This window comes from Anabrus simplex, chromosome 1 (genome assembly GCF_040414725.1).
Source record: "Anabrus simplex isolate iqAnaSimp1 chromosome 1, ASM4041472v1, whole genome shotgun sequence".
Classification (NCBI taxonomy): domain Eukaryota; kingdom Metazoa; phylum Arthropoda; class Insecta; order Orthoptera; family Tettigoniidae; genus Anabrus; species Anabrus simplex.
In genome coordinates, this window is record NC_090265.1 from 1,637,938,265 (window position 1) to 1,638,849,705 (window position 911,441).

Consider the following 911,441-nt stretch of genomic DNA (forward strand, 5'->3'; position numbering starts at 1 on the left):
CAGATTTTCAAATAAGCTGAAATGTGTTAAGGAAGACCTGTAAGAGGAGTTGCAGAAGTCTCTCATGAATTCCAACCACATCATTCAATGATGTTTCCTTGATTACTAGCAGGTGCAGAGAAATTACTGCCATTCAGTCCTTCAAAACTTAATTTCATGAAGAAAAATGACTAATACCAAATAACGATATAATAATATCCAAACGTCATGGTACTATAAAGTCTGCTTGGTGGCTAAGATCGTTAAGGCGTCAAGTCTATATAGTCTGACACTGGTTAGCCAGTTCAAGTTCCGTTGGTCAAAAATTTGTCACCGTCAGAACATTGGTCAGCTAGATAGGAGAGGTGGTGGTATATAATTTCTGATTATTAGATTGTATGCCAAAAGCCTGAAAAATGAAATGACGTATGGCTTTTAGTGCCGGGAGTGTCCGAGGACATGTTCAGCTCGCCAGGTGCAGGTCTTTCGATTTGACTCCCGTAGGCGACCTGTGCGTCGCGATGAGGGTGAAATGATGATGAAGACAACACATACACCCACACCCCCGTGCCAGCGAAATTAACCAATGATGGTTAAAATTCTCGACCCTGCCGGGAATCAAACCCGGGACCCCTGTGACCAAAGGCCAGCATGCTAACCATTTAGCCATGGAGCCGGACGCCATAAGCCTGAGTTCTATTCTTCTAAACCTTTCCGCAATATTCATATGGAGCGAGGGCATATGACACTGTTGATGGTGATTTGTCCATCGGATGGGGGCGCAAAGCTTTAAGCAGACCCTTTGGTGTTATTCGACAGGAGTAGGCTTCGTGCCAGCACCGGGTTTCACCCTCTCTTTCCCATATCCAGATGCACAGGTTGCCAAAATACAAAGGTGAGCCAAACATGTCCTTGGACACTCCTGGGACTAAAAGCCGTACAATAAAAATAAAAATGGTATTGCAGCCCAGATGGGCCTTGGTCTACCAAACGACCATTGCTTAGCCCAAAGGCCAACAGATTATGATGTGATGCGTGGTCAGCTTGATGAATCCTCTTGGCCATTATTCTTGACGTTCAAGACCAGATCCACTACACCTCAGAGATCCTCAACTGTTCTCACGTAGGCCGAGTGGACCTTGAACCAGCCATCAGGTCCAGGTGAAAATCCCTGATGTGGCTGGAAAATGAACACGGGGCCTCTAAGAGACAGGCTTGCTAGTCCTAGATCCAAGGGCGACAATATAAAAATAAATTTAAAAATGATAAGTATGATTTGATAGAACCTGATGATCTCATAAGTTATTAAGTTCATTATTGTCCGTATTGACAATTGATCACTAACATAGGGTAGAGAAAGGTCCACCTATTCAATACCAATAAATCTAACAGTAAAACTCTTAAGTACATCGGCCCAGTACTGCGCTACTTGCAGAGTCACATCTGTACCATCTTCCTGGGTGCAGATTAGAGGAGCCAAAGAGCACTGAATAAGATGGCTCACAGTATTGGTCTCACTACATGCACCTTGTGCAGTATTGTTATCACACAGATATCCCCACTTCTGCAAATTTCTTCTATATCTTCCCACTCCTGTTTGAATAGGTGGACCTTTCCCTACCCTTTGATAGAGAACCTGATGATGTTCTTTCAGAACAAAATATGTCATTCTGGTTTTAATTGATGACATCTTTTTCAGGCATTATTTACTGTATTAATAAATTGTTTCTTTTTTATGTTTTTTATGAATTTATGTTAGAATGAAGAACCTCACAGTGGAAGTGGAAGGAATCACCTGTGACCTAGGAATTGGAACTGTCCTGGCATTTGCCTGGAAGTGAAAATTGGAAACCACAGAAAACCAGTAGATATGATATTGGCTTTTGGGCTTATGCCTGTCAAGAAAACAAGGTGAAGAAGATGTCTTCCTCGTGAACAATCGGAGAGTTTCTTCTGAAGACATGTAACAAAGTCCTCTGTGAAATGTGAAGAATTTCACCTTGTTTTCTTGACAAAAGCCCAAAAGTCTATATCATGTCTACAAGTATGGGCCATGAAAGCATCAACATCAACACAGGAAACTGTTCTCAGGAACCACCAGTGGGGTTCATACCCACACATCTCCCAAATCCAAAGCTTGGCTCTAAAGACGTAGCATGTTAACACGTGTGACCAGTCTGCTCAGTAATAACATGGAAGCAAAAAACAAAGCATAATCTATACAACAGTAAACAATATGAAGTATAATATACATCTATTAGTAAAACTCTGAACTACATCAGCCCAGAGCCATATCTGATACTTGTAGAACCACATCTGTACCATCTTACTGGGTGCAGGTTAGAGGAGCCTAAGAGCACTGAATAAGATGGCTCATGGTATTGGTCTCACTACATGTACCTTGTGCGGTATTGTTATCACACAGATATCCCCATTTCTGCAAATTTCTTCTGCATCTTCCCACTCCTCTTTGAAGTCTGTTTAGGGTTTTCCAGATTTTCCAATCATACTCATGACCTGAAGCAAGTTGTTCTTCTGGTAGTAACCACGCAGAATAATAATAATAATAATAATAATAATAATAATAATAATAATAATAATAATAATAATAATAATAATAATAATAATAATAATAATAATAATAATAATACATAGTACACTGATTTCCAACTGGGTTAGAACAGTGTATTAGGACACAATAGGTATGAATCCAAGTTATAATAGTAATAATATTGGTTTTATGTTGCACTAACTACTTTGGTTTTTGAAGATGCCAAAGTGCCAGAATTTTGTCCCACAGGAGTTATTTTATGTGCTGGTATATCTACTGACCTGGGGCTGATACATTTGAACACCTTGAAATACCACCAGGCTGAGTCAGGATCGAACCTACCAACTTGGGCTCAGAAAGTCAGTGCCTTAACAATCCGAGATCCTCAGCCAGGCAAATCCAAGCTATCACTGATTTGACAGATACTTTGGTCTGAATAGTATCACCGGCGATCTTCAAAATGATTTTACATGGTGATTGCATTTCACCTCTAGGCAAATGCCAGGATGGCAAGTACTTTTCTAAGGTCACCTTCCTCTTGTACCTATCTCAAAAATCATTGATCTCATCCACTTCATTTTCATTGATCCCTCTAATGAGAATGGGATAAAGAAGGGCATTCGACTATAAACAGTGACCTGTATAACAAGTATACAGAAAGTGATCATAAAACTCTTCCACATCGCTGCTTCATCTCATCAACCCCTGAGGAAACTAAATGAGGATAAAGAGAAAACACAATGTATACAACTTGTACAGCTTAATAATAACAACATCTGGTATGGAAGATGCTTTGCTTGTTATTAATATACTAGAAGAAATAATGGAATTTCATTCCTTCATCTTCTGTTGTTACACATAATTCTACGAAAGGTTCAGAGATTATTAATTTGAAATAATTAAGTTTATTGAAGTGGTCAACCTATTCAGTACAATACATTCGTGAGAATGTTTATAACTTAAGCATTACACTTAAAGTGGGATATGTTTCACCTTTGTTGTGGGCACCGTCAGCCTATCTCTCAGCCTCAAAATCAATTGTCATCGGGATCCCGATACATTCGTATTAAACCATCGTATAACTAAAATAGTAGTATGAGTTAAAAATGTTATTACATGCAAGGTTCAGAGATGGCGGCACACAACTCACGGACTCAATTGCTGACTCAAGTAACACCAGTTTCCAGGTACAGGACTTGGCTCTAATAGACTCCATCACAGTCCATTACTATTACTCCGTTCGTCAAAATATGATACCATACACTGTTTGCGGATTTGAGGCAATCTTGCATAGAATAAGCATAATTTTATTGTTATTAAGGAAACTTTTAGCCTCTGAGATACATGATTCAATTTTTCCATTATTTTTAAATATGTTTAACTCCCTTCAACTATTATCAGTCTTAACAGGCACCAGAAGGCAACAATTTGTCCTGAAAGAGGTGTTCTTTAACGTGCCAGAGAACATAATGAGCTTGTGAGTGGCTGTACGGTTTGGGTCACATATATGTCAACTTGTATTCGGGAGATAGTGGGTTCGAACCACACTGTCAGCAACCCTGAAGATGGCTTTCTGTGGTTTCCCATTTTTACACCAGGAAAATGCTTAATTAAAGACACAGTCACATCCTCCCCACTCCCAGCCCTTTCCTATCCCATTGTCACCATAAGACTTATCTGTGTCGGTGAAATATAAAGCAAATTGTAACAAAAAATTAGTGAAACAGTGTTTCCCAACCCTTTTGTCTGAAGTAGGCTTACCACCTCTCTTGTACCAATATTTTTAAGTAGCATCAATACCTAAATTTTAAGGAAAATTAAAGGAAAACAAATTTTTAAATACTGAATCCTACAAGTAGTTGGTTGTGTGGTTTGGCCATGTAGCTGTCAGCTTGCATTTGGGCTCTGTCGGCAGCCCTGAAGATGTTTTTTCATGGTTTCCCATTTTCGTACCAGGCAAATTCTGGGGCTGTCCCTTAATTAAGGCCTAGTTCACCTTCCAAGTCTAGCCCTTTCGTCTCCTATCCCATCATCACTGTAAAACCTCTTTGTGTTGGTGAGACGTAAAACAAATAGCTAAAAAAAAAAAATTGTATCTGAAGAGATGTAATGACTAGGTAAGTACTTAAACGTAAGGAACTGGTAACGTAAGTACTGGTAATTAGTAACACATATAGCCCTAACTTTAGGTTGCATCACCAAACCAGTTTATTTATATCAGTCTGAATTTTGTGCTCAGTATTAGCCTTTGATCAGCCTCCACACACAGTCTGTTATGCTTTGGCTTTGATGAACACAAGTTGTAAAAATCCTTACTCACATAAATTCTCGTATGTTGTCAGAAAGGACACCAATAACTTGACTGCTCTCTCAGCAAGCCCAGAATAGTTGCATTGTACTTTAATTCAGAAGTTCAATGTTGAATAACGTTGCGCAAGGGTGAGCACAACCTTTCCTTTCCAAAGAAACAGTGCTGAATTCTTCTTCTGAATCAAATGACATTCTAAATTTAGAGCTACGGTGAGACAAAATGAAGCCACCGAATATTCAGCCAGCTGAACTGTTCACCTTTTACAGTTCCTTTTCTGTTTATCACAGCATGTTCCAATGGTTCAGCTGATAATAAGTAATTTATTTAGCACTCAATTACTTCAAACGTAGGAGATTTGCTCTTAGATTGTTGCACAATTTCTGTCTAGTCTTGCGGCGTAAAAAATAAATTGGCGTTTTTTTGCTAGCAATCCCTATAATACCAATCTGCATCGTTTGGAAGGTATGAGTGACCACTAATCATGAACTTGTGATTGATGATTTTCTCGGTCGGTTGGTCGGTCTGCATTTAGAGCGGTGACCCAGGTGGCAGATTCCCTATCAATTGTTTACCTCATATTTACATTTATTTATAATTGTTTACCTAACTTTCTCTCAAATATTTTCAAAGAACTTGGAAATGTATTGAACATTTCCCTTGATAATTTATTACAATCCCTTACTTCTCATCCTATAATAAATGAATATTTGCCCCAATCTGTCCACTTGAATTCCAATCTTCATATTATGATCTTTCCTACCTTTAAAAGTTCCACTCAAGCTCATTTTTCTAGTTATGTCATTCCACACCAAACTACCACTGAAAGCTCTCCTTGATAACCTATACAAAAAACACTATATCAACCAAAGCATCATTGAAATACTTCCTAGTACAAGCTCTTACCTCAGCTATACTATTCTCCATCATCCTTTTATTCACATTTTCAAGTAATCCTTTCATTATAATATAATTAATTGCTAAGAGTGATTCAAAATTTATTGTACTGATTGGGTGGAAATCCTCAGATCTCTATATATTCTGAACATACCACGTAGTTGAGCATCTCATTTCCTTACTCCCAAGTCTTCCCAGCCCAAAGTTTGAAACATTTTAGTAACACTATTCCTTTGTTGGAAATCACTCATAACAAATCGTGCTGCTTTCCTTTGAATTTTTTTCCAATTCTCATATCAAGTAGTCCTGGTGAGGATCCCATACACTGGAGCCATACTCTAACTACAGTCTTATCAGAGACATATGCCCTCTCCTTTGCATCTTTACTACAAGCCCTTAATACAATCGTCACCACTCAACACTAGTTTTATTAGATTTAAGGCTATATTCCAAATTCAGTTTTGACCAGTACGGGTGTGTCTATACCTAACGACATGTTTTGTTCTTGGAACACTTGTTTAAACATGTTTGATTATATATGTAGTGATTTCTCATGATCCTCCAGACCCAATTGCTTTCATGAACATTTGTTGAACATTACTGATAGTATTACTGTTGTTACACATTAATATATTTTCATTACACTAAATTTTAGAGAATACCAAAGAATAAAATTTTGGGTTTCAAATTACAAAAATATCATAAAAATGATATCTACCAGACAGTCCAGACACTAAAGGGACACAGTCATCACCAGATCCGCCGTCTGCCAAATCATCCCCATCGGATGTACACTTCATTTCACTCAGATTAACAAACAATAGTGTAAACCCCATTACTATATCCATGTAAATTACGATGTAAAGGATCATGACACAGCGACTTCTGGAGAACAGCAATGGTTAAATAAACAGTGCTGTGAGTCCAGTTGCACCTCTTTCAGCAAATTCATGATTCCATAGTGCTCAACTAGTGTTGCTATTTATGGTCCCAATAGGGTGGTACTGTACCTTTAATAATAAAAAATTAATCAACCATTTTTTAAATTACTGCCTCTCATGAACTAAGAAAAATAAGAAATAACGAGATTAAAGAAGAGGTGCAGGTTAAAAATGGTTTTGAAAGCAAGGAGAGATTGAAGGAACTTACTAGGAAAGTACTGAACTTTACTTATGATAATAAAGACATTTATAAAAAGATACAAAAGATGAAAGTTAGAAAAGCTGCTGGTATTGAGAATGTAACGTGAATAAGTGACTCTCTATTTATTGGAACATATTTGACTTGTGTACTAGGACATTATTTCCATTTTATCATCCATTGTTTGGTGCACCTGTTTAATTGGTGCATCCTACCATTCAAAGTATTTAAATATGTAATCTGCAATTATTTGATAAGATAATCAGCTATGTGGGAAACGGTAAGGAAAGGAACTTGATTGTAGTGGGTGATGTCAATTTACCTATGTCAATTGGGAAGGTAATGCGAACAACAGGAAGCATGACCACCAAATGGAAAATAAGTTAATATGGGAAAGGCATCTGATTCAGAAAGTGATGGAACCAATTAGAGGGAAGAATATTCTGGATGTGGTGCTGATAAAACCAGATGAGCTCTATAGAGAAACCAAAGTAATAGATGGTATTAGTGATCACGAAGCTGTTTTTGTCGTAGTTAAAAATAAATGTGAAAGAAAGGAGATATTAAAATTACGACTATTAGGCAGTACCATATGGCTGATAAAAGAGGCATGAGGGAGTTTTTAATAAGCAACTATGATCAGTGGAAAACCATAAATAAAAATGTAAACAGACTCTGGGAAGGATTTAAAGCAATTGTTGAGGAATGCGAAAATAGGTTTGTACCTTTAAAGGTGGAAAGGAATGGCCCCACTATATTATAACAGAGTAGTAAAGAGACTAAGGAGGAGGTCCAAGTTGGAAAGAAAGAAAGAAATAGAAATGACTGTGGAAGTAGGGAGAAATTGAAGGAACTTACTAGGAAATTGAATCTAGCAAAAAAGTCAGCTAAGGATATCATGATAGCAAGCATAATTGGCAGTCATACAAATTTGAGTGAAAAAAAATGGAAGAGTATGTATAGGTACTTTAAGGCAAAAACAGGTTCCAAGAAGGATATTCCAGGAATCATTAATGAACAAGGGGAGTGTGTATGCGAGGATACAGGTTACAGGTTACAGTTCAAAGATTCCAAAGGAAAACTAGGCCATATTGACAAGGAAAACTGCCAGATCCTTGCAAAATACTTTGAATCCCTGCATACTATTCAGTCAGCAGTATGTAAAGATTGTTGGTTACAAGGATAATGTCCAGATAGAGGAGGTGACTAATACTAAAGAAGTATTAAAATTTACCTATGAGAACCATGACATTTAGAGTAAGATACAAAAGTTGAGAACTAGAAAAGCAGCTGGAATTGATAAGGTTTCATGGGATATACTGAAGACAATGGGTTGGGATATAGTACCATATCTGAAGTACTTATTTGATTATTGATTATTGTTTGCAGGAAGGAGCTATACCAAATGAATGGAGAGTTGCTATAGTAGCACCTGTATATAAAGGAAAGGGTGATAGACATAAAGCTGAAAATTAGAGGCCAGTCAGTTTAACATGCATTACATGTAAGCTTTGGGAAAGCATTCTTTATGATTATAATTATTAGAAAAGTTTGCAAAATTAATGACTGGTTTGATAGAAGGCAGTTTGAGTTTAGGAAAGGTTATTCCACTGAAGCTCAACTTGTAGGATTCCAGCAAGATACAGCAGATATCTTGGATTCAGGAGGTCAATTGGACTGTTATCGCAATTGACTTATCTAAGGCATTTGATAGGGTAGATCTTGGAAGACTACTGGCAAAAATGAGTGCAACTGGACTTGACAAAAGAGTGACTGAATGGGTGGCTATGTTTCTAGACAATAGAACTCGGAGAATTAGAGTAGGTGAAGCTTTACCTGTCCCTGTAATAATTAAGAGGGGAATTTTCAAGGCAGTATTATTGGACCTTTATGTTTTCTTATATATCAATGATATGTGTAAAGAAGTGGAATCAGAAATAAGGCTTTTTGCAAATAATGTTATTCTGTACAGAGTAATAAATGTTACAAGATTGTGAGCAACTGCAAAATGACCTCAGTGATGTTGTGAGATGAACAGTAGGCAATGATAAGATGATAAATGCGGTTAAAAGTCAGGTTGCGAGTTTCACAAATAGGAAACGTCCTCTCAGTTTTAATTACTGCATTGATGGGGTGAATGTTCCCTTTAGAGATCATTGTAAATACCTAGGTCTTAATATAAGGAAAGATCTTCATTGGGGTAATCACATAAATATGATTGTAAATAAAGGGTACATATCTCTGCACATGGTTATGAGGGTATTTAGGGCTTGTGTAAGGATGTAACGGAGAGGGCATATAAGTCTCTGGTAAGACACCAACTAGAGTATAGTTCCAGTGTATGGGACCCTCACCAGGATTACTTGATTCAGGAACTGGAAAAAATCCAAAGAAAAGCAGCTCGAATTGTTCTGGGTGATTTCTGACAAAAGAGCAGCGTTACAAAAATGTTACAAAGTTTGGGCTGGGAAGACTTGGGAGAAAGGAGACAAGCTGTTCGACTAAGTGGTATGTAATACCAATGTAGGGTTTGTTATTGGACATTATAAGTTTTTCAGCTAACTTATTCCTGGTTGCCAGTGTTTGGCCCCAGTGTGCTAAGTTGGGCTCATCAGTTAGTAAATAGCACACCCACCAAGACGCATGGCTAGTGCATACCGTGGAGGCCACTGCGAAGGCTATGTGGAGTCACCAGCAGTGCCCATGCACTATGAGAGACTTTGTCTCATTTCAAAAAATTGATGCCTGCCTGGCCATCAGATGATATAGATGTTGATTCCCATAGGGAACCTGAAATATAATAATTTATAATAATACCAATGGTATATTAAATGTATTCATTTGGGACAAATATTTCTAATTTGAAGAGGTATGTTGAAACAAACAAACAAACAAACAAACAAACAAACAAACAAACAAACAATGTCCTAGGAGTCAACCTAGGAGGGATCTTCACAGCCCTGGCAAACGGGAATGAAATGCGTCGTTGCGACCATCTGCAACAATAAACTATTGGATTCAGCGAGAAAATCCAACTAGCCTCTTTCACTCCAACTCCAGCACATAACCTACAAGAGGTGCCCCTGTTAAACCGAGCAACCCAGTGGAAGGTTGGGTAACCAATCCCAGCAGGAAACTGGGTTGGTAAATATCACCGACCCCAGTCTACAGTTTTTCAACTGTGAAAAGCATGGAGGAAATTTCAGCTAAAGCAACCCCAGGTGGTAACCAATCCACCGTCGTCTTGTACAACGTTAGTGGGCCTTCGGATTCTGGGGAGCCTGCACCGACATGCTCGGAGGTATCAGAGACTCCATGAAAGATCAAACATAGGGCCAAGAATTTCTTTGCTACCTTTAATGCCAATTCTCTCCAGAAGGTTGGAAAACTGAAACAGCTCACAGATATCCTATCGGAACAGCAAATTTTGATTGCAGCAATTCAGGAAATGAGATTTACAGATGAGCAGGCCTTTGAATCTGAAGGTTACAGGATCTTCAAGGGTAAACCTGGTAAACGTGTCATACAAACTGTCCCCCACCTCGGCACAGGATTTGTAGTCAACAAAATGATTCTGGACTCAATAACAAATTTCACCTCTGTGAATAGCAGAGTCTCAACTCTGTCCTTTCGGAGCACAAACAAGATGTATACTATTGTAAACGTACATGCGCTGATTAACCAAGCGAACAAGAGAGACCTGGAGGGAACCGATAGATTCTGGGAAGAACTTGAGAAGATTTTATCCAAGATTCCAGACAAACATACCCTAATCGTGCTTGGAGATTTCAATACCCAGGTAGGCAAAGAGAGAAAGTTCCGAAACATCATTGGAAACTATCCTGTTCACCAGAGAACAAATCGTAATGGAGAAAGGCTAATAGAGCTGTGTAAGGCATTTAACCTCGTAATGAAGTCTACTGCTTTTAAAGACCTGCCCAAGAAACAGAAGACCTGGAAAACCCCAAATCACCACCTTGGTGAATTCCAGATTGATCATGTCATGATCGCACAGAAGCCTCAAAGAGAAATTCAGAATGTGAAAGTTCTAAGACAAGCAAAACTGGACTCGGATCACTATCTATCCAAGATAAAAATCAAACTGCTCCTAAGAAACACAGGGAGAGTTCGATCCAAAAAGGTTGAAAGATTGATAGGGAAAAACTAGGAACTAACCATGAGTTCATGCAGAAACTACAATCTGTGGATGCAGAGAACTGGGAACAAATGCGCGAGGCCCTGGTCAAAACAGGTGAAGAGACGGTTCAGCTTACTAAGCCCAGGAAGCATGCTTGGTGGAACAGTGAATGCGATGCAGCAATAAGTCAAAGACAGTTCGGCTGGCAGAAATGGGACTCGCTAAAGAACCAAGTCAACTGGACTAACTTCTTGAATGAGAGAAAGTGTGCAGCAAAAATCATCTGCAACATTAAACATGCTTTTGATCAACACCAGCTGGCTCAAATTGAGCAGGATTTCAAGAACAACAAAACACGCAACTTTTATAAAACATTTTAAAGCAACTTGAGGAAATACGACCCACTGAGCCTACAGTTCAAAGATTCCAAAGGAAAACTAGGCCATATTGACAAGGAAAACTGCCAGATCCTTGCAAAATACTTTGAATCCCTTCTTAACTGCGAGGCCCCAATATCCAGATTCTCATTTGAAGATAAAACACAAGTCCACCCAGATTCAGCTCCACCTACAAAAGAGGAAGTCAGACAGATTATCCAATCCTTGAAGAACAATAAAGTGCCGGGTAAAGATTTGATAATAGCTGAATTGTGGAAGTTTGCTAGTGACAATGCAGTGGAGAAATTAACGGACATCATACATGAAATTTGGAATACTGAAAGACTTTCAAGTGACTGGACATCTGCCCTAATCCACTTCATAAGAAAGGCGACAAGTCAGATGTTAACAACTATCGCGGCATTTCCCTCCTACTTATAACCTACAAAATTCTCTCGAAAGCTCTTCAAATCAGGGCAGAAGAATAGCTAGATCCAGAGCTGGGTGATTGCCAAGGAGGTTTCAGGAAAGGACGGTCATGTGTGGAGCAGATTATGAATCTGAAAGCTGTCCTTTCATATCTTAAACTAAGGAGCAAGCCTTTCGTAGTAACGTTCATCAACTTTAAAGAAGGCCTACGATTCAATTGACAGAACTACCCTAATTCAGATCCTAAAGGAATTTGGCTTGGACGGTAAAACAAGAGTGATCATCCAACAGACTCTCACCAACACCATCTCAAAAGTGAAGTTCAGAGGAGAGACTTCAGATGCCTTTGAAATACAGACAGGAGTTAGGCGGGGAGATGGTCTCTCACCTCTGTTGTTCAACTGCGTTCTTGAGAAAGTGATCCATGAATGGCGCAGAGAAATGAGTTATGAAGGAGTCGAAAGCGGAGTCAGACTAGGCCACAAGAACAAGAACCTTTCAATTGACTGTCTAGCATTTGCAGACGATCTCGCAGATTTCACTGATTCCTTGGATGTGGCCATGAAATAGATCAACCAGCTTCAAACACAAGCTGCAAAGGCGGGCCTCCAAATCTCCTTTGAGAAAATTAAATTCATTACAAACATCAAACTGGCGCCAAGTGAGCTAGAAAAGATTCACGGAAAAGTCAAGCGATTTGAAAAATTTAAGTATCTTGGTGAATGGATAGAACCTAACATGTCCGAAAAAAAAAGCCTTTGCTTCACGCATGAATAAAATGGAAATGGCTTACCATCTGACTAAAAATGTCTATAACAAAAGATCTAGATCTCTGAATGCAAAAATCAAACGCTATTGCACTGTCATCTGGCCAGAGGCTCTATATGCAGCGGAATGTCTCGCCATGAACAAAAGAGGCATGATGGAGAAATTGGAGGCCAAGAAAAGAAAGATTTTGAGGAAAATCTTAGGTCCAGTCAAAGACAATGGCGAGTTTAGGAGACAGCACAATCAGGAGTTCTACTCGCATGTGGAGAAAATAACCGACGTGATGAGAAAAAAGGAGGATTATTTTTTATGGACACATGGCCCGAATGAAGTCAACACGGTTAACCAACCACATTTTCACTTTCTTCCAATAGAAAAAGGCAAAGGGAGCATGATTCAGTGAGGTACAGAAATATCTGCAGGAGATTGGGATCTCATTTGAAGATATCCAGGAGTGTGTTCCACTTAAGAAAATACTCCAAGAACATCAGAGTTTCCAACCAAAGCCGAAGATGAAAACTGGAAAGGCATGGACGAAAGAGCGAAAGGAGCAACACCGTATACAAATGAAGGAATACTGGACCAACATTAAAGCTGAAGGGAAACAGTTGAAATGACGTGGTCCTTAGTTGGCCGAAACAAAACAAGAATAATAATAATAATAAATTTGAAACGTCATCTAAAAATTCCACCGGTGCATGTCATTCTGATTAACAAGCTGGAATATAATACAGTACATAGAGTAGCTGTCACAATGCCATCTTTGAAGAAAGTTGAACTGGTGGCTGCTACGTCTTAAATGTACCTCAATAGGTGAAGCGCTGTGCATGTGAGTGCAGAACAGAGCGGGAAAATGAGACATTTTCACACAGATTTTATTCATTAGGTATAACAGCTGGAGATTATTTGAGTTGATGAAGAAAATATTGGATGGAAAGCATAACTATTTGATGCGTATAAGTTTTCGGTAAGCAGAGGTTCCCTACAGAATCACAACGTACAGTAACATAAAATAGAAGAAAAAAAAATACATAACAATTTGTTTTTTCTTGAAGTGAAATATTGTTGAAAATGATTAAATCAATAATTGTTTCATCACACATCTCCACTTTATCAACATGCAGAAGAGTATAGGCTTACGGTACAAGATTATATGGATTAGGATGTGTATCTAAACAGCCAAGAAAATTAAACACACTGTAATGAATCATACATTTCAAAGGCAACCTTTCTACATAACATTTTTATAACATAGAAAAGGAAAATCCACAGCCTGTTTCCAGTCATCCGACTGGGTCAGGAATGGAATAAATGAAGCCCCCATCTAGTGGCGAGGATAGGAATTGTGCCAGCTGCCAAAGCCTGTCGCACTCCTCTGGGGGGCAATAATTAATGACTGACAGATGAAATGAAATGATGTTGGAGAGTGTTGTTGGAATAAAATGAATGAAAACCTACAACCTGTTTTCCAGTCATTGACCGGGTCAGGGATGTGATGAATGAAACATATATAGGCTGTTATTACAATGGGGTCGGCACTCCCAAGGTGATTTATTAATGAGTGATAAATGCTATGAAATGATAATGGAGTGTGTTGCTGGAATGAAATATGACAGGAAAAACTGGGTACCCGGAGAAAAACCTGTCCCGCCTCCACTTTGTCTAGCACAAATCTCACAGGGAGTGACCGGAATTTGAACCACGGAATCCAGCGGTGAGAGGCTGGTGCGCTGCTGCCTGAGCCACGGAGGCTTTTTTTTATAACATAGACTGGAAATAAAATTTACACTAAATTAATTGAATTTTATATTGATCTATTAATAGTCACATTTCTCGATTCGAAACAGCTCTTTCATTTACATGAACAGATATGTATTTCCTAGCTCTGATTCATTGTCCCATGAAAAGTATTAATTTTGTGCACACCTGCCGTATGGTTACTCCTTTCACTTCTTGCGTAATAGCTCTCTACCTGTGGTGCAGTTTAATTTAAAATGCTGCTTTAAGAGAAGTTTTGTCATGCTAGCATAATGGATTTCCTCACTGAACTCAGCAGCAGTAAATAAATTATCGTTACTGTAAAACCACTGCCCTGCAACTGATGAGAGAACTTGCGTCTGTAACTGTAACATAAGGGATATGTTACATCTTCGCGATGTGACTTATTTTTCTGAGCACATATTCAGCCATGTGACAATTTCACATCATGGGCTGGATAAAGAGACTATTTTATACCTTTCCAGGCAATAATTTTTTTCTTCTCTTCGGAATGCTGAGCAAACATAACCTTCAGACAGTAGTGGCATTTCATTTTCTTTCTCACCTCACGGATGACATTACCTGCTATGTACTCAACAAAATTTTCACAGTACTTGGCGAATGACTCGTAATTTGCAGCACAGCAATTATGATCTGTAAAGGTACTGTCATCATAAGGAACCATAATATATAGATAAGAGAAGCATCACTTCCTGTCGATGGGTCAATCTATTCCAGTAAACCTTTCCAGTATGCTGATCTGCATTGAGATTATTTCTGTTTCCTCCCCTATTACGTATGGATGAGAAGAGAAATTCTAAATTGTCTGTAATGCCTTGGGATGTTTCTCCGATCATTAACTAAACACCCGACCCCGTAGAGAAACAGGACAGGGGCTGGACACACACATAGTGCTCTTCAATGTTCTGAACAGAGATTACTTTGCTGCTTGGGATACCATTTGTCTCTCTCTTCATGTTATTCGCCCACTGCCTAGTCAGCTATTTGTCTTCTAGTGAGAACCTGTGATGAGAATTTGTATTTAACAGTGGCGAAAATTAAGATGATCTTTCAATTCACGCAGCCTTCTTTAGAAAGGAAATGAACTTACCTGAAATAAAATATACCATTTGTTTTGCTCAAACAAAGCATGAGAAATGGAATGTAGGCATATTCACACTACAATAAATAAAGCCAAACTACAAAATAATTTCTATTAACAGTGAACTTGACACACATGCAAGGTAACTCAAATACCTCTAGACATCTGTTGTGATTAGCTGGACCAGGCGAGTTGGCCGAGCGCGTAGAGGCACGCGGCTGTGAGCTTGCATCCGGGAGATAGTAGGTTCGAATCCCACTATCGGCAGCCCTGAAAATGGTTTTCCGTGGTTTCCCATTTTCACACCAGGCAAATGCTGGGGCTGTACCTTAATTAAGGCCACGGCCGCTTCCTTCCAACTCCTAGGCCTTTCTTATCCCATCGTCGCCATAAGACCTATCTGTGTCGGTGCGACGTAAAGCCCCTAGCAAAAAAAAAAAAAGTGATTAGCTGGTACATTTATATCATGGTGGCTGCAGTGTTGCTTCCCTCCACCCGGAGAACTAATCGAGCTGCTATAGCCACTCTATGTATTATATTCTAGCTCATTGGTTCTGAAGGTGTTCATGGTATTCAAATATCAGGTCCTGAAAAGCCATCGCAAATACCATGATTTGTACTTGTCCCTCCTGAATCTTCGTCATTGACCACAACATGTGGGGCAGTGCAACAACAGTTGCTATCATCATTTTTACCAGTATAAAAGAAAATAATGATCCTGGCGCAGTCCGGTGGTATTTGAAGGTGCTCAAATACGACAGCCCCGTGTCGGTAGATTTACTGGCACGTAAAAGAACTCCTGCGGGACTAAATTCCGGCACCTCGGCGTCTCCGAAGACCTTAAAAAGTAGTTAGTGGGACGTAAAACAAATACCATTATTATTATAAAAAGAAAATAAATGATCTACAGAAAAAGGAGCTGGTCAAGCAACTTCCACAGTTGTTTACCGCATACTTCCAACATTTTTTTCTGTGGTAGAAGACAAAGATTTCGTAGCCTGTTTTACTGGATTTACTGAACGAGTTGACTACGTGGTTTGAGTTACGTAGCTGTTAACTTGCATTCAGGAGATGGTGAGTTCGAATCCCACTGTCGACATTCATGAAAACAGTTTTCAGTGGTTTCTCATGTACACACCTGGCAAAATTTCCTTAGTTACCACCACAGTCACTTTCATCCCAGTCCTGCCCTATACCGCATCATTGCCATCAGACCAGTGTGTCGGTGCTACATTAAAAAAAATTGTAAGCAGAAAAAAGTACTGGCTTAAACTCTGTTTACATTTTGCCTGAAAAAGGATTGTTTCCTCATCCCTCATTCCAAAAGCATCTGAAGAGTGTATGATACTCGTTTATCAACATATTTTATAATGTCGACTCCCAGTGCCTACTGTAGATCTTTGCTTGCATCGAGGAATACACAGAGCTACCTAGCTGCAACGGCGCTTATTATAAATGGAAGTTTCGACTTACTAGTTCTGGGAGTGTAAATGAGTCATTGCAAAATATTCTTAGACTACCACTACTTAAGAATTTGAGGACGCACTGGTGAAAGGGATCGTGGGAAAGAAGAAAGCAAGAGGCAGCAAGTATAGTGACTGTTCCTCTCAAAAGTTGACCTCCAACTTGTATTATGTTACTGTACTTTTATAACCTAATACTCCAACCTAATAATGCAGTATAATGGATACAGAGGAACATAATACTGGAAAGTAGTCCCATCGTGTGTGTTTGTTTGTTTTGACATAAATGGCAACCAAACCCTTAAATCTGTAAATGAGAAATAACCTGTTTGATAAACCAATTAACATGCATTTGATTGCATAATAGATTTTTTAACAATTCAGTGCTCCCCACTTCATTTCAGAAACTTTCCACAAGCTGGTTTCTGTTTTGTATAGGTATGTCCAAAAAATAGCAATTTATGTATGACTTGATTTAGGGAAGTGGTGCTCTTAAGACATGCAGAAGAATAACAGACAGAATTCTATCTGACAAATATTTTTTTATTTATAATTACATCTTTACAAAATGAAACTCATTTCTCCTCTATTAATAACAGCATAAAACTTGCCAACACCAACATATGGTATGTAATGCAAAGAAGGCAAAAACATTTACTAGAAAATTAAAAATTAACAAGGGTTTTATACATGTGAAGTAAAAAAGATGCCCAGGGGTTTTGCAGTATTATCTTACATGTGCAAAATGCTACCAAATGTATTTCATTTGTATTTATGGGGTATTCCAGATTGCTTCTGATACACACACTGTAAAGTATAAGCACACACTGCTTCTTAGTTCTATTTTATTACACTCTATCTATAAAAATATTTACAAAATACTATTGCACAAACAACACAAGTTCATGAATGAAAATTAAATAATAAATACATTTGTCAAATAAAACCTTAGTTTTGAAGGTAAAGAGAGAAAGTCCATGAGAGAAAAAAGCCATAAGGAACAAAAATTCTCAGTTCAATCTGATTATAATTACCTTTCACACAGAGAAATCACATTCATATCATAGTTATAGTAAGTACTTCTAAAAACAGATGATAAAGTATCCTAATATTTAGATACAGGGGCATAAGAATGGTTTGGCACATACAAAATTGATTACAGTAGAACCTCGATTATATGAACCCAGAAACTACGTTTTCCTGTATTATTCGTTCAAATTATGTGGTTCCGCGAGCATCCTGATTAAATCACGTTGTAAAAATCCTGCATTATCCATTCCTCAAAGAAACGATTTCCTGGATCAACCATCCAGAAATTTCAGTCCCATCAACGCTAAATCCTCGATCACGCGTTTTTCAAGAAACCGTACCTATCTCACGAAAGGACAGCTACGGCATACATACGGATCTTGGTGTTAACGTCCCATCATTGCGGTAATTTGAGGAAGTAGCCTGCTGTACTGTACTGGAAAAGCGATCGGCGGTGAACTAGCAAAAGGGACCATCTTAGCATTGCATTCAGGTGGTAATGTTTAGAGAATCCTCGGAAATCATACAACAGAGTGTGACCACAACAACTGGAAGGAGACAGAGTGCATTTCAGCAGTTCTACTTGAAGACGGAACGAGTTTCGTCAAATGTTCGTACTTGCAAAACGTCTACATTATGTCCAGGGTTACATGTTTATTTTGTTTACTTTTTTCGAGCGTATCAGGTTTTCGGAACTTCCCTCAGGGCACTGTATAGTCACTAGGCTTTCAGGCAGGAATCAAAACTGCTCCTTCTTAAGTATTTAAAACAAATTTAGTATTTTAATATTATCGTATACGATTATGTTCAACAAGAATAATTAAACAACCACCTAATCGATACTTTATTTTTTGCGTTGGGCAAAATTAAATAAACATTATCACTCACAGAACATGTTTCGACCACTTAGTGGTCATCATCAGCTGTATAACAAAACTTAGATGAAAAATATTGGACAATAAGCACAATCGTTAATCTTTAGGTTATGGAAAAAATATTTGCTGTGTTGATTGTTTGACTGGTAAAAGTTCTTTGGTATCTTCTTAGTTAAAAAAAACTTTTACCAGTCAAACAATCAACACAGCAAATATTTTTTCCATAACCTAAAGATTAACGATAGTGCTTATTGCCCAATATTTTTCATCTAAGTTTCCTTATACAGCTGATGATGACCACTAAGTGGTCGAAACGTGTTCTGTGAGTGATAATGTTTATTTAATTTTGCCCAACTCAAAAAATAAAGTATCGATTAGGTGGTTCTTTAATTATTCTTGTTGATTATACTCATCAATACGGTCATGAAGTGGACTACTTGCAATACGATTATGTTATCGAGACCAGAACCTTACATACTGTACATAAAGTCATGGGACCTTTAGGGATTGCCTATTACCATTTTGGTCCTAATATAAGACTGGGAATTTCACGTTTTTGTGCTAAAATGTTATAAAAATTGCAGTCGTTTCTTTTTTTTTTTTTTTTTTTTTTTTTGCGCACGTTACATTTAAAAACTTTGTATCATTTCGCAGTCGTAACGACTTGTACAGTGGAGCGCGCTTTCCAGCTGAGTGAAGGTTGTGAATAACCATTCTTTCGGTAGTGTTAATGATATTTTTTCTCGTTACAATTTGATTGTGATTAGTGACAAACAGAATTGAATATAATGCATTTGAGAACTTCAGGATTGATACTTGCATCCAAAACCATAGTCTTGAGTTCAACATAACCTTTAAAAGTCGATGTAGGCCTAATTTACGTGGTACAAGATTTCCATAAATTGACTACAAACAGTATAACAGTGACTAAATTACAATGGAAGATTTTTTTTTTAAAAAAAAAAAGGGGATTTCACCATCATGTTGGGCACTTTTATATCTAATGTGCTTTATTTTATTAGATTAGAGAATTAAAAACTGCTTGTGGTCAATTGTTGTTTGGCTCGGCATTACAGGTGTAAGAGATTTTTCAAAGAGTTTAGCTGATCAAAGTTGCTGAACTGAAAGAAGTTTTCAGAAGAAACTGACAAAGTTTTCCCAGTAACAGTGAATGTAAAGTTTCAAGATTTTAAAGTCACGTACCGGTAATGAATGTTTGAAGCCAGCCCCCCGGTCTAACTCGCCTGCCTCTCACCCAGAGGGCCCGGGTTCAATTCCTGGCTAGTTCAGACATTTTTACCTAGATATGAGGGCTGGTTCCATGTTCACTCATTCCACAATTAATTCCACAATTACCTTTAATTGAGGAGCTACTTAATGGTGAGATGGCGACCCAGGTCAAGAGAGCCAGGAATAACGGCCGTGAGGATTCGTTACACTGACCATGCGTCACCTCGTAATCTGCAGGCCTTTGGACCGAGCAGCGGTCGCTTGGTAGGTGGAAGGCCATTGGGGCTGTAGTCTGGTTTGGTTTAGGGGTGTTTGTAAGATTATAAGTATACATTTCATTTTTGTGATGTTTGGCCAAACAGTTGATGGTTCATTCATTCCCGGATTTTCCGTTTTCCCGTGTTGTACGTTTTTTTTCCGGGGTCCCTCCAAAAACAGAGAATCGAGGTTTCACTGTACTTAGGTATCAATAGGAACTCAAACATTAAATTATATACATAAACTAGCTTCAGTAATATAATACTATAGTCTTGGTATACAATATTCACCAGCATTAATGAGATTACTCTCCATGAAAAATTAAGCATTTACTCATAACCCAGAAAACAGAATAGTTTCTTCTTTGGTAATAAATATAATGCATTGTTTCTTTTAACAGCGAAGTATAGCACAGAAAAGAACAGTTTTGAAGTTCTGCCAGTGTCTAACAAACCTGAAATTAACACAGTATATAATGAAATATACTGTGCAACTAAAACATTCAAGACATCTTATGGCCTAATTAGATTGCATTTTGTATGTTGATCAGGAGTGGCAAAGCAGACTGATGGAAAGGAAGTATGTAGAAGTGAAGGTACACATTGTCCAATCATCATTGGTACACTCCTACTTGGTGTACGAATGGGTCTAATGAGAATGCAGTGACCACCACGTAGGCAAAAATCCACAACAGTTTAGATGTTTCTCTCCAACCAGATCTAAGAAAACCTCTATAGCTGTGAGGCAAGACAATGTGATTAACAGCTCCAGGAAACCTTTTTCAAACACTATATCAATGACAGAGCAAGCACAAAATTCAAAGCATACTGCATGTACATTTGTGCAAAATTGATTTAACAGTATATCCAGGGTGACCATCGTCCCATTTTTGCCAGAACAATCCTGTTATCTTAAGTTGTCTCATCAGTTTTCTATTCACTCTCATTTTCCAAATGTTTCTACAAATTAAAAATATATACCATTTTACCACATTTTGAAAGAGGAAGGCAATGTGAAGTTTAATTACCTTTAATATAAGTAAAGTTGTTGGGAAGAGTACAGAAATGAGTTGTTTTTATGTTCCGCTTTTTCTCTTTATACCAGCGACTTTCTTTCTAGCTATCTTGATTACTTGAGTTATCACTTACAAAGGTAGAGATTATTTCTACTTTATCACACAAACTTTTAATTTATTAATTTAAAGAGAAAAATTTTTTAACTTAATTTATAGTGCTGGAAGTGTATGTATCCTCTTAATGTTATTTGGTTCTACGCACTGTGGAAGTTCCACCTCTTAATGTTGTTGAGTAAAACAAAGTTGTATGAAGACTGGAATAAGGTGATTAAATTGTCGATATATCTTGTAACTAACTTTTTTCGGCTTATCCCAAATATCTGGGCTCGCTGAACCCACCCAAGCTCATTTTGGTTTAAGGCCGGATGCCCTTCCTGATGACACGTGATTTTTCAGATGAAAATTCCAACCCAGGATCGACCAGGATTCAAACCTCAGTCATCCAGTTGGAAAGTCTTCAGCTAAGCTACTATGCTCCCTGTTGAAATATCTTGTAATTCATAACTAAATATACCCTTTAGTACTTTGTAGTTGTAACTGCAATATTAAAATTCAAAATAAATTATATGTTATTTTCACGATACTATGTCCAAAAAAATGTGTCTTGAAAATAGACGTCCCCCATTTTGTACCTTCAGAAATATGGTCACCCTGAGTATTACATTTAAGGATAGGAATGAAAGTCTCTGTTTGAAATAGAGAGAGATCTGGTTGAAACACTGCAGGAGCAAAAGGATAAATAATTGTTTTTGAAAGAATTGGTGATGGCATGAAAGATGAGAATTAAGACCAAATAGGTACCCCATTAGAGCAAGGAACATAAATCTCAAATTCTTTTTAACTAAACAAACAGAACATTCTATGATTAATTAAATCTAGAAAAGTAAATTTAGTGAGTTTTAGTTGCAACCTATGATTCAAAAGACAGATAGGTACACAAAAGTGAACTAGTAGAAATGAAGGCAGGGAAGTATACAGTATATACTGTAAAGAAGGGATAAAAGCTGAATTAAGAATGAACATATTTGTTGAACTTTTTCTCATGAACTGGTTGAATTGCAGTCACGGAGAGGAGTGAAGGAGGGTAAGTCACCTGGAAGACTTGGTAAAAGAAGAGGATCCTGCCAATTAGTATTTTATTTAGAGAAAAAGAATTACATGTTCAATAATTTAAGGTAACAAGATTTCTCATACAATTTATGGAAATGAAAAAACAAATGTAAATCAGATCATGTAAAGAAAGATAGGAACACTAAACACACAGGATAAACAAAATGACAGGATGGTGTGAGAAGAGAGAGAAATAGAAAAAACAAAAACACTTGGAAAATCTCCATATCTTCATACATTGCCATCTTCAAGTAAATACATTCTCTTCTCATCAATCCCAGTTCTTCCAAATTCATTTCTTCTCAGTCCCTGACAAGCTTGTTTCTGCTTCCCAGCTTCATCAAGAGGGCAGGCTGATGTGTTAAGTGTAGGATAAGAAGAAAGCCATATAAACACAGAAATTAACAAGATAAAAGATGAATACAAATGGTTAAAGACTAAAAACACAAAAGGAGAAAAGAAACTCAATGAGCTAATATAAGTGGTAGAAAGGAACAAAGAAGTCATATACAGAAAGACAGGAACATCAACAGAAGGGATAACAACAGACTCCAGGCTGTAGAAATGAAATTCCTGGGGTCAGTGCTTCAGAAAACAAGACAAGATAAGATAGATATGACGATATGAAAGACGTCCAAGCAACTCTCTTGCAATACAGTATCAAGATTAAAATGGTTTGGTCACTTGAAGAGTGACCTAGAGGCTGGCCAAGGACAAGATGGATATCCCAAATAAAAGAAGATCTGCAAAAAATGGAGAATGGAGTAAAACTGAAGAGGAAGGAACGTACCTGTGCAGACGGAAATGGAGAGCGCTCTTACATCACACGCAGGAAAATGGAGATGGTTAAATGATGATGAATTGAAAAAATACCTAATTGGGTATTTGAAGGTGTGTGTGTGTGTGTGTGCGTGCGCGTGTGTGAAGATGTGGAGATATCCCCCCTCTCTCTCTCTCTCTCTCTCTCTTCTTTTTTTTTTTTTTTTTTTTTTTTTTTTTCCTGACCTGCCATTGTGTTTATCCCCTTGTGTGTGCCTTAAGATATCTCACATGATTATTGAACCCAATTTGATTCCAATTTCCCACCAAACCTGTTCAGGTATACCATCACTTGCCTTCATGTCAGGTGTAGTGTATCATATCAGTTGCAAGGTGTCAGGGGGATGTCAAGAAATGGTCAAACATTGCGATGCGTAGTATGCTTGATATTTATAGTTTAAGGGCACATCTGAAACTGAAAAATCCATAACTTAAATGGCTGTGAATAGACATCATATTGTTGCATAACATCCCTACACACGAGTAGCAACCACTGGGATAAGCCAACCAACCAACTGTTATCTATGTTTTTGGACCACTAAAGAAGCGTCGAAGTACAAGAAGATTGGGAACCTACGGTGTGAAGTTCAGCGAGCTGACTTGTGTACAATAGAGTAGCATAGTCAGAAATATTGTTACCTTTTTTTCTGGAAAGCTGTTCTCATATTTTCAGAGAAACCTTTGAGCCAGATCCAATTTCCAGCTTATTTCAAATATACTACGTACCTCATTTGTGGAATGAATAGTCCTTATAGTTACTTTTTAAAAAAAAAAAATGTATCAATGCACATAGAAAGAATAGGTCTTCCTTTACACACTTTCTTCCCTGAATCATAGCATAATGTAAGACAATATTAATTACATTATCACAAACTCTCTTTGGACTACTCTAATCAATACAACAAAGACAATGGGAGATAAACAGGCTTCAGTTGAGTAAGAGGAAGATGTTGCTCAACATATCCTCCCCTTTAAATGCTGTGTGTCTTATATCTAATATGATAAATCCAGAACAGATATTGCCGAAGTAGATGTGATGTTATAAATTGGTCTAGCATATAAGATCTGTTGAGGAAAGCAAAGGCAAATGGCAAACTACGTCACCACTCAACCTGCCTAGTATGCCTTATTTGGGTGCTACCATCAGTTGCTTCCTTATAACCACATAACCTTTGGTGGTGCTATTTGAGGATACAACCAGCCTTCAGGCTTGATGACCTAGCAGACAGATATGACCTGTACAAGACATCAAACATTCTTGTATGCTTTAATGACATTTCTTTGTAATATATTAAACTTAATTTTGAAAAAGAAATTAAGTTATATAAATTTCAGGAGCAAGCAATAACTATAGTGCAACTGAATCAGTTACTGTTAAAAGGCAACACATAATTTTTTTCTGTACCGAGTGTTTTTCTTGCTTAATTGTAAAGATCTGTTACCAGTACTGTCCTGTGTAAGCATTACTCCCCATGATAATACTATTCTAGAAAGGTGCACGCTATTTGGTTGATTTTATCCTTCTCGAAATTTAAAATAAAAAGGCAAATTGCTGACCACACTCTTTTTAACAATGAATCATAAGTTTAATTAGGTTTATTTTTTATATATTAAGATATTTATAGTTGCCACTAATGCATACTATTGTACTGTATTTTGAATGTAAAGCTATGTAATAATGTAATAATGAAAGTCTGTGATCAAGTTCTCTTTAACACAGACTTAAATTCAGCAACCAGTTTTACCATTAGAGAAAGGCCAGGTAACATGTCCAGATGAATCTTTCTTTACAAAATGAGTCTCAACCAATATGTAATTTTCATCAAAATCTGACATTGTGCCTTCTAACAATGACTGATTCAAGTATTTAAACAGTTTATTCTGAAAAATATTAGTTCAATAAAGCATTAAAGAGTAGTATTGCACATTTGATCACAAATTACAACAAATTTGTGTATTATAGGACCTCTGGATGCCTCATCTTTTTTCTAAAGAATAACTTCTCTGTAAACGAACAGAATACTGAAGAAATGTGGTATCACATGCAAAAAAAAGAAGGGTACAAATGGGTATTTTAGGGGACAGAAGAATATTGTAAGACATCATTTCTTTTGTAATTATTTGCACCTAGAGTACCTCTTTAACTATTTTCCAAATACAGTACTTGTTTAAGAATTTTGTTATGTTAGTAATATACTGTAGTTAAATTTTGAAGGCTGGATTTCTTTATTAAGAGGCCATTACATACAGAGCGATATCAAGTTTACCACCTTTTTTGACATAGAATATTAAAATAATTTTGATCCAGTATTGGATCCCTCAATAATAATAATAATAATAATAATAATAATAATAATAATAATAATAATAATAATAATAATAATAATAATGACTATGATCATCATCATATAGTCTCTGCTCCTGTGTGCAGGCATTTTAATTTGATGCCATCTAGGTTGGCTGCACACCAATTATTCTGTGTTGTGTTGTATGTTGGGTATTCAGCCCGAAGGCTGGTTTGATCCTCTGCAGCTCTGCCAACAGCTGTCATAAATAGCCTAGGCATCACTGAAGAGGAGTACTAGGGAAATGAGGAGTGAGGTAGTTTCCCGTTGCTTTCCTCACCGAGCCAGTCGCTGCTATTACATGTGCATGCAACAACCGACCCTATGAGCGATACTTTCACAACATTCATAACAGGGATTGGATGCATAAGGAATGGTATTACTAGCATCACTCATACCTCAGTCACTTTCATGTTGTCAAAGCCAAGGATGAGACTGAGACAGGTCAATGAAAGTAACAAATTTGATATAGCCCATACCAGAAGACATAGTGCACTGTAAACACTACATCATGCCAGCAAAGGCATCAGATCAAAACAAAACAAAACAAAACCATACCCCATGGCACAACAGTCCCAAAGGGACTTGGCTTACCAAGCGACCGCTGCTCAGCCCAAAGGCCTGCAGATTATGAGGTGCCGTGTGGTCGGCGCAACAAACCCTCTCTGCCCCTATTCTTGACTTTCTAGACAGGGGCCACTATCTCACCATCAGATAGCTTCTCAACTGTAATCATGTAAGCTGAGTGGACTTCGAACCAGCCCTCATATCAAAGTAAAAATCCCTGACCTGGCCAGGAATCAAACCCTGGACCTCTGGGTAAGAAGCAGGCACGCTACCACTACACCACTCTACCAGACGGCCGAGTAAACTGGATCTCTCTAGGGCGACTAGGATGTCCTATGGCTTTTCCCCCCCTTTAAAAGTACAACTACCTCTGTGAGGTTTCAACCTGTGAACTTGGGATCAGAAGGCTGACACTCTGCCACTGATCCACAGATGGTCCCTCAGTAAAAATCCATGTCTCCCAAGAAGTGTAGACCAGACTTCCTTCCATAATTTAAAAACTATAAAAATTAAAAAAGCATAATGATGGAATTGAAGAGAGAAAGGTTCAAAAAGTCTACCAAAATAGTGTTTAAGGTTGGATGCAACAGTGAGCAGCAAGCACATCTGCCATTTTGTAGTGAAATCAGAGCTAATGTGAACTGGACATATCAGTATTGTAAAATTATTATAACTCTAAACTGCAAAATTAGGGTACTTTCCACGAGGTGTCATTCCTTTCGTCTATGAACAATCTATAGATATCTGTAATATTTGTGACAAAACTTGACTCCTAGATGTGTGAAAAGTTATAAATAGTTCAGAATTTAGTGAAAATTTCCAAAATATCTCAATATCTTTAATATAAAGATGGTTCAAGCCTACTGCACATGAAAACTAGTCAAAATTATGAGTTTAAAAGAGTCGAAAAAGCCCAAAACGTCCAAGGCCGAGTGTAAGAAAGCCAAGATGGCGAAGTGTCACGAGTCACATCGAAGGTCATCCCATAAAGCCTCTGGAGAGAGTTATACCCGAGAAGAACAAACAACACAAATGTCATGGAGTCGGTAGAGAGTGTAAATAGTGTGATTTCACAACACTCCCAAGAAGAGAAGCTAGGCGCAAAAAAGTCTCTGAACCTAAACTTCATGCTGACTTACAGTATTTCTAACACCCTTACTATGTATTCTACACTCTTAAGACTTGTGGCCATTGGTTGGACAGAGCTCCTGTACTATTTTTAATATATGTCACAGATAAACTTTCTCCTAAATATTAATTTCTATTCTATGAATACTATAGGGTTAGTTACATATTAAGCTTTCACGACCAAATTGTACTGTACTTGAAATAAACTTTCATCTTATCAGGTCATGTTGATTACATACTCAAGAGCAAAACCCTGGTCACGATATGAGGAAACAGGAACGGAATGGGGGGCGATCACAATGAAAGGAGAGGGTCTGGAAGTGGTGGACACTTCAAGTACCGGTACTTGGGAAGCATGACAATGAATTATGAAACTGCTGCCTTTACAGGCATAAATTTCAAGATTCGCATAAGATAATGGAGAAAATTGCCAACCAGACACCACTGGGAAAGAACCCACAAACCGATTTCTCACTGGATGCTTTACCGATTGAGCTAGGTGGCGTACGTCATATTTGTTATTTTGGTTTTTTACATGGCCATTTGGCTGTATTAAAACTATTATTATATTTGTTTTGTTAGAAAAGATCTCTAGGATTGTGGGATCAAATTTGGGCATATTAAACAATCACTTTCAGGAAAAAATTCCAATATACTGTCCTTTTAACATTATTATTATTATTATTATTATTATTATTATTATTATTATTATTATTATTATTATTATTATTATTATTATTAATCCTAAGGTTAAAGAGGAAATTACAATGTGTCTTACCATATATTACTATCCCCTAATGAACAAACTTGCAAAGCCATGCACACAGAGACATTGCATGTATTTAAAACAGTGGTGCTTCCAGGAATTAAAAAAAAAAACTAAAGAAGTCCAACCTATTAACAAAATTTCAAGACTGGACTCAAACTGACATTTTTCACAATGTTTTTCTTTAAACAGCACAAGGTTTTTGTTCAAATACGTGAGTACAATCTAGATATTACAGAGGAAAATAAATATTAATCCATGTGTATGGAGAATGTTCATTAAATATCAAATGTCTATGTATAGGCCTACTATGGACACCATAAACTCATTACTTTACAGGAGAACACTACACTCTTGAGCATATGTTATGCTGGGTCATACTGTTAGTATGTTGCTTAATCATACTCATATTTTTTTCATTCTTTTTTTTGCACACTACTAAAGTATATACAAATAGAAGCTGTTTGCACAATAAAACAACATTTTTCACATTTTAAAGTTTTGGTAGTTTACATATGGACAGTCGATATAATGGAACCAGTTGAAATAGAGGACTAGTAGATGACAGTTTCATGATCAAATTAATAAAACCGAAGGATGAAACCAATTTTTTTAAAATTTTGATGAAAGTTCTCATTTTTCCCAAAAGCAAACAGCAATATGACACCAGTAATCTTTCATGTAATCAATGACCCTACTAATGAATAACATTTTAGGTGTGCATTTTTCATATCTTAGCCTATTCTTTTAAAAGTTTTCCCACATCCAGTTTAATTTATCACCTATATATCACAATTTTGTATTTTATAGGCAGATATGCTATAAACATACCTGGAATGTAATAATTAATACTTTTAACTAAAATAAGCATATACTGGTTCTAATTCTCATTAACAATTGATAACAACCGAGTGACTTGGCCATGCAGTTAGGGTCGCATAGCTGTGAGCTTGCACTCGGGAGGTGGTGGGTTCGAATCCTACTGTCTGCAGTCCTGAAGATAAGTTTCCTGTGGTGTCCCACTTTCAATGCTGGGACTGTAACTTAATTAAGGTCATGGCCGCTACCTTCCCAATTCTAGCAAGTTCCTCCATCCCTGCATCGCCAAAAATCTTTGATGTGTTAGTGCTACGTTAAACCACTGGCACTAAAAACAAAAAACAAAGATAATTTCATTACAGTAATGTAGTATAGTAAGGGTTAAAAAAACTGGGAAGGGACTATATTTGCATAGTTATCTAGGCAGCAGACAGGCGGAGGTGGAAACCACATACCAAGAAGAGTGGTGAAAGGAGAGCATGAAATGCAAGTCGATGATGCACTGTCCGACCCAGGAGTCCCCTGGACAAGGGTAACAGAATAAGAAGAAAAGATATGAGAATTTAAAAAGTTCTGAAATTTTGAAAGATTAGAAAAAAATCACATCCCTTGCCTACTTTCCTTGAGTTTGAAGCCGACTTCAAAATTACCGATCAAGTTGGCTGTACAGTTCAAGTCATGCAGCTGCAAGCTTCCATTCAGGAGATAGTGGATTTTATCCCACCAGCATCAGCCCTGAGAATGATTTTCCGTTCTACTACTCCAAGCAAATGCGGAGGCTGTAAATTAATTAAGGCCATGGCCATAACCTTCCCTATCCTAACCCTTCTCATTCCTTGCAACACCAAAAACCTTCTCTATGTTAACATGACTAGCAAAATAAGATACCTCAAAAAGATTAAAATTATGATAAAGCGAAAACAAAATAAATAAATCCCTAAATGGTGCGTCATTGTCAACAACAAGAGTTGTTGACATGAAAATATTTTTACCTTTCATATGGTAAAATTAACCTATTTATTTATTTATTTATTTATTTGCTTGCCAATTCTTTGACAAAAACAGTTATGTGCATGGAAACTAGTTATGTTCATTTATCTTTGTTACAGCTTGACCCAGTTTCCTGATACCATACAACAATAACATTCTGAAGTAAGAGAGTCTAATATTCTCTAGACAACAAATTATATTTAATCAGAAAATAACAATTTTATTAATTAATACTTTATTACAATTAATAACTACTATTCCAAGACTAGTATAACGAACCACAATATCTATTCTACCTCTAAACTGTCATCCACTGGTCCCATTACGTTTTTTATAAAGTTCCCTGTTCAGTCAACACAGCCATGACATCTCTCTTTTCCAATCAGTATCATGAAGTTACCTTCCATAATACTGCAATAAACAGTTAGCTCAAAATACATCAAAGATGCACTTCAATATCACATAAAAGAATATATCTCTTAATGTATCTCATATAGAGTTTATATAAAAATTACAAGAAGGAAGTGCAATGAGTATAATCAGTCAACATATTCTCTAAAAAGCATCACACACAACGTAAACAGCAATAGATACACTCAGAAAGAGTAACTTCTGACATTTCACTAACAAAATTCACACAAAAATAATTTATTTTACAATATTTGCCAACATGTGCATAAAGAGAGGGGTAGAGGAACAGGGATGAGCATAACTTTATGCTACCAAGAAATGTGATTTCTTCATTGCACTTCCTATAACAATCACACATTATAAAGAATACAAGAACAAACTAACAAAATAGTCCACAAACATTCTGGAGATGATGAGAGGCTTAGGTCCTCAGGAGCTCATCATCACTATCAGACTCGACTCCATCAGAATGACTTGCCAAGAGGATACTTGCCTCGTCTGTCGCCTCCAACTGCATGAACCAAAATAAACACAGTCAATTAATGATAAAGCATTCAACAATACATGGAAATTCAAAAAGAAAAGACAATGAGAAATGTAATTTAGCAATTCCTGACAAATCTATTTCAAAAGATATGGAGTGAATACAATATTGCAATTATGCCAGAATGTTTCAAATATTTTCTTTTTAAATAGTATCCCATGAAATTCAAACACATTTGTTTTAGTAGAGTACTGGTACAATGTAGTGAGATAAGTGTCATATCCTCTTACAAGAATATCCTAAATTTGTGAATATTAAGATGATAAGCACTAATATTTTATATATTTTCTATAATAGAAAAGACAGTAGGAAGAGATTTATTTTTTCAAATTTTGCACATTTTCATCAAAATAAGACTTTCAACCTATTAGGTCGTGTTAGGGTTCGAATTCCTCTGGTGTCCAGTTGGCTATTTTTTTTTTCTGTACTTAACATCTCTTCAACATGTACTAAATGTAAGTAACATGACCTAATAGGCTGAAAGTCGATTTTGATTATAACGTTTGTTTTCCAACCCTTGTGCCATTTCTCTACAGGGCCTGGTATGAGGCGAGATGAATCTGTCGTGGCAAGTTTTTATGACCAGATGCCCTTCCTGATGTCAACCTCATCAGAGGAGTTAATGAGATGAAATGAAAGACATGATATATGATAGTAGGAAGGGAGAGGGTGAAACCTGGTGCCGGCACATAGCCTACTCCTGTCGAATAGCCCCAAGGTGTCTGCTCAAGGCTTAACATCCCCATCCAACGGACAAATCACCATCAACAGCATCATATACCCTCACTCCATACGAGCACTGCGGAGAGGTTTGGAATTTAATCCAGGCTTTTGGCATGCAATCTAGTGATTAGAAATTGTATACTATCACCTCCCCTACCCTGTCAGCCAACATTCTGATGGTGAAAACTTTTTCGACCAATGGGACTCGAGCTAGCTAACCACAGTGTTAGACCATTTGGACTTCAACACCTTAACGACCATGACCACCAGGCGGGCTTGATTTTGATTACAATGCGGTCATGAATATTCAATATTCATTTGCACATTTTCATTGAAAATCTAACATAAAATAACCATAAGACAGAAGAACAATCAAAAATATATACAACTCGAGTATTCTGACAATATTTTCAAAAAACTTGTCTTGTCACCATGAACCCCATAAACAGAGCTCTAGGTATAGTGTGACACTGCTTAATCACGACCAGAAAAGGAAACGCAACAGGCAAAAGTATTAACATATTTAGAATATTATGTCATTGCTATAAGAGTCAAACACACATGGATAAGTAGTGTCGTTAAAATATGTTTATATCATCATCATCATACCCAGTCAATGCGTTTGATTTCTGAAAAGTAGACAAAACTCTTGGTACTGTTAGCATGTCAAAGAGGAACCGAACAATCGTGGATTGACAGAACAAACTGAAAGAGACCTATGTATAACAGCACCCAGCTAGCTAGCTGGAGTGATGAACAGATGAAGATAATGTCAACAACTCGCATTGCACTAGATATACAATATTATAATAGAATTGCTGTAAGGCAGAGGAAGGGACTAAGCTCCATAAGAATGTAATTGATTTCAGGCCATAATAATCCTAATTTTTAGGACCATAAATTTGCAATTAATTTGCTTAGCAACAATGCTAGAATAGGTGCTGCCTTCATCAAATCTGTTTTTTTTCTAACAGAGCCGATGTTTTGATTAGATTTACAGCAGGCTTTCACCTCTAAAATATTTTGTGTGTGATAGTCCAGTGGATAGGCAAATATCAGTGTATGGAATATTATTAATTGTTTGACACAGCAAGAAATACTAATTTGTGTTTGTTCAAGAAATTTGCTATCGTCTTCTTAACTGAATGAAAACATGAAAGAATTGTGGAAAAATGAGTTTCTCTACAATTAAATGTTTACAATGCTATCAGTTTCCTAACCTAACACAACCAAAATGGTGAAATTTATATTTGCAGACTGCAAGGATTCTATTCTAAACTTCCGTCAGAGGTTGTCCAGCACTTAAAACATTTCATACAAATCTTTTTCATGTACTCTGGATGCTCATTTCTCGGACTTACTACAGCACTGGCAAGTGTCCTTGTTCCTCTGCTGGATGCATACACCACAGCAGGAAGTCTCCACTGGTGTCACAGTCTCATCTTGAACACCCAGTAGCAGCTTTCTGCGTACTCTTATTGGTACTGTTTTGCAAGTTGTCCTCTTTCAGTTGTAATACAAGCGGCTACTTTGGTATACCACGAACATGCTAGGGGTCAGTGGTGCTGTATTTCACAGTAATCATAGTGGAGAGTTCTTCTAGGAAAGGTACTGAGCAGCGTGCATCAGAAGTTTGGGTATTTCATTTGCAGAAATAAAACAAAGAAGCCTGGATTACAATAGTCATATGATTACTGAAGGCTAAATAAATTTATTGAAAAACAAGTACCCTCTACTAGAGCAGTAGGAAAGGGCCCTATAAAACAACTTGCACAGTGCAACTTGAAACTACATTATATGTGACAGTTACATTCATAATATTTAATGTTCCAAGCATTCTCACATTAACATATTACGGTTGCAGAGGTTCAGTCCTAAGATTTTTTTAAATCCAATCGAATCCGAATTTAGTGACATGATCACACTTAATAATCTGATATTTTACATTTTGTAAGGAATACAACATACACTGAGCAAGCAATGATGGCCCTACTGGATAATAGCCAATATTATATGTCCAGGGAAAGAAGTCTCTATTGTTTGAATGATTTAAGAATGCAGGTATGTCACGAATGCATGTCGCGACGCGTCCCCTTTCGTGTCTTGGTGCCGGGTGGGCTGACTCGGGCGAGTCTCGAATCCGCGACCTCCGAGACCCGGGATGTTGAGTGTCGATTGGAGTTTGTATGGTCATGTAACAGTGGCAAGAGGTTGGTGTTTCAAATGTTTGAGTGATGATTTTATTAAGTGGAAGAAAATTCTAAGTGTTAATAGCATAAGATTTCATGTGGGTTTTGGTGTGATGTTGTGAGGTGGACGACGGCACGATGTCGGTGTGAGGCGAAGGGCGAGGTGGAGGGTTCTGGGGGCCTGTGGGGGGGGGGAGAGTTCCTGACGCGGTGGGAGGCCGGTCATTCGGGTGGATTCCGAGGCACTCCCCCGTCAATTGGTGGGAGGAGTGTGTGAGCTGGTTAGACATGGGAACGACGAGCTTCTGGAGAAGTTGAGGGGGGGCTTCGAGGGGCTTAGAACGTGAAGTGTGGGGGGTGGTGCTTCGACGGATCGGGAGAGAATCTGTCTAACTACTATGTAGGCAACGTGTGTGTCACAAAGAGGGAGAATCTAGCCAGCTTCCGTGCAAGCAGCGTGTGTGTGGCTGTGAGCCAAAACAGTACACAATTTGTAGGTTACGCGTGTGGCAGTAAGCCGCGTAACAAGTAGTATGTGGCCGCATGCCAATGAGAGAAAGAGTCCAGAAATTGTAAAGTGTTACGCGAGGCAGTGAAGGTATCACTGTGTACAGCATAGATAGCAGGTTGCTATAGAAAGACTTAGAGCCACACAACTAAGTAACTTGTCGTAGCTGTGAGCCTAAAGACTGGAAACGATCATCAAACTGTTTGCTAGGAAGGCCGAGTAATATAGTGTGCCTTTCCCATCAGTAAACTTAACTTTACAGTCAGTACTGTTGGGAGGATAGGCTATTCTGTTTGACAACGGAGTTCGAGGGCGACAAGTTGGAGTCCTGGAGATGCACGTCCGCTTTTAACTAAACATCGCACTGCACCAGGTGACAATGGTGTCTCGGGTGCAGAGAAGAAGTCAAGAAAGAAGACGGATGCAGATGGAAGAAGAAGTCTTCATTCACAAGATAAGTAATTACCAAGTTTTGCAGGGTTTGATCTTATTGTATTGCAGAGTGTAAATTAACTAAATAGTCAAGGACTTAGAAAGAGACTATCTAAGAGCTATCATTGTACTTGTACAAAGATTTCAAGATTTTTAATTGTATATTTTGTAAATGTACAGTGTGCCTAATTAAGATAATACAGGTGAAGGGAATTGTGTGTGTTTGTAAAGCTGGTCTTGTTATTGTTTAATAATACCTCCCAAAAAAAATCCAAACCCAGTCCCTAGCCTGCCGAATCCTTAAAATCATGACAGGTATTAATGAATGCTTAGCTCAACAGACCTACGATGACTAAGATGACCGTTATTGACAAATGTCAAGGTCATCAGCCCCAACAACCAGATGTATAAATTGTGAATTAATGAATCAGTGTACGAGAATGGAGATACCCAAAGCCTTAAGGACGAGGAAATCTGTTAGAAAATTGAAAGGTGAAGACACAAGAGAAAATTATGACACTGTAAACCTAGTAACCTACTGCACAGATTCAAATATCTAATATTATACCTGGCTTGAGAGTAATCATACAGTACTTTTCATCTCCTGTACATGTTAGGAAATATACTATGAGAAGGATTAATATCAAAGGGTAGAGAAGAGCCCACCTATTCAATACCATAAGCTTGTATATTGTCTTATAAAACTGGGACTATTTTCGACCCCCTATATAACAGGTCAACTTCAGCCACGCTACAATTGGAAGATATATGCACACATATAACCAATAATAAATTAAACACTTTGGTATGCCACAATTTACAATCTTAATTTAAAACATTGATGAAGTCCGAACAACACATCTAAACTTGAAACTAAATGACACATCAAAACTGCTGTGGTTGAACATTTAGTTGCTGTAGGAGCGACGACATAGTTCAGCATCAACCACAACAGTTTTGATGTGTCAATTAGTTTCAAGTTTGGATGTGTTGTTCAGACTTCCATCAATGTTTTAAATTAAGATTGTAAATTGTGGCATACCAAAGTGTTTAATTTATTATTGGTTATATGAGTGCATATGTCTTCTAACTGTAGCGTGGCTGAAGATGACCCAATATATATGGGGTCGAAACTAGACCTAGTTTTATAAGACAATATACAAGCTTATGGTATTGAATAGATGGACCCTTCTCTACCCTTTGATCAGTTGTCAATATGGATCACAATGAAACTCATGACTTATGATATGAGAAGGATGAGAAAGGCAAAGACGAGTCGCTTGAATCTAGATCATAGTAATACAAGCCCTTCCTGACTGACAGTCTGGAACAGCCCTGTCCAAACGGCAAGGATGAGAAAGGCAAAGTCGAGTCGCTTGAATCTAGATCATAGTAATACAAGCCCTTCCTGACTGACAGTCTAGAACAGCCCTGTCCAAACGTCAATGTCATCAGCCCCAACAACCATATGTTTTAAATTAAGATTTTAAATTGTGGCATACCAAAGTGTTTAATTTATTATTGGTTATATGAGTACATATGTCTTCCAACTGTAGCATGGCTGAAGATGACCCAATATATGACATCTAAACTTTAAACTAAATGACACATCAAAACTGCTGTGGTTGAACATTTAGCTGCTGTAGGAGCGACGACATAGTTCAGCATCAACCACAACAGTTTTGATGTGTCATTTAGTTTCAAGTTTGGATGTAACTTGAAACATTCATGGCCATAGTGTCCGAGATACCCTTTTATAGCGCCCTTTGCAATTAACTTCCAAATTAAATTTTACTTAATATTTGAAAACAATACTTTTGAATTTCAATAAATATTCTTACTTTTCTCTTAAAAATACGGTCCTCAAAGTCAGGAAATTTGTTATATCCATACTTCCAAATACACAAAGAGCTTTGAGTAAGCCATAAATGTGATATAGGCCTAACTGACTTGTGTCCGCAATTAGTGAAGAAGATAGAAGAAAGGTTCAGAAAGAGAGCTATTCAACATGTAAGTAGTTGTGACAAAGGGAAATCCTCCACAAACCTCTCACTGTGGGGAGGGGACGGGGGTGGGGTGGGGTGGGGGCGCTAGCGCCAGGTATAAGGCCCTCTCTACTCACGGAGCCAAATATAGCTGCATATTTATTCTGTCAAACAGAACTGCTTCCTTATGTTCACTTGATTGCAATGCCATAAACTACCTACCATGACATAGTTTCACCAGGACGACAATGGGACACCCAATTTACCCATAAAGTAACTTTAATCCCAACAAAACTGTGCCGTAAACAATGAACATACGATTTATGAAAGTCTTGCAATTGGAATGTTCCCAGTTCCTAGCTTTCAGGCGAATATTCAGTATTCCTTGTGAGCTTATGCAGGGCTTATGGAATACGTTTTGAGTGCCTTGTGTTGTGATAAGTTGTACATTCAACATGTTTTGTGTGCTTTTCTTCATTATTATTTAAACTTTAAATTATTCAACTTATAATCAGTTACATTTCATTAAACATAACTCTTCTTAACATGGCTAAAAGGCAAAGAAATTATAAGTGAAATTATTTCTTGAATAATATTACTGTGGACAAGATATAATTTCACTTATTGTATATTCAATACGAAACAAAATGAGATTAGTTACTTGTTACTTGTAAAGAAATTATAACTTGAACAGTGAATGGGAGGACCAGTATTACTTTATTGAAAACAAAGGAAAGTCTGTGTGTTTATTGCATAATACTAATGTGTCTGTTCCTAAAAGAAATAATATACAGCGACATTTTTTGACTAATCACAAAAAATTTGACAGTGAATTTTCTGTTAATTCTGAACTAAGAAAACACGAAGTGAAAGACCTAAAATCTAAATTAGCATTGCAACAATGTGCGTTTAAGAAGCCAGTTCAGCAAACGCGTAATGTGACAATAGCTTCTTACAAAGTTTGTTACGTCCTAGCTAAAAGGAAAAAAAGCTTTCAGTGATGGGGAAGTAGTGAAAGAAGCTATGCTAAATGCTGCTGAATCTCTGTTCGAATCTCACAAAGATATCTTCAATCAAAGGACTTCAGTTGTCTCACCAAACTGTTGCTAGGTGGGTTGAACAGATTTCTAATAATATGGAATCTCAATTACATCAGGATTTGAAATCGTGTAAACATTTTTCACTCCAGTTTGATAAAAGTGCTGATATGTCTGACACTGCTGAGTTGTGTGTATTTGCTAGAATGGTTTTTAATGATATTACAGTAAAGGAAGAAGTTGTCAAGCTATTGCCACTTCATGGACGTACTAGGGGAGAAGATATATTTTAATGTTTTTGTTAAATTCACCAAAGAAAGTAACCACTGTCAAAGCTTGTCACTATAACAACAGATGGGGCACCGCCTATAACTGGTAGAAATAATGGATTTCTTTCTCTTTGCGCTGAGGATGAATCATTTCCAAAATTTCTTCCTTATCATTGTATTATTCACCTAGAAGCTTTATGCGCAAAGGTTTTAAAGTTCGATCATGTCATGAAAATTGTAACTCATGTCGTGAATTATATAAGACAGTCATCCACTCGTCATCGATTGTTCAGAAATATTTTAAGTATGTCAGATTCGGAGTATGGTGACGTCATCCTTCATGCAGACATAAGGCGGCTTAGTAGGGGGGAAAACACTTGAACGATTTTGCTGCCTGTTGGATGAGATATGAGACTTTATGAAATCATCTCCTGGGAAATATTATCACGAACTTGATGATATATCTTGGCTAATCGAATTAGCATTCTTGACAGACATCACCTCAAAATTAAATGAGTTAAATCTCGAATTGCAAGGAAGAGATCATAATATTTCAGGTATGATAAGTATTGTCAATGCATTTGAAAAGAAACTTAAGGTATGGATTGTCCATTTAAATAGAAATTCCCTTTCACATTTTCCAAATTTGAAATCTATGGCAGATACAGTAAATGGTGGCAAGCACGATTTTTCATCTCTTGCTAAACATCTTGAAACTCTCGGGTCCGAATTTGGTAGCAGATTTAGCCAGTTTTCAATGCTTGAACCAGTGAACATGTTTGTCAATAATCCCTTCGCTTCTGTTGACGTTTGTGAGCTTGGAGGGAGGGTGTGTGAAATATTTGATAATTATAATCCTGAAGAATTAGAAATAGAAATTTTAAGCCTTCAGTCAGACCTTTCTTTGAAATCCTCCTACGCAACATGTGGCAATTTCTGGACTCTGGTGGACGGTAAAAAATATCCCATTACCCGCAGTGTTGCTCTGAAGATGCAATCATGTTTTGGTTCAACCTATCTTTGTGAAGTTGTGTTTTCGACTATGAACATAATAAAAAACAAATACCGATTGTGCCTGACAGACTCACACCTGGATGACGCGTTAAGAGCAGCCTGTTCCAGTTACACACCAGACTTTCCTCAACTTGCAGCGAGCATGCAGTGCCAGATTTCACATTAATTATGTGAGTAAATATATTTTCATATAATTTTTAATTCTAGATTCATTATTATTATTATTTAGTCGTTGTAGTACCGATAACAGTAGTCGAATTAGTGGAATCGTACCTGGCGCTTGCATACCCTTAGTTATCATGTGAATGTGCTCGCGTAGAAACGAATGTTGGACAGCCCTGGTCTAGAACGACCAACTTTACCCAGGTGGTGAAGGTGGTGGAAATAAGATAATCTTTTTAACTGTTATACATATTTCAGTGCCAGATGACATGATTCAAAACACAGTAGAGTATCCAAAGGCCAAAGAAAGCAGCAACAATAGAACCCTGACAACATTCACAGGCTGAAAACTAAAGAGCAATATGGGTCTATCAGTTTCTGTCTATTGCCACACATCCTTGGATAGAGATTATTATCGGCACACTTTTTAGCGATAGATTTACACGCTAGTGCTGAATCAGTAGGCCTCGGCAATCTTCAAAATTCATATTGGCAACCTTTGAACACAAACTATGAATCGCTTAAGCATCGCTGTGCGACATCTGGCATACATTTTACGTACTAGTACTGTTGTTGTTTACACAGCAAAGCCAAACTATAGAATTCATGCTAGGAACAAGATTCGCATCGAGAAATGTTAGATAATGTTATATAACTTGTGTGTGACACAGTTGCTGGCTTAACATAGTAAAGGTTTAGAAAATCATATTGATGATCATATTATCGATTCAATTCAGATTTTATTTCCATTCAGTTGGCAGTACTACCGGAACCGGGAGAGCTCCCTCCTTACTCCTCACCCCCGTACACAAATCTATAGCTAAAAAGTGTGCCGATAATATATACTTTGATAGACTCTTTGAAATCAACAGCTAATAAACAAAATGTTACACAGTTGCTGCTCTCTGTTAACTCCATCTTCAAGTAAATTGTACGTAAGGTATATATGAAAATCCACAGCCTGTTTTTAGTCATTTGACTGGGTCGGGAATGGAATGGGTTTTTTTTTTTTTTTTTTTTTTGCTAGGGGCTTTATGTCGCACCGACACAGATAGGTCTTATGGCGACGATGGGATAGGAAAGGCCTAGGAGTTGGAAGGAAGTGGCCGTGGCCTTAATTAAGGTACAGCCCCAGCATTTGCCTGGTGTGAAAATGGGAAACCACGGAAAACCATTTTCAGGGCTGCCGATAGTGGGATTCGAACCTACTATCTCCCGGATGCAAGCTCACAGCCGCGCGCCTCTACGCGCACGGCCAACTCGCCCGGTAGGGGAATGGAATGAAGCCCCCATCTAGCAGCGACGATAGGAATTGTATCGACTGCCAAAGCCTGTCACACTCCTCTAGGGCAATGATTAATGAATGACGCATGAAATGAAATGATATCGGAGTGTGTTACTGGAATGAAAGATGACGGGGAAAACCAGAGTACCCGGAGAAAAACCTGTCCCGCCTCTGCTTTGTCTAGAACAAATCTCACATGGAGTGACCGTGATTTGAACCACGGAACCCGGCGATGAGAGGCCGGTGCACTGCCACCTGAGCTACGGAGGCTCACGTAAAATATATATAGATAGTACAGAAACGTATCGGAAACAGAGATAAGAAAGCATAGATAAGAGTACACATAAACGAAAGACAAGAGTCCAAAATTTCCAGCTCTCTTTTATGTGCACTCCATCTATGGGTGCTTACACTATAAGTCACTGCTCTCCATCTGTTTCCTATATATATAATATTTTTGCTCTTCATTAGCTTTGTTATCTGGGCAGTATGAACAACATAAGAGCTGAACATACGCTAATTTAATTCTTACCATTGTTTGCCTCCAAACCAAATTAAATCAATGAATTTGTGATTACAAAATCTTCATTGGCAAGGATAGTAATATTTAGTTGAGAATAAGATTATTTCAAATTAACATTCATGTTAACACAAAATTATCAAAGTACCAACATGCTGTAAAATCATGCAAAACTGAACAACATACAATCATGACATGCACCACGAAGTGTCTTCAAACCCAAATAAAGGTGGAAATGGTATTCAAAGTATTAAGAATTAAAGTGATCATGTATGTCTCATTGTAGAGAAGTGTCTTGGGGAAGACAGAAAAAAAATCCCAACTTTATAATTTGCTTGTTAAGTAATCATGCTTATTGGTTACTTTTTAGACAGATGTGCAGTATAGCAGAACAGTGTTCTTCTGTAGGTGCCTGTACACTGTAGAGAAATGTCAAGCTAGAGTGTTCTCTCTCTAGATAGGCTACTTTCTTGGCATATTCTCATTGTGGAGGAATTTACTCTTGGTAAAGTGGTGGTAGAATACATCTTTTTTTTTCCTAGTTGCTTTACATCGCACCGACACAGATAGGTCTAATAATAATGTTATTTGCTTTACGTCCCACTAACTACTTTTACGGTCTTCAGAGACGCCGAGGTGCCGGAATTTAGTCCTGCAGGAGTTCTTTTACGTGCCAGTAAATCTACTGACACGAGGCTGTCGTATTTAAGCACCTTCAAATACCACCGGACTAGGCCAGGATCGAACCTGCCAAGTTGGGGTTAGAAGTCCAGCGCCTTAACCGTCTGAGCCACTCAGCCCGGCGCACAGATAGGTCTTATGGCGACGATGGGACAGGGAATGGCTAGGAGTGGGAAGGAAGCGGCCGTGGCCTTAATTAAGGTACAGCCCCAGCATTTGCCTGGTGTGAAAATGGGAAACCACGGAAAACCATTTTCAGGGCTGCCGACAGTGGGGTTCGAACCTACTATCTCCCGAATACTGGATACTGGCCGCACTTAAGGGACTGCAGCTATCGAGCTCGGTTAGAATACATCTAGGGTAGCACTAAGTAGACCATTCAGCTATCGGAATATACCTAGTTGCTGAACCTCTCTCACGACCAACTGACCCCGAGCTGCCTTCCACCCCGGCTTTTATAGGCTGAGAGCGAATCGTGTGTATGGACAATCAGACAGAGCTCTAGCTAGTGTTTACTTGTGAAGTCAAAGTAGATATGTCGGATCAAAGAAAATGCATTACTGTAGCTATTGTTGTACACAACTTGTTTATAAAGAAATGCCCATTATAAATTTGTATACGTTAATGCAGGGTGTAAAGGTCACATATATGATAGGTAACTGTTCGCTGTTGACAGCTCAAGAAAATAATCATCTGAATATACTGAGCAATCTGATTTGACACCATTCGCTTTTATTGCAGATTATACTTTGGCATTATAAACACACCTGATAAAACTATACCGTATCAAGAAAATCTTCCATGTGCTCTACCTCGTTGCCTAATCCAACTCCAGTCTTGTGTTGTACCATTGTTTTCCTCACTAAGCCATTGATTTCACTTTTACAATGAAGATTATACAGTTTTGTACCAACTTCATCTGGATTACATCCAAAGATTCTGCAACAGCCATGATTATTTTTCATTTAGTTGCCAATCCCTGTACTCTTTGGTGAACAGTTCCATAATTCAGGACGTAACCCTACAAATTCAATCAATTGACAGGTCATTCATTTTCATGTACATTTCTTCCTTTCTTTCTTTCTTTCTTTCTTTTCTACTTATTTCTTTTCACTTCTTACCTATATCAATTTTAATTACAGAGTCACTCCTTGAGTGTGAGCCCTATTTCAACTCACAGACGTAGAGCAATCTAGCTGCACTCTCTCTCTAGTGACACTATAACTTCAACTGCAAGTCACTAAGAAGCTGTACGTACTGTGTACACACCTTGACTTCTGCTAGAGAACTCTGCCTACGGCAGATCTAGCACAAAAAGTCTACAGTTATTAAATGTTAAACATTAATTTATTGAAACCACCTATTCAATACTGGTTGAGTCTTTATGACTATAACAATGTCATTACATTAAGTTTGAGTATGGTACATGTTTCGCCTGGCATGGCAGGCATCATCAGCCATTAATTCTATCTCCCTGGCATGGCAGGCATCATCAGCCATTAATTCTATCTCCAAGTCAGAGCTCTGAATGGATGCTATTTTAGAATTAATCATAGTCAATATTATTTATATAATATATAATATAAATAAATACATAATAAAAATAAATATATAATATATTATATAATAGGTAACCTACAATACAAGAAGCAGAGATAAAGCAACTGTTCAGACCACCTCACACAAGCAACACAACAGGTCCTCCTCCTAACATCTAAAGGACTTCAACACACCGACCAGCCACACACTACATCCAGAATCCAGTGAACTGCTCTTCAACCTTACACTGAATAACCTCAAAAAAGTTCCACAACAAAACAACATACAACAAGTTTATACGGTCATGTATTAATCCGTTATCTAACAAATCTTGATCAAACTCTCTAACAGCATTCTTGCCATTCCACTATAAGGCACCTAAATATTGGTGCTCATTCTTCTGAGAAGTGATGCTGATCTATAGAATATTTAGACCTCCCCCCCCCCCCCCCCCCCCCGGCAAAAAAAACTCATATAAGCTGAACATGTTTCAAGTCTTACAAATATAAAAAGAATATTTAGTCTACTGAAGTCAGAGCATTTACAATGCCATCCCAGTATCAGCATTTTCTCCATTTGACAAGATAAAAGTAAGACATCCCATTGAAACTTCAAGACAAATTCGACCAGTTCAGTTCCAAAATGTACCATAAGTTTGTATATATTATGTAAATTGTGTAAAAATAGTTTCTAAGAATAGTTCTAGCACATGTTAATCTCCAAAAAGTTGTAAAAATGTACAGATGTTTTAATCCCAATTGCATCAAACCGTTCCCATTACCGACATTATGAAAGTTAACAGTCAACATATTTCCATTAAATGTGAACAAGAATAGAATGTCACATTAGAACTTTAAAACATGGACGGCTTGATCACTCCTTTGCACTATTATATAATTAATATTGACTATGATTAATCCTAAAATAGCATCCACTCAGAGCTCTGACTTGGAGATAGAATTAATAGCTGATGATGCCTGCAATGCCAGGCGAAACATGTACCATACTCAAACTTAATGTAATGATATTGTTATAGTCATAAAGACTCAACCAGTATTGAATAGGTGGTTTCAATAAATTAATGTTACAAGAATGCTAGAAATGAAGAGGGCAGAAAAGAATACAGGTGATTAAAGAATCAAGTGGATAGAAAGTGCAAGATAGCTAAGGAAGAATGGCTGAAGGAGAAGTGCAAGGATGTCGAAGGCTGTATGGTCCTGGGAAAGGTAGATGCTGCATACAGGAAAATCAAGGAAACCTTTGGAGAAAGGAAATCTAGGTGTATGAATATTGAGCTCAGATGGAAAACCACTTCTTGGGAAAGAAGACAAAGCAGAAAGATGGCAGGAGCATATCCAACAGTTGTATCAAGGTAAAGATGTAGATAATTTGGTTCTGGAACATGAAGAGGCTGTTGATGCTGATGAAATGGGAGACCCAATTTTGAGGTCAGAGTTTGACAGAGCTGTGAGTGACCTACCTGTAAATAGGAACAAGGCACCTGGAATTGATGACATTCCCTCTGAATTACTGACTGCCTTAGGAGAAACCAGCATGGCAAGGTTATTTCATTTAGTGTGCAAGATGTATGAGACAGGAGAAGTCCCATCCGATTTTCAGAAGAATGTTGTTATACCTATTCCCAAGAAAGCCGGTGCTGACAGGTGTGAAAACTACCGCACCATTAGTTTAGTATCTCATGCCTGCAAAATTTTAACACGTATTATTTACAGAAGAATGGAAAAACAAGTTGAAGCTGAGTTGGAAGAAGATCAATTTGGCTTCAGAAGAAATGTAGGAACACGTGAAGCAATCCTGACTTTACGTCTGATCTTAGAGTATCGAATCAAGAAGGACAAGCCCACGTACATGGCATTCGTAGATCTAGAAAAGGCATTCGATAATGTTGATTGGACCAAGCTATTTATGATTCTGAAGATGATGGGGATCAGATACCGAGAACGAAGAATTATCTACAATCTGTATAAAAATAAGTCTGCAGTGATAAGAATCGAGGGCTTTGAAAAAGAAGCAGCAATCCAGAAAGGAGTGAGGCAAGGCTGCAGTTTGTCCCCTCTCCTTTTCAATGTTTACATAGAACAGGCAGTAAGGGAAATCAAAAAGAAATTTGGAAAGGGAATCACAGTCCAAGGAGAAGAAATCAAAACCTTGAGATTTGCCGATGATATTGTTATTTTATCTGAGACTGCAGAAGATCTCGAGAAGTTGCTGAATGGTATGGATGAAGTCTTGGGTAAGGAGTACAAGATGAAAATAAATAAGTCCAAAACAAAAGTAATGGAGTGCAGTCGAACAAAGGCAGGTGATGCGGGAAATATTAGATTAGGAAATGAAGTCTTAAAGGAAGTAGATGAATATTGTTACTTGAGTAGTAAAATAACTAACGATGGCAGAAGTAAGGAGGACATAAAATGCAGACTAGCACAAGCAAGGAAGAGCTTTCTTAAGAAAAGAAATTTGCTCACTTCAAACATTGATATCGGAATTAGAAAGATGTTTTTGAAGACGTTCGTGTGGAGCGTGGCATTGTATGGAAGTGAAACATGGCGATAACTGGCTCAGAAAGAAAGAGAATAGAAGCTTTTGAAATGTGGTGTTACAGAAGAATGCTGAAGGTGAGATGGATAGATCGAATCACGAATGAAGAGATACTGAATCGAATTGGTGAGAGGAGATCTATTTGGCTAAATTTGACGAGAAGAGTTAGAATGATAGGACATATCTTAAGACACCCAGGACTTGTTCAGTTGGTTTTTGAAGGAAGTGTAGGGGGTAAGAACGGTAGGGGTAGGCCAAGGTATGAATATGACAAGGAGATTAGAGCAGACGTAGGATGCAATAGTTACGTAGAAATGAAAAGGTTAGCACAGGATAGGGTGGCATGGAGAGCTGCATCAAACCAGTCTATGGATTGATGACTCAAACAACAACAACAATGTTTAACATTTAATAATTGAATATCAATATGGTCAAAATGAAAATAATCACTTGTAAAAAAGTCTACAGCGTATAAGCACCATACACTTTCATCACAATCCCTAGCTCCTTCTGTGGATCAGTGGTACTGCGTCAGTCTATAGAACCACAGATTTCTAGTTGAAATCGGTGTGTAGAGTGCAAACCAAGTTAAGCATCTTAGCATAGGTTGCCCAAGTAAGTTCCTGTTTCTCTGCCATCTGATCGAATAAAAGATAATGCCAAAACCAAAATGCAGGTAGCCTACATGTCTCAAATCCAAATGCCTGCACACCATAGCCCAGACTAAGCCATATTATTATTTCAAAATGTTTTGTAAACTGTTTCAGTGTGATACAATGCATGCAGAACACAATTTTCTCGTTCCAATCATGTAGTGAACTATTTGACATAAATTCACAATACTGTCCTATATAAAACACTGTTCATTTATTGGACTAATTTAATCTAGGATGACCCAATTAGTACACAAAAAATTATACTTGACAATGAATGACAACACTAGAAAATAGATCTCAGAGAATTAGAGTAGGTGAAGCTTTATCTGACCTTGTAATAATTAAGAGGGGAATTCCTCAAGGCAGTATTATCGGACCTTTATGTTTTCTTATATATATAAATGATATATGTAAAGGAGTGGAATCGGAGACAAGGCTTTTTGCGGTAGATGTTATTCTCTATAGAGTGATAAATAAGTTACAAGATTGTGAGCAACTGCAACGTGACCTCGAAAATGTTGTGAGATGGACAGCAGGCAATGGTATGTTGATAAACGGGGTTAAAAGTCAGGTTGTGAGTTTCACAAATAGGAAAAGTCCTCTCGGTTTTAATTACTGCGTTGATGGGGTGAAAGTTCCTTTTGGGGATCATTGTAGGTATCTGGGTGTTAATATATGGAAACATCTTCATTGGGGTAATCACATAAATGGGATTGCTAATAAAGGGTACAGATCTCTGCACATGGTTATGAGGGTGTTTAGGGGTTGTAGTAAGGATGTACAGGAGAGGGCATATAAGTCTCTGGTAAGACCCCAACTAGAGTATGGTTCTAGTGTATGGGACCCTCACCAGGATTACCTGATTCAAGAACTGGAAAAAATCCAAAGAAAAGCAGCTCAATTTGTTCTGGGTGATTTCTAACAAAAGTGTAGTGTTACAAAAATGTTGCAAAGTTTGGGTTGGGAAGAATTGAGAGAAAGAAGAAGAGCTGCTCGACTAAGTGGGATGTTCCGAGCTGTCAGCGGAGAGATGGCGTGGAATGACATTAGTAGACGAATAAGTTTGTGTGGCGTTTATAAAAGTATGAAAGATCACAATATGAAGATAAAGTTGGAATTCAAGAGGACAAACTGGGGAAAATATTCATTTATAGGAAGGGGGGTTAGGGATTGGAATAACTTACCAAGGGAGACGTTCAATAAATTTCAAATTTCTTTGAAATCGTTTAGGAAAAGGCTAGGAAAGCAACTGATAGGGAATCTGCCACCTGGGCGACTGCCCTAAATGCAGATCAGTATTCATTCATTGAATCATTGACTTCACTAATTAGTGACCATTTACAAAATTCTCTTGTCCTCACACCAGCTCTCCTCCTGGCTGGTTAGTGTTTACCATTGAACAGGCAATCCTTCCGTAACCTTGATTGACAGGTCTCACCTTTCACTTCACTTTGCACGGACCAGTCTCTTCACATGGCGGTTCCCTGTAGTTAAGGTTTGAATACATTTCTGTTGGTTAACACAACACACGACTACTGTATGTTTGGCTCACCCCAGACAAAGCTGATAACCCACATGATCAACTCATGTGACTGCTCCACACACTGAAATACTTAACACGTATCACTCAACAACACAACTCGACCACAACCAACACTCTTCAACAACAACAACAACCTGTTCGTTGCGAGCCTTCTTTTATATATGTGGTGAGGAAGTTCCAATATCTTCAAGGTGCGTCCAGTATAGGAAAATTCTAGTTTTGCCTTCCAGAAAAGCCATGGAGACACCAGACAATAACTACATACAATAGAAAGTGAGACCATCACATGCCCTCAGGCTGGCCACGTGGACCCAGCCTGACTCAATCGTCCCTTCCAGGAAATACCAGACGGGAGTTTCCAGAGGGCTGGCAGTCGCATGAGCACGTAACAATAGTAAACATATTTCTTTCCACAAGCAACCAAGGAAGAATCTAGTTTTACACAAATGCTAATATCATGATATACTGTACATAGCCGTTGATTCCCATAGAGAACCTGAAACATTTGTCCTGAATGAGTAAATTTATAGTCCGGCTGCATGGCCAAATGGTTAACATGCTAGCCTTTGGTAACAGCGGTCCCAGGTTCGATTCCCGGCAGGGTCCTGAATTTTATCCATAATTGGTTAATTTCGCTGACATGGGGGCTGGGTGTATGTGTCGTCTTCATCTTTTCAACCTCATCACAACGCACAGGTCGTCTATGGGCGTCAAATCAAAAGACCTGCATCTGGCGAGCCAAACTTGTTCTCGGACACTCCCGGCACTAAAAGCCATACGCCATTTCATTATTTATTTTATAATAAATGTAATTTATAATACCAATATAGTTGGTCCGTTATTGAACATCATAAATTTTCCAGCTAACTTATTCCTGGTTGCCAGCGTTTCGCCCCAGTGTGCTAATTTAGACTAATCAGTTGGTAAATAACACACCTACCACTGTGCACTGGCATTGCCAGTGGCTCCAAGTAGCCTATGCAGTGGACTCCACAGTATGCACTAGTCATGCTACAATCTCACACATGTATCAAAATATAGCAGATTTCATTTTCAAAAATTATTTTATCTGTGCATGAAGGGAATTTGTATAATATAAAACACTGATTTATATTTTTGTTAAGTTCTCTTCAATATTAAAATTTAAATGTAAACTTTATCCGTTACTGTGCTTGCATCGAGGATTTTCAAGACTACATATGCAGCAGTCAACTGGTTACATAAAAATAGACTTCATCCCTCCCCACGTTAAAAATCAGTTTTGTTTTTCAAGGTGTAGGTGGTTGTTTCAAGGATGAAATATTTCTAGTTTCTCACAGTTTAAGAAATTTTTAAGCAATAGCAAGTATATACTGTATCTTTCAAGTAATAAAAACCATAACTGAAAGTTATAACAGAATATGAGAGATGCTATTAAAAAGTTTATGACACAAATCAAGGTCTTACACAAATAGCAATGTACCCAACTCATTATGCAAAATAAAACACCAGGCAATAAAACAAGCTTTGTTAGTAAGCAACGAGCACAAATAAAACAAGGAACAAAAACAAAATAAGCACTAACTTTCCTGGGACACACTAAACTGCACGAAAATAGAGATGCCCAAGATCCATCTGCAACCATGAGCCTTTTTATGTGTCGTCCCACTCCTCCTGTAATGAGAACTTAATCTTACCATTCCTGTTATACCCAACAAGAGGAAAGATAAATTATTCTAAAACATTCTTAATGAAATTTTGCATAAGACCTAATTTAAACTACAGCAAGTGATATTCTAGCTATTGTATTATAATAATATCAGCTGCAAGACAATCTAAAGTAACTGCCTATAATTTATTACATAATTGATTGAGTACTAAGGAGGAGTTTTATAATTACCTTGACATCCTTTACAGGCAATTAAAAAAAAAAAAAATACAAAGGATAATGAAAGACATATTAACTTTATGAATTTATCTATTCAATTTATTCAATCTAATTCTTGATCTAGCCTTTTAAACAATTTAAGACTTTTCATTCATTATCAGGAAATTTTGCAGAAAAGGACTATACAGTTGTCACCAGATGCAACTCAATATGAAGTGCACCAGTTTATAAGAAAGGATACAGCCCCAAAGAATGAAGAAAAAAAAAACAGCCACTACCAAATAACAAAAACAGAAGCATCAAACAATATCTTCAATCAACAAAATGCATAACTAAAAAAGCCACAGTTGCATAGCAATATCAACAAATTTAACTAAAAAGTAGCATATAAAAATACCATCACCATTCACCAAAAACAAAACATTCATTAAGTTCAAGCTCCATCATCCTTAAAGTCCAATACTAAAGACTCTTATAAAAAATCAATTATAACAATTAATTTTGACAAGAAGGACCTACCTAATATACTCATTTGAGATTTTAAAAGACAGCAAAAGCAGCACGTAGTCAAATGGCATATTTCTCTTCCTATAATTTCTACTTTAATGATCAGTGAAAGCACAACTTGATGTAAAAATTAGTAGGTTAAACATGATAAAGATTTTTTTTTTTTTTTTTTTTTTTACACAATCTGCTTTCTCTGCTTTACGTTGCACCAATACAGATAGGTCTACGATGGGAGAGAAAAGGTCTAGGAATGGGAAGGAAGTGGGTGTGGCCTTAATGAAGGTACAGCCTCAGCATTTGCCTGGTGTAAAAACTGGAAACCGCAGTAAACCATCTTCAGAGCAGCTGACGGTGGGATTCGAACCAACTATCTCCCAAATACAAGCTGATAGATACGTGACCCAAATCGTACGCCCACTTGCTTGGTGCTGATAAAGTCAAAAGACTATCATATCTAATATTCTGATCTAAGACAGAAGACTGGTCAGCAGCCAAAAGATAATCAGCAAAATGGTTAGAGAGGAAAATTAACTAAAAATAGATTGATAAGTATTTTTTTTTTTTTTTTTTTTTTTTGCTAGGGGCTTTACGTCGCACCGACACAGATAGGTCTTATGGTGACGATGGGATAGGAAAGGCCTGGAGTTGGAAGGAAGCGACCGTGGCCTTAATTAAGGTACAGCCCCAGCATTTGCCTGGTGTGAAAATGGGAAACCACGGAAAACCATCTTCAGGGCTGCCGATAGTGGGATTCGAACCTACTATCTCCCGGATGCAAGCTCACAGCCGCGCACCTCTACGCGCACGGCCAACTCGCCCGGTTGATAAGTATTTATAAGGATTGGGACAATAAATATGTACTATAACACTGACACAATATGAAGAACTGGCAGATGCTATGAAAACAAGATGGTTGCAAATCTTAGGACTGAGTAATATGAAGTGGAAGGGAGAACGGATGGCACTACAGAGGAAAGGAGGCATAAGCTCCATTCACATAGTAAACAGAATGAAGAATGAAATAAGGCATTGAGTGTCTGTTAAAATAATGATGCACAACCGATAATAATAATAATAATAATAATAATAATAATAATAATAATAATAATAATAATAATAATAATAATAATAATAATAATAATAATAATAATAATAATAATAATAATAATAATAATAATAATAATAATAATAATAATAATAATAATAATAATAATAATAATAATAATAATAATAATAATAATAATAATAATAATAATAATAATAATAATAATCCAAGCCAACATGGTTCAATGAAATGAAAGGATATGAATAACGCTGGAATTAAAATAGATACGATTAAAAACAGAACATGTTTCAGAGAAGTAACACGAAAGGCAGGATTTCAGGAGAGAAAGAAATTAACAATTGGAAGAAAATGGACTCAAGAGGAAAAGAAACAACATTCTCAGAAAATGAAGGAAGTTTGGAAACAAAGAAAGTTAAATGCAAAGAAAAGTAACCAAAGTTGATTCATCATACTTACAATTACGCTATCACTAAAGTGAAAATATAAAGGAGATCGGAACAGATACAATGGCTGGCGGCAACTTCAAACAGAGTAAATGAACAATGTCACTGAAACCCAGACTGACATCATAGCAGAAGGCATGGAATCACAAGGGCCATGAAAAAGGCCTTGAAATGGGATCTGGATTGTTTAAAAGAAAAAAAGACTTCTGAATCATTTTTTACCAAGAGAAACATGCAAGTAAGCTGAGAGGAAAACATATATCATCAAATCATCGTGATAAATCAAGAAAACTCATTTAAAAGAAGACTGACGAGGAATTGTAACAAAATAGCATATAAACAGCTAGAAGTACAGGAAGAAAATCTATTTTAAGAAAAAAAAAACACTGAACTGTAACATCGGGAGAAAACAAGAGCACTATACACAACTTTAGGCAATCCACTATATGAAGAGAAAGTGCTGAACCAACTACTTTATATTCACATTAGCCAAGAGAATTTATGAGTCAATAATCAGAAACTATAAGACCGGCAAAGAGCTGGACTGACAACATCAGGGCAGACATGCACAGTGTTGGCTTAACACCAGAAGATGTCAACGACAGACAGAAATGGAGGAGATGTAGCAAAGCAGCAGACCCTGCAAGTCGGAATTAATGCTAAGAAAGAGAGAGAATCAGAAACTATATATATATACTAGCAAGATACCCGTGCTTCGCTACGGTATTATACTGAAATTTATAACTGAATGCTTATTGTTTTAGATATATAATCCACCGAAATTCGTGATCTGACTCGTTTTCGGCGAGAATCCACCAAAATTCCCGATCTGACTCGTTTTCTATTAGATTACGGCATGTTTCCTCCCATTTTCAATCTTCCTTTCCAGCAATCGATTTCGTACTACCCGGGCTAGGCTCAGGTATTCCTCCCGGTCAGTTGGGTCCCTAAATCTTTGCCATATTTTCCTATAATCATTTTTAATATGGATCAAATCCTTCAGGAGAACCGGCGTGGTGTCATATTGGGTGCCTTGGTGGCACTAAACCCACGGCCGGACTGCATTCTTAGTCATTACCAGTCCAGGAGCCGTTTCCAGCGCAGTCCGCACAACTGACGACAGTCCGGAACATTATTATTATTATTATTATTATTATTATTATTATTATTATTATTATTATGCGTTGCTGTAATGGCTGATGACAGGGAAAACCGGAGTATCCGGAGAAAAACCTGTCCCGCCTCCGTTTTGTCCAGCACGAATGACACAAGTAGTGACCGGGATTTGAACCACGGAACCCAGCTGTGAGAGGCCGGCGCGCTGCCGCCTGAGCAACGGAGGATCCTTATAAGAACATTAAGAACAGTAAAATCAATTGGTCTCACCTCCTTCTACACCCCACCACCGTTAAGTTTATTTACTGCCACCCACTCCACCCCCCAAAAAAAATTAAAAGAAGGCTTGTTTCTTTATGTTTAAAGGAGATTCCAAACACCAATGTTCACGTCTATTACCTTCAGTTTTGAGATATAAGTATCCCCATAAGAATAATTGATTTTTTCACTTCATTTCACACTACTCCCCCCCACCACCACCACTAAGTGAATATTCCCGCAAAAATTACTTGTTTCTTTAATAGTAAAGGATCTTCTAAATACCAATTATCACGACTCTAACTTCTTCAGTTTTTGATTTGTGTGTCCTCATAAAAGGAATTCAACTCCTTTACACTCCCACCCTCCAAGATGGTTTCCTCCCAAAAACGCGTTTTTCTTTGTTTTTAAAGGAGATCCAAATACGAATTTTCACCTCTGTAACAGCTTTAGTTTTTATTAGATGTATGTATTCTCATACAATTAAGTCAACTAAATTTTCAATTATTTCACCCCCTCCCCCCCTTCATTGGATTTTCCGAGAATACGTGTTCCTTTACTTTTAAAGCAGATTGCAAATATCAAATTTCACGTCTGTAACATCTTCATTTTTGAGATATCAGTAGCCTAATTAAAAGAATTCAACACCATTTTCAGTCACATTTAACCCCCTCCACCCAAGTGGCATTTCCGAAAACTAAAAATACACGTTTCTTTATGTTTAATAGAGATAAAAAATACCATTTTTAACTTCTGTAACATGCTAAGTGTTTTAGATATACTGTAAAATTCTCATTTTAAAATTTCTCCCCTTTTGAGTTCCCCTTAAGTGGAGTTTCCAAAAACAAATCACCTATGTTTCTTTACATTTACAGGAGATTCCAAACACCCACTTTTTACGTCTGTAACATTTTACGTTTTCCAAGATATTCTGTAGATATAGTCTTTAAAAAAATTAATTTGTCACTCCTGTTTAACCGCCATTAATTGGATTTTCCAAAAACTAAAAAATGCGTGTTTCTTTATTTATAAAGGAGATCCCATATACAAATTTTCAGTTCTGTAATATCTTTCGTTTCTGAGATATATGTATCCTCATTAAAGGCATTGGACAACTTTTTCAAACTTTTCCACCCTTCCCATTAGGATTTTCCAAAAACAAAATATACATGTTTCTTTATTTTTAAAGAAGATTCTAAATACCAATTTTCACATCTATAACCTTTAAAAGTTTTGAGATATAGATACACTCATTTTAAAATATTACCCCCTTTTTACCCCCCTCTTAATTGGATTTTCCAGAAACAAAATAATACGTGTTTCTTTATTTTTAAAGGAGATCCCAAACACCAATTTTCAGGTCTGTAATATCTTCAGTTTCTGAGATATAAGTAGCCTCATTTAAGGCATTTAACCCTTTTTTCACCCCTTTTCACTCCTCCTATTGCGATTTTCCGAAAACGAAAAAATACGTGTTTCTTTATTTTTAATGAAGATTCTAAATGCCAATGTTTACATCTGCAAACTTCAAAAGTTTGGAGATATAGATTCACTCATTTTAAAAATTCATCCCCTTTTCACCCTCCCATTAATTGGATTTTCCAAAAACAAAAAAATACGTGCTTCTTTATTTTTAAAAGAGATCAAAAGTACCAATTTTCAGGTCTGTAATATCTTCAGTTTCTGAGATGTACGTACCGGTATCCTGATTAAAGGCATTCAACCCATTTTTCCCCATTTTCACCCTTTTTCACCCCTCCTATTGGGATTTTCTGAAAACAAAAAAATACGTGTTTCCTTATTTTTAAAGAAGATTCTAAATACCAATTTTTACGTCTGTAAACTTTTAATGTTTTGAGATATAGAGACACTCATTTTAAAATTTAACCCCCCTTTTCACCCCCTTAGCGAAGGAATATCCAAAAATCCTCTCTTAGCGAGCACCTACATCTTAATATGAACGTATCCCCAAAATTTCATTTCTTTATGTCCAGTAGTTTTGGCTCGGCGATGATGAGTCAGTCAGTCAGTCAGTCAGTCAGTCAGTCAGTCAGTCAGGACAAGTTCTTTTATATATATAGATGTTCTATGTATCATGTATATATGTATATCCGTTATAAATAGTTGGAGAAATAAGTTTATTAGAAGCTAAATGAACAGCATCAACATGTATTGTGTCATTTGAATTGTATCTTATGATTTCATGAACGAGCTTGACACCATGGAGTCTTTCTAAGATGTGGGAGTGGATTGCCCAAGATTACATAATTTGGCTCAAGATGACCAGAGATGATGTTCGGAGGACCAGCTACCAGCCACGAGGATCACATATAGCAGCTGACCTACAGAACTAACCTATTTTATGTGAACTTACGAATGATGTTAGTGCTAGTCAATGTGTATTTTGGTGGAGGAAGCGACATCATTATAAACGAATTCCAATCTTAACCACAGTTTTGTTAATGTGTTACGTATAGATATAAGATCCCAAATTATATGGAAGGGCTATGTTGTTGTAATTCAAAGAGTTTTGGGAAGAATACATGCTTATGAAATTTAAATGGATTCTAGGAGATAATAATATTGATAGACAGGATGATGGCTATATAATACAAAGAAGAGGTAGATCCTATGTAAATTATGGACAAGTGTAGAAGCAATAATGTCGAAGGAAGTTTAATGTTATGAAGAATGAGAGGTTATCAAGAAGATTTCAGGTAAGAGAAGCAATAACAACAAAGTGATAGAGTTGAAATGAATATATATGGAAATATAAAGGGTACGAAGGTGCAATCCATCGGTAATTGCGAGGAAAGAAGAGGTAATTGTGATATTAAATGGCACACGAGAGTAGGATCATACTGGATAGTTACTGTATGGCAAGGTTTATGTCGAGAAAAGAATATACAAATATGATCACAGCATATTCCCATCTTAAATAAAAACTCATAGTAATGTACCCTAATCAGCTGATAACCTCCATACTTGAAATAGATATTGATATAATTGATTGTAATAGCATTAATAGACACAATCAGAACTATTATACGTTTCATTTTCTGTATTGATTGGATTCAATGTATAGACAAGAAATGTGTTCCACCAATCAATACTTATTTATTGTAAATGGATTTACATTAGTACTGGTTTCGGCCTTTCATGGCCATCATCAGCTAGTACATAATTATATTACAGCCATTAGACAAAATCACAAAGATGTTATGTTAGATCATCCGGATGTCTAATGGGAATGGAAATAAAATATATTGCAGTAGTGTGAGGTTAAAATATCTGTGATCAAAGGTGGTGGTGAAGGTTACAAGAAACTAAAACCTATCGAGTGTACATTGGACATGAGTACATTAAACACATTAAAACATATAGGCCACAGTATAAAACACTTAAAAACTTAAACACATTAAAATATGGTATATATATGTTAAAACGCTTATTAAAATTTGAGTTCGTGTTGCGTGGATTTCATTCTTTAATCTTCTTTGTGGTTCTCGTGCTTCTGTATCATGTTGATTTTGATTTAGTTGTATGAGGTGATCTTCGAGATTGTTCTATGGCTGATATATGTCATATTGATACGTGGTAAGAACCCTTGTCATGAAAAACAAATTTTTGAGTAGTATGTAATCCAACTGTTGATGTACTTCAGTAAGTTTTTTTAATTATAAACTGTAAGACTTGAGTTTAAATTTTGATTAGAACTACTCCTTCCCAAACCAAGTTAAGATTGAGGTTATGAAGTAATTCAGTACAATGGCACAACAGAATATGTACTATATAGGTCAGCTTATAGTATCACCAAGGAAGGAAGCACAATACATATTGGCACATATTTGAGTTCTAATGCTAATTTATGTTTAGTGTAAGATAGGTGTGGCATAATGAACTTTGCTAATGTGATATATGAATTTAACACATGAATGATACGTGTGGAAATATTTCATTGACAATGATAACTTGATAACAGCAAATATTGGCTGTATACAAGAAACTTATTGAAAATTCCAAAACCCAAGAAATCAATGGAGGTCATAATAAGATTTCAGATAATAAAGATGTCAAATAATAGAAATTCAGATAGAAATTTCAGATAAAAACAATTTAGATCAAAACAGGTTCAGATTGTTCAATCTAAGTAGGCGATAACTTAGGTAGGACGTTGTACTGATACTAAAGGACATTATATTGGTTAAATGTGATGCTAAACTCCACTTTTCAGTTAGAAGAGTAGACCAAAAATGAATAAGGAAAATAGGTTTAGAATGATGAGAATTGCTAGATGCAGATGATAACCGACCAGTTTAACTTATAAGAAAGCATATTAAAGAAGAAATGAACTTATTTCAATTATGGATATGAAGCAAGTAGAATGTAAGATACGTGAGCTAATTGTACAAATGAAGAATCAGCAGTTCAGCGATTGCTTATTTAATCAAAGAAAACGATTTGTGCTGAACAATATTTTTCTCTTCCTATTTTTTTCGAATCATTATGTTTAATAAATAGTTAGAAGTAATGATTAACTTGGTATATTATTTATAAGGATTATGATAGGATAGGGTAGCTTGTAAGTTTTCACATCCATGAGTTGGATGTCATTGCCAAGGTGTGTCGGATTGAGACGTCCATCTGCAAGATTGAGATTGATGATATAGTGATTGACTTGTCAGATAGTCTTTTTCTTGGATCCCACGTTAAATCGAACCAAACTATGGCATTCCCTGAGAAGCTGGCTGGGAATCCTTTAAGTCGACCTGGACGCACGTAAAGTAAAGTACCTTCAAAGGGGTCATTCGAATAATGATAATAATAATAATAATAATAATAATAATAATAATAATAATAATAATAATAAATATTTTTGGTTTTACTTCCCACTAACTACTTTTATAGGTTTCTTAGATGCCAAAGTGCCAGAAGTTTGTCCCACAGAAGTTCTTTTGGCAAGAGGCTGCATATTTCAGCACCTTCAAATACCACTGGCCTAAGCTAGGATGGAACCCACCAACTTGGGCTTAAAAGGCAAGCATTCTACAGTCTTAGCTACTCAGCTCGGCAATCAAACAAATGGACAGTATATGAGTAAATTATAATTTTATGATATAGGGCCACTCCTACAAGGGTTGCATATCACTAAACGAGAACATAGTTGCCGTCATACTATTCCATAATGCCCATAAAAAAAAACCACAAATTTCAATGAATGGATGATCAGATTGAATTTTCTTTTTTTACAACTGGCTTTACAAAGAATAAAACAACATAACACAATCTTTTGTTTTTACAAATCAAAGAAGTATTGTGTCCTAATACACCATATCAATGAGTAAAGAAAACTTATGAAATATTATGAAAATGATCAATACAAAAATTTTGTTGAACTGAATGAAAATACTATACAAATCTAAGAACTTCAAGTTTTTCTTCTTTTTTCTTCTTTTTGTTCCTTAAATGATCATATGCTAGTCTATACAGTGGGTTATCTTCCGCACTTCTCACATTTAAATTTGATTCAAAATTAATTTTTTGTGTAAGATAAATTTCCAAACTTTCCAAAACAGTAATTAATTTTCCCTTTTTGGTGAATGTAATAATTTCATGTCATTAGAAATGTCTGTGAATTTACAATTCTTTTCAACCATATGTTCTCCCATTGCCGAATATCTTTTATGTTTGACTGCATTAACATGTTCTTTGTACCTTACAGCCAAACTTCTTTGAATTGTAAAAACAAAAGATTGTGTTATGTTGTTTTATTCTTTGATCTGACCACTGATGAAGAGAATGGCTGAATTCCTGAAACTGGCTTTACGCCGCACTGACACATATATGTCTTATGGCAATGATGGGATACGAAAGGGCTGGGAGATGGAAGGAAGAGGCCATGGACTTCATTAAGGTATAGCCCCAGCATTTGCCTGGTATGAAAATGGGAAACTACGGAAAACTATCTTCAGGGCTGCGGACAGTGGGGTTCGAATCCACTATCACCCGAATGCAAGCTCACAGCCATGTGCCCCTAACCACACAGCAATCAGATAGAAGAGGAGATAGAAAAACAATAAATTTATCCCATTACATTAAGTATTGAAAATGCTCTCCCTCAGCCTGTAAAAGAGCATTGTAGTGTGTGATGATATTCCATTTCACTCTCTTCAATTTAGCATTGTGAATCTTTAAAATTTAGTGCAAATTGCATTTTTCCATTCTTCTATGGTGCAGGGGTTATTTCTACACACTCTAGCTTCCAAACTACTGTACCCCATAAATAGAAGCTGAAAGGTGTTGAATCAGGAGATCGAGCTGACCATAAATTATTCTGTCTCGGAAAACTTCATGCAATGCATTCACTGAATTACAAGTGGTAGGTGCTGTAGCCAGTCTAGCTGGAAATATCTGAGCAATGTCTCCTGTTCAGTCAGTTGAGGGAAAGAGTATACAAATCTACTGGTCAGAATTAGTGTTGTTGTTAAAATGTTGTTTTAAAAAAATGTAGCCCTACATTTCTTTTAGGGTAATAAAGTGGAGATTCAATAATTATTCTTGGAATCTCACATGCCCAATACTTTACAAATTTATAAGAGGACTAAAGAAACCAACTGCAATGGTGTTTTCATGTGGCTATTCTCTTGGGCCTTAATCTTTGCACTTCTATAACTTTGTAAGGCTTTAATTTCAGTCTACTCGCCACCTGCCCTACAGAAGAATATGAAACCTCAATCTGCTGAGTCAGTTTCATTAAAAGATTTTCTGTGGGGGATCGATCAAGTAAAAAGAATCTGTCTTGTGTGTCTGTGGCAGAGTTCTAATTAATTTTATCAGCTAAATACCAAATTTGTCACCAGAGATATTTTACATGCCAACATCATACAATGTAGAGTGTTGCATGGACTTTTCTGCCCTTCAAAAATCCAACTAACTCTGCCAGGTTTTAACCTGCTTTCTTGGGAGCCGACAGTACCACTGATCTGCAGATGGAGCTATCAAAAGGTGAATTACCCTATGAATAACTACAGAAAAGCTGGCCCGATTACAACCAAACTTAGTTCATTTTTCATTGTCCCTTGTCCAGCTCCTGCCAGGTCAGGGTGTTAAGAGCACTTCTCCACCATTGCTTCTCCTTCCACCACTCCTCTTCGGTAAATGTATTCCAGTCCAGTCTTCTTTTTCTTATACTGTCCTTGACAGAGTCCATCCATCTTCCTCTTGCCCTCTTTCCTTCTATGTTAGCCTCCATCACTTGTTTCCATATCCTTCCCTCCTCCATCCTCATAACAAGTACTACTACTACTACTACTACTACTACTACTACTACTACTACTACTACTACTACTACTACTACTACTAATAATAATAATAATAATAATAATAATAAAAACACATTTAAGCTTTTCCAATTGTGAAATTACCAGCACTTCACCCCAGTGTAGCAGTGGGCTTATCAGTTGGATTGCTACACCTTTCCAAGACGCTGGCAGCTAGTGCGCTGTTGAGACACCACTGCAAGCCTCTTATGTAGGACAATACAGAGACGATGCACTAGAGGAAACACGTGCCTCCACTTGTATACCGGTAAATGCCTGCCTTTGGCCTTGTATTTTGCATTATGATTTCCTTGTAGGAAACTCATTTTTGAAATAATAATAATAATAATAATAATAATAATAATAATAATAATAATAATAATAATAATAATAATAATAATAATAATAATGGCTTTACATCCCACTAATTACTTTTACGGTTTTTCGGAGATGCTGAGGTGCTGGAATTTAGTCCTGTAGGAGTTCTTTTACGTGTCAGTTAATTTACCAATACGAGGCTGACTTATTTGAGCACCTTCAAATACCACCAGACTGAACCAGGATCGAACCTGCCAAGTTGGGGTCAGAAGGCCAGCGCCTCAACCATCTGAGCCACTCAGCCTGGCGGGGTATAGTACATCTTTACATTTCATAGGAACTTCTCTGTTCCTCACCAGGTTCCTTACATTCTGGTATAATGTACTTCCCACTTGTACCCTTCTGCTGATCTCCTTATCCAACCTTGCATCTTGCATTATTTCACTTCCCAAATATTTGAAGAATTCAACAACCTCAAGGTTTTGTCCCCTGATACTAACGATTCCTTTTCTTTCTCTTTCTCCTCTTGTCATCACCACTGTTTTGCTTAGTATTATGAAGAATTAGAAACTTGAAATCTAACATTTATACATACCAGTATATATATTTTTTTTAAACCTCTTAACCAGAAAATGAAATTATCCAGGGATGTAAACTAGATTCGAAAGAACAAAGATGATTTGTGGGAGGGAGGGGGAGTCACAGGGAAATTCTATGCATCATAAGGATTTTTGATTCTTGTAGTTCAACATGAATATTGATACTGTGATCATAGCCATAGACCTCCAGTTTTGTGTAGACCAAACCACATGGATGTGATTTATTTCAAAAAATCCTATATGCATCGGCTGGGATTTCAATCAAAACCATCTTAGTGAGAAGCTGGTGACGATACCACAATAACTTTACACCCATCCAAAAAATATGGTGTTTTCAAAGTTAAATTAGCAGCACTATTTTCTGCCATCTTAGAGACCTGGGTTCAATTCCCAGTGACATCAAAGATTTAAGAATGGCTGGCTTGTGGTTAAAAGGTTTATTCACTTTACTTCGACTCAGCTAGTTGACTGAAAAGTGCTGTACCACTTTGTGGGATACGAGGACAGGAGTTTGTTTTTCTTTAAATGCTAAAGCATGTTGTTGATAAAATTTGTATTTTGATATCCAATCGCTAAACATTAAATTTTGCATTATGTATGCTTGCTTGTTAACTTAACAGCATAATCATGCTGAAACACAGGTTTCCGTGAAATCTCCTAAGTTTAAGCAACACTGGGCGTGGTCAGCACTTGGCTGGTGGAGTGAAAAGGAAATGGTCACCCTACTGCAAGAAAACTCTGGCTCAGTTTGCCTGATCATTGGCCCTTGGCCGAGTTAGGGATGTGGTTTTTATATATATTTTTTTCTTTTTTACAAGTTGCTTTATGTTGCACCGACACAGATAGGTCTTATCGCGATGATGGGATAGGTAAGGGCTAGGAGTTGGAAGAAAGCGCCCGTGGCCTTAATTAAGGTACATCCCCAGCATTTACCTGGTGCTAAAATGGGAAATCTCGGAAAACCATCGTCAGGTCTGCAGACAGCGGGGTTCAAACCCACTATCTCCCAAATACTGGATACAGGCTCCACTTAAGCGACTGCAGCTATTGAGCTTGGTAGCTAGGGATATTGACGAGGTTGCCCACGTCAGGTTTGGATAAGATAGGGCTACTTTGTTATCTGTCTTTATTGGCAAAATCCAGTGTTTACAGTGCACTATATCTTCTGGTATGGGCTAGAATAATTTTTTTTTTTTCCTGACATATCTCAGTCTCATCCTTGGCTGTGAAAATTAGGAAGTGGCTGACGTGTGGTAAGCGACACTAGCAATGCCATTCCTTATGCAGTCAGCACCTTATGAATGGTGTGAAAATTATCACTCATAAGATTGGAGCGTGCATTTCAGTGGGATTGGCAGACTTACATACTATAGTAGCTTTTGGCTCAGTGAAGAAAGCAATGGGAAAGCAATGGTAGTTACCTAGCTTATTTCCCTCGTACGCCTCTTTATAGAGATGCCTAGGCCATCTGTGATGGCTAGTGACAGAGCTACTAAGAATCTAACCAGTCTTTGGACTGAGTACTCAACTTACATGTTTACTCAAATACTTTGAACTATGAAATAATCCCAACTCCCCATAAAATGCTTAAATTCAAGTGTGCTAGGTTTTTGGAGAAATTTTGTAGTTAATGTATATTCAGGAAAAATATTGGAAATACATCAGTTTCATTAACTGCATTAACCCACTTACACATTACTAAATAGTTGTGCTTTAACCTAGAACAGGCCAAGGTTTGAATATTAGGCGCCTCATTTTGAACACTTCTTTCCAGCATCCACAGAATCCCTCATCAAATTTGCTAACTTCCACCAGACAGACATCCTACTCATCTACTCCATATAGTACTCCATATGCTAATCCACATGCTACTGACACTAGACTCTTTTCTCTCTACTCGACAATTATATTGTTTCCATCTACTATTATGTGTGTGTCCAACATACCCTGGCCCAGGAAAGTCCCTCTTTCTCTCTCTTTACCAGTTTGACAATGCTATCTTGGGTTGATGATGGTCTCTGTATAAAAAAAGTATTTACAGATTTTAGTAATATAGAAATATAATGATGAGAACAGAAACAAATACTAGGACAAGTGTGATGGCAGGTAAGTGTGATAAATGAGAGCAATAGAATTTAGGGACACACAAAGCCAAGGACAAATTTCACACTGGCATGTACTGCCACTGTTTCTTCATCAATCATAGATCTTCTTAGTCGTTGAAACTAAAGGATAAGAAGAACAGAGGAAATGGGAAGAGAGAAATTCCAAATTAACTTAGATTATTTTATGTGGATAGTTCTAGAGGCTGTTAGTCATTCATTAAGTGATGTTTGAATACTTCTTCTGATTAATACGTTTGAGTTTTGGTGAGTGGACATATCTGCTCATTAGGCCTAAGCCCACAAGTACCACATGGAGTTGACTGACAGCTGTCAGCAGATAAAATAAGATTTCCATTGGCTACTGAAGACTTGGAAAATGGAGCATGGGAACACTTGGTCAAATTTCAGTCATCAGTTGTAGATGGATTAAGCGACAATTGCTAGGCTTTACTACCAACCCAAGACTAATAAGGGATTGTACAAATCTTTTGTTTTGGTAAAGCTCTTGCAGAACAGTATACCTGCTTTTGTTTTACAGTACATCACTGAAGTCTGCTTGGTTCATTTAAATTGTGAAGTTTATTATGTTCAGAACTGTTTAAAAATGTCAACAAGTCTTTCCTTACAAGAAAATGTAGAGAGCACAAAGCACCAACTTGAAATAGCTCAGAAGGTTAAAGTTATAAATGAAGTGGGAAAGGGCTTGCAAGGCATTCGTTGCATGTGTTATAGCACAAAAAATTGTCTGAAGTACGATTTTAGGATTTTTAAGTCTATTATTTATTTCATCTCTTGCAAGTTCAAAAGTTCCATGCAATTGCACTAGTTCCGTTGCTTGACTACGTGTGGCACTGGGATAGTTTTCCCATCTAATCCACTGTAGAAAGAAAGAAAGCAAGCAAATGGAGAAGTTAAGGACGTAACGCACTCAATCTTAAAATTGCATTCGGTGGCAAACATAGTTCTGAAACCCTCCGCATGATGTCACTGCACTTGAATCTTTGTCACCATTCACGTGCTACCTTCTGCCAACTGTTAGCAGCTGGAGGAAGTCAGAATGTCTAAGGTAACAAAGCGGAAAGCACGGATTATTCCCTGGTGAGAACCTAATGTCATAAAAGTGACTAATGCCATTTGGGGTGATTTACCTCCAGTGCTTGAGTAGTGGCTGACTAGTGTGTTCATTCATTGTGTGTTTTGTTTCTGTGCTACTCCTCGTGTTCGACGTTTTATTCTGTTTTGTTTTGTGCGTATGTGATCTTAACGATGGATGAGTCTAAAATGGATATAATTGCCAATCTGTTTGAAAAGCCATTTACAACCCATTCATTCAAATAGTAAGTAAATAGGCCTAAATAAATAAATTCTTGCCTTTATCCCAAGGTGTTGCAGCTCTTTTCAGGCACGCTCCCAATGGAGGTGAGCTGCATGTACCTATTCAACCACATACCAGCCCTCCTGCCTATCTTAAATTTCTGGCAGTTCCGGGAATCGAACCTGGGCCACCGTGACTGGCAGCCAATAGTGCTAACCGTTCTGCTACAGAGGCGGGCATTCAAATAGTTAAAGCCACAAATTTAAAAACAGAAACCAGGAGTTGTGTTTGCACATTCAATCCAGAAATTTACAATAAAACTATTTGGCTCTGTGGTTTGGAGTCACTAAACAAATGTTATTCTGTTGGCCTTGCTTATTGTTTGTTAGTGAAAATTCCTTTTGGAACAGCAAGAAAAGTGGATCCACTCTTGCAGGTCAGCTGAATGATGTGCAAGGTAAATTAAAAGAAGTAGTTCCTAACGCTGTATTCGCCCACTGCTATACGCACAAGCGTAATTTAGTTCTCTCTGCAGCCGTGTCATGCATGAACGAATGTCATATATTCTTTGCAACGACGAGTGGATTTGCAGCATTTTCTACCAGTTCTTTTAAGAGAACTAACCCTCTCCACACTCCAAAGTCTCACTAAATACATGCTTCAAACTTTTCGGCCAGATGGCCCTCAACTTTAATTGCCACCCAGTTGAGCCCAATAAAACATATATAGGCAGACGCCTAGTTGGCAGTCGCCTCCCCAACGACATGTATTCCTGCCTCATTACAGGTGTGGACACCGCCCTCTCTGAAAACAAAATTCTCACCAAACTTTGCAACGCCGGCATCCAAGTCTACGATGTTTTCAGGCTCCTGAATCGCTCCACTTCCCTACCATAGACGCAGATTCTAGCATACCTACACAGCGAAGACGAAACGGCAATCCTCAAAGCATCCACCAACAGCAGACTCTACGAAGTGGTGCCTACTCCTGCGTACATACTAGAGCAGCTCTTTGATAACCCTTCCACTATTCCCACCGTCAACGAACATCAACCCCGAATAACCCAGCAGCCCCCACCGCTCCCACCTCCATTTTCTCCACAACAACTACTACCACCATCACCACTTCGGCCTACACTCCTTCCCACATTCCCGCCATTACTACCACGACCAGCCACCTTTCGCCTATAATGTCATCATCCATCAGTTCTTCGAATTCCACACAACCTAGCCCCCAGCAACTCCCTGCCAACCCCATAGATTCAACCACCGCAGCACAGCCATCGTCACTACCAGCCTCACAAGAAGAGGCAGCCGCCGCTTCACCATCATCGCCTCAGCAGTCTTCACCATCGTATCGCGCACTGTCGAGCTGTGTTCTTCGCGGCATCGAACCTTCCATATCAGAAACGGAACTCAAAGCAGCAGGCGTCCCCGCCCGCCGCGCAACTCGAATCCACAATGCCAACGGCCCCAGGTACATGGTGCGGCTACAACTTCTCACCACAGAAGATGTTCAACATCTGATTAACACCGGCGCCCGCATCCACAGACAACACCAGAGAGTTGAGCATTCTCGCTCTCCACCCTCTACCGTACGCCCCCCCCCCCCCCCTCCCAACAATTTCCACCATTGCCCCCGGCCAGCCCCTCCACCCATCCCACCCCCGCAAGCCGTTTGTCCACCCACTCCCCAAACTAGCTTCTTCCTACCGCCCCTTCCGATACTAGACCTACTTTGCATCCTAGCCACCTCCATCTCCAATATTACAGCAACCCTCCACTATCTTACATTGCAATCCTATCCTGGAACTCTCTGCTGACCTACCCACCGAACCCACAATGTGTACTTGCACTGTACAGTGTATATAATCACATCTGTATATGTATCTGTAACAACTGTACATATGTCTGTAACAATATCTCAATAAAAGCACAAAACAAACTACACCCCTTAGCCAAGAGGCCACATCTACACATCTCCTTAATAATTTCTCCTTTACCCATCTCTTAACTCCATGAAATCTTTTCAACTCCGTCACCTCTCCTGGCCAGAGAGAGGGCGTCACCCTCTAAGTGACCCGCCCCTTCCTTCGGGAAGAGAAATGAAAACATCCCCCTAGGTCCGAACTAACCTGTTGGACAGTGTCCTCAAGAAAAGGTTTCTTAAGCTAGCTCCAAAAAGGCGAAACTATTTAGTACAGACTGTCGCGAAATATTGTGCTCCTCTACAAGAGCTTTACGAAAGTATTTTGGAGGAACCTGGAAACTGGGATAACATTACAATCAATGAAGCAACTGGGTTTCTTGCAAATACTGTATAACAAAATTTCAGTTCAATTTTCTTCCGATTGTTTTTGATGAAATATTTTCATTGACTGATGTTACATGTAACATCTTTCAATCTAAGCCCTAGACATTGCATTTTGCACCACAAAAGTGAATTGTTTAGAAACTAAAGTATCAATAACACATCTGGGGAAAAAACAGAAGAAAAACTGGATCCACCAAAGAAAAGAAGAAAGGAAGAAATTTAATTTTCGGTTAGTTAAAGATAAGAATAGGAGGTTTCACCTGGAAATACATGCTATTATTATAATACAGTTAAAATATCGCTTCTGTTCATTGCGAGATTTGTCCATCATTGAAATGCTTGATTGTAAGAAATTCTAATTTTTTTGGTGCAAAATGTAAAAGTTTTATTCCTTTCCGCCGAATATGACGTCAGTAGTTCAACTGCTGGACAATGGCATAATTAAAAACTTGAAGCATTTTTACCAAAGTCAACTCATTTAGAAAATCCTATCTAGTCTCGACATGCACACAATAATGTCAAAATAAATCTCCAAGAAGCAAACTGCAGGATTCAATGTGAATGGAATCAAATAATCGAAGACAACAGTCAACTGTTTCCAGAAAGCAGGCTTTCAGCACTCTTATGGTGAATGTGACACTACTTGAGGAATACAGTGGTACCAGGAGGATGTGGGTCATGATCTATTGTACGAGGCTTTTACAATGTTTGATGATAATCTGGCCATTTGCGGAGAGGATAGCAATGATCAAATTTTGGTTGATGTCGCTAACAGGAAGGCCTGTAATGCATCCTCTGATGACAACAGACAGTCGGAATATCCAGAAGAGCCCATTCTAATTGTTGCAGAAGCCTTGATTCATTTCTGACAGAGAGGAGGTTAATTGCACAACAGCAAAATGGAATGATTTGTTTCAATAAATAAATATTGAAAACTTGAAGTGCTTGCACTTATCACTAATAAAATTCAAAGAAACACAGCAAAACTGCCAGCTTTATAAACATGTTGGGAAGGATGTGTAATGTTTCTACCATCATAACTGATGGTATTTTATCATAATAAATACACACGTACAATTCCCAGTTCAAGATCCACTGCATCAGTACACTCATGACATTATGTTCCACAACTTGAAAATAAAGGCCCCACAGGTGCTAGACCCTTGTGAAAGAATGTACACGAGATATTGATGCTAATATAACCTTAGTAATACACCTCATTTTGATCTAGCAATTTTATGTTTACTGTGTTTTCAGGCCTTCCTCTCAACACTTTACCACAAACTTCAAAATGAGTAGCCAAGATCCTAACTGCCCTTACACCAAATTAAACATACATACATACATACATACATACATACATACATACATACATACATACATCATAATTATAGACCGTTATGCCTTTCACCGTTCAGTCTGCAAGCCTCTGTGTGAATTTACTAAACATCGCCACAATCCTGTATTTCCAACTAGTGCTGCGGCCTCATTTAGTTCTATACCTCTTATCTTTAAATCGTTAGAAACTGAGTCTAACCATCATTGTCTTGGTCTCCCTCTACTTCTCTTATCCTCCATAACAGAGTCCATTATTCTCCTAGGTAACCTATCCCCCCCCATTCGCCTCACAATTGCCCTAAATTAATTACCAAGTTTTATTAAATCCCATCCAGCTGTTTTCCTGCAAAACTCTTAACATACAAAGAGATCAAATACTGAGCAGGCTTTCATAGCCGATGTCAAGCTTCAAAAACTACACATTAGCAGAGTTTGGCGATCATTACTTGACAGAAGAATGAACTCATGCGGGCACACCATGTAGTCCTTATAAACCCATTATGAGAGAGAGGCAAGGTAATGCTAGCGAAACAAATTAGCCTTCTCACTGCTATAAAAGTATGGGCACCCGCCAGTTCATGTCATTTCCTCTTGAAGTGGGCTACCAAAGATTATTCGAAATGTCAACAAGCTTAATATTCAAGTACAGCCTAATATCCCAAGAACACTTCATAGCTAAACAAATAATAATTAAACTGAACCCAACACTGGCCATAATTTGCCCTGCTCAAACTAAAAACCAAATTCCAGTTAATATTTAAAGAAAGGCAATTTTATGTACAAACATACACACCGAGATGTGCTACACTGTACCATAACCTCAATTCTTCTGCAATAAGATTTCATCAAAATGCTTACATTATACAAAGTACAGACAATAAAATGCAACAATGAAAGGTTTCTCCAACTTACCCGTGAATAATGAAAATTCCCATGATGACGTCTGTTGAGTAGATTGCAAAGGTGATTTCTACACCAGTTACGATTAGTAGGCTTACGAAAGTATAGCAACAATAAGCAGATGACAACAGTTAACAATACACCAATCACCACACCAGCTGTAAAAATAAAATATACTTCTCATTATAGCCTCTAGAATACTGAGACACGTACAGATAAGTTACAAGAGAAATTAGACATTAGGATCAGATCAGCTAAATAATTATAATGTGGAAAGTTTGACTGACTGAGAGGCAGTAGTAAATATTAGGCTTTTGCAGGTCACAAAGAGAAATAAATTTTCTATGACAATACCTTACTTATTACCATGAATAAATATCCCCTGGTAAAACATCTGAAATTAAGTCCAATTTTACAATATTTCACAGCAGATTCTTGTATTATTACTGTTCTAGGTTCCATAATTTCACAAACACACTTTTCTGCCAGTCATCATTCAATCAGCTTCAGAGGTTATTTTAATTTGCTTTGTAAAACAAATCTGTGTTAGCTGTTTAAATATAACTTTTTTTTTTTTTTTTTTTTTTTTTTTTTTTTTTTTTTTTTTTTGCAATTGGCTTTACGTTGCACCAACACAGATAGGTCTTATGGCGACAATGGGATAGAAAAGGCCTAGAAGTGGGAAGAAAGCAGCTGTGACCTTAAGATACATCCCCAGCATTTTCTTGGTGTGAAAATGGGAAACCACGGAAAACCATCTACAGGGCTGCTGACAGTGGGATTTGAACCCACTATATCCCGAATGAAAATTGATATCTACATGGCCCAAACCACACAGGCACTATCTCCCGGATGCAAGCTCACAGCTATGCGCTCATAACCTCATGGCCAACTCGCCCGGTTTAAAAATAACTATAATTACAGAAGTTTGAAGGCATGTCCAGATCTAAGTAATTCCATTCCTTATGCAACCATTTCCTGTTGTTTTTGTTTGAGTCATCAGTCCATAGACTGGTTTGATGCAGCGCTCCATGCCACCCTCTCCTGTGCTAACCTTTTCATTTCTACGTAACTATTGCATCCTACATCCGCTTGTCATATTCATACCTTGGTCTACCCCTACCGTTCTTACCACCTACACTTCCTTCAAAAAACCAACGGAACAAGTCCTGGGTGTCTTAAGATGTGTCCTGTCATTCTATCTCTTCTTCTCGTCAAATTTAGCCAAATCGATCTCCTCTCACCAATTCGATTTAGTATCTCTTCATTCGTGATTCGATCTATCTACCTCACCTTCAGCATTCTTCTGTAACACCACATTTCAAAAGCTTCTATTCTCTTTCTTTCTGAGCTAGTTATCGTCCATGTTTCACTTCCATACAATGCCACGCACCACACGAAAGTCTTCAAAAACATCTCTCTAATTCCGATGTCAATGTTTGAAGTGAGCAAATTTATTTTCTTAAGAAAGCTCTTCCTTGCTTGTGCTAGTCTGCATTTTATGTCCTCCTTATTTCTGCCATCGTTAGTTATTTTACTACCCAAGTAACAATATTCATCTACTTCCTTTAAGACTTCATTTCCTAATCTAATATTTCCTACATCACCTGCCTTCATTCGACTGCACTCCATTACTTTTGTTTTGGACTTATTTATTTTCATCTTGTACTCCTTACCCAAGACTTCATCCATACCATTCAGCAACTTCGAGATCTTCTGCAGTCTCAGATAAAATAACAACATCATCAGCAAATCTCAAGGTTTTGATTTCCTCTCCTTGGACTGTGATTCCCTTTCCAAATTTCTCTTTGATTTCCTTTACTGCCTGTTCTATGTAAACACTGAAAAGGAGAGGAGACAAACTGCAGCCTTGCCTCACTCCTTTCTGGATTGCTGCTTCTTTTTCAAAGCCCTCGATTCTTATCACTGCAGACTGATTTTTATACAGATTGTAGATAATTCTTCATTCTCGGTATCTGATCCCTATCATTTTCAGAATCGTAAATAGCTTGGTCCAATCAACTTTATCGAATGCCTTTTCTAGATCTATGAATGCCATGTACGTGGGCTTGTCTTTCTTGATTCGATCCTCTAAGATCAGACGTAAAGTCAGGATTGCTTCACGTGTTCCTACATTTCTTCTGAAGCCGAATTGATCTTCTCTCAACTCAGCTTCAACTTGTTTTTCCATTCTTCTGTAAATAATACGTGTTAAAATTTTGCAGGCATGAGATACTAAACTAATGGTGTGGTAGTTTTCACATCTGTCAGCACCGGCTTTCTTGGGAATAGGTATAATAATATTCTGCCGAAAATCAGATGGGACTTCTCCTGTCTCATACATCTTGCACACTAAATGAAATAACCTTGCCATGCTAGTTTCTCCTAAGGCAGTCAGTAATTCAGAGGGTATGTCATCAATTCCAGGTGCCTTGTTCCTATTTACAGGTAGGTCACTCACAGCTCTGTCAAATTCTGACCTCAAAATTGGGTCTCCCATTTCATCAGCATCAACAGCCTCTTCATGTTCCAGAACCAAATTATCTACATCTTTACCTTGATACAACTGTTGGATATGCTCCTGCCATCTTTCTGCTTTGTCTTCTTTCCCTAGAAGTGGCTTTCCATCTGAGCTCTTAATATTCATACACCTAGATTTCCTTTCTTCAAAGGTTTCCTTGATTTTCCTGTATGCAGCATCTACCTTTCCCAGGACTATACAGCCTTCGACATCCTTGCACTTCTCCTTCACCATTCTTCCTTAGCTACCTTGCACTTTCTATCCACTTGATTCTTTAATCACCTGTATTCTTTTCTGCCCTCTTCATTTCTAGCATTCTTGTATTTTCGTCGTTCATCAAACAGGTCTAGTATCTCCTGAGTTATCCAGTGATTCTTAGTTGATCTTTTCTTCCTTCCTAACATTTTTTCAGCAGCCCTACTGACTTCATTTTTCATGACTCTCCACTCTTCCTCTATGGTGTTTCCTTCAGCCTTTTCATTTAGTCCTTTTGCAATATTATCCTTGAAACAATTCCTCACACTCTTTTCTTTCAACTTGTCTAGATCCCATCTTTTTGCATTCTTTCCTTTCTTCAATTTCTTCAACTTCAGATGGCATTTCATGACCAACAAGTTATGGTCAGAGTCCTGTTATGAATGTTATATTTTATCACCCATATTTACCTTCACAGTTCTGTCCCTCCCCTTTTCCAGTATTAACCAGCTTTCTTTTGGTGGTGCAAAAATAAGAAACCACTGGAAACCACTTTAAAGACTGGTGACAGTGGTATTCGAACCCATTATCTCCTGTACAATTAGACATGTTTCTACATTTTATCCGACAGCTTTATACCATTCAATGAACTAACTTTTATTCATCATGCACATCATCTTTTCTTTTATATCTATTTTATATCTTTTATTGTTAATACTTTCCACCTTTCCAGACTCAGTTTGGTGACAATACTAATGTATTTATTTTTATTTTCTTATAATTTGATTTACATTGCACCAACATAGATAGGTCTTATGTTGACTATGGGATAGGAAAGGGCCAGGAGTGGGAAGGAACCAACCATGGCCTTAATTATGGTACAGCCCCAGCCTGGTGTAAAAATAGGAAACCACGGAAAACCATCTTCAGAGCTGCCAATAGTGGGACTCAAACCCACTATATTCTGAATGAAAATTGATATCTACATGGTCCAAACCGCACAGGCACTTGCTCTGTCACAACACTATAGTTGTTCTATCAGGTTTTCCTAGATCTCCTGTATACTGTAATTCCTGTTACTGTTATTCTTTTTACTCATACCTAATTCTACTTTCTCTTTAGCATATTTATCTTCTATACCTAGAAAAGCACAAACAAACTTATGCATGCCGCTGTATAATTTACAACAATACAATCAGACGTGCTTCTGCATACAGCTTCACACAGCTCATTGAAGTAGTTTTTATTCGTCATACACATCTTTCTGTTTACCTACAGCTCCTGTAAAATGTAGTTCCGTTTCTCATAGCTGACTTACTTGCCTTTACTTTTCCATAATAGGATTCGTTAGGCATGGGGCTCGTGCTACTGGAGGCGTAATGGTACCTCACCGCGTGGTATTCACGAAGAGAGACAGGTCCTGTTTCTTCTCTTTCCTATCTCGCTTAATGTATGGCACTGACTTGCTGGCTGAATTGGTTTAGAGAAAAAACTATTCTCATGCTTAAGAACACTGCAGCAAGCATCAATGATTCCTTATTTGACAAACTTCCTACCACGATGGTGAGATAAAAGTCTGTGACTCCATGGTAGAGGTAGAAGACATGGTTTACTACCCTGTGGAGTTCCTTCACACTTTAAATCCACCAGGTTTTGCACCTCACAATCTAAGGCTGAAAGCTGGAACACCTATAATGTTGCAACGGAATCTGATATCTCCTAAGCTTTGCAATGGCACCAGGCAGCAAGTGAAGTCTTTACATAGTAATGTAATTGAAGCAACCATATTCACGGGATGTAGTGCAGGAGAAACAATTTTCATCCCCCGCATTCCTCTGATTCCCTCAGACTACCATTTCATATTCAAACGACTGCAATTACCTGTTAAAGTATGCTTTGTAATGACAATAAACAAAGATTATGTGCAGTCTTTGAAAATGCTGGTGTGGATTTAAGGAATAATTGTTTTTCCCATATGTAGACTGTTCACATGTAAGCTCTCATAACAATTGTCATTCTGCAGCCACAGGATTGAATGAAAAATGTATGGCAACCTCCCCATGGTGTTACGTCTCACCGAAGGAATTTGAATGGCAGTAGAATTCAAGTGAGACTGACAGTAGGCAAGGGGGCCTGCCATTATCATGATAACTCCCCAACTCGATTGTGATGGCAGGAGGAAACAGGGGCCTGCCATTATTATGAAAACTTCTCAACTCAAATATGACTGGAAGTAGGAAAGAGGCCTTGCCTTTGTAGATCGGCCCAGCTAGGAAGACAGCCGGTGAGGGGAAGTGTGCGAGCGAGAACGCAGAGCCGTGGGAGTGAAAACGCCAACTTCTCCTTCTCGCTCAGTGTTGTGGCGACATAGAGTTGACCCAAAATATTTGTTGTAACTGACATGTACCACTTCACAGATTTTCAGCTGGTGGAATTCTCTTCCAGCTAAATTACAGACATACCTAGCCGAAATGAATTTACACTGACTGACAGAGCAAATGCAACACCAAGAAGGAGTGGTCAGAACTTTATGCCAATTGCATGGTAGACTGACGTCACTGAGGTATGCTCATGATGTGAAATGCGTCGCTGTGCTACGCACGTAGCGAACGATAAATGGGACACGGCGTTGGCGAATGGCCCACTTCGTACCGTGATTTCTCAGCCGATAGTCATTGTAGAACGTGTTGTCGTGTGCCACAGGACACGTGTATAGCTAAGAATGCCAGGCCGCCGTCAACGGAGGCATTTCCAGCAGACAGACGATTTTACGAGGGGTATGGTGATCGGGCTGAGAAGGGCAGGTTAGTCGCTTCGTCAAATCGCAGCCGATACCCATAGGGATGTGTCCACGGTGCAGCGCCTGTGGCGAAGATGGTTGGCGCAGGGACATGTGGCACGTGCGAGGGGTCCAGGCGCAGCCCGAGTGACGTCAGCACGCGAGGATCGGCGCATCCGCCACCAAGCGGTGGCAGCCCCGCACGCCACGTCAACCGCCATTCTTCAGCATGTGCAAGACACCCTGGCTGTTCCAATATCGACCAGAACAATTTCCCGTCGATTGGTTGAAGGAGGCCTGCACTCCCGGCGTCCGCTCAGAAGACTACCATTGACTCCACAGCATAGACGTGCACGCCTGGCATGGTGCCGGGCTAGAGCGACTTGGATGAGGGAATGGCGGAACGTCGTGTTCTCCGATGAGTCACGCTTCTGTTCTGTCAGTGATAGTCACCGCAGACGAGTGTGGCGTCGGCGTGGAGAAAGGTCAAATCCGGCAGTAACTGTGGAGCGCCCTACCGCTAGACAACGCGGCATCATGGTTTGGGGCGCTATTGCGTATGATTCCACGTCACCTCTAGTGCGTATTCAAGGCACGTTAAATGCCCAAATGCCCACCGCTACGTGCAGCATGTGCTGCGGCCGGTGGCACTCCCGTACCTTCAGGGGCTGCCCAATGCTCTGTTTCAGCAGGATAATGCCCGCCCACACACTGCTCGCATCTCCCAACAGACTCTACGAGGTGTACAGATGCTTCCGTGGCCAGCGTACTCTCCGGATCTCTCACCAATCGAACACGTGTGGGATCTCATTGGACGCCGTTTGCAAACTCTGCCCCAGCCTCGTACGGACGACCAACTGTGGCAAATGGTTGACAGAGAATGAAGGATCATCCCTCAGGACACCATCCGCACTCTTATTGACTCTGTACCTCGACGTGTTTCTGCGTGCATCGCCGCTCGCGGTGGTCCTACATCCTACTGAGTCGATGCCGTGCGCATTGTGTAACCTGCATATCGGTTTGAAATAAACATCAATTATTCGTCCGTGCCGTCTCTGTTTTTTCCCCAACTTTCATCCCTTTCGAACCACTCCTCCTTGGTGTTGCATTTGCTCTGTCAGTCAGTGTATTTAGAAGTGTTACAGATGATAAGATAGATTTAAGGAATTAGAACATAATTTAACCTCGTATTATAGTAGCTGTCAAAATCTTTTTTGTGAATCAATTTGCGTAGCCTTGTTTTAAATTACATACCTGCCAACTTTTAGAAGCCAAAAATAGGAAGATTTTAATTCTTGGATTTCATCACATATATTCCACCATGGTTTAGGTGAAAAAAGGTCAAGATAAAAGGCATACATATGTACAGTTACAGTGCGAATTGACCATTAAATTTAAAATCTTAAACTAACTAAACATAAAAATGGTTACAAGAAAATGTACCTAATCATTCTCATTTATGACACTTAAGCGAATAACAATATTTATGTCACACCGACACACGCAACAAAATGCATACCGTAATACCGTATTTTCTCGCGTAATTAACGCACTTTTTTGACGAAAAATACAGGCGAAAACTTCGGATTCTTAAATTATTCAAGGAGTTCAGATATTTACAATCCATTTACGGTACATTTAAAAGATACATCAAATATAATATAAACACAATGGGTTCAACTCGTTTGCGGTTATCGTCATTTGGCGTAAAATTCCGGCGTGAGATTTTTCTGAAAAGTCAAATAGGTAAGTTAGACAAGTGGGATCGAAGTACCGACACTGGAAAATCGTCTTCCCATTACGAGCTGACAATACGACCTGAAATAAACATGAACTAATAAAAGTAAAATTAATGTAATGTCATAAAAATGACATACCGACGACAACAACAACAACAAAAACTGTCCAACACGAGAAGGGCCGGGCATCGAAGGAGGGACCTTACTACATTACCCCAAACCGTTCGTATCCAATCTTGTACGAGTGACGTGTCCATCCACCCTTCTTCTTGAATACGAACGTGGATCATTCGCGGAAATTTTGCTTTAGGCACTGTTTGTTTTAGAACAGTGTAAGGTGCAAGCTTTCTGCCATCAACTGTTACAGCAAGCATTGCAGTACATCGTTGTTTTTTTGTGTCCGGTAGCGCGTACGATAACACTGTATGTTCCTTTCTTATAGACTGTTCGACTTTGTGGCATATGGAAACTGATTGGCGTCTGAGCTGCGGTTCCCATACGGGAGATCAAATATTCCTTCACTTTACGCTTCTCAATCATAAAGCGATGAAAATGGTTTAAATCATTCGTCATTTTCTTTTGGCATGATGATGTTTTTCGTCAAACCTCGGCTAACCATCAAATCTAAGACACTGATTCCATGTGCAGCGGCTATTTCTCATTATTTAAAATGCTGCATTTCGTGAGAAATGGCTTATCCAACGATGCGTAAGAAAATCATATATTTAAGCAGATCCTCCTCTACTTGCGGAAACTTGCCGCTTTTTGGTCCGCGAAATGCTTTGCTAGACTTGTTGGCCGCTTGAAGACCACTTCTGTCGCCGCGGTAGCGCAAGTTTCATTTGGGTATCGAATACTTGCTGCCTGCTGCCCTATTCCCGTATGTTTCGGCGTAACTGATCACCGCGAGTTTGTATGATGAAGTATTACTCGAATACTGTGGACTGACAAACAATTTTGAGATCACGGAATGTCCCGTACCGGTACCCGAAACACTCGTAAAACTAGTGCAGTGGGATTTCCTGCCGGCTAATAACAGCCCTGTATTAGGAATGCCCGCTTTCGCAATATAAAGCCTGCTACTTGAGTAGTTGACATCTTTATTTCGAAACGCATCCGGAGCTCCGTGATGGATGTTCGAAGTTGTGGGTGCGTCAAATACATGAACATTTCTTTTTCTCCACTATGGACCTACAAATATTGGGATGCGTAAAATACGCGACAAAATACGGTAGTTTCTTTATCAGACGGTAAAATGAACGAACATTTATAGGTCCCTATCTCTAAACACTTGGAGATAACGTTTGTTATATTTGTTGACCATAACGAGAAAATAAAGTACCCTAAACTGTCACCGACACAACGCCTTAAAAACATTCAACTCATTAAAATTATACGCGAAACTACCACATAAAAAACAATTCAATATGTCCCATACATTATTAACATACGACTATGGCAGTGGGGGAAAGCATAGAAATGCAAGGAAAAAAAGTGGCCCACAACTCCGACGAAACTACGCACAGAAACGATGTTAACAGCGCGCGAACAACAATACCGTACCAACAAAATCATTCTTTCATCCCGATTAAATGAGTCGCTAGCGCGCGCGCCAGCCTGTCTTGCTTGCTTGCAGGACGATTGCCGCCCCGAATCCCCAGCTGTAGCCTATAAAGCGCACAAGCTGCTGTGGTGAGCGGGAAACACGATACACGAAGGCGCCGGACGAAACACTCACGAAATAAAGCATCAAATAAATACGCTTGAAAACGAGGTTTCGTAAATTACATAAGTATGTATCCTAGGGGTAGAGTATTGGCCGTACTAGAAGTTATATTGGTCAAAAAATAGGAAGAAATAAAAATAAATCGGAAGACGAGTTAAAAACCGGAAAGTTTACGGGTAAATCGGAAGGGTTGGCAGGTATGAAATTATAATTAGATGTAAAATTAACTTTATGACGCTGTAGATGTACAGCGCATAATATGTTTTGGTACTTTATGACGCTGTAGATGTACAGCGCATAATATGTTTTGGTATAACAGCAGGCTTCATAACCTGAGCCACATCATGTTAATATACATCAAGAATGGAACACACTACAAGAAAATTGAAAAAACTATGCGAAAAAGGAGGATAATTTTTTAGGTCATCATCTCAGAATGAACTCTACTAGATTAACCAAACAAATCTTCGACTTCTTCCGTAACTGCGAAACAAACCCATCTGGTTTAAATGAACTGAAAAAGACCTAGTAGAATTAAAACTTACAGAAAATTCACTATTCGATCGAACAGTTAGAGTAATAACTAAAGACGAAAATATAAGGTTTCAAGACAAATCTACATTAAAAGCCAAATCTATTATCTCTGAAGACGAGAAACGAAGATCAGAAACAATGAAGAAATACTGGGCGCTAAGAAAGAACAAAACACAGAGAAATTATTAATTCAACGTACCCCAAAGAAGGTGAAACCAAATAAATAATAATAATAATAATATTACTTTTGCCACAAGGCGAGAAAGCAGGGTTAGACTATATGATCATTTGTCCCTAGCTCTCTTGCAAAATAAGAAATGTGAGTTAACTATGTGATATAAGATATAATGGCTTTCAGGTACGGAAACAAAATTCATAAAAGGAAACACCATAAAGGGTCTACATATGCTGGATACATAGGACGTATGTATGTAGGTTTTATCCGTGTACACTATAGGCCAATCCTCTGCCCGATACTAAGCAATTTTTTTTTTCAAGTAAACGAACCTTTTGAATTTTATGTCATGTTTTTTCATTTGGATGAGCTTGAGACTAGTATTGGATCCTTTGAACTTTAACTTTGCACAAATTTTAGAAACAGTAGGTAAACGTTTTTCAAATAAATAAAATGTGTTAACAATACGACGTGCAGCACCTTCGCCAAAGTCTTCCAGTCCAGTAACATTCTTTGTGCGCATTCTTTTTTTGTTTGGTGTTTCAAACAGACTATCCACACGGTTTCCTAATTCCATCGCTTTTTGTTTTTCGCTCTTAATCCGTGCCAGAGAACTTTCTGACACTCCGACAGCTGGTGCTATTCTTTCCTGCACTTCCTTACAATCTATCACGAACTTTTCTTCCATTGCCTCACTTCCCAAAGAGTCTATAACGTTCGAGATTGCTGCAAGAGTCTCTTTAGCATCTTACGATGCAGGTTACTTTTAACGCCTTCCATACTGTCACAGACAGGCCTAACTAACACCACCACTAACCACAGTTACTACAGAACGAGAAATTTGAAAGCAGCGCGTGACAGCCGAGTGTAAACTTATGCACTGAACTGTCCTTGTAGCAGGAGCTCTCTTAGGAGGGGATACGCTACGCTGGACCATCCAAAATGCGCGTGCGCAACCAGACGTCTTCCTAGCTGGCCCGATCTATAATGAATACTCCCCAAATCGATTGTGACTGGCGGTAGACAAGGGGGCATTCCATTTTAATGAAAAATCCCCAATTAAACTGTGACTTCAACAACAACTTTGAACAGCATAATTTGAATGGCAGTGGGCAAGGGGGTCTGCCTTTATAATGACAACTACTCAATTCCATTGTTACTGGCTGTATGCAAGGGACCCTGCCATTAAAAGGAGGAGTTCCAGTCGAGTGTGACCGGCTGTAGACAAGGGACCCTGCCATTATAATGAGAATTTCCAAAAGTGGAGTGTAACCGGGAGTAGGCCGAATGTGCCTGGAAGTAGGAAAGGGCCTTTATAACGAAAACTCCCAAAACTGATAATGACTGAGACTTCCATTTCAATCTAAACTCCTGAACTTGATTGTGACTGGTAGTAGGAAATTGGGCCTGCCAATGTAATGAAAACTCCCTAAACCAAACGTTACAGGAGAAACAATGTATGGCGACCTCCCCAACGTGTTACGTCTCACCGACACAGATAGGTCTTACGGCGACTCTCGGACAGGAAAGTGCTAGGAGTGGGAAGAAAGCAGCCATGGCCTTAAGGTACAGCCCCAACATTTGCCTGGTGTGAAAATAGGAAACCACAGAAAACCATCTTCAAGGCTGCCGACTATCTCCTGAATGCAAGCTGATAGCTATGCGAACAAAAAAATTATACATGACATCTGGTTCAATGGCTATTGGTCCATTTCTTACCTTTCTGTCTATTTCCATATTTATAACTGCCCAGGCAACCTTACCCTTATTTTTTAGAGTTTCTAATGAAATTTTCATTGGCCCTAACTTTCTTATTTAATTTCCCTCCTGTGCATTAGCTTTACGTTGTTGTACCTATCCTTATCTTCTGAACTATCATTCTTAAGATTTCTTATAAAGAGGTATCATTAGTTTCCTAATGGCTGAAAAATAGGGAGTATACCACATAAACCCTCGTTTACTTGTACTGTTTGACTTATTTAGTATCTTATTTCTTTTAGGACAACTTACATTCAGGTAAGAGTTTATTTTAATTACAAATCTTTCAAATGCTTCTGTAACACTGCTGTACTTTAAAATTTAATTTTGCAGTGTGCCCCCATTAATTTGTACCTTAACCTTGTGATATTTACCTCATTTAATGACCTAAAATGCTTAATCTGCTTGGTATTATATGCTCTCTTACTTGCAAATGGAAATTTAAGACACAGACATTTATGGTCAGACAACAGAGGCTCTAGGATGCTATATGTTAGATTATTTTTATGTACATTTGTGATTATGTTGTCTAGGAAGGCATTATTCCTAGTAGGCTGATCATTTATAAGATAAAAGTTGACCTTAAAGAGTAAAAGAAAAATGTGTTATTTTTGGATTCCTCAAGAATGTGTATATTAATAACCCCCATGACAATAATGTTAAATTCTTGTATTTTTCTATATTTCATCTTGTACTCCTTCTCGAACACTGTGTTCATATATATCTACATACATATGACTTTGAAAATGTTTACTTCTGATTATATTAGACATGTCTGCAAAATTACTAACTGGTTTGATAGAAGGGAGTTCGGGTTTAGGGAAAGTTACTCCACTGAAGCTCAACTTGCAGGATTCCAGCAAGATACAGCAGTTATCGTAGATTCAGGAGGTCAAATGGAGTGTATTGCATTGGACAAAACAAAATTTCTAGAAAAACAAACTCAGCAAATTCGAGTAGGTGAAGCTTTATCTAATCCTGTAATCATTCAAGAGGGGAATTCCTCAAGGGAGTATTACAGAACCTTTGTATTTTCTTTTATATATATAAATAAATGATATTAGTAAAGAACTGGAATCAGAAATAAAGCTTTCTGTGGATGATGTTATTCTGTATAGAGTAATAAACAAGTTACAAAATTGTGAGAGACTGCGAACAGACCTCGACATCATTATGAACAGGGCGAAAAGTCAGGTTGTGAGTTTCACAAGAAGGAAAAGAAGTCTGTTTTAATTACCGTGTTGATGGTGTGGAAGTTTTTTATGGGGATCACTGTATCTACTGAAGGAAAGATCTTCATTGGGGATAAATAGGATTGTAAATAAAGGTTAAAGATCTCTTCACATGGTTGTGAGGGTATTTAGGGGTTGTAATAAGATGTAAAAGAGAGGGCATATAAGTCTCCGGTAAAACCCCAAATAGAGCATGCTTCCAGTATATGGGACCCTCACCAGGACTACATTATTCTAGAACTAGAAAAATCCACAGAAATGCAGCTTGAATTGTTGTGGGTGATTTCTGACGAAAGAGTAGTGTTATGAAAATGTTGCAAAGTTTGGACTGGGAAGATTTGGCAGAAAGCAGACAAGTTGCTTGACCGTTCCAAGCTGTCTGTGGAGAGATGGCGTGGAATAACATTAGTTTGAGTGGTGATTTTTAAAAACAGGAAAGATCACAATAAGTTTGAATTCAAGAGGACAAACTGGAGGAAATATTTGTTTATATGAAGAGATGTTGGGGACTGGAATAATTTACCAAGGGAGATGTTCAATAAATTTCCAAATTCTCCCAAATTATTTAATAAAAGACCACGTAAATAACAGATAGGGAATCTGCCACCTTGGTGAACATACTAAATTCAGATCAGTGATGATTGAGTGACTGATTGATAGATTGATCAAGAAGGCACATCTTGAGTCACCCACAAATTGTTGAGTTAGTTTTTGAGGGAACTGTGGTGGATACCATAATTATGTAATTATTATGACAAACAGACTGGAAGTAGGATATAATAGTTATGCAGAAATGAAATGGATAGCACAGGACAGGATAGAATGGAGTGCTGCATCAAACCAGTCTATGGACTGATGACCCAAACATTAACAGCATCGTCTTGTGGTAATTTCTCTTGTTCAATTTAGTCTGAATGTCGAACCCTTGAGTTCACTCCTATGGAGCATTCTTCCCAATCCAACATAACACATGCTTTTCAAAATATTATGTAAATGTAAACACTGAACTCAGTTCCTCTGATTTTACAAATGTCATTCAGCATACTAAGAGTGTCTGTCCTCTTTAATATACATACCTGCTAAACTAAGATACCTGTACAACATTTTCTATCATACAATACCAATTCAATAACAAATTTTAAGATATGTACAGCAAATTTCACAGTTCATACCATTCCTGAGAGATATATTTGTTTGAACACTCTTCTCTAGATAAGAAGTGCTGCAGCAAGCATTATCTCACTCACCTGTGCTAACGTGACTGCGTGGAACAGAAATGACACCTGGCTTCTTGTCTCCGTCCACAACAGCTGAAGCATTCTGGCCACAGCCCACTTTACTGCCCCAAACAAATACAACACTGCAGTTTGTTGTCTGAAAGAAAACATACACAACTATTAAATCATCAATTTAGAAACTAAACAGATTTACATTGATGTGTACAAAAAAATACCTTCCAATTCATACCTAATTCTAAACCTCATGATAAACAAGACTAATCTCTTATAATATTTATGGTATGAAAATGACAAATCCAGAACACATTAAAAGCAGAAAATGGAAGTGAAAAATTATTCATACCTACATTATTATTTTGTTTACTTATGTTCATCATAACAGCCATCGAATTAATGTATCTCACATGTAATTACAAAATTAAGTTACATTTGTAAGATAATTACTTAAGTATGTAGTATTACCATCAAGTAAGGGGGCAGGCTGTGAAAACACAGTTTAAAAAATACATACATACACATACATACATACATACCTCATTTAGACTTATGTCTTCCAGCATTCAGTCTGTAAGCCCCAGTGAACCAACTAAGCAACTCTACAATCCTGTACGTGCAACAAGCTCTATGATCTTATTAGTTCCACACCTTTTTTATCATTATAAACCAAGTCAAACCCAAACCATTACTGCCTTGGTCTCCCAAGTTCATTATTCTCTAGGTAAGCTATCACCCATGACTTGCCTCACATGACTTCTACCACCATAAGCTGGTTTTTGTGTACAGCACAGCTTCATCCATCAAGTTTATGCTGAACAGCTATTATCTCCTCATTCTGGATACTCTCCTGCCATTGTTCCTACATGTTTGTAGCAGCAATCATTCTTGTTACCTTCATGACAGTTACTTTAACTTACTAAAAAAATTTCCTGAGTCCACGCTTCTACTCCCGTACAGGAAACAGACCGATAATAATAATAATGTTTATTTGTTGAGTTGTCAGCTCAATGGCTACACAATCAGCTGTCAGACAGCCTAATGTACTTGTCACTGTAAAGGGAAATGAGGAGTGAGATACTTCCCTGTAATTACACGTGTGTGTGTGTGTGTGTGTCTCTCTCTCACACACACACACACACACACACACACACACACACACACACACACACACACACACACACACACACACACACACACACACACACACACACACACACACACACACACACACACACACACACACACACACACACACACACACACAAAAAGACTTATACCTTCCACCATTCGGTCTGTAATTAAGTGCCTCCACAATTCACTATTAGCAACTATGCGCAGTAAGAAAATTCTACATCTACGAAGAAACAAATCTCTCAGTATGTCTCTAGTTCCTTTAACTGGATGATAATAATATTAATCATTTAATGCCGCTCTATTGTATATGCTCCTCTGAAAATAGTCTTAGAAATTGATGCTTTGATGAGTGTCCACAGCCAAGCCGAAAGATTGATAGCCAAACATACTGTACCTCTGAGTGATACAATTTTGCTTTACATTATCAGAACTTAACAAGAGTACTAAAAGGATTTCCGTAATGAAAGCGTGTAGTTTTACGTGACTGATATCATTGCCATAGCCACGGGGCTTCCAATTTTACGTGGAATCTGAACTAGAAGGACGTGACATTTAATTTCGAAAATCCCACCTGCATTGTCCAGGATCTGAACGGCGGCCGCCTAGATAAGAAGCCAGAGGCGATGCCACTCGGCCATCATGCTGCTGAGTGGCTCAGGCAGCAGAGGACTGTCCTCTAAACCCAAGCTGGCGGATTCGATCCCGGCTCAGTCCGGTGGTATTTAAAGCTGCCGCGTATCAGTAGATTTACAACCACATAAAAGAGCTGCAACGTCTCCGAAACATACATAATCATTATAGACTGTTATGCCTTTCAGTGTTCAGTCTGCAAGCCTCTGTGAATTTACTAAACGTCGCCACAATCCTCGATTTGCAACTAATGTTGTGGCCTCATTTAGTTCTATACCTCTTATCTTTAAATCATTAGAAACCGAGTCTAACCATCGTCGTCTTGGTCTACCTCTACTTCTTTTACCCTCCATAGCAGAGTCCATTATTCTGCTAGGTAACCTATCCTCCTCCATTCGCCTCACATGACCCCACCACCAAAGCCGGTTTATGCGTACAGCTTCACCCATCGAGTTCATTCCTAAAACAGCCTTTATCTCCTCATTCCGAGTACCCTCCTGCCATTGTTCCCACCTGTTTGTACCAGCAATCATTCTTGCTACTTTCATGTCTGTTACTTCGAACTTATGAATGAGATATCCTGAGTCCACCCAGCTTTCGCTCCCGTAAAGCAAAGTTGGTCTGAAAAAAGACCGACGTAAAGATACTTTCGTCTGGGAGCTGACTTCCTTCTTACAGAATACTGTTGATCGCAACTGCGAGCTCACTGCATTAGCTTTACGACATCTTGATTCAATCTCACTTACTATATTACCATCCTGGGAGAACACACAACCTAAATACTTGAAATTATCGATCTGTTCTAGCTTTGTATCACCAATCTGACATTCAATTCTGCTGAATTTCTTACCTACTGACATCAATTTAGTCTTCGAGAGGCTAATGTTCATACCATACTCATTGCACCTATTTTCAAGTTCCAAGATATTACTACACTGCAGGTTTTCGGCACAATCTGCCATTAAGACCAAGTCACCAGCATAGGCCAGACTGCTTACAACATTTCCGCCTAACTGAATCCCTCCCTGCCATTTTATACCTTTCAGCAGATGATCCATGTAAAATACGAACAGCAAAAGTGAAAGATTACAGCCTTGTCTAATCCCTGTAAGTACCCTGAACCAAGAACTCATTCTACCATCAATTCTCACTGAAGTCCAATTGTCAACATAAATGCCTTTGATTGCTTTTAATAATCTACTTGTAATTCCATAGTCTCCCAGTATGGCGAACATCTTTTCCCTCGGTACCCTATCATATGCTTTCTCTAGATCTACGAAACATAAACACAACTGCCTATTCCTCTCGTAGCATTTTTCAATTACCTGGTGCATACTGAAAATCTGATCCTGACAGCCTCTCTGTGGTCTGAAACCACACTGGTTTTCATCCAACTTCTTCTCAACCACTGATCGCACCCTCCCTTCCAAGATGCCAGTGAAAACTTTGCCTGGTATACTAATCAGCGAGATACCTCGATAGTTGTTGCAATCCTTCCTGTTCCCTTGCAGATAGGAGCAATTACTGCTTTTGTCCAATCTGAAGGTACCTTACCAGCACTCCATGCTAATCTTACTACTCTATGTAGCCATTTCATCCCTGCCTTCCCACTATACTTCATCATTTCAGGTCTAATTTAATCTATTCCTGCTGCCTTATGACAATGGAGTTTATTGACCATCCTTTCCACTTCCTCAAGCATAATTTCACCAACATCATTTTCCTCCTCCCCATGAGCGTGGCTGAAAGCGTACAAAAATTAATTAGTAGGATGTATATCCAAATCATTCTTATACCGCTTTTCCCATACCCCTGATGGAGTCGAGGGTGCAAACTGTGTACTGTTTAAAGTCCGGATGACCTTTTGAACGGCAACCCATTGTGAAGGAATGTATTCACGATTGCACGTTTCTGTGGTGCCTGGCAGTGTGCAGCGTTATGTGTATATGAAAACAAGTGTATTTGGACGAACACAAAAACCAAGTCCTCAAGTCAGAGAAATGATTTATTTTCCAATTTTATTTACGTCGCACCGACACATATGTCTTATGGCAACGATGGGATAGGAAAGAGCTAGGAGTGGGAAAGAAGTGGCCGTAGCCTTAATTAATGTACCTGGCGTGAAAATCGGAAACCACGGAAAACCATCTTGAGGGGACCGACAGTGGGGTTCGAACCCACTATCTCCCGGATGCAAGCTCACAGGTGCGCGCCCCTAATCGCACGGCCAAATCGCCCGGTAGGAATAAATTACACGCGGCTAAAATCCCCAATACGACCAGGAATCGAACCCGGACCTTCTAAACCGAAGGCCTTGATGCTGACCATCCAACCAAGGAGCCGGACGTACGAGTAAATTCAAAAACATTACTATTCGAAAAAAATGAATTAAAAAATAAGTACGTTATCTATAAGAAAAATAAGATCCAGTAGCGGCGATTTGGGGGGGGGGGCGGTTCGCCTCCCCTCCCCCACACACACACTTTATGGAGAAAACATATTTGTATTTCATTTTAGATGTATGAAACAAGCAACTTGTACAAGCCCTGTTCTCTTATCAGGTAATTATTTCTCTTATTTTCTTTACTTATTAAAAAATCATTGTCGGAAATATGGATAAAATGTCGTTCGTGGCGGGCAACCGATTTGTTTAGCGCCTCAGCAAGTAGTGGACACTTTGCACGTGCTGTGAGGAAGGGGTAGGCTTTTTTTTTTTTTTTTTTTTTTGCCAAGGTCATGGACAGTGGGGTGCGATTTACCCGCTTACGCACGCATTCGTTAGTCCGGCAGTATCTTTAATGTCTGTTAGTTTCTTAGTGTGTAGTTAAATACTAAATGATTTTAATTGTATGATCACGCCATACTTCTATTTAATTGCAATTCAAGTGTAATTACTGTTCTTTTGGTGCAGCGTTGCCAACCTCTGAGATGGTCAGGATCGTACAGTAGCCCCAAAACCGACCTCGATAGCTGCAGTCGCTTAAGTGCGGCCAGTATCCAGTAATCGGGGGATAGTAGGTTCGAGCCCCACTGTCGGCAGCCCTGGAGATGGTTTTCCGTGGTTTCCCATTTTCATACCAGGCAAATGCCGGGGCTGTACCTTACTTAAGGCCACGGCCGCTTCCTTCCATTTCCTAGGTTTTTCCTATCCCATCGTCGCCGTAAGACATATGTGTCGGTGTGACGTAAAGAAAATAGCAAAAAAGTAGCCCCAAAAAGATCGATTTTTTCAAGAGAGGATCGTGCGACTTAAACTAACCATTAAAATATTCGCTATGTAAGTCTCTTTACAGACGCAATAGCTCACTTACGCAGCAGCTTGCTTCTCAGAAAGCTGATTGATTCGATTCTTGGTAAATAGGCCAATATGAAAATTCCTCTGGTAAAACTGTACGTTTCGCGGATTACCTATAACACGACAGCTAGGTGACCCACTGCAGTAACTCCACATTTCAATAGGCTAGGATGGAAAATAAATAGGTCATTGTGCTAATGTGAGAGGTACAGTATCAAGGATACGAAAATAATTTTTATTTTACTCAAGAATTGGGTAATTTGTAAAGAAGTCGTCAACATGAAAAGTCATGAAGTGCCTTAGTTCATAGCTGGAATCCTCGTCATCGTCATCATGATCACCTTCTTCTATGGAACCTCGAGGTACATTCACAGCAGAAGGTTCTGAGTTACTTGAGCTTGCTGGTTGATTATACCATTGTGCTTTAGTCATCCTTCTGAGCATGTTCTCCGAAGGTTTGAAATCTTTACACGTACCACTGACTCGAACACACTGACTGCCCAGCAAGCATCAATTCAGCGCAGAAGTAATTAGCCTATTCCTATTAATTTTTTTTTTTACTTTAATGAGTTTAATTTTGCTGAACATTCTTCCACAATCGGCTTTCGAGTGAGGAAGTGACAAAACAGAGTGCAAATTCTAGAAGTGCGGGAAACTCACATTCACCAAACGTGTTTTTCACCTCCTGCAACTTAGCCCAAAATGAATCTACTTCAGAGAAGGCTTTAATATCATCACTGACGTTGGCAAAGGGTAATTTCCTCCAGTCAACGTCAATCTGCTGAAGGCGAATGCTATGTGCACTTAAGTTGGTAGGTACCTTTATCTCTGCGTCGAAATTCGCTCAGAGAGCATAAACATTTACAATTCTTGTAGGGTTTTTTCAGTTTTTATGTATAAGCACCCCCCCCCCCAGCTGTATCCCACAAACCCGGGTACTTCGTTGTCTGTACATTTCTTGCCGCCTACTTCTAATTCCCAATCGCCGCGACTGATAAGATCTAAACTTCAGCCTCACTAAAGTGGGGGTAATTGGTGATTGGTTGCTTGTTTCAATTGGCAAGCAATCATCTTCAGATCCGGGAAAATGTTACGAAGTATTATAGGCCTACCGTATTACAATAGTAGTAATATTTGTTTGCAACATCATCAGTTTACTAATAAACAGACAGCACTGTCTTTGAAAATAACTTCAAATTTGTTCGTGACCAAAGAGCTCACAAATTATTATATAAACAGTATACTGTGTGTCGGAAGCTGTTCTCCGTGTTCTCAGAACAACCGGTTGCGTCATAGTCTGCGGTAACTATGACGCCAGAACGTGTATACTGTCTTGTTCTTCGTGTTGCTTTGCTCGGCATCACCGCCGTTTGAACAAAAGTCGCAATTAATAGAGGGGTTGGTTTGTTGCTTTTTTTTTCAGGGATCATATCTGGTTGGGTAAGTGCATTAGCAGAAGCTGTTTGTTCTCTATCTAACAAATAGAAACACAATATTTAATTTGATCTGCCGTCCAAAGTAGTTTAGAATTGTTTAATGATTTAATCAGCCCTTTCAAACTAATTTCGAATTGTTTAACTTAATCGGCCGACTGAAAAAAACACTATTCGGTTTTAATTTCGAACAAAATGGGAGTAGACACGCCAATACAAGGCTGCTCGACGATTAAAACGACTCCGAGTATAAAAACTGTAACTGATAGGTATATCGTTCCATGGACTGCAGGAAGAACATTAATAATTATACACAAACGATACTTTAAGTCACCGTTGTAGCTATGGATTCGCAGTCTCAACATGAAAAGAAGAGTGCGCCAATGGCAACAACAGAAAGAAGAATAATCGATACGGAATCGCCGTGACACGTAACTGATGAAGTTAATGTCGCGTAGTGGAGTAGTGGTGGTGGTGTTTTAAGAGAAAGTACAACTAGGCAACAATCCTCTATTACCACTAATCAGAGGGGAAAAATGGAAGCGGTCCGACATTTTGAAAAATGGTGGTATCAGCCAAAGACAAACAAGGGCTACGAAGAGCGTGAAAATCAAAGGTTCCGTAGGCCTCGGAACCTCATGGCGTCGGAAAAGAACAAGAGTTGACCAAGGGAGGTCGGATAGTATAGATGAAAGTGAAAAGCCTGGCACAAATATAAGCAATGCCAGGACTCTGCTAAGAGCCCCGTGCTCGCCAACCCACGCTCCCAAGTTAAGAGCCCCTGTAGCCGCTTTTAGTCACATCTTACGACAGGCAGAGGATAGTGTGAATGTTATTCTGCCGCCCCCACCTATAGAGGACGTGGAAAAGAAATTCTGATTGACGTTAAAGACGAAAACCGTAATTCGTAGGTGCCTTGGTGGGTCAGTGGTTGCGTGTTCAATCCCGGCGGAGGCGGGCGATTTGTTAAGGACCGTTAAACACATCTTGACAATCTGATGGTGCACTCAGGGCCACCTGGCAAATTTAATTCAGGCATAGCATTCGTTTGAGTAGAATTCCGCTTTCGTTGCTGGATAGCACAACACTCGGAATATAGTCTAGATTGACACCACTTCAGAATGCAAGTATACGGTAACTGAGGCCGTATATTCTGATTCTTACTACTACTACTACTACTACTACTATTATTACCGCTACTCTTCTAAATCCCGCGCGTATTCTTCACTGACTCTTCTTCTTCTTCTTCTTATTATTATTATTATTCTTGGTCATTTTCACAATTTATTGGGATCGGCACTTATGTATATTTCACCCACTATTTCGGCCAAGCTTGTATTTTTCTGTGGGTGGCTGGTAGCATATTAAGACTAACACAAACATTCGACCCCCGAGCCAGAAGAATTAAGCCTGGTTCCTCTGAACCGGAGGAGGCGGCCATGATAAAAGTGATAATAGTAGTAAATTGGGATATCAGAACGAATATCTTCGTTTCTCAGGTGCGCGGAGAGGCGAGTACGGGTGTCCGCCACTGCTTTCGCTTGCTTGTACCAGGTTCCTCGCTTTTTATCTTTCTTGTTAGCCCGCCTGGTGGCCGTGATCGTTAAGTCTTTTCAAGTCTTTACGGTCTGACACCGTGGTTAGCTGCTTCAAGCCCTGCTGGTGAAAAAAGGAATGTTGCCCGGCAGGGTAGGAGAGGTGGTGGTAAATAATGTCTAATGACTAGTGCGTGCTAAACGTCTGGGTTTAATTCCAAACCTCTCCGCAGTGTTTATATGACGCTGTTGATTGTAATTCGTCAATCAGATGGGGTCGTTAGGCCTTCCAGGCCATGAATAGACTCTTTGGTGTTATTCGACAGGTATAGGCTATAGAACGACATTCACCAGGCCCTTCATCATGTTTCCTATTCGACCTTACTGCCTGAATGCGAGCTATTGAATACGTTTATTTATTTATTTATTTATTTATTTATTTATTTATTTATTTATTTTGTAGAAAAGGATGGTAGCTCAACAGACTTAATACGGCGGCAAATTACAATATCAGGAGATTACCAAAGCTGACTGTCATCTGAAAGGATCGTGTGATAAGCAGACGCGCCAAGCTAAGGTTGCTGAAGACAGTGGCGGCGATTAGAGGGTGGACGGTGAGGGGAAGAGGGGGCGGCAGTCACCGTTCCACTTAGGGGGGAGGGGAAATAAATTTTGTTCCATTTTATGTTAGTCACCTAAAATTAGGAAATATAAAAAAAGTATACAAACCCTGTTGTTTATCGTTTAATTCATTCCATTAATTTATTTATTAATTATTCAAAATTTACTTAGCGGAAATACAAAATGGCATGCGTCGCGGTTAACCGATTCGTACAGCGCCCCAGCTATTAGTGGAGCCTCGCGCAGCAATATCTAGCATGACTGTAAGGAAGGGTTTAAGGGATATACTTTTGCCATATTTTTGCCCCTTGCCGCGCGCATTCGTCAGTCTGGCAGTCTCACTCAGTCAGTTCCATTTAGGGTGTGATCAAATGTTGTTTAGTCCTCAGCCCGAAGGCTGGTTGGATCCTCAACAGCTCCGCCATCAGCTGTCATAGATGGCCTAGGCATCACTGAAGAGGTGTACTAGGGAAATTAGGAGTGAGGTAGTTTCCCGTTGCTTTCCTCACCAAGCCAGAAGTTGCTATTACATATCAGTCTGCCAAGCCCACTGAAATGCATGCACCAACCGACCCTATGAGCAATACCTTCACACCATTCATAGCAGGGACTGGCTGCAGAAGGAATGGCATTACTAGCATCACTCATACCTCAGTCACTTTCATTTTGTCAAAGCCAAGGATAAAGCTGAGACAGATCAATGAAAGTAACAAAATTGCTCTAGCCCATACCAGAAGACATACTGCACTGTAAACACTAGGTCCCGCCAGCAAAGGCACGTGTGATCAAATACTAAACGATATTTTTTACTGTACAATCACGCCGTATTTCTCTTTAATTGTAATACATGTGTAATTGTTAATTTGGTGAAAGTTTTATTGTATAGTATAAAATCAAAATTTCAAACAAACAAAAAACTATCATCTCCGCAGTTAAGTTGGTAAATTGTCAACCTCTACTTCTTTGTCGAAGTTCGCTCCGAGATCCCCGGTTCTTTTTGTTGTCTATAAATTTTTGTGTCCCGCACTTCTAGTTGCCAATCGCAGATACTGGCTGATGACCAGTTTTTTTAAATTATCATTTACAGCGCGGGAACTTGGACAATTAAACCAGAATATCAGTAAAGAATTGATGCTTTCGGTATGTGGTTGTACAGGAGAATGAGGATATCGTGGAGAGAGGAAAGAACTAACGAATCAACTCTCAGTGAACTCACTGTGAAGAAACTAATATTCTCCATTTGAATTTTGCAATTCTTTGGTCATACAATACGTCGGTAAGAAGACAACCTGGAGAAAGCCAACGTTCACGGAAAAGTTGAAGAACAAAGATCATGAGAGCAGATGAAAAAGAGAACTAATAAAACGATGAGGCAGAAGATCAGGTACAATGGAAGCAACTAGCCAAACATTCCCTTGGCCAACTTTCGTTCGCTTCCGATTCTGATGGTATTAGGCTAGTGAGGTATAGATAGTTCCTGTCTTTAATGCCATTTTTCCCTATTTTGAGGATACCGTAATTCTTCGAAAAATTAGGCATCTTCCACTTCTCTTACAGTGTTATATGTAGTGTTATGAATGTCTCATAATCCCAGGAGAGCTCTCAAACGAAGTAATAAATACAAGTCTAGTGCTTAACATATCGACTCATTAAGACACTGAGCTAAGTACAACTAGGCAACCATCGTTTATAAAACACTAATGAGAGAAAAATGAAGGTACCGGTCAAAGACAGACAACGGCCACGAAGGACGGAAAAACTCCCTAGGAATCCATACGTAAGTGGCGGCGGTGATTATTGTTTTAAGAGGAAGTACAACTAGGCAGCCATCCTCTATATTGCACTAATCAGAGAGAGAAGATGGAAGGAGTCCGACACTTCGAAAAATGAAGGTATCCGCAAAAGAAAGACGCGGGCCACTAAGGGCGTACAAATGGAAGCCCTCGAAACCTAATAGCGTCGGAGTCGGAAAAGAACTAGAGTTGACCAAGGAAGGGCGGATAGGATTGATGACAGTGAGGAGCCTGGCATAAGTAAGTGGAAACAATAACACGACTCAGCTAAGGGCCCTATGGTCGCCAACCCAAGCTTCCAAGTTGAGAGACCCTTGGACCCCTTATAGTCGCCTTTTACGACAGGCAGGGAATACTGTGGGTGTTATTCTACCCCCCCCCCCCCTCACCCACAGGAGGCTTTAAATGATATACTGAAATGTGTTCAATTATTATTTTGTGGTACTGTCGAAAGTTTTCTTTGTGTTATTAGTTTTTATATCTCATAACTACTTTTACAGTTTTCGAGACGCCGAGGTCCCGCAATTTTGTTCAGCAAGAGTTAGCTTACGTACCGGTAAATCCTAACGATAAGAGGCTGGGTATTTGAGCATCTTCAAGAAACCACTAAACTGAGCAGGGATCGAATCCACTAACTTGGATAGAGTTCCTAATCTTGAGTCACTCAGAACAGCTCTATTGTAAGTTGAAGGGTGGCAGAAGATCGACGTTACAACCAATGGTAAAAAAATAAATAAATAAATAAATAAAAAATATTTTTAAAAACCCATACCCCGATAAATAAGGATCAATACGATTTTGTTTTACTTCAATCCAACGATCTACCACCTTCAAATAATTTAGAAATTCATGACGCGTTTAGCGACTGAAAACTCACGTTTTTATAATAATTCTCACTAGGTTAAAACTGAAAGCTGTGGGCTCTACACGAACTTTGTAGATTCTGTACTATATCCTAGCTTTACAGCTGATATACTGAATAATCTTGGCATGGCCTCCATGTATGCTATATTACTAGCTTGGGTCATCTTTCAGTTCAAAGAAAACATAATGCGATATACTGTATGTTTAACATCTGCTCTGCCTGTGTTAATGGTCTTGATAGACGCCAGGCTGTCGGGATCTTGTCCCGCGAGACATCTTCGATGTGCTGGAAGCCAACGCCACGGAGTTATTACCTTTAAACACCCTCAAATTCAGCTGGCATCGAACCCGCTATCTTGAGATGAAGATTGTGATTTTTGTTTTTAAAAGGAAGTACAACTAGGTAATCATACTCCAAGAATAAGTTAAATGGAAACAACAATTAATATAAAAAACTATTTATTAAACGGAGGAATTTGAAAATTAATTTTAAAAATAGAAACAAAAAATGTATTATCGTAACCGACTTTCAACCTATTGGGTCGTGGTACAACAACCGACGCGAAATCGGGAGGCTGTGGGTTCGGATCCCACTGGTGTCTGGTTGGCCATTTTTGTTCTGTACTTAACATCTCTTCAACGCGTACTAAATGTACGTAACACGACCTAATAGGTTGAAAGTCGGTTTCGATTACAATGCGGTCGTGAAAATTCAATATTAAAAAAATATCTTATTACTCCGAAAAGGACTCAAACTCAACAAAAGTGGTGGCGATTGTTTTTAAAAGGAAGTAAAACTGGGCAACCATCATCTTCCACCATCGTCTATTAACACTAATCAGAGGTATCGGCCAAAGGCAGACAAGGAGCATGACGGGTGTGAAAATGAAAGATTCCCAAGGCCTCGACACCTAATATCGTCCAGGTCAGAAAAGAACAAGAGTTGACCAAAGAATGTCGGATAGCATAGATGAAAGTGAAGAGACTGGCTCAAGTAAGTGGAAACGACAATACTCAGCTAAGTACCCCATGGTCGCCTACCCACGCTCCCAAGTTAACAGCCCTGGTATCTCTTTTAGTTACCTCTTACGACAGGCAGAGGATACCGTGGGTGAAACTCTTGAAGTGTATATGCCCTTGATTAATTCTCTCTCACACACAAAGCGAATGGCGAGGTCAGCAGTAGTCATCGTCGACTATAGTATGAGTTCGAGTGTCTCCTGCAGTCCGAGGTAGGCCAGAGAGATTGGCGCACTTGGGACGATGTGGGCCACGGTGAATTCGGCACTACAAGACTACAATGAGGAGTCTTTTCTCTTTAGGAGGTACGAGTGCGTAAGTCTTCCATAACCAATCATCAGCCTACACCAAAGTATAGCCTCTCTCCGACAAGGCCGGAAAGAGGACCGTCACACGGGAGTTGTCTTCTTCATTTTCTTTGACCGGGCAAGTTGGTCGTGCGGTTAAAGGCGCGCGACTGTGAGCTTGCATCCGGGAGATAGTGGGTTCGAATCCCACTGTCGGCAGCCCTGAAGATGGTTTTCCGCGGTTTCCCATTTGCACACCAGGCATATGCGGCCGCTTCCTTCCAACTCCTAGGCCTTTCCTATCCCGTCGTCGCCATAAGGCCTATCTGTGTCGGTGCGACGTAAAGCCACTAGCAAAAAAAATTCTTTGAAAAAGTTGTTCCCAGTTTGAATCCCTGCATACTCCTAGAATTGCATTCTACGGGACGCGCATAGAGTGCAGGATCTCTTGGAATGAAGTTACCGCAAAAGTATTTGAATGAATTGAATAAAGGATAGAAAAGGCATTTCTTCCCTCGCCTTTATAGCAGCGCAACATCACTGGTCCATGGTATAAGTAGGGACACAGCGGCTTTCTTCGGCAATCTTCTCCGTCTTTCTTGTGAATGTTTCGAACCGTGACCGAAAATTATGAAATGCAATCTTAGACCCAGCGATGACATCCGCCAGGTTTCGTTAACGCGTGAGCGAACTGGCAAAATATTTCTACGTCATCAAAAAGACTTTTCCCACTGTACCTGACTGGACTTGAGAGTAAGGAGAAGAGCTGCTCGACTATAAGCGGTAAGTTCTGTGCTTTCAGTGGAAAGTGGCGTGGAATGACATTAGCAGACGAATAAGCCTGAGGGGAGATTTTAAAGGTAGAAAAGATCATAATATGAAGATAAAGCTGGGACAATTATTCATTATATGAAGAGTTAGGTATTGGAACAATTTATTAAGGATATATGTGAAAAATTTCTAGTTTTGTGAAATTATTTAAGAAAATACTTGGTAAACAATGGACTTTGAATCGGTCACCTGGACGACAGCCCTAAATGCGGATCAATGCTGACTGATTGATTGGCAAGTTCATTCCACAGTCCACATTGTATCATCCCGGTATGTAAAAGATATCTTCACGATACATTGGGCACGTATGTCATAAAATTGATCAAAAACGCGGTTTTATTGCCCAACAGAGTCACGGTTCCTCTGCCATCCGGTAGAGCAAAATGGAACGTCGAAATCGACACGCAAGCAGCCTCAATGGCTTCAAATAAAAATACCACCGGGCGAGTTGGCCGTGCGGTTAGGAGCGCGCAGCTGTGAGCTCGCATCCGGAAGATAGTGGGTTGGAATCCCACTGTCGGCAGCCCTGAAGATGGTTTTCCGTGGTTTCCCATTTTCACACCAGGCAAATGCTGGGGCTGTACAATTAAGGCCACGGCCGCTTCCTTCCCATTTCTAGGCCTTTCCCGTCCCATCGTCGCCATAAGACCTATCTGTGTCGGTGCGACGTAAAGAAAAATAGCAAAAAAACCTTCTTCTTTCTTCTTGCTATTTGCTTTACGTCGCACCGACACAGACATGTCTTATGGCGACGATGGGATAGGAAAGGCCCAGGAATGGGAAGGAAGCGGCCGTGGCCTTAATTGTACAGCCCCAGCATTTGCCTGGTGTGAAAATGGGAAACCACGGAAAACCATCTTCAGGGCTGCCGACAGTGGGGTTCGAACCCACTATCTCCCGATTACTGGATACTGGCCGCACTTAAGCGACTGCAGCTATCGAGCTCGGTCAAAAAAAAAAAACAACCACTGTCGGCAGCCCTGAAGATGGTTTTCCGTGGTGTCCCATTTTCACACCAGGCAAATGCTGGGGGTGTACCTTAATTAAGGCCACGGCCGCTTCCTTCCTATTCCTAGGCCTTTCCCGTCCCATCGTCGCCATAAGACCTATCTGTGTCGGTGCGACGTAAAGCAACTAGCAAAAAAAAAAAAAAAAAAAAAAATCTATACAGTAACCGAGGCCAAACGATTATTATTATTATTATTATTATTATTATTATTATTATTATTATTATTATTATTATTATTATTATTATTATTACAACGTTGTACCCAAGTAAGGAACGCTATTGAACTTATTTTGCAGATGAATGTGCTTTCTTCTCTTTTCAGAATCTCTTAATAATAATAATAATAATAATAATAATAATAATAATAATAATAATAATAATAAAATATCCAGGCTTGTCGAAAACTGTAATTTTCCCCACAAACGAAATATCTGCTATCCTGGCAGCATTTTGGAATACCAGCCACCAGCTATAAACAGTGTGTTCGAAAAATGACCACATCTAACCACAGCGGCGAACATGTATTGTACATAAAAGAAAGCATTATCTTGTACTGACTAACTGACGGTGAAATCTTGTAGCTTAGCATGGCCAGTATACAAGTTGGATGGCCTTGGCATGGCGGCGTATGTGTGGTGTAATTACTTGGTTCAGTCAGCATTGAGTTCGTGGGCCGCTGCCTTTGTTCTATCTGTCGTTTCGAGGAAGGTTCTAGCATGGGTCTGGATTAAACACACACCCAGTGCCAAGTGACTGAACGTAAGATCATCTGCACGCCATTTTATAAAAGCCAAATTAAAGAAACACCGACAGACGTGATCAGTTTTAATTATTATTTACGCGACTGATTGATGAACATTATGATTATAGTAAAAAGGGATTTCAAAGATGAATACGGTCTAAATCAAAAGCAAGGTGTAATATAGTAATAATAATGTTACTGGTTTTACGTCCGACTCCTCTGGCTGAATGGTCAGCGTTGAGGCCTTCGACTCTCAGAGGGTACCGGCTTCGACTCCCGGTCGGGTCGGGGATATATCTCGCGCCTGATTAATAGATAGATTTCTTTCCGTTCTCTTATGACTGTCTTATGGGGAATGTGACGGCTAAGTGACACGTCACTAGTTTTTCACCTAGGCAGCTGTAGTTCACATCCCGGCCAATGCATGAGCAATTTTTAAAATGAAAAGTCACGTACGTCCCTTTTCGGATACTGCGTAAAAGTGTAAATCTTGCGGTTGCTGATCAAAACATTAACAGCCATGTGAAACTGTAAGCTAGTTTTTCGTATCGCAAATAGGGCAACAGACTGGAATGATGGTGATTATCCTTTTAAGAACAACCGGATAACCATTCTTGCTTAACACTAATCAGAGGGAAAAATTGAAGAGGTCCGATACTTCGAGAATGAAGGTATCAGCAAAAGAAAGGCAATGACCCCTATTCCTAAGCTTCGCAAACCTAATACGGTAAGAGGTCACCAAAGAAGATCGGGTTACAAAATATGTGAACAGCCGCCACAAGTAAGAGAAAACAATATCAGACTCAACTAGGTGGTGGTGGTAGTGGTGATTATTGTTTTTACGTACAACTATGCAATAATCCTCAATTAATACTAATCAGAGGCAAAAAAAAAGAAAGGGATCCGACACTTCGAAAAATGAAGGTATCGGCCAAAGCAAGTCTACGGCCACAAAGGACGTGAAAATGATAGACTTCCTAGGCCTCCAGTGCTCTAACACCGTCGGGGTCGGAAAAGAACAAGAGTTGACCAAGCGAGGTCGGCTAGAATAGATGAAAGTGAGGAGCGGGGCACAAGTGGAAGCAATGCTAGGACTCGGTTAAGGGTCCCTTGGTAGCCAATCCACGCTCCAAAGTAAGAGCCCCTGGGGTCCCTTTTAGTCACCTCTTACGACAGACTGGGGATATCGCGAATGTATTCTACCGCCCTCACCCACAGGGGGAACTCAAGAGTTCCTGTAGTTGCCAACCCACACTCCCAAACTAACAAACCCTGACGATCTCCCTTTCATTTGCCTCCTACGATAGTAAGAGGATAGGGAGGATGCATTCTACCGCTACAGCTCCGTCCACAGAGGTATTGGACTAATCTGAGCGTTTTTATTGAGAAGGCTCAATATAAATGTAACGGATCTCTTTCTTTTCTTTTTTCCCCTGGGAAGAAGATTGTTCTTAACTTTCCTGACTACTGCGTGAACATAATGTGCATATATTCTTCTTCTTCTTCCTCCTCGCGTTTATCCCGCGTAATTGCAGGGTCCGATTTTCTGCGCTTCGCTCTCCATCGCTCCCGATCCTTGGCGTCAACTGGAGTAATGCCCACTAAACACATGTCCCGCAGTGCGTCAAACCATCTTCTCCTTGGCCGACCCCGTGGTGTGGTGGACGGTCCTCGGGGTTCAATTCTAGTTCCACCTTCGCAACTGAGGTACTACTAATGTGCAGTACGTGACCATACCATTTTAGACGATTCCCCCGCATTTCATCAGTAATTGAAGAAACTCCAAATGCCGCTCTGACATCCTGGTTCCTTACGTGGTCCAATTTACTAAGTCCCAGAGGCCATCGAAGCATCCTCATTTCCAGGACATGGAGTTGATGTTCTGTCTTTATATGACTGGTCAGCATTCCGGCTCGTATAGTGTTACAGGACAAACGACCGTTCAATAAATCTTTGATTTTAAGTAAAACGGAATCTTCCGGTCGAAAAGGACTCCCGTAACTTGGCGCCACTTCATCCAGGCTGCGTTTGCTGTATTCCTTGTATCTGACAGCGTATCGCAATCTGAAACAATAATGAATGATCACAAGTATTTAAATCGAACTGTTTTAGGAATATCAAACCGTCGATGTTAACGGACCCATTTCGTTGCTCGTCTCACTCCACTCACTCCAAATATCCCGTTTTCCTGGCGTTAAGTCGCAGTCCGTATTTATCCAAGTGACTTCTCCAATGTTGGACTAGCTGTTGTTCTTGTCGAGATTCACAGGAGACCATAATATCGTCAGCATGAGCCAGAGTCAAAGGATGTGTTGTCTACAACTCAGCAGTCCAGACATAGGATGAATAAGACCGGAGATAAAGCCGATCCCTGGTGCACGCTGACATGGATATCAAATGGTGCAGATATTCCTGCAGCACATTGGACTAGCTGGTAACATTCCGATATAGGAGCTGGGTCCATCCAACGTAAACTTCTGGTACATTGAGCAATCTCAGTACCTACCAAATAAGATCATGTGGTACTTTATGAAATGCCTTTTTAATAATAATGTTATTGGTTTTACGTCTCACTAACTACTTTTACGGTTTTCGGAGACGCCGAGGTGCCAGAATATAGTCCCGCAAGAGTTCTTTTGTGTGCCAGTAAACCTACTGACACGAGGCTGACGTACCGGTATTTGACCGCCTACAAATACCACCGGACTGAGCCAGGATCGAACCTGCCAAGTTGGGGTCAGAAGGCCAGCGCCTCAACGAAATGCCTTTTCAAGATCCAGGAATGCCATGTAGCGTGGTTTCCGTTTCTCTCGGTGGCGTTCCATTAGGAGGCATGCAGCATGTTTGGCGTCGATCATCCTTCTAATGTGTCAAACATGATTTATAAAGTTCAAAGAAATTACTTGAACCTGGTTGTTGAAGCATATGTTAATTTGAGTGAATGAAAATATGGCATTCTGAAGATACCAAAAAGAACTAAACTGCTGGAGAATATATTACTTTGAAATAGAAACAGCAAAATACTAAAAGCAACAGTTGTCGAGTTTTAAAATATTTACATGTTAATGAAAACAATTTTCAATGTAACTTACAAATGGACCCTTTGTGAATCCATTACATCATTTCACATACCTCAACCACCATTAAATAGTCGTAAAGCGGGAGTGATAGTTGCATCAACGCTAATGTCTTACCACGCTAACAGCATTCAAATACCAGTCAATGCACGTGAGATTTTCCAAATGGAAAACCGCGTACGTGGTTTCGATTCCTCCTTTGATCGCGTAACTTATGATCACAGGATTAACAGTCTCAAAAAACTTAAAACTTACTCGGTTGCTTTGCATTTAATAAAGTCAGCCTGTAGTTTTACGAGACTGCAGATGATATCGTGACCATATCCATAGCACCTCGTGTTTTCGGTGGAATTTGAACCCCAAGGACGTGACTTTTCATTTTTGTTTAAATTCCGCATGCAATCTGCTTGGTGAAAAGCCCGTGACTAAGCCACTCGGCTATCACACCCTTTGCAATTAATCTTGAAAAATGACCATAGCAAGCGGTTTTCAAATTGTAAATCTGCAGTCATAGCAATAACACCTACCAGGAAAATGTTAAGTTTGATAGGCATATAACAGATGAAATAATGGCGATTTCTTTTACTTATTTATTTGAATGAAAACCTACAACTTGTTTTCCAGTCTTCGACCGGGTCAGGGATATAATGAATGAACCATATATAGGCTATTAGTATGATGGGCTCGCCACTCCCAAAGTGATTTATTAATGACTGATAGATGCTATGAAATGAGAATGGAGAGTGTTGCTGGAATGAAAGATGACAGGGAAAACCGGACTACCCGCAGAAAAACCTGTCCCTTTGTCCAGCACAAAACTCACATGGAGTGACCGGGATTTGAACCTAGGTATCCAGCGGTGAGAGGCCGACGCGCTGCCGTCTGAGCCACGGAGGCCCTTTACTTCGTAATTTGAATATGTATATATTTGTTTGGAAATTCTACTCGTGAAGTTTTTGTAGTTGATCAGATTGATCGGTGCGGTAACCACTACCGCTGGTACTTAATTGTCATTTGGCCAGTATGCCCAAACTTCGGATTAATTTAAGTTCCAACACGAGAGTCCAAGAAAGTTGACGGTACGTCGTCGTTATCATCATCATCATCATCATCATCATCATCATCATCATCACAATAAATGCAGTATTGTACAACTTGAAGCACCATACCTCATATTATCAATAAAGTGCCGTATAATAGGGGGGGGGGGGGGGAGCAGGTGTGAATTTAGAATTATAAATCAGCTCGTAGAGAATAAGTCGAAAACCTGATAATACTGTAAATACACATGTAAACTACCTACCGATCCTTCCGCCGCGTATACCTGTCAGAAGCAAACAAACGATGCATGTACTACAAATGGGATAAATGAGAAAATGGAAGAAAAGGAAATGAGACCGGTGTTGGTGATGATTATTATTGTTTTAAGAGGAAGTACAACTAAGCAACCATCCTCTATTAGCACTAATTAGAGAGACAAAATGGAAGGGGTCCGACACTTCGAAAAACGAAGGTATTGGCAAAAGAAAGACAAGAGCCATGAAGCGCATGAAAATGAAAGACTCTCAGGGCCCCGTAAACCTAATACCGTCGGGATCGGAAAAGAACATGAGTTGACCAAGGGAGGTCGGATAGGATAGACGAAAGTGAGGAGTCTGACACAAGTGAAAGCAATGCCAGAACTCAGCTAAGAGCCCCGTGGTCGCCAACACCCCCCCCCCAACCCACGCTCCAAAGCGAAAGAGCCTCTGAGGCCCCTTTTAGTTTCATCTTACGACAGGCAGGGGATATCGTAGGTGTTATTCTACCGCCCCCACCCAAGGGGGGAAAAGGAAATGGGAGAAAAATTATTTAGATACAAGTAGCACATGATACTTTCAAGAACGTGCCAGTAAAATCAGAAGGATGTCATTCCGAGAACCAGTTCATTCCATTTAATCTAATTCATTCTAGGCATAACAGATTTACCTTCCAGGAACCGAAGATAACGAAACATCCGGACAAAATTGCTTGGCACATTAGTGTTATTCATGGTGTTATCTAGGTACTGTTTGGATATCACAGTTGCCTAGTGTACTTTAAGGCGTTCACATTCTCAGCGCTAGTCAAACAAGACACTGCGTCAAAGTCCCTATTCAGATGAAAATTCCGGAAGTTAGACGCATGTTAAAATCCACAGATACTGTTCAATAACCTCCGAACCTAACAGTGTCGGGGAGTCGGAAAACAGAGTCGATCAAGGGAGGTCAGATAGGATAGATGAAAGTGAGGAGCCTGGCACAAGTGGAAGCAATACCAGGGCTCAGCTAAGGGCCCTGTGGTCGCCAACCCACGCTCTAAATTGGAGCCCGGGGGTGTTATTCTACCATCCCCACTCACAGGGGGATAGTCGTTGGGGAAGAAACCTAAGAGGATCGAATGTCAGGTTGGGAATATACAACTGGAAACGGTTAGAACATCTCAAGTGTTCAGGATACGTATTCTCCCAGGGTGGTAGATTAGACTTCTTGGCTGAGCGGTTGGTGACGAGACCTTCGCTTCAGAGAGTCGCGGGTTCTATTTCCGGCCACGTCGGGCAGTTTAATCGCGTCTGGTTAATTCCTCTGACACGGAGCCTGGATGTTTATTCGTGTCTCAATACACTGTTCTTCATAAATATAGGCTACACGCAACACAGCAGAGAAACACGAACTAGCTAGTACATACCTTCACATCAAGTTGGCGTCACCAAAGGTATCCGGCCGTGAAACAGCGCCGAACACACCTGTGCGACCCAGTTCGCACTCGCGAACCTAGCAAGGTGTAGGAAAAGGGTAGTAGAAGAATACATTTTCCCAGGATAGAAGCACAATAGGTGAAAATGAATCAAGTTATAATAGGGCTAATGCAGTGAGGTCGCAGTAGCGCTCAAAGGTATTCTTTAAAACTGTCAGTTCTCGGACGAAATTTCAGTGTTTGTGAGGTCATTGAGGCGAATGGAGGACGGAGAATAATGGACTTGGCCACGGAGGGTAAGAGAAATAGAGGGACGATGGCTAGACTGTGTTCTGTTAAAGTATAATAATAATAATAATAATAATAATAATAATAATAATAATAATAATAATAATAATAATAATAAATCACTATATATTAAATCATCAATATATTAAAAGAGTTTGCTAAAAAGAGTTTTGGCAAATCCGTCCGTTCTATTGGACCGATTTGCTTCATTTTTTGTTTTATTCTCTCCAAAATTACCTGCCGGTGAATTATGAGACACTGATAGGTCTCTAAGTTCAACCAATTAGGAATAATCATAAAATAAAATCATTAAATGATCACACCAATAACAGCAGGCGAAGGCTTACCCTAACCCGCAATACATTCTATGCTTAGCAGGTTGCTAAGCGACTAATACTTTCATTAATATTATTCTGATATATGCGATTGTCATCCTTAGTAATGCCACTGCGTGCAGCCATGTTTGATTACTACCTGTCAAGCCAGAGAGGATACACTTCCTCTGATGGAAGAATACTATTCTCTGCTGGATACTCTGATTCTCTGACCTTTTTCCAGCTTCTGAATACACTCAACAGAACGTACATGCTGCTAAGAGAAAACAGTCTACGTACGTACAGGCGGTGAAAATGAAAGTTGACTAGACTTCTGCATGACTATTAATAAAGCGCAGGGACAAAATCTTGAAAACGTGGGTAGTCTACTTACCCGAAGCAGTATTCAGCCACGGCCAATATGTATAATATGTTGTACTATCTCGGGCAAGATCGTGTGAGAATGTTAAGATCCAGATACGGCCGAATGGTCGAAGCACAGAGAATATTGTATGGAAAGAAGTGCTATAAACTACAATAACGGTATTAAATGTTCATAAAAACGACTGAAAAGGGAGGACAAAACAATATGACTGCGACAGGCAAATCAAGGCAAGTTATCCGACCTATTTGTAAGGAATGCTGCGGAGCACCGCGGGCACACTAGTTACCCTCCGTTTACAATGTGTTTTGTTGTTGCTCCTGTTGGCTTTACGTCGCACCGACACAGATAGCTATTATGGCGACGATGGGTCAGGAAAGGACTAGGACTGGGAAAGAAGCGGCCGTGGCCTTAAGGTACAGCCCCAGCATTTGCCTGGTGTGAAAATGGGAAACCACGGAAAACCATCTTCAGGGCTGCCGACAGTGGGGTTCGAACCTACTATCTCCCTAATACTGAATACTGGCCGCACTTACACGACTGCAGCTATCGAGCTCGGTAAACAACGTGTTTTATTGTTTGTATTATTACTATTCATGCCCCCCCCCCCCCCGTGGGTTGGCGACCACAGGGCCCTTACTTGAGTTCCCGAAAGAGCCTCCGAGATTCAGGCGGCAGCGCGCCGGTCTCTCAACGGTGGGTTCCGTGATTCAAATCCCGGTCACTCCAGGCTAGATTTGTGCTAGACAAAGCGGACACGGGACAGGTTTCTTTACCAAATCTCTGGTTTTCCTGACATCTTTTAATCCAGCAACACACTCCAATATTATTTCATTTCATCTGTCAGTTATTAATCATTGCTACCATTATTATTGTTACTATTATTATTATTATTATTATTATTATTACTTTGATTACGCAAATATGAAACGATTCTACAACTGGAGCGAGTATATATGCTATGTTCTATATTTTATTAAATTTACTCATTGCTGGAGGAACCTCTGCTCCGCTGCCTATTCAAAGTTCAACGTTAATGAACCTACCAAAGGCTTAAAATAAGTCGGTCTATATTGCCAAGTGTACCTAAAATACGAACGTTGAATTATTAACGTTATCCCGAATTAGCATGCCAACAACCGTACTTAAGGAGAATCCTGACGCTTTAATATAAGAATACTGGTCTAGCTGAAATGGAAAAAGGTGTCTACACAATAAAAATTATTTATTCTGGACAAAAGAAACGATCGAGTTTAACGTAAAAAGGCATTATAGTCAAACCTAACAATAAGGAAGATCGATATAAGGACAAACTTGCATTAAGCAATTATTCAACACAGCGATGAAGCAATATCAGAAACATCCAGTTGTAACGATGAAAAGGCTAGAAAGTAGCAGATATGGCAAATGAATGGGAATTTTTATGAATCGACTGAAGCGTGAAATATGCAACTTTTAAAAACAGGAAGTCTTCCTAGTTATTTTCTAATGCTAGAATGTGACTTAGGTAAGGCCTCTGTACAAGATAAGTCAGCAGGTGTGGAAACAAAAATACCAGCGTTTGAAGAAAAAAATCTGTCTGCTGACAGTTCCCTTTAATGTGTTATACGAAGGAACTGTCAGTTACTTTTGTAATCTTTACAATCAGAATCCATCAAAGAAGCTACCGAGAGCAAAATATTTCTTTACAAAATAGAGGAGTGCAGCAACAATTTAGTTCAGTGATTCTGTGTAATGCATTATATTTACTATTATGTAGTTAAACTAGATAAACGCTTCAGTAAGTACATATTTATGTTTATTTTTAGCCTCTTTGCATGTTATCTTGTATTCATCTGTAGATAATAATAATAATAATAATAATAATAATAATAATAATAATAATAATAATAATAATAATAATAATTTGTTACGGGCTTACCCGTGGAACGCAGAGGTGAAAGAAGGTGCCGGGGTGAATGGGTCTAACTACAATGTCAAGAAAGAATTGAAAACTGAAATGGAAGGTTATATTTTTGAAAAGCAACAAGATAACAAATTCTCACTTAGTGAGATAACAATGACAAAAATAGAAAAATCCAAGATTACAGTACTTTAACTCTCTTGGGCTACAAGCCTCTAGTTTTACAATTTTTGAGTTCCCAGCTCAAATTTACACAAGGGCAGAAATCCCTCAATAGAAAAGAGCGAACGTGCTCTCAGTTCTCCCAAGCCTACTCAAGGCAACATTACATGAAAATCTACTAATCACGGGCCTTACAAGGCACTATTTACAAATTTGAAACAGGGGTATCTTGTGCCCAACTTATTGGGCCGTTGCGGAAAGAAACAGGTTAAGCAATTGGCCCGAAACACAAACTGAATGGAGGTGAGTACTTGCACTCCTAAATATGCATTCTTAAAACCTAAGGGGCACTAGGCCGATGAAACAGGGGCTATTCCCCAACTATGGAGGTGACTCGTATAAGAAAGTAATTTACCACATTACAGAATGAAAGATAGCAATAAACGTAGTCACCTCAAACCAAGATGAAGGGGGGCTCGAGAGGGTACATCACTCTCTATCCCCGATTTACAGTTAAAGATTTATGAAATTTTTACATGAGCCGAAAAGAGATTTACATTTTGAAGAAGTTAAGTTTCGAACCTTTCGCTCGGGTTAAACTGCGGAGCTAGCAAAAAGTAAGATATTAGATGGCCATTACCTTGCTGAAGAACTGCTGCCTGATGAAAGAGGCGCCTCCCGCCTGCTGCTTGACACACACACTTAGTTAGATGACGATCAAATGGCCAAGAGACGTGAAAATCCGCAGTTTATAAACTCTCGGGGAAAGTTCGAGACCTTTCATGAATAAACCAGCCACACCCTCTCACTTTATTGGTTAAATTCAAAAGTAACACTCAGAATCGAGGAAGAAGCCTGTGATAGGCGGAAAATTAATTACAGAAATTAGGGATTGGCTAGATTCAAAACTGGCGGAAAGAAAAGATAAACATTGCCAACCCAAAAATAAATGAACAACATTTAGTAAAAAAACTTATGATTTCAAAACTTCTTTAAATCAAAAGATCTTTCACTTCGCACCAGGGTGCATGATCATAGTTTTTAACAGTGACATCTATTGAAGAAAGTCCAAACTTCTTGATGAAGGGCAAACAAAACAAACAGAAATTCACACAGTACAGGAAACTTCAGAATAACAAAATTTCATCAGATTTCTGTAGTGACATCTTCTGAGTAAAGGTTTAAGTAGGTCTAGTTTCAAGTTCACCGGGCGAGTTGGCCGTGCGCGTAAATGCGCGCGGCTGTGAGCTTGCATCCGGAAGATAGTAGGTTCGAATCCCACTATCGGCAGCCCTGAAGATGGTCTTCCGTGGTTTTCCATTTTCACACCAGGCAAATGCTGGGGCTGTACCTTAATTAAGGCCACGGCCGCTTCCTTCCAACTCCTATGCCTTTCCTATCCCATCGTCGCCATAAGACCTATCTGTGTCGGTGCGATGTAAAGCCCCTAGCAAAAAAAAAAAAAAAAAAAAAAAAAGAAAGTTTCAAGTTCACGGTTCCTCCAGTAGAGGAGTTCTTTTAGGCGCAAGATTTAAATGCGCGGCGTTGGGGTATACCTCCCGGTACAACAATAATAATAATAATAATAATAATAATAATAATAATAATAATAATAATAATACGTTAAATGCGCAGGGGTTCATTTACATGCAATTTAGGGGGTGGGGGAGAGGGGATGAAAAATGAAAATCCACAGCCAATTTCAGATTTCAACCGAGTCAGGAATGAAATGAATGAAGCCCCAATCTAGGGCGAGGGAATTGTGTCGGCTGCCGAAGCCAGTCGCACTATTCTGGGGCAATGATTAATGACTGACAGATGAAATGATATTGGAGAGTGCTGCTGGAATGAAATATGACGGAGAAAACCGGAGAACCCTGAGGAAAACCTTTCTCGGCTGCGCTTTGTCCAGCACAAATCTCACTTAGAGTGACCGTGATTTGAACTAGGGTAACCAGCGGTGAGAGGCCGGCGCACTGCCGCCTGAGCCAGCGAGGTGCTTACGGGGAAGAGGGCACGTAAATAGTAATAATACAAATAATAAAACACATTGTAACCTGATTTTTTTGCAAATGGATGTTTTTATTATTTGAATTATGTTTAGTAAATATTAATAATGAGTGCAGGCGCCTAATAGGGGGATATATCCCTCTTACCCCCCTCTTACCTACGCCACTGTTAGAAACCTAATACCGTCGGGATTGGAAAAGAACAAGAGTTGACCACAGGAGGTTGGACATGAAAGACGAACGTGAGCAGCCTGACAAGTAAGTGGAAGCAATGCCAGACTAGGCTACCAACCTACGCCCCCAAGTTGAGAGCCCCTGGGGTCCCTTTTTGTCGCATTTTACGACAGACAGGGAATGCCGTGGATGTTATTCTACCGCTCCCACTCACAAGGGATGTCAGCCAAATGTCCAGTCCAGTTTAGCCTCAATGAGAGACCACCATAAGTGGGATGAAATTTCCATTGAGAATGTTGGCATAATAGTCCATCCCCGTAAGTTGTCACTAATGCTACAGTTTTCTCCAGTCTCAGTTCAATCGTCAAAGTAGAGCATCTTGAGTTGCGAGAATGAGTTCACAAATTCTTGACTGATCTCTTTACATCGACTTCACGGCTGAAACATCGTCTCGGTTTCTGCAACTTAATTCTGAACCTCTTGCGACTCACTTTTAATGTCTGACTTCGACCAAACAAAACATGGTTCACCGGCTCTTCAACTGTTTTCTTCAGGAGGTACGACCGTTGAGATGAACAATCCGAAAAAGCCTTTTTTTTTTTTTTTTGCACAGGTCCTATGCTGGGTAACCATAAGAGTTTGGCAATATTACCTGACTGATTCATGTATGGTTCCTTATCTTTTCTTGCACTTTTCTCAACATTCGATTTTTCTGCGTAGTACGACAAGCTACGCAATGAACATTTGATTTACAGTTCATTTGTCCTTTCATCGACGGTCATGCTCTTAGTTTTAAAACATTTTTCGCTAATGGTGACTTTCTCCCACAAATAAAATAAGAGTCAGCTGAGCTGCTATAAGGGCTGCAACTGTTGGAGTGCTCATTCTGCCTTTAATTTGTTTTTTTGGTGTAGAACAACAGCCTTTCTTGCTTGTCTTTCATCTCCAAACTTCCAAAAAGCTGTCTTGAAGCAACAGAATCTGCTGTCTATTTTGGACATTTCAGATTTGACAAATTTCGTAAGACATTCCAACCGAGTCAAATTTCCCCTTTCTACACTCTCCGCTTGTTTGGAAACCTGACTTTTCTACCATGTTCTAAGCATTTCTTCGGGCAGGCCGGATCCTACCAGAGGGAACAACCACGTGCTTGGATCTGCACAGGCCAGGTTGAAAGTACTCAGAAACATGAGATTATAATTTAATCGATAAAACATAACAATGATATTTGGTTTACGTTCCACAAATACGGTTTTCAGAGGTGCCGGAATTTTGTCCCATAGTTCTTTTACGTGCCCGTTAATCTACCGACACGAGACTGACGTATTTAAACACCTTCAAATACCACCGGACTGAGCCAGGATTGAACCTGATAAGTTGGGGTCAGAAGGCCAGCGCCTCAACCGTCTGAACCACTCAGACCAGCAATCGATAAAACAAAGAAGAAGTTTATCATGCTACGTAACATTTGAAATGTTGTTATTCTTGTTTTTGAGTCGTCAGTCCATATACTGATTTGATGCAGCTCTCTATGCCACCGTATCCTGTGCTAACCTTTTCATTTCTACGAAACTGCTGCATCCTACATCTGCTTGTCATATTTATACCTTGGTCTACCCCTACCGTTCTTACCACCTACACTTCCCTAAAAAACCAATTGCACAAGTCATGGGTGTCTTAGATGTGTCCTATCATTCTATCTCTTCTGTCCCGCTCCATGTCTAAATGGTTAGCGTGTTGGCCGTTGGTCACAGGAGTCCCAGGTTTCGATTCCCGGCAGGATCGGGAATTTTAGTCATAATTTGTGAATTCCCTTGGCACGGGGATAGGGTGTATGTGCCGTCTTCATCCTCATCACGACGCGCAGGTCACCTACGGGCTTCAAATCAAAAGACCTGCACCAGGCCTCTCCGAAGACCACACGCCATAATTAATTATCTCTTCATCTGGTCAAAAACGGTCATATCTCCTCTCACCAATTCGATTCAGTATCTCTTCATTCCATCTCACCTTCAGCATTCTTCGACAACACCACATTTCAAAAGCTTCTATCCTCTTTCTGCCTTCTGAGCTAGTTATCGTCCCTGTTTCACTTCCATACAATGCCACGCTCCAGACGAAAGTCTACAAAAAACATCTTTCTAATTCCTATATCACTGCTGAAAGTGAGCGAATTTCTTCAGAAAGGTCTTCTTTTCTTGTGCTAGTCTGCATTTTAAGTCTTCCTTACTTCTGCCGCTGTTAGTTATTTTACTACCCAAGTAAAAATATACATCTACTTCCTTTAAGACTTCATTTCCTCATCTAATAACCAATTTTAAAAGTTCTTTAACGTACACATGCCACAGAAAACCATCTCTGACGAACCGCTCTTTCAAGGCTTCAATGGCTTGGGAAAAACTGTCTGCCGTCTGAGGGTAACTAAGAACAATTCCGTGTAGTTCAGTATCCTCTTCCATGGATTGTATTAAGTAATGAAACTTATCACTGTCATGTAAGGGGTTATCTCGATGGATCTTATGAAACTGAGACCAAAATCTTAAAACTCTTTGAGATCTCCATTATTTTTTCTTTAATTCTACTTTAAGCTACGTGTAAGTAGTTACGTCTCAAAACTCACAACTACAATCTACGCGGTAGCTAAATTAACATTCTAACGAACCTCAGCATTCACGATCCCGGATAGCAGGTGCCTGCGATGACTGCAGGAAGGATAAGGTGCACGGTGACTCACGCTCACGCTGCTCTTCAACCCATGTTTGTCCACCCATTTTTAGAATGGGATATCCCATGTACTGTTAACAGGAATTATCACCCTACCGTCCGGCTCTACGACTAAGTTGTTAGCGTGTTGGCCTTTGATCACAGGGGTCCCGGGTTCGATTCCCGGCAGGGTCGGGAATTTTAACCGTCATTGGTCAATTCCGCTGGCACGGGGGCTGGTTGTATGTGTCGTCTTCATCATCATTTCATCCTCATCACGACGCGCAGGTCGCCTACGGGAGTCAAATCAAAAGACCTGCACCTGCCGAGCCGAACATGTCCTCGGACACTCCCGGCACTAAAAGCCTTTTTTTCATCACCCTATCATAGACCAAATTCTCCAAGTATAACAACGAGCTGTGCACACCATGGAATTCATTACTTCGCAAAAGGGCATCCGCGTGTACCGGCAAAATTATAATTTTAAGTGACAATACCGTTTTAAGTGAAACAGCCTACCATTGTGTACCTGATGTCCGTGGGTTTCTCAACATCCTGTCGCGTATACTTTTTGCGAGGCTACACGACAGTCTCACTTCTTGATGAGAAAGTTGCCAATTACAGGGCACGCAGTTCTGGCTGGCGCTAACAATGGACCCTTTTGCACAATTCAGATTACATTTTCAAATATCTACAGTCGTTATGTGTGTAGGGTGGGCATTTATCCTCAAAGAAGAACTGGCGCGGTTCGTGAATTTTGAGACTAACCCAGGTAAAGAAACCTACTCTTATTACTCTTCTTGGAATTCGTGAATTTTGATACTCGTGAGTTCTGAGACGACATGGCGTAAGTTCTCTTATTTTTAAACTGGCACAGCATCTTCCTTTCTAATAAATACACTAGTGTCCAAACGTTAAACAATCACTAAACGAGGCCATTCCTCCTGATAGGAATGTCAGACGGATTGCTGAACAAACGGAAGCTGAATCACGCACCATATGTAAAAAAAAAAAAAAAAAAAAAAAAAAACAGCGTCATAAAGGTTGTGATAGCTAAAGTACACCTTTGACAACATCTAACAAAACTTGGCAATGTCTTCAACAACAAAATATGCTGTTAACGGCCACATATGTTTCGCAGCGACGTGGCATGCTCTCATCAGATGGTCCAAGAGCTCTTGTGGCAGTCGACCCCATTCCTCCGAAAGGGCAATGCGAAGGTTTTGGAGGGTCCTTGGTGGAGACTGACGGGGTGCAATTCGCCTCCCCAATGCATCCCAGGCATGTTCTATAGGATTCAGATCCGCAGACCTCGCTGGCCAGTCCATGCGATGAATGTCTTCCCCAGCCAGAAATTCATCCACCAGAGCAACGCGGTGCGGACGGGCATTATCGTCCATTAAGAGGAAGTCTGGACCAACCGCGCCTCTGAAGAGTGGAACATGTGGTATCATTACCTAATCCCTATATCTCCGAGCGTTAACAGTGTTCCTCGGACCACCTATGTAGATGTGCAGGTCTGTAAGGCTATTTAACATGATGCCGCCACCACCATACTGGTCCCGCTCCATGACGTTCCTGTGGTTGTATCGGCTACCCGGTTCTCTCCAGATTAATGTGCGGCGGGAATCGTTCTGCAAACTGAAGCGAGATTCATCTGTGAAGAGCACACGCCATTTATTCATGGTCTAGTTTCGATGTTGACGGCTCCACAGTAAACAGGCCCGTCTCTGTGCTGGAATGAGCGCGGGACGCACACCGCTGGACGTCGGGCAAAGAGTTCTGCTGTTCTGAGCCTCCGGTTCACAGTTTGCCGGGAAACGGCAACCCCTGAGACGAATGCAAGCTCCACCGACAATTGCCTTGCGGATACACTCCGATTTCGTCGGGCGGTTAAGGCCAGATATTGGTCCTGCTGTGGGGTGGTTACCCTTGGTCGACCACGTACTGGCCTACGACTAACATCTCCTGTGTCTCGAAATCGTCTCCAAAGCCTGGAAATGACACTGAGTGGCACATTCAAGGATACGGCGATTTTCATCTGTGCCTGGCCTGCTTCCAGGCGGCCGAGTATTCTACCCTGCAAACGGCGTCGTTGTGCCATTATGTTGTCACGTTTACCACGAGGCTACACTCCGCACACTATAACAGAGCAAACACGACTGAGGGAATAGGGGGCGCAGGCACTGGCTGTGTTTACCTTGCGGTTACGCCGCTAGTCAAAGCAGGGAACACTCCTTTCGTATACAGAGCGAACATGTAAGGTTGGTAGGTGCATATGTCGTGCGATTTGAGGTCTATTTCCTGTTGCCCTGCTTTCTCGTAACTTATTCTTAACTTTTGGACACTAGTGTACACCTTCACTGAGAGGTGAGCTAATTGTACCATTAAGTGAATAATTTATTCTGACAACCTTAAAATCGTCATAATACTTCACGGTACTTTGTCTCTCTGTTATTACAATATGGTCATCTTGGCCACTACCTAATAACTGATCCATTATTTTTGCACCCAACACGTTTAGCTCTTCCATTGAAGCCTAGCAACATTTGACTTAAGTTACGGTTCTCTCACAGGTTATTTTTACTGGAAAAAGCAAATAAATGTAACGTATTTCTTTATAACACATTGCCGAACAGGCGTTCCACCTTTATTAACTTGTTCCACCTTCTGTCGTTTCAATACTGCACTCACCTTACCTTTCCTTCCCTTCTTGGACAGGTAAGATTGAGTAAAATACACACGTAGTCTATCATGTCGGTGGTCACCACCATTTAAAAATTAGGTGAAAGAGTAGGGTTAATTATCTTACTCTAATTCATTTGATTTCTTGTCAAATTTCTAGGAACCCTAACCATTAGCGTACGTCTTATTTCACATACTGATAATAATACAAAAGTAAACAACAAAATGTCAAAGAATACCTCAATCAAAGAAACGTCACTCAAATTCAACTGGTTCAAATATTAATCTAAAGAATTTTCCTGAGAGAATATAATTCAAAAGGATAAACACAAAACTAATAGTAGTATTTTCGAACCGTTATCACCATAGTTCCCTCTGTGGATCAGTGGTAGAGTGTCTGCCTCGGGATCCCAAGATTGCGGGTTCGACGCCTGGCAGAGGAGTCCGAATTTTTGAAGGGCGAAAAAAAAAAAATCGACACTCCATTCGTTTGATGTCGGCATGTAAAAGATCTCCTATGACACAATCGGTGTTCACCCGACATAATTAATTAATACTCAGCCGTAGACGTCCAAGAAAGATTATGTTTACTCTACCATCTAGTATGTCTAGAGTAAAACGGAGCGTCGAAACCGACGAACAGGCAGACAGATGGCGCCAACGCAAAACGTCCGCACACGGCAGTCGTGGACACACATTATTATTATTATTATTATTATTATTATTATTATTATTATTATTATTATGCAGCTGTTTCTGAAAAATGGTATCTTGGATTAGAGTTACTACATATTTAATATTTCATGAAAAGTTCATGCTCCCTAAACCTTTTGAGTTTGGTTACCTGCTAATTTATGGTGTTATTGAAGGCATAATTAGGTTGTTCCTTGAGGACCGAAGCATTTACCGACACGTTTAAATCTATTGGTAATGTTTATTTATTCATACAATAAGTACGCAAGATAATAAATAACCGATGTCATCGAATGAAAGATATGGCCCATCCACATCAGTCTACAGTAAGCTTCCTAATTTTATATATTGTGAAATATGCGGGAACCAGTTTACTAAGATAGGAGTTTTTATTTCATCGATTCCAGAATCTGTTGTAGATTCCTGGGAACAGTTATGACTTCCTCTCTTTCGTTTTCACATGTTAACTGAATGTTTATACACTGTGCAGGTAGGAGGTTAGATCTGTATAATTTAAGGCAAATCCTACTCCGTACATGCCATGAAGGCCCCTGGAAGAGTGAAAGGTAAAGGCTTCCACTACCCGTAACCTCTGCACTAGGGAATGAAAGATATGGCCCATCCACATCAGTCTACAGTAAGCTTCCTAACTTTATATATTGTGAAATATGCTGGAACCAGCTATGGTAAGCTCTATGTCCGGCTGCCTTTACCCACAGGAATTAAGCTGGTACTCCGGGGACGGAAAAGAACAAGAGTTAACCAAGGTGATTTTTGTTTTAAGAGGAAGTACAATTAGGCAACCATCCACTTCTTTTTTTTCAAGTTGCTTTACGTCGCACCGACACAGTTACAGTAGGTCTTATGGTGACGGTGGGTCAGGAAAAGGGGCTAGGAGTCGGAAGGAAACGGCCGTGGCCTTAGTTAAGGTACAGCCTCAGCATCTGCCGGGTGGGAAAATGGGAAACCACGGAAAACCATCTTCAGGGCTGCCGACAGTGGGGTTCGAACCCACTATCTCCCGAATACTGGATACTGGCCGCACTTAAGCGACTGCAGCTATCGAGCTTGGTACATCCGCAATTTACACTAATCAGAAGGAAAAATGGTAAGGGTCCAGACACTTCAAACAATTAAGGTATCGGCCAAAGAAAGACGAGGGACACAAAGGCAAGTAAGTGGAAACAATGCCAGGACTCAGCTAAGGGCCCCGTGATCGCTAAACAACGCTCCCCCAGTTGAACCCCTGGGGCCACGTTTAGTCGCTTCTTACGACAGGCAGGGGATACCATGGACGTTGTTCTACTGCCCTCATTCACAGGAGGAAGGAGAGGTCCATTCAGCCTACGTGGGAGTTATATGATTATGAGATAGGAACCCCAGTCTAGAAAGCCAAGAATACCGGCCTAGAGGATTCGTCACGCTGACAACGCGTCACCTTGTAATTTGCGGATCTTCGGGCTGAGCAGCGGTCGCTGGTAGGCCAAAGCCCATTAAGGTTGTAGCGCCATGGGGTCTGTTTGTTTAAATTATCATTTAATATCCGCATCTCTCTCGCAATAAACGCCTTACGATTATAACAGCAAGAGGGCAGGAATTCCTTACCATGACAAAAACGAAACAAGCATAACTCTCCAGGAACGGCGCCCATGCCCGGGGGCAAGGAGGGGCCGCGGCCCCCCTCTAGCTCTCAGAGAGAGGAGAAAATCTAATGTAGTCAGGTGGTTTTCTTCCAAGAAAATGATTTTAAAGTCGGTATTACGTATAAGTGGAAGTGCCGTCCCCCAACCAACAGGCAGGTGATACCGCGGGTAGTGTTCTACCGCGGAATACAAGTCTCCATTCATCTTCCAAAATATTACTTTTTTTTTTTTTTGCTAGTTGCTTTACGTCGCACCGACACAGATAGGTCTTATGGCGACGATGGGACAAGGAAGGGCTAGGACTGGGGAGGAAGCGGCCGTGGCCTTAATTAAGGTACAGCCCCAGCATTTGCCTGGTGTGAAAATGGGAAACCACGGAAAACCATTTTCAGGGCTGCCGACAGTGGGGTTCGAACCTACTATCTCCCGAATACTGGATACTGGCCGCACTTAAGCGACTGCAGCTATCGAGCTCGGTTCCAAAATATTAAAAATTCTACATACCCCCAGGTCTAGCCCCCCCCCCAACTACGAACTGTCATATGGGCGCCCATGCGAGGTACATCTGCATCAGTTCGGGACGTCCAAGATGGTACTGATGGTACTGGACCTTTGATAAATAGATTACTGAGGCTGCGCGCTAATGACCCCAAACAATTTCGTTACCCTCAATCCCAAGCGAGGCCTTCCTGGGTTTTCTCCGGACTAGTTACCAAGTATATTTTTCTCTAAAATAGGAACAACAACAACAACTAATGAACGTCAGTAAATAACACAAGCTCATCAATATAAAATCCCTGACACATAGAGCAACTTTCTCGTCCAATTCTGTTTTAATACCAACAATATTGTCGGAAACGCAGAGAGATGTAAACCTGCATTATTTTTACACGAAGGTTTTTTTTTGCTAGACCGACACAGATAGGTCTTATGGCGACGATTTTACACGAAGTACCCAACCCAGTAAGAATAGGGCAGTTTATAAAAATGAAACATTTTAACGCTTCAGTTTGACCAGTAATCAATTATCAGCTGTACCAGGAATTTGAAAGTTCTCTGCAAACAGAACATCCAAGGACCCGGAGTCAAAGTATCAAGGCTGTCGGGCATTGAGCGTGCGAATTATTTTATGAAAGAGAACCACCTCCAGTCACAGTTAACGGGTGAGGTGAATCACCTAAAATGTGCACCCCAAATATTTCTGAAATGGAAAGTACTATTGATGAGTTGGTTTCGCAGAAATAAAGTGTGACCAAGGGCTCATAATTGCAGCCCATACACAGATCTTAATAAATTATTGGAATGTGTATTATTTAGAAAGTTACATTTTCCAAATGGATCAATGCCTAATTTACATTCCAAAATAAGACCAGAGTAAATTAGCATGACAATGGTTGTTTTCTTCAGGATTCTAGTACAATTAGTTAACAAGCTATAGTAATTTGAAAATTGTAAATACCGACAGTTGTCTGTTCCATTCAACTGCTTAGTTACGAGGCTATGAAGTTTTCATGTTTCCTTTACAATACACCGACTGTATTGAGACTTCCTTATCAGTTACTTTGTGATAGTTCAAGAAACAGGACGTGGTGGAGGATGGCATATACCAATGCCGAAAAAGCCTACATGTTAATGGTGTATGGAGAATGTTGTTCGTTTTTGTGCTCTGTACGCGGAACGATTTCCCAACAGACGCCACTCACCTCGACAATAATTATTTGTGAAACGTGAAGTGTAACGTCTAGAAAACGTAACAGAAACAAACGAGTGACTGGAGGAGAGGGTGAAATTAATGTTCCAGCTGCTGTTGTGGATCCGTACGTTTAGTTCCCGCACAATCGCATAAGGAAGAAGCATGATTCAGGCAAGTGTACTACGCGTTCTCCACCGTCTTAAGTTCCATTTGTATCATATCTCCATTAAGAGCTGCATGGAAACGATTTTGAGAATTGAGTTAACTTTTGTACAAGACATGATAATGATGATGCTCATTGTTTAAAGAGGCCTAATATCCAGGTAAACAGCCTCTAATGGTACGAGATGAGACGAAACGTAATGACAATTAAAATTCCAAAATTCATCCACTGACTAGAATTCAAAAAGACGACGATAAACAAAATGATTATGTTTTTTTTCAAAAAAGGCTTTCACAGCCGCAGATCTTAAAATCACAGGAATAGAACCAGCTTTTGGGTGGTTAGGCCGTGTGCACGGCGGGGCCACACAGTTTGGTCTGCCACTGCTAAGCAGAGTCCTGGAGGGGCGTGCCATTCCAGCTGATGAGTCCAAATGGCACGTCTGGACGAAACTCTGCATAATGCACACGGCCTAACCACCCAAAAGCTGGTTCTATTCCTGTGATTTTAAAATGATTATGTATTTCAAACAATTGATGGATCCGACCAGCTATGCCCCTCCTTCCCATAAAATAACTTAAAACAATGATATAAACTGAACAAAATACTGTTTACAAAGCAAAATCCTAAATCGATTATTATTTTATTTAGCGTATGATGCTACAGTTGACAGTCGACTCTATGTACAAGTTCTTGACACGCACAAGAAAAAAAAATACTATTGACTATAAACACTCTAAACACATTATATATATTAAAAAGGTTAATGTGGAGGGCTTTCAGTCTCTTGTGGACGAATGCCCAGCTTTTCTAACCAAGATAGTGCTTCAGGGGTCACACGATGTATGTCCTCGATGGAACCAGCAAAAGCTCGCAGAGGGCAGTCCTTCAGAATGATACTCCTACTCCTACTACTACTATTACTACTACTACTACTACTACTACTAATAATAATAATAATAATAATAATAATAATAATAATAATAATAATAATAATGGCATTGGCTTTACGTCCAACTAACTACGTTTACGGTTTTCGGAAACGCCGAGGAACCGGAATTTAGTACCGCAGGAGTTCTTTTACGTGCCAGTAAATCTACCATCACGAGGCTGACGTATTTGAGTACCTTCAAATACCACAGGACTGAGCCAGGATCGAACCTGGCATATAGGGGTCAGAAGGCAAGCTCCTCAACCGTCTGAGCCACTCAGCCCGGCCCTTCAGAATGTGCACGATGGATTGCTCTTCAGCACTAGAGTCACAAGCTGGAGAGTCTCTCCAGCCCCACTGATGCAGAGACCCAGCAAGTCGTTGTTACAGCTTTTAAGCTTAGCAGCAAGTTTCTCAAGATTGCGTCGATAGGTTAAGGACCTGTGTAAAGTTACACCCAGATATTTTGGGTGGGTATTACACTGTAGTGTGTGGTTTCCGAAAGTGATCGTTGGCTGATAGTTTGCCATCCTTTTATTTATGTGGAACTTAGCTACCTCTGCCTTTAGTGGACTAGGTTTCAGGCGCCATTTTTTGAAATAATCATCCATCTTGTCACGGTCTTGCTGTCTAAAGGGGTCCAAAATCCAAGTCACCGGCCCCTCATAATCGTACTAATCGCTGGTAAAGGAGAATCATGGTGTTCCTCATGCAGCGGTACTAATCACAGGGAATGTACTATACTACTCACAGCTAACGCAGACCTATGGTGCTCCTCGCATAGTGGCACTGCTCATAGGTCACGCTGACTCGTGGTGTTCCTCACATAGTGGTACTAATCACAGGAGCCGCCCAGAACCATGATGTTCCTCACATAGTGGTACTAATCATAGGCAACGTAGACCCACGGTGTCGCTTATACCGTGGTACTAATCACCAGTGGCGGCTCGTGACAAAATTTTTAGGGGGTTCACAACAACATTTTTGTTCATGTCTCAAATCTGCAAAAAAGTAACATAGGTACATAAATCACTTCACCAAAAGTTCCTTGTACGGTTCCTTTTTCACAAATAATATGGTAGAACCCCTGTAACCGAGGATAAATTTTATACTAGACTAATCTGTTAGTGTAGAACAAAAGTAAAATTCATAATAACTTTAGTAATCTGCGGATATTGAAGGATGCGAGCACTATTCTTGGTTTTTAAATAGCACGAAGTTCACCTAGGCACGACGAGAAGCATGGAAATATTGTGTGCCGCATTTACCGGTCGAATTTTTTAAAATAATTGTTTCCGAATTGACCCCAATAGTCTCCACATTATCTCGGTTAATCAGGGTTCTGCTCTATCACATGTTAATTTTTTCTCGTCTTGGAAATTACAGACAACACTACCATAGGGAATTCAATACTCGCGTTTTTGTGTGCATGAAACTTTTCATGTTAATTTATTTTTGCACTCAAATGAGCAAGGTCTGTGCACCCAGCTAAATTCCACACACTTCTTTCTTTGTTGAACAATAAACAGGGCAAACAAAAAGGCGCACTCCTAGACCACCATCCACAGAGCCATTTGCGTGTTTCGTACATGTCTCTCTTAAACTTACGCCTATAGTCGCGTTTGTCAGTTTTTGTAAGGTTCTCAATAATCAAATCTGGTCTGTCCGGTCCAACCTTATAATTTCTAACTTACCCTGATAGGTTAATATTTCTTTCTTAATCTGTTTACCCTCCAGGGTTGGTTTTTCCCTCGGATTCAGCGAGCGATCTCACCTCTACCGCCTTCAAGGGCAGTGTTCTGGAGCGTGAGACATTAGGTCGGGGGATACAACTGGGGAGGATGACCAGTACCTCGCCCAGGCGGCCTCACCTACTATGCTGAACAGGGGCCTTCGTCGGCGATGGGAAAATTGGAAGGGATAGACAAGGAAGACGGAAGGAAGCGGCCATGGCCTTAAGTTAGGTACCATCCCGGCATTTGCCTGGAGAAGAAGTGGAAAACCACTTTGAGGATGGCTGAGGTGGGAATCGAACCCACCTCTACTCAGTTGACCTCCAGAAGCTGAGTGGACCCAGTTCCATCCCTCGTACCACTCTTCAAATTTCGTGGCAGAGCCGGGAAGCGAACCGGGCCTCCGGCGGTAACAGCTAATCACACTAACCACTAGGGCCTGCACCACAGAGGCGGACGGTTAATATTTCGCTGGTTAAAATTAACTGAATTGAATTCATTTCCTCTTACACAAAGAATACCATGGTTACAAACCATACAAACAGAGAAGCAAAACACAACACTCAAATAAATTTCAATTGAAAAGATTTTCCAGTCAGAAGGTAAAGCAAACTTCTTCCCGCAATTGCGAACACCTGTTCACGAGCTAGAAAATGCCTATTCAGAATTACTAGCGAAATCTGCCGGTAATGTAATGCAATAGTATCTCCTGCGGGGCTGTGGCTAACAGTAATAGGGGAGGAGGCGGACCCTTGTGGTCAACTGTTAATACTGCCACTGGTTTGAGGATTGCTCAAGACGGCAAAGCACGTACCTTACCGTGCTCCTCGCTAATGGGAATATCAGTGCATAAACCATGACGTCATCTACTTTGCGCATGCGTATAGTCTTCAGCACAATAGCGCATTACCAGTGTGCTCGCTGCACTGTCAGTCAAAACGAACAACTGTCGGTGTAACGGAGCTTCGATATAAGTCGAATGCTTTCGATCGATTGTTGAAATCAGGTCGAAAGAAAGGAAAGTTTTAAATTATCCATGAATGCGTAAAGTTGTATTAAAACTGGGTGTTCACGTGCTCCTGTGCTCCTAAGAGCCCACCGCCACTGCTAATCACAGGCAACGCCTAGACCCGCGGTGTTTCTCACATAATGGTACTGATCCCAAGCAACGTAAACCTATGGTGTTTCGCATATAGTGGTACTAATCACGGGTACTGTAAACCCATAGCGATGATACTAGTAACAGACCCACGGTGTCCCTTACATAGTGGTACTAATCGCAAGTAAAATCGACCCATGGTACTAATCACAGGTAATGTCATAGGTCAAGATCCATCATACCTTGGTCGCCCCTTTTAGTCGCCTCTTACCACAGGCGGGGGATACCGTGGGTGTATTCTTCATTTGCGTCCCCCCACCCATAAAGGGTTTATGAGGGTGTTTAGGGGTTGTAGTAAGGATGTAAAGGAGAGGGCATATAAGTCTCTGGTAAGACCCCAACTAGAGTATGGTTCCAGTGTATGGGACCCTCACCACGATTACCTGATTCAAGAACTGGAAAAAATCCAAAGAAAAGCAGCTCGATTAGTTCTGGGTGATTTCCGACAAAAGAGTAGCGTTACAAAAATGTTGCAAAGTTTGGGTTGGGAAGAACTGAGAGAAAGAAGAAGAGCTGCTCGACTAAGTGGGATGTTCCGAGCTGTCAGCGGAGAGATGGCGTGGAATGACATTAGTAGACGAATAAGTTTGAGTGGCGTTTATAAAAGTAGGAAAGATCACAATATGAAGATAAAGTTGGAATTCAAGAGGACAAACTGGGGCAAATATTCATTTATAGGAAGGGGAGTTAGGGATTGAAATAACTTACCAAGGGAGACGTTCAATAAATTTCCAATTTCTTTGAAATCATTTTTGAAAAGGCTAGGAAAACAACAGATAGGGAATCTGCCACCTGGACGACTGCCCTAAATGCAGATCAGTATTGATTGATTGATTGATTGATTGATTGATTGATCTTGCATTTTGCTTAGTGATGAAGCAACATTTACAAATCATGGCCAAGTAAACCTCCGAAACATGTACTATTGGTCTATAAATAATCCTCACTGGCGTTCTCAGGTGGAACTTCAGTGTCCATGGAATTTAAATGTGTGGTGTGAAATAGTGAACCATCAGTTAATAAGCCCTTTTTTCATAGAAGGAACACTATATTCTCAAACGCATGTCGACCTCCTAACACTTCCACAGATGTTAATAGACTTTTCACTGCAGATTTACGAGAAAAATGTGTTATCAGCATGATGGCTGACCAGCACATAGTGCACGTACTACAGCTTTTCTTCACCGACTGTTTCCAAATTGTTGGACTGGACGAAGGGGACCTGTGCCTTGCCCGGCCCTTTCGTCAGATTCGACCCCTTTAGATTTTCTTTTATCTGGAGAAAGTTAAGAAATGTTTACAAGGATATACCGACTACATCAGATGATGTATAACGACGTATTACTGCTGCCCGCGCTGAAATGTCCTATGAAATGCTAGAACGTGCACATCGATCTTTACATGGCAGACTGGAAGCTTGAATCGAAACTGGTGATGTCATTTTGAACACAATCTTTGAAGGCCAATTCTCTCTCTTCTTCAGAATTCAATTCATTTCAGTTCAATTCAATTCAGAATTCAAAGGACGTGTTTATTCACTTTTTTCTCTTAGGTTAGTGCTGACACATGGAGCAGACAATAGCCGACATTTACAATTTTCAAAATGCAATAGCTCGTAAACTACTTATACTAGAATCGAAAAAAAAAAAATTACTATAGTTTTATTTTGTTAATGCCAATAGGCATTGTTTCATTTGAAAAATGTAACTTCCTAAAATAATTACACACTCAAATAATTATTAAAATCGGTGTATGGGCTACAAGTATGAGCCCTTGGTTACACTTCATTTCTGTGAAAACAGCACGTCAACAGAATTTTCCATTTCAAAAATATCTGGTGTGTAAGTTTCAGGTACTGTAACTTCTTGAGCAATGTAGAGAAATATCATACCACTGCCACACAATCTCGACCAAGCCCAAAACGCTTCTGAAATCGATTGTGAAGTATTTCTGAACAGCAATTTAAACATGTCCCCCCCCCCCCCCCCACATTTCGATAATTGAGCCTGCTGAGAACCCACTACACACAATTTCGCTGGATTGTTGCTAGTGTAGTTACCTCCATTGTAAGGGTCCGATGGGGGCGGGCTTTTATCTGCCATGTGTAGGAAAAGGGTAGTGGCCCCGTGGCTAACTGGTTGGCACGCTGGCTCTTGGTCCAAGGGGCCCGAAGTTCGATTTCCGACAGGATGGAGGATTTTAACCTTCACTGATTATTTCCTTTGCCTCGGGGACTGGGTGTTGTGGCTTTAATATATTTTATCCTAGATAGGGCCCCATGATCAGAGAGGCGCGGTGGCCCCTGGGCGTTAACTCGAAAAGACCTGTACCAGAGCCTCTACAGAGGCCACACGCCATTATTATTATTATTATTATTATTATTATTATTATTATTATTATTATTATTATTATTAAATGTTAATTTTGGAAAGGATAGAGTTGTATACGTTGTGCGACTTGCAGAAATATTGGAAACACTAACACCAACTCCCCGATCCAAATGAATTAACCGTTTAATATAAGCCCGTCTGGTGGCCACGATCGTTAAGGCGTGAAGTCTTTATTGGTCTGACACACTGGTTACCCGACTCGAGACCCTTTGATGATGAAATGAAAACAAAAATCATCTCTCTCTGAATGTTGGCCGGCAGAGTCGGAGAGGTGGTGGTATAAAATTCCTAGTAGCTAGATCGTGTGCCGAAAGCCTCTCCGCAGAGGTCATATGGAGGAAGAGCATATGACGCTGCTGACGGTGATTCGTCCGTCGGTCCGATGCCTTGGCCACACCTGTTCGTATTATTCGGCAGGAGTACGCTATGCGCCGACAGCGGGTTTCACCCCTCTCCCCATGTCACAATGAGGTGGAGGGGGAGGGGGAGGGGGTGGCGTGGCGTGGCGTGACTGCAGTGCAAGGTACTTCAGTTACCACCCCTTGTAACCTAACCTATTTTAAACACTTTACATTATAATTCCTCGACCCAAAGGGGGATCGAACCCGGCGCTCCGAGGACTGAAAGCCAGCCGACGACCACTGACTGAATGTGGACATATCGATCATTCACGCACAAAAAATTCAAAACCCAGTGAATTTCTTTCAAGCCACATCGGCGTAGATTTCCCACGTGTTGGAATAATGAGTTAGAAGAAATTCCACTGCTGTATATTGAAATGAGATGCTACCAAGATCATCAATTTCTAAACCACAATAATGTTAATATCCTCTCCCGGGATCTATGGTTTCCGAGATTATGGGGGATGGGTATTATAATTATGCTCAAGACCACTACGATCGACCAAGCTGGCGAAGTGGTACAGGTCGTTCAGCTGTAAGCTTGTTTTGAAGGAATGGTGGGTTCGAACACCGTCGACTGCCCTGAAGATAGTTTTCCGTGGATTCCTGTTTTCACACCAGGTAAATGTCGGATTTGTAATAATTAATGTTACTGCCCACTCTTCACAGCCCTAGTTCTTCCCCATCTCACACTCTCCGGACACCTCAACAGTACGTATTATCCTGATGTTAAAACTGCTACCAAAATAAATAAATAAATAAATAAATAAATAAATAAATAAATAAATAAATAAATAAATAAATAACATTACGACGTTTCTAACATTCTAAAGCTATTGTTTGTATTTAATGAGAAACATTATGTCAGTTCGAAAATCAACAACAAAAACACTAGCCTTTTTACTAGAAAAACTCAGCTTAAATTCCAGGATCTTTGGGCAGAGTTGGAACGGAGTTAGCTTCGTGATTTCAACCGATTAACTGTTTAAACTTCGAGGAAAGATGTGAGTTGTAGAGAAAAAATGACCATTCACCTATGCCCCATTGTTGTCTGACCTCACTCACATACATGTTCGACTACAAAGAGTAATGAGGATGTAATCTCTTGGATTCTTGTTCAGAACGAAGTAAACATGAAATAGATCATCAACTGTCATAGCAATATTCTGAATTAACGGTATAGGAAGGCTGGCGTACTACTTTCACAGTGACTATGTTTGGCTCTCAGGTCTGAATGGTCAGGTAATGGCCTCCGGCTTTTGGGCCCCCGGAGTTCGATCCCCGACCGGTCCGAGGGATTAAAAAATCCTTAGCCGTTAATTTCCTTGGCTCGGGGACTAGATGATAGTAATCTCCCCGACATAACACTAACCTCCACTAAAATATCACGCAGCTTCCATACACAGACACTTTCGTCGGAGGGTCTGCCTTAAAGACTAGCAATAAAGACATGAAATTATTACTGCAACTATATCGAGGTTGGTGCGCTAATTCCAACTGTGAACGGAAATGCAGGTAATACTGATGCTGATCTGCACTGTTTCTACTGAACTGTCACGTGATGCATGAAATAAACTTTGGTTCCAATAAAGTTTCCTTGAGAAAAGGGTGGATTTTTTCTTCGTAAATCTATACCGATACGAACTATACCATATTCATTGTCCTTACATGTAGATCTGTCTTGAAAAAACGCATAGCCCAGAAGAGGGAGCCAGGAGGTCACTGACTATATCAGTCAACTGACAGGAATTAATGCAACTCTTGATGAATGGATACTTTTGCTCCTGTCTCTTGGCACAGGGCAAAACAAAATGTAGCTTCCACCGAAGTCCCAGTCCCATTCATGGCTGTGACAATATGGAAGTTGATGAGGTACGGGTGGTGCTGAGTAATGACATTGAGAGCACGATTTGTGCCTCAGATTGTTATGAAAGGTGTTATGCATAGGGCTGGTCGTGCTGAAATAACACTTTCTGGTCCAGTAAGGAAAGCAACGGAAAACTACATAACTCATGCCTAGCAAGTCTCATTTTGGCCCCGCTATCGATTTTTGCGGTTTTCTTATAATCGCATAATGCTATTTTGATTTTTCAATCAGCCTCATGGTTGATGATCTTTAACAGAAACTACAAAAGAGACCTCGAAACAGGGGGTGCCAGGGTCAAAAAGTTCGAAGCCCCAGTTATAATGACGCAAGCAATTGCACACTTATTTATTTATTACTTTTGCTACTTGTTTAACGTCGCACTAACGCATAGGTTTTCGGCGACGGAAGGATGGGAAAGGGCTAGGACTGGGAAGGCAGTGACCGTAAAACCCCAGAATTTGCCCGGTGTGGAAATGGAAAACCACCTTCAGGGTTGCCGACGGTGGGGTTCGAACGCACTATCTCCCAAATGCAAGCTGAGCCACGCGACCCTAACCGCACGGCCAACACGTTGGCACACATTCGCGAGTAAACTCCGAGATGTTGACGTAACGTAACTCCACTTTGAGGGTATACCCGGAGTATTTACAGTTAGAGAAGCGGTTTCTGCACAGGGTGCACAAAAACACAGCTTGTTATTTCACACTTCACTGCTTCACAAATAAAACACTGTCAACACAAACCAATAAAAAGTACCTGAATTCTGTACCCTACGACAATCGTAGGCGAAATGTCGGTGGTCTAATGCATATCTCTATCTCGATGTACTCAGTAGTAGTAGTAGTAGTAGTAGTAGTAGTAGTAGTAGTAGTAGTAGTAGTAGTAGCAGCAGCACGGCCACAGCTACCGGATGCAGGCATTTTGACTTTTTGTTCACTCTTTCGGACTCTTGACTTGGCGTTTTACATGTTTTGCTAACGGTTTAAAATAAATTAAAAACAATATGATAGGACTCCGAAGTGGCAGCGGCCTTAATCAATGTATAGCCCCCAGCATTTGCCTGGTGCAAAGATGGGAAACCAAAGAAAACCATCTTCAGAGCTGCCAATGGGCTACCAATGGAGGAGGTCGAACTCACCATAGTTATAGGACGACTTTCTGACAGTTTAAATGAATTGTCCTGTGAATACCGGATGTTTAACCACAGATATAACATGTCAACTTTTACGATGTAGGGTGCCCAACCGATTCTGCTTCAAAAATACGGCAACCTCTGTCAGTTCTGAATCTGTCATATTGCGATCTGAACGTCGACACTCTTGCCATTCATCCTCAAAGGACACTAATGATTTCATGCAGAATGAAGACGGTCTGATATAATCTATTGACAGTACTCTCACGTATCGTTCCCTCAATTCTGAGTATCGTGATCTACGAGGAGGCTATTGTTCAGTACTGACAGTACTACAAAAAGGTAATTTATTCATCATAAAAACTGTACGGAAGTCGTTACTTTTCAAAAATTGTTAATACTATTATCATTACGTAGCAGTATCTGCTGATATGGTGAATTTATGTAACAAGGGGCGTGATTGCCGGGTGGAACTGTCACTATTTTTCCACGACGGCGATCTTGGATCGATTCCAGGTCAAAGAATGTGGGATTTTTGCAATGAAAAGTCACGTTCCTATGATTCAGAAACTGCTTGTTTAATTACGTAACAGTGTTTTGAAGAAGGCAGCACACAATTCCCTTACTCCATGAATAAACTCGTTGTGAATGGCGGGTACAGCTGTTACTAGCTGTTTGATTGCAGTCAGAAAATCAGAAAGCAAATGCTAGGGCTGTACCTTAAGTAAGGCCATGGTCGCTTCCTTCCCACTCCTATCCCTTCCCTATCCCATCATCGCTATAAGACCTATTTGCAACGAGAAGACAAGCTGAAGAAGTACATTTTTTTAATTTTTTTTTTTGCTAGTTGCTTTACGTCGCACCGACACAGATAGGTCTTATGGCGACGATGGGACAGGGAAGGGCTAGGAGTGGGAAGGAAGCGGCCGTGGCCTTACTTAAGGTACAGCCCCAGCATTTGCCTGGTGTGAAAATGGGAAACTACGGAAAACCATCTTCAGGGCTGCCGACAGTGGGGTTCGAACCTACTATTTCCCGAATACTGGATACTGGCCGCACTTAAGCGACTGCAGCTATCGAGCTCGGTTGAACAAGTACAGTAGACTGCAAAATTCATAACATATTAGTACATATCATCACGCAAATGCGTAAAGAGACATTCCAAACTGCTATTATACAAAAGTATTTGTCTTCATTAACAATGTTAATATACATTTCTAGGAAACCTTTCAAATTATTCAGGTGTAAACAAACCCACAGGCTACGCCCAAGAACATCATGCACGTTAGGTCAACGCCCGAGGCGGATATTGGCGAAGTAGGCGTGGACTAGTGGAATGTTAGTTCTGTCAACAGTCCAGGACAGTCCATTCAGGTACAGTGGGAAAAGTCGTGGCTGATATTTATTGGACGACCTAGAAGTATTTTAGCAGTTCACTCACGCGTCAACGAAACTTGGCGGATGCTATCGCTGGATCTAAGATTGCATTTTATAATTTTCGGACACGACTCAAGGCAAGAACCCCATTAATTAGATAATCTGGAGTATACGTGGAAACATTCACAAAAAAGACGGAAAAGATTGCCGCGAAGAAAGCCGCCGTGTCCCTATTTATACCATGGACCAGCAATGTTGCGCTCTGCTATAAAGGCGAGGGAGGAAATGCCTTTTCTGTCCATTATTCAATTCATTCAAATACTTTTGCGGTAACTTCACTCCAAGAGATCCTGCACTAAATGCGCGCGCCGTAGAATGTAATTCTTGAGGCAAAAGATGACAGGATGTAGGGATTCAAATTGGGGAAAAAGTTTCAAAGAAAAATTTCGTCCAAGAAACTAACTGCGATTGGGTATAGCTTGTTCTTCTTGCCGTTAGTGTTTTTCTATATACACTTCACTTCCATCCACGAGAAAATTCCTAGACTTATTGCAAGTCATCATCGAAAACACAGAGCAATATAGCACCGAAAGCAACTTCGCTATTTTATCTTTTATCAGAAGTGTGCTGGTCTTGTCAGTGGTGATTATCGTTTTTAAGAGGAAGGCAAATTAGCAAGAGGTCCGACCCTTCGGAAAGTGAGGATATCGGCAAAAGGAATACTAAGACCACCAAGGGCTTGAAAATGAAAGCCACCCTAGGCCTCGTAAACCAGTAAACTGAGCTTACATTGTGAGAGGAATGGTAAGTTTATGACAAAGCAGTATCTCCCAGACTGTGTTTTATCGGGTTATAATTTCACCAACGGTTAGGGTGGTAACATGAATTATCGCTCTGCAGGCTACTAGAAGTAAAATATTTTTATTCATGGCTTATTATAATTGTCACAAATTTACCCGGTGCAGATTGAATTTAAGTGAAAAATCACCCACCAAGCGGAGAGTTAGAAAACGTTCAATTTCTCAAAGATGAATACAGCAAACCACGATGCTTAAAAAGAGTTTCGCCGGGCTGAGTAGCTCAGACGGTTGAAGCGCTGGCCTTCTGACTCCAACTTGGCAGGTTCGATCCTGGCTCAGTCCGGTGGTATTTGAAGGTGCTCAAATACGACAGCCTCGTGTCGGTAGATTTATTGGCACGTAAAAGAACTCCTGCGGGACAAAATCCCGGCACCTCGGCGTCTCCGAAAACCGTATAAGTAGTTAGCGGGACGTAAAGCAAATAACATCATTATTAAAAAGAGTTTTCCGGGAATCTATGTGGTATCTACGAGCTACGAGGATGCATAATGTTAGTACCACTAGATTAAACATGTGTATACAAACCACTGAACACTAACACGTTGCTTGGTACTTTCATCAAGAAGAAAAAATGAAAAAAGAAGTGGCCCTCGAAAACGCCTGGTGCAAGTCTTTCTGGCTGACGGTTATGGGCCACAGGAGGGTGAAACCCAGTGTCGGCACACAGCTTACTCGTGTCTAATAATACCAAGGGGTCTGCTCAAGGTCTCCATTCGACGGACGAATCACTATCAACAGAGTCACATGCCTTCACTCCATATGAACACTGCAGAGAAGTTAGGTATTGAACCCAGTCTTTTGGTACACACTCTAGTGATAATAAATTTTATACCACCACCTCTCCTACCCTGACTGCAAAAATTCTGACGGTAAAAAAGTTTTCCACCAACTTGAACAAGCTAACCACCGTGCCAGGCCATGCAGCGACGATGGTAGGCAATAATAATAATAATAATAATAATAATAATAATAATAATAATAATAATAATAATAATAATAATAATAATAATAAAGCTCCAATAAATAAAACAGATTTTAGATAAGCCGAAGTGTCGGAATTTTGCCACGCACGAGTTCTTTTACGTGCCGGTAAATCTACAGAGAAGAGGCTGATGTATTTCAAATACCACCGAATTGAGCCAGGTGCAAACGCGCCAGCTTGAGCTTAAAAGGTAAACTCTTTACTGTCAGAGCTTCTCAAACCGGCAGATAAAATAGTTTGGTCTTCGGCTTGCTTGCAATACAAGGTTCTGTCAAATGAGAATCTCGAATCTCGTTATCATAATATTGTTACGTGGCAGCCCTCTGTCTGTAGTCCCCTTCGGTATTTCCTCGGAAGGGTGAGTAACCCAGACCTGCGATGTCTCAGCCGGCCGGAGAACATGCCGCGGTCTATGCTACTTTTGTTCTGTTAGTCTGGTCTCCCAGTGGGCCCTCTGGAACATGAAACGAGAATGTTCCCATTCCGGCCGTACGCCGAAGATTCTAGTTCTCCATCACCAGGATATAAATAGGAGGCTAGTCGCGAACAGTGAGGCAGGGTAATAGAGATGGGAAATCTGATTCACTTAGAAGAACCGAATCATTTGAAACTATTCACCAAAATGAATCGTTCATTCGAATACCACGTGACGGAGAGCCGAATGAGAAACCATGGCCTCAGATGAACCATTCCGTTATGTTCTCTATAACTGCTACTGCTTTACAAGTTTGCAAGTTACAAGAAGTGAAATGTTCAAGGTAATTGCTAGCATTTTAACAAGAGTAATATCCTTTTTAGAGGTTACAGTCGAAAAATGCTACACAACTGTCTGACTAATCTTTTCCAAACTTAAGTAGCTACCATTCGAAACTGTACGACAATCGAATTTGAAATTTGTAGTAGATATGAACATTTTTTTCGGCCATGATCCACACGTTAGTTCACAGTAATTCAAGAGAACGAGAACGGGAACCTTGCAGTAAACTTTAATCTAACATTTCGCAACGAGCTGGAAGTTGAGTGTAGGCCTATATTACAGTTCCGTGAAGTATGTGACTTGAAACGACGTGATCATTTCTTATTTTTTAAAAATATATTTTCGTGTAAGGTTAGGTTAGGAGTATTTGACTTGTGAACCTGACTTTTAGTTCAGGTTAAATAAAAAATAACCGAGTCGGTCTTCACAAGTTGTCATTGATTCAAAAATGGTGGATACCCGATTTGGCGATATGAATCAGAACGAACGAGGAACCAAGGAACGAGTTGCGGCTGCCATCTCTCGATTCAGCTTTCGATTCACAAACGAGTCGATTCATTTCGTTCACTGAATCATGATTCAATCGTTCAGTGCAATTATTCGTTCATTATGAATCACTCGTTCAGAATCTCGCCATCTCTACAGGGTAGTTGAAGTTGGACAGCAGTAGTACTGGCTGTTGTTGGTCGCTGCTTAGTGGTCACCGTTGGCGGTGCTGTATATTAGTGAGAGTCGACGTAATGTTGGAGTAGTGTTGGAGAGCGAGTGCTGGTTAGCACTGTTGTCGTTATTTAGTGATACGTGTTGAGTAGTTCTGTGTGTAGAGCAGTTACGTAGACTGAGCTAACCGATTTGACTGTGTTGTGTGAGATTTCCTAGACTCCTCTGGAGTCGAGCAAAGAAACAGTCGTCGTGTCTGCTGGCGGACTTCGTGTTCATATCCGTGTGCATGAAGCTGCTGTGTGAAGTGACTGCGCGTGCGGAGCCAAGTGAAAGACGAGCTGTCAATCAAGTTTATACGGAAGGGATCGCCGCTCCAGGTAAATACCACCTAGCTGGTCACCCGCTGCACTGTGAGGAGGACACAAACCTCGTAAATAGACGCTAATTAGGGGACTGTTGTCATTTGCTCTCCAATATAATTGCGTGTGTGTGTGTATGTGTGTGTGTGTGTGTATGTGTGTGTACAAACTGGGTCATCCTAAACTATCTGTCTTCACTCTATCAAGCATCTGTCGTATGAAACAGTAAGACTTGGTAAAAAAAGAAAAATGAAGATGTTTCAGTTTCGTTAACCCGAAGTTGAAGGTTTCCTAGTAAAAGGTGAGATGAGTGGCAAAACAAAGCCAATAATTCAGAAAAACAGTCGAAGGCTATAATTTATATTCATATTAAAAGAAATAGGAGCAGAGGACACGAGACTGATGCCTGTTCCAGGTATCAACGCTTCGTTACAGCTCGGAAAGGGAACAGATTAAGAGTTCGAAAATCAGAGTAACCTATCTAGTCACTACTATTCCTCTTTTCAAAAACAAAAATTAAAACTGCAGTGGCGGACCAACCAACTCGATAAACCGGAGAACTGTGCCAGTAGAAAGGCGCACTGAAGCTCTTGTACGAGTGCTAACTCAAATTAACTTTAGAAAATCCACACACACACTCAATAGTGAACATGGGGACACTTCACTGTATTCAGCAGAGAAAGAAGAAACGTTGGAGTGTTCTTGTCCTTCAGACAATCCCTGAAACTTATCACAAAGCCCAATTATTCTTCATAAGATTTTATTTGTCTCGCCATAATACGACGATATGCCCAACTCGAACAGTCCAACACTTAAGCATATTCTGGAACAGAAATGTCCTCTATCTGCAGAAGGCGGTTCTCCATCCGATCTTTCAATTAACAATAGCATTTCGATAACACTAGTGTTCGTTAAGGTTCAATAACCTGACTGAAGAGATGTGGCACGATATACAAAAATAAAAACGAGAAATAAGTTTTTAAATTTATCTTTAAAATAAGGGAATAATTATTAAATTGTCGTCCTTTAGGGCCCTCCAGGGCCTCGAGCATTGCCCCCTCCCCCCCCCTCCCCACCAAAAAGGGCCTACATATCAAGTAGTACTGATTCTTGCGCTCGAAATTACGAAATAAGATAGCCCAGGAATTTTGAAAGACTCCCCACCACCAGCAGCGCTGTGAAGGGAGGGTATCAGCTCACAAAGGCGAGATAGACTGTGATTCATGCCAGCCCACACCCACAGCAAACAAAGATGATGAGCCAGTCTGTTTCTATGATGAATATAACTTAACAACAGCAGACAGCCGTTCTATATAGAAGTAATAGGCCTACCACGAGTCCAATAATTCAAAAACAGCTCCTTGTAAGCTTTCTGAACTATGCAGGGATGAATGGCTCCTGCCCCCAAGTTGGCGAGTTTGACCCCGACTCAGTCTAATAGTATTTGAAGACACCTACTCAAATACGCCAGCCTCGTATCGGCAGATTTATCAGCACGTAAAAGAACTCTTGTGGGACAACAGTCAGGCACCTCACCGTCTTCGAATACCGTAAAAGTAGTTAGTGAGTAGTAGGGGTGCCGAAACATTGACCCGCAGGCGTTCTCATATCTACCTACACGAGGCTGGAGTATTTGAGTACCTTCAAATAACGGTCTGAGCCGAAAATGACCTCGCCAAATTGAGCTCAGAATGCCAGTGCTGAGTCACTCAGCTTGGGGTTCAATGGTCAGTAGCAGCATCGCAAAGTTGCTTTGAATATCATCCCCCTCCCTCGCCAAAAAGATTTCCAAGTTTAACATCTTTTCAATAATATTGCGGGCTGAAGAGTGTGAAATGTGGTCCCTTTACTGTGCCAACATGCATATGAAGAATAGGTCAACTGACTTCAGCAGCTGGCAGGATGTACCGTCTGATCGGCCGACGTGGCGACGTACTGTCCAAGAAAACATGGACATTAGTATTCGTACAACTAATAGGAAAGTATTTAGTTGTGGAACTCGCAGTACATACAAATATAAATACTTTTGATATGCATAAATATAATTAATCACTTGAACGTATGGACACAGTTATATGCTTACTTACGCACTTGCTTTCCGAACAGTTGTTCAACATAAGCAGATATCGCACTAGATGTAGATTTTAGGTCCTTCTTGATTGATCACTTGCATCACGTGCCTCGTGTGGGCCAATTATTTCTTTGTTTATTAGCACGTTTCTTTGAATCGCTTAATTAAACTCTGGACATTCGAAAGACTTCTCCTAATGATGTTTGTAATTTCGGAATTCGACTTCTCTTCGCGACTTAATACAATCGGCCGCCTCATTTCCACTATAGTTTCCTATCCTTTAAAACCCATTTCAACCACTTTTATCCCACCAGTCACTCACTAAAGCTCGATTAACATGCAGTCAACACACGACAGTGTGGTAGTTTGACCACTGCTTCCTTGTTCACAGCGAAGTGTACGAATACTCCTGTCCGAGAAGAAATGGACGTTATAACAAACATTTATGTTATGGCTGATCTGTGATATTACGGGACATCTCATATATGTTACTCAAGAGCAATAGAGCATACACACGAAATATTAATAGTTATAAATCGCTTACTATAACATATTTTATAGTATTTGTACTTGCATCCATATTTGTAACGTCTGATCGGCCGACGTGGCGATATACTGTCCACCGGGACCCACAACATTTTAAACAACGGCGACGGAGACACGAGTGGGATATAAAAGAGTTCTTAGAATCAACGAGAAAATCAGAGAACTGACCACCGGATTCTACAACAACACTGAGTTTTGTTAATCTGATGTGCCAGCAATGTGGCAGAGCTTGTGGTTCTACGATTTGTCTCTTTAGCCACCTAAGAACCAATAATCAGTAACACTGGTACATTCCGAAGACAAATGTCAAACCCATCAGTGAGTGAACTCGTGTGATGATTAAGACTGGCGTGTCACCCACATTCAATAATAATAATAATAATAATAATAATAATAATAATAATAATAATAATAATAATCGTAGTCTAGAGCCTCAGCTACAGTGTGTAGATATAATTACGTTTTCTATGCTGCTGCTCTTCAATTTCCACGTTCCGCTCTATTCAACCAAAGGTCAGACTAACACAGATTTCTCCTGGGCGACCTAGGCCGAGTTTAATTACGTTTGTCGGGTAAACACCAAACGTGTGACTACAGATATCTCATATGTCGACATCGTGCGACATGGAGTGTAGTATGGACCTTTCCCTCTTTAAATATCTGCCTACCTTTGCCAGGTTTGACCCCGCGATGTTCTGTCATCAATTATCTGCATTTAAGGCAGTCGCCCAGGTGGCAGATTCCCTATCAGCTGTTTATCTAGCCTTTTCTCAAGTGTTTTCAAAGAACTTGGAAATTTATCGAACATTTCCCTTGATAAGTTATTTCAATCCCTTACTCCTCGTCTTATAAATACATATTTGCCCCAATTTGACCTCTTGAAATCCAACTTCATATTTGAAAACCTACAACCTGTTTTCCAGTCAATGATCGGGTCAGGGATGGGATGAATGAAGCCCCCAACTTGCGGCGAGGGTAGGAATTGTGCCGGCTGCCGAGGCCTGTCGCACTCTGGGCCAATGATTAATGGCTGACAGATCTTTATATTATGGAATAAAGACGCAGACACTGGACCCATGATCTACAGAGGGAGCAATTTAATCACTCTCAATGAATGGAACAGAAAACGGTATAACGGTGTATTAGTTGCGGAAGTATTTTGACCCCTGGCTGAAGCATCACACTCTTAGGAGAGAGTAATGGAAGTTCCAGCACATACTTCTCAAGTCACATCAACGTTCAACTCCTAACAGATTTGGTTACGTTATCCCCGGGAACATAATTTGAAAAAGAAAATCACGAATGACGAGGAGGAACCCTGACGTCGGGATGCCGGAAGTCAGTCCCGCAGGAGTTCCCCTACTTACTGTAAGTTAACAACATGAAGTTGTACACCGAGAAGCGACATGGAGAAATCTACGAATACATTACATTACGTAGAAAATTGATTAAATTATTTGTTCAATGTAATAATAACAGAATTATCTTTAATATGCCAAATGTATAAAAGATACAAGAAATGGAAAAGATGAAGGGAAATAATATCAGCTCAAAAAGGTTCGTGTAGACCAGTATCAATCAAAAGCGTCTATGAGTTCGGACTACTTGGAGGACAAGGGAGTCCCTTGAGCCTCGCACTGTTGGCTATGCGCCAATACTGCGGAACAATAGCCAGGGGAATGTGTGTGAAGAACATCAACACCTTTATTATGCACGCTAGGCTCGTTCTTCACGAATGATGAGCACACTCGTTAGTATTCAAGTGCGCATAACTACGAATTTTGTGGTCAAAGCATAACCTTAACATCTTGCCCATAAAAAAAAAAAAAAGCACAGGACGTAAAAACCCAGTCAGATACCTCCTGATCATCAAATACAGCGTTGACAAAATGGTTTCGTAGGACGGGGATCCTAGATCATTAGTAAATGAATTCAAGAGTTAAAATTTCGTAAGTTCAACACCGGGATCTACATGTTCTACAACTCAATTTGCAGCAACAAATAGCATAGTTTTCAATACGGGAGAAAATTAAAATTGTTAAACTAAGTTACAACATTCATATCATTTTCTGGAAGTGTCTCCTCTCGGGGGAGTTGGAATATCGTGGTCAGCAGCCTCCTGTTTGTTATTCTTCTTCCTCTTTTCCTTCCAGATATTTAGGGGCATCACAATAAATGAAGATTAAGCCCTGTTCGCAGCTGTATGCCTTTCCTGAAGCCAACCCTGTGTGGAGGGATGGGTTCCTAACCGCGTGTTTCTGTACTGGTTGGTAACATAGTGCGTTTCGTGTAAATGAAGATGTGTACTAAGATGAACACATACACCCAACCCCCTCCCCCCGAACTAGAGCAATTAACTAGACACGACCAAGATCCCCGGCCCGGCTGTGAATCGAACCCGAGGCCTTCTGAGCCGAAGGCCACTATGCTGACCAATCAACCAAGAAGCCAGACCCTCATGCACTTTCTGTGAATGTGAATATTTGTTGTGGCCCTTATTACTGTTCTAGTGTGATCATATTTAATTTATTACGGGCAGGACTGGAAAAGAAGTGGTCGTCGGCTACAGAAAAACATCATCCCAGCTTTATGCTGTATTTGAAATTCAGTAACCAGTGACCATACGTCGAAGGTGGGATTTCAAACCATCTGTATTCCAGTTGTGATGTTAGTAGTGATAATTTTACATTTGGCTTTACGTCGCACCGACAAAGATAGGTCTTATGGTGACGATGGGACAGGAAAGGGCTAAAAGTGGGAAGGAAGTGACCGTGCCCTTAATTACGGTACAGCCTCAGCATCTGCCTGTTGTGAAAATGGGAAACCACGGAATGCAAGTTCACAGCTGTGCGCCCCTAACCGCACGGATAATTTTAAAAGTACAACTGGCCAATTATCATATCCTAACACTAATCCGAGGAAGAATGAAAAAGATCAGACCCTTCGAAGAATGAAGATATCGACAAAAAGATTTATTTGATAGTTGCTTTACGTCGCACCCACACAGATAGGTCTTATGGCGACGATGGGATAGGAAAGGGCTAGGAGTGGGAAGGAAGCGGCCGTGGCCTTAATTAAGGTACATCTCCAGCATTTGCCTGGTGTGAAAATGGGAAAATGTGAAAATGGCATAGGGCTCCCAGGAGCACATTAGCACGTGAGTACCCGGTTCTAATGCATTTTCACTCATTCACGGATAATTTAAAATTGTTTCCTTTGTTTCGACTTTCGACCTAATTTTGTCGATCGAAAAAAAGCATTCGACTTTTGTCGAAGCTTCATTACACTGACAGCCGTTCGTTCTGACTAACAATGCCGGGAGCACACTGGATTTTGTGCTACGAACTTGAAGACTGTACGCATGCGCACGCAGATAACGTCATGGTTTATGCACAAATATACCCATAAGCGAGGAACACGGTAAGGTATGTGTTTTTCCGTCTACAACTACCTTCTAACCAGAGATGAAGACAAGGATAGTATTAGAGTTGACTACAAGGGTCTGCAACCTACCCTGTTTCCGTTGGCCGCAGCCTCCCTGAAGTTACTATTGCCTTACATTGTCGGAAGATTTCGCTAGTAATTCTGAACAGGTATTTGTAATCGCGGGAAGAAGTTTGCTTTACGTGGTGGGTGGAGAACCGTTTCAAGAGAAATTAATCTGAGTACTGATGAATGAGCTACACATTATTTTTGTGCTTCTTGTCATACCTAGGTGAACTTCGAGCTATGTAAAAGCAAGAATAGTATTCGCATATTTTATTAATTAATGTTCGCTACAATACAGTACAGCATTGTAGCAAAGTTGCTGAGAATTTCTGTGAATTTTAGTTTCACCGAGCCGAGCAGTTTCAGCTAACAGTGGTCACGGTTTTACCGTGGCTTTTCAACTCTGCATTTGGAAGGCGGTGGGCTAGTCCTGAGTCCTCAATAAGACGAATGCCAGGACAGTTTCCTTCGTACGCCACGGCCGCTCCTCTCCCACCTCCACCGCACCTCAAATCACCGCAACACATCTGCCCTGAGAGAAGGCGTCACCCTCTGGGAGGCCCGCCGTACCTCATCAGGGTATTTAATGAAAAAGTAGTAGTAGTAGTAGTAGTAGTAGTAGTAGTAGTAGTGTTAGTTTTGTTACATCCACACAGATAAGTTATAGGGGTTCGACCATCGAGTAGAGAAGGAACCATACAAAAAACTGTTAGTGAGATGATTAAAGTACGTGCATTTTTTTTTTACTCATTTGCGTCATACTTCGGTATATTTGAGACATGAACAAAAATGGTGTTGTAATCCCCCTGAGAATTTTATCAAGCGTCATATAATAGAACTAAATCTTGATAATATCAATATATTATAAGCGGGTGACACTGGCAGAATGACTACCTCTTGTTCTTCATCAATGCAGTACTCGTCGGCAGCTTGCAAATAAGAGAATAAACAAGATGTATCTCACGTGAACTAGCAGACATCTTCCACGGTACTTTGAAGCTGTTCACAGCATATTAAGTTCCACACGTATTGTACATGCTGTACGATCTAAGGCTCACTGCCAGGCGAGGGATGTCCCCCTGCCCTCTCCTTCCTGGTGCAGCAAAAGTAACATTTTTGAACACGAAAAATGACCACGCAACACTGCCGTATGATATACTCCACAATAACATTTTTAATTATATACTAAATACTAATGAGAAGACTACCTATCATACCAGTCAATGACAGGTTTCAATCGTAAAGTGAGAATCATTAGTACCTATCAACAGACTAACATACGTCCACAGTTACTTCCCTTTAAAAACTGTTCCAGTTCTCTGAGGAGAAAAATATTCCAGATCAATAAAATTATTATAGCAAATTCAATAACCCGACCGTAAGTCCAAAAGTAGTTTTGAGCAACTAAATATAACGGTTAAAATCAAAACACAGCTCAGCTACCGGAACTCCATATACAGTATGTAGATATGTTACTTATCTACGGAGAAGCTAGACAGAATGCATACCAAGAACGCTATCCGGTTAGACGACAACCGACGGGCATGACATTTCGGAGTGTGGAAGACGCCTGCGGGATACTGTATCCCTGGGAAGGACACGGCCTATTCGAGATCATCCCGTGACGTCTGCTGATAATGAAGAGGTCGTGTTTGACGCTATCCGGTGTAACCCTCATACTAGCACACGGGCCATTGCACAGCAGAACAGCCGAGCGTCTGTTATGCGAATATTGCATACCCACCGGTTTCACCCGTACATACCTGCCAACTTTACAAAACCAAAAATCAGGAGATTTTGATATAAAAATCAGGATAAATCAGGAGATACATTACTGGTCAAAACTGCGTATTCTACGTCTAGCACAGTACAGCACTATGATATATTTATAACAATTACTGTCCCAAAGCCATATGTTGCTATACGAAGCTACAATGCTAAAAATTACACATCTCTATTCCCTCACAGGAAGTATGTGAGCGAGATGATCGGTCTCTGATAATATTTCCAAAAAATAGCATGAATTCATGCTCCACACGTGTGAATCAGTCATGCACTTAGATGCCATTACTTAGCAAATGCATAGATTAATATATTGCATCAAGCTTCCGTGCGATTATGCGAAGCTCAATACTATCTGTATCAAATAACTAGCTGATGTACTCGTGCTTTGCGACGGAATTCTCAGAAAGACTGTCCTTACAGTTTTCCCAACTGAAGTATCGACATAGGTCATTACAATCACGTCAGTACGAATGTTGTGATTAAAAGCAACGCTGTGATATGAAATATTCAAAAAAATTAAAAACACAAGATTTTCTTACTTTTAACGAAAATAACACGGTGTCGATCTAACAGTTCAAAGTTCCAGAGCTAGAATGACCAGGATGCAGACAGCCATGAACACTCCTGTGTAGTTATTCCGTTTAAGTGTGCACACTGCTCATTCCAATCACTGCCCCAGAGTAGGGATTGAATAGCTGAAATACTATGATGATCCAGTGTGTTACGTACCAGTAGTATCAGAAAATTTATGAACCAGAGGAATAGCATGCTAAAGAAGAGCGAGATCTAACTTCCCTGTTACTTTCCGCCAATATTCAGGCAGGCTGTTATACGCAATAACAGTACGCAGCAGTAATCCCATCTATCAGAGATAAATGGCAGAAGAATACACAAAGCACATCACATCAAACAATGGCCAATGTAATGTTATTGTTGATCAATGTTATGAGCTTTCTATACTGCAGGCCTTCACATTTAGTTTTCTTCTGACTCTGTGATATTAGAGCATCTAATGTAAAGTGAGTCGTCCTTTCTTTCATGACTCCCTCTTGTGTTATTATTCCAGCAATCGTTCCTTCATGACTTTTTTCTTATTCTTATAATCATCTTCACAATTTAATTTAATTTTAGTCGGTACACTAAAACTGAATAAGAAATAAATAATCGGAAATTGTATTCTCTATTACTTAGTTATGTAGTAATTTTCGATATGACTAAGATAGGTAATCAAAAATTAAATTTCTGGCACCTTCCCCTAAACTACCATTTCGAACAAGGTGAATAAAATTATGTATAGCATAGCCTGTAGTTCCTTATTCCCCGACATAACATACCGATTTTTACTAAATTCTGTTCTCCCATTTTCTCGTACCTCGGCACTTATATGGACTTTGCAACAAAAATTCAAATTCATATCTCATATCTCTTATCATAGCCGGTACGGTAAAAATGTATAAGACATAAACGATGCGAAATTTAATAATATATAACTTTAGTTATATAGTATTTATCAACAGGGCCAATAAAAATATAAATATTAGAGAATTACATCTTAGGCCTTCCCCTAAACTACCATTTCACTCAGCGTGAATAAAATTATTTATGGCCTAGATTGTAGCGACCTATTCCCCGACTTTATATACCGATTTTCATTAAATTCTCTTCGGCCGTTTTCTCGTGATAGGCGTATATATATATATATATATACATACATGCATACATACATACATACATACATACATACATACATACATACAGAAATTACGGAAAATTAAAACTTGCATTTCCCCTTGATATTGTGGTCACGGCCGGTACGGAGATATTCTTTTTTAATTCTAAGCAATGTGCAGACAAAACTCTTATATTGTATTTATATTGAGATAAAATTAGTCAGAATTTTCTCCAAATGGCTCCTAAAATCTCTAGAAAAGTCACTAGTCGTTATCATTGAAATTATGTCACTAAATTACTAAAAAAGACTCCGTATATAACGACTAGTCTCTAGAAACGTCTAGACTGATGTGAACGAACACGAAAATAGCACGCGAGAACGAGAGATTGACAATCGATATACGCGTCGCGATATACAGGTTTCAATAAACATCGCACATTCGCGCATTAATAAACGTCGATATTTCGTTTGAAAGCGGCCAATGAGCGAAGAACTTCCGGCCACTGGCGTAAAAAAAAGCTGAAACAGCGGGATTTGAAAACAAATGTCTGAAGTTCACCAAAGAAAAAGCCAAAATCGGGAGAAATAGAATAATCGGGAAGCGGGAAAAACTGTCGAAAATCGGGAGTCTCCCGCCTAAATCGGGAAAGTTGGCAGGTATGCCCGTACCATCTGCACTTACACCAGGAGCTCCATGGTCATGATTTCGGTGCTCGGGTGGCGTTCTGTCAATGGATCCTACAGCATGTGGACACTGATCCTGCTTTTCTAGCGACTTATTTACGGACGAAGCACGATTCCACAACAATGGAACGGTTAATCGCCATAATATGCACTACTGGAGTGTGGACAATCCCCATTGGTCGCGACAGGCAGCTTTTCAGGTACAGTGGGGCGTGAATGTATGGTCATGGGTGATCACCTCATCGGTTCCCATTTCTTTGAGGACCATCTGACCGGCCAACGCTATATGCCTTTTCTCCAAGATGAACTACTAGCGTCTTTGGAACATGTGCCACTCCTTGACCGTTGCAGGATGTGGTTTCAACATGACGGAGCTCCACTGCACGCGGCGGTGGTCGTCCGGAACCATCCCCATGCGACGTATCCTGATAAATGGATAAGAAGGGGAGGACCTGTCCCCTGGCCCGCCAGATCGCCCGATCTTACGCCCCTGGAGATTTTTTTTTCTGTGGGGCCGTGTAAAACAACTGGTGTATGCACAGGAGTCGGCCAGTCCTTGTCACCTTAGGCAACTCATCACCGAGTCATGCCGATCCGTTTCGCCAGAGATACTGCAACGGACCAGACGGTCTTACAACATCGCGCGCAGCTCTGTATCGACCACGGAGGTCGTCAGTTCGAGCAGGTGCTGCGTTAAACGACGTGGATAAGTGAAATCTTGTCACATATTTCCTAGCCATATCAACCCAGCTCCATACCAACGGCCCTTTGCAGGGCCAAATAAATCAGTCTGTGAAAAATATCTCTATTAAGTATACAACTTCGCCACATCCCAGGCAACCGGAGTAAAAAAAAAAAAACTTGCATGGGACTTGAATCTTCCAACCCTCGAGCACTGTCAACTATCACACATCCTACCGCACGTTAACCATGTAAGCTACTGCAACACTTGAACTACGGCGCTCTCTTCCCAGCCTATACACTACCGTGCTCCCGGTCTGTGCGTCCACCTCCTGTTTTAAAGTACGTGTATCTGTACTCGTTTGACTGGTGCATTCGAGGTACCCTTAATGAATTAATAGTGGCGCTCACGATTTCTGCTGTCTTCCAAACCCGTAAACACATATATCGTTATATTCCCCCGGTTTAAGGAGTGAGACCGATGTCTTTCAGAATTGTAGTAAATGTGAAGGGATACATAAAAGTGGATCGCAAAGGGCTGGCGGACTAGCCGGTATATAGCCTCTGTTGTTAGGCAAGATCTAAATTGTTTCTCAGTGTGTGTTCCAACTCCTCCCAGACAGAGTATAAATCTACATCAGGGAAACGCACCAAATTCAACAATGCAAGAAATGGTCGGTGGTACCAGATCCATAATACAACATATCATAACTAACTTTGGGGGAATGGTCACCTAGTTGTACTTAAGCCAATAATAACAGAAAGAGTTGGCCACACGGGTCACGTAGCTGTGAAATGGTGGGGTTCCAACCCCGAACCCCACCGTCGGCAGTCAAGAAAATGGTTGTCCGTGGTTTCTCATTTTCACACCAGGCAAATGCCAGGGCTATACCATTAGGAAAACTACAGCTGCTGTCTTTCCAGTCCTAGCTCTTTCCCATTTCACTTACCCTTGAAAACTCGCATGTGCCGCTGCGATGTTAGCTGTTCTAACAGAGTTTAGAGATAATTCTAATCTTTACGCAAAAGAAAAAAGACATAACAGATTACAATGAAGATGTATGATGTTCTTTATTTACATAAGTAAATAATGGCGTATGGCCTCCGGAGAGGCCTGGTGCAGGTCTTTTTCTAGTAGACGGCCTGTTAGGCGACCTGTATGTCTATGAAGTTGAGGGCCCTACCTAGGATGATTTCTAATGTTGAATACGCCACACATACATACACACACACACCCGGCCCCCCGAGCCATTGGAATTAACCAATTAAGGTTAAAATCCCCGACCCGGCCGGGAATCGAACCCGGGACCCTCTGAACCGAAGGCCAGTACGCTGACCATTCAGCCAACGAGTCGGACTTTATTTAGACCTACATGATGTATTGCTACAAGAAGTTCAACCGGGCGAGTTGACCATGCGGTTAGGGGCGTGCAGCTGTGAGCTTGCATCCGGGAGATAGTGGGTTCCATCTCCACTGTCACCAGCCCTGAATATGGTTTTCCGTGGTTACCCATTTTCACACCAGGCAAATCCTGGGGCTGTACCTTAGTGAAGGCCACGGCTACGGCCCATTCCTAGGCCTTTCCTATCCCATCGTCGCCATAAGACCTATCTGTGTCGGTATGACGTAAAGAAAAAAAAAGGAACTTCGAGGTACATCGATTGTGAAACACTGGTCTTTAAGTTCAACTGCAACAGGAATGATATCTGAACACATCGTAGATCAAAACAACAGTCCTATTAATGTTAAGTAATTAAGCAGTAGCGCCAAAACAGAGCTGATAAAACATGTATTTATTTATTTATTTATTTATTTATTTATTTATTTATTTATTTATTTATAAGACTCCCTCAAGTACCGAGACTGCCCTGATGGAGAGAATACACTTTTATAAAAAATACAGTTTAAAAATTAATTACACGAACCCCTTCTTATTAATTAAATTATATATAAAAATGGTTAGGTATGTGATAGCTGAATTATTCGTGACCACTACTCCCGGTCCACATAAGTGGTTCCCGGGGATAGTTATGGAACCATTCAGGATGCTGATTGCAAATACAATGATTATGTTATTCCTTGAGTATTACTCCTTGACATGAAGCATAAACAAAGGATAGATGAAAATGTTCCTAACAGCACCAAGAAACGTCCTGAATTATGATAGGTATTTCTCTGCTTTTAGACGTACTCTCCTATCAGAAACCACAAACATCCGGTGAGAGTGACACTTCGGACGCCAGAAACAAAGAACAAATTCAGTGATGACGAACAACTCACCACTGGCCGCTAATACCGGAAATGCATGTGTCATGACTCTACAAATAGTTTACAGCAAACAATCGCAACACAATATTCTTCAAAACTGAAATGCAGTTCAGTTTTAATTTAGATATTTACATAATGTTCGAAACAAAACTGTCGGTAAATAGACTACTTAAAATCGGTTAAAAGTATCTTATTATTAACATGGTGTCATTTTCTAAACAGTTCACAAAATAAATCGGAACTTTTTCCGAGCTACGGTTAAATCAAAATTGAACAATTGAAAATAATATTTGATATTAAACTCACACCATGAGAAGAGTAAAACAAGTGTTAAAATTTATTGCAAGTTGAAAGGTAGGATAGCAAATGAAATTATGGGAGATAGCTAAGTTTTTTCCCTGACGTATCTTTTCCCAGAACTCCAACGAAATCTCTCTCTCAGAAGCGATTAACTCAAGTAGGGAGTGTGGACTGGCGACCACGAGGCCCCTATCTCAGTGTAGCATTGTTTCCACTTCTGTCAGGCTCTTCTGCCTTATCTTTCCCATTTAGTCTCCCTTGGTGAACTCTAGTTCTCCTCCGAATGCAACGGTATTACGTGTCCGAGGCCATGGGAAACTCGCTTTTCATATTTTTTCCCCCATTCTTTCGCCGGAAACCTCATTCTTCGAAGAGCTAGGCAGAGTGGCTTAGACGGTTGAGGCGCTGGCCTTCTTACTCCAACTTGGTCCAGTCCAGTGGCATTTGAAGGTGTTCAAATACGTCAGCGTCATGTCGCTATACTTACTGGCACGTAAAAGAACTCCTGCGTGACAAAATTTCGGCACCACGGAGTCTCCGAAAACCGTCCCAAGTAGTTAGTAGGACGCAAAAGCATTATTATTATTATTATTATTATTATTATTATTATTATTATTATTATTATTATTATTATTATTTACATTCTTCGAAGGCCCAGGGCTCCATTTCTTTTCTCTATAATTAGTGGAGATAGTTGTACTCCCCTTAAGAGCAATAATCATCACAGAGCTCTCCCTCTCTATTCAGGAAAATTATGGAATAGCATAACATTTTATCACATCTTACGGTACCTAACTTCTCTGGCGAAAATAATAACGCCACACATTACTACTTGGTAGTGATAACCACAGACCATCCCTCATTATAGGGTTGCGTCGGAAAGGACACCTAGTCGTAAAATGGAGCTAGTGCCCACCTCAGATAATTTGTAAAAAAGACCATGAAAGGAAAAGACTGATGACAATGATGTTCCAGCTCCTTAACGTGAATCAATTCTTATCACAGGAATAAAAGCCGAGTTGATACTCTGCTCAAACAAGAAATCTGGTCAGTCTTGACATGTTCCTCACTACATTGTACGATTGTATTGAACCCATAATTCTAAGAGGAAAAAATTATTTTTTATTTTTTTCTCACTATTAATTTCAAATAAAAGTAACTTGTTTGAGAGCGGCCATGTTGCATTTCATGAGTCTGGCTGTCTCGTGGGAACGAGCTCACCGTGTCGAGCCGAGCCGCAAGCTCGTGAAATACCGTGACACTTCGGTGGACTTCGAATATTCAACAATTTTTCAAATTCAAGGAATTCTTCGTAACGAGAGATTTTGGCAACATAGTAAATCCTGAAACAAAGAATCTAAATTATTCTTAAACCCTACGTGAAGACAAAGCCCCCAGGGTAAATATAAATGCAGTTAAGCCTAGAAACAAATCCGCGTCCGACCCGCGGACTACTGACACGTGCCAAGGCCGATGAATGAAGAAAACCCGCGAAACGCCCGAGCAGAAATAATTTATTTCGCCTGTTGCGAATATGGGAAAATTATGAGATTAACACCTAAATAAATTGTAAGTCTGTCCGAAGGTATGGAATAAATTTCAGGAATTGGATGCGGAATTAGCATATTGCACAACCAAGCTTCATGGTATGTGTAGCGTCATCCTATAGAGTATAAAAGAAACCTCCCTCCGTATATTTCTCAGTGTCTGTCTGGTTTCTGGAGCGGCGGAGCCCACGTCCCTCGTCAGCAGAAAAGTGTGAAAATTTGGTCTCCAAATAACTTACTATATGTTCGTGGCTATGGTTCAAAAATGCTGTTAGAATGGAAGATGATAGAAATTTTCTGAGCTGCCGCTAATAGGAACTTTGAAGGTTTAGATATTTGGTGAATAAGTAATAGAGTTCCTCTTTGCATTCAGTGAGTGCGTATAATATTTGTTAGAGTCTGGATGAGAGCTACAGTGTCTGGTTTATTATCTGTTGGAACACCTGGTCTTCTAGTAGGGTGAACAAGTCAGTCGCCATTTGAGGAGCGAGCTCGTCACACGGACGACCGTGTCAAAAAGTGCGCTATAAAGTTATATATATTTATAAGGAGATGTATACGTTAGTCATGGAAGGCTAGACGAGAGATTTGCTGGTTAAATGCAGCCAGAACTCCAGGATGACGGCGAAGATCACAGGTCTGTAACCTTTTAATCAATGTTGTAGTTAGAATGTTGTTTGTCCCAACCAAATTTCAAGGCGTGTGTCGGGTTGATATTTTGTAATGATCAGGAAAAGATATTATATTTTTGGTCAGCGTGTGAAAATCTTTAATTTTGTAAAATTCACATCAAGAAACTATAAAATGCGACGTTTAAATCTTGTGTTAATGTTCTTTGAGATATTGTCCGAAGTGAGAAATATTAGGAAGGTGGTAGGTAACGTAGTCGTGGCGAATGTCTTAATTTCGAATATCGTTTGAATTCAGAATTTTTATCGAAATAATAATAATAATAATAATAATAATAATAATAATAATAATAATGTCTACCCCTGGATAAAATTTTCCTATGTTAAAAAGTAGATTTAACAAGTGTTCTACAAGGATTGCGGGCGTTTAGAAAATTTCCAGTGAAATCCGAGAAAGTTATGTTTTATTCATGGGAAGTAAAAATTTTGTAACACCGTGTATGTCGATGATATGGAAAATCACGGTGTGTTGTTGTATTCTCTAGGTCCAAAAGTTGCAGTAACAGTAAAAATAAAAAGGTATATTTTTATATAAAAGTTGTTTTTTTTCGCGAGAGGATTGAGGTTTGAAAAGGTCTTGAAATATAAGAAAAATGGAGTGAGAGCGAAGAATTTATATATGTGGAGATAAGAGTGGTAGAAATGTTGAAGGCAAAAGGGAGCCTGGATTTTACGTAATACCGCCATGAGAAGGCGATGACAATGAATTTTTGAGACAGGCTATATTTGCCGAGGAAGAGTTTTTGAGAGAGGCTGTATATCAAATGTGAGATTTATGTGGCAGGCTAAAGTATATTCCGCCAACAATGGAAAGCTGGGACCTGGAGAAGGTCGGTTCGAGATAATTATTGTGTGAAGCACAGTAAATTGCAAATAAGATCCCAAGTGAAAAACGATTTTGGTGAAGATGGTAACTCTTGGTAGTAAAATTTCAAGTGACTAGTTACGTAAAGTCAGTAATGAATATTAGAATAATATGACCTCAAGGATAGAAGAGCATTTTGAATACACGATTGGTGTTGTTTGACGGTAATGACAAGTTTCCAATCAATGAAGTTCATAAGTTAAAAGGCGGTAATTTATCATTAAATCGGAAAATTTGCGGGATGAGATATTGGACGTTTTTAAAGCGATATGTTTGGCTGTGTAGATTCATTGGGTTTCGTTTCACTGGATAGTCATGGATATGAATATTTGGAAAAATGACTGTAGGAATGTGAGGGCCTCACCCTAAAACTACAGCGTGGATTTGGCGGTGGTGATGCTTATTTTTTTGACGACATCCACTTAATGTTAAACGGGAGTTGGAGGTCAATATTATTCTTTCCTAAACTTCATTGCGCATGTTGAGATCGTGTTTGAGTTGAGGGATTGTTCGCCACGCGATATTTTCAAGTTCACGTTTTTTTTGTAACAAGATAGAGACTTACTGCAATTTCCGACTTGCGTTCGTTCTGTGGCCAGAGTTGTTGCGTTGTGTGTTATTAGTTTCGATCAGATTTACAGCCGAGATATTTAAGAGTTTGTTTGAAATTACGATTCCGCCTGATATGCTAGGGGAAGCGTATACGACCCAGTTTCCGCCCGACAATAGATTTAGGACGTCACATGTTATCCTTGGAGTATACTGATGATGAGACGTCCTAGTTCACGCTCAACGATACGTGTACATAGTGGTTAGTGTTAGTATGTGCAGATGTTAAGTAGGTCCGACGATAGGTCTGGGATGTCAGCTGTACATACTCAAGTCTTAGGTTAGATGTTTTTGCGAAGTAACCTGATTAAAGGTAGTGTCTGCAGTAAAATACGAAATGTGAAGAGTGTTAGCTCGGTAATAACGAGGCCAAACTTGCGCGCAGCCCTCAACAGCTGGAAGGTGTTTACTCAAGATTATAGGATCACTGACGGCGTGCATAATGAGGGTTGTCCAACATTGGGTACTGAGCTAACGGTGACTGAATATTTTACTGCAGTGCGCCATGCGTGTTGAGCTCAAATAACTTCGGTATTTTATTTTATTTTACGGACATAATTGTTTTGTCGTTCTGATGTCCATTTTTGTTTTGGCAGTGTGCATGTTGACACTCAACGTATTAGTGTGAGACTTGAGTTACGAATGTGGATTCGATTCGTCAGCCAGTAGTATATTTTATTTTCAATCTTTGTCGTTCTTTCATTTTTATACGTAGTTGAGTTCGATCAATTGATAGCTTTGTAGGTAGTGTGTTGGGACAAACAATAAGTAGATGGATCTGTGATGGTAGTCATTGTTAAGTAGGAAAGAATTCTTTAATTCTGTTTTATGTTACCCTGTGGACTTGTAATTTTATTAAGCGTAACGTAACCATTCATAACCTGAAAGTCGGTTTAATAATAATATTTTTCAAGTGATTTACCACTTTTTAATTAACTCCAGTGTTCGGCATTTCTTCTAAATGCGTGATGAGTAAGTGTTTCCTGCATTTCGCAGTTTTGTTCCTTCAGAACGACGTAACGTAAGATCCTCGCGGATCGTGTTGTTGTTGGTTCCTTCTGAACAGCTGTTTGGGTTATGCACGTTTAGCATCGGGATTAGTTTATAACTTAAGGGTGTCATGAAATGATAAATACATGGTGGAATTTTGTTTCAATTATGAATGCTGCTGGTAACTTGTAGCGAACGCCATGATTTCTAATAATATTTCGCAACCTATTCAAAGCAACTGATAGTCAATTTCGTTCGATTAAGGGTCCATTCGGCGGGTGTTCCGTATCCGAAAGGGTATTCCACTGGTGGATAACCTTAATTGAGAGGAAATCAGGCGTTCTACTTGTTGAAGGTCAGATTTTCCACGGATCGTGTGGATTAATTCTTAGTTATCGTTTGGATTAATAGGTGCCCGATTTTTCAGGTTTTCTTTTCACTTTTTCAGTTTCGCTGTCCACTAATTTATTACTTTCCCCGAAAACTCTTCGATATTGTAAGAAATAAATTAACGCTATGCAATGTGACTGCGTTTGAAACATTTAATAAGTGATAATTTTTCTGTCAAGAATGTATATCAATAAAATATTTTTTTGTGCCATTAAGAATTTAATAAAAGTTAGTAAGCACATATTTGCTCCTCATTTCAAGTAGTTAGGCTCTCTTCTGAACCCCATCGTTTGGTTAAGATCGTGACCGAATTTCTTCCCGCAACGACCCCAAGATTTAAGAGTTCAATATTGCTCTACTGTAGCAACCGTGGCCGACCAACGATGGAATGGTAAGTCAAGGGTTCAGTATAGTGGGATAGAGTTGCTCAGAATGCCATTTGGTATCTATGGAAAGGTTTCCAGGAGAACTGGTTCTTTTTTTTTCGCACCGACACAGACAGGTCTTATGGCGACGATGATATAGATCAGACGTCATCACGTAGTTACTCTAGGGAGCCGGTGTTACTTTCTCCGCTCGGGATGGCTGTTTGTCACGTGACAAGAGAGCAGCCGACAGGTGAGTTGCATACCATGACCGCACTGTACTTGCCGCTCGGAAATGTGACCATATGGACAACAGCTTTATTATTATTATTATTATTATTATTATTATTATTATTATTATTATTATTAATGGAGCATGGATCATATGAGACGAACAGGACAGAGATTACAGAGTATAACAGGACAAGAAAAATTATGCATTGACAAAGGAAATATACAGCAGTGTGCAATATTTCCTGAATATACATTTTCACGATTAATTGAAGCTTTGGGTCACGTACATTTACCGAAAGAATGTACAGTTTATGTGATTTGTACACATTATTTGCACTCTCAATATACATTTCAATATTTGTATGGGATTTATGACTATGACAACAAATTATACACGAGAACTGAAATATATCACTGGTGTACTCCTCGTTCACGGCATTTTTTGCTTGTTTAGATAGTATTGTATCAATGATTGGTGCTATCGTTTGCGTATTGGCAAATCGCAAAAACACATTTCAAGTTTTCATCGGTGAGCCGACTTATGTGTCTAGATTTACAAAACTTCAATAATGAAAACATCTGTTCACATAAATAAGTTGATCCGAATATACTTACAATATGAGCATTAAATGTGTACAATCTCGGAAATCTCTCCCGTGGAAAACGAACATAAAATTAAGTTAAACTGTTTGTGTTTGCAAACCTTTCATTTCAGTATAGCACTGTAAGTCAATCAGTTCTCGCTGTAGCTCTGGTCTAACAGTTTGCACATACACTGAGAAGGGCGTAGCGAACACCTGAATACCATTTTCTAATGCCTCGTGAAACCTACTCTCAAAATCGTCATAAGTGACCTTAAAACCTCTTTATATTCTTCTAATGTTTTTTAATGTAATTCAATATTTTATTACATATTAAACATTTTGCTGTGTTATTTTCTTGAATTAAAAATACATATTTTTCCCAGGAAGGTTTGAAACTTGGTGTCGATGGCCTAGATTGTGCTGAACTCTCTTCCATAGTAAATGCAACATTTACAGACTAGATTTGAACGCCGTGTGGTGTGAGGATAAAGGCGGAAACGCATTACTGTCACCTCACATGAGTTCACGCGTATCGTGTCGCAATCTAACCTGTCCAGAAAGATGTGCTATACCTTTGCGCCACTGGCCTTCAGTACATACGTCACGCACTTCCCCTACTTGCTCGCTAAGCTGCTCTCGTTTCTCAAGAGCGGGGAGCAAACTGGTTCAAAAGGCATTTCGATGATGATGCTTGTTGTTTAAAAGGGGCAAACATCTAAGGTCATAGGCCCCTAATGGTATGAAATGGACAACATGAGGTAATAATTAAAATATTAAAATGTATCCACTGGCTAGAGTTTAAAATAAATGGTGATGAAAAATGATTATCAAATTAAAACAATCAGTGGATCTAACTCGCAATGCCTTATGTTCTAATAAAAGTATAGAGGTGATAATGGAATAAGGCACTGCCTGGAAATATATATATATATATATAATTCATGTCATAAATTAAAATAACACATTAAAATACGCAAACACGAACTAAAATAGAGTCAAAGGGATAATATCGCAGTTAACGCAAATACACTAAGACAAAGTACATTACTAAACGCAATAAAAAGACGACTATCTCTCATAAAACGGATAACGAGGTCTGCTGACTGCTCGCCATCGCGCAGGATGAGGGAGATGGTACTCGGGAGTTTTAGGCCACGGCGCAGACCGAGCAGGTCCACGCACTCCGTAAGGATGTGTACCATGGTAAGATGATCGCCGCAAGTACACACCGGAGGAGGTTCTCCTTTCAATAGATGGGAGTGCGTCAGGATACCGTGGCCGATCCGAAGACGACATAATACAACTGCTTCCCTCTGAGAAGCCCGAAGGGAAGTCCTACATACCTTCGTTGTACCTTTTACCGCTCTCAGCTTATTTGGAAGAGGAGTGGCCTGCCATTCCCCTCTCCATGGGATATAGCCAGATGTCTCAGCTGAGAGCGAATATCATTTGCTGAAATCTTGTAAGGCAACGGGGGCAGTGTTACTGCTTCCTTGGCAGCCTTGTCTGCTAACTCGTTTTCCTCTATACCCATGTGGCTTGAGAGCCACAGAAACGTGATTCTGGTGCCGGCATCCGAACACCCGGCCAGCAGGTCCTGGATCCGCTGCACTAGAGGGTGTCGAGGGAAACAGGTATCAACAGACTGTCGCGAGCTCAAGGAGTAGTACACACAACAAAGTGTCGGCGCTCATCGGACAGTGCGTACCGCAGAGCTTCAGAGATGGCATAAAGCTCAGCTGTGTACACACTACAAGTTTCCGGGAGAGCAAAAAGAAACCTATCACTGACAACAACGAACGCACAGCCCACTTTCGTGTCTGTTCTCGAGCTATCCGTGTAAAAGACGACAATCTGGATACCGGCCACACAACGGACAGGAAGAGCCTCCGATAAATCGAAGGGTCCGTGTTTACCTTCGAGTCAGTATGCAGATCCAGAATTATTTCAGGTCGTCGTACTACCCACGGAGGTACCCCACTTGGTTGTCTGACAAGGTACGTGAAACAATCTGTGACTGCTATCCAAGCGTATTCCATCCGGCCGCGTTGCTCGAGGATAAGCAGCGTACAGCCAACGGTTTCCATTGTTGAATAAGCAAGGATACCTTGGGTGAAGTGGTATCTGTCGCAAATTTGTAGCATACGATAGAAACATTTGCTGGCGCCTCAGGTGTAAAGGCGGCACACCAGACTCAGCGGGCAGTCTAGCAATGGGGCTTGTACGAAAAGCTCTCGTCGCCAACCTAAACCCACTGTGGTGTATGGTGTTCAGCTGTGCAAGGATGCTTGGTCTTGCTGATCCATATGCTGCACTGCCGTAATCTAGCCGGGATAAAATATGTACCCTATAGAATCGTAGGAGCACCGTGCGGTCAGCACCCCAATTAGTGCTGCTAAGAAACTTGAAGATATTCAGCTTCTTAGTGCATTGCACTTTTAACTGCCGCACGTGTGGATCCCAAGATAATCGGCAAGTGTCAACAACGGGAAGAACGACATTTCCTAAATAAAGCTCAGTTTGTGGGTGAAGAGTACGGACCCGACAATAGTGGACAACAGAGGACTTTGCGGTAGAAAACCGAAAGCCATATTCTAAGGCCCACTGTCCCACTATAGTGGAGAACAAAATCATCCGCATATAGCGACGGTGTTACTGCTGAACCAGCAGCAGTGACAATACCGTTTATGGCAATCGCAAAGAGTGACACTAAGGACCGATCCCTGTGAGACTCCATTTTCCTTGAATGTGGTATTGCGAATATGCCCTCCCAACTCGGACACGGAATAGACGGAGGGACAAAAGATTTGCAGTAAATACCGGCAAGTTACCTCGGAATCTCCAATGATGCAGGACTGAAAGGATACCATATCGCCATGTGGTGTCATAGGCCTTTTCTAAGTCAAAGAAAACAGTCACCAAATGCTGTTTGCGGAGAAATGCATCCTGGATAGAACTCTCCAGGCGTACCAGGTGGTCAGTGGTCGAGCGAGTGGCTCGAAAACCACATTGGTACTCGGACAAAAGTCCGCGTTTCTCCAGACACCACACAAATCGGCGATTTACAATCCTCTCAAATAGCTTACACAAGCATTTTTTGAGACAAATAGGTTTATAGCTTCCTGCATACTTGGGATTTTTGTCAGGCTTGAGGACAGGAATGACTACGCCCTATCGCCACTGAGACGGAAACTCGCCCTCTATCCAGATTCGGTTGAACACTCGAAGGAGATATAATAGACTATCCTCACTAAGGTGTTTCAACATCTGGTTATGGACATTGTCTGGCCCGGGGGACGTGTCCTTGCAAAGCGCCAAGGCGCTGCGGAGTTCCTACTCCGTAAAGGGCACATTATAGTCCTCTGAAGCTTGAGTGGCAAAACTGAGGTGATGATGTTCTGCCTCCCGCTTCAGAACGAGGAAATCACGATGGTAATTCCCGGAGCCAGACACATCCGCGAAATGGCTAGCTAGATGGTTAGCAATCGAGAGTGGTTCAGTGACGATACTGCCTGCAATGGAACTTCCCGGTACAGAAGATGAACCGTGGATACCCGAAATACGTCCGACTCGTTGGCTGAATGCTCAGCGTACTGGCCTTCGGTTCAGAGGGTCGCGGGTCCGATTCCCGGCCGGGTCGGGGATTTTAACCTTCATTGGTTAATTCCAATGCCCCATGTGTTTGTGCTGTCCCCAACATCCCTGCAACTCACACACCACACATAACACTATCCTCCACCACAATAACACGCAGTTACCAACACATGGCAAATGCCGCCCACCCTCATCGGAGGGTCTGCCTTACAAGGGCTGCACTCGGCTAAGAAATAGCTACACGAAATTATTATTACCCGAAATACGTCGAAGTTTAGTCCACACTTGAGATGATTGAGTATGTGATGTTATAAACGACACATATCTCTCCCACGAAGCTTTCTTTCTTTCTTTCTTTGCCGAATAAGAACTCGCGCCTTAGCGCGGAGTTGTTTAAATGTTACCAAGTTGGCCACAGTAGGCTGCCTACGATAACGTTTATGAGCGTGACGGTGTTCTTTGATACCTGCTGCAATTTCTTCGTTCCACTAAGGAACGAGTTTTTGGCGAGGAGTCTCTGAGAAGGAGGGAATGGACTCTTCAGCAGCAGCAAGAATAACTTGTGTTATATAAGTTACTAGCTGATGTACCCGTGCTCCGCTACTGGATTCTCAGAAAGACTGACTTTTCGGTTTTCCTAACTGAAGTCAGCATAGGCTATTACAAAAACGTCAGTAGGAATGTAGCGATTAAAAGCAATGTTATCATATAAAATACTCCATCAAATGAAAAACTACACATTTTCTCACTTTTAACGAACAGTACTACGGTGCCGATCTAAAGGTGCAAAGTTCCAGAGCTGGAATGACCAGGCTACAGACAGCCGTGAACACTTCTCTGCCATTATTTCGTTAAATATGCACAATTCTCATTCCAATCAGTGTCTTCGAATGCTATGATGACCCAGTGTGTTACGTACCAGTAGTATCGGAAAATTTATGAAACAGAGGAATGGCATGCTAAAGAAGAAAGTTACCTAACTCCCCAGCTACTTCCAGCCAATATTTACGCAGACTGTTGCACTTGTACGACTGGGCGAGTAGGCCGTGTGGTTAGGGGCGCGCAGCTGTGAGCTTGCATCCGGGATATAGTGAATTCAAACCCCACTATCGGCAGCTCTGAAGATGTTATTCCGTGGATTCCCATTTTCACACCAGGCAAATGCTGGAGCTGTACGTTAATTAAGGCCAACGCCGCTTCCTTCACACTCATAGCATTTTTCCATCCCATCGTCGCCATAAGACCTAACTGTGTCGGTGCGACGTACGGCAAGTTTTAAAAACTACTCGGTACGCAGCAGTAATCCTATCTATCGGATATGAGTGGCAACAGAAGACAAAGCACATCACAACAATGGTCAATGTAATGTTGAATTTTCTATATTGTAGTTCTTCACATTTAGTTTCATTTCGACTCTGTGATATTAGGGCGTCTTATAAAGTTATTTATAGCGTAGAATGTAGTTCCTTATTCTCCGACTTTATGTGCCGATTTTCATTAAATCCTGTTTACCCATTTTCTCGTGACTCGGCGCTGATAAGGACTTAGTAACTAAAATCCAAATTCATGAATATCTCTGATCATAGCTGGTATGGCAACAATGTATAAGACATAAATAATCGGAATTAATAGTATCTAGTATTTATCAATTCGACCACTAAAAAAAATTATTTGGGAATTAAATTTTTGGCCTACCCCTAAACCTCCATTTCATTCAGCGTGAATACAATTATTTATGGCGTAGATTATAGCTACTTATTCCCCAACTTTGCATACCGATTTTGATTAAGACAGGACCACTAATAACAAATATTTGAGAATTTCGTTGTAGGCCTTCCCCATAACTATCATTTTTCTCAGCGTGATTATTATTTATGGCCTAGATTGTAATGACTTATTCCTCGACTTCCCTTACCGATTTTCATTTAAATACGACCATTAATACCAAATATTTGAGAATGAAATTTTAGGCCTTCCCCTAAACTATCATTTCACTCAGCGTGAGTAAAATTATTTATGACCTAGGTCCTAGATTGTAGCGACTTAGTCCCTGACTTTGTATACCGATTTTCATTAAGATATGACCAATAATAACGTAAATATTTGAGAATTAAATTTTAGGCCTTCCCCTAAACTACCATTTCAGTCAGCGTGAATAAAATTATTTATGGCCTAGATTGTAGCGACTTATTACCCGACTTTGTATACCGATTTTCATTAAATTCTCCTCAGCCGTTTTCACGTGATGCGTGTACATACATACATACATACATACATACATACATACATACATACATACATACATACATACATACATACGTACATACAGACAGACAGAAAAACAGACAGAAATTAAGGAAAAGTAAAAAAAGTGAATTTCCTTGTTTGTGGGGACGACTGATACAGAAATACCATTCTTTTTAAATTCTGAGCAATGTACAGACAAAACTTTTATTTTATATATATAGATATCGCCCTCTACACTCCGCCTGGTCTCGTCGTTAAAGATAGCGAGTAATGTGAACTTTGGCCAATCAGCATGTTTAAGAAACCATCGAGGAGGAGCCTCGACGGATTTCTGTTTCAACAAAGTAAGAATAATGGGAACGTGGTCACTGTCACAGAGATCAACGTGTGTATTCCACCGAAACAGCGGAACCAACGCTCGGCTGCATAGACATAAGTCCATGCGAGAGTATGTGCCGTAACGTACACTGTATTGAGTTGGTTCCCCTGAGTTCAAAATACATAAATCCACCTTCGTTACCAATGTTTCCAACTCTCTTCCCCTGGGGCAAGGCGTTTCAGAGTCCCATGCGGGGTGATGAGCGTTAAAATCGCCCAATAAAAAGGGAGGAGGAAGCTTATCTATAAGATCAGTGACATTTATGTTAAAAGGCTGGCCTGGTGGAAAATAAACGTTACACACTGTTGTTATGACAGGCAGCGGTATCCGCACCGCAACTGCTTCCAGTGGGGTTCTTAAAGGAACCTCTTCGCTATAGATATCAGAACGAAAAATACCCACGCCACCGGACGTCCGGTGAGCATAATATCGTTCTGTCGAGTTTAGTCTGAAATTTCTCAAGACGGTATGATAACCTGGTCTGAAGTTTGTCTCCTGAATACAGACTACACTCGCCGCGAACCGACTTATGAGCTGACGCAGCTCAGCAAGATGCCTGTTATAACTGTTACAATTCCACTGTAACAGTGCCATAGTGTGGACTATAAAAAGAGTGTTAGGTTGTGAGCGACATGATGCTCATAAACCTAAACAATATCAACATCTACTCGACGTCCATCCCGTCATCGACACACGGCGGGGTTGACGCCCAGAACTTCGAGGCTTTCCGGGGGCGGGAAGTTCCCCTACGAGGAGAGCGCGCAGGTTTTGGAGGAGTACCTGCTAGCGCAGATTCAAACCCTCTTTTCGTGTTTAGATGGGTTGGGAGATGATTTCCCAGGCCTGGTCGACGATGCCGCCTCCGCCGGCTGGGGCACGGCTTTCGCCGACCTCTTAGGGGGGGGCTTAGCTTTCCCCCCTTGCTGTGCCGGCTTAGATCTGCCAGCCGGCACAGACTTCTGGTTGGTCGAAGGTGGGTTGGCCCCCCCTTCGAGCTTTTACTCTTTGCGACTTTGCTCTAAGGAGCAACAGTCGCCTTGGGCGCAGCGATCATCACGGGTAACGATGTCGTGAAAGACGAACCTGGGAGACTCTGAGCTATCATGCTGTAGTCGAGTCTACGGGCAGGTGTATTCGTGGAATTAAACTTACGGCGCGCTTCCTGGTAGCAAAGACCATCCAGGGTCTTGATCTGGATCTTCATCTCACTCAGGTATGTCGGACAGTTCCGATCCCGAGGAGAATGAAGATCAGAGCAGTTAGTGCACTTGTACGGAGTTGTGCACTCCTCCGCGCCGTGAGCTACTCTTCCACATGTACCACACACAGACTGATTCGAACAACGAGATACCATATGTCCGAATCTCTGGCATTGATAGCATCGCATAGGAGGCGGGATGTACGGCCTCACATCGCAACGATAAGTTGTTACCTTGACTTTCTATGGTAACAATGACAACTTGAAAGAAACAATGAAAGCACGAGTGGAAACGTCTTCACCGATGACCTAGCGCGTAATGCACCGAACGTGTGTCAAGCGACGGTTCCTCATGTCTTCCATCAACTCTTCGTCAGTGTTCAAAATAAGGTCGCGGTGAAAGATGAATCCGCGAACCAGATTCAAGGATTTGTGCTCCTCCACTTTGACGGGAATTTCGCCAAAGTGGTCGCACTTAAGCAACTGATCGGCTTGCAGTGCTGTACGAGTCTTCAAATGCAAACTACCGTTGCGCATTTTCTTGAGATCCTCAAGTTTGCCGTAGACGCCTTCAATGTGTCTATAAAGAGGATCGATTTTACCAGCTTAAAATCGTGCCCATCGGTTCTGGTAGCAACCAGAAACCTAGGGAAGCTGGATCCCATTCCTTCACGCTGCGCATGTTCCCAGGGAGTTGAACCTCTCAGGGAAGCAAAAGTTAAAGGCTTCGGTGGGGGACTACCCCCGGATGGGCGACTTCGTTTCGAAGCAATGCCCGAAATCATCCTCCCCGAATGTCACCCACTCCGATTAGGGATCTCTGTAGCCGAACCAAGCTGCCAAGGCAATACCCACCTGTTCATAGCAGGCACTGCCCGGGTTTCGATGTTGGACGATACGGGATGACTGAGGCAATGAGCACTAGGACTGCCTTCCTCCAGTCACCCGCAATAGCACGTACCCCATAGCGTATACAGAGCACTAAGTAGAGCGAAAAAAATAATATGTCCTTCTGGCATTCGGCTGTGCGGGGACCTGTGTTGTCAGGCGGATACTACTGCAAGAGTACATGACGCTCCCACCCGCAAGATCACCGGGTGTTCACAAGCGGGTTTTTGGGCGCAATCGCACACGTAAGAGGCCCATCTCCGAGCAGCACGCACATCAAAAATTTAGAATCGGTCTGCAACGAACCCTCAAAAAAAAAAAAAAATTAAAAAAATAAATAAATAAATAAAAAAAATAAAAAAAATAAAGAGGGGACCATGGCCACATAGTCGCCTTCTACGACAGGCAGGGATTACCTGTGAATGTATTCAAATCCTCCCATCCACAGGAGGGCGAATACATGATATCCAACCGCAATCCATGCCCGCGCCTAGGTCGCCACTTTTAGTCGCTTCTTACGATAGGCAGGGGATACCGCGGGTGTATTCTACATGTACGTCCCCCACCCGCAAGGGGTGAAGGCATTTCGCTCTCGATTGACGATGACTGGTGTAGATAAAGGCTAAGAGTGGGAGAGAGCAGCCATTGCCTTCATTAAGGTACAGCCCCAGCATTTGCCTGGTGTGAAAATGGGAAAGCACGGAAAACCATCTTCAGGGCTGCAGACCAGTAGGGTTCGAACCCACTATCTCCCTCATACTGGATACTGGCCGCACTTAAGCGAACTCAGCTATCGAGCTCGGTAACTGAAGTGTTGCCAGGTGCCCTGAAACGGGCCGTCAAAGGAAAACAACTCTAGGACAGGATCATTTTGTGCATCCACAAGCTCTCCAAAACCGCCTAGTTACAGCACGAGCACTACAGGTAGACTCTTGGCCGGAGAGAGAGCGTAACCATAGGCCAATTTAAGATCCTGACCACCCGCACAAACACCTGCACTGGACAGACGACAACGTGGCAGGAGACTGCAGTTTGCTTGAGATCATCTGCACTGCTAGTTAAGCCACCGGCGTCCTGTGTTGTTCTCGGATGAATCCCGTTTCGCGTTAGTTCTGTATCGTTTAGATCAGAGGTGCTCAGCTGGGCGCCCGTTGAGGCCAGTGCGGCCGGTCTGATGTGACGTAAATGTGGGCAGTTTACAAAGCAAGCATGCGTCACAGTGAAGCGGGAGAGCGAAAGCACTTTGCAGGAAGGGAACAGCGACGTTCGATTGTCGTCACGAAGTTCTCTTCCACTAATCAGCGAAATGAAAAGAAACACTATAATCGTAAAAAAAAAAACACCGACCTTTCCAAGATATTCCGTTTTGGTTTATACTGCGCTCGACATTACTGTCAGTTTTATTTTCTTCTATTTATAGGCCTACATTCAAAGAAAACTTAACACGTTATAATTTTGGTGTTACGATTTACAAAGCTACAGGGTTTAAGCGTGCGAACTACGATTTACAATTCCTTGGATGAGACTGACAGTATTTCAATTTATTAAAAAATTGCAAAACAACTATCGAGGTATTTCAATGATTAGTACACCAGGTAAAGTATTCACTGGCATCTTGGAAGGGAGGGTGCGATCAGTGGTTCAGAGGAAGTTGGATGAAAACCAGTGTGGTTTCAGACCACAGAGAGGCTGTCAGGATCAGATTTTCAGTATGCGCCAGGTAAATGAAAAATGCTACGAGAGGAATAGGCAGTTGTGTTTATGTTTTGTAGATCTAGAGAAAGCTTATGACAGGGTACCGAGGGAAAAGATGTTCGCTATACTGGGGGACTATGGAATTAAAGGCAGATTATTAAAATCAATCACAGGCATTTATGTTGACAATTGGGCTTCAATGAGAATTGATGGTAAAATGAGATCTTGGTTCAGGGTACTTACAGGGGTTAGACAAGGCTATAATCTTTCACCTTTGCTGTTCGTAGTTTACATGGATCATCTGCTGAAAGGTATAAAATGGCAGGGAGGGATTCAGTTGGGTGGAAATATAGTAAGCAGTCTGGCCTATGCTGACGACTTGGTCTTAATGGCAGATTGTGCCGAAAGCCTGCCGTCTAATATCTTGGAACTTAAAAAATTGTGCAATGAGTATGGTATGAAAATTAGCCTTTCGAAGCCTAAATTGATGTCAGTAGCTAAGAAATTCAACAGAATTGAATGTCAGATAAGTGATACAAAGCTAGAACAGGTAGATAATTTCAAGTATTTAGGTTGTGTGTTCTCCCTGGATGGTAATATATTAAGTGAGATTGAATCAAGGTGTCGTAAAGCTAATGTAGTGAGCTCGCAGTTGCGATCAACAGTATTCTGTAAGAAGGAAGTCAGCTCCCGTACGAAACTATCTTTACATCGGTCTTTCAGAGCAACTTCGCTTTACGGGAGGGAAAGGTGGGTGGGCTCAGGATATCTTATGAATAAGTTAAAAGTAACAGACATGAAAGTAGCGAGAATGATTGCTGATGGAAACAGGTGGGAACAATGGCAGGAGGGTACTCGGAATGTGGAGATAAAGGCTAATTTAGGAATAAACTCGATGGATGAAGCTGTACGCATAAATCTGCATCGGTGGTCGGGTCATGTGAAGCGAATGGAGGAGGATAGGTTACCTAGGAGAATATGGACTCTTATATAGGGTAAGAGAAATAGAGGGAGACCAAGACGACGATGGTTAGACTCAGTTTCTTATCTTTAAGAGGTATATAACTAAATGAGGCCACAGCACTAGTTGCAAATAGAGGATTGTGGCGACATTTAGGAAATTCACAGATGCTTGCAGAATGAACGCTGAAAGGCATAACGGACTATAATGATAATGTATGTATGCATGTTTAAAATTCCTGTTATTCATTCAGCAAAAAGTAATATATTGACATAATTCAACAAGTTTACTGCTTGATTTTGCACACTGTTGTAATGTAATTTGAATTTCCCTGTTCACTGAATTTCTGATTTTTTTTTTTGTTTTACTGCTTGATTTTGCACAGTGTTGTAATGTAATTTGAATTTCCCTGTTCACTGAATTTCTGATTTTATTTTTTTTTTAAAATACAGGCATCCGGTGATAATAGGTAGCCTCTAAATGGCGAGGACTAGTTTCATCCCGAGTGAGGATATAGATATTTACTATCCAAGATTGAAGTACAACAACAATGTAAATGCATCTGCCAGATAGATGTACAGTATGGCTTCAAATAAATAAGCTCATTGATTTTATTCCCGGTAAGCATGATTGGATTATTGGTGAGTTTATCAGATATTTTAAACCCCAAAAACCGCAAGCTGCAGCTTTTCCGCCTTTAACTTCGTATTATATTAGAACTGTTTCTAAATCACATCTTAAAATGCAATAAACCGGGCGAGTTGGCCGTGCGCGTAGAGGCGCGCGGCTGTGAGCTTGCATCCGGGAGATAGTAGGTTCGAATCCCACTATCGGCAGCCCTGAAAATGGTTTTCCGTGGTTTCCCATTTTCACACCAGGCAAATGCTGGGGCTGTACCTTAATTAAGGCCACGGCCGCTTCCTTCCAACTCCTAGGCCTTTCCTATCCCATCGTCGCCATAAGACCTATCTGTGTCGGTGCGACGTAAAGCCCCTAGCAAAAAAAAAAATGCAATAATGAAAACTGTAATTCAATACATACATTATAAACATATTTGAGGTTGTAGGCCTAACTCTTTATTGTATCCCGTCAAAATACATAAACTGCAATGAACATAACTTATTTCTTACAACGTAAATTGAAAATGACGTGGATTTCTGCCCTATCTTTCTTTCATTATTTTCTGACTATATTTGAAACTCGGGTATCGCCGCAGTGATCGAGAATGATTGGGAGAACTTCCCCCAACCTTCACGGCCTGTGACGTAGCCACAACGTCAGTGTGGTTGAATAGCATACGCTCATCGTCCGTCAGCAAGCCCACTTACAGTGCTGGGCGCCCGCGGGACGGAATGCCCAGCATGAGCACCTCTGGTTTAGACGTTCGTCTGCGATTCCGGAGAAGATATGGGGAGAGAATTCTTCCGAAGCTATACAATCTACCATTGCTTATGGAGGTGGATCTATTATGGTATGGGCTGACGTAAGTCTCGACGCGAAAATCGATCTCGGGATCATTCGCATTGGATCCATAACTGCTCGATAGTGCACTGATGAAATCTTAGCGCTACATTTGATTTCTCACGTAAGACGACCTGGAGGAAACGTAGTGTTCATGCATGATAATGACAGAGCACATGATGCAAACATTCGTTCGGAGATTCCTGCAAGAGCACCACATTCATCCAAAGTCCCGGCTTGAATCCGATCGAACAATAAATGGGACCAACTGGAGCAAGGTATCCACACACAAGAAATCCATCACCCCAAACACTACAAGCCCTAGAATACGCCGTTTTGAACGTGCGGCACCTTGTCAGAAGCATGTGAAGGCGTTGTGAAGCTGTTAAAAATGCGAGGGGTATTTTGGCTCTTACTTACCACGTAACCATTCTGATGTATGACCAAGGATCACTTTGTGACGCGTTGTGCAATGACGATGTCTACTGAGTGTCTAGAGACGCTTTTGATTTCAATTAACTAGTGCAAAGGAGGTTTGTTTTCATTGCAATACAGTATGTTTGCGTATCATGGAGGTATGAACATATAAGAAAGTGACCAAATTTCTTTTTTTTTAGTAGCATTTAATTATATGTTGTTTAACCGAGAGATAGCAGGCAGGGTAGTACGAAGTGCCAGTAGCACTAATCGGTGGGAACTATGATCGGAAGGTACTTGAAGATAATATATATTTTTAATGTGTTCGATAGTAGCCTAAAAAGTTCGAATATATATATATGTCTGTTAGGTCATCAGCCCAGAGGCTGGTTGGATCCTCAAATAGCACCACCAAAGGTTATGCGGTTATAAGGAAACCCCAAAAACCAATGGCAGCACCAAAAGGAGGCGTACTAGGCAAGATGAGGAGTGAGGTAGTTTCCCACTGCTTTCCTCACTGGGTCAGAAAGTACTATTGCAGCACGACTGACCCTATGAGCAGCACCTTTTATAACACTCAGATGCACTAGTCATGCTCTGAATGAAATTACTCAGCACTACCCATACCCCAGCAACTTCCATATTATCACAGCCATGGATGTTGACTGGGACTTCGGTGGAAGCTACACTTTACTCTGGCCTGTGCCAAGAGATGGATGCAAAAGTACTGTATCCATCAAGAAATGACAGCAGGCAGAATATATATAGCTAGTGATGTAGCACCGCGCGAGCTGGTCGTGCGGTTAGGGACGCGCGGCTGTGAGCTTGCATCCGGAAGATATTGGGTTCGAACCCCACTGTCAGCAGCCCTCAAGTTGGTTTTCATTGTTATACCAGGCACATGCTAGGGCTGTACCTTAATTAAAGACCACGGCCGCTTCCATTCCACTCCTAGCCGTTTCCTATCCCATCGTCGCCATAAGACCTACCTGTGTCAGTGCGACGTAAAGCAAATTGAAAAATAATACTGTAGCAAGCTTACATTCAAACAAACTCCGTGCAAAAAAAAGTGTCAGTTCATAAACTGTACGATTACATACAATATTGGTAATAGATGTTTGTCTTAAAACAACGGTAACAATGGCAAAATATGCTTACTGAATGCTGCAATCTTCAAGCGAACCTCTAAAAATATATTTTGAAAAGTAATAGTAGAATTGCAGCATTTGATCTTGGCCCAGGCCAGAATAAAATGTAGCACGTCTGGTTGTTATTAAAGGTGCTACCCGTAGGGTCCGTCGTGCTGAAATAGAACTTTCTGGTCCAATGAAGAAAACCACGGCAAAACACCTCTCGTTACTTCATTATAGTATCGCCAAAAGTATTCTCGGTTTCACTATAACCGCATTACCTTTGGTAGAACTATATGAGGACCCAAATGTCCGAACTAAGACTTGACAGATGGGCAACTGTGCAATAAAATGAACACACACCGTTCTATTTTAAAAATGTAATGCTAACTTCATATTTCAATGTATATGCTTATCGTTTCATGGGAAGGTTATACACTTTTAATTCCATTTGCAATTCATTCGAACACGTTTTACATTATTCGAATTGCATTAACTTACGGCTGAAAAGTAAAGATTTTACCAGTGCAGTTTCTTGATTAAAGATATCGACTTTATCAGTACTTCGGACTTCGAATGTTAGTAACACTAGAGTGGGGTGAGACTAAATATGCTCAACACAAAAATCGAATTTGATAATCAACTTATTTCATTACCAGTTCCCTAAAAAATCCATAATAGCACCGCACATTACAACTTCGCTAACATGCATGTCACATACAGAAACCTTTTCTCCATTCTGAAATACCCTGTATTAGTTATTCATGTCGTTTCTCGGTTTTAAAAAAATCTTACCATTATATGAATATTATAATGTTCAAAATCTCATTGAGTCAGGTATGCACAAATCACGTTAAACATCTATATTCTCCGACAGAAAGTATTGTCTTATATTTCTAACACTCTATCCCAAATTTTCTTGTTTTCTTTGTGAGTATCCTAGAAATATTTAACTAAATTTTGGGGAAACCTGGCTGCTTGGCACATATTCTAATCTAAGCCGAAATATTAAATAGTATTCTACAGTAGGCAAGCCCAATTGCAATTCGCATATTTATAATACAATTTTACTACAGAATTTATTAAATAGTCGTCGTAAAAGGCATTCGGTTTAATTTTACAGCTTACAAAAACAGCACAAGCAGTATCTTTTAATTTGTAATGAAATTTTTCATATAAAGAGACACATTAATAATGTCTCCGCAAAGCATGTTTAAGGATTCACTTACAGTTAAAACGGTGTTACACTGTTCTTTCTTTCTTTCTTTCTTTCTTTCTTTCTTTCTTTCTTTCTTTCTTTCTTTCTTTCTTTCTTTCCTTCCTTCCTTCCTTCCAAGTAGCTTAACGACGTACTACTCAGATAGGTTTTCGGCAACGACGGGATAGAAAAGAGGTACGACTGAAAATGGGACGGCCATAGCCTTAATTGAAGTGCAGTCCCAGAATTTTCCTGGTGTGAAATTTTTAAAAAATCCAGGACTGCAAGCTTACAACTATACGATCCTCACTGTGCAGCCAACTACTCACAGATTAAAATGTTTAATTTACTCTGTTGACACGGACAGTTCAATGTAAGACAGCATGCAGCAAAACAAATTACTGAAATTACAACATCAAACATTAGATGCCGCCATAAACCTGCCACAGCAACGACAACGGATACAGCAATACGGAGCTACACCACACACCTTCTGTAAAAATACTTTGAAGATCGCTTAATTTCTCATACATTTCTCCACTCTCCCGAATCCCATAGCCTCCGATGCCTGCATATGAGGTACCTATGTTGAAATAATCAGTTTTCTAGTCAATAACCCTTAGGAATGTCCACTAAGTAAGAAAGTGTACAACATTTTTGTCCCCTTGCGGCAACCTGTGTTCGTCAACCTGTTCGACAATCTACAACACACACGTTGCCGACGCAGTTAGATACGTTGTTGGGGATATCACTAATAAATAAAACACTGAATCACTTTACTTCGTCGTGGCTGCCATCTTTATTCTTACTTACTACAAACCAGTACGAAACAAAAGCATAAATACAAGCGATATGGCAGTTCCCAGTAGCTCCGCTAGATAGCAGGAGCTCATACTTGAAATACTAAACTATGTACAGGGAGATTGCATATCCAAATCACATAACCCCGTTAGAGTGTGTACGAGTCCTTTTCTATGAATCTCCAACATCCTCCCCACCCTGGTCTATCTCGAGTGGGATGACCAGCTGGACAGGTCGTGTCACATTGTTTCCGTCCGAGGTGCGAAGAATAACCGTTCTAGTTCTCCCGTCACGTCCTTCGCGTAATTCTTCGACCCGTGCTTTATTCCACATGTGTCTTGGGCGTGTATCCTCTTGTAGTAAAACTACGTCACCGACCCTGATTCTTGACCCGTGGTCTCTGGGCTGGCGAACTTCGTGAAAATTCCGTAATAGTAGCAAATACTCTTTACTCCAACGCTTCCAGAAGTCGTCAGTCATTCGCTGGAGTAGTCTGAAGGTTCTAACAAGGTCTCGCCTGGGTGGTTCTGGTCCAGTAGGTATCGTGGTGAGTCGATCGCCAACGAGGAAGTGGGCTGGAGTCAATACACCACCATTGTCATCATGTTGCGTCAAGGGTCTTGTGTTTAATACGGCTTCTATGCTAATCAAAACAGTCCGTAGCCCTTCATCATCAATAGTGGAACGTCCAAGTATTTTCCGTAGACATCGCTTGGTGAGGCCAATTAGTCTTTCCCACCATCCTCCCCACCAAGCGGCACGTGGGGCAATGAACTTCCATGTGATACCTTGCTGGGCCATATAGTGGTGTGTCCGTGCCGCTGTCAGTTCTCTCCACAAGTCTGTTAACTCTGCGTTCGCTGAATGGAATGTCTGAGCGTTGTCGCTGTAGATCGTGTGTGGTATACCACGTCGGCCTATAAACCTCTGCAAGGCCTGTAGGAATTTGTCTGTCGACATGTCACCGCACAGTTCCAAGTGTAAGGCACGCGTTGTTGCACAGGTGAATAATGCAATGTAGGCTTTCTTCATGAGGTTGCCAGAAGTAACGTACAGTGGTCCTGCGAAGTCTAGTCCCGTTACTTCGAATGGTCTGGAAGGACATAGACGATCCAGAGGAAGTGGTGCTTCTAATTCCGTCGGTCTCCTCCGGTGAACAACTTTACACGGAAGGCAAGTGTGTAAGACCTTCTTGATTGTTTGGCGTGCTCGCAAGATCCAGAATTCTGTGCGTAGTTCAGTTAGGATAGCTGAAACACCTAGATGGTGAAGTCTTATGTGAGTTTGTTTTATCAGAAGTTTACAGAAAGCGTGTGAGCCATCCAGAAGTATTGGGTGCTTTTCGTTGTTCGAGATGTCTGCGTGTTGTAGGCGTCCGCCTAGTCGAAGGACACCATGTTGTAGAAATGGATTGTAGCGAAAGATCTTCGAAGCTCGTGCTAGTGGAAGATTATTCTTCAGGGCTTGCAGTTCAGAAGCAAAGCATTCCTGTTGAACTTGCTTTATCCAGTACGTTCTTGCTTCTTCCATTTCTGAGGCTGTGAAGTTCTGACAATACTTGGTTTTCTCCTTCAAACATTTCACGAATCGTAGAATCCACGCGGTAACTCGTAAAAGTTTCCAGTATGTACTAAATCGTGAGGCAGCAAACAATGGTTCTGGGGTGGTGGTTGCAAGAACTTGAGTGGTCTTCCTTTCCTCAGGTAGACTCATATTAGTGGGGGTGACATCTCTGGGCCATGAGTAGGAAGGTCCATTCAACCACGAAGGTCCGTGCCACCATGAGTCCAAGGACTCCAGTTGGTGTGCTTGAAGTCCTCTAGAAAGGTGGTCAGCTGGGTTGTTGATTCCAGGACAGTGTCTCCACTGACTGGACGTGGTATGAGTCAAAATTTCAGTCACTCGGTTACAGACAAATGTCTTCCAACGGTTGGGATTACTTCTTATCCACCCCAGTGTGACTGTAGAATCGCTCCATAACGTGGCAGGGATGGACGTTACTCCAGTGGCTTCGTAAAAATAATGTAGAAGTCGGGATCCGACCAAGGCTGCTAACAATTCGAGCCTAGGAAGAGTCACTTTCTTCACAGGGGACAGTCTAGCCTTGCTGCAAACTAAGCGAACAGTGTAAGCGTCGTTGACAAGTGACCGGACGTACAATGCGGCGCCGTATGCTCTTTCGGAGGCGTCGCAAAACACGTGCAGTGATATGTCTGTACCGGAATTTGAAATGGCAATCCATCGTGGTATCCGGATTGGAGAGAGGTACTGTAGGTGTGAGAGCCAATCGTTCCATCGATGGGCGAGATTAGGTGGTAAAATTTCTTCCCATGCCAGTCCTAGGCACCAAGTATCTTGGAAAAGGATTTTGGCAGTGATTGACACGGGTGAAAATAGTCCAAGTGGGTCGTAGAAGCGTGCGGTGGCTTTCAGTAACTGTCGTTTAGTTGCTGGCTGTGTGGATAGTTTTGCAGTGACGTCACCTGGGGTTGTAAAGAGCTGGTCTGATTCCGCATTCCAGTCGATACCTAATACTCGTGTCTGCAGTACAACTTCTCGAGTTTCTGCTTTCCAAATGTTCATTAATGGCAAGGAATTCGTGACCCATTTGGAGAGTGGGAGTCGAATGTGGCGCAGGAGGGCTGTCAGTTCATAATAAAGAGTAACGGCCGTATTGTCGTCTTCTACGCTGGCAGTGAAGTCATCCATAAATGTGCAAGCATCTAGGAGAGGCGCTGCCGTGGGATAAGTGTTGTAGTGTAGGGTAGCTAGTTCACGGAGAGTGGCTGAGAGGAGGAACGGGCTACAGGTGAGGCCAAAGGGTAGGCGGGTGAATCGGTACGTTACGACGTCCTCTGTTGTCGTGTAGGTTCCGTCTGTAGTAGTGTCGATGCGGTACCAAAGAAATCTGGTGAGATCTCTATCTTTTTCGTCGAGGGCTAGCTGGAGGAACGCCTGGGTACCGTCACATGCGATGGCCTTTCGATGCAATCGAAACCTTAAGAGGGTGGCAAAAATTTCGGGTAGGAGATTTGGACCCATGTGGAGGGTATCGTTGAGGGATGGGAATCCTGGTTCGTGAGAGGAAGCGTCGTACACTATCCTCCATTTAGTGGCATCTCGTTTCTCCTTCTTGACGGCATGGTGTGGCAGATAAAACATATTTCCAGGGATTGCGGTATCGGGGGCTAGTTCCACTTGCTCTCGAAGCACGTAGTCCAACATTAGCGTCTGATACATGTTCTTGAAAGTTGCGTCTTGATGTAGCCGTCTCTGTAGTGTTCGAAACCTTGCCTCAGTTGCTGCCAAATTATCGGATAAGACTATATCCCGTTTGCGAGGAAGGGATACGACTCTTCGTCCGTCGTGGATGCGGTAATTGTCGTGGAACTCTTGAAGAATAGCAGCATCCGTGTCGTCTAGTTGTCTGTGTTTCGTCTCTCGAATGCCGATTGTCTCGAGGTCCCAAAAACGTCGCATGGAGTCGTCAGATATCTCGTCATTGTTGACTGAGACGTGGTTCGTCATGACATGATTGACAGTGGTACCAGAACGGTTGCCTGTGAGGACCCAACCGAAAATTGTTGGAAGTAGGACTAAGGAGGGTGTGATGGGCTGTGGTGGATCTAGTTTCACGACTTTCCAATAATTGTCTGCACCAATAAGGATTTCAATCGGCAAGTCATCTGCGTCGTTGGTTTTTGGATCAGCGAGTGGCAGATTGCTGTGGTTAAGAGTGACTGCTGGGTGAGATGAATAAGTGTTGGCACTTTCGAAAGCTGTGATAGTGACGGCAGTTTTTGTCGAAAATCCGATAATTTCAAATTGGGTGAGTCGACGTGGCTGAAAGCTATTGCTAGTTGTTTCGAAGGCTGTGACTGCTAGGTCTCGAGTACAGATTACTGGTAGCTGTAGAGTGTCCAATAATGACGTGGCAATAAAACTTGATTGACTTCCAGCGTCTAGAAGGCATCGTGTGATTTTGTGTGTCCCTGTTGGTCCTTGTATCTGAACACGGGCTGTCTGCAGAAATGAAAAACTGGGTGGCCCTGTTTCAATCTTTCCGACAGAAGTTGACTGGGATTGGCTCTGGTTGCAGATGGATACGTGGTGAAGTTGTTTGCATTTAGAGCATGACACTCTGCCCTTCTTGTTGCAGTTCTGGACATTGTGACCTCGGTTGAGGCAGAGAAAGCATCTTTTGGAGAGTTTCAGCTTCTCCACCCTAGCTTGGGGTAGGACTACTTGTGTGCATCCCTGTGCCCAGTGACCTCTGCTTTCGCAGAAGGCACAGAATGGTGTTATTGCGGGCTTGTTCTGCTCCCTTCTTAACTTTTGTGGCTTAGTACTGACTTGGAGAGCAGCTGCTGTAGGTTGGTAAAGTGATGGAAGTGCGATGCTGGTCTCTCCCCTGAGTTTCTGAGTGCTAAGGGCCGCTTCTACCTCCTCACGAAGAAATTCTATCAGAGACATCATATGACCTTCGGAGATTTTGTTGCGCTTTGCGTGAATTAGCCAACGTGTGCAGATTGGCGCTGGAAAAGCTCGTAAAATCTTCGGGGCAATCACGCGTCCGTAAACATTAATGTCTTCGCCGAGCGCCTTGAGGGCTTGAACTCTACGGTGGCACTCCAGGTATGTCACGTTGAGATCATCGGGATTCTCTGATAATGTGGGTGGTAAATTCTCCAGGTAGTTCAAATGAGCCTGAATTATTTTATCCTTGTCGCCATAACGTTCAGTAAGTAAAGTCTTGACCTGGGCGTAGGTTTCTGAACTAAGTGCTATACCATCGACGAGTTGCTTGGGTTCCCCTCGTAGATATCCTCGTAATAACACGTGCTTGCTAATGTCTGGAATCGTGGTGTTGTTGTCAACTGCTGTCTCGAATTGTTCCCAGAAACGAGACCAGGACTCTATGTCACCTGAGAATGGCTCAATGTGTATTGTCGGGAGTTTAAATTCTGGAACAACTGGGGGTGGAACATAATAGCTAGAACTGGGAATGCATGCTGACGCATTTGTCTCTGCTGGTTTCCGTGTAAGAACTTTGTTGGCATGCTGTATAGCTCTTGTTGCACTGTCGACATAGTTTTCACATGCCTGTACATCTGTTTCATAATCTGTGTCGGGTAACTGGTCGTGTATAACATCATCTGAGGAAACTAATAATTGCAAAGTGTTCTGAAGTCTATCACGAAGATATTCTATTTCGTCATAGTCTGGTGTACTTGTTTTGTCTTTTAAAAGATTGACAAAGCGCGTTAAATTAGCTCGCAGAGTAGTTCGCTTTCTTTTCAGAAGGGACAGGTCTTGTATAGACATCGCTGACGGTGTGACAGACGGGCAATTTATGACGGCTGAGGAGGGGGTGCAGATGAACGTGCTGCAGGCAGGGCTTTGTTCCCGTGACAGTAGGTAGTTGGTCGGTAATAGTCCGCCTTGTTTCCAGTAGATGGCAGCACTTGTCACACAGACCGGCGTGAAGTTGTTTTAGAAAGAACGATATTCTTGAAGCATGCAGAAATAATATCTACACCAATGCAATAATGCCGTATAATCCCCATATAGCATGCTACGTTAGTGATTCAGTACATTGTATCTCAGAAGAAAGAACTGTTCTACTCATCGTGATCCTGGGTCGAGTGGCGTGATGAAACATTCCCTTTACAGGAGATCCGTGGTTACTTGGCGTGAAAGTTCTCCAAATCTTGAAAGTTCGTGATGAAACGTATCTTAACTTGAACAGATGGGTTATTTCGGCACCATAAATGTTGGGGATATCACTAATAAATAAAACACTGAATCACTTTACTTCGTCGTGGCTGCCATCTTTATTCTTACTTACTACAAACCAGTACAAAACAAAAGCATAAATACAAGCGATATGGCAGTTCCCAGTAGCTCCGCTAGATAGCAGGAGCTCATACTTGAAATACTAAACTATGTACAGGGAGATTGCATATCCAAATCACATAACCCCGTTAGAGTGTGTACGAGTCCTTTTCTATGAATCTCCAACATACGTGTTGATGTTGTCACTACCGAGCTCGATAGCTGCAGTCGCTTAAGTGCGGCCAGTAGCCAGTGTTCGGGAGATAGTAGGTTCGAACCCCACTGTCGGCAGCTCTGAAGATGGTTTTCCGTGGTTTCCCATTTTCACACCAGGTAGGTATGGCTGTACCTTAATTAAGGCCACGGCCGCTTCCTTCCCACTCCTAGCCCTTTCCTGTCCCATCGTCGCTATAAGACCTATCTGTGTCAGTGCGACGTAAAGCAACTAGCAAAAAAAAAAGATGTCACTTTGCATGTTATAATGACGTATCTTGATGTTCAGAACATATTTGTAATTTCAGTAGGTAGTTTGTTTTGCCGCACACTGTATTTAAAGCACTGTGCGAGATTGCAGGAACCTCTTACCAAACTAAATCAGAGCTGATCACTGAACATGACATTTAATGTCAGACCACATTTCACTTCGGCCAATCGCTGTGCTTCTTGCAGGCTGAATAGATTACCTAAACTACTTGAATATTACATGATGCAGTCATAAATGTCAGATTGTTACGAAGGGAAGTACATGTCAAGCTTTTCTGACACGGATTCCAGATGGTCGAAAATTCATGGTACAGTATGATAATCTTCACGCTTATTTGAGTCCAGAACCAAGATACGAAGGGAAGCATTACGACATAATATTGCAAAAGCTGTGTTATGCCTTTCCACTGAAACCTTAAAAGGGAAGAACCCCGGTTGGTATTAATAGTTGCTTTAAAACTGAACAGCGACAGACCGCTGTGAATGCGAAGGGCAGGGCTGTTGGAGAGGCACATGGCCACAATACCATGTCTGCGAAAATCTCTGTTTCCAAGAAACCGTACCTCGTGTTATTGTTCTCTAGGTAGTATGGGCAGAGGAAGACAATAAACATGTTGAAGAGATAACCCCTAACAAAGGAAGGTAGGTATGGAGCAGACTGCTTTTCTTGAAAGTTTCAAGGCCAAGCCTAACAGCTAGTCAAATCATACGACGCGCACAGTAGGGGGGTACCTATAGGATGTGGCGATGGCAGTCTGTCATCAATACGCTTAAACCAATTACAAGACTATAAACAAAACAGAGATACAGATATTCGGACGCGCTCTATTCACGGCCATAAACATTCGAACAAGTTTTCTTATCTTGAAAAACATCCAAATAAGCCACCACCACCACCATCACCATCATAATATAATGAACGCTTCACAAACAGAGCTTCATAACATACTGAGTGCTACGTAGATTGCAAGGATCTCAAAAGCAGAGAGAATGTTGAACTGAATTTGAATTTACTGATAATTTACATGCCACTGAGGCTAAAAAGCCCCTTTCTGTAGCGTCTTCATATAATACAATACAGGTTTATGAGCATACTTACCACATTTTTATAATATTAAAATATTAAATCAAACATTAAGCGTAAACAATTTAAATACAGATACCAAATCCAGTAAAATTAAACCCTACATTATGTAATAAGAAAGTAAATCATTAAGCCTACAAGAATCTAAAGCTAAAGTAGAGAAACAATCTTTTAAGGAATGTACATATTTCTGATTGTTAGACACAAGAATGCCTGATCTCAGCCCCATGCGTACTTCTCCAGGAGGATAGATAGATGTTAAGGACTGCTTTAGATAAGTACAGTTAGTGTTATTTGCGAAACGGTGAAGATTAAAGACGTTAAAGATACGCAATGCGAGAGAGAGCGAGAAAGAAAACAAAGGAAAATTTATTCAATTGAAACAACTACAGTATATTCGACTGATCCTACAACAGATCTCTTAAATGGCGACCGCTGTGTACCGCAAGTGGTTAGGTGTTAGTATTCTACGGTAAAATTAGCAGGATACAATGACGGTACAGTTTGCCTACAACGAATTTAAGGGTGTTTAAATGTGAGAGACGAGTGACATAGAACCTCTTAGGAGAAATCTCTTACACCAGATAGCATTTCAAACTAGCCTTCGTTAACGATGTATTATTATTATTATTATTATTATTATTATTATTATTATTATTATTATTATTATAATTAGGGGCGGCATAATACACCCACGGTGTTCCCTGCTTGTCGTTTGTTTGTTCATGGTAGAAAACCTATGTTAGACAGGCTACGGGAAAAAATTCGAGAACCACTGGGGAGATGTTTATCCGGCTTTCGCAGTTGCCTAGAGGATTTTGCGGGAAAGGCTTCCATGTATTAAATATTGAACTGTAATGAAAGGAAACCGAGCAGGAACGGTTTCTGCGAAACAAGTGGAAGAAAATAACGCACGCGTTACAATTTATCCGCTTACGCTACCCATACATGGTGAATCACATAAAACTTGCACACCAAATATTTCTAATAATAATAATAATAATAATAATAATAATAATAATAATAATAATAATATTTGCTTTATGTCCCACTAACTACTTTTACGGTTTTCGGAGACGCCGAGGTGCCGGAATTTAGTCCCACAGGAGTTCTTTTACGTACCAGTAAATCTACTGACACGAGGCTGACGTATTTGAGCACCTTCAAATACCACCGGCCTGAGCCAGGATCGAACCTGCCAAGTTGGGGTCAGAGGGCCAGTACCTCAACCGTCTGAGCCAATCAGCTCGGCCAAATATTTCTGAACTGGAAGATGTTATTTATGTGCTGTTTTCACAGAAATGACGTGTAACTAAGGGCTAATAATTGTAGTTCATACACAGATTTCATTAATTACTGGTATTAATGTGTGTATTATTTTAGAAAGTTAGATTTTTCAACGGGATTCTAGTACAAATAGTTTACAAGCTATCGTATCGTGCTCGGTAAATTGTGTGAAGCAGGATGCAACCCTATTTTGCAAATAGCCCCAGTGAGAATCTATCCTCTAACCTGATATCCTGACTCCCAGGGCCACTTACAGTACCACTGTAATCACAATCACTCAGCCGTTGCCTTCACGAACTAGGACGTGACTACAGTAAACCACACCGTAAATATAGGTCAACTCTTGTAATTTTTTCTGACCTTAATGTTTACGAAATATTTAATTTCTCATATTTCAGAACCCTTCTCTTACTTTAGCCGATAGCCTCAATGTCGACATTCTATAAATCAGGAAGATGATGACATCTACACTAAGTACCGTCCCTTAAACAGAATATTAAATCTGTTCCAAGTAAGATTTATGGTTTCTGCAATATAGTACAAATATCCAAGAAACGCTAATACTTGACGAGTGAGAAACTCCTGTATGCTTGTATTTACTAACACGGCACAAAAATATTTTACTAACTCAAGCTAAATGTAGACTATTTTCATCATTAGGGTAAGTACTGTATGTGAAACGACATACGATCCTACTAATACATACAAATAAAAGACCGAAAAATACACTTTATCGGTAATAAACAGGATGGAATTACTAAATCTTACGAGATCTTTTTTCTGGAAGATCTTTTTCACAACCCAGAAACTTGACCTACTTCTACCACTTTTCCTTTCAAGAAACCTCAACAACGGAAGTGGTAACAAACTAGGCGCTGGGTGATTAAGAATGTTCACATCTATAGCTGCCTCTTCAAACTAGCTAGAGACCACAGATAAGCCTTGTCGACGACCCGTTTCTTTCTCTATTAATTCGCTGTAGTGTTGCACGAGCAGTCGTTGGTTTAATGAAATTATATTTATTACATAGTAACACTTCCTCAATTTAGAGGTTACCTGAAGGACTAAGTATAATTTGTATAAACTAATTGTGCGTAATGAACAGATAAAGAGAAAACGATCTATTGGATTTTAAAGAAATTCGCCGAAGATGGTTTCTTAAAACATTGAATCCAGGCGAATTCGGTTGGTATACATAGTAACAGTGCGAAGCAAAAGACTCGCGTCAGCAGGCTTACTGGCATGTTAAAAAATACATTTTTCAGACCAAAATTCCGGCCCTCCAGGATTCCTGAACATGTAGTCGTTAAAAGGCGTTAAACATTATTATTATTATTATTATTATTATTATTATTATTATTATTATTATTATTATTATTATTATTGATAAATATAATTGATGAGCGTGTTTCAGGAGCATCAATTCGAGGTCAACACGTCTACCATACGAGATATTTTTGCTGGATTTGTTTGGGGACCCACATAAAATCTTCCCGATTGTCAGCCAAATGAAAGAGCCAAGTAAAGCTACTAGATATCTCCCTTACAACCAGTTTTCAGGTAGAGTATTAGTAAATGTTCAATTTTCAAGATGAGTTTTGTCACTTTCTTCAAAGTGTAACACTAAAAGATATGTTTTTCAAACAGGCAAGGTAACGGGGATCTACGAACTACTATTCAAGATTAATGTGAAATAATAAAAATAATTCGATATTATTTCAATACTACAAAATACAACCAGTGACAGAGAGAGAGAGAGAGAGAGAGAGAGAGAGAGAGAGAGAGAGAGAGACCTTTACTTGTCCCGTAATTTTAGCACACCTAATTTCTCTACTGCACATTTACACCTCAGTATCTTGGGGTCTGAGCACATCTAGAATCACTGTAGTTCTATAGACATAAATATCTCGTATGGCTGGGGGTCATTACTAGCCCCAGGGGCTCTGAACTTTGGAGCGTGGGTTGGCGACCACGGGGCCCTCAGCTGAGTCCTGACATTTCTTCCACTTACTTGTGCCAGGCTCCTCACTTTCATCTATCCTGTCTGACCTCTCTTGGTCAACTCTTGTTCTTTTCCGACCCCGACACTATTAGTTTTGCGAGGGCTAGGGAGTCTTTCATTTTCACGCCCTTCGTGGCCCTTGTGTTCCTTTGGCCGGTATCTTCATTTTTCGAAGTGTCGGACCCCTTCCATTTTCCCCTCTGATTAGTGTTATATAGAGGATGGTTGCCTAGTTGTACTTCCTCTTAAAACAATAATCACCACCACCGGGGTCATTACACAGAACACCAATGGTCATCCGAAAATTTGTGTAACGTAACGTGACAAAATGTGGTGACGAAAGTGCAACCATAGCAACCGCGCAGGCTATGTCTTATGGCTGGCTGCCATCTGAAATTAGTAGCCGTTGATGGATGGCCATGACCGGGAGACGTATTTATGATCATTTGACTTTCGCAAAGGGAAAAGTGGTTTCTTTTTTTATCAAATACAGTAAGCCAAGCACACAGTGAAGACATCCCAGGTAATTTTATTCAGAAACGTGCTAATTCGTATAGCCTATGTGTGGCTGGGTGTGTAGTATGAGAAATGTTGTAATGTACTGCTTAATGAACATGAGGTTAAGAACACGCACACTATTAAACATATGATGTTAATTTTCAGTACGCCAATGAACTACACGATTGCATTTTTGTGAAATAGGCAATAGAATTAATGTTTATTTTCTCTGCTGCCTATCCAAAGGTATAATGAAACGGAAAACAAATTGTAAGTGTATGCATTAAGCCTGTGGTAGTTTTCTCACTAAATGTTTCACTTTACTTTCTGCCTACTTTCATTCCTGACCTTTTCTCACTTTTCTTGTGTCAGCTCTAACGTAGATTAAGCCCAGTTTAACGACATGACGTCGTCCCTGACACCAACCAGATGTGGAAGAATGTATTCACTATTGCGTGGGGGTGGTTAGTACAGTGATATACTGTGTGTAAGAGAAGATTTGGTATTATGAGAAATTAACCAAACGTGGTTAAAATAAATCCAGACGGGAATCTCTATGAACCGAAGACCACTGCATTGGCCATTCAGCCAACGAGGCGGACTTACTATTTTCTGCATAAGATATAATTTGTTATTTGTATTTACCGCCAGTTTTCAGGACACACCAACAGGTGCACGAGCAGGCAGTTGCCTCCGATCTCCATTATGGAGAAAATTGAAAGTGTCATGTAAACCCCGTACTGTGTTTGCTTTTATCTAATACTATCTTACGATCAAGGGTGCTCAAACAAGAATCTCAAATAAAAGAGAAAACGGATTTATAAAACGTGAGGGGAGGAGGGAGGGGAAGATCAACACTTATCTAATTTAAAGGCTCGGGACATCGTGTTGAACGGCTTCAGTGTATTCACTGCAAGTGAAAGTTGTCTCCGAAGTATGCGTTTGTAGCAACTGCAATGGAAAGTGCATTTGCGATTTACGCCAGGTCTGGTCATGTTTTACGAGCATAGGCACGGTTTCTGCCTAGTTACTGCTACAAGTCTGCACTTTTAATCGCATGAATTGTTCAGCTATTGATCCATTCTAATTTTTCATCATATTTCTTCTCTCCTCTACTGGCTAATCGCTGTGCGAACAGAGAATCTACCTACTCTCTCCTGTTCCAAGTTGTTCTGTTGTCATGGAGAGAATCACTATACTCGTTATTTCTACAAATCACAGTAACACAACGATGTTAAATACCGGCCATACTTGGCATTTCTGAACAATTACAAAATAATCAGGAAGGCATTTATAATCCTCAAGTATCTTCTGAACGAATTTAATTATTTTGCGCTGTATGATAATAGGTCTTAATGAGTGCATCTTTATTGCATTGAATTCTAAAATCAAATACCACCATTCACTTACAAGCTTACGCTAAGTCGCCGGAAACCTTCGATGTGTTAGTGTGATGTTAATCCACAAACAAAAAGGTCGAAGTATTGAAATATAACAAGTTCATCAATAAAACCGCCAATGAGCAATGAGTACGTCGGGCCTACTATCCTCGAAAATCTGCACGAATGTACAGTACGTACAGTTCTGCTGCAGGCCATAAGTGAAGGTTATTGCTTTTCTTCTTTTTTCAGCGTTTGTCCCGCGGTGTGGTCGGGTCCGCTTTCTTGGCTTTGTTTCATATGCCTGGTCGGGGTGTACACCTACGATCTTCCGGTCGTTATGAAGTGTGTCGAGCCATCACGTCTTTGATCTGACTACTGATCGTCTTCCCGCAACTTCCATGGGCATGACCTGTTCCTGCGACGAGTGTGCTATCTGCTCCAAGCACGTCTCCGTACCATCGTAGCCGGGTTCCCCTCATCTTGTTTGTGATTGGTGCAATTGCAGTTCCATATCTACTACGGATGTCGACATTGGTGACATGATCGTGGAGTGCCAAGCCCGATGTCCAGCGACGCATTTTGGTTTCCATAACGGCAAGTGAAGGTTACTTGGCGTATTGTTATTCTGAGGTGACAGTTCTGTCACAGTGTCACATAGCAAAAGTGCATGAGAATTAAAACTAACATTCATACAAGGAATAGAATATTATGCGTTATTTTCATTTCAAATTTGCTTCCAAAAATAAATTGGAAATTTAGTAACTTTGATAATAAATCCAGTAATTCGTAAATATTTTAATTCAGATACAATTACTTCTGACTTTACAAATTTTTGTACGGATGAGGTATTTTAGCAAAGTTGAACATGCAGCAATGCTCCACACATCACAATTACAGCACTGTAACATTCTGGCAGGGAAGTGGTTTAAGATTCACTGAAAAGTCTCCAGGGCAATAATCTTAATGATCACCTAATGAGAACGGATTCCGCAAGTAAGCAAAAACCTCGCTCCTCTATTATACACACAGCTGTGCTATGACGTCGAGGACTTCTTCTGAATGTGCATTTCTCACTAACAGTCTTCATATACGAGTATGATGAAAAAACAACGGCCAAAGTAGCTCAAGAACACACAGCTTTATACAGAGGCTAATAACCTCCCAAGTTACGTAACATCCTTTTGAAAGGAGTTTACAATTTCGTTATAATTGCTGCATTCAGCTGAAGGATGAAGAGGAAGGCATCCGGCATAGAAAAAACCACGAAAGGGTAGAAAATGAAAGACTAAAGATCTGACAGTTTCATTGCTAATCCAGCTGAAAGAAGACAAGTGCTAACCAAGGAAAATCGGTCAGGGAAACCTACGAGAGGAGCCAAGCACAAGTGGAAGCAATGTTAGACTCTGAGAAGCCTATATACGTCAAGTTTTTTTTTTTTTTTTTTCAAATTCACAATTCAAATTCGGCAACTAGTGAGACTGAGGCGACCGTAGCTTAAGGTACACGCAGCCCCTGCGTTTGACTGATGTGAAAATGGGAAACCACGGAATACCATCTTCATCTTCAGGGCTGCCAACAGTGGAGTTCAAAAGCATTAACTCTCGAATGCAAACTGGCAACTACGTGACCCAAACCGCGCAAGCACTCGTTCCGTACCGCATGTCTCAAGTTGAGTCAGACGGATGAGGGGCGCTTGGATTGTGGAGGAAAGAATAAGTGCAAGTTATTGAAATGAGACGATTTTAGCAATTTCCGGTAAAGAATGATATGAAACCCTAGTAAAATATTCATTCAAAACAACCGTCGTAAGAAGACTGATCTGCATAGCCAATGACTTCCACCTTTCTACCTCCCACATATTTCGTACGTTTTAGACTGTCCTGACTTATGATGTATACCAAACCAAATGCAACAGCCCTGACGAGCCTTGACCTACCAAACGACCGCTGCTCAGCCCGAAGGCCTACATATTACGAGGTGGCGCACGGTCAGCGCGACGAATCCTCTCGGCCATTATTCTTGTTTTTCCAAACCGCGGCCGCCATCCCACTGTCAGATAGCTACCCAATTGTTCTCACGTAGGCTCAGTGGACCTCGAACTAGCCTCAGATCGAGGCAAAACCTGACCTGGCCGGAAATCGAGGCAGAGGCCTTCCGTCAAATGGGCTCGCCATCCCTAGAATGCGGGGGCCGGCTGTCCTATGATGAACAGTTTAAAATAAATACCATACAACATGTATAATCTGTACGTGTGACATCGTATCTGTAAGATTTAATTATCGATTCAATTTACATTTCTGTTTAAAGATATTCGATTGTTAGTTGCTTCACGTCGCACCGACACATATAGGTCTTACAGCGTCGACGGGATAGGAAAGGCCTAGGAGTTGGAAGGAAGCGGCCGTGGCCTTAAATAACGTACAGTCCCAACATTTGCCTGGTGTGAAAATGGGAAACCACGGAAAACCATCTTCAGGGCTGCCGACAGTGGAGTTCGAACACACTATATCCCGGATGCGAGCTCACAGCTGTGCGCTCCTAACCTCACGGCCATCTCGACCGGTAAGATATTCGATTAAATGAGGTAAAGCCTACTCTAGTCTGGACAGACATAATGAAATATAATGTCTAATATGATTATATTTCCGTACAAAAAGAAAATAAAAACTAACTTCACTGCTTGAAAGTCCTGCTCCATGGCTAAATGGTTAGCGTGCTGGCCTTTGGTCAAAGGGGTCCCGGGTTCGACTTCCGGCAGGGTCGGGAATCTTTACAATCATTGGTTAATTCCGCTGGCACGGGGGCTGGGTGTATGTGTGTGGATCATCATTTCATCCTCATCACGACGCACACGTTCTGCGACGAATTGTGAACATGCAAACTTCTTCATAATAAGGAACAATATAGTTGGGGACAAAACATGACGGCCTCAGTTCCTAGAAGCGAGCTGGAAGCCAGTAGTCAATCACACCCCACCCTGCTGAGTTAACGAGTTCTAAGTGATCCACGTTTGTTTTGGAGTGGTTGCCAAACCACTTTCTTCCTCACTATCTGTAGTATTTATCCTTTCCTCGTGTAGAGTGCAGTAGCCGATTTGGCAACTCTGGCTGCAGTAGAGGTAGTAAATCCTATAAGTCGCTAATAGACACCGAGCTGCCGCTGAAAAGTAGTGGTGTGAGGCGAGGTCGTCATGATTTGTCCCCAACTATAACACCGAGACTCGTACTTTATCTTAAGACACAGTTTTAATGTGTGATATTTAAAGGTTACACGTTTAATGATGATGGGGCTAGTTATCTTTTAAGGGCAAAACTTCGAAATAATAGCCTAAACCCTATAATGTCCCACGTGGCGTATTTGTCACAAAACACACCGTATTAAAAATTCGTGACAAGGACGGAACATGGACAATCAGCACATGAGCTTAGGCTACGGCTAGAGCCCTGCACGCCAAGACACTAACTTCGCGGATACCAACTGTATAGCAGTGCGGATAATTTTGCTGATAATTTATAAATAATGACGTTTATTGATTTCCACTCAGGTATACTCTTATTTTTGCTAGTGGTTAGGCGACCCTTGGCATTGATATGGGAGAATGGTGATATATAAAGAGACTTGAGACCATAAAGCCGTAAATTTAACGTAAGCCTAACTGGCTCTTGCCCGCAATTAATGGAAGGAAGGAATGAAGGTCAATACATCGTTAGTTGTCGCAAGAGAAAATCCCTCATAAACCTGTGACTGTAGGGATTCTGGTGCCAGGTATCAAGCCTGCTGTATTATGTTAACAGGTCTATCCATTTCAATACCTTGGGTGTAATATACTGTAGGTAAATATTTACAATATTTGCGGATAACCATTCGCGGATGCGGATAATATTTTGTATATATCCGCGCAGGGCTCTAGCTATGGATTAGTCTCCGAAGGACTGGTAAAAGTGACGGTTAAGCCATAACGCTTTCCATCTGCACAGTGCCCAGGCAAATAGGAAGCTCAATCTCACTTCCTCGCAGAAAAAACAAAATCAAACTTAACTTCTGTCCAAAGTACCTTGGAATTATTCTACATCGCTCTCTGGCCTACAGGAAATATCTTGAAGGAACAGCGCAAAGCTCAAGACAAGGAACAATCGGATCAGAAAACTGGCTACAGCAATGTGGAGAGCACAGACTACCCCACAAACTACAGGACTGGGTCTGGTGTACTCGGTAGCAGAATACTGAGCACTAGTTTGGCAGAAAAGCCGCCATACCAACAATATAAGACACTCAGCTCAACGAAACTATGGTGATAACTGGTACACTGAAGTCAATGCCAAACCCTGGCTGTATGTTCTCTCTAACATCGACCTACCACAGCTATGAATGTCGCAAAGAACAGTAGAAAACAGGGTAAAGTAGGCCTACAGTAGCCATCCAATACAACACAACCTCCCAATTCATACATATCACAATAGAATCACAACAGACAACCTACAACGATGAAAGTAGTGATGGGACATTCGATTCATTTTACTGAATCGATTCATTTGATTCCGTTCACGTTACTGAATCGATACAGTGATCCGATTCACGGCTCATTGGTCACCGCTCCTACTGCATCTGTGTAGTATGTGCTGAGACAGCACCAACAGCATTCAGTGCTCGCAGCTGCCATCTGGTCTTCATACTATGAACTCCTTTCTTAGAAAAAATGCTAGTTACTTTAATACATCGAAGGTTTCCGGCGACGCAGGGTGGGAAAGGTTAGGATTAGGAAGGTAGCAGCCATGGCCTGAATTAAGGTACAGTCCCAGCATTTCCTGGTGTAAAAATGGGGAAACTACGGAAAACCATCTTAACGGCTGCCGACGGTGGGATTCGAACCCACCATCCCCCGAATGCAAGCGCATAGCCACGCGATATTAACAGCACGACAACTCGCTCAGTCATTTTTGAAAATATGTATTTTTCTATCAGCTGAGGATTTTTTTAAATCGTCATATTTTGTATAGGCTACCCGAGATGTACAGTAGCCCGCTGGTTTTCTGATTCAACATACTGTTATTGCGTCTGTCCACATATGATTGAAGTCTTGTGCAACGATGTGACATATGAACTGAGAAAATACTGAGCCGTTCTTCCCAGTATAAAACAGGTACTTTTGAGTGGTCATGAGCATGACTCATAGTCATAGGGCAGGCTAGAGTCGAGTTTAATTGTCAAATGTCAATTAAGTTATAATACTAAGATTCATTAAACTAATAAATAGTACAACCTAATAGCCTACCTACTTACTAGCTACTTCAGAATTATGTTGTGACTACCTTTTTAACACTGCAAATAAATCCATCTATTATTTAAACCTCCCTGTAAGAAGAGGACAGTGAATGCAAATGGGTATTATTTTTAAATGAGCTGAGCTCGAGAGTCCATTATAGCATACGATTGTTTCAGTGTAGCGTGGCTCACTGCATGTCTGGCTGTAGTGAGCGGATAAGGAGCCGTGCGTATCTTGTGTCTCACTGAGCCGGCTCGTTCACGATTCTTTCCGTGTGCCATGGCTCACTGTATGTCTCGATGCAGCGGAAGCTCGGCTCTCCGCGTGTCCAGTGAGCCGATAAGGAGCCGTGTGTATCATGTGTCTCACTGAGCCGCGTTCGTTCACGATTCTTTCGATGTGCCATGATTCAATGTCTCGCTGCAGCGGAAGCTCGGCTCCCCGTCAACGTCCAGTGAGTGCGCCACTCAGCACTGTCCGCTGGGAGTGAGCTGAATCGTGTGCCGTGAGCTCGCCGTTCCTGTGAATCGATTCACTCGGACACTTGAATGAATCGATACACTGCTTCGAATCATGCATTCAGTAGCCAACACTAGATGAAAGCACCTGATCTGGAACCAAGAGACAGTGTAATGGTTCCAAACCTGTTACGAACATTCCTCTGTACTTATTATTATTATTATTATTATTATTATTATTATTATTATTATTGTTTAATTCAATTCTATCATCTGATTTCGCTATTTATTGATTAATTATCGCTTGTTTCGTTTTATTGCATTTACTATATATTATATGTGTATGTGTGTGCTAGCATTAAGATTATGTACATGGCGAGGGTTGCTGCTTTATATAAGATATGTATTTATTTCGTGAAACAACTTTTAAGACATTGCACTACGTGGTGCAATAATGTCGCATTTTCTGTCGAGTCATGCTTTATACTCCGCGCGTCATTGCCTGCATTGGGAAACGGGAAGTTTTGGGCTGGCTGAGGCTATCGCAACACAATCTGTAACACTTTGGAGCTGGGTTTGAGTGATGTCATGGACTGTTTTAACCATGACGTGGGTGCAATACCATGTGACAACGAGTATCTATAAAAGGATGTCTCTCCCTTAAAGGTCAGTCATTTGGATGGTGAGGCCTCAGTCGGTCAGGCAGAGCCTTACCAGAGTGAGCTGGATGGAGCCTTGGTCGATGGATAGTCATATGGATAGTTAGCCTTTAGTCGGCCAGTCAGTCAGATGGAGAAGCAGTGACATGGATACGTAGTCGTCAGTGACCAGATGGATTATATGTTCGGAGTGTGTTTCCGTGTATCTGTTCGGTCGAGTTCTTGTGTCAGTTCGGTGACAGCCGAATACTGAGTCTTCATAATGTAGACCAACAGTTCAGTGAAGTAAGTGTAAAGCTGACTGTGCAGTGTGAATTATATTTTCAAGCCATGCTATATCTCGTTTGTGAAACTGAAAGGACAGTCACCAAATTAGGTTTAAGATACATACATCTGATACCAATTCCAATGAATACGTCATAATAGCACTCAAAGTGTTCAAGGTATTAAGCGAAACGGTGAGGGTAAATTTCTTGTACATATTTTAAATGTCCGGTCAAGAGGATTTCAAATGTAATGCCTAGAGTTTCTTTCCGTTGTAATTTCAGAGTTCTATATCGTCATTCAAATTATCGCAGCAAGTCTCACCATTTCAATTCAAAATTTAAAGAACATATTTCGTTTAGTATCAAATACAATTAATTGTTTTATTTCAATGGTAGACCAGATAACCTCAAATTTTAGTTGGGAAAGCAAATGTCAATGTCCTTTTCCCAGAACCTATTTGTTATGCTGTCAAAGTAAAATTATTGCCCCACACCCTAAGAGATATTCAAGATTCTCATCCTACTACTGTTACATTTATTTGTAGCTGGCGCCCATCATAAATCGAAGTGTTAGTACAGTATTTATGGTTACTGTATGTGGAAACCTGAAGGCAAGCACAAAGTGTGACCAAATAGTGCGGCGATTGAGTATTTTATTTTATGCATATTAAATGTGATTAGAGTAGTTACAGCCACAACAGCGACACAACATGAACAGATCTTACACGGCAACCATCAACGACCTCATATCGAAACCAACCTTTAACTTTTGTTAAAACCATCTACGTCCTATAAGCTCACTTGCCAATAATTGGCTGCAAATTTTTAACCGGGAGGTTTTGAAATCAAATCTAGAGAAACATAGTAATACAACTGCATGGGAAGTTACGTTCGAGTAAGCCGGATAACTAACGGAACATAATTGGTGTCATGAAATGGCGTATGGCTTTTAGTGCCGGGAGTGTCCGAGGACATGTTCGGCTCGCCAGGTGCAGGTCTTTCGATTTGACACCCGTAGGTGACCTGCGCGTCGTGATGAGGATGAAATGATGATGAAGACGACACATACAACCAGCCCCAGTGCCAGTGAAATTAACCAATGATGGTTAAAATTTCCGACCCTGCCGGGAATCGAACCCGGGACCCCTGTGACCAGAGGCCAGCACGCTAACCATTTAGCTATGGAGCCGGACATTGGTGTCATGCGCGCACCCTAAAACTCGCTCGAGTATCGGGAACTCTTCAGGGATGTCCAACTGGTGCTATCTCACTGTCTTATATTATACTAGCAAGATACCCGTGCTTCGCTACAGTATTATACTGAAATTTATAATTGAATGTTTATTGTTTTAGATATATAATCCGCCGAAATTCGCGGTCTGACTCGTTTTCTGCGAGAACCCACCAAAATTCCCGATCTGACTCGTTTTCTATTAGATTACGGCATGTTTCCTCCCATTTTTCAATCTTCTTTTCCAGCAATCGATTTCGTACTTCCCGGGCTAGGCTCAGGTATTCCTCCCGGTCAGTTGGGTCCGTAAATCTTTGCCATCTTTTCCTATAATCATTTTTAATATGGATAAAATCCTTCAGGAGATCCGGCGTGGTGTCATATTGGGTGCCTAGAAGGCACTGAACCCGCGGCCGGACTGCATTCTTAGTCATTACCCGTCCAGGAGCCGTTTCCAGCGCGGTCCGCACATTTGACGACGGTCCGGAACATTATTATTATTATTATTATTATTATTATTATTATTATTATTATTATTATTATTATTATTATTATGTGTTGCTGGAATGGATGATGACAGGAAAACCGGAGTATCCGGAGAAAAACCTGTCCCGCCTCCGTTTTGTCCAGCACGAATGTCACATGGAGTGAACGGGATTTGAACCACGGAACCCAGCTGTGAGAGGCCGGCGCGCTGCCGAGGATCCTTATAAGTACATTAAGAACAGTAAAATCAATTGGTCTCACCTCCTTCTACACCCCACCGCCGTTAAGTTTATTTACCGGCACCCCCCCCCCCCCCAAAAAAAATTAAAAGAAGGCTTGTTTCTTATGTTTAAAGAAGATTTCAAACACCAATGTTCACGTCTATTACCTTCAGTTTTGAGATATAAGTATCCCCATAACAATAATTTACTTTTTTCACTTCATTTCACACTACTCCCCCCCCCCCCCCTAAGTGAATTTTCCCGCAAAAAATACTTGTTTCTTTAATAGTAAAGGATCTTCTAAATACCAATTATCACGACTCTAACTTCATCAGTTTTTGATTTATGTGTCCTCATGAAAGGAATTCAACTCCTTTACACTCCCGCCCTCCAAGATGGTTTCCCCCCAAAACGCGTTTTTCTTTGTTTTTAAAGGAGATCCAAATACGAATTCTCACGTCTGTAACAACTTTAGTTTTTATTAGATGTATGTATTCTCATTCAATTAATTCAATTAATTTTTCAATTCTTTCACCCCCCCCCCCCTTCATTGGATTTTCCGAGAATACGTGTTTCTTTATTTTTAAAGCAGATTGCAAATATCAAATTTCACGTCTGTAACATCTTCATTTTTGAGATATCAGTACCCTAATTAAAATAATTCAACACCATTTTCAGTCACTTTTACCCCCCCCCCCTCCCTCCACCCAAGTGGTATTTCCGAAAGCTAAAAATACATGTTTCTTTATGTTTAATAGAGATAAAAAATACCATTTTTCACTTCTGTAACATGTTAAGTTTTTTGAGATAAACTGTAAAAATTCTCATTTTAAAATTTCACCCCTTTTGAGTTCCCCTTAAGTGGAGTTTCCAAACACAAATCACCTATATTTCTTTAGATTTACAGGAGATTACAAACACCCACTTTTTACGTCTGTAACATTTTACGTTTCCAAGATATTCTGTAGATATAGTCTTTCAAAAATTCACCCAATTTGTCACTCCTGTTTAACCGCCATTAATTGGATTTTCCAAAACTTAAAAATACGTGTTTCTTTATTTTTAAAGGAGATCCCATATACAAATTTTCAGTTCTGTAATATCTTTCGTTTCTGAGATATATGTATCCTCATTAAAGGCATTCAACCCATTTTTCACCCTTTTACACCCCTCCTATTGGGATTTACAGGAAACAAAAAATACGTTTTCCTTTATTTTTAGAGGAGATTCTAACTACCAATTTTTACATCTGTAAATTTTAAAGTTTTAAGATGTATACACACTCATTTTAAAAAATTTACCCTCCCCCTTTTTACCCCCCAATATTTGGATTTTCCAAAAAAGAAAAAAAATGCGTGTGTTTATTTATTTTTAAAGGAGATTCTAAATACCAATTTTCACATATATAACCTTTAAAAATTTTGAGATAGATACATTCATTTTAAAATATTACTCCCTTTTCACCCCCCCCCCTAAATTGGATTTTCCAGAAACAAAAAAATATGTGTTTCTTTATTTTTAACGGAGATCCCAAACACCAATTTTCAGGTCTGTAATATCTTCAGTTTCTGATATATAAGTAGCCTCATTAAAGGCATTCAACCACCTTTTAGCCCCTTTTCACTCCTATTGCGATTTTCCGAAAACAAAAAATACGTGTTCCTTTATTTTTAATGAAGGTTCTAAATACCAATTTTTACATCTGCAAACTTTAAAAGTTTGGAGATATAGATTCACTCATTTTAAAAATTCACCCCCTTTTCACCCTCCCATTAATTGGATTTTCCAAAAACAAAAAATTACGTGTTTCTTTATTTTTAAAAGAGATCAAAAGTATCAATTTTCAGGTCTGTAATATCTTCAGTTTCTGAGATATAGGCACCGGTATCCTGATTAAAGGCATTCAACCCATTTTTCCCCATTTTCACCCTTTTTCACCCCTCCTATTGGGATTTTTTGAAAACAAAAAAATACGTGTTTCCTTATTTTTAAAGAAGATTCTAAATACCAATTTTTACATCTGTAAACTTTTAAAGTTTTGAGATATAGAGCAACTCATTTTAAAATTTCACCCCCGTTTTCACCCCCTTAGCGAAGGAATATCCAAAAATCCTCTCTTAACGAGCACCAACGTCTTAATATGAATATATCCCCAAAATTTCATCTCTTTATGTCCAGTAGTTTTGGCTCGGCGATGATGAATCAGTCAGTCAGTCAGGACAAGTTATTTTATATATATAGATATTCAAGGTTTTAGTGTGTCTAAAGTTTACATTATAATTGTTGTATATTTCACAGTTATTTCCAAATTCTTGCATACTTCTTTGTTAACAATGTTTACTCAGTTGTGAAAATATTGTTCCATACACGCCAGGGATGTGGTTTGGCCCTGCGATAAATAATAAAACTAAATGAGTTTGAAGGTAATTTTATGAAGAACTGAAATAAAAATATCACGCATACATACACCTTTCAGCGTTCAATCTTCAAGCCCCTGAATTTACTAAACGCCTCTATCTGTAACAAGCTTTGTGACTTTGTTTAGGTCCATACCTCCCTCCTTTAAATAATTAGAATGTACGGTATGTTGCGTGCAATAGTATTCCTGATGAACAGTCCCAGAGATGTCAACCTTCAAAGGTGGTTGTCCGTAGTGGCATGGTCTGCAGATAAGGGAAGGTTATGTTAAACCAGAAAAAGTGGGAATAACACACTATTACTGTCCATTTTTGTCGTAAAAAGGACGAGAATATCTGCCCATCGATGCAATACTCTTAAAGGTGTTTTTTTTTCATTGCATGAACAGTCATCGCATTCTCAGTGTTTAATTCAATCAACCAATCAATCAATCAATCAATCAATCAATCAATCAATCAATCAATCAATCAATCAATCAATCAATCAATCAATCAATCAATACTGATCTGCATTTAGGGCAGTCGCCCAGGTGGCAGATTTCCTATCTGTTGCTTTCCTAGCCTTTTCCTTAATGATTTCAAAGAAATTTGAAATTTATTGAACATCTCCGTTGGTAAGTTATTCCAATCCCTAACTCCCCTTACTATAAATGAATATTTGCCCCAGTTTGTCCTCTTGAATTCTAACTTTATCTTCATATTGTGATCTTTCCTACTTTTATAAACGCCATTCAAACTTATTCGTCTACTAATGTCATTCCACGCCATCTCTCCGCTGACAGCTCGGAACATACCACTTAGTCGAGCAGCTCTTCTTTCTCTCAATTCTTCCCAACCCAAACATTGCAACATTTTTGTAACGCTACTCTTTTGTCGGAAATCATCCAGAACAAATCGAGCTGCTTTCCTTTGAATTTTTTCCAGTTCTTGAATCAGGTAATCCTGGTGAGGGTCCCATACACTGGAACCATACTCTAGTTGGGGTCTTACCAGAGACTTATATGCACTCTTCTTTACATCCTTACTACAACCCCTAAACACCCTCATAACCATGTGCAGAGATCTGTACCCTTTATTTACAATCCCATTTATGTGATTACCCCAATGAAGATCTTTCCTTATATTAACACCTAGATACTTACAATGATCCCCAAAAGGAACTTTCACCCCATCAACGCAGTAATTAAAACTGAGAGGACTTTTCCTATTTGTGAAACTCACAACCTGACTTTTAACCCCGTTTATCAACGTACCATTGCGTGCTGTCCATCTCACAACATTATCGAGGTCACGTTGCAGTTGCTCACAATCTCTATAGAGAATAACTTCATCCTCAAAAAGCCTTACCTTCGATTCCACTCCTTTACTCATATCATTTATATATATATAAGAAAACATAAAGGTCCGATAATACTGCCTTGAGGAATTCCCCTCTTAATTATTACAGGGTCAGATAAAGCTTCACCTACTCTAATTCTCTGAGATCTATTTTCTAGAAATATAGCAACCCATTCAGTCACTCTTTTGTCTAGTCCAATTGCACTCATTTTTGCCAGTAGTCTCCCATGATCCACCCTATCAAATGCTTTAGACAGGTCAATCGCGATACAGTCCATTTGACCTCCAGAATACAAGATATCTGCTATATCTTGCTGGAATCCTACAAGTTGAGCTTCAGTGGAATAACCTTTCCTAAAACCGAATTGCCTTCTATCGAACCAGTTATTAATTTCACAAACATGTCTAATATAAACAGAAAGAATGCCTTCCCAAAGCTTACATACAATGCATGTCAAACTTACTGGCCTGTAATTTTCAGCTTTATGTCTATCGCCCTTTCCTTTATACACAGGGGCTACGATAGCAACTCTCCATTCATCTGGTATAGCTCCTCCGACCAAACAATAATCAAATAAGTACTGAAACATCACATTTGCATGTTCCACAGAACACGTGTTTCGGTTAAATTTTCTAATATCCTAAGCACGAAAACTCTTTTGTACTGCTTTAGGTAATACTGATTCGCTCCAGATCGTCTTTCTCCACGATCACACAACTTCCTATTGCTTTAGTTCATGTTGTTCTTAATTTTTTGAAATAAATGCTTGTACTAAACGACATAAATATGCAGCAAAAGCATGCAACGAAAGTAATACTCAGCGCAGGAAACTCAATACTAAATCACAGAACGGAAACCGAGCACACATGCTGGGAATCTACAAGATGTTACGCCCATTGTTAAGGGTGCAAATGGCGCTATTTCGTCACTTTTTATGAATTGATTTCTAACACCGAGTCTCCAACGTATGAAACTTGTTTTCATGTTAAATGGAGAATTTATGAAAATCATTTCGATTTCGTGAAATCCGTAATAATCAGTACCGCTTCCGCGTTGCCGTAGTATATGAGAGAAAATCGTAGAAACTACGGATAATCCGTAGTACTTGGCAATTCTGCAGTCATACTCCACACTCTGCCATTTCCTTTTTAACACCTGCTAAGAACAATTTATAATGTCCTATATTCTCCTTGTTACTCAACAGCATAGCTCCTTACTCGTCCGACTCGTTGGCTGAATGGTCAGCGTACTGCCCTTCGGTTCAGAGGGGTCCCGGGTTCGATTCCCGGCCGCGTCGGGGATTTTAACCTTCATTGGTTAATTCCAACGGCTCGGGGGCTGGGTGTTTGTGCTGTCCCCAACATCCCTGCAAGTCACACACCACACATAACACTATCCTCCACCACAATAACTCGCAGTTACCTACACATGGCAGATGCCGCCCACCCTCATCGAAGGGTCTGCCTTACAAGGGCTGCACCCGGCTAGAAATAGCCGCACGAAATTAGTATTATTAACTCCTTACTGCAATCATGTTAACCAATTGCATTGTCATACTTAAGGTTAACCACATTATTTTAATGTAGTTTCTTTATAATATTTAACTGTCTACTCTTCAATTTTCAAACTTCAGGTTTTAGATTATTTTACTCCTCTATTTTTCTGTAATAATTGCTCTGTGTATTGTTTTCAATGTAGATGCTACATAAAGGGTCTCATTAGGTTCGGTGGGAAATTATAGTCAATAAATTCAAAATTCAAGCTCAATCATTTCCTCGTTATTTACACTTACACATCCAGACGCATACTCTTTACTGACTCAGCCAGTTCTTTCTTTCTTTCTTTCTTTCTTTCTCCTATAAGCCCCATTAATACTGATCGCTCCCCACCAAATTGAATTTCCTTCGCCATATTGTTTCAAAGGAGTCCCTCACCTGTCAAATGGAAGTGGGACTTGCTTAAAATATTCTGGTCTTGGTAAATTCTATGAAGTACGATGATGCTATCCTACTTGCACTATACAGTAGTCCCAGTGAGAATCCGTCCTCTAACGGGTAATGGACCACCGGTGGACAGTATAGTTCAGTCGCTTGAGGACAAGGAGGGCCAGCAACTGGTGTCACGACTCTTACGACCACTTACTAGGCCACTCAGGCATTACTCATTGTTCACGAACCATAGTAAACTAATAATAATAATAATAATGTAATTTGTTTTACATCCCACTAACTACTCTTTTACGGTTTTCGGAGACGCCGAGGTGCCGGAATTTAGTCCCGCAGGAGTTCTTTTACGTGCCAGTAAATCTACCGACACGAGGCTGACGTATTTGAGCACCTTCAAATACCACCGGACTGAGCCAGGATCGAACCTGCCAAGTTGGGGCATGAAGGCCAGCGCCTTAACCGTCTGAGCCACTCAGCCCGGCCATAGTAAACTCACATCACCAATTAATACATATACATTTAAGTGTAATTCTATTTCTTTTTCATTATCGAACGCATGATGGATTTGAAATCTACTTCGGAGTAGTTCTCCGACAAAGAAACGTTGAGAGTATAAAAAAGAATGAACTTATAATATTGTTTGTATTCCCGTTGTTTGCTTCTCTGCTGGCTTGTGAGAGTAAAAATTGCCTATTCACAAAAACCTTGACCTGAACAAATAGAAAAATCACCACAGCACACTATAAATAGCTTCGATATGATTACTCAGTATACCGGTCTGACAGTGGGTGGATTACACAACAAGAAAGGCATAGTTAAATGGGTAAATTTGCATTTGCATTTGGCAGCCAGTGATGAGAAAGTCCGGAGGGAAAACCCCAGTCAACCACTGGTCAAGAGCAGTGTCATTTATCATTCTCCATCACATGTTCCTAGACCCATTGCCAACAAGGAAACAATCTTCTGCGCTTGACAAACCAGCATGCAATGCTCAACATAATTTGTCTATCCCTTAGTCCTGATTCTTGATACGGGTTCGGGGATGAATTTGTATGGCATGTGTTTACGGCTGGATGCCCTTCTTGGCGCCAACCTTATTTGAAGTGTTAACGAAGATTATATGAATGATGGTGAATTAAATTGGGTAAGAAGGTGGAAGAAAGCGGCTGTAGCCTATGAACTGAAAGTTCCGGCATTTGCCTGAAAGTGGATATAGGAAACCATTCTCAGGACAACCGACTGTGGGGTTTGAACCCACGCGTTTTTCCGAATCCACAGCTTGGCTCCATACCCGTAGAGCGTTAACATTTTGGCAACTAATCTCGGTCGCAATTTTTAACATAACAGTTTTCATAATCCTGCCTCTGATATAAGAATCCAGCTCATGAAGTTTTAATATTAAAGAATATACGTGGGAAAATGGGGAAGTGACCATTGTAAATCCAAATATACTAGATAAACTACTACTACTGTCGTCCAGAAGGTTGGTTGGTGAGAATCATGGAGTAATTTTTCTGTTTTGTTTTTCCTATATCAGAGTTGCCGTACTGGCCTTCCGTTAAGAGAGCCATGGGTTCGATTCCCGACCGGGCTGAGGATGTAAAATGCGTACAGTTAATTTGTCCGTGTCGGCGAATGGGTTCGTGTTAATACACTTCTCTTCATTCACATCAGATATGCTCAAGCTGGCCATTTCGCCCTGCGGGCACACAGCCTTGTAAGAGGACGGGAAGGCGATGGGCATTCAGCCACAGTGATGTGGTTACGTTACTGGTTGTGATGGTCAACGCCAGGTGAAGGCCTGCCAATCGGACTTGATCATTGCGACGATAACCGACTTAAAAATGGATGTAGAAAATAACGAAAAACAAACGGCCTTGTCGAATCTCTCTGCAGAGAGTCAGTGGAAAGAACAGGTTATTTTTTTTTTCCTAGCAGTGGACCGTGCAAAATGCCTGCCATGAGAGCAGTCTGTTACACTGTAAAGGTATAATGTACAATTACATTACAAAGTGAAACATGCTCATTTTCATGATGCTGTTGTAGCGGATGTTCGAATAAAAATGACTGAAGATATATTTTAAATACCACTTTTTGAAACTTAACGAACAGGGAAAGTCAAAAGAATACTTTGCAAAACCAAGCATAAATTTTTGAATTATGTATTACGTTTTACTAAACGCATAAGAGGGATTTTGCTTTTCTTAGTGGAAATTCTGTCATTCCCATTCACGAAACTGTAATTATAAATTGCACGCTTCAGCCCTGTATATTTGTAGTCACTAAAAAAAGAGCGCATGGTGTCGTAGAAGTTCCTCGCACATTCATTTTTTCAGAAACAACTGCAACTATAGATATGTTTGTTGTGAGTATCCACAGGGCTTTCTATCTACATACATCATCATTATAGACCGTTATGCCTTTCAGCGTTCAGTCTGCAAGCCTCTGTGAATTTACTAAATGTCGCCACAATACTCTGCTTGTAACTAGTGCTGTGGCCTCATTTAGTTCTATACATCTTATCTTTAAATCGTTTGAAACCGAGTCTAACCATCGTTGTCTTGGTCTCCCTTTACTTCTCTTACCCTCCATAACAGAGTCATTATTCTCCTAGGTAGCCTATCCTCCTCCATTCGCCTCACATGACCCCACCACCGAAGCCGGTTTATGCGTCCAGCTCCATCCATCGAGTTCATTTCTAACTTAGCCTTTATATCCTTACTCCGAGTACCCTCCTGCCATTGTTCCCACCTGTTTGAACCAGCAATCATTCTCGCTACTTTCATGTCTGCTACTTCTAACTTATGTATAAGATATCCTATGTCCACCCAGCTTTCGTTCCCGTAAAGCAAAGTTGGTCTGAAAACAGACCGATGTAAAGATAGTTTCGTACGGTAGCCGACTTCCTTCTTACAGAATACTGTTGATCGCAACTGCGAGCTCACTGCGTTAACTTTACTGCACCTTGATTCAATCTCATTTGCTATATTACCATCATGGGAAAACACACATCCTAAATACTTGAAATTATCTACCTGTTCCAGCTCTGTGTCACCAACCTCTGACATTCAATTCTGTTGAATTTCTTACCTACTGACATCAATTTAGTCTTCGAAAGGCTAATTTTCATACCATTCTCATTCCACCTATTTTCAAGTCGCATGACCGACAATTATGCTTGCCATCATGTTATCCTTGGCTAAATCCATTGCTACATTCAATTTCCTACGAAGTTCCTTCAATTTCTCCTTACTTCCACACCCATTTCTAGGTCTATTTCTTTCCAAGCTACACCTCCTTCTTAGTCTCTTTACTTCTCTGTTATAATACAGTGGATCTTAACCATTCCTTACCACCTTTAAAGGTACAAACCTGTTTTCACATTCCTCACCCCAGAGTGTGTTTACATTTTTAGTTACCGTTTTCCACCGGTCTTAGTTACTTTTTAACCATCATGCCTGTTTTATCAGCCATATGGTACTGCCTGATAGTCCTAATTTTAATACCTTCGTTTCTTTCACATTTATTTTTAACTACCACAAAAACACCTTCGTGATCACTAATACCATCTATTACTTCGGTTTCTCTATAGAGCTCATCTGGTTTTATCAGCCCCATATACAGAATATTCTTCCCTCTAGTTGGTTCCATCACTTTCTGAATCAGCTGTCCTTCCCATATTAACTTATTTGCCATTTGTTCGTCATGATTCCTGTCGTTCGCATTGCTTTCCCAATTGAAATTTGGTAAACTGAGATCACCCGGTATTATCACGCTCCTTTCCATATAGTTTTCGACATAGCTGATTCTTACCAAATAATTCTGAATCAGCGTCACTGTACACTCCCAAGACATCAAGTGAGATGAGCCTTACACCTAGAATTTCATGTTTGTCATCTTTAACGTCTTCGTAGGTTACAAATTATTCTTTCACCAGAATGAATATACCCCTCCTACCATTCCTATCCTATCTCTACAATACACACTCCAGTTCCTTGAGAATATTTCTGCATCTATTATATAATTTCTCAGCCATGATTCAACTCCTATTACTATATACGGTAAGTATATATCTATTAAATTAATTCGATTCCTTTGTTTACAATGCTTCTACAGTTAAGCACTAAACATTTTTATGTCATCCCTACCTGACTTCCAGTTCTCTGTACCCTTATCACCGCTCCCTAGGCCAACCCGTTTCCCTGAAGGTACCCCCCTACAAACCTTCTAAACAAATTTCTAAACTTATACTTATCACTGCGGTTTAAATGAAGGCCATATGAGCGCAGATCCCTATCTACTACCCACCCTTTGGAATCTAGAAATCTCACTCCCAGTTTCCCACATACCCACTCCATAGTCTCATTTAAATCCCCAATTACCTTCCATTCAATATCCTTCCTACACAGTATTCTACTGATAATCTCCGCTTGCCTAAACTTCACCCGTGCTGCATTTACCAGACTACACACATCCCCAACTATGTTGGTACTTATACCTCGTTATCTTACGTTGTTAGTACCAACGTGAAACACTACCACCTTTTCCTTTCCCTCCTCTTTCTCTTCTACTTTCCTCAACATCTGCCTCAACCTAATTCCTGGATAACACTCTACCTTGGTTCCCTTTCTTCCACAGACTTTCCCCACATGTCTAACAATGGAATCCCTCATGACCAGAGCCTCAACCCTACCCACCTCATTTGATCCCCTCCCGTCCTGGTCAGCCCTATCTTTTCTGACAGCTGCAGAAGCTACTTCCTCCTCCCTTTTCTCCATCCCATGACCCTGTTCCACCTGTCTTTTCCTATCCACTACTCCACATTTCCACATTACCTTTTACCTTCCTCCTACTCCCACACTTCTCAGCAACAGTTCCCTGTTCCTCATCATCCCACGGTTGTTCTACCTGCAGTGACTCGAACCGATTTCTCACAGACACCTGTCCTGAATTCTGATTCTGGATAGAGCCCTTAGCCTGCAATCTCCTTCCCCTTAAAAACTTAGACCGCCTGTCTTCTACAATTCCCCCCTTTCCTTCCCATCTCTCTTTTACACCTACTGTATCCTGTACACATTTTGAGAGAGGCCTACTTTTCTTCCTGTCCTCTGAGAGAATCCTAATTATCTCCCTCAAACTCTCCAACTTCTCCCTCATACTCCTTAATGCCTGGCCACACCCACAGTTCCTACTCTTGCACTCCTTAGCCATTCTTTACAGAATAATGAAAAGAAAAGGGAAATAAAATAACTTATTCTGTGCAAAATAAAAAATTGAAGGAAAGAAATATTGTCGGGAATAGTTCACAAAGATCAAACGACAATAAGGTAATTATTAATTAATATAGACTACTACTACACGTACGAATATTTTTTTTCCTACAGCACCCTAACAGAATGAAAATTGCTGTTAATTACTGAAAACCGAATGTAATACACAAGAATTGCACAATTCTAAACTACAGTGACGTCTACCCTAAGTACTACAACAGAATTCTAGTACGAGAGTTACTCAAGACACCACCGATACTACACAAATATTTCACAGCATTAGAATAAACACACTCATTTCTAATAAGATACTATAATACACTACAATAATTTTTAACTATGTTTAGACTACGTTCAGAGACTACAATACACTGCAATACTTTTAATACTACGTTCAGACGTATCCTAATTACAACAGGTTTTACTACGCACAAACAGAAATGGAAATTACAATTAAAGTTTGAAATTCGCAAGACTACTCAAAATAATAGAATAACTACTCTAATTTCTAATAAGGTACTACAATGCACTACAATAATTGTTAAACTAGGTTTAGACATATCCTGATTACAATAGGTTATTACTAAGGACAAATAGAAATGAAAATTGCAGTTAGGCCTAAAGGTTGAAAATCGCAAGAACTACTCAAGGATTATCAACAAAACGCGTAGACAGATTATTATTAGTACTACTTTATCCTACTAAGCTCTAATAAAGAAATGAAACCTGCCGTTTGGTTAAATGCTAAAGTATCGAAGGGTTACCGTACACAAAGGTACATATGAATATTACACGCAAGATACCATCTAATAGTCCTATACCGCATCTACAGTACAATGTTCAACTAAAATGTGGTTATGTGATTATTACAGCTGGTGGATTACTATTATTTTCCCTACTCCACTGGACGGAAAATAAAAGTGTCCTAAAATGCTGAAAAATACGAGGTTGCCTACAATAATGTCTCAAAAATACTTCTGTCGAAACAAATACATATGCACACCAACAAATGAATGTGTCAACCCCTATGCTAAAGCCTGTGTAGATGCATGCTTCAACCATTACTTGAAGATTAAAACAGGTAACTGCAGCCGGTAATCAACAGACGTGGACAGCCCTGTGTCAGAAACGTGGGGTAGTACAAGTCGACTGAGGGGAAGAGACCTGCGCCCGTGTGCACTAGCATTTCTAGCACGGGCACTGAACTTAAAGCGGGCAAGGTTTGACAACTGTGGTTTAAATGAAAGTTATTACACGAGTCAACTGCAGTTACTTTGCCGGCAATTATAGTCCCTGCCATGTAAGTTTATACAATAATGGTACAACCTTACTATTTCTCCCCTGTTAATACTGAAGGTGGTGATTTATAATTATTTTCTAACTGTTGAGTTCGATTCAGCGTCACTAACCATCCAGTTTAGGGACGCTATTTGCCGATACGTCGTCTTACTGTAAATCATGCACGTTGGCACTATACAGCCATGCTGTGTTTTTTTTTGTTGTTTTTTTGTATTTTTTTTTTTTTTTGCCACTGCCGTATTGCGAATATCATTAGTGTTACATTTGCGGGTGACGAACGCAGCATTTTATTAATTACGTTCGTATTTCGTCCAATTCGATTAGGAACGTCTAAGAAGCAAGAAAAATGTGCAAGAATTCCTTTGCAAATGAAAGCAACGTTACCCCTTCTATAAAGATCAATTCAATTGAAATGGAAGGAAATTTCTTTATCAACATAACCTAACCTAACCTTGCCTTGTCACGACTTTGGTACGGTTTGCAGACTTAGCCTTTGTGCATTCTTATTGACTTGCGGTATATGCACGTATATTTGATTGTATTATTACACGGCCAACTGGATCCCTCGCTGCGCTCAAGTTGGCCGTGATTATTACAGCGTGTTTTCTTATTATTACACGGCCAACTGGATCCCTCGCTGCGCTCAAGTTGGACGTGATTATTACAGAGTGTTTTCTCTTCAGTCCGACAATAGCAAATTTCAAGAAGGAAGATGCAGGCAAACACCGAAGGATACAGTTATAGTAATGTGTATATCAAAATAAAGGCAGAAACATTAAATTTAATGAGGGTGAGAGAGTGTATGTAATTCCGAATTCTTCACTGACCTTGAAAACCGACTCAATTATGAATATCTTGATTTAGCATTTACCTCAGTAAGAAAACCTTGATTATTGATACCTATAAGAGGTTAGTTTGTTGAATTTTATGCCTCGTGAATTCAATATGTAACTAGTCAAGTTGGCAGCAGTGATCAGTCATTAAAAATAGGAGGGCGATATTTGTTTTTTTTTGTTTTTTTTTGTTTTTTTGCAAGTTGCTTTACGTCGCACCGACACAGATAGGTCTTACGGCGACGATGGGACAGGAAAGGGCTAGGAGTGGGAAGGAAGCGGCCGTGGCCTTAATTAAGGTACAGCCCCAGCATTTGCCTGGTGTGAAAATGGGAAACCACGGAAAACCATTTTCAGGGCTGCCGACAGTGGGGTTCGAACCTACTAACTCCCGAATACTGGATACTGGCCGCACTTAAGCGACTGCAGCTATCGAGCTCGGTATTTATAGTATGGTGTATAAGCTTACGTGACGAGTACTATTGTAGCGGACAGTTTCCAATCCGGGAAACTGCACTCTCAACGTGTTGTTGTCCGCACTTGAGTTGGAGCACTGTTTTAAGTGTAACCCTGTCACACTACGTTGTTGATGTTTGAGTCAACAGTCCATAGACTGGTTTGATATAGCCCTCCATGCCACCCTATCCTGTGCTAACCTTTTCATTTCTACACAACTACTACATCTGCTCTAATCTGTTTGTCATATTCGTATTTTGGTCTACCCCTACCGTTCTTACTACCTACACTTCCCTCAAAAACCAACTGTACAAGTCCTGGGTGACTTAAGATGTGTCCTCCATCTCACCTTCAGCATTTTTCTGTCACACCACATTTCAAAAGCGTCTATTCTCTTTCTTTCTGAGCTAGTTATCGTCCATGTTTTATTTCCATGCAATGCCACGCCCCATACGAAAGTCTTCAAAAACATCTTTCTAATTCCTAAATCAATGTTCGAGGTGAACAATTTTTTTTCTTAAGAAAGGCCTTCCTTGTTTGTGCTACTTTGCATTTTATGTCCTTACATCTACCATCATTAGTTATTTTACTACCCAAGTAACAATATTCATTTACTTCCTTTAAGACTGCATTTCCTAATCTAGTATTTACTGCATCACCTGACTTTGTTCGACTGCACTCCATTACTTGTGTTTTGGACTTATTTTCATCTTGTATTCCTAACCCAAGACTTCGGCTTCTCGCGCTAAACTGGTGCCGGTGTGTCCAAAGATGTGTCAGTTCGGCTGACGAAGAACACCGCTATTTCGCTCTGCTCAGAAGTGACCCTACTGCCAATTGTCGGAAACTACTGGAGGTTGAAATATGCCGGTTTTTACCAAAATAAAGAGATCGTGCCTATTACGGCTGAAATCATTAACAAGTAGCAAATTTTGAGTTCTTGTCCCTCTTCTCTACGGAGTCACGTATGAAGTGAAATGAATCTTGGTAGAGATTTTCTTTTACGATCGGATGCACTTCCTGACGTCAACCTCATCCCAGGGGTTACAGAGATTAAATTAATGACTTGATATACGACAGCACGGAGGGAGAGGGTAGAACTCGGTACCGGCCACATAGTCTATTCCTGTCGAATAGCACCAAGGGGTCCGGCTCCATGGCAAAATGGTTAGCGTGCTGGCCTTTGGTCACAGGGGTCCCGGATTCCATTCCCGATAGGGTCGGGAAATTTAACCATCACTGATTAATTTCGCTGGCACGGGGGCTGGGTGTATGTGTTGCCTTCATCATCATTTCATCCTCATCACTCTACGCAGATTGCCTACAGACGTCAAATCAAAAGACCTGCACCTGGCGAGCCGAACATGTCCTCGGACACTCCCGGCACTAAAAGCCATACGCCATTTCCATTTCAGCACCAAGGGAACTGCTCAAGTTTAAAAGTCCCCATCCGATGGACGAATTTCCATCAACAGCGTCGTATGCCCTCACTCCACTGCGAAGAGGTTCGGGACGCAATCTAATGATTAAGAAATTGTATACTGGTGGTCATAATAATTAAGGTGTCAAGTCTCCATGGTCTGACACCGTGGTTAGCCGGTTCGAGTCACGCTGGCGGAAAAAAATCACCATCAGAATGTTGGTCGCCAAGGTAGGAGAGGTGGTGGTATACAATTTGTAACCGCCAGATTGCAAGCCAAAACTCTGAATTCAATTCCAAACTCTCCGCAGTATTCGTCCGTCGGATGGGGACGTACAACTTTGAGCAGACCCTCGGTGTTATTCGACAGGAGTAGGCCACGTGCCGGCACCGGGTTTCTCCCTCCTCTGACATCATCCCACATATAGACTCACAGGTCACCCATGGGTGTCAAATAGAGAGACCTGCACCAGGCGAGTCGAACATGTCATCGGACACGCCATACGGTAAGTAAGTAAGTAAGTAAGTAAGTAAGTAAGTAAGTAAGTAAGCAAGCAAGTACCTTGCTAGCCAACATCTTCAAGGTGAGATTATTTTCCACCAACAGGACTCGACCCGGCTAACCACGGTGTTAGACCATATAAACTTGAAGTGTGGTGACAATTAATAAAACAGTTTGAAGTTTTATGCGACACATAATATTGTGATCATAGCCACGGTATTTTCAGTTTTACGTGGAATCCGAAGCACAGGGATGCGACTTATCATTTCAAAATTCCCACATGTATTGGTTGGGATTCGAATCGTGGTCGCCTTAGTGAGAAGCCAGCAACAATGCTAATCAGCCATCAAGCTCCAGATTGTAAGAAGAGGGAGTAAAAGCAGAAACAACAAATTCATTTAGTCAAAGCTTAGTTTTAGCCGAACAGAGGAAATAACATCTTAAGAGTAACAAAGGTTCTCATTAATGGCACTGTGTATATATTTCTCATATATAAGATTCCGAAACATGGAAAATAACAGAGTGATCAAGTAGCTACTAGTTGTAATCAAGAAACACTTACAACGGATTCTAAATATGAGATAGCCAGAGGTGAAACATTTTGAAGGTCAACAGAAGACAACCAAGTATAAGTCTATGAAGAAACAAAAACAAAACTGATGATGAAAAAGACATCCGCATGAATATACCGAGACAGCAGCAGTCGAATGGAACTCCATGGAAGAGATTCAAAAATATAAGAACGTGGATATACTCTGCATAGTCCCTAAAAGTCACTATACCTAAGGATCAATTCGGTCATCTTCAAATCCTCAGTCTTAAAAAACAACGTGGATATACTCTGAAAGACATCTGACAGTCATTATACCCAAGGATCACACCGCTTATTCTCAATTTCTCCGTCTACTCTCTATAGCCCCTGAAAGTCAATGTGCCCAAGGAACAAAATTCCCTTCGCTCGGTCTTATCACGGAGTATGCTTCATGGCCAATATACTAATATACTATATCCCAGTCCTACTCTCATCATAGTTTCCCAGCATTTATATAAACTTACTGATCGAAGATTTTAAAAATTGGCACGCTGTAAAAAATAGGCCAATAACCGCGAAAGTTGGTAAATAACTACTGTATACTGATGGAAGATACAAAACTGATTGACGTTTCGTACGATGGCACTTGTATACACTTCATACGAAGACGCTTGAGATGCCCTTTGTATGGTTTGTATGAAAATCCTTAGAAAAGTGCTTGCGGTGTGATATGTAGGCTATGATCATTGCAAGGCGTGATTCATAAGCTAGAGGCATATACAGAAAACGCACGAAAGATCAGTAGAAACATCTGATCGAATTTGAGACGAGCTGCATACCCGGGCTTCGGAAGACAGAGCGGATGATGGGGCGCGTCGGATTCCCCATCATGTAGGACGTTCATACTTCACAATCATATGGTGTTGGGGAGCGGTGAGCACATAAAGGTACGCATACACAGAGGACTAAATCTAGATAACCATACATCATCAAATTCAACATCGTCGCCCCTGTTTGCAGCACAGGGCAATCGATGTAAAATGCTACAGGCTGGGAACGCATTAACTTCTCTCCGTTACTGCCTGGCCTTCCCGAGTTGCTATTATTGTTCAGTCGGTACTTGGCGCTGAATGCATTCTGTTGATTTCGGTAGTTCTCTGTGTAAGGCTTACTTGGTTTGCTCATTATGAACAATATTGTTCTGTCTTGCGTGCAGTACGTTAACAGGTGGAAATAATTCTGGCGTACGTCCAGGTCGAAAGGATTGAAGTAAGCAAAGTCACTGCAGCAAACGTTTAGAAGTTTTGAAAAAATCTTGCCTTCAATGAAGAAGCAAGGAGGGCAAACTTTGTTCAAGGACAAAAATAGACCACAGAAGCTTCCGGCATTACTGAGAACTCGGTACAACGAATTGGCAGTATCTTAGCTTCGGCTAAAGTCGAGAGGTAGGTGGTTGGGTGAGTGTGTGCTGTTCCCGATTCATCAAGGAAGTAATAGAAACGGGAACATAAATGCACTATACTGGAAGATTAAAATGTAGTAGTTCCCCGGACTGTTCTATAATACCACGACCGAAGAGAATACCCTGCAGCTAACAAAATCTAGTACGAGCTCTGTCGTAAAATTAACTATTCGGGTTCAGAAACATCCGTTCTTTGCCTTGTGTTGTTGTTGTTGTTGTTTGAGTCACCAGTCCATAGACTGGTTTGATGCAGCTCTCCATGCCACCCTATCATGTGCTAACCTTTTCACCTCTACGTAACTACTGCATCCTACATCTGCTCTAATCTGCTCGTCATATTCAAACCTTGGTCTACCCCTACTGTTCTTACCACCTACACTTCCTTCAAAAAACAACTGAACAAGTCCTGGGTGTCTTAAGATGTGTCCTATCATTCTATCTCTTCTTCACGTCAAATTTAGCCAAATCGATCACCTCTCACCAATTCGATTCAGTATCTCTTCATTCGTGATTCGATCTATCCATTTCACCTTCAACATTCTTCTGTAACACCATATTTCAAAAGCTTCTATTCTCTTTCTTTCTGAGCTAGTTATCGTTCATGTTTCACTTCCATACAATGCCACGCTCCACACGAAAGTCTTCAAAAACAATTTTTTAATTCCTATATCAATGTTTGAAGTGAGCAAATTTCTTTTCTTAAGGAAGCTCTTCCTTGCTCGTGGTACTCTGCATCTTATGTCCTCCTTACTTCTGCCATCGTTAATTATTTTACTACCCAAGTAACAATATTCATCTACTTCCTTTAAGACTTCAGTTCCTAATCTAATATTTCCTGCATCACCTGCCTTCGTTCGACTGCACTCCATTACTTTTGTTTTGGACTTATTTATTTTCACCTTGTACTCCTTACCCAAGACTTCGCCCATACCATTCAGCAGCTTCTCGAGGTCCTCTGCAGTCTCAGATAAAATAACAATATCATCGGCAAATCTCAAGATTTTGATTTCCTAGAGAGAGCTGCATGTCCTCGGGAGTTAGTTACGGCTGTAGTTTCCCGTTGCTTTCAGCCGTGTAGCAGTATCAACACAGCTAAGCCATGGAGTTTTTTTTAATAAGATGGACGAATTTTTTAATGGAACGTACTGACATTGCCGGCTCAAGGACACACCGCAGCTTTTGCAAAATTATGCATTTATTGCGTAATGAGAACAGCAGGCTTAGTTTACTTGGACGAAACATAATCAATCAGTCTACCAATCTATATATCTGGGAAGACTCATGAGGAAACGACGGACAAGCCTCACTGGTCGAGGTGACTGATTCTGCAAGCATCAGTTTTCTACAAGGAGCCAAAGTTGCTTTTCGTGGCAGAAACGGTTCCTCTGAATCCGATTATCATTCGGAAATGAACGGTGATGTTTTTAAGGACTGGCTTGTTCATATGCTGAGTTAATTGGAAGAAGTAGTAGTTATTACCAAGTTGGCTAAAGCCACCTATCATACCTCAAAATAAAGGATGAAATGTAATAATGTGTTTTTTTTCATCCCACTAACTACTTTTCCAGTTTTACGGAAATGCCGAAGTGCCGGAATTTTGTCCCGCAGGAGTTCTTTTACGAGCCAGTAAATCTACCGACACTAGGCTGACGTATTTCAGCACCTTCAAATACTACCGGACTGAGTCCGGATCGAACCTACTAAGTTGAGCTCGGAAGGCCAGCGTTCTACCGTCCGAGCAACTCAGCCCGGCGGAGGAAATGTATAAGACATTCCGAAGCATTACCAAAAAGTGATCACGCAAAACAGTGCGAATGAAGCCTATCATCACACACTTGGGTGAGAGCAGAGACGGTGAATGTTGTGTGTGTCCTCCGCGCTCAAGCTCCGCGCCTACAAGCTCCGCAACCCGCCGCATCACCGATGTTTCCAGAGCCTACGAGATGACTGCACTGCGCCTGGCATGCTCGCCTGTGACGTCAGCCAGCGCTATATAAGGAGCGACGTTCCTCGCCTTACCGAGGACTACCCCAGTGTCCAACGACCAGACCACACCGCAAGTCAAACACGGAGGCATTCCTCTTAAAAATGTGTCTTGAACAGGTGGACTGATTGCTGGTTGTGAGGTCTCACCTCCGGACATTGCCTCATCTTCCCTGATGCCCATAGCCACGTCGAGCCCTGAGTCAAGCATTCTGCTACACTCTCAAGTCCTCACCAGTGCTCCGACGACTATCTTAGCATTCTGCGAATTAAGATATTGATGCAAGTTCCTTGCAAGTGTAAGTCCAATACTAGCATTCTACTAACGCGACTCTCCCTACAAGTTACACTTGTTATCCCACAGCAGACAGTTTTCGACTATCCAAGGGCATTTCCCAGTGGAATAGAATATCTCTTCAAGATAGGTGTGAATGTGTATATAGGACTCTCTTTGTAAATATATATTTGTGCCACAGACTTTCAATCTAGCATTTAATACCAGCATTAACTGCGTGCAATCAATCAAACTTCAAGACAAGTTTCATTATATTTCTTGTAAATACTGTATACAACTATTGAAGCAATAAGCTTTATGTTGTGTTACTGTATACCAAGTTCCTTGTATACAACAGTGAGCTTGAGCGCAACGAATCCGGGGATGAATTAGAATACACTAAGTGGTCGATTACTGTGACGGATTCCATTCTGGTATTTTATCTGGTAGTTTATGAATTCAGTTAGTTTTTTCTTTTATATAGCATTTGTAGTGTGTCCTATCCTTTAATTTTGTGTTCGTTGATCTTAAATTTTACTGTGAATTTGGTCACATTTGTATACAGTGATAATGGTGGCATTTAGTGTAAAGTGCTGTAAATAAAACATTTTATCGAGTACGAGAAAATACTTTGCTCCATAATACTTTGCTTCAATATCTTAATTCGCAGAATGCTAAGATAGTCGTCGGAGCACTGGTGAGGACTTGAGAGTGTAGCAGAATGCTTGACTCAGGGCTCGACGCGGCTATGGGCATCAGGGAAGATGAGGCAATGTCCGAAGGTGAGACCTCACAACCAGCAATCAGCTGTCGGCCCGCGAGCATCGTGCGATTCTTCAACGAGAAGAGACTCGGAATGAAAGGTCTCACGAATTTTCTCGCTGGAAGTTTTTACGTGATCGAATAGTACTCCAGTTAACTAGTAAGAACATTTTTCATTACACAGCCGGAAGAACTGTGCATTTCTTTCATTCAAATTTTGTGGATACAATTATTTCGATAGGCAACTGCTAACTTAAAGTTATCAAAATAATTTCAGTTCATTTTATCGTTGATTTTAACATTTTCTATACACTAGAGTAAAATAGGAATTTTACCAGTGAATTTCACAACATTGTTTTATATACACTGACTGACAGAGCAAATGCAACACCAAGAAGGAGTGGTCAGAACTTTATGCCAATTGCAGGGTAGACTGACGTCACTGAGGTATGCTCATGATGTGAAATGCGCCGCTGTGCTGCGCACGTAGCGAACGATAAATGGGACACGGCGTTGGCGAATGGCCCAATTCGTACCGTGATTTCTCAGCCGACAGTCATTGTAGAACGTGTTGTCGTGTGCCACAGGACACGTGTATAGCTAAGAATGCCAGGCCGCCGTCAACGGAGGCATTTCCAGCAGACAGACGACTTTACGAGGGGTATGGTGATCGGGCTGAGAAGGGCAGCCGATACCCATAGGGATGTGTCCACGGTGCAGCGCATGTGGCGAAGATGGTTGGCGCAGGGACATGTGGCACGTGCGAGGGGTCCAGGCGCAGCCCGAGTGACGTCAGCACGCGAGGATCACCGCATCCGCCGCCAAGCGGTGGCAGCCCCGCACGCCACGTCAACCGCCATTCTTCAGCATGTGCAAGACACCCTGGCTGTTCCAATATCGACCAGAACAATTTCCCGTCGATTGGTTGAAGGAGGCCTGCACTCCCGGCGTCCGCTCAGAAGACTACCATTGACTCCACAGCATAGACGTGCACGCCTGGCATGGTGCCGGGCTAGAGCGACTTGGATGAGGGAATGGCGGAACGTCGTGTTCTCCGATGAGTCACGCTTCTGTTTTCTCAGTGATAGTCACCGCAGACGAGTGTGGCGTCGGCGTGGAGAAAGGTCAAATCCGGCAGTAACTGTGGAGCGCCCTACCGCTAGACAACGCGGCATCATGGTTTGGGGCGCTATTGCGTATGATTCCACGTCACCTCTAGTGCGTATTCAAGGCACGTTAAATGCCCACCGCTACGTGCAGCATGTGCTGCGGCCGGTGGCACTCCCGTACCTTCAGGGGCTGCCCAATGCTCTGTTTCAGCAGGATAATGCCCGCCCACACACTGCTCGCATCTCCCAACAGGATCTACGAGGTGTACAGATGCTTCCGTGGCCAGCGTACTCTCCGGATCTCTCACCAATCGAACACGTGTGGGATCTCATTGGACGCCGTTTGCAAACTCTGCCCCAGCCTCGTACGGACGACCAACTGTGGCAAATGGTTGACAGAGAATGGAGAACCATCCCTCAGGACACCATCCGCACTCTTATTGACTCTGTACCTCGACGTGTTTCTGCGTGCATCGCCGCTCGCGGTGGTCCTACATCCTACTGAGTCGATGCCGTGCGCATTGTGTAACCTGCATATCGGTTTGAAATAAACATCAATTATTCATCCGTGCCGTCTCTGTTTTTTCCCCAACTTTCATCCCTTTCGAACCACTCCTCCTTGGTGTTGCATTTGTTCCGTCAGTCAGTGTATTTCACGATGCCACATTCATGTTTCAGTTTAAAAACCACATCATCATAGGCCTATTTAACTACAACTGATAGAATGATTTTTTTTGTTTTATAACTCTACTTGCCGTAAAAACAATTTGTTTCAATAAATGGCGGTTTCTCTGTAATCTGACTAGAAGGAAACAACTTCTATGAGGAAATTAATACCGAGAGTATCGAGCAAAACTTTTCAGTTCATGCTATTTGCACAATAAACGATGTGTCAGATTATTATTATTATTATTATTATTATTATTATTATTATTATTATTATTAGGCCTAAGCATTGTCCGGTCGCGCTGTGCAAATTTTATCGTTTATGTAAAGTCGTGTTAGGTATGTGTATCAGGGCCGAAATTTCTCTCTAATCGCACGATTACTTCGAGTTGAAATTAGTTTAGTTATTTTTCCTCTTTTTAACTAATTTTTGAAATTATATCCTACAAGGGATCTATTAATAAATTCTAATCGAAAACCACCTTGAAATTATTCTAATATCTACATCATATAGGAAGCGAGTTTTAACTAGAAGGTTCTGAAATCGAATCTGTATAAGAGCGGTGCGAATCAGCATTTATTGGGCATTCCTATACAGTTCCAGATAATCGAGCGAATGGTGAAACGCGCGCTTTACCGTAACTTTGAAAAAAAAAAATGAAAATCAAGGCTTCGGTACACTTTCTCTGTCGTACTGAAACTGTGCGAGGACATGTTCGGCTCGCCAGGTGCAGGTCTTTTGACTTGACACCCGTAGGCGACCTACGCGTTGTGATGAGGATGAAATGATGATGATGATGATACATACACTCAGCCCCCCACCCCCCGCGTGACAGCGAAATTAATGAATGATGGTTAAAATTCCCGACCCTGCCGATAATGGAACCCGGGACTCCTGTGACCAAAGGCAAGTACGCTAAACATTTAACCACAGAGCCGGACAATAAAAAGAAGAACATTTTCAACAATATTACTAAACAGGGTAGAATCAACTCTTGACAGCCATTTGAGTGAATATCAGAATGGATTTAGACAGAGCTAATCTTGCTCAGAACAGATATTCAACTTGAAGACCATGATCCGTCACAGATTAATGAACTCCAAAGACATAGTAGTAATATTTATAGATGTTAAAAAGGCGTTTGACTCGCTTGATAGGGAAACTGTAGATAAAATAATCCAAGAGTTCGGAGTTAAAACCAAATTGGCAAACTTAATCCGTGAAACCCTCACAGAAACCATATCAAAAGTAAAATTTATGGGTGAACTATCTAAACCATTCAGAACAAATACAGGTGTAAGGCAAGGCGATGGTGTATCTCCACTCCTATTCAACTGCGTACTGGAGAAAATAGAAAGAATTTGGAATGAAAAACAGAAAGAACACAAACTATCACCAATAACACTGGAAAGAACAGAGAAACTGTCTAGCATATGCAGATAATTTTGCCATACTTTCAGAAAACCTGAAACATGCAGCAATACAAGTCAACCTCTTAGAAGAAATAGCCAATAGAACAGGTTTAAAACTTTTGTATTAAGACAAAACATGTTTATGACAAATATTACAAAAATGCTCCAGAATTTCTAATAATAGAAATTGGTCGAATAAGGAAGGTAAAGAAATTCAGATATTTGGAGGAAACAATTCAAGAGAACGCTTTGGAAAAGTCCGCTGTAGACGAAAGGATACACAAGACGGAAAAAACACACCGTATAACTAGGAATATCTACAGCAAAAAGTGTTTGTCTAAAAACCCCAAAATACAACACTACAACACAGTAGTCAAACCGGAATGCATATACGCAAGTGGGTGTCTAGTACTGAAATACAAGCAGAATAAATTTGAAGTACTGGAAAGAAAAAAACATACGGAAAATACTCTGTCCGCTAAGTATTAGAGAATTCTGAAAATTAAAAAAATGATGAAATATACCGGAACATAGAAAACATACGGTAAGAGAAACAATGCGGAAGAGGCGATTGATTTTTTTTGGACATTTATAGAAAATGGATGACAACAGGTTAACCAAACAGATCTTCAAATATCTTTGGAACAAGAAGCGAACAACAACCTGGATTCATGAAGTCAAGAAAGATTGGGAAAGATACAATATAGAGAAGAAGCAGCAACAGAGGGAGAGAGATTTTTAGAAAGTATTAAAAACAGAAAGATTCCAAGGTCGGGAGGGAAAGAAAACAGGTTCAAAATGGACCGAGAAGAAGAAAAAGAAAAATAGTGAGCAGATGAAAGAGTACTGGAGGAAGATTTATTTATTTTGATGAGAATGCTTGTTGTTTAAAGGGACCTAACATCTAAGGTCATCGGCCCTTTATTTTTTTTTACAATGGGCTTTACGTAGCACCGACACAGATAGGTCTAATGGCGACGATGCGATAGGAAAGGGCTAGGAGTGGCAAGGAAGGAAGGAAGGAAGGAAGGAAGGAAGGAAGCGGTCATGGCCTTAGCGTACAGCCCCAGCATTTGCCTGGTGTGAAAATAGGAAACCACGGAAAACCATCTTCAGGACTGCAGACAGTGGGGGTCGAACCCACCATCTCCCGAATAATAGATACTGACCGCACTTAAGCGACTGCAGCTATCGAGCTCTGTATTGGAGGAAGAAGAAAGAACAAAAGAAGAAGTCCCTAGAAGACCCTAACGGAGAAAGAAAGTTATTTTACGATACGAAAGTGGCACATATAGCTCCTTCAAACACCATCAGACTGAGCCGAGATCAAACCCGTCAACCAAGGCCAGCGCTCTACCGTCCGGTCCAGCGTAGTAACCGTGGTCTGGTCCGTCTGAGCAGGAATAAAATTCCTGTTCATTCAAAGTCAATCGCAATTGTAACACACCTGCATTCTTCTAATGCACCCACTATGGACTTGAAACAGAACTGTACACGATGTCTGCGTGCAAAGTGCCCGAACCGGATACGCAGCTCATCTGCATTGTGTGTGCATTGTGCTGTGTGTTGTACGGCACCCAAAACAACAGACATGTTTCTTACTCAGCATACCATGACCTCACGGCAGAATATTACGAAAAGCTTTCACTCTCCAAGGACAGGCTACACTTAACTCGGCGCTAATGAAAGCTAACATAGCATAATCACAGCAGAACAAGATACTGTGGTTACGATCCTTCAAAACAAATCAACAAATGCTCCTGGAAATACCTGAAATATTAACTCAATTACGGAACAGTAATTCTCTTTGCCATTATAGAAATAAATACTTAATGTTCACTTTCTTTCTCTTTGGCTTTCCTTTTCCGAAAGCACCGCCGATCAATTGTTATCGGACGGCTACAGAAATAGTTCAGAATTGGTTAGAAGAGTATCCAAGACATGTATACAAATAAAATTGTAGTCATTTTATGTCTGAATGTGACGTTCCGTTACAGAATGTTGGCTGAAAAACTGTTGAAAGAAGTGAACTGTAATTTGGTATGAGTATAGCTTAGATAATGGATTAACAAGCCATTTTGAATTTTCTATGGAACGGCGAGAATGCTCAGACAAAATTGCCATCCACTAAGGTTCGAATCTAAAACAAACAAAAAGAAATCTATATCTCCAGCTATCACTCCTATTACCTTAACTACATGCATACTCTTGATAGACCGTTATGCCTTTCAGCGTTCAATCTGCAAGCCTCTGTGAATTTACTAAAAGTCGCCACAATCCTCAATTTGCAATTAGTGCTGTGGCCCCATTTAATTCTATACCTCTTATCTTCACATAATTAGAAACTGAATCTAACCTTCATCGACTCGGTCTCCCTCTATTTCTCTTACCCTCCATAACAGAGTCCATTATATTTCTAGGTAACCTATCCTCTTCTATTCGCCTCACATGACTCCACCATCGAAGCCGATTTAAGCGTACAGCTTCATCCATCGAGTTAATTCTTATCGAAGCCTTTATCTCCTCACTCCGAGTACCCTCCTGCCACTGTTCCCACCTGCTTGTACCAGCAATCATTCACGTTACTTTCATATCTATTACTTCTAACGTATGAATAATACATCCTGAATCCACCCAGCCTCCACTCCCGTAAAGCAAAGTTGGTCTCTTTTTTTTTTTTTTTTTTACTTGCTTTACGTCGAACCGACACAGATAGGTCTTATGGCGACGATGGATAGGAAAGGGCCAGGAGTGAGAAGGAAACGGCCGTGGCCTTAATTGAGGTACAGCCGCAGCATTTACCTGGTGTGAAAATGCGAAACCACGAAAAGGCATCTTCAGGACTGCCGACAATGGGGTTCGAACCCACTATCTCCCGGATGCAAGCCACAGCCGCGCACCCCTAACTGTAAGGACAAGGTCTGAAAACAGACCGCTGTAAAGAGTTGTCGTCCGTGACCTGACTTCCTTCTTACAGAATACTGTTGATCACAACTCGCACGTAAAAAAAACAAAAAAAAACGTTTAAATGTAAGCACCTTGGCTGAATGATCAGTGTCGCGGCCTTCGGTTCAGAGGGTCCTGAGCTCGATTCCGTCAGTGTCGGTGATTAATCGGTTAATTCCTCTGCCTCAGGGACTCTGTGTTTGTCTCAATACCACTATACTCAACACATCACACTACCAACCATTTCATAAACACGCAACAATGAATACATCCTTCCACATAAGGTTGTCGTCAGAAAGGGCATCCAGTCGTAAAGCAGGCCAAATGCACGTGAACGATACAGTTCACATCCACGACCCCACAGTGGTCTGGGAAAAACAGCGAAGGAAGAATGAGATAACCGAATTAATAATTAAAAGTCGCCTGCAGCAAACCTACTTTAAGACGTCGGAACTCCCTTCTATCCAATCCTCTTCTCACCGGAGTAACGTGATCCACTCCACCTCTCCCCTTCAACCTTGATATCTCTAATCACCTCGGGAGCTAAATTTTATTTCTAGTTACGGAAATTTCGAGATGTAGAGAATACTGTTTTTGAGCACGTATAACACATAATTTAATCATATGTATCCTCCACAGAGTAACGGTTAGTGCTGTTAGCTGCCGTCCTCGGGGGCCCGGGTTCTATTCCCGGTACTGCCAGAAATTTAAGAATGGCAAGAGGGCTGGTATGTGGTTGAAGTGGTACATGCAGCTCACCTCCATTGGGGGTGTGCCTGAAAAGAGCTACACTACCTCGGGATGAGGACACGAGTTTACTTCTTTACTTACTTACTTACGGGCTTATTGTCCGGCTCCATGGCTAAATGGTTAGCGTGATGGCCTTAGGTCACAAGGGTCCCGGGTTCGATTCGCGGCAGGGTCAGGAATTTTAACCACCATTGGTTAATTTCTCTGCAACGAGGGCTGAATGTATGTGTCATCATCATTCCATCCTCATCATGACGCGTAGGTCGCCTACGTGTGTCAAATCGAAAGACCTGCACCTGGCGAGCCGAACATGTCCTCGGACACTCCCGGCACTAAAAGCCATACCCCATTTCATTTCACGGGCTTATTCTATTATTATTGCTAATTGGTTTACGTCGCACCGACACAGATAGGTCTTATGGCGACGATGGGATAGGAAAGGCCTAGGAGTTGGAAGAAAGCGGCCGTGGCCTTAATTAAGGTACAGCCCCAGCATTTTCCTGGTGTGAAAATGGGAAACCACGCAAAACCATCTTCAGGGCTGCCGACAGTGGGGCTCGAACCCACAATCTCCCGGATGCAAGCTCACAGCCGCGCACATCTACGCGCACGGCCAACTCGCCCGGTCGGGCTTATTCTGAATACATCTTCAACAGTATTTAAAAATACACTAACACACTATTTTACGGCATCGCTTTAATTATAACCCTTTGCCTTATTATAGAAACTTGTTAGAAGACAAGATACAGTACATACAGTAGTGAAACAAACATATCTCCGTTAACACTTTTGGAAAAAACTCCGTTCGCCTCTTCTGTTTGTTACTGTTAACCTTTCCTCCCTTCACGTTGAAACTTCTCGTCAATACCAAGCAACCGAGATTCGTAAATGGAGCTTGTCATCCGCGACTTCGGGGGTTGCTTTCGTACGTGACCGGTAATTAATTCAAACCCGAGAAACAGAGAGGCTTTGCCGATTTTCCGATCACTAGAAGTTTTAGTTGTTCTGTTCCCGTCATATTAGCTCCCAGCATCACTGTGATCGTTTCTTTACTTGTTAACTGTTCCTCACAAACCAAAATGCAGTATTGCACAGTTTAATGTTGCACAAAATTCGAGTTACAGAGTATGTTTTGCTTCAAGGGAGGAAATATTTGCTTCGAGAAATCGAGAAATTCGTGTAACCGAATTTCGAGTAATATGAGAAATAAATACATGTGAAGAACAGGACAAACGGCCGGGAAATTGAAAGTTCCTTCGAGATACTGAAAATTTGAGTAATGGAGGTTCGAGATATCAAGGTTCGACTGTATTTCTAAACGAGGTTTGCTGGCAGACTGACGTTTCTAAATGGATAATTTTAACTTTCATGAAGGGTCGTCGTCTTAACTGATCAGCAACATGTGATCAACTGTTCAACATAAATGTTATTTGTTAATAGTCTATACTGTCAACATCCAGCCATTCGATCTGCATTTTTACACACCTAATTTATTTATATGCCGGTCCCGCGGTGTAGGGTTAGCGTGCCTGCCTCTTACCCGGAGGCCCCGGACTCGATTCCCGGCCAGGTCAGGGATTTTTACCTGTACCTGAGGGCTGTTCCGAGGTCCACTCAGCCTACGTGATTAGAATTGAGGAGCGATCCTCCTCTGCAAACCATGTGACCTTGCCGCGGTGGGGAGGCTTGCGTGTCCCAATGATGCAGATAGCCGAGCCGCAGGTGCAACCATATCAGATGGGTATCTGTTGAGAGACCAGACTAACGAATGGTTCATCGAAAGGGGGGGTAGCAGCCTTTCGGTAGTTGCAAGGGCGGCAGTCTAGATGATTGACTGATACGGCCTTGTAATAATACTCAACATGGCTTAGCTGTGTTGATACTGCTACACGGCTGAAAGCAACGGGAAACTACAGCCGTAACTACCTCCCGAGGACATGCAGCTCTCTTTGTATGAAGGATGTACTGATGATGGCTTCCTCCCGGGTAAAATATTCCGGAGGTAAACTAGTCCTCCATTCGGATCTCCGGGTGGGGACTACACGAGAGGGGGCGATCATCAGGAAGATGGATACTGACATTCTGCGAGTCGGAGCGTGGAATGTTAGAAGTTTGAATCGTTGTGGTAGGTTAGAGAATCTGAAAAGGGAGATGGATAGGCTAAAGTTAGATGTAGTTGGTATAAGTGAAGTACGTTGGCAGGAAGAACAGGATTTTTGGTCAGGCGACTACCGAATTATCAACACGAAATCAAACAGGGGAAATGCAGGAGTTGGTTTAATAATGAATAAGAAAATAGGGCAGCGGATAAGCTACTACGACCAGCATAGTGAAAGAATTATTGTCGCCAAGATAGACACCAAACCAATGCCCACCACAATAGTGCAGGTCTATATGCCTACTAGTTCAGCGGATGATGAAGAAATTGAAAGAATATATGAGGAGATAGAAGATTTAATACAATATGTAAACGGTGACGAGAATCTAATTGTGATGGGAGACTGCAATGCAGTGGTAGGCCAAGGAAGAGAAGGTAGCACAGTAGGAGAATTTGGATTGGGACAAAGGAACGAAAGAGGAAGTCGGCTGGTTGAATTCTGCACTGATCATAATTTAGTCCTCGCCAATACTTGGTTCAAACACCACAAACGACGGCTGTATACGTGGACGAGACCTGGAGACACTGGAAGGTATCAAATAGACTTCATTATGATTAGGCAGAGATTCAGAAACCAGGTGTTGGATTGCAAAACTTTCCCAGGAGCAGACGTGGACTCTGACCACAACTTGTTGGTCATGAAATGCCACCTGAAGTTGAAGAAACTGAAGAAAGGAAAGAATGCAACAAGATGGGATCTAGACAAGTTGAAAGAAAAGAGTGTGAGGGATTGTTTCAAGGAACATGTTGCACAAGGACTAAATGAAAAGGCCGAAGGAAACACAGTAGAGGAAGAGTGGAGAGTCATGAAAAATGAAGTCAGTAGGGCTGCTGAAGAAATGTTAGGAAGGAAGAAAAGATCAACTAAGAATCAGTGGATAACTCAGGAGATACTAGACCTGATTGATGAACGACGAAAATACAAGAATGCTAGAAATGAAGAGGGCAGAAAAGAATACAGGCGATTAAAGAATGAAGTGGATAGAAAGTGCAAGGTAACTAAGGAAGAATGGCTGAAGGAGAAGTGCAAGGATGTCGAAGGCTGTATGGTCCTAGGAAAGGTAGATGCTGCATACAGGAAAATCAAGGAAACCTTTGGAGAAAGGAAATCTAGGTGCATGAATATTAAGAGCTCAGGTGGAAAGCCACTTCTAGGGAAAGAAGACAAAGCAGAAAGATGGCAGGAGCATATCCAACAGTTGTCTCAAGGTAACGATGTAGATAATTTGGTTCTGGAACATGAAGAGGCTGTTGATGCTGATGAAATGGGAGACCCAATTTTGAGGTCAGAGTTTGACAGAGCTGTGAGTGACCTAAATAGGAACAAGGCACCTGGAATTGATGATATTCCCTCTGAATTACTGACTGCCTTAGGAGAAACCAGCATGGTAAGGTTATTTCATTTAGTGTGCAAGATGTATGAGACAGGAGAAGTCCCATCCGATTTTCGGCAGAATGTTGTTATACCTATTCCCAAGAAAGCCGGTGCTGACAGATGTGAAAACTACCGCACCATTAGTTTAGTATCTCATGCCTGCAAAATTTTAACACGTATTATTTACAGAAGAATGGAAAAACAAGTTGAAGCTGAGTTGGGAGAAGATCAATTTGGCTTCAGAAGAAATGTAGGAACACGTGAAGCAATCCTGACTTTACGTCTGATCTTAGAGGATCGAATGAAGAAGGACAAGCCCACGTACATGGCATTCGTAGATCTAGAAAAGGCATTCGATAATGTTGATTGGACCAGGCTATTTATGATTCTGAAGATGATTGGGATCAGATACCGAGAACGAAGAATTATCTACAACCTATATAAAAATCAGTCTGCAGTGATAAGAATCGAGGGCTTTGAAAGAGAAGCAGCAATCCAGAAAGGAGTGAGGCAAGGCTGCAGTTTGTCCCCTCTCCTTTTCAATGTTTACATAGAACAGGCAGTAAAGGAAATTGAAGAGAAATTTGGAAAGGGAATCACAGTCCAAGGAGAGGAAATCAAAACAATGCGATTTGCCGATGATATTGTTATTTTATCTGAGAGTGCAGAAGATCTCGAGAAGTTGCTGAATGGTATGGATGAAGTCTTAGGTAAGGAGTACAAGATGAAAATAAATAAGTCCAAAACAAAAGTAATGGAGTGCAGTCGAACGAAGGCAGGTGATGTAGGATATATTAGATTAGGAAACGAAGTATTAAAGGAAGTAGATGAATATTGTTACTTGGGTAGTAAAATAACTAACGATGGCAGAAGTAAGGAGGACATAAAATGCAGACTGGCACAAGCAAGGAAGAGCTTTCTTAAGAAAATAAATTTGCTCACTTCAGACATTGATATGGGAATTAGAAAGATGTTTTTGAAGACTTTTGTGTGGAGCGTGGCATTGTATGGAAGTGAAACATGGACGATAACTAGCTCAGAAAGAAAGAGAATAGAAGCTTTTGAAATGTGGTGTTACAGAAGAATGCTGAAGGTTAGATGGATAGATCGAATCACGAATAAAGAGATACTGAATCGAATTGGTGAGAGGAGATCGATTTGGCTAAATTTGACGAGAAGAAGAGATAGAATGATAGGACACATCTTAAGACACCCAGGACTTGTTCAGTTGGTTTTTGAAGGAAGTGTAGGTGGCAAGAACGGTAGGGGTAGACCAAGGTATGAATATGACAAACAGATTAGAGCAGATGTAGGATGCAATAGTTACGTAGAAATGAAAAGGTTAGCACAGGATAGGGTGGCATGGAGAGCTGCATCAAACCAGTCTATGGACTGATGACTCAAACACAAACATCTGACGATGAGATAGCGGCCCCGGTCTAGAATGCCATGAATAACGGCCGAGAGAATTTGTCGTGTTGAGCTCACGACACCTCGCAATCTGCAGACCTTCGGGATGAGCAGCGGTCGCTTGGTGGCCTGATGAGCCATGGGGCTTGGTTTTTATAAATTTACTTGTATTCCTTCCTTCTCGTTTATCCTCCAAGCAAGTAATAATATCAGGGATAGATAGTCTTATGGGTTGAGTCTGGAAGCTAGGGACGACACTTGATCTGGGTTTGTCGTTTATCATATTCAGACATGCCCCTTCGCAAAAGGAGCAACTCGGGTTCAACACCGAACAGCGTAGCTATCTGGCGAGGGGTCGCGTTGCCCCTACATCTCTGAGTTTAACGACTGAGCGCTCCTCGAAATGATTTTGTCGCTACAGCTTGCCTGCCTAACTCTACTAACCCTCAACAAACCAATCCTCCGAAATTCCGATTTCCAGTGATGCATTTATAAATCTGTATGGTTAAACACATGTCTCTGAAAGAAAAAAATAACTCATAATTTTAACCCTAAGTGAACTGTACCGGGAGGTTTACCTCTACGCCGCACATTTAAATCTTGCGCCAATTAGAACTCCTCTACAGGAGAAACACTGAACTTGGAACTAGACCTACTTAAAACTTTTCCTCAGATGTCACTACCGTAATTTTGTGATTATGAAGTTGCCAGTACTGTGTGAATTTCACCTTGTTTCGTTTTCCATTGATCAAGAAGTGTGGACTTTCTCTCATAGATGTCACTACACAAACTATGATCATGCACCCTGGTGCGAAGTGAAAGAACTTTTTTTGAAGAAATTTCGTATTCATAAGTCTTTTCTTTACTAAATTTTGTTCATTCATCTTTGGGTTGGCAATATTTATCCTTTCTTTCCGCCAATTTTGAATTCAGCCAATGCCTAATTTCTGTAATTAATTTCCAACCAATCACGTCTTTCTTCTTCGATTTTGAGTGTAAACTATGTATCCTCCAATAAAATTCTGTGGGTGTGTCTTGATTATTCAGGAAAGGTCTCGAACTTTCCCCGAGAGTTTATAAACTGCGGATTTTCACGGCTCTTGGCCACTTGATCAACATCTAAGTGTGTGTATGTGAAGCAGGAGGCGGGAGGTGCCTCTTTCATCAGGCAGCAGTACTTCGACAAGGTATGGCCACTTAACATCTTCACCTTTTGCTAGCTCTGCAGTTTAACCCGAGGGATAGGTCCGAAACTTTTCCATGTAACCTACCTTTCTAAATATGTAATTTTTGCCAGCTTATGTGAAACTTCATAAAATCTATAACTGTAAATCGGGGATAGAGAGTGCTGTACCCTCTGGAGCTCCCCTTCATATTGGTTTGAGGTGACTACGTTTCGTAACTGGTTTTCTTCCTTTCTGTAATGTCTTAAATTATTCTTATACGAGTCACCTCCATAGTTTGGGAATAGCCCCTGTTTCATCGGCCTAGTGCCTTGTAGGTTTTAGAATGAGTATTTAGGAGTGCAAGTATACGCCTCCATTCATTTTGGTATTTCGGGCCATTTACTTCACCTGTTCTTTTTCCGCTAAGGCCCAGTAGGTTGGGTACAAGATACCCCCGTGTCATTTTTGTAAGTTGTGCCTGGATGACAATTAATTGTAAAGTCTTGTATTGTGTTTAAGAGGCTTGAAAAACTGAGAGCGTGTCAGCTCTTTTCAAGTGTTGTAAAGGTGCCTCTGGGAGGCTTGACATTGACATTTTGGGGAGCATGTGCTCCAGGAATTAGGGGATTTCTGCCCTCGCTTTAAAATTTGGTGCTTTGGTAAAATTGAGCTAAGAACTCAAAATTGTAAAACTAGGGGCGCGTAGCCCAAGAGTGTAAAAATCACTAAAATTGGGATCCTTCTTGTCTTGTTTCTAGTTTGTCATTGCACCTGATATATTATTGTGTTCACTTAGTGAAAGATTGTTAAGTTTGAAATTCTAAAAAAGGAAAGAAAATATAACCTTGTTACAGTTTTAAAATTAATTTTGATTTGGTAGATAGACCCATTCACCCCGGCACCTTCTTTCACCTCTGCTGATCCACCAACCACGGTAACTACTAACCCCCAATAAACCAATCCTGCGAAATTCCGATTTCCAGTGATGGATTTATAAATCTGTATGGTTAAACACATGTCTTTGAAAGAAAAAAACTCATAATTTTAACCCTAAGTGATTAATTAAAAATACATATTTATTTAACAGATACACAAAACATACATGGTAATCGTCACATACTCCTACACGTCTGTACTTTTTCATGTATCTAGTTATTAACAACTATTCCTTCTTTTTTTCTTTCTTCTTTACTTAATCTGTTTACCCACCAGGGTTCATTTTCCCTCGGACTCAGCGAGGGACCCCACCTCTACCATCTCAAGGGCAATGTCCTGGAGCGTGATACTTTGGGTCGGGGGATACAACTCGAAAGGAGGACCAGTTCCTCGTCCAGGGGCTGAACAAGGGCCTTATGGGTGAATGGGAAAGATTGGAAGGGATAGACAAGGAAGAGGGAAGGAAGCGGCCGTGGCCTTAAGTTAGGTACCAACCTGGCAATTGCCTGAAGAAGTAGGAAACCACGGAAAACCACTTCCAGGATGGCTGAGTTGGAAATCGAACCCACCCCTACTCAGCTGACCTTCCGAGGCTGAGTGGATCCCACTCCAGTCCTCGTACCACTTTTCAAATCTCGTGGCAGGTAATCATGCTAACCACTACACCACAGAGGCGGACCAACAATAATTTTATAGTTTAATTTTGTTTCTTGGATTCTAAGGAGTAGATTACCCTTGTTTCCCAGTAATATGATATAGAGAATTACCAACGTTGTGTTATAGTAAGACAAACGAACACGTAATATGTTAGCAGATCACTGCGGTAAATAGCCCGCTAGCACTGTTATTTCGTAAGCTACATAAAATCTCTTCACCCCTACATCCATCGAAAAGGCAATCAGTTATAATACTGCAGAGAGAAACACGAAACATCTAAGAGTAGGCCTACTCAACAATGCACACTGACCAACACAAAAAGTGCCCCTCTGGAACGTACGGTTGCCCGCAACGCGTACAGGTGCAAGGACTGGACATGCAACATGGCCTTGCCGAGTTACGCTCCATTTCGCTGGTTTTTTAATACGTCGCACCGATACGAATAGGTCGTATGGCGACGATCGGATAGGAAAGTACCTGGTGTGAAAATGGGAAACCCAGGAAAAACATCTTCAGGGCTGCCGGGAATATAGTTCGAACCCACTATCTCCCGAATGCAAGCTGATAGCTACATAACTTCCTTTGTTTCAACATTCCATTATTGACAGTGAGTGGGCTTATTCGCAGCCCTGAGAAAGGCCGTTCGCACCGGTGTTTTGCAGCTCTTCCAAGCGTGTGGCCATGGAATCGATCAGGGCAGAAGCATACTTTGTCGCCTCATCCCAGGCCACACTGACAACAAACCTGAGAGGGTCGTTCGTATTTGGCGAGGGATCGGGAAAGGTCTCCATCGTCACTCTTTCCATCTCAGCCCACACGATCTCGATGGGATTCATGTCGGTCCCACAAGGAGGCTGTGCTACTCTTGAAGCCGAGTATCTGATTATCAACACTTGAGCAGCAATCGGATAATGGAGAAGTTAAACCTTCGCCAGGATTCTAAGAAAACGGCCGACCTTTTATTATTATTATTATTATTATTATTATTATTATTATTATTATTATTAGTATATTGTATAACGCAGTATGTCGCTCTCCTGAACCTGTATCATTCTCTTTGCTACATATCCCAACTCGCAAAACCAGGAAAAATTCACCTATCGTTCTAGGTTGAGATTTTATTTGACGTAAATAAATATCACGCGTGAACACGTTTACTTCCTTGCATAAATTACTTTACTTATTTACACTACGTCACAACACACAATTATACACACTAGCAAATTATACTGTATACAACACTGCATAAATTACTTTATTTACACTACGTCACAACACTATATACAACACTCAATAGCGGAGTACCCTGAAGTCGATTCTGACAAGTACAGATATCAACAACGCTGGCGCGCGCACTGTAACATACTCTCTTTCGAATTCACCGCCCGACTCACTTGAGTCCAGTACTCAGACTCCACCTCGGAGCCCAACAGTCACTCCCAGTCCATCACTTGCCTGAGTCCCAAGAACCAAGATCTGCGAACTGAGAACTGCCTTCACTGACTGACAGCTCGATATTTATACCATTCGATCAACCATCTAGAATGATCGACTTCTGGAAGAGTTCTTACAACACTCTAATGAAACACACTCGAAACATCGATCGACCAGCTAGTCGAATGGGTACTCGAATGTTCTTTCGATATAGAAAAATGTACATGGAAATATCGACGACATTCGTGATGTCTCTACATGTATCTGGATAATAAAAGCTTACAGTAAGTTTCCAGAACCTTTCACCTATACCAAATTATAGTACAATAAGCATAACATATGAACATTATGGAATTTTCTACTACCTTCGACCATATAGATTTTAAGGTTAAACAATACGATTTTGAGGTTATACAATTTGATACTACATATTTACGAGGAACCATATCCTAGTCATGTTTAACACTAATAAAAGATAATTTAGCATTAAATAAACTATATTTAAAATATATTAAACATAATAATTGAAGGTTTTACACCAATTACAGCGTCGTACGTACGACACACCCCTTCATATTCCGTATTCCCGCCTGTCTCTTGTTCAAAGAACGTATTTATTCGTATCCCAACCCTCCTTAACTCATCTTCTGACAGGAACTTGAACGTTTTTCTTCGTATGGCTCCTAAAATTGAATCTTCAATTTAACCTAGCTCCTTTCATTCATCTTTCCTCTTTTCATTGCTGCCTCCTCTATTATACATAATGTGTACGGTCTATAATTATATATTCTGGTGCTGATGGTGGTAATTGTCGTAAGAGGAAGTACAACTGGGAACCATCCTCTATTTATGCTCCTGGAGAACGGCCTACAAGCCAGGAAAATATTGACTTCATTTGTAACGCCGGCAGTGAAAGCCTCAATTGCTATATGACATCCATTATTAACACTAAGCAGAGAGGAAAAAATGGAAGGGGTCCGACACTTGGAAAAATGAAGGTATCGACCAAAGAAAAACAAGGGCCAAGGAGGGCGTGAAAATAAAAGACTCCCTAGGCCTCGAAAACCTAATACGGGATCGGAAAATAACAAGAGTTGGTAAAGTTCGGATAGGATAGATGAAAGTGAGGCACCTGGCACAAGTGGGAGCAATGCCAGGACGTAGCTAAGGACCTCGTGGTCGCTACCCTGTTCTCCTAAGAGTCCCTACCCGTCTTTCATGAAAGGGGCCGAATGGGCCTCAGCGATCATGCGATTTTGGCTCGAGACCCGCCACGAATCCGAGCCAGCACGTCTGCTTACGTTTCCCGAGTCTCGAAAACGTCTCATCCAACGCGTTGCTGTAATGTGTTGGATAACGTAGGGTCATCCGGCCTCTGTTGCAGTTAGATTTCCTTGTTCATCGAGAGCAACTACCCGCTGACGAATGTGAGGTCCATGGTGTGTCAAGCTCCTGGTAGAATGACCTACCTGTGTTAAATATAATCGTGGTGGGGGGTATTCTGATTGGATTGCCCGCTGCTGCTGCCGGCGGAGTAAAAAAACTTCGCAAGCGGATTCGAGCCAGTTTGCCTTCTCACTGTGAATCTGAATCCGTAACAGTGACGAGCATCGTCACATCCAACCATGATGATGTGATTCCTAGTTTGATACTAGGGTGCAATAAAACATAAGCTGACATCATAACTAGAGTAACTACGAGTGTGGGAAGCAATTAGATAGCACAGTTTCCTATAAACGGCCTTAAATTAATGCGAGCGATGTGCAGGTTTGCATTCAGATTGCGTGTGCCTGTTCGTGAAGCGCCGTTTATAGGAAACTGTGCTATCTAATTGCTTCCCACACTCGTAGTTACTCTAGTTGTGATGTCAGCTTATGTTTTATTGCACCCTAGTATCAAACTAGGAATCACATCATCATGGTTGGATGTGACGATGCTCGTCACTGTTAAGGATTTTTCAGCGCGCTCACTTTCTGTGTCTGTAAGAGCACCTTTAACAGTACGGGTAGCGATGATAATTCGGGTGAAATATTCCCTATATGAGTTACTGTGAATAACAGGAAGTCAGGTGACAAACATGTTACCAGTAATGAATTGATGGCGAAATCCATTTCGACACATACTTAATATATAAGCGAAGGCTCCTCTTCATATACAATAATTAAGACCGCTAGTCCATCAAATTAAATGGTGGCACACACCTGACGACTTTCCCACCCATGTTCCGGGTCTATACTTCAGCACAGGGGTTTCAATATCGGACTACTGTCCGGCTCCGGACCCCGATGCATTTCTTCCGGACCTGTACGATTTATATGTCAAGAGGGGAACAAATTACAATTAAAAACAGTAAAAGTATGGTGGAGAGTAGTCCGGCCCCACGGCGTAGGGGGCAACGCGTCTGCCTGTCACCCGGCGGACCCGAGTTCGATTCCCGGCCGGATCAGGGGTTTTTAATTGTAAATGATTAATATCCCTGGCCTGGGGAGTGGGTGTTTGTATCGTACTTAACGTTCCTTTCCTCACATTCAACACTTTACACTTCCGCCATTTACATAATACACGCAGGGTCCTCACATACGGTGCAAGCAGGGGCAAAAGATCTTCATAGGTCGACGCTCCGAACATTTTTTTTTTTTTTTACAAAATGGTGGAGAGTAACGTATAACTTATACGTTCCCTAGCCTAAAACCCTACTTACTCCACAAATAGCAGTAACGAATTTTGAAAGTATTTGCTCCACAGACGACAGTGAATATTTGTTTTGGTTTTTCTCTAGTCTGAGGCCTCTCCCTCGCTCGAGTTAGTGGTTAACTGCTGCTTGATCCGAATACGAATTTAAACAAATAACGCGTTTTTTAATACATCCGTGTAAGTTTCCAATTATTTTAGTGAACTTTTGCATCAGGAATGATTACAACAAACGTAAAGTAAACTCTGAAAATCGCATCTTCAATCCTGAATGGGAACTACAATTCTTCTTCGTTAGTTTCTAAGCTGGTACTCATTTTTGGAAGAGGATGAGTGGAATTCAGGGCCATGTGCACCTCCGGGAGTGGATATTTCGTTTCTTAATTTTTTCGACTTCCTGGTGGTAAATCGAACCCACATCCTTCCGGGTGAGTCGAGTTCGCTTTTACCGCCTCGGCCAGGCAGCCCCTAAATTTAAAATCTCTCACTGATCTAAAAACATGTTTATGTGAATGTAGGTTTATCGCATGGTGAAATTTTGAAAATGCATGTAGTACAGTGTTAATTGATACTAATACATACACTACATTTACTTTCTTTCTTTCTTTCTTTCTTTCTTTCTTTCTTTCTTTCTTTCTTTCTGTAATTATTATACATAGTAACCAATCACCGGAAGGAAGGCCAGGGCCTGTGAGATAGAGAAGAGTCACAGAAAAGGGAATGCTAGGTTTTTTTTTTTAATTTGCTATTTGCTTTACGTCGCACCGACACAGATAGGTCTTATGGCGACTGTGGGATGGGAAAGGCCTAGGGATGGGAAAGGCCTAGGGATGGGAAGAAAGCGGCCGTGGCCTTAATTAAGGTACATCCCCAGCATTTGCCTGGTGTGAAAATGGGAAACCACGGAAAATCATCTTCAGGGCTGCCGACAGTAGGGTTCGAACCCACTATCTCCCGAATACTGGATACTGGCCGCACTTAAGAAAAGGGAATGAATTCCTATGAAAGATCGTCTGTCCTCGTCAAAATTCTGAGGGTGATTATTGGTTGTGGTTAAATACAGATCAGTATTCTACATTTGAAAAGCTATCACCTTCTATTAGGAAGCGTCGTCTCTTGCTTAACGTTCATTTCACTCGAATATCACCAGAATATCAAGCAATATTCTTTTTCATCGCATAAGCTGGAAATGTACCACTCCGTGGGCAGCTGTGGTGAAGGAGGATCTGATTTGAGGTGCCTCAGCGGCACTGGCCCAAGAACAGAGTTATGTCAGGACCGGAGTGCACGGAATAACGGATCTTCCGGAAAGAGTGAGAAGTGACCCAACGTGGTCTGAAGAGCGAAGAACCGCATTCTCAACCATGATGGAGTACTGGAATCTAGAACGCCTAACAAGTGTTAACCGCAGTCCTAAAAGACCGAAACATGTAAATAATAAAATGTTATACGTACCGGTATGTAGTTAGCGAATAATCGAGTGGAACGCTGCTAACATTGCGACACCTTCACTTTCACCGACCGTAGAAGATGCAGGAAGTAGAGAAAACATTAGCATAGAGTTTCACCCACGTTATGCCGATAATGTATGCATATAGATTTTTTTGAATGAATGCACTTTGCGTCGCCCATGGCAAGAAATTATTATACTTCCTACGTATTTATGAACAGGGCGTGGCAAACAAGTACTAACCAGGGTCATAAAACCACAGCCTTCGACGCAGTGCTTTCAAAATATGCCTCCAAACATTTCGTCTCCTATTATTCTAACTGGATGACGTATTTAAACAAGCAAAACAAACACATACCCATTACCATAAAATGAGGTAGTAAAAATACAAACTGCGACTAACAGTTTTAAGGATCTAAATCTGCATTGATATAGCTTTTAGTATGAAATAGCTTTAATAAATACAAAGACAGTGAAAATTATACTGATTAATGCGATAGTAAAGGTTAAAACGGACTGAGAAGTCAGCATATGATCGTATCTCAAAAGAGCAAGTCAAATTCCAAATCTCCGAAATCAATAAAGTGTCTATTATAGGAATTTTGCCTCCGTAGCGCAATGGTTAGCGTTATTGGCTGTCGTCCTCGATGGTCCGGGTTCGATTCCCGCTACTGCCAGAAATGTAAGATTGGTAGGAGGACTGGCATGCATGGTAGTTCATCTGGCACACCTCTATTGGGGGTGTTCCCAAAAAGAGCTGCACCAGCTCGGAACTTTACTGTGGGAATTTTTGCTGTGTCTATTTTATTGCAATAATCCAACTGGTTCATGAGCATGCTCACAGTAGTTCAAACATCGCACATCTCCGTCGTCTTGAAATTTAGCAGCTGATGAAACTATCAGGTTCGTTTTAGAAACTGAAATGTTACGCACTTACTACTTAGGGCGAGGGAAGAAAGAGATACCAGGCATAAATAATCTGTTATAGAACTGTCTACACAAGAAAATAGTACAGCCTGTTTAGCCCCGTCCCCCTACATGTGCGTGTGTAAAACATTTTTGTCTGATAACCTATGCCAAAGTTACATCTAAAATGGTGGACGTGTTCTGGGAATGAAAATTCGTCCGCTACTATTTCTTCTTCTTCTCATTATTATGTTTATTATTAATAATAATGTTCCTGATTTTACGTCTCACAAACTACTTTTGACGGTGTTCAGAGACGCCGAGTTGCCTAAATTTTGTCACGCAGGAGATCTTTTACGTGTCAGTAAATCTACCGACAGGAGGCTGACGTACTTGAGCACCTTCAAATACTACCGGACTGAGCCAGGATCGGACCTGTCAAGTTGGGGTCACAAGGCCAGCGCCCTCAACCGCCTGAGCCACGCAGCCCGGCTGCTATGTCTTGATGGAATCAGCATCTTTGCATCTGTCTTTGGCACAGGCCAACGCAAAATGTAGCTTCTACCAAGATTTGTCTGTGACAGTATGGGTGGTGCTGAGTAATGATATTCGGAGCACGTCTATTGCATCTGGACATTACAACGTGTTATCCCCCTGTGGGTGGGGGGCGGTAGAATAACACCCACGGTATCCCCAGCCTGTCGTAAGAGGCGATTAAAACGGGCCCTAGGGGCTCTGAACTTCGGAGCGTGGGTTGGCGACCATGGGGACCTTAGCTGAGTCCTGGCATTGCTTCCACTTACTTGTACCAGGCTCCTCACTTTCATCTATTCTATCCGACCTCCCTTGGTCAACTCTTGTTCATTTTCGAGCCCGACGGTATTAGAGCACTCCGAGGCCTAGGGAGTCTCATTTTCGCACCCTTCGTGGGCCCTTTTCTTCCTCTGGCCGAAACCTTCATTTTTCGAAGTGTCGAATCCCATTTTTTAAATCTCTTGATTAGTGTTATGTAGAGGGTGATTGCCTAGTTGTACTTCATCTTAAACAATAATCACCACCACTTTACGAGATGTTACTCGGAGGGTCAGTCGTGCTGCAACAGCACTTTCTAGCCCAGTGAAAGCAATGGAAAACCTCGATGTTAAGTTACATCTTAGCATTGCTAGGGGGTGAATTGGGTGAACTACGCAAAAGCACTTCTGAGATAGCCGAAAGTCAGAGTGTAATCAATTTTCTTCTCTTCTCATTTGTTCTGTAATAACTGACTGGTTTTACGTCCAACTTAATACTATTATGTTTTTTTCAGAGATGCCAAGGTGTCGGACTTGTGTCTCGCAAATGTTTTTATATGCTAGTAAATCTACAAACAAAAGACGGACGTATATCAGCACCTTCAAATACTCCTGGACTGAACCGGGATCGAACCCCCCAATTTGAGCTCAGAAGGTCAGCGCTCTATCGTCAGATATCAGTCTGACTCTCAGTTGTTCTCATGGGTTGATTGTTTCTTATTTCAAACCCAACCAAAGCCAAGAATACAAATAACTTCACTTCTTCCCATTACTGTTATCTGTGTGTTTTTTCTCGCGTTCGCTGCGAGGTTCCGAATTGCAACTCACTTGCGAATCTGATAACAGTTTATCTTTGAGAAGGGTCTAAATAGGGTGAGAGGTCAAGGGACTGCAAAGAAATGGGCGTAGCCTAGTATCATCTTTAGCCTAGAGATGAAGGGAAAATCTACGAAAAAGCTATTCAGGGATGAATGGCTGTAGAATATGAACTGTGGATCTTCCGAAGGCTTGCAACAGCAAATGCCGCAATTGACTAACAAGCAAGCTAAAGCTGAACTAGGCGATGAAAACCAGACTTTGTAGGCTTGCCAGGAATAATAAGTTTATTTTCATTTCTTGGAAAGTAAACTGTGAACATACGGAAAACGAACAAACACAACCGTGCGATGAGTAGTCATTACAGCTGAAAACTTCACTCTAGATAAACAATATACTACCAAGCCAGGTGAGAAATGTATAATTATTTCAAAATTGTAAGAGTAGCCTGCTAACAATTTTTTCAGGTGCTAAGATCTGTAGGAATTATATTAAAGGATAGGAGGTTAATTCGACGCCTCTACAAAGACGAAGTGGCTATCAACAGGTGCGGTGAACAGGAAGAACCAAGAATAAAGCAGGGGTTGAGACAGGAATGCTGCCTGTCTTCCCCGCTGTTCTACGTGTAAATCCAACGATCTTGGGGGGGATGTAAGAGAAAAATGGGGAAAAGAGGGCACAGTGTGGGTTCACAGTGAACAGGTGCCAGGTTCAGTACTAGATACATGACCATAAACAATTATAAGAGCAAGACCTCCGTGGTAAGCAGACACGGAACGAAGGCCACCGTAGGTCCTGGGTGAACACAGATTAAAAGAACATGGATGACTTTACCTATCTAGGAAGCAGGAACATCATCAACCTGGGCTTAACGAAGCAGTTCCTTAGGACATTTGTTTGGAGCGCGCTGTTCAACGGCAGTGAAACGTGGACTCTCGGTTCAGCGGGAAGGAAGAGTATAGACGTTTTCGAGAGGTGGTGCTACTGGAAAATCCTCAAAGTATCGTGGGTGGCCAAAGATACCAATGGGGAGGTCCTACGCAGGATAAAGAGGTGCCCTTACTGTGGAACACTATCCGCTCACAGAGGGATATCTCTGGTGCGGCCATACTTAAATGCACCTTACTGGAGGGGACCATCGACGGCTCCAATGCGAAGGACAGGCCCATATTGGAACACATCGACCAAATCATCAAGGATTTGGGTTGCACCTCATACCTGGAGCTGAAGACGATAACCGAAGACAGGCAAAAATGAATACGAAGAGCAACAATGGCTGCAAACCAATCTTAGGATTCAGTACTTCAAAATACGATCCTGCTAACTTACAGGTTCATAAGAAAATACTATCAAGTCACATGAAGAACGAAAATAAAAATATTCTGTCAGTATTTTAATTACTAATGTATTAATTTTTATAGCGAATTGGGAAAATGTTGAGAAAGGGGTAAAAACTATAACAATGGCAGCCACTGAAAATTGCCATGATCCGATACAAAACCACCATTCCACGCTTTCCTTCCTTCTCACGTTTTTTCTTAATACTCAAAGCAGATGTGAAATCAAGAGAGGAAGTTAAACTAGTAGCAGATACTGAAGTCTCGAATGCTGAAAGTATCTGAATCTGTAAGGATAAACACACGACTGTCATACTGATGACCTCAGCGGGAAGCCTCTAGCAATAAAACGTATATATATATATATATATATATATATACATCTATGATGGCAGTTTTATTACTTTGTTTACACTCCGGTTCCTAGAAATGTGAAAAATCTCTCAACTAATGCCACCACGAGGAAATGATTATCTGGTTTACGACGATTTTCACTTTCAATTCCCTTAAAACAATGTCGAAATTCAGATCCACTTACACGTCACAGATTGCCTGGAATGAATGTATTGAACTTTGTAGAAAAATACCAGAAAAGTTCCGAAGCGAAATAATAATAGTTAATCGTATTGCATCTAATCAGAAAGAGGCGTAGAGTGGGACTCCGTTAACTCGGATATTCGGACTACGTAAATAGTATTTCCATTCTTAAAATTAAATCGAAGATCATTAATTTTAAAAAATTGAAGAGAATTTAATTCACAAAACGAAAATTATTAAATATTCTGAAAAAAAATACGTTATAATTAAAATTAATTTTTAAATGAAATATGTTGACGTGACAAACCTCTCACTCTGCAGGAAAGTTGGGGCTACGAAAATCAACCTGTTTATCACAAGTTGCTTCTGACACTAAGTGATAAATTCGGTATTCTGATATCGCCCCCACAATAAACTAAGCGCGGTGACGCAAGCTCTCCCCACGGGGGCCTCGATTACGCGCACTCGGTACGGTTCGGACAGCCGCAGCGAATGAACGCGTCGATCGTTTCAGACCATTGGTCTCGTTTTGTTAGCGAATAGTTACGCCAACAAATACAAGTACAGTTTGTGAATAAGTGACTGAACCTTGAACCAATACTCGCCGATCAAATTATACACCAAGCAGAGAGCTTGGCAAGGCGAATACAATGATGAAGGAACCGCAAAGAAATGTCCATGCGATCAGAAGATATTCGATTATGAAGTTAATAGTGGCGCGCTGGTAAGTCGATCTCACGACGCGACACCGTTACGTTATCATCGCACTCAGCACCGCGGGAGAGGGCCACTGAGGTACGACAGTATCTAATGTGCAAGGAGGATGTACAAGACATAAGTTGATTTCATGTGCAATATTTGCCTTCACACCGTAACTTTCTCACATCACCATCCAATCATCCAATACCCAATCGTGTCCTTCGGTTACAGAACTAAACACTGGTAAAATTGTAAATAATATTGTAAAATATTGTTACGTAAGATTAACTTAATTATAAACACATTTTATTGAAATAAAGTTTCATTTCTTTCGTGGCGAGTAAACGCAGTCACGTCCTAAACACCCAAGGCTGTGTAGACGCTTATCTATCCATATTTTCTTTTGTTTCCTCACAATTCGTCTAGATGTAAAACAACGGTTTCCAGAGTGCTACTTTGTTATAACTGTCTATGAAAAATAGGCGTGAGTTCGTGAATATGAATTAACTTAAAAAAAAACTACAGTAGTATTTCCTTCTGGGAAAAATCATTTTGACGCAACAGGTTTTTGTCAGTGCTGATGTTCTATTAGTGAAATAATGTCATTGGTTTTACATCCCAGTAACTACTTTTACGCTTTTGGGGTATATTGAGGTGCCAGAATTTTGTCCAGCAAGAGTTATTTAACGTCCAGTAAATCTACCTACACGAGCCTGGCGTTTTTGAGCACCCTCAAATACCACCGGACTGAGCTGAGATGGAACCTGCCAACTAGTATAGTAGGCAAGAGGAGTTCTTCCCCGCAGCTCATGTTAAATTTAGATATTCTTTTTTTTTTTTTAATTTGCTTTACGTCGCACCGACACAGATATGTCTTATGGCGACGATGTGATGGGAAAGGCCTAGGAAGTGGAAGGAAGCGGCCGTGGCCTTAATTAAGGTACAACCCCGGCATTAGCCTGGTGTGAAAATGGGAAACCACGGAAAACCATCTTCAGGGCTGCCGACAGTGGGGCTCGAACCAACGATCTCCCGATTACTGGATACTGGCCGCACTTAAGCGACTGCAACTATCGAGCTCGGTTATTCTTTGTTTAGTACCATTAATAGGTATAATGAAAGTATATTAAGTGTGTAGTAAAATGCACAGTATATAAATTGTGTTATGTCGTTGCCGAATTTTACGGAGTATCTGGATCTGCTGATATGACCTGGTCCGGTTTGAGCCGGATGGGGTTAAAAGTCAGGTTGTGAGTTTCACAAATAGGAAATGTCCTCTCAGTTTTAATTACTGCGTTGATGGGGTGAAAGTTCCTTTTGGGGATCATTGTAAGTATCTAGGTGTTAATATAAGGAAAGATCTTCACTGGGGTAATCACACAAATGGGATTGTAAATAAAGGGTACCGATCTCTGTACATGGTTATGAGGGTGTTTAGGGGTTGTAGTAAGGATGTAAAGGAGAGTGCATATAAGTCCCTGGTAGGACCCCAACTAGAGTATGGTTCCAGTGTATGGGACTCTCACCAGGATTACCTGATTCAAGAACTGGAAAAAATCCAAAGAAAAGCAGCTCGATTTGTTCTGGGTGATTTCCGACAAAAGAGTAGCGTTACAAAAATGTTGCAAAGTTTGGGCTGGGAAGAATTGGGAGAAAGAAGACGAGCTGCTCGACTAAGTGGTATGTTCCGAGCTGTCAGCGGAGAGATGGCGTGGAATGACATTAGTAGACGAATAAGTTTGAATGGCGTTTTTAAAAGTAGGAAAGATCACAATATGAAGATAAAGTTGGAATTCAAGAGGACAAACTGGGGCAAATATTCATTTATAGGAAGGGGAGTTAGGGATTGGAATAACTTACCAAGGGAGATGTTCAATAAATTTCCAATTTCTTTGAAATCATTTCTGAAAAGGCTAGGAAAGCAACAGATACGGAATCTGTCACCTGGGCGACTGCCCTAAATGCAGATCAGTATTGATTGATTGTTCTACTACACGCGAACCTTTTCTTGACCCCTGAGCTCCCTAGTGCTGAATCGGTAGACCTCGGTTATCTTCGACATCCATACTGACAACCTTTGAAACGCAAACTATGAATCGCTTATTCAACGCTGTGCGACATCTGGCGTACACTTTACGAACTAGTACTGTTGTTGTTTACACAGCAAAGCCAAACTATATAATTCATGCTGGTAACAAGATCCGCATTCGAGAAATATTATATAATGTTCAATAATGTATGTGTGACACAATTGTTGACGTAAGATAATAAATGTTTAGAAAATTCATATCGATCGATCATATTATCGATTCAATTTAGATTTCATTTCCATCCAGTTGGCAGTATAACCGGAACCGGCAAGGCTCCCTCCTTACTCCTCAACCCGTAAAAAATCAGGCTCAAAAAAGGTTCGCGTATAGTACAGTGCGCTAGAAATGAGTCTCCCCAGTGACTTCGGATGGCTGTGACACTGCGTATGTTGTCAACGCTCCAGCCAATCCGAGCGAAATGCAATGTTGTTAAAGTGCTCTAGGTAAACTGTCAGAGTGTAGTAAATAAACAATTAAAATTCGGTACATTGATGGAATCTTATGAGACTGATGTGGTGATAGGAGTGGAATCGTGGTTGAGAGAAGGGGTGGGTAATAGAGAAGTATTTCCAGAAGGGTACACAATCTATCGTAGAGACTGAGGAGATAAAAAGGGAGGGGGGGGGGGTGTTTATTCTGGTGAAGGAAACATATTGTTCACATGAATAGTTTACCGATGAAAGGGATGAAATATTAGGGATAAAATTAATTTGTGATAATATGAAGGAGGTGGGAATTATAGGAACATACAGGACAGGAAGAGAGGAAAGAGATATGGAAATATTTGAGAAAATAATAGATTATACTCATAAAAACAATAATAATGATGTGGTAATAATTGGGGGAGATCTAAACTTGCCTGAGGTTGAATGGAATGGAGCTGCAAGTGAAGCCCATGAACAGAAACTGGCAAGTAAGTTAATTTGGGAGGGAGGATTTACACAAGTAGTACAAGAACCGATTCGTCTCAATAACTTACTAGATGTATTCTTGGTTAAACCATGGGAAATTGTTGAAAAAACTGAGGTAATTGAAGGAATAGGTGACCATAAGGCTGTAATAATGAATGTAGGACTGGTACCAAAAAGGCTTAATAAGAGGGTCACACAAGACAAGAAATTGTACAGAAGTTGATGAATTTGGGACTTACCTTAAATCACAGTTCAGTTGTTGGATAAGTGAAGGGAGTAATGTGGATACACTTTGGGCTAAATTCAAAGGAATCGTTTGGGAAGGAGAGAAGAGATTTGTACCTGTTAAAAAGGGTAAAATGACATCAGACCCTGTTTATTATACAAGGGAAATAAGAAAATTAAAAAGAAAATGTAGAATAGTAAACAGGAAAATCAAAGAAGGTAGGGAGAGTAGAGAAATTTGAAAACAGCTAATGAGGGAACTGAATAGAGTAAAAAAGGAAGCAAAAGAGAATTATATGAATGACATTCTTCAAGAGCGTAATGACCACAAAGGGAAATGGAAAAAGCTGTATTCATATATCAGGAATCAAAAAGGAAATGGAATCCAAATTCCTACAATGGTGGGAGAAGGGGGTGAACACTATTTAACAGATACTGAGAAAGAAAACCTATTTAGTAGGGAATTTAGAGATTCAGTAGATGATTGTCAAGAGTTGGAAACCGAAACACAAGATAGAGAGGGAGAGAGACAGAGGGAAACAAGAAGCTTCTCATTCACAAACGAAGATATTTTCAGAGAAATCCAACTGCTTCAGCAAGGAAAAGCAGCAGGAAGTGATCAAATTACTGGGGAGGTGATAAAGACAATGGGGTGGTACATAGTGCCTTATTTAAGATTTCTCTTTGACTATGTCATAAATAATAGTGTAATACCAAAGGAATGGAAGGTATCTATAATAATACCAATTTATAAAGGAAAGGGTGATAAAAGGAAACCAGAGAACTACAGACCAATCAGCCTGACCAGTATAGTTTGTAAAATACTGGAGAGTTTAATATCAAAGTACATCAGAGGGATATGTGATGATAAAAATTGGTTCATGAGGAGCCAGTATGGATTTAGAAAGAAATTTTCTTGTGAGGCACAACTGGTGGGATTTCAGCAGGACATATCAGATCAATTGGATTAAGGAGGCCAGTTAGATTGCATAGCCAGAGATCTTTCCAAAGCCTTTGACAGAGTGGAACATGGAATATTATTAAAGAAATTGGAGGGAATAGGATTGGACGTAAGGGTTACACGTTGGGTAAAAACATTTCTAAATTCAAGGGTTCAGAAAGTCAAAGTAGGAATTAACGTATCGCAGGAAGAGAAAGTTTGGAAGGGAATTGCACGGGGTAGTATAATCGGTCCGTTAATTTTCTTAATATACGTAAATGATTTAGGGAACAATATAACATCACACATAAGATTGTATGCAGATGACATAATTGATTACAGGGAAATAAATACCATTGAGGATTGTTCAGAATTACAAAGGGACCTTGAGAGTATCGAACAATGGGTTGAAGAGAATAACATGAAAGTTAATGGAGGCAAATCAACTGTTACAACTTTTACAAACAGGAGTTTTAAAACTGAATTTGAATATACTTTGGATGGGGTAGTTATCCCAAAAGATGGCAAGTGCAAATACTTAGGTGTAAGATTTGAAAGTAATTTGCATTGGAAGGGTCATGTGGATGACATTGTTGGGAAAGCATACAGATCGTTAAATGTCATAATGAGGCTACTTAAAGGATGCAACAAAGAATTAAAAGAGAAAAGTTACTTAAGTATGGTTCGTCCATTATTGGAATATGCAAACAGTGTTTGGGATCCTCACCAAGAATACCTAATAAAAGAAATAGATAGTGTGCAGAGGAAAGCAGCAAGATTTGTAACAGGGGATTTCAGGAGAAACAGTAGTGTATCAGAAATGTTAAAGAAACTAGGGTGGGAAACTTTAAGTAAGAGAAGGGAGAAAACTAGACTTATAGGTTTATGTGTTGTGTTTGAGTCATCAGTCCATAGACTGGTTTGATGCAGCTCTCCATGCCACTCTATCCTGTGCTAACCTTTTCATTTCTACGTAACTATTGCATCCTACATCTGCTCTAATCTGTTTGTCATATTCATACCTTGGTCTACCCCTACCGTTCTTGCCACCTACACTTCCTTCAAAAACCAACTGAACAAGTCCTGGGTGTCTTAAGATGTGTCCTATCATTCTATCTCTTCTTCTCGTCAAATTTAGCCAAATCGATCTCCTCTCACCAATTCGATTCAGTATCTCTTCATTCGTGATTCGATCTATCCATCTCACCTTCAGCATTCTTCTATAACACCACATTTCAAAAGCTTCTATTCTCTTTCTTTCTGAGCTAGTTATCGTCCATGTTTCACTTCCATACAATGCCACGCTCCACACAAAAGTCTTCAAAAACATCTTTCTAATTCCGATATCAATGTTTGAAGTGAGCAAATTTCTTTTCTTAAGAAAGCTCTTCCTTGCTTGTGCTAGTCTGCGTTTTATGTCCTCCTTACTTCTGCCATCGTTGGTTATTTTACTACCCAAGTAACAATATTCATCTACTTCCTTTAAGACTTCGTTTCCTAATCTAATATTTCCTATATCACCTACCTTCGTTCGACTGCACTCCATTACTTTTGTTTTGGACTTATTTATTTTCATCTTGTACTCCTTACCTAAGACTTCATCCATACCATTCAGCAACTTCTCGAGATCTTCTGCAGTCTCAGATAAAATAACAATATCATCGGCAAATCTCAAGGTTTTGATTTCCTCTCCTTGGACTGTGATTCCCTTTCCAAATTTCTCTTTGATTTCCTTTACTGCCTGTTCTATGTAAACATTGAAAAGGAGAGGGGACAAACTGCAGCCTTGCCTCACTCCTTTCTGGATTGCTGCTTCTTTTTCAAAGCCCTCGATTCTTATCACTGCAGACTGATTTTTATACAGGTTGTAGATAATTCTTCGTTCTCGGTATCTGATCCCTATCATCTTCAGAATCATAAATAGCCTGGTCCAATCAACATTATCGAATGCCTTTTCTAGATCTACGAATGCCATGTACGTGGGCTTGTCCTTCTTGATTCGATCCTCTAAGATCAGACGTAAAGTCAGGATTGCTTCACGTGTTCCTATATTTCTTCTGAAGCCAAATTGATCTTCCCCCAACTCAGCTTCAACTTGTTTTTCCATTCTTCTGTAAATAATACGTGTTAAAATTTTGCAGGCATGAGATACTAAACTAATAGTGCGGTAGTTTTCACACCTGTCAGCACCGGCTTTCTTGGGAATAGGTATAACAACATTCTGCCGAAAATCGGATGGGACTTCTCCTGTCTCATACATCTTGCACACTAAATGAAATAACCTTACCATGCTGGTTTCTCCTAAGGCAGTCAGTAATTCAGAGGGAATATCATCAATTCCAGGTGCCTTGTTCCTATTTAGGTCACTCACAGCTCTGTCAAACTCTGACCTCAAAATTGGGTCTCCCATTTCATCAGCATCAACAGCCTCTTCATGTTCCAGAACGAAATTATCTACATCGTTACCTTGATACAACTGTTGGATATGCTCCTGCCATCTTTCTGCCTTGTCTTCTTTCCCTAGAAGTGGCTTTCCATCTGAGCTCTTAATATTCATGCACCTAGATTTCCTTTCTCCAAAGGTTTCCTTGATTTTCCTGTATGCAGCATCTACCTTTCCCAGGACCATACAGCCTTCGACATCCTTGCACTTCTCCTTCAGCCATTCTTCCTTAGCTACCTTGCACTTTCTATCCACTTGATTCTTTAATCGCCTGTATTCTTTTCTGCCCTCTTCATTTCTAGCATTTTTGTATTTTCGTCGTTCATCAATCAGGTCTAGTATCTCCTGAGTTATCCACTGATTCTTAGTTGATCTTTTCTTCTTTCCTAACATTTCTTCAGCAGCCCTACTGACTTCATTTTTCATGACTCTCCACTCTTCCTCTACTGTGTTTCTTTCGGCCTTTTCATTTAGTCCTTGTGCAACATGTTCCTTGAAACGATCCATCACACTCTTTTCTTTCAACTTGTCTAGATCCCATCTTTTTGCATTCTTTCCTTTCTTCAATTTCTTCAACTTCAGATGGCATTTCATGACCAACAAGTTGTGGTCAGAGTCCACGTCTGCTCCTGGGAAAGTTTTGCAATCCAACACCTGGTTTCTGAATCTCTGCCTAATCATAATGAAGTCTATTTGATACCTTCCAGTGTCTCCAGGTCTCGTCCACGTATACAGCCGTCGTTTGTGGTGTTTGAACCAAGTATTGGCGAGGACTAAATTATGGTCAGTGCAGAATTCAACCAGCCGACTTCCTCTTTCGTTCCTTTGTCCCAATCCAAATTCTCCTACTGTGCTACCTTCTCTTCCTTGGCCTACCACTGCGTTCCAGTCTCCCATCACAATTAGATTCTCGTCACCTTTGACATATTGTATTAAATCTTCTATCTCCTCATATATTCTTTCAATTTCTTCATCATCCGCTGAACTAGTAGGCATATAGACCTGCACTATTGTGGTGGGCATTGGTTTGGTGTCTATCTTGGCGACAATAATTCTTTCACTATGCTGGTCGTAGTAGCTTATCCGCTGCCCTATTTTCTTATTCATTATTAAACCAACTCCTGCATTACCCCTGTTTGATTTCGTGTTGATAATTCGGTAGTCGCCTGACCAAAAATCCTGTTCTTCCTGCCAACGTACTTCACTTATACCAACTACATCTAACTTTAGCCTATCCATCTCCCTTTTCAGATTCTCTAACCTACCACAACGATTCAAACTCCTAACATTCCACGCTCCGACTCGCAGAATGTCAGTATCCATCTTCCTGATGATCGCCCCCTCTCGTGTAGTCCCCACCCGGAGATCCGAATGGGGGACTAGTTTACCTCCGGAATATTTTACCCGGGAGGAAGCCATCATCAGTACATCTTTCATACAGAGAGAGCTGCATGTCCTCGGGAGGTGGTTACGGCTGTAGTTTCCCGTTGCTTTCAGCCGTGTAGCAGTATCAACACAGCTAAGCCATGCTGAGTATTATTACAAGGCCGTATCAGTCAATCATCTAGACTGCCGCCCTTGCAACAACCGAAAGGCTGCTACCCCCCTTTCGATGAACCATTCGTTAGTCTGGTCTCTCAACAGATACCCATCCGATATGGTTGCACCTGCGGCTCGGCTATCTGCATCATTGGGACACGCAAGCCTCCCCACCGCGGCAAGGTCACATGGTTCCCAGAGGAGGTTATAGGTTTATATAGAGCCTATACAGGAGAAGCAGCATGGGGAGATATCCGTGAGTGGCTTCATTTGGAAAATAATTATATCGGCAGGACTGACCACAAATATAAAATTAGAAGGAATTTTAGCAGAAGCGATTGGGGTAAATTATCATTCATTGGGAAGGGTGTGAAGGAGTGGAACAGTTTACCAGGGGGTAGTGTTTGATCCTTTTCCAAAATCTGTACAGATATTCAAAAAGAGAATAAACAGCAACAGAGAAAATAAATGAAATGTTAGAGGGCATTCGACCAGTGCAGGTTAATGTAAATAAAGAATGTGTGTGAATAAATTAATTCCATCCCCTGGTCTAAGGGGTTTGGACAGCCAAAGTAGGGGACTGCCTGTAGGGGTGAAGTACAGTGAGGACTTCGAGGGCCCTGGGACCGCTACGGTAGCTGTGAAGGCCCTTCAGGAACTCTGAAAAGTGGTGGCAAAAGGGGCTCTGGTTAAGACGCAGCAGGTCGTTATGCTACTTAGGATCCAGAATGGATAAAGAAAAGAAAAAGTAAATAAATGCAATGCGAATTTTAATCTTATACCAGTTGTACAGTATCATTTGAAGTAATTCCACATACTGTATATCAGATGACTATATTTGTAAGCAGTACAGGAGATATTATAAGTAGAATTTTGTAAACAATGTAAATTTATTAAGGATGAGCTGTGTGTTTAATAGAAAAAATTGTTAGCATAAATTATATAGTATTGTATTATAGGAAAATTTTATTCTCTTGTTAATTTAATATTTAGTGCTTGACAATAATATATTTTAGTGTACCATGTGCCACCGAGGTAAACACCTCATTTACAAATGAAGAGATTTTGATTTGATCTCAATTTAACCATTATTGTTTTCAAAGTGACGGTCGGGTGAGATGGTCAGTAGCATGCGAGATTTAAGATGCTTATATCACAGAGGACCCAACCGTTTTTAATGAAGTGGGTCTTCCGGGAAGGTGACAAATACACGGACGCAGTGAATATACATATATTTATTATTTGCTTTACGTCGCACCGACACAGATAGGTCTAACAGCGACGACGGGATAGGAAAGGCCTACGAATGGGAAGAAAGCAGCCGTGGCCTTAATTAAGGTACAGCCCCAGCATTTGCCTGGTGTGAAAATGGGAAACCATGGAAAACCATCTTTAGGGCTGCCGACAGTGGGGTTCGAATCCACTATCTCCCGGATGCAACCTCACAGCTAGGCTCCCCTAACCGCGCGGCCAACTCGCCAGGTGCACTGAAAAGATTCTGCGAACGATTTCCCGACTCGGTTCTATCGCATCGTGATAGTATCAGAGATTTAATGAGTAAATCTCGAAGCTGCGGAGCCGTATTGGATGCTTCGATGAGCGGCAGACACCAATTTTAACGGAAGAGAAACTTTAGAATATTTCCGACAGGCTCCTTAAAAGTCCGCCTGAATCTATGCGGAAATTGGCACAGCAGACTGGCTTATCTATCTTCGCAGCGCATAAAGCAAAGCAACGAGAATAAAGCAAAATCTTTATCATCTTTATAAATTTTCTGTCGTTCAGGAGTTACTTCAACAGACGCAGACGCAGAGAGGGGGATTTTTCTATTAGGAGTGGTTTAATAATAATAATAATAATAATAATAATAATAATAATAATAATAATAATAATAATAATAATAATAATAATAATAATAATAATAATAATATTTAAGTCCCACTAATTTTTTATGGTTTTCGGAGATGCCGAGGTGCCGGAATTTTGTCCTGCAGAATTTCTTTTACGTGCCAGTAAATGTACCGACATGAGGCTGTCATATTTGAACATCTTCAAATACCACTGGACTGAGCCAGGAACGAACATGCCAAGATGGGTTCAGAAGGCCAGCGTTCTACCATCCGACTACTCAGCCCGGCCCGCAAGTGGTTTCGGTGGTTTGTTAATCATCATGGAAAGGAAGTGACAGCACGTTTTGTTTTACCGCTGAAGCTACATTTAAAGATTCGTAGGGTGGCGACTTTTCAATAGTAATTCGTCCCAGTCAGTCAATGAGATGGAAAATTTCCTCCGTAAACTCAGGAGCCCAGTTCATTATCTAAGTCACAGGATCTGGATTTTAAGCACATCATGGTATTCTACTGTTTACTGTAGAATAGCCAAAAAAAGTTCCCCTGTTAAACGACTAAAAAGCACAATATACATGAACTGATCTCATCACAAACTGGTTTGTTTTATCTCGTGCAGACAAGCAGTCTCACCTGGCCAGCCTTGTTCAGGCTGCAAGCGAGAAAGGGAATGCATCAGCTTTGGAGTACAAACATCGGAAATCCCGCTATGCGGCTTTACTACACTTTACTACGATGGGAAAAACCCACGTCCTTCCATTGATGGTACGTCGGTCTACATGACGTCACCTCTATGCTCTACAAACTTCATTCATAGCTCATCTCATTTAATTTCACTGTGGATTTCTGGCTTCCTCATTTTTGGCCATTTACAGAGTAGGCGATTATTATTATACCTGCAACTTTGGTGTTGTACTTAGGCTACGTACACACAGTTCAAGTGAAGATACCGTACAAAATATTAAACATGGACTCCAGCCGAATAATAATAATAATAATAATAATAATAACAACAATAATAATAACAATACATACTCAGGAAAATTCTAGGACCTAAATGCGCCAATGGTCAATCAATCAATCAATCAATCAATCAATCAATCAATCAATCAATCAATCAATCAATCAATCAATCAATATTGACCTGCGTTTAGGGCAGTCGCCCAGGTGGCAGATTCCCTATCTGTTGTTTTCCTCGCCTTTTCTTAAATGATCACAAAGCAACTGGAAAATTATTGAACATTTCCCTTGGAAAGTTATTCCAATCCCTAACTCCCCTTCCTATACAAGAATATTCGCCCCAATTTGTCCTCTTGAATTACAACTTTATCTTCATATTGTGATCTTTTCTACTTTTAAAGATACCACTCAAACTTATTCATCTACTGATGTCCTCCCACGCCATCTCTCCACTGACAGCTCGGAACATACCACTTAGTCGAGCAGCTCGTCTCCTTTCGTCCAAGTCTTCCCAGTCCAAACTTTGCAACATTTTTGTAACGCTACTCTTTTGTCGGAAATCACCCAGAACAAATCGAGCTGTTTTTATTTGGATTTTCTTCCAGTTCTTGAATCAAGTAATCCTGCTGAGGGTCCCATACTGTGGAACCATACTCTGGTTGGGGTCTTACCAGATACTTATGCCCTCTCCTTTACATCCTTACTACAACCCCTAAATACCCTCATGCCCATGTGCAGATATCTGTACTCTTTATTTACAATCATATTTATGTGATTACCCCAATGAAGATCTTTCCTTATATTAACACCTAGGTACTTCCAATGATCCCCAAAAGGAACTTTCACCCCATCAACACAGTAATTAAAACTGAGAGGACTTTTCCTATTTGTGAAACTCACAACCTGACTTTTAACCCCGTTTATCATCATACCATTGCCCACCGTCCATCTCACAACACTCTCGAGGTCACCCTGCAGCCGCTCACAATCTTGTAACTTATTTATTATTCTGTACAAAATAACATCATCTGCAAAAAGTCTTACCTCTGATTCCATTTCTTTACTCATATCATTTATATACAGTATATAAGAAAACATAAAGGTCCAATAATACTGCCCTGAGGAATTCCCCTTTTAATTATTACAGGGTCAGATAAAGCTTCGCCTACTCTAATTCTTTGAGATCTATTTTCTAGAAATATAGCAACCCATTCAGTCATTCTTTTGTATAGTCCAAGTGCACTCGTTTTTGCCAGTAGTCTCCCATGATCCACCCTATCACATGCTTTAGACAGGTCAATCGCAATACAGTCCATTTGACCTCCTGAATCCAAGATATCTGCTATATCTTGCTGCAATCCTACAAGTTGACCTTCAGTGGAATAACCTTTCCTAAACCTGAACTGCCTTCTATCGAACCAGTTATTAATTTCACAAACATGTCTAATATAATCAGAAAGAATGCCTTCCCAAAGCTTACATGCAATGCATACCGGTATGGTATTTGTATGAAAAGGAAATCACAGGAAATTATCAAGTAACAGAATATGAACAAAACAATACAACTTTAATCTCCCTTCCCCATTGTGTGTTCGCCAGTCTTTTTTTTTTTGCTAGTTGTTTTACGTCGCACCGACACCGATACGTCTTATGGCGACGATGGGACAGGAAAGGGCTAGGAGTGGGAAGGAAGCGGCCGTGGCCTTAATTAAGGGACAGCCCCAGCATTTGCCTGGTGTGAAAATGGGAAACCACGGAAAACCATTTTCAGGGCTGCCGACAGTGGGATTCGAACCTACTATCTCCTGAGATAAGGTAAGCTAAATCAAAACCAGAAAATGTTAGAAAAATGAGAACACTGCTTACGGGGAAGGGAATGAAATTGTCTTTGTTCTGTTCAACTACTAAACTGCAAACTGTGCACAACATTAATGTACATCGGGAAATACGACCTATACAGCTCTTTACGGAGAACAATTTGAACGACTGCATGAAAGGCTCACAAATATTAATGAATGAGTAAGCCACATTTTTTTTTTTACGAAAATTATTCTACTGCCCCCACCCACAGAGGGATGTACAGTTAGATAATTTTCTTCTTTAGCATGACATTCCTCTGGTTCGTCGATTTTCTGATACTAGTGGTACGTAACGCACTGGTTTATCATATTATTCCACGCACATGATCCCTACTCTGAGACACTGATTGGAATAAGCAGGGTGCACACTTAAAGGAATAATTGCAGATGACTGTTCACGGCTATCTGCAGCCTGGTCATTTCAGGTCGGGAACTTTGGACTGTTGCTTTATTGTAATGACCTATGATGATTCCAGTTGAGAAAACCACAAATACAGTATTTCTGAGGATGTAAAAAGGCAGATGGAGAGTGCCTGCCCAACTCGACTGACTGGCAGTAGGCAAGTGGGCCTGCCATCATAATGAAAACTCCCCAAGTTCACTGTAACTGATAGTAGGCAAGAGGACCTGCAATTATAATTCCCTAACCCAGTTTTCACATGAGAAAAGACGTATGGTTACTTTCCCGTCACTTTTCTGGGTAACTTTAAGAGCTATGCAATTTAATATAATCTTACTCACAACCTGTACAGTACTTAACATAGAATTCTGAATACAATGTAGAATTCCGTAGTGAAGCATGGGTATATCAGCTAGTCATATCTAGATTTGTTTCAGAATCCAGTTACGCTGTACCGGGGATTCAGAAGTTAAGGTAGAAGCCCTTTAAGAAAACAATCGATAATGTTTGGTAACAAAACACACGAGTAGCGTTACGAAAATGTTGCAAATCTTGGGCTGGGAAGAATTGGGAGAAAGAAGACGAGCTGCTCGACTAAGCGGGATGTTCCGAGCTGTCAGTGGAGTGATGGCGTAGAATGACATTAGTAAACGAATATGTTTCAGTGGCGTTTTTAAAAGTAGGAAACATCACAATATGAAGATAAAGTTAGAATTAAAGACGACATATTGGGACAAATATTCGTTTTTAGGATGAGGAGTTAGGGATTGGAATACTTTACCAAGGGAGATGTTCAATAAATTTCCTAATTCTCTGAAATTATTTACGACTTAGGGTCTACTTACTTATCGTGTCCTATTAGTGCCGGGAGTGTCCGAAAACGTGTTCGGCTCGCCTGGTGCAGGCCTTTCTACCTGACATCCATGGGTGGCCTGCGCGTCTGGATCTAGGATTATGATAATGAGGTAGGGAGAGATGAAACCCGGTGTCTGCACGTAGCCTACTCCTCCCAAATAATACCAAGGAGTCTCTTCATAGCTTTACGTCGCCACCCGACGGACGAATCACCATCAACAGCATCATAATCCCTCACTCCATTTGAACACTGTGAAGAGGTTTGAATTTGAATCCAGGCTTTTGGCACGCAATCTAGTGATTAGAAATCGTATACCAGCAACTTTCCTACCCTGCCGGCCTACATTCTGATGGTGAAATTTTTTTTCATCCAGCTAAGTGGCTCAGACGGTTGAGGTGCTGGTCTTTCGACTCCAACTTGGCAGGTTCGATCCTGGCTCAGTCCGGTGGTATTTGAAAGGGCTCAATACGTCAGCTTCTTGCCGGTGGATTTACTGGCACGTAAGTAACTCCTGCGGGACTAATTCTGGCAACTCGGCGTCTCCTTAAACCAGAAAATTAGTTACTAAGACGTAAAGCCAGCAACATTTTTTTTTTCCCGACGGACAGCAATCAAACCGGCTAACCACGGCGTCAGACCTTTATTTTAGAAAAGACGAAGTTAGCAACTGATAAGCAATCCGCCACTTGGTGACAACCCTAAATGCAGATCAAATGTAAGTGACTGATGGGTCGCATGCGGTACGTAACCAGTGAGGGACTGTCTCTGTCTACACTATAAATAAATAAATAAATAAATAAATAAATAAATAAATAAATAAATAGATAGATAAATAAATAGATAAATAAATAAATAAATAAATAAATAAATAAATAAATAAATAAATAAATAAATAAATAAATAAATAAATAAATAAAACCTATTATTAACTTACTGAATTTTTTACGGCTGTTATGCTGTTGATACTTAATATTTAATGCAAACTAACCTGCTCGGTCGATTATACAGCCCGAACATAGGCCATGTTTCAAAATATGTTTGGTAATTTTCAAAATTTCGTACATCGTGTAACTTCTGCCCTAATTTTGATGAGTTTACCCCAATGGTATCATTCTATAGGGTCATCGAAAAAAATACGCATATTTTTAAAAATTGCCGTTTTAAGTGGGATAATAATATTGAGGCGATTACAGAACAGCAAAGATGGGAGTTTTTTTTATATAACTTAATAAATTTCTGTATGTGTATCATTATGCATGACAGACATCGAATCGATAATCAGTTTCTGTCCTCGTACGCTTGAGCATAACTGGTGTGAAAGTTGCGATGGCAGCAGTAATCCTTTCTCTGAGATGCACTAAGTCACGTGTATTCTCACTATAAACACTGTTCTTAAATATATCTCCAGAAGTCCACTGGAGTGAGATCGGAGCCTCTAGGTGGCCCAAGGAACAGGGCCAATCCAACCATTCGGCTGAAAATTCAGTGCGTTGCATACGTTTGCTTCGAAATGTAGCGGCGCTCCACCCTGCATGGAAATAACATTAACGCCAGTTTCTTGTTCAATTTGTTGTATCTGAGGGAAACAAACTGAGCTTTCTATTGGCCAGTCCACATCGCACTGCCCTGGCACACGTGAAGACGCGCTATTCCTAGCGAGGGTTACATCACCCGGTCAAGGTCAAGCAACGTCTTCTAAACGCTTTAAAAAATGAACTCCCTTCTTTCCTCTTCAGTTGGAGACCACAACCACCTCAACATGACCATCCAGCTTGAAGCAGCATTTGTTTTTAAATTTTGGTATTATTTCTCGATAACTGTATTGGGCGCGACATTCTCTATTCAATATCTAGTCCGGATGTTGGCGACCATTATGGCTATCCGACTCTGTTGAGTGCCCATATAAAGAGCACCACGGATTCAAAGATATGAGTTTCATTGTTGTTTCCGTATTGAACTGAGATCACAGAGATGAGTTATTTATAAGGTTCAACCTAGTCAATACTAATTACGTGTTGTATAGATGTTATTCACAACATTTAACATGGGACCGGTTTCGACATTTACATGCCATCATCAGCCATAAAACAAAGCAAGGACATATTAATTAAAACGGGTGTAGTTACACATTGAAATATGTTCATTAAAAGTCTTTATACGTCCATTCACACTTTTAATGTACATATTTCAATGTGTAACTACACCAGTTTTAATTAATATGTCCTTGCTGATTTGTTTGTGATTCGTTTTATGGCTGATGATGACATTTAAATGTCGAAACCGGTCCCATGTTAGGTAAATGTTGTGAATAACATCTATACAACACGTAATTAGTATTGAACAGGTTGAACCTTAGAAATAACTCATCTCTGTGAGCTCCACGGATGTCAGCCCGAACACCCGAACCACTGACGGAGGTTTCTGAATAACGAGATGTCATGACATCCTGGACCTCTTCTATCAAATATCTTCCCTTGCACCACTAGTTAGGAGTATGTGATACTTCTCTTCATTGTCCATTATATGTGCAACATATTCTAATTTCCGCTGTTTGACTATGTTTAAAAAAATCCTCGGTGAGACAACAGATTACACACATCATCATGGATAGGAATTTACATCCGAATTCGATATAAAGCAAATGAAGAAATTCGCACATTTTCGACTCCCGCATAACTTTGTCCTTAGAGACTGTAGGTCAACTATTGTGATATCGGTGGTGGTGGTGGTGGTGGTGGTGGTGGCGGCGGTGGTAAATATTGTTTTAAGAAGAAGTACAACTGGGCAACCATCCTCTATTAAAACTAATCAGTGAGAAAAACACTAAAGGAGTCCGATACTTTGGAAAATGAAAATATCGGCCGAAGAAAGACAACGGCCACGAAGGGCGTGAAAATTAAAGTCTCCTTAGACCTCGAATGCTCTAATATTATCGGGGTCGGAAGAATAACAATTGACAATGGGAGATGGCACAGGATAGATTAAAGAGAGGAGCCTGTCACAAGTAAGTAGAAGCAATGTCAAGATTCAGTTCAGGACTCCGTTCACGCCAACCCACGTTCCCAAGTTAAGAGCCCCTGGGGTCCATTTTAGTCGCCTATTACACAGGCAGGGGATACCGTGGATGTATTCTACCACCTCCACCCACAGGAGGATGGTATCATCGCGGACTCAAAGAGAGCCTTCTAATGGAACACATGAGGGATCGGAAATGATATTTACACGGTCAAGGCATCAACTTTAAAAGATCTAAGTTCAAAGTTTCGCCTGTACCTTGTGTTTTTCTTTTTTGTTTCGGGCAATTTTGTTACGCGGATATGTAAGGCGTAAACTGCTCTATCATTAGACACCTTAACCATCTTCACATGCTGTTCACTTCATAGTTATTAATCGCAAACCAAATCATGACATTTTTATGGCCACCCCCAAGCCCCACGAATTTAACTGAGGCCCAGCGGGACCTCAACCATTCAGATCGGATATTTAGTTCCTGAGCTATAAGTCCGAATTTGAGCACATAATTTCGTTACACCAAGGTTCGAATGCATATAACATGATTTTACACACATTGTCACGTCAATAAAGAGTTCAATCTACGAACGGTGTTACGGGAATTCTCTAACGTGCCAGAAAATATTATGAAAATCTCATATTTCAGGATCAATAAATGTCAACACACTCTGTCAGAATGAAGCTGTGAAGTCATAGAAAACACGTGACTAACAATAAACGATCTGCGGAATACAACTTGGTTTAGGTCGCACCGACACAGGTAGGTCTTATGGCCACTGTATGATAGGAAAGGGCTATAAGTGGGAAGCGGCCGTGGCCTTAAGGGACAGCCCCGGCATTTGCCTGGTGTGAAATGAGAAACCACGGAAAACCATCTTCAGGGCTGCCGACAGTGGGGTTCGAGCCCACTATCCCCCGAATGCAAGCTCACTGCTGCGTGCAATCATCTGCGGTATAAAGTCAGCTATGATCTCAGGAAGAAATAAGCAATTAGTGTAGTCGAAGACATTTCTCCGCATTAAAATCAAAGCAATGAAATATTAGCTCGTTATGCTGGATGCGAGAATGATGAATTCGCGTGAAAAGCCACTAACGGCACATCATTGATAGGCCACTCCACAATTAAGCCGGGATACTACTAGTGCGCTAACGTTAACTTCTTTCCCAAGAAACTCGTTAGCTAACTGCATCACTCTTGAATATAACCTTCGAGGATATTTAAGAAATCACAATGCGACCTCCAAACTACCAGGAACATGTAATTAATACAAAGCACCATGAAATTGTAGGAAACCGTGCAAATAAATTAGGAGAAAACGGAGGGGCGGTAAATACGATGAAACTACGACCGGCACACAGAAAAAAGTAATCGTTGTATTAAAGAAAGAAAAAACGAACATACGGTGTTTCCGGTACCGTTTTAAAAAATCCGAATACGAGTATCATTGACTTCAAGTTTAACATAGTTACTTCGTTTAGCATAATTTAGTCCAATAAAACTGAGTATCCTACCCATAGTTCCGCTCCACTCCAATCACCTATAGGACAAAATATTTGGTCACTTCTATTACAATTAAATAGGATGTTCAACAGCTACAGAAATATAGTATCACAGTAAAAACAAAACCCTAAATACCTGAAACTACGAATTTCTGCCCATCGTGGCATCAAACCGATTCAACTAAACACACACTTTCGTAAGAAAATATATATTTTAGTGAATGTGCCATAATTTGCTATCAGAAGAGTTTGGCATTGCATCACAGAATGTTCCAATTGCACCAATTTAAGTTATTGTAGAGGGGAAACTAAAGAGTTCGAGTGTTATATAATTTCAAATTTTGACTAGCAAGTATCACAAGGAATGAAAAAGGATTTAAACATTAAAAATGAACAAAATACCTAAAATAAACTTATAACGTAAACAATTACCCTATCCGCGCATGCAATATGGAACGGGAAACAGTGAGGCACGTAGCACCTGGATGTTCAATACTAGTACCCACGGACTACAATGAGAGACAAGACATTGGTAAGATTATACAGGGGGCAGTTGTCATCGAGTATAGATTGGTCACGAAATCTGTGCAGCCGTACTACTCGTAATAGCCGGCAAACGCTTTCGAAAACAACAGATAACTATATAGGGACGGGAGTATCCTGACTGAAATGTGGAATCGCCCTGCCAAACATGCTTTTTGTTTGTACTCCCCCTCTCCTCCCGGACAATCTTATTGTTTTATTTAAACATGACTGTGCTTGATAATTATGTCACAATCAGATGCATATGGTTAACCGGTAAATACTGACTGTTATATCAAAGATGAAGTTCCGAGGCAGAACCAAAATGCAATTTCACCTTCTGCAAATATGGAAGTATTCAAGCTCTTTGGGCCTTTTCAATCGTGAAATTGCCAGTAAAAGGATAGATTTGGCAAACCAACGAGCCCACTCATCAATCACTACTGATCTGCATTTAGGGCAGTCGCCCAGGTGGCAGATTCCTTATCTGTTGTTTTCCGAGCCCTTTCTTAAATGATTGCAACGAAATTGGAAATTTATTGAACATCTCCCTGGAATACTACAAGTTGGGCTTCAGTGGAATAACCTTTCCTAAACCCAAACTGCCTTCTATCAAACCAGTTATTAATTTTGCAAACATGTCTAATATAATCAGAAAGAATGCTTTCCCAAAGCTTACATACAATGCATGTCAAACTGACTGGCCTGTAATTTTCAGCTTTATGCCTATCACTGCCACATCAACCGGGGCGAAACGCTGGTAATTACACTGTTGAATACTTTAGTAGTGATTGTCTTTTAGCAGTATAACTTACATGCTTTTCAATCTGTCGAACACGATTTTTGATTTTATTTTGCTATTTGCTTTACGTTGCACTTTCACAGATATGTCTTATGGCGACGATGTGATAGGAAAGGCCTAGGAATGGGAAGGAAGCGGCCGTGGCCTTAATTAAGGTACAGCCCCAGCATTTGCCTGGTGTGAAAATGGGAAACCACGGAAAACCATTTTCAGGCCTGCCGACAGCGAACACGAATTAGCAGTACACTCCCACTCAAGAAAGTGAATAACATGATTCATACTATTCTCGCCCTGCATCGCACTACGGACCACCACAAAAACACGCAATAGTGATTACATCTCTCCACATAGGGTTAGCTCAGGAAAGGCATCCGGCCGCAAAGCAGGGCCAAACCCACATGTGCCACACAATTCGCACCCACGACCGCACAGGTGTGGGAAAATTGGAAGAGGAAAAAGAAGAAAATACTATTCTCGTCCTCGACTATTACGAGGATAAGTATTTGTTCAGCCTTAGGTCTCTCTTTCTCTTAACCGGTTTCCTCTAACATAATAATCACCGGGCAAGTTGGCCATGTGGTTAGGAGCGTGCAGCTGTGAGATCGCATTCGGGAGATAGTGGGTTTGAATCCCACTGTCGGCAGCCCTGAAGATGGCTTTCCGTGGTTTCCCCATTTTCACACCAGGCAAATGCTGGGGCTGTATCTTAATCAAGGCCACGGCCGCTTTCTTCCTATTCCTAGACCTTTCCTGTCCCATCGTCACCACAAGACCTATCTCTGTCAGTGCAGCGTAAAGCAACTAGACAAAAATATCAAATTATTATTATTATTATTATTATTATTATTATTATTATTATTATTATTATTATTATTATTGTGCGTAAGACTTTCTAATACATTACAAGCATAGTAAAATAAAATGACTACTATTTAAAACGAACTTTGGACATATTCAGTTGCCCGAAATGTTAAATGAAGGACGCTTTTCGGATTCTCTGCGTGATGTGCTGAACAGTCGATCAGCTCTACATTCACACTGTGGAGAAGAAACTTTCTTCCATCTGAACACAATGTCCCCACATACTAGATGTTTAGTCCGTATGACGTTAAGTGTTGACCAGACAAGGAGCCATCCAGGCGGGCGTTCTATATACTTCCTGTGATCGAACACATGGAGTTATTATAAGCTGGCTATCAATCTTCTTCATATAAGGGCTGTTTAACCAAACAGCTGCACAGTACTAAGCAGCAGAATACATGAGCGGCGAAGAATTCCAGCACTTGAACTCCATGTTCTTCCACACAGATTCCGGACGATGATTTTTCGACTCGAGCTTGGCAACAGTATTGTCAATATGCTGTTTAAAAGACAGTGTTTACCACCCAGTTATAAAACTATTTTTATGGAAGATTTAGAAAACAGGAACAATGCACAAATAATTCCAAGCCAATCGTTTAAAAGTGTTTTTATATACTACAAATAATTATGCTGCACAAAAGGCTGAGCGTGTTATTCCTAGGAGGGTGGCTCATTTTCTCACCCAGGGAGTGGGGGGGGGGGGGTAACACGACTGGGCAGTAGTTGCAGGGGTGACCCTTACATGTGGGCTGGTTTTCCGCCCGGGTAAGGAGTCACAAGTTAAGTTAGATGTAGAAGCAGGCTTACATGAGCCCGCTCAGTAGTGTTAGCTTGTTAGTGTTCGTATTCTGATTTATATCGTTCAGTTTATTGGTTTTGGGAACATGTAATTTGGACGAAAAGCCTGTAATGTTCAATGTTAAATAATTATGCTGCACAACGTTTATTTTTCCTGCTGAACGTCGCACGAACACATCCTTTGGTAGTTGAGAGTTGAGAATTTCTCGTCTAAAACAAATGAGAAAAAATTACGCTACGCAACGTTTTAATTTTCTGCCCATCCCATTCATCTCAGTAACTACTTCAGGTCAGTGTCGGGATAAAAAACCCCACATTAATAACAAGTATTCTGTCAGAAAACAGAGACACAAAGCACACGTGTACGGCTCCCCTGAGCCGATATCATCAGTCCTTACACGAAGAATCAACAAAAATCAAGATTTAAATGTTAAGTTTCAGCAAATGATAAATATGGCTGTCAGGAACAGGTCTAACAGCACAGGTCAAAAGAGGAAATTATCAACCAATGATATCGGGAGTTCAGATATTCTAAGGTTTACTGAACACTGGGCAATCACCTTGCAGATTGAGATACGGCGACCACTGAGCTGTACGTTGTAACGGTAGTCACAAACAAGGGACATGCCTAACACCCCAGCATGCAATTCGAATTATTACACTACCAATACTGTCATACCATAGTCGATTCACTTCAAGACTGTTTCTTAATCTATATATCCCGAAAGATACCTTCCTAGGCAGGTTCCTAACAACAACAACAACATTCGCATCGAGAAAATACACCAGTCAGCCATCTGCACCTACTTGTGATGTACAATCATAGCTCTCAAAAACAGTAACTTATTTATGCCAGTAAAATTAATGTTGCACGGCCTAAAATCAGTTCAAGATTGTTTAAAAATTTCTAGCTTGATAGTAAGCTTTTCTACGCTATCTGTTGGACAGATCAAGGCACTGCGTAAATGACTGATCACACAAATTCGTATAAAGAAATATGTTATACCGTCCTTAAACGTGACTGAATGACTAAAGCTTCCATGAGATCTTCTAGACTGGACTGGAATCTACAAGATTATTTGTTCCCATGTTGGCAAAACATGTAACCACGTACCGACGAAGACATCGCAGCTGCTTACAGCTTTGCCAGCCAGAGAAGTCTGCTGTGGCATAGCATGCTATACATAATGACAATCAAATAATTCTTGATGAAATATCTGTCATTTGTAAGGAGAAATATGATACGCCAAGAATCATTCGTGAGGCGATAGAAACTGCTAAACACCAGAACAATTTTAACAAAAGGGGACGGCTATATACTAAGTAAATCATAGCTGACCTTTACTCCGGAGGCCCTGGAATGAACTACACTTCTGAAATGGCCTTCCTCTTGAGTCTGTTTACTGCGGGGTAACACTTGCCAGTTCAACGTCATTGCTCCGAAGACAATTAGGTTGCAAGACTGAAACGTGCCAGCTTGTAATAATTACAACACGACCTAATATCCCCAACGCACGATTATGCTATATAACATGATTCAGTCGTCCTCACTGTCTGAATACAGTCATTCTTTCTCTGCTTCGTTTTTACTATGAACATACAATAACCAACATCACACAACTGGCACTGTTAAATGCAGCTACATTCTAAACCACCTGTCTAATATTCCTGTTGAAATACCAACAGCACAAATAAATGAAAACGACTCCTTGGTCTCCCGGATTCGATGAGTCTATGTGATACATTGCAATAATTTGTGAATACTAATAAATAATAAATATATGACTGAATAAATCAAATATAAATGAATAAAATACTTGAAATAAATTATATTAATAAACATAATTATTCTAAATGTCCGTAGTATGGGCGCCAGAGTTCACCAGAATGGATCCCTCGAATTTAGATAGAGCATGATAATTCTTTATCTCCCAGGGCGTGTACATAATGCTGCTTACTGGTACATCTGCTACAGGCCTTACCTAACCTTCTGAAAACGACTAAATAGGTAGGAACTGCTCCTAGGTTCATCAATAACTCCACTGATTCTAAAATATCTAACTATATTCTCAATAAGATCCGTGCATGAGCACCTCATCAACACACCAAAATACACTTATAATACACAAACAAAAGATTGCTGGTAGACTCCATATTTACAACAACAACAACAACTAAGAAAACAGTGGGGAAACGGAAGCGAGAACTAAGCCACCTTTTGTAGCTAGTCCGTTGAACAATGTACATATATGTAGATAAGACCCCTTCACTGTCTCTGTATCAACATGACTTGCCGATTCTCATAATCGGCACTTATAATATCACACAGATGCTGTACCTCGTAATACTGTGTTCACTGACTTTAACATTTGTTGTAAAGATACGTACATTTGAGCAACACACGCTTGTCGATCCTGAACATAAATTATGTTAAGTCTGAGATATCTTTCACCAACATATAATGCCAGACCGCCACAAGTGCTACAATTACTTAATGCGTAAGCACTCCACAATTTGTCGATCAGCCACTTTCCACGAACATAACAAGACTACGTTCCACGAACGTTTGAAATCCAGTCCAGTATATTGCAACCGTGTCACTACCGTACCGTATATGCAGTTTCACTCCCGTGTGTTAGCACTACTTCCTTCCCGTACAGTGTGTCAGCACTACTTCCTTCCCGTACCGTATGTCTCGTTCCCGCCGTTTGATCAACCTTTATAGAAATCAGCATTCCCCTTCCTCTAACATGATACATCTGGATTGGTCCTTGTCAGCCAATCATGAGTGTATCCTCTAGTCAAGACCATGCCGTGAATCTCTTCCAGTGTCCCAAGGCAATAACACACTCTGGGGTGTTTCACATGAGTCATAGAACTTTCCCAGTACAACAACAAGCTCATCTCATCAAACACTAGGGTAGACACATCTCTCATCCAAATTACCAGAGCTATTAAAGCAATGTTTCCCACTCGTACAAAACAAATTACTCATGTTACATATATTGAGATCTCCCAGCTTACAAATATAAATGACAAAATATACAAATAAAATAATAATAATAATAATAATAATAATAATCGAATACTGACAATATCTCTCACTTGTAGATATAGTGCGAGGGTGTGATATACCGGGTGGTACAGCTGTCCCTATTTTTTCCCGAATATATGCAACCAGCTAGGACGTAAATGCCTCTTAGTCCCATCTTGCGCAACACCTTACAGCAATGTTATGTGCAGTTAACCCGATGTAGACTTCTCCGCACAATGGAAAAACGGTACAAGAGGCAGTAAGTGAGGTCCATCTCAAAAACACTGTACCATTTTATGTAGAGCGGTGTCCAATACTCTACTAATTTTTACGAAATGTTACTATACTGTACAAACCATAAACACGCCTATAGCTGTCGGTAGAGAATTGCGCACCTGATTGGTCCAAGAGGCCATTTTCTTTTGATAGAATGGTCGGTCGTGGTATCATAGAAAACGTGATAGGGTAAGACCAATTACAGACATGTCAATGCACCACCATTTTGTACAGTCTCATCACATCGAAATTGATAGAAACGTGTTTTGCACTGTAGTTTATAATCTGTGGCACGCAAATACTGTACAGCAGATGTGATAGCTTACGCCATGATATTACTACCGTTAGAGCGATCAACAAAGTCATAAAACGGGACCATAAGGCTGTAACTCATCAGTAACTTGTCGAAGCGGGAACTTCCGCTCTCCTCGTGAATACAGAGTTACAAGGATGGCGCTTGTACGTTGCAAATAGCTGCGCGAAATTACGTATGGAAGACGTACCTCGATAGGTTACTTGAAGCAGGAAGGGTTCCAACCATTCTTGAGTCATGCAATTTTTAATGTCATTTCGTATTCGCCTAGGCATCGATTACGAAGACCTTTCTGAAGTCTCCGATATTCTTCTACGGAAGTTATAATAAACAGGTATCATAAATATCGCCACATACGCACCGATTGTGAATACCACCTGAAACATAACGCTGGACTCTTTCAACCAAGTAACGCGTAGAAAATGGTTGCAACTATCTGGGCGTAAGAGAGACGCGATTCTTTAGTTCACTGTGGTGTTTGCACATTCGAGTTCAGAACTTTTAACATCAACGATCAGTATCGAAGCGATAGCCTAGGTAATTCCATTAGTACAGAGCTACGAGACCAATTCTTTGTCGCCTGCAGTGGCTACATGGCACCAATCGCAGCGAGCATACGATATGTTAGCAGGCATTTAGAGTTCGAATCTAGTTACGAGCTTTTCAATTTTATTTTTATATTATACTTGTAAGGCCATTCGTAATAAATATTTAACGTTCTTAAGTCTCAAAAGTAATTTGCCACCTTTACAAAGAAAGCATACATACGAAAGGAATAATAACATGCGACTTCCATATGGCAAACGACTACAGGGAATGAAGCGCAGTGCACGTGTTGTCAACATTCTGACCCACCCATTCAACCAAGCAACTGCGCACGTTCGACTCGAAGACCAACTAACAGCGGTCTACACTTCATACGTAGGGCACATGAAACAGCATATCGTAATCCTAGCAGCAACGTGTGAGCACGTACTGTACGGTTAGCACGAAAGCAAACATTATGTATTCACGGGATGATTATGTGAATATGGTACTACTTTATGGAGAAGCAAGGCAAAATGCACGGGAAACCAAATGCTTGTATCAAGAACGATTTCCTGGACGAAGGCTGCCAACTGCAGATACATTTCGACGTGTTGAAAGACGGTTGCGTGCAACGGGGTCATTTCATACATTACCCCCCGTTCGGGATGCTCCAGTGACGTCTGGAAATAACGACGAAGCTGTTCAAAATGCAATTGCATACAACCCGCACACAAGCTCACGGGCCATAGGAAATGAACTGAACATCAGTCATGTATCTGTACTGCGAATATTGCACCGCCATAAATTCCACCATTTCCATCAACAGCTGCACCAGGAACTTCACGGAGATGACTTTCCAAAACGGATAGAATTTTCGCAATGGATATTACAAAGAGTTGAAGCTGATGCGAATTTCTTGATGGACATTCTCTTTAGTGATGAATCCAGATTTCACAACAACGGAACTGTTAATCGTCACAACTTCCATTACTGGAGCGTTGAAAATCCTCACTGGATCAGGGGAGCTCGATTTCAGGTACAATGGGGCGTCAACGTGTGGTGCGGGATACTAGGTGACAAGATAATTGGACCATATTTCTTCGAAGGAAACCTCACGGGACGACGCTATCTAGAGTTTCTTCGTGAGTACCTCCCACTCTTATTGGAGGATGTGCCCCTTATGACACGGTTACGGATATGGTTCCAGCAGGATGGAGCTCCCCCACACTGGTCGTTGGCAGTACGGAACCACTTGCATAGGACATATCCTGGACGATGGATATGACGAGGGGGTCCGGTCACATGGCCGGCTAGATCACCTGACCTTACTCCACTCGACTTTTTCCTCTGGGGTTATTTAAAGGAAAGAGTCTATGAGCAGGAGCCTGAGAGCCCAAATCATTTACGGCGGCTCATAACGGAAGCCTGCAGGCAGATTCCACCACACATGTTGCAGCAAGCAAGAATGTCTCTCCTCCACCGTGCTCAGATGTGCATTAACGAAGCAGGTGGTCATTTTGAACATTTGCTTCATTAATAGAATGGCCATGCATAAGCCCATCGCACCGCTGTCGGTACAATCTCACTTTATTGCAAATAGCTCTTTTAAGAGCTCCTTAAAAAACAAACATAGCTGAGTACCTGCAATATGAGAACTGATCATGATTTAGATTTGTCGTCAACAACACGACTCTCACGAACATCAACAACGCAATAAAAATATTCGTCGTACACAGGACTCGAACCGCCTACTAACGAACACCGGTACTCTCCTCTAACTTTTAGCAAGCTCGGCTATCACGGGTTGCTGTTTAGTGCTGTTGTGTTGCTGCTACTTCTAGTCATTCACCAATAATATTCTCTGTACAGGACGTTTCTGCGACACATAATTTTCACGATTCTTTACCATCAATCGGTATTTTATCATTAATGCTGATTTGCTTGACACGAATAAACTAACTATGGAAAGCGTTGTAAGAGCAGACATTGTAGTGAGTAGTCAAGGTCAATATTTTTAGGTTCGACTATAATCTGCGGGTTGCATAAAACTGCGTGAATAGGGGCAGCTGTACCACTCGGTATATACTATCACAACTTTGAGTGGATACAGAAAAAACAATGCAGAATGCATTACAATAATATCCGGAAAAATGGCCTATAGGCCCAGGCATGCACTCCTCTTCCAACTAATGCTTCCTTTACGTTAGAAAGAAAGATTGCTTGCACGAAGAGGTGAGAACATTGGCAAAAGCAGTGGCGTGCACTGAACCCCATCTACCCCAGCGCTGCTGGGGTAAAGAACTTTGTATTAACATTTTCTAATTATTCCTTAGAACGCTTTTTATAATGTTTAAAAATTTGCGAACATCTAATCCAAGCCAAGTACAGTTGTCTCGACAATCCGCTCGCACTACCGCAGTTCAGCTTCTCCAGCGAGCTGGGTTTCCTTGCCGGCGCGATAGAGAGCTACACCCAGCGAAATTTAAGGTCGCTTGGATGACGCATGCGTTGAAGCTTCCTCGAGGCGGAACTGTGCCCCCTCCCCCGAAAACAATTTACGGCGACAGACCAGCTAGCTTAGGTAAGGGGTGTTAGTTTTAATAGTTGACACTCGAAGTCTTCCGCGCCACACACTAGAGACTGCAAGAAAAAATATCAACATCTTAACAGTATGGCCACTTGCGCATCGTCTTGCTAACAAAAAAAGAGCCAGTATATGAAATTAATTGTAATATAGAAGAATATATTTTAGTCTTGGATTTCGGCATGTATACAGTTTTTCGAACAATTCATTGATGGCACGTGTAGTGTGTTCTGATAGCCGCAGAAAAATATTTAGATTGCCCAGCATGGACATAGAGTTAAGCGCGAATGGTTGTCTGTGATGGTGGTAAATAGTGAACTTTTGTAGTGTTCCTCTTGGATTCTAGGTGAAGGTTTCGCGAGTTCTGTGGCATTCTTCATGAATACAGTATAACGTGTGTTATATGTCGTGACAAATATTTTACCTCGTTTGTAGTTGATGCACGTTCACTCAGTATGCGAATGCAACTATAAAACTTCAACGACGGTAAAATACCAGTTAAATTTTGATGGTTAGTTTAGATTAGGCTTTTTAAGTAAATAACAAATAGTCCCAGTGCTTTTTTGTGAAAACCATGACTGTACTATCACGAAGAGTCACCGGATGAAACTGTAAGTACATTGTTTAAAATCTGCTATAGATTAAGTTATGATGGTGTCGTCACTGCCGTGAATATCAATTTGGAAGTATGTGCGACCGTGTGGTTGAAAATATTCTTGAAAGATTTTTCTCAGGTAGACCTTTCCACTAAAAATGCAGGCTCATAAAATGGTAATGTTGACTTCAGAGAGTGTAGTGGGGCTACGATTGTTTATATTTAAAAAAGTGTTTGCAGCGGGGGTGATGAATATGTTCATCGCACGCCACTGGGCAAAAGGGTAATCGGAACGAGGATATAAAGGTTAAGTTAGGAAAGAACTTGATGCTTCGATGGTGAGGCGATGTTATGTGGATGGAGGAGGACAGGTTACCTGTGAGAATAATATAATTGGGTATGGAGAGCAAATGAAATAGGAGTACCTTCTGCTCGAAATCTGAGTGTGTAAAATTTGCAAAAATCCTGAATGGATTCCAATTCATTTCCTTACCGAATCTTTCGGACTTCCGGTAATTCTATTACGTACTTTCTTTTACCCATTTTATTTATATTTTGGCGTAGTACACGGCGATATTAGTCGTTATTAAGTAACTTTCAATGATTAACATATAAGAGGTTTGGAACTAAACGAGGCCATGGAGCCATCTGCAAATAGAGGATAGTGTACTTCACAGAAGCTTGCAGACTGAACGCTGAACGCCATGGCAGTCTATTGTACGCGCACTTGTTAGTGATAGGTTTCTGTACTGGGTTGAGGGAGCACTGCCGGTTCCGGTTATACTGCCAACTGAATAGAAATTAAATCTGAACTGAAACGATAATATGATCGATCGATATGAATTTTCTAAACCTTTATTATCTTACGCCAACAACTGTGTCACACACACAATACATAACATAACATTTCTCGATGCGAAACTTGTTCCTAGCATTAATTCTATAGTTTGTCTTTGCTGTGTAAACAACAATAGTACGAGTAAGTAAAGTGTATGCCAGATGTCGCACAGCGATCATAAGCGATTCTTAGCTTGTGTTTCAAAGGTTGCCAATGCGAATCTCGAAGATAACCGAGGTCGACCGATTCAGCACTAGGGTGTCCATCTATCACTAAAAGGTGCGCGTACAATACACTTTTGTTAGTATACAATTCATGTTGCACCCCGAAAAATCATGAAAATTAGAATTAACATGTTAGCTTTTACTCTTGTATAACGGAACTTCAACGCGAGTTTTTAATTCAGTTATATAATCTAGTTGTAGATATACTTCTTTTTATAAATAGACTAGTGACGCGAGTATTTGAGATCAAAATGTGAAATAATTTTATTCTCTAAAGTTTTCGACATAGTTCCAGTCCCGATGAAGAGTATTCGATAACTTTCGCTGCAGATATTCACTATTCAGTTTGCAGTCATACTTCTCGAAGAGTTCTCGACATGAAAATCGAGAGCACGGAGTTCTCAGCAGATAACACACAACATTTTGTGCTAAGCATAAGGTCGTCATTTTATACAACTAAAAGTGTGTAGCGCAGCGTCGCATTCAACACTTGGTACTGCGAGAAAGCATTATCTGCTGTTAACATGGAAACAAATTATGCAACTGCAGCTGCAGCTGCAAAACCGCGCGTATTTTTACGAGCAGCTGATGAGTTGTTCTTTGGTTTTTCCAGATGAACACATGCCACAAAAGTAATAACCACATGTCCGTTATCAAGGCCGAATCACTAGATATTAACAAAAAACGGTGAACAGGGAAGTGTTTATTTCTGGGAGAGTTAATTTACACGAGTTTGGAAATGTCCGAAAGATGCTGTTTCCTTACACAAATAGTTAGACTAGTGATGCGAGTATTTGAGATCAAAATGTGAAATAATTCTATTCTTTAAAGTTTTCGACATAGGCCTAGTTCGAGTCCCGATAAAGAGTATTCGATAACTTTCGTTGCAGACATTCACTATTCAGTGTCCAGTCATACTTCTAGAAGAGTTCTCGACATGAAAATCGAGAGCACGGAGTTCTCAGTAGATAACATAGAACATTTTGTGCTACGCTACTCAGGGAGAAGAAAAGTGAGGGTGTACACGACCTGGTTAAAAAGTAGAATAGTGTTTTTACAGTCAATCCTGGATTTAAAAAGGAAAAAAACCTTATTACTGAAGTAGTTTCCCAATTTTGGAGTATAAAAAAAAGCACCTTATTTGATCAGTATTTAAGTCTTGTCCCGAACAAATTACTTTATAGTACTCAACAATATTTATCTGAAAATGTGTCACATCCATTCGTAAGTTCAGTACGTTTACAGTATATTAAATTTTACGCCACGAGATAAGCGTCCCTGGCTGAATGGTCAGCTTTGAGACCTTCGATTCAAAGGGTCCCGGGTTCAATTCCCGTCCGGGTCGGGGATTTTAATCGCATCTGATTAATTCTTCTGGCTCGGGGACTGGCTGTATGCGGGAGATCGAGGTGGCAGTGAATGTGTACAAACGTGTTATTGATGTGTGCCAGTTTTTACGTAAATAAACATACTTCAAGTTCTTTCTCAATGCAAATACTGGACTAAATGTGAGTATTACGACTCAGTGTAAACTTCGAGGACTGGACTCGACATAATCTTATTTAATTAGAGTGAAATTGATTCTTTTCTGTTCTACGTGTAGAAAACCGTTAGGATATCAATAACCAACAGTTGAACATCGTAACTCAGGGAGGCTTCAAAGCCTTCCACCCTCAAAGAAATGGCTTCTTACCAAGGAAATCAGACCGTACATAACCTTACCGACAGCTCTACCCATAATGTTCCAAAACAATCTCAAAAAAGTTATGCTTCTGTAATGCAGTTAACACCAAAAAAAGAACAGGCTATTATTATTGATGCTCACGACGGAATCCCAATAAGAGACTACGTCCTTGCTGTAGGAAAAATAACAGATCCAGCTAACATACGTTATATATCTCGTATTTCAAACTCAAGAATTTGCATATTCCTATCGAACACAAAAATTGTTCAGGAATTGTCACTCAGTCACCCCGTAATTAAAATCAATAATATTGATCTCACTCTCAGACCGTTAATTGTAGCAAACAAGAGAGTGATATTATCCAATGTATGTCCTATTTTACCAAACACAGTCATTGAAGAACATTTACAACAACTGGGTATTAAACCAATGTCATCTATATCCAACTTAAAGGCTGGAATTAATATTCCGGGATTCACACACATTCTTAGCTTCCGCCGACAACTATATGTTAAACCCGACGATTTCAATAAACTACCGAATGCACTACAAATATGTTTCGAAGGAACCAGTTATTGGATCTACACTTCGTCAGACGTTCCCACCTGCTTTATTTGCAAAGAAGAAGGCCACCTGGCCCGAGTATGTCCCTCACTACCTGAGACTCTAGAAGAAAACAACCAGCCACCTGATCAACATTCAATTTCTTCCAAGGAGGACACCTCCAACCCAGCAAATGCCACTATGAATCCTGAGCCAACTACTGACCCTCAGCAAATCATTGAATATTCTAATGACACATCATCTTCCTCTAAAAACCTCTCTGAACAGGACATCTCCTTGAAATTGAACACTTCAGTCCCAATATATGAAGTAAATAAAGAATCACTCATAACTAAGCCTCAAGGAATAAAACGACCCTTCCTTTCAAGTGACTCTTCTAATAACACTTCCAAGGCTGATAATAATTCCCTCTTAGATAATTCTTCTATCTCGGGAGATGATAAAACAGATGATGAATTTCCTGTTCTAGGGTCTCATAAAACCCAAGACATTAAACAGCCTAAGAAGAAACTAATGGTATTAAATCCCCTCAGTCTTGAAGAACAACTACTTCCTGTTAAGGAAGTAATAGAAGCTAATCCCTCAAATTTTATTCTTAATTTCATACAACTCAAAAGTTTATTTGAAAATACTAAAGGAACATCAGCAACTAATATCTTACCTATTGCATTATCTTACACTTCCCATGTTGAAGATCTCATAGAGACCCTGAATAAACTATACCCCTACTATCAGGACAAAAAAATTAAAAACCAGAGTACCAGACTTGTTAAGAAACTACTTACAGCCATAAACGGAGAAAGCAATAGGCCTGCCCCAGATCAGACAATCCCAATAACTGATAAGGATCAAATCTAGTAAATACATCTTTAAAAAGCCATCATGAATTCTTGGATACTGCAGTGGAATATGAACGGATTTTACTCTCAATACGAATATCTACAACAACTTATTAATGAACACCAACCCGAAATCATTTGTTTACAAGAAACCAATTTTCGAGATAACTACGTAGCTAATATGAGACAATTCACAGCATATCACAAAAACCGCAACAATCCCATTCATGCAAGTGGAGGGGTTGCCACTTACATCCGTGACAATGTTCCTCAAAAAGAAATACCACTAAAAACCCATTTGGAAGCAGTAGCAGTTACAGTCTTTCTAACATTTTCCCTATGCATCTGTAATATTTATTTGCCCAGCAGCCAGAAAATGGATTTAAATGAATTAGTAGATCTGATAAATCAACTTCCTAAACCATTCCTCCTCTTAGGAGACTTCAACTCCCATAACACCCTATGGAACTGTCTCTACACTAACACACGAGGAAGAACAATTGAATCGTTGCTAGATTCTGAAAATTTGATTCTAATAGACTCGAATGGTCCTACACATTATGATATCCAGCACGGTACTTTTAGTACTATAGATCTGTGTCTGAGCACTCCAGATGCAGCAACGATATATACATCATCAGCGAGCAAAACCCTTTTTGGAAGTGATCACTTTCCTATCATAATAAATGGAAACAACAAGCCCCACCCAAGTGTATACCCAAATAAATGGAATAATTAACATGCTAATTGGCAAGAATATAAAGAAAATATTAAGGCAGAGTTATATAGATTACCACCACCTACCCATTTCAAAAATTACAAGATTGACTATATAGTAAGAGAATTCACCAATATCATATTTAAGCCGCAGAAAATTCTGTTCCAAGGACCAACAATACAACTTACAGAAAATCAGTTCCTTGGTGGAATGATTCCTGTAAAGTTGCAATTAAAAAGAAAAACCAAGCATTCTACAAGTATAAACGCCATCCCACTTTACAAAACAAATTACGGTTCCAAGAAAGTCGCGCTGCAGCCCGAAAAGTCATAAAAGAGAGTAAACGAGCATCTTGGCTGAAGTATGTGTCATCTCTTTCTCATCAGACCCCACAAAACACAATTTGGGAACACCTACGAAAAATAAGAGGGCTTAAAAAACCCTCACGTATCATAGCCCTCAATAAAACGACTGGACCAGTTACAACTACACATCACGATATTGCAAATGCATTAGCAGAGAACTTTGCAAAAATTTCAAGTGATTCCAACTATGAACAAGAATTTTTATCCTCTCGTGAAGATTGTCCTGATTTACAGTCACACATCCACTTAAGTGCTGACCAATGCTACAACGATAATATCAGTATTAATGAAGTACTATTTGAACTTAGTAGCTGCCGAACTACAAGCCCAGGTCCTGACGATATTATATATGACTTCTTGAAAGAACTTCCTCCTGAAGGCCTAGCATTCCTCACTGAAATATTTAATTTCATTTGGGCACAGAAAGTCTTTCCTGTAGCTTGGAGGAAAGCTATAGTAATTCCAATACCTAAACCTGGCTGCGACCACATGTTACCCGATAACTATCGACCAATAGCTCTAACCTGCACTATGTGCAAATTAATGGAAAAAATAATAAATAAAAGGCTAAAATGGGTTCTAGAACAACAGAATTTCTTCACTGCAGAACAGTGTGGCTTCCGACAGTTTCACTCAACAGCTGACACCTTAGTAGTATTAGAGTCAGAAATCCTGGATGCCTTTCATTATGGACAACATCTCCTTGCTGTCTGCCTGGATATTCATAAAGCATATGATATGGTGTGCAAAACTCACGTTATTAAAACTCTACTGCAACATAATATTAAGGGAAATATGATCAGTTTTATCTATAACTTCCTGCAAGACCGACGCATTCAGGTTCGAGCTAATGGTGTCCTGTCCCAAGAAGTCAGTTTAGAAAATGGTGTCCCACAAGGCTCAGTTCTGAGTGTAACACTATTCTTAGTAGCTATAAATGGCATCACGTCATGCGTTAACCCTCCTGTAAAAACTTGCCTCTTTGCTGATGACATGACTATTTTTTGCAGAGGTCGCAACTTGTCAACCACCCAAACAATAATACAGAATTCCCTTGAAGATATTGGGAAATGGGGAAAACACACAGGCTTTACCTTTTCTTCAACCAAAACCAAATGCATCTTATTTTCCAAACAAAAGAGTGATAGTAACTGCCCAGAATTGTACCTCAAGGGAAATAAAATTGAGATAGTAAATGAAATTAAAATACTAGGAATGACCTTTGACAGAAAATTAACATGGAACTCCCATCTAAAAACTGTAAAAAAAGATTGCCTACATCGAATCAATGTACTAAAATCATTGGCAGCTAACAACTGGGGAGCAGATCTTCATGTATTAATGTGCACTTACAAATCTATAATTCGCACCAAACTGGATTATGGTTCTATTATATATAATTCAGCTACAGCATCCTCATTGAAAATGCTTGACCCGATTCGAAACACGTCTCTCAGGATTGTCCTGGGAGCATTCAAAACTAGCCCGATCTCAAGTTTATTAATAGAAGCTAATGAACCCCCGCTTCGGACTCGTAGAAAACAACTGACTATCAACTACGCAGTGAAGATAGCGGCCTCTCCTCACTCCAGAGCACACGAGTATGTTTTCCCACGCTATCAGCCTCAACGCTATTCCTTGCAACAAAAGAGACATTTACCCTTCCACGTTAGGTTTACGCAATACTTACAGGAAATTAATTCTTCAGTTCCCCCGATTGCTTCAAGAACTAAAAAAGACATCACATTCCCCCCATGGAAAGCTGAACCACCACCAACAATTTTAGATTTAAGTGAATTCAATAAAGAAACAACAGATAGTACCGTATTTAAACATATGTTATCTGAAAAGTGTGAAAGTCTGCCCAGACACACTCCTATATACATTGATGGCTCAAAAACCGAATATGGTAGCGGCTGTGCTGTTGTCCACCCCGATCATACAATGAAGTATGCACTACCAGCTACATGCTCCATATTCACATGTGAACTGTATGCTATCCTAAAAGCTATGGAATCCATAAAGAGTTCCCCCAAAAAAGAACCTTTTCTAATCCTTAGTGATTCTTTATCAACAGTAAAACTCATTCAAAATGCATCATCCTCAAATACATTAGCACAAGACATACTGCAAACTTACAATACCGTGAAAAATAAAGGACAGCAAGTTACCATAATATGGATTCCCTCACATAAGGGAATAAAAGGCAATGAACAAGCTGATATATCATCTAAAGAAGCTGTTTGCGTTTCTTCCAACACTCCCCTCCTCATACGCAGACAACACACCAAACTACCAATGTCCACAGAAACACGCAATAGTGATTACATCCCTCCATATAGGGTTGGCGTCATGAAGGGTCATAAAACAGGGAAATTATTTTGTTTTAGGTCTACTTAATACCATTCATATATCAATGAACATCAACAACATTGCTATCTTATAAGCTGTGTCTCCGATTTCTTGTAGGAATCCTTTCTTTCATACCAACAGAAATTAAACATTCTAAGTTAAAAAGAAAACACTTCTCCTAACACCCTAACTAGCGTTCATGCTGTTAGAAGATCCTATGAAATATTAATACTTCTCTCAGTCTGAGTACAGCTATTGAAAATATCCGCAGATATGCATGTCAGAGAACATTTCCTGATTGTCCGGTACTATCGGCCATTTTTTCAAGATCCAGGGAAAATCGAATATTTTGTAAACATATTTTTCCACCATTTAGATCTAATGTTATACTGTTCCACATGGTTTAGTGAGTACAGAAAATATTTTATTTAACCCACATATATCATAAAATAAAAACACTGCGCGAAATCGGAAGTGTCCCGATCTACCGGACACGGCTATGTGTAACACGGCCGATTACATTGCTAATGCGCATTTTTCTTAGAATTTTTTTCCTTAAAACTCACTCTGGCCAAGAGCATCGGTAATAATAGTACAATATAATCTTGGAAATTAATATATATTATACATAATTCTGGTAAGTATAACTACTTGTACATAAGAAATCAGGAAGTTTTACGTTCCTTATCTGTGGCAGCGTGGAAGCTGCTGAGGTATCGGTGGTGCTTAACAATAACGTAATAACATGCAGAGCACGACTATAATAGTACCTCTGAATGTCACGAAATATGTCACTCAAAGAGTCAGTCGTGCTGGAACAGCACTTTCTGACCCAGTCAGGAAAGGTCATTTTACCTCTTACGCCTTCTTTTGGTGACCCCGTTGGTTTTTGTGGTAATAACTTTTAGTGGTACTATATTTGAGGAGCCAGCCGGCCTCGGGCTGATGCTTTGACAGACATCTGTTAATATTACCTATCCTACGAGACGGCAGTAAGCTGGGAAATTGATCTGAGAAACTCTCAAGTAAATCTGCTGATATGAATGTCCTCCCAGGTACGACCGAATGTGTCGACATCGGAAAATTTCTTCTTCCAAATCTAAGATAAAACTCATTGTTACTGATCAACGAGCTTTCTTATTATGTACAGTTAACATTTTGTCGTATGTTTACGAACTAGGATACTTTAAGTGATCGAAAACATACTCCATTTTCCATATTTCCGAGTATAGTGCAAATTTTTACATATCTGAGGTAAACTCACATTCAGCTTGTATCAATAACATACGAACAAACTTTCAGGATAAAATCCTCACACGTAGAAGAAAATACGATATATGGACACGGGTCCGGAAACGCTTTATTTCCGTGTTAGAACTCTTTTTCTACAACTCTACATAGCACATTAATAATGGGAAACACATAAGAACAGGTCATACCAGCATATCACGTGAAACTCTTTCTTACACAAAATGCATGCATCAATTTCATGCAAGCCTTGCCACTCAACACACGGGAGCAACAGGATGAATGGCTTTCTCACAACAGTGAAAAACAAAAAAGGTCCCAATTACAGTACTTTAATACCCATATCAAAAAGGTAAATTTCTTTTTGAGCGCATTTCATGTTTAAACAATAAATTTTTATTTTACAAGTACTAAAATTTGATAGAATTCTTTACATTATTTTGGATCATTTTAATGGAAAATTTAGTGCATTAATACAAATGAGATGTTTGTTTGTTTGTTTGATCCGAATAGACTCGAAAACTACTGGACTGGACCGACTGATCTGAAATTTGGTAAGGATGTAGCCTACCTTGAAACTCCGAGTCACGCAAGGGATACTTCTGATTTTGATATATTTCACCCTTTGGAACTAGTGGGGGATTTTACAGAGGTATGTCCCAAATTTCAGCAATGTTTTCACTGCGTCAACTAAAATAACGGGTAAACGGTTGGCCCTATCGTAAAACAAAGTGAACCATGTGGCATTAAAATTTAGAAAATAGACTGTATATGCATTTTCTTCGTACGTCTAACGGTTTTCGAGAAAATTCATCTTTCTTGTGTTTTTGGCTGTGGCCATCTTCACTACTGGTTAAACCATCATTTCGCGCGTAAACAGGTCAGCTGAAGAATGAGCACGTCATTCTACGGAAAGCGTTTGGATTCTACAATAAGTTGTATTGTTGATAGTGCTAAGCGTGCTTCTTCATATTTTGAGAAATTGTGAGCTGTAGTTTTATTTATTTAGCTATTAATCATTATCGTAATATGTACATTCCGTGTTTCTTTTTAATATATTTATATGCTCATATTCATATTTTAGTATTCGTGTTAGTGGATTTATAATTCACATGGCTTTTAGTGCCGGGAGTGTCCGGGGACATGTTCGGATCGCCTGATGCAGGTCTTTCAGTTTGACGCTCATGGGCGACCTGCGGGTCTGGTAGTGGGATGACAATGAGGTAGGGAGAGGGCGAAACACGAAGTCGGCACGTAGCCTACTCCTGTCGAATAACACTAAGGAGTCTGCTCAAAGCTTTACGTCTCATCCGACGGACGAATCACCATCAACAGAGTCATATTCCCTCACTCCATATGATTACTGTGGAGAAGTATGAAACTGACTATAGGCTTCTGGCGCACAATTTAGTCATTAGAAAGTGAATACCACCACCTCTCCTACCCTTCCGGCCAGCATTCTCATGGTGAAAATTTTTTCGACGTAGGTAGTAGCCCTGCCCCCCCCCCCACTTTTTTCATTCTGCTTTACGCCGCACCAACACAGATAGGTCTTACGGCGACGATGGTATAGGGAAGGCCTAACAGAGGAAAGGAAGCGACCGTGACCTAGCATTTGCCTGGTGTGAAAACGGGAAACCATGAAAACCATCTTCAGGGCTGCCGACAGTAGAGTTCGAACCCACTATCTCCCGAGTGCAAGCTGATAGCTACGTAACTCAAGCCGTGCGGCCACTTGCTCGGTACTGTTGACCAATATGGAACATTAAAAATCCAGAGCCTTGCGAAAAAAGAGAGCAAATTCCTAGCGATTTTTTTAGTTCTCCCATGGGGAAACCCAGGAGCGCGCGAATCGGAGTGGGATGCTTTATAAAGAATTGACAGACTTCTGAAGCGGGACTTATGTAACAGCCGTGCATAGACAGTCAGTGAATACTGGAGTGCCACACAGCCCGCAACCCAACAACAGCCATCTTTCCAGGCTTCAAGATACAGGTATAGTACAGACACATTACACTACTGCATACAACAATACAGTCAAATAGCAAACTTACTGCCTCGGGCAGTACAGCGCTGGGTTTTTCTACCCAATTTGGCGGGTTCGATCTCGTGCTGGTTCTGGAATTGGTCAAATAAGAAAGCATCGTACCGGTATGTAAAATAATCCCGTGGGGACAAAATTTCGATACCTCAGAGTCTCTGATAACAGTGAAAGTGCTTCAAGGAAAACAACGGAAAACTATATTACTTACTTCCCCAATACACTCTTCAGAGACACCTAGGCAATGTGTGTAGCGGTCTGGTATCAAACCCGCCCTCGGGGTAAAGACTTAACATTACACTACATAATAAATTCATGGTATTGTTTTGGAATTCTTTGTGGCCAACTGTTCCAGAACGACTAGCCTAGTCACTTGCATTAAGCAAAACAATGCTGTCCTCAATATTTCTTTGTTATTGTAAATAATAATAATAATAATAATAATAATAATAATAATAATAATAATAATAATAATCATCATCATCATCATCTCGGGCTGAGTAATTCGGAGGTAGAGCGCTGGCCTTCTGAGCCCGACTTGGCAGGTTCGATCCTGGCTCAGTGCGATGGTACTTGAGGGTGCTTAAGCCTCATCTCAGTAGATATACTGGCACGTAAAAGAACTCCTGCGGGACAAAATCCCGACACCTCGGTATCTCCGTAAACCGTAAAAATGTAGTTAGCGGAAAATAAAACTATTATTATTTTATAATTTGTTTTACGTCGCACCAACACTACGATGGGATGGGAATGGCCTAGGAACGGGAAGGAATCGACCGTGGCCTTGATTAAGGTACAGCCCCAGCATCTGCCGGGTGTGAAAATGGGAAACCACGGACAACCATCTTCAGGACTGTCGACAGTGGGATTCGAACCCACTATCTCCCGGATGCAATTATTTATTGTTTTTCCAATCCGTGTTCCGTTTCTCTACAGGGTCCGGTATGAGGCGAGATGAATCTGTCGTGGCGTTTTTTTTCTGACCAGATGCCCTTCCTGATTTCAACCTCATCATAGGAGTTGAGTTGAAATGAATGACGATGTATGATAGTAGGAAGGGAGAGGGTGAAACCCGGTGCCGGCACATAGCGTACTGTCGAACAGCAGAGGTCTGCTCAACGCTTAACGTCTCCATCCGACGGACGAATCACCAACAGAGTCATATGCCCTCACACCATATGAACACTGCGGAGAGGTTTGGAGTTCAATCCAGGCTTTTGGCACGCAATCTAGTGATTAGAAACTGTATACTACCACTTCTACCTTACCGGCCAACATTCTGATGGTGAAATTTTTTTCCACCAACGGGACTCGAACCGGCTAACCACGGTTTCAGACCGTTTAGACTTCAACGCTTTAACCAAGCGGGCTAGATGCAATTATTTATAATAATAATTATTATTATTGATAACTGAAAGTGCGACATTTTTGTCAAAATTTCTGATTTCTGAGAATGATTGTAAGTTACACGGCGATTCGAGTAGACTAAGGAGCAATAACACAACAGAATGAAATGTTACCGCCCCATGTGAAGCGAAGGTTACGGACATGAAGCTTTCTGCTTCCGACCGTAGGATTGCTGCGTTAGAAGTGGTGACTGAAGGCGCTTTAAAGTATACAGTATACCTGTATGGAAGTAAAATTAAGAGTAAATGCAAACTGTGCAACAATTTCAAGAAAATTGTAGTCAATATTTTACATTTCAGAATGCAATAGAACGCAACATATTTTAACATAACTACAACTAACCATTTAGCATTCAGTTAGGCCTACTATACGGATTGTACTAATAGAGAGTAATTCATAACATACTGTATATGCACAGATAATAAAAATTAAATAAACCAACTGCAGACAGAGACATGTACCACTCACAGCCACCACTTACTGCGTTTGTTGTATAGAAGTGCAGAGGTTTCAGGTATTCATTTTGATGAGGATGAAGATGCTTGTTGTTTAAAGGGGCCTAACATAGGTCATCGGCCCCTAACAGTACGAGGTGAACGACATAATACTGTAATTAAAATGTTAAAATGTATCCACAAACTAGAAGTTAAAACAAATTATGATGAAAAATGATTGAGAGTTTAAAATAATCAGTGGATCCAATTCGCAATGCCTTATTTTCGATATATTAATGATAGATGATAGATTATGGCAGAATAAGACATTGTCTTAAAATGCAATAATATATCACGCAAATTAATATTTTAAAAATCACATTAACACCCACACGCACCAAAACAGAGTCAATTTAATAAAACGTAGTAAACAATAATATAAAGACGAATACGAAACAATACGTTTATATACGACTAGCAAGATACCCGTGCTTCGCTACGGTATTATACTGTAATTTAGAATTGAATGCTTATTGTTTTAGATATATAATCCGCCGAAATTCGCGGTCTGACTCGTTTTCTGCGAGAACCTACCAAAATTCCCGATCTGACTCGTTTTCTATTAGATTACGGCACGTTTCCTCCCATTTTTCAATCTTCTCTTCCAGCAATCGATTTCGTACTTCCCGGGCTAGGCTCAGGTATTCCTCCCGGTCAGTTGGGTCCGTAAATCTTTGCCATCTTTTCCTATAATCATTTTTAATATGGATAAAATCCTTCAGGAGATCCGGCGTGGTGTCATATTGGGTGCCTAGAAGGCACTGAACCCGCGGCCGGACTGCATTCTTAGTCATTACCCGTCCAGGAGCCGTTTCCAGCGCGGTCCGCACATTTGACGACGGTCCGGAACATTATTATTATTATTATTATTATTATTATTATTATTATTATGTGTTGCTGGAATGGATGATGACAGGAAAACCGGAGTATCCGGAGAAAAACCTGTCCCGCCTCCGTTTTGTCCAGCACGAATGTCACATGGAGTGAACGGGATTTGAACCACGGAACCCAGTTGTGAGAGGCCGGCGCGCTGCCGAGGATCCTTATAAGTACATTAAGAACAGTAAAATCAATTGGTCTCACCTCCTTCTACACCCCACCGCCGTTAAGTTTATTTGCCGCCCCCCCCCCCCACAAAAAAAATTAAAAGAAGGCTTGTTTCTTATGTTTAAAGAAGATTTCAAACACCAATGTTACGGTCTACTACCTTACCTTCAGTTTTGAGATATAAGTATCCCCATAAAAATAATTTACTTTGTTCACTTCATTTCACACTACTCCCCCCCCCCCTCTAAGTGAATTTTCCCGCAAAAAAATACTTGTTTCTTTAATAGTAAAGGATCTTCTAAATACCAATTATCACGAGTCTAACTTCTTCAGTTTTTGATTTATGTGTCCTCATGAAAGGAATTCAACTCCTTTACACTCCCGCCCTCAAAGATGGTTTCCCCCCAAAACGCGTTTTTCCTTGTTTTTAAAGGAGATCCAAATACGAATTTTCACGTCTGTAACAACTTTAGTTTTTATTAGATGTATGTATTCTCATTCAATTAATTCAATTAATTTTTCAATTCTTTCATCCCCCTCTCCCCATTCATTGGATTTTCCGAGAATACGTATTTCTTTATTTTTAAAGCAGATTGCAAATATCAAATTTCACGTCTGTAACATCTTCATTTTTAAGATATCAGTAGCCTAATTAAAAGAATTCAACACCATTTTCAGTCACTTTTACCCCCCCCCCCCTTCACCCAAGTGGTATTTCCGAAAGCTAAAAATACACGTTTCTTTATGTTTAATAGAGATAAAAAAATATCATTTTTCACTTCTGTAACATGTTAAGTTTTTTGAGATAAACTGTAAAAATTCCTATTTTAAAATTTCACCACTTTTGAGTTCCCCTTAAGTGGAGTTTCCAAACACAAATCACCTATGTTTCTTTAGATTTACAGGAGATTACCAACACCCACTTTTTACGTCTGTAACATTTTACGTTTCCAAGATATTCTGTAGATATAGTCTTTCAAAATTTGTCACTCCTGTTTAACCGCCATTAATTGGATTTTCCAAAACTAAAAAATACGTGTTTCTTTATTTTTAAATGAGATCCCATATACAAATTTTCAGTTCTGTAATATCTTTCGTTTCTGAGATATATGTATCCTCATTAAAGGCATTCAACCCATTTTTCACCCTTTTACACCCCTCCTATTGGGATTTACAGGAAACAAAAAAATACGTTTTCCTTTATTTTTAGAGGAGATTCTAACTACCAATTTTTACATCTGTAAATTTTAAAGTTTTAAGATGTATACACACTCATTTTAAACAATTTACCCTCCCCCCTTTTTACCCCCCAATATTTGGATTTTCCAAAAACGAAAAAATGCGTGTGTTTATTTATTTTTAAAGGAGATTCTAAATACCAATTTTCACATATATAACCTTTAAAAATTTTGAGATAGATACACTCATTTTAGAATATTACTCCCTTTTCACCCCCCCCCAAATTGGATTTTCCAGAAACAAAAAATACGTGTTTCTTTATTTTTAACGGAGATCCCAAACACCAATTTTCAGGTCTGTAATATCTTCAGTTTCTGATATATAAGTACCCTCATTAAAGGCATTCAACCACTTTTTAGCCCCTTTTCACTCCTCCTATTGCGATTTTCCGAAAACAAAAAAATACGTGTTCCTTTATTTTTAATGAAGATTCTAAATACCAATTTTTACAGCTGCAAACTTTAAAAGTTTGGAGATATAGATTCACTCATTTTAAAAATTCACCCCCTTTTCACCCTGCCATTAATTGGATTTTACAAAAACAAAAAAATACGTGTTTCTTTATTTTTAAAAGAGATCAAACGTACCAATTTTCAGGTCTGTAATATCTTCAGTTTCTGAGATATAGGTACCGGTATCCTGATTAAAGGCATTCAACCCATTTTCCCCATTTTCACCCTTTTTCACCCCTCCTATTGGGATTTTCTGAAAACAAAAAAATACGTGTTTCCTTATTTTTAAAGACGATTCTAAATACCAATTTTTACATCTGTAAACTTTTAAAGTTTTGAGATATAGAGCAACTCATTTTAAAATTTCACCCCCGTTTTCACCCCCTTAGCGAAGGAATATCCCAAAATCCTCTCTTAGCGAGCACCTACGTCTTAATATGAATATATCCCCAAAATTTCATCTCTTTATGTCCAGTAGTTTTGGCTCGGCGATGATGAATCAGTCAGTCAGGACAAGTTATTTTATATATATATAGATAAAGCAAACCACTATCCCTCATAAAACGGATGACGAGGTCTGCTGACTGCTCGTCATCTCGCAGGATGAGGGAGATGGTACTCGGTAGTTTTAAAAGACTACGGCGCAGATCGGCCAGGTCCACGCACTCCGTAAAGATGTGTACCATGGTAAGATGATTGCCGCAAGTACACACCGGAGGGGGTTCGCCTTTCAGTAAAAGGAGTGCGTTACTATACGTAGCCGTTACGAAGAGTATTCATTTTTTTCATTTCACAAGAACTTATAGAGCCTCCGTGATTCATGCGGCAGCGCGCCGGCCTCTCACCGCTGCGTTTCCTGGTTCATACCCCGGTCATTTCACGTGAGATTTGTGCTGGACAAAGCGGAGGCGGGACAGGTTTTTCTCCGGGTACTCCGGTTTTCCCTGTCATCTTTCATTCCAGCAACATTCTCCAATATTCATTATGTAATTTTTTGGTATTATGTCGTGTAATGAAGTACATCAACACACTCAACGCACGTTTCGAAATGTACCTTGCCTTTCTTCATCGGGAGAAAACAGAAAAGGAAACACGACGCATCAATGGTTGCTAAGATAAAGCAACAAAGAGCTTAAAATGGTGCCCTAAGCTGTAATAGGGACGCCATTTTAGCCCCATGCTAGGGACAACGAATGGCAGCAGTAAAGCAGGCCACTCACGAGCGAACTTGTTGGCCAACATGGTCGTCAACACGTAAACACAAGTTGCTACACCAAGTTCACTCGTGTGTGGGCTGGTTGATCAACATGCTGCCAAGTTGCTAGCAAGTTGCAGGCTCACGAAGCCTCAACACGAGCCAAGCATGTTGCTCCGTGTGTGGCGCTGCCTCAACATGTTGCAACCGGGCGAGATGGCCGTGCGGTCAGGGGCGCGCAGCTGTGAGCTTGCATCCGGGAAATAGTGGGTTCGAGATGGTTTTCCGTGATTTCCCATTTTCACACCAGGCAAATGCTGGGATGTACCTTAATTAAGGCTACGGCCGCTTCCTTTCCACTCCTAGGCCTTTCCTATACCATCGCCACCGTAAGACCTGTCGGTGCGACGTAAAAAAACAAATTGTAAATTGTAACGTGTTGCAACGTGTTGACAACCAGTTAGATAGTGGTCTGCTTGCAATATACAGCGTGCACGATCCCTTTCAGTGATAACTAAGAGTTTTGGAAAGAATTTATTGAACTATATGAATCTTTACCATGCTTGTGGGATGTTAAGGAAAATAATATTCAAATAAACACCTATAGTATGAAGCAATGCAGACATTAATGGAAAAATATCAAAGTGTTTATGCTAATGCGGACAAGGAGTTCGTAAAAAAGAGTCTAAGAGCATCGTTCAGAAGAGAACTCAGGAAAGTGTTAACGTTGAAGGGTACTGGTGCATCTCCCGATGACATTTATGAGCCGTCGCTATGGTACTACGCCCTGCTTTTATTCACTGCCGATTGTGAAATTGTTCGAGATAGCACGTCATCTATGTTCCATGTTTCTAGCAATAGTGAAGATTGGGGGAGGTCATACGCCGGTACGTAATTGTCATTATTAATCCTAATCATTTGTATCACATTCTAGTTTTCTTAGCACAAGGTACACAATATCGAACTGTTAACGTCCACTATATTGAAATTCAAGTCAAGAGCTTAGGAAAAGTATCCTTCCGCATGTGAGCACGTCCCATGTTCCCCCCTCCCGTCTCGTCATCGTTCTCCATCTCCGCCACAACCAGCTCATCATTAACGCCGTGCGTCCATCTGACGAGTACAGTACTTCATTCTGAAATAGTGAAACATCAAACGAAATCACTTCCTTTCACATAGCTGTACTTTGATTACATACCATACCTATTTATTCCTTTATTGACCATGTAAAACCTACAGATTACTGACGAATTCCGAGGCAAGAGGAGCAAGATTTACTTTTATTTTATAATGCGATTTGTGTGAGGCACATGGAGACTTACAACATACGTATAAGATTCCGCTCTCGTGCAACGACTGTCAGTGGCAGTTTCTCACAGTTAAAAAAGCTGAAAAACCCACCCGTGAGTGGGATTGTAAAATACAATGCTTCCAGGAATGTTGTAAATATTGTAGTCTCGTCATTCGGAAGGTAAAAACGAACTCATGATCCTCTCATGACAACATTTCTGCAAGTAGAGGGCGGTTACGGTCTTTTTCACGTTTTCCACAGTCTACAGTGGATTCTAATCTCGTGGGCTACTGCAAACGTTTAAAACAATTTGGTTTAGATTTTCTACTTTAATTGTCTTCACTTTTGTTAGCTTTAAAGTATTATACAGGGGACTCAAGCGTCACAGCATCACACACGTCTTGCTGACAGCTGGCAACCATTATGAAGACTGAACACGCTGTTGCAGCCAGTATTGCCAACAGTTTTCTTGAATCCATCTTCAACATATCAACAGTGGAATGAACTTGAACAAACTTACTAAGTACACAGTGCAATAAGATATCAATATCATATCGTTGCTGGAAAGGTAAAAGGTTGTATTCCACAAAGCTCTTCCTATCAATTATTCTCCTTAAGACTGGTCACGCCTCCCAGCCACGTAGTAGGAATGTACGTTTGCATTACGTATTTACGCACTCCTAGTGTACAATGCATGTAAGGTTCATTTTCGTTTAGTCGTTGACATAGGAAAACGAACACAACGGACATTGTTCTGATGGACTGCGTATCCATATGTGGCTGGGAGGCGTGACCTGTCTTAAGGAGAATAATTGATAGGAAGAGCTTTGTGGAATACAACCTTTTACCTTTCCAGCGACGATATTAAATCATTATTATTTTCCTACATACACCACTGAGAACAATAACTATTCATAGCCATCTACGTATGAAATATAAGAGTTGGTAACGAACCCGAATAACATACAACCTGTGACATTTTCCATATTTATACAGGGCAAAAATTTTAATTCATCAAGTCAGTTCACCAGAATATCTAACCAAACTGAAGGAAGCTCCTGACTTCAGGAACAAGCAACAAACCTAGGGAACTATTTGGCGCTGCGGAAGCCTTTTCACCGACCAGAAGTCTAACATCAAAGGGACCGCTAAGGTCTTGAGTTGACTCTCAGTATAGTCAGTTCAATAACTGAACATTGTTTCTTGAAGAGGTACACATCAAGCATTGCTACTGTAATAAGTTTTGCTTTAAGTCTTCAGTTCCTGCCTGTCGTAATAATGTTTGTTTTCTTCCTCGTAAGCGTTGAAGACCCAAAAGTGTATTTACTTCTCAGCGCCAGTTAACCTCTCTAATTTCACCGCTGTTGATATCTTCAAAATCTGTAGAAGACGACTGCAAGTAATTCGTGCTGTCTCACTAGCTCTAAGACAGTGGCAAACGTATTATCGTCCATTCTTAAATAGTTCTGGAAGTCTGCTGGTGCCGTAGATTTCAGTTCTGGCAACAAATTCATGTGGGTGGATTTTCTGCGATTTAATAGCCACTGCTTTTCCATATACTTCTTTTTTCTACCTTTTTCCATCACTACCTGCAGGCCTATTGCAACTGCCAGTTTCTGTTGCTTAGACAACACTGTCATTTTTACAGATATTATCCACTTCCCAGCTCGCGTGTAACTGAAATTCGTCTCCCTGAGTGGGCAATAAAGAACATGTTGACGAGCACGTCGGAGAGCATGTTGGCCAACAAGTTCACTCGTGAGTGACCTGCGGCAATGTCACATGTGTTGGGTCATGGTCTGACGTGGCCTGATATCAATAGTTTCTCACTGCAAAGACTAAATATGTGCCCATATACTCGTCAATCAATCAATCAATCAATCAATCAATCAATCAATCAATCAATCAATCAATCAATCAATCACCACTGATCTGCATTTAGGGCAATCACCCAGGTGGCAGATTCCCTATCTGTTGTTTACCTGGTCTTTTCTTTTAAAAAAATGCAAAAAAATTGGAAATGTATTGAACATCTCCCTTGATAAATTAATCCAATCCCTTAACTCCTCTTCCTATAAACAAATATTCGCCCCAATTTGTCCCCCTGAATTCCAACTTTATCTTCATATTGTGATTTTTCCTACTTTTAAAAACACCACTCAAACTTACTTGTCTCTTCTGATAATAGGTAGCCATGATTCACTGAGGTTGTAGCCTGTATCGCGGCTGAAGTTATCTGGGTGTTTACGTATTTCAACCGCCTCCCTGATGATTCTGGGGCGATATTGTTTTATACGAGCAAGAACATCCACTCCACGCGCGTTGAGTGTGTTTATATACTTTATTACACGGCATGATTCCAAAAAAATACATAATAAATAGTTACACGAGCCGTGAAAGTTTACATGGTAATAGTCTCCAATATCATATAATTTTCATTTCATCTAACAGTCATCCATCATTGCCCCAGAGGAGAGCGACAGGCTTCCACAGCCGGCACTATTCATATCCTAGCCGCTAGATTGGTGCTTCATTCATTCTATTCCTCACCCGGTGGAATGACTGGAAACAGGCTGTGGATTTTCATTTTCACATGAACTTACACCCTTGTTCAACGTACATGCTGCATGTTGCATCAGGAAATGTCAAACTTCAGTAGATTGTTAATTTTTTGGAAAACAGATTTATTTAAGTGCAGAACACTTACACAGTCAACGTTGCTCGACAATCACGTGAGGTGTATACTAGTATCCATTTTCGAGAAAGAATTTTTACTAAAACTAGCTCCTAAAAAATTAAGGACGGATGGTATCTTACACAGCACAGGATTAATATTAAGCATTAAAATCTGAACCTATATTATCAACCGTACAGGTATGGCATACCGTCTTGTTTCCTAACTTTCGTATATGTGCCTAACTCATACTACCCCACTTTAAACACTGATCAGAAGAGACACACTCGCTTATTTACTACTTTTTGAATGTCAGGAGTTATATCTGAATTCCATCAGCCCTTCCCAAGAGGAAACTACATTCAGTTTCCTCACTCCTGAAGTCCTGTTCCATGGCGGAGCAGTCAGCATCTTGGCCATCGGTCCGAGGAACCCCGACCGGATCGAAGCATTTCAATCGTAAACTGTTAATTCCGTCGGCTAGAAGACTAGGTGTGCTTGCACTGTTCCCAACATTTCTGCAATCACAGCCACGACACTAACACATGTACGGCAGACGTCGCCCTTCCTCGTCGCAGAGCCTACCTTATAAGGGCTGCACCAGACTAGCAATAGCCGCACGAAATTACTGTACAGTATACTGTATTATATTGTCCTTCAGAAGTATTCAGTGCATTTTGAAGGAGATTATGATTAGACTATCCGTAACCTCCTCCATGAAATATGCTCTCTCTCTTTCTCTCTCTCTTTATGACAAAGGATACAGAGACTTCTAACCAGTAGCGTACGCAGAATTTCGTCAAGAGGTTGGGGCAAGGTGTCATTTTTAAAACTGATTAGTTATTCAAATACCAGCAGTACCGTTTGAGCCACTCAACCAGGCTATAGGCAAATATATAGACTTGTCTTAGGTCGGCCAAGTAGATGATTCGGTTAAATGGAGAACAATCTGATTCGCGACTGGAGTATGGCCAAATGTTGCAATGCTCGATGAAATGATTCCCACGTCCGATCTACCAAGGCTAAGTTCCAGTGCTGGAATGACCTAGCCACAGACAGTGGTGGAAGACTGCTTGCCCTGCCATGTTCCGTCCAGTGTGTAAACTCTCCATTCATGTGCACGCCTCCATAGCCCGGATCGAATAGCTCGAATGCTGTGTGTCAAGTACCAGTATATATCAGAATGTGTATGATTCAGAGGAATACAGTAATAACATTTTTAAAAGTTACCTAATTACCCAGCTTCTTGCCACCAATATTCAACCCCCTGTGGGTGGGGGCAGTAGAATAACACCCACGGTATCCCCTGTCTGTCGTAAGAGGCGACTAAAAGGGGCCCCACGGGCTCTGAACTTTGGAGCGTGGATTGGCGATCACGGGTCCCGCAGCTGAGTCGTGGCATGCTTCCACTTGTGCCAGCCTCCTCACTTTCATCTATCCTATCCGACTTTCCTTGGTCAACTCTTGTTCTTTTCCGACCCCGACGCTATTAGGTTTCCGAGGGCTAGGGAGTCATTTTCACGCCCTTCTTGACCCATGTCTTTCTTTGGCCGATACCTTCATTTTCGAAGTGTCGGATCCCTTCCATTTTCCTCTCTCTGATCAGTGTTATACGGAGGATGGTTGCCTAGTTGTACTTCCTCTTAAAACAATAATCACCACCGCCACCACCACCAATATTCAGACAGTGTGTTCCACTCGACGTGGCAACTCTCCTAGATCGTGCGTCATGCAAACGTCAGTTCACGATCAACTTTGGGACAGACAATACATTCAAGTGTAAGCCTAAGAGTGTATCCAACCTTGTCCCGCTTCTCTACGGGATCGGACATGAGTAGAGATGAATCTTCGTAGCGTTTTTACGATCGGATGCCCTTCCTAGCGTCAACCTGGGTAAGCTTTTCCAGGGCTGTATATGAAGGAGGGAAGACCTCTATAATTTCTGCATGCAGTGTATTACAGAACTTTGTGGGACGTGGCGGGAGTGGGTGAAAAGACTGAGCACGTGTTTCAGATACCTGTGAAAAAAAGGCTAGTTTATACGGCATTAAAATGAAGTGTTCTTATTTTGCAACAGTAGTTGGCATGTAAATGCAGTAGTACTGTATATTTTGTTAGTGAAGTCAAATAATATGGCAATGCTGTATGTCTTCTAAATGTCGTGTGTTCCTGTTCACATTGCATAAGGATTGTTTACAACGCCAGTACACCCCAAAAACAAAGTGGTCTTTTCAACATGCAACGCACCTTAATCTATTATATTCTCATGCCGGTGTTTTGTTTCGGTAAATATGGAGTAAGCAACTGCAATAATTCGTCAAATGTGTCAAATGTACCATCCCAGGGTCCATTTGTAGGAAATTTTTATAACCACCTGGTTCATTTATGCCCAACTCTCGTAGAGGTCTCATACAGTATCACTATACCTGACCTTTCAAGCCCAATGTTTTGACCACTAATTTAAAAAAAACAACACCACACAGTTAACAATTCGCTGGCTAAACCTAGGCAAGCAACGAATAAGAGGATTGGACGATTGAAACCCTGCTCTATTAAGACGCATTCTCACAAACTTCAACAGTAAATACTGCATGGATAGTATTGTAAGTTAGTGGTCTTTGAAGTCACAAGCCCAAACATCACACTGAACTTCCAAAGTCAACGAAATTATATGTAGGAAGAACTGCTTACTTTTTTTAAAATTTACCTTTTCTTAATGTTTTCCAGACTGCATTAATATACATGTCTTTAATTGAAATATTTAATAATAATGTTATTGGCTTTACGTCAATTGAAATATTTCGTTTCAATATAAAATACTGCTTCTGTTTACAGAAGTGTTTTTGTTATAATATTAAACTGAATGTCTTTTTTTTTTTTTTTTTTTTTTGTTATTGGCTTTACGTCGCACCGACACAGATAGGTCTTATGGCGAGAATGTCTTTTAATGAAGAATATTAAATAAATACTGTTCTAACGTCTTATTGAAAGAATACGAATTGATATTTGGCTAGTCTACTCCAGAACACTATATTTTAGCCCTAGGTTAAAAATGTGGCGGACAATCACCGTTCCCCAAGGTTTAGTTAAATATTTCTAGCGTTCTCCAAAAAAACAGGACCTGCCTTAACAACTCTGGAAATCATCAGCACTTCAGGGAATGTCTTCCACGTGTGAGGTGACGTTCGTATATTAGTATACACAATAGGATGAAACACTGGCACATACTTTCAGGGACAAGTTTGCGACTGGAATAATTTCCTAATTTCTTTTCATTCATTTTCTTTATTTTTAAGTTATCCGCCTCATGACTGCATAATTCAACGAACAGCATCCATGGCATTTACTTCACGAACAGCGTCCATGGCATTTACTTCTGATTTCCTTAAAGGAAAGAGATTACCCACAAGCTGCAACATTCTGCTAAGTGGAATATTTAGTGAAGAAGGAGGCTAAATCCAGTTTGCCGTAACATGTAACATTTCACTGCAGTGGCCGTGATTCGAACCAAAGCCGCCTTGTCGAGAAACCAGCGACTATGCCACTCTGCTACCAGGTTCTAATTGGGAATCCCCTGTGGGTGGGGGCGATAGAATAACACCCACTGTATCCCCTGCCTCTCGTAAGAGGTGATTAAAAGGGATCCCAGGGGTTCTAAACTTGGAAGCGTGGGTTGGCGACCACGGGTCCCTTAGCTGGTTCTGGCATTATTTCCACGTACTTGTGCCAGGCTCCTCACTTTGATATTTTCTAACTGACCTTCCTTGGTTAACTCTTGTTCTTTTCCGACACCGCATCCTAGGGAACACCATTTTCATGCCCTTCGTGACCCTTGTCTTTCTTTGTCCGATATCTTCATTTTTCGAAGTATTGGGCCTCTTCCATTTTTTTCCTCTCTAATCAGTGTTAATAGGGGATGGCTGCCTACTTGTATTTCCCCTTAAAACAACAATCACCACCACCTATTTGGGGACAGCCGTAAATCATCAACCCATGACAAGATAATAATGAATACGTTGGCCGAAACCCTATCAACCGAAATACCGTTTAATCGAAATGACCAGTTGCTTCTTCCGTGCTGTACATTTGTCCAGTTTTCGGAGGATAACTTTCTTTTGAAAAGAAAAAAAAAATAGTAGAGGACTTGATAATTATATTTGTGCACATTGACCCCTTTGTGAAATTCTGATAGTTACCTACTTTTAAATCACTCCAGTGTACATATCGATTTGGCTTCCTCATATTCTATGTATGTATGTATGTATGTATGTATGTATGTATGTATGTATGTATGTATGTATGTATGTATGTATGTATAATAATATAATTCTATGGACGTGTGTAGTGTTGGGGCAGCTAATCTCCATCTGTAAGAAGGAACTGTGGTTCGTCTATGATTTTCTGGCAGTGTTTGTGACACTATGACGTGTACTGAGTGTATGTTAGTGTTGTTTAATGGACCTGAGATCGTTTAATGAGGATTTTTGGCACAAATATTATGTACCTTTCGGACACTAAGTGTCAGCCATTTTGTTTTTCCTACAATTCAGTCCATAGATAACACTACGTAGATAGACACTCTCTTATATGTTTACCATCTTTTCCCGTAGTGTCAGCCATTTTGTTATATTTACTATCAATGCCATGCAGATCATGAAGAAGACGGGCACTCTATACTTTCTCACCGACGTTGCCTAGGACATGGAGTTTATACTTATGGGTGCCATTGCAATGGACGTAATAGTTGTGTATTGCTTCCATCTGCATTCATCTGTGTCCTGTTATCCAGAACCTTCTTTCTGCAAACTACCACAATATTACCTGTGCAAACCTCTATGACAGTGAAGGCAGAGATGGTGAACATAAGTACAGTGGAACTGTCGAAAGAGTCAGCCCTTTCGAACTAAGGCATGACGTTAAACTGCCTCCCCCGAATGGCCACCGGAATAAGTGGTCCCCCTCTACCAAGTGCCAACGGCCTCCTCGGAGGACGGATGAGCAGGTAGAGGTCCAGGGCACCCTCTTGTCCTTGGGGTGGGAAGCTGCCCCTCAAGGCGGAAGAGCCACTGGATGGCCAACGGCATAGGATCAGGAAGGCAAGGGGAAACCACCTGATTATCATCCCATGAGCGCATCATGCAGAGTCAAAAAAATAATATTGGTATGCTGCGCGATCCGAGTAGCGATCGCGTCAGTTTGGATACGGGCCGAACGATGTGAAATGTGCGACCGGGCGTGCACATGTTCCAGGAATAATTAATGAACAAGGGGAGTGTGTATGTGAGGATCTTCAAAAGGCAGAAGTATTCAGTCAGCAGTATGTAAAGATTGTTGGTTACAAGGATCATGTCGAGATAGAGGAGGAGACTAAGGCCAAAGAAGTAATAAAATTTACATACGCTAACAATGACATTTACAATAAGATACAAAAGTTGAAAACAAGAAAAGCGGCTGGAATTGATAAGATTTCTGGGGATATACTAAAGACAATGGGTTGGGATAAAGTACCATAACTGAAGTACCGGTACTTATTTGATTATTGTTTGGTCGCAGGAGCTATACCAGATTAATGGTGAGTTGCTATCGTAGCCCCTGTATATAAAGGAAAGGGTGATAGACATAAAGATGAAAATTACAGGCCAGTAAGTTTGACATGCATTGTTTGTAAGCTTTGGGAAGGCATTCTTTCTGATTATATTAGACATGTTTGTGAAATTAATAACTGGTTCGATAGAAGGCAATTCGGTTTTAGGAAAGGTTATTCCACTGAAGCTCAACTTGTAGGATTCCAGCAAGATATAGCAGATATCTTGGATTCTGAAGGTCAAATGGACTGTATCGCGATTGACCTGTCTAAAGCATTTGATAGGGTGGATCATGGGAGAATACTGGCGAAAATGAGTGCAATTGGACTAGAAAAAAGAGTGACTGAATGGGTTGCTATATTTCTAGAAAATAGATCTCAGAGAATTAGGGTAGGTGAAGCTTTATCTGACCCTGTAATAATTAAGAGGGGAATTCCTCAAGGCAGTATTATCGGACCTTTATGTTTTCTTATATATATAAATAAATAAGTACAGTGGAACTGTCGAAAGAGTCAGCCCTTTCGAACGAAGGCATGACGTTAAACTGCCTCCCCCGAATGGCCACCGGAATAAGTGGTCCCCCTCTTCCAAGTGCCAACGGCCTCCTCGGAGGACGGATGAGCAGGTAGAGGTCCAGGGCACCCTCTTGTCCTTGGGGTGGGAAGTAAGTTTGAATGGCGTTTATAAAAGTAGGAAAGATCACAATATGAAGATAAAGTTGGAATTCAAGAGGACAAACTGGGGCAAATATTCATTTATAGGAAGGGGAGTTAGGGATTGAAATAACTTACCAAGGGAGATGTTCAATAAATTTCCAATTTCTTTGAAATCATTTAGGAAAAGGCTAGGAAAACAACAGATAGGGAATCTGCCATCTGGGCGACTGCCCTAAATGCAGATCAGTATTGATTGATTGATTGATTGATTTATTGATTGATTGATTGAACGATCAGGCCCCGCACGGTAAATCTGTTACTGAAATGAAAATCCACAGCCTGTTTCCAGTCATTTGACCGGGTCAGGAATGGAATGAATGAAACCCCCATCTATCGGCGAGGATAGGAATTGTGCCTGCTGCCGAAGCCTGTCGCACTATTCTGGGGCAATGATTAATGAATGACAGATGAAATGAAATGATATTGGAGAGTGCTGCTGGAATGAATTATGACAGGGAAAACCCGGAGTACCCGGAGAAAACCTGCCCCGCCTCCGCTTTGTCCAGCACAAATCTCACATGGAGTGACCAGGATTTGAACCACGAAACCCAGCGGTGAGAGGCCGGCGCGCTGCCGCCTGAGCCACGGAGGCTACTGATGGACTAAATGCAGACCAACTTCGCAAAGGTAAAACAATAGCTATATGATCGTGAGAGGGTTACTTCAGATGGGAAAACTTCGCAGCGTAGGAAGAGAAATAAAGAAACATAAAATCGACATTGTTAGACTGTCAGAAACTCACTGGAAAGGATGTGGGCATTTTGAAACAGATGACCATGTAATATACATCGCCGGGGCAAATGATACAGGTCAGAATGACGTCGCGTTTCATGTTGATAAGGGGATACCCCAATACGTTGAGGTATACAGACCTATCAGAAAAAGAATACTGACCCTCACTATCAACACCAAACCATATAAACAACATCTGATCCAGGTATATCTACCCACCATCGCTGCAGGCGACCAAAAGATCGAAGACTTCTATGCAGACATGGAAGGTACAATAGCATCACTTAAACCAAGAGGTAGGCTTTTACCATCATATTGGGAGACTTCAATGCAAAAGTAGGAACCACCTCCATGGACAACCTCTTGCGGGAAAATTTAGGACAGTATGGCCTGGGTGCAAGCAAAGAGCGAGGCAATCGGTTGATACAGTTTGCAACCGACAACAGTCTTTCCATTATGAATACCACGTTTAAACACCACAAACGTTGTCTCTTTACGTAGACCTCCTCGAATGAGAATTTTAAGAACCAAATTGATTACATCATTGTCGACAAAAGATGGAGAACCTCCTTCCATAATGTCAAAACAAAACCTAGTGCCGAATGCGGATCGGATCATCGTCTACTCTGGGTCTACTTTAGAATCAAACTGAGCAAACCAGTGGTCAAAATAAAGTCGAAAAAGTGAACGGCTCCTGGGCCAATTACTTTTTAAGAAACACTCCGGTTTCTTTTTTTTTTTTTGCTATTTTGATTCACGTCGCACCGACACAGATAGGTCTTATGGCGACGATGGGACAGGAAAGGCCTAGGAATGGGAAGGAAGCGACCGTGGCTTTAATTTAAGGTACAACCCCAGGATTTGCCTGGTGTGAAAATGGGAAACCACGGAAAAGCATCTTCAGGGCTGCCGACAGTGGGAATCGAACCCACTATCTCCCGGATGCAAGCTCAAAGCTGCGTGCCCCTAACCGCACGCCCAACTCTCCCGGTCACACTCCGAAGCACTGGGCCACCTGACCTAGAGGGAAATTATGACATGGCTTGGAAGAGAATTGAAGAATGGATCACAGATACAGCGAGCAACATTGGATGACTGACGAAACTTTGGCACTGGTTGAAATGAGACTTAACATACGGCTCACAGTTACAGATCCAGAATAACAAGGACGACTAATGGAAACAATTAACAACGACATCACACACGCTTGTAGAAGAAACAAGAATGAACATATTACGAAACTGTGTGCAGAACTAGAGGCACATGCGACCAAAAATCACAGCGCAGAAGTGTACGACAAGATAGAATGTAATTCTAAGACTCAGATTATTAAAGACGACCAAGGGGATATCGTCACAAATGCAGCGGGCATCGCCAGTATGGAGAGAATACTGCATCAAGTTGTTCACCGATGACCCATAACCAATGCCAGGTCACCAGAACCAAACAGACACTGAACCAACGACTTTTAAAGAAGTGGAACGTGCAATAAAAAAAAACTCCGGAACTGGAAAGCACCAGGCCAAGATGGAATCACTGCTGAAATCCTAAAGAACATGGATAACCTAGGTGTCGACATCCTCCACAAGTTATGTCAGAAAATATGGACATCTGGTAATTAGCCGGACCAGTGGTGCCACTCCATATTTGTACCACTGTTCAAAAAATGTTCTCCACTTGAATGTGCGAACTATCGAACGATAGTCCGCATCTCTCATGTCAGTAAAATCATGCTCACCGTGCTGAAAGAGTCTGAAGACCTCCTTACTTCCACAAATATCAGAGGAACAAACCGGGTTTGTTCCAGGCAAAGGAACTTGTGAGCAGATTCTAAACATCCGGCAGCTCATAGAGAAGACAAGAAGTTTTTCAAAATGGCACCCGGTAATGACGACGTACTGTTTTATTCTCCGAGTAAATTAACTGTAAAATGTGACGAAAAGTGCGGAAAATGTCGAAGATTAGTGAAAAATGGAATGTTGTGTGATTCATGTGATCGATGGTGGAATTATAAGTGCGGAAATTGCCCTAGAGACGTAAAAACTAATGAAAATGTTGACTGGATTTGTGAGCAGTGTGTTCGGAATGTTGTTGTTGCGGACGGCGTTGACGAAGCACCGAAAACAGTCGATGAGGAATATAAAAGTGCATTAGAAATTATAAACATTCTAAAAAAGGACAATGAGACTCTTAAAGTTGAAAATCAAGAATTAAAAGAAAGACTGCGATCGCTAGAATTCGGGACTGACCATTCTTCGAGTGATATACCGGTACAAGTAACAAACTCGAGCACGTGGTGTCAAGTAGTTCGTGGATGGCCGGCTAAGAAGAAATCTACAACTGAATTTCCGGAAATAAACACCAGAAATAGGTTTTCTGCCCTAAATAATTTAATTCTGGAAGAAAGTGATCGCGCGCGTGAAACCAAATCATCGCGATCCGCTGCCGTTGCCGTGCCGAGTTTAAAATGTAGGCCTAGAATTCAGATTCAAGACCCAGTTAGGCCTAAATCAGCGAAGGTAGCTGTGTTTGGTGATAGCCAAGGAAGGGGAATTGCGGGAGTGATTAACGACGAGAATATAGCAGCAACCGGAGAAATATATCCAGGAGCTTCTACCAGCAGTGTTCTGGAAAACGTAGAAGCAGCAACTAGGAACTTCGGGAGCGGCGATGCAGTGCTTATCATCGGTGGGACGAACGACGTAGCTCACGACGACGCCAAGAATGTAAGATCTCAACTTAAACATACACTAGGGAAGCTGACCCACACTAACGTCTTTGTAGTGAACGTGCCCCACAGGCATGATTTGAGTAGAGACTCTTGTGTGAACATTGAAGTGGACAAGGTCAATACAGATATTGTTAAAATTTGTAAACATTTTCGGAATACTCAGGTTATTGAATGCAGCAGTTTTGAGAGATACTGTTATACAAAACATGGCCTCCATCTAAACAATTCAGGTAAACGAAAGATAGCAAATATTGTTCTAGATTTTATTAATCTTAAGATATGTACTGTAAAACAGGCAACTCCCTTGAGTTATAATACTGACAAGGAAAACTAGTAGAAAGAGCCAGCTGTACTTCAAGCTGGCTCAGTCAACTAGAAAAAGAAACTCAGGATAGTAAGGAATTTCAAGTTACCCAATTGCAACAGTCAGGTTTTAGGGAGGAAGGGGGTTTGAGATTGCTCTTGGTAAACTGTCGAAGTGTAGTAAATAAACAATTAAAATTCGGTACATTGATGGAATCTTATGAGACTGATGTGGTGATAGGAGTGAAATCGTGGTTGAAAGAAGGGGTGGGTAATAGAGAAGTATTTCCAGAAGGGTACACAGTCTATCGTAGAGACCGAGGAGATAAAAAGGGAGGGGGGGGGGTGTTTATTCTGGTGAAGGAAACTTACTGTTCACATGAATGGTTTACCGATGAAAGGGATGAAATATTAGGGATAAAATTAGTTTGTGATAATATGAAGGAGGTGGGAATTATAGGAACATACAGGCCTGGAAGAGAGGAAAGAGACATGGAAATCTTTGAGAAAATAATAGATTATACTCATAAAAACAATAATAATGATATGGTAATAATTGGGGGAGATCTAAATTTGCCTGAAGTTGAATGGAATGGAGCTGCAAGTGAAGCCCATGAACAGAAACTGCCAAATAAGTTAATTTGGGAGGGAGGATTTACACAAGTAGTACAAGAACCGACTCGTCTCAATTTTTGGTTAAACCATGGGAAATTGTTGATAAAACTGAGGTAATTGAAGGAATAGGAGACCATAAGGCTGTAATAATGGATGTAGGACTCGTACCAAAAAGGCTTAATAAGAGGGTTACACAAGACAAGAAATTGTACAGAAAAACTAAAGTTGATGAATTTGGGACTTACCTTACATCACAATTCAGTTGTTGGATAAGTGAAGGGAGTAACGTGGATACACTTTGGGATAAATTTAAAGGAATCATTTGGGAATGAGAGAAGAGATTTGTACCTGTTAAGAAGGGTAAAATGACCTCAGACCCTGTTTATTATACAAGGGAAATAAGAAAATTAAAAAGAAAATGTAGAATAGTAAACAGGAAAATCAAAGAGGGTAGGGAGAATAGAGAAACTAGAAAACAGCTAATGAGGGAACTGAATAGAGTGAAAAAAGGAAGCAAAAGAGAATTATATGAATGGCATACTTCAAGAGGGTAATGACCACAAAGGGAAATGGAAAAAACGGTATTCATATATCAGGAATCAAAAAGGAAAAGGAATCCAAATTCCTACAATGGTGGGAGAAGAGGGTGAACACTATTTAACAGATACTGAGAAAGCAAACCTATTTAGTAGGGAATTTAGAGATTCAGTAGATGATTGTCAAGAGTTGGAAACCGAAACAGAAGATAGAGAGGGAGTGAGACAGAGGGAAACAAGAAGCTTCTCATTCACAAATGAAGATATTTTCAGAGAAATCCAACTGCTTCAGCAAGGAAAAGCAGCAGGAAGTGATCAAATTACTGGGGAGGTATTAAAGACAATGGGGTGGTACATAGTGCCTTATTTAAAATTTCTCTTTGACTATGTCATAAATAATAGTGTAATACTAAAGGAATGGAAGGAATCTATAATAATACCAATTTATAAAGGAAAGTGTGATAAAAGGAAACCAGAGAACTACAGACCAATCAGCCTGACCAGTATAGTTTGTAAAATACTGGAGAGTTTAATATCGAAGTACATCAGAGGGATATGTGATGATAAAAATTGGTTCATGAGGAGCCAGTATGGATTTAGAAAGAAATGTTCTTGTGAGGCACAAATGGTGGGATTTCAGCAGGACATATCAGATCAATTGGATTCAGGAGGTCAGTTAGATTGCATAGCCAGAGATCTTTCCAAAGCCTTTGATAGAGTGGAACATGGAATATTATTAAAGAAATTGGAGGGAATAGGATTGGACGTAAGGGTTACACATTGGATAAAAACATTTCTAAATTCAAGGGTTCAGAAAGTCAAAGTAGGAAATAATGTATCTCAGGAAGACAAAGTTTGGAAGGGAATTGCACAGGGTAGTATAATCGGTCCGTTAATTTTCTTAATATACGTAAATGATTTAGGGAACAATATAACATCAAAAATAAGATTGTATGCAGATGACATAATTGTTTATAGGGAAATAAACAACATTGAGGATTGTTCAGAATTACAAAGGGACCTTGAAAGTATCCAACAATGGGTTGAAGAAAATAATATGAAGGTTAATGGAGGCAAATCAACTGTTACAACTTTTACAAACAGGAGCTTTAAAACTGAATTTGAATATACTTTGGATGAGGTAGTTATCCCAAAAGATGGCAAGTGCAAATACTTAGGTGTGAGATTTGAAAGTAATTTGCACTGGAAGGGTCATATTGATGACACTGTTGGGAAAGCATACAGATCGTTACATGTCATAATGGGGCTACTTAAAGGATGCAACAAAGAATTAAAAGAAAAAAGTTACTTGAGTATGGTTTGTCCATTTTTGGAATATGCAAACAGTGTTTGGGATCCTCACCAAGAATACCTAATAAAAGAAATAGATAGTGTGCAGAGGAAAGCAGCAAGATTTGTAACAGGGGATTTCAGGAGAAAGAGTAGTGTATCAGAAATGTTAAAAGGAACTTGGGTGGGAAACTTTAAGAGAAGGGAGAAAACTAGACTTATAGGATTATATAGAGCCTATACAGGAGAAGAAGCATGGGGAGATATCCGTAAGAGGCTTCAGTTGGAAAATAATTATATTGGCAGGACTGACCACAAATATAAAATTAGAAGGAATTTTAGCAGAGGCGATTGGGGTAAATTTTCATTCATTGGGAAGGGTGTGAAGGAGCAGAACAGTTTACCAGGGGTAGTGTTTGATCCTTTTCCAAAATCTGTACAGATATTCAAGAAGAGAATAAACAGCAACAGAGAAAATAAATGAAGTGTTAGAGGGCATTCGACCAGTGCAGGTTATTGTAAATAAAAAAATGTGTGTGAATAAATTAATTCCATCCCCTGGTCTAAGGAGTTTGGACAGCCAAAGTAGGGGACTGCCTGTAGGGGTGAAGTACAGTGGGGACTTCGAGGGCCCTGGGACTGCTACGGTAGCTGTGAAGGCCCTTCAGGAACTCTGAAAAGTGGTGGCAAAAGGGGCTCTGCTTAAGGCGCAGCAGGTCGTTATGCTACTTAGGATCCAGAACGGGCAAAAAAAAAGTAAATAAATAAATGCAATGTAAATATTAATCTTATGCCAGTTGTATAGTATCATTTGAAGTAATTCCACATACTGTATATCAGTTGACTATATTTGAAAGTAGTACAGGAGGTAATATAAGTAGAATTTTGTAAACAATATAAATTTATTAAGGATGAGCTGTGTGTTTAATAGAAAACATTGTTAGCGTCAATGGTATAATATTGTATTATATGAAAATTTTCTTCTCTTGTTAATTTAATATTTAGTGCTTGACAATAATGTATTTTAGTGTACCATTTGCCACCGAGGTAGACACCTCATTTGCAAATAAAGAGATTTTGATTTGATTTGATTTGAAGTACAATATCAAGATGTTGCTGTGCTTCGTGGACTAAAAGAAAGCCTTCGACAAGGTGAAATGGTCAGACCTCCGGGGTATACTCATTGAGATGGGGACGCCGAGACATTTAGTGTACCTGATTCAACAATTGTACTCTTCGAGCACTGCGACAGTCGGAGTTAATAGCAAATTCTGAAATATATTTTCTACTACTGCTGGAGAGCGACACGGTTGCATTCTCCCCCCCCCCCCCATTCAATGTATACAATGAGTACATTATGAGGGAGATTCTCGAAGAATGGAGTGACGGCATCACAGTCGGTGGCAGGAAAATTAAACAATCTCAGATATGCGGATGACACTGTGATAATTGGAACAGATGATCAAGAACTACAAACCATCGTGCGGAGGTTCAGACGAGCGAAGCAGAGAATATGGTCTTGAAATAAACAATAAAAATAAAAAGACCAAAGTGATGATTGTAGATTGCTTTAATGGTTGTCAGTCGCTTCGAGTATCTGGGGTCTACTGTCAAATACCGGAGACTGTGAACCTGAGACTCGTAAGCGCATTGCGATTGCGAGAAATTCAACAGCACAACTTACTCGCATCTGGAAGGACACCTCCATCACTTCCGAGATAAAGCTCACCCTCATTCGAACTCTGATCTTCCCTATCGCAACCTATGCAGCCGAAACTTGGACGATGAAGACGGCGGATCGCCACAGGATTGATGCTCTAGAAATGTGGTGCTATAGGAGATTACGGTACTGTGAATACCATGGATAGCACACCGTTCTAATGAATCGATTCTGCTACAGCTCGGCATCAGAACAAGACTGTCGACCCTTATCAACCAAAAAACTCCGATATTTTGGTCATATTGCCAGAAGATAGCATGCAATTGAAATACTTATCATTGAAGGAAAAGTCGACGGCCGAAGACCTAGAGGACGTGCACCGTTTGGACCAGATCAAGAGCTTGACCAGGATGAGTTTACAGCAAGCAAGTCACTATGCCCAAAAACAAGAGACTCCTGGAGGCAGATTACCAAGAGGCTTGTCGCGTGACGTCACTACACCCTTAGGAAGGGTTGGACTCAAAGAGAGAGATGTATGTACGTCAGTCCCGTTTCTTGATATGGAATTGGGACTGAGGCGAGATGAAAATTGTATGGCATGTTTTACGGCCGGATGCCCTTCCTGACGCCAACCTTAGCCAACCTTAGTTGAGGAGCTAATGACGATGAAATGAATGTTGGTGAGTTAAATTGGGTAAGGAGGTGGAAGGAATCTGTTGTTGGATATGAATAGGATCACTCCCGGCATTTGCCTGGAAGTGAAAATAGGACACCGTAGAAAACCAGGACAGCCGACGGTGGGGTTCGAACCCAATCGTCTCCCTAATAGAGAGCTTGGCTCCACAGCCGTAGCGCGTTAACACGAGCGGCCGCTCCGCTCGATTTTGCTTCATACTGATTTTACAAACTAACTCTATAGTATTATAATTTAAATACAATCAACCGAAACAAATAGTTTAATGTAAAATGCTGTACGAATCATTTTCTACCTCTTGACACCAAAACATACTCATTTAAAAAAAAAATTCGAAACCTTAACCCCACTTATTTCGGTTAGTGGAGGTTTTCCTGTGATAGTTTAACGGCCTACCAACTTTTACGATTTTCGGAGAGACCGAGGAGCCGGAATTTTGCCCCACGGAAGTTATTTTATACGCCGGTAAATCTACCGACACGAAATTGGCATATCTGAACATCTTCCAATCCACCGAACTGAGCCGGAATGGATCCCGTCAACTTGGGCTCAGAAGGCCAGCGCTTCTGCTGTTTGAGCAATCTATCAGATAAGTCAACAACAGCTGGACCATCTCGTGTGCTAATATTGACAAACTTCTAAGTACACTCCATCATTGAAGGAAAAGTCGTCAATGTCATCCAAACAAGACATGCCTGGAACTCGTCTTCGATCAATAAACAGTAATATGAAAAGGCCTTTGATTTTAACAGGCAACGACCTTAAAGACTTCTGCATTCCATCGTTCCTTGAAAGAGAGGACAGATATGGCAAGTACGATAAGTATTCTGCAAGAATTTACGGGATCATTTTGTGAAAAATGTACGCAACCGTGATATCAATATATCGTATTATATATGACAGAACTACAAGCAGTTTACAATCTTAAATCGTTGGATTCTGTGGCATGTGAAGTGACACTAGGACTGACATGGCCATATTTTATTAATCCAATTTCTTGTTTTCATAAAACAGTATGCTTTGGCCGCAATTGCATGACTTAAGATGTAGTAGTACATGTATTTCTTATGCTAGTGTTTTTACGTCGCACTAACTACTTAAATAGGTTTTCGGAAGTGCCGGAATTTTGTCCCGCGGAGTTCTATTATGCGCCAGTAAATCTACCGACATGAGCTGACGTATCTGAGCACCTTCAAATACCACCGGACTGAGCCAGGATCGAACTTGGCAAGTTGGGGTCAGAAGGCCAGCGACTCAACCGTCTGAGCCACTCAGCCCAGAGACAATCATTTTGAATGCTATGTCAGCAATATGCAGTAGACACATTATTCATAACATAATACTATATTCAGTTTGTAGAAGCACAATCACCAGATGACTGTGATTCGACAGGTTCATTTTAAGAATCTTGCTGGTCATGAACATGACAACCGTGCTGAAAGAGTTGTCATCACGACCTCGAAAGATTAAGATGCCAGATACCATACCACCTGGACTACATTTACGAAATAAAAAACATACGCCTCAACTCAGGATCGACTCCTCGACCTAATGCATGATAACCCAAAACTCTATCCACTGCACCAACTGTACAGCACGTCTAGTATGTGCCGACAGAGGTAGTTACCCTACATGTGGTTACAGTGTTGCCAGATTGTCACTCTTCAACGTCCTTCTTCTGCCGGATATACTTGCAGGACGAACTTTTGTGAGAGACATTCTTTTATTGTTGACATGTGAGGAGTCGCGCTGCGACGCCCGAGCGCGCGAATTTCGGTTCACTCTGTATATGCTGTACTGGTCGTTTGTTCATATTAGGCTTATAGAGATATACATATAGTGTATTCAGTGGATGTCGGAAATTCTTCTCGAATATTCTCCTGTCTGTCGGCAATGCGAGACTGGTGTGATGATAACTAATTGTCCAACGTGCCCGTTGTCTGCCCACACTGCGATAAACATTAGCGCCGTCTCGCAATCGTATTTTGAATAAGTAAGTTTACTGAAGGAATTCTGAAAGAATAATTATAATGTGTTAGTGTCATCTGTCCATAGACTGAAATGGTGTAGTTTTCGCTGCCGTCACCTGTCTTAGCGTTTTCCACATCTACATAATTACTCTGTAGTGTTGCTTGCGAACCTATCTACGAATCGCAACTTCAAAAATTCTACTGCCATTCAAAAGCTTCTTCACGATATTCTAATCAGTTGTTTTTCGGTCATCAGTCCACAAACTGGTTTGATGCTGCTCTCCATGCCAACCTGTTCTGTGCAAACATACAACTACTCTAATCTGTTTGTCATATTCATAACTTGGTCTACCCCAAACGTTCCTATCGCCTACACTTTCAAAAAAAGCAACTGAACAAATCCTGGGTGTCTTAAGATGTGTCCTATCATTCTATCTCTTCTCGTCAAATTTAGCTAATTCGATTCAGAATATCTTCATTCGTGATTCGATCTACCCATCTTACCTTCAGCATTATTCTGTTACACCACATTTCAAAAGTCTCTATTCTCTCTTTTTGAGCTAGTTATCGTCCATGTTTCACTTCCATACAATGCCAGTTCCAGATGAAAATCGTCAAAAACATTTTTCTAATATCTATATCTATTTTTGATGTTCAAAATGCCAAATTTATTTTCTTAAGAAAGACCTTCCTTGCTTCTGCAAGTCTGCACTTTACATCGTTCTTATTTCAGCCACCGTTGATTATTTTACTACAGAAGTAACGATATTCATCTCTTCTTTTAAGCCTACTTCCTAATCTAATCTTTCCTGCATCACCTGACTTCGTATGACTGCACTCCATCACTTTTGTTTTGGACTTATTTATTTTCATCTCGTACTCCTCCCCTAAGACTCCGTCCATACCATTCAGAAATTTTTCCAGATCTTCTGCACACTCAGATAAAATAGCAATATCATCGGTAAATCTCTCTGGATTGTGATTATTTTTCCAAATTCCTCTTTCATTTCCTTTACCACCTGTTCTACATAAACACTGAAAAGGAGAGGGTACAAACGGCAATCTTGATTCACTTCTTTCTGGACAGTTGCTTCTTTTTCAAAGCCCTCATTTCTTAAATTACTACAGACTGACTTTTGTACAGATTGTAGCTAATTAGTCTTTCTTGGTGTCTGATCCCGATCACATCACCTTCAGAATCTCAAATAGCGTTCAATCAACTTTAACAGAATGCCTTTCCTAGAACTACGAACACCATGTACAGTACATGGGCTTGTCTTTCTTAATTCGATCATTTAAGATCAGACGTAACGTCATGACTGCTTCACGTGTTCCATCAGTATAATTAAGTTAAAAATAATCGCATAGCTGTAACACATTGAAAACGTATTACAGCCCACACTTGTAAAATTAAGTGCCATCGAGGAATCAAAAAACTGTGAATTTTGAGTTCTACTCCATATTGAACGAGAAAACTCAACATTTCTTATTGATTTTAAAAATACTATGTTAGTCTGCTGAATATTTCCCATGTATTCCCGTACATACATACATTCATTCAACGTCCCCCTCCTCCCAACTTGCGAGACGTTCATACCGACCGCAACGGCAAATTAGTCTGGTTCTGCTTTCATTTACGTATGGCTCCTATCTGGCAACTTTGTCTGTCTCATATATCAACTTTTGTTCTCTTCTGACCCCAACGGTATTAGATTTGTCAGGCCCAAGAAGTTTGGCCCCCCACCCCAGTGGAGGCAATTACGGTTTTCAGTCAATCAAAAGAGAAATTAGAGTGCCGACAGGTCGAAGAACGAACTTCTCGGCATAAGATCTCGCAAACTCAACACCGTCGGGGTCAGAAGAGAACAAGATTTGACTGGGAAAGATCTGGTAGCAAAGATGAAAGCGAGGAGACTGACATACGTTAGCAATGTTACTCAACTAAGGCTACAGTGGTTGCCAACCCACGCATGAAAGTTAAGAGCCTCCGAGGAGTTGTCCTTTTTAGACGCAGAGGATACCGTGGATGTATTCATATCCTCACCCATATTGCATGGCCCTTCAGCAGTGACTCTCAATTTTTATAAGAGCCAGAACACCTACTCCTACAATTTACATTAAGAAGGGGTTAATAATCTCGTTCTGCTCCTCACAATAATCACCACCACAACCTTCCTACTTGAATAAGTATAGCCTAATTTTGTAACATTAATTTTCCAGCCTAATTTTGAAACATTAATTTTCCAGGTTGGCCCATATCTATATCTGGCGAGAAATAGAGTTTACATTGCGCTACGTCTTCTGGTATGGGCCGAATATATTTGTTACTTTCATTTTTCCATCTCAGTCTTATCCTTGGCTAACAATGTGAAAATGACAGAGGTATGAACGATGCTAGTAATGTAATTCCTTACAATGCCCTTCCGTGTTGTTAAATAGTGATGTCACGAAAATGTTGCAAACGTTGGGCTGGGAAGACCTGGGAGTAAGAAGACAAGCTGCTCAACTAAGCGGTATGTTCTGAGCTGTCAGTGGAGAGATGACGTGGAATGACATTAGTAGACGAATAAGCTTTAGCGGATCTTTTATAAGTAGGAAAGATCATAATACGAACATAAAGTTAGAATTCAACAGAAAAAATAGGAGCAAATATTCATTTATAGGAAGAGGAATACTTTAAGGGAAATGATTGATAAAATATAAAATCATTTAAGGAAAGACTAGGTAAACCAGTGATAGTTAATGCCACCTCAGCGACTGTCCTAACTGCAGATCAATGATTGATTTATTGATTGATTGCTTGCTTGCTTTGATGTGAATGGTGTGGAAGTGTCGCTACAAGGTTTTCTGCGGCCTTGGCAGCCTGATGTACTAAATATTTCGCATGGCTGTTACAGACTGGTGCAGCCTTTGTTAGGCAAACCCTCCGATGAAGGAAGAAGGTGCATAGGAGACTACGGGTTTGTGTGATTGAGGGTAGTGTTGTGTGTGGTATTAATGAGTCGCAGGAATGCTGGAGAAAGGACGACCATCCAGGTCTTCGAACCAAGCAACTGCGAAGGATTAAAATTCACCGGGAATCGAACTCGGGACCGCAAGGCCCAAAGGCAAGGGCACGAATCAGTAAGCCACCGAGACGGGTAGCAGACTGATATGCAATAGCACCTTCTTGCACAGTAAAAAAAGCAACAGGAAACGACCACACTCATTTCCCTAGTATGCCTCCTCAGTGACACTTGAGGCTGACCATGACAGCTGATGGTGGATCTGTTGAAGATCCAACCCGCCTTCGGGCTGAGGACTTAACTCAGGATAAATTATTATTATTATTATTATTATTATTATTATTATTATTATTATTATTATTATTATTATTATTATTATTATTATTATTATTATTATTATTCACTGGGTACAACAGACTATCTCGCCCAACATACATAAGTTGAAATAACCCACGGATCCGAGCAGCAGAATGATGATGAAACGTGACGTTGAACAAAAATGTGGTGGTGCTCTAAGTGTAATCTAATGAGTAAAATAACGTGATAATCAATTCCTGACCTTCAAACTAACGAACAATGTGTTGCTCTCGATGACAAATTACAGAAGTAAAGATTATTTTAAATACTACTAATGGCGTTCGGCGCCGGAAGACCATGAAGCCAGCATTTACAGAGTGATAGAGATTCTTCGGGGTCGAGAAAGAGTCATAACTTACACATTAATACTACAGTCTGATAAATATCGACAAATTACAACGCGTCATTTTGAGTTAGGTTTGATAACAGGATGGCAATAATTGAAGTTGGCAATGGGGTATTTAACTTCACTGAGAAGAGTACAGACGGTTCTGCCGTTGGGAGTATTTGTTACATGGCAGTAAGATGTGGTTCAAGTCGGCTATATCTCCAGGCTCCTCTGGGCAGTGAGGGGTGTCCAGTACCTTGATCCCGTGTAGATGACTAGGATAGCATCCATGACCCAGACGCATTCTTATTAAAGATGAAAGGTGTCTGAGTGTTAGTTTCAATTTTTTGAACCAGTTTTGCGCTGGGATGGTGGGCTAAATTTTAGCATAGTGCTTTCCTCTTGCTAGCTGCGACGTTTTCCAGTACTCAGACCATTCCCTGCAGACCTGTTTGAGTGTCGGTAGGAGTTTTGACATGTTGTGGCTTCTTTCGCTAACTGGTCTACTATTTCGTTCATCGTTATACCAGCGTAGTACTTCCTGAGCTGCTTTCTGGGCAGTATAGATTAACTTCAAAATATCTAACAGGCTACATACTGAAGAGTAGACAGGTTTGAAAGATAATTTTGTAGCTTTTGAAGGGCACATTGTGAGTCAAAGTATTATAATTTTATGGAAGTGAAGAATTCCATAGCTAATGGCTGAGTGGATGGCTAAAATGTCTGCAGTAACGACATACATCTCTTGAGGTAACGCCTGTTGTGGTCTTGGACCCGTCGGTATAAATATAAACAAAATCGGGCCATGTGGTATTGAGAAGAGCTGATAAACTTTCATTTATGTAAACAGTTGTCCTCAGCATTCAGCCAATTCATCAGAAAATCGTGTGATGCAGAAAATTAATATCGCACTAAAATCTGCGACTATTTTTGTAACAAATGTGTCGTCATCTCGAGAGGGAAGATGGAATGATCTCTCCGGACAGCAGGTTGTCATCTCTACATCTCCCGCAACACCATCAATTAAAGCGAGGAAAACATCACCGGTAAAATGTGCGGTAAAAATTCCCGTTGTGGTTTATTTGGCGCCTTGTCCTCACTGATTACCGGTTATATCCCCTTATCACAACGGCGACCACGTGAAATCACGATAGACGAAGATAGTTATCCCCGTATTACCTTTGTTATTTCACTACACTAATTATCTTAAAACGGTAAGTAAATCTTCCCATTAGAATCCTAATTAAGTCAGAGTACCACAACGAAGGCGACGAGACCTGTCCAGAGAAAATGACGTAATATTTTATCGGTTCTTTATATGCTGATTTCTAATAAAGAATTTTTAATTTCATTAACTACTTCTACGGTTTGAGGTGACGCCGAGGTTCCTAAATGTTGTCTCTAAAGAGGTCTTTTACGTGTCAGTGTATTTGATGCAACTGAGCACCTTCAGGTACTGTCGACTGAGCCGAGATCGAACTTGCCAACTTGGGTTCAAAAGACCAGCGCTTCTGCCGTCTGAGGCACGCTGAATTATAGTTCAATGACAATTTAGTTCTAGTTTCCAATGACCAATTCGGTATAATAATACCGGATACTTCAACTCTCGATCACCACAATTTTATAGTTTTCGTGTCATCACCGTCGTATCATCCTGCCTACGTGCATTTTAAAAAACATATAAATTCATTAGAACAGCGCAACGAAATATGTTCAATAATACATCTAACCACAGACCACACAGCCAATAGGACTGTTATTTCTGATGAAGCCGACAGCCGACACACTGTATAAGTGAAGCTCTAAGAGTTCAAATGGAAGAAGAAGAAAACAGAAACACCACTAAGGCCTATCTATACATTTCTGAATCCAAAAGAGTTTAAATATATTTGATTTTTCTTTTCATTTTATATTAATTAACTTCTATTATCAGGAATTAGTTTTGCACTTATACATTAAATGGTCAAAATGACCTGAACTCGAGCTCTAGATTATCTCTAGAGAATAAATTCCAGAGCTCGCTTTAAATTACTACAGACAATAATTGTCAATAATTTGAGAAAAAGTCCCGGTAGCTTCCCCAATAAACGATCAAAGAACGTTGAGATTCACGTACATTTGGGGATTCTTGGAAGAGATAACCGGGATAAAATAATTTTGCGAAGAAACTTAGCCCTGCTATTCAAAATGTGTAGGCTATGTCCAACCCTTGCCCAATTACTCTACTAGGTCGGGTATGAAGAGAGATGAATCGAAGCGAGCTTTTACGACCGGATTCCCTTCCTTTTGTCATCCTCATCAGAAGAGTTAATGAGATGACATGGATGACGTGATATATGATAGAAGGAAGGGAGACGGTGAACCCCGGTGCCGGCACACAGCTTACTGCTGTCGAATAGCAGCAAGGGGTCTGCTCAAGGTTTAACGCGTTCATCTGACGGACGAATCGCAATCAAGAGCACCATATGCCCTCACTCCACATGAACACTGCGGTGAAGCCTGGAATTCAATCCCGGCTTTGGCAAGCAATCTAGTGATTATAAACTGTATACCACCATTTCTTCTACCATGCCGGCCAATATTCTGATGGTGACCAACGTACTGGCTAACCACAGTGCCAGACTACATGCACTTGACGCCATAACGATCCCTACTATTAAAAATATCTCCCTAAAAATCGTAGAAAGATGAAGAGCAAGTAAGCTTTTTTTACTTGCATTAACTCTATGGTTTTTAACGACATAAGGAGGGGAAAGGTATTAGTCCGGCATTAGCATAGTGGTACAATTACAATGGGAAAAGACGGAAAAACCACATTCAAGGCAGTTAACCGTAGTGTTCGAACCCACCATCCCCCGCATACAAGCTAAAAGCAAACGACCCGTACCGAACAGCAGACTCGTTCGGTGCAAATAGGCTCGCTTTCTTAAGTGACTAACATTATCAGCTCAAAATTAATTTCGTATAAAAACTCCGAATAAAACGGGCATTGACCAACTCTAATCAAAAAAGTACTGGAGTTAATTAGAATCTGGTTTTATCGAGGCGTTAGTCAGTTTGACTCGTGTTGACTAAACAGTACTGTTGTACATTTTCAATCCAAAAAACAATACTGTAGCAAAGAACTACAGTAGAAAAGTTATTATTATTATTATTATTATTATTATTATTATTATTATTATTATTATTATTATTATTATTATTATTTACATTTTGGGATAGTAAAGGTACTGCCCCAGCATTTGCCTGTTGTGAAAATAGGAAACCACAGAAAAACAATCTTCAGGGCTGTCGACAGTGGGGTTCGAACCCACTATCTCCCGAATGCAAGTTTTTTTTTTACAAAATGCTTTACATCGCACCGACACAGATAGGTCTTCTGGCGACGATGGGATAGGAAAGGCCTAGGAGAGGGAAGGAAGCGATCGTGACTTTAATTAAGGTACAATCCCACCATTTGCCTGATGTGAAAACGGAGAAACCAAAGAAAACCATCTTCAGGGCTGCCGACAGTGGGGTTCGAACCCACTATCTCCCGAATGCAAACTGATAACTACGTGACCTAACCGCGCAGCCACTTGCTCGGTCGTGGAAATTTTATAAAATAATTCTACATGGTATCTTCAATTACTGTTAATTGAAGGTGCTTGCCTTGAAAGAAAATTTCACAACTCATTTCAACACCTGTAGTGTTGAACAATCACATCAACCGCTAGGTCGTAATAGGCACTAGCACGAAGGCAAAGCTTTCTCTAATACCAAATAACGCTCGCTGCAATAACTTCCAAGTCATCCGCCAATCTTTCTTCTAGGCCATTTACTTGCCAGAGCTCAATACAGATTGTTCTGTATTTAGCACTGAATCTGTGAGCGTGTGGAATAAACTGAGCGACTTCATAATACTCTACTTATACCTTGCACTGTGAAATTTACATCCCTGTAGGTGCGGATTCCACGTAAAACTTGAGGTCCGTGGCATTGCTCACGATATTAACAGTCACATAAAACTACAAGGGTAACGTTCGAGTTGGTCCGGTCAGGCTGTAATGGATCTATCTAGGTGATAGTCATTTTGCCGTAAAACAACAGTAGCGCGATTTATTAATTGTTGAAAAAATAGCAAGGGGGCTCGGTACAATTAGCTCGACCTTGCGAATCTAGACATATTCCGATAGCAATCAATCAATCAATCAATCAATCAATCAATCAATCAATCAATCAATCAATCAATCAATCTTGTAGTTTTAGGAATCCAAACCACAGGGACGAGACTTTCCACAAGCACTGGCCGGTACTCGAACCACGGCTGCCTTGGTGACAAGCCAGTGACTATACCACTCGACTAACACGACCCCTACTCATCAGTTCGGATGTATGTTACATAATAATAATAATAATAATAATAATAATAATAATAATAATAATAATAATAATACGTTCCACTAATTACCCTAAACGATAATCGGAGAATAGGTGCCGGAATGTTGTCTCGCGGGAGATCTTTCACATGCCAGAAAATCTACCGACAAGAAACTGGCGTATCCGAGGACCTTATCGGACTGAGTCGAGACCGAATCTCCCCAAATGTGTTCTACCGTTTGAACCAATCAGCCCGGCCAATTACTGTTAGTATAGGCCCTCATACACACTACATACATATTCATTATAGACGGCTATGCCTTTCAGCGTTCAGTCTGCAATCCTCAGTGAGGAAGAGGGAAGGAAGCCATGGAAAAGATGGTGGTAGAAGGAAAGTTTCCAAGAGGGAGACTCCAAGGACGAGCACTTACCAGATGGGTTGATCGAATGACACTTGTTGGAAATTCCTTATTCGAGGCAATAGATACTTTGTCATTCCCTTAGGTCGGAAGCTTGCATATTCTGAGCGTGCTCGATAAACATCTGGAAAATACGGTGCCTACCCTACTTACAATTGAAGTCAGAGTGAGAATGTTTTATTCTACCGGTTTCGGGACCACGATTCATAAGATGTCCAAGATGCCCAATTCTATTCAATAGCAACCGACATCCCGATATACTAGGCCACTCAGTCGTTGCCCTTAGAACGCGACTGCGAAACTGTCCGCTATCCCTGGATTCAAGTAAAATATATTGTAAATTTTACACTTGGAGGTCATCTGTCGTCGCCAAGTCGTCATGATCGTAAGGACCGACTAGTCGAACAAGGTTCCCATATGTTGGCCACTATAACCGCATGGGTCATGACAATTTTCATTGTTACTATCTGTCACAACATCCAGGATCTGAGAAACGTACGGCAAAAGAACGACAAATAACCGCGTCGTCGGCTGTCTGTTTTGTATCTAAAGCATTAATTAATGTCAATAACTCGATGCACCGCAGAACATACAACCTGCCTATGGTGAATCGATAGCAATCATTCTCATAGACTCGATATCTCAACAAACTAGGATCAAAACCGAACGGCACAGGGAAACTTAAACTGGTATGTAGAATATTCCAAAGCTGGTAAGTGTGTGATTTTTCCGATCGCCAGGTACGCCGCTGAGACATGGTCGGTGGAAATAGCTGACAGGAACAAGATACAAGAACTGGCAATGGGGTTTACCGTCGCGTCTTGCGTGTTTCTTCGAACACCGGACCAATACGTCAGTTCTTGAGCAGATCACTGGTAAGACAGCTCACGGAGATCAATCGAGCATTCTTATGATAGGTACTTCGGCCATATTTCAAGAAGGAAGGAGACCTCAGAACGAGCAGTTACCTACCAGATGTGTTGTTTGGAGGACAATAGTTGGAAAGTTCTTATACAAGGCTTCACAGCTCGCTAAAGTTCGATCAGTACGGCGACAACTCGACAATAGGCTGACCGAATACTTCAGTCGAGCGACAAGCAGAACATGGCTCAAAGTAAATAATAAAACCAAAAAAATAAATACAGCTCACTACTTCCGGTTTCTATTCTAAATACAGACCACTGTTTTGGTTACATTGTTTGAAATAAAGGTCACAAATGGGCAAAGGAAGAGGAAAATGTTATGTGAGGAAATTTCAATAATAATAATAATAATAATAATAATAATAATAATAATAATAATAATAATAATCAAAATGAATGAATGACCAATTATCAAGCTTTTTCAAATCACTACGTGTATGGAACAGTTTTACAGGATTTACTGACAAGAACATGCAATGTGGAGGAAAGAGTTTTTATAACGTGTATTTCTTTCTTCACTCTAATGGATGTTCCCGAGGGAAAAATTCCAATTCAACACTTGCATTCGAAGAAACCAAGGAAAAAATGACCTGTACCTTGTTTTATAACAAAATAAATGTATACTGTATATAAAAGCACACATGCAACAGACAATACGACTGACTGAGAAATCATGGGAGCTATGCAGGTAACAATTATGACTGTCAATCAATCAATCAATCAATCAATCAATCAATACTGATCTGCATTTAGGGCAGTCACCCAGGTGGCAGATTCCCTATCTGTTGTTTTCCTAGCCCTTTCCTAAATGATTTCAAAGAAATTGGAAATTTATTGAACATCTCCCTTGGTAAGTTATTCCAATCCCTAACTCCCCTTCCTATAAATGAATATTTGCCCCAGTTTGTCCTCTTCAATTCCAACTTTATCTTCGTATTGTGATCTTTCCTACTTTTATAAACGCCATTCAAACTTATTCGTTTACTAATGTCATTCCACGCCATCTCTCCGCTGACAGCTCGGAGCATACCACTTAGTCGAGCAGCTCTTCTTCTTTCTCCCAATTCTTCCCTGCCCAAACTTTGCTACATTTTTGTAACGCTACTCTTTTGTCGAAAATCACCCAGAACAAATCGAGCTGCTTTTCTTTGGATTTTTTCCAGTTCTTGAATCAGGTAATCCTGGTGAGGGTCCCATACACTGGAGCCTTACTCTAGTTGGGGTCTTACCAGAGACTTACATGCCCTCTCCTTTATATCCTTACTACAACCCTTAAATACCCTCATAACCATGTGCAGAGATCTGTACCCTTTATTTACAATCATATTTATGTGATTACCCCAATGAAGATCTTTCCTTATATTAACACCTAGATACTTACAATGATCCCCAAAAGGAACTTTCACCCCATCAACGCAGTAATTCAAACTGAGAGAACTTTTACTATTTGTGAAACTCAACCTGACTTTTAACCCCGTTTATCAACATACCATTGCCTGCTGTTCATCTCACAACATTAACGAGGTCACATTGCAGTTGCCCACAATCTTGTAACTTATTTATTACTCTATAGAGAATAACATCATCCGCAAAAAGCTTTACCTCTGATTCCACTTCTTTACTCACATCATTTATATATATATAAGAAAACATAAAGGTCCGATAATACTGCCTTGAGGAATTCCCCTCTTAATTATTACAGGGTCAGATAAAGCTTCACCTACTCTAATTCTCTGAGATCTATTTTCTAGAAATATAGCAATCCATTCAGTCACTCTTTTGTCTAGACCAATTGCACTCATTTTTGCCAGTAGTCTCCCATGATCCACCCTATCAAATGCTTTAGACAGGTCAATCGCGATACAGTCCATTTGACCTCCAGAATACAAGATATCTGCTATATCTTGCTGGAATCCTACAAGTTGAGCTTCAGTGGAATAATCTTTCCTAAAACCGAACTGCCTTCTATGGAACCAGTTATTAATTTCGCCAAAATGTTTAATATAATCAGAAAGTATGCCTTTCCAAAGCTTACCTACAATGCATGATAAACTTACTGGCCTGTAATTTTCAGCTTTATGTCTATCACCCTTTCCTTTATATACAGGGGCTACGATAGCAACTCACCATTAATCTGGTATAGCTCCTGCGACCAAACAATAATCAAATAAGTACCGGTACTTCAGTTATGGTACTTTATCCCAACCCATTGTCTTTTGTATATCCCCAGAAATCGAATCAATTCCAGCCGCTTTTCTAGTTTTCAACTTTTGTATCTTATTGTAAATGTCACTGTTATCATATGTAAATTTTAATACTTCTTTAGCCTTAGTCTCCTCCTCTATCTGGACATTATCCTTGTAACCAACAATCTTTGCATACTGCTGACTGAATACTTCTGTCTTTTGAAGATCCTCACATACACACTCCCCTTGTTCATTAATTATTCCTGGAATGTCCTTCTTGGAACCTGTTTCTGTTTTAAAATACCTATACATACCCTATGACTGCTAATTATGCTTGCCATCATGTTATCCTTAGCTGCCTTATTTGCTAGATTCAATATTCTAGTAAGTTCCTTCAATTTCTCCTTACTTCCACAGCCATTTCTAACTATTTCTTTCCATTCAGTCAGAAAGCAAATTACAAAGTATGAATGTCCTGGCTAAAGTAGAAAGCTTGGTCACCGTATCCTAACACGTCACTACACCCTGTCGCGGGCAAAAAAAAAGAGAGAGAAGCTAAAATCCAATCTAAAGTAATAGTCTTTACAGTAGTACAAAATTTTACTCCTTCAAAGGAGGGAAGGAACGTGTCGTTTGTTTTACCAAATACTGATTTATTATGCTTGACCATCCGCGCCTCACTCAAGGGAAAAGATAAAAATAGCTCACAATAGCAATAGGATTACTGCTGTCAAGAGCCTGACCCACCCTCTAGGAAGACAACCGCTGTGACTGGTCGAACAGGTAGCTAAAAGCTTCTGGAGGACTGATGCTTCAAGCATACTAGTTTTGCTGCTATATTCTGTCCTGAAAACACAAGTCAAAAGAAATGCCACTCAAGTAAACTTCTAAGAAGCCACAGAGGTTTTGACCACAGCTTCGTTAACTTATTAGAGTACGAAGGATTTTCAATTTGAGGAACACAGCAACGAAAATCTCGATGAGCTAGCTGTTCTTTGGGAAGCCTTCGCTCCATTTTCTTCTTTCTCCGTCAACATCTCGAGGTGAACTGATGAAGAAATTACAACGTTCGATACTGCTTTTCTGAAGATTGCAGGTATACCAAAGTTCAATAAGGCAATGTTGTTAGTTGCTGGCCCCGCGGTCTAGAGGTAGCTTGCCTGTCTCTTACTCGGAGGCCCCGAGTTCTATTCCCGACCAGGTCAAAGATTTCTACCTGAATCTGAGGGTTGGTTCAAGGTCCAATTTGCCTACGTCAGAACAACTGAGGAGATGGCGACCCAGGTCTAGAAAGCCAAGAATAACGGCTGACCACGTGTCAGCTCGTAATCTGCAGGCCATTGGGCTGAGCAGCCATCGCTTGTTAGGCCAAAGCCCATCAGGGCTGTAGCGCTATGGTGTTGGTTTGTATTATTGCTACAGACCGAAGGTCACTTAAACTGCTAATAATAAGAGCTGTCGGAGTTTTTTTTATTAAAATGAATTATCTCTCATTCCATCTAATGAAATGTCGTATGGCTTTTAGTGCCGGTACAGGACGGGTCTTTCTATTTGACTCCCGTAGGCGACCTGCGCGTCGTGATGAGCATGAAATGATGATTAAGACAACACACACACCCAGCCCCCGTGCCGTAGGAATTAACCAATTAAGATTAAAATCCCCGACCCGGCCGGGAATCGAACCCGGAACCCTCTGAACCGAGGGCCAGTACGCTGACCGTTTAGCCAACGAGTCGGACATTCCATCTAATGACTCATCTACAGGCAATACATTTACCGGCACATTAAAGAACTCCTGCGAAATAAAATGACAACACCTCTGCGTATCTTAAAATCAGAAATAGCATTAGGGAGACGAGGAACAAACATTATAATTATTATTATTATTATTATTATTATTATTATTATTATTATTATTATTATTCCGCTAACTGCTTTATAATCTTATTTCTCTCAAATTTCTAAACGAAATTAAAGTTCTAAAAAATTGTTGTTACAACACTAAATTATTGCCGAAGCACTTGCAACAAAAATCAAAACAAAAATTATACCGAAAATAGGGATCAGTGACTGCACGAAAAAAGCCACTACCTCCAGACTGTCTCTAGATACGAGTCCTAAATACCGCATTTACATTAGTAGAATATTTGATTGATGTACAGGGTGTTTAAAAAGTACAGCTGCTTATCTCGAAAGAAACAAGTTTTCAAGAAAATGTTTGGCAAAGGTTTCTTTCTTTAATGGGAAAAACAACCGTATTAGTTACATTTCAAACAGTGAATGTTATCAAAAATAATTTTAAAATCAACTCATGTTTAAAAATTAGAACCCCAATTTTTAAATTAGATTGTGGGATTACGTAAAAAAGCAAACAACTTTTGTTTTGTCGAACATTTTTTTTTATTAAAGCAAACGTTATTTCGTAGAAGATTTCAGAAGAACGAAAACATTATTACACGCTAACACTTTGAAAGACCAGCTTATATATAATGCGTTTGCATTTAATAAAACACAAACGTAATATTATGAACACAGAAGTTAAGTTTATTTTGTTTACCTTTATCATAAACATAACCACACAGTTAACAACTGTACAGCCGGGATGAGTGGCTCAGACGGTTGAGGCGCTGGCCTTCTGACCCCAACTTGGCAGGTTCGATCCTGGCTCAGTCCGGTGGTATTTGAAGGTGCTCAAATACGTCAGCCTCGTGTCGGTAGATTTACTGCGACGTAAAAGAACTCCTGCGGGACAAAATTTCGGCACCTCGGCGTCTCCGAACACCGTAAAAGAGTAGTTAGTGGGACGTAAAGCAAATAGCATTATTATTAACAACTGTACAGGATTAAGTCAGAAATTGGTACCTATTGAAACACTATAGCACGTGTTCAACATTCATTACGGTGCACACTTCACAAGACACAGCTGAAATTATTTTCATTTATAGAATAAATATACAAGACAGACAGCTCGCACATTCAATGAAAGAGCTCCTGGTAGAAGTTTAAGTCAGGTACTTGACTTAGTTGAGAATTTTTTTTAAAAAAAAAAGAAAGTACCATGTATTCTCGAAGTCACTACACTAGAAGTCCCAGGATATGCTTCTGCTAATCCAACAATTTCACTTTATAAAACATCATCTTACACATGAATTTCGATTAGTACAATTATCACAGCACATAACCTTCGTCGTCCTTATAAACTTGAAATACATCAAAAACTGACTGAAGATAATTTTGATGTAGGAGTTAAATTTTGCGAGATAATACAGGAGGGTCTAAGAGAATCACCTACATTACTAAGAAATATTTGCTGTTCTGATGAGTGCACGTTTCTTTTTTTTCAATTTACTTTACGTCGCACCGACACAGATAGGTCTTATGGCGACGATGGGAGAGGAAAGGCCTAGGAGTGGGAAGGAAGCTGCCGTGGACTTCATTAAGGTAGAGCCCCAGCATTTGCCTGGTGTGAAAATGGGAAACCACGGAAAACCATCTTCAGGGCTGCCGACAGTGGGGTTCGAACCCACTATCTCCCAGACGCAAGCTCATAGCTGAGTGACCCTAACCGCACGGCCAACTCGCCCGGTAGCGCACAGTTTACCTTAACGGTTCTGTAAATCGATATAATTGTACTGGAGCAATAATAAACAAAGTATTTTAAAAGAAGACCTTTCACTGTGGCAAAGGAAAATGAATGTCTGGGTCTGTATTCTAGGCAATACAATCAACAGTCCATTTTTTGTAGGAAAATTTCACTGGTTCTAAGAACCTAGAAATGTTTGATGATGTTATTAATCCTATCATTAATAAAGGAATTGAAAATTATAAGATTTTGAGAAAGGTAGATTGTCACGTCCGTTTCCTTTCCAATCATAGGCTTTTCCCATCCTTGTGTCGGCGAAAACCTTCGGTGATAGTAAGATGTTAAACCACTATTAGAGTTGTTTTAAATTAAAACTTGCTTTACATTTCACGATGAGGAGCACCACCACGTTATGCACAAAATGTTCCACAGTCGCTTAATAATGGACTACATTCCTCAATAGATGGATCGGTAGAAGGGGGAGTGGAATACCTAAAAGCCCAGAAGATACCCTGATTTAAGCCCCCTTAGATTTCTTTCTATGAGGATACCTAAAATCAGTACCGTAGTTTTGAAAACATAGCCTGTTATAAATGAAGAACTCGGACGAAGGAAAACTACAGCTATTCTTGCAAGCGGGTTACAGAATGTTAGACGGACGTTCAGAAATAAGACTATTTTTGTATGGAATGAAATGGAGAACATTTCGAGGACATGCAATTCTTATAACATTAATTAACAATGCACAGCGTTAATTTTAGAAGCAATTTCCATTCTCTGTATAATAATTATGATGAAGTAAACAAAAGAGAATCACCTCCCGTGCTGAAACTGCGTTTGTGTTTTGTTACATTTAAACAAATGAAATCTGAGTCTAAGTATTAGCGTTTAATAATGTTTTTCAACCTTCTGAAATATTTTATAAAATTACGGTTGAATTGAATTCACCTTTAAAACCTTCACTAACTAAAATGTTACTGATATAGTTTTCCCCTCAAATGAAAAAAAACAACCAACTATAAATTGTTTTCGAGATAAACAGCTGGAAAGTTAAAAAAAACTTACATGTCCCTCACTGTCCACCTGCTTGGGTGAATGGTCATCGTAATGGCCTTCGGGTCAGAGGGTCCCGGGTTCGATTCCCGGACGGGCCTAGTATTTTAACTGCATAATGGTAATTCCTCTAGTTCGGATACTGGGTGTTTGTGTTCGTCTTAAAAAATCACTCTCCATCTACAAACACCGCCACTAACCGCCACAGTAAGACGCAATACGGAATACTTCCCTCCAAATAGGGTTGGAGTCAGGAAGGGCAACCGGCCACACAACTGGCCCAAATTAACAGATATTCCGACCTCAAGAAAATTTGGAAAAGTGCCATGAAGGAAATACATATCTCTCACTTGGGAGATTACAGTGTCATAAATGGAGATTTACCAATCATGATGTTTAGTATTAGGTTCTCAGCTTACCATGTCCGTGAAGTCTACTTGCTTTTTCAGTCTCAATCTGCAGTAAGCCATCGTTTTCTTCTGTAACACACATGGAATGTAGGGCAGCCACATGACGTCATCGACGCACTCATTGACTGCAAGGACATCGACCTTTTAAGAACTTGCCAGTACCACAATCCAGTTCTGGTTTCCAACATCCATTATTACAATATCTGTTTGTAGGTGATCTAAACGATAAGCTGAGCTGTAGAGAATTTGTCAAACAATTCAAAGGCAATGGAAATCAATCAATCCTTTTTCCTCGCAAGGAACGGAGCAGAAAGATGAATCCTAGATTCGTCAAGAGAATTTACCTCATATTGTTTACAAGCAGTGCTCGAATAAATATTCCAATTAAAGATTAGCTGTTAAATGTTAGGCATACAAACTTCTGCAAGAGCTCAGATAAAAATTTAAGACAAGATTATATTGAATGCTCCAGTGGTAACCATATTCAGGAGTGTTTAAAAGTGTATTATTATTATTATTATTATTATTATTATTATTATTATTATTATTATTAACAGGTACTGCGGGATTATGAGTTCAAAGATAGGTTATTACAGGTATGCAGAGACATTTACGTTTACAATCAGGCTGCCGACAGAAGTGATGGTAGAATGAGTACTTGGTTGGAAGATGTTACAGAGGATTAGACAAGGTAGTAAACTTTCATCATTATTATTGTTTACATGGATTAGTTACTGAAAGGTATAACATCGCAGAAGGGAATTCGATTGGCTGAAATGCAGTAAGCAGTTTGGCCTATGACTAAGTCTTAATGGCAGTCTACAATACAATTTTTTGCTTTTCGTCGCACCGACACAGCTATGGCGACGATGGGATAGGAAAGGCCTAGGAGTGGGAAGGAAGCGGCCGTGGTCTTAAGGTAGAACCTGGTGTGAAAATGGGAAGCCACGGAAAACCATTTTCAGGGCTGCCGAGCGTGGTTTGAACCCACGATCTCCCGGATGCAAGCTCACAGCTGCGCGCCCCTAACCGCACGGTCAACTCGCTCAGTTAATGGCAGTCTGTGCAGAAAGGTTGTATTCTAATATTTCAGGGCTTGAGATGAAATCCATCGAGTGATATAAAAACAGTCAGCACATTTACAGCACTTACGTGATGTCAGATGAGGGGGGAGGAAAACATTGAATGTGAAGTTGGAAATACAAAACTAGAACAAATGGATTATTTCAAGTACCTAATCCCCAGGATGCTAGTATACTAAGTGAAACTGAACCAGGTGCGCAAAGCCAATGCAATGTGATCGGACAGTACGTGTGCTACTACAGTAGTTTGGTAATGTTCACACCAGTCAAATTAACAAACCAATAGCAGGCATGGTAACAATCTTCGGTCAGTTTTCCACACCTAATGAAGAACTAGCTAAAGTACCCGTTCTTCGTACGGGTTTTTGAGCAAAGAATTAAACTGATTAATGACGCAATATGAAATGTGAATTACAAACTCACTAAATATAAATCCTAAACCGATGTACACAACATTTAAAAAAGCTAGAAACACGGGATATAATACGATAACGGTGATAAAGAAAATGGCTTACTACATAAAATACAGACCACACAAGTTCTCAAATATGTATAAGCACGCTTAGCATTCTCAACAATACAACTAAGGCCTCCTATAACTTTCCGCACAGTGGCGCGTTCATCTTTCAGCTGGCCTGTTAACAAACGAACAACGATTTTACACAAATTATTACGAACATAGCTTCACGTGAAATGAGCAACCGAAGACACAAGAAAGACGGATTTTCACGAAAACCGTTAGAGTTACGAAGAAACTGCATATGACATATCTTCCCAGAAAATGTAATTTCAAGACCACACTGTGCACTTCATGTTTTGATAAGAGCCCAGCGTTTACCCGTCATTTTAGTTATTTCGCCGTGGACCACAGCCAAAAACACAAGAAAGCCGAATTTTCTTGAAAATAAGAGTTACAAAAATAATACATGACATTTCTTGTATAAAATTTAATTTCAGGACAACATGGTGCACTTCATTTTTCAATAGGGCGAACCGTTTACCCGTTATCTTAATGTAGAGCAAAAATTGCCCGAATTTGGGACATACCCCTGTAAAATCCCCCCACTAATTCGAAATGGTTAAATGCATCAAAATAAAAAATATCTCCTGAGTTTTTAATTTCGTGTGGCTATTTCTAGCCGGGTGCAGCCCTTGTAAGGCAGAGCCTCCGAAGAGGGTGGGCGGCATCTGCCATGTGTAGGTAACTGCGTGTTATTGTGGTGGAGGATAGTGTTGTGTGTGGTGTGCGAGTTGCAGGGATGTTGCGGACAGCACGAACACCCAGTCCCCGCGCCAAGGGAATTAACCATTTAAGGTTAAAATCTCCGACCTGGCCGGGAATCGAGCCCGGGACCCCTGTGACCAAAGGCCAGCATGCTAAACATTTAGCAATGGAGCCGGACATCTCCTGAGTGACTAACGATTTCAAATTTCACATCAATCTGTGCAATAGTTTTCAAGCCTAACCGGAACAAACAAAACCAGACACCATCTCATTTGTATTAATAGTATAAATATAGATTAACACTGAGGTACGGCATTATGAATAGTTAATACAAATTATATGTGCAATTTTGAAATGACAGCAGGATGGATCTCCTTATCAGTTATCGTCTCTACAACCGGAGAGGCAGCGTCAAATCCTCAAAAGTAAACATACACATCCTGTGATAAGCGCTGTAGTGTTGATTTGTGGATTGTTTCATATACCTTGTACTTTGCGAAGTGGGAACTTCATAAGCGATTACGAGGGTACAAAGAATGTTAACCTGGCTTTAGGTCAATATTATCAACAGAGCACAGCTCAACACCGTTTAGCACGGTTTAGGCAGTAATATTACATCATCAATATAAAAATCAATTTTACAATTGGCTTTATGTCGCATCGACACAAATAGGTAGTATGGCAACGACGGGGCAGGAAAGGGCTAGGTGTGGGAAGAAAGCGGTCGTGGCCTTAATTAAGGTAGAGCCACAGCATTTGCCCGGTGTGAAAATAGGAATTAATTAATTAATTCATTCATTCATTCATTCATGGAAAAATTGTGCACTCATCAGAACAGCAAATGTTTCTTAGTAATGTACGTGATTCTCTTAGACCCTCCTGTATTATCTCGCAAAATTTGACTTCTACAACAAAATTATCTTCAGTCAATTTTTGATGTATTTCAAGTTTATAAGGACGATGTAAGTTCTGTGCTGTGAGAATTGTACTCATCGAAATTCATGAGCAAGATGATGTTTTATAAAGTGAAATTGTTGGATTAGCAGAAGCATATCCTGGGACTTCTACTGTAGTGACTTCCAGTTTTGTCTGGGAAACCATAAGACAAACATCTCCATAGAAGTGGTTGGTTCACTTACTGAGAACAATAGTAAACTGGAAAATAATACGTCTTAAAATCCGCTTTCTGGACTGGTATTCCAACCTTTTCTTGATAGCTTTTGCGAAATTCTGACATCTGCTACGTTCTTCTTTCAAACAAAGTTTCCGTCTGCGATCAATGTTTCTTAATATAGTGGTTCTTTCTATAGCTGCGAAGAAAGTAGCAAAATTAAGTGGACAAAGCTAAGAGATCGCTATAAATACACCAGCCACAGGCCTCGGTATCTGATATACCGGGTGCCTCACTTAAGAGAGTCGTTCGGTGCCTTTTCTCTGGTGTTTCGGAAGATATTTTCAATTTCCTTTCTGAAACGTGTAGGTAGAGCAAACTAGGAATGCTCGTCAAGTACGTCATGCGACGTCCAGTGTCAGCACAAAACGTCGTTTCGGCTCTAACTGAAAACGAAATGTTGAAAGTTAAACTGTATGCGCCCTGTCGATAGAGTTGCCTCAGACTAGTACAATATTATGTTCAAGGATATTTACTGACGGTGACAGTACGAGAAGAATAGTTCCACATGTCCGTATATTTCCTCGTTATGTATCCTCGTCTGACCGCACTGCCTCCACACTACTGCCATATAGCAGCCTCACTCATCCGCTACTAAAAGTACTGTACCAACTATCCCTGAGGTTCAACATTGTTACCTCCTTACATCCTTTACGAACTACCCTACAATCAGCTGATAATGATGTTTGCCTCGCGCCGGTACATGGACGAAGTGGTGCTATTCGCAATTCTATGATAATTAATGCTCTAAGCTTTCGGCTAACGGTCTTTAATTTTGCACCAGTGATGCTATAATGCCTATTTTCAACATTTTTCGTCATTCGAGAGCCCCCCTTGCTTATATGACTACTGAAAACATGGCGGACGTCCGACCAGTTAGCTTCAGCGAGGCAGCGCTTCCGCATCTCTACGCTGTATTAAATCTAGCTCGTTGAGCCTGACGACTCTTACGTGAGACACCTGGTAGATGTTGCTTAGCAAAAGCATGACGATTCCACCAAACATGCAGAATAAAACAGGGGGATCGATATACGCTGGTTTCTATTTTGAAGGGCTGTTTACAAATTTATCTTGCCAGAATCTATAAAATCCGCCATTCTTCGAAGTGAATTGCCTTCTCAGGGCCTGTAGAAAGACGTCTACATCAATGAAGTAAACTGAGTGATCATCCAGCGAGAAGAGATGTTCAAACTCAAGTTGCCTTTCAGTGTATCTTGTTCCAAAAGATCCCGCCGTTTCAACCAGAAAGCGATAGCTCAACTTGCTTTTCTGATAAGATGAGATCGTGAATTAAACTAGTAAATTCAGACTGATTAATAAGGTTCAGCAGAAACAGTTTTCTCGGAGAAACTTGGATTATCCCTTTTACCATCAGAAGCTAACTCAGCCTGCAGTTCAACATTGTTTATCTTTCTCTTCTCTTCGACGCTCCACAATTCCGGTCTTGGAGGAATGGGAACTGTAAGGAACAGACCTTTCAGTTGGACAAATACCAGAAAAAATACGGTCGCGTGCTTAATTTTCGCTGTTGTTCAGGAGAATTCTGTAATACAAAAATAGCAGTTCGTTCACTGGTCCATCAGTTCTCTCCAAACTGTGAGAATTTCTAATAATATACGACGAGACACTTTCAGCTAACCACTTAAAAGCGTCACACATGAAGCACAAAACACACGAGTCAAAAATGTATTCTGCTCTGCAGTCAAAATAAAGTTCATACGATATTTTTGGAAGTTAACTCAGCGCAGATATTATAAAAATAGTTTGGACAGTCTAAAAAAACACGCACACAGGATGGATTTTTAAAACGGCCGCAGGTTTCTTCCCGGTCCCTCAGCCTGAAGGCTGGTTGGATCCTCAACAGCTTCACCATCAGCTGTCAGAGTACTGTAGATAACATAGATGTCACTCAAGGATGTATCTGTATGGTTATATACAATTATCTAAAACAAACAAAAGCATGTGGCACAAAGTACCTTGGCCTGTCAAGACAGATGGCCTGTAGATTTTGGAGTACCACGTGGTCAGGGTGACGATAGCCTCAGCCGTACTGCGTGGCCTTCATGGCCGGGCCACCGCCTCTCATATCACCAACCTCTAAGCGGTGGTGATTGTGGTGGTGGTGGTGGTGATTACTTTTTTTATGAGGAAGTACAACTAGGCAACCATCCTCAATTAAGACTAATCGGAGAAAAAACTTATTGAAGGGATCCGGCAATTCGAAAACTGAAGACACCGGGCAAAGAAAGACAAGGGCCACGAAGGGCGGGAAAATGAAAAGACTCCCTAGGCCTCGCATGTTCTAATACCTTCGGGGTAGGAAAAGAACAAGAGTTGACCAAGGGAGGTCGGATAGGATAGATGGAAGTGAGAAGGCTGTTCCAACTAAGTGTAAGCAAATGCCATGAGTCAGCTAAGGGCCCCGTGGTCACCAAACAACGCCCCGAAGTTGAAAGCCCGTGGAACCCCTTTTAGTCACCGCTTGCGACAGGTAGGGGATACCGTGAATGTTCCTCTACCGCCTCCACTCATAGGGGGACCTCTCAGTTTCATGAGTCTGAGTGAATCCTGTTTCAGCTCTTAGTTCAGAATTAAAAATGCCCAAGCTGATCGGTATCGAACCTGGGGCCTCTCAGTACGAGGCAAGTATGCTACCCCAATACCACGAGGCTGGTGAGCTGATTATCTACATGTCGTTACGATAAAGGGAACGTCTATATTTAGTTCGACATGTATTATTTTGATTACACTGTATAATTCTATGGTTATTCATAAGTTTATCTTGTTTTTTGTAATTACCTCTACCTCATCTGTATCTTTGTTCAGAACAGTATGTAAGCTGTGCCTGTTCCTATATTATGATACTAATGCATACTTCGGACATGAATAAAGAAGTAATGTTTCTGATAAAATAATTGTTACGATGCAATCCACTGTCCAATCATACAAGCACACTGATTTTTTTCAAATTATTTCGATTCTGTACATGCAACGGATTTCTGTCATCTCACGAGGAAATATGTTCAACTATATTTGAGGAGAAAGTCAGAAATGTACTACCGTCTGTGAGAAATACAACACCCCATAGGAAAACAGAACATTATTATGTCTGGATCAGGGAGAGAGACTGGACAAGAAGCCAAATTGCTTCGGTGAACAGAAGAAAAGTAATCTGAAAGCAATGAATATGAAGTATGAAAAGCAAATGACAAATACAACGAGCGAAGTATTTATCAATATATTTTCTTGTCGATTACTTTGAGAAATAGTACATTTAGATGAAATTCTATTTTTAGGCATCGTCGTGCGTTTTGGAAGCATTTTTCCGTCGTTTTTCTATTATCTCAAACCGTATTTTTATCTTAAATCGTGTCCTTCCAGAATGCATAAATGGTAAATAGAAATGGACTGCAAAGGGTTAAGTTTCGGGATCTATTTATATTCTTACATAAAAAAATAGAGATGAGTATTCCAGTGACAATGACGTGGAGGAACTCATTCCAAACATGCTCTACGTTTAGACGTAACATTTAATAGTAAATAACGGAATGAACTTACTAACAAATTCATTAACGTTGTAGAGGTTTCTTTCACAGAGGATTAATCAAAGTTAACCTTTTGACTACAATTGCTGATTGCAAGAGAAATATATTTTTTGTCTCTACATTTTCGGAGATAAACTAAAAAACTAACAGATGCTGGCTGTGTGACTACTAGAATAATAGAACAGGAAGAGTGCAACGATCATTGTTGTAGCTGCAAAATTAAATTTCAACCCAGCCATTCAGAACTCCTTTCTAAGAATCTGTGCTAGTGCCTCTGATATTCTGTTCATCGCAGAAAAACTTCCTTCGAAAACACCCTGACTGTTTCTTTAAGTTTCTGCTCCAGATCACCTGAAATATATTGTATTCTTAATGATGTACAGTACTATGTATCTGAACATTTCATTTTTCCTTAACTCCTCGCTGCTCCAGTATCATACCTGAAAAATATGCCGCCTGGATAGCCTGTGCAGCGCCACTGAATGATAGATGCTACGAAATGAGAATGGAGAGTGTTGCTGGAATGAAAATGACAGGGAAAACCGGAGTACCCGGAGAAAAATCTGTCCCGCCTCCGCTTTGTCCAGCACAAATATCACATGGAATGACCGGGATTTGAACCACGGTATCCAGCGGTGAGAGGCCGACGCGCTACCGTCTGAGCCACGGAGGCTCAAATTTAATACTATATCTTTAATGTAGTATTTGTCGATAGGAACACTAATAACACAAATACTTGAGAACTGATGGACCACTGAACGAACGAACTGCTATTTTTGTATTACCGAATTCTCCTGAACAACAGCGAAAATTAAGCACGCGACCGTATTTTTTCTGGTATTAGTCCAACTGAAAGGTCTGTTCCTTACAGTTCCCATTCCTCCAAGACCGGAATTGTGGAGCGTCGAAGAGAAGAGAAAGATAAACAATGTTTCTCCTCCATTTCAACTTCGTTAATGCCTATGTCAGTTCTGAAATACGTGATTCTACTATAAAGTACTTAATATTTCTAATTTTAAAATGTTTCACTGCTGTATCTATACTGGGGTATAATGCAAGAAATATTTAAAATGTCCAGCTTTTGAGGGTTGTAACATAATAGTTCCCTTAAAGTTTGCCCAGTTTTTGTAGATGTCGTCTTTCAATGTTCTATGACCAATGTTCTCTCATTAAATGACAAGTAATGGAAAGTGACAAATCGACCTATTTCTCTCATTAAATAACAAAAGATTTTTAGGCTACATTGAAGTTTTGAATGAAAGACGAAACTGATCTCAAGCTGCAGATATTACACACACTGGCAGTTTTATGATAAAATTATTTTTATCATATTATAGCTAGAGACATGATTATTAAATGTAGGTTCTAATTGAACAAATATTTTCCAAAATAATCAGTAAATGAAATGCCGTATGGCTTTTAGTACATACAAACAAACATACATACATACAGACATAAATTACGGAAAATTAAAAAGTGCATTTCCTTGCTACTATGGACATGGCCGATACAGAAATACCATCCTTTTTGAATTCTGAACAATGTACAGACAAAACTCTTATGTGCAGATATAGATTTGAAGTTGGCGTTACGAAAAGGTAATGTTACGTTCACATCTTAAAATCTAATCTTCTTTATGGCGGTCAACAACACTAATTTTCACCTCATGCAAAACTACATACCTGTATTATTTGTTTCCATGCCTTCCACATACAAAGACGACTCATTTAGTATCACTTGCAGATTTATTAATAAGGCCAACTCACTGCAACGTAAAAAAGTCAGCGAACGAGCGAAGCAGTTGGGGTTTGTTTACACTATCCAGTCACAAAAAATAACTAGCAAAGACTTTAAAGTCATGCATCCCAACATTCCTTGTTCAGTTAAGAACGTAAGTCAGTATACATTTCGGTCCTAGTCAAGAAGTCGAACAATGATTTTGTCCAGTTACATCGGGAAAATGGCACACTGTGCGACGGTGGGTTTCGAACCCACTCATCCTCCGAATGCAGAGTTTGGCTTCATAGCCGTAGCTCGTTAACAAGCGCGGCCACTCCGCTCAGCAAATAATATTTCTTTACGGCCTATGCTGGCGATTTTGTCTTAATAGCGGATAGTGCTGAAAACTTGCACCGAAGTAATACATTGAGCATGAAAGAAGGTGCAGTGAGTACAACATGAAAATAAGCATTTCCAAATTAAATGTCAGGTGGTAAAGAAGCCAACAGTTCTGAACGTCAGGTTGGGAATAGAAAACTGGAACAGGTGTAAATTTCCAGTACTTATGTGTTTTCTCCCAGGATGGTAGTATAGTAAGGTGAAACAGAATCACGATCAAGGGCATTTTGTAAAAACAGGAACGATTTCTCCGGCGAAATATAGACTATTTACACCAGTCTGTTTTCAGACCTGCTTTGCTGTACGGGAGAAAAAGTGGGATGGAGTCAGAAAATTTTATTCGTAAGCTGGATGTAACAGATGAAAGTAGGTACAAATAAGTGGGAACAATGGAAGGTAGGTAGTCTAAACGAGGAGATAAAGGCTAATTTAGGGATGAATTCTACGGGTGAAATCTGTGCATATAAAGCGACTTTGGTGGTGGGGTCATGTGAGGCGAACGGAGGAGGATATAGCCTACTATCTATAGAAGAAGAATGAGCTGATCCACGGAGGGAGATCAAGGCAACGCTGGTTAGATTTAGTTTTTACTAATTTAATGCTACGAGGTATGGAATTTAACGAGGTCACATGGCTACTGTAGTTGCAAACAAAGGATTGTCTAGGCGTATAGTTAATTCAGAGGCTTGCAGATTGAATGCTCGAGGACGTAAGAGTCGGTAAGGGAGATGTACGATAATGACAATGATGTAGTAAGTCATCCGCAAATCATGTTCAGTGTTCAAATAATACTTCTGAGGGAGAGAAAGGTAGGTGCTGAAGGAAAGTAAAATTCGGGCAATGAATTATAGTAATAACAACAGGTATTACTTAGGAACATGTTGGTAATCAGCTCTCCGTACCCCGTACTATTCAGTGAGAAACGTCTCATGATTGTCCTAATGCAATGTTGGCAATATTGTACGCAGTCGCAACTACTTAGAACAACAGTTACGAAAGGCATCCTATAATTTTCGTGGAGTGAATGCAACCGCTTAAAGTCTTAGTATGGCTAAAAGATCGCACCATTCAACTCCACCTTTCAGAGATCTAATAAAAATGAACGAAAATCAATGAGTAAATTTGTGACTGTTGACATCGTGATCATAGCCACGAGATCTCCAGTTTTACGCTGAAGCCGAACAAGTGGCAAGTGACTTTTCTTTTCAAAAATCCCGCATAAGTTGGCTGGGACTCGTGCCGCGACCCCTGGAAGTCAGTAGCGATGCAACTCTGCTATCATTCCCAACCAGCAAGACATTTTAGAGATCATGAACAATGCTTGAGAATTTAAAAAAAAAAAAACGAATGAATCCTCCTGTAAGTGGAGGTGGTAAAATACAGTCACGACCGGGGGCGAGTTGGCCGTGCGGTTAGGGGCGCGCAGCTGTGAGGTTGTAACCGGGAGACAGAGGGTTCGAACGCCATTGTCGGCAGCCCTGAATAGGGTTTTTCGTGGTTTCCCATTTCATACCAGGCAAATGCTGGGGCTGTACCTTAATTAAGGCCACGGCAGCTTTCTTCCCACTCCTAGGCCTTTGCAATCCCATTGTCGCCGTAAGACCTATCTGTGTCGTTGCAATGTAAGGCAAATAATTATAATACATTCACGGTATCCCCTGTCTGTCGTAAGAGGTGATAACGAGTGGGTTGGCGACCACGAGACCCCTAAATGAGTTGGACGTAGTTTCCACTTGCTTATGCCAGGTCCCTCATTTTCTATCTTTGCTTTCCAACTTCCCCTGATCAACTTTTGTTCTCCTCCGACCCGCCGGTATTAGATTTGCGAGGCTTAGAGAATCTCATTATCAAGACCTCCGTTACAGCCTGGTGGCTATGTTCTTTAAGGTGTCAAGTCAGTACGGTTTCGACAACCGCGGTCAGCCGGTTCGAATTCCGTTGGTTAAAAAAAAAAAACGCACCAAATCGTTGGCCGACAGGGTAGAAGAGGTGGTGTTATACAATTTTCAATCACTAGATTGCGTGCCAAAAGCCTGGGTTCAATTCCAAACCTCTTCGGAAGTGTCGATCTGGAATGTGGGCATACGATGCACTTGATGGTGATTCGTCCGTCGGAAGAAGACGTTAAGCCAAGAGCAGACCCTCTGATGTTATTCAACAGGAGTAGACTATGTGTCCGACACCGAGTTTCCCCCTCCCCTTGCCTTATTACCGCCACTACCACCACCACCACTGCTGAATATTAATGTAGTATTTGTAAAATAACAATAATAATAATAATAATAATAATAATAATAATAATAATAATAATAATAATAAAGCAGCTATGAAACTTAGCTGCAGTCCGCTCAAAAAGGAAAAGAACATGGAACTCTGATTACACAAAGAATCCACCCACTGTCGTTGATGAATCGCATACATTCAACTTCTGCACATGTAGCTAAATGGAATAAATAGTTACTTATGGACCCTTGGAATTGTGTTATAATCACGATGATCGAAGGAGAAGCTACGATTTGCAAGCCCAATCTGAACTAATATCACCGCTTCCTTTCAAGGGCAAAAAGCGTAGCATTCATTCGGTGTAAGAAGGGAGAGCCGAAATCGCCATCAGTTCACGATGACTACGATTAACTAAAAATGAGTTAAATGAACACAAAATGCATCATTCACCAATCGGTTTGTCCGTAGGACTATTGATCTACTATTATGTACATGCATACATCATTATAGACTGCAAGCCTCTGTGAATTTAATAAACGTCACCACAATCCTCTATTTGCAGCTAGTGCTGTGGCCTCATTTGGCTCTGCACCTAAATTTAAATCGTTAGGAACTAAGTCTAACCATCGTCGTCTTGGTCTCCTTATACTTCTCTTACCCTCCATTATTCGCCTCACATGGCCCCACCACCACAGCCGGTTAATGAGTACCGCTTCATCCGTCGAGTTCATTCCTAACCTAGCCTTTATCTCCTCATTCCGAGTACCCTCCTACCATAGTCCCCATCTGTTTGTACCAGCAATCATTCTCGCTACTTTCATGTCTGTTACTTCTAACTTATGAATAAGATATCCGGAGTCCACGCAGCTTTCGCTCTCGTAAAGTAAAGTTGGTCTGAAAACAGACCGATGTGAAGATAGTTTCGTCCGGGAGCTGACTTCCTTCTTGCAGAACACTGTTGATTGCAACTGCGAGCTCACTGGATTAGCTTTACTGCACTTCGATTCAATCTCACTTACTATATTACCATCCTGGGAGAACACACAACCTAAATACCTGAAATTGTCTACTTGTTACAGCTTTATATCACCGATCTGACATTCAATTCTGTTGAATTTCTTACCTACTGACATCAATTTAGGCTTCGAAAGGCTAATTTTCATACCATACTCATTGCACCTACTTTCAAGATCCAAGATAATAGATTACAAGATTTCGGCACAATCTGCCATTAAGATCAAGTCGTCAGCATAGGCCAGACTGCTTACTACATTTCTACCTAACTGAATCCCTCCCTGCCACTTTATACCTTTCAGCAGATGATCCATGTAAACTACGAACAGCAAAGGTGAAAGATTACAGCCTTCGTCTAACCCCTGTAAGTACCCTGAACCAAGAACTCATTCTACCATCAATTCTCACTGAAGCCCAATTGTCAACATAAATGCCTTTGATTGATTTTAATAATCTACCTTTAATTCCATAGTCCCCCAGTATGGCAAACATCTTTTCCCTCGGTACCCTGCCGTATGCTTTATCTAGTACTACGAAACAAACATAACTGTCTATTCCACTCGTAGCATTTTTTAATTACCTGGCGCATACTGAAAATCTGATCCTGACAGCCCCTCTGTGGTCTGAAACCACACTGGTTTTCATCCAACTTCCTCTCAACGACTGATCGTACCCTACCTTTCAAGATGCCAGTGAATACTTTGCCTGGTAGGCTATACTAATCAATGAGATACCTCGATAGCTGTTGCAATCCTTCCTGTTCCCTTGCTTGTAGATAGGTGCAGTTACAGCTTTTGTCCAATCTGAAGGTACCTTACCAACACTCCATGCTAATTTTATTACTCTATGAAGCCATTTAATCCCTGCCTTCCCACTATACTTCACCATTTTCATCTATTCCTGCTGTTTTATGACAATGGAGTTTATTTACCATCTTTTCCACTCCCTCAAGCGTGATTTCATCATCATTTTCCTCCTCTCCATGAACTCGGCTGTTCACGATAACACCAGGAAGATTTCCTTTTACGTTGTGAATATATTCAAAATATTCCCTCCACCTGTCCATCGATTCCCTGGGATCTATTATGAGTTCACCTGAATCACCCAAAACACTGTTCAGTTATTTTTTCCCCTCCCTTCCTAAGATTCATTATTACTGTCCAGGAAGGTTTCTCTGTTGCTTGACCAAGCCTTTCCAGGTTATTACCAAAATCTTCCCACGACTTCTTTTCGGATTCAACAACTCTTTGTTTCGCTCTATTTCTTTCATCTACATACAATTCCCTGTCTGCATCAGCCCTTGTTTGGAGCCATTTCTGATAAGCCTCCTTTTTTACATTTACAAGCTGCTCTCACTTCAACATTCCACCAAGATGTTCGCGTTTTCCCATCTTTACACAGAGTTGTTCCTAGGCATTTCCTTGCTGTTTCTACTACAGCATCCATGTATGCCGCCCATTCTCTTTCTATATCCTGAATGGGCTTACTGTCCACTGTTCGAAACTTCTCACTAATCATATCCAAGTACTTCTGTCTAATTTCCTCATCCTGGAGATTTTCTACCCTTATTCGTTGACAGACAGATTTCACTGTCTCTGTCTTAGGCCTAGAAATACTTAGTTCACTACAGATCAGACAGTGGTCTGTATGATCGAAAAATCCCCGGAAAACCCGTACATTCCTAACAGATTTTCTGAATTCGAAGTCGGTTAAGATATAGTCTATTATGGATCTGTACCCCTACCCTCTCATGTGTAGCGGTGAATAGTCTAATGTTTGAAGAAGGTATTCGTAACTGTTACTATATGTAAATAATAAAAAGTATTAACAACAGGCTACTTCATGAAATGCCTGCTATGCATACGGTACATAAACTTCTTTAACGCTCATTTACCTACTGCTGGGCGAACAGCGCGATAAAAACAAAGCAAGCAACAACTATCAGTAATTTAATTTAATATTCATTCACAGAACTCTAAATGATTTTTTTTTTTTTTTTTGGCTAGTTGCTTTACGTCGCACCGACACAGATGGGTCTTATCACGATGATGGAATAGGCAAGGGCTAGGAGTTGGAAGAAAGCGGCCGCGGCCTTAATTAAGGTACAACTCCAGCATTTCCCTGGTGTGGAAATGGGAAACCACGGAAAACCATATTCAGGGCTGCCGACAGTGGGATTCGAACCCACTATCTTCCGGATGCAAGCTCACAGCTGCGCGCCCTAACCGCACGGCCAACTCGCCCAGTGCTATAAATGTTCTTTATAATAATTAATATTAATTTAATTTAGAATAGCATTGAATTTGCGCGCACGCGCGCGAGAGAGAGACAGAGAGAGAGGCGGGTGTAGAATACTGTACCTATATTCACTAAATCCCGTGTTGTTTATAAAAGCGCGACTGACGGGGGTAACTTCAGGAGTTCTGACATTGGGAGCCTGAGATGAAGACCACGGGGCCCAAGCGGAGTCTTAGATTGCTTCCATTTACTTGTACCAGTCTCCTGTCATCCTTCCTATCTGACCTCCCTTGATCAACATTTCTTCTCTTCCGACCCTGACGGTGTTACTTTAAGAGCCCTTCGTGGCTTTTCCCTTATTTGGTCGATACATTCCTTGTTCGAAGGGTTGGACCTTTTCCTTTTCCTCTTCTACTTAGCGTTAAGAGAGGGTGGTTACCCAGTAGTACTTCCTCGTAAAACAATCACCACCATTATTAAGAATCAACTTCTCCAAGGATTTAAAAATTAGTCAGGAGAAATTGCTTCACAGAGAAACGGCTCGTAACATATTACTGTTATAAATAATGTTCACCATTACAATTGTACACCATTAAAAAAAACACTCTTGACCATATATTGACAATGACGGAGGAAGCGTACTATAAAACAGTCGCCACTTTTGGCATATCAGTGTCAGGAAGGAGAGATAACAATGTTTACGCTGAACCCAGAAGTAGCCTACTCTCAGAACCAGAACAAAAGCCTGTGGTCGTATAATATCCAGGTTACGTTTCATTCAGCAGCACTACGGTGATCCATGTGTTGTTACTGTAGTTTTTTCTAATTTTTTTATTCGGATTACATATCCGGTAGCAACTACTGGATGTCACTTTATTTGGCAGGCAGCAATAAGCGTCCTATTGTAGGATATATGCAACTGACGGTATCAAGGAACTCTACGTGCCCTTTACTTCATGGCACCGCAATGCTCTGCCTTTATTCTGTGATTATAAATTTGTCCGTAATCTTTCCTAAATTCCGAACAGTACAAGACGTTCAGAATGTCTTTGAAGTTCCTCACCATGACAGACTTAGAGTTGTCCGTTCCAAGAACCCGTGAAAGTGTGGCCAATTGACTACGCTACATCAGGAGTGACGGACTTGGAAATATATATTTGAAAAATGAATGTTACCAAGTATAGAAACACGTTAAGTAATGCCCGCTTTCCACACAGTGAGTGAATTCTTCACATTATGAGGAATTATAACGCACAAAAGTAATTTCGATTTTCAATCACCTTGTACAAATGGAATGAAATGGCGTATGGCTTTTAGTGCCGGGAGTGTCCGAGGACATATTCGGCTCGCCAGGTGCAGGTCTTTTGATTTGACTCCCGTAGGCGACCTGCGCGTCATGATGAGGATGAAATGATGAAGACGACACATACAAACAGTCCCCGTGCCAGCGAAATTAACCAATGATGGTTAAAATTCCCGACCCTGCCGGGAATCGAACCTGGGGCCCCTGTAACCGAAGGCCAGCACGCTAACCATTTAGCCATGGAGCCGGACAGAATATCCAATACAATATAGACATGTTAATTTGCTGAATGCTGAAACCTGAATAAATTGGGGTTTGACAATGCATGAATTGGTATGTCTTTCAGCATTCGGTCTACAAGCCTGTGTGAGTAAACTAATCGTCTACACTCAATGCATGAATTCGTACGTCTTCCAGCATTCGGCCTGCAATTCTGTGTGAGTAAGCTAAGCGTCTACATACAACGCTCGAATCGGTATGTCTTTCAGCATTCGGTCTGCAAGCCCGTGTGAGTGAACTAAGTGTCTACACAAATCTGTTAGCAACTAGCAATGCGGCCTCTTCCATGCCTCTCATCTTGAAATAGATAAAAATCTAAGCCTAACCATCATTTTAGGTTTACCTCTGCTTCTCTCTTGCTATATGGCCGTATTCATTAATCTTCCAAGTAACCTATCCCTGTCCATTCGCCTCATGTGATCACTAAAGGCAGTTAATACGCGCAACTTTGACCTTTATATCTCCAATGTGAATGCCTTCCTGTCATTATTCCCACCTGTTTATATACACAATCATTCTCGCCACTTTTATATCTGTTATCTCCACCCATGATAAAAATACACTGAGACCACACAGCGTTCACTCCCGTATAGCAGAATCGGTCTGAAAGCAGGGCGCTACGAAGATAATTCTTGGAGAACTCTCTTCCTTTTTACAAAAAATGCCGCAGATCGCAACTGTGAGCTCAATGAATTAATTTTCTAGATTTTAATTCAGTTTCACTTATACTATATTTCTTAGAATGAAAGATCGTATGGCATCATCCTCCGTGTGCAGGCATTTTGACAGGTCACTGTTAGGACTGCCCATCAATTTCGACGTTCCCTCTTACTCTTCCATATGACAAAGAAACATGAAATCTATTGGGCGGCCAACGACTGAGTTTTAATTAATTTTATCGGAAAAACTCAGTATATATCACCAGAGTTATTGAACATGCCGACTGATATGGAGTGCCAAGTAAACCACCTCTCGCGCTTAAAAAAATCGGACAACCTCTTGAGATCTACAATAAATTGATCCACTGGGAGAGAACACACATTCCAATTATTTGAAATGATCTATATGTTCGAATGTTGTATATCCTATGTGCCATTCCATCTATTAATCACAACACTACTACTACTACTACTACTACTACTAATAATAATAATAATAATAATAATGCATAGTCTATTTATAATGAGAAGTAATACAAACAATTTAAAAAATGCACTGAGTACAGGAAGATGGGGCGGCGAACATTGTCTTAATTTGTAACATAATGTAAAAATGCCGCTAATATATATAAACTATCACCATAATTCACGATGCAGGCCGGAAAATATTCCCCCCGAGTTTCATTCCAGTAAGAATCCATAATCATCATCATCTGTCATCTCGCCAGCCGACACATGTCTATACCTCTGAGTTAGTGTTGGGGCTTCATTGCCTGACCTGTCACTTTACTTCAGAACATGCCGTTTGTATCCACAACGCCCTCTATAAATTCCTTATGACATTTGGTCAACTATTACATAAAACAGGCAAATGAAATGCCCCAATTATGTTATAAGAGAATAATTCGGAATTAATTTCGAGTGAATAAAGTGGAAAGGAAAGAAATTAGAAAGAGAACAATGTTCTTTTTTGCTATTGTTTAACGTCGCAGTAACGCTTCAAACGTTTCTGGCGACGGAAGGATGGGAAAGGGCTAGGATTGGAAAGGTAGCGGTCGTGGCCTTAAGGCATAGTCCCAGCATTTGCCTGGTGTGAAAATGAGAAACCATAAAAAACATCTTCAGGGCTGCCGACGGTGGGATTCGAACCCACTCGCTCCCGAATGCAAGCTCACAGCTACGAGGCACTAACTGCACGGCCAACTCGCCCGATAGAAAAATTCAGGGCCCGAAGCTGAAAAATGGCGAAAAGGGACTCAGATCTAACAAAGAATCATACCAGAAGACAGATGGAATTGTTGAACTGATTTAAGAGAAGAGCATAGTTCTATAGATACTTGAAATGAAATGTCGTATGGCTTTTAGTGCCGGGATATCCCAGGAAGGGTTCGGCTCGCCAGGTGCAGTATAGATACTTAATGAGAATGGACAAGGAATCGGCAGAATAAACGAACCTTTGAGTTCATCAGACGAGTAACACAGACAGAATAGTTTCAGGAAATGAGAATTGGCTAGGCCAAGATGGGAGTGAAAGAAGAAAACAGCGGATTTCCCTATAAGTTCATATTTTAAATCGCATTGATATAGATAATCATTCAAAAGTGTACTGGTCCAACTCGAGCGTTTTGAAATGAACCCGTGTAAACAACTCAATCCGAACGGAACCTCTTCTCGGAATTCGTGTGTTTTGATAAGTCACGGTTAGGAATGAACTCGATGAAGAAGCTGTGCGTTAAAACCGGCCTCGGTGGTGGAGTCTCACGAGGATAAAGGGCTCGGACATGGAGGATAAGAAGTATAGGGAGACCAAGCCGGTGATGGTCAGATTCAGTTTTAAATTACTATACAACTACTACAAACTACACAAAGTAACAGAGCAACATTATTGCAAACAGGTTTGCGGAGGCGTGTAAATAATTTACAGAAGCTTGGAGACTGAACGCTGAAAGGTATACCTGTTTGTAACGAATATGTAGCAATATGTGTGTGTCAACAATTTCCATATTTTTCAACCTGACAACTGACTAAAAAGAAATGTACATGACGGAAACACATGAACACCAATATATTAGTTTAGGCATTATTTTCCCAGTCACTAATAACGTAATTTACTATACAACAAATAAACCCAAGGCACATACAGTTTATTAAGTGTCTCGGTCTGCCAAGACGATTGCTGTTCAGCCGGATGGCTTGCAGACGTTGGTACCGTGTGGTCAGCGCAACATTCTTAGTCTATTAGCTAGCGCACATAACTATTATAGGCCCGCTGCCACGCATACAGGACAGGTCCTGCGTGAACCACGTTCACTGATAAGGATTTACATCCTTCCAAAACGAGATGGAAATAGACCCGAGGTTTATTCCTAAACTCAGTATCACACCACCTTGTCTACTTAATAGGGACCAGGAAATGAGCACGGCCTACATATTACTCAGACGATACAACTCTCCCACAATTCAACAACCAACACATGCATTTAAGAGGCATTTTAATATCTTGGAGTGCGGCTCCTTGGCCGAATGGCCAGCGTAGTCGCCTTCGGTTCAGAGGGCTCCGGGTTCGATTCCCGACCGGGTCAGAGATTTCAACCTTAAATGGTTATTTCACCTGGCTCGGGGACTGGGTATTTGTACCGTCCCAAACATTACTGCAACTCACACGCTACTCACAACACTATCCTCCACTACAGAAATACGCAGTTCCTTTACACGGCAGATTCCGTCCACCCTCGTTTGAGGGTCTGCCTTAGAAGGGCTCTACTAGGCGAGTCGAACATGTCCTCGGACACTCTCGGTAAAATAAAACAAAATAAAATAAATAAATAAATAACCAATCAATCTTGGAGTTTTCATTTAAAGGACTTGCGACATCGTGGACAACATTTCTGAGTAGACAAATGTGTCGCCACTAACCAGAGATCTTTTACAGGCAGACATCGTACGGCATGGAGTGTCGAATGGACTCTCTTCGCCATTCAAAAATCCGACTATCTCTGTCAGGTTTGAACCCGCGATTATTGGACCCGGAGGCCGACACACTACCTCTGTTTCACAGAGGAAGCTAAGCAAACCAATAACACTTGGAAAATAAATGCTGGTTACGGGCCTGGTAACAGGACGGCGTCTAACTCGCAAAACACACCTCTGATCAAACAGCGGGATTACTTCAAAATATCTTTGCCAAAGAAGAAACTACCTAAATGTTTGTGATACTGGTAGTAGGAAGACCAGGTCCTCCTCCTCCCCACCACTCATAACAGTGAGCGCGCCTGACCTACGAATCGTCAATCTCCTCTGTCCTCTCCAGCCAGTCGTTCTGGAAGAGCGGAGCCTTGCAGTGTAAACCACGCAGGCAGCTGTCCGACCTGTCCACAGAGTGCGCGCTAGTGCAGTAACGTGTGGTGAAAATAATTAAGTGTTCCTAGTGGATAACATCTTTTCTATGGAATTTTACGTAGTTTTAATAAAGGTAAGTGCGAATGAATGGATACAGTGGTCAAAACAGCGACCAAGGTGAAGGCTGTAGAATCTCGGTTGGTATTTAAGCTTGAACCAGGAAACCAGTGAAGGGCACAGCGAAATTCACCCACTGCTTCATGACTCACCAGTGCTGCGACAGTCAAAATGTTTCACTTTCAGATATTTTTGTTGTAACAGTGCATATACTGCAAATATTTTGTAGCAGAACTATTCAGTCATAAGAACAGAAGAGTTCATTGTTGACACAAGAAAATCTCCCCTACCCTCCACAAAAATACAGATACCAACATTTTAAAGCTGTTAAACCTAAATGTATCAACAAATACGCAGAATGCCCAACACACTTTTTATTACATGTATTCGACATTTCACGCAGCAAAGAACCGATAAGTGCCTCTAGGAATAGTGTTAGTAATACCACTGCCTTAGTGATGTAATGCGCTTCCAACAAGAAGTAGACAGCATATGACGTTTCGAGCGACTGCAACCGTTTCATTTATAAGCTACATGCAATTCGGTCGTCAGTCTATTGCAATTAATAGTATGTGTAAATCCTGTCCGATAACATTAGTTTAATATGTTCCACTAAATAAAATGTTACATTCACGATTAATATTGACAGTCTGCGTTTAAAAAAATGTAATCACAAATGATTTTCTTGAAGTGTAAAAGCAACCAGAGGAAAATATATTGCTTTACTACGGGGTATTGAACAATTTATAAACCATAGGGTTAGCTGAAGAGACTAATTAGATTCCACACGTGTGGACGCTAAACTCGTTTTTACAATCACATCATAGCCAGTTAATTAGTTACCACGACGACTAAATATTTCTGTCGGTGATATTCGCAACGAGCTTAGAAACAATAACCTAAAGTCGTGACTAATTCCCTCATCTTAGCTCTTGCGGTAAAATGAATGACCTAACATATCGCACACTAGATTCTACACGCTTTTAGACAAAAACTAATATTTACGGAGATAGTTTGTGAAATATGCAATAATCGTGGATACTTTCGATATAATTCCCCCTAGAGCAAAATCGTGTGAAATGTAAAAGATCGGAGTTTTGTACAACTTTAATTATTTACCGATTTCAAACAAGCTAATAAGGGAGAAATTTAACATTTCCTGTTTCGTCCCCCGTAACATTGCTACGCCGCTATAAACAAATCAATATAGCATAATGCACACGTGTTTCGAGAAATAGAAACGAAGTAGGCCTACTGTGAAGCAACAATTTGAAGTATAAGGACAAAATTATTGCAAAATTATTACCAAAATTATATGCAATTAATTACTTAAAAATTGTGAAATCATAATTTTCGCATCTAAGTTCCTTTTCTTTTTTGGACATGGTAGAATTCGCCCTTTAGGTTAAAAAATAGCTGAGACCCGAATTGGAGATAGTCTGCTTGTGTACCGGACCCCTAGGCTCAGACTGAAGCAGTCACGTAAACCATGTGTTAACTACAGTTCTGATGAGCATGACCTAAGCAGAACTACACGCCCACGCGAAGGAAAAGTACAGTAGGCCTACATAATTTACAGGAAGATGAGCTTAGGGGATAAAAGCGAAGGTATAATTTCGTCACAAACCTGCTTCTCCACAACGAAATACCGGAGGGTCCATAATATAATGTTTTCCCAGTTCCTAGAACGGACCACGACAGGTTTGCTTAGGCGGCGGTGGAGGGGAGTTATCTACAGGAATGCGGGGATTAACCAAGAGCAGAAACAAATCAGGAAACTGAAAATGCAACACACGTCTAGCTTCTAGCGGAAACACAGCACATCTCCGTAACTCCATCGGTATGACAGTTTATTTCGGTACCAGTCCGGCTCCGTGGCTCAATAGTCAACGTACTTGGCTTTCCGTACAGAAGGCCCCGCGTTCGATTTTCAGCCTAGCGCGGATTTTCCTTGCATATGGTTAATTCTTCTGGCTCGGGGATAGAGTGTTTACCTTTCTACATTATTCTTCATCTATACTCACAGACACAAGCAATATATCGAATACATCCCTCCAAATAGGGCTGGCATTAGGAAAGGCATCCAGCGTAAAACTGGACCAGATCCATCGCTAATGCAGACTCCAAAAATTGGAGGGAAGACTAGCATGACGAGGTTTATTTTGTTAGGTACTTATCTCTTACATTGCTTGGGGGACGTAATTAGCTCAGTGGCTTAGCTTGCACTGACTATATTATAAACTATGCTCCTAATAATGATCAACCCCTTTTGCTTGTCAATACAAGGCGGGGCTGACTAATAGCTACTGTCGCCATGAAAATGTGATGATCGAGGTGATTATTGTTTTAAAGGGGGGTGATATATGATTATTAAGACATTGGTGTCATGCTTTTATCCTTTTCTCTTTTAAATCTGAAGTGAAATGAAACATTTCTATCTTTTGTGAACACGTTGAGACGGTTGTCATTGGTCATTATTTTATCATTGTCATATTTGACCAAAAAAATGCTATGAAAACATTTTTGTGTGTCTGGGAGCCTAATGATTATTGTTGAAAGAGGTCGAACACCCATGTCATCAACCTCTTTAAGGGGCGAAACGACGGGATTATCAGGCCCCTTATGGCTGTCCTGGGATATAAAATAAGGTACTATACCAGCAGCTATCTTTGGTAGTGGTGCTGGGGTTTAAAAATAAATCTAAATCTGGCCCTTCACCAGTAGTAATAGTAAGTGATAATGCTAAGAGTGTCCAAGGATTGTCAACAGCACCTCTGCAGTTAAAAGTAAATTAATGATTTGCCGGTTTTTGAAAGCCCGACTCCTTCGCTGAATGATCAGCATATTGGCCTTCGATTTGAAGGGCCCCGAGTTCGATTACCGGCCGGGCTGGAGATTTCAACTGTGTATGGTTAATTTCTACGGCACGGGGACTGGGTCTTTGTCCCAACACATTTCTCTTCATATTCATACCACACTACCGAAAACCACAGAAACACGCATACCTCCGCATAGGGTTGGAGCCAGAAATGCGATATGTGCGAGGAAGTTCGCTCCCGCGACCTCAGCAGTGTGAGAAAAGCTGAATAATAATCACCATTTATCGAATCTCAGTCCAGTATCCCACTCTGTATTCTTGTTTAAGGAAGTCACAGAAACGAAAATTATTAGAGTACTGTCCTGGTTATAGCCTACTGCAAATGGTGCATTATTATTTAACAACCCATATAATTGTCACTAAAATGAAATACAGCAGCGTTGTATTTTAAGAGAACGCTTGCATAATTATATCAAGTAAAACTTCCAATTTTTTTTACTGAAAACTACAGGATTTGAGCCACAGTGACAATGGTTCTGCACTTAAAGTCTACTTCTGAGTGAAACTTGTGTTACGATCCTTGGACCCTACATTAGGAGTATTAAGAAAACGTGTAGTTTTACGTGGAATCCGAACCACAGAGATATGTCTCTTCATATGCAATGATCGGGACCGCGGCGAGGAATGTAGTACACTAGACAGTTTCTTCAATATTGCATTATTCGGAATTCCAAGTGCGTGTCCCCCCCCCCCCCCAAACACACACTGCTCCCAAATGCACCGACATGCATCCTTGTAAGGTAGGGGTAATTTATGTTCTTATCTTGCAGTATTCTTTAATTATTTTCTCGTAGTAAATATGCTTAAGAATTTTATAACAGACTCGAAGCACCAGGTACTATGCTAGAACAGTGGATTGTGGCAACTAACTGGACAGGCTGATTTATTTATCCCTCTTATATATATTACAAAATAACATTTTACAGCGAGGTTTAACATTTATCCTGACGTAGAAATCCAGATGTATTAATGCACGTTTCGAGCCACCTCAGAAGAAGAAACTGCACGCACGTTTTACGATTACGACTCAGTTTTCAAAGACCTACAATCTCTGGAAATATGAATGTATTTATAACATAAAAACTCGGAAATATGACGCAAAAGAAATGAAATACTGTCCATAATTTGCTTAGCAGATCAGTAGATATCTCATGTTGTTCTCTCCTTTCTGTTTGGTAACTTAGGCCTACTGCAAAAAAATCCAAATATTTCTACGGAAATTCCAAGTACAAACAATCACCTGGCACTTATAATAATAATAATAATAATAATAATACTCTGAGAATATGACCAGAAATATGCTGTTATACCATTCTTTTTGTTAAATATAATTTAATGATAAAATGTAGTAAAATGTGCATTTACTGTATATGACCTATAAAATAGTGTCATCGTCCAGGTGTTTGTGTTCGACTTCATATATACACAACACTACTAACCACCCTAGGCCATCCTGGACCAAATACATATCAAGTGTACCAAGCGAGTTGGCCGTGCGGTTAGGGTTGTGCAGCTCTGAGCTTGCTTTCGGGAGGTGGAGTGTTCGAATCCCACCGTCGGCAGCCTGGATATGGTTTTCCTTTTTCACACCAGGCAAATGCTGGGTTTGTACCTTAATTAAGGCCACGGCCGCTTCCTTCCCATCCTTGCGACGCCGAAAACCTTCGATGTGTTAGTGCGACGTTAAACCACTAGCATATCAAGTGCTAACCCCAAGAAATTGGGATTAAGGCTAGTAAGGACAGAAAAACAGTGTCATCGTGTTCACAATGTTGTTTAATTTCAGTCTGTAAAGGGAGACCAGGATAAAAATCCCAGAGCAGTTTTTTTGAGATGAAAGGTACTGAGAAAGTGCCGTGTGCACTTCCTGAAATAAAAACTGAGGGGTGCGGAAGAATCACAGTCATACTTTTATACTTCGTTCCGTGTTCCGTAAGAAAACATTTCTTTCTTACTCATTATCGGTACTTTACTTTCCTGCCAATAAACTTGCATATTTTTACTATGCTAGGACAAGGATCATGGAATCAATAGCGAAAGTAATAATTTGAAACAGAAGTGCATCCTGCTATTGGCTAAGTGTAAATAAACCATACTACACTAACTAGCCAAAAAATATCGATAACTGACTTTACTTTATCTTAAATTACTTACTGTAGAGCACTAGCTACTGGGGCCCCCTGTCCAGTCCAGTGGCGTTCGGAAGTAGGAGGGTGGTAGTACCGGGGCCCCTTAAACATTTGAGCTTCTCTTCAATAGAAACATGAAACAATATATAACAGATTATGGACTATATCAGTTTCTCACATTCAAAGAAACACCCTCGACCAGAAATAAAGCGTAATAATATATACATTTGAAATTCAGCATTCCAAACACGTGTTTCTGAATGTTGAAAATATACACATGGATTCCGGTAAATGGTCAATTGACATTCATCTCGTTTACATATGTAGTTTGGAGTCATCAGTCCACAGACTGGTTTGACGCAGCTCTCCATGCCACCCTATCACGTGCTAACAGTTTCAATTCTACGTAACTAGTAAATTACTTTACTCTAATATGTTTGTCAAAATCATGCCCTGGCCTACCCCTACCGTTCTTACTACCTACACTTCCCTCAACTGAACAAGTCTTGGGTGTTTTAGGATGTGTACTATCATTCTTCTTCCATTCAAATCTCGCCAAATTGTTCTCTCACCAATTCGATCCATCTCTTCATTCGTGATTCGCTCTATTCAGCTCACCTGCAGCGTACTTCTGTAACACCACATTCCAAGAGCCCTTTCTTTCTGAGCTAGTTGCCCATGTTTCACTTTCATTCAATGCCACGCTCCAGGTGAAAGTCTTCAAAAATATCTTTCTAATTACTACATGTATTCAACAACGAACACCTAATTCTTGCTTGTACTCGCTAAAATTTACTTTTATATTAACTGGAGAGCCTCCGTGGCAGCGCGTCGGCCTCCCACCGCTGGATACCGTGGTTCAAATCCCGGTCACTCCATGTGAGATTTGTGCTGGACAAAGCGGAGGTGGGACAGGTTTTTCTCCGGGTACTCCGGTTTTCCCTGTCATCTTTCATTCCAGCAACACTCTCCATTTTCATTTTCTAGCATTTATCACTCATTAATAAATCACCTTGGGAGTGGCGACCCCATTGTAATAACAGCCTATATATGTTTCATTCATTACATCTCTGACCCAGCCAATGACTGGAAAACAGGTTGTAGGTTTTCATTTTCATTCATTTATATTAACTGGCGTGTCTTAGACCTAGCAGTAAACAACGATGTTGTTGTTGTTTTTACTTGCTGTTTAACGTCGCACTAACCCATCGAAGGTTTTCGGCGACGCAAGGATGTAAAAGGGCTAGGAATGGGAAAGTAGCGACCGTGAGCTTAAAGTACAGCCCTAGCATTCATCACGTATGAAAATGAGAAACCACGGAAAAACCATCTTCAGCGCTGCCGACGGTGGGATTCGATCTCCCATCTCCCGAATGCAAGCTTACAGCTAAGCGACCCTAACCGCACAAGCAATTCAATCCATACGGTAGTAATCGAAAATCAAATATCGGTAAATTGCATTTGAATAACCAGTCCCCTCGACGAAATTCTATATTCGCTAGTGCTGCCCACTAAATGCCTTGGTACCCTATAAGCTTCCTCGCTGATCTCCTTTGGTCAGTTCCTGTTCTCTTATGATCAGACGTGACTGTATCGGGTTTGACACTGAGGGAAATCCCTCCCTCTTCACGTTCAGTGAGTTATGACCCTTGCCTCTCTTTTGTCATTAGTAAATTACCTTTATTCTTCGAAGAGTCGATTCTCTTCTTTTTCCCCCACGAACACTCCAGTGAGGAGACCACAACACAATTTGTAGCTCAAATAAGAATGCTGGTGACCACAACTAAAATGGAACGGGGAAATTAACACGCAGGCAGGCTTCAAATAGAAATGCCTGTACACGGTACCTGAGACCGTACGATTATTATTCTGCAATTATGAAAAATGATAGTGCTGCTTATTTAACGTGCCTTTAACTATTTATAGGTATGTATGTACAGTCCTCACCCCGAATGTTGGTTGCATCCTTAACAGCTCCACCATTAGCTGTCATCACTGAAGAGGCGTACTAGGGAAATAAGTGAGCTGCCATGCAGAAAGAAAATAAATGGTATCTTAAAGTTATCTAATACCCAACTTAAAGGGACAGATCTGGTTTATACAAGTAGAATACGAATTTTGCATTTCCGGAGATAAACTATATGGTTTCTTCAAACTGAAATTGAAAAACCAATTTTTTTTTTCATTCTAGGAAATTATTTTTAAATAATCAGAGATGACTTTCAGTTAGCCAAAATTATCTTCTTCTTAATCTGTTTAATCTCCAGGGTTGGCTTTTCCCTCGGACTCAGCGAATGATCCCACCTCTACCGCCTCAAGGGCAGTGTCCTGGAGCGTGAGACATTGGGTCGGGGATACAACTGGGGAGAATGACCAGTACCTCGCCCAGGCGGCCTCACCTGCTATGCTGAACAGGGGCCCTTGCGGGGTGATGGGAAGATTGAAAGGGACAGACAAGGAAGAGGGAAGGAAGCGGCCGTGGCCTTAAGTTAGGTACCATCCCGGCATTTGCCTGGAGGGGAAGTGAGAAACCACGGAAAACCACTTCCAGGATGGCTGAGGTAGGAATCGAACCCACCTCTATTCATTTGACCTCCCGAGGCTGAGTGGACCCCGTTCCAGCCCTCGTATCACTTTTCAAATTTCGTGACAGAGCCGGGAATCGAACCCGGGCCTCCGGGGGTGCCAGCTAATCATACTAACCACTACACCACAGAGGCGGACAGCCTATAATTATAATGAATTGAAGTCGAATTCCTCTAGATGTAAAACAATCGTTTTAAAGGAACTATTTTGTTACGTACGTCAGTTAAAAATAGACTTGGGTACGTAAGTTAAATCTGAATTCACTTTGAAAAAAAACCATTTCTTTTTAGGAAATCCAGTTTGATAGGTTTTTATCAGTGCTGATCTTCCAACAACAATACAACAGTCACTACTGATCTGCATTTAGGGCAGTCGCCCAGGTGGCATATTCCCTATCTGTTGTTTTCCTAGCCTTTTCTTAAATGATCGCTAAGAAATTGGAAAATTATTGAACATTTCCCTTGGTAAGTTATTCCAATCCCCAACTCCCCTTCCTATAAACAAATATTTGCCCCAATTTGTCCTCTTGAATTCCAACTTTATCTTCATATTGTGATCTTTCCTACTTTTAAAGACACCACTCAAACTTATTCGTCTACTGATGTCCTCCACTGACAGCTCGGAACATACCACTTAGTCGAGCAGCTCGTCTCCCTACTCCCAAATCTTCCTAAACCAAACTTGGGAACATTTTTGTAACGCTACTCTTTTGTCGGAAATCACCCAGAACAAATTGAGCAGCTTTTCTTTGGATTTTTTCCAGTTCTTGAATCAAGTAATCCTGGTGAGGGTCCCATACACTGGAACCATACTCTAGTTGGGGTCTTACCAGAGACTTATATGCCCTCTCCTTTACATCCTTACTACAACCCCTAAACACCCTCATAACCATGTGCAGAGATCTGTACCCTTTATTAACAATCATATTTAAGTGATTACCCCACTGAAGGTCTTTTCTTATATTAACACCTAGGTACTTACAATGATCCCCAAAAGGAACTTTCACCCCATCAACACAGTAATTAAAACTGAGAGGACTTTTCCTATTTGTGAAACTCACAACCTGACTTTTAACCCCGTTTATCATCATACCATTGCCCACCGTCCATCTCACAACACTATAGAGGTCACCCTGCAGCCGGTCACAATCTTGTAACATCATCCACAAACAGCCTTACCTATGATTCCATTTCTTTACACATATCATTGATATATATAAGAAAACATAAAGGTCCAATAATACTGCCTTGAGGAATTCCCCTCTTAATTATTACAAGGTCAGATAAAGCTTCACTTACTCTAATTCTCTGAGTTCTATTTTCTAGAAATATAGCCACCCATTCAGTCACTCTTTTTTCTAGTCCAATTGCACTCATTTTTGCCAGTAGACTTCCATGATCTAACCTATCAAATGCCTTAGATAGGTAAATCACAATACAGTCCATTTGGCCTCCTGAATACAGGATATCTGCTAGGCCTATATCTTGATGAAATCCTACAAGCTGAGCTTCAGTGGAATAACATTTTCTAAACCCAAACTGCCTTCTGTCACACCAGTTATTAATTTTGCAAACATGTCCAATATATTCAGAAAGAATGCTTTCCCAAAGCTTACATACAATGCATGTCAAACTGACTGGCCTGTAATTTTCAGCTTTATGTCCATCACCCTTTCCTTTATACACAGGGGCTACTATAGCAACCGCCCATTCATTTGGTATAGCTCCTTCAGCCAAACAATAATAAAATATTTCAGATATGGTACTATATCCCAACCCATTGTCTTTAGTATATCCCCAGAAATCGTATCAATTCCAGCTGCTTTTCTAGTTTTCAACTTTTGTATCTTACTGTAAATATCGTTGTATCATAGGTAAATTTTAATACTTCTTTAGTATTACTCACATCCCCTATCTGGACATTATCCTTGTAACCAACAATCTTTACATACTGCTGATGAATACTTCTGCCTTTTGAAGATCCTCTCATACACACTCCCCTTGTTCATTAATTGATTTCTGGAATAACCTCCTTTGAAGCTGTTTCTGCCTTAAAGTACCTATACATATCCTTCCACTTTTAGCTAAAACTTGTATGACCACCAATTATGCTTGCCATCCTGTTATCCTCAGGTGACTTCTTTGCTAGATTCAATTTCCTAGTAATTTCCTTCAATTTCTTCTTACTTCCATAACCATTTCTAACTATTTCTTTCCAGTCTGCACCACCTTCCTAGTCTCTTTACTTCTCTGTTATAATATAGTGGATCCTTACCACCTTTAAAGGAACAAACTTATTTCCACATTCCTCAACAATTACTTTAAACCCATCCCAGAGTCTGTTTACATTTTTATTTACCATTTTCCAGCGATCATAGTTACTTTTTAAAAACTCCCTCAGGCCTGTTTTATCAGCCATATGGTACTGCCTAATAGTCCTAATTTTAATACCTTCCTTTCTTTCACATTTATTTTTAACTATGACAAAAACAGCTTCATGATCACTAATACCATCTATTACTTCAGTTTCTCTATAGAGCTCGTCTGGTTTTATCAGCACCACATCCAAAATATTCTTCCCTCTAGTTGGTTCCATCACTTTCTGAATCAGCTGCCCTTCCAATATTAACTTATTTGCCATTTGTTGGTCATGCTTCCTATCGTTTGCATTACCTTCCCAATTGACATTTGGTAAATTAAGATCACCTGCTACGATCACATTCCTTTCCATATCATTTCCAACATAGCTGATTATCTTATCAAATAATTCTGAATCAGCATCAGCGCTACCCTTACCGGTCTGTACAGTCCAAAGACATCAAGTTGCCTATTATCCTTAGAGAAGAGCCTTACACCCAGAATTTCATATTTTTCTTCCTTTACTTTTTGTAGCTTACAAATTCTTCTTTCACCAGAATGAATACTCCCCCTCCTACCATTCCTAGCCTATCTCTACGATACACACTTCAGTTCCGTGAGAATATTTCTGCATCCATTATATCATTTCTCAGCCATGATTCAACTCCTATTACAATATCTGGTAAATATATAGGCTATCTATTAAATTACTTAATTCGATTCCTTTGTTTACAATGCTCCTACAGTTAAGCACTAACATTCTTATGTCATCCCTACTTGATTTCCAGTTTCCTGTTCGCTTAACACTGCTCCCTAGGCCACCCCATTTCCCTGAATGTACCTGCCTATATTCAGGGAAACGGGGTGGCCTAGGGAGCTGTGAAGGAAAGAGCTCCTCTTCTCCACTGCTGTTAAGTGCAGTTCATGTGTGACCTTTGCTTTGTAGGCTTACTGTTATTATGTAGTATTGCAAAAGTATATAAAATGCGCAATAAAATATAAATGAACTGTTTTATGTCGTTACCAAATCTTTCAGATTATCTGGATCGGACCCGGTCCTGTTTGAGCATACTGCAGGATGTATCGTCAAGGTAGCTGTTACAAATGCCACGAAAAATCTGTTTCCGTTTTTAATGCATAATTGTAATCAAAATACTCTTGCTACAGGCAGCAAATAGACATAGATAACAAACAAACAAAACTAGTAGATTGTTTACCTATAATGCAATTTGCCAAACAGAATCCCAGACCTTATGTAATTGTTTATTGGCAACATATTAACTTTTGAAATCTTGAACCAGTATTCTACAAAAGCATTCGATCTGGAAACAAAGTTTGTAACCCTTGTAGCCTTCCAGTATAGCTTATTTCAGGTGTAATTGATTACTATTACTTTCTTTTTTCATATTTGTTTTACATCGCACCGACACAGATAGGTCATATGACGACAATAGGAAAGGAACCAATCGGGGCCTTATGGTACGGTACACCCTCAGCATTTGGCTAGTGTGAAAATGGGAAACCACAGAAAAGCACCTTCAGGTCTACCAAGAGGGGTTTCGAACCCACGCTCTCTTGAATGCAAGCGAACAGCTATGTCACCCAAATTGGACTGTGTACCCACCCAAATTGGACTGTGTACCCAACTAGCTCGGTCAAAATTCATTGTCAAGACAATTGGATGTCTTCACATATGCAGCCAAAACGAGTGGAGCTCTGTCAGCATATCCTTTATCTTTATACAGGTATAGGGCCTTGCCCAATCGAAGCTTTAAAATTCAGACACAGGAATTTAAAAATCTAATTCTGGGAAATTAAATGTCTTCCTTAATTCTTTGACTTAAAAATAAATGTATATCTTACAAATCAAGTGAAATTAATTAGCTGACTGGCGACTGGGTAAGTGTGTTTGTTCTAGCAAACACCTCTTAATATTTATGCAACACACCACACTACTAACGACCACAGAAGCACACAATGGTCAATATACCTTTCCATACAAGGTTGGCATCAGGAAGGGCACCCGGCCGTAAAATAGCTAAATTAACACATACGCCACTGTTCGCCCCGTGATTCCACTAGAGGATGAGAAAAGCGGATGAAGAATTAACTTTTATTAGGCTAATTGTTATTCGTATACTGACTTTTGAATGCCAGTATAACGTAATGATCAATAGTTAGTATATGCCAAATGTATCATGGATAGCATTTTTTTTCATTATAATATATAGATGAAGTCAAAGAACACTATAACAACATTTCAACTGGCCAACTAGAAATACTAACAATGTTTTCAGAAATAATTAAATTTTTGTCCATGCTGAGAAGATACAGATAGGCCTACATGTTTACCGTATTTATACCTTTTTGACCAGATGTGTCCCACACATCTAATCAAAACAAATCTGAAAATCAGCTATTTCTATTTTTGTTACAGATGAATGCCTACTTGTAGTAGGACCATGAAGCTAATACTACCTGGAGTTCTGCTGGCAGTACTGTTATCACAAACTACAGCTCTTTACAAGTGTCAATCTAATGCACATTGTGTATGCGGTTGGGCATCTGGTAATCGGAGAGATCTGATGTGTCCAAAATTTTCCATCCAAGAAGAGCCCACTCTCAAACTTCAAGTCTGGCCAGAAAGAGCATTTCTATGGTGTAGTGATTCACAAGAAGTACACTATGAATGGCTCACGGGAAATTTGATAGGGCACATCGGCAGGTTTACAATAAACAGCTGTTCACCTCCCAATGGATCTGTTACAGATCTCTTGACAACTTTAGGTATTGAAGATGTTTCTACACTCACTTTACAAGCTATAAAAGGGGAAAATGTTCTTACTAGACAATCCCTTCAGGATTTAAGCAGCATCAGAGTCCTCGAAATAGATGGTTTTGAAAATTTAACTTTATCAGACAACACTTTTAGTGACTTGGCCAATTTAACAGAATTATATATAAAAGATAATAATGTTACTTTGCCAGTAAATGTGTTCCATAACCTGAAGAACCTCAAAAGACTTGAACTAACAAATCTTAACCTAATGTATCTCGAGCCAGGAATATTCCAGGATTTAACAAATTTGAAACTACTCAATGTGTGGGGGAACACACTGCACAATCTCACAAGAGAAACTTTCACTGGGCTGTCCAACCTTCAATCATTAGGCCTACACAACAATGATATCTCATTTCTTCCTGAAGATGTGTTTGGAGAATTAAATAAACTCAAGAATCTCTCAGTCTATGGAAACAATTTCATCTTTCTTCCACAAAGACTGTTCGCGGCAACTCAGGGTCTGGAACAACTAAAATTACACAGCAATCGTAATCACAATGCTTCAGTATCACTTCCTGGAGGACTTCTAGCAAATCTTTCTGCACTGAAGGAGGTTTATCTACATGAATGTAACATCACAGATTTGCCTCAAGATTTGATCTGGGGCTCTGCCAATATTTCAGTACTAAAACTTTCTTCAAATTCCATCAGAAATATTCCTGCAACATTTTTCAAGGATGCAAAGAACCTCAAAGAACTGTACTTAAATCACAATAAGCTGAAAAATCTTCCAGAGAATGTGTTCATTGCTTTAGAACAACTTGAAATTCTACACTTGGACCATAATCAACTCACCTCATTAACAGAGTAAGTATCAACACTTTTGCGTTAAAGTAATGCAATGTAATTAAATGTGCAAAGTTTAAAGAAATGCTCCAGTGTTACCAATTCTGGTGTGCATTTTTATCAAATGCAACAGATCATTATCTGTTTCTGTAAAGCCCTTGATTAACTAGGAATATATTTCATATTTAATCATTCTCCCCCTCCTCCAATTTGTTTCCTGGGTGTGGTATAAAAGCACTTGTCACTTCTTCCCATCTTCATACATTCCTTATTCATGGACACCTTCCTTTGTCAATCCTTTTTCCTCCACCTCCAATTTCAATGTCTTAAGAGTACCAATGGCATGTATTGAATTCTTCTTGGCTTTGAACCAAGACATGATGAAACTTTTCTATTTTATTTTCCAGTCCAATTCTACAAGGTCTATTAAACCTCAAGGTTCTATCAGTAAACAATAACGCCTTAGAACACATTGATGCAGAGACATTTAGGAGCACTCGTAACCTCTTAGAGGCTTACATGGCTAACAATCGCATCTCATTCAGCATGTCCTTTGAAGATTTCTTTGGGAGATGGTCACCACTACAGCACTGTGTAGATCTCCAGGTTTTGCACTTGGCAAATAACTCTATCACCGAGATCCATGCAGACTGGAGAACTACTCTGACCAACCTTTACAGCTTGGATCTAAGAAACAACTACATAGAAAAACTTGAGGTAGGTTTGCACAGCTGGAATGGGTTTTAATTTATGAGTTATGCATTGCTAAACGATCTAGGCCTATTATTTTAATTAAATGTGGTCATATTCAAATTAGTTGATAAGCTGCAATAGCCTATATTTATGCCTGTTTCCAGTCATTCGACCGGGTCAGGAATGAAATGAATGAAGCCCCCATCTATTGGCGAGGATACGAATTGTGCCGGCTGCCGAAGCCTGTGGCACTCCTCTGGGGCAATGATTAATGACAGATAAAATGAAATGATATTGGAGAGTGTTGCTGGAATGAATTATGACGGGGAAAATTGGAATACCCGGAGAAAAACCTGTCCCGCCTCCGCTTTGTCCAGCACAAATCTCACATGGAGTGGCCGGGATTGGAACCATGGAATCAGTGGTGAGAGGCCGGCGCGCTTCCACCTGAGCCACGGAGGCTTCACAGCCTATATTTATTATACAAAATAATATTCTGCATCATCAACTACTTGGCAAAAGTAGGAAAAACACTACGGCCATTACTTCCGTCTTCAGATTTATTATAGTGTTCAGAAATATTTATAGTCTTAAGCATAATGGCAAGCATATCATTATAATTCTCCTAGTTCTCAAAGTGTTATAAAGTCTTCCCATAGTCTTCTCACTCAGTCACTCTTATCCAGGGTCGCCTGGGTCAGGATGTGAATCATTGGCCCCTAACCTCTTCTTGCACAAGGTATATGCGTCGCTTCTGGGGTACTCCTTAGATCTCTGTTCTAATTCACTTTTACGCTTCATAGTATAATTAACTTCTTAACATTTTATGTACTGTATTTGTATAAAGTAAAAACCAGAGTATACTTGGGAATGTCTCTTACTGATTGGTACCTAATTTAAAAGCAGAAATGGAAAGGCACAGAGGGCAGAAAGAAAGTTGTGAAACCTAAATCTGTGTTTGCATATCACAAAACAATGGGGGTGTTGATGAAGTAGAATATATTTACTTCTATATAGGTCTAAATTCATAAGAGGAAATTTATAGACTGTTGGAATGCTTTTGTGCTCTTCAAAAAGCATGGAGGAAAGAAGAATGCTCTTGACTTCCGTGTGACTGTCATTGAGAAAACGATTGCACAACATTACAGAGAGGAATTTTTTCCAAAAGTAGCAGGTCTTCAATCAGCAAAAGCAACCCCAATTCGATTTATTGACCGCCATTTTTCTTCTGTGATTCCTCAAAATGATAAGAAGCAAAACCCAACGAGGGATGTGTAGCAGTGTGTGTGATGCTAGAGGGGAAAAAGACTCGAAGGTTTTCATCCAGAATATCCAGATACACGTGTTTCTATTTGATGCACGTAGGCGACCTGTGCGTCGTGATGAGGATGAAATGATGATTAAGACAACACATACACCCAGCCCCGTGCCATTGGAATTAACCAATTAAGGTTAAAATCCCCGACCCGGCCGGGAATAGAACCTGGGACCCTCTGAACCGAAGGCCAGTACGCTGACCGTTCAGCCGACGAGTCAGACAAAATAACCAATTAAAGTTGTACTCACATTTTTCACAAAAAGAAGGAAAGTAATGTTATTACATGTGTGAATTGCAAGTGTACGACATTTTGTGCAGGCCTTCAAAGCATTTTACATGTTATGCAATAGGCAAACATGAGTGCCAGTGTTAAACAAAGCAGCAATTTCCAGTGAGGAATGGTAAACTTAAACTTAAATAAGAAGGTAGGAAGTGAAAGGAAATTAAGGATCTTAACTTAAGTTGCTTTAGTGTGTTTCAGTAAGTATTTAAGTCTGTATGGTGAGGAGTATGATATTTTAAAATTATTATTTCAAATATTATTTGTTAACAGTGAGCCTTGTACATCAAACAGTATCGCACACCACACCTTACAGCAGATAATTTTTTCTGACACCATTCTTGATGAACATCTCTCTGTGACAAGTGTTCGACATAATTTAAAACTGGAAGATAAGCATGTTCAATCATTGCTATTACAGAAATAGTTCCTTGAAAAAAGTGATCACATTTATCTTAATTAGGCCTACATAACCTGATCATCTAAAGCTAAACATATCACACTCAAGTTAAAAATACTACAAAAACTGATTAATAGTTTTACATTATAGTTTTAGATACAGTACTGATTACTAAATGTATGTTCTAATTGAACAAACGCTTATTTTTGTTTCCTAACAGGCCAGAGAACTCCACTTCGTGTCACCCAATTTAACAGTGGATCTGAGGCATAATCACATAAAAACCATTCAGATGATGTATATTGAAAGTATAGCTAGAGGACAAGGGAGTCTATTAGATCCAAAAAATCACAATGTGACAATCAAGCTGGACAGCAATCCCTTGCAATGTGACTGCAATATCTACCATTTTCTGAAGTATCTGGAGAACCGTCTCAGCCCTACAGTCTATCAGCTGATGAACTTGGTAGCAGACAACTTGCAATGTGCAGGTCCCCCACAAAAAGCAGGAATGTCAGTGAAGGAACTTCGTTCAAGAACTATCACATGTGATAGGAAAGTAGATTGCCCAGAACCATGTTCCTGCTCATTTCGGCTAGAGGACCGTGCTATCATTGTAGACTGCAGAGGAAGACGATTGCGAAATATTCCACCCGCTGTGCCAAAAGCTGCAAAGGTTGAACTAATGTTGAACAATAATTTCATCCATCATTTGCCTCTCACTCTCCATGAAAGCTATGTGAATATTTCAAGACTGATTCTATCAAATAATAATATTACTTGGCTAAGCAAGGAGTCCTTGCCTCCTAACCTCAAGGTAAGAACAAGATTTTCTTTCTTTATGTATTTTCCAAGAGTAACATTATAATGCGTTTTATTGATGTATATTCTAGCCTGTTTAGATTACAGCTCAAATAATGAGACTTCTTGTTCAAGAAAGGGGCAGTATCAATTCCTGTTATGGCAAGAACACATTAGGGCAGGTTATTCAATTAGTTTTTCCATTTGGCCACTTCGAAAAAGTTATAAGAGGCAGGCCACACTTATTGATTATACTGTACAAACATTGTTTACAAATTTGTGTATGGAGTCATTTTTACTTTATGCAGTAACAGAAATAATATAGAAACAGTCCTCTGCAGTTTTATTGGGGGACGTGATTAGCTCAGTGGCTTGGCTGCTGGCTTTCCACCCTGAAGGTTGAGATTCCAATCATGGTCGTTTCTGGGTTGAGATTTTCATCACAAAAATAGCATCACAATATAATTATTAAATTAATGTCGCAATGGTCCACCTTTCAATACTATAATATGCAATATTCTAAATTACATTAAGTAGGGACTAGTTTCGGCTGGGGCTGGCCATCTTCAACCTTAATGTAAAACATCTAATAACAAATGTACATGCACACAATTGACATAAAACAAATGAAACAATAATATATATAAATTGACATTGAAAACTGGAATGAATTTTTTGTTTTAACAATTTGTAATAATAATAATAATAATAATAATAATGGTTTTGGTTTTATGTCCCAAATTTAGTGATACCTAACTGTTTTAAATAATTAGAAGAGGACCCGTGCTGCTCTGCTGCATCAGTTATAAATAAGTCAGATAATGTGTCTTGCTCCATGCGCTGCCCGGGTACTTTTTTAATGTTTACTGTTAGGATTTTGTTATTACCTGTTAATTATGTGTGAACTGATTTTTTGAAGATTTATTTATGGTGACTGAATGATATTTATAAACTTTTTTAAAACTTGTAAAATAGTAATGATTTTGTTTTATGTCCCACAAACTAATTTTTTATAGTTTTTGGAGATGCCAAGGTGCTGGAATTTAGTCCCAGAGTTTTTTTATGTGCCAATAAATCTACTGGCACGAGGCTGACGTATTTGAGCACCTTCAAATACAACCGGACTGAGCCAAGATCGAACTTGCCAAGTTGGGATCAGAAGGCCACCTCAACCGTTTGAACTACTCAACTCGGCTTTACAATTTGTTTTACATTGCACTGACATAGATAGGTCTTATGGTGACGATGGGATAGGAAAGGGCTAGGAGTGGGAAAGAAGCGACCGTTGCCTTAATTAAGGTACAGCCCCAGTATTTGCCTGGTGTGAAAATAGGACGCCAAGGAAAACAACCTTCAGAGCTGCTGACAGTGGGATTTGAACCCACTAATTCCCAAATGCAAGCTGACCGCTACGCAACCCGAACCACGCAGCCACGTGCTCGTTTTTTACGAACTATTTTGTAGCTTTAGAGTTATTGTTGTGTGTTTAAAGTTTTAGATTTTTGTGAGTCACGTGGAACTTTGTCCTTGAGGCAGGCAGCCCAGATTGTCTGGGAAGAAACTGATCCTTTCAAATAATAAAAATAAGTAGGCCCTATTTGCAAGTCGCGGTATAGATGTGATGTACAAGATTCCAAATGTAAGTGGGATTGTCTCCAATCATGCTAGCGAATCCCAAAATTGAATTCGGTACTGATCTCTGTCATTTTGGACATTTCATTTCTTACCCCATATGACTCGCATGCCAATGGAGGCCAAAATTGGACAGTGTCAATATTCATCTCCATGAACCTGAAAAGCCGATGTGGCTGAACATGGACTTAAGTAATTATCCGCAGTGTCGCTGTTTTTCTCAGTGACCCAGTAAACTGTGGATTCAACACTAATATGGGTCGTTTTCCATTAGTTTTACATGTCGCTCACTCTCCACAGTATTTCTCTCCAGATAGTATTAACCCTTAGCACTCACGCGGCGCGCCATGCCCGACAACGAGAATATCCCGCATAGATCCTATGTCGGGCAAGGCTTGACACGATTTTCTTCTATATAACTCCTTTGTCGGGTTATGTGTGCATGAATTACAGGTACAGTAAGCTACTGCCATCCTTCAATGAGAATTTGAAGCCATGTATAGCTATAATCTCTTTGAAATCAGGCTCTGTGCACATTCTTTATAGACCATGTGAGTTTGCAAACAGACGTTGCTTAGCAGCATGCCAATGCAGACTCTTGAACATGCTGTCATGCGAGCAGTATAAGAAATAGCCGGACTTTTAGGTTAAAGTGACGTTGATTTCACCGATAGCGAGAGTGATTTTCAATTAAATGGTGAGGAAGATATTGCGGAACGATATTGTGTTGGAGAGTTGAGTGATGAAAATCCTGATATTGAGAAAATTATGCTAAATGGCAGTGCTGGTGCCTCTACTGATGGCTGGAGGAAATACCGTGACACTGACTTCAAAAGCCCATTCACAGGTACGACAGGTTATAAACCACCGCAAGGTTGAGTGAACATGAATTTTTCCAATTATTCATAACTGATGAGTTATTGCCGGAAATTTTGTGCGAGGCTAACCAGTATGCTAGTGTAAACATCCAAAAGGTTACGCCCCTCACACGTGAGTCTATTAGGAGGTCGTGGATAGATGTTAATCTTCCTGACTTCAAAGCACTTTTAGGCATATTCCTAAATATGGCAGTGAACAGTAAACTTGAATTACGACGTGAAACTGTGTTTTTCAGCAATACTTGTAGAAAAGTACCTGGATGACATCCCGGCGAGTGTTTTGCTAAGTTCCACACAATGCACTATTACAGACAAAAAGTGACTGACTGAGATAATTTCAGGTTTGAAAATGCTGAACATTACACCTGAATACTGTATTGTACTTGCATTATATTTATTTTGTGTTTGATTTAGTTGATTTTTATAAATAAGCTGTCAATATGTTTGTGCTGTCACTTATCCCTCTGCAAGCAGACTTTTAAATGGAGCTGGAGAGGCAGGAGTTTTCAGAAAAAAGGGAGGGCTAAGGGTTAAGTCATGTGTGTACGAAGTTTGGTTGAAACTGCAGGTTTGCCGAGTTGGCGTAATTTCTAATTGTTTAGCTTTGCCGATATCTTTATGTAAAGACATTGCATGCAGCTCACTTTGTACAGAATGTATTGCAGGCTAGGGTAAGCGTTCGCCTGCAATTATTGAAGTGATCATATAATGACTCGATTTTAGGATTACTCAATGTTGACTGAACTTAGGACAAGCTGTAGGACACTATACAAGCTAATGGTATTGAATACATGGACCCTTCTCTACTCTTTGATAGTGATACATCTGATAGCAGATAATTATGGAGAAAAAAAAAACAAAGAAGCAAATCGGTCCAGTAGAACGGAAGTATGGGCGGACTAGACAAAACTGTTTTTAGTACATTCTTTTAATATATAGGGCATTAAAAGTATACATTTAAAAATAAACATTGGGGGATAAGTATCATATGATAAAAATAATTAACTTATATATATATATATATATATACTGTACATAATAAAGTACTTTGTCCAGGAGCAAGTCTTGCAGTTTGCCAATTGAATAGGTCTGCACTAGAGGTATTCCTTTTTCTCGAATGTGGAATAATATCATAGCAGGTACAAAGATTGTACTAGACTTTTAAACAGTCTCATTGGATGTAGGAGCTACATAAACAGATGGCCTTGACAGAGATACGATAATGACTTCCTGAAGTATAAAGGGTGGATGTTGTTAACACACCCCACTTTGTTAACACACCCCACTGGGTTGGAAAGTCGGTGAAATTAGCGTGTAGTTGAGTTTTTTGCTAGTGGTTTAACGTCGCACTAACACATTGAAGTTTTCAGCAACACAAGGATGGGAAAGGGCTTGGATTGGCAAGGAAGCAGTCGTGGCCCCAACATTCAGCAACACAAGGATGGGAAAGGGCTTGGATTGGCAAGGTAGCAGTCGTGGCCCCAACATTTGCGTGGTGTGAAAATAGGAAACCACGGAAAACCATCTTCAGGGCTGCCGACTGTGGGATTCAAACCCACCATCTCTCAAATGCAAGCTCACAGCTGTGTGACTAACTGCATGGCTATTGCTGCTACAATCACTAGACTATTCATTAAAATGTCAGTGATTTGTGAATGTATCTCAATCAGTCTGTTTCTCGGCCTAACTCTGCTGTATGGGAGTGAAAGTGAGTGGACTCAGGATATCATCCTCATAAATTGGAAGAAACATACATCAAGTGGTGAGAATTATTGCTGACAGAAATGGGTAGGAACAATGGCAGGAAGTTAATTGCAATAATGACATTAAGGTTATGTTAGGAATGAAATCTATAGGTGAAGTAGAACATATAAACTGGCTTTGGTGATGTGGTCATGCAAGGCGAATCGAGGAGGGTATGTTAAAGAGAATGATGGGCTCTGCCATGGAAGGCAAGAGAAGCAAAAGAAGACCTAAGCTCTGATGTTTAGACATAGCCTATGATGCTTTAAAGATATAAGGTGTGGAACTTAAAGGGACCACAAAGTTAGTTGCTAATGAGTGATTGTAGAGGCACTTAGTTAATTTGCAGTGATTACCAGACTGAATGCCGATTTGTTTATTCTTCAGAAATTAAATGTCCTTAATTATTACAACTATCTATACGTATCTCAGCTGACTTCAATGTGTGGTTTTTTTTTCTTTCTTTTTCTAGGAGTTGTACCTGGATAACAACAATCTGACTCATTTGAATTCATCACTCTTTGACATGTGGACCAATAAAACTAACCTCACTCTTCATGGGAACCCGTGGATGTGCGATTGTGATTCTCTTGACTTATATAACTTCTTACAAACCAGCTTTAAACAGGTAAGAGTTTCAGCAGTATATATAAAGGAAAGAAGTAATTAGCACTACATTAACAAAAGGGTATTCATTTTTTCTTTCTATTTTATAGGTGGAGTATCTAAACAACATTACCTGTCAGGATGGGCGGCCACTTGCTCGAATGACTGCCAAGGACATTTGCCCTCTGCTAAACAGCATGGTTGTGGCTCTTAGTATTGTTATCGCAATAGTTGGTATAACTATGGGGATTCTGGCTGCAGTGTACTTCCGATATCAGAGTGAAGTGAAAATCTGGCTCTATGCCCACAATATGTGTCTGTGGTTCGTCACAGAGGAAGAGTTGGACAAAGATAAAATTTATGATGCTTTTGTGAGTTATTCACATAAAGACGAAGACTTTGTAACAAACAAACTTCTACCAGGTTTGGAAAATGGACCCACAAGGTTCAAACTGTGTGTTCACTACCGTGACTGGATTGCTGGCGAGTTTATAACCACTCAAATAACGCGCTCTGTGCAAGAATCAAGACGGACTCTGGTGGTGCTATCACCTAATTTCATCAAGAGTGAGTGGGGGAGGTTGGAGTTTCGTGCTGCGCATAAACAAGCTCTAAGTGAGGGTCGTGCACGAGTTATTGTTGTCATTTATGGTGAACTTGGATCTATCAACGACATGGACAGTGAACTGCAGGCATATTTGACAACAAATACCTATGTTAAATGGGGTGATCCGTGGTTTTGGGACAAGCTACGCTATGCATTACCACATCCACCCAAAGCATTCAAATCAAACCAAATAAACAATCAAATTCAGACTTCCAAGGATGATAAAATTGAACTTGTCAATCCTTCAACACCGCCACCAGCAGTAACTACCCCTCCGGCTGATATTGTTGTTAATCCTCTTGAAGTAAAGAAGAATGGATACATAAATCATGACTGTGATAAAATACTAGCTGAAGAAAGTCTTTTTATGAATGGTGCAGTTAAGTGTGTATAATATTAACTGAACAATACTTATAAAATGTTAGTGCAACAAATGTATGGTAAATAGGAGGCAGCTCATTTATACACTCAGGAGTTCAAGAAGGCCGACATCATGTTGCACTGTTTTGTACCTGAATAATTTTAAATTTGATATGTGCGAGGTTACAGTAGACTTACGTAGAACTGTACCACATACCCTTATTTCACTTTATGCTCCAAATGCTATGATTAACCCATTGGCTTACTAATTTTTCAACAAAGAAACATGCAAAAAGAAAACTTTCATGAAAAGTTCAGTTAAAACCAATATTGCAATTACCACATCCAACCAAATAAACAATACTGATCAAAATTTATTGCAATAACCTTTTAAGTCAACAGAATAGCAGAAAAAGTCACCGCTTAGCATCTTATTAAATATACTTAGTTTGTTCAGTTTAATAAATCATCAATAAATGGAATGTTCTGAACTACACTGGTTATCCCATCAACAACAGGCCTGCTTGCAGCTTCCATTCCACTCGCAGTTATCTTCAATATTACACCTGCTACTTTCACCCTGATGTGAACAATCACTACAACTACCCCAAAAAAAAACAGTCTTATTTTTGCTTTTGATCCCTCAGGAAATTAGCAAGAATACCTGAAATGCTCACACAAAGGCTTAGAAGCCCGTCAGTATTCAGATTGCAGACTACTGAATCTGCACAATGATATGCCGACTAATGGACATGCACAGAAGCAGTATGAAACAAAATAATTATTTATGACGAAAGCTGTGTCCCTAGGAGTATATATATCTCGCTTTGAAGTTTCTATAAACTACTTTCAAACTAGGCCAAAAACTAATGACAGAACCCTGGCAGAGGCTCATCATAGTCTTTTTTAGGGTTTGAATAATTATGCATGAGTGGCATTCATCAATGTAAGCCAATAGGTTAAACATTACAACCCTTAAGAGTACAAGAAAACCCAGGGTATTACCTGGCATTTTATGCAAGCTATGGTCAATATCACTTTAAACTGTATATGCTATATGATTGTATATAGAATGTGGGGTACAGCTGAAGTATTAGCAATACAATCAGTATCTTAAAAGACGTGTGCCATATCAACATTTTGTTACTCATATTAATTGCTCATAATACACACTGTTTTATATTATAAAAAGACAATTTTTACCTTACAGCAAGGCAACATAGTTGCAGATTTACTGAGGGTAAAAACATAGAATGAAACCTGTTAAGAATTATACGTTACAGTAAATCCTCCATTAATCAACTTTTGTTCAACTACAAGCCAGTCAAATCAAAGAAATACTACTAGATGTTTCTACAATATATTTATAAATACAAAATATATTTATGACATAGCCTATGTTCCTGTTGCATATACTGTATATTAAATTTCATCACTTCGTGGATGAAATTTTTTCAACTACTTTTCTATGCTCTCACATGAATTATAAATCTATTTCTTATGTCCTAGCAAGAAAATGGGCATCCATTTTTTAAACAACCGGACCAGTGAGAGACTTCTTCCCACAGGTTAATAGAGGTTCTGCTGTATTTTAGGAGACTGTACCTTTAGCTTAGACTTTGCTCAGATGAGCTTCAAGGTAGCTATCATGGCCAGTGTTCAGCAGTGTCCATGACATGAACATTTTCTTGTTTCTTTATTTTAACCTTTCAGATATACATTTAAATTGTAAATAATTGTAAATAAAAGTTATTTTACTTTTTGAAGGTTTGACTATATCAAAATAATATACACCCAATAGTCTTAAATATTCTACACTTCTTGTTCTAATCCTGTCTAGCCTTAAAATGAAGCATCACAGATAGGGGTGAGAAATGACAAAAGACTAAGCACACTTCTTATGTTATACAGAACAATAAAATGCTGTGATCTCTCTGTCAGGTGGTGGTTTGGTCTTCCCTTCGCAGCAAATAGCACAAAAATACCACATATGTAAGTGGGAAGACAGATGGGAAAAGGTCAGATTTACTCCCGTCAGCCCATTAGGCTGATAGAGGAAACTGTAGTTTCTCTTGAGCCTGGGCTTTCAATTTATGGTGGACGGGATACATCTGTGCCCCTCTGCTGCTCAATATTTTTAGCATTTAACTGTAGTTTCTCTTGAGCCTGGGCCTTCAATTTATGGTGGACGGGATACATCTGTGCCCCTCTGTTGCTCAATATTTTTAGCATTTATTTATAACTACCAAGACAAAGTCGACGGCCTGTGTATATCCTACGCAAGTTCCAGAAAATAAAAGCACAATGTAATATTTCATCGTTGCGTTTAGGAAAACTGCTACGTGATATATTTCAGGTTAGAACTCTGACCAGAAAGATTCTGTCATCTAAGGTTCAGTACTGCATGAACTAACATATACCATAACATTTTCGTTCTAAGTGATACATGTGCTGCGAGTCAGTATTTCTTGGACAACATTGTCACATAACGGTATTTTGAGGCACAGCAGTGATCTGCTTCCAGATATACCTCAATATATCCAAAAATGCTTTAAAAGCAAAAAATAATAATGCATCAAAAATATACAGCATGGGCTGAGTGTAATATTCAAGTTCATGAAGTCTTGAGGGAACATCTGTAATCTTTATGGGATTTCAAAGAGAATTAACTGATACTACTTTTTTTAAAAACAATTTGCTTTATATCACACACACAGATAAGTCTTATGGTGATGGACTTTGCAGCTAGGGAAGGACACTGGAGGAAGTTTTAAACAACAGAACATAGTTCAATTCTTCTTCTTCTTCTTCTTTTCCTGCCGCTTTTTCCCACACCTGTGGGGTCGCGGGTGCGAACTACGTCGCACATGTGGATTTGGCCCTGTTTTACGGCCGGATGCCCTTCCTGACGCCAACCCTCTATGGAGGGATGTAAGCACTATTGCGTGTTTCTGTGGTGGTTGGTAGTGTAGTGTGTTGTCTGAATATGATGAGGAGAGTGCTGGGACGGACATATACACCCAGTCCCCGAACCAGAAGAATTAATCAGAAGCGATCAAAATCCCCGACCCGGCCGGGAATCGAACCCGGGACCCTCTGAACCGAAGGCCAGTACGCTGACCATTCAGCCAACGAGTCGGACAACAGAACATAGTTCAATAAGGCAGATTTATTTATTTATTCACTTATTTCTTTATTTATTCATCTATATTTATTTAACACATGGAAAGCCTCCGTGGCTCAGGCGACAGCACGTTGGCCTTTCACTGCTGGTTTCCGTGGTTCAAATCCCGGTCACTCCATGTGAGATTTGTGCTGGACAAAGCGGAGGCAGGACAGGTTTTTTTTCCGGGTACTCCGGTTTCCCCTGTCATAATTCATTCTAGCAACACTCTCCAATATGATTTTGTTTCATCTGTCATTCATTAATCATTGCCTCAGAGGAGTGCGACAGGCTTCGGCAGCCGGCACAATTCCCATCCTTGCTGCTAGACGAGGGCTTAATTCATTCCATTCCTGACCCAGTCGAATGACCGGAAACAGGCTGTGGATTTTCATTTAGCATATGGATTTTACTGTCAGGAGTGTCTGAGGGCATGGGATGTTCGGCTCAGCTGGTGCAGGTCTTTTTATTTGATGTCCATGGGCAACCTGCGAATCTGCATGCGAGGAGTGAAGATAAGAATGAAGTAGGGAGAAGGTGAAATCCAGTGTTGTCACATAGTCTACTCCCGTCGAATAACACCAAGGGGTCTTCTCAAGATCTTACGTCCCAATGTGATAGACAAAGCATGTGAAAAAGAAAATGTGCCAAAATGCCCAAGATTATGGATATACATGTGTAGGTTCGAGCATAGCTCTCAACGAAACTTGGTACAAATATGACTTACTATCTGGAAATAAATACTGTGGGGGCAAGAAAGCCCTAGGGGAGGGGGTGAAATTTAAAGACAATCTAAAACTACCTGTATCAGTGTCGAATCAATAGTTTTCGGAGTCACAGAGATGAACTGCGACACTCTGGATGCTGTTTAAGTCCTAGTTCAGCCCTAGTCAGAATGGAGATTGAGAAGGGGTGAAAAAAGAAAGTCCAAAATGACCAAGATTATGGATGTATGAGTTTATGTTCCAGTATAGCTCTCAACCAAACTTAATACAAATATGACTTACTATCTGAAGAAGAAGAAGAAAATCTGTGGGGGTAAGACACCCCTAGGAGAGAGTGTGACATGTAAAAGTTACCTGAAACAGCTGATATTTGGGTCGAATCCACAACTTTCGGGGTCGCTGAGATGAATTGTGACACTGGATGCCATTTAAACCTAAGTTCAGCCTCCATCGGCACAGGAGTTAGGAAGAAGTGAAAAATAAAATTTCCTAAATGACCAAAATTAGTGCTGAATCCATAGTTTATGGGGATGCTAGGTTGATTGGTGACAGTTAGGATCGTGTACATCATACTGTCTATAGCGTGACGTGTTAATACATACAGTTTTACTTTTATTATTTATTTGAAAGAATCAACTACTTCCCAGACAATCTGGGCTACCACAAGGACTAAGTTTAATGTGAAACTAATTTCAAACTAAAACTGAAAATTAAACACATACCACTAACTCCAAAGACCTCGTCGAGAGTTTGTCAAGTATCAATCAATGTCACAATAAAGAAATCTACAAAAATTCACTTCAAACAGGTAATACAAATCCTGAAATTAAACATTCAAACTAGTACCCAAGCAAAGCAAGGTACTACAGCTAGCAGAATTTAAAATCGAGAGGAATGAAGACACACAGAAATGATTCAAGATAAGGATTAACAGACAAAAAATCTTTACAAAATAAAGAGTATCCCTGCAGTTTCTCTCCTTCCACATGGCATAAACCCAAAATATATTGTCTGATATTAAGCTGGCTTTGTGAGCCTAAATTGGCACGTTTGAGTCTGCCTCAGTCCAATAGTATTTAAAGGGGCTTAAATATGCCAGCCTCACATCAGTAGATTTACTGACACATGAAATGAACGAATGGAAAATTCTAAATTCCCATGCAGGGAATTAGATATTTTTCACCAATAGAGCATGTCAAAAATGTCTCAAACATATCAGATGTAAGGCTTTTCAGGCGTCTGCTCTATTAACCAGCGTTTTGCCTTAGGTCTGACACTAGACTCATCAGAGTGGGATGTGTCAGACCCTACCCACTGACTCTGGGGTGTATGCAGGTGAACTTATCAGAAGCCCTTATAAGAGGCACTCTGATGAGTCTAGTGTCAGACCTAAGACGAAACGCTGGTTAATAGAGCAAACGACTGAAAAGCCTTACATCTGATATGTTTTATACATTTTTGACATGCTCTATTGGTTAAAAACATTAATTCCCTCCATGGGAATTTAGAATTTTCCATTCGGAATTGCTAGGTGGGCAATAATTCCATTGTGGAGATTTATCTCCTGTATGCAATTATCAGACTGTGCCTCTTATAAGGGCTTTTGATAAGTTCACCTGCATACACCCCAGTGTCAGTGGGTAGGGTCTGACACATCCCACTCTGATGAGTCTAGTGTCAGACCTAAGACGAAACGCTGGTTAATAGAGCAAACGCCTGAAAAGCCTTACATCTGATATGTTGTAGACACATAAATGAACTCCTACAGAACAAAATTTTGGCACCTCAATGTCTCCAAAAACTACGTAAGCAATTAGTGGGTATAAAATTTAATGTTAAATGTTTTTAACAAAAGTTGACTAAAAGAAGGACATACAATGAGGATGGCCAAATCTTTTCATAAGCAAATGTAGATTGAAGTATGCTATAAGAAGATCTCATCAAGTAGGTATTTAAGCACACTTTATTTGATAAGAAGTGTTATCTCATTTTGTTTCAATCCTACATTTCATATAAACTACCATGATCACCACTTGGGGGTTCCTTTTTCTGCATCAATTCTGAAAGAATCCTGAGGTTTATGGTACTGATATGTTACAGAACTTGTTTAAGTTTGTGTACGAGGTGATTATTGAATTGTTGCTAATTATTACTTACAAAAAGAAAACAGGTTCCTGAAGTTTCTCCATTAACATGTTTTTGGAAAGCTGCAAGTTCTTTTGTTGTACAGATAATATGTAAATCCAGGGTGCTGTTTTGTTTATTACAGTCTAAGTTATACATAATAGCATTTTGTTTTCACAACTCATTTCCTGTTGCTGTGTTGAGTATTTTAACACGTTCAGTACCTGCTTCTGAGCGGGACACTTGAATGCCTGGACCAGTCATTTTCATGTCCGGCCCTCTTGACGTGCGTCACTTAATACAATTTACATTTACTCCTAAACTATAAATGTTAGAAAAAGGAAACTTTGTGCTTACCTCTAGTAAATATTTAGGGTGTGATATCTGGTGTCACAGGTTTCAAAATACGTCTAATTTTATACAGCCTATCTGTATTTTCGGCATAATTATTACTGTCGCCGAAGTGAAGAAATGAAAGAAGCGTGTTTGGAACATTGTTTTAGAAAATATCGGAGTGAAAAACAGGGTCTTCGGTCCAGTACATTTTTATATCAGGATTTTGGACTAATCGGTTTCCACGATTGCATGATCGAATTCTCTGTGAAAGGCCGGGGCACCGCACTTATCACTTGACTCGCGTATAGATTGGTCTGCTCACACTCATACTGATAAAATTAGTCATTCATGAAAATACTCACGTGATTCAAACTATCCTACTTATTTTCTATTTGAACGTTTATACCTGAATTCTCTGTAAATGGTGGAACGGGTGGACAATAACTAGGATGATATGTATCAGGCACTTCACTTTTCTCTATAGGCCTATCGGATTTGGGAATCGGAATTTCCTCGTCACACTCTCTTTCACTATCTGAGTCTATTTCAGGGATAAGTTCATCACCAGAATAATCATTATGAACAATATCTAATCATTGATCTTCCGTAAGAAACTTTGTTTTATAAGCCATTATACTACACTTGGTAAGAACGACACGCACTGCACTGGAATCTCAAGTACCGTCTTGACGCACGAGGAAGTGCTGAGATATTCCCGCTAAAACAGCTAAGATAAACATGAGCCCACTCAATGCGAGGGTTATCTCAAAAAGGTCAACCAACTTCCTGCTACAACCAGTAACGCTGACTAAGGTGTAAGAATACATAGATGATGAATATAAACAGCATTGCTTCGCGCGGAACATTAAACGTCTTACACCGTCCACGGCCCGCAGCATAGGAGCAACCTTAAACGTCTTACGCCGTCCATGGTCCGCAATGAGTTAAAGATGATCCCTAAAATTGTATTGAAGAAGAAACCAAAGATCAGGATTTGGGAATTGGAGGAGGAGGATGGGATCATACACAACCATTAACCCGGCTCAAGGGATATAGGGTCATCTTCCCTATCCTTCACTTGAGTAATTCTTGTCTGGCGCATCCACATTGCGGGGGTGGGTATCCTCCACATCAGTAGGCTGGTGTGAAGGAGAGCTAAGTTCAGGCAGGGACCAAGTCTCATGGGGTATAAACATGGAACCCTACCCAGGGTTACGGGTGAAGACCTTAACAGCATCTTAGGCAGAGAAGGGGATGTTCGGAATGGCAAAGAGGAAACCATTGCCTTTTGGAGAAGAGGGATCTCCAAAGGCTAAGGGAGTAAACCCCGAAAGAAAATCCTCAGATGTGTTAGGCTTAGCAGGTCAGCAGATGAGTAAATTTGTACTTGCCTTCAACTACAATACAAGACTTGGATGGAAGTTTAAAACTGGAAATCGAACTGACAAGTCTCTGACTACAGTTGCACAGTATGATGGTAATGCTGATGTTCGTGCAAGTGTTAGATCAGAGAACAAAACCTGATTTGAACAATAAATATTTTAACAATGAATGGGAAGGAAAATGAATTGATTGACCAAATGGAGAGACAAAAACTCGACATCCTGGTATTAAGTGAAGTAAAATGGAAAGGGAAAGGAATGAAGAAACTAAGAAAGGGGCACACCTAGTACTGGATGGGTAACAGTAAAGAGAAAAGAAATGGAGTGGGATTTGTAGTGAATCAGAATGTCGAACCAATAGCTGAAGTTGAGTATGTAAATGAAAGAATTATAATAATGCATATACACGTAAACAAGGAACTACTGAAGATAATACAGGTGTATGCTCCACAGACAGGATGTAGCGTGGAAGAAAAAGAAGAGTTCCTCAATGAACTGGAAACACACAATGTTGGAGATGGGATCATGATAATGGGAGATATGGATACTCATGTGGGAACTGATAGAATGGGATATGAGAATGTTCTGGGCTCACATGTGTATGGCGATAGAAAGGAAGATGGAGAGAAACTGTTGGACTTTTGTATCAGAAATAACCTGATAATAAAGAACATATGGTTTATGAAGAGGAATAGCCATAAGATCAGCCGATATAGTTGGGATGGATAGTATGGAAAACTCATCAATTTATAGTAACAGACCGAGAATAGGTAAGATACATCATGAATACGAAGATAATCCCCAGTGAAAGTATGGAAGGTGATCATAGACAGTGGCGGCTCGTGACAAATTTTTTACGGGTTCACAACAACATTTTTGTTCATGTCTCAAATCAGAAAAAAAGTAACATAGGTGCACAAATCATTTCACTGAAAGTTCGTTGTACGGTTCCCTTTTCACAAATAATATGGTAGAACCCCTGTAACCGAGGATAAATTTTATACTAGACTAATCTGTTAGTGTAGAACAGACATCATCACGTAGTTGCTCTAGTGAGCTGTTGTTACTTGCTCCGCTCTGGACAGCTGTCTTGTCACGTGACAAGAGAGCAGCGGACAGGCGGGTTGCATACCACGGCCGTAGTGTACTTTCCGCTCGGAAATAGTACCATATAAACAACAGCTATAATAATAATAATTTGGAGCATGGATCATGTGAGACGAACGGGACACAGATTATACAATAGCACAAGAAAATTAATCATTGACGAAGGAATATACAGCAGTGTGCAATATGTCCTGAATAAATATATTTTCACAGTTAACTGCAGCTTGTGAGACACGTACATTTACCGAAAGAAAATACAATTTGTGTGATTTGTACACATCCTTTGCACTCTGATTAACATACATTTCAATATTTTTATGGCATATATGACTATGTCAACAAATTAAACACAAGAATTGAAACATATCACTGGTGTACTGCTCCTTCACAGGATCTTTGGGCTCGTTTAGATAGTACTGTATCAATGTTTGGTACTATTGTTTGCGTGCTGGGAAGTCGCAAAGCACATTTGAAGTTTTTATCAGAGAGCCTACTTCTGTGTCTAGATTTACCAAACTTCATTAACGAAAACATCTGTTCACATAAATAAGTTGATCTGAATATACTTAAAACAAGTGCATAAAATTTGTGCAATCTAGGAATGCTCTCCCGTGACTTTTGCTTCATCTAACAGATGACTTGAATTGTATTGATAGGAGGATTTTATAAATATTTTCTTTTGTAAAGTGATAACTGTCAATACGGAATGAGATTCATAACTTGCAATCAGTCAAACTTTTTGTGTTTGAAAGCTTATATTTCATTTGGGTATAGCACTGTAAGTCAATCAGATCTAGCTGTAGTTCTGGTCTAACAGTTTGCACATCCACTGAGAAGGGCGTAGCGAATACCTGCAGATCCTTTTCTAATGCCTGAATATCGTGAAAACCTACTGTGAAATTCCTCATATAGTGACATTAAAACCGACTAGCATGTTTTTTTTTTTGGTTTTTTTGTTTTTTTTTGCTAGTTGTTTTACGTCGCACCGACACAGATAGGTCTTACGGCGACGATGGGACAGGAAAGGGCTAGGAGTGGGAAGGAAGCAGCTGTGGCCTTATTTAAGGTACAGCCCCAGCATTCGCCTGGTGTGAAAAATGGGAAACCACGGAAAACCATTTTCAGGGCTGCCGACAGTGGGGTTCGAACCTACTATCTCCCGAATACTTGATACTGGCCGCACTTAAGCGACTGCAGGTTTTATTTTTCTATTTGCTTTACGTCGCACTAACACAGATAGGTCTTATGGCGACGATGGGATAGGAAAGGCCTAGGAGTTGGAAGGAAGCGGCCGTGGCCTTAATTATGGTACAGCCCCGGCATTTGCCTGGTGTGAAAATGGGAAACCATGGAAAACCATCTTCAAGGCTGCCGACAGTGGGACTCGAACCCTCTATCTCCCGATTACTGGATACTGGCCGCACTTAAGTGACTGCAACTATCGAGCTCAGTCGACTAGGATTGAACACCGTGTGATGCGAGGAAACACACTATTGTCACCTCATATGAGTTCGTGTTTATCATGTTGCAATCTAACTTGTCCAGAAAGATGTGCTATACCTTAGTGCCACTGGCCTTCAGTACGTATTACGTCATGCACTTCCCCTACTTGCTCACTAAGCTGCTCTCTTTCCTTGAATGCGGGGAGCAAAGTGGCTCCAAAGGCATTTTGCTCTCGATTGACAATGTCTGATGTAGAACAAAAGTAAAATTCATAATAACTTCACTACACTGTGAATATTTAAGGATGTGAACACTATTTTTTGTTTTTAAATAGCACAGAGTTCACCTGGGTCTTAGTGTAGAAACAAACCAAACCCCATGGCCTACCAAGCGACCGCTGGTCAGCCCGGTGGCCTGCAGATTATGAGGTGTCATGTGGTCAGCACGACTAATCCTCTCGGCCGTTATTCTTGCCTTTCTAGACCAGGGCCGCCATCTCACCATCAGAGACCCCCTCAATTGTAATCACGTAGGCTGAGTGGACCTCGAACCAGCCCTCAAATCCAGGTAAAAATCCCTGACCTGGCCGAGAATCGAACCCGGGGCATCCAGGTAAGAGGCAGGCATGTTACTCCTACACAGTGGGGCCGGCTGTATTACTGTAGAACAAAAATAAAATTCAAAATAACTTTAGTGCACTGCAAACATTGAAGGATGCGAGCACTATTCTTGGTTTTTAAATAGCACGAAGTTCACTTGGGTATGACGAGAAGCGTAGAAGTAATGTGTACCGTATTTACCAGTTGATTTTTAAAAATAATTATTTCCGAATTGGCCCCAACAGTCTCCACATTATCTTGGTTAATCAGGGTTCTACTGTATTGCATGTTAATTATTCTCATCTTGGAAATTATAGACAACACTAGCATAGAGAATTCAATACTCGCGTTTTTGTGTGCATGTGGATTTTCATGTTTATTTATTTTTGCACTCAAATGAATGAGGTCTGGGCACCCAGATGAATTCCACACACTTCTTTCTTTGCTGAAAAATAAACAGGGCAAACAAAAAAGCACATTCCTAGATGTACATTCACAGAGCCACTTGCTTGTTTCGTACACTTCTCTCTTAAACTTACGCCTATACTCGCGTTTGTCACTTTCTGTAACATTTACGACAATCAAATCTGGTGTGTCCGGTCCAAGCCTTTTAATTTCTAACTTATCCCGATAGGTTAATATTTCGCTAGTTAAAATGACCTGAACTGAATTCATTTCCTCTTACACACAGAATACCATGGTTACAAACCATTAAACAGAGAAGCAAAACAACACTAAAAATTAATTTCACTTGAAAAGATTTTCCAATCACAAGGTACACCAAACTTCTTCCCGCGATTACAAACACCTGTTTGCAACGAGCTAGAAAATGCCTATTCAGAATTACTAGCGAAATCTGCTGGTAATGTAATGCAATAGTAGCTCCTGGGAAGCTGTGGCTAACCGTAATAGGGGAGATGGCGGACCCTTGTGGTCAACTGTAATACTGCCACTGGTTTGAGGGTGGCTCTAGACGGCAAGGCATGTATCTTACCATGCTCCTCGCTAATGGGAATATCGGTGTATAAACCATGACGTCATCTACTTTGCGCATGCGTATAGTCTTCAGCACAATAGCCCATTATCCAGTGTGCTCGTTGCACTGTCAGTCAAAACGAACAACTGTCGGTGTAACGGAGCTTTGATATAAGTCAAATGCTTTTGATTGATTGTCGAAAGAAAGGAACGTTTTAAATTATCCATGAATGCGTCAAGATGTATTAAAACTAAGTGTTCATGTGCTCCTGAGAGCCCACCGCCACTGATCATAGATTATTGATTGTGGAATTAAAACAAGTAAAAATCCCTAAAATTGTACTGAAGAAGAAACCAAAGATCAGGATTTGGGAATTGGAGGAGGAGGATAAAAGAATGGCATTCCAAGATTGTATAAAAAGGAAGTTGCCTAACACGGAAATACAAAGTGAAGAGGAAGAGTGGGACAATTTAAGACAGACATTTGTGGAAGCAGTAGTTGGGGTATGCAGGAAAACAAAAGCAAAGGTTAAGGGAAAGTAGACACGGTGGTAGAGAGACAAAATAAAAAAAGAAAAGGAACAAGGTGAAGAAAGAAATGGAAAGGAAAAGCAAAAAACGTATCAGAGGAATGAGAATAAGATAGAAAGGTTACATGTGGAATACAAAAGATTGAAACTACAAGTAAAGAGGAGTATCAAGGAAGAAAAGGAGAAATGTTGGGGAGAGTTTACCAACAAAATTGAGCACGATAGTCTAGGAAATCAGAAACTACCATGCAGAGTAATAAAATCGAAAAGAATAAATCAAGAAAAATTCAAGGCTTTACAGAGGGAAGATGGATCCATAGTACATGACAAAAAGAGTCTTCAGAAAGTGATGGCAAGGTATTTTGAAAAACTTTATAATGAGGATGACTGCTCGGAGGAAGAAGGAGATAAGAAAATGTAAATAATAGATGGAGAAAAAGAAAAGAACCCAATAACATGGTTGGAACTTGAAAGGGCAGTGAAGGCAATAACCAAAGGTAAAGCAAGTGGAAAAGACCAATTCATTGCTGATATGATTAAGGCAGCAGCAAGCATTGGACTATAGTGGTGAACCATGCTTATCGCTTGTTCCACGATTTGACATTTAATTATGTAAATGGCTTCCTTCAGTTTTGTGTGTCAGTCTAATGACGTCCAGTAGGGAGCAGCACATGCTATGTTTTTATCTGTGAGGACGTTCGTTTTGCTGAGCGATAATTTTTACTCTGTGGAGTTTTTCTTCTGTTCTATGTGGGACGGTTACTAACAATGGCTGCCGCTATGTTTGGTGTGGCATTTTTATGCTTTAAATATTCATTTAATGTGTTCAAGCCTGGACCCTTCACGCCAACTGCTATCCGATTTTACCATTGATAATCACAGGTATGTGATAGTTGGTTTATATTTAAATTTGGTGACGAGTTATTCCCGTGTGTTACGGTCGATGTCATACATCTTTCCGCTCCGTCGTACGATGTGCTTTGAATGAATGTGTTTGTGGTCTTTTTTTATTTATTTATTTATTTATTCAGGATCAGCAACAGCATAACGCCGAATTACAACGATCTGAGCTATGTACAACAGATATGGATCTAAAATGAAAGATATATAAATACTTACAAAGGACACGAATATACACAATAAAAACTGTACAATCATATATAATACATATTTACATAAACAACGTTATTAACAACGTTGTTGTGATAATTGAAAAAGGGTCTCTGTGGTTATGATTTGGTGCACTGCGGGCTTTAATACTGCGTGATCCTCGTGATGTGCCCCTTGTCTCGACCGCAGGAGATACCAATCCAGGTTGTACAAGGCGCAACATGCCAGTGATGTGAATAAAGTAATGTCCAATTCTGACCTTATGTGTAATTGCACGCCGCACGCATACATTTGAGTACGTGAGACCCGCTGATAATGACCGTGGAGTCATAATTTATGGTTTGTATTTGACTACGAAATCTGAACGGCCGTTCGTGTTTTATTTTCCCGATACCCTCATTGTGTGTGCGTGAATGTGGTATGCATGTGAGTTCGGATGTGTGGGAGAGAAAAGGGTGATATGCCGATCGACCTGTTGTATTTGTCTTTCAAATACTGCGCCTTGTTTGGTTTTCAGCGCAGAGCTATATTTATTTATTATTCATGGCTGATGCTTGGCTTGAGTACCCGCCATGTTGGTTTCATATTTGCGCATGGGCGTACCTATTGTATTCTTTGGATCTGTCTTGGCTTTGATTGGTCCATGGAGGCTGTGCTCAGTCTCATCTGTCGTTATTCTTATCTGCCTTTTGCTCTCCGGCACGGCTTATTGTTATGCTAACGTTTCTCATTGTTAGTTGCCTAATGTAATATGTGGTGCAGTGCCTTGGATATGTGTATCCTGGTAAAACAGACGACCTGGTTGAATTGTTAACGATGGAAAGGAAGCTGCTGGTAATGTAAGAGTGATGTGTTGAGAGGCAGTGAGCATTTTAAATTACGTATCAATATTTATTTTTGACGAGTATTAGCTTGAGTTCACACCGTGTTTCAACTATGTGAAAAAGAACAAGGTATGTCCATGAGTATTACGACTAATTTCCCTATTTATTTTGTGTGATTTTCTTCTCTTGGTTTAAATTTTTTTCTTTCGTATTTATTTAATAAATCCCCTGGTTTAAACCATTTCTTCTTTTATTTCAAATAGATGTAGTCTTGCCCTTGTTACCTGATTACAAGGGGGGGTTTTCAGCTCAGGGTTATGTATGTGCCTTGCCCAGTCGACACGATCCGGGCCTCAAATATTGTTCCCCATGAATATTTCACTAAGGTACTGCTTGGATCACTGATTTATGTAGTGATAGATGGGATGGGTGTGGCTCAGTGGCTATACCGAGCCCTCAATGCCATATGGAAAGATGAAAGGATACCTGAAGATTGGCAACAAGGAAGCATTGTACCACTGTTCAAAAAAGGAAATAGGAAGAAATGTAGAAATTATAGAGGTATAACCCTATTATAACATGGGCTAAAAATAATGGAGAAAGTCATAGAAAAAAGACAGGGATATAATAGAAACACAGAGGAAGAACAATATGGATTTAGACCGAACAGATCAACAATAGACTTTATATTTACAGTGCAAACGATAATGGAAAAACATCTGGAAAGGAATGAGGAAATCATATGTATGTTTGGATTTGGAAAAAGCTTATGATACAGTTAAGAGAAAACATGTATGGAAATGCCTACTGAAAAGGAATGTACCAAAATCATTAATTAACAAGATAAAAATGTATCATGAGAGTAAAAGCAGTGTACAAGTGGGGAGTGGTGACAAACATTTTATTATATATATAAAAAAGGTCTCAAGCAAGGAAGTGCACTGTCGCTATTATTGTTTATTATATTGATGGATGAAATCATAAAACGTGTAAAACAGAGTATCAGTAGTGATGAAGTGAATGCTTTGGTATTTGCAGATGATTTGGTGATTTGGGGGAAAGGGAGAAAAGGAAGTACAGAGGAGAATGGACATTTAGAATGAAAATCTGAAGGAGTGTGGAATAGTAATTAGTAAAAAAAAAAAAAATTATAATGTAGTCATGCACTGTGGAAAAGAGAAAAAGAGAAGCCAAGTGAACATAGACAGAGAACGGTTAGAGAATGTAGGACAGTTTACATATCTGGGTAGCATTATTAATGGAAGTAATGAAATCAACCCTGAAATTAATAAGAGACTTAAGTAAAGGTACAACATTTTATCAAGTCTGAGAGCTTTTATGGGATGACAAAGTATCCAAGAGAATGAAATCTATACATATAAAATAAGAGTTTTGTCTGTACATTGCTCAGAATTTGAAAAGAATGGTATTTCTGTATCGGTCATGGCCACAGTAACAAGGAAATGCACTTTTTACTTTTCCATAATATCTGTATGTACTGTATGTATGTATGTACGTACGTACACGCATCACTAGAACACGGCTAAAGAGAACTTAATGAAAATTGGTATTCAAAGCCGAGGAATAAGTCGCTACAATCTAGGCTATAAATAATTTTATTTACGCTGAGTGAAATGGTAGTTTAGCGGAAGGTCAAAAATGTAATTCTTAAATATTTACGATATGAGTGGTCCTATCGCAATGAAAATTGGCATGCATAGTCAGAGAATGAGCCATTATAATCTAGGATATGAATCATTCTATTCACACTGAGTGAAATGGTAGTTTAGGGGAAGGCCTAAAATTTAATTCTCAAATATTTAAATTATTAATGGTCATATCGATAAATACTACATAACCGAAGTTATATATAATTAAATTTCCGACCATTTATGTCTTAAACATTTTAACGTACCGGTACCGACTGTGATAACACAGATATTCATGAAATTGTAATTTTGTTGTTAAGTCCATATCACCGCCAAGCCACGAGAAAAGGGTTAACAGAATTTAATGAAAATCGTTATATATAGTCGGGGAATGAGAAACAACAGTCTAAGCTATAAACAAATTTATTCTCCCTGGATGGAATTGTAGTTTAGGGGAAGGCGCCTAAAATGTAATTTTTAAATATCTATGTTATTGGAGCTATCGAAAAGTATTACATAACAAAAGTTATAGGGAATACAATTTCCGATCATTTATGTTTTAATCAGTTTTACCGTACCGACTATGGTAAGAGTGGTATGTCAGAGTCGGAAGATAACTAAATGTGAAGACCTACAATATCAAAAGCCCATAGCATTGATCAACAGTAACATTACATTAACCATTGTTTGAAGTGATGTTCTTTGTCTCTTATGCTGCCTCTCAACTCTGATAGATGGGATTACTGCTGCGTACCGAGTATAACAGCCTGACTGAATATTAGCGGGAAATAGCTGGGGAGTTAGAAAACTTTCTTCTTTAGCATGTCATTCCTCTGGTTCATACATTTTCTGATACAGCGGGTACGTACGGTAACACACAGGTTCATCATAGTATTCTAGCTATGCGATCCCTAATCTGACGCGCTGTTTTAAATGAGCAGCGTGCACACTTAAGGCAGAGGCTCGCTTAGTAGTAGTAGCAGTAGTAGTAGTAGTAGTAGTAGTATAGAATAACAATTTAGGCCTATTCGAAATTATAGCACCACAATTCACTAAATAACTCAAAATTTGACCCTGAAAAGAGCCGTTTCTTAATTAAAGCTTCTTCCTCTTTACTTTTATTAAATTCTACATTCATTTTATTCCAGATTAGCAGTGAAGAGTGGGTTTCTCCTCTTGCTTGCAGGAAAAATTTGTCTCCAAGTCATATAGATTTTTCCGCCGCCAGTGTAGTGAATTAAGATTTTCCGACTCATCGGGTACTCCTAGGAAACAGATTAGTAGAAGGGCATAGTTTATGCCATGGGAGTCTCCACTATTCGACCCCCTCCCTGCCGAAGAAAGACGAAGGGTGTTCATGGATCACGGCTATCTGCGGCTTTGATCATTCTAGCTCTTGAACTTTGGACCGTTAGATCGGCAGCGTAGTCCTGTTCGTTAAAAGTGAGAAAATGTGCGGTTTTTTCATCTGATCGAGTATTTTATATGATATCATTGCTTTTAATCGCTACTTTCCTACCGATGTTTTTGTAATGACCTGTGTTGACTTCAGTTAGGAAAACCACAAGGTCAGTCTCTCTGAGAAGCCAAACTCGTAGCGAAGCACGGGTACATCAGCTAGTTACCATTATATAAACAGTATATCATACCAATTGTAACAGACTAGAAACGCTGGTAATTATAAGAGACAAGAAAGTAAGATCCAAGCAGTAGAAATGAAATTTTGAAGAACATCGGTTAAAAAGACAAGAAGAGATAGAATTCAAAATATTAAAATCAGAGAAGAGCTAAATATAGAATCTTTAGTACAGAACATACAGAAAGCAAAACCGGGATGGTTCGGACATGTAAAGAGAATGGAAAAGGAATGGGTAGCAAGAAGGGAATTGGAAAGAGAAGTAAGGGAAAGAGACCAGTTGGAAGACCGAGAAGAAGGCGGATGGATCAGATATGGAAGGATATTAGAGAAGCTGGATTGGATGTGGGAGAAGTAGTGGGGCAGGAAAAGTGGAAGGACAGAAAGGAGTGAAGGAGGCTTGTTAAGAACACCAGGGTGACTGGAGTGGGACATTGATGATGATTATGTTAGATGATAGTTATTTAAAATGTATAATTGGTGTTATTTTTCCCTGTCACTAGGTGTTTTACAAAATAGGAAACGAAGTTACAGTAAAGAATTTGTCAATTAATGGATTAATACTGAGGACTCCTTCCATGAGTCCATTTGAGTGACTGTACACCCGAAAACCTATCTGCTGACTTTCTATTATATAATATTTTCTTATTTTCTTGTCTTGGCCTTTGTCCCATTACATTTGGGGTCGGCTCTCCCAGTTCAAATTTGCTCATTCCTTCTGCCGTATGTAAGTTGGATTTAGTTGGGCTTCTTAAACTAGACATCCAAGTTAGACGAGATCTTTCTTGGTCTATCGGTTGAATTCTGATTTCCATTACAGACCAAACTGTATGAACATGTGGGCTTCTCATGACGTGGCTGAACTGTCTTAAACTCCTCTCGGAAAGTTCGTCAACAACAGACCGGATTTTCAAATTGACTCGAATGTGATTGTTTCCCACTCTCATAATCAAGACAATAGCCATTGAATATGACATTGAAATATCTGCAGAATAAAATAAGATTATTTCCTTCCACGGGTAAAGAACCAATTCCGAATAAGGTCTGCCTCAACAACAAAATGTTTGGTAGAGTCAAAACCTTCAATTAACACGGCTACTCCTCGTCATTCGGCAATGATATAACTTAGATCTACTGTATATGTAAAATAAAGAGTTTTGACCGTACATTGCAAAGAATTTTAAAATTATGGTATTTCTTTATTGGTCGTGTCCACAGTAACAAGGAAATGCACTTCTTAATTTTCCTTTATCTCTGTCTGTCTGTATGCCTATGTATGCAAGCATGTAGGCCTACGCGCATCACGAGGAAATGGCTGAAGAGAATTTAATGAAAATTGGTACGTTAAGTTAGCGAATGAGGCACTATAATCTAGGCTACAAATAATGTTATTCACGCTGAGTGAAATGGTAGTTTAGGGGAAGGCCTAAAATTTTATTCTCAAATAATCTATGTTATTAGTGGTCCTATTGATAACTGCTACATAACTGAAGTTATATAGAATTAAAAATCCGATAATTTATGTCATATATATATTGACCTTCAATTACCTCGGCTACTCCTCGTCATTCGTCATATTGATTACAAGTGGTTCTACGTCGCACCGACACACACAAATCTTAATGGCGACGATGGGATAGGAAAGGGTTAGGAGTGGGAAGGAAGCGACCATGGTCTCAATTAAAGTACATTTGCCTAGTGTGAAAATGAGAAACCATTCCGGCACCTCGGCGTCTCCGAAAACCGTAAAAGTAGTTCACGGCTGCCAACATGGGATTCGAACTCAGTATCTCCCGAATGTAAGCATACCGCACAGCCAATTGCTCGGTCATATATTTTTACCGTACCGGTTATGATAACAGAGATATTCACGAATCTCAATTTTTGTTACTTGGCCCATATCAACGCCGAGCATTGTTAACATGGAGATATTGTTCAATCGTATTGGCTGGCGATGGTTTTTGTTATGATTGTCTTAAGATATAAGGCCGCGTGGTCATCGGTCCATATCGACAAGGAAAATTGTGAAGATGATTATTAAAAAGTGAGAAGAAAAGCATAAAGGAACGATCGCTTGAAGAATAAGACAAGAGTGAGTCATGAAAAAAAGGAAGGACTCCCTTTACATCAGATGCCCTAATATCACAGAGTGGGGAGAAAACTAAATGCGAATGCCTACAAAATCGATTAATTAATGTTACCGTAATGGCTTTACGTCCCACGAGCTACTTTTACGATTTTCGGAGAAGCCGAGGTGCCGGAATTTAGTTCCGCAGGAGTTCTTTTACGTGCCAGTAAATCTACCGACACGAGGCTGGCGTATTTGAGCACCTTCAAATACCACCGGACTGAACCAGGATCGAACCTGCGAAATTGGGGTCAGAAGCACAATAACATTACAATGACCATTGTGATGTTGTATGTCTCTTCTGCCATTCATCTCCGGTACATGAGATTACTGACGCCTAACGTGCTATAGCTCATTCCATGTTAAGAAAACAGCATTGTTCTTATGAAAAGAGCGTTGACATATTGAGCACGTCTCCTCGTCCCGAGGTGCTGTAGCTCCTTTTAGGCACGCCTCCAATGGAGGCGAGCTGAATGTACCTTCTCAATCACCAGCCCTGCTGCCAATCTTAAATTTCTGTCAGTACCGGGAATCAAACTCTGCCCTTAGAGGACTGCAGCTAATAGCGTTAACCTTTACACTATGGAGGTTAACAAAACGTGCTGGTGTCGATGGTAAGGGCTGTATTTAGGATTTTGCTTTGTTGTCAGCGAAGCCTAAGACAGCAGAGTTTATTATTCCTACAACAGCTCAATGGAATAGATGAAGACAGAATTATTTTCTGTCCTCTAAATGTTGGAATAACCTGCACTGCCTTACACCTACGCACGACTTTAAAACAAGAGCATGCTACCATCTTCAGCGGCACAGTCGGTTAGTCGTAGGCCTTTTCTTTTTAATCCTGACCGAAGATAAAAAGGACTTTAAGAGTCTTCACATACAACTTCATCTCCTTGACTACCCAGTTACTTGAGGTCGGAGAGAGATGTGGATTAAGCTCAGTTTTACGGCCTAATGCCTTTCCTGATGCTAACCCTATGTAGATGTATGTATTTATTATTATTATTATTATTATTATTATTATTATTATTATTATTATTTACGACGCACTGACAGAGACAGGTCTTAAGGCGACGATGGGACAGAAAGGTCTAGAACTGGGAAGGAAGCGACCGAGGCCTTAATTAAGTCAAAGCCCTAGTATTCAAAGCTGCCGACAGTGGGTTTCGAACCCACCATAACTGAATACAAGATCACAGCTACGTGACCAAAGCCGGGTAGCCACCTCGCGCGGCAGTGCATGTTTCTGTGATAATTGGTAGTGTAATGCGTTGTATGTAAATGAGTAAAATCAGTATAACATATGTATTAAGACGAACACGAACACCCAGTTCCCGAACCAGCCGCGGTTTAAATCCCAGACTCGGCCGGGAATCGAACCCGGGACTCTCTGAACTTAAGACCGCTACGCTAACCATTTAGCCAAGGAGCCGAGCGGACTTTCATGAAGAAGAAAGCACCCGACCGAAACACATTGACTGACGTACACCCGAAGGAACAAGGTTTTCAACGATATGAAAACCATAACAATAGTAGTTAGTTGTATTATACACATCACAGACTGAGAATTATAAATGCCCACGACCTGTACGAGATCAACGCTGTCACCTCTTTCCCCCCTTCCAACTCGATTGGCCCTCTTACAACGGCGGAACATGGGGCTGTAGGTCTTCAGTCCGTAACAACATGCCATTACGTGCTTGGTACTGTCCTCTTTGGTATTGTCGCAAGGAGCGGTGAGCGCGGACATGTTTTCCAGGTGAAGTGTATTTATTCTTCCCCTCAAACTGAATAGACTGCTCCTGCTCAGCTGCCTGTAGCCTGCACGTTCCAGCACAGCCAGTCGTGAGGAAGTAGTTAAGTGTGCGTAATGTTATTTCACTGCCGCTATCCTGCGACATGCTCCAGGTATGTACCATCACCAAAGTTATCGACAGGCTTTTAACAAATATTAAAATCTTAGTGTGCGTATTTATCGACTTCCAACGTCACTGGCAGTCGTTCGGAATGCAAACAAGACAGGTAACGCAACATGCGAGAGCAGCTGCGAGGTAAATTTGTTAGGTAATACAGTGTCACGCCAAGTTCGCAACTGGGCGTGTTCTTCCGACAGCAGGAACACTAGCAAAAACAACATGAACTGCATAGGAACGCCGCTCCAATTAACAATTACGAGCACATCAGTTGCGCATTTACTCGAGCAAGTTATAACATGCGTTTGTCAGTGATTTATTACTGGAATTGCACTACTGCCACGGCGTCTTAGGAACGTAAAAATTGGGACACATGGACTTCGGACGGTAGGATGAGTAAGGTGAGTCATCCTTCTCATCGCCTCAAATATTACACGCCCCTAAAAAGTGATTAATTTTATATTTCGAATGTCCCGAATTTATTTGCAGTGCACAATAATAACACAGCACTTGTAAGAAGGAACACTTGGCATATGATGTAGGTACTGGAAAGTTACACTTCGATTGTCAACTATTGTTCGTACCTTTTAGCCTTGAAATCTGAGAAGGGCATTAATATCCAGATACGGCAGGAGTCTATTATTCAAGACCAGGTTTTTAAACTTACCTTCTTAGAAGATTAACATAAAAAGACCTACGGTAATTATTTTCAAGGAAAACAAAAAAAAACGTAGTTTCATGAAGTATTTTGAACTGTAGCCAGTCAGATTATTACCACCGATTTCTGTAGAGATGTGGGGTGTTGGTGGTGGTGGTTACTGTTTTAAGAGGGAGTACAACTTGGCCACCATCCTCTAATAACACTATCATGCCCCTGCTGGCGGGACCTACAGTTTACAGTGCACTATGTCTTCAGGTACGGGCTAGAACAATTTTGTTACTTTCATTGACCTGTCTCACCCGTAGCTTTGACAATATGAAAGTGACAGGTATGAGCAATACTAGTCATGCCATTCCTTATGCAGCCAGTCCCCGCTATGAATGGTGTGAAAACGATGCTCACCGGGTCGGTTGGTGCATGCATTTCAGTAGCTTGGCAGACTGATATGTAATAGCAACTTCTGACTTGATGAGGAAAGCAACGGGAGACTACCACACTCAATTCCCTAGTACGCCTCTTCGGTTATGCCCAGGCCATCTATGGCAGAGCTGTTGAGGATACAACAATCCGTAGAGCTGAGGACTGAAGATACAACATACAAAGGGTAAAATGGAAGGGATCCGACACTTCGAAAAATGAAGTTATCGGCCAAATAAAGTCAAGGGCAACGAAGGGCGTGAAAATTAAGGACCCTCTAGGCCTCGAATGCTCTAATACCGTGAAAAGAACAAGAGTCGACCAAGGGAGGTCGGACAGGACAGATGAATGTAAGGAACCTGGCGCAAGTAAGTGGAAGCAATGCATGGATTCGGCTACGGGCTTCGTGGTCGCCAACCCACGCTCCCAAGTTAAGAGCCCCTGGGGCCCGTTGTAGAGATTTTTCGTTGAAAGAACACAAAGAAAATTCAGTAACACGACAACCGCACCCCCTAGAAAATAGCAAAAAAAAAAAAACAACGTATGTTTTAGCATTCAGTGCTCAATTTCTTCAATGTTAGTGGTATACTCTTAACGAATACAAAGAAAAGTGCATTCACAGGCAAAGTCTAATGGATAATTGTGTAAGGGAAATACTAAATCAAAATCTCTTTATTTGCAAATGAGGTGTCTACCTTGGTGGCAAATGGTACACTAAAATACATTATTGTCAAGAACTAAATTTTAAATTAACAGGAGACGAAGAAAATTTTCCTAGAATACAATATTATACAATTTACGCTAATAATTATTTCTATTAAACACACACATCATCCTTAATAAATTTATATTGTTTACAAAATTCTACTTATAATATCTTACAAACATAGTCAACTCATATACAGTACGGTATGTGAAATTACTTCTAATAATACTATACAACTGGTATAAGATTAAAATTAACACTGAATTTATTTACATATTTATATTTTACCCATTTTGGAACCTAAGTAGCATAACGACCTGCTGCGTCTTAACCAGAGCCCCTTTTGCCACCACTTTTCAGAGTTCCTGAAGGGCCTTCACAGCTACCGTAGCGGTCCCAGGGCCCTCGAAGTCCCCACTGTACTTCACCCCTACAGGCAGTCCCCTACTTGGGCTGTCCAAACTCCTTAGACCAGGGGATGGAATTAATTTAATCACACACATTTATTATTTACAATATCCTGCACTGGTCGAATGCCCTCTAACATTTAATTTATTATCTCTGTTGTTGTTTATTCTCTTCTTGAATATCTGTACAGATTTTGGAAAAGGATCAAACACTACCCCTGGTAAACTGTTCCACTCCTTCACGCCCTTCCCAATGAAAGAAAATTTACCCCAATCGCTTCTGCTAAAATTCCTTCTAATTTTGTACTTGTGGTCAGTTCTACCAATATAATTATTTTCCAACCGAAGCCTCTCACGGATATCTCCCCATGCTTCTTCTCCTGTATAGGCTCTATATAATCCTATAAGTCTAGTTTTCTCCCTTCTCTTACTTAAAGTTTCCCACCCAAGTTCCTTTAACATTTCTGATACACTACTCTTTCTCCTGAAATCCCCTGTTACAAACCTTGCTGCTTTCCTCTGCACACCATCTAGTTCTCTTATTAGGTATTCTTGGTGAGGATCCCAAACACTGTTTGCATATTCCAATAATGGACGAACCATACTCAAGTAACTTTTTTCTTTTAATTCTTTGTTGCATCCTTTAAGTAGTCTCATTATGACATGTAACGATCTGTATGCTTTCCCAACAATGTCATCAACATGACCCTTCCAGTGCAAATTACTTTCAAATCTCACACCTAAGTATTTGCACTTGCCATCTTTTGGGATAACTACCTCATCCAAAGTATATTCAAATTCAGTTTTAAAGCTCCTGTTTGTAAATGTTGTAACAGTTGATTTGCCTCCATTGATCTTCATATTATTTTCTTCAACCCATTCTTGGATACTGTCAAGGTCCCTTTGTAATTCTGAACAATCCTCAATGTTATATATTTCCCTATAAACAATTATGTCATCTGCATACAATCTTATTTTTGAAGTTATATTGTTCCCTAAATCATTTGCGTATATTAAGAAAAGTAACGGACCGATTATACTACCCTGTGCAATTCCCTTCCAGACTTTCTCTTCCTGTGATATATTATTTCCTACTTTGACTTTCTGAACCCTTGAATTTAGAAATGTTCTTATCCAACGTATAACCCTTACATCCAATCCTATTCCCTCCAATCTCTTTAATAATATTCCATGTTCCACTCTATCAAAGGCTTTGGAAAGATCTATGGCTATGCAATCTAACTGACCTCCTGAATCCAACTGATCTGATATGTCCTGCTGAAATCCCACCAGGTGTGCCTCGCAAGAAAATTTCTTTCTAAATCCATACTGGCTATGTCGAGTTATTAGAGATTTTCCATTCGGGGGTTTGTTGGACAGAATCAGCTTGGAAGGAACGAATCTATTGTAGTATGTGTTTCCTTTCCGGACTCTGATCATCGAGATATTCAGCCCAACAAACCTAACCTGTGTCGTTGTGCTGTCCAAATACTTCAGACAGCACAGTAATTGTTACTAGATTATTTAGCAAATGGCTCCAATGACCAATATGGTATAAGAATACCCATGGGCATCATTTGAGCATTTTGATTGGGGGAGGGGTCCATGGCTCCTCCCTTTTGAGAGCAATTTGCGACCACAAAATTATTCTCTATTTTTCCTTGAATATTGTATGTTAATTTGATAACCAAACCTCTAAAGAACATTCACAGATAATTTAAAAAGTAAACCTAATTCAAACGTATTTGTTACTTGGCCTGTTTTTATCCGTAAAAGTAAAAATCAAGCAGATACCAAGGACAAATACCAAACCTTTCCTTTATTTTACATAATCTGATCACATCGTATTTTTACACAAAATGAAGTCTTCTCTTTCGAGTTGAATTAATGTCATTAGTTATTTTTGAAATGGCACCATCAGTACTACTATTGATATCCAAAAAGCCTAAGAGGATAACCTCTCCTGGGCGATCGTGTTCCTGCAGTACACTTTTAAACACCGGCAAGCATGAAAAAATACCTCTCACAGGTTGCTGAATTAGCGACATTTTAATTAGAATGATAGAGGAAGATAAAATTTAACAATATTAGACATTCTCGTAACAGTGTATAGGAAGCCTATACAATGGTGCGAAGATCATTTTGTTTCACTGAGCTAAATTAAACAGAGTAATGAAGAATGTATTGTTGGGAGATCAAAAGAATGCACATGCCAGGTGAGGCACGGGGCGAAGGGATTTTCACCAGCATAGCCAGTGACGCAATGGTTACTATGGCAACTCCGCTACTACCCAGGCGAGTTTAGAGTATCTTCTACTGGCAGCTCTTCGCTCTTGTCAGTTGTAATCCAGCAAACTGCAAAGTGTGAGTCAATGTTTTCGTGCAGCAGATAAGAACAGATAAGAGCCGATCTGTCTGGGCAGAACAGGAAGTTCGTGCTTGCAGGCCACATTCCTCATTCTTGCATTCTTCTCATCTCTACACAGTACTTGTAAAATATGCATTTCTAAGTCTGCAATATTACGAAAAAATTGGTTTCCTTCAAAATATTGGCCACCCCTTGCCACTCCCGAATTACGCCTATGAGAATATCGGGAACTTCACCCAATCAACAGCTGTCTACCACCACAGTATTACCGTTTTCATATTACAGCACTTAGGTGTACTAGTTTAAAAAATATAAATACATCAGAATAGCGCAATGAAACATATAATAGTTTCTTTGTTTTGATACCAAGCTTCAAGCGTCTTCAATAATAACTGTGCTATTATGATGAAGCCGATACCAGACACATTTAGTTCAAAGAATGCAAAAATTAAACAGTATATTTCCGTGCTCAAATTTCTGTTATCTGTATGGGTACCTATGTACTCAGTTCAAAAAAATTAGGGGAACATGATTTGTAACGTCTGGTATGTGAACATTAATTTGATAGATGTGGTTCCAATGGTCGTACAGCATACCTTGAGACCAGTGGCGAATATAGAATACATTTTGGGGGGGGGGGGCCAAGATTGATGTAAGGTTAGGTTAAGTAATTTTAAGAGGTCAGACGATTTCAAACACTTTAGAAAGGAAAAAGGAAACATTGATTTGGGCTGATACATACATACATACATACATATACATACATACATACATACATACATACATACAGTACACCAATGGTTACAAAACGAAGTACTATCGTCGCCATAAGACCTATCTGTGTCGGTGCGACGTAAAGCCCCTAGCAAAACAAAAAACAAAAAAACGAAGTCCAGGTTTCTTGGTACACTTGCAAACTTTTCAAGAACGTCTTCGTCACTAACTATAATGTCTCTGTGGATAGAGAGTAAAGCAAGCCCGTTAAGCCTACTTTCAGATGTGCTGTTCCTTAAGTAAGTCTTCAGTCTCCTTAGGCTAGAGAAAGTTCTTTCTACGGTTGCGATAGAAACAGGAAGAACGCAGAGTAATTTGAGAAGGGTATAAATGTTGGGGAAGAAAGTCTTATCACATTTTTCTAGAGAACTTACAGCCATTTTGGGAAGATTTGAAGGATTTTCCTGACTCCACATTTCTTTCCACAACATAAACTCACTTTGCACAATCTCTTTATGTGACAGATCTTCTTCGTAGAAACTAAAAGCAGCCTCCAGTGAACCGAAATCTGTTACGATACACAATTGTGGAAGGATGTTTTGTAAGGATGCAACTATTTCCTTTGTGAGATTCAAAGCGTTCTTTTAGTGAGTTACAAAAATCGTCCAGGTACGGCACATAAAAAGCTACTCAATAGTATTCTTCTTCTGTGGTGTAAGGGACGTTGCTACTTGCTGTTTGAAGGCAGCAAATTCTTGGAATCTCTTCTTTAATGTCAAGTTTGGCAGCGAATGTGGAAGACACTCATGACGTTAGTCAAGGCCTGTGGAAGATCTATATTGTTGTTTTGAAACTGCTCAGGTAAGTTATGCATGGTTGATAGCATCCAGCTCAAAACAGAGTCGTGCCTTTCTACCCATCGGGTTTCGCATAATGAAATAAGTTTCTGTTTCTTTTTTTCTGGACAACATTCAGAAATCATTGATTTCAATATTTCGTTTCTTTTGGCTGATATATGAAAGAATCCACAGACTTCTTTTATGACACCCATACAGTTTCTTACAGACGGTACTTTTTTCGCATCTGACAAACATACATTTAGAGTGTGTGAAGAACAATGTGTATACAGGGCCAACGGTAGCCCGAATTGCCCGCTCATCGTGGCAGCACCATCGTACCCTTGGTCTCTCATTTTGTTTAGGTCAAGCCCTAATGTTGACAAGGTCTACAATATTGTGTTGGCCAAACCAGCTCCAGTGATGTCATAAACGGGGACGAATGACAGAAAATCTTCTCTGATTTTGAAAGTTTGTTCCTCTACATAACGTACACAGAGAGAAATCTGTTTGATTTGGCTGATGTCAGTGGTTTCATCTCCTAAAATCGAATAAAAACAGACTTTCTAACATTTTGATTGCATTAAGTGACCGAATGTGTTAATAAGTTCGTTTTGAATGAAAGAACTTGTGTACATCGTCTTCCCACCACTAGTCGTTAATTGGTCTTTAAGAATATTATCTCCACTGTTGGCTCGGTATCTCAACAACGATCGAAAATTCCCATCATTTTGGTCCGGTTCTTCAAGACTTATACATTTTTTCGGGGTGGGCCCAGGCCCCCTGCCCCCCCCCTCCCTTATATACGCCCCTGCTTGAGACCTTAGCTACTCAGGGTATGTCAAATCGAAGTTATACTCCATCTGACCCCTCAAAACAAAGTGAACAGCGGTGCGTCCGTGTGTCGTTGTGAGTTACACAGACTCCTGCGGTCATTTGAGCCCGTTGAACGAAAACCAGCACATCCCATGAGACATCTTAACAAGGTTCAAGTCGCAAGGGCCGTCACTCTTATCCAGGAAGGAATGATTTTTCGTCGTATTGCTGTGGATCTCAATGTCTCTCCGTCAGTTATTCACCGCTTGTGGAATTGCTACAATGAGACAGGCCAGTTCACAAGGAGGGGTGGACAAGGTCGATGATGATAACGACAATGCTTGTTGTTTCAAGGGGCCTAACATCTAGGTCATCGGCCCCTAATGGTACGAAATGAAATCACAAATTAAAAGCCCAAAAACATCCACCGACCATAATTCAAAATGTGAAGACGATGGATGAGATGGGATGGATGGATGGATATGAATTTAAAACGATCAGTGGAACCGACCCACAGTGCCTTACATGCACATAAGCTGGCGTAGAACAATAGTATTACTGACCAAGGGACTGCTTCTATAGTACAATACTGAATCGATGATACTTAGTCGAAAGGGGTCCATAATCCAAGTCAGCCACCCCTCACAATGGTACTTATCGCTAGGAAAGTAGAACCATGGTATTTGTCATGTTGCGGTACTAATCAAGAGTAGCGTACACTCGCGGTATTCCACACATTATGGTACTATTGACAGGTAATGAAATTCGTACATGTATTGCAAACGTACGTTGTTTCGCATATTGCGGCGCCATTTACAGGCAACGCAAACCTATGGTGTTCATCACATAAGGGTACTAACCACAGGAACTCGTGCTATCCTATGGTGTTCCTCATATAGTGGGTACTAATCATAGGCAAGCCAGAACCATGGATTCCTTCATCCCATAGTGTCGCTCATATAGTGCTATTAATCACAGGTACTGTAAAAGCCGTCACGCTCTGGTTTGCTACTAATCACAAACCTATTTGGTACCCAACATTGTGGTACTAATCACAAGTAGGTTCATGGTTCTAATTTGGTCACCCCTTTTAGTCGCCTCTTACGACAGGCAGGGGATACCGTGGGTGAATTCTCCGTCTGCGTCCCACACCCACAGGGGTGGACAAGGTCGTGGACGCATAACAACCCCACAGGATGACCGATATCTGACCATCAGTGCGTTGCGGCGTCGTTTAGCAACTGCCAGAGAACTGCAACAAGACCACAGGAGGGTTGATTTGTTTTATATATGTACACTTTTACTTTTTCTATCATTATTTAATTCTGTAGTTAATCACTGAACAGTCAAAATAGTTCTAAATCAACTGCGGATTTCAGGTCAGCATGATGATCACGATGCCAAGCTGCCTTACGCAGATAATTTTAATAATTATAATAAATGTACTTAAAATAAAACAAAGAGTAAACACAAATTAAACAAAATAAAGCGTTTTTACTGGTGACTACCTATAAAGAACCTCAAAGAATATAGAGAAAATTGCCAAATAACGTGGCAAAAGAGGACACACGGGTGAATTGTAACTTATGGTATGGACAAAGTCTTAGAGAACGAGTACAAGATGAAAATAAATACAACAAATTTAGTCGAATGAAGTCAGGTGATACAAACAAACAAAAAGAGATTAGAAAATGAAGCCTAAGTAAACTATGAAGTACATAGTTCCTCTGACCCAGCAGTAACGCCAAATACAGTAGAGACGGTGTGGGATACTGTCTAAAGTCTTGTTCACTCCCAGGTAGCCAGCAGAGGTGCCATCCGGATAGTAGAAGAACCAATGATGACAGAATTAAGGGCATAATATGAGAACTAGGTTTAGCCTGTGCTTTTTGGTAACTTTTGTGTGGAGCGTGGCATTCTGTGAAAGTGAAACAGACAATAACTGGTGCCGGCCCCGTGGTGTAGGGGTAGCGTGCCTGCCTCTTACCCGGAGGCCCCGGGTTCGATTCCCGGCGAGGCCAGGGATTTTTACCTGGACCTGAGGGCTGGTTCGAGGTCCATTCAGCCTACGTGATTAGAATTGAGGAGCTATCTGACGGTGAGATGGCGGCCCCGGTCTAGAAAGCCAAGAATAACGGCCGAGAGGAATCGTCGTGCTGACCACATGACACCTCGTAATCTGCAGGCCTTCGGGCTGAGCAGCTGTCGCTTGGTAGGCCAAGGCCCTTCAAGGGCTGTAGTGCCATGGGGTTTGGTTTTGGTTTGGTTACTACTAGCCTGATGCAGCCCTTGTAAGGCAAACCCTCCGTCGAGAGTGGGCGGCATCTGCCGCGTAAAGGAAACTACGTGTTACTGTGGTTGAGGGTTGTGGTGAAGGCTACAGCGCTGGCTATTCAGCCAAGGAGCCAGGCAAAAATGAGGTGTTACCGAAGAATGTTGAAGGTGAGATGGGTAGAACACATCACAAATGACGAGAGACTGATTTAAGTTGGCGACAGAACAATTATTTGGATAAATTGGCCAAAATAACAGATTGTCAGGGCATATCTTGAGGTACTCAGAACTTGTTCGGTTGGTTTCTTAGGGAAGCGTAGGAGATAAGATTGGTAGAAGGCGGCCAAGCAAAGCATTAGGACAAACCGATTAAAGTCAGATGTAGGATGCAACAGTTACGTAGAAATGAAGAGTTAACACAGTATAGAGTGACAAAGAGAACTGCATCAAACCAGTCTGTGGACAACAACAACAACAACAACGAAGTGTATCTTCAGTCCCAGGCTATGTACAGTACATGCAATATTCGTTAGAAATCACCTCGTCAACTAACTGTTTTTCAATAGCACACTTTTTTCTGCCCGTTCCCAATTACGTGGAACAGGCACTTTGTACGCATTTGGCCCAGTTTTACGGCTGTATGCCTCTCTGACTCCAACCATATGCATAGTGAGTTTGTAGTGTGATGTGGTGGTGTTCGCAAACGAACACGAACACCCAGCCCCCGAGCTATAAAAATTAACCAGACACGGTTACATTTAATTCCCGACCTGGCCGAAAATCGTAGGAACCGAACACCACTACGCTGACCATTAAGACCTGAAGAGATTGAACATGTACTCGTTGTGGAATCCGAAAAGAGAAAGTACTAATTTGCTAGTAGACATCCTTAAGATTGTAGTGGTCTATTTTAAATCCGAATATGTTGTATGAGGTCATATGTAAATTTCCTGCAGACAATATTGAAAAATAAATCAACAATATTGTTAAGTGTAACGTTGATTCCGTCAATTAATGATAATTAATAGTCAATTTAAGGTGCCCTTATAAAAACAAAATTCCGGCACTCTGGAATGTCGAAAAACCGATAGCAGCTGAAATAAAAAAAAACAGTTAAGGTTTTTACGGCGGAAGACTGGATAATAAGGCCGATTGTGTGTGTGTGTGTGTGTTCCGCAATACCGGTACTTATTTGCTAACTAGGCCACTTCTAAGTAGAGTCATGAGATAAAATCCGTATTATTATTATTATTATTATTATTATTATTATTATTAAGTTTGGTTTGAACTAGATATCAAGAAAGGAAGTTCGTGGTAATCAGCAAGCAGAAAATCATCAACGCTGTTATCACCCTGGACGGAAACATTATTTTAAAGGGTGTCACATTTCAAGTACCAGGTATGTTGGCTAACCAAGAAAGAGATCTGAAAGGCAAACAACAACTTGTTCATTTTCTCCACTAGGGCTATACGATAACTGAAATCGAATTGGTGAGAGGAGAATGATTTGGCAAAAATTGACCAGAAAAAGAGATAGAATGAAGGGTATCTCTTACCCAGGACTTGTTCAGCGGATTTTTGAGGGAAGTGTAGGCAATATGAACGGCAGGGGTAGACCAAGGTATGAATAAGAAACAGATTGAGTAGACGTAGGATGTAGTAGTTATGTACAAATGAAAAGGTTAGCACAGGATACGGTGGCATGGGAAGCTGCAACAAACCAGTCTATGGACTGATGACCCAAACAACAAAGAAAAGATAAAAATCATGGATATGTTTCTGAGCTTAGAAGACGAGAGAGCAAGTTCATATCCACAATGCTATGTTTTTCTGTGTGGCGGAGAAAATTTTACCGTGGAGAAAATGTACGAGTTCCAAGTGCGAGTGTGTGTGTACTAGAGTAGGCCTACAGGAGTGTAGAGATTCAATTATTTTTCGCGATAAAAACAAATATGTAGCATCACGAATAGGGCTCTGATGTTTAAGACCTAAAAATAGCCCAAATAAGCAAGCAAATATGACCTCAAAAGTGACGAAATATGACGCAAAAATTACAAAATATGGCCCGAAAATGATTATTCAAAATATGGGCATTTGAAAATAAATTATAAATCGAAACGGCAATTCCTATGATACACATTTTTAATTATTCTTACTTTAATATTGATTTTCTGAATATACATCTTTAGGAGTTATTCACAGTCAATTGTCCTTTATTTACTTATCAAACTTTTCCGAATACATACCCATAAAGTAGGTACTAAGTTCGCTAAGATTATCAGATCACACAACATTTTGAAAATAACATGTTTGCACCCTGCATTGATGGTTTGAAATACGAGAAAACTAGAAATTGATCTACTTTCTAAAATATTTTGGAACGTTTAAGCCCAGAGTTCATTAATATTATTCAAATGTGTTGCAGTTTAAATTGAGTACCACGAAACGAATTAAGTAGATGTCTTTCAGTACATTACGGCAGTGCCTATGGTGCAAACTCACATACCTTTTTAATTCTTCTCCGCGGCTGGAATTGAAGTGTATGACAAGATTCATGTTTTGTGAACACTTGTTCGCATTAGGTAAGTTGAAGCAAATACAGTAGAGAGAATACACTTACGGATTTCGCCTTGCTAAAATGGGAGACAATTCGACGGTGGCGCTCCTAGTGACTTGACCTGAACAAATCGCGCTAAATTCAAATATCAATGGAAATGTATATACGGAAATGAACAAATAAATTACGTCTAGAAAGACAGTGGTATTGAGATATTAACTTCGAAGTTGCTAAAGCAATTCTGGATAAATGAATGAAGAATTATTTAAAAGGTATTTAAAAGACATATAAACAAGGTGTGAAATGGACTGCTGTGAAATGGCTTGATCTTTCATTTATGCATTACTTTTTTAGCTTTAGCATACCTGCCTGAAATCTTACGGTTGGATTTGTCTTTTTTCCTCATTTAAAAACAATGTATCACCACATTAAGACATTTGTCAATAAAAATATCGGCACATTCCTTACACATATGATGCAATGAATTAACATTTAATAGCTGGACAATTTTCCTCTTAACATGAAGCCTACTAACAGAAAGAAAATCTGTAAAATCCCGGCTTTAATCTGAGAAGAGGGATAAAAGAAAGAAAAGTTCGAAAATGTTGTCGATAGTGATACTTTGAGGAATATTTACGTACAATTAAGAGTAAAAATGTAACATACCCTTGGCTGTATAGTCGAGGATTTTTAAAGTCGCTGGCCTGGAAATGATCTGAACAGATCTTATAATTCTTATACAAGCGTTACGTCCCTTCTTTCTTGTACACTTTATCCAAATCGCTTCTGTGACATTTCAAAACCCACAGATCACACCTAAAACAACACATCGGTATTGAAGGTTAACTGCTGCACTATACAATAAAATATGCGTATTATATTTTAAGCCCGTTAAAACATGGGTCGAGCAGGTCAGAAGATTATGAAGTACTATAAAAATCTCTGTCACTGGAAGAATAGATATGCAAACACAATATTACTTACATGTTCTTGTCACGAGGGAACCTGAAGAACGAGCGCGCATTTTTCTCTACTTCGTAATTACTGCAGCCAAACACAGCACATACCTTTCCCCTCATGTTGAGAGGAGATATCAAGGAATGACACACGCTACTATTTAATTATGTCAACTCACTGAAAACGCATAAATAACACCAAAAACTTCACACAAAAATACACGTGCTCTTATGACAGAATCAGTACCGTTCAGGTCTATCCGCTAGAGTGAGCTCCAATAGCTGTCCCTCGATATCTCGCTCAGTGTCGTGTATTGTCTCTACTGTATTTGGTTGAAGTTGATTTTGCACAGCTACGGCTGTCATCAAACCGCCGAAATATGACATGTGTACGAAAATAGCTCAAAATATGAGCTTATGACAAAAATAGCCAAAATATGCATTTATATGACAAATAAAGATCACTTAGTTGTGACCATACGCACCTGATTTGCACCAAAATCCAATCAGGCAAGAAAATAGAGACAAGAAAAAATATGACTTTTCCTAAACATCCGAGCCCTAATCATGATTTACCTCCAACAGTATGGCAGCTGATCCAGCACACAACATTCCTATCACGTTCCCTGCAGCAGAGAATTTTGAATAAATTTTACGTCGTATCGGCCCACCGATTACCCGACGCTGTCTTTAGTTTTTATCGGTTCGGGTCACCAGTGACCCGACGAATTTGACTTTAGTTACTCCCTACTACGAAATCCAAAACAATGCTGGTGCACTTGTGTGCGTTACTGTTGAGGAGACATTTCGATGTATTTACCTCTGCGACAATTTTCAGATTCAACAAGTGCGTGACCCAGAAATGACCCCCGAAGTAAATGTTAGTTTCTCGTTCAGTGATCTGTTTTTGTGGGAATTTCATAGGCCTACGTTAATTATTTTCATATTATGGTCAGTAACAAAATATCACAAAAGACGAGGCTGTACGTAGTGCCATCACATACTGACGAGAAATCGCCGTCAATGTCATCACTTTGTTCCAAATAATAAGCAATTCGTCCGGGATCCAGTGCCGTCCTAAACCGCTTTCTTTTCTGTGCCACCGGTGTGTCAGAATGTGAAGGCTCCATGCCTAAAAAAGGACCTGTACTTGCTTGCTAATATTATCTACGAAAGATGTATGTTTGTTCAGTCTTCATCCCTAAGGATGAATGGATCCTCAACAGCTCCACCATCAGCTGTCATAGATGGCCTAGGCATCACTGAAGAGGCGTACTAGGGAAATGAGGAGTGATGTAGTTTCCCCGTTGCTTTCCTCACCGAGCCAGAAGTTGCTATTACATATCAGTCTGCAAGCCCACTGAAATGCATGCACCAAACGACCCTATATGCAACATTTTCGCGCCATTCATAGCAGGGACGGGCTGCAGAAGGAATGGCATTTCTAACATCGTTCATACCTCAGTCACTTTCATATTGTCAAAGCCAAAGATAAGACAGAGACAGGTCAATGAAAGTAACAAAGAAAGGTAATAAACATATCAATAACTATTCCAATAAATAAACATCTGAAAACTTATGGTCTCTTACCTGAGAGCAATGTAGAAAGGAGTAAGTTACACGAGACGTCAGAAGGGTGGCACTCCTCGTATTAAACAACCACCTGCCATCTAAAGGCATTGTACGCTTTATTCACCGTTACCGCGCAAGCGATTGCCGCGTAAAAATATAGGTTGGACAGCAATCCGAAGGGATATGAAGGGGGAAAAAATATATCCTTCGGGTCATCGGTGGGCCGATCGAAACTAGCAGAATGCCTCGCTCCTTTACTTCAACAGGAACATTATGTTCCCACTAGCAATCGGAAATTTGTAACTAGGACGTAGTTACTTACTCCGCAATTTTGGGAAGTTCGCACCGACAGATAAGAGTAACATGTTTCGGGGCACATGGTCACCCGAACCGCAATAAACTTGCTATGCCAGGTTACAAGATAGCCCTACCTATCAAGATCTACGACCAACAAAATTGTCGCTGGATTAGCGCACAATTATATGGACATATTCGCAAGATACGTATTATGAGAAATACACAGTTCAAAAAAATTAGGGGAACATGTTTTTGAACGTATGCCATGCTCCACAAAACAATACCTCACACCCAGGTATACAGTATTACCAACTGAACCTTTGTTCTGTACCGTTGAAGCATCCAAAAGAACATCTATGGATTCGCGTTCATTTTCAGAACACGAGCGGAAATGTGCAAATAGGGGCGAAAACAAAGTGATAACAGTCCTCCAGGGTGGATTTTTATAACAGTTGGAGAGCTTCAGTATGGTGTTATGTCCTCCACAAGCATTTATTACAGCTTGGCACCTACGTGGCATGCTCCCTGTAAGTCGACGGAGTTCACGTTGCGGTATCAGGTCCCATTCTTCATTGAGAAACCATTCGAGGTCTTGGAGAGTCTTTGGTGGAACAGGACGCCCACGAACACTTCTGTCAAGCCTATCCCACATATGCTCGATGGGATTAAGGTCGGGACTCACTACTGGCCATTCCATCTCTTGAATGTCCAGTTCTCTCAAGACAGCTCTGGTGATGCGCGCTACATGAGACCTGACATTGTCGTGCATGAGTACGAATTAAGGGTCAATACCGTATGCAGCAACCAATACATGCTGTAGCAGTATCTGCGTGATGTACCCCGCAACGGTAAGATTACCGCGGACGACGACAAGATCCGTACGGCCATCAATACTGATGCCACCGCACATCAACACAGAACCTTGTCCGAATCGGTCGCCTTCCTGGACAACATCTGGCATATACTGCTCACCACGGCGTCTCAACACACGTTGACGTCCATCACGCGTGTCAGGGGAAATCTGGACTCGTCTGTGAACAACACAGGTCTCCATTGGCGAATATGCCAGTTGATGGGTACGGGCAAACAGAAGGCGAGCTGCGCGATGTTGTTGCGTTAAACGGCGCACTCGAACAGCACGTCTGGGTCGTAAAGACACTTCTCTTAACCTGTTCCTTACTGTCTGGTCGGACACCGTGACTCCAGTGGCCTCCTGTGGTCTTGTTGCAGTTCCCCGACAGTTGCTGAACACGCCGCAACGAACAATGGTCAGATATCGGTCATCCTGTGGGGTTGTCATGCGTCCACGACCTTGTCCGACCCTCCTTGTGAACTGGCCTGTCTCATTCTAGCGATTCCACAAGCGCTGAATAACTGACGGAGACACATTGAGATCCACAGCAACACGACGAAAAGTCCATCCTTCTTGGATCAAAGTGACGGCCCTTGCGACTTGAACCTCGTTAAGATGTCTCATGGGATGTGCTGGTTTACGTACAACGTGCTCAAATGACCGCAGTACTCCATGTACCTCACAACGGAACACGGACGCACCGCTGTTCACTTTGTTTTGAGGGGTAACCTGGCAGCTTAATGCATGGCTACGTCTACAGATGGAGTATAACTTCGATTTGACGTACTCTGAGTAGCTAAGGTCTCAAGGTACGCTGTACGACCATTGGAACCCTATCTACCAAATTTGATGTGTCCCTTGTAAAACTGACAACATACTCGTAAAACTGACAACATACTCACTAATCAGAATGAAAATGTCTCATTACAGTTCCAGTACTCTAACTGCACTGCATTTTATAACATAACTAGAAACATCTGCATTAATCAGTCCACTGGCTGTAACTGGCATTGGGAAGCAACACCCGCCCCACGTGTTGTGGTCTTATCGAGTGCGAATATAACGATTAGGCCTACAGTATATAATTACTATTAACTTAACCAATGTTTTTTTTTTTTTTAACCACGCAGATGCGATAGATGGTCTAGGGAGCGGTGATAAGGGTACAGGGATCTGGAAGTCAAGTAGGGATGACATAAAAATGTTAAGTGTTGAACTACGGAAGTATTGTAAAGAAAGGAATAGACTGAAGTAATTTGATATATACTTACCAGATATTGTAATAGGAGTTGAATCAAGGCTGAAAAACGATATAATTAATGGATGCAGAAATTTTCTCACGGAACTAGTGTGTGCATCGTAGAGGTAGCATAGGAATGGTAGGAGGGGAGTATTCATTCTGGTGGGGGAAAAAAAAAAAAAAAAATTGTAAGCTACGAAAAAGTTAAAGATGACAAACATGAAATTAGGTGTAAGACTCATCTCTACAGATGATAGGCAACTTGATGTCTATGGAGTGTATAGACCGAGAAAGGGTAGCACTGACGCTGATTCGGAATTATTTGATACGATAATCAGCTATGTGAGAAACGATATGGAAAGGAACGTGATTGTAACGGGTGATCTCAATTTATCAAATGTCAATTGGGAAAGCATGCGAACGAAAGGAAGCATGACCAACACATTACAAATAAGTTAATATGGGAAGGATAGCTGATTCAGAAGTGATGGAACCAACTAGAGCAAAGGTGCTCACGCTCGGTACTCCGTCCCACGGGCGCCCAGCACTGCAAGTAGGCGGGCTGGCACGCAATGAGCGCAGCGTACGCTAATCAGCCACAGTGACGTTGTGGCGGCTACGTCACAGGCTGTGAGGTTTGAGCGAAGTTCTCCCAGTCACTCTCGATCACTGCGGCGATAACCGAGTTTGAAATGGGCGCAAAAAGTAATGAAAGAAAGAGGGCAGAAATCCACGTCATTTTCAATTTACGTTGTAAGAAATACAGTAAGTTATTTACGTTCATTGCACTTTATGTATTTTGACCGGATACAATAAAGAGTTAGACCAATGAATTACAATTTTCACCATTAAATATTAAGAGGTGCCTTAGAAAAAATTATAATACAATATGGAGTTGAGGTGGATAAGCTGTGGCTTGTGGTTGTTTGGGTTTAAATTTTCCGAAAAACTCACCAACAATCCAAACATGCTTACTGCGAGTATTTATTTGAAGGTATACTGTACATCTGGTAGATACATTTACATTGTTGTTGCACTTAAATCTTTGATAGTAAATATCTACTTTCTCACTCGTGATTAAACTCCCTCTCGCCATTTAGAGGCTAGCTATTATCATTGGACGCCTGTCAAATTTTAAATACTATTTTCAGAAATTCAGTGAACAGAGAAAGTCACACAACACTGTGCTAAATCAAGCAGCAAATTTGTTGAATTATGTAATTATATTACTTTTTGCTTAATGAATAACAGGTGGGCCGATGACCTTCGATGTTAGGCCCCTTAAAACAAGCATCATCATCATCATCATCATCATCATCATCATCAATGAATAACAGGAATTCTACTAATTTTAAAAAATGGAAATACTGCCATCTCCATCCAAGGAAGTGTTAATCGTAGCTTGTCCGCTTAAACCCTGTACCTTTGTAGATTGTAACAAACATTATAAAGTGTCAGTTTTCGCTGAATGAAAAAAATACAAGAAAATAAAACTATTTATAGCGAGCGCAGTATAAATCAATCCGGAATATCTTGAAAAGGTCAGGGTATTTTTGGTGATTAGAGCCTTTTATTTTAAAGAATGCACCACAATCAGCATTTCGCCTATTGCCGCGGCCACCAAATTAGGCAGGTGAGGAAAACTGCGCTGTCGTCAGATATGGGAACGGCAAAACGACAGAAGGTCGAGAGTCGCTTACCTCCAAGCACGTATTGGCAACGTTGATCGTGCAGTGCTGTCTAGTTGAAGCCCATCCGCTCCAGGCCACCTTACCCGAGTCATTCCCTGTCATGGAGCTGTTGAGCACTCATCGTAAGTGCAGTTAAAATGGATAGTGAATGTGAACTAATTTGGGCTCAAGTCAAGAGAGAAGTGGCAGAGAGGACCAAGACATTCAAAATAAAGGACGTAGAAAAACTCACGTCAGAAGCCATCGACCGTGTGACTGCTGCATATTGGGGAAAGTGTTTCAATCGCGCGGAAAATCTTCAAACGGACGATTGGGCCAAGGAAATAGTAAGGGACGAAAGAATAGAGCCATTCATCATCAGTGTAAATGACGACTCGACAGATAGGAACTCTGAAAAGTGGTGGCAAAAGGGGCTCTGGTTAAGACGCAGCAGGTCGTTATGCTACTTAGGTTCCAAAATGGGTAAAATATAAATATGTAAATAAATTCAATGTTAATTTTAATCTCATACCAGTTGTATAGTATTATTAGAAGTAATTTCACATACCGTACTGTATATGAGTTGACTATGTTTGTAAGATATTATAAGTAGAGTTTTGTAAACAATATTAATTTATTAAGGATGATGTGTGTGTTTAATAGAAAAAAATATTAGCGTAAATTGTATAATATTGTATTCTAGGAAAATTTTCTTCGTCTCCTGTTAATTTAAAATTTAGTGCTTGACAATAATGTATTTTAGTGTACCATTTGCCACCGAGGTAGACACCTCATTTGCAAATAAAGAGATTTTGATTTGATCTGATGTGTGATGACAGTGACTAAGAAATCTTAGCCTGCCTTGAAGCTCGAAACTGATTCTTAATTCATTATAAATTAATGTTAACCCGTTCTTTAAAATAGTTCTTTTTCCATATTACTCAATACAATAAACAGTATTCAAATATTTAAAGTTATAATGTAATAAAACCGATACGGATTAATATGTAATCCGAAAATATTTACGGCGTCCTGCAGCCTTTGCTGGCGCGCGTGCCCCGATCTGCCTCAGCCAGCGACATTTACATGATCGCTTTCCGGGCCATTTTCCAGGAAAATTACAACACTCACGGAAATATGTTTCAGATAAAAAATATAAGTCAGGCAATTTTTTACATTTTTCCTGCAGACAAAATGTTATTGGGTGAAGAAATAAAAACTTGGCCGGTTACTGAAGTTTTCAATACATGATTGTACGGATTTAAATTTACTCGTTCAAGATTTTATTTTAATAATTATTTGAAGTGGTTTATATGGAAAATAGTTATACCATTGAAATCAGCAGTCTTTTCTGAAGCTTGTAGTATAATTTGTTTTGAAACATTGTATGAAGTAACATCAGGAGCTTGAGAGAGAACAACTTGCCACGCGCTCCGAAATGATGTGTTCAGTTAGACATTTCTTCGCGAGTTGCTATATAACATTGGCAACAGCGTAATTCTCTGACCCGCCTAATTTGGTGGCCGCGACAATAGTAGTGGAGGAGAGCTTCGTAATCGCAAGTGAACGTCAATGCTCCTTCCCTTCCCTGCAAAGTGTGTTCGCTTTCTCGCTTCACTGTGACGTAGACTTGTTACGTACGCTGCCCGCATTTACGTCACGCCAGCCCGGCCGCACTGGGCTAGCCTCAACGGGCGCCCAGCTGAGCACTTCTGAACTAGAGGGAAGAATATTCTTGACATGGTGGTAGTGGTGAAACCAGATGAACTCTATAGATAAACCGAAGAAAGAAATGGTATTAGCGTTCACGAAGCTGTTATTGTCGTAGTTAAAAATAAATATTATAGAAAGGATGGTCTTAAAAGTAGGACTATTAGGCAGTACCATATGGCTGATAAAACAGGCATGAGGGAGTTTTAAAAAAGTAACTATGATCGGTGAAAAACAGTACCGGTAAATAAAAATGTACACATACTCTGGGATGGGTTTAAAACAATTGTTGAGGAATGTGAAAACACGTTTGTACCTTTAAAGGTGGTAAGGAATGGTAAAGACGGATTACACTATAACAGACAAGTAAAGAGACTAAGGAGGAAGTGCAGGTCACAGTCTAACATGCACAGTCGCGAAGCTCCTTAGTGAAGAAATGGCATCCTGTTGACAGGCGGAACGACACCAGCGATCGTAGCGGCCAGCAAGCTCTAACTGTCCGGAACAATTCTCTACCCAACAGCTGATTGCACTTTCTCACGTAAATTATAAACTGTAACCACCTCGACAACTATATTAATCGTACATTTTAATAAAATACGTTGATACACCAGACTACTTATTGTTACAGCATGGTAATAATACCAAAGGAAAGTAACAATAGTTTATTTTCGAAGGAAAAACTGATCATACCACTGTAGTTAAGGTCTTAGCCAATTTCGAAGTCCTATTATTGAACTGAATTTGATACTTTCACATAAATCATAAAAATAGAAATGAACTACAAAACAATTCAAATAATATTCAAAGATCTCAGGAACTTAAATGGCTGAATTTTGAGCTTTTTTGTTTTATGACACTGAAAACTTTCATTGCAAAATATCACAATGTAATCTAATCTTAGTTTCACAAATAATTTCCACACTAATGACTTCGTACCTTCAGAGCATTAAAGTGGAAAATCAGGTATTTACATTAGGGAATTAATAGTATAGCACATCCAAGTTAGTGAGCATACAGGAAATTCCTGAAAACAGCCCATGTTCTCTCGGCTCCTCCGAGGAAGTGGCCGCGCGGTTTAGGTCGCGTAGCTATCAGCTTACATTTCAGAGATAGTGGGTTCGAACTCCACTGTCGCCAGGCCTGAAGATGGTTTTTCGTGGTTTCCCATTGTCAAAACAGCCTGTACCATAATTAAGGCCATGGTCGCTTCCTTCTCGCTCCAAGCCCTTTCCTATCCCCCCGTTGCCAAAAGACCTATCTATGTCAGTGCAACGTATGACTGTGTGGTGTGCTCCTTTGAGACGAGCTAATCATCTCTTATCAATAACTTTCGGTTCGAAGAAATCTGGAGATTCCATACAATTTCTTCTTCTCTGCTGACATGAACTGGCTGTCTCCAAAATGATTCGAACATAACGTAATGTTATTGTACAAATAGTTCACATGTTTCTCCAATAAATCAGCCCTCCAACTATTTACAAGCAATTTTCTTGCCTTTCTTAATCCGTTTACCCTCCAGGGTTGGTTTTTCCTTCGGACTGAGTGAGGGATCCCACCTCTACCGCCTCAAGGGCAGTGTCCTGGGGCGTGAGACTTTGGGTTGGGGGATACAACTGGGGAGGAGGGCCAGTAGCTCGCCCAGGCGGCCTCACCTGCTATGCTGAAGAGGGGCCTTGTGGGGAATGGAAAGATTGGAAGGGATAGACAAGGGAGAGGGAAGGAAGCGACGGTGGCTTTAAGTTAGGTACCATCCCGGCATTTTCCTGGAGAAGTGGGAAACCACGGAAAACGACTTCGAAGACGACTGAGGTGGGAATCGAACTCCCTTCTATTCAGTTAACCTCCCGAGGCTGAGTGGACCCGGTTCCAGCCCTCGTACCACTTTCTTCAAATTTCGTGGTAGAGCTGGGAATCAAACCCGGGCCTCCGGGGGGTGGCAGCTAATCACACTAACCACTACACAGAGGCGACAAACAATTTTATACACAATGAAAATTACAACACCGCTACGTGTTAGAGGTTATGGTTGCGTTAAAACGTTATTTAAGTTCATATAATTATAATTGGATAGATTTCACTATGAGTTACATTCCTGAATCACTGATGAACGAAATGCCTACTTATCTGAAGTTAAATTTATAAATCTTCACAATATTGTTCTATTATCCGAAAATGTACAGTAATTCAGGCTTTACTGTAGAGGATCTTTAGAAAACCTAAAGCTCTGGTGTCTTCTTGTAATTGAGCAATTTATTGCGCCACACACACATCTTTTCGTAAATACCATGTCAGTTTAATAGAAAACCGATCATCTATAATGTAATTACCTCACGCTTACCTCACAAAACGTATACAACTTACACATCCCAGAAGACCGATGGCTTGCTGGCCACGTGGAGCGCTGCAGTCGCATGGATGAAAAAAATGTGCCGAGCTTCGCGACTGTGTATATTAGACTGTGGTGCAGGTTGGAAAGAAATAGAGGTTAGAAATGGCTGTGGAAGTAAGGAGAAACTGAAGGAACTCACAACGAAACTGAATCTAGCAGACGTCAGCTAAGGATAACATGACTGCAAGCATAATTGGCAGCCATACATATTTTAGTGAAAACAACTCCCGTAAAGGTTGACCAGCGCAGAATCGCTGTTTAATGTTCATTTGTCATTGGGGATGTAGGTCAGTTCAATTAGTTCGTGGTACCAACTTGAATTAGTTTCTAGTATGACGTACCAACAACTAAACTTAGTTCCCAATACTACGTAGCATGAAGTACCAACTTGGCCGGGCGATAAAGGGGAAGGCACTGATTCGATGTTTAATTATTCTTTTCCTTTCTTCTTCTTGGACATTCATTGCGCGCGAGGTTTAATTATACTTGATTATACTTTTTCGTTGCTATGGTAATCAACAACTTACTATTTAAATGGATGTCGCTGGTTGTGGACACTGCTGTGTGAGAATTTCTTCCTGGCAGCTTCTGATCTCTACCCTCCTCTCCATTAAGGTACGTTCAATGTCACCATAAATGTTTCTTTTTTCTATATCCTTCTTTATGTGTGTGTATTTTTTCCCTGGACCACAGTGTACCGCTATCTCTGAAGCATTTCAACATGCCATTATTTGTGTTTCTTATTGATAATGAATCATGAGTTCCACTATTGCAATCAGTAAGAACAGCCCAATCTATGCTTTAAAGTGTGCAATTCCGTAATAACTGTCTCCCTACATTGCTCTTGATACGTTAGGTCCGGCTAGTGACTAACGCGGCTTTAGGCCTCTATTACTTATTAATATTAAATCGTAAGTGGCGCTGTCTATGATTTCTAGTGTTCGGAATCGTAATTACTGCTTACCTACAAAAATCATTGGTCTGTCAACAACCAAACATTAGAAGCCGCTTTCCATTTCTTCTTCTTCTTATTATTACTAAATCGTCTAGCTATGTTAGCTCCCGGTAGTGACAAAATCACTGGTCTGTGAAGAAGCTGAAGAAGCAAACGTTAGAAGCCGCGTTCTTATTAATATTAAATCGTAAGTGGCGCTGTCTATGATTTCTAGTGTTCGGAATCGTAATTACTGCTTATCTACAAAAATCATTCGTCTATCAACAACCAAACATTAGAAGCCGCTTTTCTTCTTCTTCTTCCTATTATTATTATTATTATTATTATTATTATTATTATTATTATTATTATTATTATTATTATTATGCGGCTTTAGGCCTCCATTTCTTATTAATGTTAAATCGTAAGTGGCGCTGTCTATGATTTCTAGTGTTCCGAATCGTAATTACTGCTTACCTACGTCTGAAGTATTTCAACATTATGTTATAAATCTTTCTGTATAATCATGGCTGGCGGTGGCACGAATAGACTCTGCCATTCCCTAAAGATTTGCCCCGTGAAACGTCACTCCCATAATTCGAGACAGTGACATATTGTTACGTTTATTTATTTCATTTCGTTACTCTTTGCCATTGCCTCAATATCTTAGGTCTTTTCATCGCGTGTAAGTTGGCTATAACGTCTCGCTGTCTTGAATTATGGGAACGACATTTCATTGCTCTAATCTTCAGCCAATGGCAGAATCCATTCGCCCACCGTCAGCCATGATTACTATGTTACTTATCCTGGGGTGCCTTATCGGGAGTTATACCTATATTATGTATGCGTACTTTACCACTTTACAAGTACATTTGGTGTTACGCTCACAGTGACACACGTATGTCTTTTGTCTTACACTTTCAACAATTTCGTGTGCGATATCTGTGGTCACTGAAGTTCTTTGCTTTCGTTCCATTGCTTCACTTGTCAATGACATCATATCATGAATTGTATCGCGATATGCAATATTTAATAGGCGACAAAATGGTATGGCCAATGTACATAAGAAAAATTCAGTGGACTAGTGATTTATTGGTCCAGGGATCGAGCTACTTTCGTTCGAACAGAAATAAAAATATTTATTGGTCCAGGGATCATGCTATTTTTCTGTTGACCTCCATTTTGCTGTTTGAACTGGCCGCTCTAGTCATCTGGACAAAGATAATGAGAATCTACAGACATAGCACTCCCATTCCACGGTCGACCTGAAGAAAGTAACAAAAGACGGCGCCAGCAGCGAATGGACAAAGATAATGAGAATCCACAGACATAGCCCTCCCACTCCACGGTGGACCTGAAGAAAGTAACAAAAGACGGCGCCAGCAGCGAATGGATAAAGATAATGAGAATCCACCGACATAGCCCTCCCATTCCATGGTGCTAGCCCTGGACCTGAAGAAAGTAACAAAAGACGGCACCAGCAGCGGAATACGACATAAACCAGTCCTGTCTACAAGCCTTAAGTATGTTTTCATATTTCTCAAATAACGACGGTATTTCTTAATTTGCCAGAGATTTTTCACTTGATATGTGTAAAAGCAATTGTTATGTTCCATTTGTGACAAATTGTATAGTGATATTTGGGTGATACCTATGCGCATCATACCCGGATGATATATAGTACCATATCAGAAGTAATTTGCTTATTGTTTGCACGAAGGAGCTATACCAAATGAATGGAGAGTTGCTATAGTAGCCCCTGTGTATAAAGGAAAGGGTGATAGACATAATTACAGACCAGTCAATTTGACGCGCATTGCATATAAGCTTTGGAAAAGCATTCTTTCTGATTATATTGATGTATTCACATAGACGCATACAAAATACTGTCACTTGCGTGCAGTAATTTATTAATTACAACTTAACCTCTCACTAAACACACACATCAAAAACCACCATTTATAACAAATGCCTATCACGAAGCACAAGGAGACTAAGACTACCGTCTTGAAACAGTTGACTGCTGACTGCCACTTAGCATATTGGTGAAACACAATTTCACAAGCAGAACTCCTGTTAGGCAATAACTCCACTCCACCATCGAAACTGTCTCTTTATATAGGTTGCCTGGACACGCTTCTAGAAGGATATGTCACAATATACCTTCTCGTAAATCCTAGAGTGCCTAAAGCCTAGTTATAATGTAAAACTATCTAGTGTCAAAGATACGTTATTCTGGATGTTACAGTGTGTTGCACAATGTTACTGTGGATTATATATCATATCATATCATATCATATCATATCATATCATATCATATCATATCATATCATATCATATCATATCATATCATATCATATCATATCATATCATATTACATTACATACAGCACATGTTTCATGACATAACCGTATCGTCCGTACTTACGTAAATAGTATTAATACTAAATGGATGTAAACACTTCAGAGGCGTACCTCACAAGTAAAAATGAACAATAATTCGAGCTCGATACATGCATTTACCAAAGGGTTAAAGAATGTTGCTTTCAAGTTATATCAGTCTATTACACTTGCGTCAATATTAGACATGTTTGCGAAATTAATAACTGGTTCGGGAGAAGGCAGTTCCACTGAAGCTCAAGTTGTAGGATACCAGCAAGATAAAGCAGATAGATATCTTGGATTCAGGTGGTCAAATGGACCGTATCGCGATTGACCCATCTAAAGAATTTCATAGGATGGGACATGGGAGACTCCTGGCAAAAATGAGTGCAAATGGACTTGACAACAGAGTGACTGAATGGGTTGCTATATTTCTAGAAAATAGATCTCAGAGAATTAGAGTAGGGGAAGCTTTATCTGACCCTGTAATAATTAAGAGGGGAATTCCTCAAGGCAGTATTATCGGACCTATATATTTTCTTATATATGATATATGATATGAGTAAAGGAGTGGAATCGAAGGTAAGGCTTTTTGCGGATGAAGTTATTCTCTACAGAGATTGTGAGCAACTGCAACGTGACCTCGATAATGTTGTGAGATGGACAGCACGCAATGGTACGTTGATAAACGGGGTTAAAAGTCAGGTTGTGAGTTTCACAAATAGGAAAAGTCCTCTCAGTTTTAATTACTGCGTTGATGGGGTGAAAGTTCCTTTTGGGGATCATTGTAAGTACCTAGGTGTTAATATAAGGAAAGATCTTCATTTGGGTAATCATAAATATGATTGTAAATAAAGGGTACATATCTGTGCACATAGTTATGAGGGTATTTAGGAGTTCTAGTAAGGATTTAAAGGAGAGGGCATATTAGCCTCTGGTAATAACCCAAACTAGAGTATGGTTCCAGGGTATCCAGGATTACTCGATTCAAGAACTGGAAAAAAATCCAAACAAAAGAAGCTCGATTTGTTTTCCGACAAAAGAGTAGCGTTACAAAAATGTTGCAAAGTTTGGGCTGGGAAGACTTGGGAGAAAGGAGACGAGCTGCACGACCAAGTGGTATGTTACGAGCAGTTAGTGGAAAGATGGCGTGGAATGACATTAGTAGACGAATAAGTCTGAGTGGTGCCTTTAGAAGTACGAAAGATCACAATATGAAGATAAAGTTGGAATTCAAGAGGACAAATTGGTGCAAATATTCGTTTATAGGAAGGGGAGTTAGGGATTGGAATAACTTATGAAGGCAGATGTTCAATACATTTCCAATTTCTTTGCAATCATTTAAGAAAAGGCTAGGAAAACAACAGATAGGGAACCTGCCACTTGGGCGACTGCCCTAAATGCAGATTAGTAGTGATTGGTTGATTGAATTATACTGCATTAGCTGTGTGTATTTAGTATTCTCGGTGTTTAGTCTTGTGCGTCTTTTAAATCGCTCTCGGTGGCGAGTTTCTGCATTTGGAGAACAGATGTTTGGCCAGATGGCGCTGACGGTTTCCAGGGCGGTCTCGTTGGCCATGCAAAACGACCAATAGTTACAGCAGCGCAGTAGTAACTGAACAGTTTCAGGAAATCACCGTTTTTGGAAACTTTTGCCTAAATGGTTACCCAGTTGCAACACAACGGTCTTAACAGGGCGTTTAGTGCAAGAGTCTAATTTCGAAACGATTTCAATCTTGAAACATTTTCAGAATAGCTGCTGTGTCTTTTCTGTCCCATCACTCCCATTTCTAGTTAATATTAATAGCAATATTAATGGGACCACAACAGGAAATGCCAAATTGTCCGTAATTACTGTAGTTGTATGAGAAAACTCTACATAATAAAAGACGCTAAAATATAATTTTCGAACTTTTATGTCTCATGGTCTTTGAAGGTACGAGGAGTAATAACGGAGATAATCGTGACTTACATTTTTCACTAACTTTCAAATAACTTCGTTCGGAAAAATTAGTTCTCACAGTACAGAACAATAATTACAGAAAATCTATTTTTCAAACTTTTATGTTTGGTACAGTTTAACCGTACGGGCTACAACAATGAAGATAATCACGAATTTAGGGTTTCGTTATCAAGTTCATCAAATGAGAGTATCCTTGAGGTGAAAATATTGCCCATTCGTCATAGTAACGAACCTGCTGCCGATGGTTGTAATTCTTTTTATAAGAAGAACCGCGGGGTCATCCGCCCCTACTGAAGAGGAAGATAATGAAGATGACTCTCTGAATGAGTAGAAGAACGTGAAGTAACAATCAGTCGAATGCTTCACTATGTGATGACTGATGACCTACGATTTCCTGAGTTCCTAAAACTTAACATTAACATTTCGCTGACTACTGTTATTAGTTGAGGTCTGCTTTAGCCATGGCCGACGGCTCAGTTTCTTCTGCTGCCAGTCATCTTCGGTAGATGACGTTAGTGGCGCTTCATGTACTCCGATGAGCCATCGAATTATGACCACCAGTCTAATAGTAATAATAATGTTAATTGCTTTGGGTCTCAGTAACTATTTTACGGTACGAGGTGCCGGAATTTTGTCCCTCAGTTCTTTTCCGTGCCAGTAAATCTACCGACACGAGGCTGACGTATCTGAGCACCTTCAAATACCAACGGACTGAGCCAGGATCGAACCTGCCAAGTTGGGGTCAGAAGGCCAGCGCCTCAACAGTCTGAGCCACTCAGCCCACCCTAGTCTAATAGGATGTAGGACCACCTTTTGCCCACAGAACCACGGCTATTCGGCGAGGAATAGATTCAACGAGGTAACGAAAATTATCCTGGGATATCAGGTAACACGAGTACAATAGCAGGTCCTCCCGTTGAACATTGCTTGGCGGTGGTGATGTAGCACGAACCTGCTTCTCCAAGTCGAACCACAAATGTTCTATGGGGTTCATATCAGGGCTATTTGGGGGAGGGGGCACGGCTTTAAAGAAAATTCATTATCATTCATTATCATGGTCCTGTTGGAAATCGCCGTCAGCTTTAGGAAACACGGATAGACTTGGTTCCCAATGACGTCCAGATACCGGACAGTTGTTATATCACTTGCCATAGCCTCCGATGGAAATCGGCGTACAGGCGCTCGGCCGTCCAAGTGATCAACCAGGAATCTGAATTCATCGGACCAGTGACAATTTTGTGCCCACCTCATGTGCTGCTTTCGGTGGAGTGCAGTCAGCACTGGGTACGACTCGGTCCTCGACTCCGGAGTCCCTTGCATAATAGTGTTTGATGAACCATGTGCTGGGAAATATTCGCCTAATCATCACCGCTGTACCTGTTAGCGATTTCTCGAATTATGGCCCTACGGTCGCTCCGAACAATGCACGACCGCCTCCGCTGGCCTCTGGCTTCAATGAGCAGCTATCGACACACGGCTGGACGTTGCACAGCTTTCGATATGTGCTCACAACAGCGGTACGAAAGCAGCAGGCACAGAGATGCTGGTACCAAGGCACCGACCAATCACAATTTGCTTTCTATCAAACGCGGAGAGATCGGCCGCTTTTCCCATTCAGACACCGGAGACACTTAACAGCAAGCCTTTTTATCGGGGGGGGGGGGGGCGAAGCCCGCTTCCCCCCGCGTGGCAATCGTCCTATTCTACATTGCCTCCGACATGCTATTAGTTTTAAGAAGAGAAAGATAGCAGGGAGGAGTGGGAGTGTGACACTACAGGAGTATCTGTCTGTCCCCATGCTCAGCATGTTATCAGGCCAAATGTGGTGATGGGTATCAAATAGCGGTGTAATCGGGTAATAAGGGTCATGACAAAACCACATAGGCGGAAATAGAAAGATGCCTAAATGTAAAACCTGACGAAACAGCAAGCCTGTAGACCCGTCCTATATATACCATGCTATTGGCCACGGCACGGCCAACTCGAAAAGCTGGCCGTGTACTGGCATGTCACGTGTTACTTCCCCCCTCCAAACGCGCTATATGTTCCCGGGTCGGGGTGGTCATAATGCAATGGCTAATCGGTGTAAAATCTAACCAATCAACGACGGACACGACACAGTCATAAATGTGTTGAAGAGGCTGTTGTAGAAACTTCAGCTATATCCTTTCAACAAGTTGCAATTTGTGGACAAGAACAATAGTTTGTGCTGTTTGGGAAAGACAGTGTCCAATCAAATCCCAAACATAATTATAACTGTCCACATGATGACCCTCAGGAACAGTATTTTTCATTGACCCACGTCCCATCTATACGTGAAATGGCACTGCTGAATGGAACTATAATACGTATGTCATAGCAGGTCCAATATGGTGGAGAACTACAGAAAATACGAATTCGTATACACCTGCCGTCCGCCTAGCATGTGAATTTTTCGCTGAAAAGAATCTGCTTTCATTGCGTAGGGCTGCCAACTACTACACACATGCACTTTTCCAATGAACGTGTTCCTAACACCATAGCAGACCCTTTTAGCAGTGAATTGGAATGAATCAAACACGCTTCACAATAGTTAGGCGGACAGAAACCAGCTCTTGGATTGCAAGAACTTCCCAACTACCTGAGTGATGCAATGACTAACCAGGAGTGGACCTAGGGAGGTTTCTTTCTTTGCAAGTTGCTTTACGTCGCACCGACAGAGATAGGTCTTATGGCGAGGATGGGAGAAGAAAGGGCTAGGAGTGGGAAGGAAGCGTCCGTGGTCTTAAGGTACAGCCCCAGTATCTGCTTGGTGTGAAAATGGGAAACCACGGAAAACCATCTTCAGGGCTGCCGACAGTGGGGTTCGAACCCACTATCTCCCGAATACTGGATACTGGCCGCACTTAAGCGACTGCAGCTATCGAGCTCGGTATTGTGCTTTTCGCCCTGAAGCAAAGTGTTCAAAGTATTCAGATGGGCAGTAAAGTCACTTAAAAATGCCAAGTCCACCACCCACTTTGGATCACGCAAAAGAACTTTGGCCTGTCCTTTCATGTCATAAAAGGTATCTATTGCATTCCGCAAGCAAAAAAACTCGATGAAGCACCTTCGCCTTGCTCAGCCATCTTACTTCTGCATGGTACGGGATATCCGGATACTCCGCTTCGATGTCATCCAAGAATTGTTTGATTTTTTCTTTTTGCTATTTGCTTTACGTCGCACCGACACAGATAGGTCTTATGGCGACGATGGGACAAGAAAGGCCCAGGAATGGGAAGGAAGCCGCCGTGGCCTTAATGAAGGTACAGCTCCAGCATGTGCCTGGTGTGAAAATGGGAAACCACGAAAACCCATCTTCAGAGCTGCCGACAGTGGGGTTCGAACCTACTATCTCCCGATTGCGAGCTCCCAAATGCGCGCCCCTAACCGCACGGCCAACTCGCCTGGTACTCTTTGAATTGACGGTGCGTGAGTCCATGGGAGCGAAGAAAATTTACCATTCGCATAATTGTTCCCATTACGTCTTTAAGCTTGGCAACTTTTGCACAGATTGCCTTCTGGTGTATCAAGCAATGGATCGCCGCCATTAAGGTACTACCGCTCTCAGCCATTTTTAATTTTACATAGCTGAGGAACCCGTGTGTAGACCACGTATAGAGTCACTGTAGACTAGACTAGTGACTGATGGATCGGCTGGTCTCTTCGGCGCGGCGGGCAGACCGCTCGCTCAGCCATCCAAGCTCCTCCCTCCACTACCGAAACTACCTTCCCCAGTGCTCGGGGAGCGCTGTTTGGATGGCCCTGACCTAGGGAGTCTTTCATTTTCATGGCGTTTGTGGCCCTTGTCTTTCTTTTCCAGATACCTTCATACTTCTACGTGTCGAACCTCTTCCATTTTCCTTCAGATTAGTGTTATACAGGATGGTTGCTTAGTTGTACTTCCTCTTAAAACAGTTATCACCACCGCCACCTTCTCTAATTAATTTCAAAGGGAAATTGATCAAATAGCTCCCTTGGTAAATTATACCAATTCCCAGCTCCTGTTCCTCAGACCACTCACCTTATTTGTGTACTAATGTCATTCCATGCCATCTCTCTGGCAGTTTGGAACACACTGCTTAGTTAAGCAGCTCGTCTCCTTACTCCCCAAGTCTTCCCAGCCCAAAGTTTGCAACATTTTCGTAACATTATTATTTATGTACCTGATTTATGCCTTGAGGTGGTACTATGACTGATGATGCCCTCATGTCTCATATGGAAATAATAATAAATTCCTAAATATTTAAAATTTCTAATTTATTGAATAGGTGACATAATAAACATTTTAGCATCCTACATATAGCATCTTCTATACGGATCGATAATGATATTTATCACTTGCAACACTATCATTTGTCTGAAATCAACCAGAAACAAATGGTGCTCTTTCCTTTAGATCTTTTCCAGTTCTCATATCAAGGAAGCCTGGTGTAGGTTCCATTCACAGGAACCATACTCTAATATTGGGATCTTAACAGACTTCTTATATGTTCTCTACCCTACATCTTTACTACAACCCATAAATACCCTCATAATCATATGAAGAGATCTGTAATAAGATGGTAAATATAGCTGTGCAATTTCATTAATGTATGTCGTAAGGTTTTGTCATACAAGTGAATACCTGATTGGATTTCTCATTTTTCAAAATTTAAAGTTCCTTTGTTTTGCTAAGTATCCATCGACATGACACAAGGTGCAAACCTTAACTGGCGGACTGCACAACGAATATGCCAGAAAAGTTGCCCAGGAATTGCAGGATTACACAGGGATGTATTGGGAAATATTCCTTGTTAGTTCAAATGCTCTCACTTTACAATACTTTCATAATTCATTTATAGAAATACATGTCATGGAATTAGCATCAAGTGTAGAATGCATTTTACTTGGAGTAACTGGTTAGTCTTAATATGTGTACAAAATCATTAAAGGTTAAGCGTTAAGATTTCCCACTACATAAGACCTTCTCTTTTCCAGTATTCTTGAGACTGCTGTTTTATGATGTATATAGTGGTGGCATGTGCCCTACTGGCTATGAAAGGAGCAGCATATGGACACTTGCACTGTGGACCAGCAGACTGTACATGTGGACCTGATTCTTATGATCAATATGAAGTGGACTGCCCTAAATCAAACCATCGCTCGAACGTGGCGCTGCTCAAGATACAATACCTTCCTCGTGTGTCTGTGACATTTGTGTGTACAACAAGAAATATAGACTACAGATGGCTACAGGGACTCAAATTTGGACAAGTGTCTTCAGTTTCTTTTACCACCTGTCCTCTTCCAGACCAATCCATCAGTAAACTTCTTTCATCTATGAACATTACTAACGTTTCTACCATTACATTTCAATCTAACATGGATTTGAACGATATTCTTACGAAAGAACATTTATTAGGATTAAATTCCACTAGCACTTTGGTTCTTTCATTAAATGGACTTTCTTCACTTCCAAAAGGTATTTTCAACACCATGAAAAACCTCACTGCTCTTGATCTCCACAGCAATAACATTCATCTACAGCCATATATCTTTTATAACACATCGAAACTTACATCGCTTAATCTTGCAATGAATAACCTAAATCATCTGAATCAAGATATTTTTGAACACCTTACTGGACTAGAAACACTCAACCTCATGGGAAATAATTTACAAAACATATCTAAAATAATGTTCACTGGACTACATAACTTGATTTCTTTAGATCTCAGCTCGAATCACATTTCTTCAGTATCTTTTGATGCATTTTACAGCCTACAAAAGGTAACAACCCTCCTCCTCTCATGGAATAATATTGCCACATTGCCTGAAGGGTTATTTAGCACGAATACCTTCTTGGAAGTCATTAAACTGAATAACAACAAAAGACTATCTTCCCTACCTGAGAGTTTACTTGCAAATCTCACAGCACTGAAGGATGCTGATTTTCAGAATTGCAACATCTCAGAATTGCCAGAGAATTTGTTCTGGGGATCACCTAACATTTCTAAACTACAGCTTTCTAACAATATTCTCACCATTTTACCACAATCTCTCTTTAAAGATGCCAGAAACCTGGTAGAACTTCATCTTAGTAACAATAAACTAAAAACTTTGTCTGATTTTGTATTTGCACCCCTTGGTCAACTTCAGGTTTTAAATCTGGATCACAACCGCATCATTAATATTACAAGGTAAGCCAAGACATATTTAACACAAATATTTTACTGAATATTTCGAGGGTGCAACAATCAAAGATCTTATCTACTGTTCACAAAAAGGAACATATAACAGGATAAACATAGCGACTGGTCAGTGTGGGAAGGGGAGACGCGGAAAAGCATGAAAATACAAACAGCCACAACAATCCTCCATCTTATACGGCTTCATTAAGACTGAAGATGTCAATACAGCTCTTCAAAGTGATGGTCGCCCTCCTGATGGAGCTGGGAAGTGAAGTAAATATGAGCTTGTTAGGGGCTGAGAACAGCTGGATCTAGAAGAATTGGGACTGGTGAGGAGAAAGCCCATCAATTTGAAGATGGCAGTGTATAACGATGCGGGAACTGTCCTTATCCTTTGGTGTTTTTATGTTTGTTGTTCCATCTTCCTAAGCTGACCAGTCATTATGTTCATCATGTTGAGTGTTCCTTTTCATCCTTCGATATATGATAGGATTTAGTCACTCATTTATTCTTTCCTTAACTAATCTTTTGCTTAATGATATTCATTCCAGATAGACTTTTATTTTATTAATCAGACCAAATTATAACAGTACAATTGATAATGCCAATGGACTAGCTTTAAATTAGGGTGACCAGACTACAAGCATGAAAATACAGGACGCTTCAACTGCTGTTAATTATTAAGCCTGATCCTGAATATGCCTTTCAATAAATGAAACTCAAATATTGATAACGAACTATATTTTTTCATCATTTCACAGAGCATATTTGGTGACGAAGTCTTACGGTAATGGCTAATGTGACGTCACTGATGATACACTTTCCATTTCAACACTATACAAATCTACAGCCGCAGCATCTTTGGTGACAAAGGCCTACGGTAATGACTAATGTGATGCCACTTTCGTTACACATTTTGTCCCATTAAACAAATTTTCGGATGACTCCCAGCCATAAGACATATTCATGTCAAAACAATGTTCGCTATGCAGGATTATTAGTTGCTATTTTTACACTTTATATAAGTATGCCCTTACTGGTTTGCTACATTTAGTGCCAACCATACAAACAGTAATTATTTTACGCAATGGGAAATATACATCACAACTTTGTGATAAATAAAGTTTAAACACTGTATTTTAGAATATACGGGACAGTTAATGAAAAACAGGACAATGTGCGTCCTGTTTATTTTTTGCTGGTATAAAGGATACTCCCGTAAAATAAGGGGCATCTGGTCACTCTACTTTAAATTCATAGAAGTATCCAAGTCAGTACAAGCTGCACTACAACTTCTGTCAGTTTAGATTGTAGGAATAGTAACTCCCTGCTTTTTCAAGCTGCAGTTGGCAGTGTACTTTCAATGAGAAAATTAGAACAAATTATGCATAATTCTTAATAAGGATCATGAAATGTGAATCCAGTATGATTATAGTATCAAACGGATAACAAAATCTTAAATCAATGTGTTTTCTTGATGGAGATAGTACTTTTGTTGATGGAAACATTGCTGTCGTGTCGCCAAAACCATATAAGGGCCAAGGCTCGGAAGGAGGAGGATGTAGTATTTTTTAATCCAGCTCTCAGCACATGCCAGAGTAAAATGAAACTTCCACCAAGTCTCACTTTTGGCTGTGACTGGAAGCTTAGAGGTGCGAGTTGTGCCAAATAAAGATATTAGGAGCATGACTAGTGCATCTGAATGTTATGAAAGTTGCTACTCATAGGGCCAGATGTGCTACAATACAACTTTCTGGCCTAGTGAGGAAAGCAACTGCAAACTACGTCACTTTTTACGGTGTCCTTTAAGCATCATTATGGTGCTGCCATGTTTCAGCAGTTTTCCCTATTACTGCATCACCTTTGGCAGTGATATTTGGGGATTAAGTGTTCAGAAAGAAAGAGTAACAATCAAACGCAATGGTAGACAATCCTCTTACATTATACAGAATAAATTTCAACAGAAATAAAAACATGCAAGTTAATTTCGGAGGTGATTTTAGTGACTGAATAATTCACTGTCAATTACAAACAACCCAGGCCTACATCTCTATTATGAAATTACCATCTTTAATGTCATTACAGCTCTTGTCACTGATGGCAGTTTTAACAGGCCCAACAGCCCGCCTGGTGGCCACGATTGTTAAGGCGTCAAGTCTATACGGTCTGACACCAAGGTTAGCCGGTTTGAGTCCCTCTGGTCGAAAAAGCTGTCACCATCAGAATGTTGGCCGGTAGGGTAGGAGTAGTGGTGGTGGTGGTATACAATTTGTAATCACTAGATTGCATGCCAAAAGCCTGGATTCAATTCCAAACCTCTCTTAACCCGGGAACGCCGGAGTTTTCAATTTTCGTTTTTTTAAATTTTTGTTTAATATACCCAGCATTCACATATCAGAGAACATTTAAAAGTCATTTTTCTAAAAATTGAATCGTTGGTTTTTAAATGAGGGCCTGGTACCATACGGTACCGCACGGCGCTTGACATAGCTTTTGGTTGGAACATAAAAATTGTTACCTCTTTAGAATACCATGGAACTGAATGCTTAATATTGTTACAGAATATCACTTACAAATTACTGAGCAATAAACAAAAGAAGAAACGGTGTTTATAGGTTTATTTGTGATATCCCTTTGGAATTCCGAAATATAACATTAGCTCAGACGTGACATATCTTTAGGAAATACGAGTAATATTATTTCAGCTTTTCTTATTTAGTCACCCATTTCCACTCTTCACTAGTTTAGAATGGCAAAATGCTGTTTACACAAACGCCCACACTACACGTGACGCATTCTGTGCGGCCGCGGAATTCGCATTCGTTCGCCGCACAACTCCTGCTTTGGTTTGTCGGAGCGATATAGTGATGTACGCCATTGAATCTCAAGGTGTCAGATACACTAAGAAGTGTAAACAACTGCATTTATTTACCTTAAAATACCACCCAAATATATATGTCGTAATAAATATTTTGCACCTACCCTTTTCTGATTGTGGTACTTACACATAGCTACTTAGAAGGAAAATGCTGATGAAATTTTCATTTCTTCGGGGTTATTTTTCGTTTGTAAAAAGCATATACCGGTAGTTGTTGACTTCAGAGCACAAGAAATTCATAATTTCATCGTAAAGAAAACCCTCATATTTCGGTCGGCATCATATATCGAAAAGTGGAAAATTTCGCACTAGGGAATTGGAGTGAAATTGGGCCATACGCCATCCAGGTATCTGGTGGATGAGGTGATGATTTCGCTCTCTTCCCGGGCCATGAATCATTATCGGACATGGATTATCTACTCCTGTGCGGAATTTGTTGCTTTAGCACTATTTCTGCTGGTACCCGTGATTGACCTCCCGTAAGGTTATCTGCGAGACCCCCTTCATCTTCCTCGGATAATACCTTAGATTCCAGTGGTTCAGTATGTCATGCCGTTTAATTTTTAAAAGTAAAATATACAATTATAGATTTTTATGACACACATAAATCATTATTTGCAACTACAGTATGAATTGTTACCCTTAGAAGTAAGGAGGAGAAAGTAAACAGAGAGGCATGGTAAGCGCCGTGCGGTACCATACGGTACCAACGGAATAATTTGTATCATAACAGCTGACACAGGAATGCTGACCAATTGCTTGTTATTTCAATTCATGGACTTATATTTCAAGACAATAAATCACATGATACAAAATCGTATTCTCAATATTTATAAACAAAGTAAAGCAACTTACTTTAGACAGGTAGTCATTTTTATTCCTCTCGACACGATCTCAAATTACAAGCAGTTGTTGCCGCAAACAAATACTCAAATAAAACCTTTTGTTGATTTTAGGCATTGTAGAGAGTATCTCCTTGACAATGTAAAGCGAAGTTGCCAGATTTATGGCGCGAGTAAGGATCAGTATGAGAAAATCAGAAGTAAGGCGCACTGGTACTATACGGTACCGCACGGCGTTGCCGGGTTAATGTTCATATGGAGTGAGGGCATACGACACTAATGGTGATTCACCCGTCAGATGGGGACATAAAGCTTTGAGCAGACTCCTGGATTTTATTAGACAGGAGTAGGCTGCCGATGCCTGGTTTCATCATTTCTCTACCTCAGCATCAAAATCATCCCACATCCAGACACGCAGGTCGGTCATGGGCGTCAATTGGAAAGACCTGTATCAGGTGAGCCGAACGTGTCTTCGGACATTCCTGGCACTAAAAGCCAAGTGAGTGAGTGAGTGAGTGAGTGAGTGAGTGAGTGAGTGAGTAAGTAAGTAAGTAAGTAAGTAAGTAAGTAAGTAAAGGTCTATCTGTATAAGAGAAGCTACTTCATATTAATTTCTTTGATTGCAGCAGTGGTTTGTTATTTAATGCTCCAAAATTTGTCAACAGGTCAATGCTACAAGGGCTGAAGAACTTAGTATACCTAAATCTGAACAACAATGCTATACATTACATTCACCCAGATGCACTGAAGAGTACTCATAATCTACAAGTTCTTCATTTATCACACAATCATATATCTTTTAATAAATCTGAAGAGTCACCAATGCGTAACTGCACGCACCTGACAGAGCTCGACATGGACTATAATGAAATTACACAGATTTCTCCCGACTGGCAGAACCTCACGAATCTTCAGAAACTGAATCTCAGTCACAATGCCATCATACAACTTGAGGTTTGTGATTAATAATCAGATTTTACGTGTTAATTAGTGCAAGTAATATATGTGATTCTGTAGTTACTTCCAATGTGGACAGTGGCAGAGTACTGGCCTACTAACCCCAACATCAACAGTTCAAACCCGGCAGAGGAGTACTGTGTCAGCATAGAAAATATTTCTGGGAACACACTTGGGGTTCACTTTACAAAATTAAAACTCAGCCATAGACTGTTCAACAGAGATCTGCTCCCCAATATGACAGGATAAAACAGAACAGCAAAACTGACCAGCAGGCAGCCTAGATTGTTGGTTGTTTGTTTTTTTTCACGTCACACTAACACAGAGAGGTTGTATAGTAATCATGGGGATAGGAACGGGCCACGGGTGGGAAGGAAGAAGCCATAGCCCTAAATTAAGGCACATTTGCCTGGTGTGAGAAAAGGAAACCATGGAAAACCATCCTCAGGGCTGCCAACAGTGAGGTTTGAACCCACTATCTGCCGAATGCAAGCTCACAGATGTGAGACCCTAACCACATGGCCAACTCACTTGGTCCTAGACGGTCTCACATCAAATACCTGCAAATGGTTTATGGCCATACAATGATAATGATGATGCCCTTTAATATAATTCAAGCATTCTGGATTTATTCTGATTAGTAAACAGGGAACTTCTGTTAATGGATTTCTTCCCAAATTATGAATATAATTTTGATCATTTAAAGAACTGTGATAACATTGCAGATCTGGTTTACATTACTGTAGCAAAATCTAATCCCCTTTTATGATCTAACTTGTCCTATATCCATTCAAGTTCTCCCATGGGAGGAAAAAATGGATAAAGATTAATTTCTGCTTTGTCAAATTATTACAGACCAAGGCCAATGGCATGAGCTAGTAAATATTATCGTGACACTATTCTAACAGTAAAACCTTTTCCTGGTGCAGCCATAAGATCAGACCATAATCCATTGGTTGTTAAATTTCGGATCAAGTTCAAGAAATTCAAAGATGTCAAACTAATAAAATGCAAGTTTCTAAATGAAGAGATCCTACAGTGAAACACCAACTAGTAGAATGAGCAACTGAAGACAAAGAATGAAATGAATTATAATGTTAATGACAAATGGTAAGAAGAGTTTGATGAATGATTACATTACAACTAATGGATATTAGAAGGACTTATAAAAATAAGAATATATATAAGAACTTGCATGCAGAGATAAGAAGGAAAATAAGAAAAGCAAAAGAGGAATGGTACAGGAAGAAATGTGTAGATATACTGTAGAAAGATTAGCCCTGAAACATCACAACAGCTTCAATGTACATAAGAAAGTGGAAGAACGAACTGGAGCATATAGAACTAGGAAGATGAATGAACTGCTGGACAAAAATGGCAAAATTATTCCTGATGCAGAAGAAAAAATAAATAGATGGGTAACATTCAAGATCTATTTGCAGATGAAAGGGAGGAGGATCCTACATAAGAAGAACAGAATGACTGTGACCCAGACGTTAGTAAAGAAGAAGTACTTCATGCAGTCGAAAACTACAAGAAACAAGAGCATCAGGTTCAGATTCACTGCCATCTGAGATACTAAAACTCATTGGACAGGAAAATGCAGTATTATTGGTAGATTTAATATAATACAGGTATAATTCCTATGGAATGGCTTCAATTTACGGTCTTAGCTTTACCAAATAAAGGCCAATGCGAGATTGTACCGACCATCGGACAATTAGTCCAATGAGTTGTGCACTCAAAATATTCCTGAAGATAATCAATAAAAGAATACACAGGAAATTAGAGCAAGATACGGATGAGACCGAGTTTGGTTTCAAAAATTTCTTGGGAACTAGGGAAGCTTTGTTTGCCTTCACAAAGATGCCTGAAGATGAATCAACCCCTGTTTCCAGGACCACAATTAAGCCTTGGATAAAGTTCACTATGACTGTATGATTTAATTGCTCCAGGAAGAGAATCTAGACAAATCTGAAAATTATAGTCAAACTGTATTACAACCAAACTGTTACATGTAATTAATCTTATAATAGAACCGTATTGAGGATGATATATTAAAATTATAACCAAACTGTTGTCGTATAAGGAATGCAATATGATTTCAGGAGAAATAAAAGAGGTGTGAGGGCAGCAGAAGAGAGGTAGCACACCTAACTACCAACAATAGTTGGTGAAATGTTCAAGTTTTATGGATTTGGGACATTGTAGTATGACAATGTAATCATCAGGAACTCCTATGACAAAACCTTTTATTCCTAAGTTTCTCCTTGAATAGTATGAAGTAACTTAAAAGAAGTATCTTTTTGTGAATTAAAATGCACAAGATATCCACAAGTTCTTCAAAGTTAATGCTATCAGCATTTAAGAATACACATTTCCATCTTATCTGGTGACCAAGATCATTAAGGCATTGAAGTCAAAACAGTCTGACACCGTGGTTAGCCAGTTTGAGTCCCACTGGTTGAAAAAAATTTTACCTTCAGAATGTTGGTCGGCCAGGTAGGGGAGGGGGTGATATACAATTTCTAATCACTAGATTGCGTGCCAAAAGCCTTGATTAAATTCTAAACCTCTCTGCAGTGCTCATATGGAGTGAGGGAATGATGCTGTTGACGGCGATTCGTTCGTCAGATGGTGACATTAAGCCTTGAGCAGACCCCCTGGTGCTATTTGAAAAGAGTAGGCTATTTGCTGGCAACAGGTTTCACCTCAACCTTCCTACTACGACAGATTCAAGTAACCTCATACCCGCCCACATAGAGAAACGGGACAAGGGTTGGACAAACAAACAATACAAACAGATACAGGGTACGACAAAACTAGCTGATGAATTTCAAATGTAAATAACTCAGCAACCCAACAGGCCATTCACAAATTTATTGTGCAGTTTAAAAGAGTAGTGTTTGCTTTTTTATTACGTATAATAAATTGGAGCAAACTAACACCCGTATTGGCCACAACACTTAAGCCGGTATTATTGTCGTGGCATGTGCGCACATGGTCTTGGCCTTAGAGAACAGGTGCACGTGTATCGCCTCGCACGGGCTAGTCAGTCAGTCACTAGCATGGTGTGGAGTGGTGTGCATCAAGGTTTTGTAACTGAGACTAATTTTAAAAAATGCTGACTGTTACCACAACACAGCATTTATTTCGTAGACACTTTGGGTTAGGTTGACATGGGAAAGTTCCGAGCAGGAATACCATTCTGTTTTGGGTGAATAGTTTGAGAAAAAGTGATTCGAGTATTAAAACGTAGCTGTTGGAAGGCCTCGTAGTGTCCAAACACCGGAGACCATCTGTGCAGTGACACACACCATTACTATCAATCTCCTCGACGTTCGGTCCATAGGCATGCACGTGCTATTAGACATGAGATCATAAACAGTGCTGTCAAGGATTTCAGCAGGTAACTTTCTCTACATAAGCGAGGTCACTCAATAAGAACATCTATTCCAAGAACTACAAATGTGCTTTGCTGCCATTTAATCATAAAGAAGTCTGCACAAGGATTTATCAACACTGTCCTCAACCTCTGATTTTTATTTTGCAGCTGATATGTATTTTGCATTTTTTTTTTAAACGACTAATTTTTACACACCCTAACTGTGTGAAGTACAGTATTATAAGATAGGTTTCAACACAACAGTTCCTTTGTGAGCCAGGAAAGAACCACAAATATTGGGTTTTGAAGTCCAGCACTTAAATTACTGATCTATTCAACCAGATACATAATTTTTATTTAAATGAACTGGTCAATTAATGGACTGAAGGAAAAGAAACTGGTTATGGTTTCCTAATGTCTTGTCACTTATCCTTTCAGGTTAAGTAAAGAACTGTAAGCTTTTGAAGCATGTAACTAATGTATTATTAAATTTCAGTTTCAGGATCTTTACTTCAAGTCCAGAGATATTACTGTTGATCTGGCCAGCAACCAAATTAAAACTATAGACTTAGCAAAGGCAGAAGAAACTGTTCTCAAAGTAGGTTTCCCAGAAGTAAACAATGTTGACATCATACTTCACAGTAATCCACTGCATTGCAACTGTCAAATATATGATTTACTACGCTATTTGGAGTTTCAAATTGCCCCAGAAGTACGTGCTGCAGCCAACATAGAAATTGGAAATTTGGTTTGTGCATCACCACCAGAAACGGTGGGTTTGCCAGTGAATATGCTTAAATCCAGCACACTGATGTGCTCCCTGAGTGAACAGTGCCCTAGACAGTGTCTATGTCTCCTTCATGCAGAGGATCGTGTACTAACTGTGAATTGTTCTGGACAAGGATTAAAAGATATACCTGCATATCTACCTGATCAGCAAAAGATTTCCAACATTGAACTTCATTTAGATCACAACTTACTGCAAAGTCTACCAGAAACTCTATCAAGAACTTATTCCAAAGTGATAAAGCTCTCTCTATCTCATAACAACATCAGCCAAATGAGAAACTTAACATTGCCTCTTAATCTGCAGGTAAGCATTTCCCTAGAATTACAAGTCTTGGGCTAGTGATAGAACACTTAATTGGTACACCTTCTTAAAGATAATTTATGTCTAATATTTAATTTTCTATACATGAACAGGGAATGTAGAACGATAAGTTAATAAATATATACGCTGCAAACACTACATTTGCTTGGAACTGGGTTCCAGTGGATGCTTTGATGCTGCTTTCTTGGTTTCAAAATAAATCAAATGTAATTTGGCAAAAATGAGAAAGCTACAACTAATAGTGTTGCAAACCTACAGCTCTTCCTTTAAAAAACAACAACCCACCTTGTTCAAATACTGATACAATACTGAGAGATTATGGAGGTTTTTCAGCGATTAGTCTTGTTGGTGGAAGAAGTTGTGTATCTCTCCAGCAACAACCCCTAGATTCAGGATCTTGTCTTTATGTTAAAACAACTATTTATCTGTAAAGTACCGTAATTCTCAATACATATTAATTAATTGATGACAATTCAGAAGATTTCAAAATGTTTGAGAAGTAACTTTGTCAATTCCTTATCATCATCATCATCATCATCATCATTTACTAGTGCTAACAGTTGTAGTATTACTTAATTTTTTCTCCATTACAATACAAAAATGTAAAAATGATTAAATGTAAGAAAGGGGCCTGGAGCCCTGACTTTACCACTAATAAAGATGATTTTTACACAATATTTTAAGGAGAAAAGTAGGCTAAGAGAGGATTTTCTTAGATAGGAAATTTGAATGCTGAAGGACAGACAACCAAAACTATCAGTGTGTGCTCCACAGGTACTGCGAGTGGACAACAACAAACTAAGTAACATTGATGATGAGACAGTGGACTTCTTTTCAAAACTTCATACCATAGCTCTGAATAATAATCCCTGGAGCTGCAACTGTGAACAACTATATCTGGTGCAATTCTTACATCGATATCCTCAAAAGGTGAGATTTGTATAGATGTACTTGGTACAGATTCACTACGAATATTCATTACTAGATTGTATTCTTATGGAGTAAGGAAACAACTGGTACCAGTGTATATTACTGTATAGTGCATAAAAACTAGGTAGAATCCACTAGTTCCTATTTCCTGATAAACAAGCAAACAAATTTGGAATCTGTCTCTTGGCACCGGCTAGAGCAAAATGTAGCATCCACAGATGTCTGCCTCCTGTATGGCTGTGGTTGAACAAAATCTAGTGATGTATGAGTGGTGCTAAGTAATGATGTTCAGACAGAGTACGAATGAATGAATGAATACTGATCTGCATTTAGGGCAGTCGCCCAGGTGGCAGATTCCCTATCTGTTGCTTTCCTAGCCTTTTCAAAAATGATTTCAAAGAAATTGGAAATTTATTGAACGTCTCCCTAGGTAAGTTATTCCTATCCCTAACTCCCCTTCCCATAAATGAGTATTTGCTCCAGTTTGTCCTCTTGAATTCCAACTTTATCTTCATATTGTGATCTTTCCTACTTTTATAAACGCCACTCAAACATTCGTCTACTAATGTCATTCCACGCCATCTCTCCGCTGACAGCTCGGAACATACCATTTAGTCGAGCAGCTCTTCTTCTTTCTCTCAATTCTTCCCAACCCAAACTTTGCAACATTTTTGTAACGCTACTCTTTTGTCGGAAATCACCCAGAACAAATCGAGCTGCTTTTCTTTGGATTTTCTCCAGTTCTTGAATCAGGTAATCCTGGTGAGGGTCCCATACACTGGAACCATACTCTAGTTGGGGTCTTACCAGAGACTTATATGCCCTCTCCTTTACATCCTTACTACAACCCCTAAACACCCTCATAACCATGTGCAGAGATCTGTACCCTTTATTTACAATAAATGCTGGAACATCCCTCGATTGATTCCTATTATATATAAGTCAAACATCAACACGGAAATGAAAGTTATAAATTATGAAACTGAGGGTTTTCAGTGATGGAAAAGTGGCAACAGCATTCACCTGGTATAAAATTGGGAAACCAAAAATGTATCTTCAGGGCCATTGATGATGTGGTTCGAGTTCCTAAATGAAAGCTCATGGCTACATGACCCCAACCGTGCAGCCAGCTTGCTTTGTTGCTCCCTCATCCCATATTATACTGTCATTGTGTTGAACTTATTAAGTTACCCCCTTCATGTTTCTATCTTTCTTGATTTGTTTACCGTCTCTTTTACATTAGCTGTGATATCTGTACAATTTAGCATTTCATTGCCTATTGCAGAGAACAGCGGGATCCAGAATTCTGCGTGGTGTGCAGAGATCCAAACGCCCTGTGATTCAGAATTACTGGCCACCGCAGTTCCCCCTCTATTCCTGTGCACCTTTGCTTCCCCATCTCTTCACATGGCAGGGAAGTCTCCTCGCCAGTCACAACTTTAGAGGACAGGTGTCATTACGAGAAGACCAAAATTATTGTTCATAAGTAGGGCCCGGATTTAAAAAAAATGCATATGCGCATATGCAATTGCATATTTTGACATATTTTGAGGGTTAGTGCATATTCTAGACGTAACAGCATATTCCGGTATATAATGTCCGAATTTAAGGATATTTACAAGAACTACTAAAATAAATCTGTTTTGTACATCCCTAGCTAGTTGCCTATTTTATGTGCATCCCTCGCTAGTTGGTATTTTCGACTGTCTGTGTAACGGCACTTTACTTTCACAACTGACAATGGCAACAGATAGCTTAGGTGTGGGTAGGCAGGCTGGACTTCCCTGAATTCCGTTCTCTACCACAGCAGATAATAATCTCAGGGGGCTGGGCACTTGGTCAGGACAGAAGTATCTTCAGTTCACTAGTTACGTTCCACTTTAATGCCCTGCATCTTATTTCTAAAAGTTTTAGTTTTTAAAAAATGCCTAAGGAAAAGAGCAGCAGAAGAGATTTACTAAATCAGTGGGTGTCGGGTAATAGGGACTATTCAACAGATGGTGCCATCGTGTACTGTCAAGTTTGCTCAAAGGAAGTGAAATGTGAAAAAAAATTTCAGCTTGAACAGCATTCAAAAATAACTGCACATATTAAAGCAAAGGAGGAGAAGAACAGCACACTACAACAACTACTTCTTACACAGGTAAAGCCCAAGTCCTGTAGTCTTAATACATTTTCAAATGATCTTTGTAGGGCTTTCGTATGCAGCAACATTCCATGGAAAAAAATTAAACAATCCAGTTCTGCGATCATTTCTCGAGAAATATTGCGTAAATAAAAAAATACCAGATGAATCAACTCTTAGGAAAAATTACCTACCTCCGCTATATGAATCTACCCTGGAATTGATCCGTTCTGATATCGGAAGGAACTGTGTCTGGATATCGGTGGATGAGACAACGGATTCGTGTGGCCGTTACATAGCAAATTTCGTGGTTGGTAAATTACATCCAGACGAACCCGGTAAGCCACATCTTCTTCCTTGTAAAGTACTAGAGAAAACCAACCATAGCACAATAGCAAGATTTGTAAATGATTCTCTGCGACTATTGTGGCCATCTGAAATTGAGACTAATTGTTGTAAAGTGCTTGTACTGCTCACAGATGCAGCTTCGTATATGTTGAAAGCAGCAAAGGCCCTCCAAGTATTTTATCCAAAACTCATTTTTTGCTAGGGGCTTTACGTCGCACCGACACAGATAGGTCTTATGGCGACGATGGGATAGGAAAGGCCTAGGAGTTGGAAGGAAGCGGCCGTGGCCTTAATTAAGGTACAGCCCCAGCATTTGCCTGGTGTGAAAATGGGAAACCACGGAAAACCATTTTCAGGGCTGCCGATAGTGGGATTCGAACCTACTATCTCCCGGATGCAAGCTCACAGCCGCGCGCCTCTACGCGCACGGCCAACTCGCCCGGTATATCCAAAACTCATACACGTAACCTGTTTAGCGCACGGATTACACCGCATTGCAGAAGAAATACGCGCACAGTTTCCAGCTGTTAACAATTTAATTGGATGTGGGAAGAAACTGTTTCTGAAAGCACCAGCTCGTGTCCAGCTCTACAAAGATTGTCTACCTGACGTTCCTTTGCCACCTGAACCTGTCCTGACTAGGTGGGGGACATGGTTATCTGCAGTATAATTTTATCAGGAACATTTTAATGAAGTGCAAGAAGTGGTTACAAAACTTGAAGATGAACATATTGCGTGTGTCCGTGATGCAAAAGGTGTGTTTGAAACCGCTACTGTTTATCAAGATGTGAATTTCATTCATGCACATTTTTCTAAACTTCCAAAAGCCATTGAAAACTTAGAATCTTCTGGTACTCCCCTCCATGAATTACTTGATCTCGTTGAAAAAGCTGCATCTTCGTTGAATTACGCTCCAGGCGAAATTGGAGAGAAGATTAAATGCAAGTTAGAAAAGGTGTTGAATTCGAACCCAGGACTGAAGAAGATTAAGTTATTAGTCAATTCTTGAGTGGAATTAGGGTGTCCTTGCCAGATGTATGCTCCGAAACGTCGGTGCCCATGTATAAGTACTGTCCAATTACGTCAGTTGATGTAGAACGATCATTTTCAGCCTATGAACTCATTTTGACGGACAACAGATATAGTCTGTCTCCAGAAAACATTGAAAGACTACTAGTTACCTATTGATGCTTCTTTTTGCAATAAATGATACCTGTAAATAGGTAAGTGAATAAAATTGCATGTTTTTAAGAGCATATTTCCTTATTTTCCGTGCATATATTGTAACTTTTTAGTGCATATTTGCATGCATATTTTCAGGTTTTTTAGTGCATATAAATCCGGGCCCTATTCATAAGATATTGTCAGTTATCAGTCAAACTGCGCGTCACATGAAGGGAAGTACTATGAAAGAACAACAAATAATTTGACGTCAAAATTAAGGTGGTTTGTAATTTTAAACTGTTTTGACACAGTTAACTCCTCAGTTTCTTTCTTTTGTACAAAGGGACAAAAATACTATCATTGTGCCATGTAGCATACAAAACAAATTGAATAATAGACTAAATACAATGTTTCTACATTGGCAAATGACATTATTTTCACACAACAAAAGTAGCGCACGTTTCCTAATATAAGCAATATAAATTGCAGTTTTCCTTCCTTTTGTGAGCAAAAAATTGTCACAAAATCGGGTGCAAATGAATGTATTGCAGACATGCATTAATAAATTCTCAAATTTTGATGCGAAATGCCTGCTCGCAACTTCAGTTTACTTAGTTTAAATGCTGAAAAGAATCGTTCACACACAAAGGTAGCCATAATTTATTAAATAATACCTTGACCCTTCCCGTATCTAGAACGAGTGGACTTACGATGGATTGACAAGATCAAGCGCTGCAGCTTACCTCCATCAGCAGTACATGCATACCTTCCCATCTATTGCCAGAGTAAGTCTGTCTTGCTTGCTCCAACTCCTTCCCCAGCGCTGTTCCACCCTCTCCATTGAGACTACTTTACATTGTGTCCACACCTGTGCTGATTTACACATTGTGGTTTGTTTTGGATGCCACCGAAATAGAACATCATGAAAATGTATTGCTTATACATGTCACCACAAAAGTAAAATTATAAAGAACTATTTTATTGTTTAAAAAAATAACAGTCTTAATTTTTTCAGGTCGAGTTTCTTGAAGAACTGAAGTGCGCTGAGAAACATGACACATTATTAATAAATCTATCCGAGGAGAAATTATGTTCTCCACTACACTGGGAAGTGGTAGTGGCATCAGGTATTGCCATTGCACTAGCTGCAACAATACTTGGGCTCCTTGCTGCGCTGTACCTTAACTACCAGCAGAGGATTCGGACCAAATTATATGCATGCAAGAGATGAACACAGTTTCCAACAGTCGTTCGACTTCTAATAATTCTGAACTTGAAGTATCAGTACATGATATAAACAGATATGACAAATGCATCAATGACTGTGCAGTTAGTGTCTCATTTTGTCCATGATGGAACTCCTGTGTGAATAAGTCATTGTTTCAGCTGATATGCAGTGATCTTCAGAAGAGTGCAGTGTTCTGAATGATTCAGAATCTAATGAAGGTTGCAGCAACAACAGGTGAAATAACATACTCTGTATGATATACAACTCTATTGTGGAAATTTAGGAAATGAATATAAGGGTAGCTCTCGGCAGTCAAGGAAATTGGGCAAAAGAAGACTGACCGCAGTATTATTAGAGTTTAAGTGAAAGATAATTTTAAATAGATAATATGTATATGTAAGTCTCTTACGAGCTTTGATGCAGTTAAAATGCACAATGACTAGTGTACATTTACATTACCACTGATTTTGACATCAGAGCCGATTTTCACCATTCAGAATCTACTTAGAACTATTTTTTAAATTTCTTGTTCATCTTATTTTACAATCACCATCTTATTTCAGGTAAAATTATCCTAATATTTATTCTTTGAATGCAGTTTAACTTACCGTACATAAAATTAGTGGTTTGTCCCATTGCAAATTTTTCATCCATGTACAGTAATTTCTAATGATATTAAATGACATTACACTTAAATGAAATTCAGTTCTGTTATTTCAAAATATGTGTGTCCTTTCTACATTATTTCTCCACTAATGTCTCAATAAATGGAGGAAAATATAAGAAAGCCATGGAAGGAATATTTTAAAACCTACCCCGACTGTTCGCCTATTCAAAAGGGTTGAACTGTCACTATCTCCATAGTCACACTACGTAAATGGTGGATTGGGAACATACCAAGCATGTTTTAAGCTTGAATACAATTTACAAACACAACAATTTATTTAATGAAGAAAAAAAAAAAGTATGCAAGGATATGGAAGCAAGTTCCTGCAAAATCAGCAGTAATTTATGATCATCTCCTGAACCTGAAATAATGCTGCTCATCATGTTTCATCAAAATCAAACAGAGCTAGCAAATATTCCTTGAAGAAGAAAATACGAAAGAATGCATTGTGCGAGAAAGTTTACAGTATGCATACTTTTTCCTAGCTCCCTTAGAGGTATGAGATAATCAAATACGGTGTACACTAAGGAAAGAAGTTAATCTTTTTGAACTCAGACTATGATTGCTCAGCTACTCATCTCCAGCATATAAAAATTTTTAAGTTACAGCAGCATGTGCAAAATTTGCTGGGGAACATTATTTTGATAGTTCCACGGCCCTAGTATTTGTCTGGTAAAAAAAAAATGGACAAGCATCTTCAGGGCTGCCAACAATGGCACTTGAATCCTCAATGCATGTTTACAGCTACGCATGGCCATGCCACTCAGTAAAATTCAGAAAAGACAAAGATAACATTTCACTATGATTCCAGAAGATTAATAGGATAAATCCAAAGATAAGTCATAAGAAAATTCATTACAGACATAAAATGAAACACTAGTTAACAACACACTGCATGCTCAGATTTGTTTTCAAGGAGAAACCTGACAGATGAGATAAAATGGACGTACATTCATGCATTCGTTTTTAAAAATATGAAGCTAGTGAAGTTGCAGTCCAATATCAAAAGCCTCCTTCCACTCCAAATACATACAGTAATAATGAATTTGGTAATCTGCATGTACGAATGTAAATATGTCAGGTCTTCCCCCTCCTGATATATTTTCTCATCTGTCTTTCTCCTTGCAAATTCCTCATGCAATCAAGTAAATTAGTCTTCACTCACGAAAAGGATAGCTGGCTGCCCAATCTCCTCCTCAGGTATGCATTTTAATCTTATTTCAGCATCAAACAGCACTATGGAGATAAAGGAAAATAGCTTTAGTCTTAAGACTAATTAAACCAAAATATCTATACTAAACTAATATTAAGAAGAGAAAATTCACAAGTTTTTATATGTACGGATGGTAATGTCAGGAACCACACAGCCAATTTCAGTTATTCTTTCAACAATATAAAGCTAATTTCTTCTTCATTATTACACACTACTTATATTTGTATTACCTTGGGGGGGGTGGGGGGGGGTGAGCAGTTTTTTAAAAAAGTACAAAAAGTCGAACTGTGCATCTAGGACCCTTAAAAGAGAATTCGCTGCCTAAACTGTTCATCCTATTAAAAATTAAATGTGTTTAGTATCAGGGTTGGGTGGTTTAAATCCCAAGTGATTTTTAAAATAAGCCATCTTGATTGTTTTATTGACATTTAATTCTAATTACTGCTGGAACTTTACTTATGTTTCTGTAAAATTAGCCTAATTAAATTATTCAATTAACCTAATGAGTAATGAATTATACCCTAGGAAATTCTATAGCAAATGAGTATTCCTATTCCAAGAGATGCCCCTTCGAAATCAGTAATGGGTAATTCTCATTCCAAGGATAATCCTCTTCCAAATGCTGGTGCAGGCTGTGAAGCAATGAGCTTGAGCAGTTTATGAAGTTTAGTGGCAGAGTGCAGATGTGTTACTTACTGGGTTTTGGATCCCAAGTATTTTAAGCTCAACAATTCAATATGATTGGTAGGAAATGTGAAGTAGTTTGGCTTTCATTTGATGGAGTTAAAAAAAAAGGAATCAAGAAAGAGTGCAAGGACCAAATCCAAATTGTTACAAAGTAGAAGCCTAAGTCATAAGAATGAAAATTCATTTAGTAAAATGTGCACACATGAAAGTTGAACACAATGAAGGTGTTGGAGATAAGATATTTAATTAGTTTTCAGTTTTTGTTTTAAGAATACACAGAAAGTAGCTGTAGCACCCAGTTCTGCTCTGGTACTGATTTTGAGGTTTACTTTTAGGATTTGCACTACCTGTTTGAAGTGAATTTTTGTAATTTCTTGATGATGATTGTTGTTTAAAGGGGCCTAACAGTTAGGTCATCTGCCCCTAATGGTACAAGGTAAACAAAATGAAAATTAGAACTGCAAAATGTAAACAATGACTAGATTCTAAAACGAATGACAATGAAAAAAAAAATGATTGTGAAAAAAACCCCCAATGGATCTTATTCACAATGCCTTAGTACTGGGATGATACTTATCAAAAGGGGTCCAAAATCAAGGTCACCAGCCCCTCATAACAGTACTAATCACTGGTAAAGTAGAACCATGGTGTTCCTTCTATAGTGGTACTAATCACAGGTAACGTAGGCTTATGGTGCTTCTCGCATGGTGGTACTAATCATAGGCAATGTAGACTCATGGCGTATCACACATTATGGTAACGCCAACAGGCAACAGAAACCTGTGGTGTTCCTCATTTAATGGTATTACTCTCACAAACAATGGCACCACTCACAGGTAACAAAAACCTATGGTGTTTCGCACATATGGGTACTACTCACAAGCAATGCACAGAACTATGGTGTTCCCCACGTAGTGGGACTAATCATGGGCACTGGTATTCCCGTGGAATCCCTCACTTAGTGGAACTAATCACAGGCCACATATACTCATGGTGCCGCTCACATAGTACTACTAATTATAGGCAATGTAGACCCACGGCGTATCACACATTATGGTAACGCCCACAGGCAACACAAACCTGTGATGTTCCTCACTGAATGGTATTACTCTCAGGCAATGCAGACCCACAGTTTTCAACAAAGTGGTACTTATCACGGGCACCAGTCAAACCTGTCGCTTTTCTCGCACTGGTGCCAACCACAGGCAACGTAGACCCATGGTGTTCCTTATAAGTGGTACCACACATAGGTAACAAAGACCCATTCTGAACACATTGGAACCAACCGGTAGAATGCACACGATGACACTTATCACAAACAATGCCCAGACCCATAGTGTTTCTCGCATAATGGTACTGCTTCTATGTAATGTAGACCCATGGTTTTACTCACAAGATGGTACTAGTCGCAAGTAATGTCTATCATGGTGTTCCACACGTAATGGTACCAATCACAAGTAATCACATGGTTCTAATATCATCCACTGGTCACCCCTTTTAGTCGCCTCTTATGACAGATAGGGGATACTGTGGGTGTATTCTTCACTTGCGTCCCCCACACACAGGTGTGTGTGTGTGTGTGTGTAATTTCTTTATCGTGACGTCGAATGATAGTTTACAAACTCTTTTGTAGATTTAGAAATATTGATAAGTGTATAATGTTAAGTTTTAATTTGAGATTTTTAGTTTCACGTCAAAGTATTTCCTTGTGGCACACCAGATAGTCTGGGAAATAATTGATCCTTTCAAGCAACTAATAAAAGTTATAACTGTATGCATTTACGCGTCACGCTATAGATATGATATGCATAATTCCAACTGTCACTGGGACTGTCACCAATCAGCCTAGGGACACCGAAAACTACGGAATCAGCATTCTTCTCTCATTTTGGATATTTTCTTTATCATCCCTTCTAAAACACTCATGCTGACGGAGGCTGAACTTTGACTTAAAACAACATCCAGAGTGTCACAGTTTATCTTAGCGACCCTGAAAACTATGAATTCAACACTAATATGAGTCTTTTTTATTACTTTTACATGTCTTCCCCTCCCCTAGGAGTGCTATGGACATCTTACCCCTACAGTAATTTTTCAAGATAATAAGTCGTATGTGTACCAAGTTTAGTTGAGAGTTATGCTGGAATATACAAACATTCATCGGACATTTTCTTTTGCACCCCTTATCACTCCCGTGCTGATGGGACTGAACATGGACTTAAATGACATCTGGAGTATCACAATTCACCTCAGCGACCTACTATTGGTTGTTTTCTAATATCTATATATATAAAATAACTTGTCCTGACTGACTGACTGACTGACTGACTGACTGACTGACTCATCATCGCCGAGCCAAAACTACTGGACATAAAGAAATGAAATTTTGGGCATAGATTCATATTAAGATGTAGGTGCTCGCTAAGAGAGGAGTTTTGGATATTCCTTCGCTAAGGGGGTGAAAAGGGGGTTGAAATTTTAAAATGAGTGTATATATCTCAAAACTTTTAAAGTTTACAGATGTAAAAATTGGTATTTAGAATCTTCATTAAAAATAAAAAAACACATACTTTTTTGTTTTCGGAAAATCCCAATAGGAGGGGTGAAAAACGGTGAAAAAGGGGCTGAATGCCTTTAATCAGGATACCGGTACTTATATATCAGAAACTGAAGATATTACAGACCTGAAAATTGGTACTTTTGATCTCTTTTAAAAATAAAGAAACATATTTTTTTGTTTTTGGAAAATCCAATTAATGGGAGGGTGAAAAGGGGGGTGAATTTTTAAAATGAGTGCATCTATATCTCAAAACTTTTAAAGTTTACAGATGTAAAAATTGGTATTTAGAATCTTCATTAAAAATAAGGAAACAAGTATATTTTAGTTTTCGGAAAATCCCAATAGGAGGGGTGAAAAGGGGTGAAAAATGGGTTGAATGCCTTTCATCTTATATCTCAGAAACTGAGAAACTGAAGATATTACAGACCTGACAATTAGTGTCTGGGAACTCCTTTAAAAATAAAGAAACACATATTTTTTTTGTTTTTGGAAAATCCAATTAATGGGGGGGGGGGGTGAAAAGGTGGTGAATTTTTAAAATGAGTGTATATATCTCAATACTTTTAAAGTTTATAAATGTAAAAATTGGTATTTAGAATCTCCTTTAAAAATAAAGAAACATGTATTTTTTGTTTTCGGAAAATCCCAATGGGAAGGGTGGAAAAGGGTGAAAAAGGGGTTGAATGCCTTTAATGAGGCTACTTATATTTCAGAACCTGAAGATATTACAGACCTGAAAATTGGTATTTGGGATCTACTTTAAAAATAAAGAAGCAGGCATTTTTTCGTTTATGGAAAATCCAAATAATGGGGGAGGGGGGGTGAAAAGGGGGATGCATTTTTAAAACGAGTGAGTCTACATCTTAAAACTTTAATAGTTTACAGATGTAAAAATTGGTATTTAGAAAATCCTTTAAAAATACAGGAACACGTATTTTTTGTTTTCTGTAAATCCCAATAGGAGGGGTGTAAAAGGGTTGAATGCCTTTAATGAGGATACATATATCGCAAACTGCTGAAGATATTAAGGAACTGAAAATTTGTATATGGGATCTCCTTTAAAAATAAAGAAACACGTATTTTTTGTTTTTGGAAAATCCAATTAATGGCGGTTAAACAGGAGTGACAAATTGGGGTGAATTTTTCGAAAGACTATATCTACAGAATATCTGAGAAACGTAAAATGTTACAGACGTGGTATTTGGAATTTACTGTAAATGTAAAGAAACATAGGTGATTTGTTTTTGGAAACTCCCCTTAAGGGGAAAGGGGTGAAATTTTAAAATGAGAATTTCTACAGTATATATCAAAAAACTTAACATGTTACAGAAGTAAAAAATGGTATTTTTTAAATCTCTATTAAAAATAAAGAAATGTGTATTTTTAGTTTTCGGAAATACCACTTGGGTGGGGTGGGGGTAAAAGTGACTGAAAATGGTGTTGATTTCTTTTAATTAGGCTACTGATATCTAAAAAATTAAGATGTTACAGACGTGAATTTGATATTTGGATCTGCTTTAAAAGTAAAGAAATACGTATTTTCGGAAAATCCAATGAAGGGGGGGGGGGGGGGGGCTGAAAGAATTGAAAAATTAATTGACTTAATTGTATGAGAATACATACATCTAATAAAAATAAAGTGGTAATAGACATGAACATTTGTGTTTGGAATCTCCTTTAAACATAAAGAAACATACATTCTTTTAATTTTTTTTTGGGGGGGGGGCGTATATAAACTTAACGGCGGTGGGGTGTAAAAGGAGGCGAGACCAATTGATTTTACTGTTCTTAATGTACTTATCAGGAGCCTCCATTGCTCAGGCAGCCTCTCGCAGTTGGGTTCCGTGGTTTAAATCCCGGTCACTCCATGTGACATTCATGCTGGACAAAGCGGAGGCGGGAGAGGTTTTTCTCCGGATACTCCGGTTTTCCCTGTCATCATTCATTCCAGCAACACTGTCAATATTTCATTTCTTTGTCATTCATCGATCATTGCCCCAGAGGAGTGCTTCGGCAGCTGGCACAATTCCTATTGTCACCGCTAGATGGGGCTTTATTCATTCCATTCCTGACCCTGTCAAAGTCGAATGACTGGAAACAGGCTGGAGATTTTCGATGTACTTATTCTGATCATAAACCAATCAATTTTAATTTTTCCTGGGTTCGATTTCAACAGCCATCTTTTCCTTCAGAGAACGTTCTTACATTACAGTAGACTCTCCTGGCATATAAATAAAAATGTAAACACATTTGAAATAAACTATAGGAATGAGATTGACCGTCCAATTGTTCACCTCTATAATAAGGTCAATAATGCACGGAAGTATGTAATTTGTATCGCTAGAAATCCCGCACACTTGCCTAAGCGCGACAATGGTGCTGGTAACATTGTCAACAATGACAATGGCAGCAGATGTAATTTACCGCCAAATAGCGGTCTTGCATCTTGCTGTGGGGTCCGGAACATATAATAATAATAATAATAATAATAATAATAATAATAATAATAATAATAATAATAATAATAATATTAATAATAATAATAATAATAATAATAATAATAATAATAATAATAATAATAATAATAATAATAATAATAATGTTCTGGACCGTCGTCAAATTTTGTGGACCGCGCTGGAAATGGGTCCTGGCCAGGTAATGACTAGAATACAGTCCGGCCGCGGGTTTAGTACCACCAAAGCACCCAAGATGACACCACGCCGGATCTCCCTCAGGATTTGATCCAAACTAAAAGTGCTTATAGGAAAAGATGGCAAAGATTTAGGGACCCAACTGACCGCGTGGAATACCTGGACCTAGCCCGGGAAGTATGAAATCGATTGCTGGAAAGAAAGATTGAAAAATGTGAGGAACTTTGCTGTAATCTCTCAGAAAACGAGTCAGATCGCGAATTTTGGCGGATTCTCTCAGAAAACGAGTCAGATCAAGAATTTCAGAGGATTATATATAAAACGTTAAGCATTCAATTATAAATTTAAGTATAATACCATAGCGAAGCACGGGTATCTTGCTAGTTATTGTATAGATATAGTTCAAAGAATTAAATCTCCAATAAAATGCCTATGTAATTTCCAATCAAATCAATATTGATCTGCATTTAGGGCAGTCGCCCAGGTGGCAGATTCCCTATCTGTTGTTTTCCTAGCCTTTTCTTAAATGATTTCAATGACGTTGGAAATTTATTGAACATCTCCCTTGTAAGTTATTCCAGTCCCTAACTCCCCTTCCCATAAATTAATATTTGCCCCAATTTGTCCTCTTGTATTCCAACTTTATCTTCATATTGTGATCTTTCCTACTTTTAAAGACGCCACTCAAACTTATTTGTCTACTAATGTCATTCCACGCCATTTCTCTGCTGACAGCTCAGAACATGCTATTCATACTAGGCAAAACATGTACCAGTTTTAGTTAATAGATCAATGTAAACCATCCAAGACAATGACTTATTGTATTGATTAGGTGGTCAATTTAATAAATAACTTACTGTTATTATTCTAATCAAATATCATCAACATGGATCAAAAATGATATTTATTACATGCAATACATGCCACTCAGTCGAGCAGCTCGTCTTTCTCCCAGTTCTTCCCAGCCCAAACTTTGCAACATTTTTGTAACGCTACTCTTTTGTCGGAAATCACCCAGAACAAATCGAGCTGCTTTTCTTTGGATTTTCTCCAGTTCTTGAATCAGGTAATCCTGGTGAGGGTTCCACACACTGGAACCATACTCTAGTTGGGGTCTTACCAGAGACTTACAAGCCCTCTCCTTTACATCCTTACTACAACCCCTAAACACCCTCATAATCATGTGCAGAGATCTTCATCTTTTATTTACAATCCCATTTATGTGACTACCCCAATGAAGATCTTTCCTTATATTAACACCCAGATACTTACAATGATTCCCAAAAGAAACTTTTACCCCCATCAATGCAGTAATTAAATTTCAGAGGAATTTTCCTATTTGTGAAACTCACAACCTGACTTTTAACCCCGTTTATCATCAATCCATTGCCTACTGTCCATCTTACAACATTATAGGTCATTTTGCAGTTGCTCACAATCTTGTAACTTATTTATTACTCTACAGAGAATAACACCATCCGCAAAAAGCCTTACCTCTGATTCCACTCCTTTACCCATATCATAATTATATATATATAAGAAAACAAAGGTCCAATAATACTGCCTTGTGGAATTCCCCTCTTATAGTGGTATTAAAACAATGTGCGTGTTCTGACAGTTCGCAGCACGTGGCGCCAAGCAAAGAAGAGGGAGCGCTGTGTTGCCACATAATCCGGCAGGAGTTACTATATCACAATTAACACCTCTTGTTCTGCGCTACGCCCTGCAGGAAATAATATCCATGTATGGAGATCATGGAAGCGTTAGAAAAACGTTAAATATCGTTGCTATTATTCCAAGGTGGCTCAGCAGTAATTTTATCAGCTCAAATAACGTAAGACAAACTCCTCATTCCCCTTCGTCATAGGCTTTGATCAATCTATCTCCAGAAGATTGATTTGAATTTTAGGTAGATTTCAGTATCAGAATGGCACTTTGACAGGCCTACTCAACATTCAACATTCTGGGTTCAAATCCAGGTGAGGGTGAGAAAAATATCTAAGAGATTTTTGTACAAAGGAGAAATCATTCGGACCCCGTCATAGGCAACGGCACAATTTAAGATGCCAGCTATAATTGGAATTAAGAGTTGTGAGAGGTAAAAGTCGTCTTGTCGTTCTGAGTGCCTTTAAACTTGCAATCGTTAGTCATGGTACCTCTTTTTATTGAAATCCGAAGCAAAACAAAAAAAAACCAAACCATATTCTAACCATAGGTCGTGATTCCTAATTTCTAAAATCTCACATGCCTTGTATAAAATTCTAAAAATTGAAGTCTATCCAGCTTAATGAGAACTAAGCACAGAAGAAGAGGAAGAATAATTTATAATTATTATTTTCAGAAAAAGAATAATAAACATTATCAAAATTTCGAAGGGTGCTGGAAACACCTTGTATACTTCAATTCAAACATTAGCTTTTCAAGGCATTTTTGTTGACTTCATGCTAAAACTGGAAAATTTGCATTACCAATTTTCAAGAAAAACCCAAAATTACATTTTATGAATATGATACTAATTACCAGAAAGCAGACTCCCGTACTGGTTACTCAGCTTTAAAATGCACTTTGGAGAAGTTCATCACAGTAGAAAATTATTCACCTTCACGGTGTAAGTGGAGCAACTCCCAGGGAGGAATCGCTTTCTTCACCTGCGGAGCTGGAGCTGGAACCGAGGGCGATGATCATTTTTTCCACACAGTATTCCAAAACTCTTTCCTTTTTCCACTGCTTCTGCATCAGTTTCCATGTGCGGTTCACCACAGAGGCCCATTTTTCTGCAGTGGCATTCTCAATACCCTCTCTGGTCAGTATCCCTATTTCAGTGATGGTGAACCTCTAGTTCTCAGCTACGTAACCCTTCACTTGTACCCAAATATTTTCTTATGGGGTTCAAATGGACATGGTAAGGAGGCAGCCTTATCATCTGATGGCCATTCACTTTTACTATCTCATTGATGACATAAACTGGCTTCGGTTTGTCACAAGCTCCATTAGCTCTGACTTCGTAGTACAAGGTTCAATGGTAATATCTGTGTTCCGAGGCAAGACATTTCTTTCTACCCAAGTCAGCATGTCAGCTTTTCTTGTCTGCCTTGTTGGGGCTCTGTCTGCTATTACAGAATGGTATGGAGCATTATCCATAACAATGGTGGACTTGGGAGGAATGTTTTTAAGGAGGGAATTTTCAAACCATGCCGTGAAGGAAGCAGCATTTATTTCTTTGTGGTAGTCCCCTGTTTTTCACGACTGGAACGTGAGGAACAATTTGGAAGGAAGCCTCATGCAGTGCCAGCACGCAGGTCAATGACCCTACCTCCCTTTCCTAACGGGGCTTTCATTGTGCCTTGTGGAGTTCTGTCTGACCACCCCTTGGTTAAGGTGTGGCAAGCATTTACAAATGTTTCATCAAGCCGCACAATGCTTTTGTAATCTGCATTCCTAACAGCCCTCGAATAGTGACAGCGCCAAGCCACAATATCATGTCTCTCCATCAACACAGTTCGGTTCGAGTATTTTTCATAGTGAAATCCTAACTTATGAAGGGAGATTCGAAGGGAAGACGCACTACCAAAAAATCATTTATCTTCTCTAAGACTCTTATGTAGTTTCCGTAGTGTTGGGTGTTCCCTTCTCTTGTAATAGGCATATATATGTCGTCGAATTGCTCCTTCCTGGAAACCATCCATACTGGTCACACGTTTGTCATAGTGCCGGGTATTGCCCGATGTTGATAACCCGTCATGTGATGGTCCAGATACATCCGCTTCCTCTCTTTCCCCTTCACCTTCTTCCCAAGGCTCCTTTTCTTTCTTTTCTTTTTCTTTTTGTATTCTAATTACTGTGGCTTGAGAAATTTTCAAAGCTGCTGCTGTTCTTTCTACAACTTTGTTAATGTCTATTAGTTGGCCTCCATTTTCCCTTTTAGCCTCAAAATATTATCGTAAAGCCCATACCATATCGCAAGCTTGACCACGAATAGCAAAGCCATGCCTCTCCTTTACCCTTGCCTCTTTTCTAGGTGAATGAATTCTAGGTCGCACTCGTCATTTAGCGGCGCTCTGAACGGGTTGCAACATTTTGAGTTCAGTAAATGAGAAGGTGTTAAAAATGACACTCTACTGCACAATACTAAAATTTTCACTACACTAGAATGCCACCCTTGATAACGATACACTTATTAACACGAACGCAATAGCACTATAATATTTAGCTGATTTCAAAAAACACACTATACAGATAATATCACTCAAAGCAGACACTGTTAAATAGCCCAGCCACATGTGCTATAGTATACTATATTGGCAACGTGGAATTCGGACAGAGTAACTCACGAAGCTTTAAGGCAGTGGGGGTAGGAAAAGGGAGAGCGCATGTCGAGCTGGAAATGGCTTAAATGGGAGGTGTGTAATGGTTGTCATAGTAACTGCCACCTCCTACTACTACGCTGAGAGCTGTAAGAACATGCACATTGTTTTAATAGCACTATAATTATTACAGGGTCAGATAAAGCTTCGCCTACTCTAATTCTCCGAGATCTATTTTTCTAGAAATATAGCAACCCATTCTGTCACTCGTTTGTCTAGTCCAACTGCACTCATTTTTGCCAGTAGTCTCCCATGATCCACCCTATCAAATGCTTTAGACAGGTCAATCGCGACACAGTCCATTTGACCTCCAGAATCCAAAATATCTGCTATATCTTGCTGGAATCCTACAAGTTGAGCTTCAGTGGAATAACCTTTCCTAAAACCGAATTGCCTTCTATCGAACCAGTTATTAATTTCGCAAACATGTCTAATGTAATCAGAAAGAATGCCTTCCCAAAGCTTACATGCAACGCATGTCAAACTTACTGGCCTGTAATTTTCAGCTTTATGTCTATATACAGGGGCTACTATAGGAACTCTCCATTCATTTGGTATAGCTCATTCAACCAAACACTAATCAAATAAGTACTTCAGATATGGTACTATATCCCAACCCATTGTCTTTAGTATATCCCCAGAAATCAAATCAATTCCAGTCGCTTTTCTAGTTTTCAACTTTTGTATCATATTGTAAATATCATTATCATATGTAAATTTTAATACTTCTTTAGCATTAGTGACCTCCTCTATCTGGACATTTTCCTGGTAAACAACAATCTTTACATACTGCTGACTGAATACTTCTGCCTTTTGAAGATCCTCACATATACACTCTCCTTGTTCATTAATTATTCCTGGAATGTCCTTCTTGTAACCTGTTGCTGCCTTAAAATACCTATACATACCCTTCCATTTTTCACTACAATTTGCATGACTGTCAATTATGCTTGCCATCATGTTATCCTCAGCTGCCTTCTTTGCTAGATTCAATTTTCTAGTAAGTTCCTTCAATTTCTCCTTACTTCCACAGCCATTTCTAACTCTATTTCTTTCCAATCTGCACCTCCTTCTTAGTCTCTTTATTTCTCTATTATAATAAGGTGGGTCTTTATCATTCCTTACCACCTTTAAGGGTACAAACCTGTTTTCGCATTCCTCAACAATTTCTTTAAACCCATCCCAGAGTCTGTTTACATTCTTATTTACTGTTTTCCACCGATCACAATTACTTTTTTAAAACTGCCTCATGCCTGTTTTATCAGCCATATGGTACTGCCTGATAGTCCTAATTTTAATACCTTCGTTTCTTTCACATTTATTTTTAACTACGACAAAAACAGCTTCGTGATTACTAATACCATCTATTACTTCGGTTTCTTTATACGGCTCATCTGGTTTTATCAGCACCACGTCCAGGATATATTTCCCTCTAGTTGGTTCCATCACTTTCTGAATCAGCTGTCCTTCCCTAATTAGTTTATTTGCCATTTGCTGGTCATGCTTCCTGTCGTTCGCATTTCCTTCCCAATTGACATTTGGTAAATTAAGATCTCCCGCTACAATCACATTCCTTTCCATGTCGTTTCCCACATAGCTGATTATCTTATCAAATAATTCTGAATACGTGTCAGCACTACCCTTTCCCGGTCTGTACACGCCAAAGACATCAAGTTGCCTATTATCTTTAGAAATGAGCCTTACCACTAGAATTTCATGTTTCTCATCTTTAACTTTGTCGTAGCTTACAAATTCTTCTTTCACCAGAATGAATACTCCCTCTCCCACCATTCCTATCTATCTCTACGATACACACTCCAGTTCCGTGAGAAATTTCTGCATCCATTATATCATTTCTCAGTCATGATTCAACTCCTATTATGATTATCTGGTAAATATATATCTATTAAGTTACTTAATTCTATTCCTTTCTTTACAATACTTCTACAGTTCAACACTAACATTTTTATGTCATCCCTACTTGTGATGTAATAATTAATTTTGTACAAATATATGAAATAATAATGCAGAGTGGCCACACGTGTTAACAAACTACAGCGTCGAACCAAACTCTGCATTAGGAAGACACATGGGTTCGAATCCCACCATCGGCTGTCCTGAGACTGGTTTTCTGTTATGAGAGGGAGAAAAGGGAGGAAGTACCGTATTTCTCTGAATCCAAGACAACGCTTTTTTTTCCTTCAGAATCTCATGTGAAAACGCAAGGGTCGTCTTGCATTCACGACCTAACAATAACGAACACCACTGGCAGCTACCACGGTAACCATGCAGCTTCCCTTCATCCCTGCGCGCGTGCGCTTCTCGAATTCACAGAATGGCATCAAAATATGAGAGGCTCTGAATTCTTAGAAAGGCCATGGCTACTCAGTGGTAGAGTTATAACGCATCTACTGTACCCGAAGCTTAGTAAAATTAACAGTTTTATAGACAACAGGAATATTTTCCTGTTGGATCGTCATATTGTAGACAATGTATAACATAACTATTTAAAATAGTTTATTTGAATCCGCCTTGATCAATACACTCATTAAATGAAAGAAAAACTATTTATTAAACCAAACATGTTTCGAAATCTCAACCATTCCCTTCCTCAGTGGTCAGATAAAAGAACAAAACAATATCACACAATCTTTTGTTTTACAATTTAAAGAAGTAATGTCCTAGTACACCATATCAAAGAGTAAAAAGAAATATTATAAAAATGATCAATACATAAAATTTTGGTTGAACTGAATGAGAATACTACATAAATTTAGGATCTTAAAGTTTTTCTTCTTTTTGCTCCTTATATGATCATATGGTAGTCTATACAGTGGGTTATCTTCTGCACTTCTCTCATTTAAACTTGATTCAAAATTATTTTTTTGTGTAAGGTAAATTTCTAAATTTTCCAAAACATTCATTAATTTTCCCTTTTTGGCCGAATGTAATAATTTCATGTCATTGGAAATGTCTGTAAATTTATGATTCATTTCAATCATGTTTTCTCCCATTGCCGAATATCTTTTATGTTTAACCGCATTAACATTAAATTGTAAAACAAAAGATTGTGTGATACTGTTTTGTTCTTTGATCTGACCACTGAGGAAGGGAATGGTTGAGATTTCCCAAAACAAGTTTGGTTTAATAAATAGTTTTTCTTTCATTTAATGAGTGTATTGATCAAGGCGGATTCAAATAAACTATTTTAAATAGTTATATTATACATTCAGAATAGTCAATACGGACCAAACACAATATTAACCTATCATGGTTAAGTTTATTAACAGTATTGTAGACATGCGTGGTACAGGTATTGTTGGCAAATTTTCATTGAGTTTTCTTTGATATTATGATGCCAATTTTAAGTTAATGGTTAACTTGCAGAAATAACGAATAACTGTGCAGCCGCAAGAAAATACAGCATAATTAAAGCCAATGTTCGGCGTTGGCATGAAGACAAAGATAGTCCAAAAATGCATACTCTACAAGAAAGGCGTTCATATGATTTCACAAAGCACTTTTTAAGATTGATTCAATTTTTGAAGGAAAAAGTGGGTGGGGGTCGCCTTGCATTCAAGGTCTTGGATTCGGAGAAATACGGTAAGTACTGTAACAATCAGGGTAGATAAGAGAGACCAGGAGGTGAGGGGATCTGATGAGGTGAGTAGGGTTGTGGCTCTGGTTATCCATTGTGGAGACTCCATTGTTAAGCACGTGGGAAAAGTGTGCAGAGGAAAAGAAACTAGAGTAGTGTTGTGCAAGAATTAGGTTAAGGCAGATGTTGAGAAAAGTAGAAGGCAAGGTTTTTGTTGTTGTTGTTGTTGTTGTTGTTGTTGTTTGCTATTTGCTTTATGTCACATCGACACGGATATGTCTTATGGCGACGATGGGATAGGAAAGGCCCGGGAATGGGAAGGAAGCGGCCGTGGCCTTAATTAAGGTACAGCCCCGGCATTTGCCTGGTGTGAAAATGGGAAACCAAGGAAAACCATCTTCAGGGCTGCCGACAGTGGGGTTCGAACCCACTATCTCCCGATTACTGGATACTGACAGCACTTAAGCGACTGCAGCTATCGAGCTCGGTCAGGAGGGAAGGAGGCAGTAAGGAGAATGTAGTAGTTTTCATGTTGGTGCCACCAAAGTAAGGCAAGCAAGAATAGGTTTAAGGAAGCAGAGATCAGCGAGATACTGTGTGAGAATAATAATAATAATAATAATAATAATAATAATAATAATAATAATAATAATAATAATAATAATAATAATAGTAATAGTTGCAGAGTTATTGAAATATGCCGGAGAACACTTAGTGACTCAGCTAGAAGCACTGTTTGAGGAGATTTGGCAGACAGAGAGCATCCCAAAGGAATGGAAGACATCATTAATACACCCGCTGCACAAAAAAGGAGACAGAACAAACGTTAACAATTACAGAGGAATGTCATTGCCACCAGTTGCCTCTAAAATTCTATCCAAGGCACTACAAAACAGGACTGAAGGGATAATAGAAAAAGAACTTGGTGAATACCAGGCAGGATTCCGGAAAGGGAGATCATGCAGCGAGCAAATTTTCAACCTAATCTCCATAATACAACTACGTGCACTCACAGCCAAAAATCTACTGATTGTATTTGTGGATTTTAAGAAAGCCTATGATTCAGTCGACAGAGCAACCTTGATAAGCGCGTTAGAAGAGTTTGGGATAGATAAAAAAACTAGAAACTTAATCAAAGAAACCATCACTGACACTACATCACAGGTTAAGTTTATGGGTATGTTGTCAAAACCATTCAAGATCGAAACAGGTGTCCGACAAGGGGACAGGATGTCACCACTCCTGTTTAATGTTATACTTGAAAAAGTGGTCAGAGAGTGGAGAAAGAGACTGACGGAATTAGGGGTGGAAAATGGAATATCACTGGGAAGATCTGGAGTCCAAATTGACTGTCTAGCATTCGCAGATGATATGGCAATACTGGCAGAGACACTGAAACAGCCAAGGTACAAATTGAAACACTTCAAGAGACTGCTGTAAAGACGGGACTTCAGATATCCTTCGAAAAGACGGAACTAACGATTCAGGACAAAAAGGATCCGACACAAAATATTGTCACCAAGTATGGAACAATTAAAAGAGTACAGAAGTTTAAATATCTGGGGGAATGGATAACCCCAACAGGACTACCAGGAATAGCATTACAGGAAAGGGCAAGAAAGATGGAAGCAGCATACCAGTTATGTCGAAATGTCTACAATAAAAAAAATCATATCTTAGAAGTGAAGCTTCCACGGTGTGAAGAATTATTTAATTTATTTTCCGGGTTGAAGCGTGTTGTACTTGTACGCATATCACGTACAGTTTGCCGACGTTTCGAATACATTGCAGTATTCATTGTCAAGGCGACTGAAATACCCCTACTCGATCCGAGGTAATCAGTCTCCCAGGCAGAATTACACTACTAGAGTGGCCTTGATCTTGGCCTTTTATATCCTAGCCTATCTGGCTGACGTAAGCCCTGGCTGTCTCGCGAGGCTTCTGGAAAGTTTATGTCACAGCCAGGTAGTGGGGGCTTGCCCGCGCTGTTATGTAATGGGGTTGCGGCCCGTGTGTTTATGTTGTGGTCTGTATGTCTTAAACTATGAATGATGGGCATCCAAGAATTACTGATTTTGTATCCTTCTTCTAAATTTATGTTATTCGGATGTTTCTTGATTTCGATAGCCTCGCGGATTTTTCTTTCCAGATTCCAAGGGATAGCTGCTAGGATCTTGGTCTTGTCAAATGATATTCCGTGCCTAGTTTCGTAGGAATGCTTGGCTACTGCTGAAATATCTGTGTTTTGGTTCTTGGTGTGACGGATATGTTCTTTTAGGCGGGTGGAGATCAGACGTTTTGTCTCGCCTACATAACAAGCTCCGCAGCTACATTCAATGTGATACACTCCAGGGGCCTGTAATTCTATTGTGTCTTTTACTGGTGGTAGATAACGGGCTAGCTTACGGTGAGGTTTATAGATAGTTTTTATGTTGTATTTGTCCAGTATCTTGCCGATCCTGTCTGTAGTGTTTGTATCCTTCTTCTAAATTTATGTTATTTAAATAACATGGGTCTACTATGGACCGCCGCAGGAGAAAACAACGGGAAAGAAGAACTGACCCGCCAGAAAACAGCGATACTGCCATACATTAAAAACACTACAGACAGGATCGGCAAGATACTGGACAAATACAACATAAAAACTATCTATAAACCTCACCGTAAGCTAGCCCGTTATCTACCACCAGTAAAAGACACAATAGAATTACAGGCCCCTGGAGTGTATCACATTGAATGTAGCTGCGGAGCTTGTTATGTAGGCGAGACAAAACGTCTGATCTCCACCCGCCTAAAAGAACATATCCGTCACACCAAGAACCAAAACACAGATATTTCAGCAGTAGCCAAGCATTCCTACGAAACTAGGCACGGAATATCATTTGACAAGACCAAGATCCTAGCAGCTATCCCTTGGAATCTGGAAAGAAAAATCCGCGAGGCTATCGAAATCAAGAAACATCCGAATAACATAAATTTAGAAGAAGGATACAAAATCAGTAATTCTTGGATGCCCATCATTCATAGTTTAAGACATACAGACCACAACATAAACACACGGGCCGCAACCCCATTACATAACAGCGCGGGCAAGCCCCCACTACCTGGCTGTGACATAAACTTTCCAGAAGCCTCGCGAGACAGCCAGGGCTTACGTCAGCCAGATAGGCTAGGATATAAAAGGCCAAGATCAAGGCCACTCTAGTAGTGTAATTCTGCCTGGGAGACTGATTACCTCGGATCGAGTAGGGGTATTTCAGTCGCCTTGACAATGAATACTGCAATGTATTCGAAACGTCGGCAAACTGTACATGATATGCGTACAAGTACAACACGGTTCAACCCGGAAAATAAATTAAATAATAAAAAAAATCAGTTTCATTCACTGCAAAAATCAGACATTACAACACTGTCATCAAACCAGAAAGTCTATATGCAATCGAATGTATTCCACTGAACAGGAAGGGCTTACTAGAAAACATTGAAAAGACAGAAAGGAAGATCTTGAGGAAGATACTAGGGCCCAGGAAAGTGGGTCAAGAATTTAGACTGTGACCAAATGAGGAACTATACAATAGGACCGAATAAATTACAACATCCTTCAAGAAGAGAAGACTCTGCTTCTACGGACACATTAAAAGAATGCCACCAGAGAGAACAGCCAAGCGAATTCTGGAATACATGGAGAACAGGGAGACACAAACTAGCTGGCTTAAAGGGGTCAAGGAGGATATCGAGGAAAATAATATATCACAGCAGGTAGTATACAACAGACAGGAATACAGAAAAATCATCAACAAAATTAAGGGATTCCAAGATCAAAGTAGCAAAAAACGGACCGGCAACAACTGGTCACGAGAACGTAAAGAAGTCCACTCCGAAAGGATGAAGAAGTACTGGGCCGATCGAAAGAGGAAGAACCGTAAATGAATGATGCTCAACGTGGTCCATAGTAGACCCATTCGAAAACAATAATAATAATAATAATAATAATAATAATAATAATAATAATAATAATAATAATAATAATAATAATAATAATAATAATAATAAGGATGAAGTACGGTGACATCAAAAGAGCTACAAAACTCAAGAACCTAGGAGAGATTTTGACTCCAAACATGAATGAGAAAGCAGCAATTCAAGAACGTGCAAGAAGGATGGAAACTGCGTTTAGATTATGTCAGAACACCTACAAATCTAAGTCACTCTCCTACCAGGCAAATTCAAGCACTACAGCACGATAGTCAAATCTGAATGTTTATACGCAGCTGAGACACTAGCCACGAAGGGACTCTCAGATTTAGAAAAGAAAGAAAGGAGGTTCCTTAGAAAGATTCTTGGACCCATAAAATCATCAGACAAGTTTACGTTTCGCATGAGACCAACCCGAGAACTATACCAACAATTTGAAAACATCACCACCACAATGAAAAAGAGGAGATTGACGTTGTACGGACATATTAAAAGGATGGGATCGGAGAGACTCGCCAACAGGATCCTCACCTTCCAGGGAACAGGAAGACACAAGTCCCATGGGTAAAAGAAGTCCACCGAGATTTAGAAAAATGTGGGATCACGGCAGAAGATATAACAAACAGAAAAATCTTCAGGCAGAGAGTTGCGGAGGTGAAGGACGTAGCTGATAAGAAAACGAGGAAGAATAGAGTATTCTCAGCAGAAGAACGAACACGAGCAAGCCAATGGATGAAGGAATACTGGCGAAAGAGGAAGGAGAAAGAACTTGAGAAAGCAATGGAAGTTGCGTAATCGCAGCCTATAGATGGCTGAAACGAAAACAACAACAATAATAACAATAATAATAATAATAATAATAATAATAATAATAATAATAATATGCCCTCAGCTACCATGTGCAGATATTTCGATTTGATGCCATCTGGCTGTCTGCTTGTCAATTTCGATGTTCTGTTTTACTCTAGGCCTACTAGATGGCCGACTGAGTATGAGGACAGTTTGAAAAGTTCTCGGAATCACCGCTAGATGTCAGTGCTAGAGCAACGAGGTTCCCGCGCAATAATCACACATCCTTTGTGAGTGAACACGTACCGCATCAGTGCTGTAGCTGCAGGAGTGTGGTAGTGACGACTCTTTGTTGTTGTTCCCGCGTAGTGATTTGTGACAAGGGAAAAAAACTGAGATTCGAGCAGTAATTAAATAGGTACTTTGTAAAGAAAGGTATGAAAGCAAAGGAAATTCATGCCGACTTTCAGAACACACTGGGGGACTCTGCTCCTTCATTTTCAACTGTTGTCAAGTGGACCAGCGAGTTTAAATTTGGTCGGGAGATCTTGGATGATGATCCGTGTAGTGGACAGCCAAAAAGTGTTACGACCCCAGAATTTATCGCAAAAGTGTATAAAATGGTCATGGAGGATCATCGACTGAAAGTGCGGCAGATTGCTGAAGCTGTAGGGATGTCTTCTGAATGGGTATATTATATTTTAACCGAAGAATTGGGTATGAAAAAATTATTCGCAAGATGGGTGCCGCGGCTCTTGACATTGGACAATAAACACACCAGATTGGAAATGTCCAAACAAAGTCTGGCCCGTTTTCAGTGCAACCAACAAGATTTTTTGTGCCGGTTTGTTACTACAGATAAAACATGGGTCCATTACTATACCCCAGAGACAAAACAGCAGTCAAAGCAGTGGAAACATGCTGATTCACCACCACCAAAGAAAGCAAAGGCAGTGCCTTTGGCCGGAAAGGTCATGGCCTCAGTTTTCTGGGATGCAAAAGGAATTCTGCTGATAGATTATCTTCCTACTGAACAAACAATTATGGGGCAATATTATGCAAACCTCCTAGACCAATTACAGGAAAAGATATGCGAAACAAGGCCTGATTTGGCAAGGAAAAAGGTCATCTTTCATCAGGACAACGCTCTGCCGCAGACAAGTGTTATTGCCATGGCAAAACTTCATGAACTGGGGTACGAATTGTTGCCACATCCACCTTATTCACCTGATTTGGCACCATCAGACTTTCATCTATTCCCCAAGCTGAAAATTTTCCTCAGTGGGCGGAGATTTTCTACAAGGGAAGAACTGACAGCGGAATTGGAGAGGTATTTTGCAGGCCTGGAGCAATCTCATTTTTGAGATGGGATCAAGGTATTGTAACAATGCTGGACCAAACGCATTAGTCTACAGGGAGACTATGTTGAAAAATAAAAGCATTTTGGGAACTTTTCAAACCACCTACGTAAACCGAAACTCTCTTGGACCTCTATGGCTGAGATTTAATTAATTTTGTCGGATAAACACCAAATGTGTCACCAGAAATCTTTTAAATGCCAACATCATACGACATGGAGTGTGGAATGGACTTTTTTCCACCCTTCAAAAATCTGACTATCTCTACCAGGTTTGAACCCGTTATCCTGGGACTGGAGGCCGACACTATCACTGATCAACAGAGGCAGCTGTGTAGGAGGTACACTGACTGGAGGGTGATCAGGGATATAAGTGAGACTATGAAATGGTTATGTGAGAAACCGTGTGAGATTGGTAGATCCTAATGGATGAGTAAGAGACAGGGATCTGTGCTCAGATGGTCTTCACTAGAACCACAGTAGTACATGAGTTAGGAGATTTATTTATAAGGGTTACAGAGAGGTATGTTCAGGAAAAATGTGGTGAACTAGGGAACAGTGATAGAGAGAGCAGAGATAGTTGGAAGTCAAATAAGGATGACATAGTTGTTGGTGTTAAATGGTAGAAGTAATGTAGGAAAGGAAATTTTTTTTTTTTTTTTTTTTTTGCTAGGGGCTTTACGTCGCACCGACACAGATAGGTCTTATGGCGACGATGGGATAGGAAAGGCCTAGGAGTTGGAAGGAAGCGGCCGTGGCCTTAATTAAGGTACAGCTCCAGCATTTGCCTGGTGTGAAAATGGGAAACCACGGAAAACCATTTTCAGGGCTGCCGATAGTGGGATTCGAACCTACTATCTCCCGGATGCAAGCTCACAGCCGAGCACCTCTACGCGCACGGCCAACTCGCCCGGTTAGGAAAGGAAAAGGAGCTAAGTGATATATGTAACACACACACACACACACACACACACACACGCACACTTTGTAACAGGAACTGAATCATGGTTAAGAAGCGGTATTATGGATAAGGACAGGATAGGAGGGAGAGTATTCATACTGGCGAAGGGAGAATTTCTAAGCTATAAAAAAAGTTAAGAATGAATGAGAAACATGTAATTCTAGGTGTAAGGCTCATCTCTAAAGATAATAGGCAACTTAATATTTTTGGGGTATACAGACACAGAAGGGGGGTGATAATGATAGTGAATTCGGCGGCAGCAACCCTTACTCATTTACGAGCATACAATTGTTCTGGCTGATAGCTCACTTCAAATTCACAGGAGTTTGTGTTTAAACTTCTGATGGCTGTAAAGGACGATTCTTGAGCAGAACGTATGTCCATACATCATGCAGCTTAGAGATGGGAGAGATCTGGGCTGGGTTTTGGTGACTTGTAGCTTCATTTCTGCATGTCTGTGGTGTTCTTATTCAAAATTTTGAATTGGGGCACAGATAGCTTGCCGCCAAAATATATGGTCCTCAGTCAGTGCTTCAAGTTTGTGGTTTTATTTTTGTCCTCTTTAAGGTTTGCTTCAGTTGGTCTTTGAAGCATCTCAAGGGATGGTCTCGAATCAGAGCCAAGTTCACAATATGTGAACTGACATGGTATCCTTGTGTCATTCATACAGTGCATATGGCCTGGTCATCTAGGCAAAAGCCAACAACCAATGCTTCTACACTCTTTCTCGAGAACTTCGACATTGGAGATACAGTTCTCACACTTGATGTTCATGATAGAGCATAGTTTTGCTGGTGAAAAAACACTCCAGCTACAGTATATGATTGTTTCGGCCTCATCATCAATGCCACAAAAATCAAACAAGGTACTTGCTCAGCCTGCACCAGAGACTAACACCCCTGAATTTAACATTACCATCTCCAGTACCACAGTGGAACCAGCAGACCACTTCACATATGTTGGGAGTATCTTGCTGAAGTCCTGTACTTCGGAACAACATGTGGAAAACAGGGTTCGTGCTGCCCATGTGGCCTATGGCCAATTATTCCACAGAATCTTCAGGACTAAAGACCTTACAATTTGCATAAAACTAACAGAATACCCGGCTGTAGTCATCTCAACACTTCTCTATGGTTGTGAAACATGGACCTTACATTGCTGTGATACAGATTTATGTTATAAGTTAAACAGCTATGTGAGAAACAATAACAAAAGGAATGCAATCGTAGTGAGCGGTCTCAATTGACCAAATGTTAACTGGGAAGAATTGCAGAATCAGAAAGAGATGGAACCAACTAGAAGGAAGAATATTCTGGATGTCGTGCTAATAAAACCAGAGAAGCTCTATACAGAAATTGAATAGATGGTAAAAGTGATCATAAAGATATTTCTGTCATAGTTTAAAAAATGCGATAGAAAGGCTGTAAAAGTAGTACTATTAGGCAGTACCACATGCTTGATAAGACAGGGATGAAGGAGTCTAAAAAATTTAGTACGATTGGTGGAAAATGTAAAATAAAAATGTAAACAGCCCATGGAATGCCTTTAAACCAATTATTGTTGAGCAATGTGAAAACAGGTGTGTACATTTAAGGATGATGGACAGTTAGCCAGGGATATGCAAGACATCAGGAATGTCAGAAATATATTTCAATAATATTTTAAATGGATCTGCAAACTCAGAATCTGGTGAATGGTCAGGAAGAAGAGATAATTTACTGATTACCTGGAATGAGGTAGAAAGAGTAATACACCAGTTGAAGCTGGGATGGATGAAGTAACAGCTGATGTGATCAAAGCACCAGGACGGTCTGGCATCCAAAGGATGTACCGAATTCTAAGTGTAGTGGGGCGTGAGAATCAGGTTTCTGAAGATTAGTCCCACAGAGTATTTATACCAATATTTGAGAAAGGAAGCTGTCAAAAATGTGAGAAGTACAGAGGTATTACACTTCTGTCTCATTGTTGAAAGATTATGGAAAAAAATATTGAAGCTAGACTCCTAACCTTACTAGAACCTACCTTGAAGAACAACGTGGGTTTAGACTACAGGAGCACTGCAGATCTGATCTTTGCCTTGCGGATAATCGTGGAGAAGTACTGGGAAAAGGTAAAACAGCTACTGTATTTGTGGTCTTCTTGGATTAGGAGAAAGCTTATGACAGTGTTTCACAAGAGATGTCATCTGGAGAAGCTTAGAAAAACTAGCCACACCAGAATACCTTATTGGCAAGATCAGAAAATTTTACAATAAGTGCTACAGTCACATCAGAATTGATGATGGTCATTCAGAATGATTGAGACAACTCGAGGAGTACAACAGGGGAGTACTCTTTCAACTCTGCTGTTTGTGGCAGACATTAATGTCCTAATGAAGAACTTGAAGATGGAACTAAATGGAGAGTTCAATGCCTTTGTGTTTGCTGGTGATGTTGCCATTTGGGGGAGACAGAAAATGAGGCATAAGACTAGCTCAACAAATGGGTAGCCAATTTTAAGATGAAAGTGAGCAAAACAAAAACTGTTGCCGTGAAAATGAATAGAGATAATATGGTTACCAAATACAACAGACATTGAAACTAGGACAGAACATCCGTATTTGTCAGATCAACATAGAAGGCATCAGTACATCTAAATGTCAATATATCTCAAGGCTCTTACAAATATATAAAGTAGACGTCCTTCTTGTTCAAGAATCTCGTATAGAGAATGAAGATCAAGCCAGAAGGAGAACAAGAATTCCTGGATATGACGTGATAGGGATAACCTATCATTGTCATTATGGTAATATAACATATGTTCGTAGTAATATTGCAAATACCTGTCTATTAACAACATCAACAGATGATGACGTCCATACAATTACAATCAAAGTTGGTGAATTAATAATTGTAAATGTATACAAACCTCCTCCAATCCTTTGGCCATCACATGTCCTGGAAGTTTATCAACATCCATCAGTTTACTGTGGTGATTTCAATAGCCATCATACTGACTGGAAGTACAACTCAAATGATATAAATGGAGAACACCTGTCAAACTGGGCAGATGAAAACAACCTTCACCCAATTTTTTATGCCAAAGATCCATCCACCTTCCGATCAGCTGCTTGGAACAAGGATTACAATCCTGATCTTATTTTTGTCTCTAAGGATACTACAAATCAACCTCTTCACGCCAACAGAAAGGTTCTTCAAGGTTTCCCCAAAAGCCAGCACAGACCTGTTCTCCTTGAACTTGGTATCCAGGTCCCTGTCATCTCATCTTTTCCTAGACCAAGATGGAACTTCCAGAAAGCTGATTGGCAGAATTTTTCCGAAGATCTTGACAAGTGCTTGAGATGGATACCAGCCATATCATCTAATTACAAGTGGTTTGTAGGCGCTGTAATATCAACAGCTGAAAAACATATCCCAAGAGGCTATCGAAATAAGTATATACCTGGTTGGAATAAAGAAAGTCAAGACCTTTATAAAGAATTTCTCAGAAGTGGTGACAATGAAATTGGAGAGGAACTGCTCAGAACACTTGATGTAGCTCGTCGGGAGAATGGATGAAAACTACAAAAAATCTCGACTTCAAACATTCCAGTAGAAAAGCTTGGAGCTTACTGAAGAAGCTTGGAGCTAGCCCACCTGTTCAGAGGAGGGAAACCCTGGTATCATCTAACCAAGTTGCTGATCGAATCGTCTCTTTATCAAGATCTCCTAGAGATAAAATACATACAAGAATGGTAAAACAGGAACTTAGAAAAGTCAAAGCTAAGTGCCAAACTCATACAGAATATTCACAACCATTTACACAAGAAGAGGTTAGTACAGCACTTAAAAGCATAAAAGCTGGGAAAGCCTGTGGGTTTGATGGTATACATAATGAATTCCTACTGAATACTGGTCCATATGCCAAACTATGGTTAGCAAGGTTCTGTAGTGATATACTGAAGACTGGTCGCATTCCTAAAGAGCTAAAGGAAACAAAAATAATAGCAATTCCTAAACCAGGAAAGGAAACAAATAAGGCAGAAAACTATCATCCTATAGCTCTCCTCAGTGCTTGCTATAAACTATTGGAAAGATTGATTCTAAACCGAATTAACAGCAAAATTATGGATCATATCCCACATGAACAAGCTTGACAGCAGCCTATGACACAGTATGGAGAGAGGGCCTCCTTTTAAAATTCTTAAGAGTGATCCCCTGCAGAACTCTAGCCCAATTAATAAATAACATGCTATGTGAAAGATATTTCCAAGTTATCCTGGGCAAGGAAATCAGTAAGCAAAGAACTTTGAAAAATGGTCTTCCACAGGGCTCTGTACTTGCACCAATCCTTTTCAATCTATATACTGCAGACATCCCTCACACTGTAAGCAGGAAATTTGCTTATGCAGATGATCTAGCCATTGCCATCAGTAGAAAATGCATAGAGGAAACTGAAAGGATATTAACAGACGATCTTTCAGTCCTATGGCAGTATTACCACAAGTGGCGAATCACACCAAGCCCAAATAAAACAGAATCTTCATGTTTTCATCTTCATAACAAACAGGCACATCGACAACTGAAAATCTATTTTAATGAAAATCTAGTTAAATATAATCCTACTCCAAAGTATTTGGGTGTCACACTTGACAGATCCTTAACTTATCGACAACACCTGAATAATACAACAGCCAAAATCCGTTCCAGGAACAACATCCTTCAAAGGCTGTGTGGTACTACATGGGGATCAACAGCTGCAACACTTCATTGCTCTGCACTGGGACTAGTCTATAGTACAGCAGAATATTGTGCTCCAGTCTGGCTGAACAGCAACCATACCAGTAAACTCGACATCCAGCTCAATACTACAATGCGTACAATTAGAGGTTGTCTAAAAACTACACCAACATTTTGGCTCCCAACTTTCAGTCACATTCATCTACCTTCACTGAGAAGACAGGATGCTTTGTTACGTGAATATAAGAAAATATTGGATCACCCAGACCTTCCAATTAATGACTACATTCCAAGTGCAATATCTGGCAGGTTAAAATCCAGACATCCAGCAATTAAATTTGCTGTTGAACTTTTCAATACAGGCTTCAATATAAATGATCATTGGGAAAAAATTTGGATTCAAAATGCACCACCAGACATTATAACTGTTTTAAATACCCAAACTAAACTAGCTGGTTTTGATCTGCCTCGACGTACGTGGAAAACTGCCAATCGGATTCGTACAAACCATGGAGTATGTAACTACTTCCTCTACAAATGGAACAAAATTCCTGATCCATCTTGTGTTTGTGGAGAGACTCCCCAGACCATCCAACACATTGTGCAGCAGCGTAGTATTATGTCATACTCAGGAGATCTGAAGGACTTTCTATCGTTGATTCCAGATGCTATCAACTGGATAGACAAATTGACTCTCACAATATAAGTGCATACACTGTTCATTGTATACTCTGTTTCATGTCTAATAGTAATAGGGCCATAGTTTTTTAGTATATGATTTGTATATTGTTGTATATTCCAATGTGTTGCCATAAAATAAATAAATAAATAAATAAATAAATAAATAAATAAATAAATAAATAAATAAATAAATAAATAAATAAATAAATAAATAAATAAACTTGATGGGCAACACATCACAACAGTACAAGAATTCAAGTAATTTGAGAGTGTGGTCTCAAACATGGGTGGAGCAAAGCAAGAAGTACTTAACAGACTGGCCAATGGGTCTAAATTCTATAACCTCATACGTCCCCTGAGCTGGGACAAGAAGATAACCCTGCAAACCAAGATCAAATTAAATCAAAATCTCTTTATTTGCAAATGAGGTGTCTACCTTGGTGGCAAATGGTACACTAAAATATTGTCAAGCACTAAATTTTAAATTAACAAGAGAAGAAGAAAATTCTCTTAGAATACAATATTATACAATTTACGCTAACAATTTTTTCTATTAACCACACAGCTCATCCTTAATAAATTTATATTGTTTACAAAATTCTACTTATAATATCTCTTGTACTTACATAGTCAACTCATACACAGTATGTGGAATTACTTCAAATAATACTATACAACTGGTATAAGATTAACATTTACATTGCATTTATTTACTTATTTATTTTTTACGCATTTTGGAACCTAAGTAGCATAACGACCTTCTGTGTTTAACCAGAGCCCCTTTTGCCACCACTTTTCAGAGTTCCTGAAGGGCCTTCACAGCTACCGTAGCGGTTCCAGGGCCCTCAAAGTCCCCACTGTACTTCACTCCTACAGGCAGTCCCCTGCTTTGGCTGTCCAAACTCCTTAGGCCAGGGAATGGAATTATTCACAAATACTTTTTATTTACAATAACCTGCACTGGTCGAATGTCCTCTGACATTTCATTTATTTTCTCTGTTGCTGTTTATTCTCTTCTTGAATATCTGTACAGATTTTGGAAAAGGATCAAACACTACCCCGGGTAAACTGTTCCACTCCTTCACGCCCTTCCCAATGAATGAAAATTTACTCCAATTGCTTCTGATAAAATTCCTTCTAATTTTATACTTGTGGTCAGTCGTGCCGATATAATTATTTTCCTACTGAAGCCTCTCACGGATATCTCCCCATGCTTCTTATCCTGTATAGGCTCTATGTAATCCTGCAAGTCTAGTTTTCTCCCTTCTCTTACTTAATGTTTCCCACCCAAGTTCCTTTAACATTTCTGATGCACTACTCTTTCTCCTGAAATCCCCTGTTACAAATCTTGCTGCTTTCCTTTGCATACTATCTATTTCTTTTATTAGGTATTCTAGGTGAGAATCCCAAACACTGTTTGCATATTCCAATAATGGACGAACCATACTTAAGTAACTTCTCTCTTAATTCTTTGTTGCATCCTTTAAGTAGCCTCATTATGACATGTGACGATCTGTATGCTTTCCCAACCAACAATGTCATCCACATGACCCTTCCAGTGCAAATTACATTCAAATCTCACACCTAAGTATTTGCACTTGCCATCTTTAGCGATAACTACCTCACCCAAAGTATATTCAAATTCAGTTTTAAAACTCCTGTTTGTAAATGTTGTAACAGTTGATTTGCCTCCATTAACCTCATATTATTCTCTTCAACCCATTGTTGGATACTCTCAAGGTCCCTTTGTAATTCTGAACAGTCCTCAATGTTATTTATTTCCCTATAAACAATTATGTAATCTGCATACAATCTTATTTTTGATGTTATATTATTCCCTGAATCATTTGCGTATATTAAGAAAAGTAATGGACCGATTATACTACCCTGTGCAATTCCCTTCCAAACTTTCTCTTCCTGTGATACATTATTTCCTACTTTGACTTTCTGAACCCTTGAATTTAGAAATGTTTTTATCCAACATGTAACCCTTACGTCCAATCCTATTCCCTCCAATTTCTTTCATAATATTCCATGTTCCACTCTATCAAAGGCTTTAGAAAGATCTATGGCTATGCAATCTAACTGGCCTCCTGAATCCAACTGATCTGATATGTCTTGCTGAAATCCCACCAGTTGTGCCTCACAAGAAAATTTCTTTCTAAATCCTTACTGGCTCCTCATGAACCAATTTTTATCATCACATATCCCCCCCGATGTACTTTTGCTATTAAACTCTCCAGTATTTTACAAACTATACTGATCAGGCTGATTAGTCTGTAGTTCTCCGGTTTCCTTTTATCACCCTTGCCTTTATAAATGTCCTTGTAATCGTATCTTATTCCCATACTCGCATATGGCCTAGAAACCTGCATGTTGCAGACTAGAGACCTTAGTAAACTGCAGGCCTGCAAAATGAAATTTCTTAGGAATGCCATGCAAAAAACACACCATGATCATGTGAGAAATGACTATGTCAGATCATCTTTGGGAGTGGAGCACCCTTTGGAAGAAGGACTAAGGTCAGCAAGATTTAAATGGTTCGGGCATGTACAGATAATGCCATGCACTCCAACACCACATGCATACATGGACCAACTGAAGACAGACGTAGAGAGTAGAGGAGGGACAATAATAATAATAACGATAATAATAATAATAATAATAATAATAATAATAATAATAATAATAATAATAATAATAATAATAATAATAATAAATTCATATATTTTACATTTTATGGCCGACATTGAACCACTCTAGTCAATTTTACAAAGGATTTTTTGATCTCCTGTCAGCCCAATATTTTTTCATTCTGAGAGATACTGCTTTCCTTTGTTCTGTTGAAAAATACCCTCCTATTAGACCTTTTATTGATCTTCGTCTGCAGCCTGGTGTGTGTGTCTTGAAGTATCTTAATTTTTTCTTTATTTTTGAGATCGTTTATTGTTGTTTGTAGTTCTTTATTATCCTCCTTAATGTCCGTGATCCATATAATCTTGGTCTTGCTATTCCATAACTTTTCAATTACTCTTCTGCTAATTCTGGTATCAGGTGTTCTGATAAGATGTCCAAAGAATGATATAAGTTTTTTCCTAATCGTGCTCCATACTGGTTCAATTTCCTAATAAACTGTTTTATTTGATGCTATTCTCCATTGTCCATTAACTTGATACAGTACTGTTTATTTATGCATGTTAAAATTTTTCTTCTTTCTGTCTAAAGTATTTGTCTGTTTCAGCTGTACTAGTAGTTTTAAAAAAAAATTTCCGTAACAAAAGTTATTTCTGGCTGTGTGACTGTTTTATAAATGCCTTAATTTTGCTACTATCGATAAGCTTTTTTATTGTATGTAGTCTTGGTAATATAATTTGCTTTGTTTAATTTATTTATTCTGTTATGCCAAGGTGATTTCTCATTAAGATAAGTTATGATTTCTCCTGAATACTTAAATTTATCAACAATTTTGATTTCTTGCCCATCAACTGAAGCGATGCGCCGAACAGGGGTCTAACCACCAAAATCTCTATTATGAGATAATTGCAAAAAAATGCCATCTTGGACTGGAGTTAGCTTTTCCACAAGGGACAGAAGTTCTCCACCCTCTAGCACAGCAACAAGTTCCAAATTCTTCCACATGGCTATGCCACTATGCAGGAACATCTATATAAATCCTTATCTCGATGAAACATCACTTTCAGAAAAAATGTCTGTTAGATCCCTTTTCGGCGCATCAGTTCAATTGTTATTTTATTTACAAGAGGGGGATGTGTAAACATGATCTCAGTTTTTTCAAAGGATACTGTTAAGACCTATTTTTTTGCTATTCCCTGTAGAGATTTAATTTGGCGTTGAGTTTTCTGAATATTGTTGGACAATAGAGCAAGGTCATCAGCAAATCCTAAACAGTTTAAACTTAAATTTTGTTTGGACCTTCCACCTTTTATGTTCTTTGGGTTGACCTTGTACCATTCCCTCATTATAAATTCTAATGCACAATTAAATAGAAATGGCGATAAACAGTCTCCTTGTCTTAAACCTGTTTTAATACAAAATGGTTCAGAAACCTCTCCTCTAAACTTTACTTTTGATATGGTATTAGTTAAAGTAAGTTCTATCACTTTAATTAATTTAGGATGGAGTCCAAAATTCCATAAAATTTTAAACATTGAAGGTCTATGTATACATTCATATGCCTTCTTAAAGTCAACAAATGTTATCACTACAGGCCTGTTTTGTTTTCTGTAGTATGCCATTATTCATTTTTGGGCGATTTGCTCAGCACAACTTCTCCAGGGTATAAATCCTCCTTGGTATTCTCGTACCTCTTTTTCTTGCTAGTGGCTTTACATTGCATCGACACAGATAGGTCTTATGGTGAAGATAGGATAGGAAAGGCCTAGGAGTTGGAAGGAAACGGCTGTGGCCTTAAGTAAGGTACAGCCTCAGCATTTGCTTGGTGTGAAAATGGAAACCACGGAAAACCATCTTCAGGGCTGCCGACAGTGGGATTCGAACCCACTATCTCCCGGATGCAAGCGTCAATATAATCTAAGTAATCCATAAACACGTTTGAAACGTCTTTCCTCTCATATACGGCACGATATTATCATTAGTCAAGAAGTCTAAACTTAGCTTACTCCATGCACGACGTGAGAGTAAATTCTAACCTATATTCGTGCGTTATTTACTCCTTTAGTAATATACTACAAGATGGTGCTTTTCAACATTTTACTCTTGTAGTAATTTAGTCCAGGAGTATCTGAAAGGACTAAAATACTTCGGAAGTAATTTACTCTCGTATGGAAGTCGCTGAATGCTGACTTCAAGAGTACTTTACTACGGAAGTACAACTTACTCTTGGTTGGTGCACGCCACCCTATGTGTTCCACTTATTGCTACAAGTGGACCTCCCACACACACTTAAGCAACTCGCTTATGTTGCAGCAAGATGGAGGATAATGATTTTGCTGAATATGTTGCATTTCATTCAAAAAATACTTTCCGTGCACACAGTAGAGATGGAAAATTCCGTCAAAATGTAATGTGACCAACAATTTAGAGCAGGTTTCGTTTTAGTAAAGTGAGAGTTATGAATATTCTTGTTCCTTTGATTGAGAGTGAACATAACCTCTAGAGGACTCACTATCTCACCATTAATGAAGATATTGTTAATTGAAGATTAATTTCAGATTATCATCATCATCATCATCATCATCATCATCATCATTTCTTCGCTTAATTAGAAACGTGTTACAAGGTGATAAGTTATATAGACTGTAAGCCTATAAAATAGTGGAGAACAACACTATAAGAAAAATGAACGTGTTGCACTACCACTATTTATTTTAACCAAGGACAAATTGTCCCCACTTTTACATCCTGGGGTATACAAAATTCCTTGTACGTGCGGTAAAGTATACATCGGCCAAACATGCCGGTCCATTGTTACCCGTATCAAAGAACATGAACGTAATATTCGTCTCAACCAACATCACAAATTGGCAATAGCTGAGCATGCTCTATTGTCGGGTCATGATGTCATGTTCCAAGATGTTTGAGCTCTTACCCACACTAGACACTACAGGTCCAGGATTATACGGGAAGCTGTGGAAATACGTAGTAATCCTAACAATTTCAACAGGGACACCGGCTATCAATTAAGTAATACCTGGTTGCCAGCCATTAAGAATTTACGTGGGTAGTTCCCTTCCCTGTCCCTTCACTATTGTTATTTCGTCTCGGTGCTTTCCAAATTCGTACATTCCTTGTCGCCAGATGTTTCATTCCAGGCTTATGTCTATGTCTTACACCTGTCATATGTTACGCAAACACGTTATGCGAACCGGTCAGTCTGATTGTGATGGTTTGGGCAGCTTCCGCTTCGAACGCTAGCATTGTGCTACGTCCTAGGGGCCACCTGGTGGTGATTGAACATACCACTTCTACTTCTATTATAACGTTCGAAATTCAAAAGTGTCATTGTTTAAGAAGCCTTTCTCGTGGACAGTCGAGAATTCTTCTGAGGACGCAGAGCATAGTTTTCTGCGAAACGTTAAGAATTTCACCTTATTTTCTTAACACGGCACAAGCCCAAAAGCATTAATGGCAATATTTTAAGATTGGTTTGTGCTAATTATATCAGGTTAGTCAACCAATTGTTTGCCAGATTAAGTTATATCAGAAGTTTCTGAAATCATGGCATCACGCATCAAAACATACTATTTTTATTTTATTGGGGAAGTAAAGCCTACTACAATGTAAGGGCTACAGATATATTTGTCAAATCATTAAAAGCATTGTTAAAACTCTGGGCATTTTCATAGTTTGCATTGCCACATCTCCAGTGAATACTTATTGCATCAATGAGTGTGCTCTTTAAATGCTGTCTATGAAATGTACACTCATGAGTGAATACTTACAATAAGTGAAGTGCTGACTATGAATTCAGCCCCAAGTGTTTCTGCTTCACATAAAAATTTCTGGCCGGGCCACTGTTTGATAATGCCTTAATTTCAAGTTCCAGGACAGAGATTTCTTATATATTTTTTGTCATATGAAGCATTCTTTCCATTTTGTTTACTCTTATATCTATAGCTACCTAAGGGTATTGTTATTATTATTATTATTATTATTATTATTATTATTATTATTATAAACTACCCTTTTGTCGGAAATCACCGAAAACAAATCGTGCTGCTTTCTTTTGGATCTTCTCCAAATCTCAAATCAAGTAATCCTAGTGAGGGTCACACAATGGAACCATACTCTAATTGGGGTCTTACCAATGACCTGCATGCCCTCTTCTTCACATCCTTACAACCCTTAAATACCCTCATAACCATATGAAGAGATGTAACCCTTATTTACAATCTTGTTATTACCCCAATGAAGATTTTTTCTTATATTAACACCTAGATAATTACAGTAATCCCCCGAGGCTATCCCGTTCCTTTAACACTGTAATTAAAACTTTCAGGACTTTTCCTCTTATCTCCGATTCCAGTTCTTTACTCATATCATTTGTATATAAGAAAACATAAAGGTCCAATAATGCTGCCGTCCGCAACCCCATCTTTATCAGTACAGCATCAGATAAAACTTTGAGACCTTTTTTTGTATAAATTTAGTCACCCATTCAATCACTATTTTGTCTAGTCCAATATCCCTCATTTTCATCATAGTTTCCCATGATCAATCCTATCAAAAGCTTTAGTTAGTTTCAATAGTGGTGCAGCAGCCCTCTTGACCTTCTGAATCTAAAATATGTGCTATATTTTGCTGGAATTCTACAAGCTGAGCCCTCACTGGAATAAGTTTTCCTAAACTCGAACTGTCTTCTATCAAACCAGTAATTAATTTTGCAAATGCTTGATATAATTAGAAAGAATGCTTTCCCAGAGCTTACATGCAACACACGTCAAGCTGACTGGAATGTAATTATCCGCTTTAAGCAACACCACCTCACAAAGTCCATTTGAATTCACCTGCAAAGCAAACTGATCGGCTATTTTCAGCAGCTGATAAAATAACAGCGAAGGATATCAAATTATTTTTTTCAAATTATTCATCAGTATGACCAACCCACCAACCCAGTTCACATTGTTTCCAACCACCCTGTATACATTCCTCTGGTGATTTAGTGATTCCTGAATTGTCTTTCCTGAAACTGTTTCTACTTTAGAGTACGTTTATGCAGCAACTTCGCTGCTGGCTCATGGATGCTTGCCCTAGCACCTTACTGCTGGCTATAGCCAGGCTCCTCGCCATGGAGGTTTTACCCTGCAACAGTCCCGCACTCACGCTGCTGGCAGCTCTCAGTCGTACTCGAAAATTCAAAATAGCAGAACTGATAGTTAAGGCTATTAGTATTTTGTAGTAATGTGATTATAGATATAGAGGTGCTGAACATTTGGACTATGAAGACGTACTTTCAAAAGCTACCCCATCAAGGAGGAACAACGCAGCTCAATCTGAAGCTTTTGAAGTGCAGAATAAATTCAGATTTTGATTTAATTCAAATTTAAAATACACAAAGGTAGATAAAAAACATAGATCATCGGCCCCTGATGGTACGAGATGAGGTGAAATAAGAAATTAAAATTGAAAATTAACCCACCGACTAGAATGAGAAAAATGACAATGATGAAGAAAATTATTATGAATAATGGTGAGATTTTGCATGAGGTTGTGTTTTTATTGTTCATGTAATAGAGAAAGAAGGGACTACAGAAGTTTGGGTTTATTAAATTACTTTGTTAACACTGTATATGCATTATCCTCATTTACTTTGATACAACATTCAAAAATGTTTCTTCACCTCTAAAAATGATGTTTTAATAATAATTTGAAACCACCTTCCCCCCCCCCCCCCCTATTCTGGTTAACAGAGGTTGTACTGTATTATAAACTAAGATAGTACTAATTTAATTAAAATTTCAATAATCCTAATAGCTTGTGGGCCCATGATATGAGGAACCCCACGTTGGTAATTCTAAGAACTGACTAGAATGTCACATTTTTATTGAGTTTTTGTTTTCCCTTCTGTTTGAACACAATATTTCAACAATAGTGATTCTATAGTAGATAATTGCTCCCTTGATATTTTATATATGTAGATCAGGGGCCCTTAATTTATACAGTCTTCAGAAGTAAGCTGTTTTGGCCATGGAATGTATAGTTGGAAGGAAACTAAGAGTTCTGAAGAAGTACCTGGACCTGCAACACAGCCAGGAACTTGTGGTAAATGTCATGTGTTGATTTGGTTGAGTCAAGTGAAATATAACTTGAGAAATCTACAGTCATATATGCAAGGCATTTCAAACATGTGTGTGGAAAATGCAGAAGAAAATCTGCAATTTGTGCTTTGTGTAAGAACTCTTAAATTTCAGGATAAGACTGTGCAGAGACAAATCCTGGCTTATTTTTAAAATCTGTTTCAGTTTGCATTATGAATGTAATGAATAATAATGCCTATGTTTTCTTAAGTTTGGAGTTAAAATTACAAAATGTAGAAGTAGTTTAATTTTGCACGTTAATTAATAAAATACAATATTCATATACCTCACATGTGATTCAAAATAAAGAAAACAAACTAAAAAGCAAATTCTTTAAGTGGGCTTCCCATTGGTAATACATAGCACAACTATCTTGGTATTGCTAGGTTAACGGCTTCACGCAAGCTTCATCACATGAATCACAGCAACAGATTTCATGAAACTCAACTAAAAATGAAAAACAAGCCTTCTTTCCTGCCTACTTACATGAATCTTCACCATCAGCAAAACAACTGTCTCCTCCAGAAAACATCAGTCTTGTGACATTCTCGGCATAGCTGAAGATGACTTTCTGTAATCTTCCATACGAGATCTGCTCGTTTCCATAATGCCGGGTCACAGACAATATTGTGTCAGCACTGCACATCAGTGCATAGTCCTCAACCTACAGCAAAATGAATCTGCAAATTACTAGGAACATTAAACTAAAATTATTTTATTTCTTGTATTATATTTCAGTATTTTACTAACCATATGCCCTTCGTCTTTGCACAAAGGTTGTAAACTGAACGATTCATGACTCTCATCATTATACAAGGTGTATGAAGTAGAATGAACAGTCTTCACATAATCTGAGCAAATAACACTGGTTTTCCATACGAACTGATACTGGCAATCTTCAGTGAAATCCAGCAGTTCTGGGGTGCCCTGTAATATTAGAAAAGCAGATCATTTACTAATTCCATAGTTTAATATTCACTGATAAATAAGTTCACAAGAGAAAAGACAGTTAAATACAGTATTATAAGGCGTGATCAAAAAGGTTCCGTTTGAGGGTGCTACTGTAGCGGAGATGGTTATGTAGGCAAAGAGATTAGTGTGGTAGTCGGTGTGCGTTAAATGCGGTCACGTTATTACCAAATGTGTCCAAACAGGACCGACGTCCTGTTATTCTGTTCTTGGCTGCTGAAGGACAAACACCGATGGACATCCAACAGAGAATGAAGACTGTGTATGGGGCAGCAAGTCTGTCGAAAACCACTGTTGTGGAATGGTGCACCAAGTTCCGTGCGGATTGCGTTTCAACACAAGATGCCGGTCAATCTGGGAGGCCAGCCTCATCCATTATGGACAACAACAAGCAGGCGGTGGGAGACACTCTAGCACCTGCCCTATAGTCCCGATTTCTCCCCATGCGATTATCATGCCTTCCGTCACCTCAAAAAGGCCTTGATGGGTTGATGCTTCCTGTCGGATGAGAATCTACGCATTTCTTCATGCAGCAGGACACAGTGTTTTATGACACGGGGATCTTAAACCTGGTGTGTCTGTGGGATGGGTGTCTCAATGCTCACAGCAATTTTGCCCGATTGGCATCCCGATTCAGGACTGTACGGCCATTGAACTGAAACTTTTTGATCGCCCCTTATATTTGGTCCCCCTGTGGGTGGGGGCGGTAGAATAACACCCACCTGTCGTAAGAGGCGACTGAAAGGAGCCCCAGGGGCTCTGAACTATGGAGCGTGGGTTGGCGACCACGGGGCCCTCAGCTGAGACCTGGCATTTCTTCCACTTACTTGTGCCAGGCTCCTCACTTTCATCTATCCTATCCGACCTCCCTTGGTCAACTCTTGTTCTTTTCCGACCCCGACACTATTAGGTTTGCGAGGGCTAGGGAGTCTTTCATTTTCATGCCCTTCGTGACCCTTTTCTTCCTTTGGCCGATATCTTCATTTTTCGAAGTGTCGGACCCCTTCCATTTTTTCTCTCTGATTAGTGTTATATAGAGGATGGTTGCCTAGTTGTACTTCCTCTTAAAACAATAATCACCACCACCACCACCTTACATTTGGGTTTTGTAGCATTTAGTACAAGCAATGTACAACATCTGTTACAGCAGTGTCCAGATCCCAGTGGGTACGACAGAATGATTTCAAAATTTAACTAGACTAAAAGAGGCAAGTGTGCTGTCGCCACTGTAGTTCATAATGATAATGGATGCAATTGTGAAGGAGACAAAAGAAAAATACAGGGACAGGGAATGAGGGTGGTCTCGATTGTTGACTAAAGATGTTATATAACTTGCCACTATCCTCACGGAAGGCGATGTCTGCAGAAGTCGTCGTAGTGCAGGGAGCAGATGGAAAGGAAGTAAAAGGTCGACGGCTTTGAACACCGAGTGATTATATTGGTAACTATGGAATGAAAATAAGTGTGGAGAAAGGCAAGAGAAAAAGGTTGACTAGAGGAGATAGAGTAGGCTACCAGTAGTATTGATTGTTAGTAAATTCTACTCCTTTCTGAGTAGTTCATTTTCGGCAGTTCTCGAGATGTTTTTACAAAATTGGTCTGTGTATTTTACTTAACTTTTGTTCAGAGTTCATGCTGAATGTGTGAGCGCCCTATGCCAAATGCTCAAAACATCAACATGTGGGAAAAAGAAGCGCTGTTTTCTGGCAAATCATTAAGTTTTATGAAAAAATGCACATTAGCAACTTTTTATAATAGGATGAACCATTTAAGCAGCATCTTTACTTCAAAGGGTGACAGGCATGCACATTCATCTGACCAGCTTCATATTTTCTTTCACTGCATGGCCCCCAGTATTCTCTCTAGGACCTTTTTAATGGGTGCACCGCTCTGCCATTTTTACAAACCATCCGGTTAACATAACCTAGATATGTGCAAGTTAAATGATATTAATACATGTGTCTCATTGGGTGCTCAAAATTAAAATGTAAATACTGTAAAGCAGTTCATTTAAATGATAAATCTTCATTATTGTCAGCATAATTGTGTGTATTACATTGGAGGTTAAATGTTTAGCTTTACTATCATATAGTGTTGTGCGCGAGCAGTGTCTGTATTACAGTGGAATCATATGCGAGCATTCGATTCTGCATGATGTCACAAATCCGTACAGCACTCCTCAGCAACCGAATAGTTCCTGGTGTTACATGATTATGAATGAGTAGTAGAACACTAGAAGTTCAAATTACTCTGTTATGTCTTGTTCGTGATAACACTAAAATAGTTCAATTTTGCAGTTAATGTTTACCTGTCTGATATTGATAATGCCGTGATGGGAATAAATTGACATTTATCCCATTCATTTTTATTTATTTTTTTACGTAGTATTCCCCGCCTGGCTACTCATTCCAGCCACCTGGCTGACGAAAATTTCTGGGGAAAACACTGCCCACTTAAGAGAATACAATAAGTATCCTATACGTTAAACAAAGGTACCATCTAGAAGACTACTAAATTTAAACTAGATCAGAGCAAGTAGTTTTTACATGAGAAAAAAAAAAAGAGAAAAACACCAACAGAACAACATTCAGATTTATTATTAATAAAGATTATCAAGATATAACAAACAAATTAGCAAATAAGTAGGGCCTACCAATTCTTTTAAAGCAATGGTTATTTAAAACAGGAAAAAAGAAAGAAAAAACAATGATCTTCTCTTCCTTCGAGCAGGAGCATTCAAGGTATTCAATGCCTGTCGCAAGAGGTGAGTGTAAAGAGTAACCCTGAGGGCTCTCAACTAGAGAGCGAGGGTTGACGACCACAGGGCCCCCAAGCTCAGTCTGGCAGAGCCTCCACTTGCACTAGCCTCCTTGTTTCACCTATTCGACCTCCCTTAGTTGACCTTCTCATTTCAACAGTACTAGGTTTGCAAGGCCTTAGGGAGCCTTTCATTTTTGTGCCCTTTGTGGTTCTTCCATTCTTATGTTTATCCTCTTATTTTTCAAAAGGTCTACACACTATCATTTTTTATTTAGTGCTACCACCCTCACCAGAATGATTTTATTAAACATTAAAATATACCATAGTTCTTGGAAACATATACTGTATACTTTAATTGTACTTCCCTAATACAAGAGAGTCCTCTATTACTGCTAAAAAAAAGAGCTCTTGAACTTACAATATCTGATATGGGATCACAGGTGAAGAAAAATGCTGAGCTCAGTTGGAAGCCTTTTCCTGGACAGATAGAACCTGACAAATATTTCAGTGCCACACCTCCATCCACAATTACTGGTTTAATACTGCCATAACCTAAACTCTGGAACAAACAAAGAACATTTATTAATCATTACTTACAAGTCATACACTATATTTTAAGTAATTTGATTTCAAGAACTGGCACAAGGCACATGTTAATTACTGAGGAACCCCCCCCCCCCTCGTTCCCCATATAATGGAAAGAGTACAAGAAGAGAAATTATGTGAAAAAATTATAAATTCCATTTTACTAGTTGTTTGATGTCACACTAACTCAGGTTTCTGGGAATGAAAGAATGGGGGAGGGGGCGGGCAGAGAGAAGCATCTGTAACCTTAATTAACGCATTCAATCCCGTAGACTCTTTAAGGCGTTTAAGAGCAGCCTATGTGCGAGACCGTATCAGAGTTAAGGCGTTTAAGGTCACGCCATATAAATGTTGTTTCGAATTTAGCTCTAAATTCATACGAAGTCTTAGTTCATGTTGAAAACCATAGATGGCATATAAATGAACAGTCCCTCACCCTGATTACCTGAACAGAGGGTACATTCCAATCCTTTCTTTTTTCTTAGAGTAAACACGGACCTGAGCCAGTCGTGGTATTCTTGTGAGGGTGTGTAGTGAAGCAAGTTATTGTGTCGCAATAACATGACAAGTTACAAAGTATACGAAGTGAGGAAATTGAAGACATACTACTGAATGATGATTCTGGTGATGAACTCATCCCTGATTTCAGTGATAGCAAAAGCAATTCCAATGATGATATGCCAGACTCTGGCCAAAGTGAAATTCAGCACATTCAAATAACCGATACGCATCCGTCTTATTGCCCACCTGAAATCAAGTTCACTGGCCAGGAAGGATAAAAAGTTGACATCAAAAATAGAAACGAAATTGTGTCTTTCGTCAATTTATTTGTAAATGACGATTTCCTTGAATATGTATGCCATTAGACAAACCTTTACGCAGAACAAGTTATTAGTGCAGCACCGCATCCATTCACTAAATAGGCCTATTCTATTCTTCATACGCGGAAATCGTTTGATGTAAATGAGATGAAAAAGTTTTTAGGATTAATGTTTGTAACCGGAATAATTCAAAAACCAGATCTGAAAATGTACAGGACAGAGAGGACACTATTCAGCTCACCGATTTTTTTGAAAACCATGGCACGTACCCGGTTCGTAAACATTGCCATCCTTGCACTTTAACGACAGCACTCATTATGAGGGGAATACTGAAATACTGATAGGCTATAAAAAATTAGGCCGATTCTCAAAATCCTCAGCGACCAGTTTTTGTACAGTAACATTTTGTAAAATAGTGCGCTATAGAGATGAGGGGATTTAAAAAGGCTGGACTGAAGGTTTAAATCACCCACTGAGGAGCTGGTAATTAACGTGTTAAGGTACAGCCCTGAATTTACTTAGTAAAGATGAAAATTTTTGATTCAATAACACAGATTTTTTATACCAGGACACTCAATTTTACTCGTGTGAAAGTGAGAACCCATGGAAAATCATCTTCAGGGCTGTCAATGATGGGGCTCGAACTCTCTAACTCCCAAATACAAGCACACAGCTATATGGCCCGTAAAATAAGACCAACTCGCTCGGTGCAAATTAAAGATGACAGTTTGATTTCACAAGTAGAACAATAGCAGAATCTACTTTCACTACGAGACAAGGAAAAGAAAAAGCCTTTGATAGGTTCACCAATGCAAAGTTTCAGAAAGTCTAAAATAGGATGAAAATAAATAATAAGAATAACAGACATGATATAGGCATTTTGGACTTACGCCGTGTCAAGAAAATAAGATGAAATTCTTTAAGTTTCACAGAGAATAAGGTGAAATTCTTTGTTCTCAGCTAAACGTAAAGAATTTTACCTTATTTTCTTGACACAGCATAAGCCCAAAAAGCCTGTAAAATGTCTAGAATTAGAGGCCATGAAAGCATCAATGGTAACAAGAATAACAGAAGTGATTTATTTTAAATGTATCAAATGTAACAATACACAATTGGAGAAAAACCAAATAATTTAGTTACAATACTAACATCATCAAAAATTAAGTTCCCAGAAGGAAGAAACAATAATTTAATTTTACCAATTGCAAACAGGGAGGTATTTAACCTCTTTAGATCTTTTCAATCATGAAATTACCAGCAATTTGACCCTCTGCGACACACACTTTGGCTATTTCATTTCAAAAATCACCATGGGCTAATGAGGCAGGGTAAGCACAGCGAGACGGCAGGAGTTGACGTGACAGTTGTAGTTGCAGTCATTAAGAATTACTGTATGATGCAAGGGATGAGCACAAAATGGATGAAACTGCTTTATTTTATCATATGTAACTTCATAAAACAATCTCAAATGCTCCTGTAAGGTGTTGATAATAAAGAAGGGGAGACTAACTGTTCTACTTTGTATTAATGCCAATTGAATTGTTAAAAGAACGGTGACAGCTCAGACTTGGAATACCGGGTGAGTTGGCCGTGCGCGTAGAGGCGCGTGGCTGTGAGCTTTCATCCGGGAGATAGTAGGTTCGAATCCCACTATCGGCAGCCTTGAAAATGGTTTTCCGTGGTTTCCCATTTTCACACCAGGCAAATGCTAGGGCTGTACCTTAATTAAGGCCACGGCCGCTTCCTTCCAACTCCTAGGCCTTTCCTATCCCATCGTCGCCATAAGATCTATCTGTGTCGGCGCGACGTAAAGCCCCTAGCAAAAGAAAAAAACCTTGGAATTTCAAAATTTTTGACTCACTAGCTGACTGTTAGTAGAGCAACAATAAAAAATAAACAATAAACAATAACCCACTTCCATGACATAAGATCAAGTGTAGTTTCTGTGCGTCTTATCTCCATCTATATGTTAGAATTATGCTCCATTTGTGGTTTCTAGGCATTATTTTTGACACTACATTAAGTGTTAGTGTGTGTTAGTGTTATCTGGAGAGTTTCTGATCCGTTTATCACCTTTTTTAGGCATTAATATTTCTTACTGTTTGTGCCCTAAGTATCAGCCATATTGTTTAGCATGCATTCAATCCATAGAGAACACCTCAAAGAGAGACACTTGATATATAGGTTTACATTCTTGCCTTAAGCGTCAGCCATTTTGTTGACTTGCCACCAATATCACGGTTGTCATGGAGAAGATAGACACTATGTACGGCTTCGTAATGCTCTAAATGTTCCTAAGACATAGAGTCTACACTTCTGATTGCGGGGACAACGTTGCTCAACGTCCGTAGGTTCTTCACCTAATATTATTCTACACTTGCCCTCCATGTATATAGATAAATACATTAGCGATTGATTAATGCAGGGACCGAATATCTCCCGGGATAAGGAGATAAATTTCATCACATACCAACAGCCTCTTTGGAGGGTGGAAGAGCTGGTGGAAGATTGGGGCACTCTCTTGTCCAAGGGGTGAGAAATTGCCTCTAAAGGCGGATGAGCTACCGGTTGGTGAACGGCATGGGAATGCAGAAAGCAACGAGAAACTACTGCATTCAAGATCCAAATGGATTTCTCTAGTAACACATCATGGTCGCGTTCATAAACAAATATTCCAGAGTTTCAAGTTGGGGGTGGAAAGGGGGGGAGACAGTTTTGATCAACGCTGTAACAAAGACGAGGTTATCATTGAAGAATAGTAAAAAGATAAACACATGGAATGTGAAGACGATGGCTCAGGCTGGTAAAATAAACAATGCAATCCAAGAAATGGAAAGAATGGACATTAAGATTATGGAAGTAAGTGAAATGCGATGGCCAGGTTCAGGTTCTTGTAACATTAATGAACACAGAGTTTACTACTCGGGAACATCTAATGGACAGTATCAGTCTGGAGTAAGATTTATAGTATCGAAAACAATCGCAGAATGTGTCACCAATTTTGTACCTGTTTCGGAGAGAGCAATGTTGCTTCACATAAGTGCTCTACCTTCACAACTGAACATTATTCAGGTCTATGCTCCAACAACAGACCATAGTGATGAAGTTGCAGAATTTTACTCCCAAATCACAGGTGTTTTGCAACAACTATCAAAGAAAAATCTTACTATTATCATAGGTGATTTTTGTTTAAATATTAATTAATAGAGAAATGTACACTCAAGTTTGAGCATTAAATAAATTTCACATTTCAGTCTTCTCATCATAGGTGATTTTAATGCCAAGATTGGAAGAGAATCTGACAGTGACATAGGCCCCTATGGAATTGGTGAAAGAAATGAGAGAGAGGCAAAGTACTTAGTGCATTTGCAGGAGTATGGAAATTTGTAATAACTAACACATTCTTCACACTACCACACAGACGTTTCTCTACCTGGAAATTCCCAGGAGATTCACATGAAAATATTACCCAGAATCAGATTGATTATGTCTCGATAAATCAAAGGTATAGAAATAGCTGTGTTTCAATGAAAACATATCCAGGTGCTGACATTAACTCAGACCACGTTCCCCTAGTTGGCGTCTTTAAAATCAGAATGAAAAGAATTCAAAAGAAAAGAGCCAAAATGTATGATATCCAAAAACTGAAAGAACCTTCTATAAGAGAAAATGCAGGAGTCCATCTCAATAATGAACTTATGTTTGCCAGTTAACTTCCACACTGAAGAGAAAATTGATAGAATGAACTCTATAGTGGAATCCGTTAAAGATGAACATTTGAAACCTAATGTGACCAAAAAGAAGTCATGGATGACTGAAGAAATACTTGCAATGATGAACAGAAGGAGGAAAGTGAAAAGTAACCCTGATGAACACAGGAATATCAACAAGGAGATCAGGAAACGGACATGAGAAGCTAAGGAAGGAGAAATACAGGAACAGTGCAATGAAACAGAGAAATTACAACTGAAGCATGACATTTCAATGTTCACTGAAACGTCAGAGAGGTGGCTGGAAAATACTAATCAAGACCAGGGAACAGGTTGGTGAATAGTGAAGGGAAAATAATCTGACAAGAGGAGCTTAATCACACATGGAAAACATACGTAGAACAAGTCTGACAATCGTCCTGAACCTCCTGAAGTAAACTGCGAAACAGGACCTAGAATTCTGATGGAAGAAGTACAAACTGCGATAAATGGAATAAAAGATGGTAAATCTCCTGGCCCCGACAATGTAAATTCCGAAATTCTGAAGCTTCTCTGTGAAGATAATTTAAAATGGTTGACTGCATTATTCAACGACATCTACGACTCTGGTTGCATTTCACACGATTGGCTTAAATCTGAATTTATTACATTGCCCAAAAAGCCCGGAGCTAAAACATGTGGCGAGTACAGGACCATCAGCCTCATGAGTCACTTACTAAAGAGATTTCCGAGTATCATTCACCGAAGAATATACAAGATCTGTGAACAAATTTCTCCTACACAATTTGGTTTCAGAAATGCATTTGGTACGTGTTAAGCATTGTTTTGTATCCAGGTGCTGTTTCAAAGGTGCAGAGATGTGAACTGCGACAATTATACCTGTTTTATTGATTACCAGAAGGCTTTCAACAGAGTAAAACACCAGAAGATCATTGAAATCTTAAAAAGCATTGGTTTGGCTGACAAGGACCTGTGTATAATAGTAAACTTATTTTGGAACCAGTCGGCTTCTGTGAGGCTGGACAGAGAAAATACGGAGGTAATAGACATTCTTCGAGGTGTAAGGCAGGGTTGTATATTATTCCCACTGATTTTCAACATGTATTCAGAACGCATCTTTAAGGAAGCTCTTGATGAAGTGGAGATGGGAGTGCTCTTAAACGGCAAATATATCAACAATATCCGATATGCCGACGACACGGTCATCCTTTCTCATAGTGAGGATAGTTTACAGTACCTTGTAGATAGACTTACACAAAAGAGCTCTGAATATAGTCTAGATAACACTCAAAGAATGAAAACTATGATAATCAGTAAAAACAGGGTTCTTGCATGTCATCTTAAAATTGGCCAGAACAACATTGAACAAGTTCATAAATACACGTATCTTGGTACCACAATAAATGTCCAATGGGATCTTTCTGATGAGGTGAAGACCCTAACTGGAAAAGCCCGTGCTGTTTTCAATAAGATGAACAATTTGTTTAAGAATCACAGGTTAGAAATATCGATGAAGATCAGACTTCTACGCTGCTATGTGTTCTCCACTCTCTTCTATGGTGTTGAAACAGGGACTGACAGAATCATTGGGTAAATGCTTGGAGGCTTTTGAGATGTGGCTATATAGAAGAATGTTAAGAATACCGCGGACATTGCATATCACAAATGTCGAGATTCTATGAAGAATGAAGAAAGAGAAAGAAGTACTGACCACCGTGAAAGCAAGAAAGATCCAGTACCTGGGACACATCATGTGGAACAACAGCAGTTACAATCTCCTTCAGACCATCCTGCAAGGAAAAATTCCAGGTAAAAGAAACGTTGGCCGAAGAAAAATATCCTGGCTTAAGAACATCAGAACGTGGACCTCTAAAACATCTACAGAGCCTTTTCGAGCCGCAAGTGACAGGACGAGCACAGCCAAGATGGTTGCCAACATCCGGAACAGATAGGAACCAGAAGAAGACTACTGTTGAATTCAGCAAAATGAATACAAGATTTCAACAATGACATGAGAATAATCACAAAGTGTTTCTCATCACCAACAATGTATCATGTCACAAAATTCCCACTGATTTAAGCACCATCAGGGGGGAATTGCTTCCTCATCAATACACTGGATAATTTCAGCCTTTGAACAAAAGTTTTAAAGCATATTATAGGTGGCATCAAGTGAGAAAAATCATTCAATAGATCGATGATGGCAATCCTGTTATCAGTTTGTCATTAAAGAATGCCCTGTTCTACATCCAAGTTGCATGGGGAGAAGTTTCAGCTACAACATTAACGAATTGCTGGTCCCACACTGGAATCATTGCAGGGGCAAATGAGTCTGAAGACCAATCAATCCAAGCTTCAGAGCAACATATCAGATGGAGCATTTATCAAGCAGAACAATTCATAGCAACAGAGCAAAAAATTTCCACTAACAACATTACAGACTTAGTGAAATATATGTTCAAATATCACTGAAAATGAAGGTGAAATACCTCAGCTAGTGCATTAAATACCGTTATTAAAGAAGCTGAGGCATATGTAAACCTCTCAGTGCAAAATGGATTTTAAGTGCAGATACAATGCTGTACTGTGTATCAAATACTATGTTTGTCCAACCCTTGGCCCGTTTCTCTACGTGGTCGGGTATGAGGCGAGATGAATCTGTTGTGGGAGGTTTTTATGACCGGATGCCCTTCCTGACGTCAACCTCTTCAGAGGAGTTAATGAGATGAAATGTACGACGTGATATATGAGAGCAGGAAGGGAGAGGGTTTATAGGAACTACATGAAACTTGCATGCAACATCCATCATGGTATTGTACTAACGCAAAATATAGTTTCAAATTATATATTGATTTTAATGTAGGGAGGCTATCAAGGCCATCAAAATGATTGTGAATGTGTGCGTTGTTCGTTCCATGCCGGGAAGCTCCCAGGACAGCACCCTCCGTTGGCACTGCCACAGAGAGCACGAAACCCTTGCCGATGTCCTGTGGGTGCCTGTCCTCACAGGGAGGTATTGAGAAATTCCCACCATCATTCAATAGGCACATCTTTTATATATTACTCCCCTGAGACCATATGACCTTGCCGCGGCGCAGAGGCTTGCGTGTCCCAATGAAGCCAATAGCCGAGCCGCATGTGCAACCTTATCGGATGGGTATCTGTTGAGAGACCAGACTAACGAATGGTTCATTGCAAGGAGGGCAGCAGCTGTTCAATAGTTGCAAGGAGGGCAGCAGTCTAGATGATCGACAGATATGGCCTTGTAATAATACTCAACATAGCTTAGCTGTGTTGATACTGCTACATGGCTGAAAGCAATGGGAAACTACAGCTGTAACTAACTCCTGAGGACAAGCAGCTCTCTCTGTATGAATGATGTACTGATGATGGCTTCCTCCTGGGTAAAATATTCCATAGGTAAAATAGTCCCCCATTCGGATCCTTGCGCGAGGACCACACAAGAGGGGGCAATTATCGTTGTGGTAGGTTAGAAAATCAGAAAAAGGAAAGGGGTACACTAAAGATAGATGTAGCTGGTATAAGTGAAATATGTTGGCAGGAAGAGTTGATTTTTGGTCAGGTGACTACAGAATTATGAACATAAAATCAAACAGGAGAAATGCAGGAGTTGGTTTAATACTGAATAAGAAAATAGGGCAGCGGGTAAGCTACTATGACCAGCATAGTGACGGGATTATTGTTCTCAAGATAGACACCAAACCAATGCTCACCACAATAGTGCAGGTCTATATGCCTACTAGTTTGGCGGATGATGATGAAATTTTAAAAATATGAAAAGAATAGCTGATGTACCAGTGCTTCGCTATGGAGTTCTACACTGTATACAGAATGCTAGGTTAGGCAGTGTAGACATTGTGGGTAAGATTATATTAAATTGCATAGCTCTTACCGTCACCCCAAAAACACGATGGGGATATCATCAAACGTCTTTTCTCGTGTAAAGACTGGGTTGGGGAATTTTCATTGTAATGGTAGGCCCCCGTGCCTATTATAAGTCACAATCAAGTGGGGGAATTTTCATTATAATGGCAGACACTCACTCTCCACCAGCCTTTTTACATCCTCAGCAAGACCGTCATAGTGGTTTCCTCAAATGAAATCAACATAGGTCATTACAATGTCATCAGTAGGAATGTTGTGCTTAAAAGCAATGCTATCATATGAAATACTCTATCAAATGAAAAACCACACATTTCCTCACTTTTAGCGAACAGTACTATGCTGTCCATCTAACAGTCCAAAGTTCCAGAGGTGGAATGAACAGGCCACAGACAGCTGTGAACACTCCTCTGCCGTATTCTGTTAAGTTTGCATACTGTTCATTCAAATCAGCGCGTCAGAGTAGGGATCGAATTGCTGGAATACTATAATGAACCAGTGTGTTACATACCAGTACTATCAGAAAATTTATGAACAAGAGTAAAGGCATGCTAAAGAAGAAAGTTATCTAACTCCCTGTCTATTTCCTGCCAATATTCAGGCAGGCAGTTATATTCAATACGCAGCAGTAATCCTAACTATCAGAGATGAGTGGCAGCATAAGAGACAAAGAATATCACAACAAACAATGGTCAATGTCATGTTATGTTATTGTTGATCAATTTTATGAGCTTTCGACATTGTAGGCCTTCACATTTAGTTTTCTTCCAACATAGTCAGTACGGTAAAACTTAATAAAACATACATGGTCGGAAATTGTATATTATTCTCTATAACGTTTGTTATGTAGTACTTTTTGATTGGACCAATAACATAAGTAATTAAACATTAAATTTTAGGCGCCTTCCCCTAAACTGCTATTTCATCCAGGGTGAATAAAAATATTTATAGCCTAGACTGTAGTTTCTTATTCCCGACTCTAAGTACCGATTTACATTAAATTCTGTTAACCTATTTGATCGTGGCTCAGCGTTGAGATGGACTTAGCATCATCATCATCATCATCATCTTCATCAATGTCCCACTCCAGTCGCCCGGGTGTGGTTAACAAGCTCCTCCACTCCTTTCTATACTTCCACTTTTCCTGCTCCATTACTTCTGCCACATCCAATCCAGCTTCTCTACTGTCCTTCCAAATCTGATCCATCCACCTTCTTCTTGGTCTTCCAACTGGTCTGTTTCCCTTAACATCTCTTTCCAATTCCCTTTCTGCTACCCATTCCTTCCCGTTCTTTTTACATGTCCGAACCATCTCAGTCTTGCTTTCTGTATGTTCGGTACTAACGGTTCCATATTTAGCTCTTTTCTGATTTTAATATTTTGAATTCTCTCTCTTCTTGTCTTTTTAACCAATGTTCTTCAAAATTTCATTTCTACTGCTTGGATCTTACTATCTTGCAGTGGCATGTACTGAGGGCTACCAAGGCTATCATTGAAGCCCAAACCTCAACTGATGATGGAAGTCTAAAGCACATTATAATGTAAACATCTGAAACATTGTTCCATTTAAAAAACTTGAAATCAGTGAGAAAAAACATTGCACATATTTCTGAGAGCAAGGCATCGGAGACTGATATTGCAGCCCAGACTCTCGCCCCTCACCCCTAGACTGCCACACGCGGCTTGCTGCTGTATATCGGATAGGAGCGGGGACCGGTGGAGGATAGATGTGCTAAGCTTCAGTCCGTCAGATCGCCACTGCTACCAGCCATGCGTTACTCATCGTATATACTTTCTCACCTCATACTTCAGACTTAATGACATAGATAAGGGAATGTGGGGTATTTCACTCCCATCTACTTCTAATCCTTGTAGGAAGAGAGTGCGGGGCTGCTGTTATAGGAGCAATATAGTTTTATTTTTATTGGTAGATCTGCTAAAATGAAATGCCATCTTTCAGGTTTAGTGTTTTCTTTTGTTGGTTGGAATCGAACCCGTGATCATGGGTGGGACACCAGCACGGATCTCCTGAGGAAGTTAATTAACCAGTGAACGATGGGTACGACCGCTATAAAATTCATTTTTATTTATTATTATTATTATTATTATTATTATTATTATTATTGTCCGCCTCTGTAATGTAGTGGTTAGTGTGATTAGCTGCCACCCCCCGAGGTCCAGGTTCGATTCCCGGTTCTTCCAAAAAATTTGAAAAGTGGTACGAGGACTGGAACGGGGTCCACTCAGCCTCGGGAAGTCAACTGAGTAGAGGTGGGTTCGATTCCCACCTCAGCCATCCTAGAAGTGGTTTTCAGTGGTTTCCCACTTCTCCTCCAGGCAAATGCCGGGATAGTACCCAACTTAAGGCCATGGCCACTTCCTTCCCTTTTCCTTGCCTGCCCCATCCAATCCTCCCATCCCTCCACAAGGCCCCTGTTCAGCATAGCAGGCGAGGCCACCTGGGCGAGGTATTGGTCATTCTCCCCAGTTGTATCCCTGACCCAAAGTCTGAAGCTCCAGGACACTGCCCTTGAGGCGGTAGACGTGGGATCCCTCGCTGAGTCCGAGGGACAAACCGACCCTGGAGGGTAAACATAATAATAATAATAATAATAATAATAATAATAATAATAATAATAATAATAATAATAATAATAATAATAATAATAATTGTTACGGAGTTCTCCGTGGTAGTTAGAGGTGAAAGAAGGTGCTGGGATGAACAGGTCTCAACTTACGAAATTAAAGTTAATTTAAAATTCAACATGGTTATATTTTTTTTTTCAAGATCAAGAACTAACAAGAACAACAGGAACTTGGTTATATAGCAACAAAATCAGAATGTACAATTACAGTTTATTAATGTATATTGGGCTTCGAGTTCCAAAACACAATCCCTGAGCAATGAGCCCAACTTTATTTATACACAAGGTTTAACAAAGGGGCAGAAAACCCCAATCATGCCCAGGAGCACTCGCTCCCTATTACTCAGTAAAGCCTGTTTGAGGCACACAGAAACCGATTTAAGAAAGAGCAACCCGCTCTCAAAGTTCAAGCCTATCAAAGGCCACACCAAACTCCACCTTCAAGCTGACCTCCAAGCACATGAAAACAGGGGTAAAAATACCCAACCTACTGAGGCCTACTCAATAAAGAAACAGGACAATAACATGGCCTCCAAAATACCAAGTTGAGAGGAGGCGAAACTGCACTCCTAATACATTTCTTTAAAACCTATTTGGCACTAGGCCGCTTAAGCAAGGGCTAATCCCATACTACGGAGGTGACACGATAGAAAAATGTTATGACATTACGAGTAGAAGAGAAACTGTTATAAAAACGTAGTCACCTCAAAACAAAATGAATGGGAGCTCGAGAGGGTTAGGCACTCTCTATCCCAATTTGAAGTTAAAGAGGAAGAATTTATACCAAGTGTCTTTTACATTTAAATATAGGTTACATGATAAAAAGTATCGAACCTGCCCCGAGAGTTAAACTGCTGAGCTAGCAAGAAAAGAAGTTATTAAACGGCCATTACCTTATTGATGAACCGCTGCCCGAAGAAAGAGGCGCTTCCCGCCCCCTGCTACATAATTTACACAATGATAGTTGTTACTGAAGTGGCGATGAGACCAGAAAATCAGCAGTTTATATACCCTCGTGGAAGATTAGAGACGTTTCATGAATGATTACAACCCGCCCACAAAATTTTATTGGTTACCGAACACAGTTACAGAGTACTGGCTAATTTCGAAACAGGCGGAAAGAAAGGATTATATTGCCAACTCTCAAACCACAGAACAAAATTTAGCAAAAACAAAACTTATGAATGTTAAATTTCTTCCGGACAGTTCATTCCTTTACACCAGAGAGCGTTATCAGTTTTGGTAGAGACATCTGTTAGAGAATGTTCAAAGTTCTTGCTATGGAGCAGACAAACACGAATCGAAATTGACATAGTTCAGAACACTTCAAAATTTACAGTAGAGACATCTTCTGAGAAATCTTAGCATTAATGTGGAAGTTAAAGTTCAAGCTTCCTCCAATAGAGGAGTTTCAACTGGCGCAATGTTTGAATTAGCGGCGCGGAGGTGTACCGCCCGGTACAGACCTCCCCCCCCAAAAGTCTCTCCAAGGGATAACACAGAAGAACACCAAATTTTGTTTTAAAACAAGGTCCAAACTAAGATGTTGATTTAGAAATTAATTGCAGAGGGATTCAAAAAAATGTTCTTAAATTGGTTTGATCCAGTTTCAAAATTCTTTGTAGTAATTTTTGATGTAATGTCTTTATGCTTGTAGTAGTGGAATTCAGAAGGAAAACTTTTAATTCTTGAAAGGAACAAAAAAATTTCTAAGTCCACCAAATATTGTAGTTGAATCCAAAAATGTAGTAATTGTTGATATGAAATGTCCATGTAGCTGATTCAATGTTGATTAAGTTTGACGGCCAGACCAGCCGCCGCTGGATGTGTCCAGAGGAGACCGCTCGGACCCCTCAAGTACCCTGAGATATCGCTCGCCCGCACCATGAGAGGGATAGTGGTGATGAAGCACGCCGCACACGCGGCGAATGTTTACCGACCGCGGGCAAGTAGCAGGTGGTGCGCCGCACATCAGCCTTGGCCGGGAGGAGGGCTTCGGCTCGCCGTACACTGGTTGATCTCACTGGAGTGGAGCGGGCCCGTACCCCACCTCATTGGCGGTACGGCGCCGCACGGCTGCGGGAGCACTGAAACATGAATATCTCGGCGGGAGAATTTGTTGGACCATAATGATTTTCGGGTACAGTCTTTGGGGTGAGGCTGAGGGGCCAGCGGCATGGAGGTTTTTCTTTTATTTTAATTAGCCACTGGTGTGGTTTAGCAGGAGACGGGAGCGTGGTAATGGCCGAATGGAGAGGACAGCAGAGTAACCTCAAGGAGGGTTTCACAATATTTATACAAATCAAATGTAAAACTATAAGAGGCAGAAGGCCTTAAAGTGAAACTAAAATATAACCAGATTTCTTCCAAAATGTAACAAGAAATAAAACAAGCTAAGTTAGTGCGGAAATTACACAGGTTTCACCTGGGACAGGTGAACCCTAAATATCCTCTCAGTGGCTGGATTGCTTAGCAACAACGTGACCGGCGTAAGAAAATCGAGAATTATGCACGGCCCATGAAATCTGGGAGCAAGCTTGCCCGCGGGAACAAAGTTCTTGACCATCACCTGGTCACCTACCTTCAAATGGGTGGGTCTCCGTCCACGATCATATCTCATATCTTTCCCTAATCTTTTCATGAGAAACTTTAAGATTGGCTTTAGCCTTCTTCCAAAGATCTTTAATATTATCAGGATCTATTGTCTCAGGTAGAATATCACTAAGAGACCAAAGGTTAGAGAGCGGCGAGTTGGGAACAAATTTGAACATCAAGGAAGCTAGAGTAAACTTATGAGATTCATGAACCGCCGAATTCAAAGCAAAAGCTAACCGATGCAAGGACGTGTCCCACCTAGAATGATCATCGTGATGATAGGCAATAAAGGCCGACCTCAGATTGCGATTGACCCGTTCAGCTAGAGATGGTTGAGGATAATAAGCCGAAGTAGTCACATGAGATATGGACAGATCAAAGCAGAATTTACGAAAGAGATTGGATGTGAAAGCTTTAGCATTATCAGACACAATGTATTGACATGGACCAAAAAAAGCAAAAATGGAATTTAAACAAGAAATGGTGGACTGAGCGGTAGCCAGCTTAGTCGGGAATAACCAAGAAAATCTAGTAAAACCATCTACACATACAAAGATGAACTTGTTAGCGTTCCCCTTTGACTGGGGAAAGGGTCCTACGTAATCGATGTAGAGACGTTCCATAGGGCGCGATGCCTGCTGAGAAGACAATAGACCTACCTTGGTGGACATAGTGGGTTTACTAAGCCAACATGATTTACAAGATTTTACCAATTCACGGATTTCTCCATCCATACCCATCCAGATGAACATTTCCCGAATCTTTTCACGGGTTTTGAAGATGCCTAAATGCCCCCCTAATGGGGTCTGATGATAATACTTGAAAATCATTGGTACCAGAACAGCTGGAACAACCACTTTCATTTTTTGATCATGCCTCGACGGGCAACATAAAACACCATTCCTCAGAACATAAGGGACATGTTCCCCAGAAGAAAGGGTTTCCATGATAGGAGCCAGCGTCGGATCTTCACGTTGATATTTCTCAATATCCCTAAAGAGCATGGGAGCATCTGTTAAGATGGCATTAACCTGAGATAGTATGGACACGGGAGGTGAAGAACTATCATCCAGATCAGAAGTCTCTACATCATTAGAAAACAAACGGCTTAGTCCGTCAGCAACCATGTTTTCAGAACCTCTGATATGCCTTACATCAAATTGGAAGGCCGAAATTCGGATGGCCCACCGGGCTATACGACCAGTACGACGCGGCCTACCTAAGACCCAACTTAAGGCTTGGTTATCGGTCTCCAAGTCAAATTTGACATGTTCCAGATAGAGACGGAACTTTTCTAAGGCTAATAAGACTGCCAAACCTTCGAGCTCATAGATGGAATACTTGGCTTCTTGAGCCGATAGAGTCCTAGATGCATAGGCGATGGGTCGCCTCCCTAGTTCAGTCTCTTGAAGGACTGCAGCTACCGCCGCCGCCGCCGCGTCGGTTTGGATGATGAATTTCTTGGAGAAATCGGGCATGGCCAAAACAGGGGCGTTACACAGAGCTAATTTGAGATCTTCAAAAGCGGCGTGTTGAGAAGGTCCCCACTCAAATTTGACGCCTTTCCTGCGGAGTAAGTTCAAGGGCGCCGCTCTATTGGCGAAATTTGGAATAAATTTCCTGAAGAAATTCACCATACCAATGAACCTAGCAATACCTTTGATGTCCTTGGGAGGCTTGAAATCACGGATGGCCTGTGTTCTAGAGTGATCGACGGCGACACCATCGGGCGACACAATATGCCCTAGGAATGACATGGAGGGCTTAGCGAAGGCAACCTTGGATAACTTCACAGTTAACCCAGCCTTACGGAGGCGATTGAGAACTTCTTTCAGATGATCTAGATGTTCTTCGAAGGTCTCCGAAAATACGACGACATCGTCAAGATAGTGGTACAAGTACTCTAATTTGATGTCTGAGTAGACCCTATCTAGCAGTCTAGTGAGTACAGCTGCTCCCGTGGGGAGCCCAAAAGGCACACGGTTGTATTCATACAAATTCCAATCCGTGGCAAACGCTGTAAGATGTTTAGATTCTTCAGCCAGAGGAATTTGATTATACGCCTGATTCAGATCCAAGATGGTGAAGAACTTAGCTTTACGAAACCATGAAAAAACAAGAATGAAGGTCGGGAAGGGGCACAGATTGTAACACCACCTTCCGATTGAGAGCCCTATAATCAATCACAGGCCTGAAGCCACCTTGGGGTTTCGGGACTAGAAAAATAGGTGAAGAATACGCCGACTTAGAGGGCCGAATAATACCGTCCTTCAGCATCTGATCAATGATTTCTTTCAGCGCCTTCATTTTGGGCGGAGATAGCCTATATGGTGGAAATCGGACAGGAATCGAATCCGTAACCTCAATCTTGTATTCGATAAGGTCGGTAACACCAAGAGTATCAGAGAACACCTCTGGAAACGACTGACACAGCTTACGAATACTATCAGCCTGCTCTTCAGGTAGATGTCCAAGATCTAACAACATCTCATCCTGGGTAGGCGAAACCGATGAACATGACACGGAACTACATTTAAGTAAAGGGATTTTACAATTAGAAGCAAATTTGAATGTGCACGACTTGTTCTGAAGATCGAGCACTAGACCAGTATGGGACATGAAGTTGGCTCCCAATATAATGGGGCAAGACAAGTACTTTGCCACGAACAATTTAACTTTCCAAGTAAATTTAGAAATACGAATTTTGGCATTTAAGGAACCTAAAATTTCTAAAGGAGAAGAATTAGCCGAAACATATTGAACCAAAGTCGAACAAAAATCAGGAAATTTGCAAACTGTTTTCAATTTAGAGTACCATTCAGCCGAAATAATAGAACAAACACTGCCAGAATCTAATAGAGCCGTTACAGGCTCATTATACAATTCAATCTTAAGAAATGGAACAGGTGCGGGGGTATCCGCCGCAATTCTAAGACATTCTTTAGGGCCTTCAAAAGATACATTTGAAGACTGAGTTTCTCCTGAAATTTCGACATGTTTACTTGGGGCTGAGCCTCGGGAAGATAGGTTCGCTGACTCAGCCGAAGCCACTAGTCACTTCTGATTGTTGTTGGAAGTTGCACCAGAAGTTGAGCAGGAGGGGCTGCTGTTAGCATTAGGGCAATTCTTGGCGATATGGGAAAACGCACCGCATTTAAAACAACCTTGAGACGACCCTGCTCCATTCCTTGTCCTACTAGCTTTAATTAAAGGACACTTATCCCGGAGATGGTCGGGCGACCCACAAGCATAACATTTACGGGCAGTGACGGTTCGGCGAGGTGGAGGCCGAAAATTACTAGAGTATGGAGGGGGTTCTTTCGCGACACACAAGGTATCGGCGTATCTAACTCCTTCGGCTGAGACAGCCATGGCCTCTAACTCAACGAAAGTTTGCGGACGCGACGCAAAACACAAGTATGATCTGTACGATGGGGAAATGCCTTCCACAATGGCTTGTACAATTTGATCTTCGGGAAAATGAAGGGCAAATACCCTAGTATAAAACTTAATGTCTTGGATGAAGTCTGCCAAATTTTCATCCAGTCGCTGCACTCTATAATAATACTTCTGAATCAGAAATGACCTAGCTCGAGCTGGAATAAAATTTGCAAGAAGGTGTGCATGAAAGTCTTCAGTCGATGACTGTTCAACTATTGCCCTAACAATTTTGTCCTAGAGGACACCTATGGCATACGGATATATAATTTGAAGAATTTGCGAAGCAGAGAGGGAGAACACTAGAGCATGACCTTGAAACTCAACTAAAAACCTTAAGAAAGAAATTACATCACTGGTAGAGTTAACAGAAAACTTCGAAATACCTCTGAGCAACATTGCTAAAGGATGGGGCAAACTGCTGAAACCCGGAGACGTAGTAGGGAGGGGCCTAAGTGGCGGAGAAGCAGATTCGGAAGGAGCATTATTAAACACAAAGGGTGGAATGGACTTGCGACGATCGTTTCTGATGGGGCAGATGTTTGTTGGGTAGTTGCCTCAGTACTACGTCCTTCCTCTTTAGAGGAATCCTCCCCACTAACAATATTTACTACCATAGGTTGGTCAACTTTAGGGAAGGCAGGTCCAGATAACAACTGACTAACTTTACTAGACATTTGGGACAAGTTTTCGGCAAGGGCACTAGCTTCCTTACCCTGAAGGTCATTTAACTTCAGAGACACCCTATTCTTCACACACCCTATTATAAAAGTGGTACAGCCTAGCCTGTACTCTTTTGAGTTAATTAGGTGATGGATCACTTACTTCAAAAAAAACTAACTACAGATGCTAGCTCAGTAGTATTGTCATTGATCATGGAGAGAGCATCGTCAATCTCTTTCTCCCAAGGTCGGGATGGTAATAGGCAAATCAAGGGAATCTTTTAGCTTATTGGAGTCGACTGCAACCGTGCCTCCAGATTGAACGTTTCTGATAGATAGTTCATAAATTAATTCCTCTTTACGTAAATAGAAAGGATGGAGAACCTCGCGAGGGCCGGACATAATGACAGAAAATTTTTGAGAAAGAAAAATAAACAAAAATTCCAGCAACTGAGAAAATTGTTAGAGTTCGAAAGCAAAGCAATGTTTAGCCGTCAAAAGGGGCTAAATTGAGACCCATTCAACCACGCTCAGCTACCACTTGTTACAGAGTTCTCCGTGGTAGTTAGAGGTGAAAGAAGGTGCTGGGATGAACAGGTCTCAACTTACGAAATTAAAGTTAATTTAAAATTCAACACGGTTATATTTTTTTTTCCAAGATCAAGAACTAACAAGTACAACAGGAACTTGGTTATATAGCAACAAAATCAGAATGTACAATTACAGTTTATTAATGTATATTGGGCTTCGAGTTCCAAAACACAATCCCTGAGCTATGAGCCCAACTTTATTTATACACAAGGTTTAACAAAGGGGCAGAAAACCCCAATCATGCCCAGGAGCACTCGCTCCCTATTACTCAGTAAAGCCTGCTCGAGGCACACAGAAACCGATTTAAGAAAGAGCAACCCGCTCTCAAAGTTCAAGCCTATCAAAGGCCACACCAAACTCCACCTTCAAGCTGACCTCCAAGCACATGAAAACAGGGGTAAAAATACCCAACCTACTAGGCCTACTCAATAAAGAAACAGGACAATAACATGGCCTCCAAAATACCAAGTTGAGAGGAGGCGAAACTGCACTCCTAATACATTTCTTTAAAACCTATTTGGCACTAGGCCGCTTAAGCAAGGGCTAATCCCATACTACGGAGGTGACACGATAGAAAAATGTCATGACATTACGAGTAGAAGAGAAACTGTTATAAAAACGTAGTCAACTCAAAACAAAATGAATGGGAGCTCGAGAGGGTTAGGCACTCTCTATCCCAATTTGAAGTTAAAGAGGCAGAATTTATACCAAGTGTCTTTTACATTTAAATATAGGTTACATGATAAAAAGTATCGAACCTGCCCCGAGAGTTAAACTGCTGAGCTAGCAAGAAAAGAAGTTATTAAAAGGCCATTACCTTATTGATGAACCGCTGCCCGAAGAAAGAGGCGCTTCCCGCCTCCTGCTACATAATTTACACAATGATAGATGTTACTGAAGTGGCGATGAGACCAGAAAATCAGCAGTTTATATACCCTCGTGGAAGATTCGAGACGTTTCATGAATGATTACAACCCGCCCACAAAATTTTATTGGTTACCGAACACAGTTACAGAGTACGTTGGGGAAGAAAGCCCCGATTGGTCGAAAATTAATTTAAGAAATTCGGGATTGGCTAATTTTGAAACAGGCAGAAAGAAAGGATTATATTGCCAACTCTCAAACCACAGAACAAAATTTAGCAAAAACAAAACTTATGAATGTTAAATTTCTTCCGGACAGTTCATTCCTTTACACCAGAGAGCGTTATCAGTTTTGGTAGAGACATCTGTTAGAGAATGTTCAAAGTTCTTGCTATGGAGCAGACAAACACGAATCGAAATTGACATAGTTCAGAACACTTCAAAATTTACAGTAGAGACATCTTCTGAGAAATCTTAGCATTAATGTGGAAGTTAAAGTTCAAGCTTCCTCCAATAGAGGAGTTTCAACTGGCGCAATGTTTGAATTAGCGGCGCGGAGGTGTACTGCCCGGTACAATAATAATAATAATAATAATAATAATAATAATAATAATAATAATAATAATAATAATAATGCATGGCATCTGTATAGGCTTGGTGTTGAACTAATGGGGATAAAATGAATGGCGAATATGTCAAACACCCAGTCCCCTAGCCAGGGGAATTAACAGTATGAGGGGGGTTGATTCTTAAACTCAACCGGGGACATCGGACCAAAAACAAGCATTCTATCTATTTAGCCACAAAGCCGGACTTTCATTTGCTAAACCTTAGGCTACCATCTCCACTGGTCAGGGGTTGAGCATTAGCAGTAGCTTGTGAAGCAGCTTAGGAGGCTTGACAATACAGCAGGCTTCCCCGTTGACTGCTAACTGCAGCTCAAAACGCTGAAGGCTTGACGTTCACTAAAAAGACGTAACCTAAGTCTAGTGGTAGCCCATGTCTTAATCCCAGCATACACCATTGCTATCTTGTCTCTTATTAGTTACCAGCGTTTCTAGTCTGCATGTTACAACTGGTATGAAATACTGTTTATATAATGATAATTTCATTTTCTTGAGTACTTAGTCATCCCATAAAAGCTCTCTGACTTGATAAAATGTTGTACCTCTACTTAGTCTGTTATTAATTTCAGGATTGATTTCCATTAATAATGCTACCCAGATACGTCAACTGTTCTACATTTTCTAACCGTTCTCCATCTATATTCACTTTGCTTCTCTTTTTCCCTTTTCCACAGTGCATGACTACAGTTTTCTTTTTACTAATTACCATTTCAAACTCCTTCAGATTTTCATTCCAAATGTCTTGTCTCATTTGTACTTCCTTTTCTCTCTTTCCCAAATCACTGCATCATCTGCAAATACGAAAGCAATTCACTTCATCACTACTGATACTCTTGTTTAACATGTTTTATGATTTCATCCATCAATATAATAATAATGGCAACAGTGCACTTCCTTGCTCGAGACCTTTTTTTGTATAAAATGTTTCAGAGTCATCACTCCCCACTTGTACACTGCTTTTACTCCCATGATACAACATTTTTATCTTGCTAATTCATGATTTTGGTACATTCCTTTTCAGTAGGCATTCCCATACATGTTTTCTCTTAACTGTATCTGTACCAGGAGGTACACTTCAACCCTGTGCATTTAAATGAAGCGCCTTGAAGAACGCTATCTAACACATAAAACTTGAAACAACTAGTGCAAGAAGTTGGGACGTTGGTCAACAGATGTCACTACTGAAGTGATAGAGTAGTGTGTTTCCTAAACTGACTGGATATCTTTTATTTTTTGGTGTATCACAGTTGGCAATACTTTTTACTCTTGGGATTATTTATTTTTCAACCACATGCTTCTTGTAACTTTTCAATAAAATGAGAGGGTGTGTCCGGTTTTAGTCCAGAGCCTTCTCGAATCTTCCTCTCGGGTATAAAAGATGTCGCCTTTTCGAGTTAATTTGTTTTATTGATTGTCGTGTTAATGAGTGTGTGTTAAGAGAGGAGGTGGAGGCCTCATCCATCGGCAGGCAGAACATCAGCTAAGGTAATGGCCACCATTTTCCTATCTCGGTAGTTATCTCCGCAAGTTGACTCGAGGGGAAGGTTCCAATCTTTAACTATGTAACAGTCAATTTCCTAAAATGTAAACTTTCTTCTTTCTCGGGTAAAAGTTCTAGTAAGTCAAAAGTATTTAAACTGAAAACTGGGGCTAGAGAGTGCGTTACCCTCTCAAATTCCCCCTCAATCTTGAGGTGACTATGATTTTGTAACTATGATCACTAATGTAAATTGTAACTTAACTTGTCCATCTAGTCACCTCAGTAGTGTGGGATAGCGTTTGCATCATCAGGCTAAAGGCCAAGTAGGGATTTAATCTTTGATTTCAAGGAACGCAAGTGTACACCTCCCTATATTTTTGAGTTTGGGGCCAGTAACTGAACCTGTTGCTTTCCATAAAAGGCCCGGTAGAATGAATATTTCTATACTCCTGTAAAAACTTTTCTGTTAAGTGATTGAACTGTTGAGTGTTAAAAGACTGATATCTGTTTGAACTATTAAATGTAGGTTGTGCCTAGAGAGGCCTGAAAGTGTCATTATTGAGCAACGACACTAATCTCTTAACTGAAAGGTTGCCTTGAGTAGGCTGTAAGCGCAGTCTCCTTGATTGAATTATAGAGCAGAGAGGCTCTTTTCTTGTAATGTAATAGATATTTGTGTAAATACTGAGTGGTGCCTTTGGAAGGCCATAACTTGTAACCGTTGGAGCAAAGTGCTCTTAAAAATTGTGTTTTGAATATCCTGTAAAAGACATTGGGAGATTCGTCTCCTTGACTATCTGTCTGAACACTGCATTAGTGACGTACAGACTTCTGTAAATAGGGAGTTCAAATTGTAACGAACCCTTTTCTGGGGTTTTCTATTTTGTACCAAACCATCTCCGTACCTGAAATCTTGTTGTTTTGTTGAAATTTAATGTCTGAAAAGAAATATAACCTTCATTTTTGAAGTTTTAAATTAATCTTTCACCTCTCAGTTCCACGGAAACTCCGTAACAGTATGATAAGCTTTTCCAAATCCAAAAATACGAAGATGATTTCCTTGTTCCTTTCCAGATGTTTTTCCATTATCATTTGCACTGTAAATATCAAGTCTATTGTTGATCTATTCAGTCTAAAGCCATATTGTTCTTCCTCTAACTGTGTTTCTATTATATCCCTCAGTCTTTTGTCTAGGACATTCCCCATTATTTTTAGCCCATGAGATAAAGATAATAGAGTTATACCTCTATAATTTTCACATTTCTTTAAATTTCCTTTTTTGAACTGTGGTACAATGCTTCCTTGCTGCCAATCTTCAGGTATCCTTTCATCCTTAGCAACAAAAATACAAATTCATGAATATCTCTTACCACAGACAGTATGGTAAAAATGTATAAGACATAAACAATCAGAAATTTAATTATATATAACTCTGGTTGTGTAGTATTTATTGATAGGACCACTAATAACAAGTATTTAAGAATTAAATTTTAGGCCTTCCCCTAAACTACCATTTTACTCAACATGAATAAAATTACTTATAGCCTAGATTGTAGTGGCTCATTCCCTGACTTTACAGACCGATTTTCATAAAATTCTCTTCAGCCGATTTCTCGTGATGCAGACAGACAGACAGACAGACAGACAGACAGACAGACAGACAGACAGACAGACAGACAGACAGACAGACAGACAGACAGACAGACAGACAGACAGACAGACAGACAGACATGACTGAAATGACTGAAAATGAAAAAGTGCATTTCTTTGTTACTGTGGACTTGCCCGATACAGAAATACCATTCTTCTTAAATTCTGAGCAATGTAGAGACAAAACTCTTATTTTATATATAGATAGAAGATTTAATACAATATGTAAAAGGAGAAGAGAATCTAATTGTGATGGGAGACTGGATTGCAGTGGTAGGCCAAGGAAGAGACGGTAATAAAGTAGGAGAATTCAGATTGGGACAAAGGAATGAAAGAGGAAGTCGGCTGATTGAATTTTGCACCGATCATAATTTAGTCCTTGCTAATACTTTGTTCAAATGCCACAAACAATGGCTGTATAAGTGGATGAGACCTGGAGACACTGGAATGTATCAAATAGACTTCATTATGATTAGGCAGAATCAAAAACCAGGTGATGGATTGCAAAACTTTCCCATGAGCAGACGTGGGTTCTGACTACAACTTACTGGTCATGAAATGCTATCTGAGGAATGCAAGAAATGAAGAGGGCAGAAAAGAATACAGGCGATTAAAGAATGAAGGGATAGAAAGTGCAGGAAAGCTAAGGAAGAATGGCTGAAGGAGAACTGCAAGGATGTTGAAGGTTGTATTGTCCTAAGAAAGGTAGATGCTGCATACAGGAAAATCAAGGAAATCTTTGAAGAAAGGAAATGTATGTGTATGAATATTAAGAGCTCAGATGGAAAACCACTTCTATGGAAAGAAGACAAAGCAGAAAAGATGGCAGGAACATATCCAATATTTGTATCACGGTAAAGACATAGATGATCTGGTTCTGGAACAAGAAGAGACTGCTGATGCTGATGAAATGGGAGACTCAATTTTGAGGTCAGAATTTGACAGAGTTGAGAGACCTAAATAGGAACAAGGCTCCTGGAATTTGTGACACTCCCTCTGAATTACTGACTGCCTCAGGAGAAACCAGCATGGCGAGGTTATTCCATTCAGTGTGTAAGATGTATGAGATAGGAAAAGTGCCATCTGATTTTCGGCAGAATGTTTTTGTACCTATTCCCAAGAAAGCCGGTGCTGACATGTGTGAAAACTATCATACCATAAGTTTTGTATATCATGCCTGCAAAATTTTAACATGTATTATTTAAAGAAGAATGGAAGGATAAGCTGAAACTGAGTTGGAGAAGATCCATTTGTCTTCAGAAGAAATGTAGGAACACGTGGAGCAATCCCGAGTTCACGTCTTATCTTACAGGAAAGAATTAAGGAGAGGCTCACATACGTGGCATTCGTAAATCTTACAGGTTATAAACTTCATGGTTCTGATGCGTATTGAATTGTAAGTACAATATAATTATTAAATTAATATAGTAATGGTCCACCTTTCAATACTATAATATGTAATATTCTAAATTACATTAATTAGGTATTGTAATCCATTGGACACCGCTGTAAATAACCACTAGCTGACGGGGAACTGTTAGATGTTGTTTCATCCTCAATCAAAGTAATAAATGAGATGCTCTCATGGTGCTTGTTAATCTTGCTGAAATGTTGTTGGACATTGTCAGGACAGCACATGAAGATGTGGTTAACACAGATACATTGTGTCTGGTATAAAATTAATTAATGTAATTTAGAATATTACATACTATAGTATTTAAAGGTGGACCATTACTACATTAATTTAATAATTATATTGTATTCATAAATCTAGAAAAGGCATTCGATAATGTTGATTGGATGAAGCTATTTCAGATTCTGAAGGTGATTGTGATCAGATACCGAGAAAGGAGAATTATCTCTAATCTGTATAAAAATCAGTCTGCAGTTATAAGAATCGAGGGCTTTGAAAAAGAAGTAGCAATCCAGAAAGAAGGCAGGCAAGGCTGCAGTTTGTCCCCCCCTACTTCTCAATATTTATACAGAACAGGCAATAAAGGGAATCAGAGAGAAATTTGGAAAGAGAATCACAATGCAAGGAGAGGAAATCAAAACCTTGCGATTTGCCAGATTATATTGTTATTTTATATAAGGCTGCAGAAGTCTTGGGTAAGGAGTACAAGAGGAAAAATAAATAAGTCCAAAACAAACGTAATGGACTGCAGTCAAACAAAGACAGGAGATGCAAGTAAGATTAGATTAGGAAATGAAGTCTTATGGGAAGCAGATTAATTTTGTTACCTGGGTAGTAAAATAAGTAATGATGGCAAAAGGACATAAAAATGCAGACTAGCACAAGGAAGGAAGAGCTTTCTTAAGACTTTAATCTGGAGCGTGGCATTGAACGGTAGTGAAACATGCGACAATAACTAGTTAAAAGAAAAAGAGAATAGAAGTTTTTGAAATGTGGTGTTGCAGAAGAATACTGAAGATGAGATGGATAGATCGAATCACAAATGAAGAGATACTGAATCAAATTGGTGAGAGAAGATTGATTTGTCTAAATTTGATGAAAAGAAGAGGTAGAATGATAGGACACTCTTAAGACACCTAGGACTTGTTCAGTTGATTTTTGAGGGAAGTGTAGGTGGTAAGAATAGTAGGGGTAGACCAAGGTGTGAATATGACAAGCAGATTAGTGTGGATATAGGATGCAGTACTGTAATTATGTAGAAATGAAAAGGTTAACATAGGATAGGCTGGCATGAAGGGCTGCATCAAGCCAGTCTATGGACTGATGACTCAAACAATGACACTTATTTATTGCACACTGCAGGACTTAGCGTCCCAATTACAGTGGACATTCATCATCCTCCTCCTCCTCCTCATCATCATCATTTTCCATCTCCAGTTTCTCGAGTGTGGTGTACAAGCGCTCTCCACTTCTTCCTGTCAAAGTATAGTTTCTGTTTCTCAATGTCCTCCCACTTGGCATTCCTCTTGTTTACCTCTGATTTCACTGTGTCTATCCATCTATTCCTTGGTCTCCCAAGCCAAGTGGCCTCTCACCTTTTACTTCCGTCAAAATAATTCCTTGCTGTTCTTGTTCCGTCCATCCTCATAACATGTCCAAACCATTGTAGCCTACGTCTTCCTAAAAACCTGGCAACAGGTATTTTGATGCCAGCCTCCCCCTGTTTGCTTCATTTCTAATCTTGTCCTTCCTGGTCTTATGGTTCATTGTTCTGATTAATTTCAATTCTGTTGACTGGATTTTACTATTTGCCTTGTTATGTAGGGTACATGTTTCAAGTCCATATGTGAATTGGAATGAAGTAAGCAAAAGTGACCATGTTTTTGTACTTTCTGGGGTATTTTAACATCCCAAAGTAGATTTCTCACTTGAAAATAAAGTTGAGAAACTTTCTGAGTCCTATTAAGTATTTCTTGATTTACTGTGTTATCTTTTGAATTGATACTTCCGAGGTATTTAAAGTTAGAAACAGACTGCAATAGAGTTCCCTTCAGGAAAATGTCAATCTGTGCCTTTCCTGTTGATAGTCATTTCAACAGATTTTGTTTCACTGATATTTAGCCCATATTCTTTAAACTTACCATTCTAAAGATTTAGTTTCTCCTGTACTTCTGCTTCATTTTCTCCCCAGATCAGAACATTATATGCAAATATTAGAATGTTAGGCTCTTTGCAATGTTGATGGACTTTATGATCCGATCCATAACAATGATGAATAGGAGCGGTGACAAGGCACTTCCCTGTTGACTCCTCTTTTGGCTGCAAACCTATCTGATCTTCCATCCCCTACTTGGACACAGCTTAAGCACTTTGGATAGAGCATTTTTACTTTACTGATCAGGAAGTCAAGCACACCTATACCTTCTAGGCATTCCCAAATTATCTTTCAAGGCATACTGTCGTGGGCCTTCTTGATGTCCATAAAAACTATCACTAAGTTCTTACCATATTCCCAGCGCTTCTCTGTTAGCATTCTGATGGAAAATAGCAGGTCTGTAGTGCTTCTGTTTTTCCCGAACCCATGTTGCTCCTCCTCCAATAATGGTTCAACTATATTCCTGATTCTTCTTTCACTTATCTTCTCTAGAAGTTTAAGAGAATGAGAAAGTAGAGTGATACCCCTATAATTTCTGCATTTCTTCCTGCCTCCCTTTTTATACAGAGGGAGAAGGATAGCTTTCATCCAGTCCTCTGGTATCCTGTTCTCTTTCCACATGGCAGAGTATACTCTATACAACCATTGTATGCCTTGTGCTCCAGCTGCCTTTATCATGTCAGCAGTGGACATTACGTTATATAAACTACGATTAACATGGCGATACTTATATCTGAACTATATACTAATTTTATCTAATCTGATCACCTATAATATTAATATAAAACATCAAAGTATTTTTCCAAAAATCTAAAGAACCTTATAATAATATGGTGAAAAAACACAAGGACAAAAGAAATGAAGCAATTTATACACAAGCATAATATTATAGAACTTCACCTTACAATACATAGTTCTTAAATATCCTCTTTTTTAAAAAAAAATTTGCTTTTATGTCACACTGACACAGGTAGGTCTTAGAGCGACGATGGGATAGGAAAGGCTTAAGAGTGGGAAGGAAGAATCTGTGGCCTTAATTAAGGTACAGCCCTGACATAAAAATGGGAAGCCATGGAAAACAATCTTCAGGGGTGCCAACAGTGGGGTTCAAACCCACTACCTTCCGGTGCGCCCCTAACCTACTTGCTCGGTCCCCTATTTTTATGATTTCATACAATTGCACAATGAAGTTGATCACGAACTCTGAGATATCATGGTTTCACAGTGCAAGGAGAGGTTTCTAGCCTGGCTACTGATGGGAGTAACAGGCTTATTGACATAGTTTTCAACCAGCTAGCAAGCAAAGACTGATTTTAGATCCCACAATATGCTTCGAGTAACACGTTAGACAGTCTGAAGAGGTGGACACCGAAAAGAAGTCCATTTACCAGACAACTGTAAACTATTATAAAAACAAATATCACCTGGGCAAAATCTCCGTCCATGTACTCGTGATTGGTACTCAAGGCACAATCCCTAAATTTCTTGTACATCATACGCAAATATGCTCTTTGCAATGTACTCTGCAAACATTCATATAGCATTTAATGAGCTGTACATAATGCAATATTTCAATTTATTTCTGAGCCTTGTGATCTTTGCTATTTCTATATGGCACATTCTAAAAAATTCATCAATGACTTGGAAGACATAATATTTTGTAAATGATATACTTTGTCCTTGTGGTACCCTCCCCATGGGGAAAAATTGTATTAATAAAATAATAAAATCCAGAAAATCCTGTTCAGGATATCACAATGTAGATGCTCAAGTTATTCAAATTCCCATTTTAAAATAGTGACCTGGATTTCACTGCAACACCAAGAGCTGTGAAGAAAACAAAAAGATGGACTTATAATGAAGTATAACTGTACATATCTTCCCTAGTGTACTGCCACTACATTGCCCGACCTCAAACTGGTCATTTGTGTATAATAGATATCTGAGTGTTGGGCAGTGGTAAATAAACAGATTCCTTAAAGGTGCCAATGGCTTCAGGCTGAGAAGTTCCTTTAGATTGGTGCTGGTCTCCCATGAGGAAATACCTCTGCAGTGTCTCGTTTTCCAGTTTACGGGTGACTGCAAAGAAAGAAAGAAAGAAAAAAAAAAAAAAAAAAAAAAAGAGTGTCTGTTCTCCAGGTTTGGGACAACTTCATTGAAACCAGACATCATCATCATCATTTCCCTTTATTCATCTGTAGCCGGGTAGGGGCAAATATGGTTCCTCTCCACTCTCTTCGGTCTTTCCACCACTCCTCCAACACTGTGTCCCAGTCTAGGTTTCTTTCTTTAGTACTGCATTAGATAGTGTCCTTCCATCTCAATCGTGGTTGCCCGCGGCCTCTCCTTCTTTGCATTTGCATTTCCATCATCTTTTTTGGCAATCACTCATTTGCTTTATGTGCCCAAACCATCTTAGTCGGCTCTTCTCTATTCTATCATTAATTTTTTCCACTCCAATTTCTTCCCAGATTTTCTCATTCCTTATTTTGTCTCTTCTACTCCTCAAGAACTTCATTTCGGCTGCCTGTATTCGACTCTCATCCTTCTTTGTCGTTGTCCAAGTTTCTGCTCCGTAAGTTCTTATGGGTACATAATACATCTTGTACATAGTTTCCTTTGCTTCCATTGGCACATCTTTGTCCCATAACATGTTTCTTACACTATGACAGAAACAGTTTCCAGGTTGAATCCTCTTACAGGTCCCACAAGAAGAGCTTGCCAAAACTCAAATGTGCACAGAGATCAATATCTGTTGGCGAAGTTTAAGCTCGTTGCAGGGCTCCTGTGCGTCACCCGAATGCTGATTACCGGGCTCACTGTTACTTCAACCGCTCACTGGGAGGCACAGTGTACAGCTTTTTATCAAGCGTGTATTGAAGAGAAGCAAGAAGCGAGTGCATGTATTATTAATATTTTATTTATATTTCGTAGCTAAAAGTGAATTTGTTGTAGTATCATATTCAGTGTACGTAGCGATGCCCCCATTTTGTTCTAAATTAGGGAGTGCTAAAACTTTACACAGTCAAACTAGGGAAGTTATTTATAATGTGTATATTCATGAAAAACGAAACACACCCCATTGGAAACTTATGTGCTATTCAAAAGAAAGTGGCCGAAGCAACGGGTGTGTTGGAAATGTTTGTGCGGAATGTAATGAGACACAAAGAAGATCGAAAGGGGTGAAGTGAATTAATTTTCAACGCCTGGAAAGAGAAGACCGAAGTCTGTCAAGAAGTGTGAATTAGACAATTTTGAGAAATGCGCGGTCAGGTGTGCGATTCACAATTTTCACAATATTGAAGGCAAGAGACCAACGCTTCAAAAGATCCGTAAGAAACTGGTTGAGGATATACAGTTTAAAGGTTGCATAAGAACACTAAGCAAGATAGTTCAAGGCCTAGGTTTTCGATGGAGGAAGACAGAAGACATGCGTAGAATACTTATGGAGAAGCCTGATATAAGGCTCCTACGTGTGCAGTACATACAAAGCATAAAGCGGTACCAATAAGAGGATAGGCCTTTTGTTTACACTGATGAGACATATTTTCATAGTTCGCACACCAAGTCAAGTGCTTGGAGTGACAGTACTCTTCATGGACTGAAGCCACCTATCTCGAAAGGGCTGGTTCAGATGCAGGTTTCGTTCCAAATGCTCTGTTGGTTTTTAAATCCAACCAAACAACAGGGGATTATCATGATGAGATGAACTATAGAAACTATGAGAAATATCTGACAGAAATTAATTCCTAATTTGCCACCCAACTCTGTAGTCGTCATTGATAATGCCTCGTACCATAATGTCCAATGTGAGCGTGCACCCACATCAACCTGAAAAACAGTTATGCAGGATTGGTTGACTGATAAGGGTATTCCGTTTTCTACAGAGATGATAAAATCCCAACTGTATGCTTTGATTAAATCCCATAAATCACGCTATAAGACATATCAAATCGAAAGACTACTTGCTACATAAGGGCATACGATTTTGCGTCTACCGCCATACCATCCAGACTTTAACCCAATCAAAATGATTTGGGCTCAAGTTAAAGATTATGTAGCACAAAAGAATGTTACTTTCAGATTTGATAATGCAAGAATATTGCTGAGGGAAGGAATTGCATCAATTGGGGCAGAAGAATGGTCAAGTCAATGTAGGTACGTAATCGACACTGAGAATAAGTACATTGTGAGCGATCACATAATGGATGAAGTATCAGACAGCATAATCATTAATCTGGGGGACGACAGTGACAGTGACGGACAGAGTGTTAGTGATAGCGCGGATGACAGTGAAGGCAATATGAGCAGCTTTCAACCGCTTTCAGAAGATGCGGACTAGAACAAGCCATTGGGTAAGTTAACTCCTATTTTACGATTACATGATTCTTAATCTCTTTGTTGTTATTATTATTATTATTATTATTATTATTATTATTATTATTATTATTATTATTTCATTCAATGTTTCTGATTCTGCATGTCCAACAATATCATTATGCTACAGGTTAATGTGTACTGGCTCTGATTATAACTACAATAAGGCATTACAAACACGCGCTGAGATTTCACTTGAACGCTGGTCACAGTTCAGCTGGCCAGACCGCCAGCGCAGACGGTTCGTTAAGAACTGCTGGCAGTAAGGCGATTTAACGAAGTGAGGGGGGGCGTGCAGTGCTACTACCGAGCCCAGTCGAACACTGCTGAAGTTCTAGGCAGCTTTCTTTGGCAAGCTCTTCTTGCGAGACCTATACTAATCTCAGCATCCAGTCTAACATTCTCCATTAATTCACTCCCCAGGTATTTGAACGTCTCCACTACTTCCAGGGGCTTGTCTGCAAGTCTAATCTGACCTTTCCCTTCTTTCTCCCCTCTAGTCATAACAAGAGTTTTACTCTTTTCTGCACTTATTTTCAATCCACATTCTTTGATCTTCCCATTCACCACATCCAACTGTTCTTGAACCTTCATGGCATCTTCTCCCCAAATTACATTATCATTTGCAAATAAGATGATGCTCATTTCTCTCATGATGTCATCCATTACTATTGTAAAGAGGATTGGTGATAGAACACTTCCCTGTCTCAGCCCACTAGTGATTTTGAACCAACTTGTCCTGCCAACTTGTGTTTGCACATAACTACAACATTCCTTGTACATTGCCATGATCATTTTTATTAATCTCTGTCCAATTCCTTTTTGCACCAGATTGTCCCAAACTTTAGTCCTGGAGACACTGTCATATGTCTTTTCAATGTCAATGAATGTCATCACCGTATCAATCCCATACTCCCATTGCTTTGGGTTGAACATTTCTTTTGAGAAAACAGAAATGATGCCATCTTTTCAAGTTGGCACTTCACATATGTTAAATAATACTCAGAAAATAAAGGTTGTAGACGAATTTAAATATCTTGGTGAGATTATAACTTGGAATGCTAATGAAAAACATCCATAGATAGTAGAACTCAAAAAATGAGACGAGCATAACAAATTTCTTGGCCGAGTTACAAGAAACAGTCTTTCGATTAATGCTAAATTTCGACATTATTACTCCGTTAAGTCAGAAGCAACATATGCAAGTGAAACATTATTTAAACTGAATACCCAATCTACAACAGGCAAACTGCAGAAAGTTGATAGAAGAATTCTTCAATTATTAATTTAAAAACACCATATTGATAGCCAGTGGGAACTTTTGCCAAATTCAGTACTTTACTAGGAAAGTGAATCAATCATTGACACGATGTGAAAATGGAGGATTGCATTCTTTGGACACATATACCGCTTACCAAATACTCGACTCCTGAAACAACTTTTTGATTTCTTTTGGAATAGTAAACCAAAAACACATGGTTTAAAGAAATACAAATGGATTTAGATTAATTGAAAATTACTAAAGATCAGATTGAAAATAGAGAAGAGAAACAGATTCTAAATAAGTACACAAGACTATCACTAAAAATATCGCAGCGTAAGCACTATGTTATATCTGCAGAAGAACGGGCCACAAGATCATCCAGAATGAAGAAGTTTTGGGAAAGGAAAAACTTGTCAAGTGTCAAAAACTGAACTTATTCTTTGAAGACTTTGTTGTATAAGGTTTGATTTAGTGCGCTAATGTGGGTGTAAACATTGTAAATAAAAGAAAACTTTTTGGAAAAATAATTACCTCTTCATGAGTCCAAAGGCCATTTGGTTCAGCTACAGCTCTACAAGCACTAGATCCTCTAGAACAGTTCAGTCCTTCTTGAGGGACTAATGGTCGGCACACATTGATGAAGAAATCCGACCCATTTGCTGTTACTTTGTAGTTGTTAGTTGTGCTTATCAATGGTGATAAACTGATCTCCATTGTATCATTGCTAGCCACACAGGAACCCTGATCAAAAAGCAAAGAACATTTCCAATGAGGGGTACCACTATAACACAAATCAATTTCTTTAATTGCCAAAACATGAAAAAAAAAAAATTATATTTATTCTTAAACTGCTTTCATCCTTCCAGTCAACATAATCCTTAGGATTCAACATTTCTCTCAGCTTTGTTGTTCAAAGCATTATAAAATTGATTCAGTTTTCAGTTACACTGAAATTCAAGTAATAAAAAATATATACATCTTCATTATCAATTGTTATACCTTCCAGTGTTCAGTCTACAAGCCTCTCTCAAATAAGTACCTCCACAATTCTCTATTTTCAACTAGCCATCACCTCATTTAGTTCTACACTTCTTATTATTAAAAACTTCATCATCTTGGTCTCCCTATACTTCTCTTATCTTCCACAATCAAGTTCATTATTCTGTTAGACAACCACTCCTTCACATGACCCGATCACCAAAGCCAGTTTACACATACAGGGAAAACACACATCCTAAATACCTCAAAAGATCCATCTGTTCTAGTTCTATATTCCTGACCTGACATTCAATCATGTTCGGTTTCTTCCCTACTGACCATCTCTAGCCTGGGCATGTTAATTCATAATACTCTAACCACTTTTCACTTTTCTTATCTCTTACCTACCTGTTTGTACCAGCAATCATTCTTGCTAAGTACTCTTATGTCCATTAATTTCAACTTACAAAAAAATAACCAGAATTCACCCAGTTTTTACTCCCATTCAACAAAGTCAGTCTGAAAATAGATGTAAAGATACAGTATGTGCCTAAAATATACAGTAACAAACTTGATTTCAAACACACGTGTGTTCCCAGACAGAACGCAGCTCTAGCCACAAGTGTTCCCAGTAGTGAAAAGGGAGTTGTAATGTGCAGTTGTTGGAAACATGTCTTTTGGTGGAAGAAAAAGCATTTATAGTCGAGTATTATTTCCACTTCTATGGAAGTAGTTATGAAGGGGGACCAAGTTTGAAAAAGGTAGCAGAAGAATCCTGAGAGAGTTTTAATATGATGGCACCAAGTAACACAGTTATGCTTTCTATTGTTACAAAATTTCATGATACTGGTAGTGTACTCTGTCAATGGAACGGTAACATTGGTTAACCCCTATCTGTTTCCACAAATGAAAATCAAGCAAATGTCTTCAGCAGGTGTCCAATGAAGTCTATGAAAAAAGGCCTTGAAAGTAAGTGTCAGTAACAAATTAGTTCACTTGCTATTTAAGGACATGGTAGATTTCTGTATTGGAAACAGGTTGGACAATGCTTGACAGAGCCAGATATGTAAGCCAGATTGGTGTATTGTGGAATATACAAGGAATCAGATTTAATGATGAATACAGTATATGGTTTTCTAACAAAAGTCACATTCATCTGAATGGCTACATCAAACACGAAGCAACTCTTCCGTTTTAAGACTACTCAGGTTAACCCACCAATAGTAAAAAGAAAGACAAATCCCAACACCTAAAGTAGGGATCGGCTGAAGGTTAACTGGGTTCTATGAAGAGCCAGATGTTATCCAGAAACCGCTCCATAGTACAAATGTGACAATAAAGGGTGCTGTCTCAGCGGATTGTATAATAGGCTCCTATTTAAATGATGAGGAAGGAAATACTTTTACAGCGATTCAAGAATGCTACAGGAACATGATGTCTAAACTATTTCTTCAGGATTTGAGAAGGTTATGTCATGCAAAAGGCCTTTACACATGAATAGAGAGTATTAACAGGATGGGCCAACCAGTCCTACAGCTCAAGAATCTCCAGCCATTCTGTGCGAAAAATTTCCAGGACGAGTCAATTCTCGTACTTCCGACTCCCCCAAACTGGTCCCACTCCCCCAATCTTTACACCACCTGATGCCTACAAGTGAGGACTGTTAAAGGAAAGAGTCTTCAACTGTGAAGATCTGCCAAGACCTTTGGCTGTATTACGCGAACAAACCATCCCGGAGTCTGCAGCAACTTCTGTTCCGGGATATGTAACAAATTTGCGTGAACAATATGAACAATGAACCATGCACATTTTGAACTCTCATTTTACACATACCATGGTAAATGAACATGCTAACAGTCTGCGCATTACTTTCAGGAAAAATAAACTAACAGATTATAAAAAGTATTATTGTTTATAGTTTCATTTCAGTACTGTATATTTTGGCACCTGCTGTGGTTTCATCTAGGAGAAGATTCTTCCTGATCATAACTGATCATAACTGTAAAAATCAATGCATTAGCTTTGCTGCACTGATTCAATTTACACTAGCTATATTACCATCCCAGGGAAAACACACATTCTAAATACCTGAAATGATCCACCTGTTCTAGTTTTATATTCCTGACCTGACATTCAATCCTCTTCAGTTTCTTCCCTACTTACCATCTCTAGTCTGGGCATGCTCAATCATAATACTCTCACCACTTTTCAAGCTCCAAGTCATTAGATTGCAGGTTTTTAGCACAGTCTTCCATTAAGGCCAAGCAGTCAGCAAAGGCCAAGCTGCTTACTACATTTTCCATCCAAATGTATCTCTCCTTGTCATTTTATTCCTTCCAAAAATGGCAGTGAGGCATTCAGATTTTGTTTTCATTTCATTTGTCACTGTTTCCTTGCCATTACTTGAAACATAAAATAAGCATGTACTATTCTTGTACATGATATCCAATATGTGATGCCTCCACTGGAAACACTAATGAATTAAATTTTAAGTTGTTATTATTATTATTATTATTATTATTATTATTATTATTATTATTATTATTATTATTATTATTATTATTTAATAGCAGCAGTAGCAGCAGCAGCAATGACTTAGGATAGAACGTTATCCTTCAAACAACATTTGCTGAAGACTGCTGCAAAGCAGACGTCACGTAACATCGTCCAGAAACTATGTGATGCAACACGAGGTTGTAACGTAACGCTTCAACTTTTGCATTCTTCAGCTATTGGTCTTTTTTTATCTGCAGCTGAATATTGCACCCTGTGAGGTTAAATGGCCCACACATCAGGAAGACTGATGCTAAAATCAATAAAACAATGTGTCTGCTCTCTTGTACCATTAAGTGCATCCCTACACAATGGCTTCCAATTCTGAGCTACATCTGATCTCCGTAAGTGTAATGTTCTCATCAAAGATTACCACAAGATACCCCAAAATCAGCATCTTCCTATTCATGCCGACATAACTGATGCTTGTCTAATCAGACTTCGTTCAACACAGCCCCCTGTGAAGACAGCTGCAAGACTAATCAGACAGAACTTCGACATGGTGCGACAGTGGTCACAAGATTGGAAGACTTTCACTCCTCAGGAGTTTCACAACATGCCATCAGTCACCTACAAAGTTCCTGGATTTGGCCTACCTCCCAGGATATGGTCAAAACTAAACTGGATCAGGACCAACTCTGGAGTTTGTGTGGACCCTCTGTTTACGTGGAGCAAGTTACCTTCTCCGAAATGTGACTGTGGAGCCAATAGACAAATAGCGAAGCACATCTTATTTATTTATTTATTTATTCACAAAGCACAAGATACAGCTACACTGAGCAAATTTCACTTGCACTGCCAACAGACTATTTCCGTTCAGAACTGTCCCATAAGAGCATATGGAGGAGACATCAAGGATTTTACCTCTGACATTTGCATCAGTAAACTAAATTTTGAACTTAGATTTTAGATTGTGATCAACTTTGTTCAAATTTTATTGTTTTGTTCTCTATAAAATGCAAATATGTACCATAATAATAATAATAATAATAATAATAATAATAATAATAATAATAATAATAATAATAATAATAATAATAATAATAAACTAATGTTGATTTTATGTCCCACCAACTAATCATTTTTTTAATGATCTTCAGAGAAGCCAAGGTGACAATTTTGACCTGCAGGTGTCCTTTAACATGCCAGTAAATCCACCAACTTAAGACCAGCACATTTGAGCAGCTAATACAATCGGATGACTGGAATTGAACGTGCCACAGGTCAGAGTTTCCACAGTCTGAACCATTCAGCCTGGCTCAGACATTAAAACTCTACTTCACCATTCGGTATCAAACAAGAAAAAAAAAAAAAAAAAGTAGTAATTAACCAAATGAATTAATATACGGCATCAGAAGTGTTATTAGTAGGAGCCAGATTCATGATAAAAGAATAATGCAGGCACATATGCCCTTAAAAACTTGTATCATTATCCATTTCCTTCATTCAGCTCCCGCCAGGTTGGGATGTTAATGGCATATTTTCATCTTCCTCTATTTAATCAACATTGTTCCTCCTCAACTGTGTTCCAATTCAGGTTTTTTCTATTTATACTATTCTTGATTGTTTTGAACAACCTTAGTCTGGGTCTCCCTCTTGCCCTCCCTCCTCCTATCTGGGTCTCAATCATCTGCTTTAGCATCTTTACCTCTTCCATCTTCTTAACATGTCCAAACCATCTAAGTTTATCCCTCTCCAGTCTGTCAAAAAGCATTTGCACTCCTATTTCCTTCCTGACGTCCTTGTATCTTGGTCAGTCCTTCCATACTTCTTAAAAATTTCATCTGGCCTGGATTTTAGTTCTCCTGTCCTTTTGTCAGTGTCCAGGTCTCTGCTGCATATATCAGTGTAGACCAGTAGAACATCTTGTACATCACCTCTTTGCACTTCATTGGTACTTCCTTCCTTGACACCAGATTTCTTACACTCTGACAAAATACATTTCCCTGTTGAATCTTTTTATGACCTCCATGTCCAGCCCTGCATCCTGCATCAGTTTACTTCCCAAGTACTTGAAACTCCTCAAAATTTCAAGGTTTCTGTCCCTTTAAAAAAAAAAATTCCTTCTTTCTCCTTTATTCCTTACAATTGTCTTACTCTTTTCCACAATGATTTTCATTCCATAATTTTCAATAATCTCACTCAGTATGTACAGTTGCACTTGAACATCCTCTGTTTGCTCCCCACACGACACTATCATCTGCAAACAGCATTACCTTCAGCTCTCTCACCCCATATTTTACCTTTGTCTCCTTCATAATTTCATCCATAACAGCGTACTTCCTTGTTGTAGTCCAGTTTCATTTCAAAACCACTCTGTTACCCCCACATGTGTCTGGGCAGAGATGGAACAATCAGTGTATTGTACATTGCTTGTAGGTATCATTTGTTTTCCAAATCTTTTCCATCACAAGCCTTTTCTAAAACGAGGAATGTCTACACCATATCTCTTCCGTATTCCCTATGCTTTTCCATTAACTGCCTCATACTGAAGTAGGTATCCTTTCATATATTTTTGCTACCTGATATAAGAGTGTGATTCCTTGACAATCATCACACACCTTCTCGTTCCCCTTCTTAAATAAGAGTATTATTAGTCCTTTACTCCAGTCATTCGGTACAGATTTTTCTATTTACATGAAATTAATTGGTCCGTATTGAATGTTTATATATTAAGTTAAAACAAATCAAGTTATTATATGGTCAAACTTTTCAATACATTACAGTCATAAGAATGCTGAAGATTTATACTTTACAAACAATTGGGACATGTTTTGCCCTTATTGTGGACAACCACTGCCAAATCCTTTTTCCCAAAATCACAGATCGTTGTGATCCCGATATTCTCATAATAATTTATCTTAACACTTGATTGTAAGAATACTATGTGTTAACAAATACATTTTAGTGAAAACTATACTAACAGTCAAAGCAAATTATTAAACTTCAGTGATGCTCCTGAAACAGTCTTAAAATTATTCACTGAATGTTTTTTGACACTTATTAGTTTTTTCTTACTTTTTTCTTATAGTTAGGTACTGTTCTGTCTTTTTAAGACAATGTTCTTAAATAAGAAAAACTAAACACTTGGATACACAGAAAAACACATAAGGGCATTTACGTATAATCATAGGAAAATGCAGAATTTAGATGGAAATTAATCAGGTGTTATCTAAAATATTAGTTGTCTGACAACAACTAATCAATAATATGAGAAGGGTGGGTTTGGATAAACCCCTTTAAAATATCTTAACTCGTGGTACAATTTGTTTTCTAGGAATAACTATTTGTAGCAAAAAAAATTAATACCTTGCATATTTGAAAACAAATTGAGCTGTATACATTCATACACTGGATTCATATTCAAATAGGCCTCAATATTAATAGTATATTTAGTTGTCCTGTGACATAATTTATGCATGTAAACAATAACAGTCTGGAAATCTTGATCCTTAAGCTCGTAATGAGAAGTATTAGTATGCTAGTGTAATGTTAGTTTGAAGTATGATGTTCTAAATTATGTTGATTTTTGTTGTTTAAGGAGTTTTGTTACTCTTGTTAAGTAGGTAGAATGAGATCAAATTCCAAGATGCAGATGAAATTAGTCTTGTCACAATGCTAATGGTGGTCAAATAGGAGACTCACAGAAAACTTTCTTAAAGGTGGAAGAATGAAAATTTCTTCGTAGGAAATAAGCACTGAGTATGTCTGTAACAAACTAAAATGTGACTAATAATAATAATAATAATAATAATAATAATAATAATAATCGTATGGCCTCAGCTACCGTGTGCAGGCATTTCAATTTGACGCCATCTGGCTGTCTGCTCATCAATTTCGACGTTCTGTTTTACTCTAGGCCCCCACTAGATGGCAGATCGAGTAAACCGAAACTCTCTTGGGCGTCTATGGCTGAGATTTAATGAATTTTGTCGGGTAAACACCAAATGTGTCACCAGAGATCTTTTACATGCTGACATCGTACGACATGGAGTGTCGAATGGACTTTTTTCCGCCCTTCAAAAATCCGACTACCTCTGCCGGGTTTGAACCCGCTATCTTGGGATCCGGAGGCCGACACTCTACCGGTGATCCACAGAGGCAGCTGAAAATGTGACTTAGAAAGGACCTATGATAATAGACGCGGGAAGAACACCGTTATGGAACTTTTTGCTTACCTCCTCTTGTCTCGCTTAGCAAGATAGTATCACCCGTGTCACCCGCCCTATTGACTGCTACTGCTCTTGTACTCCGAGTGGTGTTGTGTGACGTTGACATGAGGGGAGAGTAAGGGTAGAAGGAACAGGCGGAGCATTACGTAATTGGTTAGTCTGTAGGGGTGCGTTGGTAGGGGATAACTGAGAGGAATTTGTGCTGCTAGTAACTGTGGGGGAATTAGAGGGGGGGAAGTTTAAGAATGTTGTGAAAAGTGCAACCCTTTGAATTTATTAAATGTAATAACTTGGGTAAGTTTCATATGTGGGATTCTTAGTATCTGAAATGTTGTTTAAATTACGGTCTTTATTAAAATATTGATCCAAATGTATATATTCTTGTATGCATTCTTTAGCCTTCCTTCTTAATCTTGTTTTAAGCACCAGAGTGCTAAAAATTCAATAAAATATGCTTTCATTTGTTTTAACAGCAGAAAAATGCATCAACCACTTAAATATGCACTACCAAATCTTGTCTTTTGGTTACAAATAACCTAAAACACATTTTTATGATGGTAGCATATGAACTGCAACTAAGGAATTAAACATGCAAATATACAGAAATTTGGCCCCTAATTATCAGCAAAAGAATAGTTGCCAAATTTTACAGCTACTTACTGAAAGTGCAACATAACACAGGAACAGCAACACACACGAATACATCAAAAGAGCTCAAGTATTTCACCACTGTCTTCTTATAGCAAGACCAGAGGGGTCATTAAGGTAGTTAAGTGGTATGCAAGGTCTTGATGGAAACATCGCTGGTAGTAAGGAAGCTGCAGACGGGAAAAAAAGGATTATATTAGGACTGAAATTGTAGGGAACTCGAACAGGTTTGATCATCAGTGGAGTAAAGCATATCACCCTATAGTGCTATTAAAACAACATGCGTGTTCTGACAGCTCCCAGCGTGGTAGTAAGTGGTGGCACTTACTATGGCAACCAGTACACACCTCCCGTTTAAGCCAATCGCAGCTCGACACGTGTTCTCCCTTTTCCTACCCCTCTGTGTTAAACCTCCGTGAAACGGTCAGTCTGAGTTCCACGTTACCAATTTACTATACTGTAGCACATGTGGCTGGGCTATATAACAGTGTCTGCTTTGAGTGATATGATCATCTGTATAGTGTGTTTTTGAAACCAGCTAAATATTTATAGTACTATTGTGTTTGTGTAAATAAGTGTATCATTATCAAGGCTGGCATGTTAGTGTAGTGTAAATTTTAGTATTGTGTAGTATAGTGTCATTTTAACACCTTGTCATTTACTAAACTATAAAATGTTGCAACCCGTTCAGAGCATCGCTAAACGACGAGGGCGACCAAGAATTCATTCACTTCACTAAACGACGAGGGGGACCAAGAATTCATTCACTTCGAAATAAGGCAAGCGTAATGAAGAAGTGTGGCTTAGTTATTCTTGGTCAAGCCCACAGTATGGTATGTGCCTTACGAGAATATTTTGAGGCTGAATGAGAAAATGGAGGCCAACTGATAGATGTTAACAAAGTTAGAGGAAGAACAGCAGCAGCGTTAAAGATCTCAAGCTACAGTAATTTTAATAGCGGGACAGGGGCGGGAGGAGGGACCATCACATAACAGTGTTTCTAGCACCATTCGAAATTTTGATAATGTTTATTATTTTTTGTTGTGTGAAATAATAATTATACATATTTTTCTTCTGTGCTTCCTTCTCAAAGGATGCAAGTTTAAAGGCACTCGAAGCAACATTGAAAGTTGGACTTTTACCTCTCACAACAGTAATTTCAATTATAGCTGGCATTTTAAACTGTGCCGACGCCTATGACAGGGTCCGACCGATTTCTCCTCTTTATATACACAAAAATCTCTTAGATATTTTTCCCATCCTCACCAGGATTTGAAACCAGAATGTTGAGGGCAGGCCAGTCAAAGTGCCCTTCTGCTACTGAAATCTACCAAAAATGAAATAAATCTTCCAGGGATAGACTGATAAAGGTCTAACAGGAAGGGGAATGAGGAGTATGTCTTACGATATTTGAGCTGATAATATTACTACTGAGCCACCTTGGTATAATAGCAACAATATTTAATGTTATTGTAACACTCTCATGATGCATATTATTTTCTGCAGCGCCTAGCATAGAGCGAGAGGCTTTCCAGCCGGATCATGTGGCAACGCAACGCTCCCACTCTTTTGCTCGGCGCCACGTGCTGCGAGCTGCCAGAACACGCACGTTGTTTCAATAGGACTATAATAAGCTCAAAATAACTGAACAGAAGATTGTTATTAATCATATGCAGACAACGTGATGTTAGTCTTTTAATATGAAGTTCTTATCAAGGTACACTACACAACTGACATTTGCCGACTGGACTGATAAAACATGCCGTGATCCATTATGTCACATCACTGTGCAGCTGGCTACACTTATGCCATGTATTACATCAAATTTAGAGGCTAGCCATAAAATTTCCCACTTCTATTTCTTTTCAGTAAGCATTAACATGTAAGGACACGTGTATGGGTAAAAATTACCCAGGCAAAATTGGAATGCGTATTTCAGTTGTTCCTAATGTGCTCTTAAGGTCTCCTTTCTCAGTACATTTCAAATGAACCCTCCCAAATGTCGTGACCTTGAAGGAGCTACGCGGCTTAGTTATTTCCGCTTATAGTGCGAGAGAAAAATCGACTGGGTAATTTCACCAGTGCGCATGCTCATATGTTTCAGAATGCCGTTCTTGTTTATTGTTAATGACTTTGTTTTTACGGATGAACAGTGCAATAATTATTATTAGAGAAGTGTACTTTATAGGATGTGTGTGTATTTTTGGCAAGTTCATGCAAAATTTTAGTGAATTTCAGGAACTGAAGATGTATCACTTCTATGATACAGAACAAAATTGTAAACCTGTTGCTCCCAAGGAAGACAGCAACTTCGCAGCTAGTGATGACTGAGAAATTTATAGTGTCGAAGAAAGTAATCAGGCATGTTCCTAATATATTCATCTTCTCTATAGGAATTAGTAATTGACAATTCTATCCTATTTAAATGTTCAAGTCATCTATAAAGCAAACAATCTCAACTCAACTCTGAACCTACATTCCGCTGAAATTGCTTGAAAATGCTATCCTTGAATCTCACAAAGGAACATTTGGCATCGAGAAGTAAAATTCTGACTTCACAACAAATCTCCAAAGTGGTGTTCAGCGGCTTTCTGGAAAATCTGAGGAAAGGAAAAGTACAATCCTCAGAAAGTGTCAAGTACGAACATGCGAAGACCATGGAAGTAAAAAGGACAGAAAAACCTGAACATGTTGTGTAATATGCAAAAAACTAGTTTGCCAGGAACATATGAAACCAGTGTATGGAGAATGTGTGGAATAAGTGAATGAGCAACAGGAAGTAATGGACCAGGAGTGAAGTATAATCTAGTCTGATTTTTGAACATCCTCTACAGTTCTTACCCTTTGCTCTTCCTTCCATACCCAACAAGTGTTTATCATTGTACGCAAAACTCGGCGCCAAGGTATGGAAGAAAAACAGAAGAAACAGCAATCTTGCCATATATGTCCAGCATCCTTGAAGAGAAAAACAGCATATGCATGTTTTAAGTAGGAGTTTTCGGTTTGTTTGCAGTCTACTAAAAGAATCTGCAACAGTTGCAGCGAGAACGAATGGGTATCGCACCATCAGTGCAGAACTTCAGTGTGCTGCGCATTTTCATTTATATGATTATTTTGTTTATGCTTGTGTTCTGAATCAGTGAAAAGTGATCTGTTTGGTAATTGCGGTGTATTTGTATAGTAACTAGTAACTAATCTCATTTTGTTCCATATTGAAGATACAATAAGTAAACTCTTTCAAGATTAAAATTATTGTGTCCACCTTTTCAATACAAATATATATATTTTTAGTGGTTAAATTCTACATTCTTCATTCCACATTCTTCATTCATGTATAATTTAACCACTAAAAAATATATATTTGTATTGAAAAGGTGGACACAATAATTTTAATCTTGAAAGAGTTTACGTATTTGTATAGGCCTAATTTTAGTGACAACAACGATCAAGGTGAAATTTAAGATGATGTTCGCGTACTGTGAATAAGAAAGAAGGGAAAATATATTTAATTTATGCATTATTAGATGGTACATCTATTCATATGAGTTATTACATGTTGAATCAGATTGATTGAGATGACTTGTGTACATGTTTGCCAACCAATTTTCATTACAGAAAACTTCTGCTAATAAAAGTAACTAGATATTACCAAAATAACCCTAAAAAACATTTGCGTAGAGACATCTATTGGAGGATGAGAGATACTAAACATGATGATATTATTATTACTGTTCATTACCAGGGCTTATAGATCTGGATTTAAGTTTCCGGAAACTCAATAAAGTTAACAGCGCAGTTAAAGTTACAAGTGCATTTAATTAACTCATAGGTAACAGATCTACTAGAAACCGACCATCAATGTTGTACATGTAGCTCGAATTCCTCACTGAAAACTCTTGTTGTCATGGTTGTTACTCCATTTGATAAAGTTGTTGACCTTTTCTTACTCGCTGTTAATCTTTTCTCAAATGGCTGTTAATTCGGGTCCTCTCCCTTCTTTTGTATAATGTTGTTACTTCAAATTTTAAAATACACATTCTAACACAAAAGTTGTACTTGAGAATATTCTTTACTTCTTTATTATCCCGTACCTACTACGAAGACCTCTGAAATTCCCGGTCGCTTCCCTAATTCATGGTGTATATTATTGTCAATATTTTATTACTTAACCTAACTGCAAAAGTCACACATTTCAGGAGAGAAGTAGCCGTTATGCATTCTCATCTGATATCAGCTACACAGTTTGGAAGTACATTGCAGCAATATTTCAATGTAAATTATTAATTTAACAACTTTGCTTAAGTACACATTTCCCTTTAAATTCTTTAAATTTAAATTGACTCGTTTTTAAAATAACATTCCTACACAAATAAGATGATGATGATGATGAATGTTCTATTATATTTCGTAATAGAGTTTGCTGCAGGAGCCCTGCAACCCTGATTGGAACTTTTTCCATTTCCTTCTTCACTGATATCCTCTCATCCCAAACTATATGCATACAAAATTAGAAAATTCTCTATTATAAACTGTGGAATGGAACATTATAGCTGACGATCTTTTAGTGTGTTATTGTAAGTAGCATTATGTTCAGTGGGTAGGAAAACAAGAGTATTGGAACCATTTAATTTAATTCTTTTCACATTCATTTTCTTTATAGACTGTCAAGCTTTTCGACATTCAGTCCGCATACCTCTGAATCAACTAAAAACCTCTACAATCCTCTATATGTAACTAGCTCTGTGCCCTTGTTTAGTTTCATTCCTCTTATATTCAAATCGTTAAAAACCAAGTCCAACCACTATAGCCTCGGTCTCCCTCTATTTCTCTTACCCTCATTGTCCGAGTCCATTGTTCTCCTAGGTAACCAATCCTCTTCCCCTTGTGTCATGCGTCCCTACCACCAAAGCTGTTTTATGCATACAGCTTCGTCAATCAAGTTCATCTCCTCACTCTGATGACCCTCTTACCATTGTTCCCACCTGGTTGTACCAGCAATCAGTCTTGCTAGTTTTCATGCCTGTTACTTCAAACTTACGAATAAGACATCCTAATTCCATCCAGCTTTCACTCCCATTCAGCTAAGTGAGCTAAGACCGATGTAAAGATAGTTTTGTCCAAGAGCTTGCTTCTTCCATAGAGAACACTGTTAATCGCAATTGTGAACTCTCTGTATTAGCTTTGCTGCACCTTGACTCAGTCACTTGTATGACTACAAGCCTGAGAGAATACATATCTTAAACATTTCAAATGATCTACCTGAACCAGTTTTGTATTCCTAACATGATATTCAATCCTCTTAGGTTTCTTCTCTACTGACATCACATTAAGTCTTGGAAATTCTAATTTTCATATCAATGGTAGAAGCTGGACAAGGAAAAATGAAAATGATGACTCACTGTATCGATTTTCAAGTTCCAAGATATACAGTATACGGTATCTCCTGAAATCTTATCAATTCCAGCTGCTTTTCTAGTTTTCAACTTTTGTATCTTACTGTAAATGTCATTGCTATCATAGGTAAATTTTAATACTTCTTTAGTATTACTCACCTCCCTTATCAGGACATTATCCTAGTAACCAACAATCTTTACATACTGTTGACTGAATACTTCTGCCTTTTGAAGATCCTCGCATACACACTCCCCTTGTTCATCAATGATTTCTGGAACGTTCTTCTTGGAACCTGTTTCTGCCTTTAAGTACCTATCCATACCCTACCATTTTTCACTAAAATTTGTATGACTGCCAATTATGCTTGCCATCATGTTATCCTTAGCTGACTTCTTTGCTATATTCAGGATTTCCTAGTAAGTTCCTTCAATTTCTCCTTACTTCCACAGCCATTTCTACCTATTTCTTTCCAACCTGCACCTCCTTCTTAATCTCTTTATTTCTCTGTTATAATATAGTGAGTCTTTACCATTCATTACCACCTTTAAAAGGTACAAACCTGTTTTCACATTCCTCAACAACTGCTTTAAACTCATCCCAGAGTCTGTTTACATTTTTGTTTACCGATTTCCACCGATCATAGTTACTTTTTTTTAAACTCCCTCATGCCTGTTTTATCAGCCATAGTCCTACTTCTAAGACCTTCCTTTCTATCACATTTATTTTTAACTGCAACAAAAACAGCTTCATGATCATAATACCATCTATTACTTCAGTTTCTCTATAGAGCTCATCTGGTTTTACCAGCACCACATCCAGAATATTCTTCCCTCTAGTTCCATCATTTTCTGAATCAGCTGTCCTTCCCATATTAACTTATTTGCCATTCATTGGTCATGATTCCTGTCATTTGCATTACTTTCCCAGTTGACATTTGGTAAATTGAGTTCACCCCGCTACAATCACGTTCCTTTCCATATCGTTTCCCTCATAGCTGATTATCTTACAAAATTCGGAATCAGCATCAGCGCTACCCTTTCCCAGTCTCTACACTCCAAAGATATCTAGTTGCCTATTATCTTTACAGATGAGCCTTACACTTAGAAGCTTTCAGCACAGTGGGCCATTAAGACCAAATCATCAGCACAGCCAAGCTGTTTACTATATTTCCACCTAACTGAATCCCTCCCTGCCACTTCCTATTTTTCAGTAGCTGATTCATGTCAACTATGAACAACAAAGGAGGAAGATTACAGCCTTGTTTAACCACTGTAAGTACCTGGAACCATCAAATTCCGCTGTAGCCCTAATGTCAACATAAATGCCATTGACTGCCTTAAAAATTTCTTTTAAATTTGTACTTGTAGCTTGGAATCATTTTATTTAATTTCTTTTATATACTAAATTCAATTTATGTTTACAAAATATTAATTGAATTGGTGTGGAACCATCTTTATAATTTCTTTTGATCATTAAATTAAATAGTTTCAATTAAGTTAAACTTAGTTTTACTTAATTTCTATGTCAAAAAATAATTGATTGGAATGATTAACTGAATTCTATAGATGTGTATGCAAGAAAATCCCTTAACTTCCCTGACTTCATTCATTAACATCTTATAGAAATGGAAAGAGGAAACAATAACCAAGAGGTTTTTTTTTTTTTTTTCCTAGAGCTGATAACTGTAACTTTAGTGAAAATTGAGATTTTTATCCTTCTATAAAGTTGTGCTTGCTGACTTTCTCACCATTAGAATGGTTTTTAATAGTGATATTAGGATTTTACGCAAATTACAATATCCACAAAAGAACTTTTACAGCAAAATTTGATATCTGATGAATCGCCAGTAATTTGAAGCCAATTTCTTTTATGACAAGATTGAATGCATTCATTTTGTTTCTGAACCATAACAAAACATTAGTGACAGAGTGGAAGCACAATAAACAAAAGGGGTGAATTTCATACAGTAGAGGTGGTTTCTCTCCCTCCCTTTTTTAAAATTTTGTTTTATGTTGCATGAACACAGATATGCCTTATGGCGACAATGAGATAGGAAAGGGCTAGGAATTAATGGCGTGCATTGTTCGAACTTGAGACGGGTAACCAAGATGGAGCAACACGTCCCGTGCTGCATATGCAACCACTATCATGCATGGTGGAGCGTGTACGCTAAAATGCCCAATTTGCTACAATTCGTTCAACAGGGCATGTTCGATGCAAAGCTTGCTGACAAGGGAGGATGACCTTGCTCGCTTTACTGACGTTGCAAGCAATGTGGTTTATCCAGCTATGAGGAAGCCCTCGTTTACAAAGAGCAAAGCCCGGGAACTCCAGAGGTACAGAAAGGGTGATGGAATGGTTGAGTTAACCGTTAGTTTTGAGATGAAGTTCGCCATGCTACATGAATCAACGGACAGTGTTACGGCTAAAATTCAAAGCAACGAATAAACTAATCAAGAGAGATGGGCTCAGTTCTGATGTTTAGAAGAAGTTCCTGCTTGTGGTCACTGCAGATAGTCAGCAAACAGGTTATGTTTCCTGTGAAACATGCAATGTACTGTTAACATATAAATCCACTAAATCTCATTTAAAAAACATGCTTGCAAATTTAATGATGGCTCTTCTTGCCAAGCTAGCCCCTGCAGTGTAGGGGTAGTGTGCCTGCCTCTTACCCGGAGGCCCCGGGTTCGATTCCTGGCCAGGTCAGGAATTTTTACCTCCATCTGAGGGCTGGTTCGAGGTCCACTCAGCCTACGTGATTACAATCGAGGAGCTATTTGACGGTGATATGGCAGCCCCGGTCAAGAAAGCCAAGAATAATGGGCGAGATGACTCATCGTACTGACCACATGACACCTTATAATCTGCAGGCCTTTGGGCTGAGCATCGGTTGCTTGGTAGGCCAAGGTCCTTCGGGGCTGTTGCGCCATAGGGTTTGGTTCTCCTCGTCCAGCATTGCCCGGCATTACAAAGCAAACCATAACTAGTGCGTATTTTCATGTGTGGCAAAGTTTTCCGACCATTTAACACAGTTGCCAGAGAATGCTTTAAAGAATTAGGGCAAGAACTGATTAACCCATTCTGCTACAATGAGGGGTACAGCCGTCAAAGAGTTCCACATTCATCAACATGCAATGATGGGTACAAACGTCCCCGTGTACTCAAGTCGGAAATACGCCTAACTACCGATTTCTTTCAATTGTGATGTTGTACTTTAGAATTATGTTCCTAGATAGTTCTAGCGGGTTTATATGCCATTTGTCAATGTTTATTTTGCTTTTGGTCACCTTGTTCATGAAATGAATGCTACCACAGAGCAAGATGTAAACATCGTGAGGAGGAAGAGGAAAGAATTCTGCAATTTCCGTTTGATAGTGGTGATGAAGATATCTCAGAATTATTTGATAGTAGTTTTAGCAGTGATAGTGCGTCTAAGAACCGTGACTCCCCTCGTGAAAGTGATAGTGAGGATGAAGATAACTTCATACATAACCTCACCGCATCGAACAATTGAAAATGGAGTTTGGCCAGTAATTTTCTGAAAGGCAATGCGAGTGTAGTTGTTCGGTAGCTAAGTACTGTAGTCAGGAGGCATCTGGGTGATATAGCTACAGAGTATGACGTTGTGAGTCAGTTACTGACACTTTTTGGGAGGGAATTTGCAAGGAAACCAATGCATATGCAAATAAAATTCTGGAAGATGTCACTCTTCCTGATTACACCACTATAGGAGGTCCATCTCAAGGTAGCACACCAATGAGACTATAGGGAAGGCACTGGGGTCATTTTCCTGAAATGATTGCTCCTACAGCAAGTAAATCAGCCACATCAGTCACATCAAGGAGATGTAAAGCCTGTTTTGAGCCTGGAATCCAGAAGGAATTTTGCTTCGAGTGCAACAAATGCAAAGTTGCCTTCCACGTGGATGAATGTTTCAAGGTGTACCATACCTTAAAAGACTTCAGTTAATTGTAGTAAGTTAAACTCTAACCCAAAATGTTGTTAGTTTGATGTAGTATGCTTTTGTAACCATTTTAGCATCCATAACATGAAATGTAGAAAAAATAATAGCATTCCAAGGTACGTTTCTCAAGGAAAATATCTGCATGGCAGTGGGTTAATATCGGTGCTAATTTTGGCAATAGATATTGTTGATGTATTACCACATCCTTCCACCATCAGTAGAAATGTCCAAGTGAACAAAGATTAAACACAAAGCAAAATAATGCCACTGATTATTTCTGCCGTGCACAAAGATGCTGCTCGGCTACTGTTGATATGGGGACTGACTAGTACAACCAGACCCATTATCTGACGCTGACTACGCAGCGTATAGACAGAGTGAAAGCTGATCAGAATGTGCTTTTTACTACAAAATTTCCAAATACAAAGAGAACAAGTACAAGCATTTGAGGACGTTTATGAAAGAATGTCCAAGTTAAACATTCCTCAGTGTGATTATAAAGACATGGTTTTCGTAACAGATCAGGGTACAAACATAGACAGCTTTCTAAGATCATAGATGTCTGCATTGGGCTGCTCACTGCATAAATACAGCATTTGCGCATGTATTTGATGAGGTGAGATTTCGTGCGGAAGATGCTCCAGTATCTGAAAACACAATAAATCTCACAAAGGCAGTGGAGAGGTATCTGAAGAGAAAAAAAAAACGGTCCTGCTGCCCAGCTTCAAACAACGGCACAGCAAGAAGTAATTACGAGGTGGAATAGTCTCTTTACGATGTTACACTCAATTTTTAAGCAGTATGATCAAATTGTTGCATTGTTGAAAAATCATAATGCCCTGCAAAAGTTAGATGGCTTCAGTTATGAGGTTGCGGAAGAGATGGTAGCTTTTCTTAAACCATTCAATGAGGCATAAGGTGATGTGGAACATGACACAGCACCAACAATTCACTTAGTACTTTGTAGTTCCATAAACTGTGGCAGCACTGCTCTGTCAGTGAATCGGACTGTAAGGTATTTGTTAATGATTGACTTCTCCAGTCTATGTCACTTAAATAATATGCATATAGTCATTACATTAATATTATATTGAACCGTGATTTTACTTTCAGGAAATCCGCAAATTAAAGATCAGGGCTCACAAGCTTTTAATTGAAAAGGTACAGGTCTCAACTGTACACAAAATGGCCACATTTCTATGGCCTGAGTTTCGCCAACTGCAGATGTTAGAAGAAGATGAAAGGTAGGGCGTAATGGACGAAATCAAACATATTTATATAACATCTATTATATCAGGTTCATAATATAATTTGATGTGTGTAGTTACATAAGTGATTGTATTACAATGACCATCAAGCACCTTGTTAAGTTACTTTACTTCTAATTTTATCTTTTTCTCTCAGTAGATTCTTCACGTCGCACTGTGTATGCATCGACCAGCCTACAAGAGCCTCTGAACAAAAAGAACAAATTCAATGAATGGATAAGCGACAGCTCAGCTGCTGGTGATGAAGTAGGGATATACTGCAATATGAATGCTGGTGAAGATGATGACGAGCTACTGTGCTGGTGGAAAGAGTATGAAATCAATCTGCCTACTCTGTCAGTATTTGCAGACGTACGTTGTCCATCCCAGCAACCAGTGCAAGTCATCATCATCATCCTAAACCATCTCCAGTTTCCCGGGTGTGGTATATGAGCCTCCTCCATCTCATCCTGTCCTTGTACCATTCTTCCTCCACCAACTTGTCCCAATCATGACCTCTCAGCATTACATCGCTCTTAACTAAATCTATCCATTTCCTTCGTGGCCTTCCCATGGGTCGTCTTCCTTCTATCTTTCTGTCAAATTCCTTCCTTGCAGTTCTGTTTACTGGCATCCTCTTCATGTGACCAAACCACTTCAGTCTTGATATCTGAATCTTATTTAGGAGAGAATTGTCTATTCCTACTTCTTCTCTAATTTTCTCATTCCTAATCTTGTCTTTCCTGGTTTTCTGGATCATAGTGCGTAGGAATTTCATTTCAGCTGCCTGAAGTTTGGAATTATCTCTATTGGTCAGTGTTGTGGTTTCGAGACTGTATGTAAGAATTGGTGTATAATAGGACTTGTACAATATCATTTTTGTTTTCATGGGTATTTGCTCATCCCACAGCAGGTGTCTTACCTGGTGGTAAAATTGTGCTGCCTTATTGATTCGATTGTTCACCTCATGTTTTGCTAGGTTGTCATTTGATATAACGCTACCCAAGTATTTGAAAACTGGAACGCTGTCCAGTTGAGCTTCATTTAACATGACTATTGGTTCTGCTCCTTCCCCATACACTTTCATCACCACCGTCTTGGTCTTGCTGATGTTTAAACCATATTTCTTAAACTCCTCATTCCAGCTTTGTATTCTCTCTCCCAATTCATCTTCTGAGTCACTCCAGATCGCAACATCATCTGCAAATGTGAAGGCTTTGATATCTCCGTGTTCTTTCCTTTTAATAGATTTCATTATTACATCCATTACAATAATAAATAGAAGTGGTGACAATGAGCTGCCCTGCTGCACTCCTCTTTGTTTCAAACCAGTCCGACAAACCACATCCTACTTGAATACAGCTTCTGTTCCCACTATACAACATTTTCACTTTGTCTATGAGGCTGTCTCGCACTTGAAGTTCTTTCATGCATTGCCAAATTCTTTCCCTTGGTACACTATCGTAAGCTTTCTCAATGTCCAAAAATATTAGGAATAAAGGCTTGTTCTTCTCCCAGTATTTTTCCATTAGCATCCTAATTGCAAATATAAGGTCTGTAGTTGACCTTCCTGGTCTGAAACCATACTGCTCTTCTTCCAAAATTGGTTCAACAATATCTCTGATTCTGGTCTCTATTATTTTTTCCAATATTTTCAGGACATGAGACAGTAGTGTGATACCACGGTAATTAGTACATTTTCGTCGGCTTCCTTTCTTGAACAGAGGTACAATGATGCCCATTAACCAGTGCAAGTAGCGAAGGAAACATTTGCAAATCTGGAATGATTTTAACGAGTCGTAGGAGTCAGCTAGACCCAGACCAAGTCAATGACTTGATATTAATTCATAACAATCAGAACAGTTAATTCTCATTTCAGAGCTAGAGTTTGTGTACTAGCCATAGAAAACTTTGAACAAAGAGGACATTTAAAATTAATTTTGAGGTTTATATTTCGCTTAATATTATTATTATTTACATATTTTATGCCCACATTGGAGCACTTAAATCAATACATTCGAGTTAATTTCTTCTTTTTCTTCTCCCAGAACTTTCTCATCCTCTCCGACCTGGAAGCCCTTTGTGTGTCTGATATAGTATATTGTTTCCGTTCAACTGTTTTTAGTTTGAGACTTATGCTTTTGTTCTTCAAAATCCTCTCCTCTTTTCTGTCTTTGATTTGTTGCCAAGTTATATCCAATTCTTCCAAATCATCCTGAACTTCTTTGGACCAATTATTAATTTTATTTTTCAAAAAGTAATCAAATAGTTGATTCAATATCCTGGTATCTGGTAATCTTGATATGTGACAAAAAAAGGAAATTCTTCTTTTACACATTGTAGATATTATTGATTCACATTCACGATAGACAATGTTGTTAGGCAACAATCTCCACTGTCCATCAACTTGGTGTTTTTTATTAATAATTGTTCTAAGAATTCTTCTATCAGTTTTCTGTAATTTGTCTGCTGTAGATTTTACATTTAATTTGAATAAAGTTTTACTAGCATACGTTGCCTCTGGTTTAACTATGGAATTATAGTGTTTTAGCTTAGCGTTTATCGAAAGAGATTTTTTTTTTAATAGGTTGGCCAGGTAAGTCTTTGTGCTTGTTTAAATTTTGTTGTTCTGTGTTCTATTGCTTCTTTTTCATCTGTGTCCATGTTATTATTTCCCCAAGATATTTGAATTTCTGAACAATTTTAATCTCTTTATTACTGTTCAGTTGAATAACTGGTAAATCAACTTTAAAAGTTGGCATCATTTCTGTTTTTTCAAATGAAATTTGTAATCACATCTTTTTTTGCTATAATTTCTAGTTGTTCAATTTGAAATTTAGCCTCTTCTATTGTATTTGCAAGTAATGCTAAATCGTCCGCAAAAGCAAGGCAGTTGAGTTTAATACTTCTACCGATCTTGATAGTTGGTTGGCATTTCTTGTTCCATTCACGCATAACCTTCTCCAATGCACAATTAAATAACAATGGTAAAAGTCTGTCTCCTTGTCGAAGTCCAGTTCTTATAGTGAATGATTCTGATAATTCACCTCTAAATTTAACTTTTGCCTTCATATTTTTAAAAGTCATACTAATGAGGTTAACAAGTTTTTGGTGTAATCCAAATTCCTTAAGGCTTTTTAATAATGAGTCATGATGAATACTGTCATATGCTTTTTTTAAAATCTACAAACGTGATAACTAGACCCTTACTTCGAACTCTTTGGTGCTTCATTATCCATTTTAAACTAATGATTTGATCTGGACAGCTTCTACCTGGTTGAAATCCTCCCTGATATTCTTCCAAGTTCTTGGTCGAGTTGTTCTTGAATTCTTGTGTATATAATCTTTGATAAAATCTTGTATGTAATATCAAGCAAGGATATCCCCCGATAATTATTTGGATAGGAGCGATCACCTTTCTTATGCAGCGGGTGGATTATCGCTTATTCCATTCCTCGGAAAGCTTCTTCGTGTTCCAAATATCAATGATGTACTTATGTAGGTTTTGAATAGACTGATCATTAGCATTCTTCCATATTTCTGCTACTATTTGATTCTCTCCTGCTGCTTTGTAGTTTTTAAGTGCATTAATTGCTGTTTTCACTTCATTGTAAACTTGTGGTATAATCTTTTGTAATGACGTTTTATTTTTTGGGTTGGGGTCAAATTCTAAATGTTCCACAGGATCCTCACAATTAAGTAACTCTTTAAAGTATTCTGCAAGGATGTTAGCATTATCTTGATTATTGTGTGCCATTTTTCCATTTTTATTTCTTAACATAAGTGTGCGAGGGGTAAACTTAGATTGATATTGCTTGAATGTTTTGTAATAGTCTCTTGTTTTATGCTGATTGAATGTTTCCTCTATAGTGCTAAGCATTTCCTTTTGATAATTTCTTTTAATTGTCCTAATTTCTTTAGCTGTTTGTCTTCTGGCATTAATTAGTTCTTTTCAAGATTTTTCTGTTTTCCTCTGTTGATCGTTTAATATGTTATAATTATCTTGAACAGTTGATATAAAATGTCTTTAGTATGGTTATTAGTGAAATATATAGCTTATGCATGAATAATGCGTATTAGTTTCCATATAAAAGTGGTAAAGTACGCTACCCAGGAGGAATACACGTGGCAGCATGTGAAATCCATTAACCTTTTCTCCAACACGAGTGATATTTGCTACATTATTTCCAGTTTTGCTTGCACACGAGGCAGCCTCAGCTCAGCTCAGTTATCATCATCATCATCATCCTCCTCAGCTCAGTATACTGTAGAAACTCAGTCTACAAATATGGATTTAACTATTGACAATTTCATGACCAGTCATAAGTTCAACATTGAGGCAAAAGCGAATGTTTCGATAGATAAAAGTATGCGAGACAAGCTTAGCAGAGTACGGCTAAACAAGGATGGGGAGAGGCGAGCACTTCTACCTGTAACTAGATAGTGCGTGAAGGAGCGAGTATGAAGGGGCAAGCTCTAGTGAACATAGCTTGCCTCTTCTCTGAGAAGCAAGTTCGGTCATGGCCATACTCGACAAATATGAACGGAGCATAGAGCGTGTTTTGCATGGCACTACTAGGAATGAGAAGGAAGCGACCATGGCCTTATTCTCTGGTGTGAAGATGGGAAACCATGGAACACCAGGGCTGCCAACAGTGGGCTTCGAATCCACCTAAATCACACAGCCACTCCGTAGAAGTGGTTTCAAGAGGTTGAATATGTAAGAGTGATGACTCAAATAACAAAATGTGAGAGAGAAGGTCCCACAATGTTTGAGAGGAAAGTATATGGTCCCACCACTGATTGTTTACATTGTATTGGTTTCCATCAGGGTGAAAACTGACAAGCAGAAACTATACCCTAATAAGCAAAGTGAAAAAGTTGAAAAAAAAATAATGTACCAAACTAATGAGCCACGTAGGCTATTCTTAAAAAGTAATCAAACATGAATGTGAAATCAAGTAAAGTTTTAAGCCAATTTATGGAAAGGGAAACAAGGCAAGCGTATACAGGAGGGAAGGGACAGAACAATGTCCTACCTCCCCCTCATGTTGATGAGGACAAGCTGGTGACAAATGCTACAAACATTACTCATCATCCATAGTACTTGACACCTGAGCTGAATACAGGAGAAGTGTGGAAATCAATCAATCAATCAATCAATCAATCAATCAATCAATCAATCAATCAATCAATCAATCATCACTGACTTGCATTTAGGACTGACACCTATGTGGCAGATTCCCTATCAGTTGTTTACCTAGTCTCCTCTTAAAGCATTTCGAAGAATTTGAAAATTTACTGAACATTTCCCTTGAAACGTTATTCCATTCTCCAATTCCTTTTTCTCTAAATGAATACTTGCCCCAGTTTGTCCTCCTGAATTTCCACTTTGTCTCCATATTATGATTTTTCCTTCCTACAAATACGACCTTTCTTACTCCAACCCCTAAAGACCTGTAAACTTTATTCACAACCTCATTATTGTGATTACTTCAATGAAGATCTATTTTTATATTAACACATAAGTGTTCGCAGCGATCCCCACGAGGTATTATCACCCCATTCATGCAGTGCTTAAAACAGAGGACCTTTCAATATCATATTGTCTGCTGTCCATCTCACAAATCTGTCAAGTCTTTTTGCAGTTGCTCATAATCCAGCAACTTATTACTCTATACAGTGTAATAAGTATAAAAGGCTTATCTGCGATTCCAATTTTTTGGTCATATCATTTATATACATCAGAAAAAAGTCCAATGATACCGCCCTGCAGGACCCCCCCCCCCCCCCGCAAAATTGTTACACGATCAGATAATGATTTACCTATTCTAATTTCCGAGTTATATTTTCTAGAAATGTAGCCACCCATTCAGCCACTGTTTTGCTTAGTCCAATAGCCCTCCATTTTTGTTAGCAACCTCCCATGACCTACCCTATCGAAAGACTTGGACAGATCAATAGCGATGCAATCCATTTGACTTCCGGATTCTAAAATATCTGCAATATCTTGTTGGAATCCTACTAGCTGAAGCTCACTGGAATAACTATTCTGAAAACTGAACTGCCTTCAATCAATCCAGTTACTAATTTTACAAATGTGTCTAATACTGTATAATCAAAAAGAATACTTTCCTACATTTAGCGTATGGCTTTTCGGATACATGCTGAGAAACAAAACACATTCATCACTATAAACATCTAGTTGTTAGATGTATCTGAAGGAATTCGGGGTTGCCATTAGGAATACCTCATACTCTCCTCCATAAGCTCTATTTCAACAGTATCCTCTAACATGTTGAATGGTCTGCCGTGGTGCGTCGCAGTCACATGATGGTGAGGATTGCACTCCCCACTTGAAGAGCGAGTCTCAACATCTTCCATGCCCTGTTCTCAGCCGAATGAGTGTTGTCCATACCATGCAAGGTAGATCAAACCCAAGGACCATCTCAGAGATGCAAGGTAACAGCTGACATGTTTCTAGAGCATTTTGAAGCCATTCTCTTCTCCAGGAATCAATGTTGTTAAATCTAGTGGGACTATTTCCCAGTGTGAGAGGAGGATGTCAGGAATATCAGAATGCAGTAGTAGTCCAGGGTTTGCTAAGATCTTACTGAATTCCCTAATCAGCGATTTTTTTTTTTTTTTCTTCTTCAAAGATTTGGGGGTGGTATGTGACTTAGGACATAATTGTTCCTGAAATAATGTGCATAGTATTACGTTGGACGTCAATTTTGTTTACATGGGCACTGTTCAACCATACTGGTGCACAATATTCTTTGCAAGTGATAAATATCATTATGGTTCCATATTGAAGATTGCTATACTTGTAGAATGCTAATTAATTTATTATTTAACTACCTATTCAATACATTATAATCTTATACAATTAGGATTTGATCCTTATTACCTTCTGAAATGTGAGACATGTTTCGCCTTTCACACAAGGTATCTTAAGTCATTGTACCTCCTCAAGGTTAAATCAGGCAACTGATTTATAATTATTAAGATTTAATATTAACATACTTAAAATACGAGATTACTGCTACTAAGCACTGTACTATGTACCTTTGTCACTACTATTAATCAACAGCCAAAAGCTGATAGTTTTGCTGTGTGTGTCTGAGTCATCAGTCCATAGACTAGTTTGATGCAGCTCTCCATGCCACCCTATCCTGTGCTAACCTTTTCGTTTCTACGTTAATTACTGCATCCTACATCTGCTCTAATCTGCTTGTCATATTCGTCCCTTATTCGTACCTTGGTCTACCCCTACCGCTCTTACCACCTACACTTCCTTCAAAAACCAACTGAACAAATCCTGGGTGTCTTAAGATGTGTCCTATCATTCTATCTCTTCTTCTCGTCAAATTTAGCCACATCGATCTCCTCTCGCCAATTTGATTCAGTATCTCTTCATTTGTGATTCGATCTATCCACCTCACCTTCAGCATTCTTCTGTAACACCACATTTTAAAAGCTTCCATTCTCTTTCTTTCTGAGCTAGTTATCGTCCATGTTTCACTTCTACACAACGCCACGCTACACACAAAAGTCCTCAAAAACATATTTCTAATTCCTATATCAATGTTTGAAGTGAGCAAATTTCTTTTCTTAAGAAAGCTCTTCCTTGCTTGTGCCAATCTGCATTTTATGTCCTCCTTAATTCTGCCATCGTTAGTTATTTTACTACCCAAGTAACAATTTTCATCTACTTCCTTTAAGACTTCATTTCCTAATTTAATATTACCTGCATCACCTGCCTTCGTCCGACTGCACTCCATTCCTTTTGTTTTGGACTTATTTATTTTCATCTTGTACTCCTTACCCAAGACTTCATCCATACCATTCAGCAGCTTCGAGATCTTCTGCAGTCTCAGATAAAATAACAATATCATCGGCAAATCTAAAGGTTTTTATTTCCTCTCCTTGGATTGTGATTCCCTTTCCAAATTCCTCTCTGATTTCCTTTAGTCCCTGTTCTATGTAAACATTGAAAAGGAGGGGGAACAAACTGCAGCCTTGCCTCACTCCTTTCTGGATTGCTGCTTCTTTTTCAAAGCCCTCGATTCTTATCACTGCATATTTTTATACAGCTTGTAGATAATTCTTCATTCTCAGTATCTGATCCCAATCACCTTAATCATAAATAGCTTGGTCCAATCAACATTATCGAATGCCTTTTCTAGATCTACGAATGCCATGTACGTGGGCTTGTCCTTTTTTGCTATCCACAATAATACCAAAAAATTGTTATTCAATTTTCCTTTAGACTGCTCCTATTTTAAGTATATTAATATTAAATCTTAATAATTATATTTTAATTATAAATCAGGTACCTGATTTAACCTTAAGGAAGTACAATGACTGAAGATGCCCTCTATGAAAGGCGAAACATGTCTCACATTTCATAAGGTAATAAGGATCTAATCCTAATTGTACAAGACTATAATGTATTGAACAGGTGGTTAAATAATAAATTAATTAGCATCCTATAAGCACAATATTCTGCTAAAAGCCATACGACATTTCATTTCAACGCAGAGGTCCACAGAGTTGTCGCAGATGATTCCCACGTGGTTCCACGAAGTCTTTGAAAGTCTGTTCTCAGTTTAGCGGCAGTTTTAGTGAGGTGTGATTTATAAGACAGAGTTCTATCTAGTGCGACACCCAAAAATGGCAGTTCTTTATTGTGGGTAAAGCGTGTACCATCCATATATACTTCCAGTGTTCTATTGGATTCTCTATTATTAAGATTTTCAGAAGTATTCTGCTAGTACAGACAGATCAGTTGTCAGTACTTTCATGGTTTCAGAGTGTGCCTTGTTGCTATGGCCCAGTCGTCAGCAAAGCCAAATTTCTTACATGTCACGCTGACTGGCCTATTATTATCTGCTTCATGTTTATCACTATTTCCCTTTCAAACTGGTGCTACTATAGCAACTCTCCATTCATTCTGTATAGCTCTTTCATGCAATGAATACTCAAATATATCTGTCTATCACATATTCCACTATACCCCAACCAATGTCTTTAGTATATTCTCAGAAATCTTAACAATCCAATCTGCATATCTAGCTTTCAACTTTTGTATCCTTTTTTAATTAACCATTACCATGGTGAAGTTGTGCTGAGCAGATCATTACTCTCGAATTAGTTATCGCATATAACAAGAAACAAAATAAGCCTCTTTCAATGACATTTCTAAATTTTTTTTCAAGTTGTTTTACGTAGCACCGACACAGTTAAGTCTTATGGCGACGGCAGGGCAGGAATGAGCTAGGAGTGGGAAGGAAGCGGCCGTGGCCTTAATTAAGGTACAGCCCCGGCATTTGCCTGGTGTGAAAATGGGAAACCACGGAAAACCATCTTCAGGGCTGCCGACAGTGGGGTTCGAACCCACTATCTCCCGAATACTGGATACTGATTGGAATAATAACAATAAGTTAATTTATTAATTTGACCACCTAATCAATACAATAAGTCTTGTCTTTGTCGATTTACATTGATATGTTAACTAAAATGGTACATGTTTTGCCATGTATATAGGCATCATCAGCCATTGCCTTAACCTTGAAATAAAATCAGGCACCTGATTTACATATAAATAAAATAAAACTAATTTTTAAAAAGCCTTGGAGAGACTTGAACTAAAATTAACATATAGTAAAAGACTTGTACAATAATGGTTTTAAAGATATTGCAGTGAGTGAGAAGTTTACAATTGGTGAAAGTATTTGCAATATTGACATTAGAAGGCTACTATTATAATTAAAATGAATAAAGCAACAGTCTGTTAAAAACAAGTGGTAAGATTGCTATAAAATTATGTTGACCGACCAGCGGTTACAATTAGACAAAGACGAAAATGACGATTAAATCGTATTATTCAAAAAATAATGTTGAATAAAATAATGTCGAAGGATAGTCAAGTGACCAGTAATTATTTGTTTACACGAGATAAAAGTCGAAAGTCAATGGCATATGGTGAAGTTGTGGTTCACTTTGATGAAAAAATACCAAGTTATAACTGAAGGTTGATGAACGATGTTTAAATTGGACCTCTATGGATCATCTCAATTTGATGCGATGCTAAAACGTTGATAAGAATATGAGTTTATTGACATTTTAGTCAAAAGGGTATGTGACGGTTGAATCATTTGACTTACGTTTAAACTAAAAGTTATTGACGACTGTCGACTTCTTACTATGAATAAATTAACTTATTGTTATTAATCCAATCAAATATCATCAATACGGATCAAAAATGATATTTATCACGTGTAATACTGGATACTGGCCGCACTTAAGCGACTGCAGCTATCAAGGTCGGTATTTGTAGATTTTAAGAAGGCATATGACCATACATATATCACAAAATTTCAGGAATTTTAGACTCCATCTAAAACTACCGGTAATTAAACTTCTGATCCATTCATGATTAAATCTTGACTGTCTGTCACTTTTGCTATTTAACTGTGCATTAGAATATGTAATGAGAGAATGGTTCAAAGAGAATCCAGAGAACATAAAGACTGGAAGCTCTAAACAAAAAATGAGTAAACTGTTTGACCTTTGTGTCAACCAACAATATTCAGGAAACTGAGCATCGAATCAGATCTCTGCAGAAAATAGGTCTTAGAATTTCTTTTGCAAAAACTGAAATCATGTTAACTGATCCATCACTTGAAAATAAAATTAATACTGAAAACATGAAATCAAAATTGTTGATGAATATAAGTATTTATGTGAAATTATAACTTATAATCTAAATTAAAAAATAACATGGCAAAATAGAATAAATAAATTACATAAACAATGCAAATTATGCCACCAAAAACACATACAACAGAAAAAGATTATCAATTGCAGCAAAATTAAGACATTTTAAAACAGTCACACAGCCAGAGGTGACTTATGGAAGTAGAACTACTAATACAGCTAAAATAGATAAAATACTTAAGATAAAAAGAAGAAGAATTATAACGTGTATAAATAAAGAATATCAAATTAATGGCCAGGTAGAGTGTTCTCAACTGAAGAAAGAATGTTGGCATTTGGGAGGGATGAATAAATATTAGAAGCATAGAAAAGCTAAATTTTCTTCATATAATTGACTGGAGTGGTCCTATGTTCACAAACAAACAAACAAACAAACAAACAAACAAACAAACAAACAAACAAACAAACAAACATTACTATGCGCAAATAGAAATGAAAACTGCTAAGCTGAAATACCAATACAGCAAGCAAGATACTACTGAATAAAATAACCACACTATAATTCTAAACTGCACTTAGGCCATGTTCTAAAACTGAAAAGACATAACTGAAATTAAAATATGTAATACTAGATAGATTTTATCCTTTTTCTACCTATGTGCTCACAAATTAAAACTGTCCTTAACTGCTGAAATATCAAAAGTCCAAGAGAAGATGTCTAAAACAGCAACTCGATAACTCTTCTTGAAGCTATGCCGAAGGTTTGAACTATAAATACTGAATTATACTGATCAGCTGATTTACTCAACAGTATGCCAACAGTTGAATATTTGAATTGGAAGAGCAGCAACCTTATATTCCCTAGTAGTCTTCTTTTTTTCTTTAACTAAATTTACAATACTACCAATATTGTATGGGTTATTTAAGGAAATGTTTTCCTTCGTGATAGGTGCAACTGAAGTACTATATCAAATATGTCTAGGACAGTACCTATAAAAACTGTAAAAGTAGAAAGTGCAGAAGGTACAACTCCAGACAAAGAAAGAAATTCTTTCCCTTCAACAATACTGTGGCATCCTGAACAAGCATATGAATGTCTGGACGCTTTATCAGAACTGAAAAATAAAGGACACAAAGAATGCTTGTGAAATTCTAACACCAAAGAAAGAAATGGCAAGAGGAAATTTATCTCATTACTTTTGCCCCCTTTACTCTGAATCAACAATAAAACATCGAAGACTTAGAGTTATGTGCTTGCCAGACGTATGCAGCATTTCTAAGCATATGAAGATTCAGATGAATTTTATACAATATTCTCATCTGCAACAAAGAAATAAGGTTAACATGTTGTTGTTGATGCTTGTATTAGAAAGTGTTCCTAATATTATGGAATATTATTCCGATCCTGCGAGTATTAACTGTAATTGTTAATATTCCCTACATTACAACATAAGTAAGGGCCACATAAGGGCCACATAATAACTATGTATTGAAAAGTAAACAATCAAAGAAGTTATTCATTTGTATGTATATATATATCAACACAGATTAAAAAATAGAAATTTGCTTATCGGTAGCTTTTATTAAAAAAAAAAAAAATCCACAACCTGTTTTCCAATCAATGACCGGGTCAGGGATGGGATGAATGAAGCCCCCAACTTGTGGCGAGGATAGGAATTGTACCGGCTGCCGTAGCCTGTCGCACACCTCTGGGGCAATGATTAATGACTGAGAGATGAAATGAAATGATAGTGAAGAGTGTTGCTGGAATGAAAGATGACAGGGAAAACCGGAGTACCCGGAGAAAAACCTGTCCCGTCTCCGCTTTGTCCAGCACAAATCTCACATGGAGTGACCGAGATTTGAACCACGGTATCGAGCGGTGAGAGGCCAGCACGCTGCCGCCTGAGCCACGGAGGCTACAGTAGCTTTTATTAATATCTGGAAATTTTTATGCAGTAGTAATTGTATATCAAAAAAGTCTCAATTTACCCAGGTCAAAAAATGACAAAACTAGTGTTTAAAAACTCAAGGATGCTTCAAAAATGATAGAATGAACCTTTGAAATGCAGGAACACAAATGAAAAGAGCTCTTACCATTCTGGTGTAGACAAAAGAAACCTTAATATCTTGTGCAGTTATTGCCTTTTGAGAAAATACTCTACAACTAATTGGTGTTATTATCTACTCTGTTACTTTGTGTATATTTTTTACTAATTTCCGAGTTACACCTCTGTGTAACATTCTTGTATCTGAAAAATTTAACCATCAATATGTCTTTCATATTTTCAAGGTTAGAGGGTTATTGCAGGAAGTCTTCAATTTGACAAGTTTTCAAAACCAAAAAAGTGTTAATGGATACACTGAAGAATCTCACCTTTTCCTCACAAACCATGTTCGTGAGCCATAAAAAAATGTATGTGCAATTAGTTGTGATCTCCACATAAATGGGGCCATACTTTTTGGGATCTTCTTCACATACAAATTCTATCAGAGTATTAATCTTGACACCAGGAGCACATTCCGAACCATTTACGTAATTAAGGGACAGCAAGCTAGGCGAAATGTACTGAAGATTTGAATTTGCAAGTCCAACACTCTTAATGCCTCCATCAGTCTCCAAGCAAGCACCTGCCAAAAGCATTCAAAAGAAATCAGCATAAAGAGAATTTTTGACAACAAAAGAAGAAATTTGCAACTGAAAAGAATACAGTACATTAAAGTTCAACAGTGAACATACAAAGTACCCTCCAGCAGCATTTTCCCTTCATCAGACATACAATGACAACAACCAGATAAGTTGTTAATTATAAGAGAGCAGAAAAAAAAAAAAAAAACCAACCACAAAAAAGATGTATTCCAGAATCAGAGGATTTCATTCTTAATACTAGTTGCTATATAATTTGGCAGGTGTAATTCTTTACTTGGATGAAATGGTAGTTTAGAGGAAGGCACTTAAAATTTAATTTTTAAATACCTGTTTTCATGCAACTTAATAAAATCTTGTTCACAACGTGTACATGACTTCATCTAGAACTCTGTATATAATGTAGAATTATGTAGCGAAGCACAGGTACACCAGCTAGTGTTAAGTATAACAGAGTCGGGCTTAAAATTGGTAATAAACCCCGGCCTATTATCGTGAAGATGACAAGTTATCGCACCAGGAAGGAGATATTCGCAAAGAAAAGGCATTTGAAAGGATCTCGTGTCACGATCCGGGAGGACCTTACTTCTGCCAGACTGACGGTTCTGAAGGCAGCTATCTCCAAGTTCGGCGTCAGAAATGTCTAGACCAGTGATGGAGTTATCCTATTTAAGACCCCTGATGGCAGCATGCACCGCGCTACGCAGATGAGCGACATTCCATAAGCTTACTCATATCTAACCTGTGTTTATTTACTAACCCATAAGTTGGTAACCCTTTGTATTGAGTTTTGTGTCCTCTTCTAGGACACATCTCTCTCTCTCTCTCTCTCTCTCTCTCTCTCTCTCTCTCTCTCTCACACACACACACACACACACACACACACACACACACACACACTCTTCCCTTCACTGCTATTTCATTCCACCCTGCTTGGCTGAAAGGCTGTCGTCTGTCTACCTGCTTGACCTTCATTAGCTCGTTAATTACGGTACCCTACTGGACACTGACCTTGCCCCAACCCTCTGTACAAACTCCGTACTTACAGTAACTTCCTTCTTAGTAATAACTGACAGCTGACTATCACCTTTTCCTGTAAATAGTCAGAATAGGTTTAGAAGATGATTATGTAACATACCAACCTCTTTCAGAGACGAGAAGAGGCACCAAAGATTGCACGAGTAGATTGCAGAAGCATGCGGAAGGGAAAAGTATATTAGAAATTTTTCATACTAATATTAGAAGCATAAGGAAAAATAAGGACATTTTAAACGTTGTTTTGAAAGCATATGATCATAGGTTTGATGTCATAATTTTAACAGAAAGTTGGTCACTGAGTAATGTAAATATAAGTAACCATGCCTTGTATAAATCTTATTACAATGGGGGTTCAGTTAACAAATGTGATGGTGTTGTATTAATGGTAAAAAATGGTTTGGAGCACGAAATGGAAATTATTGAGTATGATGACTTTAAATTTCTCAGAGTAGTAATTAACTATGACAACAAGAAAGTAGCAGGTAGGTATGGTAGCAGGTAGGGACCCTCTTCGGAGGCAGCCCTACCCAGGGAGTGGCGCCCCTGCCTATGTGAGTCCCAGAGCACAATGACCCGGTGTGTAACATCTGGTATGGGTCCCAGCTCAGGGTTAAGAGTGAAGACCTCAACGGCATCTACAGCGGAGAAGGTGGACTTCGGTACGGCGGAGATGGCGAAAGGGGCAAACCCGTAGCGTCTGTACTCCAGAGGAGCGGCTACAAAAGGTGTCTGTCTCCATGTTAGGGGCGGCCTAATTTTGAACCTGGCAGTAGGTATAAAATGCCTTTGGGTGTGGCGAGCCCATCGTAACAATAGCCTATATGGACAAAGCAGATATGGTGCCTCGGAAAAGGTTAGGGCGTCCCCTGCTAAAAGCGAAGCGCAGCTCTTCAGGTGCTGGGGGAACTGTGAAAAATGGGCAACCAGCACCAAACTACATCAAAATTGCAACAATTAATGTACTGACACTGACGGGAAAGACAGAAGAACTGGTTGACTTCACGATAGAAAAAGATATAGCCATACTTGGACTGTGCGAGACCAAGAAGAGGGGTACAGGGGAGATCCCTCTGAGAGAAGGATACAGGCTGTATTACAGCGGAGGACCTGAAGCAAAAAATGGCGTGGCCATCATACTTAGAAGAGAAATCCAAGAATATCCGGAATATACAAAGTACGTCAGCGACAGGATGATGATGATGATGATGATGATGATGAGACTCCAGTTTGAAAATGGCGTGAAAGATCTATTTCAGTTGTATGCCCCACAAACTGGTTGCATAGATGAACATCTAGAGGACTTCTTAGAGGAAGTGGAGAGACAGATAGAAGATAAGGAAGTACTATTGATGGGAGATCTAAATACACAAGTTGGAATGGAAAGACAATGAAAGGAAGATGTTGTAGGGCCCTTTGGATATGGAAATGTAAATCGAGAAGGCGAGTTGTTGGTGGATTTTTGCATGAGGAATGAAATGATTGTTGGAAACACCTGGTTTAGGAAGAAGAACAGTCAGAAGATTACAAGGTATGGCTGGGGAGACAGACGGACAAAGACCATGATTGATTATATAATCATAGAGAAAGAACACCGGAAGAACCTTGTAGATGTAACAGCCATGCCTGAAGAAGCCTTTGGTGGAGATCAGAGAGTTGTGATAGGAAAATTGAAAGTTGGAAAGATTGAAAAACCCCAATTAAGAAGAGAGAAAAGAATTAAAGTATGGAAGTTGAAGGAGAAAAGCATACAAGAAGAATTTCAAAGGGAAATAATACCCTTGGTACCCAGGACAGAGGTGGGGAATGTTGAAGAGGAATGGAAAAGATTTAAGGAAGCACTGGTTGGATGTGCAGAAAAGGTGTGTGGTAGAACATCAGGAAATGTGAAAGACAAGAAACACACTGGTGGAATGATAGGGTAAAGATTAAAGTGAAGGAAAAGAAAATGGCATGTAAAGCATGGAAAAACATCTAAGACTGAAGAAAGTAGAAGAAAATATGTGGAGGCAAAGAATTTGACCAAGAAAGTAGTGGAGGAAGAAAAGAGGAAAAGCTGGGCCTTATTCACACAGACATTGAGAGATGATACGCAGGGCAGCAAGAAATTACTGTATGGTATCTTAAGAAACAAAAAGAGAGATCAAGTAAACACCAGATTTGTGAAGGATGAAGGTGGCATAATTTTAACAAAGCCAGAAGAAATAAGAAATAGATGGAGAGAATATTTTCAGAAGCTGCTGAAAATAAGAACGGATGACAGTCATTCAATGGACGACCAGGAAAGGCAATTAGTTGACGCAGAAATGGATAAAGAAATTACAATGAATGAAATTGAAATGGCGGTAAGAAAGATGAAGAATGGAAAAATTGCTGGAATAGATGAAATTTCAGTGGAGATGATAAAGGCAGCTGGAGCTGTAGGCCTGCAGTGGACATATCGGGTTCTCAGGAATGTCTGGGAGAATAAGGAGGTCCCTGAGGATTGGCAAAAAGGAATAATCATCCCAATTTTCAAGAAAGGTGATAAAGTTTTGAAGAACTACAGGGGAATTACTCTAATATCCCATGTTGCTAAGATAATGGAAAGGATACTGGAAAGTAGAATAAGGTTGAGGGTTGAGAAGCAGATACAGGAAAATCAGAGCCCATTTTCATTATGAGACAACTAATGGAAAAGCATTGGGAGTACGGGAATGATATGGTGATGACATTCATTGATATTGAAAAGGCATATGACAGTGTCCCTAGGACGAAAGTTTGGGACAGTCTGGTGCAAAAAGGAATTGGACAGAGATTAATAAAAATGATCATGGCATTGTATAAGGAATGTTGTAGTTGCGTGCAAACACAAGTTGGCAGGACAAGTTGGTTCAAAATCACTAGCGGGCTGAGACAGGGAAGTGTTCTATCACCAATCCTGTTTACAATAGTAATGGATGACATCATGAGAACGGCAAAAGCAGCGTATGGAGGAAGAGAAATGAACATGATGTTATTTGCAGATGATATTGTGATTTGGGGAGAAGACGACAGGAAGGTTCAAGAACAGTTGAATGTGGTGAATGGGAAGATTGAAGAATGTGGATTGAAAATAAGTGTAGAAAAGAGTAAAACTCTTGTTATGACTAGAGGGGAGAAAGAAGGGAAAGGTCAGATTAGACTTGCAGACAAGCCCTTGGAAGTAGTGGAAACGTTTAAATACCTCGGGAGTGAATTAATGGAGAATGCTCGACTGGATGCTGAGATTAGTAAAAGGATTCAAGCTGGAAGTTGTTTCTATCATAGTGTAAGAAATATGTTATGGGACAAAGACGTGCCAATGGAAGCAAAGGATACTATGTACAAGATGTATTACGTACCCATAACAACTTACGGAGCAGAAACTTGGACAATGACAAAGAAGGATGAGAGTCGAATACAGGCAGCCGAAATGAAATTCTTGAGGAGTATGATACAGAAGAGTAAAAGAGACAAAATAAGGAATGAGAAAATCCGGGAAGAAATTGGAGTGGAAAAAATGAATGACAGAACAGAGAAGAGCCGACTAAGATGGTTTGGGCACATAGAGCGAATGAGCGACGAAAGAATGCCAAAAAAGGTGATGGAAATGCAAATCCAAGGAAGGAGAGGCCGTGGACGACCACGACTGAGATGGAAGGATACCATCCAACGCAGCATTATAGAAAGAAACCTGGACTGGGACACAGTGTTGGAGGAGGAGTGGTGGAAAGACCGAAGAAAGTGGAGAGGAACCATATTTGCCCCTACCCGGCTACAGCTGGACAAAGGGAAATGATGATGATGATGATGATGAACAAGAAAGTAGCTATTACAGGAGTATATCGGTCACATGAATATCACAAACAGCGGTTTCTCAGTGCGTTAGATCATTATATGCAAGATAGATGCCATGTTGAAACCGAACTGATAATAGGGGACACAAATATAGACCTTTTAAATGAACACGACTGTGACGAATATCTCAACATGTTACAAGAAAGTAATTTTCAGGCCTTAATAAACAATCCTGCTAGAGTATCTGGTACAAGTAAATCCTGTATTCATCGTGCTTTGATTAAAAGTAGGTTGAGAAATGACGACATTCCATCATCTCTCAGAGTAAAATTTCAGATCATTATCGTATAATAGTAAGTCTCAACATTCAAAATGCCTCGGTCCCTAATAATATTACAAATTTTCTACGTAACTGTTTTAAAATAGATCATTTTGAGCTTAAAAATCATTTAAGTAAAATAAATTGGGGAGACATCTTAAACAGCAGTGATTTAGATATCAAACTTGATCAATTCGTGAATACGATTAAAAGCTGCATGAGCCTGTCCACTGTTAAATTAAAATCAAAGGAAGTTAAAAGAACAGAATGGATTTCTTACGGTTTGGTGAAATCTATTCACACAAGAGACCGACTTTAGCAAAAATATTTAAAAAATAAGGATAATTTGGAAATTAAAGAACAGTACAGGAAATATAGGAACAAACTAAATGATCTAATTATGAAAACGAAAACTGAGTACTACAGAAATCTGATCAATCGCAATTCAAATAACTGCGGTAAGGTCTGGGGCATAGTCAATGAAATAGCACAAAGGTCGGTTAGAAAAGAAGAGATCAAGGAAATCAGATATAAAGGTGAAATTTGTAAAGATGCCATAAATATTTCTAATAAATTCAACAATTATTTCATTAACGAAACCAGAAGAAAGCAAAGCATCACAGACAGATTTCCGACTCCACACTAAATATCGCTCGTAACCATCATACTTGCTTCCTTGCACTGATAACAGAATACGATCTGAAGAGATGTTTGAGTGAAGTACAGGAAAACAAAGTTGTAGGAATAGACAATATTTTGGCTCAAATTATTAAAGAAAATATAGTCATTAAAGGAACCGTTGCTGAATATTATCAATGATTCCTTCACCTTAGGTTACTTTCCAAAGCAGCTTAAAACAACAATAGTAAAACCTCTTCACAAGTCTGGAAATATTTATGACATTAGAAATTACAGACCCATTTCGATTACTACAACAATATCAAAAATATTCAAGAAATGCTTAAAGAACAATATTTACCAATTTTTAGAAAAACACCGAATACTTTCGCCCAGACAGTTTGGATTCATTAAAAATCTCGGAACGGCGGATGCTATATCCACCTTAACAAAGAGAATATATGAAAATCTTAATTCTTCTCTGCTCTCCACAGAGATATTTCTCGACCTTGAAAAGGCATTCCATAGTGTGTCACACCGCTTGCTCCTCCAGAAATTGGAAAAATACGGCTTTAGGGGTAATGTGCTGCATTTGCTTGAGAGTTACTTGACAGATCGAGTACAGTATGTAAAAATTAATCAACATCTAAGCACACCGATGAAGATAATAAAGGGTGTCCCACAAGGCACAGTATTAGGTCCACTATTGTTTTTTCTATTTATTAATGATCTAGAGAAAACAATAGCAAATGCCGAACATACACACATCGTAACATATGCAGATGATACAGTCATTTATGTAGAGGGTGATAGCTGGAATCTCGTCAGACAGAGAGCAACTCGAGCACTGCTTAAAGTTAAAGAATGGTTAGATAATAATGAATTATTTTTAAACATTAAAAAGACAAAATTTATGAATTTTTCAGTAACAGATACACGGAACGATTTTAATGAATTAACTTTATACAACATCAACTGTAAATGTAATTGTAACTGCTACAAAATTTATAAAGTAAGTAATGTTAAGTATTTGGGATTATTAATTGATTCGAACATGAAATGGAAAAGTCACATCACCGATTTAAGAAAGAAAATCAGAAGAACAGTTTATATATTTCAAAATTTAAAATACATATCCAGTATGAAATTGTTTAGAGAGGTTTATTACGCTTTAGTTCAGTCTGTTCTTAGGTACGGAATATTAGCATGGGGAGGAGCCTACTAAAATGTAATCAATAAAATACAGGTTGTTCAAAACCTTACATTACGAATAATGTACCAGAAAGGAAGATTATAACCAAGTAGTCAATTATATGCTGAAGCAAATATATTTAATGTAAAACAGCTCTATGCCCTTGAAATATACAAATATATTAACAAAAACAAAAATATAATTGAGATCATTAAACATGAATATTCAACACGCAGTAAGATGTACCACCGTTGTATGTTATACAAACCCAAACTTAGCATAACAAAGCGCAATTTCTTGTACTTCATTCCAAAATTCTTTAATGTCCTTTCCAGTTCTTTACAAACTACTTCATTAAGTCAGAAAATGAGTCTGAAGTGTCTAAAATCCTTTGTCAGGGATAATAAAACTGTTATTGAAGACATAACTAAATGAGAATATCACGTCACCATATTCAATTTCTATTCGATGCTCCACCATGTGCTGTTGATCATATCCATCATTCACTCATACTCATACTCTTACTTCAGGCATCATTTAAAAATATATTTCTCTCTATGTAATTAATATTCTAAATTACCACACACAAGGTTTCACCTTACGTGGTATTTTACTGATATATACTCGACTCTGTTGAGGTTGGTGTGATTTTGTTATGTATGATGATAATAATAATAATAATAATAATAATAATAATAATAATAATAATAATAATAATAATAATAATAATTTATTTAATGTGTGCTAGAGATAGTTACAAGTTCAATTTCTTTTAAGTATTAATATGTTAATAATATACTACTACTTCTGTAATATATGTGGTTTATTTACAAGATTAATTTTTCTCAAGTACCGGTAATAATGTTATTAGAAGAGTTATGTATATAAGAAACAGAGTCCTGTAAATATGTAAACAACATAATGAGTGAATAAATACTACTACTACTATTTGGGAAAAAGAAAAAAACATAGGTATTGAAAAATTAACTTATAGGTGCCTTCCCTTAAAATACCATTTCATCCGTTGTGAATAAGCCTATACTGTAGTGCTTTATTCCCTGACTTTACATATCAATTTTCATTTAATTCCGTTCCCTCATTTTCTCATGCCTCGGCATTGATATGGACCTAGCAACAAAAATCGAAAGCCTTGAATATCTCTGTAATCATAGCCAGTATGGTAAAAATGTACAAGAAATAAATTATCGGAAATTTAATATGTAGTATTGATCTATAGCACCACTAATAACAGATTATTGTGAACGGAATTTTAGGCTTTCCCCTAAACTACCATTTCACTCAGTGTGAATAAAATTATGTATAGCCCAGATTGTAGTGCCTCATTCGCCCGACTTTACATACTGATTTTCATTAAATTCTCTTCAGCCATTTTCTCGTCATCGCATACATACAGATGACGGAAAATGAAAAAATGCATTTCCTTGTTGCTGAGGACATGACCAATACAGAAATACCATTTTTTTTAAATTCTGAGCAATGTACAGACAAAACTCTTATTTTACATACATAATCTCAGTCTACTGTCCAGTACAATTTATATTCTCTCAAATTTTTCAACCATTAAAATAAGGTAGGTCTCTCTCCAACAAGTACAGGACATGGTTAGGTATACAAGAGGTAAGAGAAGGAAGGGGAGTGGGATACTCCATAGGAGGGATACTGCTTGGAAGGTGATCGGGGATTTAAGTGAGACTATGCAGTGGGTATGTGGGAAACTGGGAGCGAGAGATAGGGATCTGTGCTCAGATGGCCTTCGCTTGAACTGCAGTGGTATAAATATGGAGGTTTGTTTAGAAGGATTATATAGAGAGGTACATACAAGGAAACAGGAGTGAGCTGGAGAGCGGTGATGAGAGTACAGGGAGCTGGAAGTCACATAAGGATGACGAAGTTGTTAGTGGTAAACTGTAAAAGTACTGTACGGAAAGTAATAGAAATGAGTAATTTACATACCTACATCTTCATTATAGACTTTTATTCCTTTCAGCATTCAGTCTGCAAGCCTCTGTGAATTTACTAATCACCACCACAATCCTCTGTAATTAGTTCTGTGGCCTCGTTTAGTTCTATATCTTATCTTTAAATCATTCAGTGGGGTATAACCTAGATGTTGGGCCCCTTTAAACAACAAGCATCGTCATCATTCGTTAGAAACAGAGTCTAACCATCGTCGTCTTGATCCTCCATAACAGAGTCCAATATTCTCCTAGGTAACCTATCCTCCTCCATTCGCCTCACATGACCCCAAACCAAAGCCAGTTTATGCACACAGGTAGATATATATTAACCAGATATTGTAATAGGAGTTGAATCATGGCTAAGAAGTGATATTATGGATGCAGAAATTCTCTCCTAGAACTGGAGTGGTTATCGCAGAGACAGAGTAGATTCAAAATGAGGGAGAGTATTCATTCTGGTAAAAAAAAATGTGTAAGCTATAAATAAGTTGAGGATGAGAAACATGATGTTCTAGGTGTAAGGCTTCTCTCTAAAGATGGGGTGTACAGACCTGGAATGTGTGAAGCTGATGCAGAATTATTTGATCAGATAATCAGCTATGTAGGAATTGACACTGAAAGGAATGCTGTCGTAGCGGGTGATCCCTATTTACCAAATGTTAACTGGAACAGTAATGCGAACGGCAGAAAGCATGAACAACAAATGGTAAATAAGTTACTCTGAGGTGGTCAGCTGAATCGGGAAGTGATAGAACCAACTAGAGGAAAGGATATTCTAGACGTGGCGCTGATAAAACCGGATGATCTCTATAGGAAAATTGAAGTGATAGAAGATATAAGTGGCCACAAAGCTGTTTTCATCAAAGGTAAAAATGAATGCGATAGGAAGAAAGTTTGTAAAAATAGGAGTATTAACCCCTTACGCGGGGAGCTCGGAACATACCAGCTCACTCCCAGGTGGGGAGCGATTTTCCTGATTGAAGAAAATATTTCATTATGATTAAAAACAATCTTAGACTATAATGAACTATTGAAGGTCCCTAAGGAAAATATTTACTTGAATGTAATGTAATGGTTGGAAAATTCTATTATTTTAATTTTTCAAATCTTTGTGCAAGAACGTACCAAGTGCCTTCACACTGTGATATCGAGGTTACTACTTCCTAATAGCAGAGCTCTGGTTTTCATGTAACCAACTTTTACCTGAATATTTTAGGCAGTTTACTAACAATCTCTGCCTGGAAATAAATGTTTCTGTATATGTAAATTGCAGATTTACAAAGTTTGCATGTATTTAAAAGATTTGCAATGGAATAAATTATAATACTCATGAAATTTTTGGTTATGTTGGTTAGCGCTTTCGAGGGATCAAGTTTATATAGCCTACCTGCAATTCATAAGTGACACACACGGACTATATTACACTAAAATACAGGTAATATTTTACAGTACATTACGGTCTTCACAATGTTCTGTCTTTTACAGCTATTCATTATGATACACATGGAAGCAGATCATGTTATATAACCTGTCTCGGCGTCGCACAATTTATATGATTCCATTTTGAAATACGATCGTTTTCTTGGTATGTAAACTTCCACCCTAGCCACCCTTTCCATAGCAACAGGTTCTCATCAATTGACTCTTTGCCATCAGGGGTATAAGCTTCCAAAAATTTGCTAACAGGTCATCAAATATTGGATTTATCTTGTATACTTTGCGAGTAATTTGTCCATTATTCACCTCATTGTCAGAGATATGTAAAAAGCTGTGGAGGAAAATCTAATAATAACAATAACAACAACAATAATAATGATGATATTGGCTTTACGAGCCACTACTTTTAGGGTTTTCGGAGACGCTGAGGTGCCGGAATTTAGTCCCGCAGGAGTTCTTTTGCATGCCAGTAAATGTACTGACAAGAGTCCGACGTTTTTGAGCACCTTCAAATACCACCGGTCTGAGCCAGAATCAAACCTGCCAAGTTGGCATCAGAAGGCCAGCCAGCGCCTCAACTGTCTGAGCCATTCAGTCCAGCAAGAAAAAACCTCTTCTGTGTCATCAGCTCATAGAAAATAAGCGTAGTGAACAAGCGAATGCGAGAAATATAGTGTCCTAATTTAGGTTTCTGTACTAACCCCTGTGGCAACAGTATGGCGATAAGAAGCTTTATTTAGTCCTTATTTGTTCGGACCCAGTCTTGATCTCAACTCCTTCGTTTCATCTTACTAAACTGGGTTTTATGTGTGATTTTCTGATGGGCATCTTTTGTCTGTTCAGCTATGTTCTGGCATATACCGTCATAAAAAAGTAATTAAAATATTTCGCTCAGTTTTGTACTCGTAAAAACTCTCCCTTTACATCACGATGGAATTTTGGATCAAAGAGGAACCTTCTTTCTACATTTTCAGTATAAGTTGACGAAGAACTTGCACTGGTTGAATTGTAATCAGTATTATTGTCACCACTGTCACCGTCATAATCGCTACTTGAACCGGAATCGAACACTTGCTGTCGCTTTTGCAACTGCTGAACATTCACATCAGCTGGGCCCGAACCCTGTACATTCGAGCCTGCAGTACTTATTCCAGGTATGTTCCTGTCACTTATGAATTCCCCTTCGGCAGAACTTACTTCACTAATATCACTACTCTCCTCACTTAATTCCAACATTTAGTTTATCATGACCCGTAAATTGTCTTCCTCTAACGGTGGGGGCCGTTAATTCCTTTTAGACATTTTAGCGGAAAAAATGTCAGAAAAAGGATTGAATAGAACCCTGGTCTTTGCAGTTTGGCGGAAATCATGAAATGAGCCTGTATTCCAAATGCGTACGATAATTAATGTTGTGTAACTCGCGGTAAACACGCACTCCAGTCGTGAAGGAAGAACTCAGGACTGGGGATAATAAATCAGGTCACATTTCTTAAATGAAATCAGAGGTCTGTTCAGTATCATAATCTCTAGAAATCCTTTCTACAGCAATATTATTACATGAGCTAAAGCTTCAGCACGAAGCTATTAGGCCTTAGGTCATTCTTGCCCGGATGTAAGCTGCGCTCTTTATGTTGCAACTCCTGGATGACACATTAGTATTGGGAGAACATAGTTGAAAAAATTCACATCAGAGGGCAGACTCATCCAAAATACGCTGATGAAAAGGAAATAAACCTCTGCAGGCAGGCAACTGAGATTAAAAAAAAGTAATTTGGATCGGCGGATATATCTGCGTTCCCCGCCGAGCAAGCGACTTGCAGCCGCGGATCTTGCCACATCACCCACCGAACGGGTTAAGCACATGAGGGAGTTTAAAAACAGTAATTATCATCAGTGGAGACTGGTAAATAATAATATAAACAATTTATGGGATGGGATTAAAGCACCTGCTGTGGACTGTGAATGCAGGTGTGTACTGTTAAGGGTGGTAAGGAATAGCAAAGATCCATTATATCAGAGAAGTAAAGAGATTAAGGGGGAAGTGCAGGTTGGAAAGAAACTGAGTTAGGAAAGGTTGTGGGAGTAAGGAGAAATTGAAGGAACTTACCCAGGAAACTGAATTTAGTGAAAAAGTCAGCTAAGGATAACATGATGGCAAGTGTTATTGACGGACAGTCATAAGAGTTTTAGCAAAATAATGGGGAGGGTATGTAGTGGTACTTCCAAGGCAGAAACTGGATGCAAAAAGGATATTCCAGGTATTATAAATGACCAGACAGGGTGTCAATGTAAGGATGAACAGAAGGCAGAAGTATTTAGTCAGCAGTATATAAAGATAGCTGGATTTAAGGATGAAGTGCAGGTAGAGGAGACTAATACTGGTGAAGTACAGAAATTTTCCTTTGATAATAAAGATATTTACAAGAAGATAGAAAAGTTGAAAGCTAGAAAAGCAGCTGGGATTGATAAGATTTCTGGGGATATACTAAGTGCAATGGGTTAGGATATAATGTAGTGCCAAATCTGAAATATTTATTTGATTACTGTTTGTTTTAAACAGCTATACCAAATGGAGAGTTGGAATTGTAGCCCAAGTATAGAAAGGAAAGGGTAATAAAGAGGATAATTATAGGCCAGTCAGCTGGATCCATTACATGTAAGTTTTGGGAAAGCATACTTTCTCATTAAGTATGTAAAATTACAAATTGGTTTGATAGAAGACAGTTTGGGTATAGGGAAGGGTACTCCTGTGAGGCTCAACTTATACGATTTCAGCAAGATATAGCAGATATTTTAGATTCAGGAGGTCAAATTGACTGTAATGCTATTGACCTACTCCAAGACCTTTGACACCGAGCTCGATAGCTGCAGTCGCTTAAGTTCGGCCAGTATCCAGTATTCGGGAGATAGTAGGTTCGAACCCCACTGTCGGCAGCCCTGAAAATGGTTTTCCATGGTTTCCCATTTTCACACCAGGCAAATGCTGGGGCTGTACCTTAATTAAGGCCACGGCCGCTTCCTTCCCACTCCTAGCCCTTTCCTGTCCCATCGTCACCGTAAGACCTATCTGTGTCGGTGCGACGTAAAACAACTAGCAAAAAAAACAACAACAAAAAAAAAACCTTTGACAGGGCAGCATCATGGAAGATGGACAAAAGTGAGGGTTATTGTAATAGGGAAAGAAAATTAAAAAGTGACAATGGGTGGCTAAATTTCTCAAAAATAGAACTCTGAGAATTATAGTAGTGTACCATTTCATTGCCCTGATAATTTCGAATCAGGGTGTTAAAATCGTCGTTTTGCCGTGAATAGCGATAAAGTATCGGAAATCATGCGGCAGAAAATACGAATTATAATATACAAACATATAGAATCAATTAAGCCATGATCGCGATGTAAGAAAGTGCAGACATGTGGAATCCAAATGGCCGAGAAAAAAAAAAACAGGGCGTTTCAGATTGTTAAAAGAAATTATTACTACTATTCACGGAAAGAAGAAGGCATTCCAAAAAAAAAACTTCTACGGAGCAAGAATTGAAGAAGAACTAATACGTCAAGTAGTATTAAAAATTGCGCCAACCACATACATATATATCAAGTTTAACGAGGAGGAAATCTTAAAGAAACGAGGAGGAAATATTAATTAAAGAAGGAGGATATATATTACCGAAGAATAAGTTGAACACCGAAAGTTGACGAGAGTCACCAGTTAAAAATAAATTATCGCCAATTAAGAATATATTAACGAAAGGCTGAAAGTGGACTAGAATACTATTGCAAAGTTTCTGACGTAGAATTAACATTGAATTTTGGTAGAATAACTTGTTAAAATTGTAGTTAGATACAAGAGAAGTTCCTCAAGAACAACTAGATTATGTCACTAACTATGATGTTGGATATCTTTCCATTACATGCAATCAACGGCATCGTCATGAGTGGCTAAATCCGAGATGGGATTGATAACTGACCAACTCCACGCCAGCTGATTCTACAAGCCCGTAACCAGTTGCTACTTCCAATATGTGACGCAGCCATGACCTGAAGGCGGCCAGCTGCCTACTATAAAGATGACGAAGAAGAAGTCTAGCCCAGTCCAGTAATGCCTGCGGATAAAGTTAAGTTCCATGTAATTTTATTTATTCAAAGTAAATAGTACGTAAATTATAGATGTAGTAATTAGAGGTTAGAGGCATGATTTTCATGAAGGTTGCAATTAGATCTTCAAGATATATTTTCAGTGAGCAGTGTCGTCGCAAAGAAGTTACCATAAGCGCTTTTAAAATATGGAAATAGGTAATCTTCATTTACGGAAACCAATATCCTTATGTAGGAATGTTTTTAGACAGATATGGAGAGATTTGAAATAATGCTTCGATGATTACCAAGGAAATGTGAAACACATAATGTGTTATGATCTAACCGTAATACGGAGAGGAGTTAGATGTTGTTTTTATTGGTTATTAAGATCTGGTTATCGGCAGTACGCAGTCACATGTGAGTAAATATGAACTTGATTTGTTCATACTTGTATTTCTCTTACTGGGATGAGTAATTATATGTTTTTGAGTAGAAATATAACCCATTAATACAATGTTGTCACTCGGTGATAGAATATTGAGACTTTACGCCGCTTAGAAGTAATGTTAGATATTTATATGAGTAATTAAAGAGTTTATTCGTCGTAAATATGAGATTATAAATATAAATATTCTGAGGGATGTGTTTGTAGGGATGAATTAGGTGAAGTTGTAATGTTTACGGTTGAGATATGGAGAGAGATGCATACTTGAGATTTATTGGTAGTAATTACACACTGTAATACTAACCACTGATTATATCTGACGTGTCGGCGGCATGAATTTAATAACATGATAAGATATTTTTGGATTAATGGGATATTCTTGCGGTAAATACGTGACGCAATTCGTAGGTTGATAACCATATATATATCCATATTTACTCATCGAAATAACATCTCCAAATAATAAATATTGAGGTAAACCTGAATTCTTCTAACAAGATTTCGCATGTTGTAACGCGTCTTGCTTGACTGGTATTGGTTGTCAAAGTCATCATTTATGAAAGGAAGCATTTTCTTGAATTAAGTCTCTGCCGTTGGTAAATAAATCTTGTTACTAACTATATCCTATAAAATTCCATGAAATGGTAGTTGAACTTAGACGCAATCTTGAATCTCGATATATGTAAGACCTCATAGGATTATGACAATTTATTGTTAAGCAATATCTACATCTATTTCTTAGGAAATAATACAGACATGTTTATCCAGTAACTTGGAGAAACTGATTGATATATATATCGGAATATATTTAAATAGCCATTGGGAGCTATAATAATGTGGAACTTCGCTTTCTCCGCTAGCATTACATTTGGAGATCATAGATATATGGAATGATGAATAATTTAAAAAAAAAATTCAAAATAAGCAATTTCAAGTTAAATGAATGCGATTCAATTTTAATGTTAACCATTTTAAATTTATTTGCTTACGACTTTATTCATGCTTTAACGTAAATAATACTTTGATTACATGGATATTCAACAAGAATACTATCTAATGAGATTGTTAGTTACGACTTATGCCACTCCTTAACGTTTTCTTTGTTTTTACGTTGTAAGAATTATAATTTTTTAACGAGAAGAATGATTAAGCTTAATCATAAATTTTATCGATTTATCCTTTCAATGAAGAAAAACTGGATGTAATTGGATATTATTTTACGATTTTATTTCATCCCATATTAATTCTTTGAATAAATCAAGTATTTACATATTTAATTTAATACTATTGTAGTTTATTTTCATAAATATAGCAGATAAGCTTACGCCAAACAATTACATGATTATTCTTAGTTGAATGAGTTTGGATGATGACTCTATTGGTATTTAAGGATCAATGGATGTGCTGGTAAATCATATCAAGGGAAATGCGGGTTCCCAATCGGCCTCACGTTAAAATAATATACCTCATTGATGCACATTAATTACCCCTGAGACGTATCGGATAGCAAGTCGGAGATGATTTTAACGCTTTCAGCAGAACGTAGAATGGTGAAATCTGCTTAAATTGGAACTTGTGCAAGCGTGGTGAACTTATTATACGCCGATTAATGGAGACAAACATAGCCGCCGATACTTGACATCACTATTAATGCATGATCCATTCAGTTGACTCCAATTTCTGATGCAATTGGAAAGGGGGGAAAAAGCCGGTGCAATACATGGGTCGCCCGATAGGGTTCTAGAAAGAGTTTCCCCCGAAGGATGGTGCAGTAGTAAAGCATTTTTTGAGAATGTAATATTTAACCTTTTCACTGCCATGTTTTGAAGACCAGGCAAACCCTCTGGGTCAGATTATTTTAAGGGAAGAAGCACTTTTAATAGATAAAATTTTACTGATACTATTACTGGAAGGTACTGTATATCTACCCCTTAGCCCCGTTTCCTGATATGGGGACGAGGAGTAAGTTAGTTGATATTTACGACACATTTTTATGGCCAGGTGCTTTTCCTGATGGCCGGCCCCGCAGTGTAGGGGTAGCGTGCCTGCCTCTTACCCGGAGGCCCCGGGTTCGACTCCCGGCCAGGGACTTTTACCTGCATCTGAGGGCTGGTTCGAAGTCCACTCAGCCTACGTGATTACGACTGAGGAGCTATCTGACGGTGAGATTGCGGCCCCGGTCTAGAAAGCCAAGAATAACGGCAGAGATGATCCGTCGTGCTAACCACAGGCACCTCGTAATCTGCAGGCCTTCGGGCCGACAGCGGTCGCTTGGTAGGCCATGGCCCTATAGAGCTGTTGCGCCATGGGGTTTGGTTTAGTTTGGCTCTTCCTGATGCCAATTTCAGTTGACAAAATAATGATAATGAAATGAATCATGGTGAATGAAGCTGGGTAAGGAAGTGGAAGGAATAAGCAGTGGCCTATGAATAGGAACTGTCCTGGCATTTGGTTGGAAATGAAAAAGGGAAACCACTGAAAAACCACTCCCAGGACAGTCGATGGTGGGGTTCGAACCCACCACTTGCCTCTGAAATACACAGCTTGACTGCATAGCTGTAGCATGTTAACACTTATAGCTACTCCGCTTGGTGATACTATAACTGCAATATAATATAACACTGCTGATTCTAGAACTGGTATCATAAAAATCGTGAGCATTTGGGAAAAACCATACCTGAGGAGGTGGTGACACTTCCTAATCAGATTCAACACTATCACTTTGACACATATTTGTAGTTACATATTCTTCATTTTCTTCATCAAAAACAAAAACAGAAAGAGGAATCAAAGACAAACATGAAAACTCAAAAGGACAAGGATAATGTCCATATCTTTGTACACTGCTGTCTGGGATAGGCTCACTCCTCATCAATTCCAATTCTTCTACATCCATCTCTCCTCAGCTTCTGATGAGCTTGTTTCTACTTTGTAGCTTTATCAGGAGGGCAAGCATCAACATTCATTGAGGGGTCATCTTGACAGATTTTCAGCCTTGACGCAGAGTTAGGATATGAAGAATGCTGATTAAAAACAGGAAAAGTGAAGAAACACAAGATAAAAATTAATATAGGTGGTAAAAGATTAGGAACACAGGAGAAACACAAGAGAAGAAAACCTCATATAATAGCTACTTTATGAGGATCTATCCTTGAAAGCAGTTTCTAGATTTTTAAAATTTGTCTGGTTATGACACAGCTGGCAGTAACACATGCACTGCAAAGCATATCTACAGTATATCCCACCGTACAGCAAGTTATTTGATACCAAAGAGGTGAGAAAGCAATTTTCTTTTATCTCGACCATCACAGCAGAAATTACGGTCATATCCATTTGGAAAACAGGGAGTTCAGGTTGAAGTTCAATTTCAGTTTTTCAAAAAATGACTTCTTTTAAAATAAGTGATCAAAGCAGAATTCAAGGAGGTGAGATGTAGCTTCTTAGAGAAATAACTCAGAAGACATGAAGAGGTAAGATCAGAAATGTAGAAATCAGAGCGAGAACCAGATTTCCAAAACTGCAAGACAAGATAAGTGAAATCAGTTAAGTGAAATGGTCTGGACGCATTATGAGAATGTAATATGAGACGAGTTCCAAAACGAGTATTTACAGAGAAAATAATAGAAAGAAGACAACAGGGAAGGTCCAGAAAGAGGTGGATAGATGCAGTGAAAGAGAGTATAGGGAATGGAGGAGTAAAAGAAGAAATACTGGGGGGATAAAAAAGGAGGGGGGGGGGGAGGCTTGTACACAAGAACAAGGAAGCCTGAAGAAAAGAACTTTGTAAAGCATGAACTTTTAAATTTAACAAGTGTTTTTTACATACATGTTTTTAATATTTTAATGTGTTTAAACTCACCAAGCATTTTATATATATATATATATATATATATATGTTTCTTGTGTTTTTGATGTGTTCAATGTATACGTACAATTTGTTTTCAGTTTAGTTAAGCTTTTCACTGCCATATTGGTATTAGACACAGTTTTAACCCATATAGTCACAAAAAATATGACAAATATATCTATCTACAACCCCATTAGACATCCAGATGCTCTAATGAACAACAACATCTTTGTGACATATACCAATGCCTAATGGTTGTAATATTGTGATGTATCGGCTGATGATGACTGTAAACAGTCAAAACCGGTACCGATGTGAATCTGCTCATAATATATAGTATTGATAGGTGGAACATCCATCTTGTCCATATATATGGTATTTGGAAGAAGTACATTTTTCCATCCAATGTCTTTGACCAACTTGGAGGAAATAAATACGGCCATCAAGAAGAATTTTGTTCTCTTTATTGCGTGAAACATCGTCTTTACAACACATAGAGCTTGTGCGTTGTCAGAACGTCAAGATCAACTTCGTTCTTTTTTCTTTCTGTGTGGAATATTGTTTTCAAAACACAAAGAGAGTGTACGGCGAAGTATTTGTGAATTGTTAATCATTCAAAGTTCCGAGAAGATTACGTTATGGAATAACATCTTTACAACATGAAGTGTCTATTCAATGTTAGATGTTTGAAACCTTAAGAAGGTCGTCATAAAGGAGTGGAATAAATTTAAACATGTACTCAAGAGTTCTATTTTTATTCGAGATAGCGGTGTCTATCACATCAATTTGGACACTTGGATGTATGGACTGCCAAATGCAGAGAAGTACGTAATAATTAGTGTAAATATTCAGACATTTTGTTAATAGTTTATAGTTTAAAGGTATTTAAATCAAACTATAGTGAACCAAACTAGTAAACTATTAACCTACACACTTAAGTGACAGTGTGTGATAAAGTGAGGAATTTTTTGTGTTTCATGAACCATAATATGAGTGTTGATTCTTGACATGTTATAGTCGAGATACATTTTTTTTTCTTGTGCGAAGTGAAACATGTACATGTCAACTGCTGACAGATCGTCAAGTTAAGTTTTTTCGTTATGAGGTTCATCATTTGGAACGTGAGTGCGCTTAAGTATGCACAGTGGAAATTCAATACAACTAATCATTTCGATGAAGAAGTTATCTTGTGATAAGTCGATTGTAACTTTACACCTTATGTTACTCATGGGAGTAGACATCGCTCTTGTTCAAAGTGAACGCTGTGTATATAAAGTGAAGCACAATTCTTTACACTCATTTCATCACGGCAAGAGTTCATCTGGGATGAGGCATCATCTTATGATACACAAGATTTACGTCGTCCTCATTTTTCCGTCACCTGGATTCGACATGAGTAGGAGTCCAAGGATGATCAAACACCCAGCAGCCTTTCCAACACCATTATGGAAGCTTAAATTATGAAGGGGAGCTGAAGGATAACTCAGGTGATGAAGGACTTCCAAAACGCCTAACCATGAGGTATGAATCATGGAGACCGCCATGACCACATGGCGGGAGCAGAAGACCAAATGTGAGTTTGTATCATTCTACTTATTACTCATTCCTGAAGTGAAATCATATTGGATTAAGTTGCCAAATTCCAGCATAACAGTTGATTAGCCTACATGATGATAGTGTTTATTTTTTTTTTGGTGGTATGAATTAAAATTGAGATGATGATTTAACTTGTATTTTCCAACAAAGTTCTTAATGGGTGTACTTCGGTGACAGTACAATGTAAATTTATTTTTACTAGGTTAAGTAACATAAGTATATATTTCTGAAGTACGTGTAGGAGTGATATCAGTGATTTAACCATATTTGATCTGTTTTAAGGTAAATATGAGGTAATAAATCATATAGTTTAAAGGTATTTAAATCAAACTATAGTGAACCAAACTAGTAAACTATTAAACTACACACTTAAGTGACAGTGTGTGATAAAGTGAGGAACTTACTGGACATATGATAAAAAGGAAGTGAAGCCACATTTAAATGTGAAAGCTATGTTTTATTTGATGGTGAGGTAAATTTATTAATTTCATTATACTTAATTTACAACGCTTATGCCATAGCGCAGATGTCTGTTATGTGCAATGCGATGCTGAATTTGTGAGGCAATGTCATTTTCTTTTGTTCTTATTTGCTTTTCACAATATATTTGTATTCTTGGATGTTTTGTTCTTTCTAATTTAAACTACATATAACCCTCTCTTTGTGTATCTAGCCATCCTACGCACTCGTTATCCTATTTTAACCCTATCGACCCTAGATTTCATGCTTACCCATATTCCCAAATCATTTTAGGGTACAATATGAAGGTAAGCGAGGCATTGCGTCATTGCGAGCTGAGCTCATCATTTGATTCATGCGCCAAAACACTGCACAAGACCACAGCTCGTCATATGATGCAAATGGGTTAATAAGTTGCTGCTCTCCATCTGTGTCATAATAGCTGCATCACCAAGCAGAGATAAAAAGATGTACAACTCACCAATGCCTTCTCCACATTTTTTGGAAGAACCGCAAACAGTTAAGGTAAACTTCTTTCCATTTGCAGTAGTCACAGAATATTCCTTCCTGCTCAAAGGAGTCAAGTCGAATCTGAAAGGAAGAAGAAATAAAATATTAATAAACGATTCTAATCTAATAACAAATTCTAGTAGTACATACAACCTTGTACCTGCTGGCATCATATTGGGGAGACAACATAGAGTCCTTGCATATGCAGATGATAGTGTTCTTACTGGCCACAATGAATTAGAAATTAGGCAGTTATTTGTGGAACTAGAGGAAATGGTAGCAAAAATTGGCTTACGAATAAATTATAAAAAGACATTACATGGTTGTACAGAGACCGAATCATGAGGAGGTTGACCAGATTGCCTCTGAAGATTGGAAAATATATATTTAAAGAGTAGGAGTTTAAATTCCTTGGTGTATTAATCGATGAGCAAAACCGAAGGCAACAGAAACACCAAGCTAGAATTAAGAATACCGAGCTTGATAGCTGCAGTCGCTTAAGTGCGGCCAGTTTCCAGTCGGCAGCCCTGAAAATGGTTTTCTGTGGTTTCCCATTTTCACACCAGGCAAATGCTGGGGCTGTACCTTAATTAAGGCCATGGCCGCTTCCTTCCCACTCCTAGCCCTTCCCTGTCCCATCGTCACCATAAGACTTATCTGTGTCGGTGCGACGATGTAAAGCCACTAGCAAAAAAAGAATTAAGAATGCAAAAAAGGCATTTTACTCTATGTGCCCTATATTAGCCTCCATTTTTTAACAAGGAATGCAAAATATCAACAATACAATCATTCGACCAGTACTTCTGTATGGTTTCGAGACATGGAGTAGTATAACCAAGAAAGAGCAGCAGCAGTTGCAAGTCTTTGAGAATAAAGTTTATAGAAAAATATTTGGCCCATGGTTCGATCCTAACTCTCGAAGCTGGCAGAAAAGATCTAATCATGAGATTTACACCCTCTCTCAACAACACATTATAATGGGTATGATAGAATCCAACAGACTGCGCTGGGCTGGACATGTACTGAGAATGCAGATAACAGAGTACCAGTAGATCTATACAAGTGATGTCTTAATGGGAAAAGACCTTCAGGAAGACCCCGAAGCACCTGGAAGAAGAAAATCAACAAGGTATGCCAGACCCTCCAAACTGATAACTAGGAAGAGCAGGCTCAAAATTGAAAAGGATGGAAGAGGATTGTTAGATCGGCACGGGAACTTCACGTCTCTCAGAAGCCTACGGAATGAGTACATATAACATACATGCTCTGGTAAGAAAACTAACAGGAGCAATATATAGATACAGGAAATAGATAGACAGCAGCGACTTACTGTGTAAGTACGCATGGATGCAGTCCAAAATTTTTGGCTGCAGCCTTTGTCAGTGGAGGAAATGAATGGTGGTGATCATTGTTGACAAGTAGACACTTATGAAGTAAAGAATGGAGGGAAATGAGTGTCAAAATCATGAAGAAATAAAAGAAATTTAAAAAGGGAATAAAGAAATGTTAAGGCCAGGTATGTACTTCCCTAGACCTGAGCACCAATTGATGCCCAACTGTGGAATGTCTGAGGAAAAATGGAAGTAAATAATTAACCCATTCAATGCCAAACCCATATATATATATATGTTACTGAAAGCCGTGCCTCATCCGCCAAACCTGTATATATGTTTTGGTGCAGTGTGTACTTCACCGATCTCATATGTGAACGAGATATAGTTCATGCTTTGAAATTCCGTGGAAATGCTCAAATAAGTTATGTACAGCAGATATACCACTCCATTTTGTTTGTTTTGAAAGCAATCTGATGTTAATACAGCTTTGTTGTTGTGAAACATCTTTCTCGCTAACGTGTAGTAATCATGGCGTCTTGAAGTATACATTCAACTCTTGTTGACGAAGAAATTGAATGTTTCCTTGTAATAGTGATTCTGGAGAGCAATATTTTGATAATAAAGATTGAGTATATATAGGGGGCATTACTGAACTACAAGAAAGTGTGATACAAATTAGTAATAATGAATCTCATGTGGAACCATCAACCCCTTCTCAGATCAATTCCAAATTCTTTTTTTCCCAAATGTCAATGATTTTTATACCAGTTCTTGAATCAACAATTTTATATTATACTAGCTGATGTACCCGTGCTTCGCTACGGAATTCTACACTGTATACAGAATTCTTGTAAGTAGTGTACATGTTGTGGGTAAGATTGCATTAAAATACATAGCTCTTAACATTGCCCCAGAAACTATAATCTTTTTTTTTTTTGCTAGGGGCTTTACGTCGCACCGACACAGATAGGTCTTATGGCGACGATGGGATAGGAAAGGCCTAGGAGTTGGAAGGAAGCGGCCGTGGCCTTAATTAAGGTACAACCCCAGCATTTGCCTGGTGTGAAAATGGGAAACCACGGAAAACCATCTTCAGGGCTGCCGATAGTGGGATTCGAACCTACTATCTCCCGGATGCAAGCTCACAGCCGCGCGCCTCTACGCGCACGGCCAACTCGCCCGGAAACTATAATCTAACAGCTTCATTGTCCGTATTGATAATTTAAGCACACAAGTATGAAGGGTGAGTTTTCCACCTAATCAATACTTTATTTTACAAAATGTAAAGTATTATTTACATTAAAACAGTAACAGTTTCGACCTGTAAATAGGTCATCACCAGCTGTTGGTGAACCTGCTTAATAGCGATTGTACATAATAAAAACAGTTGTATTGCCCGAAGCTTTATATGCCTCAGAAACCATATGCTTAGGTGGTCACTCTAAAATTACAGAAATTGAAAAGCAGGAGCGGAAAATTCTCAGGAAAATTTATGGTCCTACGAGAGAAAATGGAATGTGGATCAAGAGGAAAACAGCGGACCTCTACTCCTTCACCGACAGGTTTACTGATGCTGTACGGAAAAGGCGCCTTAATTTCTATGGCCATATCTACAGAATGAACAGCGACAGACTAACTAAAAGATTATTCAAAGTAATCAACTCAAAGAAGGTCAAAATAAAATGGCTAGAAGAAACTAAGGCGGACCTCCAAGAAATAAATATTACAGACGACATCATGGAAAATCGTGGAGCTTTTAGAACCAAAGTAGCTAATCATAAATTTAGGGAGAAACCAAAAAAGACAACTGGTAGGAAGTGGTCGACAGAACGCAAGATGCAACACAGTGCATTCATGAAGAGATTTTGGGAGGATAAGAAGGCACAAACCATCAAACCAACTATCAAGTTCAAACGCGCTCTATGAATGGGCATAACGAAGGAAGAAGAAGAAGAAGAATTAAACAAGAATGGCTTATTCTAATATAATACTAATGTTAAGATATATACATATGGTACAATTATAGGGTTTTGACTTGTTGGAGTCCCATTCAAATGTCTATGCTGTTGCCAACAATACGTCAAACAAGATGTATACATATAGTACAATGAAGGGCTTTGGCATGCTGGAGTCCCATGAACTCCACATATTCCAAAAATTGTATAGCTGAGGTTAAAAATAGGGTATAGTTCTTAGAGAATAAAGGGTCACTGAGGTTTTGGTGTCAAGTTCAAATATCTATGCAGTATGCCAGCATTATGTCCAACTGTTGTATAGATAGAATTAAGATGCATTGTTGGGCCGTAATTTTGCGGGGAACATTGCGTTCAGTAGATTGAGGTGAATGCAGGTGAACTTATCAGAAGCCCATTATAAGAGGCACAGTCAGATAACTGGGCTTCTGATAAGTTCACCTGCATACACCCCAGCGTCAGTGGGTAGAGTCTGACACAACCCACTCTGATGAGTCTAGTGTCAGACCTAAGACGAAACGCTGGTTGATAGAGCAAACGCCTGAAAAGCCTTACATCTGATCTGTAATATTCCTGAAGCTGGTGAGCCCATGGGAAGGCCTTATTGTTTGTAGATAGTGTCGTGGAATCTAAAGTAATTATTGTTGAGGGCAAATTCAAGTAAATTAATGAATTCATCTATCATTCATTACTGTGATTTCTTAAATTTGATCCTATTAGTCTTATTGTTTTCTGTGCGGGTATGTTGGGGTACACGTTAATGATATCGTATGTTTAATTAGTTTTTAGTAATGTATTTATTGTGTACAATCGGTATTAAGCAGGTTCACCAACAGCTGATGACCTATTTACAGGTCGAAACCAGTACTGTTTTATTATTTATTATTTACATATTTTACGCCCACATTGGAGCACTGAAATCAATACATTTGAGTTAATTTCTTCTTCTTCTTCTCCCAGAACTTTTTCATCCTCTCCGACCTGGAAGCCCTTTGTGTGTCCGATATAGTATATTGTTTCCGTTCAACTGCTTTTAGTTTGAGACTTATGCTTTTGTTCTTCAAAATCCTCTTCTCTTTTCTGTCTTTGATTTGTTGCCGAGTTATACCCAATTCTTCCAAATCGTCCTGAACTTCTTTGAACCAATTATTATTGATTTTATTCTTCAAAAAGTAATCGAATAGTTGTTTCAATATCCTGGTGTCTGCTAATCTTGATATGGGACAGAAAAAGGAAATTCTTCTTTTACGCATTGTAGATATTATTGATTCACATTCACGATAGACAATGTTGTTAGGCAACAATCTCCACTGTCCATCAACTTGGTGTTTTTTATTAATAATTGTTCTAAGAATTCTTCTCTCAGTTTTCTGTAATTTGTCTGTTGTAGATTTTACATTTAATTTGAATAAAGTTTCACTAGCATAGGTTGCCTCTGGTTTAACTATGGAATTATAGTGTTTCAGCTTAGCGTTTATCGAAAGAGATTTTTTTTTATAGGTTGGCCAGGTAAGTCTTTGTGCTTGTTTAAATTTAGTTGTTCTGTGTTCTATTGCTTCTTTTTCATTTGTGTTCCATGTTATTATTTCCCCAAGATATTTGAATTTCTGAACAATTTTAATCTCTTTATTACTGTTCAGCTGAATAACTGGTAAATCAACTTTAAAAGTTGGAATCATTTCTGTTTTTTCAAATGAAATTTGTAATCCCATTTTTTTAGCTATAATTTCTAGTTGTTCAATTTGAAATTTAGCCTCTTCTATTGTATTTGCAAGTAATGCTAAATCGTCCGCAAAAGCAAGGCAGTTGAGTTTAATATTTCTACCGATCTTGATAGTTGGTTGGCATTTCTTGTTCCATTCACGCATAACCTTCTCCAATGCACAATTAAATAACAATGGTGAAAGTCCGTCTCCTTGTCGAAGTCCAGTTCTTATAGTGAATGATTCTGATAATTCACCTCTAAATTTAACTTTTGCCTTCGTATTTTTAAAAGTCATATTAATGAGGTTAACAAGTTTTTGATGTAAGCCAAATTCTTTAAGGCTTTTTAATAATGAGTCACGATGAATACTGTCGTATGCTTTTTTAAAATCTACAAACGTGATGACCAGACCCTTACTTCGAACTCTTTGGTGCTTCATTATCCATTTTAAACTAATGATTTGATCTGGACAGCTTCTACCTGGTCGAAATCCTCCCTGATATTCTCCAAGTTCTTGGTCGAGTTGTTCTTGGATTCTTGTGTATATAATCTTGGATAAAATCTTGTATGTAATATCAAGTAAGGATATCCCCCGATAATTATTTGGATCGGAGCGATCACCTTTCTTGTGCAGCGGGTGGATTATCGCTGTATTCCATTCCTCAGGAAGCTTCTCCGTGTTCCAAATATCAATGATGTATTTATGTAGGTTTTGAATAGTCTGATCATTAGCATTCTTCCATATTTCTGCTACTATTTGATTCTCTCCTGCTGCTTTGTAGTTTTTAAGTGCATTAATTGCCGTTTTCACTTCATTGTAAACTGGTGGTATAATCTTTTGTAATGGAGTTTTATTTTTTGGGTTAGGATCAAATTCTAAATGTTCCACAGGATCCTCACAATTAAGTAACTCTTTAAAGTATTCTGCAAGAATGTTAGCATTATCCTGATTATTGTGTGCCATTTTACCATTTTTATTTCTTAACATAAGTGTGGGAGGGGTAAATTTAGATTGATATTGCTTGAATGTTTTGTAATAGTCTCTTGTTTTATGCTGATTGAATGTTTCTTCTATAGTGCTAAGCATTTCCTTTTGATAATTCCTTTTAATTGTCCTAATTTCTTTAGCTGTTTGAGTACTGTTTTAATGTAAATAATACTAAACATTTTGTAAAATAAAGTATTGATTAGGTGGAAAAATCACCCTTCATACTTGTGTTGCCCCAGAAATGCAACAGGGAGTCACCATATGTCTTTTCTCATGTGAAGACTGTTTACTACTATCAGTCACAATCAAGTTGGGGAGTTTTCATTATGATGGTAGGCCCACTTGTCTACTGCCAGTCAGAATCGTGTTGGGCATTTTTTATTATAATGGCAGATGCTCTCTCTCCACCTGCCTTTTTACATCCTCAGAAAGACTGTCCTTGTGGTTTTCCCAACTGAAGTCAACAAAGGTCATTACAATGGCATCAGTAGGAAGAGACTAACCTCATTTTTCCATATTGAAAGTCTATTAAAAAAGAAACAATGAAACTTTTGTATCCACCTATTCAATACATTAAAAACAATTATAAAATTAGGATCTCATCCTTATTTTATTGCTTGAATATTAAAACATAGGACATGTTTCGTTCATATTTTGAACATCTTCAGCTATAAATATTCTTACAAGGTTAAATGATAACATTGTTTTAGAACTTACACTTATGGTTTGCCATTGACATACTTATCCATAATAAGCTTTGAAAAATCTCTTGAATATTAAAACATTTGTATATTATGTCGTCTTATTGAAAATAATAATTAAGTTTCATTTAAAACCTTATTCTAATACACTGACTGACAGAGCAAATGCAACACCAAGAAGGAGTGGTCAGAACTTTATGCCAATTGCAGGGTAGACTGACGTCACTGAGGTATGCTCATGATGTGAAATGCGCCGCTGTGCTGCGCACGTAGCGAACGATAAATGGGACACGGCGTTGGCGAATGGCCCAATTCGTACCGTTATTTCTCAGCCGACAGTCATTGTAGAACATGTTGTCGTGTGCCACAGGACACGTGTATAGCTAAGAATGCCAGGCCGCCGTCAACGGAGGCATTTCCAGCAGACAGACGACTTTACGAGGGGTATGGTGATCGGGCTGAGAAGGGCAGGTTGGTCGCTTCGTCAAATCGCAGCCGATACCCATAGGGATGTGTCCACGGTGCAGTGCCTGTGGCGAAGATGGTTGGCGCAGGGACATGTGGCACGTGCGAGGGGTCCAGGCGCAGCCCGAGTGACGTCAGCACGCGAGGATCGGCGCATCCGCCGCCAAGCGGTGGCAGCCCCGCACGCCACGTCAACCGCCATTCTTCAGCATGTGCAAGACACCCTGGCTGTTCCAATATCGACCAGAACAATTTCCCGTCGATTGGTTGAAGGAGGCCTGCACTCCCGGTGTCCGCTCAGCAGACTACCATTGACTCCACAGCATAGACGTGCACGCCTGGCATGGTGCCGGGCTAGAGCGACTTGGATGAGGGAATGGCGGAACGTCGTGTTCTCCGATGAGTCACGCTTCTGTTCTGTCAGTGATAGTCACCGCAGACGAGTGTGGCGTCGGCGTGGAGAAAGGTCAAATCCGGCAGTAACTGTGGAGCGCCCTACCGCTAGACAACGCGGCATCATGGTTTGGGGCGCTATTGCGTATGATTCCACGTCGCCTCTAGTGCGTATTCAAGGCACGTTAAATACCCACCGCTACGTGCAGCATGTGCTGCGGCCGGTGGCACTCCCGTACCTTCAGGGACTGCCCAATGCTCTGTTTCAGCAGGATAATGCCCGCCCACACACTGCTCGCATCTCCCAACAGGCTCTACGAGGTGTACAGATGCTTCCGTGGCCAGCGTACTCTCCGGATCTCTCACCAATCGAACACGTGTGGGATCTCATTGGACGCCGTTTGCAAACTCTGCCCCAGCCTCGTACGGACGACCAACTGTGGCAAATGGTTGACAGAGAATGGAGAACCATCCCTCAGGACACCATCCGCACTCTTATTGACTCTGTACCTCGACGTGTTTCTGCGTGCATTGCCGCTCGTGGTGGTCCTACATCCTACTGAGTCGATGCCGTGCGCAATGTGTAACCTGCATATCGGTTTGAAATAAACATCAATTATTCGTCCCGTCTCTGTTTTTTCCCCAACTTTCATCCCTTTCGAACCACTCCTCCTTGGTGTTGCATTGTCACTGTCAGTCAGTGTATTTAAAATACAATGTCAATACATTTACAATCTGTTGAATTGCTTAATGTTTTCAAATTATTCATTGTATACACATTCAAACATTTTGTTACTACTGGTGTAACTTTTCACATATTATACTGTATGGAATTGGAATCTTAACACACTCTCAAAACAGCTGAGGTTAGGTTTAAATATTATACTATTTGTCAATAAAAGTGGCAAAACTGATGTGCACTGTTGATTGAAGGTTATGAATTTTGTCCTACATTAAATATTTAACCTCAAAATTTGTCGAATTCATAAATTGCTTGTCTTCGGAGAAGTTTTATAACTAGATATTTGGAACATGTAAACGCTGCTAAACATAATATATTCTCCGCTATAATTAACCATATGCAAGAAAAGGGACACCACTTTACTACAATATAAAAAGATTTAAAAATAATCAGAAAGGTCAACAAAAGAAAATTAATGAATGAGCTGGAGAATATACATATCTACTTAGACAAACACTTCAATAGAGATAAAAACCTGAACGACAAAATAGAAATAAAAAATCCATTAATAGAACAAATACCAAAATTAATACAAACATTCAAACTTGTTAATACAAAATTTACACGTAATTTTATCCCGGATAATAAAAAGAGTCAATCCACGAATACACAAACCCCTCCCTACACAACTTCTAAAATAAGAAATATAACTCAGCTGTCAACTGATACGGCGATGAAACCCTTTCACAGTGCAATAGAGCCAATAGTCACCTATGGTATTGAAATAATATGGGGAAAGCTGTCATTTAGTGACTTAACGGAAATTGAGAAGGTGAAGGCGTATTTCATTAAGAGAGTTATGGGTGTGAGCAAGGCATCTCCTTCTAGGCTAGTTTATGTTCTTATGAGGGAAACCACCTTCATAGAAGACATACGATTGAAACACTCCTTGCCAGCTACTAGATCAAGCCAGAAGCTTCAACAACAGAGAGAGGCGAAGAGAGAAGAGATAGAAGAGGAGTTCTACAGTGCAAGCGCTATATGTGACAAAAACTGGACTAAAGAAGGTCAAGAGCAAAGGCATGTTGTTACCAGGCTAGCCATACATGGCTTTCATCACTGTATTTGCAGTAATACCACCTTTCATAAACCAAACAATGAGTGTGTTTGCTCCCTCTGTTATCAAAAGTGCAGTTTATATCATATAACAGAATGTCCGAAAAGGGTGAAATCAATTAGCGAATATAGTAGGGAATACTCTAAAGTTATGAACTGAGAATATTAAAAATTGCTAATTTGTAAATGTTTTTGCTAGGTTAAGTAATGCTCTTTCGAGCGCACCTTAATGAATTATTATAAACATTCTCCTCCACGAATCACGCCATTTGCTAAAACGCCGCCCTCTGTTACCTCCCCTCCCAATGCCCCGCAGATACGGAGACACATATACAACATGAGGAGTGCAAGTAGAATGACAATCAGCAGTCAAACAGCTGAGTGCACTAGAGTAAATGCAGGCACGAGGAGAAAGGGTAAGTGCTGATCCTTCAATATTAGTTTCTTCAACTTCTAAATCATTCAGCATATTCTTACGAAAATAACTTTCCTGTTACAGGTATGTCAACAGACTTTCTGACGTAAACTTTGATGAAATTATCATTTGAATGTCACCAAAGCTTGTTTATCACCAATTGACAGAGTCCCTGCTTACGTCTGTACGATTGCCCTACACTGGTCAAGACTACAAGCAATTTATGAATTTGACAAATTTAGAAAATAAATATTTAATGTAGGGCAAAATTCATAACCTACAATCAACAGTGCACATCAGTTTTGTCACTTTTATTGACAAATAGTATAATATTTAAACCTAACCTCAGCTGTTTTGAGAGTGTGTTAAGATTCCAATTCCATACAGTATAATATGTGAAAAGTTACACCAGTAGTAACAAAATGTTTGAATGTGTATACAACGAATAATTTGAAAACATTAAGCAATTCAACAGACTGTAAATGTATTGACATTGTATTTAAATATTAGAATAAGGTTTTAAAGGTTGAAACTTAATTATTATTTTCAATAAGACGACGTAATATACGAACGTTTTAATATTTAAGAGGTTTTTCAAAGCTTATTATGGATAAGTTTGTCAATGGCAAACCATAAGTGTAAGTTCTAAACAATGTTATCATTTAACCTTGTAAGAATATTTATAGCTGAAGATGTTCAAAATATGAACGAAACGTGTCCTATGTTTTAATTACTAAGCAATAAAATAAGGATGAGATCCTAATTTTATAATTGCTTTTAACATATTGAATAGGTGGGTACAAAAGTTTCATTGTTTCTTTTTTTTATCAGCAGGAAGGTCGCGATTAAAAGCAATGCTACTGTATAAATACTTGATCAAATGAAAAACAGCACATTTTCTCACTTAACGAACAGTACCGTACTATACTGCCAATCTAACAGTCCAAAGTTCCAGAGCTTAAATTACCAGCCTGCAGACAGCCATGAACACTCCTCTTCCATTATAATCAGTGCCTCAGTGTAGGGATCGAATACCTGGAATACTATGATGAAACAGTGTGTTACGTACCATAAGTTATCAGCAACTTTATGAATGAGAGGAATGTCATGCTAAAGAAGAGAATTATCTAACTACCCGTATACTTCCCGCCAATACTCAAGTAGGATGTTGTACTTTGTATGCAGCAGTAACCTCATCTATCAGAGATGAGGCGCAGCAGAAGACACAAAGCACATCATAACAAACAACGGTCAATTTAATGTTATTGTTCACCAATTTTATGAGATTTCAATATTGTAGGCCTTCACATTTAGTTTTCTTCCGACTCTGTGATATCAGGGCATCAAATGTAAAGTGAGTCCTCCTTTCTTTCAAAGTCTCAGACCCCTTCCATTTTTCCTCTCTGATTAGTGTTACATAGAGGATGGATACCTCAGCTGTAGTTCCTCTTTAAACAATAATCACCACCATCAACACCAATCTTATCATAGTCAGTACGGTAAATCAGAATAAAACAAATGATCTAAAACTGTATTCTCTACGACTTTTTGATTAGACCAATAACATAGGTAATTAAATAAAATTTTAGACACCTCCCCATAAACTACCATTTCAACCGGGGGTATAACATTATTTATAGCGTAGACTGTAGTTCCTTATTTTACATTTTCATTAAATTCCCTTCACCCATTTTTTTCATGGCTCTGCGTTGATTTGAACTTTCATGAATATCTCTCTTATCATAGCCGGTACGTTAAAAATGTATAAGACATAAATGATTGAAAATGTAATTCTATATAACTTTAGTTATGTAGTATTTATCGATAGCACCACTAATAACATACATATTTGAGAATTACATTCTGGGCCTTCCCCTAAGCTACCATTTCACTCAGTGTGAATAAAATTATTTATGGCCTAGATTATAGCGACTTATTACTTAACTTTACATACAGTACCGATTTTCAATAAATTCCCTCCAGCATTTTCTCCTGATGCGTGTACGTACATACATACATACATACATACATACATACATACATACAGAAATTATGGAAAATTAAAAAGTGCATTTCGTAGTTACTGTGGACACGACCGATACAGAAATATCATTCCTTTTTAATTCTGAGCAGTGTACAGACAAAACTCTTATTTTATATATATATATATTCCAGTAATAATATCACTGAGCGGAGTAACCGTGTGTGTTAACCATGCTACAGCTATGGAGCCAAGCTCTGCATTCGGCAGGCGAGTGGGTTCGAACCCCACCGTCAGCTGTTCTAAGAGTAGTTTTTTTGTGGTTTCCCTTTTGCAATCCCAAGAAAATGCCGGAACAGTTCCTATTCATAGGCCACAGCCGATTCCTTCCATTTCTTTACACAGTTTCATTCACCATCATTCATTTCATATTCATTACCTTCTCAACTGAGGTCGACATCAGGAAGGGCATCCAGCCATAAAAACCCGCTGTAAAATATAATCTCACTTCATCCCTGATCCTGTATTGGGCTGCGCGGCTAAGGGGATAATATGCATTCTATTAAAAGTATCAGTACAAAATTATCTGCAAAAGAGCTTCCTCCTTTAACACCAGAACAGCTGAGAATATCACGTTCGTAGAACAGCGGTAAGGGGCATTTTGAAACTTCGTAAGAAATGCTTGGATATGATCAAAATAGAACACAATAAGAGATGTATTTTCTTCTACTGTGTTTCCACAAATGTATTTTACTTACAAAGACTTGACATTAGTGTATGGACCTTTTATATTACTCATGAATACATAAATAAACACAAACAACTGCACGACGTTTCTGTTCCTCTAAGGAATTCTTCACAATATTTAACAACTGAACACCTTTCGTTAGTCAGTCCCCCACGTTGCAACAATTATGCATTTTCAGAAATACTTTAAGAAAATTAAAAAATTAATAAAATTAAAAACACCCTAAACACATTTTGCTCACATAACTTCTACTTTTCATGCACATTTTCGGGAAACACTGCTTTGAGACACTTGCTGCAGGCATCACCAGATTTTTTGCCTTTACACCAACTCGGCAATTTTTCCGCTTTTTAGATAGACACAGTCCCACTGCTTCCTGTTGTTGTTGCTCTGTTTTCTTTTCTTTTTCTTTTTTCTGCTAGTGGCTTTACTTGCCAGCTGGAGGATGAACATATTCTGCTTTATCTTCCTATCCATTACTTGCTTGTAAATGAACCAAGCAGTGACAGCTGGTAGGTCTAGGGTATTGTAAAAGACATGCATTGGCCACCTCCTGCATGCTGCCTTGGTAGTATATTTACGAGACATTTGGTAAACCACATCTCTTCGGTCCAGCCCGTGTTCTTGAGTTCGTTCTGAGCGTTTGATTCTGTGTATTGTTTCATTAGATGAAGCATCGATACATCAAAGAGGAGACAAAGGGCACTAATGACAGAGTCGTCAACTCTGTGGTAATTAAGAGATAAGAATTTCATAGTGTTCTGTATTGGAGTTCACTATTAAGTTGAAAGAAGATATGTATTGGTTCAACCTTTAAATACTATCAAAGTAAGAAATGTAAGTTTTAGATTCCTACTTAATTATAATTGGTACTGGTTTCGACCAGTATTCTTGGTCATCATCAGCTGATCACAAATAATTATAAAAGACAATGCACAGGTAAGTAAAATGTGAAGTTTAAATAATTCTGTCAGTTGCTCTTTGTGAAGCACTAAAACACTTTAGGGAGCACTGTGTGTTGAAATTTCAATGTTATGAAGTAGTCTAGAATCAAATACGCTATTTGCTTTACGTCACACCGACACAGATATGTCGGTTGGCGATGATGAGATAGGAAAGGCCTAAGAATGGGAAGGAAGCGGCCGCAGCCATAGTTAAGGTACGGCCCCAGCATTTGCCTGGTGTGAAAATGGGAAACCACGGAAAACCATCTTCAGGGCTGCCAACAGTGGGGTTCGAACCCACTATCTACCGATTACCGGATACTGGCCGCACTTAAGCGACTGCAGCTATTGAGCTCGGTGAATCAAATACGTATTTTTCAGTTGCAGTTCATGAGGCACTGTATGATTTTAGGGGTCAGCACTACGTGTCGATAGTTCCGAAAATATTGAAGAAGCCGTAGATCAAATACGTAAATGTAGTACAGAGCAAGTTCTTGAAGAGTAGCAAGACATATGTGCCGATTGGTATTATGCTTCCAAAGGTTTGTGGAAATCCGAAAAAAAAATAATTAAAAAGTTCAAGTATCAAGCCTTTAAATGCTGATATGAGTGAAATAGTACAATATAGTTATACATTATTTGTCGAAAGAAATATATCCAAATTAAAGAAATTTGTACGTCAATCAACCACTACTGATCTGCATTTAGGGCAGTCGCCCAGGTGGCAAATTCCCTATCTGTTGTTTTCCTAGCCTTTTCTTAAATGATTTAAATGATTTACTGTATGTTAGATTCTTGAAGTTATTGAAACATATAACATAGAGAAAACAATTGTGAAGAGAAAAGAACTACTAAAAAAGTGCAAAATTGGAACAGTTGAGGAGCATAATGACAAAGCGGGTTATATCTTGAAGGTAAGAGTTGAGGTCGATCTTAGAAAAGCGTAATGTATAAATTTGAAAGTTAGAGTGGTCTAAATCATTAGACATGTTAGAAAATATAATTCAATTACCACTGATCTGCATTTAGGGCAGTCACCCAGGTGGCAGATTCCCTATCTGTTGTTTTCCTAGCCTTTTCTTAAATGATCGCAAAGAAATCTGAAATTTATTGAACATCTTCCTTGGTAAGTTATTCCAATCCCTAACTACCCGATGTATAAACCAATATTTGCCCCAATTTGTCTTCTTGAATTCCAACTTTATCTTCATATTGTGGTCTTTCCTACTTTTAAAGACACCACTCAAACATATTCATCTACTGATGTCATTCCACGCCATCTCTCCACTGACAGCTCGGAACATACCAATTACAAGTGAAAACTCTCATTGTTCCGTATTGAAGGTGACACTAGGCACAGAATCTCAAGGATAATTTAATAAAACCACCTATTCAATACTTTCCACGTTTAATGTGGTTTGAATCTACATGAATTGATGTAGACTTATCAGGTCAGGTACATGTTTCACCCATTATTTGGGCATCTTCAGCCTGTAGATCAAGGTTTGGGACCTTTTCAACCATATATAGTATAATACACGAATGTTAATAATCTCTTAAGATTAACATGCCAGGATAATAACTTTAAAAATGTGAACAAAACATAACTGTGGCTAACATAAATGAATGGTGTTTTAACACAATTAAAGCTTGTCGGTCCTATTCTATCTAACTTAAAAATATGTCCAAAACTAAAATGGATCTTCTTCTTCTATCACAAGTCTTGGGTGAAGAGGATATTACATACCAGGGTTCATTTGACCCACCTATATCATTTCATGTTCTTGACATACCATAACTAATGTCAGAATGTATTGTCAACCACAAGTGGAGATTTAGAACTGATTGTTAATTGTAGGCTGGTCAAGATTGTTGTGAATGACCAGTCTATATACAACAATCAGTTTTAAATGTCCACTAGTGTTTGACAACACATTTCAACATTGGTTACGTCAAGAACATGAAAATGAAATATGTGGGTCAAATAAGCCCCAGTAAAACACGTTAATTTTCAATTTATATTTTCATTCACAACAATCTTGATCAGCCTACAATTAAAAATCAGTTCTAAATCTCCACTTGTGGCTGACAACACATTCTGACATTAGTTACGGTATGTCAAGAACACGAAATGATATAGGTGGGTCAAATGAACCCCGGTATGTAATATCCTCTTTACACAAGACTTGTGATAGAGGAAGAAGATCAATTTTAGTTTTGGACATATTTTTAAGTTAGATAGAATAGGACAGACAAACTTTAATTGTGTTAAAACACCATTAATTTATGTTACCTATAGTTATGTTTTGTTCACATTTTTAAAATTATTATCCTGGCATGTTAGTCTTATGAGATTATTAACGTTCGTATATTATACTATATATGGTTAAAAAGTTCCCAAACCTCGACCCAAAGGTTGTCTACAGGCTGAAGATGCCCAAATAATGGGTGAAACATGTATCTGACCTGATAAGTTTACATAAATTCATGTAGATTCAAACCACTTTAAACGTGGAAAGTATTGAACAGGTGGTTTTATTGATTTATCCTTGAGATTCTATGCCTATACATACCACTTAGTTAAACAGCTCGTCTTTCTCCGAAGTCTTCCCAGCCCAACCTTTGCAACATTTTTGTAACGCTACTCTTTTGTCGGAAATCACCCAGAACAAATCGAGCAAATCCAATCAGGATGGGGGGGGGGGGGGGAAGGTAAAAGGAAAGAGAAAGTTGAATTAGAAAAATGATTATTAAAATAAAGGAAGAAATAGGGTAATAAATGAGGAGGTGTAGTACTATAGTTTAAGGTGGATCAGGTGGATGTATTATAGGAAGTGGAAAACGTCGGTAGGAACTTTGTAAGGGCTGGAATATTGAATTTGGGTTTCTAAATTTAGCATTTTTGAAGAAGCAGATAAGGAAGTCAAATAAAATAGTTTTCAGAAATATCATTTAAATTGAAACTGGGGTTGAAGTATTGGTCAAGATGAATAAAACAATTTTCAGTAGTGTTTAGAAGGGAGCCCTTGTTAATAACTTTAAGTATTTTTATGTCTTTATCAATACTGGTGAAATTATGATTAGAATCTTGTATGTGTTGTCCTATTACAGAGAATCTGTTGTATTTTATGGCGTTGATGTGTTCAGAGTATCTGATATTTGGTTAAAAAATTAAATCCGTCTCTTCTATACGAAAAAGTCATGTTTAAACAACAGATTACACCTAGAAATAGCTAATCTTCTCCCTGGTGTACAATGGAAACCTCTTCCAAACTCAAATAGAATATAAATTATTTTATGAATTATCAATAAAACAACAAACCCTTGATAAGAAGCTGCTCCAATTCTGTGCTTTTTAGTAATTTTTTTTCTCTTCACAATTGTTTTTTCTATGTCATATGTTTCAATAACTTCATGAATATAACGAATTTCTTTAACTTGGATATATTTCTTTCGACAAATAATATACAACTATATTGTACTATTTCACTTATATCAGCATTTAAAGGCTTGATACTTGAACTTTTAAAATTTTTTCATCGGATTTCCACAAACTTTTGGAAGCACAGTGCCGATTGGCACATATGTCTTGCTACTCTTCAAGAACTTGCTTCGTTATACATTTACGTATTTGATCTAAGACTTCTTCAATATTTTCTGAACTATCGACATGCAGTGCTGACCCTTAAAATTATACAGTGCCTCATGAACTGCAACTGAAAAATACGTATTTGATTCTAGACTTCTTCATAACATTGAAATTTCAACCCACAGTGCTCCCTAAAGAGTTTTAGTGCTTCACAAACAGCAACTGACGGAATTATTTACACTTCACATTTTATTTACCTGTGCATTGTCTTTTATACTTATTTTTGATCGGCTGATGATGACCAAGAATACTGGTCAAAACCGGTACCAATTATAATTAAGTAGGAATGTAAAACTTACATTTTTTATTTTAATAGTATTGAAAGGTTGAACCATCATATATCTTCTTTCAACTTAATAGTGAACTCTGTGGTAAGCATATGTGGTAGGACCTACCCGCTCTTTCAGAAAGTTTATTGCAGCCTACCTTCCAGATGAAGAGCTCAAATCTAAGACCTACCACTCGGTTCTGTCTGGGCGACCATTTCTGCTGAAGAAACACCTAACCAACACAATGATGATGATGATGATGATGATGATGATGATTGTTGTTTAAAGGGTCCTAACATCTAGGTCATCAGCCCCTAATGGTACGAAATGAGACAAAATGTAATGACAATTTAAAAGTCCAAAATTCATCCACTGACCAGAATTCAAACCATGACGACGAAGAATGATGGATGGATTTAAAACAATCAGTGGATCTGACCCGTAATGCACCACATTCCCAGAAACTAGTGTTAAACAATAATATTACTGACCAAGGGACTGCTTCTAAAGCACAATCCGGAATTGATGATGCCTGTAGTCTAAAGGAGTCCAAAATCCAGGTCATCGGCCCCTCATAATGGTACTTATCACCAGGAAAGTAGAACAATGGTATTTGTCATGTTGCGGTACTAATCAAAAGTAGCATAGACTCATGGTATTCCACACATTTACAGGCAACGCAAACCTATGGTGTTCCTCACATAGGTGTACTAATCACAGGGACTCGTACTATCCCCTGGTGCTCCTCACACAGTGGGTACTAACCATAGGCAAGGCAGACCCATAGTGTCGCTCATAGAATGATACTAATCACAGGTACTGCAAAATTACCCTGATTCACACATTGTCGCTACTAATCACAAACCTACTGTGTACCTACTACGAGCAAGTAAAAGCGACCCATGGTGTTCCCCGCGTGGTGGTACTAATTACAAGTAGTCTCATGGTTCAAATTCTATCATCCCTTGGTTGCTCCTTTTAGTTGCCTCTTACAATAGGCAGGGGATACCATGGGTGTATTCTTCACCTGCCTCCTGCACCCACAGGGGGATGTTTGTTTGGTCCGCGAGAGCTATTTTATTTCACTCAAGTCTGCTGGCAAGCTGGTTAGGACCTCCCTATCCGCCACCTGGGACGCGCCACAGGGGAGTATCACCTCTCCCCCCTGCTACGCCAGCATAGTAGCTTCGTGGACCAAGACATTCATTTGGGGCGAGTTCGTAGGCAGATTAGCACTTTCGATTTCTCCTGCAGATAACTCATCCTCTGTCCCATTATGATTTTCGCTTGTCTCGAGCAAGAAATCACCATCTGAATCGGATAGTTCACTTTCAGACTCAACATCTGAATTTTCTAGAATACGAGACACCTTGTCAGTAGAAAGAAAATCGTAACATGACATGTCTGTGAGAAGAACACTTTCTAAATGATGAGATGAAAACAATAATCCCGCTAACTGAAACACTCATCTAACAGTAAGAGTTCAACAATACTAATAATCAAGGCCAGGTACATTTATCTGACAATGCAAACTGCTGGGTTGTAATAAGGAATTTAGGGTGTCAAAATGACCCCGTACCATTGTCCAGGGTATCTCATATTAAAAAATCTGTGAAAATGTAAATATTTTGCTGGGTGCGATACATCACCATATACGGGACGAAAAACGATGAAAAGTCACTATATTTTAAGAGAATGATACAAGAATGTGCACATTATTAAAGGAAAATTGAAGGAGAGTGTTATTTTGACCCCTTCTGCTGTTCTAGTGTTTAAAAAAACCTGGCCAAGAGGGCTCGCCTCTTCAGCAAAACTCTGCAGTGAAAAGGTTACGGACTTGTACTGTGAAACAATCATTTCTATAATTTTCTTTTGCTACTGATTTAAAGTCACATCAATGCATCAAAGGTTTGGCGATGCAAGGATGGGCAAGTGATAGGATTGGGATGGTAGCAGCTGTGGCCTTAATTAAGGTACAACCCCAGCATCTGCCAGGTGTGAAAATGGGAAAACCACAGAAAACCATCTTCATGGCTGCCAATGGTGGGATTCGAACCCATCATCTCCTGAATGAAAGCTCACAGCTATACGTTCCAAACCGCACAGCCAACTCACCCGAAGAAACAATCACTAAATGTGGTTTGATGGTGCTGGCTGTGAATGAGGGCAGGAAGATCCATGTTATGGGTTTTGCAGGTACTGTAGTAGTTGCATATTTGTTTGGCCAGAGTGTTGGTAGTTGGACCCATATTTTTCTTTCAGGTGTGCTATATATTTACTGACATGTGCTTTCATAGCAAGTAGCTGCACTTCATCTGTATCCTGTATTATCTCACATACAGAGCAGAACCACTGCACTAGAAGTTATTCTCATGCACTTATTTAATTCACAAATTTAAAACATGCCAATTCACACCTGAATTTTGTTGCAGGGTTTATTGCTGTGCAATTGTTCCACTGTTGTTCTTTAAGAGGACTGAGATCTGAAGATCCTTTAGGGCATGCATACTTTGTGCCCCACTCAAATTCATAGTTGCAGTTACTCTCCTTCCAGAATCTTGGGCCAGGATCCTAGAAAGATACAAATATCCAAATAAACAATACAAAAAGATGCGAGTAAAAGAAGGTACATCCTGTATAGACGACGGCAAATCAAGAAGCTAAAAATCTAAAGCACTACAATTCTTTATGTGATTTGTAGAATATGAAGATACTGTATTCACATAATTGGATGACACACAATATAAATTGAATTTGATCAACTGGAAAACTATTTTACATTCTCAAGGTTTCATAACAGTAGAGCAAGGCATTGTACAGTGATTATAATTTAAGACTTCACAGCGGAGCGCAGTGCCCGCAATAGCGAGTGGACGTAGTCACCTCGAAGAAGTGGCATAATTATGCCTACAGAAATCAAACTAAACCACACTCGCCAGCTATCTCCTCGAGCTGTGAAGCAAGCTTCACATCTTACAAGATTTCATAACACACTTCACAGTTCATGAATACTGATTCTTTATTTGAATCAGAAGTACAATAGAATAATACTACATTTAAAAGAAACTATATACACAAATATATACAAGTAAAAGGTCTACAAAAATATATGTCATACAGATGTCACACCGATTTGGCCCAAAATTTGGCCACTTCAAGGGCATTTGGATTGGCCAGCACCAAGTCTTCCATTGTGCAGTTTGATGGACACAGGGGGTAGCATAGAAGGTGTTTGGTTGTCTGAAGTTCACCACTGTCACAAAAGGCCATATTGAAGGGGAAGTTCCATTTTTGTAGATTTGCTCTGATTCTACCCACTCCAGATCTAAGTCTGTTTAAGGACCTCCATATCAACCAGTCTTCGGTGTGACCAGGAGGCAACACTTCCTGTGGTTCCATCCATTTCAAAAGGCCAGGGGTCTTTTGTTTCCATTTGGTAATCCTGACTTTGTCCGATGATCCTTTCAGGTGTTCTGAAGATGTTAAAAAGGCTTTCCTGGACTTCAGTCTTCGTTGGGCAGGTTGGTATGCAAAGAGTGGATGTGAAGGTATTAAATTTGTTTTAAGCCTTTTGTTTTTAGCAGCAACCTCTCTCCTGACATCACAAGGAACAATACCGGCAAGGTAATTGATTTTCTCGAGAGGAGTTGGCTTCAGGACACCAGTAATTATTCTACAGCTTTTATTGAGTGCCACATCAATCTTTTTTGCATGGGCAGATTTGTACCACGCTGGACAGGCTTATTCAGCGGCGGAGTAACATAAGGCTAGTGCAGTAGTTCTAACAGTTTGTGGGTGTGTACCCCAAGTAGATCCAACAAGTTTTCTAAGTAGTGTGTTCCTGGAAGAGACCTTTTGTTTTACATTCATACAGTGCACCTTGAAGGTGAGACTGCGATCGAGAGTGACGCCCAAGTATTTGGGATGGAAGCACTGGTCTAGCATAGCTCCATTCCATGTCACGAGTTTTCTGTTGGCTTGTCGATGTCGTAAATGGAATTAACAAACTTGGGTTTTGCTCGGGTTTGGCACAAGTTGGTTTTGATCATAGTATTAACTATACTAACTATATTATCAATACTGATGAAACGCACAGTGCTCTTAATTTTAGTTTTTAGTGTCCTTGTGGCCTTTTCTGTTTCTCCCTCTTCTGACAATGACCTGCCAATGTGTCCGGCCTATTATTTGTTCCTTTCTTGATGATGACGACTACTGTTGTTTAAAGGGGCCTGACACCTGGGTCATCAGCTCCTACAACTCCCTTGTTCCTATCTCTATATACAGGGTTATTACAAATGATTGAAGTGATTTCATAACTTCTCTGTAGCTCCATGAATTGACATATGGTCACGAAACTCAACAGTAATGTAGAAAAACTCAAAAAGTTTTGGTCTGCTGAAGTCGCACTTCAGATTTCTCCCAACAAACGTGCCAGAACTGCGAGCTCGCATCAACCATGCTTTTGAATCCATTGATAGGGACATACTGCACCGAGTGTGGGACAAACTTGATTATAGGCTTGATGTCTGCAGAATCACTAAAAGGGCACATATCGAACATTTATTAATGTCAGAAAAAATTTTCTATGTATGTGCAAAGCCTTGTGACAATATGTCAAATAATAAAGTTATTTTACAGCTTCAGAATTGCCCAAATCATTTGTAATTATCCTGTATTATACAATTTAAAATGACATTTAACCAATATCACTGAATGCCTGAAATTAAAGCAAATTTGTATTTGCCTAGTATTTATTTACTCCAGTAAGAAGCTATACAAATTTTAGTATTATATAATTGATTTTCTTGGACATCTGTACAGAATGAAGGCAAACAGACTTACCAAACAGATATTTGATTACCTCTGGAGAAAAAAGACCACTACAGCATGGATTAAGGAAACAAAGAAGGATATGGAAAGATTAAGCATTTTGGAAGACCAGTTGTTAGAAAGGACTACGTTTAGGAACACACTGAAGAATTTGGAAGGTGTTCAAGCCACAGGAAGAACTAGGAAGACCAGAAGAGCCTGGACAGCGAATGCATGAAGGAGTATTGGACACAGAGAAAACTCTGCACGAAGAGAAAGAAATGAAGTTGTAGTGTGATCCTTAGTGGTCCATTCACTTGTAAAAAAGTATAAAATAACAGAATATTACAAAAGAACTATTAATTTCATCTCTAAGGGAAGAAGATTAAATATCTGCCCAGAATCGGGCAATAGCAACTGCATTTTTTTCAGCCTTCATTGAATCGTCATCATTGCACAATTCAGGACAAAGTGGGCATAGGCATAGATGACTCTGTTCTTCTCCACAGTCACATTGTATTGGTTCTCTGGAATAGCCCCATTTGACAAGGTTGCCCCTGGATTTACCTGAATACCTGATCATACTCTGTTCAATGAACTCCGGTTAACCAGTTTAAAGTACATCAAGGAGGTAAACTATCAGCAAGTTTCATCCATGTTTGAAGATGGTCACATCTAGTAGCCCACAGTTGTTCTTTGGCTCTTTGCAGAGACATAGTTAGTGCTGAAGTTGAACTGAGGAAACTTTCTTGATTTCATCTAAACCTTTGTGGTTGAGGGCCATGGAACAGGTGTAACTGATTTATTTCAGCCTTCTTTCTCTCAGGATCTGCAGCTACTTTCTGCCATTTATCAGATCATGCAGTACCTGCCAAACAAAAAACTTTGTTGGTTTCAGGCACCCAGTGATCAATCTGGCAGTTTTATTTAGTGTGACATCTACTTGCTTTGCATATGCGGAGCTATGCCAGACAGGACCTGCATACTCCCCTGCAGCAAAAGTGTGGCATGGCAGAAGTTCTGATTACTTGAGGTTGGGCTCCCCAATTACTGCTAGTGAGTTTCTGAATTACATTTCAGCAGGGTGACACTTTTTGCTTTATACTGAGACAGCATTTGCGATGTGTTAGAGACCTGTCTAAAGTGATGCCAAGGTATTTTGGCATAAACCAGTGTTCCAACTCTGCGCTCCACACAGCTTTCAGTTTTCTATTTGCCAGTTTGTTTCAGAGGTGGAAAGCACTGTCCTGAGTTTTCTAGGGATTTGGTTTCAGGTGGTTCTCACTATAATATTTAGTGAAAGTTCTCATGCCGTTGTAAGAACTTGTTCAACTTCCTCAAACTCCTTTGCTTGAGTTATTGAAGCAAGATCATTGGCATATATAGAGCTTTTGCACGCATTAGGTCTTGGTTGGTCATTAGCATGAATATTAAACAGCACATGGGACAAGACAGTTCCTTGGAGCAAGCCAATATTTCATTTTCTTCTAAGACTTAGTCTTCCTTGAAATTCAACAAAGAAACTACAGTATTTATCTGATAATAACATAATGTGAATAATTTAAAAAATATTAAAGTACATAATAAAGGGTATAATATCAAACATTACACATCAGGGCAGTACATAAAAACATTTAAAAGAACACATATTATGAATAAAATTGATAGGCCAGTGAGGGAAGAGGGAGAAATAGAAAAGAAACACAAAATACAAGGACAATCTCCACACCTTAATACACTGCCGTCATCAAATAAATAGGCTCTCTCTTAAATCCGAGCTCTTCTATATGTACATTTCTTTGCAGCCCCCAACAAGCTCATTTCAGCCTCCCAGTTTCACCATGAGGGCAGGCTTCAACACTCACTAAGGGGCCAACTTGACTGAGGACGAGAAGAAATACATGGAGAATAATAATGTTATTGGTTTTATGTCCCACTAACTACAAGTTTTATGTTTTCAGAGGTGCCAAGGTGCTGGAATTTTGTCCTGCAGGTGTTCCTTTACGTGGCAGTAAACCTACTAACATAAGGCTGACATATTTGAGCAGATTCAAATACCACCAAACTGAGCCAGAATCGATCCTGCCAAGTTGGGCTCAGAAGGCCAGCGCTCTACTGCCTGAGCTACTCAACCCGGCTAATACAGGGAGTGCCATACGGCTTGTGTCAAGCCTGGCGTGATAAGAAGGGTTGACAGCTGAGGCAGCAGATTCTTAGCTCTATCACTCAGTTCGCTAGTAACAATTGGACTTTTAAGGTGTGTTCCTCAAAAGAAGATACGGAAATGTCTGGAAGACCTAAAGGTGCCAAAGTACTTAATTGACAAAGTCAAGATGCTATACCAGAAGTGCTACAGCTGTGTCCAGATAGGCAACGAAGATCAAAATGGTTTGAAACAAAGATGTGACCAACAAGGAAGTGCCCTACCACCATTCCTGTTCGTAATAGTAATGGACAAGGTCATAAAATCTATCAAGAAAATGAACAGTGAACCAAACGCCCTGGTATTTGCTGATTATGTGCTTTTATAGGGAGAGACAGAAGCTGAAGTTCAGAAGAAACTTAAATACATTAAAAATTTTTGGACTGAAGATGAGCAAAACAAAGACAGCAGAAATGACCATCAATAGAGAAGGAACAAGCTCAAATATATTTCTGGAAGGAGTAAAAATCGAATCAGGTTACCACTTCAAGTACCTCAGACGCACAATCTCGAAAGACAACAACATCTACAGTCAAGTCAGAAATCTTCTCTGGGACTGCAAAATACTACAAAAAGCAAAAACAATCATGTACCATACTTACTGTGTACCAATCCTCACATACGGTTTAGAGACATGTACCCTGCTAAACAAAGACTTCAGTAGAATCCAAGCAACTGAAATTAGATTCATTAGAACCATGAACCAAACTATCAGATAAGGACAAGATCAGAAATTCAGTGAATAGGAAAGTAGCTAGTATCAAGGTTTCTATTACCAGTGTCATAAAGAAACAAAGGCTTCAGTGGTATGGGCACATAATGAGAATGAACAGGGAAAGACATGCCAGAAAATATTTTGACCTTAATCTCATACGAAGAAGACCACAGGGAAGACCAAGAAAACACTGGATAGAGTCTGTAAGATCACATGTGGAGGAGAGAGGACACAAATGGAAGGATGTACTGAAACAGAAGATGTATGAAGACAGGAGGAGATGGCGAGTGCTTGTACACCACACCCAGGAAACAATACCACAAAGAGAATATTTTTGATAGAGTGTTATTTGCACAAAACATATAGCCTACAGATTTCATTGCATGAATAAGATTCTGGAACTGCCTAATGAATGGAGTCCAGCCCTGCGGTCCATACGTAGCGCAGCATGCCTGCCTCTCACCCGGTGGCCCCAGTTCGATTCCCAGCCAGGTCAGGGATTTTTGCTTGGTCCTGAGGGTTGATTCGAATCCACTCAGCCTATGTGATTATAACTGAGGAGATATCTGACTGCGAGATGGAGACCTCAATCTAGAACACCAAGAATAACAACCGAGAGGATTCATCACACTGACCATGCATCACCTCGTACTCGACAGGCCTTCGGGATGAGCCGCAATCGCTTGGTAGGTCAAGGCCATGAGGTTTTTGTTTAATGAATAGTGTCCACGATTATATTGTGAATCCAAACTTTCTTTTTATGAGTGATGAAGAGTGGTTTCATTTGAGTCAATATGTCAATTCACAGAATAATAGGATCTGGGAAACAGAGAACTCGCACATTTAACAGCAGAGACCTCTGCATGTCAAGGTATGGTATGTTATTAGTGCCCAATGAATTACTGGTCAGATGTTATTTTTAGGACACGATGACTTCTGACCGTTATATTCACAGCATTCTCAAACAATTTTTTGCTAAACTTGACTGAAGAAGAAAAAGGTATGGCTACTTCCAGCAGAATGGTGCGATGGCCCATATGGTGCGTAGCTCTAAGCGGCCTTTCCAGGAAGGGTTTGATGATGATCAGATCATCAGTGAAGTCCTATGGTCCCCTTGTTTGCGTGATTGAAGCACATGCAAATTTTATCTAAGGGGAAATCTCAAAGGAAAAGTTTACAGGAATAATTCTGGAACTGCAGAAGAATTAAAAATCAAAATTAGGAACACTGTTTGTTCCATCAGTGTTCATAAAATGTGAAGCTTGCATCACAGCTCAAGGAGATAACTTTCGACATCTTTTATAAATACTGGCGAGTTCAGTTTCATTCATTTATTTTATTGTCCTGAACATATACGCAGCTGGTGAGTTCAATTTTTTGTTTGGTTTCTATAGGTGTAATCTTGCCACTTCTTTGAGAAGGGAATGGATGATTTTCCCAAAACATGTTAAATTAATAATTTTCTATCATTATAACGTATAAGGTATATTGACAAGGTGGACTCAAAATAAAACTATAATAGTTTCTTTAATAGATTCAAACAAGTCCATACAGGATCAAAGCAAATACCTATTATGGTTAAGTGTATTTCCAACTGTCTGGAAAATGGCCCTGGTGCATTCTTTATCAAAGACAAAATCTCCTAGACTAAACAGTGACTACAGACCTATAAATATACTGCCAATAGTAGTCAAGGGACTCTTAACACATTGCGCAAAATCAAATCACCAACTACCTCAACGACCACGACATATTAGACCCACACCAGTCAGGTTTCCGATGCAATCACAGTACATGTACTGCCTTACTAAGGAGTGACTGACGATATAAGACAGGCTATTGATGAGCAAAAACTGACTATCCTAGTATTATTGGACTTCAGCAAAGCATTTGACTCTGTAGACCACGAGTTGCTCCTATCCAAACTTTATCACCTAGGGTTCTCCTACAGTACTCAGATGGTTGGGAGCTTATTTACACTAACGTCAACAACGTGTCATCAATCAAGGTACATTTTCTTCGTGGCAATATGTGAAAAGAGGTGTCCCACAAGGGTCAACCCTTGCTCCTTTGCTATTTTCTGTCTATATCAACGACCTAGCTAAACAGCTGACACATTGTAAACGTCACATCTACGCTGACGACGTACAATTCTACATCCATGCAAAACCAACAGACGTTTCGACAGCAATCGAGCAAATTAACATGGATCTAGAGGCCATAAGTAAATGGTCTTCCCAGCATGGACTTATTTTGAACACAAAAAAGTCCCAAACTATAGTAATTGCCCACCCAAGACTTATTTCCAGTAATTACCACATGTCCATCCCTGACGTACAACTTCAAAATCAAGCTTTGCCCTTTTGCAAGAGCATAAAATATCTCGGAGTAACCATTGACCAGCACCTCTCGTGGACGGATCAGATAATATCTGTCAAGTTTTTGCTACATTGCACACATTAAGCAATTTCAAATGTACTTTTCCGTTCAGTTTAAAGAAGAAACTAGTTGAAACCCTCGTTCTTCCAATATTCGATTATTATGACGTAGTTTACAAAGATGTGAAAACCGAGCTTCGAGATAAACTACAACATGCACAGAATGCCTGTGTAAGATTTATATGTAATCTGAAATTTTCAGATCATGTTACCCAGTCTTACGTCGACCTCGGATGGCTACGCCTTGAAGACAGACGCAAGCTGCATACCCCGACTTCATTGCACCGAATCCTTACCTTACAATCCCCATCTTACCTGTATGAACGATTTCATAGCCTTTCTGAACACCATGATAAAAACACCAGAGTGCTGAGTTCGACATTGCTCGCTATTCCTAAGCATAAATCCTCAACCTACAACAATTCCTTCACTGTTGTGGCCAGCCGTGAATGGAACTTCCTTCCGCAGGAGGTCAGAGGGATATCAAACCATGGAAGCTTTAAAAGTATGTGTTCAAAATATCTCTATGAAACAAGCTCGTAGTGTGATAGTCTTCTTCTTCTTCTTCTTCTTCTTCTTCTTCTTCGTTTTCTTCTCCTCATGGTTTTTTCTTCTTGTTATTATTATTATTATTATTATTATTATTATTATTATTATTATTATTATTGAAACTGTAATTTGTTGTATGTTAATTTCTTCATAGGAAGCAAAATGTTAACTTATATTATGTATTATAATAGTTATTTTTACGTACAGCAGGATAGCATAGTACCATAGCAATTTGTTTCAGTCCCTTTTTTCATTTATTCAGTATTTTATATATTTTTATGTTATTTATGTATTTCACTGGTTAAGTGTAAGACAGGTACAGGTGTCCCTAACTTTGCCAATTAAAATAAACCATATCTATCTATCTATCTATCTATCTATCTATCTATCTATCTATCTATCTATCTATCTATCTATCTACGTCTGCTCGCCATTGGGGGCACTGCGCTTGCTGTCACCGCTTCCCTGCGTTCTTATGCCTCGGTACTCTGCTATAGTCGGAAATTATAATCCCCGTACATGTATAAAGATCAATATTGATTAAGAGAGAGTGTATCTATTTGTCCTTCTCCTTGTCTGACAGATTATAGTGTTTATCCTACTTAATTTTCCTTTCAATACATGTATTTAACGTTAAGAATTTCATACTTAGGTTCCGTATTGAAACAAGATTTACATCAAGGAAAGGACAATAAGTTCCACCTTTTCAATACTATATAGTATATAGTACTATAGTAGTACTATATATATATATATACACACACACTATATATAGTATTGAAAAGGTGGAACTTATTGTCCTTTCCTTGATATATATATTTCAATACATGACTTGATTTACACTAGTTTGTTCCTTTCCATTATTAACACCAGGATAATGGTGGTGTTCCTCAGAATTTATCACATACCTGTGTTTCTCTTACTTGTTGCCAATGACAATATTGAAGTTTTCTTAGCCATATCTATGCCAATATGGTTTAAATCTGAATGTTAAGTCACTAAACTAATTCAAGTTGTGTCACCTTATCAGCATCACAGAAGAAGTGTATAGTAGAGGAGATATACGTCTGATGAGCATTTGGATCTCCGCACAGATATCCCTCACTGTAAGTGATCTGTAGATGACCATTCTTAAATTTCAACTCATTAGGAACAGCCTTGCCATTTCTCCAAGTCACTACAGCTCCAAGACTGATATAGCTGTAACAAAGACAACACACACATACTGGTGCAGGTTTTCACAGCCTATGTCAACTCACAAGCTTTGATGTTCTTCGAGTATATTAGAACTTGATGACATATTAACAATGTTGATATTCCAACTATTCTACAGTAGCCTTTGCCATGATTAAATGAGCATGCCAAGAGGTCGTGTCAGCCATATCTGTACCAGAGAGAAGTGGAGCATCTCTTCTCAGCTTTACAAGCTACTGGATAGTCAGAATAAGATCAAGAGGGTTGTCGAGTCTCCTCCACAATCTGAGGTGATAGGAAGACACATGAAAGAAAGGATTTCTTTCATATCTCAGCGATGACAGAATTGGCAAGGTTTTGAAGCATCATAACATCCAGACTGCCTCTAGCACAACAAAGGAAATATCACTGCATTTACGCTCAGCTAAGAAACTCTCAGAACCCTCTCTCCAGTGCAGGTGTGTAACCATTATCCCTGTTCATGTGGGAAGGTTTATATCAGGACAAACGCAGCAATAACACCACGCTCGAAGAGCACAAGTCACATTGTAGTCTCATAAAAAACACCCTACAGTAGTGGAGCACACTCTCTTTCCTCGACCATGAAATTAAATTTGAGGAAACCCAGCTGCCACTGACCATTGCAAACAATCAACTTCATGACCGACCAGTATCATATACACATCTACTGGGAAGCAGTAGAAATAATGAAACATGAAAATGATTTCAATGAGAAAGATTTGGTGGCTGCATCTCGCTGCCAGACAGTAGAAGAATGAATGCACTGGATCACACAGTGCAGGTCCAAGGAACACCAATCTGGAAGAGAGGCCAAGCAATGTTGACACAAACCAAATAGCCTTCTTGCTGCTATAAAAGCATGAGCAACCATCAAGTCATGTCATTTCATCTTGACAAAGGCTAACATCAAGTAACTGAAATCTCAACAGGTTTTTTTTTTTTTGCCTCACGTCGCACCGACACAGATAGGTCTTATAGCGACGATGGGACAGGAAAGGGCTCGGAGTGGGAAGGAAGCGGCCATGGCCTTAATTAAGGTACAGCCCCAGCATTTGGCTGGTGTGAAAATGGGAAACCACGGAAAACCATTTTCAGGCCTGCCGACAGTGGGGTTCGAACCTACTATCTCCCGAATACTGGATACTGCCGCACTTAAGCGACTGCAGCTATCGAGCTCGGTAACTCAACATATTTAATATGATAACATGGCCCAATATCTCTTAAGAAAATCAAAGCTTGCCAAAAGACCCAACAATTCTACTGAGATAAATGAACAAATAAATGAATCAATTACTTAAATAGAAAGAGAACATCAGACAACACAAACTGTTCTGTGGCTGCAAGGCTTCTGTAGTCTGGAATACGGGTGTCTATATTGTAATTCCATATCGCAAAGACAAAAGACGAGAAGTGGGAGAATGTTGTAGTTAAGGTTACCCCCTCCTTTTTACAAAATCAACACAGACAAGTAACAGAAAATATGGTCTTCGCAAAGCATAAAAGTCTGCTTTGAAAAATAAATGTACAACAAAAACAGTGAATAATCTAGGCATTTCCTTTTCTATTATTTGATATTCACTGAAAAACAAAAATATTTTCAGACAATAGACAAGTTTTGTCATCTACATAGCCTGCTGTATTGCTCCTGGAAACCAAAAAGATATGTCAGTCAGAGCCACCCTAAAGGAGGGACAGGGCAAAGAGACACATGCCTGCTGTCCCGACAATATCGTTCTCAGTGTAATTTTATTTTGGTGTAAACAAATATCACAATCAATTAATACTGTACCTCAATTACACATTTGCACTTTTTGTTTAACACAACATTCATTCTTCTCTGTCTGCACTGAAATAAATCACTGACACAGCATTTTCAACGTGTTTCTGAAGATTAGAATCAACATCTGAGAAGATTACTCCGCTATGATATTAACTAGAATTCTGATGAAACATAGTCCCACAACTAATGGACAACTATTTAAAGGATTTTAAGAACTTTATTTCATTAGCAGCGAAGTTGACAGCATGGCTGCTGCCGCTTGTATCAAAACAAAACAAACAAAGAACAAACAGTAAACAATAAAGATTTTACTCACCACAGCAATTCATAACACGCTGAAGTGTTGTCCTTGAGTTCGAAGACAGACTTCAACACGTCTACACATATTGAAGACTTTCACTAAAATTTCTTGCGTAATGGACTGCACATAATTAATGATATTCACTTTATGTTCATCAATCTTTATTCGTCTCTTAAAAGCGTAGGCCTGCCTGTTCCCGGTACATCATGAATTGAGCGGGTCACACAAAATTTACTTATCAAATCCCAAACGGTATCCCGGTTTGGACACTTTGAATTAGGAAACAAGGCCAGAAATTTTAGTTTTACATTTTCTGTAAACCGATCACCTACGCGAAAAACGTATTCCACCAAAAGAGCTCTCTTCAGTTGTTAACATTACTGCTTGTATCCTGTTGCACTATTCCAATAATCTGTCTGAAAGCTCTCTTAATGCAATACACACTGATGATTCCGATAGCCTACAGCTCACACGTGTGGCCTTCCATTCACTGCTATCCTGTTGACCTTGGCCTGTCGGCGAGTGAGCATGACAGATATGACACTATGCTGCCAACTAAACTGCTGATGCTCCCTTATGCAGCTGCATGTAGGCACTGCGGAGAACATTTCCTGGCGCCCGTTACTTACCTTATTTAACAAATGCTGGATGGTAACAACAGACATTTTAAAATTATTTTTGTAGGACTTACATGTGCAACACAAAAAGCTATCATTTTAAGTATTACTGGGCGAGGTGGCCATGCGATTAGGGGCGCGCGACTGAGCTTGCACCTGGAAGATAGTGGGTTCGAATCCCACTGTCGGCAGCCCTGAAGATGGTTTTCCATGGTTTCCCACCTTCACATCAAGGAAGTGCTGGAGCTGTACTTTAATTAAGGCCACGGCCGTTTCCTTCCAATTCCCAGACTTTTCCTATCCCATAGTCGCCATAAGACCTATCTGTGTCAGTGCGACAGAACCACTAGTAAAAAAATAAAATAAAAAATAAGTATTTAAATGTGTTTGTTGTAATTTTTGTAATATCGAGTCTCACATTAAGGAATTGAAGATGTCTGCATGACAGGACTAAACCTACACTCACCGGCAATAAAAGCAAAACACTACTATTTCAGACACAATTTAATCTTAGTCCATTTGAAACATGGTAAAACTCAAATATGACATTACAATATGGCAATGTATCATAATTAACCGATTTGAGAAGTTTCAGCGCAATAATCGATGGAGAGTGTGGATCATGACAATCATAACAGTCCACCAACACGAATTTGCAAATATCAAAACCTGGAGCTCTGCACAGTTTCACATGCAGTCCATTTGTCCATATGTTTTCAACACATTTTCATTGCCTCAGTAACGGGTATTACCACCTTACCACAGTTACAGCTGTGATTCGATTAGGCATGTTCAGGATGCAATCTCGAAGGTTCTCTTGTGGTATGATCTCCCATTCTGCCTGGAGCGCAGCCCAAAGTTGAGTCAGCGTGTCGGGAACAACTCCTAGCACGTCTCCTAAGCACATCCCAGACATGCTGTATCGGGTTTAGGTCGGGATTATGAGCATGCCACACCATGCGCTCAATTCCAACTTCATCCAGGTACTCTCGTACACAAACGGCATATGGGCGAGCATTGTCATGCATCAGGATAAAGTTATCGCCACTGACAAGTGCAAAAGGGACTATGTGATCCACAAAAATCTCCTCGATGTATCAGTGGGCCGTCAGACTTCTATTCTCGATAAACACAAGCTCTGTGTGTGCATAAGTGGTAATACTAGCCCAGACAAGCATAAAGCCTCCACTGAACGGTGTCCTTGCAATGAAAGTACAGGGTGAATAACGTTTCTCGGACCTTCTCAATACTCTTTCCCTTCCATCTGGTGCCCTCAAACAGAATCTGGATTCATCTACGAACAGCACTGAGCTCCTCTGCTCCACAGTCCAGTTACGATGGGCGTTGGCGAACTGAATCTGAGAGGCGCGGTGCTAACATGTAAGCAGAGGTCCCGTGGTGGGCCTCTTGAACTTTACATCCACTTCATACAACCTCCTCCTTACTGTCCTTCCGTTGATGTTCATGCCCCGTACTTGCTGCAAACAATTTCTGGCCTTCACAGCTCTTGTGTATCGATTGCGAAGAACTTTCATTACGAGACAGCGATCATCACGCTCAGTAGTACTTCTCCTACGACTAGAACCAGGGCTCCTGGTGTATATATTGTCATCTTTGTACTTTTCAACAGTTCTGTACACGTTGGAACAAGAGGTGCCTATAACGTCCGCTACATAGCGTATGCTGCACCCATCCTCCACTAATGCTACGACCCTTGCTGCGTTTTCAGGTGGAAGAGCTATAACGACCTGACTAAGAGGAGAGAGTAACTGTTATAGACAAGCTGTAATGTTCACAAAAATAAGCGCCATGAGAATTCACAGCAATACACCCTAACACAGATGTCTGTGGTTATTTTTGTCAAAAGGCAGGAAACAGCAGTACTGGTGTTGTGATTGTCACGACCAACAATGTTTATTAATTATTGCACTGCAACTTCTGATTGTTGCAATGTCATAACATTTAATTTGTACAAGTTTACAAATTAACTAACATTAAATTTTGCCCGAAATATGTAGTGTTTTGCTTTTTTTGCCAGTGATTGTATATTCCTATTGTAAAATAATGTATAATAGAAAAGTGTAATGCAAACTGTGTTAAACTGGCAAGCACAGGCAAAGTAGCAAGGTAACAAATGCATTAAAGATGCCGCAGGGTCTTCTAATGATGTTGAGCTCCTCTATAATAAATCAGCATGTTACAAGATCATCAAATGAAAGTGTAGGGACATAGCACTTTCCACTGAATCATAGAAATTTAGAACATTTGACAAATATACCACTTAGATTTTGAGTAGATGAGAATGGATGTCGATATGATAGTCTGTCGATATCATAAGTATAAGAACGGAGAAAGTCTGCTTTATGTGAAATCGTAATTTTTCTGTACTCTTGTAATATTGCCAAATAGCATCAAGATGATAAACTGCTCACATTACTCTCTCCTAAAGTTTTCTGGACTGCCAGGTTGAGTGGTGGCCTTCTGAGCTCAAGTTGGCAGGTTCGATTCAGACTCTGTCCAGTGGTATTTCAAGGTGCTCCAATACATCAGCCTTGTGTCGATGGATTTACCGGCACATTAAAGAACTCCTGTGGTAAAAAATTCTGGCACATTGGCTTTTCCAAAAACCATAGAAGTAGTTAGTGGGACACAAAATAAAGAACAATATTAACTTTTTGGACTTCATTTTAAGAAAATTCTGGGCAAACATGTGGGGACAAATTTCTCAACAGGACACATAGTTTGGGAAGGATTACCTTGATATAAATTACTTTTCGGAACAAGGAGTCTGGGACGGATTCACTTGGTACAAATGTTTTGGGACAAATTGTCGTCCACGTGTCCGAGAGGAGAATTTCATGGAACTCTGAAATTTAATGGAATGTTTATTTATATATTATGTTTATATTATTGGAAGCCCAATAAAAAGATTTTTTTTTTGCTTTACGTCGCACCGACACAGATAGGTCTTATGGCGACGATGGGACAGGGAAGGGCTAGGAGTGGGAGGGAAGCGGCCGTGGCCTTAATTAAGGTGCCTGGTGTGAAAATGGGAAACCATGGAAAACCATCTTCAGGGCTGCCGACAGTGGGGTTTGAACCTACTATCTCCCGAACACTGGATACCGGCCGCACTTAAGCGACTGCAGCTATAGAGCTCGGTGATCAGCTCCTTTCATTCAGTCAATATCACCTAGAGATTTTAACATTCTGTTTCTGAGGAAAGATAGTGTGTGTCGTACCTTGTAGCATACATGTGATAGCTATATATTTCAGCACCATACTTTACTCATTTTGAAGAATGCAGACCTCGTGTTCGTACAATTTTGATTCACCCTTCGTGGACTGTTTTTATGACTGACTAGTTCTGAACTTGAAATTCACTATTTTATGTCCTTTTTACTCTTATTTAATCATAATGCTGTAACATTTCGTGTACTGTATATGTTTGCATGTATGCACCTATGTTTATTTCTCACATTTTGGCTGAAGATGACGCTAAATAGCATTGCATACCTGCCAAGTATTCTGGTTTTCTGTTGTATGGATGAATGTCGTGGAACTCGCTGCATGAAATTCAATAAGAGATGTCATAATGAAGTTCCTAGGAAATGTAAAGGATGAACAACACAAAACAATAGTGAAAACGATGTTGGATGATATGAAAGAGTTGGGGTGTAAAATGAGTCTGAAGCTGCACTTTCTTCATTCTCATCTCGATCACTTTCTGGAAAATCTTGTGGCTGTTAGCAAAGAGATGGGAGAGAGGTTCCAAGGAGGCAGAAAGAAGATACCAGGGGAGGTGGGATGAACCAATGATGGCCGACTATGGTTGGTGTTTGAAAAAAGAAGACAAACTTGATGCAGTCAGACGCTGGGCAGCCAAGTGTTCATTCCAAGGGAACATTTATGAATTCATAAAGATACTGAATAAAAGTTACATTGTTTGCTTGTAAATCATGTTTAATTGTCAAAATAAATTGCTTTCATTGCATCAGAGTTGTTTGTTTGTGTGGTTTGTGTAAATCAGTATTATATTACAATAAATGCTAAATAGTTCATTGTAATTTTATACTCAATAATTATTCATTGTATATAATAATTCAAGACAATATTCAACTATTTCAAAATATATGTAATAATATAAAAAAATTAGAAAAATTTCCAAAATTATCAACATTTTCCAGTACTTTTCATATGCAATATTCAGGTCTATCTCTTATTTTGATACCTATTGCGAGAAAATGTGACGTGATATGTAGAAACGGACAACGGATTCGTGTTCAGTGACCCAAAATTAGTGAAGATCACCTATCACACCTCTTGCCGCAAAAAGAAAGTTTGAAAATGCTGGGTTGTGTAATTCTATCAATTTCCTAGACCTAACAAAGCAATAGGCTTCCTTCTTCATTTACATAAAATATTTATAGAAAGCCCACTCAAACGGCCACTACTATAAGAAATGACTCATTACATCCTCAAACACAAAAAGCGGCTACGTATAATAGCTTGGTAGATCAAGCATTCAGAATTCCAATGTCCAGAAAAAACTTAAATAAGGAACTGAACACCATTCGTTCTATAGGAAAATTTAAAGGATTTAATGAAGCCTTTATTGAAAAAATAATCAATAAATTCAAATATTGCCCCAAAACCACCTTCATAAAAGACAAAACTAATACTGCCACGTTTTCAACATTTACCTTTAATAAGGAAATATACGTCACTAATGTTTTTTAAAAACGAGATGTTAAAATAGCCTTTCGTACTAACAACAGAAGTACAGAGATCCTGCATAACTGTACATCAATAAATAAAAGTAGTCCTTTTTCAAAATCAGGTGTATATAGGTTTTCTTGCCAAGACTGCAATAGCTCTTACCTAGGTCAAACAGGACGCAGTTTTAAAATCGGATATGCGGAACATGTCAATGCCATAAAGCACAACCGTTTTTCTGCGGTCAGCCACATATGAAAGAATTTAAACACAACTTTACTGAAATAGATCAAGATCTTGAGGTATTAGAAGTTCTAAATAAAGGTTCTTTACTAGATGTCACTGAAAACTGCTATAATCATTTGGATCAATATTTTAATCCAAACTTAAACTTAAATGATATCTCCGAGAAACCAAAGATCCTGTTTGACTTTCTCATTACATTTTTCAAAAATATTAATATTCCACATAATAGATCTGTCCTTTACTTTATGCATAACATTTTCTCACGCCATGCGCTTTCACCGTATCACCCTCCCTAATTCCCCCTCCTTCCACTCCTGACCTACCCCCCCACCTTCTGATCCTCCTCCTTCCCTCTCCCATCCTACCCCAACAATAGCTATTCCCCTGACCTAAGCAGTCCATCGCGCTCAGTCCCTCTTCATCACGCGCCATAGCTTTACCACCTCAGGTGAGTCTCATTCAGTCGAAGCCCAAGCTCTCTTTTTCTTCACTATTCCAGCTTTTATAAACATCTCCTTTTTACACCCCAGGTCCCGCATTGAACTGCGAACATCATAGGAATCTTGGCTCAGAAACTTGGTCTCCACCTCACACGTTACGTTGCAACATAAAAACAATAGCACAGTCAACTTCAAAGATCTCAGAGAAAATGTCACTAATGTTTTTTAAAAACGAGATGTTAAAATAGCCTTTCGTACTAACAACAGAAGTACAGAGATCCTGCATAACTGTACATCAATAAATAAAAGCAAATTAAAGATTGCATTTTTGTCAAAAGCTCACAGAAAATGTTCACTACACCCTTAACATGTTACAATCAATGAAAAATGACTACAAATTTTAATCTTTAACTGCCAAGTTCATCTCGTACTTGGGTTTTGAAATCTTATATGCATTTCTAAAAGATTGTGTTTGTTGAGTCCTAACTCATGTTTGTACCACACTCATCCCAAGTGACATTTAATGAAAAAGTGACTATAAATTTGAATCTTTAACCGCCAAGTTAATCTCGAACTTATTTTTAAAAATGTTATGTGCATTTTTGAAAGGATTGTGTTCGTTGAGTCCTAACTCATGTCTGTACTACACTTGTGGCAGGAGACATTTAATGAAAGTGTGTCTGCAAAAATTTGAATCTTTAACTGCCAGGTTAATCTCGAACTAACTCGTGTTCGTACAATTTTGATTCACCCTTCATGGACTGTTTTGATGACTGACAAGTTCTGAACTTTTAATTCACTATTTTATGTCCCTTTTTACTCTTATTTAATCATAATGCTGTAACATTTTGTGTAAGGTATATGTTTGCATGTATGCACCCATGCTTACTTCTCACATTTTGGCTGAAGATGAAGCTAAATAGCGTTGAAACTAGTTTCAAGTAAATATGTTGTTCCTTAACCATTATAACATTATTATTTGTATTGAAAAGGTGGACCCTTTAAGTTACCTCTCCTACGTTCTCAGTTCAATACGGACAAAAACTGAAATTCTTAAATTTAAATGAATGGTGATATACTGTGTTTCTCTGGTGTATGTAGACCTAGTAGATAGCTGTGTAATATGTGCATTTATTTTGTGTGTGTATTCGAGCAATATTATTTCATATTGGTTACTATTTTAATTTCTTTATAAATGTCAGAGTGTGAGTGTGTATGTTAGCATAATGTAACTCTGCTAATGGACTATATCTGCAGAAAAGTACTGTAAATGTGGTCAAGTGTAAGAAAGGGCCAGGCGCCCGAAGTTTGCCACTTGAAAGTAGACAAACAGACAATAAATGTACCAGAATCCCGGAGATAATAATTATAACAGTAATAATCTATTTTTATGGTATGTGACCTCCGGAGAGGCCTGGTGCAGGTTTTTCAAGTTGACCCCCCATAGGCGGCTTGCACATCTGTGAGAATGGGGCTCAACTCCGATGAATACAAATGTTGAAGACGGCACATATGTATTTCACTGCATAACAAGTGTTATGGTTCTTTGAGGAATTTCAACCTTTACAATACTAATTAATTTATTCCTTTCAGAATAACATCAATGAATCATGGTACTTGTTTCGTTAGGAAAGGTTATTCCAGTGAAGCCCAACTTGTAGGATTCCAGCAAGATATAGCCGATATCCTGGATTCAGGAGGTCAATTGGACTGTATCACGATTGACCTTCTAAGGCATTTGATAGGGTAGATCATGGGAGACTACTGGCAAAAATGAGTGCAATTGGACTTGACAAAAGAGTGACTGAATGGGTGGCTCTATTTCTAGAAAATAGAACTCTGAGAATTAGAGTAGGTGAAGCTTTATCTGTCCCTGTAAAAATTAAGAGGGGAATTCCTCAAGGCAGTATTATTGGACCTTTATGTTTTCTTATATATATATATATATCAATGATATGTGTAAAAAAGTGGAATCAGAGATAAGGCTTTTCGCAGATGATGTTATTCTGTACAGAGTAATAAATTACAAGATTGTGAGCAACTGCAAAATGACCTCAATAATGTTGTGAGATGGACAGTAGGCAATGATATGATGATAAATAGGGTTAAAAGTCAGGTTGAGAGTTTCACAAATAGGAAAAGTCCTCTCAGTTTTAATTACTGTGTTGATGGGGTGAAAGTTCTCTTTGGGGATCATTGCAAATACCTAGGTATTAATATAAGGAAAGATCTTCATTGGGGTAATCACATAAATATGATTGCAAATAAAGGGTACAGATCTCGCACATGGTTATGAGAGTATTTAGGGGTTGTAGTAAGGATGTAAAGGAGAGAGCTTATTTTTCTCTGGTGAGACCCCAACTAGAGTATGGTTCCAGTGTATGGAACCCTTACCAGGATTACTTGATTCAGGAACTGGAAAAAATCCACAGAAAAGCAGCCCGATTTGTTCTGGGCGATTTCCGACAAAAGAGTAGCGTTAAAAAAATATTGCAAAGTTTGGGCTGGGAAGACTTGGGAGTAATGAGACGAGCTGCTCGTCTAAGTGGTTTATGTTCCGAGCTGTCAGTGGAGAGATGGCATGGGAGGACATCAGTAGACGAATAAATTTGGATGGTGTCTTTAAAAGTAGGAAAGATCACAATATGAAGATAAAGTTGGAATTCAAGGACAAATTGGGGCAAATATTCGTTTATAGGGAGGGGAATTAGGGATTGGAATAACTTACCAAGAGAGATGTTCAATAAAATTTCCAATTTCTTTGCAATCATTTAAGAAAAGGCTAGGAAAACAACAGTAGGGAATCTGCCAGCTGAGCGACTGCCCTAAAAGCAGATCAGTAGCGATTGTTGTTGTTGTGTTGTCTTTATTTATTAAAAGACATCTTCAGCCATCAAAATACAAAAACTGAAAATAATAGTTTATATATTAATTTTTAATTTGGGGTAAAAGTTACGGCAACTATTTTTTTTCTTGTAGATATGTGAACGGATCATAAATGTATTGGTGTCATGTGGAAGTTCTGCAGGCATAGTGTGTATGCAGAACAACAGATGGCTCTGTGATAGCTGGTAGTAGCGCAGCGAGACTGAAATCAGTCAGTTGGTGTGTGCCATGCGAGATGGAAGTAACCCGTGTTGAGCAGCACGCTTACATCAAAATAGCCGTTCTCCGAGAGCGAAATGCGATGAAATGTCACAGTGAATTAGTGGAAGCTCTTGGGAATAATGCCCTACCATATCATACAGTAGCACGGTGGGTAGGAAAGTTTCAGGAAGGACGTGTCAACCAGTGATGAGCAATGTTCGGGACGACCTGTCAGTGTGCGGACTGACGTGGCACGTGCCGTCGAGCAGCTCCTGGATGAAGACAGACGATGAACGCTACTGAGTTAGAGAGGGCAAGTAGTATCGAGAAACACACCATCCACAGGACATTGTGTAATGAGCTGCAACTGCGCAAAATCGCATCGCGGTGGGCACCAGAAGCACTGACGGAAGTTCAAAGGTGGGTGCGCTATGCAATATGCTCCGACCACCTTGCACGCTGGCAACAGGATGGCGATCCATTCTTGTCACGATAATCGCCATCGATGAATTTTGGGCCAGGGCATACGAACCACAACTGAAACATCAGTCCGCAGAGTGGCGACATGCTGGATCACCAAGGAGGCAGAAGATCCGTCAGAATCCTTCCCCAGTTAAATTGATGGTAATCGTGGCGTATGACGTCAAGGGTGTCATTGTTTGCCACTTTGTTCCACATGGCAGAACAGTGACTGCAAAGTACTACAGGGACTTCCTGGTGCGACAGGTACAACCTGGCATTAGGGAGAAACATCCGGATCTTATGGACAGTGCAATAATCCTGCATGACAATGCAAAACCACATAAAGCAGCGTGAGTAGAGCAGCTACTGCGACGTTGGGGATGGGAAGAATTGCAGAACCCACCATACTCTCCTAACATTTCGCCCTATGACTTTGATCTCATTCAAAAGATTAAGGAACCACTAGTGGTAGGCGGTTTGCAACACGAGAGGACATTGCTAATGCTGTGCGTAAACAGGTGACCCGATTCAAACATGGCGCTGCAAATGCTGAGGCAGATGGTATTCAGCGCCTTCCACATCGTTGGCAGCGTGTGATGTCAGTAGCAAGGGTCTACTTTGAGGGTCTTTAGGCCCAGGTTTGTCATCTCAACTTTATGTGTACTGTGTTGTCATTCTTTTGCACCAGGAAACCCAGATTGCCCTGTATACCATTGTAATAAATTAGTGTGTTACGATATAGTGTGTTACGATATTTCAGTGCTATTCATTGTCCACACATGTAGTTAACACCTTGTCCTTTTGTCTGTATATGTCACATTTTCTAACTGGATTGGTATCTTCAAGGGAAAAAAAAATGTTGCCATGACTTTTGCCCCAAACCTCATATATTACTGGAAATGTATATGTTTTTCAATGATTATGATTTCTGACTAGAGTCCATAGATTTTATCTCAATAAGCATGTGTGTTACTGTGATCATATGCTTTGCAACAGTGACAGTTTCTGACTAGAATTCACAGACAAGATTGGACACATATTTAGGTCCAATTTCTTCAACGCATGTTAAGTGTTAACACCGCTGTTAATGAGACTTAACACATCATTTAACAAAATGGCCGCCTCATCAAGAATTGTTAATTCTAACAAATTGTTAGTGATTGTGTTAAATTAACATGGCAGCAGCCCTGTGTTAAATCTCTTAACAGCTGTTAAAATTTAAAAATGGTAGCATGTAAAAGACTTAAGTTGAAGCTTTACTGCTGTTTGAAGACTACAGTAAAACCTCATTCGTGTGTTCCTGGTTAATACTTTTTCCTGCTTAGCACGACGTAAATTCGAAGTCCCGATTCTCATCGTATTAAATTTATATAAAAATACCTCACTTATCGCGTCACAAATTTTCACTAATACAGCTTAGTACTGTAACAGTTCATATCCCGTTACAAGCATTCATCTGTCTTATTATTATTTGTATCATTTTAGGAAGGCTCAGCTTGTGCCGGTAACATAATGGGCTGACTCGGCCTAAGCAAGGAGTCACCCTCTTGATTATGAAACTACAGGTACATATATCTACAAATATTTACAACAGAAATAATTACAACATATACATTTATACAATAAATACAAACAACTTCAGACAACTTATGTCCACGTTTTGGGAATCTGTTCTTCAGTATTACTGGAACTGCAGCCTGGAACTTCATGCTGTTTGGCGTGAGTCAGAGGAAAAGTCGTTCCTAGGAATTTATTATTATTATTATTATTATTAGTATTATTATTTCTATTACTATTATTGTTATTTTATTACTGTCATTGTATCTGTATTATTATTATTACTACTATTATTGTAACTACTATTACTGCTTGATTCAATTCTATAATCTGATTTCACTAGGTATGAATTAATTATCGCTTGCTTCGTTGTAGTTAATTTATTGAGTATATGTGTGCGTGTATATTAGCATTAAAACCATGCAGAGTGAGAGTTGCTGCCTAATATCAGATATGGATATGTTTTGTGAAACCTTTTGACATTGCAACATAGGGTGTTAAACTGTTACAGTAACTGTCGAGTCATTGCTCTTTCATTGTATGCATTTAGCGATGAGACCATATTTAGGAACTCCTAGTTTGCCTGAGGCTATTTCATCACAGTCTGTAACATTAGTGGCTGGGTGGGAGTTTGTATTCTTCTAGAAATGACGTGTGTGTGACAACTTATGTCTATATAAAGGGCTGTATCCTTTAGCAGTAGTTCAGTTGGAAGGATAATGAGGCCACAGTTGGTTGGAAGGAGAGTGGCCAGTCAGCGAGTTAGTGAGATGAAGAAGAAGCAGTCGCATGGATACGTAATCGTCAGTGACCGAATGGATTATATGTTTGGAGTGTGTTTCGTGTATCTGTTTGGACGAGGTCTTGTGTCAGTTCAGTGACAGCCCAATACTGAGTCGTCGTAATTGAGACTTGAATTACTTGTAAAGTTGATTGTGAAGTGTGAATATATTGCAAGGCATGCTATATCTCATTTGTGAAACTAAAAGGATATATCACCAAATTAGGTTTGAGATACCTACAGCTGATACCAACTCAAACGAATACGTCGTAATAACACTCACAGTGTTGAAGGTACTGTCACGTGAACCAGTGAGGAATACATTTTTTGTACAACTTTTAAATGTCCGGTCAAGAGGATTTCAAATTTAATGCCTACAGTTTCTATCAGTTGTAATTTTTGAATTTTATATCATATCTATATTAACGCAACAAGTCTTGCCATTTCAATTATTATCAATTTAAAGTATATTTTGTTTCGTATCAAATACAATTTATGGTTTTATTTCAATGGTAGAATTAGAAAACCTCAAACTTTAATGGGGAAACCATAATTCAATGTCCTTTTCCCAGAACCTATATGTTGGGCTGTCAAAGTAAGTTTATTACCTCACACCCTAGAGATATTCAAGACTCTCTCATTCTATTATTGTTACAATGATTTGTAGCTGGCACCCATCAACAATTATATGTGTAAGTAATCAGGTAAGTACTAAGTGTGAGTACATAGTCCAATGAATAAATTATTTCATGAATAAATTCAGTTTCATATATTTTAAATAAGTGAGTAATCACAGTACGATGACATTTTTCCTAGCCCTGGAAATGTTTCTCATCCCTTGTGAATGGAACGTGATTTCCAACTCGGGTAAGAAAGAGCCCTCGCCACAGTTGCGTGATAACGGGAAAATACCTTGAATTCCTTCAGGAATAAGTTGCAACTTCGGGAACCAGGCCATTAGCCTCAGGAATGTTCAGTTTTGCTTGCCAGTTAGCAGCAAAATTGCTGAATAACACAGTAAACCTGTTTGTGTTTCTAATTTGCATTCCATTCAGAATTTAGAAATTTATATTGTGTTGAGTGGTACAGTGAAGGGTAGCAAATATTTGTTGCCTGATAACTTACACCTGGATTAGGAACATAACCGTGTGAAGTTGACTAGTGTGGTGCATATTTGTCTTGTGACAGCCTAGTTATGGATTTGGAAAAAGTTGTGAAATTCCTTACTAGCTAAGACAAGATTAAAATTTATCAGAAAGCAGACTGGCACCTGCATCTTTAAGTGTGCAGAGGTAGCGTGAAGGTTGAAACTTGCACTGTTCGAGTTTCAACTCGATCATTTGAGTCGGTTAATCAAAGTTTTGTTCATTCAAAATGGCAGCCAGTCACAGTCGCACATGGGCAAGTGTAAGGTGCGACTGTAACCTCCAATTCATTGTCTATGAGTGTGACCAGAAAATAATGTTTAATAACCCACTGGTGTGAAATAAAAGTCTATCATTTGTTTTAGAAAGAGTGTGATCTTCAATAATACTATGATATTTTTATGGGCCGCCATGCAAATGTTTTCATATCTGTTGTCTGCCTTTTAACACCTTTCAGAGCACTGTTATTTTATAACCCCCAGCGGAAAAGGTTTTCATATATTCGTTCTCTCGTGTTTTTCACACCTTTTAATATTCTCCGCTCATCCTCACTCCTTGAGACACAGCTCGTTAGCGGATTCTCTCGGAGACACATCTCCAAATGTACATGAATAAACTGGAGTTTAGTCTCTCTGAATGGAGACTGATCTCAGAATTTCTTGAGACTGCCCAGAAGGTGACTCAAGCCGATAGAATCAGGCTGAAAACGTGATGGCGGAGTTTATGATGGTTTTACAACGGAGAAGAAAAATTTATAAAGCACGAAGAGATTCTCTCGAACATGATTATAAAGATCTCTACCATTTCCGGAAAGAAAATGTGGAATGGTTAGCACAACATTTTCTGGAGACAGTACACGAGACATTCATATAACAATAATGATAAAGATGATTACGATGATAGCCATTAGCGATAGGATTTACATGCATCATGAAGTCTAAAATGTTCAAAATCAAACCAGAAATATGCAAAACCGTGCAACATACAATTCTGAAAATTTTCTTAGTAATTATTAAATTAATTATTCTTAATCTATTCCACATTTGTGATTTTTTCTGTACGTTGACATTTTTTCTATTCACAAAATACGACTAACATTTTATAAATAAAATTAATTCACAATCATGGAAAAGGCCGAAACAAAACATAGCTATATTTAAGATATGACAATTATTCAAGGCTTTCATTATTCACTTTGTCCTGCACCTTAGCTGAATGGTCAGCATAGTACTCTTCAGTTCAGGGCACCCCCGGTTTCGATTCGCCGTCGGGTCAGAGGTTTTAACATTAAATCCTCAACATTTCTGCAACTCCCACACAACACTATCCTGCCCTACAATAACACTGCAGATGGCACCCATCCTCGTCGGAGGGTCTGTCTTACAAGAGCTGTACCAGGCTAGAAATAGCCACACGAAATGATTACCTATTATTATTATTATTATTATTATTATTATTATTATTATTATTATTATTATTATTATCATCATCATCATTCACATTTTGATATCTGGAAGGATATTTTTTCAAGTCTGAAAATTATCGCTCTCTTATCACATGTTAGCCAAATGGTATTGAACGAATGTGTGAGTATCTTTAGTCCTGGTGTAAGCTATCCCATTTATGTTTTCTTTAAGTGCCGTAAAATTTCCTGCCCATGCCTTTTTTGATTGCACTGTTTCTAAGTTTATTTAAAAGTTTCAACCAGCGGCTCGTGCCCTTGAGAAAAATATGCTGTAACTGGTTTCACAACATTTAACAGATTCGCATAATAACATTCGGCCAATGATTTGCTGCTTCTATGAGTGCTGCTCTTTCTCAACCATCGCACCAAAACACTTGCGCCGAATACTACAAAGGAAGCATTTGGTTTGGATCAGACAGATTTCGATGAAACTTTGACGAATTGTCAATCCACCTGTCTTATATTTATTGTTGATATTCACTTTGTCATAAAATCAACGACATTTTTATAATTAATTGCTAAAGAACAGCTGGGTGGTTTGCAGCTGCATTGATCTCGCGTATGCACTGTAGAAATGCACTAATAGTTCTATTTTAAAGTTATATTAAACAGTGCGCTTTAGAGTGAAAATTAGATTTTGACAACATGAACAGAATGTCTTGCTTGTCAACAATTAAAATTCGGTACATTGATGGAATCTTATGAGACTGATGTGGTGATAGGAGTGGAATCGTGGTTGAAAGAAGGGGTGGGTAATAGAGAAGTATTTCCAGAAGGGTACACAGTCTATCGTAGAGACCGAGGAGATAAAAAGGGAGGGGGTGTGTTTATTCTGGTGAAGGAAACTTACTGTTCACATGAATGGTTTACCGATGAAAGGGATGAAATATTAGGGATAAAATTAGTTTGTGATAATATGAAGGAGGTGGGAATTATAGGAACATACAGGCCTGGAAGAGAGGAAAGAGACATGGAAATCTTTGAAAAAATAATAGATTATACTCATAAAAACAATAATAATGATATGGTAATAATTGGGGGAGATCTAAATTTGCCTGAAGTTGAATGGAAAGGAGCTGCAAGTGAAGCCCATGAACAGAAACTGGCAAATAAGTTAATTTGGGAGGGAGGATTTACACAAGTAGTACAAGAACCGACTCGTCTCAATAACTTACTAGATGTATTCTTGGTTAAACCATGGGAAATTGTTGATAAAACTGAGGTAATTGAAGGAATAGGAGACCATAAGGCTGTAATAATGGATGTAGGACTCGTACCAAAAAGGCTTAATAAGAGGGTTACACAAGACAAGAAATTGTACAGAAAAACTAAAGTTGATGAATTTGGGACTTACCTTAAATCACAATTCAGTTGTTGGATAAGTGAAGGGAGTAACGTGGATACACTTTGGGCTAAATTTAAAGGAATTATTTGGGAAAGAGAGAAGAGATTTGTACCTGTTAAGAAGGGTAAAATGACCTCAGACCCTGTTTATTATACAAGGGAAATAAGAAAATTAAAAAGAAAATGTAGAATAGTAAACAGGAAAATCAAAGAGGGTAGGGAGAGTAGAGAAACTAGAAAACAGCTAATGAGGGAACTGAATAGAGTGAAAAAGGAAGCAAAAGAGAATTATATGAATGGCATACTTCAAGAGGGTAATGACCACAAAGGGAAATGGAAAAAGCTGTATTCATATATCAGGAATCAAAAAGGAAAAGGAGTCCAAATTCCTACAATGGTGGGAGAAGGGGGTGAACACTATTTAACAGATACTGAGAAAGCAAACCTATTTAGTAGGGAATTTAGAGATTCAGTCGATGATTGTCAAGAGTTGGAAACCGAAACAGAAGATAGAGAGGGAGAGAGACAGAGGGAAACAAGAAGCTTCTCATTCACAAACGAAGATATTTTCAGAGAAATCCAACTGCTTCAGCAAGGAAAAACTGCAGGAAGTGATCAAATTACTGGGGAGGTATTAAAGACAATGGGGTGGTACATAGTGCCTTATTTAAAATTTCTCTTGGACTATGTCATAAATAATAGTGTAATACCAAAGGAATGGAAGGAATCTATAATAATACCAATTTATAAAGGAAAGGGTGATAAAAGGAAACCAGAGAACTACAGACCAATCAGCCTGACCAGTATAGTTTGTAAAATTCTGGAGAGTTTAATATCAAAGTACATCAGAGGGATATGTGATGATAAAAATTGGTTCATGAGGAGCCAGTATGGATTTAGAAAGAAATTTTCTTGTGAGGCACAACTGGTGGGATTTCAGCAGGACATATCAGATCAGTTGGATTCAGGAGGTCAGTTAGATTGCATAGCCATAGATCTTTCCAAAGCCTTTGATAGAGTGGAACATGGAATATTATTAAAGAAATTGGAGGGAATAGGATTGGACGTAAGGGTTACACGTTGGATAAAAGCATTTCTAAATTCAAGGGTTCAGAAAGTCAAAGTAGGAAATAATGTATCGCAGGAAGAGAAAGTTTGGAAGGGAATTGCACAGGGTAGTATAATCGGTCCGTTACTTTTCTTAATATACGCAAATGATTTAGGGAACAATATAACATCAAAAATAAGATTGTATGCAGATGATATAATTGTTTATAGAGAAATAAACAACATTGAGGATTGTTCAGAATTACAAAGGGACCTTGAAAGTATCCAACAATGGGTTGAAGAAAATAATATGAAGGTTAATGGAGGCAAATCAACTGTTACAACTTTTACAAACAGGAGCTCTAAAACTGAATTTGAATATACTTTGGATGAGGTAGTTATCCCAAAAGATGGCAAGTGCAAATACTTAGGTGTGAGATTTGAAAGTAATTTGCACTGGAAGGGTCATATTGATGACATTGTTGGGAAAGCATACAGATCATTACATGTCATAATGAGGCTACTTAAAGGATGCAACAAAGAATTAAAAGAAAAAAGTTACTTGAGTATGGTTCGTCCATTATTGGAATATGCAAACAGTGTTTGGGATCCTCACCAAGAATACCTAATAAAAGAAATAGATAGTGTGCAGAGGAAAGCAGCAAGATTTGTAACAGGGGATTTCAGGAGAAAGAGTAGTGTATCAGAAATGTTAAAGGAACTTGGGTGGGAAACTTTAAGTAAGAGAAGGGAGAAAACTAGACTTACAGGATTATATAGAGCCTATACAGGAGAAGCAGCATGGGGAGATATCCGTGAGAGGCTTCAGTTGGAAAATAATTATATCGGCAGGACTGACCACAAATATAAAATTAGAAGGAATTTTAGCAGAAGCGATTGGGGTAAATTTTCATTCATTGGGAAGGGTGTGAAGGAGTGGAACAGTTTACCAGGGGCAGTGTTTGATCCTTTTCCAAAATCTGTACAGATATTCAAGAAGAGAATAAACAGCAACAGAGAAAATAAATGAAGTGTTAGAGGGCATTCGACCGGTGCAGGTTATTGTAAATAAAAAAAAATGTGTGTGAATAAATTAATTCCATCCCCTGGTCTAAGGAGTTTGGACAGCCAAAGTAGGGGACTGCCTGTAGGGGTGAAGTACAGTGGGGACTTCGAGGGCCCTGGGACCGCTACGGTAGCTGTGAAGGCCCTTCAGGAACTCTGAAAAGTGGTGGCAAAAGGGGCTCTGGTTAAGACGCAGCAGGTCGTTATGCTACTTAGGATCCAGAACGGGTAAAAAAAAAAATAGTAAATAAATAAATGCAATGTAAATATTAATGTTATACCAGTTTTATAGTATCATTTGAAGCAATTCCACATACTGTATATCAGTTGACTATATTTGTAAGTAGTACAGGAGATATTATAATTAGAATTTTGTAAACAATATAAATTTATTAAGGATGAGCTGTGTGTTTAATAGAAAACATTGTTTGCGTAAATTGTATAATATTGTATTATAGGAAAAATTTTCTTCTCTTGTTAATTTAATATTTAGTGCTTGACAATAATGTATTTTAGTGTACCATTTGCCACCGAGGTAGACACCTCATTTGCAAATAAAGAGATTTTGATTTGATTTGATTTTGAAATCCATTTTACTAACATGCACAGTATATGAATATTTCAAAATATTAGGCTTTTAATACTTCTTTGTTGTTTACAATTGAAGCTAAAATACGTAATATGAAATCCTCGTCATTTGTATATAAACTTGCATGCTGTAAATAGCCTTAAACTTTCGGATTCTTGTTGAGAGTTATTCAATTTGACACACTGCGGGTAACCTATATAACAACGTCAATCATGCAGCGATGTTCTGATGTCTTAATTGATCATCCCACCATGTTTCATTGAAATCGCTGCCATCTACACACCACGTTCCATTTAAAAACGGAGCAAGAATTTACTGTCAATAAATACCGATTCGAAAATATTATTTCGCGGCAGAACGGTTAATCACCACCGAGTTCCGGATGTCTTAGCTCATAATGGTACTAAGTTTCATTGCAATTTGTCCGGTCCAAATCAAACAACTCCCTTGTTAGTAATATTCTTTTATGAATATGGACAGCATTTTGTATTATTTATATGTTTTAAAAGTTTGAAATTTAGACGGTTTATGCAACAGTATATAGGTACTGGTTGTATATTATATACTGGGTGAGTTGGCCGTGCGGTTAGGGGTGTGCGGCTGTGAGCTTACATCCCACTGTCGGCAATCCTGAATATCGTTTTCTGTGGTTTCCCATTTTCACACCAGGCAAATGCCTGGGACTGTACCTTAATTAAGGCCACGGTCGCTTCCATCCCACTCCTAAACCTATCCCATCGTCGCCATAAGACCTATCTGTGTCGGTGCGACGTAAAACAAACTGTAGAAAAAGTACATTATATGCAGAAACACCCCTAGCTATGCACAGGTATGATCAATAAACTCTTCATATTTGTGAAGAATGAAGTACAAAGCGTTATTAAAAAGTGTTTGAGTGACTTTCAATGACTGCAGAAAATTATGCATTTGAATGTGGATCCTAAATGTGATGATAAATACAATGTAACTTCTTACACAATATCTTGAAGGAGACTTACAAGAAAAGAAACCTTAAATCAGTCGTTCCCAAGCTCAAGTTTACGAGTCACTACATTTATGTGAGCCCAGAAAGAATTGAAATATAACTGTAGTGATTATTGAATATTGATTAATATGAAAGGTAGAGTTTGAAGAATAGGCTCCCAAGTAAAACACCACTGAAGAAGAAAAGGCTGTCAAGAACTATTCTAAATGGAAAATATATATATATATATCGGTGGGTGTTCCATTTCGGTTGTACTTGTTTGTTCTGCTCTTTTCTCCCTTTCATGTAAAAGATTTTCCATTTGAAGTTTGCAAAACCTGTTTTTGCACTGAAAAGAGGTCTTCTGTTTTTTCGAGAACACATTGTCACTTTTCGATCTTTTTCGCTTGTAAATCCAACACGTTCATCTGTTGCAACAAAACCACTCTTTGTAGCTCTCCGATTGTTAATTCACTCGTCAGCTGACAGATACCAGAGCCAGTGTGCGAGACTCATCTCAAGCGGAAGGAGACAAGTCTCGTTAGCGAGAAACAAACTTTATTCATATACATAACGAGTTCTGTCTCGCAAGTGACTTCCGTCTCAATCCTCCTTCGAGACTTGTCTCTGAGTTACATCTCATTGTTTTTCATATCACCCATGGTGTAACAAGGTTATATCTGTAACCACGTGTCTGACATGCTGAAGTAGGCAGTCGGTAGTCCTCTGTTTTGTGTTCCAAGGTGGTAACCTCTATGTGCTGTGTTATTCAGTTGTTTTTCATAATGGCGGCTTTGTTGATAGTCAGATCAAAAATTAGATGGATGGCTTTTCCGGCGTTTGCTCTATTAACCAGCGTTTCGTCTTAGGTCTGACACTAGACTCTTCAGAGTGGGATGTGTTGATAGTCTCGAAGTGAAGTGTTATGTTGTGATACAGTGATTAAGGTAAAGTGTGTGTTAATTTGTGTATATATGTGAATAAAATTCATTACACCAACTGACAGCATCTTGTGTGCGTCTGTGTGGCTACATTAACTGGCGACTGTGACAGGACTATTGAATTTATTGGATTAGAAAATGAAGAACGACCAAAGGACCATGATGATGCTTAAACAGTTCACTTCCTTTATTCAAGACCAGTTTGGAAAACACGAGAAATACATCGAGGTCCAGTTGGGAAAACTTGAGAAGAATATTGGGGCCCAGTTGGAAAAACTCGAGGAGAAAATCGGGGCCCAGTTCAAGACCGGAGCAACGTCAGAAGAGGGAACCGAATACCCGATCACTGGACAGGAGATGGAAGTACGACGCAGCTTGCAGCCATGTTTGGCCTGCGAAGAAGCTGTGAGAGCGCCGATGGAGCGCCGCGGGTGTTCGATGCTTAGACCGAACAACCAGACGATGCCACGGTGAATGGGCCGTACCAGCATGAAATGAAGAGTAAGGTGCTCGACAGCTGCAGTAAGCTCCACGGCACAGTGAACTGTCTAGGGAGGATGTTCAGCGTGGAGCAGAACCACGGGGAGGCCCAGAGTATGTCCCAGGAAATGGAGGCAGTGATGGCAAGGACGTAGCCAGTGGGACCCCCTCTATGAGACGAAGAACCAATGGGGTCCGAACCGACAACCACCAAACGAGGGTGCCACCTGACAGAACACCAAGGTACAAACAAGGGGAAAACCAGCAGAGCTTTGAATGCCATGCAAGGACGTGTGGATCACCATCACCAGGAACGAAGACACCGCTGGCCGGACCTAGCGGACACACCATGGGAAGGTGGTGGTCCCCAATGGAACCGCCGGGCTGCGAACTGTGGACTTCGACAGTACCAACAGCAGGGCAGTGTGACCGAGGTAGTCTGCGTTCAGTGAAATGGTGAGGACCAAGAGAGTAACAAAGTGTGGAAATTGTTTCTCAAGTTATAGGGGGGATATTGATGCAAGTGCGATAATAGGTATAACTTGAAAACAATGTACTCTCACCCATGGGTAACTGATACAAGTATTGAGTTTGAATTATTATAATTATTATTATTATTATTATTATTATTATTATTATTATTATTATTATTATTATTATTATTATTATTATTATTACTACTTGTTTGCATAGCTATGAAGTGTACATCCATTTAGTATTGGTGTTCTTACTATGTATCAGGGGCGTATTCTCCTTGAATGCAAGGCATTCATTGCATGCGTTTGATAACACAAAGAACTGTCTGATTTACGATTTTAGGTTGTTTCAGGTCAAATATTAACGATTTCATCTCTCAGAAATTCAAAAGGTCCGCGCAACTGTACTAGTTCTGTTGCTTGATTACGTGTGGTGCTGGTGTAGTCTCGCCGTCTACTCCACTCTAGGAAGAAAGAGACAGCAAATGTAGGAGTTACAGATGTAAGGCATTCAATCTTAAAATTGCATTCAGTGGCAGACGTAGTTCTGAAACCCTCCGAACGATTTCGCTGCAATTGAAACTTGGTCAGAATTTGTCACCCCATACCCGTGCTACCCTCTGCATCTGTTAGCAACTTGGAGAAGTCGACAGGTTTACAGCGAACGGGACACACAGATTACCCCCCAGCGAGAACCCAACGTGACGAAACTGACCAATGCCACTGGGGTGACTTACCTCCAGTGCTTGAGTTGTGGCTAACTAGCGAGTTAATTCATTGTGTGTTTTGCTGATTAGTGAGTTCATTCTGTGTGTGCTGTTCCTGTGCTATTCGTCGTTTTCGGAGTTTTATTATATTTTGCGCACATGTGGTATTAACGATGGATGAGTCTAAAACGGATATAATTGTAAATCAGTTTGAAAAGCCATTTACTGGCCGTTCGTTTGATGAAAAGATACAAATAGTTAAAGCCGCGAGACCTCTACCTTCCCTCGTAAATTTCTTCTTCTTCTTCTTCTTCTTCTTCTTCTGCTTACCTTCCAGGGTTGGCTTTTCCCTCGGACTCAGCGAGGGATCCCTCCTCTGCCGCCTCAAGGGCAGTGTCCTGGAGCTTCAGACTCTGGGTCGGGGATACAACTGGGGAGGATGACCAGTACCTCGCCCAGGCTGCCTCACCTGCTATGCTGAACAGGGACCTTGCGGGGGATGGGAAGATTGGAAGGGATAGACAAGGAAGAGGGAAGGAAGCGGCCGTGGCCTGAAGTTAGGTACCATCGCAGCATTTGCCTAGAGGAGAAGTGGGAAACCACGGAAAACCACTTCGAGGATGGCTGAGGTGGGAATCGAACCCACCTCTACTCAGTTGACCTCCCGAGGCTGAGTGGACCCCGTTCCAGCCCTCGTACCACTTTTCAAATTTCGTGGCAGAGCCGGGAAGCGAACCCGGGCCTCCGGGGGTGGCAGCTAATTACACTAACTACTACACCACAGAGGCGGACCCTCGTAAATTTAAAAACAGAAAACAAGAATTGTGTACGCACGTTCAATCCAGAAATTTACAGTAAAACTGTTTGGCTCGAGTTCACCTACATGTAATTAGGGTGAGTAGAATTGAAATTTACTTAATACATTGTGTTAACTGCATGGTTACTAGTTGCATGCCTCAGTGGAGATTCCAGGATATGCCACTGCTATGTATGTAGTTGAATGATCATATTGTGTGTGAGGTTATGTCATAAAAGTATCAGTGGTGTTATTATTTACGCAGTCGAATGATCGTATTGTTTGTGAGGTTATGAAACGTGTTGTACATAGATATTGATATCAGTTCCGTTAATGTAAATGCATGTAAATTAATTTATTCTTACCTGTATAATTTGTAATCCATAATTGTGAAACACACTGAACTTCCAGATTGGTAATAAGGCACTAGAACATTTGAGAATATTCTATAAATTGTAATCTGTGCTACGCACTCTAGAATGTTTAAGAAGGTAGTTCTTTTGTAATGTATCTTTCTGGAAGACTGGTCAGCACACACACACATATATAAAGAGACGATCTTGAGAGTGAAGGCAGTGGCAGTTGTTGGAAGAGAGTTATTGTTTATTAGCACGTGGCTGACATGCTGAGCCAGGCAGTCTCCATGTTGAATTGATCCGTAGTCATCTGTTTTGCAAAGTGTAACAGTGTAACCTCTGTGGTATTCGGTGTCAGTTTTCAACTGTTAAAAGATGGTGGCTTTGTTGATATCCTACAAGTGAAGTGTTTTTGTTTTGTGATACAGTGATTGAAAGGTTATGTGTGTATTAATTTGTGAATATGTAAATACAAGTATTGTACCAACTGACAGCATCTCATGTGAGTCTTTGTGGATACGGTACCATATCCCTGTTGGATAGTTTTTATTTGTGTATTCAGTAGCACGTTTTCTCGCTAAACACGTTCTTTTTCCTTGTCCCCTGCAGAAACGTCTTAACGAGGTTTTACTGTACTTATAAAATGAAGTCAAAGGACGACCCATACTAAGAAAAAACAACTTTTTACAGTTGTCAGAAGAAAGGTTTTTACAAAGATACCTAATTACAAGCCCATAATGAACAAGGTACTAGAAGAAACTGAAATAGGTTAGAGTTTCCCCACATATTAAAACTTATCAGTGTCTTTAGTTAAGCAGTTGTTCATAGTTCTTAGATATTATGCTTCAGACTCTTTTCATGTAACTGTAGGCAACTATGTTCACGAGTGAAAGACAAGAGTGTGTAGAATTCTGCAAAGAATTCCTGCTGCAACTGTAGCATTAACAAGGCATAACATTATTTTTCCCACAGTAAAAGAATGCCCAAAAATCATTCAAGACATATCGATTATCACACTTTCCCGGCAATGCAAGAGCCTTAGACTGCACGCATATAAGAACATATTGAATGCTGTGCTATAACAGTCCGTTCTTTGATTTATCAAGCACATTCGCATACTTTCAAATAAAATCTATAACATTTGTCCCTCATGTTGCCTCATACTTGACATGTTTACATCTTAGTGGTCCCCGCTAACAATCCTATGTCGGCCATGTATGGCAAAATACTATTTCAACATACTGCTAGGAGCGCTTTATGTAAAGAAACAAAAGACGCTCACTGCCACACGCGTTCAGAAATCTTATGGAAGTGTTAATTTGTCTCTAACAATTGTTTCCTAACAAATGTTGGAAATTTGTTCGTGAAACAGGGTACTATACTTGAATTATTAGTTAACATTTGTTAAGTAAAAATTAATACAGAGCTGAAGAAACTGGACCTTATTAGTGTTTTTTAAAATAAATATATCCATGTTCTCAATTTATTTTGATGGTTTAAGGCGTCTTTTAATAAATATGAAACGTACCATGATTCATTGATGTTATTCTGAAAGGAGTAAATTAATTAGTATTGTAAAGGTGAAAATTACTCAAAAAAGAACCATAACACTTGCTAAAGTTGATAAAACAGGCTAAACAGTTTATTTTATTTCTTGTAATTTCACCACACAATTGTCGCCACAACAAAATCGTCACATCCTTTATTTAACCCTGACAGTAACACGTCTATAAATATCGCTTTAGTTACACCACGTTTCGAAGACGTGTCACTCAAAGCCTATTATTTAAAAGTTACATTAAAGTTACCAGATGGAATGAACAAGGAATAGAGGTGGTGGAGGGGATAACTCTCCCCTCCTTAAGAGGAACAGATGGCATTCATTCGCACAACACATCAGAAAAACGTATGGTGTTACTGTCAGGGTTAAATTTAAAACTCTGAATTTACAATTTCATCGCATAATCATCGCATACCCAGTCAGGCCAGGAGTGATCCTGCTACCATATGCGACAGTAGGCTGTACCATCTGCGACTGTCTGGCCGAGGGTTGGGCAGCCGACACTAAACCCGACAAACTAGGGGAAGACCAACAGCTATGGGTGGAGGAGTTTTCCCCTAGAAGGTTTGATGAGACCCTTGTGTAGGAAATGACACACAAATTCATCAGCTGCTGCCTTGCAGTGAGGTAGGTGACTGCTAAAGGCTAAGGGAGAATACCCCTGACAGAAAATCTCCAGCAGTGTTAGGCTTAGCAAGTCAACTGAAGGGTTATATCGATTGCTTTCAACTACAGAACGAGCCTCGGAACGCAAAAATACTGGATAGACACATCTTCTCAAACATCTGCAACGTATGATGACCATAAGGCTGAAGTTCAAGAAGAAGTCCAAAAGAAAGAGTCCTAAACACAGAATTGGAACATTAAATATCCTGACCCTGATTGGCAGAAGCGAGGAGCTGATAGATATGATGGAAAGAAGGAACTTCTGTATTCTTGGCCTGAGTGAGGCAAAGTGGAAGGGAAGAGGAACAAGAAAGCTAAGAAAAGGATACAAACTACATTGGAATGGAAATACAACACAAGCCAAAAATGGTGTAGGTTTTATATTAAGAGAGGACATTGATGTCATCAGTGAGGTAATATATGTTAATGAAAGAATTATTAAGTTGAACATCTCTCTTAACAAGAGTGTGCTGACAGTAGTCCGGGTGTATGCCCCACAGACTGGCTGTAACAAAGAGGAAAAAGAACAATTCCAAACTGATTTAGAAGAAGCTATAGAAAGAGAGGAAAATATCATAGTAATGGGAAATCTAAATGCTCAAGTTGGACCAGACAGGCTTGGATATGAAAATGTACTAGGTCCACATGGTTATGGAGACAGTAACCCAGAAGGAGAAAGTCTTCTAGATCTATGTGTAAGGAATGGCTTGAGAATAAACAACAGTTGGTTTCAGAAGCAACTAAGTCATAAACTAACAGGATACACTTGGAATGGAAATACTAAAACTCTGATAGATTATTTTATATCAGACAATGAAGCAGGAAAGACCATATGTGCTGTCAGAGTTATACCAAGTGAAAGCCTGGACAGTGACCACAGACTTCTCCTTGCAACAATAAAGCACATTGAAATTTATAGACCTCAGAAATACAGGAAACCAAAAATCAAGACATGGGAGCTAAAGAAGGCAGAGAAAAAAGTTGAATACACAAAAACAGTGACCAATAAATTACCATCAGATGCATTACAAGAAGGCAACATCGAGTGGACTAGATTCAAAGAAAGCATTGTCGGAGCTGCAGTAGAAGTTTGTGGTAAAACTAATAGCAAAATGAAGGCAAAAGAAACTTCTTGGTGGAACGATCGGGTGAAGATTGCTGTGAAAGCGAAAAATGAAACCAGGAAAGCCAGAGACGAAGAAATGCAAAAAGGAAGTCAAAGGAATTAATCTAGAGTAAACGAACTGCAGCAGAAATACAGAGATCAGAAGCTACGAGTAAAGAAAATTGTAGCCAAAGAAAAACAGAAAGTTTGGACTGATTTCACAGATAAACTAGAGCAAGACAGCAAAGCTAATTCTAAACTACTTTACTGAACAATCTATATATATAAAATAAGAGTTTTGTCTGTACATTGCTCAGAATTTGAAAAGAATGGTATTTTTGTATTGGTCATGTGCATAGTAACAAGGAAATGCAATTTTTACTTTTCCGTAATTTCTGTCTATCTGTCTGTCTGTACACGCATCACGAGAAAACGGCTGAAGAGAATTTCATGAAAATTGGTATGTAAAGTCAAGGGATGAACCACAACAATCTAGGCTATAAATCATTTTACTCACGATGAGTGAAATGGTAGATTAGGGGAAGGCCTAAAATTGAATTCTCGTATATTTATGTTATTAGTGGTCCTCTCGATAAATACTACATAACGAAACTTATACAGAAATAAATTTCCGATCATTTTTGCCACACTTTGTTACCATACCGGCTTTGATAACACAGATATTCATGAATTTGTATTTTTGTTGCCAAGTCCATATCAACGCCTACCCACGAGAAAATGGGGGTTAATGGAATTTAATGAAAGTCGACATATAGAGTCAGGGAATAAGAAACTACAGTCTAAGTTATAAACAATTTTATTCACCCTGGATGAAATTGTAGTTTAGGGGAAGGCACCTAAAATTTAATTTTTAAATACCTATGTTATTTGTCCTATCGAAAAGTACTACATAACAAAAGTTATAGAGAATACATTTTCCAACCATTTATGTTTTATTCAGTTTTACCATACCGACTATGATAAGAGTGGTATTTCAGAGTCGGAAGAAAATTAAATGTGAAGGCCTACAATATTGAAAGAGCACAACATTAATCAACAATAACATTACATTGACCATGGTTTGTTGTGATATTCTTTGTCTCTTATGCTGCCGCTCAACTCCGATAGATGGGTTTACTGCTGCGTACCGAGTATAACAGCCTGACTGAATATTGGTGGGAAATAGCTGGGGAGTTGTAAAACTTTCTTCTTTAGCATGCCATTCCTCTGGTTCATATATTTTCTGATACTGCCTGTACGTAACAGACTGGTTCATCATAGTATTCCAACTATTCGATCCCTACTCTGACGCGCTGGTTTGAATGAGCAATGTGCATACTTAGGGCAGAGGCCCACTTAGTAGTAGTAGTAGTAGTATGACCTGGTCTAGAATGACAATCTAGGCCTATTCCAAATTACAGCACTACAATTCACTAAATAACTCAAAATTCAACCCTGAGAAGAGCCGTTTCTTAAGAAAAGCTTCTGCCTCTTCACTTTTATTAAATTCTACATCCATTTTATTCCAAATTAACAGTGAAGAGGGGGGTTTCTCCTCTGGCTTGGAGGAAATTTTTTTCCATCACCTGCGTAGTGAACTGAGATTTTCTGACTCATCGGGTACTCCTAGGAAACATATTAGTAAATGGACATAGTTTTTGCCCTGGGAGTCTCCACTATTCGACCCTCACCCGCTGCCGAAATAAGATGAAGTGTGTTCATGGATCACGGCTGTCTGCGGTTTGGTCATTCCAGCTCTGGAACTTTGGACTGTTAGATCGGCAGCGTAGTACTGTTCGTTAAAAGTCAGAAAATATGTGGTTTTTCATTTGATAGAGTATTTCATATGAAACCATTGCTTTTAATTGTGCCATTCCTACTGACGTCATCGTAATGACCTATGTTCATTTCAGTTGGGGAAACTACTTTCTGAGGATGTAAAGAGGCAGGTGGAGAGTGATTTTCTGCCATTATAATGAAAACTCACCAATCTGATTGTGACTGATTGTAGGCAAGGGGCCCACCATTACAATGAAAATTCCCTAACCCAGTCTTCATATGAGAAAAGACGTTTGGCGACTTCCCTGTCGCGTTTCTAGGGTAACGTTAACAGCTATGCAATTTAATACAATCTTGCTTGCAACGTGTACACTACCTGACCTAGAATTCTGTATACACTGTAGAATTCCGTAGCGAAGCACGGGTACATCAGCTGATGATGATGATGCTTGTTGTTTAAAGGGGCCTAACATCGAAGGTACATCAGCTAGTACAAAATATAAGAAGAGACAATGAATACATAACAGCAATAGAGGAACCAGATGGTAACATAGTTAGGTAAGAGACAGAAATAAGGAAGATCATGAAATCCTATTTTGATAATTTATACAACAGTACTAGGAAAGACTCCAATGATGTAACCACGCAGGTCAGTTTAAGCTGCAATTATGAGCCTAACCAAGAGAGCCCGCCAACATGGAAGGAAGTAGAGATGGCCCTTAATAGTATGCCCAAAGAAAGATCAACAGGATTTGATTAAGCCAGTGCAGATATGATCAAAGCAACTGGTGCAATAGGAATACAGTCGCTTCATAGAGTAATTAATGCAATATGGAAGGATAGGAAAGTCCCAGATGATTGGAAGAAGGGAATAATAATACCTCTCTTCAAAAAAAGGAAGCTGGAAGAAATGTAGCAATTATAGAGGGATCACTTTATTGTCTCATGGTTTGAAAATATTTGAGAAAATGCTTGAAAAAAGGCTAAGGAAAATAATAGAACCACAACTACAGGAAGAACAATATGGATTCAGAAAACACCAATCAACTACTGATCTCATATTTGCACTTAAATACTGTTAGAAAAGCATTGGGAGAAGGGCAAAGGCATAACACTAGTGTTTTTGGATCTCGCAAAAGCATTTGATAGTGTTCCAAGGAAGACTATATGGGAATGCTTAAGAAAGAAAAATGTACCCAAGGGGCTTATCCATAAAGTTAAAATGCTTTACGAAGACTGCTGCAGCTGCGTACAGATAGGAAACTGTAATTCTGATTGGTTCCAAACCACTAAAGGTGTGCAACAAGGCAGTACCCTTTCACCCTTACTTTTTATCACCGTCATGGATGAAGTCATGAAAGAAATTAAATAGAAGAACAATATGGACATCAATGCTTTTGCATTTGCAGATGATGTAGTAATTTGGGGAAAAATACAGAGAAGGAAGTCCAAGAGAGGCTGAACACCTGGAATGAACATTTGAAAGCACATGGATTAACAATAAATAAATCGAAAACTGTTACTATGTCTGTCAACAGGCAGAAGAAGAAAGGAAAAATAATGCTAGAAGGTACACAGCTGGAAACAATAGACCAATATAAATATCTTGGGTGCATCATTTCAAGTGATAACAGAATACAGCACGAGATTAACAACCGCATTCAAAAATCAGCTCAGTTTTACCATCAAGTTCGGAACCTCCTCTGGAACGAACAAGTTCCCTTAAGATCAAAGCAGATTCTATTCCAATCATACTTCACTCCCATAATAACATATGGCCTAGAAACCTGCACAACAACCCAACAAGTGGATAGCAAACTACAAGCCGCAGAAATGAAGTTCCTACGAACTATGGTACAGAAGATAAAAACGGACAGGGTAAGGAATGAAAGAATAAGGGAGGAAGCTGGTGTGTACCCATCCCTGAATGAAAAAGTGACAAGAGCCTGTTTGAAATGGTTTGGCCATGTCATACAAATGGACGATAGGACAGCAAAACAATGGCTACACAGTCATGGCTGGAAAACGACCGGTAGGAAGACCTAGGAAGAGATGGCTGGACGAAGTGAAAGAGGACATAGGAACAAGAGGAGTCAGCTGGGATGTCTTCTTGAGAGAACAGTGGTACATGGACAGACAGAAGTGGAGAGAGCTTGTAAACCACACCCGGGCAACTGGAGTGGAAAATTGCTGATGATGATGATGATAATGAATCATCGCATGTTCAAATTTTGTTTTTTGTTTGTTTTTTTTTTTTTTTTTTTTTTTTTTGCTAAGGGCTTTACGTCGCACCGACACAGATAGGTCTTATGGCGACGATGGGATAGGAAAGGACAAGGAGTTGGAAGGAAGCGGACGTGGCCTTAATTAAGGTACAGCCCCAGCATTTGCCTGGTATGAAAATGGGAAACCACGGAAAACCATTTTCAGGGCTGCCGATAGTGGAATTCGAACCTACTATCTCCCGGATGCAAGCTCACAGCCGCGCACCTCTACGCGCACGGCCAACTCGCCCGGTAAATTTTGTTTAATAAGGTGCTTAAAAGGTAAATGGAAATGCAATGTAAATTGCATATGAATGCACTATTTAAATACACTGACTGACAGAGCAAATGCAACACCAAGAAGGAGTGGTCAGAACTTTATGCCAATTGCAGGGTAGACTGACGTCACTGAGGTATGCTCATGATGTGAAATGCGCCGCTGTGCTGCGCACGTAGCGAACGATAAATGGGACACGGCGTTGGCGAATGGCCCACTTCGTACCGTGATTTCTCAGCCGACAGTCATTGTAGAACGTGTGGTCGTGTGCCACAGGACACGTGTATAGCTAAGAATGCCAGGCCGCCGTCAACGGAGGCATTTCCAACAGACAGACGACTTTACGAGGGGTATGGTGATCGGGCTGAGAAGGGCAGGTTGGTCGCTTCGTCAAATCGCAGCCGATACCCATAGGGATGTGTCCACGGTGCAGTGCCTGTGGCGAAGATGGTTGGCGCAGGGACATGTGGCACGTGCGAGGGGTCCAGGCGCAGCCCGAGTGACGTCAGCACGCGAGGATCGGCGCATCCGCCGCCAAGCGGTGGCAGCCCCGCACGCCACGTCAACCGCCATTCTTCAGCATGTGCAAGACACCCTGGCTGTTCCAATATCGACCAGAACAATTTCCCGTCGATTGGTTGAAGGAGGCCTGCACTCCCGGTGTCCGCTCAGCAGACTACCATTGACTCCACAGCATAGACGTGCACGCCTGGCATGGTGCCGGGCTAGAGCGACTTGGATGAGGGAATGGCGGAACGTCGTGTTCTCCGATGAGTCACGCTTCTGTTCTGTCAGTGATAGTCACCGCAGACGAGTGTGGCGTCGGCGTGGAGAAAGGTCAAATCCGGCAGTAACTGTGGAGCGCCCTACCGCTAGACAACGCGGCATCATGGTTTGGGGCGCTATTGCGTATGATTCCACGTCGCCTCTAGTGCGTATTCAAGGCACGTTAAATGCCCACCGCTACGTGCAGCATGTGCTGCAGCCGGTGGCACTCCCGTACCTTCAGGGGCTGCCCAATGCTCTGTTTCAGCAGGATAATGCCCGCCCACACACTGCTCGCATCTCCCAACAGGCTCTACGAGGTGTACAGATGCTTCCGTGGCCAGCGTACTCTCTGGATCTCTCACCAATCGAACACGTGTGGGATCTCATTGGACGCCGTTTGCAAACTCTGCCCCAGCCTCGTACGGACGACCAACTGTGGCAAATGGTTGACAGAGAATGGAGAACCATCCCTCAGGACACCATCCGCACTGTTATTGACTCTGTACCTCGACGTGTTTCTGCGTGCATCGCCGCTCGCGGTGGTCCTACATCCTACTGAGTCGATGCCGTGCGCATTGTGTAACCTGCATATCGGTTTGAAATAAACATCAATTATTCGTCCGTGCCGTCTCTGTTTTTTCCCCAACTTTCATCCCTTTCGAACCACTCCTTCTTGGTGTTGCATTTGCTCTGTCAGTCAGTGTATATACATGGCGTATGGGCAGTTTAGCAACACAGTCACATTTGCGGGATGTCGCACGTGATAAGGAGTCAATCACTATACATAGTGATACTTGTGCCATATCCTTGCCAGCTCTATCTTTATCCGGTTCACTTTTCAGATGAACTGCTTGCCCTGTTACTTACGTGTACTCGTTGATATGGTTATTATGGCCGATTTTGACTTCAACTATACACACAAATTTAGCCCAAGGAGATCACAGATGTCTCCTTTGCCATCCTGTGATTTTACGATGTTTGTTCCCGATCTTGTCTATCTAGTTTTTTTTTTTCCATGGCTCTTCATCTAAGCTTTTAACTTGAAGAAAGGTTATGGCGAGCGAGACAATGTTTCTCGACACAAGCATTATTTTAAACGTTATAAGATGTGAATGCTATTGGTCTCTGAGGTTTCTAACGTGTTTTACTGCACATATACGAATGGCCTGAGTAAGGTAATGTAACTTCTATTTTTTGGGTTTGTTTTTATCACCATGTGGCACTGTGGTTGGCCACTATTTCTTTGTCCTCCGTATTTATTTATTTATTTATTTATTTATTTTGCGGCCCGTATTTGTTATTTCTGTTGTTGCCCATGTAACGTTATTTAAATCAGCTATGTTTTTCTTTGTGTCACAACTCGGTACATAGATTTGTGTCTTACTATCATAGAGTGCCTCTATAGCATGAATGAGATCTATTGCACCTTGGATGTGTGTTATGTCGACTTTATTCTATGGTTCATGTTGTGGAGGTCTCTACCTTATTACTCGTGTACCAATTTGCTCTCCGATGTCCCCGTTACGTGGTTTTGTATCAGGAAATGAGCATGGGAGGTTTGTGCTGTTTTGGCATTTGAGTTGTATAGGAGAGAGTTTTGATGATGTGATTTGGGTCTCCGATCTTGTGTGGGTTTGGCTTTGCATATCCGAGCGAGACTTTATTTATGAACCGTGCTTCTACATTTTGCTGTCCTTTTGACCATTGTTATCTATTATACGTTTCCTATTCATTGGACCATTTTAACCTACTGTGCGAGTGTTTGAATGTGAGATACGCAGGACGCATATCATATTGCCTAGTTGTGTCGTTTGTTCTTATCGTGCATTTTCTTGGGCACTTTTTTTTTTTCTTTCGCGTGTGTATGTTTCCTTGTTTATCCCTGATCCCGGGCATCAAATTTGCTGTGCTTTCCTTTCTTTTGATCTTTGGCTCGGCCATCTTCTGTTTGAGTTCGTTGCAATTCATTATGGATATCAAATGATATATTGGTTTGGGCTGAGGCCAGCATTATGGAATTAGCCTATTTTGCACCTAAGGTAACAATTTCTTATGTTCTGGATATCTGTATTTATGAATGGTTGAACCTGTTGGCTGGATTGTATTATGGGTAGGCATGATGCTATGATGATAGTGGATAGGTTATTAAGCCAATGTATTGATTCCATAAGGGCCAGTCTTCTTTCATTATTATTATTATTATTATTATTATTATTTTTTTTTTTTTTTGTTCCTGATTTTCGTGTGGCCATTTGTTATTTTGATCTAATGTTTATTTAATAAACTTGTTTCCTACTCGGTGTTATTATTGTAGGAGTAGGAGGGGTAGCCTTATATTACCCTTTTGATTTACCATATTTTCTTGCATAATTAACGACCTTGCATAATTGTGAGAGATCAGCGCAGAAATGACTAGTGACGCTCTATTTCAGTCTGGTCCAGACATATTTTTTGAGTGTTTCAGGTACGGGACATGCGTTTTCTATGACCTCAAAATTGTTTGTTAGTCCACAGTGAGCAAGTATTTGAGTAATACTGCATCATATAAACTTGCAGTGATCAGTTATGCCGAAACGTACAGGAATAGGGCAGTGGGTAGCAAATATTCAGTGTCTGAATGCAATATGCACTACCGAGGTAACAGAAGTGCACTTCAAGCAACCAACAAGTCACAACAAGTCATGCAAAGCATTTTCTCACGGCAAGTTTCCGAAACTAGGGAAGGTTCTGCTTAAATATGATTTTGTTATGCAACACTGGATATGCCGTTTCTCACGAAATGCTGTACAGTAAAACCTAGATTATTCATTCTAATGCCCGGGAAGGGATGAACAGTTAATTTAAAAACCGGGATAATCCATACTACTAATTTTAATGGACTTTAAAGTACATAAAATACATAGTGTATAACCTTAAAATGCAGTGCATTAAACCCTTTTTAAAACCAAAATGTAGTCAAAGCTACAACAATACATACTAAATATTCACCTAAATTACCAGTCATTTAAACTGCTTTAAAAAAAAATCAGTTACTCTTTTTTGAACTCTCCTACACCTTATTTTCTTCTTTATGTTCATTCTGAGCTTTCTAATTATAAGAATGTCTGAAAAATCCATATCATCCTCTTGTTCCAAGAATTCCATTAACGTTTCAGCTGACTCCAGTGTGGTCTGAAGCAGTACGTGACTGTTTGTGATGCACTTCTTCCCCATCCCCTTCACTTTCACTCATCACATCGCAACTGACTGGCGAGTTTCTCTTCGCGCTTTAATTTACTATTTCATCATCAGTTAAAATGTGATGCCAAGGCAATACACTGTCAGTATGAAACCACTCCTCAATGTTACTTTCATCCACTTTTCCAAAATGAGTGTTATTTTCAATAGTCTTCAGGATATCTTTGATCATCAATCCCTCATTTTCATCTTTATCAGTGAACCCATGAGAATCGTCGGCAAGCTCTTCGATATCAACATACAATTTTCTCCACGATCAAGTGATGTTCTGAGCAGTTACTAGATCCTATGATTTCTGGGCAAGATAAAGAGCTTCTTTAAGATTGAGGTTTTTTTTTCAGAACTCGACCATCAACGTTTCTTCGGAAAGCAAGAGGCCTAGCAATTCCCACTTATTAATGCACCTTAAAAGTTACGATGACGCCTTGGTCCATCGGCTGAATTAATGAAGTTACATTATTTATTTATTTATTTATCATGCCTTTGTAGGTGGCGAAGTTAGGGCTCTTGGCCCTCTCTTACACTTAACCACTGTACACATCATTGAGAGCAGAGTTTGAGTACATATTATATAATAAATGATAACCTACACAAAAATACCTTACACTTTTCTAACTCACATTCATACAATCATTCATTCTTTCCAGTCATACAAGTTAGTCAGCTGCATTCAGCAGGTAGTCTCGGCAAGCAGTCTTAAATTTAAGTAATGAAGTGGAATTTCTGACACTGACAGGCAGGGAATTCCAAAGTCTAGAACCCGCCACAACAAAGGAGTTGTTGTACATGGAGGAGCGGTGAACAGGAATAGAAAGGGAGGAACCAGAGCGGGTATTACTGCTGTGAAAGGAGGACAAATACTTAAGCTGGGATGAAATGTATAGTGGTCTGTCTTCAGAGAGCAGTCTGTATATCTGTATCAGTATGTGATACATCCGTCCTTTGTCAGGTTTCAGCCATGAAATAGTGTGATAGTATGGGGCGACATGTGTATCATAACTCAGACTGTATATAAATCTAAGGCAACAATTAAGCACTCGCTGAAGTTTCGAAGTCTGCTCTTTTGTTGCGTCTACCAGAATGACGTCACAGTAGTCGAGGACGGGAAGCACTAGCGTTTGTATGAGTTTGACTCTCACAATACAAGGTAAAATATCGCTGTTTCTTTTAACCGAATGAAGTATCGAAAATATTTTTTTTTACATACATTCTTAATATATTCAGACCAATTTAAAGTTTCATTCATTGTCACTCCTAGATTTCTCAGAGTTTGGCTGAATGGGATAACTCTACCATTTAGTATAACTGAAAGAATAGTTTCGTATCTTAGTGTGGCCAACAATTTTTGAGAGCCAATAATGATTGCTTGCATCTTGGAGGGATTAAGGAGGAGGGAATTTTTCAAGGAGTAAGCGTTAAGTCGCTGAAGGTCAGCATTGATGCCTGCTATGGCATGCAGCAAATCAGAGGTCTTACAGTGACAGTAAATTTGTAAGTCGTCCGCATAAAGATGGTAGCTACAATTATTTAAATATGAGGAAATGTCGTTTATTTATAAAATAAAGAGCAATGGGCCTAAAACACTACCCTGCGGCGTGCCTTCTTTCCTGGTTCGCCAGTGAGAGGTTTGATCAAGGGTTATAATTCGTTGCGCGTGATTTCTGAGGTACGATGAAAAGAAATTAATAGTTCGTTGATCGAAGTAGTAAGATTGCATCTTGTTTAATAGAGTCTGGATGTTTATAGTGTCAAATGCGCTACTGAAATCGAGGAGAGTAAGTATTGTCGCTAGTCTTTGGTCTTTTAACGTGCCGTATGTCATCAGTCACTTTGAGCAGGGCAGTTGCTGTGCTGTGTCCCTTCTTAAAGCCAGATTGCAATGGGTCTAGGAGAGAATGGTTATTTAAGTATTCCAACACCTGCTCGTGAACCAGACGCTCGAGTGCTTTGGAAATCGCTGGTAATATAGAAATTAGTCTGTAGTCGGATGGTAGGGAGGGGTCAGGTTTCTTAGGCACAGGGATCACATTAGCTAGTGTCCATAGTGAAGGAAAGGTTCCGTTTTTAAGGCAGTAGTTGAAAATGTGGGTAATAATTGGTAAAACAGCACCAATAATGTTGTGTAAGAAAGTTATATGGATATCATCCACTCCTCTGGCTTTTGATTTGATAGAATAAAATACTTTTTCAACTTTATTAGCAGTAACAGGGTGGAATGTGAAATGTTGTTTGTCAGGTAAAGGGTTCATAACGGAGTTGGGTACTGAGTTTGGGGAATTTAGTACATTTGGTGGTGTTCTTTCTTCAGTAAAAAACTCATTTAACTTATCGAGTGGTATGTCTGGCACATGGGGTTGTCGAGGTTTCCCTATGCCTAAGGAACGAAGCGCGTTCCAAGCACTGCCAGAATTCATGTTTGCAGTCATGTTTTGCAAATATGTAAATTTACGGTTTCTAACGAACTGTTTAACTCTATTTCTAAGGACCCGATAATTTTCGAAGTCACTTTGGTCACGAGTTCGTTTAAAGCGTCGGTAAAGTGCATCGCGGTGGGCCATCATGTTTTTTATTTCACTATTTAGCCAGGGACAAGATAGGCGTGCAACTTTTATCTGTCGCTTAGGGGCGTGTTTATCGTACAGAGTGATTACAAGGGAGTTAAACTTGTCTACTTTCGCGTCTATATCGTCCAATAGGAGTATGTCATTCCAGGGTAGATTGTAAGCGTCATGTCTTAACTCGTCCATATCCATGTCTTTTGTGTTTCTGGAAATAACATACTTAGGTTTATATTTTGGCATTCGGAGGGAGTAGGATAGGTAGATAAGGTCATGAGTGGAGATGGCTGGGACTGGAATCTGGCCGTGAGTTATAACTTTGTTTGGGTTATTTGTCACAATGTGATCAATGAGCGTGTGTTTCGTAGTTTTCTGTGTAAGTATGATTAGTAGGCTCTAAACGGAGGATGGTCATATCACAGGAAGAAAACATGTCAAATTGTTTAGTTTCGTGCGTTTTAGTAAGCAGGTTAATTTTTTGAAGTCACCTACAGCAATAATATGCTCGTAGCTAGGCAGTAGGTCAAGTAAGCGAAATTCGAATTCAGTCATATTTGTTATTTTGGGCAGCTTGTATACAACAACTATAAGGAGTTTCTGTTGGTTAATAATGACTTCAACAAACATGAATTCTGGCCCTAGCTGTGCATTGTTAAATGATACACACATCACCCGGCTTTTTAAATCGTTTCTGCAGTACAAGGCCACCCCACGTCCTCTTCTGCCATCGGATCTATCATGACGTAAGAGGGAATACCGGTCAAGTTGTACCATACCAGAGGGTATGTTCGGTGTAAGCCAGCTTTCGCTAATAGCAAAAATATGGATATTATTTTCCCTCATTATGGCTTGAATTTCGTCGAAGTGCGCTACCAATGAGAGTGCGTTGACATGGCAACACTGTAAACAGTTGGTGGAGGGAGATAATGCCTGTTTGAGGAGCAAGCCGGTGGTGAGAGGTAACGGGATGAGAGGGGGAATGTTGCCAAGGTCAGTGTCAGGTACAGAGCTCTGGATCAGCTGAATAACGGAATGTTAACGAAATAGTAGAACAGAAATAGCATGCAACTTACCTCGACATCCTGATAAATGCTTACACTGACTACCACTAACACACACACAGACACACACATAATACACTTACAAAAACACTTATGAATAACAAGCAGATGCACTATCGAGCTGTGCTGTTCCATTTTAATTGTCACAGTTATCTCGCAGATTTTTTATGTTATCCAGTTCCGCGACAGTGGTGATGGATCTTTACGCCCCATTAGGCAGGTGAATTACGATGCGTCCGTCTTGGGTCCATACATGGGATGGCCCGAAGTGATCCCTAGCCAGGTTTAATGGTGGCAAATAGAAAATAAAAAATGTTTCCATCCTCTGATTTCAACTCTGTATCAACAGGGTGAGAGGGTGCATTGTAAAGAAAAATGACAGCCTTTAATGGCAAGCCTTTGGACGCCAAGAAATCTCGAACCCGTGAAATGAACTTATTATGGAACCAAGTCATGAAAATATTGCATGTCATCCATGCAGATTTATTATAACTATAATCTACTGGGAAATATTTCATCACTGTTCCTTTGAAAGACACAGGTTTTGTGCTTTATCAACAACAGGTAATTTTAATTTATGGTCGCCACAAGCGTTCGCACAGCACACGATGGTAACGCGCTCATTACTAGATCTGTGACCAGAAGCTGATTTCTCTTCAGCAGCTGCTAGTGTTTTGCTGGGTAAGCATTTTCCAATAAAGTCCAGTTTCACTGGCATTGTACACTTGACTTGGACGAAATTGTATCTCCCAATTATGCGCTTAAACTCGTACCTAAAGTTTTCTGCTGCACTGCTGTCACCACTTAGTTTTTCTCCTTCGATGTTTAATTCTTGAATGCCATGTCTGTCCTTAAATCTCTGTAGCCAAGCATTGGACGCTGGTGAGGACCCCGAGAGCCCCATCTTTTCGTGAAAAATTTGTGCCTGCCTCGTTATCTTAGGTCCAATAATAGGTACACCTTCGCCTTTCTTTTGCTGACACCATGAGCATCCAGTTCTTTTAAGGATGATGCTTTCATTGTTTTTCTTTTAGCGAGTCCATGCGAACTGTCAGAACTCGCTGCAAACTGCAACACTTTTTCTTTATTCTTCATTAGGTCCCGCACTGTTGTCACACCCTCATCAAACTCTGATGCTAAATTTGAGACTAGTCCACCTTTCTTTAACCGTTCGATTATATTAACTTTATTTTGTATGGTTAACAATACACGTTTCCTTGAATATTTGCTCTCACAAATAGGAACCACAGATCAGACGCCAATCAGTTTCCATACGCCACAAAGTTGAACAATCAATAAGAAAGGGACATCGAGTGTTATCATTAGGTCTCGGATCGATATGCTCGATAAAATCTCCAGATATGCTCGAAAACCATGTGTTATATGCTTGATAGATATGCCCGTAAAACCCATTATATGCTCCATAGATATGCTCGGAAAAAAAACCATTATATGCGGTTAAATATGCAGAATACCGGGTGAGTTGGCCGTGCGCGTAGAGGCGCGCGGCTGTGAGCTTCCATCCGGGAGATAGTAGGTTCGAATCCCCCTATCGGCAGCCCTGAAGATGGTTTTCCGTGGTTTCCCATTTTCACACCAGGCAAATGCTGGGGCTGTACCTTAATTAAGGCCATGGCCGCTTCCTTCCAACTCCTAGGCCTTTCCTATCCCATCGTCGCCATAAGACCTATCTGTGTCGGTGCGACGTAAAACCCCTAGCAAAAAAAAAGTATGCAGAATATGCTCGAAAAACACCGTTAAAAACTATAGAAAGGAAAGTGAAACGAAAAAACCAATAACATATCTTTACATACGAGCTTTAATTTCTAATTGTATGCATGATACACTGCGATATACTCGCATTCAAGTTTCAAGTATATATATGATAAGTTTTCTTATGAAAGTTTTTCATTTACAAGATGTTCAGAATTAGGCAAGTCAATGAAGTAGATCTGCATTGCTCTGTACAACAAGAATTTTTTCTATGTTTTTAGTTTTGAATGATTTTCTTAAATCAGTCAATAAAAGTTTCAATGATGAGAACGATCTTTCGACGTCAACTGACACGAGAGGTAAATACTTGAATGATTCTGCTTGTTGTGCAGAGTAGTTTGGAAAATCCTCTGATGGTTCAGACTCGCCCCGCAGCATCCTCTCCAAGTCCAATGCTGCACTCCAACCAGGATTTGGAGCCAGCATGAACTCCAATTTTTGTTTCACGGTTTTCCCAGTCTCTCCAGGCCACGAGTCGGCTTCTTGGACAACCCCTTGTATTGTAGTGACCACTTCAACCAACTCCATCCCTCGCGATTCCAACTTTAAGATGGCCTCAGGAATGACACTCATGTAGGCTTTTATGAAAGTCAAGGATGGCATCAAGCCCTTCATTTTAAAAGTAGCTTTAGCTTTCGCGATGTACCTGCTGTCCGCCTCATCAAACGTATTGATCACCTGGAAAAAATATAAATGAAAAACATTAGCCGAGGAGAATAACTGAGAAAATTACATAATTAGGCACTGTATGATGGAGTAAAGATAAAAGATATGAAAATAATGATAGAGAAAACCTCGAAAATGAGGAGATTTTAAACATTTCAACTAGTCTTACCTCTTCAATTGCCCTATGATTTTTAGCGTAATAAAAGGCAACCAAGATCCAAGTTCCCCATCGTGTCAATATGGGCTCAAGAGGTAAAGGGAGCTCTGGATGCATCGTATTGAAGGCACGGACGCGAGAAGGAGCCTTGACGAAAATTTTCTTCACCGAGGAAATGACGCTGTTGACGCTGGACAATTTTTCGCGCAGCTCCTTAGCAACTTTGTGCATTGCATGGGCAAGAAAATTAACATGTAACATCTTCGGGTAGAGAAGCTTGAGGCTCTTCCCAGCCTTAATCATATAGGGAGCAGCGTCAGTCACCAATGTGAGTACTTTGTTTACCTCCTCATCTGGAAAGGTTGGCCACAGCAAGCCTGAAACTGGAATGCATGAAATGAAGGGTGAACCGTTCAGTTAATGGGATTCTGACATGTCGTACGACTGTAAGAGATATTTAACTATCAGAACTATCGGAGTCTTCACCAAGCATACGTAGAACGCATTGAAATTATATCCAGACTGTACTTATTCTTCTTTGGCAAAACGCTCGAAAAATAAATTAACAAAAATATACTTACGCAGAGCTGCTTGCACTGTTCGCACAATGGTTCGATGGTTTGTCACATCTAGCTCCCTGCACAGAATTAGGTGGCCCTTCCCCGGTTCACTGGGACTGAGTTTTCCAACAATAACGTTGGCCATGTATCTTCCACAACTGTCTGTGGTCTCCTCGATACATAGCCAAATTAGGTGGCTCCCGATGTCGTCCCTGATTGTGTGTAGAACCTGGTGAAGAAAGTACCTGAATGAATATTCTTTGTGGAATGAAGGCATTATCGAGAGATAACCTTCATTACGACAGAGCTAGATCCAAGTTAAAATTACTTCTAAATTGTTTAAACGGGAATGCAGAATACGGCAATTGTGCATGAATTCATACCTTTTCATACTCTGAAGAAACAATTTTTACGCAAGGTCGACTCACGAGGCAACTCTCTTCCTGCAAAGTCCTTGAAGAGAGCTCTAATCTTAGCATGTTCGACCTTGTAGAGGGGTATGTTGGCGCTTAAAAACGCCCTACAAACTCTGGAAGAGAACTCGTCCGAGTGCTGATGCTGATTGAACAAAGGTTGTATCAGCGCTTGTTTCTTCGATTTCCTTTTTTAAAATTCTTCAACTTTTGCTGAGTGCCCACTTGTAGCTTTATGTTGGGAAAATTGAAAACAGTTCGAAATCTTAACCTGAAAATAAATAGGTAGGTACACATAAGTGAGAAAAAAATACATTGAATGAATAAAAATAAAGCATTGTGGACTATGAAATTATTTTCAAATATTGTAGTAGAAATACGAGCACCCTCTCAACGATCCCATGAAAAAAGAGCAAGTCCAAACGTAAATTTCTGTATCAGAAATGTAAAATCTGAGGATCTAATGGGTCTACACTCCAAATTCTTAGACTTATCTCTACTTACCTAGCAGGTAGGCACCGTATGCTGCACATAAAGCTTACTTGAAATTTCAACTGTTTGACCAGTAATATCTTTAAGAACGTAGATGTGAAAATATCAATAAGAACTTACCTCTTTTTCGCACATTTTGCAGAAAAGAATTTTCCCCTCAGTAGAAAACGAGTCAGGGTCTTCCTTAGCACATCGTCGGAGCAAAACACTCAGAGATTCCTTAACTTTAGGCATTGCGTAGTTAGAAATCACAAGAACTCGATAGGTACGTACGGATACGATTACGAACTGAGAATAGAATGCAGAAACTTGACTTGACCGGGTTGGATCTTCCACCACTTCATGGGAAAAGCCACCTAAACAATACTGATTCCCAAAATAGGCACACCACTAAAATACCTCACTTTTCAAAGTGAAAGGATGCTTGAACTTCCATCGCTTATCTGACGAGTCGCACTCTAATCCGGCAGAGGCCAATTAGGGTGTGTGAATGACCTCACTAAAGGTTAAAAACCTGCAGTTCTATTATTTGCACCAGATAGGCTTTTCAATAATTATTTCTATTTTAGAACCTTAAGGATGGTCAGGGCCCGAATTCGGGGGTGAATTTGAAGAAAAACAAACTATTTAGACGAAAACCACAAGAATATGCATTTACATGCTTCTATTCTGAAAACTGCGCTTTTATGCATTTATATGCTCAATAAATTGAAGTTCTGTTGGTCCCAGAGAGATGAAAATACCACTGAAAGGCTTCTTTCAATGTGTACTATTCAGGAAAAAATATGCTAATATGCTCGAATCCGAGCCTTAGTTATCATACACGCTATCCAAAGCGAAAAAGAACAATGTACTGCAATGCTCGCTGTAAAGGGTGATGGCAGAAAGCTTGCACCTTATGTTGTTCTAAAACGATAAACAATGCCTAAAGTAAAATTTCCGCAAGGGATCCACGTTTGTATCAAAGTAAAAGGGTGGATGGACGTGTCACTCATACAAGATTGGATACGAACGATTTGGGGAAATATATGAGGGGTCCCCTCCTTCGATGCCCGGCTCTTCTCGTGTTTGACAGTTTTCTCTTTTTTGCCGGTATGCCATTATTATGTACTTATATGAACTGTACTTTTTTAGTACATGTTTATTTCACATCAGGTCATACTGTCAGCTCGTAACGGGAAGAATATTATTCAGTGTCGGTACCTCAAACCCACTTGTCCAACTTACCTGGAGTACCCTATTTGACTTCTCAGAAAAAATCTCACGCCGGAATTTTACGCCAAATGATGATTAATCGCAAGTGAGTTGAACCAGTAGCGTGTATATTATATTCGGTACATCTTTTAAATGTAAATGAACTGTAAATAATTTTTTTAAATATCTGAATTCCTCGAATAATTTAGCCATCCGAAGTTTTCGCCTGTATTTTTAGTAAAAAAAAGTGCGTTAATTACTCGAGAAAATATGGTAATAAGCTCTGGTTCAGTTCATGACTTTGTCTTGGTCATTTTCAACCCGGTCTGCGCAAATTATGATAGTTAAGTATTTATTTATCGCCCCGTTACCTCTGGTTGATTTGAGCTTCCAATGATTTTTTGTTTTTGTTTTTATTTTTTATTATCTTTCTGCCTGTGTTTGTGTTGTGTTTTCCAGTTATTTATTCCTTGGTGCTCATCATGCCCAACCCTGCCGTGGGCATGCGAGAAGAATAACATGGGGCTAGTCTAACAATCACAGACCGTATTCATTGTAGGAAATTGCAGGGGTGCACATACTCAACAATGCAAATAATTTTCTTTCACGACCCCCGTCGTCGCATACCATTTGTAAACTGATATATCTCTTGTAGAAAAAATAAGTAATACCGGTATATGTACGGCACATGGCTTATCGTAGTTTGACAACGTGGTCGCAAGACAATGTACAATTTATTCACAAGTGACATGAGTTCTCATTTAAAATATGTAAGACTAAGTTACTGCTTGTCGGCAACATCGCCAGGAAATACCAGTACCAGAAACACTTGTTTTCTAGTATTGCTTTCAAAGCCTTGCAACCAGGCGTACACTGGTATAAAAATGTGCAGACAAACAGCGATATAACGACAATAATAACAAAACTTATGTCAGAAACAGTCCACCTTTTCAATACTTTTTTTTTTTTTTTTTTTTTTTTTTTTGCTAGGGGCTTTACGTCGCACCGACACAGATAGGTCTTATGGCGACGATGGGATAGGAAAGGCCTAGGAGTTGGAAGGAAGCGGCCGTGGCCTTAATTAAGGTACAGCCCCAGCATTTGCCTGGTGTGAAAATGGGAAACCACGGAAAACCATCTTCAGGGCTGCCGATAGTGGGATTCGAACATACTATCTCCCGGATGCAAGCTCACAGCCGCGCGCCTCTACGCGCACGGCCAACTCGCCCGGTCCTTTTCAATACTATATTATGTAATGTTTACATTACATTATTTAGTCAAGGAACTAATTTTGACTTTCGCTGGCCATCAGCAGCCATAGTACAAATCTGTACAAACACATCTAGTAACTAAAACAAATGTACACAAATGACATTAAAAAGTATTAAAGGCATCTAGAGATCCTGAAATGAACAATGTGCACAACACATAAAATATAAAATGAAATTAAAATAGGGCTCTTAGTGAGATGTAAAACCTTTGGATGTGTTGTATCGTGTGAAAGACCTGTTTCATTAAAGCTTCCCATTAAAACTTTGAGTAACTGTCTTGAAAATGCTGAAAGGTTCCTCTTTGGAAGTTGTCAAATGGTTAAGTCAAGGTTGGCACACAAAGATATGTCTAAATAGCTGGCAAGTTCTTAGGTTACAGCTGGTAGAGAAGTAACATTCTCTCAAATCCTCTCCATCAGTATGAGACACACAACAGTAGGCCACACATCACATGCTACAACTACATGGACACTTGAATTTTAAATAATTTTAATAGCTTTAAAAAATGTAATGTGAACATTATGTAATACAGTATTGAAAGGGCAGACCATTTCTTACATAAGTTTTGTTTTTACGTGATCACATTTCAAAACGGATCAAAACATGAAGTTTATAACATATGCGATAAAATGAGTTGCTGAGGATCCAATTCACGATAAAAAAGTTAATATTTGTTCTTATCAATGGTTCCGGTATTGGAAAATTTAACAGTAAGTACACCCTTGCTTGCTTGCTGATGATGCTTGTTGTTTAAAGGGGCCTAACATCTAAGGTCATCAGCCCACAACCCTTGTACACCTCAAGTGGGCCTCTTCATGTCCTGGGGATATGTAGGTTTTCCCGTTTCATGTTTATTAGGTACTCCTGTGAAATTACAGACTGCTCTGGAATGTATAGATGCACAAGTTTTTTTTGTGAGGGACATTATTACTGTAGACGTGCGAGTGAGAATTTAATTTTTGTTTTGTTTTTTGCATGTTTGTAGAAACATTCTGTTTTTAATACAATAATACTGAAGAGTTACAAACAGTAATTAACATAGCAACACATTAACGTGTGAACCAACATCAATGAAATATGTAACAATGGCTGTGGTGTATCAGATGAAATGTTACAAATGAAGGCATGGGAGGCAGTGCACAAACACAACATTCTCATAACTCAGTTTAAAGCAAGTCATGGGTGGGTTACAAGGTTCATACGACGGCACAATCTCTTGGTGCAAAGGAGAACAACACTATGTCAAACATTGCCTGCTGATTACATGGACAAGATTGTAAATTTTCACAGATTTGTCTCATGTTTGCACCAAGAAAACTTCATACTTTCTCAAATCGGTAATGCTGATGAGGTACCACTCTTCATCAATATGCCTCGCAACAGCACTATTGTACTAAAAGGATCACAGTGTATTTATAAAAACCAGCAGTAGTGAGAAGTTCTGATGCAAATCACTGCTTGCCATTACAGCTGATGGAAGAAAGTTGGTGCTTTACATAATATTCAAGAGGAGAATGATGTCTAAGTAAATACGGTTTTCTGACACTGAGACTGACTTCTTGCATCACCATATTCCTGGGATTCATGCTGGAGTCTCTAACTCAGTCCATCACAACTTGCGGTCAGAGAATGACTTTTGCAATCAAAGTCACTGCAGCAGTCTCCATCATTGCTGTTCTCATTTATATAATGAGACGTCCCTATAAAACTATGAATGCATATTTGATTACTGTCAAGTCAATTCCAAACTGCTTCATTTCTTCTGTTGAATTTACTTCTCCCATAGAAGAAAAAAACAATATTGCAGAAATAATTCAATGCGAACTGCAACACGTAAATAGCATTTAAGACTTCTCCCTAAAAGGAACACACCGTGACTATGTTGTTCTATTTTAAACCACCCTCAAAATAGCTATATCTGTTAAATTGATTTAACAAAACCGGCTCCCCAACTTATATGCCTCCGCTCCTCCGCACACGCTTAACCATTTATAGGTAGGCTGGCAACTCGCCAGCAGCTAATGCTGTCCAATCCAACCAGCTGTAGTCATATACAGAGTGTATAATGATCAGACAAACCATGACCTACAATGGAGGTGTTTTTGAACCTCTTCTGTAAAGTGCACTGAAGTATGTAACTTTTGTGACACTGTACTGCAGAGGAGAGTTAAATGTATGATATGTACTGTGGCAAAGTTGTTACTCTTATCCATGCTAAGCCAAGTTTCGCAGGGTAAAATAGCAAAATTTCTCTTATGGTCACCTCATATTCTAATCCTTCGAAAATTTTAATCTATTTTATACTTATGCAAAATATACTTACTTCTTCCTCCGGTCAGGCTCAGTCAAGTTACGAAGGCAGACACCGGAGTCAGCAGGGCAGGGTGCATCATGGCCATGTACAATGGACCGACATAAGTTCAAGAGGAATGTCACATAGCCATATTGGGTCTTGTGGTGCACAATGTGGTTGCTTGATGGGTTTGAGAGAGGACTAAGATCATATTCATATCCATAATCATCCACAGTTTTGCAGGGATACTCCTGGTATGGGAGACAGGACACATTTGTCTGCCAAAGGAAGTAAAAGGTGCAGTCCTCTCCCTGGAAACAATAAAAATTGGAGCTATGAAGCTTACTGTTACAAGAATATCAATTTATAAGCATAAGGGATGCGTCTTACACTACACAAGTGAACATTGTAATGCTATCAATTAACACAATACCAACTGTAAAAAAAATTACATAATATATATGACAGTTATCAGCAGCTTTCTTGAGGAGTTTCCCCAACTGTGCAGTGGCAAGGAAATCAGAACCAGTGTGTATTAGATACAGTTTATGTATACGTTCTAGGGGTGGCAACAAAGAGTAATGACAGTAAAATATTTGAATAGGTGGAATTTAATTATTCTGTATTACTTCACTTCTTCTTTAAATATCTTCAGGGGAGCTGTTACGGGCTGAAATGTAGACCAATTGCAACTACTAGAAATACAAAGTGAAGAGACAGGAAGTCACAGAACTACTGTTTGGTGTTCATGGAACAGTTCCAAAACCAATAAATCTTTTGAATGCTTTCAGACAAAAACGTTCACAATACAAGAAATGGCTCTATATTAAGGGACACTGTATATGGTACACCTTCAGTTGTAAGGTTTCCATTAAAAATAAAAGAAAGCACTTGATATGCAGGTTAGCTGCCTTTTAGATGTTTCTCTTACAATTAACCAAATTTTTAATGTATGACTGAATTAAACCAATTACTGGGCTGTATCTCATGGTATCCCTTGGTTAAAGGCACTTATCCCTTGAGAACTTTCTCCAAGCACACAAATTCATCAACATGGATAGATCCACAACAATGGCAGTCTTCAGATCAGTAATAAAACATATTAAAAGTGATCAATATCATAGAAAACTCCTGTCTGGAGTCATCCTCTATCCCCAACGTACCCTTTGGACAAACATTTATGAATTTAAGTTAACTAGAGTTGTCTAGACAAGAAAAGGAAGATGATGTAGGGCCCTTTGGATATGGAAATGTAAATCCAGAAGGAGAGTTGTCGGTGGATTTTTGCATGAGGAACCAAATTATTGTTGGAAATGCCTGGTTTAGGAAGAAGAACAGTCAGAAGATTACAAGGTATGGTTGGGAAGACAGACGAACAAAGACCATGATTGATTATATAATCATCGAGAAAGAACACCAAAAGAACCTTTTAGATATTACAGCCAAGCCTGAAGAGGTCTTTGGTGGAGATCATAGACGTGTGATAGGAAAACTGAAAGTGGGAAAGATCGAAAAACCCCAATTAAGAGAGAAAATTAAAGTATGGAACTTGAAGGAGAAAAGCATACAAGAAGAATTTCAAAGGGAAATACTACCCTTGGTACCCAGGACAGAGATGGGGTATGTTGAAGATGAATGGAAAAGATTTAAGTAAGCACTGGTTGGATGTTCTGAAAAGGTATGTGGTAGAACATCAGGAAATATGAAAGACAGAGACACTGGTGGAATGATAGGGTAAATAGTAAAGTGAAGGAAAAGAAAATGGCATGGAAAACATGGAAAACATCCAAGACTGAAGAAAGTAGAAAATATGTAGAGGCAAAGAATTTGGCCAAGAGAGTAGTGGAGGAAGAAAAGAGGAAAAGCTGGGCCTTATTCACACATAAATTGAGAGATGATATGCACGGCAGCAAGAAATTATGGTATGGTATTATGGTATGGTTCATAGTGTGAGTTACTGTAGTCACATCCTAGTTCGTGAACCATGGGCAACGGCTGAGTGGCCTAGTAAGTGGTCCTGAGAGTCGGGATACCAGTTGCTATGGAATGGAGTGGGCATCGTGGACACATTCTGAGTCATGGCCCTCCTTGTGCTCAGGCGGCTAGGACTATACAATCCACCAGTGGTCCATAACCCGTTAGAGGAGAGATCCTCACTTGGACTATGTGTAAGTAGGGTAGCATCCTGCTTCATGAATTTACTGAGCTCAGAACATTTTAAGCAAGCCTCGGACCTATGTGAGTAACGGAGTCCCAGTCCCATTTGACAGGTGAGGGACTCCCTGGAAACAATGTGGTGAACGAAATGGAATTCGATTGGGAGCTATCAATATTAATGGGGTTTATGGAAGAAAGAAAGAACTGGCTGAGTAAGCAAAGAGGATGCATCTGGATGTGCTAGGAGTAAGTGATATCCGGGTAAGGGGATATAACGAGGAAAAGAGAGGAGATTATAAAGTGTACTTGACGGGTGTTAGAAAGGGAAGGGCAGAGTATGGGGTAGGGCTGTTTATCAGGAATACAACATAGTTTCTGTTAGGCACGTAAATGAGCGAATGATGTGGGTAGAATTGGCAGTTGGAGGAATTAGGACGAGAATTGTTGACAAGTTTTATGAAGCATTAAGTGACATCGTGGTCAGGGTCAACAGCAAGGACAGAATAGTGCTAATGGGTGATTTCAATGCCATAGTTGGAAACAGAACTGAAGGATACGAAAGGGAAAGGCTAGGTCAAGCAGCAGGGAAACCTTTCCGGACAGTAATAAAGAATCTTAGGAAGGGAGAGAAAAAGGAAATGAACAGTGTTTTGAGCAATTCAGGTGAACTCATAATAGATCCCAGGGAATCACTGGAGAGGTGGAGGGAATATTTCGAACATCTTCTCCACGTAAAAGGAAATCTTCCTGGTGGTGTTGTGAACAGCCAAGCGCATGGGGAGGAGGCGATTGAGGAAGTGGAAACGATGGTAAATGAAGTCCAGTCATAAAGCAGCAGGAATAGATGAAATTAGACCTGAAATGGTGAAGTATAGTGGGAAGGGAGGGATGAAATGGCTTCATAAAATAGTAAGATTAGCATGGAGTGTTGGTAAGGTACCTTCAGATTGGTCAAAAGCAGTAATTGCACCTATCTATACGCAAGGGAACAGGAAGGATTGCAACAATAATCAAGGTATCTCATTGATTAGTATACCAGGCAAAGTATTCACTGTATCTTGGAAGGGAGGGTGCAATCAGTCGCCGAGAGGAAGTTGGATGAAAACCAGTGTGGTTTCAGACCACAGAGAGGCTGTCAGGATCAGATTTTCAGTATGCGCCAGGTAATTGAAAAATGCTATGAAAGGAATAGGCAGTTGTGTTTATGTTTTGTAGATCTAGAGAAAGCATATGGCAGGGTACCGAGGGAAAAGATGTTCACCATACTGGGGAACTACGGAATTAAAGGTAGATTATTAAAAGCAATCAAAGGCATTTATGTTGACAATTGGGCTTCAGTGAGAATTGATGGTAGAATGAGTTCTTGGTTCAGGGTACTTACAGGGGTTAGACAAGACTGTAATCTTTCTCCTTTGCTGTTCGTAGTTTACATGGATCATCTGCTGAAAGGTATAAAATGGCAGGGAGGGATTCAGTTAGGTGGAAATGTAGTAGGCAGTTTGGCCTATGCTGACGACTTGGTCTTAATGGCAGACTGTGCCAAAAGCCTGCAGTCTAATATCTTGGAACTTGAAACTAGGTGCAGTGAGTATGGTATGAAAATTAGCCTCTCGAAGACTAAATTGATGTCAGTAGGTAAGAAATTCAACAGAATTGAATGTGAGATTGGTGATACAGAGCTGGAACAGTTGATAATTTCAAGTATTTAGGTTGTGTGTTCTCCCAGGATGGTAATACAGTATGTGAGATTGAATCAAGGTGTAGTAAAGCTAATGCAGTGAGCTCGCAGTTGCGATCAACAGTATTCTGTAAGAAGGAAGTCAGCTCCCGAACGAAACTATCTTTACATCGGTCTGTTTTCAGACCAACTTTGCTTTACGAGAGCGAAAGCTGGGTGGACTACGGATATCTTATTGATAAGTTAGAAGTAACAGACATAAAAGCAGCGAGAATGATTGCTGGTACAAACAGGTGGGAACAATGGCAGAAGGGTACTCTGAATGAGGAGATAAAGGCTAATTTAGGAATGAACTCTATGGATGAAGCTGTACACATAAACCGACTTCAAAGGTGGGGTCATGAGAGGCGAATGGAAGAGGATAGGTTACCTAGGAGAACTCTGTTATGGAGGGTAAGAGAAGTAGAGGTAGACCAATACAATGATGGTTAGACTCAGTTTCTAATGATTTAAAGATAAGAGGTATAGAACTAAATGAGGCCACAGCACTAGTTGCAAATGGAGGATTGTGGCGACGTTTAGTAAATTCACAGAGGCTTGCAGACTGAGCGCTGAAAGGCATAACAGTCTGTAATGATTATGTATGTATCTTAAGAAAGAAAAGGAGAGATCATGTAAACACTAGATTTGTGAAGGATGAAGATGGCCTAATATTAACAAAGCCAGAAGAAATAAGAAATGGATGGAGAGAGTATTTTCAGAAATTGCTGAACATGTGAAATAATGACAGTCATTCAATGGACCACCAGGAAGAGCAATTAGTTGATGAACAAATTTATAAAGAAATTACAATGACTGAAAATGAAATGGCAGTAAGAAAGATGAAGAATGGAAAAACTGTTGGAATAGACGAAATTTCAGTGGAGATGATAAAAGCAGCTGGAGCTGTAGGCCTGCAGTGGACATATCGAGTTCTCAGGATTGTCTGGGAGAATAACGAGGTTCCTGAGGATTGGCAAAAAGGAATAATCATCCCAACTTTCAAGAAAGGCAATAAAAAAGTATTGAAGAACTACAGGGAAATTACTCTGATATCCCATGTTGGTAAGATAATGGAGAGGATACTGGAAAGTAGGATAAGGTTGAGGGTTGAAAATCAGATACAGGAAAATCAGTTTGGTTTCAGAAGTGGAAGGTCAACAATAGAGCTCATTTTCATTGAGACAACCAATGGAAAAGCAATGGGAGAATGGGAATGATATGGTGATGATATTCATTGACATTTAAAAGGCATATGACAGTGTCCCCAGGACTAGAGTTTGGGACAGTCTGGTGCAAAAAGGAATTGGAGAGGGATTAATAAAAATGATCATGGCAATGTACAAGGAATGTTGTAGTTGTGTGCAAACAAAAGTTGGCAGGACAAGTTGGTTCAAGATCACTAGTGGGTTGAGACAGGGAAGTGTTCCTATCCTGTTTACAACAGTAATGGATGGCATCACCGGGCGAGTTGGCCGTGCGCGTAGAGGCGCGCGGCTGTGAGCTTGCATCCGGGAGATAGTAGGTTCGAATCCCACTATCGGCAGCCCTGAAGATGGTTTTCCGTGGTTTCCCATTTTCACACCAGGCAAATGCTGGGGCTGTACCTTAATTAAGGCCACGGCCGCTTCCTTCCAACTCCTAGGCCTTTCCTATCCCATCGTCGCCATAAGACCTATCTGTGTCGGTGCGACGTAAAGCCCCTAGCAAAAAAAAAAGAAAAAATGGATGGCATCATGAAAACAGCACAAGCAGCATATGGAGAAGAGAAATGAACAAGTTGTTATTTGCAGATGATATTGTGATTTGGGGAGGAGACAACATGAAGGTTCAAGAACAGTTGGATGTGGTGAAGGGGAAGATCGAAAAATGTGGATTGAAAATAAGTGTAGAAAAAAGTAAAACTCTTGTTATGACTAGAGGGGAGAAGGAAGGTAAAGGTCAGATTAGGCTTGCAGACAAGCCCCTGGAATCAGTGGAGACGTTCAAATAGCTGGAGAGTGAATTAATGGAGAATGCTTGACTGGATGCTGAAATTAGTAAGAGGATTCAAGCTGGAAGCTGTTTCTATCAAGTGTAAGAAACATGTTATGGGACAAAGATGTGCCAATAGAAGCTCAGGAAACTATGTACAAGATGTATTACGTACCCATAACTTACGGAGCAGAAACTTGGACAAAATAACAAAGAAGGATGAGAGTCGAATACAGGCGGCAGAAATGAAGTTCTTGAGGAGTACGATACAGAATAGTAGAAGAGACAAAATAAGGAATGAGATTATCCAGGAAGAAATTGGAGTGGAAAAAATGAATGATAGATTAGAGAAGAGACAATTAAGATGGTTTGGGCAAATAAAGCAAATGAGTGATGAAAGAATGCCAAAAAAGATGATGGAATTGCAAATGCAAGGAAACAGAGACCGCGCAAAACCACGATTGAGATGGAAGGACACAATCCAATGCAGTATTAGAGAAATAAACCTGGACTGGGACACAGTGTTGGAGGAGGAGTGGTGGAAAGATCAAAGAAAGTGGAGAGGAACCATATTTGCCCCATGGATAATGAGAAATGATGATGATGATGATGATGATGATGATTATGAGGATGATGAGTTGTCTTTGAAAAACAAGTAAACTTGGAGTTTTATGTCTTGTCAATATTATGATCATAGCCACGGAGACAAATGATGTCAAAGGGAATATGTACAATAGAGATGTGACTTTTCAATTTTGAAATTTCGATAACCCTGAGTGGGTTTTTGAACCATGCCCATCGTGGTGAAAGGCTGAGCTCCAAACTATCTTTACTTCTCCTTGTACTGTAAACCATAATTCACACATACTTTTGCAATGACAAGCAAAATTTACGTTTCATTTTCCTGCTGACCTGCTGCATCAGGTCTTTAGCGCCTGACACCGTGGTTAGCCAGTTGGATTCCCATTGGTGAAATTTTTCTTCCATATCTGATGTTGGCCAATAGGATAGGCGAGGGGATTGTATGCTGTTGAGGTTAATTTGTCTATCAGAAGAGTATGCTGAGACTTATGCAGAACCCCTGGTTTAATATGGCATGAGCAAGCCAAACTCTGCCACTTTGTTTCACCCTCTCCCTGTTGGGGAAGGAAGCACAACAGATCTAATTGGTTGCAGTGCAAGGTCATGCAGTGACCATCTTGTAACCTAATATAACCAACATATGAATTATTTTTAACAGACACAAATACTCAAAAAAACTGAACTCTTTAAAAGATATAAATTTCATTATGATAGATCCGTATTGAACTGTGATTACAATAGTATTTAAATATTTTATTATTAAGGTCCACCTTTTCAATACAAAGTGTAAAATGTTTTACATTACATTTACATTCAGGACTACTTTCAACCTAACTGTAGGTCATAATCAGCCTTCAAGCAAATCAACACAAATACATTGAAGAAAATTACAGTACTTTACTTACGCAATTGTCTGTATTCTCGAATCCCTCAGGCCCACCTGAACCCATCCCCCCCATTCTTTCCACTTCACTTCCTTCCTCTCTCCTCCCTGCATCTCCTTCTCAAGGCTTCGTTAAAACCTCACCCACTCCACTCCTCATTCACACTTTATTTCCAGCTTCGCTCAACTTGTTGCAACACAAGGTGATTCCCATACAACATATGTCATTTAAGTATGTTCTTCCCCCTAACATAACTCTTTCTATCTTAGCTGTCATTTATCCAGATCAACTGTACAGTCCACATTGAATTGCGAATTCCAACCACCTTTAATTACTATTATGTATTTAGACCTCCATGCGCAACAATAATCTTCTTTCAAGATTCTTAAAACAGAAGAACCTTTCTAACATGCATCGCATTCATGTATATTGAATATACGAATATCTTGAGAGGATAGTGTGACCTCGGCTCAGTTGAACTTTGAATAGAAAGCAGCATATTTAAGGAGCCAGACTTCATTGAACTACTGCGCATCATCCTTGACCAGCAATTTAAGGATCTCTATCGTAAACAACCTTTTAATGTTGTGCGACGCACTGGAATTTTATGAATCTCTACCAAAGAGCAACTTTTTAACGTAGTGGAGCGCATCTCTTGAACCTTACCTTAATTTCTTATATGGTATGTATATATTTCATTTTTTATGTCATTGACACTACACTGTGTCTTAAATTACTTGAACTTTCAATGAAATTTTATTTTATGTAACCAGTCTTAACTTCAATTCTACGAGTTGCGCATACAGTTTTTAAGACCTTTGTGTCTATACATTGTTTATTTTCTTCGATGTATTTGTGTTGATTTGCTTTAAGGCTGATGATGACCTACAGTTATGTCGAAACTAGTACCTGAACATAACTGTAATGTAAAACACTGTACAGTTTGTATTGAAAAGGTGGACCTTAATAATAAAAAAATATTTAAATACTATTGTAATCACAGTTCAATACGGATCTATCATAATGAAATTTATATCTTTTAATTATATGGTGAACCAGGCAAAACATAAAGCCTATTTATACTTAGGTTTAAAAGTGAAAATAGCCAAATTGGGCAAAGATATCAAGTTTCTTAAACAATGTATTACGTATAATTTGATACCTAATTTTCTCAAAGGTAACTTGAAAAGATATAGACTTTCTCCTCACATCGCTAAGACCCAAATTAGAATGAATAAAATTTAGCTAAGAGAATAAATTAAATTTCTATACAAGAAAAAATCTTTCTTAAATCATAGATTGTATGAGACTCACCTCGTAGCTGCAAATTTACTTTCAAGTGCTCAACAGAATTTATTTCAAACTCAAGTTGATAATAGACTATTCACCTTATTAGCTAAGAAGCAAAAAACCCTAGATAAGAACCTAGCAACAGCCATGTTAATGAAAATAGAAATTTCACTAGCACAACGAATCATTTTCATCCACCGATTATTAATTTATCCAATGTACCTTTGAATGACGAAGAAAATTCAATTCTAGCCAAAGGTTCGAATCACAACTGGCCTAATCTTAATATACTTAATACCACTACCACTATGGTATTAGAATCTGAACTAGCCATCAGTAAATTACAAACAGAAAAACAGGATGAAGTGAGGTTTGATTAGAACAAAAAATTAATAACATTCTTAACTCAATAATAGTAACCCCACTAACTATAACAGAAATAAAGAATCAGTCACTGAACAGAAACAAATACACGCTCTTAAAAAGAAGATTGCTGACAATCTTATTGTCACAAAAGCAGACAAGGGCAACACAATCGTTACAATGAAAAGAAATGAATATATAGGTAAAACTAAAGAATTATTTTTCAGACAGTTCGTTTTCTACAGTTAAAAAGGAGCCTACTCAAAGAATCCAATGCCTAATTAAGCAAATTTTGAAGAATACTTCATTCCTTTTAATGGATCAAGAAAAACAAAATTAACTAGTATGAACCCAAGCCTTCCCACTGCTAAAGCCCTTCCTAAGATACACAAACCCGGCATCCCCATTCGCCCGATTGTCAATTATAGACAAAGCCCTTTATATAAGACATCTCAATTCATTCAAAAGGTATTAAGAAGGTATTATCATTTTTTATCCAAAAATTCAGTTAAAAATACTACAGAATTGATAGAGAAACTAAATAAATTTTGTATCCAACCTAATCATTCCCTTCATTTATTCGACATTGTAAATATGTATCCTAGTATTCAAATGTCTAAATTATACCCTATCATAGATAACAATTTAAGTAAATACAGCCACCTAAGTACTTTAGAAATGAAAGATTTTATGTCTATCCTGAAATTAGTTTTAAATAATAACTATTTCACTTTCAACAATGTTATCTATCAGCAGGAAGGTTTGGCCATGTGATCGCTGGCCTCGGGTATCTTGGTAGAAATTTAGATGTTTTAGAACATACTAAGACTGATAACAATAACTTTGACAATATTCTTTTTTGGGCTAGATATGTGGATGATACTTTAGTAATCTTAGAGAGCACAACAGACGCTGCTACCACTCTTTTTAACCTCAACAATATTGACCCACAGATAAAATTTACCCTCAAATCTGAAAATGAACAAAGAATCCTTTTTTTAGACTTGACTATCATTAGACAACCAGGCTCCTTAAAATACAATATTTTCAGAAAACCTACCCAAACAGCTTCTACAATTCGTCAAGATTCTTCACATCCCCAAACCCATAAACGAGTGACAAACAATAGCATGGTTTATCAAGCCTTTACTGTACCAATGCTCAAAAGTGATCTTAAAAAAGAAGTGAACAATATTCGTATGATTGCAAAACTTAATGAATACAATAGTTACTTCATTGAAAGAATTATCAATAAATACAAACATCACCCTTTAACCACTTTGAAAAAAGAAAACCCAATGTTACTTTATTTTCTACCTTCACGTTCAATGAAGAAATTGATAAAGTCACTAAGGTTTGTAAAAACATCATGTTAAAATAGCCTTTAAAACTATCAATAATAATGCAACAATCTTACACAACTCTACTTCTATATATAAGACTCATAGTTTTTCAAAATCAGGAGTATAGAGTATAACATGCAACAGCTGTAATTTTTCTTATGTTGGACAGACTGGAAGGAGCTTTAATGTAAGATACTTGGAACATGTCAATGCCCTAAAATACAATAAATTTTCAACAGTAGGACAACACATGCACGATTACAATCACATGTTTACTGACATTAAGCAGGATATGGAAATCCACAAGTTATGAATAAAGGATCCCTCCTTAACATAGCAGAAAACTGCTTTATACATTTGGACCAATGTTTTAATCCAAATTACAATCTTAATGACATTTCCGAAAAACCGAATATTCTATTTGACCTGCTCATTCATATTTTCAGAAACACAAAATCAAATAGTCACAGGCCGATTTTTCGTTCTATTTACAGTACTTAGAATTTCTCAGCCCTGCCTTGAACCCACCCACCCCCCCCCCCGCTCTCTTTCTTTCTGCTTCACTTCCTTCCTCTCCCTTTCTTCCTCCCCGCACCTCCTTCTCAAGGCTTCGTAAAACCTCACCCACTCCACATTCACGCTTCATTTCCGGCTTTGCTCAACTTGTTGCAACACGAGGCGATTCCCATACGACATATGTCATTTAAGTATGTTCTTCCCCCTAACATAACTCTTCCTATCTTAGCTGTCATTTATCCAGGTCAACTGTACAGTCCACATTGAACTGCGAATTCCAACCACCTTTAATTACTATTATGTACTTAGACCTCCATGCGCAACAATCATCACTTTTCAAGATTCTTAAAACAGAAGAGCCTTTCTAACATCATACATCGTATTCATGTATACTGAATATATGAATATCTTGAGAGGATAGCGTGACTTCGGCTCAGTTGAACTTTGAATAGAAAGCAGCATATTTAAGGAGCCAGCCTTTATTGAACTTCTACGCATCATCCTTGATCAGCAATTTAAGGATCTCTATCGTTAACAACTTTTTAATGTAGTGCGGCGCACCAGATTTTTATGAAACTATCAAAGAGCAACTTTTTAACGTCGTGCAGCGCATCTCTTGAACCTTACCTTAATTTCTTATGTGGTATGTATATTTCATATTTTATATCATTGACACTGCACTGTGTCTTAAATTACTTGAACTTTTAACAGAATTTTATTTTATGTAACAAGTCTTAGCTTCAATTCTATAAGTTGCGCATAAGTTTTTAAGACCTTTGTGTCTATACATTGTTTATTTTCTTTGATGTATTTCTGTTGATTTGCTTTAAGGCTGATGATGACCTACAGTTAGGTCGAAACTAGTCCCTGAACGTAAATGTAATGTAAAACATTATACAGTTTGTATTGAAAAGGTGGACCTTAATAATAAAATATTTAAATACTATCATTACTGAACTCTATTAGGGTGTCTGTGACATACAATATACCCCAAATTATTTATAAAGATCAGTACAACTGTGTTGAAAGGAAAACATACTTACCCCTGGGAAGAGATCAGGACCAACACCACTGCTAACAAACTCATGATTACACATGAAAATAATATATACTGTGCTAGAGTTCTCGCCTTCTTTACAACCTTCTCCCTGAAGCTTGAAGTTGACACGACCATCTTCATACATCGGTTCTGTAGCCAACTCACCTACACACAATGATAAATAATTCAACTGAACATCAACCTGCACTCTTTGAACAAAAGTTTGCACTCTTTGAACAAAAGTTAATTTTTCAATCTCAGTAAATTCTCATTCAGTAAATGCTATAGATCGTTCCTCAATTGCAAGGTATCTCTGCCTATGGGAAAGGACTTTTGAAGAAGTAATGGAATTATAATGTTGAATTCACAAATAAATCAGGTTAAAAAAAACCCCTAAGTTAATAATTAGGACAAAACTACATCTTAATTTTTGGTATGAAATCACAGTATAAATTGTACAAACCGACAACTCAGTGTTGACCAATAATAGCGCAAAAAATTCAACAGCTAAAGATGACTACCAAACTACTAGCCGATGGGAAGAAACATTACTAATTAAATAATTCAGAAATAGTACAAAAATAAACAATTCTTATAGAGGGTAATTCAAAATGATGGACCCGATTTCATAAATTTATTCTATGATATCCAATGAACATATCATACTGTGAGATATGCACAAAGAAAGGCAAACTCTCAAAGTTTTGAGTTTAGATTTCATCCCAAGTGGTTTCATTTTCAGCCGTTATAAACACGCAGGAAGCAAGTAAAGAAAATGGCTGCAGCTGGAGAGCAGAAGTGCTTGATTACCATGTAAACAAGTCTGTGATTAGTGTTCAATGGCATTTCTGTACCAGGTATGTAAAAGATCCACCTACTGAAAAAGCCATTTGTGTGGTATGCAAAATTCAGAGACACGGGCTGCATCTGTAAGCGAAAGTCGACTGGCAGTCCTTCGACCGGGAAAGAGACAGTGGAACGTGTTTGTGCCAGTTTCGTGCGCTACCGGGCAGCAAGGCAACTTCCACAGGCAACTGTTAGGCGCATTCTGCGGAAATGTTTACGAATGAAACCCTACTGCTTGCAATTGGTACAGGCCTTAAAAGACACTGATTATGCTGCTTGAGCGTCCTTATGTGCTGATTTTCTTGCATTAATGGAAGAGGATGGGTTCTCTGAAAGGGTAATTTTCAGTGATGAAGTGATTTTTCCCCTCTCCGGGACTGTGAATAGACACAACGTAAGGATCTGGGGAACTTCTAATCCCCATCAAGTTGTGAAACACCAACGTGATTCTCCCAAGGTGAATGTGTTTTGTGCCATTTCCCATGAGAAGGTTCATGGACCCTTTTTCTTCATTGAACCTAATGTGAAAGGAAACGTTTTTCTTGATATGCTGCAACAATGGCTCCTGCCACAGCTCAATGAGGATAGTGCAGATTTCATCCTTCAACTGGATGGTGCCCCTCTGCATTACCATGGCAACGTTCGGAGCCATCCCAACGAGACATTAGCACAACGCTGGATAGGTCGTGGATTTCAGGAGGATCGAACTCTCATTTGTTGGCCACTGCGTTCCCCCGACTTAACCCCATGTGATTTTTTCTTGTTTGGTTTCGTAAAGGATCATGTTTACGTACCACCTCTTCCACTAACATTGGACGACCTTTGTGCCTGCATCACAGCAGCCATCGCAGAGATTGACCGCGACACACTACACAAGGTTTGGCAAGAGATAGACTATCAGCTTGATGTATGTCGTGTTACGCGAGGTGCTCACATAGAACACCAGTGATATGACTGAAAAAAAACTGAGAGTTTACCGTTCTTAGCACGTCTCGCATTACGATACGTTTATTACATATCATAGAATAAATTTATGAAATCAGATCCATCATTTTGAATTGCCCTGTATTTTATCATCAGAAATTTATACTTCTGCCAATGAAATAATTTTTAAAATTGGGTAAGTCTGAATTAAAAGAAAATGTATAAATCTTGCTACCAAAAATATTAAAAATAACCAAGTTCTAGTTATGAAACCAGTAAGTTTGTAATACCATGAAGTGGGGTTTCCATAAAAGCCTGATGCAGAGTAAACCAGAAAATGATGCCAATCTTATATGTATGAGGTGGCATTCCTCCACTTTGCCAATGGAAGCATCCAACATTTTAATGTGAAAATGGTTCTTAAACAAGTAATACAGAAAATACCACCATCAAAATGCTAAATTCACATGAATGTGGTGTGGTGGTATAAATTCCAAAATTATACATGGCTAGATCACTCAATGACATGTCTGGGCATTCACAATTATTTTCTCTTTGAAAATAAAAAAAATTAAAGTTTGGCGAATACTCTAGAGCAGCATTTCCCAAACTGTGCTCCACAGAGCCCTTAGAGCTCTGACCATGGCAGTTATGAAGATTACAAAGATGAAATTCTTCTTGCGCCATAAGTTATCAACATGATTCAGGTAAGACCTTTGCAGTGTAGGTTGCTCAAAATACTGTGTGAAGATGTGGAAAATATACACAGGTCTCTTATTACACACAGGTTGCTCAAAATACTGTGTGAAGATGTGGAAAATATACACAGGTCACTGTTATTACACACAGAAGTACAATGGTTGTCACAAGGTACAGCTTTGCACCATTTTCTTCAACTTTGGAAGGGAGTTTCTTCACTTTTGAATGACAAAATCAGTTTGCTAGCAGATTACGTCAATGATCAGGAATGTTTGTACAAATTATGTGTTACTTGCCAAACAATATTTGATGCTAATGACAAAATCGCCGTGCTAGAAAAAAGATAGTGTTCTACGCGGAGAGTCGAGAATGAGGATCTGACTTGTTGCTCACAGACTTCAAACTTTTTAGAAGAAAATAACATAACAATGAATGAGTCACTGCCAGCAATGATAAAAAGACCACCTTAACAATTTGCTTCAAAATGGAAATTCATACTTTCCTAGGAACATTCAAGAATCAAATCGAAGGAATTCTGAGTTTCTTGCAACATTGTACAATATTATTTTAATATCCTCCAAGTCAATACTATAATATTTTTTATGTCGAATTAAGACATATCTGTATACCGATAGCTTAACTGTTGTGTTCCGACATGGGTTGATATACATAAGCATTATTGAAGTTGAACAGTCTGATTTTTAGTGTTACGTGGCCCACTTGTATCATCCATGTTCTCTGACTACGGAGTCCAGCTCTCGACTGACTTGCTAACTGACTTCTTGAACCACGCCAAGGGACAACAAAAACATTGAAACAGAAAGACCTCCAGCTCAAGACCGTTTTAACGATCACCATTTCACAGTTTTTAAGTTTCATCATGCTTTTTAAGAAAAAACTTTTTAACTAACATTTCATTTTGTGTCTCCGATGTTTTTAATTCATTATACATGTCTTACTGAGGATGACCCAATGCCGGGTTATGTGTAAAGTTTAGTCTTAACTGGACATACAAAATATTATAGTATCGACTAGGAGGATATTAAAATAATTTTGTACTACAATTTTGTAAGAAGATCAACCGTCAATACGGATCTAACATGAGATTCATAGTCTGTAATGGGAATTCTGAGTATAGTGTAAATACATTTTCAGTGACGTCAAAACCACTGCAGTAGATTATAAGGTCCTTATAGATACAGTTTCGGACACCCACTGCCAGGCATAATTTAAAAGAAAAACCACATCCTAAAATTTTTGCTCAGTTCGAGTAGGATCTTTCGATATTAAGTTCAAAAGAAAAATTGTTCTTGCTGCCTTTTGGTTCTATTTGCCTCCCTTGAATGGCCTTTTTGAGGTACACAGCTACATAATCTGAACATCGAGCTCATTTAGATGCAGAAGACGATAAGTGTCTTCAACTGACTTCTGTGCACCGGACACTGACAAACTCTGCCACAAAAAGCAGGCACAATGTTCACATAAACTTTGTGTATACACGTAACATAGTAATAGTATTCAAATATCTTAACTAGTTGTTTTAACAGTTTGTAGATTTAAATATGGTTGTCTCCATTAATTTTTTACTATTGATTCCTTTATATATATCTTATTATTCATACTTCTGTTTGCGTATTGCATGCACTATGCCTCACAGAACTAAACGCTAAACATTACTTGGGGCTCCACGAGAAACTTATGTTTCAAACAGGGCTCCATGACTGAAAGAGTTCGGGAATCGCTGCTCTAGAGAGCTCTAGGGAGAATAGGTAAGAGCCTAAGGTAGAGGGAGAGATTTTAATAACAGATGGAAAGGAAGACTCAAGGTGAGGTTATCTAACTTTTTCTCTAGATCTCAGTATGAATTGGTATGTAATGTACCTCACAAGAAATATATGCCACTTTGAGGTCAGCAAAGCATAATACTGTTGATACTGTTAAAAGTGCCACACATCATCTAGTTCACAGGTGAAATATTAGCAGGTAATGGGAAATCATCTCCACAGGAGAACAATGGAAAGTTTTACTTTTGGTGGTGCAAAATGCATCCGATCTGAGTAGAAAGACAATGCATAGGAGTTATATTTCACAAAGTGATAAACATCACAGTTCACAAAATGATCAAAGCAGACTTAACTTCCAGCATGAACAGCAAATGAAGAACGAGGCACTGTACTGATCATGAAAGTTCACTCCAACTAAATAAATAATGATATATTTATAGCGTGGCGAATCAATATGCATACCCCATGATTAGTTGCATGTACTGTGATTGTGCTGACTGGTTTACCACACCTGAGGAATTCGTGTTTGATTTAGATGGAGTGAAAATTTTAATCAATGCACATGGTGCAAATTTAATGTCTGCTTTGATCATTTTGTGAACTCTTTGTAAACTGTATACCTCGTAATCTGCAGGCCTTCGGGCTGAGCAGCGGTCGCTTGGTAGGCCAAGGCCCTTCAAGGGCTGTAGTGCCATGGGGTTTGGTTTGTAAACTGTAACTCCAGCTCCTACACATATCTTCCTATTCCTTTTACCCAAAGGTAAACTTTACATCGTCGTCCTGTGCACAAAGTTGTCCATTTGGTACACAAACTGGACACTGATTGTTATTTGCAAAGATATCAACCATTGTGCTTTCCTAGCCTTTAAGTGGGATAGGTTCCTACTCAGTGGAAAAACATGGAACTTACGGTAGTACATCATGTAACGTCTTGCGGATCATGGTCAACAGTCCATGTACTATGTAACGGATAAGAACAAAATCAATCAATCAATCAATCAATCAATCAATCAATCAATCAATCAATCAATCAATCAATCAATCAATCAATCAAATGTTTTATTATATACTTTATTATATGTATGGTCCATGATTCCTATAAAATAAAACACACACACACACAGCATACACATTCATTATTGACTGTTGCGCCTTTCAGCCTTCAGTCTGCAAGCCTCTGAATTAACTATGGATTTTTATCGTCCTCTCTTTCCAACTAGCTCCGTGGCCTCAGTTAATAGCACAATTCTTCTCAGCAAATCATTACAAACTGGGTCTAACCATCGTCGCCTTGATCTACCTCTATTCTCCTCCTCCATGGAGGACAGCAAAATTGATGCAACAATTATGTATAGAACTGCAACCATCTTTAGAGAAAATATTGTGGGACTTACCAATGGCAAATTGTGTTCCATTCTTTTCAAGGCACACGCTCACATTTTTCTTCCCATTACAAGGTTCCAAAAGAGGTTTACATAGATTTAAACGGAATGAAGTGCCTGTTTCAGTGCTCATGAAGTAATCTTTGCTTGGGTTATAAAGAAGATTTAAATCAAAGAGATGATCTGAACCAGGCTCTCGAACAACACATTCTTCTCCGACTGAATACTGAAACAGAAATCATCATCATCATCATCATCATCATCATCATCATCATCATCATCACCACCACCACCACCAATAAGCCTGTAAACATATGAAATCTCTGCAGAGGAATACCTGGGAAGGGCATGCAGCTTTTGTAGACCATTCGAACATGAAAACACATTCACGTGTCTCAGTAATAAATGTGGGTTCTTTCTCATCTGTGGAACAAATAAATGTTATTTCTGTACTCATCCTGTGTCCACTTTGACATGGGTCACCACCTGAAAATAAAAAAGAAATAAAAAACTGAAAGTCATCTAAAAAAACACACACTCCTTTTCAGACCTTAAGACACGTTATGATTGTTAACAGAGACTACTGGGTATTATAAATTCATCATTTTACTTATTCAGAAATTATACTTCAAACATACAAATAATAATGATCAAATTATTATATGGTTCACAACAGCAATATCGTCATCTGATACGGATAGGTCTTATGGCGACAATGGGATAGGAAAGGGCTAGGCGTGGGAAGGAAGCGGCCGAGGCCTTCATTAAGGTACAGCCCAAATGCAAGCTCACAGCAGTACGAGCCTAACCGCATGGCCAACAGGTAGGTATCTGAGTATTTAATAACAATAACAACAGAATGCAGCAACAACAATTACTTTACCAAGTATAGAATATGATGCTTACCATTATAATAAAGTTTAAGTTGGTTCTCCTTGTTAAGCTTAGGTCCAGAGCTCAACACTCCTAAGTTATGAACATGGGTACCATTAAGGTTAACTTGACAAGCAGCTGAAGAAGGTTCTGCAAAAGTTCAGAAACATTTCACCATTTAAGTGCAAAAGAGAACCACAAAAAATAATTGAACAAATTAATGTAAGAATATTCACAACTGGTATGATTTTTTAAGAAGGAAGCCATATTTTCCAATGCCGACTCAGTTAAATGTAATTTAAAAGCTCTTCAGTCTGTCGAACACGCAGTTAATAAATATTATACAACATACCTGTAAAAAAAACCCACATTAAACAAGGGATAAAAACATGTACGCTCTGGGTGCGCCTCAACTCGTAATGAGAACGAGACGCCCCAGGAATGCGGAGCTGTAAAAATACACACTATTCAAGAATGGCACGTTTCGTTCTTAAAAGAACATCATCAGATTTTATTGTAGAGCTTCTAAGTTACATTCGATTGATATGAGATAAATGGTGATATATATTGTTTAAAGAGTAAAAAATTTGTTCTCAATTTTGCTCCTGTCAGTCTTCTTAACCCAAGCATTTCATTTACGTAATTTACTTACTACACATCCATCCACATAAGGTCTCTTAGATGGTTAATTTCAGAATACTACATCCAACTGAGAAATGCTACAAGATGAATACAAGTTATATACACAAGGGAAACAACATCAAACATTCAAGAATATACTTCAGCATACGAAATACAAGAACACAAAATATTAACGAGTCTGTGTTATAGATTTTGATTCCTATAGTGAACTTGAAATACATATTTGTCATGAATGAATAAATTCATAATTCCGATACAGTTGGTCTGTTATTGGAAATTACAAATTTTACCAAGTCTCTCGTAGTGCATTGGCACTGCTTGAAGATCTACGTATCCTGTGCAGTGGCCTCCACTACATGCACTAGCCATGTGTCTTGGTAGGTGTGCTAGTTACCAACTTATGAACACAAACTGGCACGCTGGGGCAAAACGCTGGTGCCCCCACAGCCAACTCGCCCAGTGATTTTTCTTTGGGCATTGCCATAGACACACTTCTTCACAATAAATCACAACACGTTCTGAAGATAAAGCGTCCGCGTACAACAGTTCACATTGAGAAGGAGGTATAAGGCATATGGGTTGTGCAACGTAGTTCGACGAAGATTGGTTCTCGCATACGTCTTAGAAGGTTGGAGGGGTTGAAGGCTTCGAAGTCAAATTGTTCCTTGTTCCTCCTGACAGAAATTTCCCAACAACTATCACTGGTGACTTCCGAGAATTCCCATTTTTGTTCATGGGATAAACAGATCTTGAGAAATGACAAGATGATATTGTTGAGCACATGAGTTACAATATTATGCATTGGAAGAAAGTTGCCTTCTTTAAAACAGATTCAAAAGGCATCAAATAGGCAATTATACTCCAAATAGGCACTACTACCTGAAATAGGCATTTATAGGCACAATGAAACCAACGAAATCTACCTTAAAGGACCCTTAAATGGATTTATACCTCAAAAGCCTACATTTCTCAACACAGGAATAAAATAGGCAAATTCCCATCTTTACTCATCACATACTCTGCATATAAGTTGAATAAATAAGGTGACAATATGCAGCCTTGACGTACACCTTTCTCAATCCTGACCCATTCAGTTGTTCCATATAGGGTTCTCACCGCAACTTCTTAACAGAGTAGAGATTCCTCATAAGGCAAATAAGATGATCTGGTATTCCCACAGCGAGTACTGGCCACAGTTTATTGTGGTCAACACAGTCAAAGGCTTTAGCACAGTCAATAAAGCATAGATACAGGTCTTTCTGGAATTCCCATGTTTCTCCATAATCCAGCAAATATTAGCAATTTGATCTCTGGTTCCTCTGCCATTAAGGAAACTGGCTTGTTCTTCAGGTAGTTTTCGATCTACACACTGCAGAAGCCTATTTCGCAGGATCTTGAGCATAACTTTGCTAGCATGCGATATAAATGCGATTGTTCGGTAGTTTGAACATTCTTTAGCACTGCCCTTCTTTGGAATTGGGATGAACACTGAGTTTTTCCCATCTTTTGTCCACTGCTGGGTTTTCCATATTTGCTGCCATATTGAATGTAGCACTTTCACAGCATCCTCTCCTAAGATTTTGAACAGTTCTCCTGGGATTCAATAATAACCACTTGCCTTATTGTTTGCAATACTTTCTAGGGCCCACTTGACCTTACTTTCTAGGATATCTGGTTCTGGCTCTGACAACACAGTAACTTCATCATCAGGAATATTCAGTTCTTTCCTATACAAATCATCTACATATTCCCTCCACCTTTCTTTAATCTACTCTGCTTCCGTAATATCTTTTCCATTTTTATCATCATTCCAATTTTTGCCTGGAATCTTCCTCTAATGTCTCCAATTCTCATGTAAAGATCCCTCGTCTTACCCAGTTTGTTATTTTCCTCAACTTCCTTGCACTGTTCATTTAAAAAGACATTTTTATCTCTTCTAGCTAGTTTCTGAAACTCTCCATTTAATTTAGACACCTTCGATCTTTCCCCTTTGATTTTTGCATTCCTTCTTTCTTGTTATTTGTATTGCTTTACCCGATAACCACTTGGCTTTCTTCTTGTTATTTTTCTTGGTAATATGCTTTTCCACTGTCTCCTTAACAACATAGCACACTTCTGACCATAGCTCTTCTGGATATATCTCTGAAATCTAATCCATTAAATCTGTTTCTAACCTCTACCATATATTCAAGAGGTATGCTATTTAGGTCATATCTGCTTGATGGTTTGGCTTTGTCTATCCTTTTTAATTTGAGCCAGAATTTGGAAATTAAGAGCCTGTGATCTGATCCACAATCAGCTCCAGGCCTTGTTTTGGCTGACTGTACAGCGCTCCTCCACCTCTGACTACAAAGTATGTATTCAAAGTAATAAACTTCATGGTTAGGTTCCGTATTGAGTTAAGACTATGCTTAAAGTAAATACAAAATTTTAATATTCCACCTTCTCAATACTAAAAAATCATTTGATGTTTTACAAAAACATTACAATGATATTAATAGGTACTAGTTTCGGTCCACTGTGGACCATCATCGGCCTAGCCAAATTACAACAGTAAAAGACATAGTGATAAAATAAAGTAAAATAATGTGGAGAAATGAGAGAGGATCTAGAAGGATGGGATGGTGGTGGAATGACAGACAAAAGTGAAAAACCGTATATGCGAATTATGATAAAAGTAACAGAAGTGTTCACATTGACAAGTAAAATCTTTGTGAAGTCACGTAAAAACTCTTGATGAGATAGTCTTAGGTTGACAGTTACTCCTGTGTTGCACAATTAAAATATATAACTAAGTATATGCTTCTAGAAAGTTCTAGATGTGAGTTCCACTTTAGCGTAGAGGGAAGAGTTGTCCGATGAGGCCAGCATAAGATTAAAAGTTGACAAAGTTGGACATGTTCTATGGTGGAATGAAAAGCTTCCTGTGTTGAACAGAAGTAGTCTCAGTTCAATTGGAACCCCAATGAACCTTGCGCTGCGTGGAACAAACTTGCTGTATTGAATGCAACTTGCAGAGTGCATTCAATACAGCAAGGTTCATTGGGGTTCTGATTGAACTGAGACTACTTCTGTTCAACACAGGAAGCTTATCATTCCACCATAGAACATGTCCAACTTTGTCAACTTTTAATCTTATGCTGGTCTCAACGGACAACTCTCCTTCTACGCTAAAGTGGAACTCACATCTAGAACTTTCTAGAAGCATATACTTAGTTATATATTTTAATTGTGCAACACAGGAGTAACTGTCAACCTAAGACTATCTCATCAAGAGTTTCTACGTGACTTCACAAAGATTTTACTTGTCAATGTGTACACTTCTGTTACTTTTATCATAATTCGCATATACGGTTTTTCACTTTTGTCTGTCATTCCACCACCATCCCATCCTTCTAGATCCTCTCTCATTTCTCCACATTATTTTACTTTATTTTATCACTATGTCTTTTACTGTTGTAATTTGGCTAGGCTGATGATGGTCCACAGTGGACCTAAACTAGTACCTATTAATATCATTGTAATGTTTTTGTAAAACATCAAATGATTTTTTAGTATTGAGAAGGTGGAATATTAAAATTTTGTATTTACTTTAAGCATACAAAGTATGTAGTCAAATGGATTCCAACATTGACCATCAGGCGAGGTCCAGGTGTATAGACGTCGTTGGGCAATTGACACAGTATGTTGGTAATGACCAGTGAGTTGTCTTGACAGAATTCTAGGAGTCTCTGTCCAGCTTCATTTGTTATGCCAAGGCCAAATTTTCCTATTACTCCATCTGCAGTTTGATTTCCTACTTTGGCATTCCAGTCACCAATAATGAGGATGATATCCTTCTTTGGTGTTAACTGTAACAATTCTCGTAAGTCTTCATAGAACTGGTCAATATCTTCCTCTTCAGCTTCGGTGGTTGGAGCGTAAATTTGTATGACTGTGATAATAAAAGGTTGGCCTTGAAAACGTATCAACATCATTCTATCAGTTTTAAAATTGCATCCCATTATAGTGTTATGCACCATGTTGCTAACTATGAGAGCAACTCCATTTTCCCTTTGGTTTTCATGTCCACAATAGTAGACTATGTAGTCATCTGTAGCAAATTCACCCATACCAGTCCATCTCACTTCACTTATTCCCAATATATCGATGCCCAGTCGATTCATTTCTCGTTTGACTACGCCCAGCGTTCCTTGATACAAGGATCTTACAATCCAAGTTCCTAAACAATACTGTTCTTTGCAGCATCACACATTTCTTGAGGCTTCTCTCAACCTAGTTCTCCCTGGAGATCCGACTGGGGAATTCGAAACTCTGGAATATTTTGAACCGAGCAAAGCCATGGGGTTTTCTTGAGAAAATTACAGTGGTGGTTTCCTGTTGACTTCCACTGTCCTCCAATCCTGATGGCTCACTGACCCAATTTCCCACTGGGGTTTTTCAACCCAACCTTCTGCTGGATTGCTCAGCTGAACAGAGGGGCACCAAGGGTAGGTAGGATTTGGAGAAAACTAGTAAGAACAAATTGTTTATGTGCATTGTTTGAAGTTTTAAAAACTTTTAAATCATGTATCTGTTGGTTTTATAAATTGTATTATCTGAAGAAGTTCCACAATAGGGACAAAACATGTACCACAATAATAATAATAATAATAATAATAATAATAATAATAATAATAATAACAACAACAATAATAATAATACCGGATGTACACCTACTCCGTACATTCAAGTACATTCAAACTGGGTGCCTTTCAGAAGGCCATCTGTTATATGAAGCTTGAACTGTATATCAGAAGAAGTTTCGAACTTTATCTTCAGATGTGTCTACTGTCGAATTATGTGCCCCCTCTGGTGAGAGGAGGGACAATTAATTTTCAAAGAAATTTGTAGTTTCTAGGTTTACAAAACTGAAATGTTTGTAGTTTGTTTTTGTGTTCTAAGGTTACTAGCACTGCTATCTCTTCCTTCTTCATGAAAATCATCAAACAACCAGAAATTTTGGATATTTATTAAATTAGCCCATCAGAATTGAGGGTGTGTACAGGGCTTCGGCCCAGAGAGTTCTGGAACCTTCCCCTCCGCTATAAAACTGGGACCTTTTGGGCCATGTTGCCTTTTTCATCGCTCCAATCAAGAGGTTTACTGTGTTCGTAATGGAGGCAGGGGGAAAGCCTTGCCCTGCGTCAGAAGGCCCACCAGATCAAGGTAATGGCAGACATCTTTTAAGCATGTGATAGTTTCAGAAAGATGACTTGAGGGGAAGGATTCAAAATTCTTTCTTAACGTAAATCTCAATCTTTTCAATATAAATTTGCAAGTATTATTCTAACTTAGAGAATAAAGAGTGTTCACCCAAAGAGTGTTCACCCTCTTTTAATTCCCATTAAACTTGGTATTGGGGTGATTATAATTTTGTAAAACTTCAAATCACTTTCTTTTGGAACTTAATTTTTTTCTCTCCATCTAATCACTTCTGTAGTATAGGCTTAGCCTCTGTAACTTCGGTCCATAAGCCCACATAGGGTTTTAAAGGAGTGCCAGTGTTCGCCTCCTAGCATTTTGGTTTATGGCAGATATATTGAACATTTTCTTCTGATCACCAAGGCCATGTAGAATGTGCACTTATTGCCTCTGTTAAAGTTTTTACTATTCCTATTTAAGTGTAACTTAGACTGTCAAGCGGGTAAGACAGTGGAAACTGTTTGTATTGATCTAATGTACAATTTAGATTGTGCCTGGCAGAGGCTTGAATATGCTTTGGAGAACAGTCTCCTAGAGTGTTAATTGAATAGAGCAGTGGTGCTATCTTGAACTATGTAACTTTGGAGCAACAGGCCCTTTCTCCCAAATTCGTGTGAACCCGTTTGTTTTAGGGTTGCAAATCCTTATTGTTACATTGTTACAAGAGCTGACAAGCTAACCTTTGTCTATCCAACTGTTATTTTGTTGTGGTTTACCAAAGTCGAAAGTCAGAAAGTAAAAACAGGAAAGAAACAAAATTTCAAATTTTAGAGTTTTAAGTTACATTTTGATCTTTTCTCTGTCCACCCATTCACGCCCGCACCTTTTTACACCTCTGTGCTCCACAGTATCTCCGTAACAATAATAATAATTTAAGAATCTAAGTAAGTACTGAATAACGTGGAACCAAAATTTCCTTTAGACGTTATTGTATGTCATCGGTGTCAATACGGAACAATGAATATGAGATTTATAAACTGCAGTAAGCTTCTAGATAGCAAGTTGTTGCCAAGTTTGCCCTTGACTGCTCATTTCAACAGAAAGGTATCCATTTACAAATGTGATTAGAAAGAAAAAAATCAAGTTTCCACAATAATCCTAAGACACAGTTCCACAAAGTCCACTTATTTTTTGCTTTGGATATTAGGATATACTTAAGTGGTCGTGGAAGAGGAAAGACAACTGGCAGCAATACTTGTTTCAAACCAGGAAAGGTAGAAGACAGAGTGAGGAAATCTGCCAACACCTTGATATGAGAAAGAGTTTGTTGGACACATTAGAACTGGATAGACTGAAGTGGTATGGTTATATGAAGTGAATGGCCCATTATAGGACTCCAAGTATATACTTTGATCAGAATGTCCCTGGAAAACAGCTGCAAGGAAGACCTGGAGACATTTGAGAAAAACAAATCTGGAGACAATTAGCCAAGAGATATACAGGATGGCAACAAAAAGTGGAACAACAAATGTGGTCCAAATTGAACAAACTGAAAGAAGCTTATTTATACCCGTACTCAGCTTGCTGGAGCGGAGAAATAATGATGGTTATCATCATCATCAACACTTGTTTTGAGGAAGCCCATCCACGGGACAGAAAGGGTGGAGCTGCAAGGATGGTGAGTAGGTAACACCGTGCTTCAAAGACCTTCCATTCACTCTGATGCTGGCAAGGATCCAATGCCCGTGACAACGATACAGGGCCATATTATTTCTTAGAAGATGAACCATATTTTTTTTAATACCCTATTAACAAAGCAGGTATATATGCAACTCTCATTCAGTCTACTGTCAATGTAAATAGGTAAATACTGCCCATTTAACTTCTCACTTTAATATGAAAAGTTAAATCAAAATTAGGTAGTAAAGTTCATAATATTGTACACACCTGAATGGTTATCCTTAATTATGTAAATAAAATAAAAACACAGTAATTCTGCATTTTTAAACATAAAATACCTGAGCAATTGTAGTCAGTAGTTGGATTTAGAGGTCTGCAGACATTGATATAATACTTGACATTTTCATATCCTTTTCGATTATCAGAGACTTCCCAGTTTCTTCTGTTATTGCTTAGTGCTTGCAAATCATACCTAGAGCCTTGACTGTCATATGCCTAGCAAAGAAAGAAAATAATGCCACAATAAATATCATACAAAATAAAACAATCTTATTAATATGAAATATGATTTGTTAGAAAAGTTTCAAAGAAAGAAAGAAAGAAAGAAAGAAAGAACGAAAGAAAAATTATGGGGGAAAAAGCATAATCCTCATAGTATTCAGGCATTTCCCAAATGATTGCTCAAAAATAAAATAGGCTATTTTCAAATTTTTATAGTCAACAAAGGACATTTCCTATCTATATATATAAAATAAGAGCTTTGTATGCACACTGCTCAGTATTTGAAGAGAATTGTATTTCTGTATCAGTCGTATTCACAGCAACAAGTAAATGAACTTTTTAAATTTTCCGTCATTTCTATCTGTATGTACGAGCGTCGCAAGAAAATGGCCGAACATTTTTAATGAAAATAGGTATAAAAAGTCTGGGAATGAGGCACTACAATCTAGGCTAAAAATAATTTTATTCACGCTGAATGAAATGGTAGTTTAGGGGAAGGAATAAAATTTTATTCTCAAATATCTGTTATTAGTGGACCTCTGATAAATACCACATAACCAAAGTTATACAGAATTACATTTCCGATCATTTATGTCTTATACATTTTTACCATATCGGCTATGATAACAGAAATATTCATGAATTTCAATTTTTGTTGCTAAGTCCATATCAACGCCAAACCACGAGAAAATAGGTGAACAGAATTTAATGAAAATGGGTATGTAAAGTCAGGGAATAAGGTACTACAGTCTTTTCTTCTTCCTAGCGTTTTCCCGCTGGTGCAGGGTCCACTGAATAAGGTACTAGAGTCTAGGCTATAAATAATTTTATTCAAACTGGATGAAATGGTAGTTTAGAAGGCACCTAAAGTTTAATTTTTAAATACCTAATGTTATTGGTCCTATCGAAAAGTACTGGAGCTAATTAGCCATACTCCAAAATTCATTAACCCCTCAGCGCCGACCTTTATACGTGGTATAGACCCTCTTTTCTTCCGTAGCCGCCGACCTCTATACGTGGTATAGACCCATACATGGTTTCACATTTACGGCTATAGCGCGAAGAGTTTTGGAGTTACTGATATGAAATTTGTTTTGTTTCCAAGAAGACATTTTTGGGTTTATCAGTGTTGTAAATAAGATTTGAAAAATCGTAATAGGGTAGTTGTTTTTGCAAGGATAATTATTTGTCAAATAAGTCTGAGCACTAATCTCTTGCTTTTTTTTAAAAAGTTGTTTGCTTCATTCTTTCCCACAGAATAAAATAAAGAAATGATGATCTGAGAAGTTTGTCTTTTCATGTGATGTTCTTTGCTCTATTTGTACATTGGGAGTGCGATTTATTTATTATATTTGTCTTTATTTCTCAGCTTGTAATATTTTCATAACTCTCCACGATCGCTCTGTGTAGGCATCAGTTAGTGCTGCTTTCCGTCATACGATACGAGAACCAGTTGTTCATGGTATATATCTCGTTTGAAAGACGTCTCGACCTTTTATCTGAAATATGTATCAAGTTGGTTTGTTTCGTCATAAATGTTATTCCCCTCATTCAGTTTCGTCCTGTTGCTTTCGGTCTAGTTGCAGCTTCATCAGTCTGTGTGACACACGGCGCTCAGCCGTGGTATGACTGACAGTAACGTGCTTTAAATATTGTATAATTCAGATGATAGTCGGAAGTAGTTGTGAAAGTATAAGCAGCAGTGATAATGAAATAGATGATGTAGCAGTGGTAAATGATGAGAGTGACGATGAGGAGGAAATAGTACTTGGAAATTTCGTGTAAGAGACTATAGATAATTATACAGGTCAAAGAGAAGTTTTCAACGGTGAATTCTGATTGCTAAATTCTCTAATAATACTCACACAGGTCACAGAGACATATATTGAGCAATTACCTTATCGGATTCAGCTGGTGAAAGGTTTGTTTACAGAATACGCTCGCTCGGGAGGGGAACGAAATATTCAAGGCCGGCGCGCATCAGATAATACAGTTCCAAGGTTGCAGGAAAGATATTTTATCAGGAAATTGCACCTAAGAGTTGGAAATCCAAACCTCAGAGACATCCTGTGTTCAAAACACGGCGAAAAGAAGCCGTCAGTGTACTGCTGCCAGGAGTATGACTTGAGTCCCTGTCTCAAAGAGTGCTTTGAACTCTATCACACGGAACTAAATTACTAAGGAAATGTGAAACAATTATGTAATTATCTGCATGTACATAGTTCTGTCATAAGGAATTCCAAATTTCGTGAAAATCGGGCTACTCGTATACTTGCAGTAACCCTTTAAGTAAATCAATGTATTTCAGTCGCGCGTAGTTGAAATCTCATCCGGCCGCGGGGTAGGAAGCTATTTAAATGGCTGCGACGCTGAGGGGTTAAGATCCTTTGACTCCTGCACGACAACATGTATGGTACCATCCTTACGAATAATAGACCTGGAGAACGTTTTGAGATCACTCCTGATGTAAAGCAAGGATGTGTAATTGCCTCTACACTATTCTCAATTTTTCTTGGAACCATACTTCACCTTGTTAAAGGTGAGCTACCACAGGGCATAGAAATAGAGCACAGGTTTGAAGGTGGTTTATTCAACCTTAGCAGACTGCGTGCCTGGATTATAGAACTCCAGTATGCAGATGACTTGTTCTGGCCAGCTCAGAAGAAGATATACAGACGATCTTAAATGCTTTCACAAAAGCATACAAGAGCATCGGTCTAAGTCTCACATCAAAAAGATACAGATATTGCATCAGTCTGCACCTAAAGCCAATGCTACTGCTCCTGCCATCAAAGTCCACAATGAAATCTTGCAGAACATCCAAAACTTTGCTTACCTTGGTAGTCACCTCTCAGCAAATGCTAATATAGATGCTGAAATTCAATATCATCTGGATTGTGCTAGTGCAGCATTTGGTCATCTATGACAAAGAATCTTTGATAACCGTAACATTGGCACTCAGACAAAACTTCACGTGTACCAGGGCTATTGTAATACAGGGTAATACCAACACTCCTTTGTGGTTGTGAAATTTGGACCACTTACAGGAGGCACACTAAGTGCCTGGAGAAATATCATCAGCACTGTCTGAGGAGGATCCTTAGGGTTAAATGTCAAGATCACCAAACTAACATCAGTATCTTGGAAGAAGCCCGTACCATCAGCATTGAGCCTATGATCATGAAACCGACTTTGTATCCTCAAATACCAAAACCCATTCATCAAGAATTCGTGACAAACACCTACTAACAAATTTAAAAACTTTAAAGAGAAACATCGCTTTACAATGGATCTCCACACATGTAGGAGTAGAAGACAACGAACTGGCAGATATTTAAAAAAACAAAAGGCACCTACATGACAACCCAGCCTCTGGCACCTACTCAATCAAGAAGATAATCACAAATTGAAAAATGGAAGAAAGAAACTACCCAACTTACTAATGGAAAAAAATAAATGACCTTTGGCAGTGGCAATCTTCAGACTGGAAACACGACAACTGCATAGCTGCACATCTAGGTAGGATCAAAATATACCCGACGAAAAAGTGTACCATCTGCAAAATTATTGGATCAGTGATGGACTCCAAACATATTTCAGTGCACAGGACTCAAGCCAACCCAACAAAAACAAGGAAATTTACCAGACAAGTACTGGACAGCCAGGAACAAGATGAAACAAGACTAATCCCTAATACATCTAAACATTATTAATGTTATTTGTATATTACTGCTGTTTAGAAAATATCAATTTTGTATTGGAGTTACTTCCCAAAAAAGCCATAGGTTACAACAACAACTACCTTGCTGGACAGGTCATGTTGTTCGTATGCCTGATTTTCACCTCCCAAAGCAAATTACGTATGTTCAACTGAAGATGCTATCTAGGCATTGAACTGTAAACTACGGTTTTCCTCCTTTCCCCATAGATGGCTCTGGAGTAAAGAGACGATTTTTCCCTCTATTGAGTAATAGTTTGTCACAGGTTGGCCATTGTGTAATAAATATAGTTTTCCTGCATTCCTTAACAGCAGCTAGCCACGTCTTCCCTTAGTTAGCAGTAAGAGCCCTTCCCTGGGTAAATTATAAACTGATACAGTTGCTTCTGGAACTTGGTCCTGGAATTGTCGTTAGGGACTAGACGGACTTCTTGTGATTGTAATGCGGGCTTGCCCGCCCGAGGCTTGCATAGAGGACCACTGAGTCATGAAGATAAAACTCTAAAGTTAACTTGAGTATTTTAAAAGGGAATGATGGGAAGACTTAACTTCTCTTAGCATGTGAACTCATAGGCAGAGCTTCATTTTATGGACTGTAAGGTGGTGCGTGCATATATCCTTGATCCCCTCCTTGCAATTTGATTTTTCAGTGACTAGTTTTCTGCCGCTTAGGTTTTAACCGACCTTATTTCTAACAGGACAGCCTAGTTGTACCGGCATCCTAGTCTTTTGTGATTTACGGCCTATTAAACCTAGTTTCTATTTTCTATTCTTATGGTCGTTTAGCATGGGTTTGCGCCCCTGTAGTATAGGATCTGTAAGTCGTGAAAGTTAGAAAGGACCAGTGTGGTTTATTGTAAAGTGCCAGTGCATTCTGGAACCCTTCCGGTTCTTTTCTTATTCTCGAAGTTTGCCCTGTGGAAACAGAAGCCCTGTGGATTCCTTTTCTTTTGCTAGTTACCTCCCTTGTGAGTTTAAGAACCTTCTAAGGTTTTTTCTATTATAAACTTCAATGGCCTTCGCGTTTGATTTGTACATTTTATATTGTCCAGAACCATCTGATACTATATCTATTAGTTAAATGTTAGAGACGTGTCTCCTTAATTAGAAGCCTAAAATGCTTCATCCTGTTATTAAACAGAAGCCTAAAAGCTTTATCTTGTTAACTGGGCTTGGTCCCTGCTGAGCACAAAATATGGCAGGTGCATTAGGTGGAGAACTTCTGTATCTTGAATACTGTATTTGGAATATCCAGAAAGAGTTACAAACAGAAGAGATGATTTTCATACAGTTGTTTCAGTTGTTTGATCAGTATATAGACTGAATTCACTACAAATTTTCTGTCTGCCAAGTATCACTTTTAGCTTTGAGTAGGGCTCCATTAGTTTGCTTACTTTCTGTAACATATAATTCAGTGTTTTCCCCAGAAATTTTCGCCAGCCGGGTAGCAGGAATGAGCCGCCGGGCGAGAAATACTACGTAAAAAATTAATACGAAGAAATGTCAGTTTATTCCTCTCAGAGCATTAACAATAATATCAGACAGGTAAACATTAACTGCAAAATTGAACTATTTTAATGTTACCACGAACAAGACCTAAGAGTACGGTATTCTGAACTTCTCGGGTTCAGCTGCTCGTTAATCATCACGTAACACCGGGTCTTACCGCTCAGTTGCTGTTGAGTGCCATGCGGAATCTACAGTTTGCATGCTAATCCGGACACTGCTCGCGCACAATACTACGTAATACTCAAGTTGAACATTTGAACTCGGGATGCTTTTGATGCAATTGTGCTGATAATAATGCATATTTATCATTTAAATAAACAGTTTTGCAGTATTTACATTTTAATTTGACTCAAATATGTATTAGTGTTTTGAAAGTAACACATATCTAGGTTATGTCAGCTGGGCGGTCTGTAAAAAACGGCCTCGGGAGAAAACTTGGTATAAAATAATCCTTGGAAATAATTTCCAAAACATAAGAAATTTTTCTTCTCGGCTTTTTTTTTTTTTTTTCCATATTGGGCTACAGAACAAAAGAAAATTCATGGTGAAGACAAAAATTTCAAATAAATGTTGACTTCACGCGCCTTGGTTTACAGCTGTATTCAAACAAAAGCACATCGAAGCGCGCTCACAAACTGTATAGTTCTGCCAGTGCCTTCTAGATTTTCACTAATCGTGACTCTTGTGAGAGTTAACACCGTGTTAGCTAACAATTCCCAGGAAATGTTTGGATGAACGCAAGAATCTTAACAGGCTGCTAAATTTTTAACGCTATGTTAAAAAACAGCATGTTAGTGTTCTTTATGAGATTGTATAAACCGCGACTAAGTGAAGTAAGTAGTGATTTTGCAATACAGTATTTGTGGAAAGAGGAGGAACGTGAGCAAGCACCTATATGCTGGACAGATAGCATAAAACATGCAACAAAAACATCATTCATACAATCTACCCGTATAGCAGAAGACCGTGGAGGGTGGAAATGGGTACAAAGAAATATCTTCAGAGATCACAAACCCCAAGATTGAGGGACCGATATAGACAGACATAGATATTTGTGGAGTGGGACTGAGAGGAATTTTTCTTCTAATGTTTACACAGCAATGTCAGCAAAATATATAAGTGAGGAAAGAAGTAGCAATAATGTAAACTGATCAATAATGTTGCACACTGTCTTGACGAACAAATGAGATTTTCTCTCTGTCCTTCCAAATTGTAGAAAATATTTAGTGTTACACTCAGTTTTTCCCAATGCTAACTTTTGTTTCCCAATTTTATAACTGCCATATTATGTGTGATTTTTCTTCAGTATTTGACTATTTAACATACAGACTGATTTCAAATCTACACTCTACTGAAAACAAGAGTTTGAAAATAAGATTTACACTATTGTCAGTAATTCCCAAAATCATAACAAACAAGAACCAACGTTAGACATTATAGCCCATACATTTCTTAGAAAATTTGATAAAATTAAGTCATTTTATACAATATGTTGTCATAAGCAATTTCTTTAAAATACAGTGTTTATACAGGATTTAGACAGGACCATTAGATTTTGCTGTTTTGTCCAATACGTGATTAAAAGCGATGTTGCAATAAACTGTTTTGGTTGTACACATAAAAAACAAATTGAAAATTGCCAGTTCCAAAAAAATGTGAGCAATAAAGACAGATAGTCATGTTACAGAGTCTGGCCCCGCGGTATAGGGGGCAACATGTCCGCCTGTCACCCGGCGGCCCCGGGTTCGATTCCCGGCCAGGTCAGAGTTTTTTAAATTGTAAATAATATCCCTCGCCTGGGGACTGGGTGTTTGTGTCATCCTTAACGTTCCTTTCCTCACATTCAACACTTTACACTTCTACCATTTACAAAATACACGCAGGTTCCTAGCATATGGTGCAAGTAGGGGCAAAAGCTCCTTCTAGGCTGCTGCCCCAAACAAATAGCATTTAAAAAAAAAATTGCTACAGAGGTGCCCAACTTCACAGATTTTACTGCACATTATAAAAATTAAAGGTCAGAACATTATCAGTAAGTACGACAAACGTTACGTTGTGATAGACTAAATATCACTGACTGTTAAAGAGTAAAATGCAAATCTGAAGCACGTGAACTATTTCAATAAATATACTTCGTTTTCTCTCAATATGGCAGTGCAGTAATGGAGACAGGGGGGAAAATGTACAAAAGTTTGCACAGCTAAATCACACTGCTGATAAAAAAAAAAGTAATTTTCAAGAAAGGAATATATCCATAAGTCCAAATGGAAAACTTCATAGACAATAGAAACTTAATACAGAGTTGGAAGAAATAAACCCTTGACAAAACGAACAAGACAGAAAACAGAATGTACTTACAATACAGTCTACAGGTCTCGTCACACAGGCCAGGGCAGTCTCCACTTCAAAAACAATGACTGTACTACTGTTTGTCAATTTAAGAGTAGGCTGACCATGAGGAATACTTGTATTACAAATGAAATGGATTTCAGTCCTCATCTCTGAAAAGGAAAAGAATTTCAAGTCAGATTTAGTGACACCACAACTACTATCATATGGGCCAAACAATTATATAAATAAAATTACAGTTTTGTCAGTACACTTCAAAATCTTCCCTCGTACTTCTTTTCTATCTCAGATAAGGTCATAAAATTCAAAAGTGCATTCAGTTTAATTTTTGTCTGTCTGTACGTTAGTATGTTTGACAAGGGAAGTAACAGGCAAGACAGATCGAAACCTATCTTGAATTTTTTTGACACGGTCACTGTACTGTAAGACAAGGGCACTCAACTTAATTTGTGTGCAGGCCGAATGGCAGTTTCCTAAACGAACTGCGAACCACATTATTCCCCATCATTCTCTAAATACATCCACACACCCAGGTGCAGTGTTGCCAACTTAGCGGATTTTCCGCTAAATTTGGCGGAATTAGAAGACTGTCAGCGGAGAAACATATCATTTAGCGGACATCGGAATTTTTGGCGGAATTCTAGATTTATTATAGCAAAATTTAGTGTTTTATACATTTTACGGTTTTTTTTTTTTTTCAAATTTGTACTCCAGTCTGTCTCCGAGCTATTCCGTATTTCTTGTCAGGAGGTAACAGTCACATGAGGAAAACATGTTATTTGGATCTGATGTTATGAGATCATGGTATCATAAATTTGAAATGCGTGGGGAATGGGTACTTATCTCTTACTTGACGAATGACGACAGATAATGAAACTGTGAGAGAATAGCATTTATATTTATACTATGAAGGAAGACCATTTTATGAAGTGGCCTTTTCTGTGTGTGGCCCTTGAGCTAGAGGATTCCTAGTTTTCACCCGGCAGTAAAACGTCTACAAGTTTTAGCTCAGCAGCTCGCAGGCAGGGGTTAATCCCAGTGAAACTCACAGATCAGGCGAGTGCAGACATTTACTTTTTTTAAAATTATTATTATTATTATTATTATTATTATTATTACTTCATTAATGTTCATTTTTATTGCTCATTATTTGAGATCGGATTTCTTGGCGGAATTTTAGTAGTATTTAGCGGATTTTGAAAATATAAGTTGGCACCACTGCCCAGGTGCCCCCTTCTACAATCACCAACCAATTAACCAATCAACCTCTCAATACAAACGATAACCTGACACACAACACAAAACAAATTAAGAAAAGTAAACAGTACTCTGTAACTTTGGATAAGCTTGCTTTTTTTTTTTTTTTTTTTTGTGTGTGTGCTAGTGGCTTTACTACGTTGCACCGACACAGATACGTCTTATGGCGACGATGGGATAGGAAAGGCCTAGGAGTTGGAAGGAAGCAGCTGTGGCCTTAGCATTTGCCTGGTGTGAAAATGGGAAACCATGGAAAACCATCTTCGGGGCTGCCGACAGTGGGATTCAAACCTAGTATCTCCTGGGTACAAGCCAAGTCGTCCGGTTTGGATAAGCTTACAACTACTGAAGTGCTTGAAGTGCCAGTGCTTATCCCTGATCCAGAAGCAAAATTCTGATTTCATAAACTTCATTTTTGAAAATGTTTGTTCACAAATATAAGTACTGTATTTGCAAGTGTGCAAAATTACTTTCTCACAAATTTTAAGAAAGCCGGAAAATTTTCATTATTAAAGCGCCCCGTAAAAGTTAAGACTTCCCTCCACAAGTTTGTCTCTTAATTGGGAACAACAATGAAGGTCAATTATTTCGACCTCTAGTAGCACAGGTTCATCACCAACATCAACTGCAAATGAATTATCGAACGAATTAATTTACTCTGCACTCACAGAAAGGTTTTAAAATCTGTTTTCACATTCATTCTTCAGTAAGTTAATCAACTTAACAAACCAGTCATATAGCTCTGAACTGTTTGAGGTCACTTCTTGAAACTCAGTTCCAACATGAAATGTCTAGGAACATGCCCTTCTCTAATTGCTGCTAAAATAATTTATATTTATTTTTGAACTATACACTTCATTTAAAAGCACGCCTTTCCCTTGTAATCCTTTATTCAAAATATTTAAATGTTGCGTTAAATCTGCGAGTATTGCTAAATCCCACATCCAGTTTTCGTCCCCAAATTCTGCCACTCTTTTCTGCCTCATGTTCATAAATGTGCTTATTTTTTCACAAAAAGGAAAAAAGCATTTGAAAACATTACCATAACTAAGCCAGCGTACATCGCTATAATAAATTACATCATCGTAATCATAATCAATCTCAGCCAGAAATGCCTGGAACTGCCAATGATTGAGTCCATGTGATCTAATATAATTAATTGTAGATGTCACTGTGTTCATTACACGTTGTAAATGCTAATGATTGAGTCCATGTGATCTAATATAATTAATAGTAGATGTCAGTGTGTTCATTACACGTAAATTTAATACTTTTCCACATGGCAGCTGCTGACGAATAATGCAGTGTAAGTCAAGGGGTATAGCAGTATTTACGTTAGTGAATTTGTTTCCGATTCTTCCAATTAATCCAGTTTTCATAACACTCATATTCCATGCTCCATCTATTGTGGTAGCTGCCAATCCATCCCATCCTAAATCAAGATCCTTCAATGTTTCACTCAGTTGGGGAAACAAATCCTCGCCTGTTTTGGTTCCACAGGTGCTTCTTAAAGATGCCAGCTCCTCAGTTATTTCACAAGCTTTGTCAGTGGCATCACTGCATGATTGTCAGCCGCCATCCACTCAGTATACAGCTGTTTCAAAGCTGCTTTGAACAGACTGTTTACACAGACATCCAACATCTCTATCATAGACGTCAATCAGAACAGAATGATTGCTAGATCGGTTTTTGTGTCCTTAGTTTGCTTCTTCACAATTTCTCTCGTGTGACCATAGTAGCTGTCTATAACAAGCAAGCTTTTCCGTCCAAGCAATGCACCACGGTGACGTTGCTAAACATATTTCAGCCAGTTTTGCATTAGTAGACTGTCCATCCAACCGGAGTCCTGAGTTCTGATGATAACACCAGCATGTAGATTTTCTTTCAGAAGAAAGACAATGGACAGTGGAAGATAAGTTCCATCAGCAAGTATACATAACATTACTGTACACCTGTTTTCATTTCCATCCGTTCTGATGGCAACACTTTTCAACCCCTTAACGCTCACAGAACTGTCCAATGGCATTTCAAAATAGACAGGCATCTGATTTGCATTTCCAATTTGGGAAAGCAGATAAGAATTTTTCTTTTGCAACCAAATTATATGGCACAGGAAGGAAAACAGTATCCTCATAGGCAGTAGGAACACGCTTTGGAATTGTGGTACGCCTTCTAATACTCAGTATATTCCTCTTATAGAAATTTCTGATCCATCCTCTGCTTGCTTTAAACTCTGGCGTAGAAAGTACTTTTGCTATTTCTAATGCTTTTAATTGACAAATTTCGGTAGACACGCCATATCCCCATTCCCGCCTTTCTGTTACTATTTGCGCAGTATCCTTTCAATTTCAGGAATCTGTGCACTCTGCTCGCGTAGAGCTCCACGATCACCGCTACTGTTTAAAAGAAAATGTTTCTTCTTTCTTCAATCTCGAATACAAGATTCATCTATATCGTATTTCCTACCAGCGGCGCGATTTCCAATATTTTCAGCTTGATTTATAATGCTCAGTTTTTTACTTAGAGTAAAAGATTGCAAACGTGTTGTTGAACTCATGCTTACATGTGGCACTCTTAAGAATGTGAGACTGTAGACTGATTCCCACCGAGCGCTTATGGTACAAGAAAAGTGAAAGTATATTTGGGGTTGGGGGCACGTGCTGAGAAGCTGGTTGCCAAGTCATGGCAACCACGAGTCAGCCTGAAGTTTGATTTCAAAGTTGTTCCGTACTTAGAAATAATTTTGCGAAGCTTATAAACTACAGCTGACTTTTAGGAAAGTCTGCCACACATTTATATTATAGAACAAATCTTCACTATCATATGAAATACACAGGAGGGAACAATACAGTACACACACGTCGTCTTGTTACTTCTGAACAGACGCTGTAAAAAGACATGGTTGAATCCAGTGCCAACCCTTAAAACTAAAATACACTAAAAACCGTAACATTCCCTACGAAGAGTGAAGTATCGCGCCGCAAAATGAAAATCTTGAATAAGACCCATGCCCAATTTTTAGAAGCTATATTTTTGAGAAGAAGGTGCAGGTGGTATTCGGGATTACAGTATTTCTTCTAAGCTACTTTTGGATATTTTAGAGTGATTTATAAGCAAGGTCATCCTACTGATGATGCTAAACAAATACAAATAGTAGGTTGAATTAGTTGAGCTTATACAGTAGAACCTCGATTATACGTTCCCGGAAGCTATGTTTCCCGTATTATCCGTTCAAATTACGTGCTCCCGCGAGCATTCTAATTAAATCACGTTGTAAAAATCCTGCATTATCCATTCCTCGAAGAAACGATTTCCCGTATCAACCGTTCAGAAATTTCAGTCCCATCAACGCTAAATACTCGATCACACGTTTTTCAAGAAACTGTATCTCACGAAAGGACGGCAACGCATACTTGCGGATCTTGGTGTTAACGTCCAGTCATTGCGGTAATTTGAGGAAGCGGAAAAGTGATCAGCAATGAACTAGCATCGCATTCGGGTGGTATTGTTTAGAGAATCAAAATCACAAAGCAGAGTGTCCACAACAATTGGAAGGAGACAGAGCGCATTTCGACAGCTCTACTTGAAAACGGAACGAGTTTCGTCAAATGTTCGTACTTGCAAAGAGTCTACATTATTTACTTTTTTTTTTCTTTCCGAGTGTATCGCCAAACAGGTTTTCGGCACTTCCCTCTGGGCACTGTATAGTCTCAGCCTTCAGGCAGGAATCTAAACTGCTCCTTCTTAAGTAACACAAATCTAGTATTTTAATATTATCGCATACGATTACGTTATTGAGACCAGAACAGATGTTGCACCTTCTTACATACATAAAGCCATGGGAGGTTTTGGGATTGCCTATTACTGTTTTGTTCCTAATGTAAGACTAGGAATTTCACGTTATTGTGTTAAAATGTTAAAACCGCAGTCGTTTTACTGGTGCACATTACATGTAAAAACCTTTGCATCATTTCACACTCGTACCGACTTGGACAGTGAGCGCGCTTTCCAGCTGCAGTCAAGGTCGCGAATAACCATAAATTCGGAAGTTTTTGATGATATTTTTTCTCTTTCCAATTTAATCGTGATTAGTGACGGACATAATTGAATATAATGAATTCGAAAACTTGAGAATCGACACTTTCATTCGAAACAATATTCTCGAGTTCAACATAACCTTTAACATGTTCACTGCGTATTAGCAGAGCTTGCCATACCCGCCAACCTGAGCAAAATATTTGTGTGGGACTCTTTAAAAGTTGTAATTATCGAAGTTTTGTACGTTGGTAGGACGAGTTCTATTGAACTCGTTCACTTATATCACTCGCGCGCCTGCTGCGTGACCCGCACAGTGGTTGAAACCGAGAAGTAATACTGGTCACCAGACGGATCACGCGCCACGTGCGTTGGTAGATTACTGTGCATTATTTACCGCGGATAGCAAACAAATGCATAAAGTATGTTACAGACTTCTCTATTTACAGAATTTGACAAACCAAAATGAAATATTTTGGCTAATTGGGTAGGTCTCGTGATGTTGAGGGAACCACATTGTCGGCCATCAGAAAAAAATATAAACAGAATGATAACATAAGCATCACGACGCAGTCAAAAACGATTACTGCACGTTCTTTGAAGTTACTTATAAATGTGATGAGGAATAAATAACAATTAAAAGTTCTTTCGTGTTATACACATATATGATGCAAGAATAAATAACAATTACAAGTTCAGTTCTTTTACTGAACATATTGCAGTAGTGGAATTCATTTATTTCAAAAGTGGAACCACTCTTAATTCTCCTGAAAAATTAATAAACAGAAAATGCAGTGTCTTAACTTGCATTGAAGTGGTCTTGCTGCTCAAAGATCCCATAAATGAATGACGACGTATAATGACAACTCTGGAGAGGAAATACGCGGAAAACCCATGCGCAAATATGGCTACGGATGAATCTGTTAGTAGACTGGACTTACACGATGTGTGGGATGACAATTAGAGCCTTTCTTACCATGGGGGAAACCTGTGATTTACGTTTCCTAGCAACCATCCCATGACGCGATAGGCGCGTGCTCCACACCTGCTTATAAAGTAGCGGCACGCGCCCAGCATGTGATCCGCATCGAACGTGTTAAAAGTCGATGTAGGCCGTAGGCCTAATTTGCGCAGTACAAGATTTCCACAAACTGACTACGAACAGTATACCGGTGACCAAATTATAATGGAAGATTTAAAGAGAAAGGGATTTTGCCATCATGTTCGGCGCTTTTGTATCCAATGTGCTTTATTTTATTAGATTAGAGAATTAAAAACAACTACTTGTCGATTGTTTGGCTTGATGTTATTAGGTTTTTCGAACAGTTTGACCGATCAAAGTTGCTGAACTGGAAAAAGTTTTCAGAGGAAACCGACGAAGTTTCCCCGGTAAAACTGAATGTAAAGTTTCATGACTTTTAAGTCGCGTACTGGTAATTAATGTTTGAAGCTGGCCCGCGGTCGAACTTGCCTGCCTCTCACCCGGAGGACCCAGGTTTGATTCCCGGCCAGGTCAGACACTTTTACCTGAATATGAGGGCTGGTTTCAGGTTCACTCATTCTACGATTACCTTTAATTGAGGCGCTATTTAATGGTGAGATGGCGACCCCGGTCTAGAGAGCCAGGAATAACGGCCGAGGGGATTCGTCGCACTGACCATGCGTCACCTCGTAATCTGCAGGCGTTCGGACCAAGCAGCGGTCGCTAGGTAGCGGAAGGCCCACTGGGGCTGTAATTTAGTTTGGTTTAGGTGTGTTTGTAAGATTTTAAGTATACACATTTCTTTTTTGTGATGTTTAGCCAAATTGTTCATGGTTCATTCATTCCCGGATTTTCAGTTTTCCCGTGTTGTACGTTTTTTTCGGTGGTCCCTTCAAAAACGGAGAATCGAGGTTCCACTGTATTTACTTTGAGCTTACATATCCACCAATAAAATGTTGGTTATATTTGTAATTCAATATAATCTCTACTGCACACATTACTGATGTTACATGTTTATGATCCAGTGTCAGTGGCCAGTATAGATAAGTCTGACCCTGGATTAGGTTACGTACTCCCAAAAGAAGTGAAGATCACTTGCAACCAGTATATAATCTTTGGGGGCAGGGCAACATTTTATTTTTTTTATTTTTTATAGTGGCTTTACATCGCACCAACACAGATAGGTCTTATGGCAACGATGGGATAGGAAAGGTCTGGGAGTTGGAGGGAAGCGGCCATGGCCTTAAGGTACAGTCCCAGCATTTGCCTGGTGTGAAAATGGGAAACCACAGAAAACCATCTTCAGAGCTACCGAATGTGGGATTCGAACCCCGGATGCAACCTCGCAGCAGCGCGCCCTTAACCGCTCGGCCAACTCACCCGGTAAAAATAAATTCAAGGAAATTCTAAATATGAGTTATGTCAACGTAGATGTTAAATAAACAATCTTGTCGCCCTAAGACCTATCTGTGTAAGTGCGACATAAAACAAACTAAAAATAAATAAACGATCAAAACGTAACCAGAGTCAGGGAAGGCTATTTGTAATATAAACACTATCAAGTTTTAATTCAATGATGTTAAGTTTCAGAATGATAAATCTAGTGATCAACCTTGTCACTACCTTTACTTGAAAATAGGGCCAAGGATTGTTTTGAATAAATTAAATGAAAGTTTTTATTTTAATACTTATTTCTCTTTAATTTATTTAACATTTCTTTACTGAGACAATGTCTTCAGCAACTGAGCATGATCCAGATATAGTCTCATACGGGTACGATACATTACATGCTATTAAGGACTTACTTTTATCTTTTGACTTATATGTCAGTATTAATCCTCTCTCTGAATACTCAAAACGTTGCTTAGTTGAAAGGCCCAACACAGCTTTTATCTTGTTGGTCTCTGGTATCATTTCACAAACAGAACCATCATCAGTCTTGTTGCATACGCCATCAAGAACTTTACCACATATGTTGATGCGATATTCTCTCTTGTCAGCCTTGACTGTATAATACTGTTTGTGATGCAATGGCCATAAATTAAAGCTACTGAAACCAGTGGGCTTGCATGACTCTTGAAGTTCAGCAGATTCCAATGTACAAGCTGCTTTAGTACCCCAATCCACTACCAGCTGACAAGTATGGTTCCGGAACATTTGGAAGAGTGGTTCTCCAAACTGCAAAAGTGAAAATACACTAAACAATAAGAAAATACTTAAAATCAACTATGCAGAAAACTTATCAGAACATGAAAAACAGCATCAAATAGTCACATTATACACAGGAATTTATGCTTCATTTCCACACTTCCACCTGTCAAGTTTGCAGTGTCAAAATGACTTAACTGACTTAATCAACCACTGCATTTCTCAAATTAGCAACAGCCCCTTTCCTAGATTTAATTCACTCTGTACCAAATCTTAGAATCATACTTTATCTTATTAACCCCAAGAATATTTCAGTAACCAAACGGCATGCAGTAAACAAACTTAAAACCCTAAATATATAATGAACCCAACTGGTTCGTGTCATTGGCATTTGAATAAGATTTAATAAGAAAAAAATATATTTGGGAAAGAAGTTCGTATTGAAGCAGGATATATGTGGAAATCCGGCCAGCTGAATCATGTCTTAACGGTACACATGTAGAGGATTGGCAGATGTTGCATCATAGAGAAGGTAATGGAATTTCCCATTTGGTAGAGAGCGAAACTTGAGATCGAGGTGAGACAGAGGTAATGAGATTTACTGGCAGAAATTTTGAACCGACAAATCACATGGCAGCGCACAAAAGAATAACTGGTATGTTAGCAGTAGTACCACTGTGATAACACTGAAGAAAGGTTAAATCCAGAAGAGATAAAACATAAATAAGACTCTTATAAGTCCGTAAAAAATCAATTAAAATATACTGGCAAGCTTGTAAAGTTAAATATTATGTGATCAACAGAGACAGGAAGTATGGTGCAATCAAGACTGGGAATCCTTGACCTGTGTACTGTATGCACATGGGCTGGATGACGCTGTGATGTTTGGGACATCACTGCATGTATTCAATTATTGAACTAGATAATTAATTGATAAGATGTACATATTTAATCACTGATAGGTCATTTTTAAATTAATATGTATATATATTGGGTTTTAATCATCCATTTCACATCATCATTTCATTTCTTTGTATCACGGCTATAACGTATTCTGAACGAACCCCATATTGGGTAAAGTATTTCATCATCATTCATATTAATAGCTTGTAGTAAATTTTCCAATAGCCGTTGTGAGGTGACCAGAGTCAGCAGGCTAATTTCAGCCCATTTCCAGGAAATGTACGTCATCAAGGTTACGAGAGACCTTACCCTAACCTTCTGAAGAGACAGTTGAAACATTATGAACGCCGACTTTTCGAAGTTCGCTACCTGACGCTTTGATTTCGCGGGAAAGTTCAACCTATGTGAATGGACGTAATGAAGCAACGTGATGGATTCACAGCAATACATAGGAGAAGGGATGAGACCTCGAATCTTACTGGACCATGTGGTATGGCTGATGGAGGGAGACTTTTGAACCTATATACTTCGAAGACAAGAGCTGGAGAACACTCTTAGACACAGAGACACTCTTGGAAGACACTCTTACTACGATTCTACGTCTGCACATCGGAGAAGATCTTAACTTAGCTCACTTCGCATCTGAGTAGTACCGTAGGATACTACTCAAAAGTTACTCTCATTGGGGCTTGTTATCTCAATGACGAGAGGTATAGTCAACGGGAGACCGGTTTTGACTAGTACTGGGAAGGAGAGCTTTTATTATGAATTTAGTTATGCTACTGTTTCGCAATACAGAAGAATACAAGTGTATTCTCTCCATGAACATAACCCATGGTGGTTTTGCATTTAAAATTAGGACTCATTACAACTTTAGGTAAGGAGTACAGTAGGAAGTGTTAAAGGCAGGAAAAGCAGAAGTAGGACTGGAATCCAACAACAGATGACGCAGCCGGTACGAGAGATCCATCATCAATCATCAGCTTCCAGATAACAGAGTCTACAAATGGTGAGCTAATGGCTTAAATTACTGCAAGTCTACGTGTTACAATTCATGTTCTTAGAGTTCATTTCATTTAATTTTTCTTTTGCTTCCATAAGTTCAGATTTCGTTAATACGCCGCTACATCACATTTTTCATCTTAATAAATAGCTGTTTTAATTTGTATTTTCTGAAATTATTATTAATGATCCTTAAATTCCAAGTTAGTGTACTTAATGATTTGTGTTCCATCACCTCACCCCTGGGAGTTTCTTGAGTCTCATTACGTATTATTATTATTATTATTATTATTATTATTATTATTATTATTATTATTATTATTATTATTAATTATGAACTTTCGTTTTCAAGCCATAAGCTTGAAGGCTGGCGCCCATGGGATATTGTTTATGGAGAAACAATGAGATATCATTTATTTATATTAAAGTGACCGCCACGTTATAATTTTGTCACATATCTGTGGGCCGAGAGGGTACGTCACAATGTCACACGCTGACTAGAAGCTCACTCTGAATTTTGAAAGTAAATGGGTCAGGCGTGTTTTAAGATCATCGCCAGAAAAACATGGAGTTAACATTGAGCATTTCTGTAGGCAGGAATGTAACTTTAAACACTGAATACGAACTTGATCCGCAGGGATTCTCCAGTAAGGGAATTATTAAAGGTTGTCATAAATTAATACGTATAGCTGTATGAAGTGCTGAGCTATTTGTTATGCAAGCAATGTTAAATTTTATAAATAATGAAGTCGCGAGTCAAGCTAGAACTTGTAAATAATATTAAATAATAGATTCCGGTGGAGAATAGGCTACACACTGAACTGTTACGTGGATGGAATCTTGAGAGGTATTATTTTATTTTGTTTCTTTAATTTGTGTGTGTATTTTTTTATGCTCAGTGTATTTCGGACTGTACAGGACACGAGTTTACCAATTGTGTGGGGAATCAGCTTGTTACAAGTAATGAAAATAATTTTTTCCGTATTGAAAGAATCTTAATAAATGTAAGAAATTTATTTTAACTTCAACCTATTCAATACAGTACAAGATGTTAACGTGTTAGTTAAACATCATTAAAATAGTTGAGACATGTTTTGCCCCTTTTGTGGGGCATCATCAGTCATATCAATACCTCAAAGTTCTACCAGACGTCTGGTTGGAAAATTATAAAACATGTTGCATGAGTGAATACATTAAAAAACATTACAATATCTTATCATTAACAAAATATCAAATTGATTAAAAACATGTTGCACTAGTGAACATGCTTGTGAATTTTCACTTGAACAATGGCTGTCATATGTGTAGTAAATGACAATAGTGATAGTCTAAAATCTGATGCGATGCTAAAGTTCAAAGACAGTTTAAAATTTATATACAAATATTGAGATGAATGCAGAATACATACAATTCCATTAGAACACATCATGAACGCAATATTAAGATCAATAAGTGAAATGAGTACATCTGATTTTATTTAATCTCACAGGACATGCACGCCTAGCTGTCTGAATAAATTTGTACATAGTAATTTCTTGCATGTAATATTTAAATTTTTTGGGTTGAGATAGATTGAAAATGAAAACCTACAACCTGTTTTCCAGTCTTTGACCGGGTCAGGGATGTAACGAATGAAACATATATAGGCTGTTAATTACAATGGGGTCGCCACTCCCAAGGTGATTTATTAATTAGTGATAAATGCTATGAAAAGATAATGGAGAGTGTTGCTGGAATGAAAGATGACAGGGAAAACCGGAGTACCCGGAGAAAAACCTGTCCCACCTCCGCTTTGTCCAGCACAAATCTCACATGAAGTGACCGGGATTTGAACCACGGTATCCAGCGGTGAGAGGCCGACGCACTGCCGTCTGAGCCACGGAGGCTCTTTGAGATAGATTAATATAGTTAATTTGTAGTACTAATGCCTTGGGAGTGTTTATTTTTGTATGGTGGTGTTAATCTGATCTTCAGAATATATTCTTGAGCGAGTGTCGAAATAATCTTACAATGATATCAGTGTGTGTTAGTGTAATGTTTATAAAGACCAGATGGCATTAAGTACATTTAAAATAGTTTGTAGGAGCATGTTAGTTGTATGGCATATTGCATGATTATTTTAGTTCTTCGAGAAAGATTCATCAGTGTTGTGCTACGGACTCGAACCAGTGACCATCAGTGAATATTACAGTTTATATTTAAAGCCATCGTACAAGGATAAGCGATTTGATTTTGGTCAAGATAGTGATCTGTGCTGTGAGGTAGTTCATGTTTTCATGTGTTTATTTTATGATTTGTTGAAATATGATAAATTTAAACATTCAGAATGTTAGTGAGAGGAAGGATTTAAGCGATAAATATGAAATGAGATATTATGAAATCGATAATTGAAGGCTAGAGATTGTGCAGTCCACATCATAGATTCTGAGGAATATTTTGTTAATCCTGGTAAGATTTGAACCAGTGGATGATATTAGCCCGAGAGAAGCCAGATTATAAAGTACTGTATTTGGAAGAAGACTGAATGAGCTTGCCTTCTTATAGAGATAGCGTGGAACGCTGACATATAACGCCAGAGAGCGGTGAAAGAGATAAGTTTATTTTCAAGTTATGAGCCTCCTCGTTGTTGTGTTCGAATGTGAAAGATAACATCCTGTTGAGATAGGGTCATTGATTTTGGAGATTAATTAAGATTTTTTATTACAATTCCAATTGATTAAGTAAAACCATAGCACAAGGTTATTTGAATATTTAACATCATCTAAATATCACTTTGGTTAAAAGTAGGGAATTCCAGGTACCGTATACTGTAACTGGATGTCTTAAAGGAAATCTCTTCAATTCTCGACCAGGTCAATGGACTTGGCTTTTTCACTGATGGTTGTTATCCTGGATTTATTTGTTGATATGTGTGATTTATATTTCTTATATGTGTATTTTGACAACGCAAATTCTGTTTTGTGGTTGTTGTTGTAATATATTGATTGTGGACTCAGTTCCATATGGTTGCCTTGTTCTGAGGCAGAGTTTTTTGGGGGATTTGTGCTTATTTATATTCCGTAGGGCCCTTTGCTACAGATTTATCATTAGGGCGATTTATTAACATATAATTTCTATGTTGGTGGAATATAGTAATGAGACAGCTGGTTGTGTTTGTTTGTGAGACAATTTTTAAAATTGGATTTACTCATATCTGTATTAGATCAGGTATACTTGTAATGGATTTAAAATTATTCTTCGCGATGGTACGATGCATTTGGTTATGTGTCTATTTTCTTGTCTGGCCCACCGTGTATTCAACTTCAGAATTCCATGGACTTCTATAATTGATGATGGTGTGCTATCTAGCGGTGGACTTGGAATTTAAGCAGCGAGGTAGCTAGTTGTGGTGCTATCTGGGCGGTAGAGGTGAAGCTTTCTCTGTCGTAGTCTGTCGACAATGCAGATAGCAGTTGTTCCGATTATTGATTTGTAGTCTGAAGACGGAGGAACCTATTCTCTACTGATTGTGCTTTAAGAAGACTAGTAAATCAAGATGCAAGAAGAGGAGATGGTCGAGAAATTAGACCATGGGTGATGGATTGCCCATCTGGGCGATAGGCCTGAATATTTGGTTATCCTTCTGAATTTTTTAATTGTATATTTGTTTTCTTCGACCTCCTAAGTAAGGTGCATCCATCTTTGTAGTGAACTAAGCGACCAAGGAATGGATTAGATAATTGTGTTAATACGCGGAGATATTTAAATTCGTATGTGAAATTGGGCATGTGTTTTTAAAAGAAATTAACTTCCTAAAACAGGTCTTCATAAAAATCTTGTAACATGATAATATTTGTTTTAGGCTTCAGTGTTGTAATGATCATGTTGGCATTTGTTTACCTTCTTGACTTCAATTAATTTTAGTTTGGTGCACCAAAGCAAGTTATTTTTTTAATTATAATATTTTCAAGCGAATGTCGGGCTACTAAAATAGAATCTGTGCGACTTTAATGTAGGACTTCTAATGACTTCCTCGGTACTTCAAGTGCTTGTTTTGATTTCGGTGCTCGTCATCTGTTACATCTGTGTAACAGAATGCAAACTTACCGTGGCCATGCCGTGTTGACATTGACATTTGAGGATCGTCGTATTATTGGTAACTTATTTTTTTTCAGCTGATTTTTGGTGTAGATCCTTGTGCGTGTGGAATGTTTTTCGTTGAGTTTGATTAATTCATTTGGTTTAAGCTACCGTTCATTGGAGAGTATTTGGGTTATTAATCCTAATTTTGGATTTATGCCCATGTTTCGAATAATTTCGTGGTATTAAATGAAGTTATGCCTTTTCTTCGATTTGATTAATTTTAAATGCAGGCCTGGAGTGACCGAGAATTTCATTAGGAAAGTTTTCAAGCTTCTTTCAAAATAGTTGTCTTAAGATTTTAAATCTTCAATTGCCCTACGTTTGTTTATTTTCAAAACATTTACTGCATCCTGGCAATTTGAGTCAGTGTTAAAATAATTTATTTTCAATTAATATCCTTAATTAATTCTTCTGAATGGTGTGCACGTTCATTGTGCGGTGGTAATTCATTTGTTATTTTGTTTGAGGTCGAAAATTTTTAATTTATTTTCCTAATTAAATTTAGTTTGATCAATTTATTTTGAGTTATTATTTCAGCCAATTAATTAAGTAACTTATTTTAAGATGATTCGCTAGACCTCTTGTGTCCAGAGCTTCCACAGTGTGCGACGGCCTATTGATTGGGATAATCGTAAATAGTCCTTTACTTATTTTATCCCTGGTCGTGCTAACACTCTTGACCTTTTCCTTAAGTTGTGAGAGTGTGTTTGGTAGCAGAGCGTGGTTGCCTTTGCAACTACGTTCTGTTATTCTCATTATTTGTGTTGGTATCAGATTGTGTAGTTTTCTGTACAGCTACGTTCTGATATCTTGTGGAAGCATATTTTTCTTTCTTGTTTATTGTAACCGTTGGCTATGTTGTCAGGCCGTTGATATCACCTTGGCTGAAATAATAAATCAATTGAGACTAGTTAACTAAACTTGTGAAGGGAAAGACAGGCTTGTGTGGAGTGCTAACCTTGGCGTTTTCTGTTTCATATCAAAATGAGTGCACGTGCCGTGTTGTTGCCAAGAATGCTGAGGAAGGGTGAGCTGTTGTACGAGCTCGATATTCGGGGTTTGGTGTCCACTGGTTCTATGGAAGGCGATGTTAACTTGCTTCTGGCCTGCCTTGATTCCCCTGTAGATCCAGGTAACATGAGCATCGACTTGGGTAAGTCAGTGCAGGCAATGTCCAGTTCTATTAACGAATTATTAGTGTTTGTAAAACAGTTAAAAGAGTGTAATCCATCAGATTACCAATTGAGAAGATTAAAAGCTCGTACCAATCACTTTATTAACAGGGTGCAAGATTTGATTTCTCTTGGACCTGAAGGTGAATTGATGTCTCTATGTACTTCGTTATTAACTTCAGTAATTAATGTTTCGGTTGAACTCGATTTTATGATTAATATGAAGAAGGTTGGTCAGTTATCATTAAGTGATGAGATTGAAACTAATGAAGGTAACAACCTTGGTGCCACTAATGAGTTAATTACTTCTCAGACCGTCAATAATCCATCCTTATCTCATTGCTGTGGACTTAGTCCTGCGGTTGAGAATTTGTTGATTAGGTCATGTTCGGCTCCTAATTCTATTAAGGATCTTTTCAAAGATGTAATGACCTTTTCTGTAGATTCCATTGACGAAACCATCAGATTCCTGCGGTTTCTAGTAGAGTTATCTGAGTCGGCTAATGTGTATTGCATGGATGCCCTGGGAATTTTTAGAGTGTTATTTCCCAACTGTCAAGGTGTTCTTAAAAGAGAAATTTCTAAGGCTATTAGTAGTAATTTAAGTGTAAATGAATTTCACGAGTTGATCTTGGCAAGATTTATTCCGTCCCTTGCGTTGCAAAGTCTGGTTCCAAAACATTGTTATAGGACGCAGTTCTTGCATGAAAATCTATTGGCCTATGTCTTGGATTTGAAATTTTATTGCGAGGTTTTTAAAATCATGGTACCGGAAGAAGAGATGGTAGGTCGTATAATCAAAGGCATTACTCCTCAATATCGGTCCTTTTTATCCTTGACTAAGTGCCCGAGTAGTTTTGCAGAGCTCGAGGAAGCTTGTACATTTGCCGAGGATGTAAAACATGGAGATGAGTCCCGGCACACTAGGTATCCCCCTCCCTGTGTTTCATTTCGCTCTAACAATGTCTCCGCTCATGCTGTGCCTTCTTCTTCCTTCAAAAAATGTTACGCTTGTGGATCTAGAGATCACCTGAGGAATAATTGCCCTTCTGAGAGAAGAAAAGATACATTGAGTCGTAAACAAAATGGTAGTTGTTATGTTTGCGGATCTAAGTCACATATGAAAAGGCAGTGCCCTAAGGTAAACAATAGTAATTTTCAATGACCGTGTGGTATGCCCAATGCAGATAATGAGAGCTGGTCGGTTGAAGGTCATGTGAATGAGTGTTCTTTTCCGGAAATGTTAGGTATTTCTAGTAATGTTGTTTCTAAAACCTCGACCATTTGTATTGAAGTGAATAACGAACCTGCATTGGGATTGATAGATTCCGGTAGTACTGTGTCACTTATGAGTAAGACTTGGTATTCGAGGATGAAGGTTTGTTGCAAATTACCTGAAATTAGGACTTCGAAACTTAATTGTGTGACTGCTAATGGAGGCAGATTAAGAATTCTAGGTTGTATATCTGTCAAAATTAGAATTGCCGAGTTTACTTGGAAAACAGATTGTTTGGTGGCTTCTGATTTATCTTATCAAGTAATTTTAGGGACGGATTTTATGGGCAAGGTTGGAATGATTTTGAATTTACAAGATAGGAACCTTAGTTTCAAATTTTGTCCTAATAGAGTTATCAAATTTCATGAAGATGTAGTGTTTCAAAGGTATTCTACCTGTGCATTGGATGAGGATGTTGAGGAAAGCGAAGGTAATAAATTAGATCTTGATCACCTGCCTCTCGATCAAGCTCGTAAAATTCGTGATCTTTGTGCTAGGTATCCTGAAGTTTTCACTGATAAATTGGGATTGACTAATGTGCTTAAATACCACATCGATATTACGGACAAGATTCCTGTTAGATCTCCGCCCTATAGGTTATCACCACCTAAGATGGTTGAATTAAAGAAAATCATCGATAAGATGCTTCAGGATGGTGTTATTCGACCTTCTATTTCTCCGTACTCGTCTCCGATGTTTCTGGTGCCCAAGTCATCTGGAGGTTTCAGGCCAGTGACGGATTATAGAGAGTTAAATCGTAAGATTGTCATGCAGTCTGTGCCTCTACCGGATTTGCATACGTGCTTCTCCTGGTTCCACGGTGCTAATTATTTTTCGACCTTTGATTTGAATCAGGCATACAACCAAATACCTCTTGATGAGGAATCTATTCCTCTCACTGCTTTTGCCACTGACTGGAATCTGTATGAATACACGGTTATACCTTTTGGGCTATCGACGGGAGCGGCTGTGTTAACTCGATTACTGGATTCTGTGTTTGGGGATGTGAAATTTAAGTACGTTATTCATTATTTGGATGATCTTGTTGTGTATTCTGCAAATTTTGAAGATCATCTCAAGCATGTACAGGAGGTAGTTGAAAGATTGAAGAAAGCAGGTTTAACTGTCAAACTTTCCAAGACCAATTTTGCCAAATCTCAGATCTCCTTCTTGGGACATATAGTATCGTCACAGGGTATTTCAATTGATCATGCCCGTACTCAAGCTATTCACGATTTTAAACCACCTAAAGATGTGAAAGGGATTGCCAGATTCATTGGTATGACTAATTTCTTTAGAAAATTCGTTCCGAATTATGCTGAAATTGCTGCCCCTTTGAATTCCTTACGTAGAAAGAATGTCAAATTTGTCTGGGAAGACCCTCAACAAAAAGCCTTTGAGACCTTGAAGAGAGCTCTCAGTAATGCCCCTATACTTGCTATTCCTGATTTTAATAAAAGATTCATTATCCAGACTGATGCCTCAGGCAAGGCTATTGCTGGAGTCTTATTGCAAGAGTCAGAAATGGGTAGACGTCCTATCGCTTACGCATCTAGAGCTCTCTCCCCTCTGGAAAGTAAATATTCTGTTTATGAATTAGAGTGTTTAGCGGTACTATTTTCGTTGGAGAAATTCCGTGTTTATGTGGAGCACGTTAATTTTGATTTAGAGACAGACAATGAAGCTCTTTCCTGGGTTCTGAAAAGACCCAAAAGAACTGGAAGACTAACTAGGTGGGCGCTGAGAATTTCTGCTTTTAAATTTAATGTTCGGCACATTCGTGGAACGGAAAATGTAATCGCTGATGGGCTTAGTCGTATGTTTGATGAGGAGGATGGTTTTGAAAACTTGGAAGCGAAGAGTGTACCTCAAATTGGTTCGGTAAATGTGAATTCTATCTTGACTAATCTTCCAATGTTGTATCAAGATATTGCTCTGCATCAAAACGATGATCCTCAGTTAAAGGAAATTCTGGGGAAGATTAATTCTGGTAAAATTATGAAACCCTATTCCTTGGTGAAAGGGGTACTCTGTTGTCAATCTCGTTATGATAAAAGGATAAAGATTGTTGTCCCCAAGGTTTTAATTCCAGTCATATTTCAGTATTACCATGATAGTCCTGTTGGCGGACACTTGGGAAACTTCAAAACTAGGTCAAAAATAAGGGAGTTCTTTATTTGGAAAAGCATGGATCGGGATATCACATCCATGGTTAAGTCTTGTAAAAGTTGCGCCATTAGTAAACCTAATCTAAACAAACGTACGGGGTTGTTGTCGTCGACTCAAGCTTCCAGAGCTATGGAGCGATTGTTTATCGATCATGTTGGACCCTTTCCACGTTCCAGTCGAGGAAATACTCATGCATTGGTGTGCATTGATGGGTTTACCAGGTTTTGCTGGATCTTTCCGACTAGATCGACCAATTCACAGTCCACTATTTCTTGTTTAAATTCTATTTTTGCCTCCTTTGGAACCCCTAAGTTTCTTGTATCTGACAATGCTGCTGGGTTTACTAGTCATTTATTCAGGAAGTACTTGTTTGACTTGTGCATCTCCCATGTGACCACTACTCCATATTATCCCAATCCCTCATATTCCGAGAGAATGAATAGAAATTTAAAATCTGCTCTCATAGCTTACCACCACTCGAATCATACCAAGTGGGACACCTGTCTTCATTGGTTGTCATATGCATTTAATACTGCCGTTCATGAGTCTCATGGCAAAACTCCTATGGAATTAATGTTGAGTTTTGTTCCATTTTCTCCGCTATCTAATCTCCTTCGAATTGAGGAACTGCTTCCTGAAGTCTCTACTCCTCGCGATGTGCGAAAGGTGTGGGATGAGGCCAAAACTAGGTTGGCTGTGTCGTATGAAAAGGTACGTAAGAACTATGACAAAGGCCGAAAACCCACCAAGCTAAGTGTTGGAGACCAAGTCTTCGTAAAATGTTATCCTGTCAGCAAGGCTATAAATAAATTTACTTCAAAATTAGCTCCTAGATTTCAGGGACCTTGTACGATATTGCAGTTTTTGAGTCCTGTATCTATGCTTGTCAGTGATCCTGTGGCAAAAAGGATTCGGAGAGTTCATTTATCCCAAGTGAAAGCGACTTGATATATGATGGGGGGTTGGTTGAGTTCAAAATCTTATTTGTGGTTGGTAATTATCGATCGGGTTATTGTTTGATTAAAATGGGTAATGGAAGTGCGGAAATTGTGCTGTCCATATGGACAAATGTAAGAAAGATTGTATTTGATGTTTCATCATGTTTAAGTAGGGAGTATCTGTGAAATTTATACTCAGTGATCAATGGATGGAAGTTTAAAATAATGTTATTATTATCATTGTTAAGTATTATCGAGTGAATTTAATTGGAACCTGTTGTGGTGGGAGATTGAAATTTGAGAATTGAGGTGGTTCCCTGTTTTGGTAATGTGGCCTTGGTAGTATGATTCAGCGGTGTGCAGGATGGATGTCTATAAGAGAACCTTTGTGTTTAAAAAAAATTTTTTTTGGGGTGATATTGGTATTGATATAGTGTCTATTAAAAAAATTCTATGATTTTAATTACCTATGTTGAGTGTTTGCGTTCCATAATGTAGTACAGTAAAAATTGTGATGTATCTTGTAATCTCGAGTTTTTTTTCTTGTCTGGGGTGATAATAAGAAAAAGGTGTTTCTCTGGAGCTATGAGTCTTAAAGGTTTCGTTATGAGAACTTGAGGAAAGGTGTTGAGGATATTGGGTACTCTGCCTTTATCCGAGTGAAGTTAATTGGGTGAAATCCTGTCGTCCGGAGCTGGAGAAGAGTTACTGGTTGCTGTGTGCATGAGCCTTGTGCTCTTACGGTATCTTAATTCTTGGTTTCTGGAAAAAAAAAAAAATATGGATTTTTTTTTGGGGGTATTGAACTTCATGTTTATCTTTGAAGTAATTTGGTTCTCTGTATACATCGCGTTTATTTCATGAAACTCTTGTTGCTGTTCTTTAATTTGGTTTGGCATGTGAATTACTAAGGTAGGTGGTCCGTTAAATCTTGTAGCGTTATTTCTGAGCCTATGCAAGTTGTAATCGGGAGGTCTTATTTTGAATTGCAGTCGAGTATCCTGTCTGTACATCTCTGTTTTCTTTCTGCTGAGGGTTTTAGGGAAATTTAAACCTATTTTGCTGTACTGATTCGGTGTAGAGTTGTAGAGTCATGTTAGTGGTTGGGCATTCGTCGGCTTATGGATTATTGTGAGATTTTGGTTTGGGTAATATAGGAGTTATGACCTTATGGTATGGTTTCTGATCCTTGTGTATCGGAGAAGTTTGGATTTATGGGTTTGATTTTGGGAATTATGTTGGGGTGGCATTATGGTTTCATTGAGAGGTGACTGTGTTCCTCTGAAGTCATGATGGTGTCATTGCGGTTGTTGTGATGATATTGGGTGGGCACTCTGTGATTGGTGGGATGCTGTCGAGGATTTGTATGTCCTTTACCCTTGTGGCTGATACATCGGCACTGGTAATCATTAGAGTGGTGTTGAATTGTTGTTGTGGTAATCTAGTTTGGAGGAGTTTTCGATGGACATCAAGTGAAGGTTGGACATGACCTTTGAGGTGATTTCTTGGTGTCGAGTGGGATTTAAATAGAACTAATCTATGCATCTACAACTCTTTTGGGAATGATTATTAGCTAATTGGTACCTTGGTGATTGTCGTCTGGTTCTTGGTTCATCTTCTTATATTCTCTGCCATAACCCGTTCTTCTGAAGTCATCTTGTTAATCCTATGATCTTAACTTTCATTTCGATTAACCTGCCTGTCTAGCGCATTTTTTTAAAATGGAGCCTTCCTGAATTAGTGTCGTTGGTATCGTAACTTATCGTTCTGTGATGTAGAAGAATAAGTATGGGATTATTCTCCTTGTACAGTCGGTATTGCAGTCATCGATCCTCTACCTGCATATGGGAGCTTGTAGTAGGACTATGTGATTTCAGGCTAGTTGGTCTCCGGTGTTTCTCCTGGTCATTTTCTATCCCGGTGTAAGTGTTGATAATGTGTGTGATTGCCTGGTAATTGCTGATAGTTCGGTTGTTGATGACCCACCTTACGCGTACCCTACATCTGAATTGTACATATGTCTCCAACTGTAATTAACCTTTTACCCTTGGCCCTAAACATTCATATCTTCTACGCTAGCTTTGCTTATTGTTCCAAAAGTGTTATTCAGATTCTTCTATTTATTGTTTCTTGTTTCACCTTCTGCTTGGAACGAGTATATGTGTAGTAAGCCTATGGAAGTTGAAGCTGTGAGAATGGAATATTAATTTAAGCCAAGAAATGATTTGAAAATTTAAAAAGAAAGGCTTTATCATCTATTGATTTGGGGGTTATAATTTCACAGATATGACTGTTAAAATTTTATCTTTATTCATGTATTGATTTATTCGCTACTATTAGCTTGATGTGGTAATTTAGCGTGAGTGATTTGATACTCTGTTTATGGCTCTTGCAGTTGTATTCTGTACTGATTAGAGGAAACTGATGATAAAGTGATTAGTGCGATAAGTTACTTAAAGAATTATCTAATGTTTGTTGCACTGACTTGCTTCTCGTGGAGGCTTATGTTTTCCTAATTATTTTTCTATTTTCTTTCTTCTTCTTGTGTTTTCTTTTGGGAGGTATTTATGTGGTAATTTGGTTATCACTCATGAAGTCTTGTCTTCCCCTATTATTGTAGCCCGGAATCAATTTCAAAAGTGAATTTTGTTATGTTTAAAACATTGTAAGACCTGTCTTATTGTGTAGGTTGTACCTCTGAAAATTTATTGTGATTATGCGAAGTTCGATTACCTTTGAAACCTCGGTATTATATGCACATTTCAAGGAAAACTGGCGTGCTGATGATATTGCGCGTGAAAACTGGACTTAATTGAACACTAAACAACTGCGTGTGGTATGTATCCCTGTTATACCTCACCCAAGTATACCTCTGCTCTCCTGGAGAAGTGTTTATGTTAAATTATTCTAGATGGAACTTTTCTTACATATATTCTTGAGACAACAGATGGTTTTTATCTATGACTGCTTGTTATACCCCACCCCAAGTTGATGGTTTCGGGGGGGAGGCTGTAATGGATTTAAAATTATTCTTCGCGATGGTACGATGCATTTGGTTATGTGTCTATTTTCTTGTCTGGCCCACCGTGTATTCAACTTCAGAATTCCATGGACTTCTATAATTGATGATGGTGTGCTATCTAGCGGTGGACTTGGAATTTAAGCAGCGAGGTAGCTAGTTGTGGTGCTATCTGGGCGGTAGAGGTGAAGCTTTCTCTGTCGTAGTCTGTCGACAATGCAGATAGCAGTTGTTCCGATTATTGATTTGTAGTCTGAAGACGGAGGAACCTATTCTCTACTGATTGTGCTTTAAGAAGACTAGTAAATCAAGATGCAAGAAGAGGAGATGGTCGAGAAATTAGACCATGGGTGATGGATTGCCCATCTGGGCGATAGGCCTGAATATTTGGTTATCCTTCTGAATTTTTTAATTGTATATTTGTTTTCTTCGACCTCCTAAGTAAGGTGCATCCATCTTTGTAGTGAACTAAGCGACCAAGGAATGGATTAGATAATTGTGTTAATACGCGGAGATATTTAAATTCGTATGTGAAATTGGGCATGTGTTTTTAAAAGAAATTAACTTCCTAAAACAGGTCTTCATAAAAATCTTGTAACATGATAATATTTGTTTTAGGCTTCAGTGTTGTAATGATCATGTTGGCATTTGTTTACCTTCTTGACTTCAATTAATTTTAGTTTGGTGCACCAAAGCAAGTTATTTTTTTAATTATAATATTTTCAAGCGAATGTCGGGCTACTAAAATAGAATCTGTGCGACTTTAATGTAGGACTTCTAATGACTTCCTCGGTACTTCAAGTGCTTGTTTTGATTTCGGTGCTCGTCATCTGTTACATCTGTGTAACAGAATGCAAACTTACCGTGGCCATGCCGTGTTGACATTGACATTTGAGGATCGTCGTATTATTGGTAACTTATTTTTTTTCAGCTGATTTTTGGTGTAGATCCTTGTGCGTGTGGAATGTTTTTCGTTGAGTTTGATTAATTCATTTGGTTTAAGCTACCGTTCATTGGAGAGTATTTGGGTTATTAATCCTAATTTTGGATTTATGCCCATGTTTCGAATAATTTCGTGGTATTAAATGAAGTTATGCCTTTTCTTCGATTTGATTAATTTTAAATGCAGGCCTGGAGTGACCGAGAATTTCATTAGGAAAGTTTTCAAGCTTCTTTCAAAATAGTTGTCTTAAGATTTTAAATCTTCAATTGCCCTACGTTTGTTTATTTTCAAAACATTTACTGCATCCTGGCAATTTGAGTCAGTGTTAAAATAATTTATTTTCAATTAATATCCTTAATTAATTCTTCTGAATGGTGTGCACGTTCATTGTGCGGTGGTAATTCATTTGTTATTTTGTTTGAGGTCGAAAATTTTTAATTTATTTTCCTAATTAAATTTAGTTTGATCAATTTATTTTGAGTTATTATTTCAGCCAATTAATTAAGTAACTTATTTTAAGATGATTCGCTAGACCTCTTGTGTCCAGAGCTTCCACAGTGTGCGACGGCCTATTGATTGGGATAATCGTAAGTAGTCCTTTACTTATTTTATCCCTGGTCGTGCTAACACTCTTGACCTTTTCCTTAAGTTGTGAGATACTTGCTTGGTCCGTGTACGGTTCATGGTAGTAATTGTAGGAATGATTCAGCCAAAAGAAGATGATTTAATAAAGGTGATGATTTAATAAAGTTAATGAACTCAATTATTTGATTGCTTTGATTTAATAAAATTTAATTTGATTATTTAATTGATGTAATTTAACTTGATTTGTACAGGGTAACACAAGTCAACTATTTTTGGAATATAATGTTAGTAATTTAATAATGAAACCCAATGTGAGGTAAATAAAATGAAATGATATGTAATGATTAATGTCTGTAAAGTTTCTGTTATAACCAAGCCGTAAAGATTGATCCTAAAATTATGTAAATTAAGTTTCAACCCCTCAATATGTACTTTTTGTAGGAGTTTGAGATTAAGAGAGTGTTGTTTTATGTCAGTTATTTAATGAGTGAAATTAAATTTTAAATAAACCGACTTGATAAATTTAATAAATGAAGCACTTGTGCTAGTTCCAAGTAAATGTTATAACTTATTTAGTTTAATATTAGTATTGAAAAGGTGGATTTTCAATTTTACTTATCTATTATTCTTGGTTCAATATGGACTTAAAAATGAAATTCTTAAATTTAAATCTAACTTCTTGTGCAAGATTTTTAAAGAACAGGTCGCATCAAAGGTGAGTGTTTCATTAAAAGTGACGCCAAGATATTGAATTTCATCTCTTTCTTTAAGAGAACTAATCTTAAAATTTTCGTGAATATCGAGAACTCCATCTACGAGGTTCCCCTTCTCAATACACATTTGTTGGCATTTATCTGTAAACCGATTTCCTGGAACAACGTGATAGCAGCTCGAGTTGACACGTATTGCTTCCTTATTTTTGCCAACAATAACCGTGTTATCGATGAAACCCATAATACTAAGAGGGGGCAATTCTGCAGAAACTGATTTGTCGTAATCTTGTAGTAGGTTTTCTTCTGTAATCTCATCAAAAATGAAATCTGTGGAAATGCTGGCGATAATGGTGATCCCTGCATAAGCCCTCTTAACAAGTGAATTTGCTTCGTTTTACCCTTAGTAGTTCCAATCTGTGTTGTATTGACAGTCAGTAGATCAATAATTATCAGTTTAGATGGAAATAGTTCAGCAGCTAGTGTTAGACTTAGTTGCTTATGTCTGATGTTGTCGAAGGCTTTTGAAATGTCTAAAATCACAATAACATCTTACTTATCTGTCTTGAGGAGTCCTCCGAGAATGGAAGTATTCGTAAGGCATCCTGGCTGGTCATTAAAGCCTCTGTGGTGTTCGCTGAAAGTTACAAAGGAATGCAAATGCTGATCTAACACCCCCTTTCAATAACACATCTAATTACCGAACAGACTGTTACTGGTCTCCAGTTTGACAGACATTTAACATCACCTTTTTTATGTATCAACACGGGTCTAGCTCGCTTTAGACAATGGGGTATTTTTCCTGTTGAGAGCATTCAAGTCGCAATGATTGCTGTGATATCACACTCACACCGTGTCATCCCTGATGACTCTTACTATGACACGGTTGGCACAAGGAGCGGTATCTATTGCAATTCGATGTGTTTCTATGGAAATGTCTTCATTTGACTGTGTGTTTCATCTAGCTCTACATGGTCTACGTCACTGATTTTGGAGCAGTAATCATGACTTATACTGGAATTTTCAATGGAATATAAATCAGAGTAAGTAGCAAATATTTTGGAAATATCGAAGTTGCTAGATTCAGATTTTGGATTCAGTATCCTATGCACGGCTTTCCTTCACTGATTGCAGAACTGAAACTGAGTGAGCTGATAGTCACATTTACATTTTGTTTCTTGTGTTCTCTCTTGGTTGCACGGCTCGCACGTTGTGGATTTGACGACTTGCTATGTGTTTTACCTTAATGTCAGAGACGTTTTCTCCTGGCTTCATAATATTTTGTAGCAGGGCGTTTCGGACAAAGTAAGAGATGGATAGAGTTACTCAGAAATTCCAACAACTCCCACACGAGTGTGTTGAAATCAGAATAGTTTTCACCGGAGAACTGCGTGAATTTCTTCCATTCCTTTAATTCTGACTGGAAAGTAATCTCCTCTTGAACAGGATATTGATGCTCAGTGGGAATAATATCTTCTGACTGAGATAAATGCTGATTGATGTTGGTTAACAAGGTAGTTCAATGTATTTGTGGATGAGAGCAACTAATGTGACAGTGTAATATCAATGATAAAGCCACAAAATTTAACAGTTTACTTTTTGAATTGTACGATAAGCATTCCCCATTACAAGTACTTAGAGCCAAGCATACACAAAACCTGTGGATAACATTGGCAATTAAGAAATTAATCTCTGCACGGGAGAAGGCAAAGAGGAGGCATAAAAAAATAAGTATCCTCAACACTTTGAAACCTATCGCAAAACCAAATTTGTGATAAAAGATGCCAAACCCTTTAAGTGGGGAGCTTTATACACTTCTTACAATATAATACAAAATTATTTTGATATCCTCCTGGTCAATACTATAATATATTTTATGTCCAATTAATATGAAAGTTTACACAGACAGACATATTTCGACCCAGCGTTGGGCATCCTCAGTAAGACATAAATAATGACTTAACACCAGACACACAAAATTAAACATTGCTTAAAAAGTTTTTTCTTAAAAAGCATGATGAAAATAACTGTGAGATGGTGGTCGTTAAAACAGTCTTGAGCTGGAGATCTTTTTGTTTCAATGATTTTGTTGTCCCTTGGTGTGGTTCAACTAATATCTGTAAACTGTTGGCTTAGTTGTTATGATCCGACATGGGCTGATATACATAAGCATTATTGAAGTTGAACCGTATGATTTTTAGTCTGTAAAATGGATAATACAAATCGAATTACCGCGAAACAAATTTTCGCTATTACTGCTTAGTACGATCACATTTTTCCTAGCCCTGAAAATGTTATTTTCATTCTTTGTGAAAGAAACATGATTTCCAACTCGGGTAAGAGCCGTCACCACAGTTGAGTGATTACAGAAAAAGGCCTTAAATTCCTGAACTTCACAGGATAAGTTGCACCTTCAGGGAGCAAACCGTTGGCCACAGGAATGTTCAGTTTTGCTTGCCGGTTAGCAACGAGATTGCTGAATAACACAGTGAGCCAGTTTGTGCTTGTATTTTGCATTCCATTCAGAAGTTAGAAATGTATTTTGTGTTGAGTGGTACAGTGAAGTTTTGTTGCGTGACACGGTAGCCTATATATGGATCAGGAATATAATCGTATGAAACTGACTAGTGTGGTGCATATTTGTCTTGTTATAGCCTAATTATGGATACAAAGAAAGTCATGAAATTCCTTCTTAATGAAGAAAAATTTAAAATCTGTCAGAAACTGGACTGGCGTCAGCATCATAAAGCATGCAGACGTCACGAATGCTGAAACCACACCTTCGAGTTTTGATGGATCGGATGAATGTAAAACACATTCTGAGTTGATTAATACTGAATGAACAAGAGGGAAAGCCAGAAAATCTGGTGCAGCTAATGCCTGATAATATTTTTCAACATTTTAGTTTTTGTGATATTAATTACGGATTTCATAACACTCTTAATTCCTCCAGGTCATACTTTAGTATTTTACTATACTTTCACTGCTTGTCCAATGGTACAGTCACTTCCCTGGGTTACATCGAAAGCCAGTGCTGTTAGTTTTAACACACTGAAAACTTCTTAAGCTTTTCTCTTTATTTGAAGGTCACTAACCTTCTTAATGGAATCTCGAATCTTATCTCTATTTTCTTCACAAGTATTAGCCCATTTTTAATGTAAGATTGAAGGCAGTCAGACAATGCATTCCATCGAACTTCCTGAAGCAGGATTAATGATTGTCCTCATTCACTCCTAAATTTTGCATGATTATTGCAGAAGTATCATTATAAAATGAAAGAAAAATTCCACCTAATCAATACATTTATTTTCTTGTAAAATATTACAATCTACGACCAGTTTTGACCCTTCATAGGTCATCCTCAGCTATATCAGAATCACATTTGCATTTCTATCTAGATAGATAGAACTATGAAGGGTTGAAACCGGTCCTTCTTTCCTTTTATGACGATTGGAAAATATCAATACGGAAAATGAAATTCTAAATCAAGATATTGCAGAAGTATTCCACAATTTCTACTACATGTTTTTTTTATGTTTGAGGTGTCCATGATAAGATCCTGGAAGAGAAGATTCAAAATATGTGCAGAGTACCCATATGTAATTACATCAATAACTTCCCTTTCTTTCAAACCATTCCTCATTTTTGCCATATTGCTTACATTGTCTGTAATGAAGCTCCTCACATTATACTTTAATTCGCTCTCACAATTTTTCGCTGAATTTATTGCAAGTTCAATTAAAGAGAGAGAGAGAGAGAGAGAGAGAGAGAGAGAGAGAGAGAGAGAGAGAGTGTGTGTGTTGCCCAGATGTATCAACTGTGTCGAACAAACGTACGTCCCAGTTTTCGATGGTCACTATAACACACACAAAGGGCTTATAATACACACGACCATACATCAAACACAAATCCGAGAAACACACATCTTTCTCACTTTGACAAATTTCTTCAAGAAATGGTCCTGCTACTGCAGCAAATAATAGAGGAGTATAGCCAGGTCGCAACATGCTTACGACTCTTCTGAATTCACAATTAAGTATTTATTTATTTTCCACCTAGTCGATACAATGATTGCTCAATGCAATTTTATGGTTAAAAGTGGTACATGTTTCGTATATTATCAACATCTTCAGCCACATAACACTGTTTAGATGAAAAATATATAAATTGACAAAGTAATGCTTTAGAGGAAGGACACTTGATAATATACTAAACATGTACCACTTTTAACCATTAAATTGCCTTAAGTAATCATTGTATCGACTAGGTGGAAAATAATTCTGAATAATTAATGCAGTGGAAGGAACTATTTGTAGCATAACAGAATTTTGCAACCTGTTTATATAAGTCCTTTATTTATTTTTCTCTAGTTCAGACAACAAAGTGACTAATTTGACTTTGCTTAATTTTTAGAGATGGTCCCTCAGTGGATAACTCTGATTTGTAACTAATGATCTCTTATGTTTTGACGCTGAAGGTGAAACTACTGGATCTGTCTCTGAATTTTGATCTTCATTGTCAGATGTTGCAGTATCAACAATTTTTCTTGATTATCTTTTGTGCTGTTACATTTCTTTAACTTCATATGTAACTTCATTCTAGCAACTAATCCCTGCATTTCTGAACTGCATAATTTGCATTTAGCTTTAATGCCCTTTCCACTTGAAGTGGATAGTTTTTTAAATCCTCCCCATACTAGAGCCAGCTTACAGCCTGGATTACTCATTTTAAGTTAAAATTTCTTGCAACACTTTTACAAGTACAGTACAGTACAGTACAGTACAACACACTCAATACAGAGACTCTTTTATTAGAAAATTACTACTTAATTCTATCTCAAATGAACTAGGAGACAAAGTAAATAAAAACATTTGGGAAATGAGTTGGAACAGCCTACCACTTCCTAAATTATTACAAATACTTCACAGGTGTAAATTAATGTTATTTCCACATAAATGTTACATGTACATCATCTAATGCAGCTTAGCTTCACTTTTCACTTCAAAAAGCAGTTAAGTTTCAATTCTCAATCAATACTCGTGCATTAAAGTCAACCGCAGTATCGTTCTCAAATGCGATTTTATTTGACGGAAATAAATATCACAAGCGAACACGTTCGCTTCCTTGTGTAAATTACTTTATTGTCACTGTAAGTGACAACACACAACACTACAACACTTAATAGCGGAGTACCCTGAAGTCGATTCTGACAAGTACAGATATCAACAACATTGACTCGCACACTGTAATATACACTCTCTTGAACTCGCCGCCTCACTCACTGATGGCTCGATATATATACTGTTCAATCAACCGTCTAGAATTATTGATTTCTGGAAGGGTTCTTACAACACTAATGGAACAATTGAACATCGATCAACCAGCTAGTTGAATGGAGTACTCCAGTAAAGGATCCATCTAGAAGTTTCCTTACCATTTACAAATACACATGGAAATCTCTCTAACATTCCTAATGTCTCTACATGTATCTGGATAATAAACCTTACAGTAAGTTTCCAGAACCCTTCATATATACCAAATTATAGTAGAATAAATCTAATATACGAATATTATAGAGTTTTCTACCACTTTCGACTATATAGATTTTGAGGTTAAACTTATACACAATACGTATTTGAGGTTATACAAATTTTATAATACATATTTACAGGGAAACCATGTATCAGACATATATAACATTTAATAAAATATAATTTAGCATTTAATAAAATATAACCAAAATACCAAACACGTTTGTCTCTCTTAGTCCTCACTATTCAATTAATTTAATTACACTTAAGACTACCTCAATCACACTGTCCTCTCGTTCGCGCTGTTGCAGTACACATTTCACAGCCAGATAGTTCGATCGGCGGCCACCACCTTTCCACGGGCGATCCGCTGGGTCTGGCTGACGGTGTCCTTGTTCCCGGTGGCAATAATCCGCAGGTCCTCGCGTGGCAGTCAAAGCTCCACCGACTTTCCCCTCATTCGCACCTTTGTGTTCTGTCAGGGCCCACGCGTCTTCATAGTCCAGTGGTGTGACGCACGGGAGAGGCTCACACGTCGCGGACTTGGCCCTGTTGAGTCTCCTCTTTTTCCAGGGTGCTGAATTCAATGTTCCTACTGGCATATGGTTTCATGCGAGGATTAGTGTCCTGGTCAGGTGGCACCCTCGTTTGTTGGTTCGCACCCCATTGGTTCTCCATCTCCTTGAGGGGGTCCCCCTGGCCGTGTTGCCATCGCTATAATGATCCCGTTGTCCCGTGGAGTTGCCATCTTCACGACGCCGGAGCCGCCATCAGTGCTTGCAAGCTTCACCCGTCTCTCCAGAGCTGTCGTACTTTCACATAGAGCACTCGCTTTTTCCGCTGGGCCTTGAACTACGGACTCCACAACCACAAACATCACTGTGGACTGTTTCCCGTCTGGTTCGTTGTTGTCCTGCACGACGTCAGTGATCAGCTCGGTGTTTTGAGAGAACGCACTTCGTTGTCCAAAGAATTTATTTGATCCTTTATTTCTTGAGACTGGGCCTCGATTTTCCACTCGCGTTTTTTCAGATTGGGCCTCGATGGTTTTAGACTGGGCCTCGAATTTTTTCAGACTGGGCCTGAATCAAAGCAGTTAGTTGTGTGAACATAATGCTTACCCGGTCGTTGGTTTCTCTTTCAGAGGTGACTTCAAAGTCGAAGCTGCCTGGATCCTCCTCGTCTACCAAATCCTGACGCAGCCTCTCTTGTAGGTCCGCTTAGATTCCAGCCATCGGTAAACCTCGGGATGCCAGCGCTTTCCATAAAATCGCCATGGTCATTTGGTCGATCTTCACTGCTGAGTCTCAAAGTGTCCTGTCGCGATCGCCAATTTAGCGTCCTCACAAACGATTTTATTTGATGGAAATAAAGATCACACGAGAACACGTTCACCTCCTTGTGTAAATTACTTTATTGTCACCATAAGCCACAACACACAATTATACACATGAGCAAGTGACACTACAACACTTAATAGCGGAGTACCCTGAAGTCGATTCTTACAAGTATAGATATCAACAACACTGACTCGCGCACTGTAAAATACGCTCTCTTGAACTCAACGCCTCACTGACTGACTGCTCGATATATATACTGTTCGATCAACCATCTAGAATTATCGATTTCTGGAAGGGTTCTTACAACACACTAATGGAACACACTCGAAACATCGATCAGCGAGCTAGTCGAATGGAGTACTCCAGTAATGGATCCAGCTAGAACTTTCATTGCTGTTTACCAATACACATGGAAATCTCTCCAACATTCCTAATGTCTCTACATGTATTTGGATGATAAACTTTACAGCAAGTTCGTATATACCAAATTATAGTAGAGTTTTCTACCGCTTTCAACTATATAGATTTTGAGGTTAAACTTATACACAATACATATTTGAGGTTATACAAATTTTATAATACACATTTACAGCAAAACCCTGTATTAGTCATATTTAACATTTAATGAAAGATAATTTAACGTTTAATAAAATATAACCAAAATACCAAACACAATAATTGAAGGTTTTGCACCAGTTACAACGTCGTACCTACAACAGCAGGAACAACTATCCGACCTTTATTTTTCACTAGTTAGTTCTGACGTCCGATTCACGTGCAGGAAGAGCTCTCTGTTTCTTTGTATGTGACGGTGTTCTTGCCATGCCAGTAAATTTGCTTATTATTATAAGTTTATTTCTTGCTAATATTTAGTAATGTAGCATTATTAATTTGATAGCCTGTCTTTGGTTTGGTGTTGAGGTTGTAATTGTTGCAAGTGAAATGTTTCATATGCTTTTACTTTAAATTTTCAAGTTTATATCTCGTAGTCAACCAGTGCAAAACTGATACAGTATAACCCCGATTTCGTGTGACCTCGATTTAGCGTAAACCCCCATTTAACGGAAAAAATTGAGAGTCTGGAAAATTATTCCATAGGAGCAATGCAGTTTTATATTCGATTTAATGTAATTCACAATAGGGCAAAACCTGCATTTGGCATTAAGCAAATGAAAATTCTCAAATATTTATTTCTATTCGTAAAGTGAGATGTCAGACTCTGATTCACATCCGATCGCGGCTGTTGTAGTACAGTAGAAGAGAACCCCCGCTTGAATGGCAATGTTATCATGCCCTTAGGAAAATTCCTATATTAATCTGTGCAATATTCCTTGGTTACAATGAGAACTCTTACTGATTCATCCATTATTACAGGCTGCTAAAATAAGTGCAATGGTAAGCCTTTTAATGTTAATTTTGTTAATACTTCCACTATTATATCTCATCACATTGTACTTTTAAACCATCATTGTTATTTTTAATGTTATTTTACTTCAAATCTCTTCAAGATTTTAAAATTCATTTCATTATTACATGTTATTTAGACGCTTAATTTTAATTTAAGGTTAAGACTATGGCTGATGATGCCTTCAGGGAAGGCGAAACATGTACCACTATTAGTTAACAAATTTATGTAAATCATCCAAGACGATTTTGTATTGATTAGGTGGTCTAATAAATAACTTAATGTTGTTATTTCAATCAAATATCATCAATACGGACCAAAAATGATATTTATTACATGCAAGGACAGCAATCCCCTATCTTCTTTTCTTTTGATCCAATCCCGAATCCAGCATTTCCTGGAATTTTTTTCTTCCTTTTTACCACTGTACAACATATAATTGCAGCTAAAGCAGCAAGTTGTGCTTTGTTTTTGGAGCCATACTCTCAAACACACTGTAAGTTGAACAGCTGATTCTTAGTTTAAAATTTATTGCTAGATGGTAGCACATACACATATTAGTTCAGAAGAGAGTTCATAGATGGCCATTCTGATGCTTCCATGGATTTTTTAAAATAATTTTACCGTGAGCAACACAACTTGTTTTCACCAAATTTTTATAAAATTAATTGTACAAGAAATTTTACGAAACATTTGACCGTGAGCAATAGGCATTAGACAGGACCGTACCACAATATTCTATCATAAGATAGTGGATTAGTGTCATGATAGTGTCAAATTTAGAATAAATTTCAGTTTCTGAAAGAAACTGAAGTGTTGCGTTTTTTCTGCCGCTCAGTGTATATGCACCAAAGTCAGAAGAAAAGTCATATTATGCAATATTAAAGTCCAAACATTCGCTATTAAATCCAAAATCTTCAAAATATGCATTATGCATGAATTTTCTCCTAAAATGGCCAAAACATGCAAACATGTAGGGAAAAAGAACAATTATTTGGAATCGTTAAGCCATAAAACGAATTAGGTTATTTGCAAAGTTTGAGAAGTGTAACCAGCTTATTTAGAAACATGCATCTGCATGGAAATCTGGGCTCTAATTATTACTTATTCGTAATATCACCAACTCTCAATCACTGACAAGTTCACACAACGTAAACGATACTGTACATATATACATATGATTTAAAGTGATTTGATAGAATGTGAGCATGTTTTTGTAAAACGAAACATGTCATTCATTGTTTAATATTGTGTTTTCGACAGACTGAAAAACCTTATTGTTATGTTAATCAAATCAACATTATAAAATATGGCTTCCTTCTTAAATTTCCAACTGTTCACAACATTTCATAGAATTTACATTTAATTTTAGCATTAATGAATATATCAGGCTATTTATTTATTATTTTATGAAATTAATCCCAGTAACGCATACAAATTCTATGCTAGGCATTTCCATACTTACCTTTTCTGTACAATAAAAGTTAATTTCAGTGCTGTAATTCATACTGGACGTACACTGATCACCATCAGTCAGCCTTATTGTCAGTCTTTTGCTCTTTAAGTCATTGTTTGGCCCTAAAGAGAGAAAAATAAACCTTATTTAACATGTTAACAGAAATATATACCTTACAGAGCAAGGAAAAGCCACTGAAGTGCCTACCAAACTTCTTCACACCAACCATTACCTGTGGATGGAGACAAGGGAGGAAAAAATATGTAAGCAAGATCCAGACAGCTAAAATTGTCAGAACCAGAAGATTTAAAAAAAAAAAGCAGACACAATCAAAAATCACAAACAAACCACAGTACAAACCAAGGTCAAAAGACTGACAATGGGACGGGACGCGTGATCGGAGAGAATGAAGAAGTACTGGGCTGACAGAAAACTAAAAAACCCTTTTTATAAAAATGACCAATGAAGGAAATAAATAAATAAATGTTATTGATGGTACAAGGAACTCTGAAACTTGGGCAGTAGCAATGACTGGGAATTAAAAGAAATGTATTACAGAACTATTTAAAATAGTTATATTTGAATCCGCCTTGTCAATACACTTATTGATGAAAGAAAACTATTTATTTAACCATACATGTTTCGGGAAGTGCAGGGGCAAAAAAATATACAGTAAACAAACAGTATCCGGGTTTGTGGGATATAGTGGAGGATGGGGGGAGGGGGGTATGTACATCAAAACTTTAAAAAAGGCCACAAGATGGTAAGTTTTTTATGCTCTCTCATCGAATTTTGCAACAGAAGTAAAGATTGACAATTTACTAACTTAAATGCAGTAAAATGGTTTTTTTTCAATTTATTCAATACTGTACAATAAAACTTCTGCCAAAGGAACAATATTATACATGTAAGCTGCCTGCTGTCATTTCTTGATGGATACAGTACTTTTGCATCCATCTCTTGGCACAGGCCAGAGTAAAGTGTAGCTTCTACTGAAATCCCAGTATCATCCATGGCTGTGACAATATGGAAGCTGCTGGGGTATGGGTGGTGCTGATTAATGACATTCAGAGCACAACCAGTGTGTCCGAGTGTCATGAAAGGTGTTGCTCATAGGGTTAGTTGTGCTACAATCGCACTGTCTGGCCCAGTGAGGAAAGCAATGGCAAACTACCTCACTCCTCATCTTGCCTTGTACACCTCATTTTGGTACTGCCATTGGTTTTTGTGGTTTCCCTATAACGGCATAGCCTTTGGTGATGCTATTTGAGGATCCAACCAGCCTCTGGGCTGATGACCTAACAGACATTACAAATAAAAAGAAATATGGCGCGATTATTCAATTAAAACTATTTAGTATTTGACTATACACTAAAAAACTAATAGACACTAAAGAGACTGCCAGACTGATGAATGCACGTGGCAAGCGGATGAATCATACCTCACTGTCTATGACCTTACCAAAAAAAATATAGCCCTGATACCCTTCGTCATAGCACAGGCAAAGTCACCACTATTTGCTGTGACGCCATACAAATCAACAGCCGGAACGAAGGACATTTTGTGCATATTTTTGCTAATAATTTTGGTAATGGTTAAAGAAAATAAAGAAAAGAATTATCTGATAAGACAACAGGGCTTGTACAAATGGCTTTTTCTAAATAATTACTGTAATTCCTAGTTTCAGCCAGCTAAAATGGAATAAAAATGTAATATTTTCTCCAAAAAGTTGTTGATGATGATGATGCTTGTTTAAAGTGCCCTAACATCTATGGTCATTGGCCCTCTCTAAAAAGTGCCCCCCCCCCGGCTCACCCCCCTTAATCGTCGCTACTGAACTTGGGTGTTCAGAGGTGGGTTCACCTTTATCACAAGAGGGAAGGGCTGACAGTAGATTGCCTGGCCTTTGTAGACCACATGCACCGACTGTAAATTTTGGTACAAGGAAGATAGGGTCAATGTCCACAGTTTGAAAATGTGATTTTTTAAAAGATTTAGCAAATTATCTGTCCAAGGGAAGAGCCTGTAGCAAAGGGCAATGTTTGTGAGGTAAGTAGTAGCTTCATTTACACCTCAGTTTATACCACCTGCCGTACCATGCTTCAGGCAGAATTCATGTGTAATGTATAAGAAGCAGTTCTAAGTACATCACTGCACTGGAGCTGAACACAACATTTCACTGCAGCTTTCTTGTGGTGCCCACTCAAACTTTGTGCGCACTTCTCAAATATCTCAGACTGAGCCAGTATGGGAACAAGTGGCCAGCCTACGTCACTGTTGCACCAGGATATAAAAGGAGGGAAGCAAGCCAAGCAGGCAGATTGCCACTACATGGAGAACCCTGAGGTCAAACTATGGAACAACCAAATGGGTACTGTGGAATTATAGGGACATACTGAGGAGTTCATCTCTGTTCTCTCAAACTTCACTTACCTTTGCAAAATTAGCAAGACCAATCTTAGACTCTACTCACACAGCAGGGATAGTTAAAGTACGGATGTATGCTGATAGACTCAACATTGCACTTCAGTTACCATACATACATCATTATAGACCGTTACAGCTGCCTCTGTGGATCAGTGGTAGAGTGTCGGCCTCTGGATCCCAAGATAGCGGGTTCAAACCCGGCAGAGGCAGTCCGATTTTTGAAGGGCGGAAAAAAGTCCATTTGACACTCCATGTCGTACGATGTCGGCATGTAAAAGATCCTCTGGTGACACATTTGGTGTTTACCCGACAAAATTCATTAAATCTCAGCCATAGACGCCCAAGAGAGTTTCGGTTTACTCGGTCTGCCATCTAGTGGGCCTAGAGTAAAACGGAACGTCGAAATTGACGAGCAGACAGCCAGATGGTGTCAAATTGAAATGTCTGCACACGGTAGCTGAGGCAATACGATTATTATTTTATTATAGACTGTTACGCCTTTCAGCGTTCAGTCTGCAAGCCTCTGTGAGTTTACTAAACACTGCCACAATCCTCTGTTTGCAACTAGTGCTGTGGCCTCATTTATGACTATACCTCTTATCTTTAAATTGTTAGAAAACGAGTCTAACCATCGTCATCTTGGTCTCTCTCTACTTTTCTTACCCACCATAACAGAGTCCATTATTCTCCTAGGTAACCTATCTTCCTCCATTCACCTCACATGACCCCCAACTCCGAAGCCTGTTTATACATACAGATTCACCCATCGAGTTCATTCATAACATAGCCTTTATCTCCTCATGTCGAGTACCCTCCTGCAATTGTTCCCACTTGTTTGTACCAGCAATCATCCTCGCTACTTTCATGTCTGATGATACAGATGTTGATTCCCATAGGGAACCTGAAATATTTGTCCCGAATGAGTAAATTTATAATGTCCAATAATGGACCACTTATATTGGTATTATACTTGCATGTCTGTTACTTCTAACTTATGAATAAGATATCCTGAGTCCACCCAGTTTTCATTCCTGTAAAGCAAAGTTGGTCTGAAACTATGTAAAGATAGTTTTGTCTGGGAGTTAACTTCCTTCTTACAGAAGATGCCTACTGTTGACCGCAACTGCGAGCTCAATGCGTTAGCTTTATTGCACATTTATTCAATCTCGCATACTATATTACCATCCTCGGAGAACACATATCCTAAATACTTGAAACTATCTACCTGTTCTAGTTTTGTATCACCAATCCGACATTCAATTCTGTTGAATTTCTTACCTACTGACAACAATTTAATCTTCTAAAGCCTAATTTTCATACCATATTCATTGCACCTATTTTCAACTTCCAAAATATTAGACTGCAGGCTTTCGGCACGATCTGCCATTAAGACCAACTAGACTGCTTACTACATTTCCACCTAACTGAATCCACCCCAGCCACTTTATAGCTTTCAGCAGATGATCCAAGTAAACTACGAACAACATAGGTGAAAGATTATAGCCCCATCTAACCCCTGTAAGTAGCCTAACAAGAACTCATTCTACCATCAATTCTCACTACAGCCCAATTGTCAACATTATTGCCTTTCATTCATTTTAATAATCTACCCTTAATCCCATAGACCCCCAGTATAGTGAACATCTTTTCCCTCAGTACCCTGTCATATGCTTTCTCTAGATCCACGAAACAAATTACCGTCTATTCCTCTCGTAGCATTTTTCAATTACCTGGCGCATACTGAAAATATGATCCTGACAGTCCCTCTGTGGTCTGAAACCACACTTGTTTTCATTCAACTTCCTCTCAACCACTGATCGCACCCTCCCTTCCATGATGCCAGTGAATGCTCTGCCTGGTATACTAATCAATGAGATACCTCAATAGTTGTTGCAATCCTTCCTCTTCCCTTGCTCATAAATGGGTGCAATTACTGCTTTTGTCCAATCTGAAGGTACCTTACCAACACTCCATGCTATTCTTACTACTCTATGAAGCCATTTCCTCCCTGCCTTCACAATATACTTCACCATTTCAGGTCTAATTTCATCTATTCTGCTGCTTTATGATAATGGAGTTAATTTACCATCCTTTCCACCTCCCCATGAGCTTGGTTGTTCACAACAGCATCATGAAGATTTCCTTTGACGATGAGAAGATTTTCAAAATATTCCCTCCACCTCTCCAGTGATTCCCTGGAATCTGTTATGAGTTAATCTGAATTACCAAAAACACTGTTCATTTCCTTTTTCCCTCCCTACCTGAGATCCTTTATTACTGTACAGGAAACCTGGTGCTTGACCTAGCCTATCCAGGTTATTACCAAAATCTTTCCATGACTTTTTCTTTGATTCAACAACTATTTGTTTCACTCTGTTTCTTTTATCTACATCTACGTACAATTCCCTGTCTGCATCAGCCCTTGTTTGGAGCCATTTTTTCTGATAAACTTTTTTTTTTTTTTTTTTTTTTTTTTTTTTACAAGTTGCTCACACTTAATCGTTCCACCAAGATGTTCTCTTTTTCACATATTTACACACAGTTGTTCCTAGGCATTCCCTTGTTGTTTCCACTACAGCATCCAAGCACCCATGTATGCCACCCATTCTCAATCAATCAATACTGATCTGCATTTAGGGCAGTCGCCCAGGTGGCAGATTCCCTATCTGTTGCTTTCCTAGCCTTTTCCGAAATGATTTCAAAGAAATTGGAAATTTATTGAACATCTCCCTCGGTAAGTTATTCCAATCCCTAACTCCCCTTCCTATAAATGAATATTTGCCCCAGTTTGTCCTCTTGAATAACAACTTTATCTTCATATTGTGATCTTTCCTACTTTTATAAACGCCATTCAAACTTATTCGTCTACTAATGTCATTCCACGCCATCTCTCCGCTGACAGCTCGGAACATACCACTTATTCAAGGTCTGGCATATATAAACTAACATGTACACAATGTGGTTTTTCTTATATCGGACAGACTGGCCGCAGCTTTAACACGAGATATCTGGAACATTATAACGCTCAAAAACACAATAAGTACTCAGCGATGAGCCAACATATGAGAGAAACGGGCCATCACTTTACATCCATAGAGAAAGATCTTACCATCATTAGAAGCATAGGTAAAGGGAAATTAATGAATGAACTGGAAAACCTACACATCTTTTTAGACCAATCCTACAATAAAAATAAAAATCTCAACGACGTCAATGAAATTAAAAATCCTTTGTACGAATTAACACCTAGATTAATTAATATCGTGAATTCAGATCAAAACAAAATCCCTCAATTATTTAAATCTCCACACTCAAATGCTTCATCCATCATGCCAAAAGTTAAACCCGCCCATATTGCTTCTAGAAACTCCCCTCCAGCAACAGCACACACGCCCATAGACCAGCCTACCCCCACTCTCCCTCCATGCCCCGCCCCTCCATTACCGCACCAGTACAACACCAGGAGTAGAAATGGTGACAAGACAGGCGCTGCCGGAACAGACAGATCCATCTAGTATTAACTGAACAAGTAAGTCATTTTACAGTTAAGAGGTGTTAATTTAATACATTTTATCACAACGCGTGCTCAAAAAATTTTTAATTCAAAATTATTTTTCTACTTCATTACAGATATTCTTAAGATCCCTCCCAAAGACCAAGCAACACATCAACGGGAACAATTTTCACACAAGACTGTATCAAGTGTCTAGGATGTCTCTTCCCAATTAAGCAGCAGCCTAAAACTATGAAACAGCTAAATATTGTACTCTTGTCAATTCCTTGACGTTACATGAGACCCAAAGTCAAGACGCTAACAGTTTCATTCACAACGTTTTTGACCAGTCTACCTACAACAATCGGCTTTTGAATCTCCACTTGTGCACGACAACACATTTAAATATTAGTTACGTCAAGAACATGAAAATGAAAATCGTGGGTCAAACAAGCTCCAGTTTTAATATCACCCCTTCTCAAGAAAAAAGAAGATCCGTTTCATTTTATTTTTAGTTTTGAACATTTTAAGTTAACCAGAACTGCCAAGTTAAAACACATTCAATTTAAATTTATATTTTCAATCTTGACCAACCTACAATCAGTTCAAATCTCCACTTATTGTTGACGACACATCCTGTCACCAGACACGATACGTCAAGTACTTAATATGATATAGGGGTCACATAAACCCCGATATGCAATCCTCTTCACCGAAAAGAAGATCCATTTTAGTTTTGGACATTTTCCATATTAGATAGATTAGGACCAAAAAACTTTACTGTATTGACTTATGTTTGTATATATTGTATATAATGTATATGTTGTATATAGTGTATATATTAGTATGTTTATATTGGTTAAAAAGGTCCCAAACCTTGACCTAAAGGTTGTTTACAGGATGAAGATGCCCAAAATAATGGGTGAAACATGTACCTGACCAAATAAGTCTACATAAAATCATGTAGATAATAACCACATTAAACGTGGAAAGTATTGAATAGGTGGTTTTTTATTTAATCATCCTTGATATCTATGCCTAACATACCACTTAGTCGAGCAGCTCTTCTTCTTTCTCTCAATTCTTCCCAACCCAAACATTGCAACATTTTTGTAACGCTACTCTTTTGTCGGAAATCACTCAGAACAAATCGAGCTGCTTTTCTTTGGATTTTTTTGAGTTATTGAATCAGGTAATCCTGGTGAGGGTCCCATACACTGGAACCATACTCTAGATGGGGTCTTACCAGAGACTTATAAGCCCTCTCCTTTACATCCTTACTACAACCCCTAAACACCCTCATAACCATGTGCAGAGATTGGTACCCTTTATTTACAATCCCATTTATGTGATTACCCCAATGAAGATCTTTCCTTATATTAACACCTTGATACTTACAATGATCCCCAAAAGGAACTTTCACCCCATCAACGCAGTAATTAAAACTGAGAGGACTTTTCCTATTTGTGAAACTCACAACCTGACTTTTAACCCCGTTTATCAACATACCATTGTCTGCTGTCCATCTCGCAACATTTTCGAGGTCACGTTGCAGTTGCTCACAATCTTGTAACTTATTTATCACTCTATAGAGAATAACATCATCCGCAAAAAGCCTTACCTCCGATTCCACTCCTTTACTCATATCATTTATATATATACGAAAACATAAAGGTCCGATAACACTGCCCTGAGGAACTCCCCTCTCAACTATTACAGGGTCAGACAAAACTTCACCTACTTTAACTCTCTGAGATCTATTTTCTAGAAATATAGCAACCCATTCAGTCACCCTTTTGTCTAGTCCAATTGCACTCATTTTTGCCAGTAGTCTCCCATGATCCACCCTATCAAATGCTTTAGACAGGTCAATCGCGATACAGTCCATTTGACCTCCAGAATCCAAGATATCTGCTATATCTTGCTGGAATCCTACAAGTTGAGCTTCAGTGGAATAACCTTTCCTAAAACCGAATTGCCTTCTATCGAACCAGTTATTAATTTCACAAACATGTCTAATATAATCAGAAAGAATGCATTCCCAAAGCTTACATACAATACATGTCAAACTTACTGGCCTGTAATTTTCAGCTTTATGTCTATCACCCTTTCCTTTATACACAGGGGCTACTATAGCAACTCTCCATTCATCTGGTATAGCTCCTCCGACCAAACAATAATCAAATAAGTACTTCAGATATTGTACTATATCCCAACCCATTGTCTTTAGTATATCCCCAGAAATCTGATCAATTCCAGCCGCTTTTCTAGTTTTGAACTTTTGTATCTTATTGTAAATGTCATTGTTATCATATGTAAATTTTATTACTTCTTTGGCCTTAGTCTCCTCCTCTATCTCGACATTATCCTTGAAACCAACAATCGTTACATACTGCTGACTGAATACTTCTGCCTTTTGAAGATCTTTACATACACACTCCCTGTTTCTGCCTTAAAATACCTATACATACCCTTCCATTTTTCACTAAAATTTGTATGACAGCCAATTACGCTTGCCATCATGTTATCCTTAGCTGCCTTCTTTGCTAGATTCAATTTTCTAGGAAGTTCCTTCAATTTCTCCTTACTTCCACAGCCATTTCTAACTCTAATTTCTTTCCAGTCTGCACCTCCTTCTTAGTCTCTTTATTTCTCTATTATAATAAGGTGGGTCTTTACCATTCCTTACCACCCTTAAAGGTACAAACCTGTTTTCACATTCCTCAACAATTTCTTTAAACCCATCCCAGAGTCTGTTTACATTTTTATTTACCGTTTTCCACCGATCATAGTTACTTTTTAGAAACTGCCTCATGCCTGCTTTATCAGCCATATGGTACTGCCTAACAGTCCTACTTTTAAGACTTTCCTTTCTATCACATTTATTTTTAACTACCACAAAAACAGCTTCATGATCACTAATACCATCTATTACTTCAGTTTCCCTATAGAGCTCATCTGGTTTTATCAGCACCACATCCAGGATATTTTTCCCTCTGGTTGGTTCCATCACTTTCTGAATCAGCTGTCCTTCCCATATTAACTTATTTGCCATTTGTTGGTCATGCTTCCCGTCGTTCGCATTTCCTTCCCAATTTACATCTGGCAAATTCAGATCTCCCGCTACAATCACATTTCTTTCCATGTCGTTTCCCACATAGCTGACTATCCTATCAAATAATTCCGAATCCACGTCAGTGCTACCCTTTCCCGATCTGTACACTCCAAATATATCAAGTTGCCTATTATCTTTAGAAATGGGCCTTACACCTAGAATTTCATGTGTCTCAACTTTACCTTTTTCGTAGCTTACAAATTCTTCTTTCACCAGAATGAACACTCCCCCTCCCACTATTCCTATCCTATCTCTACGATACACACTCCAGTGCCGTGAGAAAATTTCTGCATCCATTATATCATTTCTCAGCCATGATTCAACTCCTATTACAATATCTGGTAAATATATATCTATTAAATTACTTAATTCTATTCCTTTCTTTACAATACTTCTACAGTTCAACACTAACAATTTCATGTCATCCCTACTTGATTTCCAGTTCCCTGTTCCCTTATCACCGCTCCCTAGGCCATCCCGTTTCCCTGAATGTACCTCCCTATTACCCTTCCAAACAAATTTCCTAACTTATATGTACCACTGCGGTTTAAATGAAGGCCATCTGAGCGCAGATTCCTATCTCCTACCCACCCATTAGGATCTAGAAATTTCACTCCCAGTTTCCCACATACCCACTCCATAGTCTCATTTAAATCCCCAATCACCCTCCAGTCAGTATCCCTCCTACACAGTATTCCACTAATAACAATCTCCGCTTTCTTAAACTGCACCCGTGCTGCATTTACCAGATCCCACACATCTCCAACTATGTTGGTACCTATATCAGCTTGCCTTATGTTGTTGGTACCAATGTGAAACACTACCACCTTCTCCTTCCCCTCCTCCCTCTCTTCTACTTTCCTCAACATCTGCCTCAATCTAATTCCTGGATAACATTCTACCCTGGTTCCTTTTCCTCCACACACTTTCCCCACGTGTCTAACGATGGAATCCCCCATGACCAGAGCCTCAACCCTCCCCACCTCATCTGATCCCCTCCCCTCCTGGTCAGCCCTATCTTCTCTCACTGCTGCAGAAGCTACTCCCTTTTCTCCTTCCCATGACCCTGTTCCACCTGTCTTTTCCTATCCTCTACTCTACATTTCCCTTTCCTACCTTTTCCCTTCCTCCTACTTCCACGCATCTCAGCAACAGTTCCCTGTCCCTCATCTTCCCTCTGTTGTTCTACCTGGAGTGACTCGTACCGATTTCGCACAGACACCTGTCCTGAATTCTGATCCTGAATAGAGCCCTTAGCCTGCAATCTCCTTCCCCTTAGAACATTAGACCACCTGTCCTCTACAACTCCTCCCTTTCCTTCCCCTCCCTCTTGTACACCTACTGTAACCTGTACATTGTTTGAGGGAGTCCTATCTTCCTTCCTGTCTTCTGTGAGAATCCTAATTATCTCCCTCAAACTTTCCAACTCCTCCCTCATACCCCTCAATGCCTCACCACACCCACAATAAGTACACTCGCTCTCCTTAGCCATTCTTTACGGGGGGGGGGGGGGGGAAATGAATTAAAAATAAAATAACTTATTTGCAAAAAATAAATGAACGAAGGGATATATTGTCTGGGATAGTACACAACAATAAGGTAATTAATATACGACTACACTACAATACTACTTAGTCGTGCTCTATTTTTTTAAATTCTACAACCCCTAACAGGATAAAAACTGCTGTTGATTACTGAATATCGAAAGTAATACACAAGAACTACACAATTCCAAACTGCAATTAAGCCTTTCCTAATTACAACAACAGTATTTTAGTAAGAGTTTCTACGGATACCTCTACTACACCAGTACTACACAAATATTTTACAATAATAAAATAAGCACACTCAATTCTAATAGGATATTACTCGTATACTACTGTACAGTACACTACAGTAATTTTTAAACTACTTTCAGACGTATCCTAATCACGATACCGGTACCGTACCGTATGTCGCTACTAAGCACAACAGAAATGAAATTTGCAAGAACTACTGTACTCAAAGATTACCAACGAAGCTAAATGCTTAGACAAATTATTATTAGTATTACGGTCTAATAGATACACACGAAAGATAACACACGAATATAGCAGGCAAGATACGGCACTATCTAAATGTACTGTATTATATCTATACTACAATGTATCTACACTACACTGCGTTTGGTTAAATGCTTAAGTATCAAAAGGTTTGCCGTATATATATCCTATATTCTGAGTCTGCTTACTGTCCACTGTTCGGAACTTCTCACTAATCATATGCATGTACTTCTGTCTAATTTCCTAGTCCTGGAAAGTTTCTATCCTTATTCGTTTGCAGACAGATTTAACTTTCTCTATCCTAGGCCAAGAATTACTTAGTTCACTACAGATCAGATCGTGGTCTGTATCATCGAAAAATCCCCGGAAAACTTGTACATTCCTAACAGATTTCCTGAATTTGAAGTCGGTTAAGATATAGTTTACTATGGATCTGGTACCTCTACCCTCCTATGTGTAGCGGTGAATAGCCTTATGTCTGAGGAATGTATTCGTAACTGCTAAACCCATACTACCACAAGTCCAGCAAATGCTTCCTATTGCTATTAGCTGCCATATCTTCCCCACATTATTTTACCAATCACACTTTTGTATCCTTCAGCTCTGCTTCACCCTGACTACAATGTCACTCAATGCTTCATAAAATAACCCATTAGCACTCTCTTATCCTTGCTGTTGACCCTGACTACGATGTCACTCAATGCTTCATAGAAATTGTCAGCTTCATCGTCTTCTGCACCCTCACTTGGTGAATACGATGAAACAATTTTTTTTTTTTTTTTTGCTAGGGGCTTTACATCGCAGCGACACAGATAGGTCTTATGGCGATGAACAATTAAACAATTCTCATCCTAATTCCTCCAACTGGCAAATCTACCCACATCATTCGCTCACTTATGTGCCTAACAGAAACTATGTTGCGTGCACTAGTATTCCTGATGAACAGCCCTACCCCACACTCTGCCCTTCCTTTTTTAACACTCATCAAGTACACTTTATAATCTCCTATCTCTTTATCTCCCCTTACTCAAATAGCATTTACTCCTAGCACATCAAGATGCATCCTCTTTGCAGACTCCGCCAGTTCTACTTTATTTCTTCCATAAGCCCCATTAATATTGATAGCTCCCCATCAAATTCTATTTCGTTTGCAAAGTTGTTTCCAAGGAGTTCCTCGCCTGTCAAATGCGAGTGGGACTCCATTGCTCCCATAGGTCCGAGGCTTGCTGAAAATGTTCTGACTCGGTAAATTCGTGAAGGAGGATGCTACCCTACTTACACATAGTCCAAGTGAGGATCTCTCCTCTAACGGGTTAGGGACCACGGTGGATTGTATAGTCATAGCCACCGTGGATTGTATAGTCCTAGCCACCTGAGCACAAGGAGGGCCATGACTCAGGATACGTCTGAGATGCCCACTTCTATTCCGTAGCAAGTGGTATCCCGACTCTCAGGACCGCTTACTAGGTCACTCAGCGGTTACCCATGGTTCACAAACTAGGACGTGACTACAGTAACCCACACCATGAACCATCTTCATTTACCAGTGTAAATATTTTAATTATCAAACAGTACTTAGTGTTCTTTTCCTTTTGAAGTGCACATGTGAAATTAGCAAGACCAAAATTAGACTTCACTCACACAGCAGCGACAGTTAAAGTACAGAGCTTATGCTTATGCGATAAGACTGTCAACACCGTACTACAGTTCTCTGTGTGCATATTGTAATTATTACACAGTTACTTAGTGTTTTTTTGTTTTTGCATCAAGTGTTGTGTACCTATATTATTTTTGTTCTAAAAAACAGAGACTTTTGTTTATATCATCAAGTGCAGGCCGACTTGTCATTTTTATCCCAGCAATTATTAATAAATTAAGATGTAATGTACTTTGTATAGTCTGAAAATGCATTTCATTTGGACACAACAGGCTTCAGGATGTATGCATGCTGAAGTTGTATGAAAACGTTCTGCCTACAAGAAGCGAACATTTTCGTACTGGAAAATATTGTAATGTATGTCAGCATAGCCCTAAGTTGTTCATCATTAAATCATTTTTTTTAACATTTTTGGAACAGGACATTAATTTGATATGTTTATTTAGGGCACTATTAATACCCAGCAGAAAAAAATTTATTGGCACTTATCTCCCAAACATGCTGCATACACAAGAACAATAAGGAACACAAAGGACAAACACAATGGCAAGTCAGTATAGGAAGAGGGAACAACAAAAGTAGGAGAGACAGTCTTCTAACAGACAGGCTCCGTTCTTATCAACGTATTGATGAAGAGAGAGCCTACCTATTTGAAGATGGGATGTGGAGATTGTCCTTGTCCTTTTGTGTTTCAATATTTGCCCTTGTCTTTTTTGTTGCTTCCTGTTCCCATACCACCATATTTTTTTTCCAATTTGGTTTAAGTCACACATACACAGATAGGTCTTATGGCGATGATGGGATATGAAAGGCCTAGGAGTGGGAAGGAAGAAGTCGTGGCCTTAATTAAGGTACAGCCTGATGTGAATGAAAATAGGAGACCAGGGAAAACTATCTTCAGGGCTGCCAACAGTAGAGACCATTGTATTAATCCTATTATGTGTTCCTTTCATTTTTCTATGACTTGGTTTGACACCTGTTAGTTCCTTTCCAGTACTTGTCTCAGAAGGCAGGTGGCCAAAGCAAGTGTCACTGGATAAAACCAAATAGATTACAGACATCAAACAGGCTAACAGAGAGATTTCACTAGAATAGGATAAAATCAAGCCAGTAGAGAAATTTAGGTACCTCAGTGACTGGATTGAACCGAAGTTGTTGGAGAAAGCAGCCCTCTCCTCAAGAGTTAATAGCTGGAACTGGCCTATCAACAGACTCAAAACACCTAGAGCACGTCACCTGTCACGCAATCTGAAGTTGAAACACTAAACTACAGTAGTCTGCCCTGTATGCCATGGAGTGTCTGTTACTAAACAGAAAAGTATTGAAGTCAGATAGAGAGATCCTAGGCCCCATCCTGGTAAATGGAGAATAACACCTTGTAGCTCAGCTGACAGTTTCTTTATTAGGGAAGGAGGACCCGTCAATGGAGCTTCATGCAGGCAGTTAGGAGGGGACAAAGAGGTGAAGTGGAGGATAAACGTCACAAGTTACATATAGTGCCAGCCTCAAACCTGGAGCGACAAGTCATCTCTGCTTAAATGTCGTGTTCTGGGTCAAGTATTATGTCAAGCACCGCGGAAGACTGGGTCATCAAGAAAGTGGGATGCCAAGAACTTGGAATCTGATGAGATTTGCTGCTACAAATGGCTACACTGTACAGCCGGTTCTAAGCAGTAAGTAGGGTCAACCCAGTATTTTCTTGGATTTCCTCTGCCTCTGCCATAGTGCAGTGTAATAATAGTAGAACACCATATATTCATCACTCAACGTACTGGACACGATCAAGAATCGTGAACAACACTGAAGTAGTGTACCCGTCCAAATGGTGTTTTATAGGATTTATAGAGATTTGATTCAGTTCCCGTAATTTAAGACAAATATACGTACGAACAAGCATCAGCTAGTTACCAGGCCGTTCCACTGTGAGCGAGCTAAACTGGGTCAAGCGGCCAAGGACATAGATTACGTCATACAGCAAGCGCCGGAGATGAAGGGAGAATGAGTTCCAGAAACATCTATACCAAATATGGAACGGTGAATCACGTCGCAGAATAGCTGTCAACCAATCAGAAGGAATGAAACTGCTCTACAGACAGAAATCATTCTGGAAGGAAGAGAAACAGAATTCTTTTAGCGTGGGACTGAGCAACAGACGGATTGAATACGAGTTACTGCTATGTCGTATTGAAGGACTTCATCAACTACGGAACAATACTGCACTGCATTATTGCATTCGAGTATGTTTGTATTAATTTACCGTACAGACGGATCAGCAAAGTACGATATCTCGTCACATTAGATTCGACTGGGTGTAATATTACAAACCACGGACTGTCGCAGCAAGACATTATGCCGAATTTTGATCGCAGCAACCTCCAGAATGTTCTAGTAGGCACCACGAGGTAACGTACTCATCGAACTGGAAGCTTCAAGAGTAAACCTTACTGATGAACATCGTTTCATAAAGTGTTAACAGCTTGTGCGTAATATTCAAGATTATGAGGATTCAATGAAGTGCTGTAAACTTATAATAGGGTCAAGATTTAAGTCTTTAAAAACAGTGGCAAACTGCATTGTACATCAATCAGCCAGTTAAGTATTGTAAGGAAAACTAGTGTAATACAACGAGTGAGGATCCAATTCCAACATAAAATTTTATTTTTCAGCAAATCGACGAGAGCCAATTATCATGGACTGACCAAGAAGGAAATCCTGGGGAACTCTAAGACAGCACTGGAATGATTCCATACTATCTGGCTGCATTGGAATCATGAGGTGTTAAGCCGACGTGTGTGAGCCAGCACAATGAGCTTGTTCATCTATAATCTGCCATAATCCAGAGGAAGAACCTTCAGGTACATCTGTATCCTAATACCGCTGGAGATACATTGAAATAATAAGTACACTTTTATCCTTTCTATCTGTAGATTACTAGCTGGATTGTATTCTTATGCAAAGAAAATGTTGAGTTTAGAGGAGTAGAATTTCACAATTTTGGTGATGGTAGAGTAGATATTGATTTCTTGTTTTATTGATACATACATACATACATACATACATACATTATCATTATAGACTGTTATGCCTTTCAGCGTTCAGTCTGCAAGCCTCTGTGAATTTACTAAACGTTGCCACAATCCTCGATTTGCAACTAGTGTTGTGGCCTCATTTAGTTCTATACCTCTTATCTTTAAATCGTTAGAAACCGAGTCTAACCATCGTCGTCTTGGTCTACCTCTACTTCTCTTACCCTCCATAGCCGAGTCCATTATTCTCCTAGGTAACCTATCCTCCTCCATTCGCCTCACATGACCCCACCACCGAAGCCGGTTTATGCGTACAGCTTCATCCATCGAGATCATTCCTAAATTAGCCTTTATCTCCTCATTCCGAGTACCCTCCTGCCATTGTTCCCACCTGTTTGTACCAGCAATCATTCTTGCCACTTTCATGTCTGTTACTTCTAACTTATGAATAAGATATTCTGAGTCCACCCAGCTTTCGCTCCCGTAAAGCAAAGTTGGTCTGAAAACAGACCGATGTAAAGATAGTTTCGTCTGGGAGCTCACTTCCTTCTTACAGAATACTGTTGATCGCAGCTGCAAGCTCACTGCATTAGCTTTACGACACCTTGATTCAATCTCACTTACTATATTACCATCCAGGGAGAACACACAACCTAAATACTTGAAATTATCGACCTGTTCTAGCTTTGTATCACCCATCTGACATTCAATTCTATTGAATTTCTTACCTACTGACATCAATTTAGTCTTCGAGAGGCTAATTTTCATACCATACTCATTGCACCTATTTTCTAGTTCCCAGATATTAGACTGTAGGCTTTCGGCACAATCTGCCATTAGGACCAAATCGCCAGCATAGGCCAGACTGTTTACTACATTTCCACCTAATTGAATCCCTCCCTGCCATTTTATACCTTTCAGCAGATGATCCATGTAAACTACGAACAGCAAAGGTGAAAGATTACAGCCTTGTCTAACCCCTGTAAGTACCCTGAACCAAGAACTCATTCTACCTTCAATTCTCACTGAAGCCCAATTGTCAACATAAATGCCTTCGACTGCTTTTAATAATCTGCCTTTAATTCCATAGTCCCCCAGTATGGCGAACATCTTTTCCCTCGGTACCCTGTCATAAGCTTCCTCTAGATCTACAAAACAAACACAACTGCCTATTCCTCTCGTAGCATTTTTCAATTACCTGGCGCATACTGAAAATCTGATCCTGACAGCCTCTCTGTGGTCTGAAACCACACTGGTTTTCATCCAGCTTCCTCTCAATGACTGATCGCACCCTCCCTTCCAAGATGCCAGTGAATACTTTGCCTGGTATACCAATCAATGAGGTACCTCGATAGTTGTTGCAATCTTTCCTGTTCCCTTGCTTATAGATAGGTGCAATTACTGCTTTTGTCCAATCTGAAGGTACCTTACCAACACTCCATGCTAATTTTACTACTCTATGAAGCCATTTCATCCCTGCCTTCCCACTATACTTCACCATTTCAGGTCTAATTTCATCTATTCCTGCTGCCTTATGACAATAGAGTTTATTTACCATCCTTTCCACTTCCTCAAGCATAATTTCACCAACATCATTTTCCTCCTCCCCATTTGCTTGGCTGTTCGCAACACCACCAGGATGATTTCCTTTTACATTGAGAAGATGTTCAAAATATTCCCTCCACCTCTCCAATGATTCCCTGGGATCTATTATGAGTTCACCTGAATTACTCAAAACACTGTTCATTTCCTTTTTCCCTCCATTCCTAAGATTCTTTATTAATGTCCAGAAAGGTTTCCCTGCTGCTTGACCTAGCCTTTCCAAGTTGTTACCAAAATCTTCCCAGGACTTCTTTTTGGATTCAACAACTATTTGTTTCGCTCTGTTTCTTTCATCTACGTACAACTCCCTGTCTGCCTCAGCCCTTGTTTGGAGCCATTTTTGATAAGCCTACTTTTTACGTTTACAAGCTGCTCTCACTTCATCATTCCACCAAGATGTTCGCCTTTTCCCATCTTTACACACAGTTGTTCCTAGGTATTCCCTTGCTGTTTCTACTACAGCATCCCTGTATGCCACCCATTCACTTTCTATATCCTGAACCTGCTTACTGTCTACTGTTCGAAACTTCTCACTAATCATATCCATGTACTTCTGTCTAATTTGCTCGTCCTGGAGATTTTCTACCCTTATTCGTTTGCAGACAGATTTCACTTTCTCTACCCTAAGCCTAGAGATACTTAGTTCACTACAGATCAGATAGTGGTCTGTATCATCGAAAAATCCGTGGGAAACTCGTACATTCCTAACAGATTTCCTGAATTCGAAGTCTGTTAAGATATAGTCTATTATGGATCTAGTACCCCTAGCCTCCCATGTGTAGCGGTGAATAGCCTTATGCTTGAAGAATGTATTCATAACAGCTAAACCCATACTAGCACAGAAGTCCAGCAAACGCTTCCCATTCCCATTAGCTTCCATATCTTCCCCACATTTACCAATCACCCTTTCGTATCCTTCAGTTCTATTCCCAACTCTCGCATTGAAATCGCCCATTAGCACTATTCTATCCTTGCTGTTCACCCTGACCACGATGTCACTCAATGCTTCATAAAACTTGTCAACTTCATCCTCATTCGCACCCTCACATGGTGAATACATGGACAATTCTAGTCCTAATTCCTCCAACTGACAAATCTACCCACATCATTCGCTCATTTACATGCCTAACAGAAACTATGTTCCGTGCAATGGTATTCCTGATAAAGAGCCCTACCCCAGACTCTGCCCTTCCCCTTCTAACACCCGTCAAGTACACTTTATAATCTCCTGTATCTTCCTCGTTATCTCCCCTTACCCGAATATCACTTACTCCTAGCACATCCAGATGCATCCTCTTTGCTGACTCAGCCAGTTCTACTTTCTTTCTTCCATAAGCCCCATTAATATTGATAGCTCCCCATCGAATTCCATTTCGTTCGCCAAGTTGTTTCCAAGGAGTCCCTCGCCTGTCAAATGGGAGTGGGACTCCGTTACTTCCATAGGTCCGAGGCTTGCTTAAAATGTCCTGAGCTTGGTAGATTCATGAAGCAGGATGCTACCCTACTTACACATAGTCCAAGTGAGGATCTCTCCTCTAACAGGTTATGGACCACCGGTGGATTGTATAGTACTAGCCGCCTGAACACAAGGAGGGCCAGGACTCGGAATATGTCCGAGATGCCCACTCCCATTCCATAGTAACTGGTATCCCGACTCTTAGGACCACTTACTAGGCCACTCAGCCGTTGCCCATGGTTCCAGAACTAGGACGTGACTAAAGTAACCCATGAACATGAACATGTTTTATTGATTTCTTGAATTATTATTGCTGTATTGAATCATTGATTAATCCCCATTTGTTGGTGAATTTCATTTAAAAATTCACCCCGTTTGTCACTCCTGTTCATCCCCTATTCATCGGATTATCCAAAAACACAAAAATATGTGTTTCTTTATTTTCAAAGGAGATTCCAAATTTCAATTTTCATGTCTGTAACATCTTCAGTTTTTGAGATATAAGTCTCCTCATAAAAGGTGTTCAACCCATTTTCCCTCATTTTTCACCCCCCTTAATGGGATTTTCCAAAAACAAAAATACGTGTTCCTTTATTTTTAAAGGAGAGTCCAAATACCAAATTTCATGTCTTTAAACTGTTCAGTTTCAAAATTCATCCCCCTTTTCACCAACTTAGCGATGGAATATCCAAAAATCCTCCCTTAGCGAGCACCTATATTGTAATATGAATGTATTCCCAAAATTTCATTCCTTTATGTCCAGTAGTTTTGGCTATATAGATTTCTTTACCAATTACCAATTTCAAATCAAATCCTTTATAAATTCTTGGCGAATTCTTTACGAATTTCTTTGCAAATACCAAGTTTCTTGTCTCTAGCACGTTAAGTTTTTGACATATAATGTAAAATGCAATGGCGTATGGCTTTTAGTGCCGGGAAATCCCAGGACACGTTCGGCTCGCCAGGTGCGGGTCTTTTGATTTGGCCCCCATAGGTGACCTGCGCGTCATGATGAGGATGAAATGATGAAATGATGTTAGGGAAATTAAACAATGATGGTTAAAATTCCCGACCCTGCCAGGATTCGGACCCGGGACCCCTGAGACCAAAGGATACTCATATATTAAAATCTCAAAATGTTACAGATGTGAAAATTGATATTTGGAATCTCATTTAAAAGTAAGGAAACATGTACTTTTGTTTTCGGAAAATTCACTTAGATGGGGGTAGGGGAAGGACTGATCAAGGGGTTGAATTCTTTTTATGCGGATACTTATGTATATCTCAAAAACTGAATATGTTACATATGTGGGAATAGGTATTTGGAATCTCCTTTAAAAATATAGAAACATGTGTTTATTTTTCGACTTGAGAGAAAACTGTTCCTCGCATGTACACTTCTATGTCGCATGGTCGCCTTAGGCCAAAAAGGTAATACCACAAAGAGGGTTTACAAAGAATTTCTGGGGTAAATGAAACTCAATTTCTGGGCGAGTTTTTATACTTTAGGAATTTTCAGATAGTCTCTTAGTACAATGCCGAGGAACGATTACTCTGATCAAATTATGAAATCCACGCGAGCAAAGCCGCGGGTAATTGCTAGTATTGAATAATTGAATAATCAAATATAGTAATATTGACTGTAATGACACTTTCGCTAATATTGTAATTTGTTCAATGTTGCAGTTCATTAGATCAACGGTTTAGACCAGAGGCATTATTACAGACAAGGAGTTTAAGGAACAGTTGATTTTAAAATGGAAACCAAAAGCATGCAATGTATGTAAGTTCATGTTAAACCCAGAAGCATTGAATATTATTAATTTCCGTTTTTTATTTTTTTTATTTGCATGTCCAGACTGTCGTTTTAAATAAATGTTATTGTTTTGTTCTGATTTTCATTTATGCTATGTCACCTATTCAATCACCTATAGCCCTGCAAATATACATTTTATAAGGTCTGTCCTGAAATAGTAAAGACGGCTCTGCAAACGTTCCACCCGTTGGGACTCTCGCTCTGCCGACTGAGCGACCCCGGAAAAGGGGACAGTAGGTGTGCAAATTAGAACACGGAAATACACAAATCTCTTTCCAGGTTGTGTCACTCCACTGGCGGATGCACGCTGTAAAAGTAGCACACCTGTAGCCTACTATCATGCAGCTAGCATTTCGCTTCCATGTGTGCAGGTAGTGTGAAGCTCTATGGGTAGATGGCCATACCGCTTTCAAAGACGCCAAGGTGCCAATATTTTGTCTCATAAGAATTATTTCAAGTGCTGGTAAATCTACACAAACAAAAGGCTGATGAGCACCTACAAATACCACAAGAAAGAGCTGTGATCAAACCTACCAACTTGAGCTCTGAAGCCTAGCTACTCAGCCCGGCAGGGAAAATAATCACATAGGCATTACATTACATTATTACATAAGAAAATCAAGTAGAGGTAAATACTGTTGGAGCTTGAATAGAAGTGTAGAGATTATGGTATTAAATCAGCAATGTCTACAATAAGGAAAACAGACTGCAATTATTTCTTACTCTGTAATATGTTGCCCATATTTCTGTAAGTCACACTATCACCCTTCTTCTCAGCAATACAAACTCCATCTCGTCCACACGGAGTTTTGGCCGCACCACAGAGTGAAATGATAGCATTCTGTTGACTATCATTACCAATCTTCATCTTCCACGGTTGTGACAAACTGCAAAAGAACAATTTTTAAAATCAAAACAAAAGGGAAAAATAAATGTATATGATAATTTCACAGAGAAATACAGTTATATGGTATTCTTCAGTGAAGTAAAAAGTGTTGCGGAAGTATCTCAGTTAATGGAGGACATTACCTTAGTTTATTAAATACCTTTTCAGAGATTTTTTAAACTTTATCAAGTTTATAAGTCTAAAATTTTACCATTAATATAACTTTGTAAATATACACTTCAGTTTTTAAAGTCATGTTGAGTACAAACAACAGTACATGCAAGACCTGTAACTCATATCCTTTCTAACAAAACAAATAGGGCCAAGAGCCACCTTAGCATAATTGGTAGAGCAATCAACATGAAATTTGAAGGTTGTGGGTTTGGTTCCCCACCAGTCCCTGGTTGGCTATTTTTGTTCTGTACTTAAAATCTTTTCAGCACGTATTATATCTACTCAACACAACCTAAAAAAGCTGAAAGTCTATTTCGAATACAATGAGCTAAATATTCGCAACTTATATTCTTCAGTTCAATATACTGTAAGCCAGGCTTCACGTGCAGTAATAATCATCATCATGCTGGTGAACATATTTTATCAAAACATAGAAAATTCCATTTATTCCTACAGGGTATTTACGTATTTAATGTAACTATATTTCTATAGTTTCAGTTACACTGTTAATCTATTTTATAACTAGGACGTGCCTAAGTAGAATTGTAGTGTAATTATATTATCAGTTAGTATCTTGCTTCCTCCTCCAGGAACATGGTGGGGAGGTTGCGTGCCTCAAGTGATCCTCAGAGTGATGCCAGTGGGAGCTTCGGCTCTTGGCAGGGTCACCCTAGCCAGTAAGGTCGAGGGTGGTGAGGGGCCAGACTAAATGACAGACCATCAGCTGTAGGTCCTGAATGAACAGAATGTCTTAGGGAGTAGGGAATGAAAAGATCATTCCTGAAGTTGCAGCATGGCGAGGGCAGACGCCCAAAGAAGACAGCCCCCTCACTGCCCTATACGTACTGTGGGCCCATACCTCACATGCCAGATATTATTTCCATGAAAAGTCAAAAAGAGAGATCGGACTGCTATACCCAACGACAAACTGGCGAGGAAAATGGATAATGAGATTGGGTACATGGAATGTATGAAGAATAGCTGGGAAAGAGAATGAATTACAGTAGTTGTAGAATTTGAGGGAGTAAGACTTGTAGTATTGGCACTGACAGAGACAGAAAGGAAAGGACAAGGGATAGATACAATGGTGAATGATCATGTACTCATTTACAGTGGAGTTAGCAACAGACTAAGGGCCAAATCAGGAATAGCATTGATGGTCCATAAGATCTTCAGAAACAAGATTCAGGAATGAAAATTTCACACAGATAGGATCCTCACTGTTAGCATGAATTTAGGATTTGGTGTATGGAGTGAATGACGATGTAAGGAAAGAAGAGAAAGATTCTATGAAGAGCTCCAGAATGTAGTGGACAACACTCGAGGGTAAATCATTGTATTAGGAGATCTCAACGGCTGAGTCGGAAATCAACCAGATGGGAGTGGCAGAGCTGTTGACCAGCATAGTGAACACGTGGTTAACAACAATGGTGAGAGTATTGTTGATTTCTGCATTGCCAATAACCTCATCGCAGTAAACACCATATTCCCACATAAGATTATATATCTGTACACAAGGGAGGAACCCACCCAAGATGAATGCTCCATCATAGATTATGTGTTAGCGAAAAGAGATCACTTCCAGAAGGCGACAGACTGTAGAGTTTACCAAGGACATGAAATATGACATGACCATGTTTTCTTGATAGCAACAATGGAAACTACAGCAAGGATAAGGAGGAAACAACTTAAGAAGAGAAAAAAAAAAAAAATTAATGTGTACAAGATAAGAGAGAACAAGGAGATACGGGAGCAGTTCACACAGGTAGGCTTAGGGGAGGAGTGTCAAATGATATTTGAGAGGATCAAGGGGATGGACCTGGAGGGAAAGTAGAACTTGTTGACAAAGATACTACTAGAAGCGGCAAGTAGAGTATGCGGAATACCAAAGTAAGGACAGTATAGGAAAAGAACAAGCTGGTGAAATGAAGACATCGAGGACGAAGTAAGAAGGAAAAAGGAAACATGGAAGAATGGCTCGAGAACCAAGGATAATGAAGACCATGAGAGATATAGAGAACTAAGAAGAAAGGTGAAGGTCCTAGTGAAAATAGCAAAAAGACAGTCTTGGGAAGAGTTTGGGCAAGGAATGGAGAAAAATTACAAAGACAACCAGAAGTTTTTCTACAGATCAGTGAAGAACATGAGAAAGGAGAAACGGTGCCCACTGAAGTTCATAAAAGATAATGAAGGGAAAATCTTAACAGAAGAGAAAGAAATAATGGAGAGATGGAAAGAATATTTCAATGATTTACTGAATGAAAACTAGAATGAAAGCAGCACACGGGCAAGTAAGGAAAGAGAGGAAACTGAGAGAAAAGGTCTATATGAAGAAGATGACTTGAGGATAAAAGAAATGCTGCTAGCTGTAACACACCTCAGGAATGGAAAGGCCAAAGGGCATAATGGTATCGCCCTAGAAATTATTAAGAACCTGGAAAAAAGGCAGAAGACTTTCTACTCAAGATTATGGTGGATGCATGGAGAACAAAGAAGGTACCTAGGGATTGGGAGGTAGCCGCTATCTTCCCCTTCTTTAAAAAAGGAGACAAACGATAGTGTAGTACTTATCGTGGCATATCTTTGTTATCAGGGCCTGGGAAAGTCTTCTCAAAGATCCTGGGCACTAGATTGAGGTTGAGGCTAAACTTGATGAAGCCCAGTGTACTTTCCATCCAAACAGAAGCACTGTCAGGATGGCCAGTGCAAAATTACTGGAGAAAAACAAGACCCTCCATGTCGCCTTTCTTCTTCTTGCTTCTGAATTTGGCCAACTGTGGACTGTGTGCAGCTTAATGCTTTCTGGCCAGTCATCTTCTTTTCTCTTCCCAGAACTTCTTCATTCGTTCACTCCTTATTTTTCTCTGCTCCTCAGATATTACAAATTTGGGCCTGTTCTTCCGCTGCTCTTCATGGAATTTGTGGTCATCTACTCGGGTTCTGAACTTTTCTGTTGAGGATCAAATCTGGTGTTCTTTTAATTTATTTTGCAACCTTCTTAACCTCTTCCACCCATTTTGTTGTCCTCCTCAATCCAATTATATATTTAAATATTCTTTTAGTCAGGTAGTTGTCATTCATTCTGAAGAGATGTCCGTAAAATTTCAGTCTTTGTTTTCGCATTGTGTCCGTGATCTTTTCAGAATACTTTTAGAGATTCTCATTTCTCCTTTTCCTCCATGTCCCATCTGTCGTTTTCTGAGGTCCAAGAATTTTCCTTTCCTTCTCCATTTCTTTTAGTTCGCCTTTTTAATTTAAGATAAGGCATTCTGAACCGTACAGCCCCTCTGGTTTTACAACAACGTTGTAGTGTTTAATTCTGACCTTGTAGGGTTTTGCCCATTTACTGTGCCTGTTCTGTGTCAGTCTGTAGGCCAGTTCCAATTTTCTAGCTCTTTTCTTGTTTGCCTCCTTGTCTAGTCCATTCTGTTGGATCAGTTCTCCCAAATACTTAAACATTTCTACTCTTCTAACCTTTCCGCACTTCCATGCTTTTCTCTCCCTGATGTCGGTACTCCATGTACTTCATCTTTTCGTAGGAGACTTTGAGACCTGTTTTCTTCGCAGTGTCATGAAGCTCCAGCATACTTTGGGCAAGCTCTCTTTTTTGAGTTAAGAGAACAAGATCATCAGCAAAAGCCAGACATTTAATTTCCAAGTTTTGTCCGTTGCAGCAAGATCAATTCCCTGTATGCCTTCTACTTTCAAAGAGTTTTCCCAGGTTCTTATGACTTTCTCCAATACAATGTTAAACAGGATGGGTGATAATCCATCTCTTGTCTGACTCCTATCTTTATTTGGAATGGATCAGAGATTTCTCCAGCGAATTTAATATTTGAGATGGTGTCTGTCAGGGTTTGTTTTATTATTTCTCTCATTTTCCTGTTGATTCCAAACTCTTCTAGGACATTAAATAATGTCTGTCTATCAACTGAGTCATATGCTTTTTGGAAATCGACGAAGATTACCACTGTGTTCTGGCCCCTCAATGTTCTATTCCTTGAGGTTGAATGTCTGTTCTGTACACGACCTCCCTTTCCTGAAACCAGCTTGGTATTCTCCAGTGAGGGAGTCTATTTGTTCTTCGACTCTATTCAGTAGCACTTTGGAGAATATTTTGTACACAACTGAAAGTAAAGAGATACCTCTGTAGTTATTAATATCCATTCTACTACCTTTCTTGTGGAGTGGGTGGATAAGCGCACATTTCCAATCGTTCGGAATCCTTTCAGTTTTCCAAATCTCTTTTATTAGGTGATGTATTCTTTCTGCAGACACTTATGAGACCTTATGTGTCTTTACATTGTTTAATTTCTTCGGTATTTGTGTTTTAATTTTGCTTTAGGCTGACGATGACCAAGTACTAGGTCGAAACTAGTCCTTAATCATTTATGTAATTTAAACTCTTTACATTTTGTATTGAAAAGGTGGACCCTAATAATACATTAATTTACTCTATTGCACTGCTCTTGGCAGTGGGGGATTTCCATTTCTGGGTACCCCCTAGAGTAGTTCTTCCCGAAGACGCTTCCATCATGTCTTAAGTTGAAGTTAGGAGGGCAGGAACAGCCTGCTCCTCAGAGTTAAAACTGAGGTTGTAAGCCCCAGAGTTTGTTCTAGGCCGCCCTTTACATGGGGAACAGATGCCCTTGCAGCCGCCCCTCACCTGGGAAACAGACGCTGCTGTTGGATAGTATACTCATATTATTCCCCGAGTACTGGGCTGCCTCTTCCACAGTCTCCACCGTTCTGAAGTCTATCTTCTCCGTTGTAGATTCTGTTGAGGTCTACGCTCGTAACCCTGAGCTGGGACCCTTACCAGATGTTACACACCGGGTCCGTGTGCTCTGGGACTCACATAGGCAGGGGTTACACACCGGGTCCGTGTGCTCTGGGACTCACATAGGCAGGGGCGCCAATACCTGGGCAGGGCTGCCTCCTAAGAGGGTCCCTACCTGCTGCCTTTATTGACCTGCAACAGGCATTTGACTGAGTCCCAACGTCCAAACTCTGGAAAGCCCTAAAGGAGTACGGAGTCAGCAAGTCACTCTGCAGTTCCATTAGAAGTCCCTATATGAACCGTCTGAATTATATAATTGTATATGGATGCTAATGTGTTCCAACTACTTATTAACATTTGTTGTTGACTGTTTTACTTTCATGTGGTCGAGGAAAGCCGGTCAACGTGGAAGACGCTCAACAGGTTGCGTTCAGGAATTGGAAGAACAAAGACCAACATGAGAAAGTGGGGTTTTGTCTGTGCCTCCACTCTATGTGAATGTGGTGAAGAACAGACAATGAGCCATCTTCTTGTTTGTAACTTGTGTCCAACTACTTGCTCTCTCCAGAATGTGATCGATGCTACCAAGGAAGCATGCAAATTAGCCGCTTACTGGTCACACCACATTTAATTAATTTTGTATTTATGTAGAGCTTAAATGACACCGTTACCTGCCATCATCAGAAATGATTAATGATTACAGTACCAGATTTGTTATTGTTCTGTATAATTGTAAGTATAATGTATGTTTCTGACTCGATTAAATAAATAAATAAAAACTTTAATGTAGTGCACTTTAGCGTAGTAAGAAAGTTATTAACCAAACTAAACTAAGTGCGTTCTCTTACTCTCCTCTACATTACAGTAATCGTCTTTTAAATACAATAAATGGAACGAGGGTGTATTGTTCATAGCAATTATACTATACTTTAGATGCAAGGCGTTCACCACAGGGTCAGTGTGTAAGGCTTGACACATCCCACTTTCATGAGTCCAATGTCAGGCCTACGACAAAACACTGATTTATACAGCAAATGCCTACAAAGCCTCGCATCTACCCGCCATCATCGATCTACACATGCGCATGAAAAGTACCAACCTAATGAATGTAACCACTTGAAGACTGCCTTCAACTCCTAACACCAATACTTACCTGTTTATTGAAAACGAAAGTAAATCATAGGATTACATTTGTACTTACAAATTGCACAATGTTTATTCACCATGGTTATGCATTTGTTTCAATAATCCATTACAAGGCACGCATATGTGGATATTTAGATGAACCCAAGCTCATAAGGACCGCGGGCGTTACGCCCCCTTCCTACTACGAGGAAGGGTTGGCGGCTCTTGCATACATCACATTCTCGCAGGTGTACCACGTGTGCTGTATATAGAGGTACAGGGTGTGGTGTGACGTCATGATCATTTTTCTTGTCCACAGTGAAATGTTAAATAATTAAATCAGGAGCGCATGCGCAGTAGCGAAAATTCGGACTTTGTTTTTGGATATTAATTCCCTGTCTCTCTCTAACACCCTATGACGTCATCAGCTCTCCATCACCAAGTAAACATGGTTGCCATCAGCTCCACCAGTCCTATATAGTGTCCTCTTCTGTGTTCTATATGTCAGGTAATAGTACAAAAACCTAGTATTTTTGCACCTCTACTCCTTCCTTTTACCCTAACGAACATATCTAATAGCATATGACGGCGCCTACAAGTGAACTGGAGATAGCGGGATTGTGTACCGCAACCGGTTTTATATTTTGCTGGCATATTATTGCTGTACATACTCGAAAACATTAGGAGAAAAATTCCTCTCAGTCCCACTCCATAAATACCATAAATACACTACCTATTTCAGTCACAATTTTTGAAGTTTTAACTTTACTCTGGTCATTAACCATACAAGTGGGCAGCCTAAAACTTACATGAATTTTGTAGAAAAAACGGTTTTTACAACTATCCACTATAACGACCATTAGCTGGCGGTCCCTTCGGAGTCTTTATAACCGGTTTAGACTATAATTCCTCTTATCAACTCATGTCCATTAAGACTAAATCACCATCACTCACTACTCATATCCTCTCTTGTTATGCACCTAAGTCTGGGTGGACTGATAACAAGGAGGAATACTGGAACAGTCTCGATATCCATCTGCAAGCAATTGACCCGAAAAACTCCATCTTTGGGGACGATTTCGATGGCCATGTTGGCTGTCAGAATTATAAATACAGTATGTGTGTTGCCATGAGAAACATGGATTTGGTGTATGTGATGTTTGGCAATTGTTTGTTTTCCTTTTTCCTGAAGCTCAAGACCTAGCTGTCGCTAACACTTCTTTAAGAAGAAACCAACACACTTAGCCGCCAACACTAGTTGTGGGCACACTACACAGGTAGACTACCGAGGAGTTCAAAGACGAGATATGAAGTTAGTGGTCAACGCCCAAGTGATTCCCTATGACAGCGTAGCATCCCAACACCTCTTGCTCGTACTAGATACCCAAACTAGGACACCGAAGACTGGACCTGAACGAATTAGATGGTGGAATAACGATTCCAATACAAATGAGCTGAAAACTGCCGTGGTAAATTTCTCAGTGAAGTGAAATGAACGATGCTGTGGAGCAGATGCATCAGGCTGCAGTCAACACTTTAGGTAAAACAAAGTCAGATCAAAATTAATTGATAATCAAACATGGTGGAGGAACAAAGAAGTTCAATGGGCCATTACAGAAAAGTTGGCCTTCAGGACCTGGTGGAATACATGTCTTGAAACAGATCACGAACGATACCATTCAACGAAATCAGCAGAGAAAAGAATAGTGCCTGTGGCAAAGGAACACCACTACAAGTATTTGTGTGAACAGCTTGACATACCAGGCCATGCCAGTATTTATTGCCTCTCCAAGTCCTGTAACTGTTCCATGCAAGATATAGGCCAAGTTATGCAAATCAAAGGGTTAGACATCATCATTCTGAAAGACCCATTAGCCATCCCCCAATGATGGACTGAATAATTTGCTGCCACCTGCAACAAAGAGATTCCATATCCACCGATACAGAGTCCTCAACCCATGTCTGGACCTGCACCATTATTCACATCTAAAGAAGTGATGTTTGCCCTCAAGATAATGAAGAATGGGAATGAAAATGGCCCTGATGATGTACTAGCCAATATTTGAAAAATGCTTGGGTAGCCTGGTGTGCAATTCGTTATCATGCGATTCAATCAAATCATAGTCTAGAACAAGCTTTCCAATGTGTGGACCACCAGCATGATGACTGTGCCAATTTCACTTCCATGCCATATTGTGAAGATACTTGAAAGAGTACTGGATAACAGATAAAAAGTATTGTTGTCATAATGCCAAATCAGTGTGGATTTGTCAGAAGATATAGTACCACTCACATGATCCCTGCCACAGGTATGTTGATGGAAAAAATAAATAAATAAATAAATAAATAAATAAATAAATAAATAAATAAATATTTAAACCTGGAAAAAGCTTTTGATCGGGTCCCATACAATCGCGTACAGCAAACATTTCGCAGCCATTAAGTTTCAGAGGTACTTACTTATATGTAGATTGGATTTTTTTTTTTTTTTTCTTTCACAATTTGCTTCATGCTGCACAGACACAGATAGGTCTTATAGCGACGATGGGATAGGAAAGGCATAGGAGTGGGAAAGAAGCAGCCATGGCCTAAGATACAGCCCCAGCATTTGCCTGGTGTGAAAATGAGAAACCACAGTAAACCATCTTCAGGACTGCCAACAATGGGTCTCGAACCCACTATCTCCCAGATGCGAGCTCACAGCTGCGCAGCCCTAACCGCACGGCCAACTCACCCAGGTACATTAGTATTGATACAGCAACAGCTGATATTCAGTCTCTCCATCCCTGAACACTCCTACAGCTTGGCAACTCCAACTGAAATCCCACAAGAAATGCACTCCCTCCTGCCATTCTGTCCCCAGTTATGTAAGACGAATAGCTTTCTAATCCAAACAGGGGAGTGCCTCGTCACAAGCCAATCGAAGTGAAGATCGATCAATGTTGCTGCATAGTGCTTGCAGGTCAGTGCTCGCCTAGCTCTCATGAGAGATGTTTCCGTGAAGACACCACTGAGTGCTGTAGCTCCATGCTTTGTCTCTCACTGCGCATGGCTTGACAACAACGAAGAGAGTGCTGGCGGGAACCAGGCCTAAATAGCCAATGGTGCCAGCTCTCGAACGTGAGCAATGCACTGTACTGAGTGCGAGATTTTCGCTGTCGTCTTTGAAGGAATATGATATTTTATCCTATCGGAAGTATGTCATCTCAGTGTGTTAAGTAATGGAAAGTGTTGGAAACAATGTTGTTCACAGTGAAGGGAATGATATAGCAACAGTGTGTTCACTGTCTAGGCTACTCTGTCATACTCGCCCCGATCTCTATCACACCAGCTGTCTGAACTAGCACCTATATTGCTTGGCTTCCAGGGTCTTACTTCAACTTGCCGTGCTATATATATGTGAATGATGTGATACTTTCATACAAGTGCAGCCTTGCACTTCAGCACGGGCGGAAAACAGGAAAAAAGAGCTGCAACTTTAACATCCGAAAGTCAGAATATCTAAAATATGGCCACCAAACCAATGGCACCATTACCGTCAATGCCAGGCCTTACAAAAGTCACCTATTTTAAATAGTTTGTATCTTTGATCTGATCAGAAAATTATGTTACCTCTGACACACAGATGAGGGTCAGCAGCATGGTCCAAGTGAAAACACATAACTGGTGTCCTCTGCACAAAAAAGATGCCCAAATATACATACAGTTGCTTTCTTTATTTATTGCTAGGGGCTTTACGTCGCACCGACACAGATAGATCTTATGGCGACGATGGGATAGGAAAGGCCTAGGAGTTGGAAGGAAGCGGCTGTGGCCTTAATTAAGGTACAGCCCCAGCATTTGCCTGGTGTGAAAATGGGAAACCACGGAAAACCATCTTCAGGGCTGCCGATAGTGGGATTCGAACCTACTATCTCCCGGATGCAAGCTCACAGCCGCGCGCCTCTACGCGCACTGCCAACTCGCCCGGTCAGTTGCTTTCTATGGAGAAGAGTGTCCTCCTTTAACAAGGAAACATGGAAAGATCCTGCATGCTATGGAGATGAGAATGTTGTAATGGTCACTGGGACCAACTCTCTTGGACCATGTCAGAAATGAAGAGGTGCTTGGTGTTGCCCCCAACTGCAGAGAATGTGAGCGCTGGCTCTACTCCAGTGGCATGTCCGTGTCATGCAAAGCAAGGATAATTCAGTAATAAAAACAGGCCTCCAGCTTGACCCAGGTGGACACCAGCCACGAGGGAGAACACTGAAGCGGTGGAGGAAATAATCACGGAAGACAGCGAGGCGCAGACCTCAACCCTCAAGACATCCTAGAAAGGACAAAATGTAGACTAACTGCGGACCCCATTTGATGGGGAAAATGCTAGGGAAGAAAGAAGGAAAGGAGAAAACTGAAACATATCACAAATCCAAGAACTAAATTTAGATGCATAGAAACACAGAACGCCAAAGGATGTAAATTACTACATATCTTCACATTGACGAGCACTCTCCTAGTCAAAATTCCAGTCTATGCTTATTTCTGTTACAAATATTGATAAAAGTTAATTCCTAGTTATAGTGGCTTCCTTTTGTATCCACTCCAGTACAACGCACACAACACATTCCTCATTAATTTCCCATTATAACAGTTTTCCACATCATCCCACTCGCCTTTAATATCTGAATCTATCTGCCAATCCATATGCCATGCCCAACTATCCGCACTTACTGGAAAGAGTACAAGTCTAAATCTCTATTTAGCCTATATAGGATTTACACCATTGTGAAACAGGACATTTTGTAGACATTGTTCAGCTTTCTCAGAAGTAAGCCAGGACTGTTCTACTACTACTTGTCTCTTCCTGTTAAATCTATGCACCTTCGGAGATAAAAGCAATTTCTCCTACCTTGCATCATTCTTTTTTTCTTTTTTCCAGCAATTCAGCCCAAAGAAATCTTGACACAACAGCCCGTTAGGGCCTTGGGCTACTAAAACAATTACTGGCTCTACAGATACTGGAGAGCCACTGCATCTGCGCAACATCTTCAGCCGCATTACTTGGCTTTCCTAACCGAGACCGCTGCCTCTCGTATCAACATCTCCTCAGCTGGTCTAACAAGGCCGAGTGAAACCCGTTCCAGCCCATCTTCCAAAATTAAAATTTCTGGATTATCCAGAAATCAAACCATGGGGCTCTAGTTAGATGGAAAGAAGACATACTATCCCTAAAACACACTAATGACCAACAATCCATATTAGAAATACATAATTTGTATCAAAGAAAGATATCTAGAACAGGTACAAATTTTAATACGAAGAATATTTAGAAACTGACAATGCCATGGAAGGAACTTGATATTCTCAGACAAGCTCACTGTTACTAGTCAGTAGCCTACTTCCAAAATTTAACTATTAAAAGGTTTATCAGCAAGAGTTTATTTTGTACATAAACAATGACAGGCATAACATTTCAGAAGTAAAATCCAAGTGGCAGCAGAAACTTAGCCAAGATGATGGCATTTTTTACGAGGGTCTGCTCATTAAACTATTAACACAACTGCATTGTATAACAGTGTAAATCTCGGTAACAGGCCAAACCTGACCTGAAGTATCACACAGCAGGTCTTAGTTGCCAGCCTCATTATATTATTAGACAGCATAACAGGACGTCACTGGAGTCCTCACACTAACCTGAACTCATAAAATTGGCAAATTAGAACTGAAAAGGACGGAATAAAGCTTAATAATAAAATAAATGGCATACCTGGTTAAATCGTAAAATTCGGACGTTCCATCTCTTTTTAGATTAAACTTACAGTTCTGTTCATATCCCCAAACAAATACGCACGGAGTAAGTATCACACAAATAATGAATGAAAATACTAATAAATAACACTTTCCACACGGATTCACACCCATTGTACGCAGTAATACACTAAATAAATAACCAAAAAATGATTTTACGCTATATCCGTCATAAACAGTAAGTTATACCGGCCCATGTGTCTCTTGACATGAACATTAACTTAAGTTTTGCTCTACCGTAGATGCCATTTGAGTGATTGCAACACATAGGAAAAGTACCGGTTCATCAAATTCGATGATTACTGGGGAACTGTCACTTCTCTGACAACCACAACACCATCGAGCCACTAACAAACTGTCCAACTTCAAGTGTGTCCACCAATATCGAATAACCATGCGCTGTGCGAGCTTGGGAAACAGTGTTGCCAACAAATGACGAAATAATGAGTCTCGAATTATATTAAGAATTAAATATATTTTAAGTCATTAATAATTATTTTTGCACCTGTATTAATTAGAAATATACCTGTGTCACGCAATCATTCCAAGGGTGTACCTTAACTATAACAAATAGCAGTAGTACCGGTATTTTCTCTTACCGGTGCTGTCATAATGTTGTTTGCATTGCGGTTACTACCTTTTTTATGTCATGCCTGCAGTATACCGGGAATTATATCCATTTAATTTTGCGATTTGATCTCTACCCTTCTATTATTGGGCAGTGTCGTGTCAGGGAATGAATTTGCTCTGTACTTACTGGCAACGAGACTTATAGTGCAGTTTCCTGAATTTCTTTTACGCTACCTACGGGAGATGTTTCTGTCACTAGCGATAAATCAGTAGGCCTACTCTACGGCATCCTACATCGTACGGTAACAGACATTCTGAAAAATGCATATGGTTCCCCTTCCCCAGACTAGACACCCACGTCTCCCTCCTGATCCAACGATTTCTCGATAAAGCTAGTCTCACCCCCAACAACCCCGTCACTCCCCACTCTGGTCACTACCGGTACTATAGGAATGAAGTACGGACTACGGAATGCGAAAACAAAGTAAAAATAAAAATGAAATTGATCTAGGCCATACAATGGAAAGGGTAGTGCTGCTGTATTTCGTGGTCAGTGGTGATGGTCGCTGTGTCTCTTACAAAGGGGCCGTAATATCAAAGAGTAAAAGGGGCCTACGAGATGGACTAGGCAGCTATTGGTGTGGAAAGAGTGCGTAGGATACCCAAACACAGTCTGTGGGTTGGATGAGGATGTGGTAAAAGTGGATCGGGGATAAGGTATATCGAGGAGGAAGAGTCTGAAAGGGTAGGCTACCGTAACCAATTAATGTAATTTCATATTTGTATGTGGCAGTATGCTTACTAGACCTATTTACTCAAAACCTCTCTCTTTTATCATACTGAAGAAATTTGTAAAGTGTGTTACGGGTAGTTTAAGCAGTTCAAGAAATAAGCCTGTATCTGTAACCAAACAAATCTTCAACACGGCTAAAACACCAAACTAAATTAGTGATAAAAATACCAAAAGTACAATAAATAAATAAATAAATAAATAAATAAATAAATAAATAACGCAAATAAAGCGAACACAGGAAAAAATAGCCAAGACGCCCACAATCATACAGTATATCCCACTCCCATTACCTCTATTTACCCTCTCCCACATATCGCACACCCCCTTTAATCCCCCACAACTCTCTTGGCCAGAGAGTAGGTGTTCCCTACTAGGTGGCCTGGCTCCCCCCTCAGGGGTGGAATTAAAGCTTAGTTAGATAGATAGATAGATATGGTCGGTAGATGCAGAGCGGATCTCGATAAGTGGCTACGGCTGGTCCGTGGTCCAAGAGCTCTCCACTCTGACCAACCGAGCAGAGGAGCGGTGGCTCTACGCCTCTGCATTCGGGAGACGGAACAGGGCTGGACCTCACGGCTGTCCTGAGAATGTTTTTCCTTGGTTTTCCATTCTCCTGCACTAAGGCGAATGCCGGGACAATTCCTAGTATAGGCCACGGCCGCCAACCCCCCTCACCTTCGCCGAGGATCTCCTTCACCGCAACAAATCTCCCGGCCCGAGAGGCCCGCCTCCCCCTTCAGGGGAGAAATGAAAACGTTTTAGTGGTAGTAGTAAGTGCATACTGTGTTAATATAGGCTTACGTATTTTTGAAAAGAACATGCGTATTATGGATGTTAAAATACTAGATTTCTTCCAAATTGGCATTGAAATCCTGTCAATCGCTGGCATTATTGGGCAATAAGCAATCAAAGTTTGACAGTATTTCAACGAAAACTCAAATACCGTACTCACATACCGGTACCATATTAGGTTCACTGGTCAATGGGGAATCTGTACATCATTAATCGGAGCATATGATGCCCTATAGGAACAATTTCGTCTGTGAATATTTCACTGCGTCTTCTTCCTGGCTTCTAGTTACCAGGGGCTCTCAACTTTGGAGCGTGGGCTGGCTACCACGGTTCCCCTAGTTGAGTCTGACACTGCTTCTACTTGTGTCAGGCACGTCACGTTCATCTTCCCTGTTCTCCTGTGCGTGGGGGTGGTAGAATAACACCCACAGCATCCCTACTCACCCTAAGAGGCGACTAAAGGGAACCCCAGGGGCTCTTAACTTGGGAGCGTAGGTTGGTGACCATGGGGCTCTTAGGTGAGTCCTAGCATTGCTTTCCCTTACTTTTCCAAGCTGCTCACTCTCTCAACTACCCTATCCGACGTTCCGTGGTCGACTTTTGTTATTTTCTAACTCCGACGGTATTAGAGCATGCGAGGCCTAGGAAGTCTTTCATTTTCATGCCATCCATCGCACTTCTCTTTCTTTGGCCGATACCTTCCATTTTCCCGCTCTAGTTAGTGTATATAGAGGATGGTTGCCCAGTTGAACTTCCTCTTAAAACAATACTCACCACCACCAATCTTTCTTGTCCGGCCTCCCTCTTACCAACTCTTGTTCTCTTCCGTCACCAACGGTATTACGTTTGCGAGGACTAGGGAGTCTGTCATGTTCACGCCCTTCCCTTTATTTTGCCGATAACTTCATTCTTCGAAGTTTCGGACCTTCTCCATTTTACTTCTGTTTAGTGTTAACAGAGAATGGTTGCTTAGTTGTACTTCCTCTTAAAACAATAATCACCACCATGACCACTTTACGGTCGGATCCGGATGCCCTTCCGGACGCTAACACTACGTTGAGGGATGCATTCACAATTCACTACCGTATAGTGTGTTTCTGCGGTGGTTGGATGAAGAGGTGTATATTAAGACCAACACACTGAATAGTTCAATATTTACTGAATATCAACATTCAGGAATGTATTTGAAGGAATGTATCTCGAAAGTTAATTACTACTCTGCAGCTTATAGAGTACATTTTCATAGCTAAAAACGACTTTCACCTCCACCACCGTTAGTCTAAAGGATTATAAATATAGCGATAGAAATGTTTTCATTGACCAACGATTGCGCACGTAATTGCATGTTGATGGTATTCTCGATATAGGTTAATTGAGAAAATGAAGGGATAAGAATGAAATTTCGACCAATCGTAAAACTTAGGCTTTTGTTGAAATACGCCATAAAACCCCATATATGTATTGGCGCGACGTAAAACAAATTGTGAAAAATAAAATAAAATGAGGCATCAAACAACAGAAAAATGTTAGCAAAATAAAAACGATCAACACATTCGTACATTGCTCTCTTATTTTCTTCTTGTAGAGTCAGTCGAGAGTCGAGTGCTCTCTCTTCCCAGCCATTCTTCTACTTGAACCTAGCTCTTTTCTCAACTACAATTGCATATTCTTCTGACTTTTAAAAGAGCTCATGCAATGGTATTCTGCATTGCGTGATTCCGCTCCCCGTGCACAAAAAACTTAAGTGCTTCCAATTTTATCACAACATTGTCCATTTCATTTGCTGGTACTATTCTGCAGAATTAATTTCCTGAAACATGTCACGCCAGAAATACAGGTAGCAAAGAAAAGTTAAATTGCAGACAGCTAATAAAAAAAATATTCTGCTCCTCTCTTGTTTCCTAATTCTCATTTAGTAAACAAAGAGTTTCAACCGCTGCCACAATTTAATCGAACTTCTTCTTAATTGGTGTAACAGCAGCATGATGAGCACTCCAGCGAGTTGTTGCTCTTAGTGACGTGTTTCACTCCAGGGCCTCTCATCTTGGGAGCATAGGTTAGTGACCAAGAGGTTCCTAGCTGAATCTGTCTTTACATCAGCCTCCTCGCTTTCACCTTTCCAACCTCACGTCCCTTGATCAACATTTGTTCTCGTTCGCTCCCAACGGCATTGTGTTTGTGAGGCTTAGATAGTCTTTCATTTTCATACCGATTTTCATTAAATTCTGTTCAGCTATTTTCTCCTGATGCGTGTACAAACATACAGACAGACAGACAGACAGACAGACAGACAGACAGACAGACAGACAGACAGACAGACAGACAGACAGACATGATGGAAAATTAAAAAAAAAATGTGTTTCCTTCTTATTGTGGACATGACCGGAGGACCGATACAGACATACCATTCATACCCCACACGGGGAAGGGGGAATAAGGTGGATCTCACTGTCATTTAAAAGGAAGTGCGTAGAGTAATCTGGCTTACATCGCACCGACGCAGATAGGTCTTAATGCGACGATGTTATAGGAAAGGGTTAAGAATGGAAAGGAAGCGACCGTGGCCTTAAATAAGGTACAGCCTCAGCATTTGCGCTCAGTCAATTCGCTCGGCATTATTTTATAATTGTTTATTTCTTCAAAAACATAATTATAATTCGTACCGGTACCCTATGAACTATGATAATAAAATATTTTGTGACCAAATGTCTGGATTAAGAAAAAAGGAAAAGGGAGGTGTGTGCCAACATTCAACAGCAAAAATGGCCTGCCAGTTCGACCCTCGAGGATGTTCTCCACGATGAAGACAAAAAATACTACAGTGAGTGGACTCCATTACTGAAGCCTTGCGAGTTGCAGTCCCCACCTTAGAAGACGTACAGCATGGAGTAAAAATGGAGAAGACATAGCAAGACAGGGGACACCGTCCAATGGAACATAGTGAAATATCGAAGAACAATGGTTTGTAATTTTCCCTATCTCTGACATACTGCGACCGTTAAACTATTCCGTTTTCAATGCTTTTGCGTAATTGTTATCATATTTATCACCCCTTTGTGCTGACTTTTGCACTGGCAGAGGTAAATGTTGACTTCGTAAACACAAGGAAACACTTCTATTGCTAGAATTTAAAATTGTTTCATTGCGAAAGGCTTAGGTCGATGCTTTCACTGGCATGCAAAGTAACCTTGATATTTGTTTACCCAATTACTAATTTAATTAATTAAACGCTGGAACATGCCTGTAGTATAAGTATCCTCAACTATTTGATGCTCAAGTGGCCCTTTCAGATGTTGGTTTATCAACAGATACTTTAAACTTGGTGTGTATATGTGTGTATGTGCGTCGTTACTCGCTAGTGACACAGCGCTCGCCCGAAGTATTATGACTAGAGCCCGCATTTCCATACACTATCAAATCTAACAATAATAATAATAATAATAATAATAATAATAATAATAATAATAATAATAATAATGATAATAATAATTGTTCAGCTTATCTCTAGCTGTCTCACAGAAGTGTGGTACAAGTTTTGTTTATTTGTTTATTTCGTCGAATATAGAAAAAAAATGAGCCGTCATTTAGTAACGATCAATTTATAGCAATTTATAACTTGGGAACGTGACTCGTTGGCAGAATGGTCAGCATACTGGCCTTCGGTTCAGAGGGTCCCGGGTTCGATTCCCGGCCGGGTCGGGGATTTTAACCTTCGTTGGTTAATTCCAGTGGCTCAGGGGCTGGGTATTTGTGTTGTCCCCAACATCCCTACAATTCACACACCACACATAACACTATCCTCCCTCACAGTAACACGTAGTTACCTACACATGGTAGATGCCGCCCACCCTCATCGGAGGGTCTGCCTTACAAGGGCTGCACTCGGCTAGAAATAGCCACACGAAATCATTATACTGGGAAACGTTATTCTTAAGAATTACAGAGATCGACGTGGGGCCTTCCGGCTTACGTCAATGTTTACCCGAGCAACAGATAAGAAAGTGCTTGGTTAATTGGTTTATGGGACCTCTACCGTATGTATGCTACTACCTTTGTTTGTCAGATAGGATGCCAGGAATACATTCTCTCTTTCACTTAATAACAGACATACTGTAAAACATGGAAAAACGGTCCCAAATTCCGCAAACCACCATTATAAAAGGCACTATCATGCAAGTTAACATTATATGTATATGCGCCAAAGTCAGAAGAAAAGTCATATTATGCAATATAAACGTCCAAATATTCGCTATTAAATCCAAAATCTGCAAGAATTTTCTCCTAAAAAGGCCAAAAGATGCAAACATGCAGGGAAAAAGAACGGTTATTTGGAATCATTAAGCCATAAAACGAATATTTGCAAAGTTTGTGAAGTGTAACTAGCGTATTTAAAAACGCATTTGCATGGAAATTCGGGCTCTAATTATAACTAAAGTACCCGATGTTCGTACAAATTTATGAGCAAGGATTAAAGTGGCCCGAAAGTATTTGTATGTCTTACAACACGCTCTTGAGACAATATTTATGCCCCCTCTGTGGATGAGGGTGGTATAACGCCTATGGTATCCCCTGCCTATCGTAAGAGGCGACTAAAAGGGGATTTGAACTTGGGAATGTGAGTCAGTGACCATGGGGCCCTTAGCTGAGTCGTGGCACTGCTTCCACTTACTTGTGCCAGGCTCCTTACTTTCATCTATTCTATCTGACCTCCCTTGGCCAACTCTTGTTCTTTTTCGACCCTGGCGGTATTACGTACGGAGGCCTAAGGAGTCTTTCATTTTCACGCCCTTCGTGGCCGTTGTCTTTCTTTGACCGATACCTTCATTTTTCGAAGTGCCGGACACCTTCCATTTTTTTCCCCTTTGATAAGTGTTACTAGAGGATGGTTGCCCAGTTGTACTTCATCTTAAAACAAAAATCACCAACTAAACCAACCAGACAATAGTCTATATTTACGACCTTCTCATTGGGCACATAAATAAAATTATAAGCTATGCCCCGTCGACACTCGAGAGCACGCTACGTAAAGCTGACCGTGACTGAAGCACTGACTCTCTAGATACTGACGCAAAAATGACAATTTATTTTACGTCCCACTCACTACTTTCACGGTTTTCGGAGACGCCGAGGTGTGGAAATGTTGTCCCACCAGAATTATTTAACGTGCCAGTAAATCAACCGAAACGAGGCTGACGTATCTGAGCACCTTCAAATTCCATCGGACTGAGCCAGGATCGAACCTGCCAAGATGGGTTCAGAAGGCCAATGCTCTACCGCCTGAGCTACTCAATCCGGCGACGCAAAATGAAATGTGAACTGTAAATCCGCAAACCATGAATCCTAAACATACACAAAATTATATAGATGTAAATACCGTACGGAATATACATATGATACGGTGAATTGAAATGTCGTATGGCTTTTAGTGCCGGGATATCCCAGTACGGATTTGGCTCGCCAGGTGCAGGTCTTTCTATTTGACTCCCGTAGGCGACCTGCGCGTCGTGATGAGGATGAAATGATGATGAAGACAACACATACACCCAGCCCCCGTGCCATTGGAATTAACCAATTAAGGTTAAAATCCCCGACCAGGCCGGGAATCGAACCCGGAACCGTTCAGCCAACGAGTCGGGCGTAGTTTATAATGATACTCAGTAAATGATCATTCAGTGCCATTCACAGCTAGGTTACCTGGTTGACACAGAGCCATGTGCTTCAACAGCAAGAGTTATACCTCTTGGTAGCCTCATCATGCCAAACAGGGAACACTACTGTGAAAGGCACGAGGAGTTTGAAGCCCATTATGAGTTGTAAACGATTTTAATACCAAAGAAAACCACCACAGTTTGAGTGTATCTAGCTTGAAGATTAAGTCATGTAAAGAAGACGATGCAAGACTACGTACAGGCAACTAATCTGAAATGGATATGAGGATAAAATCTGCTGCTGGCAAATCCTGACACTTTTATACAATTCACCCAAACAATATTCTCTCAAAAAACAAAATTAGAAGATAAGATATAGTATTTTCTAACACAAAAAACATTCAAGAATACTTGAAAAAAATCAATTAAAGCCAAGATCAATGCATGCAGCCAAATGGACAGACACACAGTGGTAAGTGGGGTAAAATAACAAGAGATTTTTTAAATGTTAATTCTTCAATGAAACAACTTATGAACTGAAGGTAAGTTTAGGTATGATACGATGCGATGAGGAATGGTAAATACCTAATCAGTGCAAAGAAATGTTCATATATAGAGTAACATATTTTATAATACGATGACGATGTTGCTAATGGAAATCTTTCTTTCTTTCTTAATCCGTGTACCCTCCAGGGTTGTTTTTCCCTCGGAGTCAACGAGTGATCCCATCTCTACCGCCTCAAGGGCAGTGTGCTGGAGCGTGGGTCGGAGGTATACAAATGGGAAGGAGGACCACTACTTCGCCCAGGCGACCTCGCCTGTTATGCTGAACAGCGGCCTTGTTGAGAATGGGAAGATTGGAAAGGAAAGACATGGAAGAGGGAAGGAAATGGCCATGGCTTTAAGTTAGGTACCATCCCGGCTTTTGCCTGGAGGAGAAGTGAGAAAACCGGGCGAGTTAGCCGTGCAGGTAGAGGCGCGCGGCTGTGAGCTTGGATCCGGGAGATAGTGGGTTCGAATCCCACTGTCGGCAGCCCTGAAAATGGTTTTCCATGGTTTCCCATTTTCACACCAAGCAAATGCTGGGGCTGTACCTTAATTAAGGCCACGGCCGCTTCCTTCGAACTTCTAGGTTAATCCTATCCCATCGTCGCCATAAGACCTATCTGTGTCGGTGCGACGTAAAGCCCCTAGCAAAAAAAAAAAAAAAGAAGTGAGAAACCACGAAAAAACACTTCGAGAATGGCTCAGGAAAGAATTGAAACCCCCCCCCCCCTTCTACTCAGTTGATCTCCAGAGGCTGAATGGACCCCGTTCCAGCCCTCATACGACTTTTCAAATTCCTTGGCAGAGCCCGGAATCGAAACCGGGCTTTTGGGCTTGGCTGAATAAACAAACTGCAGCTCACAGCAGTTCTCAAATACGGATTAGCACGCTTAGCACCCTCAACAACACAACTGTAGCCTCCAAACGCTTTCCGTAGAATGGTACGCTCATTTTTCTGCTGCCCTGTTAACAAATGATCCACTTACACGCGAAATTAGTAGCCTATTCATTTGTGAAGGCGACCACAGCCAAAAACACAAGAAAGCTGATTTTTCTGGAAAACCGTTAAAGTTACGAAGAAAATGTATACGACGTTTCTTGTAGAAAACCGAATTTCAAGGCCACACGGTCCAGTTCATTTTCGGAAAGGACCAAACGTTTATCCGTTATTTCAGTTGTTATAGGGCAAACATTGGCCAAATTTGTGACATGCCCCTGTAAAATCCTCCACTAGTTCGAAATGGTGAAGTACATCAAAATAAAAAGTAGCCCTTGCGTCACTCGGGATTTCTAACTATATTCTTACCAAATTTCAGATCAGTTGCTCAAGTAGTTTTCGAGCCTATCCGGAAAAAACTAACTAACTAACTAACTAACTAACTAACTAACTAACTAACTAACTAACTAACTAACTAACTAACTAACTAACTAACTAACTAACTAACTAACTAACTAACTAACTAACTAACTAACTAACTAACTAACTAACTAACTAACTAACTAACTAACTAACACCATCTCAGTTGTATTAATGATATGCTCCTAGTGAATATATTTTTAAAATGTCGAAATTAATGCACTTATTTATTTTGGAATATGTCTGACTCCTTGGCTGAATGGTCAGCGTTGAGGCCTCCGGTTCAGAGGGTCCCAGGTTCGATTCCCGGTCGAGTCGGGGATTTTAGTCACTTCTGATTTGGCTCGGGGACTGGGTGTTTGTGTCTGTCCCAACACACTCCTCTTCATGTTTAGACAACAACACAACACACTACCAACCAACACAGAAACACGCAATTGTGATTACTTATTACATCCCTCCATATAGGGTTGGCGTGAGGAAGGGCATCCGTCCGTAAAAAAGGGACAAATCCACATGTGCGACGCAGTTCGCACCCGTAACCCCACAGGTGTGGGCAAAAGCGGTAGAAGAAGATTTATTTAGGAACATAAAGACTTACATAAGCAGGTTTTAAGCAGTAAACTTATGTCACAGTAGAATGAAACATCTTCACATCTTGGCAACCTTGCTAACCTTTGAGATGGTCAGGATCGTACAATAACCCCCAAAAGGTCGGTTTCTTTTTTTCAAAATAAGACCTTACGACTTAAAATAACCATTAAAATGTTCGCTATTTAAGTCTCTTTACAGACTCAATAGCTTCTCAGGAAGCTGACTAGTTCAATTCTTGGTTAATAATATGAAATTTCCTAAAAGTCGAGTACCTCTCGTTCACTGCCGCAACTCCACATTTAAACTTGTTAGGATCGAAAATTAATATAAGTCATTGTGCTAATATTTAAAATACAGTATTAAGGATACGAAAATAATTTTTATTTAGATTACTCAAGAATTGGGTAATTAGTAAGGAAGTACTGAAGTGCCTTACCTCATAGCTAGAAATTGTCATAATACTTGCCTAAAGTAAAAAATGTAATTTTATATAATGTCGATGTGCTGAATCTGAATTTTCAGTCCGTTTACTTCTATCACGTAAGATGTTCTTGAGAAATCACTTTACATGTTTTTTTTATCAATCATCACAAACGTTTTCATAATACTTTTTTTATTTTAAAGAGAAACAATATTTAATATACACAAGTTGATGAAATTAATGTGTATGGTTGTTAGTACATGTCACTAGAGTTTTTGCTTTATTTTTTCTTGTTTACTTCACTACTGGAAAGTCTCACACAAATTTTACACTCTTTGCTTCGTACGTGAGAAAGTCCTCCCGTTCCTCTTTCCTTTATGTTTGTCTTCAGGTATTTCACTCTTTAACATCCAACAATAGTCTACAAGCATACTCAGTAGCGGCGATTGGGAATTAAAAGTGCGGGGGCAAAAATGTATACAGACAACAAATAGTACCCGGGTTTGTGGGATATAGTGACGAGGTGAGAGGGGAGAAGGCGGGGGTTATACATCAAAACTGAAGCCGGGCTGAGTGTCTCGCAAGGTTGAGGCGCTGGCCTTCTGACCCCAACTTGGGAGGTTTGATCCTGGCTCAGTCCGGTGGTATTTGAATGTGCTCAAATACGTCAGCCTATTGTTGGTAGATTACTGGCACGTAAAAGAACTCCTGCGGGACTAAATTACGGCACCTCGGCATCTCCGAAAACCGTAACAGTAGTTAGTGGGACGTAAAGGCAACATTATTATAATTCGAAACTGAAGAAGAAAAGCTACAAAATGGTAAATTTCTTATGCTCTCTGAACGAATTTCGACAGAGGGGAAAAGGTTGACAGTTTATCAACTTATGTACGGTAATAATAGTTTTTTTTTTTGAGATTTTGATTCAATACTATACAATAAAACTTTCACCAAAGGATCAATATTACACATTTATTACAGTTAAAAGAAATACGGCGAGATTATGCAACTAAAAATAATTTAGTATTTGACTACACGCGATGAAACTAATGGACATTACAGGGACTGCCAGACTGACGAATGCGCGTGATAAGTGGGTGAGTTAGACCTCAATGTTCATGACCTTGGCAAACAAACAAACAAACAAACAAACAAACAAACAAACAAACAAACAAACAAACAAAAATGGTATACCCCTGTTGGACTTCCGCACAGCACATGCAAAGTCTCCACTACTTGCTGTGGCGCTCAACAAATCGGTTAGACGGGTCGAACGATATTTTATGCAAATTTCCGCTAATAATTTTGTTAATAATTAAAGAAAATAAAGAATTATCTGATAAGACAACAGGGCTTGTACAAATTGCTCTGTTTAATAATTCCTAGTTTCAGTCGGCTAAATGGAATAAAAATTTAACATTTTCTCCAAAAAGTGACAGGGGGACTGCCCTCCCCTCGGCCTCCCCCCGCCCCACCCCTCCCAGTTGCCACTACTGAGCATACTGATGCTCCAGCGTCCCTGGTATTTCCTTTCGAACTCCAGCACATCCTTGTGAAATCGGTCGCCTTTTTCTAAGGTCAAAACTCCTAGATTTTCAAGGAAATAATCTAGGTGAGAAAACAGGAAATGAATTTTCATACTCATGTAACAACCAAGTTCCTTGTATACTTCAAGCATGTTAGCCACAATCTTTTGGTAACTGGGATCCTTGTCGTTACTTAGGAATTTTGAAACAACTTCACAGAAAGATATCCATGCGACTTTCTCATTTTCATCCACAGTGCTTTTAAATGCTGCATCTAACATCAATTTTCTTATATCAGGACCATTAAATATACCTTCTTTTAATTTTGCTTTAGATAGTATTGGAAATTTCTCACATATGCACTTGAAACAGTCTCCTTCCTTATTTAAGCCTTTACGAATTGTTTCATTAAGCCAAGCTTAATGTGGAGAGGTGGCACCAAAACTTTAGAAGCCAAAGCGCACAACATTCTTTGAACCGACTTCCACACTTTCTCGAGGAGGCCAGTCTTTCTTAGTCCAGTGATCAACGCGTGATCTACTATCCCACAGGCAAAGAAAGCATGGACATTTGGTGAAACCAGATTGTTGACCCAGCAGCATAGTAAGAACTTTAAGGTCTCCACAAAATTACCAGTTGCGTTCACTGTAGTTCACTCGCAATAACATCAGTTGCAAATTTGCATATGATTCTTTGAAGATCACTGAAGAAGCAACAGGCACTGAACCCAAAACGTTTCCATTATGAAGGAGAACACCCTTTAATCTTCGCTTGAAAGTATCAATGCACAGTCTCTATTCACTTGGATCATAGTTTGGAAGTCCAAGTTTAAGCATACGTCCTTTCACATTATTACAATATACAAGGCAGCCATCTGCGGAGAAAAAAGGATTGAGATTCTATTTTACGTTGTCTGTACCAATAGAATGATATTTTTTGGACAGAGCAGATATTTTTCTCGGAGTCTAGAACCCAACAACTCAGCTAACTCTTTAGAGAGGGCAAGATCCCTCACCAAGTCATTTAATTCACTCTGATTAAAACACCCACGTTCTGCAGCAGACGATCCTGGTAGGTAGTCACTGTCACTCATCTCATTTTCCATCACTTCTACATCAGACTCGGATGAAAACTGTTCAAGATTTTCTGGTCGCACAGGGATTGGTACATCAGGCCCATGAGGGACAGGTAAAATGGCTGACCGAACAACTGGATATACAACTTCCTTTTTGTTTTTAAAATTGTATCTCTTCACATCACACGAACAGAAGTAGCAGTCATTGTCATTACTATGGTTTGACTGCTCTCTCCAAACCATAGGTATTCCAAAATATCGCGATGGTCGTTTGCCGTTGACCCAATGACGAAGATTTTCTATGCATACTCTACATACTTTGTGGGATGCCCAAGGTTTACTTTGGTCTCAAAGTTTGATTCCAGAATAGGCAAGATATGATTTTTTACAAAATCTGTAATATTACGCCTTTGCTTAGGCAATGTGTATTTCTCACATATGTAACAAAAGTGGTCTGGATCATTTATACATGATTGATGCGACATGGTAAATATACTTTCGAACTGAACTACAAACTCACAACATTCTACTCCACAATACAGCGTGAAACTGATATCTTTTCCAGATGACACACACCAATGCAATGTGAGAGAAACTAAAACAGAATGTGTAAGTTTTCACAAAGATAAGATAAGAATGTGTCTGGTAAAGTATTACAGTTTACATAATTACTCTTTGGGCATACGAAAATTACGCAAAAAGGAAAATAAAATAAAAATTAAAAAAATAAATGGCACGTGATAGGAACTTTCTGGCTTCGAAATTGAATTTAGCATTCTAAAAATACCCCAAAAACAATCAAACTTCGGAGGCAGGAATTTCATCGCAGACTAGTGATAATCGTCATCATGATTATCTTCTTCTTTGGAACCTCCAGGCACATTCGCAGCAGAAGGCTCTGAAGTACCGGTACTTGAGCTTGCTGGTTGACTATACTACTCTGCTTTATTTATCCTTCTGAGCATGTTCTCCGCCGGTTTGAAATCTTTACAGGTAACACTGACTCAAACACACAGACTGCCCAGCAAGCATCCATTCACCATAGAAGCAATTAGCCTATTCCTGTTCTTGACTTCAATGGGATTAATTTTGCTGAATATTTTTTCACAATCAGCTTTCGAGTGAGGGAGTGACAAAATAGAGATTGTAGATTCTGGAAATGCGGGTAACTCACATTACCAAACGTTTTTCACCTCCTGTACCTCAGCCCAAAATTAATCTAATTCAGAGCGGGATTTAATATCATCATTGACGTTGAAAAGGGGTAATGTTTCGTTAAGGGACAAATTCACCGAACTAGTATTAACCACAAAGATAGGAAACACTATTTATTGCACAACTAGATAAACAGTACACACACATTGCTACCGCCATTACACATCACTCTTTTATCTTCACTGTCCCATCAGGCATCACACCACAGAGTCCAAGTAAAACACTGATCTCCTGCCAGTGTCCACTATTTTTGAGGCCAGGAGAAAATAAACATAACCAAAATCCCGTAACATCCTTCCGCCTTTTAATCATATAATGATTAAAACCAATAGACTCACAACCAAACCAAAGCAAAGCAAAGCAAAGCAAAGCAAAGCAAAGAAAAATCTACATATTGAGATGAGAGGGAATTCGTATCTTCCTCCCACATCTTGCAGTAACCACTCGTGGGAAAGTTCTGCTGGAGACAAGCACAGCAGGGCTCTTCGCTTGGACCTCTTCTTCATTCTGCCACTCAGTAATGGGAGTTGCTTCCAGTGGATAAATGTTCTGCACAGGCCTGTCTAACTCACCGCCAACTGTGTTCACCTTGACTACCCTGACGACATTGTCTTCCTAAAGGCCAGTCAAATATACGTGCCACGTCACTTCCAAGGATCCCTACTTCCCACAACCTTTAACTCTCGATGTGAGTTCGCCTTACCTCTCCCCGATTTAAGTTATCCTAAGTACTCTATTCTGAATCCTTTGCGTAATTCTGTCCTCAGATGCTGCATATATCTTAATCTCTTTCCATGGCTTATCTGATCTATGTGATCAATATCGGGCACTCCCACCCTAGGAATATCCTGAAGAAACATCGCTGGAGTCAACGCTAGTAAATCATCAGTCTTCAGATAAATAAGTCAACGGTCGGAAATTAATAATTGCTTCAGTATCCATCAGTACTGTCAACAGTTCCTCGTAATCCAAAGAGGAGCGACCTAAGACTCGTCGCAACAACTTTAACATCTGAACAATACGTTCCCAAAAGCCTCCCCACCATGCAGCGGTGGGAGGATTGAATTTCCAAGAAATTCTCAATCATCTAGCCTCTACATTCACTTTTGTCCAGTCAAGATCACGGAATGCATTTTCAGCTCCCACAAAAGGGTCTCCCTCTCCGAGCAATGAATCTTCGTAACGTTTGAAGGAACCCTGGAGTAGACAAAGTCCTGATGAGTACAAAGTGTACAGCTCTGAAAATAGCACGGGTGAATACCGCTATCCACGCCTTTTCACCCCCCTCGGAGATGCAATGGGCCAGCCAAATCCACCCCTACAATCTCAAAAGCAGAAGCGTCTCGAATTCGATCCTCTGGCAGTGGTGCTACCTCTGAGTAATTCCTTTCACTTGGTATCTTCTACACTTGTCACAGCCAGAAAGCACATTTTTTTATGGTTCTTCTATCATTGACGATCCAAAACCGCTCTCGCAAAGTAGAGAGAAGAATTTGGACTCTGGCATGAGACAATGATCATCATGTGAACTAGCTTATGATTTGCAGATATCAGAAAGGGAGTTAGGAATAATTCTTCATCCTTTATCCTCATTAACCTCGTCTTATCTCGAAGTAACCCACTTTAATCTTAAGACACATTGAGAGATTTGAGGGACGACTGCTCCTTTTCTCCAAGCATCTCTTGCGTCACAATATGCTATAGCCTCCTTTCAGCCATTTGCAATTTTTCCACTTCAAGTTCCTTTGAAGTGAGTCGTTCTCTCCGTGTTGTGGACGAATAGCAAAATCCAAGCTGTTATCCTGACAACTTTCGTATACTTCGAAAAATATTGAAGCTACAATTCTTCTTCTGGTTTCGAGGAAACTAAAACAGTAGGAAGTCCTTTCTTTTTCTCTTCATTGACCACTTCTTCATCAAGAATGGCATCGTCAACAGGCAACTCAGAACTGGGGCATCTCAGCCACTGAAGGCCCTCCCACCATTTCGACATCAGGAGTTTGATAGCGGAGCAGCCCCTGGAGGGTAGGTCAGCCGGATTATTCACTCCACGCACATGATTCCAACTATCAGGTCTCGACAACTGTTTAATTTCTTTCATCCGGTTGGACACGAAAGTTTCCCAGACTTCCTTCCACTTTATCCAGCAGAGTGCTGTTTTCGAATCAATCCAATAACAAGTTGAACGATCTCCAATTCCTAGACTTGCCTTTATGGAGGAAGCTAAACGAGCTCCAATTGACCCAGCTAAGAGCTCCAACCGAGAAATAGTAGTTTTCTTCAGAGGTGCTAAACGAGATTTCGCTTGCGTAATGATTACATTTGAGATTTGTCCATCTTGTGATCGGAGAAATACAACTGCGGCATATACTACGCCGCTCGCATCGCGAAATGTATGAAGGCTCCAAGATTCCTGTGTTTCACAAGGAGCTATTTGTCTAGGAATTTTGATATCAGACAATACATTCAGTTCTTGAAGTCAATTTTCAAACCTTTTCCTCATTTCGTCCTCCATTTATTCATCCCAGCTCATTTTCTTCCGTCAACTTTCCTGTAACAGCAACTTGGGTACTAGAGAGACAGGACAGGTGAAACGTACAGGGTCAAAGATGTTCTGGGCAGTAGCCATTACATTTCTTCTAATGATCTCACCAATCTTCGATATGTCAATTTGTTCCCAAGAAAGAACACCTCTCGCTTTATTCCATCGAAGACCTAACACCGAAGTTACCTCAGAAGCAGATGAATCTCTTTCAGAAGAATTTAGCCATGTGTACTCCCACTTACGAAGATCGAACCGTGCTCTGCCCAGCAATGCAGTAGATTCTTTCATAAACATGCATAATTCTTCCTCATCGTCCACAGAAGTGATACAATTATCAACATAAAAGGAGTTTCTCAAACTTTCAGCTGTCTCTCGGTAGTCTGTAGACTACTATATTTCAAGTGTATATCTAACACCGCTTCCAGAAAAAATGAGCCGCAGCTCAGTCCAAATACTACTCGATAGTGACGAAATCCCTTTAATTCTCTTCTCTATAAATCCTTCCACCATAAGAAGCTTAACCAATCACGGTCAGTTTCTCGGACATATTGTATTTCTGAAGAAACGCCTTTCTAATATCTGAAATCACCCTATCCATTTCTTCCGAAACATCAAAAGAAGCGTGAGGATTTGTAGTATTAAATTTGGCCCTTTCTCGAGGTACCGTACTCGTTCAATGAAGGCGTATCCTTCAATTTGCAGGAACCATCAAAAACTTGTCTCACCTTAGTGGTAGAGTTTTCTTTAAATATTCCTCGGAGTGGTAAATAATAACACCGATCTTTGTTTTCTTCCTCTGGAACCTCTTCAATGATGTACTCATTTATCCACTCCTGAAACACCTTTCCATATTCCTCAAACTTTCCATCCTTGGTTAGCCTGTTCGAAACAGAGATCAGTCTCTTTTCCACTATCTCCTTGTTGTTCCGCAGATACTGACGCCTCTGTAGCCAAGGTAATGAAACTTCATTCGGCCATCTCCATTAACTTTCACTGTATTTTGAAAGTACACTCATGCTCAGAAATTAAGGATAATGCTGATACATGGTGAAACAACGCTATGGTGGGCGGTTTGCTGTTTTAAATCACCTCGGGGTATGACCATGTGGTGCATTTTGACCTGCGGTCGTCGCACGGTGGCGCTAGCAGCAGTCCAAATACGCAGAGATGTGTTGGTGTATGTCAGAGTACGTTGCAGCGAGTAAGTGTGCAGATGTTTTCAGACGTGCTAATGGTGACTGTGTGGTGAAAATGGCTCAACGAACACATATTGATGACGTTATGAAGGGTAGAATAATAGGGCGACTGGAGGCTGGTCAAACACAGCAGGTCGTAGCACGGGCCCTCCGTGTTCCACAAAGTGTGATTTCAAGATTATGGTAACGATTTCAGCAGACAGGAAACGTGTCCAGGCGCTACAGTACGGGACGTCCGCAGTGTACAACACCACAAGAAGACCGATATCTAACCATCAGAGCCCGCAGACGGCCACGGATTACTGCAGGTAGCCTTGCTCGGGACATTGCCACAGCCACTGGAACACTTGTCTCCAGACACACAGTCTACAGACGACTGAACAGACAGGGTTTATTCGCACGGAGACGTGCAAGGTGCATTCCACTGACCCCTGTTCACAGGAGAGCCCGTAAAGCCTGGTGTCAAGAACACAGTACAGGGTCATTGGAACAGTGGTCCCACGTTATGTTCACGGACGAGTCCAGGTATAGTCTGAACAGTGATTCTCGCCGGGTTCTCATCTGGCGTGAACCAGGAACCAGATACCAACCCCGTAATGTCCTTGATGTAGTGGTTTGATGGTGTGGGGTGGGATTATGATTGGTGCACGTACACCCCTGCATGTCTTTGACAGAGGAACTGTAACAGGTCAGGTGTATCGGGACGTCATTTTGCACCAGTATGCCCGCCTTTTCAGGGGTGCAGTGGGTCCCACCTTCCTCCTGATGGATGATAACGCACGGCCCCACCAAGCTGCCATCGTGGAGGAGTACCGTGAAACTGAAGATATCCGGCGAATGGCGTGGCCTGCCTGTTCTCCAGACCTAAACCCCATCGAGCACGTCTGGGATGCTCTCGGTCGACGTATCGCTGCACGTCTTTAAACCCCTAGGACACTTCAGGAGCTCCGACAGGCACTGGTGCAAGAATGGGAAGCTACACCCCAACAGCTGCTAGACCACCTGATCCAGAGTATGCCAAACCGTTGTGCGGCCTGTGTACGTGTGCATGATGGTCATATCCCATATTGATGTCGTGGTACATGCGCAGGAAACAGTGGCGTTTTGTAGCACATATGTTTTGGGGCGGTTTTCTCAACTTATCACCAATACCGTGGACTTACAGATATGTTTCGTTTGTGTTCATTATGTGCCTATGCTATTAGCGCCAGTTTTGTGTGGTGCCACACAACGTGGCACCACAATATGCAATTATCCTTAATTTATAAGCATGAGTGCAGTTACGTGCGGCTTCTTCTATTTCTTCTCTTAATTTGTTTTCCACTGGATCAGATATGCCTATGGTATCCGTATTCCATAAGCCAGCTATCGAGGCAGATTGAATGAACAGTGAGGTTGTATATAAAGCTAGTGTGTAGCTCTCCCCTTCCTTCAGTCTGCCTGTCACAGTCCAGCCAAGCGTAGTCCTAACGGCTACCAATCCTGATTCAAGCTTATGCATTTCATCCATCAAAATTCTTCTAGCAACATCCTAGAAGAACTTCCACGTCAGCCGGATCAGTTCCCACATCTGAGAGCCATATCTTTCTCTCCCTAATCTCTTTCATCCAGGGCCCAAACTTCAACTTTGGAATTTTCCCACAAAATAACCCCCTGGTCAATTAACTGCAACGTTGTACTATATGAACCATCACAGCTGCTTACCTCTACATTGTGCAAATGGTGGTCTTCCTCACAGGTCTCAGCGCCTCCAAACAACTTATGAATCATCGCCTCTGTTTTCAAAGGTTTGTACCCCATTTCCTCAGCTGTCTTCTGCAAGATATAGGATCTCTGGGATCTGATGTCTATCAATGGTCGGACCTTCTTCTGCTTCCTTTTATGCGTGAGCTTGATACGCAATGTTTGAAGAAACACCTCTTTTGTGGCACTCTGAATGTTCATGGAGATATTGCCCTGGTTTTCCCCGCCTTCCCGAGTTCTAGGTTCAGGTTTCTCTTCAGCCCTTTGCACGTTTAATTTATGGCACATAATAACAACATGAGGGTTAGTGCACAAGGGGCATCGAATGTGTGCCTTGCAATTCTTGGCCCTGTGTCCTAACTTCAGACATGCAAAACAACAGTCTTCTTTGGCTAGCTTGTTACGCTTTTCTTCCAAGCTCATTTGTTGAGCAAGGCAACATTCCTTACTCTTATGTGGTTTGCTGAAAAACAAATTTTGCAGAGAACAATGAACTCGCAGTTGGTAGCGATTTGTCTTCAGAAATTTCCCCCTTCCCTTCTCTTGCTTTTTCCTATCGGCTAAACCGAAACCTGCCTGCGCAAAGATATTCCTTTCTTCTACCTCCACTTCACGTTTGAGGAAATTAAGACGAGTCTCCACTTTATCTTTACGTGGACTGATAAGATCTTCATTCGCTGATGATTGATTTCTGAGCCATACACTTAAAACATCTTCAGGTAAGCTCGATTCTATGAGGGGGAACAGCATTGACCCATATTTATCCCTGGTTACACCTATGGATTCTAAAGCTCTTAACTTGCTCTCTAGTGTATCATACAAGGCAGCTATCCCTGATTTACAGTATCTTTCTTATGGGACACATTCTGGATAACTAACCCAATAAGCTCCCTAACGTAATACTCAGTCAAAAGATCTTCACGTCCAAACAATTCCTTCATACAGTCTATAACCTTTGGATAGTTTCGGCCGTGGAAGGAAGCTATTTACCAGTTCTCTGGCTCGACTGCCAGGTTAGGTGCACTGAATCAGATACTGAAATTTATCTTCAGATTCTATATCTCAATCGTCGTGGATTATTTTAAACATGCTCCAGAATCCGGGCCAATTCTTTATTCCCCCCTCCCCCAAACTTGGCTAGTTCCAACTTAGGTATTTTAAATTCCTTTTAGCTGTACGTATAGATGCAATATCCAATATGTGATCTCTAACTATACCTATATTTTCAGGACATAAATTCGTCACCTGTAACTAAACTTCGTCCAAATTGTCTATATATATAATATATATATCAATTGTCTCGTACTCACGGTAATAAACATCGTCCTCTTATTCCAATGTTAGTTCTAATATTTTTTCATCTAGTGGGGAAAGGTCGACACTTAACCTCTCCAATTTCATCAGCATCTTCTGTGCCGATTCCAGCTCAACTACCGGTACCGTACTTCATTAGTTAAACTTCGCATTAGTTCGTTACACACCGTTGTAAACGACGCGCGAATTGGATTACGTTGTTTCACTAACCTTTCTATGGTCGAGTGCCGGTAATTTTCACTGACAAAAGAAATCTTACGTATCATATCGCAACTTTTCTTACTTTTCGCGTTATTATCACCTCAGGGTCACCGTATGTTTCATTAAGGGACTAATTCACCGAACTAGTATTAACCCAAAGATAGGATATACCGTACTATTTGTTGCACAACGACACAAACAGTACACACACATGGCTACCGCCATTACACATCACTCTTTTGTCTTCACTGTCCCATCAGGTATCACACCACAGAGTCCAAGTAAAACACTGATCTCCTGCCAGTGTCCACCATTTATGAGGCCAGGAGCAATTAAACATAACCAAAATCTTGTAACAGGTAATTTTCTCCAGTCATCGCCATCTGCTGAAGGCGAATGCTATGATCTACTGATTACAGTACAGGCGCGAAACCGTGAAGTAACTCAGAAAGGAACGAGCGCATTCTTGGTAAATTCTCTTTGGGAATCTCATTATTTGAAAAAAAACTCTCCCTCTCTTTCACTTGTCATCTACAATAAAAAGTAACTTGCACGAGTAAAAGAAAGAACAAAAATCTACGCATTTTGAAGGGAAAACAAGGCAAAATTTACGATACGTCATAGGATCATACAATATGCGTACGATCTGCGGATTGGATCGTACAACAGTACACAGCATCGAATTATCGTACATGTACGATCCTGATCATACGGTTTGCAACGCTGCATCTCGGTTACATAACAACGATTATTCAGGTAGAGTAATGTGCGCAATGTTCAGAGTGCTGCAGCTATCTACGAACAACCCGTACGAAAACCAATAGTGATGGTAACTGAAGGATGACTAAATTATTTTATGCTTTGTATGTGAACTACTCAGCTACCGAGCGGAGTGATCGCGCCCGTTAAAGCACTACGGCTCTGGAGTCAAGCTTTGCATTCGGGAGGCGAGTGGATTCGAACCCCACCGTCGGCTGTCCTGAGAATGGTTTTATGTGGTTTCCCAATTTCACACTAGGCAAATGCTGGGGCTGTACCTTGATTAAGGCCATGGCCGCTTCCTTCTCACTCCTAGCCCTTTTCCATCTGATCATCGCCATAAGACCTATCTGTGTCGGTGCGACGTAAAACAAATTGTGTATTATTATTATTATTATTATTATTATTATTATTATTATTATTATTATTATTATTATTATTATTATTATTATTATTATTATTATTATTATTATTATTTCGTTTCGGCCAACTAAGGACCACGTCATTTCAACTGTTTCCTTTGAGCTTTAATGTTGGTTCAGTATTCCTTCATTCGTAGATGGTGTTGCTCCTTTCGCTCTTTCGTCCATGCCTTTCCAGTTTTCACCTTCGGTTTTGGTTGGAAGCTCTGATGTTCTTGGAGTTTCCTCTTGAGTGGGTGACGCTCCTGGATATCTTCAAATGAGATCCCAGTCTCCTGCAGATCTTTCTGTACCTCACTGAAACATGCCCCCATTGCCTTTTTCTCTTGGAGGAAAGTGAAAATGAAAGTGAAAATGCGATTGGTTAACCGTGTTGACTTCATTCGGTCCAGGTGTCCATAAAGAGTAATCCTCCTTTTCTGCATCACGTTGATTATTATTATTATTATTATTATTATTATTATTATTATTATTATTATTATTATTATTATTATTATTATTATTATTATTATTATTATTGTACCGGGCGGTACACCTCCATGGCGCTTATTTAAAATTTGCGCCAGTTGAAACTCCTCTGCTGGAGGAAGTCTGAACTTTATCTACGGTATTAATTTTCTACTTTCTCAGAAGATGTCACTACCTGGAAATTTTGGAGTTTTTGAACTGTGTCATTTTCGACGTATTTTTGTTTTGCTTGTAGTAAGAAGTGCGAACTTTCTCTTCTAGAGGACACTACTGAAGATCAACAATAGTGCACCCTAGTGCGGAGTGAAAGAACTGTTTTTTTTTTTTTTGGAGAAAATTTAATTTCAAAAGTTTGTTCTTTACTAAATTTCTTTCAGTCATTGTTTAAGTTGGCAATATTAACCCTTTCTTTCCCCTTGTTTTGAATTTAGCCAATCCCGAATTTCTTAAATTAATTTTCCACCAATGATGTGTTTCTTCTTCATCTTGTGTAGGGGTTTTCTTTAACCACCAATAAAAGATTGTGGGCGGGTGTTTTGCTTCCTAAAACGCCTCGAACTTTCCGCGAGAGTATATAAACTGCTGATTTTAGGGTCTCTGCGCCACTTCTGTTCCATCTTTTGGTGTGAAAAGTACATAGCAGGGGGCGGGAATCGCCTCTTTCTTCGGCGGCAGTCAACAACCAGGTAATGGCCGATTAATTACTTCTTTTCTTGCTTGCTCAGCAGTTTAACTCTCGGGGCGGGTCCGAAGTTTTTCCATTATGTAACCTTCCTTAAAATGTAAAGAAACTTGTATCTATTCTATCTTTTAAAACTACATATTGGGATAGAGAGTGCTTAACCCTCTCGAGCTCCCACTCATATTGTTTTGAGGTGAACTTGTTTTCTCAACCTATTCTTCCTTAACATTATGTAAATTTGTTTCTTTCTAAAGTCACCTCTTTAGTATGGGATTAGCCCTTGCATTTGTGGCCTAGAGCCAGATTAGGTTTTAAAAGCAAATGTATTAGGAGTGCAGTTCGCCTCCTCTCAACTTGGTATTTTACAGGTCATGTAATTATCCTTTTCTCGCTTAATAGACCTCAGTAGGTTGGGTATTTTACCCCTGTGTTTACGTCCTTAGAGGACAGCTTGAAAGTAGAGTTAGGTGTGGCCTTGTGATAGGCTTAAAACTTTGAGAGCGGATCGCTCTTTTGCAATTTGTTTCTGCGTGCCTCTAGGAGGTATTACTGTGTAATTCGGAGCAAGTGCTCCTGGGCATGATTGGGGTTTTCTGCCCCTTTGCTAAACCTTATGTACATGTAAATTCGGGCTAACTGCTCGAGAATTGGAAGTTCGGGGCCCGAAGCCCAAAACTTGTAAATACTATTGTTGCTCTTTGTTGCCTTGCTACTCTGTACCTGCCATTCTTGTTATTTCTGAGTTTGAAAAGAAAATATAACCTTGTTAAATTTTAAATTAATTTTACTTTCGTAGCTTGAGACCTGTTCACCACCCCGCACCTTCTTTCACCTCTATCTACCACAAAAACACGGTAACAAGTGGTAGCAGAGCGTGGTTGAATGGGTCTCAATTTAGCCCCTTTTGACGGCTAAACATTGTTTTGTTCCGAACTCTAACAATTTTCTCAGTTGCTGGAATTTTTTGAGTTTTTCAAAATTGTTCTGTCATCATGCCCGGCCCTCGCGATGTTCTCCATCTTAACTATTTGCGCAAAGAGGAGTTGATCTATGAGTTAACTATCAGAAATGTGCAATCTGGAGGCACGGTTGCAGTAGACACAAATAAGCTTAGAGAGTCCCTTGATTTGCCCATCTCCATCCCCACCTTGGGAGAGAAAGAAATTGACGACTCTCTTTCCACCATCGTCGAGAATATTACTGGGCTAGCATCTGTAGTTAGTTTTTTTGATGAAAATGATCCTTCTCCTAACCAAATTAAGCGTGTGCAAGCCCTGTTTCATTTTTCAAATAGAGTTAACGATCTGTTGTCTCTAAAGTTGAATGACGTTCAGAAGAAGGAAGCTAGTACGCTGCCTAAAAATATTTCTGAATTATCTAGCAAGGTCACTCAATTGTTAACTGGGGAGGTTCCTCCCAAAAGCGATCTACCTACCACAGTGAATGTAGGTAGCGAGGAAGAGCCTCCTAAGGGAGAAGTAAATAGGAAAACCATCGCTGCTCAAACAACCTCTGCCCCATTGGACGAGTCTGAACGCCGTAACTCATTAAATAATGTACGTTCTGAATTAACTTCCTTGCCACTGAAACCTTTACCTACTATGTCACCCGGGTTCAGCAGTTTGCCTCATCCATTGGCAATGTTGCTCAGAGGTATCTCTAAGTTTTCCGTTAATACCACCAGTGAAGTAATTTCCTTTTTAAGATTTTTAGTTGAATTTCAGGATCATGCCCTTGTGTTTTCTCTTTCTCCACGTCAAATTTTGCAAATTATCTATCCCTATGCAATTGGCATTCTCTCTGACAAAATAGTAAGAGCCATTGCCGAGCAATCATCTATTGAGGATTTCCACGCCCACTTGCTAGCTAACTTCATCCCGGCTAGGGCCAGGTCCTCCCTTATTCAGAAGTACTATTATCGTGTACAGCGTTTGGATGAAAACTTGGCAGACTTTATCCAAGATATTAAATTCTATACTAGGGTGTTTGCTCTTCATTTTCCTGAAGACCAGATTGTACAGGCTATTGTAGAAGGAATTTCACCATCCTATAGGTCATATTTGTGTTTCGCGGCGTGCCCGCAAACCTTCTCGGAACTTGAAGCATTGGCCGTTTCAGCGGAAGGGGTTAGATACGCCGATTCCTTGCGTGTCGCGAAAGAACCCCCACCTTCCTTTAGTAATACTCGGCCTCCACCTCGCCGATCAGTCACTCCTCGTAAATGTTACGCTTGCGGATCGCCTGACCATCTGCGGAACAAGTGTCCATTGGTCAAATCTAGTAGGGCAAATAATGGAGCTGGTTCATCACAAGGCTGTTTTAAATGTGGGGCTTTCTCACATATCGCCAAGAATTGCCCAAATTCAAATAGCGCCCCCTCCTGCTCAACTTCTGGTGCAAATTCCACCAATGCCAATAATAAAAAATGACTACTGGCTTCGGCTGAGTCGACTAATCCTTCTTCCCGAGGCTCAGCCCCTGGTAAACAGGTCGAAAATTCAGGGAACGACCAGTCTTCAAATTCATCTTTTGAATGCCCTAAAGAGTGTCTTAGGATTGCGGCGGATACCCCCGCACCGGTCCCCTTTCTCAAAATTGAGGTAAATAACGAACCTATAACAGCTCTATTAGATTCAGGCAGTGTTTGTTCTATTATTTCGGCCGAATGGTATGCAAAATTGAAATCTGTTTGTAAACTACCTGACTATGACTCATCTCCTGTTCAATATGTTTCGGCTAATTCATCCCCATTAGAAATTCTAGGTTCCTTACAGGTCAAAATTCGTATTTTTAAATTTACATGGAAAATCAAATTGTTTGTGGCCAAGCACTTGTCTTGCCCCATCATATTGGGAGCTGACTTCATTTCCTACACTGGTCTGGTGCTCGATCTCCAGAGTAGGTCGTGCTCTTTCAAATTTGCGTTTAATTGTAAAATCCCATTATTGAAATGTAATTCTGTATCATGTTCATCTATTTCGCCTACCCAGGATGAGATGTTGTTAGACCTTAGACATCTACCTGAGGAGCAGGCTGATAGTATTCGTAAGTTGTGTCAGTCGTTTCCAGAGGTGTTCTCTGATACTCTTGGTGTTACTGACCTTATCGAATACAAAATTGAGGTCACGGATTCGATTCCTGTCCGTTTTCCACCTTATAGGCTATCTCCACCTAAAATGAAGGCTCTAAAAGAAATCATCGATCAGATGTTGAAGGATGGTATTATTAGGCCCTCTAAGTCGGCGTATTCGTCGCCTATTTTTCTAGTCCCGAAACCCCAGGGGGGCTTCAGGCCTGTCATTGATTATAGGGCTCTCAATCGGAAGGTGGTGTTACAATCTGTGCCCCTTCCCGACCTTCATTCTTGTTTTTCATGGTTCCGTAAGGCCAAGTTCTTCACCATCTTGGACTTGAATCAAGCCTACAATCAAATTCCTCTAGCCGAAGAGTCTAAACATCTTACAGCGTTTGCCACGGACTGGAATTTATACGAATACAACCGCGTGCCTTTCGGGCTCCCCACGGGAGCAGCTGTACTCACTAGGCTGCTAGATAGGGTCTTCTCCGACATCAAATTTGAGTACTTGTACCACTACTTGGATGATGTCGTCGTATTTTCAGAGACCTTTGAAGAACATCTAGATCATCTGCGAGAAGTTCTCGATCGCCTTCGTAAGGCTGGGTTAACTGTCAAGTTGTCCAAGGTTGCCTTTGCTAAGCCCTCTATGTCATTCCTAGGGCATATTGTGTCACCTGATGGTGTTGCAGTCGATCATTCGAGAACACAGGCCATCCGTGATTTTAAACCCCCTAAGGACATCAAAGGTATCGCCAGGTTCATTGGAATGGTGAATTTCTTCAGAAAGTTCATTCCTAACTTTGCTAATAGAGCGGCGCCCTTGAACCTTCTTCGTAGAAAAGGCATCAAATTCGAGTGGGGACCTTCTCAACAAGCCGCTTTTGAAGATCTTAAATTAGCTCTCTGTAATGCCCCTGTCCTTGCTATGCCTGATTTCTCAAAGAAATTCATTGTCCAAACCGACGCGTCGTCGTCAGCAGTAGCTGCAGTCCTTCTTCAAGAGACTGAACTAGGGAGGCGACCCATCGCCTATGCATCTAGGACCTTGTCGGCTCAAGAAGCCAAGTATTCTATCTATGAGCTCGAAAGTTTGGCAGTCTTATTTGCCTTAGAAAAGTTCCGTCTCTATCTTGAACATGTCAAATTCGACCTGGAGACAGATAATCAAGCCTTAAGCTGGGTCTTAGGTAGGCCGCGTCGTACTGGCCGCATAGCCCGTTGGGCCATCCGTATTTCTGCCTTCCAATTCGATGTCAGGCATATCCGAGGCACCGAAAATGTTGTTGCTGATGGACTCAGCCGAATGTTTTCCAACGACGTCGAGACCCACGAACCGGTCGACAGTTCATCACCTCCCGAGTCCATACTATCTGGTGTTAATGCCATCTTAACAGATGCTCCCATGCTTTTTAGGGATATCGAGAAATACCAACGTGAAGATCCGACGCTGGCTCCGATAATGGAAACCCTTTCTTCTGGGGAACATGTGGTCCCTTATGTTCTGAGGAATGGTGTTTTATGTTGCCCATCGAGGCATGATAAGATGATGAAAGTTGTCGTTCCAGCTGTTCTTGTGCCTATGATCTTCAAGTACTATCATGAGACCCCATTAAGGGGGCATCTTGGAATCTTTAAAACTCGTGAAAAGATTCGTGAAAGGTTCATCTGGAAGGGTATGGACGGTGAAATCCGTGAACTTGTAAAAGCTTGTAAACCTTGTTTGCTCAGTAAACCCACCACGTCCACCAAGGTAGGCCTTTTGTCTTCACATCAAGCGTCGCGCCCCATGGAACGCCTGTATATTGATTATGTAGGACCCTTCCCCCAGTCTAAGGGAAATGCTAACAAGTTTATCTTTGTATGCGTAGATGGCTTTACTAGATTTTCCTGGTTATTTCCGACTAAGCTGGCTACCGCTCAGTCCACCATTACTTGCCTAAATTCTATTTTTGCTTCTTTTGGTCCGTGCCAATATATTGTGTCTGATAATGCTAAGGCGTTCACATCAAATCTTTTTCGTAAATTCTGTTTTGACTTGTCCATCTCTCATGTAACTACTTCTGCTTATTACCCTCAACCATCTCTGGTTGAACGGGTTAATCGTAATCTCAGGTCCGCGCTTATTGCCTATCATCATGAAGATCATTCCAGGTGGGACACGTCCCTGCATTGGTTAGCTTTTGCTTTGAATTCGGCGGTTCATGAATCTCACAAGTTTACTCCAGCTTCTTTGATGTTCAAGTTCGTTCCCAACACGCCGCTCTCTAACCTCTAGTCTCTGAGTGACATTCTACCCGAGACAATAGATCCGGATAATATTAAAGATCTTTGGAAGAAGGCTAAAGCCAATCTTAAAGTCTCTCATGAAAAGGTTAGGGAAAGATATGATCGTGGACGGAGACCCACCCATTTGAAGGTAGGTGACCAGGTGATGGTCAAGAATTTTGTTCCCGCGGGCAAGCTTGCCCCCAGATTTCATGGGCCGTGTATCATTCTAGATTTCCTTACGCCGGTCACATTATTATTAAGCAATCCAGCCACCGAGAGGATATTTAGGGTTCACCTGTCACAGGTGAATCCGGTGTAATTTCTGGGTTAACTTGCTTCATATAATCGTGAAAGGAATATGAAGGTTATATTTTTTTGAGTTTTCACTTTTAAGGCATTCTGCCCCTTGTATAATATTTTGTTTCATATGTAAGTTTTTGTAAACCTTCCCCGCACGGTTAAACTGTCATCCTATCCTTGCCACGGCCATTACCACGCTCCCGTCTCCTGCTCCACTACACACAGTGGCTCGCATCTGAAATGAATTTCTGCACGCCGCTGGCCCCTCAACCTCTCCACAAAGCCTGTGCCCTCAAAAAAAGATGATGGTTCAACAATTCTGCCGCCTAGCTGTAATGTTTCAGTGCCCCCGCAGCCGCGCGGCGCCGTGCTGCGACGGGGATAGAGGAAGGGCCCCCTCTTCCCCAGCGAGGACGACATGTGCACGGCGAGCCGGAGCCCTCCTCCCGGCCAAGGCTGATGTGCGGCGCACGACCTACTACGGGCCCGCAGCCTGTATATGTTCACCGCGGGCGCGGCGTGATTCAACACCTCTACTCCTCTCATAGTGCGGGCGAGCGGTATCTCAGGGTACTTGAGGGGTCCGAGCGGCCTCCTCTGGACACAAGCTGCAGCGGCCGGTCTGGCCATCCAATTTAATTAACTACATGGACAATTACTATCAGCAATTACTACACCTGAGAATTCAACAACAATATCTGGTGGACTTAGAAAATTTTTCCTCAACTTTAAAACTAAAGTTTTCCTTCTCAATTCAACCCTCTACAAACATTAAGACAGTACTTCCGCTGTTACTACAAGAATTTTTGAAACTGAATCAAACTAAATTTCAACCATTTCGATAAATGCTTCTGCAATCAATCTTCATATCCACATCATAACTTGGACCTGGTTTTCAAACAAATTTCATGTGTCACCCCTGAAGGAACCTTTGGGGGGGGGGAGGTCTGTACCGGGCGGTACACCTCCATGCCGCTTATTTAAAATTTGCGCCAGTTGAAACTCCTCTGCTGGAGGAAGTCTGAACTTTATCTACGGTATTAATTTTCTACTTTCTCAGAAGATGTCACTACCTGGAAACTTTGGAGTTTTTGAACTGTGTCATTTTCGACGTATTTTTGTTTTGCTTGTAGTAAGAAGTGCGAACTTTCTCTTCTAGAGGACACTACTGAAGATCAACAATAGTGCACCCTAGTGCGGAGTGAAAGAACTGTTTTTTTGGAGAAAATTTAATTTCAAAAGTTTGTTCTTTGCTAAATTTCTTTCAGTCATTGTTTAAGTTGGCAATATTAACCCTTTCTTTCCCCTTGTTTTGAATTTAGCCAATCCCGAATTTCTTAAATTAATTTTCCACCAATGATGTGTTTCTTCTTCATCTTGTGTAGGGGTTTTCTTTAACCACCAATAAAAGGTTGTGGGCGGGTGTTTTCCTTCCTAATACGCCTCGAACTTTCCGCGAGAGTATATAAACTGCTGATTTTAGGGTCTCTGCGCCACTTCTGTTCCATCTTTTGGTGCGTAAAGTACATAGCAGGGGGCGGGAATCGCCTCTTTCTTCGGCGGCAGTCAACAACCAGGTAATGGCCGATTAATTACTTCTTTTCTTGCTTGCTCAGCAGTTTAACTCTCGGGGCGGGTCCGAAGTTTTTCCATTATGTAACCTTCCTTAAAATGTAAAGAAACTTGTATCTATTCTATCTTTTAAAACTACATATTGGGATAGAGAGTGCTTAACCCTCTCGAGCTCCCACTCATATTGTTTTGAGGTGAACTTATTTTCTCAACCTATTCTTCCTTAACATTATGTAAATTTGTTTCTTTCTAAAGTCACCTCTTTAGTATGGGATTAGCCCTTGCATTTGTGGCCTAGAGCCAGATTAGGTTTTAAAAGCAAATGTATTAGGAGTGCAGTTCGCCTCCTCTCAACTTGGTATTTTACAGGTCATGTAATTATCCTTTTCTCGCTTAATAGACCTCAGTAGGTTGGGTATTTTACCCCTGTGTTTACGTCCTTAGAGGACAGCTTGAAAGTAGAGTTAGGTGTGGCCTTGTGATAGGCTTAAAACTTTGAGAGCGGATCGCTCTTTTGCAATTTGTTTCTGCGTGCCTCTAGGAGGTATTACTGTGTAATTCGGAGCAAGTGCTCCTGGGCATGATTGGGGTTTTCTGCCCCTTTGCTAAACCTTATGTACATGTAAATTCGGGCTAACTGCTCGAGAATTGGAAGTTCGGGGCCCGAAGCCCAAAACTTGTAAATACTATTGTTGCTCTTTGTTGCCTTGCTACTCTGTACCTGCCATTCTTGTTATTTCTGAGTTTGAAAAGAAAATATAACCTTGTTAAATTTTAAATTAATTTTACTTTCGTAGCTTGAGACCTGTTCACCACCCCGCACCTTCTTTCACCTCTATCTACCACAAAAACACGGTAACAATTATTATTATTATTATTATTATTATTATTATTATTATTATTATTATTATTATTATTATTATTATTATTATTATTATTATTATTGAAGCTTGGAGAAATTGTTGCCAGTCTGTGTCTGAAGATACATTGAAACAGAGAGCCGAATCTTTACAAAGTAGGGCAAGTCAACGTACTCAAGGAATGTGAATGCTGCAGTCCACAATATTGGACTGTTTACTTTTCCGATAACATCCTGCTGGACTTAATAGTCATTACCCCCACCTTCCTCGGTGATTCTCTCCGGCCAGTGACACAATAGCGAGAGAGCAACAAGCAAGCTGTTTTTATGGGGCAGTAAAACCTCCGAAGATTGCGAAGTAAACATTCGGCTAATTACAGAGTGAAGGACAGAATTAATTATGTTTGTCACTGATGTATATTCATACGTATGATAATAGAAAGTTTGGAAATAAATATTTTACACCGAAGCTTGAGGTAATAAATGGTCGATGGAAACCGTCTGAATGGCTCAGACGTCTGAGGCGCTGGCCTTCTGGCCCCAAGTTGGCAGGTTCGATCCTGACTCAGTCCGGTGGTATTTGAAGGTGCTCAAATAGGTCTGCCTCGTGTCGGTAGATTTACTAACACGTAAAATAACTCCTGCGTGACTAAATTCTGGCACCTCGACGTCTCCGAAAACCGTAAGAGTGGGACGTAAAAACATTATTATTATTATTATTATTATTATTATTATTATTATTATTATTATTAAGCTTATTATTATTACTGAAACCACCTTCATGGCTGGAGTTCGAACCCACTATCCCCCGAATGCAAGCTCACAACTGCCTACCCAAACCGCACGGCCAACTCGTTCGGTTAATAATAATAATAATAATAATAATAATAATAATAATAATAATAATTTAAAGTAGGTATTATTCTTCCTGGCCTTTTGGGGGTCGGCATTTGGTGTAGATATGGTTCAATTTTACGGCCGGATGCCGTTCGTGACGTCAACGCTATGTAGAGGCCTGTATTCACTATTACGTGTTTCTGTGATGGTTGGCAGTGTGGTGTGTTTATAAAATGCATTAAGACAAACACAGACACCCCATCTTCGAGCCAGAAGGGTTAATCATACGGAGTTAAAATCCGCGGTCCGCCTGTGAATCGAACCCGCAGCCCTCTGACCGAGAACGATAACCTTTCAGCCAAGGAGCCAGACCTAATAATAATAATAATAATAATAATAATAATAATAATAATAATAATAATAATAATAATAATAATAATAATAATAATAATAATAATAATAATAATTTGGTGTGACTGTTATTAGCCTTATGCAGCGCTTATATGATAAACTCTCCGACGGATGGGCGGCTTCTGTCGTGTATAGAAAATTGCATGTTAGTGTAGTGAAGAATAGTGTTGTGTTTGGTATGTGAGTTGGAGGAATGTTACGAACATCTCAAACCCGAATTCCCCGAGGCAATCGTTCACTATATATATCCAATGACCCGGCCGGAAATCGAACCCAGGACCCCAAGGAGCGAAGACCAAGACGCTGGTCAGTAATCCACGGAACCGGATACCCAGTGATGATCTATACAGTGTTCGATTTCGAATCAGAGACATTCAGTACCACTTGTTTTTTTTTTGTTTGTTTTTTTTTACATCTCGTCTACCTTGTTCGTTAATAATTATCTGCGAAGGGGTTTCCCGAAATCCCCAAATATTTACTCCAGGACAATCCATATCACTTGATGTCGGATGATAAATGCAGAATGTAAGATGTGAATTATTTCCCGAGTCAACCAACTGTATACGTCATATATTCGCGTCACATTCCGGTTTCGCATTCCAATAAGGGGATGAAACCTGTCTTGAGTATGAACTAATTTCTGTTTTGTTTTTATTTTTTATAACTGCTAGGTTCTTCAGTCTGCCAAAACTGATCTTTAATAATCAAAAAAGGAAGTGTTTGTGTTGTGTTGTGTGTGTGTGTGTGTGTGTGTGTGTGTGTGTGCGTTGCCCAGAGAAATCTACGGCACGCAGAGATCTGAAATTTTGAATACAGGTAGATAAAAGTGGGTCCGAATCCACCTCGAAGCCGATTTTTCATTTTCGCTTTCATTGGTGAGTTATGAACGAAAAACCATCGGAAAACGTGTGTTGGGACGTGACAATTCAACGTGCTGTCACCAAGATTGAATGCATAGGTTCACTGTCGCTAGGCAACGTACGTAAGGTAGGTGATACAAGCAAATACAGTAGAGGCAATACGCGACACTCAGCGAGATATCGAGGGACAGCTATTAGAGCTCTCTCTAGCGGACTGACCTGAGAACTACTGATTCTGTCATAAGAGCACGTGTATTTGTGTGTGAAGTTTTGATGTTATTTATGCGTTTTTCAGTGAGTTGACATAATTAAATTGTAGCATGCGTCACTCCTTGATATCTCCTCTCAACATGAGGGGAAAGGTATGTGCTGTGTTTGGCTGCAGTAACTATGAAGTAGAGAAGAATGCGCGGTCTTTCTTCCGTTTCCCTCGTGACAAGAAAATGTAAGTAATATTGTGTTTGCATATATATTCTTCCAGTTACAAAGAGATTTCATAGTACTTCATAATCGTCTGACTGACCTGCTCGACCCATATTTTAACTGGCTTAAAATATAATACGCATATCTTATTGTATAGTGCAGCAGTTAACCTTCAATACCGATGTGTTGTTGTAGGTGTGATCTGTGGGTTTGATTTAATTCAGGAAAAGACATATGCATATGAGTGTGGCTGATTGTGTTCCAAGTTACCCTATTTGGAATGCCGTAATGCGTTGTCAAGCACTGAAGAAAATATGGGTGATTTAAGAAATGTAAATATTTTGTTGAAACAATGTGATGATGCAAATTTGCTTTAACCTAATGTAATGGCATTATGGCAAGTATTGCTTATAAGGAAAGTTTGAATGTTTTTTAGGCTAAATTTATAGATTTTCTTTCAGTTAGTAGGCTTCAAGTTAAAAAGAAAATTGTCCAGCTCGTAAATGTAAATTCATTGAATCATGTGTGTAAGGAATGTGCCGATAATTTTGTTGACAAGTGTTTTATATGATGATACAATGCTTTTAAATGAGAAAAAAGAAAAATCTAGCCGTGAACGTTCAGGCAGGAATTCTAAAGCTAAAAAGGTAATGTATAAATGAAAGATCAAGCCCTTTCACAACAGTCCATTTCACATCTTGATTATATGTCTAATTTCAGTCTTTAAATAATAACCTGTTAAATAATTCTTCATTCATTTATCCAGAATTGCTTTAGCAACTTTGAAGTTGATATCTTAGTAACACTTTCTTTCTAGACGTAATTTATTTATACATTTCCACTGATATTTGAATTTAGCGCGAATTTTCAGGTCAAGCAACTAGGAGCGCCACTTGCGACTTGTCTCCCATTTTAACAAGGCTAAATCCGAAAGTGTCGCGTATTGTCTCTACTGTAGTTGATACAAGTCAAGGAGCCATTTTTAAGTCCACGGGATAGAAAGCCATTTTCTGTCCCAGACACGAGGAGCCATGTTCAGTCAGTCCGTGACATCCGGAAGTGTTTGTCTGTATGTGTGCGATGCGCGGCCAGATCCACGGAACGGAGAGATATAACGATGTATTTTTACAACGACCAGAAAAATATAGGTAAGCAAACGCTTACATTCTGTGAATCTACCGCAGACAGGATCTGGAGAAGTTGCTTTGTCCTTGAATATGATTTTTGGGAAAGCGGCAAAAGTGAAAATAAATAAATAAATTAAATAAATAAATAAATAAATAAATAAATAAATAAATAAATAAATAAATAAGGCAATTCGTGATGCGTCGCATTAAAAGGACTGTTAAGGGGTTACAATAGAAGAGAAAGATCAAGATATGAGCAGTGCAAAACGGAACAAATAATAATGATAATAATATTAGTAATAATAAAGACATGTAATTGAATAATACCGTTGAGATGATCAGTTTACGACTGAGTAACCAGCGTAACGACCTTCAGCTGTGTGTCGAGCTGATTAGCCCAAACAGTAAAAGCGATATTTCAAGTATGAAGCCTCAAGGCGGAAGATTTACAACTGCTGCGGGACAAAATTACGCCACCTCGGCGTCTCCGAAAACTTGAAAAGTAGTTATTGGGACATAAAATCAATAATAGTATTATTTAGTTCATGGGGGTCTGTTTCAGATCTTCAAATTACACACACAGCACAGCACACTGCAAACCACTGCAGAAACACGTATTAATAATTATTCAATACATTCTTCTACACAGGGTTGGTGTCATGAAGGACATTCGATCGTAAAACTCCACTCCTTGAGTCTCTCAAACCTAACAACCTTGGGTCGGATCAGAGTAAGAAATGGGAATATATACTGTGTTTAGGGAGCTATGAAAATTAAAATTTTGGCTAGGTCTCGCAAGCTAAATACGGTCTGGGCCGGAAGACTACAAGGGTTGATTAAGTGAGGTCCGATAGAATGATGAATGTGGTGAAGCTGGTAGAAGTAAAAGGAAGCAATGTCAGACATGGCTAGGAGCCCTGCGGTCTCAAGTTTAGAGCCTAGGATTACCCCTTCTAGTGGCCTCTTACAACAGGCAAAAATTACAGCCATAAGTAGCGAAAAGCGTATCATCTAAGAAACTACAGCAAGAAGAAAATTCACAAAAAGTTATGACACAATTTAAAAGTCTGTGGTGTGTGAATTTCTCATTGAACTGCTCTACGTATTGTTAACAAACTACAACAATGAGCCACTTCGAGACAGGCAAAATGGCGGGTAATCCTTCTCTCAGAAACTGGAAGTGGGAATGAAATTAAACATATCTGCCTGTATTGAATGCAACGACTAGAATAAGATTGAGAGGTGAAAGCGCTGCCTAGCTGAACCTAACTGTCGAACGTCCGCCATGTTTCCAGTGGTCAAGTAAGCTAGGGGCCGTGGTTCTCGAATGAAGAAAAATGTAGAAAATACGCATTATAAAATCACAGGTGCAAAATGAAAGATTGTTAGCCGAAGGCTTAGAGCATTAATAATAATCGATTGCGAATACCGCCACTTCATCCATGTTGCGCCGTGAAGCCATCACGACCAGGTAGTGACCAAGGTTAGTAGAGAACAGTAGGTAGTGACATGTGAACTGACCGTGAAATAGAATCAAGAGCGTTAGCCTGCTCGGCTGTTTTGGTTAAGTGTAAATTACAATAAACAATAAACCGTCGACATACATGAGTAATTACGACGGAAATCCTTAAAACGAAAGGAACCTATGATAGGTTACAACCTCATTTCACCACCAAGCGAGTTGGCCATGCGATTAGGGTAGCGCTACCTGTGAGCTTGCATTCGGGAGATAGTGGGTTCGAATTCCACCCACGGCAGCTCTGAAGATGGTTTCCCGCAGTTTCCCATTTTCACACCAGACAGATGCTGGGGCTGTAACTTAATTAAGACCACGACCGCTACTTTCCGAATCCTAGCACTTTCCCATTCCTCCCTTGCCGAAACCTTCGAAGTGTTAGTGCGACATTAAAAAATAAAAAATATGATTTGGCTGGACATCACACAAATACATACAAACACTTCAAGGATATTACGGACTGAATTTGGCTCCTCGTGTCGGGGAACGAAAATGGCTTCCTACGCCATGGACTTAAAATGGCTTTCTACGCCATGGACTTAAAATGGCTTCCTACGTCATGGTCTTAAAATGGATCCTTGACTGGTATTACCTATCTTATGTACGTTGCCTAACGATGGTGAATCTGTGCTGGTGGCAGCACGTTGGATGCCATAACCATCATTCTGATCATATTTTTAAACGTATTTCATTCCCATGAATACGACTATAATATTGTTTAACATTATGATTTATTATACTGTAGGAGACATATAATTTTGACCAATTACCTTAACACTGGGATTACTAGCTAAAATATGACCTTGAATGTTGTTCATTATGATGTGCAGCCTTTTTTTAAATATTAATGTGACTGACATCTACAATAAACACTTCATAAATTTCACAAACAGCAGTAAAACACTGTATTTGGCATACTTGGTGGATGTTTGACCGAAATAGGCCTACATCAAACCAATGCACAAGCACACGGCACTCCGATTAGTGAAGTCATACGCTGAGCATACGTCAGGCATTCTTGAAGGTGAGAATCTAACTTTTCAATTCTATCAAATTTATGACGTTCAGTCGCCACGAACGATGTCCCTGTCTCCTGATCATAAATGTTCTCACGCCAACTCGCTTTCTTTTGACAACTAGAAACATGGCTGTCCTTTATGAACTTGCTGATGTCAGATATACAGCCCCCTGTGTGTGTGTGTGGGGGGGGGTTCTTTAATTTCGGGAAACATGTTTTGGGTTATGGCATCCAACGTGCTGCCACCAACACAGATTCACCATCGTTAGGCAACGTACATAAGATAGATAATACCAGTCAAGGATCCATTTTAAGACCATGACGTAGGAAGCCATTTTAAGACCATGACGTAGGAAGCCATTTTAAGTCCATGGCGTAGGAAGCCATTTTAAATCCATGGCGTAGGAAGCCATTATAAGTCCATGGTGTAGGAAGCCATTTTAAGTCCATGGCGTAGGAAGCCATTTTAAGTCCATGGCGTAGGAAGCCATTTTCGTTCCCCGACACGAGGAACCAAATTCAGTCCGTAATATCCTGGAAGTGTTTGTGTGTATTTGTGCGATGCCCAGCCAAATCTACGGCATGCAGAGATTTGAAAGTTTGCCGTAGGTCAGTACAGCATTTTACCGATCACGCATGGCTGTCTCAGAGAGAAAGTCTTGTTTTGAATAAAATATATTACTTACTTACAAAAAATGGTGACTGAATCATACCTGAAAAATAAACAACTTGTTTAAAATAGAAAGACATGCTTCATTCTTGCAAGAATCACAGATTCTATCAAATCACACTCAAAAATATTTTGAAATGTATAAACGTTTATGTTTATTTCTGTTTAGAACCGTAAAACTTAAAATTTGGAACTTATCTTCTCTGCACTCTAGCGTAGAACTTAACAGTTATTGTCAGGACATTATTTGCATGAATGGTTCAGAAGTTATGACCATTTTAGACTGTAGTGGTAATTCGTTCCCTGTTGTCTGCTAGCAAGTTGCCTCTACCTCGCCGCTTGGAGCGCTGTACTCGCCTCGGATGAAAAATATTATTAGAGCTTCGCAACTGTATATATTAGACTGTGGTGTTACCTTGGGCCGGACATTATCATTCAAACAACATCTTTTGAACTTGTCGAAGAAATTGAAAACCCGAAACAATATTATTCAGAAGCTAACTGGTACCACTTGGGGATCTACTGCAAACATCCTACGCTCTTCAGCCTTAGCACTGGTTTTCTCTGCTGCTGACTATTGTACTCCAGTGTGGATTAATAGTCCGTATACAAAGTATATTGACCCACAGTTGAATACCAGCATGCGTCTTATATCTGGCACCATCAGATCAACTCCAGTTCACTGGCTCCCTCTGTTGTCAGGAATAATGCCACCTGACTTACGAAGATCCAGAGCTCTTGTTCGAGAGTACAACAGGATCTGCAAGAATCCTCTGCTACCTGTTTTAAATGACATACCAGCTATTAGTCTCAAAAGATTGAAATCACGACATCCACCCCTTTGTGATGCTGCTCTGAAGACGTCCACCAACTTCAATGCTTTGGAGGAGTGGAAAGGCCGCTGGAATAACTCTCCCAACGTGCCCCTGCATAACATCTTCAGAGGGGAAAATATTGCAAATGGATCCCAACTATGACGTGCAACTTGGTCCAGACTGAACAGGATCAGGACAGGTCATGGAAGGTACAGGGATTCTCTCTACAAGTGGAACTTTGTACCATCTCCAGAATGTGACTGTGGAGCCCCTCGCCAGACTATTCCCCACATTGTTAGCGAGTGTAAACTGCGGGCTTATCCAGGTAGTTTGGAAGACTTCCTATCTCCAACAGCGGAAGCACTACAGTGGATTGAAAAGTTGGACATTCAGATATAAGAGATAACACTAATGGCCGAAGAGAATCAATGTTTTTGTTATTATGTATATATTGTATATTATGTATATAATTTCCTTGACATACGCTAATAATAATAACAGTTATAAATTAACTGAGCGGAAATTGAAAAGAGATGGCTTCAGATCTCAATGTCTCTCCTTCAGTTATTCAACGCTTGTGGAATCGCTACAATGAGACAGGCCAGTTCACAAGGAAGGGTGGACAAGGTCGTGGACGCATAACAACCCCACAGGATGACCGATATCTGACCATCTGTGCGTTGCGACGTCGTTTAGCAGCTGCCCGAGAACTGCAACAAGACCTCAGGAGGGTTACTGGAGTCACGGTGTCCGACCAAACAGTAAGGCACAGGTTAAGAGAAGTGTCCTTACGACCCAGAAGTCCTGTTCGAGCTCCCCGTTTAACGCAGCAACATCGCGCAGCTCGCCTTCTGTTTCCCCGTACCCACGTCAACAAGCAACTTCGCCAATGGAGACCTGTGTTGTTCACAGATGAGTCCAGGTTTCCCCTCACACAGTGTGATGGACGCCAATGTGTATGGAGACGCCGTGGCGAGCAGTACATGCCAAATGTTGTCCAGGAAGTTGACCGATTCGGGCAAGGTTTTGTGGAGGTGTGGGGTGGCATCAGTATTGATGGCCGCACGGATCTTATTGTCGTCCGTGGTAATTTTACCGCTGCGGGGTACATCGAGCAGATACTGCTACAGCATATTATGTTGGTTGCTGCATACGGTGGTGGCCCTGAATTCGTACTCATGCACGACAATGCCAGGGCTCATGTAGCTGTCTTGCGAGAACTGGACATTCAAGAGATGGAATGGCCAGCAGTGAGTCCCGATCTTAATCCCATCGAGCAAGTGTGGGGTAGGCTTGACAGAAGTGTTCGTGGGCGTCTTGTTCCACCACAGACTCTCCAAGATCTCGAACAAGCTCTCATTCAAGAATGGGACCTGATACCGCAACGTGACCTCCGCCGACTTATACGGAGCATGCCACGTAGGTGCCAAGCACTGATAAATGCTCGTGGAGGGCATACACCACACTGAAGCTCTCCAACTGTGATTAAAAAATCCACCCTGGAGGACTGCTATCACTTTGGTTTCGGCCTTTTTGCACATTTCCGTTTGTGTTCTGAAAATGAACGCGAATCCATCGATGTTCTTTTGTATACTTCAACGGTAAAGAATAAAGGATTAGTGGTTAATATACCTGGGTGTGAGGTATTGTTTTTTGGAGAATGGCATACGTTCAAAAACATGTTTCCGCTTCAGTTATTTTATTTGAATGTGGCTTTCTATTCTTGCTAACACTATTGTGGACGAAGCAAGTTGATGTGGTGTACTAACATTAACCTTTGATTGTTACATCGCCCTAAACTATGTATGCTTACTATCGTTAATTTGTATAGTACCGTTGTTGTTTGGGTCATCAGTCCATAGACTAGTTTGAGAAAGTTCTCCATGCCACCTTATCCTTTGTCTATCTCTACTGTTCTTACCACCTACACGAATTTAGTTGGTCTGCTTGGCGCCCCTAGGCATAGAAAAAATATTTCCGCTCCTTATTTATATTTCTTTCCTCCAGTTCAGATATCAGTCTGGTCAATGGCCCCTTTAAGCAGCAAACAACAATATATCAATCTGTCTATAACAACCAGAAATGTATTCACTCGATTATATATTCCTTTCTTTCAAAAGTAATGTAACTCCACCGTTTCGTCAACTTTGTTTTACTGAACTTTTCCTTTTTGTGGCTGTTTGTTTTACATGCAGTATTTTTCTTACTATTTTCGATGCCAAAGTTTTTAAATGTGTCATACATAAAACGATTCTCTCGAATATATTCAAGTAAGAATCGAACAAGTTTATTACAGTCCTAGTATCGATATCAACAGTTTGTAACAATTTTTAGCATTAAATCTTTTCAATATCGCTGACCAAACATTGTTTATCACCGCAATTTTCCGACTCTGTAGACTGCACGGCATTCCAGTCGTCTTTCATCTTATCGAAGCCTTTTGAGTTTCATCATTTTCAGAAACCTCCAAAGTTGATGTTATTTCTGGCCACTCAATACTGAGATTAAAGGATTCTTAAACGACTATGCTGTTGACTGCAGGGTTACCTCCAGGTACCTGAAGGAGTTCACAATTTTGCAATGGCTTCTCTTTTGTCACGATGAAGTCTTCCTTCGATATTCTCCTACCTTTTCTGAACATCAGTTTTGGACTGTTTTCTTCTGATTTACTTCCTTTTTATTTCTGTCCACCCGGTTTATAAGGAGGTTAAGTGATCGTCGTAGGTCATTTTTGTTTGTTGAACCGAGGGCCATGTCGTCAGCATAAATATGCAATGATGTTGGAGGTAAACATATTTGTGCTATGTCAACTGTTACAATGTTGAAGAGAAGCGGTCTAAGTAGGTCACCCTGTAACACTCATCTTGTTTGGGTGATTTAATCTGACGATGTGGCCAAGTCATCTATCCTGATAATGTTGTAACACAACAGGGTAGGGAGCCAATATCCGGACAGCTCCTATTTCCGGACTCTCGTAACGTCTATGTGGTTCATTTGAAATAAGCGTCAGACGTGTTTTCGAAACTGATAGCTAGATGACAGCACCCTCTTGTAGTAGATTGAAACGGTAGTGAATGGCAGGAGTCGCGCGGTTCTTGCTCCAGACAATATCAAAAGAAACACGGTAAGACGTACTACACATGGGAGGGTAGGGGACCAGATCCATAATAGGCTATATCTTAACTGACTTCGAAATCAGGAAATCTGTTAGGCATGTACGGGTTTTCCGTGGATTTTTCGATTATACAGACCACTATCTGATCTGTAGTGAACTAAGCATCTCCAGGCCTAGGATAGAGAAAGTGAAATCTGTCTGCAAACGAATAATAGAAAAACTCCAGGACCAGGAAGTTGGACAGAAGTACATGGATATGATTAGTGAGAAGTTCCGAACAGGGGGCAGTAAGTAGGTTCAGGATATTTTTTAAAATTTTTTAACAGTTGCTTAACGTCGCAAAGACACAGACAGGTCTCATGGCGACGATGGGACAGGAAGGGGCAAGGAGTTCGAAGGGAGCAGCCGTGGCCTTAATTAAGGTACAGCCCCAGCATTTGCCTTGTGTGAAGATGGGACACCACGGAAAACCATCTTCAGGGGTTTGCACACACTATCTCCTGAATACTGGATAATGGCTACATTTAGCGACTGCAGCTATTGAGCTCAGTGGTTCAGGATATAGAAAGAGAATAGGGATGCTGTGGTGGAAACAGCAAGGGAATGCCTAGGAACAGCTGTTTGTAAAGATGGGAAAAAGTGAACATCGTGGTGGAGTGATGAAGTGAGAGCAGACTGTAAACGTATAAAGAAGGCTTATCAGAAATGGCTCCAAACAAGGGCTGATGTAGACAGGGAACTGTACGTAGTTGAAGGGAACAGAGCGAAACAAATAGTTGTTGAAACCAAAGAAAAGTTGTGGGAAGGTTTTTGTAATAACCTGGTAAGAATAGGTTAAGCAGCAGGGAACCTTTCTGGACAGTAATAAAGAATCTTAGGAGGGAGGAAAAAAGGAAATGAATTGGGTAATTCAGGTGAACTCATAATAGATCCCAGGGAATCGCTGGACAGGTGGAGGGAAGATTTTGAAAACCTTCTCAACGTACGTATAACGAAACCTTCCTGGTGGTGTTGCGAACAACAGAGCTCATGTGGAGGAGGAAAATGACGTTGGTGAAATTACGCTTGAGGAAGTAGAAGAGGTGGTAAATAAACTCCATTGTCATAAAGCAGCAGGAATAGATGAAATTAGAACTGAAATGGTGAAGTATAGTGGGAAGGCAGAGAAGAAATTGCTACATAGAGTAATATGATTAGCATGGAATATTGGTAAGGTACCTTCAGATTGGACAAAAGCAGTAATTGGACCTATCTATAAGCAAGGGAACAGGAAGGATTGCAACAGCTATCGAGGTATTAGTATACCAGGCAAAGTGTTCACTGGTATCTTGGTAGGGAGGGTGCGATCAGTGGTTGAGAGGAAGTTGGATGAAAACTAGTGTGGTTTCAGACTACGAAGGGGCTGCTAGGATCATATTTTCAGTATGCGCCAGGTAACTGTAAAATGCTACGAGAGGAATAGACAGTTGTGTTTATTTTCGTAGATCTAGAGAAAGCATATGACAGGGTAAAAAGGGAAAAGATATTCGCGATACTGGGGGACTATGGGATTAAGTGTAAATTATTAAAATCAATCAAAGGCATTTATGATGACAATTGGGCTGCAGTGAGAAGTGATGGTAGAATGCGTTATGGGTTCAGGGTACTTACAGAGGTTAAAAGGCTGTAATCTTTCACCCTTGTTGAAAGATCTAAAGTGTCAGGGAGGGATTCAGGTAGGTGGAAATGCAGTAAGCAGTCTGGCCTATGCTGACGATTTGGTCTTAATGGCAGATTGTGCCCAAATCCTGCAGTCTAATATCTTGGAACATGAAAATAGGTGCTTTTAGTATGGTATGAAAATTAGCCTTTCGAAGTCAAAATTGATGTCAGTAGGTAAGAATTCCAAGAGAATTGAATGTCAGATTGGTGATGCAAAGCTGGAACAGATAGATAATTTCAAGTAGATAAGTTGTGTTCTCTCAGGATAGTAATATAGTAAGTGAGATTGAATCAAGGTGCAGTAAAGCTAATGCAGTGAGCTTGCAGTTTCGGTCAACATTATTCTGTAAGAAGGAAGTCAGCTCCCGAACGAAGCTATCCTTACATCGGTCTGTTTTCAGACCAACTTCGCTTTACGGAAGCGAAAGCTGGCTGGACTCAGGATAGTTTTTATTCAAAAGTTAGAAGTAACAGACATGAACGAAGTTAGGATGATTGCTGGTACAAGGAGGTGGGAACAATGTCAGGAGGGTACTCGGAATGAGAAGATAAAGACTTAGAAATGAACTCGATGGATGAAGCTGTACGCACAAACCGGCTTCGGTGGTGGGATCATGTGAGGCGAATGGACGAAGATAGGTTACCTAGCAGAATAATGGACTCTGTTATGGAGGGTAAGCGAAGTAGAGGGAGACCAAGACGATGGTTAAACTCAGTTTCTAACGATTAAAAGAAAAGAGTTATAGACCTAAGTGAGACCACAGCACTAGTTGCAAATAGAGGATTGTGGCGAAATTTAATAAATTCACAGAGGCTTGCAGACTGAACGCTGAAAGGCATAACGGTCTATAATGATGTGCATGCATGTATGTATGTATGTATGTATGTATGTATGTATGTATGTATGTATGTATGTATGAATGTAGAGAATAGTGGTGTATGTCTTGATGTAGTCCTGTTAGCCTAGCATGATGTAGTACCCGTAACACTTCTGTCTTTTCGTATTGCACTGTGCATCTTACATGCTTACTTATACTACTACAGTCAATAACGTCGTAGACTGGCGCCTATAACGTACGCAACACAGTGTACACTTACGTACTGCGGCCAATAAGTTCTTGGACTAGCGCCTACAATTAACATCATCTAATCTTTCGACGTGACTTTTCGCCATCTTTTCCCGTCGTGATGATACGACCGATTTCGCCTTCATCATCTCAAACGTTTTTCTAGCGGATTTGCTTAATTTTTGACAGAACTTTAAATTTTCCTATTGTTCAAACTAGGACATTCTCAAGTTACGCCGCACTAGGTGGCAAATCCACGAATTTAATGACTGTGCTAGGAAAGTATCCCGTATGCACTAATTTGAAGGAGTTATCTGATAACTGATTTACAGCCTGCAGGAAGGTTACGTCAGAATATGAAGAGATAAAAACGGGACGGCTGAACGCTGCATGTTCCCGTCTAATGCGAGCCCCCCCCCCCCCATTAGTAAGTCTCGTTTTCTAACGCTCAGTAGTAGGCTGGTATTTGGTACAATTACACTACAGTTGCTGTCGTCATATCGACAATGGCTGGTGGTTCAGCAACGACGGATACACAGACAGTCGCCATCTTGCGCAGTAGCCTCTGGCCAGCTTTCTCCACAAGAGCCCATGTATAGCCACCATCTTGCGTAATCGCCCTTAGGCCGTCTCTTAAGTACTATGTCTCCCCTAGGCCAGCTTTCTCCATAAGAGCCTATGTATAGCCGCCATCTTGCGCAATAGCCCCTGGGATAGTTTCCTCCATTAGTGCCTGTGTATAGCCGCCATCTTGTGCAATCGCCCCTAGGGAGTCTATTTAAGTCCTATTCCTCCCTTTAGTCCAGCTTTCTCCATAACAGCCTATGTATAGCCGCCATCTTGCGTAGTAGCCTCTGGGCCAGCTTTCTCCATGAGAGCCTATGTATAGCCGCCATCTTGCGCAATAGCCCCTGGGATAGTTTCCTCCATTATAGCCTGTGTATAGCCGCCATCTTGTGCAATCGCCCCTAGGGAGTCTATTTCCTATTCCTCCCTTTAGGCCAGCTTTCTCCATAACAGCCTATGTATAGCCGCCATCTTGCGTAGTAGCCCCTGGGATAGCTTTCTCCATAAGACCCTATGTATAGCCGCCATCTTGCGCAATAGCCCCTGGGATAGTTTCATCCATTAGAGCCTGTGTATAGCCGCCATCTTGTGCAATCGCCCATAAAGAGTCTATTTAAGTCCTATTCCTCCCTTTAGGCCAGCCTTCTCCATAACAGCCTATGTATAGCCGCCATCTTGCGTAGTAGCCCCTGGGCTAGCTTTCTCCATAAGAGCCAATGTATAGCCGCCATCTTGCGCAATAGCCCCTGGGAGAGTTTCCTCCATTAGAGCCTGTGTATAGCCGCCATCTTGTGCAATCGCCCATAAAGAGTCTATTTAAGTCCTATTCCTCCCTTTAGGCCAGCTTTCTCCATAACAGCCTATGTATAGCCGCCATCTTGCGTAGTAGCCCCCGGGCTAGCTTTCTCCATAAGAGCCTGTGTATAGCCGCCATCTTGCGCAATCTGCCCTAGGGTGTCTCTTTAAGTCCTATATCTCCCCTAGGCAAGCTTTCTGCATAGGAGCCTATGTATAGCCGCCATTTTTGAGAATTTGGTCGGAATACTGCCGAAACTTGCAGACGGTATGGGTAGGAGTTTACAAATAGCCGCCTGTCTTGCCGGACAGATTTGGAATTAATAGCTTATGGTTCGTTCACTGCACATACCACATACAAGTAACTTTTTGGTAAAGTGGAATGTACGTGTATAAATTAATGGGTTGTTGAACGTTACTTTCTGCACCTTTGGCGTGTTTACAAATGCACCTTATTTCACTCTGTGTAGTAAAATGACTACTATATGTTTCACATCCGAAATACAGCACGTTGTAGCACTCCTTTCTAAACCAGCGATTAAGCATCCCGTTTATCGCTAATGCATGCGGGACTCCTATAAGTAGAAAGTATGGGGCTGGAAGGCCGCCTGGTATAATAGACCTCACAGTTCGTTCCGTAATCTCTACAGACCAGAGAGAAGACGCTGATACCGAAAAGCTGATCTATAAACCGACCATACCTTATGTTGTACGTTGGGTATTCAGCCCGAAGGCTGGTTTGCTTCTCTACAGCTCCACCAACAGCTGCCATAGATAGCCTAGATGTCACTCTAGAGGCATACTAGGGAAATGAAGAGTGAGGTAGTTTCCCGTTGCTTTCCTCACTGAGCCAGAAGTTGCTATTACATATCAGTTGCCAAAACCACTGACATTCATGCACCAACCGAACCTAAGACCGGTATTTTCACACCGTTCATAACAGGAACTGGCTGCATAAGGAACAGTATTAGTAGAATCGCTCATACCTCGGTCACTTTCATATTGTCAAAGCCAAGGATGAGACTGAGACAGGTCAATGACAGTAACAAATTTATTCTAACCCATACCAGAAGGCACAGTTCACTGTAAACACTACATCCTACCAGCAAAGGCATCATACCTTATTACAAAGACAAATTTGGATTGATGGTCATTTAAGTAATAGGGTTAATAGTAGAAACTCGAGGCACTATTAATAGTATATTTCGCATGCTTAGGATCATAAGGGCGTATCTACAACTTATGACATTTTGAATTTGTGATATTCAAATGCAAAAACCATATTGTATTTGAGTAACAGAATGGCGTCTCTCTAGCTTTGCTAGGTTTTAAAAATTGATACGGCGCATTTCCTTAACAGGATTGTACACAATAAAACAGCTTATCAGTATACACCTATTTCATAGTCATAAACACTTGAGATATGAGGCACACACTTTAGACACCTGACACGCCATTTTCACACTAAAGACTAGTTTACACGACAACACTAAAGAGAATACTGTAGTTTCATTATATCTTTTCCATTTTACTTTAGTATATCTCATTGTTATGGATGCTCACACTCAAGTGCAATACATGAGGTACATAGCAGATTACCTCCTAAGGTCCAACTACATTTTTACCAGCTGTATTACCCCATGCTGCCCGCGCACTTTATTGATGGTTTACTTTTATATTTTTTGTTGTGTGTTTGAGTCATCAGTCCATAGACTGGTTTGATGCAGCTCTCCATGCCAGCCTATCCTGTGTTAACCATTTCATTTCTACGTAACTACTGCATCCTACATCTACTCTAATAAGCTTGTCACATTCATACCTTCGTCTACCCCTGCCGTTCTTACCACCTATGCTTCCTTCAAAAAACAACTGAACAAGTCCTGGGTGTCTTAAGATGTTTCGTATCATTCTATCTCTTCTTCTCGTCAAATTTAGCCAAATCGATCTCCTCTCGCCAATTCGATTCAGTATCTCTTCATTTGTGATTCGATCTATCCATCTCACCTTCAGAATTCTTCTGTAATACCACATTTCAAAAGCTTCTATTCTCTTTCTTTCTGAGCTAGTTATCGTCCATGTTTCACTTCCATACAATGCCACGCTCCACACAAAAGTCTTCAAAAACATCTTTCTAATTCCTATATCAATGTTTGAAGTGAGCAAATTTCCTTTCTTAAGAAAGCTCTTCCTTGCTTGTGCTAATCTGCATTTTATGTCCTCCTTACTTCTGCCATCGTTAGTTATTTTACTACCCAAGTAACAATATTCATCTACTTCCTTTAAGACTTCATCTCTTAATTTAATATTTCATGCATCACCTGCCTTCGTTCGACTGCACTCCATTACTTTTATTTTGGACTTATTTATTTTCATCTTGTACTCCTTACCCAAGACTTCATCCATACCATTCAGCAGCTTCTCGAGATCTTCTGCAGTCTCAGATAAAATAACAATATCATCGGCAAATCTCAAGGTTTTCATTTCCTCTCCTTGGATTGTGATTCTCTTTTCTTTGATTTTCTTTACTGCCTGTTCTATGTAAACATTGAAAAGGAGGGGGGACAAACTGCAGCCTTGCCTCACTCCTTTCTGGATTGCTGCTTCTTTTTCAAAGCCCTCGATTCTTATCACTGCAGACTGATTTGCATACAGATTGTAGATAATTCTTCGTTCTGGGTATCTGATCCCAATCACCTTCAGAATCTTAAATGGCTTGGTCTAATCAACATTATCGAATGCTTTTTCTAGAACTACGAATGCCATGTATGTGGGCTTGTTCTTCTTGATTCGGTCCTCTAAGATCAGACGTAAAATCAGGATTGCTCCATGTGTTCCTACATTTCTTCTGAAGCCAAACTCATCTTCTCCCAACTCAGCTTCAACTTGTTTTTCCATTCGACTGTAAATAATACGTGTTAAAATTTTGTAGGCATGAGATACTAAACTAATGGTGCGATAGTTTTCACACTTGTCAGCACCGGCTTTCTTTTGAATAGGTATAACAACATTCTGCCGAAAATCGGATGGACTTCTCATGTCTCATACTTCTTACACACTAAATGGAATAGCCTTGCCATGCTGGTTTCTCCTAAGGCAGTTAGTAATTCAAAGGGAATGCCATCAATTCCAGGTGCCTTGTTCCTATTTAAGTCTATCACAGCTCTGTCAAACTCTGGCCTCAAAATTGGGTCTCCCATTTCATCAGCATCAACAGCCTCTTCTTGTTCCAGAACCAAATTATCTACATCTTCACCTTGATACAACTGTTGGATTTGTTCCTGCCATCTTTCTGCTTTGTCTTCTTTCCATAGAAGTGGCTTTCCATGTGAGCTCTTAATATTCATACACCTAGATTTCCTTTCTCCAAAGGTTTCCTTGATTTTCTTGTATGCACCATCTACCTTTCCTAGGACTATACAGCCTTCGACATCCTTGCACTTCTCCTTCAGCCAGTCTCCCTTAGCTACCTTGCACTTTCTATCCACTTCATTCTTTAATCGCCTGTATTCTTTTCTGCCCTCTTCATTTCTAGCATTCTTGTATTTTCGTAGTTCATCAATCAGGTCTAGTATCTCCTGAGTTACCCACTGAATCTTAGTTGATCTTAGTTGATTTTTTATTACCTCTTAATTATTTGTGAATCATTTTTATTACATTTATTGTCACCTGCCTGATACTTTAAGAACTATTTTGTAGATGAAGAGTTATTTTTATGTGTTTCATTTTAAGTTTTATGTATAGATTATGTTATTTCTCGTTAATTAATCTAATGTCGATCAGTTTTTACATTTTCTTCATTACCACTTCTCACCATGCCTATACAGCTGAACTGATACTTAAACGGCATCCAGAGCGTCACAATACATCTCAGTGGCCGCGGAAAATATGAATTCAACGCTAATATTGGTCGTTTGTTTATTATTCTCGTATGCCATTCCCTCCCCTAGGATTCGTAGGGGGTGTCTTACACCTCCAGTATCTTTTCGAAACAGTAATTCTTATTTGTACGAAGTTTGGTTGTGAGCTATTCCGGAAGATACTGTACAGACATACATTTACACTCTCGGTCATTTTGGCCATATTCTCTATCACACCTATTACCTTTAGGATTTGTATTACCTGTCTGAAGTGATTTTTTATGTTTCCTTAATTATGGCGTTGATTAATACACTGAAGAAAAAGGAAATTGCAACACCTAGAACGAGTGGTGCTACATTGCTGCAATTGAACATGCAAGACGAGTGTTTGGTTGTGATTCGACGATTACACTTTCAGGTCCCTCTGACCGCAAATTTGGACAACAATCAATACAGGATGTGCCCACCACGAGCTGCAATACATTGATGAATTCGTCGAAGCATGGAGTCAATAAGGCCCTGGATCGCTTCCTGAGGAGTTGTGGCCCATGCCTGCTGCACTGCACGGGTCAGTTGTTCCAGAGTTGTGGGTGGCTGAGGACGGTTGGCCAGTTGTCGACCCATCATGTACCACACATGCTCAATAGGACTGAGGTCCGAGGATCTGGCGGGCCATTCCAAGGTTGTGATGTCGTGGAGAGCTTCTCTGGAGATGCGTGCAGTGTGAACCCGGGCATTGTCCTGCTGAAACACCCCATTAGCAATGTTCGCCATCATAGGGACAACCACTGGATTGAGTACCCTATCAACGTAATGTCGAGCAGTCATAGTGCCCTCAACAAGCACTAATTGTGATTTCACATTAAAGCCAATAGCTCCCCAGACCATAATGCTTGGTGTTGGCCCTGTGTGCCTCTCGACAATAAGATCTGGGTGGCCCCTCTCCCCGTTACGTCGGCGCACACGATTCCGGCGATCACTGCGGGCAAGACAGAAGCGGGATTCATCACTAAAGACGACCCTATGCCATTCGTCGACACACGTCGATATTTCTCGACACCAGGCCAGCCTTACACGTCGCTATTGTGGGGTCAATGGAACACCTTCTGCAGGGACACGGGCTCGTAAGCCAGCTGCACGCAGGCGATTACCAACTGTTTATTGTGTAACGTGGGGCGCCACAGCTGCTCGAATTTGCGCTGCTGTTGCATGGGGTTCCATCCGGGCCATCCGAATGATGCGGCGATCCTCTCTCACAGTTGTCTGTCCCGCTGGGCCTGTGCCAGGTCTACGAATGTGGGTACCTTCATTTGACCACTGCTGCCATACACGTTGTACCGTAGATGCCTGTCGGCCAACACGTGCAGCGACAGTCCTTAGCGATAATCCAGCCTCACACAGCACAATTATCCGAGCCCTCTCAAACGGCGACAGTTGTTGATAGCGTGCTCTTCTCTGTCGTCGAGGCATGTTTGACGGGGAACACTTCACTGCACAGACTGCAAGTCAACTACGCTACACCAGAGTCCGTATACTGGAGTTGATTCCTCCACGACCAATCACGTGAAGAGACCTGTAGCAACAATCCAATGTGTTTGAGAAACTTTGATCGTTTACATACCTACATAGCATCGTTCCATATCTGGAAAATCAACACAAACGACCAATGCCTTCATGGTGTTGCAATTTCCATTTTCTTAAGTGTAGTTTATGAACTCTTTTGTAGATTTGGGAAATATTGTTATGTGTATAATTTTACGTTTTCGTTTGAGATAATTTAGTTTTGCATTAAAGTATTTCCTTGTGGCAACCTAGATTGTTGGGAAGTAGTTTTTCCTTTCAAACAAATAATAAAAATAAGTTATAACGCAATGTATTGACACGTCGCATTATAGATATAATTTACACGACTCCAACTGTCACTGGGACTATCATCAATCAGCCGAAGGACCCCGAAAACTGTGTAATCAAATCTAATCTTGGTCAATCTGGATATTTTATTTGTCACCCCTTCTGAATCACCATGCCGATGGGTGAAACATAAACACATTCATCCGTAATCTCGGTTACTTTGAATATTTACTTTTCCATCCCTCCTCTCCTTCGTGCCGATGCGGCTCAACTTGGACTTAAATGACATGCGGAGTGTAACTGTTCATCTCAGCGACCCCGAAACATATGCATTCAGGACTATTTTCAATTAATTTTATATGCCACCCCGTCCCAGTCTCCACCCCTAAAGGTGGATACTCACTAGGAGGCTGCAACATGCAATTCAACGGTTGCTGCAACCATATTTTTCTAATAAGTACGCCTTGAGCTTCGTTGCTGCAACCGTTCGCAGTGAGGCGCGCTGTGATCTATCTGGTTGTCAGTATTCCGGCGAACACAAAGCGGCGCGCAGTGTGTTCGTTGACGTGTTGCAGGCACATTTCGTAGTCAGGACGCGCGGAGGTCATAGAGTGGACTGAGGAATCCTGTCTAAATTTAATAGTATTATATCGCAATTGTACATTATTATGGGACCCTTCAGTGAAGTGCCAAATGATTTCAATATAAATGACATCTTATACAAAAAAATGGTTTAATTAAATGAACCTTACCTCTATGTGATCTTTTAACTGGCTGATGATTACTTGACACACTTGTGGTACAAATTTACTTATGACTACCAGGCGAGTTGACCGTCCGGTTAGGGGCGCGCAGCTGTGTACTTGCATCCGGGAGATAGTGAGTTCGAACCCCACTGTCGGCAGCCCTGAAAATGGTTTTCAGTGCTTTCCCATTTTCACACCATGCAAATGCTGGGGCTGTACCTCAATTAGGGCCACGGCCGCTTCCTTCCCAGTTCTAGCCCTTTCCTATCCCATCGTCGTCATAAGACCTATCTATGTCGGTGGGACGTAAAGCAAATAGCAAAAAAAAAAAACTTATGACTTGCTTGTATATTTTGAAGAAATACTGCAAGCTGGTGAAGCTGTCATCGGTGGCTAAAATCTGAAAGTAAGTGCCAATTTATCTTGAACAGATATAGCTTTTCTAAATTTCGTGTCCCTTGTTTTTATTTTCGGTTCAACCAAATTTAATAAATGCTCGAAATCGGTCGGTGATATACGAGTGACATTCTTAAAATATCCTCTTATTTCTTGCGATTTCAAATCCAGAAGCAAATTGGAATTAGCTTTACCTTTGTAAAAGTCACCTTGCCAGCATCGACGGGGATGTTTATAGTCTTCAATTAGGCTAGGAATTGCAGCAAAATATACACAGCACTTATGACGAGTATACTGGACGGCATTGTTGCATGTGTCACAACGAACGCTGAGGAGCTACTGGTGTTCGCATTGAGGTTTGACGAACGTACACATTATGCAAGGTTGCAGTAACCTAGTGAGTACCCGCCTTAAGGTGGCTAACAGTGCTTTTTCTCAGGCAGTAATGTGTGGTAGAATCACTACTTGGCCTAGCCTACATCTACGCACGTGCCTACTTCAACAGGCATGTATTCTACTGTAGAATCATTGAGCTGACGTTGCCATGGTTACGGCCGGTCATTTCTTCATCCGATTCCTATAGCGGGGTAGTGTGATGCCAATATATCCATAACGGTTGATTTTAGGCAATTAAAACATTGTTTTACGAGGGGAGGAGTAGTTAATTCCTGTTACTTTTTTAGAGGTATGGGGTTTGTGTACACGATCACACGTGTCAATATCACCATCACCCAGTTCGACACGGAACGCATTGCCGAGTGCCTTCAAGACTGCGACAGGATTTTCGTCACCGATCTGTGGCAACCCATGAATATATTGTTCATTCAGACGTACTGTTGGAGGTAAGCATAGAGACCCATCTGCTCTTGACTATTCCCTTTTGAGGACAGCAACGTTAGGCTTCAACGCCGCTACTTCAGTCTGTGTTTTTAAAGTTATCTGTCATTTTATTCAGCTGACGCTTAATATCGTCGAAATTATCTGCACAGAAGGTTACCGATTTTTAAAATTTCTGCTTGTTCGGCTTCAATTTCTTCCAGTTCGCACAATCTTTTATATATGTCCCTTACTGCAGATTCCATATCGTCAATGGTAAATGGGACCTGCGGCCAGATCGCCATTCACACTACCACACTTCCCGCAGTGCCACTTCTTGGTTTCCTTCTCAATTTATTTCTTGACCGCTCTTTTATTTAAATTAACACACGTTCTGCGAAGTGTTCTATGACCATTTACCGTCGCACAATGATGACGAAGTCGTCTTCGGCACTAATTGATATTTTAACACGAACCCCATGCAGCTACATCATTACAGCCCGCCATTTTGCACTCTTTCTCGCAATTTCCTCCTTTTTATTGTCTTGTCTTTCACCAGTTTCCGGCATGAGAGCCATATAGTTTTTGCGGACTGTCACTAATTTTAACCTTTCTTTCTTTCTTTCTTTCTTTCTTTCATTCGTTCTTTCTTAATCCGTTTTCTTTCCAGGGTTGATTTTTCCTTCAGACTCAGCGAGGGATTCCATCTCTACCGCCTCAACGGCAGTGTCCTGGAGCGTGAGACATTTGGTCGGAGCTGGGGAGGAGGACCAGTACCTCGCCCAGGCGGTCTCACCTGCTATGCCAAACAGGGCCTTGTTGTGGGGGATAGGAAGATCGGAAGGAATAGACAAGGAAGAGGGAAGGAAGCGACCGTGGCCTTAAGTAGATACCATCCCGGCATTTGCCTGGAGGAGAAGTGGGAAACCACGGAAAACCACTTTGAGGATGGTTGAGGCGGGAATCGAACCACTATGTACTCAGTTGACAACCCGAGGATGAGTGGACCCCGTTCCAGTCCTCATGCAACTTTTCAAATTTCGTGGCAGAGCCGAGAATCGAACTCGGGCCTCCGGGGATGGCAGCTAATCACACTAACCACTACACCACAGAGGCAGACTCATTTTAATAAAAATATCAATCGCATAGCTACTAAGCAACTGCACTCTTCACACTTTCAAATTAAACTGAACTGCTTAACCAAGCGTCCAGCTACTAAATTGACTGGCGGTATTTTCTTTGAATGTTAACTCTGAATGAACATGGTTGAGTATTGATACTGGCTACTTTTATGCCACTGTTAGCTTATGATGATTGCAACGAGACTTGCCTTCCAAACGTATCGTAATATAATAGAAGTAAGTTCTTTAAGGACATCACATCAGAATGAAATTAAGTGCTAGGCGTCAATCCTTGAGGGTTTAGCCTGTGACACTCCTCCCAGAGTTGATCAATCGGTCTTTCGCAGTTAGGCCCAATTAGAAAGGCTCCTCGCGCTCGCTGTGGAGCATAAATAAACTGGGATTATCATCGCCGCTCAGACAGATCAAGGACAGTATGGTACTACCTCATTCGGATCACTGCAAGTAGCCTACCTAGATGTTAATAAAATGAATGATCTTCATTGGGGTAATGACAATAACGAGTTTGTAAAGAAAGGATAGATCTGGGAAGGTATTTAGGGGTTGTAGTAAGGATGTAAAGAAGAGGGCGTATAAGTCTCTGCTAAGACCCCAATTAGAGTAGCCTGTGGTTCCAATGTGTGGGACCCGCACCAGGATTACTTGATACGAGAACCGGAAAGGATCCAGTGGAAAGCAGCACGATTTGTTCTTGTGATTTCCGACAAAATTGCAGTGTTACGAAAATGTTGGGCTGGGAAGACTATATGGTCTGACACCGAGGTTAGCCGGTTCGAGTCCCGTTGATCGAAAAACCAGTGGCGTGCGGTGAATATATTCATTACCCCAGCTGCAAAAAAGTGTTCAAAATGTAGACAATCGTAGCCCCACTACACGCTCTAAAGTCAACATTACCATTTTATAAGGCTGCATTTTTCGTGGAAAGGTCCACCTGAGAAAGATCTTTCAAGAATATTTTCAACCGCACGATCGCAATACTTCCAAATTACCGAGCTCGATAGCCGCAGTCGCTTAAGTGCGGCCAGTATCCGGTATTCGGGAGATAGTAGGTTCGAACCCCACTGTCGGCAGCCCTGAAAATGGTTTTCCGTGGTTTCCCATTTTCACACCAGGTAAATGCTGGGGCTGTACCTTAATTAAGGCCACGGCCGCTTCCTTCCAACTCCTAGCCCTTCCCTGACCCATCGTCGCCATAAGACCTATCTGTGTCGGTGCGACGTAAAGCAACTAACATACTTCCAAATTGATTGATATTCACGGCAGTGACGACACCATCATAACTTAATCTGTAGTAGATTCATCCGGTGACGCTTTGTGATCACGGTTTTCACAAAAATATATTGGGACTAATTTTCTTTTACTTAAAAAGCCTGATCTAAACTAATCAGCCAAATGTAACTGGTATTTTACCGTCGTTGAAGATTTATAGTTACGACTGCCCTAAATGCAGATCAGTAGTGATTGATTGACAAACGAGGGAAAATATTTGTCACGACGTATAACACACGTTATATTCATGAAGAATGCTACAGAACTCGCAAAACCTTCACCTATAATCCAAGAGGAACACAATAAAACTTCACTATATACCACCATCACAGACAACCATTCGCGCTTAACTCTGTGTTCATGCTGAGAAACCTAAATATTTTTCTGCGGATATCGGAACACATATTCTACACGTTCCATCTATGAATTGCTCGAAAAAAACTCTATACATGCCGAAACCCAAGAGTAAAATATATTCTTCTATAATGCAATTGATTTCATGTACTGGCTCTATTTTTATTAGCAAGACGATGTGCAAGTGGCTATACTGTTTATATTTTTCTTGCAGTCTCTAGTATATGGCGCTGAAGACTTTGAATGTCAAGTATTAAAACTAACACCCTTTACCTAAGGTAGCTGGCCTGTCGCCGTAAATTGCTGTAGGTGGAGGGGGCACAGCTCCGCTTCGAGGAAGCTTCAAGTGCATGCGTCACCCAAGCGACCTTATACTTCGCCGGGGGTAGCTCTCTATCGCGCCGGCAAGGAAACCCAGCTCGCTGGAGAAGCTGAACTGCGTTAGCGCGAGGGGATTGTCGAGACAGCTGTGCTTGGTTTGGCTAAGATGTTCGCAATTTTTAAACATAATGAAAAACGCTCTAAGGAATAATTAGGAAATGTTAATACAAAGTTATTTACCCCAGCAGCGCTGGGGTAGATGGGGTTCAGTGCACGCCACTGCGGAAAACACTTTCACCATTAGAATGTTGGCCGGCAGGGTAGGAGAAATAGTGGTAGACAATTTGTAATCAATAAATTGCGTTCCAAAAGCCTGAATCCAATTTCAAACTTCTCGCAGTGTGAGGGCATATGACGCTGTTGATGGTGATGCGTCCGTCAGACGGGGATGTTAAGCCTTGAGCAGACCCCCTTGGCACTATTCGACAAGAGTAGGCTGTGTGCCGGCACCGAGTTTCACCCTCTTCCTTCCTACTATATCACGCCATTCATTACCGAGCTCGATAGCTGTAGTCGCTTAAGTGCGGCCAGTATCCAGTAATCGGGAGATAGTGGGTTCGAGTCCCACTGTCGACAGCCTTGAAGATGGTTTTCCGTGGTTTCCCATTTTCCAACCAGGCAAATGCCGGGGTTGTACCATGATTAAGGCCACGGCCGCTTCCTTCCAACTCCTAGGCCTTTCCTATCCCATCGTCGCCATAAGACCTAACTGTGTCAGTGCAACGTAAAGCAAATAGCAAAAACGTCATTCATTTCATTTCATTAATTCCTGTGATGAGATCGACGTCAGAAAGGGCATCCGATTGTAAACACTCACTACGAAGATCCATCTCACAGTCTCACTTCACACCCGAACCCGTAACCCGTACAGAAATGGGATCAGGGTTGGACATCAATCTATAGTGCGACTACTGATGTCTTCCAAGAAACTTCTGTGGTAGGAGCAGTAAAATATGTTCATGGTATCCCCTGCCTGTCATAAGAGACTACTTATACGGGTAACAGCCAGGGACTCTGAACTTGGGAGCATAGGTTGGCAGACACGGAGACTCTAACGGCTTCTACATTTCTGTACCAGCGTTCTTCCTTGTGTAATCTCCCTTGGTCAAATCTTGATTACGTATTAAGTTTGCGAGGTCTAGAGTGTATTTCATGTCCACGCACTTCGTGATCCTTACCTTTCTTTTCCTTATACTCTCCTTCTTCAGAGTGTCAGCCCTTTTCACCTTTGCCAAGTTGTATTCCAATTACCACCAGTGTTTTGAAGGAAGGTCTGTCCTGCACAGTTCCACCAGTGGTGCCATTTTCCTGGAGGTATCTGTAAATTGCAATCACTCCACAGCTGTTAACTTTCAGTGGGAAACCAAGATCGAGAATTATTTTGGTCAGTCTCTCATTGTTCATTCTGAGAATGTGACGCGTAGGATTTAAATCACATTTTCCTGAACATGTCTGAAAGGAGCCCTACACACAGCAGCGGCGCTAAGAAGTTCCCCGCCCCCCCCCCCCCTCCTCGCAATAATTGAAAATGGGCCTCTCGTTTCTTGATAAGGAAAGTTACAAGTTTATTTCGCAGTGCAGAGTTGTATATTATAACAATGAACAACAACGACGTAACGACAATAATAATAATAATAATAATAATAATAATAATAATAATAATAATAATAATAATAATAATAATAATAATAACACAATTCAGTTTTATATTCGAAGAAATTAAAATAATGCACTTATATGGTACGAACACACACACACACACACACACACACACACACACACACACACACACACACACACACACACACACACACACGAAATGCACATTCCAATTATAGTAACTAAAACACGCTGACCGGCACAATATTAAGAAATAATCTCGTTTCTAGGACCAAATAATTTACAACTCAACCGTCCATCGTAGGCCTACTTAGCTACACTGACTGGCGAGGCTCGAAACTTCAGTACCGTATTTAGTGTAAGGAAGATATCTTTGTTATCGCATCTTCGCTGACTGCTGGGTTCTCAGAACTGGAAGCCTTGTTGATTGTTGTGAGTGGCAGCAAGGGATGGTTATTATTGGAACAGGTTGGGACACCCACATTCTTTCAGAAATAACTACCGTACTCGTATTGACGAAAGAAGCTCTGTACTACGACGGCCAAGGTTGGGAATAACCCTCTGTAATATAAATAATACTGTGTTGTGTGCTGTAGCTTTATCAATATATAAAATCACTCTTCAGCTACTGAGCAGAGCCTCCGTGGCTCAGGCGGCAGCGCGTCGGCCTCTCACCGCTGGATACCGTGGTTCAAATCCCGGTCACTCCATGTGAGATTTGTGCTGGACAAAGCGGAGGCGGGACAGGTTTTTCTCCGGGTACTCCGGTTTTCCCTGTCATCTTTCATTCCAGCAACACTCTCCATTCTCATTTCATAGCATCTATCAGTCATTAATAAAATCACTTTGGGAGTGGCGACCCCATCGTACTAATAGCCTATATATGATTCATTCATTTCATTCCTGATCCGGTCAATGACTGGAAAACAGGTTGTAGGTTTTTTTTTTTTTTTTTTTTTTCAGCTACTGAATTAAGAAACAGTCATGGGCCTCTCACAAGCCATGGGCCCCCCGCCCCGCGGGGTTTGCGGGGGTCCTTATCGCCGCCACTGCTTACACAGAGATGTACATCAACCCCTCATTGGAGTAGCAGTAACAATATTTTTATCGGAAGTTTTCGTAGGATGAAGGCTGCGGAGTTAAAAATGTTCCAAAGCTTCTTACGCAACGCGCAGCTTTAAAAACGTCATTTAAAGTTTCTCTTGACATGTCTCTCTCTCTCAAGTCTCCATTTATTTTTGAAAGGGAGGTCTGAAGTGGGATCTTCACAGCCACCTTCATTAGAGAGAGCGTGTGTGTGGTCGGTGCAGGAGAAGTGTAAAGTCAATAACTCACACTGGAGTGGAGGGTGCGTAGATTCTCCGGGGTTCGCCGGGTAGTAATGTCGGCTATACGTTCGTCTCCTGTACACTGTCAATCACTACAGACTCTTGCAAAAGATTTACCGTTTTCACAGCAAACTCCCTGTACTCCTCAGTTTCTTCACATCGATCTTAGTTGAAGAGAAGTCTTTAACAGACTTGATCAATGGAATTCGAGTATTAATGGTGCGCGCTAGGCCGCTAGGCATGCTGGCATTGCTGGGAATCAAAACAACACAAATGGCTTCGTCTTCATGACCGAGGGATATTGCGTGTGTTTATTTAAATGCTAAGCATGAGGCATGTGCCTCCGTAGAGTAACCACAATAAAATGAAGAAAACGACAACTTTACGTCGCGCCGACACAGATAGGTCTTATGGCGATGATGGGGCAGGAAGGGGCTAGGAGTGGCCTTAATTAAGGTACATCCCCAGCATTTGCCTGGTGTGAAAATGAGAAACCACGGAAAAACCATCTTCAGGGCTGCCGACAGTGGGTTTCGAATCCACTACCTCACGAATACTGGACACTGGCCGCATTTAAGCGACTGCAGCTATCGAGCTCAGTTCTCAAGGAAGTTTATTATGCTACGGTAACCTACAAGTAAACACAATTAGCAATGTTCGATTACAGACGATCTCCACATTATACTTTTTTTTTACATAGTTGTGCCCATCTGTGGAGTGCCATAGAACTTATTTAGCTGATGGTGATTTTTCTTCTCCCAAAATCTCTTCCGCATGCTGTACCTTCTGATTGGATCGAGTAGCTCAGTAGTTGCTGTTGCAGGTCCCAAGCCAGGAGGGTTGGCTTAAAACCGTAAAATAACAGCCAGGAAACATCTTGAGGCAACGTCTAAGACTCAATACCTTAGTTGTAACATCGAGATTGATTACAATCAATCTCCCCAATACCTTCACTTATCGGCATGATCTTCGATTATTATTATCACTCCGGGTTTTTTGTTGATCGTAGAGGTGAAAGAAGGTGCCGGGGTGAATGGGTCAGACTACAATGTCAAGAATAGAATTTAAAATTTTAACTGAAGGTTATATTTTCAGAACTTCACACATGACAAGATTTTATGACAATATTGCAGGTACAAGTAGCAAACATTGAACAATATTGGGAAAAAGGTCCAAGATTCGGAACCTTAACACTTTGGGCTTTAAGCCCCTAGTTTTACAATTTTACAAAAGGAAGGGGTATAATTTAACGAGGGGCAGAAATTCCCTAATTCAAGAGCATTTGCTCCCTAAATCACAACATCTAGCCTTCAGGAGGCGCACTTTACAATTATCAAAAGCTGAAAAGAGCTAACAGGCTCTCAGTTTCTCAAGCCTACTCAAGGCAACATTGCATGAAAGTATAATAATCTCTGGCCTTACAAGGCACTATTTACAAAATAGAACTCTTATTACACAGAGGTATCTAGTAACCAACCTACAGGGCCTTAGTGAAAAAGAACAGGTTAAATAAACGGCCCGAGTACAATTTGAATAGAGTCGAAGACTGAGCTCCAAAAAAAACTTTAAACCTATAGGGCACTTGGCCGACGAAACAGGGGCTATTCCCAAACTACTGAGGTTGCTCGCATGGAAATAACTTTAATACATTGCAGAAAAGAAAGATTACAAAACGAGGCACCTCAGACCAAAATGAAGGGGAGCTCGAGAGGGTACTTCACTCTCTATCCCCGATTTACAGTTAAAGGTTTTATGAAGTTTTTACATTAGCCGGCAGAGAGATACATTTTTAGAAAATTAGGTTACATAGTTAATGATTCGGACCTTTCCCTCGGGTTAAACTGCGGGGCTAGCAAGAAATAAGGATGTTATGTAGCCATTACCTTGTCGATGTACTGCTACCAGATGAAAGAGGCCGCCCGCCTCCTGCATTGACACACACACTCAGTAAGATGACGATCAATTGGCCAACAAGCGAGAAAATACGCAGTTTATAAACCCTCGGGCAAAGTTCGAGACCATTCAAGATTAAGCTAGCCACACCCTCTCACTTTTATTGGCCACTTTAAAAGTTACACTCAAAATCGAAGAAGAAGAAGAAGAAGAAGACAGTGATTGGTAGAACATTAATTACAGAAATTAGGGATTGGCTAGATTCAAAACTGGCAGAAATAAAAGGGAAATATTGTCAACCCAAAAATAAATGAACATCAATCAATCAAAAAACTTATGAATACAAAACTTCTTTGAATTATAAGCTCTTATTCCTCGTACCAGGGTGCATGATCATAGTTTTTTGGTAGTGTCATCTATGATAGAATGTCCAAACTTCTTGATGAATGGAAAACAAAACAAGTAGAAATTCACACAGTTCAGGAAACTTCACAATAACAAAATTACATCAGATTTTAGTGGTGACATCTTCAGAGTAAAGTTCTAAGTATGTGTAGTTTCAGTTTCACTGTCTCGGTTTAGCCCATTCGTCAATATTTTCTTGCGGTAGCGATCTCTGTTAAGGGCGTCTTCAGCTGAGATATGCATTATTATTATTATTATTATTATTATTATTATTATTATTATTATTATTATTATTATTATTATTATTATTATTATTATTTACATACAATTTGTTTACAATTTGTTTTACGTCGCATCGACACCGATAGGTCTTATGGCGACGATGTGGGGTAGGAAAGGCCTAGGAGTTGGAAGGAAGCGGCCGTGGCCTTAATTAGGTACCTGGTGTGAAAATGGGAAACCACGGAAAACCACCTTCAGGGCTGCCGACAGTGGGGCTTGAATTCACTATCTCCCGGATGCAAGCTCACAGCTGCGTGCCCCTAACCGCACGACCAACTCGCCCGGTATTATTATTTACTGTATCTTCGTTATAGATTGTTATGTATTTCAGCGTTCAGTAGCAAGCCTCTGTGAGTTTCCTAAAATCCGCCACAATTTTATATTACTGTAACTAGCTCTTTGGTCTCGTTTAGTTCTATACCTCTTATCTTTAAATCGTTGGAAACTGAGTCTAAACATCGTCATCTTGGTCTCCCTCTACTTCTCTTACTCTCCATGACCGAATCCATTATTCTCCTAGGTAACCTATTTTCCTCCATTCGCCTCACATGACCCACGGCCAAAGCTGCTTTTCGCGTACAGCTTCATATTAATTGCGTTCATTCCTAACTCAGTCTTTATCTCCTCATTTCGAATACCCTTTTCTCATTGTTCCCCCCAGTTTGTACAAGCAATCATTCTCGCTACTTTCATGCCTGTTACTTCTAACGTACGATTAACACCGGGTGGTCCACCAGCCCCTTGCGATCCCGTTTTATGCATCCCTTCATATTAACTACAATTCCGAAAGACACCAGCCTTCTCCTTAAACCAGGGTAATTAATTTCGTGTGGCTATTTCTAGCGAGTGCAGCCCTTGGAAGGCAGACCCTCCTATGAGTATGGGCGGCATCTGCCATGTGTAGGTAACTGCGTGTGATTGTGGTGGAAGATAGTGTGATGTGTGGTATGTGAGTAGCGGGGATGTTGGGGACAGCACAAACATCCAGCCCCCGGGCCAATGGCATTAACCAATGAATAAAATCCCTGACTCGGTCGGGAATCGAACTCGACACCCTCTGAGCCGAACGCTGACCATTCAGACCATACGGGCTAGAAGACAGCAGGAATCGTGAGCGCCACTATTAATTCATTATGGGAACCTCGAATGAACCTGTAAAACGAGTACAGATACGCAGAACACGTACTTTAAAAACAGGAGGTGGATGCACAGACCGGGAGCACAGTACTGTATATGCTGGGAAGCGGGCGCCTTACGTCAAGTGTCACAGTAGTTCACATGGCAAGCGGGCGGGGAAATATGTGATAATGGACAGTGCTCGAGGTAGGAGGTTCGAATCCCACGTAATAATTGCCTAACTTCGCTACCTACAATGGCATAATAAATAAATAAATAAATAAATAAATAAACAGCCAGTTGTCTGGGATGTGGTAAGGTTGCATACTTGATAGCTTCCAAGGAATGATTTATTTATTTGACCCGGTAAAAGACCGTATGTGTCGTTGCATTGGGTATTTTGCTGGGTTGGACGAGGGACTGGTGGGCCACCCGGTATGTAATAGCGAATTCTAGCTTGGTAAGGAAAGCAACGGGATACTATTTCACTCCTCATTTCCACATCATACATTCACGCCCCACTGTAGGGCCTACCTGAAAAGCTGTCGCACCCAATGAGGATTATCCACACTCCAGTAATGCGTATTAAGGCGATTGAAAATGAAAACCTACAACCTGTTTTCCAGCCAATGATGGAATGAAATGATAGTGGAGAGTGTTGCCGGGATGAAAGATGACAGAGAAAACCGGAGTACCCGGAGAAAACCTGTCTCGCCTCCGCTTTGCCCAGCAAAAATCTCACGTGGAGTGACCGGAATTTCAACCACGGTATCCAGCGATGAAGGGCCGGCGCGCTGCCGCCTGAGCCACGGAGGGTTACTATGGCGATTAACGGTTCTATTGTTGTGGAATCGTGCTTCGCCCCTAAATAAGAGAGTCGCTAGAAAAGCAGGATCAGTGTCCACATGCTGTAGAATCCATTGGCAGAACGCCACCCGGGCATCGAAATCATGACCATGCAGCTCCTGGTGTAAGTGCAGATGGTATGGGTGAAACCGGTGGGTGTGCATTATCCGCATAATAGACGCTCGGCCGATGTTCGTCTCCTGTGCAATGGCCATGTGCTAGTATGAGGGTTACACCGGATGACGTCAAACACGACCTCTTCATTGTCAGCAGACGTCACGGGATGATCTCGAACAGGCCGTGTCCTACCCAGGGATGCAGTGTCCCGCAGGCGTCTTTCCACACTCCGAAATGCCATGGTCGTCGGTTGTCGTCTATCCGGATAGCGTTCATGGTACAGGCGTTGTGCCTGGGATGCATTCTGTCTAGCTTCTCCATAGATAAGTAACATATCCACATACACGTCTCTGGAATAAAATTTGTGTTGTGATGATGTGAATTGCTTCGAAGGAGGGGAGTTCGCGCAGCTACATACTTACCTGCGATCGGATGTTGTTATAGTTCCAATGGGACATACTTTTCCGTACCTGTGCTCTACGAAGCTTGGGGCATGTACGACGTAGCTAACTGGCCACAGATCATCATATCCTCATTCTCGTCTAACCAAGCACCATACCCAATGCAACGATACCTACGGTCTTTTCTTCTTTCTTTCTTAATCTGTGTACCCTCCAGGGTCGGTTTTTCCCTCGGACTCAGCCTCAAGGGCAGTGTCCTGGAGCATCAGACATCGGGTCGGAGGACACAAATGGGGAGGAGGAGCAGTGCCTCGCCCAGGCGGCCTCACCTGCTATGTTGAATAGGAGCCTTGTGGGGGATGGAAAGATTGGAAGGGATAGACAAGGAAGGAAGCGGCCGTGGCCTTAAGTTAGGTACCATCCCGGCATTTGCCTGGAAGAGAATTGGGAAACCACGGAAAACCACTTTGAGAATGGCTGAGGTGGGAATCGAACCCACATCAACTCAGTTGACCTCCAGAGGCTGAGTGGACCCCGTTCCAGCCCTCGTACCACTTTTCAAATTTTGTGGCAGAGCCGGGATTGCCCCAATTTGTCCTCTTGAATTCCAACTTTATCTTCATATTGAGATCTTTCCTACTTTTAAAGACACCGCTCAAACTTATTCGTCTACTGATGTCATTCCACGCCAACTCGCTACTGACAGCTCGGAGGTTTTCCCAGCCCAAACTTTGCAACATTTTCGTAACACTACTCTTTTGACGGAAATCACCCAGAAGAGATCGAGCTGCTTTTCATTGAATTTTTTCCAGTTCTTGAATCATGTAATCTTACTGAGGGTCCCATTCACTGGAACCATACTCTAGTTGGGGTCTTACTAGACACTTATATGCCCTCTCCTTTACATCCTTACTTCTTATTCTTCTTAACCTGTTTATCCTTCAGGGTCGGTTTTTCCCTCAGACTCAGCGAGGGATCCCACCTCTACCCCCTCAAGGGCAGTGTCCTGGAGTTTCAGACTTTGGGTCGGGGATGAAACTGGGGAGAATGACCAGTACATCTCCCAGGCGGCCTCACCTGCTATGCTGAACAGGGGCCTCGTGGAGGGATGGGAAGATTGGATGTGACAGGCAAGGAAGAGGGAAGGAAGCGGCCATTGCCTTAAGTTAGGTACAATCGCGGCATTTGCCTGGAGGAGAAGTGGGAAACCACGGAAAACCACTTCCAGGATGGCTGAGGTGGGAATCGAACCCACTTCTACTCAGTTGACCTCCCGAGGCTGAGTGGACCCCGTTCCACCCCTCATACCACTTTTCGAATTTCGTGGCAGAGCCGGGAATCGAACCCGGACCTCCGGGGGTGGCAGCTAATCACGCTAACCACTACACCACAGTGACAGACTACATCCTTACTACAACTTCTAAATACCCTCATAACCATGTGCAGAGATCTGTACCCTTTATTTACAGTCATATTTATGTGATTACCTCAATGAAGATCTTTCTTTATATTAACACCTAGGTACTTACAATGATCCCCAAAAAGAACTTTCACCCCATCAACGCAGTAATTAAAACTGAGAGAACTTTTCCTATTTGCGAAACTCACAACCTGACTTTTAACCCTGTTTATCATCATACCATTGCCTGCTGTCCATCTCACACCATTATTGAGGTCATTTTGCAGTTGCTCACAATCGTGTAACTTATTTATTACTCTGTACAGATTAACATCATCTGCAAAAATCCTTACCTCTGATTCCACTTCTTTACAAGCATCATTGATATATTTAAGAAAACATAAAGGTCCAATAATACTACCTTGAGGAATTCCCCTCTTAATTATTACAGGGACAGATAAAGCTTCGCCTACTCTAATTCTCTGACTTCTAATTTCTAGAAACATAGTCGCCCATTCAGTCACTCTTCTTTCAAGTCCATTTGCACTCATTTTTGCCAGTAGTCTCCCATGATCTTTTCTATCAAATGCCTTAGATAGGTCAATCGCGATACAGTCCACCACAGAGGCGGACACGGTCTTTTACAGAATCAAATAAACAAACCAGTTCTTGGAAGCTATCAAGTATGCAACCTTACCACATTCCAGGCAATTGGCTGTTAACAAAATTCTTACATGGGATTCGAACCTCCTACGTCGAGCACTATCCACTATCCAACATATCCCCCCACCCGCTTGTCATGTGAGCTACTACGACGCTCACTTCCCATCCTATACAGTACCGTGCTTCCGGTCTGTGCGTCCACATGCTGTCTTAAAGTATGTGTTCTGCGTATCTGTACCCGTTTTACGGGTTCATTCGAGGTACCCATAATGAATTAATAGCGGCGCTCACGATTCCTGCTGTCTTCTAGCCCGTAAACACACACCTCGTTATATTACCCCGGTTTAGGGAGAGGGACGGATGTCTTTCAGAACTGTAGTAAATGTGAAGGGATGCATAAAACTGGATCGCAAGGGGCTGGTGGACCACCCCGTACATACAGAGTCAACCCAGCTTTAACTCCCACAAAGCGAAGTTGGTGTGGAAATAGACCAGGGTGAAGATAGTTTCGTACGGGAGCTGACTTCTTTCTTACAGAATACTGTTGATCGCAACTCAGAGCTTACCGCATTAACTTTGCTGCTCCTTGATTCATTCTCACTTACTATTATTATGGAATTCCTAATACGTTTTCTTGTAATAAAGATATGAATTTAATTCATGTAAGTAAATGCAACATAACATAACATAACATAACATAACATAACATAACATAACATAACATAACATAACATAACATAACATAACATAACATAACATAACATAACATAACATAACATAACATAACATAACATAACATAACATAACATAACATAACATAACATAACATAACATAACATAACATAACATAACATAACATATGCAAATGATGTCAAGGTAGTACATGCATAGTAAAAAAATATATTGAAGGTAATTACATTAATCTATTCCCCATGTAAATTATGCTTTGTGTCCGCCTCTGTGGTGTAGTGGTTAGTGTGATTAGCTGCCACCCCCTGTGGCCCGGGTTCGATTCCTGGCTCTGCCACGAAATTTGAAAAGTGGTACGAGGGCTGGAACGGGGTCCACTCAGCCTCTGGAGGTCAACTGAGTAGAAGTGGGTTCGATTCCCACCTCAGCCATCCTCAAAGTGGTTTTCCGTGGTTTCCCCACTTCTCCTCCAGGCAAATGCTGGGATGGTACCTAACTTAAGGCCACGGCCGCTTCTTTCCCTCTTCCTTGTCTCTCCCTTGCAATCATCCCATCCCCCGCCAAGTCCCCTGTCCCGCATAGCAGGTGAGGCCGCCTAGGCGAGGTACTGGTCATCCTCCCCAGTTTCATCCCCCAACCTAGAGTCTGAAGCTCCAGGACACTGCCCTTGAGGCGGTAGAGGTGGGATCCCTTGCTGATTCCGAGGGAAAAGCCAATCCTGGAGGGTAAACAGATTAAGAAGAAATTATGCTTTGTTGCGCTTTTCTCTCTTTATTAAGAATATAACCACTACCAGTCCAAGAACCACAAGTGCTGCTTGCTTTTGCTCCATTTTAAAACAAAATGCTATCAAACCATGGCAAATCTTGTGAAACCTTCAGCAATGTTGAACAATCTTCGAGATAGCGGGTTCGAACATCACTCTCGGCAGCCCTGAAGATGGTTTTCCGTGGTTTCCCATTTTCAAGCCAAGCAAATGCTGGGGCTGTACCTTAGTTAAGGCCACGGCCGCTTCCTCCCCAGTCCTAGCCCTTTCCCATCCCATCATCGTCATAAGACCTTTCTGTGTCGGTGCAGCGTAAAGCAAATTGTAAATAATAATAATAATAATAATAATAATAATAATAATAATAATAATAATAATAATAATAATAATCATCATCATCATAAAAGACCTTTGACAAGATTTGACCATTTATCTTGTGGAGTGTTGAATTGAAAAACCCCTGTGGGTGGGGGCGGTAGAATAACACCCACGGTACCACCTGCCTGTCGTAAGAGGCGACTAAATGGGGTCTCAGGAGCTCGTAACTTGGGAGCATGCTTCCTCTTACTTGTGCCAGGCTCCCCTCTTTCATCTATTCTATCCTACCTCCCTTGGTCAACTCTTGTTCTTTTCCTACCCCGACGGTATTACGTATGGAGGCCCAGGGAGTCCTTCATTTTCACGCCCTTTGTGGCCCTTGTCTGTTTTTGGCCGATATCTTCATTTTTCGAAGTGTCGGATCCCTTCCATTTTTGCTCTCTGATTAGTAGTGTATAGAGGATGATTGCTCAGTTGTTCTTCCTCTTAAAACAATATTCCCCACCAATCACCACCTGCTGAATTGAAAGAAAAAAATGATGTACAACAGCCATAAAAGGTCTGTCGTTCGCCTTGAGGGTACGGAATGGAAACGTTTTGTCTAGTAGTAGTAGTAACAGTAAAGGCTATGTTACGTTTATTGTATACTACCCTTTCATCAGTTTTTATAGGGTGAGTGAACTAGTGAATGGTCCGAGCCAGAGAATGACCACATGTAACTTAAAACATTTTTAATAAGATCCGCCACGCTACTATCCAGTCACAGAGCATGTGTACACGTACTTCACGTTTTCTTTGTCTGGCTCCATGGCTAAATGGTTAGCGTGCTGGTCTTTAGTCACAAGGGTCCCGGGTTCGATTCCCGGCAGGGTCGGCAATTTTAACCATCATTGGTTAATTTCCCTGGCACGGGGGCTGGGTGTATGTGTTGTCCTCATCATTTCATCTTCAGCACGACGCACAGGTCGCCTACGGGAGTCAAATCAAAAGACCTACACCTGGCGAGCCGAACCTGCCCTGGGATTTCCCGGCACTAAAAGCCATACGCCATTTCATTTCAAGTTTTCTTTAGCGCTGAATGAAATATAAATATAAATAGAGAGTTGGGAAATAATTGAGAATAAGTAATGGAATTACTGTACTTGCAACAATCGTCGTTGCGCCTCGAAATACCGCCATGAGTGATCATGTTTGTTGAGGGGAGAAATACTGGCCCGCGACACAGAACGACGAATAGCTTTTTTTTTTTTTTTTTTTTGCTAGTTCTAGTTGCTTTACGTCGCACCGACCCAGATAGGTCATATGGCGACGACGGGATAGAAAAGGACTCGGAGTGGGAAGGAAGTGGTCGTTGCCTTAATTAAGGTACAGCCCCAGCATTTTCCTGGTATGAAGATGGGAAACCACGGAAAACCATCTTCAGGGCTGTCGACAGTGGGTTCGAACCCACTATCTTCCGGATGCAAGCTCACAGCTGCGCGCCCCTAACCGCACGGCCAACTCGCCCGGTTGAAATAATTTATGCAATACTGAACCTTAGATGACAGAACTTTTCTGGTCAGAGTCCTGAGATGAAATATTATCACATAGCGGCTTTTCTAGGCGTAACGACGAATTGTTTAAAAGTAATTTTTACTTGTATTCGTTACTTTTCTTTCTTTCTTTCATTCTTTCTTTCTTTCTTTCTTAATCCGTTTACTCTCCAGGGTTGGTTTTTCCCTCCGACACTGAGAGGGATCCCACCTCTACCGCTTCAAGGGCGTGAGACTTTGGGTCATGTAACTAGAGAAGAGGACCAGTACCTCGCCCAGGCGGCCTCACCTGCTATGCTGAACGGGGGCCTTATGGGGGATAGGAAGATCGTGAGGGATATACAAGGAAGAGGGAAGGAAGCGGCCGTGGCCTTAAGTTACGTACCAACCCGACATTTGCCTGGAGGAGAAGTGGGTAACCACAGGAAATCGCTTCGATGAGGGCTGAGTTGTGAATCAAACCCTCTCTATTCATTTGACCTCCCGAAGCTGAGTGGACCCCGTTCCAGCCCTCGTACCATTTTTCAAATTTCGTGGCAGAGCCGGGAATCGAACCCGGGCCTCCGGGGATGGCAGCTAGTCACACTAATCACCACACCACAGAGGCGGACTCGTTCCTTTTTACAAAATGTAATTTTTACTCGTAATGTACTTCTTGGAATAAAATTGTATTTGTTACATTCTAGCAATCGATATAGGCCCTACAGTACATCGCACGGAAACAGAAACGGGAATAAATTGATGATGAAGATAACTTTATCATTGCTACTAAAGCAGTAGCTTCGTCAGTGGTGGATAAGATATAGTTCTTTCTTACCTCTCCGGTACTTCAATCAATCAATCAATCAATCAATCAATCAATCAATCAATCAATCAATCAATCAATCAATCAATCAATCAATCAATCAATCAATCAATCAATCAATACTGATCTGCATATAGGGCAGTCGTCCAGGTGGCAGATTCCCTCCTATCTGTTGTTTTCCTAACCTGTTCTTAAATGATTGCAAATAAACTGAAAATTTATTGATCTCCCTTAGAAGATTATTCATTCCCTAAATCCTCTTCCTATAAACGAATATTTGCCCCAACTTGTCATCTTGAATTCCAACTTTATCATCATATTGTGATCATTCCTACTTTGAAAAACACCACTCAGAATTGTCATTACACATCATCTCTCCACTGACATCCAACTTATCCTACAATATCTACAACTACCGGGGGTATTCTCAAAATTAAACGTAGATATTCCTCTGAAAAGGAGCTCCAGGGATTCTCAACTTGAGAACGTGGATTGACGATGACGGGGCCACAGCTACTTCCGTTTATTTATCAATAATAATAATAATAATAATAATAATAATAATAATAATAATAATAATAATAATAATAATAATAATAATAATAATAATAATAATAATAATAATAATACCGAAAGAGTTGGCCGTGCGGTTAGGATCGCGCAGCTGTAAAATTGCATTCGAGGGATGGTGGGTTCGAACTCCACTGTCGGCAGCCCTGAACATAGTTTTCCGTGCTTTCCCATTTTCACACCAAGTAAATACTGGAGCTGTACATTAATTAAGGCGACGGTCGCTTCCTTCCCACTCCTACACTCCTAGCACTTTCGAACTCCACTGTCGGCAGTCCTGAAGATGGTTTTCCGTGGTTTCCCATTTTCACACCAGGTAAATACTAGAGCTGTACCTTAATTAAGGCGACGGTCGCTTCCTTCTCACTCCTCCACTCCTAGCCCTATCTCATCGTCACCAAAAGACCTGTCTGTGCCCGTGCGACGTAAAACAAATTGTAATAATAATAATAATAATAATAATAATAATAATAATAATAATAATAATAATAATAATAATAATTGTACCGGGCAGTACACCTCCGCGCCGCTAGTTCAAATATTGCGCCCGTTGAAACTCCTCTACAGGAGAAAGCCTGAACTTTAACAAACTGTATTAACTCAACAGTTTCTCCGAAGATAGCTCTGTGTGAAGTTTGATGTGTTTTTGTTTGTATTTGATCAAGAAGTGTGGACGTTGTCTACGAGATGTCTCTACTAAAAACTATGATTACGCACTCTGGTGCGGAGGAATGAACCTTCTTGAAGAAATTTAGTATTCATAAGTTTTGTTTTTACTATATTTTGTTCTGTTATCTTTGGGTTGGCAACATTAATCCTTTCTATCCGCCTGTTTTGAATTTAGCCAATCCCAAATTTCTTTAATTTATTTCCAACGTCTTCTTCGACATAGATATGTTGCTCTAAGCTATCCAATAAAAGCGAAAGGGTGTGTCTACTCATTCCTGAAAGGTCTCGAATGTTCCACGAGAGTATATAAACTGCTGATTTTCTTGTCTCGGTGCCACTTCAGTAACATCTAACTTAGTGTGTGTGGAAATGTAGCAGGGGGCGGGAAGCGCCTCTTTCTTCAAGCAGCAGTTCTTCTACAAGGTAATGGCCTGTTAACATCTTCATTTCTTGCTAGCTCAGCATTTTAACTCTCGGGGAGGGTTCTAAACCTTTAGTATGTAACCTACCTTTTTAAAATGTAAATTCTTTTCTGTCTATGTAAGATCTAAAAATTTCTTTTACTGTAAAGCGGGGATAGAGAGTGCCTTACCCTCTCGAACTCCCCTTCATTTTGAAATTGAGGTGACTACGTTTTCATAACCGTTTCTTCTCTTCCTTAAATATTAAAGTTTTCTCATACGGGTCACCTCCTTAGCTTGGGATTAGCCCCTCTGTTTCGGCCTAGAGCCACATAGGTTTTAAAAGTGTATTTAGGAGTGCAAGTTCACGCCTCCAATCCCTTCTGTACTTTGGGCCAGTAACTTAACCTGATGTTTAGTTTTCTTCATGCGAAGGCCCTGTGGGTTGGGTATTAAATACCCCTGTTTCTTTGTATGCCTTGATGGCAGTTTGGATAAGAGTCTATTACTGCCTTGATAGGCTTGAAAGATCGAGAGCGGGTCAGCTCTTTATGGTGTTGTGGTAAAGGTGCCTTAGAGAGGCTTGAGGTTAATAGCTGGGAGCAAGTGCTCCTTGTATTTAGGGGTTTTCTGCCCTTTAGCAATTGTGGTTGTGAGCTGAGAGCTCAGAAATTAAACTTGGGGCTCGAAGCCCAAATCTTGTAACGAACTGTAAATTGTTAATTTGTTGATCTGCTACTTGGTACCTGTTATACTTTGTTATTGATTGATTTTGAAAAGAAAATATAACCTTAGTTAAAGTTTTAAATTAACTTTAATTTTTTAGTTTGAGACCTATTCCAGCCCGCACCTTCTTTCACCTCTAACTACCACGGAGATCTCCGTAACAATAATAATAATAATAATGTTATTTATTTTACGACCCACTAACACGGTTTACAGAGACCCACTTATTTACATCAAGCTCCTCAGTATTATTGGACCCTTATATTTTATTACATATATAAATGATATGAGTAAAGATCTGGAATCAGAGTTAAGGATAGTTTCGGGCGATGTTATACTGTATAGAGTAGTAAATGAGTTTGTGAGCGACTGCAAGGGGACTTAAACAATGTAGCGAAATGGACAGCAGACTATGGTAAGATTGTAAATGGTATGAAAATTCAAGTTGTAAGTTTTACCAAGAGGAAAAGTCCTCTCATTATTAATTATTGTTTTGATGAGGTGATAGTACCTCATGGGGAACAATGTAAGTACTTAGGTGTTAATATAAGGAATGATCTTCATTAGGGTAATCATATTAACGAGGTAGTTAAGAAAGGTTACAAATCTCTTCACATGTTATGAGAGTATTTAGGGGTTGTAGTAAGGATGTAAAGGAGAGGGCATATAAGTCTCTGGTAAGACCCCAACTAGAGTATGGCTCCAGTGCATGGGACCCTCACCAGCACTACTTGATACGAGAACTGGAAAAAATTCAAAGGAAAGCAGCATGATTTGTTCTAAAAAGGAGTAGTGTTACTAAAATGTTGCAAACCTTGGGGTAGGAAGACTTGGGAGTAAGGAGACGAAATGCTCAACTTTGCGGTATGTTTCGAGCTGTCAGTGGTGAGTTGGCGTGGAGTGACATAAGAAGAAAGAGGTTTTAAAAGTACGGAAGATCATAATATGAAGATAAAACTGGAATTCAAGAGGACAGATTGGGGAAAATATTCATTTATAGGACAAAGAGTAAGGGATTGGAATAAATTATCAAGGGAAATGTTCGATAAATGTCCAAGTTCGGTCAAAATATTTAAGAAAAAGGTACGTAAAAAATTATAAATTATAAATATGAAGTAAACAACTGATAGGGAATCTGCCACCTGGGCAACAGCCCTAAATGCAGATTATTGATGATTGATAAAACTGTTAGGTATTTTCCTATCCTTGATGAGTAGTTTTCAATGGATGTTCGATAGAACTTCTTTTATTTATTTTTAAACACAATTTGCTTTACGTTGCACCGACATAGACAAGTCTTGTGGTGACTCAATGGGATAGGAAAAGTCTATGAGTGGGAAGGAAGCGTCCGTGGCCTTAATTAACCCATTCAAGTCACAGTAAATGGCCACGTTGTTGACTGTAGAATGAGACTAAATTTGCCAGCCAGTAGTTTGAGCGGTTTTTTTTTTGGGGGGGGGGGGGAAGCCCGTTCCCCCCGCGTGACCATCGACTCAACCTACATGGCCTCCGACATGCTATTAATTTCTAAGAAGAAGAAAAAATAGCAGGGAAGAGTGGGAAGTGATACAAGGAGTATCTGCCTGTTTCTGAGTTAGGCTCGCTACCACGGCTAGAGTTGGTATTGGTGAGGTTGTGTTAAGGTGTGGTATTAAGGGTCAGGGAGAAACCACATAGGCAGAAAAGACAAAGAGTCTACATGTAAAACCTGACATAGTTTGAGCGTAGCTGTCTCATGGATCTTAACCTCAAATTGTTAATTCATCTGCCACGGGAGCTGGGTATTTTGTGCCGTCCTCAGCATTCGAATTCATGCTAGGTGGGGCCCCAACCTCACAGATGAGCAAGTTGCCTACGGAAAACTCTGCATCAGTACTCTACGGAGGCCACATTCCATTTTTTACCAATACTACATACAAATAAGGAACCTGGTGGAATGTTTTTGTGGTTTTTAAGAATCCAGCCAGCCTTCGGGCTGATGACTAAACAGACAGGCTGTAGGCCCTATAGAAAATTTTGTTCTGTGAAACTCAGTGCTTCTTCAGCGTGCTTAGATATTTTAAAAAAAGCGGTGTAACTTCACTTTACGAAGGAATATTGCTATAAGTTCTTCTTCTCTGTAAGATGTTCTACATGACTTTTTCTTTTTAATATGGCGACCTGTACCCCACTTTGAACTTAGGAGCGTGAGTTGGTGACAACAGTTCCCCTAGCTGAGCCTAGCGCCACTCCCACTTACTTGTGTCAGCCTCCTCAACTCCCCTGGTCAATTCTTGTTCTCTTCGGCCCCGACGCTTTTAGATTTACGGGGCCTTCGGAGTCTTTCATGTTCACGCCCTTCGTGGCTCTTCCGTTTCTTTTGCCGGTGAAGGATCAGCCCTCTTCCTTTTTCACTCTGATTATACTTCCTTTTAAAACAATGATAATCACCACCACTTCCTTTATTTCCTTCACTTCCTGGCCTTGTCCCAATCATCTGGGTTAGGCACTTCCGTGGATTAAGCTCATCTCGACCGGATGCCCCTCCCGACGCCAGCGCGAAATGAAAAGATGTCGTTTTTTATTTTCTTCCTTCTTTCTTTCTTAATCTGTTTATCATCCAGGGTCGCTTTTTCCCCTCGGACTCAGCTAGGGATCCCACCTCTACCACCTCAAGCGCAGTGTCATGGAGCGGGAGACTTTGGGTCGGGATACAATTGGGGAGGAGGACCAGTACTCGCTCAGGTGGCCTCATCTGCTATGCTGAACAAGGGGCCTTGTGGGGGTGGGAAGATTGGAAGGGATGGGCAAGGAAAAGGGAAGGAAGCGGCCGTGTTTTTAAGTTAGGTACAACGGAAAACCACTTCGAAGATGGCGGAGGTGGGAATCGAACCCACCTCTCCTCAGTTGAGCTTCCGAGGTTGAGTGGACCCCGTTCCAGCCCTCGTACTACTTTTCAAATTTCATGGCAGAGCCCGGAATCGAACCCGGGCCTCCGGAGGTGACAGCTAATCACGCTAACGACTACACCGTAGAAGCGGACATTTTATTGTATTTTTCACAATTTGCTTTACGTCACACCAGCGCAGATAGGTTTTATGGCGACGATGGGATAGGAAAGGTCTAGGAGTGGGAAGGAAGCGGCTGCGCCCTTAATAAGGTACATCCCCAGCATTTGCCTGGAAGAATTTATTCTCTATTGTGTGTTTCTGTGTTGAGCCTCCGTGGCTCAGCCGGCGCGCCGTCTTCTCACTGCTGATTCTGTGGTCCAAATCCCGGTCACTCCATATGAGATTTGTGCTGGACAAAGCGGAGGAGGGACAGGTTTTCCTCCGGATACTCCGGTTTTACCTGTCATATATCATTCCAGCAACCTTCTCCAATATCACTTCATGTCATCCGTCATTCATTAATCATCAGCCCAGAGGAGTGCGACAGGCTTCGGCAGCCGGCACAAATTCCTATCCTCGCCGCTAGATTGGGACTTCATTCATTCCATTCCTTACCTGGTTGAATGACTGGAAACAGGCTGAGGATTTTTTCTGTGTTTTTGTGGTGGTTGGTAGCGTGGTGCGTTGTATGTAGCTGAAGAGGTGTATTAAAACGATCACAATCACCACGTCTGCGAACTAGAGGAATTAACTATATGCAATTAAAATCTTCGGCCCGGCCGGGACTGGAGTCCTCTAAACCGAAGGCCAACACACTGACCATTCAGACAAAAAGCCGGAATTTTGGTTAGGAAAGACATTGGTAGGTCCGCCTCTGTGGTGTAGTGGTTAGTGTGATTAGCTGCCACCTCCGAAGGCCCGGAGACGATTCCCGGCTCTGCCGCGAAATTTGAAAAGTGGTACGAGAGCTGGAACAGGTCTACTCAGCCTCGGGAAGTCAACTGAGTAGAGAGGGATTCGGTTTTCCGTGGTTTCCCACTTCTCCTTCAGGCAAATGCCTGGATGATACCTAACTTAAGGCCACGGCCGTTTCCTTTCCTCTTCCTTGTATATTCCTTCCGATCCTTCCATCCCCCCCCCCCGCACAAGGCTCCTGTTTAGCATAGGAGGTGAGGCCGCCTGGACGGAGTACTGGTCCTCCTCCCAGTTTCATCCCCCGACCCAAAGTCTAGGAGACTGCCTTTGAGGCGGTAGAGGATGGATCCTTTGCTGAGTCCGAGGGAAAAACCTATCCTAGAGAGTAAACAGATTAAGAAAGAAAGAAAGAAAATACAGTAGTAGATGATCAAGCTTGTATGGAGCTTTCAAAAGATCACAGCTTGAAGATAAATTTGGAATTCAAGAGGACAAATTGGAGCAAATACTCGTTTACAGGAAGAAGGAGTTAGGGTTTGTAATAATTTACCAAGGGAGATGTTCTATAAATGTCCAACTTCTTTGAAATGATTTAAGTGTGATTAGTTCAGTGGCTTAGCTGTTGACCCCACACTCAGAAGGCTGAGGTTCGAAACCCGTTCGATCCTGGGTCGAAATTTTTGTCTCAAGAATCACGTGACGTCAGGAAGGGCATCCGGTCAAACTCCCGGCCAAAACCAAAATGAAGCTGGAAGGCTACAGCGACCCCAGAAATAACTGGGACAAGCTGAATAAAGCTTTTGAAATAATTTAAGAAAAGACTAGGTAACAATTTAGAGAGAATCTGCCACCTGAGCGACAGACCTAAATGCAGAACAGTGGTGATTGACCGGAATTCGAACCCGGGCCGTGTTGGTGAGAAGCCAGGATATTACGCCCCCTATTTTGTATCACAATAATCATGACGTGTGGCCTCCGGAGGGGCCTAGTGCAGGTCTTTATAGACGCGTCTGTGAAGGTTGGAGCCTCACTTATGATGAGGACGGCGAACACTACCAGCCCCGAGCCATCGGTATTAGCTAATGAAGGTTAAAATCTCAGACCCGGCGGGGATTCAAACCCAGAACCTCGTGAACCAAAGGCCTGGAGTCCGACTTCGTAGGGTTCAGTTCACACCCCATGGGCCACTATGGCTTATACAGGAATGCTGTGGAGATTTTTAAAATACATTTAACCCAGAATGAAAATTTGATACATATTAATCTTAAACAGGACAGGGTAATTTTAAATCAGAGAAGTGGTTTCGTTTTTCAGCGAATCGATTGAAAAGAAAAATATGTAAACGCACAGTGCACTGCATTCTAGCATTGAAAGTTAAAGAACATTGCATCTGCATTGTGTGTTAAAAGCAACCGTGGCCAACACATCAGTCGCTTTCTAAGAAAACCTTAATGATTTCTCTCTTCCTCTGTTATCTCATGCACACTAATACTCCCAATAGCTGCAACAGACAGAACTATACAATGAACGTGTGTTTGTCCATTCATTCCTGCTAAGCGATGTTGCCGATATGATATAGGCAGTATACAGAAGACTGTTCTACGCGTGGATAGCCTACTCCAACAAAGATTTATAGCCCGTTTCACTCCGTATTAGGGAGCCCGTCTGGTAGTCATGATCGTTAAGGTGTCTAGTCTGACACCGCAGTTAGCCGGTTCGAGTCCGGTTGCTCGAAAAAATGTCACCATCGGAATGTTTTTTTTTTTTGCTATGGGCTTTACGTCGCACCGACACAGATAGGTCTATGGCGATGATGGGATAGGAAAGACCTAGGAGTTGGAAGGAAGCGGCCGTGGCCTTAATTAAGGTACAGCCCCAGCATTTTCCTGGTGTGAAAATGGGAAAGCACGGAAAACCATTTTCAGGGCTGCCGATAGTGGGATTCGAACCTACTATCTCACGGATGCAAGCTCTCAGCCGCGCGCCTCTACGCGCACGGCCAACTCGCCCGGTCATCGGAATGTTGGCCGGCAGGGCAGGAGAGGTGGTGGTATACAATTTCTAATCACAAGCTTGCGTGGCAAAGGCCTGGATTAAATTCCAAACCTCTCTGCAGTGCTCATATGGAGTGTGGGCATATGACGCTGTCGATGGTGATTCGTCCGTCGGACGGAGACGTAAAGCTTTGAGCTGACTCCTTCGTTCTATTCGACAGGAGTAGGCTATGTATCGGCACCTAGTTCAACCCTATCTTTTCCTACTATCATATATCATGCCATTCATTTAATCTCATTAACTCATCTGATTATTTTGACATCAGGAGGGACATCCGGTCATAAAAACTCTTTTTTCTTCATCAGTTTACCCTCCAGGGTCGGTTTTAGCGAGGGTTCCCACCTCTACCGCCTCAAGGGAAGTGTCCTGGAGCTTCAGACTCTGGTCGGGGATACAACTAGGGAGGATGACCAGTACCTCCCCTAGGCGGCCTAACCTGCTATGCAGAACAGGGGCCTTGCAGCGGGATGGGAAGATTGGAAGGGATATACAAGGAATAGGGAAGGAAGCGACCGTGGCATTAAGTTAGGTACCATCCCAGTATTTGCCTGGAGGAGAAGTGGGAAACTACGGAAAACCACTTTGAGGATGGCTGAGGTGGGAATCGAACCCACCTCTACTCAGTTGACCTCCAGAGGCTGAGAGGACCCCGTTCCAGCCCTCGTTGTGTTGTCAACTCCTAAGTTCAAATTCCCTCCAGACCACTTCTAAAATCCCTCTAGATGAGACAATACCCCCCAAATAATAATAATGATAATAATAATAATAATAATAATAATAATAATAATAATAATAATAATAATAATAATAATAATAATAATAATAATAGCACTGCTATTATTCACAAAAAGAATAAATCACTTTACAGAATTATTCACACATCACAGATATCACCTTACTTTGTTAACACACCATGCAAATAGCCTTACAGCTGCATGAACCGCACAGTCACAGTGAAAACTGCATCGAGTTATGCTATCACACTGCCACGTTCACATATAGCGGGGATTTTCCTCCTACTTGTCATTGACAACTAATGAAGTTTACTCTATAAGCGGAGCAATTAACCATGTGCGAACCCCGAAATGCGTGATTCCCGTTAACATCTACCAAAATAAATAAATGCTGCTGCGGTTACCGATGAGAAGGAGAGACTAAAGAGAGAAGGCGAGAGATGCAATGTATGTCTCCAATGCTTTGATGTATCGGTAGATTGCAATTCTTATTAATTAAAAAACTAAGTATATTTTATATAAATACACCTATCCACTGGTATAGTCGATAAAACGTGTTAAGAATAAGGCGACTGTTACGTTCGTAACAGAGACAAGAAGAGGGAATCCCAAGGCACGTGAAGGGATCGTACATTAAGAGCTGCTAGAACAGAAAATCATGACCCTACATGATAATTGCAGTGCCTAAGACAGGCAGGCTGGCCAACAGCAAAAAACTCAAGATTAAACCAACACACTAGCAGAACCAAGCATGCTATTGCAGTGAAATAAATACTTATGTCACACCCACAGCCCCTCAAAATTCCTCAAAAAGTATTTTCCCCCTAACATCCCCCCTAATTCTTCTACCCCCTCAAATTTCCCTCTGAGACGATTAAATTCCCCTAAATTTAGGGGTAAAACCCAAAGTTGACAACACTGGTGCATGACTCATTCACATGTGCGGAGCATGTGTTCATGTTCATATTATTTTTGGAAGGCTTATCAGAGAACGATCGTCCCACGCACACGCGTCCTGTTAAGTCTGTCAAGGAATGAGAAGATTGGTAATTTTAACTTAATCTCCCTGTGATGTTATTCATGAGTTGATGACAACATTTGGATGTTAAGGACGGCATCAACTCTAAGCTCGCATGCAATTATCAGACCCATTAAAATTTTGTATTTGAAATCTTAAAATAATGTATAATCTGTTTGTTTACATAAATTGACAATATATTGGATTACTTTTTCCTGCTGCGACTGAATTTGTATTGGTTATTCATAGGTTTGCGGTCGCTCGGTAGGCCATAGCACTTCTGGGCTGTTGCGCCATGGAGTTTGGTTTTATTCATAGGTTTTACATTTTATTTGAGGGGACCCGAATTTTAATTTTTGTAGGCGAGCGTATAACATTCTTTACTCCGCTGGCAAGACGGCAAGGCGATCGTCCGACATTTTCTTGGGTATTGTAATATCTTTGGAAAAATGTTTTACAGCATTCTCAACAGACGGCAGAAGAATTTTCAGTTGCTTTCATGAAGTCTTTGACCTAAAATGTGCCTTATCTTCTCTCGCCTACATACAGTCACTGACAACTTATATATCTCATTGTTTGTCCCGTGTGGAGAATTATCTAATTGACCGTACCTGTTCGCTACACAGCTAAGGGGTTTGAGCCTCCATGGACGTTAACATACTCTTGCTATCTACTTAATATGGACTCCATGAAAGTAATAGTATAGTAGTCATGGTAAGGGGGGCTCATTCCCGACTCCCGCGCTTTGCTTCCAGCGTAACATCACCCCATGCTGACGTCACGTGGAGGTCTCCTGTCGGCAGCTAGTCAATGACACCTTCGACGTGTTGAACTCCAGGCGCCTAAAGATGAAAAGACTCCCCTTAGGAGTGGATACGGCTTAAACTTAGGAGCGCTTTCTGGAGGTGATTATCTGATTACACACGTGAGATTTGGTCAACGGAAAACTTTACTGAAAATAATTCATCGCCGAGTGATTTTTCATCCTGATACTGATAATGAAGAAGATTTCTTGAGCTATGTAAGCGATGAATTATGTATAGGTGTTTTTGAGGGGCCGTTAACACCTGTACCCGTAGATGAACAGGAAGACACGTTGGAGTTGTTAAGGATGGAAGACTTGAGTCAGAACTTCGAAACTGAAGACGTAAACCAGGATGCAATTAAAAACCTAGCAGGCTACTTGGCATTCAAATGTCGCTCTTTTGATGACAGCTTGGGTGGTAAAGGTGAACTGTTTGCCTTGCCACAGGAAGTGCCTCACGACTGGTTATCAGTCATTTCAAAAGGAGGTCTTACTCGTCCAACCGAAGAATGGTATCAAAAATTATGCAGTTTGAGGTACTTTCTGGTAGTTTTCATGGGATTTATATTTCTGAATGTGAAAGAGTAATGCATACTTTGACTTCTATAATAAAATCAAAATTTCCAGAACTTGACGAGAATATTATATCGTTGTACGTCAGAACTTTCATTAGAATACCGGTACGTCACCTCAACAAAAAACATCATATAGATGCCATGAAGAAGTATTCAGCGAAGAAGAGTCGACTGTGGGCAGTTTCACCTTCTTCAACAACTTCCTAAGTCATCAAAACGTGAGTTTTACATACAATTAAACCAATAACTATTCCAGTGTTTCTATGTTTGTATTGTTCTAACAGCCCGGCTTTTAAGATGTAATTACTCAGAGTTTCTTCTATTTTCTATCAACAGTATTATATCGCTGATTGCAGGTGGTATGTAAAGTACCACTTTATTATAATAAGGCCAACCTTTTAATTATTTATCAGAAATTGAAGTTATTTTTCCTAATGCTCGAGGTTTATGCTGCATGCAGGCAATGCAGGCGCGCGCTTCGAGCCCTCCCGGCTACGTCACGCGCGATCAACCAATGAGAGCGATGTGAGCGGGAATGGCCTACCTATTATACTCTACCTACCTTGAGTCATGGTGATGTTTGATGCTGTTGTAGCAGAGGATAATTCTTTGTAAGAATAAATCAGTAACCTATGACATTTCAGTGTTCTTATGAAGTAAAACATTACATAATGGTGCCGAAACCCATTTATGGAACGATCAGCGGCTAGAAAGACGCGGACAGACAACAGTAAGCAGCATTGCCGAATCAACAAGAAACCAGCTAACCCAAGTAAGATCTCTACTTACATTCAATTTCTTAAACAACGGATATACATTTGAAGGAATATACGTAATTATGTACATTACGAACAGACTCACTTGAAGCGTTACGGAACATCATTGTACCGGTACGTTTCAAAGTTCGTCGCAAAAACAGTGAATATTACAAGAGTGTAAAGCCTCTGTTGACAGGATCAGTACTATACGAAACCAACGCTTAAGATTTAACCGTCGTAAAAACATAATACGGAAACGCGGACTGTTTACGAATGCAGTGTAACTTCAGGTTGCAGTAAAATACCAATTACATTACAGATATAGGTTAAAGACAGGAATACGGTTATGTCCATGTACGTAGTGTGTGTTTTTTTCGTTAACGGTATTCGTGCATAATTCAGTTCAGTGAAACATGGAGAATACGAATATTAACGCACCTACTGCTCAGTTTACAGTTTCAAATGCAAACATTTTACAAACTGAAAGACGCATTCGAACAGCAACCAGATCGTCGGAAACTAGACTTATTCAAAGACTACGAACAGCGATCGAAGATGGCTATGATGACATCGAAATGGAAATATTAGCGCAAATATTACACGAAATACTACTAGATTTGAGCGAAATTCAGAAACGGATACAGGCGTTGCAGGAAGACGGTGAGAACGAACGGGATGCAGAAGAGTGTGAAAACCGTCAAATAGAAGGCCGAAAACTAATTGCAATAGCAAACAAGAAGATCAAAGAAATTAGGTTTCCCCAACAGCAATCAAACACAAAGAATAACACAACTATTCTTCAGTCTGCAATCGTGAGACCACGCTTACCTAAGCTTCAAATTAAACCTTTCATGGGCACCTTTTCAGACTGGCCAAGATTTTATCAGCAATTTGAATCAGCAATTCATAATAATTCGGCAATTACGCCAGTTGACAAACATCTGTATCTATGGAACTTGGTATAAGGAGAAGCCAGACATCTCATCAGTGGGCTGAAAATGTCAGAGGAAAATTACAAGATCGCACTTCAGAAGCTGAAGGAACGCTTCGACAACATTAAATTACAGCAGCAGGAACATATCGATTTCTTCCGTACCTTGAGAAAAAATTCAGATCCAACTACTACCGAGTTGAGAAGCATATATAACAGTTGCCAGATGAATATTGCAGCTCTTAAAGGACTTGGGTTTGATGCCTGCATGCTTGGTTCCTTTTTATCTGCAGATATTTTACGTGCCTTTCCAGATGAAACAAAATTCGCCTGGTACACTACGCAGGGCGATGATGGTAACTTGGATGCCCTGATGAATTTCCTGGACAAATGGGTACTCAGCAAAGAAAAATCAGAGAAGTTGAACGAGTTCAGTGACAGTTTAGGAGAACGGTTCTCTACAACAATGAATCTACACACCAATCAATACAAGAAAGAAATAAAAAAGAGTAAGCATACTGAACAGCAAAATAATCCACCTAAACTACCGTACAGCGATGAAATAAAAACAAACCCAATCACATGCGCCTTTTGCGATAGAAGAGGCCACTGGAGTAACGAATGCCATAAAATAGTCTCGGTTGCAGCCAGATCAGAAAAATTAAGGAAAGATGGACGATGCTTCATCTGTATAGGCAAAAACCACAAAATGAAAGACTGTAGAAAGAAAGATCAGAAATGTCGAGTCTGTAATAACACAGGACATCATAAATCCATTTGCAAGTCACCCTTGAATACAATAACGGCAGTAACCACAGGGGAGTCACCTACGAAAGAAACAACTGTTACAGCCGTCCATACTACAGAGACAAGGAATACACAATTGCATGAGATGTTTTTGAACACAGCATTAGTGTGGATTTCTGATCGCAACGGCAATCAGCATATGACAAAAGTACTACTTGATGCCGGAAGTGAACGCAGTTATATCGTCAAAGATCTAACAGATAAACTAAACTTGGAAAACATTGGAAAAGAGTCCTTAATTATTACAACGCTTGAACATCACGGTAAAGCAACAATACGCAACCGAGTACGATTTCAACTTACAGGAGCAGCCACAGGAACTGCAATCAAGATAGAAGCTTTAGAAGCTACACATACTTTTCAAGCTCTGAGACCAGTCCCAATGGATATTAGGCAACAATTCAGCAGTTTAAAATTTGCAGATGCGGATGAAATATCGAAGAACATCTCTATTGGAATATTAGTTGGCGCTGATTACCATGAACGTATCTTCCAAGATGACATCATCCGCTTATCAGACTCACTCACCATTCGCAGAAGTATTTTTGGTTGGATTCTATTTGGAAGTCGCACTGGGATTTCGATAAAAGAAACAAATTCATACTTCATTCACTCAGAAACAGACAACCTATTGAGGAGATTCTGGGAGCTAGAGAGCATCGGAATCAGGGAAGATGAAACTCGCAAATTCACAGCCAAGGAACAGAAGGTCTTGACAACAACCAATGAACAATTTGCGATAAATGAAAGACGGTGTACAGTATTCCTACCTTGGAAAAAGGATGAACCTAATCTACATGACAACAGGAATATTGCATTAAAGCGTTTCGATAGATTGAAGAAGCGATTTGCAAGAGATAAGAAATACGAAGAACGCTATGTACAAGCAATGCAGAAACACATTGAGAACGAACAAGTTGAATTCTGTAGCGAGGAATCACAAAGAGGCAAAACATTCTTCATGCCACATCATGCAGTAATTCGAGATGAACAACCAAAGTGAGGATCGTATTTGACGCTTCTTCACATGAGAAAGGCGAATTATCTTTGAACAGCAACTTAGAATCTGGCCCCAATCTGAATCCAGATTCAACAGCAACCTTACTTCGGTTACGAACGTTCAACAAATACATTGCAGCAGACGGGAAACAGAGCTTTTTACAGTTGATTCTGAATGAGAAAGACAGAGATTCCACTCGTTTTTTCTGGTTTAAAATGATTTGTTCAGAAGAAGTGTGGCTGAGAACCAATGAGACCACAATATACCGTTTCTGTCGACTCCCATTTGGGCTGACATGCAGCCGTTATTTGCTGGCAGCAACTTTAAGACAAATAGCAACGGTGATGAAAGACAAATATCCAAACGCATTAAGAATTCTAGAAGACAACGTGTATGTTGACGATCTAGCAGCAGGTGGAGACACGGATGAAGAATTGATAGACCTTTATACAGAGATGAAAAATTGTTTCAATGAGATCAGCATTCCACTTTCCAAATGGTTATCAAACTCAATAACAATGAACCAGATGTGGCGAGAAACGAAAGAAGTGGTCCGCCAAAATACATCTATTTTAGGCATTCCAACTGATACGGATACAGATGAATTCTACTTCTCGTTCGAGAATACCGTACGTACAGCAGCACTCATGCCCTGTACTAAAAGAGTTGTCCTGAAGACTGCAGCAAGAATTTACGATCCATTAGGCCTCCTATCACCAGCAACAATTACAGGAAAGATTATTCTCCAAGAAACTTGGCTGAGAAACCTCGACTGGGATGAGCTTTTGCCACATGATTTAGTTCAGAAGTGGAACCACTGGCTAGAAGGTTTAAAAAGCTTACAAACAGTTAAAATTCCACGATGGGTAGGATCTTGGATCAAGCAAGACCAGACCAGAGAACTGCACATTTTCAGTGATGCCAGCGAACGAATATATGGCGCAGCAGTTTACATCAAGACGACCATAAACGAACATGTCAGGATCGAATTAATCACAGTCAAAAATCGACTCGCACCAGTTCAGAAAATATCCTTACCACGACTAGAACTCATGGGAGCTATCATAGCAGTTCGTCTTTCAGAGTATGTCAAACGTGAACTACACTTGGAATTTCACCACGTCCAATTTTGGACCGATTCAACCATTGTATTATACTGGATAAGAGGAAACGCGTCGGAATGGAACGTGTTCGTCTCGAACAGAATACATGAAATTCATCGAAGGTCACACCCAACACAGTGGCGTCATTGCCCCGGCAAGGAAAACCCTACAGATCATATAACATGAGGGCTAACAGCAAATCAACTGCGTGAAAGTAACTCATGGTGGCATGGTCCAGACTGGCTTATAAAACCAGAAGAGTATTGGCCGAAATCAGTTGAAATATCACAAACAGAACTTGATAAAACAGGAACAGAACGAAAGAAAACAGTTTCCCATGCTACCGCAGCTAAACAGACAGAAGCGATTTTCGATATTACAAGATATAGCAGATTAACCAAAGTTCTCAGGATTACAACATGGATATGGCGATTTACACGAAATACACGCTGTCAAGAAAAAACGTTAGGCCCACTCCAATTAGACGAAATTCAAACTGCAAAGCTGTTTTGGATTAAACATTCACAAAGAGAATCGTTCCCAGAAGAAATAGAAGCACTACAGGAAAGGTCAGAACTACCGAAGCAGTCCAAAATTAGAAAGTTTTCTCCATTCATCAAACATAGCATCCTAAGAGTTGGTGGACGTTTACAATTTGCCAGTTTAGATGAAAACGAGCAACATCCCATTATTTTAAATGGTGACCACCATTTCACAAAACTGTTAGTAGAAGAAGAACATAAAACCCAATTTCATGTAGGAACTCGAATTTTGTTGAGTATTTTAAGGACAGACTTTTGGATACTTCGAGGACGACAGATCATCAAGAAAATCATTAGACAGTGCTTACCGTGCAAAAAACTGAAAGCAAAGGCAGCTTCGGAAGTTGAACCCCCTCTTCCGGCAGAACGCGTAACTCCTAGCAGATCATTTGAGACCACTGGTGTGGACTTCGCAGGTCCGTTATATTCCAAGAATGGAGGCATATTACGGAAAAGATACATTGCATTGTTCACATGCGCTGTCACGAGCGCTGTACACTTGGAGCTTGTGACAGATATGAGTACGGAGAAATTCATTCACGCCTTACAGCGATTTATTGGACGAAGAGGTTTATGTCGAACAATTTGGTCCGATAACGCACGAACATTTAAGAAAGCTGAAAGAGAACTTAGCACATTATGGGAAAATCTGAAAACAGAAGACATTGTGCATTTTTTGAATGGTAAAAATATTCATTGGCAATATATAGTCGAACGCGCTGCTTGGTGGGGAGGATTCTGGGAGAGAATGGTACAGACAGTGAAAAGCTGTTTGAAGAAAGCCGTAGGAAGCAGGCGGTTCGATGATGAAGAAATTTACACAGTTCTTGTCGGAATTGAAGCAACAATCAACAGTAGACCCTTGACGAATGTGGAAAACGATCTTCAGCATCGTGCGCTGACACCAGCACATTTTCTTATTGGTGATAACACAACAAGGCTACCATACAGAAAGACCAATGATGAAGATAGTAACAAAACAAAGGAAGAAATGAATCAGATGTGGATAGAAAAACAGTCTGCACTGAACACATTTTGGAAGCAGTGGAGGAACGAGTATCTATTGGATCTAAATCGTTTCCATGAAGTTCAGCAACGGAACCAGAATCGTCCACTTCTTCAACAAGGAGATCTGGCGCTGCTAAGCGACGATAAACTACCAAGGCAAATTTGGAAGCTAGCTAGAATCTCCAAACTCATCATAGGACGAGATGGGAAGATCAGGTCCTGTGAGCTGACTGACAAGGAGGGGAGAGTGTTTCGAAGACCCATTCAACTGGTACATCCATTAGAGTTGAGCAACCGTGATACGGCTCAAGGTGGGGAGTGTGGAGAATTATCTAATTGACCGTACCTGTTCGCTACACAGCTAAGGGGTTTGAGCCTCCATGGACGTTAACATACTCTTGCTATCTACTTAATATGGACTCCGTGAAAGTAATAGTATAGTAGTCATGGTGATGTTTGATGCTGTTGTAGCAGAGGATAATTCTTTGTAAGAATAAATCAGTAACCTATGACATTTTAGTGTTCTTATGAAGTAAAACATTACATCCCGTAATGGCATCAACTGAACTAAGGTTAGGTTGAATGGAGAATTTCACTTTCCAAAATGCTAAATAGTCTTTCTGCCGGCACTGAAGTCGCAGGTACGCGGAGATACCTAAATGCACACCTATGAATTGGAACAAACTCCTCACCAGTTAATTGCAAACAGCTGTACAATTTCTGTTAGCGCGAAAAGTAAGCCAATGAGGGAAAAAAAAAATACTATCGTTGACTATCGATAATATGTAACTGACTATCGATGTATGATGATAATGGTCACTATCGATAACTATCGATAGCACTATCGATAGTTTTCCGGCTCTAATGTACAGTATATACACACATCACGAAAAAATGACCGAACAGAATTTAATGAAAATCGGCATGTAAAGTCGAGGAATAAGGACCTGTAGTCTAGGCTATAATTTTTGTTCACGCTGGGTAAAATGGTAGTTTAGATGAAAAGTAAGTTTAATTTTCAAATACAACAAACGTTATAGAGAATATAATTTCCGATTATGTATGTCCTATACAGTTCTGCCTTCCGAGTTATAACATAATTATTTATGAATTTAGACTTTTATTGTTTAATCCAAACCAACGCCGAACATGGCTTTCTTTCTTTCTTAATCTGCTTAACCTCCAGGGTTGGTTTTACCTCGGACTCGGCGAGGGATCCCACCTCTACCGCCTCAAGGGCAGTGTCCTGGAGCGTGAGACATTGGGTCGGGGGATACAACCGGGGAGAATGACCAGTACCTCGCCCAGGCGGCCTCACCTGCTATGCTGAACAGGGGCCTTGGTGGGGGATGGGATGATTGGAAGGGATAGACAAGGAAGCGGGAAGGAAGCGGCCGTGGCCTTAAATTGGGTACCATCCCGGCATTTTCCTGGAGGAGAAGTGGGGAAACCACGGAAAACCACTTCCAGGATGGCTGAGGTGGGAATCGAACCCACCTCTACTCAGTTGACTTCCCGAGGCTGAGTAGACCCCGTTCCAGCCCTCGTACCACTTTTTCAAATTTCGTTTCAGAGCCGGGAATCGAACCCGGGTCTCCGAGGTGGTAGCTAATCACACTAACCACTACACCACAGAGGCGGACGCCGAACATGGCTAATATGGAAATAATGTTCAGTCTTATTAACTGGCGATGGTGGTGATTTTTGACGGGATTGTCTTAATGTGAAAAGCCGCGTGGTCATCAGCCCATATTGCCAAGGGAAATTTGAAGATGACTATCAAAATGAGAAAAAGATAAATCGTGAAGGAATGAACGCTTGAAAAATAAGACAAGAGAAAGTCATGAATGGAGGAAGGAGTTCCTTTACATTGGGTGCCCTAATATCACAGAGTGGAGGGGGGGGGGATGCTTACCGGGCGAGTTGGCCGTGCGTTTAGGGCGCGCAGCTGTGAGCTTGCATCCGGGAGTTAGTGGGTTCGAGCCCTGCTGTCGGCAGCCCTGAAGATGGTTTTCCGTGGTTTCTCATTTTTACACCAGGCAAATGCCGGGGCTGTACCTTAATTCAGACCACGGCCGATTTGTTCCCACTCCTAGGCCTTTGCCGTACCATCGTCGCTATAAGACCTACCTGTGTCGGTGTGACGTAAATCAAATAAAAAAGAGAAAAAACTTTCTGGAAAACGTCGAGACACTGCGTGGCAATGTGCGCTCATCTGTAGTTCGCAGTTTCGTCAGTGCTGTACTGTCCTACACTGTTCTGCGGCCAACTGCGGCTCAAGGCGCGCCCGGCCTTAAGCCGCATCAGTTAACCAAGCTTTTCTGTTTGACACTTTCCGTGGTTTCATATACAACACACTATGGCAGTTGATACACAAAGACTCCACTTTCCTGGTGGCCACGATGGTTAAGGCGGTAAGTCTTTATGGTCTGACACCGCGGTTAGCTTGTTCGACTCCCACTGATCGAAAAAATGTTCACCTTCAGAATATTGGTGGTGGTATACAATTTCTAATCACTAGATTGCGTGCCAAAGCCTGGATTCAATTCAAAACTTCTCCGCAGTGTTCATATAGATCAGAGCCTCTCAAACGCCCAAAATCTCACGCGTGCAAACAGAAGCGCAGAGTTCCTGTGCACAGTGCATCGGTCCCACTCGGCTCGGCTCGGACCAACGCTTCGTCTCTGGGCTACTCGGCTAAGATCGACTCAACTCGGCTCGGATTTGGAGCGCTACGGAGCAAGTGAAGAAGAGGAAGACAGCGGAGCGAGCGAGACAGGCGTGGGGAAAGAGAGAGACAGCACTAATGTTCCAAAGCGAGGATTGGGGGTCTGTGCTCTGGTCAACCAAGCGAAATCGTCTTTTGCACCGTGCACAGCGCAATACACTGGTGCATGCACCCTGAGTGGCCCTGATATAGAGTGACGTTGTCGATGGTGATGCGTCCGTCGGATGGGAACATTAAGCCTCGAGTAGATCACTTGGTGCTATTCGACAAGAGTAGCCTATGTGCCGGCACCGAATTTCACTCTCTCCCTTCCTACTATCATACACGGCGACCCAAAAGTCCGTTAACATTTAACGCGGTAATACTTCACGGAATAGAGTATTGGAGGTAGAGGGGTAAAAACTGACACACATGACTGACATGACATGGGGAGAGCAACACGCTACAGATCTCAACAGACAGCCATACAGAGCACACGATCCCAACAGCCAACGTAAGTAATACGATATATACTTGCCACTACATTCTTTCGATACATTATCTCACACACTTATTAATTCTACTTACAGATATATTAATTTACAACACGTCTCCACGATACAACCAACGTACAACCTAATTTAGATATACGACATCCAATATGCACTTCATCTCTTAATGGTGACCTACTCAACCTGTATTCGACACGCGACAAGATGAGAACATTTTCTCAATGATATTCAAGATTTCCAACTACAACAGCAGTATCCTACAAAATTACCAGTTATTACTATAATATATAATGCAATTTCACTCGTAACGCGCACAGCATGTGATCGATCCTATTCAAGTAAACATATATATTTTAATAGACCTACAATACAACAACCTACAGTACTGTCACCAATTTATATTTATATTTCATTTAGATTTTTTGAATATGCACATAGCACCACATATCAATACCATTATCTAATGTATTTTAAATAAGTATTTCATACCGGTTTTAGCCCCAAAGTTTTATTTTAGCAAGACTTTTATATGTCTAACAAAATAAAGTGTCAAGACACAATTCTATTTTAAGACTGAAAACGGGAATAAGAGGTGCTACAAACTTATATATTAACATTAAGGATTCATGTTAACTAGGTATTACATACCAATATTTTAATTCTAAGAATTCAAACCAACAAGGTCATTATGCATTTAACTGAACTAAACAAGTGAATCAGTAAACTTTACAACCACTACATGAAATGTAATCAGGATACTGAAAATTCAAATAGTACATATTTAACACCCTACATTGTACCTAACATCACCATATATGTGCTAATGTAATAATTTTACCCCATATTATGTAAAACAAAAATTGTAAAATAGAATAGCATGTACCTCTCAGCAAATGTACATATTCAATCCATTAGCATTTTGTCAAATGGATGAACCACATCCAATACAATATTTTTGATACTGTTTACAAAGAAACAGAAAATCTACATAATAGCTCTAATAGAACAAACTTAATCAGGATACTGAAAATTCAAATACTACATCTTTAACACCCTACATTGTACCTAATATCGCCACATATGTGCAAATGTAATAATTTTACCCCATATTATGTAAAACAAAAATTGTAAAATAGAATAGCATGTACCTCTCAGCAAATGTACATATTCAATCCACTAGCATTTTGTCAAACGGATGAACCACATCCAATACAATACTTTTGATACTGTTTACAAAGAAACAAAAAATCTACATAATAGCTCTAATAGAACAATCTCATAAATTCCATAATACATGCATATGTACTTACCAGTATACTAATGACCCATCAATTTTAAACTTTAACTATTATATGTGATGTTTTTATAGATATTTATATGTGTCAACTGAGGATGACCCCATAGGGGTCGAAACCGGTATTGACCCTATTTACCAGTTTGGTAGTAAATAAAATAGTGTATTGATAAGGTGGTGATTCATATTATTTCTATATATGGGGATTTATTGATACCAAAATAAAGTACACAAAATGACCAAAAGATGGCGCTGGACAGCAACACGCCAGTGATGCCGCGAGAGACCCGTGTGCGGTATAAACGGAGCTGTCGTGGGAGATGACGTCAGATACGTGTGCAATCGCGGCATGTTGACGTTACCAGAAAAGGTACTGTTAGTGAAGCTTTATGTACTGATATTCGTCATGCTTTTACAATCAATCAATCAATCAATCAATCAATCAATCAATCAATCAATCAATCAATCAATACTGATCTGCATTTAGGGCAGTCGCCCAGGTAGCAGATTCCCTATCTGTTGTTTTCCTGGCCTTTTCTTAAATGATTGCAAAGAAATTGGAAATTCACTGAACATCTCCCTTAGTAAGTTATTCCAGTCCCTAACTCCCCTCACATCTCCCTTCATAAGTTATTCCAATCCCTAACTCCCCTCCCTATAAACGAATATTTGCCCCAATTTGTTCTCTTGAATTCCAACTTTATCTTCATATCGGGATCTTTCCTACCTTTAAAAACTCAAACGTATTCGTCTACTGATGTCCTCCCACGCCATCTCTCCACTGACAGCTCGGAACATAGCACTTAGTCGAGCAGCTCGTCTCCTTTCTCCCAAGTCTTCTCAGCCCAAACTTTGCAACATTTTTGTAACGCTACTCTTTTGTCGGAAATCACCCAGAACAAATCGAGCTGCTTTTCTTTGGATTTTTTCCAGTTCCTGAATCAAGTAATCCTGGTGAGGATCCCATACACTGGAACCATACTCTTGTTGGGGTCTTACCAGAGACTTATATGCCCTCTCCTTTACATCCTTACTACAACTCCTAATAGTACCCTCGTAACCATGTGCAGAGATCTGTACTATTTATTTACAATCATATTTATGTGATAAATGTCGTTGTGTAAACGACACCCAGCTGCCATGCTATTGTAGTTGGAAGCCGGCACTGTGCGGACCTGCGGACCGACTGCGGTGCCGGCAAAACCAGGTTGCGCGGGTAGTGGGGTGTGTGAGTCAGTGAAGGAGTTCACATCTAGCCAGCACGGCAGCAGTCTGCAGTCTTCGAGGGTTGTGTTTTTTGTTTTGGTTTTGTTCTTGTGCAGAATCATTCACGTTCTTGTGTAAAATTTCTTCTCATGGCGGAAACTGATATCGAAATACCAATTATGTTAGTACATGACAGACCCCTTTTAATGTGCAGGATGACCCAAAAGTGCGTTAACATTTGGCGAGGCAATATTTCACGAAATATTGGAGGTAGAGAGGTAATACCTGACACACATGATTTGCATGACATGAGGTTGTATCGACACCAAAATAAAGTACAGGAAATGTCCAACAGATGGCGCTTCATACGATACACAAGCAATAGCATACTAATCGAGGTTTAGCAAAGACGATGTTCTTTATAACACGTGCTCAGCATCTCGGCCGTCATTCATCAACAATACCTGCAGTCGAGGGACAGTATTGTGAACAGGACTGTACGGCATATCCGTAGGTGTGATGAGAAACTGCTGTCGGATGTTGTCTTTTATCATCCCTAATGAGGTCGGACGATTGCAGTAGACTTGCGACTTCAGGTAACCCTACAACCAATAATCACATGGATTGAGGTCGGGGGACCGGGGTGGCCAATACCTACACGGTTCTCATGCGGCATCACTGACGTGTTGCTGTCCACCGCCATTCATTGGCCTGTTTATGCACTCGTTAATGGTGTCAATAACCCCATGTCATGTCAAGCATGTGTGGCCATTTGTACCTAACATGTTGCTGTCCAGCGCCATCTGTTAGTCTTTTGTGTACTTTATTTTGCTGTCAATACAACCCCATGCCATGCCAATTATGTGTGTCAGTAATTACCCCTCTACCTCCAATATTCCGTGAAGTATTGCCTCGTCAAATGTTGACGAACTTTTGGATCATCCTGTACAGTACTATGAACATGGGGCACAAAACATTATAAAGACAGCTTCTACCTCCCCAAATATATCAGACTTTTCTTAAGATTCGTCAGTGGAATCGTTTAAACTTGTAAAAGTAATACAAAAAGTACCCCAAAAAAGCATAATTTTGTTCCTCTCGCCTAGTTGTGAATGTCAACATCTGAATAGGCTGGATGTTTTCTCTGAAGGGTGTGTTACGGTGCCATATGGAGTATTTGTTTCTTACACATAATTCGTCAAAATATTGCACGTTTATCCTAAAGTAGTTGAAAAACTTGTCCCCGTCACTTCTTAAATCTTCAGAAGGTACAAAGAATGCTCCAACCTCGTCTTTTCTTATACTAACTGGATGAACCCATAGCAGTTTATTTCTTCTCCTTTTCTTCAAACGCTAGTGATTTATTGCGACCCATTCCAATCTGCGACCTGTATACAACTGGTGTCGTGTGCTTGTTGGGCATACAGTATGTAATAATGTTATTTGCTTTACGTCCTACTAACTACTTTTACGGTTTTTTGAGACTCCGAGGTGCCGTGATTTAGTCTCGCAGGAGTTCTTTTACGTGCCAGTAAATCTACCGACACGAGGCCGACGTATTTGAGCACCTTCAAATATCATCGGACTGAGCCAAGATCGAACCTGCCAAGTTGGGGTCAGAAGACCAGCGCCTCAACCGTGTGAGCCACTCAGCCCGGGTTGGACATACAGTATTCACATTGTTGTCGGAGCCGGCTAGAGGTCGGTTAGCCGACAAGCCGGGTAAGTGTAAAATAAGCTCAAGATAGGCAAGCTCTACGGTAGAGTCGTCAGTCGTGGTGCTTGTAAAACCAGATGAGCTCTATAGAGAAACTGATGTAATAGATGGTATTAATGATCACAAAGCAGTTTTTGCCGTACCGGTAGTTCAAAATAAATGTGATAAAAAGGAAGGTCATAAAAGTAGAACTATTAGGCAGTATCATATGGCTGATAAAATGGGCATGAGGGAGTTTAAAAAGTTATTATGATACGTGGGAAGCGGTAAAAAAAACTGTAAACAGACGGTGGGATGGGTTAAGCAATTCTTGAGGAATGTGAAAACAGGCATGTATCTTTAAAGGTGGGAAGGAACAGTAAGATTCGCTATATTATAACAGGGAAGTAAAGAGACTAAGAAGGAGGTGCAGGTTGGAAAGAAATAGAGTTAGAAATGGCTGGGAAAGTAAGGAGAGATGGCGTGGAATTACATTAGTAGGCGAATAACTTTGAGTGGTGTTTTTAAAAGTAAGAAAGATCGCAATATGAAGATAAAAGTTGGAATTCAAGAGGACAAATTGGCTCAAATATTCGTTTATACGAAGAGGAGTTAGGGACTGGAATCATTTACCAAGGGACATGTTCAGTAAATATCCAAATTCTTCGCAATTATTTAGGAAAGGCTACGTAAATAACAGATAGGGAAATCTGCTACCTGGGCGAATGCTCTAAGTGTAGATCAGTGGCGATCAATTGAAGTGAACCTTATTTAGAGGGATGAATCGAGTGCAACGTATTTAAAACAGCCAGTTCCCAAGTCAGACGAATTAACCCTTTGAAAAATTCTGTAAGCAATGATTTGGTTTCAATATTTTTTAAAAATCCTATTCCCTATGGATTCTAATATAATTATATTAGAACTTGCTTTACGTCGTCCGACACAGATAGGTCTTCTGGCGACGATGGGATAGGAAAGGCCTAGGACTGGGAAGGAATCGACCGTGGTCTTAATTAAGGTACAGCCCTAGCAGTTGCCTGGTTTGAAATTGGGAAACCACGGTAAACCATTTTCAGGGCTGCCGACAGTGGGGCACGGACCCACTATCTCCCGGTTGCCAGCTCACAGCTCCGCGCTCCTAACCGCATTGCCAACTCGCCCGATGAATCTAATAAATCCTAGTATTATTATCCTGCTTGATACTGATATATAGTACTGTTCACCTCTTTCCTATTAGGTCCGAACTAAAAGATATTTAGTGTAAATAATGGGCCTCGCGTGTTAACACACTGCAGCAATGGAGCCAAGGTCTGCAGTCGGGACACGCGTGGGTTCGAAACCCACCGTCGGCTGTCCTGAAAATGATTTCCTGCGGTTTGCCCATTTTCACTTCCAGGAAAATGCTGGGACATTTCCTATTCATAGGCCACGCCCCATTCCTTCCACTTCTTTACCAATTTCTTTCACCACTATTCATTTCATATTCATTAGCTCCTCCACTGAGGATGTTGTCAGGAAGGGCATTAGGCCGCAAAACATGGCGTATAAATTCATTTCACTTCATCCCCGACCCCGTATCACGAAACGAGATTAAGGGGTAAATGACCAATCTATATTTACGAATACCGAGTGAGTTGGCCGTGTGATTGGAGTCGCGTAGCTGTGGGTTCTAATTCCACCGTCGGTAGCCCTAATGATGGTTTCTCGTGTTTTTCCATTTCAACATCAGGCTCTTCCTTAATTAGGGCCGCGACCATCCTGGTCTTTTCCCACCCTTGCGTCGTCGAAACCTTCGATGTACGTTAAACTACTGCTATATTTACCAATAACACTTAAAGGTTTTCATACGCAATTAAAATTCCCTACCCGACCGGGAATCGAAACCGGTGCCCTCTGAACCGAAGGCCAGTTTACTGACCATTCAGCCAAGGTGCCTGATTAACTTCCAAAATACGTTTTCATAAAAGTAAATTCTCTCCGAGAGAGAAACTACCTGAAGAATTATCGTCTGGATCGGGAGAACGGGTTGGATGTCAGAGTACAGTAGTTGACATTCTTGTGAGGTCGCCAACTTTACCATCTTTAGCGTTATTTGTTTTGGATAGTTCCCGTTGGCATGTTATCGATGAGGTGAAAAATGTAATAGGCTATTTAAAAACGATTCCAGTAGCCATATCCGGCGGCCCTACTTCAATGTTGCAACGGTTCCAACTATAGATGTAAGCATAAAGAAGCCGTTCAAACATCACTTCGTCGTTTTCTCGCCGTTGCATGGCATCAGGAAAACCAGAAGAGGAAACATGAAGCGGCCTTCCATTAAGCTGATAAGTAGGGCCCGGACTTTTATATATAATATATATGTAATAATACATCAAATGTAGTAAATATCAGTAAATGTGTAGTTAAATAAGTAATATTCATAAGATATATAATGAAATATATAATATTAATGCATTAAACTTAAACAAATGTTCATGTATTCGTAGTCTATATTCGTCGATATCTGACTACCATGGTCTGTCATGTTTAGAATGGCGGGAAGCAATCAAGATGATATCTAACGTTGTCACAGTTCGCTCCCTACCGTGCAGGTTCGAGGGCAACATTCTCTGTCGGCGTTGCCACAGACAGCACGAAAAACTTGCCCATGTCCTGAGTGCTTGTCCGTTCAGAGATGTTTTAAGGAATAGACGACACCACAAGATTTGACACATGATGGCCGGTGCCCGCAAAGAACGAGGCTATAAGCTCTACAAGGAAGTGTCTGGATTGGCGGCAAATGGAAGCACTATATGATTTTTCACGAGAGTTTAATCTTGATGTAAACAAATAGGTGGACCACCTTGGCTTTGCATGTGGACACAGACGTAGTTGATTGGAGAAGCAACCATCGCACTCACTGGACTGTATGCGAGCTCGAAGAAAAGTAGTACGTCGCATTAATTTAATTTTATCTTAGTTTATTACATTTAGATAGTCTGAAAGAGTACGTAATCAAATTAAAATATGGTTATCATATATACCGGTGTGTATCTATATATTTTTAAATAAAACAGTGATTATAACGAGATATGAAGGCAGAAGGCGTGGTGTAATGCAGGAAGTCTTCTCATAGTGAGGGAAAGTCCTAAGCTGTACAGTGTGGAGATAAGGTGTTGCATCTTGCAGCAGCTGTCAGTGTCAGTATTCACAGCGAGAGAAATGGAGCAAGAGGTAGGACCATCCCGTGTAGTGAAGCACAAAAGAGGAAAACCGCTCAGAAGTGACCATAGACAGTGCGTTGTGAACGTTTTTAATAAAATAAGTGAACAGAATCCAGGTTTAGCCGTAAAAGAGGTAGAGAAACTAAGTGCAGAGTTGTGTGATGTGTCGGCTAGTTCGGTTCATAACATGTGTACAGAGTTTAGAAAGACAGGGAAATTAACAACGCCGGGAAAGGAACGTAAACGACCTCAAAGAGTCGAGAAGTACGACAATATCGTCAAAAGTGGTATTAGAAGGAAAATTCATGAATTCTTTTTTCGGAATGAACCACCTACTTTACGCAAAGTATTAGACAGTGTGAATAAAGATAAAACTTTACCCACCTTCAGTTTAACTACATTGTACAGACTTTTAAAGGACATAGGATTCCAGTTTTTTAAAAGAGAACGTAAACCTGTGTTAATGGATAGGGAGGATATTGTATTGTGGAGACGGAAGTATTTGCGTGAAATTGGGAGATATCGTGCAGAAGGTCGCAAAATTTATTACTTGGATGAAACGTAGCTTAACGAAGGACACGTAACTTCGAAAGTATGGGTTGATTCCACTGTTAAATCCAAGAAACAGGCCTTTGTTTCTGGACTTTCAACTGGCCTGAAGCATCCAACTGGGAAAGGCAAAAGGCTTATCATTGTTCATGTAGGTAGTGACTCTGGTTTTGTGGAAGGTGGAGCTCTCGTGTTTGAATCTGAAACGACACGAGAGTATCATGAAGAAATGACAGGTGACGTTTTTTTAAATCGTGGTTTTCGTCTATCCTACTGAAACTCGAACCCGGCAGCGTGATTGTAATGGACAATGCATCTTACCATTCTGTTAAAGTGGAACGAATCCCTACAATGGCAATGCGGAAAGACCAGATCATTGCTTGGCTCGACAGTCACCAAGTAGAATACAAGGCTGATATGGTCAAAGCAGGACTCATTGAACGGGCGAGGTCAGTGCGAGACCAGTATGACATATTTGCGACGAAAGAGCACAGAAAGCGGGCCACTGCGTGCTACGACTTCCACCCTACCATTGCACTCTGAATCCCATTGAACAGATATGGAGTCAAGTGAAGGGTTACGTTGCGAGAAACAACACGACCTTCAAGCTACAAGACGTACGAGCTCTACTTTGCACAGCCCTTGAAAATGTGACAGCAGATAACTGGAAGGACTGCATTAGAAATGCAACGAAAGAAGAAGACCAGATGTGGGAGCTAGATGGCCTAACAGATGTAATTGCCGAGAGATTTATCATCACTGATAGCGACCAGAGTAGTAGCGACTCATCAGACAGTGACAGTAATGAGAATGGAGGAGATATCGTTTGATATGGAAGGAATTGAGCCCCTGCAGGACGACTAAGCAAGGTAAGCATATACAGTATGCATGGATTTCTTACTTTCTTAAGACCGCAACTGCCTGTGTATCTTGTCTTTTTGAGTTGTTTCTTTTCGATAGATGTTGTTACAGAATTATCAACAGTTCCGTCTGACATGTTCAATCATGCTATATGCTCTATCAGGATAGGAACTCTACAACATAGGAAATATATATTTCAACTCGAAAGTTGGTATTCTATTAGGTTACAGTCTACCGGGCGGACATTTCAAATAGCTGTCCTAAGATAAATCTTCGTACGTGTGTAATTTTGTGCTCTAGCCTACGATAGCTTTCTTTAATATTCAGAAATGAATACATAAATAACGTAGACCCTAATCTTCAGCAGTAGATCTCCCTTCAGACCCCTCTGTTTAGTTTCACACAACTCAAAAACTGTTCCTCGTCTATTTTAGGTAATATGCGCAGCACTGTATGTCCGAACACGAGACGTTGACGGGGCGGAGGTCGATACTACACGCTCAGCGAATCACAACTCTTTCTTTGGCTGAGGCGTGGACATGCCTTGTTTACATCAGGATTAAACTCTCGTGAAAAATCATATAGACGAATATATACAGTGCGTAACAGTCTTGTTTGTACACCAACTTATTGCAACGAAATAACGGTTAAACTTTTGTATACAATTATTGTGATGTATTTTATTGCCCATATCGTAATAGATACACTAATAAACACTGTAAATAATAAAAAAACTGATCTGTGATCTTACAATTCAACACAAATTCAAGCAATGTACAAAAACCGGGCGTTTCATCATGCAACAATCTTGTTTGTACACTTACAGAAGACAGCAAAATGTTCACACAAAAACACTCGTTAATACCCCGATGAGTATCCTCTGGCCTTGAGAACTGCTTTGCACCTTCGCTGCATCGAATGTACCAGTTTCTCACATATTTTTGGGTCGGTCTTACCCCATTCTTCGTTGACTATACTTCTTAAATGCTCTAGTGATTGAGGTTTCCTTGCATGAACCCTTGTTTTTAGATCGACCCACAATGTTCTATGGGGTCCAAGTCAGAGGACTGGGCAGGAGTTCGCAGTTGCGATGGTACGTTCCATATCAGCCACTGCTTGCAAATATCAGCTGTGTGCTTGGGATCATTGTCTTGCTGAAATATGTATTAAGAACCCAACCCCATTTTACTGCACTCTGTTTGACAGTGTTCTTTAAAATGTTTAAATAACCCCATCTGTCCATGATGCCATTGATGATTTCTATATTTCCCACTCCACAAGACGACATGCACCCCCAAATGATAATTGATCCACCTCCATGTTTTACGGTGGGTAGCGTATTTGCAGGTTTATTGGCTGTATTTACTTTTCTTCATACATAACTGTTTCCATCCGAACCGTATAGAGATATTTTAGTCTCATCTGACCAAATAACTTTGTTCCAGAATGTGCAATCCTTGTTTTCATACTCTCTGCAAAATTTCATTCTGGCTTGTCGATCTTTCTTAGTAACAAACGGCCTTTTCCATGGTCGTCTACCGTGATAATCATATTTCCACAATACCCTACGAATTGTCTGACTTGACAGTTTCTTCTTCGTACTTTCTTCCAGCATTACGCGGATCTTAGGCGCACTTAATTGTGGATTCTGTTTTACTTGTTTCACAATATAACGTTCATCTCGCCTATTTAGTATCTTTTCTTTTGCTTTCCTTGGCAAATTCTCCGTGATTCCTCTATATCTGAATTTATTCAACACATAGTGTATTGTGGAATGAGATTTATTTACTTTGCGTCCAATTTCACGCAAGGAATACCCTTGCAATCCGAGAGATACAATTAAATTTTTTAGTTCGTCACTTAACTCTGTTCTTTTACCCATTAGGCCTATGTAACACATGGTCTGGTGCACCAACTGCGAAACTATACACACCAGCACAGCACAGATACACACCAGCTAGCTAGGAGTGTTCCCGAGCGACGAGGTAGCTAACGTGTACAAACAAGACTGTTGCAAGCAAATAGGCCACTACACAACATATATCACTCATATTCTTTTAAAATGGTGTACCGAGACTTTTGATCGCTAACATCAAGTTCTCAACATCTTGTGCAATAACTTATCCATGTCTTGTGCACTGGTTATGTACTATTTAGAAATTATAAAGACATTATATCTGCTAAGTGGGGTGTACAATCAAGACTGTTATGCACTGTATATCATTGCCTTTAAGCCGCAAAGCAAGACGAGAATGATAATTGAACCAACTGTACGATTTGAATCGCATTCTGGTCAACCGGAAGAAGGGGATTTAGAGAAGAAGAGTATTTGCGACGGACTGCAAAATATCAGTCACAGGCTTGGCGGTGGGAGCTCGGGGATCAATTCCTAAATTCTTATCGCAGTTTTGGACTTCATTAGGTACAGAAAAGGCATCCGTTGACAAACATAGCGATAGCTGCCATCGGCGGATCAATAGTAATTTTAAGAAATCATTTCTATAGTCAATAGCATCGTGTGCGTAATTCTTGCTTCTTAATTCCTTTTTGTACTGTATCTGAAAGACATTTCATATTCCATGCTGATATGACTTATTACATAGTATTTTTCTATAACCTGTTAAGCAGTGATGGTAAGTTGGGTATTGAAAAATGAAGTGTACTTTGTCCTGGTGGCAACTCTATAATTAGGGAAGTGATAAAATAAAATAATATATTGTACCCGTCCAAATGGTATTTTACAAGAAAAATAGAAATTTGATTCAGTTCCCGTAATTGTATACAGGAATACGTACGGACAAGCATCAGCTGGTTACCAGGCCGTTCCGTTGCGAGGGAGCTGAACTAGGTCAGGCGGCCAAGGACATAGATTACGACATACAGCTTATGCGATACATCAAGAGCCGGAGACGAAGGGAGTGAGAATTCCAGAAACATCTATACCAAATATGGAACGACGAATCACGTTGTAGAATAGCTGTCAACCAATCAGAAGGAATGAAACTACTCTACAAACAGGAATCTCTCCGGAAAGAAGAAGGAGAGTATCTTCAGCGTGAGACTGCGCGACAGACAGACTGAATACGAGAGTTACTCCTACGTCGTATTGAAGAACTTCGTCAACTACAGAATAGTACTGCACGGCATTACATTGCATTCGAGTATGATTTTACAAATTTACCGTACAGACACGGAACAGCAGAGTACGACATCACATCGCATTAGATTCGACTGCGTGTAATAGTACAAACCACGGACCGTCACCGCAAGACATTACGCTGAATTTCGACGGCAGTAAACTCGAGAATGTTCTACTAGGCACCAAGAGGCAACGTAAACATCGTTCTGGAAACTTCGAGATTCTACTTCGCTGATGAACATTGTTCCAGAAAGTGTTTAACAGGCTCGTGTTTAGTATACTAAAATATGAAGATTTAATGAAGTGCTTTAAAACTTGCTTTAGGTCTTTAACAAAGTGTTGAGAGCCGCATTTGTACATCATTGCACCAGTTAAGTATTTTAAGGCAAATTATTAGAATACAACAAGTGAAGAACCATTTCTAATATAAAATTTTAGTTTCAGCAAATCTACGAAAGCCGAATTTTCATCATGGATCGACCAAGAACGAATTGCAGAGGAACTTCAAGACATCGCTGGAATGAATCCATACTGTCTGGCTACACTGGAATCATGAGTTATTAATTGACTACATACTAAGAAACTAACAGATACTAAAGAGACTGTCAGACTGACGAATGCACACGGAAAGCGGATGAATCATACCTCAGTGTCCATAACTTTGGCAAATAAAATACTGCTACCCTTCCTCACAGCACATGCAAATGCAAAGTCTTCACTACTTGCTGTGGCGCTATACAAATCGGTTAGACGCGACAAACGGCATTTTATGCTTATTTCCGCCAGAATGTTTGAATAATTTAAGAAAATAGAGTAAGAACTGAAAAGACAACAGGGCTTGAATAAATTGCTTTTAAAAATAATTACCAGTTTCAGCTGGCCTAAATGGAATACAAATGCAATGTTTTCTCCATAAAGTGGGGGTAACTACCTTCCCCCCTATCACCGCTACTGTTTTTAAGTGCCGGATCATCCCAGAAGTATTTCAGCTGACGTATTTTACTCCTTTTGAATAAACAACACACTGGCTGTGCTATGTGGCATCTCTTTAAAATAACGTACATCCATGACTTACGTTGCCTTTCACACATCGTCTTGAAGTTGTCGCGTAGAATTAGACACAATTACGTATTGCACAGTCATATACCGAAGTAACTACAGTAATTATGACGCGATTACTCTATGATAGGCCTTTCCAACTCGAGCACTTAGGGCTGGGGCGCACCAGCGCTGCACTCAGCAGCACCGTTTCCCTCCTTCTCCACCTAACCCCGCGCAGTGGTCAGTGCATGCGTACGTAAGAGACAGTACATTCATTCTCATTCTCTGTGTGTGTGTCATTCTCAGTAGAATCTATTCGATAGAACAAACAGTGGAGCAGTTGGTTTCACCTTCGTTAAGAATGTCGTTTAATCCTTCATGGGTGGATTCATATTTTGTTCTCAATACCGAAGGGAAAGCTCAGTGTTTAATTTGTCATGTCATTTTAAGCGTAAGGTCTTCAACCGTGCGACGACACTACCACAATAAACATGTTTCCACCTATGATGACATTGTTGGCGCAGCAAGAACCGAACAAGTTGCTAAGTTGAAATCGGAATTGCTAAGTTCTTCAGAGAAACGTAATAACTTACTCATTAGGAATTTATTGTTTTACATGCAATTTAGGAGATTTGTTTTCCGTTTTGGGTTTTGTATGATTAAGAACTGTTTAGAATTAGACTTAGATGTGCTGCTAAGAAAACACACCGGGCGAGTTGGCGACGCGGTTAGGGGCGCTCAGCTGTGAGCTTGCATCCGGGAGATAGTGGGTTCGAACCCCACTGTCGGCAGCGCTGAAGATGGTTTTCCGTGGTTTCCCATTTTCAAACCAAGAAAATCCTGGGGCTGTTCCTTAATTAAGGCCACGGCCGCTTCCTTCCCATTCCTAGCCTTTTCCTCTCCCATCATCGCCATAAGACCTATTGCAAAAAAGAACCCACAAAGATAATTATTTTAATTATTTTATCTCCCTGTCCCACAGAATCCAACACTTCAGAAGGCGCAGTTCGAGCACGTTATGGGCTATTGTTGCTCTGAAAATTGCGAAAAACAAACCAGATGTTTTCAATTCTGAATTTAAATAAATGGAGAACTAGGACTTCTCTGTCTGATGCAGACTAAGAGGCTGTACTTAGAATTTCTACTGCCAAATCGATTGTGCCCATTATTGGTAAATTAGTTGCCGCAAAACAATGTCAGCAATCGACTTAAACTCTAAATGTAGATTAAGGCAAGTGCAAAGTATGTACAGAATAAATTGTGTGTGTATGTGTTCACGGAACTGTCATAAATAATATTGTTTTCATAAGCTGCGCGCTGACTTGACGACCTGTGGTTCTGCCCCTGCCACTTCCCCTCCTTCCCCCTCCACCCCAACGGTGCTATATCACAGCACCGGGGCTGCTGCCGGGGCCGGCCGTGGGAGCATCTCAGTTGGAATCGCTTGCTCTATGGCATTGTAAGGAGTTACTTCCTTCCGATTACGATGTACAGCTATCTTTCGAAAGAAGGAGGAAACTCAGGCATTTTAGATTTCACGTTCCACTTATGTGTAATGGTGGTTGCAAATGCAGAAAGGCGCATCTTGTCCCGTCTCGAGTTCGAATAATGCACGTCTCTAGTATCCAGGTAGGGATACATACAGTAGCCGTCAGTTTCTGTACTTAGCCTGCCCATTCGCATACTCACTGCGGCATACAATGCCAGAATGCTTATCCTTTATAATTATGTTATACTGCGTCGAAATAGACATCACTAGAAATGAAACAAATGAACGCCCTAGCCGCTTTTTGACACGTATTGACGGCATGGAGATGGCCCGTGGTTGGCTATTCGCATACTCGGCACAAACAACATTATGTTCAGGCTATATACCTGTAGGCCTACGGCACGCTGCTCGCCACACAATGCGGGGACAACGCTCTCGAGATCTCTCGAAATTTCTCGCGAGAAATAGTGTCTGCGCTAGTGTCGAGAAATTTTGAGAACTCTCGAGACCTCGTCTCAGACTGCACATCACTAGGGATTACTGCTGCGTTCCGAGTATAACCGTGACCACCGATAGAGACGGTATAACAGCCTGCATGAATATTGGCGGGAAGTAGCTGAGGAGTTAGATAACTCCATTCTTTAGTATGCCATTCCTTTGGTTCATAAATTTGCTTATAACTACTGGTACGTAACTCACTGTTTCATCATAGTATTCCAGGTATCCGATCCTTACTCTGAGGCAATGCTTGGAATGAGCAGTGTGCACACTTAATTGAATAATGGCAGAGGAGTATTGGTCGGCGGATGCGGAGTGCAGAGCCGTCGGAGCCGCTAGATAGGAGCTTCATTCATTCCATTCCGCACCCGGTCGAAGGACTGGAAACAGGCAGTGGATTTTCATTTTCACCTTCATATTTTATGACAAGGTTATCGTTGTTGCTTTAGATAATTTGGCTCTACACCTCTGTATTCGTGAGACGGAGAGGGACTGGTCCCCACAGTCCGCTGTCCTGAAAATGGTTATCCGTGGTTTTCATTCTCCTACACTAAGGCGAATGCCGGGACAGTTCCTAGTAAAATAAAATTATGACTTGCGGTTAAAATATGAGACAGTAAAATTGTTTCAAATACCTTCATATTTTAAATCCTCCGTCGCTCAGGCGGCAGTGCGCCAGCCTCTTACCGCTGGGTTCCGTGGTTCAAATCCCGGTCATTCCATGCGAGATTTGTGCTAGACCAAGCGAAGGCGGGACAGGTTTTTCTCCGGGTACTCCGGTTTTCATTGTCATATTTCATTCAAGCAACACTCTCCAATATCATTTCATCTTTCAGTCATTAATCATTGCCCCAGAGAAGTGCTACAGGCTTCGGCAGCCGGCACAATTCCTATCCTCGCCGCTGGATGGGGCTTCCTTAATTCCATTCCTGACCCGGTCGAAGGACTGGAAACAGGCCGTGGATTTTCATTTTCGCCTTCATATTTTATGACAAAGTTATCGTTATTGCTTTAGATAATTTAGTGTTTTTTTTTTTTTTTTTGCTATTTGCTTTACGTCGCACCGACACAGATGGGTCTTATGGCGACGATGGGACAGGAAAGGCCTAGGAATAGGAAGGAAGTGGCCGTGGCCTTAAGTAAGGTACAGCCCCACCATTTGCCTGGTGTGAAAATGGGAAACCACGGAAAACCATCTTAAGGGCTGTCGACAGTGGGATTCGAACCCAGTATCTCCCGGATGCGAGTTCACAGCTGCGCTCCCCTAACCGCACGGCCGACTCGGGCGGTTTACTGTTTTTTAATGTTGACAGTAAGTATAGTTACTTATTAAATAATCAAATTAAAGGTATAATCAAACTACTTCAAAGATGTACAAAAATGTCAGGCACTGCAAATCGTGGGGTGTATGTCCAACCCTTGTCCCGTTTCTCTACCGCAGGGCCTCTCAAACGCCAAAATCTCACGCGTGCAAACAGCGGCGCAGAGTTGCTGTGCACAGTGCATCGGTCCCGCTCGGCTCGGCTCGGACCAACGCTTTGTCTCTGGGCTACTCGGCCAAGCTCGGCTCAACTCGGCTCAACTCAGCTCAGATTTGGAGCGTTACGGAGCAAGTGAGGAAGAGGGAGACAGGGGGAGAAAGCGAGACAGGCGCGGGGAAGGAGAGATACAGTGCTATTGCTCCAAATCGAGGAGTGAGGGTCTGCACTCTGGTCAAACAAGCGCAGTCGTATTTTGCACCGTGTACAGTGCATGCACCAGGCGCATGCACCCTGAGAGGCCCTGCTCTACGGGGTCAGGGATGAAGTGAGATGAATAGTCGGTGTCGTGCCAGATGCGACCGTACCGCATGCGACTCGTGCCACTAGCGACCGCATAATCTGTAATCGTGCCGGATGCGACCGGTGCTGGCAACCTAGAACCTACTTTTAATTTAATAAGCTATGTCATCCTCCAAGATAAGCTAAGCTAAATCAGAAAAAGAAAAGGTTAGAAAATATGCTAACATTTATAGCACTTCTTACCTTACCGGCACAACATTTAATTATGTACACTGAATTAGTCGTCGGTAAGAAAAAATTAAAAAAAAGGAATAAATAGCGTATGGCTTTAGTGCTGGGAGTGTCCGAGGACATGTTCGGCTCGCCAGGTGCAGGTCTTTTGATTTGACACCCGTAGGCGACCTGCGCGTCGTGATGAGGATAAAATGGCGTTGAAGGCGATACATATACCCAGCCCCGTGTCGGGAATCGAACCTAGGACCCCTGTGACTAAAGGCCAGCACGGTAACCATTTAGCCATGGAGCCGGAGTCGTCGGTAAATATTTCCGATATAAATCTTTATGGAGAACAATCCCAACGACTGATTGAAAGGTTTATCAGTAATAATTAATAATAATAATAATAATAATAATAATAATAATAATAATAATAATAATAATCGTATGGTCTCAGCTACCGTTTGCAGACATTTCGATTTGACGCCATCTGGCTGTCTGCTCGTCAATTTCGACGTTTCGGATTACTCTGTCTGCCATCTAGCGAACCTAGGGTAAACCGGATCTCTCTTGGGCGTCTATGGCTGAGATTTAATTAATTTTGTCGGGTAAATACCGAATGTATCACCAGAGATCTTTTACATGCCGACATCGTACGACATGGAGTGTCGAATGGACTTTTTCCGCCATTCAAAAATCCAACTACCTCTGCCGGGTTTGAACCCGCTATCTTGGGATCCGGAAGCCGACACTCTACCACGGAATTTACATAGGCAGCTAGTAATAATTAATGAGTGCATTTCTATGACAAAAGTTCAAATAAAACATTAATACATTGTATCACACACAAAGGTAATATCTAAACCCAACTCAAGAACTCGTCGTTGAAAAAGAAATCAGTGCAATGTATAGTTTGGAATGCCATAAATAGAGATATCCCTCCCCAAGAGAAAGCACAGGTGCATCATAAATTATGCACGAGATATTTTAAGATCAAAACCCTAAAAATGCGGGGGGGGGGGTAAATGTACAGTCATTTAATTCTATACTGCATACAACAATAACACAAGTTCAGTTATATTTTAACGAAGATAATGTTTGTAAATAATAATAATAATAATAATAATAATAATAATAATAATAATAATGATAATAATAATAATAATAATTGTACCGGGAGGTACACCTCTACGCCGCGCATTCAAAATTAGCGCCCAAATAAACTGAAGAAGCAAGTAATTTGTTTTGTTGTGAAGTTTCCTAAACTGGCTGAATTTCTCCTGGTTTTGTTTTTGATATACATCAAGAAGTTTGGACAATTTTCTACAGATGACATCACTAAAAACTATGATCATGCACCCTGGTGCAAGGTGTAAGAACTTATAATTTAAAGAAGTTTTGTATTTCTAGGATTTTGTAACTGATTGATGTTCATTTATTTTTGGGTTGGCAATATTTCCTTTTTCTTTCCGCCAGTTTTCAATATGGCCAATGAAAAATTTCTGTAATTAATTTTCAACCTATCACAGGCTTCTTGTTCGATTTTTAGTGCTACTTTTGAATTTAACCAATAAAATTAAGAGGGTGTGTCTTGATTAGTCGTGAATGATCTCGAACCTTCCCTGAGTTTATAAACTGCGGCTTTTCACGTTTCTTGGCCAATTGATCGTCGTCTTACTGAGTGTATATGTTTAAGCAGGAGGCGGGCGGCCTCTTTCGTCGGCAGCTTGAACATCTATAAGGTAATGGCCACATAAAATCATTCTTTCTTGCTAACTCCGCAGTTTAATCCGAGGGAAAGGTCCGACTCTCTACTTTGTAAACTATTTTTCTAAAATGTAACTTTTTTTTCAGCTTATGTAAAAACTTCATAAAATCTCTTTTTTTTTTTGCTACTTGCTTTACGTCGCACCGACACAGATATGTCTTATGGCGACAATGGGATAGGAAAGGCCTAGGAAGTGGAAGGAAGCGGCCGTGGCCTTAATTAAGGTACAGCCGCAGCATTTGCCTGGTGTGAAAATGGGAAACCACGGAAAACCATCTTCAGGGCTGCGACAGTGGGGCTCGAACCCACGATCTCCCGATTACTGGATACTGGCCGCACTTAAGCGACTGCAGCTATCGAGCTCGGTCATAAAATCTAAATCGGGGATAGAGAGTGAGTTACCCTCTCGAGCTCCCTTTCATTTTGGTTTGAGGTGGCTACGTTTTTTTTAAGCTAAATAATTTATTTTGAACTTTTCAATATTGCAGTTGGTTACATGTAGTTCAAAAGTACCATTATACCAATTTTTCTGAAACGTTCATACAACTTTAGAGTTTTTTTTTATATAGTTAGATTTGATATGTATAAACATAAGTTCATCCAAATAGTTTGGCAACAAACACTGATAAACGTAACTAAAACACTCATAAGTACAAGTATGCCATACAGTTCGGTGACAAAGGACACTTTGTTTGAGGAAGTTGGTCACCTGATAGCTGGAATGTTCCCTCACTGATGTGACTTTCTAAGTCGCTAGCATCCTAGTTAGCCAACTGAAACATGTGTACCAAATGAACCAAGACCGAAGGGCATCCATTGTGTTGATCAAAGATCAAAAGTGATATAGATGGCGACCAAAGGCTGCATCAAGCTGTTGATGTCGGGAGAGTCTCCATCGTTCCTTCCTCAGATGATCCAGAAAGCCGGTGAGTGTGAGGAACATTGGTTGCCTATAGCCAGAAAGGTTGTAATGAATGGCAGCGGCTAGAAACCATAAGACTGCGGTCTTCTTCTTGCTCGATTGTTGCGGAACGTCAAATTGCAGAAGCGCTTGTTGGAGAGAATTATCAGACTCTCCACCCTGTATTTTTTTGATAACTTTCAACGTCCATTTCCATATGACAGTAGCATTTAGGCACGTAGTAATCCGGTGAACCAAGGTGTCTGTAGAATCACAGAGAGAGCATCTGTCATCCACCAGCTGCTCATGTCTTTTCAGTTTTTCACCTGTAGGGATGATTTCATTTAGATAACTGTATACCGACACTCTCCATTCTAAGGGTAGCCAGTGACTGCAGGTATTTTGCCAGATTAGTTGCCAGTTCCTAGTGGGGTGTTTTAGTTTAATGTTCGGCTGGAAGTGTCTATTGTGAAGCAGGAAGTTGTAGAGCTGTTTCACGTGATCAAAGGAGCCGTCTAAGACTTGGTTATGCGGAAGCTGTTCAATAATTGCGAGTGCTCTCTTGTAACAAGATTTGAACTCACGGGTTCTTCGGAAATTGGGATCTTCTCTTAGCTGACTGAAGTGACAATCGAAGGATTCTCCCCTCATATGCATTGCCTTGATGATGTGTTTGACGAAGAGGGAACTACATTTCAGTTCCACTGCATACAGTCCTAATCCGCCAAGATGTTCCTTTAAGTTTAGCTGTTCTCGTCGCACTCTTCACCGAAAGCCTTTTCAAAGATAGTAGCCAATTGACATTTCTATGCGTTGACAGATAACATGCGGAGCAGGTAGTATTTGTGCGATGTACCAGATTTTAGATAAGGCGTAAGTGTTAATAAACCAAGTTTTTTAAAATAAATTTAGCCTTCGTGCGAGATTTTCTGCAAACTGGAAGCGAATCCCGTTCAAGAGAGCATGCCAATTTAGTTCTATTGTCTCGAGTATGTCTTTGCAGAAGGTGATACCCAAGATTTTGCACTTGTTGGTCGGAGGAATACCGATCTCGTCTGCACAAATAGTGCGTCGCTCCGATCCTAGTAGGAGCAGGGAGAACTTTTCAAAGTTTACCTTTGCACCTGATGCGGTTGAAAATTCCACCAGCACACGACGCACGTCTGATAGGTCATCGCCATCAGTAAGGAGTAACGTCAAATCGTCAGCATAAGCACGTAACGTAAAGTGTTCATTGTTTAAACGAAGGCCATTCAGAGTGCTGTCCAGTCTCCGGATAAGTGGTTCCATGGTTAAGATAAAGAGCAACATTGACAGTGGACATCCTTGGCGTACAGACCTATTGATTGGAATTCGACGGGACAAATGGCCGTTGATCAGCAGCCGTGATGTAGCCGTAAGGTACATGCGCTTCAAGGCCGTTACAAGTTGTGCAGGAAACCGAAGATGACTTGGTATTCTCCAAAGATAATTATTCGAAATCCTGTCAAAGGCTTTGCTGAAATCTATGTTGGCAATTGCAGCAGGCTCTTCAGGAAAAGCAGAATAATGAAGAATTAAGTCTCGGACTGCCAACAAATTATGCATAATAGTCCTACCTGGAACCCCACACGTTTGCCCAGTACCAATCAGTGTAGGAATAATCTGTCTTATTCTATTAGCTACCACTTTAGCAAACAATTTATAATCAGTATTTAGGATAGTTATTGGTCTATAATCCGACACATATCGGCAGCTTACTTTCTTCGGAATCATTATAATAATGCCTTCCGTAAATGCGGGCGGAAATCCTGCACGGAATGCGTAGTTAAGAACTTGGGTAAGGTCATCTCCAATCATAGACCAGAAGCGTTTGTACCATTCATAAGGGAAGCCATCTATTCCGGGCGTCTTGTTTGGAGCAGCTTTCTTGAGAATTTGTTCTAATTCCTCTTTGGTAATAGGTCTCATGAGGAAGGAGCGATCTTCTTCATCGACGTATGTTTCTATAAGGGAAAGCATGTTGTCCATACCTATGCCACACTCGTCATCGTCTGCAAACATTTCGTGGAAGTATCGTTCACCCTCGCGTAGCAACTCATCTTTGGAGGCAAGAATGTTCCCCTGAGAGTCTATCCACTGGTGTATAAATTGTCGATTAGCAGATTTACGCATCTTTGCTACGTGGTGTAAAAATATCCTTTCCTTGTCCAAGAGGGAAGATCTTTTAACGTGTTGCTGAAGACGTTGTAAATTTTGCTCTTTGAGTCGTAAGATGGTCTGTTTAATCATTTTCATTTCATTGAACACATTTTCTCCACGTTTTTCTTTGGAATGTAAATCGCACATTACCCGCTCATAGAATTCTAGACTAGAATGAAGTTCCCGCGGGTGTTCATAATCTATGTTCCTTGCCACTGATTTCATAGCCGGTTTCAATTTCTGCATCCACCAGTCCATAATATTCCTATAACGCGAAAGGCTGCTTTTGCACTGATGATACGTAACACTAAATCGCTGAACATCTTCCTCAGCCCTAAAAACATGTTTATTCATTTTCCAAATCCCCCTTCCTGGCTGAGAAATGGGTAATCTGGCAAAGTTTAACGTGAATATTACGCTATGATGATCGCTGAATGCAACTGGTACGACTCTGCAGTATTCTGGAATATTTGCCTTTGTTGCAGAGATATACGCTCTGTCTATCCTAGATTTTGTATCACCGCGGCAAAATGTATATTCAACACGAGGAGCATAAAGTGTCTCCCAAACATCAAACAACTGCATTCTTTGTACTAGCATCTGCAGTCCTGGGCAGAAGTTAAAAACACCTGTTGAGTCACGTGGTTGTAAAATGCAATTGAAGTCGCCCATCAGAAGAACAGTATTCGGTGTCGCTATATGTGGTAGAATGTCCTGAGTGAAAAATGAATTCCGTTCCTGTTTAAACAGGGAACCAGATGGACTGTACACGTTAATGATCGTGATATTATTAAAGGAGGCTGATAATATTCTTCCCGTGTGGTCCATTGTAATGTCCGTTAGGTTAATTCCTTTCCTATACACAATAGCAGTTCCTCGAGCACTATCACCAATGTTTACTACATAATCATAATTAAATAAATAGCCTAAATTACTGCTGTTCACTTCTTGTAACAAAAGAACATCAACATCATACTCCTTTAAGAAACGTCCCAACAGACCCAACGTTGTGTCACTTCTCACTCCGTTTATATTAAGAGTGGCGAAAGTCGTTAGAACGGAAGGCATAACAAGAAGACAGAGTAACGATAGAAACATGAGGTTGATACACATTTTGGTCGACTGCAAAAATCACCTTCGCCTAAACTATTTTTTATGTAACTTAGGGTGGTCGTCCATCCGCTCAACAATTTTCCGAGGCGTACGCAAGCGAGGATCTCTAGTAGTAGTAGTAGTACTTTTCACTGTCAACTCGGGTCGCGCCTCGTGGGAGACCGCCTCACGTTGCACCTGTAGTGAAGTCAAGTTATGCTGGCTTTGGTGGGGCTGTGCTATATTACTGTCTCGCTGTTCTACTACTTGATCAGTGTCCATCAGGTCCGAAGGACGTATAGTATTCCCTTGAGCGGTAGGTAGAGGAGGAGTGCTTTTCGTAACTGTTCTCTTCCTGTAATGTGTTAACGTGATTTCCATGCGAGCCACCTCCGTAGTTTGGGAATAGCCCCTGTTGCATTGGCCAAGAGCCCCGTAGGTGTTAATTTTTCATTATCTGGAGCGCAGATTTCGCCAACATTCAGTTTGTATTTCGGGCCGTTTACTTAACCTGTTCTCTTCACAAAGGCCCTATAGGTTGGGTATTAAATAGCCCTGTATAAATTATTTTCAATTTTTAAGTGGTGCCTTGAAAGGCCAGAAATTGTAAGTTGATGTTGCCTTGAGTAGGCTTGAGAAACTGAGAGCCTGTTAGCTCTTTTCCAAAATGCTGTAAGAGTAACGAATGCCTCTTGAAGGCTAGATGTTGTAATTTTGGGAGCAAGTGCTCTTTGAATTAGTGGATTTCTGCCCTTGAATAAATTTGTGCTCTTTTGTAAATTTGAGCTAGGAGCTCAGGAAGTGTAAAGCGAGGGGCGTGAAGCCCAGGATCTGTAAAGTTCACTAATCTTGTATTTTCCTAGACTTGTTTCAAGATTGCCATTGTACCTGATGTTTCATTGTTATGAAAAATTGTTAAGTTTGAAGTTCTGAAAAAATATAACCTTCAGTTAACGTTTTAATTCACCTTTGATATTGTAGATAGATCCATTCACCCCAGCACTTTCTTTAACCTCTTTCTGCTCCACGGTATCCCCGTAATAATAATAATAATAATAATAATAATAATAATAATAATAATAATAATAATGGCTTTACGTCTCACTAACTAATTTTACGGCATTTGGAGACGCCGAGATCCTGGAATTTAGTGCCGCATGAGTTCTTTTACGTGCCAGTAAATCTACCAATACGAGGCTGACGTATTTGAGCACCTTCAAATACCATCAGACTGAGCCAGAATCGAACATTCCGAACTCGATAGCTGCAGTCGCTTAAGTGCGGCCAGTATCCCGTATTCGGGAGATCGTGGGTTCGAACCCCACTGTCAGCAGCTCTGAAGATGGTTTTCCGTGGTTTCCCATTTTCACACCAGGCAAATGCTGGGGCTGTACCTTAATTAAGGCCACGGCCGCTTCCTTCCCACTCCTAGCCCCTTTCTGCCTCATCGTCGCCATAAGACCTGTCAGTGTCGGTGCGACGTGAAGCAAATAAAAAAAAAAAGAATCGAACCTTTCGTGTGTATCTATTAGAGCGTAGTTCTAATTGGTTCTATTAATAATTTGTCTAAGCATTTAGCTTTGCTGGTAATCTTTGAGTACAGTAGTTCTTGCAAATTTCGTTTCTGTTTGTGCTTAGTAGTGACATATGGTACCGGTATTGTAATTAGGATACGTCTGAAAGTAGTTTAAAAATTACTGTAGTGTACTGTGCAGTAGTATCCTGTTAGGGGTTGTAGGATAAAAAAAATAGAGTAGTATTGTAGTGTAGTCGTATATTCATTACCTTATTGTTGTGTGATCATTGAGTACTATCCCAGACAATATATCCCTCCATTCATTTATGTTTTGCAAATAAGTTATTTTTATTTTCATTTTTTCCGTAAAGGATGGCTAAGGAGCGCGAGTGTACGAACTGTGGGTGTGGCGAGGCATTGAGGGGTATGAGGGAGGAGTTGGAGAGTTTGACGGAGATGAGTAGGATTCTCACAGAAGACAGGAAGGAAGATAGGACTCCCTCAAACAATGTACAGGTTACAGTAGGTGTACAAGAGGGAGGAGAAGGAAAGGGGGGAGTTGTAGAAGACAGGTAGTCTAATGTTCTAAGGGGAAGGAGATTGCAGGCTAAGGGCTCTATTCAGGATCAGAATTCAGGACAGGTGTCTGTGCGAAATCGGTACGAGTCACTCCAGGTAGAACAACAGAGGGAAGATGACGGACAGGTAAATGTTGCTGAGATGTGTGGAAGTAGGAGGAAGGAAAAAGGTAGGAAAGGGAAATGTGGAGTAGAAGATAGGAAAATACAGGAAGAACAGGGTCATGGGAAGGAGAAAAGGGAGGAGGAAGTAGCTTCTGCAACTATCAGGAAAGATAGGGCTGACTAGGAGGGGAGGGGATCAAATGAGGTGGGTAGGGTTGAGGCTCTGGTCATCGGGGATTCCATCGTTAGACACGTGGGAAAAGTGTGTGGAGGAAAGGGAACCAGTATAGAATGTTATCCAGGAATTAGGTTGAGGCAGATGTTGACGAAAGTAGAAGAGAGGGAGGAGGGGAAGGAGAAGGTGGTAGTGTTTTACGTTGGTACCAACAACGTAAGGCAAGCTGATATACAGTAAGTACCAACATAGTTGGAGATGTGTGGGATCTGGTAAATGCAGCACGGGTGAAGTTTAAGAAAGCGGAGATTGTTATTTGTGGAATACTGTGTAGGAGGGATACCGACTGGAGGGTGATTGGGGATCTAAATGAGACTACGGAGTGGGTATGTGGGAAACTGGGAGTGAAATTTCTAGATCCTAATGGGTGGGTAGGAGATAGGGATCTGCGCTCAGATGGCCTTCACTTAAATCGCAGTGGTACGTATAAGTTAGGAAATTTATTTGAAAGGGTGATAGGGAGGTACATTCAGGGAAACGGGGTGGCCTAGGGAGCGGTGATAAGGGAACAGGGAAGTGGAAATCAAGTAGGGATGACATAAAATTGTTAGTGTTGAACTGTAGAAGTATTGTAAAGAAAGGAATAGAATTGAGTAATTTAATAGATATATATTTACCAGATATTGTAATAGGAGTTGAATCATGGCTGAGAAATGATAAATGGATGCAGACCGAGCTCGATAGCTGCAGTCGCTTAAGTGCGGCCAATATCCAGTATTCGAGAGATAGTAGGTTCGAACACCACTGCCGGCAGCCCTGAAAATGGTTTTCCGTGGTTTCCCATTTTCACACCAAGCAAATGCTGGGGCTGTACCTTAATTAAGGCCACGGCCGCTTCCTTCCCACTCCTAGCCCTTTCCTGTCCCATCGTCGCCGTAAGACCTATCTGTGTCGGTGCGACGTAAAACAACTAGCAAAAAAAATGGATGCAGAAATTTTCTCACGGAACTGGAGTGCAGTGTTGCCAACTTATATTTTCAAGATCCGCTAAATACTACTAAAAATCCGCTAAAATATCGCCAAGAAATCCGATCTCAAATAATGAATAATAATAATAACCCTCAACTGGTGACGTATTCCGGAAGGAACATAACTGGTGACATGGTGTCTGAGAGACGTCTATAATTTGAGCATTTTAAATGGAATCACATTTCATTAAGGCGAGGTTTATTCATTTTATATTGAAAAGGCATATCTTGACGAATGGTATAACACATTTTATTACCAACTCCACTGCACCAAAAATTTTAAAAAATTCTTAATCCAAGTGCATGTCACTTTATGAAGAAGAAATCTAGGTTTCAACTTAGATTGCATCATCGTTGCTCATATGCATCCGAATGGCTCAAAATCTACTTTCCTACACAGACTGAAACATAATTATTTCAGAAAACTTAAGTTTATCACACATTCACTGAAACTACAAAAACCTGCAATGCACTAATTTTTGCACATTCAAAATATTCAAAAATATTACAAATATTTGTAATTTGTCTTATTTTATTTCTTTTTAGTCCAATACACACCCGAATCACATATTATATCTGTTTGCACATTTTCACTAATCTCAAGAAAATACATATAGGGCCTATCTTTTTCTGAACCCTTTGGAGCAAAAGTGGCCTAAGTGTTCAAATTAAGAAGTGATCAATATACATGCCATACATATCTTGTGAAACTTCGTAAACGAACAGAAATATTACTTTTGATAACTGGTTTACATTGCAGAAATATCTTCATTGTTTGATTTGAAAGAAGCAGTGTAGAGAAGTAATACTAAACGAGCCTCAAATTCCATGTCTTCAGTGTCGTCAATTTCGGAACGATCCATGCGTTTGTATTTCTGTCTCATATTCCGCATTTTGACATTAGTCTATTGAACTATAAGTTGCACCATCTCCCTGGAAAATATAAAATTCCAGGCAGTTTTAGGTTCTATTTGATTGCCAATTCTTGCTTGAGCACGTAACGTAGGTTCTTTAGCGGACCATTTATAACGTTTTTTTAACATAGTAATAATGCTGTTCTGTGCATTCTTGATCTTCACCTTCACTACCTGTGCCTCCTTCTTCCGAGTCAGTACAATGATCACTTTCAATAGCAAAGTCACTGACCACACCATTTTCAACATCACTAAATTCTGTATCTAACCACTGTGCTACCTGATCTTCGAACCCAGGACCTTCAGGCCTTATAGGTCGAGATGGACCAGCACGGTCTGCCATTGTTGAATTACGAACAAAAATTAAGAAGCTATGAGTTCACTTCGTACAACCTAAGAATCCACACATTAAAATGTTACACAACTGGTGACGTGGTGTCTACGAAGCCACTTGGAAACTTGTCTACACTCCGAGGAGAGAACGATAATACTGAGGGCGAATCTCTAATGATGAAACGTTTGTTGACAGAGAGATAAAATGGTACTGCAAACCAAAAGTCTCACTTCCGGTTGTGTGCTTAGGGGTGTACATGTATCTCTTACAAGGAGTCTGTCAGACACCACGTCACCAGTTGAGGGATAATAATAATAATAATAATAATAATAATAATAATAATAATAATAATAATAATAATAATAATAATAATAATAATAATGAATGCTGCACTCACCTGATCTGTGAGTTTCACTGGGATTAACCCCCTGCCTGCGAGCCGGCGAGCTGGAACTTGTAGGCGTTTTACTACCGGATTCAAACTAGGTGAATCCCCTACCTCAAGGGGCACACACAGCACAGGCCATTTCATTATACGGTCTACCCTCATAGCATAAATATAAATACTACTCTCTCGCAGTTTCATTATCTGTCGTCATTCATCAACTGAGAGATAAGTACCCTTTTCCCACGCATTACAAATGTATGATACCATGACCTCATAACATCAAATCAAATAACATGTTTTCCTCATGTGACTGCTAGTTCCTGACAAGATATACGGAATAGCTCAGAGACAGGCTGGACTACAAATTAAAAAAAGTAAAATGATAAAACGCTAAATTCCGCTATAATAAATCTAAAATTCCGCCAAAAATTCCGCTGTCCGCTAAATGGCATATTTCTCCGCCGACAGTCTTCTAATTCCGCCAAATTTAGCGGAAAATCCGCTAAGTTGGCAACACTGCTGGAGTGTGTATCGTAGAGATTGGATAGGAATGGTGGGAGGGGGAGTATTCATTCTGCTGAAAGAAGAATTTGTAAGCTACGAAAAAGTTAAAGATGAGACACATGCAATACTAGGTGTAAGGCGCATTTCTAAAGATAATATGCAACTTGATATATTTGGAGTGTACAGATCGGGAAAGGGTAGCACTGACACGGATTCAGAATTATTTGATAAGATAATCAGCTATGAAGGAAACGACAAGGAAAGAAATGTGATTGTAGCGGGAGATCTGAATTTACCAGATGTCAATTGGGAAGGAAATGCGAACGACAGGAAGCATGACCAACAAATGGCAAATAAGTTAATATGGGAAGGACAGCTGATTCAGAAAGTGATGGAACCAACCAGAGGGAAAAACATCCTGGAGGTGGTGCTGATAAAACCAGATGAGCTCTATAGAGAAACTGAAGTAATAGATGGTATTAGTGATCATGAAGCTGTTTTTATCGTAGTTAAAAATAAATGTGATAGAAAGGAAGGTCTTAAAAGTAGGACTGTTAGGCAGTACCATATGGCTGATAAAGCAGGCATGAGGCAGTTTCTAAAAAGTAACTATGATCTACAATAAGATACAAAAGTTGAAAACTAAAAAAAAAAATAAAAAAAAAAATAAACAGCTGGAATTGATAAGATTTCTGGGGATATACTAAAGACAATGGGTTGGGATACAGTACCATATCTGAAGTACTTATTTGATTATTGTTTGGTCGGAGGAGCTATACCAGATGAATGGAGAGTTGCTATAGTAGCCCCTTTGTATAAAGGAAAGGGTGATAGACATAAAGTTTGACATGCATTGTATGTAAACTTTGGGAAGGCATTCTTTCTGATTATATTAGACATGTTTGTGAAATTAATAACTGGTCCGATAGAAGGCAGTTCGGTTTTAGGAAAGGTTATTCCACTGAAGCTCAACTTGTAAGATTCCAGCAAGATATAGCAGATATCTTGGATTCAGAGGTCAAATGGACTGTATTGCGATTGACCTGTCTAAAGCATTTGATAGGGTGGATCATGAGAGACTACTGGCAAAAATGAGTGCAATTGGACTAGACAAAAGAGTGACTGAATGGGTTGCTATATTTCTAGAAAATAGTTCTCAGAGAATTAGAGTAGGTGAAGCTTTATCTGACCCTGTAATAATTAAGAGGGGAATTTCTTAAGGCAGTATTATCGGACCTTCATGTTTTCTTATATATATAAATGATATGGATAGAGTTGTGGAATCAGAGTTAAGGCTTTTTGCGGATGATGCTAATCTCTATAGAGTAATAAATAAGTTACAAGATTGTGAGCAACTGCAACGTGACCTCGAAAGTATTGTGTGATGGACAGTAGGCAATGGTATGTTGATAAACGGGGTTAAAAGTCAGGTTGTGAGTTTCACAAATAGGAAAAGCCCTCTGAGTTTTAATTACTGCGTTGATGGGGTGAAAGTTCCTTTTAGGGATCATTGTAAGTATCTAGGTGTTAATATAAGGAAAGATCTTTGTTGGGGTGATCACATAAATGGGATTATAAATAAAGGGTACAGATCTCTGCACATGGTTATGAGGGTGTTTAGGGGTTGTAGTAAGGATGTAAAGGAGAGGGCATATAATTCTCTGGTAAGACCCCAACTAGAGTATGGTTTCAGTGTATGGGACCCTCACCAGGATTACTTGATTCAAGAACTGGAAAAAATCCAATAGAAAGCAGCTCGATTTGTTCTGGGTGATTTCCGAAAAAAAAAAAAAAAAAAGTAGAAAAATGTTGTAAAGTTTGGGCTGGGAAGATTTGAAAGAAGGAGAACTACTCGACTAAGTGGTATGTTCCTAGCTGTAAGCGGAGAGATGGCGTGGAATGACATTAGTAGACGAATAAGTTTGAGTGGCGTTTATAAAAGTAGGAAAGATCACAATATGAAGATAAAGTTGATTTCGAGAGGTCAAAGTGGGGCAAATATTCATTTATAGGAAGGGGAGTTAGGGAGTGGAATAACTTACCAAGGAAGATGTTCAATAAATTTCCAATTTCTTTGAAATAATTTAGGAAAAGTCTAGGAAAACAACAGATAGGGAATCTGCCACCTGGGCGACTGCCCTAAATGAAGATCAGTATTGATTGATTGAAACTGCCAAGTTGGGGTCAGAAGGCCAGCGCTACAACCGCCTGAGCCATTCAGCCCGGTGATTATATTTGTTTTACGTATAAACACAGATCTTGGGGATCATGAAGTTCAGTCCTGGATTCTCAGGAAACAGTAATGACAGAGGAGCATCTTCCTAAGTTGCTTTTGAAGAATTTACTGCGGGAGATTGGTAGTTTTTTTACAACGCGAAATATGGTGATACGTTTACATTTTATCTTACAACATGCCCATATATAGAGCTGCGTTTCCACGTCCGGCAGAAGTTACTGCTACTATTACTACTACTACTACTACTACTAAACGTTTCCTCCCTGAAGGGGGAGGCTGCCTTTTAGACGGTGACGCCGTCTCTCAGGCCGGGAGATTTGTTACGGTGAAGGAGATGTGCGGAGAAGGTGAGGGGGTGGGCGGCCGTGGCCTATACTACGAACTGTCCCGGCATTCACCTTAGTGCAGGAGAATGGAAAACCACGGAAAACCGTTCTCCGGCCAGCCGACGGTTGGGGCCAGCTGTGAGGTCCGGCCCTGTCCCGACAGGCTATCTCAGTGCGTTACGGCATTGCCTGTTAGGGAGAAGGGGCAATGGGACGCACCCCTCTTAATCTCCTCCCATGGTAGCAAGCACTCTGTAATCTGCTTCAATCTAATTGGGAGTCACCATAACGTTCATGCGAGCAGAATGCCAGCCTCAGTTGCGTATGTTTCTTGTGCTGTGCAAACATATTTGTTTCGTTACATTATCTTACATCAGAAGAGTTGTCCGGCTCCATGGCTAAATGGTTAGCGTGCTGGCCTTTGGTCACAGGGGTACCGGGTTCGATTCCCGGCAGGGTTGGACATTTTAACCATAATTGGTTAATTGGGTGTATGTGTCGTCTTCATCATCATTTCATCCTCGTCACGGCGCGCAGGTCGCCTACGGGAGTCAAATTAAAAGACCTGCACCTGGCGAGCCGAAGTCCTCGGACACATCCCGGCACTAAAAGCCATACGCCATTTCAGTTTTTTTCATCAGAAGAGTTGAATTTATATTAAGGTACGTACTAAACTGTCCACTTTTTTCTCGAAAGTCTTCAGTTTTCTTAATGTGAAATGCGATATCTTGTGATACACAAGTGATTTCTTTTTTTTCCTTCATCGTTATAAAATGGCACGACAGACGCGCTCTGCGTCTCATTACCCCTTCAGTGCGTACAATTCTATTCTCACCTTCTTCAGTTGGCTAGGCTATTTTACGTCTATTGCGGCTATTCTACGTCGTGTTGCCTATGAATTTGCGGACAGGAACAATCTTTCTAACAATGTTAACAACACTACTAAATTAGCTGGCCGGCAAGGACTGGCCGCAAGATTTCTTGACAAGAAACCCAGAACTCAGTCTGCGGAAGCACGAAGCGACTAGCGTAAGCAGAATTTTATCATTTAATAAAGCAGAAGTTGAAAGACTTTATCATAATCTCTTGACTGTCAATGAAAAACGTAAGTTTCCGCCGTCACGTATTTATAACATTGTCGAAACCAGCATTTCGACCGTCCAGAAGCCACCTCCAATAATTGCCCGCAAAGGTCAAAAGCAAGTAAGGACAGCGACCAGCTTACAACGAGGACGAAATATTGCTGTATGTTTCGCCATGAATCCTACGGGTAATTATATACCACCCATGTTTATACTGTATATCCTGGTGTGAGGATGTCCACTACAATAACACGTGGGGGCCCTCCAGGAATCATTTACGTGTGCCCCAAATCAGGATGGATGAATGAGGACTTGTTCCTGACGTGGCTCAAGCATTTCGCTGCACACACGCAATCATCAGTGAAGAATCCAACTCTTCTTTCCGAGTCACACATCCCTTTCCTCCTTTAATTTTTGCAAGGAAAACGGAATCGTTGTTGTATCAATTTCTCTCCTATCCCTATCAGAGCATTAATATTTTGTGCGAAAACCCAAAGGTCTTGGCCTAAGCAGCACTCTGAAATTTTTACAGCCACACCCAGAAAATCAGTATTAGAGGAGTTGGAAAGAAAGAAACGATTATACATATTGTCAGGAAGACTCGAGTTGCAAAATCACGAACATGAAGAAGACAAAGAAGGTACTTTTCCAAGACAACAACAATTCTTCAGATGAAATATGTGATGATAAACTTTGTCAAGATGATGATAATGTTGATTACACTGAAGAAGTAGTGTCTGGGTAGCCACGGAGGAACACCACCAACGATGTTTGTCTCTGCTGTGGTGAAAGAAGTAGTGCGTGCAATTGCCCCTCATGGGTGGGTAATGGTATGCAAAACCAATTTGTATATTCTGATAGAAGACTCGGATACTTCACTACCTGTGTACTTGTATTCCACACTCCGTATTCTTCACTATATTTCCTATCTTACTGAAGTATTGTAGAAATTTTGGATCCAGCATAGTACCCTATACAGGTGTTTTACCTTAGATGCGTGCAATTGCCCCTCTCTCCCCTACGGCTATGTAGGGAGACGGCTGGGTTCGAATTCCCCGTCAGCCATCCACGAAAATGGTTTTTCATGGTTTCCCATTTTCATTTCCAGCCAAAACCCGGGATGGTACCTTTCTCATGGCAACGACCACTTTCTTCCCATTCCTAGCCCGTATAAATACAATAAAAAATGAAATGGCGCATGGCTTTTAGTGCCGGGAGTGTCCGAGGACAAGTTCGGCTCGCCAGATGCAGGTCTTTTGATTTGACACCCGTAGGCAACCTGCGCGTTGTGATGATAATGAAATGATGATGAAGACGACACATACACCCAGCCCCCATGCCAGCGAAATTAGTCAATGATGGTTAAAATTCCCGACCCTACCGGGAATCGAACCCGGGACCCCTGTGACCAAAGGCCAGCACGCTAACCATTTAGTCATGGAGCCGGACACAATTACAATTACACCCACAGACAACACCCTCACACAGTAGTCCATGTAACTCACTGCCATGGGGTGTACCGGGTAAAGGAGCTGGAGGTCTGGCGAGCGTAACATGTCCACGGACACTCCCAGCACTAAAATGTATGCACTAAAAATAGTTTGAAAAAGTTCAAGGTAATCAGAGGAAATGGTAGCAATTATTCAGATACTTTGAAGTTTCGTGAGATTGTGTTACACAATCAAACCACATTCCAGAATATACAGCATGAAAGGTAACTGATGCACCAAATTAACACTATAGATCTTGGAGAGAGGATCACAATACCGTAATTTGCAGGTCTGTAGCTTGCACAGTTACACTAAGACTTGGGAGAAAGGAGACGAGCTACTCTACTAAGCGATATGTTCCGAGCTGTCAGTGGAGAAACGGCGTGAAATGACATTAGTAGACGAATACGTTTGAGTGGTGCTTCTAAAAGTAGGAAAGATCACCATATGAAGATGAAGTTGGAAATCAAGAGGACAAATTGAAGTGAATATTAGTTTGTCAGAAAGGGAGTTAGGGATTGGAATAAATCATTTCTTTCTTTCTATTTCCGTTTATTCTCGAGGATTGGTTTTTCCCTCGGACTCTGCGAGGGATCTCAACTCTACCGCCTCAAGGGCAGTGTTCTGGAGCGTGAGACATTGGGTCGGGGGATACAACTGCGAAGGAGGACCTGTACCTCGCCCAGATGGCTTCACATGCTATGCTGAACAGGGGCCTTGTGAGGAGATAGGAAGATTGGAAGGGATAGGCAAGGAAGAGGGAAGGAAGCGGCCGTGGCCATAAGTTAGGTGCCATCCCGGTATTTGCCTGGAGAAGTGGTAAACCACGGAAAACCACTTCCAGGATTGCTGAGATAGGAATCGAACCCCCTTCTACTGAGTTGATCTCCCGAGGCTGAGTGGATCCCGTTCCAGTCTTCGTACCATTTTTCAAATTTCGTCGCCGAGCCGGGAATCGAACCCGGATCTTCGGGGGTGGCATCTAATACACTAAACAATACACCACAGAGGCGGACTTGGAATAATTTACCAAGGGAAATGTTCGATTAATTTCCAAATTCTCTGAAATTATTTCAGTTGTCCGGTTCCATGGCTAAATGGTTAGCGTGCTGCCCTTTGGTCACAGGGGTCCCGGGTTCGATTCCCGGCAGGGTCGGAAATTTTAACCTTAATTGGTTAATTTCGCTGGCACGGGGGCTGTGTGTATGTGTCGTCTTCATCATCATTTCATTCTCATCACGACGCGCAGGTCGCCCACGGGAGTCGAATCAGAAGACCTGCATCTGGCGAGCCGAACTTGTCCTCGAACACCCCCGGCATTAAAAGCCAGGCGCCATTTCATTTCATTTCAATAAAGACTAGGTAAACCAAAGATAGGCAATCTGCCACATCGGCGATTCCTTAAATACACAACAACAGTGACTGACAGATTGGTCGCAGGCGGCACGATGCTTAATCTCCTCGGTCGCTAGCGGCATCCGGCGAGGTCGCTTCTGGGACGTAACCGAATACGACTGGACGCTCTTCCTGATGTCAACCTTATCAGAGGAGTTGAGATCAAACGAATGATGTGCTATATGATTTTTCAAGAGAGTTTAATCCTGATGTAAACAAATAGACGGAGCACCTTGGCTTTGCACGTGGACACAGACGTAGTTGATTGGAGAAGTAACCGTCGCACTCACTGGACTGTATGCGAGCTCGAAGAAAAGTAGTACGTCGCATTAATTTAATTTTATCTTAGTTTATTACATTTAGATAGTCTGAAAGAGTACGTAATCAAATTAAAATATGGTTGTCATATATACCGGTGTATATCTATATTTTTTTTAAATAAAACAGTGATTATAACGAGATATGAAGGCAGAAGGCGTGGTGTAATCAAATACAGTAGAGACAATACACGACACTGAGCGAGATATCGAGGGACAGCTATTGGAGCTCACTCTAGCGGATAGACCTGAACGGTACTGATTCTGTCATAAGAGCACATGTATTTTTGTGTGAAGTTTTTGGTGTTATTTATGCGTTTTCAGTGAGTTGACATAATTAAATAGTAGCGTGTGTCATTCCTTGATATCTCCTCTCAACATGGGGGGAAAGGTATGTGCTGTGTTTGGCTGCAGTAATTACGAAGTAGAGAAAAATGCGCGCTCGTTCTTCAGGTTCCCTCGTGACAAGAACATGTAAGTAATATTGTGTTTGCATATCTATTCTTCCAGTGACAGAGATTTTTATAGTACTTCATAATCTTCTGACCTGCTCGACCCATGTTTTAACGGGCTTAAAATATAATACGCATATTTTATTGTATAGTGCAGCAGTTAACCTTCAATACCGATGTGTTGTTGTAGGTGTGATCTGTGGGTTTTGAAATGTCACAGAAGCGATTTGGATAAAGTGTACAAGAAAGAAGGGACGTTACGCTTGTATAAGAATTATAAGATCTGTTCAGATCATTTCCAGGCCAGCGACTTTAAAAATCCTCGACTATACAGCCAAGGGTATGTTACATTTTTACTCTAATTGTACGTAAATATTCCTCAAAGCATCACTATCGACAACATTTTCGAACTTTTCTTTCTTTTATCCCTCTTCTCAGATTAAAGCCGGGATTTTATAGATTTTCTTTCTGTTAGTAGGCTTCATGTTAAGAGGAAAATTGTCCAGCTATTAAATGTTAATTCATTGCATCATATGTGTAAGGAATGTGCCGATATTTTTATTGACAAATGTCTTAATGTGATGATACATTGTTTTTAAATGAGGAAAAAAGACAAATCCAACCGTAAGATTTCAGGCAGGTATGCTAAAGCTAAAAAAGTAATGCATAAATGAAAGATCAAGCCATTTCACAGCAGTCCATTTCACACCTTGTTTATATGTCTAATTTCAGTCTTTGAATAATAACCTTTTAAATAATTCTTCATTCATTTATCCAGAATTGCTTTAGCAACTTCGAAGTTAATATCTCAATACCACTGTCTTTCTAGACGTAATTTATTTATCCATTTCCGTATATACATTTCCTTTGATATTTGAATTTAGCGCGATGTGTTCAGGTCAAGTCACCAAGTCACTAGGAGCGCCACCGTCGAATTGTCTCCCATTTTAGCAAGGCGAAATCCGTAATTGTCGTGTATTGTCTCTACTGTATTTGGTGTAATGCAGGAAGTCTTCTCATAGTGAGGGAAAGTCCTAAGCTGTACAGTGTGGAGATAAGGTGTTGCATCTTGCAGCAGCTGTCAGTGTCGGTATTCATAGTGAGAGAAATGGAGCAAGAGGTAGGACCATCGCCTGTAGTGAAGCACAAAAGAGGAAAACCGCTCAGAAGTGACCATAGGCAGTGCGTTGTGAATGTTTTTAATAAAATAAGTGAACAGAATCCAGAATCTCCCTTCAGACCCCTCTGTTTAGTTTCACACAGCTCAAAAACAGTTCATCGTCTATTTTAGGTCATATGAGTTGCACGAATCATCATCGACAGCGTCATATGCCCTCACTCGATATGAACACTGCGGAGAGATTTTGAATTGACTCCAGGCCTTTGACACGCAGTCTAATGATTAGAAATTGTATTCCACCATTTCTCCTACCCTGCCCGCCAGCATTCTGACGGTGAAACGTGTTTCGACCAACGGGACTTCAACCGGCTAACCTCGGTATCGGAATAGAAGCCTTAACGATCATGGCCACCAGGTGGAGTATTTTACATCATTTATTGTTAGAGCTAATTTCCTGTCGCCCTCGTGCCCTGAAAATGAAATAAATACGCATTTCTAAATAAAGTAATTATTGCTTGTTGTTGTTTGAAAAATCAGTCCATAGACTAGTTTGATGCAGCTCTCCATGCCACCCTACCCTGTGCTATTCTTTTCATTTCTACGTAACTACTACATCCTGCATCAGCTGTAATCTGCTTGTAATATTCATACCTTGGTCTACCGCCCACACTTCCCTCAAAAACCAACTCAACAAGTCCTGGGCCGGGCTGAGTGGCTCAGAGGGTTGATTGAGGCGGTGGCCTTCTGACCTCAACTTGGCAGTTTCGATCCTGGCTCAGTCCGGTGTTATTTGAAGTTGCTCAAGTACGTCAGCCTCGTGTCGATAGATTTACTGGCACGTAAAAGAACTCCTGCGGGACTAAATTCCGGCACCTTGGCGTCTCCGAAAACCGTAAATGTTGTTAGTGGGACGTAAAGAAAATAACGTTATTATTATTATTATTATTATTATTATTATTATTATTATTATTATTATTATTATTATTGCGGTTCTGGGTGTCTTAAGATGTGTCGTTATCATTCTATCTCTTCTTCTCGTCAAATTTGGCCAAATCGGACTCCTCTCACCAATTCGATTCAGTATCTCTCCATCGATGCTTCAATATACCCATCTCACCTTCAGCATTCTTCTGTAACACCACATTTCAAAAGCTTTTCTATTCTCTTTCTTTCTGAGCTAGTTGTTGTCCATGTTTCACTTCCTTACAATGCAACGCTCCAGATGAAAATCTTCAAAAACATATTTCTAATTCCTATATCAATGTTCGAAGCGAGCAAATTTCTTTTCTTAATAAAGGCCTTCCTTGCTTGTACTAGTCTGCAATTTATGTCCTCCATACTTCTGCCATCGTCAGTTATTTTACTACCCAAGTAACAACATCCATCTTCTTCGTTTAAGACCATTTCCTAATCTAATATTTCCTGCATCACCTGACTTCGTTCGACTGCACTCCATTACTTCTGATTTCGATTTATTTATTTTTGTCCTGTGCTTGTCCCTCCTTGAACTCCTTGCTTATATGTACAAAAATGTTACATTCTTCACAAAATCTATAAAAATACAGTTGTAGGGGGTCGCTGTCTGAATAATTTCCTTTTTTGATAATTTTTTAGATATTTATTCGTTTTAGGTCAACTCAAGACCGTATCAGTGGTTTTTATTTTTCGTGTCTTTTTGTCTGTTTGTTCCACCATCACAGCAAAATGGTTGGATAGTCCTCGACCAAACTTCATATTTAGAGTATACTCATCCAGGGGAAGGTTTAGATTTAAAAATCACTGAATAGACTGGGGTTTATAGGATAATCAGAACACTTTTCTTCCATTTTCTCTTATACTATTGATTTTCTGTAAAATCCGTGCGCTGTATGTGAAACGTACCTTAATTTTAAACAGCCTTTGTTATATACATAATTTCGCTTACTCTTCAAATGACGGAGAAAAGTACTATTTTCTGCGGCTTTCATGCTCTGCACTGAGTGATCGATAGACCGACAATGAACCTACTGGTTACATGGCAACGTCTATGGCTGCTTGCTAGCAGGGAAGTAAAGAATGCCATTTTCGTCATCTTTCCTGTAAACTCGTGGTAGTTCTTTGGGTAGAAAGCATGACAGACGTCAAACTGCCATTCTGCGGGATATTTACGGAATACCGTTGGGGGTTACAATCGTCCACGAATAGCACTAAGGCGGTGCTGTTAATATTTGAACAGTACCGCGGAGTGTAACCCATTATTTCACACCGTAGGGTGTGTTCTGGCATTTGCTATAATTTTTATTGTATTTCTCATCTATTTCTGTTTTCCCCTTTGCGTTCTTGCCTCCGTCTTGCCTCTTTAGGCTTAAGTAATTACACCGTAAGTCATCTTCTCATCTGTTTACGTAAGAATCCCTGCGCCCTTAATTTCTCCTCTGTTACCACATTTTTTATTTTCTTAACTCATATACTGTATTTACTATTTAGTGACGGACATTTCATTTTTCAATATATCCGCTTGGTATTTACATAAATTTGTCCTATTCAGTTATCCTCAATTATAATTCTATTTTCTAATATTTTCAACTTTCTTCCTTAATGACTCCGTATGTATGCGAGTGCTATCCCGAAACCTATTATAGGTACTCTTTCCTTTGAGAAATGATTCCAAGCTGTTCAAATGTAGGCTATAACATTGTGGCCCCCAAAATATCGAAATGTGGAGTCAATTTTAATACAACGCTCAACCTACTGTTAATTGTAGTATTAAGGCATCTGGATTATTTAAGGTATGAGTGAATTTGTGTATGAACGTGCTGTAATTACAATGCTAAGATAATAGTTAGTAATTGGACCGCTCACTCTCAATCTACTGTAAGACATAGCGTACCGTATGACATTGTATATGACGGTGTTCTAATGTTATGCTAGCAGTAAACTCAGACTATAGTTTTGTAAGCCGCAATGTCAAGCACTGGAAGTACTGAAGTTGTGTGTAAATTTGTGTATGATGATGCTGGATTTAGAATGTTAAACTAGTAGTATTTCGTATATTTTCTTTTCATGGAATTGCTTGTTGTACTCTTGGTTTTAGTAGTATAGTAGTAGTTGTAGTTATTGTTGTTGTTGGGTAATTCTCTTTTAACTTTTACGTTATTATTATATTACTGTAAGTGAGCATTGCCACAGGAATATTTCCCATTTGCGATGTGCCGGTATTTCTTAATAATAATAATAATAATAATAATAATAATAATAATAATAATAATAATAATAATAATAATAATTGTACCGGGCGGTACACCCCTACGCCGCACTTTTAAATCTTGCGTCAATAAAACCTCATCTACAGGAGAAACACCGAACTTGGAATTTGACTTCAACTTTTCCTCAGAAGATGTCACTACCGTAAGTTTTTTTATGGTGAACTTGTTTTGTTTTCCGTTCTTCAAGAAGTGTGGACATTCTCTCATATATGTCTCTGCTAAAAAACTATGATCATGCACCCTGGTGCGAAGTTAAGGAACTTTTTTGAAGAAATTAGGTGTGCCTAAGTTTGTTCTTTACTAAATTTCGTTCATTCATTGGTGGATTGGCAATATTTAACTTTTCCTTCCGCCAGTTTTGAATTTAGGCAATCCAGAATTTCTGTAATTAATTTCCTACCAATCACAGGTTTCTTCTTCGATTTGGTGTGTAACTGTAAGCTATCCAATAAAATTGAGAGGGTGTGGCTAAGTTATTCATGAAAGGTCTCGAACCTTCCCCAAGGGTTTATAAACTGCGGATTTTCACGTCTGTTGGCCATTTGATCAACATCTATCTAAGTGTGTGGATGAAAACTGAGAGCGGCTCAGCTCTTTTCTAGTGTGGTAACTGTGGCTCTGGGAGGCTTGATATTTGAAGTCAGGAGCAAGTGCTCCAGGTATTAGGGGATTTCTGCCCTTAAGTAAGGTTACATGGTTGAGCATGTAGCTCAGGAAGTGTAAAGTGAGGGCTTGAAGCCCAAGTTCTGTTTATACCTCCAATCTTGTCTTTACTAGACCTGTTGATTGCTACTGGTACCTGTTACTATACGCACACTTTTTCTTGAGCCCGGAGCTCCCTAGTGCTGAATCGGTAGACCTCGGTTATCTTCGACATCCATATCGGCAACCTTTGAAACGCAAACTATGAATCGCTTATTCATCGCTGTGCGACATCTGGCGTACACTTGGCAAACTAGTACTGTTGTTGTTTACACCGATAATTAATATGAAAGTCTTTGGTTTGCACAGCAAAGCCAAACTATATAATTCATGCTGGTAACAAGATTCGCATTGAGAAATGTTATATAATGTTAAATAATGTATGTGTGACACAATTGTTGACGTAAGATATAAATGTTTAGAAAATTCATATCCATCGATCATATTATCGATTCAATTCAGATTTCATTTCCATCCAGTTGGCAGTATAACCGGAACTGGCAACACTCCCTCCTTTCTCCACACCCCGTAAAAATCGGGCTCAAGAAAAAGTGCGCGTATAGTATATTATTATTGGTTGATTGTCAAAATTTTTAAAGAGGAAAAAAATAACCTTTGTTACAGTTTTAAATTAACTTTGATTTGGTAGTTAGACCCATTCACCCCGGCACCTTCTTTCACCTCTGCTGATCCACCAGCCATGGTAATAATAATAATAATAATCATAATAAATCTGTTTTAACCTAAGAATTAAGAGCTATGTTACTAATATTGGAAAATAAATACTGTGCAATATCTTTAGGCCTATGTACATTTTTTATACAATTTGCTTTACTTCGCACCGACACAGATAGATCTTATGGCGACGATGGGACAGGAAAGGACTAGAATGGGAAGGAAATGGTCGTGGCCTTAATTAAGGTACAGCATTTACCTACTGGTCCGCCTCTGTGGTGTAGTGGTTAGTGTGACCAGCCCCGGAGGTCCGGGTTCGATTCCCGGCTCTGCAACGAAATTTGAAAAAGTGGTACGAGGACTGGAACGGGGTCCAGTCAGCCTCGGGAGGTCACCTGAGTAGAGGTGGGTTCGATTCCCACCTCAGCCATCTTGGAAGTGGTTTTCCGTGGTTTCCCACTTCTCCTCCAGGCAAATGCCGGGATGGTACCTAACTTAAGGCCACGGCCGCTTCCTTCCCACTTCCTTGTCTACCCCTTCCAATCTTCCCATCCGCACACAAGGCCCCTGTTCAGCATAGCAGGTGAGGCCGCCTGGGCAAGGTACTGGTCGTACTCCCCAGTTGTATCCCCGACCAATAGTCTGAAGCTCCAGGACACTGCCCTTGAGGCGGTAGAGGTGGGATCCCTCGCTAAGTCCGAGGGTAAACAGATGATGATGATGATGATGATGATGATGATTAATTTCGAGAAGAAACAGAAAAAAAAAAGGAAACGGTAGGTCCCATGATCTGAAACCTACTCATAATCCAGAGGAGCCAATCAATCAATCAATCAATCAATCAATCAATCAATCAATCAATCAACATTGATCTGCATTTAGGGCAGTCGCCCAGGGGGCAGATGCACTATTGCTTTTCTAGCCTTTTCTAAAATGGTTGCAAAGAATTTGGAAATTTATTGAACATCTTCCTTGGTAAAGTATTCCAATCCCAAGGTCCCCTACATATAAACGAATATTCCAACTTTATCTTCATATTGTGATCTTTCCTACCTTTAAAAACACCACTCAAACGTATTCGACTACTAATGTCATTCCACGCCATCTCTCCGCTGACATCTCGGAACATACCGCTTAGTCGAGCAGCTCGTCTCCTTTATCCCAAGTCTTCCCAGACCAAACTTTGCAACATTTTCGTAACGCTACTCTCTTACCGGTAATCACCCAGAACAAATCGAGCTGCTTTTCTTTGGATTTTTCCACTTCTTGAATCAAGTAATTCTGGTGAGAGTCCCATACACTGGAACCATACTCTAGTTAGGGTCTTACCAGAAACTTATATGCCCTCTCCTTTATATCCTTACTACAACCCCTAAATACCCTCATAATTATGTGCAGAGATCTGTACCCGTTATTTACAATCCCATTTATGTGATTACCCCAATGAAGATCTTTCCTTATATTAATAGTCTAATAATGTTATTTGTTTTACGTCCCACTAACTACTCTTTTACGGTTTTCGGAGACTTTCCTTATATTAACACCTAGATACTTACAGTGATCCCCATAAGGAACTTTCACCGGGCGAGTTGGCCGTGCGGTTAGGGACGTGCGGCTGTGAGCTTGCATCCGGGAGATAGTGGGTTCGAATCCCCTTGTCGGCAGCCCTGAATATGGTTTTCCGTGGTTTCCCATTTTCACACCAGGCAAATACTGGGGCTGTACCTTAATTAAGGCCACGGCCGCTTCCTTCCAACTCCTAGGCCTTTCATATCCCATCGTCGCCATAAAACATATCGGTGTCGGTGCGACGTAAAGCCACTAGCAAAAAAAAAAAAAAAAAAAAACTTTCACCCCATCAACACAGTAATTAAAACTCACAACCTGACTTTTAATCCCGTTTATCACCATACCATTGCCTGCTGTCCATTTCACAATATTATCGAGGTCTTTTTTGCAGTTACAATCTGGTAAGATACTTCCAGTTCCCATCGCCATTCAGGATGAGGTCTCTTTGTTGGAATGGGGACCTTAGTTTACAGTTTGATAGTCCCTGTGAGTCACTACAATCCGTGCCTTATCACTCTCCATTCCGCTGAGTCTTGAAAATGCATCACGCATTGCAATAAAACCGCTGGGACGTTTGAAACTGAATATCCTCCAGTGCATTCAGAGATAAGCTCTCCCCAAGAGTTGTTTCCATCTATTTATGAAAGAAGACTAACTTGAAAAGAAAATGAGTAATAGTTCCGTCTCTGGTGAGACATGATGGTTACATTGCAATTACATCTTCTAGTATGGGATGGTCCAACCGGCGGCACTCGGACTGATTTTTGCGGCCCGCGATGGATTAGAAAGTTTGAAATTATTGCGTGAGTTCTTTACGCATAGTCGGTATTGTATTGTACAGGGTGTCTTAAACCTTTTGGGTCAAATTGAAACAGCTGATAGGTCCACAACGGATTATATTGAGATAAGAAACCAATGGTCGGAATTGCATATTTGTTGTGCTATGGAGATACACAGCGTACAGCGCATAACAACAACGTAGTTCATAGTAATTCGTGAAAGTGACGACCCCCAGTCTCCATGCATGTATTGCAACAGCGCAAGCAGTTCTGCCGCACTCTCGCAAAAATCCCGGAGACTGTACCCCTTGTTGACCGCGAAAAGATGTGTTTTCAATACGACGATGCAGCAGCCCACTTCGATGTTAATGTCTGAGAACACCTGAAGAACACGTACCCTCATCGTTGGATTGGAAGGGAAGGTCCTGTCCCATGGCCAGCGCGATCGCCGGATCCCACACATCTGGACTTTTTCCTCTGGGGTTACGTCAAGTCGTTGGTGTATGAAACCCCTGTAGAAACGAATGAATTTCTGCTTGCTAGGGTCCAAGCTGCCTGTCTTCTGCTACAACAGACACCAGAGATCTTTGAAAGAGGTCGGCAGAACTTCAAGCGTCGTTGCCATACATGCAATGAGACTGGCGGTCGTCACTTTGAACAACTACTATGAGCTATGTTGTTGTTGTTGTTGTTGTTGTTGTTGTTGTTGTTGTTGTGCGGTATGCGCTGTGTATGACCATAACACAATAAATGTGCAGTTCCGGCCATTGGTTCCCTATCTCAATATACTCGGTTGTGGATCCACTATCACCTGTTTCAATTTGACCCAAAAGATTGAGACACCCTGCATATGCCGAGGATTTTATACAGAATGTTCAATATAATATTTTTATGTAATAATGGGTAGTAATGAGTGAAAATGAAATAGCTACACTGACTTATGTGTATAAAATAAGACTGCTTGTGCTGAAATGTACACGTGTCTTTCTTCGTCAGTTGCAGTTGCTTGCTTTTAGCTTAGTCTTCGATTGTTTTGTGATAGTGTTGTATTGACACTATATTGGCGCAGTTTAGCAAGTTTAGTAAGTCTTAAGTAAAAGACGGAAAGTTGAAGGAAGAACTGGTCTCACCAATTACTTCAACTGTGAGACGTACGAACAGATCCCTTTCTCAACAACAGAGAGGAGGTAGATATTTTTTCAAGCATTTGTCTGAAACTCAATTTCCTTGGACTTGGATTTAAAACGTATTCCATGTTTGAAAGTACTTACCTCTATGAAAGTGCCTCTTCAAATATGAAATACATAATTATAATCACGTTCTAGATACTCTTATTTCTCAGTGGCGTGCGGTGAACATATTCGTTACCCCATCTGCAAAATTTGTTTAAAAAACAGCAATCGCAGTCCCACCACTCTCTCTAAAGCCAACATTACTATTTTATAAACTTTCTCGATAACTAAGTGGAAATATAACAAGCAAACAGATCAGACAATAAATAAATAGACTTAAATTCATAAATATTAAAGAACTTATATACCGGTATGTATTATATCTCACTTGAATAAGAATATTTTCAACCACATACTCGCACATATTTCCAAATTGGTATTCACGACAGTGACGACGTAATCATAATTTAATCTTCAGTATATTTTTAAAAAAATATTTAGAGTTTCACCCACTGACGCTTCGTAATAGTACAATCATGACTTACATAGAAATATATTGGGACTAACGTTTTGTTTTTAACTTAAAAATTCTAACCGAAAGTGAATGGACAAAATTTATCAGGTATTTTAACATCGCCGATGTTTTACAGTTTCACTGTTTTACTGAGCGTAGGTACAGCAACGACAAACGAGGGAAAATATTCCTCACGACGTATACTACTGTTATATTCACGAAGAATGCCAAAGAAATAGCAAAAATTTTACCTATAATCCAAAACGAACTCTAAAAAAGAAATCACAATATACCATCATTACAGGCACAGTACGGCACCATGGCTAAATGGTTAGCGTGCTGTTCTTTGGCCACAGCGGTTCCGGGTTCGATTACCGGCAGGGTCGGGAAATTTAACCATCATTGGTTAATTTCACTGGCACAGGAGCTGGGTGTATATGTCGTCTTCATCATCATTTCATTTTCATCACGACGCGCAGAGGTCGCCTACGGGAGTCAAATCAAAAGATCTGCACTTGACGAGTCGAACATGTCCTCGGACATTCCCGGCACTAAAAGCCATACGTCATTTCATTTTTATTACAGGCAAACCGACTCGAACAAAATTATTTTACTTCGCGCTTGGCTCCGTCTACATACTGCGCAACCTAAATATTTTTCCGCGTGCATCGAAAAACACACTCTACACGCGCCATCAATGAATCACTACCAAAAACTTCATACGTGCCGAAGTCCAATAGTGAAATACTTTTATTACAATTGATTTCATAAAAATGGCTATTTCTATTAGCAACACTATCTGCAAGTGGCTATACTCTTTCTTTCTTGTAGCCTCTGGTGTGTGGCGCTGAGCACTTCGAGTGTTAACTAGAACAAGTAACATGTACCCAAGCTAACTGCTCTGCCGCCGTAAGATGTTAATCTCGAGCGAAGCCAACAGCTATCACCCCACCGAGCTCGATAGCTGCAGTCGTTTAAGTGCGGCCAGTATCCAGTAATCGGGAGATAGTGGGTTTGAGCCCCACTGTTGGCAACCCTGAAGATGGTTTACCGTGGTTTCCCATTTTCACACCAGGCAAATGCCGGGGCTGTACCTTAATTAAGGCCACGGCCGCTTCCCTCCACTTCCTAGTCCTTTCCTATTCCATCGTCGCCATAAGACATATATGTGTGTCAGTGCGACGTAAAGCAAAAAAAAAAAAACTATCACCCCGCCACCCCAAGAGAAGAGGCTTTAAGCTCATGCATCAAACCAAGCGAATTGAATTTCGCTAGGCGCCGGCAAAGAAACCCAGCTCGCTGGAGAGACCGGGACAGCGGTAGAGCGAACGGGTTATCGAGACAGCCGTCCTTGCCTTGACTTAGCTGTTGGTAGTTTTTATTTAACCTGATCAAGAAACGTTCTAATGAATAATAAGAAAATTTAAATTCAAAATTCTTTACGCCTGTAGCGCGGGGGTAGCTGGGGTTCAGTGCACGCCACTGCTATTTCTAATGACTCTTTGAAGAGTACCAATTGACGCTTACCACAATAAGTTAAATATCAACAAACATGCCAGCATCGATAGCAGAGAAAGAACACCCACAACCTTCACTTTAATGGGTACAGTAGCATACTAGTAGACTATCAATACACGTTTTTATAAGTATAGTTCTTGTTTAGTTATTAGTTTTCAAAGTATGGTGTTTTTCATAATAATTTAAATGTATTTAAAATAAGACCCGTTTCTGTGTTTCTGTACTAAATTTAGAGCTACCTTCAACTTGTATCCTGAATATCCAAATCGCTTAACTGCTGTATGAAAAGCAATGCTTTATTTTGATTCAGGAAAAGTCAAAGTAATCACAAATTTAATAGTACTAAAAACTACTTTGCTTGGTGGCTTTTCTAAAAAAATAATAAAAAGTCATATTATTAATTTCATTCGCCTCTGTGGTGTAGTGGTTAGTGCGATTAGCTGCCATCCCCAGAGGGCCGGGTTCGATTCCCGTTTCTGCCACGAAATTTGAAAAGTGGTACAAGGGCTGGAACAGGGTCCACTCAACATCGGGAGTTCAACTGAGAAAAAGAGGTTCGATTCTCAGATCAGCCATTCTCGAAGTGGTTTTTCCGTGGTTTCCCACTTCTCCTCCAGGCAAATACCGGGATGGTATTCCTCTTCTTTATCTATCCCTTCCGATCTTCCCTGTTCAGCATAGCAGGTGAGGCTGTCTGAGTGAGGTACTGGTCCTCCTCCACAGTTTTATCCCCGACCCAAAGTTTCACGCTCCAGGACACTGCCCTTGACGCGGTAGAGGCGGGATCCTTCGCTGAGTTGGAGGGAAAAATCAACCCTCGAGGGTAAACGTATTAAGAAAGAAAGAAAGAAAGAAAGAAAGAAAGAAAGAAAGAAAGAAAGAAAGGAAGAATCTAATTTTCAACATTTGCGACCCCCACACTTTCTTTAGGCTGCAACGTGGTCCTTGGCTAACTTGAAGTTGGACAGCACTGGGCTACAACGAACTTTCATTGACTTGTCTCCCAAGAGAACTGTTTCAGTTTAATTGGGCCGATTGCAATGAAACTTGGTAGAATAATCGATTAAGATATCAAAACATCGCTCCACATGCTACATAGGCTGCTCACAGCATGACAAAATGAGTGATCCTGAACAGGAATGCGGTAGTTTCTTCGTTTGTGCTAATAAAGCAGTACATCAATAGCGAGCACTGGCAGATGTTCAGGATTTCATACTAGCTTCCGTTATAAACGATACTGGATTACTGTTTGTTTTTTTTAAATTCAAATAGTTGTTTCATTCTCCCCGTGAGGGAGCGGGCCACCAGTCCAACAAAGGGACTCTTTGGCCGATTGCATGTACAATAATGTATTGTGAAATGTTTTATATGAGTGCGTGCTGATAACACACGTTTTACGAAAGTTAAAAAAAAAAGTCTTCTTTTGTAGAACACATCAGCAAAAATGAAACTCTGTTTCTTGAAGTACGAAGTACTACAAACTTAACATAAGAACAGTAAACATTGTTTTCTTGAAGAGAAAGAATATGGCATGAAATTATAAACAAGATCGGAATTTAAATGTGCAAGCAATGACATAATATTATTAACCAATTCTTGTCCAAGTGAAAAAGCCAAGTCGTCATAAGTTCTGAGAGGTCACACATACACTGTACACAAATGTAATCGGAGATGGCGGTGGTATCGCCTTTAATTCCACTAAATGTGTAAGGTGGCAATGGAAGATTAACCGGAATAAGAACCTCAGTCAGAACTGTGCGATCTGTAGTGGTCCATAACTTTATGTGCGTTTAGCTTTAGTTGTGGGCTGAGGTCGATGGTGGAAAGAGGTGTTTGATTAAAGTTGATTGGTTTGTAAGGATGGCGGTGGCGAGAGGAGAAAGGCTAATTGCTTCTAAAGGTTCAGATGAGCTGCAGGAAGCAGCATTCTGTAAATAACGAAGACGAATGGAATGGAGATGGGAAAGGATTGTTGGGAATGTATAAATTTTATTTACTACTTAGAGTCTTGTTTCTGGTCTGAGGCGATAAGCCAGTCGGATAGCGTGACGGTCTAGTTTTAATATGTCGAGGTAGCGGAGAAGGGGGGCGGAGATCCAGGATAAGGAGGCGTACGTGATAACAGGCCGAACAAAAGCTTTGTACGTATTAATAATCTGTGTTGCTTTTAATCCCCAGGTTTGACCTAACAGCCAGCGGAGGAGGTGAAACCTGCGGGATGCCTTTTTGTAAATCTGGTCCAAATGTATATTCCATTTTAAATTATTTTGAAAAGTGATGCCTAGGTAGGTAAGAGTGGTGGTTTCGGTAAGGGGTTGATCATGTAAGGATAGGTAAATTTGGTTAGTAGGACGGCATCTACGTTTACGATTGCGGAAAATTATAAATTGTGTTTTACTTACGTTGATTTTGATGTGCCAACGATTCAACCATTGTTCGAGCTCATTTAAGTAGGTTTGTAATCGGGATTGCAGGGATCGGTTATTAGTTCCTAGAGCCAGTATTGCTATGTCATCAGCGAATTGATATAATCTGAGTGGGAGAAGGGGTTGGGGAATATCGATACAAAACAAGATATACAAAAGCGGTGACAATGGACTACCTTGTAGGACTCCTGCTTTAATAGGAAAGGTGTAGGATAATGTGTTATGAATATTGATTTGGGCTGTGTGGGATTTGAGAAAGTTGGCGAGGAAACGGATGATCGTCATAGGTAGCGGGAGGTGACGAAGTTTAAATATCAGTCCGTCGATCCATACCTTGTCAAAGGCTTTCTCAACGTCTAGACTGATAAGGGCTGCGCGGTTTTTGGGAGGTAAATATTTTGTGAGGGATGCAGAGATATGAAAGAGGTGGTCATGTGTGGAGTGCTGAGGACGGAAACCGGCTTGCGATTGTGGAATGAGATGGAGGGAATTGAGATAGGAATATATACGGCGTGCGAGGATGGTTTCTAAGATTTTAGAATACACTGTTAGAAGGCTAATAGGACGATATGAATTTAGGAGGGATGGTAGTTTTTTAGGTTTTAAAAATAACAAAATAGTAGCATGTCCCCAATGGGCAGGAAAGAATCCAGTATGGAGAATGATAGTATATACTGTACTTAGGAGTTGTAGGAAGGGATGTGGAGCTTCTTCGATGTGTCGGTAAGTAATCTGATCTAGACCAGGGGCAGTGTTCTTTTTGGTCCTGAGTACCGGTACGTCTTTTATATCTTGGACTGTAATAGGAGCATTTAAGGGATGTTGGGAATCAGGGGCGGAAGGAGGTTCAAAGCTAGGTCGAAGAGGAGGTTGAGTGATATCCGCATATTCGGTTATTACAGCGTGGTCAGGGTGGTAGAAATGGGGGTCGGAAGACGGCGAGAAAATTACTCTATAATGATCTGCGAAAATGTCGGCCTTTACTTTAGGATCACTGGATGCGGATTTGTTATGTATTATTGGATAATGGGGGTAGGATTTCTTTATGTGTGTCAGTTGTTTTAATTTGGTCCAATATTTGCGAGTATCAGTCGTGTTGGATAATTCAGTACAAGTATTTGCCCAGGCTTTTCGTTTCATAGCCTTGATGAATGAACGAGTATGTCTAAGGGTAGTTCTAAGTTCGCGGAGGGTATTTGGGTCACGGGTGCGGAGGTATGCCTTGTAAAGCTCGTGGGAATTGGATTACTGTATTAAAATCGTAATATTTTGATATGCTAATGTACTTCACGTGTTAGTAAATTAGGTTTGTAGAGTGTGAAATTCTGCTCCTGTTACCAAAATCTCATTTTCGATATAAACAGTGTTTTAGGAAATTTCAAAATAGACCTATTGGTATATCTCTACAGAGCATACGTCATCATTAGCTAACTGCCCCGAACCACCCAGAAATTTTTCAACAACAAATTAATATATTAATGAATTCAGAATAAGAAACAGCATGGCACCGAATTACCAATATCCGCGCCGGGCTGAGTGGCTCAGACGGTTAAGGCGCTGGATTTCTTACCCCAACTTGGCAGGTTCGATCCTGGCTCAGTCCGGTGGTATTTTAAGGTGCTCAAATACGTCAGCCTCGTGTCGGTAGAATTACTGGCACGTAAAAGAACACCTGCAGGACGAAATTACTACACCTCGGCGTCTCCGAAAACCGTGAAAGTAGTTAGTGGGACGTAAAACAAATAACATTATTATTCAACAAATCTCTTACGTACAATAGTTATAACAGTTAATCTAAAATGGGATAATTGTGATCGTGTCCAAAATAAGGAACCTTATCACAATTTTGTATTTTTTTTTTTTTTTTTTTTTTTGCGCTTTCCAAATGTGTAGAACCTCCTCGTTCAGATGGAACTGTCCGAAAATTGGCATCTTCTCAAATGACCGACATGTGCGTAGAACACAAAATAAAAAAAAGTATATAAAAGAAAATGCTGTTCGTAGATATAATTACTCATAATAGACTATTTTGCTCAGTTTTACAAGCTGAAATATATATCTCTTCATTTTATTCGGTTGGTTTGTGGATTCTGTTGCTGGTCGCCCTCTTATCTTCACAAGCTGCTCAGGAACTGTAGGTTCTGCGGACTTCTTCACCTGTAGTGAGGATGGTCGCTCTCTTTTCTCCACAGGCTGTTCAGTAACTGTAGGTTCTGCGGACTTCTTCAGCTGTTGTGAAGATGGTCGCCTCTTTTCTTCACATGCTGCTCAGGAACTGTAGGTTCTGCAGACTTCTTCAGCTGTTGTGAAGATGGTCGCCTCTTTTCTTCACATGCTGCTCAGGAACTGTAGGTTCTGCGGACTTCTTCAGCTGTTGTGAAGATGGTCGCCTCTTTTCTTCACAGGCTGTTCAGTAACTGTAGGTTCTGCGGACTTCTTCAGCTGTTGTGAAGATGGTCACATCTTTTCTTCACATGCTGCTCAGGAACTGTAGGTTCTGCGGACTTCTTCAGCTGTTGTGAAGATGGTCGCCCTCTTTTCTTCACAGGCTGCTCAGGAACTGTAGGTTCTGCGGACTTCTTCACCTGTAGTGAGGATGGTCGCTCCCTTTTCTTCACAGGCTGCTCAGGAACTGTAGGTTCTGCGGACTTCTTCACCTGTAGTGAGGATGGTCGCTCCCTTTTCTTCACAGGCTGCTCAGGAGCTGTAGGTTCTGTGGACTTCTTCAATTCTAATCACGTAGGCTCGAAGCAGCCCTCAGGTCTAGGTAAAAATCCCTGAACTGGCCGGGAATCGAACCCGGGGCCTCCGGGTAAGAGGCAGGCACGCTACCCCTACACCACGGGGCCGACAAGTAATATCATGGCAGCAGGAAAGACATGAGGAAGATACGGTATCTAGATTCCTGTTGAGAAATACTGTATTAGGCCTATACTGTACATGGCTGGAATACATACAGAAATGGGCCTTTGGGTAAGAGTAAAGCTGGCGTAGGGAAATGATGTAACGGTAAAATTATTATTACCATTAAAGTTATACCGAGCTCATTAACTGCAGTCGCTTAAGTGCGGCCAATATCCAGTATTTGGGAGATAGTAGGTCCGAATCCGAATCCGATGTCAGCAGCTCTGAATATGGTTTTCCGTGGTTTCCCATTTTCACACCAGGCAAATGCTGGGACTGTACCTTAATTAAGGCTTCCATACCACTCCTAGCCCTTTCTTGTTCCATCGTAGGGACGTAAGGCAAATTGTAAATAAAAAATAAAAAACGAAAAGACCATTAAAGTTATTATATATTAATAATGGTCCGTCTCTGTGGTGTAGTGGTTTGTGTGATTAGCTGCCACCCCCGGAGGCCCGGTTCGATTTCCGGCTCTGCCACAAAATTTGAAAAGTGGCACGAGGGCTGGAACGGGGTCCACTCAGTTTCGGGAGCTCAATTGAGTAGAGGGGTTTCGATTCCCACCTGAGCCATCCTCGAAGTGGTTTTCTGTGGTTTCTTACTTCTCCTCCAGGCATATGCTGGGATGGCACCAAACTTAAGGCCACGGCCGCTTCTTTCCCTCTTCCTGTCTATCCCTTTCAATATTTCTATCACCCCCACAAGTTTCCTGTTCAGCAAAGCAGGTGAGGCCGCATTAGCGAGGTACTAGTCCTCCTCTCCAGTTGTATACTCCGACCCAAACTATCACGGTCCAGGACACTGCCCTTGAGGCGGTAGAGGTGCGATCCCTCGCTGTGTCCGAGGAAAAAAAATAAAGGCCATTCACCCAAGGTTTATTGAAATCTGTCAGGACAACCCAAAATTTTTCCTTGCCCATCACCTCTTTGTCTAAGACAATGTGAAAGTGACTGCGCAGCCAGTCCCTGTAGAGTAAATCGTGTGAAGGTGTGGATTGTAGGATAGGTTGGTGTACACTTTTCAACGGGACTTGGCAAACTGGACTCTTGTCCAGGGAGGAAAATACTTCCTTAGAATGCCCGAGCTTTCTACGACAGCTAACAGTGGAACTGATGGAGGTCTCACCACCCTACGGGCCGAGGAGTCACGTTTGTACAACATTGCTCTGTGGCTCAGATGGTAGAGCGCTCGTTCTCTAACCGTAAGAAGGTGGGATTTATTATTATTGTTATTATTTGCTTTACGTCGGTCCAACACGGATAGGTCTTATGGCGACGATGGGATAGGAAAGGCCTAGGAGTGAGAAAGAAGCAGCCGTGGCCTTTATTAAGGTACAGCCCCAGCATTTTCCTGGTGTGAAAATGGGAAACCACAGGAAACCATCTTCAGGGTTGCCGACAGTCGGGTTCGAACCCACTATCTCCCGGATGCAAGGTCACAGCTGCGCGTTCCTAACCGCACGGCTAAATCGCCCGGTGAAGGTGGTATTTGAAGGTGCTCAAATACGTCAGGTATGTATCGGGACAGCATTCAGGCTCCTCGGCGTCTCCGAAAACCGTAAAAGTAGTTAGTGAAACGTAAAACCATTAACATTATTATCTCTTAATCAACCTCCTCCCCGCCAACTGAGTCCATTATTTTGCTACGTAGGCTATTCCATATTTATCCTCTACTCGCCTCATATCACCAGAATACTTCAACCGTTTATATGAACAGCTTCATCCAACGAGTTAATTCCTATCGTAGCCTTCATATCATCATTCCAAGTACCCTCCTTTTACAGTTTGTACCAACAATCCTTCGTTTTTCAACTGAGCCTGTCTGGGAACACGCGTTGATCTTTGCACAGTGCTGTCGAACGTTATCGCAATGTCGCTCTTTATTTCCTCTCAGCAATGGGTACACTTCTTCTTCAGGAGTCTTTCTTGAAAACCACGGACTTCCTTGAGAACCTATCTTACAGCCTGCTTGTTTCGTCGTCAGTCTCCCTCATCCAGGTGGTACGGACTTTAGTTCACGATCTTGCCACATGGCCATTTTCCTGGCACACTCAGAGACCTTCTCTATCTGGGAGCAGAGCTCTGAATTGTGACGCCTCTGGTATTCCCTATCTTCCAGTACTGGACGTAGGATTTTTCCGAGAATTCTTCTCTCTCTGATTTCCAGTTTTTCATTCAAGCCTTTTTTGTTTAGTGTGACAGACACTCCATGGTAGTGGTGGAGACGGAGCGGTTCGGTCCGGAGCAAGTACAGTGACGTCATTACTCGGTTAAACCGAGTACAACTTTATAGCGGTAAATTTAAGCTTTATATTGACCTTCTAAGCTACAGTTTACATTCATAAAGAAGATTATTAATTATTATCAGTGGTACAATGCTCCGTACTATTTATTATTTTTATAATGTAATATACATTTAACAGGTAATTAACAAACAGTTAATTACAACTCTGTGCTTAATATGAGGCATATCAAGTAGACATAAATAAAGAAATAAACATACAAATGAATAAATACATACAATAAATATTGAAATGTCGTATGGCTTTCAGTGCCGGGATATCCCAGGACGGGTGCGGCTCGCCAAGTGCATGTCCTTCTATTTGACACTCGTAGGTGACCTGCGCGTCGTGATGAAGATGAAATGATGATGAAGACAACACATACACCCAGCCCCCGTGCCATTGGAATTAACCAATTAAGGTTAAAATTCCCGACCCGGCCGGGAATCGAACCCGGGACCCTCTGAACCGAAGGCCAGTACGCTGACCGTTCAGCCAACGAATCGGACACAATAAATATTAATGCATATGGATGAACGTCGTATTCCATAATGTGATCATTGACGAAACAAAATCTAGTGCTTTGAAATGTGCCTAAACTCATATAATGTCAAACATTTAATTTATAACTATGTGGTAAGGAGTTAAAAGAAATATCTGTTAAGGTAACATCAGTAATGGAAATAAGTAAAGTATACAAATGAACCCAATTCTTCATCTTGTGACAAGCATTAAAATCAAGACACAACACATTGTGCACAGACAGTATGGGAAGTACCGTTAGTGTTCTGTATGGCATGGAACAGGTGTTATATGGGAGGAATTTCCATTCAGAAATATCAGAGTTTCAGCTCGTTTTGCAGAAAGCGACAACCTTCGGTCTGAAAGAATTTGTCCAGCACATGAAACCACCTCCAATGCGGCCACAGATGTAGAAGGTACGCTAAGGTAAGCAAGAGCAAGTTCACTTAAGGGTCAATGAATATTGAAATTTCACGATCGCATTGTAATCGAAATCGACTTTCAACCTATTAGGTCGTGTTTCGTACATGTAGTACGTGTTGAAGAGATGTTAAGTACATAAAAAAATGGCCAACCGGACATCAGTGGGATCCGAACCCACAACCTCCCGACGTCGCGTTGGTAGCTTTACCAATTGAGCTATGGTGGCCTCGTTCTCTTTTGTTCTGTTGGAAAGGATCTGAGTGACAGGTCTGGCTCTATCCTCTTATAACCCTCAGTGACTGCATGTCTTCGCATACAAAAGTACCCAAACTCCTATGAAACTTATTTTTTCCTGCACTGTCTCATCCAAACGTAAGAATGGAATTACTTTCACGATGTGCAACTGTATTTGTACCATGTCCTTACGATGCGCCCGCTTTATGTGATTCCATAAATTTGACGTTCCTCCACCTGTACAATAGATTTGATTGCAAATTTTTCAAGAAGCGGATTTTCTACCCGGACTGCTAGTAAAATACTGCCATGCTTGGGAGGACTGTCAAGGCATTGTTGCTTCTTTCTATTACATATATCGGTAGACAATATAGCGCAACAACTTTAAACATATAAACACAAACAGAACAGACGTCTCAGTCTGGAGTCTGAACAACAGCACAGTGGTGTTGAGAGTGTAACCTGGCTGGAAGGTTTACTAAAGCACCGGCAGCGCTATATGGTGTATTCGAGTTGAATCGGTGCTTCACTGTGACGTCACGTAAACCTGAAGAACCGAGTTACTCTACAGTTCTACTTGCTCCGTCCCCACCACTACTCCATAGCATACAGAGCTTACGGTGGATGACTGTAGTGTAGTTCAGCTAGAGATTTGCGTGACAAGCATCGCTTGTTGTAGGTGTTTGGAGTCAGTCGACATGCCAGTTCCACTTTGTTAACTCTCGCGTAGAGGACTGTTTTCTCTGACAAGTTGGCGTCAATTCAGTCGCCGAGGTGGTTGATGTTGCCCTCTATAGTGTCATCTTTCTCTTTGATGTTAATTTCTTGGTTTCCTCCAATGACACTTGGAGTCTCGCTTTGACCATCTGTCTTCTGAGACAGTTGTCTTGGATCGCCCCTATTTCCAGAGACTCAGGGACCAGTGCCGTGTAATCTGCAAAGGCCAGACAGACTACGTATATATTCAACCCTTTTTGTAATCCGAGTACAGTGAATCACAAAAGTAATCTGGCACTAGGGTCTTGCGCTATTTTTAGACCTTCTTAACAGAAAAATGTCATCATCATCATCTGTTGACCCTCCAGGTTCGGTTTTTCCCTCGGACTTAGCGAGGGATCCTACCTCTACCGCCTCAAGGGCAGTGTCCTGGAGCTTCAGACTCTTGGTCGGGGATACAACTGGGGAGTATGACCAGTACCTCGCCCAGGTGGCCTCACCTGCTATGCTGAACAGGGGCCTTGTGGAGGGATGGGAAGATTGGAAGGGATAGGCAAGGAAGAGGGAAGGAAGCGGCCGTGGCCTTAAGTTAGGTACCATCCCGGCATTCGCCTGGAGGAGAAGTGGGAAACCACGGAAAACCACTTCCAGGATGGCTGAGGTGGGAATCGAACCCACCTCTACTCAGTTGACCTCGCGAGGCTGAGTGGACCCCGTTCCAGCCCTCGTACCACTTTTCAAATTTCGTGGCAGAGCCGGGAATCGAACCCGGGCCTCCGGGGGTGGCAGCTAATCACGCTAACCACTACACCACAGAGGCGGACAACAGAAAAATGTAATATAGGAATAATCTTGGTATAAATTGAAATGGGACACGTGTAATAAATAACAGTAACAAAGAAATATATAAAACATGCAGTAGGATTTCAGACGCCATTCGAAAGCGAAGAGTTAAATATTTCGGACATATTTCAAGAATGCCTGATGACAGACTGCTAAGAAAATTTTTAACCACTTCAATAAGCCCAATAGGAAAGGCAGCTCTTATGAAAAATGGTTTGTTAACACGAAGAAGGATTTGCAAGAAATGAACATCACACATAAAGACATCCACAACAGAACCACCTTCAAAAAAAAGTTACACACATTTAAGGGTTTCCTAGAGCCAGAAACAGCGACCAAGTAAAACAACAATGGACGGCTGAAAGGAAAGAAGCACCAAGCAGGAGGATGAAGGAGTACTGGCGCCAAAGAAAACTTAAATCATGAGGAGCTATTTGCGTGGTCCACAGCTGGCCAACATCGATAAAATAAGAAGAATTAACATAACAGCATTTTCATACTTGAAAACTTAACAAAAACAACATAAACTATAATACTTAGAGAAACATGCCCAATACCGCAGCCACAAAAGTTTTCGGACGACATGTGAAGCAAACACATCACAGTACATTTCAATGCTTTGAATGAAGTCCCTTTTACTTTATTACTTGCTCCAAGCGTTTAGACATGCTGTGAGTGCGCTTTCTCGTGTAATCTGGACTTATTTGTCCCCATTCTTCCATTATTCTATACTTTTATGTTTGCCTTGATGACATTTTTTTTTTTTTTTTTGCAAGTTGCTATTTGGTTTACGTCGCACCGACACAGATATCTCTTATGGCGACGATGGGATAGGAACGGCCTAGGAAGTGGAAGGAAGTGACCGTGGCCTTAATTAAGGTACAGCCCCGGCATTTGCCTGGTGTGAAAATGGGAAACCACGGAAAACCGTCTTCAGGGCTGCCGACAGTGGGGTTCGAACCCAATATTTCCCGAATACTGGATACTGGTCGCACTTAAGCGACTGCAGCTATCAAGCTCGGTGCCTTCATGTCACTGGCGTTTGTGTTAAGTTTTCTCTTCAGTTCATCCCATAGATTTTCAGTAGGCTTTAAGTTCGGACTCTGAGGAAGTGTATCCAAAACTTTAGGTCAATTGCACAGTGCCCATAGCATCACAATATCCGATTTATGTTTCGGTTCATTGTATTGATATAATTTGAACTTGCCCGAGGGGCCTAAATTTTCAGCACATCTCGGTAAGTTCTCCTTTAGAATATTCAGGTACTTATACTTGTCCATTTTATCATCATCATCATCATCATCATCATCTGTTTACCCTCCAGGTTCGGTTTTTCCCTCGGACTTAGCGAGGGATCCCACCTCTACCGCCTCAAGGGCAGTGTCCTGGAGCTTCAGACTCTTGGTCGGGGGATACAACTGGGGAGTATGACCAGTACCTCGCCCAGGCGGCCTCACCTGCTATGCTGAACAGGGGCCTTGTGGAGGGATGGGAAGATTGGAAGGGATAGGCAAGGAAGAGGGAAGGAAGCGGCCGTGGTCTTAAGTTAGGTACCATCCCGGCATTCGCCTGGAGGAGAAGTGGGAAACCACGGAAAACCACTTCCAGGATGGCTGAGGTGGGAATCGAACCCACCTCTACTCAGTTGACCTCCCGAGGCTGAGTGGACCCCGTTCCAGCCCTCGTACCACTTTTCAAATTTCGTGGCAGAGCCGGGAATCGAACCCGGACCTCCGGGGGTGGCAGCTAATCACGCTAACCACTACACCACAGAGGCTGCCCATTTTACATTCAATGAATTCTAATTCGCCCACCCCATATGAAAACATGGCTTCGCAAATCATGACAGCCCCACCTCCGTGTTTAACTGTGGGTTGCAGATTCTTCGTTCGAAGCTCTCTATTTGGTTTTCTCCAAACCATAGTTCTTCTGTTTGAAGAGAACATCTGCACTTGACTTTAATCTACAATAATTACTTCATCCTACCAACCGACAGGTTTATTTATGTGCTGATTTACGAAGTCCAATCTTTACTTTCTATTTCTCTCATTAACCATGGGTTTCTTTCTGCTCACTCTACCACTATACCCTTCTCTTCTGATAATTCTCCGCACATTTTCAAGGTGAACTTCCTTCCCTTATTCCTGCAGCACTGCGGTAGAAATTTTCGTTGCCGTTAACTTTGGATTTTTCTTAATTTTTCTTATTACTCCAGTTTCCTCTCTTCTACTCAGCTTTCTTGGTCGCCCTCTTTTAGGTTTGTCTTCAATTCTATATTCTCTGTTAATCTTCTTTCATCTACAGTACTCTTACTTATTTGTAACAATGCGGCAATATATCTTTCAGAACGCCCTTTAGCCTGATGGAAAATAACAAGTTGTCTCTTTTCCAATGATTTACTTTTTCTTTTCCGCCACATCGTACTGGGAAACGTTCGTGTTCACAGAAAAGGGACGAAGAACATAATGAGCCTGTTCTGCCTACTATTACCCCTCACACCCACCTGTTCCTGCCTACGCGACAAGTACCCGAATATTTACGTCGCTGCATATTGTGGTGTCTTATAACTAAAATTAAAATTGCATATAGTTAATTACATTTTACGGGTACTTGTGTGAGCTATATTGTACATCAATATTCACATTACTAAATGGACTGGTAATTGCTTCTTTTGGACTTCAAATGTTGGAAGAGTACCGGTACTTCAAATTAAGAAACATAATAGGGTGGTCGAATACTTTTGTGACTCAGTGTATACCCCACTCTGAAAACTCAAGATAACCAGTTCTTTGCACCATTCTGTCACAAATTTTTCAAGGATGCAGTTGAAGAGAAGTGCAGATAGTTTCGCACCTTGCCTGACCTCTGTTTTGATCTCAAAGGTTTCCGAGACCTCGCCGCTGAATTTAACTTTGGAGCGTGTGTCAGTCAATGTTTGTATAATTAGTCTTCTGGTTTTGTTGTCTAGTTCTAGTTCCTCGAGAACTTTCCAAGCGACTTGTCTGTCCACCGAGTTCTAGGTCTTCCTAAAATCAATGTTGAGAGGTTGATGACTTGCTCAGCACAGGACTGACCCTTTCTGAAGTTCCCCTAGTATTCCCTAGTTGACTGCCCATTGATTCTCTGCCCTTGGTAGTAAATCCTTAGAGAGGATCTTGTATGTTACTGGGATAGGGGAGATTCCTCGGTAGTTGTTCAAGTCTGTAAGATCTCCTTTCTTCTGAAGGGGTGGATCAAATTTAAGGTCTCGTCAGATTCTCCTTTAAACTGATGTTCTCAATGATCTCATTGAGCTTGCTTGTTCACTGCATCGCCACCGGCACACTTGCAGGGTTACAATGGAATTCTCTCCAGTTACCTTGTTGCTCTCGAGTAGCTGGGTTATTTGACTACTGACGCAGGTGGCTTCATTTTACTTCCAACTTCTGAATATGATACCGGGTTCGCCTAGCTTTCACTGCCCTCCAGAAAAGTCGGTTCGAAAGCAGATCGATATAAAGATATTTAAGGAAAGGGCTGAATAATATTGTTATGATTATAGGATGTGACTGGCTGCGTGACTCAGTTAATTAGGAGACTGCTTCCTATGCTCTGCATAGCGAGATCGAATCTCAGTGCCGTCTGTCGACAAACGCTGGCATACCAAAAATCATGGGTTGGCGTCATTTAAAGGTAATAGTCGGTTGTGCCACCGTATCGTAACGTCTTTGAAGTGCCGAGGACTTGTATCAGGTGTGCCTGACATCTCGAGAGTCTGTGCTCGTCGTGGCAAGGTGACGTGAATTATCGTCTTTCCAACGGAGCATGATAGTGGGGACCAATTGAATGGAACATTCCATTGTCGAAGTTGTGAGCCCATTTAACATTTCTCGATAGAAGATGTCACCTGTGTATCGGGAATACCTGATGGAAGGCATTATCACCCACAGTGAACAGCACAGTGGGCAGCCATGGATGCTTAACGATCGCGATTAGTGGCACCTGGATAGAATTGTCCATGGTAACAAACAAGCCACACTGGCTCAGCCAAATCCACATTCAATGCAAGAGGTACCAGAACATATCCAGCAGGTCAGAGCAGCGTTCTTTAACGTCAGTGGGATATCGGAGCAGAAGATCTACCAGAGTGCCCTTATTAACACCGCGACATCGGGCACAGCGTCTCATCTGGGTTCTTGAGGTTGTTAACTGGACCATGGAGCACTGGCGAAATGTAGCTTGGTCCGATGAGTTACTGTTCCAGTTGTTTCGAGCTGATAGCAGGGACCCCAGTTGTCAACAGGTTGGCGGTACCGGTGGCTCCATAATGGTGTGGAGTGTGCTCTCGTAGCGTGGGCTAGATCCGCTGATCCACCTGAACATTTCGTTGACCAGTGACAGCTACATTGAACTGCTTGGTGACCACTTTCAGCCCTTCATTCACTTCACGTACCACTCCAACGATGAGGAAAGTGCACCGTGTCATCGGACCAAAGTTGTCTGGTTCGAGGAGCGTTCTGGAGAGTTTCAACGACTGCTGTAGCCACCTCGCTCGCCTGATATGAACCTTATCGAACATTTATTGGACGTGGTGGTCAGGTCCATTCAACACCCAAAACCTTGCACTTACATATAGCAGGAAGCTGTGGATATCTATCAAAAGAACATGTGTCAGAATATCTCCACAGGTGTTTCTTCCACTTATGAAATAGGGGCCACGGCGATTTGCTGCGCTTGGCCGAGCTAGTGGAGAGCCTACACGATACTAGAACACTATCCCATGACTTTTGGCATTTCAGTGTATAAGAATGATCATACATGAGAGACTCGTGTCAACAGATCTCTGGCAACATTGTCGACAATTCAGCGTTGCTTATGTCCGGTAGAAGCTGAAGGGATATCTAACAACCAAGTGAGTTTTGGACCGTGGTCTCAATTAAGGTACAGCCCCAGCATTTGCCTGGTGTAAAAATGGGAAACCACGGAAAAGTATCTTCAGGGCTTCAAACCCACCCTCTCCCGAATGCAAGCTCATAGCTACGCGACGTTTACCGCACGGGCAATTCGTTTGATAGGCCTACTACTCCATATGTTAACACAGTAGTTCACTCCATACGACGGAGAAACTTTCATTAAATCTAAAATTCGTGCGTTTGGTGTTTCAGGGAAAGGTTCACCGGGACACGGGACTTCACCGCCAAAATCGGGACTATCTCAGGTAAACCTGCAAGCTTGATCACTCTTGCTATGGCTTAGAACAAACTACACCTTGCGTCGTGTTGTTTAGTGTTTACTACCCAATCAATCAATCAATCAATCAATCAATCAATCAATCAATCAATCAATCAATCAATCAATCAATCAATCAATCAATCAATCAATCAATCAATCAATCAATCAATCAATCAATCAATCAATCAATCAATCAATCAATCAATCAATCAATCAATCAATCAATCAATCAATCAATCAATCAATCAATCAATCAATCAATCAATCAATCAATCAATCAATCAATCAATCAATCAATCAATCAATCAATCAATCAATCAATCAATCAATCAATCAATCAATCAATCAATCAATCAATCAATCAATCAATCAATCAATCAATCAATCAATCAATCAATCAATCAATCAATCAATCAATCAATCAATCAATCAATCAATCAATCAATCAATCAATCAATCAATCAATCAATCAATCAATCAATCAATCAATCAATCAATCAATCAATCAATCAATCAATCAATCAATCAATCAATCAATCAATCAATCAATCAATCAATCAATCAATCAATCAATCAATCAATCAATCAATCAATCAATCAATCAATCAATCAATCAATCAATCAATCAATCAATCAATCAATCAATCAATCAATCAATCAATCAATCAATCAATCAATCAATCAATCAATCAATCAATCAATCAATCAATCAATCAATCAATCAATCAATCAATCAATCAATCAATCAATCAATCAATCAATCAATCAATCAATCAATCAATCAATCAATCAATCAATCAATCAATCAATCAATCAATCAATCAATCAATCAATCAATCAATCAATCAATCAATCAATCAATCAATCAATCAATCAATCAATCAATCAATCAATCAATCAATCAATCAATCAATCAATCAATCAATCAATCAATCAATCAATCAATCAATCAATCAATCAATCAATCAATCAATCAATCAATCAATCAATCAATCAATCAATCAATCAATCAATCAATCAATCAATCAATCAATCAATCAATCAATCAATCAATCAATCAATCAATCAATCAATCAATCAATCAATCAATCAATCAATCAATCAATCAATCAATCAATCAATCAATCAATCAATCAATCAATCAATCAATCAATCAATCAATCAATCAATACTGATATGCCTTTAGGGCAGTCGCCCAGGTGGCAGATTCCCTATCAGTTGTTTCCCTAGCGTTTTCCTAAATAATTTCAAAGAAATTGGAAATTTTTGAACATCTCCCTTGGTAAATTATTCCACTCCCTAACTCCCCTTCCTATAAATGAATATTTGCCCCAGTTTGTCCTCTTGAATTCCAACTTTATCTTCATATTGTGATCTTTCCTACTTTTATAAACGCCACTCAAATTAATTCGTCTACTAATGTCATTCCACGCCATCTCTCCGCTGACAGCTCAGAACATACCACTTAGTCGAGCAGCTCTTCTTCTTTCTCCCAATTCTTCCCAGCCCAAAATTTGCAACATTTTTGTAACGCTACTCTTTTGTCGGAAATCACCCAGAACAAATCGAGCTGCTTTTCTTTGGATTTTTCCAGTTCTTGAATCAGGTAATCCTGGTGAGGGTCCCATACACTGGAACCATACTCTAGTTGGAGTCTTACCAGAGACTTATATGCCCTCTCCTTTACATCTTTAGTACACTTAAGAAAATGGAAATTGCAACACCATGAAGGCATTGGTCGTTTGTGTTGATTTTCAAGATATGGAACGATGCCATGTAGGTATGTAAACGATCAAAGTTTCAGACCCATTGGATTATTGTTACAGGTCTCCCCACGTGATTGGTCGCGGAGGAACCAACTCCAGTATACGGACTCTGCTGTAGCGTAGTTGACTTGCAGTCTGTGCAGTGAAGTGTTCCCCCTCAAACAAACCTCGACGACAGAGAAGAGCACGCTATCAACAACTGTCGCCGTTTGAGAGGGCTAGGATAATTCGGCTGTGTGAGGCTGGATTATCGCTAAGGTCTGTCGCTGCACGTGTTGACCGACAGGCATCTATGGTACAACGTGTATGGCAACAGTGATCAAATGAAGGTACCCACACTCGTAGACCTGGCACAGGCCCAGCGCGACAGACAAGTGAGAGAGAGGATCGCCGCATCATTCGGATGGCCCGGATGGAACCCCATGCAACAGCTGCGCAAATTCGAGCAGCTGTGGCACCCCACGTTACACAACAAACAGTTGGTAATCGCCTGCGTGCAGCTGACTTACGAGTCCGTGTCCCTGCAGAAGGTGTTCCATTGACCCCGCAACAGCGACGTGTAAGGCTGGCCTGGTGTCGAGGAAAATCGACGTGGGTCGACGAATAGCATAGGGTCGTCTTTAGTGATGAATCGCGCTTCTGTCTTACCCGCAGTGATCGCCAGAATTGTGTGCGCCGACGTACCGGGGAGAGGGGCCACCCAGATCTTATTGTCGAGAGGCACACCGGGCCAACACCAAGCATTATGGTCTGGAGAGCTATTGGCTTTAAAGTGAAATCACAATTAGCGCTTGCTGAGGGCACTATGACTGCTCAACAGTACGTTGATGGGGTACTCAATCCAGTGGTTGTCCATACGATGGCGAACATTGCTAATGGGGTGTTTCAGCAGGACAATGCCCGGGTTCACACTGCACGCATCACCAGAGAAGCTCTCCACATCACAACCTTAGAATGGCCCGCCAGATCTCCGGACCTCAGTCCTATTGAGCATGTGCGGGACATGATGGGTCGACAACTGGCCAACCGTTCTCAGCCACCCACAACTCTGGAACAACTGACCCGTGCAGTGCAGCAAGCATGGGCCACAATTCCTCAGGAAGCGATCCAGGGCCTTATTGACTCCAAGCCTCGACGAATTAATCAATGTATTGCAGCTCGTGGTGGGCACATCCTGCATTGCTTGTTGTCCAAATTTTCGGTCAGAGGGACCTGAAAGTGTAATAATCGAATCACAACCGAACACTCCTCCAGCATGTTTAATTGCAGCAATGTAGCACCACTCCTTCTGGGTGTTGCAAATTCCATTTTCTTCAGTGTACAACCCCTAAGCACCCTCATAACCATGTGCAGAGATCTGTACCCTTTATTTACAATCCCATTTATGTGATTACCCCAATGCAGATCTTTTCTTATATTAACACCTAGATACTTACAATGATCCCCAAAAGGAACTTTCACCCCATCAACGCAGTAATTAAATCTGAGAGGACTTTTCCTATTTGTGAAACTCACAACCTGACTTTTAACCCCGTTTATCAACATACTATAGCCTGCTGTCCATCTCACAACATTATCGAGGTCACGTTGCAGTTGCTCACAGTCTTGTAACTTATTTATTACTCTATAGAGAATAACATCAACCGCAAAAAGCCGTACCTCTGATTCCACTTCTTTACTAATATCATTTATATACATAAGAAAACATAAAGGTCCGAAAATACTGCCTTGAGGAATTCCCCTCTCAATTATTACAGGGTCAGATAAAGCTTCATCTAGTCTAATTCTCTGAGGTCTATTTTCCAGAAATATAGCAACCCATTCAGTCACTCTTTTGTCTAGTCCAGTTGCACTCATTTTTGCCAGTAGTCTCCCATGATCCACCCTATCAAATGCTTTAGACAGGTCAATCGCGATACAGACCATTTGACCTCCTGAATCCAAGATATCTGCTATATCTCGCAGGAATCCTACAAGTTGAGCTTCAGTGGAATAACCTTTCCTAAAACCGAACTGCCTTCTATCGAAGCAGTTATTAATTTCACAAACATGTCTAATATAATCAGAAAGAATGCCTTCCCAAAGCTTACATACAATGCATGTCAAACTTACTGACCAGTAATTTTCAGCTTTATGTCTATCACCCTTTCCTTTATACAAAGGGGCTACTGTAGCAACTCTCCATTCATCTGGTATAGCTTTCCCGACCAAACAATAATCAAATAAGTACTTCAGATATGGTACTATATCCCAACCCATTGTCTTTAGTATATCCCCAGAAATCTGCAATTCCAGCCGCTTTTCTAGTTTTCAACTTTTGTATCTTATTGTAAATGTCATTGCTATTATATGCAATGTTTAATACTTCTTTAGCCTTAGTCTCCTTCTCTATCTGGACATTATCCCTGTAACCATCAATCTTTACATACTGCTGACTGAATACTTCTGCCTTTTGAAGATCCTCACATACACACTAGCCTTGTTAATTATTCCTGGAATGTCCTTCTTGGAACCTGTTTCTGCCTTAAAATACCTATACATACTCTTCCACTAAAATTTGTATGACTGCCAATTATGCTTGCCATCATGTTATCCTTTTAATTTTTTAATTTCGTGTGGCTATTTCTAGCCGAGTGCAGCCCTTGTAAGGCAGACCCTCCGATGAGGGTGGGCGGCATCTGCCATGTGTAGGTAACTGCGTGTTATTGTGGTGGAGGATAGTGTTATGTGTGGTGTGTGAGTTGCAGGGATGTTGGGGACAGTACAAACACCCTGCCCCCGGGCCATTGGAATTAACCAATGAAGGTTAAAATCCCCGACCCGGCCGGGAATCGAACCCGGGACCCTCTGAACCGAAGGCCAGTACGCTGACCATTCAGCCAACGAGTCGGACATGTTATCCTTAGTTGCCTTCTTTGCTAGATTCAATTTTCTAGTAAGTTCCTTCAATTTCTCCTTACTTCCATAACCATTTCTAACTCTATTTCGTTCCAACCTGCACCTCCTTCTTAGTCTCTTTACTTCTCTGTTATAATATAGTGGATCCTTATCATTCCTTACCACCTTTAAAGGTACAAACCTATTTTCACATTCCTCAACAATTGCTTTAAACCCATCCCAGAGTCTGTTTACATTTTTATTTACCGTTTTCCACCGATCATAGTTACATTTTAGAAACTGCCTCATACCTGCTTTATCAGCCATACGGTACTGCCACATTACTTTTATGACCTTCCTTTCTAACACATTTATTTTTAACTACGACAAAAACAGCTTCATGCTCACTAATACCATCTATTACTTCAGCAACACATCCAGGATATTTTTCCCTCTGGTTGGGTCCATCACTTCCCATATTTACTTATTTGTCATTTGTTGGTCATGCTTCCTGTCGTTCGCATTTCCTTCCCAATTGACATCTGGTAAATTCAGATCTCCCGCTACAATCACATTTCTTTGCATGTCGTTTCCTACATAGCTGATTATCTTATCAAATAATTCTGAATCCTTGTCAGTGCTACCCTTTGCCGGTCTGTACACTCCAAATATATCAAGTTGCCTATTATCTTTAGAAATGAGCCTTACACTTAGAATTTCATGTGTCTCATCTGGTCAAAGCGGAGGCGGGACAGGTTTTTCTCCGGGTACTCCGTTTTCCCTGTCTTCTTTCATTCCAGCAACACTCTCCAATATCATTATTTTCAATAATCATGCAATAATCATTGCCCCAGACGAGTGCGACAGGCTTCGGCACATTTCCCATCCTCGCCGCTAGAAGGGGGGTTCATTCATTCCATTCCTGATCCGGTCAAATGACTGGAAACAGGCTGTGGATTTTCATTTTCACTTGAAATGTTCAAAATGCCACCCGTTAGCATTGATCAAGGGATACATAAGTGCGGCCGGGATTCAATATGACGGCACACGACCACTCAAGGCACATGTGATCTGAATTGTTCCAACCATAAAAAAGCGAGTTTGAAGGAAGATCCTTTTTTAAAGTGCATACAGTATAGCCTACTAACAAAAGAAAAAGATCCCAAAAATTCGATACGGTAAATTAAAAAAAAAACTACACGGATTTGAAACTATAACTAACTATAACTATAGCAACTGGACAGATGCATTTTCCCGCCAGATGAGGATACTGTAGAACTGGTTGGAAAACAACTAAGTTGGCAACACTGGATCGGAGTGACTCACGCCAAGACCGCCAGCTGAAAGTTGAATCGACTTGACAGGAAGCTGCGCCTGTCAACTACTACTACTACTACTACTACTACTACTACTACTCTGTCCCCTTCCGGCTCACCAGCTGTCACGAAGAATCGATGTGCAGGAGATACACGTGGGGATTAGTAACGCGCATATTTATAGACTAGCCGATGTACCCGTGCTTCGCTACGGGATTCTCAGAAAGACTGACTTGGTGGTTTTCCTAACTGAATTCAACATAGGTCATTACAAAAAACGTCAGTAGGAATGTAGCAATTGAAAGCAATGTTATAAAATACTCGATCAAATGAAAAACCGCACACTTCTCACTTTCAACGAATAGTACTACGGTGCCGATCTAACAGTCCAAATTTCCAAAGCTGGAATAACCAGGTCGCAGACTGCCGTGAACACTCCTCTGTCATTATTCCGTTAAATATGCACACTACTCATTCCAATCAGTGCCTCAGAGTAGGGATGAACCAGAGGAATGGCATGCTAAAGAAGAAAGTTATCTGACTCCCCAGGTACTTCCCGCCAATATACAGGCAGGCTGTTACACTCAGTACGACCAGGCGAGTTGGCCGTGTGGTTAGAGGCGCGCAGCTGTGAGCTTGTATCCAGGAACCCCACTGTCGGCATCCCTGAAGATCCGCTTCCTTCACAACCCTATTCCTTTCCTATCCCATCGTCGCCATAAGACCTACCTGTGTCGGTGCGACGTAAAACAAATTTAAAAAAACCTCGGTACGCTGCAGTAATCCTATCTATGGGGGATGAGTGGAAACAGAAGACAAAAAGCACATCACAACAAACAATGGTCAATGTAATGTTATTGTTGATAAAGTTCATGAGCTTTCTATATTGCAGGTCTTCACATTAGTTTTCTTTCGACTCTGTGATATTAGGGCGTCTTACAAAATTATTTTTATCATAGACTGTAGTACCTTTTTCTCAGATTTCACATACCTATTTTCACTCAGTTCTGTTTACCAATTTTCTCGTGACTCGGCGCTGATATGAACTTAGTAACAAAAATCCAATTTCATGAATATCTCTGGGATTATAAGCGGGACGGTAACAATGTATAAGACATAAGTGATCGGAAATTTAATAACTTCTTACAGTACTACTACTAACTTACGAAATAACTTTTAGTTATGTTAGTTATGTAATATTTATCGATATGACCACTAATAACATAAATGACTTATTTGAGAATTACATTTCAGGCCTTCCCCTAAACTACCATTTCATTCAGCGTGAATAAATTAATTTATAGCCTAGACTGTAGTGATTCATCACCCGATTTTACATTCCGATTTTCATTAAATTCTCTTCAGCCGTTTCCTCGTGATGCGTGTACAGACAGACAGACAGACAGACAGACAGACAGACAGACAGACAGACAGACAGACAGACAGACAGACAGACAGACAGACAGACAGACAGACAGACAGACAGACAGACAGACAGACAGACATTATGGAAAAGTAAAAAATGCATTTCCTTGTTACTGTGGACATGACCGACACAGAAATACCATTCTTTTCAAATTTTGAGCAATGCACAGACAAAACTCGTATTTTATATATATAGATGTATGAACCAAAGGAATGGCATGCTAAAGAAGAAAGTTTTCTGACTCCCCGGCTATTTCCCGCCAATATTCAGTCAGGCTATTATACTCGGTACGCAGCAGTAATCCCATCTATCGGAGTTGAGAGGCAGCATAAGAGACTAAGAACATCACAACAAACAATGGTCAATGTAATGTTATTGTTGATCAATGTTATGCCCTTTCGATACTGTAGGCCTTCACATTCAGTTTTCTTCCGACTCTAAAATACCACTCTTATCATAGTCGGTACGTTAAAACTGAATAAAACATAAATGATCGGAAATTGTATTCTCTATAACTTTTGTTATGTCGTACTTTTCGATAGGACCAATAACATAGGTATTTAAAAAATACATTTTAGGCACCTTCCCCTAAACTACAGTTTCATCCAGGGTGAATAAAATTGTTTATAGCTTAGACTGTAGTTTCTTATTCTCTGACTCTATATACCGATTTTCATCAAATTCTTTTAACCCATTTTCTCGTGACTCGGCGTCGATATGGACTTAGCAACAAAAAGACAAATTCATGAATATCTGTGTTACCACAGCCGGTACGATAAAATGTATAAGATATAAATGGTCGGAAATTTAATTCTATATAACTTTGGTTATGTAGTATTTATCGATACGACCACTAAAAATATAAATATTTGAGAATTAAATTTTAGGCCCTCCACTAAAATACCATTTCACTCAGGGTAAATTAAATGATTTACAGTCTAGATTGTAGTGGCTCATTCTCCGACTTCGCATACCAATTTCCAATGAGATAGGAGCACTAATAATGTAAATATTTAAGAATTAAATTTTTAGGTCTTCCCCTAGACTACCATTTCGCTCAGCGTGAATAAAATTATTTATAGCCTACATTGTAGCGACTTATTCCACGAATTTGCATACCAATTGTTATTACGATAGGACCACTAATAACATAAATAACTGAAAATTAACTTTTCGGCCTTCCCCTAAACTACCATTTCCATCAGTGTGAATAAAATTATTTATGGCCTAGATTGTAGCGACTTATTCCCCGACTTTGTATACCAATTTTCATTAAGTTCTCTTTAACCGTTTCCTATTGATGCGTGTACATACATACATACATACATACATACAGACAGACAGACAGAAATTACGGAAAAGTAAAAAGTGCATTTACTTGTTACTGTGGACATGACCGATACAGAAATACCATTCTTTTCAAATTCTGAGCAATGTACAGACAAACTCTTATTTTATATATATAGATTATTTATATATACATATAGAAATAAAAGCTAAATACCACTCACTGATCACGAAATCTCGAAATCCAAAAGACCTAAAAAGCTGAAATTAGGAACATTAGTTCAAAATTTGCACTAGGAAAGGATTTTCCACAATTCAGCTTCTGCCCTAGGTTTTGGCCCTTCGCCATAATAGCATAGATTATAGACTAATGTAGCTAAAATCAATTTGTTGTACAAGGACGAGACAAACGTCATTTTAAGTCTTTATTTTGCAATTAGATTTACGTCGCACCGGCACAGGTGGCTCTTATGGCGACGATAGAATAGGACTAGGAGTAGGAAGGAAGTGGTTGTGCCCTTGATTAAGGTACAGCAGTGGCGTATACTGAGGGCTACCAAGGCTATCGATGAAGCCCAAACCTCAATTGAGAACGATGGAAGTGTAAAGCACATTATAATGTAAGCATCTGACACATTGTTCCATTTTCAAAACTTGAAAGTACCGAGCTCGATAGCTGCAGTCGCTTAAGTGCGGTCAGTATCCAGTAATCGGGAGATAGTGGGTTCGAGCTCCGCTGTCGGCAGCCCTGAAGATGGTTTTCTGTAGCTTCCCATTTTCACACCAGGCAAATGCCGTGGCTGTACCTTAAGACCTATCTGTGTCGATGCGACGTAAAGCAAATAGCAAAAAAACAAAACAAAAAAAAACAAACTTGAAAGCAGTGAGAAAAAACGTCGCACGTATTTCTGAGAGCTAAGAATGAGAGACTGATATCGCAGCCCATACTCTCGTCCCTGTCCCCTCTACCCCCCCATAGCGGCTTGCTGATGTACTGTGTATCGGATAGGAGCGGGACTGGGGGAGACAGGTGTGCTAGGCTTCGGTCCGTCAGATCGCCACTACTTACTATCAGCCATGCGTTACTCATCGTATATACGTCCTCATCTCATACTTCTGACTTAATCATATAGATAACAGAGTGCTGGTATTTCACTCCCGTTTCCTTCTACATCCTTGTAGGTAAACACTGCAGGGCTGCTGTTGTAGGAGCAATATAGTTTTATTTTTTATAGGCACAACTGCTAAAATGAAATGCAATCTTTCAGGCCCTCTTTTGTTGGTTGGAATCGAACCCGTGATCATGGGTCAGACACCACTATTGATCTCCTGAGGAAGCTAATAAACCAGTGAACGATGGGTACGACCACTGTAAAATTGTATTTAATAATAATAATAATAATAATAATAATTGTGCATGGCATCTGTGTGGGGTAGGTGGTGTCTTAATGAGGATAAAATGAATGGCGAAGACGTCATAAACACCCAGTCCCCAAGCCAGGGGATTTAACAGTATGAGAGCGTTGATTCTGGAAATTGATCCGGGGCCATCGGACCAAAGGCAAGCATTCTATCCATTTAGCCACAAAGCCGGACTTTAATTTGCTAAACCTTCGGCTACCATCTCCACTGATCAGGGGTTGAGTATTGGCAGCAGCAGAGGCTAAGGGTCTATACTATAATATGGGTAGGCTTAGCCGCCATTTTGGTTCATACATGCTCAATGGACCAAGTGATCAAACTCTAGTTTCTCCTACGAGCGCCCGCTTCGTCACATTAAACGTATTGCTTTAATCACCGCGTGCAGGGACAAAAGAGTGCTATATTTGTGTGGATATTTATTACATAATGCCAACGGCCGTAGCCGTGTTGAAACACCGGATCCCGTGAGATCTCCGAAGTTAAGCAACATTGGGCGTGGTCAGGAGTTTGATGGGTTGCCACGCGCTTTTGGTGGGGGGTAAGGGAATGGAGGAGCGGAAAGGAACTGGTCACCCTACCGCACGTAAACTCCGGCTCAGGAACACCTCTGCGGAGGTTCGGACCTGCCTTCGGGCAGAATAACCCTTACCTTACCTTATTACATAATGATGAGTTGTTCTGCACGTAATTGTAGTAATGTTTCTACTGCGGGATACAGGTTGTTTAGATTCCCTTCTGGTGCATTATGCCTCCACTGCCTCTGATACACCTTCAACTTCAACTGCATCCAGCTCCCACTGACGTTACTACACCCCTTAATTCAGTCACATTGATCATTCAATATTCAGTTCTGCCCCCAAAGTCCGGCAATAGGAGTTCAACATCCAAACACCACAGTTACGATATTTGTCAAAACTAACTTCATATGAAAAAAACCCATGGCACTACAGCCCTTGAAGCGACCTACCAAGCGACCGCTGCTCAGCCCGAAGGCCTGCAGATTACGAGATGTCGTGTGGTCAGCACGACGAATCGTCTCGGCCATTATTCTTGGCTTTCTAGACCGGAGCTGCTATCTCACCGTCAGATAGCTCCTCAATTCTAATCACGTAGGCTGAATGAACCTCGAACCAGCCCTCTGGTCCAGGTAAAAATCCCTGACCTGGCCGGGAATCGAACCCGGGGCCTCCGGGTAAGAGGCAGGCACGCTACTCCTACACCACGGGGCCGGCAACTTCATATGACAGAAATAAGTTGTTTAACGTTGGTGGTATTACAACAAATGAATGCATTACTGAAAACCAAGATCTGTGGTAGGCCTATATGCAGACAGGTTTTAAACGATAAGCTTTCTCACTCAAGCTCTGGAACATTAGTATTTTTTAAACATTTCCTGGGTGGTCTAAAGAAATCAAATTTTGAAGTTATGAAATTAATTTGTAACTGTCAGGTCTTCTAGAGGTACTATAAGCATTATATTGCAAAATGGTGCAAATCTTGTAACGGAGAAAATTTCGGATGATAAATGTACCAGTACAAGTTCTCCAAAGTGCTGTAATTTAAAAGAAAAAAATGTTAGACACTTCTTCAATATTTGATCCTATGCTGTTGTGGACTTTAACAAGAATGTACGGAAACGAGGTAAAATTTATGGGACTGCTTCGGAAAAGAAGAGAAATATGTAAACAAGGAACTGAATTTGATTGTTTTGTAAATATTGTAATAGTCGTCCGCCTCTGTGGTGTAGTGGTTAGCGTGATTAGTTGCCACCCCCGGAGGCCCGGGTTCGATTCCCGGCTCTGCCACGAAATTTGAAAAGTGGTACGAGGGCTGGAACGGGGTCCACTCAGCCTCGGGAGGTCAACTGAGTAGAGGTGGGTTCGATTCCCACCTCAGCCATCCTGGAAGTGGTTTCCCACTTCTCCTCCAGGCGAATGCCGGGATGGTACCTAACTTAAGGCCACGGCCGCTTCCTTCCCTCTTCCTTGCCTATCCCTTCCAATCTTCCCATCCCTCCACAAGGCCCCTGTTCAGCATAGCAGGTGAGGCCGCCTGGGCGAGGTACTGGTCATACTCCCCAGTTGTATCCCCCGACCAAGAGTCTGAAGCTCCAGGACACTGCCCTTGAGGCGGTCGAGGTGGGCTCTCTCGCTAAGTCCGAGGGAAAAACCGAACCTGGAGGGTAAACAGATGATGATGATGATGAAATACTGTAATAAAAGGACACAGTAAATTTGTAAAATACTACTTAAATATTTTTTAAATTTGATGCCTGAAGAAGTTAACCAATGTTACAACCCTTTGAAGTTTACTAAGGTGAGTCGTGTTGAGAAATCATACTACTTCTCCTAAAACCAGAGCAATCTCTGTAAAAAATGTACTGTTAGCTTTGCCAATGTAAAAAATTGTCAATATTCTCCACAGCTCGTGGGTCACTTCCCTTACAAGTCACTGGTGATTATCAGTGCAATACTTCAGAAATAGTTACTCTATTCCTATTTTCCTCCCGAATGTAATTTATAGTAACATACCATTTGTTTCATGAATGCTCGATTGAATAAACTGAAATCCTCTGTTCATTACAACTGCATAACCTGATGAGATTCATAACACTAACCAAAAATTAGGTTTATTTTACACATAGAATGTCTTTTTTTTAAAACTAAGAAAAGGGACTGAATTTTAGAAGAAAGGAATAAACTTAAAGAATCCCAGTTACTTGGGTGTATTGTCTTCGTTCATCACATTTCAGCGTTATTCTTATTCGAAGAATATTTTTCTTATTATTTCCACAACATTGAAAATAACGCTGAATCGGTTTCACGCAAGTATGAAATACCGACTGAGATCATATGGTATCAAAATCTTCTATCACAATTTGGACACTGACCGATTACCACATCAAATTCCACGATTTAAGAATGACAGTAGCCTATATCAATACTACGGTGTCCCTCATTTCGTTCGACGGTACAGTGGCGCATAGCTTACGAACAACCTGTTCTACTTATCAAAATAATAATAATAATAATAATAATAATAATAAAACCGATTTATTAGGAAGCTATTTTTTCTAGTATTTCTCCAGTGAGAGTACATGCCTAGTTTGTTTGTTTATTAAAAGGCAAATAATCAACAACTTTGCTTTTACAATCACCATCTCGAGTAAAAATTACACAATAATGTATGAAATATACTAATATTTATGTTGAGTGACCGTTTGAGTAATACTGAGAATGAGTATTTTTACAGTGTGTTAGTTTAGCATTATTTTCTAGCGCTGAGAACAGTAAAAACCAGGGATGTACAAAGCTGGGGCAGTCAACTGCCTTACCAACGCAGTGCAGGATTGAACCATAATGGCGGGCGATCATACCTAGTCAAAGGCAGTATCAGATACCTCTAATGAAAATGATTAGGGAACTAGGATTTACATGATACTTGTGTGTGTTTTTCTCAGATTAACCCCTCAGTGTGGTGGATTTAAATGCCTGGTCTTCTCTGTGCTGCGGAAGGAGTTCTGAGCGCAGTTTTTAAACATCCCAGATTCGTGCAAGGCCTTATTCAAAGCAACACAACTTTGGTATTATTTTACGGATTTCAATAAAACTTTCACGTGCATACGGTATTTAGAAAACTCCATTCTTTTGGATAATATGATGCTATCTTACCTTAATAGTTGAGTTTGGTGTGCAACGTCTTGAAGCATCCCTCAACACAGACACCCGCTTCGCAGTCTGGACACCGAAACACTGTGTCTCCCTGAATTTTCTATTTGTAGCACACGACATAATCAGATAAATTTTGAAAAGTATAAAATTACTAATTGATTCTGATACATCTATTGAAATAACTGACCTGAAAGTTGGTGTAGACACAACAGAGCTTTTAGAAAAATAGCTTCGTAGCGTAGGCTTTTTGCATTAAAGCCATTAGCATATAAAGAGCAACACAATGTAATATCTCGTCTTTTGTGACTTGTTTCCAATCCTGCATTCTGGAATGAATTGGTAATAAGCCCCTAGATGGGATTCTTTGCTCAGCATATAAATATGTTTCATGAACTATTAGTTTCAATAATTCGTCCGGAAAGAACGTCTTAAAAACCGTCACACCATCACATTCAACTGCTTCACTGCGAGATTCTTGGTTCCCCATAAACTGTTCAATTTGACCCATGTAATTAGACACGTTTTCCCACCGAAATGTATTAGCCATGACATGGAGATTGCCATTCTGCGCACTATTAATCGTATCAGATTCCAAACCGAAGACTTCGCATACATCACTACCATCTGAATCTAACAAACTTTTGTCAGAACCACTCAACTATTCTAAAAAAATCCTCTATCTCAAAGCTCAATAACCCACACTTGTTTATAAAAGCCATCTCCACTCAAGACTGACGGAATGCAAGACAGCGTGTGATAAGGAAAAAGGATGGAAAAGAGCCCTGAATAGATAAAATTCCTGATTCTGTTGACAGCCAGGTTCTTTCCCGAGAGGAAATGAAATGAAGTGTGGCAGAGATAAACATTCCTTGAAATATCACTCGAATTTCAGTGACAAAACACTATCAAAATAGGGATCAAGTATATCGTTCGAAAGCTTAAACCTTCCGCTTCCAAGGATAAAGAGCTTCGATCGTAACCACTAGATCGTAGTACAGTACACGTGTGTACCGTGCGAGCAGTGCTCGTCACTCCACCGCGCGCGATGAGCAGTGCTTGGCACTCCACGCTGACAGGTTAAATTTGAAGTTTGTTATAAATAAAATTATGATTTCACAAAGCATTTTTAAG

At 39.9% G+C, this 911,441-nt stretch overlaps 4 protein-coding genes across 4 annotated transcripts; 1 reads left to right on the plus strand and 3 right to left on the minus strand.

Moving 5' to 3' along the window:
• Nucleotides 1–19,401: 19,401 nt before the first annotated feature.
• LOC136863280 (cation-independent mannose-6-phosphate receptor) lies at nucleotides 19,402–665,346 on the minus strand. The gene is made up of 19 exons (XM_068225646.1): nucleotides 665,249–665,346; nucleotides 657,438–657,554; nucleotides 656,869–657,017; nucleotides 656,544–656,757; nucleotides 650,901–651,061; nucleotides 639,062–639,342; nucleotides 589,382–589,559; nucleotides 580,062–580,216; nucleotides 560,254–560,363; nucleotides 538,701–538,954; nucleotides 507,177–507,386; nucleotides 474,285–474,425; nucleotides 470,888–471,064; nucleotides 470,624–470,801; nucleotides 434,972–435,042; nucleotides 83,349–83,475; nucleotides 69,455–69,600; nucleotides 30,717–30,843; nucleotides 19,402–22,840 (listed from the first exon to the last, which is right to left on the minus strand). Exons 3-18 carry the CDS (start codon nucleotides 656,986–656,988, stop codon nucleotides 30,754–30,756), a joined length of 2,613 nt encoding a protein of 870 aa, XP_068081747.1. The 5' UTR covers nucleotides 656,989–657,017; nucleotides 657,438–657,554; nucleotides 665,249–665,346; the 3' UTR covers nucleotides 19,402–22,840; nucleotides 30,717–30,753.
• Nucleotides 339,593–433,903, plus strand: Tl (toll like receptor). Its single transcript, XM_067138346.2, has 12 exons — nucleotides 339,593–339,732; nucleotides 352,104–353,315; nucleotides 353,702–354,011; nucleotides 356,206–356,802; nucleotides 361,512–361,667; nucleotides 361,756–362,636; nucleotides 402,589–402,743; nucleotides 416,989–418,180; nucleotides 422,557–422,845; nucleotides 426,730–427,326; nucleotides 428,119–428,274; nucleotides 432,927–433,903. The coding sequence occupies exons 2-12, from the start codon at nucleotides 352,108–352,110 to the stop codon at nucleotides 433,140–433,142; spliced, it is 5,757 nt and encodes a 1,918-aa protein (XP_066994447.2). The 5' UTR covers nucleotides 339,593–339,732; nucleotides 352,104–352,107; the 3' UTR covers nucleotides 433,143–433,903.
• LOC137497053 (uncharacterized) lies at nucleotides 632,055–635,319 on the minus strand. Its single transcript, XM_068225647.1, has 4 exons — nucleotides 633,752–635,319; nucleotides 633,390–633,597; nucleotides 632,821–633,191; nucleotides 632,055–632,663 (listed from the first exon to the last, which is right to left on the minus strand). The coding sequence occupies exons 1-4, from the start codon at nucleotides 633,845–633,847 to the stop codon at nucleotides 632,151–632,153; spliced, it is 1,188 nt and encodes a 395-aa protein (XP_068081748.1). The 5' UTR covers nucleotides 633,848–635,319; the 3' UTR covers nucleotides 632,055–632,150.
• LOC136863290 (cation-independent mannose-6-phosphate receptor) lies at nucleotides 657,011–741,709 on the minus strand. Its single transcript, XM_068226426.1, has 8 exons — nucleotides 741,329–741,709; nucleotides 729,338–729,501; nucleotides 707,990–708,102; nucleotides 681,067–681,439; nucleotides 672,997–673,139; nucleotides 665,249–665,405; nucleotides 661,638–661,980; nucleotides 657,011–657,017 (listed from the first exon to the last, which is right to left on the minus strand). Exons 1-8 carry the CDS (start codon nucleotides 741,481–741,483, stop codon nucleotides 657,011–657,013), a joined length of 1,455 nt encoding a protein of 484 aa, XP_068082527.1. The 5' UTR covers nucleotides 741,484–741,709.
• Nucleotides 741,710–911,441: the final 169,732 nt, after the last annotated feature.

Bases quoted from the DNA above. Each gene is read 5' to 3' on its own strand.
- Tl (XM_067138346.2), top strand. From the start codon at position 352,108: ATGCCTACTTGTAGTAGGACCATGAAGCTAATACTACCTGGAGTTCTG. The intron at 354,012-356,205 runs GTAGGTTTGCAC...GTTTCCTAACAG, and splicing joins ACTACATAGAAAAACTTGAG to GCCAGAGAACTCCACTTCGT. The intron at 418,181-422,556 runs GTAAGCCAAGAC...ATTTGTCAACAG, and splicing joins CGCATCATTAATATTACAAG to GTCAATGCTACAAGGGCTGA.
- LOC137497053 (XM_068225647.1), bottom strand. From the start codon at position 633,847: ATGCTAAGATTAGAGCTCTCTTCAAGGACTTTGCAGGAAGAGAGTTGC. The intron at 633,598-633,751 runs GTATGAATTCAT...TTTCTTCACCAG, and splicing joins TTTCTTCAGAGTATGAAAAG to GTTCTACACACAATCAGGGA. The intron at 633,192-633,389 runs GTAAGTATATTT...CATGCATTCCAG, and splicing joins AACAGTGCAAGCAGCTCTGC to TTTCAGGCTTGCTGTGGCCA.
- LOC136863280 (XM_068225646.1), bottom strand. From the start codon at position 656,988: ATGAGTACAGAAATAACATTTATTTGTTCCACAGATGAGAAAGAACCC. The intron at 589,560-639,061 runs GTAAGTATATTT...TCTTTGTTACAG, and splicing joins GAGCCTGACCGGAGGAAGAA to CTATATCAGTCTTGGAGCTG. The intron at 30,844-69,454 runs GTAAGTTGGAGA...TGGTTCATGCAG, and splicing joins GGAATTTTCATTATTCACGG to TTGGAGGCGACAGACGAGGC.
- LOC136863290 (XM_068226426.1), bottom strand. From the start codon at position 741,483: ATGGGTGTGAATCCGTGTGGAAAGTGTTATTTATTAGTATTTTCATTC. The intron at 681,440-707,989 runs GTAAGTATGGAA...TCACTTTTGCAG, and splicing joins ACTTTTATTGTACAGAAAAG to TTTGGAGAACCACTCTTCCA. The intron at 665,406-672,996 runs GTAAGTACATTC...TTTCTTTGCTAG, and splicing joins CGAGACCTGTAGACTGTATT to GCATATGACAGTCAAGGCTC.